This window comes from Microtus pennsylvanicus, chromosome 1 (assembly GCF_037038515.1).
Source record: "Microtus pennsylvanicus isolate mMicPen1 chromosome 1, mMicPen1.hap1, whole genome shotgun sequence".
NCBI classification, from domain to species: domain Eukaryota; kingdom Metazoa; phylum Chordata; class Mammalia; order Rodentia; family Cricetidae; genus Microtus; species Microtus pennsylvanicus.
Genome location: NC_134579.1, coordinates 35,316,166 through 36,420,156, shown reverse-complemented (window position 1 = coordinate 36,420,156; position 1,103,991 = coordinate 35,316,166). Strand labels below are relative to the sequence as shown.

Genomic DNA, 1,103,991 nt, shown 5'->3' with positions numbered 1-1,103,991 from the left:
TTTGGACTGAAGAAAAGTTTCTGAGGCACAGATACAAGTGTGCCCTGATTTAAACTAGAGGAGGCTGGGAGCAAAGGTAGTGAGTGTTGTAATCTGCTGGCCTGTCCTGTCACCTGGGTACCCTGTCCCTTTTAAGAGACAAGTCCCACCCATCCCAATCCCCCCAAATTCCCAATGAGGAGGCAAGCAGATCTCTGGCCTTTACTTTCTCTCTCTCTCCCCTTCCTTCTTCTGAAGATGCAGCCTCTACCTCTCTCTTCTTTTTCTTCCTCTTTTTTCTCTTTCTCCACCCCCTCCCTATCTCTCTGTTTCTCCCCTCCCCCTCTATAACCCACTAAATAAACTCTATACCCAAGTTCTTTAGGCATGGCATGGTGTTTCTGTCTGTTGCGTGCCCGCCTGCCTCAGTCTCTGGCCACCCTCTGCTACCCTCTTGGGACCAGCCTCGGCTGGCCATGAACGATAACAGTGGGCTCAGGAGACCTTGGGAACCAGAAAATGGTTTATAGCCAGAGCTCATTTCCAGCTTCCTGACTGAAAGGGAAGGTGTGATAACCACCGGTCCTGCCTTCTGGTCATCCTTTCCAGTTACCAAACACATTGATGGAGACAGCAGGCAGGCCGCTGATTGCTGGAGTGGTTTGGATGAGATGTCCCCACACTTTTGGACGTTTGAACACACTTGGTGCCCAGTTTGGGCAGTTAGGGAGATATGATCTTGCTGGTGGAAATATGTCCCTGGGTGCAGGTTTTGAGATTTTAATGACTCATGTCATTTCTAACTCACTCTCTCTGCTTTGTGCTGGTAGTTCAAGATGTGAGCTCTCAGTCTGCTCCCTGCTCTAGCTACCTTCTGCCTCCACACTTCCATGGTGAACTCTTATCCTTCTGGAACCATAGGTCCATATAAACCTTTCCTACTACAAGTTTCCTTGGTCGTAGTGTTTTTTATTTATTTATTTATTTTTGAGACAGTTTCTTTGTGTAGACCTGGTGGCAAGACTGGCTTCAAGCTCACAGAGGTACTCCTAACTTGGGCTCCTGAGTGCTGGGATTAACAGTGTGCACCACTACTGCCTGATCACGGTGTTTTATCATAGCAATAGAAAAGTAACTAAGACACCAGAAAGAGGTAAATCTGCTATAATTCTCAGATGCTTTGACCAGATGTCAGCATACCTTGCAAAGGGCAAGCATTGTGTTAGAGCTCTTTGTGGCTCACCGAGCTGGACGCTGACAACTCACCAGGGCAGCATTTCTAGTCGTTGCAATGGTGTCCTCCTTTCCCTTCTCCTGAAACAAGTGCCGTCTTCCCCTTGAATGAAAAATAAATAGATAAGCCGGGTGGTGGTGGTGCACACCTTTAATCCCAGCACTCAGGAGGCAGAGGCAGGCAGATCTCTGTGAGTTTGAGACCAGCCTGGTCTACAAGAGCTAGTTCCAGGACAGGCTCCAAAACCACAGAGACCCTGTCTCGAAAAAAAAAAAAAGAAAGAAAGAAAAATAAATAGATAAAAAAAGGAAGGATGTGTGATGTGGGAGTGTCATGTATCAATCTGTTGATTTCATTGGTTAAGCAATAAAGAAACTGCTTGGCCCTGATAGGTTAAAACATGCTGGGAGGAAGAGGAAGTGAGCTCAGAGAGACGCCATGTTCCCCTCTCCCGGGCAGATGCGAGATGCGATAGCTCTGCTCTCTGGGACACACGCGATGAAGCTCCAACCCAGGATTGACGTAGGCTAGAATCTTCCCGGTAAGCACACCTAGTGGTGCTACACAGATGATTAGAAATGGCTCCAAAACCACAGAGAAACCCTGTCTCGAAAAACCAAAAAAAAAAAAAAAAGAAATGGGCTAAATTAATATGTGAGAATTAGCCTAGAAGAGGCTAGATAGAAATGGGCCAAGCAGCGTTTAAAAGAATACAGTTTGTGTGTTGTTATTTTGGGGCATAAGCTAGCCAGGCAGCCGGGGTGCTGGGGATGCAGCCCCGTCGCTCCTATTACAACAGAATAGCACCTGACGTGGTTGCAACAATTTCTCAGGTCTACTCTGCTTGCCAGAGGCAAGCAAGCCCTCTCATCTAAGAGAGGCTTCCTGACTCAGCTTTAGCTATAAAACCCTGCAGCTCATTAAGACGTCCTGCCACGAAACACTTAAATGGTGTTGACGAAAAGCTGAATGCATGCTTTTCGATTTTCAGCCGTAGCAGGAAAAAAGCTGCGCTGTTTAAAAATGCCGGCTTTCTGGGCTGTCCTGCCAGGGCAAACTCTGACTCTTTTACGCAGGCAGTTCATGCAGTTTGCAAGCACAGGCTGCTGAAGCTCGCTTGCTGGCAGGGACCTTGAAATGCCATAGAGTTGTGGCAGTAAACATGGTTACAGCCAGTACCTCAGCCATGAGGCTGGAAAGCTAAGGAATGGGCTGGATCTAGCTGCCAAAGCCACGGCTTTAATCCCACCCATATTGCTCAGTAATTTAGTGTGGTCAGAAAAAGAGAGATATACAGTAAAGAGAGATTCAAAGACAAAGAAAATTTCTAAATGGTTTACTGTGTGTTAAAAATATATGCAGGCTAAAAGTTGAAGTTCTTAAAGTAACAAACAAAAAAAAAAGGAAGAAAGAGAGTAGTTGGGTGTGGTAGTACACACCTTTAATCCCAACACTTGGGAGGCAGAGGGAGATTGACCTCTGTGACTTCAAGGTGTGGTAGCACACGCCTTTAATCCCAGTGCCTAGAAGGCACAGATCTCTGTGAGTTCAAGGTGTAGTAGCTACACCTTTAATCCCAATGTCTGGGAGGCAGAGACAGGCAGATCTCTGAGAGTTCAAGGACAGCCTGGTAGCCTGGTCTACAGACTTAATCCAGGTCAATGATACAGAGAACCTGTCTCAAAAAGCAAAAAATAAAAGTAAACAAAATAGAGGTTAAAATAAAATGCACAAAGATGGAAAATACACAGAGAATCTTGATACTGTATGCTATTATGCTCTGTTTGAATTGTTTGAATGCTGAGGAAGGAGTAACAGCTGCTAAAAGATATTTGTTTATAAATGCTGCTGAACTAATCCAACATAGATATTATGAAAATGCCTTGACTTTGAAATTTGGATCTAAGGACACGATGCTTTGGAAAGGAGTTTCCTATTTTGTTTTCACAGAGGGTGAGAATCTGTGGATTTCTTCTAACTGAATATGGTATGATGGACCACGCCCTCCTGAAGGGTTGCTGTAAACATCTTCAGAAAATTGCTTCGCTCAACTGCCAACTGAGATGAAACTAGCACACAGGTTATACCATGAAAGACCTCATTAACGACGCCCCCATTCAGCAGGAAGCAGTTTGGAGAGAAAAAACTGCGCCCATGTTCCCAAATATGGTTTATAAATGTTCTTTTATATTTAAAGGGGGATATGATATAGGTATGAATAATTTGCATTGATATGGATTTTGCTTTAGTGATATAAATTTACGGTCAATTTTGTTATATGTATATGTATTTCTGCTCTTGATTAAGGTATTGTGATTGTGTAGTTTATGTAAAAATGTAATGTATATAGGTTGTTAATAGATAATCATAATAGTCAAGTTTGTAGTCATGTTAGTTAAGATTTTCTAGATGTACATAGATATATTTTAGATAGGCATTCTTTATATCTTTCAAAGATTATAGAAATGGGCCAAGCAGTATTTAAAAGAATACAGTTTGTGTGTTGTTATTTCGGGGCATAAGCTAGCCAGGCGGCCGGGGTGCTGGGGACGCAGCCCCGTAGCTCCTATTACAACAGCTGTGACTGTTCCTGTAGGGTCCAAGGAAATGCTGAAGGAAGACCTCAGACTCAGATAGTATGTAAGAACAAGGAGTGTTTATTATACCACATGCATGGGGTTGTTCATCTGTACAAAATGGCCGCAACCCCAGAGAGGAAAGTGTAGGCTCCTTTCAAGCATAGCTAAGGGGAACAATTGTGTCATCTCAAACTTAATTGGTTAAATTCTCTGGAGCTTACAAGAATTTCTTTCTAATTCACCAGGAAATACAGGTGGCTGATCACTGAGAGCAGTCACTGCAAAGTAAGTTCCTTTAAACAAAGTAATGGTAAGAAGTTATACTGAAATCTGTTTTGTGAGTTTATATCTTTTCTGAGTCTGGTTATGAGGAAAACTGTGTCTAGAATTAGTATTGGCTCTAGGAGAGTGAGGCCTGTAGCCTGAATTTTACAGAGAACTGAGAAGACAGCTGAAGCCCTGGTTGCTGCTGTTAGATTGACAAAGCTACCTCTAGCCTAGTCGTCAAACAGCTTCAGAGTTCTGAGAAGGATAAATTCTGTTACCTGAGTTAGCGACTAAAATGAAAGAGATTTACTTTGCTGGCTACCTAGACAGCCACCCAAAGATCCTCCATAGTTATTGGGGGCAGAGGCCTGAGGGCAACGTCAGTTTTCAGCTGGGAGTCCTAGGTTTGCCAGGCTCCAGAAGGTCCGACAGACTTCCTGTGGAGTGGGAAGTCTACCTTTGCTTAGGCAACTCTAGGCAGTTGGTTCCCCAGTGCCCAGTTTGTCCATTTGAAGAGGGTCTTTGCAGCAGTTGAGGTGAAAAACGTTGCCACATTCGAAGCAAGTTCCAGGTCGAGGTTCTTCTGTTCCCATCCATCTTTTTTGGAGAAAATAGGGGTGCTGTCAGGAGCTGGAATGTCTCTCTATTACAAAAAAAATTTTTTTTTATTTTTTTTAATTGTTTTTATTGAGTTATACATATTTTCTGCTCCCATCTCACAAAAAGCTTTTTAATTAAACATTTTAAATGCCATATTCTGTAGATCTATGAGCATTTGAGGGCTGTCTGTCTATTAGGTATGGACATACTTTGCTTTTAGGTACTTGCTTTAAGCTCAAGCCTGAAGATATATACAGGGGACCAAGTAAGGCTTATCCCTGTAATTAATTACATCAATACTTAGTATGACCACAATTAAAGAACTTGATTATTTATAAGGATGACTATTTACTTGTGTTCCTAAACAGTCTACAGTACGTTAGCAGCTCTCATAAGTCTAGGACTTGACATTACATTCCTGTCAGGTTTAGCCTTAAAAATAATGATTTTGAATTGAAGGTCTTCTATGTTGGGTCCAGTGGGGTTTGTGCAAAGATGGGGACAGACCACCAAAGTCTAATAAACCAGAAGCAAACTTTGTTCCAGAAACCAGACTCCAGGAAAAAATAAAATAAATCTTTATGGGGCACAAAAAGCTTATCAGCTAGCTAAGACCACAGCCAGAGATGGATTTTGTAAGGCTGTGGCAAAGGCCAGTTTCTGACCCCACCTTTTTTATAGTAGGGCCACCAAGCATTAGGTTCGAACAGAGGAAGCTTTACAATCTCATGGTAAAACTCAGGTACAGATTGCCTTACTTTACAATCTCCATTAACAGAGTTTTTCAGTTAAACTAATGTTTGTGCTTAATTGATTGTCTTTCTTGGTACTTCCAGGTGGTGTTTACTGAAGCCCTGTGCTCTCCCCTACAATGCTGCCAGTTTCACACAGCAGGGATTGTTAGGAATTTTCCTAAAGCGAGCTCTCTGCCGACCCAAAAATCCCAATCAAGCCAAAAAACAACAAGCCAAATTAAAAAATATAAAAAACATCCAGGTTTAATGGGATTCCTGAACTCTTGGGTGGCCCTGAGGGGGAACCAGAAAGCCAGATGGGGAATTGGGACTTACAGGGTTAATTCGTAATCCAGAGGTTACATATCTATTTCCTAAAAGTTGACTCAGCTCATGTCTGTAGGCTAGCTTTCAGTTTGCAGAGAGATGCTTTGACTGTGTAAATAGAGCTATAGGTTGTAAAGCAGAGTGACCCACTGTTAATAGTTAATCCTCAAGCTTCTGAGAAAGCTGCTGACAGCCTGCTCTCATTCTCCTAGGCTTACAACTTCATATTTCTTTATTTCTACATTCCCATTTCTGGAATCGACATTTTTATATTCTTATCCTTGGGCCCTTCATTCTAGTATCAAAATAAAACCTTTTAACAAACGATACCAGACTATCTGGATTATCCTTCTCCTGGCTCCTCTGGTTCCTATATAACCCAGTCATTTTGGCTATACCAGTTCTTTGGCCAGTCTCTTGGTCCAGTTCACCTTTCTTGGTCATCGGTTCCTCTCCTTTCTTCCATACTCCTGTCGTCACATGGCTCAGGAGCGTGTTCACTTTGGACTCTTCCAGATGTCCCTGTCTCTGAGCATGCTCTCCCTTTTATCTACAGTGAACTCTCTTCTCCATGCCTAGGAATTAAGGGGTTAAGCTCTCTCGTTTTTTTACAACTGAATTTAAGTTTCGGTTCTCTAGAAGGACACCAGGTGTCTTTCCAACAAAGGGCTATTTATCTACAAGACCCTTGCATTCTTTGTCTTTGCCAAGTGTTCAACACCAAGCTTCTAGAGAACTTAAATAAACAGGAGCATATAGGTGATAAATACGATATATGTTCTGTAATGGAATGCCTGGTCTCCCAGGAGAGTTCTTTTCCCCAGGGTTGGGCATTGGACAGAGGCCCCCATGACCTGTTAAGGGTGCTGGCCTTTGTACTCCCTCAGTCCCTGCTCATGGGCTACATCCCAACTCACGAGCCCCCTTTTTCCTTCTCCCATTTCACACAGGGATCCTTCCCTTGTCACTTTTCCTTGCCTTCCCAAAAGACAGCCTTAACAGAGTGCTACAGCCTTGTTCCATTTTACCTACAGTTAGTTTGGTTTCTTTATGGAACACATTATCATTTGTTAAAAGGTTTTATTTTGATACTAGAAAGACAATTAAAAATCATTATTTTTAAGGCTAAACCTGACAGGAATGTGATATCAAGTCCTAGATGTATGTGAGCCACTAACGTATTGTAGACTGTTCAGAAACAAAAGTAAATACTCATCTTTATAAATGATCAAGTTCTTTAATTGTAGTCAGGGGGTTTAGGGTAGGGGGCAGGGTAGGCCAACCAGGAAGGCCCTGTAATAGGTAAAGACTGAGGGTTGCTGAGAGAACCTAGGGGCCAGTGCCCACTTTGACATGTTAATGGGTACTTCAAATAGTCATTTGTTCTGGGTTTGATACCTAACATCACAGCCTTTTTAAAAAAATAATAAATAAATGATAAGCAGGTGATGTAATCTTTTCTATTATTACTATATGCTGATATTGGGGTATCATTGTTGGAGACCCAAGAAACCTGGAATGTTGGCCAAGGCCAGGAGGATAAGGCTGTTTTACTCACTGTCCAGGATCTGTGGAACCTTCTACAGCTAAAGAAGTACAGGCTGAGTTGGCATAGTCTGTGAGACTGAACCATTTAGGGCTAGCTACCTCAGAGCCTCTAGGATGCAGATTCTGAAGCAACACCCCAAACTGGCAAGGTGCTGGAAAATTCTGTAGTGATTTGATATCTTCTAGGACAGATAGCCTAGAGAGAGGAGGTACAATTAAGGAGTTTGGAAGGAAATTTTTATTGAGGGTATACATTTGAAATTTCCAGGCCCATAGTCCTGGTAGTTAGGGAAGAGAGTCCCAAGATCAGGGAAAGTGAGCAAGATCCCACCCTCAGATATAGAGGAGTCAGGGAACTTAGGAACACTTACCTGGAGTCTATCTGACCTGTGAGAGGTGGATTCAAGACAGTTCTCTGAAACTTATAAGAATTTATTTTTTAAATGTACAAAAATGTTTTAGTTAGGCAGTGGTGCTGTATACCTTTAATCCCAATGTTCCAGAGGCAGAGGCAGCTGGATCTCTGTGAGTTCAAGGCCAACCTGGTCTATAGAGCAAGCTGCAGGACAGCCAGAGTTGTTATACAGAGAACCTTTGTCATAAATAAATAAATAAACAAACAAACAAGCAAAGTTTTAGATATATTAACATTGCCACTGTTTATAATCTGTACTGAAATCCACAGTACAGAAAAGGCAATGGGCTCATACCTTTGAGTCATAGTAAAAGCTTGGGAACCCAAAAATTATTCTGGGTTAAAAACATCTGTAAGATTATCTCCTTTCAGAGTCTGGGAGCAAGGTCAACCGTTTGTCTTTCTTAGCTGGAGACCTAGTAGCTCTAGGACAGTGAGGCCTGAGGCCTGAGTTTTATAAATAAAGAGAAAAGCAGTTGTAGTCTTGGGGAGGAGTTGGTAAACTTGCTGCTGTTAAAGCTATAGTCAGTCAGTCAATATCATCAGGAATATGAGAAGAAATCTAAGTTAAGCTTCACATCCTCGCACCTTCCATAAACTTTACAACATTTTCTATATAGTCGTTCACCGCAAGATACAGCTGGCTGATTATTGAGAGCAGTCCATTCATGGTAAAGTGAGTTCCTTTAATAAATGAATAGGAAAAAAGTTACTTTGAAATCTGTTCTGTGAGTTTATCTCTTTTCTGAGTCTGGTGTCGAGGTAAACTGTCTAGACCTAGTAATAGCGCTAGGGAAATGAGGCCTGATTTCTACACATGAAGAGAACTGAAGGAACAGCTGAAGCCTTGGTTGCTGCTGTCAAAGTGACGAAACTATTAGCCTAGTCAGCACCACCACAGATCTGAGAAGCATAAATTCCACCAGAGTAAGTGGGAAGCAAAGGCCAAGCAGATTCCGGATCTATTAAAAATGGCAGACTTTCTTGCTCCCTGGACAATCACCCTGGGTTCCTCTGTGGTCATTGGGGGCAGAGGTCCCAGGGCAGGGTTGGGCACAGAAGATCTGACAGATGTTTCTGTGGAGTAGGGACCTGGGAGACCTGGCTGGTCTTGTCTAAACAAGGCAATCAATTCCCTACTCTCCTGTTTGTCCACAGTCTGGACAGAGGCTATAGGAGAAGTGAAGGGCAGTTTTGCATCCACTGGCCAACTTTGCCACATTAAAAAAAAAACTCCACTCTGCTTCCTTATCCTTAGTGTATAGGAAGGCAACTGATTTTTTGGAGTTGATCTTGTATCCTACCACATTACTAAAGGTGTTTATCAGCTGTAGGAGTTCTTTGGTAGAGTTTTTGGGGTCGCTTATGTATACTATCATATCATCTGCAAATAACGAAAGCTTAACTTCTTCCTTTCCAATACGAATCCCCTTGATCTCCTTATGTTGTCTTATTGCTGTTGCTAGAACTTCAAGCACTATGTTGAAGAGGTATGGAGAGAGTGGACATCCTTGTCGTGTTCCTGATTTTAGTGGGATGGCTTTGAGGAAAGGGAAATCAGAGAAGCATCACCTTTCACGATAACCACAAATAGCATAAAATATCTTGGGGTAACTCTGACCAAGGAAGTGAAAGATCTATTTGACAAGAACTATAAGTCTTTGAAGAAAGAAATTGAAGAAGACACCAGAAAATGGAAGGACCTCCCTTGCTCTTGGATTGGGAGGATCAACATAGTAAAAATGGCAATTCTACCAAAAGCAATCTATAGATTCAATGCAATCCTCATCAAAATCCCATCAAAATTCTTCTCAGATCTGGAGAAGACAATAATCAACTTTATATGGAAAAACAAAAAACCCAGGATAGCCAAAACAATCTTATACAATAAAGGATTGTCTGGAGGCATTACCATCCCTGACTTCAAACTCTATTACAGAGCTACAGTATTGAAAACAGCTTGGTATTGGCATAAAAACAGAGAAGTCGACCAATGGAATCGAATAGAAGACCCTGACTTTAACCCACAAACCTATGAACACCTGATTTTCGATAAAGGAGCTAAAAGTATACAATGGAAAAAAGAGAGCATCTTCAACAAATTGTGCTGGCAAAACTGGATGTCAATCTGTAGAAGAATGAAAATAGATCCATATCTATCACCATGCACAAAACTCAAGTCCAAATGGATTAAAGACCTCAATATCAGTCCGAACACACTGAACCTGATAGAAGAGAAAGTGGGAAGTACTCTACAGCACATGGGCACAGGAGACCACTTCCTACATATAACCCCAGCAGCACAGACACTAAGGGCATCATTGAATAAATGGGACCTTCTGAGGCTGAGAAGCTTCTGTAAAGCAAAGGACACCGTCGCTAAGACACAAAGGCAACCCACTAACTGGGAGAAGATCTTCACCAACCTCGCAACTGACAAAGGTCTGATCTCCAAAATATATAAAGAACTCAAGAAACTAGACCGCAAAAGGCTAATCAACCCAATTATAAAATGGGGCACTGAGCTGAACAGAGAATTCTCAACAGAAGAACTTCAAATGGCCAAAAGACACTTAAGGTCATGCTCAACTTCCTTAGCGATCAGGGAAATGCAAATCAAGACAACTTTAAGATACCATCTTACACCTGTCAGAATGGCTAAAATAAAAAACACCAATGATAGCCTTTGCTGGAGAGGTTGTGGAGAAAGGGGTACACTCACCCATTGCTGGTGGGAATGCAAACTTGTGCAACCACTCTGGAAAGCAGTGTTTCAGTTTCTCAGGAAATTCGGGATCAACCTACCCCTGGATCCAGCAATACCACTCTTGGGAATATACCCAAGAGAGGCCCTATCATACAACAAAAGTATATGCTCAACTATGTTCATGGCAGCATTGTTTGTAATAGCCAGAACCTGGAAACAACCTAGATGCCCTTCAACGGAAGAATGGATGAAGAAAGTATGGAATATATACATATTAGAGTATTACTCAGCAGTAAAAAACAAAGACTTCTTAAATTTTGCATACAAATGGATGGAAATAGAAAACACTATCCTGAGTGAGGTAAGCCAGACCCAAAAAGAGGAACATGGGATGTACTCACTCATATTTGGTTTCTAGCCATAAATAAAGGACCTTGAGCTTATAATTCATGTTCCTAGAGAAGCTAAATAAGAAGGTGAATCCAAAGACAAACACATAGGCATCCTCATGAATATTAACCTTCATCAGGCGATGAAAGGAGACAGAGACAGAGACCCACATTGGAGAACAAGACAGAAATCTCAAGGTCCAAATCAGGAGCAGAATGAGACGGAGCACGAGCAAGGAACTCAGGACTGCGAGGGGTGCACCCACACACTGAGACAATGGGGATGTTCTATCGGGAACTCACCAAGGCCAGCTGGCCTAGGTCTGAAAAAGCATGGGATAAACCCGGACTCACTGAACATAGCGGACAATGAGGAATACTGAGATCTCAAGAACAATCGCAGTGGTTTTTTTGATCCTACTGCACGTACTGGCTTTGTGGGAGCCTAGGCAGTTTGGATGCTCACCTTACGAGACCTGGATAGAGGTGGGCAGTCCTTGGGATTCCCACAGGTCAGGGAACCCTGATTGCTCTTCGAGAAGATGAGGGAGGGGGACTTGATCGGGGGAGGGGGAGGGAAATGGGAAGCGGTTGCGGGGAGGAGGCAGAATTCCTTAATAAATAAATAAATTAAAAAAAAAACTCCAGATGGAGTTCTGTGACCTTTCATCTTTATTGGAGGGGATTAGGGTCGCGGCTAGGAGCTAGCATTTCTCTCTATCATGAAAAGCTTTATTACTGAGCATTTTAAATGCAACAGTCACCAGATCTCTGAGACAGTTGAGGGATGTGGGATGTCCTTCTGTATAGGTGTTATTTTTATTGGTTAATGAATAAAGCTCTTTTGGCCAATGGCCTAGCAGAGTAAAGCCATGTGGGAAATACTAACAGAGATATATAGAGAGACTAGGCAGAGTCAAAGAGATGCAAATCATCCACCGAGGAAACAAGACATGTCAAAAATGAGAAAACACCACAGCCACGTGACAATAATTAGACTAATAGAAGCAAGTTAACTTAAGATGTAAGAGCTGGCTAGAAATATGCCTGAACCATGGGCCAAACAGTGTTTCAATTAATATAATATTAATATAATTTTGTGTGATTATTCAGGTCTGAGTGGCTGGGAAATAAAAGCACAGTGTCCAATCACATTTGAGGACAATTATCTATTAAGTATCTAAACTAGACAAACTGTTTAAGTCTAGTTACTTGTTTTAGGTTTGATTTTGAAAACATATACAGGAGGCTGTTCCTGTAATTAATTATTTGGAATGACTACAAGTATAATTCTGAACACATTAAAGAATTTCATCACTTATAAGGTGATTGATCACTAATTTTCATGTCTTCATTATCCATAACAGTTTGCAATAATTTAATAGGTTTAATCATAGGACTATATTCAGTTTTCACCCCTGTTAGATTTACTCTTAAAAAGTAACAGGTTTTGAACCCAAACTCTTCTAATATCAAAATACTAGAAATTTGAATCATAGATACAGTCCATAGAGAGATTGCCAACTTTACTGATCCTTATGGCGTACCATTATAAGCTAGGCAAATATTGTTGTAAACCCAAGCAGACCTTTAGAGTTTATAAATCTTGATTATCAAATATATATTATTTATCGAACATATGTTGTTATTTATCCAAATTTTTTTAGCAGCTTCATGTTCAATGGTTAACAAAGACATAGGTAGTTAGACATACATACTTTGCTGATCACAATTCTCCAGCACCTTTTTGCTTTAATTTTTAGTGATTCTCATTATGTGTTATGAGAGTTCCTTTGTGCCTTTCCCTTTGGGAAATTTTGTATTGACTTTGAAGGATGTAAATGCACAAAATGGCAGCTTCTTTAAACAAAGTAACTCTTAGGAGCCACATAGTGTGCTAACTCTGCTTACTCCCATACAAGTAAATATCAAGCTTCTAGAAAATTTAGCTAAGTAATATATGCTTGATAAATAAGGTATATTTGATAATCAAGATTTATAATTTCCTAAGGTCTACTCAGGTTCATAGTAATATTTGTCTAGTCTTATCTTTGCTCATTTTAAGGTATAGCTGTAATTATTCAGCCACAAGTAAGGCTGCACATGCATGGCTCTAGAACCCAGAAGTGCAGCCTTATTTGTGGCTGAATAATTTACATTCCACCCTTTTGTTTATTATAAAAATTTGGGGGCTTGGGGGTCTTAATGGGTGGGAATGGGGCATCATAAGGTCTCTCATGACTGCTTCACGCTGACTTTGTGGGCTTCGTTGCTGATTTTGTGGGTGGCGGGGAGTTGAGATGGTTGAGCACATCCTGGGGTGGCTGATTACTGTTGTGTTTTTCTGGGATCTGCAGAACTGGCTGGCTGGCAGCTTGGACATCACAAGATGCTAGAAAGGCAGAAAATTATGTCTGGGAAAAATCTTAGATCCTGGTGATTAAGAGAGGAGAATCCAAAGATGGAAGATAGAGGTGGGTTCTTGGGGGAAGGGGGGAGTGGAGGAGGAAATTTCCCAGAGGTTCCCGAGATCAGGACTGATAAGGGAAGAATTAAATGATACTTATTCTGGGCGAGTCTGGTCTGTTTAGGTAGGTCCAATTGACTCCCTGAAGCTTATGAAAAAATGTTTGAAAAGAAATAAATTTTAGACATATTAAAAGCTTATGATTATGATGATATAGTTTTGAAATGGAAGATGGTGGGGAGGGGACAGGAAAAAGGGGGAATTATTGGAAAGGGGATTTATTAGACTCTTTAATGTTTTACCTGAAGTAAATCTTAAGGTACTTGTTTTCCTTTAGCATCATGGTATTACCTGAACATCCAGGAGACACGGCTGCAGTTAGTGATAACCCTGTCATATTAAAGTCTGTTTTGTGAGTTTTTTGGAGATTGGGGCTGCAAACTCGTTATTGTTTCTTACCACCTGGGCTTTTGACAATCTTTGTACCTCCAACTCTATGTTTAATGATGGTCCCTGTAATAACAGCAGAGTGGTTAAGTGGAAAGTTAAGCATGACATTGGAGATATGGAGAAGTTGGTAAAGCAGATTCACAATAGGATAGATTCAGACCACTAAATGAGTCACACTGTACGTAGGCTTGGGAGAGAGAAGAAAAAGAATATAGAGAATAAAGTTAATGATTTAAAAAAAAAGGTAAAGTCTTTAAAGAGACAGAGTACAGATAGTTAAGAGATTAAAAGAAATAAAGAAAAATAAGCCACGTAAAAATGGAAAATTCACAGAGAGTCTGGATTATGTACATTGTGTTTTCTTTAAAATTTTTGACTGTGAAGGAGCTAAGTACAGAGAGACATTTCATTATATGGGCTGCCAAGTGGAACCAGAACGGATATCATGAGGGTATGACTTCAGAATTTGGGTCTAAGGATATGATGCTTTGGAGAGAGTCTTCTTTTGTTTTCACAGAGGATGAGACCCTGTTCATTTCTTCTATTCCGATTTGGTATGATAGACCACGCCCTCCTGAAAGGTTGATGTGAACACCCTCAAAAAATTGCCTCGCTCAACTCCCAACTGAGATGAAACTAGCACACAGGTTATACCATGAAAGACCTAATTAACGACGCAACCATTCAGCAGGAAGCAGTTTGGAGAGAAAAAACTGCGCCCATGGTCCCAAATATGGTTTATAAATGTTCTTTTACATTTAAAGGGGGATATGATATAGACATGAATAATTTGCATTAGTATAGATTTTGCTTTATTGATAGAGATTTACGGTCAATTTTGTTATATGTAAAAGTGATTCTGATTTTGATTAAGGTATTGTGATTGTGTAGTTCATTTAAATATGTACTGTATAATTAAGAAATATAGGTTGTTAATGGATAATCATTGATAACTGATGGAGGAAGGTCATTGGCTAATAAAGGAACTGCCTTGGCCCTTTTTATTGGTTAGGACGTAGGTAGGTGGAGTAAACAGAACAGAATGCCGGGATGAAGAGGAAGTGAGCTCAGACTCGACAGCTCTCCTCTCTGGAGCAGACACCTCAGAGAGACACCATGCTCCCAGCTCCCAGGCAGACGCAAGCAATGAAGCTCCGACCCAGGATGGACATAGGCTAGAATCTTCCCGGTAAGACCGGTGCTATACAGATGATAAGAAATGGGCTAGTCCAGGTGCGAGAGTTAGCCTAGAAGAGGCTAGGTAGAAATGGCCAAGCAGTGATTAAAAGAATACAGTGTCCGTGTAATTATTTCGGGGCGTAAGCTAGCCGAGCAGGCGGCTGGGGTGTTGGGGACGCAGCCCCTCTGCTCCCATTACTACAGATAACAGTAAAGCTTGTAGTCATGTTAGTTAGATTTTCTAGATATATAGAGATATATTTTAGATAGACATTCTTCATGTCTTTCAAAGATTATAGAATATGGCATTTTAAATGTTTTAATAACTTAGGACTTTTCATGACAATGAGACACTCTGCTCCTGGCAGCACCAATCTACTTCAGGAGGAAGATGGGCATCGAAGAGGCTCGTTATGGAGTTTGATAGCCATTTGGGCAAGAAACTGCTCTTGCCTGGACTATTGCATAAACTGGACACAGAGAACCCACAGAGAGAGGACTACTGAACTTGCCTAAGGTGAGATGATCTTTCGGGGTTCCTGATTCATGAAAGAGTCTGAGAGACATTCTACAGGACACAACAGATAGTGACTGAACTGACTTTGAATTTTCCTGATTTATGGAAATGTCTGCTGGATACCATGGGCCTGAAGGCTGAAGATGGATGCCCCAACGGTACAGAGGAACTTTGGGTGACTGTCCAGGCAGCCAGATGTCTCTGTCATTTCTAGAGTTTTAAAAGTTGCTTTTTTCTTGTTTGCTTAGGTAGTATTGTATCTTTCTGGAGTCTTTGATGGAGTTAAGAATAGTTAGTTATAGTTATAGTTTTCCTTAGTTATGATAAAGATTATTGTAACTTTTACTTGATAACTGTTTTGTTATATGTAATTTTGCTATGTTAAAGTTAAAGCCTTTTTTTTGTTGTTTAAACCGAAAAAGGGGAAATGATGGAGGAAGGTCATTGGTTAAATAAAAAGAAACTGCTTGGTCCTCATTGGTTAGAAGATAGGTGGGAGGAGTAAACAGAACAGAACGCTGGGAGGAAGAGGAAGTGAGGTCAGACTCCACAGCTCTCCTCTTGGGAGCAGAAGCCTCAGAGAGAGATGCCATGCTCCCAGCTACCAGGCAGACGCACACCATGAAGCTCCGACCCAGGATGGACAGAGGCTGGAATCTTCCCGGTAAGCGCACCTAGGGGCGCTACACAGATGATTAGAAATGGGCTAAATTAATATGTGAGAATTAGCCTAGATAGAAATGGGCCAAGCAGTGATTAAATGAATACAGTTTGTGTGTTGTTATTTCGGGGCAAAAGCTAGCCGAGCAGGCGGCTGGGGTGTTGGGGACGCAGCCCCGCCACTCATATTACTACACATATAGGAGAAAGAGGGAGAGTATATGGAGTTTTGGGCACAGGAGAGTTGAGTAAGGATGCGACTTTTATTTAATCCCAAGTAAATGACCTGAGAGGTAGACAGTTGGGCCTTAGAAGGTGAGATTCTATAGCCCCTTTTGGACAGGAAATTTAAAAGAGAGGAGGTATCAGTTTTGCTGATCTCTAATGATGGATTGCAAAGTAAAATATTATCCACATACTGTATGAGTTTAGACTTAGAGACAGCGAGAGAAGATCAGAACAGGTGTGGGCTGTCCCAGAAACCCTGGGGAAGGACAGTCCAGGTGAGATGTATCGAGAGGTGAGTGTCAGGATCAGTCCACGTGAAGGCAAAGATGTTTTGAGGTTGAGAGCTGTGGGACTGGTTGCCCCGTTGAGGTCTCTCATCCACCATGTGGCTCTTTGCCTGGGACTCGCTGCCTCTTGTGGCCCACTGCAGCCACTTGGGGAACTGCGCCATCCCTGCCCGGGACTGGCTGCTCTCAGGACCCACTGCCTGCTGCCTGCAGCCACTTTGAGAACCTGCAGCATGGTCTCATGCCCGCTGCCTACTGCAGCCACTCAGGGACCTGTAGCATTTTTACTCAAACCATAACAACAAGGACATGAAATTGCCTCTCTGGATTCCCAGCTTCCCTCTTCTTTGGAACTAGTTATTCTCTGACAGATGCATATATTCCTCTGCTTTAAGAACACTGGTTCCATTTGGTGAAAAGAGACCTTCTCTGAGTCTAGTATCAAAGATAAGCTGGCTATGACCTTTCAGCTGGTTTGCTGTGGTTGCCCTCTGGTGGCACCAGCACAGGTGGTACCCCCTCCTGTGGCATCTACAGGCAAACACTGAAGTTCAGTGAGACTAAGGCCACCGTAGCTAGTCCTAATTCTAGGCTATCAGGAACAACCTTAGTTAAGCCTACCTGTGATACCAGAGGCTAGTCCTATCTTAGTTAAGCCCATCTGTGATACCAGGAGCTAGCCCTATCTTCCCCTGTATCGCTCTGCATGCGTCAAATGAGGTCTCCAGTGACATTCAACCTTATCAAACACAAATCCTGTGAAAGCAGTAGTTGAACATTTATTTATATGGAGAGAGTCCATAGTCAGGCAACAATGACCTGTGAGTTTGGGCCCACGGTCCTTTGGATGGGAATGCATGAATCTGCACACAGATCCATGCTTGCTGAGTGCCATACAGAGCTCTGAGTCCTAGTGAGTAGGGTGATACTTGTGAGGGGGCACACTGGGTATATGGGGCATTGTGATATAACCTGTGCCTGAGATTGTCATGCCAATGGGGCTCATTCCCCTTCAGCTTCTCTACAATGTACTGGGTAAAGACTTTAGCTTTGTAGAAATTAGTTCTAGTTGTCACTCTATGCTATGGTCATGGAGAAAAGTAAAGGCCTGGTCAGTTGGGTCCAGTGCTCTGTTGGGCTTTCAAGGAGACTCTACTTAAACCCTTGCTCTCCATGGTGAAAGATAGGAAAGCTGTGTGCAGAACTCAGTCCTGGCACCTAGAGGGCCACCTCTAGGGCACAACAGGGCTACCAAGAAAGGGCAGGACCATCTAGCCTGGCCTAGTGAAGGAGAGGTTTCTGTTATCTAGAGGTCTAGGGAAATGAAATCGCATCCGTAGGGAGAGACAGGTGTGTCTGCTTCCTGGCAAGGAACTCCCTCCACACCTGGGAGCATCTTTGTCTCCCTCTAGTGGCCCTGTCTCATCTTTCTAATGTGGAGAGATTTATTAACAACGTGATCTCAAGCCATGAGGCTTAGGAAGACTTCCAACAGATCAGGTCTTTAGAGCTGAGGAGGCTCCTGTGTACAGCCTTCAAGGAACCCATGGTTTCTATAATGGAGCTGATTTCCTTGGGCAAGAACTTGCCCAGTACCCTTCAAGGATCTACAGACGGGTAGGGGAGGATGGAAGCTGGTGTGCTGGTGGGTCATAGTTCTGTTTTTTGCTGTTGGAGTCTTGAGGGTGGATTGTTGGCTACTTTGGGTTAGTAAGATGATGTTTGGTATGATTTGGTGCTCTGTATACAGAGGACTAATGAATATATTCATGATATCTCCTGGCAGAATGGTTTTTTGGGTGATAATCATACAGGGTGCCTCTGAGAATAACCCAGTGTCCCATTTAAGTCCTTTTTTTTTTTCAGTATAAAGTGTGTGTGGGGGGGTATTGCTGAATAAAGTGTGTGTGTGTGGGGGGGGTGTTGTCATCTTAGCATTTGTGAATACCTCTATAAAACACATGATGAACTATCTAACTGAGACATGTTTATAAACTCATCCCTATATGGGGAGTTTTGTTAGGGGCCAATGATGAGAATATTGAGAATGTCAGGGCTGAGTACAGGTCCTGCTGTAAACACTCTCCAGTGTTTACTTTTCCTTTAAGTAGTATAAACTCTTAGAAAGGTAACTCTCTGATGGGCCCCAGACAGATCTTTTTTTCTGTGAACGCTGCTTCTTAGAGGGAAGTTGCCCTTTTTAGGGACAGTCCAGAATGTCCTCATGTCAGCCTGGTAGCTTTGAACACCTCACAGATGCCTTAAGGAAAATGCACTCTGGCTACAAAAAACTCTGTATCCCCTACTGCTGGGGACCCAACTCCTGCCCCAGGAGACCTCCAGTCATGACCACTTCAGAAAAGACAACTTTGCTGAGCTCTCATTGACACTACTTCCCCTGCAGCTGTTATTACTTAAGTCAGGAGGAGTGCTTCCCCAGTTTGTAGTTGTTGCAATGCAAGATCTGTTTGTCCCTTATTGGGGGGGGTCCATGTTTGATCTTCACAAAAGGCCAGCAATTGACGAAACTTGGAGCAGTCCAATGATAGTAGACATTTCAGATGGAGAAGGGTATACCCCACCTCCTTTCTAGCTATGTAAGCAGCTTGCCTGGTACTCTTTTTTTATGTTAGCCAGGAAACCTGCTCTTGTGTACTCAACACCTGGAACATTAGGCCCAATAAAAGCCTTCTTCAGCATTGTAATGGGTTTGCTGCGAGTCCCTGAAAACAGTCAGTCCCAAGCAGGCTGTGAGTCCCCAGCAGCTTGCTGAGGGTCCCAGCAGCGGCAGACAGTGGGTCCCTAGACAGTGCAAGTCCCCTGCAGTGGGCAGCAGGAACAGCCAGTCCTAGGCAGGGACTGTGTAGGAGACCACAAGGCAGGAAGGTAGCTGGTCCCCAGGGAGCCATATGGGCAGCAGTGGGTGGGAGGCAGACAGATAGGCACACCATACAGAGCAAAGTTGGACATTTATTAGGTGGATTATGGAGGGAAAGAGAAAAGGGGAGAAGAGGAGAGAAAGAGAGAGAGAGAGAGAGAGAGAGAGAGAGAGAGAGAGAGAGAGAGAGAAGAGCCGGAAAAGGGGGGAAGGGGAGAAGCGGGGAGAGGCAGAAGCTGCCTCTTTGAGAGAGGGACTGGAAGAGAGGAAGAGACTAAGGCTGCAAGCAGGAAGGGAGTGGGCGTGGCTTGTCTCTTAAAAAGACAAAACATTACAAACATGCTCTCTCTTTGCCTATGCGTGGTCTTCATTAAGACACCTAAGGTGTTTGCATGAATAGCTAGAAAGACTCGAGGGCTTTTGGCCCAGCAAATGCCTTTACAGCAAGGAAATGAAGGCCAAAAAGTCCCAAAGTCACCAAGACCCAAGGGTCTGTTACCCTAAGTCCCAAGATGAAGAGGTAGCTAACTATTCTAGAGTCATCTTGAGCTAAGGACTCTAAACCTGGAGCTCTGAGTTGCAAATCTAAGGAGCAGTTGAAAACTTCAAAGTCCTGGATGGCAGACTCTGCAGGTTGAGCTACAGAGACTGTGGCAGCTGTGGCTATGGAGGACAAGAGGCTTCAAAGAGCCGATAGCACAATACTAGCCCAGACTAAAAGGTTGGTGAGTCACCAAGTATTAATTACTGGGGTCTAACCCCAACATAAAACATTTCTCATACCAGAGGGAGGCGTGGGGATATTAAAAACACAATTCAGATGACAGTATTGGGAGGGAGTTTCAGTAATCATTCAAATCCTGATATCACCTGTGTTTATTTCCCAAACAGTTTTTATATCTACATAAACTGAGAGGAAAGTTTAACAAAAACTTCATTAGCTTTCTGTTTCCTAGGAAGCAGCGGGAGGGAGGGAATGACTTAGGTCACATCTTGCCTATTTTGTCCTGTGACTGAAAATACTTCTTCCCCAGATGACCTCGTAATTTACAACTCTTAACAAATGCATTAAATCCAAACATTTACAGGACATGTCAAACTTCTCAACATCTTTAAGCAGTTACAAACATTACCAGGTGATTACCACAATTACAGAATGGGAATTAACAATAAATCCACAATTTGACATGTCACAATTTTCTTAAATCCATTCTAAACAAAAGACAAGAAAGTTTTTTTTCCTGATGGGCGAGAGACCAATGATATTGCTGCTATTAAGTACCAGTCAGCAGTCAAACTCTTAGGCTGCCCTCTTTATATGTGAAGAGGGGCTTCAGTCACTCCTTATTTTGAGTCTTTCTTTCCCTGAGGGGAAAGTTTAGGTCTTAGTTCTCAGGTCCAATATTTTAATCAAACGAATTCTGTGTTCCAAAGATTACAACAGTCAAATGTTTCAGTTTGCATTTCTAGTCCGGCTCCAAAGCAAACAGGATTCAGACTGCAAGCAAGTTGTAGTCGTCTTGGCAGGGCCTCAATGGCTGTGTGGGTCCCAAGTGTCTGGAAGCAGCTCAGCATCCCACAGCACAGAACGGCATCCTGCAGCACAGAGTGGCTGCAGCCGGTCCCGCGGATCAGGAACTCCTCTCTGTGGGGATAGGGAAGGCAGGACCACGGCTTTTCTCACCATCTCCTCTCACTCAGAGCCTCTATGGGGGATTAGCAGTTATGATGTCTTCGGGACTACCACTCCCTTTCTGTGCATGCACTCACCTCATCCAGCTGTATTTGCTTTCTGTGAAGAAAGCACAAACACATCCTCTATCCAAAATCAATACAGGGTCGGGTTATATATATGCAATTTGCCATTGTATGTCTAATTAAAGGTTTGCAAACTATCTTCCTTTTAAGTTGCAAGGATGCCTAGCTGATAGGAAAGTGGGGAAAAAAGCATATTTAACAAATGATGTTTGCATAACTGGACATCAACATGTAGAAGAACAAAAGTAGATCCATATTTTTCTCTAAGCACAAAACTCAAGTCCAAATGGATCAAAGACCTCAACATAAAACTAACCACACTGTTCCTCATAGAAGAGAAAGTAGGAAGTATACTTGAATACATTGTCACATCCCAAATACATCCACAGTGGTACAGACACTGATATAAACAATTAATAAATGAGATCTCCTGAAACTGAGAAGCTCTGTAAAGCAAAGGACATGGTCAACAGAACAAAACATCAGTCTATAGAATAGGAGAAGATCTTTACTAATCCATTCCAAGACATACAAAGAACTCAAAAAATTGGTCATCAAAAGAACAAATGATCCAATAAAAAAATGTAGGATACAGACTTAAACAGAAAAATTCTCAATAAATGAACCTAAAATGACTGAAGGACATTTGAGAAATTCTCAACATTTTTAGTCATGCATTTAAGAGAAATACAAGCCAAAACAACTCTGAGATTCCATTTTACACCTGTAAGAAGGGCTAAGATAGAAAAACACTGATGACAACTTATGTTGAAGAGAATGTGAGGTAAAGCAAAACTCCTCCACAGCTGGTAGGAGTGCAAACTGGCACAGCCACTTTGGATACCAGTATGGTGATTTCTCAGGAAATTAGGCAACAATCTCCCTTAAGACTCAACAATATCACGTTTAGGTATAGACACAAAGAATGCTGAATCATACCACAAGGACATGTGCTCAACTGTGTTCATAGCAGAATTATTTGTCATAGCCAGAATCTGGAAACAACCTGAATGCTCCTCTTTTATACAGATGATAAATGAGTTGAGATAGAAATCAGGGAAACATCACATTTTACAATAGCTACAAATACCATAAAATATCTTGGAGTCACTCTAACCAAACAAATGGAAAAACCTGTATGACAAGAACTTTAGATCTTTGAAGAAAGAAATTAAGACACCAGAAGATGGAAAAATCTCTACATTCTTGGGTAGGTAGGATTTACATAACAACAAATGGCAATCTTACCAAAAGCTATCTATAGATTCAATGCAAAATGACCGCAAAATTTTTTACAGACCTCGAGAGAACAATACTTAACTTCATATGGAGGAACAAAAACTTGGGATAGCCTAAACAACCCTGTATCATGAAGGAACTTCTAAATACATTACAATCTCTGACTTCAAACTCTACTACAGAGCCACAGTACTGAAAACAGCCTGATATTGGCATAAAAACGGATATGAAGACCAAAGAAACTGAATCAAAGTCCTTGGATATCCCTCCACAACACCAGAATTTTGACCAAGAAGTAAGAATTGTGAAATGGAAAAAGGAATCACGTTTAACTTGCTTTACATTTTTGCAGACCCTAGGCTGACCTGAAGCTGCCCTGCTCTGGGCTACCTATTTTGCATACTTGCCTTTCAGCTCATAGCTGGAGCCAGGCCACGCGCGGCAGGGGCAGGACATGCTCCCCTGATCCGCTGTTTGGCTTGGCTTTCCTGCTGTACTAGGGATCAGGCAGTGCCTGTCCCTCATTATTTGTTCTGCTTGGGCACAGTCCATGCTTTCTTAGTTTAAAAGTTCCATCAGAGACCAGTGTTTGGGGTGGCTGGCACATTTACAGGCTCTCTGGTGTCTGCCCATTTCCTTGTCCCACATTTATATTTATATACAGCTTTACTCATGATTTTACATTTTCCCACCTCTCTTTTGCTTTTTAAAATACTACTGTTTATTTCTGATCACTCCTTACTCACCTATCCACCTGTGGTGCAGTTTTTTCGTGGGTTCCTCGTATTCTCCTCTGTACGTCTGCTCACTCTTCTGTGTTTTTTTTTTTTGGGTTCACCAATCAGCCTCACATTTCAGCACGATTATGTAGGGGTCCAGCACCAACATAAAACGTTTCTCATACCAGAGGAGAGGCATGGGAATAAAGACACAATTCACCTGACGGTATTGGGTGGGAGTTTCAGTGATCATTCAAATCCTGAAATCACCCACACTTACTTCCAAACAGCTTTTCTATCTATGTAAACTGAGAGGGAAGTTTAACAAAAAACTTCATTAGCGCTCTGTTTCCTAGGTAGTGGGTGGAGGAGGAATGACTTAGGTCACGTCTTGCCTCTGCCTATTTTGTCTTGTAGACTGAAAACACCTCTCCCCCAGGTGACCTCCTAATTTATAACAGAAGGAATAGAGCAACATTAGCACATCCAGGCACCTGTTGAGGTGCTGTGTTTGCTTTGGTTCAAAAGAGCCAAGCAATCCCCTCCTGAGTGGGAGGTGAAAATTGTGCCTTGTAAGTAAGTGGCTAGATTCCCTGACCAGACAATGTGGACTATGGGCCTTCGTCCCCCACAATTAATGAGCTGAAAGTTCCCACATTGCCATTCAGGAGTGGCAGTACTGGTGCCTGTGTGCCTCAAATAAGCCATGTTTTTACAAATCCCCACCATGAGATCCCAGCATAGTGAACCCCTGCCATTAGTACCTGCAGAAACAGGCCTCCAAGTCTGAAAGTCCTAGACCACTGGTCTCGAGGCTAAGAGTCACAGGCCTTTGGCTTTAAGGGTTCAACTGGTAAACCTCTGGAATTCCAGGTGTCAGTATCTAACAAAATTGGCTTAAAATTTGTATCAGTAGAATAAGGTCCATACCAGTGCAAAGCATTCATATCTATAGCATATCCCCCTTTAAACATAAGCAAACATTTATAAAAACCATTTAGGGAATTTTATCAGGGTGACCAGAAGAGGAGAATTCTTGGAAGAGGAAAGGCTAAGTTTGCAGTTGTAACCCAGACACAGAGGAAGCAAGATGAGAATGTCTCACTGATAAAGGTACCAAGCCACATGGCTAACACAGACAAGAATTAAGAGTTAATAAATAAGAAGCCTGAGCTAATAGGCCAACCAGTTTATAATTAATGTAGGCCTCCATGTGTTTCCTTGGGACTGAATGACTGCAGAACCGGGCAGATAGAAACCTCTGTCAACACTGGGTGGCAGAGAATTATGGATCAGAGTGCTGGCAAGTCTTTTCTCTGCTCAGTGAAGGCTGCTTCCTCCCCCCAGACCCTAGTCCCATGGCTACTGAAATCATTGTTTCCTTCAGGGAGAAACACTGAGGAAGAAAGAGGGACACTGGTTGTATTTCGAATGGCCTGTGGGTGCTCAGTCCCTGGGTGAGTCTCACGATGTAGTGGAAGTACCATGTTGAAGGTGTCTGTAGAGCAGACAAAGTAAAACCCAAGAGAAATGAAATAATCTAAAGTCACTGAGGAAGAATTGTTTTGCTACTGGAAGCAATGGCACATACCTTTTGTTGTGCCCAGATCACAACCCCCAGAGAGAGACTACCAGAGAGGCCCAGACTGTAATAAGAAAAGTTTAATCAGCATAATACAAACATGTTTGGAACTCATCTCCATCCCCGTTACAATAAGGTAGAAAGGAGTTGTATCTCCTCGGTGGGGTAAGCTTTTAAAGGCATAACTACAAAGAGAATCTTTGAAGATGCTTTGGCATGGGTACAAGGACTTTTGCTCCCTCCCATTCTGTTAAGTTAGCTTTGTCCTTGTTTTTAGAGCAAGGTCACTGTTCTTGAGTTAGGCCATCTTTATCAGCCTGTACCAGGTGGCTGGCTGGGCTGAGCTAAGTGACCTTGTGCTCGGAATTGTGGGTGGGAGGGGGGAAGGCCACTATCTTCCTGGGAAAACATTCTGCTAGGAAATTTCTTCTTGCCCCTTTGAGAATAAGGGGTGAGGGTCCCACATTCCCCACCACTCTTGGTCCTAAGAATCAGCTCAATCATGAGTTGGTTTTGCTAACTTTGGCCAAATTGTCTTTTAAAATTAGAGTCTTTTTATGTTTCTTTTGACTTAGCCTTTTAACCAGAGATTATTGGACGATGTATTCTTTTAACTGCTTCCAGCTGACTTTGGGGCGTTGTTGTCAAGGGTTAACAAAAGTGAAATGCTAGTCAAAAAGAGAAAATTTTAGGAACATTTGGTTTGTGGACTTTGTTGAAGAGTCAGGGAGTATTTATATCGGCTAGACTGGTCCACATCACTTTTTTTGTAAGTCCACGGTCCACAGTCATTTGGAGCAGGTTGTAGTCAGCAATTAATGTTTGTTTGTGTCCGCCAACCAAGGGGAAAGCTGTTGAGACAAATTTTAACTAGGAACAGAAGTTAATACATTTGAAACTTTTAGGCCCATATTAAAATCCATATTATAGAAATAGCAAATAACAAATATTTATAAAACAGGAAAAATAGACTTATACCTTTGAGTTCCAGCAAAAACAGAAAATCCTGAACTTGTAATCCAAACAGTATGTAGTCATTGTTTTATTGTTTATTAGTATTACCTTAAATTATTTTTTAAACCCTTAATGTTTATGAACTTTTACATCTTTAGACCTTTATATATAATGAGCTAACAAGCTGGCTATAGCTTTGTGTAAGGATTTGGATATCCTTTTGCTCTTAAATTGATATTATAGCTGGCCTAGCCATTAATACAATCAGAGATCTTAGAAGGATAAATAAATTATACTTAAATACAGACAAAACAAAAAAATGACAGAGATCATCCCATATACAGTCATACCCAGGTCTCCATAGCATTGGAGGCAGAAGTATCAGAACAGCAGACTTTACCCGACCCATAAGGTGATTTGTTTCTGTGGAAGAGGAATGTGGAAGAGACTGACCTTATTTTGTCTAGGCAAAAGTGGTACAATCAAATCTCCAAGATCCTACTGTTTGTCCACAGTCTGGGCTGGGTCCTGGCAGCAGGTCGTAGCATTGGGGCATTTTGCCCAGTGGTCAGCGTTGTCGTTATCCAGGTGGAGACATTGTAGTGTCTCATAGCCTTCTTTGGAGACCTTTGGTCACTGTTAGGGTCTCAGAGTCTCTGTCTTATATAAGCTTTTTAAACATTATTTTAAATGCCCTTTTTGATAGATCTCTGAAATATTTAAGGCTGTCCAGGTATTTCTGATTAGACAGACTTTATTGTTAAAAATTACTTGTTTTAAGCTTTAAAAAATATATAGGGGACTAAATAAGGCTTATCCCTGTACTTATATCAGTACTTTGAGGATGACTGATTATTAATTTGTATTTTTAACAGTCAAAAACTGTATACCATATTTTTGTCAGATTGAATCTTTAATGATTTTAGCAAAGACAATGAGGCTAAAATCTAAATATTAACAATATGAAACATTTTATAAGCATATGTTTTATAACCTATTTTATTATAGTTGACACTTTTCGTGACTATTACCTGGCATTGGTGGTTTTCTTTATAGCTGGTTTTTTTTCCACTTTGGGAGTCTAATTTTAGCTATTTCTGGTGGTAACTGACATTCTTGTATATCAATAAAGAACAGCATAAAACAGTTTTAACATTATCTATATCAAAAAGACATCCAAATTTTTGTGAACCCAAATCTAATGACCAGAGCTCAGAAAAAAATTACAAGCACAAAACTTATAATTACCAAAGTCTAATTTTATTAACAAAATAAACATATATAATTTTTTAAAGAAATAACCATGACCCTTTAACAAGACAAACAGAGCTTTTTAAAACCAAAATTAACCGTTAAACATTTAGCTACAAGAAATTATAGCAAACATCTTTTGGCCTTTTATAATTTTAAGTCTGGCTCTCTTTTTTTATTTTTTATTTTTATTGGTTTAGCCAGACATTTTTTAGACAAACATTTTTATTATTATTATTATTTTAGTCTTTTGTCTTTTTTGTTTTTTGAACAATATAAAAATCTCTATTAAAAACCTTTTTAGACTATGTGTAAATTTTTATCAAAGTCTTTTTTTTTTTTTTTTACTTTGGAGGAGAAAAAAAAGGTTTATTTATAGAAGAAACAGAAGTTAGGGAAACACATATTTTACAACCCACATTAACTTGCAGTTGGTCCTAACCCTTTTGGGAACAGGTGTTAAAAATGCTGGTTCTACCAGATTGAAGGTGTTCACCACCCCAGCTAGAATGTACATGGATGCTTGAAGACGTGGTTGAGAAAAGGGGTTTATTTGGAGGGAGAAGAGGCAAGGTCCAAGTGCTGCCTAGCTGCCTAGTTGAGACACCCTCCAGAGTGAAGGGGGAGGGGGAAGGGGCTGCTGGAAAGAAGGCTCGCAGCAAACTTGTCTTACACTTCTCAGGGAAAACCATATCAAAGTCTTTTTTTGTGATTTTATTTTGCAGAACATTGCATAAAACAAAAGCAGAAATATACACCTTAATTAAAGGTCCATAAGTATTTGTAACCCATATATTTTTTCCTGTGGAAAAAAAAGCATTTTTAAACATAATGCATCTTTTGAACTTACTTTAAAATTAACATTTTTTGAAGTTACAGGTTGGTATAATTGAAAACTTCTTATAAGCAGTATCAGGACAGGAAAGGGTTAAGATGGGAAACTGCTGGCCAGCAGAAGAGTGTTATCATACTGAAGAACTTGGCTCAGAAAAGAAAAGAGGGGGCAGCAGCAGTGGGCACAGAGTGTCCTTGGCTGTCAATGCTTTTTTAAAAAAGTTTTTTGTTAACTTTTTTTTTGACCATGATCTCAGATTTTCTGTTTTATATTTGTACAGTTTTTTGATTGTAAGCGGTCAATTTCCTGCCACCTGCATGCACGTCCCTCTCTCCTGCCTAAGGCAAAGGCCCCCAAGATAGAGAGAGAGAACAAGGGAGGGGGCTTCCCTGTTCTGCTGCAGCCGGCCTCTCTCAGTCACTAGCTCTACCACCTGACTTTTGAAGAGGCATTCCTCTGCCCTCAGCCGGGTGTATGATGATTTTGCCACCCGCTCCATCTCAGGTGTCCTTGCTCCCTGGCCTCGGAGCCCCCCAGCCCCCACCCAGATCCTCTGCCACATTGCATTTCCCGCAGTCTCAAGGCTTAGCTCTCAGCACCCAGACAGTGTATTCTCTGCCATCAGACCTGGCTCAGGGCTAGGGATACAGACCCTAGATGGGCTGCTGTCAAGTCATCTGCATTTTTACATTTAAGTTTTGTCTTATTTTTTTTTTGTTCTCATCAGTCCATCTTAAACATAATAAACAACAGTTTTTTGGAACTCCTGGGGATCACCATGTACCCCATGTAGTGGCTCCAGACACATTCCAAGTCACAGGCATGTACTCCCTACCCTCTCTGCGACCACTTTCTTTTGGGCACTCTCCAAGATTTTGTCTCTCTCCTCTCCATCCCTAACGGGCTCCATCATAGGAGCCTCAAGGATAGAAGTTGAGAGAGAAAGAAAACAGAGCAACAATTACCATAACATAACATAAAAGGACAAATTCCTGGGACAAGACACATTTTCTCCCATGGTGGGAGAAACCCAAACAGCTGTCTCTGAGGTAGCTGCAAATGACCCAGTAGGTAGAATGCCAGCCCCTGTCTAATGACCCGGGAGCAAAAGTCCCTGTCTGGAAATGACCCGGAGCCAGAAAGGCCCCTGTCTGGAAATGGAAGACAAGGCGTCCCTTGCTTCTCCAGGGTCTCTGTAAAAGCGGGTCCACTTCAGAGAACACCTGTCAATACCAAAATCCCAAATCGGTCGACCAGTACAAAACCAAAGCAGCCATAGTCAGACAGATAAGACAAAATGACAGAGACAAAAAGACAAAAGACAATAGACAAAGAGCGTTCTCTCACCGGTAGATGCTAATAAACCTCCGGACTTCCATCATCCTGGTGGAATCTCTGGGGTTCCCAGCCAATGCACCATATGTTGTGCCCAGATCACGACCCCCAGAGAGAGACCACCAGAGAGGCCCAGACTGTAATAAGCAAGGTTTAATCAGTATAATACAAACATGTTTGGAACTCATCTCCATCCCTGTTACAACAAGGTAGAGAGGAGTTGTATCTCCTCGGTGGGGTAAGCTTTTTAAGGCATAACTACAAAGAGAATCTTTGAAGATGCTTTGGCATGGGTACAAGGACTTTTGCTCCCTCCCATTCTGTTAAGTTAGCTTTTTCCTTGTTCTTAGAGCAAGGTCACTGTTCTTGAGTTAGGCCATCTTTATTAGCCTGTACCAGGTGGCTGGCTGGGCTGAGCTAAGTGACCTTGTGCTTGGAATTGTGGGTGGGAGGGGGGAAGGCCACTATCTTCCTGGGAAAACATTCTTCTAGGAAATTTCTTCTTGCCCCTTTGAGAATAAGGGGTGAGGGTCCCACACTTTAATCTCAGCACTTGGGAGGCAGAGGCAGGTGGATCTCTGAGTTTGAGGTCAGCCTGGTCTACAGAGTGAGTTTAGAACAACCAGAACTACACAGAAAAAAACTGTCTGGAAAAGAAAAAAACCAGAAAAAAATGAATTTTCTTGCTCAGATGGGTCTATGCTTATGTCTTCCTCCCTCTTCTCCTTCTTCTTTTCCTTCTCCTCATGTTTCTTTTAGGTTTTTTAGATAGGATTTCTCTGTGTAGCTCTGGAACTTGCTCTGTAAACCAGGTCCTGGCTTCCAACTCTGAGATCCACTTGCCTCTGCCTCTTGACTGCTGTAATTAAAGCTATGTACCACCACTGCCCAGTGAGATATTTTTTGATTCATAATTGATGTAACGCCAGCCCACCTTAGGGAGTACCATCCCTAGGCAAGTGAGCCTGGACTGAATAAGAAAGCCAGCTAGACCAGGTGGTGGTCATGCATGCCATTAATCCTAGCACTTGGGAGGCAGAGGCAGAGGATCTCTGTGAGTGTGAGGTCAGCCTGGTCTACAGGGCAAGTTCCAGGACAGGCTTCAAGGCTACAGAAAAACAAAACCAAACCAAACAAAAACAAAAAGCCAACTAAAAAACAAAGCCAGCTAAAAAATGAGCCAGTATTCGGCAATCCTGCTTGGTTACTGCTTTGGTTTCCTGTTTGTGCTCTTGTCTTGACTTCCTTCAGTGCTAATAAACTCTGATAACATATAGACCAAACAAATCCTTTTCTCTCCAACTTTCTTTTGGTCATAGCACTCTAAAGAGACACTGGTGTCCCCTCTCTTGGAACATCAGACAGTGAGACAATGGACTCCAAGAGATTGGATTTTCTTCAGAAGGTCCATGCTGGAAGAAGAAAAAAAAGAAGCCTGGTGTCACCTGGGAGGGGGGCTGAATAAATTTGATAGCGTTCTGATGACTTGTCACACTACCTGGTGTGGACGTTTGGAGTTGACACAATGATGCATCAGTGATCAGTAGGACCACAAAGATCTTGGTCAGGATCATTGGGTAAGCTGAGCAAGCCATGGAGAGAAAGCCAGTAAGCAGCATTCCTCCACTGCCTCTGCTTCAGCTCCTGTTTACGGATTTTTCCTGCCTTGAGTTCCTGCCCTGCCTTCCCTCAGTGACTGTGATCAGGACCTGTAAGCCAAATAAACCCTTTCTTCTCAAGTTACTTTAGGTCATTACATCTACCACATCAACAGACACTAAACTAAAGAAGTATAATCCCTGCTTTGGGGATGCTGCCCTACAAATTCTCCAAAAAATATGGACTTGGAAGGTCCCCATGTTTTAATATCCAGATGTAACTACTTCTCCACTAATACAGCTCACTCTGTTCTCTGGAAAGATACATGAGGATATAAGTATGTTCTGATCTGTAGGCAGAGACTGCTGGTTTGTTTTCCTCCCAACTATGAACAATTACACAGAAACTATATTAATTGAAATACTGTTTGGCCAATAGCTTAAGAGTATGTCTAGCTAGCTCTTACGTCTTAAATTAACCCATTTCCATTATTTAATATTTTACCACGAGGCTTGTGGTTTACTGGTAAGGTTCTGGGGCATCTGTCTCCTTGACTCTGCCTTCTTTCTCCCCGCATTCAGTTTAGTTTTCCTGCCTACCTCTATTCTGCCCTGTCACAGGCCAAAGTAGCTTCTTTATTAATCAATGTTAATAAAACGTATTTACAGCATACAGTGGGGAATTCCTGTTGTCTGTGGTTTCTGTCCTGCCCAGTTTCCCCAGTCATTAAGTCCCAAGGAAATCACACAGAGGTCTACATTAATCATAAACTGATTGGCCCATTAGCTCAGGCTTCTTATTAACGCTTATAACTTATATTAACCCATTATTCTTATCTGTGTTAGCCAAGTGGCTCAGTACCTTATTCAGCAAGGCAGTCACATCTTGCTTCTGTGCCTGGGTCACCAGTATAGTCTAGGACTTCCTTCTTCCCAGAACTCTCCTGTTCTCCTTGACCTGCCTCTACTTCCTGTCTGGTTGTCTTACCTATACTTCCTGCCTGGCTACTGGCCAATCAGTGTTTATTTAAAATATAATTGACAGAATACAGACCATTGTCCCACACCAAATCTGATATCACCTCCCCTTTTCTGTCTAAAGAAAAAAAAGAAGGTTTTAACTTTAACATAGAAAGATTACATAAAACAAAACAGTTATCAACCAAAAATCATAGTTACAATATTTAGTCCATTTACATTCGGCAAATTAAGGAAAATACTCTATCATCTATCCTCTCTTTGTAAGTCTTAAGTTTTATATCTAATCTTTCTTCAACTCCATCAAAGACTCCAGAAGGATATAATATTATCTAATTAACAGGAAGTTCATTGTAAGCAACTTCCAAAACTGTAGAATTGATAGTTATCTCGCTGTCTGGACACTCACCCAAAGTTCTGTCACATTGGGACATCCCTCTTCAGGCTATAGGCCTGTAGTTTCTGGCAGACTTTTCCACAAAGCAAGAAATTTTAAAGACAGTTCCGCTTATATTGGCAGCTTGCCAGTTGCTTTGTTCTGTGCTGAGGGACATTTAGGTTGTTTCCAGGTTTTGGCTGTGACAAACAATGCTGCTATGAACATAGTTGAGCACATCCTTGTAGTATGATTGAGTGTCCTCTGGGTATATACCCAAAAGTGGTATTGCTGGGTCTTCTGAGAAATTGCCATACTGATATCCAAAGGGGCTGTACCAGTTTTCACTACCACCAGCAATTGAGGAGTGTTCTCTTTAACCCACATACTCTCCAGCATAAGTTGTCATCAGTGTTTTTAATCTTGTCCATTCTGACAGGTGTAAGATGGAATCTCAGAGTTGTTTTGATTTGTATTTCTCTGATGGCTAAGGGTGTTGAGCATTTTCTTAAGTGTCTGTCAGCCATTTTAGATTCCTCTATTGAGAGTTCTCTGTTTAGGTCCAAAGCAGCTTCTTTATTAACCTATGACAATAGAACATACTCACAGCATACATAGGGGACTCCCACATCACTAATCATCAAAAAACCTATTGTTATTTAACTTCTGGCCAACTTCTACAGATTCCCAGAAACACAAGCCTTCCCACTTCAGCCACCTGCTGAAGCCCAGTAAACCAAAGCCATCATGGGGGAACTCAGCTCCCCAAGTTTGATTATGTACAGCCTTAGAACTATTTTCTCTTAAACAGTGAGCTCACTGGGCCTGATGCACAATGAGAACTTGCCATTCTGAGGGCTGCAACTGGACTTGGCATAGCTGAAACTGTCAGTCTGGAGACATTGCTGCTACCAAGCTGGCCAAGTATATGCCAGTTTGTTGTCTGAGGTTTTTTGTCCTGCCCGGTTCCCACAATTGTTAAGTCCCAAAGAAATTACACAGAGGTCTACATTAGTTATAAACTGATTGGCCCATTACCCATTATTTCAGGCTTCTTATTAACTCTTATAACTTATATTAGCCCATTGTTCTTGTCTATGTTAGCCACATGGCTCGGCACCTTATTCAGCTTGGCAGTCTCATCTTGCTTCTTCTGTGACGGAGTCACAACTGCAGAGGAATGGTCTTTCCTCTTCTCAGAATTCTCCTGTTTTCCTTGACCCACCCTACTTCTTGTCTGGTTGTCCTGCCTATACTTCCTGCCTGGCTATTGGCCAATCAGCATTTATTTAAGATATAATTGACAGGATACAGGCCATGGTCCCACAGCACCAGTTGGTTTATAGAAAAGTCACTTCACCAGTTGACCAGATGTGAGGAGTGTGTACCTTTTGCCCACGGACCCCAGAAGAGGAGTGCTGGGTCCTCTGGAACTCAATTCAGTTATGAGCTGCCTGATGTGGGTGCTGGGAACAGAACCCAATGTCCTCAGGAAAAGCAGCAAGCACTTTCTCTCCTGCCCCTAGTTTTTATTCTTATTATAAATGGGAAGGAATTTCCCTCCTGTCTTGTGTTGTTGTGAACATTAATTTAATTGCATTTCATATATTCTGACATGTCATGCCTCACCATTTTTAAAACATTTTCTAATTTTCCTGTTTAATTCCTTTGACCCCAAGGAGTTTATACAGGTTTCTGATCCTTTCAAGAAGTAATTCCCTCTTATTCTGATTTTGATCATAGCTACTGTGTGCAGCAATTGGAACGGAGGTTATCTTCTTGCTGTAGCATAGGCTAGTTGACATGGCCTGTGGTCTGGGTACTTGGTGGATATTTCTTTCCTTCAGGCCAGCCCATCTATCATCTCTCCCTATCTCCCCTGGAGTCTACTTCATTGTCTACCTTGATGGACGGATGGCTTTCTGCCTTTACACAAAGGCTGGAACCAGAGTCTTTCCAACCTCTCCATGCCTTGCTCTGTATTGGTTATTTCTTCTGCTTCTACTTTTACACAGCTTGTTTTGATAACCTGTCTTTTGAATTCTTGAATTGGCTTTCTCCTTGCCTTCACTTTGATTCCATCCCTGGCTGTGTCACTCTGATATAAACACTTGCCTTAACAGCCTCGGTCCACAGAAGACCCAAATTCAAGCATCACAGGCTAACCTGACTCTACCTCTCACTATACATTTGCCACCTTCCTGTCTTCATGTTCCCTGAAGTCTAGCGCTGTGCATAGGGTTGGGAGTTACTGCCCTATCATCACCAGCAAGCCAGGGTCCGAGCAACTTGAATGAATAAGACTATCCTGGCCCAGCTGCTGTGGGCTGCTAAATTGCCCCACCGGTGTTGTAAGAGTGTCTGGCATGACGTGGATGTGGTGTAGAAGGAAGATATTAGGGTACCACTACAATTTAGCCAGAACCAGTTCTAAGTCATGCTGGGAAATGACTTGCACAAGGTGGTAGAGAACAGAACCCCCATACACCACCCAGCACCAGTGCAATGTTCAATCTCTGTTTAGATTATTAGTGTAGCATTGGGGACCTGCTCAGCATATAAGTTAGCTCGACCCTTGCTTTCACTGTCCTTTCCCATGAGGCTTCAGCCCACTCAGCATGCACATCCCTCGGAGGCGACATCAGCTCAGTGCCTTCTTGGATGCTTTTCTAGGCAGGGTATCCACAGTGGGCACTGGTTGTATTACAATGATCAGTTAAAACCCCTGGTGATTTGGGAGGTACCTGCTTATTCTCTTTACAAGATTTTGTGTTTGTTGGTGCTGTAGGCATCATTTTCAAGAGCGGAGGGTGGTGCCATGGGGGTCACTGACTAGAACAAGCCAGGCATATTTTGGCAGAAGATGAATTCCAGTAATAGAATGGAGCCCTAGCTACAGGGTCACTGAGGCAACTTATCAGGTAGATTTAGAGTCACTCTTTGAAAAGCAAGTAAGTTGGCACAAAATCAACTGTCAGAGGAAAAGGAAGAAAAAAGAGGTGGACCCTTCGGTTCCTGTTAAAAGAAACCCGGATTCTTAGCCTGTTTGCCAACTCATTTAGTCACACCACAAATATTTGTGGACCCACGCCTGGACTGGGGCCTGGCTATTCTAAACCAAAGACCCAAAGGGAACTTAAGACCAGCAAGAAGGGACCAGGGAACGTTTGACATGCTATGTGATGCTGAGGAGATGTGAAGGGCAGAAAACAGGAGAGTTCTGAGAGGCAAGGGATGGGCAGAGACAGATACTCCAGGCCCACCATCCCCACTTAACATTGCTATAGCCTATTTTCACAGTGTTCCCACTGTCTGCTCTCCCAGCTTCTGCTCAACGGCTACCACAGAGGAAACTCCATTGCTGTTATCTCCAGAAAACAAGGTGGCAGGCAGTCACCATGCCTGGCCTCTGTCCCTACATGCCCTGTGTCAGAAGACAACCCACCTGAAGTTCGAGAGCTGTGTAGTCTATGATTTTCTTCTTTCACTTACCCTACACAGCTGGCATGGAAGTCAGTTGCACGGTTCAGAGGGCATGATATCCTAAGCATGGGCCGTCTCTGTGACAGCAGCTAGCTCATTACCCTAGCTCCCTATGAGGACAAACACTAAGGTGTCCCTCAATCAGCCTCCCTGCCTACCTCAGTCTCTCCAACTATGCCTAACTTGGGTTTCCATAAACCTCTCCCTGGCTATCCTGCTTCCAGTGCTACCAGGCTCAGCTTCCATGAATCAAGTCCAAACAAAGCAAAAGGCCTTTCTAGGGTCCTTTCCCCTGACATATGACACACACTATTGGAATGCAGGTGGAGAACAGGCACTTAGCACATATATTCCCAGGGATCTAGTTAAAGTGGATCCTAGGGTAGGGTGCAAAAGGACAACCCACTGTTCTAGGAGTGCCGGGCAGAGCTGATCTCAGGCCTTTCCCTTGCCTGTTGTAGACTCAGGGAGGCTCTTTCCTTTCCACTCCCATTGTTAACCTTAGGAGTGCTCAACCTGGAGTATTTGCTGCCTGAACCATGTTTCACAGCAAGGCAGTGGCCCTGGTCATCAAGTGCACAGAGATGGGATTGCTGTTTGGCACAGAGAAGCTCCTCAGCAAAGAATGACCCATCAGTGTGCAAGGTGTCAACACTGCATGCTAACTGAGCAGGGCCTCATTCTGCCCATACTTTAGAGTCACCCTGAGTTGAATCCTCACACAATGAAGTCCTTGATACACAACCATGAGGACCTGAGTTAGGATCCCTAGGGCCTATTTAAAGCCACTTTTGTGAAATCAGTGCTGGGGGTAGATGAGCAAGCTGATCTCAGAGGTTTGCCGGCCAGCAATGGTGAGCTCTGGGTTCAGTGAGAGAGCGACCTTATTGCTGTGGGATAATGCTCTTGTACGCTGTAAAGATTTGTCAATTATATTGATTTAATAAAACACTGATTGGCCAGTAGTCAGGCAGGAAGTATAGGCGGGACAACCAGACTAGAATTCCAGGAAGAGGAAAGGCAGAGATGCAGTCACCAGTCAGACAGAAGAAGCAAGATGAGAATGCCTTACTGAGAAAAGGTACCGAGCCATGTTGTTAAACATAGATAAGAATTATGGGCTACTTTAAGTTGCAAGAGCTAGTTAGTTATAAGCCTGAGCAATAGGCCAAACAGTTTATAACCAATATAATAAGCCTCTGTGTGTTTATTTGGGATTGGGTGGCTATGGGACTGGACAAGATGGAAACTTCTGTCTACACCTTGTCTCAGAAAGCAATAGAGGAAGACATTGGATGTCAGCCTCTGGCCTCCACATGCATGCATGAACACACACACACACACACACACACACACACACACACACACACACACCACTATTTGAGTCTGAGAGGGAGTGTCAGAGGATTTTTTAATCTTACTTATAATCTTACAGTGTAAAGTTTTGCTAACACAAAACCCAGTGTGGAACAGCCTGAAGACCCAGTGTTCAGCTCAGGGGGAGGCAAAGCATCCTGGTTCTGTCTGGTCCCTAGTATGTGGGACACAGAGATGGAGGGGGATTCAGTCTGTATCTTTCAGAGCACAGAGATGGCCGAGGACTCAATCTGTATCTTTCTTACCATATCTGCATCACGGATGGCATCAAGTCCTCCAGGGATTTTTTTTTTAAGACACCCTTACAAGCAGCCCAGGCAGGCCCTGAACTCACTTTGTAGTAGAAGATGGCCTTGAATTCCTAATCCTCCAGCTTCAGATCCTGCTGGGATGTGGAATTTATTCTGCGTGGACTCGATCTCTGGGTGGCACATAGAGAAATTCAGCTTCCTGAAGGCCATACATCTGTAGACGCACCTGGCCAGGAAGTTGTCCTTAAGCCCTGCTTTTTAACAAGGACACGAAGTGCTGTCCTACGTGGGTGAGAGGGCAGGATGCTGGGTGCTTTCCCTGAAGCATAAACATGTGGAAATTAAAAGTGCTTCAGCCTAGATTCCTAAACATAAGGGGCCCCAGGACATCAGAAGAGGTGTGGAGCCTGACTGGAGCAAAGCGTTTAGAAGTGGGCGGCGGTTCCCAGAGTACTGGAAGGGACCTTTCAGGCCCCCAGAAGACAGAATGCCTGCCCCTAGATTCAGGGAAGGATAGGTCTTCTGGCTTTTCATACCCTAGGGCAGCTTCCCTGTTAGGGTGAAGTTTTGCCGACCTGAGTAACCTGTCCTAGAGCCTGGCCGCCACACGGATAGGTCCTTGCAGGTTGCAGGATCCCTTACCAAGGGATCCCCATAGTGTAGGCCCCACAGTCCTCAAGGCGGAAGAGGCAGCGCACGGTGCATAGAGTGGGGAAAGACAGGGGGCGCTGTGGGGCAACAGGAACACAGGGCGGAGCTTGGCAGAGCTCAGGGGAGCCGGCTGGCCTGGGCACATGGCAGGGGCGAGGCTGTCCCGGGTCAGTAGAGGCTGGAGCCATCAACATGGTGAGAGGACCGAGGGTTCCAGGGGAGGAGGAAGGTGGGAGTCAGGGGAAGGCTACATCAGAGGCCCGGGCACTGCTGGGGCTTTCTCACGCAGGGAATGCTTATGAGAGACAGAGACAGTCTCTCCTTCTGGGTCTCACTCTGTGGGTTCCCTAATCTTTCTTCACTCTTAGGAGCCCCAAACGCGGGTAAGGTAAGTGCGGGGGGGGGGGGGGGGAAGGGGGCTTAGTTCTTGTCTGTACTCTTGTTGGAAACCCAAGAGCAGACTAGGACCTTACCTGGGACACCAGGGAAGGCCACCTCCCAGGAGAGGATTCCAGAACCTTTCACAGAGCGGGAGTGAGCACCTCCAGGCAATGTCCAACTGCCTTCCCTCGAAAGCACAGCGTTTTGGCATGGCAGGTTGCCATTCGAGGCCACTGTGGTGGCTGTTTGGGAAGAATGACAGCAGACAGGCAGCCTACAATGTGAAGTGGAGTCGCAGCCACTGGGGACAGTTAAAGATGGGCAGTGACATCTGGGACTGGAGTGGCTGTGGGTGACATTGCTGAGAGGGTGGGGGGCGGGGTCTGTGGGGAGTCCTCAGTCGCTTTTCTCCTGCCATGATGGTTTGAATTCTTTCATAGCTCAGAAGGGAGTTGCCTTTGGTCGCAGCCTCTGCAACTGCTAACACGAGGCCTTCTGGGGTTTGACCTTAGGCAGAGCAACCCCTGTTGGCGAGCACCACTCTCTATAGGGAGAAAGGTTAGGACATGGACCCAAAGGTGCCTGGCCTGATGACGCGATTCTGGAGTCTGTCGTGACCCAGTCCTGAGGAGCTGAGTCAGGCTGTACTGGGTATGTCCCCTAGCCATAACGAGTTGCGTGGCTCCAGCCTGATGCTTCAGCTCCACTTGCAGAAACAATATGCCAGGGTATTAGAAACATCCCACCCTGGTTCCAGTTAAGCCACACAAACACACACACACACACACACACACACACACACACACACACACACACAAAACTATAATTTCCCAGTTGCTACATATATATATATATATATATATATATATATATATATATATATATACCCCCTAGTCCTCTAAATGAGCTCAACCTTCATCTCAATCAAGCGGTCTCAGCCTATTGAGATTGAGTCTGTCAGCCTCTCTCCTTTGCATTTCTTGCATTAAGAGGTTCCGGCAGCCTTATGCCAACTAGATTACCTGTGTGTCAGACTCAATCACTGTGTACTTTAGGAATCCTGTAGGCTCCCAGAAGCATTTTTCTGTTTCCTGAGACTCTTTTGTACCTTTGAGAAACATGTTTTCTGTTGGACGGGCCAAACGTGTGGGTCACTTCCCTGTTTCTGTGATAAAATACCATGACTCAAACCAACTTGAAGAAGAAAGCGTTTGTTTGAGTCCAGAATGGCAGGAAAGGGATCCATGCCTGTAGGAGCAGGAAGCTGGCTCATGACATTTTTATTCACACACATGAATCACAGAGCAAGAAGAAGTGGAGTGTGGCTATAAACCCTCATTCCTATCTTCCAGTGAGTTCTCCAAGCAAGGCCGCACCTCCCAAAGGTTCCATTCCTCCCCAAACAGTACCTGTGCTAGATGGTTTTATGTCTATTTGACACAAGCTAAAGACATCTGAGAGGAGGGATCCTCAGCTAAGAAAATGCCATTGTAAGATTCCTTTAGGCAAGCCTGTAGGATATTTTCTTAATTAGTGATTGATGTGGGAGGGCCCTGGCCACTATGGGCAGTGCCACCCCTGGGCTGGTGTTCCTGGACTGTATAAGGAAACACTCTGAAAGAGCCATGAGGAGAAAACCAGTAAGCAGCAACTCCCCCATAGCCTCTGCGTCTGCTCCTGCCTCCAGGTTCCTGCCCTGCGTCCCTGTCCTGTCTTCCCTCAGAGATGAGCTTATAAGCTGTGAGGTGAAATAAACCCTTTCCTCCTCAAGTTACTTTTGGTCATGGTGTCATGGAAACCCTAACTAATACAGTGCCCTCAGCTGGTGACCAAATATTCAAGCATACGAGACTATGGGGCGGGGGTGGGGAGGCATCTCATGTCGTGCACTTTGTCTCCTATGGCCCTTGGATGGTGAATGCCCATTTTTAGTTTTAATGGAGTGTGAAGTACTTAGGAGAGTAGTAAAGCCTACCTCTTCATTTTTCTCCAGAAGTTTCCAGAAACAACTAGGGCATGATGGCTCTAAACTAATCGTCACTAACCACTGATGGATTTAGAATCTGAATAGACTTTGGAAGGTGGTGGGACTGGGGAAGGTGGGAGCTAGTTGGAGCAATGGTCCATGGAGAGGTGCCTTAAAGATGGCACATCTTGTAATTGACTTCTTCCGGTTTCTTTCTCTGGTTTGTGGCTGCTAGGAGGTGACTAACTTTGCTCCCCTGTGATATCCCTGGTGGTGTAGTGCCTCTGTCTTATCACGGACTCCCAAACAAGCATCAGCAGCAGGAACAGAAATCCCTGACACTGTAGCCCAGGACAAATCTTTCATGTCTTGTCCCTCCCAAGTGCTTGTCATGGTGATGATATCTCTGACTTAATCCCTAGCATGCTTTTATGGCTCTACATTGAAATTCAGTGTTCTGAGAGTGTCAGACAAACTGACCAACTGAAGTTAAAGACTGTGGGGTGTCTCTTCTGCACCCAGCATTGTTTCAGGTTTCCCCTCTCAATCAACACTGCACCTTCTGAAGTGGTCTTTGTTGGGTCCAGGGGTCCCACAATAATGGAGGGTCAGACCGCCAAAGTCTACTAAATGAGAAGCAAGCTTTATTCCAGAAAAAGAAAATAAAATCACCATGGGGCACACACAGCTTATCAGCTATTGCTATGACTGCAGCCAGAGATCGGGCTTTTGCAGCTGTGGCCATGGTGGCTGGTTTTGGGCCTCCTCTTATCATAAAATCAAGCACCAGGTGTGGGTCAAAGAGCTTTTACAACCTTGTGGTCAGGCTTAAAGTCGCATTACATTTTAAGTTTTATAGCGTTTGGTTATAGGACATTACGATGTTAACTTAAGAGCATTTGTGAAAGCCTGCAGTGGACACAGCTGCTTTTCACTCTCTCTGAAAGAATGCAAGGCAGAAAGTGGAGTCGTATAGGGGGACAGTTTGAAAATTAAGGGAATACAAGCTGAGGATTCCATAGAGGCAATAGTTAGAAGCCAACCTTTGTCCCCAGTACCTGCCTAGTTGGGAAGCTGGGAGGGAGGAGACAATTATGAAAAGTTTATCTCTGTACACAGTGACTTCCAGGATGTCTGTTCTTAAGGCAGAAAGTGTTAAAGGTTAACACTGGCTGCCAGCTTGATTTTTATTCACCCAAAATGTGCTTGGGCTTCCAATTTTATATTTCTATATTCCTGGACTTGGACTCTTCGGTCCTCAGTAACCAGAATCCAGGATTACGTGGTCAGCAACTAACTTAAGGCTGCACATTGAAAATATCTAGGTCCAGTTCATCAGTTTTGCACTTATCCTTGGCTTCAGATCCCGAGGCCCACACGAGTTTCTTTATAAAGAATGACCTAGAGTTGGGAAGATGGCTGAGCAGGTAATAGTACTTGCCCCACAACCCTAATGACCTGAGACTGGATCCCAGGGAGAGACAGGAGAATCTCCAGAAGTCTGAGGCTTGTTAGCCTGGCTTACATTACTGCAGAGAAACCCTGTCTCAAGGAGGAAAGTGAGAACCAAAATATAAAGAGTGTCCTCTGACCTCTGTACATGTACCATGGCACACACGCACATGTATACACACACACACACACACACACACACACACACACATAAAAACAAACACACTTAAATTTTTTTTTTTAAAGTAAGAGCCAGCAGCAGAGAAACTGAGCCCAGGTGCTGACATTGGGTGTTTGTTCTCTGTGCCTCACACACCAAGCAATCCACATTCCAGGTTTGCATTCAGCAGTGCAGGCTCCCAGTTCACAGGAGGTCCTTAAGGAAGAGTGGAGAGAGAAATTATGGCCATCACTCAGCATCTCAAGCAGGGTCAATAGAAGCTTGTGAAACTTTCCTTTTCTACTGAGGACCTAATGATGAACCCTGACTTGGATTTGTCTTCAGAGAGAACACAGGGGATGTGTCACAGGGCCCTGGTACACTCTGTGAGGGACCAAGAGTTTGTAGACTCAACTTCCTGCTAACCAGTCCTGGACTACTAGGAGATTCAGTGTACTCCAGCTGCCTAAATACAAAAGGAAGGGGTAACCAAGTTCTAGTGCCCCAGGGTAGGCGATCCTGTGCTCCATAGCACTTGTGGACAAAACCTCCTGCAGACTCTAAGTTGCTGTGCTGTTCAGATTTCTCCTAGAGCGCAGCTTTTGCTTTTGTGTTCTCACAAAACACTGTTGGGGGCGCCTTCCTCCCTAGAGACTGTCACCACACACACAGGCACCTTCCATGCCCATTCTGAATGCTGATGCGGTTCAACTGAATTTGCCTTCCTCCTGGCTATGGAGGGGATGACACAGAGATCCATTAACTGTTTGGAACTGTAGGACATAAATGTCCCCAGTCACAGTGCAAGAACTGAAACAGTTCTATGTCACACATTTTATTAGTTACTTTTGTTACTATGATAAAACACTATGACCAAGGTGGCTCATGGAAGGAAGGGTGTATTTGGACTAGTTTAAGAGGGGTAGAGTCCATGATGGCAGAGCAGATGAAGCAGACAGTAGGCATGGTAGCTGGAGCAGACGCTGAGAGCTCCATTTACGACTTTTGGTTATAGGACAAAAGAATGTTATCTTAGAGAGCTTGCAAAAGCCTGTGATAGATGCCGCTGCTTTTCACTGTCCCTGAAAGAATGCAAGGCAGAGAGTAGAGCCGCATAGGGGGACAGTTAATTATTAAGGAAATGCAAGCAGAGAACCACATAGAGGCTATTGTTAGATGCTAACCTTTGTCTCCAGTACCGGCCTAGCTGGGAAGTGGGTCTTGAACTGCAAGAAAACTTGAACAAGAAAGCAAACTGGAAACCGCACTCTGAAAACCTGCCTCCAAGGACATACACCCTCTAGAAAGGCTATACTTTTTAAGGATCTGCAAACAGCACCATCAGCCAGGAACAAAGTATTCAAATGCCAAAGACTAAGAGGAGACATTTGTCTTAAACCACCACATGCCATGTCTCTGTCTCCAGGGTTGAAACAGTGCCTGGTGCTAAGAGACATTTAACCCACTGGTTAGAAACTAGACAATTACTTCTGGCTCTTACTGGGATTCTCTGTCTAGGCTGGGTTCCCCTTCTTGACCACAGAAATGAATGTACTCCCCTCTAGTTTGGAAGAGTTCTATAGACTCAGCCCTTTCACCACACTGCATGTTCCTGGAATACAAATTCAAGGACATGGAGAGCCTTTTGTTTTTTTCATAGCTGGTCAGCTGAGAACGATTGAAATCACCTCCAACTTAGCCAAGTCTCTGGCTGCTCCAGAGTCTCAGAGGACAAAGGATTCTTACACAGGTAATGATAGGCCCAAGTGCTGTGCTTGTCAGGTATTTATCACTGTAATGAAACACTGAGAGAATCAACTTAATGTAGCAAAGACTCAATTTTGGATCACATACCCTTTGGTGACAGAGAAAAAAGAGGAGGAGGAGGAGGAAGGCAAGAGAGAGGAAAGAGAAGAGAGAAGGAACACAATGGGACACAAGAGTGAGAGATGATTTTTTTCCTAGGCATAGCTTTAACTCTGAGAGATGACAATTTCTGGAGATCAGTAATACAAACTTAGCTGTTGTAAAGGATAAGGGTGTTGGAGAGATGGCTCAGTAGGTAAGGGCACTAGTTACTCTTGCAGATGACGCTGGTGAGTTCCCAGTACCCACATGGCAGCTCACAACCATCTATAACTCCAGTTCCAGGAGATTCAAGTCCTCTTCTGATCTCTGAGGGCTCCTACACACATAAACTCATGTAGGCAAGTATGCATAATAATAAAATCAAAGGCTAAGAAGGCTACCTTTATGTGTTTTTAGCCCTAATTATAATGCATGAAGACAAACCTATAGATAAAAGTCCCACCGCTGAAGTCAAGTGAGGCGAAGGTGGAGGTGAGATTCTTGGTAGATGGAACCGAGGTGATGATAGAGGCGCAGGTTTGTCATTTGAAGCTGATGTGCAGAGGTAGAGGCTGGTTTTGGTGCCACAGAGCGCTGTGTGTTCTGCAGTATATAGCTATTATGCTCAGCCTGGGACTGGGACAACACTTGAGTCTTCAGGAAGAAGCCTGACTGAAGGTCCCTGTCATTTGGTCCCTCTGATTTGGGAGGCCTACAGCAGGTGTGAACAGGCTGTGTCCTCTGTCTCCTTGGGTGCGACAACACAGAAAGTCTCAGGAACACCGTTGGCAATAAGAGCAAAGTAGGGAAGGGTTTGTTCTGGCTCACAGCCCATGGTGGGGAGTCCTGGTGGCAGGAGAGTGAGGACAGTTACATTTGCAGTTGGGAAGAAGAGGGAGATGAACGCTGGTGCCCAGCACACTTTCTCTGTTTTCTTCAGTTCAGGACTCTAGACCACGGAATGATGCCACCCACTCCCAGGGTAGTCCTCCTATTTTGATTAACCAATCTAGAAAACCCCTCAAACACATGTCCAGAGATTTGTCTCCTAGGTAAATCTACATCTTCCCAGTTTGGCATTCAATACTAACCATATTGTCATGGCCAACACAACTTCTTTCTCTTCTAGAATATTGTAGAGGGATGTCCCCATATGCTAGGGCACCCTGTGTTGTGTGGCTCCAGTCTTTGGGCTTCTTGGAAGAGGAAGAAGAGAGGTGGCGTAGAATTTCTACAGCAGCAGGACTGGGGTGACCATCTGCTGTTGGAGTCTTACCTTCCCTTAGTGACTTGAGACCACCCTTACTAGAATGAGTCAAAAGTTCTGTGAAAACCTGATGGGCATTTGGAATGAACATATACTCTGGGCAGTAAGAAAGTACTGTGCCTACTCAGGTGGATGGGTGGGAAAACCTTCTAGGAAGCCTTTATCCATTCTCCGACACTGTGAGTCCCATGTCCTTGTATATACATGTCCTAGGGGACCTTCTCTCTTACCTCGTTTCCCCAAAGTAAGCATTCCATCAGTAAAGGAGAAAGTAGGGGTTAGGCACCATGGTGGGCCATACCCACAGCAAGTGGGCAGCGTGACTGCTTTGGAAACAGTATAGAGCCTTGAAATTCAGAGCAGGGGGGCTTCACTCTGGAGCTCTGTGTTCACAAGGCTTGAGCCAAACTGTACTTCATTTCCCTTTGTAAAATAGTACCTTAAGGTCAGGGATGGTTAAGGAGCACCATGTCTCCCCTTAGCTGTAAACCCTTCTGTGATCTCTCTGATTACCCCATCTCCAGCCTCCATTTGTCTGCGGCCCCAGGCAAGCAGGACAAGGAGTGCCTCCTGCTTCTCAGGTGACCCTGGAGCTCCAGGGTGCTGACAGCTGTGTAGCACCTACACAGCCTGCCAGCTGCACCTTCAACCTGCCTGGTCCACGGGTCCTCCCATTTCCTGGAAACTGACCTGCCCTTGTCTGCCTACAGGGCGGTCCCATCTACAGACAGCCCAGTCAGGGTAGGTCAGCCTCCACAGGCTCCTGGGAACTGCAGCCAAGCGCTAGGTAGGAGGAGAGCAGTTCCTGGAAGATGCGTCCAGTTGCTACAGGTGAGTGCCAGTGCAGCTAGACTTGTTCCTGCCTAGGGGTAAGGGACGGCACCCCTTCCTCCTCCTACCTGCCAAGCTGAGGCAGAAGGATGAACCTCTCTGACTACGCCACTTCTTGTGGGATCCTAGTGGGAACAAGAATCCAGAGGGGTGCAGGATGGGAGCTGAAATTTCTCTGAGGGCTTACTTACCTCTTCCTCCATCTCTTCTTATTACCCAGCGGGGAGGGGTTCTGTGTACTCTCCTACCTATAGAGTAGATACCCAGTGAGGACAGGCAGGGGTCAGCAAAGTGGCTTAGTCCCTACCGGAGTGGGAGGCCCTAGAACCAGAGCATCTGGAAAGGGGTTGGCTGCTCACAGTGAAGCTGAGGGCTTACTAGGGGAGATGATCTTGACAGCACCCAGGCCTGCTCTCACAGGCCTGTTTCTGCTTTTCTAAGAATACTCAGCGTTGCTGAGAGACTTGGGAAGGTAGTAAAGTGAGGAGGAAGATCGCTGTTTTCCTCAGTCCCTGAGTCTTTCAGAGCCTGCCTTTTCTGTCATCCCCTTCTCATTCTCCTGTGAAGAAGCCAGCTCCCCTAGGGAGAGCACTAGGGAGCCACGGCAGGTGTGTGCATGCACGGCAAGCTGAGGAAGGGGAACTGTCCTTGACTTCTTGCCGGGCCTCTTTTCTGGTTCTGCCTCACTGTCAGCACTGACTTGAGGAGTCAGTGTCCTGGAGTGTCCGTGGGTGGAGGTGCATGTGCCTATGTGCACCCATGTGAACAAGGACAGCGTGACATTGTGCGGTCACAGCACAACCCCTTACTTTGTGTGACTGATTTCTGTGATCTTCTCACAATGACGTTTCTCAGAACTCGTCCCTGTCCTTGACAAGTGAATGCAAATGGAGCCCATCCCTCATGCAGGGCACTGTCTTTTATTCTAGTTCTTTCGGAAGAATGGTTTCACTATCTCTATACAGTATAATGGGAATACATTTTCCTGGCTACATAGAGAGGAAGCTGAAAGCTTGCAGTCACTCTGTCTGACTCACACAAGAGCTATATGGTCCTTCCATCCACGGCTTCCCCCAGGAAATGTGATGTTGGAGGAGGGGCTGTGTTACTCCCACCTTGGTGAGCTAAGGATTTGCAGTGTTCTTGGAGTAGCCCTTGTCACGGGCTCATCTGTCCAGAGGCAGATTTGTTCTCACTGGGCCTGGGAAGCTGCCATGATACTGTCTCTGTGGGGCCTGCTGGTGGGTGCCTTCTCCCTCAACTGGGATGTTAGCAAGGTGGGTTGTGGCGGCATTTCCTGCCTAAAAGCCTCAATGTATGGGATGGGGGAGGCAGTGGGCACCAAAGCCAGCTGACTACTGAGAGATGACTCCAGCCCCAGCCTTCTTAGCTTCCCAGGTCTAAGAGGCATGGGTGTGGCCAGGCACTTAGATGCACATGGGCAAGCACCAGGGACAAACAGCTTGTCCTTCCTCAAATTGGAGGAAACCTATTAGCAGGACCAAAGTGCTCCCTGCAAGTGTATCTGTTTCAAATCACTTCTTTTCGAAAAGACACAGTCATGTTGGGCCAGAGTTCTTCCAGATGACCTCATTTTAATTTACCTGTTTCTTTAAAGATTCTGTCATTGGGCTGGGTGGCAGTGGTGGCGCATGCCTTTAATCCTAGCACTCGGGAGGCAGAGGCAGGCTGATCTCTGGGTTCGAGGCCAGCCTGGTCTACACATGCTAGTTCCAGGACAGGCTCCAAAGCTACAGAGAAACCCTGTCTCAAAAAAAAAAAAAATCTGTCATCAGTCATCAATCACACCCTGCTTCATTTTGAGGTCCTGACAGACAGCACAGAAATTTCGCCTCCCTGCTTGGTACCCCCACAGCAGTTCAGTTCTTCAGGTAACAGTGATTGGCAGCCCCTGAGAATGAAAGAGAGGTGAACCCTAAGATCCTCCGTGTAGCATTGGCTGGTGACTCTTCAGTGACATGGCCAGATTTCAGAGGCCCTGAGCGTCTCATAGTAAGGATGAGGCTGGAACATACGTGTGCACACATAAGCACATGCACCCACATTTGCACAGAGCTCTTATCTCTGAGGACAAAGTACACTGATACCAACTTATAGCCTCCTGGTGCCAAGTGCTGGCCTTTACCCCCGGGCTTCTCTGTGTTGCAAATGAACTAAAGGTGCTTATTCAAGTTGATGACTTTATTACCTTACGAGAAAAGGCTGGGCCCTGATTTCAGAACCACAGTCAAGCTCCTGAACTCCGTCACGGACAGAGACACGGAGAGAGAGGAGAATTTCAAAGCCTGTCCCTTGTGACATACTTCCTTCAGCAAAGTTCCCCTCTGAAGTTTGTATAACCATCCCAAACAGCACCAGTAGCTGGGGACACAGTGTTACTACATATAACACATGTATGAGATCACGTGTTTCATCTTCATGGGCCCCAGAGCTGTCCTGACCACTGTCCTCAGCTGTTGAGCTCACAGTGAGAGAACCTCTCTTTGGGGCTTTGAGCAGGGAGGAAATACTCCAGCAAGTCTGGGATTCCTCTGTACTTGTAATTGACAACCTATAGATTGTGGTCTCCCCCAGCTTCCACAGCCCTTTCCTGCTTAGCTCTGTCTTTTCTTCATTGTTCCTTATTCTACACCCCCTTCCTCTTTTCATTTCCATGGCTGAACCAGGCTTGTGGCACCAAGGAGGAGGGTGATGTCTTCCATATCCATAGCTCCTTGTGGTCAGGTGATTTTGATAGCAAGCCAGCATACTAAGGTCTTTGGGGATCTCCTACCATCAGGATCCTTGGGTGTCTCTCAGGTCTCTCTGAGACTCTAAGACAGGTGAGGAACTTTATGAGAGTCACCTGTCATCTGTTGTATATGCTCAGGGTCCCCTGATGTAATTTTAAACAGAGAAATGCCATGATTGAGAAATAACAGCAAAACGAAGACCACCCTCTGGAGGTTCTATTCCCACCCCAGGAGCAAGTTCAAGGCTGAGCCTGTCTCTCAAAGGCCCTGAGTGGTGTCTGTTGCTCAGACCCACACAGGACTAATCGCCACACACTCTGCTGACCTATGAGGAGACTCAGATCCAGGGCAACATCGGTATAGCTGCCTGATCGCTCTAGAAAACACTCCTTGTCTGTGGTGCTTGCCTTTTACTGCAGAGCCCATGGGACCATCACGTGCTCACTTTCTCCCACCAGAACTGCCTCCCCAGAAGTCTGGGTACCAGGAATGGGTGGGGACGATGGGCTGTGGAGGGAAGAGAATGCCCAGCTGTCCATGGTGACAGGCTGTCACTCTCGGAACTCCTGTCATCTCTCTCCATGGTGATAGGTTGTCACTCTCGGAACTCCTGTCATCTCTCTCCATGGTGACAGGCTGTCACTCTCAGAACTCCTGTCATCTCTCTCCAGGTATTTTCAAGGCACTGGTGTTTATTTTCTCCTCCCTGTGCGCCTGGTATTCTGGGTACTTGCTTGCGGAGCTCATTCCTGAGGTGCCCCTGTCCAACACCCTCTACAGTATCCGGAGCATTGGAGAGAGACCTGTCCTCAAAGGTGAGTGCTGAAGAAATGGGGGGGGGGGCGTGGGCAGAGAGACGGCTCAGCATTTAAAGCACTTGACAAACAAGTGCAGGTCAGAGTTTGGATTCCTAGAAGCCATGTAAATGCTGGGTGGGTGTGGCACCTGCAGAGATGAGAATCTCAAGAGCAAATTGGCTTATGGAGACTAGCCACATTTCTAGCTTCAGAATTTGATTGAGTGACTCTGCCACAATAAAGAAGGAAGAAGAATGATTAAGGCAGATGATTATAGACATCATTAACTTCAGTTTTTCATACCATGTGTACACACACCATACACACACACACACATGTGGGCTCACCACACATACACACACACACACACATACACACGTGTGGGCTCACCACACATACACACACACATACACACGTGTGGGCTCACCACACATACACACACACACACACACACGTGGGCTCACCACACATGCACACACACACACACACACACATGGGCTCACCACACACACACACACACGTGGGCTCACCACACATACACACACACACACACGTGGGCTCACCACACACACACACACGTGGGCTCACCACACACACACACACACGTGGGCTCACCACACATACACACACACACACACACACGTGGGCTCACCACACACACACACAACACACACGTGGGCTCACCACACACACACGTGGGCTCACCACACACACACACACACACACACACACGTGGGCTCACCACACACACACACACACACAACACACACGTGGGCTCACCACACACACACGTGGGCTCACCACACACACACACACACACACACACACACACACACACACACACACACACACGTGGGCTCACCACACACACACACACACATGTGGGCTCACCACACACACACACACACACGTGGGCTTCTAAGACACTTTCTTCTGGAAGACAAGGCTGTTTACAAGTCACAGTTCAGGATGAAGAAGCTGGAACCAGGCTGAGCCAAGAAACAAATGACAGTTGGGAAAATTGGTCAGGGACAGCAGAGAAGCACCTCCCATCTAAAGACTGAGTCAGGTATATCGCCGAGTGCTGTGAGCAGGTATGCTCAGACTGAGTCAGGTATATCGCCGAGTGCTGTGAGCAGGTATGCTCAGACTGAGTCAGGTATATCGCCGAGTGCTGTGAGCAGGTATGCTCAGACTGAGTCAGGTATATCGCCGAGTGCTGTGAGCAGGTATGCTCAGACTGAGTCAGGTATATCGCCGAGTGCTGTGAGCAGGTATGCTCAGACTGAGTCAGGTATATCGCCGAGTGCTGTGAGCAGGTATGCTCAGACTGAGTCAGGTATATCGCCGAGTGCTGTGAGCAGGTATGCTCAGACTGAGTCAGGTATATCGCCGAGTGCTGTGAACAGGTATGCTCAGACTGAGTCAGGTATATCGCCGAGTGCTGTGAGCAGGTATGCTCAGGCTGAGTCAGGTATATAGCCGAGTGCTGTGAGCAGGTATGCTCAGACTGAGTCAGGTATATCGCCGAGTGCTGTGAGCAGGTATGCTCAGACTGAGTCAGGTATATCGCCGAGTGCTGTGAGCAGGTATGCTCAGACTGAGTCAGGTATATCGCCGAGTGCTGTGAGCAGGTATGCTCAGACTGAGTCAGGTATATTGCCAAGTGCTGTGAACAGGTATGCTCAGACCATACATAATTAGTCTATTAATGATCTGGGTCAGAATGCCAGAGCCTGGGAGCCTGGGACAGAAGTGCAGAGTCCATAGTGGGAGGCAAGGTGCGGTCCAGGTGCACCTGCTGGCAGCCTGCTTTCCAGTGTGCTGATGTCATCCCACTGAACCATGGCGCTATTTCCCAATGTCTGTTTTATTTACAACACTCACGCCAGAAAAAAGTGTGTTATCTTGGAAGGAAATTATCAAAATTGTGAAAAAAGGGTGTTGTCAAAATCCATTCATGAACTCGGCAGGCAGTTATTAAAGCTGTCCCTCTGAGCATACCGGCCTTCACGGCTCTCCTTTTCACTTCTGGCTGTGAGAGTCTGCGGAGGAAGGAAGTCAAACGGCAGCAATTGTCTTAGGGGGTTTCTCTTGATGTGAAGAGACACCATGACCACAGCAACACTTATAAAGAAAACATTTAATTGGGGTGGCTCACTTACAGTTTCCGAGGTTCAGTCCATTACCATCATGACTGGAAACATGACAGCATCCAGGCAGACGTGGTCCTGGAGCAGGCAACAAGAAGTTAACCTACTGTAACCTGAGTGAAGCTTGAGCAAAGACCTTAGATCCCGCCCCCACACTTCCTCCAGTGAGACCACATCCTCTATAGTGCCACTCCCTTTGGGGGCCTTTTTTCTTTTCAAACCACCACAGCATGTAAGAACAAAGAAGCTTTAAGAGGAATGAATGCCATCCAAAATGATTCTGGGTACCCAGTGGGACACAGGGCAGCAAAGTGTCCCTCCTTAAAAATTTCAGTGGATGTAGATGCTGTTTGGATTTTGTTTTGTTTTGAGACAAGCCCTCTCTAAGGTGCCCAGGCTTGAGAAGATACTGAATTGGAGATCTTGCTTCCCCCTCCTAGAGTGATAGTGTTACATGTGTGTGCTGCTATATCTGGAAGGCCGTGTATTTTTAACATGGAAATAAAGCCTAAAAATTAATTTGCACAAAACTAGATAATGATTAAAAAGAATCGTTGGTGCTGTTTCTGATCAATTGGTTCATTTTTGTCTAGGGCTGTACTGCTCTGAATATACCTGGTCTTGTCTGGTTGCAGAAGTGAAGCAGAGTTGGGCCTTGGATAATACTCAGAGGGGAAAAAATACATTTTTTAACCAAAAAAAAAAAAGCAAAAGGGCCTTCATTGGCCTTGGCTCTGACTAGTACAATTTTTGTATGGCCTTTGCCTGTGCCTCACCTAATTCCCAGGTACATGTTGTGGAGGGAGCCGCACAGGCAGAGGTCATGGAGTAACCTCAGAAGCTCATTGTCTCCTTCATTTCTTTCTGCTTTTATGTATACTTTCAAGCCTGTCTTGCAGATGTGGCCTGGCAAGCCAACCTTGACCAAAGGCTTCTTAGCAGAGTGATTTTAGCTTCTGCCATCCCATGGGAGTGTGCTGGAGACATTAGTAACCCAAATATTATGGTTGTAGTCACGATGGCTGTGTGCTGGCCTGTTCCTGCGTGGAGCCTCCCCTAGGGAGAGAAACCTGAATACATGGGGGTCTTCTGGGTACAGATTTTGGGAGATAAATCATGCTGGTATTAGCGCAGGTAAAGCTGGTATAGGGTAAGCATAGCCAATGCTGCCAGGCCTTGTAGCTAGGTCAGTGGTAGTGTTCCCAGCGTTCCTGGTGGGCAGATTTCAGGAAATGACATCACCGTTCCCGTGACCCTCCTAGGGCCTCTTAATTTTCCTCTTATACAGGCAGGAAAGGGATCAAAGATGGAGTTGAGGTCTTTGGACCTGCATGGATTCTGTAGGTTCTCACCCATCACTCAGGCAGGTGACTCAGCCTCCATGTACAGGGGTGACCAGCAGGAATGACCTCACCTAGTGGGACCAGAATTGAGAACTACAGAAACAAGGCATTGAAGAGATGGTCACAAAAACACTAGTTCTGTACTCTGGCTGGAAACAGCATCTCTGGAAGGACCTGGTGATGGTCCCTGTATTTGTTCTTGATGGCAGATGAACTTGGTGTTTATTGACCGGCCTCCTCTTATGCCCATCTTGAGACTATATGACCATGTGCTAGATATTCGGGAGAGCTGAGAAGGACTTCAGACCAGAACTGGATGGATGAAAGTGAGGGGAACCCATAGGTGGGCAGAGCAACCATGCGAGACACAGGGTCCAGAGAAAGCCTGCCGGGATCTACAGGACACAGAGAGTAATATTCACCACAAGTAAAACCTGAGGGCACTGGGGGTGTCTTTAAATGTTGGCTCTTCCTGCTTCTGATAGCTTTTCAGGTAGACTGGGACTAGCTTGTTTTATAAACCTGACCAGAGGCCCCAGAAGTGTGCCTTGCTGAGATTTCTTTGGAGCCTCAGCCTTAGCTTGCAGATACCATCAGGAGATGGTCTAAAAACTGGGGACTCCTGCTCAGTATAGGGGCTCTGCCTGTCTTTATTTAGCCCTTTTTGCAAATTTAAAAATATTCATGACAATTTGTTTTGCTTTTAATTTAGTTTGAAAGAATTTGTTTAAATGGTTGCTAATTGTATTACTGAGCTTTTGGGTGACCCTTGGAACTTTTCACCTGAGGCCAGCACCAGACCTCTGTGAGATACACTGCAAATACTTGTAGTGTAAAAGAATGGCCAGGAACATTTCTACACACACCTACGTTTGACGCAGGAGGGCTTCTGGCTGGTTGAGGACAGGGGTGCTCATAGGTAATACTTTTGCTCTGAGAAGCAGTAAGCAATTATCCTGGGCTGGTTGTCGATTGCCTTGGCGGGCTACTTAGTCTAGGGTTAGTAGCCCGCCTGGCAGTTGAGTTATTCCAGGGTCCCGGAGAGGCACTACCTGGAAGATATGGGCTAGGAGACAGGAAGAAGGCCATGCAAAGTTTGTCAAAGCCTCCGTTTATTAGGGACGAGATACAACCTTTTATAGGGTAAGGAGTTGGGGGATGGGCACAGGGTTCTGGGCTCTTGCCGCGTGGTTCACGTTGGTCACATGGTCCTCGTTGGTCACGTAGGCAGAAGGTTATCTTCGGTCAAGTCACAGTAGGCCTGGAAGTTGACACACCTAGTTCTCTAGATAGTTTAGAATGCGGGGTGGGTTCCGCTAACAGATAGCTCTCATTAACAGCCAATTTGGGTGTGGGGTAGGCTTTGTCAATAGAACCATTCTTAACACAATTAGGGGTGTGGGGTTCTCTGCAGACTCCCCAGGGTGATGGTTCCTGCAATGATTTTAGGAGGAAATTGGCTCCTGACAGATCCCCCTTTCTTTTATAAAGACAAGCAGCTATTAAGTGAAGGGCATCAGGTCAGAGTCCAACCATGGTGTCAGATCTAAAGGAGAAGGGACTGGGACAAGGAGAGACCCTCCTCTCGAATGGTGAAGCAATTTACCTCTCCTGGGAACAGAGGGGTGCCTTATGATTCTTAGGTCTAGTGGGGACCAGGTCTTTATCTCCTTTACCCGTCTTAGGATTCCCAGTATCCTGTCTTAGGTTGGGGGATTTCCTGCCACAAGTCACCCATCCTTGGAGCTCCTCAAATGAAAGGTATCTAGCGAGATTTAAAGTAAACAGATCACAGGTCACCCTGTCTTAGGCCATGTGGAGGGCACTCCTCGTGCCTGGCACCATGCCATTGTTGAGCCGGCCAGTACAGCCTCTGTATGGTGTGCTGTTCAGGCGAGGGTCCACACTAACTCCCGTCATTGGGCCCCTGTGTCTATCACTAATGAAAAGACTGTGAGTAGCTCCTTAAACAAAATATAATGATATAATTTTGGGCACCAATAACTCCATCTTCCAGACAAGAAGAAAGGGCATTTTCCAAACCCAGTATTCACCTTTTAATCTGGCCTTAGGTATCCTCCTTCCTAAATGCCTACTCCACAATAAGATTATGAGTGCTGCCTGCCAACAATTAGGGCAGTGTAAAAGGGATCTAAATCTAAAATTTTTTAACATATGCATTAAACCCAAACATTTTACAGCGTGTGTCAGACTTTTCCCAACATCTATAAGCAGTTTCAAATATCATTAGATCAATTGCAGTAAGAGCACAATGATATACATTGTTGTTATCAAATACCACCAGTTCCAGTCTCTGAACAACAGTGACAGGAACCCTAATCTTCCCCCTTCTTAAGTGAAGAGAGGTTAATATTTTAATTAAAATGAGTTTTGTGTCCCAAAGATTAAAACTGTCTGATGTTTAGTACGCATCAGAAGCAGCTCAGCATTTGTGCTTTAGGGCAGGTGGGATTCCTGAGTGAGGTGAGCTGGATTCAGCTATCTGAAGCACATCCTGGCACTTATCTCAGGCGGGTCTCCCTGGACTCTCTAGGGGCAGAATTGACACCCTGCAGAGTGGGGTAGCAGGTTCTGTTATCAGGCACTCCTCTCCTTGGGGGCAGGAAAGGCCGGACCAAGGACCTCTCCCCAGTCTCCTCTGGAACTCCTCTGTGGGATGTCCTCAGCCTCGACAGCATCAGATCCAGCTTTTATTTTCTTTCTGTGAAAAAAGCATAAACATATCCTCGACCCCAAATATAAATAGGTCGGGTTTTTTCATAATGCATTGCAAGGGCTTTTCCACCTTGCCTTAGCAAAGGTTAGCTTGGTGTTATCACGCCAGATCCATTTGCGTTAGGATCTGCTTGCAACCTTTCATGAGTTGCTTTCAAGGAGCCTTGTTACGCTCCACAATTTTTTTTTTTTATTTTAACCATACATGCAGTTTTTCCATTGGAAAAGCCGTTTGTAAAATTTAGCATAAAATCCTTTAAGGGATTTTTTAGCTATAACATTAGTAAAATACAGTTGTGTGAATTGTAGCAATGATCTTGGAAAAGATTATTGTTTTTGCCTTTGAATTGAGCAAACACAATTGTCTAGGAATCAATCTTAAAATTATCAATGAATCTATTATTTAGTATAAGAAGCATTGATTATAGTCAATATTTTGTCAAGCCATTTTTCAGCTTTTATCCTGCCTTTTTGTATCAGACAGGTTACTGTTCTAAATTAAGAGTTTAATATCTTAACTGGCAAAACTGAGAAGGTTTAGCCATAAACAGCATTTTTTATAAAACTGTTGTAGAATAAGTTTACATTTAATGTACACACTTGTCATAGCTGAATTATAATTAATATACTGTATCTGTTGATTATTGTATACTTTACCTGTTGATTTATATTTTACCTGCTTGAATACCTGTTAGGCAGCTTGTTTAAGCTTTTTATTGGAAATTGTTTTTTGTAAGAATTTTACCTAGCGGCTCAAGGTCTTTCATAAGAATATTATAACTAGGGCTTTAACCATTGTATATCTAATTAAAAGTTTTTAAGCTATCCTCCTCTTAAGTTTTAAGTCTGCTTTGCAGATAGAAAAATGAAGCATTTTTTAACTAATAATGCTGGCCTCATTAGACACCAACATGTAGAAGAATGAAAATAAATCTACATCCATCTCCATGTACAAAACTTAAGTTTAAATGAGCCAAAGGCCTCAGCATATAAAAATTATGTTGAATCTCACAGAGAAAAATTTTTGAAGCACACTTTGCCACATCTCAAACACAGCCTCAGTGGCATAAACATTTGAAGAAACCATAAATCTCCTGAACTGAGAAACTTTTGTATAACAAGACTATATAGTGGGAAAAGATCTTTACTTATCATAAATCCATTCCAAAAATATATGAAGAACTCAGGAAATTAGTTATTAAAAATTTTAATCCCAAAAAATATTTGTTATAGACCTAAACTGAAAACTCTCAGACGAACTTAAAAATGACTGAGACATTTAAAAAATGCTCAAACAGAACAACCTTTAGCCCTCAGAGAAATGCAAACCAAAACTCCGAGATTTTATCTTATCCTTGTAGAAATGACCAAGATTAAAAATTATTATTAACAATTTATGTTTAAGAAAATGTGGTTAAAGAAAAAACTTTTATTGCTGGAAGTGTAAACTGGTGCTGGAAGTGCATACTGGCACAGCCACTTTTGGATCATACCTAGTACTGAAAATCCTGGATAAACCAGACTCTCCCAGCAGGAAGAGAAGAACCAAAAATCCAGGGCCAGCCACTTCAGCCCTAGGAACTGCCCTAGGAACCAGCTGAAGACAAAGCCAGACCTTAACCTGGAAAAACAGGTTTTCCAGCTGTAATTATCATAGTACTGTTTTAGGAACTAGGGGATTACAACCTTGGGAGTGGTCCCGAGGCAGGAGAGCTGTCCTCCTGCAACCACCATTGGATTTTTGAAATTTTTTATGACCCTCCTGGACCACTGGGCTGTGGCCTCTTTCCTCAAAAATTCTTTTTCCTGGTACTCGGGGTTGAACTCCTCCCCCACCAACCAAGGCCACGTGTGCGACCTCAGCAAGGATGGCCTCCAGCGAGCTAAGGGGCAGCTGCGCCATCCCAAGACCTGAGTGAGAGTCTCCCCAGCACTGAGGGACCCTCATTTTGTCTATTTTTTTAAAATTAGGCAAATATCTACCTCAAAACTTAGCAATATTTCTTTTGGGCCTAAATACAAAGTTGTTTGACCAAACCACAAGGACACGTGCTCAGCCATGCCCATAGCAGAACCATTTTATCATAGCCTAGAATCTGAAAATAACCCAGATGTACCTCTTTTACATCTAGGATAAATGAGACATCATCCTTTTAAATATCCATGACTACCACAAAATATCTTGGAGTAACTCCAAGCAAGCAGGACAGAAGTTTTGGGTCCCATCATCTCTGCCTGTGAAGGCGGAATTTTTTTTTATTATTTTTTATTTTTAACCATTATCACTTGTCAGAGTATAACTCTGGCCCTTGATTAATTAAGAGGCCTGAGTCTCAGCATTCCACCTTGAAGCCACACCTGGCAGCAGGAAAGGACCTCAAGCTGAAACAATACAACTCCTACCCAAGAGCAAGCCGTACAAATGGAAAAACTTGTAGGATAAGAACTTTAAATCTTGAAAGATCCCCTACTTTCTTGGGAAAGCAGAAGAAACACAGCAAAAATGACAATTTCACTGAAAGCAGTTTACAGATTCAGTGTAAATGTCCATTAAAAATTATAGCAACATTCCTCACAGAACTCACAGATTTAATGTAAATGTTCATTAAAATTATAGCAAAACTTTTCACAGAATTCAAAAGAACAATATAGAACTCAAAAGAACAATCTCCAACATTATACAAAAGAAATAAAAACTCAGGATAGCCTAAACAATTCTAAAAATCCTCTGAATATATCACAATCTTTGATTTTAAAACTTTCCTACAGAAACACAGTGCTGAAATTAATCTACCTTAGATATAAACTTATACACCTACAAACTAAAGATTTTTGACCAAGAAGCAAGATTTTTAAAATGGAAAAGAAGCATATTTACTGTCCTAAATGAAGCTGCAGCTTTTTGAATCTAGATTCCTGTATAGCAAACCTGCCTGTCAGCTTTCGCTCCATATGGCAGGGGGTTAAAGACATAGGCTCTCTAGCCCTAGCAGCCAGCCTGCTTGGCAGGTGTAACTGTGTGAATTGTACCCTAACTTCTCGCATCTCGAGGGACTCCCTTTTGAGTCCACAAGCAAACACATTAAGCAAACATATGAATCTCTGTTTTTGACTCTTACTCCTCTCTCCCTGAGTGATTGATTAAATTCCTGTATGAATTTCTCTTCCCTTGAAAGTCCCATATCTTTTTGGACGACGGTGAGCCTGCGCCTACCTTGTCCTGCAGATCTGTCCGAGTTTTACAGCCGCAGAACCTTCTGTTTTCTTCTTGTTTTCCCGGGACTGCGCGTTGTCGTCCGATAGTTGACCGTGCTCCGAGTCGCTGGTTCGGGCGCCACTGTCGATTGCCTTGGCGGGCTACTTAGTCTAGGGTTAGTAGCCCGCCTGGCAGTTGAGTTATTCCAGGGTCCCGGAGAGGCACTACCTGGAAGATATGGGCTAGGAGACAGGAAGAAGGCCATGCAAAGTTTGTCAAAGCCTCCGTTTATTAGGGACGAGATACAACCTTTTATTGTAAGGAGTTGGGGGATGGGCACAGGGTTCTGGGCTCTTGCCGCGTGGTTCACGTTGGTCACATGGTCCTCGTTGGTCACGTAGGCAGGAGGTTATCTTCGGTCAAGTCACAGTAGGCCTGGAAGTTGACACACCTAGTTCTCTAGATAGTTTAGAATGCGGGGTGGGTTCCGCTAACAGATAGCTCTCATTAACAGCCAATTTGGGTGTGGGGTAGGCTTTGTCAATAGAACCATTCTTAACACAATTAGGGGTGTGGGGTTCTCTGCAGACTCCCCAGGGTGATGGTTCCTGTAATGATTTTAGGTCACTGAGTGGGAGGTTGAAAATGCTGCAGGGCAGAGGTGGGAGCCACATGCACATTGCACAGTCTGATGGTAACCAGTAGCTGCAAGCCTTAAGCAATATGAAGCCATTATGGTGAGAGCAAATTGTGTAAGATGTTCTTATGACTCTAGGCTATTACAATTAGAAACCTGGGTTCTGGCAGCCTCAAGAGCTAGACTTGACTGCCTCTCCCCAAGACACTAGTTAAGGAGACAATAAAAGTGATAATAAAAGAAACCGCCACACCGATTTCCAAAGTGGTTGCACAAGTTTGCATTCCCACCAGCAATGGATGAGTGTTCCCCTTACTCCACATCCTCTCCAGCAAAGGCTATCATTGGTGTTTTTTGATTTTAGCCATTCTGACAGTTGTAAGATAGTATCTTAAAGTTGTTTTGATTTGCATTTCCCTGATTGCTAAGGAGGCTGAGCATGACCTTAAGTGTCTTTTGGCCATTTGAACTTCTTCTGTTGAGAATTCTCTGTTCAGTTCACCCACTGAGACGGTGGAGCTCATCTAATGGGAACTCACCAAGGCCAGCTGGACTGGGAATGATGGAGCATGTGATCAAACCAGACTCTCTGAACGTGGCGGACAAGGAGGGCTAACTGAGAAGCCAAGGACAATGGCACTGGGTTTTGACCCTACTGCATGTACTGGCTTTGTGGGAACCTAGCCTGTTTGGATGCTCACCTTCCTAGACCTGGATGGAGGTGGGGAGGACCTTGGACTTCTCACAGGACAGGGAATCCTGACTGCTCTATGGACTGGAGAGGGAGGTGGAGGAGGAGTGGGGGGAGGGGAAGGGAAATGGAAGAAGGGGAGGAGGTGGAAATTTTTAATAAAAAAATGATAATAAAAGGCAAAGAGGAGATTTTATTCAGTATGGCAGTTTCACAGCAGGTCTGATGTTGGGGTCCTTGATTATTTGGAGATGAGTTTTGTGCAGGGTGAAAGGTGAGGGTCTAATTTCATTTTTCTGCATGTTAAATACAGATTTCCCAGCACCATTTGTTGAAAATGCTGCCTTTTCTCTAATGTGTATTTTGGCATCTTTGCAGAAACTTGGGTGGCTGTGTAAGTCTAAACCAATATCTGGGTCCTCCGTTCTATTCCACTGACCCTGTTCTAGGACTGTGCTGTTTCTAAGAGCATGGTTCTATGGTATAGCTTGATGTTGGGTGTGGTGATATTTTTGTTCAGGTTGCTTTCACTATCCTATTTTATTTTTTCCTTGAATTTTAGGAAGTCTTTAATTCCTTCCTTGACCCATTGATGATTCAGGTCAGCCTTATTTAATATCCATGTGTTTGTGGGCTTTCTGGAATTAATGTTGCTGTTGCATTCTGATTTTAAGCCATGGTGATTCGATAAGATACATGAGGCTTTTTGTTACCTAGTCAATTTTTGTTACCTGTGTCAATTTTTGAGAAGGCTCCATGAGGTGCTGAGAAGAAGGTATATTTTTTTTTGGTTGTGAGCCTAGCCTTTAACGGCTTAGCCATCTCTCCAGCCCAGAAGGTATATTTTTTATGTTTGGATGGAATATTCTATAGATATATTTTAAGTCCATTTGAGTCATTCCATCTGTTAGTTCTCTTATTTCTCTGTTATTTTTTTTTGTCTGACTTACCTGTCCAGTGGTGAGAGTGGAGTATTGAAGTCTCCCACTATTAGTGTGTGGGGTTTAATGTATGATTTAAGCTTTAGAAGTGTTTCTTTTACATGTAAGGGTGCCCTTATATTTGGGGCATAGATGTTCAGTATTGAGATTTCCTCTTGATGGATTTTTCCTATGACTAATACGCAATGTCCTTCTTTGTCTCTTTTGATTGGGTAGCTACACCAGATTGCTTCTTGGGTCCATTTAATTGGAAAATTTTTTCCCAGCCCTTTATTCTGAGGCAATATCTGTCTTTGAGATTGAGGTTAGTTTCTTGTATGCAGCAGAAGGATAGATTCTGTTTTCACATTCAATCTGTTAGTCTGTGTCTTTTTATAGGCAAGTTGAGTCCATTGATATTAAGGGATATTAATGACCAGTGATTGCTATCTCCTGTTAATTTAGTTTTTGCTGGTGGTGATGTTATTGTGTGTGTTTTCCCTTCTTTGGGATTTGCTGCAATGAGATCATCTATTGTCTGTGTTTTTGTGGATAAGGTCAACTTCCTTGGGTTGGAGTTTTTCTTCTAGTACTTTGTGTAGGGCTGGGTTTGTGGCTAGGAATTGGTTAAATCTGGTTCTGTCATAGAATATCTCCTTTTGTCCATCTATGGTGATTGAATAATAGTCTGGGCTGCCATCCGTGGTCTCTTAATGTCTGCATAATTCTTGACCAGGACCTTCTGATTTTCATTGTTTCCAGTGAGAAGTCTGGTGTAATTCTGATAGCTTTACCTTTATATGTTACTTGGCCTTTTTTTTTCTTTGCAGATCTTAATATTCTTTCTTTATTTTATATGTTTAGGTGTTTTGATTATCATGTGGTGAGGGAACTTTTTTTGATCTAGTCTATTTGGTGTTCTGTAAGCTTCTTATATCTTGCTATGCATATCTTTCTTTAGGTTGAGTATGATTTTGTTAAATAAATATTCTGTCTTTGAGTTGAACTTCTTCTTCTATACCTATTTTTCTAAGATTTGACCTTTTCATGGTGTCCCATATTTCCTGGATATTTTGTGTTAAGCTTTTGTTAGATTTAATGTTTTCTTTGACTGATGAGTCTATTTTCTCTATTATATCTTCAGTGCTTGAGAGTCTCTCTTCCATCTCTTGTATTCTGCTGTTTATGCTTGCATTTGTGGTTCCTGGGCATTTTCTCATAATTTCTGTTTCTATAAGTCCCTTGGTTTGTGTTTTCTTTATAGTCTCTGTTTTGGTATTCAAGTCTTGAATAGTTTCGTTCATCTGTTTGATTGCTTTATTCTTGGTATTCTTTAAGGGATTTGTTGATGTCTTCCATTGTTTTGTTTGTCTTTTCCTCCTTTTCTTTGAAGGACTTTTTCATTTCTTCTTTAAGGGTCTCAAACATTATTTTAGGTCATTTTCTTCTGCTTCATCTCTATTTGGTTGTTCATGTCTTGCTGTCATAGGGCCTCTAGTTTTTATTGGTGTCGTGTTGCTCTTTGTGGTGTTGAATACATTCTTACCTGTCTGCCCATCTTTCCCTCTGATTGGTGTAGCTGGTGCTGTGCCTATCTTCCAGGTGCCAGTGGATCCAAGTCTCTGACAGTCGGTCCTTGTGGTGCAGTCAGGGCCATGGTTCCAGTTACCCTAGAGGTCATTCCCGCAGGTTGCTCAGCACTCCCAGGGGTTGCTCTACAGTCCTAGGGTTGCATGGTCCTCATCCCACAAGAGGTTGTTCACTGCCTTGGACATGCATGGGCAGAGGTCGCTGGCTCAGGCCTGCTTTCTTGGAGGTTGCTGGTTCAGGCTTGGTCTCACAGAGGTGTCTGGCTTGGGCCCTGCTCCCTCAGTGGTGGCTCCCTTACACCTGCTCCTGTGAAGGTCATTGCCTCGGACCTGCTCTGGTGGAAGTCTCTGGCTCAGGCCTTCTCCTATGGAGGTCACTGTGTTGGGCCTGCTACTGCTCCCGTGGAGGTCGCTGCCTTGGACCTGCTCTGGCGGAAGTCTCTGGCTCAGGCCTGCTTCTGGAGCTGCTTTTGTCCAGACAGAATACTGTCTGGATATCTTCAACAAGAATTTCAACTAGCACTTCACAGAAAGCGACACCGTCATTTTACCAGCGTTTTTAGTTCGGGGCTTCATCTTGGTCCAATCCCTCTCTAGCCCTGCTCTGTGCCCCTGAGCGAGGCCCTGCAGCAGGCACACTCGGGGAAGTTTCCTCTGTGCCTTGGTTCTCAGCTTGCTGAGCCTGTGAAATAAAGGCTGCCCCTCCCTGGCTCTTTCTATGAACCAGGAAGTAGCTCTCAGCTACTGCTGCAGCACCTGCCTGGATGCTGCCGTGCCCCTTCCATGATGATAATGAACCAAACCTCTGAAACTGTAAGTGAGCCCCTTTAAATGCTTTCTTTTATAAGAGTTTCCTTGGTTATGGTTCCTCTTCACAGCCCTAGAAGAGTAAGACAGGTTTTAGTGCTAAGAAACTCGTGTGAAAACATTTCATGTTTTGTTAGATTAATAAAAAGATACTTTGAGTGCTGTGTGAATGTGAAAGCAAGGAAGCAAAACTTCTTACCCTGTTGGCACTTCCAGGTATGCATATAGTCAGAGTCTCGGTGGAAGTACCTGTATCTAGGCCTTACAGGTGGGGCAGCGGATGCCGAGGGAGGTGGCTCCAGAGCTAATGGTCTTCCTGCACGTTCTGTCTCCTTTGTCCGGGTACCACCTCAGATGCTGAGTCCTGGAGGACCTCAGAGACACGACAGAGCCCCACTTGTGCTGTCCTGTCTAGGACTCCTGGCTGTGGCTGCTGCTGAAGCTCCTCGCCCCATCTCTCCCTCCTCATGTTCTGACCCAGACAAAAGCTTAAAGGCTACAGTGGTGCTGCCTATGGATGGGCTCCCAACCCCTTGGTGTATAGACGTCTGGGCCCCAGAGAACATTGTCCTCTGACTTCCACTGTGTCCACATTTACCACTGGCTGACGTAACAGAACACGTTTGGTGGCCAGTTCTGACTGCATAGTCTCCTGGGAAGCAGTGCAGTGATGGCTATTGCAGGAAAGCTGCTGCCATGTAGCCCAAATGTTGGTGTCTCTGCCACACACTGAAAGAATCTCATCACCCTGTGACTTTCTAGTATGCCTCCTAAACCCTCAGGGTTATCACCCTTATTCCAGGGTGAGGGAAACCACAGCACCCAGATCCGGGATTTGAAAGACAGATTCTTGGAGTGCACACCAGGAAATCTAAAAGTCCATGGATCTAGGGTTGAGTCCAAGAACCTGTATTTATTGTGGTTAACTTGGACTCAGAGATGATTTGTGGAATGAAAAAGATTTTTCCATAGGCTTGTTTGGAGTTTTGGAAGTAGTATTTCCTTCTGGGAGGCAGGCTGGAGCCACTGGGTCTTAGAATAAGCAGCGGTCATGTGGGCCAGGGACCTCAGCCTCCGCTCGTCCCTTTGGACTTCAGCTCTCAGCTGTCTTGGGAAGGAGGAGGGTTCATTGGGAGCACTGATCTACGTGAGGTCCTTGGTGACCTTGTGGGACAGCAACAGGTAGGAGGGAGCTGTGGGTCCTGGACTGAGAAGCAGGTACCTTTCTCCATCCATGCAGTGCTCTTCTCTGCTCCTAGGAAATGGGTGGAAGACTACACTCATATGCTGAATATACTAATGAAAACAAAACAATAACAACAAAAAACCATCCTGGTTTCCCACTCACTCCCAGGCCTTGCGAGAAAACAAATACTCATCTCTGTGATATATTGGTAACTACTGCCGCATGTGCTATAGGACTCTGAAGAAAACCAAAGGTCTGCCTTATAGGATGTTTACCCGCATGCATCCATATGAAGCAGTACCAATATGAGATACAAGCCAGGCAAGAGTATAGCCCCTAGCCACGCAGGAGATCCTGCTCCAGTTTCTTACCCCAGGCATGGGACCTGTCTCCTACAGATGGTGACCTATCTACCATCAGGGAAATTTCAAATATTAAACTTTACTTGAAGATTGTAAAAAGAGAATAATCAGAATACATCTTATACATGTATGAAATTGTTAAAGCAAAAGCTTAACTCAGAAAGGGGTCTGTTTATAAACCGGTAAAAAATATACTTTTAGTGATTAATGGATCTGAAAGCAAGAGATCATTGAATCTCCACTCCAAGCTGGAGTTTTAAATCTCTGAGTAGAAGGCACGCATAGTCATGGGTGTCAGCCGCCAGCGAGCAGCTCCAGGGCTGTGGTCAATCTTCAGGCCACTTTCTGCCTGTTTGTCTCTCACCCCTTTGTCTCACAGAAGGCGGCTAGGGACACCCTGTGATTTATACACTGATGAACTCTGCTGAGTCTGTAACTGGTATTTTTGAGCAGGCAGGGTCTTGTTTCTTTGTTAGGCTGCTCATCCCACCCTGTCCCAGAGCCCCAACCCCTTTGACTGACAGGCAGAGGAGGAACAAGGAACAAGGAAAAGTCCAGCCAGAGCCCAGCCCATGGCTGTCTTGACAGGTATATACGCTTTTGGCAGTGAGCATCTGGGAAAGGAGCTGTTTCCTGCCAGCTCAGAACTGATCACCCTGCTTGGGAAACTGTCACACGATCGGATAGAGCCCGAATGTTTCTTGGGATCATCACTTGGGCTCTTGGTGCTATGGAGCCAGAGTCCCCAGAGGACTAAGGAAGGTGGGCTCACAAAATAGGGGCGGGGGGCGGGGCTCATCCAGCCGGCCTTCCAGTCTCACAACAGGTTTTAAAATTTTTAATAAATCTGAAGTAAATGGACTTGAGAGGGGTTTGCTGCTATGTTGACAATGCAAAATGTATTCTAAAGATAAATTTTAAAGGTGTGGAAGAAGGGTCCATGCCTTTAATCCTCAGAGAGACTTAGGGGCAGATAGATCTTCATGAATTCAAGATCAGCCTGGTCTACATATCAAGTTCCAGACCAACCAGAGCTACACAGAGAGACCTTGATTTGACTCCTATGACTCACATGTATCTTTATATGTGAAAACTGTTATTTAATGTGTTTGCTGACAGCCTTGCAGCCATAGTTAAATTGCAGAACGTACTGATTATCTTACACATTTTTGTTTGCCTTCTTGCTCTCTGCCTGTTACTCCGAGGTCTACTGTCTAATTTAACTTCTCGCAGCTTTCTGAATGTTTGGGGGCTTAGAGAGCCAAGCTCCTGCAACAATCAGGCTGCTGCTGCCTTCCTCACCTCTGGGAGGTCTCTACAGGGCCACCAGATTCAATTTGCTTGCTTATATTTGCTGGATTTATAACCACCCTAAACTATCTTTTGTGTTGTCCTTTGCTTCCTTCTCAACCAATTGGCCACACTATTATTGTCCTAAGTGCTTGTCGTTTGGGACCTGACAGTGTGTGATGTCCACAGGACTTCTCTTTAAACAACCATTAAGGTCGGAGGTTCCCCCTGCAGGGTAACAACACAGTATTTGTGGGTATATGTAGTGTTCATAGAGCTCATGCCCACTTGACAGCCAGTGGAAGAGACTCTGTAAACAGCACGCTGGCTGAAGGCTGTCAGGAGGGCCAGGAGAAGGAGAGGGGTTTGTCTCCTGAGCCACGGGCCAGGTATGCTAGGCACAGCATTGTCCCCAGAGAAGCTGTCACACCTACTGAAGTCAGTGTGCTAAAGGGAAAGAATGTTCTCATCGGAGGAGTCATTTCTCTAAACTGATTTTATAACTGTAAATGTTTGCAGACCTGGAAACTGGGAAGCGCCCACTTTTAAACAGTGGCATTTTTGCACCTAAAGATAGTAGTAGCTAGGCAGTGGTAGTGCATGCCTTTAATTCCAGCACTTAGGAGGTAGAGGCAGGCAGATCTCTGTGAAAGTCCAAGGCCAGTCTGGTCTATAAAGTGAGTTTCAGGACAGCCAGAGCTGTTACACAGAGAAACTCTGTGTTGAAAAAAACTAACTAAATAAATAAACAAATAAATAGAAAGGAAGGAAGGAAGGAAGGAAGGAAGGAAGGAAGGAAGGAAGGAAGGAAGGAAGAAATTTTGTTCAATACATTTTCAGGCGAATATCCAAGGAACAAGTATCATTATTAAACTTTAAAGATTGTTAAGTAGAAACTGGGAACATGACTCAGGGGTAAGGCACTTTGCTATGCAAACATGAGGAAATGAGTTCACCCACATTGAAAACTGAGCACAGCTGAGCTGTCTGTAGCCCCACCATTGCAGACAGGCGAATCCCGGAATCTCATTGGCCACCTAGTTCTGCCATAGCATCAAGCTTCTGGTCCTGTGTGAGACCCCGTCTTCAAGGAATAAGGGAAAGAGCAGGAGACACCTGGCACCCTCCACCGGCCTCTGCTTATGTACGTGTGGGTGTGTTTACTGCCACACCCACAGCTATGCAGCACACACAGTTTTTAAACTGTTAAACACGCTGTGGAGTGTTAAGATTATCTAGAAATGTGGAAAAGATATTGTATATGCGGAACCTTTTTGTATTAAGAGTTGAATAGTTGATTTGAAGTGGGCTGTCTAGAGCTTGGCAAGGACCACACTGAGTACATTGAGCATTATGTTTAATCCATATTCCAACTTTGCAGATGCCTTTTGCGTACATGTAAAAGTCCAGAAGGAAATAGTTGTCTAATTCATATTCCAACTTTGCAGATGCCTTTTGCGTACATAGGAAAGTCCAGAAGGAAATAGTTGTAGAGGCAGAATAGTAAAGATTCCTCCTCAAGAAAATTTATGGGACTTTTTGGGTCTAAATAATCAGAACCTGTCGGAAGGGAATTAGAAACTGACCAAAGGGCTGTCCATGCTCCCAAGATCTCCTGTCATTCCCCTTGTCCTTTTCCAGTGCTGGGCACCCCAGCTTATCCTGTGTGCTGACCTGCACCCCACCTCCACTCAGGGTTCCCAGGGTAGGCAGAGTCTCTTGTCTTTGAACTCATGTACACACAGATCAGCCTACCAGATGCTCATGCCTCCAACAGATGTTGGCAGAGCAGCCACCAGCACTGCCCACTGTGGGGGTGCTGAGATGACTGGATACCAGCTCAAAATCTCTTCTTCTCTGGAGAAGTTTTTAAAAAAGGAAACCGTACGCTAAAGTTAACAAAATACAGGAAAAAGATATCATAGGGGATGCTGGCATGGGGCTGAACTGGGCCGAGGAGACAGGCCAAGCAAAGAGCAGCCCAGACAAGTCTGAAGGAGAGGAAGCCATCTCTGCCATTTTTCCTTTTGGGGACAGAGGACTGTGGTTCCAAGAAGCCAAATTGGGGGTCTTGTCCATCAGGGACACAACAGCACGCTGGACATCATGCAGCTCCCTGAACCTGTTTAAGCAGGTTCTTCCATGGATAAAGCCATTCACTCCATCATGGTTCCTATATTTTAAAAGAATTATAACCCTCATGCACACATGTGTGTGTGCTTGCTGCAGCACAGGTGTGGGGGTCAGCGGACAATGAGAATTGGTTCTCTCTTGCCATCATGCAGGTTCTGGGGAGTTGGCACCGAGTGCCTTTTCCTGCTGTGCTCACTCGCTGGCCTGAATGGCTCCTTTCAATAGACTGATTAAGTTTAAAACTGAAGAGTCAAATCTGTGTGTACAGAGTGACATTCTAACCTGTGCAGACACAGCAGGGGGTCTAACTGACACTCAGCAGCAAGGCTTTTGGCTAGAAGTTGTTTTCATTTGAAGGTGGCTCCTTCAGTTTCAAAGTATATAATTCAATGTGGTATTAACTCTGTCTCAGTTAACAGATCTTCCTGTCACTCCCTGGTCTTCTCTATCTTACACACTTCTTCTCAGATGTGTCTTATTTCTCTCCTTCTCCTGCCTCAGGCTTAGTTTTTTCTCCTTTTTATGGTTCTCTGATGTGAGTGTAAGGGTGTTTACCGGAGAGTGTTCCTATTCTCTGATGTGGGTGTTTATTGCTGTAAACGTCTCTTTTTAAATTACTTTTGCTGGATTCCATACATTTTAGTATCTTTTCTTTTGATTGATTGATTGATTGATTGATTGATTGATTGAAGCAGTCACAATCCACAGCACAGGCTGTCTTGTTACTCACAGCAATTTTCTTGTCTCAGCCTCCCAAGTTCTGATGTTACAGGAGTCATAATGTCCAACTAAGATACTTTAGATGATGGTGAAATGACCTTGTTGTTTAACTTCTATGTGTTTCCACGGCTTCTGAAATTCCTTATTTCGCATTTCACCATCATGTTTTCAGAAAGCATTTTAAACAATTTTAACAAATTGAAAAATTGTTTTAGCCAGTGTGGTAGCACACACCTTTAATCCTAGCACTCGGTGTTAATTATGTTGTGAGTTAGCAGCTAAGGGATGCAATCCTAAAACCTCTGAAATGGGTACCCACGCTCACTATCCCAGACTGTTACCAGAAGACAAAACCAGGTTACATCAACCATGCATCTTGAAACACATTCTCAGGACCTAAACACAGCTGCCAACTTTGCTTCTAGAATTTCACCTACCACACTGGGAGTTGGTCCTGGAACAGAGCTGTTGGCACTGCTGGTCACACAGCAATCACCTCTGAGATGATCCTCTTCTTGTCTTTACAGCCCCAGCCCCCAAAAGGCAAAAATGTGACCACTGGGCCCCGTGTCCTCCTGACACCTATGCCTACCGACTGCTCAGTGGTGGTGGCCGAGACAAGTATGCCAAGATCTGCTTTGAGGATGAGCTGTAAGTACCGTACGTAAGAGGAAGAGTGTCTGCTTGGCTGTGTCCCCTCTCTTCCCTCTGAGGCTGCACTTGATGTTCCTAACCTCTGACAAGGCTGAAAATTAGGTGTGGGAATAAAAATACCCACCGTGTCCCTGGGGAAGGGTAGTGGGTGTCTCTGAGGGCTGTTTGTGTTCTTTGTAGGATTTTTATGATCTCTTTTGATGGTAGTTCCATGTAATTCACCAGGGAAGCCCCAGGCTTGGACTTTTCTTTGCGAAAAGACTCTAACTACAAATACAGTTACTTAGTGGATGCATAGGACTCTACAAGTCACCCTTCTGAACAGGGTCCTAGTCTGCTCAGTAGCCAGGTGATGCTCATCTTCACAGATGAAGCCTGCACATCTCTAGAGAGATATAGTTCCTTCCTTTCGTGGGGTGAAAGGTGGAACCTCAGACCTGATGTGCTCAGTGCTTTCCAGATCGCTTTTAAGACATTTTTACTTATCTCTGGCCTCAGCATTTGTACCCTGGTGTGTCCTGCTTTGTCTTATTTAGATGTTTTGGGGCTTCTTAAATAAGTGTATTTCAAAATCCTTCATTGTGTTTGATAAAGTTCCTGTTTCTTTCACCCATTGCTGTGATGAAATACTTGAACAAAAGCAACTCACATGGGAAAGAATTTATGATGGTGCACAGTTTGAGGGCATGGTGCAGTATGGCCGGAAGTGATAGGGCAGGGTCCCCGAGCAGTACGTCCCATTCTGTCAGTCAGAGAGCAGCAAATGCAGCTGCTCGGCTGGCTTCCTGCTTTTTGTTGAACCTTATTCCTCTATTCCTGATATCCCACTGTAGATGGAAGTTTCTGTCCCACCCAGTCCCAAAAACACACAGAGGCTTTTATATTAATTATAAACTGTTTGGCCTATTGTTCAGGCTTATTATTAACTAGCTCTTACAACTTAAATTAACCCATAATTTTTATCTATGTCTAGCCACATGTCTTGGTACCTTTTCTCAATGAGACATTCTCATCTTGCTTCCTCTGTGTCTGGCTGGTGACTGCATCTCTGCCTTTCCTCTTCCCAGAATTCTCCTACTCTGGTTGCCCCTCCGATACTTCCTGCCTGACTACTGGCCAGTCAGTGTTTTATTAAGCCAATACTAGTGACAGATCTTTACAGTGTATAAGAGCATTGTCCCACAGCAGCCCACAGACTCCTTTCTGTTTGTCACATCTCTCTCTCTCTATGCTTTACGATGCACAGAATGGTTTCATGTCACCACTGGTCTCTTTTACTGTGTCTAATCCCTCTGAAAACCCAGCTACTGACTACTGGTTTTACATTATCATGTCTTAGTTTTTAAGATCTTTCTTTTTCCCAAGTGAGCATGCCATTTTTTTTTACTTCTGATTGAAAATTTCTGTCTTTTTTACCCTTTTTGCGAGTATTAAGTGCTGTTATATTGAAGTTCAGTTGGCTAGCTGACTGGAGCCTGTGAGTGTGCCAATGTTGTCTGCTGTGTTCTGCTGGATCCTTTGGCTCTTACTTTTGTTGACTTCATTCTTCATGTGTCAAGCTTCTTCTGACAGTGTGCTAGGCAGTACATCTGAGAATTTCTTTAAAAATAGCAGCAAGAGACACACATTAATCAGTTTTCCATCACATAATGAATACCAGAAGGTGGATGACTTGTGTAGAAAAGAACGTTGTCTCATAACTCAGGAGGGCCAAGAACATGGCCCTGCCTCCTAGCCAGTGGCTTCACAATAGGTAGAATAGACACAGAGATTGCATTATCAGAAGCAAGCCAGAGGCAGACAGCAACCAGGTTTTCCCTTTTACAATAAATTGTTCTTTGAGGGAAATAATATACTTGAAGAATGCTTGTCCATCTGAGGATAGTTGGCCCTCCTCCAGCATGTCAGCTTCACCATGCTGGGACCAAACTCCTAACACAGGAACTGGCAGGGGCATTCCCCAGTCACAGCTGAAGCCCAGCAAGGTGGGAATTTCTGTCTTCTTTTCTCATTTGCTGTTCCCAGGACCTGGAGCTATTGGCAGATCAGGGTGACTCGAACACATTTTAAATGTCATCATTTTCTCGGTTACCTAGTTCAACAATATCTTGGTTAACGGCCACAAATTTTAGTTTTTGTCTTCTTTCTTCAACCCTTTGTGACTCGAATGAAGTAAAGCTCTGAGAGATTTGATGTGGCCTTCAAATTGCCTTCAGACTTTTGTCCCTAAGGCCCTCATGGTTGTCAAAAGTGCTCTTGTCTTCTCCAGGTTCTGTTGAGCTGTGAGTGTTCCTGCAATGGCAAAGCTCTCCTTCAATGTTAGACTTACCTCTGCAGTACAAAACAGGGTTTCTCTGGGTAAAGGCCCTGGTTGTCTCTGAACTCACTTTGTAGACCAAGCTGGCCTTGAATACACAGAGATCCACCTGCCTCTACTGGAAATCAAGGCATGTGCCACTACCACCTCCCAGCAAATCTTTATGAAATGTTTTCCTCCTCATCTCCTGTTTCCTGTGGGGGTTATGGCTACCCAGTATTTTACTATTGAGAATGGAAGTCCTTCCTTGCCTCTTTTTGGGCACTTGTGGACTGTTCTCTATCTAACACTGAGAAAGCACAAGGCCTCTTGGTTCCTTCAGGCCTTAAGTTAAACATGGCTGAGGCAGAATATTAAAGTGCCTGTTGCCCACCTTATAGCTCTGTCATGAAAGGCAAGCTCCAGATTCTTTTTATGATTATACTGAGTCATTGATGCTAACCTCAACAAAGGTCCAGAATATGCACATAACTGTAAACACACAACACATGTGGACACCTGCACATGTGCGAAGAGACACAATGCATGTATGCATACATGCAGAAATATGCACACATACAACTTGTACATATACCACACACATACAAGACTAATGAACATGTGCATATATACAGATACATGCAGACATACCATACTAGCGTCTGGCTGCTCATAACTACCTTTAACTCCAGCTCCAGGGTATCCTAGACCATCTTCTGACACCCTCAACCACTGCACTTGTGTGTACAAACTATACACCTATTAAAATAAAAATATCTTAAAAAGAAAAGCAAAACTGAAATGATACAATATAAAGTACTTCTTAAGGGGATACTCTGGATTCTACTTGGTGGGTGATGCAGGCAAAGCCTGTGGGTCTCAAGGGGGAAGGAAGCAGAGACTTGAATTCCAGCTTGGAATGAAGCTGCCATCCTCCCTCAAGTCTGTGAGACCAGGCATGACTTCTCGGGGGCTAAAGAGGGAAGAAGTGGTGACTAGCCTTCCTGTCTGGATTATAAGATGAAGTGCAGCTTAGAGGCACCCAGGAACTGGATCTGAGTCCTGCAGGTGTGTGGAGCAAAGGTGGAGTAGTTTGGGGGAGCACTCCAGAGAGGGTTATGGATGTCCTGAGCACAGAAGGCCTGTTGACCAGGGCTGCTGTTGAAGGAGGCTTCTCTCCCAGCTTGTGTAGGAGCTCTTTGACTGACTCTCACTCTCTTTTTAGGCTGTTAGGAGAGAAGACGGGGAACGTGGCAAGAGGGATAAACATTGCTGTCGTCAACTGTAAGTGGCACATGTTTCTCAGAAATTCCCTCAAAGCCTGAAATAGGATTTCCGTAGAGACCATGATGCTTCTTTTAAAAGTCTCTCTCTCTCTCTCTCTCTCTCTCTCTCTCTCTCTCTCTCTCTCTCTCTCTCTTTGTGTGTGTATGTGTGTAGGAGAGAGAGAGAGAGAGAGAGAGAGAGAGAGAGAGAATAGGATTTCCACAGAGACCTGATGTTTATCTTTTAAAAGTCTGTGTGTGTGTGTATGTATGTATATGTAATAGGGTTTCCATGGAGACCTGATGTTTCTTCTTTTAAAAGTTAGTGTGTGACATAAATGCATCCACACTCATATGAGTGTGGGCACACGAGTGCCACAGTGTATGTAGAGGTTAGAGAACAACCTCAGATGTTAAGCCCTTACCTCACCCTTTCTTTGAGATCTCTTCTTTGGGTCTCTGTTTTGTCACTGTGCACACCAGACTAGCTGGCCCATGATTCTCCACCTCATCTCCACACGATACACAGGTTTGAGACAGCTTTACATGAGCTTTTGGAATTTGGACTCAGTTCCTCATGTGTTGTAGGCGAGCCAATTGTTTGTTCCTGACTGCTCTGCCCCGAAATAATCACACAGAAACTATATTATTTAAAACACTGCTTGGCCAGTGACTCTAGAGTATTTCTGGCTAACTCATATCCTAAACTAACCCATCTCCATTAATCTTGTATCGTCACATGGCTGTGGCTTACTGGGTAATGTTCCGGCGTCTGTCTTCAGTGGGGACTACATGGCTTCTCCCTGACTTCACCCTTCTTTCTCCCAGCATTCAGTTTAGTTTTCCCCACTTAGCTCTACTCTACCCCAAGGCCTAGGACAGTTTCTTTATTAACCAATAGTATTTATAGCATACAGAGGGGAATCCCACATCACTCATGCTTGCAAGATAAGCGTTTATCCGCTGAGCCATCTCCCCAGGTCAATACCAGGGTTTTTCAACATGTTTGCTCATATCTATGTCTACACTGTGATGAGTTCTAAAATGATATAATTATTTAAAACTCTTACTTTACAAGCCATTTATGGTCCAACAACAACAAAAGAACCCAAAACCGAATTTAAAAGAGATTCTGCAATTGAGGAAGGGCAGGTGGAGAGGACACAGTGAAGCTTAGATCCACACAGACGCTGGCCCTGTTTCCCTTTGCTCTTGGCTCCTGGGGGCCGGATAAAGGGTAACAATACTGACCAGTACTATATGATTGCTGTGGGGCGTGGGAACCTGTGCAGGTGCATCAGCCTCCTCTGGTCAGATAGCCCCTCAGGACACAGAGTGGGAAGTGGAAAGGTCTGGGGTCTTCTGATGGGGAAGAAGAGGAGCATTGAGCTCCCGAGCCTGACACAGAACAGAGTCCTAGAGAAGTGGCCAGGCACCTCCTCCCTGATGGAGGCACTCCTTGGAGACCAGCCTGTTGCTGCAAGCTTCCCTGGGAGAAGTAAAAGGAAGGAGAAGATGGGCTGGATAAGGAGTTCTATAGGTCTAGTCTGGTAATATAAATGAATGTATGAGGGTTGTTCACTAGAGCCTGGATGTCTCACAGACAGCCTTGCCACAGCCACTTCCCAATGCTCTGCCTACCAAGCATCTATTTGACATAAAGGTTCCCAGGCTACAGAGTTAAGCAAACCTGGTTCAGAGTGCCACCTCGTGTTGAAGAGGCAGCGGTGATTTCAGGCCAAGCTCAAGGGCCCTATCTCTGTGTACTGTACTCTGACCTTGCTCTTACCACGGGAAAGTTGGCCTGCAGCCCCTGGAAAGGACAGCCTGTTTTGCTGCAGGTTGGCACATGGATGAGTCACTCTGGCCAGGATTCAGAAGAATCATGCCACCACACAGCCCCTTTCTAGGCTGAGGACCACTCTGGTCCTATTTCTCCCAGAGTCACTTGGTGCTATGACTGCCAGTGAACCCTGGTCCCATGAGCTTTCCCCTAAAACCATTTCTTCTGTTTTCAGATGAGACTGGGAAGGTGATAGCAACAAAGTTCTTTGACATGTATGAAGGTGGTAAGAAAACTTGTCTGATTAAAATTAAGACTAAACTTTGTAGACCCCATAGAGAAACAGAAACAGAAAGGGTTTTTTCTTTTCTTTTGGCCTGCTTTTATTGCCTGTAGATTCTGTTGCATTTGTGAGTGCCATGCTCCAGGACATCAGTTTTGGGGACTGACCTCTTGTCTCTAATAGCAGAGGTGGTTGCTGGGTGCTTGCAAAAGCTGGGGTTGGTGGGAGGTTTGGCTAACTACAGCTTCAGGGTTTAATTTGCTCAGGCCTTTCCACTCTGTATGGATTGCCTTGTTTCTATCTTTGGATTTATGTTTGATATACCCTGAGTATCTGTTGCAAGTTATTGATGTCCCCAGGACTTCTCCAAGTTAGCTTCCCATGGAACCCCTAACATCACTCCTGAGGAAGCAGCCAAACATGACTGTGCCTCTGAGACAAGTCTTGGAAGCAGGGGATTGAGAGTGGGTAGATAGCAGAGGGGGAAGGAATTCCACAGCCAGGATGGGAACCTCATCCTCTGAAAAGGTCCTGAACTACTGTCTGACTTTGACCCTACAGATAACTCTGAACCAATGGCCAAGTTCATTCAGAGCGCCCCTTCGAAGTCCCTGCTGTTCATGGTGACTCATGATGATGGGAGCTCCCGGTGAGTGGATGCAGTTATTCCCATGTGACAAGACAGCCAGTCAGGAGGAGGGCAAAGGCCCCTGGGTCCAAGGGATGCAATGGCCATGACAAATGCCAGAAACCACTCCCACATCCGCAGTAGGACACATTTTTATTCATGCGTGTGCACACACCCATGCATACGCATGCTGTGCAAACACTTTCATTCACATGCTCACACTCAGTGCCTATGTGCACACACACAATTGTTCACTGGGAATACTTATGTCAGCCATTCACTCTCCAAGTGCAGCCCACTAGTTCAGAGAACATGTATAGATGTAGAACTCCTTGCTTAGGAAGTGAACTTGTTTAGGAGCACCCGGGCCTCTTGTCCCTCTCCTTCTGCACCATTCCCCTGCTCTCTCAGCTAACCTATTGGAGCATGGAGAAGGAAACTTTTGCTATTTGCTTTCCTCTTCCAGCTACATGTTCTGGCCTTACTGTGTGGAAGCAGGAGAGCCATAGGGATGGGAATGATGCTGGCTGAGTGGGAGGATATGATGAAATAGTGAAACATCGTGATCTTTCACAACTGAAAGGCTCCAAGTGAAGTGCAAGGCTCCCGGATGTGGCCATGTGACCACTAGTAGGGTCACATGGTTCACTGGTGCATGTTGTCCTAGAGGTGAAACCTGGGCTGTAGGGAGTCAGGCCAGTTTCACTTCCAAGACAAGCAATGGGACACAACCAGGACATTCAGACAACAGCCAGAGAGCCCCCCCCCCCACAACTCTTCACTCACACACACTTATACACATATCCTCTCACTCACACATACACATTCACAGTCCCTCACACCTACACCTACATATACATACATATACTTACATATACACTCCTTCACACAACACTTACACACTTACACACACAAACGCCTCCACAGCAGGCCTTCTCATGCTTTCTCTTTCGCCCCAGATTGAAGGCCCAAGCAAAGGATGTTATAGAAGCTCTTGGAAGCAAAGAAATCAAGAACATGAAATTCAGGTCAAGCTGGGTGTTTGTTGCAGCAAAGGGTTTTGAGCTCCCTTCAGAAATCGAGAGAGAAAAAGTGAGTGTCTTTCCCCATTTCTTCTCAGACAGGGCTCTGGTGTGTGAAGGGTGTCCCTTCAGTGGTCACTCCCACACAGAGCCCTCCCTTTACTTCCATCTCATCTTCTGGTTTCCACAACAGACTGCACATTGCTTCCAGTTACTGGTGGTGACTATTCTGTTTGGGCAGGAGGCTAGCCTTCTTTAGTCTTTCCTCTGGAGATTGCAATCACACAATGGATGGGGGCTGAGGGGATTGCCTGAGGTGTTATATATGAACTACTTGCAATACAGTAGGTATTGGTCCTGGACAGGAAGTCTTTGGCTGGTTGCCTTTCTTAGAGGAGTCAGCTGTAGCTTGATGCATAGTTTATCAAAGAAAAGAGCCAAGTAGGGAAGTGAGTGATGTTCTGACTGAGCACCGTGTCTCCTTTGAATACCCCAGCTGATGGGTGGTGCTACATAGCCTTGTGAGGTCGATGCCCCTGGGAACCATCACACTGACCGTTTTTAATAGACATAAGCGAGTCTGAAGTCTATGGCCATACCACCCTGAACGCGCCTGATCTCATCCGCAGAGAAGGAGATGGACTGAACCATGAAGGTCCCCAGCTCTGATAAGAAGCTTTCTACTTTCTACTTAGCTAGGATTCTCAGAAGGCGGAGCTCCACCTATCTCCATGGTCACACCAGGTCACATCTGATTCAGCTTGCGGCTTTGCTCCCACTGCCTGGAATCATGGTTTAAAGAAGACAGTGACAACCAGGATCAGCTGAGCCTCCTTTTGGAGCGTGGCCTCTCCTGGGAGGAGGGGGTGACATCCAGGCCACTATTACTAGCTTCAGAGATCTTGGAACTTCTTGGATAGCCCCTGCTCTGAAACTGAGGAACTTGGAGGCCATGGCCGGTTAAAGCATGTTTTCACTGTGACTCCACTAGCCTGCACACAGAAAGACGGCCCTGCAGAGAAGACACTTCTTACCCTGCTGTATCTGAAGACCTGTAGGCAGTAGAGGCCTCACAATCACCGTAAAAGGGGGAAAACTTTGTCTGGCAGCTCCCTACACCCACAGGGGTTGAGGGGAGACAGGCATGAGACGAGCGACAAGGCGGGCCTCAGGGCTAGGTTTGTTGGGGACACATGGTTTTGAACAGGCTGTGGTTTTCCTGTCAGTCCATCCTTTGATAACAGCAGCTGTGGGGTGGGGAAGCACCTTGCTTGCCTTGGATTCTGGTGCCCACTTTGAGAATGTGAACTCAGGATTTCCTTCACCCCAAATGACCCATAGCACTGATAGATATCTTCTTGGGCTGTGTGGCCTTTGGCAAGCTACTTCACCTCTCTGTGCCTCTGATCCTCACCAGTGGAAAGGGGATAAAGACACACCAAAGCAGGCTCCTAATTTCAAAAACTACTCCAAATCTGCAGTCATGCATGACACTCTCTGAGGACAGATGTAGATTGAGTGAAGAGAGCTAGGGTTCCCTCATACCTGACCAGATGATTTTACCTAGTGAGTCAAGACCAGCTCCTCAGGGGTAAATAGTTTCATCGATAAAGTGTTCAGGAAAAACCAAATATCACATAGGGAGAAAATGGATTTGGATCCGTAGCAAAGCAATATACAACAATGCGGGACTGAGAAACCACCTAAATGTGGCAGAGATAAAACTGTCAAGGTCTCTCAGAAGGACAGCAAAATGAACAGAAATCTCTGTCTTGTCATCCTGAGCTTAGCAGGTACTTCTGGAGGAGCGCAGAGTTGCAGCAAAAGGAAAGGTAAATGTTCAGTTTCAAAATACAAAGTTTTCTCTTCCAAAGAACACATGAAGAAAGAAAGAAGCGAGGCAGGGTGGCACATGCCTGTCATGTCAGTGGAGGCAGAGGTAGGACAGTCAGGAGCTCAAGGCCATCCTTGGCTACCTGTGAGTTCAAAGCCAACCTGGTCCTCTCAAACAACAACAATAAATTGAGGAGAAGACCCACAGAACAATTTTAAGAGAACATGTTTGCAAACAACAGACTTGTGTCCAAAGTATATAAAGAACTCTTACAAGTTAATCATTAAAAAGATAACCCAATTGAAAAATGGCCAAAACCTCGGAAGAGATGCTTCTTCAAAGAGTATGTGCACACGGACTGGTAAAACACGTGAGGAAAGATGCTTAGTAGCCCGAGGCATCAGATCATGGTGAGGTGGAGCCTCAAGCTCACTGTGGCGGTTGTAATCATAACTTGCAGCAAGACAGGTGAGTGTTGAAGGGAGTGTAGAAAAACCAGAATTCTCACAAAGCTGGGAGAGATGCAAAATGATGGAAACTCCTTGAGTAACATTCTGGCAGTTTCTTCAAAATGAAAGAGACAGCCTAGCAAGCTTCTTGAAGGGTACTTCCAAGTGTGAAAGCCTTCACTCAGAAACTAGGGCACAGCTTTACACACAGTGCTCTTCCTCCCAGCAAGAGGTCAGTGTCAACATGAGTAGCCATAGAAGGAAGTGCTCTTCAGCCATGTGCAGAACTGAAACTCTGACATAAGCAATTTTCCTGAAAGTGTTATGGCGAGTAACACAAAAATAAAAAATTATGTATTGTATAATTCCATTGTGATACAGAATTTCTAGAATAAGCAGATCCAAAGGGTCAGGAAGTAGGTTAGTGGGTGCTTGGGGTGGGGAAAGACAGCAAGACGGCTGCAGAGAACGAGACTCCTCATTCTGGTGATGACAATGATTTATTGATCGTAGTGACAGTTGCACATTGGGAATGTGCTAAAAATGTTTGAGTTGCTGAAACTCAACTTCAGCAGGTGAGTTTCATGGTATGTGAATTACATCTCTGTAATGCTGTGGTGTGAGAAAAGGCGCTAGGCTGTGAGGAATTGAAAATATAGTCATAAAGCCCGCTCCAGTGCGAACGCATACTTGCTGAGCAACAAGCACTAATGCACTCTGAAAACTGCATGTGTGGGATCTGGAGTCCATAGTCCTGGTCCCACCGGTGACGGGTATACCAGTGTGCTGTCCCCTATAGCAACACTCTCCAAATGCACATTTAAGTGGATCAAAATGAAATAGAATCTGCAGCCCAGTTCATATTTCAATAGCTGCTTCTTACAGGCTCTTAGACACTCTGCTAAGCCCTGCGGTAGACTGCAGAAGGGCCTCATCCTTTGGGAAAGTTCTAGAGCTGCATTAAAAATATAATTGAGAGACACGCTGAGGCTGGGGTGTGGTAGTTCAGACCTATAATCTCAGTACTTGGAAGGCAGAGGCAGGAGGATCACTGTGAGTTCCAGGCTAACCTGGACTATAGAATAAAACTCCTTTATATCCAAAGAAACTGACAAAAGGAAAGGAAGGGATGGAAGGAGGGAAGCCAGGAAGTAAGTAAAGAAGAAATGACAAAGAATGCATGGAAGAAAGAAGGGACGGGGACACAGAATTCTAACCTCAACCTCGGTTTGAGCAAATGCCACTATGAGACGTCTGTTCACATGACTTTGCTCAGAATAGACACAGACACAGTAGTTTTTGATGAGCTTAGTGGATAAATGGCACTCTTTTCTTCCCCTCACATAGATCAACCACTCGGATCAATCCAAGAACAGATACTCGGGATGGCCAGCAGAGATCCAGATTGAAGGATGCATACCCAAAGGGCTGGGATAGCAGTGCTTGGACCTCAATAAATGTGTTTTGTACAGATACATACAGCTGGAATGTCCCAGGAGTCTGGTCCCTTGAAGTCCAGAATGGAGAGGAAGTGGTTGATGTGGATTTGAAGTTTGTTGTAAACCAACAAGACATTGTTACACTGATTCTTAGCTGCTGATGTTATCATATTTCTGTTTGCATAGCAGATGTATTCTCAAGCCGAGGAAGCAAGCAGAAGGGAGTCATTATGGGGGAAAACTGGATGTAGGGCTGAAAGAAGCAAAACTCCTTGTTGGTTACTGAGAGTGTTATACTTGTGTATAAATCAGGCCACTTGCTGCGGGAGCTCCTCTGGCCAGTAGCCTTTAAGAGACCACCCCAGCACTCTTCAGAGGCCCTTTATTCCGCTGTCACTCAGAACACCCTTGTTTCCAACATTTATCTTCTGGGGACTGAATGAGGCCTTAGCCAACATCCCGGGTCACCTCACATTTAGCTCTTAAATTTCCCCATAGGGTATGGATTTATTTGCTACCAACTCTGGTTCTGTGCAAGGAGGGAAGCTGGCACTGTGCCTTGGCCATGAACCTGCTCTCAGGAGGACAGTCATATAGCCGAGTCTCTGAGCGATTCCTTTCTAAGATATAGTCAGTCAGATGGCAAATGTGGACAGGTTAAGAATGAAGTCATTAGGGCAATTTGTCACTAGCCAGAATCTGCTCAGACCTCCTTTTTGTGCCTTGCCACCAGAGAAGCCACTAATGCCCTCTATATGTGCACATATAGATGAATATACCTACATACACAGTACAATACATACACAAAATCATAACCATGAATCAGTTGGGTTAAATGTTGGAAGAAGATACCTGACTTTGCTCTGTGGCCTCACCACAGTATGTAACATGCATGTGCACACACACGCACTCACGTACACACATGCACACCCACACACGCACAAATGCTGTAACAATAAATATAATTGAGAACGCCTGGCACCCCGAAACCTAGCATCCTTGATATACCAATCCACCCCAGTGTCTTGGCATGCAGGTGCATTGATTCTCACTGAGATGCATGGGACACCAACACCCAGCAGCCTGCATCCTTCCTATTCAATGCAGAAAGAAACTGGAGGACAACAGAAATTCAGCTTTCTACCCTGCTCCTGCCTGGGCATGTATTGCCCCCCACCTTATTCACTCTTCCCCCAGACATACCAGGCCAGCTCCACAGAGGATACATCAGCTCCTCTGTAGGACACAGTAAGCCACATGATCATGGCAGAGAGATGAGCCTCTGTTCCTACAGAGGTCAGTGAGTATTTAGGAACTATAAATGACCCAGTGACCATGGGGCATCAAGAAGTCCTCTGGCTTCAGAGGACAGGCTCCTCAGGAAGTACAATCTCTACAGTGGCCCTTGCAGATCACAGGAGGGATCCCGACCTAGGCTTGACTGTAGGCACAGTTGCTTTCCTACAACTTCCTAGGCTGAAGTCTTGAATCCCAGTGCCTCAGAATGTGATATTTCTGCAAGCAGGACTATCATAACGTAACTAGTTAGAACTTGGATTTGCTGGAATAGGGTCAGCCCTTTCCTCATGGCTGATGACCTCATAAACAGGGACAATTTGGGCACAGACCTGTATGTTGAGTACCATGTGAAGACAGGCAGAATTCCGGTGATACTTCTACGAGCAGGGGATGCCTATATGTGCCAGTGATTGTCAGTAGATGGGGGATCCCTGGGCCTGATTTTAGCCTCAGGATCTCAAAGAGCATAGCTATGCTGCCCTCAGTCTTGGGCGTGATGCATCTTACTGTTAGATCACCAATCTCTTGGACTCAGATAAGCCCCAAGCATAATTGGCCAGACCCCTTTGGGCTTGAAACTTCTTGGTACTTGTATTAGTGACCTGTCTCATTGTCATGACAAAATAACTAACAAAAGCAATATAAGAATTTACCCACCTAGTGGAGCTTCATTGACCTCTGCTTTGATCACCCAGTGTCCCTGACTCCCATGCTAGGCACCGGAGGATCCAGACATCTCAGGCTCTGCCAGTCTACTGTTCAGCACCCACTGTGCCCTGCCCCTACCCCCACAGCCACACCCAACAGCAGCCCAGCCCTGCCAAGAAGCCACGCTCCTCTCTGGTATCCCTCCTCCTGCAGAGAACCCCCAGCTGTGGTCCAGATATGTTCCCCAAGTAACGTGACCGTGGCCATCGTGGGGCAGAGGTTGTGATGCTGGCTACAGAATACCCGGGTCCACAGCCACGATAATGACACAAGCCAAACAAGTGATCCCTGGGCTTTAGGGACGTAGAAGGAGCAGGAAGGACCCCAAGCATCTCCTGCGGTTCCACCCACTCCCTCAGGAGGTAGTGCCTAGGGTGGGGAGGGTAAGTGAGAAGCTCAGGGGTACAGCTTTCCTGACTCAGCACCGATGAAAGCTGAGGCTTTTTGATAATGCAGTGCTTGGGGGTCACCCACATCCTGCAACCCCCAACTCATGCCATTGGTAACCCCAATAAACCCATTAGCTCACAAAAAAAAAAAAAGAATTTGGATTTCAGGTCCAGGAATACAGTCCATCATGACAAGGAAGTCAAGATAGTTGGGAGTTGAGGCAGCTGGCCATATTGCATTCACAGTCAGAAAGCAGAGAGATGACCACCAGTGTGCCTCTCACTGTCTCGTTTTCATTCAGTCTGGAATACTAGCCCAGGGAATGGTATCAGCCATATTCTAGGTATGCCTTCCTTCCCCAGTTTACTTAATCTAGACCCTCCCTCACAGGCTTGTTCAGAGGTTTGTCTTCTAGGTGATTGTGGTCTAACCAAGTTGACAATCATTGTTAATCATAACAATACCCATATTCCTTCTGGGCTAGAAAGGAGAGAATGCATTCCCATCGGTTCTCCTGATATGGCATGCTGATGCCCTCTGATTGAAGGGGGACAGGCCCGGGGCATTCTTAGTCAGGCAGGGTCCAGGTCTTTATCCCTCTCCATGGCAGCTCTCTCTACCTGGCCCTCTGTCACTCCCCACAGACCTCGCTGCAGGGAAGGAAACTCAACAAGCATTGACTGCAGCTGCACTCACGTTAGATCAAGTTGGTGCCCTGCTCTCAGATGCATCTGTGTTATGATGAATGCCACTGATGTGTTGGGATGAATGTCATCAGTGCCCCAGGACTGAGAAGCATCTTGTGACTTTTGGGGCTTGGAGCACCTGCTCTTTCAACGCTATTTCTGCTGCTCACCTGGTGAGCTTGGAACCCCTCCGGAGGATAAAGAACGGGGCTATACCTTTCGGTGTAGCCTTGGCTAGTAGATTCCTTTCCTTAAGTTTATATCTTGTACCTGTACTTTCCTTTTAGTACACTGACTAAAATTGAGAGCTGTAGGCAGCACAAAATCTCCTGTGCGTTCGTTTGCTTTTCCATTGGAGGGCTGGATTTACTGGCCTTGGTTGGATCTGTCTGGAGCACATTTCAGCAGCTTCTATCATTTGGATCTTAAGCATCTCCCAAAGGTTTGGGTAGTGGAGATTTTATCTCAGAGTGACACTACTGGAGTTTATAGAACTCTTAAGTGGTGGGCATAGCAAGAGGTGTGTACCCTTGAAAGGGACTGTGGGACCCCAGGACCCCAGCCTAGTCCCCTTTCCTCTTTCTTGTCACTTCTTGGCCTTGAGGTGAGTGGCTTTGTTCTGCCACATTCTACTATGATGCAAGGCCTTATCACAAGGCCAATGGATGATAGACTAGCATCTCCAGAACTGTGAGCCAACATGAGTTTTTGTTCTGCTACAGTACCTACTATGATTCAGGACCTTATCACAAGGCCAATGGATCATAGACTAGCATCTCCAGAACTGTGATCCAACATGAGTCTTCTTTCTGTTAACTGATGAGTTCTGGGTTTTGCCACAGTGACAGAAAGTGGGTCCTTGTATAACACATCTTTCTACAAAAGGAAAATTTGCCTTTCCTAGAGAATTCCCTTCCAACAGTTATTCGTGGCAGTGGGCCCAGACATCAGCCTCTGATTGTCCTCAGCTCTGGGTCAATGCTAGGAAGCAAGACTAGGCAGAGACAGTCAGAAAGCCCCACTGGTAGTTAACACAAAGCTGCGGAGTGAATTCTGTAATATTCCTGAAAAAGGCACAGTGAAGGGTATAGGAGAGAGCTCAGGGGTCACCAAGGGCAGGGGCAGAGAGACACAGCCAAAAAGTCCAAGGGTTGGGTCTGTGACGGTGTGCTGAGTAACATCATGGTGGATCTTGACCTAGGGCTTGGGGCAGTGGTGGTATGGTGTGGGAGGTCTGATGTCCTTTTGTCTATGTGTTGCTTTTATTGGTTAATGAATAAAGAAACTGCCTTGGCTTGTTGATAGGGCAGAACTTAGGTAGGCAGGGAAGATGGAACTGAATGCTGGGAGAAAGAAGGTGGAGTCAGGAGACGACATGGAGCCCCCAGAGTCAGACATGCCAAAACTTTAGCTGGTAAGCCACTGCCATGTGATGATACACATATTAATGGAGATGGGTTAAATTAATATGTAAGAGTTAGCCAATAAGAAGTTAGAGCTAATGGGCCAAGCAGTGTTTTAATTAATATCGTTTCCGTATGGTTATTTTGGTGCTGGGCGGCTGGGATAAATAAGTGGCTTCCTCCTACAATGGTCCACAGAGTAACACTAGAATTGTGGTCCTTGTCACTGGACTGTGTTGTAGAAATGTTGACTGTGACCACTGAGTGACAATGTGCCATTGTAGGTTTATCCACTGTGACAAAGAGTTCTCTGCTGAGGACAATGGCAAGGGGAGGCTATGCACTTGGACGAAGAGGTGACATATACAATTCTGCACCTTCTGCTAAATTTGGCTATGAGTCTGAAACAGCTTAAAAATAGTGTTACACACCTCTTATTCTAGTACTTGGAAAATGGAGGCAGGAGGATTACTGTAAATTCAAGACCAGCCTAGTGTACAGAGGAGACTTTGACTCAAAATGTAACAAAGAAGTGTTTACAAAAGTATAAAATGCTGTTATGGATGATAATGAAAAATAATAGGGAAGCTGGAAAGGGCCTGGCAGGTGGGCATCAGTCCTGGGCATCTTGGTCACTCAACACACTAGGACAGAACCACAGAGGCTGCTGTTGTCACAGTTCTCCCTGCGAGTCATCCCAGGACACGCTGATTGATGACTCAGATTTATTGTTGCAGCCAGAACCTTGGGGTTTATTCTTCTTACTGCGTGTTGGTGATGGGGTTCACAAATCAGACAGAGGTATGACGGAGTGGGGAAGAAAGCATTGTCTAGTTCCATCTTCCATGTGCTCAGGAGAAGCAGGCCCTGCAGAAGGACACCTGAAATACAGCAGATGAATCGGACAAGCTTCTCCAGTAGCCTGACGTCTGCCTGGTTACCTTGCCTGGTGCCAAGCCTCCAGTGCACCATGGCAAGGCTCTGGCTGCCAGCCGCCCCCTCACTCAATGACTAGCTTCTTAGATGAGTTGGGCACAGACTGGCCCTTGTTCTGTGTCTTGCTACCCAGTCTGTCTTTGTTTGCTGTCAAAGAGCTTGGGGCTGAACAGGGAGCTTCACACCCCTGTGAGTGCAATGCCCATAGTTCAGTGACATGGGCACAGTGACATCCTGGTCCACTCTACGGCAACCTGTGAGACCAGCTCCGAGAGCTGTGCCCAGGGTTTGCCAAAAGGAAACTTCCAAAGCAGTGAGGATTTAGGGAATTTTCCCTTATCTGAGGGTCTTTCCGAGTAAGTTTCTATCTGTCTGAAGGAAAACACTCACATACACAATCTGAGGGTCTTGTACTCTTTCTAGCTCTTGTTCCTTCGAGCCTCTTTGTTCATACAGTTTTTTGTTTTTGTTTTCTTTTTCTTGGTTTTCTGAGACAGGGTTTCTCTGTAGTTTTGAAGCCTGTCCTGGAACTAGCTCCTCAACCAAGCTGGCCTCAAATTCACAGATATCCACCTGCTTCTGCCTCCCTAGTGCTGGGATTAAAGGCATTTGTCACCACTGCCTGGCTTGTACAGTTTTTATACATCCAATGCAACAGATTTCAGGCAATAGAAAAGATTGCAAAAGCTGTTTCGGGATCTTAATGCATTTCTTGAGTAAACAAAGGGAGAATGTTTGTTAGCTGTCGGATTGGTGGGCAGGTATAGAAAGGAGTTCTGATGTACAAAGAACTCAAGAAATTGGTCATCAAAAGAACAAATAATCCAATAAAAAATGAAATACAGACCTAAACAGAGAACTCTCAACAGAGAAATCTAAAATAGCTGAAAGACACATAAGGAAATGTTCAACATCCTTAGTCATCAGAGAAATGCAAATCAAAACAACTTTGAGATTCCATCTTACACCTGTAAGAACGGCCAAGATCAAAAACACTGATGACAACTTATGCTGGAGAGGTTGTGAGGTAAAGGGAACATTTCTGCATTGCTGGTGGGAATGTAAGCTCTTTTGGATGTCAGTGTGGTAATTTCTCAGAAAATTAGGAAGCAATCTTCAAGACCCAGTAATACCACTTTTGGATATAAGGATGCGCAATCGTGCCACAAAGGCATGTGCTCAACTATGTTCATAGCAGCATTGTTTGTCATAGCCAGAACCTGGAAGCAACCTAAATGCCCTTGACTGAAGGTTGGATAAGGAAAATGTGATACATTTACACAATGGAGTACTACACAGCAGAAAAAATAATGACATCTTGAATTTTGCAGGAAAATGGATAGAGTTAGAAAATATCATTTTGAGTGAGGTAACCAAGACCCAGAAAGACAATTATCACATGTACTCACTCATAAGTGGCTTTTAAACATAAAGCAAAGAAAACCTGCCCACAAATCAGCCCCAGAGAACCTAGACAACAATGAGGATCCAAAGAGATATACATAGATCTAATTTATTTATATAGGAAGTAGAAAAAGACAAGATCTCCTAAGTAAACTGGGAGCATGGGGACCTTGGGAGAGGATTGAAGGGGAGGGAAGAGGCAGGGAAGGGAGCAGAGAAAAATGTAGAGCTCAATAAAAATCAATTAAAAAAAAGAAAGGAGTTCTGGTTGTAGTAGTATCTCCTACAGAGAAAGGATGCCAGAATTGCTAGGGAGAAAAGCTAAACTATAGGAGAATCAAAGGGTCTTGTACTAACCTACATATTTAAGGTATGATTAACACTATAAGCTAACCTTTTAGATTAATAAAATGTGAAAGTGTCTATCCCATCCCGTGTCATGTCCCCTCCCATCCCCACCCCTGTCCTGACAGGAGAATGTCTTGCAGCTGGGAGCAGTTTCCTAGCAACCTATAGGTGATGGGCGGGGCAAATGACCTGTGAGTAACCATGACAATCCGCCTAAAGTGTATCAGCACTTTGGGCAGAAAGGCTGACAATGAGAAAACGCCCCCAAATATATTTTCTTATCCTGCATGTAGCCCCAGAGCATATGGAGAAAATTATAGGAGAGAAGTTTGTAACTTTTTATTCAAGGCTGTGAGGCTAGGCTATTTCTGGCAGTCCCTGGCCGTCTGTGAAGCCTCTCTCTGTTTCTTTCTTGACCTGGTTAATTGGTTAATTAATTTCTCCTGTCACCAATATAAATTTCAGGCCTTAAACATAAACAGTTAGTTATATGGACCTAAGATGCAGTACCACGAATTGAGGTTAAAAGTTCCTGCAAAGTGTTACTTGCTTAAGGCGTTTTGCCAATTCCACCTGTGCATTATCCACTGGACCCGGCCATAGAAGCTGGCAAGTGCTTTGGGTCCCTACGTGTCCTAAAGACTTTGATTCAATACACCAGACATCTGCACCTCCGTACTTGAGTGTTATTTTTGAAGAGTCTAGCTTACAATCCTACAGAGACACCCAGTCTAGCTAATTGTACTTTATTGCCTTCTCAGCTAGCTAATGATGGAAAACAGGCTTCTAAGTTTCTCACCATTTTATGGAACAAAGACTAGACTATAAAGGCGTATTTTACTCACCAGAAGCACACAGAAGTCATCCCTCTGTCGATCGCTGGAACAAAGGTGCTCAATAAATGAGAAACGTGTTGCCAACAGTAGTAAGAAGAATCCTATGGCTATTTTATGGGTGAGATCATGTTGTCACACAAGGAAATTACAGGCAGAATCAATCTGTATCCATAGGCAATGGATTCCTAAACCTTGTTTATGAATTTATCCTCCATCAGACAATATCTTGTCTGATGGGTTGACCATATCCGTTGTCATCTACTATGTATTTTTGTAGACCACCACAAAAATATTCCCACTGTGGCCAGTTCTTGAACAGGAGGAGCCAGGTGGCACCTGAAAGTCCCTGTGCTCTAGGGGCTGGGTCCATTTTATAAAATATTGATCAGGAGACAATATAGCTTTAACCTGTGCTTGCTCATTGTGTTAGGGTTCTGGTACAGGGGTCCACACAAAAGGAACAGTTTAAATGCCCCCCAGTACTGAGGGCTTTTCAATTAAATTCTGCTGTGTTAGGATCCTCTGGGATGGAAACTCCTGGCAACCCTTGTCTTTTGAGTCATGTGTGTTCCAAGGACACAGTGCTCAACATATTTATGTATTTATTGTCTAAGAATTTCATATATGGACATGTATTCTGACTAAATCCACCTCATTCCCTCACCACCAATTTTTGAAGTACCATATACCAACTCCATTTTTAAAAATACTCTCTGAGTTCTATTAAGTACTACAGTATGTGCAGGGGTGAGGCCCATCTTGTGGAGCGTGTGGAGCCTTTTAGGGGCTGTACCCTGAAATAAAGCAACTCTCCCTCCATAGCAACCATCAGTTGCTAGGCACTCCTCAGCCAAGGATGAGACGTAATGAGTTCCTCCCTGATCTGTGTTGGATTTTGTCTGGCTAAATCTCATGCATGTAGCCACTGCTGTCACGAGTTCATGAGTGCAATGGCCTTATCATGTCCAGAAAGTGCAGTTTCTCTGCAACCCTGGCTCTTACTGTCTCTGTCACCTCTTCCGAAACAATCACTGAGACTTCTGGAAAGGTATGATAGAATGTCCCGTTTAGAGCTGAGTACCCAACAGTTTTGAATGATGAGGAACTGATAATTAGATCTTAATATACATACATCTCCATACAAAACTAAGGTACAAGCACAAGGTTTATATTTACCATCTGCTATCATGCAGATGTCAATGGGTGCTGTGCATATGACCAGGAGCTCAAGCAAAGGAAGATGACAGGCAGGTAAGAATGTGTCCAAAGAGTGCAGGGATTGTTTGCCAGCTGGTTGTGGATCTATCTGAGTAAGGGATAGATGGCTTTAAAGGTGGCTACTGCTATGGAAGGTTCAACTGAGACCTTCACACCATGTCCTCTTTCTGAAGAATTGGGTTATCTTTCACCCTGACAGTCCCTTGTTGCTAGGCTCAGCAGAGAATTATGTACGTTTATACTCTGCATGGCCCTGGGCAGTAAGAACACGGGCAGGTAGAGAGAGCTGGAGATTCAGCTTCCAGCCTGGGACATAGTCTTAGCCAGCATCTTGGTTACTTTTCTATTGCTTTGATAACACACCATGACCAAGGCAACTTATAAAAGAAAGTGTTTAATTCGGTTTACGGTTTCATGATGGCAGAGTAAAGGAACCCCCCGAGAGCACATGACTTTGTCCATAATCATCACACACACACACACACACACAGAGAGAGAGAGAGAGAGAGAGAGAGAGAGAGAGAGAGAGAGAACTGAACTTTTGAGGTGGGTGGGGACTGGGGATACTCTGAAGTTCTTTCAGGCCAGGAATTAACACAACTGCTTGCAGCTTCTGCAGAATGTCAGTCAGTGTGCCTGGGGACTGGCAGGCTAGGCAGGTGCTGATTCTGTCAACCACAAGGGCTCTCACGGATCCCAGTTCTTTCCCCCATGTACAGGGTTCCTTTTCCCCGTGTCCCCCTTCCAGCCTTCTGCTAGCGTTGCCCCTTACTCTAGGCATGGTCACCTTCCTAGAATCACCGATCTCAGATCCATTTTTCCCACTCCTTTCTTTGAGTCTGAGCCAGGCATGATGATCTGAGCCAGGCATGATGATCTGAGCCAGGCATGCTGTTCTGTTTCTCAACACAGACTGAATTGAGTCAAGAGGAGCCAAAGAGAAATGAAAGTGAAACCCAAGTCTGAAGTGACTGGGAAATGCAAGAGAAAGAGGACCGAGGGGTATGGACTATAGCACAGCGCTGAGAGGCATCTGGGCTCACTGAGTCTGCCTTCCCTGTTCACCACTCTGCCCTCAGCCTGGAGACAGAGGTCAAGACCCTGTGACAGGGCCCTGCTCCTTCAGTGTCTGTCCTGTCGGTTGCCAGCGCAGGCAGCTCAGGTAAGAGCTGCAGCAAGCAAGTCCCTGGGCTCTGAGGAGAGGCACTCACTTCCCTGAGCTGAGGTAAGTTCTTGGCAGAGCAGGGGTCTGTTGCAGCTGGGCATGCCCCACTTCTCCCATGAAGGCCAGCACCTGTCACCTTCAACAGCCTTGCAGGAGCAGGGTGCTAAGCCCTCAGGACCTGGGATGGTTTTTCTCTGGCCTCCCCTGCATGGGATTGCTCTGTATAGCAAAGGGACTTCAGTCCCCTTCTTCCCTTACACAATAGGGGTTTGTTTCCATTCAGGCTATGGGACCCCTGGACTGCAGCTGGGGCAGGGTCTGGTATTGGCTGGCACTCCTTCATCACAGCAGTCTTTGGGGGCTGATTGTCAGGGACTGAACCGACCTGAGGGAGTGAATATGGGGAGCAGAGTCGGGCAATATTATCTCGTAGGAGGTGCCAGTGTGAGCACCAATAAGAGTCCGGTAGGAGGCCACCATTTCTGTTAATCTTCAACCAGAACAAGTCAGAGGCTCGCTGCACACACAGGGAGGTCTGAAGGGAACAAAGCAATGGAAAGGGGGAGGTGCAGGGTCTGAGGCTGAAGTAAGAACTAGAGGGGACCTGCTACCATTGACACAGCTTATCCTGGTAGCCATGGAGTGGTGGCCCAGTGGAAAGGGAAGGCTAGTCAGGCTGTGTCCAGCTGAGAGGAGGTTAGGTTGCTGGAACAGAGCTGGGCTGGTCCTGAGGGAAAACAGGCAGCCATCTGCAATTTCTGTGCCTTAGGTCACAGCTAAGAGCCCCTAAGGGTGAGTTTTGTTTCTGAGATCAGTTTGTGGCAGATGTGGTTGTAGTGGGGAAGGCCATTTCACTAAGTTTCAGTTCTCCCCCCAGAAGGGGCGGAGCCAATGCTGTTGAAAGAGGTCCGAAGTCCTGGCAGCTGCACACTCTAGCTGAGCCAGGGATGCTGAGTATAGCACAGGATTCTGTGCAGAACTAGGGGATGCCTTCCTTGGATATTTGTAGACCCTGGTGAGCACTGCAGGGCATTTCTTGGTGCTATTACAATCATGGGGACAGTGACAGTTTGTGTGTGGCATGGAGGAAGTCTGGGATGTAAGCTCAGGCAATCTCCCTAAGTTTCAATTCTCCCTGGGAGCCAGCACTGTTTAAAGACAGGGAAGCCCAGAAAGCCAAGCACTCTATCACTATGAAAGATACTGGTTGGTGAGTGGCAACCAGGACTAGGGGACATGCCCTAGCTCAGGGCTAGGGGATACCTCTGGTTTTTTTTGTAGATCCTGGAGGGCACTGTGGGACATTGCTCAGTGCCATTAAAATTAGAGGGTCAGTGACAGCTCAGGCAGTTCCTGGACTAGACATGGTAGGGTCCACCCAGCTGCTGATTTCAGGGGGCAGTCTGAAACAGTGAGCAGCGTGGGGATAGGACTCCGCCCGTTTCACTGTTAGAGCCTCTAACCACTCTGGCAGCAGGAGAGGATGGGTGGGAGGAAGCCAGGTGACCCAGGGGCAGACTTTGAAGTGCAGGCCTTGGGGGACTCTGCTGGAAGGGTTGACAGAGGATCTGTGTAGAGAAATCTACATTCCCAGGGTCTTTCCAGTCCCCAGACAGGAGATGTCCTGGGTGGTCTGAAGTCCTACAGCTGCTCAGAGTGCAGGTTGTCCCACAGGCCTTCCATTTCAACTTCAGGGGGACATGGAGGGCAGGAACCTGGGAGAAGAGAGGACTCTTGAGTCTTCCTGTCGCCACCTTAACACCCAGACAGGCCTGGGAAGGCTCCCACTTTTATCTTCTCAGTTTTCCTGGACAGACAGGGTAGGGGGTGGTTAGGGGCTCTAACAGTGAAAGGGGCTGAGTCCTATTCCCATGCTGCTTCTGTTCCAATTGGCCTGAGGATGCTTTCCCAACAGGACAGAAATCCAGAGGAGCCCCACCATTGGGATCTTTGTTCATAATAAATGATATATGTCACCTGAGGGGCATTGGTAAATACCCACTGCCTTCTATATAGTGGAACTGTTACCAACCACCCCAAGGACAGCACAAATGGGTGCAGGCCTGCTTGGATAGAAATGTTTAGAGAACACCTACCTGGTTATTTGTGTATGTTTGACCATTACCTTTAGTTGAGGCAGGAACCTGCATGAAATGTGGTAGGGCTTCCTTGATGGACTCTCTGCAATAGGCCCTGCAATGCAGAAGAGTTAGGAGAAGATGTAGAAATATAGATGCCTTGTTCATCTACCACAAATGGGGTAGTGCTGGAGCTGGGGATTTCCTCCTTTTGATTGGAAAGAGATCTAGATGGGCCCATGTGCTCATCTTGGACTGAAAGTATAGCTGGCTACCCAGGTCACTGAATGAGCGGAAGTGGGTGTGACCCCTGAGGTTGCTCTGCCTCTGAGACCCATCAAGTCTCAAAGGTAACTCAAGAGACTTGTACACACTTGTAGCTTGCAGACACAACCCAGGGGATACATACCAGAGAAAGAAAAAGAAGAGAAAATAATTCTTCAAACCCTGTTGTAGAGTAGTCGTGTGGAATCTTTGTCGTGGGCACAAGCCCTGGAGACCAGTGATTGCACCTGGTAGTCCAGTAAGACTAACTGAGACAGCCATGGAACAACAGCCAAGGCTCAAATTGAGAATGAAGGGGCCTTCATTCTAAAACCTGAGATCTTCTGGAAATAAGAGGTCTTTTCAAAGGCAGGGGAGATAAGAATTGTGTCTGGACAAAAATTATAGGTTGACAGACTCCATGAGTACCTTTAGAATTACTCTTCTTTTGTGGTAACTCTCCTAACTCACACAAAGAATGTGTTTCACCCCCTCTCTAGAAGAGGAAATGATGAGGTGCTGCTGGATACACAGACTCCTGGGGTGGACAGAGAAGATATGGTAGTTCTTAATATTGGTGTCTCTTTTGTGTTTCTTAGTCAAGGATTCAACCAGTGGCAACACTTCCAGAATCTTCTGAATCAAACCCTTTAAGTCCATTGCAAATCCACCCGGAAAAAAATACAAGTATGAGTTCTTCCCAGAAAGCCCATCAGAAAGAGCTGACTTCTGCATCCAGTCATCTGGAGCCACAGAAATATTCTGATGCTTCTAATGACAGCCAGGCAATGGTGAGCTGCTACCAAAAGCCACTCTCCACGGGACATGTGTCCACCTGAGAAAAGGCTGGATCTGCACTTATGAGTAGGGTTGGGTGCTAGAAGAGAATGAGGCCTGCTGCTTCCCTGACAGAATGGCTTTCTTGTCTTTTTGGAGCAAGATGGGGATCTTGGTCAGCTGTTTACTTTGCTTGGGTCAATGTGAGAACAATGGGCTAGTTCCTTCACTCAATGTTGTCAGTTATAATCTTGGTCTGGGAAGCTAAGGGGTTATTGGGGACTGGCAGAGCCCTGAGTCCTGAATGTGATATACTGTTCTTTCTCTATATGGTTCAGTCTCCAGTTATAACCCCTGTGAGGTCTTATTGTGACATTATCTCCATGAAGAAGTCATGTGGTTCATTTTCTTGTTGAGTTTTGAGAGTACTTTATATATTAAGGGACAAATCTTTGCTCAGATGCATGCTTTGTAAATATTCTTTGACTATGGCTTGTATTCACATTTTTCAACCAGGTGTTTAGTTCTGATAAAATTCCACTTATTGATAAGTTCTTTTTATTAAATTTGTCTGAGATAATTTCTATAAAACCAGGGCTGTGCTGGCTAGTTTTAAGTCAACTTGATACAACCTAGAGTAATCTGAGAAAAGTGGACCTCAATAGAGGAAATGCCCTTTCTTGTCCATGCTCTATCACGTGGTGATACCATTTTTCAGCATGGTATATTCACCTCCTGCTTCCTCAGCATCTGGCTGGTGACTCTGCCTTCCTTCTTCCCTATGCTTTCTTTTGGTCTGAAAGTTCTGCCTAACCTCCTCCTGCCTAGCTATTGGCCATAATAGTTTAATCTTTATTAAGTCAGTGAAAGCAACAAATATTCACAGTGTACAAAAAGATTGTTCCACAGCACCACGGCTTCTTATAGGTTGCTTCTAGCAACAGTCAAGTTTTGACTTGGAGACACACTAGCAACAGTCAAATTTTGACTTGGAGACACACTAGTCCCAGGCATACTCCAAAGCCATTTGTACGTAATACTTTTTCCATTTCTAAAGATACTTTTACTGGATATATAATGGTGGCGTTTTGTCAGTATCCTAAAACACTGTGGAATGGATATATAGCTCACAGATTTATGTGATTGTACATAAATCCTTGTTCCCTTTCATTAGACACTTTTACTAGATATGAAATATGATAGTGTAGCCAGGTGGTGGTGGTGCACACCTTTAATCCCAGCACTCGGGAGGCAGAGGTAGACAGATTTCTGTGAGTTCGAGATCATCCTGGTCTACAGAGCAAGTTCCAGGACAGGCTCCAAAGCTACTGAGAAACCATTTCAAAAAACCAAAACCAGGGCTGGAGAGATGGCTCAGAGGTTAAGAACATTGCCTGCTCTTCCAAACGTCCTGAGTTCTATTCCCAGCAACCACATGGTGGCTCACAACCATCTGTAATGGGGTCTGGTGCCCTCTTCTGGCCTGAAGACATACACACAGACAGAATATTGTATACATAATAAATAAATATTTTAAAAAAAACCAAAACCAAACAAAAACAAAAACCCCATATGGGTGTCTTGTAAGTAATCCTAAATCACTGTAGAATGGATATGAGTTCAACATGTGATTAGTATGTATAAACACCTGGTTCAATTCCCAGCACTAAAAAATAAGTAAATAAAAGTCACCCCTTTGTCTCCACACTTGTGATCTTTCTATTAAAACAAACAAAGCAACAAACAAAAGCCATCTGTTAAGCTGGTCTTTGCTCCTCTCAACCTAAAAAAAAAAACTACACACACATAGTGTGTATTTTGTCTGCATGTGTATATGGGTCCCATGTGCATGCCTGGTACCTGGGAGGTCACAAGAAGGAGGTTTTGTCCCTTGTAATTGGAGGTACAGGTGGTTACCACATGTACCAACATGTGGGTGGTGGGAACCAAAGCCACATCCTCTACCAGAGCAACGAGTGTTCTAAATGCTGAGCCATCTCTCTAGCTCCTCTAACTACTTAAATAAATTTACTTTTGTTTTATGTTCATATGTGTGTACCTGCATGTATTTCTGTGTGCCACAAGTGCGTGGTGCTTGAAGATACCAGAAGAAGGAATTGGATGGCCAGAGTTTCAGACGGTTGTGAGCCACCTGATGTGGGTGCTTGGAGAAGAACCTGGATCTTCTGCAAAGACAGAAAGTGCTTTTAACCTCAGAGACATTCCTTCAGTCCCTTTCTGGCTAGTTAAAAAATACCTTTAGATATGATTAGTTTAGAACAGTTTGATTCTAATGGGCCATGCCTGAGTTTTGTTAATTTTCTTAGATCTTTATGGTTGTCATTAAGATTGAGGAACCCTAGGATCACGAATTATAGGCTCAATGTAGAAAAACATATAGTCATCCTCCTGAATATTAACCTTCATCAGGCGATGAAAAGAGACAGAGACAGAGTCCCACATTGGAGCACCAGACTGAAACCCCAAGGTCCAAATCAGGAGCAGAAGGAGAGAGAGCACGAGCAAGGAACTCAGGACCGCGAGGGGTGCACCCACACACTGAGACAATGGGGATGTTCTATCGGGAACTCACCAAGGCCAGCTGGACTGGGGCTGAAAAGCATGGGATAAAACTGGACTCTCTGAACATAGCGGACAATGAGGACTACTGAGAACTCAAGAACAACGGCACTGGGTTTTGATCCTACTGCACGTACTGGCTTTGTGGGAGCCTAGGCTGTTTGGATGTTCCTTACTAGACCTGGAGGAAGTGGGAGGTCCTTGGACTCCCCACAGGGCAGGGAACCCTGACTGCTCTTTGGGCTGACAAGAGAGGGGGACTTGATTGGGGGAGGGGGGGAAATGGGAGGCAGTGGCAGGGAGGAGACAGAAATCTTTAATAAATAGATAAAATAAAAAAAGATTGAGGAACCCATGTTTATTGTTTCTTCAAATATTTTCGTCCCATTTATCACTGTGTTGAGGATTCTGACACAGTGTATAACTGTCCTTGAACCCAGCAGCCTTGGCTGGAGCACTCCTGTGGAGCACAACCTCACTCTTGCTTTGCCCTCATCTAGGACTCTGTGAACAACCTCTGCACGCAGTATGAGGAGAAGGTGCGGCCCTGCATTGACCTCATCGACTCCCTGCGGGCCCTGGGCGTGGAGCAGGACCTGGCCCTGCCTGCCATAGCAGTCATTGGGGACCAGAGCTCAGGGAAAAGCTCTGTGCTGGAAGCACTGTCAGGAGTGGCCCTCCCCAGAGGCAGCGGTGAGAGCTCCGTGCTTATTGCCTTGCTAGACTGTGGGACCTGGGGCTCAAAAGATAGAAGCAGATCCCCTCCCAGTTTGGGCACACAGCAGAATGAAGGTCAAGGTGGTCTTCCTCCTTGGCTTGAGGGCAGACTTTCTTCTGTGCAGTCTAGCAGTTTCTTCCTCCTCTCACAAGGGTACCAGTTTTAGGGTTTGGGCTTCTCCCATGCAGCTTCCCAAGCATTTCATGAGCCTAAGTTACCTCCTTTGAAGCTCTTTATCCAACAGTCACTGTAGGTGTCCAGGCGCCCAAACAGGGGTGGGGGTGGGGGCAGCTTTCAGTCCATTGCACGGCTCCATTGTACATTTTGTGAGTCACTTGAAATCTGCAGTTTGCAGAAGCCATGACTAAGTGGGTCAGGTTCCTAGACCCTTCCTTTGAGGTGACACATTCTCTTTGGAGAGGAGACTGGTGTCCAGGTTAGTGTTGCTGCTTAAACTCCATGACCGTGGTGGTCATCAAGTGCTCAGAAAGAGGTCAGAGCAGACATGGTCCAGGGACCCAGTTTAAATGTCATGGAAAAGGCAGGAGTTGGAAGGAGACCATAACAGGGGGCAGGATAAAGTAGGCTGAGGGGCACAGTAAACAGGATGTAGGGGTGGGGGGGGGGCTGGAGAGAGATGTCTGGTACCCTAAAGGTTCCACCAAGGTCCCCACAGAGCTGAGGGTGCCATACTAGGAGGAGAGCACTGGGCTCACAGGGACCGCATCTCCTAGGTATCGTCACCAGGTGCCCACTGGTGCTGAAACTGAGGAAGTCGGAACCAGGAGAGGAGTGGAGAGGCAAGGTCATCTATGACGACATCGAAGTGGAGCTCTCCGATCCCTCCCAGGTGGAAGAGGCCATCAACAAAGGTCGGTGTCCCATTGTCCCGTATCCTCTGACTTCCTGTCAACCCTGCCTGGAGTCGGAGGAGAAGTGTAGAGTCATTCTGTCAGGACCCTGTTCCAGCACACACACAAAAAGGAGACCCCTTCCAACCTGCTGTCACCCAGGACCCCCGGACAGAAGAGACTCTGTATTCCTTCTCAGTGGCTGTGGCACAATACCTCCCAGGATGCCTTTCAGGAGGACATACTTTCTCTCCTGGATTCAGAGGGCTTTTGTCTATGGTGACCTTTTCCTATGATCCTGGGAGGAACATTATTATGGCAGGGACAGGTGTTGACAGAGAGAAGCAGAGTGCCACAAGAAAGAGCCAGAAATGAGACATATGGACCTGTCCCCCAGTGACCTACTTCCTCTAGCGGGGTTCCACCTTACAAAGTGTCTAGAAGCTTAAATTATGACCAGCTGGGGACCAATCCAACTTTTCAATACAGGAACCTGTGGTCATGCATAGCCAAGACATGCTTTCCCAGAATTCCCTGGAAGAAGATCCCCTCCATCTATCTAGTCTAGATTCCCTCAGTCTATTCTCCCTATCCCACCCCACAAAGCTTAACCAGGCTTCCTTTTCCCCCCTCTACAGGCCAGAACTTTATTGCTGGGGAAGGGCAGAAAATCAGTGATAAACTCATTAGCCTGGATGTCAGCTCCCCAAATGTCCCAGACCTGACCCTGATTGACCTGCCTGGGATCACCAGGGTGGCTGTAGGCAACCAGCCTGCAGACATCGGACGGCAGGTGAGACTCTAGACTCCACTCTGACCCACACTGGGCTGCAAGGGGCACTGGAGTATGTCCAGGGCTATGTCTAGGAGGGACCTTGTGGAGGCGAGAGTGAGACTGAATGGCCAGGATTCACTAAAGAGGGGTGCAGTCCATGGAAGCCAGAGCCTGAAGCAAGTGGATGGCCACAACCATCTCACTCTTGGTCCGTCTTCATAACTAGGAGTCACCATCTCATTTCTTACAGATCAAGACACTCATCAAGACGTACATCCAGAAACAGGAGACCATCAACCTGGTGGTGGTCCCCAGTAATGTGGACATCGCCACCACGGAGGCACTGAGCATGGCTCAGGAGGTGGACCCTGACGGGGACAGGACCATAGGTGAGGAGAGTGGAGATAACAGTGGTGTGTGGGTGCCAGTGGGGACACATCCCCTGAATCCAGATGGACCAAACTCAGCACAGCCAGGATCCCACTGAGGTGGGAGGAAGTGAGCCCTTCATCTTGTCTCCCTGGTAGGAAAGGCATGAGGAGTCAGAGGTGGGCAAGCGTGGGGAGGAAATCATATTTGCTGAGACTCACTGGCTGAGGATCCTTGGTAAGGTCCACACAGAGGGAAAGGATGAATAGCTGTTGTCTCTCTGTGTGGTGGCCATGGAGAGGTGCTAGAAAGGAGCCTGCAGCTGATCGAGGGACTGAACTGTGTCTCTGTGTACTTTGCATGGATTCTTTAGCTACCCTCTCTATCTCACAACGGATTATGTCTTAGGATTACTATTGCTGTGATAAAACACAATGACCAAAAGCGAGTTGGGAAAGAAAGGGTTTATTTCCACCTACTCTTCCAGGTAACAGTCTGTAATAGCTTGAAAGAAAATGACCCTGAAAGGGAGTGGCACTATTAGGAGGTGTGGTCTTGTTGGAGATAGTGTGTCCCTGTGGGGGTGGTCTTTGGGGTCTCTTTAGCTCAAGCCTCCCTCAGTGTGACTGTCAATCAACTTCCTGTGCCCTGCAAGATATAGCACTCTCGGCTCCAACACCACGTCTGCCTGTCAACTGCCATGCCCCCATCAAGATGATAATGAACTGAGCCTCTGAAACTGTAAGCCAGCCACCTCAATTACATGTTTTCTTGATTAGAGTTGCTGTGGTCATGGTGTCTATTCACAGCATTAAAAACCCAAACTTAGATGCAGTCTGTCACTGTAGAAAGTCAGGGCAGGAACTTAAACAGAATAGGAACTTGGAGGCAAAAGCTGATTCAGAGGCCATGGAGGAATGCTTCCTGCTCTGCCTGCTTTCTTGTAGACCCCAGGACCACCAGCCCAGGAATGGCACCACCCACAGTGGTGGACCCTTCCCCACCAATCACTGATTCAGGAAATGCTCTACAGGATTGCCTACAGTCCAATCGACGGAGGCATTTTCTTTCTTTTCTTTTTTTCTCTTTTCTTTCTGTCTTTTTTTTTTTGATGGGGTTGTTTTTTTTTTTTTTTAAGACAGGGTTTCTCTAACCCTGCCTGTCCTGGTCTTGGATCTCCAGTTATAGACCAGGCTGTCCTTGAACACACGGGGATTTGCCTGCCTCTGCCTCCCAAGTGCTGGAATTAAACTCATGAGCCATCATGCCTGGTTGGAAGCATTTTCTTAATTGAGGTTCCCTCGTCTAAGATGACATTAGCTTGTGTCAACTTGATATAAAACTACTCAGCACAGATAGGCAGTAGCCCTTGGCTGCTGGTGGCTGGTTCTCACCACTCTGTGTTCTCCAATCTCAATGCCTGTCCTGTAGGGATCTTGACCAAGCCTGATCTGGTGGACAAAGGGGCTGAAGACAAGGTCGTTGATGTGGTGAGGAATCTCGTGTTCTCCCTGAAGAAGGGCTACATGATAGTCAAGTGCAGGGGTCAGCAGGACATCCAGAAGCGGATGACCCTGGCTGAGGCCCTGAAGATGGAGCAAGACTTCTTCAAGGAGCACCCACACTTCAGGTGCCCCCACCATACTGTTCCATGTAGTGAAAATGGCTAGTCAAGAGCAGACCTGACATGAGGAGTGTGTGTGTGTGTGTGTGTGTGTGTGTGTGTGTGTGTGTGTGTGTGTGTAGTTTGTGCATGCACATGCACCACAATGCTCATGTTGAGAACAGAGGACAACTTGTGGGAATTGGTTCTCTTCTTCCATCATGGTGGACCAAGGGATTGAACTCAGCTGGTAAGAGTGGGAGGGAGGCACCTCTACCCAGTGTATGAAGACCTGAATCTATATGCTCTGTGTATATTCATGTGCATAAGCATTAATGTATGTACTCATACGTGTAGACTACATGGATGGGTGTGTATATGCTAAAATTTGTATTATACATGGAACCGTGTGTGTGTGTGTCTACTCACATGTCACACACAGAAAGATATGTGTGTATACTTGTGTGTCACACATAGAAGGTGTGTGCATGTGTGTTCACATGGTGCTATGATAACATAGCTGTGGTTGTGTACATATGCTTTATGGAGAACAGATTTTACTCTGATTATTAATGTGCTGAGGGGGATTACTGCAGCCCATTGTGGAACTATCCTAGCTGGTTCCCCTGTATTACTGTACAAAACCATCTCTGGGTTCTTCATGAGTACCAATCACAAGGTTCATCGATAGTTCCCAAACTGGCCCTGGCCTCCCCACAGCAGACTGCAGACTTGTGTTTTGGCCGAGTCTAATGGGACCCTCTCTCCTATTCCCTCAGTGTTCTTCTGGAGGATGGGAAGGCCACAGTGCCCTGTCTGGCAGAGAGACTGACCACGGAGCTCATCGCACACATCTGTGTAAGCCAGGGAGGCTGTGTCTTCATCAAGCTAAGCTGGGACTGGGATGGTTCTGGGCACCCAAGCTGGTCAAGATCTCTTTGCACAAACATGCTGTGTTTGGGAGTCAGTCATTCCAGCATCTGAAGGCTTTGCGCTGGCTCCTGCTGCTGTCACCCTTAGGTTCTGGGTGGCACAGCTGTGAGACCCTCATTCTGGAATTGATCTCGAGAGTTTGAGTTCAAATGGCCTCTTCAGATAGAAGCCACGTTCACTTTCTCTGACCTGGTGGAGTTTGCATCTCAAACCCCTTAGTTCTCAACTAGGGTGTTGAGAATACTCAGCACATGTGGATTTAGTGTCCATACCTGCTTGAGGACTGCTGTGGAACGAACCCAGCAGTGATCTTCTTCCCCTGGGCTCTTCCTGAGTTCAAGGTCTTCCTGCGGCCCCCAGTATGCAGGTGGAGATCAGGGCATCTGCAGGGCACCATGATCTTGAGTGACCTTCTCTGGTCCTCCTTGATGCAGACAGAGGCAAGCCTGCTCTTGCTGAGTTCTGTGCCTTGAGAAATCTGGGGACAGCAAGCTGTAGAGATCTGTTGAAAATAACACAAGAATTGAAGGATCTCATGTTAGTTCATCTGTTCTTGTCTCAGAAGCTACTAGAAGATGCTCTGTGTAGGGTCTCTGCAGAGTTCATGTTTAGATGTGTAAGGAACTGTCTCTGGGTGGTTCTTTTAAGCATGAACCATATGTAGTGGGCAGTTTTACAGAGTTGTATACCCAGCGCAGGTGTGTGGAAAGGGTGTCTCTAAGGCACCACTGTGCACCAGGGAAGCCTTCAAAGGCTGTCAGAATGTCACAAGCATGGGCAGGAAATCCTGTCTGCCAAGGTTCACTGGTCGAGGAGCCATGGGAGGTCCACACAGATGAGGGGATAGATAGTTTGTGTAACAGACAAGATTCTAAGTGATCGGGGCCTCCTCTGCATTCCCTATCTGTATGTCTATGTCCCATTCATTTCTTTTTACTTCAGAAATCGCTGCCACTACTGGAAAATCAAATAAAGGAGAGTTATCAGATTGCAGTAGAGGAGCTGCAGAAGTACGGCGCAGATATACCAGAAGACGACAATGAGAGAACCTTCTTTCTAATTGATGTACGCTATCACTTGCAACTTGCCATGGAGGATTCCTGCATCACTATCCTACAGGAATCTCTTCTGTCTCCAGTCTCCCAAGATGGACAGAAACATATTCTGTCCATCGCTAGTATTACAAGAGTGACCAGCACTAATGGATGAAAGCAGGGGAGAGCTGGTGGGGACTGGGGAGCACGGAGGGAAGGAGAAGGATTTCCTGGTGCCAAAGACAAGTCTCATTACTACTTCATGTGGCTCAACAACCCTCATGGTATGAGCTTCATCTATCCACCTGATCGTTGTATGTGAATTATCTCCTTCACAGAAAATTAATGCCTTCAATAAGGATATCACCGCTTTGGTACAAGCACAGGAAACCATATCAGAGGGAGAGAGTCGGCTGTTTACCAACCTGAGAAATGAATTTCTTAAATGGAATTATTATATTGAAAAACATTTTGAAAACAGTGAGTATCCATTTGGATTAGTGTAATTGATACTGTGGTAATTTGAATTTGATTGCTACAGTCAAAAGAACGTCTTGCCTACAGTTCAAAGTCAAGGCACCAGAAGATGAGGAGACTGGTGAGGGCTTCATCTCTGCTCCCAAGATGGTACTGTCTAGCTTGGTCCTCATGTGTAGAGGACCAAGTGTGGAGAATGAGAGCCAGCTTCCTCTGGCCTCCATTGTGAGGACACACATCCCATCTGTGAGGTGAGGCCAGCATGCCCTGGTCACTCTTTAAAGGCCTATCTTTCAATGTCAACACAGTAGGGATGAAGTTCTACTTACGAACTAGGGGGACATGTTCCTTCCACGGCAGTGACTCCAGGAAGCATCATGAACCTGGGATTTGGGGGAAACTTTAGTGTGTTATGCAGGGGATCAGAATGGCTGGAGTGTGGACACAGGAGCCATATTTGATCTTCTTTGAGTCACAGACCCCAAACTGTTTCTGTTTCTTAAGGATATCTAAAGAAAAATGCGGGTTAATCCCAGTTAATCATGGGTTGTAGAAGAATCTATTCTCCTTGAATAGAGAGAAGATGGACTTGGCGTATGGTTTGGGTAGATGTGGGCAGACAAAAAGCACAGGCACAATGTAGAGGGCTGGAGAGAGGAAAGCGTGTGAAGGACTGATTTCGATGACAGCGACCGTTCCTCAAGAGGACAGAAAGCGGTCAGAAACGGGCAGTTTGGGTCACAGCAGAGATCTGTGATTTGCTAGAAGTCGCTGGCATGCTCACTGTAAATAGGTGAAACTGCACATGAAATGCCAGCCTATACCTTTCCCACGGAACCACTTTCCCTCCCAAGATAGGAGAGAGGAGCCTTGGGCAGGCTCTGCTCCTGATGGGATGTCTCTCACAGAAGTTGTTCTGGAAGCAGGGAGAGGAACTAATCATTTTGCTTCATGTACACTTGGGCCTTCTAGGTGCCTGTCTGCTTCCGCTGCCTCCTTCTACAGTGCACTTTGACCCTTCTTCTCTGGTCAAATGCAAATGGACTCATAAACCTTCTCACACAAGGTTGTTTCCTGGTTTCCTCTTAATGTATTCTGCTGTGGTCTCTGGCTCTGCATTTCACTTTGTCTCAGCTGAGAGAAGTGACCTTTGACACAGTTTTTTTTTATTGTAGTTTTATAGGAACATAACATTTTTTTCGTTTCATTTTTTTTTCTTGGTACTCATCTTTTCAGAAAGACCAGAGTTGGTTTTATTTCTTTTAAAAAAAACATCCTGCAAGATGGTTTCTGTAAAAACAATACTTTTAACCCTAGGTTCTGCTGAGATATGCAGCCAGATCAAAGTTTTTGAAAGTCAGTATCGTGGCCGGGAGCTGCCAGGGTTTGTGAACTATATGACGTTTGAGAACATCGTCAAAAAGCAAATAAAAGTCCTAGAGGAGCCAGCTGTGGACATGCTGCACAAGGTCACTGGTGAGTGCACACAGCGTCCCTAAGGAACACTGTACAAGGCCACGGAGGTTCGCTGTCAGAGGCCTCCCATTCTCTTGGTTGGTCCTCTCTAAAGCTGGGTTCTTGCAACCCCCTCAGACAATCACAGAACCTGGGCCCAGGCTTCCCTGACCTTGTGTACTGGGTGGAAATCACAGAGGAGGCAGAGGGTTTGTCACTGGGACTGGGGTGTAGCTCCCTCCTAGCACAGAGCTGCAGTGAAGAACCTGGTACCACAGTTGACACTGGGTGTACGCGAGGAAACGAAGGCAAATGGAAGTTTTATTTTTAAAGGCAAAAATGGGTAGGATTACGTAAGATTTCAGATTACAGTGACTGGAGAGGTGGCTCATCGAGCAAAATGCTTGTCTTGAAAGCATGAAGGCCTGAGGCCCATCCCTAGAACCCACATAAAAGCTGAGCGTAGCAACATGCACTTATGATCCCAGCACTGTGGAGCCAGAGATGGGGACGTGGGAGGGGGGGCGCGATCTGAGGCTAACCAGTCAGCCAACTTGTTCTACTTGCAAGCTTCAGGCCAGTTAAAAATGTTGGATAACACCTAAAAAGAGGCATCAGAGGCTGTGCCCTCGCTTCCGTCAGGTGATCATGTCTCCGACCCGTCCTGCATGACACCTAGGCTTTAGTGGCTTAGATGACAAATTCCACAGACAGAAGTGGATTCTCCAGAGTAAAGGGGCTAATGTTAACTTTCCGACTCCCCTAAGTGTCTCTTGGGTTTATTTCATGTAGATGGCTGGTCACTTCGGGCTCACAGACAGGAATGAGATAGAGGTGACAAGTTTTAGACAAGGAATTTCTGTATTTATAATTTGCTAGAAACATCCTTTGAAGCTAGTTGCGGTACAGGGTATAATCCATGCCAAGAGATAGCGAGGATCAGATACTGACAGAGTTCCTCAGCCACAGAGCGCACCCTCCTCTTTACAGGGGGGAGAGGATAAGGCAGAGGGAACAGAAAGGAAACTTTTTAGCCACATTAACCTCACTCCCCCAGTCCCAGTCTATACAAAGTACCGACGGTCTTGTCAATATTAAACGTTTTTCCCCTCTTTCTTCAGACATGGTTCGAAAGGCCTTTATAAGTGTATCTTCAAACAATTTTGGTGACTTTTTTAACCTCTTCAGTGCTGCCAAGGTAAATCAAACTACATATTATTTTTAAAAGAATAATAGATAAGCACGATTTCTTTGTTTGAGACCATCCTAACCCCCTTGTGTCTGTTCAGAGAAATGAAGACTCAAGTTTATGTGTGTTTGTGTCTTCAAGACAAGGTTACAGTTCTTCTGGTTAAAGCAGTCATGAGACGGGGAAGAAGGGGTGGGGGAATGAATTCAGAGGTGAGATATTGAAACCCACGAGTCCAAAGAGCATTGTTAGGCAGGAGCATCGTTCTGTGCAGAGGAAATGAACCTATTCCTGATAGCCCACAGGCACATGAAATATAATAAAAACCCGTCTGCCACTCACGAAATCCCTTGACAGATGTTTATCTGTGACCAGTGTGTAGCAAGGGCAGCTTCATGAAGGGCTGGCTTTGGCTTACAGTTTAAGGGAATACAGGCCATCATAGCAGGGATGCTGCTCAGCTCTTCCTCCTTTGTATTCAGTCCAGAACCGCGAGCCATGGGATAGTGCTGCCCTCAATAGGGTGGGCCTTCCAATCTCACTTAGTCAGACCTCTCTGGAAACACCCTCCACAGTGATTCTAAATCCAGTCAAGCTGACAGTGAAGACTGACCATTACAGCAGGTGGCGACCCACGCCCGGCTCAGGCTTCCCCTGGTTTCCAGCCTCCGCTGGTAGGGTGGCATGAATGAGCTAGCAGGGGGTATAGGGGCTGTTCCCAGCTGATACCTGTGTTTGTTCTTGGGGGGTGGCCTGATACTTGTGGATGGACCAGGTGTCCTGTGATCTTATTCTGCATCATGTGTTTCTTGACGGCTGTTATAGTAAACTTCTAGTCAGACTATATCTGGATCACCAGCCCACAAATAATGACACAGAGACTATTAATTATGAAAGCTTGGCCATTAGCTTAGAATTTTCTCCAACTAGCTCCTTTAACTTAAATTAATCGATTTATATTAATCTACATTCTGCCACCTTCTCTCTGTACTGCCCTTTCTGCTTCCTCAGAGTCTGACTGACAATTCTGCCTTTCTTCTTCCCAGTGTTTTCTCTGTCCCCGGAAATCCCACCTAACCTCTTTCTGTCTAGCTATTGGTGATTCTGCTTGTTATTACACCGATCCTAGCAACGCATCTTCGCACAGCGTACAAATATCCCACGACAGGCTGGTGACTGTTTTTCTCTCCTTGCAGTCCAAAATTGAAGATATCAGATTAAAGCAAGAGAAACAAGCTGAAGCGCTGATCCGACTTCACTTCCAGATGGAGCAGATTGTCTACTGCCAGGACCAAGTTTACAAGGGAGCCTTGGAGGAGGTCCGAGAGAATGAAGCCAAGAAACAGAATAATAAAGTGTTAAGCCAAAGTATTTTTCAACATAATTCTCAACCTCCTCAAAAGGACTTGTCTGTCACTGAAATGACCCAGCACCTGAATGCCTACTACCAGGTAAGTGTGGGAATAGTCCAGAGCCACTAGGTTTCCAAGCCACTCCCTCTTCTCCAGTGTACTTTTCTGTGTAGTGTTTTGTGTGTAAATTAACACCAGCAGGGATTCCTTCTGCACAGCCAGTGTTAACTGACCTCCAGAAGCCTCAGCCACAGGGTCATCTGGTAGTCTCCAAAAAACCGCTTCTCCAGTACCAGCCCCAGAAAGACCCAGCTCAGTCGTGGGAGGGCTATATTCCCAGTCTTGTGTTTGTTGTGTTTTAAACAGACATTGTCTTTCTGGAGTTTTAGCAAAGTTCCTAGGATTTTCTTGTACATCTAAAGTCACTTCAGATCTTTATTTATTTATTTCTTTAAAGGTGACATCTCATTTTGTTAGCCTAGGCTGCTTTGGAACTTACAAGGTCCAGGATGGCCCCAAACTCCTGGGAGTCCTCCTGCCTCAGACTCCAAAGTGCTTCAGAATTTCACTACACTTCTGACCCTCTAGACTTCTTAACCTTCAGTGTCAAGCAGGTTCAGGTATTGGCATAGATCCTGGAGACTGTTCTGGCCCTCACTCTGAAAGGCCCTGTGGCCATGTGCACCGCTGAGCTGTACACTGGGTTTCCTAGGTTCTGTGCTGCTCCGTAGGTGGCCTTTCTGTATGTCAGGGACAGTGTGTCCCCTTAGGGTAGTCCCCGAGTGCACCATGTGGCTTGGCTTCCTGGCACACTATGACTTACTTATCTTCTTTGTACAACACAAGCCTTTACATGTCAGCTACTGTTTGGTGCAGCAATTGAGAGACATTAGATACCTTTGCATTGCCACCATGCCCTTCCAGGACTTTCCATCTGCCACAAACAGCATTTTCTCCATTAAATGCCCGCTCTAGTTCTCTCACACTCCCCAGCTGCCATCTTTATACTTTCTATCTGGGAGTCTGCTCACCCCAGGGACCTCTTCATAGTATAATCACATCTGTGCTTCCTATTGCCTTATTTCTCAGAGCATAATATCAAGGTCCCTGCATGTTGTAGAAGTGAGGGGTTTGTGTCTGCAGGCATCAGCTGTTCTTTCAAGCTGTGGTCCTCTTACCTAAGGTGTCTAGGACACCACCCTGTCTCAGGACAGGGAGAGTTGAGCAGAAAATCCTCTCATGTAGAAACTAACTTTCTTCAGGCAGCTAGCCCAGAACTCTGCCTGGCACAATCCTGCTCCCTGTCACTGAAAGCTCTGAGATTTGATGAAGACAGATGAGTGATTCTGTCAGCAGAGATCTGCCATTTGGAAATGGAGTTGGGCTTTCTGCGGACCATCTTCCAGCTCATTTTACCCCTTCCTATTGAAGGGAAGCTGGTAGGGCAGAATCCCAACAAACTGATATCTGTCCAGGTCATGTTCTACTTGCATGCTAACAGGTCTGAGACCAGGCCAGTTCTGCCCACCTGCTAGGGTCTTCCCCTTTGGAAACCTGGGTCTATCTGGCACTCACGGCTCTTTCCACTTTTAACCCTTCTGTGTCCCGTCCCTTCTTCTAGGAGTGCGGGAGGAGCATTGGGAGACAGATCCCCCTGATCATCCAGTTCTTCACCCTACAGACATTTGGGAAAGAGATGGAGAAAGCCATGCTTCCGCTCTTACAGGACAAGGCTAACTGCAACAGGCTCCTGGCTGAGCGGAAGGCTACCACAGAGAAGAGAAAGTTCCTGAAGAGGCGGCTCTCAAGGCTGGACCAGGCTCGGCACAAGCTTGTCAAATTCTCCTAATAGTGAGGCTTTCCCGTCTGCCCTGTATGTCTGTGGCATGGCATGGAGCGAGCAAGGGTTTCTTTGAGGGAGAAATACCTCAGCCCTGCATTCCATCAATGTTGTATAGTCTGAACCTTCTACTTGTTACCATTTGGAGTTAGCCAAAAAAGAAAAAGAAAAAAACCTAACAACGACAACAAAACTCCAACAAATAAACGAACAAAAGCTCCAAAACCCTTAGATTTTCCATTTCTGTCACATAAAGGAAGCTGCAAGGGGTTAAGACAAGAGACCTAGCAATGTGACAAACTTTAGAAATAAATCTGTATCTGCTCATGTACATGCGTGCATGTGTTTCTCTCTGTGTATATCTGTGTTGTGTAGGTTGAAGACACAATCTTGGGTGTCGATCCTTAGGTGCCTTCTACTTTTTGAGCAGGATCTCTCTCTGGCCTGGATCTCCGCACCACCCTGTTTGCTAACCCCAGCCTCCAGGAGAACTCTAGTTTCTGCCTCCCATCTCACTGTTACTGGGGATAACAGTTGGGGGCCACTGTGTCTGGATTTGTATGTGGGTTATGAGTATTTGAACGCAGGTCCTTATGTCTGTAACAATGATCCATCTCTCCAGTCCTACAAAAGGGTGTTTTAAAAAAATTATGGACCACACCACTGAAAGTGAGAACCTAGAGGCTTTAAGGCATCCTTCTGCGTCTCAATTTTCCTTCGAGCATGACAGCCAAGCACAAATGTGCATAGAGAATTTAAACATGAAGCCTGATCTGGAAACCTATATCAGCCTTGGCAAGACCTGTGAGCAGAGTGGAAGGATGGGCATTTGATAAAGCTGCCAGAGAAAGCTACATAAATTTACAGATGACTAAGAACAGCTCTGTCCACAAAGCTTCTCAACACCTCCACCTAGTGACAAAAATGTGAATCACACCTGCAAAGATACCCACAAATAGCGGTGAATTCCAAAACAAAATCAAAAGGCAAGTGTCTCCCTGGTTGTGATGTTAAGTTGGGAGCGTCACCCCAGTCCCTGGCATCCATCCCAGCCCTCCTTCCCCAGGACCTGGCAGTTGCATTGGTCTGGACTCCAAATCCCAGCATGCCAGGTTCCGATCCCTCCCCAGGGGATGGGGTCAGTACCACTCCCACAGGGTATTTAAATGGGTGCCGAGCGGCAGAACACGTGGTCCCGGGTTTTGCTTATGCTCCCTGGCTTTTCTGTCTCCCTGACATGCTCTCAGCCATCCAAGAGTGCTGTATTTATTAAAACATGGGCATTTTAATTTGGTTTGATTTGACCTGATTGGATTTCTTTGTGCCGGCGGAGCGGCTCGTCTTAGGATCTTTCCTAACACTGGCGATTAGAAAACAGCTTCCTGCGTGTTTCCAGGCTTGCTGCTGCCTCTCTTCCTAATGAAGGTTTTGCTTGTATCTTGAGACAGAGTCTCACAATGTAGCCTAGTGGGTCTTGAACTCACAATCCTCTTATCACACTCACTGCCCCTGCCCCTGTGAGTACTGAAGCATACTATTGTACTAGTTCAAATGGTGTTTGAATGCTTTGAAAAAATTTTCAATTCCTCCTCCTGTGGATACTGTTAATAAGAGTGTACAGTCATGGAAGAGCCTGTATTGTGTGCCTCTCAAGTCACATATAGGGTACGGTTGTGTGTGCCTGTGACCAGGGCTCAACTTTGAGTATCTTTCTCTATTACTCCTCACCTTCCTTTTTGAGACAGTCTCTTACCAAACTTGGCATTTCCCTTCCAGTTAAACAGGCTGGCCAGCAAGCCCAGGGAATCCACTTGTCTCTGTGCCCACCTTCCCCCAGCCCTGGGGTTTGAGATGTTTGCATTTTCACACCTGGCTTTTTACCAGGGTGTTAGAGATTTAAACCCAGTCCTCCTGCTTGCATAGCAAGTATTCCACCCACTGAGCCATCTCTCTAGCCCCTAAAGAGCCTATTTTATTTTATTTTTTTTTTTAAATATTTATTTATTTATTATGTATACAATATTCTGTCTGTACGTATGTCTGCAGGCCAGAAGAGGGCACCAGACCTCATTCCAGATGGTTGTGAACCACCATGTGGTTGCCGGGAATTGAACTCAGGACCTTTGGAAGAACAGGCAATGCTCTTAACCACTGAGCCATCTCTCCAGCACCTAAAGAGCCTATTTTAAAAACTAAAACACAGTTCTCAGAGGCTGTTGTTTGGCTTGCTGAGTATTTCAGCCGCTTCCCAGAGGGGCCTCCTCAGGCTGGACCACTAAGCCAGATCTTTACCACACAGGTAGTGCGTGTGTGAGTGCTTCAGAGTGGACATGCCAGGGCACTTACTGCGGCTCTGCATCCCTGAGCAGTTCCCTGTGGCTGGCTGTCAGGTCCTATGAGGCCATCCTCTCCTCCCATCCTGGCATGTTCTACCTTTCCAACATTGATCCTGCCCCCCCCCCCCCCACTTTCTTTGTTATTTTCCCATATGGAAGGGGTAGAAATAATGACTGTGACCTGCAGAAATGTCAGAGTTGAGACCCACAAAGCGTAGCATGAGGTTAAAGAAACAGTTCTGAACCCAACAAGTAGAAAGTGTTATTTATTCAGACTGAGCCAGATGTCTCACTCCTTTTCAGTGGTGGACACCTTAGTGGGATGGGCAAATTCAAAAATAAGATTATTCTAGAAAACTCCAGGTTTGGAGGGCCCAGCAGTCACGTGGGTGTTTGTCGGTAGCCAGGAAATCACTCGGTGGCACAAATGTCTCTCTGCTCCAGATATTATTCTAACCACAAGTTGATTTGTAATCAGTGCCCAGACTCAGAAAGATAAATGAAGAGTCCCAAAGAAAACAGCAGTCAATAAGAAACATCTTCAGAAATACAAGTTACTCCCTAGAACCGTGTATGAAAATGTGAAAATAATGAGGGCTACATAAAATACATTTTGCAGAGCAACTACTTCCTGCCTCTTCTAGAATTCAGTAGAAAACTTGGATTATTTATTTGTTTTTTTTTTATGTATAGACAAGGTCTTCACTATGTACACCAGGCTGGCATTGATCTCAGAGATCTACTTGCCTTTGTCTTCCAAGTGCTGGGATGAAAGTCATGGACCACCATGCCTGGTGCACAACTTAGAGCTCTTGAACCACAACTCAACCCTTGTATGCCAAAGAACCAGGTGACACGAGTGGCTTTTCAGTGTATCTTAAACCTTAGGCTACTCCACTGTGCAGATGAACCGAGTAGCAGGAAACAACCTTTTTTATCCTCCAAACTCCAGCTTTCATTAGCATATGAGAGCCTACTGTTGGGGAATATTAAGTTAAGGTGCATTACTTTTGTTTATGTTGCATTTGTTTAACTCTGTGAAGCTGTGGTGCTTTGTCGGTCTAGAATACCTGATGGTCTAATAAAGATCTGAATGGCCAATAGCAAGGCAGGAGACAGGATAGGCAGGGCTGGCAGGCAGAGACAATATATAGGAGAAATGAGGGAGGGAGAAGTAGCCAGAGGAGGAGGAAGACATCAGGGGTCAGTCATCCGGCTACACAGCAATCCTGAGAGTAAAAATAAGATTTACAAAAGTCAGAGAATGGGAAAGGCCCAGAGGCAAAAGGTAGACAGGAGAATATAAGCTAAGAAAAGCTGACAAGAAACAAGCCAAGCTAAGGCCAGACCTTCATACCTAAGAATAAACCTCTGTGTGATTTCATTTGGGAGCTAGGTGGTGGGCCCCCCAAAAAGGTAAGAAGAGTAAAAACCAGCATACCGCTACAACCTACTCTGTGTGTTTTTAACTGAGTCGTTGCTAGAGAGACCTTCAGCCCTTGCTGGTAAGAATGTGCAACACTGTAGCCACAAAGGGAAAATGAGGGGGAAGCGGCCTGATTTTATATTCCTAGGGACATTTCATAAAACTATGAAGACATTTCTCTCCCTCCCTCCTTCCTTCTCAGTACCAGGGCTTGAACTCAGGGCTTTCTGGGTGATAGGCAAGCACAATACTATTGAACTACACTCCCAACCCCAGGAAATTTTGTAACTTGTGATTTTTATTATTGAACAATAGAGCCTTAATTAGCGATGTCTTTTTTTTTTTTTATCTCAGAAGGGGGTCACTCAATGCTCTCACAATGCATTCTACACTCAGCAGAACCCACTCTGGCAATGTGGGGCCCCTGTGAGAGTTTTCTCGCCCAGGTAGGATGCTGCTGCATACTTATCTCAGATTGTAGCAATGTCCATAGCAAACAATGAGCAGAAAACAACAAGCCCAGCTGGCTCCTCTGATCTGGACACTTGTGAATACAAACGATCTAATTTCCACCCCACCAAAGAAGACCATACAGAGAGACTCCCTTGTTGAAGCAGGTGGTCTTCTACACCCTTTACAGACACCAATGTGACCACAACTGCTCAGCTAAAGTAAGGGCTGATCCTGCCTCTACTGGTTATAATTATGAAACCTATGGCTGTGTGCTCTACTCTGATTGATGTGTGGGGACACACCATGTGCTCCAGTTTAGACCATCCTTGGTTGATCTCACACAAATATCCATTTATAAATGGTGGTGTGTGTGCCTGACCCTTCCATTCCTAAATGGATAACTTAGCATTCTCTTTCTGGCTGTCGCTGGGATACAAATACAATTGAGGGCTTGGTCAAGACACACACAAGCCCTGACAGGGATTTGAACTTATGGTCTAGCCTTCACCTACCATATTCTCTGTAAGAGTAACTATTGTAAAAATTATAGGGCACAGCTAAATTTAGAAATAGAGAACATCTGGCTAAAACATCGGAAACAAAATCCAAAGGAAGCATGGGGGTTGTGAGGAAAAATCCCTGCCCTTCGCGGTTGACATTGTGAGTGCTCACCCACCCCACCCCTCTGATGAGCTTTGTAGATGCACAGGTGTCACGAGGACTATTAATTTGGTTTTCAAAATCTTTAGCAACATGGCTACTGCTTCAGTTCACTCTCTGACCCAATGTGCTTGATCAGACTATAAGGCAGATGCCTGGGTTCTCCATGCTAACTCTGAATTAAGACTGGTACTTCTGCACCCATGAGACCAACTCTTGTAGAAAGACCAGGAACACTGTAGACAGGGCTCAGATACAAAGCTTACCGCAACAGGAGGGAGGCTCTGCCAACTCAAGCTCGTCTCTCTGGATATATCCCTGATGGAAGCCATCCCTGGAAGAATATGGTCATGGTCTGACAGCTTTTACAGTGGCTGGGTGGCCCAATAAACTTGGCTATCATGGGACTGTCCAGCTTCAATTGTCAGGAGCCCTTCCTGGGTACACAGTCCCCCAAAGTAACTTGACCAAGTCGTGTAGCCTGAGTAACTTTCTCTTGCCCAGTGAATTCCCCAGCACATAGCCTTGAACCTGTAGCCTCAGGCCTGGGTCCCACTCCTGAACTCTAGCATTTCTGGTCTTTCTGGAAGAGACATCTTCTAAACAAATAAATTGTCCTCTGTTGAATGTCATTGGCTCAGTGCCCAATGATCAACTTGAGGAATTTCCTTTGGAAATTCCTAAAATGTAGGCCACGCTGAAAAACCAGAGTAAAATGGGTTGCCCACACTGTCTGGGGATATTCCGGCTCTCTAGATCACAGAGGAACTGCAGACTGAGGGGAGGCATGCCTCTCCATGACTCCTTCAGGCCTTGTCTCCGAAGAGTCTAGACTTTATCACCTCGCAGGAATCCTTGACTCTTTGCTGATGGAATTGACCAATCTGTATTTGGTTTAGACAGCATGCAGACTACCAGCCTCCCATGCACTTTCTTTGTGAAGGCTGACTTCAATGCCTCAGTGTTCTTGAAACTGGGGATGGGGGTTGTAGTTCCATAAAGTGAGACAGCTCAGACCGAGTAGGATAATTTGAGGGTGAAAGAAAGCATTTAATGCCTAGGACTGAAGCACATTTCCCCAAAGCATTAACCCTGCTTATTTTAATCACATCATGACTCTCTTACACCCCTTCTCTGAGAAACTGCTCCAAGTTCAGGTCTGTATTTCTTAAAACTTACTGGAGGTGTACATAATCATTTATCTGGACTTTTCCTGACAGTAAAAACTAGTTTTGTGGAGTATGGTGTTCAGCTGTTTTTCCTTAGAAAATAGTGGAGATTTTTTTCCCCCCAGTGGATTTGCCAATAATCAATTTTGGTAAGTTGATGCAAAAGAAAACACACTGGGATGCTGTCCAGCTATTTGGTTTCTACTAATAAAGATAAAATCTTTGAAATTCAATTATCCTTGGCTGTGGAACAGATTTCCAGGCAATGGTCTATTCCCAGGGAGGAAGTTGGAACTCAAAACCCAACCAGGCACAGCTATTTCACCAGGTAAGAAAGTGGTAAAATCAATTTAGCAAATCCCCGTTCTTAATTAAATCATTAAGTAGTCCCTCCCCTCCTCTAAAATGAGAGAATGGAATCTGCTTTAGAAAAAAAAAACTTTCTCACATCTCCGTGGGGTCCTTACTGCTGCTTTCCGGAAATTACTTGACTTCCATAATTTTCTCACCCAAGTGTATCTCCAACTCAAACCTCTGGGTTTCAGGATCAGTTGGATAAATTCTCTCCAAAATGCTCAAAAGTAGGATGTTCCCAGGAGGAACACAACCCATGGTCAAGTGTAGCACACCCACCTCTCTAAGTCCAGGAACTTCTTTCTGACTCAAAAAGACACAAGAAGATGCAATTCATACCAAGAGACTGGACACAGATTATAGATTCTTGCTTTGTTTTAAAAATAACTTCAACTGCCTATGTAGATCAAGCTGGCCTTGAACTCACAGAGATTGACAGGGATCAGACTTCATGAGTGCTAGGATCAAAGGGGTGCACCCCCTCCCCCAGATAATTCCAGACTTCTAGATAATTTATCAGGAAGAAAGCATCAGCTTATTTAAGGTAATTGAGGTAATTGTTTACATCCAAGCAAAGCCTGGTTTCTCATCAGAGCTGGCAGGTTCATGACAAACTGAAGCAAAGTTGCATCTTGCAGGTGGGAGGCATCCCCATCTACCAGTGTTTTCTTCATCCTATTCGAAATAAAACTGAGACCCTCAAAAGGGTGCTACTTCAATTTCTGTTCAAGGTAAACCTTCCTGAAAGTCTGTCAAGTGAAGTCTCAGTTTGCAGAACTTGAGATGGTGGGCGTCACCACAGTTTTGAATTCAAAAGCAGTACATGCCAGGAAAATGTCCCAAATTCAACCATCTATTTCATTCTGGTTGCTAAGTTATGCTTCTATAACTTAAGCATACCCAGCAAAATGTCACATCCAGTGGCATCTGAGATACAAAGGTAGACACATCTGATACGGAATACAGAAAATAGTAGTACTCTCCCACCTGCCAGGACACGCTGCTTGTCAGCATCCTGTACTGTGATGTGAATACCCACTGACCTGGTGTGGCAGAAACTTTCACACTTCAGATATCCTGAGTGTGAAAACTGAGCAGCCCCCTTCTGTTTTAGGGACTGAGAGTCCTCACAGCACAGGGAAGCTGGGCAGAGTCTGTGAGAACCTGGTTCATTTCCATGCAGACCTGCCTAGCAGACAGGAATCAACAGAAAAGTCAACATGAAACCAGAAACCCACTTCTAGAGATTTTTAACCCTGTAGTGCATTTTGGAATTACTCATCCTCAGCCAGGGCAGGCCCGATACATCTGTGAGCATGTGAGAACATGGTGCTGTCCCTGCTTCTGCTTGATCTTTCTTCTGCCACAGCTCAATTCCTCTTCCACAAGAGTCTCACAGAGGTTCCTCTGGCTACCGGGGAGTCTTCCAGTTCACTGCAACATACTGGATGGTTCCTGCATATCCTTGGCATAGCCATGTATTTTTCAATACGGAGGTGACCGGGTGAGCAGCACAGATGGCTGAGATGTCCACACAAGGTCTGTTGTCAACACCAAGACACTCCTGCTGAAGGGGACGCTTAGTACTCTGGGAGGAATGTCTTATATCCAACCTGTCCCAGAGGCAGCACCACGTGACACTGAACTTGGCACAGGAATGTGGCTGGAAGCAAGATTCGCTCTGCATGCCAGCTATGTCCCACCATAAACAAGTGGCTGCATGGAGTTAGAGGTCTCACTTCTCTTTGACAAAGGCCTCAAATGGCAGTAAATAAAGACACTGCTGATTCCCCCACTGCTAAGGCTTTAACTCCCCCAGAGGGAAGGACCACACCACGCAGGTCATCAGCCAGTCAGGTGCCTTCAAGCTGCTTTGGATGGCACACTAGGGCCCCAGGCGTTTTACGAAGGGAAGCGCATGGCTTCAAAGGACTCAGAAAAGTGGAAAGGCTCCAAGTCACGAGTCTTCCTTCCCCGACAGCTGGTCAGAAGCACGGGCATCTGGCCATGTCTCTATTTCCCAGATCAGTAATTACCAACTTAGTTCCAGAGAAGATTTGGAGAAAAGAAACAATTACGGTGGAAGAGAGAAGGGGGGGGGGAGTTTGTTTTCCTCATTAAAACATGATTAATTAACTTCAAATCTGAGTTAGTGTATGTGACTGTGATCAGCTTGGAGACAATGTCAAGAGTGGTATGCAACCCAGCACCTGTTCTGTCTCACCGTATGGGCCAGGGCAATGATGGGAATGAGGTTGCCTGTATCCCACCCAAGTCACATAAGAGACATCTTTACCTTCACACGAAAGATACCACAGGCACTTCATCAGAACCCCATCCTACTCTAGATGGTCAGAAGACCTTCCCCTGGCAAGGACTTGTGTGGGGTGTGACCTGTGTGTCAATTCTCATTCTGTGTGGAGCCCAAGACCCACCCAAGGGCCTGTAGGCAGTCAGGCTCGGAAGAAGACTGATTTTTCAGGCACAGGGCTAGAATATTGAAAGCCTTTTCATTTGTTCTAGACCAGGCAGTGGTCTGGCAAATACCCTCTAACATTATCAAAATTAAAACTAGTAACTAAATGTACTCATTTTTCCTGAGGTTGAAGAAGGGATGATGACTAACCATGAATGTCCTATTTCAACTTGTCTGGGTTGTTTTTTGTTTTTTGAGGTACACTGGGCAGTTTGGCATAACCAGTCCCATAAAGCCGGAAGCCCAATGCACCGTTTTTGTTCACAATGAACTGTTTTTATTATCATTCCCCTCCGAAGTAGAAAAGATTTGGAAGCTTGGAAATCAAGAGTAATCAAGATACAGTGAGTCTGGAAGGCATTGAGATGCACAGCCGAGATTCCAGACAAACGGACAGAAAAGTCGACTGGAGACATCCCTTTTGGAAGAGTGAGTTCAAGGCTGCTGGAGTTCAGGTGGGGTTCTTCATTTCCAGCGATGCCTGACCAGTGAGGACTCATCATTTACGACCTCGGGGTCACGGGGAGCATGTCGGCATCGCACCGGGAGCAGCAGGAGGAGAATCAGAACCAGGAGGATGGCTCCGCACACACTCATCAGGGCGTAGGACACAATCCACAAGATGGGCTCATTCAGAGCCTGTGCTGGGACACAGTTGCTGGCTATGTCTTCCGTGGAAAAGGGCCCGGAAATTTCAGACACTGTGGTCCCTGCGATCTCTGAGGAGACAGAAGAGGAAAGGTCACAGTTGTGAGTCAAGAAGCCCTCACTGGCAGTGGGCACTGAGTTCATGGCTGGTGACACTCAAGTCCCAGTGGCTTGGATATTGAGTATGCACTTCAGGACGTCTCAGAGTCAGTGTGCCCTCTGGGGTTCAGGTTCCTTAGTAAGATGGAGAACTGTGCAGAAGTAAGCACAGCTGGGGTTCCCTAGGAACGTTAATACTCTGTGGGTGACAGCACATTGGCCAGCGCCTTGAGGTACCACCCGGGACTGTGGTGTTTGTCAGGAGTGAAGGGGAAGGAGGAGCGGAAAGAGCCTCCTGGATGGTTGGGGGAGGGGTCTCTTGGCAACGATAATTTGACCCCATGTAACACTTAGTGAGACCATCCTATTCTTTTTGATATTTTGTTTATTTGGTTTTCTTCCAACAAGGGTGTCACTCTATAGCCCAGGCTAGGCTGAAACTTGCTATGTGGTTCGGGCTACCCTTGAAGTTATGGTAGTTCTCCTACGTCAGCTTCCAGAGTGCTGGTGTTACTGGTGAATTACCACACCCAGCCCAACTCATTCTTAGTGGCTCCAAGACTTTCCTAGCCACACTGGCTTAGGAGGACCCACTTCCTCCTTCCTATATCAGATCTGACAGCTAGCAAACATGTGACTTGTGGTACAAATGGTGACATAGAGGTACAGACCATCATGGTGGCTTCTGCTCAAGATCTCAGTGTCAGAACAGCACCTGCCCTTGTGTGATGTGGGACAATGCTCTTGTACCCTGTAAAGATTTGTCACTCATATTGGTTTAACAAAATGCTGATTGGCCAGTAGCCAGGCAGGAAGTAGAGGCAGGGTGACCAGGCTAGGAGAATTCTGGGAAGAGGAAAGGCTCAGTCTGCAGTTGCCACCCAGATGCAGGGGAAGCAAGATGAAAATGCTGCAGTGATAAAAGGTACCAAGCCAAGTGGCTAAACACAGAATTACAGAGTAATTTAAGTTGTAAGAGGTAGTTAATAATAAGCCCAAGCTAGCAGGCCAAACAGTTTATAATTAATATAAGCCTCTATGTGTTTCTTTAGGACTGAACGGCTATGGAACCAGGCAGGACAGAAATTTCCATCTACCCTTGTGTCTACACAATTTGAACTCAAGTGAACTCTGCTCATGTGACCTTGCTTAATCCTCAGAATACCCTCAGCATATAAACTGATGCCCTGAATAAAGTTAGTTATTGCATGAGACTTTAGTCTTCTTCATTTTTAGGCTCCACTCTCCCAGGTTCACTCTGCCAAATAGAGCAACAACACTCTGGGAGAAGCTGGAAGGAATTCTGGAAGCAGGCGTAAGGGTGAGGCAAGGTAACTGGGCTTGCCTCTCCTTCTGGGACTATAGCATCCTAACTTTTTACTTCCTAAGTTTTTACTTGGGGCCGAGGAAAGTGGGCTAGAAAAATCCTCCTGACCACTCTCTCAATTTTTGACCCAAGTACCAAGACTTCAGTTGTGCCAAATATGAACTTTTTCACTTGAGGAAGAGAAGAAAACAGGGTCAAAATGACACTAAGATAATGGTCTTTAAAAGAACACCTTTTAAGGAGGAAGACGCGGCTTGGCTCCTTTGCAAAGGCCATACCCTTTCTGGCCTGCGTGGACTACATAATAACAGCTTTTTATTAAGCACCTTAGAAGAGGAAAAGTCAGTGAACACAGCTCCCTGACGACTCCCAAGCATGGTGGGATGGAGGTTCAGTTGACCCACACCCTCAGAAGCCCACATGGGGAGGGATGGAAGGGAGTGTCAACACACAACACCCAGGGGCAAAGTCAACCCGCCACTTCCTTGTGAAAGTATCTCCTGGCACTCAGCCACACCACTGTCCTGGGTCACTCTTGGTTGGCCTACAGTGCTGGACTGGTGACTCAGCCCCTGGTCTGGTATGCAAAAGATGAAGCATTTCCTGTCCAGTCCTTTATGGAGGAGTGCCAAGCTCTGCTCTATAGCGTCCAAAGGCAAATGGCCCCACTCCATAGCAGGAAAGTCATGCATTTTACAATAGAAATCTTGCAAACAGAGGGAAGTAAGACAGTAGTAGATTCACCAGTCAGAACAATCAATACTATTATTGTTGAGTGTAAACTTTTTCTATGATAAAAAGCATTATCACTAAAACTCAAGTCCAGCTGTCTTGATGACTACACAAGAAGCTGCATTACAGACATGTCAATTGATGTTTAATTTTGATTTTCAACTATACTACTTCTGAGAGGGATAACTATTAGGGACTGGAGATACTAGGTCAGTGGTAGTAGGCTTGCTGAGCCTGCAGGAAGCCCTGGGTTCAATCCTCAGGATTGGGGAAGGGAAAAGAAAGGAAATAAAAACCTTTACTGGCCATTTTTTGGACCCGCACAGAATAAAGGCAATGCAGATATCAAAGAATATTTACCAGTTTATTGTTAAACTTACTGAACCAAAGTTCCAGCGTAGCACAGGTAGCGAGGAACAAAAGGGACAAGCCGCCTCTCTGCGCACCCTTTATTGACAGGCATTCGCCTGAGGCAAACCCCGCCCTCTAAAGGGAGCTGATTTAACCCCTACAACTTTTATTTTCACTCCTCTGCTTCACAGATTTATACAAATCTTTCAGAGTAAAACCTTTCTGATAGTAAAATCTTTCTTAGGTTGTGAATGCCTTTGCAAAGCAGGTCATTTGTCTTTCTTCAAATTTACTTTGTAAATGAGATGTGTCAGCTAGTACACAGAAGAAAGGGAACCCGCTCAGTGCACAGATGGCTATGCAGCAAGGCAGGAAGCAATCCAAAACCCCTTGAAACCACTTTGGCTTCCAGCCAAGATGGGGTCACAGGGATGAGCTTGACCTCCCACTTGAAACAAATGCAACACTGGATGAAAGGATATGGGTGAGGAAAGATGAAAGACAAAAGAAGATTGCCCCAGAGCACCGCTTCCATCAGAAGCAGTAGGCAGAAGTCCAGGGAACAATGGCTATAGGGTTTGCAGTGCAGGGTCATGATGAGGAGAGAGCCTCGCCCAGAGACCGAGTGCCTCCAGAGGGCTAAGGCCTCCTGGAGCCTTCAGCAGGGAGTTCATCCAGCTCTTCATATCCAGGGGTCTTGCATCCATATTCAACCAATGACAGACCGTTTCAGAAGAATAATGGCATACAGACTAAAAACGTGCAGACTTTTTCTCTTGTCATTACTTCGTGAACAACACAGTGTTCAGGAACACCAACTATTTACATGGTGCTGACACCGTGAGAAGTATGACATCATCCATAAATGACTGAGTGCAGGGTGGTGCATGGGTTCTACAGGGACACCATGCCATGTCATAGAGGAACCTGACACTGTGTAAGGTGTGATGTCATCTAGACACAATGCTAACATAAGACCTGATACTGTTCGGTGTGACATCATCTAGAGATGTGATGTGAGAGTCTCTTCTGTATGCTGTGAATACCACTGGTGAATTAAAAAACTATCTTGGCCTGTTGATAGGGCAGAACTTAGCTAGGTGGGAAAACTGTACTGAATGCTGGGAGAAAGGAGGCAGAGTCAGGGAGAAGCCATGGAGCCGCTGCCAGACACAGACAAGCTGAAACTTTGCTGGTAAGCCACTGCCACATGGTGATACACAGATTAATGGAGATGTAAGAGTTAGCCAATAAGAAGCCAGAGCTAATGGGCCAAGCTGTGATTTAGTTAATACAGTTTCTGTGTGGTTATTTTGGGAGTCTGGGTAGCCAGGAAACGAACAAGTGGCCTCCTACAGTAGAGATGATGCAGGCACTGGACAGTGCTTGGAGTCTGTGGAGACAGCAGGTTATCTTACAGAGGGGCTTGAGCATCCTTGGATCCTTGGCTCCATGCCCAGCTGAGCTGGTATGGTTGTACACATCTGCAACCCCAGCATTAGCGGAAGCAGGGAGTTGTAGGTCATCCTAGGCCGCATAGGGAGGTTGGAGTTAGCCTTCTCAAAAATAATAACAAAACCTATTTTCTGAATGTTATTTTCTGGAACGGCCGTTCACTAGGTGTTTGTGCCTTTATTAGATACACTAATAGTGCTGCAAAACTGACTTGACTTGGTTATTTTGGACTTATATTTGAGAGGACACTGTCCACTGCGGGGAAAGAAAAGGACCTGGGACCTGGGAGTGGACTCTGACTTCAGATCCCCGCTCCTTGTCAGGAACTGTGTCATTTGGCTTAACAGCCCTGTCTCTCTATGTTCTCAGTTAATTGCTTTGACTCTCACTTTTCTCATCTGTAAAATGGGGGCATAACTACCCCTGAAAGTGGCACTGTTGGAAGAATAGGTACGTTAGTAGATGTTGAATGTGTACACGGTGCCTGGGGCACATGTCAGTTCTAGCTTTACTAATTGTTTTTATGAATGTCTTGGGTTAAATTGTTAGTTGTGTAATTTCTCTCTTGTTCTCAGAAGGTCACGACCTGGTGGATAATGAAAGCCTGAGAAGACGTATCATTTTACTAAGGATAATGATTATGCTAGTCAGATCCCCTCCCCTGCAGCACGAGACACAGAATGAAAGTAAGTGCCCTACCAAATGGAAGATCTATGACCAAGACATTCTGTGCAAATGCCTGCTTCACAAGGAAGAATACTCCGCAGTTAGAAGGTTCTGGATCCAAGGCCAGTCTCTCTGTTTCTCTCTTGCTTCCTCTCTTCCTTCTTTCTCTCTTTTTCCCTGCCCTTTCATTCAGTGTGTGTGTGTGTGTGTGTGTGTGTGTGTGTGTGTGTGTGGTGTGAAGGTTGGAAGTCAATCTCAAGTGTCACTCATTCCTCAAGACCTTTCATTTCATGTGTGTGTGTGTGTGTGTGTGTGTGTGTGTGTGTGTGTGTGTGGTGTGAGACTTGGAAAGTCAATCTCAAGTGTCACTCACTCCTCAAGAACCCTCCACACCTTGTCTCTCACTGGGGTCATTGGCTCTCCGGTGTCACTAGGCTGACTGGCCACTACACCTAAGGAGTTCTTCTATCCTTCCCCCACTCCCCAGAGCTGGGATTATGGGTGCACGCTACCACCATATCTACTTTTTACGTAGGTGCTGAGGATTGAACTCGCGTCCTCGTGCTTGTGCGGGAAGCACTTTCCTGGATTAGCCGTCCCCTGAGCCCCAGGGCCAAGACTCTGAAGTAGGTGTGAAACGCACAGACTCTCCACAGGGCTCAGGGCTCTCATCCACACAATGTGGAGCCGGGGAGCCTGGGCTTCATGGTTCTCAGCTTTGGTGTCTTTGACAGTATTCTAACTAGATAAGCACAGGCACATCTCTGCAGCTCCTCTTCACACTACTCTCCCTATTTTTAAACATAAGCTGTACCAGATGATCCACTTTCAACCTGCAGCAAGAAAAATTTCATGGAATTACTGCCACAATCCACGATGTGTTTCAAGTTGTATGAGTTGCAATCTATATAGCTCTTGGGTGCTAAATGTCTCAGTCTATAAAAAGGGATGGATGGTATTTCAGAAGCCCCGGAGGCATTAAGACACCAGAGCCGTCAATTTAACCCTATCATTATTATCTGCTTAGCTGGCGATGTCTGGACAAGGCAACATGGAGGTAGTGAAGGGGCCCCCGTACCCAGAGTATCTGTCCAGGGATATGGCAAAGACTTGGGAGGGTGGGTTCCACATTGCCCCACAGACTCACAGACTATGTGTAATTTGCAAGGCTCTGCTTGAGATCCATACTGGGGTTCCCAGCAGGATGGGGGGTTGGAATTGGCACAGACAGAAGAAAGCTGTCTGGGGGAAAGGCTCAGATGGCCAAGTGTTGGCTGAGCAAGCATAAGAACCCGAATTTGATTCCTAGAACCAAAGAAACAAAAAGACCCTGTGTGGCGGCCGCCTGCCGTTGGAATCGCAGTGCTGGGGAGAAAGAGATGAGTGGATCCCTGGGGCTTGCTGCCAGTCCAGCCTACTTGGTGAGTTCCAGACCAGTGAAAGACCCTGTCTCAAAGAACAAGACGGAGAAGCTGACCTCTGGCGTCCACACATGCATGAACCCATGTACACACACACACACACACAAACTTACATACAACCTCCAGGCTCCACACACACAAACAGAAAAGGAGACTGTCTGGGCACTTTCCTCCAAATCACCTGCACCATGACCACACTGATGGACTCGAGGTAAACAAGCCAGGAAGTTCACAGAGTCAGGCTTAGAAAAGTTCTTGGAGCCCCAGGGATTCTAGCAAAGGGCTTCTGCTCACTGTTCCCCTGCTGCAACCCTCAGTGAACCCTATAAACTAAAAGCTGCCCGAAATTATAAAGCCAAATAAAGGTATGGGGAAATAGTAGAAGCGTCTATACATTTTAACGCCACCAATTTGGTTGGTTCTGTGGGGGAATTAACTCCTGTTCTGACAGACAGGAGGCTAAGGTGCAGTTAGTTCCCACTATTTATTCATCTAGTTGGTTCCTGAGGGTTGGACACTGGGCCTCGGGTTTGCTAAGCACACACTCTATCCCTGAGCTAAATTGTCAGTGTTGGTTTTTTGAAGAGGCAGTCTTACAATGTTAAGGAGGCTAGCTCCAAACTCCTGGCTTGAGGGATGCCCCTGCCTCAGCTTTTCAAATATCAGAGTCTATAGGTGGAGGTACTCAGGTACTTTAAGCAGGGAAACCGTTTATAGATGAGAGAACATGACTATGCAACAAACTGTTCACCCATTTTCTTCTTGGGTTTGCATACTTGGATGATGATAGAAATTTAATAAGATTATGTAATTGTTTACATAATCTGGTGTGATGCAGTAGTTAAAATGAATATTAACACAGAATATTTAAAATATATAATATTTAGCAAAGAGATCAAGCTGACAAAGATCACACATAGTTCCACAACAATAACTAAATTGAAAATAAAAAAATAAATCAACTAACAAAAGTCTTTTTTGTTACAAGCCTGTCTTACTTTTACTTCTGTTGTGTCAAAGTATTGTGTTCAAAAGCAGCTTAGTGGAGAAAGGCTTCTTCTGCCACTGTTTAGAGGGTTGAGGCAGAAACTTGAAGCATTTTGTTTACATCACGCCCACAGTCAAGAGCAGAAAGAGAATGAATCCGTGTGTGTCTATTTTATGTAATCCCCTTTCTACATTTACACAGTCCAGGAATGAAACCAAGGGAATGGTACCACCCACAATGGGTGGCCTTCCCACCTGAATTAACATAATCGAAACAATCTCCCATAGACTTCCGGCAGGACAATCTGGCCTAGACTCTCTTGTGTATGCTCTCCTCTGGTGACTGCAGGTTGTGTTCAAGTTGACAATGAACATGAAACATCAACAATTCTACGGTAGACAGAACTCAAGACAAGGTGCTTTTCCATTTGAGATCCACTTCCCTATATCTAACCCACGCATTCCCCTCCTCCACACTGCAGAACAATAGCACTGCTGCTGAAAATGGGGTACAGAAAATCTTCAACTCATGTCTAAAGGGTTTTGTGTTACCCTCTCTTGGGCACCTCATTCAGAGAGGACCGTGTGCTATTTTGAGGACATTCAGGCAAGTTGTGGTGATGCCCTCATGGCAATGAATGGGGGACTCTTGCCAACAAGAGCTTGGGAGCAGCATCTGCAGACGCCAGATGGCTGCAGGTGATGATCAGATTCAAAGCCAGACCCAGTCAGCTCCACCAGCCTTTATGCCTGACCCTAAAAACCTGCAGGAGGAACAACAGCAGAGAGAAGCAAAGTTCCGGCAAAGATGTTAGGCAGAAACAGATGTCTAATGTAACCTGCTTACACCCGTCTGACAAAATAATAGATGTGTGGCGATTGTAAGAAGAATCCATATCAACCGAGGATGGGTACTAGCTACATCTAGAACAAACTTTTCAAGAAAATATGATTAGAAAATCTATTAGCTTGGACTTTCTAAGTAAGTGTGCACGCCTTATGCGCAGTTAGCCCTCTGGGTCTATGGGTCCTACATCTGTGAATTCAAGCAACCTTAGATGGAAAATATTTGACAAGATGTCCCTGGATGCAGTCAGCTGTGCCCTCATTGTTCCCTGAACAAGCAAAACGGGAACCATTAATATGGTGTTTGCACTGTATCAAATTACTAGAGATACAGAAATGGTTTAAAGTATCTGGGTGGTGAGCACGGGCCACCTGTCCACACAGTACCATTTTACACACAGAGCTCAAGTATCCATGGATACTGATACTTGAGAGGGGTCCTGGGATGCTTTCTCACAGGTTAAAGTATTACATAACTAAGAAGGAAAATCATAAAGATAGAATGTCGAGTCCATTTGTCACAGGGCTTCAGAGCTTGGTTGCTATCACTGCAGTCTCCAGGGAAGGAATCACTCTGGTAGCTAAATAATTTGTGTTGAAGAGGAGACAGACACCAGGGTGCCTTCTCACAGCTGGCGAAATCAAGTGTGTAAGTGCTGAGGCCTTAAATAGAGTTTTAAACACCATTAAGAAAAAAAACGTGTATTACAGCATCAAACACAGTTCAGAGTAAAATCAGTACAGTTGTGCTGCCCCACTGTGAAACAATATGAATTCATATGCAGCGGTGGCCCATTCGGACAACATACGGTTATCATACTCCTGCCGGTGTTACGTGCACACAATGCCAGCTGCTGCAAAGGAAGCCCCTTGTTTAATAACATTTAATATGGGAACAAGATTTGTGGGAAAAAACAGTTTAGTTCATAAGGTTACCTTAAAAGGGGTAAAATATTCAGAGTTAAGAATACTGTGACACATCAGTGTTGAGGGACAATGCTTTTGTACCCTGTAAAGATTTGCCACTTGTATTGGTTCAATAAAATGCTGATTGGCCAGTACCCAGGCAGGAAGTAAAGGCAGGGCAACCAGACTAAGAATTCTGGGAAGAGAAAAGGCAGAGACCAGCCACCAGCCAGACACACAGGAAGCAAGATGAGAGTCCCTCACTAATAAAAAGATACCAAGCCACGTGGCTGAACATAGACAAGAATTATGGGTTTAAGAGCTAGTTAATAATAAACCCAAGCTAATAGGCCAAATGTCTGTTTCTTTGGGAGTGAATGACTGCAGGATAGACGGGCAGGACAGAAATTTCTGTCTACATTTCAGGCTACAGTCTCACATACGAGGCAGGGAAAGGTTTTGGTGGCAACAGAATAAGACAGGTTATACATGCCCCAAAACTTAAAACTCATGGTAAGATTAAAAACATGATGGAATGGGGGTGTGCAGCTTGAACTAGTAAAGTATTCACCATGCATGCATGATTTGATCTTTCAGAGCCCATGTAAAGAAGCTGGGTACAGTGGTAGCACATGCAATCCTAGCACCATGGGGTGGGAACAGGTCCGTCTAGGGATTTGCAGGTCAGGCAGGCCAGCTGAATTGGTCAGGGCCTGGTCAACAAGAGGCTTTGCCATAGGAAGAAAGATAGACAGAACCTGAAGAATGACAGCTTAGGTTGTTTTCTGGTCTCTACATGCATGCACACATGTATACACTACACATGTGCACCTGTATACACAGGAACACACACACACACAAACTTGCTCTCTCTTGCTCCACTACCACTACCAGGATAAGCCATGAATTCCAAATTTCATACAAAGTCAGATAAGAAGTCACATGGTACATCCACGCATGTCTGGGCTGCGTGGCTGTGTAGACTGAGTTATCCTTATAGACCAGACGTAGTGTTTCCTTTGAACGTGGTCCTTCCACTTTCCAGATGTCTACCACACCTCCGCAGATGCTGGTGCTGACAGCAGCTCACCTCAAACTTACCTTGATGGCTCTTCCCTCAGAAGAGTCTCAGCGAGGGATGGCCTAAATCAGCTTGGCCTGCGGGCATGTCTGTGGGAGACTGTCTTGGCCATCTCAGTCGAGATGGGAAAACCTGCCCACTGAGGGTCACACCATTCTCTAGAAAGGGGATTCTGAACTGTGCTTGTGTGCATTAATTCATCCACACTCACGACTGTGGATGTGATGCGACTAGCTGCTTCACGCTCCTGCCGCCTTGATTTCCCCTCCATGGTGAACTATAACCGGGAACAGGGACTCAAATAGCCCTTTTGCCTTAAGATGGTTTTGTCAGGCTGTTTCTGACAGCAACAGGAAAGAAAGCTAAGATAGCTTTAAACTCCTGATCTTCCTGTCTTTATCTTCCGAGACCTGAAACTATAAACATGTACTATTGCATCTATTTTAAGCTGGGCACTGTGGTCAGGCTTGAACCAGGGTTTCCTGCATCCTAGGCAGGCACTTTACCCCTGAGTTACATATCACATCCAACCCTCAAAACTTAATTTTCTGAGACAGGTTCTTACTCAGACTCACTCAAGGCAATCCTTCTGCCTCAGCCTTCTGAGTTCTGGGATTATAGGCATGACCCACCACACTCAGTGTGCAAACATTCACAGTCCCCTGAAAGGCTATTTTAAAACCCTGCAGCCATCCTGACCACCATCCCTGATACAGACTCTCCTTCCTCTCTCTCCACCAACCAAATCACATGCCTACATGTGGGTTACCTCCTTTTGGGCCCTTTGGGTTGCTTGTCACAAGCACCTAGTCTTGGATGGTATCAGGTGCTATGTGAGCCCCACTTGGAGCAGCTGCCAATCTAAGGTTGCTTCCCTATTCTAGCAGCTTCCTTGTGGAGTTCCACCCAGGCCTCAGCTGGACTCTGCAGGATAACTGCTGTGGCTTCTCACACAACTCCACCCAACATGTTCTGAGACAATTATTCCTTGGCCTTGTTATTTTAGGATTCTAAGAAACAGCTTCCACAGACCTCTACTTCTTACTTCCTAACTAAGACCCAGATTTTCATGAATTCTTTCCTTTATTAATTTTGCATCAACTGTCAAAACATTGTAATTCATGGCCTCGGAACACAGTTTCATGGCGGACATGTGCTTAGTCTGCTTTAGCCTCTGGGTTTCATTCCCAGAACCCCCAGAATAAAATCAAAATGTAATTCAGCTGCAAGGCTCATGGGCATTTTTATTTCTTGCGTGGGAAGCGATTTCAGTGCAACTACAATGACTAGCACTCTCCACGAACCTGCTGTGTGCGTGAGCTAGAAAGCTGTGTGTGTGCTGAGCCTGATGGTGCGGCTGTAATCTCAGCTCAGTGGGAGGCAGAAGGATCTCAAGTTCAAAGCCTGCCTGAACAACTTATGAGATGCAGTTCTGAAATTTAAAAAGTTAAGAAGTAAAGGACAGAAGTGGTAGGTACTACCCTCGCACGTGTACATGTCTGGGTTCAACCCCTGGTACAGCATGCATAAGCAACTGTGTGGACCACCTCATTTTATTATTCAGCAAACCCAAGAGCCATTTCAGTGGTAAGTTCTGGTCACTCGAAATGAGCATTTGCCAAATGGTTCAACAGCACCTGGAAGGCCACGCTGACTGTTCCAGGTGGGCACATTTACCAAGGCCCTCTTCTTAGGGTGCTCCTGTGTTATGCAAGCCACACTTACCTGCACAGGGACTTGCTGCAAAGCCCACCCTCTTCCGAGCTCTGTCAAAGACCACGTAGAACCCCTCCATCACGGTGGCACCAATTACCAGTGCGTTTGTGGAGGAGGAGATACCAAAGCGATAGCATTCATAATTGAGACCAGCTCCCATCATGGGCTGAATGTAGAGCTGTTAGTTGAAGAACCGAGGGAAAGACACAGGACAAAGCATGGATTAGACAAGAGAATAAAACTGGAGGTCACACCCTGCTCAGAATCTCCCCCACCCACAAGGGTCAAGGGAGATAAAGACAATGATATCACCCCACGCATCTGGGACATGAGATCAAAAGTATCTCAGAGCATGCCCTGTACCCCACCAGCTGCAACACTTAGGAGAGCAGGCCGCGTTCCTCACCAAGGCAACACAATAGAACCAATACTGTTAGCACAGGTGTAGGTGAGCCAGCCCCAAAACTGTGACCATGGGAGAGCTTTCTCTATTTCCTATCTGGTGGACCAGCCCTACAGATGCCTAGGCCAAGATATCCACCCCATCTATGATCTGCTGGAGCGACCTGACCTGCTGGCCCAAGCTGCAAGAGCTCCATAACACAGGAAGTGTTCTACTGGGGGCCCAGTATCAAATGTATACTGGGGACCAGGGGCTTCAAACCAGACCAACCAATGACTCTTTGTAATGAACACTAGCAAGCAGAGATGTATGGACAAAGGGGTTTACAGTAAGACTTGGGTCACACTGCAGCTTCCATGATGAGATTTTTAATTCCTTCCCATTTTTTATTTTCTCATTTTATTTTCTTCCTTTTTTTTCCTCTTAAATTTGTTTTATTTGGGGGGGCTGTGGTGGCAGAGGGTGGGTGTGAAGGGATGGGGAATGAATGGGATCGAGATATATGGTGTAAAAGACACATAGAATAAATAAAAGTGTCTCAATAAACTTTAGTTTTTAAAGATTCTTATTTTCAATTTCAGCCGAGCATATATGTGCACGTGTCTGAGTGTGGGTTTGCAGGCATGAACGCAGAGCTCCACTCCAGTGGGCTGATTCTGCAGTTACCGTCTTGCATTGTTATGCTACCCGTCAGCAAGCATTGTCTCCAAGCACGGAGTTAACCACCTCTTCCCTGGAGTCTGGGGACCTCAGCCTAGAGCCCGGCCCTGGAAAATGCATGTTAAATGAATGTGTGGGCTGAAGCGTGGCTGGTGAAATGGGGCACACAACTTCTGGAGAGGATCTACTTAAGTTAGGAAGAGCTGTGGGATCATATGTAGTTTCCACAGTAACACCTGGATCTAAGGTTTTAGAGGTTGCCTAAGTACGTGTAGAATGTACCGCTCACTGCCTCTGGAAGAACAAACTACAGAGAAGCAGAAGACTATGTATCAGATATGAAGACACGAGTAAGTGGTCAGATGCCATGCAGAGTGTTTGCATCTTTTAGTTGGTCCTTTTGGGTGTCTCTTCCAGCAAGAACTCCAGATAATGGACTTGGGAGACAAAAGCAGGCAAACTTGAGTATAAGGCTCATCTGGCATGCATAGTGAGACACGGCCTAAATAAATATGAAAGATCTAGACCATACACTTTGTAACTTATGAGAACACTTAATCTTGCTGAATCTCAGCAAACAAAAACAACTTGCCTACTTTAAATCAAAGTAGCACAAACGAACAACTGCCAGTATCTCAGGTGAGAGTAAGCACATTTTCATGGGTGTATGAAGAAACTCAGAATTTCCTGTTGGGCTAGAGGATGTTTTAAATAAAAAAAAAAAGTGTGTGTGTGTGTGTGTGTGTGTGTGTGTGTGTGTGTGTGTGTGTGAGTGAGAGAGAGAGAGAGAGAGAGAGAGAGAGCGCCCAAAGTCCCGTTCTAAGATCTAAGATTCTGGTGTCTGACTTCCCTAGACTTTAGGAAGGATTAGGCAGAGGCCTGTTGCAGGGAAATGGCTCCACAGTGCCACCTCTGGTGAGATCAGGAAGGACAGCTAACTGGGGTTTTTCTGTACTAGGTTTGTTTTCCTTGATAACAGGGCCGGGGGGGGGGGGGGGGGGGGGGGGGGGGGGGGGGGGGGATTGGGGGAGCAGACAGGGGAACATGGCCCAGGAAGACAGAACTTTATCTGCTGAGCCCCTTGGGAGAAAAAGTTCCTGCTGTTACAGTATGAGGCCTTCACTTCTGACAGTCCAGTGTGCTGATACAAAGACAAAGCAGAAATGGAGCCTTGGCAGACTTCATCAATGTCCTCAAGTTCTTCACCTTTCCCTGCGGCTATGCCTTGAGGCTAGGTGACTCCCTGCAGGGAGAGGGGGAGGTTGTGTCCCTAGCTCTAGAATCTAGGTCCACTGCAGGCTCCTCTTGGTGACAACAGGGAGGGAAAAGGGCCAGTGCTCCAGGACTGCATGGGGCTCTTTCCTCTCAGAACCCCACTGTCACCCGTGCTCTCTGGTGGCTGAAAGACACACGGGATTGTCATGTCACTAACATGTGAGCTGAGCCCATACCATCCCAGGCTCCAGCCAAAACCGGCCCTCTCCCTCCTGACCAGGACCACATGAAGCAAATTGTCAGAGACCAGAAGACCTATAGGCTCATGAACAAGCAACAGTGTGGTGGCGTCATTGTGGCCACAGGTGCCTAGTCATGCGTGAAACCTGGTTTTGTGAGTTGCACGTGAAAATAAGGAGAAGACCACGGATCCAAGTTCGTACCTGTGGCAGGATGGTGATTCGGAAGGAGCGACTGGAGTTCTCATCTCTCAGGTAGATAGAGATCTTGGGGAAATATGCCCATGGCGTTTCAGAATTTGTCCAACACGCCAGCTGGGCCCCTGTCCAGAAGCCATCAGAAAACTCTGGAATCTAGACAAAACAGATCCTGTGAGAAGCAGGGACTAGCCTGGTACAAAACAGGAAACGGTTCTCTACTTTCCTGGTCCGGTCCCAGCACTAGACGCCCACGGGAATAAACAACATCTCATCAGGACAGAATGACAGGGACATCAGTCTTCTGGAAGTGATGCTGATGACATAATAATTATTATTAAAACGCTAAGACACCAGATCACTTCCTGGGATTAGGCACTGTTAAAACACTTGGCAGATGAGGACCTCAGCCTTCCAACACTCCAACCCTTGTGGCAAGGTTCCCTTTCACAACACTAGGGAGGGAACCAAAGCAGAGATTAGTGTGACAACTTCCCCAAGGCCACACAGCAACACGCCTTTAGAAGACAGAAGTTCTGAAAGTATCTATTCTAGTTCCGTTTCTGTTGCTGTGATAAAACACCCTGACCAAAAAGCAGCTTAGGCCTTTTGTCTGAACTGTGGGCCTCTTACAGTTCAGGTCAGGATTGAGAAGCAGCTAGAGGCATTGCAGTCACAGCCGAGAGCAGACGGAAACTCACATGTGCTTTCTGCCTGCCTTCTCCCAGTTTTCTCTTCTCTTACACAGTCAGGCCCCGGCTGGAGAATAGTGCCACCCACAATGGGCTGGGTATTTCATGTCAACGAACAATCTAGATAATCCTCACAGACACGCCCACAAGCCAACCTGGTCTAGCTAATTCTTCAACTGTAATTCTCTTCCTGCGTCTACTTTGTGCCAATATGACAGTTAAAACTTCCCATCACGGCGGCCTCTTAGGCTCTCTGGGGCATTGCCTGCATTGGGACTCCAGGGATTGAGGACATTAGTTGCTTCCTAATGCAGTGTTCTTCTTAAACATCCCCCTGAAGACCTCAGCCCAGACCCCACCTCATCCAGAAAGCCTCCCTGACTCCTGTCTTAACACTAGCCCTCTCACTCGGCCTTTCCCTGGGGAGGTCATGGTAACAAATCTTGCTTCTTGGTGATGAATGATCCTGGACTTGAACCTAGAACATCTCAGGACAGTGTCCGCTGCAGTGCTTGTGTGTGTATCACTATGTGGGCCCAATGCCTACACAAAGACAACACTGAGGACATGTGGGAAAAATGAGTGACACTCAGGATCAAAAGGCCACCCGTGTCTCCCATCAAGAACAGGAAAGGCAAGGCCACCCACCCGCCCACTTCTACCTGCAGGGAAATGAGCAGCTTCCTTAGACTTGCGCTCTCTCAGTTACAGGTGCTGGGCTGTGCCTAAGCCACATGGTGGTGGAAGGAATGTGTCTGACAGAGCTATGGGGACATGTGGCCAAGGGTGGGGGTGGACTGTCACCAGTGGAGCTTCCCAGGGAGTGAGAGAAAGGCAGTAGGCAGAACCGCAGCAAAGGTGTTGACAGGAACCTGCCCACTGGGTGCCGTGGCAGGAAGAAAGGCCAGGGGAGTCTGGGAGAGACTCAGGGCTGATGTGAAACAGTCAAAGTCTACACTCCATTTACTCAGGTCTGCGTTCAGCAGCACCACAGTTGTGATTAAGAGGACATGCGTGCAGTTCATCTGTGTCCTGAGTTCCCTGATCTCTAGATATGTTCCCTAGAGTCACTAGCAGATGGTGATGGGACTCTTCATGAGATCGGGAGAAGCTAGGGCCAGGAAGCCAGTCCTGAGAAAGAGGTGACACCTACATCCTGAATGCCAGGTAAGTGCTGTGTGCAACAATGGCCCCTGCTAGGTACCACCACCCACTCTCTGGGGGTGTGAAGTCACCTGCACAGTCGTGGTAGACTTGTCAGGTTTCTAATGCAGGTGCCAATATATTTTTGTCTCTTACAGAAGTGATGGATCACCAGTATGTATCATAGGGCCCTTCCCCTGATGAGTTAATCAGGACAGAGGATTTATCATCTTGCTGGACTTGACCGAGGTAAGAGCCTGGGCCTCCTGGGAGTGCTCAGTATTCCAGTGAAGCACATGGCCAGCTCCACTGTGTAATAAAGAGTGAGTCCCAGACAGACCAGGCAAGTGACCAAAGTGGTGCAGGTCAGATCTGGAGGTGTATTTTCTGTTTCTGAAAATATCTCCAGGGGCTGCTGTATTCCAACCTCAGGTCAGTTTTTAGGTTGGGAGGCACTTTGTGGAGATCCCACTTTGATGGTGGGCTCTACAGCCAAGGAGGTGCTGGGCTGACCATGGCTGGGATGCAACAGCTGGGATGTGGATCTTAGGGCTCCAGAAGATCCCTTTCATGCACAGATCTAGAACCATTTCTTTCTACATCCTGCCTGAAAACACACACACTGAGGGACAGAGCTCAGGCCTTATAGTTCCTTCTAGTCTAGACTTAACCCAGGCCAAGAGCATGGGCTTCCATGAGGCCTGTAGGTAAAGGGAACTGACGTCCAGAGGCCCTACACTGTAAGGCAAAGGACACTCACACTACTAGAATAAGCCTGCCCAAGGTTGGCAATCTCCTGCCTTTCCTCCCTGGTGCAGGTGCCGAGTGAAATCAGAGGATAATTTTAGACACAGCAAACAAATGCCGTAATCTCCTTGCCTCTTCCTCGTGGTTTGCTTAAGTCATCAGATGCTGAGATGAACTCAAGGTACGAACCCCTCGCCCCTCCACTAACCCACACAGGCTCGTGTGAGGGCTGGTTGTGGCTTGCTGGCTGCACACCTGACACCCATGTGGTCCCCGTGACTCTTGAAAATATCCTTCGGAGCTCAGAAATATAAAGCCTGAAGGCGCTCACACTACTCCCTCAGAGGACAGACTTCTATTTAAGCACAGGGCATATGCTCCTTATTTTAAGTAGGGTCTGATTTTAAGCAAGCATTCTAACTTTACAGCACGGAAAGACTGACTTGGCATTTTTTTGGGTGTAGCAGCTGTTGGCAGAGATATGGATTTGCTCTGATTTTGGCAGGGCTGTTCAGGACCACTGCCTGACACTGGAAACCAAAACCTGTGACGCTTTCCTGCTGGGTGTTCTTCCTATATAGATCCAGGTTTCTGCAATTTGGGGAGAGAATAACTGATGCCTCTCTCATTCCCAGATTTCTGCTGGAATATAACACACAGACATGGTTATATGCTTTCCTGCCAGTAGCTGGGATTTGGCCATTTTTGGTCTCACTCCAGCCCCTTGCCAGTATCCCATGTAGACCCTGGGCACAATATGTTCATGTTTGGTTATCTAGTGAGGACCATGAGTAGGCATGAGAAAGACAAGGGACACTCAGCTCTCTCTGGGCACAGGATGGAGCCAGCATTGCACAAACCAGTTACAAAATCAATCAATGTTAAGCTTTTAATTTAACTACACCTCTGATGCTCATTTTTCCTGTAAATAAGCATAGATCTGGGCACAGAGTGATTTGATTCCTTAGTTAGCAGCTGGTGGACTACCCCTTGCTGCTCTGCCTGTCTTGAGCAAAGCAACTATCAGCCTAGCAGACAGCCTGACTGCTCTTCACTGGTATGGGCCACACAGAACATTCCAGAGATGCCTTCAGACTACGCAAAGATGGCAGGGGCTGCTCACTACTAAACACACTGCCTAAGCCGGGGCTGTTTGAAATATTTACTAAAAGACATTTTGTTGTGACAAGCCCGGATGAACTCCAGATGATCCTGTAACCATGTTCACCCTGGCCAAGCAGGGAGCAATTCTCCTGGTAGTCTAGAAAAGGTATTGTTTGGAGAGGTGCTAAGAGGCAAGGCTATAATTGGTCCCAAATGAATGGCTGTGATTGGTTCAGAGCAAATGTCTGTTAGTGGTCACACAAATGCTGCGATTGACTTAAACACCCCTTCTTGAGCTGTACAAACAGGCTGTTCCTGTTCAGGTTCACACAGTAGTCGGCTGGGAGACCTACTCTGGGGCTCCTCCCCTGGTGGGCAGCCTTGGTCCTAATAAAAGGCCTCTCTCTAGAGGATCTTTTCTTTCAGACTTTCAGAAGTGTGGAGCAAGCTGACATGGAGAAACGGCAGCAGAGGGCAGCACCAGAGACATGGCAGAGTAAAGGAGGCAGCAGACAGCCCAACAGTTGGCCAGCCACGCTGACATGGAAGAAATGCTGGGCACCCTGGCCACCCAAGTAGCCCTTGATGGGTCACCCAGCCTAACAGCCAAGCTATGAGAGAAGTCACGATGGAAGAAGGGATAGGGATGCACCCAGGTGGCAGATAAAGATGATAGAGGGAACTATATAGAAACAGTCTCAACAAACCCACAGATGGAAGCGGGGGTCCTCTCTGAGGGTTCCCTGCTACCAAACAGAGGAAACTGGAGGGGATTTAGTCCTACTTGGTATGTATTGAATATGGAGTGCCCCCCCATTTGCTGGGCTTCTGGGAAGTGATTCAGCACTAGGGATCTGACCTGACGTTACTTCCTTGAGGGATTCAGAATATCATGGCATTGTGGGGAGAGCATTAAGGTGGGAGGTGCAGTCCAGCTAGCAGAGAGTACTGGGGAAGGGTCTAGAGCTTTGTCTTGTCCTGGCCCTCTCCTGTATTCCCTTTATCTGCGTCCTGGATAGTACGACACGTGCTTATCTGCTCTGCCTCAACTTCCCCACCACAATGAGCTGACACCTCTGAAACCATGAAGAACACAAATCCTTCTGTGAGGTATCGTGTCCCAGCAATGAGCAAGCCACTAATAAATACACAACCTTTGACACCTGCCACTGCACAGACTGATGTTTTCATGTGTGTATGTGATAGGAATGAGTGGAAGCATGCATGCTTACACATGTGTGCTCATATATGCAGGTATGATTCCAAGTGTGCATATGTGCGGTTGCTGGCTAGTTTTATGTCAACTTTACGCAAACCTAAACATATCTGAGAAGGACCCTTAATTGATGAGCTTGTGGGCAAACCTGTGGTACATTTTCTCGGTTGATGATTGATATAGAAGGGCCAAGTTCACCATCAGTAGGACCACCCCAGGGCAGGTGGTCCTGGGTGCTATAAGAAAGTAGGCTAGGCTGAGCAAACCATGGGGAACAAGTCAGTAAGCAGCAACCCTCCATGGCCTCTGTATCAGCTCCTGCTTCTCGGTTCCTGACATGAGTTCCTGCCCTGACTTCCTTCAGCGATGGATCGTAACCTGAAAGATGTGAGCTGAAATAAACTCTTTCTTCCCCAGGTTTCTTTTGGTCTTGCTGTTTTATCACAGCAACAGAAACCCTAGCTACGATATATGTGGAGGCCTGAAGTTAACATGAGTGCCTTCCTCAGTGTCTCTTCACTCTACTGGGGTAGGGTCTCTTGCTGACCCAGAGCTCACCAATTCCAGCTTGTCTAGCGAGCCAGCCTGCCCTGAGAATCCTGCCTCTGCCTCCTGAGTGCAGAATTCCGGGAAGCCACCACACTTGCCTGCTCTGACATGGATTCTAGGGCTCGGAATCCCAGTCCTCATGCTCACAGAGCAAGTGCTCCATACAGGAGCCATCTCCCCGGCCCCGGACCGGCGTTTTTGGTCCATACTGTTGGTCTGCACTGACTGGAAAGTTGAGATGGTGCTGGCAGAAACAGTAGGCAAGCATCAAAAGCTATGCTGGTTTTGACGGCTAGTCTTGGCTTTCAGCTGTCAGTCATTGCTGGCTTATCATGAGTCAATCTAATGAATCAAATATATTCATTCTATCAGTTCTGTTTCTTTAGAGGACCCTGACTAATACACTGTTCTCAATCAGGATATATTTATATTTCAGGATATGGCCATGAAACAACGTTACTTTGGCCAACTGGCTTGTCTCCTATATAATGTGTAGACGCCATTCCAGTTTGGATGAAGGCCGAAGAGGGAGCAGATTTGGGGCTTATTTCTTTCGTTTTAAGGGACACGAATACAACCGTGCTTCCCTGTAACTTTAGCACACAGTCATGCTAGGTAAGTTTTCATACCCGTGAAAGCATGAGGAAACAGTGGTGGTCCCCAGATCATAATGGAGGGGACCATTCCTCTCTCTGGACACATCATAGCCATGTGTCGTCACAGCCCAGCGCTTCCCTCACAGGTCAGCAGTGGTGCTGGTGTGAGCATACCTACGCACGGACAGCTGTGGAGAGGCAGAGCGACAGCAAACAGCCGTGTAATTGTCTTATACACGGACACACCACACTTTTCAAGGTCATCTTGTGTACGAAGCTCACCGCCAGGCCATATGCTGTGTTACACAGAAGCAGCTGTAAACTGTTGTGTTTTTGAAGTTTCATTTATTTTTTAGATTTTATTATTTATTGTTCCTGTGGGAGGGAACACGCATGTGGCACAGCATCCATGTGGAGGACAACTTTGTGGAGCTGGTTCTTTCTTTCCACCTTCCCACGGGTTCTGGGGATCCCACTCAGGATGTCAGACTTGATCGGTAAGCACCTTTACCCAATGAGCTATCTTATCCAGGAGAGTCTGGTTATTAGTATACCCCATAATGTCTGCATAAGAAGCGTATCACTTGGCAATACTGTCCCCAGACCATATTTCTATCAGAAGACCATTATTTCTGTAAGAGAAGCATATGACGTAATCATGCTGCAGATAATTTTTTTTACCCCAGATTAAAAAAAAAAACTCTTGTGTAAACTCAACTATTAGATAAAACACTGGAAATACTGCACACTCAGAACCAAACCCTCTGAAGTTGACATGAAGATATTGTTTATGGATAGATTCACATCAAAAGGTAACTTTATAAGCAACAATTTACAAAACAACCGCTCTTTAAAATCTTCAGAACACGGAGCAACAGTCCAGAGACTGAAAACACACAGCTGTGTTCTGGAACACTCCCAAGCACCTGGGGACTCACCAGAGATGTGCGTGCCACGGCTTCCACCACCGCATCAAACACCTTCTGGGGCAGGCGCAGGAGTGTGGTGCCACTGTCCACGATGGCCTTGTCCGCATTATACTAAAACAAGAAGGGGAAAGCACTGAGCACGGCTGCAAATCTCATCCATTGCGATCCCATTTCCATCACTGTGTCTGTCATTGACAACTTCATGCAGCCACAGTAGCTCAGTGGTGACTATGAGTCATTTTATCTCCAGAGCTCAGGAGTCAGGGGGCACCCATGCCCCTGCTTTCTCTCCATAGATGAACTATCTGAGGCACAAGAAAGGAACGGGGCCACAGCCCTGAGTTCCTAGGCAGAGCTTTTTGCCTTCTTGGAGCTGCCCAAGTTGCCCTTCCCTCATGACGGGCAGAGGGATGGGCCACTGGACTTTAGAGATTAAAATGATTCTTTTAAAAGTCACTTACAAACTATTCAAAATTGACTTTTCTATTATTTGACCAGCAGAAAAAGAAATACAACTCTGGTTGGACACCTCTATTTGCTTTTATTTTAATAACAACACACACATAACACACACTTTGTACTCTATTTTATTTGCTATGAGCCTGGAGACTTCAGTGATAACTAAGGACCTTTGACAGTGCAGAAATGTGGACTTGGGGCCCAACTCAACAGCACCGGGGCAGACCAACATTTATTACAGGTGTTTGTAATCATGAGCATGCAGGGCAGTGTGGACACACGTGAGAGGCAACAGGAGGGGAAGTCTACAAGGAGCTGTATAGTCACTGAGTGGTAAGCTTCAGAAGCCATTTGAACACTGGCACACAGGACTAGGCTTCCTCAAATTGTCATAATTTTAATAACACAACACAAAAGAAGTCAAATGCAGTGAGAGACAGGTGTGTGGCCAATGTGAGATGCCTGCGTGTCTTCCTGGTGGCACTGTTAAGCAGCTGTACCTTTGGGGCCTTAAATTGTGTGTGTGTGTGTGTGTGTGTGTGTTGTTCAAGGAGGATAAAGCTAATGACAGTTCAATCTCCATTTTCTATCCTGATAAAGGTTCTTTTCAACATAGTTGAGGAACCATCTGGCCAAGATGACCAGAAGATGAAAATGAAGTTGGTCACTCTCTTCAATATTCAGCACCTATATTAAGGCTATATATAGTGTGTGTGTGTACACATGCATATAATTTACTGATTTGTACTCATCATGGATAAAGGCTGTGTCTTCTTGTAAGGATCTTCTGAGCTACTCTGTAATATGACGACACACCTTATGAGTTCATGCCCAGGCCCTGGTTAAATACTGAGTCTTCTCCAGCACCTACAGGCAGAATCCAACAGGATTGGAAGGTTCTCACCTCTCTGCAGTCCAGGTTGAGGCTCTGGCCTCCGATTTCCAATTTCAGGATCTCTATCTGATAGTACCATTCCTCTTTAATTGGGGTATACCAGATGTCTCCTTTATACAAACTTGGTTCAATCCCACCCAGGACCTGGGAAGAAAAGCAGGTACAAATGTAAGAGGTAAAAACTATGTGGTTACACCAATAGCTTCCACAGAGAAGCCTTTACTCAGGGTAAAACCCATTCAAAACAGTACCTGCACTTTATTCTGATGCTCTACAGCTAATAGTGATGCTTCAAAATTCCCCATTTATTGAAGATTTTGGGAGGGTATTAGTCATGTCCCACAATACTTTGCCCTAGTCTGACAAAGATGTTCCACTGGTATCCCAGGCATTCAGATCCACTTCCATGATGCTGAGAGTTCCCTCAAACAAATGCAGCAGAGTAGTTAAACCACCCTGACTGGCACTGATTTACCGCCTCAGAAGCCAGAGATTAGGGAAACAGACCATAAGATTCCCTAATCAAGACATTGTTTTTGCAAAAACAATGTTACCCCACAATCCTAGGCCTCCCTGCCCCTTCAGAAAGAGACGATGAAAGTGTTCGGGGCAGGTGGGCTGTTAGCAGAAGGCAATGACTGGTGCTGATCCTGCTGCCGTGAGAACAGGGACTAGAAACACCTCCCAAAGAGGGGTCCTTCTTATCTTCCTCTGTACTCTCCCTTCCTCTGCAGGGAAGGTTGGCCTGCACCATCCCAATGGGCTACACTGCCCTGATTTCATTTCCTTCTAAACATTTTTTTTCTGGGTGCTATGCGCTTGTGTGTGGGTCGAATGAAGAGGAGGAAGAGAAGTGGGAGGAAGATGGGAGAGTGGCTCTGCTTCCCATTAAGTGCATGGAAATGCTAGGTGTGTATGCCCTACTTAGAAGAGGACCACTTGCTGTACCTCCCCACTATCCCTTACTTGCTGGTACATCTTCTCATAGAAAACCAGCTGCTTTGTGTATTTTCAAAGGACAATAAGAAAACTTATTGTCTTGGTGGAGTTTCGAGAAGCAATGAGAATCATATTTTTAGATGGCTGGACCATTATCCATCTTCTAAAGGTTGTATGACAAAGTTATTAAATTACCATTAAATCCTGCTATGGTACCTAATATTTAGCAGTGGTTAACCATTTCCTATATGGTGTCTGACTAGTACCTATATGAGACTGTGTGTCTAATAGTTCTGATTTGTTTTTAATAAAACAGAAACCCCATCAATTTGTGATTTTTTTCATCCCTTTAAGACTGAAAGATACCCACAAGACTACCTCCGTTGGTACCAGATCCAGCTACTGGCAATCCAGCCCCGCACATCTGCATGGAGAAAATGTTCGGAATCTTTGCTTGGGCCACCAGGGAATCAAAGAAGGTCTCCAGAGAACTTGATGGCTGCAGAAAGGTGGAGAAGACAGTTACTGCTTTGTGACCACTGAGTGTAGTCAACATCGCTCTCCTTTGATATTCTTGGACTTTCTACTTCAGAGTCTTCATGGTTAGGAGGGGGTAGAAGGGGAGGGGAGAAGAAGGGAGGGGGTGGAGAAAAATATATAGCTCAATAAAAACAGTTTTTAAAAAAGGACATCTGAGAGGAGTTTGGACGAGGGACAAGTAATGATGGTGTGCCAGAGACCTTGAACCAAACCAACATCTCATTGCGGTGGACATTCTGTGTGTCTGGATGTTAGGACAAAAAGGGAATATTGTGTGACACACAGCAGCTTATGGTACTACTAGGATGAATGAAGAGGTGTTGGAAAGGTGGAGGAGTGAATTGGTTTTTTAAAAATTAATTTGGGGGGCATACTGCAGGGATGAGGAGCGGATAGGGAGGGACTGGGAGGTGAGTGGGACTGGTATACATGATATGAAATTTCCAAAGCATCAATAAAGAATTATGTTAAAAAAAGAATCTTCATGGTAATCAACACACATGCTTGAAACAGGGTGTGATCACTCATAAGTCTCCCACATTGCTTCCTTCTATCTGGCATTTGAGGTTATACCACTAAAGTATTATATGTCCAGAAGCTATTGGGATGCTACCAAGTTGTTTATCACCTTATCAAGACAGAAGGTATGTGAACCTGTGGTAGTGGGTTACTGATTTGGGCTTAGATACTTGGAGCAGGAGAACACAGTTACTCTAAGAGTCCCACCTATCCCCAAAGCCATCCAACATACAAATAACCATTGACCTACAAGGACCAGGGACCCACATCTCAGTCCCTGGTATTCCAGCCATCACGGGCTTCAACAGTCAGGTCACTCCTCAATGCAGGATTACAGACTTCCTTTGCCCTGTGCCTCTCCTGCAAGGAGCTACGTGTTTGAAGGACATTTCACAAGAGTGTCCATGGTGAAGGAGGCATTTTGTAAAGAGCTTTCAGCTAGGATAGACTAGCAGGGGCCATGAAGGAAGTTAGTTTAGACTTCGGCAATGGAGAGATACCAGGGCTGGCTACCATGAGTTGCCAGAATTTTACTGTTTGCTTTCACCTGAGACAGAATTTCACTATGTGGCCTAGGTTGCTCTTCAACTCAGCAATCCTCTTGATTTGATCTTGAGAACAGCTGGGGTCACCGGCATGTAGCACCATGCCTTGCTTGGGTTGCCAGTTTCTCCAGACAAATGCAATGCTCAGCTGTGGTAGAGAAACCCTGTTCCTGGTCACTCTGAAGGAATAGCTACTTACTAGTCATGAGAATTCTAAGCTCCAGCACGAATGAGGAGCCTCCCACCTCCTCAGTCCACTCTCTGGCTACCTCCTCCTTCTGTCTCTGTTCCTGTAATCCTACTCTGGATTTAGCACCATCTCCCATGTGATTTCTGCAGAAAGACTGTGTGTCTGGATGGACTGAGAACCAGAGTTCACCAAGGGGTGGCTGGGGTCTGGTTCCCTTTCCTAAGAGGCAGCAGAGGATGAGTGTTTGCTTCACGTCTGGCCAATTCTTGAACTGGTCCTGACTAGTTTGACTAGTTCTTTGTTCCCTTTATCTGGCAATTGTGGCCACAGTTGCCTGTCAGACTTGTTCTGGGGGTTAAGAGGCCCAAGGTCTCTGCATGGAAAGAGCCTGATATTACAAGTATTTGACTACATTGTATAAAGATATGTCATTGTGATTGGTTTAATAAAAAGTTAAATAGCCAATAGCTAGGCAGAAGGTATAGGTGGGACTTCTGGACAAAGAGAGCTCTGGAAAGAAGAAAGGGGAAGTCTTCGGCTGGATGTAGAGGAAGCAGGACATGGAAGAAGAAAGGTAAAAGTCACAAGTCCTGTAGCAGCATGTAGATTAATTGAAACGGGTTAATTAAAGTTATACGAGCTAGTCAGAAACAAGCCTAAGCTAAGGCCGGGCTTTCAAAATTAATAATAAGTCTCTGTGTCATGATTTGGGAGCTGGTTGGTGGGAAAGAGAAAGCCTCGTTACAACCCGACACATGCATAGTTCATGGTGTTATTTTATGAGTCATTTTGTCCTTAAGCCTTAGGCCTCAGAATCCCTCAAGGACTGAAAAATCTAGAGTTATTCAGAACCAACCCTGAAAAATCCAGATCTAAGGGGTGTACAATGGGGGCTGGAATCTGCAGCATAAGGTCCCCCTAGTGGTTGTGATGCCTGCCTTACCCACCAGGGCACCCACACGAGGACCACCACCCAGTCCTCAGCCAGCCCCACTCTTTCAGGGGTACGAACCTGATCTAGGCTACCCAGCTGGTCCTTCTAGATGCACCCCACACCCTACAGAGACTATGAAACTAACCATCAGAAATCTTGGGATTTCACGGATGAAAAGATAAAAAGGTCATGGGGAGAGTCTGGAGCCTCCCCAGAAACCCCAAGGTAGTCTCATGAAGGCTTTATACATTATTAATTCCACTTAATTGAGGCTTGTTCTTCAGAATAATTAGCATTAAAATAATCTTCTTCATTTCCACCCAAAGATATGATTTACCCTAGGTCAGGGTCACGCTGTCAGCAGAAGGGGACTTAGGAACCCAGGTTCCACGCCAGTCTTCACATCTACGAAGTCTGTCCACAATGCCAAGAACAAAGGGGCTCTTGAGCCAGTCCTAGCTCTACAACAGAGTGAGAGTGGCCTGGGGCTCATGCTTCAGTCAATGCTAAAGCTCTTCATTGAAGCGACCACATGTGTAGAAGGAATGCAAGAGCCTCACAGGGTCTGCCTCATGGAAACATGAGGTGCATGAATGGCTGTCTTGTGATGTCCTCTGCCTGGCATCTGACAAGCACTCGGTAACCCACTTCTCCAGGAGACTTCAAGGGCTTGTGATTTCCCATTTGCTGCCCCCACACACCATTGTTGAAAGGCTGGAACTGAGCACTTGTTCCACAGGGTGGATGAACAATCTTTTCTGCATTGTCCTGGGCCAAACAGGTCCACTGCCCATGTGGCTACGCTATTCTCTGCACTAAAATAGGGTTCAACGTTTAGGCCTAAGCCACTGAGCCAGGGAGTAGTGCCCAGCAGCAGGGCCAGGACAGGTGACCCCTTCTGCTTTTCTCATGGGCATAATACCTGCCTGTCTCCTGCCCTTTTGGGAATCCACCTGCCTCTGGCAACTGCCCCAGGTAGATCCTCCCCTGTCTATTCCCTTCTAGCAAAGCATCGTTTCTTTGGATTGATCCAAGCACAAACATTGGATACGACCCAATCCTGTCTTGGGAAGGCTCTGATTTTGTAAGCATAGCGTTCCGGTGTTTCTCCCTGGTCATTCCTACAGGGGCTGGCTTTCCACAGGGCACTTGATCACATTCCAGTTGCTGGTGTCTCCCCAGGGGTCCCCAGGGGTGATAGGACAGCACTGCCCTCAGCCCTGAGAGAGCACGTCTACCATTGTGATGGTTGAGTGTCACTCATAGGCCTTGTCTTCATACGCTCCTAAGAGATTCATTACATGTATGTTCCCCTTTAATGTCACCCTCAACATTTCTAAGCAAACTCCACAATCTATAAGACTCACATTCTGATAAATTAAAAAAAAAACCAACAGAAATTAAGTAAACAAAAACAGTAACCAAACAACGAAACGGAGCTGGAACTATGGCTCAACTGGTAAAGGGCTTGCTATATAAGCAGGATCATGAAGATCTAAGGTTGATTCCCCAGAACTCATGTAAAAAGTCAGATATAGCAGAACAAGCCTATAATGACAGCTCTGGGGAGAAGGAGAAAGGGGTTCCCTGGGGTCTGCTGACTGGTCAGCCTCACTGAATTGGCAAGTTTCAGGTTCACTGAAAGATAGTTTTTTTTGTTTGTTTGTTTGTTTTTTGTTTTTCGAGACAGGGTTTTTCTGTGGCTTTGGAGCCTGTCCTGGAACTTGCTCTGTAGACCAGGCTGGTCTTGAACTCACAGAGATCCGCCTGTCTCTGCCTCCCAAGTGCTGGGTGGGATTAAAGGCGTGCGCCACCATCGGCTGGCTCTGAGAGACAGTCTTAAAAAAATAAGGCGAAGAGTAACTGATGAAGACACCTGATACCAACTTCTGGCCTCTATTCATTTGTTTTTTGTTTACCCCACAACACATATACACGTGCACACGCGCGTGCGCACACACACACACACCAAAACAAAAGAAACAGAAAACTAGCATTATGTCTTAAAGAATGTTACCCCGAGCTGCAGACATGCCTGGAAACTTCATTGTGTGAACACGTGTCTTATTAGCTTTGCGATTTTTAGTAGCTACCACCCAGGACAGCCCAGGAGTCCTGCCCCAGTCCCTTTAATAACAAGTTTTCATAAACCCATCAGCTCATCTAATTAACTTGAATGGACAGACCTGCCTTACCTTGGCCAAGGCAGCATAAGCAAGTCCGAGAATTCCATTCCATTTAATCCCAGGCAAAAAGAAATTCTCAGACTCAAAAATCGTGGCAATGTTGACCAGGAAAGAGCTGTTGAAGCCTTTTGGGATGGTGACAAGGTCCTCACCCACGAAGCCTGTCCAGCTTCCCTGTGTGTACTTCACAGTGACATCAAAGCCCTTGGGGTGGTATGTGCTGGATCTGCAGAAGAAAAGAAAAGTTTGCGGCGTTCTGTCTCTAGGCCTATGCTCTTTGAGCCACAGCTGTGGCCCAGCTGGTCATCATTGGTTCACAGTGCTCCTTTACAGTCTATAGGAAGTGATGCGCAGGAGAAAGCGGTGTCCATGCTGACCAAGGCACCATTCTCCACAGACACAAGCATGGACAATTTGGAAGGGATGTCATGAGGTCGGCATGCACCCTTGGAGTTGAATTCTCCTCCATGCTTGAGTCAAAGCCCTGAGTCAAGGGATTAATCTAGTCATCTCATTTTCTGAAGGACCCCCAGATCTGGGCATACTCTAGGCTATCTGGCTTTGCAGGGTCACTGGGCTTGAACTCTGCAACACAGGAAGGGCAGGAGGTTCCACCAGCATGTCTCGGTGTGGGACTGAGATCCAACTATCCCATGTGAAGGGACAAAAACCAGGCCTCTCCCAAACCCAGGCTTTTGTGAGTCCCCTAATGTCACAGCCCTTCCCTGATGCCTCAAAGTTGATAATGCTATCATAATACAGTAGACAAAACTGATGGCGTGCTGTGGGGCAGAGCACACTGTGGTGCGACCTAGAGCCTTGGATGTGTGCAGCCCTGAGGTACTGAGTCACAGAAGCACAGTCAGGCAGTGGAGAGGTGGATGGGCGTGCTCCCTCTCCAGGTTCTCTGTGAGGAGAGACAGCATGTAAGGACATAAAATATCAGGTCACCATGAGTGAATCTGAATAGCTGGGGAATAAGCCGAGTGGCCGTGGAGCAACTTGAGGTGGCCACCTGCTGGAGACCGCAGTGGAGACCAAGGATTGAAAGGCTGACCGAGAGAGGACACCCTGTGCCAGGCTCTGCAGTCTCTGACCATGAAAGGTCACTCTTACACTGTATTAGTCTGCCGTTTCTGTGGGGTATGGGAAGAGACCCAAGGAAGACAATGAGCATTCAAACCAGGTTCCCTGAAGAAAATCACCAAATTCCTAGTGGTGTGCCAAATCACTGAGCATTTCCCAAGACTTCTGTTTGCTCACAATCTTATTCCACCGAGTTCTGACATTAAAACTGCCAACAGAACCTCAAGTTAATACGTCTCTGCTTTCTGCACAAATACCTTTTATAATCAAGAAAAGAGACATGAACACTGTGTGCACAAGTCTGACAGTTAATCCCCACCGTCGATAGGGCCAGGCGGGGAATCACCTAGGAGACACACCTCCACCTGTGAGGGTTTTCTCTAGAGGGTTAGCTGAGGCTGGACAACCTACTCCAATGTGGGTGGCACATCCCATGGGCTGGGGTCGCAAGGGTTAACAGAGAGCCATGAGCAGCAGCATTCACCTCTCTCTGCCTTCTGCCTACGTTCCCCACCACAATGGCCGGTGTGTCGGTGAGTGCCTACTTGACAGATCTAGAATCACACTTGGGAGACGGGCCTCTCTACATGCCTGTAGGTGGATTGATTACTCTGATTAAGTTAACTGAGGTGAGAAGATTCGCCTATTATGGGTGGAACCAGTCCTTGAACAGGGGGATCTCGGAGCATACAAATTGGGAAGGTGAGACAGACAGGTATTGTTCTCTTCTTTACTATGGAAAGGATGTGAGCAGCTATTTCACACTCCTGCCGCCTCGTCTTCCCCTCCATGACTGAGCTAAAACAAACCCTGCTTCCCTCCCTTAAGTTGCTTTTGTGCACAGATTTCATCATAACAAATCCAAGACAGGAAAGCAGACTGTATCCTCACACTGTGAAACAAAATAGATCTTCCTTCCTTTTTAAAAATCATAATTGACTATTTAATTTTAAAAATGTCAGGAAGCAATTTTCAGCATATTTTCTAGAACTATTGCAATAGCAAATATTTTATATCAGTTAATTCCAATGAAGCAACGCCCCCCCTTTTTTTCTTTTAAGGCACTATTTCCAACTGATGGGACACGTGTCCTTAAGATAGAAAGTTTCCATCATTTATTCAAATGTCAACATTAATATTTTTGAGAAGTTTATTGCTTTGCTGGTGAGCAAGATGCTACTAGCACGATTTGGGTAAATAAACTTCTTTATGAGGTCACTTATGTTTAAGAGTTTCAGGATAATTCACAGAAGATAGATATTTTTATTCAATGTACAGACCGAAGGACTGGCCACCTAGCTATGGACATTTAAAGGTGTAGCAGCTATGTAAAGAAATGGCACACAGTGGTTCTGCTTGGTGCACCATACATAACTGGAGTGAGTAAAACTGAAAGACTGGCATTGTTATGCCAGATCTGTAAGGATCTTTTTTTAAAAAATCACTTTCTTATCTTAGTAGTTCATTTGTGCTTAAAATATTCATTTGCACGAGAAACTTAAAGAAAAGGCATCTGTACATGCTCATCAAAAGAAGGTTATACATTTTTTTTGAAATTGCACTGTTATTTAAATCACTTGTCTAAAGTCAGGGCCTTTTAGCAGCTGGCATGGCTTTCCAGGTCTAATTAGCTACGTGGGGAGGCTGCTCTGGGATTAGTGAAGCAAAAGAGGCGGCAACAGAAGTCCAAGCTGACGTTGTTGACCCGGCCTTTGAGCTGCACAGCCGTCTTCACCTACACTGTCTCCACTCCCATCTTCAAGGCCGTCATCACGAGGTGCTTGTTTCTTCCAGTTCTAGTTTGTTTACTTTCTGTCCACCATTGTTAATGTCAACACTGTTGGGAGCCTCGTACTGACCACCTCCTTCCCTGAAGGGAAGCCGACCAGCCTGGCGTAAATCAGCCAGCAGCATGCATGGCTCCATCGCCATGATAAATGGACTAACGGAAGACTAGAAACACACGGTGCTGAGGAGAGCTGCGGCTTGTGAGAATGTGTACACCTAGGCTAGCCAGTTGTGGTTGAAGTCTCCCTACACTTTCCTTTTAATACTGTCAGGCAGTTTGCCAGGGCAACAAGAAAACGAATTCAAACCTCCTGAGAATGGGCAGATATGGACAGAAAGGTGGTTGTCGGCAGGGGCAGACATGCGATATTCATGGTAAGGCCTTCGGGACTTGAGTTTCTGAGCATGGGTCAAATGGGAAGATTGGTGTTGAGGCAAGCTCAGGTGTTGGTAGCACACAGGAGGAAACAAAAGTGTTTATAGTGAAAGGCAGCAAGAAAAACAAATGCTGAACAAGGAGGTCAAGTTCAGAAATGCTGGCAGAATGACTTAGCACGGGAGTCAGGGCACCTTTTCTATGAAGGGTGTACAAAAGGATATTCTTGGATTTGCTCATCTTGTAATCTAGGCAGCAGGTACTGAACTGTGGTGCTGTATCAAGGGAATGGTCATAGACGACTGTACAGAAGCAAATGTGTGTGGCTGTCCCCCAATAAAACTTTATTTATACAACCAGCAGCCGTCAGATTTGGTCCACTGTCTACAACTGTGGATTCTTTGAGCTAACTGGAAGATCAACTGTCTTCCCCCATCACTTCTCCAAGCTGGGCTTTGAGCGGTGTTTTATTTTCATCTCCTCTAGGCTCTAGCATGTTCCCTAGAATAAGAAGCTAAGCTGGCGTGATATCTACACAGCATGTCTTTGGGATTCCTGCTGCTGCCGTACATGGATAGTTCTGGATGATGTCGTCTCATTTGCAGAGAACAAAAAGGCAGTGGGAATCACAGTACCACAGTTCACATCCAAGCTCCCGCACTCACTGGCTGGGACAAGTTATTGAGTTGTGTGCTTCAGTTCCCTACTATTCCAGGATAAACAGAACTGTACCTCCTGAGACCACCCATGCAGACCAGAAAGGTTAGTGTGTGACAAAATTAGAATGAAATCCTGGCTCCCAACCAGTCTGCAACAAAACAGCTATGATTAGTGTAATTATCAAAGGGCTTCCTAGTGTTCTCCAATCTGTGAGCTACCATGAGAAAACTCAAGGTGGTTCTAGAAAATACACCTTTAAGATGATATCACCAAACACCCTAAACTTACTGTCTGACTGCCTCTGGAAAAGGGGAGACCATTCCTGATGCGGACGATAACGACTATGGAGGGAGAGGTAGAAGGTGTTGCCTGGGGCAACAGTCTTCTAAACCGTTCAGTGCTGTGATCTGGACCAGGGCAGAACCTGGTCTGATGATGGAGCTGATCCACATCTCTCTCCTCCATTATGAAAGCCACACGCAGCTACTGGAATGTGATGGTGCCAGAAGGCTGAACTTTTATTTCCTTTCATTTAGCAGTGATTAATTCAAACAGCTCCACATGATCAATCGGTGGCCGCCCCTGTAGAAAACATTTTCTGAGAGAACGTAGGAAACCTCTAATTGTAAGCGCACCCTCTTTGGGACTCCTTTGCTGAATCTGAGAGACTAAGGCGAAGCCTGGGTAGCACCATGAGCAGCCCTAGCATGTCCTCTCCACACTTTAAAGTGAGCTCCGCATCTCCGTTTGCTAAACCTTTACTTTTCTGACACTGGGTTTCTGCTCTGGCTTGCTTTCCACGTCAATTACGTTAGGAGAAAACCCTGGATGGGCTTCTCACTTGCAAGGCCTCCATGCCAGATGCTCAGGCATGGCAAACAGTCAGGGATGTGGGTGGCCAGGAATGAGTCTGCGTACAGCAATAAAAACACTTTGAATGAGATTTGGAAGGCATTCTGCCTCTGTTCAGAGAGTTCGGGGAAAGCAGGACTAAAGGAGGGATCAGCCGAAGCCAAGAACAGAACTTCAGGTCATCTTGTTTCAAGAGAAAGTCACCATTGTTTCTAGAGAACATGGAAGAGGCAGAGCTAATGACTTCAAAGGTGAGCCCTTGGGTCAGCTCTAGTTCTCCTCAGCCACCCCACCCAGGGAATGCTGAGGCTTCTTCACAAGACTTCCGTGCTCATGGCAAAGTTTGGCACCAGTGGGCTTGGTGATTTGTACCTTGTGACTTGTCTATGATTTCAGAAGTCACCAGAGCTGAATGAATGGGAGCCTTGGTTCAAGCTCTCAGGCTCCAAAGGAGCCAGCTCCTGATAGGCAGGACAACCACAGGCAGTCTTGAAAAATTATCTGAGCAACCAAGAGAAAGAATTGCCCCCTACTGCATGGAAAGACAACCGTGTGTCCCTTTGATATCCTCAAAGCCATCCCAGGTGGTCCCTTGGTTTTTTAATCCACTTATAGGCATCCTTGCATAAAATGTATCAGTTCATTGCTTCAATGTTTCTGTTGGTTTCGCCCCGGGGAGTATAGGAGTAAGGCAACATTAACAGACAAGCATGCTTGGGTTCCTAACTGACAGAAGGTTAAGGGAGGTACATATTGGAACTTTTACCGAGCCAGTTTGTTGGAGGCCATTTTATTGGCTGAGAATAAAATGCACTTGAAAAACTGTAGCCCTTTCTCTCTTGCTGCACAGTTATCCACTAGGGCATCCAGCGACTGCAAAGAGGACTCATGATGGGGACAAGTCACAAATGACTCACAGTGTCTATCACCTTCCACAAATCAAAGAGATCTTCTCAAAGAACCCAGAGCCAAATCTCCAATTACTGCACAACGTTTCAGGAAGTACAAAACCTGAACGTCTGAAGGTTGGGGGCTTGGATCAGAGGCTGCCATGCCCAACCAGGAGCCTTATTATAACGAAGAAATCAGAGGGCCAAGTTGATACTCAAACATAGAAGGGCAGGGGGCCACATCTCCATAAAGACACCTTTGTCAGAGATCCAGAAAGGAAAGAGGCTGTTCTCTGGCTTCCATCAGATACAGAGGTGGAAAAACCTCACCATGGCCAACATCAGCAAACGTACTAGACAAAAGATAATTTACACGGAGAGCAAATATTCTGTATAATAGTTATGTCTCCACTGACTCTAAGTCCACAAACAAGTTCCCTCCTATTTCAGTCCTCACCAAGGAGAAGACAGAAATGGCAAAGAGCACAGACAGAAGTCTTGCTTTTCTTAGACCTGGGTGTGTTCTGCTCTCCTTCTTTTATTTACTTAAAAGCAGAGGGAAATAGATCAGAGCTGAGGGGGTGTCTACATTCCTTTGCCAGCTTAGCAGGAAGGAAGGCTGAAGGGTCACAGCAACAGTGGAAAGCCCAGGAGTTCCCACTGCCTCAGATGAAGGGAGGCCTGAGAAGCCCAGCTTACAGGATGAAGAGGAATTTCTGCCCACCTCTCATCTGGCTAGAGGCACAAAGTTCACCTGAAGGAGGAACACAGAGCAAGGAAAATGGATTTGAGACCTGTGGGAGCCCGAGTGGGAATCATGGTTCAGACTAATGACAACACAGCAGGAGGTCCCTGAGAAAGCTACATGCTGTCTACAGTTGACTAACTAACACTGAGTGATGAAGCACACAGCATCAGCAACAGTGACTTACCCTGGCACATTTCAACAACTGCATCGTCTCTCTTGTCAAAGACGCCTCTGACCCTGAAGGAGCTGAGAATGAAGCAGCCAAGGGGCTGCCAGATGGCCGGACATTGTCCTTACAACGTATCATACACACCCATCTGTCCACATCACCCTGGCCAGCTCCAGCCTTACAGCTTCCGTCTCGTCAATGTTATGCCAACAGATGTGTGATAAGGACAGAATTACCACACTGCTGGGAGGGTGGGCTACACACCGGCTTCAGGTTTGTGAGTTGGGACTTCCTGGTATGCAAGGGAAGTGGGTGTTGGATCAAATATGGAACATCTACACTAGCTCAGACTCCTACGAATTATGCATGTGGTAGTTACAAGGTCTTTGATCTTATGTAGGAACATTTCAAGGCATGTTACAAGGTGCTGGTACTGGGCTAAGGTCTGGAAGCTGGAATTGAGGAAGACTCCTTGCTCGTGCATCTCCTAGGTTACAGGGTTAAACATGAGAGGTCTGTCCTTCTCCAGGGCAGCAGTCCAGCAGTGTGATGAGCGGGTTTGGGGGCTGTATAGAGACAGAGGCCTGGATGAACCACAGAAAAATAACCAGACCCCAACCTACTGGCACAAGCATAACCCAACCCCACAGGCACCCACACAGGCTCACAGTATAACAATAACTTTTGGGCATGTCTTAATCTCCTCGGGTCCAAAATAATCACTGGCCAGGTGCTGTGCCTGGACTATCGATGTGATATTTGATCGCTATGTGGAGTCATACAGAAGGTCTATGTTCCTGGAGGGAGGGACCGGCAGTATTGTCCTGAGGTGCTGTGAGGTGCCAACTGGCACAGGCCGTCACTGGCCTCTCTTCAGCTGTGCAAACAGGAGACCTTGACATTCCTGGCGCCTGAGTGGAGCCTGATAAGCAGGGGGTGGGACACACACGGGTGGGCTCACCCTGCAACCACGTTCCCCCACTGTGAAATGCAGTGTCCGTGTAACCAAGGAACACGCCACAGATGAAATTCCACAAGGCTCTCAGGGAAACCCGATATATATTCCCCAGAAGGAGAAGTGCACATACTGTGCGCATTCATTCACACACATGTGCATGTGCACACACACACACACATACAGATACACGTATGTGTAACTATGCACACAGCTCCCTTGAGATGAGATAGATGGTCTGGCTGTTTTGTTCTAATACATTCTCAAAGATATCGACCCAGGACCCCCCCACCCCAAGGCCAGCCACTGAAGCCGTGGACAAACCACTCACCTCTCCGAATCAAAGTAGGAGTCTATATAGGAATGTGGGGCGCCCGCCACAGCGAAGTTACTGCTTCCCGTGTCCACAAGAATCTGCAGCTTTTGTTTTTTAAGGAAAAAAAGAAATGGAAAGTTCCAAGTTATTTGAAGAAGAGTCAAGTACAACAATTTATTGATTGGCGAAAACCAATCTCCCCACTGATTTAGGGTGAAATGTTGTTTAAAAAATGATATATAAAATTATATGGAAATAACAGAGCCATGTGAGATTTGCCTCGGATACTCAGGAGCCTTCCAAACAGGTCTGTTAAACAAGGATGTGGAGGGATTTTGAGTCACTAATACTCACTAATATGGTCAGTTCCTCAGTCACTCATAGGATTTTGCTCAGGTCCATCCCTGGCTGGGAAATTCCTGCTTCCTAACTATTTCTTGGCGCATCAGAACCACCATGGTCTCTGTTCCCCAGGAACCTTCTTCACTGTTAGTTTTCCTTCATCTCCCTGTTGAGTCCCCGAAGACACTTTTCACACTATCCCCTTACTAAGAATTTCATATTCGTTTCATGGGTGTTTTGCCAGCATGTATGTAAATGCACCACATGTGTGCCTAGTGCTTATGGAGTTCAGAAGACGGAGTCAGAGCCCCTGGAACTGGAGTTACAGATGGTTGTGAACGGCAGTGTGGGTGCTGGGAATGGAATCTGGGTTCTCTGCAAGAGGAGCCTGTGCTGTTAACCACTGAGCGTTGGCTCCAGCAAACAGGTCATGGCGGATGTCTGCAATCCCAGGACTAGAGGCAGGAGGAGGAAGACGGTGGGGTGGAAGTTAGCTGTCAGAAGTCTGACGGTGAGCTTGGGCAGGATCTACACCAACTACGACATTCCTAAAACCTCAATTATCCCCAAATGTCCCACTTGCTCTCTTTGCCTTCTTCCCTGGGAGATGCTACTCTGTCTTCTATTAGAACGGGCTGGTTTCGTCAACATTCTCTAACCGTGTGGTTTTCTTCTATTTTGGCTCAGTTACTTCTGAGATTCATACACTTTGTGGAGTATCTGCTCTTTCTTTCCACCACGGGCCGTAGTCCATCACTTGTCTCTGCTTCTCCTGATGGGCAGTTGGGGTACCTCTAGCCTCAGGCTATTAGATAAAGCTGCCTGGACATTCCTGTTTGTGGATGTGTTTCTGTTTCTCTTGGGAATAAAACCTGCTGGGTCAGACGTTAACTAAAAAGTCACGGGAACAGTTCCCAAGCCTAGATGTCCGAGTTGCACCCACGCAGCAATGCACTGTGGTCCCCTGGGCTCATTTGCTCCATGCCCCCCCACAAAGTTAGTGGTCCTGCTATCTAGTGGATGTGGAATGCTATCTGGTATTTGCAGCTACCTGGTGGCTAATGACAACTGAGATGTTGCCCTGTGTGTTAACTGTTTGACTCATCTGTCCAGTAAACACGGGTCCCCAGGGGGTGGAGTATGTTATTTACCCTTTTATACCTAGCATCTATCCTTAGTCCAGACACGAACCAACTGTTTAATGAATAAACACAGGCTTTAGACACAAGCTCAGAAAAAGCAGTTAAAGTCTTAAAGGTTTTAACACTGGAATTAAACAAACTGCAGACAATGCTATTAGTTTAGGCAGGTGAGTTTTTAATCCAACATTTTTATTCCTGCCAGCAACCTCAGCTTGGTCAGGCGCAGGACTTTCCTTCACTTGACTCAGAATCCTTTCCTTCTCCTGGACCCCAGGATACCACCCTTCCTGGGTTTTCCTCCTACTGACCCTCTCTCTGCCTCACTCTCTGGCTTCCTTCCAGGTCTGCTGCCTCTCAGGCCCTCAGGGGCCCTGTGGAATTTTCACTTGTTTGCAGTGTGCTGATGACCCCCAGTCTTGCCTGCCCTGGCTTGGAGTTTACCTGTCCAATATATCTACCTGAATTCTCTCAACAAATTGTGTGAGTCTAAACCCTTGTCCCTGTGAGAGGTCAGAGGTGATCAAGTTAAAACAAAATCATTAGGTAGGGCCCTAATGCAGCCTGACTGCAGTTCTCTGTGCGAGGAAAACTCATACAGACAGGGGCACAGCAATGCCATGTGACGAGGCAGGCCAGGAGCTAGAAGAGGCAGGTCAGAGGCACCCTTAGCCTCAGAAGGAGTGGTCTTGTCAACAACTTGATTTCAGACTCTATTCTCTTGAACCCGGAACATAATACTGGTGTTTTAAGCCACATAGTTTGTCGTACTGTGTGGTAAGCACCCAGGAAATAAATATTTTCGGCCAAAAAGGAATCTGCCAGATTCACAGGACTTTGCCATCTCAGTTAACATCGTTCTGTAACATTGGCTCAGGGTGAACCTCCAGTGTCCTTCCTCTTCCTCCCTTCTCCCCACCCAGCACCAAGTCCTATTGGATCCACTTTCTAGTTCTACCTGGCACCTGCTCACTTTGTAACACCGCCATGGGGACCATGGTGGTCCAGTTCATCACCACCTCTTGTCCTTTCCTAACTGGTCTCTCCACCTTCTTCCTCTGCTCCCAGCCAGACGACCTCGGGCCTGTTAAGTTAGAGCCTGTCGGTTCTCTATTCTTCCATCATTTTTCAGCATATCAGAGTCTCAGTCAAAGCTCTATCATGGTCTTCAAGTTTACCTCCTGCCACACCAGCCCTGATGACAACCTGGTTGTCTGTGTACCCATACGGCATGACGCTGCTTCTCCCAAGGTGTTGATGACACCCTCTTAATGATGTGGCCCTGACCACCCCTTTGAGCTTCCATCCCTGTCCCTGCACCCCACCCTGTTCCTTTCCCTCATTCCTGCTCCTGGGACACCACTGGGCATGTCCAGCCTGATAGCTATAGAGAGATAGCTATAGTATCCACAGCGTGTCCCGTGTACTGCAATACCATGTCGTTCTCCCTGAGAACTGTGCCATCTTCACCCTCATGTCACAGATGGGGAGACTGAGGTAGAGAGGCTGACCTCAGATATATGAGGGTAGTGGCAGAACTGATGTTAGAACCTGGTGTAGGAGGCCCTTCTGTATTTGTGTTGCTTTCATTGGTTATTAAAGAAACTGCCTTGGCCTAGTTGATAGGGCGAAACTCAGGTAGGCGGGGAAGACAGAACTGAATTCTGGGAGGAAGAAGGGCAGTGTGGCAGATGCCATGAAGCTCCGGCCTGAGACTGATGCTGGTTAGAATCTTTCCTGGTAAGCCACGACCTCGTGGTGAACACAGATTAATAGAAATGGGTTAGATCAGATGTGAGAGTTAGCCAATAAGAAGCTAGAGATAATGGGCCAGGCAGTAATTTAATTAATACAATTTCTGTGTGGTTATTTTGGGTGTAAGCTAGTCAGGTGGGACAGAACAAGGGGCCCACGCCTGCTACAACAAAAGCCCATTCAGCGTGACCCCAAGTGTAACCTCAACCAGCCAACTTCTCTTAGGCACAGGAGATGTGTGACTCCTCCATCCTGACATTCTCATTGGCCTTTCATCTCAGGGCTTCCCCTCAACGATGAGGACTTTTGACATTTCCTCCCATTATGTCTCTAGTGCACGGGAAAGAGCGAGGCACACAGTAGGCACTTGAACAGTTATTGAATGCACAGTTAATTTATTCTCAAAGACACTGGCTTTGCCGCTGGTACAGAGGTGATATAAACTGAGAGAAATAAGCACATAGGCCATGGGAATAATCTAAGCATAGAAGGCTGTCGAGCTCAAACTCTGCAGGGATGGTTTGGGGCTGCTGGCTTCTCTCGCCTCTATGGGTGGTTTAGATTGATTCCAGATAGAAAAGAATACAAAATAGATGAAATTCAATTCTTCAAGCAAAAACTTGATGTTCATCAGCCCCAAGTTCTAAAATTACAATACGGATCGTATCTGAGTATCTCATAAGCATACAATTGTCATTAAATAAATATCCATTTATTGTCAGTCCTTGGCATCTGAGGCACGTGGTTCCAGGACCCTCTGTAGATATCAAAAATCCACAGAGGCTCAAATTCTGACATAAAATGCTGTAGAACTGGTATGGGACCTACACACACCCTCCCATACACCTTATTTATTCACATTTTATTTATTTATTTAGAAACAGGGTCTCACTATGTAGCCCTCACTAGCCTGGAACTCACTATGTAAGCCGGGTTAGTCTCAAACTCACAGAAATCCACCTGCTTCTGCCTCCTGAATGCTGAGATAAAAGGCATGCGTCACGATACCTGGCCTCAAACACTTCAAATGACCTCCTGATTAGTTACTGTATCTAGAACAATGAAATTTCTATAAAAATAGGTATATTGTTTATGGAATAATGGCAAAAAGTCTGTGTGTGGTCAATGCAAACAAAATCTGAGTATACATGTAAATATATGTGATCATGTGTACAAGTATATATGAACACGTGTGTGTGCATGTATATATGTATGAACATATGTGACGGTCAGAGGTTGGTGTTTGGTGTCTTCCTCAATTGAGACAGGGTCTCTCACTGAACCTGAAGTATCCTGATTCAGCTAGGCTGTCTGAGCAATCAGTTCCAGGGATTGCCTGTTTCCACTACCCATTTTCTAAGGGCTGCAGTTATGAATGTACACTACTGTGCCCAGATTTTTACGTGGGTGTGATGGATCCAAACTTAGGTCCTCATGCCTGCATGGGACTTTATCAATCCAGCCATCTCCTTAGTCCTACATTAAAAACAGCTGTGTGTGTGTATATGTGTGTGTACATGCACACATGTGGGTACCCACAGAAAACAGAAGATGGTGGTGGATCCCCTCGAGCTGTCGTGAGCTACCTGACATGGTGCTAGGAATTGAATTTAGGTCTCTGGATGAGCAGTGAGCACTCTTAACTGCTAAGCCAGCATATCATGCCATATATATCGTGTGTGTGTGTGTGTGTGCGTGTGCATATACTTGGTGGCCATTGGAATAGGAATGGCTCCTGTAGGTTCATAGATTTGAATGCTTGGTCATCAGGGAGTGATGCTAACTGACAGGGATTAGGAGGTGTGGCCCTGTTGGAGTAGGTGTAGCTTGGTTGAAGAAGTATGTCAATGGAAGTGGACTTTGGGGTTTCAAATGCTCAAGCCAAGCCTAGTATCTCTGCTGTCTGAGGTTTCTGTCTTGCCCAGTTCCCACAGTCGTTAAGTCCTAAGGAAATCACACAGAGGTCTTTATTAGTTATAAACTGATTGGCCTAGTAGCCCTGTGTTGGGGGGTGACTTACTTGTGGGGCCCTACCTCTGAACTGACCTGTGCTAAACTTGCTGGGAAAGCATGGTAGCACAGAAGTGGTTGGTGTCACACAAGTTTTGGGTTGAATTGGTTTCCTCTATACTTGTGTTCTCAGCTTCTGCAGAGGAGGACAGAGAGCAGAAAGGCAGAAGCAAGGATGGGTATGAAAGAGCTGTGTTCATGGGAGCCTGCGGAGGCTAGGAGGAATTCCAGACCCTGGAGAAGGGATGGAATGGCAACTGAGAATGCCCCCGTCACTGGGGCCATTGTGTGGAAGACAATGCTCTTACTGCTGCCCTGCCTGAGCCTACACTTGCAGGAGTAGTCAGGGTGAATACAGAATGCCAGGCTGCCTGGCAGCACACAGAAAGAGCAGGACTCGGGGACAGACTGGCATTTTACAGGCTTCCTGCCTGCTGTCAGGGGCATGGTTGCCAGTGAGACCCCAGAGATATTTGTGCTGTGGCCTAACAATGGCCATGAGAGACAGCCATTCTTGTTCAAGAATCTGTGACTTTTATTGTCTACAACTTTTAATGATCAACAGACAGTATTTCTCACTGCTTTGCAGCTGGTTACTGTTTTTAGGTATCTGGTCCTTTGCCTGACAGGCTCTCCTTTTTCAGAGCTCTGACATTTCCTGGTTGCCTCAAGAGACAATGCCAAGTACTCAGAGGCTCTGTTGCTTACTCTCAGTCCTCTCTCAGTCCTTCAGCTCTCTATCCCTTCTATCCAAGCAGCTTTGAGCAGGAGCCAGAAGCTCTTGGGTCTGTTGGTTACATATATCAGCTGGGTCAGAGGTGATGAGCGTCTGTTGGTCATTTGATGGTCAGAGAGATGCCCTGATTTGGGGGGGGGGTCAGAGAGAGAGAGAGAGAGAGAGAGAGAGAGAGAGAGAGAGAGAGAGAGAGACGCTACAAATAGGTAATAAAAACAATGAACTTTTGAATTCTTCCTCATACTTTTCACGGGAAACAAAGACCTAATGATCTGGAGGAGTTTTTCTCATACCAGTAGAGCTCCTCTGCCAATAAACCCCTCTGACAAGTTCAAGGCCAGACTGGCACATGTTTATCTCAAAGTTGTGAGCCTGTGTGCCTCCCTGTCTTTGTTCAAATTGACGAACTCTGGATTAGGGGAAGAAGACTTCTCAAAGACCCTTAGATTCCCCAACCCTCAAGTAAAAATATCCTAGGCTCCCAAGTCTCCCCTCTGTGGAGAGTCATTCTGTGTTTCCTCACCCCGAATAAAAGCCTTTCTTTACCAATTGATTCTGTCTATTGTGTCTGAGATTTCCCCTACTGTTACCTACTGTGCTTGAGATCTTCCCTTCCTTTTAATTTCTTAACTGACAGCAAAACCCAATCAAGACCCCTAGGTGGTAGCAAGTAGCCTTGGAGCTGGGCAGGCTTTATTTCAAAGCCCCTTCCACACGCACCATGTATTTGACTTTTGCTCCTCTACTGTCCTTAAGCTGGCAAAGAATGGATCCTAGCAGCCAGTTCTGCAGACAGTGAGCAGACGCAAACACCCACCTTGAAGATGGACTATGTGATGGAGTCGCAGGTGTCTAAAGCAAGTCAGGTGGCTGTCACAACAAAGTGAATGGGAGATCTGGAAAACATTGTCCTAACAGCCCGAGGTTTGGGAGTACTGAGCAGAGGCCCAAGAGTCAGGAAGGACCCTTTTCAGGGGAGCTTCTTTGGGGAGCTCTGCTTACACCTGACTTTGGTTGTCTGGCTTTCAGCACTGTAAGAATGAGCGTATGCTTTTTCATGCCACACAGTTTCTGGGAAGTTGTTATGGCTGACAGTGGAAATTTAAGCCCCATGAATTAGGAAAATTGAATCAAGCCTGTCTGTATTAAGATGCATCAATAGAGCTATGGAGCCTTGCAACTAAGGGAAGAATTTTTCAGGTATTCAAGGGAGAAAAGAAAATCACTGTGTAATAAGGAGAAGTAAGAGAGGCCTTGGATTTCTCATCAGGTGCTGGGTGTTGAAAAACACTGGAAAAATATCCATAAAGTGGGGATTCCCTATCTTGGGAAAATAAGTCCTTCACTGGGTGACCTAGGCCAATGGAGGTCTTGAGAATTTACAGCATATCCCAGTTTCTGACCTGAGTTTTTTGCTTCCACTGTCATGTGACTGACTAGTTGCCACATGTTCCCACCAACAGGGACCAAGCTACTCTAGGCTCCAGGCCTCTCTGCACAACACACACACACACCAGAAAAACTCACCAATATTTCAGAGCTCCAAATTCATGCATACTTTGAAGCCTTTGCTCATGCGGCTGGCAGATAGCACCAAAAATCATGATGCTTCAGAAATATTCCAACATCATCCTGTCTGTCTGCCACAGGTATTCCTTCTCCTATCATGTCATGGTGAGAATTCTGTTCCCTAGGGCCTGGCCCATTGTTACTACACTGAAGTGTGACCCAAGGCCCATGTGAGGGTCAAGAGAAGCAAGTAGGAGGTTGACTCAAACAGACTTTATCTTACATTCCATTAGAGTCTGAAGGTTTTGGACCCCTTCCCCATTTCATGTATTGAAACTTAGCCCTAATCACTGAAGGAGCAAGCAGTGGGTGGGTGAGTAAGTGGGTAAGTAGCCAGGCAGGTGAGTGCTGAGCCCACAGCAGGGAGCCTCACACTGGGATTAGTGTTGTTATAAAGTACTCAGAGGGTGTCTCCCCTTCTTCTGTTGCCTCAGGAAGGTAAGGCCTCTACAACCAGGAACCAGACACCGTGACCTTGGTTGAACTTCCAGAACATCAGAAATGAATGTGTGCTGCTAAGAAGTGCCTAGCCTGGGTATTTGTTGTTGCAGCCTCAGATGAGAACAAATGTTCCTTAATCAGAAGACCCAAATGGAAAAAATAAGGACAGTTATGAGAAGCATGTGATAAACCACAGGCCTGCCTCCTGCTGCAAGCCAGCATGTATCTTCCCGCCTGCACCCCTCCTAATCTTCAGTGATGCATTGGGCAATAACCCCACAGAGAGCCATTTGCTAATTGCTGCAATAAGGTAAAATGTGGCATTAAAGGGAAAAACTGGGTGATTCATCCAATTAGTGATGAGCCCAGGATCTCTCAGATACCACTGTCTCTTTCCCAGCAGGTTAATAGATATGGAAAGCAGCAGACAATTTAAATAATGGCTCATTTAACACATTGGTTCCTAATTGTATTACTAGCCCATCTGCTGGAGTCTGCCAGCCAGCCTAGCCCACAATACCCACCTTGGCTTCCTATTCTGCCACTGGGGGCTGTTTGCCCACATTCATTTATGGGGGGGGGGCGATTGTAGGCACCGATTTCCTTAATCGGGTTCTTCTAGGCTCTCATTTTAGAAATGAATCACACAGACCTAAACAACCTAGATAAAGAAAACAAAAATAATTGCCACGTGCCATTTTGCCACAACCCCAGATGATGATGATTTGGAAAAAAAGATCATTTTCAAAGAGTGCCATTTAACAAACAGACGTTGCTGAACTTGGCTGAGAGGAGACTGGCTAGGTTACACAGTTTATTCCGGCTGTGTTGCGCAAGCATGGATTTCACTTTTGTGGAACCGGGTCCCTACTAGAAAGACCCATGTTGAGGGACATGCAGGACCCTAGCTGTTACCAACTGTCATGTGGGCGGGGGCTCTGCTGCAGCATCTTTATCTGGGCCCCACTTTCCCGAGGAATATCTGAAATCAGCAGGGGAAGACCGGCTGAAAAGGTTGGAAAAAATAGCAGCACTCAGGGTGCATAAGGCACTTGCTCTCAGACCTAAGAAGTCACTCAAATGCTGAACCCCAAGCCCCATCCTGGTCCTGAGGCTGCTGCTAGTCTTGCAGAGGAGCCAAGACCTCCACAGCCCTTTGACAGTGGTCAGGGAGCTATGGGAGTCTGGAAACTTTGGGAACAACTGTTCCTGGTTATTTGGAGCACAAAAGACAAATTTCTAGGGTGGAGAAAGAGTCTATCCCAAACCCTCAGCCAATGTCCAGAAACATGTTATCAATGAGCTTGCTTCGAAGGAGCCACTGATTGACAGATTCAAGTTCACTTTACAGCTCTGAACTCACTGCATACCTTCCGAGTCTTCTCTGAAAGAAAGCATTGATGTGGAGGCTATAAGGCCTGGATTTGAACCCCAGCTTAAGCTGCCACTGGCTGTGTAATCTCTGAGGTCTACAGTCCCTCTTCAAGCCTGTGTGTAAGGATCACATGAGTGTCTGGAGGCTATAAGGCCTGGATTTGAACCCCAGCTTAACCTGCTACTGGCTGTGTAATCTCTGAGGTCCCTCTTCAAGCCTGTGTGTAAGGATCACATGAGTGTCTGGGCTCTAGAAGTGCTTGGCTGCACTTTGTTTTCCCAAAGACATTAAACGATAGTGTGAGGAATTTCTACAGAATTGATCTCACTGCCCAAACTGTATCAGGAAGTCCACTACACCTCCTCTTCCCTGCTGAGAGGCTGGGGCAGGAAAGAAGTCCTGGGCTAGCTGTGACTGTTATACTCAGCAGTTTTCCCACAGGACACAGGGTCTGGTCTTGTGGCAGACAGTAGTGGAATGGGGGGGGGGCAGTGCCTGGAACCTCTGGAAGTGACTTGTGTCGGGGGAAGCACTCGCCCATGGAGGACTACAGCTGAACCTCCTAGAATATCTACCAAAGAACAAAGAAGACTGTACTCAGAACACCTCCTCTTAACTTCACTACCCTGGCCAGGGCCCCCACCCCCCACCCCATCACCCAAATTCCCTACCATTCTAGTTCCTTTGATCTGTCCCCTCTCTCAGCCAACACTTGTGTTAAGTCTGTTGTATTGTAATTCCAGCACCTTCATGAAGGGGTCTCTTGTCCCCCTTCTGCTCCCCACTGAGTACCAAATGGCATCTTCCTGAGCTCTGGACACAGCAAACGCTCCATAGTGATTGGTGAGTGAATGGACTGAGGGAGGGAGGGGTGCATGAGAGAATGGAAGGGTGGGTAAATGGGTGGATGGATAGAAGATGGGTGGTAACCTCCTCTCTGAGGCCACCTGCCCAAGAGACTCGCGACGGCTAATGAGTCTGAACTCTAGATCTAAGCATGTCTCAGGCCAGGTACCGTCCCATGGTTTTGGTGAGCTCTGGGATCGTGCAGCCACAATGACTTTCTGATTTGGGATGCTTCTCCCATTGAGTTCCTTCTTGCTTCACACAGCTTCTGTGGCTTTCCCCTGCTGGGTTCTGCTTGGACACGGAACGCACTCCTCTGACGGTAGGTAGTTAGGGGGTATGTAGGATAGGGTCGCAGGACACACCATCCTTAACAGGCTCACTGCCACCTGCCCTCCTGTGATCATGTCTCCCTCCCAACCTACCCACTGTACCCTTTACGTGCCCCCGTCCTCAGCACACACACACACCAGGTTGGCTCTTCTTGGGAAAGAGAGGAGTTACTACTAATGGCTATGGAATTTATTTTCTGAGGGATAAAACTGCTCTAAAGCTGAGCTGGTGGCTATACAGTAGTGTGTATACACTAAATACCACTGGCGCGTAGACGTAAATGAATACGCTGGATAATGTGTAATTAAAACGTGTAATTAAAATCAGTTCTTAAAATATAAAAAATAAAGTAAAACACAAAATAAGTCACAACTCTTCTCTGCTGCGGGATACCCAGGTCCACTGGGTAACTGGAACCTATGAAACCTCTCCCCCGTGAGTGGGAGTAGAAGATTCATTTCCTATTGATGGCGAATTACACAAGCCCAACTCCTGCCTTAGAGAGCCTGTGATGGCTAATTTCAGCTGTCAACTTGACACATCTAGGAAGAGGAAACCCCAGCTGGAGAATTGCTTCCATCATAAAGGCCTGTGGGTATCTATGGGGCATTTTTTAATTGATGTAGCAGAGCTTAACCTCTGTGAGTGGTACCATCCTTAGGCGGGCAGGCCTGAGCTACGTATCAAAGGCAGCTGAGAAATTCGGGGGAACCAGCCAATAAGCACCTCCCCCCATCGTCCCTATGTCTGTCCTTACTTGTGGTTCTGCCTTGACTTCCTCTAAGGCAGTGGTTCTCAACCTTCCTAAAGCTACAACCCTTTAATACAGTTCCTCATGTTGTGGTGACCTCCAACCATAAAATTATTTCATTGCTATTTCATACCTATAATTTTGCTACTGTCCCGTGTAATGTAAAAATATCTGAAATGAAGGATATCTGATATGAAACCCCTGTGGGTCATGACCCACAGGTTGAGAACCACTGCTCTAGTGGCTTATAACCTATAAGATGAAATAAAACCTTCCCTCCGAAAGTTGCCTTCAGTGTTTTATCATAGCAAACTAGAAAACATCAACAGGACTTTGAACCCTTTCCATCCTCAGAGACGGGTCTTGTGTGGGCTCTTCAGAAATGCCTGGGTGGAGACTGTGACAGCCTTCACCAGTGGTGCATAGAAACAGATAACAGCCCTCTGAGCCTACTGTCCTTAAATGTACCCAAAGGCTCCATTCAGCAACTCAGGATGCTGAGAATAGAGACAATGACCACAGGCTCCCTCTGCAACAGGCAAGACATGGCAGCTTATGGCTGCCCACCCAACCAGGCAGGCTAAGTCCAAAAGCCCTTTCACCAATGGGCTAAATGTTGTCACTGTCTCGTAGACACAGAAAGGAAGCATGGCGTGGAAGGGGAGATGTTACGAGCAGCCTCGCGTCCACCCAGTTTCCCGGTGATCCCTTCTGTGATGTGTCCCTCTGCTTAGTCTGTCCCTTCTGCTCCTAGACAACCTTCTCTGGGGAGGGAGGCCTTGAGGGCAGGTGGCTCTGCAGAAGACAACAAAGGGCCCTCTCTCCAGAGGACCCCCTGGGGCTGCAAAGCTTCCCTGAGCCTCTGAGGTTACACCCAGCCGCCTTTGCAGGGTGTGAGTCTACTAATAAAAAAAGAATGCGGACAGACAGACGTTTCCAGTCATGAGTCTGTCACAAGGCTGGGCTCCATTCACCTCTGCCAACAACAGCAAGGATCCATTTCCCACAGAAAAGAAAGGTCTCACTAAACCACTGTAAAGAAAGTATTAAAAAGACAAAGGACACTCTGTCCTCAGATTGATAGCACTGGGGACAGACACAGTGGTTTCTTGAGCCTTTTTTTTCCAAGAAGACAAGCCAGCACCTCCCAAGCCTCCAAGAACCTACTAGACATTTCCAGAGGTTTAGAAGCTGGCATTTATGCCTAGAAATAACCTCTCCTGTCCAATTTTCAGGGCCTTTCCTCCACGCTCTGACTCTTTGTTTCCAGGTGTCCCTTTCACTTTAGAGCTGGTGAGTTAGACAGAAAAGCCACTTGGCTTTGGAGCCTGTCCTGGAACTAGCTCTATAGACCAGGCTGGTCTCGAACTCACAGAGATCTGCCTGCCTCTGCCTCCTGAGTGCTGGGATTAAAGGCATGCACCACCATCACCCGGCCAGAAAAGCCACTTGGGAGACAAACTTTCTCTAGGACACGATTAACTTTCTCCAGTTCCCAACATTCAAATATTGTCACAGTTTTCAGTAAATGTCACAAAAGAGAGACAGGGTATATATGCCCCACCTCTGCAGCAGAAAAATTCAAGTTCCTTTTAAAATATTATACCTTGAAATTATCTTAGGGATTAATTTTTATTACAACGAAATACACAGAACATAAAGTGTTCAGCTCAGTGCCAGGGAGCATTCCGCATTGTGGTGTATGTAAGCATCCCTTCAGCTCTCTCTATGGAAGGTTTAATCCTGCAAAACTGAAGCTCCCCCACCCCCATCAAGCCTCCTCCCACCCACCCCACTCCTGCCGGGAGCCTGCTTTATGAGTGGGACTCTTCTAGGGACCATACATATGAATGAAATGCCTTTGGAGACTGGTTGACTGCACTGAGCACAAAGCCCTTGAGCCTTGAGGCTCACGTATTCACCCACAGTGCAGCAAGCGTCTGCTCATGCTCAGTTTGGTGATCTTCATACGTTGTGGCTGTAATTCTATGTTGCAGTGTTGAAATGTTAGTCCTCACAATGAACGGTGTGAGGAGGGGGCACCTGTGGGCAGTTATTATAACCCATGACGAGACCATCTTCCTTGTAAGACGATGAGAGAGCTCTCTTGATGTCTTCCTGCTACTCAAGGGTATGGGAAATTAGCAGGCAATGACCTGAATTAAAACTCACATCAGAACCTGACCACACTGGCACCTTGATCTTGGATCTGAGCCTCCAGAACACTGAGACCTGAATTTACTTTTAGTAAGAAACCCGGTCTGTAGCATTTTGTTACAGCAGCCTGATCCAAGGCATGCTGAACAGACATTCTTCAATCCACTCATCTGTCTGTTAGTGGACTCTTGAATGGCTTCCAGCCCTTTGCTACCGTGAAAGATACCACTGTGGGCATGGATATTTAAATAAATAACCCTCGGAGACCCACTTTCAACTCTTTGGTGGAGGCTCAATGGTTCCTCAATGGTTCAATAGAAAGTGAGCAAGCTACCATGTCCTCATATCATAGTGATGGTGGGGGTCTGGGTCCCTCTTCTTAGGAGTCACAACCTTTTATGAAGATAAAGGACCAGTCTTCTCTTCAGTTAATTTTGAATTAGCTATGGGAAGGGGAAGAACCCAAACATACTACACTGCATATTATACACCAACACACAGGTAGAATCTCTAAGCTCTTTCCTCTGACAGTCAACTCTGACTCTCTCTCTCTCTCTCTCTCTCTCTCTCTCTCTCTCTCTCACACACACACACATGCACACACACACGCACACATACACACACACAGTGTGCTATGCTAATTTTTATTTTGTTTTGTTGAGACAGGGTCTCACTTATAGCCCAGCTATCCTGGAACTCAACATATAGACCAGGCAAGCCTCTAAATCACAGAGTCCTTCGGCTTCTGCCTTCTAAGTGTTAGGATTAAAAGTGTGTGTGCTGGTATACCCAGGTAATTACCTATATTTATGGCATTTTCAAGGCAATATAACCAAATTTAATATGTAGAACACAAGAGAAGTGAGGAGGTAAATTTTGTAATGGAGTAGACTGCCAACAACTCTCTCTCTCTCTCTCTCTCTCTCTCTCTCTCTCTCTCTCTCTCTCTCTCTCTCTCTCTCACACACACACACACACACACACACACACACACACAATCTCTGTCTCTGTGTGTGTCTGTGTGCATGTATGTGGTGTAAACTAGAGGACAACCTTGGCTATCATTCCTTAGACACTGTTCACACTGGTGTTTTTATTTGTTTGAGACAGGGTCTCTTACTGACCTGGATATTCCAAGTTGGCTAGACTGACTGCCATGGGTCCCAAGCGTCCTCCTGTTATGTCTCCTAAAGCTAGGACTATAGGTGTGCACCACCATGGTCTGTCTCTTCTGTTATTTCCTTCTATACTTAAGACAAACTTGCTGATTGGCCTGGAGGGTCAGCCTTTTGGAATTTGATTTTATCTGTGAAAGTACATTAAAAAATATGAACTATCCCTAAGTGCCTTGAAATCACGGAATGGCCGCAGGTTCTAAGTGTCACAAATGAACAGACACCTCTTGCTGCACTGCTGATTTATTCCAGAATGCTAATGGTGGCTGCTAATCCAAAGCCCGGGCTTCTCTGCGTGGGGATTGCTGACCCTGCTTACAGTGGAATCTGCCCCCTCTTGCATCCATCTTTCCTCATGACTCTGCTCTGCCAAACTTGGAATGAGTAACACCAATAGGCTGCTCTTTGCAATCTGCCTCCCTCTGCCAAGTCCGAGTCAGCTACTTAAGAAACAGACTATTTCTATGCGGTGCACAAAAGCCCTTTTTCCTTTCTTTCTTTTCCCTTTTTGGTTAAGCTCACAAGAAAAGAAAAAACAATTTTAATGGGCATATGGTGATCAAAGATGCCATTTTTCTGCTCAAAGAGATGCTTTTATTAAAAGGCCTTCCAAGTGAATTCTTTTCAGGATAGGTACGAGGGTCCCATAGGCATCTACATATCTTTGTGACATTCAGATACTTTGAAAGAACACAAACCCAGAAGAGAAACAACAGATGTGTCCCTCTTTTGCACCCATGCAGTCTAAATACAGAGGTCTTCCTAATTACGGTAAAGAAAAATTACATGGAGATCTTCTAGAACATTATAGAAATGGAAGAAGCAAAGATGATTTGGAGAAAACATTACAACATATAAACACACACCCTAGAGAACTCTTGCACCATTGGTACACACATCTGAAGAGCCACTCCCCAGCTGCACCCTAACTCCAGGCCTTCTCTTGGATGCTGGCCCCTCCTTCCTGCCTCCTATCCGTCTCCTCATCTTCATACCCCACTTCCTCAGGACAACTCTAACTGCTTATAAGAAAGATGCAATATTCCCCATCTTTACATGTTTTCTCCCATGACATGTCCTGGCCCCATTTCTCTGTTCTCCTTGACAGCAACTCCCTGGAGAGAGCTGATTGGGCTCCTAGGCGCCAGATCCTTTCCCTGTCCCTTCACTTGAGCACAACACCCCGTATGAAAACAGCTCTTTTTACCACAATGACCATCAGAGTGTTACACAAGGCACAGGACTCTCTCTCCCTCTGTCCACCATGGGACTGGCATCTCCAAGGGCTCTTTTCTTCCCTGTTCTCCAGGACACTATGACACTGGTTTTCTTCCTGCCTCTGACTGTTCTTTCTCGGGGTGTAAGGTGACCCCAACTCACCACCACTACATCTGTGTTTGGGATGTCCCAGGGATCATACTATGCCCCCATATCCTCTCTGTCTAGGCTTGTTCCACGGGGGAGTGTGTGTGTGTGTGTGTACACACATCTCTACACAGAGAATTCCTGAACTTGGAGTGTACCTGAGGCATTTGGCTTGAGTCCCAGAAACAGATCCAGCTGCCCATAGACTCCCAAGTGTCTCAAAAGGAAGGCATCTCCGTTTTGTATTTCTAAAACTACCCACAGTAATCACGCCCTCTTTCTCCAATCTTCTTCCCACAATTCACCCACCGTAAGGTCCAATGGCCTTCCTGGAATCCTCTGACATGTAAGCTCATGTCTGCTCCAGGGCCTTCTCACCAGCTGTTTCTTCTGCTTATCTTCCCTACCATCTTCTTCAGGCCTGACTCCAGGGGCCCTCAATGGACATCATCTTGCTTGGCCATCTGTACAAATTGTGACACATCTCTCTTCCTTTATTCCTCTGTTATATCTTAGTGTTCCATCACCCTCACGCAGTATGTCAGAACAGGCTGTTTTGTCTGCCCTACCCACTGACAGGTAAGCTCCAGGAAGTCAGGACTTCTGCTCACCTGCTCACTGATGTGTGCTCCCTGCCCTGCACAGGCCAGGCCAATGCAAGTGCATACTGGATATCCATTGACTATATTTGTAGACATGGGGTGTTATAGCAACTGTCTGGTCCAATTTAATTAGACTTTATTAAGAATCAAAGTAAAAGAACTGAAGGGAATATCAGGGGCCACTGTTTTGTCCTGGCTAACCCCTATGATCACCCCAGGAATTTACAAGAGAGGTATGGAATCTCTAACACGAGAACACAGGTGGCAATTCATCCCTCCAGCATCTGTGGCAGTGGTGGTATAAACAGATCTACCAAACGCATGCAATGTTGTACAGCACAGCACAGGTTGTGCTAATAAGCAACTATGTACTAGTTTCTATAGTCACATATTCTACTTTTTTTTTTAGAAAAGGATTCATTATTTAATTATTTAACATTATTTTGTAAAGGTTTATTTTTGTTTTAGGTATATGGGTTTTCTGCCTGTGTGTATGTGTGTGTATCAGATGCATGCCTAGTGCCCTTGGAGACCAGAGGAAGGCTTCAAGTCCCCTGGAACTACAGTTACAGGGTGATTGTGAGCCACCATGTTGAGTGCTGGGAATTGAATTTGGAAGAGTAGCCAGTGTTCTTACTTGCTGAGCTATTTCTCCACACCCTATTAGTTATTTTAATTAGATGTATATGTGTTTCTGTGTGGATATGCTCACATGGGGGCAGGTATTCATGAAAGCCTGAAGGTGTTGGAACCTGTGGAACTGGAGCTGCAGGTGATTTTGAGCCCCATGCTATGGGTGCTGGGAACTGAACTTGGACCCCCTGCAAGAGCAGCTAATGCTCTTAACTACTGAGGCATCTCCCTAGCTCCACATACACCACCTTTAAGTCGCTGTTTCAGAGTCTACTCCTTTGTAACAACAAGAGTTTGCTGTACCATGTCAACAGCAGTTTCATGCATCTAATGCTCACCTCAGGAAGCTGACATACACCGTGCAGGTCTGAGTGAGGATACTATTGCGTGTTCTTACGAGAATGAAATTGCCTAGCAACTGTTACTATCCACGGTCCGACTGTGCTTTGCTGACATCCTCAGTAACAGAGTATATTCAGTAAGGAGTAAGGAATAAATTTCTCAGAACATATCCCCACTTCAAGTGACACATGATGGTACTGATTTTCAAACATGTTAGCTAAACATGATCCATACCATGACACACGTCCATCAAAGTCATGGCTGAGCAACATGAAGATTTTGAAAGCACTCATTGTGAAGACAGTGTTTTACAATTTCCTAAAACTCTGACATTTTTATCAAAGCTCATGTCAGACAATGATGGAATTTCCTCTTAAACTTTTCTTAGCACAAAGGTCTTGGAAGAAGGCTCAGTCAGTAAAGCGCTCACCGTGCAAGCATGAAGATGTGAGTTCAACCCCCAGAACCCATTAAAAAAAGCTGGTGTAGTACTGTGTATTTAAAATCCCAGAACTGGAAAGGCAGAGGCCTCTGGGGCTTGCTGACTGGTCAGCTTGGCCTATTTGGTGAGTTCCAAGCGATTTCAAGACCCCATCTCAATGAAAGACAAAACAAAAAGATGGAAAGAGCCTTTACGGTGATATCCAAGGTTGTCCTCTGGCCTCTACATGCGCGCACGCACACACACACACACACACACACAAAAGCATGTATACCTGCATAGACACATGTACACTTACCACCCCCAGCACACACAATAATTTCTTAGCACTCCAATATTCTTACCCCATTTCATCCAGAGCTGCCAGCAGTCAGCATTCACCCAAAGACATAAAAACAACTGAATTTTAGTTTGAAGCATTGATAATTATCCTAAAAGTCTTTGTGGCTGCTAGTTTGAAAAATACTGGTTACCGTTTGACAGGACCAAAATTGACTCAAACTTTATCTCCTTTGCTGCCAAACAGATCTCTCTTAGGAAAGGCCATAGGTGCAGACTTAGAGGCTAAGATTTAGCCACCCAGTCTTCTGCACTCTGATTTATACACAGAAGAACCTTGCAGGCTGCAGGTGGGGAGAGCAGGATGCTCCTAGCCAGTTCCCTTCTTATGCCTTTTAGCTACTGGACAAAGTGAAGATCTGAGCCAGCTGCCTTGTCCCTGTAAATCTTCTCTTCCTGGAGGAGGCTGCTGGGCTTGGAGATCAATGAGCTGCTAAGACGCAGGCGACATTCGGAACGTCACATCTAAAAGCCTGATGCTTTTAAGTGCCGGGTTTTGTACCAAACACTCCAATCCTTTTTGTTTCAAGTGCTCAGAGCTCAGGCAGCCAGACAGCCCTGGCTCCTGGATGATTGGCTATAAAAGAAGCCGTAAATTTCAGATTCACCAGAATGTCACGATTTTGTCCCAAGTAGATGAATCTTGATTCGTAAAAAACAAATAACTTTAACTCTATTAAGTTTCTCTTAAAACTTTGCCTGGTGCGGTGGGAGCTAAATGACTTCTGGTGCCTGGTGGCTGATGGGTAAGCTTCTGTGATGTTTAACATGCAGAACAAAGACATCCTCGTAACACAGAAGGCTAGGGGGAGGCTAGAGCATAGGGAACACGGATCTTAAGGTCCTGGGAGACGCCCTTCCTACTCCTGTCAGGGTAAAATGATGTGGTGGGTAACACTGGGAACCAAGTAGCTCCTTCAGTGGAGGGCATAAGGCTACAAAGATGGGGACATAGCTGGAGGGGTCGCCATGAAACCAAGAGCTGGGTCAGAAGTGGGCATGAGTCTGCTGGTACCACTGTAACTAGATGCCACAGACCTGGGCTCATACCATAGCTGACATCCAAGGTTAAGGGGTGAGCAGGTGGCTCCCCTTGGCTTGCACATGGCAGTCTTGTATATGCGGGTGTCAGTGTGGTGTCCTGATTATTTCTGATAAGGACACCAGGCAGATGAGATCAGAGCCGTCCCACTGACTTCCTTTTACTTAATCACCTCTTTAAAGACCCTGTCTCTCAACAGTGATGTTCTGAGGCAGTGCTGGTTAGGACTCCTGAATTTAGGGGCCATAAATTGCCTACAGGTTAGGGGGTAGTTAACAGAGATGTGACCCTGAGATCTGGCTAACAGCATAGTTTCAATCAATCTAAGACCTCATATACACATGTACACAGACAGCCACAAATGCAGTAAGAGATGGTGGCCGTGAGGAGAGAGGACACAAAACCCTTGAGTTCTTTGCTTGTCTGAGACTGCGCAATTTCTGAGATTTGAATTTATGTGACCCCAAATCATAGATTTAACTTAGAAGCTGAATCAAGTTTATTCTCATTGTTACTAGGACAGAGAGAATTCTACCAGAGGCTTCCTAGGAAGCCATTTTAAGGGAGGGATGTTCAAGGAAGTATATGCAGTGTATGGATATCTGCACCAGAGGGACATCAGGGACCTACTGCTGTTGGTACCATCCCATTTACCTCAAGGGGCAGTGTGCACCAGGCAAGGAGAGAGTTCAGAGACAGAGGGTGGAGTAAACCTATCCTCATGGAATTAACTGTATGTTATGAAGCCAGGAAAGAAGGCAATTGGAATCTACTACACACAAGCTTCTCTCTCACACTGCTGAACCCAATCAGAGGCCATAAAGAAAGGGGGTACCCTAGCTGTTCCTCTGGGGCTTAGGGGAAGTTTTTAGAATGTAGCTTCCTTTGTCCAGATGGGAAGGAAACTGTCTCAAGGGATTCCTTTCTCCTTTGGACAGCCACAGGTAGAGGCCACATGAGGGTGACATTTCCATCCAAATATCAAAATAAGATGCTGCAAGCCAGGAGTGACGTGGAGACCTGAACTCTACTTGTAGGACTTGGCAATAGCTGCTAGCGGCCTTCACCTCCTCGCCATCCTCTCACCTGGCTTCCCCGAGACAGAGGTTAAGGAAGACAGGGAGGGCTGCCTAGGGAAGGAGATGAATTAGTAGGTGGGAGAGGCAAGCTCACCTCTCCCATTAGCAGGAATAGCTTAAGCAGTCCTTTCTAGAGACTTCCTGAGGCAGCAGGCACTGTTCAAAGTCAAGGATGCTTGATTCATCCGATCTAATAGGGCAAAATACATTGCTTTGATGCTGCACATGGGATCACTGTTAGCAGCCATTATTTCTACAGAGGAAAGGCTTTCGAAGATGGCTTGGTTTTCTCTGGGACTGATGGGTAGAGAATGTCACTCAAAAAGAAACAGGTGTGTCCTCTAAGGGCCATGCCTGAGGACCTCATCGGTCAAAGAGCTCATGAATAATTATTTATTGAGTATCCACAACAGCTTAGCACCGTGACTGGAACCAAGACACCATAACTGCAGTAGGCATCAGGCATTTTCACTGTAATCAGATGAGGCCTCCAGAACCTTCACAGGTGAGACACTTTGGAAATGTACCTTAGTAGAAACAATTTTGCATATCCATCTCCTCTGTGTGTACACCTGTGACTCACGTACGTCTTCATCTGACTTATGCTGGCCCAGGTGTGAAATTCACCAAACGTGTGATAGCACACTGGTCCAGAGCACACACTCTGGGTCCAGCTAACCTGTTTTAAGCTCTTGTCACTACCATCATGAACCCATACCTCAGCAAAGCATCTAGTTGGCGCCTCAGTTTCCTTATATGTACAGGGGAAATGTTGACTAGGAAGTTGTCACTCAGCAAGGTCGATCCATCATGAGGCACGCACAGCAGCAGGAATTGTTTCTTCTAGTATTTAATTGTTTTATTACATTTACTTAATGCGTGTGTTTGTGTGCCACATGCATGTGTGGAGGTCGGAGAACAACTTGCAGGAACTGGTTTCTCTTTCTACCTTGTGGGTCCCAGTGATCAAACTCAGGTCGTCAGGCTTGACATCAAGAGCCCTTGCCACTAAACTATCTCGCTGACTTTCTAGTGTTGTTTCTTTTTTTTTCTTAAACAACCAAAATCATTGGGAGTTTTTATGTATGTAGAAAATTCTGTTTCTAGGTGAAGGGTTTTGATATGTAGTAAAATGACATCATTTTGTAATAATGGAAACATTTACAGATAATGGCTCAAGACTGCCCACAGCAGAAGATTCTTAGAAAAGCAGTTTCTCGGGGTGTTAAAATACCAGCTTATAGGAACCTGACTTAATTGTGTTTATAAGTCCTCCTAGCAACTTCTAAATAGAACAGCATTGTTTTGAAAAGAGCAGGCAGCAAATCCACAATCCTGACTTTCTAGGAGGGAAAACACAGAACTCCTCTTTCTCCAGAGATCTTATTTTTCAAAGCACAAAACAACAGGTCCGCTATACAAGGAGGACTGCTCACTGTGGCCAGCAATGAGCTGCGGGACTTGGTGGACAGACACCAGTGGCCTGCACAGCTGGCGGGTGACTCCATTTGAGTTTATCACAAACTCAGCAATGCCCATTCCTCTTTCTCCCATGCAAAAGCCAACACAAGCCTTCTCTAATTTACTTCCTGACCCCCAAGGGGTCACCATAGGCTCCTTGGACTGTGTCCATTCCAGTTTTGGAGACTTTTTATCCTGAGTGAGTTCTTGAACAAGGCTCCTACACGTGCTAGATGCTGCTCTTGGAGGAGCAGCAGGATGTTCTTCTGGCTTTTCTTCTCGGCACTCACATACATTCTTGCCCAATACTGTGGGGTTCTGGTGTATTAGTAACGCAGATTGCTAACGGGTCCCCTCAGGGATTGCTAAAGGGATGCGAGACTCTTTCTTATCACTTGTCATTGCCACATGAGGTGCAACATGGGGGCCTCATGAATTGCTTTTCGTGTTTCCCCCTAGCATAACCTCTGCATAAAAGTGCCAGAAATAGATGTCTGAGGATCTATTCGAAGATAAATGCATATGCAAGTTTTGTAGACACTTCCAAGTTACTTTCCATGGAGTTTGCACAATGGGACATTGCAACAGAAGTTTCTTTTACCATGCATCTGTCTTCAAACACGTGCTATAAAATCTTCTACAGGGCTTATACGCCCCTCCTTAGCTTTGTAGAAATATACCAAGTTTAGGCATTACAGGTACAGTCCTGTCAACTGCCAAAGCTTCTGCTTGCTGTGGTCTTGCCCATTTTGTGTTCCTATAATAGAACCGAGGCTGAGTAATGTGGAAAGAAAAGAGGTTCGTTATGGTCATGGTTCTGGAGGCTGGAAATCTCTAACAAACGATGTCAACACCTGGCTTCTTGCTAACATGGTGGAAAAGGAAACCAGCTGTGTAGCCGCCTTTCTCTTCCTCCATGGGGATGCTCTTTTCTAAGGACCTTCCCAGGAATTAAATCCATTGCTGGGAAACCCACCTCACTTAGTGGGACAAGTATCAGTTTCTTCATAAGGCCAGTACCAATCCAATCATAGTCCAATAGAATTCATCTTTGAAGACACTGGGAACCAGCTTCCACCATATGCTCTTCTGGGGGCAAGTCACATCCAGAGAGCGACAGGCTTCTCATAAAATGGACCTGATCTACACTGCAGCCTATAGCTGGAGGTGGTGCAGTTAGCTCGGGATTCCTTTACAACTTCACCCCTTTGCTTAGGACTCTGTCCTGGTGTCTCCAGCCCTGAAACAGGGAGAATGGAGGTACAGGGTGAGGGCAGCCTTTATGTGACTTGCAAGGGCTGTATCCTGTGTCCTGGGTGTGGCTTCCTTCCTCTGCGGGGCACTCTGGGTTCTTCAGAGCTACAGTTTCCTTCTCCCCATCTGCTGGCTGCCTCCCATCTGAGGTTTCCTTTTAGAGACAAAGCCTTCTTGGCCAGGTATCTCCTTACTACTCCCTCCTTTGGTTACTAGCAACTATCAGTTTAATCTAGAGTCTGCAAATCCTTCCTGCACCATTCCAAATCAAGACTATTTCGAGTTTAATATTTCTGGTAATAAGACACCTGCTGCAACCTCTCCACTCTGTGGCCCACTGGGGTTGGTTGTGGCCCTGGAAATTCAGATGTTAGAAACATAATCTCAAACTTCTATGTGTATGTGTGAATGGTGTTTGGAGTTGGGAAGCAATTAGAATAAAATGAGGTCATCAGGTCTCAGTGAAACTTTATGATAAGCAAAGATTTTGGCTGGCATACCTGCCCTGTATTTACATGTGACCTCCTCTGCCATGTCACGCCACAGAGTGAGGTCTTCGAGAGATGCCAGTATGCTGACCTTGGAGTTCTCAGACTCCAGAACCAGGAGCTACATCAAACTCTACCCTCCACAAATTACCCATCCCATAAAATTCAGTTAAAGCTCATGAACTACCTGCAGCCTCAGGCAATGTGTAAGCCAAACAAACAAAAATGCCTGTGTTCCAATAAACCTTCCTTATTTATAAAATCAGGCCATATGCAAGAACTGCCTATGGATACTATTTTGCACATCATTTGAAAGTCTGGGCAATCTTCTCATGGTGTCCATAGTCTAGATTCTCAACAGGGCCCACAACATCTCTGCTAGAAATAAGTATCTTGCTATTAGCGTCACCACAACAGTACTGAAATGGCTTTGGGAGTCATATTTAGACTATAATATCAGCATTCAGGAGGCTGATGCAGGGGGATCACCACGAGCTGGAGGCCAACCATGGCTACATAGTAGGTTCTGCCATAGCCTGAACTACAGAGTGAGACTCCTACACACACACACACACACACACACACACACACACACGCACGCACGCACGCACGCACGCATCAAATCAAAGTTTGCCTATTTAGAGGAAATGGAAAAGAATGGAGATTTTCCTGCTTTCCAAAAAAGTGATGAGGGTGAACCATTTGGAATATTTTTGGTTGAAAGTAAACATAAAATTAGATTTGTAGTGATCTGAGCAAGCGGGGATTATTTTTCTTCAAGTGGAAAAGATTCCCGAGACAGCTGGAATTGGATCACTATCTCAGAGATGTGTCCACCTCAAAATCCTGATGTCTCCTGGCCTCTGTCTATAGGTTGAACCTTGGCTGTCTCTGATGAAGGTCTTGTACTTTCATTAAAGGCAGAAGGGCTGAGATGTGAGAGACAGGTCAGCAGAAAAAGGCATTGGCCACCAAGTCTGAAGATCTACATTCAATCCCAGGCCTCACACGGTAGAAGAAAAGGACTTCTGAAGGCTCAGCCCTCCACTCACTTGCTGACTATGGCACATACCACACACAATAAATTAGAAGTATAAAAGAGTTAAAAATGATATAAAGGGCCACACCCATATCTTGACCAAGAAAACAGACTTTTATTTCCCTAAGTCCTTCATGGAAGCTCTGGCCTGCATCACAAAGGAAGGTAGGATGAAATGTTTTGGGTCTGAAGAAGAGATGGGAAGGTATTTGAGTTCAGACTAATAATGCGCAGGGTTACATCACAGAGTCTCTGTCACTGCATATGTCTAACATTACGCACGTGTGTCAAAGATGGAAATGTGTTCTAGACCCTACATGTGCATTGCTGAGCCCCCAAGAAGCCCCCTCCTGCTTTCTCCTTCAAATGGGAATGAAAAGGCAATGGTGGGAATACATTAAGAGTCCCTAGACTGAGAAAAGGCTCTCAGAGGAGAAACAAAAGGCAGGAAGAACATGTCAAACAAAATCATTACTAATTTCCCCTGAGAAAAAAAGAAAACTGCAGCTGGAACACAAATAAGATCCCACAGAAAGCATTCGGGGAAACAGAACGTGCAACTGGAAGTTAAAACCATGGTGCCAAGTAAAAGCAGAGGGGGACACAATAGACAGAATTAGTGAGTCAGGGCCACCAGACGAGATGGTTCAACATCTAGACCATAGGAGGGTCAAGAGGCACAGAGAACATCATCTCTGGAGAGTTCCAAGACTGAAGACATCCAGCAACTTTTCTTACTGCTGTGACAAAACCCAACAAGAAGCAACTTAAGGGAGGTGGATTGGTTTGGGCTCACAGTTTAAGGGGGCACAGTCCATAGTGGTAGGGAAGCCATGTTTGGTCAAACTATATCTAGTCAGGAAGCAGAGAGATGAATGCCTGTGCCCAGTTTGTTCTCTCATTCATTTAGTCTCTGACCTCAGCCCACGAAATGACACTACCTATAGCTAAGGCTAGCTTCCCACCTCAACTAGCCAAATCTAGCCACTCCCTGGAAACATGCCCAGTGGTGTGTTTCCTCAGTGAGTCTAGATCCCGTCACGCTGACAATCAGTACTGAACATCACACTAAGTCTAGAATTTAAGAAAAAAAAAAGAAGACCTGACCTAGATCATGCTATATTAGTTACTTTTCTTATTTCTGGAATCAAGTATTTGACAAAAGCAACTTAAAGAAGAAAGCATCATAGGAAAGTTGAGGGGACAGAGGATCTGGTCACACTGCATCAATAATCAGGAACAATAGTTAGGAATCAGGGGGACAGGAAGTGATGCTCAGTTCACTTTCCCCTTTTTATTCATGTTCTCTAGTGATGTGGGAGTGTCATATATCAATCTGTTGATTTCATTGGCTAAGCAATAAAGGAACTGCCTCGGCCCATTTCATTGGTTAGAAGATAGGTGGGAGGAGTAGACAGAACAGAATGCCAGGAGGAAGAGGAAGTGAGGTCAGACTCCGCAGCTCTGCTCTCCGGAGCAGACGCAGGAGAGACGCCATGCTACCTGCTCCAGGGAAGACGCACGCTATGAAGCTCCGACCCAGGATGGACTTAGGCTAGAATCTTCCCGGTAAGCGCACCTAGGGGCGCTACACAGATGATTAGAAATGGGCCAGAGCAGTGTTTAAAAGAATACAGTGTCCGTGTAATTATTTGGGGCATAAGCTAGCCGGGCAGGGCAGGCGGCTGGGGTGTTTGGGGACGCAGCCCCGCCGCCGCTCCCTATTACTACACTCTAGCCCATGGAATCGAGGTGCTCACACTTAAGCTGAGTTTTCCCACCTCAGTTAAGCTAACCTACAGATTCCCTCACAGGCACGTGTAGGGGCTTCTTCCTAGATGATTCAAAATCCTTTCAGTTTAGCAATATTAACCATCACTCATACTATCATAAATACTAGGTCTAAGATTGTCTCAGAAGTTTCCAGAAGGTGAGGAGGCAGTTCATGTACAAAGACCCAGGAATCATGAATGCATCATACCCGTCCACAGCATCAGTCTGGACCATTTAAGAAGAGTTTCAAATCCAAATGTCATTTGGCCAGAGTAGTTGCTCTGGGCCCCTACAATCCATCCACTCTCCTACAGAGCGGAGACCTGAGGTACTTACAGACGAGGAGAAGTGGGAAAGGGCTAACCCTTGTATCCCTGGGCATGCGGAGGCTCAGTAGATCAACCCTCCCCCCAGTCCTGGGAATGCTGGGTTGGAGAGCGAGTAGGCTTACAGTCATAGGTCTGCAGGCCTGACTCACTACATCTGACGCAAAGACAGGATCTTCAGTCCAGGCAGCCAGCTTCCTGAGTCATAAACTCAGGACAGTGAAAAACATGTCTGCACAGACACAAGAAGGCCCCCGGTGATGCATCAGCTCATACATGGAGAAAAAAACGAAAGCCATTCTTAGGTGCAAGGTGAAGCTGCTTTCTATAAATACAGTCCAGTACATTGTCTGCAATCTGACTACCAATGGGGTAGAGAGAAACCAGAAAGAGAGACAACAGGAATTACCTCTGTAGAAGTAGTATAGTTAAGCCAAAACGTGGATATATTTACTAATCAAAAGTGATTTAAATAGTACATACCTCGATATTTGCATATCATCATGCAACCTAACATTAAGAATGCGTTCGGTGGTTGTGTGTTGTGGAAACATCACACAGTGTGTATCTACACAAACCCACACAATGCAACATACTGCACACCTGGGCTCTTTGGTGTAGCCATTGGTTCTGGGTACAGATCTATCAGACCCTATCACTGTTTTGAGCACTGTACCAAGAAATGGCAGTGTAAAAACACAGCATAGTGGCCGGGCGGTGGTGGCACATGCCTTTAATCCCAGCACTTGGGAGGCAGAGGCAGGCGGATCTCTATGAGTTCGAGACCAGCCTGGTCTACAAGAACACAGCATAGTGGATAAACAAGGGTACTTTCTATGAATCGAGTTTGGAGAACCAAAGTGTGTGTGGATGAGCCAGAGAGTGAGCAAGCAAGCAGGCATGAAGGCCTACCACGTACCACTTCAAGAAACCCCATTAATGTACTGCTTCGGTACACCTCTTCAGTGAACCACCACCTCTGAGAACAGCTTAAGAGTACTTAACGAACCACTAGAGAAACACCTGGGTGGACCACCTTGGTGGACTGCCTCGGGGAACTTAGTGTTTACACATTTTCACTTTAAAGATTTTCTTGTGTATGTGTATATTGCATGCATGTTTGTATGCATATGAGTGTGGTGCATGTGTGTGGTGTTTGTGTTCATGTGTGCATATGCAATATGGAGGCCCAAGGTTGGTGTAGGAAACCATTTCTTAATTGCTCTTCCACTGTATTCACTGAGGCAGGGTGTCTCAATCAAACCCAGAGCTGATCAATACACCTAGTCTTTCTAGCCAGTATGTTCTGAGGATCCTCTGCCTCTCCTTTCAAGGCAGGAATTATATCAGAATTGGCTACCTAGAATTTATGTGAATTTTGCATATCAAGCACTTTAACCACGGAGCAATCTCCCGGCCTGTTTTTAGACTAAAATATTAAACCCTTGTAAACCTTTCTGTTAAAAACTAAGACATAAATAGACTATGCTAGACTTCTATAGGGCCAAGTTCATTCATATCACAGCCTTGCTCCTACAAACTGGTTCCTCTAGAAGACCCTGAGGGTTACCACATCAGGATGGTATGCCTTCTTCTGGAATCCCAGATGAAGAGGCAGCCTGAGGCTGGGTATTATTATCTTTCTATTATATTTCTATTATTAGCAACCTCCACAGAACAATAAGGACACAGCACACAGATAAACCAGTATTAGTGTTTACCACGGCACTTCTCCAGTATGATGTACTTGCCATAACTACACTGCTACACCTTTATGATGGGAATATACTGTTTCAGATTTACCTTCAATATGAGAGCAACGCCTTGTGCTGGGATCCCACAATGCCTGCAGCGTCAAGGCAATCAGAGCTGCTCAACCCCATCATGGTCTAAGCAATCACCCCTGTATGTGTGCACATGTCTGTCTGTTGAGCAAAGTGTCCTATATGGCATGGGTATACTTAAGAATTTATGTTGATAAGAATACAATTGTGCAAAAGCTGATAGAAATGTCTTTTGCTAAATATGGTTATGGGTCACAGGAAGTCAGTGGATTAGACACCTTTGGTATCCCGAGCTTTTCCTGGGCTACTATTCTGCACTGTGAGGCACCCACTATTCCAAAGTCTCTGAATGTCTTTACTTGCAGAATCCTCTTCTTTCAAAGGTGGGCTTGTCATTGTCTTTAAACTCAAACAAAATCTCCCTTCAGCCCCAGCACCTTACACATTGTACTGTCATCTTCCAGAAAAAAGTTCAAAGCGAAGCCTGACCTCGAGCCCACTCCAGTCTGACTCACAGAGGCATTCGGAAATGGGTACCAGGTGATGTAGAACCGTGGGCTGATTTGTACTCTGTGCATTTGGTGGCAGGCAAAATAAGTCCCAGCATTTGAGTGACAGGATGGGTGATGACACCATTGGCGCCCTTGTCCTCAGTCCAGCCTGATGTGCTCACTTGACATCATCTCTCAGAGATTCCCCATGGTAGTCTGAGTGAGAAAGTCCCCCGTTAGTTCAGGGATCTAAACTCTCCGACCCCAGTTGGTAAACCATTTGGGGCGGTTTAGGAGATGGAGCCTTTTTAGAGGAGATGTGTCAACCAAGGTGGGCTTTGAGAGTTTAAAGATTTCAGCACTCAGTTTGCTCTTTCTGCTCTCTCCACTTGCTGCTCCAGCCAACACGCCTGCCTGCGGCCATGCCTTCCCCTACACTGATGGCGACAGACTCATGTTTTTATGGACCATGAACCCAAATAAACCCTTCCTTCTATAAGCTGCCTTGGTCAAGGTGTTCTATCACAGCAACAGAAATAACTAATATATCTCCTATCAGGGAATAGGTTCTAGCTATCCGCTCTTGGTACTGTCTCCTGCACACACAGCTTTCTCAGGATCTCCCGGGATCATGTCCTAAGTAAACCAGGCACACTCATTCCCTCGTTCCAAGCCTGTCCTGGGGGCCCCAAATGAAGAGATTGCCAAATAACACATATATGGGATAAATGGTCTCTACCATACTGCCTCCATGGTACCCAGAGTTTAACTTTCCTTTGTAAATGAGAAACTACCCAGGCAGTCCATATTTAACTATACCCTCCACAGCTTAGTCCCCACATATGCACAATGGCCATAAGTGATACAGGATAATGTATGCATTAGACCATATAATGTAAGGCATTTTTTTCTCTTTATAGACCAAACCCCAAAGCATGTTTATAAAGGAGATGAAAGAGGATCTCCTGCTGAAGCAGGGTCGGGGGACACATGCAAGCACACACATACATACATACATACATACACACTCACACACGTGAACATGTGGGCATGTACACACACACGTACATATATGCACAATACAAAGGCACACACTCAGGTATATGAGTACACATGTGCATGCACACACATATGAACATATACGCACATACACAAAGGCACACACTCAGGCATATGAATTCATGTGGGCATGCACACACATATGTGCATATACATACACAAAGGCACACACTCAGGCATATGAGTACACGCAACATGCACACACATATGTACACACATACACAAAGGCACACACACTCAGGCATATGGGTCCACGTGGGCATGCACATACATATGTACACACACACTCAGGCATATGAGTACACGTGGCATGCACACACATATGTACACACACACTCAGGCATATGAGTCCACGTGGCATGCACACACATATGTACACACACACTCAGGCATATGAGTCCACGTGGCATGCACACACATATGTACACACACACACACACACACTTGCAATCCCTTCTCCCCACATGCACAGCATGCGGAGGCCATGTGTACCTGCTGGCTCACCCTGGGACACTCACCCCATCTTCTCCCAGCATGCCCCTCTCAGCACACCAGTTCAGCTCCATCTGCACCTGCTCAGCAGTGTCTTCCCCAGAGCCTTTGCTGGCAGTCTTCTTTCCCCCACATGGGCTCCCCGGCTGCACCTTGGCACAGCATTCTCAAAAACACTGTTTGCTTTCTTTACAATCTGTCTTCCTAAGGCGAACGCTGCGTGTGTAAAAACAAGGGCCTTCTCTGTGTAGTTAACTGTCAATCCCAGGGCTTAGAATAGGCTTAGTGCATGGGAGGGGCTTAATAAATATAGCTGGAATAGAAGAACACTCATCTTGAGTCTAGCCCAATATCCCTTTCCCTCTTTGACCCCTATGGGTTTGGGTAGAAGTGACTTTTAACCTTCCTAGCGGCTTCCTGCATCTGTGATAAGCCCAATTCAAGGAACACTAAAGACAGCAACAATGGTGGTCACAGGCCGGGCACAGAGTCCTTCTGCCATGCCCCCGAGTCTACACGTCTCTCGACTGCTCTGGGCAGCTGCTCCAGGATAGCCCTTGAGCCACACCTTAACCAGCATGCCTTGCTCTCGGAGGTGGCCATCCGGTGTATCGTAGGGTGATGACCAACATCTGACCTCACCTAGTAGACGGCAGTGACACCAGCTCATCTCCAACATCCTCAACTCTCCCCGAGCAGAAGACAATCAACCAAGGTAATTGGTCCTAAGAACATCATAGAGGTAACAAGGCCTTTAGTTCCAGCACTTGGTAGGCAGAGGCAGGCAGATCTCTGTGAGTTCAAGGCCAGCCTGGTCTACAGAGTGAGTTCTAGGATAGGCTCCAAAGCTTCACGGGAAAACCCTGTCTTGAAAAACAATAACAAACAAACAAACAAAAAAGAACTAGTGGGTGGCTTCTCTGCTTCTCTGATCTTTTAGCTTTCACCCCTAAAAAACAAAAATCTCCTGTACGGACCTCTCTAACTCTCTAAGGTAGGAAGTCTTCCTATTTCCTACGGAGACAGAGAGGAAGGTGTTGCGCTGGTGACAGAAGCCCTGGCTTTGGATGGGAGAAAGGGTTCAGGTTCCTTTGGGATGCAGATCCACTCTGTCAGGCTTCTAGCTATCTTTGTTTTGTGCTCACTAGAACTCAGATTTCTGGAACTCTTACTCCCACGGCTGACGCTGCACTCGGATCTCAGAACATCTGGCCACAGCTGCTTTTCCCAATGTGCTTTATCTGCATGTCCCTGTCTTCCCGGACATGTATTAATAGTGGATTAGCTCCCATAAAAGAAAGAGAGAGAGAGAGAGAGAGAGAGAGAGAGAGAGAGAGAGAGAGAGAGAGAGAGAGAGAACGCGCACGTGCGCATGCATGTGTGTATGTCTTTTTTAACTTTTGTTTTAGTTATTCTATGTGTTTTTTATATCATGCATCTTGATCCATTCATTTCCCTATCCCTTCACCTCTGTCCTCTGCCCCTGCACCACCCCCAATGAAACAAAATTTAAGAGGAAAATGGAAAAAGGGGGGAGGGCTAAAAACATCTCATCATGGAAGCTGCAGTGTGACGCAATGAGTCACGCAGTAAACCTCTCTGTTTATGTATCTTCACTTGCAAGTGGTCACTGCAAAGAGTCATTGATCTGGTTTGAGGCCTCTGGTCTCTGCTACACTATTGATGCTGGGTCCTCACGAGGACCCCTGGATATCCTGCTGCTGCTCTGTGTTGTGGAGATCCTGCAGCTTTGGGCCAGCAGGTCAGGTCACTTCATGTGCTCCAGCAGATCACAGATGGGGTGGATGCTGGGGCAGGCAGGCCAAGTCATAACCATGGGTCTGGACCTGGGCAGCTGCAGGGTTGGTTTGTTCACGACTTCTCCCCTGTCCTCACCACCGGGGTGAGCTCTCTCCAGCATTGCCTCCACTAATTCACCTCCTGCAGCAATGAGCAAAAGGTGGGACCAGTTCTGCTTCCAAGCCCTCAGGGTTGGTTCTCCCACAACTACAACAGGAACAGCGCTATAGTATTGCCTAGGCAACGTATAGGGACCACTCTCCCAAGTGCTGCATTGCTGAGGGGCAGGGACAGCTCCTCCACCTGTCTGAGGCACTGATGGGCTGAGGGGACATCTCTCATGTCTGCCCATGGCTCACGTCACCACATGTCAGATGAGTAAGTGTGTCTGTGTGCGTTACACGCTAAGAGGCCAGAACAAAACCCTGGGTGTTATTCCTCAGGTGTTGTCACTTTTTTTGAGACGATCTCTGTATTAGTTTGCTATTACTGTGATAAATAATTAGTTGATGAGAAGCAACTTGTGGAAGAAAGGGTTTGTTTGACTTACAACACCCCATCACAATCCATCATTGGGAAAAGTTGGGCAGGAACCAGGAGGCAAGAGCTGAAGCAGAGACCACAAAGGAACACCACTCACTGGTTTGCTCCTCATGGCTTGCTCAGCCTGCTTTCTCACAGAACTGAGGACCACCTGCCTAGGGGTGGCCCTTCTCACATCAATCATTAATCGAGAAAATTCCACACAGACTTGCTCCACAGGTCAATCTTTTGGAGTCATTTTTCTCAGTTAAGGTTCTCTCTTTCCAAATGACGGTAGCTTGTGTCAACTGGATGAAGACAAACCAGCATAGATTCTCATTGAGCTGAAGTTTATTGGTAGACTGGGCTGGCCCATCAGTGAGGACGGCCATAGTTTAGAATACAGATGTTTGGGACAGCTGCTTTGTCAGGATAGATTCCCTATCCTTTCCCACAGTGTCTAACACAGGTGGGCACTAAAGCCAGGAGCGACAGGGTGTCCGTGATCCATCTAGCTATTCTCCAGCCCAGACAGCTCATTTAGAGGAAGCTGTGAGCTGGACAGCAGAGGCAGGTGGATCTCTGTGAGTTCATGGTCAGCCTGGTCAACAGAGAGTGCCAGGATAGCCAGGGCTACACAGAGAAACCCTGTCTCAAAAAAAAAAAAAAAAGCAAATAATAAAATAAAGGAAGCTGCGAGGCTGGGGAGATGGCTCAATGGTCAAGACACGTAATTCTGTTCACAGAACTCACATCAGGAGACCAAGGAACCAGATGCCCTTTCCTGGACTCTACCAGGACTCACACGATCATACGTGCATGTAGATACACACATATACATATGAAAAATTAAAAGTGAATCTTAAGGAAAATAAAAATAAAGGACTCTGCATATATGACAAAACTAGAAGGGGAGCTTGATTTTCCCAGAGGACAGCTCTGGAGAGTACAACAAAGCTCAACAGTTAGCTTGCGCCCTTTCTGCTTTAACACTGAGAGAATGGGGAGCTGAGACCACTACCCCACCATAGGCAGCATATGGACCAGAGTTCAGTCTCCAGAGGCCCATGTGAAAAGGTCAGGCATGGTGGGATGTGGTTATAAATCCAAAGTTGGAGAGGTAGAGACAGGCCAGATAACTAGGGCTCACTGATGGGCCAGCCCAGTCTACTGATAAGTTGTAGGGCGATAGAGTCTAGGCTGGCTAGTTTTCTGCCATCTACACGGCCTCTGTGCAGCTCCCTGAGTAGGTACGAGAATGGGTCACAATCACGTGGGGAGGAGCAAAGTGACCACAGGTGACAGCGCTCCTTTAAGTCGACATGGACATCATGGAGGCACAGGACATCTGCTGGGTTCTAAATAGCCTTTTCTCTCTCTCTTTGCCTTATTAATGGCACACTGAAATCTCAAGCTTCCTGGATTTACAGCAAAGGCTCTGTGCAGACCGGACATTTCAAAAGGCTGCCTTCAGCACAGCTCTGAGTAGTGCATTGAAAGGACTTGCATTTCAGGCTTCCCAATGGTCCAACACAAGGAAGCTTCTGGAACACAATCTGCCTAAGGCAGAGGGATTCCTAAAGTGAACAAAAAAAAGGGGGGGGGGACCCCCAAGGCCTTGTCTAGGAAAACGAGGAACAGTCACTCTGCATAAGATGGCAAAGGTGCTAGCCTTTGCAGTGACCTTCAGATGGAGTCTAAGGACAGAATCCAGCAAGGCTGAGGGGTACGAGGCATGGCAGAATCTCGGGACTGGTGCGGCATTTCACTTCGGAAGTGTGAACCCAGCTCTGGTGGAGCCAGCGGACTCCAGTCAGCAGTGATTCCTGATGTAGCCTGTGAACCAGCAGCAGCTCTTGCCCCTGCTGACTGGGACACTAGATCCTGCCTTTCTACAGCTCCCCAAATGACTCATCAAAGGTTCTGGCCAACCAAGGAGGGTCGAAACCTCAGATAACTGGGTAAAATTCCCCAATTTATAAGTTGGGAAACTAAGGCTCAGCCAAGTTAATTAACTTCCTCCCAACACCCACTATCCAGAAAACAACAGATCTGGACTCAGCACTCAAAGTGTTAGGCATACCATACCACAGAGACACACTTTCTGCCCAGAGGGACTTCCAATGGGAAAAACTCTTTGGCACCAAATAGGGTGGAAAGGTTCTAATATTCCTCAGAAACTTCTAGAAGCTATGTCCACCTTCAGCAAGGAGTGGCTTTATATCTAGCTACAAGTCTCTGTCAACCGGGTCCGACCCCAGGTGATTCAGGGTTGCCACAGACTGTCCCAACACATCCACACACAGAACTTCCTGTCTTGTGGCTTTGGCTTCTGGTAGGGGTGCGCATGGCTGACACACAGAACCTGTCTCCTTCCCATTGCCAAAGCCATGTCTAAAGTGGAACCAGGGGTGATCTGCAGTGGACCAGGAGACTATGCTTAGTTCCTTGGCATTCTCAAGCTAGCGTGGGATGGAAAGAGGTGCTTTCCCCCACTGCAGTCATGGCTCCCTGGAATGACGGAGCTGATGCAGGGGCATCACCTGATTTCCCACCCCAGACAGTCCTCTCCATCTCCTAACACAGCAGAACTGACATTGTGTGTTTCCCAGTGCATGTATAAAATGTACCAGGTAATAAAACCCCAGCATCCACTCAGGGTCCTGCGTTGGATGGCCAGTCATTAACTCAAAAGCACTGCTTTTATTCCAGCCTGGCATGTCAGCATGACCAGGCATTTTTTCTTCTTCAGGGAATTCTAAAACATGACTGTGTTGGGCAGCAATAGCGTCAAGCATTAACTAAGAGGAGCTGAGTGATGTCCAGTTCACCTGTGTCTCATATATATAGATTCACAGGGTCAGGAAAGTGACACAGAATGCGCAACACTCACCCTTCCCCACACTCCACCTCCACCCGGAGAGGCCTTTTCCCCTCATAGAAGCTTTCTGCCGATTCCACAACTTAACCACTGGCTGGCGAGGACTGGATGGCAGAACAGGCAGACTAGAAGGAAGCCATGCAAGAAAGCAAGACCTCCAAAGGGGCAGAAATCCCACCGTGGGTCAAAAAGATTGGGTTGGGAACATGGCTCAACAGGGGCTAACAGTGTTTGTCTTCAAGCCGTGGTGACTTGAGTTTGATCCCTGGGACCCACACTACAGAAGGAAACAAGTAACTCTGACAGGTGGTCCTGACCTCCACAAATGCCCCAGGGCACATGCGTGCCCCTCCTACAAGGGGTGACATCTTGCTCATGCACATATAGGGACTCCCTGATTCTGCTGGACTCTGTGTGGTGAGGCGGCAAGAATTAGCAGTTCCAAGCCTGGGTAAACCCTGCACCTAAAGCCAAAGACTTGGCCTCAGGGACCAAAAGCTAAAGAAAATAAGTCCCACAGAAGGTGACCAGACCCTACAGAGATGAGAAATCCATCAGATCAGAGCACTCAGGGCTAAGCCAGTACATAAAATAATGATGATGGTTTAACACGGTGGGTTACCTCCAACCTCCATGCTCACATGTATTCTCTATTATGATACAGAAGAGGTATGCCATTTAGGAGCTGATCTAGGCTCTGTTGTTGTGAGTGTATGAATCCATTCAGGTGGCAAGAGAATGGCTGGGGAAAAAGTACCTTGACAGTAGGTCAGCTCCAAAAGCCAATTTGGTCAGCCCTCTCCAAGTGAGGTCTCCCTGGGACTTTGCCAGCAAGAAGACAGTCCCAGACACAGGCCTTCAACTTTAGACCAGAAATACAAGCCAAACTAAACTCCACAACTTACCCAATCTGTGGCATTTTGTTATTAGCAACAGAAAGCAAACAAAGATAGCGACGGCTAATCTTACTCTTGTCTGGTGTTTAGTTAGTGAGGACTCCAAACATCCTGAAGGAAACAGGAAGACTGGGCAGCTAACCTCAAACAACAGGTTAGGCTGACCCACCTCTGACTCAAAGCAAATACTCAGGGTGTGTCAGGAAAGTCCTTGGACAGACTCCTCGCTAAACACGTCCTGATTCTTGAAGGGTGGCTGGTGCCTGATAAAGGCTTTAGAATGCAAACTTCAAGAAGAGTATTTAAATACTGCTGATCTGACCTTGCAGAAGCTGGGTGGCTTCAACCAAAACACACAAATGTCAGCGATTCTAGAATTAGGCACCTGACCAGAGATTTGCTAAACACTTACACGACCATTCTCTAAGGAGAACAACACAAGAAGGCAGAGGAGCATCAGAAACCTCCTCCCACGGTACCCTCTCCAGCTCACTGTCAAACCACAGGGCCTCTTACTAATAGAACCAAACCACCATCTGCTCATCAAATTTAAGAAATTTAAGAACTTCAACTTGGAATTGTTGACACCAACAAGAGGGATCTATAAAATTGTAAGTGTAGAAAGGATTTGTAAAGAATATTGCATGCCCCTGAGTAGACACAGGCACTATTTGTGGATGGGGATGTGTTCTGAGACGTGACATTAGATAATTTTGTCATTGTGTAGAGATCACAGAGTATGAGACACACGCAGATGGTGTGATTGTTAGTGTTAACTGTCAACTTGACAGGGTCTAGAATCACCTGGGAGACAGGCCTCTAAGCAAACCTGTGGATTGCCTTGATTGTACCAACTGAGGTAGAAAGACCTGCCCACTGCGACTGGCACCATTCCCTGGATGGGGCACTGGACTATATAAAATCGAGAGGGAGAGCTAAGTAGCAGCATGCATTCTTTGTTTGCTGCATTGTGGTTGTGGGAGCAATACGATCAGCTGCTTCGAGCACTCACTTCCTTGGTTTTCCTGCCACGATGGACCACCCTGTGCCCTGAGACAGAATAAACCCTTTCTTCTTCAGTTTGCTTTTATTGGTTTTTATGTCACAGCAACAGGAAAAGTGACCAAGATAAATAAATAGCTAATAGCATCAAAGACCGTGCAGTTTTACAGGACCACCACTGTCTGTGCAGTCCAGTGCTGAGGAAAATTGTTATGTGGAGCATGACTGTATGAGTTGGAAACCTAAGCCCAGAACCTTGTAAGTCACCTGAGTCTTTGCAGATATACAGTTCAGGTAAGGCATTCCAATGACTGGTGTCTTTATAATGACTGTACTCTGTGCAGACACACACAGAAGGAAGAAAGTCAGCAAAGATGGAGGCAGAAGCTGGACTAATACAGCTACACATGAAGGACATAAGAAGCATCCTCCCCGGGAGCCTCCAGAGGTCGGATGTTCCTGGCACTGACACCCTAGTTTTGGGCTTCAAGCCTCTAGAAACATGAAGGAATAGATTTCAATTGTTATAAGCTTCTGGGTCATGGAGGTTTGTTAGGGAAGTGAAGGAACTAATGCAGAGGTAACAACATCAACTATGGGGGATGGAGGGCTCAGAGAGGGGAACCACTTGTCCCTGGTCATCTATGACACAAAAGCACCTCGGTGTCCTCCACGCCAAACCACTCAGAAAGTGGAAGATGACTCTTTTCTAAAGTCACTACAACTGAGTCAGGGGACTTAGACGACAGTGCCTGATGGATGAACGGACCCGTCCCTTCACAGAGTGGCTGTGGAGATGTGACTGACTCAGCACAAGTCCAGTAATCTTAAAATTAAGCCAAACGATTGTACAGTGTCCACGAGAAGGCGTGAAAATCCAATGAGGTGAACTGAGCAAACTGTTGAGCCTGAGGATTGGGGGTGGGTGCAAGGGACAGCACTCGATGGTGAGATACTTTTCTAGTTTGGGTTTGATCCCACACCCCACAAAACAAATGTTTAGCATGACACCCTGCACTGGATATGCAAGAAATAAAATCAGTGCTGCTGCTGTGTCTCCTTGAGCTCTGTCTGCCTTTTACATCCTCTGATGAGTCGCTTTCCCTGAGCCCAGGGACTCCACATCTAACCTGAAGATCTGAGGGGCAACTAGCCGAGTTCCGGTCTTCTTTCTTCATCTTTAACAGTTAGAGTCTTAGTGTCTCCTACTTGGATCCCTCTCATCTGGCTGCCTTCCTTTTTTCAGCCTCACTGTGAGCTTAATGTGACTGGGACACCCCAGGTGACTTACTCAAAAAGAAAAAGAAAAAAGAAACCTCTTTTCTTTTTCTTTTTTGGTTTTTCGAGACAGGGTTTCTCTGTAGCTTTGGAGCCTGTCCTGGAACTCCCTTGGTAGACCAGGCTGGCCTCGAACTCACAGAGATCCGCCTGTCTCTGCCTCCCAAGTGCTGGGATTACAGGCTTGCGCCACTACCGCCCGGCTAAGAAACCTCTTAAATGATACAGAGAAGCTCATTCTGTAGTACCTGATCAACCCAGCACATGTGCCAAAGTGCTTTGTTAAATGTTTACATTTGAAAGCTTAAATGTGAAAACAGTTTGCTAGCTGTTTCGTTCATATCAATGCCCATGACAGAAAAACCTTCCAACAGAAAGCCCCCGAAGCCCTTTTCAAGTCATCATAAAACACATAGTTGTAGATCTTTGCGATCTTCGGTTGGATTGATTGTGTTAGCATGAAAGTATACTTTAATAATGGAGATTGCTATAATTATAATCGCTTTTGAACATCCTTATTATTATTAAGACCAAATTGCATGGATCCAGGGGATGCTGGTTCTCCTGTTAGATAGGAGTCACACAATGGTATCAGTGTGCAACCCTGACTGTCATCTCCATGCCAACGTGGGCCTGCCTGACAGTACAGGGCTCTGAGGTTCTCCCAGGCTGTTGGGCCTGTGACTCCACGCAGTGTCGGTGGGCAGGGCAATGGATCCCAGCTCTTGTATGAGAGCATGCAGGGCAGGGGTAAGCACACTCCCAATGGCTGGCCTTCCCACAGGACTGTGGGAGTTGGCTAGCTCTGGTTCATATCGTGGTCCTATGAGCCTCTTGTCCAACATTCTCTCACAGCTCATTCCATAAGACAGTTCCTTAAGCGTGGTCTTAAGAGGGAGAATGGTCACGTGTGGGAAAGACTCTCGAGTACAGTCAGGCATAGAGTACCTAATACCCCAGGGGCAGGGAATACTGCCTAGGAAAGGCACTTTGGTTTTTGTTTGTTTGTTTTCTTTTGTTTTTGTTTTGTTTTTTTCAAGACAGGATTTCTCTGCAGCTTTGGAGCCTGTCCTGGAACTGGCTCTAGTAGATCAGGTTGGCCTTGAACTCACAGAGATCCGGTGTGTCTCTGATTAAAGGAGTATGTCCGGTCTAGGAAGGATACTTTGTTTCACAAACCAAGGAAAAGCAGGCAGAAAATGTGCAGGAGTGAGCACAATCTGCCTGCAGCTCAAACCTTAGCTTTTTCAGTCTAATGACCTGAGCTCCATCCCTTCCCTCCCTCTTTCTTCCCCCGTTGCCCTAAAGCCATTTGAGGATTCCAAGCCTCACCTCTGGCACCCTCAAGGCATGCAGTAATGCTAGCACAATAGCACAACAATGGGTAAACGTTGAGGTGAATGTTTACAACACCAGCACAGGAGGCCAGTTTAATCCCACCAAGAAAACCTATCTCAAAAATCAAGGTGAACAGCCCCCTAAGGAATAACACCCAATCCCAGGGCGAGCACACACACACACACACACACACACACACACACACACACACACACACACATCAATATGCACCCTCCCACAAGACTGTTAGGATATAAGGAATGGGTATGAGAAAGAACACGTCTGTCAAAATGGTCACCATGCTTGGAGGCTGAAGCTATCTACAGCTATTAACACCTGAAGAACTTTTGGTAATTTACTGCTTCTCTACGAAATTTTATCTGAAATGTTAGAGAACAAAGAAAAGACACGCATGACCCTGTGCCCACTACTAGTGCAGGGTCTGTCTCTGGGGTTCAGGGGACACCTCCCTACTGCCTTCCCTAACCAGCTACAAACCCCCGCTGGTGCCAGAGACAGTACAGGTCAGACTGCAAAGCAGATCACCAACACCTAGCATTTACAGTGGGATTATCAGATGCAGATTCTGCCCTGAAGTAGCATGTCCATGATACAGAACAATTAAATGATACTTGTGTTTGTCACAAAACAGCCTTCTTTACAAGCTTGCTACAGTCTAACTGATAACAACTTTGGAGGAACTATGTACTTGGCAGTGCTGATACAAGCCTGGGTGCTTGTTACATCCCAGCTAACTTAATTAATTAAACTTCATCACCGAGTTTAAAGTAAAGGTCCCTGAATTACCAACAAAGGCAAGCAATGGTTGAGGAGAGCTTTGTGTGAGGTGTCTTCTCCTCCTCAAAGCCTTTTCTGCATCTCCTTTCCTCGGCCCTGGAACTGCCAGAGCCCGCTTCAATTCAAGAGAGAGCGTTTCTTTCTGCCCTAAAACCAACAAGAATTTTCATCTTTCAAGGCAGAAGTCTCCCAAATGGGGAGACAGTCTGGCCCTGTGTATGGAAGATTTTTGTATCGCTTACAAGAGGCCCACTTCCACCCGGGCACTGTGCCGTCCTGTTAAAGGCAGTTCACAGGATGCTCACGTGGTGGTCCGAATGTTCATGGGGCCCCTAAGCTTCCTCAGCTGACACAGGGGCCACCTCAGTCTGCCCTGCAGCCACTCCTGGGCTGGACACACAAGGATCCTGCACAGCAACCACAGCCAAAATTTTGAGCAGAATAATGCACTCTTAAATTTTTCTTTTTTAACCAAACAAATTAGCATGGAGTGTGTCTTCTTAAAGTCTTGAATAATTTAATTAGAATTATACAAAAGTCATGAGCATGTTCTATTTTGGGGCAATCACATCAGCATGAAAACCCCAACGACAATGTTAAAAATAAAAATAAAGTATCCTCATACGGTACATTCAACTCATGAAAGAACTCGAACTCAAGTGGGTAGATCAGAGAAGGTCGGATCACTTCTGGGAGGCTTTTTCTTTTCCTAGCCAGATTCGGTGCTTCGGAGCCCGTGTTCCTCCATACACTAAGTGTTAAATGAACATCGTCGGAACAAGCGGGAGAAAGAAAGCTGTTTGGACTGCGTTTTGTCTTCGCCTTGCTATGTGCCTGGTACGGTTCCCCCATAGCTAATGGCATTCACACTCTTCAACCCCGCTGGGTGCTCCTCTTGGCGGGTGCTCGGCGCCTAGAGGCTGGGCAACCGGACAACGAAGAGGAAGCCAGCAAACCAACTCCGAGGAAGGCAGGAGGCTCAGTGGGGCAAAGAAACAGTTCGGAACCGGGTATCTTTTAGCTGAGCTCATGGAGAAATCTCTTTTAAAGGATACTGCGCCTTGGATGCCGGCCAAGAGTCTCTTTAGCAATGAGACAGCAAGGAGGGAGGCTATCAACTCCAGAGATTTCCCTCCACCTAACAGCACCTTCTTCCAAGACTCCCTCCCCTCATCCACCCACCTAGGAGGTACCGCTCCTGCTGGAAGGAGGTGTCGCTTCTGGAGAGGAAGAGCGTACAGGTCTCTTCAGCTGCCAGGCCCACGGGGTGGGGGAGGGCCACCAAGTTCTGAAACATTCGCTCACACCCCCTGAGCTGTGCTGGAGCAGAGGCTGCGCTCCCAGGCGCGTCCCTAGAGCGCGACTCCGCTTCCTATCCAAGCCATGCTCCCCATAGCCCTTTCCTTTTTTGGGTGAAAGCTGCTACTTTAGGGACAACACTAAACCAAGCGAAAACAGTTCTCAAAAGACCCTGACCCCAAGTCCTACCTTCTGCGGCGGGGTCCCGATCAGCATCTCCAGGTAGTAGCCGCGGCCGGAGTCCCCCTGCAGGTTGTCCACCATAGCCAAGAAGTTGGCGGCAGCCCCGGCTGGCTCCAGAGCTAGCGCCAGGCCATCTGCACGGGGTATCTCAGGAGTCCCGAGCCCAGGAATAGCAGAGGCTCCGTGGCTCGTGGCTGCGGCCACCTGGAGGGGTAGCGTGAAGGGAGCCGGGGCCAGCGCGGGGGCTGCGCGGAAGAGCCACTGCGCCAACAGCGGGAGCAGGAGCGCTCGGAGCAGCGCGCCCATCCCCGCAGCGGGGGCTCGGCGAGTCAGCGAACACGCGGGGCTGCGGGGCCGGGCGGGACGGGGCGGGGCTGACGGGGAGGAGGCAGGAGAGGGCGGTGCCGAGTTAAGCAAGTTCTCTGCCGCCGCCCCGCCCTCCCCTCCCCCCCCCCCTCCCGTGGCCAAGGTCAAGGATGGGCGCGGGGCGCACGAGACTCGGGCCGCGCCTCTTCCCGGGGAAACTGGAGCGCAGAATTTCCTCGGAACGTGCCCGGGAGGCCACGGCTAACGGATGTGACGAGGCTCAGCCGAAAGCTACGGGAAAGTTTCGGGAACCCTTAAAGGCGCAGCCAAGGCGCTAACTGGCTTCCTGGCCATGCGCTCGAGGGGTCCGCGGGGGTCCCTTGGCTCCAGAGAGGTTGAAATGCCCAGATGAGACACGGGTCAGAGCGCGGAGCCGGTTATTGAGAAAAACCTCACGTCTCTGCGTGCTGAGCGCACGTCGTGGTGGTGGTAGGCTGGGGGGGTGCTGTCAGCCTCTCAGGGCTTTTCCCCTTTAGGATCTTCCCTTCCAACTCCTCGGGAGTTAGGGGATTCTCTGAGAAAGGATGAAGTTTGAATAGAGTCTGGGAACACTGGGGTTAGGGGAGGCAGGTTGTGTGTGGGGAGTGTCTTTGGATTTCTGAGAAAGGGTCTTGGTTGCTGCTACTGCTCCAGCCTGCTTGGCCTCCCCTGAACTCTAAGCCACAAGCAAGCTGGGCCTGGTGTTCCCCGCCCTCCTTTAGTCCTTAATGCAGATTCCACCTTGCTAGGGGCTGAGCTCAGTCTGCTAAGAATCCAGTCGGTCCACCTACGTAGTAAATCGCTTACTACCAGGATCCCAAATGAGGGCCTCGGAGTCAGCTGTCATCCAGCCCTCCCCTTCTCTCATTCACCCGCCAGCTTTCCGTGGATTATCTAATACATACCTGTTTAGTCACAGAAACAGAAGCCACAGAGCTGTGTTAGGAGAGCTATTTTATTTCAGATACTGAACACAGGGGGACAATCACACCAGCTAAACCCATCGATTTCTGCTGAAACAAGGAATAGAAGGAATCTTTGTGTCTCCTATAGCCGAATTATGCTGGCTGTTTTTATTTATATTTATTTATTTTTGTTTTGTTTTAACAAAAATAAACCCATCTTCAAACAGTGAGGAATAGAAATCAAGCTTCCTTATTTCCTGACTGGAACTTCCAGATACTTCTAGTGTCCGTGTTTATTCTCGCCTTTCCAGTCAGAATCCCATCTTGTTGTACCAGGGACCTTTCTGTCTAAGACCTTCAGCTAGACTGCTTTCTAAATGACTTTGGTTATAAGCTGCATTTCCCCTGAATTGCATCTGAGCTCCAAGGAATCTCCATGAAAGAAGGCCGGATTGAATCCCAGGAAAGTACCTAAATTGTTATTCCCCATAAATCTGCATAGTTATTGAGAGTTCTTACATTCATATATTCACATCTCAAATCCAAGATTGTAAGGGAAGGGCAATTTTAAAGAGATGATTATTATGTTCCCTGATGTCCAGTATTGAAGGGTTAAAAAACAAACAACAGAAATCCACCAGAGAGCTCTCAGAAGGATAGCAGCCTTGTGAAGTACAAAGAATGTGCTATGTGATGTATAAGGTCAATAATAAAGATATTTGCTCAAGAGTTAATAAACACACAAGGGAAATCTGTAAAACTCAAGTTTAATTAAAGTTTGTATTTGAAACTATTCCATGTACCACGAATATCCCAAGCTTTTCTTGGTAAAAGGGAGGCCCATATAAACCACACAAAGACACAGGACCAGGAGCACACGCAGTTTTAATGAGTGGTAGGGCCGTCTTGCCAGGCACAGAAGTGGCAACTCTGGACACCTTGTTTTTATTCTGAGAGCTCTTAGAGTCCTCCATCCTCACTGAGATGCCCACTGGATTAGAGAGACAATAGCTTTACCTCCAACTGTTGTCTGGAAAGTGGATTTGCTGTCCCCTCATGAGGTGCCCTTTGTTCCCATTAACTTTTCAACCTTGAAGCACTCCCAGGTAAAAGCCTTCTTCCCACAGGGCTCAGGAGCAATGCCAGGCAGGAAGGGGTGAGCCCTAAATGCATAGCATCCCTTGGGAGGAGTTGTCTCACGGACACCTCTTGGAGATCGCTGGCTCTGCCCATTCTGAGATCCTTACATGTCAGAAGTTCTCCAACATCTGGTCTAAGGATCTAGTGACCCTGCTACAAATGATTGGGGGGTCTCAATAGGTTGATCTCTATTTACCAAACTGCAAATTCAAAATAAGCACATTAGCAATTAAAGTGACAACCCACCTGCTCCAAATTGGTAAAATGCTTGAATTTAATCCCAAGCATCCACTTAAAAAGTGAGACATGGTGGCATTTCCCTGTAATCCTGGCACAGGGGAGGCAGAGATAGGCAAATCCCCAGGGCTCACTGGACAGCCAGTCTAGTCTAATTGGCAAGCTCCAGGTTCCAGTGAGAGCCCTGTCTCAAATAATAAGCAAAGTGGACAGTGCCTGTTGGTTTGAATAGGAATGGCCCCCGTAGGCTGCTGTGTTTGAATGCTTGGTTCCAAGCTGTTGAAGATGTTTGGTAAGGATTAGGTATGGTCTTGTTGGATGAGATTGTGTCACTGGGGGTGCGTAGTTGGTTGTTTTTTACTCTTATTATTCTTTTGTCTTTTGGGGGGCCACCAACCAGCTCCCAAATAAATCACACATGTAGTATTATTACTTTTAAATGTCCGGACTTAGCTTGGCTTGTTTCTTGCCAGCCTTTCTTAAATTATCCCATCTACCTTTGCCTCTGGGCTTTTTCCTTTTCCTCTGTAAATCTTTACTTTGCCTCTTACTCCATTGCTGGTTGTGTGGCTGGGTGGCTGTCCCCCTCTCCTTGCTCTCTCGTGCTCCTTCTTTTCCTCTTCCTCAGACTTCTTCTATTTATTCTCTCTACCCCCACCCTCACCAATCCTTTCTCCCGTCTCGCTTTTGGCCATTCAGTGCTTCAATAGACCATCGGAGGTTTTAGACAGGCAATGAATCACAGCTTCATAGACTTAAACAAATGCAGCATAAACAAAAGCAACACATCTTTACATCATTAAACAAATGTTCCAGAGCATAACTATACATATAACACACCTTAAAATAATATTCTACAAGGGGTGGGCTTTGTGGTTTCAAAAGCTTGCTCCAGCCCCTCCCCCACAGTGCCTGCTGCCTGTGGATCTGATGCAAGCTCTTAGCTATTGCTTCCAAGTAGTGCGTGCCTGCTGCCGTACTTCCTGCCTTAATAATCATGGATGAACTCTTTGAAATTGTAGGCAAGCCCCTAATTAAAATGCTTTCTCTTACAAGTTGTCATGGTCATGGTGCCTCTTTACAGCTGTAGAACAGTAACTAAAATCACTCCTGATGACTGTTTCCAAGGTTGACCTCTAGCCTCCACAAGAACATACGGGCATGCATATGTCCCATGAATTTACCTGTACAGACACAAAATAAATAAAATAACAAATAACCAACTTACTCTCTTTTTTGGTGTGTAATGCATATGCATGTTTGCATGTATGGGTACTTGTGATGAGTGTGCATGCTTCTGTGTGCACATACATGTGGAAGTCCCAGGTTAATGTTCATCACTATCTACCTTATTCATTGAGGTAGGATCTCTCAATCAAGCCCAGAGTCCAGCTAGCCAGCATGCTCTGGAGATGCCATCCCTTTACCTTGGAAGGCTAGAATGCCAGGCAGGCTGCCATGTACACCCTCTATTTACTTGGGTTCTAGAGATCCAAGATATGGTCTTCACATGTGTCATGTGTGTAGCAAGTGCTTTGACCACTGCCCTGTCTCCCTGGCCCCAATTCAACATTTTAATGAAGACTGTCTCATCTGTGGGGGGAAAAATACTGCAAGGAGTGGCATTACTTTACACGGTGAAATTTCTTTTAATATCTGGATAAATAGAACACAGTCAGGTCTCCCCCCAGTGTGTCTGTGTTTAGTCTGTCTGCAGCTTACATGTCCTGTAGCTCCTGGGAGACTCAGTCTGTAAAAGGGCAAAGTATATTTAGTGCTTTCGTGAAGCAGCTTTGACTAAAGAGCCCACGGTTTTGAGACCAACCATCATCTGCTGAGTCTTGTTTCATCGTCAACATAACACAACATAACAAAATTGGCCTTATAAATCACATTCTTTGTCCTCAGCTGGAGGAAAAGGTTAAACAGGACCTGGACATTTTGGATCTGCTACCTGGACCAAGGGGGCACCTTTCTCCTCTATCACCGGGCCTCCAGAAGGCTGCAAATGGGTCCAGTCACCTGCAGTCCAGGGCAAGCCTGCATCTCTGCTTTCTTCTGGAGCCCGCTCTGTTCCTGCCACCTGGATCCTCCCCACCCATGTGTAAACAAGCTAAAACTTCCTCTTGTTTAAGCATTTCTCGATCTTACTCTGTCTTCTTATGTTTAAGTCACGGTTCTTTGTGCATGTTTGCACAGGTGTGTAAGGAGGCAAAGGCCAATGCTTGTTGACGTATTTGGTCAGTACAATAAATAACCAGACCAGCTCAAGAACAACAGTTATATTTTTAATCATTGAAAAAGGGGGAACTCACACCACCAGAGTGGGAGGTTCTAAATCCGAAATGGTCCAGCGAGCATGCACCTACCTCTCCGGGTTTTTCTACCTGGGCTCCAGGCGGCCACACCCTAAGCAGATGTGATTGGTTGAGTTTCCCCATCAAATGCTTGCATCTTTTTAAATTTTTCTCCACCTGATATTTTTTGAGACAGAGTCTCTCACTTAGAACTTGTTGATCAGTCTAGACTGGATGGCCAGTAAGTCTCAAGAATCTTCTTGTCTCCATTTCTCTAGTGACAGGGTTACAAGTGTGGGCTGCTATCTCCTGCTTTTTAAGTGGGTGCTGGGGATAGAACTCAGGACTTGCTTACAAGGTAAGCCCTTTACCAAATGAGTGTCTCCCTGTCTCTATATGTTGCAGAATATTTGTTTAACTATGTAAAGATGTGTTGCATTTGTTTAATTATGTAAAGATATATTGCTGTTTTACCTTGCTTGTCTAAGGTACTGATTGGTCTAGTAAAAATGGCCAATAGGGAGGGAGGAAGTAGAAGCAGGACTTCTGGGCAGGGAGAATAAGTAGGAGAAGGAATTCAGGCTGGGGGAAGAAAGAAAAGGAAACCAGGGAGACACCAAGGGCCAGCCAGCCAGCCACAGAGGAAGCAGGAAAATGGGACATACAGAATGAAAGAAAGGTAAAGGCCCTGAGGCAAAACGTAGATGAATAGAAACATGATAAATTAAGATCTAGTGAGACAAGCCTAAACTAAGGCTGAGCGTTCATGATTAATAAGTATCCATGTCTTTATTTGGGAGTTGGCTGGTGACCCAAAGAAAATCCCAGCTGCACCTATATTTTTGTCTTAACTTTATCTTTCTTCCCTCTTCAACTTACAAGACCCTCTATATCCCAACCCCGCCAAAAAAAACATGTGGGTTGCCCTAGATAGTTCTCAGCCTGTATTTTCATGAGTCAGTCCTGGGCAGCACCCCACACCAATAACTGTCTATTCCTTGTAGCTTTGTGTTTATCAGAATCACCCAGGTGATCTTGCCTTCAACTCTTCACCCTACCATCCCATTCATGTGGTTTGGGGCAGCAGGGGAGAGGGTGGGTTACCCAGACTGTCAGAATTTAAACAACCTGGCTGAAAGTGAGATTTGAACCTAAAAGAAATGACATGAGATACAACTGTCAACTAAAGTACTGGACTGGTTCCTAATTCCAGTGTGTAGTCCCAGGGTCCTCTATTCTGAAAAAGCAGAAACCAAACAACAAACCCTCTTTTAGAGTGTCCATGGGGAGTTTCCAGAAGCTGAGAGCTCCTTCTGTTCAGATTAAGTTGTTTAAACACCACTTTCTCCAGAAGATACTAGAGAAAAAGACTAACTTCATAAAGTGAATGAGCCTACCTAGAACACTCTGTCACAGCGGAAGGCAGGGCTGCTATCAAAGAGTTCTCAAGCCCTATTGCGAGCAGGGTGAAGCCGGGACATTTAAATGTCATGAGAAACAGTGACTGCAGTTGCTCCAAACACTTCAATTATGCTAAAATCTGTTTGCTCGGAATGTTCTTTTTAAAGGTACATTGATTAGCTTTGGAGAATGCTAAGGAACCCAACTCATTACATTTAAAAGCTGGCAGAGAAAAGACAAGAATCAAACATTTGTTTTCTTGACTCCTGTATAAGCTATGCCTCCTCACGGACAAATAATTGATGATGGCAAGCTTCTCTTTATGGGCACATATTGCCCATCAAACATGAGGAAGAGAGGATATAATTAGAATATTGCAATTTGTATGCCCCGTGATGTCTAACTTTAATTGTCACCACGACGGAACCTAGAGTCACCTGGGAGGAGAATCTCAAAGCGAGATTGTCTACATTGTGTTGGCCTGTGGGAGTGTCTGTGAACTTATCTAAGTTAACTGATGTGAGAAGACACAGCCCACTGTAGGTGGCTTCGTTCCTTAGGCAGGGTGCTGTGAACAAGTGGGCATGCCTGTGTTTATTTCTTTCTGATTCTCATTACAGATGTGTTGTGCATAGTTGTTTTAAGTTCTTGCTCTGCCTCCCTATGATCATGGACTTTAACTTGGAAAGTTCCTTTTCAAACTTTTTATTATATATATTAAAAATACATATATGGGTAGGATGTGTGCATACATGTGAGTGATGTGCTTGAAGAGGTCAGAAGAAGGTTTTAGATCTGGAGCTGAAGTTGGGAGTCTGGGTGCTGGGAACTGAAGTAAGGTCCTTTGTGAGAGCAGAACACAGCCTTAAACACTGAACTGTCTCCCCAGCACCCCTGCATGTGGTTTCTTGTCAGGCTATTTTATTATAGCATTGAAAATGAAGTTAGAACACCTCCTATGAATTCCATATGTATATATGAATGATATATCCATAAATAATATATATTATACATACATTAATAATCCATATATTCACATATACACATATATATGGAGAGAGAGAGTGCACAAAACTGAACATATACAATATTACACATGGCTTATTCTTGCCCAAAGAAGAAAGTTTGAATGTGACCAAATCCATTTGCTATAAGTTGGCAGGTGACTTCCTGGGGCCAGAATCTGGCCTTTTATCCTTAAATAAAGTCAGGCACAGACACCCATACTTGTTTGCTTAAGTACTTGCATCAGAGACTAGACAGTCTAGAAAGCCTCAGGTATTTCCTGTTTGCTAATCCATTTTATTGAAGATTTGTTATCGCTTGCTATCAATTAAACCGTTCTCATGCTTTGTCAATCAATTGCAATGTGTGGACATTATTTAAACCATCATTGGAACAAAATGACAGTTAACTATGACACAGAAATGACAGAAATTTAAACACTGGTAGGAATATAGTATGATATTATTATTAATGATTTCAACTATAATAATGGTTTGGTGTGTGTGTGTGTGTGTGTGTGTGTGTATCTGAAGGAGTCTTATCAAGTATAGACACCTATGCATTGAGATGGTATGTAGCATGAATAATAAAAACCCAGAAACAGATATTGGGGTTCAACCTGAAGATCAGAAAAGCAAAGCAGCCAGTCACTGGCTCTTCCCTCTACCTCAAACTGAAAATGGGTGATCCTGCCTCCACAAATCCTCATATAGAGACTGAGACTGTGTTTGAGACTTGTCTCCTCCTGTCTTATATTGCTCTCTAGTGCTGGGATTTAAGGCCTGCACCACCACTGTCCAGCCTCTGTGGCTAACTAGTGTGACTGCTTGGAATAAAGGAGCATGCCATCACTGCCTGGCCTGTATGGCTGACTAGTATGGCTCCTTTACCCTGATCTTCAGGCAACTTTTACTTAATAAAACACAAATAATATACCACTATATTTCCCCTTATTTTGTCTAACATAAAAAGACTATAACCAATAATAGAAAACTATATACAATAAGTAAATAACCATATACAATATGAACATGAACTAATTACATCAACAATGTCTAGTCCATTTTCATTTAATAAATTCAGAGAAAATACTCCATATGTATCCTACACTGGTAAGTCCAAAGTCTTGTACCTAATTTACTTCAATCATAACTTGCTTTTTATGTTTGGTAAACAAAGAAAACTATAACTATAATGATCTAATCTTCAGCTACCTCAGAGACCCAAGAAGAAAATAATATTAGCTGAGTAAGCAGGAAGTGTGTGCAAGCGATTTCCAAAGAATGTGAGAAATGACAGAAATAGCTGGCTTCCTGGACAGTCATACAAAGTTCCTCTGCAGTGTTAGATCATCCATCTTTGGCCTACAGGCCTAGCTTATCCGACAGACTTTTCTGTGAAGCAGGATATTCTGAAGAGCTGCCCCACCTTGTCTTGACAATGTTTGGCAGTCACTTTCTTTTCTGTCCTGTTTGTCCAATTAAGACAGCATACCACCAGCAGTCAAAGCAAGGACATTCTCTTGCCCAGTGGCTTACTTTTGCCACAAAGAAAGTAAACTCCTTGTGGAGTTTCTTCAATGCCCATTATTTTCTCTGATGCAGATTGGTTCAGTCAGGAGCAGACATGTCTCATTGTCATAAAAAAAAACCTATATTATTAAAACATTTTAAATGCTATATTCTGTAAATCTCTGAAGTGTTTGAAGATGATCTGTCTATCTAAAATATATCTTTGTTTGATCTTGAAAGCACACCTAATGTGTCCTTAAATTTGATTATAATATGTGATTAACTACTAACCTTCATTTCCTTATTATCCTAAACAGTTGGTAATAATAATTTTCAAGGACTAGAAATTTTCATTACATTGTTAAATGAGTTGTATAGGTACAATACTTTGAACAAGCATAGAAAATATATGTATGTACAGCATGCTCTAAAAATGAATCTCAAGTTTGTACCAATAAACAAAATCTGTATACATATATAAAAATCCAATCCAATGTAAAATATTTAAAACTAGTAGTTGCTTTTATCTTATCATATCTAAATCCTCCCTTTTTTCTTTTCAGAGTAGACCAATAATCTACCCTTTTTACCTTATTATACCTATAGTCCCCTTTTTCCTTTTCAAAACAAGAACTCTGTATCTAATTTCTTTGTTCAAATTTCCTCCTGAAGATAACCAATAACAACTTGTAACTAAGCCCCCTAAATGATGACAAATATTCATAACCCATTGAATGACCAAAACCCACCAACCCCACCTCTTGGGAATGTGGGCCTCGTATTCTTAAAAGTACTTCCTATTCTCTGGGGACAATGGTATCTTTAGGGGGATCCTGAAAAGAAAAATTTGAGTTAATTGTTAAGTCCCGGGAGTGGTAGCTGTATCATTTGCTGTCTAGACTCTGTGTGATGGGAAAGTTTCTGTCTAGAGTAGTCTGTTAGGCTGGATCATCTCAGCTAGCCACCTCAAAATTGTTCTGAGCAGTTTGTAGTCCAAATCTGATCTTTAGATGGTGTTTTCCAGCTTAGTGGTGTTACCATAGTCCTGGAGGAATTGATGCTGTGGAGCCCCATCCTCCTTTTAGAGACTTCAAAGGTCTCTGTTAGGCGTGCTTGTGGTTCACTGCAGAAAATTTATAGAAACTTAAACCCGAAATCATGTACAGGAAGGTAGATAAAACCTTTTTCTAGAATTAGTTAGAACTCTGTATGATCATTAATATCATGGTGAAAAGTTCAATATATATTACATATGCATATATATATTAATCTTATAAATCTTATACCTTAGGAAAAGCTAGTAAAGAGTCAATATAAAGCCAAAGGATTATGAGATCAGTGACAATAAATAGTCCTTAAATATTTGTTTTCTTCTGTCCCATAGCAGGTGATTCTTCTGACATGGACAGAGATTTTGAATTTTACTTTAACAAGCATACTTGGATTTAGAGAAGGAGAGAGCCACACTCCAACCCCAAAGCCAGCTTTAATCTTTAATTGGACTGGGACTATAAAAAGACCATTTATATTATATGTCTGTAGAGAACAGCAGAAACAAACATTTGGGAAGATTTATGAACTTTTATCCTGTTGAAAATGTAATTTATTAATAGGCCAATTTATTCCTTTTCTTGAGACTTTTTTTCTGGATGGTTTGTCCTTTTTCTTTTTCTTTAGATGTCTCATTTGTCCAGGGGTCTTCAGATTTTTTAGCTGGATGTCTTCATTCTCCTGAAAAGACTGAGTCAAATCCTTCCCTTCTAACTTTGGGAAGGTTCTCTTTTTGGCAAGTCATATCTGATTAGTTAGTTTTATAGGTTAGGTTAGATTAAACGATCACCATCATCTCTTCTAATTAAGAGGTGTCTCTTGTTGAAATAAAATATCTATTTTCAATGTATCCATAGCTTTTCTTCTCTTATGGAAACAAAATAAAAATGCCTTTCCTAACGTAATACTTACCCTGGTTTCCGTTCCGAGGTTAGTATATCTTTAAAGTACATCAAGTGATTTAAGTCCATATCTTTTCTACCACCCAATGTCTCTCCACACCTGTTCTTCCTTTCTCATTAGCATTGAGAAAATACAAAGTTAATAAAGCATATTGCAATCTATTTCTGGGGGCATTTACCGTCCCTTTCTGTTTATGTAACAAAGCCTTTAGAGTTCGATTGATCTTTCTATAACTGCCTGCCCTGTAGGATTGTGTGGTATAGCTGTAATATACTTTATATTATAATAAGCAAAAACATGTTTCATTTTCTTGGAGACATATGCTGGAGCATTTTCTGCCTTTATTTGTACAGGTATACCCATGATGGTCATAGCTTCTAGCAACTGTGAGATTACTGAATCAGTCTTTTCTGAACTCAAAGTAGTTGCCCTGAATAGGTATCAATGGTGCGGTGTACACATTTTGTTTTCTAAATTCTACAAAATGGAACACATCCATCTGCCAGATTTCATTCCTTTGAGTATCCTTTGGGTTACTTCTTGCAGGTAGTGGTGTTTGATTGTATAAAGAACAAGCAGGACACTTCCTTATAATTTCCTTGGCTTGTTTCTACATGATGGAAGAGTCTTTTTTTAAGCCTTTATATTGATATGAGGCCTTCAGTACATTTCCAATCAATAATTGGTCCCACACAGGGTGCCAAATATATTACTAATCATAAAAACCCAGAGACAGATAATGGGGTTCAACCTGAAGATCAGAAAAGCAAAGCAGCCAGCTACTGGTTCTTCCCACTACCTCAGATCAAAAATAGGTGATCCTGCCTCCATGAATCCGCAGATAGAGACTGAGACCTGTTTCCTCTTGTCTTATATTTCTTTCTACTGCTGGGATTTAAGTCCTGCACCACCAACATCCAGTCTCTATGGCTAAGTAATGTGGCTGCTGGGATTAAAGGTGTGTGCCACCACTGCGTGGTCTGTATGGCCAACTAGTTACTGCTTTGGACTGATCTTCAGGCAAGCTTTATTTATTAAAACATGAATAATATGTACTATAATGGTAAAATGAGGTTTGTTTTCCAGTATTGAATTCGTTAGGAGCACTTTAAGCAAGTTCCAAAGTGTGTTGTATCACTCTTAGAATATCCCTGTCAATCTGTCCTTCATTATTTTCATTTTAAAGAAACTGAGGCGTGGAGCATGGAGAGAATGGTATTCAAAGCCTTGGGTCTGGTCTGTAGAGCCTGCTTTCTTCATCACAGGGCTAGTGCTTTTATACCCTTTCTGAAGGTCACAGAATCGTCATCACAGAAGGCCCCAGAATGCTCTCTGCATCGCGAGTACACAGCAGGAGAAAGGGATTGGTGGCTCTGCAGACAGCAGCCAGCCTCACTAGTTCAGTATGCCTGTCTGTCACTCACTAGAGTTGGGCAGGTAAAGGAGGGTAACACCCAGAAGTGCCTTCCAGCAGAGTGTGCTGGAGCAGCTGGTGGTATGTTTCCTCACTGGAGATCCTAGCCTGCTTGCAAGTGGAGGGGATCCGGAAGTGGTGAGTCTGGAGACAGGAAGACAAGTTAGAAAGTGACTGTAATGGTCCTGGCAGCTGGTGGCTACTGGTCTGGACCTAGAGGACAGGATGGCCATGGTTGTAGACCCAGGAGAGAGAGTACTTGGGTTCAGGAAACCAAGTCCTTTAACACACAAGCAGCCAACTGGGAAGGACTTCCTGCCTAGGAGTGCTTCTTGTTGTGTTTAGAATGTGGAAAGGCTCCCTAGAATTGCATGTTGGAGCATTTGGGCCCAGCTGGTAGCATGTTTGGGAAGGTGCCTTTATAGGATAGAGCCTCATGGAGCAGGTGAGAAGTGTATTATGTGCCTTGAGGCTTAAGCTTAGTCCCACTTCCTCTTCACTCTCTGACTGCAGTTGTAACATGCCCAACAGGCCTCCTGTGCCTGCTGCCAGGACTTCCCTACCTGCTGTGTGTATAATGACATTGGATCTCAACTATCTCCTTATGACGACTAATGAGGGATTGAGGAGATGGTTCAGATGCCAACACACCTGCTGTGCAAACATGAGTTCAGATACCTAGCGCCCGCGTGAAAAGCTGAGCATGGTAGCCCATACCTGTAACACCAGCGCTGGGAGGCAGAGATAAGCAACTCCCGGGAAGGAGTGTGGTGGCTTGCACGTCCACCAGTCTAGTTGCATTGGCAAGAGACTCTATTCTGTGTCCAAAAACTAAGGGTGAAGGGCTAGGAAGATGGCTCAGTAGAGAAGAGGCTTACTCTGCCATCGTGAAGACCTGATTTCAAACCCATGTTAAAAGAGAAGAGGGATGTGGTAGATTTTGCTGTCATCTTGATAGAATCTAAATTTACCTGGGAAGAGGGAACTTCTGCTGAGGAATTACCCAGATTAGGTGTACCTGTGGCTCTGTGTGAGTAATTGTCTTCATTGATGTCGGATGTAAGAGGACACAGCCACTGTGGGCTGTACTAGGCAGGAGGTTCTGGGTTATACAAGAAAGGTAGGTAAGCAAGCCACACGGAACAAGTCGGTAAGCCGTGTTCCTCCGTGGCCTCTGCACGAGTTCCTGCCCTGACTTCCCTCAGTGATGGGTTGTGATGTGGAAGTGTACGATAAAATAACTTTTCTTTTGATCATGGCGTTTGTCATAGCAGCAGAAAGCAAACTAAGGCAGCTGGGTATTATTGGGCATGACTGTAACCCCAGCACTGGGGACACTGAGGGAAGGGACTAGAGGCAAGCAGATCCTGAGATCTTGTCAATCAACTTTAGTCAAGAAAAGGTGGGCTTCATGTCCAGTGACAGACCTGAGCAATAAACAATAGAGAGAGATGGAACGAGATGTCTGATGTCTTGCTCTGGCCTTCACATGTGTGTACATGCGTGCACATACCTCAGACTCACGTGGATGCACTACACCACACACATGTACACGCCACACACACAGAGGAGGGGACACATTTGCAGATAGAGGAGAGTAAGGGTTTACCTTAGCCCCCCTTTATCAGCTGTCCTTTATACATATAAGATATATTCCTCTTTACAAAATACACATGCACTTTCAGGATGCACTGGTATGATGGTGGGCTGGGGCACCAGCTGAGCCTCCTCAGGAAAATTTACCTGGAGGTGTGTGCTGCTATCGCCGCTGAGATTCTAAATGTCTTCTGCTGCTGTTCTTGGTCTGCGTGGAGAGGGCAGCAGAAAGGTCTCGTAGCCTCATTTTCATTACTTACTTATTTATCATCCACTTCAAAGGACATGATCAGAGGGAGCCTTGACTGCAAGAGGAGGGCAAGCCAGGTGCAGCTTTGCTGGTTAATAAGGGGTGGGTGGGGACTGTGAGCCAAGGAATGTCCAAGACACTGATATAGTAGAGCTACCAGAAAGGAAGGCAGTGCGGATGTCTGCAGGTGCCCAGCGACTCCTGCCGAGGCTCTGAGTGCAAGAGAGAAGTGTGGTTATATTTTGTTTGTGCTTTAATAAATAAAGTTTGCCTGAAGATAAAAGTGCAGAGCTAGCCACACAACTTAGTCATAGAAGCCAGGCAATGGTGGCACACACCTTTAATCCCAACACTCAGAAGACAGAGGCAGACAGATCTCTGTGAGTTCAAGACCACCCTGGGCTTCATGAGATTGAATTAGTCTAAAAGAGAAACAGAACCAAGTGGTGGTGGCTCACACCTTTAATCCCAGGGAGGCAGAGACAGGAAGTATTATGCCTGGGCAGAGAGAGGACTAGAAGGTGGAATGAGGATTCAGTCTGAGGATTCCCAGAGCAAGATCGCCCCTTGGATCTGAGGATTTCATAAAGGCAAGAACTACTGGCTGCCTCCTCTGCTTCTTTAATTTTTCAACTTTCACCCCTTAATATCTGACTCTAGGTTTTTATTATTAAGACCAATTAGAATTCATGATAGAGTGGAATAATGACATTCACATTTTGTGAGCCACCGAGCTTGAGACAGGTTGTTGCAGCATCAGAAATAGTTCTGTGCCCTCTCCTCCGGAGCAGCAGGCAGCTCTGTCTTACTGCCCAGAGGACATGCTACATAGACAGTGAAGAGAGGACAAATGGGATCTAAACTCAGTGCCTAAGGATTCGCTTGAGTGAGACGGAGGTTAGGAGCAGGGCTGGTGAGATGGCTCACTAGGTAAAGGGGCTTGCTGCTAGGCCTGGTGACTTGAGTTCCTCCCTGGAGTCCACACAGTAGGAGAGAATTGACTCTCCCAAATTATCCTCTGACCTGCCCACATATATGTTGTGGCGCGTGCGCGCGCACACACACACACACACACACACACACACACACACACACACATCCACACACTCCTCTCTCACTCACTCACTCACTCACTCAATAAATAAATGTAATTTTAAAGTTAAAAATAATTTGTTGAATTCAGCTGCAGAAATGTGTAACTGAGTTAGAAACCACCTTTCTGTGGGTAGAAAAACAAAGCATCTGGGCTTCACAGTCACATCTTCCTGTCATCAAAAATGGTGAAATAAGGTCACGGGGAAGTCACTCAACAAATACTAGCCTGCGTTGAACAGGTTGTCGTGGGTTTGAAGCCACTGGACGGCATGTGTGTGTGGACGGTGGGCACCTCTCAGTTGCTTTTCTTCCTCCTGTCTCCTCTCTAGGATTGTTCTGAAAGCGTTCTTTCTCACCTTCCCCATCACACCAATGGCAGTCCCTCCCCTTCCTCAGGCAGAGAGTCACTTGACGATGATCTCACTGGTGAGAGAGCGGAATCCTCCACAGAGTCAGGCAAGCACTGTCATCATTGACTCTGATCACCAACCCAAGCCAGAAAGAAGAAGCCTCCGCAATGGAGTCCTTGTGGGTTACTTGCAGCAGGCTGGCTGAGCAGAAGAGCCTCTTCCTTCATGGGCTGAATTATTTATGTCATTATCTAAAGGTCTTCCTTTTAGCACTTCCTTTTCCTATTAAATCCCAGAGACAAATTCCCTCCGGCGCATACAAACGTCTGTTTAAGTGGGGACTGCTTGGTGCTTGGAGCTTTCCTGTGTGTGGATTAATGACATATTAGAGGGGAAAGTGAAGACAGAAGGAAGCTCGGGCAGCAATGTGTGCCCAAATATGCTTAGCCCTGCTCTGCCTATTCCCTTGACTGTACCAAGACGGCCCTTGGATTCCCACCAGCAACAAGAAGAGACTCAAGGCTGGTGGTTGAACCTGCAGCTATTCAATCATTCTAGCAAAGAAACATGGTCCAGCCTTCTTCTGTAGGCTCACATGCCCAGTGCCATGCATGAATCCTAGGAGCAGCCAGAAGCCTGTGGGTTGATTCACAGCATCCATTTCCACTACACCTCAGCGACACTGGGAGGGCCGTCCCCACTCTCCAATCCACTCCTATTCTTCCCCAAAGACCACTCAGTGGGCAACACAGATGGATACTCACAGCAACTATCGGTATCCACCAACATCAGCTTCCAACTTCCCACATGTGCAGACGGTGTAAAAACCCCCAGACACACCGGGAAAGATGACTGCATGAAGACCCATGGCTGAGAGGGTGGTGAAGAGCCTCACACACGATTCCCATATGTTTCCCCCAGGGAAATTTCGTAAGCTGTGGTGTCAAGGAAATAAGAATTTTTATTGTTAAAATAAAATGAGCAATTGAAGCTCAAAAGAATCATTGGCGATTTAAAAAAACGGTAGCATGACTTCTGATCATAAAAGGCAAACCCAGCAAGGCTGTAAAGGACAGGAGGGATGGAAGTAAAATCTGTTGTGATGGATTAGTGGTTCCGTGTAATTCAATTCAGGGAATTATTGTAGCTCAGGGCCAAAAAGGCAAAGAGATAGAAATGATGAAAGAGTGTATTTATGACAGGGGGTCTGAGAGACTGTTCTTTCCTGTTGCAGGAGGCCACAGAGAGAACAGAAATGACAGTGTTAAAACAAGGATCACCCAGGCAAGTTTATTTTGGGGGTGGGGGTCACCAAATGCCAGGCAATTTTCAGAAAGGCACAGAAGAATTCCAAAGACAAGGTCTGGAGGGTAGGTCAGAGGTAGACTTCTTGCCTAGTACACAGAAAGCCCTGGTTTCCACCCCTAGCACCTCCTAAAAAGAAAAAAAGGAGAAGTTGCCACACTCAGAGGTCCATGTGCATTTCAATTAGTCTGGACGTCTCTCCAGAAGACTAAATGGTAGGGGCAGCGCACCACGCCCGTCTGCGCTCTGTATGCCACCTTACAGTTTGTGAACTGGGCAAGGGGCTGGAGATTGAAACACACAGAGACACACAGACAGAGAGAGACACAGGTCATCCTTGAAGCCAGAATGCCCCAAGAATGCCCCTTTATTGTGTTCAGGGGCAGACAGCTTATATAGGGATAGCCACGCCCCAGCCAAATGCACCAGAAACCACTCCCTTGTCATCAGGAACTCCTGAGGGTCTCATGCTCAGAGAAGCTGTAGGCACTCAGATCAGGGGAAAACAAGTTGTTTACAAGAAATTCAGGATCTGGGGTTGACAGCTCCCAACAGGTAGGGACAGAACAGGAGGTCTGAAGTAAAAAGGACTCAACTTAGGAGTCTATCTAGTCAAGCTATCTCTCTTGTGAGCAAGAATAGAGGGAAGTACAGTACATTTGCTATTAAAAAAAACAAATATCACAAAGTAACAGAAAGCATATTCCAGATTGTTTCAAGTAGGTCTTTCAGTAGGGGATGGGGTTGAGCATGAGGAGACAAAAATGAAGGGACAGAACTACCTCCCGTAGTCCTGCCTGGGAAAGGGTGGTGATTGTGACCAGAGGTGCTTATTGGAAGGGTTTAGCTGGGACACAGTAAGGACGGAATCCTGTATGTTCTCCCATAGACTTGACACCTCCATACAGTTTAGCTTCCTCTGCTGTAGAATGGGAGAGAAACCCCACTTCCTACATCACCGATTACTTGTTATACTAAGTGATGACATGACAATCACCTCACACAAAATTTTCATGCTTTAATTATGAGCCAAAAGATATTACTTCAGTTAATAAATAATTATTGTTTTTCTTAGAGATATGGAAACATAAATTCAAACATAGTTTTAAACTCTTTTCATCAAACTCATCAGGAGCCCTTCTCCCAGTAGAGAGAAAATTCCTGGATGCTGGATATGGGGATCACCTCTGGTTAGCCGTGCAACTGAACTCTGGGGTCTACCCCTAGATGTCCATGTTGATTAGGCTGAGCTGCAAGGGAAAGTTTATGTGCTTTACTTCCTGGGACACTGAGGAGGTCTTTATCACACTCAAGCACCCCAAAAGGCACCAAACAAAACTGAAGTCCCAGTAAATGGTGAAGATCCTATAGAAGGGTTGACCTATTGCAGTAAACAGAGGGAGGGAGAGGGGGAAGGGAGAGAGAAAGAGAGGGAGAAGGGGAAGGGGGAGGGAGGGAGAAAGAATGAGCACTGCTGATCAAGGTCTAAACTATCATTGGCTACCTTTAGTCTCTTAATTTTGTGCCATTTATCACTCACTTCTGGGTCTGAACTAACAACCCTTTGACTAACAGGCAAAAGCTTTGGAGCATGTTACCTTAGCAGATGCCTAGCTGCCAGTAACCCCAAGGCTAAGAATACCATCATATATCATTCAGGGCATATGGCAGAGACTCCCTTGCTTTGCTGTAACTGCCTCCCTGAGGTCCTCACAAGCGTATTTGATAAATGCATCAATTTCTGACTTCCATTTGCTCTGTGACCATCAAAGTTCATACAACCCGACCACATAGGAGGGTGTTACCCTAAATCAGTGTTCCTGGGACATGGTTGTGTTTGACCCTTTAGAGTGAGAGCTGTGTTTGTGTTGGTAATAGTAACCTCGTTAATGTTCCTCCTGGGAGAGGAGAGCTGGATGTAGATCTGTGCACTGTGCAACAGCAGCTGTTTGCTTCTTAAATTGCACACATAGGATGGGGGTCACAAGCCATCACTACTGCTCTTGGTCACTTGAGATCCTGTAAATAGCTCAGTCTTAGCATGAGGAGGACAGAGAAAGGCCTGAAGGTGTTTCTTCCACAGTGGGGCCCATTGGTCTAGTCTCAGTGACACTTGTGAGAGCTGGGCAGGGCTGACCTAGTTCTCTGTGGTTCTGAATGCTGGAGCTGGTGTAGCCAGGATGTTACTAGAAGCATCTGGCAAAGACAGCGCTAGAAGTTATCTTCTTGGGAAGGGAAACCAGGTGTTTATAGCATTAATGAGCCACCCAGGCTAGCTCTGGTGTATCTCATTAGATTCTTAGGCTATTTGTAAGCAATGGGTGCTCTTTTCCCCACTTTAAAGTCAGGTCATGGAGACTAAGGGAGCTTAAAGATCTTTCTCCTCCTGGTAGAGACACTGGACCTGACTACAAGAGGAAAGAATCTTAGTGCAAAAAGAAGATGTTTGAACTTTACATGGGTCTTGAGGGTTTTTTTTTTTTTGCTTTATTGTTGTTTCTAGATATTTTTTTGCAGAAATTTCTTTCATTTGATCTTAAATAAAAATTGTGTCATGCATCCATTCTTACTAAGACTAAAGAACAAGGTGTCTAAGCTCATATAGCCACTTTTTCTAAGGCTGGAGAACAGGACATCCACATTCGTTTAGCCATTCTTCCTAAGGCTGGAGAACACAGCATTCACTCTGAGAAATGGGTGTAGTCTTGTCGTATCGCCTCCTAAAAGCTGGTGGCTACATGCTCATGAGTGTAGTGCTTGGGCCACGAATGTGCTATTCTTTTCCTTGGGAATGTAATGGCTGCAGGGTTTTTATTTTTAAAATTTCCTTTGTGGATCTTAAGATGGTGTTTTGTTCTTGAAGGTAAATATGTATGCTCATTTTCTTGGATCTGTGTGTCAACAGTAGACATTAAATTTGATAGAAATAGTGTAAACTCTGGGCATATGAACTTGAATCATCCAAGAAAGGACAATCAAGGGAATGGGAATCTTTGTTTTGAACCCTAGCACAAAGTTGGTAAAATTTAGCTGTCATCTGGGTTTTCATTTTCCTCAGTACGCTCTCTCTCTCTCTCTCTCTCTCTCTCTCTCTCTCTCTCTCTCTCTCTCTCTGACACACACACACACACACACACACACACACACACACACACACACTTTCCTACTGTTGGTTCCCCTTTTTAAACTTTTAGGGTTGGGTCCTGTTGCCAGCTTTCTGTCACTGAGACAATTGACTTTCGAGGAGAAATGCTTATTAGAGCTCATTTCTTTGGAGACTTCAGCCTACGATTGCTTGGTCCCATGTTTTAGGGCTGAAGTAACACATCATGGGGATAGTGTGTGACGGAGACAAACCACTCATCCCTGACTAGGATACACAAAGAAGAGCAGCAGGTTGAGGTTCTACTGTACCCTTCTAGAGCACATTCCCAATGACCTAAATCCCTGGAAGTCCCTATGGCCTTCCATTGATTCAGCCTGAGGACCAAGGCTTCACCACACAAAGACATTTAAGATTCAAGTGATAGTCTCTGCTCATGGTCATGTTCTAGGGATTCCAGCTATTATAGAATCATGTGGTGAACTGTTCCCTTGGATTTGAATACACTCTTCTACCCTTTGCCTCTCATGAAACCCCTAGGATTTCTATATCTCACATCAACATGACCAAAGCTTCTGCTCTATTAACCCTCTCTTCCCCTACAGATTTCCTCACCCCAGTCAATACTACACCCATCTTCCTCGGTATGATGGTCTGCTTTAGTTGTCAACCTGACACATCCTAGAAGCAACTGGGAAGATAGTTTCAATGAAGGATTGTCAATACTGCGGGTATGCCCATGGGGAGTGCATGACTGTACTGTTCCTTAGATGTGGAGTCCTGAACTATGTAAGAGTGGAGACTGAGCTGAGCACAAGCAAGCATGCATGCATATATGTATGCATTTCTCTCTGTTCGTGACAATGGCTGTGATGTAACCAGTTGATTATAGTTCTTGTCACCCTGACCTCCCTGCTATGATGGACTATTATCTAAAATAACTCCTCCAAGTTGTTTTCTGTTAGAATGCCTTATCACAGCAACAGAAACCAAACTAGAACACTAGGCGTCCAGGCCCTACATTTTAGACATAAAATATTACATTGATACTTCTCTTTTGCCCCACATTGTCAGGAATCACAATCTATATTGTCCCCAAGTGGATCTGTAACTTTTCCACTGCCAGCTGCAGCTGGTTTCACAGCCTCAGTCTAGTCCTTGTAGTGTCTCTCCTGTTCAGTTCTCACAGGGACCCGATAAACTTACTTCACAGTGTCAACCTCTGTTCAAAATCCTGTAACAGTTCCCATGAGACATGACTTATGGAGACTCTTGGGGCCTTTTTTGATTCATTCCCAAGATCTCAGATTTAAAAATTCCACAAATATAAAATATGCTTAAAAGTCCCACAATCTTTACAAATTCAAACACTATAAAAGTTCAGTCTATAAAAATCAAGTCTCTTAAAATTCAAAATCTCTTTTAAAAATTTAAAGTCTCTCAATTGTAGGCTCCTATAAAATAAAAAAAAATAAGTTAAGTACCTTTTTACTTCAAAAGGGAAGAACCAGAGTAAGTCACAATCTGGAGAAAGCAAAAACATAACAGTGTAAAGAACTCAGTGTTCAATAGCTGGGATTCACTCATGGTCTTTTGGCCTCTTCTAAGGGACCTGGGTCACTCTCCAGCTCTGTCCTTTATATAGCACAGAGCTTGTCTTCTAAGCTTGGACAGGTTCTACTCTACTGCTCTTGCTATTCTTGGTGGTCATCCCATGATACTTCATCTCCAAAATACTGGACATTCTGCATCAGCTGAGCTGTACTTTCACTAAGAGCCTCTTCCTTGTCCCAAGCCTCAACTTCTCTCCATGACTCCTTCAATGCTCGGCCTTCAACCACTACTGAGGCTGCACCTTCTACAGTGGATTCTCCTGGCCTCTCACAGTGCCAACCTTCAGCTGTGCCCTATGACCCCTTCATGCCTTCAAAACTAGCACCACTTGGGTGATTCTTACACCACCAAGTTCAACACCAACAGGAGGTACAACCATGGCTACTTTGGTAACCCAGTCTGTCTGTGCTGAGCCTGTGGAAACACTTCTCAGATATTTCATCTCAGTGATACTGGTCTCTTGTTAATCACAGCTGGCTCTTCAGCTCCAACTGACCAGAATCACAGAATCTTAATTCAAAATAGCAAATGGCCCCCAGCGAAATGTTTAATCTTCCCTATGAAACTCCACAGGCTGGGCCTTCTTTGTATTGCTCTAAATATTCTTATCTTTCCAAGTTCCTATGTAACAGCTTTGAGCTCTCAACACTCAGTGGCTTTTCTAGGAAAAGTTCCAAAGTCCTTCCACAACCCTCCTCCAAACAACATGGTCAGATATGTCATAGCGGTACTCCACTTCTGGTACCAACTTCTCTTACTTTGGGTTACTACTGCTGTGATGAAACACCATGACCAAACAACCTGTGGAGGAAAAGGTTTATTTGGCTTACACTTCCATATCATTTTTAGTCATCCAAGGACGTCAGGACAGGAACTCAAACTGGGCAGTAATGTGGAAGTAGGAACTGATACAGAGACCATGGAAGCGTGCTGCTTGCTGACTTTCTCATCATGGCTTTTGTAAACCCCAAAACCACCAGCCACAATGAACTGGGCTCTCTCACATCAACCATTATTTTAAAAAATGTTCTACAGGCTTGCCTACAGCCCAGTATTATGGAAGCATTTTCTTAGTTGGGGTTTCCTTCTCTTTGATGACTCTACCCCATGTCAAGTTGACATAAAATTATGCAGCACAGGGCCATTTTGCTATCTTCCTTTCTTTCTGCTGTCCTCACCTCCCTTTCTCTCTATTTTTCTCTCACTCATTCCCTCCTTCCTTTCCTTTTCATCCCATCACACTTTTTCAGGTTCACAGCAATCATGTCTTGAACCAGCCAGACTGACTGACTATAACTTCAGGACCACACATTGCACACAAAGCGCAGAACTTTCCAGGCAGTAATAGCTTGTTGCTACCATTTTTGGGGCACTTACTGTGTAAAGACACCATGTATAAACATTTTGACTTTATAAAGTCAGTTAATTCTCCTATGGGCCTCATTTTAACTGAAGAGGAAACCAAAATCGGAAGAGTCGACACTAGCCGACAAAGCATAGTTGGTAGTTTGGAGATAAAGTGACTGGGCAGGTCACCAGATGATTTTGTATTGAGGACACTTTGCAAAGTGTAAACCTCTACAAACTTAAATAAAGAACAAGGGCTTAGATATCTTTTCATCTCCAGGGAACAGGGAGAGTGGATTATGGCTGAGTCAGGTATTTTGCTACATTAATATTTTGCAGCATTAGACTATCAATATTTCAGGACACAGAAGACAGTCATTAAGGGCTGAGAGCCTGCGAAGCTTCTCTTCTTGGGTAGGTGTGCACACACCTTGACCCACAACGCACAGTCCTTATCATAGACTCACAGATGAGAATGTCGAGGGTCTGGGGCTCAGACAGGGGGTCCTCCACTCCTGCCAGGCAGGATTGATCATTCACACACTCTGACTGTGGCTGAGGGAACCTCGGACTGTGTGTTTTCCCTACAGTTATCAAATCTGGTCTGTCCTGCACAAAATGGGCTCCCAGGACCTCGAGAACTATATTGAGTAGATATGGAGAGAGTGGACAACCTTGTCTTGTTCCTGATTTCAGTGGAATCGCTGTGAGTTTTTCTCCATTTAGTTTGTTGTTGGCTGTTGGCTTGCTGTATATTGCCTTTATTATGTTTAGGTATGTTCCTTGTATCCCTGCTCTCTCCAAGACCTTTATCATGAAGGGATGTTGTATTTTGTTGGAAGCATACACACCATTCATACCACCTAGACACAACAGCACACATGCTATCCACTGTTGAAGGAGCTGCGGGCTGGCGTTCCTGCCACCCAGCTCCCAGGCCACTGGCTAGCTTTATACCTGAAATGACAACACACAAACTGTATTCATATAAACACTGCTTGGCCCATTTCTATTAATGTGTGTAGGTAGCACCATTAGGTGCGCTTACCAGGAAGATTCTAGCCTACGTCCATCCTGGGTCGGAGCTTCTTTGCATTTACTCCAGAGACCAGCGGCATGGCGTCTGTCTGAGGCGTCTTACCTCACTTCCTCTTCCTCCCAGCATTCTGTTCTGTTTACTCCACCCACCTATGTTCTAACCTATCAGAGCCAAGCAGTTTCTTTATTAATTAACCAATGACCTTCTTCCATCAATCGACCTAAACCACACATGAATACCACACACACACCATACAGGTACACCACACACACAAATAATACACACCACACATATACCACACACACCACACATACACTGCATGTGCTACACAAATAATACATATACCACTTATATAATAATGCACACCACACGTGCATGACATGCATGTAAACCACATGTCAAACACCACACATGTATACCATGTATATCACATGTATGCTACATAGCCATATACACCACACACATACACTAAACATACCACACATATATACTTCACACAGCACTCCTACACCCTTCATCAGTCAATAGATATTGGTGGGTTGTTGGCAGTGACCTGGGATCTTCTCTCACTTTGCCTTGCTGTGGTCACAAAGGCTTTCATTTGTCCCCTTCAAAGGACCTGCAGGACAGGGGCTGTGTCATATGGCTGTTTCCAAGACCTGTGGCTGGTCCTCAGCTGCCCCAGTGGATGTCACTCTCCTACACCAGATGATTAAGTAGCAGCTACACTGATGGATTTGGCTTTCTACATGGGATCCTTCTCTCTCTTAAGGTGAGAACTGTGGCTTAATTTTTCATCAACAATCCCGAGAACCCATGTAACAAATGAGGTGTGGCAACTTACACCTGTGACCCAGTGCTGGAGGGGTGGGACTGAAGGGCACTGGGCAGTCTCGGGCCAGTCAGTCTAGCCAAGTTGTCAGGCTCCAGGTTTAGCAGGAGACTCTATATCAAAGAATAAATTAGAGAGTGAGATTGGAAGAGACCTAACATCAGCCTTTGGGATCCAGACACACGTGTAACATGCATGAACACATTCACCCACACTTCCTTACCCACAGAAGCAGGTTTTTCAGAAAGGAAGAAAATACCATCCCTCTTACCCACTTTTCCCTTTTTAGTGTCCTCTTGGAGGAAGGGGCCGCTTGTTGGTTCCTGGCCACCTGGCTAGCTTAGACCCAAAATAATCACACAGAAACCATATTGTTTAAATCACTGCTTGGCCCATTAGCTCTAGCTTCTTATTGGCTAACTCTTACATATTAATTTAACCCATTTCTATTAAGCTGTATATCACCACGAGGTCATGGTCTACCAGCAAAGTTTCAGCACGTCTATCTCTGGCAGCGGCTCCATGTTGTCTCCTTAACTCCGTCTTCCTCCCCCCATGCTATAGGCCAAGCCAGTTCTTCATTCATTAACCAATAAAAGCAACACATAGGACAGAAGGACCTCCCACAGCATCCCCACCACACTCTGCCATTTTCTGTAACACCAGTGGTCATGGAATTGGTGTGGATGCCCAGTGGACAAGAAAATGACCTCATCAAGTCTGATCTGTCCTAGAAAAGAAGTTGCCACCTTTGGACCATGTTATATCTGCAAATATTGACTCTCATTTCTAACTTCTAAGCTGACAGTGTTGGAGTAGCTGCTCTCAGGGCATTTCTTCTCAGCTGCAACACTTTTTCAGGGCCTGCAATCTCCCTGCAGATGTGTGGAAATAGCTGGCTTGAAGTTGCAATGAACCCTGGGCCAGGGTGTAATTGGGTGTTATCTGAGGAACTCTCTATGTCCCTCTCCTGGCACATTCTTACTTTCTCAGGGTCCCCTACTTCCCTGGGCAAGGCTAGATTATATCCTGGAATCTTTTCAGAATACTGATGCAAAGATCATATCTGTTTGAATAAGGTAAGTCTCTGGATGATTCGTCCTTCCCTGAATTAAATTTTCTATTCTGGCTAGAATATTTAGAAAGAAATGGGGTAAAGAAAGAAGAAGGCAACTGTCTGTATTTCTTTCACAGTGTCAGTGAATTCCTCATTGTTCAAAGAGCCCAGGCTTCTCTCTCCCCTTTGTTATGTCCACAAGAAGCACTGTACCAGGTAATGGAAGGACCTTATGTTTCTGTTCTTTGTTTCCCAGGAACAATAGGGAGATGAATACACCCCCAGAAGTCAGTGGCTGAGGATTGAAGTTCCCGAGGACACAGCTAAGAAGATGCTGTTCCATGCCACCTGCCCATCTGCTTCTGCCCTTTCCTTCTCAGACCCTGTCTACCATGCTTGTCACCTACAGGAGATTGCCCATCATCTCCCATTCCACACTGATCTGTGCAGCATCCCACCTGGTGGTTCTTAAATCCATCCCTGAAGGGTACCATCCCAGGAACTGCAGAGAGAAAGGAGGATTCTCAGGGCTATGCAGTCCCTACCACAGGTCTAGTTTGCTTCTGGGAACTCATGGATCAGGACGGTATGTAACTACACATCTTAACTAGTCTAATTAGGTTAGTGAACAATTCATCTTTTGGAATAAAAGACTGCACTCCTTGCTTAGTAGGATCAGGTCAGGGAGCTTTCAAAAGATGACAGCCCCTTTAGAACACCCTTACAGCCTGTCATGCCCCTATCAAGATGAGTGTGCCCAATTGTCATCAACCCTGGGGTGCATGGGAGTTGAAGGCTGGCCTAAAGCCCTTTCAGGTGTCACCTGTGATATTATCTTTCCCTAGTGGGATATTCTGGCCTTTAAAGCCTCCAGGTGGAATCTAGGTCATAAATGTAACATGGTAATTGCATTTATCTACTGGAATTGGGTCCTTGGAGACAACAGTGGGGTGAATAACAAGCTGTTGGCTGCGTGGTCCTGCAGATCATGTGCAGCCTACAACAGTGTGCAGGAACAAAGAATAGGTGTTTGACATCTCCTTCCCTTCCTGACCCTTGACATACCAGGTGCCCCCCTATGTGCCACTGAAAGCAGAGTTCTTTGAGAGTAGGCCACGGAGGGTCCCTCTAAGCCCTCTGCCTCTCTGTGGTGGATACTTGCATGAACCACTGGTCCCCAAAGCCCAGTTCCTCAGTCTTCCCACAGGCCCTAGTTGGACTGTGTGCTCACCCTATGGACTGGCTAGGTGCATCACAACTTACACCAATAAGAACAGCAGCCTGCAGGCACGGTGACTTTCTCCTGCAATCTCAGCACTCGAGTGATATTCTGAGATAGGATTGCCATGAGTTCCAGGACAGTCCAGGTTACAAACCAAATCAAGCAATCAATCAAGCAAGCAACCAACCAACACCAACCAATGAAATAAACAGACAAACTAATAAATAAATAAAATAAGACAAGTCAAAATACTAGCCATAACTAATGTTGGCTTTTCAGAGTTCATAGAGCATGGTGGCTTCCTTCCCCCCATCCTTTGGTCTTCATGGTAGCCACCTAAAAAAGAAACTAGTATAAACTTGATTATTTTTGTATAGATGCTTTTATTCAGTTTTGATGAACATCATGCTTCCTCATAATTCACATATTTAAAAATATTTTTTGTTGATCGATATATAACAAAGCATTATTAATCTATACTGCATTGTTACTCTCATGAAGCTCAGGAGTAAAATGTAAGTGAAATGGCAATAGTGTCTCTAATCTCCTTTTTACCACAGGGTGAGAATATATGTTCTGCGTTTCTATAGCTATTTATACTTAACAACAAGTAGGACATTCTGTTCCCAGTGTAATTTGTTCCTTTTGACTGCCTTGTAAAGGAGGAAGAAGTAAGAGTAATGGACTTTAGTTGATGGACTCAGGAAGCTGAGGCTTACAATGGTTTGATAATTTGGAATCACAGATGACTAGTTGGTGGAAGAGCTAGGGCTTGAATATACATACATATGCACATAAATATGTATTCCAAATATAATGCATCTATCATATTTGTAACAGAATCTAATTTCTATTCTAAAACTCTTGTTTCTAGATGCAGACTGAAAGGGGTTCCACATGTTCCACCCAGGTTTCCCTTGTCCTGCAGACATGGTTTCCTCCCACACTCAGTGCACAAAGATTTGATTGATTTCTCGCATGCTTTTCTGCAGTTTCCTCCGTGAAAGTGGATATTCTACACATGGTCTTCTGGCTTCATGGCCCTGCTGTGGATCTAGGGACAGAGTGGAGGTGAGAAGCGGTTTTCTACAGAATTTCTCTGCAGAATAAAAGATTGCACACCTGGGAGATGGTAGAGTGGGAACAACGACAAAAACAGAGAAGAACCGTCCCATTCCACTGCCTTAAAATCTTGGCGAGGATTTGCCCGGCTGCTGTCAGCCACGGTACTAGATGGTGGGCATGACGTCTTGTCCACTCTGTGCAGTGAGATTCTAAAGGAGTGATAGTGGCCCTGGGTGTTCTTATTTTCTATAACTTAGCAGGTCTGCATTCAAGAGAACCCAGGAGCTCAGAGCCTAAGAATCAACACCTGAAGCTTCTGGGTTCTCACGTGTGCTGGGCCTCACGAAATTCTATTTTTCTTTGGGCTGCCAGTTCACAAATAATGACATGGAAACTTCTTATTAATTATTAAAGTTTGGTCTATAGTTTAGACTTGTTCCCAACTAGCTCGTATAACTTAAATCAACCCATTTATGTTAATCTATGTTCTTTCAGGTGGCATTACCTCTCTTCCACCTTGCACCGCCTGTTTCTGCTCCCTGTCCCCTGGCTTTTCCTGCCCCCTAGATACTTCCTCCTCTTTCTTTCTCTCCCTGGAATTTATGCCTACATCTTGTGCCTAGCTATTGACAATTCAGCTTTTTATTACACCAATTACAGCAATACATCTTTCCACAGTGTGCAAACATCCCATAACATTCCCCCTTTTGTCCAAACAAAAGGAAGGGGTTTTAACTCTAACATAGTAAAACTATACATAATAAGAACAATTATCAAAAGAATTACATCTGAATGTCCAGTTCTTTTATATTTGGGAAATTTGGAGAAAATACTCTTTTATCTATCCTAGCTTGGTGAGTACAAAGTTTTATGCCTAAACCACTTTCTATCATAACTTGTATTACCATTCTAAAAATATCTTTATAGACATTAAAACTTTTTAGATACATAACCTTTTATGTTTCTCAACCTTATAAACTTTTCATATTTTATGTAAAGTTTTGTTTCTAAATTTGGTAATAAAGACAACTGTAAAATTATAACTCTCTAGTCTTTAACCACATCAAAGACTGGAGAAGGATACACTATTACCTGAGCAAACAGTAAGTGTAGAACAAACAACTTCCAAAACTATAGAAATGACAGAAATAGATGGCTTCCTGGACAGTCACACAAGGTTCCCCTGCAATGCTGGGGCATCCATCTTTGGCCTACAGGCCTAGAATATCTGACAGACTTTTCTGTAAGGTGGGAATTTTGAAGGGCTGTCCTTGTCTTGGCAAAGTTTTGCCGTCACTTTCTTTTGTGTCCTGCTCATCCAGTTTTGGTCAGCAGTTAGCAGATGAGGCAAGAACAGTTTCTTTACCAAATGGCTAGCTTTGCTGCATTGAAAGCAAACTTCATCTAGAGGTTCTTTGATACCCAACATCTTTTTTGAAGTAAATTGGTCCCACCAGGAGCAGATGTGTCTCACTGTTATGAAAAACTTTAGGTTATTAAAATATCAATTCACACCCCTACAAACACCTGATTTTTGACAAAGAAGCTAAAAATAAAAAATGGAAAAAGAAAGTGTATTCAACAAATGGTCCTGGCATAACTGGATATCAACATGTAAAAGAATGAAAATAGACCCATACCTATTGCCATACACAAAACTCAAGTCCAAATGGATCAAAGACCTCAACATAAAACCAACTACAACTGAACCTCATAGAAGAGAAAATGGGAAGTACACTTGAGTGCATTGGCACAGAAGACCACTTCCTAAATATAACCCCAGCAGCACAGACACTGAGAGAAACAATCAATAAATGGGACCTCCTGAAACTGAGAAGCTTCTGTAAAGCAAAAAACAAGGTCCACAAAACAAAACGGCAACCTACAGATTGGGAAAAGATCTTCACCAACCCCACATTCGACAGAGGATTGATCTCCAAAATATACAAAGTGCTCACGTAGCTTGACAGCAAAAGAACAAACAATCCAGTTTTAAAAATGGGTTACAGACTTAAACAGAGAACTCTCAACAGACAAATCTCAAAGGGTGGAAAGACACCTAAGGAAATGCTCAACATCCTTAGTCAAGCTATGTGAAAGAAAAGCATGCAATAGTAAGTCATGAGGATTATGTAGCCACAAGATTTATCTTGTCTTCTCCAGTCTCAGAGCTGTTCCCATAGTAGAGGATCAGCATATACACCACTGTCCTGTAGTCTTCATTGTTTTCTTTCTTCATGTCTGTAGTCAGTTTTCAGGCGGTCTTCCCCAATCAAAGTTGATCTTCTTTAATTTTGAAGAGAAACTTAACTTTTTGTTCCCTGCGGGGGAAAAAAGGCACAACCTCTTCCCCAACCTAACACATTTCCCCACTTCCAATCTGAAGCAAAGACATTGCTAAGGTATATAGCCTAGTTTAATTCAGCCATCCCTTTCATAATTCAGTGTCTCCCCAGCAGCTACTGTTCATTCATCAGCATCCAAAAAGTGCAAAGTCAACAAAACACCATACAGGATCCAGATGCCTTATGTATCTTCCATCCTTACACAGATTATTATGTAAAGACTTTGCTTTATTATTTTTAAACTACTTTTCCTATGACGGTCTATACCCGTTTTAAAGGTATCTGTTTAAAGTTGGGGGGAGGGTCTGGACTGTTTTACTGTGAGCCTGCAGCCTTCTCTGACCATGTGAGTCAAACTTTAAACTGTTCACATGACTCCACACATGGCATTGACTAGCTCAAGCCTGCAGGCAGTGGTCAGGAGTCACGTTGATTCACTAGGAATCCATTTTGGTTTTGTGTTCATGTGTTTGGAACTTTTTCTTTAAGCTCTCTCAGGTCCTGTGTGGAAATGCATGCCTCACATTGGGTGCCACATGTACCCATCAGATTTTTTTGGCTTCCAGTTCACAAAAAATGACATGGAGACTTATTAATCATTAAAGTTCAGCCTATAGCGTAGGCTTGTTTCTAACTAGCTCCTAAAGCTTAAATTAACCCATTGTATTAATCCACGTTCTATCACATGGCATTACCTCTCTTCTACCTTGCACCTTCTATTTTCTCTCCATGTCTCCTTGCTTCTCTTGCCCCCTACATGCCTCCTCCTCTTCCTTTCTCTCCCCAGAAACCCTGCCTATACCTCCTGCCTAGCTTTTGGCTGTTCTGCTTCATATTCCACCAATCACAGCAGTACCTTTTTACAGTGTACAAATATCTAACAACAACCTCAGGACAGAATTAAAGGCAAAACAAGGAGTCATGGGTGCTGGGTCAGAGATGCACTTAGAGTGGGTGGTGAGTGAGCCACAGGGAGAAGACGAGGTGGCAGAGCAGGGCACCTTGCAGCTTGTCCTTGCTGAAAGGCCAGCTTTATGGCTGCTGCCTTTGAGCTCACAGAAGGAAAGTGCCTTGCTTGGATCCTCCTGCCCCTGGCTCTGTGTCCTCATTTCTGGTGTTATAAGTATGGGCTGTCAGGCTTGACTTTTTTCCTGCATGGGCGCTGGGGATCCAAACTCATGCTTACATGGGGCAGATGGTGGGCAGGCAGTCCCAGGGTTCTCTAGGCAGCAGGTCCTGCTTTGTGTTAAAAGAGCACCTTATAGCCCCAAAGGCACCCAACGAAGCTATCACTGCTTTTACAGGTGGTTAGACTCTCTGATGGACTGTCAGGAATGCATTTCTAGAAGCATCAACTTGTGCAATATTAGGGACACCAAGCCTGGGTTGCTACAAGGAGCAGATATTTGAAAAGGCCAGTATGTGAAGTCCTGCACCATCCCACTGTAGGGTGCTTCAGATATTATGCTTTATTCCACCAAGGACTGTCCTGTTTATATTTTTCTGAGGTGTGTGGACAGGTTCCCTCAAAGGTTTGAAGAAGCCTCCCATTTTATTTCCTATAAGGGAGGAGGCAGAGTTAACAGGCTGTGGTGGGGTCTGTTGTTTCCAGTTAGTGACAAGTGGAGCCCTAATTTCCAGTGAGAAGAGACTGAGTGAGAGGTAGGTATGGGTGGAGGTTTCTTTTTAATGCCTAACGGTTTTTAGATAAGAATAAAGGGCTTTCCACTGTATTAGAAAGAGAAAAATATGCTATGCCTCCTTACTATTCAAATGAAGCAAGAGAGCTGGGGGTCAAATGCCTATCCTACATATTGATGGAGAATTGCTACTTGTTGTGGTGGGAAGAGCTGGGAGATGGCTCAGCCACTCAGAGAACATGCTGTTCCTGCAGACAACCCAGGCTGGGTTCCTAGCACCCACATTAGGCAGCTCACAACTGCCCGCAACTTCAGCTCCAGGTGATCCGATGTCCTTTTCTGGTCTCTATAGGCAGCTACGTTCATGTGATACACATATATGCATTCTCACAGGCACACATGCAAATAAACACATATTTAAAAGAGTGTTAGTGGTCTAAGGGTGATGATGAAGCACAGACCAAGAATGTTAGCCCAGCACACACAAGGCACTGGGTTGGATCCTCCTAGCACGGCAAAAACGAGGAAACGTCTTCCCCAAAGAATTAACATGGATGAGTTGTGTTTTATATACTGCAGGTTTCAGAATGCAAATGTGTTTGGAAATGTCACGTATATAATTAGTGAAGATAAACTTCTCTGTAATATGGTGTGTGCCAGGTCCCTCTCTCCTCTCGTGAGGCAGCTCAGGTGTTTCTAAGGTCACCATGGCCTACATCTGAGAGCAAAAGAAATATCACATTAGACACAAAGTTAGCAGGGACCAACACTGGTGAACTTGAATACGTGACTCTGAGGCTTCACAAACACTTGGTGTGGAGTCCATTGATAACCTCCAGCTTCTAAGTGTGCTGAGAAAAAGTTTCATTTCCACATAGATATTTCTGCCCACCTCTTAAGTCACAGCCCTCGGACTGAACCAAGAGGAAGGAAGAGAATTGCTTGAGGCTCTTTAGACTATAGAGACCTCTCATCATGGCAGAGTGTGGCACACAATGGTCTTCAAAAAGCAGAAGAGCCTTGAGGTGGTCTGAAAGAAAATGGCCCACAAAAGGAGTGGCACTATTAGGACGTGTGACCTTGTTGAAAGAAGTGTATCACTGTGGGGGTAGACTTTGAGGTATATGCTCAAGCTGCACCCAGTGTCTCAGACCACTTCCTGTGACTCAAAGATGAAGAGTTCTCAGCTTCTTTTCCAGCACCATGTGTGCACACTGCCATGATGGTAATGGACTGAACCTCTGAACTGTAAGCCACCCAATTAAATGTTTTCTTTTATAAGAGTTGCCATGGTCATGATGTCTCTTCACAGCAACTGAAACCCTAAGACAAGCCTCCTTCTGAGTGTCCCCTCCAGGTGAAAGGCCAACTAGAAGAGAGTAGGTTCTGGAAAGCCCTGGGTGCAGAAACTTCTGACTATTTCTTAATGACAGACAGGTTGCTCATCTTTGCTCATGCCCTCTTAGACTCTGGAGGGATTAGAAACAAATCCCTGTACCCTGTGGCAGAGTCCCCATGTTGCTAAACTCGGACACAAAGGGAGTCCTGATTGACTGCCTGGCCTTGAGTGCATACCTTGGGTTGTGTTTCAGTCTGCTAGTCTGTGAAACGGCTAGACAACAGCCCAGATCTTTCAGGTTGTGTAGAGTTCATACACAAAGCATTTGCAAATGGGTTCCAGAAAATAGTAAGTCCTGAAAACATCAGTTGTAAAATGTGATGTTGCTAATTTTTTTCAACAAATATAAACAGTGTCCTCTCCTCCTAGGACACACCCAGCAATTCTGCAGAGGTTCCCTCTGGGAACTAATGAGTTTATTGGGTTTCCTTCCAGTAAGAGCATAGGAGAAAGATTACTTACCAGAATGTGGGTGCATTCCTTCCAAAAAGGCCTCACTGGAAAGTCTTTACCTCGTGAGGATGAGGGATTTCCCACAGTCACGTAGTTGGAGCCCCTTCCCCAGTCTTCCCAGGCCTGTATCTTCTACCCCCACCACTCACCTCCAGCATGTGCAGTTAGGGAGCAGGTACACACAGTGGTTGGTAGGGAACAGCTGGATACACAGGTGAGGGCCTGAAGCCCCTCCAAGTCCCTCCTCTTGTGAGGGAATATAAACAGCCAACAAGCCCAGCTGGGGTGATCTTCGGCAAGGAGCACAGTTGAACTACTAAAGATGGAGGACAGCCTCGTATAACAGGCTGTCTGAGGATGGTGTGGACCATGGGCAGCTGCCATGGGTCACTGTGGGAGTAATGGCAGGAAAGGCCACTAGAGGGCTATGCCTGCCTCCAGTCCTGTGTGTCTGTGTGACTCATCAAGAGAGGTCTGCCCTGCTGATGCTTTTGCTTGCCAGAATGCCTCTTCTGAGCAGTAGTTGAGCTTGCTATTCCTGTGGAGGCAGCCAGGAGCCATTTGGCAAGAGACCATTTTGGAAGTTGATCAGCTGAGTGGGCTGGATGAGTTCTGCTCTGCCTTCCCGTGATTTCTCAGCTTCACTCAACCCTCATGGTTCAGTGTTCAGCTGGCTGGCAAGGCTGGCCAGCAGATGCTCGGGGCTTTTCTCAAATTCCTCTCTGAGCCAACTTCAAACATACTTCAAGAGTGGGAAGTCCCCCTCCCCCATTTTCTGTGTCGAGACCTTTTGTATGCAGACACATTCCAAATCTTGTTTTCTCCCTAATGAGATATGTTGAAATAGGGTACTGGGCTGGGATGAAATTGGTATGAACCGGGAAGCTTCTCACCGAGACGTGGAGAGTTAGGCCGGGAAGACAGACCAGTAGGTGAAGTCCTTGCTTCAGGAGGAGTAGATCCCCAGAACCCACATAAAATGAAAAGGTGTGTACTCATTTCCATCACTGGGGAGGCAGAGGCAGTGGACCACTGGGGCTCATCGGCCAGTCTCCTAGATGAGCTTCAGGCCAGTGAGAGCCCATGTCTTAAAAAACCCAAGGTGGATGGCTCCTGAGGGAAGGTACTTGAGGCTTACCCTGTCTTTCACACTCACACACATGTGCACATGCTCATGCACACGCAGGGAAGTGTTGTAGGAGAGAGACACAGATGGAGACCTGTCTGTATATTGGGTTCAGGTGTCCAAACCGAGCACAGTAAAAAGCAATTTGGGGTTAATTCTGTAATAGCAGTCAAATTCAAGAGCCAACAGAGGCCAACCTTTAAATCAACTGTTGGTTAGTTCAAATACTTATGGGGGGACACTAGCCAGATGCTGGTTTCAGCTATGAGACTTCAGCAACAAGGAAAACAGGAGAAGCAAGTTCGCGTGGACCCATCTGTCTTAGGGAGCTCGTAGGGAGGGAGGAGGAGCCACACTCAGTAAGCCTGTGATCAGGACCTGAACAGGATGATACATGGTTCCTTGGACTCTCTACCCCCACTATGGACACTGCCTGCTGGGTTCTTTGCAGGGCACCTGTAGCACGAATTCTAATTGGTCTTAATAATAAAAACCTGGAGTCAGATATAGGGGTCAATGCTGAAGATCAGAGAAGCAGAGAAACCAGCCACTGGTTCTTACCTCTACTGAATCCTCAGACTAAAGGGATGATCCTGTCCTCACAAATCCTCAGACTGAATGCCATGAGCGCCTGTCTCTTCCCACCGTATAATCCTCTCTCCACCCAGCCATATCCCTTCCTGTCTCCACCTCCCAAGTACTGGGAGTAAAAGTGTAAGCCACTACTGCCCAGCTCTGTTTCTCTTTTAGACTGGATCAATTCTGTGTAGCCCAGAGTGGCTTTGAACTCACAGAGATCTGTTTGCCTCTATCTGCAGAGTGCTGGGATTAAAGGTGTGTGTGACACCACTGCCTGGCCTCTTTGGCTAACTAGCGGCTTAGCTCTACACTCTGATCTTCAGGCAAGTTTTGTTATCACACAAACAAAATATCACCACGTGCACCTACCTCTGAGTGCGCCATGCCACTGCCTCCAAGGGAATTAGATACACCTAAGGTCAAATCTAGATTAGGAGGCACTGAGAAGCCCAATAGCCTGTGATGATGTTTCAGAGTACCTGAGTCTTAGGAATTTATAGAGCAGATATAGTTCTAGAGGCTGGCAAGTCTGAGAAGCATGAGAGGACATGCCTGCCCATCACACAGAACATGTGAGCAACCCAAACCCATGACCCTGTTCCCAAAGCAACCAGCTCACTAAGGAGTGTTCATCATCTCACAAGGGCTCCAACTGTATCACCTCTCAAAGGTTCTACTTCCCAATTCTGTTTCACTGGTGACTATGTCCCTGACACATTCTAACATACCAGAGGACTTTGGCTTTCCAGGCAATCTTTGCTCTCTCTCTCAGTCTTTGGTATATGGGAATTGTCATGCTCTCTCTCGGTCTTTGGAACATGGGAATTGTCATGTCAGGGCCTCAGGAACAGTGTACATGGAGCTACAGCTACTGCCCTCTTTCTGGGAAGCGTGACAACAGTGGAGAGGCTGCAACTATCTCCTCAAGTGGCCCCACATCTTCACCCTGCCTTGGAGGGGTAAGAACAAAGCAAGGAAACCCTGCTGCTTTCTTAGGCGACTTCTATCAAGACCCTCTTTTGTGGGACTTTAAGTCTCTTGTCTGAGGTCTGTACCCACTTACCAGCTGCCTGAACCATGGGTATCCCTGTGGTCCAGCTGTCCCCACTTTAATGGAAAGGATCCAAGAACCCTGCTTGTCTAGGTACCAGTTTTCTACCCACCCTGGTAGAGCCAACAACCAGACAGTTGGATGGCCCCTGACAGTTCCTAGGGAGCTGGTGATGACTGAGGCAGGCTATGCCGGGGAGCTGAATACAGACAGAAGACCCTGCTTTATTACCTCATTTGGAAAGGTGACAACTGCATCTCCCACAGCTTCAGTGGGACATGTGTAGAACCTGGCCAGGCAATACACAGAGTAACTCGGGAATCCCCATTATGTCTGGTACAATGCTGGTCCCAGCCTAGAGACTGTCAGGTTCCACCTTCCCATGATGCAAAGTCTATGCTTCACCTCCTGGAATCAGGCAAAGCTGGACTGATGCGTCTCATCTGCTTAACAGGCTCCAGCCGTCTGTGTGGGAGAGGAACTTCGTGCCAGGCGCCTCTGACCCAGAAACCCCCAAGCAGCTGCTTTGGAGGTGCCTGAGACTCTGGCGTCTGTTTTGTTAATAGGCCACTTGTGTGTCTGCTGGTGCTGGGCATTGCTTTCAACTGAATGGCATTTGTTCTCCGGGGACATTGTACAGTCAACCCCAGCCGAACACCAAGGAGTTGAGACACAGCGGAGACACACCGGTTCTCACATGTTCTGGAAGGATCCGCAGCTGGAGAGTTGTAGCGTTTTAATGACTGGTTAATGAGTTAATTGACAGCAGAACAACACACAGTGACCACGGGACGGCAGCATTGATCATGGCCACAGTGACAGCTGCACAAAACCGCCAGATAACACGCAGCTCAGAAAGCCGAGCCCAGAGCGCTCCGGGTGGCCAGCCTCATGGCAAGAGGAATGCAGGGGTCACAGAGGTCGAGCTGAGGCCAGCGGCCCTCTGGATGGTGGGTTTGTTTGCAGTGAGAGTGGAACATACTTTTTATAAGGAAGCACATTAAGCGGGAAGGCAAACAACTCAAACTTGCTTCAGGAAGTCTCTGAAACCAACCAAATTCACCAGGCCTCTCCACGCCAGAGCAAATATTAAAAGCTGAGAGTCTCTCTCAGAAGAGCAGAGCCAAGCAACAAAGAAGACTCTGAGACCAGCCCAGATGCCTGGAAGAAGCAGAAACCAGCCGAGCTGCCTGGAAGAGCTGTAGGCCAACTGAGTCACTTGGAAAGGACACTGTCCAATCTGTTGGGCTTCCTGCTGGCTGTGCCGAGTGCTCCAGGTTCCCAGCTTTGGTGGTGCAGCTGTCTTTGAGTCGTTTCTGCTCCTGTAAGTGACCCCTCACCCATATTCCTGTAAAATGCATTGGCTCACCAAGGTGGACTTCGGTGCTATCCATACTCTGGTTTGTCATGGACTCTCTGTCTGGGGCAAGTAGATGTGTGTTGCATCTCCCCGGGAAAAGTTTTGTCCCACAACAGAGTTTACTCATCTTCTCAGGACTCCACTCCAGGCACCTCAGTCAGAAAGCTGAGAAACAATGCTGGCTCTTCCAGGAGCCTGCCCTGTGGCTTTCTTCCTGTGGCCGCTACACTGTAGCACTCATAGCCTCTTTGAAGACAAAGAGTTTGGTGTCTGAATGTGGCTGTAGGAGCTTTGTGTCCTCACTGAAACCATGGGCAGAGTACCATGTGCAGACTGCAGCAGGCTGCACATATCCACTGTGCCCTCACTGGCCCGATAATCATTCTACACAGCATTCAGACAGAAGCTCATGTAAGCACCTGCCTTCAGAAAACAGTGCAGGCCCAGCCCAGCCCCCTGAGCCCTTCACTATGACACTTAGGGATTCAGCAGCCTGTCTAGACCCCAGATGGGTCACAGGCCCCGGGCTTAGCAGGGTTTTTTTTTTTTTTTTTAATTTCAGATATTTTATTTAGAAGGTTCCCGGAGAGAGGGTGGTCCTTAGTCAATTATGGAAGCATGGAAGGCTGGTTCTGCTGCTAAGGAAAGGTAGTGGCCACGGAGGGGAAAGGGAGTGGTCGTGGAGGGAAAAGGGAGTGGCCATGGAGGGGAAAGGGAGTGGCCATGGAGGGGAAAGGGAGTGGTCGCGGAGGGGAAAGGGAGTGGCCATGGAGGGAAAAGGGAGTGGCCGCAGAGGGGAAGGAAGTCACCTAGTTGTGTCCTGCAAAGATCTTCATGTAAGGCTTCTACCAGAAGGTGCCGCCCACACTCAGGTGTAGTGGTTCCACATTAATTAAGGCAATCATGGCAGTTCTTCAGGTCAGGCTCCATACTCCAGTGATTCTAATATGTGGCAGGTTGGCATTAAGACCAGTCATCATGACCTGTACCTCTAGTTGGGATTAAGACCAGCCGTCATGACCTGTACCTCTAGTTGGGATTAAGACCAGCCGTCATGACCTGTACCTCTAGAGTTGAGTAAAAATTCCTTGGATGAAAAAGTTAAATCCCGGTGTCAGGGGAGGTATCCTAGTACCTTTGTGTGGAAACAGGAATCCGGGGACTTGGGACTGGAAAGAGGGTAGAGATCGGAGACAGTGCCACGGGATGAGGACCAAGCCTTCAACACAGGGACCTTAGAGATGTTGGGACCTGTGAACCCCCAGATCCTGCACAACTTGTTTTCCTCTGCTCTAAGTACACACAGCTGCTCTGAGCACGAGACCCTCAGGAGTTCCTGATGGCAGGGGAGTGGTTTCTGGTGGGTTTGGCTGTGGCGTGGCTATCCCTATGTAAGTTGCCCCTGGACACACTAAAGGGGGCAATCTTGGGGCATTCCTGTTTCAAGAATGATCTGTGTCCCCATGTCTTTGTCTGTGTGTCTTTGTGTGTTTCAATCTCCAGCCTCTTGCCGGGTTCGCAAACTGTATGGTAGCGCATAGAGCGCAGAGGGGCGTTGTGTGCTACATAGAGATAAAAAGTTACAGGGCCAGCAACTCAGAGGGTAGAGAAGGTTTCCTGCAAGTCTGGAGACCCGAGTGTGATTCCTGGAACTCATGTAAAGGTGGATGGAGGGAATGACTCTAGTTGTTCTTTGACCTCTATATAGGCTTACCATGGTGTTCTCTCCCCCACCTCCCTCTCTGTTTACACACACACACACACACACACACACACACACACACACACACACACACACACACACACTGCTTGACACGGTCTAAATGTGTCCTCACAGAAGCATGTGGTAGAACCTTGACTCCCAACATAGCAGTATCAGGATAGGGCACCCTATGGGATGGTGTTTATCCTTACACACAGCTAGTGCTACTGTAAGGAAGGTCAGATTGTAAGTTCATGCACTCATTCTCCTGACATTCCACCTTCTGCCCTTGGACGGTGCAGACACAGACCTTTGCTGTTGTAGCATCTGGACGTTGGACTTCCCTGCCCCTGAGCTGTAATAAATACATTTCTGTTCTATGTGACCCAGTCTCCAATGTTCTGAGGTATAACAGCACAAAATAGATCAAGACACTGTCTATTCTGGCTTCTTTATGTTCTTCAAAGACATTTTATTGATCTGTGGTCTTATTTTTTATTAGAACAGAGAGAAAATTCTTATTGTCATCCCCCACCTCAGAACATGTATTTGTTTTGGTTGCTCTTAAGGTTAATTTTTTTCTTAACAAAATATGAATGAGTTTTCAGCAATTTAATTATGATATTCCTTGGTGTAATTTTCTTTGCATTATTTGGCCCATGTCAGCTCTTTGAGTTGATGCTTGCAGAAGTTTGAATAATGACCCCAAATATCCAATATCCCAGTCCTCAGAGCCCAAAAGTGTGTCACCTTGCATGTTGAAAGGGACTTGCAGATGTGATTAAATGGAACTCGTTGGGATGGGGAGAAAACCCTGGATTATTTGGGCAGGCCCAAGGTTGTCATAGAACCAGATAAAGGGAGCAGCTATGTACTGGCCAGCAGGGGGTCCCCTAGGTACTAGGAAAGGTGAGGATAGTAATTCCATCTTCTTGAAGGATCTGGAAACTATCTAGTTTGAACATAAAACAGCCCCCAAAGGCTTATTTTGATGTCTTGGTACCAGTTGCTGCTGCTACTGAGAGGATCGGATTATGAGAACAATCCTTCATGGAAGGACTAATCCAGTAGTGGGTCTGTAGCTGAATGGACGATTAGGGGGTAGGGCCTGGCTGGAGGAGGTAGATCTGGGGGGTCGTGTCTTTAAAGGATGCATCTTGTGCCCTGCCCCTCCTGTCTGTCTCTGCTTCCTGTCTCCCAGGAAAGGAGCAGCATTCTCCTCCAAGCCCTCCTGCCACCATCCAAAAGCAACAGCGACAACCAACCATGCACTGTTTGGCAGATATCTTTGTCACTGTGATAAAAATTAATGCATTTGCTGAAGACTTGACTTTAGACTTCTGATTTTCACAGCTGTAAGTGAATGCATTTTTGTTGATATAACCTCTGTGTTTGTGGTAGTTTGTCAGGGCAGCCATATAGGCAATTAATGCTCTGTATGCTGTGAATATCATTGGTTAATAAAGGAACTGCTTTGGGCCTGCACAGAACAGGATAGAACAGAAGTAGGCGGTGAAATCTAAACTAAATGTGGAGAGAAAAAAGGGCAGAGTCAGGGAGAAGCCATGGAGCCACCAGAGACAGATGTACTGAAACTTTCCTGGTAGGCCATGACCTCGTGGTGATGCACAGATTAATGGAGATGGGTTAAATTAATATGTAAGAGTTAGCCAATAAGAAGTTAGAGCTAATGGGCCAATCAGTGATTTAAATAATACAGTTTCTGTGTGATTACTTCAGTTCTGGGCAGCAGGAACCAACACGTGGCTCTCCCCTCCTACAGCTGTGGTGGCTCTGAGCCCTGGAAAGCACCTGTAGCCTTGCCTAGTTGCCATCTGGTTACTGGATGAACAGGTGTGTCTCCCTGCGTCCACCCTCTTGAAGAATAAACTGTTATCATGGTTACATTTTTAATGTGAAGAGGTGTAGTGCTAGGTAGTTGTATGTCAACTTGACACAAGCTAAAGCCATTTTAAGGAGGGAACCTTGATTAAGAAAATAATCTCCATAAGATTGGTCTGTAGGCAAGCCTGTAGGGCATTTTCTGAATTAGCAATAGATGGGGGAGGGCTCAGCCCATTGTGGGTGGTGCCATTCCTGGTCTGGTGATTCTGGGGTCAGTAAGAAAGCAAGCCAAGGAAGCCATGAGCAGCAAGCAACACTCTTCCATGGTCTCTGTGTCAGCGCCTGCCTCCAAGGTCCTGCCCTGTTTGAATTCCTGTCCTGACTTCTTTCAGTGAAGGACTGTGATATGGAAGTGTAAGCCAAGTAGCCCCTGTCCCCCTGGGTTGCTTTGGTCATGCCTTCACATCACAGCAATAGTAGTGGTAACTAAGACAAGTTGGTAACAGCATAGTACGGTATTGGTGTAACAGACCTGACCATACTTTGAGGAAGGACTTTGGAACTCTGGACTAGAAAACCCATCTAGTGTTGAGAGCTCAGTGAGGTGTTCTGTAGGAGCTTAGAAGATAAGAATGTTGAAGGCAGAGCAGAGGGTTGAAGCCTGGCTTATGAAGCTCCAGGGGGAAGAGTTTGAGAGTCAGAACCCTTTGCTATTTTAAATTGAGAATCCGTGGTTCTGGTTAGCTGAGGAGGAAGAGTCAGCTGTGGTTAATAAGGTATCAGAACTATTGCAGTAAAACCCTTGCTCTACTGGGACAATTGATGCTGGTCAGCTGGAGCTAAGACGTCAGCAGTGATTAAGAAGAGACCAGGGCTTCACTGTAGACATCTGCCTCTATCAGATGCTGGTTGAAGGTTCCAATTCGTCATCAATCTGATTACAGGGGAAGGCCAGTCCAGGTATCCTCTCTACTCCTTGTGGACTCCTGGGAAGTTCCCCAGTGTCATGCCCCTCACCAGGCCTTTATCTCCCCCCCTCCTATCCCTCATTGTCCCTTCCTCTTTGAGCATCCTGTTCCCTCATGCTCTCCTCCTCTCTCCCCCTTTCTTCCCCCCCACCTCCTAATTTTCTCAGGAGGTCTTGTCGGTTTCCCCTTCCCTCTTTTAGGGCTCTCCTTGTTCCCTAGCATCTCTGGGATCGTGGACTGTAGGCTGGTTATCTTTTGCTTTATGTCTAATATCCATTGATGAGTGAGCACATGCCATGTTTGTCTGAGTCTGGGTTACCTCACTAAGGATATATTTTTCTAGTTCCATCTATTTGCATGCAAATCCATTGTTTTTACTGCTGAGTCGTACTCGTTGTGTAAATGTACCACTAAGTGTGGGCTTGGGCAGTTGTGGGGTGCTTGAATTGGCGTTTGGGGGCACATTCTCTTTGGAGGGATGCCTTGCTCAGCCTGGATGTAGTGGGAGAGCCTTAATCTTGCCTGGAAGTGGGGTGTCAGACTTTTTGGCTCCATGGGAAGCCTTGCCCCTTCTGAGAAGTGGAAGGGGAGGTAGGATGGGGGAGGAGTGGAACAGGAAGTGGGGAGGGAGTGGGGGTGGGGATAGCTATGTAAAGTGAGAAAAGATTGTATTTTTAAAAATTCTTAATATAAAAAAGAAAAATTAAGAAGAGAGAGAGAGACCATTGTAATATCAGCAGCGAAATCTTCTGGAAAGTGTTTCCTCAGAGTCAGCACAGAAACTGTGTTCCAGAGGTGGGTTAGGCTGCACCTCACACTTGCATCTGAACTTGGCAGTTTAAGAGTCACTCAGGGGATACTGGTTTTGAAGGCGGGTAGGGGTCATTGAGAGCAGCTGAGGCTTGGCACTGTGTGGCTGTGAAAGTCCCTGAAGAGAGTTGCAGAGAAGCTATTGGTGAAAGTGCAACCCAGTTGAAGCAGAAGACCCCGGCATTTTGGAGATGCCAGCATCACCAAGGACAGCAGCAGCCTGGAGTGGAGCTGGGCTGGTTTAGAAGACGGGCTGTGTGCCAGAGGAAGGAGCCAGGGCTGTGATTCAAGCCCTTTGGAGGAGCATAGAAGATGGTGAGTGGATCCCAGACATTGAATACTGAATTATTCACACAGTTGGAGTTTAGTTTTACTTTGCTTTGATTGTGATGGTGCCCTGGTTCTTCCCTCTTGAAGTAAGTATGTATTTAAGTTATTTTTGATTTTTTAGGAGCTTACTCACAATTGAGAAACTGAATGTTTAAAGAGATTTTAGGTTTTACAAGAGACATTGGACTTTGTTTTAAAAAGAGATTGAATTTTAAAATGTTTGAATTGGTAAAGATGGAGACTTTTTTCAGTTCATAAAGTTTTATATTGTGGTATTGATATTACTTGTCATCCTGGGGATGAACGAGAAAGGAAAAGTTTTGGCTTAACCATGATGTGTTTGTCAAGGGGTCAATTGTGCCAGATAGTTTTACATCAGCTTGACCTAAGCTAGTGTCATTTGAGAGGAGGGAACCTCAATTAAGAAATGCTTCCATATGACCAGGCTGTAGGCAAACCTGTAGGGCATTTTCTGAATTAACGATTGAAGGAAGGAGTGGGTGGTACCTCCTTTGCGTTAGTGATCCTGTGGTCTATAAGAAAGCAAGATGAGCAAGCCATAAGATACAAGCCAGTAAACAGCACCCCTCTGTGGATTCAGCAGCAGCTTTTGCCTCTCAGTTCCTGTCCTGTTTGAGTTCCTGTCCTAACTTCCTTCAGTGGAGAAAAGTGATAATGGAAGTATAAGCCAAGTAAATAAAGCCTTTCTTCCCCAGGTTGTTTTAGCCATGGTGTTTTATCATATAGCCATAACTAAGACAGATACTGCGACCAAGGCAACTTATAAAGGAAATCATTTACTACGAGGCCCTTGGTTACAGAAGGTAACCATGACCGTCATGGCAGGCAGTGAGGCAGCAGGCAGGCGGCACGGTGCTGGAGCAGTAGCCCCATGCTGAGACAACTGCGAGACAGAGAAGAGCCAATTGGAATGGCTTAGGTTTTGTAACTTCAAAGCCCATCCCTAGGGACACACCTCTAAAGTCATACTTCCTAATCCTTCACAGTTACACCACAGTTACACCAACGGAAGACAAAGCATTTGAACACATGAACCTATAGGGATTGTTTTCATCCAAACCACAGCACCTATTTTACTTGTTGGTGTTCTCTCCTTGAAAATAAGACCCATCTCTGTAATTAGGAACAAACATTATTTTATTCCCACCCTCCAGCCTCCATCCTTCAGCCCCCAGCCTTCTAAAGTTTATCCTTTGGTCTCTTTTTTGTAAACAGTGTAAACACCCAAGCAGATCATCCCAGACTCACCTCTCAGCACCAGGAAGAGTTGATGGCTTACTGCTGGTGGGCATATACACCACCACAATTTTCTGGAGATCCTTGCCCCTGACTCCAAGGCTCACTGTTGGCTGTTGGGTGTTGTTGACCATTGTTTGTGCGAAGCAGAGCTCGATTCCAAGGTCTCAATTCAGACTCAGTCCTTGAGCTAGAAGCCAGCATGCCTCATCTCCACTCAGTCTACTCCCGGTGTCACTGGGTATGCACGGTCAGTCCCATCTGTCCCAGAACAAGCAATTCAGGACTCTTACATCTTCAACCTCATCCATGGGCTCTGCAAGAGCTTCCAAGCGAAGTGATAAATATCAGCCATGGATTTCCAAGACTGGTACCTTGGAGAAAGCAGCTGGGTAACCCTTCATCCCGGAGAAATGACTGTGGAACCAGATACTCAACATTACAGAATTTTATTCATGAGATTCAAATGACCATGTATAAAAGCTAGGGAAGACTTTGCAGAGGGGTGGAAGCTGATCTTTTTAGCAGTAACTACAAAATGGACTAAGAAATGAATTTTTCCTGGTGCAATCACACTGTCAGAGCCTGCACCAGGCACGTACAAGCTTAGAAGCCCATCATGTTCTCGAATGGTAGTGATGGAGATTTTAATATTCCCATCTCCAGCTTTTAAATGCCTCCTCGGGTTTTATTAAGGGCACCATGTGGGAGCACATATTAATTTGGTACTTGCCCTAGCAACCTGATGCAGGTCAGGTTTGAAGAGATGTGTTTCGCTAGGGAGTAAAGCAAACAGCTATTTCTGAGATCATCATCTTAGCTTGATGGATGATAATTCCATGTTAGCATTTAAAATCATTTCCCTATTTTAATTTAGCATTAAATGTTGATTCCCCTCCCCATTCAGAGAGGGCCAAAAAAAATCAAATGGGAAAGAAAAGTATTTGTTCCCTTGATGGGTTTTAAGATAAAAATATCATTAGTAATACAAGTATTCCTTGAACAATTTATACCCGATATTTGAAAGATATGAAACAAGTGTTCAAAATGACTGTATGTAAGGTGCCTTTATCCCTGACAGAAGTGTCCTCTCCTCTTTGTCCCAGAGACTGCTTCTCACCTGTGACATCCGTCTTCCCAGATATCTAGCTTGCACCCTCCCAGGAACTCACTGCCTCCCACCCTTTCTTCCTTCCCTCGAACCCTTCTTTCTTTCATTCCCCTCTTCCTCCTTCCTACCACTCCATAAGCTTGGAGCAATTACTGTGTGCCAGCAATTACTATACATTGAACAGAATCTCTACCCTCAAGAAACTTCAGATAAATCCACACAGCCAGCACAGGGCCACTCTTCCAAGGGCTCTGCAATCCCTGTCCTGGGTCAGAATCCTCTTGCCCATGCTTCTCTGTGTTTCCTTACAGGGAACACCCTCCTGTCAATTGCAGTAGATGCCCTTTGGTGCTGGCTCAGCATCCTCATCTCTGCTCTCACCGCAGCCCTGCACACGTGTGTGTGCGCACACCTCATGCTCACTTTCGTATCTGCATTTGTTCTTTGTGTATTCATAACCTCCTTCCTCCCTTCTCTGAAGGCAGTTCAGTTGATGTATATAATGATATTGTTTAATTTGAAGCTAATTAGAGAAGTTACTTGTGTTTCTTTCTGTGTGTGCCCTGAACTTAAATTTTATGTAAATGATAAAGGACATCCATGTTTATGTTCACTTACTTATAACCTGTGTGGCCTTGACTCTGTTTAGCTTATGCAAAGCTGGGCTAATACAGATAACACACCCCATAGGTTTGTTGTGAGAGACAAGTTAGTTAATATGTGCAAAATGTTCACAGTAAGCTTCAGAGGGTGTTCCCCCACAGGACTGGCTACTATCATAACAGTCAGGCTGGTTGCTACATTTCATATCAAAATGTAGAGAAAAGAGATGGAATAATTCAGCTGATTAATATGTTTCCCACAACCCAGGCCTCTGGCTGTCTCTTGATGGAATGGTTGATTGACAGATTGTTTTTTGGGTCAGTTGCTCACACCCACTCCCCATCCCTATCCTTGGCCTCTCTGGGCAGAGAGTAGTGAGATGCTAGATCCCGAGTAGGTCTTGGGACAGGACACTGAAGACTGTGTGGTCAGTTACAGCAGTCAGAGCCCAGGGAGGTGGACTGGAGTGTATGGAGAGCTCCCAGCAAGGATGGGTGCTAATACTCCAGGTTGTGGGGTGTGGGCAGAGAGGCAACGGGAAGCCCCCAGGACAACACATGTTCTGAAGGGCTTCAGGCCAGACATCGTGGCAAAAGATGTGTCCAGCCAGTGGAGAAGTGGACCGGTCCAGGCCCTTGAGTCAGCTTTAGGTCACAACACGGTGTGGACAGGGCTGTGTCCTTTCAAACAAGGAACCGTATGGGAGGTTTGGCATCGGAGTCAGGAGAGACAGAAAAGTTCATCATCAGATACCAGGAGGCACTGTACCTGTCGCAGTAGCCATTTTCTTTAAGGAGGCTGAGCCCTCCTCGATGGCCCTCCAGTGGCCTCTACTGGGTGAACTTCATATTGCACCCTCTGAAATGGAAGGGATTTTCTCTGGCAGGGGGTCACTTCTTCCAGAAGCCACCATAAAGGTCATGCCCTTAGAGCTCTTAGCTAACACTGGCTCAGCTTAGCCCTGGGAGGCTGGCTAGTGCTGGGGAGACTGCCCTCAGTAGAGGGTGAGACGCTCCTTTGGGACACTCTGTGGCTGGGTTCCCTTCCTGCCTGTTCTTGGCAGTGCTGGCCTAGAAGTCTTGGTGCTCCGAAGCAGTGGGTGCTGATGTGGAAGTCCCGTGGAACTGCAGAACCTGCTCAAACTCCACAAAACTGTCACCACCAAGACCCAGAGTCGGCCAGTGCTCCCTCAGCTGTAGTCACAAGTGCCCAGCAGGGATGGTTTGGGGTGTCGCTCAGAAAGAGCAGCAGTGCAGCCGGAAACCTCATTGCTGTGTCTTAGAGGCTAAGGTGCTGGGCTGGTTTTCTTACTAAAGTACGGTGGTTGGTTTATTGACAGAAATGCCCATTTAATTTTTTCCAAAATCATTTGCAAATCTTACATCGGAAGTTCTCCTGTGCCTGCCACTGTTGGATTCTTGGTTTTGGGAAAAATCACTCAACATCTCTGCCTTGTTTTCTTCTGTGCTTTCCCATTCCTTCATTGATCCCATTTTCCTTATTCATTTGCCACAATAATGCAGAAACTTCAAATCTTATAAAAAATAAGCTATAGGTTTAAAAATTACACGTAGATACAGAAATAAGACACACCATTTTCAGATAAGTTAAAGCCTACTGGTTTATTAGGTTCAAATCCCGATTGAGTCAAAGATGAAAATTTCCCCAGGTGATGCTCTGCTCTGATTGTAGCTTTCCAATCTTGGGACTCTTTGCTTCTTCATATTGGTGCCCACACTTTATTCCCAAATGTCTTTGTTCCTTCTACTCATTCTCCCCACGTTCCGGTCATCTTCCTTCTATCCATCGACCTCCTCACTGATATTGGCCATTCTGCCTATGCCTAGGTGTTCGTAGGGTGTCTGTCTGCCTGTATGCTGCCATGCTTCCCACCATGATGACAATGGCCTAAACCTCTGAACAGTAGGCCAGCCCCAATTGAATGTTTATGTTATAATAGTTGTCTTGGCCATGGTGTCTCTTCACATAAATAAAATCCCTAAGGCAGAAGTGGGTAGCAGGGACTGGGAAATTGTTGTGATATGCCTGACCATGCTTTTGTTTGGAAGGATATGGACTTAGAAATAGAAAAGTGAGTGGACCTTTTAAGTGGGGTTTAATGGATCATACTAGTAGGAGCATGGAAGACAGTGGTGCTGAGGGTGATTTGAACTGTGGGGGCCTGGCTCAAGAGGTTTCAGAGAAGAAGAATTATAGTATATAGCCCAGAGACTGTTCTTGTGATATTTTGGTGGAAAATGTGACTGCTTTCTGTCGTTGTCCAACAAATCTGCCTGAGGCTACAGTGAAGAGTTCTGGATTGGTAGCTGAGGCAGAGGAGATTTTCAGGCAGCCCAGTCATAACTACGCTGCTTGTTATTAGTTCACTCTTAGGCAACTCCATAATGAAAAGGATCAAACCGAGAAGGAAAAATACAAAATGTACAATTTGAGAAGAAAAGGGACACCAGGAAGTATAAACAGATTAAAGAAATGCAGGATAGAGGGAGAGATGAGCTCAGAGAAAGAGCCCACACAGCTAAGCTTCCAACTTGTGAAAAGGAATTAAAGAAAATCTTAGGGCAGGGCATGGTGATGCATACCTTTAATACCAGCACTCAGAAGGCAGAGGCTGGCAGATCTTTGAGTTTGAGGCCAGCCTGATCTACAGAGTGAGTTCCAGGACAACACAGATTTAGACAGTGAAGGAAACCATTGAAAACAGAAAGGTGAAGATGTAATTGAAAAGGGGGGTATGTTCCAAGGTTCCAGCCTCAGCAAGCAGCAGAACTTGGTAGCTTTGACCACATGATTCTGGCTTTAGAGTCAAGGATAGAAAAAAGGGTCATGGAATCTCCTGCCATGGCTAAGGAAAGTCTCTGAGGCCAAGTACATGTCAGTGGTATCCCTGCATGGAGGCCTAAATAGGGAATTATATGAAGCTTTGAAGGTAAAGATGGATCGTCTTGGAGATCCCAAGATATTGGAGATGCCAGAGCCATGGGACATCTGTCAGGGAAAGCTGCTAAAAGAGAGAAACCTGCCCAAGAGAGAGAAGTGTATTGCAGTTAACAAAGCAGAAAGGAGTTGGAGATCCGAACAGCACTTTGACATCAGACATGGAAATTCAGAATTTTCACTTTGCCAGTTTGTTTTCAGTCTTGCTTTTCATCTAGCCTTTCTTCACCATGTTTCCTTTCCTAGCATTTGGAATGGTAATCTCATAATTAATGCATATCCTGTGCCATTATATATTAGAAATACATGATCTGTTTCTTCATTTTGATTTTTACAGGGGCTTATGGTTAAGTGATTGAATGAATCTCAGAAGAGACTTGAAGTCTGGACTTTGAAAGAGTGCTGATACTGTGACAGACTATGGGGACTTCTGAAGCTGGAATGAATGCATCTTTGTATTATGACATGGCTGCAAGCCTATTGGGAACCAAGGGCCTTGAGGTTTTAGATGCTCCTTGCGTCTTCTAATTCAGGTGTAGAACTCTTGGCTCTTAGCTCCTTCTCTAGTACCATGTGTGACCGCATGCTACCACCATGCATCCCACCATGATGACAATGAACTAAACCTCTGAAACTGTAAACAAACCCCAATTTAGTGTTTTTCTTTATAAGAGTTGCCATAGTCATGGTGTCCCTTCACAGCCATAGAAGCCCCAAGCCACTAGATTTTGGCTCACACAAGAGGACTCTCATGACATTTATCCCCTTTTTTAAAACTTCATTTAGCATCTTGCCCATGAGATGGATGCTTGCTGTCACACCGCAGAATTTCTTATTTTATAAAGTCGAACAGTTCTCTAAGTCACGCTTTCCTAATCAGCTGTAACTGTCAACGTGATAGCAGTCTAGAGTCACCTGAGAAGAGAATTTCTGTTAAGGAAATGCCCAGACCAGCTTGGATCAAGGGCACGTCTGTGGGCGATTGTCTCGAGTGGTACTGATGTAGGAGGTCTAGCCCACCATGAGCAAACATTCCCTGGGCGTCTTGAGATGTGTAAGATAGCTGAGCATGAATCTGTCTGTGAGTCGGGCAGCAAGCCCTGCTCCTCCGTGGTTTTTGCTCGAAGTTCTTGATTGAGCCCCTGCCCTAATTTTCCTCATTGATGAACTGTAAACTGGAATTGTCAGCCAAGTAAACCCTTCCTTCCCCTAAGATGCTTTAGGTTAGAGCATCTCATCACAGCCTCAGTAAACAAGCAGGGTCCTCATTTACTTCTCCATCAGTGGGATCTCTGTTGTTAACTGTGAGCGGAGTGTCTCTGAGAATCCCACACAGACCTGATTCCATTTCTTTCAGATGAGTAGCCAGAGCTGAGATTTCTGGGCCACATTAGCTCTCTCTTCTGCTAGAAAGCCTATTGGTATGTTTTCAGCAGCTCTTACCATCGGTCACCCACCAACAGCTTTCAACAGCTCCCTCTTTTCCTGTCATGGAACAGCCACCTTACCAGGTACCGCTCTGGGGTCTCATCTACATTTCCTTGGTGACTGCTAAGCATCCTCTCACATAGCTTCTGAGCACCCCATGGAGAGGAATGTCTCTTCAAGTCGTCAGCTCCTCTGTGAGGTCACATTCTTGTTATCTCACTGGTGACCTGCAGGGGTCCCTCATGCCTGTGCCAGTCCATCCCCCTTGTGGCTGCACACTCTCTCCCCTTCTGTGCTTGCCTCTGTGGTTGCCTGTGGTTGCCTGTGGTTGCAGAAACTTCCTGCCATCCTTCTTCTGTTTTGTTACTGGGACTTTTAGGGTTAAAGCCAAGACCAATCCCATAAAACCTTTCCTCCCTGTTTTCACCTAGGAGTCTTGCAGCTTGAATCTCAGCATAGGCTTGCTTTCCCCTGGCACAGCGTGGACTGGAGCCAGGGAAAGACATTGGTGGCCGCTGCTGTGTTTGAGAGTGCCTCCTGGTGGTCACACAGCAGCACTGCCATGTCCCCATTCTCGTGGGCAGAAGGTTCCTATTTAAATGCTTTACTGACATTCCATTTGGCTATAGGATAATAGACAAGGCAGAAACCCACATTTAGTTTTCATAATCAGCCAGTCTTTATATTGTCTTCATTAATAATTCCTCTTTCTCCACAAATTTGAAAAGTCCTTTTAATCGGGGACTGAATATCGATGAAATTTGTTTTTGCTTATAAATTCATATTTTGTTTCATTAATATTTTTCTTATCTGACACAATGAGCTGAAAGAGGTTCCCTAAAAAGTCTGCTCTCTCAGAACCTCAAAGTATTTTAAGACGGTCTTTGCGGGTATAATTAAGATAAAGATGGAAAGATGAGCTCTGTCTCCAGTGCTCACATGAGAAATCTGGGTATGGCCAGTGTGTACCTCTAATCCTTGTGCTGGGAGGCAGAGACAGGAGGATAGCTGGCTTGTGATGGCCAGCCAATATAACCAATTGATAGGCTCTGGGTTTAGTGAGAGACCCAGTCTCAAAAAAGTAAGGTAATAGAGAAAGATGCCTGTCTACATACATGTGTGCGCATACCTGCATACATACACAAGGTGTCCCTTTATCCCAGAGCCAGGATTAAGTTATCCTCTGGAATTAATTATGCAAACCCATACAACACATTTGCTTCTCTTTTGCCATTGGCTGTCTTTTTCACTGTTCTTTCAGCTAAGGGAGACAGTGGTTTCTCTTTTTCAGACTGAAGAATCGCTGTCAGTCAAAGTAGCAGCTGAGGCAGATTTCACATACCTGGAAGAACAATTTGTTTCTGCCAGGGAACAAGGCCCATAGAGGACTGGGTGACAGCTCTTTTATTGCTTAGCATTGAAGATGCTGTGGTCCCCTGTTTGAAGAACACAGCTTATGGTGGCATTTACCTTCATCCTCCTCCTCCTTCAGTCTCATCCAAGTCTGACCCTTCCATCAAAGCCTCAATCTCGAAAATGGAGACCATACCCTCAAGTCCAGGTTTAGGTCTTGGAATCGGACAGTCTTGGTATCGGAAGGTAAATGGGGAAAGGGAAGGCGCTTAATCTTCCATAGCATGCTCTAATTTAACCCCTGACCCCAGGAAGTGTCTTGGATGCTGGTGAAACCCATCTATGAGGAGGGTTTCCAGAGCATCTTGGGAGCTTCCTGACAAGCCATCTTCTGTCTTCTAGACTCCACTTTACAGTGTTGCTGTAGGTTTCTTGTTGCCCCTGCTGTTCACGTGGTTAGTTATTCACCTTACTGTCTCTAGGTTTCCACGCTTGGATTGTAAACCTGCTAATTGACTTGATGACCACATTTTAAAACAATCAGTTCCCATCTAAAGAAGGGAGGCGAGAGTATGTTCTGGAACCAAATATGAGTGACCATGGCCTGAAATGCAGATTCAGGTCATTCTGACATGTTCAACATGGTAACAGTTTTGTGAGGTTTTTATAGTAACAGAACAAGGAAAGTCATAAATCAAAACATTTTAAAATACCATCATGGGGCTGGAGAGATGGCTCAGTGAGTGGTTAAGAGCATTGCCTGCTCTTCCAAAGGTCCTGAGTTCAATTCCCGGCAACCACATGGTGGCTCACAACCATCTGTAAAGAGGTCTGGTGCCCTCTTCCAGCACCAGAATATTGTATATAATAAATAAATAAATAAATATTTAAAAAAAATAAAATACCATCAGTGGGGACATCAGGTGCAAGATCACAGCGAGGAAGAGGCACTTATAGTGATATTTTAATTACGTTTTAATAACTAAAGCTTGCCTGAAGATCAGAAGGAAAAACTAAGCCACTAGGGGCCAGGTAGTGGTGCCACACACCTTTAATCCCAGGATTTGGGAGACAGAGGCAGATAAATCTCTGAGTTCAAGGCCACCCCGGGCTACACAAGACCAATGCAGAAACAGATCCAGATGGTGGTGGCTCCTATCTTTAATCCCAGTCCTAGGGAGTCACATGCCTTTAATCCCAGCACGAATGGGGAATATAAAACAGGAGGCGATAGAGGCTAGGGATAGTCTCCCAGCCTTGGTAGAGGTAAGACTTCTCTAGTGGCTTCACTGTTTTGCTTTTCTGATCTTCAGCTAGAACCCCAATATCTGTCTTTTATTAATTATGTTACATTTGGGGTACAAATTCACAAAATAAAACAAATCATTTGTGTGAGGCTTTTTAGCCACTAGCACAAGCTAGAACTGCACGTGGGGCTCCAGCCCTACCTGGCCAGGCTTTATTTTCTTTTTTTTTCTCCTTAAGCCTCTGAGCGAGTTTGGGATTTTCATGTTGTAACTTCTCTGAAACAGTCTCTAGCTGCCACCCAAACTCCAGAAGCACCTGTGCTCCAAACTGGTTGATTCTGCCTTCAGGTAGCCTCCTGCCACATGTACCTAGGTGTCTTTAGTTGGGTTGGTTAACTTTGGTGGCTTGACTTCCAGAGTCTTGTTCTCGGATGGAGTTCCTCAAAAACTCTAAAGAGAACCAATCAATTAAAATAAATTAACAGTATCCCGGTCTATGACTTGTCATGAGTGCCACCTGTTTCTAGCTCAACACACCTCTCAGGGAGCTCTGGAGCCCTTGCTTCACTTACCAAAATAACACACAGATGGGATGCTGGCATCCATGTTCTCCTGGAGACTGCCTTGGCTGTTCCACAGGGTTTCTGTGACAGAGGATTGAGAACTCAGCTGCAGGGTCTCTGAGCTGAGACCAGCAGGCTGTTCTCCTCCTAAAGGTGTGTATATGCACCTGTGTGTGTTTCTTCACACATGTCCATGTATGTGTGTGCACTTGTATGTGAGTGCGTGTATGTGTGCATGTGTTTATAAGTGGATGTAGAAAGAGAGTATTCTTTTGTTTCCTGGCTGCCAGACCTGAATAACCACACAGAAACTATATTAATGACAACACTATTGGCCAATAACTCAAGCATATTCCTGGCTAACTTTTATATCTTAAATGATCCCATTTCTATTAATCTGTGTATTGCCACGAGGCTGTAGCTTACCAGGTAAAGTTCTGGGTGTCTGTCTCTTCAGCAGCTACATGGCATCTCCTTGACCTACTCTCTATATATCTCTGTTCAGATTTCCTGTTTGGCTTTTCTCTGCTAAGCCATTGGCCGGAACAGCTCCTTTAATAAATGTTTATGGTAATAAAACATATTCATAGCATTCAGAGGGGAATCCCACATCAAGTGGACATACATGCCTGTGTATGTGTTTGCGTGTGTGCCCATGTGTCCATGTGTGTACCTGTGTGTACATGTGTGCCTGTCTGTATGTGCCTTTATGTGCCATGTGCCCATGTGCATGCCTCTGTGTGTGTGTGCGTGCGCGTGTGCGTGGAGTCTTTACTGACTTTGTCACTTTTTTTCATGGGCTCAGGTGTCCCTCTTCTCTCAGGCCCCCTAAAAGTTTAAGTACTGATTCTCAGTATATATAACTGACTATATTTGGAAGCAAAATCTTTAAAGAAGTGATTAAGTTAACACAATCTTCATGGGTGGGGCTCTGATCCAATCTGACACAGTTCTCCGAAGAGACAGATACACGACGAGAGAGACAGCCCATGAGGGCACAAGGAGAGTCCTCTAGGAAAACCAACCCTACCACCTTCCTCTCAAGCACCCAGCCTCCAGCACTGAAGCCATCACTGGCTGTTGTGTCCTCTCTGGTCTGTGTCACTTCTTCACAATGGGCTCAGCACACTGCTAGGAGGACCCATAGCTTAGCTATCTCTGCGAGCTAGTGTTTTGCAACCATCCTTTGGCTTTTCCACAAAGTATGTTTTCTTGGTGGGAGATAAAGCACAGAACACAGGCTGGGGAAGAACAGAACTGTCCCCCGGTCAGCTCATCTATGCAGGTCATGTTCTCTCCCTGTGAACTTGTGACTACAGCATTGTAGCACGTGTGTTTGAGTGACGTGTGCCCTATTTACATTACAAACCTTCAGGACAGTCCATTACTATAGTATCTGCTTTATTAGTAATCATTGTTAATTTCTTGCATGTCCAACTCATGAACTAAACTTTATCACAGATTATTCATAAACAGGAAAATCATCATCTATATATAGGGAGTTCAGAGTTTCTTGGCATGAGAGCTTGGGTATAGATGATGGACCCTGCCAAGATCTTTTTGTGGCTTTTGAGGCTCACTTGGAGGTGCTGGACTACATTTTTCATGAGTGTATGTGTTTGCTTATTCTTGCATGTATGTGTGTGTTCGTATATGTCTGTGTGTGAAGGTCAAAGGACAACTTTGGGTGTCATGCTTTTTTCTTTGGTTTTTTTTTTTTTTTTTGAGACAGAGTTTCTCTATGTAACAGCCCTGACTGTCCTGGAACTCTCTGTGTAGATCAGGTTAGCCTCAAAATTACAGAGCTCCACCTGCCTCTGCCTCCAGAGTGCTGTGATTAAAGGTTTGTGCCATCACCTCCCATCTTGGGTAACAGTCTTAGTCACCTTCCACATTGCTTTTTTGAAACGGGGTCTCATTGGGAAGTGGGACTCACTAACCATGTGAGGCTGGCTGGCCAGTGAGACCCAGGGATCTCTGTCCTCCTTTACCTTCTGGCACTGGGATTACAAGCATGTTCCTGATTTCCTAAATGTAGGTTTCGGGTCTCAAATTCAGGTCATCATGCTTTTAAGATAAAACCTTTACTTTCTGAGCCCTTCCCTACCCACAAAATCTAATTCTGAGACCACTGGATTCACAGCAAGGCTTGGCCATAGGGACTCGAGATCACGAGACATTCTCAGCCCACTTGGTATTCACTGTCTGGCGTTGTGCAGGGGTTGCCTAGACTCACACTGAGGAAGGTACTAGAAGAGAAACACACTTACATTCTCATCACATCCTGATGCAATCAAAGCCACCTCACCTTCTTCACATTGGAAGCAGGCCAGTATGAAGGACTCTGGAATACTCTGGAGGACCGGAAGCAGGAGCGCAACTCGATCTGCAGGTTCGGAATAAGTGTTGGTACCGCGACTCAACCTGCAGGTTCGGAATAAGTGTTGGTACAGCAGGAAGCTGATTCCAGACAGGAAATGGGGCTCAGAGCTGGGGCACTGCCTTGCTTGGCACGGGGGCCTGAGGTGCCGTGTGGCCCCAAGGACTTGACATATGGAATCTGTCCACAGGAGAGGGGATGTGGGCGGTTAGTGATACCACAAAACCCCAACTGTAAGACTAGCAAACAGGCAATTATTTTAGCAGAAAATGAGAGACCGGCTTCAAGGCTTCTTGTTTAGGACTTGTTTCTAAACAGCTGAATAATTACCGTCCTCTATTTAAGACGCCCAGATGGCTGCTACATTTTTCTGCTTTCTCCAAAGTTTCTCAGCCTCTTCACACTTGTCTCAGAGATTGCCGGAACATTTCTAATTGGATCACTGCAGTTACAACAAACATTTCCTGATGGATTCTCTGCTGCACTCTCTGACAGAAGTGCACGAAACATTCCAGGCCAAATGGAGGAAGAGATGGGGTTCTGTGTAACCGGGTTCTCTGTGGAATCTTCCTTTATATCCAGTATTAACCAGTGTTCCCAAATCAAATACGGAACACGCAACTCGGTAAAATGGCTGCCTTGGTAATATTTCATTAAAAATATCACTTTAACATGACTTAAAGCATAAAGCCAAGTGTTTCAAGTATTCTACATTTGGGGACTGTAACGTTTTATTCTTTAATAGGGAAATTGGAGGATTCTCTAGTTTTTGATTCATTATTCAGAAAATTAAGCAAAATTACCTCTTGCTGTTGTGGTGGCTGCTATGGTAATGATGCCTTCTATTGTAAATGTTTGCCATTACTGCTGTGGGTCCAGTATAGGATACAAGCCTGTGGGCCGTGTCCTGGCCCATATGTGGTTCCTGCTACCGACTTTGGGTCTAGAGCCCCACCTACCCACTTCCATTTCTTGCAAGCTTGCTCTTATTTCTATCCTGCCCACACAATGTCAGAGGCTCTGCCTGTCTCTTCTCCCAAACAGACAGGCTAGATGGAAATTGCACGAAGGATTGTTGGATGAATGGCAGATCAGAACACAATATCAAAATAGATTTGCCATAGTGGAAAGGTTCCCCACAGGCTCAGGTGTGTGACCACTTGTTCCCCAATTGTTGGTACTGTTGGGGAGGTTGTGGCACCTTTAGGAGGTGGATCTTTAATGAGGGAAATCTGTCACTTGGGGTAGGTTTCGAGGGTTTATAGCCTTGTCCCACTTCCTTTCTCTCTCTCTCTCTCTCTCTCTCTCTCTCTCTCTCTCTCTCTCTCTCTCTCTCTGTCCTTGCTTTCTGTGAATAGAGGATGAATGTTCTCTCTGCTTCCTGACACTGTTGCCATGCCTTCTCTGCTCTGATGGATTCCATCTGCCACGCCCCCCAGAACTGTGAGCTTTTATCAGTTTTAAAAAATTAATTAATAATTAATTTTTAGTTTTAATCTTTTTAAATTTTTTATTGATTTTTATTGAGCTCTACATTTTTCTCTGCTCACCTCCCTGCTTCTCCCCCTACCTTCAAGTCTCCCCCAAGGTCCCCATGCTCCCAATTTACTCAGGAGATCTTGACTTTTTCTACTTCCCATGTAGATTAGATCTATGTAAGTTTCTCTTAGTGTCCTCATCGTTGTCTAAGTTTTCTGGTTTTTATCATAGCAACAGAAAATTAATAACACAGTGGAGGAGTCATTAGAAACTTTTAATCTTTTTTTAAAAAGGTATATATAAATTATTATGCATACAGATATTGAAGGGATTTAAAGTACCACTAAAAAAATGATCGTGACTTTACAGCCATGCTGCCCACCCTCTGTGAGGAGGCATGTGCCTGGCAAGATCTCTCAGGGCCCTGGATAAGTCTGTTGGCAAGACTATCCTGCAGACTGAAGTCAGGGCATGACCCAGATGGTCCGCCTGGAACAATAATAGTACATGGTCAGCGGAGCCTGCACCTGTGTCTTGTGGATCTTCTAAGATGTTTTTTTTTTTTTAAGGAATCTGGGAAATCAGTGGAAACACACAGAAGATACATCTCTGCAGGTGACCCTTCTGCCATGGCTTGGGTGTAGACTGTCCCCACAGGACAGTGTTGGGTGCTTAGTCCTCAGCAAGTGGCTCTAATTTAGAGCGTGCGGACCCTTCAGAAAGTGGGGCAGGGAATGGAGGTTTCATTTCAGGTGCCACTTCCTGTTGGTTCCCTGCTTCCTGACCCACCATGATGTGAGCAAGCTGCTCCTGATGCCACAGCCAGAGCTGTTCCCACCACCAAGCCTTCTCTGAATGGCAGACTCACCCACAGACGGTTAGCCTTCCCTTGGACTGCTTCTCTTCAGGAAATTCTGGCTGACCACTCACTCACCCTCAGAGCACAGATGTAACCACGGGTTCAACAGCATCAGGGGCAGTGACTTTCCTGGGGGTGGGAGATACAAGAGGAGCGTATGGGCCCATCACATGTTTGAGGCGTCCTCTGGCTTAGCAGAAGTACTGGGCAGGTTCCAGTGCTGCCATGGGTGGCTCTGCTGTCTCTGCAGGACTCTGGGGACCATGCGGTGGCACCTGCTTTGCATCAGGGAAGTTCTGACTGAGCCTTCTCCATGCTGTCTTGCAGCTCCCACCCTCCCATGCCTTTCTCTTGATGGTGATAGTTGACAGAGGACAGATTCAGGTTCTCACAGGAGATGTGACTTTGCCACGGCACCTTGATAAATTTCTCATGTCCCCTGTCTTTCTGCTTGGATTTTTTTTTTAAAAAAAAGACAAACCTTTCTGTTTTTTTTTCTTAAAAGAGCCAATTATGCCACATGTGGAGAAAATGAACTTAAATTTAGGCTTCGGTGACATAAAGAGATGGTTTGATAGTTTACCCCACATTTAGTAATACATACATATATATGAAAGATTTATATATGCACATATAAACTAAATATTAAAGGTTTACCTATACATACATACACACACACACACACACACACACACACACACACACACACACACACAAGAAAGGTTTATGCAGAGCAAGAACATGCAATGCCTCATAATGGACTTCCCAGGTGTCTGTGGGATGCACAGCCTCACTCCCTGCATGGGTTAAGATGCATCCTGGACTGGACTTCTCTTTGAGACCTAGGAGGCCAGTTGGAGGTGCAACAAATGCCTCTGGCCTTTTCCTCAACTTCCTGATTTCTTTTTTGAGCATTTAAAATAAAATAATAGAATAATAATAAATGTGATTGGCTTTAAAATACAGCTTTATTCTCGGGACAGTGGGGAGCGGGTGTGCAGGACCAGAGGGCTATAGTCTTGCCCTGTGACTGAGGTCTTGTCAGCTCTCTAAGGCCGTCCTTCCTGCATGAGCATCCTCCAACCCGGTATCGAGACTTCTCGGAAGTCCAGGTCTGTAGAGAAGAGTTCAAGGGGGCTCGAGGGAACTCAAGGTGTCTTTTGTTGCTTGCTGTCCTTAGCCAGACCTTTTCTCAGTTGTAATGGACCGTGATCATGAGTACCTAGCCACACAGTTCAGTGGTATTATCGACAATTGCAGTGTTGTGTCTTTATCGTGCGTGTGTGGGTGCATTTTGGAGTCACAGTTAACTCTCAATAAACCCCAAACTTAGGTGAAGTGTCTTTCAAGGTTTAAAATAAACAAGACCCAACTGGAAAATTTTCAGAGGTCATCACCTCTCAAGGCCAGCAGAGGGCAGCAGAGGACCAACCCTTGTAGAACTGCTCAGGGACTAGGAAAAACCTAGGGCTGGGGGCCAAGCGGCTTGGAAGACAAAAGCTGGTTTCACTTAGCCAGTCCCGGAGCTAGACAACCTTTCAGTAGCATAAAGTTATTTTCCTATGAATTCCAACCAAAAAGTGATAATTTTCCCTTTCCTCGCAGCCTGCTTAGCGCAGGGTTCTGAGCCAGTACTTGGGACATGGTCACTGGAAGGCAGTTGAGGCGCCCCTTAAAGACACAATAAGGTACTCAATACCAAAACACTAAGAGGCATGGTGCTCAGAAAACAAAACCCGGCAACCGTGGCCCCGGACAGACAAAAACGAGTTAGCTAAGAAAAACAAGAACAACCCGCCTCCCCCTAAAACCGTGACAGCTCTCAATCCAAGCCTCCCACCTCCACATCAGAAAACGAAGGTCCCCAGGGCCGTAGGAAGCCTCAATAGGAACACGTCATTATCTCACAGGAAGAAAAGGTTCCCCTTTCCTGATGACATACTACTCCTTGTCTATGAACAAGTCTAGGAATTAAAAAGAGCAGAATTCCACGGCAGCTTCTTCAACTGGCTGCTGCCCTTCGCTGCACGGCCAGGCCATCCAGACCTGATGTTAGCAATACAGGCTGAACTTCGGGGACCGCTCCCTCCCCCCAGACTCCACCCTTCCCTCCTACCTCTAACTGAAAAGAACCTTCTTTATGCAAATGAAAGGCTACGCCATTTGACTTCCTGGTCTAGGCAATGGGTTGCTGGCATTTCTTTGACCTCTTAGTAGAATAATTAGGTGATCTTGTTACTAAGCAACGGCAAGGCAGGCAATAAGGCAGCTGAGCTGTGGGAGCAGATGGAGGTGGACTCCTGAGAGCCTGGGCCAGGGGCTTTGGTATTGTGGGGATGGAGAGTCTCAGAGCGTCCTGCGAAGTGACTGACTCAGGAGGAGCTAAAGTGATTCCACTGCCCACCCACCCTCCCCCAGCACAGACAGAATACCAGAATACCTGTTTCCAAGCAGGTGACTAGTCCTCCTGGGAGGAGGAGTCAGGATTGTCTCAGCGAGGCAGGCCCCACGCACTGAATGGTTCTGGGTGGTAGTTTTGTATCTCAAACCCCAAAATCTCAAAAAGGAAAAAAACACGTGACATAAGACTATAAGAGGTTAATCTTTATTCCAAATGTATTTCGAAACGTATTCATTTCCTTATTTTTCATTTAGGGGCCAGAGAAGCAGCTCAGGTAGTAAAAGTGCTAGCTGTGTAAGCTTGGTCACCTGGGTTTGAGCCTCCTGGTACGGTAGCCTACTCTTGGAGTTCTAGCCTCATGCAGGCGATAGTCCCTGGGGCTCACTGACTAGGGAGCGACCGTGCTTCAAAAACCAAGACAGTTGCACATGAGCATCAGGTCTCTACAGGGAAGAACACCTGTGTGCAGCCCCCATCCCCACACTGGCAAATACAGGGATATGTGTGTGAAATTCCTACATCAAATCGTACACACCAGCTTTGTGGTGGTTCTTCTATATGTGCACAGACTGCCAACTGAGTGTATCCTCCCTTTCCCTCCCCTCCTCTCCCCGGCCTCTAGCCCAGCCAGACCTGGATGAGGGGAAAGAATGGATTTTTGTCTCCTTATGTTTGACTTATCTTGACTATGTTGAACTACTCTGGCTTCATCTATCCTTTTCCTGTGGATGACAAGATTTAATTCTTCTTGATCGCTGAATAATACCCCACTGCCTCTATCCCACATTTTCTCTGTCCACTGACCTGAACTGGGCTAATTCCTTAACAACAATAAATATGGCATGCAGGTGTATTTATGGCATGCATACATCTCCAGATGTATTCTGACTAGACCATATGGCAGTCTATTATTTTCAGTTTTCTGGGGAGCTTCCGTAATGAGTTTCACAGTAGGGGCATCAATGCACACCCCATAGCAGTGTGTAAAGGTTCTGTCCCCCCACATTCTCACTGGTGTTTGCAGTGGTTCTTCGATGGCCATTCTGGCTAGGGTGAGGTGGACTCCCCTGATGGTCATTCTGACTAGGGTGAGGTGGACTCCCCTGATGGCCATTCTGACTAGGGTGAGGTGGACTCCCCTGATGGTCATTCTGACTAGGGTGAGGTGGACTCCCCCAAGTGGTTCTGGCTTGTGATTTCTTTCTAACTGAGCCTGGGAAGTGTTTCTCCCTGTACTCGTTTGTGAGTCTTTGGTAACATTCTCTTCAGGTCACTGCCCGTTTTCATGGGATCTCAAGCTTTGCTACCTTTTCTGAGCTCTTCCTACATTCCAGATAGTCATCTTCATCAGGTGAATGGCAGAAGCTCCCTCCAAAACTGTAGACCCTTCGCTGGCTGATTCTTTCGTCGTAAGTTTTTTTCTAATTAACTTTATTTTATGTGTCTGGTTAGCTCGTGTATTTCTGTGCACCATGTGCATGAAGTGTCCTTGGGAGCCAGAACAGGGTGGTGAAGTTACAGGTAGTTGTGAACTGCCATGTGTATGCTGAGAACTGATCCCAGGTCCTGTGCAAGAGCAGCTAGGGCACTTAATCCCTGAGCTATCTCTCCAGCTCCTCCCATACCAGTTCTTGGCTTTGCTTCCTGAGCCACAGGACTTCTGTGCAGGGAATCAACACCTGTGACCCTGTCTTTGACAGTCCCTCCGGCAATTGCCAGGATCCAGGTCTTACAGTGAGATCTCTGACTATTTGGAGTTGGGTTTGTACAGGTTAAGTGATGGGAACCTAGTTTTAGGATACCACAGTACCTGATTTAAAGACACAGGGGCAAAGCCACCATGGTTCTGGCATAAACACAGAGTCACATGGAATAGAATAGAGGACCCAGAAGTAAACCCATGCCCTCTCGGGCAACAGACTCTTAGGCATCAAAAACACCTGTAGAATTAAAAATAGTCTCTTGTAGTGGCTAGGGAGCTGGATCAGTAATTGAGAGCGCTTGCTGCTTTTCCAGAATCAATTCCCAGCCCCATGTTAGGACCTTCGCAACAGCTGTAACTCCAGCTCCAGAGGATTTGATGTTTTCCTCTGGGCAACTGCACCCCCCCCCCCCCAACATAAAAATAAAAATAACCTTAACCAAAACAACCGCAGCCCTCTGGGACGTGTAGGAGGGGAGAGCAGATGTCCATGTCTCACAAAGAAAACTGAGCCTCGTGCTTTCTTTGAACCGCATCTCAGGAAAGGACACCGCCCACACAGATGCTGTCCCCAGTGCATGCGTGTTTAAGAAATCCTTGCAGACCTGAAGTCTGCACCCTGCAATGTCACCGGGGCTGCACCTTCTCAGTGTTTCTATGTTTTTAAAATTTTTATTAGAGTTGTCATTGAGAAAAAATGGGAGCGCTAGAGAGCAGGAGAAGTGTATCGTGTGTGTGTTGTGTGTGTGTGTGTGTGTGTGTGTGTGTGTGTGTGCATGCACAAATATTTCATGTATTTGGAAATACAACTCCTGCCTGAAAGGAAAAAAGACACTGTTCTGAGCCAGCTATAAATGATAATGGACCAGGCCACAGACTCAGGTTAACAAAGTTTATGTTCCAATGGGGTAGCAGTTATAGAAGATTTTATAGTAACAGAACATGGAAAATCATAAATCGAGGCACTCTTCAAATACACTGGTCAGGGCATCAGGCAGCGGGTTCCAGTGAAGCTGGGAACCTCTGCTGCAGGCCTTAGATTCAAGCTGATGACATTCACTTAGTAGAAGTGAAGGGCCTACTAAGTTAACACATCACAAAAGGCTTCACAAGTTAGTAACAGAGATGTTAGGTCAGACAGACATGGCCAAGGAAGGGCTAGTAAGGGGGCTGAGGAGAGCCCAAGAGAAACCGTAGTTTGGACCTGCGGTGTCCCAACCTCTCCAGTCACTGACATTCTAATCAATCAGTCTTGCAGAAGACTCAGTGGAAAATGTGATTCTCCCCAGCAACTTCTGTCACAGCTCTCATCTGCTGAACCATATTGCCCGAGAAGTTTATTTTTGAATGTTAACACACAAAGAACAAAGTTGCTATAAAGAGTTTGATAGCAAGGTGTGGTGGTACACACCTTTAATTCCAGCACTTGGGAGGTATAAGCAGGTGGATCTCTGTGAACCTGACACCATCCTGGCCTAAAGGATGAGTTTCTGGACAGTCTGGAGTTCATAGCAGACCTTGCCCAAACAAACAAACAAACAAACAAACAAACAAAACAAAACCAAAAAACAGCTTGAATTTAGACTTAAGGAACATTTTGGAGTTATTGTTACATTGCTACATGCCTAGGGGTTATAACAACATGAAGAGATCTCCTTCAGACTTGCTCAGTCTAATACTTGGCTTAGGGATCAACACATGCTCCAATGTATGTGTGCCAATGCTTCAAGTCTGTGAAGCTGGGGAAGCTTGGTGAAGAATCATTGCCTGGTCTGTGTTTGTTCAGGAGACATCTTTGATCACCCACATCCCATGGGCAGGTCTGTGCCAGGCTAAGATGGGGCACTGTTGAGACCAACATGGACCAGATCATCATGGTGCATGTGTGTTTGAACTATGGATCTTCATGTATTCTGCAACCCAGGCATCCCAGTGTGCACACTGGGCACCAGAGACCTCAGTGGCTCCATGACTCCTGCTTACCTCCAAAGATGGGGAAAATAACACAACTGGCGGTCTAAATGAGATGTGCCCCATAATTTCAGTCACTTAAATACTCAGTCTCCAGGTGGTGGTCCTTTTCTGGGAGGCTTAGGAGGAGCTGTGGTCTTACTGGAGGAAGTACGTTACTGGGGAATATAACCATGAAGTGGGATACAATGCCCTACTTCATGGCTCAGTGGCATGCCCATAGCTCTGCAAATAATGGACTCAGTTTCTCTCTGTGAGGGCAAGCCAGAACTTGGGTCAAGGTTGAGCAGAACTACTTTTGTGCTAGACCCATTTTCCCATGTGTGTGGAGCCAGATGGCCTGCACAAAGTCTAAATGAAATGCTATTAGACCCCACCCTGTCCACGTCCATTCCATCTGGTTTCACCCATCTCTAATCTCATTTCTTCCTCTGGTGCTCATCAGCTATAGCTTGGCATCAGCTCTGCGGAGCGATGCCTCTAAAATTAAATTCACAAAGGCCTTGGCAGCCAGTGCTAAATCCAGTCCTGACATCATCTCCATTCTGGGTTGTGGCCAACTCCCAGACCTGGGAATGAAGAAAAAATGCAGGGCTTCACTATGCTCCTGGATCATGTCTGGCATGTGGGAAGGAGGATGATTCATGCCCAGGGAAGTATTGAGGGCTGTTGCCAATCTGTACCCATTCCTTCTGGAAGGGTAACCTCTATGATAGGTAATCCTGCCCCATGGTCAGGAAATGGCCTCAAAATACCACCCTCTGCTCTGTTCTCAGGGCTCCAGGAGCCCCGACTCTTTCTCTTCTTCCAAATTTCTTGAGGTTGGGCCTCCCTCGTCATTCATATTTCATACCCCCATCTTTCGAAGCCAACTGAATAACAAGTTGGGAAAAGCAGGGAGAATAAGGTGTCTACTTTGTATCCTTTGGGAGATTGCTTGCATCACAGGCCCTTAATTCCCAGGAAAATTGATGCTAGGTATAAAATAGATTGTCGCTACTCATTGCTCTACAGAGCTGTTTCCCCCGACTCAGAGTCCTTTTAATCACCACAGACATTGTGCAAATTTTAAGCCAACAAACTCCACTCCCTCTCAAACCCTACTGCTAACATTTTTCTGAGAATTTTCACCTTCAGACAAGGCTTTGCTGTCAACTTCCTCCTTGCCTGGTACCCCAAACTGACTTCTCTCTGCCATTGACTGAAAAGACACCTTGTGCTAAGGGCCCTTCCTAGGTGTATGTCTTTATTTATAAATGCGTCATCTTTAAAAATTGGTACCAGAAGTTGTTGCCTGAGTGGCGTTCTCTTGGAGAGACCCAGGCTCAGGTTGAGCATCCCATTGTGTGTGAACTTGGTACCTTGAGTCTATTTTAGAGTGCTCAGCTCAGTATAATTACCACGGTTTCTAAAGAAGTTACTGTGTAATTGCCACGTAGTTTATTTCGTGGTAACTATGCAATTAAGTTGTCTCATGTCTCTAAACGGAAAATACTGTAATTCTAATACAAATGCATCGAGTGTTGGTGTTCTCCACCATGCTTTACAGTAACCTGCATTGTAAGTGTTTTCTTCACTTTCTTCTTCCTCTTCTTCAAATAGCATGGAGGTCAGTCCATTGTTTATTCTCCCCTTTTCCTGCTTCCTCTATCGCTCCCACACCTTCTCTTCCTCCTTCTTGCTCTTCTTCCTGCCTACCACCTTTGTCTTTAAGTTAAGATTGTTAAACATTTTTCTGGAAACTTCTAAATTGTCAAGAAATTGGGGACATAAATATGCAATGGTAGCTAAGTTATGCACGGGGATGAATGCTGGGTTGGGGCTCCGAGAACCTCTTCAGGTCTGAGGGAAATCAGGAAGGAGGCCAGGAGAAAGTGGGCAGGCTTGTGTTTACTTCCTGTTGTATGTCAGTTGGGTCTGGGAGGGGATTGACTTGACTTGGACCTTTTGTGTTTTCTGGCACAGGTTGGGGTGGGACTTGAGGGTGGCACTTGGTGAAAGTCTCCAGGACATTCTGACTATTGTTTAAGGCAAGAGAAGGAGGCAGCTAGAATTGCAGAGCAATAAAAGGCTTTACAGACTGGAAGGGATTTCAGAGCTAATTACAACCTAGGGAAAGTGGAATGTGCCGACTCAAGGACTTCTTTTTAAGTATCATTTTGTCTGTGGTCAGCATAGATAGTATCTGTAGAACCCACTAAAATGATGGTTAAATTAACTACCAAACACAAAACAATCTCCCATCAGACCCAGGGAATAGCCCTAGGCATAATTTAGGCCTTTCTAATGGATCCATCGTCCGTCTGTCCATCCATCCATCCATCCATCCATCCCCATATCTAAAGCAGCACATAGAATATCTACACTTGGGGGCAGGGCATGCTTCTCTCTGGTGAAAGAGGTGGTGAGAGAAACCCACAATTAAAGGATAAGGAGATAGTGTGTTGCTGGAGCTCACAGCTCTGAGGGCACCTCCTCTCCCAGGGCACAAACACTGCAAGGCCCCGTGGGTGCTCTCCAAGGTACTGAAAGTGCAGCTGCAATCCAAACCTTCCTAGAATAAAACAGAACAGACAAGGGGACGCATGAGCACATCAACTGTGCAGGATGCCACGTTCTGTGTTCTGCAGGGAGAAGGAGAAAATGTGGGGAAGGCAGGGCCACACTGGAGTTCTGGGGAGGAAGGATTCTGAAATAAGCGAGTGACCAGAGTAGGTGATTGCGTCAGAGCTTGGCCTTAGGGAGGTTTGAAGAAAACAGACCTTGAAGAAAAAAGTGTGAAAACTGGAGGTTTTGGTTGTGGAACAGGAGGTTGGAGACAGTGATCTGGGGCAGAAACCCTGGAACCTGAGCCGAGAGGCCAAAGCTGGCTTTGTGAAAAAGGTGCTGAGAGTGGGGACGTCTTTGCCATCTTGGCTTTTCTGTCTGCCAAGAAAAGTCATGGGGAGAATGAATGTCTCACACCAAAAATTCCCATGTCCATGACAATGTCTTAAGATTCTGGTTGTCAAAAGTGAGGGTGATGGATATGATTGTTGTCCTGGAGGTAGGGGTGGGGACCAAGACCCCAAATCACTGCTTTTCCCTGCTCCTCACATACACACACAAACATTTCCCCCACCCTGCTGAGGTTGGAGATTCCTGACTTCACCATGGGCATTGTTATGACCTCTCCTGGAGGCTGTGGAGGAAGCTCAGGATGGCTGTGGTGGAGCGCTTGCAGGCTTGCTCGGGCCCGGTGAGCATTTTTGCCTAGGGGATGGTGATGTAATGAGATGGGGCAACTGCATTCTGTTGGGAAGAATGGGGCAAATCATCCTATCAGTGCAACGGCATGTTGTGGCAGCATCTGTGTTTTGCTGTACACTTGTAGTTAACATGTAACTGATCTAGCACGTCTCCTGATGGAATTCCTGCTGGGAAGTATGACTAATGTGGAGGTCACAGCTGCTCACATATGAAGCAAAGGGTGACACCAGGACCAGCTATGTCCTTGGCTCTTATCCAGGCTTCAAGCTCTCATGCGGTCATGTTTTTGGATGAATTTAGGCACAGCTACAAAAAGGAGCTATCAAAGAATGTGTTGAAATGTGCATGTGTTGATGGTTTCTATCATGTGATAAGGTGACTGTTTTCTCAGGTGTGTGTAAACACAGGGTGGACATGCATGTGAGGGTCAGAGGTCAGCCTCAGGTGTTGTTCCTCAGGCACTGTTACGTTGTTGTTATGAGACAGGGTCTTGCACTGGTCTGAAACTCACCAGGTAGGTAAGCCTGCCTGGCCTACAACGCCAGGAATCCGCTTGTCTCTTCCTCCCCAGGCCTGGGACTATGGATGTATGCCACCATGACAACTTTTCTATGTGGCTTTTGGGGCTCACAGTGAGGTTATAATTGCAGGACAAACACTTGATTTAGCTTCTCCCCAAGGCCTGGTCCCTTGGAAACCTTGGGCTAACACTGATTGTTTTCAGGAACCAGCTTGTTCCCCAAACAGAATAGTCTGTGCTTAGGAGTGTGGGTACATCACTGCATGAGTCTCCACTCTTTTCTATAGTTCAGTCTGGTTACATTTTTGTTAATGTAAAAATCATTGTTGTCTAAGAATTCTCAAGTGTCAGTTTTCCTCAGATGTCCAGGGCTCTGACAGCATCTGAGCATCTCACACGGTGGCAACCATCCTTTGAATTTTTAGTCATGATCTGTTGATTGTTTCCAACAAATGTATTTTCTAGCAAATTCACCACCTTGAATGGAATTCTTCTTTTTTTTCGTTATGTCGAGTGTCCAGATAGGGCAAGTACAGACTCACTGTGTTTGGTGTTTCGTGGAGGCCATGGTGGTACCCTGGCCAGATGATAGCATCTCAGCGACGTATCCAAACTGGGGGAGTAGAGGGCACTGACCCCCTGCCTGGTTGTGGCTGTCTGGCTGCAGCACTACAGGAAACCCCGGATGTTGCTAAGACTGTCACCCCTGACTAGCACATGGATGAGAAATAGATGGTAGGGCTTGAATTCTGCTTCTGTCTCTTTGGACCTGGGACCTTGGTTTCAACAGAAGCTGCAGTGCAGGCATTTATAGACAGCAAAGGCTTCTTCTCACACCCGCCAGCCCCTTTCCCAATGAATATACAAGTCTTTGGGCCTCAACTCTGACTTTTATGAGTCCAAGTCCTCCAGCTCTTCTAGGAAAAAGCTTTTGGGGGTCCCAGTATCTAAATATAAGAGTTCAGGTCACCTTCTGGGTTTTTTGTATAGCTTTGGAGCCTGTCCTGGTACTTGCTCTGTAGACCAGGCTGGCCTTGAACTCACAGAGATCTGCCTGCCTCTGCCTCCCATGTGCTAGGATTAAAGGCATGTGCCACCACTGCCTGGCCATCTTCTCTTTTATCTTTTTTTAATTATTATTATTATTATTTTTGTTCTTTTGGTGATAGGATCTTACTTTATAGTCAAGGATGGCCCAGAATTCTTCTGGCTGCCTTCAAACTCTGCAGTCCTTATGCCTTGGCCTTTCAAGGGTTGGCTTGGGGGTCTATGCCCTGCTAATATTTTATCTTCTTACATACTCCAGCACCATTGCTCTGCTGAGGGTATCTTAAAAATACAAGTTTAGGCAGAGTGTTGGTAACCCAGACAGACCTTGAACTTCCTGTCTTCTTGTCTCAACAGGGATGACAGTGTGTATCCCTGAGATGGGCTGGAGTCCGTTTCTGGTTAAAAAAACAACCAAAATACAAAAACCCAAACATAAAATATGGGATAAAGGGCTTACTGAACAAATGCGAGAACTAGAGCTCAGATTCCAAGCACCCATGTAAGTACATGCAGGTGACACAGTCCCCTGAACCCCAGAACTCGGAAGGAGGAGACAAGGGATCCCTGAAGTAAGCTACCTACCTGGACTAACGGAGTCAAACAAGCTCTTGTTTCAAGTGAGTGACCCTGGCTTATACAAGATGGAGGGTGATCAAGGAAGACAGTCGTCAATCTCTGACCTACACACACGCATGCGTGCACATGTGCACACACACGCACACACACACACACACACACACACACGGAAATGTGGAGGAGCTCTTCACTTTTATTTTACTGCCATCATCACTGGCACTGTGATTCTTGTCATCAAACCATATCCATCTTTGCAATTAGCTGTGAGGGCCTGATTGTCACTAATAACTGATACCTTGTACTTTATATCTTTTGGAAACAATCTCTGCATTTTATCTCCCTTCGTGCACTTACGGCATTATTTAATTTGCCTAGAGGATTTATTGAAACACAGTTTTCCGGACACCTACTGAATGTGCCTACTGTAATTACAGAGAATGACATCTGGACATTGTATGTGGTTTTGAAAACACCCTCTTTGTTTTACACGTTCACAGTCCAAAACAAGGCCACAGGGAGGCCTGGGTCTGGATTTAGCCTTGACTTCCCCCAGGCTCCCATTAATTAGCCCCACTCCTCAATCTTCCTCCTCTGCAATCATTTCATAATGGTTACATCTAAGCCACTAGTTTAATAATCTAGATAATAACACACTTTGTACAGAGCTGTGGATAATAGCTGCGTATTTATAATCCACGCTGTGTGTGTTTTCAGTTTTGGAAACACTGTATTTCTCATGGAATTTGGAATCCCCACATGATCTTATTTTTCCCTCAATTGCTGCTTCCTCCTTGCTGATGCAGCTGTGGGCGTCCATTCACTACCTGGGAGACCTGCCTGGCTCATCTCTGCCTTCATGGCCCTTGCCCTTCCTCTCAATCCCACTGAAGACTAAGTTAATAATGCTCATTCATCTCCATCCACAGTGATTGTGTTTAGGAACAGATCTGATGTCTTCATTTTCATTCAGTGTTGGGCTAGTGTTGCCCTGGGCATGGAGTGGGCCCCTGAGCTACCAGGGGGCCTGGTGTGAGGTGCAGTCAGCTTTGCCAACCCTGCTGGAAACTGGAGAACCCATGGGCAACCAGACATCCTTTGCACTGGGCTCATAGCATGAGTTAGAAGTTTCTCTTCTCTCTAGGTTATTGTCTGCTTCTGTGACTGCCATATACAGGCTTCTTAGTCATTCTTGGTATTAAAGTATTAGCTGGGGCTGGGGTGATAGCTTAGGGGGTAAAGTATTTGCTGCATAAGCATGAAAACCCGAGTATGTTTCCCCAGAATCTCCATAAAGCCAGGCACGGTAACTCATGCCTCTAAGTCCAGTACGTTTGCAGGAAGGTGGAAGGTGAAGCAGGAGGATCTGTGGAAGCCAGGGGTCAGCACCAACAATAAGACACAATCTCCAACAAGGTGAGAGGTGACTACAGGCACTTGGATTGTCTTTTGATTGTCATGTATGTCCTGTGGTATGTGCTTGGCAGCACTCACAAGAACATGTATGTATACACACACATGGAGGACGGAGATGAAAAACTAAGACTAACCAAGAAGCATTACATATTTTACATACTCTGGGAGTGGCATAGTAAGGTCAGGAAGTAGATAAAACTTTGATATTCTCAAAGAACAGACAAGACCTTCATAAACAAGCTTCTCGGGGCTAATGGGAGGTAGGTTATCTTTTGGAAAAGTTCGTGAGGGAGTGTGAGAGAGCGGTGCTCTGTGAAATTGCCGCTTTGTGCTCAGGATGATCTGTGCTGTCCCCAGGGGATGGACTGTGGTCTCTCTCCTTAGCATTAGTTTCTGCAGACGTTCATTGCTCTAAGAAGAGGTGGAGTCTAGTCAGCTCACAAGACGTAGCCATCAGTGACACGGAGCAGAGAGCCATCTGGGTTTTTGGAGACAGGGACACTGAGGGTCAGCAGCCTCACTCCAGCCAAGTGTTTGTTCAAGTAAGACTGTTTCCCAGCTGGTGGGCAAACAGCTTGTCAGCAAAATCACACAGAAAAAGCTAGGCCTTGCATGTGGGGATCAGAACAGTCAGATCACAGACTCGCATGCCCAGGGCCAGGTGGGATTCCTATTTGCTATTAGTTATGGAGTCCCCATAGGAATGACTCCAGTGTCCTTGAGAAGTTAACCCACTAACAAAGGCTGAAGATGTGTTTAAGATAAGGTTGTGACCTGTCTCCTGTGCTAGGAAAGGAGGTCAAGACTCAGGGTTTTCATAACTAGTTGACCCCTTAGACCTGGGGTCCTTATCCGTATAATCATTGTAACAGATAAAAAGTAATTTTATATAATATTTTATAATTTTATTAAAATGTATTTAAAATTAATTTTAGATAATATATCAGAGCTGAAGGTACAGGTCTGGGGAGAAGGCTCAGTGACTATAGTACTTGTTATACAAGCATGAGGATTTGGGTTGGATCTCCACATGTACATAAAACCCAAAGGTGGGAAGCCTTGCTGTCCTGTTTTTGTTTGTTTGTTTGGTTGGTTTGGTTTTACTGTCCAGACAGCCTATCCAAGTCAGTGAGCCCCATGCTCAGTGAGACGACCCTATCTCAAAAACTAAGATGAAAACTAACAGAAAAAGATGTCTCTGGGCTACACACACACACACACACACACACACACACACACACACACACGGCGAGGTGGGGGCAGCGGCTGAGGAGACAATGTGGGTAAACTCGGAACTGAAAAACAGAATTCCCAAGTGACAGTCTTGGTGCCTGGAGTCCCAGCTTTGAAAATCTCTCTGCCCACAGCTATGTCATAGGCTTTGGGCACGGTGCCGGGAAATGCCACTCTTAACTGTGAATGGCATAGCACGGCATCTTTCCGAAATTGTGTTCCCCTTCAGTTATTTCCTGCATGGTCATTTTGGAGTGCCCTAAGTTCAGAGAGAGCAAACACTTCATGTGTGTGAGTCGCGTAAGTCATGTGTATAATCTCCTTTCAATGCGGAATGAGCGCAGAGTCTCTTGAGAATAAACAAAAAGCAGTGTGTGTAATTTCCCACTGGTCTGTTTTGTTAATTGGGCTCTTACCATCGAAGCCTTTAATGTAGAAAATAAACGAATAACTGGTTTCTATGCACGGCTTCCTTTCATCACGTACAAGGGCTCAAAATTTAAAATGAACTATTTTTAGATGTTATGCGGTGATATAAAGGGCTGTTTATTGCGAGGAATGCAGGAAGCAAACTGCATCTGTGCTTCTGCCTGGTTCCCCTGTGCTGGGCTCTGCCAGCTCCCAATCTTGCTGATTCATTGTTACGTCCGCAAAACGACTGCAGTCAAATCTGGTCGTTTTCAACGTGGAATATGAGCCTTGGATATTTCTAGTGCAATCCAGACTCAAGGTTTGCTCTAGGCAACCAGATTGGCGGTGTTTAAATGGAGCAAAGTGCAGGGAGGAAGCAAGGAAGCTGAGGACCATGTTGGGGGCGGGAACGCAGGCTTGCTGTTGTCTGCTTCAGGAGTTGGTTCTCTGTGCTTTCTTTCTTTTCTCTCCCCTGGTCTTATTCATCTCTTTAACTTTTTTCTCTGCTCCTCCTGCTTCAGGTTCTAGTGTTGGGACTTCATTTTTAGTATGTATATTTGGTGTGTGTGTATGTGTGTATGTGTGTGTATGTGTTTGTATTTGGTGTGTGTATGTGTGTGTGTGAATGTGTGTGTATTTGGTGTGTGTATATGTGTGTGTATGTGTATATTTGGTATGTGTGTATGTGTGTATATATGTGTATGTGTGTATGTGTGTGTATATGTGTATGTGTGTATGTGTATATTTGGTGTCTGTGTGTTGTAATAGGAGCGGCGGGGCTGCGTCCCCAGCACCCCGGCCTCCTGGTTAGCTTATGCCCCAAAATAACAATACACAAATTGTATTCATTTAAACACTGCTTGGCCCATTTCTATCTAGCCTCTTCTAGTCTAATTCTCACATATTAATTTAGCCCATTTCTAATCATCTGTGTAGCACCGGTCTTACCGGGAAGATTCTAGCCTACATCCATCCTGGGTCGGAGCTTCATCGCGTGTGTCTGCCTGGGAGCGGGGAGCATGCTGTCTCTGCTTCAGAGAGCAGAGCTATCGAGTCTGAGCTCACTTCCTCTTCCTCCCAGCATTCTGTTCTGTTTACTCCACCCACCTATGTTTTAACCTATGAGGGACAAGCAGTTTCTTTATTGCTTAACCAATGAAATCAACAGATTGATATATGACACTCCCACATCATGTGTGTGTATGTGTGTGTATGTGTGTGTGTGTGTGTGTGTGCTGGTGCAGGTGTACTGTATGTGGAGTTTGAAGGACAGTCCTGAGTGTCATTCTCTGGAACACCACCCATTATTTTTGAAGCAGAGTCTCTAACTGGCTGAGAACTGCTCACCAATTAGGTTAGATAGTCTGGCCTATGGTCCGGGTATTACAAGTGTAGTTATCATGCCCAGCATTATGTATGTGGTTGTAAGCCACCTAAGGCAGGTACTGGGAAATGAGCTCTGATCCTCTATAAGAGCAGCAAGTTCACTTAACCACCGAGCCATCTCTCCAGCCCCAGCTCTTGTAACCTGTGTCCAAGAGGCACTATAGGGTCTCAGTCCTACAAGCCTGGGTGCAGACGACTTGTTGGATAAATAACTGCTCCCTGCCCCTCTGTTAGCAGAGTGAGTCCCTGCCAGCCCTCTTGGAAACAACACAATGTGTAATAGGAAGGACAAGAAGCTGACTGGAGAACCTACACCAGCAGAACAGACGAGGGGATGCTCAGAACGTTGTGCAGAGGCAGGGCTGTCCAGGGATGGGGCAGGAAGAGACTCTGCTCGCTATCCCTTACCCCCTCGCCTGCCAACAGGGAACAAGAAGCAGAGGTCATCTACACAGTAAGTACTCTTGAGAGGCCCAGGAAAACTGCTCTCTCACCTTCCTGCAAAACTCATTCATTGCTGAGGGCAACTGGGGATGTTGGCCTTGAGTGACACCTGATGGTGCATAGAGCCAGCTCAGGGACCAGTGGAGGTGGCTACTGACTTGTAATCTCCCGTTCTGCCCAGTTTTCTTTGCCTCTTCCTGTCCCTGGTAGACAAGTTCAGTCAAAACTGCTCTCCACTGCCCCCGGCTGGGCCCTCCTCACGCTGATCCCACCCATTTCTTGGTTAGGACATAGGAAACGAGACGAGCTATGACTTACAGCTTCTTGTGTCCTGTTCAGGGACTCAGAAAATCTGAGAAATGGGGAGAGCTGTTCTTGGCTCCTTTTCATCCTCCCCCAGCCCTGGTGTTTCTAGAAAGCCCAGGTGCTAATCTGAGGGGTGGACATGTGACCAGAAGGACACCTTGACTCCTATCAGTGCTCTTCAAGTGAGAACACCCCCCCCTTCAGTGTAAAAATAGGGAGATTTGGAGGAATAAAAATTGTACATTTCTAAAGAGCAGGACTCTGTAGTCTTTTATGAGGAAGTGTGAGTAGTTCTGGACTTGGGAGGATTTATTTTCACAATTACCATAGACATAATGGCTGTTGAAGAAGAATAATGAACGCTGGCCAGGATATCAAGGAAAATGGACTCTCAAATGTTATCAATGGGAAGGTAAATTAATACAGTCATTCTGAGAACACTATGTAGCCTCCTCAGTAAACTAGAAATAGATTCTCCATACATATAATCCAGTGTTTCCACCCCTGGAAGTATATCCAAGAGAAATGTAGTCAGTCTGCACACCTGTGGATATTGCTGCACAGTTCACAACAGCCAGGTTGCTCATTAACATGAGGAAATAACTGAATTAATGAATAAAGAAATTGTGACCCCCCCTCACAAGCGGTAGCGGCACATGCCTTTAATCCCACGTTCAGGAGGCTGAGGCAGGAAGATGTCTGTGAGTTCGAGGCCAGCATGGTCTACAAAGTGAGTTCTGAGACAGTAAGTGTTGCCTGTCTTTAAAAAAACCAAAAAAAAAAGAAAGAAAGAAAGAAAGAAAGAAAGAAAGAAAGAAAGAAAGAAGGAAGGAAGAAATTGTGACCCATAATAGAATACTATTCAGACATAAAAAGAATTTATTTTATGAACTCATTTGTAGCAAAATGGATGGAACTGAAAGGCATTATGCTAAATGAAATAAACCAGATCCAGAAAGACAAGTGTTCATGTTCTCTCTACAAGCTGGGAAGTCAACTCTGGGGCTGGAGAGATGGCTCAGCCAGTAAATCTTGCATTACTAGTGAGAGGACTTGAGGTCAGACTCCCAAGCACCCTGGGAATTATGGCTGTTCTTTAAGCCTAGCAGATGAGATGTGGAGACAGGAGATCCTCAGAGTGACATGGCTAGCTAGGCAAACTCTGGGCATAATTGAGAAACTCCATCTCAGCATCTGAACATGGCGAACAAGGAGGGCTGATGAGAAGCCAAGGACAATGGCACGGGGTTTTGATCCTACTTAATGTGCTGGCTTTGTGGGAGCCTAGCCAGTTTGGATGTTCACCTTCCTAGATATGGACGGAGGGGGGAGGACCTTGAACTTTCGACAGGGCAGGGAACCCTGACTGCTCTTTGGACTGGAGAGGGAGGGGGAGAGGAGTAGGGGGAGGGGGAGAAGGGTGGGAGGAGGGGGAGGGAAATGGGAGGCTGGGAGGAGGCGGAAACTTGTTTTTTTCCTTTTCTCAATAAAAAAAAAATGTGGCTAAGAGCACAGTTTGTTCTTGCAGAGGAGCCAAGTTTGGTTCTTAACGCCCATGTCAGGTGGTTCACCACAGTCGGTAACTCCAGCTCCAGGGAATTTGGTGCCTAGGATCTCCAAGGGCATTGCATGCATGTGTCCAAACTCCATACACAATAATTAAAAATAAAATTAAAGTCTTAAAAAGTAGAGAATGATTAAGGAAGACATCTGGTCTTCAGATGGACTTGTACCCATACACTCATGTCAGATACACTTCAGGTGGACTTGTACCTCTACACACATCCCTACACACATGTGAATATGCATACAGCACACATACAAATATGCATTTAAGCACACATTATACATATACATATATAAACACATATATGTATAGATGTATACACATCTATAAAGTAAAATAAAATTAAAACAAAAGAGAAAAGATGGATTTCATAAAGGGAGGATTTCATAAAGATGGATTTCAATTAGCACACACTGTACCCCTGAGCAGGAACATCACACTGCAACATGCTATCAAAAACACTGAAACATTGAGAGAGGAATCCCAGCAATTGACATCACAAAATATTTCTCATCAACACATCCCACAACTCCCGGTTCTGTGTACAACGCAGAACCACAGAGATTCAGACACGGTGTGAAACGGAAGGACCAGATGTGAAATATACTGGCAGATGGGGCTGTTTCCTGGGCCACATTCTGCTTTCTTTCCAAAGGAGAGGAAGTAGGGTGGATTTTTGAGGGATCAGGAAGCTGCTTCTGGCCAGGTGTGCCCTGCATTTCAGAAAACTGCCAGCAGGTGGGGGAGAAGCAAGGCTCCCTCCTGTGTCTGCGGAGCAAGGAATCTTCACCAGAGAGGAGAGCTGCTGCAGAGTCTGCAGAGCTGTGGAGGGGAGTCTGGCTCCGGAGCCCAGGCAAGAAATGACCCGCCCAAGTCTTTTTTCTGTGTTCTTGAAGCCATTTTCCCTTCTGAACCCTGGCTTCCAGCCAAAGCGCATGCACATGCAGGTGCACTCCTGGACTTGGGGGGTCCCCAAGCCTCCCCCACCTTCCAGCTGACCTGTTTATTCTGGAATAGGTTCTTGCTACTCACCTCCCTCGTGTGCAGAGTCCGTCTTCCTTCTACCTTCATTAAAATTTAAATATCAAACATTATAAAATAATGCTGCAGCCTTCAGGGGGCGGGTGCCACAGTTCCCCCCTTCCACACAATGTGTGGTCAAATGAGATTGTTATAAAAAGACTCTGAGCCAGACCAACGATGTCAAATAGACGCCAGTCAGTACGGGTAATTAAAATGCCTGAGTTCCCAAGGCACCTAGAGATGCTGTCCTGGTTAGGGGTCTGCTAGGCACTCAATTAGAACATTGCTCTTCAGGAAGCTGACTCCTGACACAGGCCCCTGTCACTCACTCTGGACAGCAGGACAATTGGCTGTGTTGTTATGTCCTCGGATTTTCTCTAATTTTATGAGTGCAGGAATTGACCTCTCAGGAAGGATTCAGTCATTGCGTTTTGTTAGGTGTGTGAAATGACAACAATGTGATTTCTGAAAGGCATACCCCCTTCTGAATGTGAACCCTAGGCTCCCCTTTCCCTGCATCTCTGCCCCACCCTTCCTGCTCTTAATGATAAAAACCCAGAAGGTGATCCCAAGGAAAAACATATAGTTATCCTCTTGGATAAGGGAAGTAGACAAAATTGCCGGGGGGAAAAGTGGGATCTTGGGGGTGGGGTGGGATGGGGGTTAGGGGAGATGGGGAGAGAAAAGGTAGAAGGGAAGGAGGGTGGACTTGGGGAAACAGGAGGATCGGGATAAAGGAAGGTTGGATAGGGGAGCACGGAACCACAATTCTTAGTTAAGGGACCCACTTTAGGGTGGGCAGGAGACTTGACCCTAGAGGGGCTCCCAGGTGCCCAAGCTGAGGTCCCCAGTTAGTTCCCTGGGCAGCTGAGGATAGGGAACCTGAAATGACCCTACCCTAGAGCAATACTGACGAATATATTGCATACCATCCTAGAACTGGCATCTGGCGATGGATGGAGATAGAGACAGAGACCCACACTGGAGCACTGGACTGAGCTCCCAAGGTCCCAATGAGGAGCAGAAGGAGTGAGAACATGAGCAAAGATGTCGGGACCACGAGGAGTGCACCCACCCACTGAGACAGTGGAGATGATCTACTGCGAGCTCACCAAGGCCAGCTGGACTGTTACCAGAAAAAGCATGGGATAAAACTGGACTCTCGGAACATGGCGAACAATGAGGGCTGATGAGACGCCAAGGACAATGGCACGCGGTTTTGATCCTATGCAATGTGCTGGCTTGGTGGGAGCCTAGCCAGTCTGGATGTTCACCTTCCTAGATATGGATGGAGGGGGGAGGACCTAGGACGTACCACAGGGCAGGGAACCCTGACAGCTCTTTGGACTGGAAAGGGAGGGGGAGAGGAGTGGGGGGAAGGGGAGAGGGGTGGGAGGAGGGGGGGAGAAGAGTGGGAGGAGGGGGAGGGAAATGGGAGGCTGGTGGGAGGAGGTGGAAATTTGTTTTTTTTTTTTTTCTTTTCTTTATCCTCCTTTTATCAATAAAAAAATTTAAAAAAAAAAAAAAAAAAAAAAAAAAAAAAAAAAAAAAAAAAAAAAAAAAAAAAAAACCCAGAGTCAAATAGTAAGGGGTGAAAACTGGAGAATCAGAGTAGAGCAGGCAGCCACTAGTTCCTACCTCAGATCGAAAGGGGTATCCTTTCTCTCCAAGTCCTCAGAATGAATGCCTTCTCTATGAAACCTCAGATGGAATCCTGAGCTCCTTTCTCATCCAGTCCTATATTTCTCTCTCTGACCAGCTATATCATTTCCCATTCCCACCTCCCTAGTGCTGGGTTTGAAGGTGTGTGCCACCATTATCTGGCCTTTATGGCTAACTAGTGTGCATAGCTCCACACTCTGATCTTCAGGTAAACTTTATTGGTTAAAGCACAAACAAAATATCACCACAGGAAAGGGTCAGAGAGCACAAAGGAGGGTGGTAACAGCAGCCAGATCCAGGAGCTACAGTGCCGGGAAACACCTCACTGTTGCCCACAGCTACTCATTAGGAATGTTTAATGTATGCATCTTGCAAAGTAGGTGTGCAGACAGATGTGAATATCTGTGATCCTGTGGTGAAACTTTACCCATTATGTCCCAGCTTACCTGGGATATAAAAGGGTAATAAAAATGTGGTTACCGGGTCTTGAGAGATGGTTCAGTGGTTAATAATACTGATTACTCTTGCAGTTTGGTTCCTAACACCCACATGGTTGAAGATGGATGTTATAAAGTAATCCCACACTGGCTCAGATTGAGTATAATAAAGGGTTCTTTATTCAGGAAAGGGATGACAGACCACAGTCCTCTGCATGAATGGGGAACAGGAACCAAATCCAGCAGTGGAGAGAGAAAGCATGCTTGCAAGCTTTATGGCTATATTTATAATATGAGATGATGCCCAAGTGGGCTGGTATCTTAAAGGCTATTTGCTGAAGGAATTCCCAGCACCTCCCCCTTTTGTCTAAATAAGAGAGTTCTAAGCCTAATACAAAACTGTATACAATAAGAACAAATACCAAGCATAAAAATTAGAATTACAACCAGCATAAACAATACCAAGCAAGAAACATATGTTAAATGTTTCAATAATTATCCTATCCTAAGGAGTCTAAGTCTTGTATTAGAAATAGCTTGGCCTAGTCATAGAGGAAAGTAAGTATGACTATCAGTTTTCAGTCCCATCAAAGACCTGAGAAGGAAAATAGTATTACCTGAGTAAACAGGAAGTGCAATCAAGCAACTTCCAAAATATGCAATAAATGACAGAGACAATTGGTTACCTGGGCAATCACCCAAAGTATCATTTGCAATGTTGGTGCAACCAACTTTGGTTAAGGCCTAGAGCAACTGACAGACCATTTTCAGAGGCAGAAAAATTTTCAAAACTGTCTTACCCTGTGTTGGCAAGGTTTGGCAGTCTTTTTTCTTGTATCCTGCTTGTTCTGTCAGGACGTTGTACATTTTATCAGTGGTCGAGACATGGGCAGTTTTTTGCCCAAAGGTCAGTTTTGCCAAGAAGAAAACAAACTCCAAGTGGAGTGTCTTCAGTGCCCAACATTCTCTCGGGAATAGATCAGAGCTGTCAGGAGCAATCATGTCTCTTATCAACAGAACCCTAAGTTATTTAAATGCCATATTCTACAGTTCTTTGAAGTGGTTGAAGATTACCTATCTATGCGGAATACAATTGTTATGTATCTAAAGAACCTGATTAGTCTAACTATAATATGACAAACATGGATGACTATTGATCTATAATTCTTAATACCTATATAGCTTAAAGAATAAGGCCTCATATTAGAATATTAAACAATCTTTAAAAAACTGTGCAGCAAATGAGGACAATGGCCTCAAAATGTAAACAGTGTATATTTATCTTGATCAGAAGTAGAAATGCATAGTGTGATATGATAAATATATCCTAAAATTGTATCAATATATAAAATGTATTAAGCAGAGGTAGAAGCAAAATAACTTTGCCTAAGTGTACAAATTTTGTAAACAGAAATAAAAACATATTCAATATAATTTGAATTTGTATCAATATACAAGAATCTATACCAATGTAAATTACCTATAATTAATAGCTCACAAGTATTCACTCTATTACTCACTATTATTATTAGTGTGAGTAAGCTCACACTAATCTACCTATTATTCCATCCAATTTTCTCCTTTTTTAAAAAAATCGCTGAGCCTACATAATTTCCCCCAACCTCCAACTCTATACCAATTATAATCAACCCATAATTGAAGTTCCTAACCCCAAGGACAGACTTAGTTGGGAATGGTGACATCACCTTCTAGAATTACTACCAGCTGTCATGGGGGTGATGTTCATTCTATGGGATCCTATGAAAGTAAAATGATGGTTAAGTTTCAAGACTACTGTCTGGTATAATTGCAAATATTCTCTGAGTATTTTGTAGGGGTTTTCTGAAGTTCCTATTTGGAATTCTGGCCAGAATGTTGTAAGAAGGTGCACCTAACCAAGTGGGAATCATCTTGAGCAGTTGGTACCAAAAACCAGTCATATAGTAGTGCTATCAGCATCATGACATCATATCAGCCAGGTGGAGTTCTTGTTGTGGGGTCCCATCTTCTTCCTGGAAACTTCAAAGGTCACTGCAGGAAAATCTATTGTTCATTGTAGAAAATTTAAACATTATTTATATAGACATATATTCAATAAAAGGTGCCAGAGAGACAAAAATAGGTATGGTATTTCCTAAATTCTTTTTTTTTCTGTCCCATACCAGATGGCTCATGACATAAGACAGAAACTCTGAATTTTTCTTTTAACAATATTCTTGGATTTAGAAAATAGCTATTGTCCAACTCCAAAGCCAGCTTTGATCTTTAAGTAGAGATATATAATGTTCAGGTAATCAAATTTTATTGTGTAGATGATAGAGAATCATAAGTCAAATTTCTCTTTGCTTGGTGATTCTTTCTGGATAGCTATCTTTTCTTCTTTAGGTGTCTTGGACATCTTTGTGTCCAAGGTCCTTTGACTTTTTGAAGATGAGTATTTTTTCTGCAAAGACAAGAACAGAACCCTGCCCCAACCCTCAAGAGGTTTCCTTGCCACCTGTATGATTGTCACCTCTGTGGATGAGTTGTCATTTCTCTTTCTTAAGATGTTTCTATTTTTCAAGCCAAATCCTTACTAATTTTGATGGTACCTATAGCTTTTCTTCTCCAGTCAAAACAAGAGCAAAATCCCTTCCCCAATGTAGCACATCTCCTTGTTTCTATTGTGAGGTCAACACATCCTTGAAATACACTGGTTGATTTAAATCAGAAGTTTTTTTTCTACTATCCAATGTCTCTCTGCTGCTGTTGTTCCTATCTCATTAGTGTTAAGAAAATTCAAGGTTAATAAAGCATTATGCAATCATTTCTGGGAGTATTTTCCATCCCTTTCTGTTTGTTTAACATATCCTTTATAGTTTGATTTGATCTTTTTATAACTGCCTGACCTGTAGGATTGTTTGGCTTATCTGAAATATGCTTTATATTATAAGTAAAAAACTGTTTCATTTTCTTAGAGACATATCTGTACCATTATCTGTCTTTATTTGTGCAGGTATACCCATGATGGCCATAACTTCTAATAAATATGTGATTACTGAGTCAGCTTTTTCTGAGTTTAAAGAAGTTGCCCATTGAAAACCTGAATAAGTGTCAATGGTGTGGCGTATTTTAATTTTCCACAATCTGCAAAGTGGACCACATCCATCTGCCATATTTCATTCCTTTGAGAAAGAGCAAGTAGGACATCTCTTTATAATCTCTTTATAATTTGTTGCCATGTAACAGGAAACTCTTTCTTTAAACCTTTGCTATTGACATGATGCTTTTATGAAATTCTGAGGCCTTCAACACATTTCCAATCAACAATTAATCAATTTTTGCATTAGCTGTGCTAGAGGACCTGGCAAACCTGTATGGGATCAGATGTGTGTTATGTATACAGGACAAAGCCTATTTCTGAATATACCTTGAAACTAGATGAATCTGCTGTAAATTCAGCAGTTTCAATATGCAAGACAACTCTTTCTGCATATTGCAAATCAGTAACTATATTAAGAGGTTCTTTAAAATCCCTTAGTACCACAAGAATAGCATATAATTCTGCCTTTTGGACAGAGTTATAAGGGCTTTGTTCCACTTTACTTAAAATCTTCTGATTTGTAACCTGCCTTTCTTGATTTATTTGCATAAGTATAAAATATATGGGATCCAGTTATTGATGTATCCTGTACAATGCAGGGAAGGATACAAGTAGTTCTTTATAAGGTTAATTCTATCACTTTGGGCATAATTGCTATTAATCTCTCCTAAAAATTAGCACAAGCTCTTTCCTATAATTTTTTAATTTCATCAGTAGTAAAAGGCACTATAATCTCTGCTGGGTGTAGACAGAAGCTGGAACCTTGTCGGTAGGTCATGACCTCTTGGTGACACAGAGATGAATAATGGATTAATTTAAGATGTAAGAGCTAGCTATAAATACATTTAAGCTATTGGCCAAAGAGTATTGTAATTAATATGGTTTCTGTGTGATTGTTTCAGGTCTAGGCATCTGGGAACAAGCAGCCTCCAGCTATACATGGTGGCTCAGACTCTAAATTCAGCTCCAGGAGATCTGGTGCCCTTTTCTGGACTCTGTGGGCACCTGCCCATACCTGTACACAAATATGAACACATATGCATTCACTGGATAGTTTCTGTTGCTTGATAAAGCACCATGACCAAAGGCAACTTTAGGAAAAGTTTATTTTGGTTTGTGTTTCTGGAGGAATAAGAGACCATCATGGTGGGCAGAGACATGGAAACAGGAGTAGGAAGCTGAGAGATCACCTCTTACCGGAAACACAAAACAGGGTGAACTGGAAGTGGGTTGAGACTATATATATCCAGATCTAAATCCCAGTGATGTACTTCCTCCAACAAGGCCACACTTCCCCAACCTCCCCAAACAGTGCCATCAACGAGGAACTAAGTGTTCAGATGCCTGAGACCATGGGGGACATTTCTCATTCATCACATTCATAATTAAAAAGAAAATAATTTTAAAATGCATATACTAAAGTTTATACCATGATTATCAGGCCTTGGCATAGATTGAGAAGCAATTAACAGCCATGCTAATTAGCATATCTAATTCATTGGGGTTTTTTTTGTGCTGAGAGTGTTTCAGCTGTACTCTGCAAATTTCAGTACAAGATGGCAACTCTTTGTACTCTAGCCACCATATTGTCTTCCGCTTCCCAGAGCCCATTCATCTTGTGACTATGCTACAATCCACCAGTCTTTCTTCCGTGTTCCTGTCTTTTAGCCCCCAGAACCTCTGCTTTACTTGCTGTTTATATGACTCACCTGCATTAGATTCTATTTGTACATGGCATTGTGTAATAGTTGATGTTTTTGCAATGTGGAGAATAGTAGAACTCAGAGCTTTTAGCCACGCCCACTGATTAGTGTTAGTCTCTGTGGCTTATTACAGTTAGAAAAATGTCCTCCTCTTTCATCTGGTATTACAAATGACTCTATTTTTTTTCTTCTTACAGATGTAAATATTTCATATGTGTAATATACAAAGTACATACTATGTTTTCTTTTTATAGTGTGTGTGTGCATGCGTGTTTAAGTGTGTGTGCATGTGTGTGTAGGTGTGTGTTACATGTATCCCAAGGCACACATGTGGAAGTCAGATGACAGCTTGTAGGGTTGGTTCCCTCCTCACATCACGTAGATCCTAGGGATCAAACTTAGTACAACAGGATTGGCAGCAAGCCTCACTAGCCACTGAGCCATGTTATTGGCCCCCATTTATTTTCTTTATCAGCTCCTGTGCTGAGACACAGGCAGCATCTACACTCGGGCTGTTCTACAGCTGCTTTGATGCCGATAGAGATGGGCTGAGAAGTACAACTTCCTGTGTGAACAGGGAAGTGGAATTTGCTGAATCATGCCATAAGCTGCTTCGAGTGTTTGAAGAAACTAGTCTGTTTTCAAAAAAGAACACAGTACTTTAAACACCCTTAAAGGTTCCAAGTTTTCTACTTCACTGTCCACATCTTTCATCTTCTGGGTCACAACATCCTGAGGTGTAGGATGGTACCTGGGGGTCTGAATGAGAAATGCCCATAGGCTCAGGTGATTGAACATTTCATCCCCAGTTGATGATGCTGTTTGGGGAGGTTGGGACTCTTAGGAGGCTCAGGCTTGCTGGAGAGGTCTGTCAGGGGCAGACCTAAAGTAGGAGTTGCCTCACTTTTGTCCTCTTTCTCTCTGCTTCCTGTAAAGTATGAAAATATTACTGGCCATCCTCTTGCTTCTGCTTCTAAGCCTTTCCTGTCTGTTGCCAGGCCTTCTTCACCATGATGGATTGTGTCTCTCAGGAGCTGTAATCAAAATAAACCCTTTTTTTCTGAAGTTGCTTTTTGTTAGGGTATTTTACCCCAGTAGCAGAAATTAAATGAATACAGTGTTTCACTGTGGCTTTGGTTTAAACAGCCCAGCAATTTGAGTACTTTTTCATTTACTTGTTAGTCAACAGATTGTGTCTGCCCATTGCTAGTTTCTTACTGAGTTGTTAGGAAATTTTTAATCAGATATTAGTGCCTTATCAAACGCAAGGCTTGTAACATTTTTTTCCCATTCTGCCGGTCACCTTTCATTTTGTGGTTATCATCTTCCCCTGTGCAAACCTGCTAGGTGGGAGATATCTCAGTTTTAAAACTAGCTTCATGGCTAGGGAGATGGCTCAGGCAATAAAACGCTTGTATTGCAAGCGTGAGGACCTGAGTTCAGATCCCTAGTATCCATGTGAACCCTAGTGTGGCAGCACATCTCTGTAACACCCACAATGGTCAATAGCTCATATGAGGCCCCCAGGGCTCACTAGCAGGAAGACTACTCTAATTGTTGAGTTCCAAGTTCAGTGAGAGACCTCATCATAAAAAAAGAAAGTGACTCGCAAGGCACCTCTGGTTTTGATAAACTAATTTTAATTTATATCTTTCGTTTTATGGTAAAATTCCTCTTTCATTTCTGAAGGATAGTTTTGCTGACATAATATTCCTTTTTTTAAAAACAGGATGCATCATTTTCTTCCAGAACCTTGCAGGAACCACCCCAGCTGAGAGATTTGCTGATGGCCTCACAATTTGCTTCATGTGTGACTAGTGCTTTGTCTCTCGTTGCTTTCAAAATTCTCTTTGCTTTTGGTTTCCACCCCACTCAAGTTTGCTTATAATGTATCTTGGGTAACCTTTGAGTTTATCTTGCCTAGGAGGTTCTGCATTTCATGGATATGAGTGTCCAAATCCTTCTTGAGATTTGGGGGCAGTTTTTTTTTTATGATCCTTCTTAGCTTCTGAGGGTTCCATTGCTGTGTGCAGTTTTTAGCATCCTGAAGCTCCGATTTGTGTTTTCACGGAATCTATCTATATCTTTCTAGGTAGTTTATTTCCAATATTTCATCTTGGGATGGTTGTTTCTTCTTGATGACAACGTCTGCTGTTGACGCTGTTGATGGACTTTTGGGGGTCTTTCACTGTTTTTTTTTCTTCTCTAGGATTTCCGTTTTACTCTGGTTCATGTTTACTGTTCATTATCTTTTGGATTTTATTTTCCTGGTTTTTCATTTCAGTGTGGGATTTTCTCATCTCATTGAGTTTATTGAAGTCTTTTTTGGGCAGTTCACAGATTTTATTTCCTTGGGGTCAGTTCCTGGATCACTAGCCTTTATTGGTGATTAGGTGTTATGCTTGACTATTCTTAATTCATGCAACCTTGCTTGAGTGTTTCCCAAGAGGTAATAACCACACAGTTCAAACTCCATTGATTATAGTTGCATTTTTGTGTAATTAGAAATAAACGAAATCTTTCTGAGACGCGCAGTAAATAAATATTTCCTGTGCTTAGCTTACTGTATCATCCCAGAATAATCAGATACTGTGAAGTTATATAGTCAATCTACTAACCAACTCTGTGTAGGAAACTTGGGTATCATTTTTACTCTATAGGGGCCTCCTGTTTTGTTTTGTTTTTCTTTGAAACAGGGTCTCTCATTGCCTTGGAGCTCAGCTGGTTTGCAGCCAAGTCCCAAGGATCTGCCTGTCTCTGACTCCCCAGTACTAGGATTAAAAGTCTTTATAGCCACACTTGGCTTTTTAAATGTGAGGTTTGGGCATTGAACTCAGGTCATCGTGCTGACATTGAAGGCACTTAGTGACTAAACTCACTCTTCATCCCTCATTTTCAACTCTTTAAAAGTAGTTTAATTTGACAAACATAAAGTCCTTGATTTTAATAAAGTAACATACAGCAATTTTTTGTAGTCAGTATGCTTTGGGTCAGAAATAAGGAATGTTGTCTTATTTTAAAGCCAGTAAGACCTTTTAATATGTTCTTCCATAATATTTAGAGGTTTAAATTTCTCAACAATCCATCTCAAATTAAAGTTTGTATGTGATATAAATTCAAGGTCATTTCTCCCCCAAATTGATATCTAATTCCTTCTATACAATTTTTAAAGATTCAACCCTTTCCCATTTTTCTGGTGTGCTGATGCCTGTGTTATAATCAGGAGACTGCAAATGTCTGAGTCAGTGTCTGGACTCTCCTGTCTCTGCTATTGGCTTTGACCCAATTCAAAATTAATTAAACTTTTATAGGGATGTGCTGAGATGTGGCAATGTAGGCCTCTTGCTGTTTTAACCTACATTGGTTTTTTTTTTTTGCTGTACTAGATCCTTACATCTTAAGATAGAACTCATGGTCACCTTGTCAAGTTACACACACACACACACACACACACACACACACACACACAGAGAGAGAGAGAGAGAGAGAGAGAGAGAGAGAGAGAGAGAGGTATATATGTAGTCTCAGAGACAGATATTGAGGTTCAACCTGAAGATCAGAAAAGCAAAGCAGCCAAACCACCAGAGAGCTCTTACCTCTATGAAATCTTTAGACAGAAAGAGAGCGAGTTCCCATCTCATCCCACTTTATATGCCTCTCTAGTACTGGGATTAAAGGTATGCACCACCACTGCTCGGCCTCTATGGCTAACTAGTATGGCTGCAGAGATTAAAGGTGTGTGCCACCAGTTCCTGTCCTGTATGGCTGACTAGTGTGGCTATTTTGCATTTTGATCTCCAGGCAAGCTTTATTTATTAAAATACAAATGAAATATTACTACACATATATAATAATATACATATACATACAAACACACACATAACCATACACACAAATATCCATGTATACATATGCACACATATAATATACATACAAACATACACACATAAACACACACACACACTCACCCCTCATTGGAATTTTAATCAACATTGGCCAAGCGTATAGGTCATTTGGGGTGAAAAGTTATCAAACATTGAACTTTTCCATTTATGATAACAACCGATCCCTCCATTTCTCAGCCCCCATTTACATTCTAGTAATGCATCTTAGCCCTCACCATGCAGTCCTGCACAGATTCTGTTAGGTCTATTCCCATGCGTTTGATGTCATTTGACACTATTGCCTGTAAGAGTTTAAATATTCACCTTCCAATGATTTGTTCCTGCAGAACTGCAGGCTTGAGCCCTGGCTGTCTCGGGATCAGCTTTGCGCCTTTCGCATTTCCCTCCCTCAGTTGCATCACTCATCAAACAGAGACAACAGCAGCGGTATTCGTGTATCATGGAGATCGGTAAAAACTGCAGTGCCAGAGTGAGATGCTCAAATCGGCCAACTAGAGACCTTGGGCAGCTGACCTGACCTGAGGCTTGAGTCTAAATAAGCCTCAAAAGCCTTCCTTCTTTCTTGATGAGTGTTCCTGCCATGCCAATGTTCTCTGTGCAAGATGCTCAGATTTCAGATCTTTAATGTAGAGGGGATCTGCAACAAGCATGAATCAAAATGAATGGCTGAAGTATTCTAAGTTTTGGTAGACAGACGTTTACTGGGCTGTGCAAGTCTGCAGTTCCTAGCTAGGAAGCCATTGCAGGAACCCTGCAGCAGCATTTAAAGATGCATTCTGCCTTCTCTCCACCGTTTAGGCCACGCTTAGTGCCCAAATGGACTGGGTAAGTGTTCTGTATGAGTTATTTTTTCCACGTAGGTGGTTTTGCTTTGAGTATAGCAACTGAGACTCAAGCACCCTGAAGGTTTCTGGAAAGTGTGCATTTGATCGACAGTTGCCCACAGAGCGAAGATACATTGTCTGAAAGTCCAGGATTTCTGGTGAATTGTTGATCATGGAGATGAAAGACAGATAGACTCTTTAGCTCAGATGGCCACTGGTCCAACCCAACCCTCAGTAGCCATAGTTCTGTCCTGGTCAACAGGAACCTGATTCTCCTGTCTCCCTCTCTTTCTCCTGCCACACTTACTTCCCAGGGTACCATTTAGATTGTACCTACCATTGAGGAGCTGTCATACTGAGACCCACCTTTCCATTTTCCACTCCAGAAGTACCTTTCCCTATCACACTCAGATCTGCCTAGCAGCTGGGGAAACTCTCTCACTTTGCTCCTTGTGAGGTGGGCACAGCAGAACTTGATGACCCATGGGGACATCTGCTGTGAGCTTTCCTCTCTTTAGCCTTGGGTTTTCTTCTCTGTCTTTGGCCTATTTCTTGATACAACAGTCAGCCCTCCACATCCATGGATTCTACATCTGAGGTCCAACCAAATACAGACAGAAAATCCTCAACAATCACTGGATCTGTACTGAATATAGATGACTCTGTAAACAGTCCAGTGCATCAGTCTGATGTGGGCGTCCCCTCTGTGTGCTGTGATTACCATTAATGAATAAAGAAACTCCCTTGGCCTGCTGATAGAGCAGAACTTAGGTAGGCAGGGGACTGAATGCTGGGAGGATGAAGGCGGAGAGAGATGCCATGGATATGCTGCTGGAGATAGACATGCTGAATCTTTGCTGGTAGGCCACAATCTCATGGTGATATACAGATTAATAGAAATGGGTTAAATTAAGATGTAAGAATTAGCCAATAAGAAACTAGAGCGAATGGGCCAAGCAGTGATTTTAATTAATACAGTTTCTGTGTGGTTATTTCGGGTCTAAGCTAGTGGGGCGGTCGGGAACTGGACAGTGGGACAAACAAGTGACCTCTTCTCCTACAAATTGGCCCTCCCTCCAACATCAATCATTTCCACATAGCATCATAGGTACATGTGGAGTGTGCATAGGTTACATGTAAAGCCTATGTGATTTTATAAATGGGACCTGAGCTTCTGGAGGTGTGGGTACCTGAGGGTTTCCGAAAAGGTTCTCCCTGAGTCCTGCTATCATTTAAATATGAACTATTGGTATTTTGAATACTTGGTCCCCATCTAGTGGCACTATACTGGGAGGTTTTTGAAACCTTGGGAGGTGGGCCCTAGATAGAGGCAGGTCATTGTGGCTATACCTTTGACGGTTATACCCAGTTCTCAGCCCCCTCCACTCGCTTTCCTTCATGTTTACCAAGAAGTAGAGAACAGTTCTGCCAAGTACTTCCACAGCCATGATGGATGTCCCAGTGTGTGGGGCCATGTGACTGTGCAGTGAACCCTCCGGAACTGTGAGCTAAGATTAATTCTCTCTTCTCCCTAAATTGTTTCTGTTGTATACTTAGTCACAGTGACTATCAAATTAACTAAGCAGATCTTGAAGAGAGACTGTACTTAGGATGTGTAATAGTTAATATCAAATGTCATCTTAACAGAATCTAAAAGCATTTCAGAGATGGGGTTCTGGGTATGTTTATGTAGGATTGTCCAGACTATCTTATTGAGATGGGAAAGCCTGCCCACTGTGGGTAAGACCATTCCCTGGCTGGGATCCTGGGCTGTGTAAGTGGGGAGAGGGGCAGGGCAGTGATAACATTTATCATTCTATTTTCTGTGGATGTGATGTGACCAGCTGCTTCAGGCTCCTGCTGCGTCCACCTGAACTATATTTTCAGCTGTGGACTAAAACAAACTCTTCTCTCTTGCGCTACCATGCTTCACCTAAACTTTTTTATGTTCAGGATTTTAAGTTTTGTTTATCACTATTTTATTTGTATATTTTTAAATATCCAGAGGTAATGCTGGTTTTGCACATTTTTATTGTGTGTATAGTGTATAGCATGTACATGGGGAGGAGTAGTTCTCGTAGGAGTCAGCTCTCCCCTTCCACCATGTGCATTCTGGGAATGGGATTCAGATGGTTAATCTTGGTAGCAGATGCCTTTACCCACTGGGCCATCTCGCTGGCCCATTATATCATTATTTTAATTGTACATATTTATGAGGTACAGCATGCTATTCAAACAAACTGCGTAAAATACGGTAATTAGTGTTTCCGTCTCATCATTATGTTAAACTGGAGACTTTAAGTTCCTCTCATCTATTCATGAAATTTGTACTAGGTTGTGAACCACAGCAACCCCACTGTGCTGCAGGCCCTCCGGCTTGTTCTTTCTCTCCTACTCTATCTTGGGAGCTCTTCGATAACTAACTCCATGCCCACCTTCTCTCTCAACACCCTTCACCTGTTTTACATTCACACTGACATTACTTGAGCATAGGACCACGGGGGGCCTTTGATTTCTCTCTTTCGGTGTTTAGCTTATTTTCTCTTCACATTTCTATATAAAGAGCACGAGCTGCTTGTCAGCACAGTGATGCAATGGTCCCTAGGCCTTGTGATGTCAGGGTCTTCTCTCTTATTCAGTCAGCCCACATGGCCTCTTAGAGTCCTGGACTGAGGGAAGTCACTTCCCTGGTGCGTCAGGCTCCTGTGTGTGGCACAGCCCTGCTTAGCAAAATCCAGAGATGGTTGAGCAGAGCTTTGGTGAAGAATGCTCTCAGTTGTCTGCAGAGAAACTGGGTGGCTTGCACCAGCTTCATGGAAGCCTGGGACCCCTCTCAACAAGCACAGACTTTGCAGCTTCCTGGTGCTCTCAAAGGGAAGACACTCCTTAGCACCTCTGGGCGTCTGGAATGGGGGATGGTTGGGGGTCCTGTGAGGACATATGACACTCTGAGCAGTTGCTGACACCAAGAAAGGCTCTCATATCCACAAGCTGAATTCATAATTACTTACTTTACAACCATTGGACAACATCTTCCAGGAGCTGTAGTAAGTTTGCTTTCTTACAGGCACTCAGAGGCCCTAAGTAAGGGCTTGCCCAGGACCAAACAACCTCTCTTCGTGAGGCAGTAACATGGCTGGGGAGGTGACTCAGTGGGTAAGGTACTTACTGCATAAGCATGAGGCCCTCAGTTCGGTTCCCAGGACCATGTTTAAGCTTCACAAGGTTTGTAACCCATGCTTTTTCAACAGATTGGGAGACAGAGACAGGAGAACCCTAAGATTGGGGAAGTCAGCAATAAACAACAAGAGGCTTTGTCTCGTGCAAGGTGAGGACAGTGACCAAGGTTGTCCTCTGACCTCCACACCAAAACCATTGCATGCCCAACTCCACAAATTTAAAAAAAAAAAAGCAAAAAATAAAAAAGAAGCTCACATGGCCTACTTTTCCTGTTAGATTTTATTCAGCCACTCTGACCCAAAAAAATCCTCCTGAAATACAAAACAAAAGAAAGATGAGATGCTCTATTCTCTCATATTTAAGTTAAAAAAAAAAACTCGAAAAGCTTTCCACTCCCACCCTCTCTGTTGCCAAAGCTGAATTTTAAGCCAGGAGTCAGAGTCTCAATGCTCACTTGGAGGATCCAAGTGGAGTCATTAAACCTTATTACAACTCCAAGTGCAGAAAGTAATCGCACACTTTTGTAAGTAGCTTAGGATTGATTAAAAATGCATAAAGAAAAGCTGCAAAACTCTCCACAGGCGGGGGATGCTGCCCCCTTGGGGGAGCCTCAGCAGCTGTTCATTCTCCCAGAAACCTCTCCAGTCAGACAGGGCAGAAAGGCAGGGTTTCCACCCCTTGAGGAGAGCAAGGCAGCCTGGAGATTCTGACCTGGCTCCACAGACCCAGACAGAGGAGAGTGCATTTCATTACGTTGAACTCATTGGATCTCGCTGGGTCATGGCCCTATCTCAGAGGCTGCATTCCTGTGCGCAGCATAGTGGTACTTGCTACCAGTGTGGGTGGAGAGAGAGAAATGGAGATAAACTCTAGGGGTGCTCCGGAAGAAGATCCACCCGTGTGCATGTTGCAAGCAGAGGAGGTCTGTGGTCCAGAGAGTTTCACTTCCTGTGTCTCTCCCGCCTCCGACTCACAGGATGTTTTTCTACTGCATTGTGTTGGTTCAGGGCCACCACAAAATAATTACCATGACTGGCGCAAAAGATGAGGTTTGCTCGTTTAACCAAGAGTAACTGAATACCTTGAGAAGCCAGACACTGTTTCGGTTGGTAGAGAAAGAGCCAACTGAGGAGTCTATGGCAGGAGAGTGGGAGGCAGGAGAGTAATAGCAGCCGCAGTATAACAGGTAAATAGTGTTGGATTTCAGAGGCCGACACAAACATTCCTTCCTTCTTCCTCCTTTTTGTCTTTCCCCTCCTGAACATCTTTCTACTTAGTGCCAGCCATTTTTTTTTTTAGGTTTTGTAATCTAACAGGGAACAGCTCCTATTTCTAAGACATGTCTGACCTGAGCTTAGTTTTCTCCTTTGAAATAAGTTCTCAAATGATCTGTGTTTGACCTGTGTTATCCCTTTTCCACTTATTTTTTATTTTGAAAACAGACCGGTGAATGAAGTACACGTGAGAAGCTGAATAAAATTTCCGAACCTAAACACCTCCCCCCACCCCCTGAAAGCTCTGCATAGGGATAAATGAAACACTTCTCACACCCCAAATTCCTATTCGTATATTTTCAATCATTCTTCCTTCTAAGTAACATTATCAACTCTTCAAATTTGTTTAACTTTATAAATAAAATCACACCTTTCACAAGAAGGACTATAAGGAGATACAAGATTGGTGTTTCTTTGACACTATCTGTGAGATTCATTTGTATTTTGGTAGGAAAGGTTTGTTCCTTTTCTCTGCTGTATGATATTTCATTGTGCAGATACAACCCCAAGGGGTAGTTCTCATTCTTCTATTCATGCAGAAGTGAGCTGTTTCTTGTTTTTGACAATTCTGCTCTGACAATTTTATGCACAAGTTTTTGTCTACATACATGTGAGAATGTCCGGCGGAAATAAGAAGAAGACACGAGACACAAATGAACCCACGTGGGAGTTTATTAAGAGAGATTATGCTCATGGGGCCCCAGGAAATGGTGTGGAAAGAGAGAGAGTAAAGATGGCGTGTCTAGCTTTTAAAAGCTTCCTATCATATGCTCACGAGGGGAAAGACATGCCTACATCCGACGCTGATGATGGGCGATGCTACACCTTGCACCTGCGTGGAGGGGCTTTGTGTGAGCACGTCAGACGCCGATCACGCAGATGGCGGGCAAGCCACGCATGCGCACACAGGGGGGGTTAGTTGACTCACGGGCCCTGTTCTCAAGGATCCGCCTACATGCGCCTGCCCAGAAGTGCAGCCTTACGGGTGGTTAAAAGAATTACAACATGTACCAATCTTCCAAGCATAATTTTAGTTCTAGACTTACTAAGTTACAGTATGTATATATTTAGTGTAGTGCAAATAGTGAGTGTCCTATAGGAATTTTCTAGTTCATATTCCAATCAGGATGACGTGAGAATCCAGTTTTTCCTTGGTCTTCTCTAAATGTAGCACCTCCTCTCTCCTCTCCGTGATTATTTATCTGATGAAGAATAAAGTTGTTGACTTTCTCTTGTACTTATTCACCATCTGGCAAATCATTATTAAAGTGATTGTGTTGCGTAGTTTTTGTCAAGTTGACACATGCTAGAGTCTCCTGGGAAGAGGGGACCTCAATTGAGGAATCACCTCCATGCAACTAGTATGAGGGTGTGTCTATGGGGCCTCAGGGCACTTTCCAGACTTAATATTACCGTGGGAGGGCCTAACCACTGTCGGTGGTGCTACCCCAGGGCAGGTGGTCCCAGTATACATAAGAATGAAGCCTGAACAAGCCATGGGAGCAAACCAGGAAGCTTCATTCTTCTGGACTTTGCTTCAGTTTCTGCTACTAGTTCAAGTCCTGAGTTCCCTTAGTAATGGACTATGAAAATGAACTTTCCTTCCCAAGTTCATTTTGGTTACTTTTTTTCTCATAGTAACAGAGACGCAATCTAGAATAGAAATTGGTAGTTGGAGGGAGGCATTGCTGTGACAGAGCACAGTGTTTTGTAAGAGGAGGGTGGAAGTGTTTGAAACTTCTGACTGGAAAAGCCATTGAGTCCTTAGGGCTTAATGGGCTGTGGTGATGATCAGAGTATTGAGAGCAACACAGACAATAGAGGCCTGATTTGGGAAGTTTCGGAAAGAACTTTGAGGGTCCCCCAAAGACTCTATGTATGATATATTTGAAATAAGATTCTTTAAAAGTGAATCCTTCTGTGGTTTATTGGGACAATAGTTGTCGGCTCAGCTGGAGCTGAGAAATCAGATGTGATCAGTTAAAGACCAGCATCGTTCAGGTGAATCCTTCTGGGAGCATTTCCTCAGGCCAACACACAGGAGCTGTGGTCTTGGGATGGGGGAGGGGTAAGTCTGCTTCTTAACGTGGTAGTCAGATTTGTTAACTGTGTAAGAGTCCCACGTGGTATTGGCTTTCAAAGCCTGAGAAGGTAATGAGTAAAAACTGAGGATTGGCACCATGTTATTAGGAGGCCCTGAGGAAATGTCGGGAGGTCATGGGTCAAGTTGTAGCCTCAGTTGCAGTATAGGCCACAGCATCTTGGAAATATTGGGACTGTAGAGAATGTGGGTGACAATCGGTCTATGGTGGAGTTGACCTGAGACTATTGGATGTGTGTATTTCAGATGGCAGAGCTAGAGAAATATGATAGCTCAAGCCCTTTAAGTCCAGAAGATTATGGTTAAGTCTGATATCCTGGACAACACTGAGCTTCAAGGCTTGACTTACACAACTGGATGCTGTGTTTTGCTTTGATAAGATTGTAATTGTATTCATATTTTTCTCTCTTAGAATAAGAAATATGTAACTTATTTTGAATTTTAAAGAAATATGCAATTTATTTTGGGTTTTATAGGAACCCCCAGTTAAGAGCCTTTGGGTATTTTGAATGATGAACTTTTAGAGTATATTGTAGGACTTTTAAATACATTAACACAAGACCTTGGGGATGAACCAGGAAGGAAAGCTTATGGTCTAATAGTGTTGTATTTTGCATCAAGTTGGCAAGAGGCCACTATGCTGGTTAGTTTTCATCAACATGATACCAACTAGAGTAACCTGAGAGGAAAGCCATACTTGAGGAATTGTCTTATAGATTGTCCTGTTGGTATGACTATGAGACATTCCCTTGATTATGGGAGGGTTTAACCCACTGTAGGCAGTACCACTCCTTGGATGATGAGCCTGGGCTGTACAAGAAAGGCAACTGAACAAGTAATAGAAATCAAGTCAGTAAGCAATACTCCTCCATTGTATCTAATTCAGGAACTGCCTCTAGGTTCCTGCCTTGAGTTCCTTCCTTGACTTCTTTTGATGATGGACTGTAACCCTGCCCTCCTCCAAGTTGCTTTTGCTCATATTGTTTATCATATCAACAGAAAGCAAATTAGAACACCATGTCTTCTAGCTCAGGGGGTGAGGAATGAGAAACCTGAAGATCTTTTATGTTGTTTGTTTGGTTTCTTTTTGAGAGGGTTTGATGGACAGCCTGGAACTTACTATGTAGACCAAGCTGGCTTTGAGCTTACAAAGACCCACCTACTTTTGCCTCCTGAGTGCTGGGATTACAGGTATATGCCACCATACCCAGTCTCTGAGAATTATTCTATTGTTTTTATGTGTGTGGGTGTTCTCTCTGCATGTGTATCTGTGCATCATCTATGTGCCTGATGCCAGCAGGAGAGGGTATAGGATCTCCTGAAACTGGAGTTGCATATACTTGTGAGAAATCATGTGGGTGCTGGGAATTGAACCAGGGTCCTCCGGAGTAGCAGCTAGTGCTCTTTTAACTGTTGAGCCACTTTTCAGCCCCTTACCTGGAAAATGTAAACACCAGCATTCAATTGCTTTGACTTGATTTTATTTTATTTTATTTATTTATTTGGCTCAGAAGAGTCGGGTATTAGGCATTAGTCTCCTAGAGGCAGCTGGGGAGTGCCAAGGAATAGGTAGATTACCAATGAGTGCTAGTTTTCTTCATCTTGGGTCAATGTGTCCATCATCTATTTGAGGAAATCATAGAAAAAAATGACATATTATCAAAAAAAGGGCTGGTTCATCCAAGTCTGGAAAAATGGGGATGAGTTTACAGAACATTCAAAATAGCACCAGGATCAAAAAAAAAAAAAAAAGAAAAGGAAGGGTCCAGAATGGCAGTCTGCAGTTTGGGCAGCAGAGAAACCATGGCTCATTGGTAGTCAAGAGAGCTCAAGAGGTGTGTGCGTGAGGCTGGACCTGAAGCTATACCTGGAGATGCTGACCTGAGCCAATCAGATGTATTTTAACAGTTGTATTTGTTTCAGGGCTATTTAAAGGAACAGAACTTATAGAATGAGTCTATATATTGAAGGAAAAGGGGATCTATTAGAATGGCTTACAGGCTGTAGTTCAGCTAGCCCAACAATGGCTGTCTACCAATGAAAGGTCTAAGAATCCAGTAGTTGCTCAGTCCATGAGGCTGGATGTCTCAGTTGGTCTTCAGTATACACCAGAATCCCTCAAAAAGTAGGCTCTAATGCCAGTGAAAGTAAGGACTTGCCAGCAAGAGCAAGCAGGCAAAGATGTGAATGGAGGTTTCTCTGCCCCACCCTATCCCACAGCCACTTTTAAATAATCACTTAGAGGCCTAATATTAACCACAAAATTGATGGAGGAAGGTCATTGGCTAATAAAGGAACTGCCTTGGCCCATTTTATTGGTTAGAACATAGGTAGGTGGAGTAAACAGAACAGAATGTTGGGAGGAAGAGGAAGTGAGAAGAGACTCCATAGCTCTCCTCTCGGGAGCAGACGCCTCAGAGAGACGCCATGCTCCCAGCTCCCAGGCATGCGATGAAGCTCTGACCCAGGATGGGCATAGGCTAGAATCTTCCCGGTAAGCGCACCTAGGGGCGCTACACAGATGATTAGAAATGGGCTAAATTAATATGTGAGAATTAGCCTAGAAGAGGCTAGATAGAAATGGGCCAAGCAGTGATTAAATGAATACAGTTTGTGTGTTGTTATTTTGGGCATAAGCTAGCCAGGCAGCCAGGGTGCTGGGGACGTAGCCCCGCCGCCCATATTACTACACAAAATGTTTGGCCTATAGTTCAGGCTTATTGGTAACTAGCTCTTACATTTAAATTAACCCATTTCTATTAATCTATGTATTGTCACATGGTCATGGCTTTTACTGGTCTGCTGGCATCTTGTTTCTTGCTTGGTTACTCACGCCTCTCCACCCAACTCTGCCTTTCATTTATCTCTATCTCCATTTGGCTTTCCCACCTAGCTGTATTCTGCCTTGCTATAGGCCAAAGTATATTTATTGTCAACCAATGAGAGGAATATATATTCACAGTGTATGGATGGACCATCCCACAGCACAAAGAGAATAAACTTTCTTCTTCCATGTCCCTTATATAGCCTGCCAGCAGAAGGTGGCTTGGAGAAAAGGTCTATCTTTTCCTACCTCAAAAGATCTGAATTAAAAGTGGGTCTTCCTACAGGCCCACTTGGTGCCCCATGACCCAGATGTATAGGAGATAGCCACTGGCCCACCCAGCACCTCATGCCCTGGGCTGGTGGGCACTTCTATGATGACCAGGTATGCAGTGGAGAAACAGGAGAGGAGAAGTGGACTGGTTCGTGCACCGTGGAGGGAAGTGGAACTGAAGGCACAAAGGCAGCGAGGAACAGGCTGCTAAGTGTGGCCTACACTGCCACCTGGGACCTGAGCTGCAGCCAAAGGCCATGTCTGGGTTCATTGCCCTTCTGCATCCAGCATCTGTGTTGATGTCTGTGGCCTCTGTTAGCACCAAGGGCCATGGGAATGCTGGCTCCAGTGGCCTGGGCACAGGCCATGAGCCAGATTTCATTGTATACTCTTGGCACACTGTGTCTAGGTGTGCTTGAGCATCTCAGTGAGCACACAGCCCCATGAGCAGTTAGAACACCCTGACAAGTGTCTGCTAGCTCTAGAGAAATGCAGCCTCCGTAGGGATGAGAACCATATTCCCAAATATTCAAAATCAGAGGCTATCTATGCTCTGAACAAAGCAGGAACCCATGACAATGTCACTCAGTGAAATGCTCTTATTTTATTTGCTTTTAAGAAAATAAAATTATCCAGGAGTTAGGGAGATAGTTAAGAGAGCTTACTGTTCTTACTGTTGAGGATCTGACTTTGGTTTTCAGCACTCAGGTGGGTGAGGTGGCTCACAGTTGCCTGTAACTACTGGTCTAATAGTTTGATGCCCTCTTCTGGCCTCCCTGGGCACTCATACATACTTGTGGTATATGAACACAAACACACACGCACATGAATAAAAATAAAAAATTCTTTAACACACACACATACACACTATGTAGTGTGTATGAAAAATATATTTTTTTTTGGGTAGGCATTTTCTTCTTCCAAAAGTTTCTTCCTTACAGAAGAAATTAAACAAAATGTCCAAGAAAGCAGGATGGCCTGAGAGGTGGCTGTGGTTCAAGTGGCAAACTGAGCATGTGTCCACTCTTTCTTCCTTCTAACTCTCTCCTTCCTTCTAACTCTTCGCTTCCCCTCAAGATCCATTTATAAAACAAAAGTGAGTCCTCTCACAGCCTCAAAAAGAACCTAAGAGAAACTGATGGAGCAGGGCAGGTTTCTATGCTGACAATGGTGGGGCCACAGCCACTGATAAGCAGGGGAAGGTGTGGCAGGGGAAGTAAGTGGGAGGACCACCGACTCCTCCTCTGCACCTGTTCTGTAGACTCTTACAGAGGCTCTGGACTTTGATACCTTTGAAGAAGAGAGAGATACACAGGAGAGTCAACACTGGTAGACTCCTTAGCATCCCTGAGCAAGGAGCAGCCAGCAGGCAGCAGGCAGATGTTTATCCCTCAGGCACAGTAAAGGATTCCTGACAAGAGAAGCTAAACAAAGCCTCTGAGGAAGCAGGGTTCTCTGAGAGGGGCTGAGCCCACAGCATGAGCTCAATCCAAGATGCAGCATGGTTTTATCCGGCTCATACTGTGAGTGCAACCCCAGACCAGGAGCCTCATTTACACACAGAAGTTAGCCCAGCAGTGACTGTGTTTTAAGGTATGAACAGACAATGGGGTGGCAGAGATTTGAAGGAAGTCTGCAATGGGGAAAAAAAAACCCCAACAAATTAAATAAGAAGCAAGCAACCAGGACACAAATTACTCAGGGGATAAAAATGTATGTGAGAAACCCTCATTGGTGTGAACGGGAGACCTAGGAGTATATAATTTACAATACATAGTTCCCAGTACATGGACAGGATGCTAGGTTTAAAAAAAGATTATCAGAGAATTCAAAAGATATATTAGAAAGAAAAGTAAATTTTTTTCAACGTAAAAACTTTAACATACTGTTTAACAAGAGAAGTTGAGGAAATTTGGGCTGAAATTTGGAAAGTTGGGCTGAAAACTACTCAACGAAGGGCTGGTGTATGTCCAGGTATTGAAGAGGCAACACAGATCTATTTAAAAGGCTGAAATGCAATAAACAGAATTTTACAGGAAGAGAACAAAGCAAACATAAGGAAATGTGATTTTGAGGGAACATTAGAAGAAACTTTTCCAGGGCTGAACATACATAATATCTTCTAAAATCATCTTTTCATCTTGTCTTAAAGCATGGGAAAGGACACACTGAGATACGCTTTATGGGGATTCAATTATATCAATTAGAAGATTTGTGTGGATCCAGAGAATAAGGACTGTTGATCTATAAGGGATCCAGATTAGACTGGCTGTAGGATTCTTACCAGAAACAATCTTTTTGTTGTTGTTTTTCGAGACAGCATTTCTCTGTAGCTTTGGAGCCTGTCCTGGAACTAGCTCTTGTAGGCCAGGTTGTCCTCCAACTCACAGAAATCCACCTGCCTCTGCCTCCCAGTGCTGGGATTAAAGGCGTGTACTACCACCGCCGGGCCAGAAACAATCTTATAAGGGATTATTTCCCCAAATTCCAAGGTCATTTACAACTTAGAACTGAATAGGCAACAAAACGATCTTCTGGATGTTAAAACAGATGGTGCCTGAATACAGGTGTTTTATTTTCTGAGCAACATGAGAGAAGAACTTATTTCAGAATGTGAACTAGGAAAACAAAGAGTGACCCCAGAGAGAAACACTTAAGGTCCAGCTAGACATCAAGGTATGCTGCCCTAAAACATAGCTGGAGGGCATTTACTCTAGATCACAGGGCTCAGGGAAGACAGGAAAGGAGAGAAGAGAGACAGATTGGAAACCATGTTTGAAACATTGATGGTCGTGAATATCCAATTAAAGCAAATATTGCCAGATAGATATATAGATGGATGAATACAGTGGTAGGTAATATATAAGATGACTGATAGATGATAGCTAGATAGATTAATAGACAATAAGTATATATAGGTAGACAAGAGATCGCAAACAGATAATTAAATATTTCAGGAAAACAGAAAATCTATGATGCCACGGAAAAAGGAAATCAACTGTTGCCTTATTATCTATGTTTAATGTTTAAAAATGTTATAAATCTGCTTCTCCATGTGCATGTGGAGATCAGATGTCGATAGCAGTTGTCTTCCTCTGTTCTATGTTTCTGAGACAGGTCCTCTCACTAAACCTAGACTAGCTCATAGATTTGACTAGACTGGCTGGTCAACAAGTCCCAGAGATCCCCTGTCTCCACCTCCCACAGCAGGAGTTAGAGGTGCAATGGCCACACCTAGCTATTTAAATGGGTTCTGCAGGATGAAACACAAGTCTCTATTTTTTCACAGCAAGCCCTTACCAACTGAGCATTTGTCCACCCCCAATAACCTTGTCTTAGGCATTATTACTTTTTACATTTTAGGGTCAATCCCAAGGTGAAGCAAAAAGTATGGCTATAGAACAAGTTATACAGTGTTGACCTTGACAAACAAGATTTGAAGAGAAGGAAGAAGGAAAGAGTGAGGTAGGTGAGAGGGCCGTACACACCCCCATTTCAAGAAGAAAGCGATGGCTATTGCCATTAGCTGCAAATGTCAGAATGATCACTCTAGAGAAGCAGAATTCTAGGATATAACTACACTGGGTTAGGTTGGTGAACATTTGGTCCTCAGTTGGTGAAGCTCTTTGGGGAGGTTATACAACCTTTCAGAGGTACAGCCTTCCTGGAGAAAGTGTGTCACAGGGGGTGGACTTTGAAGGTTTAGAGCATGACTCAACTCCCAGGTTTCCCCCTGCTTTCTAGGTGCAGATGAGATTTGATCAGCCAGGTTTATGCTCCAGCTGCCTGCTGCCTGCTGCCTTGATGAACTCTTATCCCTCTGGAACCATAATCCCAATATAAATTCTAAAAGTCGCTCTGACCACGGTATTTTGTCACAGCAACAGAAAATGCCTAATACAGACATGAATGAGGACAAAAAAGAATTTAAATGTTTTGGTTAATCTAGTTCTTACCTCTGATTGTGGGCCAACCAGCAGTGGTTAAATTTTAAAAGTATTAAAAGCTCTTTATTTCTGAGCAATGCAATAACTTAATAACTAAAGACACTAAATGGAGGTATTATTATTATTATTATTGTTATTATTATTGTGAGACAAGGTCTTTCTAAATAGTTCTGGCTATCCCAGAATTCTCTATGTAGACCAGGCTGGCCTCAAACTCACATTGATCCTCTTTTCTCTGCCTTCTGAGTGCTGGGACTAAAGGTATACACCACCATGCCAAGCCTATGCGGAGGATTTTAGTGACAGATAACTCTTTTTAAAAAAAAGATTATTTATTATATATATAGTATTATGTCTGCATGTATGCCTGTAGGTCAGAAGAGGGTACCAGGTCTCATTATGGATGGTTGTGAGCTACGATACGGTTGTTGGGAACTGAACTCAGGATGTCTGGAAGAACAGCTAGTGCTCTTAACCTCTGAGCCATCTCTCCAGCCCAACAGATAACTCTTAAAAGTGTGTATTCTTTAAAAAGAGTTAACAGTTGGTTCTCTATGGCACTTTTCCGGGAGGAGACAAGCTGCCAAACACTCCCAAACTTCTCTATAGGAATATGGAGGTGGTCTGACAGTTTTGATTTTGATTGAAGTCACATTAGTCAGAGAAATAATGAAAATTGTCCCCTCAAACAGTGGTCTCTTGGTTTTGACTACGTGTTCAAGTCTTCTGTTTGGAAACCTAGAAAGAAGTTAATTCTCTATACTGCCCCCCCCAAAACCAACAGTAACAGTAACAGTAGCAGCAGCAGCAGCAGCAGCAGCAGCAGCAGCAGCAGCAGCAGCAGCAGCAGCAGCAACAGCAACAGCAATTTGCTAGTGTATCTCTCAAGAGGCAACCAGTCTTCAAATTCAACCAGCCCATATCCTCTCTGTTTGAATTAATATTTAAGAGAACTTTGTAAAAGATTGATAACATTTTTAAAGTACATGCATAATCTCTTAGACCTTTCTGGTCTGGAGTCATGAGTGCACAAGTGGCCAGTTCCCTTGGCTAAGGGGTCCAAAGAGCAGGGAGTTCTCCAGCTAGTGGGTTACACCAGTTGACAAGTTAGCAGGCCAACCTCCTCAGAGTTAAAATGATTCCCGACATCCTACCTGCAGTCAGCTGAAAAACAAATGGGTGAGCCCCTAACTCTCCTGCTGTGTGCACAGCTTTTGCTGGGAGCTTTTCACATCCTTCCTCATTTTCTGTGCAACCTTCTTGTTTACAACTGTGTTTGCACAGAGCCAGCTTTCCCTGTAAATTTACATGACAGTGGCCTACTGTTTGGCATTGTAGAGCAGATCCATGTGGGGTGGTTAGTTGTGGGCTAACAGAAGCAGGTCCCTGTCTTTGGATTCATCACCTGAGCATCACTGAGGCAACCTGCAAGGTGTGGTGACCATAGGGGCACCTGCATTACCTCAGTGAACGTATAGATTTTTCTGTTTCCTTTGTGAGTCTACATTGTCCTTCTCTGTGAGGCAAGCTTTTGCAAGACAAAACAAACTATGCTTTATTAACATAAAATGTGCTGTTCATCCTTTCTGAGGGCTACATGGATACAAGTAGACATCTCTGTTTTATCCATCCAGACTTTTTTTGTCCCTTTTAGCTTCCTGGCAGGAAATGAAAATGGCAGGACAAAGTCAGTACAAGAGTCCAAAGACTCTAAGAAGGATAGTGAGTGATGCTTGGTCCAACTTTCTGGAGAAAGGGGTGATTCTCTTCACGGCTATAATCATGACCCTCCTCTGACCTTCAGAGATGGAGAATGGTAAGTCTGGTGACTATGCCACAAATTATAAAAGCCCCTCATAGCAGGGAAGGGGCTGGGGGCCTAAGGGGCCACTCCCTCCAACTTCTCTGCTGGCATCAGTGATAAGTGTGTTAGTGTGTGGATGGGGAAGAGATGAGCAGGCATGGATGGGTTGTGGACTGCACCCCTACTGGGTCTGAGAGCTGCAGCTCATACACACACCTTCAAAGTGTCTGCAAATATGTGTATTTTTGTCAGTTTTCAAAATATGCATGTTCAGATTCTATGCATGGAAGGCTTCAGTGTGTATCCCAGGGTGTTCAACCTTTTTGGCTTCTCTGGGACACATTGGATAAAGAACTCTCTGGGACCACACATGAAGTCCAGGAGTGTCCAGTATGTAGTCTGCAGATTTCAAGAGCATACATATGTTTGTTGTGTGCGACACTGGGACACAGCATTGTCTACAAAGTTTCCCCTTGAAAACTGTAATTGAGTGTTGACTTAGTTTTCTGTCCTGCCTGGTTCCTGCTATCATTAAGCCCCCCCCAAAAAAAAATCACACAGAGGTCTACATTAGTTGGCCCTGTAGCTCAGGCTTCTTATTAACTCTTATAACTTATCTAGCCCATTATTAGCCATTATTCTTATCTGTGTTAGCCATGTGGCTCAGTACCTTATTCAGCGGGGCAGTCACATCTTACTGCTTCTGTGATAGGGTCAGGACTTCAGAAGAATGGGCTTCCTACTTCCCAGAATTCTTCTGTTCTCATTGACCCGCCTCTACTTCCTGTCTGGTTGTCCTGCCTATACTTCCTGCCTGGCTACTGGCCAATCAGCGTTTATTTAAAATATAATTGACAGAATACAGACCATTCTCCCACACCACTATTGAGCAGTTTTAATCCACCTTTAAAAGATCTCGTATTGTTTTAAGTACACTGAAGACATGTGTTAAGTAGTGTTCATTGTGATCCTGGGGCACATGTCCGAATTTGAAGTCAGCTCTCTGCAGCACCCTCCTTCACACCTGTGTTAAGACGGCCTCTTTGTTCCAGCTTGCTATGCTTTTCAGCACCACGGTTCCATGCTTGAGATCAACAAGCATGCAGTGCTCAACCCAAAGGGGGCATCTGTGTACCTCACTGTAGGTAACACTTTGTCCTGTTGCCCATGCCTACTCTGAAAAATGCCTGTCTGCTTCCTTAAAAAGCATCCATGTCCAACACCTCTGTGGAAGATCCAGAAGGATGGTTCTCTGCAGAGAGTTGTGAATGTTGAAGATTCAAAGTCAAGTTATTTTGGACCACCTGAAGCCCTCTTCATAATCATGTATTGACTATCTGTGTCTGATTTAGCAACATTTTGATTATCAGTTGAAGGACTACAGTCCACCTTGGTGGAAAAGGTGGCAGGATCAGGAGGTGTCTGATCACATTGTATCCGCTTAGGAAGCAGAATGCAGGCAGGCAGGAGGACCAGGTCATAAACCGTAACGTCCACTGTCACGACAAAATTCCTGCAATGAGTCTCCATTACCTAAGGTACCAAAGAAATGCCACCAGTTGTGGACCAAATGTTTTAATGCATGAGCCACGAGGACAGTTGAAGTTCAAAACAGAAAACTGCCCCTTCTCTTGTACCTGGGTGGAACACAGTGTCCTTACCATTTCTTGGCAACAGCCTGCTTTCTCTGAGTGACTGTATTTTCTGTGTGAGGCCTGAGCCCTGGGTACTCAGTCCAGAGTGGATGCTCTATTAATGCATACTGAGGGTCAGAGGTAATGATGATGTCTGGGAAGGAATGGAGTGGTATCATTTTCCTCATGATACCCCCATAAGTTTGTTTTTCTCTCATTTCTGGCATTCCGTGAAGTAAAGGGAAACCGAGGATGTTTTCAGTCAGAGTATTTGTTACAGTGCAAAAGCTTGTTTCTGTAACTGGGCTTTGGTTGTTGTTGTTAAAGCTACATTTCTTTAAACATGAAAGCATGCATTTCTCCCACCTTTTACACAAACACTGTATCTATTTAACTGAACAAAATCAGATGAGAAAGATGAATGAAGGAGAGTAACGACACTCACCAACCCTCCCGCTGGTGGCACCCTTGAGCCCCCACCACCCTCCCCACACACCAGGTCTTATCTTACAAGCTGCTTTTATCCTTTTCTGCTTGAATCTTCTCCAACACTGCCGACATCTACAGTCATTGATGGATAGCCTACAATTTTAATCCATTCAGTTTTCTATTATTTATTCAGTTTTTTCATCTGAGACATGAATTAGATAATATTGCTACCATTTGATGAGTGACCTAGGCCAAAATTCTACTTTGGTTTTAAATATCCTGATGACAAAAAGAGGGGGGCGGTTAGGAAGGTCTGATCACTTGTGTGTGTTCCAGAGGGGAAGAAAACACCTTCTTTAAAAGAAAATTTATTTGCTTTTCTTTTAACCAGCTCCAATTACCACCTCCCTGTTGTCTTTTATATCTTGGACCTGAGGGTGGGGCCAAGGTGAGCTGGAACCAGGAGCCCAGCAATCTGAATGAAGTGCCCTTGAATGACCTCTGCCCTGCAGCCTTCACCCTCGGGTTAAAATAAAAAACAACAAAAACAAAATACAGCTCTGTATTAAAAATAAAAATAAAAAAAAGGCTGAGGCATTCAGCACTGACTTGCTGTCCAGGCTTTATAGCCCATGGGCAACAGTTACTTGGTTTAGCTCACGAAAAACCATGATGTTTCTGCGGAAGAGGCCACAGGTTTCCATAGCAACTGAGATGATGCATAAGCCCTTAACCCATGGTTAGGTGGGTCCACGAGGGAAAGAGAGGTGTGGTTAGGAGACTCTGGGCTGTTAGCTGTTAAGTTGGGAAGCTGTCTTCCCCATCCTCCTGCTACACGGTTATCCCTCTCCCTTCTCAGTTCTGTCCTGCAGTGGCATTCACGAGGCTGTGCTCTGTGCCGGTACCTAGGTAGCTTCCTATGGATCAAGCCTTCCTCTTCTGCTTAGTCATCTCAGGCCCTGAATCTCTGCAGCCCCTTTAAGGATTCTGCAGCTGACCTGAGAGTGCTTATCTGTTAAGCCAGTAGATGTCAGATTTCCTCCCTAGCAGTGTTTGCATCAGCAGGAGGCCTCAGCAGGTAGAGGTGCCATCTCAGGGTGGGCAAACACATTCCTGGTTTCTTTGGCTGGCAGCTCAGATCTGGCCAATATTGATGGAAATTGGGATGATAATGACGATGACTATGTTCTCTTCTGGATCAGGGAACTAGGATTTGTGTAGCATACACTGTACTCCCGTAGCATCTACATCCCAACTCCCTGAGGAAACATAGGCTGCTCCGAGGCTAAGCAGGAAGGGTACCCTGGTTAACTGGTAATGACTGCCCTGTGTGTGTATGAGAGAGAGAAGCTGGTGATAGAGAGGGGCTGTTTGCTTGCTGTGAAAACTAAGACACTGGGGTAGCTGGGAGCAGATGCACAAGCAGTGCTGTGGAGAGACTGCGCGATCCGTTTGTGCAATGCACTCTGGTTTGCACACTTTCCCCTGTGCAGCGCTGCAGAGAGACTACACGATCTGTGCAATGCACTCTGTTTTGCACACCTTCCCCTGTGATGTGTTCTTACCTCAGCAGAGTCCTGGGGACACTCACAGATCACATGATGAGGGGGAAAGAACCAGTGATTTGTCCCAATAGAGTGTGTTTAAATGGCATCTTGAATCAGAAAGCACAAATCTTTCTTATTTCTAAGCTGTCTTTATTATACCAGAAAGTCTCACCTGGAGATAGTATGTTCTAGAACTCGACTCCTTGGAAAGAAAAAGTCTCCCCTTTCTTCAGCAGCCTGGCAGCAGAGTCTATGCTACCCTAGAAACACCCTCCGCTCTGCACCCCACAGACTCTAGGGAGGTGGGACCTGCTATCCCCTTGTGAAACCTTCTAGAATGTCACATTTGAAGCTTTTAAGCCTCATATTTAGTTTCTATTTGGTTATATCTTTGTCAAATATTGAGCCTGTATCTGAAAAGTCATCACGTGTCAAATATGTGCATTTTAGGATTAAAAATGAAGCTCTGATGGGTGCAGCTGACTTCCTTGGAAGATAGAAAGGGCTTTGTAAATTTATTGAATTGTGTGCATGCGTGTGTGTGCGTGCATACGTGTGTGTGGGAGTGTGCATCGTATCATGTGAGTGTAGAGGTCAGAGGCCCACCTACCTTAGGAACACATTCTCTCCTTTGACCGTGTGAGTTCTGGGATCAAACTCAAGGCATCAGGCTTGGTGACGGGTGCCTTTACTTGGTGAGCCATCTCAAACCCCAAGAAGGAAGGGCATTTCTTATCTAAATGCAGTGACAGCTAGGGCTGCTGAGCCTTGTGGGAGACTAACCTCCTGTCTTTAAGCATGCTCTGTTTTATTGTTGCTGTAATAAAATACTCCTATACCATGCACAGCTTTGGACTTGACCTAGAAATCTGACAAGGGTGGCAAGGGAATGAAGAAAGGACAGACAGGCAGACAGACAGACAGACCTATAGAAAAGCTGGAGCCAGGTGGGATGCACACATTCTACCTGGAATCTCGGTGTTGTTTGTATGCACTGTCAACATTCACACTCAAAGGGGAGGTTTGCCATCCCTCCGAGTCCCCCCCCCCCCCAGAGGAGGGCTTTGTTATTCGCCTGGGTCTGAGGCCTTGGGGTCCTTGACTTGGCTGTGCTAAGTCAAACAATACAGAGTTCCTCAGGACTGCATCCTCTATTCCTACATCGCCTCAGGACTTCCTTGGATCCCCACAAGATGCCACAAGTCTGGCAGCATCTAACAACCTCTCTTGGGTTTCACAAAGCTTTGGTGATGAGCAGTCCTCAAATCAAGTTGCCAGAAGACTCCAGGAGGATATGTATCTTCTCCACTTTCCAAGCTTCTAGAGGTCACTTGCATTTTCTGGCCTATAGCTTCTTCTTCTACCCTTAAAGCCAGGAAGGTAGCATCTTACAAGCTGATACTGACCTCTGACCTCCAGGTCTGTGAATGGGTGCACTTCTCTGTCTCTGATCTTTCGATAGAAGCAAAGTGGAGCGGGGGAGAAGGGGACCATCATGCTTCCTTTCCTGTGACCCTCTGTGAGCATCATGTTGGTTGTATGCTGCCAAGTTTGCAAGCCAGGCTAATTGCTCCATCTCAGGATCCTTCTCAGTGCTGCATACTGTAATGGTCCGTCCTGTCTCTTTAAGAGACAAGCCACCCCCACTTCCTCCCTGCTTGCTTCCTGACTCTTTTCCTTTTCCATCTCCCTCTCGAAGAGGCAGGTTCTGCCTCTCCCCACTTCTTCCCTTCCTCCTTCTGTCTCTCTCTCCCCACCCCTCTGCTCTTTTCCTTCTTCCCCTTCCCTTCTATAACCTGCTAAATAAATATCCAACCTCACTCCGCATGGCGTGCCTATCCGTCTGTCTCTGACCCACCACATGGTTTCCTGCCCAGGACCAGCTACCTTCAGAGACTGCAGCATGGTCTTGTGGCATGCCCAACTATCTGTCTCTCCTCGTGGCCTCTCTCGGGGCCCCCCCTGCCCACTGCCGCTGCTCGGGGACCTGCAGTGTTCCTGCCACTGCAACCACTGGTAATCCTGCAGCATTTTTAACTTTTCCATTACACGTGCTCCTTTCTGCTTAGAGTTCTAACACACTCACAGAGTGTGACTCAGACGGGACCTGAGAACATCTTTGGGAGCTGTCATTCTGCTTCCTTGCATAGAAGGCTGATCATGGCTGTGGCAACCTGACTGAGATGTTTCCAGTCCTGGGTCCTTTGTGCTTAGGAGATGGCTTATCATGTTGACCTTCATTCAAAACAGTGAGGGGGGGGGAACCTCGCTATTTTAGGGGCTGTGGCTGTGGATCAGTGGGCAGGGTGCTCTCCTGGCTTGCACAAAACCCTGGGTTCAGTTTCCAGCACATATAGATCAACTGTGGAAGGTACAGACCTGCAACCCCAGCCCTGGGAGGTAGAGGCAGAAGGATCAGAAATTCAAGGTCATTTTTATCTATTTAGTAAGTTTGAAGCCAACCTAGGATGCCCAAGATCCTGTTTTAAAACACACGAGACCCTAACCACCACCACATCCTGTTTTATAAAATAATGAAGAGCCCCAGCTTGTGTGAAATAGAGATTAACCAGACTCTTTTAGTCCTAATATCACCAATTTCTGCCCATGAGTTCAAGCAACTAAATCTTCAGAAAGTCATGGGGCAACCTCTGTGATCAGGCAGCTTGGTTCCCTGTCTCTCCTTCCTCCCTCTCTTCCTTCACCCTCTCTTCATCTCCCCACCCCTACCTGCTTCCCTCCTTCCTTCCTCCCTCTCATCTCTCCTCCCTTTCTCCCCCTCCTGTCTGAGTTTGAAGTCAGCTCTGGAGGCTCAGCAGGCACACCTGTTGGTTCTGGGCTACAGTCTGCCTAGGGAGTTGGGAGAGGGGTTTGATTACCTCAGAGGAGGCAGGCATGGGGTTGCAATCAACGCTTAATTGGGCACCGTGAGTGTGGATTTGGCGACCCCCTAGTTCAGCAGGTGCCCACCAGGGTAGGGATAAGTTCAGGCCTCTGTGTGGGGCCTCTTGAAGCCCTCCATGCTTAATAACAGCAGAGGGAGTTTCCTGAATGGGCCTAGGTAGGCAATCAGCACCCGTATTTCAACAGCGGCACAATTTCTCCAACTCCCAGAAACGCAATTAATCCTCTCGAAAAGACACTGGGGGAGAGATGCCATTTTATGGTGAAGGAGGTACAGTCTCCGTGGCTCAGCAGGCAAGTGAGCTAGGGCAGACAAACTCAGGCAGGGAGGCTGTTCTGTCGGGCATGGGTCACCACCAATTCCACGCGAGTCAAGCCTCTGCAGGTTGAGCCCAACCTGTACTCGAGACTGCTTTTCTGGCGTCCTGGGTGTGAGTGGCTCCAGGCCCCACAGAGACCTTCATGTTCCATCTCCAGCCTTCCTTTTGTCTCAGCTGGAGCTCGACGTGGGGGACCATCCAAGCCTCGCTGGTTAGGGACAATCTGCCCTTGTGCCTCTTCCTTGGGTATGACATTCTGTCGTGTATACCGTGGTGGGTTTATCAGTTCACTAATTTTAGGCATTTGGGTGATTTTTCAGGTCTGAGTAGTTTTGGATGAGCTTCTTTGCTGTAGGAATTCCTACAGCCAGTAGCCTTTAAGTTACCTGCCCACTTGGGCGTGGCCTCTTATACTATTTATGCCCATGTAAAGCGCACATCCAGCCTCTTCCGGCTGTGGGATTTGGTTGCTGTTCTCCATTCCAGCAGATGATATTGATTTGTGAGTCTACCCCTAAATAAATAATCCTCTAATATTCTCAATTCTGAGCCAGTGTGGGATTTCTTTTAAGCATCCTGCTTCACTTCTTTGATGTTCAGGGGCAGGTCTTCAAGGCGATTTTGTTCTCGTTGTTTGAATACTTACGGTCCTAGTTTGCTTTGATGTGGCATTTCAGGAAGGAATTTGGCTTATTTCTTGGGCCACAGCCAGGCTCTAAGGGAAGTCAAAGCAGGAGCAGAAGCAGGAACCACAGAGAAACTGCTCACTGGCTGGAATTCTGCCTCATACTGAGCTAGGTTTTTTTTTTTTATGTAACCCAGGGCCTCATGCCTAGGGATGGTGCTTCCCACAGTTGACTGAGCCCTCCCTCACCAATTATCGGTCAAGACAATCCCTCACAGATATGCCACAGGCCAACCTGACCTGGCAATACCTGAATGGTGACTCCCTAGAGTGTCCAGTTACCACTCCCTAGGACTTTGGGACTTGAGCAGATATAAGCACTTTTTTTTTTTTGGATTTTTGAGACAGGGTTTCTCTGTGGCTTTGGAGCCTGTCCTGGAACTAGCTCTGTAGACCAGGCTGGTCTCGAACTCACAGAAGTCCGCCTGCCTCTGCCTCCCAAGTGCTGGGAAGCACTGTTTAACTGTATAAAGAACTTGCTTTCAAAGGGCACCAGCCACAGCTATGCCAAAACTCTCAATTCTTCCCAGACACTGGTTTTGTTTGTCTCTTTCAGTTGTTGTCTTTCTACTGAGTTTCCAGATATTTTTAGTTGTATCTCTGAAATCTTTTGCCTTCATCATACTAAAGTTTAAAATATTTATCTTTAACATATCCCAGACATTTAAAAAGGCATATCTACCCTCCCACCCACCAGATCATCCAACACCCCATTCCTCCATTTGCTCATAAAGACCAAGCCCTTCTGTGCCCCAGGCAGCAGGTGGAGTGTAAAACGCTGAGCAAAGCCCACTTGTGAGACTTTCATGAGTGGTGTTGTCAATCACAGGCCTGATCTGTCATAATGATAACAAAGGTGTTTAGAATAGATATCAGAACATGGCGCTGGCGCCTTCATAGCTTTGCCTTCCCTATGAATGGAAAGCCTCTCTTGTTTCTCTACTCAGCATGCTTTTAGCGTGTTCTCAGTTTGTGCTCATGCAGAGTTGGCCTGGGTACCTCCTATCCAAGGATCTTGTTACTCCTACAGGAGACAGCACATCCCTTCATGGAGTTCTCCTAACTGCAGAGTTCCCTGGCCTAGGGATAAGTGGGAACTTGAACAGTGGAAAACAATAAAGGATGTTCTGCAGAGAAGAAAGAGCATAAAGGGGAGATGTGCCTTTGTGGGGGCCATGAAGATAGACATGATTTACCATTTTTCCCTGGAGCTGTTTAGGCCATCTTCTGGACCCCTGGTCCCTGTCACCGAGTTCACACATCACAGCTGGCCAACTGCTTGTCTGAGATGCTGTGCTATGAACTTCTGCAGTGATTGACAGTCTGGGGCTGGGCGGGGCTGTTTGACCTCTGAGGTTCTTCTGCTTCTGAGCGCCTTTTCTGGCTGTCCCTGCTGCTTCTGTTCTTCAGAAGCTCTGATCCCTGAACCCTTCCTCAACAAACACCCTCACCTGAGAATTTATAAGGTGCTTATTTGAGTTTCTCCAATATTTTTCTCTGAAACTGTGGGATCTAACTCCATTTATTTTGTCTCTATGCTTTTTCAATAGTTTCTTAATCTTCCCTCAAAGGCTACCATGTGCAATTGTTCTGAAACACAAGAAGAATGCTCTCAGCAGTGGAGGTTTCTAGGTCTCTATCTGGCCCTTGGACAGTCTGTCAGAAAGTGCAGGTTCATGCGAATGTGCTGTGTTTATGATGTGGGAAAACTCTTTAAAAACATTTACTTTTCTAGAGCATACTAATTTCCCTTGGAACAAACAAATTGCATTAGAAACTAGGAATCATTTTACATTGTGAATAGCACCCATCTATCACTGTAATTTGGACTTTGAACAACCTTGTTGATTAATTTTATACAACCCCTTGTTTGCCTACCTGAGTTGGCTCTTGGCCCAAGGAGGCAATGGTGTAGACTGTGTTGCTGGTGACTGAAGCATTATTGGGTCTGCTGCTCTGCCTCTCAGAGGGTACCTGGGTTATGTCAATCCTTCCTCTTTAGAAGATGGATCTGATCAATTCCCTAGGAATATATTCAACTGGGTATGGACCATTAGTTATAGACATCATCCTGAAATATTACTTTATAATCAAGTATTATAATGAACTGGAAAAGACAAAAACATTGGTTACCAAGATAGAGAGTATTGGAAATCAAGCAAGCCTTGCTAGGCCTGATAGACAAGGCTAGCACAGCCACCCAGTCCGACCTCTCGCTATGGGTCCTAGTTCACTGTGCTTAGGTCAGGAATCTGCAAAGCTGTCACTCATTCCATGCGCCATTCCAGGCTCAGTACTGTGAAGATGTCAAGTCTTCTCGTCTTTATGGACTCCAGTAATAGGATGTAAAAGACACACGTTAGGACGAATTGCAAAATTCTCGCCTGCCAGGATCTAAATTACACAAGCATTGCATGTATTAAAAGCAATATTGTGCATGTTTGTGTGTACATATGCTTTCTGTAATGGCCCACAGTTTTGGATCTTTCTTTTAGAATTTGTGAGCATGCATTCTCCCCATAAAATTGTCCCTAGGGAATGCACTACATAAATATTTAAGGGATGTTACCTGAATATATGGTCTCTAATAAGCAGAGAAAGATGCTTTTACTTAAAAAAAGCGGATTCTGAAGATGCTGATAGAGTCAGGCAAAATAAATCAAGTTCCTGCAAAGCAAGAGAGCCGTGTGCTCTGCTCCCTCCACCGCAGCAGGCCCATGACAGAGAACCCCTGGCTGCTCCATCCTGTGCTTTGGGTCATAAAGGGCAGTCTCTTTTATCAACATACACCTTTCTGATCAATTGGTGGTTTCACCTTAGGAAGTACCCTGGCATCCCGAGGGCCAAGCAAGGCTTAAAGAACCATTTGTTCTTCAAATTACTCTCTTGGTAAAAACATGAGAAGGCAGAAGACATTGAGGCTTGTTCCTCCTGTGTCAACTCCTTCACACAACCCTTAGCCTTATTCTTGCTCTGCACATCAGAACAGAAACCCATTTGTTCTGTCTTGTTCCTTCCTTGTTGGTCATACAATCAAAACACAAAGAGCACTTCAGAAAAATTTAAACTTCACGGGCTGCCTTCCTACCCTCTAGGTTATTTGGTTTCCAAAGTGTCACCTGAGATTTGGAGAGCTTTTGTGATTGGACAGTGGCGTGACCCACCTGAAGTGACCCCTTAATCGGTGGCCTCCACCCGCTGTTCTTCCCAGCTGCAGAGAAGTGTCTGTGCCCACGGGTTCTCAGGAGGGGGTCTCTCTCACCTCATCACCCTGCAGCCTTAGCAAACAGGAAAAGAAAGCCCTGTGGCGGTGCTGTTGGAGTGATGAAGGCTTTCTGGGGATTCTGGCTCGCACTCAGATTATGTTAAATTAAAAGAGAGGGAAGTTCTGTAAGGGTTTGTGTATAAATACACTCCACCATTGCTGTGTGCTCACCCAGCAACCACGTGTTTAGGAGAGAGCTGAGTTCCTCATACACGACATATTAACACCATGTCATACAGCTTGTGGATCTTTCTCCTTTTCTGTGCAGAAGCTTTGTGATTTGATGTGTTCCCAGTGCATATTTTTTGCTTTTGTTGTCTGTGCTTTTTAAAGTAATAATCAAGATGTCATTATCAAGACTAACTTAACAAAATGTTTTCCTCTAGAAGTTTTACAGTTTCATGTTAGTGTCTGGTATATCTTGAGCTGATCTTTGTATGTGCTAAAAAGCAGACACCCAGCTTTATTACTTGGCCTGTAGATATCCAGTGTTCTTTCCTGAAGACACCGTTTATAGAACGTAATACGAACATGGGCTTGTTGAAGAGTCACTATACGTATTTGGGTTTATTTGGGGGGTCTTTTCTGTTCAGTTGATCTATGTGTCTTTATGTGGGTAATAATGTTTTAATCACCATAGCTTTGTAGTATATTTAAATTTTATTTTTTTTGAGATTATATTATTACACCATTTCTTCCTTCCCTTTCCTCCCTCTAAGTCATTCCATATACCTCTCGTTGTTCTCTTTATGATTCATGATTCTCTCTTTATGATTCATTCTTTAGTTGTTACATGCTACATATTATTATATATAACCTGCTAAGTATGTATAATGTTACTTGCATGAAAGCTTTCAGAGCTGACTATTTGGCATTGAATAACTATTGATGTGCTCTTCTAGCGTACCGTAAGTTCATAGAGTATCACGCCTCCAGAATGACTCTGGCTGTTTGCATGACAGTTTTGATCCTTTGTGGTTATGAATAGATATTAGATTTATTTTAGTGTTTGTATAAAAACTATCACTGGAATTTTGATAACAATTACATCAAATCTATAGATTGCCTTGAATAGTAAGTATGGCCATTTTAATAATACTGTTTTCAAAACTATAAATAATGAACCTTTCCACTAAGAAAGAAATAAAACCTTCCCATAAGATGGCTGAGACAGCTCATCTAACAGGTGTGCAAATACCACCCTAAGAGAACAAGGACTGTGTAGAAACAAGATACATGAAAGCAACCCGGAACACAGTAACCTGCTATCAACACCTCCAGAGGATATGGATGAAATGCCAGACTAAGAATTCACCCTTTTAACTGTTCAAAAGTCTAATATTTCTCTCCACACCCTCCTCACCTGTATGATTCTGATTGTAACCATGTGACTGTTCTCCTTGTGGGTGTACTGCTTTATTTTGTCTAGTTTTTTAAGATTGTTTTCATTGTCATTAGGTTTCTGAAGCTTGGACTTAGTATCCCTAGTCATGTTTTGAGAATGGGAATATTAATTTGTCCTATGTGACATTTTCTTATCTTTTGTGATCTATGGCTTAACATCAGTCAAACTGGACAAAAAAATCATTTTTGTTTCAAATAATTTTCACTCAATGTTCCTTTCCTTCCTTCTTTCCTTCCTTCCTTCCTTCCTTCCTTCCTTCCTTCCTTCCTTCCTTCCTTCCTTCCTTCCTTCCTTCCTTCCTTTTTTTGATGTATGAGTTATATGTATTACAGCTTTGAAACAATTACAGTTTTTGGATAGCCTCCTTTCAGGCGTGCTTTACCCAATTCTTTTATTTTCTCTCTTGTAGTGGCATTTCATTTGTATTTTAATAAATGAAGCTTGCCTGAATATCAAAGAGTAAAACAGCCCCACTGGTCAGCCTTACAGACCAGGCAGTGGGAACACACACCTTTAATCCCAGTAGCCACACTAGTTTGCCATAGATAGCAGGCAGTGCATGCCTTTAATCCCAGTGGCACACACCTTTAATCCCAGCCCCAGAGAGGAATATAAGATGGGGAGAGAGTTCACAGATTCAGTCTCACTCTGAGACTCCTGGAGGCAGAATCGCCATTTTTGAACTGAGGTCAAGGTAAGAGCCAGTGGCTGGCTGCTTTGCTTTTCTGACCCCAATTTCTTTCTTTGAGTTTTTATTAACCGTTTTTCACTCTCTATTTCAGTTTGGCAGTTTTTATTGACTTATCTTAAATTTTGCCAATAATATTGTCTTATTACATCTATGATTAAAATCATTAAAATATCTTTAATTTGTTTTATAGTATTTTTCTTTCTAATATTTTTCTCTTTGTTCTTTCTTAGAGATTTTAATCTTCTGCTTATATTATTCTCATGTTTTGTCTATCAGTTACACATTTTAATATATTAATGGTAATTATCTCAAATTGCTGATCTGATATTCTAATATCTCTGCCATGCTTGAGTGTGGTTCTGAGGTTAGCTTTATGGGACTTGCAATGTTTTGTTGTGGTTTAGGCAAGAAGTACAAGGTATTCGGGTATGAAGGTCCGACTTTGTGTCCACCTGGCTGTGCTTGGTGCTTGTTGTAGCTGTATTTCTGTGGCTCTTCAGAAGTTGTCTTGCTGTTTCCTGACTTCCTTGCAGAAGGTTCTCTAGCTTCTCCTTTGGTGCAGTTTGCATCTCTGTGGCTCCTTTGTAGTTGTAACTCATTCTTTCTCACACTGGAGCCTTGATGTATTGGCTACATATGGGAGAGGGAGATTTTCTGTAACTCTGTGACTAAATCCCAGAGTTTTCACTGCTATGACTCTGAGCTGTGACTTCACAAATACTTTTTAAGGAACTTGCCCTCCCCTTCCTTGGCCACAGCATCCCAAATCTTTTTCCTTAAGTCTCTGCTTATTGGTCACTATGCATTTTCCCATGTTTGACAGGAGGGCAGAATGGGGCTTGCCTGGGAGCGATGCTTTTTACCAGGTTGGGTAATGTCCATACAGACCCCACTCCTTTTGTCTTTATTGTAGAGGAGAAGCCTACATTTCAAGGCGATTGCCTTTTCCTGAGCAGGGCTTCTGTCTCAAGCCTTCATGTGTGAGCTGCTTTTATGTCCTGCTGATCAAACACCTGAAAGGGAGATGGGTTTATTTCTGCTCACTGTTTGGAGGCTTCAGTATTCAGTCATTTTGCCTCCCGTTCTTTGGCATCCTGGTGGCTCGAGTGTGTGGTGTAGGAGAGCTGTTATGCACTTCTGGATGGATGAGACTCAGAGAAGGGGGGAGTCTGACAGGGTTATGGGGACATGCAACTTCAAGGATGTAACCCTGTGATGAACCTCCTTCAGCTAGGCCAACCACTCCCCAATAGTGATTATCTCCCTATGAATGCATCAAGGGGTTGATCCCTGCATTATCTCAGGGCTCTCATGAGTCAGTCTCTGTAAACAACATCAAAGATACACCCAATGGGGTTCTCCACTGATCTCTCAGGTGTGTGTGTGTGTGTATTTGTGTGTGTGCGTGTGTGTGCGCGCGCGTGTGTGTGTTTACAGATGTGAGTGTGCGTGTGAAAGCCAGGTTGACATCAGGTGTCTCCATCAGTCACCCTATATTTTGAACCAGGCTCTTTTGCTGAACCTGAAGCTCACTAAGTCAGCTGGAATAGCAGACTAACTAGCCCAGGCAGGGACTCTCCTTTCTCCACCTTGCCAGCACTGGGGTTTGAACATAGGTCTTCAGGCTTGTACATCATCTTCCCAGCTCTCCCAGCCATTTCTTAGTCCAACCATGACAACTTAGAACAACACTCACACATGATGAAAGCTCATAGATGTCTGGAGGCCCCTTATGCCCCTCACTGTCAAGAGAGCCCCCCTTCAACCTCTGGACATCCAACAAAATCCCTGTGCAGACATTTCTACCAGGTTATGGCTGTAGTGGCTTGGGCCGCCTCAAAATGGTTCTTAGCTGAGATTCCTGTATATGTGTCCTCTTGTATACTTTTGGTGGCCCTTCCCCCTGGTAAAATAAATACTCAGTTGAATTCTTGCAGAGTTACTCTTTTCCCATTGTCTCGACTATTCTTGGCTTAAATATGGTTGATAACTTAGACAAGTTCTTTACAAGGCATAGTGGAAGTCTAAAGCCTCTATTTTTATTTTTATGTTTTTAAAATCTTGGTTCAATCTTGCCTTTCTAGTGATATTTGTACTGTATCTCAGACATTGCATATATATATGTAAGTCATAAGTACTCTAAGTAATGCCCCCCATCAGTGAGGGAGACCTTTATTTTCCTAGCTAAAATTATCCTAGGTCAGGCCTGTAGTAAAATTTTATCAAAATATATTTAATTAACATCTGCTAATCTACTTTTTGGGGGGAGGGAATTTGATGTTGCAAAATTTTTACTCTGTCTCCACAGCCCTCAGTATCTCTGCCCTTCAGAGATTTTGAGTTTAGTTCTCCCTTAATCCAGGCACACACAGGGTTATGACCTGAAAGAGAGACCAGCTTTGTCCGTGTGCCAGAGCTTCTCATTGTAGTGAGTCTTGGTTTTTCAAATACTGAATGACTGCAGGGAATGTCAGTCCCTGTCTGCATCTTGGCTTTCTTTTTCCAGTGCCTCTAGAGAGCCCTGCAAATTCTCCGTGGGGAAATATGTGTGGGGGCTTTGCTAGTCTCCAAGCCAGCGTTCCTTCTGGGAGAGACTCCCCAAAGCTAGCAGATTCCTCGGTTTAGTGCCAGTCTGATTGTCAAGTCATGTTCAGTAATGGCTCGTAGGTGAAGGGCATGAGATAGTTAGCAGGTCTTACCAAGCTAGAAGGGGGGCCCCTGCCTCTATGGCTTGTGTTCTTTTATTCTTTATTATTGCTGTATGTCTTATTTCATTTTTTGATGCTAAAACAACACCTGAGATTAGGTAATTTAACAAGGACAGAAACTTATTTTCTCAGAGTTCAGGATGCTGAGAAGTCCAAGTTTGAAAGACACTGGCAAGGGCCCTCTATCTGTCTCATCATATGGTGGAGAGAGGAAGGTCAAGAAGACAGGTGAAGAAACCCACTCTCCAATGTCCTTTCAGAGAGACCCCAGCTCCTCATGACCAACACCTCTCACTGGCTCTACTTCTTGACTCTGCCACACTGGGAATTCATTTTCCAACATATGAATTCAGGGAACACATTCAAACCATAGCACCACTGCGCTTCCATCTCTTAAAACCTGGATCCAGATAAGCAGTTTGTCTGGTTCTTATAAAAATGTTGTAGCATTAGTGTTGGCCTATTTCACCCTATTATGACTACTCAGGACAGAGGACATTTTTAATAAAACGACTTAGGGTTTAAGTTGGCCTATGTCATGGGCTCCATCTCTGACATCTCTAGCATGTACGATAGGAGAACAGCACATGCCACTTCCATGGGCTCATCAATCATGCTCATGCTGGACGGTCAAGAAGAGTGGGGTCCACTGTTCATATGTGAACTCTGAAAATGTAAGTCACCCCAATTAAATGTTTTTCTTTTATGAGGGAGAAAGAGAGAAAGAGAAGTAAAAACCCACAGATGTCAATGACCCTCGTGGGCATCTTAGGATTTCAGAGAATGGAATAGAGGAGGGCCCAATATTCTGCTCCACCAAGAGGGGCAGAATGCACCATAAAAAATGCACAGCCTTTATACAAGGCAGAAGAAAAGTTGAGTATCTTGGGGGGACTTTAATTATAACCCAGAAAATTGCAATTTCTTTAGAAACAACACAACACACTGAAAGCATACAGTATGGATCCAGAGACGACTTCGAGATGTGCCAAAAAATTATGCAGGAACTGGTCACAGGGGAGAACTCAGAAAGAGAGAGGAGAGAGAAGTTGTCTTTACACCATTCTTGTGTGGGTTGGCACTCCATGGTGTCATCCAGGTCCTTGTGCAGTGGGGGGGGGGCGGGGGGACACAACAAAAACCATAAACTATGGCTTTAATTCCTTAGTATCCTTGAAAAGATGTGAGCTGTCATGAACACAGGAAATGACCGAACAAAGCCATGGGGATTCGGTTTGGCCACAGGGCAGGGTGGACAGGATGGGGACAATAGAGGCCTGTACTTGCAAATAGGGTTTCCTAGATTGGGATAGCTGCCTGTCCAACGTGTGGGGTTTGTTGGACACATGCACAAGCACCAGCTGAGTCTGAAGAGTAAGGAAGGGGCGGAAGGTCATGTGTTTCCATCTTTGTACACAGATATTGCACTCTCTTTCCCAAACATTAATTCCCTGATGTGTGTATGCCTATGTCAGGGTAAAAGTAACAGGTTATCTGAACTCATTAATGTTCTAGAATATTGAAGGACTATGGGCTGCTGTTCAGGGACTGTAAATGGAGCATGGGGTCTGAAGTCAGAAGTAACTCTTGACAGATGAAACTGTCTAAGATTCTGGGTCTTTGTGGAGAAAGTAGGTATGGTCTCCATGACACAAGGCTTTGGAGGAAGTTAAATTAGACCCTTGATAAATACCATGCACTGTGCCCAGGGAGCAGAATCATTAGGTTATGGTAAGCAGAGATGTATGTTGCCATGACAAAACACCCAGTGAAAACAGCTTAAGGGAGGAAGGGGTTTGAGTGTCCATCCTCACGTGACAGGGAAGCCTGGCAGCAGGAATGTGAGGCAGCTGGTCACTCTGTGTCTGTAGTCAGGGAGTAGAGAGAGGGGGGAAGGGAGGGAGGGAGGGAGGGAGGGAGGGAAGGAGGGAAGGAGAGAGAGAGGGAGGGAGGGAGGGAGAGAGAGGGGAGGGAGGGGGAGGGAGGAGAAAGAGAGAGAGAGAGAGAGAGAGAGAGAGAGAGAGAGAGAGAGAGAGGGAGAGAGAGAGAGGAGGGAGGGAGGGAGAGACTGCTGATGCTCAGCTTGCTTTCTTCTTTGTGTGCAGTCCAATCACCCAGTCCCTTGCACGGGGCCAACACATTTAGGGTGTGTCTTCCCAAATCATTTAACCCAATCTACAAACTCCCTCCCAGACATGCTCTCAGGTTTATCTTCAAGTGATTCTAGATCCTGTCAAGTTGCCAATCAATACTGACCATCACAGGGTATGACTGAGGAGGATATGGACAGAGGAGAAATATAGTCTAAGCAAGTCATTTAGGGGTCAGTGTGAGGTCAGAGTGAGCACAAAAGAGTCTGAAGCTAACAGGGCAAGAATGCAGTCTCTAGGAGAAGAGACAGATATAGGATACCAGGGGGAACACAGTAATCAGCACCCAAGGGGAGCCGTCTCTGAGTGTGGACTCTTTTAGCCTCTCTGATCTCAACTGTGACTCACACATGGGAGAGGTATAAAGACAGTGATGTCACATGTGCCTGTCACACAGGAGTTTTCCAGCACTCTGAATTTATTTCCTTTGTGTCCTCTGTAGTATGATGGCTGCATCATATGCTAGTTTTGTTTTTTTACAAGAGTAAATATTTTAAGGATTTATTTATTTTATTTCATGTGCATGATTATATTTGTGTGTAAGTATTGCATGTGTGCCTGATGCTCCCTTGGAGGCCAGAGAAAAGCATTGGATCTCTTGGAACTGGAGTCAGAGGTAGTTGTGAGCCATTTTGTGGGCTGCTAGGAGATGAACAGGGGTCCTCTGGAAGAGCAGATAGTACTCTTGACTGCAGAGACATCTCTCCAGCCTACCGCAAAGAATATTTTTATGACCCATGTTTTTGTAATACTATTCTTAACATCCAAGATAGGGAATCAATGTAAGGCTTTAGCAGCAGATTAATGAGGAGACAATGTACAGATATACAGCTGCATACTATTTAACCACAATGCTAACACAGATGCATCTGCATGGCTCTGTGCTAAGTGAAATGAGCCCTCATAGGACAGAGAAATGCTATGGGATCTCACAGGAGAAGTGGACTAGGGCTTAGAGGCTGCATAGGGTAGGAGAAAGGGGGTGGTAAGAGGCTGGTCCATGGATACTGTATTCCGGTTAGACAAGGGGATGAGGCATCCATTGCAAGGAAGGGTGATGAGGAACAATTTAGCACATGTGTGAAAAGGCTGTGGGAGCAATTTGAAGATTCTCATTATGAAGAACTGACAACCCTAATAATGACTTAAATTATAAGTCACCCTAATTTTATTATTATATACTGTTACATTTTAAAAACATTACATACTACCATATGTTCACACATATTATTATTATTCAATTTTACATGTGAATCAAAAATGAAGGGAAACAAAAAAACCCATACAAGCCAAATAGTTTCTGTCCACAGAGCTCATTTTTGTCCCTGTGCTGGTCATTTGGCTGTGTCTGGACCCATTCCTGGTGGGCATGGTCTGTTGGCATCAAGTGAGTTGAGTTACAGGTAGCTTCTCAGTGTCGCAGCGTGACAGGGAAGCCCCTTTCCCCCAAAAGAATTATCCCACCTAGAACTGAGTGTGGGAAACTCTGATTAAACAAACTGCAGCTCAATGATACTCATTTGGCAAAGAAAACAAGAATCGATGACCCAAAAATCCCCGTCCTGATTTCCCTTTAGCCCTGTGCTTGTTCCTGGCCACAAGCAACGTGAAAGAGGCTTGGTGCAGGCTACGTCCCTCTGTTCTGAGTTTCTATTGGCTTCCTGGTATTTGCCTTTGTAACAAGTCATGCATGGGCATATTGGACATTCTGGATTAGAGACAGATGATCAGTAGTGACTTAAAGAGACGGGAAGGGCCACATGATTCTCATACTCTGCTTCTTAACTCCAGTGCCAGGCCAGACACTTGGTGCACACAAATTTCCCATCCTGTTTCTCAGGTGAGGTGAACTTTCTTTCTGAGGGAGAGGCAGCTGCTTCCCACCGCTCTTATAAGGAAAGGGAAGCCCCTGTCTTTGAGGCTGTGAGAAAAGGGGTCCTGGGTTCTCACTGTCACCTTCTGGAATGTAGATCTGTGTTCAAGGACAAAGCAGTGCTATTGCCAGCTTCTGTGTCCTGACTATGTCTCCAGTTTCCAGGGCTCATTTCCCCTGCTGTAAACACAACCTCCAGAGTTAGGGTGCCTCTGGGATGTCTCCTTAAATATGCATTGACCTGTCAATTCCCAAGACTTTATGTGAGCTCAGAGCCCCAAATTCTTGGAAATATTTATTTAGAAAACCTTGACTTTAGAAACACAAAAGTATTTTCTCTCTGCATAATTGTTGAGGGGCTGTGAGAATGGCCCGAAGGATCTTGCTGACCTTGCTTCTCTGTCCCTCTGTGACCTTCCCATGTGAAGTGAATTCTGCTGAACAGGAGAACTGCGTTGCTGCATGTCCTGGAGCACTTCAGTCTTATATCACATTAGAACGCTGTCCACAGTGTAATTTTAGAAAACCTGGACAGTTAGATAGATCTTGGCTCAGGTTGCTTTACTCTAAGAAGACAACATCTCACTGCATTTGGAATATGGTCAGTCCCCTCCAACACTCATTTTGAGATATGATTGACATTGTAATATGGTGGGAGGTGGGAAGACAACTCAGTCAGTGATGTGCAGGAGAACCTGAGTCTGGATTCCCAGCACTTACACAAAAGCTGGACATGGTAGCATGTGCATCTGGACATGCGTATAAGAGGATCCCTGGGTGGGGTCTCCTGGCCAGTCAAGCTAGTCTGAGATCCAGGTTTAAATAGAAGCTCTGTCTCAAAAATATGGTTGGTAGAGGTTGAGAGAGACACCCCGTGCTGACCTCCCATCTTCACAAGTGTGCATCCACAAGTACTCATGCACTTGAGATGTGTAACATGAGAGGCTGGCTTTTTGGGGTTTCTATCCCGCCCGGTACCCCACAGCCAGCAAGCCCCAAAGAAAATCACACAGAGATCTCTATAAGTTATAAAGCTGATTGGCCTATTAGGTCAGGCTACTTATTAGCTCTTGTAGCTTATATTAACCCATTATTCTGATCTATTTCTGCCATATGGCTCAGTACCTTTTTCAGGTGGCAGGTCACATCCTGCTTCCTTGGTGGTGTGTGCAGGACTGGGCAGAATCAACTTCCTCCTTCTCAGAATTCTCCTGTTCTTATTGCATCACCTCTACTTCCTATCTGGTTTTCCTGCCTATACCTCCTGTCTGGCCAATCAGCATTTATTTAAAACATGATTGACAGAATACAGACAATTCTCCCACACCAGAGATGTGAACACACACACACACACACACACACACACACACACACACACACACACGAGAGGCGGTGAGATCTTTAAGGAGGATGACCAGATGTCAGAGGTTCTCAGCAGGGTACTGTTGTGCATCTCCCACTGGAATCCACTTACCCTCTTCCACTCCTTGTTATGGCACAGCACAGGTCTCCTGCAAAATTGTGAAATTTCTGCCCCCACAAACAAGAGCCAAATAACCTGTCTTCTTCATTAATCACTTAGTCCTGGGTATTTTATTCCATCAACAGAAAAAAAAGACTACAACAATCTTTAGTAAATGGTTACATCAGGGTGTTTGACCCTGAGGCTGAGTGGAGAGGTGTGTGTTTCTCAGTGCCCTAGTCCTGGTCTCAAGGGGGGAGGGGGATTCTCACTTGTGTCTGAGTGACTGAAAGCTCTGTGTCCTCAATGTTGCTGCTCTGTCTGAGGTTATAGGGGAAGGCAGACATATGTCTGAGTTGGATTGCTTTTGTTTTATTTATTGCTTTGTTTATTAATTTTGTATTTTAAGGAAAGATCTTCTTATATAGCCTATGATGACTTTGAACTCACCTCAATCCTTATGTCTCAGGTGCTGGAATGATGAGCATGTGTCAACATTCCCAGAGTCGGGCAAGACCACTGGGACATTCACTGTCATTTAGGAATTATTAATAACAGTACTGTAATTTACAGAAATCCACTAACCAACCCCTTCATTGTGTGCCATTGGGGGATGCATGTGCTCTGAGCTATAACAATCATGTAGTAACACACAGCAGATACCAGCAAGCAGGGATTTATAATTCATGGACTATAGCTTGAAGGTGAAAAATATGGAACTTGTGACTCACACTCTGCCTTGGACACGTCTGCCGCTGGGGAGAGGCAGATAAGGCATCAGAAGCTGAGTGCTCTCCTGATGTTTCTGTTGAATGTCCCAATGTGATGGCCATTGGCTCCAAGTCCCAACAAAAACAGGCCATCATCTCCATCCACAGAGCTAAGACCACTTCTTCAGGAAGGTGCAGGTGAGATGCCAGTTTAATTTTTGTTTTTGTTTTGTTTTTCGAGACAGGGTTTCTTTGTGGCTTTGGAGCCTGTCCTGGAACTAGCTCTGTAGACCAGGCTGGTCTCGAACTCACAGAGATCCGCCTGCCTCTGCCTCCCGAGTACTGGGATTAATGGTGTGCGCCACCATAGCCCGGCCCCACCAATTAATTTTTATTGATCAGCTATGAGGTACTCTATCATGTGACAAACTCATCCTGGAATTTTTCTTAAGTCATATCTTAAGATATCCGCAAAGTGTACTGAGTTCAATGGAAGCTCAGGGAAGGTGGACACCACTCATTGTCAAATGTTATTTGTCCATCCCAGCAATGTCCCATCACTTCCCAAAGGAAGACAGCCAAAAACCTTTCTCCTTGGAACTTCCCCCCAGCATCAGAAAAATCGCAGGTAGGGAAACCCATGTGTCTGTCTCTGGGATGAATTTTAAAACATTATCAACTCCAACAAGGATTTATTTGGTCAGTGACATGTCCAGGCTGGAGAAACTTTAAAGTTCCCATGGCAGTACATGTAGCTCTGCCTCAAGATAAGGTAGGAGCTGAGGGTTCAAAGCTCTCCAATTCAGCTGGGTGAAATTGTGTCTCTTGGAATCCTGGGGTGCTCAAGTCAACAAGGAAGCTGAAGACACCTCAGAGGATGGGTTACCAGTCTTCTGTCAAGGTACTGGCCTTTCCAACACAGTCACAGTTGATACAGCTGGGTCTAAGGTCACTCCAAAGAGGTTACCTTTGGACCCAGGGGAACATAGTTTGGTTACTCACATGTAAATGTGCTTACTATATGCAAATGACTTATTTACTCTATGGAAATGAGCTTAGAGGTACTTCCTGAGCTCCCCAAGCTCATTTATAGGTGTTGAGGGCTCATAAGGCTGACAGGTGATCCAGGGAATGCCACTGAGGGCAAGCCAAACTCCCTTGCCTCATAGAATGGAATCCACTGGAGACTTAAGAATGAGTGTCGAGGAGAAAGCTATACCAGAAGAAGCCATGTTAGAACTGAAATGCAGCCTTCGGTGTGCTGCATGCTGCATGGGTGCTTCAGACACCCATGCCTCACAGCATGGCCCATGATACCTCAGATATTCATGCCACAGTGAACTTTGATGCCAGCTGCCATGTTCAGAAGACCCAGAGCCTGGATACAGGCAGGTTTTTACAGATTACAGTCAGTAAGGATATGAGAGACCCATTGCCAGACTCCAGTTGACTCTGCGGAGGCCGTTTAATAGGGAGAAGGTGTTACTCAACTGTTCCCCTCATCTTCCTCTTTCCTGTCCCCTCCCCCACTTCCTCCTCTATAAGGAAGCTTTGGCACCACCCGTGTAGATTAGTCAGGAAGGAGGAAAACCCAGCTGTCCGGCCACAAACCACAGGATGCTTTGTGGAGGTCACCTTGTACACCAAGCCAGAGGCAGCCTCATTCTACAGAGACTTGACCATTAGCGGAGGAAAATCAGGTCACAGGGAGGTTTACAATACAGTAATATGTAGATATTCCAAAGTGTCTCCATCAGGACTTTGTGCTGCAGAACAATATCTTTCCATGCAAATAGGAAGTGACTGCAGCGGCACTGTAGAAGCCATTAGCAAGTGCAGTCTTTGAGCCCTGGGGTGTGGCTTAATGGTCCCCAGCACAGTAATTTTGTGTCTTTTTTTTCTTTCTTCTGAGTGTGTGTGAGAGAGAAAGGTAAAAGTGGGCTATTATTTCTATGGCCCCACATTAATGCTGACATGCCTTGCAAGGAATCTCATTATGTTTCTTATTTCCGAGTCAAAGTGCTTGTGTTAGAAAGCAGCTAAAATCTTACCTGTAGGAAAATTGGCACAATTTCTTATCTTACCATCCTCAGTGCCAAGCATAAAAAATGCACTTTCTGTTTGGGCAATTTTGCACAGCGGGAACTTTGAATTATTTACAGCTTTCCTTATCTGGAATCAGAGGGAAGGGACCACTTTCCACGCCACAGTTGGTCCTGGGAAATGTGCTAAAGAAAAAAAAAACGGGAATGAATTACCGACGTGAACAAGAGTCGGAGAAAGAACAAAGGGTGTCCAAACACAAGTGCGCTCATTCCTGTCACCAATGTGGACATTCAGCGGGAGCAGGGACAGCAACACTGGCAATAGCACAGCTCCCAGGGGTTTCTGAAAATTGGCTTTGAGACAGGCTGGCATGGATGACCACTTGCTAAAATAGGAAGGAAAGTCCTGGGTGTGGTGTGGGAAGCTGGGCTGGTCAATGAAGCTTAAACGCTCCAGCATTTCATATCTGAGATGGAGTGAGGGGTGACTACGGCAGGCAATTATCCCTTACAGTTCCAGGCTTGGGAAACCCGAGACCAAGGTGCTCCTCTTCACTTACAGAGGTCATCTTCTCATCATGTCAGGAAGAAAAAGACGGAGGGAGGAGGAGGAGGAGGAGGAAGAGGAAAGGGAGGAACAGCAGAAGAAAGGGGAGGAGGAAGAGTAGGAAGAAGAGGAGTAGAAAAAAGAGGAGGGAGAGGAGGAGGCAGAGGTGGAGGATAATGTTACGGAAAGAGTAGAGGCAAGAGAACTGTCTTAACTGTTATTATAAGGGTGCTAACCTTAAGGGCCCACCCTCTTAACCCCATCCATCCCCCATCACCCCTTAAAGGTTCCACTCCTTAACATCATCACACTGGGCCTAGAGCTATAACTTACACATTCAATACATAACAATTTTCTGTTAGTTTGATGGAAATGTTCTAGAGATGCTGGGGCTGCTGACTGCACACATTTTTGAATCTGGTTATCCACTTCCAGTGGGTGCATTAAACCCATCCTTTGGGCTTTGTCTTCATGCAGCCATTTCTATTTCTGTCTGGGTTCCCTGTGACGCTGAGGTGTGCCTGAGAACCCAAGGACGGAGTGAAAAGAACATGTAGGTTGACAGACACAGTTGGGTGGAGAAAGGGTTGTGGCAGAGGCTGCAGGCTGAGGGTCAGGTGAAGCAGTTTTAAATAAACCTTCATCTTGATGGCAGGCGTGAGGCTTTCCCAGAAGCCCTCAGCAGACAGTGTGTCACATTTTAAATAGTCATTCCGAGAAACATGGGATTTTATTTGCTTTTTCTCATGTGCTTCTCTCTCTGCACTGAGGTGCATTTTTGCAGCTGAGTGGCGCTTTCCTGAAGGTCACCCTGTCCTGGTAACAATGCCATCGCCACCTTACCCTAGATTGGGAGTTGGGTAGCCTGTTTATCCTGACTCTACCCCAGCCGCCTAAATCCCTTCCCCACTGTAGTCATCATGATTACCAAACCTCAATTCTGTTCCACTCTGTGTATGTGGATTATAGTGTGTGTGTGTGTGTGTGTGTGTGTGTGTGTGTGTGTGTGTGTGTGTGGTGTAGGCACAGGAGTGAGTGTGAGCATGCATGTGAATGCCAGGGGAAAACTGCAGTTGCTGTTCCTCAAGTGCTACCCATTTTGAGACAGAATCTTTCACGGGCCTACAGCCTGCTCTGTAGGCTAGGCTGGCTAGTCAGTGAGCATCATCTGCTGATCTCCACCACTCCGGTGCTGGGACTACAATGTGTCTGCATTCAGTGGGTTGTGGGGTCATCCACAAGTCTTCATGCTTGTGTAGTTAGCACTTTATGATAGCGCTATCTCCCGAGTCTCCTCTCTCTATGTTTTGAGTTAAATTGAACAGCAGAAATGTATGATCACTTTATCAAGGTGTTGGGTGCCTAATTTCAGACCTTCCATCTCGCCTACTTTGGACTTGATGACAGGATGTGCAGACAGTCTTGGGATCTTGCATACATAGACCTGAACCTCCTGTGTGGCCCTTGTCATGACATGGCATCTGTACAGACAACACGGAAGTTCAATGTGTGTTTTTGATTTACAGGACGCTCTGACATACATTTTGAAGTCACTGTTTTTGACATTAGCTGGGTCAAGATGACCTTGTCAACACAAAAAAAATCAATGTTCTCCAAAACACCAAATACAGCTGAACACAGGCCTGCCCGGTCTGATGGCTCTCTCCTTGGCTGAAAGGTCTCCATTTCTTGTTATAGAAATTTCTAGAATGCATCTTCCCTGTCCCTGAGAATATGTCCCCTTTGTTATCAGAAAAATAGGAAGAATTTTTTTTTGCAAAGGTCATTAGAATTGGATTAGTTTCTTAAGTCCAGGCAGCTTAAAGCGTACTTTCAAAAAGGCTTTTATGATTCTTAAGTATAGTGCACAGAATAAGGAAGGAACATTTAAATGCTGAGTGGGGGGCTTCTGTCACAGTCAGACTCAGAATAAAGAATGATGTGCTGTGGGGGCTTCTTTCCCCCTTTTAATTCCTCAGGGCCAGTGGCTAGTACTTTATCCCATGTTCCATCCACAGGGGTCATGGCTGCAGAGCTCATTCAACCATGAGGGGCTACAGCATTGACAGTTGGGGGAAATTATAATTGTGGTCATCTTTTGTTTTGTTTGAGTCAGGTTATGGTGTAGCTCCATCTGTCCTGGAATTCACTATGTAGACCAGGCTGACCTTGAACTGACAGAGATTCACCTGCCTCTGACGCCTGAGTGCTGGGATTAAAGGTAGGCACCACCACAACCATTTATAGTTTATAGTTGTGGTCACTTTTGAAAGATGATAGACCCACTAGGTGCACCATGTACAGACTATGAAGCTGAATGTGGCATTATCTCCTCCTGCTACCAGATCCTTTTCTGAGGGATTTAAGAATACCAGAGTCCTACAGTGATTACACACATGTGCAAGCAAGCAAACTGTTACATATGTGAGTGTAAATGAAGACTGTGCCATGGTTTCCTGGCCGTCCAGACCTGAATAATCACACAGAAACTATTAATTACAACACTGCTTAACCAATAGCTTGGACATATTCCTAGCTAGCTCTTACAACTTAAATTAACCCATTTCTACTAATCTGTGTATCACCATGAGACTGTGGCCTACTGATAAGTTTCTGACTTCATTCTTCTTCTGCAGCTACATGCATGGCGTCTCCTTGTCTTCACTTCCTTTCTCCCTGAATTTAGTTTAGTTTTCCCTGTCTAGCTCTATTCTGCCCTGCCATAGGCCAAAGCAACATCTTTATTAATCAATGGTAATGAAACATATTCACAACATACAGAGGGGAATCCCACATCATATGGAAGTATATGTATATGCACACATATGCATAGACATATTATATGCATCCATTAATGAATTTGTATGTCAGAGCCAGGTGTGAAGATGCATGTCTTCTATCTTAGCTACTTGGAAGACTGGGGCAGGAGGGCTGTGAGTTAGAGGTCAGCCTGGGCTATATGAATTCATAGGCTTAATGTAGATTTGTAATCTGAAGAGTGAGCATAAATTCCATGCTTTTGTCTGAATGACTGACCTGTGAGCTGATTTATAGTTTTTTTCTGAATCTTGTCATAAAGAAAAAATTCTCCAAATGGACATTGTGAAATCTTCAATTCCTTGATAAAGCACACATTATTTTATGCGCCACCAAGGGAGAGAGAGAGAGAGAGAGAGAGAGAGAGAGAGAGAGAGAGAGAGAGAGAGAGAGAGGAAGAAAGGGAGGAAGGAAGGAGGGAAGGAAGGAAGGAGGGAAGGAAGGAAGGAGGGAAGGAAGATACCCACCCATTAATATGAGGCCTGTAAAGTGGTCAGTTATAGCCATTTTCCCATACCTTGTTGAAGGCACTGTGCTAAAGCTGTGATCACATGACATCGTGACCCCAGTGGACTTTCATTCTGAATGCTTCCTAGTACAGTGGCATTAGCTGTCACCTAATCGACTTTGAATTGTCCATACACATGGACGTGGTGGTCAGAGAACAACATGTGAGGGCCAGTTCTCTACTCCCACCAAGTGGAAGGGATCAAACTCAGGTCTGGTAAAAACAATTGCCTTTGATGAGCAATCTTACCAGCATTGTTTTGTTTTTGAATACTTACATACTTTACCTATCTTGCCACTATCCTGTTAATTTTGTTTGTAGCTATATGGATTTATTTTTCTGGCTTCAGAAATTTAGACCACCTATTTTTGAAAAGTATTCTCCATTTATATATATTTTTTATTTTATAGTCAAGTATTTCCATCATCTCTTTTATGGTTTCTAAGTTTTTCATCATGGTTAGGATCTGTTTGCATTTGAAAATGGTTAGAAACAATTCATTCCTGCTCTCTGAGGCTACTTCTGGTTGTCCTTACAAATGTCTAGGAATTTCTTTGTCTATGATTTTAAATGTGGATTCATAATATTTCGTATCAGGCTTCTCCTATGATATAAAATGCCACCACAGATACTAATGTCCCTCGTTCATCTGGATTTTTTTATTGTCTTATTTGCGTGTTTGTGCTTCTGCCATGGGAGTTTCATTGCAATTTGTTTTAATCTTATTCATAGAGGCTCTCTCAATGAGTCATCTTGTGTTATCGTTTCAACACTTTGTGATCTACCTTGCTTCTTTGGAATATTTAGTCATCAAAACATTTCACTTATGTCTTTATTGTGAGTGCATCTATGGAGATCATAAACTTTTCAGTGTTCCAGTATCTTCTTCAAGAGACCCTGCCCTTCTCTTGTTAAGTTTATTCCCATTTAAAATGGATGTTTTATAATTGTAAGAATTCTGTTTAGACAAGACACTTGGAGGTTCTAAGTAGATGGGCGCTAGGATTATAATTTCACTCCTTCCTGTATTTGCTTTTCTGTTTTGCGATTAACACCATGACCAAAAGCAACTTATAGAAGAAGGTTTATTTTCAAGGCTTAAGTTTCAAGAGGGAGAGACTGTTAATTGTTAAAAGTGAAATTATATCAACTTATGTTCAAAAATCATACCTGAAGAGAGTTAATGAATTAAAACTTTCAGTTCCTAGCTATGTAAGGCTGCCTCTGTGATCTCGGGGTGTGCATATGACATGGTACCCAGATTCCAGATCGTCTCCATTGTAAGGTCATGGGCTGCATGAGGTGATGCCACAGAGGTAGCTTGAAATCAGCCATGGGCAGTGTGTTCTCATCTTGGATTCTGGCAAATGCCACCCAATCAGAGCTTGATGTATTGTTATATTTCTTGTCTGGAAGAAGGAAGTACTGAAGAAAATGTTGGCAGATGTGTATTAAATATAAATGAATGTAGTGTTCTTTGCCATTATGATATGAACAGAAAGAAATTTGAGGCTCCAGATACCTAGCATGCAAACTATTAAATCATTTAGCAAGGAAATAAAATATTCCAGTGATCAGCGAGTGAAGTTATGAAACACATTTGTTTGTGCTTTGTCTATCTTGTCAATATAAACAAAAATACCAAGACCCAGTTCCAGTCTGGAATTGTAGGTTAAAAAACAAAACAAAACAAAACCCTGTTGTCTGAGTTTCTGTCCTGCCTGGTTCCCACAGTCGTTAAGTCCCAAAGAAAGCACACAGAGGTCTATATTAACTATAACCTAATTGGCCCATTAGCTCAGGCTTCTTATTAACTCTTACAATTTATATTAGCCCATTATTCTTGTCTATGCTAGCCACATGGCTCGGCACCTTTTTCAGTGAGGCAGTCACATCTTGCTTCTTTTGTGGCAGGCTCACAACTGCAGAAGAATGGGCTTCCTTTTTCCCAGAATTCTCCTGTTCTCCTTGACCCGCCTCTACTTCCTGTCTGGTTGTCCCGCCTATACTTCCTGCCTGGCTACTGGCCAATCAGTGTTTATTTAAAATATAATTGATAGAATACAGACCATTCTCCCACACCAAATCCCTTTTCCCCATGTTCCTTTCTGGTCAAGAAATGTTATTACGGCACCAGACAGAAACTAGGACGGTCAGTAAACTGCTCGCTGCAGAAGCTTGAGAAGCTGGGCAAGTGTGTGTAACCTCTGTGCTAGGGAAGGAGATGGGTGGATCCTTGGGGCTTGATGGCCAGCCAACTTAGCCTACCAATGAGCTTCAGGTTCAGGGAGAGCCCTGTATCAAAAACTAAGATGATGATTGAGAAAGATACCCAATATTAATCTATGCACAGACACAAACACACACACACACATGCAATACCCTCATGGATGCACACCTCTGTCTCTGTTTTCCTATCTCTCTCTCCCTCATACACACACACGCACACACACACACACACACACACACACACACACACACACACACACGCTCATGTAGAGTCACACACTAAATTAAGCCCTGTTCATTGTCATATCTAAGCTCTTCATCAATTGGATCATGAGTTTTCTATGGACATAAAAGAACTCTGTCAGAATGAATAAAAGCACATTGTGAGAGACACTGTGCTGTGTGGAATTTATAATAAGAATGTTGCATAGGGTATAATTTGTAAATTGTGCCCTTTATATGAGCAAATTCATACTTAAAATTATATATGCATCATAAACACACACACCCTTCTGCACTGCACCTCCCAAATATTAAAAAACAAAATGCAGTGTGAAGCACTTACAGAACAACACACATATTGAGGTCAGACAAGAACTTTTAAGAGTTCGTCCTCACCTTGCACCTGAGGCAAAGTTTCTCAGGTGTTTCTCCTACTGCAATGGCTACTCCAGAATCACTGGCCTGCAACCTTCTAGGTGATTCCCTCCCTCCCATCTTACTGTAGGAGGGCTGGGATTTCAGATGCTCACCAAGTATTAAGTTTTTGTTTTTGATTTGTAGGGGCTGGAAAGATGTCTCAGTGATTAAGAACACCTGCAGCTCTTTCAGAACACCATGGTTGAATTCCTAACACCTACTTGAAGGCTCACAATAGTCTTTATTTCCCGTTCTATGGGATATCATGTGCTCTTCTGGACTCAAACACGAGGCATACATATGATGTATAATATACATACAAAAGGCAAAATACTCACACACATTAAAAAATGAGAACACAACAATAAACTCCAAATAAAACCTATGTGTTTTATGGATCCCAAGTTAGGTCCCCAAACTTGCACACCCAGCACCTTTCCCACCGAGGACACCCCAAATCCTGCTTCTTTCCTTTTCAAGAGCTGGCATCATTAAACAGTTCCCAGGCACCCTCAGCCCCTGCCATAGCCTTTGTGAGGGCCTCTAGCCTGCTGGTCTCAGGATGTCCCCAGCCTCCGCAGTCCAATCAACTGTCAACGTTAGATCTCTAAGTGTCCTCCCTGTATCCATCCTTGCCACCTCCTGTCATTTTTGCCGTGCTGAGGATTTCGTTAGGCCTCAAACACCCTCAGCAATGCTCCTTCCTGAGCAACATCTCAGTACTTCTTACATTTTTCATCTAGGGAATGGGGCTTTAATAAAGTTGCTCAGGATAGCTTTGCCTTTGTCAGATAACCCAGGCTGGCTTTGGCATGTAACCTCCAGCAGCTAAGATTACAGGTCTGTACCACCAGGACCCTGCTAATCGTTCTGAAATTCAAATGCATTCATTGATCTTTTCATTTCTGGTGACCATTTTACCTTCTGTAAGTATGAGCCAGAGGTCTAAGCAACCTGGTTGATATGGACATATAAATGCCTGTGTTTATAGAAGAGAATTTGTACTCTAGAGAGTCAGGCACTCGTGAGTTCTATAAAAAAAATCAGGACAGGGGAGGAAGCTACAGAGGGCAGCTAACAAGGGTGGCATTAAAATAATAAAAGTCGCACAGTAGGGCCTCATATTATTGCCCTTGGGACTGGCTTTTAGCTCTGCTTCCAAGTTTCAATGGAAGCTCAGTTGTGGTTCTGTCCTGTTTGACCTTGGCTGTAGGTCCTGGCCTCTTTCCTTCCTCCTCTACTGCAGTCCCCACTATTCACTGAGAGCCAGCTTTGGTGAAAGCCCCAGGCTTTTAGTTTGCTTAGGGAAAGGATTTGCATAAAAATCTGGAGCCTTATTCTAACTTCAAGTAAAATTTGTTACCCAACAGCGAGTGCTAGAGGGGACATGTTGAGACTGACTAAAATGTCACTGAGAGTGCACATGCTCTTAATGAAAGTGGTAGTCATATTTTGCTCCCTGACTGTGCCAGAGAGGCTGTGACTTATGCAAATGCGTATCATGTAAAACTGTTCTGCCTGTTCTCTGAACACCAGAAGCATCCAGACGACTAGGGCTTGTCTCGGCCATTGAGAGGGACAGGCATTTACTTCAAAGTCTTAGGTGTGTTTCAGTTTTGTTATTACCACAGCAAATTCCATAAATTAATGGCTCGCTGCTCAACTCTCTCACCTCTGGGTTTCTTAGATCCAGTCTTCATCCTGGAATTTTTGGGTTCTCTTCTCAGGAGATCACGAGGCAAACAGCAAGATATTTCATAGTGTGAAGCTACAGTTAGAATTGTGACCTGACTCATTCAGGATTGGAAGAATTGAACAAATCAGAGGCAGGGCTTTGAGACTGATGTTCTGTCCAAACTCTGTAACTACAAGAGTAAAAAGCATCTGCATAATACATGTACACACACACACACACACACACACACACACACACACACACACGGGGGGGGGATACTTACATCTACCACACACTTGTGTGGAGTTCATCTCCTGTCTCTCTGACGCTCAGGTAAAAAACATCTTTTAGTGCATGGGTTCACCGAGGAAACCAAGTGTCATATCTCAGGGTGTTCAGGTCCCTTGTGTTAAGATGGACGCTAAAAAGAAATCCCACACTAGCTCAGAATTGAGTATAAGAGAGGGCTATTTATTTAGGGGTAGACTCATAAATCACAGTCCTCTGCTTGAACTGTGAACAGCAATGGAATCCAGCATCCAGAAGAGAGAGTAAGTGTGTGCTTTACATCTGTGGTGTTTATAGTCTAAGAGGCCACACCCAAGTGGGCGGGTAACTTAAAGGCTACTGGCTGAAGGATCTCCTACAGCACTTGTGGGTATACTTATTACATCTCTGCGGCTCATTTCACTGTAGAATTTAATAGCTACTGGTATAACACGAGGTTGTCAAAGTGATGGGAGCCTGAATTTTCTTCACCTGGCTCGTTGCTCATAATGTCACAAAACCCCTTAGGCTTCCTGAAGTTACAGACATCTCCTCTGTTATGGCACTGACTCACATTCTAGTTTCCATCAGCTCACAAGCACCAAGTGTGAGCGTTCAAATTAGAGGCAGGTGACGGACCCTGTTGAGTAAAACTAGCGGGCATAATTACTTCACATGTATGGGCCCGTGATGCTAAAGAGACATGCTATTTGTCACCAACATACATGGTAGAATGGACACAATTTAGTAGGTGCATTCTTCCTCCTGGAAGATGGTCCTATATACTGTAAGAAAGGCTGAGCTAGTCCATAAGCAGCACTTCTTCATGGCCTCTACATCAGTTCCTGTCTCCACATTCCTACCCAGTTTGGCTTCCTGTCCTGACATCCTACTGTGAACTGTGTATTCAGAATGTGTACTTCAAATAAACCCTTTTCTTCCCAAGTTGGTTGTGGTCATGGCTGTTCACCATAGCAATAGGAACCCTAAGTAAGGCAGAGCCTAAGAATATCCATGATCCCCTTGTTGGTGTCTGGGGATGCCAGAAGCACATTCTGGTTCTTGGTTCCCTGTTACCTCTTTAATGTACACCTCCGTCTACAGGGTATGTGACTATGTGTCTGAAACTGAAGAGGAGGTGCCAGAGGTGCCATTGGTGGTTGTTGAGTTTCCATAGCCCCATCTTCCCCTCCCCAGATAACCACAATCAGAGCTGAGAAAGGTTCTGCCACTCTATGAGATGCATTGACACTAAAACTCTCATCCATACTAAACGCTACCCCTGTTTTCTGTTGAATTCTTTTCTCAACCTACTTCCTGTCCAAAGAATTTTAGGAGACCAGAAACCCTGCCATTTTACCCTCTTTCAGACTCTTTGCAATTTATAGTAAGTGTTCCTGATGTAACGGACTCAAGAACTCGGGGTTCACTGGGATCATTTGAGGACCCCTCATCCCAGGATGCTATTTTGGTTGTGAAGCTGTCACCAGATTTCCTGCTTAGAATGTTTCCCCTTTTGAAACATTTTAGTTTAGTCCTAAATAAATAAGCAAACCCCAAACCCAGGTGTTCATTTGTTCTGAGTAAACTTGATCTCCGGGAATCTGACTTAAGGAAAACAAAAGGACAGGAAGCAATTTGATGCTCTTTACTTTTGTGGCTACAGAGTTTGGACAGCACACCAGCTAAAGCTGCCGGTCCCGATCTGGTATTTGTTTTCCATAACCATGGGATCGGTTCACATAATCAACGAGAACATTACAGAACACATTAGAAATTCCACTTTGACAACCCCTGAATAATGATACATGATGAAGCAGCCCATATATAAGCTAGATAGATATTAAATGGATATATTCATGGCTGGTCCTTGAAATAGGATGAAATTTGAATCGAGTAACAACTGGGCTGATCACTAAACCCAGCATATCAACATGAGCAATAAGCAATTTAAGAGGCACCTACAGTCAAGGTCACATATTGTCATAGTAAACAATATAGCAATAAAATTTATCAGAAATTAATGGAAAAAGGAATAACATAATAAAATGTTAAAGAATTGATTGGGGAATCATAGAAAACATTTTTACAAGCAGTATGTTTAAAGAAACTCTCAATTTGAACCTTAGAATTTCCTTGAAAACGAGAAATATTGGAGAGGAAATAATTGCAAGACTGAATACAATATAAATAGATTAAGAAAAATATAAAGAAAAAACGTGTGGTGATTTCTACAAACAATTAACAAGCCCTGTGTGAACATGTATGTGTATTTATGAAGATATAAATTGACATCTGTCTTCATATTCACACACAGGCTCCAAGTATTTGGCTGTTATTTCCCTAGGGCACCTATGCTGAAATCTGCACTCGGCCACAAAATAACAAAAACAGTCCATCCTTTATTCTTGAAGACTGGATGTCACATCAGACACTTATTACTGCATTTCAAGGACCAGGAGGGCTTCCAAGTGACAAAACCAAGCTCACCTCAAAGGTGTGCATTCCCGAGGTGCTGATATGCAGACTGTTATAGCACCCAGCCTTGATAGCCAATGACCACGGAAAATTCCAGATGAGTTAGGCTGGAGTCGTGTCACTGGTCCCCTGGCTATTTACCCAGTGGACAGAGATACAGATGACTGGAAAAGATGGCTTCCTATCACCCTTCCCTCCCCTGCCTGTTAAAGAGATTTGTTCTCAAGGCTGCTGAGGAAGGGTGTCAATTATTACACGGTCAGATGCTGGGGATCCGGCTGCAGTGCATAGGGCAGAGTTAGCTGGGGAGAACTGTGTGAGTGTGGGTGATGGGAGTGTTTGCAGAGAATATTTGAGATATTTGTGTGCAAATGCTTGTGACATGTGCCAGATATGCTGGGTCAAACTGATGGTCCCTAAAGATGTGTCTAACTGGATGCTGTGGCCATGGCTTTGTTTGGAAAAAGGATTATTTATGAAATAGAAGTGACCATTCTATCTGAGGGCGGGTCCTACATGAATAATGCATCTTCTCTTTATAAGAAGCAAAGGGAGATAAGGGAGGGAGAGAGGATGATGGAAGCAGAGATCTGAGGGAGGCATCTCCAGGCCCAGGAGCACTCAGGGTTACCAATAGCAACAAGAAGCTACAAGAAAAGCGTGATTCCCAACTCCCCTCAGAGTCCGCAGAAATAGCCAACCCCACCGCCCTGGGATAGCAGATTTCTGACCTCCTGAATAATGAGATTAACTCTTCGTTACCTGAGAATTTCATATACCTGTATAGTGCATTTTAACTAAATCTACACCCTTTCCTTCTTCTCTAAACCCTCCCCTGTACCCTCAACCACCCTCACCTCCCAGTTTCATGTGATTAAAAAAAAAACACTTAGTGTTTGCTCGTATGTGCATAGCTATATGGCCATCTACTAGAGCATGGGTATCCTTCCAGGGGCCACATCTCTGAAGAAAATTGAATTTCCTGCTTCTAGAAGAAACCATTTGCCAATAGCTTATCACTTGAGCCCCTCCCAAGTTCATGCTAGGATTTTGTCTGACTCGGTTTTGTGCAAGCCTTATACAAGCAGTCACATGTACTGTGAATTCATGTTTGCAATGGCCTCGTCATGACTGATAAATACCGTTTTCTTGCAGATGTCCATCACCTCTGGCTCTTCCATAGGGATATAGCTGATATCAGTCTCTGGCTGATCACTCTCTATAGTCTCTGAGAATAATTCTCTCTTCTTCTGAGCTATTCAGTCTGCATGGTAACTTGTTACACAAGCTCTAAGAATGAATCTAAATGGGCAGGAGTGGGGTGGGGAGGGAAGGAAGAAAAGGGTAGTGGGGGAAGAAGAACCAAAAAAGATCCTGGTCTTGTAAAGAGTACCCAGAATTGATGTGGGAGTGTCATATATCAATCTGTTGATTTCATTGGCTAAGTAATAAACAAACTGCTTGGGCTCATAGCTTAGAACATAGGTGGGTGGAGTAAACAGAAAAGAATGCTGGGAGGAAGAGGAAGTGAGCTCAGAGACGCCATCCTCTCCTCTCCTGGGCAGACAGACGCGATTCAGCTCCGACCCAGGATGGACATAGGCTAGAATCTTCCCGGTAAGCGCACCTTGGGGTGCTACACAGATGATTAGAAATGGGCTAAATTAATATGTGAGAATTAGCCTAGAAGAGGCTAGATAGAAATGGGCCAAGCAGTGTTTAAATGAATACAGTTTGTGTGTAATTATTTCGGGTAAAGCTAGCCGTGCGGGCGGCCGGGTGCCGGGGACTCAGCCCCGCTGCTCCTTATTTCAACACAGAATTCCTTATCAGAATCCTCTTGGTCCATTTGTATGGGGACAACAGAGTACTACTGACAACGTATGTATAGATCCATGCCCTTTTATTTCTCATGGTCCAGGCAGCTGAGAAGTCCAGCCTCAGGTCCCTTACCTGAGATCACCACGCTTGCTAATACCTGCAAAGACCCCAGTTACAGATGAGATCACACTCTGCTGTATCATAACACGGATGAAGTCTGTATTAGTCACATCTCTCCTTGCCCTGACAAAATACTTAAGGAGGGAAGGGTTTATTCTGGCGCAGTTTAAGGGTTCATCCCTTTATGGTAGGGGAAGGTATTGTAGCAGCTGGGCACATAACACCCGCAGTGAGAAAGTGGTGTAAAATTAATGCTGGGCTCAGATCACGTGTTTCCCCTGTTGATTCAGGTAATAACTGACATTGAACAATAGTGGATGTTGTTAGAACAGACTTGGAAGGGAAGGTTTGCCGGACAGGGTGGCTATTCATTGTCTTGGGCTACAGAACCTCTGTCTTCATGAAAGATGGAAACCCTCCAGGAGAAAGAAAAGAAGTGGGGGGAAGCTATGCATATGAGGAAGTGAGCTTATTGTGGAGAAGAATGGTGCTTGGGTGTTATGGTTTGAACACAAAATGTCTCCCATAGGCTCATGTGTTTGAACACTTGGTACCCAACTGGTGGTGCTGTTTTGAAAGACTGTAGAATTTTTAGCGGATGAGGCCTAGGTGGTGAATATAGGTCTTGAAAGTGTTAACCCCTGTTGATTCAGGTCTAGCTCTCTGCTTCCTGATTGATGAAGATATCAGGAGTTGGTTCCATTGCTATGTAAGTGTCCACTCCAGTCTCTATACCTTCTCCTCTATAGTAGGCTGTATCTTCTGAAAATTTGAGTCAAAAGAAGTCCTTCCTTCCATGATGGCTAGCTTTGAGTCTCAGCATGTCACAATCTAGAATCACTTAGAAGCACATTAATTGGGGAATTGTTTAGATCATACTGGCCTGGGCACATGTCTGTGGGAATTGTCTTGATTGTTAACTGAGATGGGAAGGCCCATCCTGGATGTGGGCTGTGCCATGTTATGGACACCGAATTGTGTAAGAGTGAACAATGCTACCTGAGTATACACACGAACAAGAAAGTATGCACAGATCCATTTGCTTCTTTCTGCTCCTGACCACACACTGATGTGATGGGTTACTTGAGTTTTGCTTTGACTTCTCTCATTGACAGTGTGTAACCTGGGATTGTAAGTCAAATAAAGCATTTCCTCCCCTAAACTTATCATAGCAACAGAAATGAATATAGAACACTCCCTTAAGTTGCTACTGTAATACATTTTGTCACTCTCATATATAAAATAACTAATATACTGTATTTTCTGATGGAGAAGAAACCATATTAACAAGACCACAAAGGGAATTTGAAATTCTGGGTCAGATGAACTAGGAAGATCTATAGCCTGAACTTATCAAACCTAGAGACTACCCTTGAGTCTAAGAGGTTCACTGGATTGAGTCACTGGTGTCTTCAGGCAGAAATCAATACAAAGTGGGGTCCAAACCCAAAAGAAATCTATGTCTCACTGTTGAGGGTGATAGAGGTATGCACTGAGGTGTTGGCAGGATTTCTCAATCTCCTGTTGAGCCTAGTCATTCTCTGAAGTATCATGGATTCATGAAGTATCATGAAGTAGACCCCTCATTCAATTTGCCTTGGCTTGATGGCTTCTCTCCATGTCTCTATGCCTTCTTTTTCTCTCAGACGCTAGAATTTGGCCTGTTTACCCCAGGAGGACTTCACTTGAAATGATCATTTAATGATACCTATAAAGACTCCATTTATAGATGAGGCTATGTTTGTAGATACTGAGGGTCAGCACTAGATATAGCTTTCAGAAAAAAAAAATATTATTTAGCCCAGTACATTGCCTTGACACCTACATGGGCATGCTTTTCAAATAGGGGACAATATGGTTTCCAAGTATCTGAAAACTAATTGCTCAGAAACAAAAGCTGTACTTAGCACAGTGATTTGTATGCTGAAAACCTCAACACCTCCCTGGAAATCTTATCCCTTCATAAGGACCCTGAGTGACTTGAGACAATAAATCAAGAGATTCAGAGAATGGGGACATTTGAAGGAACTATATGTCATGAGAGCAATGCCCTTGGAAACCTTTAAAGATGTCCTTAAAGACTTGTGTGGAGTGAAGAGTGAGTCTTGTTCGTTCTCACCAGATTTTACATTAGGCAGAGCAAGATTGGCTGGCTGTGGCACACAGGCAATCTATTTTGGAGCTAAACGTCAAGCAAGGTAATAGTCAGTGTTGCCTTGTTCTGACCTCAGTATCTACAAACATGACCTTTTGTTGTTGGTGGATGTCTTCTCTACTGTCCAGGAAGAGCTTTTGGAAGCTGAATGATGTGCCAATATTTGGGGGTCTGGACTGTGAGGGTATGGCCCCTACAGTCTGCACCCTGGCCTCATTGTGTGGCTTCCTGCATCTTGTGCTTTCTTTCCACACTGTTCAGGTGAGGTTAGCCATAACCTGATTAATTGGCCATCTGTTTCAGGATCCTCTCTAGTCCTCCAAGGAACCCCGTGCTGGAGTCTCTGGTTCTCTTCAGGATCATTTTGCAGGTTCCCTTTAGGCTGAAGAGTACCCAGCTGCCCTCATGGGCTGACTCAGCTGGCAGAGAGGAAAGACCTGTCTTAGAGGCTTCCAGCTGTGATTTGACTGTATAACATTCAAGAAGAAACACAAACATCACACATGCTGCGTGAAGCTGGACACTGATGCAATTGGTGATGTCTATTTTTACTTTTCTTTTTTCCATGAGAACAAATACTGTTGGGGCTGGTGAGATGGCTCAGCTGGTAAACTTACTTGCTGTGCAACCCCGAGGACCTAAGTTTTGTCTCAGGATCTCATGGTAGAAGGAGAGAATCAACTCTTTTGAACTTTGACCGTCAGCACATACATGCTAAAATAAACAAACAAAAACCCCAAAACAAAAACAACAACAAAAAACCCCAGGTATTTCAAAGAAGAACACAAATTGCAACATCATCCCAGGTGGGTGATCCCTTCTGTAGCACAATTTTTGGTCTGTGCCTTTATTTCCCCTCTGGTGTGTCTGAGAGCACAGCAGGCACCCCAGTTGCTGGGCTGCAGTGTGCTTAGACCGTGGGCTTTGGGCCTCTTACTTCTTATTCCAGTCCCTTTAACTTCTCTTCTGTTTCGACACAGGCTCTTTGCATAGCCAGCCTTGTACCACAAAGCATTTTGTTAAAACCTGAATTCACTTCCACCCTTTTTGTGAATAATGGTAGTTGTAATCATCAGAGGTCATGCTGGTTTAACATAGTAAAAGTTTAACTTGCTAGCCACCTTCAGTGCCAACAGACTTCAATCCACACATATAAAATGACTAAATGCGAGAAGGCAAAAAAAAAAATTGAAGAAAGAATAGGAAACATAGGTACATCCATGACCTTGGGAACCAGTGAGAAAACCTTTTACAGTTTGAAAAGATTAAATGAGTGGTTGGAGGGAGACATTAAATATGATATACAGTTCTAACAATACATCCATCCAGCTAATTGGAGCCTGTTTGCGGTAATGAACAAGGCTGTCGCCCATTACCAGTGCACCAGTCAACACTAACAATGGCAACATTGTGTGTTCTAGGGACCAGGAAGGCTGTGATGTGAAAATTATCCCATTCTTGGCTCCTTCAGCCCTGATTTCAAATTGAACCCTTAGAGAAATATTTGGTTAGGCTCAAGCTTTCAAACTAATGTAAATGCACTTACAAAAATTAAAGTGAATTAGAGACATTAAAAAAAAAAACCAGAACCATGTGGGTTGGGTGGATTTAGCTGTAAATTTAGACAGAATAAGGTGTGTTGGGGGCAAGTTCCCATCAGGAGTTTTAAAAGTTAAACAAAACACAACAGTGTGATAAAATTCCAGGCCGGCTACCCGGTGCCAGAATGAATAAGAAGCTTCCAAAAATACTGGCTGGGAGCGGTGGCAAATACCTATTCAAACCAAAGAGAGTCAAAAGACAGGCTACACCTGGAGATTTTATGCACAGTGGATTTTTGACTGAAATGACACATTGTTTTATTTTTTAAGTTGAATTTGTATTTGAAAACCTAATAGAAGTCAACAGAAGTGTTGGGCCCTACAAGTCAGTGGAAATCAAAGAAGGAAACAACCCACCTGATGTCGAGGCTCTGTTCTAGTTTCCTCTGATGCTTGAGCAAACACTGGCTGACACAGCTTGGTGGAGGAAGGGTTTATTCAGCTTATATCTTCACGTCACAGTCAGCCCTTCACAGAGGGAAGTCAGGGCAGGAACTCAAGGCCAGGTCCTGAAGGCAGGCTGGCTTTCTCTTCCACACAGCATTGCCTCTGACCAAGGAACTCATTCATAATCCAGGAAGTAATAGCAGGAACCTTGGTGGATGCTATCACTGGGTGGCTCTCAGGCTCACTCTTTTATACAGCCCAGAATGACCTGTCCAGAAAATAGTGCCCCACCCACAGTGGACGGGATCTTTCTACATTAGTGAACAATTAAGACAATTCCTCACAGATGTCACCTGTGATCTGGGCAGTTCCCCACAGGGACACCCTAAAGGACTCTGAGCTGTATTAAGATGACAGTTGAAGCTCATTAGAAAAATAAGAAAAGGGTCACTTTTTTTTTTAAGAACCCAGCCTAATTCCACATTCCTATATTACCCATCGAGGTCTTCAGTCTTCATGGGTAGTTGGTGGGGAGGGTAGTAGCCAGACCTTGTAGAGTCTCCCCAGTCCCCCTCATCAGGTGTCCTATCTGCACCCCCTGTAGAGCCTCCCCAGCCCCCCTCATCAGGTGTCCTATCTGCACCCACTGTAGAGCCTCCCCAGCCCCCCCTCATCAGGTGTCCTATCTGCACCCCCTGTAGAGTCTCCCAAGTCCCCCTCGGCAGGTGTCCTATCTGCCCTGTCTGCTGGAGTCAGCAGAGTTCTCCGTGGTTGTGAAACAAGGATTTCAACTGTCCACTCACGAGCCTAACAAATGTCCAGACTCTTATGGAGTGTGATGGTCCCTGTATTCTCTCAGGCCCATTGTTATGGGTTCTTATCTAGTAGGACCCTGCCTTCTAGCCCTTGTGAGCCACTTTGAGAGTGGGTGGGTGTTGGGAGGCAGAGGGAAAGCCAGGGCCCCTTCCAGGTTTTGATTGGCCAGAGCTGAGCTCCTGGCACCAACTACATCTCTGTTATGGTTCCTCTTCTGCTGCTGGCCCCACTCCAGAGATGGTACCTTCTTCTGTCCCTCCGTCTTGGGACAGGAAAAAGCCTCCTCTTCAGCTTACAATCTCTGGGTTATCTCACTTTCCCTAAGTGTTTTGTTTTCCTAAGCCGTTTTGTTTTCTTCAAAGTATTTAATTTTCAAGATTGCATTTTATATTAAATTATCTGATAGGAATTTTGTTTCACTGGCTAGACTCTGGCAGATATACCACCTAATCAGGATGAGGGAAATATAGATAGATAAAAACAGTTTAGTCTTTGCTTCAGAGGCTAGCAATAGAGATGAAGAATTTCAGAACAATGTTGTGCAGGACATGATGTGGCCAGAGACAATTCTGTACCCACAGAATGTGATGGGGCTACGGAGAAGGTATGTTCTATAGGGAATTTATGGTTTTTTTACATGTTGTTTAATTTTTTTATATTTTTTTTATTGAGAAAATGAGAAAAACAAGTTTCCTCCTCCTCCCAGCCTCCCATTTCCCTCCCCCTCCTCCCACCCTTCTCCCCCTCTCCCCACTCCTCTCCCCCTCCCTCTCCAGTCCAAACAGCAGTCAGGGTTCCCTGCCCTGTGGTAAGTCCTAGGTCCTCCCCCTTCCGTCCATATCTAGGAAGGTGAACATCCAAACTGGCTAGGCTCCCACAAAGCCAGCACATTAAGTAGGATCAAAACCCCGTGCCATTGTCCTTGGCTTCTCATCAGCCCTCATTGTTCGCCATGTTCAGAGAGTCCGGATTTATCCCATGCTTTTTCAGTCACAGTCCAGCTGGCCTTGGTGAGCTCCCAATAGATCAGCTCCACTGTTTCAGTGGGTGGGTGCACCCCTCGTGGTTCCAACTTCTTTGCTCTTGTTCTCCCTCCTTCTGCTCTTCATTGGGACCTTGGGAGCTCAGTTCAGTGCTCCAGTGTGGGTCTCTGTCTCTATCTCCATCTATCACCTGATGAAGGTTCTATGGTAATATGCAAGATATTCGTCAGTATTGCTATAGGATAGGGTCATTTCAGGTTCCCTATCCTCAGCTGCCCACGGAACTAACTGGGGACATCGCCTTGGGCTCCTGGGAGCCACTCTAGGTTCAAGTCTCTTGCCAATCCTAAGGTGGCTCCCTTAACTAAGAATTGTGCTTCCGTGCTCCCCTATCCAACCTTCCTTTTCCCAATCATCCTTTTCCCCCAAGTTCCCCCCATCCTCCCCTTCTCCCTTTTCTCTCCCCATCTTCCCTTACCCCCATCCCACCCCACCCCCAAGATCCCAATTTTCTCCCCGGCAATTTTGTCTACTTCCCATAGGCAAGAGGATAACTATATGTTTTTCCTTGGGTTCACCTTCTTACTTAGCTTCTTTAGGTTCACCAATTGTAGATTCCATGACCCTTATTTATGGCTAGAAACCAATTATGAGTGAGTACATCCCATGATCATCTTTTTGGGTCTGGGTTACCTCACTCAGTATAGTGTTTGCTTAACAGGGACTTGACTTGGGAGCATGGAGGGGACTTCAAGACAAAGTGTTGGAGAAAAATTTCCATAAGAGAGTATCAGGGACCATACATAGAGAAGGGAACTACAGGATAGGATGAAGGAAGGTGTATCCCATCTCTAACACTGGGGAGGGACCAGGCAGGGCAGAGTTGGTGACACATGCTCTGTGGCTTAGATGATAGAAACCCCCTCCCACAGTTATAGGAGCTAAAACCACAGCGTCAAAGTGACAGATGAGCACATGCTATCTCCGAGAGGCCTTCCAGGTGCTGATGGCAGTCTTAGTCCTTGGTGTACTTAGATTATGAATGCACCACTCCAATCCCTCTGTTACTATGTGGCATTTTCCTTGTGTGAACCTTTGTAACCAAATTTCTCTCTTACAAGGAAGGATTGTAGTCACTGTATATGGGAACCACTGAGATCTACTGTCACCTCAACTTGATTTCATCTGCAGAGACCTTATTTCCAGATAAGGCCATGTACAAAAGTCCTAGGGTTTCAGGCTAAGACATATTTTGGGAGGGTCTTAATCCTACTCATGACAGGCTGGTTTATGCAAAGGTGGATATGTTTGGTGATGGAGTGTGGTTTCAGTTAGACTGGGGGTAAAGAGCTCTTTGCTTTATTGGCATGTTTTCAGGGGATTAGACAAACCCCAAAGTCTCCTTTACCAACCAAACCAAAAGCAAAGCAAGCCAGCACCTTCTCCAGGGCACGTGACCTGCTGTCTTTTTTCTTTTCTGTAGAAGCCAGTGCGTCTGCTCCTGATACCTGGCTCTACATGTTCCTTCCACCTTTGCACCTGCGGTTCCAGTCACTCATTCTATTCCTCCTGCTGTCAGCCACCTTCCACCCGCTGGTGGCCCTTCTTTCTGTCACATAGGACCGTTGACCTTCTGTGCCCCCTACAGCTCTGCTCCTGAAGAAGCACATTGCTCTCCTCCCAGGCTGCTCCTCTCTTTTCGTCTCTCTGGCTATGGGTGATCCCATCAGTGCCCCAAAGCTCTGAAGGCATCCCCAGGTCTTCTCTGAAGCAACTATCCTCATGATCCTGCTGTGTCTCAGGTTTTTTGCAATCACTTGAGTGGTCTTTGCAGCCTTAGCATGCTCACACTGCCTGGGTACAAGCTCATGAACGTGGATCTGACCACGTGACTTTTCTGCTTGAAGCCTTCCACGCCTCTCTTGCTTCGGCATGCAGATGGGTATCTCATGCCGATAATGAGCTCTGGGGGCATGGGCATGGCTGTCTTCTTTGAATCCCTTAGGACAGGTGTTTCCCTGCAGATATGACCCCCACTAAGACACGACCCTGGTTTGAGTGACCCTGACTGCTTGTCCTTTCCCGCAGAGTTTTGCCCAACAAGAGAACTGGCCTCTTTTGTCTTCACCTAGCCAGCACTTACTTGTCCAGTGCTAATGGAAAGGCTGCTGTGATTGGAATGAGAAATGTCCCAGAAGCTCTTATGTTTGAACAATTGATGTTGGTGGTGTTGTTTTGGGGAGGTTATGGAACTTTTAGGAGATGTACCTTGTTATGGGAAGTGCATCCCTAGGGGCTGTCTTGAGGGTTTGTAGCTGGGTCCATTTCCAGTTCTCTCTTTGCTTCCCGAGTGTGGACACATGTGATGAGCTAGCTTCCTGCTCCTGCTGTCATGACTTTCCCATCATGGTGGACAATGCTCCTCTGGAGCTTTAAACCAAAATCAGCCCTTCCTCCTTTAACTTGCTTCTCGTTGGATATTTTACCAGAGAAACAAACACAAAATAAACAGCAGACAGGGCAACCGTTTGAAACCCCAGTATTGCCCTTGATAACAAAGATAGAAGACAACTGTACTTTCTTTGAAGCATGGGGATGGACTCCGTAGTCACAGGCCACAGGGTTCTGTGAGTACCCATCTCCTCCTGCCATGCCAGTCTCTCTACTGGCAGCTGTAGTGGGAAGATCACCACGGGTATCTGACAGGGACTATAGTCTCTGCAATCCTTTTCTGTGAAGAACACATGAAACTTGCTAGTTACTCTACTAAGAAGGTGGACGAGTTCATCTGTGTTCCTGTGACAGGACACAGGAACTACAGTGAGACCAGGATGGGTCACCGATGAGCACAGAATTTGGGGAGCTGCCATCAGCAGATTAGAGGAGACATGGACATGAGCTAGTCTCCACCCCTTCCCATCGTAAGCTATGTCCTTAGTGTAAAGCATTCCTCTATGTATATGATGTGTCACACAGGCAATTTTTTTCAATATTTAACACCTCTTCCATTTACCTATGTCATAAACCACTTTATGACTCATAGTTGTGCCTCTCCTGTCCTACAGTTTCTCTAGTTTCATAAACTACTGCCTTATTAAGGTCCAACCTTAACGCTCATGCAGTTCACCTACTTTGTTTGTTTCTTCACCTTTATAGCAGAATCAAATATTTTTAGACAGGTAAACAATACACATTCTTATATTTCTCTCTATATATCTGATTAATGGGAAAGTAACATTTCTAAAATCATTTGTTGTAATATGAGTGGTGAGGCTGCGTCCCCGGCACCCGGCCGCCCACATGGCTAGCTCTAGCTTATGCCCCGAAATAATTACATGGAAACTGTATTCTTTTAAACACCGCTTGGCCCATTATATCTAGCCTTTTCTTGGCTAACTCTCGCACTTGGACTAGCTCATTTCTAAAAATCTGTGTAGCCCACGAGCTGGCTTACCAGGAATGATCTTAACCTGCGTCTGCCTGGAGTGGAAGAATCACGGCGACTCCTGACTCAGCTTCTTTCTCCCAGCATTCTGTTCTGTTTACTCCTCCCACCTATGTTTTAACCTATCAGGGTCAAGCAGTTTCTTTATTGCTTAACCAATGAAATCAACAGATTGATATATGACACTCCCACATCAATCATTAGAACAGGAAATCCTGTGTACTAACACTCAAGGGAAGAGCTAAAGCAGCAACTTGGTGCACATTTATAGCTATAAACAATTTAATCTTAATAATTGCATATGACTACATGATTTTGACTTATTTCAATAACACATAGGTTTAAAATAAGACTAACAAACACATGATTTACACATTCAGTCCTCAATCTAGATAATGAAGAGTAGCAGGGTAAAGAAGCAGAAAGGAGAGGGTTTGTGTCAAGAAAAAAAGTGAGAAGCCAGGGTAGCTCCAGCTAAAGCCAAGCTCAGCAGCTCTGGTCACTGCTGAATTAGACAAGCAAAGGAATATAGCTGAAGGCTTAAGTATAACCATGCGCTCAAAGGCACGGATGGGAATTGCTGCTGGATATTCTATACTGCTGTTTATCACCACAGGTCTGCAGTGCTTGGGGAGCAGGGGACAAATAAATGTTGGGTCACTTGACACAGAGGTGCAGTTACACAGGAGGGCTCAATTAGGAGGGGCTGATTGTGCAGCTAGACAATGGTAAGTTAATGTGCTGTACTGACATCTTGGAAGCTGTGGTGAGAGTGGATGCTCAGAGCTGTCCACACACACACATGCTGCCTCTGTGTGACGCAATCAAGACCATGGCAACTTGCTTAGCCATTGCTATGGAAACCAGGAGAGTGCAGCCTAGAAAACAACTGTCAAGGGAAGGCTCTGTGGGAGGGTAGTGAGCTAGACTCAACTTTTTTAGTGACTTAGTAACAAATGTCATATAATTTTCCTCCTAAAACATGATATTTAGATGCTGCAAAAAGCCCAACTTCAAGATGTTACCTCATGATGAAGAAGGCCCTAAATGGAGCCATGTGCCTGCTACTGTGGTTTGAATGAGGAAAATTCTCCACAGGCTCAGGTGTTTAAACATGTGGTTAGCTGAAGGTGGTACTGTTTGTATAGTTTACGACACTTTCTGTGTGTCTCAACCTGTAGATCATGACCTCTTTGGCAAACCTCTATCTCCAAAAATTATTTACATTATTGCTGTGGGACAATGGTTTGTACCCAGTCACTCGTATTTTAAATAAGTGCTGATTGGCCAGTAGCCATGCAGGAAGTATAGGAGGGTGACCAGGCAGGAAGTAGAGGCAGGGCAATGAGAATTCTGGGAAGAGGGAAGTTTCAGTCTGCAGTCATCACCCAGACACAGAGAGGAAGCCAGTCACAGAGCAAGCAAGATGTGACCACCTCACTGAAAAAGGAACCAATCCATGTGGCTAACAAAGACAAGAATTATGGGATAATATCAGTTATAAGAGTTAATAAAAAAGCCTGAGCTACTAGACCAACCAGTTTATAATTAATGTAGACCTCTGTGTAATTTCTTTGGGACTTTACGACTGAGGGAACCGGGCAGGACAGAAATCTCAGTCAACACATTATGATTCATAACAGTACAACAATATGAAAGTTACAATTATGGAGTAGCAAAAAAATAATTTTATGGTTGGAGGAATCATCACAACATGAGGAACTGTTATTAAAAGGTCACAGCATTAGGAAGGTTGGGAACCATTGCTTTAGTGTATCACTGTAGGCTGTAGGCAGCTTTGCAGGTTTATAGCCTTGCAGCCTTGCCCCACTTCCTGCTCTTCTCTCTCTCTCTCTCTCTCTCTCTCTCTCTCTCTCTCTCTCTCTCTCTCTCTCTTTTACAATTGTGATAGACGTGAGGTCTCAGCTTCTTGCTCTGGCCACCCGCTACTACATCTTCCTCATCATCATGGACCCACCCTCTGTAACTTTAAGCCCTAATTAACTCTCTTTTCTGCACATCACTCTCAGTCATGGTGTTCTATCACAGCCATCGAAAGTAATGGATACAGCTAACAAAGTTAGATCTTCTTTGTTCTGTCCTGAAAAAAACAAAACAAGTTTCAGAAAGTTTGGATCCTTTTAGAGTAACAGAGAGAAGGCATGGCATTTACTTATCTGTTTGTATGATTCTTGTATCCAGTCTAGAGTCCGAGTAACACTTGCTGTGTAGAACTCAGCTCTGCACCATGACAACACTACTATTTACACAGTCCGTATGATGTAACCCTGAGATCCTGTTCCCAATCACCCTGTGCTTGATTCTCACCCTCCAGCCCTGTCAGATGCCATCGCTGTATCTCTTCTATAGCGTCCTTGCTCACCACAAGAGCAGGCCACCTTGCCTAGGTCTCTGCAACTCAGACCGTGTAATGGACCAGCATAGGATAGCCACTTGATGGTCCTGTCCAAAGGATGTGTTGGTTCAGCACCCTAAATGGTCAGTGCACCCGCACCACTGCATCCTGAGCACTTGAGATTTTTGCCTAAGTAGGCTGTTCATGGGAGAAGGTGGATTCTCCCCTTTTATTAGACACTCAAGGAGGCTCCAGCCACAAGTAAGGCTGAGAACCAGGGGCTTAGTGAGGGAAGGGGACAAACAAATTCCCTTTTCTCCCCAAACACTGTGGAGCATTTGGACCAAGTACAGCCTCTACAGAGTGCCAAAAGCCAGGGCCGTCCACTAGCCAGACAGCTTGGCCTTAATCAAATCCTCTGATGAGACAAAGTCTCTGCTGTACTACATCTGCTAGGAGATGGTTTATTTCAAATTCTTTTCTTCTAGAGGGATATGTGAATTTCTCAATAGCAAGAAAAAGTTTAAAGAGTACAGAACCCAAATCATCTTTCTTTTATATTGATCACTGACTTTACCATCAATGCAGAATGGGCAGTGGAACAGAACTACTTCTCAGAGAAGCACACACAGCATGCACACACACACACACACACACGGCACATATACTGCATGCACAGAACATATACATAAAGCATGTATAGAAACACAGTACATGTAGAAACATACACACAAAGTGCATGTTTAAAAAGAACACACATGTATAAAAAGAACACACAAGTGCAGAGAGAAGACACAAATCAGAATATGCACAAAACATGTGACACACATGCACAGGACACACATGTAACACAAACATAGCACCCATACAATGTAGACAAGCATGCAACACACAGAGAACTCCTAAACACACATAATGCATCCATAAACACAGGGCACATAACTAGCATACTGTGTTCCCAGGGAAATGACTGAAACATCTGGTGACCTATACCATGTAACTGGATCATTTTTGTTCCTGCAGAAGTAATTTATAATCATCTGATTATGGGCAAGATGGCACACTCCATTCTATGGGAGTTAAGTATGCACTTAAAATCAGTCTCAGGGACAGCTATGAACAGATGATGAAAAAAAAATTGGCAAAATAGTATATTTCTTTCCTCTTGATCTGACTGTATCTCTCTCTCTCTCTCTCTCTCTCTCTCTCTCTCTCTCTCTCTCTCTCTCTCTCTCTGTGTGTGTGTGTGTGTGTGTACGTATGCATGCATGCCTGCCTGCCATATGTGTACAGATTCTCTTGAAGGCCAGAAGAGAGCATTGAATCCCCTGGTGCTGAAGTTATCAGTGGTTATGAGCTACCTGATGTGGGTGCTGGGCATTAAGCTAGGGTCTTCTGAAGGATCAGCATACCTTCTGAACCTCTGAGCCATCTCTTCAGTCTCTGTTCTGACTTCAGGTGAGTTCACCTCACCTCTGAAGTCCCTGCTTTTACTTTTTCTTTCTGCCTATCCATTTCTGCATATCCATCAAAGCACACCAGCTGGAGATGATATGACAGCCCCAAGACTCTGCTTCTTTACTTTACCTTGTCCTTCATGGAGGGCAATAGATAAATCAGGTGCCCCTGTCTAGCTATGTAATACACACAGACGTCCCACTGGATTCTGTAGGCCCTACAAGCAGAGAGAGTTGACACTATCTGTCAGCACAGGTGATCCTCCAAGGTGAGGCATCCCAGAAGAGTTTTGCAAAAAGTGATAGCATGCCCCTTAGAGAAGCTTACACAACATGCACACACACACACACACACACACACACACACACACACACACACACACACGAGTATGCATATATACAGCATGCACAGAACATACATAAAGCCTGTATAGAAACAGTACATGTAGAAGCACACACAGTACATGTATAAAGAGAACACACAGCTGCAGTGTAGTGATGAGGCGAGCAGGCCTGCTTTTCATCCCAACCGACTCCCACACGGTTAGCTTTACACACATAAAATGTATTCTACAACAACACATAAATTGTATTCTTTTAAACACTGCTTGGCTCATTAGCTCTAGCCTCTTACTGGATAATTCTCACATCTTGATTAACCCATTTCTAATAATCTGTGTAGCACCACAAGGTGGTGGCTTACCGGGAAAGATTCAGCATGTCTGCCTGGTGGCTGGCTCCATGGCAGTCTGCCCTCACTTCCCTTCTTCCCAGCATTCTGTTCTGTCTACTCCACCTACCTATGTTCTGACCTATCAGGCCAAGCAGTTTCTTTATTAATTAACCAATGAAAGCAACAGATAGACAGATGACCTTCCCACATCACTGCAGAGCACACAAACATAGAACACGCATTCACATAAAGTATGGGTAAACAGGTTGCACAGTGTTCTATTCTGTCCCACTTAGAGCTGGAAATGGAGTAAAATTTGTTTTATCCCAGGTCAGAAGAAATGCAGAGTCGACAGCCTAGCTTGTGCTTCTGGCTTCCAGAGATGCTTCAGGGGTTGTAAAAAAAATTACAGCTACTTAAGCCAAGTACAGAGGGGCTGAGGACATAACTCACTCAGTACAGTACTGCTTGAGATCCTGGGTTCAATCCCTAGAACCTCCTAAACTGGGCGAGGTGATGTATGTGTGCAGTCTCAGCACTCAGGAAGTAGAGGCAAGAGAATAAAAATTCAAGGTCCTCCTTGCCTATATAGTGACTTTGAGGCCAGTGTGACCTACATGAGATCCTGGCTCTCCTCACCCCACTAAAAAACAAACCAAACCAAAACCAAAACCTAACTCAGAGACTGTGAGGGGAACTGGAGACTGTGTTCATAGGATTATCTCCCAATACACATTAATCTCGTCACTATCTTTTGGATATTCAAATCTCTTCAACATTCAAAATAAAGTCCATAACCAGGCTTCTCCCCAAAGAGTGAGAGAAATTTTATGTCAGGTTCTACATTATCCTGGGCCTTCCGTGGAATTCCCATTATTTCACTCTAGATTGAGCCTTGCAGACTTGATAGGCTGTAAGGACTGGCAACTTGAACATAGTAGCGCAGAAGACAGTGTAAGTGAGAGTCTCAGTTCCTTGCACCCTGGAGGACTTGTTGCTGGTGGGTCTTTATTCAAGCAACCTGGAGCCAGAACACATGGTTGTCCACACTGTAGGAGCCAGCCATGATAAGATCACCCAAAGGAAGTTCTTTACTTCCAACCATTTTCACCTGCCAGAGTAGGACTCAGCCATTGATAAGTTTAATGGCAGCCTGAGTCTCAGTAATTTAACCTGAAGCAATACCAGGTTGCAGGAAGAACTGCAAACTGAGATTACCCAAGCACCACCTAAGAACAGAGCATCCAAAGGAAATGCCTAGCATTCTAACCATTGTAGATAGGATCACCTGCCAGCACACACTCACCAGGACACCCCTAGACAAATGTCAGCCAATCAGGGATCCTGAACCTCAGAAACCCCTCACCCCCACCTTTATTACTATAAAAACCCTATTCTAATTGAGCTTGGGGTTCTCTGTTTATTCCAATATATTGGACATGCAGAAAGACCGAGTTTGCAAACTTTCATTAAAAATAAAGGCTCTTTGCTTTTACATACGGGACTCTGTCTCCTTGTTGGCTTCTGGGGGACTTTGTGGATTTGGGCATAACACACACCATCATTTATTCTTTGTCTGACAGCCCCTCTACAGCTGCCCTCTCTTGACCCTATCTTTTTAAATTTTTTTAATGTGACCCACAGAGGGACAATCCACCATGGCTGCATCCTCTCTTCTCTCCACTCTGATCAACAGGCTATGTTTCTTGCTGCCTTCCTCATTTTTCTTTCCTCATGTGGGCTTTGCATTTTCCTAACACCTTTATGAATGAAATTTATGAAGCTAAATTTCCCTGATGTAAGAGTTTATCTCTGTTGTCGACTTGACTCAGTTCAGAGTTATCTAAGGGAGTCTTGGTTAGGGGGTCACCTCAATCATATTGGCCTGTGGGCATGACTGTAGAACATTTTCCTGATTGCTAGTTGATGTAGAAGGGTCCAGCCCACAGTGGGCAGTGCTGTCTCTGAGCAGATGGGCCTGGGTTGTATCAGTAAGGTAGCTAGTCAAGTCTTGGGGAGCAAGTTAGTAAGTGGCACTTCTCCAAAGTCTCGCTTCCAGGTTCCTGCCTTGAGCTCCTGCCTTGACTTCCCTTGAGAACGGATTATGACTTGTAAATTGAAATAGCCCCTCTTCTCCCCAAGCTGCCTTGGTCTTGGCATTTATCATAGCAACAGGAAGCAAACTAATGCTGTGGGATCTCCTTCTGCTCCTTCAGCAAATAGCCTTTAAGATACTACACAAATAAGACAATAAAAGTAGAAACTGCCACATTTGAAAGGGAGATTCTCTTTCCCACTTTGGGCTTTTGAACGAGAATGGCCCCATAGCCTCATACATACGGAATATCTGGTTTACAGTTGGTAAAACTGTTTGGGAAGGATTAGGAGGTGTGGCCTTGTTGGAGGAGGTGTGCCACTAGGGATGGGCTTTGGGGTTTCAAAAACCCATGCCGTCCCAGTGAGCTGTTTCTGCCTTGTGGTTATTGTCTCAAGATGTAAGCTCTCAGTTACTGCTCCAGTGCCAAGTCTGCTTGCCTGCTCCCATGCTCCCTGCCATAATGGTTATGAGTTCATTCTCTCAAACTCTAAGCCTCAATAAACATTTTGTTCTGTAGGTTTCCTTAGTCATGATGTTTTATCACATTTATAGAAAAGTAACATCTACCAGTTGCCATTTATAGATTATCTGTATTTAGACCTAGCCTTGATAGAGAGCCGCTGTCAATTCAGAGCATCTTCCTACCACCCACTAGCACCCACCACACAAGGATGCTAATATGTGTGAATGTTAGTTGGTTGGTGTTTCTGGAGCTTTCAGGAATAATTTCAACCTCAGAATGGAAAGACCTTGGATAACATTTAAGGTAGCCACATTCTTGACAGTCTTTGGGATTCTGGGTTGGGTGTTTTGTTCAGGGGTAATTTCGCTCTTGGAATGGGCAGATCCTGGATAACATTTAAGGTAGCCACATTCTTGACAGTCTTTGGGATTCTGGGTTGTACTGTGTTGTTCCCTGGCAGATCAGGGCCAATGTAAACACCAACTGTGTAGCCCTAGATGTTAATTGCCCTTCTTTTCCTCAGAGACCCACAGAGCCAGGCTCCTGGGGCTGGCCTCAGCCTCTCCAGCTTCAAGCTTTTGTTAGACTAAAATAGCTGAGTGTAAGAATAGTGACTGCCCCTCCCTCAGGTCCTTGCTGGTACTCAAAACAAGGAACACCATATCACCTTCCTTAAGCCTAAACAAGGCTACTAGTCAAGCTAACACCAGAGACATACGTGGGGAAGCCCAGAAGACAAGCCAGAGATGAGCCTCAAGCAGAAAATAAATAGATGTTTTGCATTTCCAGAGTCACTGAGAGCAATCCCTAAGCATTAAAAATCGTGCACCCACACGGAATAATTGGAAGTGAGATGTGAAGGAATCACATCGTGCTGATCTACTTACAATGGGATGAATGGCTCCTCACAGCCAACTGCCAGATGGGCCACTGCAGTCAGTAACTCTAATGCTGAACTTCCCCCAGGCGAACAGACAGTTTTACCACCAACTGTGCCCTGTTTTTTCCTTTTCTCCCTTTTCCTGAGGTGGTCTGGCACTGGTCCAGAGCTTTCTGAGATCTTGCAGAGGGGAGGGGCACCTGCCCAGTGTCTTGTAGTTTCTTGCTGAGTGTGTGGAGTCTTAGAGGCACACAGAGGGCCTTGATGTGCTCTGCTTTATTCCTCCACGGTGATGGCTCAATTTGTGGTAATTTACAGGAATAAAATATGCACGGTGGTGTCACCTGAAGATTGTGGATGGCACTTTAAGGACTTTGTTGTCAAATAGAATCATCAGAAAAGCTTCTCTCCAAGGGGACTTGGGGGAGCAGATGTCAGGGACACAGTTGGCTATAGAGGGAGGCTTAGGAAGCACAAAGGATAGAGTCTGGGTCTTCTCAAGGACTCTGAGCTCTTCTTACAGGTCATGTGTGATATGGAGCTAGTTACCTGTTTTGTTTTAAATCTAGAGACTGCAGAGATGACAGAAGAAACTGGTTCTGACAACATGCTCTAAGTGTGACCCGGGACCTCTGGAATTTCTCAGAGCATTTCTGTGCAGTGTGAGAGAACACCATTGCAGCATCATAGTCACAGAGAGATCTTAGAGCAAGAGCAAGATAGCATTTTCATTTTCACTGACAAGCATCCACCCTGTTGACATGGCAGAGTATTCTAGACAGAGTCAATAGAATGCAGAGAGAAAGGGCTTATGGGAGAAATGGAGGGAGGGTGTAAAATGGAAGGATTGAGGAAAGGAGAGATGGGGGGAGAAAGAAAAGGATAACTGGGTAACAGATGATGGTTAATAGATGATAGAAGATCATTAGCAGCTAGATATATAGATTATAAGAGAGACATGATAGATGGATGATTAAAATTTATAGCTGATAGATAGTAGCTGTCTATATAGATTATAGAGATATGGATGATAGATAGATAGATAGATAGTAGTTAGGTTGATCAATAATATTGATCAATTATTATCAATGATAGGTTGATCAATTACTTTATAATTCATATGATTTTAAGTGACAGAAAACTAACGAGATCCAGATTAGAACTCTCTGGGAAGGTCATTCCCTCCACAAAATCCCAGGAAAGGCAAGAGCACAGCAGGGTCTCCAGGTGGGCTAGGACTGGGGCTATTCTACAGCAGAAGCTCCTGGACATTTCCTCTCATTGCTGCTGGGCCATGTGGGCAGTATTATGTTTCCTCTCACAACACTGGCTTTTCCACATCTTGAACACATCATCCTGAGGGTCTAGGTGTTCTGAGAGGAGCCCTATGTTCCCTGCCTGAGTCTAATGTTTCTTCTTAGGTTAATCAATAAGGACGAGTAGCATATAGGGTGGAGGTGGGGTGCAGGAGAATGGGGTGTAGCATCATCACTGAACACACATCCCCACTTAAGCAGCCTCTCTAGAGGTCAATGAGGTGCCCACAGCAGGACTCTGGAATGGGAAGAGAATTCAGATGGAATTTGATTTGTGGTTCAAGCGAGATGGGCAAATGCTAGACAAGAAGCCACATGCCAGAGAGAGTACCAGGCTCAAGTAGGCCTTTTCTAGCCTTCCATGTGTCCCCCCTACAGTGAACACACACAACCTTCAGCTTATTTCTCTCTTTTTCTAGCCACAACTACCCAACAGCTCTGTGACTTCTGTATATTGACTCCTACAATGAGCCACTTTGCTCTGCTAATAAGTAACCGTTCTAACTTCCGTTTTCCCAAGACTTACTAGAATCAGTCTGTAGGGCTGGGTGCACCATCCCAACATGCTTCCCATTCTACACCTCTTTCCCGGTGCCCACTACCTCCCTGCCATGTTAAGGATGGAATCTGGCTTCTTATACATCCAAGACAAGTGCTCTCAAAGAGGCTATAGAGAGGACATATTTCTACCCCTGCCCATCCCAAGCTGATTGTCTTGCTATTTGAAGTACTACAAGAAGCCATACTCTGTGTATTTCTAAGAGAGATAGAGCTGAGATGAAGCTTTGAAGGCTGTGACTTTGGATTTCTACACGAACTAGAAGAGTGTGTGGCCCAGAACCAGGCTCTGAGCTAGGAGCTATGGAGGGGCTTAGATAGCTGGACTCTACAGAGCAGACCTTCCTTTAATCTTTTCTGGCCTCAATCTACACTCCTCATGACTGTTCTCAGGCCGAGTTAGTGAAGAGGACCCACCACATCTGTAGCAGGAGACCTAAAAGAGGCAGGGGCCAGGTGGGTGAGGTGCCTTGCTTGCTCTAGTGTTTGACTCTCAGGCTTTCTCTCTTGCCTGTTCATGCATTGTAGAAGGAGACTTCTTGTTCATTCCTGGCCACCCAGACCTGAATAATCACATAGAAACTATATTAATTACAATACTACTTGGCCAATAGCTTAGGTATATTCCCGGCTAGCTCTTATATCTTAAATTAACTCATATCTATTAATCTATGTATTGCTATGAGGCTGTGGCTTACCAGGTAAGATTCTCCAGCATTTGTCTCCTTCAGTGGCTACATGGCATCTCTTTCGCTCTGCCTACTCTCTCTATATATATCTGTTTGGATTTCCCACCTGGTTTTACTCTGCTAAGCCATTGGCTGAAGCAGCTTCTTTACTAACCAATGGTAATAAAACGTATTCACAGCAAATGGAGGGGAATCCCACAGCATCACATACATCCTGTGCCTTGTTAGCTATTCCTACTGCCTCTGTCCTATGTGGACTGACAGTTGTCCATTGAACACTGTGAACAGAGATGTTAGCCAAAGGCCTTTAATAAACACAGAAACACAGCACAAAAAAAAAAAAACAGCAACATAAAAGCTCACAGAACCCAGCTCATTAGAATTTCAAGTTCATTTCCTGTCCTGTGTTTGGGTCACTGATAACAAATCTGCGGTCAGTGAATTCTCCAAGAGGAGCCAGAAAGTGACACGAGGATCGATCAGAGACCAGGAGTGACACCATTGCAGCTGCTGCTGTTTAGACACACACAGACACTTGCTGGGACCCACAGTAGTAACTCAATGATGGTATTAATGGGTCTAGATAAAGAGATCATTTATTAAAGAGGAAGTGGGCAGCAGCCACGACAAAGAGTCTTGGAGGAGGCCAGCGCTGGCTGGGGACAGAATGGAGTCTGGAAGATGGGTCTGTAAGCTGGGAAAAGAAGACTCCTCTGTTTCGTGTGGAATGAGAATTCCACCTGATGGGCACTGCACCTGGCTTGGAGGCCGAAAGCTTCCTACCCCCTTAGTCTCCAGGATACTGTGCCCAGGAGGTTCAGTCATAGGGCTTTCCGTAAGGACAAACAGGAAAGGAAGCCAAGTGCATGAGAGCTCTGTTTTAGTCAGATTTACCCACCAGCTGAGGAGGGCATCCCAGTCAAGATGGATCTGTGGGCTTACACAGTTATGGCAGGCTAGAACCTAGTACTCACCCATACTTCCTGCCTATGTCATCCAGCCACGACTATGAGTTCCTCTAATTTTTCTCTCAACTTCTGAGTTTGCTTTTCTCTCTAAAACATTCCAACTTGCATTCCGGATGCTGTTTGCAAGTGGTTGTCATTGTAAATATTGTGGCATAGGAAAGGTACCCCCTTCCAGTTTAAGGCTTTGAAATGAGTATTAGAAACAGCGTATAGTCATTTATCTAATTTAAGATGCACCGAATTCTATTCTTAGTTGTGTAACCATCTTTGAAACAAGACTTTTCACAGCAGTAGTGCAGTGTCTGATAGATTTATCTCGATGATATTGTAAACAAGTAATGAGGTAACATTTCTATACTTCATAGAAACATTCAATGAAAACTACCTAAAGAGGTTAAATAAGCAGACTTAAAATAAAATGGAGAGATGACTCAACCATTAAGAGAGCTTACTGTTTTGTGAAGGAAAACTTAGTTCTCATCACGGGTGTGGGGAGACTCACAGCAGCCTGTAACTCCAGCTCCTGGGCATCCAGTACCCTCTTCTGGTCTCCATGGGTGCCTGCACTCACATGTAACATTCATCTACAGGTACAAACATATTCATATACATAAAATTGAGACAAATCTTTAAATATATAAACTATAAAATAAAACTCATTCATTGCCAGGCGGTGGTGGCGCACACCTTTAATCCCAGCACTCGGGAGGCAGAGGCAGGCAGATTGTGAGTTCGAGGCCAGCTGGTCTACAGAGCTAGTTCCAGGACAGGCTCCAAAGCTACAGACCCTGTCTCAAAAAAACAGAAAAAGAAAACCCATTTATAATATTCATATATATTCAGTCAAACTTATAAGCAAAATGTCTAAGAGTAGCTCACTCATAATTTTTATAAATAAATAGCTCAAGCATAATTTAATTTTTTAATAAATAAATAAATAAATAAATATCTCAAGCATGACTTTGATGGCATTTTGGTTTGAATTTGATATATCATTCACAATGAGAATTTAAAAATTCCCATTTTATAAGATTCCCCATTAAATTTAAGCAGCATGTACCCTGAACATGGCATATATACGACACAGGATTTCCCCAGCCCTGTATTAAGTTTTTCTCATTTTCAAACTCATAATGCATAAGCTAAAATCCCACACATTTGTCACAATAAGTTAGATAAGACATTGTACTTTGGCTTTCTGGGTTATCAAGAGGCTATAGAGATAAGTTAGATGACCAATTTCTCCTAAATATATATTTTTTGCATTGTGGGAAATATCTACAACAAAATTGTGTCATTTTTAGATGAAATTGTCACTAAACACATTTGCATTTTTACCTTCCCAGGCTGAGACTGCAGAACTCATAGGAAGGCTCTGAAGTTTGATCTTCACTTAGTGTGGTAGTCAGCTGTGAGAGCCAGGGCTATAAGACATTTCACACACACACACACACACACACACACACACACACACACACACACACACGGTCCTCCCCACTCCCACTGTGTGCACACACAAGAAAAAGGGTCCCAGTCTCTTCACATGGCAATAGGGATTGCTGATCTCCGTGGCAACCGTCCAGCATTGCAGCTGCAGCTGTCTGGTCAGATCCAATCCCTTGACTTACTCTAAAATTTTCCTTTTATCTTGACTGTGCCTGCATGATGGTGGGAAAGTCTTCACCAGAGGACTTGCTGGATTTAATACCTTTCTGCGGGTCTCTGAGATAGATGGGTCTCACGGATCTTGGGCCAGCAGCCCAGGGAGCTTGCCTTACAAAGAAGATGCTATCCACAGAATTTCCTTAGTGATCCCATGCCTACTCTTGTTCACTGAAAAGTTGAGCTATCTGTGTCTACCATGTTTACTTATTTGTCTCAGGAAATGAGCTAAGATGCCTGCGCCTGCTCTATAAATGAGAGGATCAGCATCCTCATCTCTGAAGAGGTTGTCTGAGTGTGTGCCTCATCCCCTTGGCTGCCTGTTGTCTGACCTGGCCTTGTCTTACCACTCAGTATCTTAGGCAGGGTGGCTGGTGTATCATGTATTATAGCTGCTTGTCAGATCTCAAAACTTCTCAGGTACCAACATTCACGGTTGGCCTTCCTCTTGAATTATCTAGAAAGGTTAAATCTATCTATTCTAAATCAGCCCAATCTCTCTGGATCATTCCATGTTTGCTTTCCTTGCACAGTGATAGACTTTAGAATCCCACACTTCATTTCTTTCAGTACTCGGGGGGAGGGGCTTCAATAATTCTTATTTAGCAAACATTCATACAGCATGTACCCCTTGGCAGGCATTGTTCTGACTCGCTCATGCCTACTGCCCTTGAGCTAAACAGTACTTATCTTCTGTGTATTACGACCGGGCATTTGTTCTAATTGGTGAAGTAATCACCTAGGAACTGAGAGCTTATAAGGCTGCCTTGGCCTGGTATTCTCTGGTGCGCTCTGTGGGTAAACTAGTCCAGGGTAAATGTCCACAGATAAGGGAATGATGTGGAGGGGGGTTCTCAGCCACACGGGGGGAATTTCCACCTTCTGCTCACACAGTGGAAACCCCCAGTGTTAGGGTGAAGACCCACAAGGAGGTGCTTTCCCAGGCTTCCCACCAGCAAGTCCCTTCTCTTCTTACTCCACGTTCGTTGCTGTATCATCTCGAATGAGAGGTGCTCATACATTTGTCCTGAAATTGTAGCCATTCTTGGTGGAATATCTGTATCACCTTCTCTCTTTCTGCCTGGTGTTCTCCATCTCAGAAGTGAGTTAACTTTGGCGGCTTTCTCATAAACTTGTTCTGCAAGTAATCAGGCAGTCTCAGCTAATTCACAGAGCCTCCTCAACAGTTGAAAGACAATCATTACTCCGTTTTTCTCCTTTGAGAACTTCTAACTAAATATGTCGGGTCTGTCTTCTTACGTATTTCTTTCCTCCTGCCATGAGATCACACAGCTGTTCATTTTCATAGGAGCTTTACCCAGACCCTCCCTTTAAGAAAAAAACAACCTTCGATAAGAAAGGACAAAATTCTATATTTACCAAGTAAAAAAAAATCCAGAGAAAGTTTAAGTAAAGAAAAGAACTTAGGGAGGGTGAAAAGGTGTCTTTAATTCTGCTGTCTCTGCCATGGGGAAGCAGGGCTGGAACTGTTGGCTTCAGGTGTCCACAAAGACACTTCCTCATCACTGAGTTACTTCTGTGTTCAAACACAGGTCACTGAGAAATTTTCATTTCCCATGTCTGTGTTGCCAGAAGTTGTTACGGGAGGTCCTCCCACTCCTCCAGCCTATCGCCGCTGAGATACCAGCCCCTTGGGGTGTGGTCTCTCTCCCTTTAAAAAAGCGGCCACTTCCCTCTCCTCGCTCTCTTCACTTCCTGCTCCGCCGGTGACTTGACTTCCTTCCTGGTTACGCAGAGGGCTGACAGTGATCTGTAAGTTTTTTCCCCTTTAAATAAATACCACCCTATTAATCATAATTCCAAACTGGTGTGGCATTGTTTGTGACTTACGCCTTCATTTGGCGCCCAACGTTTGGTTTTAGAACCTCTCCCGGCTCGCAGCCGCGAGTTCGGCTTGGCGGCCGCAAGTTCGGCTTGGCGGGCGCTTGTTCAGCTTGGCGGGAGCCCTTGCTTCCTCAGCCGCTGCCTGTGGATTTAAACTCCACAGGCCCGCGTAGTCTCTGCCCGCCTGGTTTGCTCTTTTCTGAGTCGTTTTTAAATCTCCCTTGCAAGCACAGCTCTTAAGTGGCGCGAACCAGAGCACGCGGTTGCTGAAAGCTGCAACCCCTCAGGGTGACTCTGTCACGTGGAGGCATAAGCGGCTTCCAGGTTGCTCTTCTCTACCCCTGGATTCTGGTTTCTGGTTCCATCTCTGGAATTGATTTAATTACATTTACTTTGTTGAGCAACTTACATTTTCCAGTTTTTAACAAATACTAGGCGGACTCTGAAACAGGACCGTGTTTTCGTCGAGACTTGGCAACAGCGCCACCTGCTGGATAATAGGTAATATGGCAGTTCCCGTTTCCAACGCGAATTTTACTGTTCTGGTTACCAATACAATGGGTTATATCATGCAAGGTTTATATGACTATGGGGATAACTTAATTTACTGGTTACTAGGTTTTAGTATTCTTTTGCATATTCTATCATTTAGGAAGATCATGGCACTCCTAAGAACCATACAATCTTTACTAGAAACTCATGCAGGTCAGGAGATTAAGGATTCAAAAGAGACAATAATAAAAAGACTTGAAATGATTGAAGAAATGATTGGAGCTGGTGAACAGAGTAATAAGGCACAAGGACAGGATACAATGCCAACACCAGCTATTAGAACTGGCTTACCAAAGGTTTTAGCAGCATACCCTATACTTAATTCTGACAAAGCGTCAACTTCTAAAGGCTCAAAGGGAGTCAGAGAAGCTAGATGGACGCCAATAGCAATGAATGATCTAAAAGAAATTAAGCAAGCTATTGTTAATTTTGGCTTGCACTCTGCATACGTAAAGGAAATGATAAGGACTTGGGCTTCTAATGCTAGAGCTACCCCCCATGATTTCCATCAGTTAGTGTCTGCAGTTTTAGATAATGGACCTTCCTTGATGTTTGCAATTTATTTCAGAGAAGAATCCAAACATATGGAACAGCAAGGAAGAGCAAAAGGTATTGAGGTTTCCCAAGATCAAATTCTTGGTGCAGGAGAATATGCTGATCCACAGGTCCAAGCTCTTTATGATGATGAAGTACTGTGTCTATGTCACCAAGCACCTTTAAATGCTTGGAATAGGATACAAGATCCAGCAAAAAGGGTTGAATCATATACCAGAATTAGGCAGGGACAGAGAGAACCCTTTATTGACTTTTTGCAAAGATTAATTAAGGCTCTGGACATAGGGGTAACAGACCCAAAAGCTAGACGAATACTTCTTGAATCTCTAGCTTTTGAGAATGCAAACATAGAATGCAAAAAGATAATTGGGCCTTTAAAGTCTAGATCAGCACCTATGGATGAATGGATTCAGCATACGATGAATGTTGAGACGTTTAGCTATAACGATGAATCTTGGGTAGGAGAAGCGATTTCCACAGCAATGAGGAGACATCAAACTGCCAGGTGTTTTAATTGTGGTAAATTAGGACATCTGAAAAGGGATTGCAGGCACAGAATTTCTAGGAATATTATCTCCTCTGGGAATGACAAAAATAGGAGACCTAGGCCTTCAGGTATATGTAGGAGATGCGGTAAAGGCCGACATTGGTCCAATGAATGCAGGTCAACAACAGACAAACAAGGCAACCCGATACCGTCGGGAAACTCCTTGAGGGGCCTCTCGCAGGCCCCCAAGCCAACAGTGGCCCAGTCATTCCCAGTCACAGTGGAGAACGTGCCTCACCAAGAAATTTAAAAGCTCCAATTTCTGCTGTAAAAAGTAATACTGGTCTAAATGATGAAATCCATGTGGAGGATGAGTCAAAAAACCCAGTTGGACAGAGTAAACGTATATTTTGGCAGACTTCTATTAATGATCAAAGACCAAAGCTAAGAGTCTGTATAAATGGCACTTTTATTGAAGGCTTATTAGACACAGGTGCGGATGTAAGTATCATTACCCCAGAATCTTGGCATCCGAATTGGCCTCTTCAAGAGGTAGATGTTCAGTTCCTGGGAATTGGAACCCTATCTCGTGTAAAACAAAGCACAAGATGGGTTGAATGCATAGGGCCCGAAGGGCAAATAGGAAGACTAAGGCCATATATAGCCAATATTGCCATAAATTTATGGGGCCGTGACCTGCTACAGCAATGGAATACCCAGATTAACATTCCTGTAGTTCCAGGAACTCATAATTCTGGGAAGTATATGATGAGGTATTATGGAAAAAGGTCACTAGCCATTCAGGCTGTACAAGAACATACAGCAAATACCAAACCTTTAGAGGTACCAACAGCCCTACCTTTAAAATGGCTAACTGAGAAGCCAATATGGATCAAACACTGGCCTCTAGCTGAAGATAAACTACAGGCATTGGAACAGCTGGTGCAGGAGCAACTAGATGCTCACCACATTGAAGAATCAACCAGCCCTTGGAATTCTCCTGTGTTTGTTGTAAAAAAGAAATCTGGTAAATGGAGAATGGTGACAGATCTAAGAGCTGTCAACAAAGTAATTCAACCTATGGGCTCACTACAATCTGCAATTCCTTTGCCTTCTCTGTTACCAAAAGGATGGCCTCTTATAGTTATTGATTTGAAAGATTGTTTTTTCACTATACCGTTACAAGAAAAGGATAGAGAAAAATTTGCCTTCACAGTGCCTACTTATAATAATTCTCAGCCCAATAGGAGATATCAATGGACTGTCCTCCCACAGGGTATGCTCAATAGTCCTACACTGTGCCAATATTTTGTAAGTAAGCCATTGGAAATAATTCGTAAACAATTCCCCAAGTCCATTATTTATCATTACATGGATGACATCTTGTTATCTGATTCAAATAAAGATACTTTAAAAAGGATGTTTGAAGAAGTAAAGAAAGTCTTGCCTAGGTGGGGATTACAAATTGCCCCTGAAAAGATTCAAAGAGGAAATTCTATTAATTACCTAGGTTACAGAATAGGGTTAGAGAAAATTAAAACGCAAAAGGCACAAATTAGGAGAGACCGGTTAAAGACTCTTAATGACTTCCAAAGATTGTTAGGAGACATTTCCAGTCTACGACCAGCTGTTGGGATAACACCTGATCTAATAGTTCATTTAAACAAAACCTTAGATGGTGATAAAGATTTGAATAGTCCAAGAGAACTGACAGCTGAAGCAGAAAAGGAACTGACAATGATTGAGGAAAAATTACAGGAGGCACATGTGGATAGGGTGAACCCAAATCTTAGCTGCATCCTAGTCATATTGCCTTCCAGAATTTCTCCTACAGGGATTCTAATGCAGAGGGAAGATATTATTTTAGACTGGATATTTATACCTAATAAACCAAGTAAAAAATTAAAAACTTATGTGGAAAAAGTCTCTGAATTAATTATAAAAGGTAAGCTGAGACTTCGTCAACTAGCAGGTATAGACCCAGCAGAAATTATAGTGCCTTTTACTACTGAAGAAATAAAAAAGTTATGGGAAGACAATGAACCGTGGCAAAGAGCTTGTGCTAATTTTTTGGGAGAAATTAATAGCAACTACCCCCAGAAATAGATTACATAATGCTTTATTAACCTTGAATTTTCTTAACGCTAATGAGAAAGGAACGACAGCAGCAGAGAGACATTGGATAATGGAAAAGTCTGCTGAACTAAATCAACCGATTTATTTCAAAGATGTGCTGACCTCTCAGTGGAAGCCAGGAGATGTGCTACGTTGGGGAAGGGGTTTTGCTCTTGTTTCCACAGGAGAAGAAAAATTGTGGATACCATCAAAATTAATAAAGTTTCGATTTGAAGAAGAGAAACCTCTTGGAAAGGAGAAATGACAACTCATCCACAATGATTATATTCATACAGGTGGTAAGAAAAACATATAGAATGGGGGCAGGGTTCTGTTCTTATCTCCACAGGAAAACACTCATCTTTGAGAAATTCAAGGGACCCTGGATGTTTGGATACTGACAGATGGAAAAATACCTGCCCGATAGGAAATATCAAGAAAACTGAATGGGTTGTGTAAGTAATATTAAACCATATTTCTAAATTTATAAAGCTGGTTTTGAAGTTGGACTCTGGCTCAGTCCCTCTCCAATTCCAAGCCTGTTAGTAAGAGAAAAACCCAGAGTTTCTGGAGTTTCTGTCTCATGTCAAGAGCCATGATGTGGGACAGAAAGAAATATGAATTTAGAAAACATCTTTGCTTTTCTTCATATCTATCATACTTTTCATTGAATATATCTATCATGTCTTTCATTGAATATATATATATATATGTCTATATGATTAATGCTTAAGTTTTTCATAATGAACAATGAGTTTTTCCTGAAGTGACATTTGAAGTTTCCAGGAAGAAGATGGGGCCCCATAACAACAACTCCACCTGGTTGATATGACGTCATGATACTGATAGCGCTACAACAAGACCTGCTTTGGGTACCAGCTGCACAAGACAGTTCCAACTTGGTTAGCTGAAATGGTGCACATCTTATACAACATTTTGGCCAGACCTGCACAAAATACTCAGAGACTATTGGCAATATTAAAAGACTTGATCTTGAAATTTAACCATCATTTTACTTTCACAGGATCCCCCAGAAAGAACGTCGCCCCCATGACAGCTGGAAGTAATTCTAGAGGACGACGTCCCCTCTCCCAGTAAAGTTTGCCCTTGGGTTTAGGGACATCATTTAGGGGTTGATTATAATTAGTATACGATTGAGGGTTGGGGGAGGAATTTTATAAGCTCAGGGATCATTTTGAAAAAAAAAAAAAAAAAAGAGGGATGATGGGATAATAGATTTGTAATTGTGAGTTACTGTTTTTAGACAAATATATTGGTATAGATTCTTGTATATTGATACAAAGTTAAATTATATTGACTATTGTATGCATGCATGTTTCTACCTTGTTTAAAACATTTTTATGTATTGACATATATTGTATTGTATATATTTACCATATTGCTGTGTACATTTCTACCTCTGATTAAGATACTTATATAATGTTTGTGTATTGATATATATTTACCTACTGCAATGTATATTTGTACATTGTTTATATTTGGAGGTCATTGTCCTCATTTGTTTCACAGTTGTTTATTGTCTTAATCTTTAAGTTAGATAGATATTGAGAATTATATAGACTAATAGTCATCTAAGTTTGTCATTTATAATTAGACTAATCAGGTTCTTTAGATATATAGAGATTATACTCAGTATAGATAGATAGTCTTCAACTTCTTCAAAGAGCTGTAGAAAATGGCCTTTAATCTAACTCAGAGTTTTGTGGTAGTGAGACACAATTGCTCCTGGCAACACCACTCTATTCCCGAGAGAATGTTGAGCACCAAAGACACTCCACCTGGAGCCTTTTCTTTTGGCAGAACTGGCCTTGGGGCAAAGAAATGCCCATACCTCAACCACTGACAAAGATACAGAGCATGCATCAATGGATAAAACAGGGCTGTCTTATCCTGCCAAGACAGGGTAAGATAGTTTTGAAAAGTTGCTTGCCTTTGAAAATGGTGTGTCAGTTATGTTAGGCCTTAGCCAAAGTTGGTTGCTTCAACGCTGCTAATGTGACTTTGGGTGATTGCCTAGGTAGCTAGTTGTCTCTGTGATTTGTTGCATGTTTTGGAAGTTGTTTTACTGAACTTCCTAATTAACCAGGTAACATTATTTCCCTTCTCAGATCTTTGATGGGGTTGAAGACTATATAGATGTAGTTACCTTTCTCTCATGACTTGGCCAAGTTATTTATTATACAAGACCCAAGCTAGTTAGAATAGGATATTTGTACTTATTGTATATAATTTCATAGTAGGTTTAGAACTCTCTTATTTAAACAAAAGGGGGAGGTGTTACGGGAGGTCCTCCCACTCCTCCAGCCTATCGCCGCTGAGATACCAGCCCCTTGGGGTGTGGTCTCTCTCCCTTTAAAAAAGCGGCCACTTCCCTCTCCTCGCTCTCTTCACTTCCTGCTCCGCCGGTGACTTGACTTCCTTCCTGGTTACGCAGAGGGCTGACAGTGATCTGTAAGTTTTTTCCCCTTTAAATAAATACCACCCTATTAATCATAATTCCAAACTGGTGTGGCATTGTTTGTGACTTACGCCTTCAAGAAGTCACTGCTGAATACATCTTTATGGGTTAGTGAAAATAATAACAGGTCTCCCTGAATGCACAGCAGCCATCACTACCTTCCAGGATCTAGTACAGGGCCCGTGCATGTTTGTTTGACAAAACAACTACTTAGTAAGAGCCATAAGCAACAAAAGAGAGAGCAGAATTCTGGAAAGGTTAGCAATCCCACTAGTAAATCAGCCACCATCTTGTCTCTTCTCTAGAGTATGGGTTCTGCTCAGGTCTCAGTCTGGATATTAGATCCTTAGTTCTTCTAAGGGCTTGGGCTTTTCCCCTGGAATATGATATGCAATTTCTTCTCTTTGGCCACTCAAACTTTGGATGTAGTTTGGGACATAAAAGTTCATGGAGAGAGGTTAATAGGTCTTTTAAAATCCCTCTCTCTTTCTCGCCTCATTTGCCTGATTATGTAATCAGCCTTTCATTGTAGACATCCACTTCAATTAAGAATGTATGAGGTCGAAAAAATATTTTTCCCATACAGCTCATATATACATATGTATATATATATATATATATATATATATATATATATATATATATCTTAGAACACATTTTTCTTTCAAATTTAGCTTTTTATGTTATTTATATTAAGTACTCAAATAAGATCATGTTTCTTTTTTATAGTGTCATAAAAACCTGGAGTGATGAGTGTGTGTTGGGGGGAATGTAACTGTTCTCAAATCTGTCCTGACTATGCCCTTAATGTCTGAATGTGGGGTGGTTGCAGGGTGACTGAAGTGTCTGTTTTCAGGAAAAGATTCTAGAAAAGAAACAACAGCGTTGGTAGCCCAGAGCCCGTTTCATGCTTGGGTGTGCTAGAATGTTTCAGTAGAGAAAGCCATTTGAGCGCCAAGACTGCTGGCAAGGGTTGCTCAGAGGTAGAGACTGAACACTGTCCTCACCATCACAACCAGGACCCGCTAGGAATATTCGACAGAAACAACTCTTACAGATGCTTTTAAAATTCAGCTGTGAGGACTGATGTGATGATGACTCAGTGGTTAAGGGCACTTGCTCTTCTTTTTTATTTTTTTGGTTTTTTTATTTTATTTTATTTTTTTAAATTTATTTATTTATTAAAGATTTCTGCCTCCTCCCCGCCACTGCCTCCCATTTCCCTCCCCCTCCCCCGATCAAGTCCCCTGGCAGTTTGGAGGCACTTGCTCTTCTTGACAAAGACCTGGGTTCAGTTCCCAGCCCTCACATGGAGGCTCACAACTTCTGGCAACTTCAGTTCCTGAGACCCAATGTCCTCTTCTTCCAGCCATGGGCACTGCACACACATGCATACACCACACACACATAAAATGAATACGTAAACAATTAAATACAACAAACCCTTTGAAGGTTGTTGTGGTGTCGGTGTGTTCCCCCAGACCCGTGTGTTAAACTCTCAGCCCACAAAACCTTTTATTCTTTTTCTACTTTCACCACTCAAGGACTCAACATTTACAGCACCATCTTGGAGGCAGATAGCAGTTCTACTTGAATGCCAGGACCTTGATCATGCACTTCCCAGCCTTCAGAAGAGGAAAAAACATGTTTCTATAATTTATACACGATCCACCCTCAGGTATTCTCCTCATGTTGAGACAGAGAAGCTTGGCCGAAAAGAACACTTTCTCTACAAGAAAAACACCCTGGTGGTGCAAATGGCTGGGGTTGATGTTAAAATGTGATTATTTTACTCATGTGTAGGTGTATTTATGTGCATGTGTGTGCAGGTACCCACAGAGGCTGTAAGAGGGTGTTGGATCCCCTGGGACTAAGTTACGGGTGGCTTTGAACTGATGAACTGCTGGGAATCAAACTCCAGCCCTCTGCATGAAGAGCAAGTGCTCTTAACCACTGAGCCATCACTCCAGTCCCAGCTTTGAGTCTTATTGTCTGTTCTTCCTAGCGCACGAGTGTGTTTATCCATCAATGCTGCAAGCAAGCCTATAATGGGCACAGTATCCACATGTGCATCCTTTAAGGACAGTCAGCTTGCAAGTGATGCAGATTCAATCACCGGAGTCACTGACAGACCACAGATCTGGATATAACTGGACCACTTAGAATGGAGTTGGTGATGACAGCTCTCATAGCTTCTGCTTCCCATGATCTAACTTCAAGTTTCCTGACTTGTTTTGCCTATATAAGGTGACTTCATTTAAATCTAAGAAAAAAAAATGTCTGATGCCACGCTGAATTTTCATGCTTCTTCTCCAAATGAGCCCCATTTGTGATGCTGAACAGCGGGGCGCCCCTGAGAGGGGTGCTTTGTGCTTATTTGGGAGTTGACCTTCTTTCTGGAGCAGCTGCAGTGAGAGATCAACAAGAAGACTCTGCTGGCTTTTGTGAATGTGATCAGCTCGAATCATTGAAATTCCCACCACATTTCTGAGATGCTCTGCCTGGTCCTGCGCTCACAGGGTCACTGTGTTGCTGAGCAGCGGTGAATACAATGGGCTCTTTCCAGGCCCGAGAGTGACATCAGTGATGTCTGCTAGCTCCGTTATCCTGATAGGCACAGATGAGCCAGTTGTACTGAGAAAGTCATGAATCTATCGTCGCAGGTGGCATGTACTGTCTGCTCACGGTGTGGCTGGAGTGGTTCTGAGAACTTTCTGTCTGCAGACCTGCCCCCTTCCTTTCAGCAGCTCTGGGTTGGGTTCCTTCAGGTTGGTTGGGTAAGTCGCATGTAATGCCAGGTACAAAGTGTGCATCCCCACAGGTGAGGCCTGGCAGTCACTGGCATTGGCAGACATGCCCATCTGCTCTATACTAGTGCCTGCACATCTGCCTTCCTTTTACCTGTGGACTTCCTCTCACCTTCAGACTGTTGGTGAGAGCCTCTTAGAGTTGGAAACTACCCAGAACTCAGAGGCGAAGAAATGTGGGAATGGCATCTGTAGGCTCCAGTCCTGTGACCCCCAAGGGGGGATTTTTGAAAGCTCCACTGCTTAACATCAAGAAAAAATACCCAGGACACACAGACATGGTGGAAACATAGAAGGAACAACCAATCTGTGACTTATTCAAAGTCTCACTACGGGTATGGATAAATTTGGAAGCCTTGCTCAGGAACTAAAGCTCTGTGATCTGCCCCTGGGAACCATGTTGACCATGTCACCTTTCTGATAGGTGCTACATGAGGTGTCCTGGGCTTGTGCTTCAGTGGGCCATGTCCTAAAGATGGATCAGGGGCCAGACACCAGAAGGTAGGGGCTGTTGCTTTCTCTTGTACAGGTGTGGTAACATCAGAGACTGGGGCAGCTCCTGAGTTGCAGAGAGGACCATGGTAGGTTACAGCCTAGGATGACCCCACAAGGCATTTTGGCCTGGGGGTGTGAGGGAAGGCCCATGCTAGGGAATGGCTTCCTGGAAAAAAAAAAAGAAAACATGAAGAATCCTTAAAGCTTTCTTTTCACTAGATTCTTGATGCCACTGTGTGGGGATTAGGGTGACAGATCAAAGAAGGAGAAGTAAACATAATAAAAATGGTGCAATTATGCAGACATGTTATGCCCACATCATGACAAAATTACAGGAACCCCCACAAAAATCTTGTTGATTAGGCTAGAGTAACCTTTGAACATCAGAATATAACACCTTACTAATATCTAAAATTGACCAACGAAGCTAGCTTTCCTAGAGCATTTCAAACAGTGTAGAAAAAGGAAGCAAATGTGAAGATCATGGCAGGTTAAAATTAAGACCATTTCCCAATTCTTCCTTCCCATGGAAGGCTAGACTCTTCCATAAACATTAGCACCCTCAATTCTCATAACACCGAGGTGACATCATTATCTCTCGGTTAACTCAGACTTAGAGCAAATCAGTTTGCTGACTTGAGGCCACAAATCCCAATATCAGATTAGACAAGAACACATACTCCATTGGGTTAACAGTTAAATTTGATAAAGATTGCCCAGTATAACTGGTGCTGGTTTGATTTCTCTTCAGGCCTTGTGCCTCTCTAGACTCTGGATACTGGGCTATGGCATTGGGTTAAACTCTTATGAAGATACAGTATGAAGAATCTGTGTGTAGTTAATGAATCGCTCATATTCTAATGGAGTAGTTCCACATTGTGGTGTTGGAAGAGAACCCAGGGCTGAGTCACTGTTAATGCTTCAGTCTGACAATGCTATGTTCCGGTGGGCACCCAAGGTGGCATGGGAACACACACACACACACACACACACACACACACACACACACACACCAATGACAGCACCGAGGAATCAGCTATTGCTTTCAGATCAGTGATCAGTTGGGGAAAAGTGATGTTGTAGACACCTGTCAGGATGGCTAAAATAAAAAACTCCAATGATAGCCTTTGCTGGAGAGGCTGTGGAGGAAGGGGTACCCTCATCCATTGCTGGTGGGAATGCAATCTTGTGCAACCACTTTGGAAATCAGTGTTTCGGTTTCTCAGGAAATTTGGGATCAACCTACCCCTGGACCCAGCAATACCACTCCTGGAAATATACCCAAGAGATGCCCTATCATATGACAAGAGCATTTGTTCAACTATGTTCATAGCAGTATTATTTGTAATAGCCAGAACCTGGAAACAACCTAGATGCCCTTCAATGGATGAAGAAAGTGTGGAATATCTACACATTAGAGTACTATGCTGCGGTAAAAAACAATGACTTCTCGAATTTTGCATGCAAATGGGTGGAAATAGAAAACACTATCCTGAGTGAGGTAACCCAGACCCAAAAAGATGAATATGGGATGTACTCAATCATAATTGGTTTCTAGCCATAAATAAGGGACACGGAGCCTACAATTGGTGATCCTAAAGAAGCTAAGTAAGAAGGTGAACCAAAGGAAAAACATATAGTTATCCTCTTGGCTATGGGAAGTAGACAAAGTTGCCGGGGAGAAAATTGAGATCTCGGGGGTGGGGTGGGATGGGGGTAAGAGGAGATGGGGAGAGAAAAGGGAGAAGGGGAGGAAGGGGGGAACTTGGGGAAAAAGGAGGATTGGGATAAAGGAAGGTTGGATAGGGGGGCACGGAAGCACAATTCTTAGTTAAGGGAGCCACCTTAGGGTTGGCAAGAGATTTGAACCTAGAGTGGCTCCCAGGTGCCCAAGCCGAGGTCCCCAGTTAATTCCTTGGGCAGCTGGGGATAGGGAACCTGAAATGACCCAATCCTATAGCAATACTGACGAATATCTTGCATATCATCATAGAACCTTCATCTGGTGATGGATGGAGATAGAGACAGAGACCCACACTGGAGCACTGGACTGAGCTTCCAAGGTCCCAATGAGGAGCAGAAGGAGGGAGAACAAGAGCAAAGAAGTCGGGACCACGAGGGGTGCACCCACCCACTGAGACAGTGGAGCTGATCTATTGGGAGCTCACCAAGGCCAGCTGGACTGTGACTGAAAAAGCATGGGATAAAACTGGACTCTCTGAACATGGCGAACAATGAGAGCTGATGAGACGCCAAGGACAATTGCAAGGGGTTTTGATCCTACGTAATGTGCTGGCTTTGTGGGAGCCTAGCCAGTTTGGATGTTCACCTTCCTAGATATAGACGGAGGGGGGAGGACCTAGGACTTACCACAGGGCAGGGAACCCTGACTGCTGTTTGGACTGGAGAGGGAGGGGGAAAGGAGTAGGGGGAGGGGGAGAAGGGTGGGAGGAGGGGGAGAAGGGTGGGAGGAGGGGGAGGGAAATGGGAGGCTGGGAGGAGGTGGAAACTTGTTTTCTTTTTTCTCATTTTCTCAATAAAAAAAAGATTTAAAAAAAAAGAAGTGAGAAAAGCAAATGGACAGGTGTTAGCTAATTCTCCCTAGGATGGAAGCACGAGTCCGTATCTACTACAGCTGGAATGCTAATCCATGGGACTGAACAAAGAAACTGTAAAGTGTTCTTGAAATCCATAATGCCAGGATCTCGGTGACACCTGGAGATTAGGCAACACTGCCGTCTTAAAGGAAGAGCTAGCTAGCCCCATTGTCACACCCCAAGGCAATCTTAGTGTTTATCTCCACTTAATTTATATCTAAACTATGCATTGTCTTGTCAACACGATCACTGCAGTCATGACTATCATCTTCACCACCACCATGCATCAAGTCCTTTCTCTCCCTGGATTGTTTATACTTTCTGGTCTCCCGTGCTTATGGATGGAAGGAATTAATGTTGTAAAAATGGCCACCCACAAAAAGCAGTCTACAGTTTCAACATTATCCTCATCAAAATTCCTTTTTACATAGCAAAGTCTCACTATGTAGCCCTGGCAGCCCTGTAACTAGCTATGTAGACCAGGGTGGCCTCAAAATCAGAAATCCTCCTGACTCTGCCTCTGGAGTGCTGAGATTAAAGGTGTGGCCAGCACTCCTGCTTCCGGCTTGGGGTTTAGAACCAAATTGACGCTGGCTTTTGTTCTTTGAAAGGCACTTGTTTTTCCTGAGACTCACAAAGGTCATGCAAGCCACTGACCAGGAAGGAATGAGATCATGAGGAAGTCGCACAACTGATTTTAGGATAAAAAGGAGGCAGTAAGATGCAGACAGGGGCCCCTCTCCAGATCTTAGGATTCTAGTCCTTCCGCAATAGGTAAGATGAGATGAATTTTGATCAACTTAGATTGAGAGAGGATATACATGTTTGGTGTTAATATTTTATGATTCATAACCCTAAAACTTCTTATTGTGGCCTTTAAAATAAACATGAATTTGTTTAAAATAAACCTCATTTGTAATTCCAAATATAAGTATTTTGAACTAAATACTTTTAGGTGTGAAATCCAGTAACTAGCCATGAATGTATCATCTCATATTATTAGTATCTTGGTGACTTTCCTGTTGCTGTGATGAAATGCTCCAACAGAAGCCATTTAAGGGAGAACGGTTTATTTTGGCTGCAGGTCAAGGATACGGTCCATCGTGGTAGAGAAGTCAAGGCAGCTGGAGCTTGAAGCAGCTGAACTCACTCATTGCAAAGGAAGGAGGAGGAGAGAAAAGAAGGAAGAGAGGAGAGAAGGGAAAGGAGAGAAGAGAGAGTAAAGGGAGAGAGAGGAGAGAGTGCTATTCTGGAAGAGCAATGTGCACAAACTCCTGAGCTATCTCTCCAGCTATGGTTTAAGGACATTTAAAACATTTATTCTTTTTACTAAGTAGTTTTTATTTTTCTCCCCCTGCCTCCTCTCTCTTTCTCATCTGGGGGGGGGCACAGCACACATGAGGGGGTGAGAAGACTCCACCATTGAGTTGGTGATCTCTTCCCACATTTACATGGGTTCTGGGGATCACCAGGCTTGTACAGCAAGCACCTTTACTGACTGAGCCATCTTGCTGGTCCAGAAAAGTGTCTCCTTAATTTAAAATGGACTCTCATCACTCCTAAATATTCACAGGGACTTGACTCTAGACTGTGTACATAGGAGAATCTGAGGTGGCTCAGGTTACTTATATAACATGGGGTATTATTTGCATATAATCTGTCAACCTCCTCTGGTATATTTTAAATTACTTACAATACATACTGGATATAAAGTGCTGTAAATTGTTGTTAGTTTATATTGTTTGGGGAGTAATAAAGGGGGAGAAAAATGTCTGTACTTGTGTAGTACAGACAATTTAAAAAGATTTATTTGTTTAAATTTTATGGATATTTTGCCTGTATATATGTAAGTGCACAGGTATGTGCCTGGTGCTCACGGGGACCAGAGAGGGTGCTGGAACCCTCTGAAACTGGAGTGGAGGATGATTATGAGCCACCATGTGGATTTGGGGAGTCAAAGTTCCTTTGGAAATATTCTTAACAGCAGAGCTATCTTTCCTACAGGATTGGGTGGGGAAGGGTGGGGAAGGGTATGGAAGGGAAGAGTAATAAAAGAGATGTCTCTTGACTGTGTCATTTGCTTTATAGAATCTTCTCAGTTTCAGGAGGTCCCATTTATTAATTGCTTCTCTCAGTGTCTGTGCTACTGGGGTTATATTTAGGAAGTGGTCTCCTGTGCCAATGCGTTCAAGTGTACTCCTCATTTTCTCTTGTATGAGGTTCAGTGTGGCTGGCTTTACTGATGTGGCGTAAACGACTGGCAAATAGGATTAATCAGGCTAGCTTTAATATCAGCTTTATTAATGGGAAGAAGGGGAGAGCTTACAAAACCAGGGTTCTAGCAACCATCAGGAAATCAAAAGGGAAGGCTGGGAGCACACCCGCCAGATTTATAGGTAAACATAGGCCTCAGGGCTACCCACCCCAAAAGGAAGGTGATTGATTGGGGCTTCCCCTACACTTTATGTTGAAGTCTTTGATCCATTTGAGTTTTGTGCATGGTGATAGCCATGGTTCTATTTTTATTCTTCTACATGCTGATATCCAGTTATGCCAGCACCATTTGTTAAATATCCTTTCTTTTTCCATTTGATATTTTTTGCTTCTTTGTCAAAAATCAGGTATTCGTAAAAGATCTTCACCAACCCCACATCAGACAGATATAAAGAACTCAAGAAATTGGTCATCAGAAGAACAAATAATCCAATAAAAAATGGAGTACAGACTTAAACAGAGAACTCTCAACAGAGGAATCTAAAATGGCTGAAAGACACTTAAGGAAGTCCTCAACCTCCTTAGCCACAGAGAAATGCAAATCAAAACAACTCTGAGATTCCATCTTACACCTGTAAGAATGGCCAAAATCAAAAACACTGATGACAACTTATGCTGGAGAGGTTGTGGGGAAAAGGGAACACTCCTGCATTGCTGATGGGAGTGCAAGCTGGTACAGCCTCTTTGGATATCAGTATGGCAATTTATCAGAAAATTAGGAAACAACCTTCCTCAAAACTCAGCAATACCACTTTTGGGTATATACCCAAAGGATGTTCAATCACACCACAAGGACATGTTCTCAACTATGTTCATAGCAGCATTGTCATAGCCAGAACCTGGAAACAACCTAAATGCCCCTCGACTGAAGAATGGATAAGAAAAATGTGGTACATTTACACAATGAAGTACTACACAGCAAAAAAAAAAAAATACTTTGAAATTTGCAGGCAAATGAATCTAGAAAACATCATATTGAGTGAGATAACACAGGTCCAGAAAGACAACTGTCACATATACTCACTCATAAGTGGTTTTAGACATAAAACAAAGAAAACCAGCCTACAATTCACAATCTCAGAGAACCTAGACAACAATGAGTACTCTAAGAGAGACATACATGGATCTCATCTACATGTGATATAGAGAAAACAAGATCTCCTGAGTTTTTGGAGCATGGAGACCATGGGAGAGAGTTGAAGAGGAGAAGAGAGGAAGGGAGGAAAGCAGAGGAAAATGTACAGTTCAATAAAATCAATTAAAAAAATCTAAAAAAAGAAAAGTGATGTCTTGATGAGGGGGACATTTTGGGGCCAGGCAGAAACCTGGTGCAAGGGAAACTCCCATGAATCTGTAAGGACAAACTCAGCTAAGACTCCTAGCAATAGCGGAGAGGGTGCCTGAATTGGCCCATCCCCTGTAATCTGCTTGGATTACAGAACTATCCCAGTTGTTATCAGAGAGCCTTCATCCCAAGGCTGATGAATACAGATGCAGAGATCCACAGCCAAGCACTGAGGATTGAGTGGGGCTGAGTTGGAGAATCCTATTGAGAGGGAGAAAGGATTATATTAGCTGGGGTTGGGGGCGGGGTGTCAGTCAAGATTATCAGAAGAGAACTCACAAAAACCACTAACCTGGGCTCATAGGAACTCATAGACTATGAACTGACATAGGGAGTCTGTATGGGACTGACCCAGGCTCTCTACATATGTGTGACAGTTGTGTAGCTAGATTTTCTTGTGGGACTCTTAGTGGTGGAAGCAGGGCCTGCCCCTAATGCTTTGGCTGGCTTTCAGGAGCCTGTTCTTCATACTGGGTTTGTATTAAACCCTGCTTTAACACAAGCGAAGTGCTTAGTCCTACCTTATATTGATATGCAATGCTTTGTTTATACCCAAGGGAGACCTGCCCCTTTTTGAATAGAAACAGAGGAGGAGTGGATTGTAGGGGGGTTGAGGGAAGGGAATGGGGAGAAGGGAGAGGAAACTGCAGTTGGGATGTAAAATCAATGAATAAATTTAATTAATAATATAAAATCAAATATTCACTCTGGGCTTGATTGAATTCATGGGTGAGGAACCCACTAGTCAAAGGGCTAAAGGTATTTATATCACTCATGGCATTTTCTCCAACTCATAATTTAATTGATAGTTTGTAATGATGCATGGTAACAGCATTTCTATGGAGTTTAATAGTTTCGAAACAGGGTTTCTCTGTAGCTTTGGAGCCTGCTCTGGAACTCGCTCTGTAAACCAGGCTGCTTGAACTCACAGAGATCTGCCTGCCTCTGCACCCCAAGTGCTGAAATTAAAGGCATGTGCCACCACCACCCGGCCTAATGTTGTCTTTCAATGCATCTACACACTGTCTGATGATGATCAGGCTGATTGGCGTGTCTGTTATATCATAGTACTGCTGTTGTTGCTGAGGAAAGAGCATCATGTTCTGTGCTTCTGATGCAGGTGCGCTCAGGATATGCCTGATGTTGGGGGACCTGTGAGATCAAAGAAGATTCATCATCTTTTTGTAGTTGGTTCCACAAAATGGGGTTTAGGGACTATGTGTTGGCTAATTTTATGTAAACTTGACATAAGCTAGAGTCATCAGCAAGGAAGCAGCCTTAGTTGAGAAAATGTCTCCATAAGATGGTCAAGCCTTAAAAGCATTTTCTTATTAATAAGTGATTGTTATGGGAGGGTCCTGCCCATTGTGGGGGGTGCCACACTTGGGTTGGTGATTCTGGTTTCTATAAGAAAGCTGGCTGAGCAAACTATGGGGAGCAAGCCAGTAAGCAGCACCCCTCCATGGCCTCTGTATCAGCTTCTGCCTCAAGCTTCCTGTTGAGTTTGAGTTCCTGCCTTGGCTTCCCTTAATATTACTCTGGATAGCTAAGCCGAAGAAACCCGTTTCTCCCGGAGTTGCTTTGGTCATGATATTTCATCACATCAATAGAAACCCTAACTAAGACAGGGTGAAGTGATCATAACACTGGTGATCATAGAAATTACTACAGTTGACAGGATTCACAGAGTTAATCTTTGACCAGATGCTCTGTCTTAATCTCATTTTTCTTTAAACATCTCTGTGAAGCAAGTACGATCACCATCACTATTTGCTGGAGGAGAAAACCAAGGCACAGATAAGCCCAGTGATGTTGTCAAAGCCTCATAGCTATTAAGTGGAAGAGTAGGACTCAGGTCTAGTTCTTCTGACTCCTACCTGGGTTACTAGGACTCAGTACTGGCTATATCAAACAATAATATAGTATGTGTGGTTTTTCTGGGACAGAGAGAGAGAGAGAGAGAGAGAGAGAGAGAGAGAGAGAGAGAGAGAGAGAGAGAAGGAGGGATAGAGGGAGGGAGGAAGAAAGGGAGAGAGAGGAGTGGACATGGATGGTTGTCAGGAGCTGTGGGCATCAGTCAGGTTATGACCTGACTGTGTCTGTGTCAGGATAGCTGCAACCCCAGACCTACAGTGTCCATGCTGAGCCCATCACCCCAATGCCGTCCTTATCCGTCTCTCGGCTATGTGACTTTAAGTTGTGATGTCCAAAGTACTGCACACACTGAGCATCAAAAGGTCATGGCAAAAGTGAGAGATACAGCATAAAAATATCCAAGAGGACCATGAGAAGTAAAAACAAAGAAAGTTTGAGTTCAGACTTTTATTGAACTTGAGTGTGTGATGTATCATCGCTGTGTTCACACCCACAAAATGATTTGGTTGGAAGCATAGCTCAATGTAAAAATGCTATCTAGTGTTCTTCAGACAGAAGCCCAGTCACACAGGTGCCCTGTCTTACAGTGCATACATACAGGACCATGCTGGAGGGCCAGGGCCCAGACCTTGGGGCATAGGCAAACTCACCCTTACATCACTGACTTCCTTAAATGTCCTTTTAAATAATGTATTGTTGGAGTTTAAACAGAATTCAGTAGACACACTGCTCTACCCTCCTCATTCCATTTTTGCAGTCTCCTGGGGGGCAGGCTGACCCTGTTTTAACCCTTTCCCTGGTATTAACATCCATAGTTGTCATCAGCCTTCAACCCCTGGTGCCCTTGTAGAAACCGTCAGCTCACTTCTTTTCTGTAAGGCAGTCGTCACACCTGCCCTGTGTCTGACAGGAGGGAGCCATTTCCCCGCCCACCCTGCACACAGTAACTTCAGATCTGGTTTCAGTATTTACATGGTGAGCCCAGCGGCCCTCAGACTGCATTCTCTTCCCAAACACACTGTGTTATGCCAGACAAGAGACCAGGTTTCTGTTCTTTTACTTCCCTTGTTCTGTGAGGAGCTGCACTGATTGGTCCCTCATCCTCAGACACAACTGCAACGCTCTCAAAGAATTTCCCATACTCCCTTTCTCCTTTTCCCCATGGTAACAACCAACCACACTCATAGGATGTCTGATATCTAAGCACTTGCCAGATTCTGGGAGGCTCCACCCTAGGCTGTTTGTGGGAAGACATACTTGAGTTACTTCATGAATTATTTTATTTCATTTTAAGATTTTATTTTACTGTATGTGTTTATTCATTTATTTAACCTTGAACTCTGTCTTCTGCCTTCGCCTTCTGAGTGATGGGATTTATAGGCTTGTCCTACCACCCCAGGGCTCTTCTTGGCTTTAAGGATAGCATCTTCAGAGCACCTGGAGCCCATGGTGGGACATTCATTCCTCATCCACCTAGTCTCCCATTACCTTTACTGATGCTCCTTCACAGAAGAAGCTCCAGTTTTTCCAGTTAGTAGCCGTTGTTCCTTCTCCCCCAGGGTTGTCATCATGGGTTGTACTCATCTGTCCTCCACTTTCCAGTCTTCTAGACTTAGATCTTTGCAGGTAGGTGAAGTACCAAGGGAACCACTGCTCCATAATGGAAATTTATAAACAACAGAAACCTGTTCCTTACAGCTGGAGGTCTGAGACCAGGGTCTAGCTGGCCATGTTCTGGTGAGAGCTGCTGGGTGCAGATGGCTATATTCTTGTGAGGGAGGGTCTCCTCTGGATGTAGGTGTCCTTAATCTGGTGAGGGAATGTCTTTGTTTGCAGGTGGCCTTGTTCTGGCGAGGGTGGGCCTCTTCTGGATATAGGTGGCCATGTTCTAGTGAGGGAGGACCTTCTCTATGTGTAGGCGGTAAATTCATAAAATTGTGTAACCATAATTAAGCTAAATGGTACATGTTATGATCTCCAGCCAATACCCTCATATCCATTAGAAGGCAGTTCCTTTTCTTCACTTAGCCTGTCTGAGTCCTGGGCATTCATCCACCTACTTCACAGTTCTGAAAGTTTACCTATACCTGTCTCCTTATTCTTCATTTTCACATAGAGAGACAGTGTAATTTCTGAACTAGATTCTAGGGAGAGGATTTCAACAACTAATAATAATACAGGACAATCATAGTAACACATTTTAATAAAAGTTAGGTGGATAAGTGAGTTTTCCCCCATCTTAAAATATTTTATTGTGGTAGATCTATCTTGCCTACAAAATACTTTTCTTCATAAAGTCAAAAACTTGCATATTTAAAAGAGATTTTTTATTTTACCTGTGTGTGAGAGAGAGCACATGTGTGTGTGCATACATGTTTGTCTGTTTCCACGGAGTGAGAGTCACAGTTCTGTGAGATGTCCATACAAATCCTGGGAACTGAACCCAGCAGTGTGTGTGATCTTTACCACTGAGCCATTGCTCAAACCACAGAATTTATACTTTTAACTAAAGAAAAACATTACTTTCTTTCATTTTTTTATATTTGTGGTATTAGAGACTAAACCCAAGCCCTGTCTACACCACCACAGAGCTACATCCACAGCCTGGTTTAATTTGACATGTCTAAAATTTTCAGTTTGTTACTCTCGTGTTTTGGGGTTCTCTTAAAGAAAGGGGGAGTTTAAAGCACAAGAAGTATGCCCTCGGCAGGTGATCCTGTGTCTGAGACAATGGTTAAGTAACTAACAGGCAAGTAGTGTATAAGGCATGGAAACGCTGGAAAAAGTGATGAAGATATTCTGTTATAGCAACACAGACAGACTCAAACAGTCTGAACCTCTGAGGATTTATGAGGAAGTATCTCATTATGGGTTCTGTTTGTATTCACTGATGAGTGATGAGAGCCCTTTTGTGTTTTATTGGCCATTTGCATATTTTCTTTTGGAGAAATGTCTAATCACATTCTTTGCCTCAGTTTTAATTGGGTTATTTTTTAATTATTGAGTTGTAAGAGTTATTTATAAAATCTGAATGCCAGCCATTCTTCAGATATAAGATTTGGAAGCATTTCCCCCAATTCGTGGGCTGCATTTTTACTTTCTTGATCAAATAATTTGCAGCGCAAGAGACATTAATCTTCTGGAAGTCTGCTTTAGCAAGTTTCCTTTTGGCCACATATGCCTTTCTTGATGCATTTAAGAAGACTCATCTAATGCAAGTAAAACGTAGATATTTACTCCTATATTTTCTTCTTGGAGTTTGACAGACACACTTACCTTTCAGTCTATAATCTACATTGAGCTGAGTTTTAGAGATGGGATAGAGAGACCCATTCTTTAGTGTGTCCACATGTAGCTGTCTGAAACTCTGAGTTACTCATCACCTTTGCTGAAAGCCACCTGCTTCTAATTATTGAGGTTTATTTGTGAGCTCAATTACTTTCTATTGATTTCTATGCCTGTCCTTAGGCCAGCACCACACGGTCTTGGTTACTATTGCTGTGGAGTCAGTCTGGGAACTAAAAATAGCTTACTATTTCTTTCTTGAAATGCTCTTATTCTAGTATTTCCACATGAATTTTAGGCTCAGTTGATCAATTTCTAAAAAAACAGCAGTTGATATTTTGACAGTGATTGCATTGAATATATAGATTAGCTCAAATAACAGGATGCTAGTCAAGGGGCTCAAGAAACAGAATCAATGGAATATACATATATTTATGTGTATGTGTGTGGTTGTATGTATGTGTTGATTGGAAGGAGTCAGGTGATCACAGAGGCTAACAAGCCCCATGAGAGACTATCTGCAAAATAGAGGAGAGCCAAAGAAGCCGGTTTTATGGGTCAAGGTAACTACAAGTACAACTTGGGCATGTTCAGAAGCCTCACATCCAGAAAGCCAATGTTATATCCATCAGACTGTGGTCAAAGGGTTAGGGAGAGCTGCTGGTGCAAGTTTCAGGGTCCAAAGTTCAACCAACCTGGGGTCTATGTCCAAAATCAGCCACTGTGGTGACTACAACAGTAGGGTACATCCCTCTGCAGGCAGGACAGCAGAGACATAAAATTTTCTTTCTTATGTCTGTGTAGACAGAGACTGCACTTTTGTTCCTGGCCACCAAGACCCAAGTAATCACACAGAAACTTGTGTTTCTTGGCCAACGGCTCAGGCATATTTCTAGCTAGCTCATACATCTTAAATTAACCCTTTTCTATTAGTCTATGTATTGCCACATGACCATGGCATTATCTCATTTTCTCCATGTCTTGTTTCCTCTTTAGCTGACTGGTGACCCTCAGCCTTTCCTCTTCCCAGAATTTTCCTAATCTGGTTGCTCCACTATACTTTTTGCCTGGCTACTTGCCAATCAGTGTTTTACTAAACCAATATGAGTGACAAATTTTTACAGTGTACAAAAGCATTATCCCACAAGTCTGGACTTCCTGTCAACAGGATGGTGACTGCCCATATCTGGGATGTGTCTTCTCTACTCATTGCTCCAAGTCACATAACAGTCTTGTCTGGGGCCATTCTCACATCCACATCCAGAAACAAGGCATCTGCAATGATCTAGCCAGCCTGACTGAATCATGTTAAGCATCAGGTGACATTTTAACAATTCTGGATCATGAACACCAGATATTTTACATTTTATTGGGTCTTACTTAACATTTTATGATATGTGTCTTGCATTTCTTTTGAAAAGTATTTTCCCAGTTTTTTTTCCTGTTCCTTTAGATACTGTTGTGAGGTAGTGACCTTTATCTTCACTTCGTTTTTAGGTTTGGTGAAACTGCAGGGAAAACGATTCAGTTCTATGTGTTGATGTAATACCTTTATTTATATCCCTGCTCAGGTTGTTTCCGAATAGACTCCTCAAGGATGCAAGTCCTCTTCAAAGAGGGTTTTACTACTTCCCCCTCTAATCACAATGCCCTTTGCTATGTCTCCTGCCCAGTTACCTAGGGGAAACTTAGAATTTAACACAAACTACATGTTCTCGGTCTTGGAGAAAAACAACCACTCTTCCACCAATAATTGTGATATCAGCTATGGGTTATTTAGAGACACCCTTGGGGAGATGGCCCAGTGGTTGACAGTGTTTCCTGTTCTTGCAGAGGACTTGCGTGTGATGCCTAGCACCCACTTGGCAGGTGTCTCATGGTCACCTGTATCCAGTTCCAAGGTCTTTGTGGGTTCCTTCACTCATGTGCACAACTCCTCACAGTGAACACATAATTAAAACTAAAATAACTCTTTAGACACCATTTTCTAGATTGAGAACATTCTTTTCTATTCCTGGTTTGCTGAATATATTTATCATAAAAGAAAACTGAGCTTCTGTGCAGATGACCTTGTGTTTATTGCTATTTGTTCTACTAACATACATTATATATATATTGATATTTGTGTATATGTGCATGTGTGTTTACATGTTCACATATGTGTAGGTGCAAATGTACATGTGTGTGCATTTGTTTGTAACACCCGATTTTGTGTTACACCCTCGGTACAGTTTGCGCGCCACTGTACCGAATACGAGTCTAGCAAGGGCCTGGAGATTGAAAGAACACACAGAGAGACCAGGGTCATTGGAAAGGAGATTAGCCGAATGCCAGTTTATTCAGATTTAGGGAAATCCTTATGTATCTAACTGCTGCACAAGGATCTCCGCCCAGGCAGGTGGGAAATTACCATATTAACAATGGAGTAGATGCCCTGCAGCTAACCACCAGGCGGGGCAGGGAGAGCACAGAAATACACAGGAAGCTTAGTTAGCTGATCATAAACTGTCCCCGCGAATGCACCCCAGGAATAAGGGAGACCAGGGCCCTACATTTGTTCATGTGTGTATGTGTGTGGAGGCCTCATGTTGAAGTCCAGAGTCTTCCTTGATCATGTTCTACTTCATGCATTGAGGTAGTGTTTCTGGCTCAAACCAGAACTGGCTGCTTCAGTTCTTCTGGATATGCCCCAGCTTCACCTCTTGTGCAGTGGGATCTGTTGCAGGGGGTGAGGGCTGTTTTTTTGTTCCTAGCCACTTAGCCATGAAATAATCACACAGAAACTGTACTAATTAAAACACTGCTTAGCCCATTAGCTCTAGGTTCTTATTGGCTAACTCTTACATATTAATTTAACCCATTTCCATTAATCTGTGCATCACCATGAGGTCATGACCTGCCTGCAAAGTTTCAGCACATCTGTCTTTGGTGGTGGTTCAATGGCTTCTCTCTAACTCCTCCTCCTTTCTCCCAGCATTCCATTTAGTTTTTCCCACCTAGCTCTGTTCCCCTATAGCTCTGCTATAGGCCCAAAGCAGTTCCTTTATTAACCAGTGATATTCACAGCATACAGAGGGGAATCCCACATCAGGGATCCCAGGTGGGTCACAGCTCACTTGGCTGTTAATGGGTTCTGGAATCCAATATCTATTTCTCCAGCATATGCAGCACACTTCAACCACCAAATCATCTTTCCAGCTCAGAAAAAAAGTGGTTTTTAAATGTTAAGTGAAGCTTAGAGTGCAGTGACAAATAGTGCTTAGTCATGGCATGCAATCACTTGCATGGTTTTAAACTTGATTTCTAGTGTTCATTATATATATAGTATTCATCATAAAAATGTATGAAATTGCCAGACAATAAAAATTGGGGAAAAGTACATTTTATATCTCTAGAAATGTGCTGTTTTAAAATCTATCACATTTGTTAGTTATACCCTGAACCCAGTTCTCTTGCTCATCATTCCCCCACCCTCTTATTTATGGTTTATTTATGCCTCTAAACTTGAACTGTGCCTTCTGATGATTGAGGTGGTCAGAGCTTGCTTTTATTTTGTTCAATATGGCAGTCCTTCCCTTGATTAAGCAGTTTTACAACCATTCATTGCAGAGTCCTTGCTCAGACCCAGGGACTTGCACCTGACTGAGGTGGTGAGGGAATGAAGGAAAGATGATAGACAGACAGACAGACACAAAGACAGCAAGCTTGGATCTGGTGGTCTGGGCTCTCAAAAGGAGAACCTGTAGCAATTTGGAAGCTCATTTTTTTTTTTTTTTGTTTATAGAGTTCAAGTGGAAGGCAGTTTTTTTTTTTAACTGAACAAGGTGAGAAATGTCAATGCCTTCTCTGCTTTGAGGAGACACTAGACATCTGAGGTCTGAGATGGGCTGAGGGAAAGGAGTGGGGGCCCACTCAGATGTCTGAACACCTGGTCACCAGTTGGTAGTTCTGCCTGGAGAGGTTTAGGAGGTGTGGGCTTGCTGAAGGAGGCATGTTGTCAGGGGCAAGCTTTGAGAATTTAAAGATTTGAGCTATTTCTACATCTCTCATTCTGCTTCCTGCTTGAGGTTAGAAGCGTGAGCCCTCAGCTTCTCTCTAGTAACTGTGCTGTCTCTTCTCGATGATCATGATGGACTTGTACCTTTGAAACTGTAAGCTCAAAGGAACATTTTCCTCCAAGTTTCCTTGGTTATGGTGTTTTATCCTAGCAACACAAAAGCAACTAATACAACAGCTGTGGGGTTTGCTACATACACAGTGTCCTCATCTCCAGTCTTTCTTGTCTCTCTAGAACATCAGTTCTCAACCTTTGTGAAAGGGGTCGTGATCCAGCATGGTTACTAGAACAGGAGCTGAGGGTTCTGAGAAGTTCTTGAGTTCTTACTTTCATGATCTGTTCCTTCTCTAAGAGATTCTCTCTTGTATGTGGAAGTTTCCTGTCTTGGAGCCACTTGGTCTTAAATACCCAGTAGCCACTTCCCAAATTACCATGCAGAAGCTTAATATTACTTATAAATGTTCCACCAATAGCTCAGGCTTATTATTAACTAGTTCTTACATTTTAAGTTAACCTATATTCCTTATTGGGTCGGATACATGATACATGGCATGCCCGCCTTGCTCTCTCTGCATCTGGCCTGTGTCCACTGATTCCGCCCTTCTCCTTCCCATCATCCGTAGTTTGGTTGCCCTTACTTCCTGCCTGGCTACTCAATATTTTGTTAAGCCAATTTGAGTGACGAATCTTTACAGTATACATGAGAATTATTCCACAGCGCTCTCTTTTTTTATTGTTTTTATTGAGCTACATTTTTTCCCACTCCACTTCCTTCCTCTCCCCTCCCCTCTACCTTCTCCCATGCTCCCCATTCCTCCAATTTACTCAGAAGATTTTGTCTTTTTCAACGTCCCATGTAGTTTAGATGCATGTATGCCTCTCTTAAGGTTCTCTTTGTTGTATAGGTTCTCTGGGATTGTGAATTGTAGGAGGAACAAAGGCTTTGGTAGTTGAGGAAAACTTCTCTAACTTTAGGTCTCTGCAAAGTATCCAGAGTGAATCTGGGCCAAACCCAAAGGGTACCATTCTGAAGACTAATTATTAAAGATGAAGATTCCTGAGGATTAAAGTCCTGAAAGGTGAGAATATAATTTTTGGAAAATAACATACAATTCTTAAAAGACATGAATTCATATATTTTATTGAGCTATACATTTTCCCACTCCCCTCCTTCCCTTCTTACTTTCTACCCTCTCCTGTGACCCCCATGCTTTCAATTTACTCAGGAGGTCTTGTCTTTTTCACCTTCCTATATAGATCCATGTATGTCTCTCTTAGGATCCTCTTTGTTGTCTAGGTTTTCTGGGGTTGTGGACTGTAGGTTGGTTTGCTTTATGTTTAAAAGCCACTTATGAGTGAATACATATTATATTTGTGTTTCTGGGTCTGGGGTACCTCACTCAATATGTTTTTTTCCAGATCCACCCATTTGCTTGCAAATTTCAAGATGTCTTTTTTTTTTTTTTTTTAAAAAACCACTGTGTAGTTTACATTTTTCAAAGGAATTTATGTGAGAAACATAGAAAAACCCAATAGAACACACATTTGGTCATTTTACAAAATAGGATAGGAAACAATAACATATGCATTTTTTAAGAATAAATAGTCTAATGTCATGGGCATCTAATACTTAAGATGAGTAGCTGTGTTTACAAAGAAATAGGTCCAAAAGCAAAATGTGTTCATGCATCTGCCTGTGGCTGGAGGCTGTGTACACATGTGTGCCTGCTGTGACTGGGGACTGTGTACACATGTGTTTCTGTGACTGGGGGCTGTCTACACGTGTGTGCCTATGACTGGAGGATGTACACACACGTGTGTCTGTGTCTGGAGACTGTGTACATGTGTGTGCCCGTAGCTTGGGGCTGTATACACATGCTTTCCAGTGGCTGAGGGCTGTGTACACATATGTGCCTATGGCTGGAGGCTGTACACACGTGTGTGCCTGTGGCTGGGGACTCTGTACATGTGTGTGCCTGTTGCTGGAAGCTGTGTGCATGCAGATGTGTAACAGAAATCATCTGAAATACTGTGACAGACAGCTTCAGTCTGTTGGCAAGAAGTAGCACAAGCCCATAAGGTGCTTTCCTGTGCAACAACTCCAAACCCAAGATCTTGAGAAGTTGTTTTCCACAAAGGCAGATGCACAGATGTCTTCACTTACTGATGCTGTTTTTATTTTGGGATGGATATGGACAGTCAGACGCACATCAGATGGACATCCACCCTCAGACAATTGCCATGGTAGTGCACTTTTAGCAAGTGAAATCAGCAAAGAAGTGCATAAAGCAAACAAGGACTCTCCAAATGTTGTTTTTGCAACTTAGGCATCCACCAAACAGAACCACATGTGACTCTGGCATGGGACAGTTGTCTATATTCTGTCAATTATGTTTTAAATAAACACTGATTGGCCTGTAGCCAGGCAGAAAGTATAGGTGGGCGAACCAGACAGGAAATAGAGGCGGGTCAATGAGAACAGGAGAAAATTGGGAAGAGGGAAGCTCCCTCTGTGGTCCTGTCCAGACACAGAAGAAGCAAGATGTGACTACACTGCTGAAAAAGGTACTGAGCCATGTGGCTAACACAGATAAGCATAATGGGTTAATATAAGTTATAAGAGTTAATGAGAAGCCTGAGCTAATGGGCCAATCAGTTTACAATTAACGTAGACCTCTGTGTGATTTCTTTGGGACTTAATGACTGTGGGAACAGGGCAGGACAGAAAACTCAGTCAACATGTCTCCTCATCACAGTGTGCTTATAAGTATCCTTGAACCAGTCAATAAATCCAAGGTGGACACACAACTATAAAACTATAGCTTGAAACTATAGTTCCCATCCTTGGTGGATGTGTGGCCAATATTTTACCTGGAATTCAGTCTCCTTCTCTTCTTGCATGGCCCCTAAGTTGGTTAGTTTAAATGTCAACTTGTCACAACCTGGAGTAAGAGAAGGAGTTGCTTAAATAAAATTGACCTGTGGTTATGTCTAGGGGATTGTCTTAGTTAAGCTGATTGATGTGGAAAGACCCAGCCCACTGTGGTCAGCACCATTCTCTGGGCAGAGGGCTCAGCTATGAGACAGGAGAAGGGGATTTGGAAGCTGGCAGCAGGTAGCATCTCTGCAATAATTTCTTGCTGTTGCTGACTGTGTATGTGATACAATGAGCTGCTCAAGTTCCTGCCTTGGCTTCCCTTCCACATGGAGCTACAACTCAGATGTGTAAGCCTTCTCTCCACAACTTGCTTTCTGTTGAGGCTTTTGCCGTTGCTGTTTGTTTTTGTCTCAGCAACAGAATGAAACCAGAACAGCCTCCCTTTGGTTTTGTTTTCCAAGGAATTCTTATTTGGGGTTTCAGACTTAAAAGATTTCAACATTTGGAGTTATAAGCTTTCAGAATTGTGAGTTTGGGGATCTGAGATTTCAGAGATTTAGATTCAACTTCCAGGACTGTGTCTTTTGGGACCTCTGAGCTGAGGTCACCCCAAGTCACTATTCATAGTCGTTGGAACGTCCTGTATCTGTACCACCTGATGTGCCAGTCACCAGCTGGGTGTGACTGGCACGGGAAATATGGATGGCACAACCAAGGGAGCAAATTTATTATTTTTTTCAGGATGTTATTCTGTGTAGTGAAGGCTGGCCTCCTTCGTGATCTTCCTGCCCCACTCTCCTGAGTGCCAGCATTTTAGGACCGTGCCATACATTCAGCTAAGATTTTAAATGCCATTTTGATTACTTCAAATTTAAATCTAAGAAGACTGATGTGGCCATTGGTTACTATGTTTGTATAGTATTGTATGCAGTAATCTATTTATTAGAGATTAATTAATTTATTTTCTTGTTTGCTTTGTGTGTGTGTGTGTGTATGTGTGTGTGTGTGCACCCATGGACCCCAAAGGAAAATCTGTGGGAGTTGGTCCTATCCTGTTTTAAGGGTCTCAGGGATCAAACTCAGGTTAAGGTCAGGCTTGGTGTCTATTGTCTTTACTTGCTGAGCTACCTCATTGGTCCTCTGTGCAGCAAGCTCTTAAAGCTCACTGATATTTTCTGATGCTAGTTACTCTTAATTGAAAATTAGCCAAACTGTAAGCCAAACTGAAATTCACGAGGGCATATTTGTTTCATAGGTATGATTGTGCTATGAAATCATGTGTTCACAGATGTTCATCCGAGGACTGCATGCATGTGTGAGCTTATAAACATGCGCACACCTCTGTATGTAAGTGGAGATGCGTGTGCACACACCTCTCTATGTAAGTGCAGATGCGTGTGCTTTCCGTCCACTCTTTTTTGATGCAAAACATCCTGAGGATCCAGCACATCCTGAGGTTTGAACTCTTATACTTCAGTGACTAATGACGACATGATAATCCATTAGCAGATACATTACAACTGGTTAAATCAGGCTCTCCTTGTGTTACCACACCCAGCTGTAAATCATGCTACAGTAATCATCCAATCCCATCTTTGTATGTGCAGTGTGACCAGTGTTCTCTCTGGTTGCAAACTGCCCGAGGAAAGAAATCACTGACATCAGAATACAAGTCACGTAGAGTTTAATAAGTTGCCTTTTTGAGTTTTTCTCATACTAGAGTAAGCATAAAATGGGTATGAGTTGATTACATTTTATCTATTTGTGTGTTTATTTTCATGTGTGTGTGTGTGTGTGTGTGTGTGTGTGTGCGTGTGCGATATGCAAGTGGAGGTCATAGGACAGCTTGTGAAGGTCAGTCGTCTCCCTGGTTTGATCTCAGGTCATCAGGCGTGGTGGCAAGCGCCCTTTCCCTGCTGAGTCATCTCACTGTCTCTCAACAAGGACAATTTTGACTGCACATATCACGAGAGAAGCAGTTTGTGCTTATTCGTCTCACCTATGCTCCTGGTTCCCAGTGCACTCTGTGTGCTCACGGTTCCCGCAGTAACAGGGGCTCAGCAGTCCTTGCTGATGGCTGAATAGATGTCCTGGCTACCTGTGATATGTGCAGATGGTCCACTTGCTTCAGAAGGATCTGCTGAAGATGAAATGGTTGCACTTGTCTTAAACAGCCAACTCCGCAGATAGTGCTGACAATTGCGTAAGATTCAATTTCAATACTTTAGTCCTGTCCCTGGAGAGGACTCATTATTGCTATGTCTTAAATCTAAAAATGTCCCCTGCAGGCTTATGTGTGAAGGTTTAGCCCCCAGATGATGGGATTTAAAACAATCTTTTTCTTAATTTTTGAGACTTTTAGACAAAGTATTTTGATGATAGTTCCCCACCTTTATTCCTATCTCCTCCCAGGCTTAATACCACCTCCTTACCCTCCAACGTTGTACCCTTTTATTAATTTTTAAGTAACTGCTGCATCCAATTTATGCTTTTTACTTACTCCTGAGAGGGGGCCATCCACTGGATGGTATTTGACCTATCAGGGGTGACACATTTAAAGAAAACTCACTTTCCGTCCTCCAGAAGCTTGAACGATCCATGGCTCCTCAGTTAGGAATCGGGGCTGTGAAACATTCACTGTCTTTCCAATCTAGAACGATGAGAGGCTTGATCTTGTGGAATGTGTTGTGCAGTGAACCACAGGTGCAGAGGGCTACCATTCTGTCATGACCAGAAGATACTGTTTCCCTCATGTTCTCCCAAACTTCTTGCTCTTACACTCGGTCCATCCCTCTTCTTGTGACTGTTCTGAGCCTTGTGGGGAGGAGTGATATAAATGCCTATTTGTGGTTGAGTGCGCCACAGACACTTACTCTTTGTACTTTTTGATCTGTTGTGATTTCTGCATTAGCCACCAACCACACAAGGACACTTCTGTGATGAGGCATGAGAGTTACAGCCATCTATGGTAGAGGACAGTTGATACTGTGTCCATTTAGCAGAATACTAGTGGTATCTTCACCTGTGGTGCCAGTGAGCTCCCCAACCATGTGTTATTGGTCAGGTTTGTAGCACCAGGCAGGTGTTTCTACTTGTGGAACAGACCTTGAATCCAATGGAAAAGAAGTTGGTTGCCCCCATAACATTCATGCCACTACTGCACCCATAGGCAGGTCTTGACAGGTCTGTCATTATTGTAATTCACAGGGTTGAGAGCTGAGCAAGACTGTTGATAACTTTTTCTTCTAGCAGCCTACATAGCACATTCTTGTTATGCAAAAGCTAACCAGTGGGGACTATCTTTATAACAGTAATAACAAAGATTTTTAAGATGTTTTACAAATATCTAGAGCTTCCCCTTAAAACTCAAGTTGTGATAAAGTTGCATACACATTGAAGTAATGATGTCTCTACTGTGTCCTGATCCTATCTCAGGTATCTTCTTTGCGGTGCTCTGGTTACGCTAAGATGACTCTTGTAAGATGGAAATCAGGTTCTGTAGGCAAGATAAGAACATGGACTTTAGGTCTGGCCTTCCTCTCTTTCTCTGCCTTTTTCTCTCCTGTCAGCCCTCTGTGTATTCTCTATCAACCCCTCCCACTCTCTGAACCAACTTTATCACTGAAGGTCATTTCCAGGTAGAGTTAAGTTCAGGAAACAGGATTCATTTCCTATACCTATGTGCTCTGCCTTTGAGTGCTATGTTTGTGACCCAATGCCTCTGACATCATGTGATTTGTCCTCACATGAACGTGGGGAGCCAGAATGATGGAAGATTGTGTTTGTTACTTTTTTAGATCAATTTTTCTGGATCCTGGGATGCTATGTAGAAGGACCAAGTCAGATTCAGGCAGGTGGTCTGCCCATATGGGATGATTTCAGGTGGAGGCTGATCAGGTCTCATTTAAGGGTTAGAAAAGAAAGAAATTCATGAGATATGATATCTTACGATGGTGGATTTAACTGTTTTCAAATTCTTGGGGTACATGACCCCTTTCTTGATTCAATTTTGCACGTGGAATCTTACTAGACCTGGAGGTCTCAATGATAACGCCATGTCCTCCAAATACTTATTGGCAAGGGAAACCGAAGTGTTGAATTTCCAGTGTTTGTGTGTGTGTTGGTGGAAGTCGCTTGTTGGTTCCTGGCCACTTAGCCCTGAAATAATCTCACAGAAACTGTATTCATTAAATCACTACATGGCCCATTAGCTTTAGCTTCTTATTGGCTAAACTCTTACATATTAATTTAATCCATTTTCATTAATCTATGTATCGCCACGTGGCAGTGACTTATAGGCAAAGTTTCGGTGTGTCTGACTCTGGTAGTGGTTCCATGGCATCTCCCTTGCTCCGCCCTTCTTTCTCCCAGCAGACAGCCTAGCTTTCCCGGCCTAGTTCTGTTCTTCCCCACCATAGGCTCAAAGCAGTTCTTTTTTCATTAACCAATAAAAGCAACACACAGACTAAAGGACCTCCCACACCATGTGTATATTCTGTAGAGTAGGCTCCCTGATCCATCTACACTAGAGATTCCTATACCACCGCATGAATACTCACTACATTCCTGAGTTTGTGAGCAAATTAGCTGATACTTGCAACTTAAGTAGTGGTGGTGGTGGTGGTGGTGGTGGTGCTATTTTGGTTCACAGTGCTGACTGTGTGAACCGTGAGCTCAGCTCAATGTTGCTTGGCACCACATGCTTGGGCAGAACATTGCAGTATCAGGAGTATGTGACAGAGGACATTGTTCAAACACGGGCACAAAATTGGAAGAAGGCGCATGAGAAAAACCTAGGGTAAAACATAGCCTCCGAGGCATGACTTCCCCCAGGCCACACCTACTTCGCTTCATTGTTTCTGAAGGCCATTAAAGGTTGATCCATTGATTAAGATCAGGACTCACATCGTCAAATGAGATCTGGAAAGGCTCGCAATCAGTCCCAGTGGTGCCTTACTTAAACTCTTATGCATTTCTTCAGCCCATCAACCTGACAAACAAATTAACCATCACAGGGCCTGTGTGAGCAAGGCCTTAGGGATTTATTGTTGACCAAGAATGAGTCGCTGATCTCACGAGGCTCACAGTTAAGTGGACCACATTCATTTCTGTATCAAAGCGTCTGCTGTGACTACATCTGAGAGTTTTATACACAAGTTTTTAATCCAAGCCAGTCAAGATGCATTTGGAAGCCAACTACTTAGGGTTGGACTCAATGCCCTGCGTAATATCTACATCACCCTCCACACTCTGAGAGTCTTGAGGGTCTTGCTCATAACACAGTGTTCTTCATTGGCCATCTTGAACTTTCCAATGATAGTGCCCTTGGACATGTGTTTTCTGAGTCAATGATGAAGCCTTGTTTTCCGAGTCATTCCTATAAGTATCCCTTTGGGAAGACTCTGAGCTGCCTATCTATGAAGGTTAATCTCAAGTGTTACTCAAGAAATGGACTTTTGGGTGTGCTGTAGGAGATAATTTTAATTGGGTTAATTGAGGTGAGAAGAATGAGTACGGTGGGCAGCACCATTTCCTAGGCTAGGGATCCCTGATTGTCTAAAGAAGAGGAACTGAGTGAGTACAGTGCTAGGCACTTTCTACTTGAATGTAAACACAGTGTCATCGGCTACCCCGAGCTCTTGCCACTGTGACTTCTCTACAATGGTGGGCTGTGTCCCTGGCCTGTGAGTGGATAAACCTTTCCTTCCTTAAGTTGCTTTATCAGATTTTTTTTTTATTATCATAGTAAGAACAAAAGCAATGAAGACAACATCCTTCTCTACATAGTCTCCAGGTCCTGACAAGGCTCTGCCACTGTGGGGCTGTTCCCATCTGCAAGTTATGTTCTTTTTGGTGGGAAGGTCTGTTTTTTGCCATTCCTCACTGTCCCTGATGGAGATATGGATGATTTAGGTTGGCTGCCTACCAGGAGGCCCCCAGACTGTCATTGTCACGCATGTTCCAGAAGCCATTTGAGTTTCTGGCTCACCTCTGAGCCAGGCACTGAGGACAGTTTCCCAGTGTGGACATACAATAGTTTGGGCATTCCAGCTCATGGGCCAGGTGGAAGGCGGGAAAACAAGGAGGCAGATGTGGGCCACTTGTACGGCCCGGGTTGCATCTGTGTGTAGCTGGGCCCTTCCCAACTATCCCTAACAGTGAAATAGTAAACAGCAAATGATAACCATCATGGCAGGGGCAGAAGCTGCAGAGGAAAGGACGAAATTCCCACTAGGGGCTGTAAGTGGTGCATTTCCTCCCGTTTGTGTTTTCACTTCATACTAGATCCCCAAATTTATGTAGCCAGTACTGCTCCAGCTCAGAATCTTAGCCACAACTGGTTATGGTGACCAGACACAAGGCCAGGCTTCCGAACACCACAACCTTTAGAGTTAGAATTGCTGATGGTTCTGTTCTGCGTGCCAGGGTAGGGAGGTTCATGAGGCATGCATGTATGCCTAGATCTGGTAAGTGGAGGCAGTGGTTTGAGCCTGACGTGTGTGCCCTGGCTTTGTCTTGAGGGCTTGGCTGCCTATCAAGGCCTTGCTGAGCCTTAAGATGGCTGGAACACGTGAATAAATCTGGGCTAAAGGACCTGGGATGCAGGGATGGGAATCAGGCCCACTACCTGCCTCCACACACAGCTTCAAGGAGCAGGGAGTGAACACCCTCTGCATGCAAAGCCAAAGGACACTGGGGTTTCATGTGTGGCTGGCAGGGCTGGAGGCGCAGTCTGAGTGGGCGGCAGCACGTGATCACCTACAGCTGCAGAGCAATGGCAGCCAGTGCAGCGGCAGGGCTCAGCTGACCCTTCCTAGCACACAGGGCCTGGCCATCTTGTGCCCAGCCCCGGTAAAGCACCATTTTATTTTTGCCTTGACATTTGCTTTTGCTGGGTTGTTCTGTGAGCAATCTTAGGGGTGCCTCATCTGGAAGAGCACATGTAGTCCAGGCAGAAGATGCCTGATGACTGGGAAACCATCTCCATTTCACGAAATGGTCCCTTTCTGCCTTCCCTCAACGCTTTCCCAGTCCATCCCCCTGCCTGTGTGTATTCAATCTTAGACTTTAAATTGGGGCTCATTCGGACCCTGTAGGTCATTATTTTGAAAAGTGCTGGATATGGACACGTGCCCTTTCAAGGGCCTTTATTGACTTCACAATATATATATATAACTTCAGAATCCCTCTGCAGACCCTTTTGGTCACGGTCTGTTGTCTGCATAGTGCCAAGAAAGGGGTTGCATGTTGGGGCTCACACAGTATCAGCTATTTTAATCAGTTTTATGCACCACTCAGAGATCAAAATTAGAATCGCTCCTGTTTGCATCCTAGTATGTATTCAAGATAATTAAAAATCAGCCAGTGAAGTCAGAGAGCTCTTCCCAGGAGCTGCGAGGACTCAGAGGCAGCATTTCCCTTTAGGCAGATGGACTAGACTTTTCAGAGAGTCAATACGGACTCCGAATCCTGCTGCACATAGCATCAAAACTGCTAAGGCCTCGCGGTCACCTCTGCCTAGCTGGCACCCTTCCGGAGTGGTCAGCCCCCGGCCGCATCTCATTAGCAACCTGCAAGAAGGAGCTACCCAAGATGGGCTGTGTGGGGACGAGTCTCTGAGCCTCTGAGCCCTGGGTCCCGCTGACTGCGTGATCCGCCGCACTCCTCTGCTGCTGCTTTAAGACTGCAGAGCGCCCCAACGGCCAGAGCAGGGGAGGGGTCCCCGCTCGCCTCCGCGCGCGGCCCGCCGGGCTCAGGCAGGGAAGGGCAGCACAGGGGACCCGGCGCCCGAGGCCGCCGCAGCAGGATGAGCCTGGCCGCGCGCCTGCTGCCTGGCTGCGGAGGGTGAGGCCGGCGCCCCGGAGGCCGCCGCCTGGCCGCGCTGCGCATCGGGGGGCGCCCGGCATGAGCTCGCGCCCGCGGCTGCGGCTGTGCGCCCGCGCCTGGCTGCCCGCGGCCCGCTGAGCCGAGCCGAGCGCACGGCGCACCTGGGCTGTGTCCGCGGCGCGGGGCGCGGCGCCCGGGAGCAGGTGTGCGGGGGCGCCGCGTACGGGGAGCGCGGCTGGGCGGCTGGGCGGCCCCTGGGCAGGTGGCGGGCGGCGAGCGGAGCCGGGCCGGGCGCGGCGGAGCGCAGCGCAGCGCGGGGGGCGAGGCCGGCGCGTGGCTCGCTCGCTGGCTCGCTGGCTCGCGGGAGGCCGGGCAGCAGCAGGGGCATGTGGATACTGGCTCTCTCCTTGTTCCAGAGCTTCGCGAATGGTGAGCCTTGCGATCTGCGCTGATTCCTGTCTGGGAAGGGGCCCGGGGGGTGGGTGCGGTGTGGGGGGCTGGATGCATGGGTGAAGTCTTCCCTCCTTTCCTTCCCTATCCGGGTTGGAATGTTCATGCATGCGTTTATTTATTTATTTTTAAAAATATATTTGCATTGCTTTGGAGAGGTTAGTCAGTACTGAGACGAGGCCGGGGAGGCATCGGTCTGCAATCGCTGGAAGCAGCCTACCTAGCTAGCTAGCCAAGTGCCAGCTCAGAGCCCAACTCCAGAGATAGACAGCTACCTCATCAGAGTCAGCCAGGTTTGGGGAGAAGAGAGGGGATGATCGCCACTTTGAATAACACAGCCAGAGAAGCGACATGGCGTTAGGAGCGCAGGCAGGTGCAGGGGTCAATTAAGACAGTAGCCTTCAGGTTCTGCGCTCTTGAGCCTTAAAGCCTTTAATTCTGCTACAGTTCATCCTTGAAGGCTGTGGGAAAGATGCGTCTCTTTGCATCCCCCTAGTCCCCTGGACACTACATGTTCCTCGCAGTAGTGTATGTAAAAATATGCACTGCTAAGCATTACATCATCTGTAATGTTGACAAATTTTTAGAAAATCACCTGTATATTGTAAAAGTGAAATTGGTGAACGTTGTATGTGGTTTCTCGCCCTCATGTTCAGCTGAGTATTACATATTGAGATGCTTTCTTCCTGGTATTTAGAAAGCTATCGTTCTTGATGGAGTCAGACCCAATTAGTGAGTGTATGTGTGTGCACCTTGGGCTGCCTTTCACACAGAGCGTAAATATGAACTTACATGTATGAATGGCTTTCTCTCATGTTGGAGAGAGAGAGAGAGAGAGAGAGAGAGAGAGAGAGAGAGAGAGAGAGAACTGTCACCATCATTTGGTATCCCCTGGAAGCATCCAGGGCTTTAATCCCCATTTCGAATTTTTGGAACAACATCTGCATAAAACCTATAACCTGCTGACAGTTAAAATTAAACCATTATACCCAGAAGAGGAGGGGAGAAAACATATGAACACGAGAGAATGAGAATGAATATATCTGGTCCTTACAAGAAAACAGGAGAAGGAGAACCCAAGGGGAGGCTGTAAGATTTTTCTGGGAGATACCTAGGGCAGCTGCAAGCACTGGCTGCATTTTCTGTCACAGTGGTACTTAGAGAATAGCCAACTCCTGGCCGAAGGAAGGACGTGATGCTTCCCAGGCTTGAAAAAAAAATAAAGATGACTGAGAAAAGATGGAGGTGAATGAAGAAGGTACCCCCAAATTCACATGAAAACGGCACTTTGCTCTTTAATATATTCAAAGTGGCAGGATCTTCATCTGGAGGTTTCCTCCCAGGCAGAAAAATCAGAGCAAGTTCTGACAAGATACCCCCCTTTCCCAGAGGGCCCTTTACCTGCCCTGCCTCCTCCCGGGAATCTACCTTGGGGGATAGATGTGCTTCTGAGCATTCAGTTAAATCTGAGGAGCAGCCCTTGCTGCTTTAGTGGGAAAGCACAGGAAAGGCTCAGATGCTCACAAATGTGTTCCAGAGCCACCATGCCTTGATGGCCTGCCTCCCTGTCAGTGTGACATATCCGGACTCCTTGCAAAGGCCTGGGCTATTGGATGAAGGGAGATTTCCACTCTAGGGAGAAATAGGTGATTCAGGATGGTGAGCCAGGCTGTCCCAGTCGTCAGCCATCCAGTATCTGTTTTTCAGTGTGAGTTATATATGGTGAGCATGGTAAAGAAGAAATCATGAGAGTCTCTGGTACATGGATGCTATAAATGTCTATGATTTTTAAAACCAACATTTCATAACTAAAAAGTACTATATAAAGGAGTCTATGCAGTGAGCAAATTGAGTGAAATCTACCATATGGAAAATATATGCAGAGATGGCTCCTGTGCACCTGGGTAGAGTCGTGCAAGAATTATTTGCAGGTTTTTTAGCATCTGTTGTGAGAATCAATTATTGTTGCAGTAATATGCACAGGCAGGATGCTCTGACCCCATCAGCTGAAGGCCAGGGAGCCGCCTCATGTAAAAATGGCCCTTCCTTTATATGAGGAAGCTTGAAGGAAAGGCCTGACTGACTCTGGAGGTTTGGGCTTTTACATTGCGAGGGGATTTCCAGGGATGGTGTTCAAGATATACTATGCAAAATATCATAAAATATATACTTATGTCAAAATAAAAGCCCGGTTTACAAGGCTGCCTCTGGTAAAACAACATTTCAAAAATATGAAACTAAATGCTATCTGAATGGAGTTTTTTTTTCAGCAATTGCAATATTTTGGCCTGTCTTCATTTTGAAAAATACTCAAAGGTGTGATAAGACCCAAACTGAATATTGCTATATTGCTAGGCCTCAAACACTAAAATGCCCATTGTAGTCATTTGTCTTTCTCATTTGTAAAAGATTATGCAAATGAACATTTGGAGGAGGGGGTAAGAAGCAGGAGCAGGTATGCTTAGTCCGTGTTCCACATATCCTGTCTTCATCCGAACAGTAGAAAGCTTGTATGGGGGGGGGCATGTTCATTTCTTAATTAAAGTGTCGCCGCTGGACGGGCTACTGAGAATATTTGGGGCAAAGACCAGCATCAAGAGACCAGTGCCTGCATGGGTTAAAATCTTGTGAGTGACCTCACCTGAGAATATGCAGGGAGCCTGTGATGTAGTCGGGGTGCTCTCTACCACCCTGGAAATACTCACAGGACAGCTTTAGGGGCACATGTGTGCACGCACAGACACACGCTGCTGCATGTGTGCTCAGCATGAACGTGTGGCTGTATCATTCCTCTGAACATGATCTCTTGATTTTAACGCCAGCGAGTCCCAACAAGAGCAGAGGTAGGGGCAGCACGCAGGTTTATATAGACCGTGTTATTGCTGCGTGCTGGCGTCTGGTTTTACACACACACACACACACACACACCCTTGACATTGACTTTCCCTGGCCGTGAGATTTTGAGCTTTACTGCATTGTGCTTGCAGGCGCCCTGAGCCTAGTTAGCTGTGGAAAGAGAGAGTGGAGTGATGGTGTGGAGAGGCTCAAGGGCAAGTCGGGTGTGCAGAGTCTCTGGGGCTCTGCAGATCACATGACAGGGCATTACAGACCTGACAGCGACCATAGAAGTAGGCCTTAGAAAGTACTGCTGTATCTTGAAGGCTTCCAAGATGATATTTTAGATTTTAGTTTCCACAGACATGTCCAAGCAAAAAAATTTTTTCTCCCTCATATTTATAGAGCAGAGTGAGATTATTTCTGATAATTCCAGAGTTCATCTAAAATTGCTAGGCCTTTGCACAAAAGCTGCATGCCCCTACAAGATGCCCTCTGTAGGCAAACAAAATGCCAGGCAGACCTTTAATAAATGCCAGCCAATTTGCCTTCTCTCCTTGACGACTATCCTCTTTGCCACTTGGGTGTCACCCAGGGTTCCCTGCTGCCTGGGAGAACCAGCAAATCACAGGGCATACCCTGAATCATATATCATGCTGCTGAGAGATGTAATTTTGACCAAAATAAAAAATCCCCACATTTAAATCCCTGAGGCCTGAATCATTTTATCATGGATGTGTTTGGAGTAGACAAGGAAGGTGACCAAGGCTGAACAGGAGTCAGCTCAATGCCAAAGAAACTTGATGTAAAGGGAGAGGGGCTATCTTAAGATCTATGAGCACTGTGGGAAATGGGAATGAATTATTTTATTTGTTTTTAAATAAAACAACAGCTTTCCCCCATTCCCCACATTTACCAAACCTTGATTATGAATGTGGTTAAGTGTAGATAAGATGGCAATAGCTAAGACATTGGGGATGTTTTTAGAATGAGTACCCCCATTCTCTTGGCTTTTTAGTGAGGTTCACCTAAGCTAGGCAGGTATCCTGGGGTTGCCATGCATACAGAGGGCATTTTCTTGACCATGAATTCAGATGCATTCTGGGCCTAGGGGGCAGGCACTGTCAGCTTGGGAGAGGCTGATCGGCTGCTACCTGCATGTCAATTGTGTCCCCGCCATAGGACACTAGTGGGCGGCAAACCACTCCAGACTCCTGCAGTAAGCTCTCGACAGCAGGCAAACCTCCGCCTCCGAGGATGCTCCACTCACTCGTCTAGGGCTTTCCTAAGAAGCCGCCTCCCCAATGTCCCTCAAGTTCATTGCGCCCAGAATCCATGGCTCAGGAGGTCGGGTTTACACCCAGCGATCATGTTCAGGGTTTGATGGGTCAGGAATGGTCTGCAGCCTTTGTTTTTATTTGTGCAAAGAAGGACACGGCTTGCAGCAATGTCTCCAGTCTCCGAAGATGCAGAGAAGGAAGGGAGGTGTCAGGAGTCGATGGTCCACAGAGGCCACAAGGTCTCCCCTTGCGTGCTGGAGAGGGAACCCAGGGGTGGCTTGCTCATCTTGGAGGGGGCAGCTCCTTGCCCGATTGGCTGACCTTCCAATGTCATTCCAGGAGCCGCGGGGCTTCTCCTTTGCTGCTGGTGACAGGGGTGATGCTGGCGTGCTGCTTGTCCACAGCGCGTCAATCTCCTGCAGCTGTTGCTGCAAAGCTCTGGGGACCCGGAGCCGCGCCCCCCTACCCGCACGCCAGCAAATTGGACAGCACCTGTTCCTCCGGACCCATCCTTAACTCTTGGCGTTCCGAGAATCTGGGAACAGAAATTCTCGGTTCACCTCTAGCTGTCCTCCCACCCCCGCCCCAGCTGTATTCACATTCCTTAATGTTTTGAAAACACTAGCTAATTCAAAGTTGCATTTCCTCTGCTAAACGTTTGGTGAGAATGGAAGACTCCCGCAGCCCTGTGGTGTATACATGCGGTTAGGAATTCTGAAGGGGAGCACCTGAGTGCCCTAGTGCGGTCTGCAGGCAGAAATCTCTCCACCTGAGCTGCAGGAAGAACGAGCCAATGGGAAGGGCAGATCCCGGATGTTGATTCAAAGATCAGTCAGCTTCTGCCCAGATGCTCAGAGGTCTGGGCTCAGTCTCCATTATCCTTCCTAAAACCTTGCCTTTCTCTCTGATGGCTTCAGGGAAATCTATTACCTGCCAATTTGGGGCTTATTTGAGAAGTGACCAACAGGCTGAGATGTCCACTGTGCCCAAGTGTGTTCTTTGCACACAGCAGAGCACATGGAAGCCCAGGTGGAAATGACTTAGATTAAAATGAGAGTAGCTTTCTTTCTTTTGCTAGCCTTTCCTCCTCTCTCCTGACCTCTCTCGTTTCTCTCTAGCTTCCTTCCCATCCTGTATGAAAAGGGCGGGTGAGCAGCTTGCAGCTTCCCTCAGCCTGCCTCTGTGTTCTGACAGGCAGCTGGCCTGTGGCCGAAGAAGCGTTTGTGTTCTACAAAAAGCTATGGGCCGTGCTGTTTTACAGATGTGACTCACGTGTGGAATGTGGTGGGGCTTCCTTTCAGTGACACAGCCTGCTCTGATATCCCTGAGTGCCCTTCTTGGGGTGAACGGGTGCTGGTGTCTCAGCTGGTGATTTTATCCAAGCCTGGAACCCTTGTCAAGTGATAAGATTTGGGTACTGCTAGGATCTATTATGGATCCCAGCTAAAACAGCAATCTGACATTTAAGCTTCCCACCAAGCTCCTGAGAATAAAAAAAAAATAAATAAAACTCAAGGTTTTAAGCCTTAATCATGTCTAAAAGTCACACTACTGCTATTTTCTTAACTCTCAAATGGCTATGAGTCTCCGGCCAATATCTTATTTTGCAGCAGAGTTGAATATAAAATTGGCATCTCATCACAGTAACATAAAAAGATTATATTTTAATCATTGTTAAAATCCCAGTGCTATATATAAGGATTTCATGTTACAAATCTTACAGTCAACTTCTTTTGGTGTTTAGAGATTAACATTTATTGTGTTGATTGGAATGGATGGTTAACTCTCTTAGATTATGTAAATATATAAATATTAAAACCACTTGAGAGAGAAAGGATGGTTGCAGCTGGACAGGTATATGACGAACTAAGGAGGAAAGAGGGAGATGGACCGACAGGGATAGATGAATCTTGCCTACATCCCTATTAAAGATGTATTTTTTTTTTCACTTCAGAAGACAGTGAGTAAGATTTGAGAGTGAGCAAGCAGTCCTATTTATAGAAAGCCAGTTTGAAACGCAGGGGCAAAGAACCCGAAAGAAAGGAATAGAAACTGTGACGGATTGGCTCCACTCTAAACGTGGGTTTTCCCGTCTTCCTGGTACCGTACAGAACTTCGTAGTGGGACAAAGCAAATCACCCAATAGTGAGAAATTGTGCTTGACTCTACAGAATATTCTGGAAGTTCAATCGGTGGTAAGTCCTCCCTCAGCTTGGGAAGGACTAGTGGGTCTGAAGAGGAGCCCGGAGGCTCAGGGAGGACATTGTCTCTAATATTTATTCTGCAATAAGCGTGGACTGCCCTAGAGACTCCACAGCAGAGCACCAGGGGATGGACTCAGCCTGCGCTTCCAGAGAACAGCAATTACAAAGAGAGAAAAAGGCTTACACCGAGGATCTCGTGATTGTCACAGGGTCCTCATTGCTAACCTGTTATTAAATTCTGCAGATTTAAATTGAGATACACATACTTCTAATTTGTCAGACCCGATGGAGCAGGAGATACAGCCACAGGCTGTGTGATTGACATTAATGTTATTGAACAGGGAAAAGGAATACACCTTTCCTTAGATACAACAGTCTTCCTTTTATTTTATATTCCGTGTTTTATAACAGCAAGGTCATTTTCCTTTCTGTGCCTGGCTTATTTCACTTAGCAGGCTGTCTTTCAAGTCTCTTAGATATGTACAAGTTAAAACATACAAAAAAACCCAAGAAAAACATGGGATTGGATATATGGCTGCCAATAAAACCCTCACCTTGCAAGCATGAGGACCTGGGCTCACCCCCAAACCCATGAAAATGCCAAGTGCAGGGTTGCATGCTGGTAATTCTATTGCTAGGGAGACAGAGACAGGAAGATTGTTGATGGTTGCTGACCTGAGAGTTTGAAGTGGATTCATTCCCATGAATGATGCCTCCACAGACACATACACACATTCACACAGCCATATGCATACACACACGCATACACATGTGCATATATACATACATACACATACACTAAAAAAGAGAACCAGAATGTTCTTTCTATCTAAGATGGAATATGGTTCTCATTCTGGTTTTGCTATCTCCTCCCATGATACTTTTTTTTCTGTTCAGAGCCTAGACGTTGGACATGTGTAGGAATTTTGTACCAGCGTCAAGTCTGTCTTTCCCACGCCAATGTATGGATCATTGACCTTTGATCTTAGGAAGATCCATAGTAACCTGGTAAGTTTATAGAGGCCATTCTTCTCAGACTGTGAAGGGCCCACATTAGAGGGGCAGAAGCAGAGTGATCATTGATTTGATTCTTGCCACCCTTGACTCCTTTAATACTAATAAAGAAACGGAGATCAACATTTAGCCTGGTTTCATACAGAATGTAAGCAGTTCATTTGTGTTCCGTACAGTTTAATTGGAGTCATTGGGTCTTCTAGGTCTCTGAACTCTGCTATGTTGGATGCTGCTGCAAACCCAAAATGTGGTGCAGTCACTCCCATTGGTCACCCATGACCAATGGGGTCACCATGATGGTCAGATTTAAGATGGGGTTGCTCCCAGTGTGAATGGGTCACAGCCAGTGAGGTGGACTTGTTTAGAGGTGGTGAATTGTGCTTTTGATTCCTGCTTGTGTTGAGTGAAGCACCCATTCTTCTCAGGGGCTCTGTGTGGACTGTGGGGCTATGGGAAAATGCCTATGAGTTTATTCTAATGCAAAGGCATGTTCAGGTGAAGGGAGGCAAGAGGGGCACTTTCTTTATCTGTACAGATCCTATTCCTTTTGCAGGGTTGTGGCGACTTCACATTAAGTAAACATATTTCTCCTGAGGAAACTCCACGTTCATTTCTTCTCTCCACAGCCACCCTGCTGTGGTGTGAGTTGATCTGGCATTCCCTTAGGATGCTGAAAACCCCAAATCCCAGACTTCTTAATTACAGTGTTTATTTCTTAATATCGGCTGCAGAACACTTTTTAATAAGTGATGTGTAGAAGCTGGGGTACAAATAACAATGCTATGTTTTATGACTTGTGAGAATTCAGGAAGGAACCAGAGACCCAACAACATGCAACACTGGCTAAGGAGGCAGCTGTGTGACATTCAGAAGGTTCTACGGCTACTGCCCTCCTCCTCTAGGTCTTATCTCTTACTGGGTCTAATCCCATAAATGGTGGCCATTTAATTTATCTATTTCTTTGGTTAATGAAAAGGAAATGCCTGAAATGTGGGTGCTGGTTAGTTTTAACTGTCAACTTGACACAATATAGAATAACGCAGAAGAGAGTCTTAATGAGGGTTGTCTGGATCAGGTTGGCCTGCGAGCATGTCTGTGGGTATTGTCTTGATTATGCTAATTAACGTTGGGATTCTGAGCCCTATGTGAACACTGCCTTTCCCATATTTGGGGCTTGGACTGAGAGCTGAGAAAGTATACATGCCCTCTTTGCTCTGGACTGTGAGCTGCCTCGTGTCCCTGCCATGATCTCTCTGCAATAATACATGGTAACCTGGAACTGAAAGCTGGATGAAATCCCTCTCTTTTTATGAGAAGATTATTTTATGTGTATGAGTATTTGCCTGAATGTATGCATGTACAACCTATGCATGTCTAATGTCCATGGGAAGCAGAAGTGGGTGGAGCCATCAACAGTTGTGAGCTGCCTTGTGGGTGCTAGGAACTACAGTCAGTCTTCTGCAAAAGCAGCATGCACTGTTAAACACTGAGTCATCTCTCCAGCCCCAATGTTTTCTCTCTTAAGGTTGCTGTCGTAAGGGTATTTAATCACTGCAATAGGAACTGAAGCCAGGGTACCATCCCCAGTTCCAGCAAGGAAAGTCATTCATCTATGCCTTTGTCTGTGAAAGAAAAGTACAGAGGACACAAAGTGCTTTTCAAAAGGCTGGGACTCTCTTTCTACAAGGTAGCACCTTCTCTGGTTCCTTGGCAGGACAGCAGAACTTGAGTGATAGGGGAAATTACATGAGTGTTTGCATGATAGAGATGTATGCTAGAGTTCACCAAACCCAATATTTTCCAACTCTGCTGGCTACTATTTAGAATTGCCTTGATTGGAAATTCATGGAATAACCTGGGTAGAAAAATATCAACCTAGAGGTGATCTTGGTATTAGTTTTGGGTCCTTAGCTCTGCTTGAGGGTTAGTCCATTTGTTCATTGCTCTGGGATCTCACAGCAGAGCTGCAACCTCATTGTTAGGCACAGTCCCAAGAAACCCCATATCTTTCCCTTCCACTCGAAACACTTCTGTCATTCCCTCCCCAAGGGAGGAAGGATTAGGCTAGAAGATTCTATAGGTTTCAGTAGTGTAAGATGCTTAGAGACAATGGAAGTAGAGGTTAGGAGCAATAACACAGCAATGGAAGAAGAGGCTAATACATTAGGCCCATAGCTGCAAACCCCTCTGTTCCCGCTGCCGGATAAGAGAACTATGGAAGTTGGGGAGACAACCATCTGCAGACACCTTGAGCTGAATTTAGTGACTGTTCCCTTCTCTAGAATTTCTCAGAATGGTGGCTGCCAATGCCTGGAGGTAGGCCAGTGAAAGGGGAGAAGACAGGAGATTTCCTATGGGATTTTCTGGGACTTGAGCCTTCCTTGGAAATCTTGGTCCTGGGAGCCTGAGGTGGGCTGATTAGAGAGACCCCCCCCAGTGTTTCTGGTTTTGCTTAGCACTTTGACATTTTTATTCATACCCCTGGGGCATATCAAGTAGATGATATAGTTTTATATTTTGTGGTCCAGTTCCTTCCCTAGAAAGGCTGATTCTGTCATCTAAGGCATGTATACCTTTGGATGTTCTGATCTTTGTGGCCCACTACATTCCTTTGTAAAAATATGCACTAAGGGAAGGACTTCCTGGCATCTATTATATATTTTTGATCGATCTATAATCTATTATATATATGTCTAGCTACCTATCATTCATCTTTGTATAATTGCCTATCATATCATCTAGTTTTTACCTAGCAATCAGCTATCATATATCTAGCTGTTGTCATTCTGTCTGCTATCTGTCTTCTATATACCTATCCATCATCTATCCATCTGACATTTATCTTTTTGTCATTTTCTGTCATTTATCTACCACCTATCTATTGTCTATCAATAATTTATCTAGTATCAACCATCTTTCTGTCTGCCTATCTGTCATCTATCTATTCATCTGTAATTCATATTTACGTCTGTTATCTCTCTGTATCTATCTCAGTATCTGTTTATCTATCTATCTATCTATCTATCTATCTATCTATCTATCTATCTATCTATCTACCTCTCTACCTAATCTGTCATCAATCTATCTGCCATCTCTCTACCTGTACCTTATTGTTCACTTATCAATCCCTCTGATCTATGCCGTTTTTCTCTGGTATATTTGATGCTTCATTTAATTGTATGCAGAAGCTTTGCTGATGGACTTGACCCTGCTGTATTTCTTCCCCTAACTCCCTATTTATTACCTTCTGGAAACCTAGCAGAGAGACCCCTTGGAGCCTAAAGGTAGTCACATTTCTCTAGGCAAGAGGTTGACAGTAGGCGATCCTTAAGGTTGCAGTATTGAACAAGCTAGACGATGAGCTGGATTGGAAAGAAACCAGTTAGGGGAATGGATCTACCTGTAGTTAGAGATACTGCCCCTAGGCTGCCTTGGAACATTGCACATACCTGTAGCCCAGTATCTGTGCACAAGCTCATATCGAATCCAGGTGGCAGGGACTTGGGATCATTTTTACTATTTTTTTTTTGGTGTCTACTATCGTCTTATAAACAAGTGACCAAGTCTACCATCCACTATGTCGTCAGAAAAGAGAAAATAGCAATTAGGGAACTCCTGCCACTCACTATATATCTTTCCACATATAGGTTAAAATTGAGGGCGTTGATTGAGGGCATTGATTAGTGGTGGAATTATCTTTCCCAAATACTGTGTCCTTGATTTTAAAACTAAAATAGACTCAAATGTGTGCTGAAGAAAGGCCTAAATTCAGAACCTTTTAAAATGCCCCCTTTTGGGTCCTAAAATCTTATTTTAGATAATATTAAAAATAACCTTTCCCTTCTTGGCGTCTTAAAGAGTTTTATGTTCTAGTCTATTGGCCATTTTACTGTGAGTCACTGCAGAAATGACCCTTCAGGGCAGCTGCCGTTAGCTGGAGCTTCAGAGAACTGGACAAAAGGTTTTGCAGGCTGAAGGCTTGCCATTTTTGCTTACTCATCACTGTGATAGTTGGGCCAATGCCTGCTTCTTTGCAACAATAGGCTCCTGAACCTCTGTGTCTTTAAATTTTTTTTAAAGAAAGAAGATTATGTTCAGGAGTCTTGAGCTCTGAGGGAATTCGTGGGAGATGATGCCGGTTTAAAATAGCACCAGGTCCTCTCCGATCGGGAGCTTTGAAGCTAGCACGTCACAGCACACATTGTTCTCTTTGGAAGTTTCTGGTGGAGTGGGTCAGCCTTTCTCATCTCTCCTTCACAGAAAGGGCATAAATATTTCCATCACTAGCCTTAATAACCTGTGAGAGACCCAGGAGTAATCGTAAATAGGGAGCCACTTTTTTTTTGATAGAATATAAAAATGAGACACTGCATGATTCAGAGTAAAACAAATCACCTTGACTCATGGAAAGTACTTCTTACATAGCTTACTGAGAGTGGAGTGTTTTTTTGCCCAGACTTCCAGTATGAATAAATGTTCCTGGGACTCAACCCACCTGTAGAAGGCAGGGTACTGGAGGGGTGTGACCCTGTGACACACCCGTTGAGTGGAGGACCACTTGAAGCTGCAGAGAGGCTGCCTCTGTTTGTATCCCACATTCTTTTTTGCTTTCTCTCTCTGTCCTTGTGCAATGAGAGGAAACCATGAGCGCATTCTTGTACAAGGGGGAAAGTGTAAGAAAATGGTGTTGTTTCCTCAGGAGCCTGGAGACCCTCGCAGATTCCATACTTGTCTAAATTCAGGGTGGTCTGTTCTCCTACAGGGAAGTGGAGACTTGGTTGCCTTCCTCGCTTGCTGGGGTCATATTGCAGTCTGAGAGCGCCCCTTGAAGACTGCTCTGCCCCCATCTGCAAGCAGGCAAGGGGAACTGGCGTTGAATGATTTGCTTTTTTTCTGAAGCTCAGGGCATGGACATCACCAGTTCTTATGGCCCTTCAGAAAGAGCCACAAAATACAAAGTGGACTTCATAAAGTCGGGTAACTCTTGTTCCAGGTTCCTAGGTTTGGGGCAGATGGCAATAAAGAAGCACCTCAAATTCTCAAAAATATTAGTTATTTTAAGGGAAATATGCTCCTAGTGTTCTCATTTTTAGTTTAATCTCAGGGTTCCTCTGCTGGCAGTTTTGCAGTCACGGGATATCGGGCAATGCCTGACTGTCGCAGGTCTGGATGGGTCCTGAAGGTTGGTTCCTGAATGGACGGGTGGGAGCCAGGGATCCCGTGGTATTCAGGATGGCTATCAGAAAAAAGGACGATCTCGTCCAGATTATTATTATCACGGAGACCCTGCACATTGTCTTAGAGCCTTGCTACGCACAATATAATTATTTATTTAATGTGAGGCGGTGTCTCACCTATCCCACTGTCATTCACATGGCCTGTCATTCACAGTGTAGTTGAGGATGACCTTGAACTCCTGGTCCTCCTGCCATCACCTCTTGAGTGCTAGGATCCCAGGTATATTCTCTATGCCTAGTTTGTCCCTAGCCCCCAGTTATATGTCATGACTGTGAGTTCTGGAATGATCTTGGAAGGAGAAAGGAAGATGTTCACAATCAAATCTCAGTTATAATTTCTCAGCTACTGATATCATAGATCACGAGGTTTGCATCCATTATCCATTGCTCACTATTTTTTTCATCATTAAAAAAATAAACCAAATCCATGTTCCCTTTTACATGATTAAGGACAGGGATCCTGGAGGTACGCCTGGGTTCTGCCAGACGTTTTTTCCTCAGTGATTATGCTAATTTGTGTTTGATCAGATGATTAAATTACAATGTGATTAACCCTGTGTGCTAACCATTCAGAATGCATTTTCCTTCATCTGGCTGCCTTGTGTCTAGGGTGCCCGATTCTGCCTGCTTGATGGAGGCCTGCTCTTGCTGTGGACTTGGATTTGTGTTTTCAAAGTGCTCTGAGTCTTTTACCCAGTAATTAGGCTGGGATATTAATGTCATCTGTTTCTCAGGCAGAGGCCAGAGTGGAGAAGCCTCTAGACACAAGTAAACCCTAGATGGAAATCGTTAATTACTTGGAGACATTCAATGTGGAATGTGCTAGAAATCTGAGCAACCCAACTCAGTGGGTCGCTACATGGGCCAGAAGGTGCATTCAGTCATCTTTCTGGATGAGTTATTTTCCCTTTGATTCTGCTGTTTCTTGGCGTTTGCCTGTGTCTGTAGTGGCCCTGAGAGGGGTGGGATTTCTCTGATAAACCCATCGTTTGGCTCTGCTTTTGTAATGATACAGTTTAAGGTACTGGTACCCTTACTAAGTTCATGTATTGGGTTTGCCTTCCATGGTGAGTATACCAGTTGGGTGAGAGGGTACTAAAGTTTGTGAAGGTAAAATATATAAGAAAATAAGAAATTTTTAGGAAATAGGATGAGGAAGCCGGTGGCCAGAAGTTTAAGCTCCTTGTGTAGTTTGAGGAGTTTTGTATTTTTCTTCATATCCCAGCACTCCCTACTGCCCCCCCCCCCCCCCCCGCTTGATGCAAGTATAGGGAAGCCATTTGGTTACCATGAATACATTGGAAATACCAAGAGGGTTTGTTGGTTTGTTTGTTTGTTTTTTAACTTTTGCTATCAAAGTGCAAAGTGACCATGCTTTGGTCTGGCAGGCACTCATGCTATCTTTTGTTTCCGAGTAGGCAGCACTGGACACTGCCTATTCCTGGGGTTGCTTACATGATTGTGAGAACCACTGGGCTACTAGAATCAATGAGCCGATGAAAGTGCAGGTAGGAAATACCAGTCAGTATAGTGCTGGGGATATGGCCCAGTCAGTAATCACTCGCCTTCCTATGTAAGCTTGAGAACCTGAGTTCAGATCCTTAGCAGACATATTATTTTTTTTTTAAAGGCAGGTATATCTGGTTGCATCTGTATTTCCAGCACTGGGGACTCAGAGACAGGTAGAGCTCACTGGCCAGACAGCTGACTGAACGGTGAGTTCTAGGTTCAGTGAGAGATCCTGCCTCAAAAAATAAGGTGAAAAATAATAGGGGAAGTATCTGACACTAACTTCCTTAACCTCTGGCCTCTATGCACAGCCATGCACACACACACACACACACACACACACACACACACACACACACACACACACAGGAAAATGTTTACATAAGCACCGCATATGTGTCTCATCCAGAGATATTAAAATCTCTTATCTTTATTTGAAGAAAGATGTCTTGTAATTCTTCTTTTCCTCCCACATGAAAGGATGAAAGCACAAGGAGCCTCAGGTGTAGGTGATCCAGGGATAACATGACATCAGCCGTGCCTGGTTCCTATAATAGTGATGGTGACAGTTGCCTGTCGCTGCGGTTTGCTGTCCATCACCAGAACTGAGGTGCTACTTTAAGGGTTTATCCAGGGTGCTCCCTGCATTTCCCAAAGCCATCAGGTAGGCGCTGCCATCAAACAGGAAAGCAGGTGGAATTAAACAGCGTAGTTATTAAACAGAAGATTGAGGGTCCTATCTCCTGGCATCTTCACTGCGCCTTCTACATCACAGTAGGGTGAAGCCAGATGTATGTCCTTGGATTTCAGTCCCAGGCCAGTCATCAATAGTTCCAGGGAGGTATTTAGAGCCCAGGTAATATGGTATAGTACTATGGTTTTTACTTCGCAACAAATTTGCTTAACTCTTGAATCAAGTCACTTTGATTCCTTTGCAGCTTTTACGCTGCAGATGGCTATGTGAAATTTGCTTTCAAGCTGAGCAATTAAGAGTCATGTTGAACAAGTGAGATATTGACTTTGAACTCATTATAAACATATGGAAATTAATTTATTTTTCCTTGCCACCACCTTGCTTAAGTTAGGCAACTAAAGGGTAGGCTAATGGACTTCTATCCAAGCTGCAGTGAAGTAGCTCATGGTCCTAGGTCCTGCTGAAGAGTGAGATTGAAGAGGACTGAGGTTCATATCACAGGCATGCTACCTGCCAGGCTCTTTCCAACTCTAAGCTCAAAGTCTTTGTCTCTCTTTAAGCACTTTGCATTTCAGATGTTCTGAACAAGACATCAATTTTCTCAATGCCAAAAATGTTAGAATCAAAACATTTAGTAGATTCTGAATTGGAGACCAAAATTAGATGGGAATGTATTTTTAGTGATGGATCATCAGAGGGAGACACAGATTGGTTTTGTTAAGACAGTCTGAGTCCTCCCGTAGTGCCATTGTCTAAGTGTCTTAGTGAAGGATCTGGGACACACGTCTTGAAAAGTTTAGAAAACATTGCCTAGGGATTCTCATATATTAAGCTCAAATAAAAACTCTCCTAATGAGAATAGTGTGTGCCTGCGTGGGTGTGTGAGCACAATCGTGTGTGTGTGTGTATTTGTGCGTGCATATATAATTATTCACAGGTGCTGCCTGTGCCAACTCCTCCTGGGTGCTACCGTGTCTTAGCTGGTGATTTCAAGGTGGTAGAGTGTGACATTTGATCTGGGTATCCTCTCTGATTTGTGGAGATGGATAGCGCAGTGTTCCTACGGCGTTGTGTTCTGTACCTCCATCCCTCACTCTGGTTCTCTTAGATATCTCACACACCTTGGGTGTTGGTCCCTAGCAAAGCCAGATGGCGGAGAGCTTAAAAGCTACTTGATTTCCTTTCTGTTGGGTGAGTGATCAGGAACTTATGGCTATGGTGACATTGATAGAGTCATGCAGCATGCATAATAAAAACCCAGAGACAGATATTGGGGCTCAAACTGAAGATCAGAAAAGAAAAGCAACCATCCACTAGAGAGCTCTTACCTCTGTGAAATCTTCAGACTGAAAAGAGCAAGTTCCTGTCTCATCCCACCTTATATTCCTCTCTAGGGTTCAAGCTGAAAGATCAGAGAAGCAAAGCAGCCGACTACTAGAGATGAGCTCTTTACCACTGCCTGGCCGGTATGACTGACTAGTGTGGCTAGCTTTGCACTCTAATCTTCAGGCAAGTTTTATTTATTAAAACACAAATAAAAGAAAATATCACTATAGAGTCCCTTTCTTGCACGGTGTTGGGTGAACCTGTTTATCATAATTTCCAACCTTTACTCTGTCCTGGGAAGTGGGCTAGGTGTATTTTATTTATAATTTGGTTGTAAAACAAGTCCTTGAGTGCTTGTTAGTGTTATCCCCATTTGGCTCTCAAAAGAAACCAAGGCACCGAGGTGTGGTGACTCTCCTAAAGCCACAGATGCTGCAGCTGCTGGAGGCAGATATTGAACCTGGGAGGTTTAATCTCAGAACCTAAGTTGAGTTTACACTTGACATTCATCAAGCAATGAGCTCCTGCCATTGACACTGGTAATGGAACACAAATACCATATCTCGTGACAGTGTTTATCCAGAGATATACTATGCCAGAAGCTGGAACAGTGGGTGCGAGTATTCAAACACTGTTTTTGTGTTTTCTTGAAGGGAAATGCTTAAAGAAAGTGTCATAATGTGGGCATAACTGGGGAGTCTTAGAGGTTTGCTTTTGTTTTGGTTGTATTTGTTCATTTTGACAGCATGCCATGGATCCTTGGCTAGCCTCAAACTTGTTATGTAGCCAAGTATGACCTTGAATTTCTGATCCTCTTCCCTCTACTTCTCAGATACCCACCCCTACACCCTGGTTTATGGCATTTTGAACTGCAACCAAGGCCTTCCTTGTGTGTGTGAGGCAAGCGCTCTCCCAACAGAGAGACTAGTTCCGATCACAGAACTTCTGACAGTCACCTCACCCCTAAAGCAGACTATTCGGTCGCTAGGGAACTGCCAATCTCATGCTATCTACTGTACTCCACGGAGCCCACATCAGTTCTACATCCCAACAACCTAGTATCCTCTAATGTTCTTATATTTATTTCTGTGGGAATATTGCATTAAAAATGAAACCTCCCAATTTTAGTAGAAAATACTCATCCATCTTCCAGGTATTTTGACTTGCATCCTTTCTAGCTTGACTTCCTCTGATGTATCACACCTTCTCCTGTGTCTCAGAAGTCTAACCATGCCAGCTTGTCTGCCACTTTTCAGAGCAGCCAGCCTCCACTGGATAAACACTGCATAAACACAGCCCACTGCCCAGCTCCCCCAGGACACTAAGGAGACACAGAGCTGAGTGGGCCTTCACGATGCCCTGAGTTCCACTCTGCTAGACCATCCTGTGAGAACATGACGGACTTTACAACTCTATTTACCTCTCCATACCTCCTCTGACTTCCTCAGATCTCCAGACCTCCTCCTACCCACTTTGACCCTCTTCTCCCCCATGAACCCTCCTCTCAGATCTCCTCCCATCTCCTCAGACCCGTTCTTGACACCTCCAGATATTCTCCTTCTTACCAAGACCTCAGAGTACCTTTCCCACTCCAGATTCTCAGCCAATGACCTCCTTCCATTGACTAAGAAGGCATCATAAAAACCAGAAGACCATGGCACGGTTCCAGTGTGCACAGACATCCCCTCTCAGTTTTTCACTCCTAGACACCCGTACTTTCTCTGCTCTCTGCCTTTCCACTCCCTGGAGAAGAAGGGATTGGTTGCAAGGGTGGTTGGATACTGAATACAACATAAACATGACTTCTCATCCTGGGTGGAGATGCCAGTCATACTACACAGGGTCAGATGAGACTTCATATGGAATCAGTGTAACAACCAGAGACCAAAGGAAAAGGTCTTCATGAGGCTGCCTGGTTGCCTTGGGAAGATGTGATTGGTTTGTTAATCTGGACAAACTCCTCAGATTAGAAGGCACCTGAAACCCCTGTTCAGGGTGAAAACCATATTCTTGGCCTGAGTGGACAGGAAACCTTAACTATGGAAGTAAAGGAACAAGAGGATGAGTCAGTAAGTCACCTGAGGCTCTTCTTGTTTTTTTTTTATTAATTCAAAATAACATTTCATACTGAACCGTAAGTACAGACCCCATGCTGAAGTACCCACAAACACACACACTACCTAGCCCTGGTGAGGGTATAGACCCAAGCTTTGCTCCTATCAAAGCTCAGACTGACAGCCACAGTCTCCATCCTTCATCTCTCATCTCCCAAGAACTTTAACCCTCAGTGTTTGGCCTTAGCCTTGACCTCCCTCTCTGGACCTTAACATTCTGGTATCTCTCTGTATGAAACAAGAAACAAAAGTCACAATCTCATCAACACAATGTGATCATTTACCTCTCTGATGCTTTTTACAACCAAAGTATGAAAATCTGGTGTGTAAGTGGCGCCCCTTAGTCTTACAGTGGTGAGAATGCCCAGAGAAGTCTCCGTCTGCGGCAGATGGATGTGTAGTCCTGCTCCACACTTTGTTGCTGTGTGTGATGAAAATTAAGTCTTTTGGACCAAGCCTGTGTCTTGCACCCTTGCACACCACTGCTACAGCTATGTCTCTGCTTCTCGTTGCAGACAGTGGCATGCACTATGAGACCAGCTTGGTTCATTTTCCATTCTTGCCTTTCAGTCCTGACCATGAGCTTAACCATATTTATCACTTCATTGGAGCTGCTCTTGTCAGCATCCCAGTGACCTTGCTGTTTCTAGTCTTCACTTTGATCCCACTGAGTGGGTCACTGGGAAGCCTCCCCTTGGCACCTGGGTGCCATGTTCTGTGAATTCTCTTTAGTCTCCCTGGAAGCTTATTCTCTGTGAGACTTTAAATGTGGTACCCCTGGGTTCAGTTCCCTTGCTCTCCTTCTTACAGCATTTTAGTTAAGCACAGACACCTAATGAATGAATGAATAAATAATGAATGAATGAATGAATATCTATTCCTGATATGACCGCCATGATAAAATCTATGCCTACATCTTTCCCACTGAGTTTTGATGTGGCTCAAATCCAGCTGCTGACTAAATGCCTTCCCTAGGAACCTTCTAGATGGCTCACAGTTCCTCTTCTCTAAAACAAGAGTCTGGATTTTTCTCTCCCCCTGCTCCTACCTCATGGTTTTGCCACCAAAATCTGCCGGCTCTTCATTTGTTGCACAACACAAAAGCTCTGGTGCCATTCTCCCATCCCCGCCATTCCTCCCCCCTTTTATTATATTTCATTAGCATATGTCAGTCATGATGACATCTCCATGTTTGTATGTAACATACTTAGGTCACACTCACTGCTCTCATCCTTTCTCACTCTCCCCTTTCTTTTTTTCTCTCCCTTCACACTCCTTATCAGTCCTTTTTCTTTCATGTCTCTGTCTCTAGATGCCATACATAAAAGGCAGCATCCTACACGTGATGTCATTGTTTGGATTAAAAATATCCCTTATAGACTCATGTAGGTGGACACCTGGTTCCTGGTTGCTGATGTTGTTTGGGAAGGCTATGGGACCTGTAGGAGGTAGAACCTTGCTGGAGGAAGTATGTCACCAGGCATGGGCTTTGTATCCTGCCCCCACTTCCTGTTTTCTCTCTTCTCTCTCCTACTCCTCTTCTTCCTCCTCCTCTCTTTGATTCCTGTATGTGGATGGAATGTGTTCTCTCTGCTTCCTGATTGCCAGGCCATGATCCTGAGAATCCTGCTGCTATGTCTTCCTCAGCACAATGGATGCACTGAATCTGCTCTGGAACTGTAAACCAAAACACGATCCCCTTTCTTCTCTAAGCTGCTTCTGCCATACTGTCCTGTCAACAGAACAGAGAAGTAATTGATTCACCTGCCTTTGCGACTCTGGCTATTATCACTCCCCGTGATGATCCCCAGTTCCGTCGGTACATGTCTGAGTGACTGTTCCCAGAGCCTGCCCATCTCCTGGCTTTCGCCTCCCTCTCTGCCAGTCTTCAGCCTGACTACTGGCATAGCCTGCCATATGGCTTTCGTGTTTATCCTCAGGCATGTTTTCACCATGGCCCAGAGAGAGCTCCCTGGAATGTGTAATAAGCTTCTTCCTCTGCTTGACGCCTCCCACCTTTAAGGAAGCAAGATCTCCCCACTCCAGCCTGCAAAGCCTCTGTCCGTGGTTTCAACAGAGGATGGGAACATTCAATATGGAGTGGCCATGCCTGGCTCCCGCCTTTCATCTGTCTTGGACTTCTTCCTAGCATATTGAGCTGGTTCCCACTACAGCATCATTAAAAAATAGAGCTGCATACATGAGTACACTATTTATATCATTATAACCTCTCTTTCCAACCACTCCTGTGTTTCCCCTTCTTCTAAAATTCAGTACCACTTCTTTAATTATCATGTGTTTTACACACATACACATAACACACATACACACACACCTTACTGAACCTACTTAATGTTGCTCATTTGTACATGTATTTACAGCTGACCACTTGGCACTGGATAAACTCTCGGGGAGCTTGTCCCTGGAGTAAATTCATCCTCTTTCTTTCAGTAGTCATTGATTGCCTGTAGGTCTTCATAGAGGGGTGGACCCTTGAGAGATTTTTCCATCCATGTCGGCTCCCATGACAAGTGGTGTTCTTATGCAGCTCAGGTATAGGAGAACCATATTATTGAGATTTCTTGGGTACAAGTTCCCTTGTTTTCTCTAGACACTATCTAACTATTCTGGTACTCTGTTACAGTCTTCCTACCCCTCTTCCCAGATATTCAGATATTCTCTAAGCGTTAGGAGTATGGGTTGCATTGCTGTGGTATCAGTAGGAACTGGGAACCTATGGAGTGTTGTTTTCTGCATTTTGACAACTTGTGATGCCCTGTAATGATCTCCGTCTGCTACAAAAAGAAACTTCTTGACGAAGGATAAGAGCTACACTTTCTGTAGCTTTAAATGATAAGGATCTAAAATATAGTTAGAATTATATTGGTTGAGGAAAATGGCAGTAATGGGTTCTTCCCTAGGGTTTATGGAAATTCTAGCCAGGGGTAAGACCAGCTATGAACTCTTTCCAGTAGAGCAGATCTTAAGTCAAGTTAGACAGTTGGTTACCCCCAGGATAAAAGTCCTACTATTGCACCTTTGGCGCTGTCTTGCCAGATCAGCCATTGTTGAGGTGGGTAGGTTTACAGCTGGGCAGGACAGCTGATTGCTTTTCTCCGTTGGCACTTCACACAGCACTTCCCAAGGCTGTGACGGCTGGGGGAAGTGGCAATGAGTTGTAGTCACTAAATAGTGGAAGGTTGTCTTCTGACCCCACATGCGCGCGTACACACACACAGGGAGAGAGAGAGAGAGAGAGAGAGAGAGAGAGAGAGAGAGAGAGAGAGAGAGAGAGAGAGGGAGGAGGAGGAGGAGGAGGAGGAGGAGGAGGAGGAGGAGGAGGAGGAGGAGGAGGAGGAGGAGAAGGAGGCCTGAGTATACTACGTGAAAGGTCAAAGAATTTAAAACAGTGAGGGTAACTTGGAAAATAGGGGTGAACATTTTTATCTCTTTGGAACAGGTTACTCCAAGATTACTGATGACGTTTTGAGGCAGCTGGCTAAGTCAAAGGCTTGATCACATGCTGCTGAATGTGCTCCAGAGAAGTAATGTCTTCCCCACCTCCTCATTGCCAAAGTTGTCTAAACTCACCTGACCTGGTGTCCTTAGTTCATGGCCACAAGGAGCTTGCATAAGCTTTGCCTCTTCTGCCTTTTCTCATGGTTGTGGGGTTTGGCCTTAGTCATGGTTGTGGGGTTCGGCCTTAGGTGACGCTTGTGTTTTTTCTTGCTCTATCTCTATGACTTGGCCCTTTAGGTTGCTGTTCCTGTGAACAATGTTTTTACTTAACTATCCTAACACATATCATCTTTGTCCACAGAATGTCACCTTCCCACCTCACCCACCACTCTCAGTGGTAGCAAGCCCTCTTTGAAGGTCAAGACCTATGGGGAATGAAGAATGGAAGTTACTTGTTAATTCTTGTGTGGGGACAAGAGGGAGATGGAGACGAAAGATAAAACCTGGCTGCTTTAAGAAGACAATATGGCAGGCATGGCAGCACTAGCATTCATTTTTATTCCCAGGCCCTGGGAAGCAGAAACAGGATGATCTCTGTGAGTTCAAAGTCAGCCTTGACTACATAGAGAGTTCCAGTACAGCCAGGGCTAGACAGTGAGACCCTTTCTCAAAGCAAAACAATGACAGCAACAGCAACAAGACCCAGTATGGTTTGGGCAGAGCTAGAACCCAAACCAGACTGACCCGTCACCCAGCTAAGAATGATCTCACCATTCCAAGCATGTGATCGGATGGCTGTTGTGATGCATTAGAAACCTCCCTGGTACAGCCTAACACAGCTGTGGTTGTGGCTGTGCTCAGTTACGTGATAGTTCAGTCAGTATACGTTAGCCTTCCAAGCATGAAGACCTGAGTTCCATCCCCAGGTCTCACGCTTATTCAAGGACTGAGCGTGGTGGTGTAGCCTTGTAATTCTTGTGCTAAGGTGGCCCAACAGGTGGACCCTGAACACTTGGCGACTGTTATCAGTGAGCTGGGGCCAGTGAGAGGCCCTTTCTTAGACAGAAAAGCAGACAGTGCCTCTGAAACAGCACCCAAAGGTTGCCCCCTGGCTTCCATATGCATGCATGCACATACACCCTCCACACACAGATGCAAGGCACAAGAACACACACACACACAAACACACACACTGCGTAAATCAATCTAGATCAATGTATGCCTGGTATATTGCATGGTGCAGCCCATAGTGTCCCTACCCAAGTGGGATAGGGTCTCTTTTAGAAGTTTTCAGGTTAGTGGTTTGATGACATTAGCTGTGTGTTCCTTAATCCCTGGTTGAGTGGGCACTCACTGCTGTTTCTGGAAACAGGCACAGCTGTTCCTGTGGCCCTGGCTCTTCTCACCCCCTCCCTGGACTGTGTCTTCTAAGACCAGGGGATGGTCTGTTGACAGAGCCTCCCCCCTCATCCGGAAAAGATTCACGTGGTTGCAAAGTGTTCCTCTCTGGGTGTAAACCACAGCTGTGGTTTGAGGCGATCTGTCTTCAATTGTGGCAAAATGTTAAATTAGCTGAAAGACAATTTTTCTGGTCACTTGAATTTGCCTTTTAGACTTCATTAATCATTCAATAATTAAATCACTCGTGTTAACCCGTTCTAACCAACCTTCAAATGCTAAGCTTTCTGTCATCTGTAAGGCTTTTTCTGCACAATTAGTTTGGGGCTGTGGTCTGGGAGGCAGCAACTTTAGGCTGTTTCCCCGTTCAAGCCCTGGGATTTTGGAAGTCTGCTCCAGGCCTGGCTTATCACATCCACTCTCTTTCTGCTTCCACGGATAATGATTTACTAAATCTTATCTTCAACCTATGAAAATCTCTTCCTTATAAAATAAAGACATGCTCAATTTAAAGTGAACCAAATCTCATTCCAAAGAACCTCCCATTTTATTTTGAGTTCTCTTGTATTTTATGTACCATTAGTATTTTTTAAAATTTTATATTTATATTGTTTTTAATTGAGTTATACATTTTCCCCACTTCCCTTCCTTCCTCCTCTCTCCTGTTCCACAGTTAGCACTATCTTAATTTTATTGCATATTCTAGATAATATTATTTTTGAATGATGGATATTTTTAATATTCTTCTGTCTTTACCCCAGCCTCTGATGAGAGTTGAAGGTGGAAGAAGACCAGATGACATTGGGAGTTCATTCATAAGCCTTGGGATAGCTACCTGTTCTAAGCAAGTGGTTGTTAGGAGGCTTAAACGTTTGTTAGAAAAAAATGCCTTAAACATTTATTTAAATGTTTATTTAGTATTTATTTTATTTAAACATTTATTTTGCTGTTCTTTTGAGAACGTAGAAAAGAGTATTGAGTGCTATATTTATATCATTTCTCCCCCACCCCAGCTTTTCCTGTGTGCCTCCCATTTTCTCTCAAATTCCTACGTGATGGCACCAGGTGATGTGACAATATGAACAGAGGAAATCTCACAAGCTCCCCACGAGATCAAGAGCTAGAGGTGTCAATGGCTGCTGAGAGAGGAAGAATCTACCTTTGTCTGGGGCAAGCCCTGGATAGGTTATTCAATCCCAAGTGGTCAGTCACAGACAGACAGACAGATAGACAGACACACACACACTCAACCTGCTGATTATGGCTTACGTTTGTGTGTGTGTGTGTGTGTGTGTGTGTGTGTGTGTGTGTATGTGTGTGTGATTAAAGACTTTGTCTTATTTAAAAAAAAAATACTTGCCAGTGGGCAGGGCAGGTCCACATGAAGTCCCTTAAGCAAGTGCTCTTCCACAGTGAAGCCAGGAGCTTTTGCCCCTGGGAGGTTTAGTAAATGAGAGTGTGATATTCCGTTTCCCTTCTTCTCGCTCCTATAAATGATGACAAATTGCCTGGCTGTAAATTTGAGAGTCCCTAAATGGCATTTTTTATCAAAGCCTTTCTCACAAAATGCTTACTGGAAGAGATTTAGAAGTCTTGGGAGGCTGGGTGGCGGGAGCAGGCTGGGCTGATTATTATGCGCCGTGCCACTGTGCGTTATGCGTTACGCACAGCGCATTATGCATGGTTCTTGCTCTTCTGCCTTTTAAACACTTGTTATGGATGATGAAACTAATTTAAATGGACAAACGGGTGCTCTCCCGCGCATTGCCCCTGTGATGTCATATTCTTCCTCCAAGGAGCTTCGAGGCTGCCTCTCTTGGAAGCCTCCCAAACACATACATTTTAGTAAGACACTTTAATAATTAGCTTGGAGATCATTGTCAGTCAGGAGGAAATAACCTTTTATCATAGGTGCTTTGAACGTGGCGCGTTCCAGGGAAGAAAGAGCAGTGCAGTCTGCACCCATGCTGGCTGCTGGCTTCCCTTTCCCTCCTGGCATTTGTGTGGAATAAAATACTACAAACGGGAAAGAGCATGAATAAGGAGAAGTGTGGGTGTAGAAGGGGAAGCCAGAGCTGTCAAATTGTTAAGACAAATGGGGCTTAGAGAATCCTAATTAAACCTGAAATTGCTTAGAAACAGGAAGTATGCATTCCTAATTGTTGGTACCAGTTTTTTTTTTTAAAGATCTAATTTACTCAATGTCTTTAAGTAAGGATAACCCATTATTTGGCTGTCCCAGATTTCAATCTTTAACCCATTGAGGAGGTGAAGAGAGTGGGTTTTTTTTTTTGAAAGGTTCCAAATATCACCTGCATCAGATAGAAAGTCACAGTAGAGCAGGCTCAAAGCTGCCTGAAGAGTTCTGGTTTTAATCTTCTTCTCCGTGGATTCTGGTTATATCCTGGGAAGAGCATGGTGTTCACATGCTCAGGAATATTAGTTGCACATTCAAAGCATGAATGCCAGAATTTGTGAACTGAGAAAGATAACAGTCTTGTTCTAAAGATGTCCCTGCAGTGTGACTTCAGCAGTAATGGTGGGTGAGGATTAGGTAGGTTTTCTGGGAAGAGATGGTCTCTGACGAGGATGGGACTAGCTCTTTCTGTTTCTCTGTCGTGGAGATCATCAGCCACCACCTCCCCCGTCGTGTTTGGGGACAAAGAGGACTTCCAGCTCCTTGAAGTCTCCCGTTCTCCATTGCAAGATTCAGAATAATGCAGGATGGATCACTGACTTCCCTTTGAACCTCTGTCCAAGCTTCATACCACACCGCATACCACATTCCAACACCACAGTGGTTTCCATTATTTTAAAAAGTCAAATTAAACACAGACCCTTCCCTCAAGTCCAACTTTCTTTTCTGTGAGTTCTGACACTGCCATGGCAGACTGGAGAGAGTGACTGGATAGTACCATTCTGGTCATGTTTCTGACTTTGGGGTCTCAGGAGACTTCAGCCTTGCTGTCTTATTGGGGTAATGAATCACAGGTGGTTCTGATCTACCAAGTTCTTTCTAACTGCTAGACTCCATGCTAAGATTTCTTATTCTTAGCTCTGATTGTCACAGAAAACCATTCTGTATCACAGAAAGTCAAAGGATTTCCCACAGTCACAAAAATGACCCAAATCAACATTGGGATAATCTTAACAGGCGTAGTCCTTGTGATCTCTGCCTAATGAAGTGATTATAAAGAAACACAATGGTCATAACACAAGTGAAAATACCCCAGGAAAAGGGAAATGGCAGGTGTCTGTCACTCTGTTATTGCTACTTTTTCCAATATCTTCTTCAGAAAGCAGACCCAAGCATAGCTGTTCCAGGAGATCTTAAGCATGTGTTAATGCATTTGTCTTCTGGTTTCCTGGTAGAATAGGTGCTAGATTTACCCTGAGTGATGAAGGGATCCACATTTGTTCCTGCACATGGAATGAGCTCTTATATCTCCAAGAAGCCTTATCTATGTCTGTCATGAAGAAGGGGTCTTCTGGTGAAATAGACGACCTTGATGTGGAAAAAGATAGCCTTGGTGGTCTGTCCATTGTCTTTCATTCTGAGATAATCACAGGAGTGCTGGATTGATGGAGGTGGGTCTTGTATCTTATCTGTTGCTTTCATTGGTTAACTAATAAAAAAAACTGCTTGACCTGATAGGACAGAAAATTAGGTAGGCAGAGTAGACAGAACAGAATGCTGGGAGAAAGAAGCTGAGTCAGTCGGTCGCCATGATTCTACCACTCCAGACAGATGCAAGTTAAGATCTTTCCTGGTAAGCCAGCTCGTGGTGCTACACAGAATATTAGAAATGGGCTAGACCAATATGTAAGAGCTAGCCAATAAGAGGCTGGAACTAATGGGCCAGGCAGTGTTTAAAAAAATACAGTTTCCGTGTAATTATTTCGGGGTATAAAGCTAGCCGTGTGGGCGGCCGGGTGGCAGGACACAGCCCTGCTGCCGCTCCTCACAACACTGGACCCTCTGGTCTATATTCACTGAGATTGGGGCACCTGCAGAGCCAAAAAGAAGTAAAATGGTGACATCCTAAAGGTGGGGTTTGGCAGAGAAGAGCCTCTGCACTCCCAGCTGCCCCGCCCTCCAGCACTGCAGCTTTCAAGCACATCAAAAAATGTTTAAAAAATTCTTCCTAAAAAAGAAAATTCTTCCTGTGGCCCTGTGACCTTATATATGTTTGAACTTTCAAACACTGCAATTGTCTCACTTGCCATCTTGTTAGTGGCATAGATATTCAACCAGCAGTTCTTTCCTGCGATTTTCTTCATTAAGTTGGAGGTCAATCAGTGTGGGGCTCCTGCCTTTGCGTTCTCTGATCTCCTTCCCATGACAGAAGGCATCTTGATGGTGATGGGTGGTTCAGGTGTTCTGATATTCTCCTCATGCAGGGTGTGACCCACATCTGTCACCTGTACACGTAATCAGCTCAGTTTACTGTTCTGTTATATTCCTTTTCCTTGTCTCGTCTTCGTCAGCATTCAGTAAACTCTTTTCATGTCAACCATTCATTATCGTCCGGTGTTGCTGTTCAGGCCTCACATTGACAGGAAAGGTAGACCTCTCTCACCCACACCCGTCCGCATCTTCATACGGATTTTGAAAACCGCTCTTACATCTAACAAAGAGAAAGCAATATTTCTTTTCTCATGTCATTTCTTTTCTGGGGAGATTTCAACACTACTTAATTTGGGCTTTTCTTTCCTACACTAAGAGTTTGGGCTCTCACATGAATTGTTCCTATCATTTCGATGACAGCACACTAAGTAAGTCTATGAGAATTTTAGCCTCAGGCTAAATGTTGGGAAAGTTCTTTGAAAGTCTTACAAAAGGAGCACTGGGAAGTATCTCCAGGTGGGGAAGCTGCGTGGTACGCTGGTGGGGATGGGGAATCAGGCTGATGAGTCCTCCCCTTGCTGGCTGACACACATGCACCTGCTCCTTTGCACACTCCAGTTGCATGTCTCATGACTATGTGATTTTTATGCTCATGCCTCTGCTTTTTTCTTCCTCTTAGACATTACTGGTCACTTGGCTACAGCAGTGAGTTTCTGTGGTACCTTTGAGTGCTAAACTTTTTCCAGAGACAAAAAGATTCCATGGTTATATCTGCCTTACTCTCTATGTGCCTCTAATGGCTGTAGATTGAGTTACACAGATCTCTAGTTCAACCACAATCTTTATACCTCAGAGGCTTGGGTTCAAATTCAACTCTCTGCTGTGAGTGACCATTCTCTGAGCCAAGGAACCTTCGTCTTTGGCTGGTCACCAGAACCCTTTTGCAAAAGGATCATCCTAGCTGGGCTTTAAAGCCCTTAAAGGCCATTCTCAGGCTCTCCCTAGTCTTCCCACCAATCTGTGGCTTACTGTTGCCATCGCTCTTTTTAGTTGCAGACCTGAGATATGTTTTGTCATGTGTCATTGTCTACAAAGAACTATCAATATCAGTTTCAAAAGAGGGGAGTACTGACCAAGCACCTTCTCCCTTTGTAACCCAGAAGAAGAGTATCATGAGGGATAGGGTGATACTTATTCGTTATATATGTCCAAATATAGCACCAGAAGTGAAGAGAGTTGGGCATCACATTACCCTGGTGCGACTGCTGTGGTAGAGGGCTTGTAGTCAGGGGTCAGAGGCCAGTGGAAGCTTCTGACATAGGGTGTTGAGCTGAAGACATGAAAGTCAAACAGTTTGTGGGTGTTGAGATGAGGTGGATTGTAAGGTTAGAGACTAGGCCAGATGGTGAGAGAGAGAGAGAGAGAGAGAGAGAGAGAGAGAGAGAGAGAGAGAGAGAGAGAGAGAGATATTTCTAGAACAGTAAGTTAGGGACAACTGATTACCAATGGGATCTAAATTCAGATATGCCTGAAGCCAAAGTTTCAGTAGTCTACCTAACCTTCTGACATTGTGGTTTACCAAACCATGCAATAGACTGAGGGCTACTCATGCTATTGGGGACATCCTATGAGTTCATTTTCTGGGCATGCCATACCATTTTCAGGGAACCTCTAGAAAAAAGCGATGCGGGTTCCCAGGTTCCTCTGAGGGACTTTTCTCCCTGAAGGTGAACACGCTGTGCAATCCATGTGCAGTTAGAGGGTGGAACATACTAGGTGCTCAGGAGCTTCTGGTTGACCAGGGACAAGCATGGAGGCTGTGTTGGCTAATGATGTCCAAAGAGTAGACAGGCTAACATGCAAAGACCCTTCTCTGTCTTCTCTGTTACAAGAGTGCCGGTGTGGGCTATCAGATATGCAGGAGAACCTGCAGCTTCGGACACTGCAGAGTGACAAGCCCACTGTTCTGCAGTGACAGTCCTTTGGCCCAAAGTCAGCCAGCAATGCTACATATCATACTGATGGGTTTTCCCCTCAAAGACTAATGTGCTATGACCTTAGCTAAATGATCTGCTCCTCTCCAACCTGCACCGTTGCTCTTTGCCAAGATACTGTGTTTATGAGTCCCTTGCAAGGATAATTTGATATCCTGAATATAATGTCCATTTTCCCTCACCATCAGAGTTCACTTCAATAAATGATTATTTAATAATCACCATAGGCAAAGACTTTTCGATGACCATAACAAAAAGAGTGTGACAGTTGGCAAAGTCTGGGAGGGGACACAGGTTACACACTGAAAGCCTACAGTTTGAAGCAGGAAAGGTCAGTGCTGGACAATTAAAACAATCAGTTATCAGAAATTTATTCATTACCTAGTTTTAGTTTTATAATTTCATCATCTCCATTGAGGTATGCTTTTTGCAGAATATGATTCTCTTATTTAAGCCAAGCAATTCACCATTTTCTAATTTTATTTTTGCTGTGTATATAAATATGTATGCACATGTGTATAATCCACTAATGCATAGCTGGTTTACAGTGTTGCAAGTCTGTCTGGGAGATCTGCACCTGGAGTCACACCCAAAACACCTTATCTACATTTTCAGTCTCTTCCTATTCCCGATTCCAGCACTCAGCCCTCCCAGCTCCTTTCTGATGTATTGATCAGGTCTTTCTGTAAATGTCGTAGAAATGGGTTCATGTATGTGGAGTCTGCTGTCCCTGGCTTCTCTCACTAGCACAATATCCTTAAACCTCACTGTACAGAAATCATCTAGGCTCACTTCCTTTTACTTGTCAAACAGAATTCCATCATATGAGGTATCATCAGGTGGTTGACTGACATTTGGATTGTTTATAATTTTGACTGCTATTTATAATTTTTGCTGTGAAAATTCATTTTAAGGTTTTATCTGCATATAATCCTTCTCTCTTTTAGGTAGAAATATAAGAGGTGAGATGCTGGGCTATGTGATCAACTACTGTATAGTTTCTAAATAAATGGCAAAAGTATTTTCCAAAATGAGTGCACCACTTCACATGTCGCCATCTGATCTGAAGTCCCATTTTCTCTACATCTTTGTCAGTATTGCATTGATGGCCTCATTTTTATAGGCACTTTAGTGAGAATGAAGTCACATGGTATTTAAAATCTGGAAATAACTTCGGCACCTGTATATTCTTCCTTTTGCTCATTGAAATGTGGCTGAGTTGTGTGGGACCCTCTAATATTCTAAGAAACCAGAGTTTGTGGGTGTGGCTTGACTCAGAGGGTGGGGCCTCTGAAGAGGCAACAGGGTCAAGGATTATTCAAGAATAGTCAAATTAACACTTTCAAAGTTGGTTGTAGGAGGAAATGCAGGCCTGAATTGGTGACTAGCATACTTGGCCTTCTGAATAAATAGCATGGCACTTTATCCTCCTGCAGTGACAACATGATATTCTGAAGTCATGTGAGTAGCCAGTAGCTGCCTGCAGATGAGTTTATCCTTATCGTGTTTCCTTCAATGTGCTTCTTCTGCATAGAGACCTTGGTGGTGTGAGTGCTTACTGTCCAATCCGAGGTGTGTCAACCAGTCAATCATAGTCAATATGCTTCTGATATATTAGTGGTTGCTCACATGCAAGAAAGCAGATGCTGTTACCTGTAACCATCTCTGAAGTGGTTTATTTTGGATTCTTTATCAATCCATGGGCACTGTTGCCATGGTAACAACAGCAGTTGGTATGATGGTGGTAGTGGTGTGACCCTGGAGAGGGTGCAGAATTATCTCTGGGAAGAGAAGACCAGACCCAGGATGACGATTCAGTATCCCAGGAGGGTCAGGTCATTCCACAAGGCATAGAGTGCCAGTGAGCGTATGCTATGGAGCAGAATCCAACCCACCAAGCAATCCTGAAGGGTTAAACCTTTGGGAAAGGCAAGTGTATTTATGGTTGCATGCAGTATAGGTGTACCAGGCAGGATTGATTATTACTTCATTATTGTATTTGTTTGATAAGCATGGCTGGAAAAGAGTGGAAAAGACTGGTGTGCTGTGTTATCAGGTTGGCGAGGGATGGACCTGCGATTTTCTACCTTGATTTTCAGCTTGATTAGATTGAGAGGTACTTAGGAGATCTGTGGAACATACCCACAACGATTTCCCAAAGTGATTAGACCACAAAGCCTTCACTCTAATGGATAGTTAAATCCACTGAGGGAGTCAAACCTCAGATGGACTAGTAAGAGTTAGTTGGAACTGTGGAAGTGTGCTTCTTTGGAGCGTATCATTGAAGGGTGAATATTGACCTGATCATTTCTTTCCTTTGATGGGCTTCTTGGCCTCCATGAGTTGATGATTCTGTGAGTCCACACACAGACTAAAATGGACCAAAACATTGAGCCAGACTAGGTCATGTTCTCCTTTAAACTGCTTAAAGCATTCTGTCACAGCAACAATAACCCGATTAACACAATAGGTTTCTGTGTATTCTGGTATCTGTACAATTCTATAGTAGAATTTTGTAGTAATTTTTACCTCACCATAACAGTCTGAGACTTAACCTAAGTATGCCTGTCTTTACAGATGGTGAACCCAGAGGAGAGGGGAGGGAAAAGGTGGCCAGAGAGTAGATGATAGAGTATTTTGGGAAAACACAACATGTCATGAGTGATCAGACCCCTATACACAATCCTTTCCTGTGTGATCAAATGTTGAATGTTCTATAATGGAACTGAGTCACTTTCATTGACTGCCTTCATTACCCTTCATTGCCCTTCCTGGGCGTTTTCTAAGGTGGACAACTTGGGGTCCTATTGTACTCACGTGGCTGAGTGGCATCCTAATCCTGTTTCTGCCCAATCGGAGATGAGAGCAGGTAAGACTCAGAGGCATCATTCTGATTTGTAAAGCAAAAGCCAGCGATCACATCTGCATCCACCACGTGGCAGATGTTCTGGAATCACTCTTGAAAAGGGTGAGCCATCAGCTGGGCAGCACCTCTGGAAGGCTGGTGAAGGAGGGAGAGAGGCTTAAGAATGAGAAATCCTTTCTCTAGAAATCAAATTGGCAGCCGGTCGGTGGTGGCGCATGCCTTTAATCCCAGCACTCGGGAGGCAGAGGCAGGCGGATCTCTGTGAGTTCAAGAGCAGCCTGGTCTACAAGAGCTAGTTCCAGGACAGGCTCCAAAACCACAGAGAAACCCTGTCTCGAAAAACCAAAAAAAAAAAAAAAAAAAAAAAAAAAAGAAATCAAATTGGCTTACTTTTAATGTAGCTCTCCCAAGGGAATAATGGTTCCATGTCTAAAATACCAGCAATAATAAACAAACAAACAAACAAAGAAAGACCTACCTACCACACTGCTGCTCCAACAAGAACCCTGTCTTCTGTGCCTCATTGTCTGGTGGTTGGGTGTGGTCAACAGGGTGATGCCACCATGTTCAAACCTCAAAGCTAGTGAGTAGAAAAACAGGAAGTTTGCAAGATGTGTTCAATTCAGGTTCTTGAGACAGGAAGATTATTCTTGGTTATTCATTAGGCTAGACACAAGATCAATCACAGGATCCCTAGGAGAGAAAGGCCAGACTCCAGGACAGTGGGGAATGTAACAGTGGAATAACAATCTGGATGGTGTAAGGAATGGGTCACGAGTCAAGTTATGCAGGAAACCCTTGGAAGCAGGAAAAGGTATGGTGACGAATGTTTGCCTAGAGACCCTGGTTGAAGTCCTGCCTGCTTCCCTCTGAACTCAGCCCCATGAAACTCTTGTAGATTTCTGACCTCCAGAACTGGGGGAACTTGAAAGAAAACTGATCTTTCAGCAGGTTTATTTTTAGTTTTTTTTTGTATTTCTCTGATCAATTATCTGAATGAATTTATGTTTTTATCACCATTCACAGAAAAGTGATAGACGTTATAAACTTGATTGTTCGTTAGCTCTCATTTCTGCTGATTGACAGTTACAGACTCAACACAATGACCATGCCCTAACTCTTGGGGTTTTTCAGCTGCAAGCCCACCAGAAACCACGGCCCTGTCCCGTGCTCAGAGCAGCTGCAAGCACAGGAAAACAAGCCATTTGCTCGGAGCAACTGCAGGAAAACAAGTTGTTTACAGGAAATGCAGGGTCTGGGGGTCCACAGTCCCCAACAGTTAACTGCACTCCATCTCTAGCTACACTTCTGTTCTTATTTCTTCTTTTTTTTTCCTGCTTCAAGAAACTTTTTTTCTGTCTTAGCATGTTTTCTCTATGATAGACTTCTAATAGCAAAATTCTTTTCTATTTCACTACAATTAACAAAATTTATTGATTAGCGAAATCTTTGTTGTAGATTCAGGCTGATGCAGGAATTGTATTACTTGTTCATGTTTTTTGCCCATTTCCTTTTTAGTAAGTGACTTGTGAAGTAGCTCGACTATCTCTTTCTCCTCCTCCTCTTCTCTTGCTTTTTCTCCCCTTCTCTTCCTCCTCTTCTTCTCTTGCTCCTCCTACCCTTCTCTTCCTCTTCTCTTGCTCCTCCTCCCCTTCTCTTCCTTTTCTCTTGCTCCTCCTTCTCTTCTCTTCTTTATTCTTCTTCTGTTCTTCCTCTCCTTTCTCTTCTTACTTTTCTACTCTTCTTTTCCTCCTCATTGTTGTCTCCCTTACTCTTCTTTCATTCTCTCCTTTTGCTACTCCCTTCCTCCTCCTCCTTTTTGTGTATTAGAGTTATTGATGGCATGCCACTAGATTCAAAATACCTTCTCATCGATATGAAATAGCCATATTTTTCTTGTGGTGAGTAGGGTTGCTTCTAATCCTCAATCTACCACTTAAATTACTCCATTTTAAAACCCAGTGCCATTGTCCTTGGCTTCTCAGCAGCCCTCATTGTTCGCCTTATTCAGAGAGTCCGGTTTTATCCCATGCTTTTTCAGTCACAGTCCAGCTGGCCTTGGTGAGCTCCAATAGATCAGCCCCACTGTCTCTGTGGGTGGGTGCACCCTTTGTGGTCCTGACTTCTTTGCTCATGTTCTCCCTCCTTCTGTTCCTCATTGGGACTTTGGGAGCTCAGTCCAGTGCTCCAGTGTGGGTCTCTGTCTCTATCTCCATCCATCACCAGATGAAGGTTCTATGGTGATATGCAAAATATTCATCAGTATGGCTATAGGATAGGATCATTTCAGGTTCCCTATCCTCAGCTGCCCCAGGAACTAACTGGGGACCTCACCTTGGGCACCTGGAAGCCCCTCTAGGTCCAAGTCTCTTGCCAACCCTAAGATGGCTCCCTTAATTCAGATATGTGCTTCCCTGCTCCCCTATCCAACCTTCCTTTATCCCAATCATCACGTTGCCCCAAGTTCTCCCCATCCTACCCTTCTCACTTTTCTCTCCTCATCTCCCCTTACCCCCCTCCCACACCACCCTTAAGATCCCTATTTTTGCCTGGCAATCTACTTCATGTCCTGGCTTTGTGGGAGCCTAGCCAGTTTGGATGTTCTCCTTCCTAGACCAGAATGGAGGGGGGAAGACTTTGAACTTTCCACAGGGCAGGGAACCCTGACTGCTCTTCAGACTGGAGAGGGAGGGGGAGAGGAGTGGGGGGAGGGGGAGAGGAGTGAGGGGAGGGGGGAGGAGTGGGAGGCTGGGAGGAGGCGGAATTTTTTTTTCTCAATAAAAAAAAGAAAAAAATTACTCCATTTTAAGAAGATTTTTATAATTAATATAGTTTTCCCTATTTATCTTTCTGCTTGATAGTTTATTGGGTAACCTCACCCTTACATAGATCTGCAGATCTTAAATGAATCTAAACAACTTTTTTGTAGATACTCTTGTGTGAATCTATATATGTACACACTTTTACATTATCAGCTAGATTCCTAAGGAAAGTAATCTAATGCATCTAATGATTGGTTTTTCCACAAATGATATTGATCAAATCCTTCATATATGGTTTCCACCCCCACACTTTAGTGGTGCACCAATAGTTAATAACTTTCCCGATCAATTAGACAAAATCAGATTGGTTATTGTATTAAAGCTTGAAGATTTTAGAGAAAAGAAATGTATGTACAAGATTTCTTTCTGACAAGACAGGAGAAAACTCAAACCTGAATAAGCCCTGGGATTCTGGAATTTCCACATTCAGCTCTTTCTCTGTTCATGTTCCAAGCAATTGCATAAAAACAATCCCATGCAAATGCTTCTAGTGGCTGTACTCAGAAACACTGATAATGAATTCTACATAACAAGCACGCTCCTTCCCCCGGCTGTTTGCATTTAAAGTCTACATTTTGCAATAATTTTGATGACTTCATTTTGAAGTGGTTCTTAACAGACATTTTGGAAAAAGTCTCATGTCATGATTTTATTCATAAACCAGCCTGTCAAAAACCTTCCTGTTCACTGGGGAAAGCATGGCTCAGAGACACAGGGATTTCTCTACCTGCTTCTTCTACCATCTTGACCCACCAGTATTCATCTCTTTATTGATTGGGTGTTCCAGATCATTGTGCTGAGGCAGGATTGGGCAAAGAGGTGTCTATGATGTTGGGCTCCTATCTCAGCACCTCTCAGGGTGTTTATTGTTATGGTTGCAGGTCCATTTCACTCCTACAAATGGTGAAAAGCTAACAACAGAATCCTGGTATAGGCAAGTGTTGAGAAGAACAAGTTATCCTTCTCCATATTGTAACAGTCCCCAGAGAATACTGACAGGCCTGTGGAGAGAGTTGCGAAGCCAGCATGGGGTATGAGCTCCCAGCAGAGGGACCTGCTTGTGGCTGAAGCAAGTGTTACCATGCTGTAAAGCAACACCATGACCCTTACATGAGCTGTTACGGCTATGTAATCCCTACATGGCGAGAGAATGAGTGTGCCGCCTTCCCCATCTTCATATTGGACTTGGACATGGATGAGCTTCCCATTTCCATTTTATGATTTGCCTTACTAACCACAGACGCTTGCTTTAAGGCAGTGTAGAAGGCAGGACTTAATAGAATTTGGAATGAAAATGCTTTTCTAAAGACTTAGCTAAAATGCAGAGTGTGGGTTGAGTCTTCAATTCCAAGCAGATGTCGAGTTGCTTGTACTGTTTTTGGGTCCTGGTCACATGGCAAGGGGAACAGTGGATGGAGGGAGTGGAGCCCAAACTGAGTAGACCTATATCCCATTCTAAAAATGGAGCATGCTATTAATAAGGCAGAGATATGGCATGAGCTCTGGTTTCCTGCTTCCACTGTGATTAGGTGTTGTGCTGAACTGACCAAGCTTGTTGTTTCTGCAAGGCAGCCCAGATTTAGTCTGTATTCCACAACTGAGTGCTGGACATGGAGGGCCCTGTGAATTCTGGGATACACCTTGCAGGCAATCTCATGTGAAGCATGCCATTTTCTCACACTTCTTGGGAAACTGCAATGGTGCCCACAACTTCACAGACTTGTGCATATCCCTTATCCATTCACATGCCATGGCCAGGGAACGTCATATGAGTAAACCCGGTGTCAGCAGGAAAGTCAGAGAGAGCTCTCCAGAGGTGGCAAGCCCATTCCCTACAAGTGAGAGAGGGAAGAGGAGAGGAAGAAACACTATTTGCCATAGTAGTTCCGTGTGTGTGTGTATGAGGGGGGGCTTTTTAAAAACATTTTTAGTTCGCATGCAAGATATTAAGTATCATTATGAAATTCATAACAAAGTGTGATTTAGTAAATCCTCTTTCCTTATCCCTGACACCCTACTCTCTCCTTGTACCCTCCCCTTCCCTGCGGTTTCTTTTCATTTTTTATGCTCATGTATTTCTACACACCCCATTCTCCCTTGTCACCTTCCACCTTCTCTTTTTTTATTACCCTCTCTTAGTCTCCTTTCTAGTTTCTAGTCCCCTCCCTCTCTTTCACACACACACACACACACACACACACACACACACACACACACACACACCCCTCTATACTTTACAGCTGGAATCCATATGTCATGGAGAACATGTTTTTTTTTTTTTTTCTGAGTTTGGGTCACCTCAGTTGATGTCATTCTGTTCAGATTCATCTGTTTTCCTGCAAATTTCTTTCCTTGGGGTTGTTTTGGAGATTGGACGAGCTAAGAATGGAAAGCCCCGAGTACCCAGCAGGTAGAGCAAACTCAGTAAATCACCACCATCATCATGTATACTGTTTTTGTTCTGTTACCTAACCCTGACCTTCCTGGCACGGTTTCTGCTCCTCGCTTTGTGGCTGTTGTAGTCTGTGTAACAGACTGAAGGCATTTGACCCTGGCAGTTGTTCCCCTCAGGTTTGGCTAGCAGGAATGTACACCAACGTCTGTTTCCAAATACCCTCAGGTTGTGTTTTCATCTTCTCAGATGTTGCAGTCTCTGAGTTTCTAGCTGAAGTTCCAGGTCACTTGCCATCTTAGCCTGTTCTCCATCTTTCCTTATGGGGTCTTCTCAGATCCCTTATTCTACTGACAGTTACTGAGTACCCAGCCTATACCAGCTATTGATTGAGAAACAAAGATATGTACTGCTCACTGGTGAGTGAAGGAGTAGGCAGTGTCTGTCCATGAGTACTCATTTGTTAGTAATTGATGCATGTTGGTGAAAAAGTGTGCTGGATAGTCTTATGTCAGCTTGGTATAAGTTAGAGCCACTGGAATGGAGGGACCGTCAGTTGAGAAAATGCCTCCATAAGATCTGGTTGTAGCGCATCTTCTTAATTAGTGACTTGTGGAGAGGGTCCAGCCCACAGTGGGTGGTGCCATCCCTGGACTAGTGGTCCTGGTTTCTATAAGAAAGCAGGCAGGGCAAGCTATGAGGAGCAAGCCAGTAGGCAACATCCCTCCATGGTCTCTGCAACAGCTCCTGCCTCCAGGTTCCTGCCCTGTTTGAGTTCCTGTCCTTACTGCTTTTGGTGATGAGCTGTTATATGAAACTGTGAGTAAAAGAAACCCTTTCCTCCCCAAGTTGCTTTTGTTTGTGTTGTTTCATCCCAACAATAATAATCCTAATTAAGATGAAAAGGGAGTGAAGATGTGTGAAGGGAAGCCTGAGAAACTGCAGGACATCCCAGGAGATAAGGAGACACAGTCTAGGCTCCTGTCAGGACAAGTGTATGAATTGGAGAAGACTGCGGGCTTAGAATGTGTATGTGTAGGAGGTCAGAATGGATGGCGTTTCGGGCCTTTGGCAGAGTGGAATTACAGGAGTGTGAACCAGAGCATGGTGGAGTGAACGGTCGGTGGCTATCTGAACATGCAAGAGAGTAAGGTAGCCAATGGATGGAAAGCTCTGACAATAATTAAGGTGTCATAACAAGAAAGAACACAGAAGGGTGGAATGTAAGGAGGGAGGTGGCCATGTTTGTGGTCAGAGGTAGGAAATTTGTTGATAATGGGACAAGAAATTGGAGATATTGGGAAATGGTTCGGACAACCTACAAGGCAGCATAAAGCGTAGAGGACAAACTGCATAAGTGATGCCCAGTAATCATGGTGGCCAAGTTCAATGAAGCAAATGACAACATGTGTGCCTGAGGATGAGGAAGTGGAAAGTGTACAACCACTGTGGAAATCAGTGTAGAAGTTCTCAGGAAGCTGGGAATTGATCGATCTCAGTATCCAGCTGTACCACTCTGAGGCATATACCTGAAGAACTCTACATCCTACTACAAAGACGCTTGCTCAATCATGTTCACTGCTGCTGTAGTCGTAATTGCCAGACACTGAAAACAGTCTAAATCTCCATCAGCTGATGAATGGCTAATGGTAGCTTTACACAATGGAATATTATTACGCTTTTAAGAAAAATAACTTTATGAAATTGCAATGAAATGGGTGGAGCTAGAAATAGTCATCCCAGTAAGGTACCACAGACCCAGGAAAACATTGCATGTTTCTTTTATGTGTGGATGTTAGTCTTTAAACTTTAGACATGTGTATTTCATCTAGAATATCCACAGGAGTTTGGTAGCTAATAGGGGACCAGAGTAGGTTGGAGGAGGGGATCTTCTAAGGAATTGGAAATAGATAATAATGCTATAAAAGGAAAAGGGGAAACAACACTAGGAATTATCATTTAGTGAGGAGTGGGAGGGCAAGGTAAAGGAGGGCAGCTAACACTAAAGACCATTTGGAAAGCCATGATAGCCTACTACTGTAGAAGCTTCCTAAAATGTATACATATAAGATAGGAATTTAAACAGAGTTACCACACAATGGGGGAGACTATGCCAATATTAATAATATAGTAATGTATATTAATAATAGAAGGAGGTGGATACAGTGGAGGATATATAGTCCTTGCAAGTCCCTGTGTGAGATTTTTTTTATGCATCTTATCAGGTGGCTGCTTTTTCCTCTTTCCAGCTTGCCTGTGAGTAGGGCATCATCTCACTGTGCTCTTGATTTGGGAGCTGAGTGTTGCACAACAGAACTGATGCATTAAATTTAACTGATTTAAACTGATGCTGCCTGGGTCCCCGGAGACCAATGAAGCACAAGTGGGGTGGAAAGAAATCAGCCACTTCTATTGTTGCCTAATGATAGCGAAGACTTGAAAATCAAATGCAATGGGTTAGCCTCACTGTGCAGCAAGGAAGAAAGTGAATTAATTATAAATAAGATGGATAAATAATTTAAATATATCACTTGCTGCCTTTTTATTGCTCAACACTTGAAAAATTATTTCAATTAGAAACTTAAACTCAGTTTGATAGACGACGAATGGCGTGCAACTTGAGATAAATTGAAAATCCCTTTGTGATATAAAAATTTGATTCTGCAGTATGAACTCTATTAAAAAGATATTAATAATCCCCAGGAAAAAAGAGGTAACACCAAGAAAGGTTAGCCTTTTCCCACAGAATATTGTTTACTTTAAAAGGAAAAAAAATCCACCTACTTACTCTAGAGTTAATAAAAATAACCAAAATCACAAAACTCTTAACTTTCACCACAAAATTAGTAGTGCTTGAATTTTATTGTAAAGTAATAAAATATGTGCTCCATGTATTTTACTTGATTTAATTTTTCCCTATGCTTAGGAATGCTTTTTGTTGTTGTTGTAGACCTAATAAGATAGTGATGTCTAATGTCAGGCCTGCAGAGCAAAGGACTGATCTTGCTGACACAGTACCGGGTGCTGTTGAAGGCAGAGTTGTTAGGTAGGATTGGTCAGGTTCCACACCTGGGACTGCAACACCTATTCCTGGATGTCACATATGGATACTTGGTGAGCGTGTGACCAACTTAAACTTCAGAGTTCTTATCTCAGAGCTCCAAGTACCCACTGCTAACTGGGCAGTGGCATGTGGCGTTAGACCTACTTATCTGGCTCAGAGCTAGGGGTTTAGTAACCATGCTAGTTTAACACTATAATGAAATATGTAAGATAAACAACTTAAAGACTTTGATCACTTCTAGCAGCTCCAGGCTGGTGACCAAACCTTCGGTTGACAGGCTTTTAGAGGCAGGAGCATCTTATTGGATAATTAAATAGTTCATTTTGCTAATTAATTTCATATAAACATTTATCATCTTATTTAGTCCAGACTCCAGAAATTAATTCTCTGTTTGAAACATGGGGATAAAAAAATCCCTTTTGAGATAAATATTCATCTGAGGGAATAAAATGCGTCATAAGAATCAGTCACCCTGCACCCTTCCCATAGCAAATGCAATGCTCCTTACCCCTGGAAAGCAAGCTCAGCATGGGTTTACCATGAACAAACACTAGCTGGTGACAGGCCTGCCCAGGCTGTCTCCACTCTGCATTAAAAAAAGACAGCTGTAACCATAGAAGTCAGTCTGCTGAACTAGACTCGAACTCAGACTTGCGGTGTTTAGGACCATGTGAAATACATTCTGTGCTTCAGGCTGTGGTCTTTGGTTATGGCAGCCTTAGCGTACCGTGACAGTAACTCCGCCTGGAAAATCACAGCACCCATCAGCCCTCTGTGTTGGTCCACACTCATCAAGCTGAGGAAATGTCTGCAGAGCCTAGGCTTGTGACCTGGTCTCCGAGGTTGGAGTGAAAACATTGTGAATAAGGACAGGTAAATTTATTTATAGCTTTGCCAATTGTGCAGCCTCTTCTAAACAGAATGAGACTGTATTCTGAATCAGAGAATTAAACTTGTGTGTTTTGACAGTTCATTTGTGTATTTCTGATAGCAATGACTAGTGTTATTTTGACTCCTGAGGGGCATGTTGTCAGACGTTAAACACTCTCTGTTTTCTTCTTAGATTTATAAAGGCTTCTCAGGAGATGGATATAAATATATTCTGTCCTCAACCCATCCCTGTGAACAATAGTAAAAGCTTTTGCTCCATCAGCCGATTGCTGTGGACCCTGTTTGCATGAAGCTTCTAATGTATCCTAGATACAATAATGCCTGGGTGTGGGATATTTGAATATTTTATGTCTCCTAGGAGATTTTATAAATTTTTGCTTATATGTGGTTCTTTATCTTTCATCATCCTTGTACTCTTAATGCTTTATTGCACCAGAGACAACATGCTTGCACATGTGTAAACACAAACACTCATACTCACACACGCTCACACACGCTCACACACGCTCACACACACACACACACACACACACACACACACACACACACACACGCTCACACTCAAATAACTGCCTACTCAACTGATTCTATGTAACAAGATGGAACATGAGACCCATCAAGAAGCATTTGTGTCAATGTGCTATCTTCATGGCTTCTATCTCTTGGTGTTTTTTAATTTGAAAGCATGGTGGAGAAGGATGAGCTTTGTAAGCTCCATGAACTCTTTTTTGGAGAGGTCAGACCAGTTGTCAGGATCAGTGTGGGTTCCAGTCAGCTTGAGATGATATAGGTTCTGGTCATAGTTTATGAGAAGTACTGACCTGAGAAACCTAATAAAGGTCAAAGTTCACATCTTGGGGCAGGGGGTTGGGTTTTCTCTTGTAGATTCTGGGCAGTGGACAGGGAGCCTCTAATACTGGGAAGTGGTGGGTTTCCACCATGCCTGTGTACATCCCAGAAGCACTGGCTTAACAGAGTGGTATGCATGACCTGCTGATGTGGAACTAACCATCAGAGGCAGAGCTCAGCCCAGGGTTCTCATCCAAGCCTGGAAATTGATATCTCAAAACACGAAACAGAACAGAACAATCAACCTGCACCTGCCACCACGGGCAAGGTTTTAACGACCTAGGTGGCCTGTCAGGAGACCATGAAGCCACCGCCATGTTTGCGAGGCTTTGTATCCATTATTCACCAGGCTGCACAGTTAGGTCAACTTCTCGGCATCATGTCCAATCAACATGTTCTAGAGCAGACAGTCAGCTTCTTCTTGGCCGGTTGAGGGCACTGGTTTTGCTTGCTACTCTTCCTTGTTTTTGAGCTCTTCTTCAAAGGCACGATTCCTTTTATCCCAGTTTTCTTCTGCATTTTTTTTTAAAAGCCACCTGTCCTCTTCCTTGCCTTGATGTTGTTCTGATTTAGCTATCCATCTTGAAGTGCTCACGGACCTTCCCACTCTATCCATTTCTGTCAGCATTTGGGTGTTGTCTCTCATTGTTCTAAAGCAGAGGAAGACATATTTACAGTGAGACGCTTTCCATGGTTCCTTGGCAATGTTTAGTTACTGTTTCAGGCTCAATGTGTGCCAGCTACCTGCTACATAATGACATAAAATATTGGGCTTTTTCATGGTAGAGACACCATTCTTTTATTTGGTTTGCCAAGTAGCAAACAATTCTAAAGGTTTCATCTACACCCACAGCCTGGTGCTCTTTGCCAGAATTCATGAAGCTGTCATGATGGTCAGTTGATAAATCTTAGAGGTTCGTTAGAGCATATCCTTTGACTAATCCGCCTTAAGTTAGAAGTCAGATTACAGCATAGACTGAAATTTTCAACGGGGCTGGAGAGGTGGCTTGGCAGTTAAGGGCACTTGCTGTGTAATCTTGAGAACCAGAGTTAAAAATCGTAGACACCATGTGGCATCTGACACACTCGCATCACCCCAGTTTCTGAGGGGAGAGTGGAGGCACTAAGATTGTTGGTTCCAGCCTAGCAGAAAATGTAAGCCCTAAGTTCGGAGAGTCTCTGCCTCCAAAGAAGGAACTGACAGAAAGTGACAGATTCTTGGTGCCCTCTTCTCCCTCCGTGTGTACGTGCATGTGCAAATACTCTCACACAGATGAAGTAAATCTTTCAAAGAGGGTTCTATTATTTCTAAAAGGCCACGTGTGCTGTTCTATAAGGGTGTAGACATACTGTGTGCAGAGAGCTATTTTGATACGATGCTGGAAATTGAAGCAAGTGGCTAACAGTAGGGATTTTCGAGGGTCACAACATTACAGGCTCAAGGTTTGGAGAGTTGGAGACAAGGACAGCTGGCTTAGACTCTGTCAGAGATGAGGTATGTGTCCATTGTGAGCAGCTGAGCCCTTGAGCTGGGACGTTCCCATTGGCACATCAGTGAAATGAGAGCCTATGGTCTCACCCAACAAACTTACATTCTAACTTAAAGGAAGTCTGATTTTCCTACCAATTAACAAGGGCAGGCATGAACATATGGTTATTTCCTGAAAGTGTGTCATCTTAATTTAAAAATAAATGTGTGCCAGTTAAATGTTTGTTTAGGATTGTCTTATATTTACTTATTTTATTATTTTATGTGTATGAGCTTTCTAAAGGCATGTATTTTTGTATACCAAATGTGTGCCTGGCAGCCGTAGAGGTCAGAAGAGAGAGTTGGATCCCCGGGGATTGAGGATATAGATGAGTCTGAGCCATGAAGACAGTGCTGGGAATTGAACCTGCGTCCTCTGTAAGAACAAAAGTGTTCTTTGACCCCTGAGTCAGTTCTCCCCCCCCACCTTTTTAATATAGAAAAGTCCAACTTGGATGGAAAGAAATCCAAATCTACTTGCTGCTTTCTTAGTAGAAATGACTCATTTTAACCAGGCACACCTACTTAAGTGTGGCTTATCTCAGGGATACTTAAAGGAGATGTGAGAGGAGCAGAGGGCATGGGCGTTTCAGGTGCTAATGTGCTTGGGTGTTACTGCAATAGTCACAGCTTTCTAGGGAGCCAACATCAGCCTCAACGTGGGAATGTGGCTAACACCCATGTGTGCTTTCTTCTAGTTGGTGCACTGTGATGGGTCTTTATCTGAGGCTTCTTTTCCTGCTGTTAAGAAACATTTAAAACATATTTTTCTCAAGATAAAATTGAAGGAATGGTGGAGAAGAGAACTGATATATTCTGTTATGGTTGAAGTATCAAATGTCCCCACAGGCTCCTGTGTTTGAGCACTTGGTCCCCATCTATTGCTGGGGTCTTGGGAGGTTGTAGAAAGCTTGAGACTGGCAGAGTTGGAATACTGGGGGTGGTACTTGGAAGTTGGAGCTTAGCCCCGGCCTGTTCTAGCCCTCCCTGCTTCCTGGTTTGTGGTCACAATGTGAACGATCTGTCGCATACTCTGCCCTCCACAGACCTGTCACTCCATGCCTCCCCTGTCATCTGCCCTCCATAGACTTGCCACACCACCCCTTCCATGGTGACCTGGACTTCTTTGTCACTGTTGAGAACATCAGCCAAAATAAAACCTTATTACTTTACATTGCTATGACTGGTGTTTTGTCACTGGGATGAGCAAAGTGGCTAACACATCCTGATTCCTTTCACCCACATCTTATCTGATCTGGAATTCCAATTCTTGCATGCCTTACTTCTTTCCAGAGCATACTTATAATGCCTAAATTGCTGGATGCGTTGCTGTGATCCCATAACTACTTGACTTTGGGACTGTTAACAAGAGGAATCTTACACTGCACTTGGTGCATAGTGGGAACCTAATAAATATAAGTAGAATAGATTAATTAAGCTAGGTGAACCTAAGTAGCCATGGCCAAGTGGGTGCTAAGAAGAACCAACGTTCAGTTATAAATACATTTGATCCAGGTGATTTGATGTCACGAGGACAGTGTGTTTGTAGTTGAGAAGTGGTTGGCTGGGCATTAGGAGCCTGCTTTGAGTGACAGCCTACTGACAGTGGGAGGAGACCACAGAAATCACGAGGACACATGTGATTTTTGAGTTATGAGTTAAATATGATAATGGCGTCAATAAAAGCAGAAATTCCTTGACAGGTATAATCAATATCCCAGGCCAGGAGGAACATCTGCAGTGGTTTCTGACCATCTGCATGGCTCTAATGAAGCTTAGATATTTAAAGTTACATTGGAAGAGGACATGATCCTGAGTATCATCCTGATGTCCTTTGGCAAGTTTTGTGTGTATTTTTTCTTTTGTATTTCTGCAGAATACTCTTCTAGGCTGGATTTACTCACTGGTCCTACATGATCTCTGCATAATAGATGAAAGCTGCACCGTCCTGGAGGAAGTTAGGTGAATGAAAGTATTTAGAATAAATTATTGGCATCGGCCTCACACCAAGACCTTGAGCTTGACTAGGCCTGTGTTCTAACCTTAGTTAACAAACTGCTAACAGTGCCTTCATGGGAAAGTATTTTAGTTCTCCAAGCTTCATATTCCTAACTTGAATAGTGAAAGTAGTAATAACTAGTTCCTGGATCAGCCAAGAATCAACATGATTCTCTATTTGTCCTTGCCTTAGAGTTGCCTGCATATCTTAGTCACACTGCAATTTGGGTTACTATTTGTTCTTCTTAGGAATTTAAAACAAAACTCCCATGTAGTGTTGGTGTTGAAGGTTATGAGCCTCCTTGCATGTCCTCTGAGCCATTAGTGAACATGTTAAACTGTCCATGTGAGCAATTCATTCAGATAAAGTATTGCCCTATATCAGCCTATCAGCCTTGAGAACTATTATCTTAGTGGTCAACCTCAAGCAGAACTACTTGAATTTCCAGCCAAAATGTATCATAAGTATTAAGTCAGGGTGCAGAGAGGGCTCAGTGCATAAAAGTGCCTGGTATACAATCATGAAAATCTGAGTTCAGATTCCACCCCCCCCCAAAACTGGGTGTGGCGTTGTGTGCCTACAATCCCAGCACAAGGGAGGGTGGAACAGGTGGGTCCCAGTTACTTACTGGCTAGCTAGTTGAGTTGAAACAATGAGGACCTTAGTAAACTTTTAATGACCTGTCTTGATTTCTGGATTCTAAATACATAACCTGAAATGTGGTCACAGACATATTCATATTAATGTTTGTTACCTTGATCTGCCTAAATACCCCAGGTATTTGCTTGCCTGGAATATTGTGATGGAATGTGGGAAGACATAATTCATCCCAGAGAAAAAAGTATAATCCAGCAAAACAAGGTATAATACAAAAGGCCTCATATCTCCAGGAATAGTGATATTAAAGATTCTGGTGAGCTTTTAAAGCCTCATTTCTATAGAAGTATGATTATAAACTATAAATATTTAGCATGGAATGATGTACATTAAGGGAATACAGGGAAAGAGAGTAACAATCCATAGAGGAAAATAATAATTTGGTAATGATGGCAAAGGCTAACATGGACAATCACTTATACTATCTATTGTTATGATTACTCAAAACTGTGTGTAGTAGGATTTCTTCACATCAATATTTTCTGTATAAGGCTGGTGAGGTGGAGAGAGGGTCAGTCACATAAGAGCCAGTATATGAATATTTTTTCTTTGTCTTTTGGAGAAGAGAGAAATACAAGGAAACAAGTGGGCACCATGCTGACTTTTACCATTATCGGCTGTCTCAAGTGCAGAGACAGTTAAACATCTTATAAGGAAGTCAAGAGCCATGTCTAAACTCCAGCCTAGGTAGGGAAGATGGCTTTAGTGAATAAAAGTGGGGCATTTAGTAATTATTTAGAAGAGTAAACTTGAATCTTCATATTAGTCCTTATCCTCAAATGCAGTATAGATGAAATAAATGTCCATATTTATTTATTTTTTGAAGGTGTTATCATTATACTTTATTTTTTTAATTTATTTATTTATTAAGGATTTCTGCCTCCTCCCCGCAACCGCTTCCCATTTCTCTCCCCCTCCCCCGATCAAGTCCCCCTCTGTCATCAGCTTGAAGAGCAATCAGGGTTCCCTGACCTGTGGGAAGTCCAAGGACCACCCACCTCCATCCAGGTCTAGTAAGGTGAGCATCCAAACTGCCTAGGCTCCCACAAAGCCAGTACGTGCAGTAGGATCAAAAACCCATTGCCATTGTTCTTGAGTTCTCAGTAGTCCTCATTGTCCGCTATGTTCCGCAAGTCCGGTTTTATCCCATGCTTTTTCAGACCCAGGCCAGCTGGCCTTGGTGAGTTCCCGATAGAACATCCCCATTGTCTCAGTGTGTGGGTGCACCCCTCGCGGTCCTGAGTTCCTTGCTCGTGCTCCCTCTCCTTCTGCTCCTGATTTGTCCATATTTAAAATGTGGATCCACAATACTAAAAAAATTTGTTTAGTTTTAGTTTAAACCATATTTTGGTAGGGAATGCCTCCTTAGATATGACAAAAGTCTCAAACATTTAATAAATATTATATGATCACTGTAAAATATTATAAAATACATGGAATTCTGTAGGATATATATGATAACATATGATGACTCAGATAGCAAAGAAGTAATCTTTTGTTATAGTCCTTAAAACCGATGAGGCAACAATGATACAAAATTCAGCAAACCACAAGAATTGGCAAATACTCCCAATGAATTTGGCTCAGTAAACGCTTTAAAATCTGCATGGTGTTCCTAACAGTACAAGGATTGCTGACAAAGCCAGCGATGCTTTTCCATATTTTATCTACAAACCTGCTTGTAATAGTGTAAATTTGTCTCATGTTTAGGTCAGTATTGGAGCAAGCCCCTCACACTTTATTTTGGATCAATTGTTGATTGGTGCAAACTTGGATAAGGACTCATTTCTCAGCATTCTGTCTGGAAACAGACTACTAGGACTTTCTACATTGTATGTTTACACAGTTTTCATTTTCCATTAATCAAGAAAATGCCTTTCAAGTCAAGCATTTTTTTGATCAATGATTGATGTTGGAGGATCCCAACCTATGGGTGGTATCACCTTGGGCAGGTGGTCCTGGGTAATATAAGAAAGCAATCTGAGAAAGAAAAGGGGAGCATAGTGAAACAGAACAATGCTATCAACATGACCAGGTGCGCAGATGTCTATCAACATGAAATCATAGGCTATATATGACAAAAATCAGGTGCTACTGTATCATAGTTTAATGTTGTTTATTTCTAAAGCATATAAACATTATATACACACTACACATATCATTTCACATGAAACTATTCTATACAAACTAAGATAGTGTGATACTGAGAAATGGATTCAAGGCCCTATACATGATCAACAAGCAGAAGAAACTTGTGATCTGGTGGACGTGAGTTCTGGGTCCTCAGCAAAAGCAGCAAACACTCTTAACATCTGAGTCATCTCTCCAGTGCCATCAGAGCTAAGTTAAGTTCCTTCTTACAGTGACAAGTCTCTGGGATATGTGGCCATCCTTATCTCTGTTCTCCAGCTTCTTGTGATAACTTTTTTTTAAAGGTAAAACAGTTTATAATCTGGAAGATAATGTGACAATAGGCAAGATAAAGGACTATATTCGATAAATAACATACTCAACCATATGCAGTAAATAAAATGCTGCCACCTGTGCACAACTCAAGTGGTCATTTTCCTATTTCTAAGACTTCACAATACCAGTCTTTGGGGAAGTAGTTACTTGGCTACTGGTAGGAAAAATATGAACTTAAGGACCATGTGAATTTAAAGCCAGGCTCTGCTACATACAAACCATGAGTCCTGGCTCTGACCCTAGTTTCTCAACGTGCAAATGGAGGTGGTGATGTCTACCTCTGTCATGATGGCATAAACAGACAGGGAAAGTAGGAAGCCCTATGCTCACAACACTGCTTATTAAGGACTGGACACAACCATTGTGTAGTAAAGATGCCATCTGGCTTGATCTGCATCTTCCATTCTTTCCTTCCATGAATATGCATAGCCTAATCTTAGCTGTTTATTTGAATAACCCAAATTCCCTGCCACCTGGTTCTTGCTTATCCCAACCCCACTGCCCAGAATGCAGGTTTTACATGGGTACTTGTCTTCTCTTTAACTCCACCCCACATCCTGGATTCCAGCTTTCTGCTCAGACAGCATCCTTCTACATTAGTCAGTTTCTAGACAAGGGACCATCACCGATGAAAGCTCTGAAGTCGCATCCCATCAGCTTCTCTCTTTATTTTCTTCATTGAATTATATTACCTAAAAGCATCTATTCATTAAATTTCCACACTGTTCCTTGTCTTACCAACCCTGGGACTCAGTTCTGGGAAGACAGACTTTATATCTCTCCCTTTGCTGTGAACCAAGACATTGCCTATGCCATTGCCATGTGCAATAAATACTTCAATGAGAATATTTTTTAATAAATATTATAACTTTATTAAAAGGCACTTCTGGAGGAGAACTTGACAATTCATATTAAAAATGGTAAACTGACATCTGTTTGACTGTAAAATTCCATTCCTTAGAATTTATCCAACTATTGAGGATGTTTTAGAGAAATTTACTAAGTGTGTTTGTGTTAGTTGGTTTATTGCTGTGAGAATCAGCTTAAGGGAAAGAAATTTTGTTTTGGTTCATGATCAAGAACAGCAAGACAGGCAGGTCAGATGTGTTGGCTACTAAATGGCAGGTAAAGTCAGGTAAGGAGGCTGCTGTGGGTTTCAGAAGAGGGGAGGGCCTTACATTTTGCATACTACACTGGACTTGGGGGCACAGAGTTGTGCTTGTATCCAGAACTTTATTCATGCAAGGCATGTGCTTTCCCTAAACTTGACCCTAACTGAATAATGGCTTACATGGAACAAGACAAATAGAGTCAATATTTGAAGATATTTTTTGAGTTACTGAGGTTATGGGAACCTTATCCTCAACATTCCCTAGATGGCAAAAATTACTGACTTCCCATTAACTTTACATAAGAAGACCTTCCAACTGCTCTAGACTGTGATTGCAAGTTGCAATAAATGAGTGCCAGGACTTCTATTTTAATGGAAACATTCACCAGTCTTTGTAGAGCAGATCTAAAATCCAGCTGGTAAACATGTCTTTTCAAACAGAAGGTAGGGAAAGGCAGGAGGAAGCTGTGGCTGTTTGAAAACCCTTAGGATCTCTTGTGCCATCCCCATGATGTGATCAGTCAAACTAGAGGCACCTTTCCGTGTGCAACAGAGAAAGAAAAGTAGCAAGAAAAAAATCTAGGTAAACTTTGTGGGGATGGAAAGGTCAACTCAAAAGCCAAGACTAGCAGAGGAGGAGACTCAGATCTTTAAAAAATCAATGCCTGCCCTCTGGGATTTTGTCTTAGGCAGAGTGAAGGAAAAAGGATGCCATTAGAAGGGCTTGTACTTCATAGTCTGCTGATATTTTGTGGTCACAGATGCTTCTTTCTCTGTGAAGGGTTTCTCTCTTTTCTCATAGAGAAGAGGTACATGCTGAGCATATTCTGCCAGTGTCAATGAAAAGTCTCACGATTTTTAAAGGAGAAAGTTATCTTACCCTTTCTGCTAGTTCTTTTCTTCCATGGTACCTGAGCATGAACCCAAGGCTTCATGCATGCTAGGGAGTTCCAACCCAATCTCAGCTCCATCACTAGCTGTCAGATAATCTTTCCTAAAACATGACTACCACCATCCTTTGTTCAACCGCGGATCTGCAGCTTCATCCACAGCAGGTCCAGTGGCCCTCTTCTCCAGGCTCACACCTCAAATACTTTCTTGCACAACAGAGATGAGTCTCACTTTTGTGTTTATGTAGACTAAATCCATCTTGCCAACAAATTTGAGATAGTGATAAGGAAGACATGCAGTTTTCCTAGTTTCTATTGAGGGAAGGGTATAGAAGAGCCAGAGACCTGAGTGGTGATCAGGGGCTATGGATGGTTGAACACCAGTTTTAGAGTATATTCAAGAGGTCTGATTTGTGTCTATCAAGTGATCCTGCCAAGGATTGGTATCTTCAGACTCTCCAGAGACAGAAGTGAGAATAATAATTAATATGTCATATAATAGGAAGAAGTCTTATTTGTATCTAATAGTGATTTAAATCTGCATGCTGGTTTTAAATATGCATACTGGTTTTGAAAGATGACACATACTGGCTTTTAATCCCAGCACTCGTGAGGCAGAGGCAGGATCTATGAGTTCCAGGCCAGCATAGCCCATATAGTAGTTCCAGACCAACCAGGGCTACATAGTAATATACTGTTTTAATGCATACATATGTACACACATATATACATAAGAATATCTCCCCTATTTATATTAGTTTATCTTCATAACATTACAGGAGAATGTGTTAGTTTACATGAATGAATTGGAGTAAGTCTGACTCCAGCCTCATAATTAGAACTTATCATTAAGACCACTCTGAAGCATAAGAACATGACTCCTCAGCTACATAACCAGGCAGAGGGGAGAAAAGAGTTTGACCAGATGGATCTTCTGGAAACTGGGACTGAGAAGTCACTAAAGCTATCATCTGAAGACCACCTTGTCTTCTGGACCCTACATGTGTGATTCATGGGACCGTGTGTTGCTGCCCCACTGACTCTACTCTGCTGTGTTTGGCACGACAGCTCTGTCCACATGTCTCTCTCTTCACTCTCCTGAATATGCATGCTCTTCCCTTCTTCACATTGGCTATTTTTGCTTTGTGCTGTGTGTGCATGCATGCACGTGTCTATAGATATGTGTATGTTTCTGTATACGTATGTATGTACATGTATGCATGCATGCTGTTGGAGGTTTCTGTCCCACCAGGTCCCACAACAAACACACAGAAACTGTATTATTTGCAATACTGTTTGTCCAATACCTTAAATGTATTTCTGGATAACTCTTATATCTTAAGTTGACCCATTTCTATTAATTTGTGTATCTCCATGTGGCTGTGACTTACTGGCAAGGTTCTGGGGGGCTCTGGCAGAGGCATCTGTCTCTTGTGCGTGGCTACATGGCTTCTCTATGCCTCTACCTACTCTTTCTATATATCTCTTTCAGCATGGCTTTACTCTGTTAAGCCACTGACCAAAAGTAGCTTCATTATTAACCAATAAAAACAACAAATAGATAGGACTTCCCACACCATATGTGTGTGTGCATGTATATATATATATATGTATGTGTGTGTTGTCTGTATATTGTGTATGCATGTGTGTACGTATGTATATATGTATATGTAAGTATGTGTGTGTTTGTATATGTGTGAATGTGTTTGTATGTATGTGTGTATATGTGTCTGTATATGTATGTATAGTATATGTATGTATTCATGTGTATTGTGTGTGCATGTGCAAGCGTGCATACATACTATGGCATGTGTGTAAGGTCAATTGACCCGCAGTAGGAGTTGGTTCTGTCCTTCCACAGTGTTAGTCTGAGGTGATTAAATTCAGACCCTCAGACTTGGCAGCAGGTGGGTTCAACCACTGAACCATATTGGCCCTCTCTATGCCTTAATATTACAATTTCAGACAGGGGGAACAAGATTGGCTTCATGGCAAAGCTGTTGCAGTGACCAAATGCCAGGCGGACAGTCACACCTGATGTGGTATCAGCATCCCTACTCTCAGAAGAAGCTCTCAGCTGTTCAGGGTTTCAGCTGGCATGCTGCCCTGTTCTCAGTAGGTTAGGTTCAACCCAGTTTCGGCTTCCCAAGGGACCATGGCTTCCTTCCCAGCAGGAGGGATGCATCTGGACCCAACTCCAACTGAATCCCCAACAGCCCTAGATGCTGGGCATCTGGCCTCCCTAAACAATGAATGCAAACAGCTGGCATCTAAACCCATACTTCCCTGTGCTCAGCATCTTGCCTGCTCTCTTGTCCACGAGGTCACTGACACTTTCTATTTTTTTTTTTTGATAAAAATGTAGAACAGCTTAATGAGAGGCACCCTGCACCTGCAGTTTCCAGGCACACAGCTGCCAGCTGCAGTGTCTTGCTCCCAAATGCCTCTTGGTATGGTCAAAGGGAAAGCAGAAGACTGAGCCTGCTCCTGACAAGCCTGGGTGGCGGGCAGTTGGTTTGGTGTCTTAGGGTGGTGCAGTGAGTGAGGCTGAGAGGCGCTCTCTCAGATCAAGGTCTTCTGATGCTGCGTGGCAGAAATAGAGCCTTTGCAGATAAAATTAGTAAGGGTCTGAAGCTTAGATTTAGGATGAACCCTAGATGAGCTGGTGCACTTGTAAAGGGAGGGGCGTGGGCTCAGGCATGTAGCCTCAAAGGAATGAAGCCAGGTGGGCCTGGAGGCAAGAACTGGAGTGGTATGTCAGCAAATCAAGGGGTTTCTAGAGGCTGGTTAGCAAGCCAGGAGCTGAGAGATGTGAGGATGACCATCCTTCATACCCTGCAGAAGCTCTCATGTCCCCCACTGTTGGAGCTGTGGATCCTCAGACCCTGAATTTCTTTTAAACAACTTGTTTTCTATGCTTGCAGCTGCTCAGAGCAAAGCAACTTGTTTTCCTGTGTTTACTGCTGCTCTGAGCACGAGACCCTCAGGAGTTTCTGATGGCAGGGGAGTGGTTTCTGGTGGGTTGGCTGGGGCGTGGCTATCAGTTAAGGATCCCTATATAAGCTGCCCTGGAACACAATAAAGGGGGCATTCTTGTTTCTAGGATGACCCGTGTCCCCATGTCTCTGTCTCGGTGTCTTTGTGTGTTTAAATATCCAGACCCTTGCCCGCACTACAGGTGTGGTACCGTAGAACATGTAGTAGTACGGACGCTACAACCCACACCTCAGACTTAAACTTTCTGTTAAGCCTCAGGTTTGTAGCAGTTGGTTATGACAGAGTGACTGGAAGCTGAGCCTGAGAGGGACATTGCTGGGAGGGAAACTGACTGCCGGCTGGGGAAGGGAAGGATGTGTATGTGGCGGGGTGGGGGGTGGTTGCTGCCTCATCAAGGGCACTTTTCAGATGAGGCACAGCCTTGGGGTGACCTGTAAAAGACCTCGGAACTCAGGGCTCCCCTGTGAATCATTTCCATCTCATAGCACCGAGAAAGCTTGCGGGTGCAGTCAGTCTGTGGTTGGCTGTGGCAGAGGAGGGTGAGGAGCATCTAACAGTGGGGTTTGGTCTTAATCTGGAAGAAGATGGTTCATGGCGAGATGCACAGCTGGAAAACTGTCACGGCTGAAACAGGTAGCAGCTATGGACCAACCGCATCTGCATGGCAGGAGACCTCGCTGCCGCACCACCGTGACTTCTACTAGTTCAAGAACTGTTTCTGTCTTTTTAAAAATACACTTATTTACTTACTTATTTGAGTATAACGACACCAAATTTGGGTGGGGGACAAAGGATAATTTTCAGTAGTTGTTTTTGTTTTTCTACAAGGACGTCCCAAGGATTGAACTCAAATCATAAGGCTTTGCAGCAAATGCTTCCGCCCTCTGAACCAGCTTGCTGGCTCTCATGTACTGTTTCTTAATCCTGTCATGCTGAGGAATTTGTTCCAGGCCCTGGTACAGGATAAAAGATAATCAGATAGGACAAAGGGTAGGGAGATGTCTCACTGGGTAAAGTGTTTGTTGTATGGTCCTGAGGACCTGCGTTTAGATCCCCACTGCCTACATTAAAAACAAAAAACTAGGCTTAGTGGTCTACACCTTCAGCCCCAGCACTGGGTAGGAAAGGGGACAGGTGGATCCCAGGAGCTCAATGGCCTGTCTTGCCATTTGGCAATCTCCAGGTCCAGTGACAAACTCTATCAAACTATAGAGAGAAACGGAGGAAGACAACTTATGTTGATGTCTTCCTTACATATGCACACCACACACACACACACAAACACACACACACTGGCACATACACACATCAGCACATACACAAATCAGCACACTCACACATTAGCACACATACCCATATACACATATCAGCACACAGATCAGCGCGCACACACACACACACACACACACACAGAGAGAGAGAGAGAGAGAGAGAGAGAGAGAGAGAGAGAGAGAGAGAGCGAGAGAGCACTAAGGAAAGCAGAGACTTCTGCCAATGAGTCTCAGGCGGTTTCCAAACTGCATCTATTATTTTTTTCTTCTTATTGTGTGACCAAAAATCTGGCAAAAGCAACTTGGAGGAAGGAGGATTTATTTGGTTTAGAGTTTGAAGGTACAGTTCGCCATTGCAGAGACGTGACGACAGCAAAGATTGAGGTGGCTGTCACATTGCACCTGTAGTCAGGAAGCAGAGATGAATGCTGGCACTCAGCTCACTTTCTACTTTTTTATGCATCCAGGGATCCCAACCTGTGTGGAATGGTCCTGCCCAAATGTAGGGTGGGTCTTCCATTGGCAATCAGTGTTAGCCATCACACAGGGTGGACATCACACAGAACTTGTGGGGAGCCAGATGTGAAATATCTCTAACCCGTAGGAAGGAGGAACAATCAGGAGTTTAATTTGCGTTGACACAGAGTGTGTAATCAATCTTCTCTGCATTAAGTTCTATACCAATTCTCATTCATCTTATTAAGAATTTATCAGCCTATGAAGCCAAAAAGAATATTTTTCATGGTCCCAGTCCCTGTCTTATGATATAGTGAGAAAATACACAGAGATTCCATGACCAACTCCAACCTCTGCCTCCTCTCACCGTGGTATTTCCCCTGGAAATAAAACACTTGTGTAAGATGAACTGACGCTCCTGCTTTAGTCTAATCCTACTATGCTTGCTTGGAATTTATTTCCAGGTTTGAAGTTTGTAACAACAACAGCAACACCTATCAGACAAATTGATTTCCGAGTTCTATGTGAAGTATCAGAGTAAAACATGTGTGGTTCTGTCTCTCCACACCTTCATGCTTTCTTAGCCTGTGCAATAAGAGCAGAGTGAACTGGGCACCAAGGGTGCAGAAAAAAAAAACACTCAGGTTCTGGAACCAGAAAACGAGTCAAAAGAGACAGCCCTGCTCCTGGACCCAAGGATGGAAAAGAGAATTTGGCCACGGTCCCAGGGAACACCTGCACTGGTCCTCACAAATTTCTCATTCAAAGCACCACTTTTCCAAAATTGTCAGAGGTGACTTGGGCTCCTGATCAATCCCAATACTCCTCTCCTCTATCTGGGTCTCTCCACCACAGCTTAGACATCAGCCTGAAGGTTAGGGGATCCCTTGAGACACCCATCCTCTGTAAACCATGGTAAAGAGGCCACCTGGGTCTCTGCTGACTGGGTACAGCCGTCCTCTTTCCCTCTGTTCCTCAAACAGAAGGCTTGTGTGGCAGCATCAGGTGGAGCTTACTGCTGTCTCCCTGTGCTTGCTGAGACTCTGCAGTTGCCTCAAAGTCTCATCTGGAGGGAGCTAGCCTCTGAGTACAGAGCTGTGAGAGGCAAACTTCATGCACGTTCATGCCCAACCCAAGCTATCACGGATTTGCAAGACTTCCCATCTGTCTCATTCTTTTCAAGACTTTCCAAAGCCTCTAGAAGTTTGTAGAAGAAAGTGGCTACACAGGTTCTCCCTTACTCCTTTACTTGGCCCCTTCCTGACTCCTGTTTGTAATTTTACATTATTCCTAGAATAATTATGCTTTTTAGTAGCTACCAAGATACATGTTTATGTTCAGTTTTGTAGTTCTGTTCCCTTCCATAGCAGTTGTGTGACCTGCACCCCAGTCCCCGCACCTGGAAAGTGGGTTCTTAATAACATCCTCTCATCTTAGTGTAAGAAAGAGGAAAGTCTACACATACAGAAGGTTGAGCCAGCCTCTGGTAGGTAGGTCGCAGGTGCTAAATGCTACCTGTTAATCCATGTACTCAGCTGTGCTGAATGCCAGGGACTGGCCAGGGACTTGGACAACGCTGACCTGACTTCATGAAGAAACACTGCTGCAAATACTGTGGATGAGTCTGCAGTAACCACCAACTGGTCCCTGCACCCATGGCCCCAGCCTCAGATAGAGCCTCAGTGACTGGGCTCTGAATCCCTGGGCACTGAAGTTGAAATGGGAAACTTTCAAATCCGATTCCTACATTTTTATCCTGTGATAAAATCCCCTCTGCGGATATAGGGGAAACAGTGTAAAGAAATTAGAGAACCAATTCCAAATTTGGCTTTCATATTTCAATAAAAGTGAGAAACTGGAAAAAAAGAAGGAAATTATTCTTTGAAGAAATGTCAAAGGCAACTTCCTGTTTTGGCTGAGGAAAAAATGGAAGCGGTGATGTAATAACTCCCTTGTATTTTTAGAAACTTCATGGGGTACATCCCTTTGCGTTCCCTGCAGAAGAGCACAGAGCTATTACTGGAAAAGTAAGTGAGGTCAGCAGACATCAGGACCAGACAGAGAGCTTGGCAGTGGCAGTGGAGAGAAACTAGCTCACCTCTCAATGTAGCAAGGGAGAACTACGATTTACGATCCAGCATCAGGGGTCTCTGGATGGAAGATTAGTAAGAGATGGCCTGCCTGAGGGGCATACGACTATCCTGACTTGTCAGGGTTCTTGCTGAAGGCAGACCAGGGTCACTAGACTTGCCAAGAGATGGTAGAGGCCAAGAGACCCCTTCAGACATCCCAGGTGGTCAGATGTTGAGTGTGGCTGTTGTCTTAGCAAGCTTGCAAGCTATGGTCTGAGTAGTCCAGCAATGGCTGTTTCCTTATGGGAAGACCAAGAATCTCATAGTTGTTCAGCTCATGACATGGATTTCTCAGCCGTTCCAATCTGGTACTAGAGCCTGGGAGGATTCCTAGAGAGCTGCTGATCAAACAAATGAAAACTAAAGCTTCCTTCCTTCTTCCATGCTTTCTTATGTGCACTGCCATCAGAAGGTGTGACCCCAGTCTGGGGCGAGTCTTCCCACCTCAGATAACGCCATCAAGAGAATCCCTGACAGGTGTACCCAGCTGCTTAGATTTTCGTTGATTTCAGATGTAGTCAAGTTGGCAACAAAGATTACTCATCACATCTGCTAACCTTGGAGACTGTGAAAAATGAACTCAAGAGTTGAAAATGTGTGGCTATTCAAGGAGAGTTCAGAGGAGCCCACCTAGGAGCTGTGCTCGGTGAGCAACTCTGTTGTCACTTTTCCCAGTGGAAATAAGACTTGGGGCCAGGATGGCAGATAGAAGCACTTCTCTGGGAGATGACCAGAAGGGACTTGGTTTGCATTTGGGCTTCTCTTGAGGGCTCTGAGCTGCCAGCCAGAAAGCACCACCAGCTTCACCTCTTCTGACTCCACGAATGCGTCTCTGAAGGCCAGGTGTTTAGCGGAGAGCATCTGTGAAACAGTCACCAGACTGCACATTTTGGTAGAGCTTTCTATATGCTCCATCCTCTCTTATACAACATCCAGCTCAGAACATTGAACCACTGTGAACAAGTCTTTCCTCACAGACTGAAAATGTCACTCTTTGTTCTGGGCTGTTCATATAGGGCGGGACAAGATTAATGACAGGAATCTGGAAACCCTCCAAGGTCAAGGCTTCTGTGTCCTAATTTGAACAGATACCCAGTACCCCTTATAGGAGGCTCTAATTTTTTGGTCCCCAAACAAAGTCGTCTTGACTTCAAAAGATGTCTTTAACTGCTCACTAACACCACAGCCTTGGGCTCCGGATACACTTCTCTATTGAGCGAGCTGCAGTCTCTTCTCCTGGGGCCCCCACCAGCCTTCCTTTACAGAGTATGGCGGTTTCTCCTTCTACCTCCCTGATTGCTCCTGCTCTGAGGCCCTCCACAGTCCAGGGGATTCAGCTTGAGTTCCCAGTGACTAACTGCTTTGGGTTCTACTTGGCTAATTCCAGTCAATGTGATTCTTGGAAGCTGCTCTGGCCTAGAAAACATTCTACATAACCTGATACGCATCTGGTAGATGTGGCCTCAGGTACATTACACACACGGCCACTGAGATGGCCCCCCACCTGGTCGCTCACCCTCAGGAACATTAAGCCGGGCATGTCTGTTGAGAATAAGCTCAGACCAGGCTGTTACATTTAGACACCGACCAGGACCACAGTTTCCCTCATCAGTTATGTCCTTCAGGACTCACTGAAAGCCAGACCGAGGGTTTGCCAGCAGAAGGGATGACAGCCATAGGAAACATTGCGTGCCAAGAGCACAGAAGACTCCTTGGAGCTCAGTAGAGGAAAGTGAGACAAGAATGTCGTGGTGCTGTTTCTATACTGATCACACTGCAGCCTCAGGGCTTGGGATGTGATGTGGGGTTAGATGATTGCGGGTCCTTTAGTTATGCCAATGTCTGTGCTGCGCTTTACGTTCAGACAGTTTCCTAATTCTGTTCATCATCACCGTCGTCTTTATTTGAACCTATTCATTTATTATTGTACATGATATGTGTGCATGAGTGCATGTATGTATGATTCATGCCACATGTGTGGACGCCAGAGAACAACTTCATGTAATGTTTCTCCCCTACATTTACGTGGATTTTTGGGATCAAACTGAGGTCACCAGGCTTGAGCAGCAAAGCACCTCTACCTGCACATTCATCTCACAATGTTTTATAAGTGCATGGTTTTCTGCTTCATCGCATTCTTTATTATGATTGAAATTTTTGTTCCTGTAACCAAACCTGTGCCTATGTAGGAAAAATGAAATAATATTCATCCCTTAGTGAACACACATGGGTGCAATGCACGCATATACACACATATACGCAGGTGAATGTACACGCATAGGTACATGTCCACACACATATACATACATATACACAGACATACATATGTTTAAGCACACATACACACTGGTGAGATGAATCATTAACAAAGATACTAATTTGCAAAGTGCAAAGTTGGTCATGTCAAATCATTTGAGTTATGTCCCAAATATCACAGAAGACATCGTGAACAGGGCTGTCAATTGATACCATCAATTAGCTGTGATACCCAGCACCAAATACTAGCAAGGCTGCAATTAATGTGGAGATATCACTTCAACCTGCCATCCAACCAGGAACATCTTGGAGATGCTCTTTCCAGCATACGCTGTCCTCACTGGGAGCCAAACTGATATTTAGAATGTTTACTTAAAAACCCGAGCAGAGCAGGCACCTTGACCCTCATCCCCAGATTCACTGCAGGCTGGGGATCCCCAGGAATCTGGGGGTGGCTGGCTGGAAAGGAAGGTTAGGGCCGCGGAGCATCCTCCTTATGCAGGGGTAGCCGGGCAGAGAATGGCTGCTTAGTGCTTGGCAACAGAGTGGCTGCTGGGAATCCTCAGTGCCATGGTTCAGTGCTAGTGTGATCATGTGACCAGTCCATCCCTGTTACCTCATTTCAGACCAGGGAGCTGCTTGTGAGACTCACATCCCAGTCTATAGTTACCGACACATATAAGTAGAGAAACGAAAGCTACCTTCCTCAGTGGAAAATTAAGATTTTATCTTTCTGTTGTCTACAGCCACCCCCTCCCCATAGAGCACTAGGTTGTTCTGTTTGTCCTTGCAGCATCTTTGCGTGACTCCCATGCTGTCTGAGTGCACACTGTCTGTCACTAACAGAACCTCATTCCTATTACATCATAGAACGTAGAGGACCATTCGCTGTTGCTGTCTGGTAATTTCCCTAAGTAACAGATGGTGATTAAATTATATATGCATATATATGTTATGTGTGTGTATAATGTGTATATAGTATATGTATAATAACTGAAGAGGTCTTGAAGTAAAAGGGGAGGTGGGAGAGACACAGTAGGAATTGGAGGGGGCAGATTATAGGGTAGAATTGATGTGAATAGAGTACTCATGTCTGAAATTCTCAAAAAGATTAAATAAACACAAAAAGGTCTTGGAATTTTTCACTGCCTGAGGATTTGAAGATTGCGTGGCTCCGGCTTTAATGCCCCACCCACCAGTGATCAATGGTTTGCAGTGAAAATATCGTAAGGGGAAAATGAATTTGAAAGGGCTCATTTTGTAACAACCCAGCCTTGTGTTTCCATTTAGCGTCCTAGCCACTCCCAACGTCCTAGTCATATGTCACCTTCTGGTGGGTTTACAAAGGCCATCCCTCAGCAACTCTGTTACCGTGGTATTGCATCCTCTGGCATCTCGAAGCTCCATGTCACGCGCACACAAAGTCAGAGGCTGCATTTTGTATTTATGTATGTAGGGGCCACAGGGAGGATTTCAACTGGCTTTGCAGGTTGGTTCTAGGAGTCCATTATTTTTAATAAGTATTCATCCTACTGGTTGAGCATTCCCCCTGTAGATTTAATTAGTCTCTATCCCCACCCCTTTGCTAGTTGATGGAGCTGGAAGAAGGGAAGTGGCGGCAATTTGAAACCTTGTTAGAAATTTATGAAGTGCTAAAATGTTTTATTCCCAGAGGCTGGCTTGCCAGCTGTCGCCATGCGCATCCACTGCCTGCCTCTGAGGGCCTGGGAAGGAGGGGAGGAGGAGGGCCCAGTCTGCCAGACTGAGTAAATGATGCGCTCCGTAATTAGTGCGGCATAGATGCAGGCGTCGTTCCCTGCAATTGACCAGCAGCAGGCATGAGGAGCACCGAGGCCTGTCTAAAGCAGAGCAGAGACTGACACCATGGGGATGAAGGCCATTGTGCCCTTAATAAAAGACACTGAGTATCTGGGGTCGGTGGCTTAAAAATTAAAGCACACATCTAGTTTATGGAAGTCTCCAGTAGATAATTGCCCTATTCCTTGCAAAATGTCCCTGAACTAATTTGTGCTGGGAAAATGCCATCCTACAAATCTTGGAAAGTATCTGTGGTGGTCTTGGGGCGAGGTTGGAGATTGTCCTGCCTACAAGGATTGTTTGCTCAGTGATATCGTAACTCCACGTTCTGATGCCTCCAATTTACCTTTCATGGAACAAAGTGATCTTTTCTGAAGTGTGTGTGTGTGTATGTGGTGTACAAGGTACATGCATGTGTGTGCATGCAAATGTGCATATATTTCTGTGCAGGCACTAGACCAATGTCAGAGTCATCCTTCATTACTCTTCACCTTTTATGAAGAGACAAGGTCTCTCAGTTGAACCCTGAGCCCACTGATATGGATAGGACAGCTGTCTATCCAGTTTGCTCAGGTGATCCCATGTTCACCTTCCTGGTATGGAGTACTGGAATTTCAGGTAGGCCCCCATGTCCATGTAGCATTTATGTGAGCTCTGAGGATCTGAACTTCAGGCCTCACACTGAGCCATCTCTCTAGCCTGATGTGGGATTCCCCTCTGTTTGCTGTGAATATGTTTTATTACCATTGGTTAATAAAGAAGCTACTTTGGGCCTATGGCAGGGGAGAATATAGCCAGGTGGGAAATCTGAAGAGAAATATATAGAGAGAGTAGGTGGAGTCAGAGAGACGCCGTGTAACTGCTGAAGGAGACAGACACCAGATAACCTTACTGATAAACCACTAGCCTCGTGCCAATGCATAAATAGCAATGGGTTAATTTAAGATATATGAGCTGGCCAATAAGAAGCCTGAGCTAATAGGCCAAGCAGTGTTGTAATTAATAAAGTTTTTGTGCGATTATTTTGGGTCTGTGCAGCCGGGAATAAATGAGCAGTCTCCGTCTGCACTAGCCCACAAAGTAATAGTTGTCATCGTTTATAGGTTGGGATTTTGTTTTTATTTGCTTAAAGAGGAGGAGGAAAAGAGGGGGAGGAAGAGTGGGCAGGAAGGGGACACACCAGAGGCTAGACTTGGCCAGACTGCTCTGCAGTTCTCTAGGCTAGCTCTGTGGGGAGGTAGGAGGCCAAGGCAACTTCTTCAGCTATGTCCATAGCTCTGTCGGGAGAGAAAGCACACCACCTCCATGACAGCCATGGTTAGAAAACTGAGCCATAAGCATGTGGCTTGCCCTGCCATCAAATCTTCCCTTCTCCAAAAAAATGATAGTTAAAGCTGATGTTTGCACAAACTTTCAGGCACACTTGGTTTCTCTTTACTTGTATGCATAAGAACACCTGTTAGCTAGAAATTTTCCTATTCGTATTGGATTGGGATTGTAACCAAGCCCAAAAAACTAGATGGCTTGCCCAAGAAAAACTCACTATGCCAGGGAAGTCCTGTCTAGTTGTGCATGGAATTGACTTATTTTGAGTCTTCAGTAAAGGATTTTACTGGTCCCTTCCTTGTTTTCCTCCCAGTGGGAATATGAAGATCAGGAGAGGAGAGAGAGGCAGGAGAGAGAGAGAGTTGGAGATAAGAATGGGAGAGAAAAGGAGAGAGGGGTGGGTATCCTGGAGAGGGAGCAGGAGGGGGAGGAATAACTGGGGAGGGTGAAGAGAAATAGAGCTTCACTTCACTGCTGGCTTTGAAGTTAGAGAAGGAAGCAGCAAGTCGAGGAACTCAGGTAGCTTCTCTAGGGGAAAATAAGACATATTCTCACCTGGAGCCTCCAGTAGGAATACTTTCCTGTTAAGACATTTGGACTTCTGACTTACAGAGTTATGTGATTATACATTTTGGCTGTTTTTAAGCCAGTAAGTTCATGGTGATTCTTTACAGCAGCCGTAGGAAACAGTGCTGGTAGCCAGCTGGGGTAGGTGAAGTGGCCTGGAGCTGTCTTCAGCTTAGCCTTGCTGCATGGCTTCCATAAGGCCATGGTGGATCCCTGCAGTGGTGTAGACAGAGTATAATGCAGCCTACGCTTGTCCTGGAGTGACTCACTTGGCCCCTTCTAGGCCCCTTGCCGAGGTTCCACTGACTCGAGGGCTAGGCTGCTGATCACATTGAGCTCCCAGATCAGGTTGGAGGCACTGAGGTTCTGAGGGTGGAAATTACACAGTGATGCCTGCATCCCCAGAGAGGAAGGAGGAAGAGTTGGGGTGTGAGAATCTGTGGTTTCCTGGAAGTTCTTTCAACCTCTGAGAAGCCCACATCACACACACACACACACACACACACACACACACACACACACACACACACACATACCACAACAGGTGGTGACTCTCGGGGGTCTTGGGGTTAATATTCTGTGTAAAATGGATATTCAGATAGGATGGAAAGAGATTGGGGGTTATTTGGGGCAGAGACAGGAGTAGGTACTGGGATAGGGGTATTAACCATGTATCTGATAGACATCTAACTCCCCAGGAGATGGGACATCTAAGCAGGGCAGTGGTCATAAATACTGGCAAGGGAAATACAATTGCTTAGCTCAGCAATGCTTTTCAGTTGGGGTCACTTCTCAGCCCTTGCCTGTTAAATATGGCCATGAGCGTTGGTAAATCACACTTTCCAGCTTCAGAAATGGTGTGATGTTTTATTCTTTTGGCTTTTGGGGGGCTCACCATCCAGCTCCCAAATGAATCACAGAGGCTTATTCTTAGTTATGAATGCCTGATCTTAGCTTGGCTTGTTTATAACCAACTTTTCTTTTTGTTTTTTTGTTTGTTTGTTTTTGTTTTTGAGACAGGGTTTCTCTGTAGCTTTGGTGCCTGTCCTGGAACTAGCTCTTGTAGACCAGGCTGGCCTAGAACTCACAACCTGACTACCTTACCCCTCTGGATTTTTATCTTTCTTATCTCTGTATATCTTACTTTCACGCTTTCTCCATGGCTGGCCCCTGATGTCCTCCTTTCCTTGTTCTGTTGTAGCTCTTCTTTCTTATTTCTCCTTCTGTTTATCCTCTCTACCTGCCAGCCCTGCCTATCCTTGCTCCTGCCTCGCTGTTAGCTGTTCATCTCTTTATTAGGACCATCAGGTGTTTTAGACAGGCACAGTAGCGCAGCCTCACAGAGTTCAACAAATGCAGCGTAAACAAAAGTCACACACCTGAAAATAATATTCCCCAACAGTAGGCTTCCTAAGTATGGCAGAAACAGCAGAGTCTCTGAGGCAGTTCTAGAATTGTGCCCAAGTCAGGGTACCCATCTAAGCTTCAGTTTAGTTATCTGAAAATGGGGGCAACCCTGCAACATTGGAAACAAGATGGCAGCAAGGGCTGGCTGACACAGGCGTGGGGAAGCATTTCCTGGGAGGAGAGGTGAAAGGACCACCCACCTCCTTTGTTCTTCGGTTGTCTTGATTGGAGACAGACAGCATGGTTAGGGTTTGCTGGAGCTCAGTGGCTCTGAGGGGAGAGGAATGTGGAGGGGAGAGGGTTGCAGTGAAGCAGGAAGTAACACCACGCTATGAGCCAGCTGTCTCAGCCAAGCTCTTGGAAGGGTGAAGAGGAAGGTTATGGAGGAAACACAGGAGACTTGGGCAGTTGCCATAGTTACCCAGTCTTCAAGCTCAACATCTGAATTCTGGGCTTCCAACTTCAACAACTAACCCAAGGATAAGACGAGGCCTGTATGAGAGGTCACATAGGCATAGGAGGATATCAGAAACCTCCTCTCCATGTGATTATTTCTATCCTGGGATAAATACTTTTTGTGGGTCAGATGAAGGGCTCAATATCCTTGATATCTTGCTATAATGGCTGTCATCTGTTGGCCAGAGCCTTCTCACTAGGCTCTTCTGTGGAAGCTGTTAGGGGCTGTGGATATGGCGGTAAAGTGCTTGATCTGTGTTCAAGCATCAGAGCCCATGGGGAAAAAAACCCTACAGGCTATGGAGGCTGAGACAGGTAGATGCCCGGGGCTCACTGCACAGCCGCCTTGGTGAGTTCTAGGCCATTAAGAGCCCCCCCCCCCTCTCTCTCACACACACACACACACACACACACACACACATCCTGAGGAACACCGTCCAATGTTATACTCTGGTTTTCACAAGCTTGGGTATGTTCCACACCCACACAAAAACACATATACATTGTGCTGGATAATTTTAAGTCTCTGTCACAAGCTAATGTCGTCTAGGAGGAGGAAGCATCAGTTGAGAAAATGCCTCCAAAAGGCAGGTCTGTAGGCAAACCTGTAGGTCATTTTCATAATTGGTGATTGATGGGAGAAGACCCAGCCAATTGTGGGTGGGGTAACTCCTGGGCTGGGTGGTCCTGGGTTCTGTAACAAAACAGGCTAAGCTAGTCAGTAAGCAGCACCGTCCATGGCCTCTGCATCAGCTCCTCCTCCAGATTCTTGCCCTGCCTGAGTTCCTATCCTGACTTCTTTCAGTGATGAACAGTGATACGGAAGAGTAAGTCAAACAAACCCTTTCTTCCCCAAGTTACCTTGGTCAGTTTTTTTAAATCATAGTAATAGTAATTAATCCTGACTAGGACAGAGATTGGTACTCAGATAATGCTGTGTTACTGTGACAGACCTGCATGTTGTTTTGGGGGAGTATTGTGGAAGGACTTTGGAACTTTGGGCAAGAAAAGCCAGCTTGTGTTCAAAGCTTGGTGAGCAGTTCTGCGGGAGCTTGGAAGATAAGAATGTTGAGAACAATGAAGACAAAAGTTGGCCTGGCTTGTGAATTTTAAGAGGGAAGTTTGAGAGTCCCTAAGCACCTATCAGGGCCATTTGCTGTTTTGAATTAAGAATCTTTGGTTTTGGTCAGCTGAGGCTGAAGACTCAGTTGTGCTTAGGAAGACACCAGAACGACCGAAGTAAAAACCCTTGCTCCACTGGGACAATTGATGCTGGTTAGCTGGAGCTGAGAAATTGGTTGTGATTAAGAAGAGAGCAGCAAGCACCCTTGAGGTGAAATCTTCTGGGAAGTGTTTCGTTCAAGTCAGCACATGCAAGCTGTATGTAGAGGGCCAAAGTTGTGCTAGCAGCTGAACTTAGTAGTGTAAGACTCTCCCAGCTGGTATGCTTTTGGAAGCATGTTGGCCATGGAGAGCAGCTGAGGCTTAGTTAGCACTGTGGGAGACCAGGAGAGGCCACTGGTGAAGGTGCGGCTGGAAGCAGTGAAAGCCCCAGGATTGAATGGGGAAAGTTGAGTCTTTGTACCATAAAGAGAACAGAAGAGAGGCTATTGGTGAAAGTGCAATCTTTCTGTAGCAGAAGACCTCAGAATTTTGGGGATGCTAGTACCATGCCAAGAACGCTGGCAGCCACAGAGTGATGCTAGCTTCAGCTTAGGAGACAAGCTGTGTGCTCTGCAGAGGGTGGATCTGTTGACGTGACCTAGGTCCTTTGGAGAAGCCCAGAAGATCGTGAACGAATCCAAGATTTTAGACACAGTGATTCACACTGTTGGTGTTTGGTTTTGCTGTGATTTGATAATGACTGTGCCCAGGTTCTTCCCTCTTGAAACAAGTACGTATTTAATAATTATTTTATAAATGTGTGATCCTGAGATGAACAAAGAAGGAAAGGTTGTGGCTTTACAGTGATGTTTGTGTGTCAAGTTGACAAGGGCTCAGTTGTGCTGGATAGTTTTATGTCAACTTGACACAAGGTAAATTCATCTGCATGGAGGGACCCACAGCTGAGAAAATCCCTCCATAAGCTGGGGCTGTAGACAAGCCTGGAGGTCATTTTCTTAATTAGTGATTGATGGTGAGGGCCCAGTCCATTGTTGGGCAATCCATGGGCTGGTGTTCCTTAATTTCATAACAAAGCAGCTTGAATAAGCCAGGAGGAGAAAGATAATAGGCCACACTCCTCCATGGCCTCAGCTTCAGTTTCTATCTCTTTGATCTTAACCTGCTTGAGTTTTTGTCCAGACTTCCTTCAGTGACTGACAGTGGAAGTGTAAGCCAAATAAACCTTTCCTCCCCAAGTTGGTCGTGGTGTTTCACCACAGCAGTAGTAAACCTAACTAGGACATCCATGAATGTGTACACATACGCACACGCAGAAGCATATAAATACTTACAGCCCATTTTTTTCTTGCACTGGGTATGTCATGACTGGGAGTGAGACCAGAGCATTTGGGAGCACAGTGGAGGGGCTGGATTAGTACCCTCAAGAGATGTAAGCTAGGTTCCTTATCCTCAACCAAGCAGAGGACTGCAGAACCAACAGTAGCTTCAAAAGTGACCCAAGTGAGTCACTCAACTTCACCAGACTTCCTGAACCTCCTGCTTATTGTATTGTGTTTGTTTTGTTTTGTGGTCTTTCCTCACCTGCTCCCGTCCTATGTCTAGTGGAATGCATGTGTTAATCTCTTAAGACAGCAACTGCAGAGTAACACAGCCAGACTGACTTGAATTCAGTGTCATAATTCTAGAGTCTAAAAGTGTTGGCAGGCTCAGGTACCTCTGAAACTTCTTGGGAGAAGTTTCCATGTCTTTGCCATGTGATGGCTCTGGCCAGCCATGGTGTTCCTCTGTGTGGTGTGTCACCAAATTGCCATACCACGGCACTGCCCTGGGTCCACCTTTGCCTCTTCAAATAAGGTAACCTATCAGAATTAGAGCCCTTCCAGGTATTTAATATATAACAACTTATTATCTCATAAGGTCACACGTCCCAGGACAAGATATTAGGTTGACGTTAGCTTCTTGAGGGATACAGTTGTGCCCATTGTGGCACAATCTGGAGGCACAAGATGTGTTGGGGGTGGTGACCAGGCTGTGTCCGAGGCACAATGTCTGGTGTGGAAGGGAGGGATCAAGTGATAGTAATGGGTCTGATTCAGAGGCAGCCTTGAATGCCAGACTAAGACAAGAGAGTGTGGTCTCTACAAACTCTCCAAGGGCTGTAGTAACACTTCTTACTGTGCCAAACCTGACTGACCTAAGTGAGAGACTCTTAGGATTTCTCAGAGTTCTGTGTAGATGGATGTTAAACAACCATTTTGAACCTTTTAGAACATTTTTATTTATCATTTTTGTGTGTATGGGTGTTTCATCTATATGTATTCCTATATAGCATATATGTGAAGCACCCATGGATGCCAGAAGAGGGTGTCAGATTCCCTTGGACTGGAGTTACAGAGGGCTGCCAATGCTCTGTGGGTTCTGGTTATAAAACCCAAGTCCTCTGGAAGAGCATCCCATGCTTAACCACTGAGCCATCTCTCTAGTCCCAATCAGTATTCTGTACTTTTAAAAAATGTGATTTAAGGTGAGGCCCAGGCACAATGCTTTTCTTGTATTGATATTTATAATGAAGACGTAGGTTATTAAATTTAAGAAATGGTTTACAACCGGTTAAAAACAAAAAAAAAATGTGATTTAATTCCTATAGCCCAACAGCCTGAAGTAGGAATGTTTAATCTTTACTGCCCCCCTTTTGCTCCCAAGGTCAAGCTAGAAAACCAGGAAGATGAACCACATAGCTTCCCAGAGTATTATTGGCCCTCATTCTCTGGTAACTCAAGGCCACTGTCATGTTCTGTATTCACCGTCTTCTCAATTTGCAGTCAGGCTGTTCCTCTGAAGTTAGGTGAATCTTCTGAAAGAGGTTTCTTGGAGTTCACAGATTCTGGGCTAGTAGAACAGCCATCATCCCCTGCATAGCACAAAATGGCTATTTAACCAGGGTATCCTGGATCAACCCGAGAGACTGCCGGATGACTGCCCTAGACTTGGGGGATGATTCTACTTCAAGATTTGCTAAGCTGAGCATCATCCTAACACTTTAATGGGGACCTTTAAAAATTACAGAGGCTATTTCAGAGCTGTACCACTTCTCTGAAAGCTTTCAAGCAAGATTAGAGGACCATCTTCTCTGCCTGTGAGGATTGCTTCTAGAACCCAGTCCCGCCCCAAATCTAGCCCCTTCCATTTCTCCCTGAAACCAAGACACATCTTCTCTTCTGTACACTGTAACCATCTTGATGTTAGTTATGACAGCTACTACAGTTCAGCTGCCGTGTAAAAAACTGTTGTTTTGAGACTCACACTAAGAAAAACTCTGCACATATTTAGATGCAATCTACCCCCAACATCTATCTATGATTGGCTGAATCTATGGACATAGAATGTTGATACGGAATGGTATAACATGGATGCTGAAGGCAATCACACAAACCACTGTATTTCTGAGTCCTCTTTTACCCAACCGTTCACCTGCCATTCTGCAGTCAAGCTGTCTTGCTTAGGTCTAAGACCTCAAGTCCATCCAAATGGGCCCTAACCTTCCTTTCCATCACTCTCTCAATCCAAATCAGTCTGTTCTTGCAGTACAGCTACATGGCACAGATGCATAAAATTGCATGATTGAAGTAATTTGCTCTTGAATGTACATGGGGCCTGATGCTGAATTTCAAAGAGCTGCTTGCTATTCCCAGTGAGTATGGAACAACGCAGGGAGGGAAAGGTCCGAGGGACAGCCTTGCTATGGGCATTCTTTTGCTTCCTTTTCTGGATGACCAGTAGAGGCTAGAGACACCAGCATTAGTGTCTTGCCAAGCCCTACATATCCCTTCCTGCCTTTATCTTCCTAGAAGGCTCACTTGGGGGCTCAGTGCTAACTGAATACAGGAGGCTTTACATCTTCTATCTGGATGAAGGCACGTACATGTGAGTTCCTCTTCCTCACAGGATATTTGAGTTTTATGTCAAAATTCACATAGCTTTGGTTTGGAAGATTCCTGTCAATGGGTTGTCAGCACGGGGTTTCTTCCCTATAGAGGTGAGACTTAAGAACCACTGGTAGCAAGGAGCTGGAAAGGATTTGAGGGACTCTTGACTTAACAGTTGTGGAGAAGCCATCTTGTTCACATACCTACAGACAGCCTTTCCTGAACAGGGATGCAAGAACTATTTTTGAGAACCAATGACTGGAGGGACCTTAGCAAATGAGACAGAAGTGTCAATCACAATGAAACTTCTATTGATAGAGAAAGTAAATGACTCAGAAAAGTAAAACCACTTCATATATCCTAAGAGCTATAAACAGACCTGGGCTCCTCAGATGTTCTGTGAGTAATCCCTCACCCTAGACCTTCTGATGTGACTAGACTCAGAGGCAAGATCTTTGTAGCAGTAACTGCAGTCAATAGTCATCAGTGTGGGCTCTAAGGATTCAGGTCTGTCCAACCTAAGGCCCACAACATCAGGCCAGGAATAGCTATGAATGCAAAATAGTAAACTTACTTGAAATATGGATTTTGTGCGTGGTGTTTGTATATGTGTTGTGGTTATTAAGAAAGAGCTATTCAGATGTGATTATACAGATATTCATTGTGTTATGATGATGAACACCTGAATTTATCTATTATTACAAAAAAAGAGGTACTTAGGATAAAGACATATACCAAAGGAGACCATTGAGGATACAGAAGTGTCCATCACCAAGCCCAAGAGAGCAGCTCTAGGGCAGCTAGCCCTGGGGACACCTTAAAACTTGGATTAGAAGTGTCTGTCACTGAAACCCTTAGATCTGTAGCACATTGTCACAGTAGCCTTAGTAGCTTGGTGCTCTCAGAGTAGACACAGATTTATAATATAGAGTTTTAGGCCAGTACAGATTCTACCCTCAATTTCATAAGCAGTTATCTGTCCCTGCTCTCCCAAGTAGGTGGGTCTTCTTTGTTGGGGTTCTCAGCAGTAAGACCCCTCCTTCAGTGTATCCCTAGACTCTGCTTCCACTTAGATCCCCTTGTCTCTTTCTGGCTGTCTAGGCTTGGGTGAAAGGTGACAAGAGGAGGGATTATATTCCCTCACCTTCACTGTCCATGTGCAAAGGATAAGCATTACTAGAACCCAGATAAGGGGGATATGATTGACAGAATTCACTGGACAGATGGCCTGCTCTCTGCAAGGACAGCTGCATGTAACAGAGATGATCCACTCCCCACCAGTACCCACACTACTTCCTCTTCTTCATGGAGCCCAGACACAGAGGTCTACACACACATGCTTTTCTGTTCCCACCCAGTGGTTATGTGACTAACTCTGGCTATGGACAAGCAACACAGCCATTGGGTCAATATACTGCAGTGTGTGCAGAAGATGAGAGTAGCTTGGGGTTCCTTGCAGGGTGCTGTGTGAAGTCAGGCTAGTGCATAGGAAGGGGAGAGGAGCATAGCTTCCTTATCAGCGTGCTCACAAATGCCTAGGGATTTTGAATATTGACTTGCAAGGAGTTGATCAGTTTAAACTCCAACTGGTAATTGTTTCTACTTTCTGTCATACATACAGTGAAAGATGAGGAATGTAGTCCTGGATTCTCTGATATCATCACCTTTATCTGCCCAAAACATTGATGTTTTCATCCATCCATGTTTGAGGGCCTTTGGAGCTCAAGATGGAGTCCACAAAGCAGAATGTCTGTGGAGACTGCATGGGATAAGCAAACAGAAAGTCCCCCTCCATTGTTTACAATTTGATCTGGTGTCCATAGGGAGCTAGAACACTAATGGAAAGAAAGATATGGGACTGAGAAGGCCAAGGTCCTGAGATGCTGGGGTGAGGAAGGGTGGTGGATGGTCCTGAGATTCTGGGTGATACTGGGAGTGGAGTATGGTTCTAAGCTGTTGGGGGTGAGGTGAGATGGGGGATAGTCCTGAGCTGCTGGATGATGTTGGGGATATTCAGGATGTCCTTGTGCTGCTTGGGTTGGATTGGGTAGGGTGGCAGCCTCAACTAATGTCTGTGGGAAGAAATTACAGGGTACATTACCTACGGTCCTGTGAACAGTTCTATTTATAATCCGTGCAGACTCCCTGCTTTCACTGAGATGAAAACCAATGGAGAGAAAGACATTTGAAAACCTCCTCATCCCAATCCCAGAACCTTTTGCTGTTTCTGTGTGCAAGGCTGAATTCTAGCCTCTAGTCTATCAGGATTCTTTTTCTTAGAATAAGTTTTAAATTTTATATGTACAGTTGCTTACGTATGTGTCTCTGTGTACTATATGTGTGTCTGGTGCTCTCAGAGGTCAGAAGAGGATATTGGATCACTTAGAAATGGAGTTAAAGGCTGTTGTGATCTATCATGTGGGTGTTGGGACCCAAACCCAAGTCTTCTGCAAGAGCAGCAGGTTATCTAAACCACTGAACCATCTCTCCCAGACCTTGATTTTAAAGAGAACTTTTCTAGTTGATCATTGATCATTTAAGATACACTTACAGGCTGAAGAAATTAGTCCACCAGTGAAGTGCTTGCTACAGAAGTATGAAGCCCTCAGGATGAATCTCTGCACCCACTCCATAGAAAGCCAGGCATATAAATGCTTGCCTGAAGTCTCACTTCTGGGGAGGCTGAGACAGACTCCTTGGACTTGCAGTACAGGAAACCTAGCTCAATTCCATGTTTACTGAGAGACCGTTGAGCAAAGAGTAATATGGAGAGTGGAGGAGGCAGTGTCAACCCTTAGTTTCCACATAATGTATATTCGCATGCATGCATTTCTATGTATAGGCAGACAGATACATAATGCATTTTAAAGCCATCTAGAGTTGCACCACGGTCTTTTCTTTCCAGAAGCTGATAAAGCTATGAGCCCACAAGTAGGGTCTTCTTGGAGTCATTTCTAGGCTACATTTGTAATCTGAAGAACATGGATGTTCAGGTGACCCCAAGACAGTGCCTATTGATGCCAGCCCACATTGAGCTGGGTATCACACTTCATGTAAAGATGTTCACCTGTGGCATCATTGACATTTTGAGCTGGATAATTCTCTGTTGTCAGGGGATGTACTGTACGCTGCAGGATTCTCAGAAACAATCCAGCCAGTACTCCATATCACAGAACCTTGTTAACTCCCAGTTGTTTCTTCAAACATATTTGGATGTTCCCTAGTGAACAAAACTGTCCTGAGTAGAGAACTACTTCTCCAGTATAAGGTCTAAAAACCAAATACAAACCAAAACAAAAACCAAAAATCCCTCACCGTGAGGTATTTAATGTGGAATATATATACCATAGACAGCACAGCCCTTACTGTTGTGGCTTGGAAGCAGTCCTCCTCTGCTGTCCCCAGCAACCTGCACAGCCCCATGCTTCTCACCCCCCCCCCATTGCAAATGCTGTGGGTTGTGTGTTGCAGATGGGACCACGGTAACTTGGCTGTGCATCCCTCCTCATGTGCATTCACTGCTGTTTTCTTCCCATGGCCAGCACAGTCCTTCGCACAGTACACGTACGCATGCCATAAAATGCTGATCATAGAGGAAGTTTATCAGATACTGGGAGGAAAATCAGATGTGGACACATTTCTGTGTTAATAATCAGTTGTCAGCATTACTCTTTTGAATCATTCTATACATTCATCTGACCTGCCAATCATAGGAAAAGACGGGTATTCTTAGGAAGTAGAAGCATAGATAGAAAATTATATTCCCATTTATGGGGCTGGCTGGCTTCCAGCCCAGGACAAGCACCTAGTGTCATTAAATAGTAATAATCATCTCACACAGCCTTCTCTCCATTCTGATTCTTCTCTACGAGTGTTTTGTAGCCATCATTCTTAAGCTTTTATCTCAGATCCAAGCTGGAATCATCCAGTTTTATGATCCATGTAGCTAATTAAAACTAGTTTAGGGGCAAAAGTAACTTATTTTGCAAATGCTTGTTCACTTGAAATTGTCTCAATAATTGCATAAGCTATTTTAGGAATGAGAGCTAACATGTAATTAATTATGGGACCCTTGTTCACATCAGCTAGGAAAGGAGTCTCCGAGGAGATGAAGTTATAGAAATGATATCTATTCTAAGGCAGAGGACGCTTTTCAGCTTCATTAGTCTCTGCTTCTCACTTGGAAAATGTAAGGACCTAGGTATTGCCAAATCAAGCTTTAAGAATCCTGACTTTTGCCTGTACATTGGAAACATCTTTGCAAAGCCTTCAGTGCTGGGGACCTAACTGGTAGAGCATCTTATTATACATGGAGGCAAAAATCTGCCTCACTTGGACTTCTTAAGATCCAAAGGGCCAAAGGGCCATGTGAAAACACCTGATCTTCCAGACCAGAGAAATCACCACACCATATTCAGGATTCCATCACCACCATGTCAGGATACTTCTTGACTATCCCCGTTTCTTTCTGTTAACAGATTAAAATGTCTTCAAATTTTATTAAGTTGAAACCATAAACCCAAGTTCCTTTGAGTGTGAATATACAGAGAAGGGGCCTGTAAAGAGGCGACCAAACCAAAAGAGTACCAGGGTGTGTCTTAACTTAATATTGCTATGCAATTATGAGAATTGGAGGCTGGGATGTAGACACATACAAACCCCCCCCACACACACACACTGCAACACTTTGAACTTAAACTGTATCAGAAGTGGAAGGAAATATGTTTCTGTGGTTGAAGCTACCAGAATCTGAGGTGTTTTGTCAGCATGATCTAGAAAGCTTGCTTTGGGATAATGCTCTTGTACCCTTTAAAGATTTGTCACTTGTATTGTTTTAATAAAATGCTGATTGACCAGTAGCCAGGCAGGAACCATAGGTGAGGTGACCAGACTAGGAAAATTCTGGGAAAAGGAAAGGCTCAGTCTGTAGTCATCACCTAGATGTAGAGGAAACAAGATGATAATGCCTCACTGATAAAAAGGACCAAGCCATGTGGCTAAACATAGAAAAGAATTGTAGATTAATTTAAGTTGTAAGAGTTAGTTAATATTAATCCTGAGCTAATGGGTCAAACAATTTATAATTAATAATAGTCCTCTGTGTGTTTCTTTGGAACTGAATGGCTGTGGGGTTGGGTGGGAAGGAAACTCTGTCTACACAAACACAAACTCATATACCCTCTATCTCCATGAGGTATACCATGTTCCTGTCTGGCCTCTGCTTTCCCTTCTGTGATAAGAAACATAACATACCTGATTCATAGGGCTGATAAGACCACAGAAAATACTGAACAGCATGTGCCACAGAATTTAGGCAATACCACCTCTGGCTAATATTGTTATGGTGGCTTAAATAGCCAAATGCTAAACAAGACAAAGAGACAGTCAAGTCCTGTGTCTCTTCAGAAGTACAGTGAGGTTGGCTCGCTGGTTTCTGAGGAGGGCTACTTCAAAACATCTAAGATGACAGCACTCATCATTTCTACTCGTTGAGGTATACTCATGTGGCTGTTAGCATTCCCCTAATTCCTAGCCATATATGCCAATCAAAGGAGTCAAAACTCATTGTTTTGATTTTTTAAAATTGTATTTTTGAGACAGAGTGTACCTACGCCTCTCCTGGAACTCACTTTGTAGACCAGACTGGCCTCTAACTCACAGAGATCCACCTGCTTCTGCTTATCTAGTGCTGGTATTAAAGACAAGCAACACCATCACCTAGCTTTTTTATGAATATAACATGTGTATGCAGACATGAAAATAGTCCTGTGTTTGTGACCTGGGGGTCATAGATTAACTTTCTAAAGACTAGATGATTTTTTTGACAATATGAATACCCCTTATCCTTTATTGTCATAGTATTAATGTTGAGTCTCAGCACTCCTGGTATTTTCAGTTTCTTTCCAGTTGCTGTGATGAAGTGCCTGGCGAAAAGCAAATGAAGTAAGAGTCTCTTCTAACTCACATGGCACAGTCCTTCTATCATAGTGGGGAAGGCATGGAGGCAGGCGTGTGAGGCAGTTGGTCCAGGAACCCAGCCTGTGGGAAAGAACAGCCCACATTCAGGATGGGTCTTCCCTGCTCATTAAATTTTTTCAGAACATAGTTCACACATAAAGGTGTGTTTCCATGGTTATGCTAAATATTGTCGATGAAGAGTAACCACACACACCTAAGCCAGGTGCATGCATGATCTTTATATTATGATACCTTAATCACGCCTTGTATACAAATGAGACATTGGTGATATAGGCTCTGGAGCAATATGAATAGATTCTGGCTCCTATTCCAAATCTCCTGCACTCTTGTTGCCTTAGCAACAGTCTCACAATATCTCACAGCAGATCTCACTCATGTGCAAATAGCCATGGAGAGAGAGCTGGACCACACACCTACTCTGACTCCGGGGCATCCTCTGCAGGACTGCAGGGGTTCCTTATTGTAACATTTCAGCTTTGTCTGTTAAAAGATGATTTTCATCAAGCTCTGCAAATTCTGTGTCTGGTGCTGTCTTCATTCTTTCTTGGAAATGGATGATCCTGAGTTGATTTAATTTGAAATATTCCAGTAGTAACTTCCAGGCAGTACAGCTCAATTTGGTTTTCAAAAGTTATCAGCAAGGAAATGTTTTAAAAGACTTGTTTTATTCAAACATGTTCTTCAGGATTCCAGGCCAACCAAACCTTCTAGAAAAGACATAACTCTGGCACATTTCTTCAAATGTGTCAAGTCCAAATCAACTAAAAATTTCCATGAGGTAATGGGCCTCCTTATGAGCTTTCCCTGTGTGGTTGGTGGGGGGTGTGGGACAGCTGGCTCTTCCGCTGCTGGCAGGGGGGGTTAAGGATGAGGGAATTTCTTGGGTGGCTGCAGGGTCTCTGCTCAATGAAGCCCATGCCCCACTTCAAAGGTTTTAGGGTTGTTGATGCAGTGTCTTGTTGCCTGGAGTATGTTCGATATCCATTCTGGTAAATACTTCATGGCAAGCGCATGGGATCTGCTGTGATTCAGTAGATCTATTCTATGTGAAAGGCAAACTGTCAAAAATCAGTGAATTCCAACTGTGATCCAAGGAAAACCAGTGTGTCTGTAGTTTAGCTTGGATGCCACTGTGAATGTATGACATTTTTGACTTGGATACAGACCTGGAGGAGGAAAGTACTTTGAAAAGAATTATTCCTGGTTTGGTTGTTTTCATCCTTGGTGATAGTTTGAATTCTGAGACCTACTCGGAATGTGAATTCTATAGGACAATAACAATGAAAAGAAACAGAAAATAAATGCTAGGGTCAAAGACATTCCCTGGTAGAATTTCTTTGTTTTATTTTAGTTTTTGTTCATTTATAAAGGAAGGACATGCTACAGAGCGTCAGCCAGTCTAAACGTTGGAGATTATAAAGGGAGGTAGCAGCCTCTGTGTGTGTGTGTGTGTGTGTGTGTGTGTGTGTGTGTGTGTGTGTGAGTGTGTGTGTGTGTGTGAGAGAGAGAGAGAGAGAGAGAGAGAGAGAGAGAGAGAGAGAGAGAGAGGGAGAGGGAGAGAGAGAGAGAGAGATGGAGGAAGGGAGAGGGAGAGCATACATATGCATGCATCTGAGGAGACCAGAGGTTAATGCTGAGTATTCCCACACTTTCTTTAAACCATTCTTCTAAACAAGGTCTCTCACTGAAATTGGAGCTGACTTCTTGGTCTAGACTGGTTGAGAACCAAGCCCCAGGAGGCTCCTGTCTATTCCCATACCCTGTTGACCTGGGTGCTGGGAATAGAACTCAGGCTCTGCTGCTTGAGTGGCAAACACTAGACAAGGTGAGCCATCTTCTCAGCCCCCCTTTTTTAAATTTTGTTTTTGAGATGAGATTTTATTCAGTATGGTAGCACAGGTTGACCTTGAACTTGTTGGACCCTTTAGCTGTTAAGTTCTTATTCTAGAATGATGTTGGGAATGAATTTAGATGACAGACACTGTGACAATAGTTAGTGTTAGACATCGTCTATAAAGCTCATGGTAGGCGCTCTAGTTACAAAAGAAAATTTCCAAGAAACCTCATAACATTGTAACTATGTTTATGATCTTGTGCTGGGCCACACTTGCAGCTGTCCTAAGCTATGTGGGGCCCACTGGCCTGTAGCTGGATGCTCCTGGTGGAATAACCAAATGGCGTGTCAGGAGGGTATTTTTGACAAGGATGTAGACGCCTGTGGCCTCTTCTCTCTTTCCTAATCAGGTTCTTGAGCTTTCTTGTGTTCCTCAAACAGTCTGAGGTCAAACTCAGTCCCTACTTAAAAGACCTTGAACCAAACCCCAGCTTGCTCTGTGCCTCTCACAATAAGGCCAAAGTGTGTTCCTGCAGATTTTCCATCTCAATTTAAAAAAAGAACAATCCCAGTTCTATATAATGGACACCAGAAGAGTAGTAGCATAGTCTTGCCATTCAAAGAATTATCCCCAGAGGGCAGGTATTCAGTTCAGTTCTGCCCAACTCAGCAGCTGTAACAACCCTGACATATGTTTGCAAATATTATTGTAGTTGATGCTCTGAGACTCTCACAAGGATGTATGCTTTCCTAGGCACACAGTGTGTTTCCTGGTGCCTACTCAAAAGCCTTATAAACTTTCATAGTATACTGATATCAATTTTTTGGAGAAAGGCTAACCACTTACAGAAGTAGAGGAGTAGAGGTTAGAACAATGTCATGCGTAGGCGTACAGGACCCTGTGAAGGATTTACCTCATCACTGCACTGTGCAGAGTGAACATATGGAAGCTAAGATAACCAGGTCCCTTCCCCCACGGGGAGTCTGTGTCATAGCCGAGTCTGTGACAGCAAGCGCTCAGGTGATTAGAGGAGACAGAGTGGGTGTGAAGTCTCTGGAAGGGATAAGAAGTTCTGCAAGTGTCTAAATGCTGCATAAATGGCACAGTGAATCATCTGCAGGAAAGACCAATTTGAAGTATCATCTGTCACTGAGATATAATTATATGCAATTGAATTTACCCCAACAGTCATGTGGCAAAGAAATATTTATTGAGATCCTGGGAACGGAGGATATATTAAGGAATAAAGACACCTAAAATATCTATGATTTAGAAAGCTGTTTTAGGTGGGTGTAGAGACAGATCATGCAAGCAGATGAATAGATGGGAAAGTACACAATGGGAAACCAGGCCCGAGCTCTAGGATAGAATCAGGTGACGTGACCTCGGTGACTGAGGGTTGGCCCGCCTTGGAAAGCCCTCAGAATTTCAGGAAATAAGCAAGTGAGTTTTGTAGTAGGAACATTCCAGGGAGAGGCAGAGCATGTAACAGAGGCTCAGAGATATGAACCTGTGGGCATGGTTGGAGGCAACAAGAAGGCCCTGTAGCTGGAGGGGAATGAGCAGGGAGGGGTTTAGGAGGTAGCCTCCCAAGAAGTAACAGTGAGGTGAGAGCTTGTAAGAGAATCAAGCTCTGATTTATCCAAAACAAGGGGAGAGTGAGGTCATGGGTCTGGTTGTAGCTGCATCGGAAAATTGAGAGTGAGAAAGTATGGCTAAACAGAGGGTAGAGAAAGCACAACCCAGTAGGCAGAACTGGGCTAAGCCAGGGCCAAAGCCATGGCAACTGGGAGCAGAGATAAAAAGAGGGGTGGTGGCAGATTCTGGGCAGATTTGGAAGGTATGGTTTTTAAAATTCAAGATGATGCAGGGAAGGTGGGGTGTGGAGGTGTGCCCTGAGTTTAGCTTGAGCAACCATCAAGAAAATGGCTGATCACTGATAGTTTTAATAAAAATCTGGTATTTTGGTACTGGAAAGATGGCTTACCAGAATCTGATATTGATTTCCAGAACCTATTTAAAAATCTGGGTATGGAGATACATGTCTATAATCCCTCTGCTGGGAAGGTGGAGACAGGATGGTCCCTAGAGCTTTATGGAAAGCCAGACTGGCCAAGTCAGTGAGCATTAGGTTTAATGGGAGACGCTGTCTCCAAAAGTCAGAGAGGTCTGAGGAAATGGCTCATTATGTGATTTACAAGCATGAAGACCTGAGTTCGAATCTCTGCCCCCGTATAAAATACTGGGCATTGTTGTGCACACACCTGTAACCCCTGCACTGCAGGGGATGAAAGCAAGAACGGCTGTGGTTTGTGGCCACCAGCACAGCTCCAGGTTCAGTAAAAGAACGTATTGTAAATTAATAAGGTCAAGAGTGATAGAAAAAGGCACTCAGTTTCCTTGCACATGCGTGTGCTTGTAGCACATGTACTAAGTTGGGGAGTGGTTGAGGATGGAATCTGGCATGAGCCTCTGGCCCTCATGTGCACACACACACACATACACACACACACACACACACACACACACACACACACACACACACATTCGTCTCCATCTCCCTAGGTGAGATAGCTGCATCTCAGTATGTATCCTCCAGAGCTCTGTGAGGTTTCATGGAGACTGACAGACAATGAAAATCATATAAAATGTGGTCCCTTCATATAGACAGTTCTGTGGCAGAAGATTCCCTGCCTCTCAACAAAGTGGCAGACAAAACAGATTGCAATACAGTCACAAACACGCGTAGTTAACAGTGACTCATTTATACCCCCTTATTTCCTTTAATAAATTTTATTTTTATTTATGTGTATGTGTGCATATATACCAATATTCAAGTGCCCATGGAGGTTTCAAGAGGGCATCAGATTCCCCAGAATTGAGTAACAGGGAGTTTTGGGGCTCCCAGTGTGCTTGCTGGGATCTGAACTTATGTCCTCTGGAAGAGCAGCCGGCATTCTTAACCATTGAGCCATCTCTCCGGTCCGTTATGGACCCCTGTCAAGGTGTCTTCAATATTCAGTCCAGATTATTAGATTAACTAGTTACATAGAAATGATATTCCAGGTTCAGGTAGGTATTCAATTAATATTACAGATCTTATATCTCCTCTCCTGCCCTTTGTATGTGATAGTAAGAGAGATAAATCAGAATTGGGAACTTAAGTCACATTAGTTTAATTTTGTAAACATTAACTACTATGGAACAATATACAATCAAGAGGGATTTGTCTATTTTAGCTTTGTGTTTTACAGAGGAAATAAACGCACTTCTTTGTTTACTTAATTTTTACAGCATGGGTTACTAATTCACCGTCTGGTTTCTCCCTCAGAAACCAGTCCGCTCCCAATACATTCAGACACATCATGGTCTTTGAACACTGATCTTTTTCTCAGAAGCTGCTTTCTGGGGAGTGTGGTGGGGGGTGGAGCACGCCTTCCGTGCCTGCCTAGACTGTTTTACACTTGGCTAAGGCGATCCTGGTATTTTCATTTCTTTTCTCATTGTTGTGACCACATAACTGACTAGAAGCCTCTTAGGGCAGGGACAAGGTCTATTCTGGGCCAGAGGTTAGGAAGGAATGCCAGCCTTCGTGGTGGCGAAGGACCCGGCAGTGTTCTCATTGCTCCACAGGCAGGAAGCAGAGGGACAGGAAGTGGGGCCAGGCTGTGGTCCTGTTCTAATGATGCTCCACAGCATCCCACATGATGTGAAAGAGATGGTGAATTAGAAGAACTTGTTTAGACTGCAAACATTCCCGCTAGAGCCTCCTCAAAACATGGCCACTTACTGTTTCTAAAGCATGAAGTAAAACGTGAGCATGACGCGCCTGAAGAAACTACTTCAAAGTTAGATTTCAGTAAGCCACCAGGCCAGGGTAAAATGGAAAACAGACCATAGGCTGCCCAACACGACCATGAGCTGCGAGATTGGGGAGGCTGCGTGTTTCTGCATCATTGCTTGCATGTGGAGCTTGCAGCTGCACACTGATGCTAGGGGTGTGATCCCTGAATGTAGGTTTTGCTCTCATGTGGGCACAGCGTCTCAGACCCGCTATGGTTCTATTGGTTCTTTAATGGGTGCTGGCGGCTTCTGTTAACATAGCCTCCGGAGCTCACCCCACGTATTGTTGTGTGGTTGCTTCATTGTTTTGCTGGATGACAGTTCTTTCTGTCAAAGACCACACCTTCATACAGGTAACTGCCACAGTGTCTCCATTAATATTTAAGAATTAAGAGGCAGCCCTTTCAACATGACTATAGTGTTGGCGTTAGTTCCTATACCCTTATTTTGGCCTGTTCCCTTTGTTTACAATTTCTCACATGATTCTGATCTCATCCCACTTCCTTAATTAACTTATTCCATTCCTCCCTCAATTGTCCACGCTTCCAAATTCCAAGGAATCTGAATTAGTTTTTTTTTTCATTACTATGACAAATGCTTGAGGTTAGGAAGAAGAGGCTCATTTGGAGGTATATAGAGAAGAAGCATAGCATTGGCTCTGTCAATGGCTATCCTGGCCATATCCCATGGATTCAGATGGTATCATGCAGAATATGTGTATGAGGGAACGGTCATATGGAGAGACAGCAAGCTAGAGACCTGTGGAGGCCCAGTCTCTGTTAACAACTAGCTAGAGTCCCATGAGAACGATAGCAATCCCAGTGCTCTAACTTCCTGCTAGGTACCAGCTCTAGAAGCACCCACTGTCTCCACACTGCCACACTGCGGTGGTTGGTGCCCATTACTGACTTGACCGGAATTGGAGTCTCCTAGGAGACAGGCCTCCAGGACACCTGTGAGGAGTCATTTAGCTTTTGATCAGGCCTGTAAGGAATTGTGCTCAATAATTAGAAAATAGTAGAATCCTTGAATTTTGAAGACCCACACCAAAAGTGACTGGCACCATTCCCTGGGCTTGGGTCTTGGTCTTTATAAAAAGGAGAAATCTAGGTTCTCCTGGGTGTCTGTTTCCTGATTGGATACCATGTGACCACCTGCCTCAAGCTGCTACTGTTTGGAATTCTCCATCACACTGTGAGCCAATAGCACCTTTTCTTCATTCAGTTTCTCCTCTCAGGGTATTTTGTTGCAGCAGCAGAAAGTAACTGACAACCTTGCACATGGTTATGGCTTCTAACACACAAACCTCAGGGGATGCCTCAGATCACATTCAAACCATGGCAGAACCAGTCACATGATCTAGGTTAGCCTATTTGCTCTGTGGAAACCCATGTGCTCCATCGGCTTCCAATTCTGAATTGCTGATCATTTTTGTGTCCTTTGACATCTGTGTACTTAATGTTTAAATGCTGGCATATCATATATTGTATGCGCATGGCTGACTTGAGGGTCTGTGTTCTTCTGAACAACAGCCATGTTGCCAGCAACTTTCAGATATCCCAGGAGACTTAGAGACTTTGTGTACGCAATGAACTCCTGTGCACATATGAGCTAATTTTCTAGAAGGGTATTACAGTCATTCCAGAGCTGTTTCCTGGGTAAAACACTTTTCCCTCCGGAGCTTTATAAAACCCACAGCCAAAGATGATCTTTGTTTTTCATGTTGTAAATTCTGTAAGAATGTTGGCTATAAAGAGCACTTTTACAAAGCAGCTCATATCTCAGAAATGAGATCTTAGGGCATCTCAGGAATCATATTCTTAGTCACTCAGAGTTCTTAGGAGCTATGTGATGGAATTTTTGTGACAGCTGATGTGTAAGAAATACACACCAGGAATTATACCTTTCAATGAATCTATTCAGTTATGCAGAGTATAAGAAATCATATTTCCCCTTTTAGGCTTTAATGATCTATTTGATAAACATGTGGAGACTTCTGCTAAGGAAAGGTTTGTGCTTTGCGTAGCAGGACCAAGAGGCACCATCACCTGTGTTCTGTCTGTAGGGGCCTCTATTTTATGATGTTACAAATGTGGCTATGACAGGTTGACTCAGGAAGCCTAGAGAGAGGTGTGGTATCTACTAGGGAGGCAAATCAGAACTGAATTTCTCAGCAACGTTCAAACTGAGAACCAAAGAAAAGGTAGTAGGTGGCTGGACAGACACTAGTGTCCAGACAACATGCCCTGTTCACATCAACATGCTTATCTCTGTTGTATTGGCTAGAGCATTGTGGGATATCTTCTCACAGTTCTTTCAGTGTCTCTGCCCGATCGGTTCCTGATCTCTCTTTCTGTGTCCATCTCCATGGTGTGAGCTCACTCTTTAGAAATTCATATTATTGATTGTCAGGTTTTGTTGTCTTCTGTTAACTGGTGTTGGAGTTTATTAGGCAGCTAAGGTATTTTGGTCAGGAAGACAGCCCTGTGTAGGCTCTCTTGTGAAATTTGCTGAGATCACATTGACCTCCATTGCGGTGGTGGTGAGTTCTGCGTGCCGTGTCTGAAACATGCTGCTGTATAGTCCAGAGAATGTTCTATGCTAGCCACTCTTCTGGTCTTGACTGAGTGAGTTCATTAAGTAAATAGCAAGCCAAAGTAAATAGAAGTTGATGGATAGAAAGAAAGAAGCAAAATATCCAATTAAGTACTTAAATTTTCTGTCAGAAATCAGCTGGGAAGCCCCTTTAGGCAGCCAGTTGGAGTTTCCCATTGTGAGTCCCTAAGCAGATTAGGGGTCCCCACATTCTCTTAGGTGAGGTTTCTACATAAAAGAACAAATGGCAGAGGATGAAGATGATGTAATTTAGTAAGGCTCTCAACATCTAGCAGACACTGACTGAGGACGTTGATATCAGCTGGAGTTCCTGATTGAGCTTTCTCTCCACCGCTGACCTCCTGGATTCTTTCTCTCCATGCAGGTATCTTTATGCTGTGGGATAAACAAAAAAGACTTCAATTGAAAATGGTTCACCTTCTAGCTGTTCCCAAGGACATGATGTTTTTACTCTTGAGCTGTTTTGCTCTTTTCTCTGTGTCTCAGAGTTAGGAGCAGCCTATCCCCAGACAAGGGGCCTTGAAGGATGCTTTGAGATTGAAATGCTTGGATCTGGAATGGGAGTGGGGATGTAGGCTCAATGCCAGTGTCTCAGTGAGTTCCAGCAGCATATGATGATTTACCAATAAAGTTATGTGTATATGTTCCTTGTACTCTGGCTAGGGGTGATGTGAATTACCTCACATTATCTACCTGCCCTATCCAGAGTCTCTTTCCCCTCTTGGTAGGTTCATTACCACAGGCAAAGACTCATTGGAAAACTACCTCCAACTCTCCGCAGCTCTCTCTACATGTCCCTGTCTGTGCATTAGGATTCTTTGAAAAATAAAATGATGTGTTTCATTTATAACATTGTATGTGTGTGCATGTGTGCGTGTGTGTGTCCACACGTGCGTGCACACATGTGTGAGCTTCGTGCCTGTGGAGGCCAGCAGAGAGCATTGGATCCTCAGGAGGAGGAGTTACAGAAGGTGTGAGCTGCTGTGTAAGTGCTGGGAACCAAACCGAGGTTCTCTCCAAGAGCAGTGAGTGCTCTTAACCACTGAACCATCTCTCTGGCCCCACACACTACTGTTCTCTTAACTTAGCCATTCTGTTTTCCCCTTTGGATTGTAGGTGAAGGCTGCTTGTTTATTCCTGAGCACCCAGACCTGAAATAATCACACAGAAACTATATTATTCGCAATACTGTTGGACCAATATCTTAAGCGTATTTCTATCTAGCTCTTACATCTTAAATTAACCCATTTCTATCAATCTGTGTATTGCCACATGGTTGTTGCCTACCGGTAAGGTTTTTTCTGGCATCCGGTGGCAGCTATATGGCGTCTCACTGACTCCGCCTACTCTCTCTAAATGTATCTCTGTTCACATTTCCTGACTGGCTTTGCTATGCTAAGCCATTGGCCCAAAGCAGCTTCTTTGTTAATCAATAGTAATAACTCATATTCATAGCATACAGAGGGGAATCCCACACCATTGGGTTAATGTTGGAAACTCTCTCAGGAATTAAACAGGTCCTGTCTGGTTTGCTGCATGCTTTCCTGGCTGTATTGCCTTGAATGCATGGTTGTACAAGGCAGGATGTCAAAACTGGCTTTGAGTTTTGTTCCTGTGGCTGTTTTATCATTAGACATGGGGCTCCCTACATTGTCTGTCAGGGTCAAGTCTTATCCAGCTCTTATTTCACAAGGAGGTACTTGAACCAGGGCTTCAGTGCTGGGGACCAGGAAGTACCATCAACATACATTAGAGTTCAGCATGCTGTTGCTGAAATATATAAGGCATGCCTCATAACCTCAGTTTGAATTACTTCTCAGACACTTGAATAATTCCAAGGCCATGATAAGACCACGGTTCATCTGATTTCAGTGGTCAGATCTGGGTGACAAGGAGTTTAAAGACATTAACTCAAACATAAAGCAGCTTAGAGTCTCCAAATCAGCAAAAGGTTATGCTTCCCTGACATATTTACCCAAGGCATGGTTATATTCCTTTCATTTTGTAAGACCTTTACAGAGAGCAGGATACATATCAGCTCATAAATTCTTGTAAAATCAATAAAAGTATTTTGAACCCAAATGACATGTCCACTCGAAGCAAGTGCCTGTGACCTGCCTTAGTTCTCAGACATTCTCCATCTCAGAAGCCATTAACATGCTGAAATCTCTCTGACATCCCATAACGCCCTTCTGTTCATTTCTTTCTTCTTTTAGGGAGTGCGAGAGCTCAGTCAGTGTCTCACTTTATAATTTAGGCTGCTCGTTTCTGAAGGGAAACAGAGGAACTGTGGAGCTGTGTAATCAGACTTCTCTTTGGGCCTCCAACCCCCAAGTAATGACACTTATACTAATTTTGGAAGCTCAGCCTATACCTTAGGCTTGTTCCTAACTAGCTCTTTATCTTCTATTCACCTATATTTTTAAATCTACATTCTACCTTGTGGCTTTTACCTTTCTTTCACTCTGCACCTCGTTGGCATCTCTCTGGCGTAACCCGAGAGCCTAGATTCCTCATGCTCTTCTTCTCTCTTCCTGGACATCCCACCTATCTCCTCTGCCTAGCTATTGGCCATTCAGCTCTTTATTAAACCAATCACTGTGCCTCTTTATTAAACTCTTTATCAAAACAATCTTCACAGTGTGAACATACATTCCACAACAGATCTAGGGAAGAGTGGAGGGGAAGGACTGGGAGGAGTGGAGGCTGTGGTCAGGTTGTATTGTATTGGAGAAGAATAAATAAAAAGACAAAAATTCAGACTGGTCAGGAACTTATTATGCAGCCCAGGCTGAACTCAAATTCATGGTTATCCTCCTGCCTCCAGCCTCCTAGGTGCTGAAATTGCAGGTGTGAGCCTCCGAATTGCTTCCATCCTTTTTTTTTTTTTCACCTTAATACATCGTTTTTCTGTGAGGTTTGGCCCTGGTCATATTGTTCTCCCCCAATCTCCTTTGTATTAATTTCTTTTTCTGTTTTCTTAACGTTCTAAGTAGAATATGATGGTCATACTATCACTATGTGCTGTCCCCAGTGTACAGCGAAGGGAACTATAATCAGATGTGTCCATGTGATTGGGCTGTTCTCCTCTTAACCGGCATGATAACTTCCTGGCTTCCTGCTTCTGGCCTTTTCTCCCTTTTATGCTGTGTTTCCCTTCTCAAACTCAGACCTGGGAAGGTGCTCTGTTTCAAAACTTACAATGACTCTCATCTTCTAAAAACATTTTTTTTGAGATGTAATTTGCTTGCCATAAAATGTACCAAGTTAGAGTATGTAATTCAGTGGTTTTAATCTATCCACACATGCTTAGCCTTTAACTGCCCATTTTGGAGCATTTTTAACACCTCCGAGAGAAACCCTGCACCATTGACTGTGAATCCCTGGTCCCTTGGACCCCATTCCAGCCTCAGGAAAACCACTGACCTACATTCTGCCTCTAGAATTTCTTTTCTTGGAAACTTCATGTGATAGCAATCACATGGTCTGTGCTCTTCTGTGGCTGACTTTCAGATCTCAGTATAGTATCATCTAGGGTCAGCCACATTGTAGCTTATGCTGGTACTTAACTGTTTTTTTTCCTCTAATTTCAAAATAACGTTCCAATGTATGTATAAACTACACTTTACATGTCAACTCTTCAGTTAATGAATACACAGATTGTGTGCACCTTGGTGATTATAAGCAATGCTGATTTGAACATTTGTCTACAGGCTTGTGTGTGACATGTATTTTCTTTTCTCCCCAGAATGTGCCTAGTTGTGTAACTACCTATTTTCTGTAGAATAAGAACAACTCACCTAGCTTTTTTTATCTGGATGTTCTGCTATAGCCCATGACATTGGTGATGCCATGAGCCTTGATTGTTAATGTCCTCAGATCTTGAACTAGCGCCAGACACTGGGCGTGTATTCAATAAGTATTTATAGAAAAGGGGAATATAAAGGCTTTAAGCTTCCAGTGGTTTTCCTGAGGGGGCCTAAAGAAACATCTCTTCACTCCAGGTAGAGAGGGTACCAAGAGACTAAAGGAAGAATTCTATGCGGTTCCAGCTTGGTGAACTCGTGGGTTTATCAGCAGGACTTACAGCAGCATTGTGACTCCAATATGGCTGTAGCATGAGAAAGTCCCATTTCATCTGTTACCTCATTTATAATCTCAGAGAGGGGAGGGAAGCCCTGAGGATCTCATGGGACACTTCCTATGGATCTTCTGAGCCTCATGACCTATCTTCTCCCTCTGTGTGGGGGTGTAAATAGACACAGTCTTGTGAGGGTCTCCTGGGGTCTTCAAAGCTACTCTGATTCAAGACAAAGGTGCTCAGTCCAGAGGAAACCCCTGGATGACTCCGCCATGTTGTGAAGTTGCTGTGGTCTGCGCTATTCTAGGTTTATTTCCCCTGCTGCGGCAAATGGGGTGGGAGAGTTCACTTTGCAATTCCAGGTTACAGTCCATCACGATGGGGAAGTCAAGGCAGGCACCGAAAGCATCATGTCTACAGTCAGGAGCCGAGAAAGGATCGTTTCATGGATCCTAGTTCCTGTGTTTGCTTTGTGCTTGGACTCAGCTGGTTTTTTCATTCTCACACAATCCAGGGCCCAGCCTATGAGATGGAGCCACCAACTTTCATGCTGGATCTTCTCACCTCATTAGTAATCTCGACAACCCCCAAGGACATGCCCACAGGGCAGCCTGATTTAGACAGTTCCTCATTGAGACTTCCCGTGGGATTCTCAGTTTAATAAAGTTGACAGGTGAAACTGCCAAACTCAGGGACTCCCAGTTCTCTCCTGACTATTACAGAGTTCCAGAGTGCTACATCTGTTGTCACCCAGAAAGCCATCTCCACCTCTCCTAACTTGGGTTGCCTAGTCGTGCATGGCTCTGGGGCACTCAGCAGACAGAATCCTAGCTGTTCTCTAAGGCTTCTAGGCTAAAGTGTTCTAAAGAATGGCACTAGACCTGTGTGTTGTCAGGGCCTTACCCAACACCTGGTACATAGCTAGCCTCAATGAATGTCCCTGATGAGATGATTGTTGTTATTTATTGCCTTTTCTATGAGTTTCCCCCATCCACCATGTCACCTGACATGACTACATTTTAAGACAGTTGAACATGGATTTGGATTTTGCTTGTGTGTGTGTGTGTGTGTGTGTGTGTGTGTGTGTGTGTGTGTAACATTCTCTGTCACTGAAGCCTGTGCCATATGTGATAACAGTAGCATAGTGCCAAGTCTGCAACTGAGGGAGGGTGTCTCTAGAGTCCAACCCTCTGGCTGCTTTCAGTGGGTTCCCCAGGATCTCACATAAGCTCATGCCAAACAGTCTGCTTAGCTTTCTGTTGTTTTTGACATATAGAATTCATTTGGAGGCTGACTGAGCCCTGAGTAGAAGTGGCCTAGATCACATGGAGACCAGGGGTCATTATATAGTGTGAAATTCCATTATTTTGTCTACACATGACCCCATTAAAAATATACTCAAAATATTTCTGGACAAGTCTGGGATTCTTTTTGCTTGAGGTGGGAGATTGCATACTTTTCCTTCCTTCCTCCCTTTCTTTCTCTCCCCCTCATCTGTCCTTCCTTCCTTCCTTCCTTCCTTCCTTCCTTCCTTCCTTCCTTCCTTCCTTCCTTCCTTCCTTCCTTCCTGTTTCTTTCTTTCCTTGTGTCTCACTACATAGCTCTGGCTGTCCTAGAACTCACTATGTAGGCCAGGTTGGCCTTAACTCAGAGAGATCTGCCACCCTCTGCCTCTGTCTCTGCTGAGCTGTGATGAGAAAGGTATTCACTACCATACTTGGCTGCATAGCTTAAAGAATAGATTTATATTATTAAGACCAGTGGTGTGAGATAAAAGTGAGATAAAAAGCCTTAAAAATATGAGGAGTGACCAGAATGCTCCACAGCTCTTGTTTCTTTACTGGGATTAAACATTTTTAACCTTTTCTGTACAGTTATTTAAAGGATTTCACAAGCTGGCTCTTGGAATGTGGCCTCCAACAGTAAACTGTACATTTAATTGAGCAATATTTCTTATATACATTTATAGTTTCAAAGATTTTGCTATTCTTGGCAAGACTGCTTTCAGGATAGGGAAGGATAAATTCAGATATGACCAAGTTTTATTTAGTTCACATTACACACAATTGAGTTGGCAGAAGATTAATGCGGGGGAAAAGATCCCCGGAAATCTGGGTGGAATTAATTAGCCCTGAAGAATGACAGTTACCTCATTCCTAACAATATGTTTGGGGTAATGTCAGTTTCTTAGAAAGCTGAAATGTAAAATTATAGTGCTAGCATCCACATTTTTATTTGAGTTGAAAACTGCAATGTTGAACTACAGTCTCTGTTCTGTTCTGAGCAGATCTCTTAGCTGGCGATGATTTCCATATTCTGACTTAGGAAGCTTTGCTGAAGACTTCAGTTCTGTTCAGGAGGGCAGAGGCAGGGAATCTGCTCTCTGATGAGCCCTCAGAGGATATCATTTTCACAAAAGGTGCTTTTCTCAATGTTTTTCTCAGAAATGGCTGCTATCTTTCTATGTTGGGGTTGGATTCTGACATCTTTCTGCCTGGCTCAGTTGTCCTTAGCCTTTCTGAGACTCAGGGTCACCAAGAGAAAGAGACATGTCCCAGGTCAGATGTCTGGAAAAGCCCAAGCCTCATGCACAAAGCCAACCTAAGACTGGGTGTTGTGGAAAGGAATCAACCGCATTATTAAAGTAACAGAGAGACATGGGAGGTGCTGAGGTTGTATGCAATGACATTTGCGTGGCTTGTTGAGCGTTATGGGAAGGCAGATGAACAAAATGTAAAGCATAGATGATTTCACCTCTCCCCCTCCTGCTCACCCATTATTAGGACATGGCACTGATACACAGTATGAAAATGACTGGCCATGTGATGATCTATTTGCCTAAGAAGTAGGGCTGACAGCTGAGAACATGTCCTATGGCCTCACTTGGTCACCACCATCGGCCACCGTGAAGTCATCTAATAGCACTGATTGTTGGAGCTCTCCATCAGGTCTGGTGGCAGTCATGCATCTCATGATGCTCTCCAACCAATACACTGAAAAAATGTTTGCTCATGTGTGCAGATGCATGTGGTAGGTGAGCTTGTGTGCATGTCACCCAGTATGTGTGGAGGTCAGAGGACAAATTTCTATCTCTTTCCCTTGTTGGAGAGTCTCTCTTCTGTCTGCCATGCTTTGTACTGCAGACTTGCTGGTCTTTCCTTGCCATCTTGGCTATGGGAGTACTTGGATCACAGATGTTTGGCACCACATCTGGCTTTTGTTTTTAATATAGGATCTGTGATAAAATCAGGTAATCAGGCTCATGTGTGCAAGTCCTTTTACCTACTGAGCAGCCTTGATGGTCCCTACATTAACATTTTTGAGTACTTACCAGGTAGGCTATGCTGATGCCAGCAGGCTTCAGGAATCCTGTCTCCACCTCCCTAGCTCTGGGATTGTGAGCCTGTGATACCATATCTGGCATTTTAAACATGGGTTTTGAGTATCAAACTCAGGTCCTAATGCTTATAAAATAAGCAAACACTTTACCAAGTGAACAAACCCAGCTCCAACCAGTTATAGTTGCTGAATCCAGGGTGGGTGAGGTCACAAAGCAAAACATGTAGTCAGGTATATTTTACAAGGAAGAAGGCCATCCTTCTGTCTCTCTTGGTGGTATTAGGTCTTTCCCAGACAGAAGGTTACAGCCCATATGGGCACCAGAAATAGGTTCTTCAATATCTCAGTGCCCCAGAGAAGTCTGTCCCTAACCAACAAGCACCTGTCTGTATGGTACCATTGGTGCCATAGGTGGCTTCATGGTCAACATGGCACTCATTCTCCTGGATTCTGGGTCTGTAAGCCTATATAGGTCATCTGCCATTTGCCTCTAGGAAGTGTTGGGGAGTGGGTGTGTGAAGCTGTCCACCACCGTGGATTCTGAGATGCACAGATTGATGACATCTTCTGATGTGTCTCATCTAGACTGTATAAGCCTCGTGGGAGCACACTCTTATCTCTTCTCCACAGTGAAGGGTTGAGTCTTGCCTTGAACCTCTGGGTACCTGTATGTCTGCTGGGAGTTAGTCTTTCTCAGCTTCTGCAAATAGTTTGTTCCCTAACTGTGAATGATGATTCTGCTATGTTTAAAATAGATGTAATTTTGTGAAATAGAAGTTCCATAAGAAAAATTCCAAAAGATTGACAAATTATAAATGGGCATTGCGATGCCCAAGTGATGTGAGATGCAGCAGTGGAGACAGGGTGAGCAAGTAGCATTTGTTAGATGTTTTTAGAATGCCACATGTTAGAGTTCAGTTAAATCACATCACCGCATTGCTTACTTTCTTCACTCGCTGTGACGAATGTCTGGCAAAGGCAACTCTAGGAAGGGAAGGGTTATTTTGCCTCACGGTTTGAGGCCACAGCCCATTATGTTGGACTCGTCCTAGCGGCAGGAATGTGAGGTGATGGTCATGCTGTGTCCACAATCAAGAAATGGAAAGAGATGGTGCTCGGTTTGCTTTTGCCTTTTGATTCAGTCCAGGACCCCATTCCATGATAGCACCAGTTATATTCAAGGTGGGTCTTCCCACCTCCATCAAAACTCTCTGGAAGCACCCTCACAGTCTTGCCCAGGGGTGTGTCTCTTGACGATTCCAAACACAACCAAGTGGACAATAATTAATCAATCACACTTACTTTGCATATAAACTTTTATAGAATAAAAGCATTCATACAGTCTTGTGTCAATCATTGATGATGGGGAGACTGTATTGTGTAATTGGTGATGATGGAGATAGAGTCCTGAGTCAGTCACTGATGGGTATACATTCTGCGAAACATCCCACAGTACAGTACATGAACACATGTTCAGATGGTGTTGGTCAATGGCTTGAGGTGACCTCTTAATGCAGTCAAGAAACACAAGAAACAAGATTGTCTTAGTTAGTGGTCTATTACTGTGAAGAGACACCAGAGCATTTAATTGAGGCTTGCTTACAGTTTCAGAGACTTAGTCCATTATTATCATGGTAGGGAGAATGGTGGCAGGCAGGCAAGCATGGTACTGGAGAAGTAGCTGAGAGTTTTATATGCTGAGAGCTCTATACCCTGATCTACTGTCAGCAGGAAGTGAGAGAGACAGAGATACACACACACACACACACACACACACACACACACACACACAGAGAGAGAGAGAGAGAGAGAGAGAGAGAGAGAGAGAGAGAGAGAGAGAGAGAGAGAGAGATCCGGGGTAGTGGGTGCAAAGCCCAAGCCCAGTGACACACCTTCTCTAACAAGGCCATGACTATTCCAGGAAGGTCATACCTCCTGATCCATCTCAGTCTGGGGGCTAAGTATGCAAATATGTGAACCTATGAGGTCAATCTCATTCAAGCAACCACATTCCACACCTTGTCCACATAATGTAAAATGCATCTAGTACAACTTAAATGTCCCCATAGTCTTTCACAGTCTTGATACTAAATGTCCAGAGTCTCTTCTGCAAGCCAAGGCAATCTCTTAACTGTAACCCCCTATAAAATAAAAATTGAAAAGATCATATATTTCCAACATACAATGGCACAGAACATGCATTACTATTCCAAAAGGAAGGAAAGGGGCATAGTGAGGAAATACTAGACCAAAGCAAGACAGAAACTCGAGGGGGAAAACTCCAAATTCTGCATCTCCATATTTGATGTCAAAGTACTCTCCAGCCCCCTTTTGGCTTTGTTGACTGCAACACCCTTCTCTCTCTCGAGCTGGTTCCAAGCTTGGCCTGCAGCTTTCCTAGCAAGACTTCCCATATTTCTGGCATATTTAACTCTCAACATAGTCCAGGATTCACCTTAACAGTTTCAGGCAATGGCCTTTCTGGACCTCCATGGAGGGGCACCCCTATCACAAACCTGGCCTCAGTGGCTTTCCTTAACTGTGCAGTGAGATTCAAAAACCCTTTTCTTATATCCTTTTTGACTTTAAATGCAGAACCACTTGGTTAAAAAGGCCAAGAGATGCTTGCTAGGGCCGGACCTGGCCCCTCCTCAGATTACATTTGCATCCGTTTTCTTTGTTGATGGTTTCTTTCACTGTTTAAGCTTTTCTTTGGTTCCTTTGCACAGTTTGAAAGCTTAGCAGGGTAATGTCTTGCCCAGAGGTTACTATTCCCTTTATTCCATATAACATCAGGCATTTCTTGAATGTTTTATTCCCATGAACACAGGACTTGGCTCCAGCATTACATATCCTGGTGTTCTTTTTCTCTTCAAATGGCACATTTGTCTTTTTCTTTGCTCTGCTTGCACCTTTTCACTGTAGATCTGCATAAGGGTTACCACTAATAGTCATGTGACATGGCCAATACGAGGACAAGGCTGCTGTCAGGTCCACACCTCATGCCTTGCTACTCCTGAAAGCCTTGTTTTTTTGTAACTTGGAAAAGTATGCACACAGGAAGTGGTTAAACCAATTGACCTGGTAGATCATGAGTCTGGCAAATGTCATGTATCATCAATAAATGGCCCAACACTGATGGCATTCTACCAAGGGTGTATAGGAAGACATTGGTTACAAAGCTGGAATCTGGAAGGAAGCCCACATAGCATCTTCAGTGGCAGGAAGACAGATATCCACACATGCAGTGCTCTTGTTTAGCTGTGATTGGAGCCACATGCATGCTTAGTTTCTCTCCGGAGTCCTGATGCTCTGATACTAACAGGGTGTGGCCCACTATATCCTTGCATTTAGTGAACAGACTGAGTCTCGCTCGTGCAAACCAGCTCCTTGTTTTTATTGTTTTTTATTTCATGTTCATTGGCATTTTGCCTGCATTTATGTCTGTGTGAGGGTGTCAGATCCCCTAGAACTGGCATTACAGACAATTGTGAGCTTCCACGAGGGTACTGGGAATTGAACCCAGGTCCTCTGAAAGAAAAGCTAGTGCTCCTTACCACGGAGCCACCTCTCCAGTCCCATTATCTTTACAAACAGTACTAAGTCACTCAACTCAAATCATGTCAGTTGAGTACTTGTAAGTAGCTGGGTACATTTATCGGACTTAGTGTTTGGGTGACACCCTAGCCTCTGGCATCCATCTATCCAAAAAGTCTGGAATATCCAGGTGGAAATTCCACTCCAAGCCTCTTCCTCTGGGAGCTGCCTCAGTCCAGACTCTACCCCGAGAAATGATGACCCCCTCCCCTGAGAGACTCAAGACCACTCCCAAAGGGTATTTTAACTGCTCCCCAGAGAACAAACACGTGGTTTTCCAGTCTTCCTCTGGGAAAGTGGAAAGCTATCCAGAAGCGTTGGTATCCATTAAACCTGGACTTTTTCTTATTCAGTTTAATTTGGTCTGATTCAGATTATTACGTCAGAGGAGAGGCTTATTAGGGTGTGGAAACTTTTTACTTAGTACCAACTGCATTTCCAAAGCACACATCCCCACAGTCCTGAGAAAAACCAGACGAGGAAGGGCAGGCAGGTGGTGATCCATCTGCGAGGACCAGCTTTGGAACCCTACACACAGGAGGGAAGCTGTGTTGACATCTTTGTATTAACCAAAGAGGATAAAACACAAATCCTAAGAGATAGAATCTTGGTTCTGTTACCCATAGCTTCTTCCTGAATCAGGACGCTCACCAGAACCTTCGTGTTGTATTCTGCCTGTTGCTGCTATTTAACTTCACAGAACTGCTGTTCGGAGAGCAAGAAAAATGACACTATGGGTCCTAATGCTGTTTGCCTAGAACAGGCGATCCCCACTCGTTTGCTTCTCTCTGACCTGCAGTGTTTTCTCTGAGATGCATGCCAGGGTGTGCTTCTCCTCTTAAAGCGGCAGCCATCTGAGCAGCCCTGTTCACTGTAATTATATATACGCTTGAATTTTGGGCTCTAGTGATTGAGTTTCATAGTTTCACATACAAACACTACACCCTTATTCATTTGACATCAAGAAAAACACAAATACTCACTAAATGAGCTAAAAAACCAGATGTGTATGGACAGGTTTGTAGGATTGGTTTCAATCATTCAAACAGAAATGATTTAAGTAAAAAAGATGAGTTACATAATTCTAAAAGTAATGTCGTGTCAAATACGCACCATGAAGACACACTTGTGGTCTCTGTAGAGAAACTTGAGATTCTGTGTATGGTCTGGCATGTTATAACTACATAGGCAAGGCACTTTGCTAGATTGTCTGCAAAGACAAGCATCCAGGTCAGAGCAGAGATGCGGGTGGAAGTATGAGGTGATGTCTTGTCATAGTTCTCTTTATCAGTGCAAATTTTCAACAAAATGTGCATTGCTGCTATGACATTTCATTTTAAAATGCTTTACACGACATCTTCAGTTTTTAACTTTTAAAATTATAGCTTACTTTATTCAAAGATGGGTTTCAGTGTAGCTGGTAAAGGAAGCTTTTAGTTCTAGGCCTGGCTGTGGGACTTTAGTTCCTGTTTCTTGTTATGGAGGGCCCATTGGTAGCTGGACCCTGTGCCTCAGAAGATAGTGAAAACTGCGAGGCCCTGGTTTCAGGAAACATAGGTTCTACTGAAGAAGAAGAGAAGGAGGAGGAGGAAGATAAGGAGGAAGGAGAGGAGAAGGGCATTCAATGCATCTAAAATTAGTACAAAATATAGCTGTGGTCACCAGAGACAGAGCATGTCATGGGGCATGCATTAAAAGGCTCTTAAGTTCACCTGAGATTGCCTGTCTGCTACATGCAGAGTATGGACATAGCATCAACTCCTTGCCTCCAACACCCACACTCTCTGTAGTGTTTTGATCAATGCTAGTTTATCTAGTCTTAGTGGAGGCCCCTACTGTTTCTGAGTGTAACCCTGAGAGGCCAGAATGACTGACAGGTCTGTGTTATCTCTTGCAGTTTTCAGTGAAGAGCCCCACTCCAGCCTCTACTTTGTCAATGCATCGCTGCAAGAGGTAGTCTTTGCAAGCACGTCGGGGACGCTGGTGCCCTGCCCGGCTGCAGGCATCCCTCCTGTGACTCTCAGATGGTACCTAGCAACGGGCGAGGAGATCTACGATGTCCCCGGGATCCGCCACGTCCATCCCAACGGCACTCTCCAAATTTTCCCCTTCCCTCCTTCAAGCTTCAGCACCTTAATCCATGATAATACTTACTATTGCACAGCTGAAAACCCTTCAGGGAAAATTAGAAGTCAGGATGTCCACATCAAGGCTGGTGAGTACCCCTCTTCTTTGGGTCTACTTGGAAGGGAGGACCTGGGGACCTCATCAGCTCATGTGGTTACTGCTGATGCAGGTGGTTGCAGTATTCTGTCACTAGATTTTAGTGTCCTGGAGCGCTGGGACTAAATCTAGAAAAAGTGTTTTGTGCACAGAGAAAGAAGGCTCTGTGTGTAGGAGTGCCTGCCGTGCAAACATTAGGACCTACGTGTGTATTCTACCACCAACACACAAATAAAAAGGCCAGATATGGGGTTATTACTGTAACCCCAGCACTGTGAAGGGTGGAGACAGAGGATTTCTGATTTTATGGCTGTCAGCCTAGCTCTGGGTCCATAGCACTGTGAAACATGGAGACAGGATGGTCTCTGTGGTTTCATGGATGCCAGCCTAGCTCAGGGTTCACAGAGAGGCCCTGTTGCATGAGGAATAAGGTAGAAAGTGATAAAGCAGGACCTGATGCCTACCGCTGACCCTTGCCATGACTGCATGTTTGCAAACACTTATGTCCAAATATACACTCGTGCACTCACATGTATCTAATGGGTATCAAGCCCCATGCCAATTTTATTGTATTTTTACATTATGGTATTTTGACTTGTGTTTTCAGTGCCTCCTCCCTGGGTGTACTTCTATCCATTTTCCTGACTTTGTGTATCTCCTATCTCACCTGGGGGAAGAGGAAAGGGAGAGACATGAGGCCATTATTTGAGCAGGAAAGAAAACAGACATAACCTAAATGCACGCTGCAATGGGAAGAGAGTTGATGTAATAGTCTCTCTTTCCCTTGATATAAAAAGGCTGTGTTTACATTCCTGATGGCATACACACTGCTGAAATGTGTCCTTTTAACAACGTATTGCATCTTTTAAAACTCATTCTTGTTACAAAGTCAGGTCTGAGATCCTGAGTGGGATTCACAGACCTCAGAGTTGTTCAGCACAGAACAGACCACGACCTTCTAAGGTGTCATCAAAGCCCCGCAATGCACACTCCCAGCTAGGAGAGTCCCGTTAGCAAACAGAATTTGGGTATCTGAAATGGTGGGGTGGTGGGGTGGGATGGTGCTGTAATACAAGGAATGACCAGGTGTGATCTCCACAGTTGTCTTGGTCAATGCCGGAAGCTTAATTGTCTACAGTGTCTACGGTGGGTGGGGAGGTGCTGCTGGAAGACTCCAGGGCATGAATAAAGTCTGTGATGTTTTCAGAAAGTCTGCATGTGATTACTTGGATATAAACAATCATAGGTTCAGCAGTGACTCACACTGCCAACTCCTCAGCTCCTAAACCTGCAAAGAACATACTTAGAAAAAGCAGAAATTGGCTTTAGCCAGGAGCTTGGAGCATGATATGTGTCAAATCGCTAAAACAAAGCAAATAGAATTTGGGTAAGGACCCCATATCCTGACGTCCTGGATGCCTTCGGCAGCTGAGCGTTATAGTGAGGTGCTAAGAGCATTTATTTATAGTCTACAAAACACAACTCTAGAAAGATGTGGAAGTTCAGATAGCTCTCCCTGTGTCTGGATCCATGATTTCTGACTTGGGTTTTCTGACAGTGCTCAATGTTCACTTGTTTTCAGTGTTGGGTGTGTGACTGGCGTATGTACATGTGCATTTGCCCTGACCTTTACATTGGGTGTCTTCCTCAGTCACTGTCCACCTTATTCTCTAAGATAGAGTCCCTCAGTGAGCCTGAGGCTCATCTGTTTGAGTAGGCTAGCTGGGAGTGAGCTCCAGGTATCTGCCTGTTTCTGCCCACCCTCTAACCCCAGTACTGGGATTGCAAGGCTGTGCTGCCATGCCCAGCTTTCGCCTGGGCTCTGGGGATCCCAACCCAGGACCTTATGCAGCAAGTACTTGTCACAGAACCAACTGATTGTGCAGCTTTGAAGAGATTGATGTGGCACTAGAGTGCCTGGTGTCCCTTCTACATTGTTGCATGGTTGCTGTTAGTGACCTTGAAACATGGACACCTGTGTCTCACGCCATCTTTTCTTATTTAGTTTTGCTTCCTGTTATGAATACATCATGCTTGCCTTAATCCTTTGTTTCTATTCATTTAATTATTCTTCAGTACTGGGGGTTGGACTCGGGCACTCTCCCATGCTGAGCCACCCCTCCAGCGCCACTTTAATCTTTAGATTGTTTATTGAATGCTTGCAAATGCTGCTCCCCTGTCTGTAAAGACAGAGCCACGTGGTCCTTCAAGGGCGGATGAGGGAGCATGGTGTCGGCTCTGACTGTGGGGCACAGACTGAAGCTGGAGGCATTCCCTCACCTGTGTCACCTGTCACACCTGTCAATCAGAACTGTCCCTCTAGGCTGATATTAGTGTTATTCTAGAATGACCCATTGCGCCCACATTTATCCTTTTACAGTGTGGAGTTCACATTCTCATTAATGTCCAGTCATTTGTTTTATTTCATTTTTAAATTCTTTTAACATTTCATACATGCATATAATGTATTTTGAGAATATTTGCCCCACCCCATTTTTCTCCTTCCAATTTCTCCTGGATGCACCCTGGCATCCGCCTTCATGCTTTTTTTTCATAACCTACTGAATCCTATTAGTGTTGTCCATATATGGACCTGTCAAGGGTCCTCTTCTTCAGCACAGTCAACCTATCACAGACCACACTCTGGAGGAATACCGACTCTTCCCTCCTCAAGTAGCTATCAGCTGCCAAAACCTCCTCAGCTTTAGTGGGGTGGTGGCTGTGATCCCCTCCCCTTCCATGCTGAAATGTTAGATGGCTTGATCTTGTGTATGTCAGACAAAGGCAAACGCAGCCACTTTGAGTTTATGAGTGCAACAGACCTGTCCTGTTTTTCCTGGTGCTCTCTGACCTCTGGTTCTTACAGCCTTTGCATGATTTTGATGTAGGCTTAGGTGCCTGAAAGTGGAGGCTTTTCTACTCACTGAATGCCTCATCACCTTGCGTTCATAGTTCTAACATAAAGCACTTCTTTGTCCACAGACTGCATGCACATGGGCCACTGTGTGTATAGGCACTTGGTGCACATCTGTGTGTGTCAGTTAGCAAATAGCGTGAGTTGTGGGAAGCTCAGGAAGGTCAAACATGTCCAACTCATGCTTCCTCCTGAGCAAACTGTGGCTAATGGCATTAACTTATGACTGAGGAAAAGTAGCAGGAGCCTTTTATCTGAACCAACAACAAGGCAAACACCTGGAAGGTACAAATATAGAAGCCCACAATTCTCCAGACTGGGACCTGCAGGAGCGAGAATCAACCAGCCTGGGATTGGCTTCTGTAATATCTCATATTTCCTGATGGAGGACACAGAAACACACAGATAGATACTCACAGGTGTGCAAACAAGAGCTGCGGTAAGAGCTCTCGTCCTTCAAAGGGGACAGACAGCAGTGAAGAGTCTCTTCTGTGTTAACAGTTAGCTGGGCTCTTCTGAGTCCTGCCTTCTAAACCAGACTCTACCATGACATGCCGTATCTATTGTCCTAGAGTCATGTTTCAGCAGGAACCCTGCTCAACCATCCCCGGATATTTGATCAAGTTCCTGATCACTGCTATTCTTGCTGCACTTAATACATAAATTTATGGTGTGCCTGTTAGCAAGAATAGTTCAGGAAGAATTTGCCTACCTTTGGTGCCTCTTTGTACTAATTTTATATCATTTAAAATATAATTGAACGTTTAAGCAAAGATGATACTCGTGTCTTATGTGGTATGTAGAAGGGAAATGTCTGACAGCCAGAGCATTAAAACCTAGCATAGAGTCTGGAAAATCTAATAATACAATAATTTTAATAAGTGTGTCATGGCATAATACCACCCAACTAGGGATGGTGATAAGTTAAAGATATATAGTATTAAATATAAAGAAATATTAAAATAACTAACCAGAGAGTTATAGATAATAAGGCAACTAAGAAGGGAAATGGTAGTTTGTTTAAAAAAATGCAGTCTAAAACTTGAGATTGAAGAGATGGCTCAGCAGTTAAAACACTGTTCTTACAGAAGACCTGAGTTCTGTTTTCAGCATCCACATGGTAGCTCACAACCAACTATAAAAACTCCTGTTTCAGAGGGTCAGATGCCCCCTTTTGGACTCTGGTCACTGCACACACTTGTTACATATCGTAAGTGCATGTAAAGCACCTATATATTTAAAAATAAACAAATTTAAACAATATTAAAAACAAGAAAGAAGATAGGAAAAACAAAGAATATATAAGTAATCATAAAGGAATCAGAGAGCCCAACAATGAAATAAACGTAAGGATATTCAATGCCAGGGTCACCTGTGTTTCAATCACAAGGCAGAGATTGCAAGACTGTATTCAGCACTGTGTAAGAGAAATTTCCTTGAAACAATGACACAGAGAGTTTGTCTCTTGCCTGCTTCTTAACTAAGTACCTGAAATCAACGACTGTTTCTCAAAGAGATTTATTTAGCTCACACTTTTGAAGGCTGCAAGTCCAAGATAGGATGGCTGTACCTGGTACGGGCCACTTACCCTGGTCACAACTGTGACAGAAAATTAAAGGGGCACTACTACATGGACTAGCAAGGAGTTTACGTGTCAGGGCCAGGTTTATTATCATAGTGACTTGGTCTCATGGGAACTGACTGGGATCCCACAGGAAGCGCTTGAATTCCTTCCAGAGGCTACACCACTGATAACCCAACCATCCCCCACCATGTGACATCTCATTAAGGCTCTAATGCTTGTCATCGCCGTCACAGTGGGGAGGAAGCTGCTTGAACATAAACCTTCAGTGGGAACACTTTTGTCATATCCAAGTCACACCAGATAGATTCAAAATAGAAAGGTAGGGGAAATACCATAGTCATCTAGGCAAGACCAGGTAAACCACTGCCAAAAAGACTAGATTTAGTGTTTGTCAAGCAAGAATGTTTTCTAACAATGACACACAGTTAAAGAGGTCAAGAAGATAGCTAAGATGGTATGACTATCATTAGTTTTTTTTTTTTGCATCTGATAACAGAACAATAGAAGCAAAAACAGACCAAATAGTGTAACATGAGGGCCTGCTCATTGGGTTTTATGTCCTGCCCAGTTCCCCACAACCAGCAAGCCCCAAAGAAAATCACACAGAGATCTTCATAAGATTATAAACTGATTGGCCCATTAGCTCAAGCTACTTATTAGCTCTTGTAGATTATATTAACCCATTATTCTTATCTATGTTAGCCACATGGCTTGATACCTTTCTCAGCCAGGCAGGTTATATCTTGCTTCTCGGTGGTCTGGACAGGAGTGCTGGAGGAAGCTTCCTGCTTCCCAGAATACTCCTGTTCTCATTGCCCTGCCTCTACTTCCTGTCTGGTTGACCCACCTACACTTCCTGCCTGGCCAATCAGCATTTATTTAAAACATGATTGACAGAATACAGACAATTCTCCTGCACCAAAATAGGAATAAAGAGCCCTTGAATGAGATTACTGATCAACTTGGTCAGCTCATATTTAAATAAAGAATGGTCTGTCTAATACATACATACATTCTCTTCTGGAATACACAGACATTTGTACATCCTTGGCAGTAAAATGAATTTCAAATGACCTTTAAGCCATTTAATGCATGCTATTTGATCAAAGTATAATTCAACTAGAAATTAATAACAAATCTCTAGGAAATGACCAAATATGTGGGTATAAAATATGCTTCTAAATGATGTATGTCTTAGGGTGAAGAGATAACTCAAGGGTCTATAGTGCTTCCTGCTCTTTCAGAGAACTGACATTTGGTTCCCAACACCCAGATCAGGTGTTTTATAATGACCTGTAACTCCAGCTTCAGGGATATAACACCTATTTCTGAATTCTGTGGCACCCACATTCAAATTATTAGACATATAGGCACACATAAATAATAATAAACAATGATCTATATTTCAAAAAACACAGAAGAAAACTTAAAGTTTTCAAAATAATAGAAAATTTGGATCAACCTCGGACACAAGAGAAAGTTTAAAAGCAGGGGTTAGCGGAGTTGGAGAAGGGGCCAAGTGCCCTGGAATGTCACTTTCTAGCTCTCCTGGACTGTTGTAGGGAGGCCATTTGTTTGTCCCCGACTGCCCAGAACTGAAATAATCAAACAAAAACTGTATTAATTAAATAACTGCGTAACTTAAGAGATTATGCTTATTTCTAGATCACTCTTATCCCTTAAATTGACCCATTTCTATTATTTTACATTTTACCATGAGGCTTGTGACCTTCCTTGCTGGCATCTTGCATCTTTTCCTCTGGAAGCTCCATGGTGGCTCCTTCCTCTGCCTACTCTCTCTCTCTATAAATCTCTTTCAACCTGGCTATATTCTATTAATCCATTGGCCAAAAATAAAATAAAAGCAACACATATACACTGGACTCAGTTGTGATTACCTGCATCTGACCTGTAAGATCATGCTTTGGAAAGGGGAGGGACTCACAAGGCCCCACTTGTCCTGAGAATCTCTTGGCAGTTAACAGTTGCTGGGGGAGGGAGATACATTTTCTTCAGTATTGTAGCCACCGGGAAGAGGCTCCTGTTTCTGTAATAACATCTCATATTTCTATAAGCAACCCTAGTGAAATGCATTGGGTCACCAGGGAAATAAAACACGCACATGTGTAAGGGAGATGGGAAAAGTAGGGACTAGGACAAGAGAGGAAAATAGGAGATCTTACCAAAGCAATACAGAATGCATAGCTCTGAACACCTATGATATTGCATGTGAAGAGAGGTCTTAAAAGGTGATCGTATTCTCCATCTTAAATATAAAGAGAAATTAAAAATATAATCAAAGAAAACAAAGACTTGAGTAGAAACAAAGAGAATATGGTTTGGAAGCATCAGAGGATCCCGTGGAATTAGAAGTGCCTTCTTTCAGAGGAGTTGATAAAATGTACACACTGCTGGTCAGATGGAAGAAGAAAGTGAGAGAGGGTTCGGTCTCAATATTGAGAATAGAGGAAGTGACTTCTCTACACTGGTAAGGACATCTACACATGTTTTAGAAGTGTTAAAATGATTATAGGTGAATATTAAGAACATTATATATATATATATATATATATATATATATATATATATATGGCATTTTTGAAATGAACAATCCCTCTAAAGACTCAAAATCTCAAAACTAACTTGAGAATTAAAGAATTGAATTTGTGGATAAAAATTCCCTAGGATAAGATTTAAAGATCATATGACTTCAATTTGACATCTAATAAACATTTAAGACAGGAATAATAAAAATTCTAAGGTGATTATTCCAGGAAATTGAACAAGAATTATTATTTCCTCAAGTCATTTTAGGCTAGTATTACCCTGATCCAAATAATGACACATGTATTATAAACAAGTGTCTGTCAAATGTGGATATAAAATTTCTTAAACCTTCAGCAAGTTGACTCAAATAATATATAAAAGATACTTCATGCAAGGAACATCTCCAGAAGTCAAGGATGGCTTCAGATTTGAATATTGATGAGTTAATCCACTCTATTGCCATATTAAAAATGAAAACAAGTAGGTCATTCCATGTGATGCAGAAAATTATTTTAAAGTTTCACATCTCATAATTAGCAAGCAGAAATCTCAGAAGACTTGGAGTAGGTGAGAGTTTTCCCATTCTAACAAAGGCATAAACCCAGGTCTGCAGAAATGATGTTCAAAGAGGGAATGCTTCCCCATAGGTCAGGAACAACACCAGGTTCTGTTTTGACAGTCTGTTCTTTGGAAGTTGTAGCCAGAACAGTGTGACAAGAAAAGCAATAAAATGTTGCAAAGACTGAAGTTTTGGATGGTGACCGGATTCAGTAAGCAAAGTTTGCGATGCAAGAATGAAGACAGATGTTGGGATTGCCACAGTATGCCCAGTGGTTCTGGCGGCCACTCGTAATTCAACTGGGGAGCTGAAGTGGAATCTCCACTTAGCTCTGGGCTCATATAGGGAGCCTTCCTTAATTAGTCAGACATGAGAGATTGAGAAACATTCCAGATGTCAACCTCAGGCCTCCACATGTCTATGCACACACTTGAACATGAACATATATCAAACAACCACACACATACATACAATACACCTTACTTTATCTCCCCAATTTAAAAAAAATACTTGTAGAAGGAGCTGTGGGCCATTTCCCCCTACCCGGCTCCTACACGGCTAGCTTTACCCAAAATAATTACACAGAAACTGTATTCTTTTAAACACTGCTTGGCCCATTAGTTCTAGCCTCTTACTGGCTAACTCTCACATCTTGATTAACCCATATCTAATAATCTGTGTAGCACCACGAGGTGGTGGCTTACCGGTAAGATCTTAACCTGCATCCATCTTGGGGAGGAGAGCTATGGCAACTGCCTGAATCTGCTTCTTTCTCCCAGCATTCTGTTCTGTCTACTCCGCCTACCTAATTTTCTGGCCTATGAGGGCCAAGGCAGTTTCTTTATTAACTAATGAAAGTAACACATAGACCCTCCTCCATCAATTACTCACACTTCTTTGTCAGTATAATCATGAATGTGGAAAAATCTAATATGATCCATTAAAATAAACTACTGGGACTAATAAGTAGGTCTGTCAAAACCATGGTATTGAGCTCAACACACAAACAATCATTAGACAATTTATAAGTACTATTTACAATAGAATCAAAACCAAGCAATACTTAGGAAAATATCTCACCCTAAACTAGAAAGAATATTACATATAATTCCAAAAGCTTGCAACAACTAAAGGAGACAGAAATAAAAGGAGAAATAAAAAATTATTTCCATGAGCAGCTGGGGATTTGTTTTTAAGATATCACCTCTTTCCAAAATGCCTTTGAGTTCAAGAGAAGTCTCAAGTGGCCCAGAAGGCTTTTGAGAAATAAAAATCAAGTTGATTCCAAAACACATATAGAAACATAAAGGATATAGAATGGTCTAAGCCATCTCAGCAGTGAATTATTACTCAGGGAAGCCAACACCATTTATTTTAATACTTGCTGTAAGGGTAATGATTATGAGTGAAAAGTAGGACAGAAATATGGACAAAGATGCCCAGGTACTCCAGAGATAATGGCACGTTGTCTTGATAAATGAGGCTGATACACTTGTGTATCCATACATTAAAAGTTAAAGGTTGACCCAGGCCTCCAACACATGTTCAAACCAGCTAAGTGATTCCGGGATCTAAACACCAAGCATCAGTTATGAAAATCACTGGGTAGAGATGGCAGGAGCTACATGAATTCTTGTTTGAAAGACTTTTTTAGATGTGACTTTACCCGTTACATAATCTTAATAGATCAGCTTTCCCGCCAGCAGCTCGTGGCTGTCAGGATGGGTGACCTCACCACTGGTGTGCCAAGTGATCACTGTGGGATGAAGGCTCTGAGCTCTTTTGAGAGTCCAGCTTTACCTTGCCATTTTCCCTGTATCCTCAGGAGGATGACATTAAGTAACAAAGACAAGGTGACAGAAAGACCATAAAAGAAAGAAAATTGTACATTTTAATATCTTTATTTTTAAAAATATTTATTTTACTTTTATTCATATGTTTATATGAGTCTGTATGTATATGCATTGTGCACATGTGCCAACGGAGTCCAGAAGAGGGCATCAGATTCTCTAGAACTGGGGCTACTAGTGTGAGCTGCCTTGTGAGTGCTGGGCACTGAACCCAAGTCCTCTAGAAGAGTAGTCCGTGCTCTCAACTGCAAAGCCATCTCTCTAACCTTAATATCTTAATACCTTTTAACTGAAACCCCAAATTTCCTTTTTCTCTTGGCCCCAGAAATTGTATCGTTAACCTTGATCACTTTGAATTAAATCAATTCTTGGAGTAAAATGGGTTATTTTAAAATCATGTTTCAAAGGGGTGCTGCCTATTAGAGACATATGTCCACAAGGGAGGGAGAGATGAATCCCTTCCAATCCTCTTGTTCTGCAAGTCGTCTTGGTTTGTCCTTAGGTAATCACTACAGTCTCTTTCTTCTGACACCTACCTCCACACCTTATTTGTCTGGTGGAAGACATAGTGGCTGCAGTGGAGGCGTGGAGGTGTGGCAGCCCTTGGTCAAGATCTGTAGCATCTGCATTAGTTACTCTGAGCTTGGACCTGCAGCCTCTGGAGTGCTTGGTGATTGGCACCATGGCCCACAAACAAGACTGTGCTGTCCTGAGATCATATTGTGGGCCCAGCACTGAGCCAGCAATGGATTGCTGGAACTTGGTCTGCACAGATATGGGAGGGATTCTGGGCTGCAAAGGGGGTGGGTGGAGGAACTCCATTGCAAGCCCACATTGTGCACTAGCTTTCTCTGAAGCCCCTGTGTCCCATTCCCTCACAGCTTGTCTGGGTCATATCCTTAGCCCTATATCTCTCTGAGCTCCTTCTAGGGAGAACCCAACTTAGTACACTTGGTCATCCACAGACTTGACTTCTCAGGAGGTCACTGGAGCAGATGCAGGGTTGTAGGTAAGGAGGGACAACAGTATTTACTGAGCGTTTGCTATATGCCTGTGTTAGAAATCTCTACAGTGTGTGTGTGTGTGTGTGTTCATCAGGGTATATGCATATGTATGCTTTGCAGGTGAAGATCAGAGATGGATGTTAGGTGTCTCAGTTGTTTTCTAACTTATTTTTTGAGACAGTCTCTCACTGAACCTACTCTGTTAGGCTGGCTGCTAGTGTGCTCTGGGCATCTTCCTGTTTCCTTGTCCCTATGTCTGTATGGGTGCTGGAGATCTGACCTCAGGTCCTCTGGTTTACCAGTCAACACTCTACTGATAGAGCCACCTCCCCAGCCGCTACGATGGCTTTTAGTTGGATTGTTGGTCTTGAGAATGAACGATATGGGAAGGTATTTGGATACAAGGTATTTAGTAAACCAAGTGACATCACTGGTTTAGGACCTAGAGGTGAACTTAATAGGGGAGAGAAACAAGAGTCACAGAGACTTAAAATCATGACTTTCAAGGTAGCTTTTGCGCTAGAGAGGCCAGTAGGTGGCTAAAAAAGAAAAGTCACTTCACAGTCTATGTGCAGGTCTCCCAGGAGCTGAGCCTTGACTGAGTCACATGAACTAGGCTTCAGTTGTTTAACTTGTAGCCTATGGCCCTGAAGCCAGGCCTAAGGAACAGTCTTGGACAGTGTGATGGTAGATTTATGTCAACGTGACACAAGATATAGTTATTTGAGAGGAGGGAACCTTCAGAAAATGTCTGCATGAGGTCAGCTTTAGGCATCCCTGTAGAACATTTTCTTAATTAGCGATTGATGAGGGAAGGCCCAGCCTGTTGTGGGTGGTACCATCCCTGGGCTGGTGGTCCTGCGTTCTATAACAAAGCAGGATGGGCAAGCCATGATGAGCAAGCACTAAGCAGAGACCCACTCCCCACCCAATGTCTTCTGCATCTGCTCCTGCCTCCAGTTTCCAGCTCTGCTGGGGTTCCTATCTTGGCTTCCTTCAGTGATGTACTACAATATCTAAGTAATAGCCAAATGAACCATTTTCCCCAAAGTTGCTTTGGTCATGTTGTTTCTTTGCAGCAATAGTAACCCTAACTAAGACTTGGGATTTGGGGGTATTTCTAGGACAGAACTAACCATGTATTTTGAGGAGTCTTGTAGAAGGATTTGGAACTTGAGGCTAGAAAAGCCACTGAGAATTCAAACCTTGATGAGATAATTCTATGGGAGTATGGAAGATAAGAATGTTGAGAGAAATTCAGAGAATGGAGGTCTTGCTTGTGAAGTTCCAGAAGTAAGTTTGAGTCTTTTAAAGATGATCAGGGCCATTACATAGTTCAAATTAGGAATCTGTGGTCCTGGTTAACCTGGGCCTGAAGAGTCAGCTGTGCTTAACAAGATACCAGAACCATTGAAGAGAAACCACTTCATTACTGGGACAGTAGATGCTGGTTGGCTGAAGCTGAGAAATTAGCGGTGATTAAGAAGAAACCAGCATCATTGAGATGAAATCTTCCTCAGAGTTAGCACATGCAAGCTGTGTTTAGAGGTAGCCAAGGTTGTCCCTCATGCTAGCCGCCAAACTTGGTAATGTAACAGTCACCCAGATGGTGCTGGTTTTGAAGGCACGAAGGGGTCACGGAGCACAACAGAGGCTTGGCACTGTCAAAAGCCAGGAGAGGCTGTTGGTGAAGGTTCAGCCTCAGTAACATTTGAAAGCTCAGAATCAAAGGGGTCACACAGAGAAGCTGAGTTGGGGCACCATGAAGAGAGACCCAGGAGAGGCCATTGGTGTAAAAGTGCATCCTAGTTGCTAGAGAAGACCCCAGCAGTTCAGAGATATTGGTACTGTGGAACCACTGCCAAGAACAGTAGTTAGCAGTGGAGTGGAGGCTGCCAGAGCTTCAGAAGACAAGCTGTGTGTGCTGCAGCAGGTAGAGCTAGAACCTTGACCCAAACCATGTGGAGGAGCATGGAAGTTCATGAATGAATCCCAGACATTGGGCATCGAGTCATTTATGCAGTTGAGGTGGCATTGCTTTGGTTTTATTGTGACTATGCCCTGGTTATTCCTTCTTGAAGTAAGAAAACATATAATTTGTTTTTGATTTTATAGGTGAGAAACTTTAAACTTTTAAAAATGAGATTTTTGTCTTTTACAGAGACTTTAGATTTTTAAGTGAGAAAATTTTTTGAAGTATTTGAATTTGTAAGGCTGTGGGACAATTTCAGACTAAAATGTTTTATATTATGTTTTATTAATTTTAATATTAATCAACAAGAAAGGAAAGGTTGTGGCTTAACGGTTATGTGTTAGTGTGTCAGTTTGACAAGGGGTCAGTTTTGCTGGCTAGATTTATGGAACTTGACACAAACTATGGTCATCTGAGAGGAGAAAACCCCAACTGAGAAGATGCCCTCCTTAAGATTGGGGTGTAGGCAATCCTGTGGAGTTTTTCTTAATTAGTTATTGGTTTGGGAGGACCAACACCATTTTGGCTGGTGCCATCTCTGGATGGTGGTCCTGGGTTCTATAAGAAATTAGGCTAAGCATGCCATGATGAACAGTCCAGTAAACAGCACCCTCCATGGCCTCTGCATCAGTTCCTGCCTCCAGAACTCTGCCCTTCTTGAACTTCGGTCCTGACTTTCTTCAGTGAGGGACAGTGATGTGGAAGTGTAAGCCTAACTAACCCTTTTCCCCAAAGTTTCTGTTGTCATGGTGCTCCATCAGAGCACAGGCTGTGAAGATGCTCTTTGTGTCTCCATTGGTAGCATTTTCTCTTTCTGACTGACATGCAATTAGGTCCCTTGACTTGATTTCTAGTAAACATTTCCATTTGTGATGTGTGATCTATTATATGTGAAGCTGAATGTCCTGGAGGTCTGAGGAAATTGCCCAGTTCCAAAGGACTGCAAAATATGAGACTCGGATACTTATCAGGCTCCCAGGAGCTCCCGTTTCTCTCTCCTTCTTGTCCACCCACTTTCTCTCCCATCCTCATCCCATCATCTCCTCTGTCTGCTGCTCTCCTGATGCCTGAGTGTTCAATCATTACAGAGTTATATCTGTTCACTCTTAACCCCTTTCCAAGTTGAAAAGGAGACCTCAACTCTTCCTAGGCTCTAGGCATTTGCTTACACAAAGTCTTCCCCTCACGGGGCCACAATGATGTTTCTGAAAACAAGCATTTGGCTCACCCACTTGTGCCCCAATGGACCTCTTGTAGTAGGCATGGTTTTACATGTTATCCAGAGCTTCAGGTCACACCATACTCAGAGGAGGTGCAGGATCTCAAAAGAATCTTCAAGTTGGAAGGATACTTCTGGTTGGGATGAAGACAAAGAAATTTTCCAAGCTGAGAAAAAAGTGACCAAATATGAGTGTTAAAAAAGAGAACAGTGGGTAACAAGATAAAATATTGATGTGGGGAGGGGACCAGTGATGAGTTCCAGGGTTGATGGGGGTAAGAGGGGGATAAAGGAGAGTATGCCAGAGAGCAAGACAATGCACTAATATGTTTGTATTGTCGAAGAACAAAGAGTAAGCTGGTTGAGAGTCAACAGTTTCATCAATGCTGTGTCCTCTATGAAGGCACTCAGCGTGTCACTGCTGGCTTCCCTCAGCAGTCAGTCCTCTTTCAGAGACATCCCCTCAGCACCCTGGACACTCCACTGGGGGCATTTCATCTCTTCCCTGGGGTATCAGCCTCTCTAAAAATTTTCATGGCCAGTTTTCTTGACCCATACTTGTCCACTGAGTGACATCCATAGAGGAAGATGATTGAACGATGAGGTATTTTATTGCCTATCTAGAAAATTTCAGACTTGGAATGAACACCTTGAAGATGCCCTTTCCGCTGTGCCTGATTTAGAATTGAGTGAATAAAGTTGGAACAGAGAAGTAATCCGAGCAAGGTTCATCATTATCTCATTAAGCCTGGCACAAAGACCGGGTCCATCTCCAGCTGTTGGGCAGGTGGTTCACCCAGCCTGCTGAGCAGACACAAAGCTACCTCAGTGGCTACATCCATAACCCCAGACAGGAGGTATCCCATCATCACCTGTGGTGCAGGTGGAGCTAGGAGCTTTCTTCTGCCTTGCAGGTAATGTCGGGCAGGACAAGGATTTTAACCCAGGCAGTTGGGCACCGAGCCCCCCATGAGCCCCAATGTGGCAAATATGCAGAGAAGACCCTTTGGACTCTTTTTGGAATATTCCTATTATTGGGAGTATTTGAACAGTTCCCAGAACAATGATGGTCTCCCACACAGGTTTTAAACATCTTTGAAGAGTTTATGTCTAAGGAATTATTTTCCTTGTTTTAGTCTTTTCAAGGATCTCTCTTTTTCTCTCTTTCTCGCTCCTTTGAATGAATGTGTGAGTGCAGGCATATATGTGTATGGTCAGAGAGCACCCTTAGTGTTAGTCCTTACTGTCCACCTTGCTTGAGATGAGTCTCTTTGTTCTTTTGTTACTGTTCAGATCAGTGGGTCTGGCCTGTGTGCTTCTGGGGGATCCTTTTATCTCCACCACCAGTCTGAGCTTAGGAGCACTGGGATTATAGCCATGCACTATTTTCGCTAGCTGTACATGGGTTTGGTGTATTTGAACTCAGATCTTTACACTTGCACAGCAAGCATTTTACCCACTGAGTCATTTGCCCAGCCTGAGTTTTTTGAGTCTTGCATTCATTTCCTAATTACCATTACACCTGGGTCTTCAGAAGACTAAGAGACACTAATCCCTAGAATCTGCCCCTCCTCCTCCAGGAAGCCCAGGTCCCCTCATGCCTTCTAATGCTCTCCGTAGGGGCCCAGTTCAACGATTCAGGTTAGACTCCTTTAGGTGGTGCAGGGTGCAGCGTATGGCTAATGAAGTGGGTGTTTACCTAGGTGATGGAAGACAGATGAATACATTTGCTGATTTCTCTCCACTGCCTGTGCTATGCAGTTGTCACAAAAGGGTGTGCCATGCCCTCTGCATTAGAACAGCATCTTCTTGTCTGGAATAGACTCGTTGTCTATGCATCTTAACAAGGATCCTCTCTCTGCCTTCCAGTTTTACGGGAGCCCTATACAGTCCGTGTGGAGGACCAGAAAACCATGAGAGGCAATGTCGCGGTGTTCAAGTGCATTATCCCCTCCTCGGTGGAGGCGTACGTCACTGTCGTCTCATGGGAGAAAGACACGGTTTCACTTGTCTCAGGTAGGCTGAGCAGTATCGCTTGTCATGAGGCTGCTTCAGAGGTAGGAATTGGGCTTCCATTTGTGTGTGATAGAAGGAAGAATTCCTTGGTGGATTACTTCAAAGGGTGAGCCTGCCTTGGTTGGCTCCCTATTATAAATAAGCCTGGTGGCATTCATGTGGTGGGGTTAACATACCTGCTAGTATATGGTGGTCCACTCCCCATACTTATTGAAGAACTGGCTAATTAAGGGATATCAATTATTTGTACTGTGCAAACTTTTATGGGAAAATTGTGATTTTATTTCTGCTTTTAAAAATCAGGTAAGTTGAGTATCGTGTCCCTGAGACACTTCGTTGATACAAGTGTGCTAATATTCTGGAACTGGCGTGCAAGCAGAAGCCGTGGTTTCTATTCTGTTGGTCCTTTTAAATGTGGCAAGAGTAATGTTGTATCACTGACTTTGGACTCGCCGTTTCTATTGAGAATCTGTGTTCTATGCAGAAATGGATGGTCCTATGGAAATAACTTTTGGGTCTGTACTGGGTGTCTAGAAGTGCCAGGCCAGCTCAATCAGCGGGAGATCACAGTTTGTCCACTGCCAGTACTGTTGAAGTTGGCTTCTTGCCCTATGTTCTTGACCTGGAAAGGCCAGCTGGACATAGTGACCAGGCTTCCCATCTTGTGTCTCCTTTCATGGTGACTTCTGGTGTCTTAAAAATGTGTTGCTGCTGTGGGGAATAATTCTGATGTATGGTATGTTGTTACATGCAGAAAGCAACTTCTTTGCTCTCTGTGGTCTCCATGAAATAGGACAAGGAGTGTGCACATATGCACACACATGCATGTACACACATATACACTTATATATACATACACACAGAATATACACAGATATCACATACATACACCTATACATGCATCTACTCCCCCCCACATATGCATACTCATCACACACATGTACACATGCATGCACACACATGTGTGCATGTGCACACACACACTCCCTGAGTAGCTTATAGCATCCTGTCAGTTCATAGAGACAAGCTACAGCTCAGCCTGTCATGGAGATGCCTTGTTTTTGTTTCTGCTTCATGATTACCTTGGTGAGATCTGTCAACTGTCACTTCATGTAAAATAGCCACTTGAAAGACCCAAGTGAAAATGAAGGTATGTCATCCTAAAAACACACTGGAGAAGAAACATAGAATTGCAGGACAGGCAAGAGGCTGTAGTTTCATTTTTTGTTTGTTTGTTTGTTTTTGTTTTCATTTATGTTGCTTTTTGTTTGTTGGTTTTCTGTCCTGGGGTTGAGCACAGACATCGCACATGTTTAGTAAGAATCCAGCCACACAACTTAATACTCTTGTGCTTTTCATTTTGAGAAGGGTCTCTATATGTCATCCTTGTTTCAGCCTAATAAATAGCTAGGATTGTAGGCCTGTGGCACAGCAAGCCTGGCTTCCGTAGTGGCTTAGAGAGAACTTGACACCCTCACACTTCAGTGGATGATAACTGTTTTCTACAATGCTGATTAATCGTGTAATCTGTTATGGTCTGACAAACGCTGAGTTTCAGAGACGAACATGATTGTGGCAATGAGAATAAAGAGTCGCCTGCACACCTCCACACTCCAACATTTATGGTTTGATGATCTTCATGTTTTCTCCTTGAGAGTCTGTATGGCTAACCGGGATATTCTGAGGCAATCATTTACTGGTTCAGTGTTGAAGAGAAGGGGCTTTCATATTGGCATGGTTAAGCTGAGAGTCTCCTGGGAGAGAAAGAAAAAAACCCATGCTGACATTGCTAGATATTTGTGTCTCAGGAGAGGAAACCTCTTCTTGCTGCAATGGGTAGGCAGAATGTATCCCAATAGGAGACTATCTGGAACTTTGCCACTGTCCTCCTCACTTTGGCCTGAAGATTATTCCCCTATCACATAGCAACACATCCGGTTCAGGCCTCAGCATCTTCCCTGGGAGAAGTCATACTTGAACATAACACCTGCCATCTCTGTTCTTATGTAATTCGTCAAGGTAGTCACAAGCCCAATGAGATCAGAGGATGTGGGCCTGAAAGGAGAGCTGAAAGATGGCAATGGGATGTTATCTTATGAAAGAATCCATCAATGAATATCTGTTTGTATGCCAGCCAGGGAGAGACAGACAGACTCTAGACATTCATCCTGAATATAGCAGGCCTACAATTAGGCTGACTATCTTATGACTTCATAGCCGTGTTAAGCTTTGTCAGTAGAGGTGAGTGGGAGCGTAGCTCTGTGATAATGTCCACTGGTGCTTATGGGTGCAGTGCACCCACTGAGTGGACAAGGTTATGTGGTCACCGGGGTTGACAGAAGCCATTAACAATAGCCAGTATCTTGATAAATGAGCTAGTTTAGGATGGCTTGGGTGGAGAAGGCCTCTGCTTCTCTCTGGAGGTAACTCAGGGCACAGGGTATGTGAAGGCAGGGCAGCTCTGTGGAAGAACCATGTTGGGGATGAGGGGTGGTGGGGTATGAAGGCTGAGCTGCTGGGATGACTCCCAGATTCTTTGCAAGGGAGACCTTGCACAGCCTGCGGTCCCAGGCACAGCAAACTTCTTCTGAATCCAAGTTTAGCTCCAGAAAAAAAGTCTCAATGCCACATGCCCTGTTGGTGATCACCAGAAGGTGAACTCATGTTTCCTGCATTCCATCTGCAAGTCTTGCCAGGTTCGTTAAGCTCTATCCCATGCTGCGCTCAGACCAGCTTCCCTTTTCCTGTATCTCCATGGCATCCTAGGCTTCCAGGGCATTTGGTTGGAGCATCTGTCCAAGGGAGCATTCCTTCTTGGAGCATATCACCCAATTTAGCAGTGACTTCTCCCGTGGAAAACCTGGTATGAGTTCCATAGCAGTGAGTTGGTTCAGGAAACTGGGTTAGCTTCAGGAAGATGTTAGCCCCTGACATCCAGGAGGGTCCCAAGAGCAGCAGCACAGCACAGTGCCTCCCTCCTGAGACTTCTGGCAAGCCATTCTGGTCTCCAGGGTGCTGTGGGGCTCAGCCTTTAACGCCTGGGGGCCACTTGAGTTCAAAGCAGCCAAAGTGCTTTGAGAATGTGAGCAGCAGGTTTGTGCACATCTTTGGACCAAAGGGTCTTTGGAAATGGATATTTGTCTTTCTGCAAGGGTGCACACATACACGCACACGCACGTGTACGTGTGCACATAGGAAGGTGGCTCAGTATACTAGTGGAGGAACTCCCCTTATCTTATTTGAGACAAGGTCTATGGTTGTCCACTGTTGCTGTGTCTCTTACTCTAGTCTAGCTGGCCTGGGAGCCTCCATGCGTTCTCCTGACTCTACTTCATCTCTCCATAGGAGTATTGGGATTACAGGTTTCTATATCCAGCTTTTTGTGGGGATAGAAACTCAGGTCCCCACGCTTGTTTTGATAGTGCTTTGCTCACTGGATGTCTCTGGACCCCCAGCCCTTGAGAAGTCATTGCTTTTCGATGAAACAAAACTTGAATCACTGATTCCTGACTACAAGAGGCTTCAGAATGATGTCTGTACCACAGTACATTACTTTCCTTCACCTTGGCTGCGAAAAATAAGCAAGAAGAAACAGGACTGGTCCAAGGGACTCTGATAGGAGCATCTGATGTGATTGGCCCAATGGCCTCACTGCATATTGATTGGGCTGTATGCACCAACTTCTTTTTGGGGCTGGAATGGGAGTGGGGATGGTGGAGCCTTCAGGTGGCCGGAGGCCCACTCTGAAACAAATTTTGCTTCTTCCGTATTCTTGAAGTTCCCAATATCCAGCACATGAATGAGTTCATTTCGTTTGGATTATATTTGCAAAGAATACTTCGGTAGCCTAGGAGTGGAGTCCTATAATTACCTCAAAGATCATAATGTCTGATGGCTCCATTGCTGCCGCCTGGGCATCTCTCATCCCACATGGCTTCACCTTTGCTCTCAGCCTCTGGTACAGCGGATAGCAGGTTAGAGCTCTGTGTGTCCAGGACAGGTACATACCACCAACCTGACATCCTTATAAATATGGTGGACTCTGACCCACTGTCTTCTTAACACTACTGAAACAAGAACAGTGAGTCATGGGGGCTGCCTGCCTGATTTAATGTCCTTTGTTGCATCCTTTGTCCTGCAGAGCAGCAAAAGCCCTTTGAATATTAATGCAGCCCCATAAAAATATAGTGGTTTGGCTATCAAAGTGCATGGAGTCCTTGCCGCTGCCAGGAGCCCAAAGACACAATCCTAGAGAACAATGGCCCTGTCTTTCTTTGTGGGTTTCGTCCCTGATGCCCATTGAGAATTTCCTCCCATGCAGGGAGGCAGTAGTGTGGGGGCCTGGCACTCCATCTCTGCTTCTGCTGATAAAGTTGTGAGAGTCTCCCCAGGGGCTCCGCCATACTAACATCAAAGACACAACCAAAGGGGACCAGATTTTGGGAAATGGAGAAAGCAGACACGACTGTTTCTGCAGCAGCTGCCTCCCTCTGTAGACTTTGCTAGCTGAAGACCCCTGTTTCTAGATGACCCAAGAGCTTTATCTGATAGGATTGGTAAGCACAGGTCTAAGGATGACTGTTTCTCTCTTCCACATTTGGGATAAAAGGGAACGGTTTTCTGTCCCTGTGAAATATAAAATGACACAGACCAGCAGTTTGCATGAAGCCTTTGTGTGTGAAATGGATAAAACCATGTCTGTATATCATAGATAACCCAGGAGGTGACTCTGAGGAGCAGCCCCTGTCGGGATGATTTCTCTCCTAAAGAGCTTAGAGAGTGCGGTATACTGAGGGACCAGGAGAATGGGCAAAAGGCTTCAGATCACAGATGATGTTGTCAGGGGAAGCAGGGAAAGTTCCAGAAAATGGATATTATTTAAGAAAGCCTTTGCATTTTAGGAAGGAAGGGAAAATAATTAAAAGGCAGCTAGAGTTAAGCAAATTGGGGGAAGCTTCCCTTCGGCATATTTTATCCAGCTGTGCCGAGAGTTGCTTGGATATTCATTCTCATTGGGGGTGAGATGCTGGGGTCAAGAGCTGTTCCACAGTGCATGCTCCATGCCTGTGTCTGCCATCTGAACACAACAGCTCCTTTCTCAGTGTTGAGAATTTAATCTTACAACCAGTGCTGAGTGTTTCCAGGGCAGTCTGCTACTTTGCTGTGTGAATTGCCGTCTCATTGACAACCATGACATCCAGGAGTCAGAGGGGTAAGGAGGTCATCATTCATGCGAGGGAAAGGACAAAACTGTCATCGGCAAACCTCATGTTTGATTTCAGAGGTGCCAGGGTGAGCGGAAGAAGCCTTAGTGGAAGATTTGTAGGAACCAATGAAGATTGAGTGGAATGTTCCTGCTTTTATCCATGTATGTGATATAATTTTACTTACATTGGCTTTCAAATAGGAACCTCATTAACAGCACAGAAAGTGGCCTCAGCGTAGGGGCTGGAGTCTGAAGGTTTGGGGATGTGGTGTGTCTGGCCTGCTGGAGCTGCTCCCTGAGAAAGCTCGTGAGGAGGGAGGGAAGTGCTTCCATTAGAACGCTATTAGTTATGTTTAGCTGAGTAGGTTGTTCACGGATTTGGTTGTCTACATTCTCTCACTGCAAGTGTGATTGGAACCAGGCCACTTGTCATTCTGCTGGGTTTTCTGAGGACCCTGATGTTGGAGGAGAGAGCCACTTGGTTGTTCCTGGCCGCTTAGCCCCAAAATAATCACACAGAAACTGCATTAATTAAATCACTGCTTGGCCCATTAGATCTAGCTTCTGTTTGGCTAACTCTTACATATGAATTTAACCCATTTCTATTAATCTGTGTATCACCACGTGGCAGTGGCCTACCAGCAAAGTTTCAGCACGTATATCTCTGGTGGCGGAGGCTCCATGGCATTTCCCTTAATCCACCCCTCTTTCTCCCAACATTCACTTTAGTTTCCCCCGCCTATCTCTGTTCTCTTGTCCTATCACAGGCCAAGACAGTTTCTTTATTCATTAACTAATAAAAGCAACACATAAACAGAAGGACCTCCCACACCACCCTGAGATGGGGTCATGTGTTGTTGTCAGCAATTGGGTTCAATGTCTTGAACAATCCAGGAGACCCAAAGACCCTGAACACCAAAGCCTCCTTCCAAGAGGAATAACTGCCCTCAGTACTAGAAGTTGTGCACTGCATATCAGCATTCCAAACCAAGGTGCCAGAGACAGGAGACACAAGCACACTAGTGTTTTTGCAAAAGAGAAAGGAACAGTGAGTTAGCACACTTAGCATAAGCTGAAGGTTGTCCCAGGAGTGGCATTGGAGGTGTCCATGTGTACTGGTGTATTTGACATGTGTATGGTATATGTGGGGAGTGATCTAAGTGTTGTGTGTATATATATATGCTGTGTATGTATGATGTGCCTAACCGTGATGTGTAAAACTCAGTGCAGGCTCTTTGCAGCAGACTCCCACCCCTCCTCAATTATTGTTCAGTGTTTCCAAGAGAAGATGACTTTTAGTTGCTGTGCAGAGTACTGGCTGGGTCAAAGGGACAGATATCTCTCTCCGGTTTCAGCTTCAGCATCCTAAAGTGGGTACTCATGGCTTCCTAGGTCCCTAAAGGACAGGAGGCTGAAACTTCATGTTGCTTCTCTCCCATCTTAATCTCTGCTGTCAGAATCAGTCCCCTTCTTAGATATAGTCTCCAGGAAATTCTGTGTGTGTGTCAAGGATTCCTAAAATCATGCCAGCTTTGGCCACTTGTTAGAACCCAGAGAGCTTTGAATATAGTTAGCCACACCTATGCTGAGGCTGTTAAAGGAAGGGACAGAGCTGCGAGGACGCCAGGTTAGAGCTCAGTGCTCTCTCCACGTAGTGACCCGGGACAATCTGAATTCTACCATCACAAGCCATGGTGGTGCAAGGTTTTCATGGGCAGGCTGTACAGGCACTTTATCCCAGATGCTCTGGGGAAGCACGTATTCAGCGCTAACTTCATTTATTTACGTAGTTCAGGCAAGGGATCACTCACACCAGGAAGGACCCTTTGAAGTCCTTGTTCCTAGAGAATAGCAAGAAGTCCATCATGCAAGCTGCCCGCTAAAATAGCAACCATCTTAGAGCCACTGGGCTGCCTCTCCCTATACTGCACAACTTCTTTGTGTTGGTGGCTCAATTGTTTCATATACCCTCACACAATTAGATTTTTTTATGTAACCATGAAAATCACTAAGAAAGTGAATGGATATTATGGCTCTGATGCCAATAATCCAAATATTCCCAGCCTCAGAAGCGATCTTACTCCGAATGGCTTACATGTCCCCTAAACTACCTGACCGGTACCTATCTTGCTTCTTCTCAGTGAACATGTGTCTGGATTTAGTCTGTCAATTCTGCTGTCTCCCTCCATGGGATGTATTGATCTTCATGTAAGAAACAGGTGTCCATCGTGGTCCAACAGACCTCCTTTGAACCCAAACACTTTCTCTAGTCCCCTGTTCAGCTATGAGTCTTCATTCCAGGAAAGCTGTAGAAAGTGAAGGGATCATTCAAACACAGTCTTGGGCAGGAATGACTGCTAAAACCAGAAGTCACGAGGAAGACTAGGCTAGGCTGTCTACTGTAGTCAAAAGCAGACAAACAAACAAACAAAAAACAAACAAAACATCCCCAGAAATGGGATTCAAGATTTACAAATCTAATTTTTGACTGTTACCGTTTGTATTGTACTCTCCCCACTGTGCTTCTGAAACACACAATAGTTGTCAATGTGGTACTCATAAAAGTTGAAGAGCAAAGATAACTCAAGAAGAGTTGTAGAAACACAGGGTATGGAGGATGTGGGTGAATAACCTGGCACCCTGTTCTGATGACCCTGAAGCAATGCTACGCACCAGTAGTCTACAGGGTTTTATTATAACAAACAGTTTTTTACTGACTTGATAAAAGGGTTTCCTCAAATATAAATTAGACAATGGCCTAAAATTAGCAACAAACTGACATGAAAGGAAACAGATTTTTTTTTTTTTGCTTTAACTGTCATAGGGGATTTAGGGCACAGGTGTACAAGAACACCTAGGGGCACAGGTTGTTAAGTAGCTCTCTGTGGCTTCACTAACAGCTGCATTGCAATCCCACCAGGCAGTCACTCTCATCATCCCACTTCACAGAGGAGGAAGCTGAGGCCCAGAGAGACACAGGTAGCATCACCCACTGAGTGCCACTTATAACAGCAACAAGTCTTAAGGAAAGGATTTATTAAAGCAAGGAAGATATTTACAAGTACACAAACCAAGCTGGAATTAGCTCTGGATATTTGATGTATTTAGTGTATTTTACTGTGTTTTCAGAGTAATGTGATTAATGTCCTGGAGAGTATGTTATCTAAAGAAAAAGCAAATACACAAAATTACCTAAGACAAAGATAAAATCTTTCATTATTTAAAATTATATTGATATATAATTGTACAGATGCATGAATAGTATATTTAGATTATATACTGAATGATGATCAAACCAGAAAATTTGCATATCCATCATCATATCTTGTGTTGTTTTATTTTAACATTTTTATTTTGTATTTGATGACTTTAAAATGTATTAAAGGTATTTTGATTAATTTGACCAACTGTCCCTTTAGTCTCCTCTCCTCATGCTGAAACCCTTCTTGTCAGTAAGTTCCCTTCCTCTGTGTGTGTATATATGTGTGTACATAATTAAATTAAACTTAATTTAATTATGCTCGCTTCCATGATCATGGTAGAAAGGTTATTTGTTGGAACATGAATGAAGAAAGTTATTCCCCTTTCCCTACAATTGTTAACTGACGTTAGACCCTCAGAGAGGGGCCAACTTTCATAAACCTACATCCATGATAGAATAAAGGGCTCCCCCTTGTACAGTGCTGGAAACCCTAAGTGCAAAGGCTGAATCACTTCACAGCACTCTTCTCTATCCTCCAGCTTTTGCATTCTTTTTACTCCCTCTTCTGTGGTGGGAGGTGCTTCTCCTGGGCCATGGAGTGGGTGATGCAATCTCTCGTTTAGGCCTGAGAACTCAATGATCATGTATTTTCATCACTTCGACCAATTATGACTCTGCATTAACTGTCTGCCATATACTACAAAAGAAATGTCTTGACCAAGGTAGAGAGTAGCCCTAGTAGATGGATATAAGGATGAATATATAGAAATCAGTTGGATAACATATCCATTTAATAAAACAATCATAGTGGCTTCTTACGTGGGGTCTATAATGTTCTGAGCCATGGGCTTTTAGCCATGTTACAGTGTCAGACATGAATTCCTTCCCGTGGAGCAGGTACCAAGTCCAATCAGAAAGTGGTTGCCTCTATTGCTTGACAGGGTGATATAGTATGGCACATAGGGTAGGAAAGGTGATAACTCTTCTTCTCCAAGAGCTTGAAATATAAATTTTAACTTCAAGACAATCTCTAATCTTTCCTTCCCATCCACCAAGCATAGTACATTGGTGCTGGACACAGACGCAAGGCTTCATGAATATTTATTGAGCAGATTTTGAGTGTGAGACTTCTCTGTGAAAAACGTAACAGTGTTTTCCTTTTAAATTATCCTCAATACTTTGAGAAAGAACTTTTGGTTTTCTCTATTTCTTTTTCCAAAATATGACTTAACATCACCTCTGTAGAGTATCTTGGTTGCCAAACCAGAGGCATCTTGGGACTTTGCAGCTGACACCTGCCTCATAGTGTTACTCCAAGGGAAAATGGGTCACCCAATTGCCAGTATTCATTGTTCCCCAAGTGAACACTGTTTCCTGTTATTTTCCTGAAATGCCTGCTCCGCCCCTTTCAGTTTTATACTGCAGCCTGTATTAAGTTATAGCACTGAAGGCTAGCCATGCAGCATGATTTATAGAGAACTTGCCTGACAAGCATGAAGCCCTAGGTTTGATTTCCAAAACCACATGAATTGGGTGTGGTGGCACATACCAATACTTGGGAGTAAAACATTCTGTTCTATAAAGGGAGCTGGGGCTAGCCTGGAATTCTTGAGATTTTTGTCTCAAAAAAATCTATGTCATAACATCTAATTAAACCACAGCCCAAGTCACAGGAACATCAACACATGCCAAGATCTTTAGAGATGCTTTATGGCCTTACCCCATGCACCGGACCCACAGTCATGTTTGCAATCTTTAGCTGAACCTGTCCCTCCATTTAAGTGATAGATGCCTCTGCATGCATGACGCTTGCCCATGGATCCATGTAACATCACACAGTGATGGGTGTTTATGCCCATTAATGATCATGGGTATTAAAATCATAGGATGTCAGTGAAAAGAACATCAGATCAAATTTACCACCTGGACAGAGGAGACAGGAGAGGGTTGCATGGCTGGAGAAATACAGGGGACAGTTGTTTGGCCAGGGGGATGCCTATGAACCAATGTAAGGATGAAGATGGCTCAAGAGCATCCACTGATCTCCCTGCAGGACCATGTTTGTGCTGGAACGTTGTGTGAAGATGAGGAAAAGATCAGAGAGTCCAAGCTGCCTGAGCTGTGAGTGCAGAACAGGGGAACAGCCAAGGCCATCTTGTAGCCATTTCTCTTTTTGTCTTAAATTGTATCATGGCTATAATTTAAGCACGTTGGATGGATAAGACACCAGTGTAACCATGGCCACTTAAAAGAAATTACACAATCTATTTACAAAGGGTGTTAGATGGGATGGAGATGTGCCAGTCACGATTCATTAATGCTGGTGAGCCGGCTGTACTGAGGGCACCAAGAGACCGATGGTGTGAAAGCTGTTCCTCTAACAGTTCAGTGACAGCCACTTGTATCTTATTGAGTCACTTTGGAAATGGATTGTAACTCAGAGCTTGCTTCAATATCAAGTATTTAAATTATGCTTTGATGGGAATAAAATGTTGTGCGTATGTATATTTTCTAATGTTTCTGTGAATAAAGTGTGTGTGTGTGTACATGTACATGAGAGCATGCATATACATGTGTGTTCATGCATGCATGCCTAGTGTACTCATGGTCTTTGTCTATTTTAGGTGTTGTAATACATTACTCTAGACTGGTTGATATAAAGAATAGGAATTCATTTCTTACAATTATAGAGGATCTAGGATCAAGGTGCTGGGTAGGTGTGCCTAGTAAGGCACCTTGTTGTTCACAGTCGTCTTCGTGTTTCCTTTCATGATATGAAGGGTTAAGTGTCCCTCTGGGGTCCCTTGATGAGGAATCTAATCAAGTACTCATGATATCATCCTCTCTCCAGGTTCCAGCTCTGTTTATGTTTCAACTTAGGAGTCTGGAAGCCCACAAGGACTTGACATATGAATATTCTGTGATAAATGGAAGCCTTTTCAGATTAATGTTTTCTGGGTTTTCTTTGTACGACAGACACATGGGCAAATTATGAGTTCAATGGAGTGATGACTTGCCACAAAGCCAATTAGCACCCAGGTGTCATGACTTTTCAGCCTTCTATGCTTCCACCAGGCCACCCCCTTGGCAATACCCCTCTCTCTGCTCCCAGACTGAGTGGAGATTCATGCCCAGGGAAGCCTGTGTGTAGAGTGCAAATACATCCTTCACTTCTGGCAAAACAGTCTGTGAACCTTTCCAACTCTCTCTCCTCATAGCTGCTTTACTCTTGCTTTTTGCTCATTTTCTGCAGGAGTCCTTTGTTCTCCTGTACCCACAGTGTCTCTTTCTACCATTGTTCTTACACTGGGAAAAGAAAGGGCTTTATAAAGAGCCTTCATGGAGTCATTTTCAGACCAAAGATTATATTAGGAGAGAAAGGCGTACTGTGCACCCCCTTCCTTAATTAGATGGTGACATTTTTAGTTCTCAGCACTGTTATCCCTTTGAGTTGAAACCCTATCATTGAAAAAGCCAAATGAACTTGAAATTGAGGAGGGCTATTTTCCAGAAGGGAACAGAGCCAGGCCAGATACCTTGGTGGAGCGCCAAAGGGCACATGGGCCTGGTTTGCATGATACGTGTCTGCAGTGGTGGTTTCCAAGTGATCAGGGTCTGTAAACAGTATTATCCAAGGGTTTGAGGTTTGCAAGATGTCCATTTTCATGTTCTTTCTAGGAGTAACAGAGTGCTGAAGGAAGTGTGGCTTAGCCTTGCAGGTTATTTTTATATCATCTACGAGGATTTCCTGAATGTGTCCATAACATTCCAGTTGCCAGTAAGTCAACAGAAACAAGCCAGTCAGTGCAGCCCCAACTCACTCTGTCCATGGCTCTCTGCAGCAGGCTTCTATGAACTCTGGGATCAGTTTTAGACTGAAGCCATTCACGTCCTATGGCCTCTTTAAGGTGGATGAGTAGCTTTCCCTGGGCTCTTTGCATGTGCTATTTGCAGATCTTGATATGAGAATCGGGTTTGTTTCCACACCCTTGCTCTGTTTCCTGGTTATGATCTGTGGGCATAAAACATGAACACGTGTGCCTCTATTATGCCTTTATCAAAATTGCCAAAATATTTTTGCAAGTGCCTTAAAAATGACAAAACGTTGATTTCTATCTATCTATCTATCTATCTATCTATCTATCTATCTATCTATCTATCTATCTATCTATGGCTGTTTTGCCTGCATCGATGTCTATGTACCACTGGTGTGCCTAGTGCAGGTGGCAGGCAGAAGACGGTGTCAGGTCCACTAAAACTAGAGTTAATATAGACAGTTGTGAGCCTCACTGTGGGTACTGGAATCAAATCCAGGTCTTCTACAAGAGCAGCCGCCAAGACCTCTTAACCACCAAGCCACCTTTCTACTCATACAAAACCTTTATAAACAATCAGAGCACAAAAAATCTTTACAAGGAAAATGGTGGAGCTGGAAAGTTGATTTCATGCTTTTAAAAGCTATATTTATGATATCTCCCATACGCTCACAGATCTTGCACCTGTTTGCTGCTAGTGGAAAAAATTCCTTCTTTGTTGCTCATCTCTGCAATCTTAGCTCTAAGCGGAAGCTGCCTTCATTCAGGTCTGCTCATGTGGGTCCTCTAGGTGCTCTTGTGGGCAGTCATGCAAAGCAGGATGGGAGAGGATACTGGTGGATGATAAAGGGTATGCTTATCTTGAAAGCTACTTATGTTGAGGAGGCAGAGTCTAGACCTCATGTTCTACCCACCTGGATAAAAGGAAGGACCGACGTTTTGGAGATGGGCTTGGAATCTATGGTGGTGGTTTAGCAGACTTCTCTGTGTAATCCTGGAGAGATGGCTCACTGGTAAAGCGCTTGGCACAGAAGCATAAGGACCGACCCAGGTTCCTATCTCCAATACCCACAGAAAACCTGGGCATGTGACATTAGGTGACAGGTACATCTCCAGCTGACTGGCCAGCCAATAGAGCCAGGTTCTATGAGAGACTCTCAAAATTTAAGGAAGGGAAGTTATTGAGGAAGACACCTGAAATGCTGACCTCTGACCTCCATATATACTCTTACAGCCCTTGTAAGGGAGTATATCCATTCCATGAATGTAATGCACGCACACACACACAAACACACACTCACACACACACACATGCATACAGCATACACACACACGTCTATACCCCACAAACATCCTCAAATGCATGTATGCAACATACACACATATATACTCACATGTATACACAACACACAAACACAAATATTCATACACCACACACATATGCATACAGCACACACATGCATATAATACACACACACATGGCCATACCACACACATATACACAAACACATATATAAACACACATAAGCATATACACATAAATGGAATGCACAAACATGCACACATGTACATATACACATTTAAACACAGCTATATGCACACACACACTCCCTCACATGTATGCATCACATACATACACACAATACACATGCAAACATGTGAACTCATATAAGCACAAAACACACACAAGCATATACACATGATGGAATGCACAAACATGCACACATAAACATATAGACACTAAAACACAGAGACATGCACACTTCCTCACATGCATGCATCACACACATACGCAAAACACACATGCAAACACATGAATACATATATAAACAAAGAGACAGCCATAAGCATACACATAATGCAGGACACAAACTTGCATACATGTAAACATGCCTGACAACAGAATTCCATCCTTGAGACCCACATGCTACTTGTCCTCTCATCTCCATATACATGCCATGGCATGTGAATTCCATATTTTCACACACACATACATGTTGTAATATGAGTGGCGGGGCTGCGTCCCCAGCACCCTGGCCGCCTGCTTGCCTATGCCTGAAATAACAACACACAAACTGTATTCATTTAAACACTGCTTGGCCCATTTCTATCTAGCCTCTTCTAGGCTAATTCTCAGATATTAATTTAGCCCATTTCTAATCATCTGTGTAGCACCGCTAGGTGTGCTTATCGGGAAGATTCTAACCTATGTCCATCCTGGGTCGGAGCTTCATCGCGTGTGCCTCAGAGAGCAGAGCTATGGCGTCTGCCCGGGAGAGGGGAGCATGGCGTCTCTGAGCTCACTTCCTCTTCCTCCCAGCATTCTCTTCTGTTTACTCCTCCCACCTATGTTTTAACCTATCAGGGCCAAGCAGTTTCTTTATTGCTTAACCAATGAAATGAACAGATTGATATATGACACTCCCACATCACACACACACATGCACACATACACACACAAATAGATTAATAAAAGGAATCCTAGTTTGCTTTCTATTGCTGTGATAAAGGCCATGACCAAATATTGTGAGGAGGCAAGCGTTCATTTGGCTTCTGTGTCCTGGTCACAGTCTATCACTGAGGAAGTCAGGGCAGGAACTCAATGCAGGAAACCTGGAAGGCCGGCCCTGACGCAGAGGTCATGAAGAAATGCTGCTTACTGGCTTGCTTCCATGGCTTGTTAAGATTGCTTTCTTATAGCATCCATGACCATCTGTCCAGGGGGTATCACCATCTATAGTAGGACTGGGTCCTCCAACATCAATCATTTATTAAGAAAATGCCTCATAGGCTTACCACAGTCTGATGGAGGCAGTCTCACAATTGAGGTTCCCCCTTTCTAGATGACCCTAGCTGTGTCAAATTGACTTAAAAAAATACTAACCATCATTAAGGGTAATTATGCCTTTTTAGGTTAAATAAGTAAACAGGGAAGCTGATAGTCACATAAAGATATAGCTGAGGAATAGTATGAAGTGGTGACATAATAGCTCATAAACAACCTTATAATCATAAAATATTATCCTAGTGCAGGCAAAAGAATGTGACTGGGCTAGACATGGTGCTCATATCCTTTATCTCAGTACATAGGAAGCTGAGGCAGAAGGATTGCCACAGTTTGAGAGTAGACCTTGTCTCAATACAACACAAAGAAAACAAGAATGTGATTGATGAGCCAGTTTGGGTTAGTTTTATCACAGCCATATACTAAAAACAGTGAGCCATGAAGACATGAAAAATCAATGGTAGATGTAGAAGAAATGGAAACCGTAAGAACATTTCAGGAAGACTGTGGTGTATTTCCTGGACAGTGTAGCCGTTAGCTCTGTAGGGTATGGATGAAATGTGCCTAGGCAGGAGCTTCAGTACCAGGGCTGGGTTGGTGAGCTGATGCTGAGGGCAGTGGTTGGAGTGTGGTGTGAACTGTGTTGGAGCAGGAGCTCCAGCAGAAGGGCTGGGGTGGTGTGCTGATGCTGGGAGCAGTGGCTGGAGTGTGGTGTGAACTGTGTTAGGGCAGGGACTTCAGCACGCTGGGATGGTGTGCTGATGCTGAGAGCAGTGGCCGGAGCGTGGTGTGAACTCAGAGAATATTTTCTTATTGAATACATGGCAGGGTCTGTGTGTGCTAATTACTGTCTGAGCATCTGGTGTAGGAGATTAGACTAATCACACAATACTCGTAGACACACACTGTTCCTGTGTCTATTTATCACAGGGTTGCTGATCACTGAGCTCTGGGTTTCTAAGTGTTTTCTATTCCAGAATAAATAATTTAAGCAGATTATGGAGATGAGACACAAAAAACAGAGGGGTGTCCCAGGAAATGGCTCAGTCAGTAAAGCCTGCGCATTGTGAGCCCAAGGGGACCCAGGTTCGATCCCCCAAACCCTTGTAAAAAGCTAGGTGTGACAGCACGCACCTGTTTTCCTGGTGCTGGGGAAGTGGAGACAGTCTTGTTGACCAGAGCTTAGCCTGCATGGTGACCTCTGTGTATGTACTCTTGCAAACAAGTGTGTACCTACATGTAAACAAACATGGACACACAAGAAGATCAGATGAAGTCATGAAAGGGGTCTTGAAAGCTCATAAAAGAAGAGATTGATGTAAGTTACCCAGCTTGCTATCAGGCCATGTGGTGCTCAGGCCACAGCAGGGTCCATATTGCAATGTGAATCTTTCTGACTACCCCTTCCACTCTAAGATTTCTCAGCCCTTGAGACTGTGGATGAATGAACCCCCTTTCTTTGCAAATTACTCTATCTGTAGCATGAAGTCATAGCAACAGAAAGCAGATGAAGATAACACTCATATAAGTACGCATTCCCTTCAGGTTCACCTATGGCTCTGCAGAGATGTGGTGGCGTTTATTGGCTCATTACAACAGTGTGCTGCTTTAATCATGCGTGTACAGATATGGGCACTGGGATAACCCAGATAGGACTTGACACACAGGAACAAAAGCTTGGCTTAGGATATAAATGTGCAATGTATGCAGAGACTACATCCTGATTATATTTAGATCAAACAATACACATAAACCTAAAAACACAAAAGTACTCTGGTTGTTATTTGGGTTTTTGTTTTGTTTTCAACATGATTTGGACAGTAACATACTACAAAAGACTCTTGTTTCTACATGTATTTTAGTTAGGGTTTCTATTGCTGTGAAGAGACACCATGACCATGACAACTCTTATAAAGGAAAGCATTTAATTGGGTGGCTTACAGTTTCAGAGATTTAGTCCTTTATCATCATGGTAGGACATGGTGGTATGCAGGCAGATGTGGTGCTGTAAAAGGAGATGAGAGTCCTATGTCTTGATCCACAGGTAACAGGAAGTGAACTGAGATGCTGGGTGTAATTTGAGCATAGAAGACCTCAAAGTCCCCCCCCCCATGACACAGTGACACATTTCCTCTAATAAAGTCACAACTCCTAATAATACACTCTATATGAGTTTTATGGGGGTCAGTTACATTCAAGCTATCACTACATGATAAGATAAAACAGAATTATTAGCTCATGGATATTCTTGCCATGGCCACCTGAAGGTCTAACAACATCAAGGGTTAGCGGAGAGCCTCATGGGAAGAGAGTTCACAGGAATATCCCTCTGACTTGCTACTTCATCTCAGTGCTCTTGAATTTCCTTTGAGTAAATGGAACCTCAGCGGGCCATATGTGGCTCTGGGCTCAGCAACAGCTCTGTGCATCAGGGGCTTAAGTTCTCTTCCAAAGACCCTGCGCTGGTCCAGGTCACACCCTCATGTGTGAATGAGGGACAGAGTCCTGGTTCTCTCAGGCTCCTTTAGCAAAGACTGGAGAATCAAGTGACAGACGCCTCTCAGCTGCAAGCCGGTCAGATGCCGCAGGTTCATGTCCCTCATGTTCTAGTTAGAGGTGTCAGTTGCAAATGTCCTCACATGATGGGTTCACCCGAGCGCCTCCCCTTGTAAGCTTCTCTTTACATTCACCCCCACCCCAGTGCACTACACTGGACAAAGACTGTCAATCTATAGCACAACACCACACTGCGTTTTCATTGGTTGCCCTAACAGAGTACTAAGTGAACCTTAGCTGTCTGTCCAGTATGATTCTACCTAATATCTAACCTTCAAATGTGCATGCACTGGGAGAAAATAGATGAGACCTGGAGATCCTTGGTGACAATAATCTTTTATAAGGATTTATTTTCTTTTATTTATTTTATGTGTATGAATGTTTTGACTTGACGTATGTGCCTGGTATCTTTAGAGTCCAGAGGAGGGCATCACATTCCCTGGAACTGGAATTACAGGATGCTGAGCTCCCTGTGAGGGCCAGGTCCTCTGGAAGAGCAGCTCTTCTTAACTGCTGAGCCATCTCTCCAAACACAGGTGACAATAATCCTGATAATAGACAGATAAGGACACACACACACACACACATGCACAAAATATAAATAAGTAAAATATAATAAAACATTTCTTTTAAAGGTTCCAAAATTAAGCCTTTCAAGGAGCCAATGAGAACCTTGATGGCTTGAGTCAGTTATTGCTTGTATACCCAGCAGGCTGTATGTGGTACCTATATAAAGCAAGAACTTGAAGCTAGCTAGCCTGGGCTCTACAGTGAGTTCCAGGCTAGTATAGACTACGAAGTGAGACCCTTTCTCAAGTCAAAACAAATAAAAAATAGAAAAGTCAGTTTTCTTCCTAACTTGAAAATCATACTTTAAATGACTGGATTTCCCTTTTTAATTAGGAACTCTTTCCAGCAGAAATGCTGTCTTTAAGCTTTGCTCCTCTAGCCCAGCACTAAGCAGGTCTTCAGTGTCTTTGTTCTCTTTTAATGCATCTCAAAGGGAAAGAAAGGGACCTGGGGAAACAGTCCAGCCAGTAAAGTTCTTGATGCAGCAGTATGAGCCATTTGAACTCATGAAGCTGGACATGTGACACAAGTCACCTAATGTTCCTATGAAAACATGGAAGACTGAGCAAGAGAATTCCTGGACATTTGCAGCCCAGCTAGCCTGTCTGGGCAGACTGGAAAAGACAACAGAGGTTCTGTCTTGAGCAAGGTAGGATGCAGATACTGACACCTGGTATGCCTCTGACTGCCACATTCACTCTGTGGAATGTGTGCACACTTACACACACACATAACACACACACACACACACACACACACACACACACACACACACACATACATGCCTGCACGCACACATGCATGCAAGCACGAATAGAAAGGGACAGATAATATAACAAAACGGGAGCTAACCCCAGTGCAGAGGCCAATGTTTATATTGTATTCTGTCGCATTCAATCAATTTGCTTTTCATAAAAAATATTGACCAGAAGTAAAACCCCACTGATACTTTCTGTGCATGTTTTGGGCATGTTTAGGATGTATTTGTGAACCTGTGAGCTATAGGGAATAATCTGTTGGTATGTTTTCTTAAATGTGTGTAGATGATATTTCACATGCTTAAGAGTAGCCGTAGGAGGCTTAAACATCCCTTCAAGTCAAATCTCCTCTGCTTTGCAATGGAAAACACACAGCAAAGTGTCCTGCTTTGTTGAAACCTCAAGACCAAGGGTCGTAGACCCTGGTGGGAAGAGGGCTCATACTAACCCTAGCTGAGAAATGGGTCTTCAGGGAGACTGGGTGGCATCATAGCTCAACAGTTGATGCTTCCTTGGGTTCTCCTTGGAATAGAGGTGAACTTTGACTTCCTTTCTTTCTTCTATCACTGGGTTACTAAGGCCACATCCTTGTCACCCTCTCCCCCCCACAACCTTCTCCTCTGCTCTCTAGAGTGTTTTTCTTCTGCTTTTATGACATCTGTAACATCTGCATTTACAAATTTATGTAAAAGCCATGACCCACAGATGAGAGACAGCGCACGTTCTCTCTCTCTGGGACTGATTTAATCTGCTATTGTGATTAGCTACCAGTGCACACTTTTTCCTGCCAGTGGTCTGACATCAGCTTGGAGAGTTTCACTGCATTTCAGGGTTTCTAGATTGTTTTCTAGTTCTTCTGACTGCCAAGAAATAGGACTCCTGGTCAGTAGACACGACTACTTGCTCTCAGTCCTGTGCCAACTTTAGAAGCCATGAGTCTCTGATTTCTTGGGCTTTAGCCAGGTCTGCATTTGACTTCACATGGTAGCGTACATGTTTTCCATGCTCCCCATGGTCACCAACCAGCAAGGACTCATCATTCCTGAAAAAGAATTTAGACTCTTGGCTTTAATTGGAACCAGCTGGGATCCCATGAAGTCTCTTGTCTCTTTGGACCTAGTCTTGTGTGAAGGGAAACAATGGAAGCTGAACGCTGCCATTTCTCCTGAAATAGCGAGAATCCGAACCTTCTGGGGCCTGCTGCTGCCATCCTCAGCTGTATTCATCGCTGAGCCACTTTGGTGTCTCCCTCCCATCCTCTCTGCCCACTCCCTTTGGTTATTTCTTCAGGGCTGGAAGAAGTCAGCCAGGTATTGTGTTTAAGGACTCTTACTTTGAAGTGGGTTTGTGGCTGAATTCTGCCTCTCTGTGAGGATGTAACCTTAGACCTTTAATTTAGGCAACTTTCAGGAAGGGAAGGTAGATCCTCACACCAGCTTAAGGTGCTGCAAAGTCACAACCCAAAGATGGAAGCACTGAACCCAGTACCCAGTCAATTATTATTCAGAGAGAGGCAGCTGTTTCCATTGCTAGTGGTCTTGTATTATACTGCATGGGCTTGACTGATCTCTTTAAAGTGATGGGTTCATTCTTATCTATTTTCCTTTAGATTCTCTGTGCATTTTGCATCTGTTAACTGTAAATTGTGTAAAAACCTCCCGTCTGAAAATCTCATCCATATGTTTCATCTTTCTTGCTTTAAGTGTGGGGTGAAGGCCCTTTGCACACTCACTGCATGGCCATCCTGTGGTTAAACTTTCAAGTTTCAGGCTAAATAGGAACCCTAGGTATAGATAGAAAGGCAAAAGAGGGGGAGGGGTTGTCACTGGTCTCAAGTTCATGAATAGCACGTCAGCCTTGAATCAGAGCTTATCTCTCTGAAAGTGGGGAAGAACCGCGTGCCAGGCTGTGGTTATGACTACTTCTTTGGTGGGAAATCAGAGCTGCACCACAACATAACTGCCTCAGTTTTTATCAAAGGATCGGAAGCGTATGTGTAGTTCCGTTTCGCACACTGGCCAACCCTATGCATCATCTGTGCATATTCTGGTGAAGCACAGATACTAGGGTATTTCAGAGGGCTTTTCTTTTATCCAAGGCACATTTGCACCTTTGGTGATTACCGCAGGGGCTTAAATACCTCCGCCTCAACTTCCTGTTATCAGAGCAGACAGCGCCAAGACTAAGCAGCAGCCTCTAAAGCCCAGGAGCTAAAATCTGTGTGTCTGTAGGGCTAATGTCTTAAACTGGTGACTTTATCTAGCTCTTTATTCAGCAGTTGAATATTATGGTTGATTACACGGTCCTAATAAGATCCCTCCTCCCTTGGGACTTGTGGTTTTCTGGGTAAACAAAGCTCCTCTGGACATGTTTGTATTTTCCTTCCTCCCCACCTTCCCCCCACCTTGGTCTCTCTGGTGCTTCTCTATGCAAACTGTGGGACTCTCCAGGGGGCTGTTGTCTCTTTGCTCTGTTTCAGACTTGAAAGTAGTGCTCCAAAGCAGCCGTGTTTTACAGATTGGCGATTTTGCTATAATTAAATTTCATGAATATGAAAATTCCTAGGAATTCCCATGATGCTCCGTGAAGTGAGACTGAGGGCTTAGGGCAGAATTTTTCGGCTCACTGTGACCCTGAGCATGGGAATTTGGCTCAGGTAAAACATGATGCAAACCACACTCAGGTCTAATGCACCCTAGACAAAGGAAGCGGGGGAGGGGGGCAGTGGTGTTTCAGATCTGAGGCTCAGAACAGAAAGCAAATTCCACACACCAGCAAATGACATATGCACAGCCTCTGTCCCTAGATTTCTTGGATTTATCCTAACAATCCTAGAATGAGCCAGTTTATTTCTCTTGTTCCCTATAGAACCTCTGCATCTACCAAGAGTTGTGTTAACAGCCTGGCATTGCTTCAAAGGTTCCCAAACCTCACTGGTCCCATTTTCTCCACAAAGGAGCATCTTCTGAACTGTGGATTGCTGGTCACTTGTTTTTTTATTCTGTTTGATTTCACTTTGCAAATAGGCAATCATTCAAAATTCAAAAGAATACTCAACTCTAGACACACCAGCCTCTCATTTCCCAGTTTTTAGGCGCCCTCAGGTGCCTAGCCATTGTTAGCCTTTTGCTATCTGTCCTTCTAGCAACACGGTATGTAAACACACACACACACACACACACACACACACACACACACACACACACACGACTGCACAAGACTTTGTGTCGGGGGTGCTCACAAAATCAGCATCACAGATCTTCCAGAGATGCACCCCCAGCTAACTGCCACATTGCAGAAGCTGTCTTTTCATCTTCTCAAATCTATTTCAGGAAAACGGTGCATGTGCTGCTTTAGGGCTAAGACCCCAGAGATGGGGTGATGCCCTGAGTTATTGATTATGAAGATGACTTGGGTAATTAGTCCAACAGAGAATTGCATGCTAATGCTGATTGCTGATGTGGTCCTTAGGCAAGCTCCAATGGAACGTGTAGAGGTGGAAGACCCTTAGGTGCCAATGGAACTTGTAGAACTTCTTTCTCTCTCTCTCTCTCTCTCTCTCTCTCTCTCTCTCTCTCTCTCTCTCTCTCTGTCTGTCTCTCTCTCTCTCTTTCTGTCTGTCTCTCTCTCTTTCTCTCTCTCTCTCTCTCACACACACACACACAAGGGGAAGGGAGGGAGGGAGAGAGAGAGAGAGTAGGCCAGATGTTATATGTTAAATGTCTTTCTTCAACGTTCAATGTTTTTGTCAATCTCTACCCCAACCCCCTTTGAGACAGTCTCTGACTGTATATAAAGCCCTTGAATTAGACTTCAGCCAGTAGCCAATGAGCTTCAGGGATCCTCCTGTCTCCGCCCCTGCACCCTGGTGCTGGGGTACAAACCTGCCTCTTCTTTCCTTTATCTTTTTAATTTTTAAAGATACACAGGGCCTCATGCTTCTGAGGCAGGCACTTTTCAGACCAAGCTGTTTCCCAGCTTCCAGCTTGAGTTCTACTTCTTACTCTCCTCACTGGCCTAAAGGGATTAGCGTTTTTACCCAGGTGTCACATGTATTTAACTTAACCCTCAACAACACCAGAGGCAGCTGGGAAGAGAGACCAGACTGTTGAAACATTGGGGACACTCACGTAAAAATGTAGAATTCTGCTGTGTGAAGGCAGAAGAAAGAGGCCAAGGGAGAAGGCTCAGCAGTTAAAATGCTCACTATGTAAATAAGAGGGCCAGAGTTCAGCTCTCCAGAACCCACATAAATGCCAGGTGAGTGTGGGGGCTCACCTGTAATTCTAGCCCGATGAGGCAGAGGTAGGCAATCTATAGCAAGCTGGCTTTCCAAAGTAGGCCAGGCTGTCTGGCTGGTTACTGCCAGGGATATGCTCTCTTCTCCCCCCCCCCCACCCCCAGTGCTGGGATTACAAGCCTGCAGCAGTATGCCCCCACCTTTTTATTATGAATTTTGGGAATGGAACTCGGGTTTCCTCCTTGCATGGCAAACACTTCTGACTGAGTAAACCCCACTCATGTTGTTTTAAGCTCCAAGTTTGTGATATCTTGTTACAGCAACAACAGAAAATTAATACCATGAGCAACTGCCAGGGAAGGACCTCTTGCTTTGCATAACCTGTCAGGTGAGCTGAGGTCAGAGATGCTCCTGAAAACCAGGACATTTGCACTGACTGCAGAAATTGTGCTTCCCTGAGCACAGCCTCAGGATGTGCCTATCTCTACCTCTCCACTGTGAATCTAACGGGACTCTGCTTTGCAGTTTTGCTGTGTATTCCCCTAATAATCAATATGTTCTGTAAAGAAAAATAAAAAGACATTACAGTCCTAGGGATATTGTGGCTGATTGGGTTAAAAGGGTACACATCTATACATGGGTATGATTCTTAAAGTACAAACATATGCGTTTTAGAAATCCTATCTTTGTGTAGCTCAGTCAGTTTGTAATATATACCTCAGTACACCAGGTGGCAGAGTGTTAACTTCATTGGGTTTGTGGTTATCTCAGTCAATTCAGGGATGAATCCCTGAACTCAGGGTCTCCCACACCATGCAGGGGGCTTCAGTTACATGTAGAAGTCTCAAATGACACAGGTCTATCTGCCTGAGCTCATTGAAGTGGCCACCCCCTCTCTCTCTGCTCCTAGGCTGCACCACCAGTGGGAACTGTGCTGGTCAGCTTTCTGAGGCAAGCTACTTGGAGAGGAAGTTTATTTTGGCTCAAGGTCTTAAAGACCTCAGCACCTGGTTGACTGGTAGGTTGCTGTCCAGCCTGTGGCCAGGGAGCACACAGGAGTGGGAGGGTTGGGTAGAGTAGGAACTCCTCATCTGGAGATTGGGAAGGGAAGAGAGCAGGACTGGGCAGGGCCCCTCTACCTACAATGAGAACATGTTCCTACTGAAGTCTGCACATACAATGGCTTCATAGACTCTTAGCAGCTTCACTTTAGGGACCAAGGATTCACGCCTAGGCCTTTGAGAGACAGTTATGAGCCACACTATAGTAGGAACCCACGTAGAAAGGTCAGAATTTGTTAGGATTCACAAGCTCACCCAAAGCTTGAACTCACAGAACCAGGAGAATCCTTTCCAAAAGCTGAAACAGGCAGATCTCAGGTTCACTGGGAAGCCAATCTATCCAACTTGCAAGCTCTTAACCAATGGGAGACCCTGTCTCAAAAACAGGGTGGACAGCACCTGAGAAACACACACACATACACACACACTCAACATACAACACACAAGCCTGACTTCTGACCAAAAGGCAATCTCATTCTTTTAAAATCTCTAGCTGGACAGTGGTGGCGCACGCCTTTAATCCCAGCACTCAGGAGGCAGAGGCAGGCGGATCTCTGTGAGTTTGAGGGCAATTAGGTCTACAGAGCTAGTTCCAGGACAGGCTCCAAAACTGCTGAGAAACCCTGTCTTGAAAAACAAAATAGAACAAACAAACAAACAAAAAAACCAACCCAAAATGAAACAAAACAAAAACAAACGAAAAGAAAACCTAATTTTTTTTTCCCCAAGGAGAGAATGACCAACAGTCCCCGGAGTCTTATGGCTGTAGGAGACAGTGGTTATATCAGCGGACAGTGGCCAGTAGCAGAATGAGGCTTCTCCCTTTGACCACTGCTAAGCAGCGAAACAGTTTTGCCTCTTTACAACTTCTTCAGGTCGTCCATTCCTGAAACAGTATTTCAAATGGAAAAATGGCCGTGATGCTGTTCACCCGAGACTCATCACCAGCAGAGGGAGTTTGGTTTGGGGAGTTTGCAGTTGACTTAAGCCAACACAATGACTTCCAAAAGTGGATCATGTTTCTACCAAAACAGAACTGACATCTTTATTGGGGCATCAGCCAACCATGTGCGTTGCAAAATACAGGTGGTGTGTATCCCACCTCATTTAGCTGCTGTGGAGTCAGTTTTCAGTGCACCACGGCTTCTTGGGTTAAATGACCAGGTGTCACAGTGCTGCGCTTTGGGGAAACAGGTGACTTGCATTAGCAAATAATGGGGCCAGGAGTAGAAATCATTGCTGGGATATTCAGATGGATGTAAACAGATATTTAGAACATATATGCTTCTCAGTTAAGTTCATCCAGCAACTATTAAGTCAACTCAAAAAGGCATTTTGAGACTAGGCAGATGATTCGGTAGGTCAAAATACTTTCCCCAGGACCCATGTAAAAGGCCAGCTATGGTAGAGCACACACACAACCATAGCACTGGATTGGGAGGCAAGGAGTGGAGACAGGCAGATCTTTTGGGCTTGCTGACTGCAAGCACAGCTGAAAAATTTGTGAGCTCAAGGTTCAGTTAGAGACCCTGTCTCAAAGGAATAAGGTGGAGAGTGGTAGAAGAAGACACTGATGTTGTCCTCGGGCCTGTGTAGTCATGCACACAGTACAGACACCCTCCACACATGGACATATATGCCCCTACCACACACAGGGTACATTGAGTCTTGCAGTATCCTGAAAGAGAACATGCTTACTAGGACCACATACAAAATTTCTGCTACTCTTCTCAAAGGTTTTATCAGCCCCTGTCTTTACAACTGTGTTCCACAATCAGTATGAATACCTGCAGTTGCTCGCAGCCTTGAACAATGATTGACAGCCCTAGCATTAGCCACAGCTATCTGGAGGCAGTTAGTGTGCCAGGAACCAATGTCTCAAGCTTCAAGACCCTGTAGTCCCCTACCAAGTATATCAGGTCTGATGTCACAGACCAGATCCAATCTGCTCCTCAGATATGAGCAAGGCACTTGCATCTGAACTGGACAGCTGGTCAACCTGAAACATCCATTCTCTAGAACCTGGACAGTTCCTACACAGAGTCCTGCCTAACCCATTCTTCAGCCATCCCTTCCCATACTTTCTCTTTAATGAGGGGTGATTGAACAAGAGGACAAATGATCGTTTGACCAAGACATTGGTATCCCCAGACCTCTGAAAAAAAGGAATGGTCCCACTGGCAAAATTTCTAAAGAGAAAGGATTTGGTGGGCATATGGGGTACCAGGATCAGTAACCAGCTGAGAACGTTGGTTTTGCATGTCAGTACAAAGTTAGGATGACTTAAAGGCTGATGCGGGCATTTGCACATTGTGCTATACCATTTCCACACTACCCCTGAGATATGGGTAGGGCAACACCTACTGAATCTTTCACTTGACTTAAAAATAATTTTTGATGTCTAAATATAAACTAGCCTACAGCATTATCTGCTCTGCTTCTCTTCCTTTTCTTCGTTACTCTGAGGCACACACTGTCTTGCATGCATGGAATTAACACGTTTCCTATCTCTGAACCAATGCTAGTCTCTTCATCCTGTATGGAACACCTTTCATCTGCTCTGCATGTGTCTTGCATGCATAGAATTAACACGTTTCCTATCTCTGAACCAATGCTAGTATCTCTCCGTCCTGTATGTACCACCTTCCTTCTGCTCTGCATGTGTGGCAGTTTCAGTGTGGAAGACACATGGGCAGATCATTCAAGAGCATCTGGGTGCTTAGAAGCAGCTGGCAAAGTCTTCTTTTTCATGTGGATATGTGGTGTCCTGTAAACCAGCCACATTTTTAATCAAAGTGGAAAAGTCCAAGAGTCTGCATTGTGAAAGGGAAAATGACTTTATGGTGAGTTTTGAAGGTAAAGAGTTTCATAAAGAATTTCTGAATGGGTGAGATTCAGGTTCTTTGCAAGTTCAATGTTTCCCCCTCTAGTGTATCTGTGTTTCAACTGTGCTACAGTTATTAGATCTCTGATGTCACTAGCAATTTTACCACCATGGGTGAGGAACTGGACTCTGACCTATATAGCTCATATATAGAATTTCAGAGAGGTCTTCAAAGGTATTGATTTTAATAACAAAAGCTTGCATGAACTTGACTGGCACATATCACAGTTTGTTTTGTCTCTAACTTGAAGCTAAAATTTTTCTGAAATGCCAGAAGATTGCAAAATACTGCAACAAACAGAACACAGATTAGGGGGCAGAGGGGAGAGAAGGCTCAGTGATTGCGAGCTCAGGAAGCATTGTAAGGTGACCCTGTTCCCTGGAGAGCTGGAAGGCGATTACAGAGCAGGTAGAGTGCTGGTCTCGGCATCAGAACTCATACCGCCATTAGACTGTCAGTCCCACTAAAATCCAGCTCAGCTTCTCTTCTTATATCTTACATTCCACTTTCCCCCACAATCCTTTCTGCCCTCCACCCTTTCCTTCGCGGCTCAGACCTAGCCACACCCCTTTTCTCTTTGCTGTTAGGATAGAGCCTGGTGGGACTGGACAGACAGCCTAGTCTAATTGGGGAGCTCCCTGAGAGATCTTGTCTCAAAAACCAAAGTCCTGAAGACAGACATCCAAGAATGTCCACCCGTACAAGTAGATACGTGTGCAAACACAAGCTCGCGAGAAGGTGAAAAGAATGTCATTGTAAGCTGTAGCCTCTGACTGCCACAAGAGAAAACTGATCAGACAATGCTCCTTTGCTAAGACGGTGGAAGTTCTAAGGAGTCCTGGTGTGTGTGTGTGTGTGTGTGTGTGTGTGTGTGTGTGTGTGTGTGTGGTGGGGGAGGAGTATGCTTGTGTCTCATGGAGTGTATGGTGTATGTGTGTGTGCCCTGCCATATATGGTGTGAATTTTCATGTCGTGTGGGTGGTGAATGGTATAATATGTACATAATGCATATGAAACGGGTATGTGGTATCTGTGGTTTCTATGAGGTATGTATGTATATGTGAAGTGTGCTAACATCAGGGAAGGGGTTGGGCTGAGGAAGGGGGACCCTGCATATCCTACTGGCTTTCTCAGCTAGTGTAGAGCAAATGCTCAGATAAGGGTAGATGGGCCCTGGTAAGGTTGAAAGGGCCTGAGACAATTTCTCCTCTGCACCCGGTACACCCCTGGACCTTCTTAGCAGCTGGCTTCCTAGAGCACCCCTCCCCCACCTCCCGCTCCCTCATCCATCAATCACTGGGAAGCCATTAGTTGAGCTGACTTGCCTAATTGCTTTATACTGTTTGCCTTTCAGTTAAGCGTTCATGGTGCAGCTGCACAGAAATGAAGACGAGGAGGCACAGGCCTCTCCCCCTGAACTGTGTAAGTAGCGCAGGTCCAGGGAGTTTTAAGGCAGCTTAGGTGACAAGAAGCAGAGAGAATCAGATCTGAGGTCCCCTTTCCAGGCTGTGCCTAGTCACTGCTCTGATCCTTTCCTTCCGGTCTTGAGAGAAACCCAGCTATGTGGCAGCTGCAGAATCTTCCAGGGGAAAAAAAAAACAAAACCAAAAACAAGCCTGTCCGCAGTTCTCCCTGCCCACCCCAACCCTTCAGTTCCTGCTGCTTCTCTTGGCTCCTGCACAGTGGCTGCTGGGAGGCGGGCTTTGCATCCACACAGGCATCCTGCCTTGTGCACCCATCCCCAGAGAAGCACAATACAGGGCTCCTCGCTGGACCCAATCAATTCTGCGCCTCTTACTGGCTCAGCAGATCACCACACAGGCAGGGCCATTAGCAAGTGGGGGTGTGAACACACAGCCGGTCTATGAATCAATATGCAGCCTGTGTAAAACAAGCCCCCATTTTTCTCCCATTAAGAAAACGCACCACAAACAGCTTCTTAGATGTTCCCAGGTTCGCCTTTTAGGAAGGGAAAAGTAATTTTGTCTGCAAGTCCTGCTTGGTGTGGGCTGTGATGAACTGAGTGGGTGTGATCCTGGGAGCACACCTTCACAGGCAGCAGACGTGGAATCATGGTGTCTGGCTCAAAGGTACTCACACATACACACACTCATGCACTTATACACAGAGACTCCTCTCTTCTCTCTCCCTCTCTCTCTCTTTCCTCTCTCTCCCCTCTCTTTCTCCTCTCTCCCGTTTCTCCCTTTTCTCTCCTCTCTCTCTTTGTTTCCTCTCTTTCTCTCTCTCCCTCCCTCTCTCTCTCTCTTACACACACAAACACACACACCCATAGAACCATGGAAACAGTACATTCATTCACACTTCAGACTAAACTAAAAGTAGACATTTTTCATATTAGCTAAAATTCATACTTATTAGCTAATAATAAGCCCAATATGTGCTCCTATGCCACTGCAATCTCCTTTAAAATCACTTCTAACCCACATGAGCATCAATATTACCAGCTAGAGTTACAGTTGTTGATGTATATTCCCATAGCTTCTCTCCATGTTGTCACAAGTCAGGAACCAAAGGGTCAACATCACATGACCTTAGCTGGCATTGCTCACACTCAAAGGCTTGGAAGGAGATGTGTGGGCCACACCCAGCATCACTGTGTTTGGACATGTTTACTAAAGCCATGGTGAGGGTAGAGCATCTGTGCCCCAGAGCCAAGGACACCACAGCCAGGAAAGCTCTCCCGCTGTTAGCTCATGCCAGAGGGAGGTAGAGTTCTGTGTTTGGTCACTGGTTATGAAATGAGGAACCATGAGGGGATATAGAAACACAAATACAAAACAAAAAGCAGCAGCAAACCCCAAATGCATGTTGTTGAGGGGCTCTGCGGAAATCATATAGTTAGCCGTCATGGGAATCTCTCTGAAGCAGTTTGAGGCACAGGCAGCACTTCAGCCATTTCCAGGATACAGGGTGCTGATGTCAGATGCCGTGTAATGGATCTCGCGGCAAACCCATCCACGCAGAACGAGGAGAAGGGCCTTCTATTTTTAAAGAATGCCCAACATTCATGTTTTTCATATTTTTCTAGCCTATAATTACTCTTAATCAAAATACAAAAATAGTAAACAGCGAAAGGGAGCTGGATGTGGTGACAGTTTGCCAATAACGAGAGAGCGTTCCATCTGTCTAGCCGCGAGTGAAATGGTGTAATTACTGCTCATTTTTCTCGTAATTGCTGAGTTATTAGCTTAAAGCTTACACACAACTGGTGAACAGCACTACCCATTTCTTAATTAGAGCCCCAGCCTTGCCACGCTGAAATCAGGGAGTCCCAGAGTCACATGAAGGAGCCATTAATCCTATCTGCCTTACCACTGGGCATAGCCACCCCCAGTGCGCGCCCCACCCAAGTGTTGGACCTTAATGCTGGTGATTCTGTTTCAATGCCAGTTCATTTTTAGGCTCTCCATCTGAAATCCATCCCTGATGGTATGTTTAAAATGCCATCTTTGCTAGGTGACATCCCAAGGAGACCACACTCTGTTGATCTCTACCCAGTGGTCTGTTTGGGGTTCTGTTGGCATATTATAATCAGACTGTCTCCATCAGGAAGTCTGGGGCATCACCATGGCCCTCTGCACACCGCAGTATAGATTCCACAACAGGGAAAATACAACAAATAGTAAATTTTCTTCATCAGTCCTGTTTATCCACATCAGAGCAGAAAGGCAGACGGCGGAGACTGATGTGTCCATCCAGGGCGTTAACTTATCTCTTAGGTTCACTGATGATGGACTGATTTCTGTTCTGTTTTACCAGGAAAGTAGAGTATGTGGATTCGTGCCCCAGCTTGGGACTGTTCCTCAAGGGTATGCATTGCTGATCTGATCTATTTTTAGCATTTCCCTTGTGTGAGCTACAAGGAAAGTTCTAGCTCCTGGAACATGAGGAATAGTATTGTAAGGACAAAGCATGCTTGATGCTGCCTGCCTCAGCCCCTGGGCTCCTGGGCCTTCCTGGGGAAGCCTGAGTGTGCAGTGAGCCACCAATGGCAAATGTATTTACCAATTGAGTGTGGAAAAGCCATCCCTAGGCTTCTGGACTGGTGTAGTCACACTGGAGAGGAACTGCTTGTAGCAATCAAGTCTTCTGAGCTTTCAACCTAGAGATGGTAAAGATGCAGTGAGCTAGGCCCATCCTTCTTTTAGCCCAAATGATGCTGGACTGGTGAGGGGCTAGTGAGACACCGCCTTGACGAAAAGAACCATTATGGTAGACTTGTAAGGATGATTCACAGCGTAAAACCTCACACGCTCAGAAGGAGGAAGGTCCCTCCATCATGGGATAACCTACAGATGACAGTTTCTGTCATTCCTGCTGCAGACACAGCACATTCTCCATGCCCCTCATTTCTTCCCACTCTGAGGGAGAATATTGTACCTCTAACTTGAGATAAGCTGGTGAGGATTGGGGAAATGCATTTTAAAATCCACATCCTAAGCCCCAGGGGACTGTTCGGCTGAGATGCCTCTGAGCTCCCTCAGGCATCACGTGCTTATCACGCCTAATCCTTTGGTTCTGCTTACCAGCTGCACAGCAGAGATAGGGGGTGCTGGGGTTTACAGCCTGCAAAAAACGCGGTCCAGATACTTCACCCGAAGCACAAGAATGAAATGTGCATTTGCATAATCCATCCAGACTTACCCAGGTTCCTTCCAGTCTTCTTATCATATTGAAAAAAAAATCTATTAAACCAATATTAGGACAAAATGTATTTTTTCTCTTCAGAGAATCTATTTTGCCTGTGTCTTGGGGGCCCATAGGAATATATATTTATTTCGTGTGCAGGATAATGTTTGAAGGGCTGACCTTGCCCCTGTGTCCTCTCTGTGTTTAGATCAGTTCTTTTGACTTGGGAAGCCTTCGTTCTGAGTGATTATGAAATTTTTATCTAAAAAGGCCCTAAATAAAGTGCAGTTGAGAAAATTGTGCCATCTTATCTCCTGGAATAGAAATAGAGAGGGAAGGCAGATCCACAGCACAGGCATTTTAGCTGCATGTTGATTTCATACACTGACTTATCAGGAAGCCACAAGGAAGCTCATTCTCAGCACACAGTAGATTGTCAACCCCCGCCCCCCTCACTCCCCTGCACCCACCCCCCACACTCCCCCCCACCCACACACCATGCTTTCCCCAGTTACAGGCTGATAAGGTTGGTCAGCCCTTGCCTCCCTCCCTCCTTTTATCACTAATTAGATTGTTTTCATTAAGTTTATCATTTTTCCCCTTAACTCTTTAGCAACTTTTCATCTGCACTATTTTACCAAGGCTTTAAAAATCTTTATTTACCTATGCAGGTTCCCCTGCTGTCAGTCCAGTGTCAGTGAGCTCTCACTAGCTCAGGTCAGCTGTTTCCGTGGGTATCCCCATCAGGGTCTTGACCCCTTTGCTCATAGCTCAGTCCAGTGCTTTGCTGTGGATTTCTGTATCTGCTTCCATCGGTTGCTGGATGAAGGTTCTATGATGACAGTTAAGGTAGCCATCAATCTGATTACAGGGGACAACCAGCTTAAGGTCATTTCCATTGTTGCTTAGACTCTTTGCTGGGGTCATCCTTGTGGATTCCTGGGAATTTTCCTAGTACCCTGTTTCTAACCAGCCCTTTCATGGCTCCCTCAACCAAGGCAACACTTTCTTTTCTCTCCTTCTCTGTTCTCTTCCCTTCTTGAGCATCCAGTTTCCTCATGTTCTCCTCTTTCTTCCCCTTCTCCCCTTCCCTTCTACTCTCTCTTTTCTCTCCTACCTCAATTTTCTCAGGCAATCTTGTCTGTTTCCTCTTCCAAGGGGGATCCATATATGTCTCTCTTTAGGGTTCTTTTTGTTACCTAGTTTCTCTGGGATCATGGACTATAGACTGGTTATTCTTTGTTTTACGTCTAATATCCACGTGTGAGTGAGAACATACCATGTTTGTCTATCTGGGTCTGGGTTACCTCATTCAGGATTTTCTTTTAGTTCCATCCATTTGCATGCAAATTTCAAGATGTCATTGTCTTTTACCACTGAGTAGTATACCGTTATGTAAATGTACCACATTTTTTTTATATATACATTCTTTGGTTGTGGTCCTGGCTATTATAAATAATGTTGCTATGAACAGAGGTGAGCAAATGTCCTTGTGGTATGGGTGTGCATCCTTTGGGTGTATTCCCAAGAGTAGTATTGCTGGGTCTTGAGGTAGATTGATCCCCAATTTTCTGAGTAACCACCACATTGAATTCTAAAGTAACTGTACAAATTTGCACTCCCACCAACAAAGGAGGAGTGTTCCCCAAACTAGGACCACTGAATGTGGGGGACAGCTGTGAGACTTGGATAGTGTTTGGGGCCACTGGCAATGGTACCAGGACCTATCCCTAGTGCTTAAGCTGCTATCTTGGAGCACATTCTCTTTGTAGGGATACCTTGCTCAGCTAGATATAGTGGGGAAGGTCTTGGTCTTGCCTCAAAATGAAGTGTCAGACTTTGTTGACTCCCCATAGGAAGCCTTTCCCTCTCTGAAGAGTGGATGGAGGATTGGGTAGGGTGAAGGGTAGGACAGGAGGCGGGGAGGTGGTAGAAATGGGGATAGCTATATAAAATGAGAAAAGATTGTATTAAAAAATTCTTAATAAAATGTTTGTTTACTTATTCTTTGAGAATTTCATAGATGCATACAGTGTATTCTAATCATATCTACTTTCCACTCCCTCCCAACTCTCCCTTCACGTCTCCAATAAGTCCAACGGGTGCTACCAACATGTGCATGGGTGTGGGACAATCCCTGGAGCCTTGGCAATCTACCAAGAACCACAGTTGGTGATCGTCCTCCCCACGTAGCTGTCAATTATCAGTAGCTTCCTAGATAGGTTTGGGGACCCTTGTGTCCTCCCTGACCCATGGTGGCTTGGTCTTCCTCAAGTCTTGGGCAGACAATCAAAGCTACAAAACATTCACTTAAAGTCAAACCTCAACTGTTTAATTTTATACCCTAGTTGTCTCCATATCTCGGATCTTATACTCACTTTCAGCATTTTGGTCTTACATTCTTTCTGTCTGAATTTGAAACTCCCTCTAGGGGACTACAGTTCTTTTCATTCTTGTATTTCTTCTTTCTTTCCTGTTGTTGTGGTTTGTCTGCCTCTACCCATGTTTTCTCTTCCCACCTTTGTTTCCCTCTAACTTGTTCCTCTACACCAGTTTCCCCCAAACTCTTCCATCCTTTATTCAACAAGCTATTACAGTTCAACAACCCTAGTGCATGCCCAACACAGTTCCTGGAATGTGGGGAAATTCTATAAAAGAAACCAGACACAATCCTCATTCTTATGGTACTTGTGCCTTAGTGGGGAAGGCAAATAATGATTATAACAAACAGGTAAATGTCTCATGTAGGAGACAAGAGTCCAAAACTGCCAAACATGTGGGAAGGAATGGTTCATGGGGGAATCTCTGAAGGGTGGATATCTGAGCACAGACGTGAAGGCAAGAAAGAAGAGAGGGGGGAAACATGGGTGTGTGAGGAGAGCTTCACATCAGGCAGGGATATAGGAAAGAAAAGATCATTGCATTCTGGGGCAGCTTCTTATCATCAGAAAGAGACATATTTCAAGGTTCCCAGTGAGGTGCTCAAAACCATGAAACTATTTGGCTCTGATGTGCTGTATTCTTGTCTATATGCATGCCCAGTGATACACCTTGCTAACAACATCTCCTAAACCTTTCATGTGTGTCTCCTTTCTGCCTGTGCTTTACATTTTCTTAGATATATTTTTGCTTTATTTCTCCATCAACCATTAAACCAGCAACATTTAAAGAGGAAAGCTTGTGTCTTTTTAAATCATTGAGATATTTTAAAGGAACTTATTCCAATATTCTTGAGCATAAGAGACCATTAATTTCCCCTTTCTTTTTATTTTCAATGTTCGATTGGTGTATGTCCTTGAGAGATAGATAGATGATAGATAGATAGGTAGATAGATGGATGGATAGATAGATAGATAGATGATAGGTAGGTAGATATCTAGATGATAGAGAAACAGAGACAGAGAGCAAGCAAATTTATTGTGTTAGCTCTTTGGAATAAGTGATCCTCTGCATCACCTTTCTAGGTCACAAAGCCTCAAGCTTCTGAGGCATGGACACAGCCCAACTTTTCCTCCCTATCACATGCTCCTGGCCAACAGTTCTGTCTGATTCCCCCAAGGATATCAATCTTACCTTCAAGCAACACCCTCCTTTCCCTTTGATTAATTTCCCAGGTGGAGAACTTGCATGTATGCATGTAAATGTCATTGCTTTGGGCTTATGGGCTTCCCACAAGTTTGTTTGAATCAGTAATGTTAAGAATTCTACCAATACATACAGTCTTAGATCTGTATATACTTTATTTTTCCACTTGCCTATTTGATTAACTCACATGAGTTTTTCCAAGAGCAGAGACTTTTAGGATATCTGTGGCATTGTAGTGGTCTTGTTCTCTCTGACCTGACCCCCAAAGTCACAAAAGAACATGAAAGCCTGTCTTGCTTGATATTCCAGAGCTACTGCCTGCCTCTTGCAGCAGACACCTTTACTATGCAGGGTGTTTTAGGGTTTCTATTACTGTGAAGAGACACTATAACCACAGCAACCCTTATAAAGGAAAACATTTAATTGGGGCTGGTGGTGCAGGAGAATTGTCTATATTCTGTCAATCATGTTTTAAATAAATGCTGATTGGCCAGGCAGGAAATATAGGCAGGAAAACCAAACAGGAAGTAGAAATGATACAAGGAGAACAGGAGAATTCTGGGAAGGAGGAAGCTGATTCCTCCCACTCCTGCCCAGACCACCCAAACAGCGGGATGTGATCTGCCCCACTGAAAAAAGGTACTGAGCCACATGGCTAACATAGATCAGAAAAATGGGTTAATCAAGAGGTGAGAGTTAGCCAGTGTGAGGCTAGAGCTAATGGGCCAATCAGCTTATAATTTATGGAGACCTATGTGTGATTTTCTTTGGGGCTAAACAGTTGTGGGGTACCAGGCAGGACAAAAACCCCAACAACAAACAGGACCCTCCATGTTACAGGCTGGCTTACAGCTTCAGATGTTTAGTCAATTATTGTCATGGCAGCAAGCATTGTAGCATACAGGTAGACTCTGTACTGAAGAGGTAGCTTCTATACTGGCAGGCCACAGGAAGAGAGAGAGTAAGCCACTGGGTATGACTTGGGCTTCTGAGAACTCAAAGCCCACTCTCAGTGATACACCTCCATCAACAAGGTCACACCAATCCAATAAGACCACTTGTCCTAATTCTTTCAAACAGTGCCACTCCCTATGAGCCCACAGTGACAGTTTCATTCAACCTATCACACAGGGCTATGACTCTTGTGTAAGAAGAACGAGCACCTGTTGATCCACAGAAAACATCAGACCAGGAGCCCAAGCGTCACACTCAGAGTTGAATTCCATTCAAGTAAAAAAACCACTTGAACATTTATTTTAGTCCCGCTTGATATAGTAAGTAAAGAAAGGCTACAGTATATAAAGATGCCATTAAACATCCTAAAAAACCAGGGGAGAGGTGGCAAATCAAGATAAACAGTTAATGTAGGCAATGGCCCACAAAATGGATAATGAGCTCCCTGCAACATGATTTCCGAAAACCTGTGAGAATCAGTTCCCTGGAGGTGGATGAAATGAAAAGCCATATGCATAAGAACCGGAAGCAGGCAAATACTAGGAGCGTTGTACTGAACGTGACAACGTTTGTGGTGTCAGTGTGCAAAAAGGATTCACACGTGCCCTTCACAGCCTGTCTTCAGTCCCAGATTCCTCAGCTTCAACTCCACCTAGTGCAGTGAGGTGACTCCTTTCTCTTACAATACTGCACAAAATTTAGTCAGGGTAGAAAGCCACAGCTATGGAAGTAAAGGTTACATATTCCAGCTGAGTGGCTTCAGGTCTTGAGTATGATCAGATTGCCTACGGGCACACATGTTATTTCCATTTCCAGTATTTAATAAACCATAGCAATTATCATAATCATCTGTGGTACACAGATATGTATAGGTCTTACTAATGTATAACTATGTTCTTTAATGTGAATATGCACACATTTTTGTATGAAATGCTTTTGTGTATAGAGAATTGCCCTTTAGTACGTGTGTGCCAAGGGCTAGAGACAACGCTCAGCTCCAAAGCTAGTCTCACAACCCAAAACACAGAAGTGCAAGAGTGTGTGTGTGCCTATTTTAGTATTAACATTTCTAAAAGTCGTATGTTCACATGCCTTTTGTCTGCACGTGTGTCTATGCACTACATGCATGCAGTGCCTGAAGATGTCAGAAGAGTGCATAGGATCCTCTAGAACAAGATTTACATATGGCTGTGAGTCGCATGTGGGATCCCGGAACTAAGCCCCTGTCATCTGCAAGAGCAGCAAATGCTCTCAAACACTGAGACATCTCTCCAGCCATATGTGTGCCTTTTAATGAATAAATATTTGCATGTATATGGTGTGTGTGTGTCTTACTTCCTCCACTTGTTACATTTATGGCATGAACTAATTCCTGTGCATCCTCATTGATGTATAAATACTGTTCTATTTTTAATTTTACTATAAACTCTAATCTTTTCATACCTGTTATAATTTTATGAAATGACAAGCACTAACCAAGTCCAACAATAGGTTGTCTGGTTAGCGGCTACAGCACATGGTTCTGAGTTGGGTGTCTTAGTCATCCGGCTCTTCCTCACCGTGAATCAATTCTGAGCATCTATCAGTCGGTTCCATTTTGCTGTCATGTGCTCAAGTGAACAATCATTGAGCTTCCGTGATAGATTCTTAGGTTGTGACTTCTTCCTGTTCTCCCAGTCATTATAGTCACAGGAGACACGATGGAGCAGAGAGGATCTTGGGAAGTGGTGCTGGGCAGAAATGCTTTGGGCTAGCTAGGTGAAAGTGACTCATGTCTTTGAGTCAGATGGAGTCAAAGGGAGCTCAATACTACCCAAGGGCTTGCTTAGAAAGTCAGAGTGCATTTTGAAAGCTAATCAAAGTAGTTTTATAAGGGGAGAGGTAGGATGGAAGTACTGGAATTGAGGGGAGATTAGTGAGTGGGCAGGAACCTGTGGGCAACAGGATACAGCTGGCCAAGAGGAATCACCTATCTCTAGGACATATGTCAGAGATGACACTTCTCTATGCCTCAGTCCTATGAACAGAGCCACAGAAGAGGGTCTCAGCAGTATTGGAACAGGGGCAGGCTGGGGGAGGTATCTGTGAGTGTTGCCCAGTGACTAAGTAGAAGTCCTCACTGCTCATACTTTCTGGGTCCCCACTGTCCCTTTTTGTCCCCTCCAGCTATGCTCTAGCAGGGCGGGTGGTTTTCTCCTTTGGGTAGATGCTTGGGTCAGGCAGGTGGAAAAGCAGAAAAAATCTGTCTCTGAATTGCCTGCATCTATCTCTTCCGTTTATTGCGTTGATGGGAGGAACGAGATTCAGTTGCACGTTTGCTTCCTCTGAACCCAACTAGGCAAGGTCTGGCTGTCAGGGCCGTGAAATGGAAACTGAGGTCCAGTGAGACCTCTCAGAGAGCTGTTGGGGATGGTGTCTCCTGAGGTAGACAGCTCTGGGTAAGGACCTGAGTGTCTGCTCACCAGTGTGAACCTTCAAAATGCTCCCGCCAAATGATTAGTTGTTAGAAGCAAACTAACATTGGGGGTGAAGTCCTTTTAAAAACCCTATGTCTGCCGCAGCTTCTATATTAATCAGCATAGTCCTTGGGTGGTGAGAGAGGCAGTGAGGTGCCCATGGCACCAGGCTCGGGTGAGCTGTTATTCGCAGCCTGTCTTCTTGTTTTGATGATGTTTTAAAGAACTAAAACCCGAAGAAGACAAAAATCTCCCAGGAAAGGATCTTCTCCTGACCACACACTTATGTCTGAAGTGTGTTCTTCCAGCAAAGAGGATTGTAAGGAGGCTGCAGGAGGGGTTTCAGTCTTGTATCTCCCAGAAGCCTCTGGAAGGTGACTTCTCTACGAGAGGTGCACATTGCATTGTGTGTGCATTTATTCTCTGTCTGAGAGACGTCATTGCTTCTGCCCCAGAGACGCTCATTATAGACATTACAGACAGGCCTTGCCTTCTTCTTGCCAAGCTGTCTCCTTGAAACGGAAAACTAATGGGTGTCAGATCTGCAGCACGTAGCTGCCCGGCATTTTCTTTGATCTATCGCAGAGTGCATTTGTTAAAAAGCTGCTTTATTGATTTTTTTTTATTTTAGCTGCTTTTTGCTACGTTTGGACCATTTGTACATATGCACATCACGCTTTTTGTGACATCAAAGTGTCTAATAAGTTTACGGGGCTCAGGAAACATCTCAGGAAGCAAAGGGGTCTCTTCTCTGTAAAGATATGGACCACTTAACCCCACTATGAAGACTGTTTACATGAGTTCCTCTAGAATTGCTTAAATATATATTTAAGGGCTCCCTCATGGGTCCCCTCTTTGTTCAAAATTGTGCATCCTGCAAATTTTGGTGACTCTAAATTTACTTGGTTAATTTTGTGGGTGGGGCTAACTCCCAGGGCAATGTTGATGAAGGGCTGTGCCTGTGCAGAGAGCTGAGGAGAACTGGGTGACAAGCTGATTGTCTGTTAGCTTCAGTGTCTGTCACTTTCTGTGACACCTATTCATCTACATGAGGCCTTGCCGCTTCTGCTGTTTTCACCCCACATCTGGGCATGTAGGAGATGGCCCACATGGCCTGGCTTCTCTCCCTCGATGCATCTGTCTGTATCTGCTGAGGGGCCACTGTATGGATAGACCACTGTATTTTCTCACTGGGAGAGGAGGAGGCTGAGCTGTTTGTTATGGGAGATTGTGGATGTAGCCATTATAGACAATCATTTGCAGGCTTGACGTGAGTACAGTTTCGAATTTCTGAGTTGTATGTTTGTAAATGTTAAAACCACCTTCGTTTTATTTAATTTTTCTTTAGTCTGTATACTTCGATTAGCTTGATGGAACCCCATTTGCCTATTTTTTTCTTTTGGTTGCTATTCTTTGCAGGGTTTGTTCCCCTAAATTGTCCATTCCAATGTGCCGAAAGCTCACCTCATAAGTTTCCATACAATGGTGTCAGTTTGAAGCCTTACCAACTAGCTCTCCATGCATTTTGCGTTATCTGTGAGACTTCCTTCTTCTACATGTGGATAGTTTCTTCTGTACGTTTATTTAAAGGATTGTTCTTTCTCTAATGTGTGTTCTTGGCCCTTTTGTCAAACTAAATTGGTTGTAGATTCGCTTATTATCCCTATTCTCCCTATTGGTCTACATGTACATTTCAGCATTGTGTCTTATTCTCTCCTTTATCAAGGTTGTTTGGTTATCCGGGAATTTTAAAGTTTCCTTTGCGACTCCAACCATAAGCCTTGTTCTTTATAGTGTGGAATAGATTGCCATTACCATGCTGATAAGAATTGCCTCAAGTTTATACCTTGTTTTAGACTGAGCAATTTTGCAGTAGTAATCCTTGTAATCTTTGAACATCAGGTTTCTTTCTGTTTTTCTTTTTGTGTATGTGTCTGTCTTTTTTGGCTTCTTTCATCCAGGTTTTGCAGATACCATTGTAACACCATTTGCTTCTTTAAGTTTCTTTCTAGTGTTGTTTTCAGCTATTGAAATGAGGCTGCTTTCAATTTCAGATATTTGGCAATCGTCGCACGGCAACGCCACTCCTCTCTATACCAACTTGGCACCCTGTACTTTTGCCAGCTTCGTTACTGGATCCAGAAGTTTGTGTTGAAGTCCTCGAGGTTTCCTGTATAGATCACATGATCTGTAAACAGTGACAATTCTGTACCCTCTTTGCTGATCCAGATGCCTTTGTTTTTCCCTCTTGACTGATTGCTTTGGGAAGGACATCTAGTATAATGTCTAATAGTAGCGGTGAAGGCACATATAGTAATTTGGTCCTAGACATGAAACAGCCTTCAGATTTTCTCAGTTCAGCATGAGATCAACTGTTTTCTCTCTCTCTCTCTCTCTCTCTCTCTCTCTCTCTCTCTCTCTCTCTCTCTCTCACACACACACACACACACACACACACACACACACACACACACACTGCTCTTAAGTTCAATTGTATCTCTTCTCTACCTCATTTATTCAGGTTTGATCATGGATGTTCATTGCATAGATGTGCTATATTGTTTTTGATGTATAGATATTGAGCCATCCTTGTATTCTTGGGGTAATTCTTGTTTGGCCATGACAAATACATTTTTAAATCTTCCAGTGGATTTGGTTTGCTAATTTCTTGAGGATTTTTGCACCAGTGTTCATTGAGGATATTAGCCTAAAACTTTCTCTTTTTTGGCTTTAGGGTCAAGGTAGCACTGGCCTTCTGGAATATATCTGGGAGAACCCCTAATAGTGTTTCTAGAATAATTTAATAAGAATTGGTATTGTTTTGCTTTTAATGATTAGTAGAATTAATTAATCAGTGAAATTATCTAGTTTCGGGTATGATTTGTGGGGGATGTTAAATTACTGGTCAATCATTACTTGTTATCAGTTCTGTATTCATTCATGATTTAGTCTTAAATGGAGTATGTGTTCTAGGATCTGTGAGTTTCTTTTTGCTTATTAAATTTCTTGGCATATAGTTGTTCATATAGGCTTTTTAAAAATAGTTTTCAATTCAAATTTAATCTTATAATAAAGGTTTGTTAACTATAGAAGTCTTCATGGACATATTCACACAGGCATAATGGAAAATGAATTTCTAGAGCAGATTATTTGTAGCCTTATTATAAGTAGATATTTAATAAAATGCTATCAGAAAAGACACAATGAGTTCAATGAAAATAAGTTATGCAAACAAACCTAATTTCCTTTCTTTTAAATAATTAATTTCATTATACATTTGGGTAATTTAATGGATATAATATTTTATTTCATACTTGTGAAAAATAGAGAAATACAGATTATACAAAAATAGAGTGAATTACATTTTATTTAAAAATCGTTGTCCCAGGCTCAACATGGTGGTAAATGCCTATGGCCCATGTACCTGGCTAATCACTGGTCAGGGCAAGTGCAAACTCCAGGCCAGACTGGCTACTTTGTGAAATATAAAGACTTTATTGAAACAGAAATGAAGTCAAATAAAACAACCAAAACCAAAATAACCACAGAAGCCCAGAAAGTCTTGTTATGCCCAGATAGTGATTGGCTTTGAGCCTGTCTACTTGGAGGGTTCATCTTAACTAGATAACATTTAGCCACTCATATTATTAAAATTAAGTCAACAAGAATTTACTAAGGTCAAGCAGAAAATTAGATCAGATAGTACAATTGTGCAGAAAATCCCTGGGAAGAACAAACTCCGAGTCAGGGTGTAGATTTGTGCCTCTCTTGTGGAAGGATATGGAGTTGAATGTGAAGATGGCAGGGAAGCAGAGTGTCATGATGCAGTGGGAGCATGGAGTCCCTCCCCACCCAAGCACTGCAGCAGTGGACCATGGAGTCCCTCCCCACCCAAGCACTGCAGCAGTGGAGCATGGAGTCCCTCCCCACCCAAGCACTGCAGCAGTGGAGCATGGAGTCCCTCCCCACCCAAGCACTGCAGCAGTGGAGCATGGAGTCCCTCCCCACCCAAGCACTGCAGCAGTGGAGCATGGAGTCCCTCCCCACCCAAGCACTGCAGCAGTGGAGCATGGAGTCCCTCCCCACCCAAGCACTGCAGCAGTGGAGCACAACCTGACCCCCAGTACTGCAGCAGGGAAGCACACCCCTCACCCCCAGTACTGCAGCAGTGGAGCACACCCCTCACTCCCAGTCCTGCAGCCATGGAGCACACCCTCACCCCCAGTACTGCAGCAGGGAAGCACACCCCTCACGGCCAGTGCTGCAGCAGGGAAGCACACCCCTCACCCCCAGTACTGCAGCTGTGGAGCACACCCCTCACGCCCAGTACTGCAGCAGTGGAGCACACCCCTCACACCCAGTGCTGCAGCTGTGGAACACACCCCTCACCGCCAGTGCTGCAGCACTGGAGCACACCCTCACCCCCAGTGCTGCAGCAGTGGAGCACACCCCTCACCCCCAGTGCTGCAGCAGGGAAGCACACCCATCACGCCCAGTGCTGCAGCTGTGGAGCACACCCCTCACCCCCAGTGCTGCAGCACTGGAGCACACCCCTCACCCCCAGTACTGCAGCACTGGAGCACACCCTCACCCCCAGTACTGCAGCAGTGGAGCACACCCTCACTCCCCCCAGTGCTGCAGCAGTGGAGCACACCCCTCACCCCCAGTACTGCAGCACTGGAGCACACCCCTCACCCCCAGTGCTGCAGCAGTGGAGCACACCCTCACCCCCAGTGCTGCAGCAGTGGAGCACACCCCTCACCCCCAGTGCTGCAGCTGTGGAGCACACCCCTCACTCCCAGTACTGCAGCACTGGAGCACACCCTCACCCCCAGTACTGCAGCAGTGGAGCACACCCCTCACCCCCAGTGCTGCAGCTGTGGAACACACCCTCACCCCCAGTGCTGCAGCAGTGGAGCACACCCTCACCCCCAGTACTGCAGCAGTGGAGCACACCCTCACCCCCAGTACTGCAGCAGTGGAGCACACCCTCACCCCCAGTACTGCAGCAGTGGAGCACACCCTCACCCCCAGTACTGCAGCAGGGAAGCACACCCCTCACCCCCAGTGCTGCAGCACTGGAGCACACCCCACACCCCCAGTACTGCAGCAGTGGAGCACACCCCTCACCCCCAGTACTGCAGCACTGGAGCACACCCCTCACCCCCAGTGCTGCAGCAGTGGAGCATACCCCTCACCCCCAGTGCTGCAGCACTGGAGCACACCCCTCACCCCCAGTACTGCAGCAGTGGAGCACACCCCTCACCCCCAGTACTGCAGCAGGGAAGCACACCCCTCACCCCCAGTGCTGCAGCACTGGAGCACACCCCTCATCCCCAGTACTGCAGCAGTGGAGCACACCCCTCACCCCCAGTACTGCAGCACTGGAGCACACCCCTCACCCCCAGTGCTGCAGCAGTGGAGCACACCCCTCACCCCCAGTGCTGCAGCAGTGGAGCACACCCCTCACCCCCAGTGCTGCAGCAGTGGAGCACACCCCTCACCCCCAGTGCTGCAGCAGTGGAGCACACCCTCACCCCCAGTACTGCAGCAGTGGAGCACACCCCTCACCCCCAGTACTGCAGCACTGGAGCACACCCTCACCCCCAGTGCTGCAGCAGTGGAGCACACCCCTCACCCCCAGTGCTGCAGCAGTGGAGCACACCCCTCACCCCCAGTACTGCAGCAGTGGAGCACACCCCTCACCCCCAGTACTGCAGCACTGGAGCACACCCTCACCCCCAGTACTGCAGCAGTGGAGCACACCCCTCACCCCCAGTGCTGCAGCACTGGAGCACACCCTCACCCCCAGTGCTGCAGCAGTGGAGCACACCCCTCACCCCCAGTACTGCAGCAGTGGAGCACACCCCTCACCCCCAGTACTGCAGCACTGGAGCACACCCTCACCCCCAGTGCTGCAGCAGTGGAGCACACCCCTCACCCCCAGTACTGCAGCAGTGGAGCACACCCCTCACCCCCAGTACTGCAGCACTGGAGCACACCCTCACCCCCAGTACTGCAGCAGTGGAGCACACCCCTCACCCCCAGTACTGCAGCAGGGAAGCACACCCCTCACCCCCAGTGCTGCAGCAGTGGAGCACACCCTCACCCCCAGTGCTGCAGCAGTGGAGCACACCCCTCACCCCCAGTGCTGCAGCAGTGGAGCACACCCCTCACCCCCAGTCCTGCAGCAGTGGAGCACACCCCTCACTCCCAGTACTGCAGCAGTGGAGCACACCCCTCACCCCCAGTACTGCAGCTGTGGAACACACCCCTCACCCCCAGTGCTGCAGCAGTGGAGCACACCCCTCACCCCCAGTCCTGCAGCAGTGGAGCACACCCCTCACCCCCAGTACTGCAGCAGTGGAGCACACCCTCACCCCCAGTACTGCAGCAGTGGAGCACACCCCTCACCCCCAGTACTGCAGCAGTGGAGCACACCCCTCACCCCCAGTGCTGCAGCACTGGAACACACCCTCACCCCCAGTGCTGCAGCAGTGGAGCACACCCTCACCCCCAGTGCTGCAGCAGTGGAGCACACCCCTCACCCCCAGTGCTGCAGCAGTGGAGCACACCCCTCACCCCCAGCACTGCAGCAGTGGAGCACACCTCTCACCCCCAGTGCTGCAGCTGTGGAGCACACCCCTCACCCCCAGTACTGCAGCCATGGGGCACACCCCTCACTCCCCCCAGTGCTGCAGCAGTGGAGCACACCCCTCACCCCCAGTGCTGCAGCAGTGGAGCACACCCTCACCCCCAGTACTGCAGCAGTGGAGCACACCCTCACCCCCAGTACTGCAGCAGTGGAGCACACCCCTCACTCCCAGCACTGCAGCTGTGGAGCACACCCCTCACTCCCAGCACTGCAGCTGTGGAGCACACCCCTCACTCCCAGCACTGCAGCTGTGGAGCACACCCTCACCTCCAGTACTGCAGCTGTGGAGCACACCCCTCACCCCCAGTACTGCAGCAGTGGAGCACACCCCTCACTCCCAGCACTGCAGCTGTGGAGCACACCCTCACCTCCAGTACTGCAGCTGTGGAGCACACCCCTCACTCCCAGCACTGCAGCTGTGGAGCACACCCTCACCTCCAGTACTGCAGCAGTGGAGCACACCCCTCACTCCCAGCACTGCAGCTGTGGAGCACACCCCTCACTCCCAGCACTGCAGCTGTGGAGCACACCCCTCACTCCCAGCACTGCAGCTGTGGAGCACACCCTCACCTCCAGTACTGCAGCAGTGGAGCACACCCCTCACCCCCAGTACTGCAGCAGTGGAGCACACCCCTCACTCCCAGCACTGCAGCTGTGGAGCACACCCTCACCTCCAGTACTGCAGCTGTGGAGCACACCCCTCACTCCCAGCACTGCAGCTGTGGAGCACACCCTCACCTCCAGTACTGCAGCTGTGGAGCACACCCCTCACTCCCAGCACTGCAGCTGTGGAGCACACCCTCACCTCCAGTACTGCAGCTGTGGAGCACACCCCTCACTCCCAGCACTGCAGCTGTGGAGCACACCCCTCACTCCCAGCACTGCAGCAGTGGAGCACACCCCCGCCCCTAGTGCTGCAGCAGTGGAGCACACCCTCACCCCCAGTGCTGCAGCTGTGGGGCACACCCCTCACTCCCCCCAGTGCTGCAGCAGGGAAGCACACCCCTCATTCCCAGCACTACAGCAGGGAAGCACACCCCTCACTCCCAGCACTGCAGCAGGGAAGCACACCCCTCACTCCCAGTGCTGCAGCAGTGGAGCACACCCCCGCCCCTAGTGCTGCAGCAGTGGAGAAATCACTCCCACTCAGAATGTTGCAGTAGTGAAGTCTTCCATGCACTGTGCAGTGGAACACCATCCTCACATCACCTCCAGTGCTGTAGTAGTAGAGCCTCCTCATTACAGCAGCAGTGGAACACCTATCCCACCCCTAAGCCCCAGTGCTACAGTAATGCAGCATTGACCCTTACCCTACCCTAAGTGCTGCAACAGTGGGAGCTCCCACCCCTTCCCACTCCCAACCCTTTCCGCTCCCACCCATTCCCATTCCCACTCCCACCCCATCCCACTCCCATCTTTTCCCACTCTCATCCCACTTTACTCCATTCCATTCCTTCCCACTCCCACCCCATCCCACGCCTTCCCACTCCCACTCCATCCCACCCCACCCCACCCCATCCTACCCCTTCTCATTCCCACCCCACCCCATCCCATCCCACCCCTTCTCATTCCCACCCCATCACACTCCCACCCTTCCCACTCCCACCCATCCCACCCCATCCCACTCATACCCCATCCTACTCACACCCCATCCTATTCCCACCCATCCTAATTAACCCCATCCCACTCCTGCCCCATCCCACTCCCACTCCTTCCCACTCCCACCCTCAGTGCTGCAGCAGTAAAGACAGGCAGATTCCTGAAACTCACTAGCCAGCCAGGCTAGTCTACTTGCTGATCTCCAGACCATTGGGCAGCATCTGAGGAATGGCAACTAGGGTTGTCCTCTGGCCTCCATATGCACAAACACATGTTTATACCTGCACACAAACATGCATACCATATACACACAAAAAGATTAAAAATATGTACACATAGTATTTTCTGTATTATTTTGGTAGATCTGGGGCAAGGATGCATGCAAAGACTGTCTATTTTATATTTGGAGCCTGTGATGATACGAAGATCTAGGCAAAGAGCTGACTTGCTTCATGTGTCTGCATCTCTCACACATCCCAGGCCACTGACAAGACCTAGTACTGTTGTAGCCACAGACATCCTACATGTCACATTTACAAAATAACCACATCTCCAGAACTGGAGTGTTAAAGACACCCTGATCTCTCAGAAAGTGATAACCCTCTTTCAACATACCAAATGATCCTGTGTTTTAAAAATGCCTGACGTGGTACTGAAATTGATTTCAGATCCCCTGGAAAAGCAGCAAGCTACTTTAAGTGTTGAACCATCTCAGCTTTCTGTCCACTTTGACAGCACACACACAGAACACATAGTCATAACCATAAGCCTCATGATGCCCTTGTTGGTGATCAATGGCATATAATATGGTAATACATGATGATCCCAAGATATAATATCCCACTGACATCACAATCATCTTCCTTTCAGCTCCTTGATTACAAAAGTTTTAATGATCAGCTTGACACAACCTAGAATCATTTAATAAGAGTATATCAGGTTGGGCTGTAGGCATGCTAGTGGGGGATTGTTTTGATTACATTAGTTGACACCGGAAGACCCAGCCCACTGTGGACTGTATGAGAGTAGGAGGCTTAGTGCCAGCAAGTATGTACACTCTTGTTCTCTCCCCACTCCCCATTCTTGACTGTGGATGTACTCTGACCAGCTCCTTGAACTCCTGCCGTGACTCCCCTGAAATCAGAGACTGTACCTGGAATTGTGAGCCCAATAAACCCTTGCTTCCCTAAGTTACTTTCTGTGGAATGTTTTATCACAGCAGTAGCAATGAAGGTGGGACTGTGATGAAACCACAGATGATGTATTTCTCAACTCATCCTTTGTGTTTAGTTATCAACAGCTCTATTTGTGTGTGAGCTTACAAGGGAGGATGAGGTGTGTCTAGGTAAGGCTAGGTGCATATATAGTCTGTAGATTCTGCAGTTTGAATGCAATATGTCCCTTTGGGTGCTGCTGATATTCTGTTAACAGGTGGCTTATTGATGCTGCATTGCACGAAATATTCTCCTTCATTCTGAGGGATAGAGAAGGGCTGGTGTGTGTTTTCTGCTGAACCACAGTGAGAATGTCTGTTGTTGGAGCTCCAGCACCCTCTATTCTATGCCATCTGCAACAGACGTCCTCATCAAATCCGTGCGTACCCACTATGCTGGGTAGTTTTAATGTCATCATAACGCAATGTAGAATCACCCCAAGAAGGAAGTTTTCATGAGGAATTATCTACACCAGGGTTGCCTGTAGACATGTCTTGAGTGGCAATCTATGTAGGAAGACACTGACCATTATGGGTAGCGTCATTCCCTAGGCAGGTGGTCATGGACAGTATAAGAGAAAAGAAAGCTAGCTGAGAGTGAACACACAAGAAAGCAAGGAGCCTTGTGTTATTCCCTGTTGCTGCCTGTAGATGTGACGGCCTCAATCACTGCCTTAACTTCCATGAAATAATGGACTGTGACCTGGAATTGGGACTCACATGGACCCTTCCTTTCCTATATTGCCTTTTCGTTAGGGTATTTTATCACAGCAGCAAAAAGGAAATGAGGGCACCTAGGATTTCATTATTTATTATTATTGTTATTATTATTTAGTATAGTGTGTGTGTGTGTGTGTGTCCCCATCCACTCGTCCTTCTCCTATAGGCTCTAGGAACCAAACTCGGGTGCTCATGTTTGCCTGGCAAGTTTTATACCTCTGAGTCATCTTGCTACTCTCTTTGTTATCTCAGTGATGGGATTATAGAATCAGAGGAAAGGTCGCCGTTGGGGCCATGAAGTAAAACTTGTCCCAGTGTTTCACAAGGGCCCATTCTTCACAATCTACAGATGAGAACACTTAAGCTTTCTAAAAAAGCCACAGTAGTTTGATGCTCATGATTGTTTTCTCATTATAATTTAAGTTGCCTCTACTTGTTCTGAAAACCTTTAAGGAAAGTCCCACAGGCTCTAAGTCTTCTATTACTTTTCATCAGGATGTTAGCCCTTTCTCATTTCAGAGCATAGAAAAACACCACACAGAATGGCATTGGCCTGAAACCAAGCCTTAGGCAGTTCCCTGGCTGGTTTCCCAGATCCTGGGGAGTAGAGCCCAGAATGGGCCTGCCCCTTTGGACCCTGAAGGAGGCTGAGGCCTGCTCTCCTGTGAGAAGGCTCTTGAGGACCCCAGGATTGGGTCTGCCATGTGCCTGCTGGGGTACTTAACCAGGGTTAAGTTGCAGGGATGGGGGCTATTCTCTCATATCCTGTGGCTTTCAGATGGGTTATAAACCTCTCTGCATTTTTCTTCTGGGCTGAAATGAACTTAAGACTTTGAAGAAAATTTTGCCTTATGTGCAAAATGTGTGTATGTGTGTGCGTGCGCGTGTGTGGGTGGGTGTAATTTGGCCTCTATATTTTGATTGTTTTGTGCTTCTTCCTGTTTTAATTACCCTGTGTCTGTAAAATGCAAGATAAATTCTGGAAAACAGCCAGGTGATGGGTGCCCAGTGATGCATTCCCTTTTAATTGCCTTGCCTGTTTTTATCGTTTGTTTTTGTTGTTTTACATTTTTTTCTTCTCTGCTAGATTACAGCTGTGAGCAGGAATCTCCCTGTGGCAAGCGGATAGTAGTGTGTCCAGGTGCAGCCAGTTTTTGCTTCCTAGAGAACAACTAAGGGTTCCAGGTCCCCAAACTGTAAAGAGGGAAAATGGGAGATGATGCCTCTCAACAAGGCTGCAGCTAGGAGCAAGGTTTGAGTCCATGCCCTGCTCCGATAGAAGCAACAGTCCTCCAGAAATGTGACTGTAATCATCGTCCTCATATTGAAGCACTAAAAGCTACACCCTTAGTTCTGAGAGCTGGGTCAATGTTGAGAACACTTGCTGCCCTTTCAGTGGACTTGAGTTCTTATTCTAGCACCCATACTGAGCAGCTCATCCCTGCCTCCAGCCCAAGAGTTCCAGCAGCCTCTTCCCCATTCTGTTGATTGCCTTGGCAGGCTACTTAGTCTAGGGTTAGTAGCCCGCCTGGCAGTTCAGTTATTCCAGGGTCACGGAGAGGCACTACCTGGAAGATAATGGGCTAAGAAAGAGGAAGAAGGCTATGCAAAGTTTGTCAAAGCCTCCGTTTATTAGGGACGAGATACAACCTTTTATAGGGTAAGGAGTTGGGGGGATGGGCACAGGGTTCTGGGCTCTTGCCGCGTGATTCACGTTGGTCACATGGTCCTCGTTGGTCACGTAGGCAGGAGGTTATCTTTGGTCAAGTCACAGTAGGCCTGGAAGTTGACACACCTAGTTCTCTAGATAGTTTAGAATGCAGGGTGGGTTCCTCTAACAGCTCTCATTAACAGCCAATTTGGGTGTGGGGTAGGCTCTGTCAATAGAACCATTCTTAACACAATTAGGGGTGTGGGGTTCTCTGCAGACTCCCCAGGGTGATGGTTCCTGTAATGATTTTAGGAGGAAATTGGCTCCTGACACCATTCCATGGGCATCTGCCTCTGTAGATATATTCATGGGTGTGCACAATGCCCTACTCTAGAGTGCACGTGGGCGTGGTGTGTGTAGCGTGAACATGCAATACACACACACAAAATTAAGCTTATAAAATATGCATATAAAACCACCATAGGCAGACATAAATGGAACTAAAAGACTCAATTAAGCAAAGCTCTTTGCATGATTTCTAGAGTGGTCCCGGGGGCAGCTTTGCTTCATGGGCAGTGGCAGCAATTTCTTTCTTGCCATTTTGCCATTCATAAAATGCATTCCTGCTTCGAGACATGTTGGTGGCTTTTCATTCGCAACAGTGAGGTAGAGTGCTTAATTTTATATTTGTTTTCCAAAATGATTTTTGCTATTCTTAACCTACTTGGACATGCTGTGTGATTTTCAAATATGCTCAAATGCTCTCCAGGAAAAGCTGTCTCCCTGGGTTCCAGTTTAGTCATAGCATCCGTGCATTATTTTCAAAGCCAAGTGGCCCCAAACCTTTGTGAGACCTGTAAAACACAGGCAAAGGGAGCAACGGACAGAATATTAATTCCCAACCTGTGTCCGAGTAAGCTTCTATACAGCTCGATAGTCAGCTTCATACTGGCCACCCGGGCAATCTTAATGGCTTCACACCAGCCTTTTCTGGATTACTTTCCCTCACCAAAGCTGACCCACTTCCGGGGAAAGCCAACACAACCTCATTTCTGCACACATAAAGATGGATCCATACATGCCCCCTGCCCCTCCACTGACTGCTTCCCAGAGTCACCCCGCCTTCCCTAGCAGGAGCATCTAAAAACACCACCAGGCCCTTGCCCCTTCTGAAGCATCTCCCTCTCCCTATGTGTGAGTCAAATCTGCACAGAGCCGAGGGAAAGCCCTTACTATTCACAGAAATCTTAACTACCATCCCTACGACAAGCCATAAACATCCCTCACCCAAGTATCGTGGCCCACATAGAGAAAGCGAGCTGGGCTGGACATTATGAGGGGGAATTAATTGATAGCTATCCAGGTGTTCTTGCTCTCTTCGCTGTAAATTTTATGACAACAATTTTGCTTAATTGCTGCTTCTGGCACTGAAAATTCAGTATGATGTGCATATTTCAGCTCCTTTTGGATCCTGTTGGGGGAGAAACCCAGACCTACTAATTTGAAAGTCTGAAGCAATCCATCCAGTGTGAGTCATTTTACACAGAAGGATCATGGGAATCGTACTGAGTGTGAACCAGGATAGATTCTAGAAACAATAGTTTTAAATTAGGACAAGAGGTGACAGTTGGAGACCCAAGCTTGCTGATGTTATTTCAATGCCCCTAACTAAAATGTTGCATTTCCTATTCCCCACCACTAAACACTTCTCTGAAAAGAATTTAGAAGCAGGTACTGGAGAGATGGCTCAGTGATGCTCCATCGGTGCCCGCTGGTGCTGGTTCCCAGTCTACACAGTGTCTCACAACCATCTGTAACTCTAGTTCCAGGAGGTCGGGTGTCCTCTCTTCGCCACCTTGGGCAGCTGTACAAACAGCATAAACACAGATACTTGTACATGCGTATGTACTGACATAAAATGAAAATAAAAGATTAAAAAGCCGTTCAGAAGTAGCACATTTCTGTGTGTGCTTGGATGATCAATGGATGTGAAGGGTGAGTGGAGGCTGGTGAATTGAGAGTATACAACATGAAGGTGATTTTGTTAGGTGCTTCCTTTCATCTCTGGTCAGTGCTTTTGGTGTCTCCAGCCTTCTCAGCCAGAGTACCCACCGATGCCAGCCACAGATGCCACCCACTGTCTCCGTGGTCCATGCTATGGCGTGGAGCCTGTCTCACTGAGGATGAACTTCATTATCAGAACTGATTTGGGTAGAAAGCAGTTTATTTCCAGCTGTGTTTCTTAGGTTTCCTTGGAGGCTGGCTTAAGGGATGCCGAAATGGGTGGCAGGATGAAATAGCTCCTCTGAGGATACTTGGCTCAGCGCCTCTCCATTTCTCCCTGGTATCAATTATTACATTAAGTCACAAAGTGTTTGTTCTGTATTAAAGACACCTCTGCGATGAATCACTTCTGTGGCCTGCCAAGACCACAGCTGTGTAAAAGGTAGTCTTCCCTTCAATGACCATGGCTCAGCAACACATGAACTTTGACACCAGAATGTGGAGTGATACAGACTCAGTATAGGTTTGAATGTCAGTCTTTTCCTGGCCTAGCAGTGTGGGTGTGACATTATTGTATGTCACGGGTGGTGTCAGTGATCTGCAGTTTCCAGCTGTCCGCGGTGCGCACTCCGCTGTGTTCTGTGCCTGCTGAACTGTGCTTCTCTGGTATACTAAGTTCATTTTGTGCTTGATATTTTAAACTAATGGTAGGGTTAGGAAGACGTGAGGTCACACTAAGCAAAGGCATGTCTGCCATGAGATGCCCTGTTACTAGGTTTCTTAGGCAATTCCTTACTTGCAACTAATGCAAAGAATATTTTACCAGAGTTTATTATGACTGTGTGTCTTTGTATACCCTGGGTAACTTTAATATGTGCTGACCTCACATTACAATATCAGACTTGAGGGGCTAAGATAGCTGGGTGGTTAAGAGCACTTGTTGCGAGTCTGGTTTTATCCCATGCTTTTTCAGACCCAGGCCAGCTGGCCTTGGTGAGTTCCCGATAGAACATTCCCATTGTCTCAGTGTGTGGGTGCACCCCTCGCGGTCCTGAGTTCCTTGCTCGTGTTCGCTCTCCTTTTGCTCCTGCTCCTGATTTGGACCTTGAGATTTCTGTCCGCTGCTCTAATGTGGGTCTCTGTCTCTGTCTCCTTTCATCGCCTGATGAAGGTTAATATTCAGGAGGATGCCTATATGTTTTTCTTTGGGTTCTCCTTATTTAGCTTCTCTAGGATCACTAATTATAGGCTCAATGCCCTTTATTTATGGCTAGAAACCAAATATGAGTGAGTACATCCCATGTTCCTCTTTTTGGGTCTGGCTTACCTCACTCAGGATAGTGTTTTCTATTTCCATCCATTTGCATGCAAAATTCAACTCGCTGAACATAGCGGACAATGAGGACTGCTGAGAACTCGAGAACAATGGCAATGGGTTTTTGATCATACTGCACGTACTGGCTTTGTGGGAGCTTAGGAAGTTTGGATGCTCACCTTACTAGACCTGGATGGAGGTGGGTGGTCCTTGCTCTTCCCACAGGGCAGGGAACCCTGATTGTTCTTCGTGCTGATGAGGGAGGGGGACTTGATTGGGGGAGGGGGAGGGAAATGGGAGGTGGTGGCGGGGAAGAGACAGAAATCTTTAATAAATAAATAAATTAAATTAATTAAAAAAAAGAGCACTTGTTGCTCTTCCAGAGGACTTTAGTTAGGTTCCCAGTACCCAAATCAACTGACTCATAGCCACCTGGAACTCCAGTTCCAAGGGACCAGACCCCCTCTTCTGACCTTAGCAGACATCTGCACACACATGGTGTAATGCAAACATAGGCACACACAGTACACACAGAATAAAATACTTTTTTTAGGGGCTGGAGAGATGGCTCAGAGGTTAAGAGCACTGATTGTTCTTCCAGAGGTCCTGAGTTCAATTCCCAGCAACCACATGGTGGCTTACAACCATCTGTAATGAAATCTGGTGCCCTCTTCTGGCCCGCAGGCACACATGCAGACAGAACACTGTAAACAAAATAAAATATTTTTTTTTTTAAAAAAAATCAAACTTGAACAGCTCCAATATCAGCTCTGTCTCTAGCCCCAGTGGCCCTGGTTTCCTGGGACTTGTTAGTTTATGCATCTGTCTTTGTAGGACTCAGTCACAGGACCAAGGGCGTGGCTAACACTGCATGGCAGGTACCTTCTCCAGAACCTCCCTAACTGCAATGCCCACTTTCCCCCACCCTGCTTCATTCTGATACAGCTCAGTAATTCAGACTCCTCTCTGCTGCTTCCTCTGTTCATCAAGGACAGCACATAGGGGGCAAGACCTGACCAAGCTGAGAGCCTCTACCCATTGATTTATTTTTCATTTTGCCCACCGAGATTTAACTTTGCTCTGTAGAAAGCAGCCATGCCTGGCAAGCTGAAATGTTCTAGGGTGAATCAGAATTAAAGGGGGCAGCGAGACAGTGGGAAGTTGGATCCAAGTAGCTTGAAGCACATTTTGTTTTTTTAAATGCCATGATCTTTCGAGGATGGCCTGTAACTGATTGGAACCATTTATCTTGCTGTGATTTCACAGCACAGGCAAAACAGTGACTGTTTGATTAGGGTTCTTTTTCCTTGCTGATTAAGTAAAACATAATTATGCTCCTTGGGGGGAAAATGATGAAGTTAGTTGTTTTTAAAAGCTATTTTGAAATGTAAACACGGAGACCGTTAATATTGTCCATGAAAAAATGTTGATATGTGGTGGTTATGCAGTAGCCACTAGCTCCCCGGAGGAGGAAAGGTCCTCGTGCGTGGACCTGTGCCTTGCTCCAGGAAAGCAGTGTGAGGTGGCTTCATCGCCCAGCACCTTGACTGTCCCTTGACTGTGTGACCTCAGAGAAGTTCTTTGATTATTGTGCTTCCTCAAGTCAGGGTTGGGCTTGAACTGCACCGGAGTCCATGCCAGGCAAAACCCACTTTGGGCCTTTGTGTTTGGTCTGCACATTGTTGACCCATTCCATGTTTAAAGAGGTATTTTAATTTGTCAACATTTAAGTTATTAATGTTCATGTTCAAATCTAGATTTGGAGCCAGCAGGATAGTTCAGTGGGTAAAAGCACTTCCCATTATGTCTGACACCCTGGGTTTTATCCCCAGAACCCACAAGCTGTAGCACTAACTCCTGCAGATGTTCACTGCAAATGACCACCTCTCTGTGTGTACCGTGTCCCCTTCTCCTTATGTAAAGACAGTGAATAAATGTAAAAGAAAAAAAATCTAGAGTTTTAGTTATTGTTGAGAGTCCCCACTTCTCCATCCCAGCAGCTGTTGGTGGGGACTCTGGTCGCCAACACCCCTGCTCTCCCTATTCTCCAGTGTCGCCACCTTCTTCTCATATAGCAACTGAGGGGTATTGATTGATTTATAATTTTTATCCAAAGTAAAATACTTCTGATGGGGAAACTTTGTCAATCAATTACCTTTAAGAGGTGAGACCAAGTTAGGGTGTGGCTTTCTGGGACCCGTAGAAAAACGTGTGTGGCCCAGGTGCGTGCTCTGTGTGGTTCGCTCGCAGCACAGCCGAGCTTGGACTTCTCGTTCCTATTTGTGAGCTTGCCCCTTATAATAAATAAAAATTTTAATTGCTTTATCTTTTAGCTATCCTGGTTATTTCACTAATCAAGCTAACACCAACATACTTCTTTTAAGAAAAGTGGATACAGCTTATTTTATGCCAATAATGTCTTTAGTATGTTTTTACTAAATAGTATATGTTTACTAAATAATATTTTATTTTTTTTCTGCTTAAAACTGATCCCACTTTCCTCAAGTTTTCTCTGGTAGTATTCTGATTCATGGCCCATGGCCCAGAGAGGGCTCTTAAAAACTGTGGTTTGCCAAGCAAGCCTGGTCTCCACCTGCTTTTGTAAGTGCAGGTTTATTGATTCATGGACACCTCTGTACAGTGTGCACTGGCTTATAGCTTTTCTCAGGTGACAATATCACACCTGAGTGCCAGAGGTAATGTATGTTTCTCAGAGCCAAGCACACTCGCTATCTGTCCTTTTCCCAGAGTCCACAGACTTGCATTTTTAGCTGTCACACACGGAGCTTGGAAATTATCACCGATCGGGTTTCTTGTTTCTCACAACAAACAGAAATGGAACAAACTGAAAACCAGTGACTTTTGTGGGGCCGTCAGAAGGTTGAAATCTTGAAGTGCAGATCAATTCAGAGAGAGACAGCCAAGATCAACCTACATGAGCAGGAACGAGAATTCATAGCTGGAGAGTTAAGTGTCCTGGGAGTCCCCACTCTACCTTTATCTCACCTTCAAGAACCTTGTCGAATTATTACACAGATATGAGAGAAATCCCAAACTGTTGGGGTCATGACAAGTGAAAGAGGAACCTTTAAAATAAGCACAGTGTTCTCTGCCTACCCTATAAACTATACTCTAAAAGAAAAAAAATCTTTTTAAAGTCCTTTTCTGCATTGAAGGAAGGACAGTCAGTCAGATGTGATAGCCTCCTCTAGCTTCCTTGCCTCACGTGAAGAGGAAGTTGAGAAGTTGGGGTCAAGGGGAACTTCCCAAAGTTGAGCACTTCTGGGGGTCACTATGCTGAGGCTCAGAGATGCTAAAAGTTGAGATATGGGCACACGAGCACAAAACTTCCCCTCCCAATACCTCACCACCACATCAATGGGACCCCAAATTATGGCAATTTATCACAACTAAGATACTGGCAGACACAGATCAGAAGTCTCCAAGAAACAAACATTAAGACAGTAAGAGAGAGGGAGAAAACGATGGAACTAAAGTCTCTTGGACCCATAGCCACAGTGTAACAAACATGGTTCCTGGCTAACTCCACAGAACCCCACATTCAGAGTCTAAGTGTAGTGTCTTCTGATACCCTGGATTAAGTCTGGCGTTCAGTAGCAACACATTCAGGAAATGAGAAGCCAGAATTCATATGGGAAAGAAGAAGGGAGATCACGACCAGGGTCTGATAGTGAAGAAACTCTGGGGAATTGTGTAGAGATTTAAATTAATCATGGCCTGAGGTGCCAGTGGAACAAAGTGGGCACCATGAAAGGAACAGGGGTGGCAGGTATGCTGAAAACACAAACAGAAATGCAGGATGCCCTCAGTAGGCTCATGGGTATAAGAGGAGAATCAGCCAGCATGGGGGTACCCACATAGGAATCCCTCAACCTGACTACAAAGAGGAAGAAATCTGAAAAAAGAGGAGCAGTTATAAAAAACTCATAGAAAAGCAGTAAATGTTTAATTAACGCAAGAGAAGGAAAAGATATGCCTGCATGCCAGTGTCTGAAACGAGCTCGATTTATACTCACCCAAAACAGCAGTCAGGATGCTGTTCTGTCATTAAGGCAATGAGAAAACTGTATACATTCATAGAATGGGCAGCTATTCATCAGTAAAAAGGAATGAACTGTCAGGTTACTAATGGACATGGAAGAATCTTAAATGTGTGTTATCCAACAAAGGAGGCTGATCTGAAAATGCTGCTTGACTTCAACCATATAATTCCAAGTATAGAACATTCCAGAAGAGACAAAATTATAAAGAAAGTAAGGAAATCAGTGATTGCTAGGTATTTGAAAGCCTGGGAAAGGGAGCAATGGATAAGAGAAGTGGGTTTAGAATATAGTGGAAGAAAGTTCTTTGATTCTGTCCTATCTAATATTATCAATCAATGCTTGGTGTTGCTTGTTTGGCAAAACCATAGAGTGTACAGTGCAGAGAAACTCTGTGAAAAGCCAGACTTGGGGCTGCAGAGAGGGCTTGGGAATGAAGTTTTTAATGTACAAGAATGAGGCCTGGATTTCAGATTCCCAGAAACCACTGAAAAATCAGGCCCAGTGATACCTGTCTGTAATCTTGGCACTGAGAGATGGAGACAGGAGTGTCCTGAGCTCACTGCCAGCCAGTCTAGACAAGTCAGTAAGCTTCAGCTTCAGAGACAGGAGAGTCCCTGAGCTCACTGACAGCCAGACTAGCCAAGTCAGTGAACTTCAGTTTCAGTGAGAGGAACTGTCTCAAAAAATAAGATGGCAAATTGTAGAGGAAGATAGATCTGGCCTCTGCATATGTACACAAGCACACACAAAATAATATTTTAAAATATAAATGCTAATTGATATTAATCAATATAGGATTGTTAGCTATAATGAATTTATTTATTTTGTTTTTATATATTGGGTATCATGCATTCTAGGCAAGTACGATGCTCCTTTAAAACAAATTTTTAGATAGTGTTCTTGGTAAGTTGCCTAGTTGTCTCTGAATTCACCCTATAGCCCAGCTGGAATTGAACCTATGACCTTCTAGCTTCAGCCTCCAGAGAGTTAGATTGCCATTTTGTGCATTTGCACCTGGGCATGGTAAATTTTATGATACCTGTGCAGTGTCTCCATAACCAAGGGCATTGTGTAGGGGTGGCAAGGAACAATGATCCATTGTTCTTTACTGTCAACTTAAATTGTCTCTACATCTATTATTCGATTGATGCAAAATAATAGGCAAAAGAACCGTTGCTAACCACCCTCCAATGTTAGAAAGTTTCTCGGAAGCTTGTTGGGCTTCTGTAACTGAAGGAGTGAGAAAGCCATGTGTCTGTGTAGAAGAGATGTCACCACTAACTCGTTTCTGCATTAGATAAACCCACAAAGGTCACATCATCCCCTAAAATCAAACTCAATTATAGGACCTTCTCTCCTCACCAAGGTCATCATAGAGAAACAGATTATTTTGATTCACCTCGTCTAATGTTTGCATTGAAGACCCAGCAGGGACGTCTAGTCTACCAAGTGGCCTAAGCCAGTGGCAGCCCAGGGGATTAGCAATACCCCCATCTTACTAGGTAAACATCGTGTTAGGAGATGGTGGTTTCTGACTCTGTTGTAAGTTAAAAATTAGATGATGAAATAAAGCAATCAGTAGAAATGATTTTTTAAGAGTCAGTGTCTTGAGGATGAATGATTGACAAGGAGTTTCATCTCAGGGACAAATACAAGTGTAGAAACAGGCTGTTGATTTTGCTTCTTATGTGGCCTCCTGTTGACTCCCTGTTACTCTGTGATGGGCCATGCTCACCTATACATATTTATGACATTTTGGAGAGATGGGGCACAAATGAGCAATTTTATTTTCTCTGAAGAGTAATTTCAACTATAAAATTGTAATGTGAACCCACCCCTAAATCACTTGTATTTCCCTTTAAAACCATCTGAATTCAACAGTTTTTCTTACTGTGCGTATTTAATAACACCCAGGGTGTTGGATGGGGATGTTCAAGATGTTTTCTTGCTGGGAAGGAATTTCCATGGGGCTGTATGGGCTGCCTGGTGAGCTCACAGCCTGTGCACACTTTCCCGCTCTCCCCCCACCCATGCTGTAAAACTCTGAGCAGACAGCACTTTCTTCTTTCTTGAAGAAACTCATAACTGCCAACCTCAATAACTCCTTGACAAAAAAAGGTGAGCTTCGAAAACCTCCATGTGGTCTTGGATCCAGCATCTGCCAGAAAATATCAGAATTCTGGCTTTATTATGTTTTTAAGTTTTTAATAGCAAACATTGACTACATTTAATAAGTTTCATCATAGCATTTTTACATGCATAAAGCATTTAAAAATTCACATTCACCCCATTACTCCCTCTTATCTCCTCACCATTCCCTTTCATCCTTTCCTTTTCCTGACTAGTCCCTCTTCCATTTTTATGCCTTTTTTTTTTTTGATGACGCAAAGAGTTTCTTAGAATCCCTTGCAGGATCATAGACATAGGTGGGTGTTGTTTAATCATCAATATGTCCCCAGAAGTTGCTCTTCAGGAGAAGCAGTCTTGCAGTCGTGACTGTGGAAGTGACCAGTGGAAAACATGATGGTGTCATCAGCCTCATGGAGATAAGATGCTCATGGCCATTCTTCTCAAAGTAGAATGTAGTCTTAGCTATGTGTTGTGAGCCATCCATTTGGAAATGACAGTATTGGGACTTCTCGAGTCACCCATGTGACCTGATGTCAGGTTCAGCTCTAGGAGATGCATAAGGCAGACTTCTGCAGGCAAATATGTGGTTCACTGTCATCTGCCTTTTGTTGGTCATTGTTGAAAGGAAAGTCGGGTCTGTGGGGCAATGAGAATGAGGATGGGCACTGGGCACACACAGAGCAAAGAGGCCATGGTTTGTGACGTGAACCAAGGCTGACTTGATAAGTCTTCCCCAAGAAAGCATTTCAATTGAAAAGTACCAATGAGCCTGTAGTTCTTCACCTGTGGGTGGAGCCTTTTGAATTCCCTTATCTTGACATACTGGTTGGTGTGGTCTTTGCAGGTCTTGTGTAGGCAGACATACCGTTGATAATTTATGGTAGTAATACCCTTTTCTGTCTGGAAAAAGCTGTCATGTGACAGGCAACCTAGGCTTTCAGGCTCTTGAAAAGCTTCCCCCTCTGCCCCACCCTTTCTATGATGTTCCCTGAGCCTCAGGTGTCAGATTGGGTTATAGATGTCCCATTTGGGGCTGGGCACCCCATGGTGACTTAATCTCTGCCATTTGACTACTTATGGATCTCTCTCATATGAATACACAGTACGGTACTCATTATAAACCCCCCCCCCCAAACAAAAACCAAATACTGATAAGCCATGTGTCCTGGCTCATGGGGAAACACAGGCAGGTGGATGACCATGTACTCTAGCCTAGTCTGGGCTACAGAATGAATTCAGAACTGTCTGGGCTATAGAGAGAGGGAGAGAGAGAAAGAGAGAGAGAGAGAGAGAGAGGGAGGGAGGAGAGAGGGAGAGAGAGCGAGGGAGAGAAAGGGAGCGAGAGCCTTTATTAACAAACAAAATCAAAGAAATAAATTTAAACAAATTTACCTATATAAAGTCAACCCACCTAATAGTACTTTTTCCTGGTTCTAAACAATCTTTTAAGTAAATCTGTTATAATTCTAATAAAATTGAACACACACATACATGAGTCTGTATAGTTTTGCTCTTTTCAACAATTTCATCTCTAATGAATGGCTTTGTTTTAGATATATTAAAATAGTACTGCCTTGTTGGCTTGTGATGAACGTTAGCTAGTCAGGGCTCCTGTGGACAGGAGAAAATAATGGGCCATGTTCACCAAATACATGCCACACAAAAGACTGGTGACAAATTCTGCATGTAGAAAATTAACCTGCAGTTAAGGAAATGACAAGTTACCAGCAAGAATATGCCAGATGTGGCTGTCTGAGAAGATTGCAGACGGTCATCTAAAGGGCACACCCTGATCTAAGCTGCGACCTGGCAGCACTCAGATCCTCACCATGCATTCAGCAGCAGGGCCTCTGGAAGGCCCCAGACCCAGAAATAAGTGTGGATTGTGAGACCATCTTCAGCATATGGGGTGCTCTATAAGGATTGTGCATACTTCTGCTCTTTCTCGTCCGAGTTAACACCAGCATTTTGACAATGTGTTATAGGGAGAGCCAGGCTGTTTGTTTTAGCCACCTGGCTAGCTTAGCTCCAAAGCAACCACACAAAAACTGTATTAATTAAATCACTGCTTAGCCGATTAGTTCTTGCTTTTTATTGGCTAACTCTTATATTAATTTAGCCCATTTCTATTAATCTATATATTGCCTCGTGGTAGTGGCTTACCGGATAAAATTCCCAGCATCATCTCCAGAGAATCCATGGCATCTCTCTGATTCTTTCCTTCTCCCAGCATTCAGTTCTGTCTTCCCCGCCTACCTAAGTTCTCCCCTATCAACAGGCCAAGGCAGTTTCTTTATTCATTAACCAAGAAGAGCAACACACAGAGGGGACTCCCACATCAACAACGTGTTCACTCCACTTGTGACATCACAGACAGCCTGCCTTTTATAACATGTACGTCTCTACCCAAGGGCAGCCACTCAATATGCCCACCTTAAGCCACAGCTCAACACAGCGATGAGTATTTATCGCTTCCTACTCTGTGCCAAATACGAATGGCTTTCTGGGTTACTTGTTTCAATTTCAAGTCGTAAGAATCATGAAGGCTGATTTTGATTGTTAGCTTGACTGGATCTTGAGAGGCCTAGGAGCCATTGTTGTTGGTCTGTTTGTTAGCTTTAACCGAAGTGGGATGACTCACCTGAAACTAGGTAGCACTGCTCTGTGGGCTGGGGTTCCAGAGTAAATAAAAATGAAAAGGCAAGCTGAGCATCAGCATTTAGCTCCCTCTGCTTCTTGGCTACAGCTGCGCTGTGACTAGCTGCTTTATACCGCAGCCACCATGTCTTCCTCACCCATGACAACTCTACTCTCAAACTGTGAGCAAAAACAAACTTCCTTCCTGAAGGTGCTTTTGTCAATGGTTTTTAGTAATGAGAAAAGCAACTGATACAACTGTCTCCTAAGAAAATTATTAATGTTTGTTTCACAAGTGATAAGTCCCAACAAGTTTAAGTACCTTGCCCAGGGTTAGGTTTACATTTATTAGGGTCACTTATTATCTAGGTGAGGTGACCCCCCTCCCAAACTGCTGACCACCACAATGCAGATCTGTGTTATGCTGTAAAGTAGATGAACAAGTCGCCTTGTGGTTCTTGGTTCTTCTTGGTTCTGCAGACATCCCAACTCCATTACATGGTGTGTCATTGTTCTAGGTCTGGTACTTTTTAATATTATGCTTTAAGGGAAAGAGACCCCCTTTGGCTTTTGGAGATAGGGTCTTTTCTATTCATCACACCTAATGTAATTATGTTAACAGATTTCTGAGGAAGTATCAAGCTTAAGCTTGGAACCAAAAGTGCTTTTAGTCTTCATTTTGAAGGACAGTTCAGGACCAGTTTGGTCAATGAAGCATTTAACTGGTCAGATACTTTGTTTGGCACACCTCCTGGCCTCTCTGAATCTCCAACGCATTAATTAATCCCATGTTTATAAATTGCCTGTGATGAACTTTTGTCAGCTCCTTTGCCATTTAGGAATGTCAAAAAAATAAGGCTGAGGTATGTGTTTTTCTTTTTTAATACCATGTTGCGAGGGTGCACAAGTATGTACATGCGTGTGTACTGAGGCCAGAGGACAATCTCAGAAGTCATCTTCAGGAACTTTTCCCACCTCCCTTAATGTTTTTTATTGGATTGGACTTTACTGAGAGGCATTCTCCCATCTCTGCTTCCCCGGAGCTGGGGTTACAGCATGCATCTCTGTGCATTTTTATCTGGGTTCTGGGGTTAAAATGCATATCCTTATACTTGCAAGGCAAGCACTCTATCAACTGAGCCATTTCTCGAGTATCTAATTTCTGTGTTTTCATGGAAAAAACATTCTATGAGGGACATAGAAAATCAACTTATGCTCAAAGGTGATTTCTACAACTGTGAGGAAGGAAGTTGCCCAGGGAAAGAGATGTTCTAAGAGAATATGGCAGAGAGGATGGTCATGAAAGGACTCTACAGGCTTCCTGGGATTGTGATGTTTTAGCTAAGGCATGAGAGAGCAGAGACTCACAGAAGAAATAGCAGGGCAAGTGTGCATAGGAAGGAGTTTTGCACATGGGAAGAAAGGTTGTTTAGAGGAACAGTCTAGATGGAGGAAGAGGACATTTTATAGTGAAATGGGGCAGACAGGCAGGGTGACATCAAGCTGAGCCTTGTAACTATGCAAGTCTTGTGTGCCTTTGAATTTTATTTAAATCACAGCAGGAATCCATCTTACAAAGCCAATGACTTGACCTTCCCTGCCAGCATGTGGCCACTTCTTCTGATTAAAAATGTTAAAGTACACAAGCCCATGAGGCTATGTTATGATTGACAGACAGCTACCTAAGGGGGCTTCCCCATCACCTCACATAGATGACATCTAGTCTTGAATTCCTTGGGGGAACTATTGCATTTGTTCAGGGTAATCTTCCTCCTGGAAACAATATAATAAAAAAGTGCACTTAGTTCAGAAACGCCAACCCTCCCTTCACATGTAGCCTATGCCACCTTCTGAACACTACCAGGCAGCTAGGGCTGAGGTAGTTGCTGTCTCACAGGGTCTGTGTGAGGTTTTGTCTCTTTGCTGTGTGTTTCTAGAACAGACCACATGATCCCACCCTCCAGGCTTATACATTGAGGACTGCCTAGTTAACCTTTACAAAGTTGAGACATTGTCTCCAAATATCCTGGGTCTTTAAGAATGCAGTTCCTTCCTCAGAGACAGGTCCAGGGAACCTGCATCAATTAGCTTCCTTCTCTGTAACCAGTATGGACCTGCGTTCCTCAGCATTCTCACTGAGGGAGATAGGTGGCTTCAGGAGGTGGCAAGCCCTCCATGCTCCGTGGACAGAAATAGAGAGAGACAGACATAATTTTCAAGTTGAGAAAAACAACCCTTAGCCCAGGCAGATCTGCAGTCAGTCTTCAACCTCTCTAGGTCCCATTATCTAAGGATGGCCATTGGTCCAAGAGACAAAAGGCATCTACTTCTGCTTTCTAGATGCATGGACCTCTTGTCAACACCCTAGGTACCACCCATTCTTACCTCGCTTCTGAATAGAGAGGGTAGTGTAGAGGTCTGGGTAGCCAGTTTCTTGAGGTATGGAAGGAAGTAGATTAACCCAAGCTCTTCTCTCAAACTGTGATAAGTTGTCCTCATACATACCTGTGGTCTCTTCCGGTAGTTATTTATCCATGGTGCCCCTTCTCTCTCCCTCTGCTCCCTGGCTGCTAGTCACCACCACAACTATCTCCTTCTGTCTCTCTGAAGAGCAGATCCTGCCTGATTTTCAGAATCTCTGTGTCCATTGGCCTGTTACAAGGGAGGTAACTTGTGGATGGAATTTGCTCATGGTACTGTCCCCAATACTTAGAACAGTGCTTGAGTACAAGTGTCCAAATGGTTAAAGATTGGATTGTTCCCATTGCTTCTTCCTTCTGACGGGCCTTTACCGTGATCTGAATACATGTGTGTTCCATGGTTCATACTTCCAATGTGCTGATGAGTGTGCATGTGTGCATGCATGGATGTGTGTAGATTGGTTCCCAGATAACTACCCTGCCTGGCCCACCCTGTGGATGTGGGGAGAGGGTGCTACCTTTCAGGAACAAACCCTCACAAGATACTAATTCCTTATTCTTAGACTCCAAGTACCAGTCTTTGAGGAATGCATTGCCTGCCCATCCAGTTTGTACTATTCTGTCACATGACTTTTTTAAGGGGTGGCATATAAACAGAAGTCTGGGGTTCCAAAGGGAGGAGATAATAGAGACAAAGGTCCAGTCTGCCTAGGGTACCACCTGATCTGAATGATGGAGATGGTGTTGCCTAAACAAGATGGGTAGAAATAAGATACCATTCAACCAGTTATAAAAGGCAAATTTCACCATTTCATGATACATTTGGTTTTTGATTCTGTGTATTTTTTCTGATACTCCTCCTCCTCCAGCATCTATCAGTAGACCCTCAGGGAGGGGTGGAATCTCAGGAACCCCTCCCCACTTTCCAGGATGAAATACCGACAGCCCACTCTATACAGGTCTTGTGCTGGGAACCACAGCTGCAGTGGGTTCATAAATGCAACCTCCATGCCTTGTTCAGAAGAGGCCTTTGCAGTGCACATCGCTGTTCTCATTTTTACATTTTGTTTTTCTGCCTTTCTTCTATGACCTAGAACCAGTTTCATCATAAAGAGGTCTAAACTACATCATCCGGATCCAACTTATCAGAGGGTGAAAGACTACAGTATATATATTTTAAATGTAGTTCAATAGTGAGATGGTTGCGTAGTGATTGTAGGCTTGGGATTCTAAGTTCTGCACCACACCAGAGACACAATGCAGCATCACATGTGGGCAAAAATGACTTCTAAAATCTCCAGGCTGCATGTCCTTGCCTTGTGATGTCTTGAATCTTAGAAGCTGGGTGAATTTTTTTCATTTTCTTTAGGAAAAAAGCATGAATTAAACATTAATTGGCTACCCAAGTCTCAAGATTGTATTTTGGAGGTAAGAGCTGCAGGGTAGATTGCTGACTTTTCATTGATTACCACCATGGAAAACTGACTTGTTGATAGATTGCAATTCCATCGTGAATAATAGTTATTTTCATGGCCTTTGAAGATTGAGGAGACATATACAGCTGCAGGGCTGTGATGTGTCACATGGACCAGCAGACCTGCCTTCTGTTTCCTAACAAGTACAAGTCTCCAGTTCTGAGTTATTAGGTTAGAATATGCATGTCCTGAAAATTAGACCACCCGGCGGCAGTGGCTGATTGTCATTTCCTCTTCTTGAAGTATATGGTTTCATTTTCTTTTCTCCATGAGCAAAGTTTTCTGTCCCTGTCCTTGGTCAACATAATTTCCTTTGTCCTTATTCAGTTATCTTGTGAAATACTTCCCTGAATGTAGAATAGCACTGACTGAGTAATATCATAGAAAAGTAAGTCCTTTTGATTTTTTTCTTCTGCCCATGGCATGGAGAAAGGTAATCTGGCTTCTTCAGGAGCTGTCTGTACTGCAAATATTTAGACAAGATCATATTTATCATATTGTAATCATTTTTATCTGTCACTTTTTAGGAGCATGCAATAAAACAAAAATAGCAATCAGAATCTTGTTCTAAAAAATTTCCATTCAATCTAATACGTTTTTACCTCCAGGTGAAATTTATTGACTATTGATTCAATGTTGATGTCTATAAACACTTTTACCATCCTGGGTCATGTACAAGATTAATTACAAAGGCGCTATCCTACTTAAGCATTCCCATTTGCTATGTTGAGAATAATCACATAGTTGTTTTTGTTGAGCATAAGATGGTTTATTTTTATGTTATCTGATGTGTGTATGTAGGAGGTACACTCTAGGGCCAGCAGGACCCTGCCTTTTTCTGAGTGTTGAGGTCACTGCCAAGGACCTGATGAGGAGAATTCCTGGAAGGATGCTGTCTGCAGAGACTATTACTGACTGACTAACATGGAGAGGCTGTTATGTTGCAGGTCTAGAGGCTAATTACTTTATTATAGGCTGGCTTTAGCCCCCTGGATATCATTCCTTAACCACCTCAGTGTTAGAACTAATATCCTGTCAGTAATAGATAAAATCATTGTATAATCTATTAACTTACTCAGCAAATAGTTTCCACCAACTTCACAGCTAAGAGTGATCAAATAGTGTTTGAGGACTGTAGCAAAGTGTCCCTCATTTTGTATACCTGTCTCTCTGATGTACCCACCAGGTGTATTTTAAACTTTCCTTGGTTTGATTTAAAACTTACTTTCTTCTGTAAAACTATACAACATCATGAATGTACTTCCACATTGGAACATGGAATTCAGGGCAATCTAAATATGTGTTCCCAGGCCATGGCTACCCAGATTTAACTCGAGAAGAGTAAGCTGTCTCTTATTCATTTTGTTGTGAGAGCTGTGCTCTGTGGGCACTGGAAGCCCCCATGGGCTGTGCAGTACCAAGGGTTTTGCACGCGCACTGTCTCTGGCTTCATGTAGCTGCATTTCAGATTCTGCTTACTCTCAGTTTTGCAGATTTCTGCAGTGCCAGCACCCATGCATCCAGTCAAATGGGAGCAGGTGAACACACGTCGAAGGAAGTACTAGATAGATAGGCAGTGGTACACGTGGTATGCAGGAACAGCATTTTGCAATTGGCTGTTGGGAGCATGAAAATCCAGGATCGTTTAACGTTGGGGCTTTGATCTTAGCCAAATCCACAGAGACAGCTAAAGTCTCCTAGAACCATGACAGGGATTTCCTAACCCAAATGCAAATAGATGTTTAACTTTCATCTCCAGCTCAGGCCCCAAGGCTCTCTGAGTGCATTGAAAGAGCAATCTGTCTCGTAAATTGGAAAATCATAATTTAAAAAGAATATCCCACTGAATGCGTGAAAACTCGAATGTAGATACATGTTAAATAGAGAAATATTACCTGGAGGTCTTATTAGAATTTAGGCATGATTTCTCAAATGATAAATTACTTATTTTAAATAAAAGCTATATCCTGGCTTGTCTGTAACACTGTCACTTAAAGACCAAATGCTATCATTATTTATTTATCTGTTTAGAGTACTAGTCATCGTGCCTGGCTGCCTCCGCACATTCATTCCTATCAAGCACGCTACATGGAGCTGTATCCCTGACCTCTCTTATCTGTTTTCTTTAAGTGACTGATGCTCATAAAATTTGATGTGGCACTCAATGAAAATAGAATTTTCCAACATGAATGTGTGTGAATCACTCATCTGCTCATATTTCGGTGACGAAACTGGGGCCTCGTTTTCATTTTCATCAAGTGTTTCTTGATGTGGAAGCCCACATCATTTCTCTACTATTTACGTTATCAAACTCTGGGGGCTCAACCTGCACCCCAAGTTAGGTCTGGCTACTCATCCTCAAAAAAAAAAAAACAATTTAAAGAGTCAAAAGTTACAAAAAGGAAAGCATAAAAAAGAGATTTATTCAATGTTGCCCACATTGAGAAGAGGGACAAAGGGTCCAGCAAATCCCTCAAGTCTGTCACTGGGGTCCTGAAATGGGACCGAAGTTTAAATTACGGGCCAGAAATATGTGTACACATAAGCTGTCCTGGTAACGGTGTGGTCCTGCCTGCCATTGACTGTCATTGTCTGGGCTTCATCTTCATCCTGTAAGGTATTCTGACAAACCCTTAGAAGCCTGTGAATTGTCCTCTTTCAGATAGACAAACTGCCCCTCTGGCTGGCACCATTTCCTCTCCTAGCATGAGATTCCTGAGGAAGTTTCCATTTCTTTGAGGTTCATTATTTCAATGAGAGAGAGAGGAAGAGAGAGGAGAGTCACTGCAGAATATCTTTATTTCTGCCATCTGCACTGAGGACCTAACATTCCTCTGTGTCTACTTTTGAGGTACCAGGCTATATGCAGTTGTTAGGTACAGGGATTTACTTCCGAAACTGACTGAGTCCTGCATCCCTATGGACACGGCAAGGTGATGTTCTGGGATTTCTTTGCAAAGTTGGGTTTCAAGCATGGACCTTCATCTAAGCCCCTGCTTGTCTCCCTGGGGAGGCCCACAGCTGCACTGACAGGGACGCCGGGTCAGTCTAAGGGTCTGCAGCTATCAGCACCATCAGGTGTTAACCCAAAGATGGGAGGAAAACCACAAGCCTAAACCATCATGACCAAATGAATTAGAGCAAGCAGTTAAAGCAAGCTTTTTTATTTGTGTATACTGCTGCCTCATCCCAAGGTGAGGTTTGAGAGGTCAGCCTTGGGTGTGAAGAAGAAAGGCTTTTATAGCTCAGGGTAGAGGCTTTCCAAATGGGGCATTCGAAAGACAAAATAGGCAGAGTTACAGGGCAGGACAAGCATGTTAGTCCTAATGTCCTTCTGAAACAAAGACATGGTACAAGGTGGGCATAACAAGGTAGTCATAGTCATAGCAAGGCAGACATAAGTGGTCATATAACCTTTTGGAACAAAGGTAGGGTTGCAAGATGGTTATAAACAACTTTTTGAGACAAAAACATGATTGCCAATCTTTGAACAGGCAATACAGAACCATTTGTAGTTAAGGTTATGGGTGGGGCATAGCCCAGTCCTTGAGAAACAGGAATGAACTTGGTTTGTCTTTACTACAAGATGGGTTTTAAGCCTAAGGTGGAGGCTGACTGGTTCTTCACAGGAAGCTCTGCCCCAGGCCCTGCACGAGATCTCCAGAGTCAGAACTGCTTCCCAGCAAACCTTCCTGAGTCCAGAGAAAAGACTGAGTCCAGTCAGAATCGAACACATTTTAGTCAGGGAAAGGAAAGGTTCTAGAAACAGGGAGCATCCCAGTGGGAAGATGGTTTGGTTTGCAGCAAGGAAGCCCTTTCTGCACCTGCAGCACTGGAAATGACATGCAGAGATTGGCCGGTGGGTGAAACACCAGGCTTGCCTTATTTGGACATGATTTTGGAGTCTTTAGGTTTGGAATGGTTGAGTGATGGGCTGCTCTCATTGGCTGATGTTTAGTTGCTTGGTTACAAGTGACAGCTGCCTGTACAAGCTAGGTTGCAGTTTAGAACACCCAAAAACCTCTTGGAGAGAAACATTCAACTGTCAAGTACAGAGGCTTGTTTAGGACAAGTACATTTGCATTTAAGAAGTGATTTTTCTGCAGTCAGAGAAGCAGGAGCTCTGAGCTAATGTGTCTCTGACCTTCAGCATAATCACAGGGGATGAGGTACCCCAGTTCACCTATGCAGTACCACTACTCTTATTTGGCTGTACTTCCGGGTCACTGACCATCAGTCTGGCCATTTCATTTCATCAGCTGGTTCTGCTAGCAGGCGCTGGAAGTGTTTTCCCTTGTGAAACAGCCCACATCTCTCACTATAATACAGATTGCTGAAAACAGGGGCACAGCACAGCTCGACAGACCTGATATGTTGTGGAAGGTTTCCCTCTGACTCCTCTTAGCCTGTCCTGGTTCTCACGGGCTCCAGTGCCTCTTATCACCTCCCGAACCATTCTGTGTTCTCGCCACTGTGGTTCATCAGACCCTACAGCATGGATATCCAACAATTCTGTCTGTTATGAATTTGCTGCAGGTCCCGAGAGCAGAGGGGGCCGGGCAGGGCCCAGGTGCACCATATAGCAGGTCTCCAAAGGTGGCTGGTCCCCTGGGCGTCCCTGGCGGCTAGCCATGTGGGTGGTGGGTGGGCAAGGGGCAGACAGATAGGCACACCATGCAGATGGGTTTGCTACAAGCTGCTGGGATCCCAAGCAGGGACGGCACACGAGACCACTCGGAAGGCTCTATGTGACTGCGGCGGGCGGGGGAGAGAGACAGATAAAGATACCATACAGAGTAAAGGTAGATTAGATATATATTAAGTGGATTATGGAGGGGGGAGAAAGGGAGAGGGTGAGAGGGTGAGAGAGAGAGAGAGAGAGAGATAGAGATAGAGAGAGAGAGAGAGAGAGATAAAGAGAGAGAGAGATAAAGAGAGACTGCCTTTCTAGAGAGAGGGGACAGGAAGAGAGGAGAGTGGGGAAGAGGCTGCAAGGAGGAAGGAAGTGGGCGTGGCTTGTCTCTTAAAGACCCAGAATATTGCACTGTCTCCACAGGTCCTGACCCTAGTGCTTCCTTTGGTCTTTGGTCCCAAGAACTTGGGCAAAGGGCAGAGCTCCTTGGGAGTATCCAGTGATCGGCTGTATGGAGAGCCTTTTAGTACCACTCAGTGATGGGCATGGGAGTGTCCTCTCCCACCCCCTCCCAATTCTTCTCTTATACTTTACTTCTTTCTGTTTGCATAGGTAGGTGTGTGTCTGCTGCTGCTCACACTTCTGAGCCTTTGTGGGTTCTCATGGCCGCAACTCAAACTTTCAGTTTCTGCATCTTATCAATTTATTTGTATTTTTAAATATCACAAACTCCTATCAGATTATTGTAAAAAGTTATTTTACACCTCTGTCTCTGTCTCTCTCTTTGTGTGTGTATATAAGTAAACATCAGAGAACAATTTGAGGAGTCAGTCCTTCCACTACCTGGTCCCCTAGATGAAACTTGTGTCCTTAGGATCTGCTACAGTTGCCTTCACCCTCTGAGCCATCTTACTGTGTTGGGATTAATGAGTCCTGGCCTTCAGCTGCTTTTCCCTCCTAGACCCTTCTAATATAAATTACTAGAAGCTGTGCCTAGTTAGAGGCTCAGAGGATGGGATTATCACCTGTTGACCATTGACTACAGTGTATTTAAGTCTACATGGTGTTAATAAAGAGGGGCTTTGGTATCAGTGTTTAAAGGTCTGTGTGTTGGTCTGTGTTCTCAACCTCCAGCCCCTGGCCCGAAGCTCGGGAACTGGGGTCTAGCGCATAGAGTGCAGACTGGGGCCGAGGCAATTGGAGGTCCCTCCGAGATATCGGGAAAGGGAACGCTGAGAGACCGCCCTTGGAAGCTCCTCTGAGAGAAGTAGGCAGACAGCGTCGTTCCTGGCCGACGGAGACATATTGAGGAGTAAAGATGGGAGGTATCTTTTCTTGGTTCAGAAAAGAGTTGGACGATACGGAAGAGTTTCATGATTTAGAATTAGTGGAGGATAGTGAGGAGGATTCCTCAGAAAAAGAAAAGGAGATTATACCTAAGGAATTAAAAAATCTCTTGAGAAAGCTGAGAAAACGTAGAGTAAAAAAAGACTCACATCCAACTCCCTCGGCCCCCACCAGCTTATAATAATGAAGGTTGGTGGTCTTAGTTGAGTTAGGGGCTCTGGAACTGAACAAAACAGGGAGTTTGTTTTTGTCCTGTATACATGGTTGCACCTGTGATGGAGGTGCCAGTCACCAACAACCCAGGGCAAATAATTCGCCAACATTTTGCAATAAAATTTAAAGAAATGAAACAATTAAAGGAAGCTGTAGCTGTATATGGGCCTCAAGCACCCTTCACGTTGGCCGTAGTAGAATCTTTCTCTGCTATGAATTTAACACCAAGTGATTGGCAACAATTATGTCGTGCTGTTTTATCTGGGGGAGATTATCTCCTATGGCGAGGGGAATATCAGGAAAATTGTAAGCAAACGGCCCAGTTAAATGCTCTAGTGGGTCAAGCTCAACGTAATTTAGATATGTTAACTCGGGCTGGGATTTATGCTGATTTGCAGCAACAAATTCTTTATGATCCAGGCATAATCCTAAATTTTTTCTGGGTCCAATAGTAACTGGGGACCCTATTGCTGGCAATTGTAATGCCTTTTGCCATGGGCATTCATCTCTGAATCCTGTGTAAGATCAGACAACCCATGAGAATGCAGCATATGGTCACTTAGCAAGTCCTTCTGAACCTGTTGGCTAGTAACTTGAAAGTACTCCAGGTTTGGCTGCAAATATTGCACCAACAATGAAGACTCCTCCGTAGACAGGCAACTTCTACAGAAGAGGGCCTGCCTAAGACAGGAAAGGGCCTCCCAAAGATGGGTAAGGGTTTACTCTTCTGAGATGACCTAAGACAGGAGGGTCTTCTCTTTTATAAAAAATTTAGGGGGGGGGAGATATTGGGATTAATGAGTCCTGGCCTTCAGCTGCTTTTCCCTCCTAGAACCTTCTAATATAAGTTACTAGAAGCTGTGCCTAGTTAGAGGATCAGAGGATGGGATTATCACCTGTTGACCATTATATTGACTACAGTATATTTAAGTCTACATGCTGTTAATAAAGAGGGGCTTTTGGTACCAGTGATTGAAGGTGTGTGTGTCATTCTGTCTCTGCGTGAGTATTCTCAACCTCCAGCCCCCTTCCCGAAGCTAGCGAACTGGGGTCTAGCACATAGAGTGCAGACTGGGGCCACAGTGTGTGGCATTACTGCCCCCTTCATCTCTTGTTATTGAGACTCATGTTGTTTATTCTTTTTATTTTATAAATATTTGTTTATTATGTATACAATATTCTGTCTGTGTGTATGCCTGCAGGCCAGAAGAGGGTACCAGACCTCATAACAGATGGTTGTGAGCCACCATGTGGTTGCCGGGAATTGAACTCAGGACCTTTGGAAGAGCAGGCAATGCTCTTAACCGCTAAGCCATCTCTCCAGCCCCATGTTGTTTATTCGTAGACCGGATCCAGGGACTCTAGGACCAGGCAATGAGGGCTCTAAACCTGAAACTTGTTCTTGAGCTGAGTTACCTAAGTTTTGTAAGAATGCGGGGAGACCCAACTCCAGCCCCATAGTTCATGGGGCTCCATTTATTACAGATGTTTCCACAGTGGGACTGGAAGGTGGTTCACTCCTAGAAGGTTAGGATCAATTTGGAGAGCTGGTGGAAGATTGATTCTTCCTATATTTCGCATTGTGCTAAGTGATTTTTCTACTGAATGAACAGCATAATGGCTCAGGGTCAAGTCGTTGTCCTGAAAGCATGAGAGTGCTGATTGTGTAACACACACACACACACACATTAAAAAATTGGGTGCTGTGGCTCAGATTTGTAATCCTGCCTGCAATTCCTGTGCTAGGAAGCGGAACCAGGTGATCCTTAAGGCCTGTTGGCAGCCAGTCTAGCCCAGTCTGTCATCTTTGGGTTCTGTGAGACTCTGTCTCAAGAAAACAAGGTAGAGAGTGATAGAGGCAGAGACCTCTGATTTTCATACATGGGCATGCACAAAAAGTAAATGAGCTCTTCCCCCATACATAAAACAAAAGATCCTGGCATCATATTTTACAACCTCAGCATCTTGGTTATTTGGTCTTCAGGTGCGTTAGTTTTAGGTTGCAGCAAGGTGGTTGGTGATCTCACACACCCTTATCCCTGCACACTCAATGCACAGCTTCTCTAGCCTTCAATACCCCAATCTAGCACTGCATTTGTCAGGGACTGTGAACCCACACCAACACATTGTTATTTCAATGGCTGTCATTTACACTGGACTTCCTCTTGGTGCTATACATTCTGTGGGGTTCGATATACTTATACTGACATGTGTCCTTCGCAGTCCTGTCAGACAGAGTCTCTGTGGTGTCTTCTAGGGTTTAATATAGCTTCAGTGTGTCCCCTAAGGGGTGGTTTGTTGGAATCTGGTCTTAGTATGCCAATGTTGGAAAATGTTGGGCCCTTTAAGAGGTGTGGCCTAGTTAGTGTTGCTAACTCATAGTATATGCTGCCCTCAAAAGGTCAAAGTAGCTCTTGTGAGGTCTTACAGTAGATAGTTCCCATAAGGAGTTATTCTTTAAAAGATATGCCAGAATTTAGGACTGAAAAGATATCTCAGTGGTTAAGAACACTTACTACTCTTCCAGAGTACTAGGGTTCAATTCCCAGCACCCACATGGTCGCTTGTAACTGCTCATGATTCCAGTTCCGGGGAGATCCAAAGTCCTTTTCTGTTTCTAAGGATACTATGCTCATATGCATACACTCTCCTAGCATACATGTAATTAAGTAACAGCAATAAAATAAGACTGTAAGAGAGGAAAGTAAAAGACTGAAAGTCACAGTGAAAGTTTGATACTGGTGAGTTTTGATACTGTTATGTGTTTGAACAATAATCATTCTCAATGTTTATAAAAATGTCGTCAGTAGTGTGTGTGTAAATATCATCATCGTCATCTTTAGTAGTATGTGTGTGTGTGTAAATATCTTCTTCATCAGTAGTTGTGTGCATGTTTGTGTGTGTGTGTGTGTGTGTGTGTGTGTGTGTCACACAGAGTTGTTCTCAGTCAATCCAGGAGTGAGTATGGGGATCAGGGCTACAGCAGAGACAAAGAGGACAGTGTGTACTTCGCTTCAGTCTTTTACGCAATCTCTACTCTTGACAGCCTGGCATCTGACTTTGCTTTTGGGAGTCGTGTCTCCTTTTTATTCCGTGAACTTCAGGGATGAAACTCAGGTCCTCAGGCTTAGTGGAAAGCTCCTCTCATCTGCTGCTCCATCTCCTTGGCCCCATCCTCACTGTTTTAACACAACTGTGAGAAATGGCCCATCTTGTATTTACTGCTGTCATATGACATCGCTGTGTATGAGGTTTGTGAATGTGTTACTTTGTGTGGCTTTGTTAGAACCCCACCCCCCAATATAGTCTAGGAGATGTGAGGCTGCTTCACTTGGGCTTGTGTAAATCCTGGGCCTTAGTTCCCTAATCCTAAGCCATAGCATGACTTCTCTGAAGTAATCACCTTGTGGTTCCACCATATTTCTCCCTTTTCTAATCTCACCAACATATGGGGTGAGGGAATTAAGAAATAAGCAGATCAAATAAATTGCATTTTACAGTATCCTTAGGCCATAATCTTTTCTTCTAGAAGTGCGAGTGGATTTGAATGAGTTACTTGTTTGTTTAATGAGAAAACAAAATGTTTCTTCATGATAGGAAGGTGTTGGAAGGAGAATCAGGATGGATTAATGCTGGCTGTGAATGACCCAATTTGAGATGTTTTTGGTGAGCTTTGGTGAACCCTGGGAACACTGGGTGCCTCAGGCACACTCCCTAATGTCAGGAAAGTCAGATGCCAGGCTGTTGAAGAGACATCATTGTGTGAGAGCCTGGGTGTGTGCTGCTGCTTTTCTGGGCCTTTTAGAAAGAAAATGATGGAATGTTTACCTCGTGAGCTACAGGGGAGATTCCAGAAGACCCAGGGAAGACTTTGGACCCACAGCCTGGCATCTACCTTATGGTAGCTTTTGGTGGTACTGACAGAAGTGGCTTCTGATGGTCTGGACTAAACATGAGGCTTCCTACATCATCCTGTAGGACCCAGAGGGGCCCTAGGGACCAGAGAACATAGAGTGTGTCCTGTGGGTACTAAGTCCAGAGGCACAAGGGCCCAGAGGACCGAGAGGAGTAGAGGACCAGAGAGAGGGCCCAGAGGACCAAAAGACCCAGAGAACCAAAAGGACCAGGAGAACCTGATGCTTCCTTCTTCCCCCACTGCTCTTCTCTTTCCTTAGTTCCTGTGTTCACTCATGTTCTGTTAAACTGTCTGGCATTCGCATCACCTTCCAGCTTCCTGCCCTCCCTTCCTCTTTTCTCCTCTCTCCTTTCCATTCTTTGATAAGTGAAAATGACTAATGGATTTTTTTTGTTGCTTTGATTCTTTATAATTACTGGTCAGTTTGGGAGATTTTATTTATATTCATTAGTAGCTTTTGAGTTTTCTGTTTTTAAAAATTGCCTGGCCTTTGTCTGAGTTATAGCTGGAAACTCTTCCTTTTCAATTTTTAGGAGGCTGGTATATATTCTAAATATTATGTTTTGATGATTTCAGGTACAGCAAATACTTTCTCCTATTGCATAAATATGTGAATTTTGCCCAGGGTCTTATTGACTAAATAAGCCGACATTGATATCACTACATAGGTCAAGCTGGACTCAGACCTAGGGAGATCCTCTTACCTGAAATGTCCAAGTGTTCTGACTGTAAGTGTGTACCACCATCTCATAGTTTTTCTGAAGTGAATTTTGACCGGCAATTATATAAGTACAAAGGATTAATTTTCAGCTAAATGTGTTTTTTTTCATTTGTCTGTACTTATGGCAATGCCACTAAAAAAGCACCATGAAGGGTGTTTCCATTCCTATCACCCAAGCCTGTTTCTTTGCTCCTTCTTCCAGTGAGATTTTCCTTCACCACCAGCACATAGCAGTCCATATGTCTACATGGATTGCCTTGGTCCATCTGCCATATAAACAGAATCAAGTTGCGTGTGTATTCTTTGGCTTCTTATCCTCAAGATAATACCATTGGAAATTACACATGTTGTTGTTGTTGGTTTTGGAAAGAATTTTCCCTTTATTCTGTATACCCCCCATCCTTTAGTTCTCAGACTTTTGAGCTCTTTCCAGTGTTTGATTAATATGAGAAAGGTTAGCAGGAATATTATTATGAAGTCTTTTTGTGAACATATGTTAGCATTTCTCTTGGGTAAATGCTAGACTGAAATTGCATGTTTAACTTCATAAGAAAAATCAAAATGTACAATTTAAACTCTTGCCAGAAATGCATGATTGTTTGTAATGTTCCATTTCCTCTCCAAATTTTAGCATTGACAGTAATTGTGATTTTAACCACCATAGTGTATATGATGTTTTATTTTTAATTATTAGTACACACACACCACACCACACACACACACACATATACAACCTGAAGAGTTCCTTTAGTGTTGCTTGTATATATATGCTTGTATATATATGAATTTAGGCTACATAAACACACACACACATGTGCCTGTGTGTGTGTGTGTGTGTGTGTGTGTGTGTGTGCTTATATTTTCCCCCAAGAGCTGAGGCAGGAAAGCTGAATTGAATCCTACCAGGTACACCACACTGGCCCTACATGGAAAGGCAGAGGTAGAGAACTGAGGTCACCCCCTCCCTATCTCTATTCAGGTACAGAGAGCTAGGGACAAACCTAGAGAGAAACTCAAAGGGCTGCAGGCAGGCTACACAGTGGAACGGGATCTCCATGGTAACAAAGCTGGCGGCTGACATGGGAAGCACAAAGAGACACCCACAGTCTGACCAGGCTTCACCTCCTGGGCCTCTGCAGGCAGAGCTCTCACCCCATCCTCACGAAGTCTGGTGCCTGTGGGCCACTGGGCCTAGTTGAGTCTCAGCTCTCCAGGAGCTTCTGGCCAGGCCTGTGCCACTGGGAAATGGGTGTGCCCACCTCAAGAGGTAAACATTCTTCCTGGAGTCCTAAACAATGTTCAATGTTTAAAACAAAGACATAGGATCCTCAAAGAGCTGAAATGCTCATACGGGCATTTAAAGGAGACAATAACCAGTATTCACTGCCAAGGCTTTGCTGTCTGGTCCCCCTTCCCCTCCCCACTCTCCCCCTTTACAGTTTTAAGTTTCTTTAATATAAACTATGCTGATTTAAGAAAGAGGAAACAAGTGGACAATCTGGACTGTTTAAGGATGCTTAAAAATTCAAGAAAATGGACTGATGTATGATTCTTTCACAAAGACATGCTGGGTTAGGTAGGTGTTCCGGGCAGTGGTCCTGGAGTGGGAGAATCATGGCGATTCTCTTACTTAGCTTCTTTCTCCCAGAATTCTGTTCTGTCTACTCCGCCTACCTAATTTTCTGTCCTATTAGGGCCAAGCAGTTTTCTTTATTAATTAACCAATGAAAGCAACAGATAAATAAAGACCCACCTCCATCATGGACCAGTCTATGTCCACTTGAAGGAGCTTTCTACGGCTTAGAACTCATCCATCTCCAAAGTCTCAAACAATCACGGAGCTAGCAGCTCTCTAGAGCTAGACAGCCGCTGTGGCTGGTGTTGTCTGGGTTACTCAGCCATCACTCAGTCCCTGGAGATACTGTGACCTGTAGAAGTTGTCCCCCTGCTGCGGACAGAAGCAGCCTCTTTTAGGGGCGGCCTTGCTGGTGTTGGAGGAGCTGCTGCTGCCAGCAGGGCTCTTTGTTCAGGCTCTTGGAGCAGACTCTCAGAATATATGCTCAGGACACTGTCAATTGCTTAGGAGAAGTCTTTTGTACAGATTGGGACATCAGATGACAAAAAGTACTGTTTCTCTTGGCGGATTAAGATTCATTTTTTGTTTTACTAATCTTCCATAGTTTTGAAGTTTTTATTATATAAATGTAAGCTGATGATCCACCGCTTGAAACCTGAAATAAGAAATAATAAAATCTTTATAAATATAAACTGGAGAGGTGACTCAGGGGGTAAAGAACTTGGCTTGCAAGCGTGACGCCCAGAATTCAAATCCCTAGCACCTATGGGAATGTGTGGTGGGCAAGGTGGCCTTCCTGTAACCTCTGTGCTGAGGAGGAGGAGACAGGGGAGTCTTAGGAAAGCTGGATAGTTAGAGTAGCTGAGTTAGTGAGTTCTGGGCTCACAAAACGGAGCAGATACCTGAAAAGATGAATTCTAATGTTCTGAATGAGTCTTTGTGGTGATTTCCAAATCTGTTTAATTTTATGAGCAGTGGTCTCTGGGTGCTTATGGTGTGACAAGAATGGACCCAAGTTTGGGATTGGTGCACAGTAACAGGGCCCACAGATGCTGGCCCTGTGCAGCTTGTATTCCGTATGGGAGGTAGAAGCGGGGGTAATGAACAAGAACGTGGTAAAGAGGATAGAGAGCTGTCTGGGGAGATGGCTCAGCAATCAGAGTGCCTGCCACGCAGCGTGAGGACCTGAGTTCAGATCCTCAACACCACATAAGCATGCCAACTGTAGTTGTAAGCCTGTTTACCATCATGTGGGTTTTGCAGGGAGGGAGAAGAGTGTGTGGAGGCAGACAGATTCCCAGATCTTCCTGGCCAGTCAGTCTAGTAAGTTGGTGAGTAGAGGGTTCAGTGAAACAAGACTGTCTTTTAAAAAAATCAAAAGGTGGAGGGTAATGGAGGAAGGTAACTGACCTGACCCTGTAGTAAGGAGGTCACTTGTTGGTTCCTGGCTGCTCAGCTCTGAAATAATCACAGAGAAAGTTATTTAAATCACTCCTTGGCCCATTAGCTCTATCTTTTTTATTGACTAACTCTTATATATTAATTTAACCCATCTCCATTAATCTGTGTATCACCATGAGGCTGTGGCTTACAATGGGGCTACATGACTTCTCTCTGACTCTGCCTCCTGTCTCCCAGCATTCAATTTAGTTCCCCCTCCCACCTAGCTCTGTTCCTCTATAGCTCTGCTATAGGCCCAAAGCAGTTCCTTTATTAATTAATGATATTCATAGCATACAGAGGGGAATCCCACATCACCACCTATCCCATACACCTTTAAAGTGTATAGTGAATACTACAATAGTGTACAGTATATAGCATGTAGTATATCGTGTGTAACATGTAGTACAATGGTAGATAGTATATAGTGGATAAGTAGCATATAGTATTATATATAGTGTATTTTTATAAGACATATAACTTAGTGTATCATGACAGTTAGGATGAGACAAAGAGCCTCTTTACTACATTTCTGTGGGCCTTTTTGGGGTGGTGGGACTAACAGCTGATGACTTTTTTGTCTCCTCTGAGCCATGACATCTCTTGTCTGCTTGCCTCCAATGGTTGCTTGACTGTCTGGAAGTATGTCTCAGCAGCCATGGAGTCACCCAGTCCTCCATCCCTAGCACCACGGAACACCAGAGCATGTGTAGAAGGCTATGCTCTTGACCCCTCCCTGTGTCCTTACATTGCCATCTCACCTAGAGAAGCCATTCCAAAGGTATGGGTTGGACCATGAGGAGAGGAAACAGAACTCTGCCTTCCTTCCACCCACTACTGCTGCTTTTACCTCCGGTTTCCAGGACCCCCTTTGAATACAAGTGAGCTAACTAAATCCATGTGGAACACCCCGGTGGCACATCACTTTGTCTTAGTGCCAAGTTGTCTCTTACCCTAATCATGTATTGGAACAAATCATGATTTATTTGCATATATCACACATTGTGGATTGAATGTGATTTCATTCATTTTTTAAGGCAACACATAAAACAGGCAGAAATAAAACTACCAGCACCTGTGATAGGACTTCAGAGTCTTTGTCTTTGCCAAGTTCCATCACCACCTCAGAATAACAGGAGGCCCTCAGGGTACCACAGCCTCTCTGTGCTACTCTCTCCCTGCCAACATAATCTCTCTTCCTGTCTCTCTGAGTCAAGCTCTGTTCTGCTCATATGTAGGTAGACAATATGTCACCCATTCGCAATGCCCATGCACGGGGTATATAGCCCAGCATCCAGGACAAGACGACCCCCCTCCCCTGCTGGCCTATCTCTGGTCCAAATAGCTATATTCAAGTTTAGTGCATGGTCCTTCAGAAGAAAATTCTGGAGAAGGCAACTTTTCTGAACATCTTGATGGCAGTTGGGGAGCTATGGCTGCTTGGGAGTAGCTTGGTCATTCTAACTTGTGATTCTACTTAGCAAGCCTTTCTCTTTCCAAGGCCATTCTTTTTTATTCTGTGCAAATTTTCTCCCATCATCTTCCTCTTGATTTCCAATACAAGCTATGTATTTGCCCAACATCACATACAAACCAAGGGAGGGAGGGAAGAAAGGACCAGACTGCCTGTGGTGATCTAATGAAATAATAGCAATTATTCTCAACATTTTCAAACCAAACTCATTCTGTTAGCAAATGCTTTGAAGTTACCCTTTGCATCCTGTAATGTATAAATAGGATTAGTTCTCCTGCCCTCCCCTGCCCACTCCTTGTCTATAGTACCTGGGTAATCACCTCGGAGGCCTGAGAAGCAAGTGAATTCTTCTCTAACTCAGCATTACAAGGAACAGCTTACACAGGACCTGGACTCATGGCAAACTGGGCTTCCTTAATAAAGTGGCATAAACTCCTGTGTTTGCAAGTAAAACAATGTCTTGGGGTCTTGATAAAGACTAGCAATGTTTTCACCCACCTGAACATCTGGAGGATGTTAGATGTTAAGAAACTATCATGGTGATTTATCTTGAACTCTTGACTCCCCACACTGCAGCTCCCCCATGGTTCCATCGGAATGGAAATAACAAAGCTCTGTGTTTCTAGGCATCTGCCTCAGGATTGTGCCATCTCAGGGATAGGACTCACACAAGTAGACAATGATTGACAGCTTATCCTTTTTCAGTCATCATACCCATAGTTTGGTTTTCTGTTCATTTAGTCTTCTTACTTGAAACGGGGTCACATATAGACCAGGTTGTCCTAGAACTCACAATGTAGCCAAGGATGACCTTGGATTTCTGATTCTCAGGCTTTTACCGCTTAAGTGCAAGGACAATATACATGTGTGCACCTCCAGGCCTGGTTGATGCTGAGGATCAAATCCAGGGCTTCCTACATGCTTGGCTCACCCTCTTTTAAATGAACCATGTCTCTAGCCTCTTTCATGAGTCTTGGATGTATTCCCAGAAGCAAAGGGAGGCTCAGAAAGCAGAATAGCTCAGAGCAACCTCATGCAGGAGGTGGGACTGGTACCACACAGGTGAGGTATTCATCTCCATCTACGTCCTAGGTGCAAGAAAGATGGGGAGAGTGTTGATTAGGGCTGAGCTGAAGATGGGAGAGAGTGAAGGTGGTTAGGCTGAGCGTGGGAACAACCCTGCCTCTTATGCTCTGCTCTGTTGTCCCTGGGCAAAGTCAAGACAGTTTGTTTGTGTTTTCTGTGACAGCTAGTTATCTGCATCCATGAAGAGGAGGTGAGCGTGCCAAGGATGTTGTGCTGATCCTGGACAGAACACGCATCTCTGAAATGATTCCTTATCTGTCGATAGTCTATTCTGTACAGCCTCTACCGCACTCGAGTTCCACTGGGAAATACACACACTACCCCTTGCCTTCTGCTTTAGTGACCTGGTGTTGAACTCGAGGCTTCAGTTTCCCCCTCTACAGCTCTGTCTTCACTGAAATGTATTCTGATAGAAAAGTCTTACACTTTACACTTTCAGTTTTCCTGGCTTCTTTTCTACCCGTGCAAAGAAACACCACCCGGCTGCAATTCCATCACTCCGATTCTAGGTAGCAGTGAAACAGCTCAGAGGTTTGCAGCCAAGACTGAAAATCTGAGTTCAGACCCCATGACCCACATGGTGGCAGGAGAGCCCAATCTCTGCAGCTGTCCTCTGATCTCCACATTTATCTTGTATCATGTGTACAAGTATCCAGGGCACATGTGTACATATGTGCACACTTATGCAGGTGCACACACACACATGTACATGCGCACACAAATAAGTAAATGCAACAGAATGTAAAATAATACAATTTAGATCATGTAGTTCATTAGTAGAGTGCTTGCCTAGAATGTGCTAAATCCTAAACTTGATATCAAGCACCACAGTTACAAATTATATATGTATCATTCTATTTTTCTTTGGGGCTACTGAGGTGACCCCACAAGACTGGGTAGTAAACATAATTAATATAATAAATATAATGTAATATAATATAGCATAATGTGTATATGTATATATATATATACAATGTATGAATATATGGGTGTGTATATACATATATATTTCCAAATGCCAGATGACACAGGTTGAGCAACCCCAATTCATAAATTTAAAGCTGAAGTCCTCCGAAGTCCAAACATTCCTGAGTACCATCATGATCTTCAAGTGAGAAATCCTAAACTGTGAGGTTTTGTTTCATGCACAAAATTATTTAAAAATATTATGTAAAGTTGCCTTTGTGGTATAAGGTATCTCTGAAATACAATATAATTTTATATTTAAATGTGACTTCCAGGGGCTGGAGAGATGGCTCAGAGATTAAGAGCATTGCCTACTCTTCCAAAGGTCCTGAGTTCAATTCTCAGCAACCACATGGTGGCTCACAGCCATCTGTAATGGGGTTGGTGCCCTCTTCTGGCCTGCAGGCATACACACAGACAGAATATTGTATACATAATAAATAAATAATTATTAAAAAAAACAAAAAAGTGACTTCCAGCCTTAAGATATGTATATGCACATATTCTCAAGTCTGAAAATGCCATCCTGTGGAACACCTTCTATATTCAGCATTATGAGTAAGGGTGCTTTATTGCAAAATCCGCAGTCGGGTAGAATTTCATAGACTTAAGAATGGCTTTTCTAGAATCCATTTTGCACACCATGTATAAGTAATTTGCAAGAACTCAGGTGGCTTTGAACAAGTGATCGGGCCTCCTGGCTCAGTGAGGACCCAGCAGCTAGCCAGGCCGCATGGCTCTCAATGGTGAGACAAATGCTGACAGCCCTGGGCAAACTGGGAGAGTGAACCACCCAGTGGGGATCTAGTATTCAAGAGCATCCTTGCTGTGTTCACTTTGAGTTGTGAGGATCCTGTGGAATGGCCGCTCTGCCCATCTATGAAAGCTTTCATGAGCAGAAGTCTCCCACGGCCTCCCATGATGCATCTCTGCAAGCTTTCTTTGAATGCTGCTGTGTCTGCAGGCATCCTTCTCTCTCCCTGTCTCTGTCGCTTTCCCTAGAGTAGTAAACTCTCAGGTTCCAGTACACTGTACTCAGAAGTCCTCCCCTCTTCCCTTTGGGGACTACCGCGGTGACCCCACGAGCCTGGCCAGTAAATATAGGCCTTCAGTTTTCTCAAGCTGAGACGCAGTAGAGTGCCAGGGTTAAGAACTGTGTAATTTTGTGCAATTACGTTCAATTGCTCACTTGGTCTCTGATCACTTTCTAATGCGCTGTTGTTTTCAGAGGTGCGAGGAAAAGCAGTTCAGGGAGAGGTGGTGATGCAAGGAGACAAACAGCTGAGTGGCTGGCAGAGGGAAGGCAGGGAAGCAGCCAGGAACCCGGTCCATCTTTCTGCGTGAGAGCTGTGTGGAGCAAGGGCTGTGGGTGTGAGACTGAGTAGACAGAAACGGGAGCATGGGATGAGTGCAATCACCCGGAAGAGCCACCATGGGGAAGTCAGGGAAAGGGGCAGAGAGCCAACGCTGATGAGCCAAGCTTCTTCAGTCCTTGAAGATGTCATTGATGTCATATACCTTTCCTCCCCTTTTCATCTTCATGCATATGTGTGGTGTGCACATATGGAAATGTGTGTGAGTGTGGATGTGAAGGGAATGATTGTTGTTGGAGTCACATTTGAGTGCCCTTCCACTGTATTCATTAAGGCAGGCTGTCTCAATCAAACCCAGAGCTCACAGATGTGTCTAACCTAGCTTACCCAGCTTGCTCTGCAGAGCTCCTGTCTCTGCGTTAGTCACTGAATCTACAAATCACATTCAATAATTAAAAATAAGTGCTTTGAAGAGTTTCAAGGGTGCAGCATGTCCAGATGTTACAGGAGATTTGGATAGGCACAGATGGCCCCACTTTAAGCTTCTTGTGTGAGTTTGATCTTATATTCCTTAAGTAATTCCATTGACTTCTTGGACTGCCTTTGCATCTCCTAAACAGCAAGCAGCATCATCCTCCACCTCTGCCAGCATAAAGATTCATGAAAGCAAGTCCCTGAGAAACCTGAACGGAAGGGAAAAGTAGAAACTATCCCATGGTCCTAAAGCATCCTAAACCCACATGCCATTAAGACACAGACCATTTATAGAGTAGCCCATAAAATATGGGTATCATTTCATTGAACCCAAGTTGATGGGCAGTCAGAAAAAAATGTCTCCAGTGGCAGGTGTGAGCAGTTGGCTATTGTGGACCCAGAGTTCTCAGAATCAGACACGAGCACAAACAGTGCACGTATGCTCTTTGTGATTACTTTCTGCCTGTAAGAAAAATGGTGAAAACCAACACATGGAAATTTCTCTTATAGTTTGTATTTTAAGAAGTCTCTTCTCTGAAGAGAACCATTGTTGGTAGCAGACAGAAGCTCAAATATTAATCTTTACTGGTCTTTCTTTGTATGCTGGGTTTTGTTGGCTTGGGTCATTAGGTTGATGTGGCAATGGAATCCAGCCCCTTATTGAGTGAAACACCAAGTGTTTGGTGTGATGTTGGCAAGACCTGACATTTTCCATATTTCAGGATTTTTTTTTAAATTTTAAAGCAGCATTTATAAACATTGATTAATGCAGGACATTTCTTCCTGTCAGCTCCATAATCACAGTAGGCTTTGCCACCCTTTGCTTTCTTAATGTGTAGCTATTTGTGGGCTGAAAATCACATCCTCCCATTCTCCCACCTTCCACCAAGCTTAGCATTCCCAGGTGCTGTGAGATAGTTGTACACTCTATAAAAATGTATTGCTGTGATTGGTATAATAAAAAGCCGAATGGCAAATAGCTAGGCAGCAGGTATAGGCGGGGTTTCTGGAGAGAGAAGAGGCTAAGGAATCTAATCATGCAGAAGATACCAGAAGACATGGAAAAAGAGGAAACAAGAGGTGCAAGATGAAAGAGATAACACCATACAGCAGAACATAGAATAATATAAAGGGATTAATCTGAGTTATCAGAGCTAGTGGAGACAAGCCTAAGCTAAGGCCAAGCTTTCATAATTAATAAGAAGTCTCTGTACCATGATTTGTCAAGTGGGCTCCAAGAGAAGTAAAGAGAATAATAATGAAAAATAGTTTCTCGATGTGAACTCTGGGTACTACTAGCTGGAAGAATTGATTTTGGTTTTCTCAGTGTGGGTTTCACGGATTTGTTCTTTTCTTTACCAGGTGTGTATATCCAAGGGATCACTAGAGTGGGGGAAATGAGATCAATTCTGGTGCTTGAGTTGTGTGTCAACTTGACACAAGCTAGAGTTATCTGAATGGAGGAAACCACAGTTGAGAAAACGTTTCCATAATATCTGAGTATAAGGCATTCTCTTATTTAGTAACTGATGGGAAGGGACCAGCCCATTGTGGTTGGTACCATTCATGGGCTGGTGATCCTGTGTTCTATAAGAAAGCAGGCTGAACAAGCCAGTAGACAGCACCCCTCTATGGCCTCTGCATCAGCTCCTGACTTCAGGTTCCAGCCCTGTTTGAGTGCCTGTCCCAACTTCTTACAATGATGGACTATGATGTGGCAATGGAAGCCAAATAAACCCTTTCCTCCCAACTTACTTTTGGCCATGATGTTTCATTGCAATAATAGGAATCTGGATAAGGGAGCAAAGATGGAGGTGCCTACAATGCTAGGTCAAAAATCCTCAGAGCAGAGTGTTTCAGTCACAAAGGTGAGGCATAGAAAGATTGTGGCAGTAGGAGTTTGCGACAGTGACCAGGGCCAAGCTGGAGAACACCTCATTTCACAGTGAGCAATGTGGGAAATCAGAGAGGAATGTGGGGAGCCCTGGGCTGGGTGCTGAGCACAGAGTGCAGTGGCCCCACTCCACCTGTGTGGAAATGTTCTGGGATTGAAGTCCCTTGGTTTCGTGCTGGTCTTCCAATGTGGGGAGCCCTCCCCTCCCCAGTATCACTTGCGCAGAAACACCACAAGACAGTATGTTGCTCGTCACTAGGATATGAGAGGATGTGTGTGGGTGATGGCCTATCTGGTAGTTCTGGTAGCATCCATATTAGTAAGTAGGAACTAGGCCTGGGTCTTATCAAACTTTACTGGGCTTTTGATCGAAACATTGAACCTTCACAATACATCTGTGAGGGTTATTCTTCTTGGTCAAGTGGACTGTATATAGACTTGCCTAGGAGGCACGTGTATCTGTGTGGGTGATTCCAAAGAAGTTTATTTAAGGGAGGAAAGACCTTGAATGTAAGTGGGATCATCCCTCCTATTGGGTTCCTCAACTGAATAAAATTGGGAACATGTAGAAGTGAGCTTTTGTTTCTGTTTCCTGGCTGTGGATACAATGTGACCACCCAACTTCTGCTTCTGTTACAATGACTTTCCTAGGATAGTAGACTGTATCCCCTCAAACCATGAGCCAAAATAGTATCTTTTCCATTAAATTGCCAAGTATTAAGTCAGAGCAATGAGGAAAATAACTAAAACAACATAATGATGCCAAGAACTCTAAAAATTAGGATGACTAGAGCTTCCCAGTTCCCTATCCACACCCATCCTACAAACAGACACACATAATACACTATAGACACCATTGCACTCATATGAATACTTTCAGAATCAATAAGCCTTTAAGAGGATAAGAATTCTTTGTCTTTAACTTTGGTACCCTTTGCTATTGGTCATGTGTGCTTTTGAAAGACTTGATATCTTCTTTAACGACAAGTCAGTTATGATTTGTAAATGCACAGGCAAACAAATATATAACAATTGTACATACTACATATACACACACAGATACACTTGTACACCCTCCACATATACACATACATAAATACATGTATGTCTATGTATGGACTTTGTAAAAAACATACAGACCATTAAACATTTGTATTGGCTATCATAAAATATTCTCAAATAATCTGCAATGCACCTGTCATTTGGTACCCTCACCATCTGAGCCCATCCTTTCTCCAACTTATTTTACTTTGCAGTATCATTAGCCAAAGACTTTAGTTTTGTTTCCCCTTAATTGTGGATTTTAAATTAGCCATATATGATAAGAGTACAAAATGAAGGATAATATGTTATTTCATTCCTTATTCTCTTTTCTTCTCCTATCACACAATTTAGCAAGAGATAACCCTGCCTGTTTAAGTCCAGTGAAACGTGACTTTACTCACAGGATTGTTTTATAATTATGGCACATGCATTTGTCTCCAGTGGTGATGGATCTTGACTCTCCATGTGACTTGTACTCTGGATCTTAATTATTCCACCTGGGAAGGTGCCAGTTCATGAACATGAAGAATATGGACCCTGTAGGGACTAAATCTTAATAAATTCTGCTTATAATTCTTTGTCTTAATTTTTACAATACTTAACTACATAATATTCCAAATGAATGTTCTGTAGCCTTTCTTAAGGTGATGCAAGGTAAATCTTGTGTTTCACCTAGGTGAACCTTGAGAATGGAAGGCTGCTTCTGAAGGTTGTGATGTTTCAGACTATCTGTTAGGGGAAGTGTCTGCCTTACCTCGTATTCTGGAGCATTGATGAATGCAACAAAAAGGTTTCTTACAACATCTCAGATGTGTGGCAAACTCATGAGTTCTCTTTGCTGGGATGCTCATGAAGGTCAAGCTTCCACATGCTGTCAATAAACACTGTTTCGAAATTACCTCCACAGGTGACCAGGGGGACTTGTATAAAGGGATAACTTGATATAGATCTGTAAGACTTATTTTAGCAAGATAAGGGGTAGGCATTTCCTGCAAACCTGGTGGTAAGAAGCGGTGTTGTGATATGTCCTGCAAGGCTATGGCAAGGGTTATCACTGTCTCTGTCTTGTTATGATTGAAACCTGTCCTGGGGAGTGGACCCCAGGTAGAGTGGCTTCTGTTTGCTCACAGGAAGAGTCACTACAAAATGACCTACAGGACAGGAGTCTGTACTTACAGGTAAAGTCAACACAGGTCATTTGAGTGATACTGTCTTACAGTGATATCAATACCGTGATATCAAGTCTCTGAGAGGGAAAGAAGAGGCACTCAGTGGTTTACTTATGTTCTCTAGCTTCCATTTCCTCAGGGTCTGGGGAAATGACACACTAGTTAAGAACACCTTGTTCTCACAGAGGACCCTAGTTCCTTGTATCCATGTCAGAAGACTCACAACCACCTGTAATTCCACCTTCAAAGAAATCTGGCATCCTTTTCTGGCCTCTAAGCAAAACTGAATTCATATGCACAGATCTAAACATACACACATTTAAAAATTAAAACTACTTATAAATTATTTAGATGCTGTTTACTCAGTTATACTAAAGTCAATGGTATAAACACAAATGATCTTCAAGAAACACTGACCCATGATACTGCCCAAAAGTGTGGAAGTTAAATAAAGCCATAAAACAGATTCTTAACGCTGGCAATAAAAGTCTGATCGAGCTTATTATATCTTTCTGGTATGTTTAGTGAGATATCAGATTAAGTATACATTGATGTACATGAATATATATCTATATTTATTTATTTACTAGATATTATGTCAACATTGGCATCAAATTGATGCCTTTACCTAAAGACAATAATTCTAGAATAGTCTGGATCTGGAGGTGGGAGGAAGCAATCTTAAACATGGGTTATGAATTACTTTTCCTTCTACAATCCTATTTTTCTCATAAAAGTGCTTCTTAAATACAAATGCTAGGATATTTTTTAGTTGGTATCTCTCTTATCCAGCTGATAAATCTGCTACTACTGGAACAGAAGTTGGTTTAAAATTAATCAGTAAGTGCCCTGAGCTCACTTAAAAAGCAATCATTTTATATATGAGAGTTAAATTAATATGTCATCTTCCATAATGAAATAGGGTAATCTGTGGCTCTGTGATCACAACTTCATTTTGATTTATATTTCTTTTGGCATCATTGAGAGGCGCTACCTCTGGTGAACCTTGATTCTGAGCAGGTTCCAGAAGCCAATTAAATGGGTCCTCCGTAATTCTGTAGTCAAGGTGATACATCATCGATTCTGGCAGCGAGAAGTGACAATTATTCTTTGGATTTTTTATCTATAAAGGAGTTTATGCACATCTATAAAATACGTTCCCTGAGGAAAAGTCCTGCATTTTAAGCACTCAGGGACATGTGCACTTTTCTTTTGGGTACCCAGCACATGGTATGGTGCCTGCCTGGATTCTGGATTTGGGCTTTTTGGAATGCTTACCAACATGAGCTGGTTACTTCCTCTCATCAAGCTCAGGATAAGAGAGAATAACAATGATTTGATACTGTGTTTGAAAGTATCTTGGGTCAGGAACTCACCCCACTGATGGCACTCCTGGTGCCGAGATCAGATCTCAGTGCTGGTTGGGTAGCTTGTAAACAAAGCACCTACCTTGCTTGCTGCAGACAGGCTATTGAAACAAAGAACCTCCTGCCCGCCCGCTCGGTTGCCCAAAGGATTCGGTCCCAGCGCCCAGACAGGCTGAGCTGGGAGAAGTTATGTGCCCAAAGAGGGAAGAGAGGCAGAAGGGGGGAGGGTTCTGGATGCAAGCTGGGTGGGATAGGAAGAGAGAGGCAGTATGCAGGGGGGGTATAGGCCCTGCAGGAAGGCCAGGAAGTATGGGGGGGATGAGGAACGTCTGAGTTCCAGGGCCCCTGGCTGCTGCCGGGGGTCAGAAGCTCACCCTACTGATGGCTTTCCTGGTGCTGAGTGAAAGTATCTTGTATAGGTAGAGACTGACTCATTCATTCCTGGCCACCCAGACTTGATTAATCACACAAAACTATATTAATTACAACACTGCTTGACCTATTAGCTCAGTCTTCTTATTAACTAACTATTAAACTTAAATTAACCCATTTCTATTAATCTGTGTACCAGCACAAGGCTGTGGCTTAATGGTAAGGATCCAGTGTCTGTCTCCTTTGGCAGCTACATGGCGTCTCTCTGACTCCACCTACTCTCTCTATATTTCTTCCAGCCTGGCTATATTCTGCCCTTCCATAGGCCAAAGCAGCTTTATTCATTAACCAATAAAAGCAACACATATACAGAAGGACACCCCAACTCAATCATGTGACTGAGAATGAACCTTCCAGATCTCTGGAATGTAGGGTATCTTATCTTTTCATTCACTCACTCCTCTGGCATTTGGTCCTGTGTTCATTTATCAGTCATCTGCAGATGCTTCTGTTTGAGTTTGTGGATAGTTTACTGAAAAATTAGGGAGACGTTGTTTTTAAGGAGCTCACAGTATGATGGAGAAAGTAGACAAGGAGATACATAGTTCTCAAAGGAAGTGTGAAGTGCTAAATTATGTTAGTGGTTGCCCCCTCCAAATTATGAGAGCTCATGGGAACAGAGAATGTCTACTCCTTAAGGCCTCCAAATGTATTTACATAGTTGGGTTTGCCACCTGCTAAGAACACCTGCAAAGACAAAAGGGCTCAATGGCAGATAGCCAGGAGGAAGGCACATGGGCTTCTGTGTGTAGACAAAAGTGTGAAGAGAAAGGGGCTCAATGGCAGATAGCCAGGAGGAAGGCACATGGGCTTCTGCATGTAGCAGTCCTCTCTATAATGTGTCATTTTCTGAGTATGGAATATCTACCATGCTCTGGATGTAGGATGCCATTTGGCTAGCAGTGTATCAAATTGCACTATGTATCTTAAAAGAATTATCAAATATAAAACAATGACAACCACCCCCCTGCAAGAACAGCACTGGGAAGCACCTCCCTTGGGGCTGTGAGGCCCTAGGGTCTTATCTCCCTCATGTGGCTCTGTTGCTAGCTGTGGTAGTAAGAGCCAGATAGCCTGTTCTATCCAGATTGGGTAATGTGCTGGCCTTTAAGGTGAATGAAGAAATTCTGCTGAGTAGTTTCTCAAGAATCCTGTATTTTAAAGTATTTATTTTTATTGATTGATAATCTCACATATGCATGTAATGATATTGATCAAGTCCTCCTTCTATTCCCTCCCCTCCAGTCCTTCCTCTGTCCTATACACACCACTCTTCCCTCTCAATTCCATATTCTCTCTCTCTCTCTCTCTCTCTCTCTCTCTCTCTCTCTCTCTCTCTCTCTCTCTCTTTCTCAAACCGAGACATCCTTTTCACTGCCAGGATGCTCATGTGTGTGGGAACATCTACTGGCTCATGGGTCCTCATCCTGATGCCCTCTCTCTTAGCAGCTGTCAATTGTCAACAGCTCCCCAGCTACGGGTGGGGCTTCCTGATGACCCCTACCTCACCCAACCCCTAGCACCATGTTGGTATTTTGCCTAGCTTGATCTTGTGCATAATCAGTTTCTATGAATTCATATGTGCCACTTCCCTGCTGTATCCTGCTATTTTTAAGTCTCCTTTGAGCGATGCCATGATTCTGTCTTAGAATGTCAGAAGAAATAATTCAGAACAAATAATTACAGGTAGAAATGGTGGTGGAAATTGAATAAAGTGCTAGTGGCAGAAGTGTATATAATATGTGGGGGTTCAAATTAGTGTGCTATCTTGGCAGTTAATAAGGAGAACCATTTAGATGCCTTACCTCCATTCCTGGATGAAGGAATGTCAAAGAAAGATAAACATGGCTTTGGGTAGTGACATCGACATCTACAAGTCTTATTTGTTTGCCAATAGTTAAGAAGTATTGGTCTTGGGATATGCCCTTGGCACAGTATACCTGGAAGACTCCCACAGTGGTGAGGTATGGTGGCTTTCTGCTTTTCACAAGTAACCCAATACTTACGTGAAAGATATACCTGCTGTGATACTCTCTCACCACAAATTCTCAGAAGGGAAGAGTGTGTCTCCCCTCAGTGTACATGCCCTTTGTAGACCAGAAAGCCTAGGAACTCACCCTTCCTCCACTCAAACATACAAACAAAACAGTTGGTGGCTTTCTAAACTTTAGGTAAGAGTGACATATATCCTTTCTTTTAGTTTTACATGGCGCCCACAGAAAACTATAAGAGGCTCAGTCCTTTAATCCTGGCTGATTGTAGAATAATTTGTTGTCTTACAATTAAGTGCAGATGGTTTTGAGTGGTAATCAGATAAACAAAGATGCTTAGTGAGGGTTCAATTTCCGGGTTGGATTTACATCCTAATCTTGGTCTAAAAGCATTAGGAAACCCTCTCCAGATGTTCCCTCCTGTTCTTTAACTACAGTCACAGCGACAATGCTTCAGTCCTTGAGTGGAGGAATTGATGCCTGTGATTACGTGGTGGGAGGAGAGAGCTTTTAGGTTCTACACATAACAGTCATCTCAAAACAGTTGGTGCAGCATAAATCATGGTGAAGTTAGTTCACAAAGGTGGGCCAAGAGGTAAAGAGACAACAGTTTGCATAAGTGCCGATTTCACCAGAGCAAAAATTAAAGGAAGATGATCCAATGGATTGGTCCACCATCTTAAATTTAAATGTGGTTTAATATCTGCTTCAAGTGAATAGAGATGAGTCGCTTAACCCTTGACAGCAGTCTGAAGCTAGAAATGCTGAGGTAGACTATTAGGTTTCCGAAGAAGATGGAAATATTGATAATGTGCAGATATGGAAACATAAGCAGAAAGGCAGAAAGTGTCCGGTTCTCATGGGACCAACACTAGAGCAGTCGATGGTTCTGCAGAGGTTCCTCAGAGACAGGTGCCTCTCCAGAGAGGTGCTCCAGCCTAGGAGGCAGAGTCAGAACTATGGAATGTGGTATGCTGATGTCTGAGATCTGTTTCATCCTCTGGACAGTCTGGTAAATGGTCGGTAACTGCCATGACTTCTGCTTTACCACTTTAAAATGGTCACTTGCTGTTGAACTGCTGCTTCTCCCACCTCTGGGGCCTGATGTTATGTTAATTTAGCCCATTTGTGGTTCTATGACAAAATCCATGGAGGCTGGGAGGTGACTCAGTACTTGTTGCCCAAACTTGAGGACTTGAGTTCAGATCCCCAGTACCCATGAAAGAGTCAGGCATGGCAACACATACCTGCTTTTCCAGCTCTGGAAGGCAGCGATGGAAGAATCTGCAGGCCTACTGGCCAGCCAGTCTAACAAAACTTTTCAGCACCAAGTTCAGTGAGAGATACTGTCACAGCATAGAATATTTCTGATTCACAATGATTCTATCAAGAGGTAATCTCCTCATAAATTGAGTGGCATCTATATTCAAAAATGCTCACAGATGCTATTAAGATCCCAATGGACCTGGCCACATAATAGCAATAGCATATAAACCCTTCAGAACTGGGAGGAGAAGTCAAAGCATGAGAAGTAATAGAGAGAGGAAGCTGCCAGTCAAGGGAGGCAGATGGTTCTACAGAGAAGATAGCAGCCTCCAACAGCCATCTAAGAATTAGAAGTCCACTCACTAATATCGTATACAGTAAGGAATCAGGATCAGAGTGACCCTTTCCTGAGAGCCTTCAACAAGAGGACTCAGCCTTGTAAGACCCAGGGCAGACTTGAGCCACTCTGCTAGGCATCTGATAACACAGTCGTATGGTATATGGTTGATGATATTTGTAGCAAAATGCTTAGCTTTTGTGGATTTGTTTCTTAGGCAAGGAAAAGGACTGAACAGGCCCTTCTGCTGTCAGGTAAACCATATCCAACTCTTAGTGTGTCAGCTCAGACCCACTCTTCCCTCTCTACACCGTAATAACTGTCATAGGTTCTAAAGATGCTCATATGCTCCCTCAGCTCCATCAGCCTCTGTGGGAAGGAACCGAGAGTGGCTGGGAGATTAACGGAAGGAAAAGTGGCCGCTCCCACCTGCTGCTACTTAGAAAGACAGCATCCCCACCTCACTGTGTGTCTGGAGCCCCATCTGCCTTCAGTTTGCAAAGTCATAATTTCCAAGACTCCTCCTAGCGGATGTCACCAGTGCTGGTCAGCTGCTCCCCTGCTTAGATGTCACACAAGGGTCCCCTCCTGGCTCCCGAGGTTAAAGCATCTGCCATCTACTATGAAGTCACCTTGCGTATTCAAAGGTCAGACCCCCAACACTATGAACACTTTTTCCATGTCTCTGGTTCTGATATCGTAACCTTTTTCTCTGGGAAGATATCAATCTCCCAGTTATGAGACTCCAGTGTTTTCTTTCCATACTTTCTACCAACAGTTTTCCAGAACCCCTTCTCTTTAAACACTCTCTGCTAAGACAACAAGAAAGTAGGGTTTTCCTTGCCCTAACTTGACCTTGGATAGTAGTCCTCATGCCATATTGGGTAGCCCCTTTTAGGGTAGCCATGCCCTGCACTCCTTAGAAAGAGTTGCTTTGACATCTCTGGCCCCCCTTTTCAGCTGCCACCTTCTGTGCAGAAGGAGGGACCAGGCATTTGCGTAAGTATAAGAATGCCATTGAATGCCACAAGCTCAATCAATACCCAGAGATATTCTATCAGCCTTCTTTGAATTAACATTGTTTAACATATGTTTTTGTCATTTCAAAACAAATGGATAAAAATTCTCTTTTGCGTTTACTCCATTTGACTCTCTGGTGGTTTTGGGGAAATGCAGTAGATTTTAAACTCTGGAGCCATCTCAGATAACATGGCCCTTGACATCTTAATCGTTTCTGAAGACAATTATATGTCTCAAAGCCATGCCTCTTTAATGATAATTTAGAAGAATGGTCTGATTTAATGGGTATCTAGGAAATGAGAAAACTGTGACCTTGGCTTTTCCAACATTCTCTTCAGCCAGACACACTGGAAAAGGAAGAGTGGGCCCTCTTGGTGTCAGGGTGAAATGGCTGCTTTAATAATGTTGGGTATGGACTCAGGAGCTTGCTTCTGCAGTCCAAAAAACCCTTTTCTGGTGACTCAGAAGAAGAAATATAAATTGAATATATTAACACATCAAATTACATATTGTATGTGTATTCCATGCAGATATCCCGCTGGCTCAGTTCCAGCTGTATATTCCTCTACAGTTTGTGACTCACCGAGCTTCACCCCCAGTCCTGCAGCAGAGGAGGCACTAGACAAGGGCGCTCGAAGAGGAGCCATTTGAATTTCCTGACTTAGTTAAAGATTATCACTAGCAGAAGCCCCTTGGGAGGAGTGTATGGCTCATTGGGCCCCGTGGGGAGGGTGGTAATTAAACTCCGAAGGCAGCACTGCAGCTCAGCTAAAAGCCTGACTTTAAATAGTAATACACTCGTGTTATAAAGTGGTAGGCCCTCGGGTGGCTGTTGACACAGTGAGAGGAACTGTGATTTTTTTTCTTTTTTCTTTTTTTTTTTCTATAAAAGCCAAATTGAAGAAACTGTTAGGAACTCATCTGAGTAAAGCGATATGATTCTGCCTGAGGGTGCAGGCAGCAGGGAGTGATCAGCCAACTGGCTCTCTCCCTGCTTCTCCTCGGCGAGGCTAACATACCGCTTGTCACTGAAAAATTGGAGACACCATATGCCAGGCTGCCTCTGCTGAGCAAGCAGGCTGAGAGCTAGTGCCCCTTGCTGATGCCAAGCCAAGGATTTCCTCCCAGAGTCAGGGCTGCCAGGAAACGCCCCCTTCTGTCTCCCAGCTCCCCATTTCTTCCAGTCAGGACACCCATTGTTCAGGGAATCTGTCAGAGCTGTCCTGAGTTTGGTCTGCCACTGTGAAGCTCTTCTGAAGGATGCTGGAGGTGTTGCTATGGAAACAGAGCAGCAGAGGTCCAGAGAGTAAGACTGGGCAGGTTGTGGAATGGGGGCCCCTGTGCTGAACTCTACAGCACCCTCTGAGGACATGTAGGGAAGCTGTGAGGGAAAGGGCGTGGCTTCCTCTTTCAAGTCTCTTTCTTGTTTCTGCCTCTAAACAGCATATCGCGTTATCTGTGGGTTTCTGTGCTCTGTTAATTATGCAAACCCCTCTAGTTTCCCTGTGTATGTGGTACATTAAAACTTTAGCCACGAGGAGAATGACTTTCATGTGGTCTGACAGTTGGTTCTCTGAGCTTTGAAGCAGAGTGGACTGCCGTTGATTTTTGAGGTATTAACTTTCAGGAGCTTGCAGGAGATAGCAGGGAGGCATCTGGACACTTATGATTAGGAAGACCATTTTGTGTTTCTTCCTAGCTACCTGGGCTGGGACCTTCCCAAGGGTAGTGTGTGGTGTGCATGTGCAAAGCAAAAGGCCCAGAAATATGGAAGCAGCATAGGGATGGTTATGAGGTGTCCCCTGTCTCTGTTTCTGGTCTGTCCCCTCTGAGGTAGGTGGAGTTGTGGGTAGAGAGTAGGCTGCAGGTAAAGCTAGCTCAGACAAAGAAAATGCTGTCCAATGGCTTCTTCTCCAGCTTCCCCTCCCCTAGTGGTTCCTGCCCATTGGCTCCTTCCCCCAGTGGCCCCTCCCCTGGCAGAGCAGCCTCTCCCCACAGTGGCCCCTTCCCCCAGTTGCCCCTCCCCATGATAGGTGTCAAACTCTGTAAAGGACCCTCCAGCCCCCTCTGCATCCTACCTATCATAGAGCAAAACCACCTTCTCACAGCCCTACCCCCAAAAGGTACAGGAGCACTCTTGACTTCCTGTAGAATGACCTGAAAATCTCTTCCCTGAGTGTGGTTGGAACAAGGCCAGCCATATAAGTCCAACTTTGGGAAAGGCACCTACAGACTTTTCCATTGTAATTTTTAAATGAACGGTCATATAAACACCAATCAAACATCAGTCATTCAAGACACGTGCATGGATTGGGCGGGAACCCCTCCCACCATGTGTTCATTTGTTGCTCTGCGTTAGGGGGTGTGCCCAAGGAGATGACATCTGCACGCACTGCCAGCTGTACTTTGCCCCAATCGTCTCCATGTAGAAACTGAAAACTGGGTCATCAGACTTGCCTGGGTGACACACAAGCGGACTTGGGCATGATGGGCTGATGTGGACAAACAGCCAGCAAAGCTACCAAGGGGGAGAGAGCTTCACCTCACCTCACTGAAGTTACTGAAAGTGGTTCTCTGGATGGGTCCGCCCACTCTGCTGTGGTTCCCAGACAGCCTCTAGTGGATCTCAGTTCTGGGCCTGGAGGGCAGCGTGCCTGCCACTGGCTGACTACAGGCCACGGGAACACTGGGGGGGGGGGTTCCAAGGGGCCGTCCTTGCCTTCCTTGTCCCTGCCTTCATGATTTATTGATTTAGGTGGGACTTTTCAGGATAAAGACACATATGCAATTGAGGTATTGGTGGTGAGTATGTGATATTTTACTGTTTGTACGTTAAAATACTCTCAGATGCGGAAAGACTTGTTCTTGTCTAAGGGTCTTGGCCTATGAAATATTATAAATTCTGCCGTCTATTTTGTAGGCAAGAGATATGCCTTCTGCATTCTTTTCTACCTTTTATTTGTGTCTGCTACCTTTTGTTGGGCTTACTGATCATCTGTCTGGTTGTAAAATCACAACTCTCACCTCAAAAGGAACAACAGAGTGTTTATTCTAGAGCTGAATATAAGTGGCCATGACCTAGGAACAGGGATCCATATTGCCCCAAATACCATATTACTTTGTGGATAGACACATGATATTTTATTTTTTTTTAGTTAGAAAAGAAAGTCACAAACCAAGATATTTATAAAAATGTCTGTGGGGATCACAGGTAGGTTGTTACAGTAAAGTACAGAAAGCTATTCTATAGATCCAACACTATCTGATGACATTGTTAGTGTAGGATTGGTGGAATCTAACAGTCTTTTAAGAGTATACATTAAAGTTTTGATAGTCATCATGATGTTAAATTAGATACAGGGTGGTCAATGGACCAATGGATGGCTTTCAATGGGACTGAGAACAGCCCAAGGTAATTTGGCTCTGATCGGCCATGTTTTAACTTAATCATGAAGTTCAAGACATTTGGTCTTACAGAATCTTCAACACAGGTTTGTTTTTTATTGTTGTTTTGTAAATTCAGTTTGCATTCTTTAGGATTAGATCAGACAGATGTCTCAGAGAGCTTAGTGTGTGAAAAAAAAATCATGCTATGTAATCAGAGCAGATAGGTTACCCATATACAGATAGTGATGCCTTCTCTTCCATGATCTTTCCTAGATTAGCCACACAACAGACCATGGCCCCAGCCTCCAGAGGTTCAAAGTCTAGCTGTCATGTGACTATCTGATGGCCAGGGTTTTAAATAACTTGTTCCCTGTGAGTCTTACTTCCTCATTGGGAAATGTGTGTCTTGGTGAACTTGGTCTGCTGACAGACTGTGTGGTCTTTAACAATCATTTCTCATAGGGCTGACAGTTAGAAACCCAGACTGCTAGTAACTCCCACATATGGTCAGGGCCCACTTCAGTTCCCTCACATGACATAGGGCGCAGAGGGGGGAGCTAGCTTGCATGTCTTTTTGAATATACAAACACCAATCCTCTTGTGGGTTCTGCCATCACATCCCAAAGGCTTCTCTCCCAGCATACAGGGCCAGGGAATTGAAGCACCAAGCTTCCTTACCTGTTGATCTCTCTTGGGCTCCACACTATTGCTTTTCCTTTGTGTGACAGAAGACACCAAGCCCCCAAATAAGCTCCTGAAAATATTATTTCCAAGTCACAATGAGTGGGTCATTTAAAACTGTGACTGTGGATAGCTTTTGCCTTCCAAATTTTTAAGATTAAATGTTTATTTCTAGAAATAACCTACATCCTTGGAATGACCAAGTACATCTTTGGAAATGTGTTAGCCAGTTGTAGAACATGACCATGGTGAAAAACAAGTGTGGCACCCTTGTGAAGACATTGAGCAGCAACATCTTTTTCCTGACTTCGTTTGTGCCTTGGCCTGACTTTCTCTTTGTGTCCAGTGGCTCATCTATGCAGGTGGCATTGTAGAAGGCATCCATAGTTTTCTGTTATTAAATGGAGATGTGTTTTAAGACTATTAACCAAATACCATACTGTCCATTGTGATACTGACAGTATCAGAAATATATATCTAAATATTCCCCAGATAGCCAGTTTTGATAGCTGCAGAACAGTCCATTTTCGAAGACCTATGTAGAGAGCGTGGAGGGCCACAGATATTATGTAATTGATATTAACAGTGGGAAGGTTATGCAGGGTGTTAAAATAGCCCCCAGAGTCCCGTGGGAGTGAGAAAGGGACAGAAACAAGTTCTACCTGAGACATCAGCATGACTTCTTAGAGGGACTGCCGTCTGACCCACAGTTTAGCTCCTACGGAGCCTTAGTTAATGGTTAGTGAACTCATTCATGAGATTGCTTTGCTTTGCATACCTCAGTGATGCATGGGAAAGGAAGGCAAGCAGACATCAAAAGTGCAAGGAGCAGCCCAGAAGTCTGACAGCCGATCATCAGTCCGTACTAGGTAGGGACTCATGGATTATAATAAGACATAATGATATATGGTACTGAACATGAAGCATCCCTGTATAGGGTAGGACTCACTCACAGCTCTGGCCAAGGTTATTTGTACCAATATAATAGAAGCTGTAATACAGGAACATTATCTCTTTTATTGTATTTCCCATAGCATATGAGGAAAATAAGAACATATAATATGTATGAATAAGTGAGAAATGGCCTATTCATTAATGAATCCATTGAGAGAAAGTAAGGCAAACTGAGTCCTCTGTGTTGTCTGGGCAATGCACAGTGAGACTCTGTCTCAAAACAAATGATACAAGAGGACCAAAGAAACACCCCAGTGATACAGCAGTTGCCTAGCTTGTGTGAGGCTCTGGATTCTACCTACAAGACTGCAGACATTTTGTTGTTATTGTTATTTGTTTGTTTTTTATTTTTTTAAAGTTAAGATGAATAAAATGAAATAAACCACTACTCTAGAATTCATAAGCAAACGGAAAGTTGGCCAAGCAGCTAGCAAATTGTGATTTTCTAATTGGGGTTTGCTCTCTTTTAAGTTTGGACCAAATTGTATTTAGAATCAAAAGAAGAAAATTAGTATGCTTTTTCAAATATTCACTATAAACATGGCTTTATAGATCCGTGGAGATTATAATAAGGGACGTATCTGAGAGAGATCTATGTTCCCTTGGTAGGCAGCTCACACCCCTGGGGGAGAGCTCTGTTGTTCCCTACTCAGGCACTGACACTTCTTGAGGTGTGCCTCGGACTCTGCAAGTATCCTCTTCCCTCTCTTGCCTAGAAATGAAAGATATCCAAACCCTTGTGTCTGTGGAACATGGGCCCCTTGGTCGAGAGGCAGAAGGGCTCTCCATGAGTGATGGGGATGAAGGGTTAGCTTTGTGTTGTACAGCTGTTTCACAGACTCTTGTAGGGTGCTCCACTCTGCTTCTCTATCATCATTTTTCTCCTCCTTCAAAAACCCCTTCCTCACCACTGCTGAATATTTATTAAATACTCTGAGATTCAGACACACAGCACCTGGGCCTCTGTCAAGGGCCAGAAAAGCCATATGGGAGGTTGAGGACCACTTCATGCTAGGTGCAAGGGCCTTGGGTCATGCAACAGACAGCAATGAGAAGTAACAACAAGGCTGACTCTCTTATCCTCTGGAGGGCGCTGACTTATCTTTAGTCACAATTATTTCATAGAGGTACCACATAGATCTCTGCCTTCATCCTAACACAGTGTTCCCCTTGTCTGTCTGTTTCTTCATGCAAGCTTCTATTTGTAAGGCTATGAGTTACGTTGGGTCAGAAGCTCATCCCACTTCCACTAAGTACATCTTCTGAAATCCTATTTCTTAGTAAGAATAAAGGTCCTGGGAATAGAGACATCAGCATAAGAATGTTTGGATGGGAGCTGGAGCTGGAGCAGCTCCATTCACTCATTAAATGCTTCATTCTCTTCAATTAATTTCTCCTTGTAGATCTCACCAATCAGATGAAAATTTTAGTTCCCTTGGAATTTGTGTTCTCAGAAGCACTGTTCATTTCTGGATAGTTTCACAAGAGGTAATCACATGTACCATAAGTCACCATATCTGTCTCCCTGTGTCTCAACCTCCCTACCCCCTCAACACTTCCAGACTAAATAGCATTGAGTAGCTAAAATATTTCAGGGACTCTCTCAAGGATCTGTGTTCAGGAGTGAGAGTGGTTTGAGGTGTTTTAAGAGTGCATTGTTCAAAGGGTTAAGCCAGAGCCTTGAGGTAGTACTGTACCAGGGAGTGCCCTCCTGGAGAGTCAGGTCAAGCAGCAGTCTCCACCATACACGAAACTGATGCTCAGAACAGGAAATGAAATACTATGAAAATTCATGCAAAATGCTTGCAGTCGACCGAGAGCTTTGAATCCAGGAGCAGATTCTATAGAACCAGTGCAGTTCTAAGAACAGGAGGTAAGCAGAAGTGTTTAGCATCCTGCCTACATAGCCACTGGGGCTGACTTATCTTTGAAATCTTTGCATTTTTAGGTCAAAAGATCAGTGCTGAAATTCTGTGCCATCTTTACCCATCCTAAAACCATAAGTTTGTGTCAGGTGGTGTACAAAAAGTCCTCCCTCTCTTACTGTTGCAAGACCCTCTTCAGACTGTTACACCCACATAGAAAACAGAAGCATGGATAGATGCATTTTCCTAACAATACATGCGTATTGTGACTCTGTACTTGTAAACTAACCACACCAGGAGGATCACAGCAGTTAACCCTAATGCAATATAGCAAGGGTAGCAAAAGCTGTAACAAAGGTTACATGAATATGAATTGTTTCTGGAACTTTCTATGTTGACTTCTTGTACCATTTTTGATCATGAGACACCAAAACTGCAAAAACCAAAATCTTGGATAAGGGGGGGGGGCTAAGTGGTGTGCTACTAAAAAATTAATATGTTCAAGTGTTTGTCCTGACCTTCAACTAAATTAGAATCTAGTGGTTAATTTTTATTTTAATCTGCATGTTTTGAGGAAGGCTTTTGAATCTTAGGTGATTTACAGTAACCTCTGCAGAGACCCTATCATAGGGAAGTCTCTTTTTGAGGCACCAGGACTCAAGACTCCAGCATATGATTTGCTGGTGAGCCCCTTTTTTCCTTTCTCTCTCATTTTTTTAAAAAAAGAAAACAATGTTTTTTTTAATTTTACATACCAATCCCAGTTCCCACTCCCTCCCTTCCTCCCATTCCCTTCGCCTATACAGCAGCCCCCATCCACTCCTCAGAGAGGGTAAGGCACATTGCTTTGAGGAAGGTCCAAGGCCCTCTCTACTATATCTAGGCTGAACAAGGTATCCATCTGATGGGGGAGAGTCTTCTGTTTTGTGTTAATTTCATTGGTTAAATAAAGAGACTGCCTTGGCCATTTAATAGGACAGAAAATTAGGTAGGTCGAGTAAACAGAACAGAATGCTGGGAGGAAGAAGGCAGTGAGTCAGACTCCTTGCCTCTCCTCTCCAGGCAGTCGCCATGATTCTCCCACCTGACACAGACACAAGTTAGGATCCTCCCTGGCAAGCCACCTTGTGGTGCTACACACATTATTAGAAATGGGTTAAAGCAAGTTGTGAGAGTTAGCCAGCAAGAGGCTGAAACTAATGGGCCAAGCCGTGTTTGAAAGAATACAATTTGTGTGTTGTTATTTCCGGGGCTAAGCTAGCTGTGTGGGATCCGGGCGGGAACATAGCCTGCCTCTCCATACTACACCATCCAAAGAGAATAGGTTCTAAAAAAAACAGTACAAGCAGTTGGGATAATTCCTGGTACCAATATGGGTGGCCCCACAGTCTGCCCCAGCAATACAACTGTCACCCACATTCAGAGGGACAAGTTTGAACCTATGCTGTTTCCTTCCCTGTCTAGCTGGAGTTGGTAAGCTCCCATTGGCTCAGGTAAACTGTTTCAGTGGGTGTCCCCATCACGGTCTTGGCCTCTTTGCTCATATTCATTTCAAACCAAAGCACTAACCCAACCTCATGCGGCCCCATATCTACCACTTTTCCATGTGTAAAGCGGAACATGCACACCCTGGGCTAGGAGAAGACTGGACGTGTAAGTGATGATGGAGTGCTTTCTCTCAGGGCAGGATCACAGGGCAGAGTGAAGGCTGGCATAGTCCTGGAGGGTGAACCACATCAGCAGCTCTTTGTCTCCTGTAAGCACTTCTCAACCATGTAGATGCTATGCTTCCAAATCATTGACTCCTGTGCACTTTGCGTTTAGGGAATCTTGCTTTACTTTCCTGCTAGACTGAAAGTCCCCCTTCCCCCATTTTAACCTCAGTCAATAACCTTGATGAAAGTTCTTCCTGCATCCCTCTGCCATCACATCTGCCAATCATTCTCACTAGACTTGGTCTTTTCAAGGTCAGGGGGCTGGCAGTTATGTGTCCCTGTATCCTCTGCTCTTTGCAGGTTGCTGGGATGTAAGACGCTTCCCTTCTTACGTTAATAAAGGATATGAATGTGGTATTGCATATAGAAAGTTAAAGGCAATCCTCCTTGGAATTCATGACGCTAATGATTTCTCTCTAATCCCCTTGGGCATCATAAATCTCTTGTGCTGATTAGTAAATGTGGAATACAACTTAGAAGGAGACTAAAATACAGTAGAGCAAAGATTTGCCAAGAATTTGTCGTGTTATCTTATTTAAACTTCTCCCTAACTTTGTATTTTTGTCTGGATTTATGGCTGAGGGTATAAATCTGAGGGAGTTATTTGCCCGAGTTCATGTAGCCTGTAAAAAATGAGAGGCCAGGTGTTATGACTTACACCTTTAATCCCAGCACTTGGAAAGCTGAGTCAGGAAAGTCAAGAGTTCAGAGCAGTCCTGGGAGACACAGTAAGCTTTGCGGCCACCTAGATGAACAAACAAAACTAGAAACAAAAGAGAAAGCAAGTGCTTTGTTTTTTACACCTACCTTTCTGTTAAGCTCAGTTCTGAGCTTTTAATATGTGTCACCTCGTTTAACTCTCCTCCAGTGTCTTCACGATGAGATGCAGCCATCTTGGTCTTTAAGATGTGCTACATTCTGGTATGCATTTGATTAATGAGAATAGTTCCATAAAGAAGTGTTTGAATATTCAGATCCAGTAAGAAGTGGATCTCACCAGCCGGAATCCTGTGACTTGGCCTCACAGGTCTTTATTCTTTAGTAAAGATGAGTATCTCTTGAAGAAATGACTCCTGTCAGATGTGTCCACAATAAGCACAAAAGTCCCTTGGGTGGTCCCATGCCAGAGATCTCTGTTTTTTCTTTCTCCTTTAAGATTATTCAGCATATGTTCTGAAACAGAATTTAAATGCCAAGGCTTCCAGGGGAATATTGGGAGAGGTCTTTTTATCCACATCATTGGAAGAAGTCATGTTATCCATACTGGGAGAGGTCATGTTATCCATATCATTGGGAGAGGTCATGTTATCCACACCGGGAAAGGTCATGTTATCCACACTGGGGAGGTCATGTTATCCACATCATTGTGAGAGGTCATGTTATCTACTTACCGTTTGACAACAGAGGGTTAACAGATGGCAGATACAACTGACCTACATTCTATAGAAAACAAATCTGGTTAACTGCCTATGTCAAGGTATGAAATAACATGGTCGATATGTTTAGAGAGATCCGTAACTCCCATGGATCACTGTCCTGGGTAGTAAGCGAGATAAATTGTCTCTAAATAAAAGGAATATTAAATCATGTTGAACATGGCTGCACTCACCTGAAATCCCAGCATGCAGCAGACCAAGGAAGGAGACTGTCTTCAGTTGGAGGCCAAGTTGGGGCTATGTGGTGAGCTCCAGGCCAACAAGACACTGTCAATAAAAGCAAAGCAAAGGAGTAAGAAAGAAAGGAGAAAAGCAACAATGGAAGGGGAAGGGAAGGGAGTGGGGCAGAAGGAAGGAGGATATTGCTTTAGACAGCTGCATGGAGCTTATTCATAACCATGAACCTTAACAATGAGTGCCACTGCCTGCGGAGGGGATGTCAGCGCTGGGGAGGTGCCTGCAGGGCCTCAGCTTCTCTCCTGAGGCAGGTCTGCACTTGTCATCTCCCCGGTCTGCTACTGATGGTGAGGCTCCCTTCAGCTATGCTGAAGACACGTGCGCTTCCTAGTCAATCTTCCATTTCCCCCCTTTCATAGATGAGAAGAGGAAAAAGCGTGACTTTCTTCTGCACTGTCACAAATGACATTGACTTTCTTCCCCCAATGGAAACTACTAGAAATAATTAATACCCAAGAATATCATCTTTATACAGCTACTTGCTCCTGGAGAAATTCCAAGGTTAGAAAGTGTCAAAAGGAATTTGAATTGATTTTGCCACCTGGGGTCAAATTTTCTATTCTAGTCATAAGTCAATTTTCATAAATTTTTTTTACACTCTAACTTGGGAATAACATAATTTCAAGGGATAAAAAAGCATATAGTTGCCTGTTTCAATGTTGATTTTTTTTAAATGCAAAGCTTTGATATTTTTTCTTTTATTTTCTAAAGTTCTGATAGTTCGTAGCAGTGAACTTGATACCAGTGCTCTCAAGTCAATTTTAAAATATTACAAAGTGCTTTAAAGTAAGGTCATACTTTCTGATTTGGCAGGTATCAGTAACTGAATATTTATCAAAATAATTAAAGGCTAGAAAGATTGCTCAGTAGTTAAATCACTTGCTCCTCTCACAGAGGACCCAAGTTCAGTTCTAAGCACCTACATGGCCCCTCATAACTTTTTATAACTCCAGTTTCAGGCAAACTGCCACTCTCTTCTGGGCTCCTCGAACACCACATGCCTGCATTGTACATACACGCACACATGCAGGCAAAACAATCATTCACATAAATTAAAAATAAAACTTTAACAATAAAAGCTGATTGAAGGGATTCATTTTGGAAAACATAATTCAGGATGTTATCCTCTAAGAAGCTAGGATACTAGAAGTGATAACATGCTATAATCACTTATATAAGATGACTTTATTTTCATATTTCATTAAATGGAAGAAAAATGAGTGATCAATGGAAGAATTGCACAGATGGATTCAATGAATTAATGTGTAGACGGGTGAACAAAATAATGGATGGATTTATGGATGAACATATGAATGGATGGGCAAATTGATGAACAAGTGGATAAATTCATAGATGGTTGGATGGATGGACAGATAGATAGGTAAATAAAAGGATGGTGGTTAGGTGGACGGATGAATGAATAGATGGTCAGATGGAAAGGTGGGTGGATAAATGGACAGATGGATGGGTGGGTGGATGGATGAACAGATGGTGGATGGATGGGTGGGTAGATGGATGGGTGGGTGGGTGGATGGATGGATGGATGGATGCGTGGGTGGATGGATGGATTGATGGGTGGGTGGGTATGTGGATGTGTGGATGATGGAGAAATGCACATTTAACTAGGTTAATTTCCTTTTTCAATACCAGTACATTTGGATATGCTTTATGTTTTGGATAGTTAATAAACTTAAAACAGAACAGTTTTAATGGATTTAGAAAATGTAAAATATCTAAAATATAGATTACTATATCTATAGTAAATATTGTATATTTAAGCATTTGCATAGCATGATATAAAAAATTTATTTTTGATTACTTTCACACACACAAACATTTGAAGACACATTTAATCATTATTGCATCAAGACAGCAAGTGCCATTTATTGTTTCTATCCTATGCTGAAACGGTGACTTCCTTTTTCACTCAGTTTCTCTGCTCTTTTTTAGCACCAACAAATATTTGTGCATTCATCTTATAAAGCAAGCAAAGAGATGATTTCTTTCTTTTAGCACACACATAGCCAGACTTCACCTAACTTAGCCACTTGTGTTTTCATGACATTACTGAATTTGTACTCTGATGGCAGGAACATTTTAGAGACAAGGAGTCAATAATTTTGTGCACACCCCCACCCCCAGAGGCTATTTCTGGGCTTTAATCTCCCAGAAAATCCACTTTTGATGGTCTCTTCCCCAAGCAAGTTCACTGAGACATTGTCAGTGTAGCTGGCAAGGGAAGCAATGACAAGGGCTGTGCACCCCAGGTTGTAGCACACAGGGATTGTGACAAGTGTCCTGAGGACAGGAGAACCAATTAGGGTGTCACTAGAGGAAGAGCAGCTGAAATGAGGCCTGGAGGACCATCGGAATAGTGCAAAAAGGGGTGTTCCAACAGATGGGTTATGCGCAAATCAATCCCACACCAGTTATGATTTAATGGGATATTTATTTAGGGGGGTAACTCACGAAACACTAACCGTCGGAATCAAGAGAGCAGGCCAAGGCTTGCCACTCCTTTTTTAAAGATAAATAGACCACGCCCCAGTGGGCTGGGATTTCAACAGCTATTGGCTGAAGGAGTGGAAGGCACTCCTGCAGCATAATGGGCTCGTACTTCAGCGACTATTGGCTGAAGGAGCATAACGTCCTTCTGCAGCAGACGGGAGCATGGGGCCCTTGAGTTGGGAGACATCTTAGGAGACAGGGAGGCAGAGTGCAGTCAAGCCGAATGACTACAGGCGCAGGCGAAAGCTGAACTATGACCCTCAGCGTGTAACAAACCACAGTTTCTTTACACGTGGGGAAGAGGGTACAAAGATATTGCAGCGGGAAAGAAGTGATCACATCTGTAGTGTAACCTTGTATTCTGAGGGGGTTTGTCAGAGCTAGTGAGCAGCAGAAATGGAAATGGAAGGCTTGGGTCAAGGTCCAAGGGAGAGTCAGGAAGCTCAAAGTGGAGGGAAATGGCAGAAATAGGATGTGTGTGGTAGAAACACAGATTGGGAGACACTGTGGATGCTGAGAAGAAGGCGGGGCACAAACGCAGGAAAGAAGTGCTGGCTTCTGTAATGGAGCCCTTGGTGTCTGTTTTCCAATTGATTTTGAATGGCCCTGGGATTTCCAGGTAGAGAAAAGACTGTCTCTGGATAGGGAATTTCAAAGACAAAGAGATGTGATTTTGAGTTCTTTGTTCTTTTCATTAGCTCCCAGTGGATCACTTACTATAGATGACTTATCAGCTAAGAGGCCAGAAACTCTGCTCCTGACTTTTTGCAAACAGCTTTAACCGACCCCTTTGCTCCCTGCTGTCAGAGGGAGGAGAGTGTCTGAGAAGATGCTTCACATTCATCCCAAGGCTGATGTTTCTTAAAAGATGACCTTATGTGGAGAGGTTTAGGTTTTTTCTTTTTACAGGATTTGTATCTCAGCATATCCACATTCTAGAACATTCTAGAGTATTCTGTGTGGCCAAGCCTCTCTTGAGGCTGAGCAAGGAAAGTTTGAAGTTAAATTTGGTTCTTATTTCATCCTTGGGAGGAAGGCAGATCTCAGAACTGACAGCACTCTCAGGATTAAAGCATTTGTCAGTGACATAGAAACTGTTTCTTCAAAGGGCTGCTAGCAGGAGTGGGGAGAGAAAATGGCAAGGCCAAAGTCCATAAACCTTATTGAGTCTTCTTACTGTGATTTCCAGGTAAACAATCTTCATTGCCTTCTTCCTGCAGATAGAGAAGAAAGAAGGTCCCAGGGAGATAGGTGGCCAAGATTTACCCAGTTCTCTGATGTTTTATAATGAAAGAAAGCTTTGCTGTAGGAAGGGTAGGTTCTGCAGCTGATTATGAAGTCTTTCAAACTCAAAGCCCTGTCTGCAATGTTCTCACAGCTTTTATATTTATATTGCAAAGCTTCCGTGAAGCTTGGGGATTTAACTTGAGCTTTCTTACCCAGCAGATCAGGGACCAAGTGGGAGTGAGGGTGAGAACAATGAATTGTATTTGTTGCTAGAAAGAAAGGACTGGTCCTTGGAGACCAGGACAGAGACTAGTACTCTTTTACTTTCCTGGGTACTGAGTCTGGGATATTTGCTGGGATAAGGCAGATCTTAATGAATACAAGCGAACACTACCAAAAGCATTATCTTAAGAACCCCAGCATGTTCTGTTTTGGAAGCCTGCAGACGTGAGGTTGGATGTTGATGTTTAGGAATATCAGTGGACAGGGTAGACTTTCCAAAGATGAGTCATCGAACACTTTGAGCAAGAGGAGGGGGTAAAACCAGAACACTTCCACATCACCAAGGATAAAGCATGACTTTACTTCATCTCTTGAGGATTCTGGCTTCTGTGAACATGGCTGATGGTAGTCACTTTCTCCTTTATCTGCCATTCTGAAAGCAGTGACAACTAACTCTATAGGTGGGAGCAAAGACCAAGAGCATGTTAGTATCCCACAGAAAAGCTTTGCGGAGAGTTGCAAAATCAGCCCCCCTGGACCTTGGGATTTGAAACAACAATCCCTTTCCTTGGAGAGTGAAATGAACATGAAAATTTATCAGCCACGTGACACAGAAAGGAAGGACTGGTCACTGATATGTTGAGGCTAGCAAAAGTAATGCCTTCTCTCAAGGAAAGATGCCATCCCATATACAGTGGGCAGAAGTGGCTCAGGTTAGCACTCTGTTAGAAAATATAGAGCACTACCTATATATTGTCTGTCTATAAATCTGATTTATACAATCTAACCATGCATACATAATACAATACAAAGGATTAATATTAAAAATTGATTCCATTTTGGTAGCCATGTTCTTAAGTTAATAGGGTGAGTCTTTCTTTATGTCTTATTTGAGCCACATAGGCAGAGGAAAATTCTAGCACATAATAAATTCTTTACTGATGTGATTTTATTATTATTATTTACTATTATTTTTATTGACTGTACTAGGGATTGATTTTAGGATCTTGCATACACTAGGCAAGTGTTCTTCCACTGAGTGCCAGCTCCAGCCTCTCTCTCTCTTCAATTTTTTTGGGACAAATTTGTCATAACTGACCTTGAACTATATAGATGATTCAGGTTAGGCTTAAATTTGTGATCCTTCTGTCTCAGCCTTTTGAGTAACTGGATGACAAATCTGAGACCCAAGCACATGGATCCTTGAATTTCCCCATTAAATATTAGCTAGGACATGGCTGTAGCTGTGCCAATATTGTGAAGATCTTTATAAAGTCACATCAATTATAATTTGTAAAATCACCCCAGGAGTCTGCAGAAATGCTGTGGTCCTGGCCATGGTGGCACCATCTCAATGCCTGAATGACTTTCACTTTTGATTTTGAGTTTCAAAATGGAACCATGACGATTTGAGAACATGGCTGTCAGCCCCTGTTCCCTGGCACAGGGGCCTGTCTGGAGGTGGTTGATTAAAAGCTCAGCTCCAGTCTCCACAGCTCAGGGGAGTGTAGTCTTTAGGAGAAGGAAAAGAGAGGCACACATAGGTGTGTGCCTCAGTCCTGCATACAAGTCCTTCCTCCAGGGGCAAGGTGGGCTTTCTATTTGCTTTGTGCTTTTAGCAGTAGCATACAAATTACCCTGTGAAAGGTCTGCATTGGGTTTCTTCAGAGTTTCTCTATTATCCGTTGTGTAACCAAGTACCTTCAACAACAGGTTTTGGCATAGCTCACCATTCTGTTGGTTGGCAGTTTAGGCTGTACTCAGTTGGGTGGTTCTCCTGCTCTCAGCAGGGTTCTGCCATGCATTTGTGAACAGCCTTGAATTCACCAGGTGTCTCTGCTGTGGGGATTGCCTAGCTATGCATCAAGGACATGAGACACTGGGAAGGGTATTTCCTGTTGTCCAGAAGGTGAGTCTGGGCTTGTCACAGGCAGCTCAGCAGGTTTCTATGAGTCAATGAGCTGTAAAGTTGACCCCGTGCTGAAGCAGAGGAAGCTGTAATCCTTGGTAGGAAGAGCTGTGTATAAAGATCTGCACTGGAAGCCATGGAGGATTCCACATTTGTGCATGAGAATGGTATGTGTCTGAAGGGAGGTGGAGCTAGGAGAATCTAGGAAGTGAGGCCCACACTGTGCGTGCATAAAATATCACCACCAGGAACAAGAAATGTTGAGGAAATGAGGTTCTTGCTGTGTGAGCATGGAGGATCATCACCAGGAGCAGGAAGTGTTTAGGAAGTGAGGTCTCCATGTGTGAGCATGGAGAATCATCACCATGAGCAGGAAGTGTTTAGGAAGTGAGGTCCCCATGTGTGAGCATGGAGGATCGCCACCAGAAACAGGAAAATTGGGAAAACTAATCAAAGGTAACCAAGGCCAGAAGTTAGAGTCACCTACAAGGGAGGAACAGAGGGGTATCTCAGAATGTCAATAAGAGATTATTTTACTTTAAATAGTGTGAGTTTGTATCTTTTGTTATAATCAAATTCATGTTGTAAAGTAATCCTGATTGTCCACACTCTAAGCTCCTGAGGGATGACTGCTCCCATGGTCAAATAGAGACTGTGCATTTCTAGTTTATCGCATTTTATTTTGTCTTGTCTCAACAACAAGTGTGTGGCATTTATGAACTTATCCTCTGGCCTTCACATGCATGTGCATACATGTACACACACATACATACACACTCACACACACACATACACGCACACACACACACAGATAATAATAAAAGCTTTCCTGAGAGCCTTGGTGTCTTACTCTTTTTCCCACACTATGTGAACTTTGACCTTAAAACCAACAATGTTCCTGCCCATCAGTGTCTGTTGCTCATTGAACATTGCTGTGTTGCTTCTAGTTAACTTTATATCATAAAACAATTAGAAGGAATATGCCCAAGTCCACACTGCATCATGAATTCCACAGTTTCTGGCAGATGCACCCTTGCTAAAAAAGACAGGAAGTAAGAAAGGGCAGATGAATAAATGTAAGAAGCCAGCATGTGTGGTCTCTCTTGACCAAAACAAAATTCTTATTGGGATGTTATCAAACCTCTGGACCTAAAGATGGTTTGACCACATGTTTGTAGGCTCTGATGTCAGAAGTTGGAAGAGAAAAGGTTACCTTCTCTTGCCACTGAGTGTCTACAAGGATGTGGAGACTCTGCTATGAGCATTCACAGCTGGGGCGTGCAAGGTCCGCTCTGAACCTTTCCACCTTTACGGCCGAGGAACGGAAGCCCAAAGCCATGGCATGACTCGGATTTAGTTGTCAACAGTTTCTGTTTTAAAGGAGGAAATCAAATTACTGAAGGCATTAATGGACACCACATTCTTGTTAAACACAGTTTGTAGGATTTGTACTTGATCATCACGAACATGGGCTCCGAGTGAAATGAGCTATAATCAAGTAGAACAAATTGCATTGCAGGGTCTTTTCTTGCTGATTGGAATTGGCACGTGACAGTGAGGGGTGGCCTTTCTTCGCCAGCTCTCATCCTAAGGGCACACTGACATTTGACTCTCTTGGCCAGCTTCCTATTTCCTCACTGCTTCCTGTGGCCCTTGCTTCACCCACGAGTTCTCCCTCTCTCTTCACTTTAATTTGCTCCCTCACTCACAGAAGCACACACTTCCTATGGACTTCAATTCTAGAGCAGGATTCACAGGTCAACACCTTGACATTTTGGGCAAGATAATTCTCTGTTGTAGGAGAAGGGGATGTGGGATTATCCTGTGAATTTTTAAATTTGTAGCAGCACCCCTTGCTTCCATCATGAGATGTCAAGACACCCCCCCCAACTTCTGCTTGCAAATGTGAGTCCTTAAGTATTGTCAAGTGTTCCCGGAAGGTCACAATAGCCTCTGGTTGAAAGCATGTGGGAAAGCTTGTATGGTTGGTGTGAAAACAAAGGAAGAGAGATTTTAAGTCACCTGCTTCATTAGCCTGTCTGAGAGTCAGCCCAGCTGCCCACATTAGTCCTCATGTGCAAACACACACAGCTCTCTTCTGTACTCCAATACACTCTTCTGATCTTTCCATCTATTCTAATTTTAGCATTGGCGTCCTGGTTTTCTTCTGCCTTGAAAACCATTAGAAGCCTGAGAGTCTGTATTATATTTGATTGTTGGTGGCAGTGACTCTCATTCTGTCTCTTTCATGAAGGCTACTATGGGCCACTGATCTGTGGTGTAGGTTTCAACATGTGCGTTGGGGGACATAAACATTCAGAACATCACTCTTGCTGTTGCTCTTGAGGCACTGAACTGACTGACTGGATGAGGCCAACCTCTCTTGCCCAGGCTGACTGCATTTACATAAACTTGTTTGATTACATTTTTTTTCTGTGTCTTATAATACCTAGATTAGATTCTGTGGCAATACCTAGATTAGAATTTGATTAAGTAGCTAGACTCTACAGCCTGGCCAACCAGCACAAAACTCACCATCTTTGTATAAACACATCTGGAAAGAGGAATATGGAAGGTTATTTGGACATGTTTTTGAATCATCTGATTCATAAATACTGCCATGAATGGACTTTCTTTTTAAAATATAGTGAAGTTGAGCCTTTGTATGTTTTTCTGGGCAGTGACTGCACACAGATAAGGGCAGATCCTTATTGAACACATGCATGGTGCTGTATGCAGTCTTCTGATAAACTGACTACTACATGTGAGCTGAAGCCTGAGCGTGGGTCTCACTGAAATGCGAGGCAGGATGTGTCAGTCTTTGGGGGCCTTTGGAAAGGGTGAGCATGCGAGCATGATGCCTCTCTCCATATTATATTGCTTGCACAGAGTCCTACTAAATCAGAGTGTTGGTAATCCACATGCACTCGCTAACACCCATCATTGTGGTCCCACATCTGCGTACTGTTTCCTGCACCCTAGCAGTCTGAGTGTACTCCCTCACTGTTCCTGCAGGCTAGGAGCCTAGAGGAGACACCAGAGCTGTGGCTGTAAGATGATGCTCACGCTCAGAGTCTTGTTCTGCGCTAAATAGGTGATTAAGAAAGAGGCTACTGGGCTGAACCCAAAACCAGCCTGTGGTAAAATGTCCCGAATAGGCAGCAGAGAGAAACTGCCCATGGGTAGAGCTTAGAAGCCAGGCCCCTGGAGAGCCTGGACACCACACTTCTGACCAAGCTTCTGCATCTTAGGAGCTGTGTTTTCGGTACATGTATGCTAATCCACAGCACCATGAAAGAACCGACTTCCATGGGTGAGAATCATTATGGCTTTCCTTATTATATATAGAGCCCTACATCAACACTTTTGCTAAAGCTATAGGCAGACTAGCTTAGTGCATGTGAGCATTGAAGATGCATAGAGAGATAAATATTAATATCATGAATCCAGCTTTTAGCAATGCTAGTTACAGAATTTTATTTAATTAAACAAACTTATTTATAATTGGAAGTTAAAGGGTAAGGGACTGGGGAGTTATGTGGGTAGGTAAAATGCTTTTTTGAAAGCAATCGGGACCTGAATTTTGTTCCCAGAACCCACATAAAATAGTTGGATGTGGTTGCACATACTTATAATTCAGGCACTGAGGAGGTGAGGACAGTTAGGTGCTTGGGCTTACTGATACCAAGGCTGTCCTCTGCCTCTATCATTGTACACACACACACACACACACATACACACATACACACACATATACACACACATACACACACATATACACACACACATACACACACACATACACACACATACACATACACACACACATACACACACACATACACACACATACACACACACACACATACACACACACACATACACACACACACACATGGGCTGAGAGATTCCCTCAGGTCCATCTGTGACAGCTAAGGACATAGAGACCCTAATATGTTACATCAGCCTGCAAGGACTTGTTTGGATTCTCAGAGACAAAAGGCAGAGGGCTCTGTATGGACCATTTTATCAGATAAAGCCCACAGAGTCTCTCCCACTCCACAGGACCCTGTACAGCCCTCCCTCTTCCCCCCCATCTTCTCCCAGGCACCTACTGGGGTTTCTTTCCTGACCCCTGCCTACTCACAGAGAAAAATGGATTTTGACAGAACCAGGAAGAGTTGTTCTGTCTCCATGGCAACGTCAATTCACATTCTGCAGGTACAGGGACTGGCACTTAAGGCCACTGACTGAATGAAGGCCGCTGAAGGCTCCATGCTGCAGTGCCTAGCCAAAAATAACCTGGCAGGCCACCATCCCTCACCACCCCATGGAAAGAGGCATTAAGTCTGCTGGATGCTGACTGTCAACCTGGGTCTGTCTTCCTGCTAAATGGAAAGGAAGGGAAATGAGAGGCTTGAGGGTGGTGAGTCAATGGCTTCGTGGCTTCTTGTTTCCATGGTCGAGGAAACAGCACGTTTTCTCTATTGAATGGAACATGAAATGTATTCTAACTCCTTCACCCCGGGGCACCAGATAATTTGTATTTCAGCAGAAGTATTATAATTACATAGTTTAGAGTTAGAATTAATTAGCATTTGGGGAAGTAGTGATACAAACCAAGCAGTTATTAAAAATTAATTTCAATAGAAGTCAGTTTGGAGGGTCTTGGTTTTCTTTTGATTAGTTCATAGATGATATCATCAGTCATCCTACTAATCTACCTGAAATGTTAACCATCTCATCATTGGAAGGAAATGCAACTTTCAACATAACCCTTTCAAAATATGACCTGTTGACAAAGACACAGACTGTAGCATATTGGTATAAATTTAGCCAAAAATCATATCAAATACCGTTAGGCACAGCAGACTCTGGACAGCTACTAAATACAATTTGCAGAATCAGTTTTAAAGTCAGTGAATGCTATGCTTCCTTGTTTGAAGTACAAGACTCTACTGGTCATGCTGAGTGCCTGTCAATACAATGAATCTTTGACTTCCCAAAATTTTACTGTTTTATTCCTTGGAATGAGGAGTAAAAAAGACCACAAATAAGAAAATGTGTGCTGCCTTCAACTGGAATTTCACAACACTGTATTCTTGTTGTTCTTGGAAACAAACAAAAAAAAAGCACAGTTAAATTTGGTGTTTCTAAAGTGGATGATTTTCCATATTTAAAATAAGTTTTCTTACTGGAATACATGTCAAGCGTATTTCTAGCACAGTTCCCCCACCCATCCCCTTTCTCAAACTTTCCCTCCCATTAAGCCTGTTTGTTCTTATACACAATTTCATTTTCACTTTAATTTTACCAAAGAAGATATGCTTTATGTAGCTGCATGAGATCTAGAACCCAGAAAGTGGGGGGAGATGCATTATCAGAGATTGTCTTAATTTGCTTTATCTGGTTATCCCCATTTGTATTCCTAGTCCTACAAACGACAGAACATCATTCTTTATAGCTGAAAATAATTCCGTATTCTATGCCCTGTGTTCCTCATCTGTTCTGCTGTTGGACATGGGCTGGCTCCATGGCTTTGGTTCTTACACACGCTGACCACTGGGGATTGGGTAACCTGGTAGAGGTTTTGTCTGTCTACCTGTGGCGTTGTCATCTAGAGTGGGGATTTATGAGATTTCCCTCATGCACATCAGACCAAAATGTCTGCTGCTAAATAATGTCACTAGACATGACAGAGGAGCTACACACATGAAATCTCAACGGTATCTCTGCCTACACAGGAACTGTATGTGACCATACCAGTTGACATGACAGTGTATAGAAGGTGGGATATTGCAAGGCCCCTTCTCCTCATTTTCTTTTCTCTTATAAGTTCTTGTTTTCCTGCTCTGGGGTCCAGTGGTCTGGGTCATAACCTTCACTTAGTATGGTTTGGACAGACTGGACGTTCTTACCCACTCTGAATGTGTAGAACCCTGCAAGACTGTCCTTCCCCTGTGCATTCCACGTTCACACTTTCACTGATTCAAACAATCACGTATGCTCTGAAGGACGGATCACCTTTGAGTCATGCTTATTCACACACCCACGTGTGACATAAAATGGCATTATGAGGTGATTTTTCAAAATATTCTTCCCGCAAGTACGGACAAGTTAAGGAATGGTGACAGGTTACGAAAGCAGAATCCAAGGATCCCACATCATCCATCAGAAAGGTGGTCTTTCCTCAGATAACAGCTATAATCCTGGGAAGGCTATGGGATGGCAGCTTGGCCTGCTCCCGTGTTGATTTCCATGGAAATTTATGGAATATTCCCCAGAGGAGGGGTCATCTGTAAAAATCTCTGGGTCCTATCTGTGCCCAGAGATGGCTGAGAAAGCATTAGGCTTACAGAATGCTGGGCTTCATGCTTTTTATAAAGATGTGTGTTTATGAGAAGGAAGGCAATTTGCAGATGACCTCAATGGGTTACGAAGCCTGTGGAGATGAACTTTACAGACCAGGATGAAACAAAAACAGGAGCCAATAGTTACAGTGGAAAGAGCAGCACAAAAATAGGAAACGCACAGGCGACTCTGAGTAGAATATGTTGGCCTGGCAGAAGCTCAGTGCGCTATTATCTCTGTGACAGAATTTCAGAGAGGAAGCTGGTCAGATAAAACACAGGGTGACGTGGGATTCCCCTCTGTATACTGTGAATACCACTGTTCAATAAAGGACTGCTTTGGACCTATAGCAGGGCAGAACTTAGCTAGGCAGGGAAAACTAAACTGAATGCTGGGAGAAGGAAGGCAGAGTAAGAGAGAAGCCATGGAGCCACCAAAGGCAGACATGCTGAAACTTTGCTGGTAGGCCACGTGGTAAAATATAAAATAATGGAGATGGGTTAATTCTAGATGTAAGAGCTAGCTAGCAATATGCTTAATTAATTGGTCAAGCAGTGATTTAATTAATACTGCTTCTGTGTGATTATTTCGGGGCTGAGCAGCTGGGAACGAAACAAGTGGCCTCCTCCAACAACAGAGCACCCAATGAAATGTGAATTCCTCATAAATAGCAAGGAATACTTTGCACTTCCCCAAATTTTGTGTGGGACGATACTTGCTCTAGAATATATCTGTTTTCTCAATTTACAGCTTCAAATTTCTGTGTTTTTGTTAGCTAATCCAATAATCCTGTAACAGAGAGACACAGCCCCTTCTCTCTAGACTGGAAAGTGGGTGTTGTTTGCCGTAGATGTTTCCTCTTTGAACCTGCTCAGTGGACAGAGCAGCCTGTGTCATGTGCCTCCCAAGCACATCTTTTGGGTGTCTCCTGCAGCCAGACATAGCCTGGGGACTTCTTATTAGGGTCAGCCAATGAGAGCATCAGCAAGAGAACCAGGGATAGAGAGCAGGGCTGGCTGGCATTGATTTTATTTCATCTACTCTTTCTTTGCCAAATTGTTTGAAAACCTCAGCCTCCTCCTCTCACGCCTCTAGGCCTGGGGAAGGCAATAGTTTTGAGTCACTTATTGACCCCAGTGCACTGCAACACCTTTTTAAAACTGCGCCTTTTATCAGATTCTCCCTCATTGTCAGGGGCTCGAAGTAGGTCTCTTTCCTATAGATCAGTGTTTCTCCACCTATTGGTCATGATCCCATTGGGGTTGCATATCAAATATCCTGCATATCAGATATTTGTATTACCATCCATAACAGTACCAAATTACAGTTATGGAATAGCAATGAAATAATTTTATGGTTGGGGGGTCACTGCAATATGAGGAATTGTATTGAAGGGTCACAGCATTAGGTAGGTTTAGTCTATACTGAAGGAGATAGAGGCCCAAGGTCAGGGGGTACATGTATATCCGTGAAGGCGTGGAAAGAAGTTAGGCTCAGAAAGTAAACAGTTGGCATTCAAACAGGGAGGTCCCGATGGCCACTTTGTCCAGCAGATAAGATGCCATCTGCTCCTGACAGGTCACCGGAAGAATGAAGAGAAGGAGGAGCCTTGAGTTGCTCAAGAGAGATCGAGAAACAGCCTGGGGAATATGTTGCTCTTTCTGTAATTTTCCCATCTTCCATAAAACGATAAATCCCATCTTTACAGAAAATGTATGTGCAGGGGTCATTTTTCTTTTTTAATCAGTCAATTTAGGTGTCATATTTAGCAGGTAGATAGTAAATATTAAGGGGAAAAAAGAGCAAAAATAAAATCCCCATTGTGTTTTGTCCTGTAATTGCCTTTCCTACTGCCTGTGTTCCATTTTCCCCCCTCTGGGGGCCACCAAGTTCTCTTCGGAATGAACTGTGCTCAAACCTTTACTTACAGCTCAGAGACTTGGCTAGTTTTTCTTTCTATGCAATTTTATTAGGCTTTCCAGAAGTATTTGCTAAATTTAATTGTATTTCTGCTCTTTGACCTAGTTGTCTAAAGGATGAGTTGGGGGTGAACAACTAGGAATAAATCCCTTCATTATCTCTCTAAACCTTTCCCAGAGAATTAGTAGGCTTATTGAAGCATGGTGTCACCTACATATTAAACAGGGTGAGCAGTTTGCCAGTAGGAAGATTCTTAATTAAGAACCCAGCCATTCGTCTGCACGACACTACAGTCTGGAGCCCAGCTGCTCTGTCCTAGGTGGAGTACAGTCCTAGGTTTTTGGTTTTTTGAATCGGTCCAAGGAAAGTGTTAGAAGGGCAGGGCAGAAGCAGGCTAAAGAGATGGATGGCTTTTGTCAGAACTGTTCAAGCCCGAGGAATTCTGTGGCTGGGATGACTGGCCCTGCTGAGTAGGGATTCCGCTCCAGCTGTCTGCATGTCTGGCATGCTGGGCTTCACTCCTGCATGTGACCCAGTTAGAATAGCTGCCCTCTCCACACCCCTATGTCTAGGTGTGCATGTGCCCATCTCTGTGGAATCTCTCTGGCGTAGAAAGCTTAGGGCATCTCCTTTAATATCATATCAGCAATCTGCTTTCTTCCTGGTTAACTTTGCCAGGAATGATGAGTCATCCTAGATGGTGGGAACACACTCACTTGGTGAAGAGGAGATTTTGTCACATAGCCATGAAAGGGACTCATCCTGTGTTCTAATCCAAATTCTATGGATCCTCAAAGTCCATTTTAGATTTAAATGAGGGTTTTCTTTTCCTTTTAAAGTTAGCATATTTCTCTATGTTAGTTATATTAATACCCATATAAGTGATATGCATATCATGTATATATGGATATATATGTGCACACACACACGCATACATACATTATTATACAAATAAGCTGGTGGTAGTTGGAGTCTATCAGAATATATGTGGGCTCTGTGCAGATACTAGGTCATTTCATACATGGTTTGAGCATTCCCGGATTCTGTTATCTGTAAGAGACCCAAAGAGCAGAAAATCCACTCCCTTTCTTTTTCTGTCTTCCCTCATGCTCTCTCCCACCCTCTGCTGTAAGATGATGCAATGACAACAGCAGCTGCCCTAACCCTCATTCTTGTTAGCACTGAGCCAGAATTCTCTTGTCTCTACACTTTTCACCAAATTCTATTACCTTTGTTTTTTGACAAGAGCCATCCTAACTAGTATAAGTGATATCTCTTGATACCTTTAATTTGCATGTCTCTAGCAATTAGACAGGTTGAACATTCTTTCTTACACCTGTTGACCATTGATGGATCTGCTTTTTAGATATATCTAATCAGGTCCTTTGCCTATTTTTGATGTGTTTTCTTTCTATTGAATTGTTTCAATCTTTATATATTTAAGATATTAACTGATAATCATAGTTTGGCTAAAATATGCACTATCTTGCTATATACAAGAAGCAATCAGTTGATATTGTAGATTTTACATTGATATAATTTCACCTGTTAATTTTTATATCATTTTATGTGTTTTTAGAATTATAATAAAAAGTTAGTTTCTCTTCTATGGTGTGTGAGTGTGATCGATCTATGTGTTTACTTATACGTACATGTGTGTGAAGGTTGGTATATGTTCCACATGTACTTTACTTGCAGGCTAACTGGTGGGTTCAAATTGTTTTCCTTTTGTGGCTGCTTTGAACGTAATGCTGTACCAAACACGGGGTTGCAGTTGTCTCTCCCATCAACAGATTGTATTTCCTTTGAGCATATATCCCCAGTAGCAGGATTGCTGGATCATGTGGAAATTCCATTTTACATTTCCTGTGCTATTTTCCACAATGATTGTGGTAATTTGCATTCCTGACCCTGTGCAAGGGTTCTCTTCTCTTCACATCCTTTCCAGCCCCTGTTAACTTCTTTTTGAAGACAACATTCTTACTACAGTTGGATGATGTCTCATTGTGCTTTTAATTTGCATTTCCTTGGTGGTTAGATGAATACGTTTTGACTTTTCTCCTTTGCGTGGATGACATTCTCTTCTTGGTGGCCATGCATATGCTGCTCCATGTCCACAGAGTTAGGAAAGGGTAAAGGGCTTACTACTACCCATTAATAGCCACACAATCAGACTCCAGAGCAGAGAGCTCTGATGTTGAGCATTGCTGAGCCTTCACACATAGCTACCAATGATGGAAACCGTACCATCTTCTGTCCCCTGCAAAGGGAGGAGCCACAGTCTCCATGGAGACATTGCAGGCCTTTGAGAGGCTCCACAGCAGAGCATCCTTCCCTATCAGGTCTTTGCTCAGGGTGCTCAGGCATGTATTCTGCCAAAGTGCAGCTGACTGCTGCTTGTGCTTTTGTGGAACTGACAATGTGTAAGAAATAAAGCCCCCAATCAACATAGAGCCTTCATGCTAACCCTAGACTACAACAGCACCAGCAGCTATCAGCTCAGCAGAGGCATTGTCCTGCTGCAACCCTTGGGTGGCAGGATGCTTTCACAGGATACCTTAGGGCAATCAAATGCACCTTGACCTGGGGAGCCTTTCTGTAGACCTTAAGACTCAGAACATACATGGATGGGGCTCTCTTTGAGCAGTAATTGGCCCACTCCCCACAGTTCTATTTCCTGTGTTTCTTATCCTGTGAACACCAGGCTTACCTGTTAACACTGGGGCTAGGGTCCTGAGAATTTATTTCTTTAAAAGCAAGGACAACTTCTTCCCCATTGAGCAGCACCAAAGGCTTCTCGCCCTTCCCACTTATCTGCTCCTGTTAGCTTGCTCAAATTACAAGCTTTGGGATGAGCCCCTATGCCTCTGCTCTGTGGACTCTCTTCCAGGGGTCTCCCTTCCTTGTCATCATGCTAGTTTTACTGACATTTAAATCTGCTCCCCTTATTCCTCTTCCGAATGCACCCAAGTTGCTCCCATTACTCCAGGATTTCCAACCACCTTTAGGGCCTTGGTGATGTCACTCATGTGAAGTTCTTTGTATTACTTCTTGCAATACCAGATCTGCTTAGGTAAATCAGTAGTTTCCTCCACTAGCCATAGTCTGAGATACTTCCCTTCTACCTGTATGTAAGCACACACACACACACACACACACACAGACAGACAGAGAGAGAGAGAGTGGGGGGGAGGGAGAGCAGGGCCGCTAACGTCCAGCGCAGTGCTCACGAGCCTGAGGCAGATCAGCAGCGACAGAATGGCATCCTCCAGGAGCCGTGTATCAGTCCTAGCTCACAGGAGTCTTCTTGGGTGCAGATGCCCTACAAACGTCCACTCCAATGAGGCTCATTTCAACTCTGATGAGGAATGCTGCTCTGATGACTGAAGACATGCCATTCAGGTCCCCTCCGAAACTGGAGGGATGCCAGCATGCCTTCCTAGAACGTTAGTTTATGCCATGCCATGAAAAGCCTTAGCTATAATGCGAAGCACTGTGCTGTGGGTCGGGATGCTGATCCTGATGTTCTTCCAGGATAATACATGAAGCTGAGAGTGTAAGCTCATGCCATCAAGAGGAGAGACCTCTGAGTAGTATCCCATTGTGCAAATGTACCACATTTTCCTTATCCATTCTTCAAGGGGCACCTAGGTTGTTTCCAGGTTCTGGCTATTACAAGTAATGCTGCTATGAACATAGTTGAGCAAACCGCAAGCACATGGACAGAACTAGAAAAAAAAACATACTAGGTGAGGTAACCTAGAAAGACAAATATAGTATGTACTCAATCACAAGTGGATATTAGACATAAAACAAAGGACAGCCAGCCTACAGTCCACAACCCCAGAGAACCTAGACAACAAAGAAGACTCTAAGGGAGATGTTCATGGATCCACTTAGGGAGGAGAAAGGGACAAGATTTTCTGAGTAAATTGGGAACATGGGGGAAGAGTAGAAGGAGAGAGGGGGTGAAGAAAGGAAAGTAGAAAAAATGTATAGCTCAATTAAAAACAATGAAGAAAAGAGGAAAGTCCTCTTGTACTACCGTCCCAGATACGGAAAGTCATGTGTTCCAGCAGGCTCTCCATCCCTGTCTTTCTCCTTCTCTCTCCTTCCTCCCTCTTTTTGTTTACTGAAATAATGCACACGAGATTGTTATTGACAGCCATGCTAATTAAGCCAATTAAAAGTATATGAATCCTTTTATTAACCAGCAACCAAGATCAGGCTGATGCCTCAGAGGCTCATGGTGCCCAAGCTCAAGGGTACAAAAATTTTTAAAGACAAAAACCACAATTAGACCCAGTGCTCAAGGGGAGAGATTGCATCCATGAGGGGTTTAGGTATCCTAGTAATATCTGTCTTCTTGCAAAGTTTAACAGTATTTTCTTGACATTCCATGACAACCACTTTTGATTTACACCTTCTCTTAGCTATTTTAGTTTTAATTTGCACAGACAGCAGTTATTTTGGTTAATACGCCTGGACCATGGTCAGGGTCATGAACAGTTCCCCAAGTGTTGCCAAGGTGGATGTGGCTGTTGGGGGGTGAAAGTCTGAATCGCGTCTAAGCAGACACAAAATACAGTTAAGACACGATGGCATCACTATAGCCAATTCATTTCATAGGCATTGCCCATTTACCATGAACTACCTATGTCAGACTCGGAGTTTGCCAAACCAAGCAGGAGCAGGGCTCAGGGTCTGGTGAGTGGTGAGAGAACAGTCTGTTAGGCCATGGAGTCAGGTGACCGCCCAGCCATCTAGGCCTGACCTCTAGGGACTGAGTGGTATCTCAAGGTCTGTGCTCCTGATACCCACCATATAGCAGGGCTTATTTTATTTTCACTACAGTGAGTTTATAGGGCACATCATTGTACGTTGTCTTAAATAATTAAGTATACTGGCATGGTAGAAGACAATTCAGTAGATTTTAGTGAGGTTTCTATTTTAAAATATTTGATAATCATAGCAATTGATTTAGTGTTAATGCTCAAAAGATATATTTCAGGCTCCATGCATATGAGAGTGAAAGTTGAGTAAATGTATATGTGTGTGTATTGTATATATGTATGAATTTATATATAATAGCATATAATGTAAAATAAATGTTAAAATTTCACACAATTATATTTAAATAAACATGTTCAAAACATTTTAAAATTAAATGTGTAAATATGAATAATAAGTGCTATGTCTGATTTACTAATTGCTCAGTATAGTTAATCCTTAAAATTTACATACATATCATTTTTAAAATTTATTCTCTGTGTGTGTGGTATCTGGGTGTATGTAGGTGAGCTTCCCAATGTTTATGCATGAGGAGGCCAAAGGTTGACATTGGATGTCTTCCTCTGTTGCTCTCCTTTGATTTTGAGGCAGGCTCTCTCTCCAAACTTGAAGCTCATTAGCCCTGACAAACTGTCAGTCTATGCCCCCCTTCCCTAGAGTGCCTGGGTTACAAATCCCATACTATTGTGCCCACCTTAAGGGTTCTGAGGATCCCGACCCAGACAGCTCCCCATGCTACTACAGCAAACACTTTACCCGCTGAGCCATCTCTCCAGTCTCATTCCATTTACTTATTGCGAGTCTATATAAAAGCTAAGAAAGGCTAGCTTTCTTCGTTTTTCCTTCCTTACCAAAGAAATTAAATAAATATGGCTGATGGTGTTTTTGGTGTGCGAATGGGAAGGAAATATTAGGGTTTTTATCTTCAGTTAGGCATCTGTCTCTACAGGGGTTATGGATGAGCTCAGGATAGGTATGAGGCCAGGACCAACATTTGGTTGTGAAATTCTAGGACTTGAGAAAGGTCTTTAAAGATACAGCAGAGAGTTTCAAGGTCAAAGAACATATCCAAGTGGAGAGACAGAAAAGAAGGCAGCTTCAACACTAAGGAAAGAGACATTGCCTCCAAGGCTGGTGACCCTTGGAGAGGAGTTATCTGGGGACATTTACCCTTTGATGGTAGGTAGGGTTTTGCATTTTTGTCTGTAACAAGTTTCCTATTGTCTCCCCCACATGAAGTCTGGTAGCCATCATGCCCTGATGTTAGTAGCGTTGTTAGGAGTAGAGAGAGGCGTGTGTTTCCTGTTGGGTGGCCTCTGCATTGTGGATCAGGGAAGAAGCCAGCTGCAAGAGATGACCGCCTGCAGGAAGCCACAGAGAATGCCCACTTGAACTCTCTATGAAGTAGCTCATGACTTTCACGCAATTAGTGAAGGGACATTATTAGTCAAAGATGTCATTTAACTGGTTAACTAATGAGGGGGTCAGTCACTGAGATTATGCAGCTGTTCCCACTAAGGATGTGACCCACAGAGGCTTGTAGTGTCCAGATGGCAATGTCTCTCTGCAGCCCCAGGATCTAGGAACACAGTCAGGATGAGTGAACAATGGAAGACACACCCAGCCAAGCTCTGCCCATTGCAGATCCTTCTATCTCTCCCTAGATGATGGTGAAGCAGGAGGGAAACTTCAGCTTTGTTCTGTTCTGTTTCATGTGCCTGGGTGTTTTGCCCACATCTGTACCCGTATACCACGTGTGTCTGGTGCCTTTGGAGGGAGGGGCTAGAGTTTGGAAGGATTAGGGCTTAGAAGGTATCTGATCTCTGGGAGTGGAATGGTAGACAGTTGTGTGCTACCATGTGGGGGCTGAGAATCAAACCCTTGTTCCCTGGAAAGATAGCCAGTTCTTTTAACCACGGAATCATCCACCAGTCCTGAAAACATCAACACACAGATTGGGATTTGGACTTTGTGGACAGGCAGTAAGAATGTTGACAGTTAGAAGGCGGGGGTGGAACACTCTGGAAGGGAGACCGCTATCTAAGTCCTTTCACTAGGACTGCATAGAGTTCACTAAAAACCAGACTCTTTGTGGGAAATACTGAAGGGGATGGGTTCAAGACCCTCTCGTGCCAGATACCCACTAGATCAGTAGAACCAAGGAACTACAGAAGCCCTGTGTGTACAACATAGCTTCGTCCAGGTCACCTATGATGTTTTTAACTGACGAGGTGGGTGCGATAGGAGATTTAATCGTGACTGAAGCCAATAGAAGTATCTTCTGAAACAATAAACTGAGCGACAGGCCTCTGAGTAATGTTTCTTCTTCTCCATCTAAGCACCTTGCTGTACTGTAGACTTCAACAAGCTCGCCACACGTTCTGGTTCTTTACATTGAAAACTGTCAGCCTGTTCTCTTGAAATAAGCCCTTCAGGTACCTTCCTCTTAGACTATCCAAATGGCCACCGTCACTATTCATGTGTTGCGGCCCTTATAAATTAAATAATGGAGCAAAGTTAACCTCTTAAATAAACATACTGAGTATCTGGCTTGATTTTTCCCTCTCCAAATAGAAAGCCTCATAATTAAATGCCTAAATTGATTTTTATGCAATTAATAATAAAATGCCTCCAATGGCGTTTATCCATCACAGGTGGGCTAATAAAGGGGCTGGCTTTTCTACTTACTATGTGGATAGATTTGACATTAAAGCTCCCAAAGATGAAAACCTTTCAGAAAGTTTCAGGTAAAATATTTGCTAATTTACAGGTAAGGTAAAATGATTAGGAATCAGTGCTTATTTGGGCTTGCATTGATGTCTCTCCCACATCTTGTCTTTAAGTACATGCTTTTACCTTCTAAAAATTAAAAATAATGTGTGGCTTTTGAAAAAAAATTGTCATCATTTGTTGTCAAATATTCTGAGCTGTATCTCTCAGTGGTACAGAAAACTCAAATCAAATATACCTTTAAAAATTGCTAAGTGCAGATGGTCTGCTTGCGTGACAGTCACAGTTAGGCAGGCTGCCTGCCATTAGCCTCCCCGATGACACTCCCATGTCCTCACCTCATTTGCAAGAACACATTGCGGGAAGGGAACCTCTACACCTTCTCACCCCAGCCTCCCCAGTTTGCACCTCCACTAGTGTTGGGGCCAAATGCTAACAGTTGTTGAGACTCTCTGGGGAAGCAGGAGGGGACTGTCATCAACATAAACAGGGAGGATGAAACATTCTAGATCAGTGCTAACTGCCCATCCTGGCAGTGAATCATCAATAGTATGTGTTTGGGAGAACCAGCCTTCATCAGCAGCCTATGGGTGTGTATGGGAGAACCAGCCTTCATCAGTAGCTTTACTTACATCATCAGCCTATGGGTGTGTATGGGAGAAGCAGCCTTACTTACATCAGCAGCCTATGGGTGTGTATGGGAGAAGCAGCCTTACTTACATCAGCAGCCTATGGGTGTGTATGGGAGAACCGACCTTACATCAGCAGCCTATGGGTGTGTATGGGAGAACCGGCCTTACATCAGCAGCCTATGGGTGTGTATGGGAGAAGCAGCCTTCATCAGCAGCCTATGAGTGTGTGTGGGAGAACCAGCCTACATCAGGAGCCTATGGGTGTGGGTGAGAGGACCTGAGTGTATATGTGCTGTTCTGATTCGGTAGTCATCTGTTGGTGGCTTCCTGAAGCCCCTCCACTTTTTACTCTGCTGCCTCCTCCTCCAGAACTGGTTGGTATAGCATGATTAATGAAAACCCAGAGGCAGATATGGGGGTTGAACCTGAATATCAGCAAAGCAAAACAGCCACCCATTGGCTCTTACCTCTACCTCAGTCTGAAATGGTGATCCTGCCTCCAGGAATCTCAGAATGAGACCATATCTGAGAGCTGTCTCCTCCCCTCTTATATTCCTCTCTAGGGCTGGGATTAAAGGTGTGCACCACTGCCATCCGGTTTCTATGATAAACTAGCGTGGCTACTTGGATAAAAGGTGTGTGTCACCACTTCCTGGTCTGTAAGGCTGACCAGTATGGCTGTTTTACTCTCTGATCTTCAGGCAAGCTTTATTTATTAAAATACAAATGAAATATCACTACAGGTTGGTACTGGTCCCATTGGCCATAGGTGCCTTGTATGGTACGGAGTGCCCAAACTAATTCCCAATTCCAAGGGAGTAACGTGGTGGTGTACTTCAGCTATGTCCTGAGCTTACTGTGCTAATCTGCTATTGGCTCTGTTCGAGTGGCTCTGAGGTTGAAGAGCCAGGTCAGTTGTTAAAGCTCTTGCTACAAAAGCCCGTGAGTTTAGCTACCAGCACTTACATGGAAGCCTTATTTGGTGTGTTCATAATTATTTGGTGTGTCCATAACTGGTGCTGGGCCTCAGAGACAGGACAATCCCTAGAGCCTGTTGGTCAGTCAGTCTAGCCAAACCAATGGGCTCTAGTTTCATCTGTCTCAAAAAATAAGGCAGAAGTGATAAGTTGACCTCTGACCTCCACCACACATGCTCACTTGTGCACATGCATATATATGCATACATATGAACTCACAGGAAACTAGTCCCATCCTTATTGCACATGTCAATAAACACACTAAGAAAATTCTGCTCTCATGATCTTGCTGAGATGGTTTTGGCCATTTTTGCTAAAGAATTTGGGGTACTTCAGGGTAAAGTTCCCCTCAACTCCAGCTTTCCACAGAAGGGGCTTCTGTTGAGGCCTAAAAAAATGAGCTTAACAATTTAAAGTCCTTTGTTTGTCTATATAAATATGCATATTGCTGCTTTCCCCTATCAGGAATATGGGTAAAGGGACTGAAATAGTTTCTGATTACTTCAGAGAAAAATGCGTGTAAATGCTAATATCCGATGTTTCTCACCATAAGCCACCATCATCTTGAAGATCCATCCAGTTCCGAGGAATCCAAAGCCTAGGTGAGAGCCAGTAGCATCTTTCTGCCTATGCTCAGCCTCTTGTCACTCATCCCTTCTCACACAGAGCTGTAGTTCTGATGAGCTGTGCCATTAGACCCACAGTCTCCAGTGACAGAAACCACAGCCCCTGCATTTCAGTGATCACAGGTGAACATGTAGCTTGTAAGATATGTTAAGACGTGTTCATATGGAGTGTATCAAAGTGAAGGATAGTAACCATAAACACTCACGTTTCCCCTCGGCTAGATCTTAGGTGTTTAGGATGGAAAATCTATTAATTCTGAAAAGATAGCTTTACATTTTTATGTGTGAAATCTGCCAGTATGTATAACCCTACAGTCAGGAGTGCATCAGCCTCCAACACATGACTTATTCATGCCACTTTGAGGTTTGTGTGCTTGTGTGTGTGGTGCGTTCACAATGTGTGTGGATATATGATGTATGTGCATGTGTGGTTGTGTGCATCCATGTGTGTGGGAACTGAGGCTAAAGGTGGACTATTGGTGCTATCATCACCAGGCACTCAAGAAGGCTACACTATCATTTTCAGCCTTATTCCCTTGGGACAGGATCTCCCCCTTGTCCTTGAGCCAGGCAGAAGTGAGCAAGACTGGGCAATCTTCCTGTCCTTCCCTCACTCCCGACCCAGTGCTGGGATTAGAGATGTGAGTGGTCACGACTGACTTTTATGTGGGGACTCCAACTTGGGTTCTCCTGCTTGTATAGCTTTAGTGGGTGCTCTCACCCACTAAACCATCTCCACACAGTTCTACAGACTCGGGGAGAAATGGCTTCAGACCTGTGGTGCTTCTGCCTCTGCTTCATAACCTGCTGCAGCGGTTTCTGTCCTAGCTCACTGGGTTTGGGGGTGAAATATTACTCTGCAGTCTTTTATTCTGCACAGGCAAATGAGCAGCATGGGACAGAAAGCCCTGTTCCACTGATTCGTTCTTGTTATGCTCACGTGTTGTTATTAACTAGGTGTGTGTGTGTGTGTGTGTGTGTGTGTGTGTGTGTGTGTGTGTGTGTGTATGCCATCTAGCAGGGGGAAGTTTTGAAATGCCTCCCAGCACCTGTATCTAGCTTCATTACACTTTAGGGAAGATCTTGAAATCAAGGTTTTGCAGAGAGGTTGATGGGTCTTGTAGCACAGAGCTTAGCATCACCAGGCACACAAGAAGGCCCAATCTGTAGGCTGTAGTTACAATTACTGTGGGATTTCTCTCATTGATATGGAAAGGATAATTGTTCTTAGAGTTGTGATTGTTTATCCTAAAGCTTAGCTTAGAGCCTGACCCTGCAATTCCAAAGACTATAGCCAGACCTTATGTGGGTCTGATAACATTCTTTGCTCAGTGAAGGCTACACATGTTTAGCTGACACAGTGTGAGCCACCTCTTGTCTAAACCTGCATCAAATTTGTAATTATTATCATCATCCTCATCAATATTGTTCTTATGAGTGGATTATAGTGTGCCAGGCACATAACTGTGCATTTTACGTGTTACATGAACATTAACATGCAAACATTGATCCACACAACTCATACTCAGTGAACAGTACTGGCCTCAACTTTGAGCTTCGAGAAAATTAAGAATGTTTTTGAAAGTTCGCAACTTATAATGAATGACTGAGATCCAGAGTTAAACTGCTTTTTTTCTCCGTCTTTCCCATCTAAAATAAAATATTTGTATGTTGAAGAGAGGCTGCAGATAGTGGGGAAAGAAGGAGTTTGGGGGTATTCCCTCTCTTCCTGGAAGTTCCCAGTCCATCCTGTGAGGGGACCAGTCATACAGATGAGGCCTGTGTAGAATCAAGTCATTGTTCTCTAGTAGAAACAGAAGCGTGCTGTGCAGTTTAAATACCCTGGTCTAGAGCACAGGCTGAGAGCCCTAAGAAAGCCTCACACTTCTCGATGGTAAAGTTGACTGTGCACAGCAGCCACCCTCATATGATAGCCAGGAGAAGATGGAAAAGGCAGAAAGGCCAGCTGGCATCTCCAGAAGGAGGCCCACCCAATGCTATGGAAGCCTGGGGACCACACCTCACCACAGCCCAGATAGGTTAGTTGCATCTAGCCTTGGGAGATGTGTCAGCAAGAGCCTAGTGTCCTCTGAAGGACACTGGCCTGACTGCTAAATCCCAACAATCACAAGGCCAACCCAGGAGTGAGGGGCCCTGAGGAGCTGCATGAAGTACTGAGCACACAGGCATTGAAAGCTTGTTGCTGGCTAACTGGGCAGAGGGGAGGAGGATGCAGAGATTGCTCACTGGAGGACTTGGAGAAGCCTCGCTTCAGAGCTCTGTAAAACCCAGAGCAGGTGAGGTGACAGCATGACTCATTGTTTGGTGAGATGGGCATTTCTTCTTCACAGACCTGGAAATGCTCAAATGTCCTTGAGCCCCTCTGGGACCCTGAAAAGACGTCTGGGCAGGATGCTGTGAGTAACTGTCCTCCTTGCGGGAAGCCCCAGAGGAGGCATTAAGAACAAAGTTTCTCTCCGTCTTTCGTGGTTGCCCACCCCCTCTGCAGGCACACATCTGCACACAGAGCCTCTGGGTCATTGTTATTTATCATGTCTGGGGGAACTGTGTCATCCCACGAGGCCCGTGATTAACGATAATGTGGGAACTGGAGGTAATTTGCTGACATGTTAGATCTCCGCAAGACACCAGGATGGAGGAAGCATTTTTCAAACCCTGCTTCATGGGAGCCCCAGGGGCTGTGGGGGCTCCAGGCGGAAGGAGGGCAGAATTCCTGTGGCAGAGGCTCCATTCTGAGCTTGCTTGGCTCTGTTTGTTTGTCTACTACCCCTGTGAAGGTTCTGGATAAAGAAAGTGCGTGTGATCTGTAAAGAAAAAAGAAATTCCTTGTTCTATCTCAAACATATTGTCCCTGATGCAAAGGAATGTGCCAAAGGATTCCTGGATCATTTTCTAGGCATGCATGTGTGTTCAGGATTTTGTTTTTATTTGCTTATTTTTGTTTAGTGCTAGGATGGAATGCAGAGCCTTGTGCCTGCAAGGTGAATGACTTACCACTTAGCTGCACCCCCACACATTATGAATCCATTCTGGAAGCCATCTATATTCCTTTTATGGTTACCATAACAACAGCAATGTATGGCTGAACAAGAATTTGTTTTCACAGGGAACTGGAGGTTGGAGCAGGGTTAGGGTTCATTCCTTCCCAGGCCTCCCTTTTCAGCTTGTGGATAACTGTAGGAGCCTCAGCTTTGCCATACCATAGTAGAAACCCAGGGCCAGGCTACTGATGAAGGAAAGAGTCCTACCTCTTATGTTGGATGCACATCAGGCTGACTCCTGCCTTGTTCAGTTCCCACTTGGGTCTTATGGGATGTGTCAGGTGTTGGTGTTGCCCATGGTCGAAGCTTACAGAAGTAAGAAGGGGGAATCCTGGGTGGGGCCAGTCCCAGCCCTCAGTGTAGCCCTCCCCAAAGCCATCTGAATCTCTACCAAGGACACACCCCAGGGACCAAGAACCTCACACTGGGTCTCTCTTAAAATTCCTAGCATCTGAGGGGCATCAATCAGGCTGACAAAGATCTTGGGATTAATCATATCCAAGTCATAGCAATGACTATATCTTCCCTGTGTCCAAACATGGGTTGTCTCCTGTGAGGAGGAGATCGGGCACATTGTTTTAGGATCCTCTTTTATGACTTTGTTCAACCGTGACCACATTTTTAGGGGATCTAGTCCAAGTACAGCTGCATTATAGGCATTGAGGGTTCTGTATGTGAGTTTGGAGGGCATGGCTGAATATATATCATAATTGAAAAGCAGAAAAGCACACACATTCTTGCTCACACAGACCTATAAGTCACTCCACAGATGACCTTCTGATCTCAGGGCCAACACTTGTACATTTTCCATGAAGCTGTCATGGATGCCTTGGCTAAGGTAGCAGAGTGCCCCCTCCAGAAGCCTGGCCGTCCCTGGCCTGGCTGTTCCAGTGACAGGTAGGTTTTCACACCTCCTCCTGCTCCTGGTGGCTGCCTGTCCTCTGAAAGCTTCTTCAGGGATTCCAGTATCTGGTTCAAGGAGAATGGTTGCTCTCTCATGCTATGCAGATCGCTTGCTTTTCTATTTGAGTCTGGCTGTCAAGTTCATACCTAAGATGTACCTGGAGATTCTTGGTGGCAGGTAAACCATGCTGTTATAGCTGGTTTGGTGAACTATGCCTTTCTCCTCCTAGAATTCCCAGTGTTACGTCTACCTAAATAAAACATTGTCCACATGATTGTTTTATTGGCTGTGGAATAGGCTCAGCACCTACCAGGAAGACTGGCCCATGTGACCTCAGTAGCAAACACATCAAGTACTGGGCCACGCCCATGCCAGTCAGTGGGGAATTGATAGACTCTTCTCATATCCACCTCTGTGGTTGCAGGCATTAGCTGCTACCCAGGTTCTGTACCATAAACCACACTGCGAGTCAGTTATCTTCTAAGGGGACAGAACGGAACGTTTCAGGTAACTGGAGAGAGACAAGAGTGCTTTAACACCCAAACATTTTAAATAAACCACCCCAATACACATCCACACAGACACACACACACACATAAACACATATAGAGAGAATACACAGAAACACACACATGGAAAATACACATAGACACACAGACACAGATACAAACACACACATAGAAAGACACAGACACAAACACACACATAGACACAAATACACATAGAGAGACACATACAGGTACAGACACACACACACACAAACACACATAGACATAGATACACACACAAATACACGTAGAGAGACAGACACAGATACACCACATATACAAACACACACACAGATCAATGGCCCACATAACTAATTATGAACTACATGCTGGATCACTTCAAACCTCTGAGTCTATAGAGTGATCTTGTTACTAAAAGTCAAAGGTGAAATTGTTTCAAAGTAATTCCACCTTGTTTCTGTTTAGGGAGCAATGCATCTAATACAGCGGTGCGTGTGTGTGTGTGTGTCTGTGTCTGTGTGTATGTCCATGTAAAGAAAACAAGCTTACAAAGATTTAGGCTCTGGTTGGGGCTTGGCCCACATGCATGTGCATGAGGTGCTGGGTTTCATCTCCAGTACCACAAAAATTAAAAAAAAATAGAATTGGTACAATTATAAAATAAAACATGATGACGTCCCCAAAGTTTCTTTTAGTCTATTATTTTCTTTAGAATTGCTTTAAATAGTTCCTAGTGAATTTAAAATATCGTTGACTGTGGAGCATATGTTCTGAAGTGTGATGTAATCCTGCCTTCTAAATGCGAACAGGGAAGGACACAGTGTGCACAAACAGGAGCTCGTTTCTGCAACACGTGCAAATGACATGATGGAACCAAAAACAGCCACAAAGAGACAGATGATCGGTACCCCACAATTTAAGGTCTGCTCTCCTCTCAGCAGAGCCCCATGGGGAACACACAGCAAGTCCCCCTTCATCCAAGCAGTGGGTCTGATGGCCGCTCTGTAGGGAATAGCCTTCTGTGGATCCCGTGTCTGCTCAGAACTTTATAGTCACTTGGTCTGGGTGGGGATGTGGCTTATATTATCACAGCTCATTTTCCCCATCTTTAATCAGCTCAACAGGCCACTGCTTGTTAAAGACTCATTGTATAGTACAACAGTACAGCGAAGTTTACACGTCACTGTTCCAAACAAGGCCATCAGATTTAATTTCTAGTATGTACAAAAGTGTTGATTCTTTTGTAAGTTGTTTTTATTGAGCTATGTATTTTTCTCTGCTCCCCTCCCTTCCTCTTCCCTCCCTTTCTACCCTCTCCCATGCTCCGCATGCTCCCAATTTACTCAGGAGATCTTGTCTTTTTCTACTTCCCATGTACATTAGATCCATGTGTGTCTCTCTTAGGGTCCTCTTTGTTGTCTAGGTTCTCTGGGATTATGAATTGTAGGCTGCTTTTTTTTTTTTTTGCTTTATGTCTAAAAGCCAAAAAGTGTTGATTCTTTGCTTTGTTCCCCTACATTAAGCATGATCTCTTTAAAAACTCATTTTCAATTTGATAAGAAAATTAATTCCATGCTTATCATTCAGACTTCTAAATATCTACTTTCATCAAAGTACACACTCCTGAAAATAAAAGCATCTGCTCTATGGTAAAGTAGATATCTAGACTGAGTGGAAAAACTTTAGTCAATGTATACATGAAAATAATTAAATATAGTAATTATTTTAGCATTAAATGGTTGTGCATATGATGTGCTGGGCATATTTAAAGTACTTTGCATTCGACAAAGAAAGATACATCAAATTGTTTTTATAAAATTTATGTGTCTTAGTATGGGTAGCATCTCACATTGTGATAAGCTTGCTGAACCCAAGTGTCATTTTCTTGCTTGTTTCAATACAGATTCATGCAGTTAAGGATAAACGCAAGAGCCCCCTAGTGGCCAAAATAAATGGCTTTAGGTGTTGACTAGCTATTTCTTCATTGGCTTAAATTCTCTGTTCTCAAGATCAGCTATTTTAAAGTTATTGAAAATATAAACTAAAAAAAATTGTTTGAGGCATAATGTGTGGTAGGGAGCTTGCCCACCAGGCAGGAGTTTGAGGGTGGGTGTGGGGGCATCTTGCCCCAGCACTACAAGAACAAAAGACAACAAAACAGATGATCACAGTCAACTAAGTTCCAGAAATTATTTTTATAATGCAGCTGCATCTGTGAAGTGTCAGTGATCTTGGCCAGCACAGCCAGGTCTTTGCCAGTGTATCAGGTCACTTGCAGCAGGTGACAGTGGCATGTTGAGTCCCAGAGCAGCACAGCAGCCTTGGAGGAATGGTCTCATGACATCTCTGAGAGTCCCTGAGGGGAGTGGGGGACATGTAGACTAGTGTGCTGGCCAACTGTGTGGTCAGAAAGCCATCTTTATAAGGATTATACTGCTTGGATGGTCAGGGAAGAAGACAGGAAGAAAAGTTAAGGAAGGGTTTTATGTCCATGGAAAGAAGAAATTAGCATTAAAAACATTTTAAAAAAATAGAAATAGAATGCTTATGGTAGTGATTTCCCCATCACTGAATGTTGAAGCGGAGGACAGATCCTGTTGCTCAGAAACCTGAGCGGGGCTGGAGGTACGCCTGCTCCAGGTTTGCCTAGTTGGCCGGGACCCTTCCATCCCTCCCCCCTGGGTCTGAGGAGGCTGTGACCAACAGTCACATGGAAGCTGATGATGCTGAAATCTCATTAAATCCAGGTATTTCAAGGAGAAAAGGTGATGTTAGTATGAGAAGACTCAGGTCTAGAATTGGATCGAGGTAATCGATCCAGCTTCAGGGAGGCAGGTGGATCCAGCATGCACTGTGTGTCATTGCTGAGAGTATGAAAGCCTGGCTAACTTCTGCCCAGCATCCAGTTGTTTGGAGTCCTGCATAGGCTTGTGGGAGGCTAGTGTGGCTTGTGAAGTAAAAGTCGCCTTTGAATTGCAGACCCTGTGACCATGTCTGCTTATTTCAGTTTTTTGGTTTTTTTTTTTTTTTTTTTTGAGATCTTCGTGGACATGATTCTATCACACAGAACAGCGAGGGTCTGCTATTCTGCTCCTATGTGTTAAAAAGCAAAGAGACCTTAGAGATGACAATCCTACTGAAAATATCTTTAACCAGAAGTGTTTATAACTGATCACATTGTCCAGGTCAATGCTCCCCACTCAAGTACCACCAGTTGACTGCAATGACATTGGAAGAAGGGACGTGGTTTTACTCTTGAGAAAGTAAACAGAGGAAGTTAATCTGATTACTGTTAATGGTATAAAGATTCTAGAATTGATCTATATCAATGTAACCAGGGTTTTTAATCACTTGATACCTCAGTTTATCCCCCATTGGAAGCAGATATTCCTCTTCAGTATCAACGTTTCAACAACACGTATGCTAAAGACATTAAACTGGGGCCTCAATGAGCAGCTCATAGTTCATAGAGTGGGAGGACCTGCCCACTATGGGTAGCAGCATTCCCTAAGCAAGGGTTCCTGAAAGTACCAGCATCCATTGCTTACTCTGTGCTTCCTGAATGTGGGTACAATGGGAGCAGCTGCTTCAAGCTCCCGCTGCTGTGCATGCCCCACCATGACGGACTGCACCCTTGAAATGTGAGCCAAACAAACTCTCCCTATGGCATGTTGTTCGTGTCAGGACATGTTATCACAGCAACAGGAGAAGTAACTAAGTATGTTTCATATCACTGAAAGCCAATTATGGCATGTGTGAGCTGACATACGAAGGTGCTAAGAGTCTTGCTCATGCTTGCAAGGACTTTGAGTTTTATTTTAGGGCCCCTGAGAGGAGCCATCTCTGTTTTAAGTGGGAGTTAATAAAACATAATCTTATTTATGTGTCTAAGTGTTAACTCTGGCTATTGACTAGAGGATGCGATGATGAAGACACAGGAATGGAGGGGAAGAGGGAGTCTGGTTGCACTTGGGCATGAGTCATGTGTGAGGATGGAGCATGTGAGAGCCTGGAGTAGAAGTGCGAGAGAAGAGATATAGTGATTAGGGAGTGCAGAAGAATTGCAAGGCTTCATCCTTTCCACTCGAGTAGCTCTTTCTTGGGTCAGTATGGCAGATGAGGGATTCACAGACCAAGATGAGACTCACATAGAACACCAGAATCCATTTACCTTATTCAGACCCCAATCTCCATCTTTTCCAACAGACAGGGGACTTATTTATCTTATTCATCCCCTCTTGCCCTTGTGGACAGAGATTTCCTGGAATCTCAGAGGCATCTCGCACAGCCCTTGCAGTGATGGTCAGGCAGCAGCTGGGATCAGAGCTTTGGAGTAATCTACACACACATGGGTTTGATGAGCACTCTTCTGAGTGATGCCATGCATGGCTCAGTCAGAGAGGAAGGGAATAATAGCAAAGGAATCAGAAACAGGCATTGTGTCAGGAGGATGGCAAGCCCAAAGCCATTCTTCTGCAAAGGGAGATGCCAGTTGTAAAGTGTGTAGTCAGTAGCTCTGGGGCAGGAGATTCAGGGGACCACTAAGGCTTAACATTGACAATGGAGATGAAAGGAGGTGGTGACCAGCAGCCAGATATTAGTGTTTAGCCATGTCTTATACACACACACACACACACACACACACACACACACACACACACACACATAATCCACCTATGCATTTTTAAAAAGAACATTTCTAATGTGTATGTGTATGCATGTTTATGCACGTGTAGGTGTGGTGGGTGTGTACACACATACACATGGAGGCCAAAGGAGGGAGTTGGGTATCCCCTCTGTCCCTCTGTCACTCTCTGTTAATCCTTTAAGGCAGGGTCTCTTCCTGAACCTGGAGCTTGTTTCTCAGATAGGGCAGTAGGAGCCTAAGACAGATTGCTTACACATTGGTGCACCAGTGAACTGAGAACTATGGATGGTGTGGGGCCAGTTTATGGCCCTTCAGGCCTAATTCCCAGTGACCTGCTGTTTCAATAAGGCCTCACCTCCTGAAGGCTCCATAGCCTCCCTCAGACGGTGATGCCAGCTGGGTCAAACGTAAAAACACATGAGCCTGTTTGGGACTTTTTGGGCTAAAGCGGTAACGTTGGTGTTCTAGACACTCATCTTCAATGGATCCTTCTACTCATCCAGTGTCTTGTTAACAAAGGTGTATGTCAGGTGCTCATGTGGGTTTCATACATTCCTCATGGCCATTCTTTTGTTTCCTACTGGGAATGAAGTCTGAAACTCAGATTCCAGAGTGGCGTTTGTCTACTGCAGTTGACTGCTTCAGTCACCTCACAGAATTATCTCTTCATGAAGGCTTTCCAATCGGTGCTCATGCATATTTTATTTATGTAATTTCATTGTATGCAAATAATGATAATTGCCCTCTTCCTTTTAAATATGCATGCTTCTAATTTGCGCTTATCAAGCTGAATGGTAGAACATTCCATCCCCCCTCACTATCTATCTCTTCTACTTTTCCTTTCTCATTCTGTGTGTTGTCCTCCTGAACACGGTTAACCAAGAATGTATCTATTTCATTAATTATTTTTAAACTTCAGATTTATTTGTCAGTTCTCACATCCATTCTGCCTGTTCAGCATGGATTCTGAGACTTGTATTTTTGCTCCTTTCCTTTGGCTTCCAGTGTCTTTGGTGACTCTAAAGGTTGCCTATAAGTACATTGATTCTTGTGTGCATTTTTTTGCTCCTTGCTCCTCTTGCTTTGTAGTGTAGGTTTTTGATGTGGGAGTGTCATATCAATCTGTTGATTTCATTGGTTAAGCAATAAAGAAACTGCTTGGCCCTGATAGATTAAAACATAGGTGGGAGGAGTAAACAGAACAGAATGCTGAGAGGAAGAGGAAGTGAGCTCAGAGAGACGTCATGCTCTCCTCTCCCGGGCAGACGCATAGCTCTGCTCTCTGATGCAGACGCATGAAGTTCAGACCCAGGATGGATGTAGGCTAGAATCTTCCCGGTATGCGCACCTTGGGGTGCTACAACACATGTTTGGAAATGGGCTAGTCCAGGTGCGAGAGTTAGCCGAGAAGAGGCTAGATATAATGGGCCAAGCAGTGTTTAAAAGAATACAGTGTCCGTGTAATTGTTTCGGGGCATAAGCTAGCAGGTGGCCGGGGGGCTGGGGACGCAGCCCAGCCACTCGTATTACTACAGTTTTTCTCCATTTTTCTTCTATAGCTTTCAGTCAGCTGCCTTCATCATTTCTTTTCATTCATGTTATTTGTTATGTACGATATACAAGATGATGAGATTCCCTTCCAAGTGTTGTGTTTGCCGCATCACACGGGTTCTGATGTGAGCCGATGTGGTGAACAAATTGTCTAGATGTTGTTACATCTCTACTTTGGCTTCCTTTGAGACTCCGGGTGGGAAATCCCATGAAGTTAGCTTCATCACCCAAAGCTGAGCGTCTACTTTTCTCTCTACCACCTTCACTCCCCAAAGTTTAATGAACTTCCTTCTGACATAATGTCTTCAAGATTGATATTTTTTCTCAGGTACTGGAAAGGGAAGTGAGAGAACTGTCTTCATCTTATAAAACTAGGTACATTATAAGCAGGTCTGCTCAGCACGTTAAGCCTTAGCTGTCTCTGCTGCTGTATGCTGACTACTCTTCCCTGACACCAGACTTCTGCTTTATCCTTTATCTCTTACATTTTGCTTTGTTTACTTTGGATTTCCTGGGAGGCAGGAGGGACAGACACTCACATCTCTTCAGTTTCTCTTGCAGATTCCACCCCGTGTTCTCATAAACTCTGCTCTCTATCACTCAGATGCTCTTGACCCTGATTGAGCTTGTCTGATATATAGCCAGGAGTTGCATAGCTGTGTTTAAAGACCTACTTCTTGCACCTTTAGACATTCCAAATGCTGGCGCACTGAGGCTGTTTAACACCCAGCAAAACAATGGAAAATTGTATGTCCAATACAGGAGTGGACTTTTTAGACTTACAGTGTGTTGCACCCAATTTTACCTTAGACTTTCTACCTATGGTTTCTTCTTTGTTCTGTGTTGCTGAGTGTGTACCTTCCTAGAGTATGAACCATGCAAGATGGTTTTAGTGGTTGTAGTGGCTATGTCTAACTACAAAGTGATAGGCTTTACTTGCTCCTCTTCTCTAGGACATCAGCCATGGGCAGTGATATTGGATATGAGCCCTGCCCAGCTTATCTTGTTTTATCTCTATCATGATTTAGTTTATTAAAGATCTAAAGATATGTAATACCTTGTTATAAACATCACTCTATGACTCATCTCTTATTTCCCCTTCTATTATTTTTTTATTTAAATTTTAAATTTTTTGAGAATTTCATTCATGAGTACTATATTTATTTCAGCACCTTCCTCTCTCACCTCTAACTCTTACCATGTCCCTCACGAATCCTTATCAAACCCATGCATTTTTTAATTATTATGGTTATATATTTCTGTTTATATCCAATCTCAAGTGGTCAGCCCTAAACACACACACACATACCCCATACAAACACACACACACACACACACACACACACACACACACACACACACACACACACACATATATATATATATATATATATATATATATATATATATATAATACATATATAATGCATATTTGTGAGGCAGACAGTACCTGCTAAGTCTACTTAGTATTTAGCATTGCTCATATGCCCATGTGTTTAGGGATGCCCATTTAGGGTTGGTAACCTATCAGGAGGTTCATCCCTGTAGAAGACCAATTCTTCTTACAGCAGAGAAAAATTTTAGCTGTGGCTCTTCTTCTTAGAATATAGTATTTTAACTGTTGTAACACACAACAGTTATGTTCAAAGTTTCCCAGTTATTTTAGTCCAAACACCAGAGCTAAGCAGAGTAAATTGAGATAGCCAGTTCTTTTAGTGGGTTCCAGTTCCTGCCTGAGTTCCTGTTCTGATTCCTCTCAGTGATAAACTGTGACCTAGAAACATGGACTGAAACACCTCCCACAGGTAGGTTTGGTCAGAGTGTTCTATCATAGCCACAGAATGCACGTAGAACGCCAAGCACAGCCACAAATAGCAGAAGGTGGGACAAGAAGGAAATGTCGGCAGCGGAGGCCGCTGCCCTGTGAACCAAAGGACACATGCGTGACCTCAAGGGTAGTGGTGCAGGTGAGCTTATGTTGTGTGCACACACCTGTGATCTCAGCATCCAGGAGCCCGAGCAGGAGGACTGCTGTAAGTCAAGTCCATCTTAGGGTACACAGTGAGCTCAAGGCTAGTCGGAGATATGTCGTAAAACTTTGACAAATACATAGCGAAGTGAAATGGGAGGCACTTTTGATAAGGATTTTTGTTTGTTTGTTTTTGTTTTTCGAGACAGGGTTTCTCTGTCGTTTTGGAGCCTGTCCTGGAAATAGCTCTTGTAGACCAGGCTTGTCTCGTTGATAGGGTTTTGAAAATGCAAAGAAAAATATTTTGTTGTTGTTGGAACTTTGTACACAGGAGAAATGAAGTCATTTGCCAGTCAAAATACAAATTTCACCAACACTGAACACATCAGCTTGGCAGGGTAGCCTATTCCAGAGTAACATGCCAGGATTTTTGTTTGTTTGTTTTGTTTGTTTGTTTGTTTGTTTTTGTTGCACTGGAACTAAGTGCAAGGGCTTCTTTTTGATGGATTTCCTTTTCTCTTCTCAGGAACGCATGCCTCCTGAAGGTGAGGGAGGCTGTTTATAATCTGTGAATCCCTGAGCTTAGAAACCAGATGAGCAGAGAAAAATTTAGAGCTCAATAAAAATCAATAAAAAAAGAAACCAGATGTGCAATTGACACACTAAATTTCATCTTATACAATAATAACATGTATGATAGTGCATGGGTGGTGTGGAAAGCCCTTCTGCATATGTGTTGCTTTTAGTGGTTAATGAATAAAGAAGCTGCTTTGGCCTGTGATAGAACAGAATAGAACTAGGCAGGAAAACTAAACTAAATGCTGGAAGAAAGTAGGTAGAGTGAGTGAGAAGCCATGGAGCTGCCACAGGAGACTGACACAGAATGGAATCTTACCAGTAGACCACAACCATATGCCGATACATAGATTAATAAAAATGGGTTATTTTAGGATATAAGGGATAGCTAGCTTAATACACTTAAGCTATTGGCCATACAATATTACAAATAATATAGTTTCTGTGTGGTTATTTCAGGTCAGGGCAGCCAGGAACAAAGGAGCAGGCTCCGTCAACACATGTGTTTACAGTACTATGAAGATATGTGTATGAACACACACATGCACAGGCACATGTGAGCACACACATAGCGCACACACACATGCATGTAGTGTTCAGAAGTTGTTTCTTATGCAAAAACTACTGGAAATATCAGAACTTATTTCCAAACTCATTTTGAATTTAATATGGAATTATCTGATTTTATCTAATTCAACTGAAACACAAGCTGCTAATTTCAGCGCTGGCCAGGATTTTGCAGAGTCCCTCTGTTTTTCCCGTATCTAGTATAGCAGTTGGCACAGATCCTGGCTCAGACGTTCTTCGCAGCTGCGTTGCTTGGTGCCAGCGCTGATGGAGAACTGTTTGCCTCATGCATCAGAAAGGAAAAAGAAAATAACTGAGACAATCCTGGTGTTTATTCTCTTCCCTCACACTAGTGGGGAGGCTCCCACAGATTGATGAGTCAATCAGAGTGCCCCCATTGCCTGCTGGAGCACAGATACCATATAGTGTGTGCGAATAAAACCTAGATCTTTATATTGGGAGCCAATTAGTGTATGTCATGTTCTGCATTAAGTTGGGTTTGTGAGGGTAAACATAATTATTCATCGTGTGTTATGTGTACATGATCACATGTGCATGCATGTTCATGGTTCCAGAGGAAACCCATGTGAATCCATCCTGGCACTGTTGACTTCTAGAAGCCTGATGATTCGCCATGAATATGCGGGGCCAACAAGGACCTTAGGGAATCTTGGTGTCACTTCTCTCTGACTCTTGAGTAGTCAGGCCTCAGATGGAATTTGAAACTGACTGATATTCCTGTTAAACTTTATTTCCGCAGTTGAGGGGAAATAGTTAAGTTTATTAGTTAAGCAAACTTAGGTTCCGCCAAGACAGTGAGCATATCACCACTTCTGGTGTTTGTGGTAAGGACACTAGCATTTTGTTTGTTCCACTAGTAGAATGACCCTATGACCTTGACCTAGCATGCCATAGACTGTTAGTGTGACATTATATGGTTTTTAGGAGTTATTTTTTTCTTTGAGTCTTTTGCCTTCGTGTACATATGTGCACCACATATATGCAGAGCTTTAGAGGCCAGAAGTCAGAGTCTGTTTCCCTGGAACTGAAGTTGCAGACTTCTATAAGCTGCCGTGTAGATGCTGGAAACTGAACCAGGGTTCCATGGAGGACAAACCAGTGCTTTTAACTGCTGAGCCATCTCTCCAACCCTAGTGCTGTGAGCTTTACTCCCCCAAACCAGTGATGACAGCTCAGTCAGTAGAGCTCTTCTGCACAAGTGTGAGGTCCTGAGGTCTGTCTCCCAAACCTAGATGCACAAAGCCAACAGTATGGCAGATGCAGAATCCCAGCCCTGGGGATGTGAGCAGCATCTCGGGGATGATTCTGGGATTACTGGCAAGCCAGCCTCAACTACTTGGTGATCTCCAAACCAGGGGGAGACTGTCTCAAATGCTGAGGTGAGGACCATTTGGAATGTACACTGAGCTTACAGAAGATGAGAGTCCATTTATCATCATTTGTGATGACTAGCTCACAACTGCCTTTAACTCAAGCCCCTGACTTTTACATGCATGGCCCCATGCCCTCACTCCCTTATACAATGACACAAATGCATACACATAGTTTTAAAATAAATCCTTAAAAATATCAAAGTACAAGGCTCCTGGCGGTTGATCTCTGACCTATCTGTGAACATTTGTGCGTATATCCTTCAGACATGTGCACCCTCACCAACACACAGGCACACACATACACATACACACACACACACACTATTGATGAATTCCTTTTTTATATAACAGCTGATCACATAAACCTGACTTTTATCTCAATGACAAAGGACCCTAGTCGTGAGACATGGTGCCACGGGAATCTGGCTTCCCCGGGAGGGACACAGATGGGAGCACAGACCACCCGACAGGCATCCCAGAATGCAGCTGGAGTTCCAAGCCTCCTAACGTTCAGCGAAGCCATATGCAACAGTCTTCTTAATTAGGAGATGTCACGGTTTGCCAGACACTGAGTATTGCTGAGAGAAAGAAAGTCTTCTCAATGACTTCATGCACACGCTAATGTAGCACAAATCCAAACCAGGAACATTATGTGTGTTTACACTCACAGTGATATAAAGTTAATTAAAACTTTGTTTAAAACTCTTATTTTGAAAGGGGCTAGCATTGTATGCTAGTAAAAGAAGTAGTTAAGTAGATACATAAACGCATAACCGGAACTCAATCTTCGAAACACATCTCATCCCCATGACACAACCACACAGGTATGATGAGAAGTCTGACATTCTGCTTCCAACATCCAGTGCTTCGTCAGCAGCTGTAGGGTATCTGACAAGAGGGAATATTGCATCTGCTGGCCTTGTGCTTTTGTTCATGTACATACAAACATCCAGGCACTCACACACATGCAGTCATATTCATGAGCACATGCACACATATATACACACAGGCATGAACATACACATGTAACACACATTCATGCTTGCACAAACATGCCTGAGCACACAATGCATATATTCACGCTTATATATTATGTATGTGAGAACAAGCCCACACATACACACGCACACACATGCACATGCAGATTGATTAACTTAACAAAAGAATTCTGACACCGCTACTTGAGACTGATTCCGAAGCTGTTGCTATCTCTTCATGCTGGTTCTGTGTATATAGAAGATCCTATATTGGTATTATATGCAAATTTTCATGCAATATTTTTTAACATGAATGCATATGACCTAACATTTCCTGACACATTGCTTCCTCATTTGCCTAGTATAAATTGCTCTCCATGTTAACAAATTCTGTAAAAATGTGCCCTTTGCTCCTCCACTGGAGGTGAAATTATTCAGTTTTGTTCATGACCTCTATGCTCTGGATAGAATTAAGGGGAAAGATATGCGTTAGGCAAACAAACTACATGGTTACATCCTGTGAGAATTGCTGTGAAATCCAAACAGATGAAGTGAAAAGATGAGGGGGGATGGTGTTCCATAGAAGAAGAGAGAAACAGGCATCCAAGAGCTGGAGAATAATTTAGTCAGAGTGACTCACATGAGCAAAACCCAAAGCAGGAGAGCACCAGTAGTGAGGGGTGGACAAGCATTCTGACCAAAGAGGAACATGGAGCTGGACGGGGATATAAAGGCACAGAAGTTTTTAGGAGGCTTCATGGAAAGACAGCAAATTTAGGTTTATGCTGAAGCCCATTTAGTATCCTTGGGGCAAGAGGCAGGGAGTGACTTCACAGAGCAAGAGACTCATGGATGACCTTGGCAGAAGGAAGCTCAGGGGATTGAGGTGTAAGGCGAATATCCCTTCATTGCTCAATGATGAATCTACCCTTACATATTTAGCACCCCCCCCACACACACACATTTTGGGACATTGAGCATCTGTTGTCTTTGGTACTAAAACAATATGGGGACAAGATGCTGACCGCCACCTACATTTTAGATAATGAACTCTCCAATCCTGCTTGTTCAGAGCATGTAGCTTGTCCATGGTCTTGGTCTACCTTCAGCCCAGTCCCTAGGGACTGGGAGAATCAAGGTCCATTGATTTTGATAGCATTCTGAGAGCACACATGTCACTCAACTTGACCAGTACCCCTTCCTTACATTGCTAACAGCAAACAATAGCAAATGAAGTGTTCGTCCATGCAGGAACCTTGTAGAATGGTGTTATGGGAAATCATCAGTCTAATAGTAGGGAGAGCTTTGTCACTGAGGTTGTCCAAGACCATAATGAATTACAAGAGTCAGTATGATGCCACAGCTGGGGGGCTTATGTGAGTGACAGTACTTAGCGCTCTGTGGTCTGTTGCTGCGTTTTGTTCATGTGGCTTACTTTTTCACTCATGGTTCACTTACCAACTTTGTAAGCTTAAGACCCGCTGTGGTTCAGGCTGCTCCACTGCCTCCAAGATACATGTGAGATGCTGGGCATGGTCTTCTTTGGCTTGTATTCTGGGATAACTTTGCTTGGATGGAATTTCAAGATATACTTTACATTGCATTTGGTAACTAACTGAGATTACAGAAATTTAGGGTTGAAAATGAGCTCAAATACTCTCTCATACTCGCGTCTCAACCCCAATAACAACAGTGTCCTTCAGTCATAGTTCATCTTTCAGACAATAGTACACACCCTGTATCCCCAGCTTCCTAATCCAAGATACTCACTCCTGCCAGGACTTCATGTAAATCAGAACTTGGTCTCCATCTGGAGAGGACAGAGCAGGGGAGATTCCAGGTCAGTGTTGAGCAGGGTGTGGTGTCAGCTAAGATCTGAGTGGTGCTGAGGATTTGAGACTCAGGCCAGATGCCACTCCAGTCTGACTCTTCAAGTATGTAAACTTGGGGGTTTTCAAACTCTTGGTGCCTTTGCTCTTCATTTGGTAATGGGGCTGCTCAAAGACCTCACTTCAGGGGGTTGCTAAGATTTGGGGACCTTCATGAATCTTTTATAGACTTGTTCCAGTACTGTGATTTCATTTTAAAAGAGCTATTTCCATATTCCTGATGTTGAGCCTTTTCAGGAATTTGAAAAATAAATATCCATCTTTTTACTTAAGTAAAATCCATTTTCTGTGTCTATTGCATCTTATGGTTTGGAAATATTTGCATTGAGTATAACAGACCATTTCCTATACAGTTAACACACACATGCATGTGAATTATATGTACATACATGCACAAGCAATTTCATTTGAAAACTAGTTCTTTTTTGAAACTGCAAATGTGCAATAACTTAGGTCTACCGTAATGAAAGATGAGTTCTATAGCCTGTTTGGTAAGAAGAAACAGAAACATTCAGCCTAGCCTCACAGATGTAAAATCCAGATAATAACACAGGGATTCACTCTCCCGCAAAGCTAATGCTAGGCATGACATTCTATGACTAATTGCTTTCTCCCAAGGGGCTGCAATCTTGCTCTGTGCTGACTCCTCTAGGCTCATAAACTGGCCCTGACATCGCTTCTCATCTACAGACAAACTGATGTGCCAAATCTGGCTTCTGGCATTAGGAGGTAAATAATTAGGAGTGGGGTCTTCTGTGTATACACACGCCACTGCACACCAGCCTCACCAGGAAAGTCAGCTAGTGGAGGGCATGACAGTCAGTCTTCCTGTTCAGAGGACCAGAGTTCCAGCATTTACTCCTAAGAATTCTGTGAGATACTGTAGCCAGAAAATACAAGTTAACAGTTAATCCTAGGTGTCAGTAGATTCCATAAACTTCAGGTAAAAAACAAAAAAGTGGGTTTATTTTTGGAAAAAAATATGTGTCAACATTGAAAGTATACCGTTTATTTTTGCCTTTTTAAGTGTTACAGTATAATGCTAGCTTGTTCAGCATTTTATTGCATTTTTTAATAGTCATCTAGAGATAACTAAGAATATGAGAATATGTAGGTTACATATAAAAAATGATGCATTTTTAGGAAAGGGTGCTGGGCATCCATAATCGTCTCTCTGAAGAGAGTCCTGAAAACAGCATTCATAGACATCAAAGAGATGACTGTCTCTTGTGGAGGCCGAGCATTTCAGGGCACGTGTCCAAGTCTTTCTGTAGATTTCTGGATGGTAAGTCTACCTCTATATGAAGAAATGTATCATTAATGCTGATTTAGAAATATTTTGGATGGACACAAACACATCAGAAAGATCCCAATGGCAGAGGGATATACACAGAGCAGATCTCCCCAGAGAAAGACCCGTACGAGGGTTCCCACACCCCTGCTGACAAAGGTGGGAAATCGATTCCGCGAAGCAAAGATAGTTGCTTCCAAAAATGATACAGATGTGAGCCGACATTTATAAGGCGATAAAGCAAAAACTTTCATCCAAGCCTTGTGTCTTCTTATATTAATATAGAAACTAAAGCAAATAATCAAAGTCTTAGGAATAGCAAGTGAAAGTATAAAGCATGTTGTTTGGTTACTATGTAATCCCAAATAAGTCAAATGGAAATTACAAAATTTGAAAGCCATAAAGGGCACTGCAGGTTACCCAGAAGTCCCAGTGAATGGGATTGGACCAGGGCTAATATGAACAGGAACTTGCTGTCTTCTGGAAGGTTCCTTTAAGCTATGCTGATTCTGCTTGAAGGTTGTAACCTAAGAACCTAAGTCCCAGAACATAATGATTTGTCTGACCCATTCGTGGTCTTTATGAAAAGGCCTCTCCTGTGCCCTAGACATTTGGCCATTGCTGGTCCATCATTTGGGAACTTTCTAGCATACCATGAGGTAGATGGAGGTCAGGAAGGGCGTGGCGTCCTAGGATGAATGCTCACCATTGGTCTCCTGCTGATTTCCCTCTGCAATGGCACAATCACAGCTGCTCTCAGGTTGCTGGAAGTCACTCGGCTCTTGAGAGCTGGGAGAGGTCTTGTAGATGTGGAGGTGGGACACCCTCCATGTCTCCATATATGTTTACTGTGGAATCAGGTGTTTCTTGCAACAGAATAGTGCTGATAATCAATATGAATTTCTTATAGTCAGTAATTGTCCAAATAAAAGCAACCCCTACTTCCTTAAACATGGCACAGCAGAATCAGTTTTTATAATTAGTATGCATTATTTTGCTTAATTATTTTCACTCGATGGTCTGCTCAGGTTGTACATTCTGGTACAATGTTCCATTATGAGGAATGATTACTGCAGAATCTGTGTCTCCACCAAGTAGGTGAGCTAATACCTTGGAGTATTTGTTTGTTTGTTTGTTTTTGTTTGTAACTCTGAGCCCCCTTGCTAGCTGGTAGACTCATCATATTTGCTCATGGTTACAACTTCAGCTTGCCAGCATTCCATTGGTGATCCTGGGTCCTCTGTCTGGAAACCTTTGCCACCCCAGGTTCTGAAGAAGTCAGATGAAAGAGTAGGCTACTCTTCACTTATTCTCATCAAGATGATTGCTTTAGCGTCATCTCCTAGTGGCCCGTGTGGCACTTAATGTTTAAACACATGTGCCTGACATTGCATCCTGCTGAAGAGAGAGTGATGATGTTGGTAATAAGGAGGCCATTGCCAGGGGTGGTTGTTTCAGTTGGAATTGCCGGGGCAGTAGCTTATAGGTTCAGGACAGGCAATCTAAGGGGCTAGGATGAAAGGCTGTTTGGAACCAACAGAGTCCTCAGCATTCCCTTAAAGTTATAACTCCTCTAGAGTGAACACTTTTAGCTCTGTCTTATGTTGGGTCAGGTGATGTAGTCCATCTCTGGTAATAATTCCCTCTCCCGTGTTGCTCTTCATCTTCAACAGCAATGTCTACCTTAGATGGGGTCACTTTCCTCGGGACAACCTCATTCTGGATGTAATGTGTGCCTCCGATGACAAGGTCCATCTAAGGTGGCACCATCTATCTCGAGTGGCATTGTCTATTCCAGTGGTCAATACCCTGAGGTGTTATTATCCTCCACAGATGACATCATCTACTTAAGGTGACATTATTTACCTTCCTTAAATGGGGCCAACTTCTTAAGTTGATAATTTTCACATTGGGTGACGGAGTCCACATCAGGTGACATCATCTTTCTTGGGTGACATTACCCAGACCTTTATTCTCCTTTTTCCTAGCCAGGGAAAAGGGGGATAAATGAAGGGCTGAGCCCATGCCTTCTATCAGCAGACAGATGGGTACACCAGCCTCCCACCAAGCTCCTGCCTCCCTGTGCTTGACTGGACTGTAGAGAAATGGTTTCTAAAGAAAAAATTTGTATGTATAGGGGGGCTCCAGAAGTGACATCACCCTGCAGGACAAGACCACGTGGGCAGATACCAGATTCTCTGTGGTCCCCACAGCTTCATTGTAGTCAGGGCCCATTTCATTTTATTTCTAATGATCCCATTTTATTTCTGAGGCACACATTCATAGAAGAGAAATGTGGTTGTGTTTTGCTGTACTGGTAAAATGCAGATAGCTGAAGGCAAGTATTTTTTATAGACGGGAGAGAATAAACAAGAGTGAAGACATGCCATCCCGGTTAAGGCTTTAGGCCCAGTCCTAGGAAACAAACTCCGTCCAAGCAGCCCAGGAACACTCTGGGCCTCAGTTTCCCCAACTGTGTAATGGATGATGATGCCTAGGTCACAGGATTATGCTGGCAAAGAAAAGGGAACTCAATGCTTCTCTGTTAGGCCTGTTTACAGCTCACTGCTTGGCTTCTACCTTAGGGTGAAATGAATCACTTCCCCTCACATGAATGATGGAAAGTTACCCCAGCCACCAAAGCTGACCACATATTAAATTCTGGAAACAGATTTCCATCATGATGATGAAGGAAGCAGTGAGCTGGCACAGAAGCTGTGCTCGGTGCTCCCTGGCTGTGCTCGGTGCTCCCTGGCTGTGCTCGGTGCTCCCTGGCTGTGCTCGGTGCTCCCTGGCTGTGCTCGGTGCTCCCTGGCTGTGCTCGGTGCTCCCTGGCTGTGTTCAGTGCTCGCTGGCTGTGCTTAGTGCTCATTGGCCATGTTTGGTCCTTGCAGGCTGTACTTAGTGATTGCTGGCCATTACATTCATTTCCATAGGAGTCATGGCTTGCTTCAGCTTCCAAAGAAGTAATTGCCAAAATCTCTCTACTGTTCTGAATGCTGTTAACTTTCTGATGCTACACTCACGTAATTCATAGTTCTCAGTTGCATCATGTATAAGGTGGCAGGGTAGCTTCATTATATTCTGACGAAGAAGCAAATTGTATGAGTTTCCTATGATAACCATTGGTTCCAGTTCTCCTGTGGTTATCTGTAAGGCTAGTTTTGGACCCTGTTGAGATATCGAAATTCACAGATGTTCCCGTCCATTGTGTAAATGGTACAGTATTTGCCAAGAATCTCCACAGCATGGACCCACAGCAATGGGTTGTTTCCAGTGATGTCATGTGATGAAACTTTACACTGCATTTTAGGGGTTAAATAACAATAAAAATGAAAGTCTGCATGCTCAGTACATATGTACCTCTCTAAAATACATTCTAACTCCAAACTTCGTTATTGATTAAATCTGTTCTCTGACCATTACTCTTTGACATGGGTGCAGTGTGCTCTGTTTACTTCCACCTCCCGCCCACTCTTATCTCCCTTCTACACCCACCACTGTCTCTTTTCACGTTCATGTCTATTCACTTTGCTCTGTGACCCGCTGACCTTAACCAGGACTGTCCACGCGGCTGTAGGTTTAGAAATATCCACGGGAGCCTGGTGTGCTCACCAGTGGTATATAATTTAACACGACTACCCCTCCATCAGAATCCATTACTAATTAATAGTTCTAGAACTCTGTGAGTGTGGCTACAAGTATTCTCTGTCCCGTCTGGTCCCTGGTTTCTCTCCTGCCTGCCAGGGTCTGCAGGACACAGAAGAAAGCAATTGATGAACTTTTCCAATACAAGGCAAAACGGATCTTCAATTTCCTGCTTCACTGAAAGTCTCCACTTACGCTGGAGCCCCTCCCTTATGCATGACTGACTCTACAGATCCAGGCTTTTGAGGCCCAGTGCAAGCCACCACACCAGGATCGTGCTTATGATGGGCATATTGATTCCATGAGGAAAGTTTTGTAGTCCTTCCCCCTCTCTTTGAGCTCCTACATCTTTTTGTCTATGGTGTTCCCTAAGCTGTGGATGGAGTGGCACGAATGCCCTGTTTATGGCTGAGTGCACAGCTTTCACTTATTCCTGGCAACTTTGGGCAACCATGAGTCTCTGCCCTTACCACAGTCCACTGCAGATAGAAACATTTTTGCTTAATGCTGAGAAGAATTTTATTTCTGGTGAAAATAAAAAGGTGGAAGGCATTTTGACACCATGGAGTGCTTAGGTCCCTCTACGACCTATGAACTCCCCAGCCAAGCTGAGAGCAGTTGGTTACCCCCATAACAGTGGCTGGCATTGTAGTTTCTCAGGTGAGTAAGCCCAATGATACCACTACTCCCCACAGCAGCCTGTGTAGAACTTTCTGGCACTGTGAAAGCTAGCCAACAGGAGCAAGCATCCAGCTCAGACTTAATTTGCTTTTTCTGCCTCTTTGAGCCAAGATGCATCAGCAGTAAGGACTTACCAGCTATTTCTAGTGGACAGCCAAGAAGAGTGCCAAGGGTCTTTATTATTTAGGGGAACTTCTGGGTCCTCCTTGACTGACAAGTCTATGGGGAGGTACCCTACATCTGGGACTTGGATTTTTGTTTGGTAAACTAGCTTCTGAGATCAGGATCACCCAGCTCTGCTATATGTACTTTTCCTAGCTATTTTTAATTTATATTTTAATTAACTTAGAAAAGAGTTCCCATGTGGTTTTTGCATACAGCTTTTGAATTGATAACCCCCCTTCCATCTTTCCCTCCAGATCTTAATCCTGTTTTAACTTTCCTTTCCCAGTGTCCCCCATTTTCATATACATATCGCCTATGCTTTCCTAGAACCCCTCCCTTAGGAAACTCCACACACAATCTCTCCTGAATAAGGAGGGGAATACTAAAAATGGTTTTTGATACATGATTAGATCAATCTACAGACACAGAACCTGGGGATATGAAAGACTCGGTAGACCCCAGCGTGGCTAGATTAAGATGACAAGCACTCATTCAAATGCTTCATGGCTATGACTTCAGATTAAAAATGTCATCGGTCATACTTATCCCTGTGGTTCTGGAGGAAGCTCTTTCCCTGCCCTTTGTAGCCCTTGCTGGTTTCTGTAACCCTGGCAGCCCCACCAGGCTTGTGGGTGTCTCTTTCCTGCCTCCTCCCCGGCTTCTTTCTGTGTTTCCAGTCATTTTCCCCCTCTATATGCATTTGCTTTTCTACCAGACCTAGAAAGGACACCAGCCCCACTGAATTAGAATGCACCTAATGACCGTGCTTAATGTGACTCCTTATCAGGGCGGCTTCAAGCACAATAGAGATCCTCCTGCCTCTGCCTCCTGAGCGCTGGATTAAAGGCCTGTGCCTCCATGCCTTCCTGGTTCTGATACCTCGTTGTTAGTCCTGCCAATTCATGCATGTGGAGGTTTCCTCCCTCTTCTAGTATGTTATTCAGTTTTGCTCCTCAGCATTTTAAAGTCTTTCGCTTCCTTTGTTCCAAAGAGAGTCACAGACTAAGATGAAAGTGAGGATGCCACGTGATATTTAGGAGGTGCTTGGCTCCTCAAGGTCTTCATTTGAGGTGTGACTGTATGTTTTACTTCCGTTTAGTGGGCCAGGTCTTGGGTGTTTGTTGTTATAAATACACAAAATGCAAGAATTTATATAATCAGTTTTAACTGAGGCATGATAAAATGCTTTAAGTTTAGAGAACATACTGTGTTTTGTGAATTAGACTGCTCCGAAAGAGACGCAGGTCAAATCTTGACGAAGGGAACACAGCATGGGCCTTTTTAGGGTAGAAGTAAAGAGCTGGGAGACAGCTGAGGCATCCAATAGCAGCCTTGCCTGCTCCCATGCCAATCCAGGGTCCTGGGGGTAGGAGATGATTGCTGAAATCCAATCAGATGAGTATAGGTCGGGTTTGTTTTATTGACCCTAATGCTCGTGCGTTCCCTCCCTCCCTCCTTTCTCTCTCTCTCTTCTCTCTCTCTCTCTCTCTCTCTCTCTCTCTCTCTCTCTCTCTCTCTCTCTCTGTGTGTGTCCTTCCTTTCTTCGTGTTGCTATTTGTTTTTGTTTAACCTTGGGAGTACATCAACAACAAATGCTCAAGGTATGTTTGGCTTATGCTGAAGTCCCACATGCAGCTGCCTTTACTTGTTCACTTTTACTTAGGGATATGTTTTAGACCTAGCCTCCTTTTAATTTACTTTAAGACTATTTATAATTTAAATCTCTCTCTCTCCCCCTTTCTCTCTCTGTGATAATGAGTTTAAAATTAGAAGTGATTTTTGTTAATGAAGATTATATATATACATATATCTATATGTGTGTATATATATGTATGTTTAATATGTTCATGTACAGAGTCAGAATTGGGGAGCAGGTGCCTCTCTGCTTCAAATGCTTCCAGCTAAGCCTGTGTGCCGCTGCGTGGTAGTCAGAAAAGGGGAAACAGATTAGAAATACCTTTTATGCCCTCTGGACTCGCACGCCTCGTTAGTGTCCAAGGTTACTGGAAAAGAAAAGGGACCGTGGTGTTGCCAGGGAGACGGCATGCCTGTCAACAGCCTCTGCACTAATGCTGACGAAGGGCAGTCACCGCATCAAGACTCATTTCATCACATTCCACTCTGACAAAGATGCTCACCTTCTACTGCTAAAGTCCTGGCGTGGTAATTACTTCGCAAAGGACCTGATTAGGCCACCGTGTTCTATGTCTATAGACATGTGTGTGCAGTTTATTACATGTTATGTTGATGGAATATTTGAAAGTGAGTTTTCTATAAGACTTAAATCCTGTAACATGGAGATTTCAGCTTGAGGCTGTCACATTTGGGGAAAATAACCAACAATGTGATTTTAGAAATTCGTTACCTAAAAATCTATAAAATAACAATGTATAAGTTGTTCTAAGGTTAGATTCACACACTACCTTTTAAATGAGGCTTTTAATTCACATGCATGAGGTTAAAATATGTAAGTATGTCAACACAGATTTATGACCTTTGGAGTCTGTGCCATTAAAGACTAGAAATAAATTGTGTTTCGAATGCCAGACCCACTCCAGAGTAGTGTCTGCTTGGAGTACAAAGCTGAGAAGTGCTCTGGGTCTTGGGTTAGTCTGTTTTCTTTTGCTAGAACAATCCACTTGAGGATAAGCACAGTAGAAAATGAGATTCACTTACCTTGCAGCTGTAGTCTGAAAGTCCAAGACTTCCATTAAACACTTCCAAGGTTGACATGCCTCCAGGGACCTAGTTACCTCCCAGTGGGTGCCATCTCCCAAAAATTTATCCCACCACCTCTCATATGGTTACTCTGGGGACCAAACTGCCAGCAAGTGAACCCCCTGGGAAATACATGGTGGTATATCCACAGAGGGTTTTATATGAGCTCACCAGAAAAAAAAAGTGTAGAAACTGGTCATGAAATCTGTCCTGGGTGTTAGCAGGTCACATGACAGTGGGTGTCCATAGCTACCACCCTGGATCCAAGTCCATGGGGAAAAGAGGATGGAAGTTTGCAGGTAAGGTATTCTGTTGAGAACCATCCCCTCATCTCCCCATGCATACGCAAAGACATCTGGAACACAGCTGTTCATTGGCACAGAAACTGCAGCCCAGTGTCTGAAGGAGGCAGCAATGTAGACCTGTGACCAGCTTCCTGTTTGCAAAGAACCCAGGAAAACAAAAGTGTTCCTTCTTGTAGATCTGTTATTTCACTCTGGTCGCCAGAGGCATTGTATGACATTCATCTTTAGATCCACATCTCTGAATATCCTTCCCCATTTTGGTGTCTTTTTCTCAATTAACAAGTCTATCAAAGTAGTGCTTGGTCACAGTACAAGCTGACGGTTCTCACGTCTATCCACATGATACTCAACATGAAAATTCCAAGACTGTGGATGGGAGTGGGAAGAGCTTCCAGGTCACTGTTAGCTTTCACAGGACCTTCGTTGTCTCTGGAAGTCTTTTGAGAAGACTGGAAATTCATACTTTTCTAGACTGGGGAGCCACTGTCAGGGGCTGACACAGCAGGTCTGGGCGTGCACACTTGCAGCAAAGGAGCAAGCTCGGGCCTGCCTGAAGCTTGTAGAAGGAAGCCACCCTCCATCTTCTGAGTAACTCGCTCTGCAAAGTGCTAAGTTTCCTGGAGATAGCTGGCATTATCTTTGACAAGAAAGGATGGGTGCCTGGCTTCTCTGTTCTATTGCCCCAGTTTCCAAGGTAGCTCAGCTTCGGATGTCAGGCCTAGGGGAAACCAGGCAGAGAGCAGGGGAGCCAGTGTGTCTGTGCTGCAGGCAGTAGTGGGGCCAGCCTTTGTCCCCAAATCTCAGCATTTAAGCGTGTACAATTCTGTGCATGTCTACACTGCTGAAGCATTGTCAGGTTAGCATAGTATGTGGGAAATCACTGAGAATATCACTTTCAAGGTGGTGCCCAAGGGTGCAGCTGTCCCCAGGCTTATTCTTTTTGTTATTATTAATTAAATTTTTTCATTTATTTTACATCCTGACTGAAGTTTCCCTTCACCCCCAACCCCAATTTCCTAACCTCTGATCCCCCATCCACTCCTCTTCTGTTTCTGTTTAGAAAGGGGCAGGCCTCCATGGATGTCAACAAAGCATGGCATATCAACTTGAGGTTGGACTAGGCTTCTCCCTTTGTATTAAGGCTGGATAAGGCAACCCAGTTTGGGGAATAGTTTCCTAAAAGCCAGCTCAAGTGTTAGGGACAAGCCCTGGTCCCACAAACAGACCAAGCTACACAACTGTTACACATATGTAGAGGGACTATGTCAGTCCCATATAGGCTCCCTGGTTGTTGATCCAGAGTCTGTGAGCTCCTATGAACCCAGGTCAGTTGTGGGTTCCCTTGTGATAACTCTGACCCCCCTGGCTCATACACTCCTTCCTTCCTTTCTTCAGCAGGATTCCCAGAGCTCTGCCCAGTGCTTAGCTGTGGATCTCTGCATTTGTTTTCATCAGTTACTGGATGAAGGCTCTCTATGACAATTAGGGTAGTCACCAATCAGATTACAGGAGACGGCTCGTTCTTTATTACACAGCTCCATTAGTTTGCTTAGCCCACTACAGCAGCTACAAGTCAAGTAGCTTAAATGGCGGAAGTACATTGTCTCACGGATGTTAGAGGTTGAAATAAAAGTGTTCACTTCATTGACTGTTTCTGATGTTCTGAGAGAGAAAGAGGGTGGTTGTTTGAAGGAGAAATGGCCCCATAGGCACAGGTATTTGATCTCTTAATCCCCAGTGAGTGATGGTGTTTGGGGAGGTTATGGAGGAACCTTTAGGGTATGTGGTCTTGCTGGGAGATGCATGTTACTTGAGGTACATTGACACTTTATAGCCTCGCCCCACTTTCAATTCTCCTTTTGCTTTGTGTTTGTTGTTAAAGGGGTGATCTCTCAGCTTCCTGCTCTGGCTGCCTGTTTCCATGGCTCCCCAGAACTATGGACTTTTATCCCTCCGGAACCTAAGTCAGAATAAGCTCTTTGTTCCTTAGGTTGCCTTTCATCCTAATATTTTGTCATAGAAACAGAAAAATAATACAGGAAATCTAGCCAGGGCCTCTCTTGCAGCTTTTGGGGTTTCTGGAAATCATGAAATTGTCCTATCTCTGTCTTCATCTCCACAGGTCATTCTTGGTGTACATACTCCATCTTGTGTAGGGATTCTTCCTAATCAGTGTAACTAATTGCATCTACAAGGGCACTCTTCCCAAATAAGATTGCACTCTGAAATAATGGTTAGTACATGGGCCTATAAAGTTTGCGAGAACATACTCAATCCTTAGCAATGCTCATGTTTGTATAAACCACATCTTTCTCTTTGTTCTTATTACTTTAAAAATCATCTCGCTGCTATTCTGTCTCTCAGATATCAGGCCACACCCCTGCGGTCTCTGTCCATTGTCCTGCATTCTCCTCGGAGCTGTGTGACAGTCTTCAGCTATAGTTAGACTTGTCTCCCGGCATGCAGGTTAGCCCAGGTTAGGTCACCGAGTATGGGGCTTGCCCACTCCACTAAGCTTGCTTTGCTGTTAGAATCTAAAGGGAGCTGAGGGATCTGAAGCCACCAAGTCAGACCACCCCATGGGTAAAAAGAAACAGTTCATTTGGGTGAACTCAAAGCTACCATGGTTATATCTCAGGAGCCAGAGAAAAACAAAATGACAGGGAGGGTCTTGCTAGTTATAAGGGTTATTTTGCAGTGAGAGGAAGGCAAGTTAACTAGAATAGCCTGAAAACTAGCATAGGGCGTTGATATGCTTCCAGCTTGTTTGAGTTAATAGGGAACTAGATGCTCTTTCTAGAGGTAGTTCACTGTAGGGGTAAATAAGGGTAATTATGGCTTTTCCTTGACAAACAGAAACACACTTTACAAGGTGTCTTGGGAATGTTAATTTTAAGTAGCAATTCTACTATTTACCTGGTTAGAATCCAGCCTGAGCTGAGAGTCCAGACTACAACCCATGGTGTTATCAGTGACACTGTCATTTTGTGGGTTCAACCCAATATCAGGTACATGTGTATACTTTCCTCACTCTCAAAGCCAGAAATAAAGAAGCATTCCCATTTGTATTGAGATCTGTAGAGAACCTAATAGGATTCTGCTTCATATATTCTTCCAGGAAGCTCATTGTTTCAATAGCAGTAATGCAGAGCTTTGCACAATGATGGTGGTGGTGGTGCTGCTGCTGGTTATGCTATGCCCGCTGCTGGTGATGGTGTTGATGATTCTGATGTTGATGATGACGTCAGTGGTAGTGATGGTAGCAGTTGTGGTGGTGCTGCTGCTGCTGGTTATGCTATGCCCGCTGCTGGTGATGGTGTTGATGATTCTGATGTTGATGATGATGTCAGTGGTAGTGATGGTAGCAGTTGTGGTGGTGCTGCTGCTGCTGCTGGTGATCCAGCTGTAGCTGATGATGGTGATAGTGTTGATGATTTTGATGATGATGATGTTGATGTCAATGTTAGTTATGGGTGTAGTTGTGGTGGCGCTACTGCTGCTGATGGTGATGCTGCTGTAGCTGATGGTGATGGTGTTGATGATGTTGATTGAGAGTGTGTTATGATGATGGGAGTGGTACCGCTGGTCGTGCCACTGCAGCTGATGGTGATGGCGTTGATGTTGATGATTTTTGTAGTGATGATGATATCAATGGTAGTGATGGCAGCAGTTACGATGTTTGTGTCAGTGATGTCACTGCAGTTGATAGTGATGGTGTTGATATCAATGGTTGTGTTGATGGTAGTGATGGGAGTAGTTGTGGTGGTGGTGCTGTTGCTGGTGATGCTGCTGTAGCTGATGGTGTTGGTGATGATGATGTGGATGGTGGTAGTTATAATGATGGTGTTTTTGGTGATGATGATAATAGTGATTATAATAACTTTAATTGTGAGATGATCTGATTTTGGTAATTGCCGTGGTAATGATGATGTTGATAATTATGATGATGGTGATTTTGGAGCTGCAGTTGTTGATCATACTGCTGATAGTGATGACGGTGATGGTGATGGTAGAACTGATTTTATTATGCTTTATTAGCATACTACAGCACATATTTTGACAATTACACTGAGATGTCTTAGTTTTAAATCATGTTATATATTCTTAGTTACTGTATTTCATCTTTTCATAGAGTGCTATATATGAGAATAACATTTTTTCTGCATATATGGATGATACAACTGGTCTGACTTTGAAATTGATAAATTTCTTCTTTGTCTCACACACATTAAAGAGAGTTGGGCATAGAAGTTACTCAAAGGATGGTGTGTTTTCCTTAGATGTAGAAGCCAGTATTGTTCATTTCTATAAACCTGTTTTATCAGCCTAAAAACTAGATTAGATTTTTGACTTCTCTTTTAAAATATCTTCAAAGTCTATTTTAATAGTCTATTTCCAGATAAACTTCATGACACTACCTGAGCACTTTTCTAACTTGAAATATAGTTTTATCTGTTTGTTTTTGTTTGTTTTACTGTTTCCTTTTGCTTCTTTGGTATTAGAACTTTTGACAAAAGTATCTTGGATATTTGTGTCATAATCCTCTATACTCCTTGTCCTTTCTTCTACTTAGGATTTTTAAATCATTTACCATGTTTCTAGTCATTGATCAATCAGAAATTGACATTCTTCCTTTGTTTCAAGGGAGTGATGGTAGATTCCTTTCTGAGTAATCACCGTAGGAGCCCAGAGGGGAATGAGAGAGATCCTCATGTCCATGAAGCAGCAAGATGTCCCAGAGAAGGCTGCCCCTGTGTTTTCCCTGATGTTTAGATGCCATGTAAAATTTCAGAGATGTATTTATTTTTATTCTGTGTGTATGAGTTTATTGTCTGCATACATGGTTGTGTGCCATGTCCATTCATGACTGGTACCCACAGAACCCAGAAGAGAACACTAGAACCCATAGAAGTAGAATTATAGATAATTGTGAATTACCATGTGGGTACTGAAAACCAAACCCAGATATTCTTCAAAATCATTGAGCCATCTCTCTAGCCCTTTTGCTAACTTTCGTATATGGTTCAAGATCACCTGCCTAGCTGCCTATCACGTGCTAGGCCTCCTACATCAATTAACAATCAAGACTATCCCTCCACAGACAAGCCTACAGGACAATATGATCTGGACAGTCCCTTAGTTGAAACTCCCTTCTCAAGTTGATATGTCAAGTTGATGATTAAAGATAGGTAGGACACTTCCTAACCAGATAATATACTAATATACCAAGGTGGGTAACATTGAAATCTCCTGCCCAATCCACTTGATTCTTTACTGTCACCTGGTTACTTCATACAAGTGGAGGTTCTCTCCTCCCATTTGGACGATTATATTTTTTAGTTCTCACACCCATGAAAATACAACAGTCTGGTCCTCCGTGTAGGAGAAAGAAAAGATATGCTCATTCAAGAGTTTCACATCTCTGTGAACCATTACCTCACTCAAGAGTTGGAGGGAGCAGACTGGATCAAATGAAGCATCACTTTATGTATTCATACATGGCCGTCATGAGAACACAGTGCTGTCGCCCTTAGGAGCGAATGAGATCATGTCTGTGACCAAAGATTTATATAATGGCAATAAGCTGTGTCCTTTGTCTCCACTGACTGATTTATCTAGCAGAGCGTTTACTTCCAGAAATCCGTATTTCTTTTAATTATTGATAATTAAAGCATACTACTATTTGTTGAATTAAAGTGATTTGAAAATGGTTTATGCCCTGAAAATATGATAGAATTACCCAGATAATTACCACAAATTAACTTAATACTAAAAACAGTATCATAAACGTTGGGTGACCTCCTTGGGAAGTGGAAGTGGACCGGCTCTGTGTGCCTTTTATTTTCCTTATCTTAATCAAATGCCAGTGTTTTATGATGTTAGAGACAGTGCTTAGTTCATGGTCAGGTTTCTGAAGTGAAATCTAGTGTGTTTTCTATTATTCTCAGAAATTAATGATTTCCTTGCAAAATCCCTATTATATAATTATAGCTTATTAAGCCCAGCATCTTGCTGTCATGAAAATGATTTAAACTTAAAAGGAATGAGGCCTTTAAAACTATATAAAATATCATACATCAGCAAAGTAAAACAGAAGCAAAAAATGATATTAAAGCTATTTTCTCAACATTTACAATGTTAAGATTGTATTCAGGGCATAGTTTTGGGGAAATTTCCCAGTTAGATTGGAACTGTCAGAGGAAATAAAAGCATGAATATCACGATTGTAGATATTGTCACATATTGCAGGTAAGTCAGATCGGTGTCATCATTTCGTTGACACAATCTGCATGAAAATTACATCTTCCATCATCTTTTCACTGGCTCCTCTAAGAATAACTAGTTAATACAAATCCTTGACTTTTAAATTCTTTAGCATAGTTTGCATAAAATGTTCAATAAAGAACTCAATGACACAAAGTCAATGCTATTTGCCCTTCCTTTTTCCCATATGGAATTTATTATGAAATCACCTAACCCTGTAACCAGCCACTAGAGAGTAGTCTGGTACCACATTTATTACCACATCTAGTACCACCATATTTTAAGTTTTCCATGTATCGTCTTTATTATTTTATTTAACAAATTGTGCTAAGCTAGTCGGCCTCAATATCAACTCCACAATTTTCTTTGTAAATAGTTGCCTTTTTTTTACTTCATTGGAGAGTTATGCACTTTTGTCCAGTGTGATCTTACTTTGTGCTGAAATAGAATACAGACCCATTAGCCCTGTGCCCATCCTCTATAAATTACTTTACTTTGGTAACATAATAACATTGTCCTAAGAGATGACCAGGGAGATGCTCACTCGATCACCCTGGTAAATTCAGCGAGTGTCCTTTAGGCACACAGTACAAACCAGGCGCAGGTCACCACTGAGGTTATCTTTCCACATAATCACACAACCAATTTTTCCTCTTTGTTGCTAAAACTTTTTGGCTGTAAAAAAGGAAGTAACTCAGGCTGAAAAGTATGGTTGAGTGATCAATATAGACAAAGTAGGACCAGGTTCCAAAAGGGAAAAAGCCAGCACAGCTTGGGTCATAAGGAAGACACCATGGTGCTATGGGATAATGTTCTTACATACTGTAAAGATCTGCTACTCATATTGGTTTAATAAAACACTGATTGGCCCATAGCCAGGCAGAAAGTATAGGTGGTGCAGCAAGACTAGGAGATTTCTGGGAAGAGGAAAGACAGAGAGAGATACAGTCACCAGCCAGATGCAGAGGAAGCAAGATGAGAATGCCTCACTGAGAAAAAGTACAAATCTAAATATAGATAAGAATTATGGGTGAATTTAAGTTGTAAGAGCTAGTTAATAATAAGCCTGAGCAGGCCGGGCAGTGGTGGCACACGCCTTTAATCCCCGCACTCGGGAGGCAGAGGCAGGCGGATCTCTGGGAGTTCGAGGCCAGCCTGGTCTACAAGAGCTAGTTCAGGGACGGGCACCAAAGATACAGAGAAACCCTGTCTCGAAAAACCAAAAAAAGAAAAAAGAAAAAAAATAAGCCTGAGCTAATAGGTCAAACAGTTTATAATCAATATAAGCCTTTGTGTGTTTCCTTGGTACTGAATGGCTGTGGGACCAGGGAGGACAGAAACTTCTGTCTATACCATGGGGAGGGGAGGGAAATGGTCAGGAAGAAGCCCTGAAGGGTAACTGTGACTGAGAGCTATACCACTTGCACATCCTCCAACATCACAATCTAAGGATGTACCATGCTCTTCAGGTAACCTCAGTACATTCTCATGTGTTTTGAGTCATCTCTAGACGACACATTGTAAATTCTAGCCAAGTAGCCACCAGGTGTTTTACAGTAGTAATTCTCAACCTGTGGGTCATAATCCTTTCAGTATTTGACCCTTTGGCAAGGGTCCTTGTCAGAATTCTGTGTATCAGGTATTTGCATTATGATTTATAACAGTTGAGAACGACTTATTTAGGGGATAATGACAAGCAAAATTTCTGTTCATGTTAAGCATAAATGTATATTTTTCCGAGTTAATTTTAATCGATAATGGTTCAGTCTGTAGATGTGGGATGCAGAGATAGACTGAAGAAATTGTGCCAAGAGAGGAAATGTCTAGAGCAGTGGTTCTCAGCCTTCCTAATGTTGCAACCCCTTAATCAGTTTCTCATGTTGTGGCGCTCCCCAACCATAAAAATATTTTCATTACTATTTCATAACTGTAATTTTACTACTGTTATGAATTATAATGTAAATATCCGATATGCATATTGTCTTAGGTGACTTCTGTGGAAGCATCGTTCAACCCACAGGTTGAGTGGTTTAGATTGAAGAAGGGACCTCTACAGACTGAGGAGAACCACTCAGGTGTATCTCACCTGTTTACCATGGAGATGGCTCAAATTGCATCTCACAGCAGTCTCTTCCCTTGCCAGTGTATAGGACCTGTGTTCCAAGGATAGGGGCAGCTGTGTGGGGTCAGAGAACACTGTGATAAATAGGCCTAATCTGGCTCTTTTGTCCTTGAAGGATCCTTGACTTCAATTCCATTATCCACCACCTTGTCTATTAATCAAAGTCACCAGCTATCACATAGTCCTTGTAAATTTGGATCTGTTTCCCCACGACCAGACACTGTGACTGTTCTGATCAGAGAGGTTCCTCATCTGAATTGAAGGCAAGTTTTTCTTCCTACCTCAAAGATGCAGGTTAAAATGGATCTTCCCACTTCAAATTATACAGAAATCTCTCACAGGTGTGACCTCTACTTTTGAGTTTTAGTTAATTCCAGATGTAGTGAAATTGCCAATCAGTAATGGCCGTCACAAGCCAACATTGGCATGTACCCCCATGTACCCGTTGGAAAGTTCTACCAAGCAGACCACATGTGGCATTGCCTTTCCCAGTCAGTATGCCGTGCTACTATTTTGCTTGAATGTATAAGCCAGTTAAAAACTATCTTTTCCACTTTTTAAAAATTATGGTAAGATTATGACTCCCTCATTCAATTATAATTACAACCTCAGACTGGAAAAATCAGTCTCTCTTTGATATAATATGTAGCTTTGATGTAAATAAATAAGCTGTATTGAGTGCCAACTACGTATAATGACCATGTGTGTCTGTCTCTTGGTCTGTTCCTCCTTTTACTTCCACTATATCGCATGTGTTTTCTGTAGCCTTGACCTTGGGGAAACTCCAGGTAGACACTGAACCCCTGCAGTTGTTACTGTGGATTGATGTGATTGAGAACAAGAGCATGGGCTGAGCAACTACTGGCCTACTCATGAATGAAGTCAAGCAGGCCAATGTCTCCTTCCCTTGTGCCACATCTGGGAAAATCTTTTAAGCTTTGAGCCTGGTGATTTACCCAAGCACTTTGTCAGGGAACCTTGTAGTAGTCTGGTTCATGCTGGCAGGTGAATGACCTCTTCCCAGATCTCCACACTTTGATAATAAGAACTTGTGGTTTTCAAGATGTGCCCCCCCCCCCACGTAGCACCCTGAATCCATGTCCTTTAAACTGCAAGTTGCCACCTAGTGCTGAGCAATGAGATGAATGTGAGGATTTCAAGTCTGGCATCCTAGAAGAAGACAGAAGAGAAGCAGTGTGAGCAGCCATCAGACTGAATGTCTGTGTGTGGAACATTTGTATGATTATAACAGATGAAGGATGTAATTGTTTCACTCTCTCACCAACACATTAGAGCTGTAACTCATCTTGGAAATATGCAGTTGTATCCACAAGGATTAGGTTTACAAGAGGAAGCGAGGAAGGAAATTTTACACTGGCCTCAACAGCAGGAGCTGACTTTAAAGGCCTGAGAGGTTGTGGCTCAAAGGTGCCCAGATACCCAGAACACTCAGTATGTGATATGAGTGGAGTCTGTAGCTAGAAAGGAAAAGGTGGTTTTAATAAGGGCAGAATGGGGGAAAGTGAGTGGGTGTTTGTTTGTTTGTGAATGTGTAGGTGAGGATGGAACCCTTATCTGTTTTTGTAACCATTGGTATCAGGTTGAGGTCAGCTGCTTTTCGTGTTTTGTTTTTGTTTTTCCTCCTCTGGGAACTGTACAAAGAGCTGAGTTTCTGAAACCCTGAGCCCAGTTTGGGGTCTTGGTTTTTAGAAAGAGGAATTTTTTCTTTAGTATCGAACTATGGTTTTATTATGCATTTCTTGATAGAGACACTAACATTTAAAATATGCTCGTGGCCATTCTCAGATTTCCCTTTGAAGTGCTCCTTCAAATATTATGAATGCTTTGAATTGGAACATTTGTCTTACAGCTGACACCTTGAATTATTTCAATGCTTGGAGAGCATCTTCTTTGAACTTGCACTTGGCTCTCTCCATGTCTTAATGATATTTTTGAAAACGCAAAGGTTTCCATTGTTGTTGTCAACGTTGTCATTGAATTTACTTCATAAAGATTTTCCTTTTGCAGTTTGCTTTCTCCTCTGTCCCCAGTAAAACATCTTTGCCTGCTCCAAGGGCGGCTCAATTTCTTTAAATGCTTTCTTTGAGAAATGGAAAATTTAGCTTCTAAGATGAGGTCAGCATCAGCTTTAATTTCTCACAGGCACAGTGGTGACAATGACAGAGCCTTTTGGTCCCCCACCCCCACTTACCAACACCTGCAGGAAATGGGAGAACTGACCCTGTGGTTGTAAGAAAGGGAGAGCCATCCCTGCACCTCACTAGGGCAGCACAATAGAGCCAAAACTGTTAGGGCAGGTGTGAGTGAGCCAGCCCCAAGATTGTGAGCATGGAAGAACTGTCCCCATTACCCATCTGTCTTGTGGTGGCATGGGCAGGAGAGAACTGCCCTCCTCCTCAACCCCTGCCCATCAAAGCCTGGGCCAGATGTGAGAGCAGGTCCTGCACCTTGCCAGGGTAGCAAAACAGAGCCAACACTGTTAGCACAGGCATAGGTGAGCCAGCCCTGAAACTGTGACCATGGGAGAGCTGTCTCAATTGGTTCTCTGGTAAAGCAGCCCTACAGCTGCCAAGGCTCAGACCCAGGGTTATGACGTGATCTGCCCCAGCATCTACCCCATCAATGATCTACTGGAGCACGTGAAGGGACCTGACTCACAGACCCAACCATAGGGAAGCAGTGGGTTGTCCAGGAAGAGTCCTAGTGGGGACCCAGCATCAATTGTAGTGGAGACCAGGGACCTTGAACCAGACCAGTGACTCTGCAATGAACACTGGCAAGTAGAGATGTATGGACAAAGGAGTCTATGCTGTGACTTGTTGGGTCACACTGCAACTTCCATGACGAGATTTTTTAATTTCTCTCCCCCTTTTATTTTTATCATTTTATTTTCTTCCTTTTTTCTTTTGAATTTTGTTTTATGGGGGGGGGTGTACTGGGGCAGAGGATGGATGAGAATGGCTGGAGAATGAATGGGATCAAGATGTGAAAAACACACTGAATAAATGAAAAAAATGTAATTAAAAAAGAAAGAGCCTTTTGGAACCTGGATATGAGTGTCTTTCAGCTAGATATCCAAATCTTGCAATATTGATTCGTACATATTTTTCTTTTACTTTATTGAGTTGCTAGGCTTTGCCAGTCCTCTGAGCCAGGTAGTGGGACCTGGAGGCTAACAAAGGAGAAGCTTTGGTATTTCCATGGGTTTGAGGAATTGGAGTTCTTGACATGGCTATGCTCATGTCAACAATATACTCAAGACTTCATGTTCTTTCCACAGAAATGCCAGACATAAAAAATGATTATACAGGTTAAAGATCAATGTACCAAGTAAATTAAAGTAGGTCTCTAGGCTAGAGAGATGGCTCTGTGGGTAAGGGTGTTTATCCCACAAATATGAAAACCTGAGTTCAAATCTTTAACAACTGTGTTTTTTTTTAACAAAATGCCCAATCAAGTTATTTATACATCTCTAACTCCAATGCAATGTGAACCAAGGTAGGAAGATAGCTGTGACTTTCTGGACTTGAGCCTAACTCCAGGTTCAGTGAGAAATTCTGTCTCAAGGAAATAAATCAGTGGAAAGCGATGGAGTAACCACCCAACACCCAATGTTCTCCTTTGACTTTCACTTGAATGCAAGCACATATGTTTGCCTGTGCATGCATGCACACACATGCATATTGCTTAAAGCTGTGTTCTTTGATCCACGATGCTCCAGTTCACAGGCTCCTAGGCCCAGGGAAGATGTACCACTCTCTTCTCTTTTCTCACTTTTCAAATCTGACATGAGAACAGGGTTTTCTTTCTGTAACTGTTGACAAATGCATCATATGTCACCAGTTGTAGGACTTCTCTCCTTGTCAAGACTGAGCAGTAGTCCTCTGTGTGCATGTGTATTTTATTTATCTGCTCTCCTGTGCTATGGTCACTGTTATGTCCATTCCTTGATGTTGTGGGCAGTTCTGCCGTGAACACAGAGGGAATGCAAATACAGTCTCCTAGTCTCAGTGCTATAATTTCTTTGTTTGGATGTGTGCCAAACAAACTACCTCTATCTATTTTTTTTTTTTGGTACTGAAGATACAACCCAAGCCTCACACATGCTAGGGGCCAGCTGTTTTCCCTGGGAGACCCTGGGAAATAAACTTTAATAATATGTACTATGTGTAGAACTACATTAAATTTTCATTAAGACCATACATGAAAGCTCTATTATAGTATGTATCCTGAAAGGTATATTATCAAACATAGGTAAGCATATATGTTTTCCCCACATACACGTTCTAGAGTCTGTGTAGGAGGAATATTATTCATGTAGTATTACCCATGGCTCACATAGTTCATTGAGACATGAGATTCAAATATTAGGTGAAGATGGACCTGCATTCCATCAAGGAGTTTACTTTACCACCAAATATATGTGAGAGGATGAATGTGATGTGGCTGATGAATTGATGGGTCACTCCAAGGAAGAGAAGCCATTTGTTGGATCAGAATGGAAATGAATGCATGACAAGCAATGCCCAGAGTACAAAGGAGGTGGCTTCTCTAGACAGAGACAAAAGGTGAGACCCAGTCAAGGAGGGGCAGTGGCCATCCCTGCCCACTGAGGGCTACCATGGAGCGAGTGTGTGGCAGGCTGCATTTATTGAATAGATGTTAAGCAATGGTAGAATGTTCTGAGGCCAATATCTCAAAGGGAAACATTCCCTTTTGTTTTGTTTTGTTTATTTAAGCTGGAGGCATGCAGCATGCAAATCCTGTTGGGAGAATGCATTCTTCATGAATGTAAAATTCAGAAATACGGTTTCTAGAGCAAAGAAACCCACCGCACAATCTCATCCCCTCATCTGTCTCACCTGCTGTATCAGACCTTCTAACCATAATTACATTGAAAATGAGTGACACAGTGTTCTACCCTCTGTTGAGGGAGTATGAGGTCTGAGAATGATGGGGACAGATCCAGGGACATGACTGACAGGTAACCAAGTTGATAGGATCCTGTTCTCAGAGATTCAGGGAGGAGACCTCAGCCACCATTCCCAACCCTTGAGGACCTCAGGGTGAAGAATAAAGCAAAACCATTAAGCTTACGACCAGCCCCTAGGTTCTGCCCATGAGTCTCTATTCACAGAACCGATTCTTTGTAACATTGCTACAGTACACACTGTTTTTTTTTAAGGAGTTCATTAATATGGAGAGAAATGTTTCAGGATTTTATTTTTTATTTTATTTATTTTTAAAGTATTGTGATTGAAGATAATAAAAAAAGAAGTTTCTTGGAGAATTATAGAATCTGGGTACAAACCTCTAAACCATAGTCCCACCACAATGGACCTAAGAAAATATGTTCATTTACAAACTTCTTTCAGCTATTTCAGCTTAAAATAGAGAAAACGTTATACTCTGCAGGTGGACAGAATTGCTTTCGTAACAAGGCCGGGCACCGATGAGAATAGAAGGTCCTGATTAAAAACATATCCAGAAGGGAAGTAAAAATAGAGCTGACCTTTGAGGAGGGAAAATTCTGGTTTTCAAGCTTGACTTTCATCAAAACAAAAATAACAAAAGAATGTCCCAGAATATTCTCTCAGGTTCAAAATCTGGTCCCACACGAAATTATTTGTTTGGAACCATCCAGGGAAGGGAAGGAAGAGGAGGCTGAAACTTGATGCTATAGCCTTGGTTATTAACATCAAGAGTTTTCCTTACAAGTCTGGGAAATCTCACGGAAATCTAGGCTAGCCAGGCTCAATATACTTTCATGAACTATGACAGTAAAGGAATTTTCGTCACACACTTTGCTATGTAAAAGCCACCGACTTCTATCCTAAAGCTTCAATTTAGGTCTTCCTAGAAAATTATTAACATCAAGTTGTAAGCCCTCACCTCCTCCTGACTGTCATTTTATCTTAAGCCCCCACTGCTCCACAGTTACATGGTGTGCACAAGGCCCAATTCATCTCCAGCTTTGGGTATTCCCAGACCTAGGGGCGGTCTATGCACAGGGAGGGCCTGACTCATAGAGAGCTCAGTGCCTCAGTTTATCACCTTGACCATGTGGCTCGTCCATTCTCGTGCAGTGGAAAACCTAGATTGTGTGACTGCATCGCCCAGTGATTAAACCTAGAGCCTCAGGTGTCCTGCCCAACTCACAGAATTGAAAGATTAAAAGATTGATGAGTCCCTAGGGGTGGCACTCAACAAAGATCACAGCACATCTCTTTTCCTTCTTTGTGCTCATAAATGGTCTGGGTGAGGCAGATAATGTGGGTTTAGACCCTAGGCAGGTCACCATTGCAGGTCATCAAACCACTCAATGACCTTATTATCTAATTCATGTCAACAACTCATCCATTTAGAGTTGTCTTTCTTTAAAAGGAATTAGGTTGAATCCCAGAAACATCATGGAACCACATTGAGGAAATCATCAGAACTGTGGACAAAGATCTGTGTATTAAGCTTCAGTTATCTCACAATAGGGAAATATTAGAAACTCCCAGTGTTATTTTTGCTAGTTCAATGACTGTCCCTCTGCTCTGTGCGTCACTCCACTGTGTCAGGATGGTGCAGTGTGTCCGTCCTTTTTCTTGATGAGGGTGGGACCGGCCTTGAACTCAGGTGCTGCTGGTTGTCATAGGCTCACTCTTTGCTTCATCAATGTCCTGTGTTTGAACATCTCTGGAGTTCTGGTAGCTGCCCATGGTTTCTGGGGTTGCTCTTTCCCTACTGCTGCTGTCTGGTCCTGCAGAGAACATTCTTCCAGGCATTTTGCAGAGATCAGCTGGCCCAAGGAGAGAGACTCAGCATGTGGACCAGACCCAGACGGGAGCCTGTGTGTCTGGGGCTCCCTCCCTTGAATCATCAGCACAGGAAACCTCTATCCGGGAGTCGAGCTCTTAAAACAGTTTTTCCTTTACATTTATTTACTATTTAGTGGAATGTGTATGTATGTGAATGTGGCCCCACGTTGGGCGCCATTTGTAGTAATAGGGGCAACGGCGGGGCTATGTCCCCAAAACCCCAGCCGCCGGCTCGGCTCGGCTTGCTTATGCCCCAAATAATTACACGGACACTGTATTCTTTTAAACACTGCCTGGCCCTTTGCTCTAGCCCTTACTGGCTAATTCTCACATATTAATTTTAGCCCATTTCTAATCATCTGTGTAGCGCCCCTAGGTGCGCTTACCGGGAAGATTCTAGCCTAAGTCCATCCTGGGTCGGAGCTGGGGCATGGTGTGCGTCTTCCCTGGAGCAGGTAGCATGGCGTCTCTCTGAAGCGTCTGCTCCGGAGAGCAGAGCTGTGGAGTCTGACCTCACTTCCTCTTCCTCTGGGCATTCTGTTCTGTCTACTCCTCCCACCTATCTTCTAACCAATGAAATGGGCCGAGGTAGTTCCTTTATTGCTTAGCCAATGAAATCAACAGATTGATATATGACACTCCCACATCACGCGTGTACATGTGTGAGCACATATGCACGTGAATTATGTATGTGTGTGTATACGCACACATGTACAAGTGTGAACACATATGCATGTGAATGTGTGTATACGCACACATGTACAAGTGTGAGCGCATATGCATGTCAGTGTGTGTGTACATACATGTACATGTGTGAGTACATATGCACGTGAATGTGTGTGTGTGTGTGTTTGTCAGTATCATGACAAGTGACAGTCAGAAGACTCAGTTCTCTCCTTCTACCCCGTGGGTCCCCAGGACTGAGCTTACGTTGTCAGTCTTTCTGCCAAGGGCCTTCACTCATCTCACTAATCTTAAATTCAGGTCTTCACAGAATCCGTGTTTACCCTTCCCATGTGCTGATGGGTATCCATAACATAACCTGGTGATATGACTTCCTACATGTTATTAAGGTTTGTTCTTAGAAAGCAGTACAAGCTGTTGCTTTGGAAGAGCCATGTTTTCTGGCCCACCGTTATCTGTAACTATTTAAAAATATCTTTCAGTTTAGGAAGGCTACTGCCTCTAACCAGAATATCTGAGTTTTTTTTGTTAGTGTTGAAAGTCTATAAATATTTGTTAAAATAATTTTCATTGAGCTTGGTATGATGGATGGCTCACACCTATAACCCCAGCGCTTGAAACGTTGAGACAGGAGAATTGCTGAGTTTGAGACATTTAAAAGAAGCTTAATAGATTTCTCTTGTTTGGGACACAGCAGAGATTTAAAATGCAGAATTTCTTTTCTTATTTCATAATGAAGTAACAGATTTAGAAATTTATTAACTGAGCAAAGCCTTGAGGGGGGGTGGCACAGTAAATAAATGCATCAGGTGTTTACCAAACCTATCTAAGATGATCATGGAGAATCTACGGGAAGGGGAGGCTTTGTTTAAAAGTATGATGTAAGCCACCGCCTTTGAAGAGCATTTGGCTCCCTTCTTTTCTGCGTGTATGCTACAATGTTCTCTGTATCCCTGTATGTCTTTGTGTCATCTGCCTGTTTCTCTGTGTCTCTCTCTTGGTCTACCCACAAAGAACAAAGAAACCCCCAACTGCCTCATCTCAGATACCCAGCAGCACAGTTCAGTTTCTCCTACAAGCAGGTTTCAGCAACGTATCCTGCTCAAAATTACATTCTGAAATGAAGAGCTCCTTAGACATTCGCAATAAGGAATTTCCGCAGACCTAATGGGCTGGCACCCGTTCTCTAGGTTCCATTCTTAAGCAAGCCTTGATTGAATGAGTTTGTGTCACATGACGTGAGGCACAAGGGTGGGGCCCCTGACTTGTGCTGGTGCAGTCATGGTGAGCCCCACGTTGAGCTGTAGACCCTCTTGCCCTTGCCTAGAGGAAAAGCCCATTGGAGGCAGGGAGATGCCACAGCATGAGGCTTGATGGGTTTGTTTGCCCTAGAGAAAGAAACAAAGAAACACCAGACTCCCTGAGAGCTGTAGCTGTTAAATACACTCAAGCTGTTGTTTCGTTTTATTCAACTCAGATTTTCTTCTGCTTCCTCACTGATCTGAACTCTTGTCATGTTTGTTTATTTATTAGTGTGTGTGAGAGAGTCTGATGTGTGTGTGTGCGCGCACACGAGCATGTGTGTGAGGGAGCTCAGGTCGGGCTTACACAGTCAGTGCCTTTACTGTCTGAGCCACTGCACTGATCACCACTTTTATTAAGAATTATATGATTGCTAATCTTGAATATCAACTTTATTGACCGAGAAGCTCATAGACCAGTGAAACACACCCCCAGATTGCCTGTGAGTTTGTTTCTAGAGAGGAGGCAAAGACCTGCCTTGGATGTGGGTGGCGCCCTCTCACAGGGTAGGGTTCTGGATAGAGCTAGGTTTCTGTTCTCTACCATTTCTGTGGGGCTTTGCACAAGCCGTGCCCCTCTCCTGAGCTGCCTCTCTGGGGCTCAGGGGGAATGAGAGCGAATAAGAGCAGAAGTTCAGACAGCACAGCGTTCTCTCAGTTTCATGTCCACCATGTTGTAAGTTGTCCACCACATCCCCCTTCCCACTATGACCTGGAGTTCTGAAAACCAGGGTCCAAATTCAACTTCGTCTTTTCAAGTTGTCTTGCTCAGATGTTTGTCACGGTGACAAACACACCTTGACATTCTTAATGCGAGCAGGAGGCATGTGGAGTGAGTTGTGGTCTGCCTCCAGATGTCTGTTAGGTTTTCAAGTGCAGAACGGGCTTCTTCAGAGCTTATCTGGAGTAATACCTGCTCCTCTGTCGGTACCCATAACCATGACAAGGGAGCAGGAAATACTTGTGCTTATCAAACCACAGCCATGGCAGCAGCTGTGGGGAGGCTGGGGCTCCACACAGTTCAGGACCCGTGATTTCTGCAGTTGATTTCATCCCACAGCAGTGTTATATCCCTTGGTGCTTTTCTATGATGAATTTATTTCCTTGGAGAAATCCCTCTGTTCACTTTTGGGGGGGGGGAGTATAGTTATGGTTTCTCATGTGCTTTATTTTAGCTAGGGTTTCATGCAGCCTAGGCTAGCCTCTTCAGACTCACTGTGTTGCCCACACTGGACTTGAGCTCCTCCTGCCTCTACCTCATCTCCATTCCTATTTTAAACCTTTTCTCTGTGGCACATACAAGGGATGAGTCATGCTTCTAATGATCACTGAAGCACTAAAGTCCCCGAACCTTAGAATGGGACATGACACAGTCGGGAGGAATGCGTCTGAAAAGCAGGCAACAGAGTCAAAAACATCCCTACTCTCACTGTTGAGTCCCACATGAAGACTAAGTTACACTACTGTAATGTATATGCAGAGAGCCTAAATCAGCCCCCTGCATCCTCCCTGGTTGTTGGTTCAGTCTCTGTGAGCCCCTGTGAACCCAGACTAGTTGGTTCTGTGGGTTTTCTTGTGGTACCCTTGTCTGATATCCATTGGATGCCTGTATCTGAAGAGAATCAGTGGAGGAGTGGATGGGGTGGGGGTGGGAAGAGAAGATGGAGGGGAAACTTTGATTAGGATGTAAAAACAAGAAGAGAAAAGAAGAGAAAAGAAAGTGACCTGACTTAAGCTGGGTCACTGTAGACATTATTTATCTCGTATGGATAAGAGGAATGGTGCGGGCCATTGGTCCAGTGTGAATTCCGTCCTTATGAAAGGAGAAGCTGGACACAGAGGCAAAGGAAGGAACAGAAACCAGTGAAAGCAGAGGTGGAGATGAGCATTGCATTGCCATAAAACAGGCATCGAAAGCTAAAGGATTGGGGAAAGGATGGACCCCTGTAGATGGCCTGATCTCACAACTCTCGTCCTCCAGGAGTATGTACATCTGCACACCTGTTTTCAATCCCCTCTGCAGATCTCTGCTACCACAGTGTGGGGAAAGTTACACAGGCACCAAAGAGAATGGTGACGCCAATGGCAGACACGCAAGGGGTTGTCATAGCAATCAGCTCACCAAGGCTCATCCAGCCTCTCTCCGTGAGTCATGCTAATCTTCACACTGTCAGGAGTGTCTTACCTGAGTGTTACAGATCCTTCTAAAGTTGCCGCTGTCTAAAACTAATTGAGAGTAGAATTTTCTCGTGTGCAGAAAAACAGACAAAAACTTCAACTTTGAGCTGGATATTGAGATTTACTCATCCACCAGCACGGGCGTCAGAGGAGACTGAGGCTCCATCGGTTTCTTCCTTCTGAGTCTACACATGAACATCCTTCCAAGGACACTGAGAGGAAAAGGGGCAGAGTCAGTGGTGGGCAGGGGACAAAGGATTCCTTCCCAGTGACCAGGGGGAATGGACACAGCTGTCCTCTTAGGATGTAAGATTCTCGTTTACTCTCCTCACCTGCACTCCTGTCTTCTCGCTCCTGCATCCTCCCAAACCTGAGCTCTCCAGGTTTCCCGTCTCTGATGGGTGTGCTGTGGCAATCGGTAGAGAGGCCCCTGAATGGCAGTGTGGGCAACTGTGATTGTCTGCGGCTACATGAGAAGGTTCCAGGGAGTTCCCACACGTCCCTTGACTGTAGCACGTCAGAATATGGTGTGTGGTCTAACTCTGTTAATTAGTCTGAGTCAGGGGAGCCCGGAATTATACACTATGTGGTGAGATCTTTACCAGGTTCATGAGGTTAAAATGATTTGAGTTCTCGCCTGGGCTATGGTTGTCAGGCTCCTGCCTCCTGTGTGTGAGAGTTGAGCTCTGGGAGATTTATTTAATAAATGTATCAGAGTAGTATTAATACTAAAGCACCAACGATAGAAGCTTGTTGTGGATGTACACGCAAATACATATGCATATATAGTTTAAAAATAATAAGTGGTGTCCACTTAATAATAATGCTGCCTTTTTCTGTGGTCCTCATTGCACAGTGTCTCAGGGTAAAATATTGGCTATCCTCTAATTAAAATTTAATATCAAGAAATTTTTAAAAATGGCCTCGGTGCACATCATTTAAAATAGCTTCATTTTATTCTTGTTTAAGTGACAAGTTGAAGTTTTCCCAACAGGACCAAAGAGTAATTTTCATAAATATTAAAGTGAGTGAGATATACATTCGAGGAAACTCTTTTGTACTCCGTCTCAAGAAGGGAGTGATATGTCTTGGAATGCTGGGGACTTCCACTCATCTTTGCTGTAGGGAAATTCTGCCTTTATTAAAAACACGTCGGGTGGCATCGAAGGAATAGACAGCTCTGAGGGTGTGTGAAGGACACGGGGTGGCGTTTACCGTGAGACTTGCTAAAGAAGACTCGCACAGAATGAGTGTGTCCTGCAGATGTAAAAACTAATATAAACAGTGTCTAAGTGCAGATATATGGGAAAGAAACTAGAGCGAATGAAACGTAAAGGCAGGGTGGGCTTTCTCCAGAGCATGGAGGTCATACCCCGTTTTTAACTCGTGGGCTTTTCCCTTTATGGACACAGTTTAGCTGGGAATGGAAGTATTGTGCTTAGACTCATGAAATATGTTTTTTAAGAATCATGGTCTGACCATTCCCATAGAGGAAGTCACCCTTACAATGGAATGAGCTCATGGGTTGGCTCTAAAAACAAAGTACTAAACATGAGAGCCTCGTGTTAGATGTCTGCCAGGCTGAGACATGGGAGAAAGGCCTTAGGGGAAGGTACCAGGGCTCCCCCTAAAGGACCAACTGTGAACTAACCTGTCTCAGGAAAACGTAACCACATCCTCAAAGCGGTCTTCCCCTTGGACTTTCTCCATCCGTGGAGGGCTGCATCCCACCCCTTGTGCGCTCTGCTTCTGCACAACCTGTCTTCCACCCAGTTTCGCCCGTTTCATTGGGTTTTGCCTCTTGTCTCGCCATCAGGAAGTAGTAGTCACCTACCTCCGCCCTGGTGCCAAACCCTGGACCTTTGGGTTTCCCCTCCCATTTATTAAGGCAGAGGTGCCCTCAGCCTCAGGCTTCACCTGTGCTTACCTCACTCTCTGTCCTGAACAGCATGCACACAACAGAGTATTTTCTAATGCCCCATCCTTTCAGATCATTGTATCTTTCCTTCCTGACCCATTGGTCACCCCCTTTCATGTGTTAATAATAAGAGATGTGGATGCTAAGCTCCCAATTCCAGGCCATTCTTAGACTGCGTTTGGGATAACCTGCAATCACTTAGCCCCATCTCCACTCCTACTTCTTTTTTGTCTTCCAAAGAGCTCTGTGTGTCTAAAGCAAAGTATGCACCAAGAGTGTTGGCATTGCTCCCTTTAAAGGTAAACCCAATAGAACCAGCCATAAATGTGTATATGCAGATATACTGACTTCTGGTTAGTGCAGTTACCTCCCAAAGACTCTAAGCCGTGGATCCATCTTCCTTTATCTACAGAAAGAAGGATACTAAGTGTTAAACATGGAGAAGAGAGATCACATGGGCATCCTCCTGAAGGCAGCTGGATGAATGTTGGTGGATACCAGGTCCTTGGGGCTTTTTTATTTCCCTGAATGAATCAGTGGGGATGAAGAGGCTGAGGAACCACGTGGATAAGAAGCTGTCCCCGCACATCATAGGCTCCATAGTGGTTTGGGTATGAGCTGCCCTCCACCCCATAGACCTATGTATTTGAACCCTGTCCCCACTCCCGTGGTGGTGCTGTTTGGGAAGACTGTAGAAGCTATAGGAAGCGGAGCTTGCTGGAGGAAGTGCATCTCTGGGGTGGGCTTTGGAGGTGTGCAGTTTGGCCCTTCCTGCTGTCTCTCTGCTGACTGCCAGTTGAAAGGCTCCCACAGCTATGAGGGACTGCATCCACACTGGAGCTGTAAGCAGAATAACCTCTTTCTCCCCTAATCTTTTGTCTGGGTATTTTATCACAGCTGCAGAAAGAGGCCGACACAGCTGCATATGGATGGTGGCTGTTTCTGCTGAGGACTGGAGAAGCCCTCCCTGAGGACCTGCGCTCCCCTTAAGCTCCTTCCAATAGTTGTTATAACTATTTAGATTTAACATTTTAGAAGTATTTATTTTAAAAATTATGGTGCCTGCATGATTATACAAATAGGTGGGTTCCCCCTCTTGTCTACATCTTGCTTTGACCATATCTGTCCTCCCCTACGCCCTTTGGTTCTCTACGCTGCCAAATTCCCTTCCAGTCTCTCCCCCCCCTCTCCTTGTTCGTTCTCTCCTGTTTCTCTCTCCCCTGCTTGTTATGTCTGTATTTCTGTGTCTCTCTCTCCTTCTGGTCCCCTGTTCCTGCTAAGGAAGCACTCACTCTGTTCAAGCTCATTTCTTAGCTCTCTTATCCACCTATTCCCCCACCACTGTTCACTTTTCTCTCTAATTGCTTTTCTTGTCTCCAACTGAAAGATTTTTTTCCCTAGACACGAGTGGCCCCACAACGGGTGGCAAGTGTCCCATCATGTGAATGAGTGAGTTGTTTGAGCATCTTTGATTGTTGTTTTCATTGTTAAACCTTTAAATAATCTCCTTAAAATCTAATTTTATTTTTTTTCTGAAGGATATATTCTGGAAAATCATGAGAAATCTAACTAGAGTAAAGATTAATGGTTTACTCCAAGATCTGCACAGGCAAAGCTCTGATCATTAACAAACTAAACAGGGTAATTAGGTGCACAGTTGAATGCAGTGTGCGGGCTTAAATTAGCAGTGTGTAATTGAGCCTCATTTAACTGTGGGAGAAGTACACTGAGCAAATCTTAGTTACAGGAGGAAAATGTCTTTGTGAGATTGCCTTCAGAGTGTTTTAACATGTGAATGCCAGAGGATTCTGGATTAGAAGCTAGGCTGGGCGTCTACATGCCCCTATTTCCAGTGATTTCTTCCAGGCAGTTCAGTCTGTACTATGCATTGGTTTCCTCCACATCACAGATTACAACAAAGAACAGTGACAGGGTTAGGTCACTGCCTGAACTAGAATGCCTTGTTTGCTTTTCCTATTTGGGGGAGGGAGACCTCAAAATCTGTATATCTTGAATATCCGGTCATGTAATGCAGAGCAGAAGGGTAAGGGCAGAAACAAGGGGGAGCAAGAGGGTGGCTTTGTCCCCCAAGGTCTCTGTCACAGTTGACATTCTAGCTGAAGAACCCATGATGCTGAATGCAGTTAAGTGCAGTGCCACGAGTGAGTGAAGCAGCCGTGGATGGTGAGAAGCAGGGAACGTGGTCAGTTAGGTGTTGGGAGGGCAGGGATAACAAAGGTCAGAGAAATGTTGGAGGCATCTATCTCTGCTGCATCTATGCCCACCAGTAGACTAGCTTGGAAAGCAAGAGAAATCAGGCCGCCCTTGACAAACCTTGCCTGTCCTAGCTTCCTGTGTTACCATACTACCAAGGCTTCGGTCTGCATGTGCCATGTACCACATCCACAGACACCTCTTAGAGCAGGCTACTAGAGTCTGTAAGAGAACATGGGTGTGGGCATAAGAAAGAGAATGTACTCTGATCCTCTCCCAGCTTATGTCCATGAATATTTGCTACTTCATTACCTCTGTTCATTTGCATATGCAAATTTTTGCTTATACTTGTGCATATATAGTACATTGATTTATGTATCATTTTGGTATTGCTCTAGATTGCCTTGGGGATCTTTGCAGAACTATGATATCTTCCTGTCCTTTTAATCACTATGAGTTTGAGCATATTTATTTTTTAATACAATTACCCTCAGTTAAAATTCTACTGTTTCTAAAGCATCAGAGGACACTATAGTTGAGTGTGTTTTGAGGGACATCAATTAGTATGTGGCTGTGTCTAAAGGTTTATTTAGGAGAGAGTCTTTGGAGAAGACCCACTGGGTTGAAGTCTACACAATACTTGCCACTAAAACTAGTCACACAAGGTGGTCCCCAGAAATGCTTCACCAATTTATACTCTGTAAAACATGTTCATTTCCCTTCACCCCCACTAAGATTACATATCCTCAAGTGTTGTGGGAGCTGTGGGCTGCTTTCCTGCCACCCAGCTCCTGGCCACCTGACTAGCTTATGTCCCAAAATAATTACATGGAAACTGTATTCTTTTAAACACTGCTTGGCCCATTTCTATTAATGTGTGTAGCACCATGAGGTGTGCTTACCAGGAAGATTCTAGCCTACGTCCATCCTGTGTCGGAGCTTCATCGGGTCTGCCCTGGTGATGAGCTGCATGGCATCTGTCTGAGGCGTCTTACCTCACCTCCTCTTCCTCCCAGCATTCAGTTCTGTTTATTCCACCCACCTATGTTCTAACCTATGAGGGCCAAGCAATTTCTTTATTAATTAACCAATGACCTTCCGCCATCACTCAAGGGTCTTACTGGTTTTTAAATATCTTTGGAAGAAATAGCATGTCTTAATTGGCATCAATGCGGTTGACTTCTAACTGGACTCTCTTTAGAAATGGAGGAAGATGAGTTTCTTTCTTTCATTTTCAGAAAATTGATATTTTCATATATTATGAAATATATCAAATCATCTGTTCTTAGAATATGTAGCATCTTGTCATTTAACCCAGCCTTTAATTTTGTTCTGGGGAATATTTTAGAGCATTCTTTAAGTGTCCTTTGAACATTGATAGCAGTTGCAGCTGGATATTTAATGTTATTAGTCTGGAAGTCTGATCTTTCATAGTTAGGTTGTGACAGAGCATGGCTTCCTTCCAAGTCCTCGCTTCATTCAACAATGCTTCCAAGAAGATAACATCACTCTGGTGTGGCCCTGGTGCAGATGAGGCAAGCCAGCCCTAAGCCACGCGTGCATCCCAGGCCATGCAGTAGAAATCACAGGGTTGAGACTATAGTAGCCGCTGTGGTCTTCCGAAGTCTCTCCTCTGGGGCTTCTGATCATTCCCTGGACACTCTGTCTCCTGCCCTCTCCTTTGCTGGATTGTCCCTTGACCCTCTCCTCTTATCCCCGACACAGGGGTGTTCAGAGCATCAGTCTCTGAGACAGGCTGCTCCTTTACCTGCAGATCAGCTCCCATGCAGCCTGCTTCAGTCAGCTGTGTACTCTAGGGGACCTGCCTTCTGCAACAGGGCTCCCACCCTGAGGTCCTTTCTGGCCCTCACTGAGAATATACCATCTTCTGTCTTGATCAGGATTCCATTGTACTCGGATGTCTCTGTGGCTGAATTTTTACTTCCTGTGAGGATCCCAGTCATAGGGCATCTGGGTCCTCTTGCCACAGGGTGAAATCATCCTGAAGTAGCCTATCTACAATGACCTTGTTTGGAGAACATTAGCGTATAATGTTAGATGGAAAATGTTTCAGCCATGCCTCCACACCAGCCGTGTTAACCACCACTCCTTCAGCTGCCAGTGCAGTTCTTAAGGAGCCATCTTCCTCAGGCTGTTCTCTGGGGTCCCATCTGCAGCTCCTGCTGGTGTCTCTCACACAGAGAGCAGAGGGCACAGAAGAGCCCTGCCAAGAGTCTAATTCCTCTCTGACCTACATCCGAACTAAGAGAAATTGAGAGCTTGGAAGTCATTCTGTTTCCTCTTCTAATTCAGTTGATGCTATTTGAGCATTCTCGTTTCTAAAAAGCTGTCTATCCGTTTCCAGCATCCTCTCCTAACTGTATAGACTTAGAACTTAGATTCTAACTCCAGTCGTCTGACTTCCTGATGTTGCTGTGCAAACTGTCTTGAGGAACCCAGTTCTGTCGTGCAGAGATGCAGCTGTCGGGGCGAGGTGGCAGGAAAAGCCTAGACAGGTTCTTTATGTGGCATTACCAAGCAACATCTGATTAGCAGAGCCATCTGCTCTTTTAATTATTATTGGCTTAGTTCAGACGGAAGCAGCAACAAATAAAGAAATCAAACTGAAGAAATGGTTTGGAGTGAAAAATCAAGCCTGCTTTAAAAATCTTTTTGTAATTGTACCAGGGTCTATTGAAGACTTAACCCAGCTGCACAGCAAAAAGCCAGAGAGCTAATGAAAGAATAATTAACATCCAACTCCTAAAATGGGCTTGCTCTCAGGTAATAAAGCGAGGTCGTTCCAGGAGATCATTTTTGTAGAATGTATATGAGAAAATAATTATGTCAGATTATAAAATGGTATATCTCAGCTTTCTGTCTTTTTACCCAAAACTGGACAGAAAATGTTTTCATATGTGTATGTGTTATATATGTGTGCCTGTTTGTGTGTAGTGGGCACACATGTAAGCTGGAGAATAGTATGTGTGTGCACATGTGTAGAGACTGAAGTTTGACAGTGTCTTTCTTGATCACTCCTCCACTTTATTTTCTGAGACAGGGCCTCTTGCTGAGCCTGGTATTTGGAGATTATGTCTACTCAAGCTAGCCGACCAGCCTGCCTGCCCTGGCTTGCCCTGTCTCTGCCCCCTGAGTGATAGGATTAAGGCTGCCACCACACCTGCCTGATGTGGATTCTGGAGATCCCAACTGTAGTCTGGCAAGCTCTTCACTAGTGAGCTGTTCCCTAACCTAGGATAGAATTTTAAACACAGCAATGATGACAGATTGCTTCACATGGGTGTCTAACGAATACTCTTGGATGGTATAAGCACATGCTGTTCTGGGTAATGAAGATGAGAAGTTGGACATTGCTCAATGATGTCTTGCTATTCTCAGTGGAGCAGAGGGACACTGGACCAGAGTGTTATGCATGAACAGCATGAATTCCCATCACGATATGATAAAGCTCAGTATGGGTGAGGTGAGGCCATAGTCATAGAGAATGTAGACAGCACTGCTAACAACTTAATGGAGGAGCTGAGACTAGGAGTGCACAAAAGGAGGCATCTGGGGAGAGAGTGGGGCTCAGAGATGCTGAGGACAGCAAGTGAGAGAAGGGGAGGGTGTTTAGTACTGATAGGAGACGAGAGAACAGAGGAACGTCCGTGGGGATGTGGTCACAGTACAATCCTTAATAGACAGCACTTGTGACCTGGGGTGGTGGGACTCCATCCTGACCCCTAGGGATGGCCTGGTGGGATGGGACTCCATCCTAACACCTAGGGATGACGTAGTATGGTGGGACTCCATCCTGACCCCTACGGATGGCCTGGTGTGGTGGGGGTCCATTCTGACTCCTAGGGATGACCTGGTATGGTGGGACTCCATCCTGACACCTAAGGATGACCTGGTATGGTGGGACTCCATCCTAACACCTAGGGATGACGTAGTGTGGTGGGACTCCATTCTGACCCCTAGGGATGGCCTGGTGTGATGGGACTCCATCCTGACCCCTAGGGATGGCCTGCTGTGGTGGGACTCCATCCTGACCCCTAGGGATGACGTAGTGTGGTGGGACTCCATCCTCACACCTAGGGATGACCTGTTGTGGTGGGACTCCATCCTCACACCTAGGGATGACGTAGTGTGGTGGGACTCCATCCTGACACCTAGGGGTGACCTGGTATGGTGGGACTTTATCTTGACCCCTAAGGAGGACCTGGTTTGGTAGAGCTCCATCGCATCATCTAGAGATGTCAACGTTATGTCTTTATAATTGTAAACTCCCCTGAACATTGAGTGGAAAATGGGCTGCAGATGCAGACCTGGCACTGAGTATCCCTAGGCATGTATTGTGCAGTGTAGAACAGGCATGCGGATGGATCAATAACTAGTCTGCAGGTGGGAACAGAGAGCCTTGCTATTGGCTTCACTATAAGGGATGCAGAATAACTAATTTTTAGGACTCTTTGATGTGTACCTCATATTCAGATACTAAATATCATGCCCGCCAATTCAAGCAACATGACGACACCGAAGAAATGTCCTGAGTTCCCACCATGATCCCGCTGTACAATTGCGAAGATTTCTGAAGACAGCTGTTGTCATAAAATCCCGCTGGATAAACAGCTTAAATTACAGCTATGTAATACTTACTTCATAGTTTTGGAGGGTGTCTGATGAATCATTGCTTATTGACCACCCCTTTCTAGCTTGTAGGTAGCTGCTTCCTTACTGTGTCTTCTCACCTCAGAGGGGATGAGCTTGTTTACTTCCTCTTCTTACGAGCATACAAACCCCATCGCAGGGCCCCACCCACAATTACTTTCCCAAATTTCCCAAATTACTTTCCCAAATTAACTCTGAATACCATCACACAATAGGATTAGAACTTATCTACAATTTGGACAGGTATGCATTCAGTGTCTAACAGATGTCTGTGTGACTCTCCTGCCCCACAGCTTGTCACTGGGATGTATAAGCATGTTCTTGGACATATTCTATCATCCCATACCCCAGTTAATATAGCCAGGTCATGTGACATTGGCTCACAGGTTTCGCACATATTTTACCATGTTGATATCAAGTGACAGAAATACATACACATGTATATACATAAATAATGTGTATACATACGCATACATATACACCACATACATATACATGCATATTTATGGTGCTGGGTACACAAACCAGTACATCATGTGTACTAGGCCAGTGCTTTGCTTAGTTATACCCATGGTCAAGTGGCAGAACTGTCTTATAATATAAATCTCTTCCATGTCATCCATGGTTAGACTTTTTCTATGAGTGAGGTTGCCTCTTGTGATTATAATGTAAAAATGGACTCCTGTGAGCTCCTATATTCAGCTGCCCTGCTAAGTGAGATACCTTCTTATAGTTATCCACCATCTCTGGCTCTTGCACTCTGTCAGCTCCCTTTAATACAATGATCTCTGAATCTTTGAGGGTGGTGTGGCAGTACACATATTCCCTTTAGGGATGAGAGTCTGCAATCTCTTTAGTCTCTCATCCTCTGTGCCTTGGCAAGTTGTGATCTCTGTGTTAGTCACCATCTACTGAAAATAGAATCTTCTCGGATGATGGATAAGAGGTTTATTGTTCTAAAGGAAGTAGGAATGAGTCATTAGGAGTCAGTTTAATATTATGTCCATTTAGCAGTGCAATAGTGGTAGGTCCTTTCTAGGGCCTATGATCTATCTAGTCATATGTCCTTAACCCTGGTAAGATAACAGGTTTGGGTTTTATCTTGTGGAATTGGGCTTCAACCCAATCAGAAAGTGGGTGGTTACTCCTAAGTTGTTTTGTGTCAGTATTACATCAGTGAGCATGTTTTGCAAGGCCTGTCATAGTGTGTGAAACTCAAAGCTCTCAAAGAGCTACTAAGAATGAAGGCAAGAGAAATACATTAAATAAAAAAAAATTTTAAAAAGTGAGCCGTAACATGTTGTATCCATGTTCCAATGCTCATGGGGACAACATGGATACACATGTTGGTCAATGCCTACTGGATCAGAATGGCCATGCTATTCAGCATCACATTTATGTTTGTTTATTCTTATCAATAGTATTTCAGGTAGCAAATCATAACTGCACAGATTTATGGGGTGTAATCTTCTGTATGCATATGTTTATAAATGTGAAATGATTAACTCATTTACATATCTTCCATATTGCACGGTCTTCTCGTGATGAGCTGTTTGAAGCTTACTCTCTCATAGTTCCCTCAGGATACCTTATTGATACCTGCTCTCACCTGGAAACTGAGGTGTCTACCGACATCTGTGCCATTGTCTAACCCTCAATAGTAGAACTGATCGTCTATCAGTCTTAGAAGATTAGACCAATGTTTAGAGAGCTGGATGTCTTGAATGGCATCACACAGTAGGAAGGCGACAAGGCGGTTCAGTGTTCATTTACCCTGGATTCTGGACTCTGGATTTTTTCTGTGATCCTGAGAAATTTTTCAAAATAAGGAAGCTTAGTTCAACTCATACCATTGAAAAGATCCTTCAGTTTGATCGTTTATAAGAGACCGATCAAATTAGCCAGGAAGAGCGAGCAAAGCAATTAATAGTAGGTATCTTACTGAATACAGTTAACATTTAGACTGATGCAAAGAATATATACAGGTTTGGGGATAAATTCCAACTTCTTTCCTCCCTTTCTTTATGTTTTAAATCCTAAGACTTAAAGCTGTTTAGGATAGAAGCTCCTTGATGATATGGCTTTATCTTATGCCAGTTTGCATTCCTGGAGCTCAGAGGGTTGCTAGCCTGAGGGATGAGCATGTTCCTGGGCCCTGTTACCTGCTCACACATACACAGCACAGGAGCATTGATAATCAGCTCAACACACACCAGCTTTGCAGCTCCACTGTTAAACCTGAGGTTTTCTACCACCTGTACTACATCAAAACAGAGCCATTGAGCATCTGCTGTTTTAATCTGTGCCTTTTGTGCAACTGAACCATGGCTTAGCTTCAGAAAGGATTGTCTTGTGGTCTTTCCACCCCTCTACACCACAATAATGAGACACATGGCTGTAGAACCCTCAACCTAAGGGGTCCTGCAGTGTCACCACTATGCAAATGTCCATTTTCTGATGTATGTATCTCTAGATAGAAATGCCCCACTTACCCATTTGGTGCCTCCAGGAAGGCCGACTGGACTAGGGCTTGGCCTCATACTTATTTTAGTGGCCCTAGAATAATGCTGACATTAAGTGGCTGCAGGTTGGCCCAAGAACCGCCTGCAGCCTATTTAGAGTCTCAACTATGCACCTGTTCCTTCATTCTGGCCACTAAAACACATCACACAAGTGTGAGGACAGGGATAGCGGTAACCCAGGCAACAGTAACAGGCAGCAGTCAGAGAAGCAAGAAGCAGAAAAGCAATGGCCCAGGGGATTATGCACTTAAGAACGCAGGGACCACTTAGTATGTGTTGAGAAGCCAAGGATGTTTCTCAGGCATCCTGTGATACCAGAATAGTACAGCCCAGCCATCACCCATGTTCAGAGTGACAACCTCAAAGTCATAAACCACTTATCACCATTATCCTGGTGACTCTGGTTTGCTGAGTGCCTGACATGCCAAAAATTTCAAACTGTAGCTAAGAATTATTTCCATTTAAAACTCTATAGCCTCTCCCTGTATCATATACCAAAAAATAATGTTAACTGTAAAATTTGCCTTTGGGCAATGTGTTATCAGGCATTTCTCAAGAGTCAAGGTGTGTGTATGTGGGGGGGGGGGGTCATAGTTTATTGACTCTAATAATCCCTTCTTGCATTTTTGTTTATCTCAAAGAAGTTATAACCTATGTAAAAGTATGATAAAAGCCATCTTTTACACATGACTCAAGAGCCTGTGGTGTAAAGCAGCTGGTAGGATGCAGCAGAAAACAAGGGGACAATGGAGGGGTCCTTAACACCATAGAGGCAGTGCATCATAGGGCTTTGCTCAATTTCTATTGTCCCCAGCGGGTTCCGCACACCTTAAAGATGAGATGACCCAGGAGCCATGGACTTTCATGCTCTCTGATGATGAAAAGCCTAAATTCTTCTACCTTGTTTTCAGTTTTAAAACATCGATCAGTTTCAAGATGGAATTCAGTGCCCAATGACAAAAGAGAGGCCATTGGAGATGGGCTAGGTCAGCTCTTTCTCCATTCTCTGAACTTCTCAGAAAGTTTTCACAAAAGTAGAAGATTCCAATTCTTCTGAAATAATGTCTTATGATTCTTCTTCATGTGCCAAGTTAGCAGCATAGAGCAAGTGTACCCAGGACCAGAACAGCGTTGGCACTGCCTCCATGGGTTCCCTCCTGCCCTGCTAAAGAGCCATCACAGATGGCCATCCACTTAGGCCTTCCCAGATGATGGCCTGCCAGTTGTCAGGGAAATGCTCCATGCTCAGAAAAGAACAAACTCTGCACATGTTTCCTTTTGGTCCTTCTTGTCTGTCACTGTACTTCAAAAGAAGGGGTTACTGAAGTATTATATAACCACCTAAAATATGTTGAAAAAGAAAACATGTTTCTGTCCCACGCTGTGTATATTAATAAGACATGCTCATAGTATGAGACACATACTAGAAGGTTGTAGTAGGGAGTAGGGCCCTTTGTTTGTCTGGGCTGGCCGACTAGCTTACACCTGAAATAATCACACAGAAATTGTATTAATTAAATTGCTGCCTGGCCAATTAGCTCTAATTTCCCATTGGCCAACTCTTACATCTTAATTCAACCCATTTCTACCAATCTGTGTAACACCGTGAGGTCGTGGATTACTGGGAAAGATTCTAACCAGCGTCAGTCTCAGGCAGGAGATCCATGGCGTCTGTCACTCTGCCCTTCTTCCCAGCATTCAGTTCTGTCTACACTGCCTACCTAAGTTCCACCCTATCAACTAGGCCAAGGCAGTTTCTTTTTTTTTTAATATTTTTATTTTTTTTATTGAGAAAAGGAAGAAAAAAAAACAAGTTTCCACCTCCTCTCAGCCTCCCATTTCCCTCTCCCTCCTCCCACCCTTCTCCCCCTCCTCCCACCCTTCTCCCCTTCCCTCTCCAGTCCAAAGAGCAGTCAGGGTTCCCTGCCCTGTGGTAAGTCCTAGGTCCTCCCCACTCTGTCCATATCTAGGAAGGTGAACATCCAAACTGGCTAGGCTCCCACAAAGCCAGCACATTGCGTAGGATCAAAACCCCGTGCCATTGTCCTTGGCTTCTCATCAGCCCTCATTGTTCGCCATGTTCAGAGAGTCCAGTTTTAACCCATGCTTTTTCAGTCACAGTCCAGCTGGCCTTGGTGAGCTCCCAGTAGATCAGCTCCACTGTCTCAGTGGGTGGGTGCACCCCTCGTGGTCCCGACTTCTTTGCTCATGTTCTCCCTCCTTCTGCTCCTCATTGGGACCTTGGAAGCTCAGTCCAGTGCTCCAGTGTGGGTCCCTGTCCCCGTCTCCATCCATCACCAGATGAAGGTTCTATGATGATATGCAAGATATTCGTCAGTATTGCTATAGGCTAGGGTCATTTCAGGTTTCTTTAATAATCAATGAAAGCAACATGAATATAGAAGGTCCTCCTACACCGGGAGGTAAAAGATTTCTCATTGCTTTCTTTTGAGGAAAAGATAAAACAAAATTATCTAGACAGTACAGAACCTGAAGGAAATTTTTTAAGGTTTCTATCAGTAATCATATTTTCCTATTTTAAAATGAATGACTTGATAGGATAATCTCCAAATTAATTTAAATATTACTTAATTATTTAAATTCCTTTCAGTAATTTTAAGTTATGCTAAAGCAGGATTTGTCTTTATTTATCTTTTTCATGTCTGTGATTTTGAATTGCTTTTATCTAAGAATTTATGCTATTTCCATTTTATCAGTGCAACTCACTTATGAATAATTTGGGGTCTTTATAAGACAGGAATTATGAGAGAATGGTGCCTGCAGCAGAAAAAACAAAAACGAGACCTCAAATCAGTGAAACTGGAACTGAAGATCATTCAGTCTGTAAAATACCTTGTGAGAATAACTCACTGAATTTGATTCCTGCAAACCCAGATCAAAGAAACCAGGAGTGGTGACATATGCTCATAATCCCAACAATGTAGAGATGGAGACAGGTAGATTCTTACTGGCCAGACAGTCTAGCTAAATTGGTAAGCTCCAAGTTAATGAGAGACAATATCACAAAAATGTGTATATTTAATAAACAGCCCTTGTTTTAGCTTGTTTTCTGTGGCAGTAAATACCATGACCAAAAGCAACTTGGTGAAGAAAGCATTTATTCTAGCTTATAGCTTTCAGTCTATGGAGGGAACTCAAGGAGGGAACTCAAGGCAGGAGCCTGGGACAGAAAATCAAAGGAATGCTGCCTACTAGCTTGCTCCCACGCTCACCCTCTACCTTTCTTAAACAGCCTAGGCTCTCCTGTCAAGGGATGGCATCACTCACAGTGGCCTGAACCCAAAGAAGCTGCTTCTAGTATTAGCAAGCAGATACAGCAACAATAGGATAGATGAGCTTGCTAAAAAGAGTGAGAACAACGGGAACTTTTCTTATTCTGTGTCCTTTCATCTGGGTAGAAGATACTGTGTATCTTCCCATTTCAAATAATCTGATAAGGAAAATCCCAAGTGCCTTGCTTTTGATTGATTCCAGATCAATTTGATTTGATATTCAAGATTAGTCATCACATCTCTTAAGAATGACAATACTATCCAGCCTCCAGATACATGTGAACTCACTTATGCAGGCACACACATGAACATGCACAGACAGGAAGATTTTAGTACACCTACCACACACATACGTTGCACAGATATGAAGATGTGTATACACCTGCACACACATGAACATGCACAGACAGGAAGATTTTAGTACACCTGCCACACACATGAATTGCACAGACAGGAAGATTTTAGTACACCTGCACAGACATATGAACATGCACAGACAGGAAGATGCTTGTACACCTACCACACACCTGAATTGCACAGACATGAAGATGTGTGTACACCTGCACAGACATGAACATGCACAGACATGGAGATACATGTACACCTGTCACACATGTGAATGTGCACAGATATGAAGATGCATGTATACCTGCACAGACATGAACATGAACAGACATGGAGATGTATGTACACATGCCACACACATGAATGTGCACAGACATGAAGATGTGTGTACAATTGCCACACATCCGAGTGGACACAGATACGGAGATGAACGTGCACCTGCACAGATATAAGTGTGCACAGATACTGGAGTGCACATATACCTGCACAGATATGAACACACACGCACACAGACAAGACCTGATAATCTTACAACAGTAAACCACAGAAGCTTTCAGCTGAACTCAATCAGACAGAAATAAAAGAAGAAATTTTTGCATTCTAGTCTTTTTCCAGAGACAAATCACGTTACCGTTCAGGTGGAATCAGATCCCATGTAGAAATCTTCCACAGACAACCCCAGCAGTGACAAAAGTGGCCTGGGCCACCCTCCAGCAGATGACAGGAACTTTATGCCAAGGGCAATGTCTATACTTTACTTGTTTAATGACAGGAAAGCAAGTATCTTTAGTTTTATTCTCTTTATTTATTTTGCTGTATTTAATGAACAGTGTGATGTTTTTAGAACCTTTCAGAACTTTATATTTTTATACTATGAATTTAGGAGTCTGTACTTTCTTTGTTTGTTTTTGTTTTTCAAGACAGGGGTTCTCTGTGTAGCTTTGGAGCCTGTCCTGGAACTAGCTCCAGACTGGCCTCAAACTCACAATGATCCACCCGGTCTCTATCACTGGAATGCTGGGATTAAACACGTGCAACACCACCACCTGGCTATGGAATCTGTGTTTTCAAAAGGAAATAAATCTCACCTTTCTGAAAGCTCTGGTATTTGATATCAGAGTCAGTCTGACTGTTTTTGCAATCTGATCACACAAATGGGAAAGAGACCACATCCAGGATGTGGAGCAGGGGAGACGAGCACAAATCCTCCTTCCTGAGATGAAAACAGGAACTGTCAGTTTTTAGATTTGTTATTTCAACTAGCTGAAAAAGAACCAGACACCCTCAAACACTAAATACACAGAGTTGAACTTTGACCTGGTGGTCTTGCTTGTAGTCGTCCACTGCCTTTGGCTCTTAGAGGATGTCTCTCTGCCCCCTCTTCTGCAAGATCCCTGAGCAGCCGGGGTGGGGTAAGGAATATGTGTTTCATTTAGGGATGAACATTCTGAAGTCTCGTTCTCTGCACCGCTATGTTACTCATGTCTACTGTGTAATGAAGCTTTTCTGTTGAGGGCGGAAAGACACACTAATCTACAGGTTTAATGCTGAGTTGTTATGGGTCTGTTCCTACCTTGTTTTCACAAAGTCATTTCTTCTGTCTGTTTCAGGATCTAGATTTCTCATCACATCCACGGGAGCCTTGTATATTAAAGATGTACAGAACGAAGACGGGCTGTACAACTACCGCTGTATCACGCGGCACAGATACACAGGGGAGACGAGACAAAGTAACAGCGCGAGACTGTTCGTATCAGGTGAGAGTGCGGTCTCGGGGAAGCATATGTCTTTGTACTGCCCCTCACTCAGTTTTTGATGTCTTATCCAAAACGGAAGAATTTGTGACTCAGTGGGAACCTTCAGCTTTTGCCTCAATGTGTTTTATAGATCATGTCTTTTAAGCCAGCGTCCATATAGCAATACAAACACAAATATTTCAACTCATTTTGCAGTTGGGAAGATTATATATTCTTTAGACCGAAATGATTTTCAGTTTTGGAAGCATGCTCCATGCCCTTGTCTTACTATATTTGTATGTTTTGCTTCTCTTTGAGAGATAAAGCCAATCCCAGTCTGCTTCCAGCTGTACTAGACACAAAAGCCCTGCTGGGACAAAGCTAGGGAAGTGTTCTTTTCAGGTCAGTCACCTCAGCACTCAGAGGATGCTGTGGACAGTGTCCATGGCTGCTCCTTAGGTGGGCAGCAGGACGCGGTGTCGGCCCTACTTTTTTCAGGTAAAGGAGTCATGAGAGCTTAGAAATTTATACCAACGTTTTAAAGAAAAGCTTGGAAAGCTCTCTTAACTGTGAGCCTCTAAGTATTTTACCTCAAAAGGGAAAGACAGGGACTAGCAATGAAAGACTGGACCAAAAACCTCCAAATTCCAGTATGGCAAACACCAAACCCTGTGGTTCCATGGCCTGTATCCAGGGCACAGACAATATCAAGGTGAGAGCTCAGTCTTGCACAACTCTGGTGTTGTGCCTCCTGCATTAAGCACGACCTCCTCCCAGGGCCAGTTCAATCCAGCACCTGCAGCTTCACTAGAAAGAACTCCCACCTTCCTGGCATCCCTGAGATCCTGGAGACTCATTGCAACTCGAGCGTCATTGTCCCACATCCATGTGTAGTCTGCCTAGGTGCTTTCTACTGGAACTTTGACCACACAGCACATTGTTTGTTCTTAAGCTATGGAGAGAGAGGAAATCCCATTATTTTTAGCCCCATGGACAAAAATGGGGCTGTGAAGCTAAGGAAAACAGGGCAGGCAGAGAAAGACAAGTTCCTTGTGTCCCTTAGACACAAAATCAAGCTGAACATAGACTAGTGCTATCTAGAAGATGGAAAGGGCCTTGGATTTGGTCAGTACCAACTGCATGCATGTATTGAAATATGTTATCAAACCCCTATAGTATGTACAGTTGATACTGCTAACCCAAAGTAAACAAGTCTAAAGCATCTAAAATGAATAAAGAAATGTTATAATAAACCCGTTTAGCCTATGAAACGAATTTTGCTAATTTGTCAGCTCTCTTTGCTATTATTGAGAGGAGCTGAGTGATTGTTCCATTACCATAAGATAATCCCCTTCTTGGCTGAGCTGGCAACTCCTGCCAGAACACGCTAACTCCAGGTAGTTCTACAAAGCAAGAATCAGCAGCCAGAGCTCTGGCTAGGGTTCAGACTTTCCTGAGTTATGAACAGAACAGATCTGTCTGTCTGTTTTAGGGATCTGTGGCCACGGTTGGCAGGAGGTGCAGGAACGCTGTGTGAACGCCCACATGTGGTCCTCAGGAGCCACGCATACTCCCTGCCCTTGGCCTTTGACAGTTACGTTTTTCTTCTGCAGACCCAGCGAACTCAGCCCCATCCATCCTGGATGGGTTTGACCACCGCAAAGCCATGGCGGGGCAGCGTGTGGAGCTGCCCTGCAAAGCGCTTGGGCACCCCGAGCCAGACTACCGCTGGCTGAAGGACAACATGCCCCTGGAACTTTCTGGGAGGTTCCAGAAGACAGTGACGGGGCTGCTCATCGAGAACAGCCGCCCCTCGGACTCAGGCAGCTACGTGTGTGAAGTATCTAACAGATACGGCACTGCCAAGGTGATAGGCCGCCTGTACGTGAAACGTAAGTTGGACGGTAACTGGAAGAGGTGGCGTTAGCCGCACGGTTGGTGTCAGGGGGAAACTAATCTTTATCCTTCCCCACAGCCTCCTTCTGACCTCACAGCATCTGACCTACATCCATGGTACCCTGTGCCTGGCAGATGGGAGGTTGCCCACATGGTTACCCAGCCTGGTTGTGAACTCAGAATTGTCCGATGGCCACGCCTTGAAGATTTTATGGGGCCACAGGATTGGGTGCCTTCCCAAGAAAATACCATCTAGCCGTCGTTCACAATGGCCAATTCTGAAAACAGTCAAGGGAGGGTATGGGGTTGTTAGCTCAGAGATTGAAGGCAGGCAAATGGTTTGTCCTAGCCTCTTTCTAAAAGTTGAATTTCTCGAGAGGGCTACTATCTGCAGAAATGCAGTTTCTAAATTAGACGGACAATAGACAGTTTCTTTCTTTCTGCATTTATTTATTTTGTGTGTGCTGGGGTGGTACCCATGTGCTGTCACTCCTATGTAGATGTCAGAAGATAGCCTGTAAGAATTGGTCCTCTACTTCCATCCTTTGGGTCCCAGAGCTCAAACTCTGATGGTGAACCTTGGCAGCAAGCAGCCTTACCTCATTGGCCATGTGCTATCTTGTAGAGAACGTTTTTCCATCTTCTCCAGGATCCCTCTTCACTCTGCCCTGGCCATGGCCTTGAGGGATGCAAAGGGGATGCTGATGGCTTCTTGGGAAGCAAGGAAGTGTAGCTGTGGCGTGTACTCTGATCTAGTTTGGAAACATCCTCAAATTTACTAATCTGGAAACCAAAACAAAGTGGACTGACCAAACTTCACATGCCCAGAAGGGTGCAACAAAACCACATTAACTTTAAAATGTATTTTTGAACTGGATAAATTGAGCTAAGCAGAGAGAGCCTCAAGGTTCTCACCCTTAAAATAGAGGTACCGTGTTAGTGTATGTTAGCATGTTTTTTGTTCAACCCAGCACCAAAGTGTGGAATCGACGTATGCAGCCCACATGCCATCATAGTAACTGTGTATATGTTTAAATCAGAGACTTGAATGATGTGATACCTAGAACCGGCTATGCTTCCAGAGTCCTCAAGCTCAGTCTAAGGCTGGCTGGCCATGGAAGAGTGTCCCCCACAGCTGTCTTTTCCTGGTTAAAGAGCTAAGTCTCACCTACATGAACCAATTCAATATCAGACAGCCACCAGAGGTAGGACCATAGACTCCAAATGCTCCCATGGTAATGTGGTCCTCTGTTGTTCCTGAAGTAACCTTATATCTTAGGGTAGAGTACAGGGTGTCTCAATGAGACTCTGGACATGCATTCTATTTTTTGCTTTAATATATCCTGATGAATCTAAAATCCTTCAGATAGTTAGATCCCTTTGTGTCAGCATGCAAGTGACCTTGCTTGTGCTGCTCTCTCTAGTGGACTCATTCTCCTATCTCTGGTGTGTACAACCTCCTGCCTTCCTTCCTGCAGCCTAAAGCATCATCCCCAGACATGCTCCCCTCCTGCCATCACGCTGACTCCCAGCATTATCTCGCTTTCTCTCTCTTAAGACGTTTACCACTGGCTACTTTTTCAAAGGTGTCAGTGGAAAATTATAGGTTCCTAATAGGTTGGCTTTTATAATTGCAATCCTGTGCCACATCCAGAGAAGTCCTTTGGACCTTCTCACCATGCTCTTCTTCCTCTGGAAGTCTCATTCAACTTGCAGAATATCACATCTTCCCTCCTGACCCTTTGCTCTTGATGAAAGAACAGGCATTCTATTAGGTTCCAGGTCCACAAGTAGAGCTGACTTCTTCTTAGGTGACAGATAGCAATATAAGCTTTATGCAATGTGCTTGGCATTTCAACAGAAAGTTGAACAAGGCCAGAATGGAGTCACCACAAACTCTGCTTCCCAAACAGACCTCCTTCTTAGGAACATCTTCCCCTCTCGTTCCCGTGGATAAACTTCTAGGCTTTTGTCTTCTCAAGGCTTCATTTCATTGTCTAAGCCAGGTCAAGTCATGGATACTGATTCTTCTCAGCTGCCATCTATACCTCTATGAGGCTTTTTAATGCCTCCTTGGTGACTGCCTTCCTCCACCCAATGTCCACCATCATGCGAATCATCAAATCTTCTCTGAAGATATTTGATGGTGCCATCTACTTAGTTAACCGTCTTCAAGAGTTCTTTATTTGTTCATAGTACTGGAGTTTGAACACAGGCTTTTTCCAGTGAACTGTGCTCCCAAACTTGCTATTAAATATTATTTTTTTGAGGCAGGATTTCATTAAATTGATCAGGCTAGCCTTAAATTTGTGATCATATTTCCATGGCCTCCTGAATATCTGGGATTACATTATTCCATGGGGTTAGGGCAATAGCTCAACAGTTATGGGCACTAGCAAGTCTTTCCAAAGCCCTGGGCTCAATTCCAAGTACACATGATAGCTCACAACCGTCAGTAATTCCGGTTCCAGGGGATCTAGCACCCTTGTCTGACCTCACAGACACTATGTATGCATGTGATACACTGACATACATGCAAGTAAAATATCCATACACATTAAAATTGTTTTAGAATCTTGAGGCCCCTTTATAAACCTGTTTGCAGTTTGCCTCCCACCTTTATACTTCCAAGAATTTCTGCTGTATCCAGACTGAAACAGACACTGCCTTACCTGTGCTCCGTGCACTCTGAAACCCCCTTTCTGCTCTCTGGACCCAGATCTAGCCATCCTTGCCATCTGAGGATTTCCTGGTCCTTTCTGAACATCAGTTTTGTCACTCTGGCTGTAACACTTATTCTGCTGGCTTGGTCAATCCACACACTCTGATAGCTGAAGATTTGTACTCTAAAAGAGTGAATGTTGGAAATACTAGGGACAGGTAGATGAAGCTTATTGGCTCTAATCGTATTTCCAGTGAATTTGGTTAAAAGATGTCAACTCTATAAGTAACTATTTCTTCTTCTGGCCCAAATGTGGGAGTGGATTAAGGCAACGCCATCAGTGTTCCCTTGGAACAAAGCCAGCAGGGTTTATATTTTCATACTCATGAACCTGTGGGTAAGTAGCATATTGCATTTCTTAGTATGCGTGAATCAAAACTATCTCATGTGCTCTGAGGAAGAAGTGTAACCAATGCTGTGCTACTTGGTATATATGAAAAAAGAGGACCATTAAAAATATAAAGGACTATCCAAACAGAATGGTGCCCCCACATAATGCTCATGTGGTCCCCAAAGTAACACTACATGGGCACCCCCAAATAACTGATGAAGTACCTGGCAGTTACACCTTGGTCTCAGCCAAAGCCCAGAGTGTTATTGAGTAGTGTCAATACCCAGTGATGTTTTATTCTTTCTTTCTCCCTCTCCTACTCCCCAGAGCCTCTGAAAGCCACCATCAGTCCCAGGAAGGTTAAAAGCAGCGTGGGCAGCCAGGTCTCTTTGTCCTGCAGCGTGACGGGAAATGAGGACCAGGAACTCTCCTGGTACCGAAATGGTGAAATCCTCAATCCTGGGAAAAATGTGAGGATCACAGGGCTGAACCACGCCAACCTTATAATGGATCACATGGTCAAGAGTGACGGGGGTGCCTACCAGTGCTTTGTGCGCAACGACAAGCTGTCTGCTCAAGACTATGTCCAGGTGGTCCTTGAAGGTCAGTGGCCACCATTGGAGGGTGCACCCCAAACAGAAGCCAGTGGATCGTGGGGTGGGGAGAGGGTTGTGCAACACCACTCGTAGGGGAAGACCAGCCACACTACCTTTCTTTCCTTCTATTAACTCTGAGCTCACTAGATCAAGCAAGGGAGAAACAGTGTTCTGATAAGGGAGATGGCACAGTGTTGAATGAGAAGCGTGACCTGGAAGATGAATGCTTCCCACTCAATGTTTGAAGTTATTTGCCGAAAGATCAACATTTGAAACTAGAGCCTTGGGTCAACTGTTGCTCAATTTGTTATCCTTCAGATGCATGGTTTTAGTAACACCTTGTTTGGGGCCTGAGGGATGCATAAATAGCGTGTTTGTTTAGGGTCTACCTGATCAGTACATTGTGTAGTGTTTAGGGGCATTTCTGGCCTCAACACTTTTCATTCCAACAGTTCCTCTTCCAAGTTGTGACCACACACACACACACACACACACACACACACACACACACACACACACACTTGTTTCCAGATACAGACAAATCTTCCCTGAGCTGTGAAGCATGGACAGGACTATCCCACACTTGAGAAAAAGTTAATGTCAGTAATAACCTCAATTTCAGTAGGATGATTGTTTGAAAATATGACCTCTGGTTGGTGGCATTGTCTGTAGCCTGGTCAATAAGTCCCCAGATTTAGTTGTGAGGGTAGAATAACATGGGTAGAATAACCTTGGGGTAGAATAACATGGGCTCTGTTTGCTTTTCTTAATTGGTTACTGAGTTCTTCAAGCTCATCCATCATCCAGGGAATGGAGCTGTGACAGGTGACATTTAAGCATGGTATATATTTATCACCTCATAATTGAAATGGCTCCTGTCTATGTACTTGTGTGTCTTGATGGGAATTATATCATTAACTATCATTTAAAATCCATTCATTATCAATTGGTGAAAGTGATGAAATTATTTTTCTATAGCCCAAGGATAGAATAAGTAAAACCCATTATCACATGTGAGTAAGTTTAAATCTGTCTGATGCTGAGAAGGGTTCCATTATTGTGCCTTTAACCTTAGCTACTTTGTAGGAATCAGCAAGCTTAGCAATGATGATCCGAGCATCACTGCCGACAGTGAGGTTTATGATGCAGAGGTGAAATGACTTGAAGGCACAGCCCTTGTGTTAAATGCCTGACACACTTCACACATAATAATTAAGAGCAAACGTAATCAATTTGCTTGGAGTTGGAACTGCCAGTCAGGTTGCACCCCGGTCCTCCCAAAGTCACTATTTTTAGCTTCTCTGATAAGGAAAAAAGAAGAGATTATCTGTCCAGGACCTGTTTCCTTGGTAACTGTCTCAAGTAACTAAGAAAACCTAAAGAGCATATTGATCATCCACAATGATATCAAAAGGGTTCCCGTTATCAGAGTGACAGCTAAGCAGATTACAAAGACTCTCGGGTTCCACTGGGAAAATAATGTCTGCCTTCATCTTCACAAAGGCAGTCACTCTGATAGAAGGTGGGTGTGGGGCTCAGAGAACTCTCCCCAACTTATTTATCTTGTGTCAGTTTCCTTTGAGGACGAGAGGATTCATTTCACTTTCCTCTCTTTGAAAAGATGATAGTGCTAATGTCACAAAAGAAAGATTGCATATCTAGAACCTGAGAGCGCTTGACAGCATTCTCTTGGGACCTCCCATGGTTCCCACTGTAAGAAGTAGATTAAGATAAAGTTATAATAATCTCAGCATACAGTGGACTCCCCATGACTGTGAATGGAGCCTTCGCCAGGAGGCTGAAATCCCTGAACCTGTAATGGTGGGTTTGTTGTTGAACCAGAATAACCAGGAAACACAACAAAAATAAGAGATAAGCGGTTCATGTTCTAGGAGTGAAGAAGTAGCAACTATAAAGCCAGCTTTTGTGTCCATGAAAATGGCACTTAGGATGGGCAAACAACATGTAGAAAAGTGAGAAGACTCCAGAACAAACATCGCTGGGAGGAAGGGACAGGGACAGTATCATGGCTGAATCAATTCAATATTTTTTTAAGGACACCTCTCAGTCCAGTGGTGCTGAAACTAGAAGGAAAGCAAAGTGCCGAAGCCTACAGAGCTAAAAGGGACTAGGCACCCACACATGGAGGAGTGGGGCAGAGTGCACAAGAAGGAAAAATATCAGAGTAAAACCCCCAAATCATTACGTAAGCCACCTTAGAAAACTTGGTCAACACATGTACTGCAATGTGGATGGGAATCAAATTCTAAAGCTTAAAACCACTAGAGACGTTAAAAAGAAAGCAACACCAGTTGACAAACAAAAGCAAACAATAGAAAAAGACGTGTAGAAAAGTGAGAAAACTCCAGAACAAACGTCGCTGGGAGGAAGGGACAGGGACAGTATCATGGCTGAATCAACTCAATATTTTTTTAAGGACACCTCTCAGTCCAGTGGTGCTGAATCTAGAAGGAAAGCAAAGTGCTTTCATCGTCCAGGACTAATACCCAGTGTGTTAGGATTAGTGGACAAGGAATGTCAGTCCATTAATTGAAATATATTTGGTGATTTAAAGCAAAACATAAAGTCTATAAAGAATGAACACCTAAGATAAACCAGCACTTGGGAGGCTGAGGCAGGAAGATCATGGGTTTTGGACTGCCTTGGCTACATAGTGAGACCTTATCCCCCCCCCCCCCCCCCGCATCATCTATCTATCTATCTATCTATCTATCTATCTATCTATCTATCTATCTATCTATCTATCTTCTATCTATCTAATGAATTTAAAATTGATATGGAAAAGTGGGAATCTTATAATAAGTTGATTTATAATGTAAACATAAGAGGTTTAAGGACTAAAAGCTGCACAAGCTTGGAAAGAGAGCCAAGCTGGAGGATTCCTCCCTTCTGGTTTTGAAGCCCCACTGTGGAGCATGTGATCTCGAGATGTGTCTACCCATGGTTTGTCAATTGAACTTCACAAGGATACAGGATATTCAACAGGTAAAGGAAATATTGTCAACAACTAGCAACAGCCATGTGAATAAGTGTATCTTCAAGTGAGTAAGGAACTCAACAATGTTTGATATACATTTAAACTTGAATGTATAATTTTAAATCATAAAGGAATATAGAATTATGTCCTGATTTTGAGACAGAACACAGAAATGCTAAAGACAAAAGTATAAAGGGAACCACGTGGAAGAAAGTGTTTTAGAGATACACACATGCAGGTATTCGGTACACTGTATGTACACTAGTACATGTACACAGGTCCCGTGGAAGCTGATGTTTCCCTAGAGCAGGGCCCATTGGGAAGGTACTGACCAACCACTCAGCTTTCTCCCAAGCAATAAACAATTTACTTGGTAGCAGTTTGCCATATGTATGCGCCACTTCCTTTCTTGTTTTGTCTCCCTGCAGACGGAACTCCCAAAATCATTTCTGCCTTTAGCGAGAAAGTGGTGAGCCCTGCAGAGCCAGTGTCCCTCGTGTGCAATGTGAAGGGAACCCCCTTGCCCACGGTCACCTGGACCCTGGACGATGACCCCATCCTCAAGGGCAGCGGCCACCGCATCAGCCAAATGATCACATCTGAGGGGAACGTGGTCAGCTACCTGAACATCTCCAGCTCCCAGGTCCGGGACGGGGGAGTCTACCGCTGCACCGCCAACAACTCGGCCGGAGTCGTCCTGTACCAGGCTCGAATAAACGTAAGAGGTGCTTGTCAAATCAGCTCCTCGAACAAACACACACGACTCATTGTAGCGGGGATGGGTGCTGCATGCTCCGGGCTGAGCCTTGCAATGCGGATGGAGGAGCCGTCCCTCCTTCTCCCTGCCCCCTCCTCAGGAATGGCGCTGGTGGGCCGGTGTTGAAAATGGCATTTTGGTCTCTGTAGTCAGCTTGTCTACTTTCTGTCCTCTTCCACCTATCCACTTGATCTTTCCTTTTCTGGTTTATGCTCTGCATGCCCTTTCCTCTTTCCTTTTCTCCTGTCTCATGACATCCATGGTAAGCCTTCCATTCACAGTACCTAACTCACATCCATAGCGCAGCGGCATAACCTCCATCTTCATGATCCACCTGACAGAGTCGATTGATAGCTGTTAGCATTCTCACCAGAAGAGCTGGCCGTGAAGTGTAGACTAGTTACTTTTTATTAGTTAAACTGTCTTTTATCTTGTAATTCAAAATATTTTCATAGAAGTAGCTGATGAAAAGATTTTAGCATTCATTGACTCATTTTGAGAATTGTAAAAGGAAAAAAATCTTTTTAGTAGAAAATGCCAAATGCCAAGAAACTGAGACAAAAAAAAAAAAGGTGTGCTTACATAAAAATAATTGGTTTTCACCAAAGGAAAGGTGTACCCATTTCCTTCCATGACATGTGCCCTTAAATTATTTTCAAGAGTTTCCTTGTGTCTCTCCAGGGCCTGCAAGCATCAGACCGATGAAAAACATCACTGCAATAGCAGGGCGGGACACATACATCCACTGCCGCGTGATTGGCTACCCTTATTACTCCATCAAGTGGTACAAGAACGCTAATCTGCTTCCTTTCAACCACCGCCAGGTGGCATTTGAGAACAACGGGACTCTGAAACTCTCAGATGTCCAGAAAGAAGTGGACGAGGGGGAGTACACCTGTAATGTGCTGGTACAGCCACAGCTCTCCACGAGCCAGAGTGTCCACGTGACCGTGAAAGGTAACCCCGCCCCCAACCTGTCCCACACAGCTCCTTTCTGAGTCTGGCTTTGCAATGAGACCAGCTCTTGGGATGGGACCATCTCAGAATCTGGGTAGAGTTGGGAGCTCAGTCCAGTGCTCCAATGTGAGTCTCTGTCTCTATCTCCATCCATCGCCAAATGAAGCTTCTATGGTGATATGTAAGATATTCATCAGTGTGGCTATAGGATAGGGCCAGTTCAGGCTCCTTCTCCTCAGTTGCTCAAGGAACAAGCTGGGGACATCTCCCTGAACACCTGGGAACCCCTCTAGAGTCCAGTCTCTTGTCAATCCTCAAATGGCTCCCTTAATTAAGATATATACTTCCCTGCTCCCATTTTATTTTTTTCTAAAATAATTACAAATCCTCAATAAAACAGAGTGGCACTAAATGAGAGCGAGGCCCTCTTCTGGGATCACACAACCCTTCCTCACTTAGGAAGCATCTGAGCCGTGCTGGGCCCCCTTCCCTGAGCAGCGACGTGATTTTGACTGAAACATGAGCTTTCCTTTGAGGGGCTTTTCCCTGCAGGAGAGGCCGTCATCAGACAAGCACAAAAGACAGAACACATAAGCCGTAAAGCACCTGAGCGTGTGCATGACTGTGCAGAAAATTAAACCTCTGCAGTGGTATGTGTATGTTGCCATGGAGATATGGGTGCCACATCACTGAGTGTTTTCAGTTCGCTCTCTTAAGATACATCACACCCTTGGATGAGTGTTTCACCCACACGCCATCTCCTGATTGGATCAGCATTTGCAGATGACTGGCTCGCTGAGATTAGAGGCTCTTTTGAATATTAACACAATTCGTTGCACAACATCAAAATATCAAATTACTACTATCACACAAACTCAAAAGGCACTGGGACTTGGGTTTTGTTATTTGTGACATCATCAGCTGTGATTCTAGGAGTTGACAGCCTCCCACCTCTCTCCTCCAACAGAGTCTACCAAATACACAAGTCTGCCTGACTAGCATTTTAGGGAGCCATTCTAGCAGAAAACGGTTGGAATTTTATGAGCAAAGCAGCTAGTGGCTTGAACTCCCACAGGCCACAGTGCTTTCCTTGTAGATAACTGTCCTCTCATGCTGCTTAGGTCTCTGGCCATTTTTTTCCCATCAAGCAATCAAATAAAACCAAATGAGACCCAGTCTGAAATGGAGATCCTGGGGAATCTCAGAATGAGACTGTGTCTGAAGCTTGTCTCCTCCCATCTTATATTTCTTTCTACTACTGGGATTAAAGGCGTGCACCACTACCACCTGGTTTCTATGGCAAACTAGTGTGGCTACTGGGATTAAATGTGTGTGTCACCACTGCCTGGTCTGTAAGGCTGATCAGTGTGGCTGTTTTATTCTCTGATCTTCAGGCAAGTTTTATTTATTAAAATACAAATGAAATATCACTATAAGGTACAACTGAATAATTAACTTTTGTCTTAAAGCTTGCTGGAACAGCATAAATTGATGTGCTATTGTTGATCCTGTTAATTGCCGTAAATCAACTCCAAATATCTTAGGCCCCAAAGAATAATATTCTGAAATCATGCCAATAAGCAAGTTCAAGCCTGACCAAATGCCCATCCCACCACTAGCTACTGGCAATTGATAGCTGCCGAGAGAGCTTGCTTTAAGATTGTAGCCCCTGGTGAGTTCACCGTGGTCCGGTGGAAGACCACACATTCAAGAACACAGTGAGGACACTAAGAGAGACTTACATAGATCTAATCTACATGGGAAGTAGAAAGTAGAAAAAGACAAGATCTCCTGAGAAAATTGGGAGCATGGGGACCTTGGGGGAGGGTTGAAGGGGGGAGAGGAGAGGCAGAGAGGGGAGCAGAGAAAAATGTAGAGCTCAATGAAAAGCAATAAGAAAAGAATATATGGGCAGCACAAATTGGAGCTGATGGGTAATTTTGAAAAGGGGAGGACAGAGTGGGTGTTTAGGGACTAGTGGTAAATCAGCAGGAGTTGGGGAAGGGACAAGTATAATCTAAACACATGGTAGAAATTCTCAGAGAAATAAACATTTAGGTGGTGACACTTGCTAGTTATTCTCAAACAGGGGAGGTGGAGATAAGGAGATACCTCATATTTACTGGCCGTTCACCATTTCCTGCTTGTCTAGATCCAGGATGGTAAGAGAACCTTTCTCAAAAGAAAACAATGTGGATATCACCTGAGGGAAGATAACCAAGGTTATCCTCTGCGCTCTCTCTCTCTCTCTCTCTCTCTCTCTCTCTATATATATATATATATATATATATATATATATATATATATATACACACACACACACACGTGTACCTGCGCACACACATGAACAAACATGTACATATATAAACACAAACATAGACACATGCATACAAACACATAGGCATACACATAATTATACACACAAACACATGCAGACACACAGATATACAAAGGCACACAGACATACAGACAGAAATACATACACACAGAGACAGACAGACAGACAGATCCACAAACATTAAGACATACACAGATTCACTCATACAAACTCTCTCTCTCTCTCTCTCTCTCTCTCTCTCTCACATACACACACACACACACACACTTACACACACTTTTGATTTTCTTGGGAAATAGGGTTTGACCCATTCAATTCCTATAATACTACTGCAAAATGTTCCAGGATATTTTTTCGAAACCCTGAATATCTAATTATATATGAAGATGTACACATGCATGCTGTGTGTGTTCATATATGTAGCCACGTGTCCACACGTGTGCCAATGCATGTGGATTTAAGTGATAGTCGGAGAAATACTTTCTAGTATATTTCTTTTCAAAAATAATAATCATGTCCTTTCATCTTATTTTGTTGCATATGTCTGGATATTTTTTGGGGGAAAATACTGCTCAACAACTGATTCAGCTGATCAATCTGTTCATTATTGATCGTGGCTGAGGCTAAGCAGTTCTGAAATATGTTCAACACACTTAGCGGTATGGTTGTGCCGACTCCCAATACACAGGCAGAAGGGAAAGTCGGGACCCCCATCATTTCATCTTATGCAGTGTTTTATGTAACCATATCTCAAGGCATTTTCCCTCCATGCGTCAGAGCCTCCCTGAACTTGAACGCTGCCTGACTGAGTGTTCTAATTGCCGTAGACCAACAGTGCCAAGAAAGCTAATTGGCTGCTAGATTAAAAAAATGTCACCTTCTATTTATATTGATACAAAACTTCATAGTTTACAAAACACTTTCCTATGTGTCATCTTAATTAATGCTCACAGTGCCTCTGTCATGGAGTTGAAGCATAATCAGAGAATCAGAAGAAAGGAGGGGAGGCATCTGGTAGCGTAGTCAAGGCTGTCAACTCCAGATACCCCTGCTACATCTTTCAGCTTGTGCTGCATGAGGAGTCAAGGTCGGAGCAAGGAACCATGAAGCCAAAGGGTCTGTGAAGAAGCTACCATGAAAGCCAAGAATATTATTTTCTAAAAACGTAGAGCCTGGCTGCGGCAGGAGAATGAGGCTGTGAGTCAAAGCCCAGCCTGGTTTATAGAACAAGATCCTGTTTCAAATCAACAACAACAGAATTTAGGGTAAATCAACACGAAGAGCCAATCTGAGATGACAGGAGAGAGAGTTCAAGTGGAGACATGAGTAGTGGGTACATAGATCAGTAAAAGCATTTGCTGTGCATGCATGAGAACCTGAGTTTGATTCCATAGCACCCACATAAATATCTTGGCATGGGTGCATATACCAGTAATATAGTCCTCATGTTGTAGGGTAGGACAGGAGGATCACTGGGACTTGCTGCCTGCCCACATAGCTCCAGTTCGCTGAAAGACATTCCCTCCAGGGAAAAAGGTAGAGAATGATATAGTTAATGGGACATAACATCTTCTGGTGTTCTCGTGCATGCACATGAGAACATACACCCCCCCCCCACACACACACACATTCATCATCACCAACAGTCCTGAGCCTGGCATGGTAGTGAATTCTTATAATCACAACTCTCAGGAGAGAGGAGAAGCAGGATTTAGAGGTCAAGGCCAGCCTGGGCTGTTTAACAAGATAGTGCTGAGGGTGAATCTTCAACTTCCATCTCTGTGAGCAGCTGGGATGCCGCCTTCCAATGATATGATTTTTCAAGACCTTCTCACAGCTGTGGTCATGAGGCCCAGGCCTACAGAAACACCCTTGGCAAATGGCCCTCAAGATCTCTCACAGTTGCTCATTGGCTGTCCTACCCTGAATGTCATAGATTGCTACAAGTGTCCAGACTCTGGGCTGAAACTCCCCTCCGGTTGATGGCTGCTGCATGCTTCTGTTCTTTAGATAGATTCTGCTATCTCTCTAGTTGCGAGAGAGACGTGTGGTATCTTATATAGAAAGCATAGCATTTCAGAGTATTTTCTCTTTCAGTCTCCTGTTTACAGAGGTCATTTGTATGTGGTGGAAAAATCTTATCTGTTAACTGTTTACATTGATTTTCCAGCAGGTACTTAGGGAACCCATAGTTTCTGTTACAGTAAATACAGAAGAAACAATGAGAAATGGCAACATAAAGGTTACATATTAAATGAATGACCTGTGGTACCTTATTGTTAGAAACAGGGATTTAGATTCACCTTTAAATCAGTGCTTTGATGGGATCTCAGAGGACTGATGGGATGGGATTGTCAAATTCCCTCTTTCTAACCCCTCAGCAAAGCATCCCATGTGTTTGAATAAATGGCTACAGTCTTTGGCGCCTGTGAGGTCTGCTCAGAGCATCCCTCATAGATGTGTTTTGGTCAATATAGGATGTTGAAGCTGAGCACCCTGGGGCTTCTAGGCTCCGCCTGCTGCACTCCAGGTCCTCTATGTCTCTCTACATAACTATGCATATCAATGATGGCTGCCCGGCTGGTATAGCCTCCCCTTCTTCTGGGACCAGTTTTCCTATGCAGGGCAGCCTTCAGCAGCTCTGCGCTCTGCCCATGGAAGTCAGCCAAGTCCCTGTATGAAGCAGGGAGCCTATACGTTCCTGAGAGGCCATCTCTAATGCTGCAGGGATCAGCTGTGTTGTGTGCTGCAGAGCTCAGCAGCTCTTTTCCTTTGTGAGGACAGCCCTCTGGGCATTTACTGATGTCTCAGAGGAACAGGAGAGGGCCACCTCCAATATGAAGGATGGGTCTCTTTGTTGGAAGGCATAGCCAGCTGTGGAACTTGTGAACAAAGTCCCTGACAGTGCTGCTCACTGGTATTTTTGTTTGGTTTTGTCAACTTTGTGTGTGGGTCACCCTGTTGCCATCTGCCCTATCTTGTTTTCTTTAAACTTGTCTTGAAAAATGACAGTAACATTGGTATAACTCTTCACACACATGCACGTACACCACACACACACCCATCCACGTACCACACGTATACACGCGTGCACGCGCACACATATGTGTGCACACAGGCACGCGCGCATACACACATTTAATTGTAGGAAATGTTTAAGGAAAACTCTGTGCCTTATTCACATACGCAGGCAAATACATATATTAAAAATGCAGAAACTAATCAGGTCCTCATGGTCCCAACTCTCTGGAATTTATGCTATTGTGGATATCCTGTAGATATGTCTTATGTAGTATCCCCAGAAATATAGGAACAGAAGTAGAATTCATAGGTCACAGAGTTTACCTTGTTTTGATCAGTCTCTATATCCCTGTGTGGGTTTCTGCTGCCGCCCACTGTTGAGTGAGTGCCTTTCCCCATATCCCAGCCAGGGCCACTGTCACTGCCTTTTGGTTGTTAAAGACAGAGTTGGTGTAAATACGATACTTCAATTTGGTTCTCTCCTCCATTACCAAGGTTGACTATGGATATCTTCTATTTTCACAGTTTCACTAAGTGCTTATTTTGTATGTGTGCATTAGAAGTCCACCGAAGGGCTAGGAGAAAGCTCAATTCATAAATTGCTTGCCTTTTAAGCATGAGGATTTTTTTCTCCATTCCAAAAACCCATGAAAACAACAATAAACAAACAACAAGCAAAAAATTAAAACAAAAACAGTAAGAGATGGGTACGGTGGCATGGGCTTGTCATCCTAACTGGGGATCACAGATCCCTGAGGCTCAGTGGTCATCCAGACTAGCCTAACTTGCAAGCCTCAGACCAGTGAGAGACTCCAGATCAACTAATAAGGAATGACATCTGAGCTGTCCTTCACAGATGATTGCACAAACACACACTCAGACCAACACACCACAGGAAGTATATCTAAACAAACACAAAAATCTTCCCAACCCATTAGACAGGGCTTTTCCAGGTAAATTAGCAAACCATGATGGAGTTTTCTTCCCCTGTACCGTGGGATCTCATGGCTTCTCTCACCATTGTGAAGAAGCAGGACAACAGAGACGAATCAGAACAGCGATGTAGCCTCAGAAGGGGGCTAGACTTCCCACCCATAGAGACTCTGCTCACTTCATTATACACACTCTTGTGGTGTAAGCAATATCATATTTAATAAATATGCTGTGCATTTCAATGTAATCGGATCACTGCTCTAAGAATACCTTCCATAACAAGCATGAGAGTGCTTTGAGGGCCGTCCATGCTCTCCAATCTCCCATGGGGCATCTGGGTGACAGTATTCTGGCCATCCCACTTTTCTTGCCGTGAACCTTGGGATTTCTTTGTAGGGTAGAGCTGCCCTTTCTCTGAGAACATTTGACTGTCTTGAATCTCCAGGGACCACACAGCATATTGCCACCTTCCTTCTTTACATCTCACTTGCAAAACAACAACAACAACAACAACAAAAAAAAACCCAACAGTTCCTATTTCTCCTTACTTCAAACATTTTAAGTATCTTTCTCCCGTTAATTCTTGGAGATTTTTTTGAAAGCAAATTGGGGGAGATGCGCTACTTTCCTGACCTTCTGTGCATGTCCTGCTGACGGCTTTTTAGTTCTTCCCCTATTTGTTAGCTGGGAACAGGCGCCAGCTTGAGCATTAGCTGACATCAGTCTTCAGAAAGGTGTTAGTCATTTAAATACTGGTTCATTACATATATTATAGATAAAGGTGGTGTTTCAGTTCTTACTGAACTCAGAGAAGCTAAGTAAAAGCAGACAAATAAACAAAAGACGCAGGTCATTTATTTTTTCAGGGTAATGATAAACAGTCTGGAGCATGTTAAAATTATGTCTCCCTCCACAGCATCCCTCCCTCCTTTTCTGTTCCTAAGAAAGCTAGCAAGCTGTTGCTTGATCGGGTATAGAAGGGTCAAACTGAAAGAGACATTGCCCACTTGGCAATTCTTTTCTAATCACAGTACAAAATAAGTAAGACAACAAAGGCGGAAGGGTACAGCATTCGCTGCAGCGTTACAGGCAGACCTGGAAGGTTACTAATGACCTATATATATATTCTCTTTTATATACAGCATCCTTCTGTAGGCAGATTATCCAGGAAAACAGCTTTTAGAGCAGTGTTTCCCTCAAAGAACTTAACTACATCCCAAAATTTCTCTAAATACACCTCCAAATCCCACTTAGTTAGCTCATGACTACCTTTTGAGGAAAGCAGGCATTTTTAACACCTTCGACTTTACATGGTTCGGACTATTGAAGTGTGCCAAGATGCGACGTTAGGAAATCCTGCTACTGAACCCGGAGGGGCGTCAGCTCCACGCTTCAGGAAGCCTTGTCCCTCCCCCAGCCTTCCCCCACAGCAGGCAGAACTTCAGGAGGCCCTGCTGGCTCTCACTGTCCTTGTTTAGTTTTCTAGGTCAACATTGGAGTGTCGTTTAATATCAGTTCATCCTGGAGCCCAAGGGCAGCTCGGAGTGAGAGGCCAAACACACAGCCAAGATTTGTCAATGCACTTCAGTCTGACCTCTGAGTTCTTTTAGGTACAACATTCTTTTTGTTTTCATTTCACATCCAAAATCTGGGCCTGGTATCTTTCTCCTGGAGCAGGGGCAGACCCCATTCACAGCCTAATGTACTGTAAGCCCACTCTGGTCAGAGGACAGGGGAGTGAATTTCATGAGAGCAAGGCCATGTGTGGACACGATTTCCTCCACAGATGGGAAGAATCAGGAGTGAGATGCTATACATGTCTGCTCCTATTTACATCTTGATTATGACATCTCAGACATACGTGCCTCATTCTCTATCTGAAGTCATTCTTAAGTACTTCAGGATGGTCCACTCCTCAGACTATAAAATCTTATTTGAAATCATCACTAAGGATTTTCTTTCAAAAATTATTATGCAATTAAAGTGTATAAGATATTTATTTCATAAGATGTGGGAGATAAAAAGAAAACAGATCTATCTTCTGTCATTCTGGGTGATTCTACATAAATCACTAAACCGCATAAGCCAAAACCACAATGCACTTCACAGTAGCTTCTGAACCACAGGTCCTGCAGAGAGCAGAGGGCTCAGCTGTGTCCCGTGTTCCACATCCTACTGAGTCCGTATTCCATAAGAGGAGAGATTTAAAGCATGTGGAGTCTCTGTGAACAGTCTGGGGCTGGTACTCTTGGCTGTGAGCCCAGCAGGTCAGCAGCCTCATGCTGTTCGCTGTGTTGGAGCTGTCGTCAGCACATGCATGGCCAGTGGCCAGTGAGATATCTGGGCAAGGCCTGAGCAAGTTTCATGAGGGCACAGCTATTCAGGTGGTGTGTTGTTGGGACTGAACTCTGATCGAGTGTTCGCAGAAATCGTCTTCCTATAATGTACAGAATTTGAAGATGGGGTGATTTTGGAAGATGGAAATGGGATGTTAAAGGGAAGGGTGCTCAGGAAATTGTCCATTTGATAAAGTGATCACCACACAATAATAAGTATCTGAGTTCAGACTTTTAAACTTGGCACAGGAACAGACACTCCTAATCCCACAACTGGAGCGGGAGAGATGCAGAGACCCTTGGGTCTTGCTAACCAGCCTGTCTAGATGATTTAGTAAGCTCCAGGTTTGATGAGAGACCCTATCTCAAGAGAATTAAAGTGGAGAATGATTGAAGAAGATACTTCTTCACATACACATGTACTTTAACTACTCATATATGTGCACACATGTGACACACACACAACATACACACAAAAAAGAAAATATTCTGAAGAACGACAAGAAATAACAGTATGTAAAACAGGGAAAAAGTAGGAAGAAAGGGACTGAACAAAGAGGTGTCCATATATATGTGTGTGTGTGTGTGTGTGTGTGTGTGTGTGTACATATACATATATCTCCTAGGAGATTTGAGAGGCAAAGGTCTTTGTGCATTCAGTTCAGCGGCACAGAACGATGGTGTTAGGACAATGGGGTGAGGGTGACAGGTGGATCTCAGGACTCAGTGGCCAGTCGCTCTAGCCAAATGGTAAATCCTTGGTTTACTGAGAGACACTGTCTCAAAATTAATGTAGAGATGTCATCAAACAATGTCATCCCAATATCAGTATCTCTCTCCATATATGTTCACAATCATGAGCACACCCACCCTCCACACCACCCCCCAAACCCTGAATTGAGATAACATTGCTAATTATCAAAGGTTGACCGGCACTCAACCCATGATCTTTCATTAATGTTCTAGACTCCTTTTTTTAAACAGAATACAGTTTTAATTTCTGGGAGTAAAAACAGAAGTGAATCAACTTTATTTAACATCCCTAGTATGAGTTTAGAAAGAATAAGAGCAGAAGCTGGCATTTGCAATAGTGGAAGGCTCTCAGCCCCCGCCTTCCTAAATACACAAACCTGGTAATAGGTGACATTTAGCCATTATTTACATACTTCTTGCAGAAAGGTTATGTCAAAACCCAGTGCATATCACACTCAGAAGCCCCACTCCTGTAATATTGCCAGCTTTTGCTGTCAACAGGATTTGGGCGCTTTGCTTCATTTAAGAGGGTGTTCTGAACTGGGTGAGGAGTTGACATATCCTGATCATGTGGTTGAGCGCTCTCAAAGGTTGCAGAAAGAGGATGTGGGGTGATGATGGTGAGTTTTATTATTATAACTGATTATTAATGTTATTGTTACGTGGTCCAATCTGGCAGTTAGGTTTTAGACCTCACCGAGGCAAGGCCTCTGTGCTGGGCCCTTGTCGGAATGTTTAACATTTTGTCGTCGATAACTCTAACTGAAGTGAGAGGCGGCAGCAATGAGGTGATGTGGGTAGTTAATTGGTCCAGGCATTAAATCTGCTTTCAAGAGGAGGCCCATTTTAAAATAGTGATGACCAGCACAGGATCAGATAGCAAACCTGACTTTCCCCTGACTCTCATTGCTTATTGCACCATAAACGTTTGTATGTTAACTATTTTGGACTTTTCTATGAACACACTACATTTTAAATATGACTTCTTATCTTTTTAAATATACAAACCATGATTCCCAATTTAGTCTCAATTGTCATCTATGATTTTTACAGAAAAACCAGCCATTAGGGACAGTGTGTTCCTGTACAGTGCTTCCCAACTCCAGACAAGCTACATGCTCTTATCCATGCCTGACTTCTCACCTCTCTTTAGTTCCCCACTGTGGTTCTTCACTAAGCCGGCCAGGATCCCTCATATCTCAGCATCTAGTTAGAACAAGTTATGAATAATGACTAACCAAGATGGTCATGGCAGTTTAAAATCATATGTTCAGAGCAGTGGCTTATGTCCTGAGTGGCATGCATGAATGAGGTTGTTGGCATTGGTTTTCTGGGATATACACACATACACGCATACATACCTACCTACATATATATACATACATATTATTTATTTATTTTATGTATATGAGTGTTTATTCATGTATATATATGTACCACATCTGTTCCTAGTGACCATGGAGGTGAGAAGAAAATACCAGAACCCCTGGAACTGGTATTGATGGTTTTGAGCCCCCATGTTGGTGCCAGAACTGAACCTCTGCGAGAGCAACCACCACTCTTAACCACTGAGCTATTTCTACAGCTGTACTATTGCTTTTCAGTATATTGAATGCACACCTCTTGACTTATGTTTTAGATATGTTTCTTCAAGCCATGTCTGAAGTCATTTATAAAGCTGTAATTGTGTCCCTTCTAATTCCATGTGTTGATGAATTTTAAACTTTTGGAAAGCATTAAGTTTTGGGGTGTGCGTTTTCATATGCATGTGTATGCATGTGGCATATGCTCACCTATGGACAGGTTCATCACCTATGTGGAGGGTAGAGGGGGATGCTGGGTATCTTACTCCACCATTTTCCATCTTGAGTCTCCATCACTGAACCTGGAGCTAGATGAGCAGCCAGGAAGCTCACGTGCACACACACACACACACACACACACACACGCACACACACACACGCACACACCACTACACCGCTGAGGTTACAAGTGCACATAAAGCCATGTCTGGCTGTTTATGAGGATAAAGGGGATTAGAACTGGACTCTTCATATCTGAACAGAAAGTAGTCTTACCTTCTGAGTAATCTCCCAGCCCCTGTTTTGGATTTCATGTGGATTTAAATGCCGCTCCGTCTGTACCCAATTCTTTCTGTCTACTGTTGGGAAATAGTATGCATGTGAGGTTCTTCTGTCTTACAACTCTCCCATGCATAAGGGGTTGTTGGTATAGCTCACAACTGTTGAACACAATTATCTATATCTACACTTTAAACTTGTTTTATCATTAATGGTTATGTAAAGATGCCTTCCATAGGCTGGGGAGATGTCTCAGTTAAGTGCCTGTCTTACAAGCATAGGAGCGTGAGTTTCATCCCTGGTACCTACACGAAACAGGCCAGGTGTGGTGATGCACACTTCTAATCCCATCACGAGGGAGGTAGAGACAGGAGGGTCCATGAGGCCCTCTTGCCAACCAGCCCAACATATTTGGTAAGCTCCACACCAAATGAGGACCCTATTGCAAACAGACAAGCTCCTTCTGAGGAACAGCGGTCTGGGTTGCTCTCCTGCCAGTGTGCATACACGCTCTCATAAGAACACACACACACACACACACACGTACCTTATAAGAACACACACACGCACACACACATGCACATACCATATAAGAACACACACACAAGTGCCTTACTTTCCATGTTTGTCTCAATGGGTAGAAAATAAGCATATATATGTTTTTTATCTGTGTTAAAATTCCTAGGGAAATTTAATTCTTTAGATGTGGTTTTGTTGCTTCTCCTCTTAAAGACACAGGAACTGAATCAAGTACTTACAGTTCACTGAGACACTGCCCTTGGTTGTTGAATCACTATCATGACTGATTAATAACTTGGGGCTTTGGTTGTCATTTATAGATAGGGAAACCAAGGCTCAGGGATGGGCTAAATGCAGATCTTAAGTAGCACAGCTGGATGGGCAGCTATGAAGCCTAGTTCCAAAGCTCTTACCTTAGAAAACCGATCTTCTATTCTGACGGCAAGCACCAAGCTAGCAAGAGGGACCAGTGTTTGTATAAATATGATGACCACCGGGGTTCTGTGTGTAAGAAACCAGGGATGAATAGTGCAGTCCTCTATATTACAAAGTATTAAAATCCATTCACTATCAATACTGTCTGTGTGTGCACAGAGTGAACAAGAGGTAAAGAAGGACAAGTATCCTTGTCCGACTGGTGTTTCCCCCAGCCCATTGCTGCTGTGAACTAACACATCTCATCTGCCGTTCCTGTCTATAGCACCACAGAGTATCCTCCTGGGACCCTGCCCCTTAGCTCAAATCAGCTCTTTGTAGACCCAAAACTGTGCCTCCACCTTGAGAAACTGTAATGCTCTGGACATCGGCTGTGCTAATTGGTTCCTTCAGCTGTTTTTGTTTCTAAATCTCTCTGGTTAAGATGAAACTCAAGCCTCCTAAAGACTAGGCCGTCTAGCTCTGGGCTGTGTTGGCAATTCTGAGTTCCGGCTGCCAGCTGTTTGTGAGAGAATGTAGTAGCAACAGTAATAATGTCAAGTCCCCAAGTAGCCATGACACTGCTGTGTTGCTGTTTGCTGCCTACGTCTTCGTGAATACTGCACTTGGCAGCGAACCATGCGCTATGTTTATTGCGGGGCTCATGGCATACAGTGGTGGCCACGCACATGCCAGGTGCCCGCTGAACAACATTTCATGAAATGAATGAATGATTGCGTACCTGTTCTCTACTTAGTCTTCTCAGCTGGGTTCCTGACGTCTCCCTTGAGTTGATAGTAGAGCTGAATCCATAGTGGATTAATGAACAGACACTATGGATATCAGCTTGCTGTTTGCTTCCCCTTCTGTCAGTTCATCTGGCATGGTGTCTTTTTACCACCAGTCATTTTGAGCTTTAGAATCTTAGCTTATAGCATATGTTATTTTCAAGCCCTCAGAATGGAATGTTTCTTTTTTCTTTAAAAAAAAAATAGAATATTTTTTCCTTTAAAAAAAAAGGTACATGCAAAACTACAACAATGACCAGCAGCAGTACAGGCTCCAACCTGAGCCAGATAGAAATGGCTTGCGCCCTCCTGAAAAGACCAACTTGTTCCCAGTCAAAGGGCAAAGCACCTTGTCGGGGGTTCCGTTTCCCCGGCTGCAGGGGGCTTATGGATGGTATATTAATAACCTGCCCATCCCGAGGGTTCCGACCTGGTTCCTTTGGCTCTACTTTGACTAGACTATGATTTAAAGAGTCTCCTAGGCCATCAAAGATGGTGACAAGGAAACATGGTCTGGAGGCAGGAAGACAAGGAACAGTTTATGAAGGGATCAAATTAAGAAAGAAACATCTAGAATGTTTAGCTGACTCTCTGACTGGCCAGACTGGCAGCATAACCTATTCCAACAGCACAGATACCTGGCTTGGGTCCATTCATGAGTAGAAATGCCCTCTAGAGAACATGCAAACTGTAATGGGTGTAGAACACCCCCCACTACCTACGATAAGTAGCTGCAGTGTGTGGCTGTTACTAGTCAGGTAAATGAGCTTGAGAGCTAACACTGGAACCCATGGTCCTGTTTGCCACTCAGTGCCAGTGGTAGCAAAACAGGAAAGCAAGAGCCTCCATCACATGCCGTGTGTAAAAAAAGCACACCAGACCTAAAGCCCTGTGAAAGGCTTCCTTCTGAAGAGCAGTTCAAATGTTGCGAGCCAAAAGTAGATTCTGCTGTATTGAATGGAATAATGAATCATATTTGTTGAACGACAAAGGAGCCTTGCTTTGCATTAAGCATGCTGAGGAATTTGAGTGACGGAGGTACACTTACCAGCCTTCTATAGTCTTCTATACCTTATAGACTCCTGGATTGTACTTGTGGGTCACTGCACATTCATTGGCAAATGGCGTAAGATAAAGTAAAATATCAGGCACTCATTATTGTCTTCCCTCTGCTACTTTTTTTCTTTCTAGTTCCACCTTTCATCCAACCTTTTGAGTTCCCGAGATTCTCCATCGGGCAGAGGGTCTTCATCCCGTGTGTGGTGGTCTCTGGGGACTTACCCATCACCATCACCTGGCAGAAGGATGGCCGGCCAATCCCGGCAAGCCTCGGGGTGACCATTGACAACATCGACTTCACCAGCTCCCTGAGGATCTCCAATCTCTCCCTGATGCACAATGGGAATTACACCTGCATTGCCCGGAACGAGGCGGCAGCCGTGGAACACCAGAGTCAGCTGATTGTGAGAGGTGGGTGAAATGAGGTAGTCCACGCAGTGGGATCTGATGGCGGCGGGGCTCGAAATACTGTGAAAATGATCAGGAACAGGAGTTCTCTATTCTCCCACTTAAATAAAGAGAAATCAATATGAGTTCCTCTAAATTCTGAAACAAAATTATATTTGTCTAATCTCTAATATGTCCAATAAAACGGCTTAGGAACATGTACAAGGGAATGTTATGGAATCTGATGAAACAGGGCTTCCACTGAGCACATAAGGTTTTAAGGAGAAAAATTTGTTAGCCCTGACTTTATTATGTTTATTTTGTATAAGGCTCTTAATCATATACCTTGTCATGTGGATTCATAGCTGTTGAAATAAACATTTACAGGACTGGAGAGATGAGTTAACAGTTAAGAGTATGCACTGTGCTTGCAGAAGACCTAGTTCTGGGACCAGCACTGGTCCAGTAGCTCACAACCACGATGGTAACTCCAGCTCTAGGAGACTGAGGACTGTTGCCTCTCATGGCACCTGCGCTCACAGATTTCTCCAACCACAACCCCCACCCCTGCCCCACACACTTACTTAAAAGTAAAATAAACCTTTAAAAAATAACGTTGACTAGTACCATATATCACAGCTTTTCTAAAGAGCTACAGCATGGTAAAGATTTTATAGAAGGGACCCTCTTTGCTCCTTACTTCTCTTTAGTGTTAAATACATCATTGTTGGGGGAAGCTTTTGAGATGGTTTAAATTAAGATTACTGTCATTGTATCTATGGTCAGCAAATAAAACAGGAGAGTCTAGTGTATAGAGAACACTGGGAGGGATCTAATCCTGCAAAGATGTGCTGATTCTGCTTCAAATCTTTAATGTATACACCAGAGCCTCACCGTGGCTCATGCTCTAAGGGTGGCATAGTACTAGTTATCCACCAACCTGTCAAGCACAGATGTGATGTGACTTCCTGATTCTCTAAGGGTGTAATCATCATGCATATTGAGAAGGTAGCTATGAAGGAGTGACGCTGATCTTTTGGTCTTTTAAATCCCCAAATATTGGCGTCTCTGTAGTAAAAGGAAGTGGTGGGCTGCATTCCTGGCGCCTGGCCTCCCAGCTAGTTTACACCCGAAATAATTACATGGAAACTGTATTCATTTAAACACTGCCTGGCCTATTATATCTAGCCTCTTTTTGGCTAACTCTCACATATCAGTTTAACCCATCTTCATTAATGTGTATTGCCACTTGACTGTGGCTTACCGGCATGAGTCTAACCAGTGTCCGTCTCAGAGAGGAAAGCCATGGCATCTGCCTGACTCTGCTTTCTTTCTCCCAGCATTATGTTTGGTCTACTCCACCTATCTAAATTTTGCCCTATCAAAAAGCCAATGCAGTTTCTTTATTTGACCAATGAAAGCAACTCATAGAAAGAAGACCCTCCTGCACCACGTCTCCATGCAGTTATTATCTCTAGGACCATCAATAGTGGTCTTCCTTGAGAAGAGGGTCCCTGTCCTTCCTCAGTCTGGAGCTGTGTCTTCTCACACATCTCCTTTTCTGACAGAAACAAATGTTTTTCTTAATCCTCACCAACAGAACCCAGAGAGTGCTGTGCACCTGGAAGTTGTGGGAAGAAGACAACTTCACATATTTGGAAAACAAATAAAGCAAAACCAAACCAAAACACTCTTGTAATGAATAATCAGGACACTAGGTCTTCATTTAGAAATAAAAGATACACAATGACTATGGGAATTAGGAAACTTCTTCCCTTTCCCTTACTTTTAAAAAGATAAATAAAAATAGGAACCTTTTGTCTCAGCTTCCCAATTTTTTCTCCAAGCAGAATTACCATTGTTTGTGAAGGGCATAACAGTGCCTTGACTATCTTCAATATAATCTATTCTGAAGGATTGAGGTCAGGAGAGACAAACAGTAGATTTTTAAAAAAAGAACATGCTAGGATGATGATGATGATGATGATTTATTATCATTATTACTTGAGAAACAGTAACCGGCATCATTTTGGCCAAGACTAATGTCAGCTGAACTAAAATTGGCCTCACTCTTCAAGTGACAGAGTAGATTTTAATCTCATTAGTCATGGACTTGTTCAAAAATTAGCTTCTCTTACGTGTACAGTGTCAGCAGGTGGGTGACAGAGCTATGGGGATAGAATGTGCTTCATGTACTGGTCACTGTGACTTGAGAAGTTAGAGAGAACAAGGTGTCATAGGACAGAATCTCACATGAACTGCACCATGGAACCCCCAGAACACTGAAGATCACATGTGTGTGATTTCTGGTCCTAAGCCAAATACATTAAATGATCATTTTTGAAAATAGATCTATCTCCCCTGTGGGAAATTATTAACTTTTTCTCCAAAATCACTGATAAGTGATTCTCAGATTTTGCCAAAGTTTACAATGTCACAGGGAGCTGTAAAGTTCTAGCTTCCAGACTGTAGACCAGGCTAAGGAATCAGACAACCTAGAGGTGGTGCAGGTCTTGACCACTCATGACCATTCATTGATCTTATAGTGGGCTCTGACATGTCCTCTATTGGTACCCTGGGTTTTGACCATGTGGTTATTCAACAAGTCTACTCTTTTCCCTTCATGCACAGAGTCTCTGACCAGGGTGGCAACATCAACTGACTTATCTTTTTATTTTTCTAATAGTTCTTTCGGAATTTTGAGCCATGTGGTTTGGCCTTAACCACCTCTTCCCAACTCCCAGGTCCAATTGTGTCTTTTTTCTTTAACACCCATCAATTTCAATTTGTGCTGTCCATATACTGTCGGAAGTGTGGCCTTCTCTAGAGTGTGGTCAACATTCGAGTTACATTCTTAAGGAAAATCGACCGTTCCTTTCCTAATAGTTATCAATTGCTAACAACTTCTCAGCTATGAGTTGAACTCCATGCCCATCTTCCTACTCAATGCTATTTTTTTTTATTGTGGTTTGAGCTACATGGGTCTTGTTCAGGCTGTCACAATCACTGAGTTAATATGTGCAGTTTCCCTGTGGTATTCAGAGGATATTGTTTCCTTATCTTCATCTACTTCCTCTAGCTCTTAGTGTCTTTCTGTCCACCCTCCTTCCATGATTATCCTTAACCTTGGGAGAAAGGTATATAGATAGGGCTGAGAAGTCTTCAGTTTCTTATTCTCTGAACCTTGATCAGTTGTGAGTCTCTGTGTTAATCACCATACACTGCAAATAGATTAACACAGAGACCCACAACTGGTCACACTTCTCTGGTGAGTGCTGAAAGATGCACATATCTATGGGTATGACAAGTCATTAGACATTAGTTGAATATCATATTCATTTCTGACCCAATAATGATGCAGGTATGGGTTTCATCTTGTGGAGTAAACATTAAATCCAATCATGAAATAGTTGGTTACTTCCACAATGTTTTGAACCACAGTTTTACCAATCATAAGGTATGTCTTGCCAGGCTGGTCACTAATTGTAATTCTCTAGATTCATAGCTTGGTAAGGTGGATGATTATGTTCCTCCTCTGTTAGCTTTCCTAGCACTGTTGTCATCATGAAAGCTAGCCAATAGGGATGATGCCTCCAGGTGTGTACCAGAATGACATCTCCATGTTCTATGATCCAATATTTGATGTCTTCAGCAATGGGATCTTACTGCCAAGTTCTAGAGGGCAACCAAAAACATTGGCAATAACCTATAACATTTGTGGGCTATATAACCTTACTGGCCAACAACTCCAAAAGACATCACCCATTCCTGGTACTGTGATTTTAATTATTAGCCTATAGCAGGAGCACTGTTGCCATGTTATGTATGTATATATAATAGGAAGCATATATTGTAGTAGGTTTCAGTTATCACATTGCTGCTGTGTGAGAGATTGGCTGAGCTATAAAACACAGAGAGTGATACTCACGACCCATTCCTAGTGACAGCCCTCTACCAGCCTTGTCCCCCCGCCAAAGGCCCCACAACATTTTAAAGCAACACCTCCAGCCGAGGTTCCATGGTCCAAGCACATGAGTGACATTTTGCATTCAATCCACAGCACACATTTATCTGATAACAAGACCATGAGAATGTCACAGGCCCCATGATGAGGGAAGAGGTGAGGGTACAAACCTAAGACGTTTCAACTTCCATTGTTTTCTTAGTAATGTTGTAAGATATTCCCATAAAGCCTCACTGACAAGACGACCTTAACATGAGATGAACAAGGCAACAACAGACACCCCACAGTGCATGGGGAACAACCCATGAAGCCTCAACTGTCCACAAGATCTACAGAAATGCTGAGGGTGGGATAAACAGTCTTCCCAAGAGCAGAGCACACCGATTGGTAGTCTAATACTGAATGGTCAAACCTGGAAACTTACATACAATAACAAATGACATATAGATGAGGCAGGTTATGTTGAGTAATATGTGTCCTATGATAATTAGTGAGAAAAAGAGGCCATAATTTTGAAAGAGAACACATAAGCACTTATTAGAAGGTTTGGAGGGAGGAAAGAAAATGGAGGAATGGTACATCTCAAAAACAAAGTTTTTAAAAAGTGAGAAAAGGTATTTACAGAAAATATATTCTGATTAAAATTGAACTCGTACAACATAACCAGCTTGGGAATTTGTATAATGCAGATCTCATGGTAGGTCCTTGTCCTGTCATAAAATCAAGTCACCTTGAAGAGTTTATAACTGGCTTCTGGGTGTGGAGAGCTGGCTCAGCAGTTAAGAACACTGCTTGCTTTTGCAGTTGGCTCATGTGCAATTCCCAGCTCCCATGTGGAGCCTCACAGCCATTGGTGACTCCCCTCTGGCTTCCAGCACTGTATACATAGAGCACATAAATACACAGGCAGTCAGATTACACATGCACATAAATAAAAACATAAAATCTGACAAAGCACACACACAACCCTACAAGTAACCAATGTCAAGGTCCCTTCTAGCTATTTTTCATCTCATTATTTCATCAAGATAGTGGCTAAAAGAAAAGAATCTGTCAAACACTATGGGATATGAAGCCCGGTGAGCACTTTTTCCTCTCTTAAAGTCTTTCCCCAAGGCAGTCCTTGTTTTGTTTCCTTAAACATCTTCCTAGTGATGTTTTTGGTGTTTTTGCATTTTACTTTCTAAAGAGAAAGGAAACTATTCATAGCTATGAATCCTTAAAACAACCATGGTTAATTTGTAAATCTAACACTTTGTACTTGCTTTCAATGGCTATACCTTCTTTAATTTTATTTTAGTTATTTCTTCTTCCATCATTATCAACTCTGTACTTAGCATACATACTTACCAGACCCTGCTATAGTTGCTGGGATGACAGAAGGTCTTCTGGGCTGTAGAGAGCTTCTGGGCCAATAGGAGAGAAACAGGTAACAGATCAAGCAGTATGTCAAGTAGCAGAGCAGTCACTGAAGAAGGAAGGAGAGCTAGGAGACTTGGCTTAGGGGCCTCATGCAGCGATTCCTAAGGGGAATAGGAGGATGGAATCCTGAAATTTTAGCAAACAGCCACTAAGTAGGATGGCAGCAAAAAAGACTATGTATTCTGGAAAGCCTGTTAACTTTGATGGTGGGAGGTGGCACAGGGCAGAAAGTGCTAGTTGAAATCTGTGTGGAGGGTTAGCTGCAGGGCTGACTTGACTCAAGGTCCTGGGTCCTAGGAAAGTCTCAAGGCCATGGGAATCAATTAGAAGCATAGATCACCTTCTGAGAAGAAGTGAGCTGGAGAGTACAGAGGCCTACAGCAGAAATTTCCTGCTCCCCATGAGAAGCAGAGACATGGAAGCCAGGTGGTAGCTGCAGGAAGTATCAGGGTCATTGCAGAAGTTTCTCTGTTGCCCTTGGTGACCAGTTATATTCAGGTCTGTGTGTGAAGGGTTGATGACACACCTTCCCAAGAGAGCAGCCAGTGCACTGCTGTCCTGGATGTTTGTTTGAGCTGGCTTTCTGATGGTCCCATTCTCTCTAACCTTCATACAAAGTAGCTGAGGAAGGGCAGGCTCTCCAGGCTCACACCCGCTGTGAGTGCCAGCCCTTTTCTGTGGTCTGGAAACTGTGCAGCTGTGCTCAAAATTCCAGCTTTTGATGTAAATGGCCAATGTAAGTCAGGGACTTTTTAATCAGTGCTTTAGCCACAGTTTGCACTGAATAAATGAAAACAGAACTTTCAGGTGACATTAAGGCTCTTTCTGCCCACTGACACCATCCAGAGAACATTCCACATTGCACACCGGGGCCTTGACTAACCTCAGAACACAAGCTGGTGCTTGGTTCATGAAGGATGCAAATACTAAATTGATGAAATACATCACATGAAAGTACATTTAAAATAGTATATCAAATTTCTCTGTGCCTTTTACTTTAATCTTTCACTGGAATTGAGAAATGTCTCTGTCTTATATGCTTTAAAATCTTGGTCTGAGATGTGGAGTGGGAAACATAGAAACAGAATGAGGAGTTTAGAGGTCTTGAGATCGCCTGTCACTGAGAGGGTGATTTGGGGAGTCTTGGAGTGACAGGCTATTAATTACAGGAGCAAAACATACCTTGATAGCAGAGAGATTGATGTTCTTGACATGATCACAGATTTCATGGAGGAATGTACTCCATGGACCTTGATATGAAATCAGGTTCACGAAGAAAGAGAGGGTGTAGACACAATTGAACTTTCTGTAGGCTGACAAGACCCACACGGCTGTATGTGCATTGTCTATGTGAGCTTAGAAACATGGGTGACTTCTTTGAACCTTGACCTTCTCATTCATACATAGTGAGAATTCCCCTGTGACTTCTAGGCATTGTGAGTTGCTAACAACCTTTGGGTTGGAGCATGTGGTTACCAGAAGTGCCTCCATCTCCCCTAAGCCTAGTGAATATCCTGTGATCAAAATAGTATCCAAATCCTGTACTTAGAGTCTGTTCTCACAGGGTGCAGAACCTGTGAGGGACAGTCAGTTAGAGAAACAATACCAGGCAACTGTACTAAAAGTAGGGATGAGGGTTCAGAGAAGGGATGAACTTTCAGTGGAGATAAAGCCAGGGCAGGTAGGAACACATCAAACAGAGGCATGGAGAAGAGTGAAGACCCAAAGCAAGACCATCCTAGGGACTAGTGAACAGGAAGAACTCTGGAATGGCTTCAGAAAAGCCTGCAGGGGAAGTTCTCCAAGAGCCTGCAAAGCAGCATAGGAGAATGAGCATGATCAATACCTCATGGTGTTGTGATGGTTTTCCAAGTATCGTTTACGTCATTGGATGGAGAAGGGGTTCAAGTGGGGCACTGGTGACAGGAATGACAAATGGAGGCTGTTTAAGTTAAGAGACAGTATTGCCCTCACCTACTATTCACATTTCTCCTGAGAGCAGACTGTCATCAGAACTGGCTGCAGATCACTTAGTTGGGTTGTAAATCCTGCATCCCCAGTAAGAGAGAGTAGGGAAGGTTAAGATCAAAGAAAGCAGAAGGCAGTAGAAGTTGCTTTAGTGAGCTGCTATCATGGTCAGCTCACACTCATTCTTACCTGCTTCTTTCTAAGGAGCCATCTGAAATGGATACCAGCAGCTTCGGTATCACCAAGGAGATATAAGAGAAACAAACTCTGAGACTCCACCTCAAACCCAGGAGTTTCCCACTCTCCCTGTGATGGGAAGGGTTAGGATATGGTTTGGCTATGAGCTCAGTGGTATATATTTTCTTCCATGTTGTCTCAAGTTGCATTCATTGGTTATTCTCTTTATCATAAAAATCCAGAACCCTGCTTATTTGTTTTCATGAAAGCATGTATCACTGTGAGACTCAGAAGAGGGAGTTCTATGAGGAGAGAGAAAAGCCTACCGAGGGAACCCATGGGCTATCCTTACCAGTATGTGGGAAATTCTTGAGTAATGACATCGGAGAATTATTCTACTAATCAGGGACCATTTCCATCTGTAATTACACTGTACTCACCATGTGTTAATATCCCATATAGACATCTTTGATGAGTTTTTAAGCAGAATTTTTTAGCTTAGAGCCAAATTGAGTGAAGGGTCATGGATGAGCGGTAGCTGAGCGTGTGCCAGCTGGGTGTCTCATCTGGTAAAAAAGCAGCTCTTCCTCTTGGCAGAATTAGCTGCCAGTTTGCCTCGCACACCACGGAAAATGAGTCTAGTATGCTGTTTTAATTTTCATCGACCCTGAAGGTTGTTGATCATTTTTATTAGAAAATTGGGTATGGTGTGATGGTACATGAGAGGGTACCCCTATCATCCTGGAACTTGAGAGGAAGAAGCAGGAGGGTCGAGAGTTTCAAACCAACTTGAACTATACAGGAAAACTTTGTCTCAAATAAAACAATAAATAAATAAACAAACCTAGCAGCATGAGCTGAAGATGTGGCTGAGCAGTTAAGAATACTGGTTGTTCTTCCAAAACACTCAGGTTCAATTCTTAGCATCCACATGGTAGCCCATAGCCACCTGTAACTCCAATTCTAGGGGTCCAATGCCCTTTTCTTAGTTCCTTGGTCCCTGAACACATGACATGCAGGCAAAATGCCCATACATACAAATTTTAAAAAGAAATCTTTTTTTTAAAAAGGAAGGTAGGAAGAGAGATAGTGATGGAGGAAAGATGGGGTAGGAAGGAGAAAGGAGAGGTGGGAGAGAAGAAACAAGACAGAGAGAAAAAAATAGTCTGTGTATTCTCTCATATTTTCCTAGGAATAATCTCCTGGCCTTAAGGCATTGGCTTTTATGAATTTATTCCAAGTACATATACATATGATCAAATGCATTTTTCTCAAAATGTTACTTACATGACATAAAATTGCTGAGCAGTTTACAAATATTCCAGATCCCATTGCTATGTGAGTGCTTGTTTCAAAACTGGGCATCTGAGTTTACTAAAGGAAGCAGCTCCCAGAGTCATTTCTTTCTTCCCACAAAGTCCTGAACTTTCTGATCCTCAACTCATCTTCTACTCATAACAGTCCTATGTTGTGGGTACCACAATTATCCCTAATGTATGTACTAGGAAGTTGAGCCACCTTGTAATCTACACAAGGTCCAATGCAAGAATCAACAGAACTGGAAACTGATGTGTTCATCCTGAGCTGTGTTCTTCCTCCCCACTGTCACCTTTCCATGTTTAATGTTTTCTACAAAAACAAAACTAAAAATGAAACAAATCAAAAAAAACTGGACTAAAAAATGGATAAAGGAGTTGTTCTCTCCTGAGATTCATCTCCAACTGCTTCTCTTTCTTGATATGGTTCCCTCATCCTTGGTCACTTCATGACCCAACTGGTCTCCACTGTGGCTTGAATCCTTCCAGCGTGTTTCTAAACTGTTTATTTTAGTGAGATCCTAGGCACCTCCGCAGTCTATAGCATGTGCTACCTGGAATTCTTACCTCTCTGAAGTACCGAGGTCCACACGTGTACCTCAATATTGGGAATTCTAGAATCTAAAGCAAGGAAGATTAATCTTATCAGGTGTGGGAAGAAAGAGAACACCCTTTGTATGCCACATGTTTAATCTCCAGTGGATGCAATCCATCTCTCTCACAGTGCATAGCTATCACACGAGGAGTCCACCCCACAGGGGATCCCCAGTGTACTGTACATATACTCAGTAGACCACTGTCAGATGCCACCATTTTTAGAAGAATGTTGACCTGTTCATTAAGACTCACACACTACTAACCTCCTAGTAGTTTAGCACAAAGCATTGGGCTGTAAGTAGAGAGTTGAGTATGCTATATGTTGGGATTGATCTACCCAGCACCTCACAGAATTCCTACATAATCAGGTTCTGAATCTCATGGGTGCACCAGAGTCATCTTGGCACCTCCCATTAACCAACTCTGTGGTTCTACTTTGGGCCTGCCCAGTTCTGACTTATAGGGAAGAGTGGCTCATGTGTCCTGGTGGGGTGTCTGGGGCAAAGTTCATCAGCATGCCATGCTCTCTGCTACCTTTGGGGAGTGCTTGTCAGTTTTTTCATCTTCTGGTAGCAGAAAGTCTGTAAGACTTTGAATAGCTCCTAACAACGGAAACACTCATCCTTGATAAGTACAATTTGGAGAACATATAATTTACTTTCTCATTATATATTGGCCATTATTCTATTCTGTGTAGAGTGAATTCCTGACAGTCTTGAGTATCACATGCCATTGGGTTGGCCAATGCTCCTTGCATCTATGAAAAACCAATTTCCCTACTACAAAACAAAATCTCCACTAAAAACAATCTGTAGATGACCCTCCAGGACCCACACTGTTTCCCCCACATGTCTGAGCTGCAAACATGGCTATTGCTTTTGTATTTGTGTGACAATTCTTCTACTTGAAGGTTTACAGAGATAATTGTTTCATAAGATCACAGCTTTGACCAGTGGCCCTGTCTGAATGATGTCATTTCTCTTTGCAGTTCCTCCCAAGTTTGTGGTGCAACCCCGGGACCAGGATGGGATCTATGGCAAAGCAGTGATTCTCAATTGCTCTGCAGAAGGTTATCCTGTGCCTACAATTGTGTGGAAGTTCTCAAAAGGTATGAAGCGACTTGAACTGTTTATTGCATGCTAATCACACAGTATGCTGTCGACAATACTTGTCCTTTCAGAGATGTTTTTTGCAGGCAGATATGTCATTCTGTCTCCCCCTAATCCATCTCGTATACACCACAGTGGATCCCTAAGACCTCATCATTTAAATCACGGAAGTGCCCCTAACGTGTCCTTGGAACGGCTTTCACCGCCAGTAAAATATACCTTCCCATCTTTATAATGACTACGGGTTACTCAGAGACTCCTGCCGACACAAATACAAGGAGTGGGACCCCAGTGTTGGAATTATTCATTGCTGGAAATTATTCCTTAGATACCTGGCACTCTGTGCTTTTAGAGAACTAAAGTTAAAATAATTGGCTTTTTAGATTTATCGGGATAAGGTAGAATCCTACATATAGTCACCCCAGGGTGCTTCTGGTAAGTGACTAGTGTTCCGGCTTCCATACCTAACACACCTAACACCTCCTCACGAGGATGGTGGCTCATTTCGCTGGTAGATCACACAGTGAGCATTTGTTAGATTGCAATGTGTGCTGTGGAAGCTGAAGGTGATACCATTTTAGATATGAGGAAAATCATTTCCATTCACAATATAGTTTTCTCCAGGCAAGGTCCCCAACCATCCCAAATGAGGAAACTCTGTCTTCACAGTCTGTAATTTATTCCTCCAAACACCAAGAACCAGGCATCTGTTGAGAAATGAACAGCCGGTCAGTCATGATCTCCCTAGCCAGTGAAGATGTGTTTGTTGTTCATGTTTAATCATCAAGAGTCCGCTTTTCTCCCTGGTCCCTTAACTACAATCTGCATTCTAGGCATTTCTTTTTATAATAAATTATCTTCTCCTTGTGAAAACAACCACAGTGGAGGAAAAAGCAAATGGTAAAGTTTCCATCACCTTCCTGGTGTAGATTGGCTGAGAGAGCAGAGGGGCTTCGGGTGGTAATTAGGAGAACAAGAGAACTCATTTAAAAAGAAAAAGAAACACCCTTCCCTGTTGTCCTTCTTCTTCCACCTGTGGGAGTTACCTTGTTGAAAGATAAAAACTGCTGCTGAGTTTCATCCCCTGAGACTTATTTTTAGTCATATCTGGAGCCCCATGTTGCATTATTAGATTGGAATGGACAAACAGAACAAATTTGATTTAGCTCCTATCTGCAGCATATTGGATAGTGTGAACACTTTCTTTGACATTTACTGTCAAAATTATTTTTAAGTTGCCACTCACACATATCCTCTGCTTCTTCCTGATGCTATTTCCAGACTTTTTGTACCCCTGAAATAAACCTCTTTTCATCCACTTCGGTGTCTATGAGACTAATTGTTTTGTGCAGGTGACTTCCTAGAAGTGGCCTAGCAAGACTCCATGGAAGGTCCTTGTCTGTCTTATCCAACGGACTTTGCCCCCAACAGTGACAGAATGTGTGCCCCTTTCTCTCTTCAAAGATAAGATCTTTTTTCCTTGTGTTATCTTTACACTTGTGAGTGAAAATGGCTTTCCCTTTTTGTTTGCATATTTAGACAACTAATTGTGTTAAGATTGTTGCATTACTTGTTAACTGATATTTCTGTTCCCCCTTTGGGGACTTTCTGAGCCCTGTTACTGCCATATCTGTCTTTTTTTTTTTTTTGGTTTTTTCGAGACAAGGTTTCTCTGTGGTTTTGGAGCCTGTCCTGGAACTAGCTCTTGTAGACCAGGCTGGTCTCGAACTCACAGAGATCCGCCTGCCTCTGCCTCCCTAGTGCTGGGATTAAAGGCGTGCGCCACCACTGCCCGGCCCCCATATCTGTCTTTATGTCTTGTTTGTGAACACACTCTGTACAGACTCCACAACCCACATTTTCATTTTACCTTTTCCCATCACTGATAAGCACATTAAGTCATAGTAGCTTTTTCATTTATAAACTCCCCATGGAAATTCAGATTATTGGAGAGAAAAAAAGGAAACCATAGAACGATTGCTGTTGTTTTTAATCAGGTCTGCCAGTATGGTCCTCAGTAGCAGATATGTACAGATATGGTTTCTTGCATCTGATCACGTGATCCTCTTTGGTTTGTAATCCTAATTTTCCAGTTAACAATATGCTATTGATCTTTTTTTTTCCTGTAGTACCAGATATTGACATTCAATATGTGTTTTGAAACATCTGCGGGTTTATATTAACAAGTCAGCACTGCCAGAGTTAAGATAAAATTTATAGGCTGGGTGTGGTAGGTAGCTCACACCTTTAATCCCAGCACTCAGGGAGGCAGAGGCAGGTGGATCTCTAAATTCAAGGCCAACCTAGTCAACAGAGAGAATTCCAGGACAGCCAGAGCTACACAGAGAAACTGCCTTGAAAAATGAAAGTGGGTGGGAGCTTTACAAATATTTACAAGAATTACTCTTCCCCCTATGTAGACAGTAGAGTTTAATTTATGCTTGTAAGTTTGGCTTTTGATTGACAGGTAACTGCGCACATGTGATATGTGTTCTTCATACCTGCGTGCATTGTCACAGACACATCAGAAGAACTGGCATACTGCCCATGCTTTCTTTGTAATAAGACCACTCCAAAGTCCTTTCCCCTGGTTCCTCTGAAATGCATAATAGATTGTGGCTATGAAGTCATCTTGCAATGAAACAGCAAGACAAAGTGCATCTGTCCTTACCCATCGGATCTGCAGTCCACTGCCCAGTCTTGTGCTCGCCTCCCTCCTAAGCCTCTGATGTCTGCCACTCTGTTCTCCTTTCCTGTAAGACCAGTCACTTTATATTCTAGAACTGGATTGAGTCCCACAACACTGTCTTAGTCTCTCCATATTTACTCAGCACGAGGTCCTTTGGTCATGTGTATGTCCTCACAGATGACACACTCTCTCACTGGCTCGCCTGAGTTATCAGAGACCCTAACCCCTCATACCTTTACGAGAATTATGCTATTTCCTCCAACCGCTATAAACTTGGGAGCAACTTCAACATTCCCATGGAGGATGGGTCAGCAGGAATGGTCTGCTCCATTTTATAATCTTTCCAGAACTGCATCAGCCGCGCTAGCCTCCCCCTGGCTCCCTGGCCACCTCGCCCACTCCATAAAGGAATCAGCAGGCTGTGCTGTATGTACTTAGGCAGGCTATCATGCCATAGCGTGGTATCTCACTATATTTCAGGTGTCTCTAGGACTTCCCCGTGTTTGGCTTTTCTTCAGCTCTTTATTCTTAGAAAATGCCATGCTGTGTTCCATTACATTGATCTTTGTAGATGTGTTTATTTTTCCCCTGGGATTATTTTCTGTAAGTAGAATTGCTGCCTCAAAGTGTAAACAATTTTTTTTTTTTTTAAATTTATTTATTTATTAAAGATTTCTGTCTCTTCCCCGCCACCGCCTCCCATTTCCCTCCCCCTCCCCCAATTAAGTCTCCCCCCCCCAGCCCGAAAAGCAATCAGGGTTCCCTGTCCTGTGGGAAGTCCAAGGAACCCCCACCTCCATCCAGGTCTAGTAAGTTGAGCATCCAAACTGCCTAGGCTCCCACAAAGCCAGTGCGTGCAGTAGGATCAGAAACCCATTGCCATTGTTCTTGAGTTCTCAGTATTCCTCATTGTCCGCTATGTTCAGAGAGTCCGGTTTTATCCCAGGCTTTTATATATATCCTTTTATAGCTTTTAGACACATTGACGGTTTGCACAGACTTCCTCAGTGTGAAGTAGTGCCTGCTTCTTAGAACAAGAATAATGCTGCATTTTATGCCCGATTCTTAATGGTTTCCAATCTAATAGAAGAATGGTTTGTGCTATTTTACTGAAGCAATAAAGATGACACATTAAAACTTATGTTGATAATGGAATATGTTTCAAATAGCATAGTCAGTGAGGACAAAAGGCCAGTTCCCTTAAATATGACAGCGCACAGGACTGGAGATATGATTCAGAGGTTAAGGGCACCATCTTCTCTCCCAGAAAACCTGGGTTTAGTACCCAGCACCTACGTGGTGTCTCACAAGCATATGTAACTCCAGTTCCAGGGCATCCACTGCCTCCTCTGACTTTCTGGGCACCAAGCACATATATTATACACAGACATATAAATATTCACATATATAAAATAAAACTATGTCTTTTTAAATTATTAATTTTACATCCCAAGCGCAGCCTCTCCTTTCCCTCCTCCCCTCTGTTCCCCCAACCCACACCTCCTCTGTAATCACTCAGAAAGGAGCAGGCCTCTCGTGGGCTTCCACAAAGCATATCAAGCTGCTATAAGAGCAAGCACCTCCCCCCTGTATTCAGGCTGGACAAAGCAATCCAGCATGAGGAATAGGGTTCAAACTCAGGCCATTAGCTGGGAGACAGGGGCCTTTATCTGCTTTATTAGTTTAGATTCTCTAAGGGAACAGAACTGAGAGAATAAAGACAGACAGAGAGACAGAGAGAAAGAGAGAGACACAGAGAGATGATATAAAGATATAGATGGGGATTTGGAGTGGCTTACAGGCTGTAATCTGGTTAGTCCAACAGTGATTGTCTTACTACCAAAAGGCTGAAAATTCTATAGTTGTTCAGTCTACAAGACTGGATGCCTCATCTGGCCTTCAGTCTATGTTGGTATCCTAAGGAAGTAGGTTCTAATACCAGCAAAGGACTCCCTCAGCAACAAGATAGATGGACTTACCAGTGAGAGTGAGATCAAGCAGCCACAAAACAAAAACTTCCTTCTTCCATCTCCATTTATATGGGCTGCCCCAGATTTAGTATAGATGTTCCCACTTAATAATCTGATCAAAAAAATCTCTTACAATCATGCCCAGAAGCTTGGGTTTTTAGTTGATTCTACATATAGTCAAATTGACATTTAAGATTAACCATCACAAGTATGTTGCAGAAACATCAAGGGGGACACAGTGTCTGGAGAAAAGTACATGACAGGATGTTGTAGGGGTTAGACTTCTCTGTCAGTCACTGTGAGCATATGGCTTAGCCAAGGGGCATGGGACCCTGTGCTGGTGGTGATGATGAATTCTCTATTCTGTAAAGTTAGAGGCAGCCAAAGCAGTCCATGCCATAACAGAACCACAGTAATGCTGGTGTGTTCCAAAACCAGATGGGAAAGAGGCAGGAAACATACTAGACCTGCCTAGAAACATATGTCATAATGAGTTTGAAGCAAGGTAGAAGGATGAGGAGTTGGAAGCTGTCTTTCTGTAACTGGCAAACTGGATGTGTGTATGAAGGAAATGAAGAGTAGGGCAAAGAGAGGTCTTTGCCCTAAGCTGTGAGAGGAGGAGATCTTGGGCTGGGAAAGAAGGAAGGAGTTTTTCTTTGCAGAAGCAGCCATGAGTTCCCATAGCAACAGTTCTGTGTGTACTAAGTGCCCTCCGTTTCTGAATTCCTTCCCTCGCCCCTCCTCTCCTCTCTCCTTCCTTTCTTTCTCTTCCTTTGTCAGTTTTCACTCTTCTTCTTTCCCTCTCTCCCAGTCTTTTCTCCTTTTCATTTCTCTAATGCTTTTTCTCTCCTCTGCGCGCTCTCTCTCTCTCTCTCTCTCTCTCTCTCTCTCTCTCTCTCTCTCTCTCTCTCTCTCTCTCTCTCTGTGTGTGTGTGTGTGTTTCTTCCTTTACTCCTCTATGCCTCTCTCTTAATTTTTTCTCTCTTTCCCCTCTTCTTTGCTTTATTCTCATCATCATCACCATCTGCTTCTTCTTTTCTTCTATTACTTTCTTCTCTGTGTCTTCTCTGTGTCTGTCTCTCTCTTTCCCCTCTACTTCTTCTCTCTCCTTTCTGTCTCTCTGAGGAGCACTTTCCCCTTCTCTAGGGCTCCTCTAATCTTCCTCTTACTCTGATACCACAGGCCCCACTTCAGTTCCCCACAGTCCTGGGTTAGTTTTATGCCCTTCCAGTCCCTCAGCCACAGCATTTTCTGGGGAAGTGTGAATGGAAGATGGCTCATTCGTTTCCGGGCTGCCCAGGCATGAACAATCACACAGAAACTATATTAATTGCAACACTGTTTGGTCAATGGCTCAAGCATATTCCTGGCTAACTCTTATATCTTAAATTAACTCATTTCTATTAATCTGTGTATCACCACAAGGCTGTAGCCCACCGATAAGTTTCTGGCAGGGGTCTTTCTCCTTCGGCAGCTACATGGTGTCTCCTTCACTCTGCCTAATCAATCAATCTCTCTCTCTCTCTCTCTCTCTCCCCCTCCCTCCCTCCCTCCCTCCCTCCCCCTCCCTCCCTCCCTCCCTCCCCCCCTCCCTCCCCCTCCCTCCCTCCCTCCCTCCCTCTCTCTCTCTCTCTCTCTCTGTGTGTGTGTGTGTGTGTGTGTGTGTGTGTGTATCTGTTCAGATTTCCGGCCTGGCTTTACTCTGCTAAGCCATTGGGTGAAACAGTTTTATTCATTATCCAATAAAAGCAGCACATATAGAGAATGACATCAGGAGGGCCATTCAAGCTCTTCTGTCTGGCTTTTCACCACAAAACACCATTCACCTTGTAGGAGTTGATGACTCATACCCTGTCATGGAAGAAAATGCTGTTGCCTTGTTTTCCTTTGGAAAACCAAACAGTCAATGTGAAAGAAGTGAAGATGTTCACAGTGTGCCCCTGGTGCTATTCGTGTGGGATCACCTTTCCTATAGACGTTGTATGCCCATTTAAGGTGGACTCAAGTCACTTTTTATTTCTAGACCTTTTGTAAATTTTTTTGTTATAAGTATTTATTCTTTTCATGCTCTTTAACCCTCTTCTCCAGACTCTCCAATTCCATCATCAGACATCATCCCTTGTCACTTTTCTCAGTAATGTGTTGTTCTCGTTTTAATTTGATATTTTCCAGTTTGTTATTTTCTCTAACACAACTCTGCTCCTTGCCTTTCACAATACTATTTTGCTCTCTGCTTTCTTCATACAGTTTAAATGGCTGACAGTTTGCTATAGACACGTGACTACCTAGTATGTATGTAACTCACATATATTTTTCTGGTGAAATTTCCTCAGCTGGATAATTTTTTTCTTTCTCCCATTTTTTTCCTATAGTACCATTCTTAGACCTTGGAATCTGTAAGAAGACTCAAAGAAAGTTTATGTGACTAGAGAGAACGCGCTTTATATCAGCACATGGTCCCTCAATTAAAGCTGCCAGTTTAGTCAAAAAAACCCCTTTTTATCCATCAAGTTGTTTTTGTCTGGGACCCTCCTTTCCCTACCTATTCTCTTCTTTCCCCTTCCGTGTGACTTCCAGCTCTTACAGCCATTCACCCAAGGTCCTAGTCTCTCCAATCCCAGATTTCCCTAGAAAAATACAGAGAATCTATCCCTATTTGGTGGTAGAAGTTTTGATTTCACTGTGTTTTCCTTCTACCTTGGACAAACTGTTAAAGATTGAGCACTTATAAACTCATGAAGTGTGGCCTTCCTAAGTCCTGACCGTACCATACACCCCATCAGCAGAAACTTGTCCTCATGAGCAGGAGCTCCCCCTAGGCCACAGACTCCTTATAGGATTACCGCAGACTTGTCTTCTGTTAAGATATTCATAAGAATAAAACCAGACTTGCAGCACAGTCAGCGAGTTGTCACCACACAAAATTCTAGACTAGAAACAAATATAGGCTCCACACACTTTGTCAAAATGCCCAAGTCACCCACTCTCTCAGGAGTCTCCTTGGATAAGGGGCTAGTCCCAGGCTCTCTCCTTTGGTCTTGCCAAACCCTGTTGTTCAATGCCAAGTTTATATTCCTTGGGACCTTCCAGAAATGTGAAGACTGTACCTTCGAGTATGATGAACACAGAGAAGAGGACAGGCCTGATTACCCTGAGCAGGTTTGCTGTAGGACATGGTCTCTTCTATCCCCAAATTCAGATCTTGGTGAATTACTGGGATCACTCCTTCCTTGCTGGACAAGAGACAGATTGTTTAATGTTACAGACAAATTCATCTCCCTCCAAGGGAGAAATGATCAAATACAAGCATAGCCTTCAATGAAGAGTCCCTGTGGGGGGTGAGGAGAGAGGAGAAAGCTTAATTTTAAGATAACTCTGAGGGAAATTGTTCCATATGACTCAGATAGGAATGGCCATTAGCTTCCTGATCCTCCATGGTCCCTTTCCATGTCTGTACCTGTGCCTGTCACCTTGCAGGTAGGTCCTCCTGTTTCCACCATCAGCCAAGAGCGTCTGTCCTATTAACTGTCCTATTCTCTTCAGGGCTGTTCACACCCTGAACTTGACCTCCAGCCCCATAAACTTTGCTTTGATATGGCTTTTTCAAATCCCCACTCTAGAACCCGTGTCTTTGAACTTGCATTATTTCCAAGTCTTGTCTTAGCCAGCTCTTTGGGACCAATCAACCTAGTTCTGTTCTTGTTGTCTTCCTAGTGAAGATAGCCAGAATCAAGATTCTCGCAGAAGCCTGGCTAGGAAGGCCACCACCAACCAGAATTCCACCTGCCCATCTTCCTGCCCTTGTATTGTTACCCAGGGATCCCCCTGTACCGGCTCCTGCTCTGTGTTGTCCTGAATTGTCTCATGGGTAGACCTCTTCTGTGCTGCTGTTTTTCTAGAACACAACAGCTTAGTGCAGACATTAAAAACCAGTGTCCCTGTTCCCTGCTTAAGCATGATTATGCCACATGAATCCTAAGATATCCCAGCAAGGTATCTCAAGGCTCTGACCAGGAGATGGTGACATCTCCCTATCCCCCAAGTTAGAAAACTAACCTGAAAACTCAGTAATAATTCTAAGCATACAACAAAGGCAGCCATGTTTGTTTCCCAAGTAAGGGAGTCCTGAGCCTGGGAAAGCAATGAGTTCTTCGAAAGGAGCTAAAAACATAACAAGTAAGGGGTGCTTGATGCATTTATCTCGTTCCATTGATACTAGAAAAAACCTTGGCAGACACAAAAGCCTTCTCCTTCCTTTGAGCTGTCATGAGTCAGAAAACAGAGGAATTGTCAACAGTTGCCCAACCTAGTGAGGTTCCCAGCTCAACAGGGTTCCAGACATTCTTCGCCTCCTTTCTCCTCCTATTTCTACAGATTTTCTTTTATTTCTTTCTCCAGGAACTCTCTAGCAGTCTTCTTGTGGGTAGAGGCAGCCGTATCAAATACAATATTTGGAGAGCCTTTCTATAGGGGTGTTGTCTGAGTTACGGTTTCTATTGCCTATTGCTATAATAAAACATTGTGACCAGAACAACTTGGGGAGAAAAGGGGGTTTTATTGTTTATTTTTTTATTTTTTTGGGGGGGTGTTGGTTTATGTGCTTTGTCTTACACTTCTATATTGCTGTTCATCATCAAAAGAAATCAGGGTAGGAACTCAAACAGGGCAGGACCATGGAGGCAGAAAGTGATGAAGGGATGCTGCTTACTGGCCTGTTTCACCTGCTTTCTTGTAGAACCCAGGACCACCTGTCTGGAGATCACACCACCCATCGTGGGCTGCACCCTCCTCCATTAATCACTAATTAAGAAAATGACTTATAGACTTGCCTACAGCCCAGTCTTATGGAGGAATCTTTTAAATTGAGGTTCCCTCCTTTCAGGTGACTTTAGCTCGTATCAGGTTGACATAAAACTTTCCAGCACAGGTGTGGTACAAATCATGGCCAACAGACCTGGATGCAGGACTTCTTAGCATCCCGCTGCAGAGGTGGCATCTGCTATATCTAGCCACCTCTGTAGTAGGAGCTGTGGGCTGTGTTCCAGGCACCGGCCACCTGCATGGCTGGCTTTACACTCGAAATAACAACACACAAATTGTATTCTTTTAAACACTGCCTGGCCCATTAGTTTCAGACTCTTATTGGCTAATTCTCACATCTTGCTTTAACACATATATAATAATCTGTGTAGCACCATAAGGTGGTGGCTTACCGGGAAGGATCTTAACCTGCATCCATCTTGGAGAGGAGAGCTATAGCGTCTGTGTCGCTGCCTTCTTCCTCCTAGCATTCTGTTCGGTCTACTCCACCTATCTAAATTCTGCCCTATCAGGCCAAGCAGTTTTCTTTATTAATTAACCAATGAAAGCAACAGATAGATAGAAGACACTCCCATATCACACCTCCACGTCCTGCAGTGCCACAGGCCACATCAGCAAATGCAATGTAATTGCCCCACAGTTTAATTTTGTGCTAATTGAATGCAGAGCCAATGTTGAGCCTCTGGGATAAGAATCCTTCCCATTAGATGCCCAATTCCAAACAGGGCATTAGAGTGCCAAACTCACACCCTACCTTCCTACTAAGCCAGAGAAAACTCAGAGAAGGCTCCAGGGAAGCTTCATTATCTTAAGTGGATAGGTTTCTTCGCAGGGAAAAAAATGGAATTAAGGGGAAGTGGCTGAACTATCCTCTGAGCATAATTTCAAATTTGAATAGAAAACTGCTTAGATACTGTTGCAGTTGGTAGGTGGTGCAGTGCTAAGGAAGAGTTAAATATAGGAGTTTGAGAGCACAGCATCTCAGGAAAGAGGCATGGGAGAAAGAAAGCAGCTGTCCTATGGTTACTTGAGAAATGGGTACCTTGAGAAGCTGCTCACATCCGTATCTGCAGCTGCGCTTTACAGACAATCCTCAAAGGCACGAATAATCTCACCTTCGGCATTTGCCTGCATCCCTGTGCACCCTATGAAGGAGAATGGCCTGTGGAGAATGGTGGTTTCTCCTCCCTTGCTCCTTCTCTCTCATTCTGAATGCCCCTCACTCCTAAGGTAGAAACCAGGCCCATGGCAGCGAAGGTCTCAGATTGTTTTCTGTTGCTGTAATAAACACCATGACCAAAAGCAGGTTGGGGAGAAAGGATGCTTTTTCATCTTATTTTTCCATACCATAGTCTATCACTGAGGGCTACTCCCAAAGCCTACCAACTATTTTCAAGGAAAGGAAACTTCTCTTTGAAGTAAAAGCCGCTCACTCTTCAAGAAAACATCCCGTCTCCACAAGGATGAAAGGAACGAACGCTGATCCTTGGAGGGGAGAAAAATAGCATGCAGCCTTCCCCTGGGATATGGTCAAGAGAACAAAGAGACTTTCCCCCCATTGTACTGTGCTTCAATCCATCTCATTCGTCCCACCACCCTGATAGGCAGCTATGAGCATGTTCTTTGAACAATTTATTCTGAATTGAATATAATTGTAGGTATTTACATCCATATTTTTGTAAGCTCATTTTCTTTGGTCATAAATAATCTTCTATGTAAATATTTCTCATCTTCTGTATAAAGATGCAAAAAGAATCAGCTGTTTGTCTACAGGCCCCATTGGCTAGGTCAGAGGGAAGTGGGACCTGGGTCTTTCTGACACCCAGACAAGTGATCTTTCTATGATCAGCAAAACTTAAAAGGGAAAGAGGAAACAGGTACCTGGTTTGCCACCTGCTTCCTGTGCTGTTCTCCTAAGTGTTACTTATTCCTGCAACCTCAGCACACAGTGAGGCATAGCTTCCCAGTACACACAAAGAGACATGGCTTTCCAGTACACACAGGGAGACATGACTTCCCAGTACACACAGAGAGACATGGCTTCCCAGTACACACAGGGAGACATGACTTCCCAGTACACACAGAGAGGCATGGCTTCCCAGTACAGACAGTGAGACATGGCTTCCCAGTACACACACTGAGACCTGGCTTCACAGTATATTGGTAAGGTTACCTGGGTGTTAACATCACTGGGAATCCAGTCTGGGGCTTACAAAATGCTCTAACATTTCATTTCTTGTGATGACGTTTAGAACTGTCCCTACTTGACACCAGCTAGTCACAGAAAATTGACAGCTCTTTATTACCAACTGGCTACTTATAGTCTATCGCCTGGCTGCTGCCCAAGGTGCTTACCTTGTGCTGAGACAATTACCAATTTGCAGATTTCATGCACTGATTTACGTTTTACTCTGTGGAGTGATGATGACCCTAAAGGAGAGGACTGAGAATTCGATGAGCCACACTGAAGTCTGCTTCCTCATGTCTGATGAGTGCTAGCCCTTGTGTCTGTGGTCCTCTCGATGGGCAGACTGGCTAGTAGCAAGCTCTTGCTTCATGTATGCAACAGACGTGCCCAGAGCTGCACACGCTGTAACCCTTCAACTTGACTCATCGTTTTCCCGATGAAGCAAAGATTCAATGTTATTCAAATGCACTTAGACTTTATTTCCATCTTCATTAGATCCTTTAAATAATGCACAGACTCATATACATCCAGATAGGAATTAATAGGTCACCCTCTCCCTCTGTCTATCTTGTAATTCCCCAGTATAAATTCCATAATTCAAAGTATTTTTCTAGAGAGAAAATTCTTTGAGGAAATCATGAAGTATGTGTTATTGATCTGGGTGATCTTCTCTCTTGAAGACCAGAATTTCACTAGATTTTCAGAATCTTTAAAACAAAGTTTTATGTAGTTTGTAAATTCCATAGCTCCTTGAGTTCTCAATGTTCAGCCTGGTGTGTGTGTGTGTACTCATGCGTGTGTGCCTGCACATGCGTGCGCGCGCGCGCACACACACACACACACACACACACACACACACATACACATGTGCGAGCTTGAGAAATTCTCTCCTCAGCTGAGTTTCTACCTTGTGTGCATTATATGGGATCTAGCTCTCAGTTTCACGAGAATTGAAGGGAAACCCAGTAGGGGCCCTTTAACAGATGGTCAGACCATGAAGCGAAGACCAGTAAGATGGTTCAGTGGGAGAGAGTTATGGTGCCAATCCTGATGGCCCAAGTCTGATCTCTGGGATCCACACAATGAAGAAAGAGAACTCCATTAATTTCCCTTCGACTGCTACACCCAGGCACATGTAGATCCATATGCATACACAAACAAAAACTGGACCACGTTGAAGAACTTGAATAAAAATAAAGGATTTTCCCTTCATTAAAAAAAATTATACTTTTATTAGTCTTTAAATTTTTCATATATGGATACTATGTATTTTATCTTATCTACTCCCACTAACTCTCTCCAATTCTCCTCATTCCAGCAACCCCTCCACCTTCCAATGTGGCACCTGCTTTTTATTTATTTATTAAAGATTTCTGTCTCTTCCCCGCCACCGCCTCCCATTTCCCTTCCCCTCCCCCAATTAAGTCCCCCCAGCCCGAAAAGCAATCAGGGTTCCCTGTCCTGTGGGAAGTCCAAGGAACCCCCACCTCCATCCAGGTCTAGTAAGTTGAGCATCCAAACTGCCTAGGCTCCCACAAAGCCAGTGGCACCTGCTTTTTAAAGAACTATTATTAATAGGTCCCGAGTCTGGTGCTGACCTTGTGTAAGTGGGCGTGAAGCCTTTCAATGAAGATGTCCAACCTACTAGCAAACACAACCACAATGAAAAATGACTCCCCCCCCTCCCCCAGCAACCATTAACTGATAGTCGGTTGAGGGTGAACCTTGAGAGCTGCTTCCTGCTCTGTGCTGGACTTTTCAGCAGGATTGATTCTGTGCAGGCCTGTATAGGTGTCCACAGATGTAGTGTGTGCATCAGGCTTGCCCTACCCAGAAGACCTTGGTTCATAACTCCCTTCCCCTGCTTCCAGCTCCATGTCCTTTCCATTGTCTCATTGTTTGTTTGTTTGGACAGCATTACTCTATGTAGTCCTAGCTGTCCTGAAGCTAGATGTGTAGACCAGGCTGGCCACTGGCCTCAAACTCATAGAGATATGCCTGCATCTATCTCCCAAATACTGGGATTAAAGGCATGCATGGCTCATTCTTTTATTTTTAAGTTTCAGTAAAATTTTACAAAGGAGCATATTCTCCATAAGTTATCTTATAGCTTATAAAACCAAATCCTTTAAAATACAACCTACTTTTAAGGGAGAAAAGTTCCATTTCCATGAATGAAAGAGAAGCTGACAATATTCACCATCAAAGTCTCATTAAAATAACAAGAATCAAAAACAAATTTTGGTAAATAAGAATATGACATTTTCCTTAAATCTGAAGTACTTTGGAATATTAAGAAGGCAAAAATATAACAGGAAATGAACAAAAATATGAAGGAATTGTTAGCAAATACTAGGTAAAATTTCTGAATAATATATAAAAAACATAATCAAAATTATTTATGAGCAAAGATTAAAAATATGCCTGTTAAAATAAGATAGTGTCACATTAAGAAAGATTAAAAATTTTAATACTGCACATGTATAAAATAAAGCTGCAGTCAACACTGGTAGAAATAAAAGTAGAACATTCTTTAGTGAGCAATTTAATAATGTATATTCACACTTAAGTGAATACTCCTTTTGATCATAATGTCACTCCGAAGGTTAGCTATGCAGATGGCTTTATCGCTCCACTTCTGTGTTGATGGGTAAAGTAGATAGATTCGTTCATTGCATTGACCTTAAGTCAAGGCCAAATAGTCACAGAATGAGTAAATAATAATAGCAAAATTAAAATGTTGATAGCACAATGTTATACACTTACGATGTGTGGTCCCATACTTCAGGAGCACCAGTCATCACTCCATCCCATGAAGGAAGACTTATCACTAGCGCCCTTGAAGTGGGTAACTAAAATCTCTATATGAGTTTCATCTCCCCATGGGTGTGGGTCAGGAATACAGACATAGCTAACTTCCCTGGGTTAGGCTAACAGCACCATTGAGTGCCAGCTGAGGATGCAGTCACATCAAGGGTTTTCATGCTCCCTCATGTCTTGATTGGCAGGATTTAGCTTGTCACAGACTCTCAATGCCTCCTACAGGAGCCCTGTCATAAGGCAGCTAATGGCATGGCAGGCTTGCAGCATGATAATTTCCATCCTAGAAGACGGAAATGGGAGGGAGGACAAAAGAGGATAGGAGTGAGCTAGAAGTCAACATCTGTGTGTAATAGCTACTTGCCAGGTGTTAGTCACTGTAAACAGACTGTACTTATGTTTCTCAACTACCCAGACCCGAATAATCGCACAGAAACTATATTAATTACAACACTGTTTGGCCAATAGCTTAGGCATATTCCTTGCTAACTCTTACATCTTACATCTATTCATCTGTGTATTACCACGAGGCTATGGCCTACCAGCAAGGTTCTGCTGTTCTTCTCCTTTGGTAGCTACATGGTGTCTCCTTGACTCCACCTAATCAATCTCTCTCTCTCTCTCTCTCTCTCTCTCTCTCTCTCTCTCTCTCTCTCTCCATCTATCTCTCTGTTCAGATTTCCTGCCTTGCTTTACTCTGCTAAGCCATTGGCAAAACAGCCTTATACATCAACCAATAAAAGCAACACATATACAGAGGGACACGCCACATCAAGCCATACCACAGCTCCCCTCTAATTGAATCATAAATTCTTTTTGCGTAAAATCAGGGATAAATTCATTTTATGTGTCTAAAAAATAAAGGATGTCATCTCTCCAGATGGTGGGATTATAATCATTTACAGAAAATGGGAATATTTCATTTATTTTTTACTAAATTACTATGAAGCACCAATCAACGAGTGCTTGTGTTTAAAACCACAGTAGGTAAATTATAAGATAGCTTTCATTAATTAGTGAAATGTGATCATTTCTTAAGGAATTTTATCTGTTTAACTGAAGTTGCTAAATGTAATATCACTAAGTTGTTCACTACTTTACTTTTGGCTTTTTAAAAATGTAGTCACAGATTATTTTATTATAATTGGCTATGGTTTCTATCTATTCTATTGTCTTCTTGATCAACTCTCTATTGTCCCTTCCAAAGACTAGCTTTTGGCTGTGTTGATTTTTCTCTGGTGTTTTTCTGTTTTATCTCATTAGTTCCAGCTTTCTTCCTTGTGATTTTCTTCCTTCTCATTTGTGTGTGTGTATTTGATCGTTTTGTAGTATCTTCCTAAGCGAAATGCTTGATTTCTGTCCTTTTTCCTCATCTAGTGTTAATACAAGCATTCAATGCTTTGTACGACCACAAAGGTACTGCTTTAACTCACATACCACACATTTTAAAGGTACCGCTTTAACTCACATACCACACATTTTAATATATTTTCTTTTTATTTTACCCAGTTCAAAATACTTACTAATGTTTCTAGTGCATTCATCTTTGACTCATGAGCTGTTAAGATGTGCATTGTTGCTGGGTGGTGGTGGTGGTCCATACCTTAATTCCTACATTTATGAGGTAGAGGCAGGTAGATCTCTGACTTCAAGCTACCCTAGCCTACAGAGTGAGTTATATGACAGTCAGGCCTACATAAAGTGACCTGTTTGTAAAAAAATAAAATAAAAAAATAAAGAGAGGAGAGAGAGAGAGAGAGAGAGAGAGAGAGAGAGAGAGAGAGGGAGGGAGGGAGGGAGGGAGGGAGGGAGGGAGAGAGAGAGAGAGAGAGAGAGAGAGAGAGAGAGAGAGAGAGAACAGACAGAAGGAAAGAAAAAAGATATGCATTGCTAGTTTTCAAATACTTGTCCAGATATATTTCTTACACTGACATCAATTTTAATTTTGCTGCAGAGATAAAGAATTTACTATTATTTTCATCTTATACCCTTTATTGAAATTTATTTCACAGCTCGCAGTACTGTTTCTTCTCATGACTGAGTTCCCTCAAGTTGCTCTGCCACAAGATCAAAGCCTCACTTAACAGATTTTTTTTCTCCCACTCAGGAGGCTCAGCATCTGAGGTTAGGTGCCAACAAGCAAGCCAGATTCTGCTGAGGGCTTTTTCCTGTGCCTCACACTACTAACTTTCTTACTCTGTCCCCATAGTAAACTAGAACATTCTTCAGGGGCACTCTTAAAAGGGCACTGATCCCATTGATAAGGGCTACATCCTCTTGAACTACACATTTCCCAAAATGCCCCCTGAAAATACCTCTTATTAGGCTTTCAACGTGTATTTAACAGTGTTTGAGTACTCTGTCTCTTGGTGCTCAGGAACACTGTCTCTCGGTGCTTGGGAACACTGTCTTGGTGCTCGGGAACCCTGTCTCTTGGTGCTCAGGAATGCTGTCTCTTGGTGCTCAGGCACTGTAGTAATAGGAGTGGCGGGGCTGCATTCCCAGCACCCGGCCGCCTGGCTGGCTTATGCCCCGAAATAATTGCGCGGACACTGTATTCTTTTAATCACTGCTTGGCCCATTTCTATCTAGCCTCTTCTAGGCTAACTCTCACACCTGGACTAGCCCATTTCTAATATTCTATGTAGCACAGCTAGGTGCGCTTACCGGGAAGATTCTAGCCTATGTCCATCCTGGGTCGGAGCTTCATCGCGTGTGTCTGCCCAGGAGCCGGGAGCATGGCGTCTCTGCTCCAGAGAGCAGAGCTGTCCGTCTGAGCTCATTTCCTCTTCCTCCCAGCATTCTGTTCTGTTTACTCCACCCACCTATGTTCTAAGCTATGAGCCCAAGCAATTTGTTTATTACTTAACCAATGAAATCAACAGATTGATATATGACACTCCCACATCAAGGCACTGTCTCTTCCAGCAATTGCTCCAGACAAAGTTGCCACTTACCTGTCCTGATATTGCTGAGTGTGGAGCTCTATAAATGCTCATCAAATCAAATCAGTTTTCTGATTTGAAAATTATTTTTATATCCATTTCTTTCTCTCTTCTAAGACAATAATTACTCAGAATGTGCAAGTTTTTGAGAGTCTTGAATGAGTTCTTGTATTTCCCCTCCTTTGTTCCTTTTGTTGTACAATGAATAAATTCTGCTGACCTAGTCATTTCCTCTTGTGTCCACTCTGCTAATAAGCTTCATGAATATAATTTGCACACATAATAGTTGCAGTTACTTTTCTATTGCTTTGTCTCTTTTTAATAGTTTTAATATTTCATCTGAATCTCTCCCATCTGTTTATGTAAATTAGCAAGCTATTATTAAGCCTCTGCCCAGTGGTTTCCTCTGCTTCTGATAAGAGTTCTGTTTTTCCTATGCCTCTTTTGCTTTGCTTTATTGAAGGGTGAGTCACATAGCTTTCTACTAGCTTCTGGTCTACAAGGGAGACTGAAGTAGGTCACAGCTTTTCCCAGTCCTTCCCTTCCACCCTGTTTTATACCTATGACCCCTTCACTCAGTAAGCTTCCTCTAGGAAAATCAACTCTTATGCCAAATCTCCACCCAGTCCCCAAACTCACAGGGTAGAGAAGAGAGGCAAGGAGGAGGTCTGAATGACCTGGGCCACATCTTCCCCACACACCCCAGTCAGTGTGATAAGTCACCCCAAGCCACTGTTTTCTTAGACATCCGTCAGAATCTTCTCCCTCTCCTGTATTATTCCTAAGATCCTTTTTTCCCTAAATAGTTTCATCCAGACCTTTCCCTTGAGTTTAGCATCTGCACCTACAGACACTCCTGGGCAACAGGGTTTTAACACTTTCTTCATTCAGTAACCTGACTCACATACCCCAACAACGTCAGAGTCCTAGGTGTTGATGATGCATTGTGGCTCTCCATTGTAACAGGCCAACCAAGGAGTGCCGGTGTGCTCTTTGTGGCCTCCAGCCCGTGCAGCAAGGTAGGGCTGTGAATGCCATGTCCCCAGAGGGCCATTCTCCTGTCTACATTCACATTCAATCCTGAGAACACAGGACTTTTGTTCACAAGATGAGCAATGTCTACTCTGGGGTTGCTCTAACTATGATTTCTTTGAATAATTATCAGCTGCTTAACGCTCATCAAATTTGGCATTTTATGGGGAAAATGTGTGTAAGCACTTCTACTTTTTAATCTCATTCTCTTAAAAAACTCATTTTAAGTAAATGTGGTTTTCTCTAAAGAAGGGTTTTAATATTGCAGGGAAGAAGGTGTGACTGGGCATATCCCAGGACTGCCGTGTGAGGTGTGTTAGGTGTTTGTGTATCAAAAAGAACTTTTTCTTGCTGCTAATGTGTTTGTTCTCATTGTGCACCCCTTTCTTGTGTCACTGCTGTGACCAAATACAAGCAGCCAGGTAAAGAAGTGAGGGTGATTTTTGCTCGCTATCTGATAGGATATGATCTACCGTAGGGTGGACGCCGAGGAGTTCATGGCAGTGGGGCGTGTGTCTGACACTCCTTATATCTCAGCAGACTGGGAAACTGACAAGAAGCAATGCTGCCACTCAGCTGGCCTCCCTCTTTGCATTCAGTATAGGGTCCTAGTTCCTAGGACTACCCTCCCCACACAGTGTCCTTCCCTTCTCCGCTTCACAGACACACCCAGAGGGAAGTCTTCCGTGACATCTTAGGTTGCCAGTGAAGATTAATTATTACTCCTTGGCATCATGGTTCTTTTTTATGATTCTCTCCCAGGTGCTGGGGTCCCCCAGTTCCAGCCAATTGCTCTGAATGGCAGAATCCAGGTCCTGAGTAATGGCTCACTCTTGATCAAGCACGTTGTGGAAGAAGACAGTGGCTACTACCTCTGCAAGGTCAGCAACGATGTGGGCGCGGACGTCAGCAAGTCCATGTACCTCACAGTGAAAAGTAAGGAGGAAGAATGCTTTGTTTTCCCTACGTAGGTCTTTGGGGGCTGCGCTTTTCAGTTGTTTCATGCGTACTTGTCTCGGAGCAAAACCAAGCAGGTTTCTCTGTAGCTGATACTTCTAGTTTTCAGCACTGGAAATACTTTCGAAAAGAATGGAACATGACAGCAAATTATCAGCAGTCATCTGGGGCTCCCCACATCCTGGGTGTAGGCGAGCATTCTTCTGAGGAGCTGGTTCCCAGGTCACTGACCTCAGGCTCTGGTACCCACGATTTTATGCACTGATCCCACTGTCAAGGAGTTCAGTGCATGGCCTTGCAGATATTCTTATGAGAGCCTGTTTCGTGTGTTTCACTGAAAACTAGCTCAGCTATAGGTTTCCTTTATAAAGTAGTTATTGGTAAAGGTGCTTGCTGCCAAGCTTGACCATCTGAGTTCAATCCCTAGAACCCATATAACAGAAGGAGAGGATCAAAGAACAACTCCTGCACGTTGCCCTCTGACTTCCACATGCAAGCTGTGGTACATGTACTCCCCTGACCTCTCATGCCCCTCCCCCGCCCTGCTCTCCCTCCACCCCATCCCCAAGTAAAATAAACAAGTGTAAAAAGGGAAAAAAATAGATAGCCACTGGATCCCTCATGCCCAACAACAGAGCTCCAGCATGAATGGAGCATGGGTGCTACCTTATGGTTTGTGCTGTGGGTGGGAGAGGGCTCTTCACTGTGAAGTCTTCTCTACACTTGGGTCACTGAACACTCAAAGAACACAGAGTGGACTATTTCTCGCTGAGTAATGCTCATTAACAAAAGCTTGTGTAGCTATGTATAGTTTTCTGATTAGTTTCCTATTAGATAAGCTTTTTAGTTTCTTTTTTTTTGTGTTTGTTTTGTTTTTTGTTTGTATGTTTTTTTAAATTTTGTTTTTACAAGACAGGGTATCTCTGTAGCTTTGGAACCTGTCCTGGAACTAGCTCTTGTAGACCACGATGGCCTCAAACTCATAGAGATTCGACTGCCTCTACCTCTCAGAGTGCTGGAGATAAAAGCATGTGCCCACCACCTCCTGCCTTGATAAGCTTTTTGTGGCTAGTTGGCTTTGGTTTCCTCCTGACAACAAGGATTTGTCCAGACTTTTCCTGCTTTAAAGTGGTGTTGCTATTGATACATAAGAAACCACATCTGTTTAGGAGGACTTGATTTTTAGGGTGTGTGGATGTAATTTAAAGACTTTGTTATATGGGTCAGTACCTATCCTATTCACTAAGGATTTACTTTAGTCCATTATTCTACCAGAAAAAAATGGGAATTCCAAGCTATTTGTTGAACGTTAGAGTAGAGAAGCATACCACAATTCTGAAACGAGGTTGTTTCGCAAAATAGTTTATCCCTATCTACTGCATAATCTTTGAAATTCCTCATTCTGTGTTCTGTGGGAATTGTGTGGGGAAAAAAAACTAAAAACAAACTGTAAAATCAGCATATTTTAAAATAGTAAAATCTTCTAAAATCTGAGTCCTTGAAATACTCAGGTAAAGTAAGCCATGTTGACGCCGGTTAGTCTTTGTACAGTGAAAATAATATATTTGATACTTACTTTGTTCATTTGTAAAATCATTTTTCAATTCTACCAAAAATCTGTTAAGACCTAACAACACAAGGTCTTATGGGGTACCTGAAATCACTTGGTCATGGATTTTACCCTTGTGGATGAAAATGCCTGTGCTTTTGAAGGAAGAGAGACACGGAAGATGATAGAGTGACTGACATGTATGAGATATTGAGTAGCATGTGCCATGTTCATGGCAGATAGCAGAAGACAGAACGTCAGCTTCATAAAAGATCTTCAAGAATGGGGAAAATGTAAAACATAGAAATTACAGATTCCCACCCCATCGCCATCTCCTCCTTCCACACCTGTGTGGTAGGTGATACTAGCACAGGTCACAGGCCAATCAATCAGAAAGAGTCCTTAGAGTACACAGACAGAGGGTATCTGTGTACAACTCTGGAGGATCAAAGATTTCAGTGGTCAAAGGAGAGCAGAATTCAGGGTCACAGGCCAGGGCACACCTCCCACTTTTGCTATGGGATCAGTGATTTATTTTGCATCATCTGGTACCCAAAGTTCATGCGTTAAAATCTAACACCATCCCCACTATGATGGCATTAGAAGACAAGGCTTTGTAAAGTGAGAAAGCATGAGTTCAGCTCCTCAAAGTGGGTTGGCTGCCCATAAGCCAGAAGACAGCCCTCTCTGGAATCCATCCCAATCAGCTCTTCACCTTAAACTGCAGCCAGTGAGAAATAATTGTCTCTTGTTAATTCTCCTAGTTTATTACACATGGAAGCTGGGGCTGGCTAAGGTGTTGTAGAGTTCTAGAATTTAATCCTGCCACATTGGATTTTGTGAGCATCTAAAGGACAAGATTTTGAGGCTGGGGGTAGGAGGGTCATTGCTGAAAGGAAGGGAAGGGGAAAGCTGCACAGTGTTCACAGACTGGAGCAAGAGGTATATCCACGCAATTTACATGGGGGAGGGAGGAGGCAAAAGTTGGTGGTGGGCATTCTGGGACATGTTTCTTAGAACCAGCCAAGTCTTGTGGTCTCTGAAACCATATAATTAGTGTGTTATAAAACAAACATAATCATGGGCTATGGAGATAAAGAAAACATAAGGACCCTCTAGAAACAGGAGCTTTCAGGAAAATCATTCTGGAGAAGAAAGCATAAGTGGCCTAGCACAGGAAAAAGGAGTGGGAGCAAGAACCTCCAGCTCCAGAGACCGTTTACATGGTGTCCATGACATGACCAACCATCAGCCCTGGGTAACACCTCCAGCTTCAGAGACCGTTTATATGGTGTCCATGACATGACCAACTCTCAGCCCTGGGTAACACCTCCAGACTCTGGCCAGCCTCTTCTACCCTTGAGGAAGAATCCAAGTTTCCAGAGACTTCCAAATGGAAGAAGAATAACTATAAAGGAAATTGCATGGCTGCAAATTAAGCTTCTAGTGTATTCCCCTTTCTATTGCTCAGTTTTATTTCCATTATTTTAATTAATGTATGCTCATCATACAAAGTGATGGGCTTCATTATGACAGTTCATTCAAGTAGAGCATGTGCCGTAACCGTATTCCATATCTGTTACCCTCTCCTACCCTCCTGTCCACTAATTTCCTTCCTCTTCTCAAATAGTCCAAGTAGTCCCCTTTAGCTTGCAAATGTGTGTGTGTGTGTGTGTGTGTGTGTGTGTGTGTGTGTGTGTATCCCATATATGAGAGAAAATATGTGATTTTGGGTTATTTTTTGTTCTGTTTTAATTCATTTAACGTGATCTGCAGTTCTATCTATCTCCCTGTGCTTTCTTGCTTACACATAAAACTCGACTTTTTTATGTGCGTAGATTAGATGTATGTTACATGTCTCTATCCATCCAGATCTTGATGGACCTTTAGGTTGGTTCTATAACTGGTGTATAGTGAATACTGCTGCAACAAAGGTGAGTAGGTGTCCCCATGGTATGCTAATTTAGATTCCTTTGGGCACATCCCCAAGAGAAGGGTAGCTGGATCATTCAAGCATACTGTTCCTAGCTTTGGAAGAACCTCCCCACTGATTTCCATAGTGGTCGCACTAATTTACATCCCCAGCAGCCTTGCATGAAGACTCCTTCCCCACAACTCCTCACCAGCTCTCATTGTCATTGGTTTTCTTGGGGCAAACTCTTCTGTCTAGGGTAACGCAAGATCAGTCTCAGCATAGTTTTCACCGGTATTTTCCTTGATGGTTAGAGGAATAATCTTCATGCATTTGTTGGCGGTTTTTAACTTGTTTTAACTTGAGTTCTTTATATATTCTAGTTAATCGGTCTTAATGTATAGGGGCTGCATTTTTTTTCTACATGGGAGAGCTTGCTGCTTCCTCAGGCTGTGTGAAGGGCTAGAAGTGGCTGTTCAGATGGAAGCTCAGGGTTCCCAGAATGCAACAGCACTGGAGCTAAGCTTCAAACATATTTGCAAAACATAGGCCTGTTATCGAGGACTATTAGGGTTACAGCAAGAAACTGGGGGTAAGCACTGACTAGCCTTCTGTTCACTTTGCTTACTGGACACAGAGACTGGAGTCAGGAAAGAGGGCATTATTAGTGACTAACATCCACCACAGCCCTCTTTTGTTTGGGAGCACAAGATGCCTGGCAGATAGCAGGCAGACCATAGGGAACTGTCAGGGAAAGCCATCAATAGGATGAAAGATGGATCTGTGCGAAGCCGTCCAACTCAGCTGGCGTTCCTGCTTCTGAGTCTACACTGTCATCTCAGTACTAATTTATCTTGTAGCGAAAATCCTCTCAGGAAAAGAAATCAAACACTAGAGGAGCGGCAAAGACAGGAACGGCAGGGCTCTGCCTCTGATCAAGCCTGGGCTTGGGGCCACAACTACCTCTAACCCCCATGGGTAGCTGATGCAAAAATCAAGCCAGACACCCAGACTACGCCTCTTCAGCAATACCAGGGCCTGTTTGGAGTCTCAGGAACAGGGTGATTTTTTTAGAAAAATAATTCTCCAAACAGAAGTCACTCCTAATGTTTCCTGCAGGTGCCAAAATTGCACCTGCCCCCTCCAGAGTTCTGCCACTGGCTGTATCTCTCGAGGAACATGATTGCAGTGGCTCACACTGAGCAATCAGCTCTTCCTTTGTCTGCCTCTCTGCTTCAATCCTTTCTGATCCCCTCATGCAGCATAAAAGAACATCGCTTATCAAACAGGGGTAGGAACATCCCTGGAGAGGCAGTTACTCTTGGGATCTGATGAAGTCTGTAGCCCCAGAGCAACCCACAGGGCACAGTACAGCCTGACCCGCCACCCGCCTCCCTCATGCTCAGCCTGGGCACAACTCCGTGATGCCAGGGTGTATGCCAATCTCCTGTGTTTTCTGTCACTGTAACAGGAAACTGCCCACAAGCAACTTTTGGGAGAGGAAAGGGTTTGTTTGGCTTATACATCCCAATCATCGGGAGAACTCAGAGCAGGAATTGAGCAGGAACAGAGACAGGAGCCATGGAGGAATGCTGCTTGCTCTCCATGACTTGCTCAGTTTGCTTTCTTTATGCAAGTCAGAGCCATCTTTCTAGAAAAGGCACTGCCCACAGTGGGCTAGGCCTTCTCACATTAGTCAACAATGAAGAAAATGTCCCACAGACTTCCTACAAGTCAGCCTGTAGAAATGGAGGCATTTTTTTTTCAGTTTGTTTTTATTGAGCTCTACATTTTCGCTGCTCCCCTCTCTGCCTCTCCCTTCCCCCTTCAAACCTACCCTAAGGTCCCCATGCTCCTAATTTCCTCAGGAGATCTTGTCTTTTTCTACTTCCCATTTACATTGCATCCATGTATGTCTCTATTAGGGTCTTCTTTGTTGTCTGGGTTCTCTGGGATTATGAATTGTAGGCTACTTTTTTGTTTGTTTTATGTCTAAAAGTCACTTATGAGTGAGTACATATATTTGTCTTTCTGGGTCTGGATTACCTCGCTCAATATGATGTTGTCTAGATCCATCCATTTGCCTGCAAATTTAAAGATGTCATTATTTTTTCTGCTGTGTAGTACTCCATTGTGTAAATAAACCACATTTTACTTAATCCATTCTTTGGTCAAGAGACATTTAGGTTGTTTCCAGGTTCTGGCTATGAAAAACAAAGCTGCTATGAACATAGTTGAGCATATGCCCTTGGGGTACGATTGAACACCCTTTGGGTTTATACTCAAAAGTGGTATTACTGGGTCTTGAGGAAGGTTGTTTCCTAATTTTCTGAGAAATTCCCACACTGACATCCAAAGCATCTGGATGAGTTTGCACTCCCACCAGCAATACAGCAGTGTTCCCTTCACCCCACAACCTCTCCAGCATAAGTTGTCATCAGTGTTTTTATCTTGGCCATTCTGACAGGTGTAAAATAGAATCTCAGAGTTGTTTTGATTTGCATTTCTCAGATGACTAACGATGATGAGCATTTCCTTAAGTGTCTTTCAGCCATTTTAGATCCTCTGTTGAGAGTTCTCTGTTTAGGTCTGTACCCCATTTTTAGTGGATTATTTGTTTTTGTGAATACCAGTTTCTTGGGTTCTTTGTATATTTTCGAGGTACATGTTGTTGATATCCAATTATTCCAGCACCATTTGTTGAATATGCTTTCTTTTTGCCATTGTATTTTTTTGCTTCTTTGTCAAAATTCATGTGTTTGTAGGTGTGTGGATTGATATCTGGGTCTTTGATTCAGTTCCATTGGCCCTCCTGTCTGTTTTTATGCCAATACCAGGCTGTTTTCCACTTTAGTACTGTAGCTCTGTAGTAGAGTTTGAAGTCAGGGATTGTGACGCCTCCAGAAGTTTCTTTATTGTACAAGATTGTTTTGGCTGTCCTGGGTTTTCTGGTTTTCCATATGAAGTTGATTGAGTATTGTTCTTTCTAAAGTTTTGAAGAATTTTACTGAGATTTTGATGGGCATTGCATTGAATCTATAGATTTCTTTGGTATGATTGCCGTTTTCACTATGTTAATTCTACCTACACAAGAGCATGGAAGATCTTTCTTTTTTCTGGTGTCTTTTTCAATTTCTTTCTTTGAAGATCTGAAGTTCTTGAGATACAGGTCTTCTACTTGTTTAGTTAGAGTTACTCCAAGATATTTTATGTTATTTGTGGCAATTGTGAAGGGTGAAAGGATGATGTTTCTCTGATTTTTTTTCTTAGCCCATTTATCATCTGTGTAAAGAAGGGCTACTGATTTTTTCGAGTTAACTTTGTATCCTGCTACATTACTGAAGGTGTTGTGAGTTATAGAAGTTCCTTGGTAGAATTTTTGGGGTCCCTTATGTACACTATCATATCATCAGCAAATAGTGAGAGTTTGACTTCTTCTTTTCCAATTTGTATCCCCTTGATCTCCTTTTGTTGTTTTATTGCTCTAGCTAGGACCTCAAGAACTATATTGAATAGATATGGAGAGACTGGACAACCTTGTCTTGTTCCTGATTTCAGTGGGATTGTTTTGAGATTCTCTCCATTTAGTTTGATGTTGGCTGTTGGCTTGCTGTACATTGCTTTTATTATGTTTAGGTATGTTCCTTATATCCCTGCTCTCTCCAAGACCTTTATCATCATGAAGGGATGTTGTATTTTGTTGAAGAATTTTTCAGCATCTAATGAGATGACCATATGGTTTAATCTTCCAGTTTATTGATATGGTGGATTACATTGATAGATTTTCATATGAAGAACTATCCCTGCATCTCTGGGATGAAGCTGACTTGATCATTGCGAATGATTTTTTTGGATGTGTTCTTGGATTCAGTTTGCCAGTATTTGATTATTTTTGCATCAGTGTTCATGAATGAGATTGATCTGTAACTGTCTTTCTTAGTAATGCCGTTGTGTGGTTTGGGTATCAGGGTGATTCTAGCCCCATAAAAAGTTTGGCAATGTTCCTTCTGTTTATATTGTGTGAAACTATTTGAGGAGTATTGGTAATAGTTCTTCTTTGAAATTCTTGTAGAATTCTGCACTGAAACCATCTGGTCCTGGGTGTTTATTGGTTGGAAGACTTTTAATGACTGTTTCTATTTCTTTAGCAGTTATAGGTCTATTTAATTTACTTTTATGGTCTTTATTTTATTTTGGTGAGTGATATTTATCCAGAAAATTGTCCATTTCCTTTAGGTTTTCCAATTTTATAGAGTACAGGTATTTGAAATATGACCTAATGATTCTCTATATTTCCTCCGTGTCTGTTGTTATGTCCTCTTTTTCATTTCTGATTTTGTTAATTTGGATATTCTCTCTCTGCCTTTTGGTTAGCTTGGATAAAGGTTTGCCTATTTTGTTGATTTTCTTTAAGAACCAACTCTTTGTCTGATTCATTGCATTGTTTCCTTTGTTTCTATTTTGTTGACTTCAGCTCTAAAATTGATTATTTTCTGGCCTCTAGTGCTCCTGGATGAGTTTGCTTCTTTTTGTTCTAGAGTTTTCAGGTGTTCTATTAACTCACTAGTGTGGGATTTTTTCCAGCTTCTTTATATAGGCATTTAATGCTATGAGTTTTCCTCTTAACACTGCTTTCATTGTGTCCCATAAATTTGGGTATGTTGTGTATTCATTGTCATTGAATTTTAGGAAATCTTTTATTTCATCCTTGACCCATTGATGATTCAAGTGAGCGTTGTTTAATTTCCATGAGTTTGTGGGCTTTCTGAAATTAGTGTTGCTGTTGAACTATAACTTTAAGCCATGGTGATCTAATAAGATACATGGGGTTATTTCATATTTTTGTATCTGTTGATTTTTGCTTTGTTACCTAGTATGTGGTCAATTTTTGAAAAGGTTCCTTGAGTTGCTTAGAAGAAGGTATATCCTTTTATGTTTGGATGGAATGTTCTATAGCTGTCTGTTAAGTGCATTTAATTCATAATGTGTTAATTCTCTTATTTCTTTATTAATTTTCTGTCTGACAGACCTGTCCAATAGATGAGAGTATGGGTTGGAGTTTTCCTTCTAATACTTTGTGTAGGGCTGGGTTTGTGGCTAGGTATTGGTTAAATCTGGTTCTGTCATGGAATATCTTATTTTGCCTGTCTATGGTAATTGAAAGTTTTGCTGGGAATAGTACTCTGTGCTGGCATCTGTGGTCTCTTAATGGCTGCATAATGCTTAACCAGGACTTTCTGGCTTTCATTGTTTCAATTGAGAAGTCGAGTGTAATTCTGATAGGTCTGCCTTTATATGTTACTTGGGCTTTTTCCTTTGCAGCTCTTAATTTTCTTTCTTTATTCTGTATGTTTAGTGTTTTGATTATTATGTGGTGAGGGGATTTTTTTTATCCAATCTGTTTGCTATTCTGTAAGCTTCTTGTATGTTCATATGCACATCTTTCTTTAGGTTGGGAATTTTTTTTCTATAATTTTGTTGAATATAGTTTCTGTGATTTTGAGTTGGACTTCTTCTATCCTTATTATTCTTAGGTTTGGTCTTTTCATGGTATCCCAGATTTACTGAATATTTTGTGTTAAGCTTTTGTTAGATTATATGTTTTCTTTAACTAATGAGTCTATTTCCTCTCTTGTCTCTTTAGCACTTGAGATTCTCTCTTCCATCTCTTGTATTTTACTGTTTATGCATGCATTTGTGGTTTTTGATCGCTTTTTTAATAATTTCTGTTTCTATAGTTCCCTCAGATTGTGTTCTTTATTGTCTCTATTTCAGTATTCAAGTCTTGAATCATTTCTTTCACCTGTTTGATTGCTTTTTCTTGTTTTTTGCTAAGGAATTTGTCGTCTTCCAATTCATTCCTAGTCCCACAGAGGTCTCTGGCTTGGGCCTGCTCCCTCAGAGGTGGATCCCTTGTACCTGTTCCTGTGGAGGTCATTTTCTCAGGCCTGCTCTGGCTGAGGTTGCTGGCCCAGGACTGTTCCCACATATGTCCCTGCCTTAGACCTACTCCCACAAAGGTCCTTGGTTTGGGCCCAGTCCCACCAAGGTCTCTAGCTCAGGTCTGCTCTCTTGGAGGTTCCCGACTCATGACTGGTCCTGAAGAGGACTCTGGTTTGGGCCTGTTCCCTTGGTGGTCACTCCTTTGTACCTGATCCTTTGGAGGTCGCTGCCTCTGACCTGCTCAGGCAAAGTTGCTGGCTCAAATCTGCTTCTGTAGAGGTCACTTCCTTGAGCCTGCTCCAACAGAAGTTGCTGCCTCAGAACTGTTTCCACAGATGTCCCTTGGCTTGGGCCCCATACTCCAGAGGTCTCTGACTCAGGCCTGTTCCCTTGACTGTCTCTCCCTTGTACAGGTGCTCCTGTGGAGGTGTTGCCTTGGGCCAGAGGAATTTTCCTAATTGAGGTCACCTCTTCTTCCTGTTAGTAGCCCTGGGAGCCCTGTGTGCATGCCCTGGGAGCCCTGTGTGCATTCCCAGGGAGCACATGAGCTGTGTGAGTCCTGTGAGGAGCCCTGGGAGCCCTGCTGTGAGCCCTGTTGTGAGCCCTGGGAGCACATGAGCCCTGTGAACCCTGTGGGCACGCCAGAGCATGCCTGAAAAGGTGAAATTGGAGAACTCCCTCCTGTGATTCATTCAGAGTTGAACACAGACTCAGACCACAACTCTCTCCTCTCCCTTGAGGACACCCAGGTCTGACCTCTGCAGAGACAATCTGGAATGCTTGTGTTAGGACACATCCAAAGTCAGCATCCCCAGAGCACATTGGCTGATGAGATTTTATAATGCAGGGCAAGTCATGGTGGGGTGTCCGAGGCCATCAGGGCAGGAACCGGCCATCTGTTCTTTGTAATTCAGACAAGGCTAAGCAGAGTGGCCGAGACAGGTGGGGTCAGTAGAACTCTGTGCGCACACATTCTTCCTATTCATCCAAAATCCCCTCACTGTTGAACCAGTGGATTTGAGAGTGCGAAGTTCATGTCCAAGTTTTATGTCTTGCCACTCTGCTATGGATATTAAATCCAACAGTAGTGGAGAGTAACCCATATACTCACCAGCCAACAAGAACGTTGTCACCACGATACTGGTGAGCTGGACTGTAGCTCATCTCATGCCAAAGAACAGTGGGTTTGCATGGTCAATATATTAAAAAGAGATATGCAGGATTTTACAAATACAGTAGAGTATTCATCTACACCACAGAGAGAGTGAGAAGGTAAAAGGTGCTCCAGTGATTCTAATTTCCATGTTTGTGTTATTAGTCTATTTTAGTTACACAATGAAATGCCTAATGCCTAACTGTCTATAAGCCTATTTTGGAAATTGAAAGACTAAGGTCCTGATTCTGGTGATGAACCCTAAGCCGCACCACACTATCACAGATGTCATCATGGTGGGAAGCACATCAGAAAGGAAGAGCCATTACCAGACAGGAAATGGATGCTTTTTCAAAGTTATCTTTCTAGGTAAATGCACACAACTCTGTCTCAGTCTTCCTGATGCATGGGCAACATTTTAGTGCATGGCTGGGTAGCATTTGCACCTTATCTCATACTCAGTGATCCTGGAGACCATGTCCTGTGTTTGCACCTGTTGAAATAAGCTACTGTGGAGATGGAAAAGTAGCGGGTTCCAGCCAATGTGCACCGTAGGAGAGAATCAGACCACAGACAGCAGACACTGAGAGGAGGCTTTGGAAGGTGATATTTTCACTTCTCTGCTTTCTGTGGATGTCTAAGCACAGCTAGAGACTGAGACTTCCCAGACTTCCCGTCTCAGGTGTGTAGGCTGAGAGCCTCATCTTCGGTGCCTTGCATGTAGGCTTGATGCAGAATGGGTCAACATTAGGAGTGAAACATGGTCAGGGAGTGTTTGCCATTCTGAGTTCACAGTCATGTCTTAGGATGTCAAGAAGGAAGGGAGGGTTTTTGCTTAAAAGTTATTGACAATTCCACAGGTATTGGGGATGTCCTCACCCTGATGATACTGGCCATGGTGTGATGCTATTTAGGGCTCATCACCAGAGCCAAAATTTTAGTCTTTGGATTTTCAGTTTCCAGAACTATAGCTGACTAGGCCTCCCATCTTTGGGAATGGGTCTTAACTGAAGGAAGACCATTGTTATGTGTGGATCTTGAAGGCTGTACCAATTCTGGTTCTTTTATGTGTCAAATCTCTAGGCATGGTTCCTCAATACCATCATAGATGACACTATGAAGGTTTACCACAATATTAGCATTTAAATTGGTGGCTAGGGCTGGAGAGATGGCTCAGCCGTTAAAGGCTAGGCTCACAACCAAAAATATAAATTGGTGGCTAATGAATAAACTATTTTTTTGCCCTCTATAATACCAGTGGGCCTCATCAGCTAAAGACCTTTAAATAAAACAATCACTCAACCCTCTTCATATCAGTAAGTGTACAGATGTGTTTACACATCAAACTTAATGAAACATCTGGTCCTGGTTAGGAATGGATTCATTCTGTTTTCTCCTGTTGCTGACTTCAAATGCACTCTGGGTTATCTCATAGCCCATCGCAATGGTCAGTCCAATTTAGACTGTGATGTTCTGCCCTCCCTTGGCCTGGAGCATCCAGTCTTTTTATTCAGGACTGCTTGCTCCTATTGTGTTGGGGTGATACAAGAAGGCAGTGGGGGACAAAGGATCTTTTATTCACCTTGGCTCTTGCTATTTCTCTAATGCTTGCTGACCATCAAAGCCCTCTGTTTGACAAATGGTCTACATCCTAACACCATTCTTTACTCCAGGCAGTGTCCTGTGATTCGGTTCAACTCTCACACTAATGACCTGGAGTTAGCATCAGGTCCCAGCAAGACTTCCCTCACTTCAGACACCAGCGGTAATTGGAGTTCTCAGATGGCCTCCTCTTCTGCCTGGCAAGTTCTGAGTTAAAGGTCACACAACCTCTTTGTGTTTGATAATTTGTTAGAACAACTTATGGAACTCAAAACTGTACTCAGTGACATGATGACAGAGGATCCAAATGAACAGCCAGATACACGGGGACATGTGACAACATATGGAAGGGTCCTTGGCTCACGGTTCAGGAGTTTCTGTGCTTGTGTATTTGGGCATTGTCTCTATCTCAGAACACTAATAGGTGTCACTATTCTTGGGCATCTGCGAATAAATGTTTACTCACCACAGGTAGGCAGCCAACAGCAGAACAGAACACAAACAAATAAACAAATCATCCAAGTATATCTTGGTGAACCAATGAGCTCTGTTAGGGTTACTTGCAGAAATATGGGTGAAGGGTTAGTTACAGGAACAGAAATCATTCAAAGACATCTCCATCACCAAATCCCACCCAGCATGAGTGACACTCATGAAAGCTGGAAACCTGGAGGACACTGAAAAGCTTGCCAGTACCTCAGCAGCTTAGGGAGTATTAGTCTAGGCAGCTCAGTTGGTCTGAGCCCCTTCTAGTCAACTGGGCTTATCAGACCTTGTCCCGGTCAGCTTCAGAGACTTCCTGGAGGTACTGAATTGTTTATGTCATGAGTTTAGCAAGCTTACCTGCAGTATGGAATGTTTCACCAGCACTTACACCATCCTGAATGTTAAGCAGCTTCCCTCAAACATGGAAAAAAGTTTGACGTGAGAGGATATTGTTACACCACCAACAAGAAATCTCTTTGAGTCTCACTGTCCAGAGCTTGTATTTACGTTCCCGAAGTATGATTGGATTAAATTATCGGCCATGTGATAAACTTGAAATCCAGCTGCTCCGACTCCCAGATGTCATGGCTGGGGCTGAATATTCAGCCCTCTGATTGTAGGCTTGCTTCTTCTGAGATGGATAACTCATCCTTGGAAACTCGTCTGTCCCATAGTGAGTCACTTCAACAGCACAAGCTCAGGAATGACCAAAAGGGCCTACTAGTGATAACAAAATACATTCATAACTCAGGGAATTCCATAGGGTTTTGAAGTTGTGTCAAGGAAACCAGAATAAATGATGGATACACTGTTTATTGGAGCACATAACCAAATATATATGCTTTATCTGATAAGAAATTTCCAGACATCTTTTCACACAATCCCCAATTTATGGGACATGGAGGTAGATGACTGTGCCTTCTCTGTGGTACCCCTCATCACACACAGTCTCCAACCTTGTGACCTCAATAACCTTCATAACATCAGCCTTTTAAAGGCTTTAAATTACAGTGATGTGAAATTAACCCAATACAAGAGACAGAAACAAGGAGCACTCCACCATCAGGACTGACTCACAAGGCAGAAAACATGGGAATGATTACAAACATATGGCAAATACTGTTCTCTTCAATACTGTATGCGTGTCTGTTTGCCCATAGCTGGAAACACCTAAATGCTTTTTCACGGTCTATTCCAGGCAGGCCTCTATGTATTTGCTGAGTATCTGCGTGTCATGCAGTATCATGTCGCATGTGATTTTTAATGGTCGGTGTGCCCCACCGCATGCCTAGTGGAGGGAACACATAGTCCAGCTCTCAGTGGTCTGGTGGGCATCTGGTCCTTCACAAGCTCAACTGCCTCCACAGAAGAGCAACCTCCGCCCTGCACCCCTGATAATGGGAAAGAGGATGCACTGCATGCAGTAGGGGCCTCTCGATCTGAATATGGCCCCCTGCCTCCCCACAATACAGTGCGGAGGAGAGTGAGGGCATCCACGGTGATTTTACAAATCCTAGAGTTTGCCTGGAAAGCAGGGAAGGAGCCCTAAGGGTGGGACTTGGAAACCCAGGTAGCACCAGCTCACAACCCAGCCACTTGCTCTTTCCCATTCAAGTCCTATGTGTTCCAGAGCAGCCCTCCCTGAAAGCGGTGCTTAATTACTTCCGGCAGCCTCTGTGGGCAGAGATGTCAGTAATCTCTCAAATGTTCTCATTAGTACTGAGGTTGGGATGTCAGCTCGGGCCCAGTGCAGCTCAGCAGCCATCACTGGGGTGTCGCCCGGCACTTCAGGGGTGTCTTAATGTGTGTGCTGCCCTTTCTCTGATCAGCAGCAGAGATAAAGGAGACCACAGAAAAGCCGTCAGGGGATGGGGAAATGCTGGGTCGATTCTTCAGTGGGGATGTAAAATGGCTGTGTATTACATCGCGTTAACAGCCATCAATCAAAAATGTCCACGTCCATTGTAAGTGTGCAATCTTGAAGCAATTACGGTGGACCACTGATGATACAGCAGCCGACTTGAGACGCTTATTTCCAGCTTTCCACACGGACCACGCAGGTCTTTCTGTTTGACTTCTTAAAGGCAAAGCCCCTTCCTTTCTCCATATCTGAATCCATGCCCTTGATTTTTCTTTAAAACAGCTAAGCTCTTACCCTCTGCAGGATATTATTTTTTTCAGACATGCTGTAAGCCTGTAGAAAGCAGGGGATACTAAGATGCTGCAGGGACCAAGCTTCTAAAGAATCCATCAGCCTTCAAATCTCCAGGTCAGGCTGCAGGCCTCAGCACTGCAGAGGAAGACTCAACCTAGTGCACAGGCCATCTTCATAGTTTTAAAAGGTCAAGGTCACTGTGAGTGGAATTTATGAGGTAGACTATGATGGAGCTTAAAACCTCAGAGAAACCTCAGCTTCTTTTAAAACATCACTACCATGGTCTCAAGAATGTGACAGGATGAGGCTTTCTGCTGGTAGGATTGTTCTCAGTCCTTGTAAAATTATCCCACTACCCTGTCCAGGTGTGAGGCTACCTGGATGGAGCTACACACCAGACCTGCAGTTCCCCACTCTCCTCTGGCTTCATGGAACCACTGCCTCTGCTTCTACCCCACCTCAAGTCAGTGCCCAACCCCCAAATCTGTATCCTAGGCCACACAGAATGCTCACAACGGATTTCCAGACCCATATGATGCTATACACAGAAGCCAAAAATAATGAGTTTGTGTGTGTGTGTGTGTGTGCGTGTGCGTGTGTGTGTGTGTGCGCGCGTGTGCGCGCGTGTGTGCGCGCATGCATGCATGTGCTATCTCAGGGCTGTAGTCTAGATGCTCCTAAGACAGAATGGGAGACAGAGATGGGAGAATCCCCAGAAGCTGGGAAACTGAAGAGCTCAGTGCATTCACACACACACACACACACACACACATACACACATATTTGAAGGTAAGAGTTAAAATCTAAGGTTGATCCCTGACCCTTACAAGCACACTGTGCACGCACACTCACACACATACACTCTCATTTTTTTTTAATTAAGGGTTTTTAACATAGGGTAACCAACAGTTCCAGTTTCCAGGAGACTCTCAGTTTTAATGGGTGATATGGGAGTCCCCTCTGTATGCTGTGACTACCATTGGTTACTAAAGAGCTGCTTTAAGCCTATGGCAGGCCAGAAGAGAACTAGGTGGGCAAAGCTACGCTGTCTGCTGGGAGAAAGAAGGGCAAAGTCATGGAGATGCGACACAGTGAAACTTTGCTTGTCGGCCACAACCTTGTGATGATGCACAGATTAATGGAGATGGGTTAAATTAATATGTAAGTGTTAGCCAATAGGAAGCTAGAGCTAATGGGCCAAGCAATGATTTAAACAATATGGTTTCTATCAAGTGGCCACCCTTCAACAAATGCTGACCTCCTAGTCCCTGGGACAGTAAGAAATCAAGGAACTGACATGTAAATTTTGGCTTTTTAGTCTATGTGCTGTGGACTGCTACCTGTTTTTCTAGCTTTATTTTTTAGAGGTGTGTGGTGCTGTCTTAATCATTGTGATGTTGGAATTTTTAAGAGTGACAAGACATTTCTTGACCCAGTTGGGCTTGGTCTAGGACCCTGAGAGGCTGGACACTAACGGACTTCAAAGATTGGCCTGAGGCATGGCTTCAAGTTTATTGTCTGTTATCAGCTCACACAGAAGCTGATTTGTGACAGTTCTCAGGGGAGTATGGAAATTGGAAGCAAGCTTATTAGAATTGGGGGGAAAGTCAGAAATTAAGTGCAGGCAGGAGAAAGTCCTGAGGACAGGAGTTATTTACAAGGCGTGGTGGGAGTTGCATTGAATTTTCCTTTTTTTTTCACTTTTTAGAGGGCCATGCCAGGAGCCAGACAAAGGCGAGGCACTCCTGAGCAGGCTGGCTAATCCTCCGGGCTGTGATGAGCTGGTCCAGAGGTGGGTCCACCCACTCTGCACATGTGCCTGTGGTTTTTCATTGCTGTGCACCCAGTTAGGGGTAGGTGACGTCTTTCACACCCCAAACTCTAACTGCTGTAATCTATTCCTCTTTGTCTGAGAAGTGCCTGGGGGTGGTCTCCTAGGTGGAAGCTGCCTTCCTGTTTGAAGCCATTCCTTCCAGTTCAGTCTGCTACAACTAGCTGCATTAGGAGAAAGGACGGCAAAAAACACCCCCAAAAACAGACACTAGCACCTCATGTCTGCTCTTTGCCATCACAGCCTCAACCCCACCTCTCCTCTAATCCATCTCCTTATACCCAGCTACCAGGCCTCTTACTCAGCTTCCTCGATGCTCCCAATTCTACCATTTTAATCTTAATCTTATTTTTAATTCCGGTCTCTGCTATCACTTCAACATATAGGCCAGCTTGCACTTAATACCACGGGCTCTCTTTCCTTTCTGCCCGTGGAGAAGTGGGTCCTGGTTCAACAGTGAGGTGCTTCTCCTTGTATTGTTATTGAGCAGGGGGCTTGCCAGTATCCTGCTCCCCAGGAACCATTTTTCCTGTGGTATCTGTTGCCCTAAGGAGGATGTGAGGTTCTCACTACACTCCTTCAGTCCTCTGGGCACTTTTCTGATGACCCTAAGCAACAGGCACCTGGAACTCACCAGAATATTAGGGCTGCTCCTTTCCAACCACCCCTTTCTTCCTTCTATCCATGGAAACTTCGGAGAGCCCCTGCAGAGTAACGAGATGCACCAGCCTGCCTTCCACCAGTCAGAGAAATATAGTGCTAAGGCTTCCTCATTTGGCAGTGCCCAGAATCAAGGCAAAAGAGAGGTCACACCCCACCCTCTCCAGCCGTCACTGCCAGCAGCAACTCTAAAAACAAGAGAGAAAAGATGCCGGTAACTCAAGCATCCACACGTGTCTTTGACCCAACCCCTGTAAGTCTATTCCCATGGAGGGACGTGAGGGTGGGGAGAATCAGGAGATAGGTGCCCATGGGAAAAGGTGCAGGCGGAAGGACAATGGTGGGAGGAGATGCAGGACAGGGGGAGGGGCAGATGAAGAATAGTGCAGGTGAGGCATGCCCAGTGGACAGGAGCGTAGGCACAGAGAACTGTGGAGCTCGGTTCTGGAAATCTTGGCTAGGTGCCCAGGATGCCCAGGTGCTCCCTGTCTGGAGAAGGAGTGACGTCATAGCCTGAGAGCATGGCAGTGTTCCTGAGTATCAGGCTTGGAGTCCTTCCACTGCAGGGCTCCAGCGCATTCACGCAGCCTTGGTTTGAGGATTTGCACTCTGTGTCCATAATCCCGGGAGGCAGTGGTAGACCAGATGACATGCATGTCAGTAAATGTCACTGATGGGCACCGGAGAAATCCTCTGCTGAGTTTCCCTCACAGCCGTGTGCTGACAGCTGAACCATGGCTGGGGCGACATGATGCCTTTGGACACATGGGCAGGAGTGCTGGTGAGGGGACAGGCAGAATTCTCTCTGCCGCTCACATCTCTCTTCCCATAGACTGTAATGCCTGCCCAGGTTTTCCTGATGCCAGACAGCAATGAGGAGCACTGTCTTGTGGGAAAATTGCCAGGGCAGATCTAGCCCTTCTGCAAGCAATCACAGCAAGGCTGTACCTGCTCACTTTGGAATAAATTCTCTTTGGACTTTAGCAGTTTTACTCACGTAGGTGTGTAGTGCATCCTGATGAGTCTCACCTCTGCCTCTCTTGTCTCGCTTTTTATAAACCCTGCTTTTATGCACCCTGCCCCTGGCTTTAGGACAGAACCTGAGGTCTAGAACATGTCTGCAGCCCCACCTTGCTCGCCTCCAGCTGTGCACGGCTCTTGCCTTCAGCAACTTGCATTCTCGTCCTCACCCCCACCCCCATTCTTCCGGAATTCATCTCTGAGGCCTCTTAGATCTGTGTCATAGCAAATAAACTGCAAAGGAGGCACAGAGTTTTAACGAGGAGATGGAGAATAATCCACAGTGGTGCATTTGTGGGATTTAATAAGACCTGGACTGGAGTATGTATGATGAAGAAGATCATAGCCACAGCGAGCAAGAGAGAGAGGGGTGGGGGCCAGGAGCACTGCAGTGTAGTAGATTACAAAGGGTCTCCTTGTGTCATCGGGAATATGCATCATCTGGTTCCCTTTAGCTGAGCACTCTGGGGTTGGAGAAATGGAATGGCTATCACGGATAGAAACGCAGCATAGATTTCCAGAGCTCCCTGCCCACCCCATCACTGTGCGGCCAGTGAGAGTCACTGTATCCAGGACCCTGTCTATATCTAGGGAAATTAATGTGGTAGGAAGTAGCAGTGGATATCCCAAGCGAGCCCTCTCTTTCTTCGTCCTTTTCCCCTATATAAATACTGATCCAGTCCAGAGCCCTGGCCCTTTAGAGGCCATGGAATAGAATGCTGAAATAACGTGTAAAAACAGAATATCCTAAAATCCTGAACGGCTGCTATGCTGTAGTCAAGGCCGGCTAGACAGCTGGCTTGGTGGCCTGTGATTACTCAAGGGGCCCCGTGCTCAGAAACTATCCATGCTGAATTAAAGCACCGTTGTCATCCTCTTTCCATGTCTTCGTAATTTGGACAGAGTTCCACGATTGCATTTTACGTCTGTGTCTGTCGCTTTGGGGCATGGAGTGAAACAAGCCTCAGAAGAAACACTAGTTTCATCCTATTTTGAAAGCCAGAACTTACTGTTCAGTGTTTTTTTTTTTTTAAATTAGTTCCTCGAGATTTTGTGTAACGTGTTTTGATCATGCCCGCCCCTCTCTTCCAGTTTTAATACACATAAGGAAGATGTTAAATATGTTAGTTCCATTCCTTTTTGCTGCCTCTTCACTAGGAAAAAAGAATATGTATGCACACATAGATGCATAACAGAACATATCATGCACGTGTGTTTCTGTGGGTAAAACAGATTCTGTGTTTATGGATCCCAGAAGTACCCAGTAAAGCCAAGGAATCTAATCAACCACTACTAGTTCAGCCTAGTTTCCTCTCCAGGAGATTTGATTTGCCACACTCGTGTGTGTGTGTGTGTGTGTGTGTGTGTGTGTACATGTGTGTGTGCGTGTGCATGTGCATGTGTACATATGTACATGAATGCACACATGAACATGTGTGAGCATTCATGTGCAGGTGCATTCATAAAAGTGCAAATAAATACATGCCACAGTGCACATATAGAGGTCAGAAAACACCCTCATGTGTTGTTCCTCATGTCTTACCTTGTTTGAGGCAGGGTCTCTTGCTGTTTACCACTGTGCTGGCCCGCGAGCCTCTGAGGAGTCCTCTGTCTCTGTCCCCATCTTGCCGTAGGAGTGCTAGGATCACAGGTGCATGCTACTGCATCTGGCTTTTGTCTTAGTATTGGGGATACAAACAAAGTCTTCATGCTTTCCTGGGAAGGACTTTGCCTGCTGAACTAATTCTCTGGACCAATTATTGTGCTGCAAATGTCGTCACCTCTTGAAGATTTTTTTCTTTGTGTGTCGTTCGCTTGTTTTAATTCCTTACCATAAAATGCAACCAGATTTCTGCAGGAAGATCTCTTGACATCCTAAAGTTGGCATGAGCAAATAGCTGTGTTCACCTAGCTCTCTAGACACAGGATTGCGTCTAAAGCTCAGGTTATAGCGTGCAGCGGTGAGCTGGGTGGCCCAGAGCTTTGAAAATCCCAGACCCAGGGAAGTCAATTCAGGCACTATATAAAGATAAGTAATAAGGACCCACCATCAGGGGCACAAGTCAGGGAGATAGGAACACAGGTTGGGAGATAAGAAGCAAAAAGAAGGGACCCATGGGATCTATGTCATGTAGATGGGATGTGCTTTAGCACCAAGCAGCCCCGACTCTCAGCAGCATCAGACAAAGAGCGCTCTGTTTTCTGAACATTGTGCCTTCTGTGAAGGACTTAGTGAGCTTTCTTCTACATCAATGGCATTTTGGTGTTTCCTCTAGAATTCTAGACAAAATCAACTATTAATCACATATAACACCTGCCTGCCTGAATGACTGAACTCCCCTCCCCCCGCATGGAATTATTTCCTTTGTCCCTTAAAAACTTAGAATGTGTCTCTTGGTTTAGTGTTGCTGAGATTAAAAACTAAAATTTATATTTAAGGAACTTCACCTTCAGAGTGCAGGAAAACCCACTTCCCATCTAAGGCTGGACCATGGCCTGTCTTTATTGTTGTCTCTTTGTGGGAAACTTATGTGGTCCAGTGTTCTATTCCAGTGTGTTCTGCCTTTGTGTCTTCTGACTAGGAAGAAAAGAAAAAAGAGAAAGAAAGCCTACTAATTCCTTCTTGTAGAGAGCACCAAATAACCTTTCAGCACCAGGGGATTCAGAGTCTGACATCTGAAATGGTGCATAGTCTTCTCTGCTGAAAGCCTTTGAGACAGGCAGGGCTGGTGAGGAGCCACAGAAATTCATCATAATTGCCTGATTCTGCACTGACACATAACTGTTCTCTGTCTCTGAAGTCATTCATGGGGAGAGTTTAAAAGATTGACAATTAGATGGTGAATGAGACATGTCACGTGCGTCGTGGAATCCACCGCTCTTCAGAGAGCAGTCGCTGCTTTCCTCTCAATAGAAGTCAGTTGAACTGTCACCTCGGGTGGGGGCTGACATCACTGTCAGAGACTCAGGTGAGAAGGGCACGGGCATGCTATCACTTGAAAAGGCTAAGCTTCCAGAAACTCGTGGAAAGGCTTTTAATCTTCCCAGGGACTGTGCTTCACCTCGGGTGGATGTCACTGAAGAATAGCCTCCTTTCATTTAAGACCCTGCAAAGCCAGTAAACGTTGAGTATCCCTTACCCTAAATGTTCATGACCAGAAGGTTTGGGAGTTCATTTGTCTGGATTAGGGATGCTTAGCCTTCTGGTTAGATTTGTGCTTGGCATGGAAAAGAGCATCTGTGGGCTGGGTGGCTTTGCTATTGGGCACTACATGTAAATTATATCCTTCCTGGAGAGAAGAGGCCAGAGATAAATCTTCCTTACTTGGTGCATCTGATGGCTTTGTCTTCCTTGCCGAGGCCACTGAGGCCAGCCCACCTGCCAGCTAGACTTCGTGACTCAAACACTTCCTTCATCCCCACTGATTACTGGCAGGCTTGCATGTCCCTGAAGCATCCAGCTCTCCTGCAGCCCTGGCCCTGAAACTCTCAACTGAAGTCTGTGTATGACGGCTTACAAAGAGGCTCGCATGAGTGTGAGCTGGCCCAGATCTCACTTCCCCGACCTGGACTGACACATCTGAGCTAGTTCTTCTGAGTGTGTACAGATACTGTCCCTAATAGGAACGAGAGAGCTGAGTGAGCAGGTAGAATCCTCTACTGTTCAAGCCCAAAAGTGAGATGCACTGGGCAGCAGCCTTATATGCTGACTCTTTTGTAAAAAAAAAAAAATATTTAATATTCAAATAAGGACCTGATGTGTTTTGATGAAATTCATCCTATTTCTCTCTCCTCTAATTCTATCATTCTTTCTCTACCCCTTTATCACGTTCCCCCTCAACTTCATGTGTTCTGTCTTTGTAAGACATTCATTTAATACCCACTGTATCCTTTGAATGCTGCCTATATGTGCATGGGCACAAGGCCATCTGCTGGAGCATGGGCACCCTCTCAGGCCTGCATCCCTGAAGAAATGGACTCTCCCTGCTCCAGCCACCATGGTTGCCATAGATAGGGGAGGGACCTAATGAGTCTCTCCCTGGTCCATGTTGGGATTTCTGCTGACTGATTTTTGCTACCATAAGTTCATGTGTACTGTTGCACTGTCGTGATCAGAAAGTTCATTTTCACAGCAGACACTCACTCCTGCTGGCTCTCAAACTCTTTCTGCCCCTCTTCTGTAATGATCCCTGAGCCTTGGAGGCATGGGTGACACAGCTGTCTCATTTAGAGACAGACATCCCTTCTAGGCTCTTCTTCTCTGCATCCTGACCAGTTGTGGATCACTCTGTCAACCATCATCTTCAGATGAGAGATGCAGGATGCAGCATCCTTGGGTATAAAGGGTAGGCACTGAGGGGGTAGTATATGACAAAGGTTCTCCTCTAGGTCTCCGACCTAGCCAGTCACTGAAGTTTTTACCCCAGTTAATAGTACAAGAGAGGGTTTAGATGCCTCATCATGAAGTCATGACAGATTCCTCCAACACAGAACACACATAGTTTCTGACATATGAACAAGCAGTTGTGGAAATTTGAATTTGATATTGTTGTTGTTGTTCTACAGATCAAACCCAAAGTCTTACGGATTCTATGCAAGTACTAGATCATTGAGCTAAAGTCTAGTCCTTTTTTTATTATATATTTATTTGTATTTTGATGCAGGGTCTTGCTAAGTTACACATGCTATCTTCAAACTTGAGGTCTTCCTACCTCAGCCTCCTGGGTAGATGAGATTGTAGGCATGTACACACACATGCGTGCATACACACATATACACATACACTTGAAATCAAGTTTTGTTAAAGACATCGACTCACACATAGGTCAGGGTATCTTTAAACTCTTTATGTAACTGAGGATTGTCCTAAGGTTCTCATTCCCACTGCCATCTCTGTCCACCACCAGGCCTCGTTTATGTGGTGTTGGAGACCAAACCCAGAACTCCATGCAGGCTAGGAAAACACGCTATCAACTGAGCCACGTATTTAGCCTTCAAATTTGGAACTTTTAAGATTCCCCCAAAAGCTTCCAGAGTAGCACATTTCGAAATGAATAATATATATACGTGTGTGTGTGTGAATTTTATTTGTTTTTTTTTTTTTTTGATTTTTCGAGACAGGGTTTCTCTGTGGTTTTGGAGCCTGTCCTGGAACTAGCTCTTGTAGACCAGGCTGGTCTCGAACTCACTGTGTCTGGCTCAGGTCTCCTACATTCTGCTTCTCTGGGACCCAAGATCCATTGCTGTAAAAATGTCACAGTGAGTTTCAGTAGGTCAGTTTTAGGCTTAAGGCATCCAAAGGTCTCAAGAGGTAAAATTTATTTTCCTTTGAATAAACTTCCCATGGTGGCAGGGAATGGGCTCACACTTCTATCTATTGATGTCAGGAAATTTTGACTTTGCATCCATCCTCAGAAATGGGTATCATTATTAACTCCATCTAAAGATGAGAAAACAGAGATATGGAGTGCTGACCTAAAACCTAAGATTGCGGTTCTACCCATGCAGCCAGCCCCAGGAGCCTGCTGGGGACTTCACTGTGCTGTCGGCCCTGGACTAGGTTCTTCCTTGCTTTGGTCTGTGTTTGTCAGACTGAAGTGACACCTCATAAAATCAGAAGTTTGATCAAAGTGTTGAATCACCAATCTATCCCTCAATCACAGAGACCAATCAGAACAGGAAGGTGCCTCTGTCACAGGCTGAAGGGGTCAGTAACACGGTGGGAAGATACAGAAGGTTCAGATGTTCTTGGCACAGCACAGGAGTTGGACCCTGAGGAAAGCAGATTTTGGCACATTCGGACATCAGGTGTTGATTAAGTCTCCCCTTTGGGTTAAAGCCTGGGGTTGGTGTTTGAAATACTATATGGAAAGAAGCTGCCAGCCACTTGCCCTCCAAAAGAAGTTTCTAGAACGCAGGCAGGAAACATGGGTAGCCAAGTCCAAGAGTGCTTCTGTAGACTAGGGTATTATGGGAAGAAACAGGTTAGTATTCTAGAGCACCCTTTAAAAGACATTTAACAGCAGAAATGTATCACAGACCACAAGGTTCAAACTTTTGATAGACCTGCTCATCACTAGGGACTATGGGAATTTTGATTTTTGTAGCCAAACAACCTTACTTGGGAATAATTGAAAAATCACCCATGCAACAATGAATTTTCTTCCTTAGCCTCATGAATGATACAAACATATGTTTGTCACAGTTGGTGGAGGCAAGCTCTCCCTATGAGAAAGAAGGCCTCTAGTCTGGTATAAATGGATTTTTTTTTTCCTGAAAAGAAATACAATCTTGATGCATCCTTATTAAAAGCAGTTGCATTGTCATCTGGAGCAAGGCCGAACCTGCCTGCAGATAATACATTTGGAAGGAGGTAGGAAGGACAGAGCATCTCTCTGAATAGAAGACGGCCTTTGACTCTGATGTAGGCAGCACTCTTTTCTTCCCTCTAAATGGCCCTTGAGGGCTGAATTCTGTTTCCCAACTTTAGCTAGGCTTTCTGTGATTGAAGCACTCAGAAAGAACTTCAGGTAGACTTAAGCAATGGTGCTTGTAGCCTTGAGTATAGGTCTTGACATAACATTCTTCAAGCTAAATGCGAGAGGAAATAAAATGACTTTAAGTGTTTGCAAACCCTACACTTTCCTCTCTTGTGTTTGCCTACCTCATAAGGGAATTGGTGTTTTTGTAGGGGCCAGCACAAATGCTTAGCAAACACTGGGGACCAAGTGAGGCCGCCAATTTGGGTCTCATCTGTCTTTGTTCTCTTTCCAGGGTCTAGCCCTCATCCATATCCGGAATTCCTGTAGGGATGAAGGTGGAGGTCCCATGGTAATGCACCACCTTTGTCACAAAGTGATTCAGAGTTTAGATTCCACAGGCTCTGCTCTCATGAGCATCTGTGTGGGCTCTTTGTAGCAGACCATAAAATCCCCCTTGCACTGCTGTGGTTACATCCTCACACCAACACAGTGATTTTATGGATGAGATACATGGTCACAATTGATACAGAACAGCCAAGTTAGAAGATGCTGAGCTCACATAGGTCAGAGTTAGAAGGGGACTGAGACTTTACTTGATTCTACACTCTAGCTGAAGAGAATAACCAAAGCTCAGGCTAGACCAGAACTTGAGGTTAGAAGCCATGATTCCCATTCACATTGTACTTCAGAGAAAATAACCCAGAATCAAAAGTCATGGAATTCAAAACTCTACTATTTTCAGCCCTAAGAAGTGCCAACTAGAAGGATTTAAATTCAACACAAAGAGGACATGGACCATGTGATCCCAGGAAAGCAAAAGGAAAGAGAGGACAAACCACATCTACAGCATCAGAGAAGGGTAGAGGTGGGAGTTCTGGTCACAGCTTCCATCTGACATTCCTTTCCAGAGCTCTGAGGTCAGACATGTGTGTGAGCTATGAGAGCCAAACTGCCTATGAGCAGGCTGATGATCACATTCATTGTTAACTGGTTATAAGCCGAAGCCAACATCAGGACCACGCAGGTCCAAAGCCCGCCTTCTTTCTAACATCTGTGGCCTGAGTAGGATGATTTGCCTTTAACTGCCAAACTCTCAAAAAGCATACCTCTGAAAAATAATCATTATTACACTACTATAGTATTATAAGATTGTGAATGTACTTGGTTCTTTCTGCCCTGCATGTGAATTTGGGGCAATGTTGTTTTGTGTCTTTCTTCACTGGTGCTACCTTCTGAGGAAGAAGTGATAGAGGAGGTGTAAGAGACAGAATTGGGGTGCTGTGGATCACAAGGTAGTCAAAGAGAGGTACAAAGGAGCACATGGTCCTCACCACTGCTGTTGGATGTCAACACACCTCCAAGTGTCTTACCAAGTGAGGGCTCTGGAGTGCCAGTAGGTGAACTGGTGCTACACCATGTGAAGCAGAGTTTTAATGTCTGCTTGACATAATGTAGAACCTGGGAAGAGAGTCTCAGTGAGTGCCCTCGTTGGCTCCCACTGCTGTGATAAGTACCGTGACTAGAAGCAACTTGGGGAAGAGTGCATTTGGCTTATATTTCCACGTCACGCTTGATCACTGAGGGAAGTCAGGGCAGGAACTGATGCAGAGGCCATGGAGGAATACTGTTTACTGGTTTGATCTCTCAGTGTGCTTTTGTATACCACCCAGAACCACCTCTACAAGAAAGGTGCCACCCACTGAAGTCTAGGTCCACCCACATCAATAATCAACCAATAAAATGTCCCATGGACTTGTCATGTCCACAGGCCAATCTGATGGAGACAGTTCCTCAACTGAGGTTCCCTCTTCCAGGATGATGCTAACTTGTGTCAAGGAGACAAAAAATTAACCAGTACAATGAGGGGTTAGATGAGGTTGACCTGTGGGCATGTCTGTAGGGTGTGGTCTTGATTGCCTGAACTGATATGGAAATACCTAGCCAGGAAGTAGGTTGACAGTGTTCCCTGGCTTTGAGTCCTAGTCTGTATAAGTATAAAGAAAGTTATCTAAGTGTTAATGCTGAATGTGCATGCATTCATCTCTTTGCATTTGACTGTGGATGTTACTATCAGTTTGAATTCCTGGTCTGAATTCCTCACACAGTGATGGTGTGTGTCTTAGTTAGGGTTCCAATTGATGTGAAGAGACACCATGACCATAACAACTCTTATAAAGGAAAAACATTTAATTGGGGTTGCTTACGTTTTCAGAGGTTTAATCCATTCTCATCCTGGGGCAACATAGCATGCAGGCAGATATGGTGCTAGAGAAGGAGCTGAGTGTTGTACATCTTGACTCTTGCAGCCAACAGGAAGTGGTCTGTCTTACTGGATGTAGCTTGAGCAAAGGAGGCCTCAAAACTCACTCCAACACACTTCCTCCAATAAGTCCACACTTCTCCAATGAGGCCACACCTACTCCAATGAGGCCACACCTTCTCCAATGAGACCACACCTACTCCAATGAGACCATACCTCCTCCAATGAGGCCACACCTCCTAAAAGTGCCACTCTTTTGGTGGGGGGGGGGGGGCATTTTCTTTCAAACCACCACAGTATACAACCTGAAAATTTAAGAAGAAAAATTAAAAAAAAAAACTTTTCGCCTTTAACTGCTTTAAGTTTACTGAGAACTAGTCCCCATTATTCGTGTAAGGGTGTGTGTGCGTATGGGGTCATGGGAACATGCCAAGGAATCATACAGCTACCCAGAGAGCTAGGAAGGGCATACACTAGGGTATCTACAGAGTCCATCTAAAAGGCAGGAATGAAATTGTTTGCAGGAATAAAGGGACAGAGATGCCCACCGTTACATAAATATCAACATGCAGTATCTTCCACACTTGTGTATTATATGTGTGTTTCTCTGAAGTCCCAGAAACACTGGCAGAATCCATCATAATGTCTCAGAGTGGTTGAACTGTGTTTCCTCCTCAAATTGAAGTATATCTGTTTAAGAATTTCAGAGACCTCCCATTCTTCTCTCAGTAGAGAAAAAATATTTAAAGTATTACTTGGGAATTAAAAATTAATGTGGCCATTTATTATAGTCTCCCTTTCCCCTAACTTTTAGTCCAGCACACAAACCTTATTATTCCATCTAGGAATCTAGCAACTCCGAATAAGTACTTTAATGGGATTTTGATTAATGTTTATTCCCATTTATAAACAGCTCATTTTTCATCTTAACTTTGTTCATTTTATATTAAGCCACACTTATAAATTACATATATTTGATTTTCTCCTCAAGTTCTCCAGTCATCTGACTAGCAGAAGCGATCTCAGCATCCCAATAAGATTTATAAAGAAAACAAATGTATAAATGGGTCTGGGGCTCTCGCCATCTCTTCAGAATCATAGGAAACTGAGTTCCATTTCTAGCTCTAGAACATAAAGGTCACCTTCATCCTTCTAAGAAGACCCAAGAACACTTGAGTTCTAATAGCTGCTCTCAGAACCACCAAAGACGTGAGCAAGAGAGCAAGTCACACAGAAAAAAACAAACAGAAAACCCACCACTGGAAATGCCAAGAGACCTCACACTGGGAGAGAGCAGCTGAGGGCTGGCTAGCTGCTTGTTGGAGAAACTTCAGGAGTCCAAAGGAGAAGGAACAAGGCTACTGTCAGACTAATAAACTGATGAATAAAACAAAGGAGATAATGAAAAACTTCTGGAGTCTCAATCTTAGAGGGCCTTCACGCTTCTTTGGACTTGCCCTTCATGAACCCCACGAGCTTCCCATGGTTACAATCAAGTCAGATACTTGGTGGCTGTGAAAGGGAATCCAGCAGGTAGCCAGTGTAAACGGTTTTTCTCAGTAGCAGCATCTACTCCTTATGGAGAAAGGCTTTTCTAGACCTAAACCATGAGTTTCCTCCTCATGCAAGCCTCCTATATACAGCCTCACTGGCGCTTGCACACACACATGTACATGTGTGTGCCTGTATACACACATACACACACACATGCAAGCACACATACAGTCACACATGCACACACTCACAGATACACACACGCACGTACATGCAACGGATTATCAGGATTTCAAAGCCACAGGCTAGAGATGCCAAGGGAAGGAACTATAAATCTAGGTGCTTAGAGGAAGGGCAGTCCTGATACACTAACCCACTACAGCACAGTGGGTTAATTATAAGTTATAATTATAAATTATAATTATAGACCGATGTTCTCAGTTATCCTAGTGCTGAGATCCTTTAATACAGTTCCTCATGTGGTGACTTTCCCAACCATAACATTATTATTGTTGCTACTTCAAAGCTGTAATTTCACTACTGTTAGAATTGTAATGTAAATATTTTTGGACATTGAGGTTTGTCAAAGAGGTCATGACCCACAGGTCACCAACTACTGCTATAGACCAATCCCCAACCCCACACCTATCCCTACTAACAGTATAGAGCTCGGAGAAATCCTGATACTTGGAAGTTAAAAATATAAGAGTTCTAAACAACCCCATGGGTCAAAACAGGAGTCTCACAGAAATTAAACATGTTTTGTCCTCAATAAAAATGAAAATTCAACTAATTAAAATTTGAGGACAGCAATTAACAGTTCTCAAAGTGAAATTTAAAGAAAATAAATATATATATATGTATGCAAATAAAAAAGAACCTCAAAATTTAAAAAAGAACTAAATCCCTACTTTAGGAAATTAAAGACAGAAATGAAAAATGAAAGAACTTTAGGTACTGCTGACCCCAAAGGGAAGAGTCTGAAGAACACGATGTCAAAGTCTTTATTATTCAGATGAAATAATGCATCCTCCAAGGTCAAGTAAGGAGAAGTACATAAACATAACTACACTAAAGAAACTGAAAACTCATTTAAAAATAAGAAGACATAATACCTAGATCGCTTCACTATTAAATTATACAAAGCATTTAAGAAAAAAACCATTTCTCTACACTCATGAAATATTTATCTGTTGATTAATTGATTGATGAATTGACTCAATCAAACTCAGCATGATTGCAAACTCTTCTATAGATAATCAAGAGAATGGTTATAAAGAAGAAAAGTTAAAAAAAAAAACCCTCACATTGCCTAACTTCAGTGTCTATTGGAAAGCCGCAGGAATTAAGAGCGTGTTGTTATAAAACGATCAATGGACTGATTGACGCAATGGAATTAAATCAGGAACTGAACCTGTACAGAGTAAACGGCACAAGCAGACTTTCACAGAGAAAGCATAGTCTTTCCAACAATGGGTACTATTGAAAATCAAATATAAACATCCAAAGGAGTGAACCTAAACCCAGACTCTCAAAAATAAAAGGGGGGGGGGTCAGTGGCATGAGTGATGTGCAAAGAAGCTGAAAGAGCCTTCAGGGGTTTACCACAAGGGAATGTACAAAATAAAATCCTTTGAGATAAAACAGAAGGAAACAGGAAGCACTGGGTTATAACTCAAAACTATCGATAAGGATCTGTGACTGAATAAACAAGGAGAGTGAACTAGCGTCCATCAGAAGGATTCCAGATAATGCTGCAGCTACACTGCCAGAGAAACGGAACGTAGCTCTCACTGCTTCTGGACAGGACAAGCATCCTCTGCAGAAGGTCGGGAGCAAGATTGATGCTTCCTCAGCCAGGGATCCGAGTCAGCATACACAGTGACCCTGTCACACCAGGGGTTTGTATCTGCCACAGCTTGGCATGGGATTTCCCGCTCTACCCCCAAGAAGCCCATAATCTGAGTCTAGTTCTGAGAAAGGCCAAACAAATCCACACTGAAGGGTGCTCTACACAATACCTGACCACCCACCCAGACTGATAGTCACACACACACACACACAAAAATCAGAGATACTGTCACAGCTTAGAGGAACATAAGGAAACAAGAGAGTGAAGCAGAATATCATATTTTTGCGCATTCTTGGGATCCTGGAACAAAACAACAACAACAACAAATCACTATTGAATTACTAGGGACATCTAAACAAAGTGTAGGCTTGTGTTAATAATGTTTCAGTGTTCATTCATTAATTAGACAGAACCAAGTGCATTGCATAAGGGCTTCCTTCATTACCTGTATCTGTTTTATTGTCTGTGAATTTAAAATGTAAAGTCCTTCCCGTTCAAACACAAAAGGAAGCATCCTCCCTCGGTGTCCAGTTAGGGTCTTGGTGAGGAAGGGCATGGGCTTTGCAGAGACAGAATTCCGAGACCTCCATGATACCAAGTTGAATTTCCACCCTGAGAAATGTAACCAGCTGAGACAGAGACAGCTGCTGAGCTTTCAGACAACATCTGCCCTCAGATCTGTCTAACCTGGTGAAAGAGTGTCCAGTTTCAGTGTGGGGACAGGACAGGAACATTCCTCTCCAGATGTAGACGTGCCAGCTGCCTTCCTCTGTGCTGAACGAATCCGGAGTCTGTGGTTATCTGTGGTGCACCAGCCCTCCTGGACGCTTCTGTTCTCGCAGTGTTTAGGTCATCTGTCTTCGGGAATGGAATTTCAGGATGGTGGGATTTTATCACAACCCGTAGTACCTGAGCATTGACTCCTGACCTTGAAATGAGTTTTACCCCACCCCCAAATCCTAAGAGATTTCTCAAATATGAATAACATTTGTGCAAAATTAACTTCTAGGGAGGTTAAAGCCGCCAGTGTTCTGCTTCAAGGAGGCATTTGCATGCTGATGGATTGAGTCATTTGTTCCACGTTGGGGTGATCAGGAGTGAATGAAGTTGGGCCATTTATTGCCTAGGTGTTTCCATTCATCTCTAGCCCAACTCTTCTTTTTCATTTCATAAACTAAATGTAATAATCTGTATCATTTCAATATGAGTATCTCCTGATACTTAATGTTTCTCTTTGAAGCGATATAGATCCTCTGAGAGGCTGTGTCTGAGGTTGCTGTGAGGAGGTGTTTGCATGGTGATGAGCCTCAGCCACGAGATAAATGTCTTATGTGGTCCATCAGATGGGTCACCGCTAGCAAATGCCAGGGGTGGACAACAGTCAAAACAAGATGAAGGCAGTACCAGGAAAATAATTACATATGCATTATGCAAACATATACATATGTTTATTATGCCTAGTCACCATCAGGAGGCAGGGCTGGGTCAGAAGGCATCATACTCTCCAGGTAATTGGCCTAAGTTCTTTTGAACTAATATTCCCAGTGTTTATCAACAAATAACCTGAGCAAGTAGTGAGCATGTAAAATGGGTTTGTTACACACATGTGCGTTGTAATCAGCGCAGGCTTCCTTAAAAGAGTGTGAAGGGTTCGAAGTCAATGCGTTTGAGATTCAATATTTCAGCAAGTAATTCAAGACAAAAAGTACCACTCTTTTTTAATTTTGAAAATTTCTAGCACATAAATCACACATGGTCCATATATGTCCTTTTTTGTATGCATTTGTGTATGTGTCCATATAATCTTCTGTATTTGAGACATAGTTTTCTGAGCTACTTATCCTAACACTGTCATTTGGGAGATGTAGTTGTCTCTGATGCTCATTTGAGAAAATGTAGCAGTTACTTCTCTTTTTGTTGTGATCAAATACTTGGCAAGAAATGACTTAAGGAGTGAAGATATACTTGGCTCTCAGTTTGAGGGTGCAGTCCATCGTAGCAGAGAAGGCATGGCAGCAGGAACCTGAGGTGTCTGATCGCAGTGTATCTTTAGGCAGGAAGCAGAGGGCATGCATGAGTGAGGTCAGGCTTTCAGACCTCCAGGCCTGGGGCTGGGGATGTATTTCAGTTGGTAGGCTACTTTCCTGGCATGCACAAAGACCTAGGTGAAATCGCCAACACCGCACAAAATGGATGTGGTACCACAGGTCTGTCATCCCAGCAGAAATAGGAGGATCAGAAGTTCAAGACCATCCTCAGTTACATACCGAGTTCAAGGCTGGCTTAGGCTCCTTGAAATCTTGTCTTAGAAAACAAACTCTCAAGGCCTGCCCACAACAGTTTCCTTCCTCCAGCAAGTCCCCACCTCCTAAGAGTTTCACAACCTTTCCAGGCAATGCCACCAACTGCAGACCAGGAGCCTGTGGAGAGCCTTTCACATTTACACCACACCAGAAAATAGAAAAGCAAATTTTATGTTTTATTTATGACAATTGTCACCACTTCGCATTCAAATTTAAGGTGTTATTTATTGCCAGGTATTGGTCTCTGCCCATTTAAGCATAGATTCTTATTTATTGATGGGATTAATAAAGTGTTATAGATCATCCTGATGCATGCTGTCTTTCCCAAGTGGTCTCTCCCTGTCACAGGTTTCTCCCATGCATACATGTCTCTGTCCTGGCACCATGCATGTCTGATAAGATGAAGCTGTGACATCTCAATACTCTCCTGCACGCAGCTGTAATTATCTTCATAAAGGATCGAGTCTCTTTTCCCCTGTCTTCTTAATATTTTCGTAAAATAGTTGACTGAGTTTCCACTACCAGAGGCAGTTAAATATATATCTGCCGACAATATCAGATTTATTCTTATTTAACCAATCTTGTTTGAAATTGTTTGTGCTAATTTATACATTGGCTAATGGCCAAATAGTTAATGAAAAGTTATAGCAGCTTCAGTTTCTTGGGAAAGGAAAATTGATTGGATCATAGAATATTTAAAGAGTTCAGATTGTCTTTTTCAGCTAAAGTTATCACCATCACCCTTGGTACCTATCCAGATGCTCCCTCTACTCCTTAGGATAGCTGCCTTGTGTGGTTGATGAGTGGAAATGATTATAAAAGATAACTCTGTTCTGTTGCGGTTTATCAATGACGACTAAAAGATAGGCAAGAGGAAGTAAAACAGGTGTCTGAAAGCAGAAACTATATAATCTGATTGGAACAACTAGGATCCATCCCTGCTTAATGAGTTCTGTATAAATAAAGAAGCACTCTGTCTGCTTGTTAATATGGCTGCAATGATCTCACAACCACCAATGGCCTGGCTCAACTCTTCCTCACCCACTTCCTGCCTCCCCTCTGGAAACCTGTCAACCGACAAAAATGTGGGTCTGACAAAAATGTGGCAAAGATATAGTTTAGGCTGGGGAGAAGGCTCATGAATAAAGCACTCAATTTGTTCTCGGGGCCTGGATCCCCAAAGCTGGGCATGCTGGGCATACTTGTAATCCTAACACTTCTTCAGAGAGATCAGAGGTAGAGACAGGCGAGTCCCTTCAAGATTGAGGTAGGGCAGGCCAGCTTCTTATACACAGCGAAACAAAATAAAAGACCTTGTTTCAAAGAGGTTAGAGGATGAGAACCAATACCAGGGTTGTCCTCCACACTTATACGTAGGAATGTGCAGGCAGGCACCATACAAACACAAATGCAGCTTGCAGCTTATACCTGGGTGTGGCTGGCTAAGGTCAGAATAATTACATTTCCCAAACAATGCCTTACACCTCTGAAACTGTACCAGAATTGGACAATGGGTAGTTTATAAAGATGAGCTGATGCATGAGACAGAAACAGTGCTAACAGCCACTCCCTCCCTGACTGCATTAAACTTAATACTGATTGCATTTAAGACAGAATGATACATTGTGTCCTTCATTGTGAATGGATTTTTCATACATATGGTTTTGAAACATGCATTCAATTTTGGAAAACTGTGACTATTCTGAACACTGACATAATCTCCTTACACACTATTTAAATCACATTTTAGCACCGCCATTAAAGACATCCAGAAGTTTTTAAATATCATGTTAACATGTTAAGCCTATGGTAAAGAAATTTGTTTTCCCAGATCTGACAGTAGCTTCAAATCTTTAACTTTATCACTGACAACAAGCACAATCCGTTGTTTTCTCTGAAGTGACAACATCCGTTCTTCATTTTTGTGCAATACCCCCCAAGATATAGTTTGTCACGTTTTCTTGATTTGAAAATGTGTCCCATGAAGAGCAGGGGTGATGGGCTCCAGCGTTATCTCCCATGGGGCAATCTTTGTGTTTCCCTGTGTTGACTCTGTGGAGGCTGAACGGCTGTGTCCTTGAGGGTGAAGACAGAATAAAACATGGTCATACCTGTTATCTCGGGTATGCTTAAGTGAAGCTGGCACATCCCCTGGCTTGTTCTATTTTAAAGATATGTTTTTATTATTTTTCATTGTGTGTGTATGGGGCGGGGGGGGGGGTATATGCTTGTGTGTGCTGGTGTCCGTTGAGGCCAGAGACTGTGAAGCTCCTGAAGCTGAAGTTGCAGGTGACCTCACACTACCTGGTATGGGCGGTAGGAATCAAGCTCGGGTCCTCTGCAAGAGCAGCAAGTGCTATTACTAGCTGGGTCATCTCTCCAGTCTCCTCATTTGTTATAAGGCCATGTAAACATGGCCATGAAGATCACTGCAGCTGGTACCTCTGAGAGCAACTGTGGCTCCTGCTAGGACCCGGGCATGTCTTACTTCTGCCCTATTCAGCATATAAAGGAAAATTATGTCTTAGTGATAGTCTGAAAATAGCTTACGTCCCACAGATCTTTTCAAAAATTCCCTACAGAACACACCTGACAAGATCTGGCATAGGAGAATGCTAATTATTTTACATGTATGTGCGGTGATTTGCATGAGAATTACCTCCCCTCCGCATAGACTCAGATGCTTGAACACTAGGTTACAAGTTGATGGCACTATTTGGGGAGGCTTCAGGGGTGCAATCATGCAGGAGGAAGTATGTCCCTGAGGGTGGACTTTGAAATTACTAATCCTCACCTACACCTAGTTCACTCTCTGCTCTGGGCCAGTGTTTGAAGATGTGAGCTCTCAGCTTTCTGGTCCTGCTGCCGTGCCTGCTGCTTGTTGCTGTCCTTCCAAGGCCGTGATGAACTTTAAACCCTCTGAAGCAAAAATAAAGTCTTCCCTAAGCGGCTTTTGGCCATGGTGTTTTGTCAAAAGCAACACAAAAGTGACTAATGGAGTGTGTATTAGTTATGTGTGATGTAACACACAGCTACCCCTCAGTGTCCACGTAGGGCTTTGTTTCTGGGTCTAGCCTCAGGAGCTTTTTCTGGACCCTTGGTGCAAGCTCTATGACCTTGTAAGTCTTGCAGTTTGCATACCAGGAACACTGTCGTCATGTGGAGGAGTCCCAGCTCTGCTGCCAATAGTGATGTGGCTGCACCACTTGGCACAGAGCTGCAGTGGCTCCAAGTCCCTGCATAGCTGAACTGAGAAAAAAAAAGCACACTTCTCGATGGCTGTGTTTGCTTATTGCTACAAAGCAATGGATCATGGAACTACCTTTTGAAAACAATGCCTAAATGAGTTTCCAGTTTTACAACTTGAATCTTTTCAGGTGTTTTCATTAACATGTTAAAAGGGTGTTTCTGTATGCACATGCATGCTCATGCACATGTGTGCTTGCTCACATGCTCTGGTGCCTGTGCGTAAGTGAGAGGACCGCTTGGGGGAGTCACATCCCTCCTTCCACCCTGTGGGTGTTGGGATCCAACTCGTGTAGTCAGGCTTGGGGGAAGGCACCTTCACCCACTAAGCCAACTCAATAGTCTCACTTTGAAGCTCCAGGCAGGTGGAGTCCTGCCACTGAAACTCCTTCCTGTTGTCTCAGTGAAGTGTCTCTATGGCAACTGTTGCCTCTCTGCCCACAGCACTTGCTTTGTCCACTACCGCCCCCTACAGGCCCCATCCTTTCCCACTTGGCCTCTATCACATTTTTCTGCTCCGAGTTTTCCTCTAAATCCTCCCTGACTTGAGGAAGCAGCAACAGCCATACTATAACCTGGACACTATGAAATTTCTTCTTCCAAGTAAACTTGTACAATACTTTTAAATCCAGGCTCACTCAAGTTTTCAGGACGTGGCTGAACATAACCTGATTCTTTACCAGAATATCACCTAGGTGGTTTCTAGTCGAGTTCCCTCTAGTGTCTTTGTTCCCATCTGAAACCTCGTAGTTTTGAACATTCCCATCACACATCTGGGCTTCCAAGTTTTCAACAGAATCTGCTGTTAGGTACAGCATATGACACATGAAGGTTTCTGTCATCCACATCTATAAACTCCTCCAAATTCCTCCAATAAACCAATCCAAAGGTCTCAGACCTACGTGGTCTGATGCTGTCTCAGCTATACCCCACTCCTTAGTACCAGCTTTCTGTCGAGTTGCATTTTTCCATCACAATGACAGAATTTCTGACAGAAGAACTTAAGGGAAGATTTACTTATCTCATGGTTTCAGAATTTTCTGTCCATCGTAGAAGGGAAAGTATGGCAGCTGAAGTCCTAGGTGTAGCTTGTCATAGGACCACAGCAAACTATCTCACTACTGGAGGCAAGTGTATCCATGAAGGCCCATCACAAGCGATCCTCTCGTAGGTACAACCTACAGCCCAAAGGTGTCAGAGCTTCTCTAAACAGGGCTGACAGGGATCAGGTGGTCGAATATGTGAGCGTGTGAGGGGCACTTCGCATTCACATGGTCACTGGGAGTCTTAAGTTGTGCACTCAATTCAGTATCTCTGTTGTTCATTGTGTCTCTTGGCTCCGACTTATCTGTTTTCTTTCATAAACCTTCTGTTTCTTTTTTTGTTTGTTTTGTTGTTTGTTGTCAAGGCTGTGTGAGAACACTTGTATAAGGTTTGTTCAAGGAAACAATGACAGCTGGTCACGTGAAGACATCAGCTGTGTCCCAGTGTATCTGTGCGTTGTCCACATCTTCCCAATATCTACTCCCTGGAGACAGGAGGAAGGTTATTTTTTATAGCTAATGACATAGCATAGACACAGAGACTGGGAAAGTTGGGGGAGAGAGCAGGGGAGAGAGAGAGAGAGAGAGAGAGAGAGAGAGATCTAAGTCAACAAGTCATTTTTTATAAACCATTTACAGCTGTTGCAGAAAGTTTGCTATCAATTCCTTGAATTTCAGAATTCTAATTTTTTACATTGAGTTTTTTTCCCATAGATTTTTTTAAGCCCAATTTGCCTACAGCTATTTAGTATCTCTTATGAAAGGAAAGAATATTTACATATGAACAGTGTTGAGCATATTCTATAAGTAGTATTTGGAATGTATGACAGAATTCTGCATATGATAGAATGTAATCATTGACACTAGTATTAATTTTAGAATGACACATGGCCTGTCGAATAGAATGCTGTATGAGAGGAATACCACATTTTATGGGGTACTGACATTACTAAGGAATATGTGTGTGTGTGTGTGTGTGTGTGTGTGTGTGTGTGTGTGTGTGTGTGTCAAAAAATAAAAGAAGGATAATAAGAAATGTTGACAGACAGGAATAAAGACTTTCATTCTGATATGGTATTTGATGGGAAATTTTCTCTAAGGCAATTTGAAAAGATATAGAAATAGTAACAAAATGTTCACCACTGTTGAGCCAATACCTTCATCTTGATATCTGTAGCAAAGAAGAAAAGGATGTGGCATAGAGATTTATGCAACTAGCACCCACATAGCACTTCATAATGGTGTTTGAGCAGCTGAGGGAGTGCTTGCATGAATGAGCATTTATTGTTCTGATTCAACAGTTCATAATACTATTAAGTGTAGCTAAAATGGCATCTTTTAATATACACAGAAGACACACAATATTTAAAACTCCATTTCTTTTTATTATTTATTTGTGTTACTTCTTTGAGAGTTTTATACATGTTTTGATCATATTCACACCCAGCTTTATTCCTGCCCTCCTTTCTTTGCTCACCCAATTTTGTGTTATTTTTTAATCCTTGAGGATCTGTTTGTGCTGCACAAATGTGTATTCTTGGGTATGTGGTCTTTCAGTGGAGTATTATTGGCTTACTCTCAGAGAAAACTGTCATCCTCTCTCCCAGCATCCACCAGTTGCCAATAGCTGTTCAGTTGGAGGGGGACTGTGTACCTCTCTACACGGTTCTTGTGCATCTGTCTCAACCTCTGGAACTTCTTATGTACATCTTCCCTGCTCTGTCCAACAGAGTGCTTCTTTGTGGTCATCCACAACCTCTGTCTCTTACACTCTTTCTTCCTGATCTTCTACAGTGATCCCTGGACCTTGGGAGAGGGGTTGCTGTATATGTGTTCCCATTAAGAATGAGCATTCTTCAGTCTCTTAGTCTGTGCACTTTGGCTAGTTATGAGTCTTTGTGCTACTCACCATTTACTGGAAGTAGAAACTTCTTGGATGAGGGATGAGAGATGCATGGCTATAAATTTAAGTCATTTAAATGGGATTTCTAAGAGAAATAGTATAGTTTTGACAAGGAGAAGAAATCAAATGTTCACAATGAGAGGGTACTAACCATTGCAAGTAGCTGTTTCTCTCTTGAGTGCTTCTTTGCATGCTGTGTACTAATTCAACCACCCATTTACCCACCCATCATCCATCCATCCATCCATCCATCCCTCCATCTGCCCATATACCCACCCATCCACCCATCCATCATCTATCCACCCATTCACCCACCCATCCATCATCCATCTCTTCACCCACCTACCTATCAATCATCTATTTACCCACCTACCCATTCATCCACCATTTATCATCCATCCATCATCCATCTATCCATCCATCCATCCATCCATGCATCCACCCATACACCACCTATCCATCATCCATTCATATCCATCCACATCCATCCATCCATTCATTTTGTTACTAGGCCTAGAGCCTAGAGCCTCATAAATACCAACCCCTCTATCTATAAGCTGCATCACCAAATATATTTTCTAAGATTTTAAAATCAAGCTTTACTTTGTTCATAATCAGCAAAAATAGTCTCAAGAAATGTGACAAAAATGTTAAGAAATAAATATCTTCTGAGAGGTTGAATACAAGACAGTCTTGAAAGCCCTTTGCCCCATCACATTGGGGAAGCAGATTTAGTTCTCTTTAGGAAGTCATGCTGTGTTTCAGAGTCAAGCATGAACAATCTACCCACTAAGTTTGCCTTGGGAACAGGACTCTTTGCTCCATTGGACTGTTCACACCTAATTGTTTTTCAACCGGAAATATAAGGGAGGGACACAGAATTATCAGCCTCAAAAGTACACTTGGCATTTTGTCCTGTAAAGTGTCTTATCTGTGCCATCACAGGCTCAGGCAGTGACCATTCAGGAGAGGAATCAAGGGACCATTTCAAAGTCCCAACCACGATGGCCGTAGCCACCTGGTCTGTGCTATGTGACAACTACCCTGTCTTCTAGGTGCAGAATCACTTTTCCCGACTTCACTGTTCAGGTGATGGCTCAGAACTCTCGCAGTGTGTCCACACTTTTCCGTGTTTGTGACTCTCACTGGCTTCGCCGTTGGCTGAGGATGCAGAGTGGGCTTGTGGACATCAGTTACTCTGGTTTCAAACAGGACCCTGAAACAGGCATACCTTTCTTGCAGGCATTTTGCTAATTATATCTAGATACAACTGTTTTCATGTAAATTTCATCAAAAATGAATCGTGTTTTGGGCTAGAGCCCAAAAGAAATGACTATGTGCTTTGAGCTGCTTATCGAATATTCTGCAGCAGGAACATTGTCATGAATGCACTTTTGTAGCTGTGTCTATCTTGAGAATCTTATGTACAAACATCACAGTTTTAAACCAAGCAGGAAGAGGCCATTTCTCACTTTCTGTAAGCCATTTAAACAAATGTTTATTATGCATTGGGTCCTCTTCTTTAGCCAAGCACAGGCTTCCTGAATTAAATGCTTACAGCACAGAAATCCTTCTTACAGACCTGGAAGCATATCAGACAAGCTCTTTATGTTGCACATTATCTGTGTTCACCACACTGTGGCCTGCCTGTGAGCGTCTGGAGCACTGGTATCTTAGAATAAAGGCCCCCATCCTATGAGTGATTTAAATATTCTCTTCCTGTGGTGGCCAGGAAGGTTGGCACAGGTGCCAGACTAGACAGAAGACAGTATTTTCCATCAGGTTAGGCTGGGTACAAGCCACTTGAGCTCCTCGGGGAAAGAACAAGAGAGGCCTCCCTTTTTCCTGGTTGCCATGGCCTAACTGGCTATTGTCTGCCTAAGAACTGAAGTCCATGGGGACAATGAGTGACAGCCCCACAGCAGGCCCTCGGTACCTGGGAGAAGGCTCTTGGGATTTCAAGAGGGAGTAAAAGATGCTGAAGGGGTGTGGCCACCAGCATGCTGCCCTTCTCAAAGCTGGTCCCCTTGTTCAGAAAAGGCATTTGAAAGCCCCCAAAGGCAGAAGCCATGACAGGGAGTGTTACGAGGGCTCAGTCCGTCCGGCCACTGCTTGATAAAGCGTGTCAAACATCAAATGACGGAAGCTGAGAGAACACCAAGGATTAGCTCTCCAGTTAGTTAGCCTCCTCACTCTGGGTGCTGAGGAATCGCAACCCTGCCTGGGAAAGTGAAGGAGGGAGAATGGTAGAAGGTGGGAACATCTGTGTTTTTCTGGGAATGGAGATCTTCCAGGAAGAAAGGTACCACTCATATGTGTTCCCTTCATGGCCTGGTGTTTCAGGTCACAGCAGATGGTAGTCTCCCTTAGTTGCCAGGTTCAGGTTACAGAGAAGACAGACATAATATGAAGACTGAATGCCTCTTCGTCTTGTGTCAGCCAGCCTACAGCATATCTGCAGGTGCAAGGGGAGACTGTGCTCTTAGTGGAAGCAGCTTGAACGACCCTGGGACATCACCTAGGCAACCGTTATCTTCATAACCCACATGGAAGCGGCCATGTCTGTTGTAGAGCTACAGCGAAACTGGCAATACATTGACTAGCTATATGGTCTACAAAATTAATGGCTGAGGATAAATAGAGCAAGCTAACCTGGGCTTATTTATGGTTTTCCTCAGTGGCAGTGAGGCCTGTGAGGATCTGCCTCTGGGTACAGACTGCGGCTTCTCATCCCCCATCTCTGAGCCAACATCTGAGTGGATTTTTCCTAGCTTCTAACATATTCTACAGTGGCTTCCTGAGTTTCCATCTGCACAGAATCCTGCTGAAACCACAGCAGATGCCATATAGATTTCCTGTGATCACTGATTCTGTTTCTCCAGATGGTCACATGTGTGCAAATAGGAAAGGAGTCACAGTGTGTTGTGAAGATTACCTCCAATATGCCTTGGTAACCTAAAAGCCACCAGCAAAGCCATTTCTCTTCAGTGAGCCTTGTGCCTGACACCAGCTCTGTGAATACACAGGGAACTGTGGAGGGGTATCTCTGGAGAAGGACAGACCCCTTCCCCTTACTGCCAGCACACTCATCTGTCACATGTCTTATGCTCACGCTTCTGGGGTGAAGACATTGCTACCTAAAAATGATGGGACATCATCCAAAGCAGCATGGTGACTATAAGGACCTGATTGTTACAGGACAGGTGTTAGGTTTGGTACTCAAAGTCAGCATGAGTCCAGTTAGATATGCTTACCTTAATTGCTCATCACTTGTGAAGGTTTATGTGTGTTTTTTATGTATATGGATGTTTTGTCTGCATGTATGTCTATATAACAAAAGTGTGCCTGGTGCGCACAGAGTCCAGAAGAAGGTGTCAGATCCTCTGGAATGGGAGTTTCAGACAGTTGTGAACTGCTATGTGAGTGCTGAGAACTGAACCCTCATTCTTTGGAAGAACAGCCAGTGCTCTTAACCTCTTCTTTTGTTGTTGTTTGTTTTTCAAGACAGGGTTTCTCTGTAGCTTTGGCACCTGTCCTGGAACTAGCTCTTGTAGACCAGGCTGGCCTTAAAGCTCACAGAGATCCTCATGCCTCTGCCTTCCAAGTGCTGAGATTAAAGGTGTGCACCACCAACTTCCAGCTGCTGTTAACCTTTTAAATATCTCTCCAGCTCTATGAGTTTTGTTGCAAAATGCAGTCTCACCACAAGGAGAATACGTGGTAGTTTATTTTAGAGTCAAATATAAGTGGGCACCGTGAACACAGAATCCATTTGCCCCCAATACCATATTCCATGGAGAAATGATTTAACAGATGTTCGTTAGCAGAACAAAAGAACCACGATCAAAGCGCTTTTAAAGGTTTATTTCATTTTTCAGTTATGTGTGTGTGTGTGCGGTGGGCATGTAGTTTTGTGTGTGTGTCAATGCAGGTACCTCAGAGACCAGAATAGGGCATTCGATTGTCTCAGTAGGAGTCACCTCACACGGATGCTGGAAACTGATGTTGGGTTTTCTGCAAGATCAGTACACGCTCTTAACTGTCAAGTCCTCTCTTCCAGCCTTCGAAACACTTTTTGAAATATGTTGGTGGAAACATGAGGCAGGAGCCTATGGGAAGTGAAGCAGTCTCTGCTCTGGTTGTTCAAGGCTATGTGATGATGGCCTTAGCTTTTGTGTGGTGGGAGGTAATGGTCTATTTATGCCTTTCAAAAGGCGTCTCCTTATTGTCACGGGACATTAGGTCACACTCAGAGATGGGCAATGGATTGCTCTAACGGAGGTTAAAGATATCCCAAGATAATTGGTTCTGGATATGTAACATTCTAACTCCCCACAAACACAAAATTCTGCTCCGTCGATCACCTTGTAGAATATTTAAGGTGGATGTTGCCTTTTTGTCTGGGAACTTCAGATCACAGATTCTAGGGGCTAGCACTTAGGTATATTTTTGAAGCTCACGATTCAGCTCCATTACAGGGTTAGGATGAGTCCCTGTATCAACCAAGGTGGAAAGTGAGAAGGGACACTTGGTGTTCCCTCTTATCACACATATGTGCTGCGACGTATACACACCTGTACTCAGATATGCAAACATGCGGACACATGGACACATGCACACACGAGTGTATATGTGCACATACATTCACATGCACTCACTCGTGCGTACACACACACACACACACACGCACACACCACGAATGAATTTGGAGGCATATTCTGAAGGAAGAAAGTCTGAACTCAGCACCACTCTGCCCTGTCATCAGAACATATGCCCAGCCACAGCCAGGCTATCATGAGCACACACCATGACCTGGATGGAATGAATGACCTTTGTTTGTTGTGGGGGCTTCTTACCGCATTGTCCAGACCACATGGCTTATATATTGCAATAAAATCCTAGAGTTAGGATGGCAGAGGTGAACAATGGCCTGGGGTCATATGATGCTAGATATGTTTATCAGGGCACACAGTGTTCACACAGCGTCCATTCTCTCTTCTGATACGCCTGAAAGATTTCCTAGTTAATTTTGAATATATAAAATGGTAGTCAATATGAAAACACAAAAATGTGGCTGGGTATTCATGCTGTAACTAGGAGTACATAGTGATCCAAGCCGTTACCATAATGAGCCAAGCTGTTGATTGGCTTGTGGGCTCCGAGGTCTCTGCATTCTATGGATAGTATTACTACTGGGAAGCAGGAGACTTAGCAGTGACCCAAGGCATCAACATAGGGTTCCAATGCTCTCAGAGCTGATGAGGTCCTCAGGGTGAGTGGAATCTTCTGTGAGGGGAAGATGGCAGCAGGTTGGTTTGAGAGAACTGAAGGCCTTGTCATCTGGGTGGAGCCAGTCTGCACACCTGGAACTCTGTGGCTCTATCCAAGCCAAAGGATGCTGGGATTTTAGTGTAAGAGGAAAGTATGTGGAGAGAGGGAGGGGGTGAGAGAGGGAGGGAGGAAGGGAGGGAGGAAGGGAGAGAACCATTGCATCAGTCTCAGCAAGATGCCCACTGCTCCAAGCCCCCACCCCAGGCAAAGGATGATGCTGCTCCTCCCCCTCTACTTCCCACCTTTGGTACAGAACCTAGGAGACTCTGGCGTTTGAAGATCTTCAAAGGACAGGGTCTTCCCTTTGAACTTTGAGCACCTGCTGCATTTGACGGGTCCCGTCCTGGGACAGAAAGCCTCGTTCTTTGACGTGTTAAGAAAAAGTTCATGTACAAGGTAGAGACACAAAGGCAGGCAGCGCCATCTTTACTGCAAGTACAGCAGGGTTTCAGGGAGAAAGCATTTGTACCCAGCTCAGGACAGTGGTCCCACTTTAGCCAAATGGGCAGACAGTGACCCACAGCAAGAGGCCGGAAGCAAGTTATAAGTGTTACCTCTGTGTCCTTGCTCATATGTGTAAAGAAATGCTAGGAAAAAAAATACAACCAAGGGTGTCAGTGGGCGTCTGTGTGAGTCACACACCCCAGTATAATAGGGAGAAGCAACAGGGTGAGAATTTTTACCTGCGTGAAATGTCACCACTTAAAACAAAAATGTAAATATTTTGAAGTTTATGAAAAAAACAAACAAGCAGGAAATTTGCTGCAATAAAGGATGCTGGAGGATTTGCCTCAACTTTTAGCAGATTAGCCAACAGAAAGATAAACAGGCCACCATCGAAGGCTTAGATAATGTAATCTACAAGGATGAAATAATATGAAGTATCAAAAGCTAAAGACAAAAAGTCCTGGTGAAAGGGAAGGCTCATGTACATTCACACTGCAAGTTGTAATCATTGTGCATACAAAGCAGGGTATCCGACTCTGATGTAGCTCTCAGGTCAGCTATCACTGTGTTCTGTTCAAACCCAGGACCACAGTTTTGCCTTGGTCCAATTAGAGGAAGCCACCATTAGCAGCCAGAAGGGTCCACATGGGGTGGACTGATGGTTTGTTTTCTGTCTTGAATGTTCTTCCTCTTTTGCAAAAGAATTTATAGAATTTATGTGTCTCAGAAAAAAGAGAGAGATCAACACACATCACACATACAAAGGAAGCATTGCTGCCTTTGGGATTATGACTCACACATTAGCTTATGAATAGACGAATTTACACATTAAATATTAAATATATCACCACACACATATGAAAATCATGAAAATAAAAAGCAACTCTAATGGCACATTCTAAACAGATGTGGACACCATGGGTGGATCTCAAATACTGCTGGCCGCTATGCAAGTGGGCCAACCTCTCTAGAAACCACTGGACAGTTCCCTATAAAACGAGATGCGCATATACGGTGATGTACTGTGTGACATAGGAGTTAAACTCTTAGGCATTTATCCTAGAGATCTGAAAACTTGTGTCCTCAAAAATATCCCTGTGTAGGAATGTTCATAGCACATTTACCCATAAGCCCCAACTTGAAAAACACCCAAAGTTCTTAGCAAGCTACAAGTCTAAATATCCCCAGTCTTCCTATAATGACCTCCCACTGCTAGGCTGGAACAAAAAGAATTTATTATTGGGAAAGTAAACTGGATAGATTTTAGAACATTGCATAAACCTTTAAGATGTCAACCTCAGGACGAGGGAACTGCCTAAGTGGTTAAGAACACTAGCTAGTCTCCCAGAAGACCCAGGTTTGATTCCCAGCATCCATATAACAGCTCACAACCTTCACCAGTTCCAAGTGATCCAGTACTGTCTTCTGACCTCTGTGGGTATCAGGCATACACGTGGTACACAAATGTACACGTAGGCAAAACACCCAAACACATAGAATAAATAAAAAGTATTTGTTAAGAAGAGATTGTATTTATAAAGTATTCCAGTAATTAAAGAGACAGTTGCCAGAGGACAGGAACAAGGTGTGGGTGGATCTGAGCACAAATACAGATGGTCCCAGTGGGGAGTTCTAGGGACGTGGAACATCTGTGTACCTCGACAGCAGTGAGATGAATTTATATAGAGTTTTATATGCACACACACATGCAGATCACACACATACAAATATACAAACCCACAATACATACATTTGCACTCACACGCAGACACAAACACACACCATATGTACGTGTACAAAAAGCATACACATACACACACACACACACATGTACAAGTGAGTGTAGCTTGGAAGCATAATGTCCTAGTGATAATTTCCTGGCTTTAATATGATGTCACAACTTCATACAAGTTACAGTATGCGGAGAACTGGGTGAGATGCATGCAGGACTGCATAGGAGCTTTGCAGATTTCTGTGAGAATTGTTTCAAAATGAATAATTAAAAGAAAATGAATGCCAAGTAGATCAGTATATTTATTAAATGTCCAGGACCCCAGAGAAGACAGATCAGATGGGAGAGAGACAATATGAGTTGGTCACCAAGAGCTGAGAAGCAGCATTCAGACTCCAGAAATAGAATTTTTCCTTAGGCCAGACAGGCCTGGGTGGGAGAGAATTCTCTTCTAGATTGCAACATGCTAAGTGGGGTAGAGAAAAAGATATTGGAGGTAACCAAGGGTGGAGACCAGTGGCTGAGTGGAGGAAAGGGAAGTTGGCCACTATGATAGGCTTGCAGCAGGATGCAAAGGTGTCTGTAATTACAGGCTGTCTGGTGGGGTCCGCTGTGCATGGCAATGGAAGATGACAAACGTGGAGATGGCAATTCAAGAATCTGAGCCTGACTGAGGAGGGACACAGCCCAGCCCAGGTGTACTAACTGAGGCTTGAACTAGAGTGATGAGCATGGAACCCGAACAGACAAATCTAATGGGAAGATTCTGAATGAGAACATTGAAGGTTCAAGTCCCTGGCTGGCTGTGAGTCCAGGAATCTATTCAAGCCTTTGTCTGGGATACAGGACCAATAAGAGTGAGGGATTTCATGTGGGCCATGTGACCACAAGCTGGCCACATTGAAAATGCCCTCCAGGTTCCTGAAGTGTAAAAGAAAAGCTTAGAAAAGGATAAACTGGGTTTCAGAGTGATCGTTAGAATAGTTCACAGGCTGGGAAGGTGGGTCATTCCCAGAACCTCAACATATGGGAGACCAGGGCTACAGTTAGATCCTGTCTCCAAACAAATAGACAAACACCCAACCCAGACAGAAGAACTCCACAATGCTAACACTAGACAGGATGGGTGGTATGGGAGGACAGGATCCCTGCAAGTGCAGCTTTCCTACAAAGTCTAGAAAACATGGATCCATTCCTCATACCGGTTGCTTTGTTATGACCATACTGTCTAAAACCTGTCACGCTAGGTGGCTCCAGGGGTCTGGGCTGAGCCACACTTCCCACATACCAGCCCCTCCATTCTCTGCTTTCTTGGCAACCTCCTCCCATGGCTGTCGTCATCAAGGTAAAATCAGGTGTACTTCATCCACGATAGCAAGCCACTCTGAGGTCCCCAGCAACCGAAGAAGACGTGGGGCAAAATCACTCATTGTCCAAGGGGCTAAGGCAGCCTCTCTGAGTCCACAGAACATCACCCTACAATTAATCCTGATTGCAGGTCTCAGAATAGCACCCCCTCATCTAGCTGTCGGTTCCTTTGTTCTCCAACTTTCCTAATCGACGTCACAGTAGCTAAGACCTTGTCTTTGGGTCTATTTATGTTGAGGGATTTTTATTTAACTCCACTAAGAAGGAAGCTTCCTATGCCAGCCGTGGTTTTCTTAGAACCCTCTAGAGTTTCAGGCTGACTGAGGTGGATGTCTAAGGGGGTGAGAAGAGATGGAGGCGCCGGCAGTTGCTGCCTTGCTCTGTGCACCCAAATTGTATTGAAACCCCTCTTTACCTGTAACTAGATCTTTTCCCACCTTTTCCCTGTTGGTTGAGTCTTCAGGGAAAGCAGTGTGCGGTTCTGAGTGTCTGCAGGAGGTTTGCTGACATCTCCTTTGGTGGAAGGGTTGTCCTTGATTCGGCTTGGGCGCAGGGGCTACTGAGGAGCAGCCAGCCCCATCCAGGAGCTATTTCAGTCTCCTCCCAGGTCATCGTGTGCATGAGCCATGAAACTTGAGGGTTGTTGTGCTTGCTTCTTTGTTTGTTTAGGGTCTTTTTTTTTCTTTGAGAAATGATATGTGCTTATTATAAAGGATTAAGATAAGACAGAAAAATATAATGTAGACATTATGATGTGATGCGCACTCTTTTTTAAAAGATAGTTCAATGTTATTTCTTTTCCTTGTGTGATATACATCATACATAAAGAGATGGGTTGAGAAAAAAGAATTCATAAATGTGCTTTGCATGTATGTTGTCATGTTGTTGTGTGTGTGCTGATATTTGGGGGGTTATGTACACACATGTGAAGGCCAGAGTTCAATGTTAAGTGTCTTCCTCAGTTCTATTACACCTATTCTGTGAGACCGACTCCCGTATTAAATCTTGGGCTTACTAGTTCAGTTAGACTAGCTGGCTAGTGAGCCCCAGCACTGGGGTTGTAAGTACACGGTCCACTTAACTTTATTACATAGGTGCTGGCGACCAAGCTTAGGCCCTCATATACATAGCAAGCTCTTTACCAACTGGGTCACCCCCCCAAGCCACGATAAGTAGACATATTTCTTATAATAAAATTTGATTTTTTCCATGTATGAGTGCCTTTCTATTCCATGAATGTGATATATCATAAATTTTATTTTACTGTTATTATTATGAAAGAAAGAATGTATGTGTTGCGTGAGCATGTTTGGTGTTTGTTGTTCAGTGGTGTTCCAATACAAATGTGTGCACATATGCAGATTGTGGTCGGCAATCTATCTACATTTATTTATTGAAGCAGGATCTCTTTCTGAACCCAAGTCAAGTGAGAAGAGGCACCCATGATTTCCTGTGGCTTCTATACACGTGCATGTAAACAGACACACACATACACACATAAACACACATACACACACATAGAGAGAGAAAATAAAAAGGGTAGTGTTGTGGACTTTCTTCATGAGAAGACAGCATTATATAATATTCTCAAGTATTCTGAAGCCTGCTCCTGCCTTATATGTTAATGTAGTAATCATATGTGTGGGCTTTTCTAAATGGGATCACACATACGGGATCATATGTGTGGGATCCTGCATGTAGATTGTGTGTATTGGATCATATGTGTGGGATTTTATGTGTGGTTTCTGTATATGTTTTCTGTGTTTCAGATCATATGTGTGGGTTGTGTGTTTGTGATCATGTGTGTAGAATCATCTGTATGGGATCATTCCATGTCGGCCTTCCTCTGGAAGGACAAGAACAGTGAGGAGAGAGGGGTCCCATTTCTCGGGCTTCCCTCAGGATTTCCGGACTGTGTAGCTTGAGACAGTGTGCCTGGGGGAGACCCGAGTCTTTGGGTTCAGGAGCACACACTATGCATGAATGAGCACTGTTGAAAGCCTGGATCCCAGGATACACGGCTCCATGGTGCTCATTTTTTCCTCATTTTCTCTGGGACTCAATCTTCCTAGCTGGTTTCTGCTTCATTTAGAACCGTCAATACCTCAATTAGTGCCTGCTTTCTTCCCTTGGGAGGGACAGTTACACATGTCACTTCACAGGCCTCTGGAACCTAAAACCCCCCTGAGAGTGCCAGGTCATAAAACACCTCCTCATTAGCAGCAGTGTTTGCTGACAAGCCCTTCCTCCTCTGTCTTCCTTTCAGGAGGAAACAACTGACAGACAGGAGACATTGGAAAGATGCTGCCTGACTGGTTTCTCTGAGAGTACACCAGATGTGCGCAGCTGGGCACATGGATTTATATGTAGGATGAGGAAAAGCCTTGGTGTGTGTGTGTGTGTGTGTGTGTGTGTGTGTGTGTGTGTGTGTGTGTGTGTGTGTGTGTAGGATGAGGAAAAGCCTTGGTTTCAGGGGTGTGGGGGGGCAATGATCCTCCTGGCATTTATTCGGAAGCTAGACACACCCTCCATCCTGAAGCATCAGTGATAACTGCACTCCAGCACTTGAGCAGAATTCCCCTCTCCCACCTTGAATAAGGACGGGAAGGCAGTGACTTCCTGTCGAGCAGGCTGAACTCCCAGCACCTCCTGAAGCTGTGCTTTATCTGCAAACTCATCCAGGTTGTCTTACGTCTCCACAGACACTCAGCCAAGGATCCTCTCACAAAACCTGTGAAATCTGGCAAGCTTGTCGAGCTGTAGAACTCCTAAATAAGAAATCTGCAGTCATGCATTTATTCACAAATACGCGCAGCAAAGACTTGCACATTGTCTTGGCTTCTGTATAAAAGTTGGTAGGAAGACTTGATGATAATTCAAGTGAAAAGAATGTGGTGATATCCTATTGGCTTTCCAAGAGGACTCTGACAGCTATGTCCAGAGAGACTACTGCTGTGGGTTGATAGAGGGCACACACATGTGCACACGTGTGTGAGAGCATGCCCTGCTAGCAACTGTACCTGCTCATGTACTCTTTTATGAGTGCACCATGTATTCATACGTGCACTCAAGCATGTGTGCATCTGTGCATGTGATATGTGGTCTGTGCCTGAGCTCCATGTGGCTGTGCTGGAAGCCAAGAGCACAATTATCATAAAATGGAGAGTAACTGAGAAAGATACCTGAGGTCAACCTCTGACCTCTTCAGGCAGGCTCACCCACACAATGTTCATACCTAAATACACACACACACACACACACACACACACACACACACACATTACACTATAGTTTCAGACCTGTACAATCTCTCTAACGCTACCCCCTTCATATGGCTTTTGTTTTTCCTTAGAGTCTTCAGTTTTATACATATTCATTTAAAACTTGTTCCTTGTAGAACGGTATATAACAGGCTAGGGCAAAACAACTGGGGACTTAAATCTTAGCTGGAAGAGTTAGGCAAGGCTACACTGAGTTGCTTATGAATTCATACACAGGTGGGAAAAGCATCAGCCGTGTGGATTACAATTCTCCCCCTGGTACTTCAGGGCCTCTAGGATCCGGGAGAGTGTGCCTTGCTGCTCTTCAGTTTATGAATCATAAAATTGAGGGAGCATCAGTGCCTACTTCCTAGAGTCACTATAAAGACTAAACGCTTATAAAACCGTGAGCATAGACATGACCCATCATCCTTGTGATGCTAGTGTAGCCGGTTGGTAAAGGCACTCAGTAAACAAAGATGAGCACCACGTACAAACACACAAGCACCCCGTGCAACTGAATCTCCCATGGGAGCATTGGTTAATGGCTAAAATAAAGAGGGTCTTATGGATATTGACACAGAGTCCAGATGTGGACAGAATAGCTTTAAAAGGTGAAGGCATTTCTGAAATTTAAAAATTCTACAAAGTACATCAACTCAAAGGCAGGAAGGACAGAAGACGTGGACATTGCCCCTTCCTAGACAAGAGTCTGTAGGTGGAGGAAGCCCCTAGGATTCCTGAGAGAGGGAGAGAGGTTGCCTACATTCTGCTGCCAGGGACTCAGGTCAGGAGCCCAGGCAGCAACGCAGTAAAGAATTGTGGTATAGATCACCAGCCAGTGTTTGGAAGGAGGATGATGATTCATCTTCTGTGTTTCTCCATGACACACGGCATCTACATGTGAAGTACCTGCTCAGAAGCCAGATCGCAGCCTGGGGCCCATTGACTCACTGTGTCCATCCCCAAGCCACCTGGAAACTGCTGGCTCCGTTTCCATGGAAACTGCTTGCTCTCTGAAAACTGTATTGGAATACTTGATGAGGATAGAAGCAGCTGAAAGAAAATCCATTTCCAGGCTCGTAGAGGGTCGGTAGCAGACTGACATCCGTCTCTCTCTGGGTCCTGCAGTTGGTGGCCTCGGCATCCTGCTGGCATTGTAGCAGGCGTCTCTGCAGCCAGTGATGGAAGGCCATGCCCAAGGTAGAGGTCACAGACAGCCTATAATCTGATCTTAGAGTGATGAGCCACTATTTCGGCCATATCCTGTTGGTCACGTGATCTGGTGGCTCTGGAGAATGTGGGAAGGAGTGCCGCAGAGTATGAATTCAGGAGAGCCATTGTCGAGATTGATCAAAGCACCACCCTTGAGCTTTTTCTAATCTCCTTTTGCATAAAGTCATGTTTGCATGGCAAGTTTTCCACGTGTTTTTTTTTACTATCGCTTCAGCAGGAAATTCAAGTCTATTTACTAGTTTCTCATTTTCCTCTAATTACTAATGAGTGTTTCTATTAGGCAAAAGCAGAATATCTATGTATATAACCAGACAGGAAAGGAAAAAAATGATCACGAAGAAGTGGCTTCCCACATCTCCTTGTGAATGAGGGAAAAATACTGTTTTAATATCTCTTGCTTCATATGCATGCTTGTCATGCAAAATAAATCAAATTTCTTCTAATGGTGGACAAGAAGCAACTTCACAATGAATCTGATATGAAGCCTAAGCATTCTGTGTCGTTGACCTGACAGGTTTAATCATGTCAGCCAGCCTGGCACCAGAGCCAGGAAGTGGGAATATTGTCCTTGCTAAAGCCCGGTGTCAAGTATAACCCACTCTAGCTTAGAAACGTGGACCTGATTAATGGTTATAATCAAAGTAACTTCATTATATAAGTACAATAACCCAGCCGAGAAGATATTTCAGTGCAGTTAAGAACTTATTAATTCCTGGCAGGAGGAATCATTTTCTTTATAGGGATTAGAGATGCCCAGTAGGCAGCCCCACTCGCTAAAACTTTTATGAACAATAAGTATTTGGGCAGGAGGCATTTGTGACCCTGCAGCAGTGGTAATCAGGACCTGGGAGTCCACGAGGCCTTTCTTCAGACACCCTGTAGCTGGTGCCTCCGACATAATCTAATTAATTGTCATCAGAGTCTAGGGGGTTGTGGGTCTCTTTGTTCTTACAGATGAGGAAACAAGAGTGGAGCAGAGAGTGTGAGGCCTCAAACTGGGAAGGGGCAGGTTGGCCACTGTAGAGAAAACAGGCAGGGAATCTTAGTCCATTTTCCTCACACAGTTCTTCCTGCAGGCTTTTAAAACAGCAATGTTTTGTTCATGGAGAACCATAGGAAACTGTTCACCAGCCCCAAAGAATCCTTTGATAGTGTGGTCTAGGCTTTGGTTGAAATATCATTTCTGTTTTTAAAAGAAGAGAATTCTGGCATATACAGTAATATAGATAAAATCTGAGGATGCTATGCCCAGCAGGATGCTATACCCAGGAGGATGCTATGCCCAGGAGGATTCTATGCCCAGGAGGATGCTATCTATGCCCAAGCTGGACACTAAGGACAAACACTGCAGGAATCCATTAGTGTGAGGTCCCTACAGTGGTGGCATTCACACAGACGGAAGTTATAAGCATACAGCATGTGTCGGTGTTAGCTCTCGTTGTGGTGAAGCTGTGACAGTGCATACAGAAATGGGCTAGAAAAGATGCTTGAGAAGTCATTACGTGGAGTGAGAAGTACTCTCTCAGATACGGCATTCACCCATTTCAGTGATACAAACACCCCCACCATTGTCAGCGCCAAATTAAGGAGGTCACATCCCTGCCACCATGCCGTGAGTCAGGCGGAAAGATGCCTGATGACCCTCTCTGGCCAGGGGCTGCTGCAACCCTGCATGGCTGAATCTTTAAACTGCAAGAAAGTAGGTCAGAAGATGCTCCTAACACAACCCAAGAATGCAGACTTGCTGCGCGTTAAGGAGCTGTGGGGTAGCTCCGTGGCTAATGAGCGATGCTTATGAACTCGTTTCTCCTGATGTAAAACAACACCTGCCTTAATGAGTAATTTTGCAGGAAAACACGTAGCGCATAGCTTTGGCCGGAGCCATCCTGGGTCTGGATTTGCTCTGAGGCTAGCAGTTTTCTCACAGCCTCTCCTCGGTACCAATTCCTGTTAAATGACTCCGTCCATTCGTGCTGCTTCAGGAATCATGGCAGAGAGCGTAGCTGCCCTGACATGCTGTCATCTCTCGGCGCCCAGGACTGTGACAAGTGAAAAGGTCGCCATGCCTTCAAACATCAGCACTGAAGAGAAGCCGTGGTGATGGCTCATTAAAACAAATGGGTTCTTCTGACCATTCTAAGCAGGATGGGGAAACATAGGCTAGCTGAGTGTTTCTGACTGAATGCTGGCTTCATTACCAGAATTTAAAGCCCCATCTTGATGGGACTCTCACCCGAAAGAGAAATATGACTAAAAATGAGGATAGTCACTGGTAGAATAGTATCAGTGAGTAAAATCCCAAGCTGCATGGTTTGTTGAAACATTTCTCCCACGTAGTGTGCAATAAAACCTGTTACAGCCTGAGAAAGGAAGTGCAGAGGTTCTCAAGATGGCTCTGCAGGTCAAGGCATTTTCTGTTAAGTCCAATGACCTCTGTTTGATCCCTGGGGTCCACATGGAGGAAGAAGAGAGCTAATTCATGCCAGCTGTGCTCGGGGCCACAGATGTGCGTGTGTGTGTGTGAAAGAGAGAGAGACAGAGAGAGAGAGACAGAGAGAGGTGAGTGTGTGTGTGTGTGTGTGTGTGTGTGTGTGTGTGTGTGAGAGAGAGAGAGAGAGAGAGAGAGAGAGAGAGAGAGAGAGAGAGAGAGAGGTGAGTCTGTGTGTCTGTGTGTGAGAGAGAGAGGTGTGAGTCTGTGTGTGTGTGTGTGAGAGAGAGAGAGAGAGAGAGAGAGAGAGAGAGAGAGAGAGAGAGAGAGAGAGGTGAGTTTGTGTGCGCGCGCATGTGCGTGTATGTGTGCGTGCGTACGTGCGTGTGTGTGTGTGTGTGTGTGTGTGTGTGTGTGTGATATTTTTAAGGAAGCGGCAAACAGCGTTCAAGTTGTCAAAGCAATGCTTCAGTCTGTCCAGAGCAGCTATTCTCTCCTCATCAGCAGATCTTAAATTGTTGCACTCTGGGGCTCTCCAGCCTTCCCACAGGGACACCCTGCCCTGTGCCCTTGGCCCAACAAACCCCAAGGGAAACAGGAGCCCTGAACTCATACTGATCTCTAAATACTAACACTGGAAGAAGGAAACCATGAGCAATTCCCCACAGAAAACTTCCATTTTTCATGTTCCCCTTTCCCTTTTTACAGATACTGTGAAATACTACCCATGACTTTGAGACACTTAAGACCATAAAGCGTGGAAGACCCATGCAAGGGAGTCATGAAAAAAATAAAATTTCAAAACATAACACAATGTGAATGACCCTTGAGCCCATTATATGTAAAGAACTCAAAAGGCTAACATGAGAACAGATATTACATGGCCCCATTTACAAGACACAGAAAAGACACAGAAGAGTAGAATGTGGAGCCAGCAAGGTGCCTCACTGGCTTAGTGGATAAGGGCACTTGGAGCTAGGCATGATGACCTCAGTTCAATTCCAAGGACTCACATGGTAGGAAGTGAGAATACACTCTCACGTGTCACCTATGAACTGCACACACACTATGACACACACATGCACACACACATGCAGATATACAGAAAGAGTGAGAAAAAGAATAAATATATAAAAGCTAATAAAAATTTTAAAGTAAAATCTGTGGCTCCCTCAGCCTTGGGGTTGGCACAGTGAAGTTACCAAGTTAGACAGGACTCTTTCAAAATAATGTAAATGCTAGTTAGAAGTTGATGCGGTGTGAAAACATGTAACTCCATAAAATCCTTTTCAGGATGTACATTATATATGTATTTATACATCATGCAACACGTGTATACCTGTATGTGTAATTAGTATTGTATACATAAATGTAGTTGTACATTTGGTAACACAAACATACCTGTTGAGTAGAGCCAACCTCCCCCACCCTGCAAAATCACGTCTCGTAGAAGATTCAGGCTGTGGACTTGGGTGGGAACATTCACTGCAGAAGTAACACTATCTACCCAACAGCCTGCACTGCAGCAGACCCTGGCTGTCAATAAGCATCTCTGCGAAACTCTGTTTCCACAGAAAGCTGCATTCTGGGGGTTCACGAATCTTGGAGGAACACAAATTCCAATTTGACCCTAGAAACAAGGGAGGGGTCTTTCTCCCTGGGATTGGAGCATGGGGACATGTGAGGGACATGAGGATTTGTTTTTAATAGTTTTCAAAGATTCCCAGTCTCTTTGGAGACATTGCATTTTTTACCCTGTTATTAAATATGTCTCCATGTATTTATTTCTTTAGCCTTGATATTTCAAACTGCAGATGATCTATTATATTGAGTCATTAGAGGCCGATTGTCAATCAAACAGGTTGCTTTGTGCTTGTTAGGTGAGAGCTCATGGCTACCTTCATCTGACTGAAAGCCAACAGAGCAGGTGAAAGGTCAAGTCCTTCCAGGGTGTATTCTTGAAGGTCATCCCATGTTAATTCTCTAGCATGCGTTTACTGCAAATCTAGGTCAGGCTGTGCAAGCAACAGATTCTCAGAGGAGATGGCTTCTCTCTGCCTGTGGCACAAGCGGGGCTGCTTGTAGCCTTTGTCTTTTGGGGTTTTTATTTGATTTTTTGTTTCTCATTTTCTCTAAAGGTGAAGGCTTTGAGGCACCTGAGTGAGGAAGTCTGCCTCTTAGCTCTCTGCCTCTCAGATAACCAAAGCACTAATACCATGACAACGCTCAGATAACTAAAACACCAACACATGACAACTTAGATAATTGAAGCACCATTGCTTGTAGCTTTCAGGGATCCATTTTGGCTATGACCTGCATTCTCCCTCTCATTTGCTTGTAACTTTAGAATAAATTTTGTAAGATGTGTTTTAAAATAGGCTTCCAGAATTCCAGGTGGTTTGCAGAGTTAAGAATGGAGTCTTATGCTACCCATTGCTAAGGACAAAACCCTACAGATTAAATGCAAATACAAGAAAGAAAATGCAGATTTCGTGCATAAAGGTTATCTCCTCCTCCTCTTCCTCCTCCTCCTCCTTTTTCTGTAAGTATAGGATGAGCTTTTGTTATAAGTTCAGGAAGGAAGGTTGGTTTGAGGTTTCTAGGGGAAGATTTAATAGCGATCTGCAAAGTTCGTCAGAGAGGTGAGCCGAGAAGAGTGTGAGAAGTAGCTACCAGGATTGACGTAATTTCATAAATAGGGGTTCCTCCCCAGGGCTGAATCATTATTTGCCTGTGTGCTGTGGTGACACAGGCCATGCCCCTGGCTCACATCTGGCTCCAATGGACTTGGAATAAAACTGCAACTCCTTGAATATGAACCTACAGGGCAATTTCTGCCGTCTTTAACATTGTTCCTCTTGGCTCTTGCTCAGCAGTTTCTTGGACTCATTTTATTTCAAAGAATTGTCTCTTGAAGCAACACTGGGTGTGATGGTGGGGGAATCAAGAGTGCAGCTTTGCTGAGCTGGGCTTGTCTTCTTTGCTTTGTTTTTTTTTTAGTTCCTGCTATGATAACCTCTTATCCCAACACTACCCTGGCCACTCAGGGTCAAAAGAAGGAGATGAGCTGCACAGCACATGGCGAGAAACCCATCATTGTCCGCTGGGAGAAAGAGGACAGGATCATTAACCCCGAAATGGCCCGTTACCTGGTGTCTACCAAGGAGGTGGGAGAGGAGGTGATCTCTACTCTGCAGGTAAAAATGCCAGATGGGACAGAGTTCTGGGACAGTTTGTCAACCTTCTGACGCAGACATGTGCATGGCTGGAATGACGTGTGAATATCCTGCTGGAATTTTCTCCTGACACCCCATTTCTCTGCTGATCTACATGGACAAGGTCACTGAGTGACCTTCAGAAGTAGACTTCACAACCACCATCCACAGAGAAATAACTAAGCCCTGAAGGAGGTCTTTCCATGCGCGTTGTCCTCAGAGGAGTGGGGTGGGTGTACGGTGCATATTCACCAGCATGAGCTTTGAGAAAAGAAAACCTACAATAAAGATATTTTTAAGAGCTAGAGAGCTGGCTCAGGAGTTAATAGTGAGCCTGAGTTTAGTGCCCAGAACCCACATCATGGATCACCACATCTGTGACTCCCACTCTTGGGGATCCAGTGCCTTCTTTTGGTCTCCATGGGTTCTTGGACACGTGTCCGCATGACCCAACACATATACATGTAACTGAAAACAAAATATTTTTTTTAAAAAAAAGGGAAAAATATTTGGTTCTTTGTAGAAAATCCAATGGAGAGAATATTCCGTCATTAATGTAGACTGGCAAGAGCTAGGAGGAAGTGTGTCTGTTCTGTCTGTAGCACTGAGGGTGACTGACTGAACAATGCTTCAGTAATGAGGAAGGCCGGTACAGAAGCACACACATGAGGGAAATTTAAAGCTATGTGCTTAGAACAGACAGTGGCTCTGCCTCCGGGGTGCAGTCCTCAAGGCTCTACAGTGCAGAACGCTGATGAGGTCCTGAGGACATTGACGATACAGCCGTGCTTCACAGACCTCTGATGTGAGGATGCTGCAATCGTGTATCTGGATACCGTAGACGTGCATATATTGCATATAATACACACCTTACACATACTGGAACCCACTTTTTGTTGTTCAAAATAGCAAATACACTGGAAATGTGTCGAGATGCTGTACTGAGCATTTAGGAAATCCTAGAAAGAAACAGCGTGTTCAGAAAAGGCATCGCTGTGTCCGTGGGAACAGAGTGGTGGGTGCAGAGAGATGGCTCATTCATAGATGGTTTTTCTGCATGGCTCTTTAAAATCACACCACGTGGGAAGAGAGAGAAGTGTGTGGAGTATAGATAGGCCTGACCACAGCAGCACATGCAAATCAGACATCTAGTCCAACAAGACAGACGGACCTGTTTGCATGCTTATCATTGCATGGAAGTAATTTCCCCTCAGAATGTATCAACATGGGTGCATTTGTGTAAATGCATGCAAGTGTGTACCAGTGTATATCAGTATATGTTGGTCTGTGGGCAAGTATGTCTTTGTCAGTGTGTCTGCCTGTGAGTGTGCACATGTGCAGGTGAGTCTATGATTGTGGACATGGGTGTTTGAGGTTGTGTGTGCAACTGTGAAACTGGATATGTGTGTGTGTACATCTTTATTTGCATCTAAGTATACATCTCTGAGTGTGCCTGTGTGAATGTGATTGTGTGTATATCTGTATGTATGTATCCATGTGTGTGAATGGGAAAGTATGCTTATGAGTGTCTCTTTGTGTGCTGTTTGAGAATGTGTGTGTGAGTGTGTATCCATGAATGTGTGTTAGTGTGAGTGACTGTGAATATGCCTGTGTCTGTGTGTATCTGTGTCCATGTGGGAGTGGGAATGTTTATGTGTATCTCTGCATCTATGTCTGTGTTGTGTGTATGTGTCCATGTTTGTAGTAGTGATGAGTGCTGGGAATGGCAGGAAATCATGTCTGCTGATCTCGAGCTCAAACTACTATTGGAAGTGATGTCTTTTCTGCTTTGGTCACAGATTCTGCCAACAGTGAGAGAAGATTCTGGTTTCTTCTCCTGCCATGCTATCAATTCTTATGGGGAGGACCGTGGAATAATTCAGCTCACAGTGCAAGGTAGGCTGGACACAGCAAAGGGAATTTGGGACAAGGTGTGCTGACCTGAGGGGGCAGTACGGCCCCAATCAGCTGGGAACACTTTGCGTTCTCAGGAAGTCCTAGCTATATAGGAAATTGGCATATGTCTGGATTTCATCAGAAGGTGTGACTGTGTCAGAGTGAAGCAAAACCCTTGTGGGGATCAGAGCGGATGAGAGAGCAGAGACTTAGGCCAAGTGCAAACAAGCTTAGCCACTCCATCTTGGGAGCCTATGCATGAGATGAAGAGGATGGAATGGAAGTCCACCATCTGGGAATGAATGTGCTGTGAGTCAAAGCAGTGACGCATGCATCTCGAAGGTCTGGACTGGTGCCACACAGGCTGCAGACAGAATCTGTTGGGGAAGTGGGGCAGTGCCTTCTAGTTAATCAGAAAAGGAAAATCGGCTAGTAAATGCTTTTTACCAGGCAGTGCCTGCTAGCTGTAAGTAACTCTTCCACTGGAACTTGTGTCCAGTCTTGATCTGAACTAACCTCCATCTTTCTGTTGATGATACAGAACCCCCAGATCCTCCCGAGATTGAGATCAAAGATGTCAAAGCACGCACAATCACACTCAGGTGGACCATGGGGTTTGACGGCAACAGCCCCATCACAGGCTACGACATCGAATGCAAGAATAAATCAGGTAAGCTTTTCACTCTCCCCTTGACTTGTCTGTGTCTTGCATGCCCGCCTGCCTTCCTCCTTGTCTCTTCATTGTACGTCCACAGTTCCTCCGCACACAAATCTTAGAATGCTGTTTCCATTTGGTCCATGCCTTGCATGAGTATGTCCAGGTTTCCTTCTGTGCCCACGTTCAGCCCCAGTCTGAGTGACCTGGCTGGACCTCGGCCTTGACCCCACTGGTCTTGGTCCTGCCGCCACAGGTTTGCCCATGGGTACCAACAGAAATAGGCTTCTATCCTGGTCTTCTACCAGCCGTCTTACCTTCCACTGCTCCAGATAGGTGCTGCCCTCAATTTTAGACCTGGATCTCCCATCCCAAGCTTCAGGCTCCACCATGCAGGTGTCTGCAGGACGTGGCATATGACAAGTCTATGCAGAATGAGGAAGGATAATCTTCCTTCAAGTGATAATGGCTCTACAAATACCCCCTGGAAATGCCCTAGGGACAGGCCAGGTAGCACTCAGCCAGTGCACAGCCAACACATAAAACTGACCTAGCTAGCGGCACCACGGCAGGCTTTCTCACTAGTGTTTTTCCAAAGGCTACTGCAGTCCCACGTGGAATCTTATAGTTTCTCTGGATAAAGATAGAATGGTACCACTGTGGCCTCTTGCCAGAATTTTTCTGTGTCTTATAAAAGACATAGGGTAGGAGAGCAATCTGCATGGGAAGGGTTAATTCACTTCTCAGAGACACAAGAGCATTTTTTTCTTTCTAGGCCAATGTGTTGCTTCACATTGCCCTGTCAGGAGTGATTTGGTCTCTTTCGAGATGAGACATAGCAACAAATCAAACTCAAGACAGCTGGGAAGAGTAGGTCCAGAGGGCAAGATGGCTCAATAGCAGCGTGCCAGGGATAGAACCAGGAATTAGTAAACAGAAGTGAGGAATTAGGAGAGGCAGAATTTGGAGACTCAGAGCGAGTATCAACTGTGGATCGATGGTTAAGGATCTTGTTCCGAATAGCTGGTTTGGGATGCACATAAGAACAGGGGATGGCTCAGCTCTCTGGTCTCAGAGTTTCACATGGGAGTATTGCATGCATGCAACCCCAGGAAGACCCTTGAGGCAAGTAGTGCAGCTCCAAATCACTATGTCCCTAGGGAAAGTAGTAGAGCAGTATCCAGGGCTGTGACAAACAGGCTTCTCCCAGGGCCAACAGGAGAGAGGATGGCTTTAAAGAAAAGAGATTGTTCAGTGAAGTGAGGTGCAGACTTGCCTGGAAATGGGGTAGTGATGAGGGACGGCAGAGATGCAGACAGGCACAGAGTCATTCAACATGGCCCAGGTAGCAAGAAAAGCCCCACTTTCCCACAGGCTGAGCACTGGCTGCCCACATTCCTGGGACTGGAACACATAGCAGCCTCCCACTACAGAGCAGGCCTGATCCATGCTGCCTTCAGGGAGGGTCCCCCTGCCAACATCTGGTGCGCACCCAAACCAGCAGTAATGAACATTAGAATCCAGCTCATGCTGGCCCTCTGCTGGCCTTAGCTTCACCTTGCTATTCCTCTATCTCAGTTCTGCTAACCTCATCTGTGAAAGAGGAGACCATTGCAGAGGCCAAGGCTGCCTCTGGCAGAAAGACCTAATTCCCCTCGATCATAGGGCCCCCACTCTTCCTTGGTGTTCCTTTTTCCCAGCGAGTTCTGAGACATATATCAAGGGGGCCCCTCTGTGTGTATTAACTGCCATATCCGTGCATGCATGTCCCTCCACCAGTCTGGAAGTTGGTTGGGCTCCCTCTGCCTGCTATGTTTATTTCCACACTGCCCATTGTTCTGAATACCTGATAGGCAGTGGATGTTAAATCCATATTTAATGAGTCTTTAAGATAGAAGTGCACTTAAAATCCTTCACTCATTTTCTGACATACGGTCACCCCGACAAGTGCAGTCTTTTGTGTTACTCAAACATGCATGAAAATAGTTACAAGATGAAGGCCTATAAAAGCTCATCTTGATGGGGTTAATTCATCATCTAAGAAATCTCAATGCACACCCCTCTCGGTTCCTGTCAAGTTTCTCCGAGTTGTGCTTTGCTTTCCTCCTTCCTTCAGGTCCCTAGCTCATGGTACATTATCTAATGTGAATAGAATGTGGAGGAAATATTCCTTGTATTTAATTTACATACTTGAGCCTCAGTGTAGGAAGCCCTGGAGAGAGGGAAAAACTGCTCTCCTAATATGTAGTAGCTGCATTCAGTTCTGTAAAGCTCATGTCTGTCAGCATCTTCATGAGTCATGTCTTTCCTTGGTAACTGCTGGGTTTGTAAACTCATTACCATGTCTATAAGTGAATAAAATTTCTAAGATAAGTTCATAGAAAACCCATCCTTCAGGTTACATGTCTTCCAAGAAGCCCTCCCCACCAGCCATTCATCTTCTCTACCCATAATCCTATGCTTCTGGGTGGGATCCCAACTAGTTAACCCAATCTATTCTCCACTGAGAATAGACACAAGCTGTCTCCTTGGAGTACCCTTGTGACCTGTGTCTGGCCAGCCCTTTACAGTGTCTCCGCACTCCAGAGTTCCTGGTACACATTCTGAGCTGATAATCAATGTCCGTTGAACCCTGGATCTCCACTCATTTGCAGCAGTGCCACCATCTTGCAAAGGAACTTTCATCTACTTTTTGTAATTATTTTTCAAAAGCTACATTCAGCCGGTGTAGTAAAAACGCTTCACATTCTTAGCAAAGAGGGTTCTTATCAGTGCATCAGTCAAGGCTGGATCAATCCAGTCCAGGAAGCATAAACTTACCAGCTCTGCAAGGCCCACTCTGCCCTGTCCAGCTGGAACTCTTACAGGCTGTAGCCTGGGTTAATGCACACAGTTTCTTCAGGCCAAACAAAGTTTCTTCAGCCCGTGACTTGATGACAGATGTCCTTGGTTTTTAGTATTAATAATACTAAAGAGCCCCTATCCATGCCTTCCTCTGTGACCATCCACTCTGGAAACATGCAGGACAACTCCACAGGTATTGTCTTGTAGAAAGCAAGCATTAGAAGGCAGGTACCTCCCTGCTTCATATATCTTCTCTATTGCCAGCAGCTATGGGGTGCTCTGATTGCCCCTTTCTTTTGATTCTTGGGGAAACCACATCTCTTCTACATGGATGCTCTGGGCTCTGTGACAGTCCCCCAATATCTACTCATAAGACCCTTCATTATAATTGGACTATAGTTGTTATATCTGCCCCATTCTCTCATGTTGGGGGACCGTAGTCTTTTCTCCTTCCCTGCCTGTTCTGCTGGCCCCTTTCCTCTCTTCCCACCTCCAAGAGCGTGGAGAGCTTCAGCACCACGGTCAGCACCTGGCAACCATAACCGTGGCTTTACTCTTGTCCCTGATGACCTGTCATGATCTGGGGTCAGGCATCTGACCTTCAAGCTGAACTGGTTCACAGAATTTATAAGCTTTCCATTTCTTCCTTGGATTGTTTGGAATCAGCAGTGAATATTATACTTCTCTGTTCCCTTCCACCAGCCACTCGGGGATCTGCCACACTGCTCTCTGAGCTTTACTTCATGCAAACACAATGCTCCCACCATTTTATTGGCCACAGCTGCTGCCTTTTATATCTAACACAAATGTTTGTTCATCATTCCTTCCCACCAGTAAGCTGAGACCTTGCAGGGACGTTATTGTGGTGGAGCAATCCTGAAGCAGTGTCTGGTACTATCATCTCGAAAGAGGTTTAGGAGAACATGTGAAGGCTGTAGAATAAGGATCTTGAGCTTGAGGTAACACAGTTGAAGTCAAATGCCAGCCTCTAGTTAGCAACATCTGTGTGTAGACTGACTCCCTAGACCTTCACACTGAAAACTAAATCCCCAGTTTGTCTGGAATGATTTTGTTTTCCACAGGTGAAAAGCAAATTATGAGTGGGAGAGTGGCTTCTGAGTCAAACTAGAAGGTTGTTTTGCAAGTGGACCACCTACAGGGACTTAGGTTGGGTCAGAGGAACCTATAGCTGGTGACTGTTGAGTGCTCGGCAGGTTACATAGTCATCCTCTCCCTGATTTGGTGTTTTACAGAACTTGGGAGGTTGGGGGAAGAAGCAGGCAGCCTCTCTATGCTCTCAGTCTCTTCCATGTCCCATAAATGTGGTTGTAGTGAAAAAGTTCTGTCTTCATTGGTCCTTGCATTTCCAGAAACTTGCATATTATCTTGATAGAACCATCAACCATCTGAATGCCTGCTTATCCCTGTATTTCTTTGTATCTAGCAATTCTAGTGATTCCTCCCTGTATCAAAACATGTTCTGCAGGAGACATGATTTTTTTCTCTATGTGATAGGCTCATTGTTGGACATCATTTTGTTGACATAGATTTCTTCCCCTCATTCATCTTCTATCAAACTCATCATTTAGTTTCACCATATTTTCTCTATGTTGGTATCCTACCCCCAGTCTTTCCAACTCAAAAGATGCCTATACTTTACTCTTTGATAGTGATGATCCATTTCCATGATTTTTGATTCCCTAAGAAGAAAAAGCCTTACAAGCATTCTGAATCCATGCATTTCTGTTTCTTCAACTCTTGCTTTACATTGAGACAAGGCAGCCCTCCTTAAACTCATCACTAGTGAGACAAAGGAGTTGACATTCCCAAGACTCCATGAAAATCCTTAAGGATTGCAGGAGAAGACCAGGTAGTGGTGGGTGGGTATATATTCTTTCCATCTATGGTCTCAGGGTTTCTTTTCTCCTATAATCAACAGCTGCTAATGAGTACCCATCCTCAGTCAACTGCCCATCTATTCTAATAGAAGAAACTTGGCTGACCTCATCTTCTTCTACCAAAATTCTTCTGCTCAAACTGTCACATATTCCACAATATCCCTTCACAGTAGGGAGGTGCTAATATTCAAAATAGCTGAGACTGAAAACAGATTCCTGCCACCACAGATTTGGGATGAAATGAGTTTTTAAAAACTGAAATTGATCAAGGTGCTTCTTTGTGGGGTTTATACTAAGGTTGAACCGGCTTGTGTGGAATGATTTTAGCTTTATCACACTTGGTTTAGGAAGAAAGGGTCAGATATAGTGAGGGGTTTTGCTGAGCTTTTGTGCCTTTTAGAACCAAGGACCTGGAATGGGAGCAATGTCTGAAATATAGTTTGTCATGGTGCACTGAAGAATAAGCTTTTGTGTGTGGCCAAGGCTTTCACAGAACCAGCTTCCATCACCTGTGTTTCCATCCCGTTCTTTCCCAGGCATATGTGTTGTGTGTTTGCTCAAAGCCCCTTCCTGTACCAAGCTCACCTCAGTCCTTTACCTACTGCCATGGGTAATAAGTGTGTGACCCCATGTACCCTCTGGTGACCAGCTCTGGCAAGAAGCTGGGAACATTGTGTTGAGATTTCACTTTGGGGGTATTTTTTTCTTTCTTCTTTTCTTTTTTCTTTTTTTTTTTAAATTCCTATTGTGAACTTTCAAAGACAGAGTAAAAAAACTCACATCTCTATCTCTTCTTTTTTGAAAAACAAAACCCAAAAGACTCCTGGGATTCTGCTCAAAGAACCAAAGATGTTTCCCCTCAGCTGAACTCGGCCACCATCATTGATATCCACCCTTCCTCCACCTACAGCATCCGCATGTACGCCAAGAACCGGATTGGCAAGAGTGAGCCCAGCAACGAGATCACCATCACGGCGGATGAGGCAGGTAGGTGGCACTGGTTAGAACCTGCCACCCAGTAATCCACTCATGTGATTCAGACGCTTAAATGTAGAATTGAATCATGCCTTTCCCTGCTCCTGGTCACATTCTTTTATGTGGACTTCCCATGGCCCTACACCTTATAAAATGCCCACAGTACTTTGCCCCAGCTTTGAAATCATTCTTGCTATTCAGATGATCAAGGTTCTTAATATAGAAGTGTGAATGGAAGAAATGAGGCAAACAGTGCTGAGGAACTCAAGGAGTCATGTCATATCATCTCTTGGTTTTGCTGCACTAGACCCAGGTTGATGGGAAAAGGCTAAGTATGTTCCCAAGACCCATAAGGTCAAGTGTGGGAGAAAGATACAAGCTTAAGTCAGAAACTCCAAGAGTATGTCTGTGGGCAAGTGCAGAGGCACAGGTTACTTAAAGATTGACATAATCACTTTATTGTCCTACCGTGATAAATTATTTCTTATTAAATGTTGAAAACTTTGAAGATACCTTTAAGCATTTTGAAATGGACAAAGCAACTTCTACCATTCTGTCTCCTAGAGCTGGCATAGGGCCATCTTGACAGAACCTTCTAGATCATTTTTGGGACCAGTTTCATCATTCATACATACATCTAGGCATGTTCCCCAGTATGCTCACCCACATGTGAGCACAGACAGACACACATGTCTACTCCAGACTGCCTTCATGAAGTTAACTGTTATCAGAAGATTGAAAACTTGGCCCTGGCCAGTATATGCTGATTGTGAGCCTACCCCATGGAGGAGGGAAGGAAGCCAATGTCTTTGGGTTTCTGTTAGAAGGAAGCAAGGAGCCAATGGCTGGCATGTTTGTTGGGAAGTGAAGAATGACTGGCACTCAAACCTACCTTTGCTTCTCCACTGTCAATCAAAGAGTTGTATAAGTTTAATCTAAGATCAGTCCATCATCCATCATCTTCCAGTGACCGTGACTCACCGGAAGTTGATATCAACCTCTATGCAGATTGTTATTGACTTCCCACTGCCCACTTTGTATTCTGCATAGACATTATGTTCGTCTGAAATTCTTTCTGACGATTCATAGTGGCATAGCCCACCACATATGTAACAGACTCTACGTGATTGGGCGTGTCGGTCATTGTCAACTTTTCTTTAAGTGTAAGCCCTGCAATAGTGAACACCATATCATCTTTCATTTGCTCCTCTTTCAAGATTATTTTCCCCATGCTAAATTTGAAGAAGTGTGATTTCTGAACCAGCCGCAGCATTGTAATTCTCTGTTATGTTGTCAATATTACTCTTAAGGAAATAAGTTTAAGTAATGGACACTCTTTCTCCCATCCAAGTACTAACCAGGCCTGACCCTGCTTAGCTTCCAAGGTCAAACAAGACTGGGTGTGTTCAAGGCCATAAACCAGGGCCTACTTCTCAGTTCAGGAAGACATCAATCTTGAAAATGGTTCTTAAGGGTGGGTACCAGGCTGCCTTCATGTTTGATCCTTGGCCTCTGTCTTCATGTCTTCTCATCTGTAAAACAGATATATGTCTGGTTCCTTTTCCTCCTTATGCAGACACTGGAAAACCAAATTCTGAGCTCTGGAAGTACTTTGATTTCAGAAATAGCTGAAAACTGAGTATTGATATATATTTCAGCAAAAACAAAATCATATAAAAACGTTTACCTACCCTGTCCCTAACTACCTGGAGTTACAGAATACTGGCTGTTCAAAGAGTAAGTTTCCCACATTCTTTAGCTCACACTGCATTGTTCAGCCACATGCCCAGTGTCCTCCTGTTCCCTTACATTCTCCCACTCCCTCTTTCCAGCAGTATCTCCTGCAACTGTTCCCCTGACGGCCATTACTAGCACTGCTGTTGTTGCGGGCTGTGTCCTTTCCTCTTCACCTCTGCAGCAGCCTCTGGTTGCCATGGCAGCATCTTTCCCTGCATCCAGGAGGCCAGGTGAACAGCTCTGGCTGTTGCTGTCCCTGCAGATAGAAACAGAGTCTGTTCCCTTCGGCTCCCTGGCTAGGCTCTTGAATGTTGCCTAGGTGCTGACTTGGGCAGCCAGCCTTGGGATCTGATTTGACATTCAAATGAGCAAGAAAGAGGGTGGACTAGCAGGGTTTGCATGATGAGAATCGGAAAGTCAGTTTCCACTTGTGACTCACAGGTAGGGGTGCCAACACGCTGACCAAGGGTCCCTCCTTAGAACTGACTGCTGTGGCCACAGATGCCGCAGCCACCTCCTGACAATGATGCTCAAAAAAACATGTCTTTGGGGGAACTGCAGTCATCTGGGGAGACCTATGTGATACTTTTCTGAAAATAAAGAGATTATTTGTCAAGCAATGAGCATTGCCTAGAAACTGTAGTGTTGTAGTGGCCAAGTGTTGGGCATCTGAGGCCACTTATCACTTCACACCTGCAGAGGAGACATCTGTGAGTTGCTTAGCTCTGGGTTCCTACCCTAGCCCCTCACCATTATGGAGCTACAGGAAGTGATGCCCAGTAGCCCTACTCAGACCTCCTGTTTGACACTCTGCTGGGTATTTGTTCTCCCTCCCCACTCTCCTAAATCTTCCAAACCTTGACTCTCCTTTTCTCTGCCTTTCCTAGAAGAGCCAGGTCAGAGACTCTTCCACCCCGTGAGGTAACTTATCTGGTTTCTGAGTAGACCCAGTGTCCAAGTCTTAGCATCTGAGATCACGGATCTTGATGACAATAGCACATGGGGTTTATGGTTACTTCTGCATGGACCCCAGTGTCCTGAACTATGCTGTGACTCCCCAAACAGTAGGAAGTATTTGCTATTGATATCTCAACCCAGTGTGTTCCGTGTGAAAGGAGATTTCTCAGTGTGTGTGTGTGTGTGTGTGTGTGTGTGTGTGTGTGTATGTGTGTACACTGAATATTACTATTTATGCTCTTCAGCATGATACAGAAGTATAGTTTGTGTATGTGGTGAGAAAATATAGTAGTGTTAACCCATACTGAAGACTCTGAAGGGTGTTAAGGTATGAATGCTGATATGCCCCCAAATTCATCCAATCCCCATGTCCTGTAAGAGGTAGGGCCTTAAGGGGCTGACTGCACCATGAGGTTGGTGTCATTATGAGTAGAACTGACTCCTAATAACAGGCCCAAGAGAACTAACTCCCTGCCCCTTCCACCATTCTAGGGTACAATGAAAAGGCAAGCTATACACTTTCTCTTTTTCTGGCTCCTTGCTATTGACACCTCAGATTCCAGAAACCAATTTCTGTACAAATTAAAGTTCTTAGGAGACCCTTGGATGACTGTATTCTTCTTAAAGGAGCTTGAGCTGGCTAAAATGGGAGATCTAGACAGAAAAGATAAAAGAGGCCCAGTGCAGAGCAAGAAGGCTCAGAGAACAAGAAGGAAGCTGGAATAAGACCCTCCCACCGCAGGTCCAACTGCCAGCTCAGGGCCTTCATCCTCCTCTCCTCCTACGTCCCCAGTCATAACCTGCAGAGGGGTCTTGCCTTAGGAAGGCTCCATTTAGGATCTTCCTAATGCTCCCACTCCCAGTGATGTATCACTATTTTAATCCAGGCACTTATTGTTACTATGTATCTTCCTAGCCACTCTTGGTCCTTGGTGCCTGGCAGCTTTCCACTGGAATCCAGTGCCGTATTCCCTCCGATGAACCTGTTATTGACAACGGCCCTTCCCTTCCCTTAACTGAAGCATCAATAACTTAGCCAAGGAAGCCAAATTCTACCCAGTCACACAGTAACAAGAATAATGTGATCTAAATATATTGCATCTGTGTATGAAATTGACAAAGAATTTTTTTTATTAAGGAGAAAACATAACAGAGATTACATAGGAACAAATTATCACCCTTTAAGGAAGAGTTTGAAGGCCTTGGATTTACATGTTTGCCCCATGGGAAATTGATTTTAAGACCCCTGCAGTATCCATCACAAAGCTGCCTCAAGAAGGAATTGCTGTCATTTGCACAGCGCTCCTTCCTAGTGCTGGAAATACCATTGCTTCTGAGCTTCAATTCTGGATATTTTTATATGAAAGTGCCCATGTGAATAATCATACCACTTAAATGCACTTGACCTCAGAAAGCAAGTATGTAGCAAAGATCACACCATTTAGCGATCTCTAAACTCTAGACTCCCTTGTAGTGCCCCCAAAAGAAGTTAGAGTGAGTAGACAACACTATCAGAGTTGACAAGATCACCTCTTAATGGACCAGAAGTGCCTCTGACTTCCCGGGGCTCTATGATACCTACCAGACATGTCACACCATGGCCGACTTTTGCCAGAGAGCCACTTCCCGGTAGCAGCTGAACCCTAAAGGTTGTATGGCACTGAGTGCCTGTGACCGAGTGTGGGGTGGCTGGCCCCCTCATCATCTTCATTATCAATCTGTGTGGCAATCTAGAAGTCCAATTATGCTGAAGGATCTTGAATGTCACTGCATTTTCCCAGACCAGCAGAAGAGGGATGGTTTGGTTTCAGAGAGGCCACAACACAGCATTGGCTTTGCAGTAGATTGTGGGTCAGCCATGCCCTGTACACAACAGAACCTTTAACCATTTCCTCTCTTGGTTACCATTCTTTTCACCTTCAGTTCAGGGAGAGCCTTAGCAATTAATCCTATAGAAATAATTAGTATTCCTGCTGTTTATTACACATAAGGAGCCTCAACCTGATGCTAATTTAGGATGCTCTGAAAATGTTCTAGCATGTTCTAGAGTGTTCTTCCCCTTTCTCCCTCTTCACTTTCTATCCTTTGCCTAACAGCTCTATAAATACTGTCCCCACCCATATTAGGATTTTACTTAAGGCTCACTGTAGGATGCCTCAGTCCACCCCCTTGTAACACTCCCATTAAAGTAGCTGGTCACCATCCGACACACTGGACTGTTCTGGTTCAAGCCTGTGGTTTATTTTCAGTCCTCTCTCATGTGCACAGTGACAGCTACTGGCATTTTTTATTGTTTCATCTTAGGCCCCAGAATAATGTTTGGCACATGCTATAACTGAATAAATAAATAATGTAGATGAACTGTTGGTTAATCCATCAGTAACTTCATAGGAATTCAGTCTTTGCATCAGAAGTATGATGTTCATGTTTCTACTGACCAGCATCTTGGCTACTTTCCCCCACAAAAACATAACTTGTTCTCACATACCCAGCTCCTACACAAAGTAAGATCTGTGTGTGAGGCTATGCCGTGGCTCCTGGGTCTTCTACTTCATCCTAACCCACTGAACAGCACCATTCATACATAGATATAGTCCACTTCAGCCTGCTAGTCGGTTTCCCTTCTGTCACATATGCAACTGTGACTTTATATATCTATTTAAAATCAAGGAACAATGAAAGAGAAGAGCAAAAAGCAAAGACTTAAGCTACTCACCTTTCTGACGCTGGCTCAATACACCTAGTAAGGTTGTTTCTGTTTGTATCTGTTTGCCTACAAAGGAAACAACTTTGTTTCTCTTTTATGGCTGGCAAACAAAACCGCGTTGTCTCTATGAAGCCCCTTGTCTTTCTTCACTTTCCTGAAAGACTGGACCTGCCACATCCACTGAGAACGGTGCAGAATGGATATGCCAGTCCTCGTCTCCACCATGACCTGACTCATAGTAGATGCTCGTCAACTCCCCAGTCAGAGAGGTGGAGACAGACATCTGGGGGGGGGGCTCATCAGGAAGCTTCTCCCCAGTTCAGTAAACAAACTCAGGACTCTGACTGTAGCTAGGAAATGGATACCAGGGAGAGAGAATGTTCTGAGAGCCTCACACCTCACAGTTCTTTGAGAAGCAGTTGGCTGTCAGAAGCAGGAGGCTCACTGGACAGGGAGCAGCCAGTTCATGAGGAACCTATGCAGACAAGCCAGTGAATGGTGAAATTCTGTGCATTTGGCAGTCACATAGACCTCTCCTTGACGTGCCCAACCAAACATAATGAGTGAAAGTTGCCTTGCTGTGGACCTGGCAAAAATACTAGACACTGTGAACAGTTTCTGATCCCTCCCGCTTTACAGATTGGCCAGTTTTTACTTCTGTAGATGTGCAAAGATGATCGATTCTGGGAAATGATGCTATTTATCAATCTTCACCTCCAGTCTCTGCCTACCCTAGGGATACTGTTGTGTATTCTAGTATAAAAAGCACAAACAAAACAACCTCCTCAAGGATGGAGAGATGGCTCAGCAGTTAAGTGCCTGCTACTTATGCAGAAGACCCAAGTATAGTCCCCACACCTATGGTATGTGGCTCACAACTGCTGTAGCTCCAGCTCCAAAGGATCTAACATCCTCTTCTGGAAACCAGCACTCATGTGTGTACATACATAGGTGTATGTATACACCCATACACTCATACACATGAGCATGCAAACACACACACTTAAAAATAAAACTAAATATTTAAAACAAAACAACCCCTAAAAAATCTCCTTTATATATTACAGCTTCAATTTTGGAGCAAGTAAGCCAATTCTTAAGCATTAAATGCCAGCATGACTTTTAAATTTAGTGTAATAGGCAGGGTAACCTGTGAATTGCTCTCTCCATTTCAGCGTTAAGAATTCTCTCTGCCTTGATATCGCCTCACAGAAGTTGCCTGTGATTGAGTAAAAGGGCCTTTGAAGCTCAGTAAGGTTTACTTTTTCAAAAAAAAAGTCCTTTTTTATGAGTAAAGTATCCTTCAAGTGATGTTGTAGAAACAACAGTCACCTTTAGTCCACCCTCAAAAAAGGAGAATTTGAGAGAATAAGTGGAGACACTGTTAGAGTTGACAAGGTCAATCCAAAATATATTTGCAAGAGTGATTTTGATGAAGTCTAGAGAGATGATGGCTCAACAGTTAAGAGCACAAATTCCTCTTGCAGAGGTCCCAAATGTAGCTCACAGCACTAATGTCAGGTGGCTCAAAACCACCTTTGACTCCACCTCCAGGGGATCTGATGCCTCCGTGGGTACTGCATTTATGTGTACACACCCACAAACATACACATAGTCCAAAAAAGTCAAAACAAATACATTTTTATAAAAAAGAACGATTCTGATGGAGAAAACTATATGCTTTTCTGTAACTAAGAAGTCTATTCCACAGGGTTTTATCAAATCTGACATTGTTTCCTGTGAGAAGTATCCAGAGGCAGAGCTCTGGCGGTGAAGGTCCCAGTGGCTGGATACTAGGAAGCAACTTTGATGGTAGGAAAACCTTTTGACAGATAGATTAGAAAACTCAAGGTTATGCAGTGGCCCAGGTACACAGCTGTGCCTGGACCTGTTAAGGGGAAAGAGGAGATTCTGTTTCTACATCTTCAAAGTCCCAGAAAGGGACTCCCTCTGGACTCAGCTCCTGAGAGACCCTGGGAGACTGAAGACATGCCAGAGGTATGCTAGGGTCATGTTAGAGACATGTTAGGGTCTGGTGTGCACCCAGGTAGGAATGATGCCTGTAGAAGCTCCCAGACAAGGCTAGAATTTGGTGGAGGGAAATTAAAGTTCAAGGGCAAAGGCTCAGAGCTCTCTCTGTGCTTTGATGCTGCTAAGGCGCTGGACAAGGGAAATGTGTAAATGACCAGGAGGCCATAAAGTAAAAGGGTGAGGGGCTCTGTGCAGGCAGTGTGACTAGGGAACTGGGATAACTAGAGTAACCAGGTAACTAGGATGGATGAGAGCTTCAGAGGGCTTTGGAACGTGGCTCCTTTTAATTAACAAAACAGAAAGTTGTGTGGCTTTTGAAGCCAAACTACATACAGCAGGGTGCCAGGGTAAGGGGGCCCTGATGGTGTCAGAGAAAGCAGAGGGCAAGCTTGGAGGCAGATTCCAGGGAAGGAATGGCCAAGACTGGGAATGGGGTGTGGGTCAGAAAAGCAGGCTATGGGCTGAAGTCAGTCTCTTCTCTCTGCAGTCCTCAGACATGGAGGAACCCCGCTGGCCTTCAGATGCATAACACTGAAATACAGTGAGCCCTGTTTCCTAGACTTCATCACTTGGCACTGATGCCTTCATCCTCTCCCTCCCACAAGCCCTGCCCTGTGGAACTCGGCTGTCCTTTCTAGCCTGCATTGTATGGCAGCTGTCTGCCGCCTTTCTTCTCATTGACTAGCAGCTTGAGCATCCGTCCCTTTTTTACCTCTTTTTTTTTTCTGTTGCTTTATTAAACTGGGCTATACAAGGCCATTTTCATGCTGTTTTAGCCCTCCTGCCCCACCCTCCTTTTCCCCTGCCCCTCCCATCCATCTCAGAGACAGTTTTGTTTCTGCTTACATGTCATCTGTATGTACATGATTTTTATGCATCTATTTAAACTCCAAGACCCACAAATGAGAAAAATATTTAATTATTGTCTTTCCGAGATAGACTTCATTTGCTTAATGTGATCAACCCCAGTTGCTTCCATTTCCTTGCTTCGTTATCTGTGTGGCTGAGTAGACTACCACTGTGTACCTAAACCACATTATCATGATCCACCCCTCTGTTGATTGACACCTAGGTTGGTCCCATAACTGAGCTATCATGAATAACGTTGCAGTAAAATGTCTCTGTGGCATGGTAACTTTGTGTCTGTTGTGTAAACACCCAGGGATGGGGTAGATGGATCCTTTGGTAGGGTTGCTTTTAGTTTTATGAGGAACCATGAAACTAACTTACATAGCCTCTGGACTAGTTGACCTTCTTAGCAGTGGGTATGGTGCTCCCTCTGTCCCCATTTCTACTTCTGCAGAGTCTCTGGCCCACCCACCTCCAACCAGGACAACATTACCTCTCTTCACTGTCTCTAAGTCTCCTAAAGCTGTAACCAAGCAACCCACCTCTTCTTGGAGTTACCTTCCTCAGCTCATCCCTACCCCGGGGGTCCCTGGGTCTGAGCTGCAGAGAACACTCCTTTCCATGGGCCATAGCAACTTCTTCTGCTCTTCTCATGGGCCTGAAGCCTCACAGCACTTTCTTTACTTCTTGGATCCTAATATGCAGTCTTCCATGAGATTTAGAGTCATCTCTTTGAATCCCTGCATTCTATTCTGCAGGTCCATACTTCAGTTTAGAAAGATTTGCAAAGATTGAATCTGAATTGTACACACATAGACTTTTCTTTTAGCATCATTCTATAAACAATACAGAATCACAACTCTTGGTATGACATTTATGTTTGGTGTTCTGAATCTCCTAATGTTTTAAAGTATAATAGGTTTTAAAATGTTTTAAAGTATACATATATATTGGTATAGGTTAAAGATCAATTTTGTAACATTTTCTGGGTATCTTGGCCATTGTTGATTTTTTTTCTGCCCATTTCCTTACAAAAGAAAAAAATCTGCCTCTGGTGTATATAACCTGCCTCTGTGTTTTTGGTTCCTGCAGCTCCTGATGGTCCACCTCAGGAAGTTCACCTGGAGCCCACGTCATCTCAGAGCATCAGGGTTACCTGGAAGGTAAACTGAACCAATGCCTGTGTCTTTGACACTGTCCCTAGTGTATGAAACCCAGTATTCTTGTCCTGATGCCAGGATACTAACATTCAATACAAACACAGTGCCTGATGACAAGGATTCATCCTGAGAAATCTGTCTTTGGGTGATTGCGTCATCGTGAAACTATCATAGAATGTATTTACACAAGCTGGCTGTGACACCACGAAATACCCAAATCCTTGTGATAGTCATTTTACATGCCATTGTCCCATTAACTGAAACACTGTTCGGTGGCAGAAGCATGTTTGATACCCATAGTTTGAATTCCCCTATAGTAAATTATCCATTTCTAAAAAATGAGGTTGCTCTGTCTTACTTATTTTGTCCTGAGAATTTGATTAGGGTCCCTAGGATCAGTCTCAGGCAGATAGTGAGATGGATACCCCTTGACTTTGTAATTCCATCACAGCTGAAAACCTCTAAATGCTTCTTGGGAATGAAGAAAGCACTGTGTAGTCCACGATGCATGACAGAAGGAAGGAGAGAAACCCCACTGTACGTTAGCTAGCTGTGTCCTTGGGTTCCCTGACCACGGCATGAACTCTGGAAGCAGCTGTCTCCTGGGCAGTGTGGTTGTAGATAAAGTCTAGTTGCTGCTCAGCTTGCTGTCGGCTGCCCTGACAGGGTGGAGCAAGCCTGAGCCAGGGCAGGGCCTGCCTTAAAGGTAAACTGTGTAAAGGAGGTGGTGGTATCTGTCCTCTGTGCACACCTGTCACAGATCACTGCTTTGAGTGGCCACTGACACGCGGATACTCTCAAGTCATGGCATTTACCTGTGGGTGAGATGCATTGGAAATGAGCCATCTTCTTGGAGATGCATTTGGCAATGACCATATGGGTCAAATGCTGTTTTATCTAGGGAACTATTATTGGATCGTGCTTCCATGAAATTCCACTGCTTCTGGCTTTCTCTTCTCCCACCTTTTCCCTTCCCCTCCCCTCCCCTTTCCTTCTCTTCCCTTTCTCTTCCTCCTCCTATTGGTCATCTCATAAAATGATGAGCATGTGTGACAGAAGCAGGCTTCCACTGTGGGGGTGCGCACCACCTCAGGTACTAACACGGTTAATGTAGGGAGTCCCTGTGTGTCCGCTCTTTTAGCCCTAGCCAATGAGCTGTGTTTGCAGCAGGCAGCATGACAGACCATGTGGCTTGGGAGTGTGACGAGCTGTCCTTAGTCTTTGTGACCAGTCCACTCCTGTGAGCGCCACACACTGTACAATAAAAGGATCTCAGCATGCCCTAACCCTGTGCACATCCCAGCCATGCTACAAACAGAAAACTGGCTCAGTCTGCCCTGAATAGAGGCTATGAAGTCTCAGCCAATTGCTCCATACATCTCTTTGCATCTAGCTACTGGAAAGGGCCAGATATTATTGTGGCCTTAAAAGAGTTTTCCTTTTTTTTGGGGGGGGGGGATCCTATGTGAAGGGTGTGTCTGTATACTGAGCCTCTACCTCTTGTAGTTAAAATTGGAAACTTCTGGGGCTTTGAACGGGTCCTAAAATAATGCCAGAGTGAAAGTTAATGCATTGCATTGCATTTCTTCCTAGAGCCGAAGGGACGAAGGTGTTATGGGATGCATAGCACATCTGGCTTCCCTAAGACCACTTGTTAGGTGCCGTGCAGGTGTATAGCCCTGCCCTCAGGCATTGTTGTCTGGCTCTTGGGCAAGCAGGCAGGCATACTGGTGACTAACCCCACTGAGTGAGGTATGGTGGCTAAAGACTCAGGCAGACTAGCTTATTGCTCCACCTGATGGTATAAAAGACTTTAAAGGGCATTCCTGTTTCAGGCAAGCTGTGGACTGATCTATAGGACATGCAGAGATGGTATGTGCTATCAAACATGCCTCTCTGTGGTAGGAGAGTTCAGAACATTCAGTTTGTTTAAGGAGTCTACAGAGGAAGAAGAAAGGGAGAGGAGCGGAAAGACAGGGGGACAGCATCAGCCAAACAGGGAGCCCCTGTGTCTGGGAGTAGGCATGGGTATCTGTGGAATGGTAGGAACCTAAGATGAGGACTCACTCACTCACCCCCATGGACAGCTGGATTGAAAGATGTGTCCAGTGTAGGGAAGAGAGCGGGGCTATTGGTTTTGAGTGGGAAAACAGCCATTTTAGTCTTGACATCCCTAAAATATAAAAAAAATACTAATTTTCAATTGCACTAGAGTTATTAAAATTTTAAATCATTGTCTAATGAGTAGACCTTCTTCTGAATCTCTGTTATCAAAATAAATTATTTACCTATTTTCATTTTAACTGTTTGTTTCACTAAAGGAAAGGGTGAATTTGAAACTTCTCAGGTCTAGTTGAGGCTGCCCATGCCCTGAGGATATGACCAATCCCAAGGACACTTGAGGCCTCCACCATCAATCCCTTGCTCCCCAGTCATCCACATCCCCCTGATCCCAGGTGCCCTCCTTACCTGTCATCATTCACAAGGTACCATGGCACCTTTCCTGCCCATTTACGGATTCTCAAGGCTCCAGTCGCATGTAACACTCAGGGAAGACAGGTGTGCCTTGTTCATATATGTGCATGGGTGAATACGTGAGTGAAGAAATGAATCAGGAAAAGAGTAGCTGGTGGGAGAATGAATGTGTTTATGAGTAGGCGGGTCTGAGAAATGAGCAAGCCAATGAGCTAGGGAGTGAGTAGGCAGGTGGGCAGGCAGTGGTGAGTGCAGAGACGAGAGCCCCTGGGAGGTGGAGTGAAGGAACCCCTAGGCCATGCATTCATAACACAGGAGCCTCTGCAAAGCATCATGGGGTTCTTAGGCAGCACTGGGGAAGAGGCCAAACTATTCAGATGCAAGCTTCAGGAAGAAATAGGTGAAGGTCCAAGGTAGGCTTTGGTGGAATGCTGCGTGCAGGGCACTGGACACCAGAGCTGTGCCCCTCACACCCTTTCCACTGTCACTCACTGAAGGTGAAGGGCCACAAATCTGCAGTACATTTGTAGGACACAGCTGGCTTCAGGTGGCAGCTGCGAGCCCCAGGAGGGCATCCAGGAGCCAGTCCTGTGTGAGGCAGGATGGCTGCACAGAAAGGCTTAGCTTCTGCACTTTCTGAGTTAGATGGAGGCACAGAGCAGCGGCTTGGCAGAGATTGCAACAATGTGTCCTGTTAAAGTAGAAATAAATCACCCTGAGTTCCCTGGCTGTGCTCTGGCTGCCAGAGGGCAGAGGTTTGCCTGGGGATTGCAGGTTTGTTTCCACTAAATAATGCATTTATTTGATAGAACACTTTTAAATAATATTTAGGTTTCCTCCCCAACCCAGAAAGTTCTGTCTTAATCTATATTCTGAAGCATCTTTCTTTCTCTGTCTTTGGGACCAAGAGTCTCACTTTGTAGCCTAGGCCAACCTTGAGCTTACTATAAAGTCCAGGCTGATCTAGATCTTGTTATCCTCCTGCCTCAGTCCCCTGAATGCTGGGATTAGGGGTGTGTGTATGTGTGTGTGTTTGCCATAGTGACTCATAGAGGAGGTATTCAGTATTTGAAATAATTACTCTAGATATCTCAAAATGTTGAATTGTCTGCAGAAAAATATTTCCGTTGTAAAATTTTGCTTCAAGTGAGAAATCTTTTATAGAGTATCTCCAAAATACACACTTTCACTTGCTGAAGTATTGGCATGCAGAGAGCAATTGTAAGCTGATGGTTCAGAATGAAACCTCCAGGAGGATTCTACCCTTGTCTCCTCCTCAGTATTGCATATTGCGACTGAGAATGCTTTTTAATAAGCGAAATTTTCACTTAGAATTCTACATGCTTTCCATGAGGGTCTCAGTGAATTTCTAGAATCAGAAGAATGGTCTTCTCACCAAGCTCATCTCCCCACCCCTAGTGACCGCTGGTGGACTGGGGTCAGGCTGGGAACCGCCATGTGGGTAGCTCGTGCCTACAAGACTTAATAAATATGAAATCCCTTACTTTGCCTTCCAGCCTCATAGGGTGAATGTCACCTGACATGGTGAAGCTAGAGCAGATCTGTATTCTACCTATCCCTACTAGCATTTTATACCTAAATTATAAACCTAGCTCAACACTCTTCTTTCCTACAAGAGTTAAAATTAAAAAGTTGTCTTGAAATACATTTTAATTTTTTTTCAGCCATTCTCTTAATCCTAAGGCTATGAACGATTACAAAGTTCCTTTTGCTTTCATGAATTAATCCACCGGTTCTGGTTGGGGGTTATGGGTACTTTATTAAACAATGTGTACATGTCTCACAGATATGTAAGGAATTGTCAGTCCTTCATGTATTAGCAGGTCTAACCCCTCTTCCCCTTCCACAAGACAGAGAGAGAGAGAGAGAGAGAGAGAGAGAGAGAGAGAGAGAGAGAGAAGAAACTGGCTTCAAAGCCTTTCTCATCCCCATGGAGTAGGATTGATTTTTCTGGACCCTCGAGGTGGACCAGGAAGTACAGGCTCTGTGAGGGTTCACTCCTCAGCAGGAGGGGAATGCGTGCCGTCATTCAGATTTATGTTTTTAAAAAGTCCATATACCTGTCTTTTTGTGTGAAAACCTTTGTCCTCCACAGAAACACCCGGGCCACAGATTCACACTGCAGATACTGTGCATTTAAACAGGCACATTCCTTCGGGAACCACCTGGCTTATGCTCCATTTGGAGCATGCTCTATGTTTCCCTCCCTCCCTCCCTCCCTCCCTCCCTCCACCATGATTAGGCGAGCCAGTTTAGGGAAGCCGCTGGATAAGCCAGCTTCAAAGACCCCAGTTTTTGTGAGAGCAGCACCCCAGCTTTTGGTAAACCTTCCAGCATAGGCTGGTGCCCAGCCTCAAACGAAATAACAAGAAATGTTTTTTTTACTTAGATCTTAGATGAGAGATTCACCATCATAAAACCTAGTGTCTTATTTGCTCTACCAGGAAAATCCAATTTCAGGTAAAAACAAGAGAAATCAGGTAGCCGGTTTTCATTCACTTTGAGAAAGAAGGGCAAGGGGGAAGGAGGGAGCATCCTGCTACTTCACCAGATCCACACAGAAGCCCCGCCACTGCTCTGTGCCTGGCTGTGCTTCTGCTGCATTCCTGAGAGGGGAAACAGAGAGGCTTATTCGACATATTTGAGGTTCTCTTCCCCTGTCACCTACCTTGTGCTGATTCTTGAAATCCTCTGGTTTAGTCAAGGGCTTCCCATTGCCCAAGTAGCCCTGTGAGGCATTCTTCAGGTGTAGATGGCAGGTCTTGAGCCCAGCCTGACTCCAGAGAACCCTGCTGCAGGAAAAAGGCCTTTAGACACTTAGAATTTCCACCTTTGAGTGAGGATAAGGATACTACCCTGGGCTGGCGGACTCAGCATTTAACAGTCTGCTGCTCTCTCAGGGGACCTGAGCTCTGCCCTCTTGTCATCTGGAAACCCAGAATTCCCACAGATAACTCACTGCAGCCTCATGCTGAGCTCTGGTATCCTGGGTCACTGGTGTTTTCTCCCCAGGATGCCACCATCTACCACCACTGGACACAGCTGTTGGGTCACCCCTGGGCTCTGTTGACTCACTCCTTATCTGACAGGTTATTTTGCTTTTCTGGGCAACTTTTCTCTTTTTTTCCCCTTTCCCTGGGTTAGCCCTGTATTTTAAGTCCCTCTCATGGTGCCAGAGGCTAGCCCCTCAGCAGTTTAAGCCTCCTGCAAGGTGGTAGTGGCTACATCTCTGTTAGGTTCCCTTACACCCAAAGCCTGTGTCATGCTTGCCCATGACACTTTACTACAGAGATGTTGTACATGTAGACCATGAAAGAGGTCATTCCTTGGGGGCGGGGCTACTCAGATGAGTGACACAACTATCATCCAGTAATTAAAGGGCAAGAGGATAATGTGCATTTTAAGAGAACTTTCAGGAATCTGAAGGAAATTTTCAGTTATCTTTCCAAGTAGCTCCAGAAGAGGACTTTTTTTTTTTTTTTTTTTTTTTTGAGACAGTGTTTCTCTGTAGCTTTGGAGCCTGTCCTGGAACAAGCTCTTGTAAACCAGACTGGCCTTGAACTCACAGAGATCCTCCTGTGATCTCTGGGGTTAAAGGTGTGCACCACCACCGCCTGGCTGAGGACCCTGTTCTTTAAAGGCTTCTTACAGAGTAGAGGGAGATGGAATCTGTATGAGGAAATCTTGCCCATGCGTGTCCCCAGCATCCACGGTGATGGTGTGAGCTGTGAGTCTTTCCACATCCCTGTGTCTCTGCTGTTGTTTCTTTAAAGGCTAAAGAAGATTTGAGAAAGACTTATAAAATACAGCCATTTGCAAGCCATACAAATGGGTTGACAGGATACGGTTGTTGTCATGGAAATCAAAGAGAGGGCCTTATGGATGTGGGGGTTGGGGGATTAAAAGGCCAGAGGGAAGGGCACCTGGAGGGGCAGGGCTGGAGAAGGACTCAGGTCTACAGAGAGCAACGAAAGAGAGGAATAAGTGCAAGGAAATCAGGGCTGTTCCTAGTTCCAGAGGGAGAGGGAAAGAATAAAAACCAGCCTGGGTAAATAATTAGCCAACTGTGACCTCTGCTCCAGAGTATACAGTACCTTCAGAGGGATTCCAGAAAAGATGCCACTCACCTATGAAACCATAGTATTAAACACCAGGTTCCCAGTGCAAAGGAACTCAGCTGCAAGGCTCTTGGGCTTGGATGCGGAGTAGGAGCAGGCCCTCAGAGTTACTTTGCTTGCTCCATTTCTAGGCGCCCATTTTGCAAAATGCTCTTTCAATGTGCTTTAAGGAAGCGGTTGCCAGGTGGGATTTCCCATAAACCTAAAAGTTTCTCTTCATTCTTTGGTGGTTTGAATATGAATAGCCTCCTTAGGCTGGTATATTTGAATGCTTAGTCACATGACTGGCACTGTTAGAGAAGGGTAAGGACATGTGGGGTAGATGTGGCCTTGTTGGAGGAGGTGTGTCACTGTGGGTGAGCTTTGGAGGTTTCAAAAGCCCATGCAAGACCCAGTCCTGGGCAGGAGAGGAGAATATGTGAGCTGCCCTGTCCTCAGGAGGCCTGGCACTGGCATAGAAGGCTCCCTGCGAAGTCCAAGGAAAGGCCTCCGGGCACTGGTCTCTAGAATGAGCAGGGTTCGGGTAGTGGACTGGAGGAGAATATTCTCAGTGTAGCAGCTGTTTCTCGGATGGACTGTGCAGGAGAACTGAGATGTGTGGGTAGAGAGGACAGCAGTGATGGTGGTGGCACTGGAAGAGGCAGGAGCCATGGAGGTTTGGGTGGTTAGTGTTCCTAGCAGCGACCACAGTGCCCCAGAGGCAGGGTGGCAGTAGTGAGTCCTCACTCGATAGGATAGCTTTGTCTACAGGGCTAACTAACAATTCCATCAGGCACTGAAAAAGAAATACAGGCAATAGCATGGAACTTGTCCAAAGCTGAGGAGGAGGAAGACCGTGTTTCCGTCTCCTTGTGACAAATACATCCCCTTATGCTAACCTACTTCTAACAGAGTAATAGCAAATTCCTGCTCATTAATACCCGACTCAAATGTAGGCTTTAAAAGCAAGGCAGTCCTCTACTGCTGGGGCTTGAGTCCCACAGATGAGATTGAAAATGGAAGAACTAGATTGCAAAGGTACTCAGCCACATTTGTGGTTGAAAATTAGCTGCAGAGTAATAATATGAATGCGAGAGAACAATGAACTATAATCAGACATCGGCATATGGAGCACTGTTTTCAGAACCTGGTGCAGAGAGGAGACTGTGACCCTAATAACATTAAATGAGCAAACTTAGATGCAGATGTAGACAGAGGATACAGGAAGGGATGCCTCACCTTAGCCAAGAGAAACAAACCAGGTCAAATGTGCACAGGCTCACATGGGATGCTTGCCTTGGACTCCTATAATAAGACAAAGTAAAGTAATGATTCCTGGCCATGTTTTGCAGAAGTGTAAAGTGAGGAAAATACCCTTTATTCCAGAATAAGGACAGAAATGTAGATCTTCTAAGAAAATGTAATTTTAAATAAATTTTCATTTTTCTTTTAATATTCCATATTAAAATTCCATATTTAATATTCCATATATGCATACAGCCTATCTCGATCATATCCACCCTTCATGCCCCCTCTCTAGCTCCCTTAAGGGCCCCCATCACATCTCTCAACTTCATGTCTTTCTGGTATAACTTTTAAGCTGCCGAGCCCAGGTAGTGCTGCCCAGATGGGTGTGGGCTACTCAGTGGGATGGAGAACCTCCCAGTGGCCACAGCCCTAAGGAAAAGTGTTTCTCTCATCCCCGGGAACCATCAACAGCTCCTCAGCTAAGAGTGGGGCCTCTGAAGCCCTTACCCTGTCTGTGCTGGAATTTTTAACTGGCTTGAAGTTGTGCAACTTTGTTGCTTTTTGTTTTAAACAAAGTCTTGTAAACCAGCAGAGCAGAGCACTTGTTCATCTCCCGGGGAAACTAGATGCAGAGCTTTCTAACCACAGAGAGGAATCATGCCCCTTTCAAGGCTTGAGGAGTGATAACTCAGCAAGATCGCCTATGACTGCTTCCAGGACGATTCTAAGTCAGTTGATCTAGATAAGTTTCCTGTAGGTGTTGGCACCACTGGATACCTACCTGCATAGGCATCCCACTGTGATTCGGACTGGCTTTCCCTTGAAGTCTTGCAGGGAGCCAGCTGAACAATTAGAGAGCATGCTTAATGGATATGAATATAATTTGCAAAAATTATCATTTATACTTGAGTCACTTATCTGATAATTACAAAAAAATCTACATGAAATAGAATAAATCTCTCTGTTGGTAAAATTGGCTTGCATATAATGATTTTTACAGGAAAATTAATTTTATTAACTAGCTAGAGGTTGTACATGCAAGTTGGCAGGTGTGGTGTAGCGATTTTCTTGTGCTCTGATTCTAAAACGCTAAAAAAAATCTTTAGGTGTTCTTGAAGACAAAATGAACGGCAAAGCCCATGAATGTTTCAGGTGAAAGGCACGTGTGATCTCCTACATCAGGGTCTCGCCCTGGTGCTCACTTAAATAGTAAATGCTAACTAACACGACTGATATCCAGCTGTGATTGCACACATGTTGTGGGAGCTGCGGGTTGCATTCTGCCATCCAGCTCCTGCCACCGGCTAGCTTTACCCAAAATAACAACACACAAATTGTATTCTTTTAAGCACTGCCTGGCCCATTAGTTCCAGCCTCTTATTGGCTAGCTCTCACATATTGACCTAACCCATTTCTAATAATCTGTGTAGCCCACCATGGTGACTGACCTGACTCAGCTTCTTTCTCCCAGCATTCTGTTCTGTCTACTCCGCCTACCTAATTTTTTGTCCTATCAGAGCCCAAGCAGTTTCTTTATTACTTAACCAATGAAACAACAGATAGAAAGATGACCCTCCTCCATCATTTCCCCTTTTTCTGTTTAAACAAAAAAGAAAGGCTTTAACTTTAACATAGTAAAATTACATATAGCAAAACAGTTATTAAGCAAGAGTTACAGTTACAATATTTATATCTACCTTATCTTTTATCATAACAATGGAAAACTATAACTATAACTAACCATTCTTCAAGTTTATCAAAGACTCCAGAAGGATATAATATTACCTAAGTAAACAAGAAATCCAAAACTCTAGAAATGACAGAGATATCTCGCTGCCTGTATAGTCACCCAAAGTTCCTCTGTACGGTTGGGGCATCCATCTTCGGCCTTCAGGCCCATAGTTTCCAGCATACATTTCCATGAAGCAGGAAATTTCAAAGGCAGTAGGTCACTATCTGCTGTGTACTGCAGAATGTCTCGCATACTCTTTCATGAATCAGGAACCCCGAAAGATCATCTCACCTTTAGGCAAGTTCAGTAGTCCTCTCTCTGAGGGTTCTCTGTGTCCAGTTTATGCAATAGTCCAGACTCGAGCAGTTTCTTGCCCAAATGGCTATCAAACTCCATAAGGATCCTCTTTGATGACCATCTTCTTGAAGTAGATTGGTGTTTCCAGGAGCAGACATGTCTCATTGTCATGAAAAACCCTAAGTTATTAAAACATTAAATAGCATATTCCGTAGTCTTTGAAAGATACGAAGAATGCCAATCTAACTGAAATATATCTCTATATATCTAGAAAATCTAACTAACACGACTAAAAACTTGACTATTATTTATGATTATCCATTAACAACCTATATACATAACATTTTTAAATGAACTACACAATCACAATACCTTAATCAAGATCAGAAACACATATACATATAACAAAATTGACCTTAAATTTAAATCACTAAAGCAAAATCCATACCAATGCAAATTATTCATATCTATATCACATCCCCCTTTCAATGTAAAAGAACATTTGTAAGCAATATTTGGGAATATGGGCACAGTTATTTCTCCCCAAACTGCTTCCTGCTGAATGGGGGCGCTGTTATTTAGGTCTTTCATGGTATAACCTGTGTGCTACATTCATCTCAGTCAGCAGTCTAGTGAAGTAATTTTTTGAAGGTGTTCACAGCAACCCTTCAGGAGGACCTGGTCCATCATACCATACTGGGATAGAAGCAATCCACAGAGTCTCATCCTCTGTGAAAACAAAAGAAGAAACTCTTTTCCAAAGTATCATATCCTTAGACCCAAATTCTGAAGTCAAGGTATTTTCAAAATATCTATCTTGGATTAGTTCAGCAGCATTTATAAACAAATATCTTTTGGCATAACTTGCTCCTTCCTCAGCATTCAAACAATTCAAAGAGAGCATAATAGTATACAGTATCAAAATTCTCTGTTTATTTTCCATCTTTGTACGGCTTTATTTTAACTCTATTTTGTTTATTTTTACTTTTATTTTTTGCTTTTTGAGACAGGTTCTCTGTATATCTTTGACCTGGAATAACTCTGTCGACCAGGCTGTCCTTGAACTCTCAGAGATGCGTCCGTCTCTGCCTCCCAAAGTGTTGGGATTAAAGGTGTGTCCTACCACACCCAACTACTCTCTTTCTTCCTTTTTTTACTTTTAAGAACTTTAACTTTTAGCCTGCATATATTTTTAAACACACTGTAAATCATTTAAAAGTTTTCTTTGTCTTTGAATCTCTCTTTACTGTATATCTCTCTTTTTCTGACCACATGAGTCTTTAATTTACCAAGAAATATCAGTAGGACTTTGACGGCTGGATCCAGCCCATTCCTTAGCTTTCTGGCCTCATGGCAGAGGTACCCCTGTAGCCACATTTATTGCCACAAGTCTATGGCGTTTCAAGGTCCCTGCCAGCAAGTAAGCTGCAGCATTATGTCCACAGACAACACACAAGTCCTCTCTCTGTAGTCGGCCCTCCTGCCTCAGTCAGAGTTTGCCCTGGCAGGACAGCCCAGAAAGCCGGCATTTTAAAACAACACAGGTTTTTTCCTGCTATTGCTGAAAACAAACAACCATTCAGTTGACTTTTATCCACACCATTTAAGTGTTTTCGTGGCAGGACCTCTTAAGAGCTGCAGGGTTTTGCAGCTAAAGCTGAGTCAGGAAGCCTCTCTTAGATGAGAGTGCTTACTTGCCTCTAGCAGGCAGAGCAGACCGGAGAAATTGCTGCTACCAAGAAACCAGGCGCAATGCTTTCATTTTGTTCTAGAATTACTTTCCAAGCTGTCTCATGCTTTATGCGGGAAGCAGCCCACCACTCCGTATTTCAACACACACACCCCTGTGCACACAGCCTGGCAGATGAGGACAGCAACCCCACAGGAAGAAATTTGCTGTAAGAAGGCCCAAAAACACATGTAGCTTTTGTGCGTTAATTAAAAGTTTAAAATGTTACAATCTCTGTGACTCAGATTGTGTCCTGACACCAGCCAGGGGTGCCTGTTCCCCTGGAGGAGAGCATGTCAGGCTACACAGTATCTGCTGAGTTCATTCAGTCTCCCTACTCAGCACCTTGTGGTTCTCTTGTTATCTGAACCCTTCTCCATGTCGCTGCTGACTTCCAGAGACTTGTTCTGCCCTAGAATTGCACTCATTCACTCCCATCATGCCTGTGGGCACCCTCTCCTTGCCTCTTCCTGACAGCTTCTCCCACAAGGCCCCAACTCTACTTGCTGAACCTAGGCCACCCTTACAAACCCACCTGGCTTCAGTAGCTATGAACTATTTCTCACAGACCTCATTTGCCACTTTCTGCTAGCCTTGATCTGGCAGCCACGCACGTAGCCTATCAGCATTTTTCAGAGTTCTTGCGTTTACTTTCCCTCTCCTTCAGCACAGTTAGTGTTTCTGGGCTTTAGAAAGGTTTACATAACCTGAGAGATCTGGATCCATGGTTAGTAATTAACTTATGGAAGATAGATTGATAGATTGATGATAGATGATGGATAACAGATAAAAAGATCGATGATAGGTGGATAGGTGATGATAATAGGTAGATGATAGATTGATAGATGATAGATAAATAAATAGATAGATGGTGATGATAGACAGAAGATAAATAAAGATAGATAAAAGATAGATAGATGATAGGTGAAAGATAGATGATAGATAGATAGATAGATAGATAGATAGATAGATAGATAGATAGATAGATGGTAGATAGGTAGATGCTAGATAGATAGATAAAAAAATGGTAGGAGGATGTTAGATAGACCACTAGCTGATGGTGAGCAGGAAGAACTACCTCACAGAGAGATGACAGGTATGTGTTCCAAAACGACAAGTACAAAATGTCTCCCCACCAGTGAGTCAAGTTAACCACAGCAGCCTGACCTGGAGTCTTGGGGCACAGACTCTGAAGTTTCAGGTTTATTCTCCTGCCACTTAAATGTGTCTGACATTCTGTAAAAACTAAGAATCACAGTGTAAGCATTCCAGAGGATGAAGAGGTTGGGCCAGATACCATGCATGCAGGTGAAGGAGGAGTAGCAAGGGAAAGTCGCCCTTCCTGTGGCTTTCTTTTGCATGCTTTCTGAAGGCGTAAGTCACAAACAATGCCACACCAATTTGGGTGATATTTATTTAAAGGGGAAAAACTTACAGATCACTGTCCCAGGCAACAGTCCTCTACCCGACCAGGAGTCTAGTCGCCGGCGGAGCAGGAAGTGAAGAGAGAGAGGAGAGGGAAGTGGCCGCTTTTTTAAAGGGAGAGAGACCACGCCCCAAGGGGCTGGTATCTCAGCGGCGATAGGCTGGAGGAGTGGGAGGACCTCCCGCAACACCTCCCCCTTCTGTTTAAATAAGAGAGTTCTAAACCTACTATGAAATTATATACAATAAGTACAAATATCCTATTCTAACTAGCTTAGGTCTTGTATAATAAATAACTTGGCCAAGTCATGAGAGAAAGTAACTACATTTATATAGTCTTCAACCCCATCAAAGATCTGAGAAGGGAAATAATGTTACCTGGGTAATTAGGAAGTTCAGTAAAACAACTTCCAAAACATGCAACAAATCACAGAGACAACTAGCTACCTAGGCAATCACCCAAAGTCACATTAGCAGCGTTGAAGCAACCAACTTTGGCTAAGGCCTAACATAACTGACACACCATTTTCAAAGGCAAGCAACTTTCAAAACTATCTTACCCTGTCTTGGCAGGATAAGACAGCCCTGTTTTATCCATTGATGCATGCTCTGTATCTTTGTCAGTGGTTGAGGTATGGGCATTTCTTTGCCCCAAGGCCAGTTCTGCCAAAAAGAAATGCTCCAGGTGGAGTGTCTTTGGTGCTCAACATTCTCTCGGGAATAGAGTGGTGTTGCCAGGAGCAATTGTGTCTCACTACCACAAAACTCTGAGTTAGATTAAAGGCCATTTTCTACAGCTCTTTGAAGAAGTTGAAGATTATCTATCTATACTGAGTATAATCTCTATATATCTAAAGAACCTGATTAGTCTAATTATAAATGACAAACTTAGATGACTATTAGTCTATATAATTCTCAATATCTATCTAACTTAAAGACTAAGACAATAAACGACTGTGAAACAAATGAGGACAATGACCTCCAAATATAAACAATGTACAAATATACATTGCAGTAGGTAAATATATATCAATACACAAACATTATATAAGTATCTTAATCAGAGGTAGAAATGTACACTGCAATATGGTAAATATATACAATATATATATATCAATACAATATATGTCAATACATAAAAAATGTTTTAAACAGAGGTAGAAACATGAATGCATACAATAGTCAATACAATTTAACTTTGTATCAATATACAAGAATCTATATCAATATATTTGTCTAACAACAGTAACTCACAATTACAAATCTATTATCCCATCATCCCTCTTTTTTTTTTTTTTTCAAAATGATCCCTGAGCGTATAAAATTTCTCCCCCAACCCTCAATCGTATACTAATTATAATCAACCCCTAAATGATGTCCCTAAACCCAAGGGCAAACTTTACTGGGAGAGGGGACGTCGTCCTCTAAAATTACTTCCAGCTGTCATAGGGGCGACGTTCTTTCTGGGGGATCCTGTGAAAGTAAAATGATGGTTAAATTTCAAGATCAATGTCTTTTAAAATTGCCAATAGTCTCTGAGTATTTTGTGCAGGTCTGGCCAAAATGTTGTATAAGATGTGCACCATTTCAGCTAACCAAGTTGGAACTGTCTTGTGCAGCTGGTACCCAAAGCAGGTCTTGTTGTAGCGCTATCAGTATCATGACGTCATATCAACCAGGTGGAGTTGTTGTTGTGGGGCCCCATCTTCTTCCTGGAAACTTCAAATGTCACTTCGGGAAAAACTCATTGTTCATTGTGAAAAACTTAAACATTAATCATATAGACATATATATACATACATATATATATTCAATAAAAGGCATGATATATATATTCAATGAAAAGTATGATAGATATGAAGAAAAGCAAGGATGTTTTCTAAACTCATATTTCTTTCTGTCCCATATCATGGCTCTTGACATGAGACAGAAACTCCAGAAACTCTGGGTTTTTCTCTTACTAACAGGCTTGGAATTGGAGAAGGACTGAGCCAGAGTCCAACTTCAAAACCAGCTTTATAAATTTAGAAATATGGTTTAATATTACTTACACAACCCTTTCAGTTTTCTTGATATTTCCTATTGGGCAGGTATTTTTCCATCTGTCAGTATCCAAATATCCAGGGTCCCTTGAATTTTTCAAAGATGAGTGTTTTCCTGTGGAGATAAGAACAGAACCCTGCCCCCATTCTATATGTTTTTCTTACCACCTGTATGAATATCATCATTGTGGATGAGTTGTCATTTCTCCTTTCCAAGAGGTTTCTCCTCTTCAAATCGAAACTTTATTAATTTTGATGGTATCCACAATTTTTCTTCTCCTGTGGAAACAAGAGCAAAACCCCTTCCCCAACGTAGCACATCTCCTGGCTTCCATTGAGAGGTCAGCACATCTTTGAAATAAATCGGTTGATTTAGTTCAGCAGACTTTTCCATTATCCAATGTCTCTCTGCTGCTGTCGTTCCTTTCTCATTAGCGTTAAGAAAATTCAAGGTTAATAAAGCATTATGTAATCTATTTCTGGGGGTATTTTCAGTCCCTTTCTGTTTGTTCAGCATATCCTTTATAGTACGATTTGATCTTTCTATAACTGCCTGACCTGTAGGATTGTTTGGTATACCTGTAATGTGTTTTATATTATAATAATCAAAAAAGCATTTCATTTTCTTAGATACATATGCTGGACCATTATCTGTCTTTATTTGTGCAGGTATACCCATGATGGCCATAACTTCCAATAAATGTGTGATTACTGAATCAGCCTTTTCTGAGCTCAGGGCAGTAGCCCATTGAAAACCTGAATACGTGTCTATGGTATGGTGTACATATTTTAATTTACCAAATTCCATAAAGTGGAACACATCCATCTGCCAGATTTCATTTCTCTTAGTACCCTTTGGGTTACTCCCTGCAGGCAACGGTGTTTGATTATAGAAAGAACAAGTAGGACATCTCTTTATAATGTCCTTAGCTTGTTGCCAAGTAATGGAAAATTCTTTCTTTAGGCCTTTACTATTGACATGATGCTTCTTATGAAATTCTGAGGCCTGCAACACACTTCCAATCAATAATTGATCAATCTCAGCATTGCCTTGGGCTAGAGGACCAGGCAGACCTGTATGGGACCGGATGTGTGTTATGTACATCGGAGAAAGCCTATTCCTGATTATGTCTTGTACCTGGATAAACAATGAAGTCAACTCTGTGTCATCTGGTATAAATTCAGCTGTCTCAATATGCAAGATAACTCTTTCTGCATATTGTGAATCTGTAACTATATTAAGAGGTTCTTTAAAATCCCTTAGCACCATAAGAATGGCATATAATTCTGCCTTCTGGACAGAATTATAAGGGCTTTGTTCCACCTTACTCAATTCATCTGACTTGTAACCTGCTTTCCCTGATTTATTTGCATCAGTATAGAAAGTACGGGCTCCAGTTATTGGAGCATCACGTACAATTCTAGGAAGAATCCAAGAAGTTCTTTTTATGAGGTTAAGTCTACCACTTTTGGGATAGTTGCTATTAATTTCTCCCAAAAAATTAGCACAAGCTCTTTGCCACGGTTCATTGTCTTCCCATAACTTTTTTATTTCTTCAGTAGTAAAAGGCACTATAATTTCTGCTGGGTCTATACCTGCTAGTTGACGAAGTCTCAGCTTACCTTTTATAATTAATTCAGAGACTTTTTCCACATAAGTTTTTAATTTTTTACTTGGTTTATTAGGTATAAATATCCACTCTAAAATAATATCTTCCCTCTGCATTAGAATCCCTGTAGGAGAAATTCTGGAAGGCAATATGACTAGGATGCAGCTAAGATTTGGGTTCACCCTATCCACATGTGCCTCCTGTAATTTTTCCTCAATCATTGTCAGTTCCTTTTCTGCTTCAGCTGTCAGTTCTCTTGGACTATTCAAATCTTTATCACCATCTAATGTTTTGTTTAAATGAACTACTAGATCAGGTGTTATCCCAACAGCTGGTCGTAGACTGGAAATGTCTCCTAACAATCTTTGGAAGTCATTAAGAGTCTTTAAGCGGTCTCTCCTAATTTGTGCCTTTTGCGTTTTAATTTTCTCTAACCCTATTCTGTAACCTAGGTAATTAATAGAGTTTCCTCTTTGAATCTTTTCAGGGGCAATTTGTAATCCCCACCTAGGCAAGACTTTCTTTACTTCTTCAAACATCCTTTCTAAAGTATCTTTATTTGAATCAGATAACAAGATGTCATCCATGTAATGATAAATGATGGACTTGGGGAATTGTTTACGAATTATTTCCAATGGCTTACTTACAAAATATTGGCACAGTGTAGGACTATTGAGCATACCCTGTGGGAGGACAGTCCACTGATATCTCTTATTAGGCTGAGAATTATTATAAGTAGGCACTGTGAAGGCAAATTTTTCTCTATCCTTTTCTTGTAACGGTATAGTGAAAAAACAATCTTTCAAATCAATAACTATAAGAGGCCATCCTTTTGGTAACAGAGAAGGCAAAGGAATTCCAGACTGTAGTGGGCCCATAGGTTGAATTACTTTGTTGACAGCTCTTAGATCTGTCACCATTCTCCATTTACCAGATTTCTTTTTTACAACAAACACAGGAGAATTCCAAGGGCTGGTTGATTCTTCAATATGGTGAGCATCTAGTTGCTCTTGCACCAGCTGTTCCAATGCCTGTAGTTTATCTTCAGCTAGAGGCCACTGTTTGATCCATATTGGCTTTTCAGTTAGCCATTTTAAAGGTAGGGCTGTTGGTACCTCTAAAGGTTTGGTATTTGCTGTATGTTCTTGTACAGCCTGAATGGCTGGTGACCTTTTTCCATAATACCTCATCATATCCTTCCCCGAATTATGAATTCCTGGAAATACAGGAATGTTAATCTGGGTATTCCATTGCTGTAGCAGGTCACGGCCCCATAAATTTATGGCAATATTGGCTATATATGGCCTTAGTCTTCCTATTTGCCCTTCGGGCCCTATGCATTCAACCCATCTTGTGCTTTGTTTTACACGAGATAGGGTTCCAATTCCTAGGAACTGAACATCTACCTCTTGAAGAGGCCAATTCGGATGCCAAGATTCTGGGGTAATGATACTTACATCCGCACCTGTGTCTAATAAGCCTTCAATAAAAGTGCCATTTATACAGACTCTTAGCTTTGGTCTTTGATCATTAATAGAAGTCTGCCAAAATATACGTTTACTCTGTCCTACTGGGTTTTTTGACTCATCCTCCACACGTAATTCATCATTTAGACCAGTATTACTTTTTACAGCAGAAATTGGAGCTTTTAATTTTCTTGGTGAGGCACGTTCTCCACTGTGACTGGGAATGACTGGGCCACTGTTGGCTTGGGGGCCTGCGAGAGGCCCCCCATGGAGTTTCCCGATGATATCGGATTGCCCCGTCTATCTGTTGTTGACCTACATTCGTTGGACCAATGCCTGCCTTTACCACATCTCCTACATATACCTGAAGGCCGAGGTCTCCTATTTTTGTCATTCCCAGAAGAGATATTATTCCTAGAAATTCTTTGCCTGCAATCCCTTTGTAAATGTCCTAATTTACCACAATTAAAACACCTGGCAGTTTGATGTCTCCTCATTGCTTTGGAAATCACTTCTCCTACCCAAGATTCATCATTATAGCTAAACGTCTCAACATTCATCGTATGCTGAATCCATTCATCCATAGGTGCTGATCTAGACTTTAAAGGCCCAATTATCTTTTTGCATTCTATGTTTGCATTCTCAAAAGCTAGAGATTCAAGAAGTATTCGTCTAGATTCTGGGTCTGTTACCCCTATGTCCAGAGCCTTAATCAATCTTTGCAAAAAGTCAATAAAGGGTTCTCTCTGTCCCTGCCTAATTCTGGTATATGATTCAACCCTTTTTGCTGGATCTTGTATCCTATTCAAAGCATTTAAAGCTGCTTGGTGACATAGACACAGTACTTCATCATCATAAAGAGCTTGGACCTGTGGATCAGCATATTCTCCTGCACCAAGAATTTGATCTTGGGAAACCTCAATACCTTTTGCTCTTCCTTGCTGTTCCATATGTTTGGATTCTTCTCTGAAATAAATTCCAAACATCAAGGAAGGTCCCTTATCTAAAACTGCAGACACTAACTGATGGAAATCATGGGGGATAGCTCTAGCATTAGAAGCCCAAGTCTTTATCATTTCCTTTACATATGCATTGTGCAAGCCAAAATTAACAACAGCTTGCTTAATTTCTTTCAGATCATTCATTGCTATTGGGGTCCATCTAGTTTCTCTGACTCCCTTTGAGCCTTTAGAAGTTGACGCTTTGTCAGAATTAAGTACAGGGTATGTCGCTAGAACCCTGGGTAAGCCAGTTCTAATAGCTGGTGGAGGCATTGTATCCTGTCCTTGTGCCTCCTTACTCTGTTCACCAGCTGCAATAATTTCTCCAATCTTTTCAAACCTTTTTATCATTGTCTCTCTTAAATCCTGAATCTCCTGACCTGTATATATTTCCAGTGATTTCACTGAGGTATCAATTTTTTGGTCCCCATTCTGCACCTGTGATTCCAAAGCTTTAATTTTTTCCTTCAAAGATAACATGTCCTCCTTAAACTTTTCTTGTATATCATGTAGATTCCCATCTTGGAGGTACATTCTGTCTGTTACCTTATCAAAACTTTGTGATAAACTCTGAAGGTCAAATTCAACAGCCTGAACCCTTTCAGGTAACTTTCTAATACCCTTGGATATGGAATCAATTTTGTCTGTCATAGTATCCACTTGTTCAGATAACTTCTGATTTTCAATAATTTTAATCCTGTCAATTAGTTGTTCATTATTAGTTCGTAAAGATTCTATCATTCTTAGGAGTGCCATATTCTTCTGTTCATTATTAGTTTGTAAAGATTCTATCATTCTTAGGAGTGCCATATTCTTCCTTAATGATAGAATATGGAAAAGAAAACTGAAGCCTAGTAACAAGCAAATTAAGGTATTCCCATAATCATATAAACCTTGTATGATGTAATTCATTGTATTAGTAAACATAAAATTACTAATCCATTGTATTAGTGAAAACAAAGCAGTAAAATTTGCGTTAGAAACGAAAATTGCCATATTACCTATTGTCCAGCAGGTGGCGCTGTTGCAGAATCGCGATGAAAACATGGTCCTGTTTCAGTGCCTTAGTAGATGTTAAAAACTGGAAAACGCAAGTTTCTCAACAAAGTAAATGTAATTAAATCAATTCCAGAGACGGAACCAGAAACCCAGAATCCAGGGGTAGAGAAGAGCAATCTGGAAGCTGCTTATGCCTCCACGTGACAGAGTTACCCTGAGGGGTTGCAGCTTTCAGCAACCGTGTGCTCTGGTTCGCGCCACTTTAAGAGCTGTGCTTGCAAGAGAGATTTAAAAACAATTCAGAAAAGAGCAAACCACAGGAGGCCAAGGCCGCCGCTGCAAGGCACAGGCAGCAGCTGAGGAAGCAAGGGCTCCCGCCAAGCCGAACTTGCGGCCGCCAAGCCAAACTTGCGGCCGCCAAGCCGAACTTGCGGCCGCCAAGCCGAACTTCCGGCTGCCAAGCCGAACTCGCGGCTGCGAGCCGGGAGAGGTTCTAAAACCAAACGTTGGGTGCCAAATGAAGGCGTAAGTCACAAACAATGCCACACCAATTTGGGTGATATTTATTTAAAGGGGAAAAACTTACAGATCACTGTCCCAGGCAACAGTCCTCTACCCGACCAGGAGTCTAGTCGCCGGCGGAGCAGGAAGTGAAGAGAGAGAGGAGAGGGAAGTGGCCGCTTTTTTAAAGGGAGAGAGACCACGCCCCAAGGGGCTGGTATCTCAGCGGCGATAGGCTGGAGGAGTGGGAGGACCTCCCGCAACAGCTTTCCATTACACAACCCTCACCCCCACCAACTATGACCTGACCATAGTAAATAGAAAATCACAGAAATAAGCAATTTGTAAGTTTAAATGACCTTTATGACATTATATTGGCCTAATTCTATTATGTCTCTAATGTTAGTTGCAATTGTTAATTTCCTACAGTGCCTGGCTTAGGAATTACACTTTTCGCAGGCTTATAGGGATCAATGTAAAGATAAAGCAGCCATGAAGTTAGGGCTAAGTGCTGGCCTAGGCTTTCAGTTACGGCAGAGTTATGCGGGAGTTTGTGGCTGCTGCACTTACCCTTACTGTTATCTGGCTTTATTTTTCCCCAAGTTGTTTTGCATGTGATGATTCTCCTGCCTCCGTGTTCCTGAGTGTATTCTTCTCTTTCCTGCTTAGGCTCCCAAGAAACATTTACAAAATGGGATTATACGCGGCTACCAAATAGGCTACCGGGAGTACAGCACAGGAGGCAACTTCCAGTTCAATATTATCAGTATTGACACCACCGGGGACAGCGAGGTGTATACCCTGGACAACCTGAACAAGTTCACCCAGTACGGCCTGGTGGTGCAGGCCTGCAACCGGGCTGGCACAGGACCTTCTTCTCAGGAGATAATCGCTACCACCCTGGAGGATGGTAGGTCTGGGCATCCACAGTCTGTGGCATGACTTCCTTTCTCTGCCCTGCAGCCCGGCTCCCCGTTGCTTGGCCTAAGTAACCCACCACATCAATTCACTCCTGCCCTGGATGGGTCTGCATCAAAAGCCCAAATATATTCCTGAATTTTCCTCTTTGATTTTGGAACACAAGAGTGGGTTTCGTCATAATAAAACCAAAGCAGTCCCCATCTAGAGAGCAGAGATATAATTTTCCAAATCTTTCCCCAAACCAGTATCAAGAAGCTTTTGGAATTTTGTTCTATATATTATATAATTGTGTTATTACCGCTTTCTCTCTCTGATGGCTTCTTTCCATTTTCAAGCATTCTGTGGCCAGAGAAGACACACGAAAAAGGTCCCAGGCTCTCTGGAGCAGATCTTATAGTGATCATGCGCCCTCTAGTGACGAAAATGAATTCATGCACACTTCCTCTAAGGCAGGAAAGCAGCCCAACAGTGCTTGATGACAGAAAACTCTCCTGTCCCAACATGGTGGCATCTACACATTGCCATTTAAAAAACTCTTTGCACAATGAGCCATTTGATTGTAGACCAGATAAGGCTTAGAGAACTAGAGCCTAGAAGACCAGAACGTTCTAGCTACACACTCTGCAGGAGGGTTTAGCTCTGCTTTTCCATTTGTTCCTTCATGACTTCCAGCTAATGTTTGGCACCCTCTCCTTGCCCCAACATTTAAAGATTACGTAGAGTCAATATCTAAAATAGTGTATAAACTGGTGGGCACCATTAATCCCAGCAGCTGAGAGGCAGAATAATGCAGATCTCTGCGAGTTTGAGGCAAGCCTTATCTACAGAGCAAGTTCCAGGTCAACCGAAGCTGTATAGAGACCCTATCAATCAATGAGCAAATAGCCTATACTACTAATTCCATTTTCCCTCTTGCCTCTGATAAAACCTTACGCTCCTGATAAAGAGGCTGGGGAGATGAGATAGGGAAGCTGCGTGGTTGTATTTCTTCTTTCCTGCATTTCCCCTTAGTCTTCTAAGCCAGTGATGTGTGCGCTAAATGTAAGTGAAGGCAATAGTTTGCCAGGGCGGTGGGAGTGTGAAGCAGACAAGCAGTGAGTTCATCCTGCAGACTTGAAGTCCACTCAGGTCAAGTCTGGGGTCAGTTCCTGGAAGTGGAGTTACTAAGTGGGAGGGAGGAACTGCAACACCCTTCACAGAAACTGTGTAGCCTCAAGACCCTCACCCGAGTGGCAGTATTCCTGTGGGGAATTGCACTCCTTTTCTTTCTTTGTGAGGTTGAGCACATTCTCCTTTGTCCTGCATGTTAGAATAGTAAATTAGCTGCCTATCTAATATTGCTCTGCCAATAGACCCTCCTGCTGATATCATAGGTTCTAATTATTTCATTTCAGTGCCCAGTTACCCTCCCGAAAATGTCCAAGCCATAGCAACATCACCAGAGAGCATATCAATCTCCTGGTCCACGTTGTCCAAGGAGGCCTTGAATGGGATTCTCCAGGGGTTCAGGGTCATCTACTGGGCCAACCTCATGGATGGAGGTAAGAGGACTCAGGGGGGATGTTGAGTATGTTCCCATGGGATGCCCCACACAACCTGAACACCCCTCCCTAGGGTGAAATTGGGTTCTGGAAGGACCTCTTTGCCATTGAAAACTCCTCTCTTTGTTCAGCCACCTGACACTGACACTTGAACCTGTGTATACACATGCCAAAAAAAAATAAGCTTGAGGCAGTGGCAGGTGGGGACATTAGGCATTGGGGTAAGTGTCTATGTCAAAACTGCAGGCTTCTTCAACCATAAATCTCTATTTAGAATGTTATACATAACATGCCCTTAAATGTTGCTCCTTTCTTCTTTGAATAGATCCCAGCAAAGAAACATTAAGTCCCTATAGAAGAAGTATGTGAGAGCTCCAGAAAAATGCTAGAATACCTCAAGAAACTTGTAATTGTCTCCATAAGGAGCCCCTAAATTAAAAACCCCAGGTTTAGACAGTGCACACATCTGTCCAAGGTCTCCATTGCTAGCATGCTCCCAAGCCTTGGCCCCAGGACCCACCATGTCTCCCTCTTCCTGTCTCCCTTCTTACCCCTTGACTTTCTTCTTGTTGTTCCTCCCTTCTTGTGCCCTCTTTCCCCACCCACCCCTCACTTCCCACCTCCTCTCTTCCTGCCCCTCACATCCTGTTCCCTTATATCCTGCCTCCTTTCTTCCTACCTCCCCTCTGATATGGAGCATCCTTCAGCTCTTCTGCCTAGACATAAACTGCATTTCTTGTTGGGCAAAGAGCTCAAGTACCAGAGTCTCTAGTTAATCACTTAGGACCTCTGGGTCTGTGCTGCTAAGCAGGTCCCATCTCCAAACAGTAAGGAACACACTGGGCCTCACAGATGGCTCCGCTGTTGTCACCAAATGAAGGAGTGCAGGTACAATAGCAAATGCTTTCTTCCGCTGAGTCACTGCCAGTGTATGACCCTCTACTGTGCGTATTCTAGGGGTTGTGTTTCCAGAACTATCTGCCAGGCCTAGTTCCTTTTGAAGTGGAGTCTCAGGCTTCCCACGCTACTCTGCACTGGGAGACAGCCTAGGAAGACTCACAATCCACAGTAGACCCAAATTAACTGAGCATCTCTTAGCTTGTAAGATGGGAGAGAGTAGGGCTTGCTCAGAGGGCTTTAGACTAATGAGCAGGAACAGGACACTAATGCCAGGTGGTGGCAAGTAGTGGCCAAATAGTGGATCAAATCAGCAGATGCTACCCACAAAACAGGGGCCAAAACAAAAGAGTTAGCAACTGATGTCTTCACACAAATAAAAGCTTTAAAGAACATAGTGTAGAATAACAAAATGTCTGTGATCATCCATTTTTGACAGCATAGCCTAGGAGACTGTTCTACACATTGTGTCTTTATACACACCAAACTTTAAAGTTGGAATGGCCACACATCTTTTAAAGGCAGTTCTGAGGAATGGCTCTTTCCACTCAGAGGATCAGGGCCAAGCCAGTGGAGATTAGTGTCCATTTCAGATATTCTACTCACGACTTCCAAAAGCTAAGGAAGGAAACATCAGAAATTGAAGCACTGCCTGAGGGCCTCTGATGCAGGATTCCCCTCTGTGTGCTGTGAATATGTTTTATTGCCATTGCTTAATAAAGAAGCTGCTTTTGCTCAATGACTTAACAGAGTAAAGCCAGGCAGAAAATCTGAACAGAGATGGAGAGAGAGAGAGAGAGAGAGAGAGAGAGAGAGAGAGAGAGAGAGAGAGAGAGCGAGCAGAGTTGAGGAGATGCCATGTAGTTGCCAAAGGAGACAGATGCCCTGGAACCTTACCAGTAAATTTTATGGTAAAATACAAAATAATAAGAATGGGTTAATTTAAGATGTAAGAGTTAGTTAATAAGAAGCCTGAGCTAATAGGCCAAGCAGTGTCTTAATTAATATAGTTTCTGTGTGATTCTTTTGGGTCTGGCCAGGCCAGAAAAGAATGAGCAGTCTCTGCCTGAGGCTGCCTCTAAGAGGTGCACTTTGGTTCAGCAAGGTACTCCATGTGATTATCATGGCATCAACTCTGCTGTCCTGGATCCCACAGAGCCTGAGCATGGAGTGGCATGAGAAAGCTTGACCTAACCAGACCTAGAGAACATTTCACACATGCACATCATATTTGAACACACCATATGAAACATACATATAACACACACCATATACACAATACACATATATAGCCCACAGCACATGTACCATATATCATATATGCATGTATGTATATACTTATATATAGTAAATATGCCACACAAATTACACACACCATACAAACTATATACACCACACATACTCCCAACATATCATGTATACACCACAGACACATATAGATCACATATACCACATACAACACACATACACTCCACATACCAGACATATCACAATATACATGCTAGGCATACCACAATACACACACAACACACAGAATGAATACCACACACATATACCATAAATACCACATACACCATATATGCCGTGCACACTACTTTGCTAAACTCCCCCACAGAAGCACACATCACACATGCCACACACACACTGCATACTACATATGCCACATATGCCTACACGCAGTGTAAATACTACGGTTACTATACAACACGCACATCATGACCCAGCACACAGGACAAATCCTTCTTACAGGCATTGCGTGTGCATTAAACACACCATCCACATATACCACATGTCATAATCTGACCCTCTGCATGGGATGCTGATGGGCAACATGCTACAGTGACCCAGTCAAAGCACATGCTTCTAGTCCCATCTCCCTGTGTTTACCAAGTATCCAGGACCGGTATCCAAGACTGTGTGGTAAATGTAAGGCCATCCAGCCCAACTCCACAGTCCAGGCTCTTGGGGATCTTAGCCTTGTCCTGGCAAGGCTTTTCTGTCCCTTAGCTCCCTGCCTGTCAAATTATGGCTGTGGAGTCATGAACAGCTGAGCTGGCTTGATCTGTGCATCTTGGTCCCATGGGCAGTGCTTGTGCCCGAGGAAGCATACCTGGCGTGTCCCCACCTCTGTTGATCACGGATACAGCTCTCAATACTTTTGGAACATATCAAAGGCATCCTTTACTGTAGCCAGCAACCCAGCCAGTGTCTGCTGGGCCCCTGCCACTCGCCTTAGTCCTGCTTTAATAAGATGGCAGTCACATGGTGCTAACTACTTCTCACAGACACCTAACCCTGGGAGAGAGATCCCAGGCCTCCTCCTGCTCCACCACTGACTCTGGAAGTGACTGGCTTCTGTTCAAAACTCAGGGCCTTACAGCTGTGTAGACACTTGCCACATCCTTCCACTTGCTTTCCGTTGCCATGTGCCTTCTGCCTGAGGTGGAGGCACGGTGTTCCGGCTCTGAATAGCACTCTTGGAGCCCACTCAGGAAAGTAAGGCAGATTTAGCACATGCTGAGGTTCTCACACATCACCTGCCACTTCAGCGGTAACGCAGAGAAGAGTTCAGCCCAGGTAAAATGTATGTGCTGAGCCGCTCAGATCAACTCCAACGCAAGCCTCCTTTCAATGTCTGCTCAGTCATAGTGAGGCAGCACACACGGTCAGGAGTGCCTCGATATTGCTGAGCAAATACATCCTGAAATCCTGATACACAGACCCTTTGAGAAAGTCCTCCACCACTGGCCAAACTACTTACCTATCACCCCTCAAAGTCAGAGTTTCTTTTGTTTACCAAGATGCAGGTTTAGTTGTGGAAGCCAGCTGAGTTGTGGATACCTAGGTGACTATAGTTAATGATGTTGGGCAGAGATGGAAGTTGTACGTGTTCATTAGCTCGGATATTTGAGATTAACTTGAGTACCTAAAAATCTGCATCTACTATAGTAGAATTTAAAACGTATATAAATGATGAACCTGTGAGCTGGCTCAGTTGTTGAAGTTCTCACCATACAAGCATGAGTACCAGAATTCAGATCCCTGTAACCAATGTAATGCCAGACGGCATAGTGACCTACCTGTAATTTCACTCTTAGAAGGCAGAAACAGGGGACTCCAAGGCAATCCGGCAAGCAAGGTCAGGCATATCAGTGAGCTGTGGGTTTGATTGAGCAACCCTGCCTCAACAATAGATCAGGGACAGAGCTCTCAACAACACACAGATGGAGGCATGATGGTTCCAAACATCAAAACACACATGTTCATGTGCACCCCACACAAGTGTATACCTACACACATGTAAAAGTGATATCTTAGTTTGATTTTTATTATTGCGATAAAACACACCAATGGAAAGCAACTTGGAGAAGAAAGGGTTTATTTCAGGTTACAGCTTGTAGTCCACCATGAAGGGAAGTCAGGTCAGAACCTCAAGGCAGAAACACTGCTTACTGGCCTGTCCTTCATGGCTTGTTCAGCCTGCTTCCTCAGCTAACCAGGACCATCTGCCTGGGATGGCCCCACCCACAATAGGTTTGTCCCTCCCACATTGATCATTAATCAAGTAATGTCCCACAGACATGCCCATAAGCTAATCTGAAAAAGGCATTTTCTCAACTGACGTTCTTTCCTCCCAGATGATACTAGCTATGTCAAGCTGGCAAAAGTTTAACACACACACACACACACACACAGAGGGGGGAATGAAATATATGCATTTATTTTATATTTATGTATATTTCATATGTATATGGAATCCTCACGTTGCAAAAGTTTCACAGTGAACAGCTGTTAGCTATATAGAGATAGCTCACCAATGAGAGGTGTATAGAGCTATCTGCTGGTGTGAGTCCTTCCCAGGGTGACATCGTGACACTGGAATTTGATTTATCAAGAGTAAATTACTATTTCCCGGTGTGTTTGTTTTGGTTTGTATTTTGCAGACATTTTGATACAGGTGATTATTTTTCTTGTAAACCGTAGGTGGTAACTTGTGTGACAGGGAGGAGGTCAGCCAGGTGGTGTGACGGGCTCAATAATGAGGTCCTACTTTTTGGCTTTGTCCTCCAGAGCTGGGCGAGATTAAGAATGTCACCACCACTCAGCCTTCCTTGGAGTTGGATGGACTGGAGAAGTACACCAACTACAGTATCCAGGTGCTGGCCTTCACCCGTGCAGGGGATGGCGTCCGCAGTGAGCAGATCTTCACCCGCACCAAAGAGGATGGTGAGACATAGACGTGTGGGCACTGGATGGGAAACGCAGATCCAGGTCAGAAGGCTTGCCGGGGGCCTTCGTCCACCAGTCTGCTCTTGGCCTCATTCACTCTGGTCTTCACTGCCCTTCTGCACAGCCCAGCAGGAGTCAGTCCTCCCCCTCCTACCCCACTTGATGTAGGCATTGATTGATCCTGATCCTGCCCCTTAAATACTTTCCCGCTCTTTCCTCTCCTTCTACCCCCTCCCACTTCTCCATCCCACCTTCTTTTCTACCTCTCTTCCTATCCCCCCCTCTTCTCTCTTCTTCCTCTTTTTCTATCTCTTTGTTTTTTTAATCATTTTTGTTTGTTTGTTTGTTTCAACTAAAGTCACCTTTGATCCCAGAGCTCACATGCCTGCTGAGTGTTCTGTGTTCTATTCAGATAACTTCAATTACTACCAGGGTCAGCTTTTTTCCTTAAAAATTATGGACTGTCCTAAGTCTTACTTCACATGAATTGGATCATTTTAGAAAGGCTTGAATTCAAAGCTTTGTGGCTTTTTTTAACAAATGAATTCCTACAAAGATTCATGCTGACTAGGTAGGTTTTATCTCCTTTCTGACTCCAGACTAGCTCCACACAAACTGGCCTGCAGTTTTCTTTATTTTGAGGGAAATTCCCTGTGTCCTTGTCGGAGCTGTTTGAGGAGCAGTTTCGGCTTCCGTGCACAGCAGAGCAATAAAGACAGTTAGTTTCTTCCTCAGTGAAGGAAGAAATAAGTAGTATCTAATGGATGTCCAAGAGGCCTTCCAGAAGCTTCCCAGCACCGGGTCATGCCAGACACAGGCTGACCCAGGACATGCAGCACCCAGGTGCTGTGTAGACACGATCCCCAGAAAGTGGGGCAAGTTAGGGAGGAGAGCCCTCACTGTGGCCCATTCTGTCACCCACTGGTACTGGCAGGTTTGATGTCTCTGCCCCCTCCACTGCATGGATCCCAAGCATGCTATTCTTTGATTCCAGCCCACATTTGCCCTAGAAGCAAAGCTTAGAACTCAGATTTGGATACAAGGATGGGACCTCCTCCTTCTCCTTCCCACCCCCTGTCCATCATCCTCACCATCACCAGACATCCAGAGGGTGCATTCTGCTGCCTGCACCCTGATCACCCCTCAGGGGAGCCATGCCCTGCTCTCTCTCCCACAGTCCCATCCGCCTACCCCTGTTGACTCTCCCGGCCTCCTTACACAGAGGCGTCTGCACGCATGTCAGTCCTCACTAGGTTTGGTTTTTCTAGAACTCACAGACTATTCTTCCCAAGAGTATGCAGCTGTTCGTGACTTCTATTCAATGACGTTGGTCATTTCAGGAAATCTGAAGTCAAAATGCAGTGCCCTTGGGAAGTCACTGTGCCTTGAGCTATAGACAAAGCTAAGTCCTAAACGAGAGGAACTATGGTTTAAAATGTGTCAGCGAGCTGTGTGAATGCTGGTGTCTGTGCCCTGCTGTCCACAAGACCTAGAGCAACTCACTTGCTCAGAGCAAGAGGGAACCAAGCTGCTACACCCCTCAGAGCATGCTGACGTATGTAGGAGAGCAGAAATGAAGTGACCACACCTCAGGCTGACATACAGAAGGCTGCACCCCTCCCTATGTACCTCGTTATTTGCTCTCCCCTCCCTCAGAGCATCACTATTGTTCAAGAGAAACCGATCTATAGCATAAAATTTGACATTAGCATTTTTCGGGAGAATCTACGGAAATCCAATGAAATGGGAAGATCTCCACAGCTCCTATCAACAAGAAATTTGGGATCAATTTTTAATTAATCATCCAGTTTTAGAAATGGTAGTTTTCTGTCTCAGTGTTTGTCCCTGAGGCCTAAGGTCTAACTTGCCCATCCACTGATCTCTGCTTTTATACCTGGTTCAGGTAGAGTATGGAGATGTGATTGACTGTAGATGTCTCTACAAGACCCCATGGAGGAGGTGAATTCCCCTCATCCTGGTGCTGTGGGTCAAAGAGAACTACAGGTTGAATGTCAGTATTGATTTAGGGTAAGTTGGCATTTTTGAAGTGAAATGGAATAGAGACTGGAGAGAAAGAGGGAAACACAAAAGATTTCATAACTTAGAAATGGCAGGTGCCCTAGTTTGCTTTCTGTTGCTGTGACCAAAACACCATGACCAAAAACACCTGTGGGAGGAAAGGACTTATCCCATCTCCACATCACACTCCATCTTTGAGGAAAGTCTGGATAGGAACCGAAAGCAAGAACCTGGAGGCTGGAGCTGATACAGGGGCCGGGGGAGTGCTGCTCACTGGCTTGCTCCTCATGGCTTGCTCTGCGAGGCCCATCTTCCCAGGGGTGGCACTGTTTACAGTGTAATGGACTGACCCACATCAATCATTGACCGGAAAGAGGGCTCTACAGACTCTCATGGAGGGATTTTCTCAGTTGGTGTTCTCTGTTCCCAAATGACTCTTGTTTGTGGCTGACGAAACACTAACCCATCACAGCAGGGACCTTGCCAACCACCATTAGAGACTCCATATCTAATGTAAGCAGGTGTTGGTGCAGTGAGAACAACTCACTTGTTCAGTTTCTCAGTCCCAAAAGATTCTTAGACTCCTAGACATGTTCTCAGGCCTCTGGTCATTTCCAAAGGTCCAAGCATAGAGGTCTCAGATCCATATGTTGTAGTGCCGTCTCCATGGCCATCCTCTTGGGGTGAAAACTGTTGAATTTTCAGATCTACTTCTCAGGACCCTCAGTTCAATAAAAATGTACACAGTTGTCATTGTTGAAAGAGCATAAGAAGTGACTTACTACGCAGCTTTATTCTTTTGAGTGGATGAATTCTAAATTCCGAAACATTTGTGGAATCTTAATATCATTTTATTTGCCCAAACTATAACCTAAGCATAGCTGCACAAGGGAAGAATACAAACAAAACATGATCTATTAATTTTCAGTAGCTATTTTCACTCTGAGGCATGCGCTAAACTCAACCTCCATCCCTTTATGAAAAAGTACACATAGTATATGTATACCTAGAGCCAACTCTGTTTAAATTTAAATATTTACTAAGCCTATCATTAATGCCTGTGAGCCTCTGAGGCCAGTGGTAGATGGATTGTGTGATCTCTGCATCCACCCCACGTGGCACCAGGGCAGCTCCTCGCTGGTGAGATATCGAAAGGTAAAGCTGAGTGAGGGTAAAAGACACCCACGACAGAATCTGAGACTCCTTTGGCTACCAGTATCCCGAGCTTTGTGTAGACTGAAAAGCATTGAGCTTGTATTAGTTGCTTTTCTATTGCTGTGAGAAAACCTACAGACAAAAGTGACGTCAGGAAGAAGGTTTGTTTTGTATGGGCTCCCAAAAGCAGAGCCCGACACAGTGAGGAAGGCATGGGAGCAGTCGGGGAATCCACAGTGCAGAAGGAATCTGGCTGATCACACTGCTTCCTCATACAAGAAGCCAAGAACGAAAACAGAAAGGAAGAGGTTGCAAACTCTCAACATGCCCCCCACTTCAGTGATGCACTGCTTACTCAGGGAACCTGCTCCTCCTAAACTTCCCACAGCTTCCTAAGCAGAGCTACCAACCGAGAACCAACATTTCTTATTCAAACCACAACAGAGTATGTCCAAGTGTGAGTGTATCTTAGTGAACCCCAAAATGGTGTGTGCGTGCATATGTGTGTGTGTCTGTCTGTGTGTTCACACAATCACCAGTCACGTAGCCCTTCAATAGGTACTGGAGGTTTTGTATCTTGTGAAGACATCAGACCTTCCTAGAATTCTAGAACCTCAGAATGTGGGAATGTGCCCTGTGCAGTAGATAGAAGCCAACAACACAACAGGCCATGTGTCCTCTGCATCCTGTTATAGACATCACCCCTCACCCCTGGCCTCACACCTCATCCTTCACCCCTCACCTCTCACCCCTGCCATCACCCCTGGCCTCATCCCTACCCCTTACCCCTCCCGTCACCCCTCACCCCGGGCCTCACCCCTGCCTCTCATCTCCACCCATCATCCCTCACCTCTCACCCCTGCTATCACCCCTCACCCTCATCTTCACCCCTCACCCCTACCATCACCCCTTACCCTCATCCCTACCCTTCACCCTGCCCTCACTCCTGTCCCCTCACCCTCATCCCCACCCCTCATCCTCACCCCTCACTGCTCACCCCTACCCTTATTCCCCACCCCTCACTCCTGACATCACCCCTCACCCTCATCCCCACCCTCACCTCTGCCCTCACTCCTCACCCCTGCCCTTACCCCTCACCCTCATCCCTACCCTTTACCCTGCCCTCACTCCTCACCCCTCACTCTCATTCCCACCCCTTACCTCTACCTTCACCCCTCACCCTGACCTCATCCTTACCCCTCACCTCACCCTCATCCCCACCCCTCACCCCTGCCCTCACTGCTCACCCCTGCCATTACTCCCACTCCCATCCTGGCCTAGCAGTTCACTTGAGGATAGGAAGACTCTGACATCCACTGTCTCTGGCCCCCAGACCCTCTTTTAAAGGATCCCAGCCCATCTCCCAGGTCTAATGTTCTTTCTACCCTTTCCTTCCCAATTTCCCTCTCACCTTAGAGAAAATGGCATAGGTGCCCAGTTGTTGCTGAGCGTTCAGCAGGGCCTCGCCTATTTAAAGATCCTATTTCCAAATACAGTGACACCTGGAGTCATGGGGTTAGGACTCGGTGTATAAATAAGGAACACTGGGACCCTTGACACTGGTCCTCAAAGAGCTGAGCAGAGAGAGAGGGGCTAGGCCACCAGACAGTCACTGGGGGAGGGGTTGTCACCTGGGCGACCATTCAAGGCTCCTTCCACCCTGGGACTAACCCCGGATTTTCTAGTTCCAGGTCCTCCGGCTGGCGTCAAGGCGGCAGCAGCCTCAGCCTCCATGGTCTTTGTGTCCTGGCTGCCCCCGCTCAAGCTGAACGGCATCATCCGGAAGTACACCGTATTCTGCTCCCACCCCTACCCCACAGTAAGTTGCTGGACAGCCAGGTGCTTTTCCAGCCCCTTTCCAGGACCTCACTGAGGATGCTCTTTCCTCGGCTCCCTCCCACTTGTCCTCCTTGGTGTTTTTTTCTTGTGGGGTTGTCTCCACACACAAAGCAAAGTCCTCATTTACACCTCCCTCCAGAGCAGCCCTGCGTCATCAGAGGGGATGCAGTTGCCGGGAGCCACTGTCTATCTGGCAGCTTCCCAGGCACTGCCACCCGCTTATCAGAATCCCAGTGCAGAGGCCGTAATTGTGCCTTAATTGTTGCTCACTGGACAGCACCTATTGCTTGCGCTGTTTGGCTCCACATTAAATGCACTCGCTCCCTCCTTCCCTCTCCCCACATGCTCCTGCCTGCCCTCCTTCCCTGGCCTATTCCTGCTGGGCAAGGCCTGTCAGCGGGGACCTGTGCCCTCTGCAACAGCAGCGGTGAAGGCGCTGGGAGTTGGAATGCACACACCATTTCAAACCCTACTACTTATTATCACTGCTGTTAGCAATGCTGGGTAATAATTATCAATTTGAACTTTTCTGTGGCAAGATACCAAGTCATATCAGGAAAGAGGGGGATTTGGAGAAAAGAAAAAATAAAAATAGTGCATCCAGATTTACAATGCTCTCGTGGAGATTTTAAGACAATTTCAAAATGTAGGGATGATGTCTAACCCATCTTTGTATCCACTGTTCCTGGCATCAAACTTAGAAACATGTAGCCAGGCTGTGGAGAAGGTTCAGCTGTGCTTTCCAGACAAGCATGAGGGCCTGAGTGGGTCCCCAGCACCCACAAAAAGAGTCAGGTTGGTAGTGCAAGTGATCCCAGCTCTGGAGAGGCAGAGACGGACAAATCTTTGGAACTTACTGGCCAGCAGTGTAGCTGAGCCTGTTTGCTACGGCGTCCCAGTGAGGTTTCTGTTGCCCTGATAGGCAGGAAATTATTCATTTGACTTATACTTCTGTGCCACTGCCCCACACAGAGGCAGTCAGAGCAGAAACTGAAGGCAGGAGCTACTTTCCCTCCCTGTGAATGTGACAACCCTAGGGACCCCCATCAGCAGAATCATCTACCCTTTTCCGCATTGTGACTGGCTTGCTTCATGAATCCAAACATCTCAATTTCCGTCAATGTGGGAGGGGGTGTTAGGACTGCCTTCCTCCATGAGACTGGACAATATCACCAAATTTATTTACAAATTCTTTCATTTAACTGATGCATTTCCTGAATCCAGACTTTCTTGGAGTGTGGAGCCTGAGGCCTGGTGTGCAGACACAGCATGAGTGGGTAGGAGCCAGGGACCCTGTGCGTGTCTGGGCAGCTGCAGCTCCTGCCAAGACAGTCAATGTGTGTTCTATGTGCACCATCACCCGCCTCTGCCGTGAAGTGCAGTTGAAATTCCGAACGGTCAGGGCTGGGTTCCAGACTGTCTGTGTCAAGTATGCTATTGCCAGCCACTGGGCCCTTTCCTTGAAACTCAGAGAGAAAGGCCAGCCTTCTACCAGGAGGGAGCACCTGCTGTTATATTTCTCTGCAAGGGTGTGGGCCCGACCCCTCACCACCGCTCCTGAGTTTAGCATTGGTCCTAGCATGTCTCTGAGTCTTCAAAAGAGAAGGCAAATCATCTCTGATGGGCAGAACTCTCGCTGTCTGCTTCAACCACTTCCTTATTTCCATTCCTTCACTCGCCTCTAATCCGTCTGTCCGTTTGCTGAAACTCTCAGCTTTGCTGTTTTGGCTGTAAGAAGCTGAAGGACACTGGCAGAGCTCAGAGAACACCCCAGCTGCCCCTGGCTGCCCCAGACTGTTCCTCTCCTCTGAATGTGAATGCAGCCTGGCTGGCGATAGTTCCTCACAGGACAGATATGCCAGAGAGTGCTAAGTCCACAGGGGCTGGAGAGATGGCTCTTGTAAAGCACAGGACACTAATTCAATCTCTGGAGGCCGTGTAAGAAGCTGGGCATGGTGGAACATGCCTGTCATCCCTGTCCTAGAGAGGTGGGGACAGACAGATCCTTGGGGCTCATTGGCTGGCCAGCTAGCCTTACCAGCAAGTTTCAGGTCCCAGTGAAAGACTCTGTCTTGAGAAATCTAAGTGGACAGTACCACTAAAGGTTGACCTTTGGCATACACCACACACACACACACACCACACATACACACACCACACATACACGCACACACACATGCACGCATGCATGAACACACCACATGCACATACACATGCACAGAGCACACACTTGCACACAGCACACACACTTGGCATACATCCCTACTATAATAAAAAGGAAGAGTCATATGCACCAGCAGTCATAGAATGGACATAAAGGATTCTTACTGTCCTGCACTTAGACTCACCAGAGCCGTCTCAAAGGTGACAGGAGACAGAACCTGGTTGTTGCCTTGAAACCACTCTAAAGTTATTTCTATACTGACTTTTGGTGATATTAAGAAATGCAAAAGTCGGGCTGGTTCAGCCGCTCAGCAGTTTAGAGCACTTGTTGCTTTTCCAAGAGACCCGTGTTCAGTTCCCAGAACCCCCATGGTGGCTCACAATCCCCTTTAATTCCACTTCCAAAGGATCTCACTCCCTCTTCCGACCTCCGTGAGCTCCTGTGTGCACGTGGTGCGATACACACCCAGCCAAACACACATATGAAATAAGATTAAAATAGTGGAAGGCTGGTATTGTGGCGCATGCCTGCAGTTCCAGCACCAGGGAACCTGAGAGAGAGAAGAGAGAGAGCCCGTTTGTGTTGGCCTGCCCTGGAGTGTGGTTGGTACACCCAGTGACACTACATTGAAGAAAGCTAACGTTCCCCTTCCCATCAGTTATCAAGTGCAGATGGCTTCTTGCTTTGGAGCAGGACTTTATGTCACCTCCCCTTCTCTGTGCTGGGACTTTTGTCTGGTTTGGACTGGTGCGGGTCTTCTGAGTGCTGCTTCCATCTCTTTAACTTCCTATGTGCATCAGCCTTGCTGTGTCTAGAGGACACTGTTTCCTTGGTGTTTCCCCAAAGTCTTCCCTCCCGTCCCACATAGATCTCTGAACTTTGAAGGGAGGTAAAGACAGTCTGTTTAGGGCTGAGGGCTCCAAAGTCTCTCACTCTCTGCACATCGTCCAGTTGTGAGTATCTGTGTTAATTACCATTTCCCAAAGATCCTGATGAAGTTGAACAATCTAGTAATCTGTGTGTGGAACAGTAGTTAGGAGTTGCTTCATTGCTATGTTAATTTAACAGAATAGTAGTTGGGTTTTCCCTAGGGCCCATGATGTATCAAGTCTTGGGTTTTAGGCCTCTATTAATAGTGTCAGAAGTGGGTTCCATCTCCTAAAGTGGACCCTAAATCCATTTTTTAGTGGTTTGTTATTCCCATGACATTGCAACAGAAGGCATCTCTATCTTACAGGCAGATTTCTGTTGTAGCTCACAGAGTTCCTAGCTGGGTGAGACTTATGTGGCACATGTGGCAACTTCCAGCACTGTGAACACTAATCAGAAAACATAATAATCATTTTCTTTTTGAGACCTGAACATTCCTGCTATGTGTAGCAATGACCAGCAGAGGGCAGCACAAGCTCTGTCATTTTTCTTGTCTGAATCAATCTGAAGTGTTTGAAATAATTTCAGAGTTGAATGTAGAACACGGGAAGATAAATCAAGACATGGTGTCCCCTCTAATTTGATCTTTTTTTATGATCCCCTTGGCATAGTTCCTCGACGATGCCCCCACCACAAGATCCCTAGCAGAGCTCCCTTTCTCTCTAAGACCTCCTTAAAAGGGGCAGATTGTTCTCCCATATGTAGCCCCCATCTAACAATAGGCGGTTATATCACACTATTTGCTCGGTTCATATCAGAAAAGACTACACTATTAGAGACCTCGAAGGTGTCCAGACATGTCACACTAATGTAAGTTAGCCAGGTTTGTTTCCTGCTGGTCTAAATGCACAGCAAATAAAACATTCTTCTCACTTCAAGCACTCAGAAAATGCACTAGCCTCCCAAAATTGAGGACAGCACCCCAGCCTCCAGATTCATGTAATTAGAACCTCAAGATTCAGGCTATCAAATAACAATAGTATAGTAATAAAATAATATAAACTATTACAAACAATACAACCCAAAGAAGTGAGGTAACTCTTTAAAGTCTCTCTTTAGGGGTTTGAGTGATGGAGCAGTGGTTTAGGACACGGACTTCTCTAACAGAGGACTCAGCACCCACATATCAGTTCACAGACACCTGTAACTCAAGTTCCAGGGGATGTGACGTCCTCTTCTGGCCTCCAAGGACAAAAGTATTCAGGTGGTACACAGACATGCATGTAGGCAAAAAGCGTAAAGTAGAATAAAAATCTTTTATAGTCTCAGACTAGGAAGTAGCTGAGCTGCATTTTCCTTAAATTCCATCTGTGAAAAATTATATAAAATTCACCTATGAAAAAATATAGATGAGCACCAAGCTATAGTAGCTATCTACTTCATAATACTAAATTCAGAAATGTGAAATTACACAGCAGAAATTTCCCATCAATGAAGAACAAACGACTAAAAATCATTAAAATTCTATCATCCATGAGCTGTGAGTTCTATCAATTATTCCCATCTCAGATATGATATCTTGTTTTGTTTTTTATTTTGAGACAAAGATTCGTGTAACCCAGGCCGGCTTAAACTTACTATGTACCTGACTTCCTCCCACATCTACCCTGCAATACTGGCATGTGCTGGACTCAACCTTGGGGCTTCCTGCAGTCTAGAAAACATTCCACCCACTGAAGTACAGCAGGTCCTTTGTGGTAGCCTTTAAAAGTAGGTTTCAGCTATCATACGGGTTCACAGAGACTGAAGCGGCAGTAATGGAACCCACGTGGGTCTGCACTAGGCCTCTACATACATGTTACGGTTTCAGCTCGGAGGTTTTTAAGGGACTCCTAACAATGGGAGCGGGGTCTCTGACTATTTTGTCCTCTCTTGGGACTCTTTTCCTCCTCCTGGGTTGCCTGGCCCAGTCTTGCCATGAGGGTTTGTACATAGCCTTATTGCATCTTGTTATGCTGTGCTCGGTGGATATCTCTGGTGGCCTATTCTTTCCTGAGACGAGATGGAAGAAGAGTGGATCAGTGGGAGAGGGGGTGTGGGGGTAGTAGGAGGAGTGGAGGAGAGGAAACTGCAGTTGGGATGTATTAAAGACAAAAAAAAAATTTTAAAAATTCTCAAAAAAAGTTCCAGACATAAAATGCTACCCAGTTCCTGCAGGTAAAGGTGTGTTATACACATTACTGAGGGAGCCGGCTCCAGCCCACTTCTCCAGCTGACTCCAGACTGTGAGACTTTCCCTCCATGAGACATGAGCAGGGTTCTAGGCAGCTAAGAAAGTGACTCCTACAATGTCCCCGCCTTCCCAGGACAGTACCGCACAGAGCAACTGCGCTAAGAACTTAGTATCAGGTGATGTCTAAGTGGCCCCTGGGCTGAGGGTGATGCCACTGCCCCCGCCCCTGGGCTGCAGCAGAACCCTGCCAATGTTCCCAGCATTGGTTTAATGCTCCGATGTGTAGGTGTGTCCTAGCATTCTCCCCTGTCCCCTTCCTGAGTTCTTTCCCATCTGCAGCGTCACTGGCTCACAAATTAACGATCACCTGAAGCTGAGTTCACATTTTTTTCTCCATCCCTGGCAGCCATTTAAAAATAGTATTTTATGAATTCCCTGAGAATTATGTATAGTGTATTTTGATCAGATCCATGTTCTTGCATCCTGCCATTCCAAATTCCTGTCCTTTTTAAAAAACCCATTGAGTCCAATTTGTGCTACAGATACACGCAGGTGTAAGGCCATTCCCTAGAGCAGTGGCTCTCAACCTTCCTAATGCTGTCTGTCTTAACTACAGTCCCTCATGTTATGATGACCCACAACCACAAGATTATTTTCATCGTTAGCTCATAGATGTAGTTTTGCTATTGCTATGAATCATAATACAAATGGTTTTTGTGGATACAGGTTTGCCGAAGGTGTCTGGACCCATAGGTTGAGAACTGCCGCCCTACCAGGGAGCCACACCTTTAACAAAAACTAACTCCCCTTCTCTCAGTAGCTACCAATGTGTCCCACCCCCTCCAATGCTAGGATTTTGTCTATCTTGGATTGTGTGCTGTCCTGAATGCTATGAATTCAAATGGGCAAGAACTGTCATGTCCAGAAAAAAATGTTTCATCGCAATTATCCACTTCCTCTGGACTTTCAAGTCTTTCTGCTCTCCTTTTCCATGGTGATGGCTGAATCCTGGGGGGAAGGTATATGATATAGACATCCCAGCTAGGGCTGGGCATTCTGTAGGCTCTCACATTCCACATGTTGTGTGGTTGTGTGTCTTTGTGTTAATCAACATCTACTGCCAGAGGACACTTCCCTGATGAAAGCTGAGGGATGCTTTGTCTATGAGTATAGCGATGAGTCATTAGGAATCCATTTAATACTATGCTGATTTATCCCCAAGGGCTTGTGATGTATCTAGCCACAGGGGCAGCTATGGGTTCCATCCTGCGGAACACTTGGTTTTATTTGTCTGATTTCCTAACACCTACATTTTGAGAGAGAGCCGACCTGTATGCCACATCCAATATGCCCAGACTCATCCTTGCCCTTTCATTCCTGTTTCCTAGGGCTGCTAATGTTCCAACCATGTTCTTATCTTCTGACTAGAGTCCAGACTTAGGTTTGATTCCTTGTCTATCACTACTTATCAGATTGGCTGATTAACACACCTCTTATTCATCTGTTCAACAAATCCAGAAATGAATGGAACACCACTCTGCACAAAGCGCTGAGCCAGGCTCTGGGTTCACGCCTGGGCAGAAATTGAATCTTCTGCATGCAGCCAGACTGTGCATTAGTGGTCTCTCAGCAAGTGGTTTCTCTTTATTTCCTGCTCATGCCTATTGTAAGTTAATATTGACTTAGCTCTATGTTACCATCATTCCAGCAAACACCCAGGCAGGACTTATGACAGAGGGAAAGAAATCTTAGAAAGGTTGATAGGGGAATTTAATGCTTCCCCAGAAATCACTAGTCAGCCATCACCATAGTCTTCCCTACCCCGAAGGTCCCCAGAAGGCATCGACAGAGCATGTGTTCAGAAACCCCAGAGAAGGCAGAAGGTGCCAGGGCAGGACTCCTGTGCAGGGAGCAGAGGACGGCAGAGTGGCGATTGCAGCCACTATAGTGCAGGAGCACACGGAGGGCTGGCTATATGCCTCAGACAATGGCCAGAGCCAGTGTCTTAGGACATGAGTGTAGCCTTAACTTCAAGGAAGCCCCTGTTACCCGGTGAATCAGGAACAGGACTAGGGATGTGGAGCCGAGGAGACAGCTCAGTTGGTAAAGCAATTGAGGAGCTGAATTTTGATCCCCAGCACTCAAGTAAAAAAACTGGTCAGTGGTTTGTGTTTATCATTCCAGAATTGGGGGTTCCAGGGAAGTAGAAACAGGAAGATCCCAGGGCTGGCCAGTCTGGTATAATGGATGTGTCCCAGGTCCTAGTGATAGGCTGTTTCACAAAGATAAAATAGACTGCTCTCAAGGAATGCCACCAAAAGTTGACCTCTGGCCTGCACAAGCACATGTACTACACACACACACACACACACACACACACCTGTATATATCCAGACTTTACACACACACGCACATACGTATATATCCAGACTTTACACACACACACACACATATGTATATATCCAGACTTTACACACATATACACACACACGCACACATGCACATGTATATATCCAGACTTTATACACACACACACACAAACGTGTATATCCAGACTTTACACACACACACACACGGGGTGCTAACCAGAGGAAATAAATCTACTAAGCACCATGGCACCCTAAGAATTATCTCTCTGCTATATCTCTGTAGATAGTGTCTGGGCTCCTACCTTCAATAATGCACATTTTCAAAAATATTGTTTATACCAGTTATTTCTAAAGAGTGCCTTGTGCAGGAGCTGCCCTAATGCCTCACTCAGTTACCGAATCTGAAAACCAGACAGTGAAGCTGGCCAGCATCATGAAGCTTCATCCTAAAGGCCCATGGTCTTTCCCCACCCTGCCTGGGTTTTCTCTTAATGGTGGGTTTCAATCTCACTGTTGGTATGGCTTTGACTTTGTGCCTTAGTGTGTGTGGTCATTTGACCAAGAGGTCCCCATAGACCATATATTTTACTGCTTGATCTTGATTTGGAAAGAAATAGGAGGTGTTGGGGAAGGTGTGTCACTGGGGGGGGGGGGTTGAGGTTTCAAAGCCCAAGCCATTTCTATTATCTCTCTCTTTCCCTACTCCCTTTCTCCCCCTCCTCTCTCTGTTTCTCTCTCCCTACTCCTTGATGATAAGGAAGTAAGCTCTGAACTGTGTCTCTAGCAACATGTCTGCCTGCTTGCTGCCATGTTTTCCACACTGATGATCCAGACTCTAACCTTCTGGAACTGTAAACTCCTTTAACTCTTTCCTTTTTAAGTTGCCTCGGTCATGGAGCTTTGTCACAGCAATAGAAAACTAAAACAGTCAAGCATGGCCACATAAGCATGGCCCAGCCTCTGTTCTGATGTACAAGAGGGAGTTCTAGTCCCCAAGGTGCCCAAGAGATTTCTAGATGGATGTTTAAATTTTATAGATTGTGGCTTTGAGTCACCCAAGGGAGATGGAACCGTATATTGACTTTTCCTTACCGAGACAGGAAAGCATCCTGCAGATACTGGCTATTTTCTACACCAGAAGAATGAGGGTTGCATGCCTGAACCTTTTCATGGCTGGCATGAAAACATTCCTCTTTTGTTCTCCCACAGTGACCTACCTGTAGGTCCCTTTGTTCTTGAATAGCAAAACTAGACATTATGGCAGCATCCCAAGTCCGGCTAACAATAGACCTTTGTGCTTCATTTATACATCTGCAATTTGGCAAGTCCATAAGACCTTTGTTGAGTTTTTTTCTTGGTTCAGACATTTTCTGGGTCTTCTGTACTTATGGGACCACACATAGCTCTAACCTCTAGTATCCTGACACCAAACACAGGGCTGTAGAAGACTTGGAAATATTTCACAGAAGCAAGAAATCAATTCTGGTTTATAAAAACTCTAGGGATCTGTATTCTGGAAGCCTCCCTGCAAATTCCTCTATACTTCATAGCTAATTCTAAAGGATATAATTCTAAATCTTCTGTACACTTTCCATGCTTGTGTGTGTGTCTCTGTTGTGTGTGCGTGTCTGTTGTGTGTGCACATGCATGTGTTTGCATGCACATGTGTGTATGTACTTGTAGAAGCCAGAGGTCAATGTATGGTGTCTATTTCTCTCCACCTTATTTTTTCTTTCCTTTGGAGACAGGGTCTCCCACTGATCCTGTACATTCCCTGATTAGGCTAGAGTGGGTGACTATTTAGCTCCAGGAATCTACCTTCCAAGGCCTCCCAGTCTTGGGATTATAGACACTACATGAACAGGTCTTATGTGGGTGCTAAAAACTGATGCTCAGGTTCTTATGCTTGTTCATCCATCCTTTTACACACTGGGCCATATCCCCAGCCATGTGTGGTTACCCAAAAGCTCATCCTTCAGAAATGATCTTTCTTCCAAGCATAGTGGGAACACTTGGGAGGCAAAGAGAGGGAGAAGCAGGCAGATCTCTGTGAGTTCAAGGTCAGCCTGGTCAACATGGCCAGTTCCATGCCAGCCTGGACTGCATAGTGAGACCTTGTCTCGAAACCAACAAATAACAAGCAAACAAATAAAAAGCTCTTTCCCTTCATGGAACCAGCCAATATCACTGTGTGATCCTCCTGCTGAGTAGAGTTGTAGTTTTCAGATTGTCATCAGTCGCCCTTAGTGCTACCAGATTTGTTGGAATGTTAGTGCGCTGTGCCAGAAGGGTGGAGATTTCCTTGACTCGGGAATCCTGAAACCAGTCTTATGTTTTAGAGTCAGAGAGATCTGAGCACACATGTCAATGACACTTGTGGAAAAGCAAGCCCAGGGAAACTCTTCCAGAGCCCGTCAGAGAGCTTGCCCATTCTATGAGATGAGCTTCCAACAATAGTTCTTGATGTGGCTTGCACTCAGCCTTGAAGGCAGTAGAGGCTACCCTGAATGTTCATTTCCAGTGCTTCCCACAGCTCCCTTAGTGCCTGTAGGCTAGAATGCCCTTTACAATTGATTTTAACTTTTAGACAAATCTTAAAGAGGCTTAGACTGCGCCTTGTCTGTTCCACTGTCATCATCATGAACCAGCCTGACCTGGGGCCCATTTGCACCCACAGCAGTCAAGTGACTCCTGAGCCCATGACTTGAGTCAGGGCTCTCTTACTGGTTGTCTCCCTGTGGCCCAAAGGCAACCATGTAATGAATGACAGGTGGGTCTGAAATTATCATAGCATCCCTAAAGCTTCATGTCCTAGGCATCCTCTATGTCCTGCCCATCATCACGCTATGACCATCAGCTTGGTTCGGCTGAAATGCCCCCCTGACCAGCCTTGGAGTCTTTCAGAGATCCTGCTTTGTAAACACGTGACCTGTTTGACTTGGCCTGATACAAGCATATTGTGCTATTTAAGGAATTAAATGGACTTCAGGTATTTTTCAGTTAAGAGTAATGGACATCTATATTAACCCTTCTTAGTGCTGTATATTCACCTAGATTATTGTAATTACTAAGAATAATCGTCACTGGATTTCTCCTCTTCTGGGAGAGAGGAGCGGCAGGATGCTAACTTTGTTCTTTTCTGCAGAAGTCACTGAACGGGTGACAGCCATAGATGAGACTAACAATACACCTTTGACAGATAGGTAATTAGGGTGGCAGGTGGTGTGACAGTGGGGACAGGATAGTGAAAGGGGGGCACACGGTTAGAAAAAGCCTAGAAAAAAAGAGGCTGTCGTGTAGATTCTAATGAGACAGTGACCTCAATTCTAGGCAGTCTTCTTGCATGGTCTTTCTGGATATTATGTTTAATTCTCTGCAATGTATAATAGAAATTCTTTTGTCTTATATTTGAAAATTCAACAAGTCAAATATGCTGTGTTTGAAATGCTCTGTAGAAAGCAGCCAGTGGTTAGATGTATGGATATATATATATATATATATATATATATATATATATATATATATCCAGTGATCTCAGGAAGACACAGAAATGGGCCAGGCTAATACACTTCTCTTACAATGTTAGTGCTGCCTCTACTGCCAGTGCGACCTCCTCGGCCTCTATGGCCGCTGTACCCTCTGCCTTCCAAAGTTCTTTCTTCTGGTCATTATCTGCTGGAGAAGGAAGCTGTGAAACAAGATGCTGGTTCTGTCAGAATGAATTATACATGGGGATTTTTAAAATATCATTTTGATCCAGCTAACTTCCTGTCCTGATTGGCCTATGGGCCATTTCTCTGCCTCTGAACAGGCAGACTTACTTGTTCTGGGGATGCCATTCTCTGCTCCTCCACTAAAGCAACTAAACTGCTTTCTGTGTTTTGCTTTTCTTTCTTTCCTTTTTTAAAAGTCACTTCTATAGACCCATGGAATCTGAGCTTTCTAGACTTCAGAAACCGTGAGTTAGTTATTAGATGTTAGGTTTTTTAAAGTGCCCCATTTCTTTAATAGAATTAGATTTTCATTAAAAAGTTAATTGAATTTTTTTTAAGTGTAATAAGTTTTACATCCAACAGACAGGGCGAATATTTCAATCTGAGCAGACTGCTACACTGTAGCTACTGCACACATGCATTCCCTTCCAAATTCTGATCCACTCTGGGCCATCTTTAAACTCTCCTAATAAAACAAGCATTTCCTCGATACGTTCTAGTGACTGGCTGGTGGTTACTGACCCCATGAGAAGCTGAGGGTGGGGAAGAGTCCCTAGAGAAAGAGGTGAGGCAAATTCCACCCCTCGGTGACCTTGGCTCCAAATCCTGGCAAGATCAGAGTCCACAGAGAATGGAGGGAAAGGCCATAGGGAAAACATAAAGTAAGGCCACAGAAGGGCCCTGATGGGGGATTGGAGGGGATTTTACTAACATCCAGTAAGCCAAATAATGGAGAAGATTGGAGAATGAATTTAGCAAATATCTCACAAAATCTGTGCCTACAGGAACTATCAAAAGAAGTCTAACATCCTTAATTATGGAGAATTCTATGTTATTTGCCTATAAAATGCTGGTACATGTGAAAGGGAAATGACGCCAGCATTCAAAAGGCAGAAATATGTGTGAATGAAGACAGGCCACGGAGGCCATTCATAAGACTGGCACCGACTCACTAAGACAACGAGCTTTCTGGCAGTTCTGCCCTCTTTCAAGGAACAGACAGCATAGGTCTGCGGGCTCCGGGACTCCACCCTGCAGACCCTGGTGCAAGAAGAGCCGAGTTCTTAAAATGTCGGCAGTCGTTGAGACATCACACGATTTATCCCGACAGCTGCATTTTCCATGCTGGATACGATCTGGGGAGACAAACATGTCAAAAGTCCTATAAAAGTTTTCTATAAATATACATTTTAAACAAGCACACAGAACTGCCATCCCTCCGCCCCCAGACGTCTTGCTGAATATTAAGCCATGTCCTCAGCAATGACAGGGAGAGCTCTAAAACGGGGAACCCTGAATGGTCTTATTTCTGGGTTCCAATAAGAATTCCTCACAGCCCTGTCCTGCCTCATTCTTATTTAACCCTCAGTGTGCCAAGTCATGATCTTCACTTAGAATCTGTGAACTAGAACAAACTCAGTAAATGACCATGAGCCCAAACTGAGTAACCACATGCTGGCCACCCTAGCCAACACAGGGAGCTTTGGCACTGACTTCCTAGGCAGCTTGGTAAATCAGTTTTGTCCAGCGGAATCTCTTGGTATCTTCAGACAGGGTTTCTAAAGTCCTGACCTCCTCTCCCCCAGGCTGAGACTTGACCCTTCCCTATTTCCCATCTCTTTGACTTAGAACACTTAATCTTATCTAATGAATAATTTGTGGGTAGAGATGGCCCTCGTTTCTGGTGATGGCCTCAGTTGTATAACAAGTGACTGCGTTGACTTCACAGCTCTCAGTTCTGAGAAAAGCATTTGCAGCCAACGGCTACGGAATAGGGGTACAGTGCCTCCTGTTCGTCTGTAACCTGGTGAGCTCTAAGTACACCTCACACTGGAAATGGAAAGTCTCAATCTGTTTCTTACATCACATCACCCACTGGGACTTCCAGACTCGTAGGACTGCATAGGGGCACATGGAGAGCAAAAGGAGATGTGGTTCCCTCTAGATAAATAAATAGATGAATTAAATGAAAGGAAAAACTGCATTTCCAAAGAGAGGGAAGGGTCCAGAGCTGGCAGAAGGTTTGGGAGATCTTGACCTCATGCCTTATCTTTTACAGGCTACTTTTATAGTGTGCTTTCACACACATTTGCACAGCCATGGGTTCCCACACACTCTTGTTACCAGTCTGTCTTGGTGAAACTTCCCAGTCTTCCTAAGAACTGTCATCTTCATATGCTAACCCCACAACGTTCTGTGGCCCAGATGCTTATATAACTCTCCCCTGAGGTCCTATAATTCTTGATATCTCTTTTTACCCACGGATCCCCACACTCAGCTCAGAGGTGTCTGCATGCACCATCACGGCTTCCCACATTGCTAGATATGATCACACCATTTGAACAAAGAGAACTTAAGAGCGAATCCTCAGAGAGAACACCAGCCTCATTTGGGAGAACACCATGAGCTGCCTCTGTCACAGGACATCAGCTAGAGTGGACTCTGCCATCTTCTTCCATTTTCTCTGATGGCCAAGACACAAATACCTACTTCCTATCATCTGAGTACTGATTTAGGGACAAGTGTTGATTAATTCTGGACTCTGGTAAAGCCAAGATACTCAGGTTTTGTACACGAAAAAGGGCAGCCTTGTCCTGAGATGGTTAACAAAACAACAGATGCAGAGCTACCAGCAGCCCAGCTCCCAAGGTCTTGCTAGATACAGCAGGACCCCCTTTCTCACTGAGAACTGAGGAGCTCTCAGAGGCCACGTGCCTGCACCCAGTGTTCCGAGAAGCTGGGTAGCTTGGACTGAACTATAGCCGTGGTACCCCAATCACGGCAGCAGCCTGTTCAAAATCAGGTCACTCTTCAGGCCTCTAATAAAATCTAGAATCTCCTACTTCTGTCCTAACTCTGAAGAAAAGACTGAATAGATAAAAATCTGAGGGAAGAAAATTGTTTAGATGCATGAGTGTCTTTTAAATATTTTATTCGTTAAAAGGTTCATGATGTATATAACACATCTTCATCGTATCTACTCCTCCTTTCCAATCCCCTCAGCAATTTCCCTCCCAACATCATGTCTTCTTTTTTTTCCTATTTCTTATTACTTTAAACCCACTGAGTCCAATTAGTGCTGCCCGTCTATGCATGAGTGTGGGATCACCCACTGGGGCACAGGAGCCTACCAGTAGCCATTCTTCCTCCCCCAGTGGCTTCTCACCTAGGGATGAGGGCTCACGCACCCATCCTATCTGTGCTGGAATTTCTAATCGGCTTGGTCTTGTACTGGTCTTATGCAGTAACCACAGCTGCTCTGAGTTCATGTGTGTAACAGAATCTTTAAATGTTTATTAGGTTTTTATGTGTATGAGTGTCTTACCTGCATGTTTATCTATGCTCCATGTGCATGCCTAGTGCCTACAGAGGCCAGAGAGGGCATCTGATCCCCTGGGACCAGAGTTACAGTGCCTTCACTACCTTTCCGCACACTTCTTTTGCTACCTATGGTCTGTTAATCCCTAATATGTCGTATATTAAGCCCCATACTCTGCTTTATCGTCATATCCATTCATAGGGAAACCCTGTTTTCCTTTCTATTCTTCCAGCCTCTTCTACATTTCAGAGTCTTTGAAGTCATTACCACTGATGTGTTGGGAAAACTCTAGAAGTAAAATTCATCCTTTCCCACTGAGCAGCCCAGTAATTCAGAAGGGACAGTCATGTAACCAAAACGTATGTAAGAGTTGCCTTGGGTGATACTGGACTATTGCAAACATGATAGAAAGAACATGGTTGAAATGTATATGTAGTCACTGCTATTACAACACATATCTAAATATTTTGGTACATGTTTCCTAGGGAATCAAGAGGCAACATCCCTCTTTGGATTGACTTTCTCAGGGTACCGTTAGGAAATGATAATAGCTAAACTCTTATTTCCCAATTGATTTCTAGAGAGATGCCATGCCAATTGGAAGGGCTTTCTGCACATAGAAACTTTTTTTCTTTGATTTTTGGCTAATCTTCTGTGTAAGTGGTGAAGCAAGCAGAGCTGCATAAGAAATGAATCTTTTTGTTTCTGATTTAGCCATGCTCCATGCTGTGGCCAAAACATAAATAAAATGTGTATTTTGGAATTGAAGACTAATTACCCCTCATAGACAGAATACAGATTGGGTTTTGACTAAAAAGCTATGTTCGCCACAGAAAATCTTTATTTTGTGTATCTATAATTCCTTGTTGATGCTGCATGTTCAATAAAGATGATTGCTATGATCTCCACGTCCCTAGGCCTTGAGACGGTAAGTTGGCAACAACAAAACTGTAGCCTATCACTCAGTGCATCCACATAGTCTCAGGATTTCCGCCTCAGAATGCAGTTTGCAAGGGAACAAGCCAAATCCCCTCCAAACTTCTGGAAGTCTGGGTATGGATGTTTTATGGGGGATGGGTATAGTTAATGCTCGTGTCTATCCAAGTGTGCACTAATGAGTGCGTGCAACCACTGAGTAACCCCTGTAGAGGCCCAATCTTTTCCCTCTATCTGTCCAGAGAAATTTACCTGTAAGCTGAATGTTTGACTGTGAACGAGTCTCTGACATTTTTTGCTTAGGGGATTATGGGATTCGGTAGATACAGTTAAACTGGTTTAATAGCAGCGCTAATGCGTCCCGCTTCATGGCTGACCCAGGCACTTGAAGTTGCTACAGCATCGAGCAGGATTGAGAGAGCGCATCTAGAGTTGGTCATAACTGACTGCAGGGAGCATGAGTTTGGACGTGAGAAGCACAGTTCTTCCGCTCGCCTGCTCTGGTGCTCTGACCTCTGTGTGCCCTCCAGGTTTCTTACCTGTAAGGTGTGTGTAGTCCTAGTATCACCTGGTTCTCGTGGCTGCTCATGGAACAGTGGAGAGCTGCCTTGGTCTATGAGCTCTGTGGTTCCTTTGATTTGTCTGTGTGTGCGAGCCTTGCTATTAAGTATACAAAGATACAGGATGGCTCTAGCCTCTTGGTGAGCTGACTTCCTTATTAGTGTCAAAGTGGCTTCTAAACACTATCAGTCAAGAATGCTTTATTCTTGAATCTATTGTGTTTAATATTAAGAAAAAATGTTTCAGGTTAACTTTGGTGGTTTCTATCGGATATTGTTTGTGTTTGTTTGCTTATTTTGATTTTGGTTTGTTTTTACCATTTTGGTGGCCCTTTATCAGGTAGAAAAAACTTTGTCTTTAAATTCAGGGGCTCAACCTCATTTGCTTAATGTACTTATGGATGTGATTGTTGGGCTCCTTGGTTTGAAAGGTCTGGTCAGGCTCCCTTTCCTTCTTGCTCTGTTCTTGCCTTTAAATGGCTTAAATGTTCCTAAAATTCCAATTTTTTGACAGGTCCATTGGCTTTGTTTCATTCCTCAGGATGAAACTTGAGCAGTTTCTTTGAGATTGGCCTTGAGTAGATTTATCATAGTCTGCTTCTGACACCGTATACCTCACTCACAGCAGAGGAGCTTCCAGTGCGCCTCTGACACAGCTTTCTGTTTCCACTCCCTACCACCGAGCCATTATCTTGTGTTTTACTTTTATACATAAAGTAAATTCAGGCCAAGCTATTATTTTTAACTATCAATAGTATAATTTAAATAATGAAAAATGTATTTTTCAAATAGGGACCTCATTTGGTTCCTTTCCCTCCCTTGAACATCACTAAGCTTGAAAACTTGGCTCCAGCTTCATCGTGGAACATCACACAAGGCAAGTACGTGCTCACAGCCTCTGAGTTCTGACATAAACTTGTCAAGAATCAAGCTGAAATCCCCCTGACCTGAAAACTGGGCCATGGGGTTTTCCAGGATCAGCCAGTGTAGACGCAGACATTCACACGTCACGTGGTGCACGCTAATGTGTGCCCAGGCATCTGAGGGTTTGCGACAATGGGGACAATTTTTCCTTCTGTGTGCAGGACCCTTTAACATCTCCCAGGCTGTGTCTCTCCTGGAGAGTCATCTAGTCTTTTAAATATCTGAAAAGGATTTACTTTATTTATTTATTTATTTATTTATTTATTAAAGATTTCTGTCTCTTCCCCGCCACCGCCTCCCATTTCCCTCCCCCTCCCCCAATCAAGTCCCCCTCCCTTGTCAGCCCAAAGAGCAATCAGGGTTCCCTGCCCTGTGGGAAGTCCAAGGACCACCCACCTCCATCCAGGTCTAGTAAGGTGAGCATCCAAACTGCCTAGGCTCCCACAAAGCCAGTACGTGCAGTAGGATAGAAGAATGGATGAAGAAAGTATGGAATATATACATATTAGAGTACTACTCAGCAGTGAAAAACAAGGACTTCTTGAATTTTGCATGCAAATGGATGGAAATAGAAAACACTATCCTGAGTGAGGTAAGCCAGACCCAAAAAGAGGAACATGGGATGTACTCACTCCTATTTGGTTTCTACCCATAAATAAAGGACATTGAGCCTATAATTAGTGATCCTAGAGAAGCTAAATAAGGAGAACCCAAAGAAAAACATATAGGCATCCTCCTGAATATTAAATTTCATCAGGCGATGTAAGGAGACAGAGAAAGGTTTTACTTTTAATTTTACAGAATGTTGAATGCATACTTTGATTCTTTTCCCTTTGGTTAAAAGTTTGTCCTGCAGGCATCTTACTTGGATTGGCTTTGGAATGACATCATCAGCCAGCCTCTTTGTTACTACACACAGCTCTGGGTGTCTCTGAACTGCTTCTTGGCGGCTGCCTTGAGTGGTTGGATTAAGATCTATCTGCCCTGCTGTTGTTTATGTGACTTTATTTTTTCTGGCTGAAGCTCATTACGATTCTTGTGTCTCTGGGTCCCAAGTTTGGAAGATTTTCAGCGTTTCTCCACAGTTTTTCTCCCCACAGCTCCTCCATAGTTGATTGTTCCTTTTGTTCTCTGCTCTTTGGGGGTCCACCACCCAGCTCCCAAATCAATACACAGAGACTTATTCTTCCTTTTTAATACTTGCCTTTAGCTTGGCTTGTTTCTGCTCAACTTTTTTATCTTAAATTATCTCATTTCTCTTTAACTATGCTTTGCCTCTGGGGTTTTTAACCTTTTTTATTCTGTATATCTTTCTTTCCCTCTTACTCTGTGACCGGCTGCGTGGATGGGTGACTGGCCCCTGGTGTCCTCTCTCCTTCTCCTCTCTTGCCCCTCCCTCTTTCATTTCTTTTTCAATTTATTCTCTCTGCCTGGCTTCCCTGCCTAACTGTTGGCCATTCAGCTTTTTATAGACCAATCAGGTGGTTTAGGCAGGCAAAATAACATAGTTTTACAGTGGTTAAAAAAATGCAATATAAAAGATTGCAACACAACTTTGCATAATTAATCAAATATTTCACAGCATCAAAGAATGTAACACATCATTAACTACTATTTCGCACCTCACCCTTCCTTAAGTACCCTGCTTGAAACCCTCCTGTAGCTGGTTCATGCTGTAGCTTTATACATCTGTCTTGGTTGCCAACATTTAACTTATTAGGACAGCATGATGCTCACTAGGGGTTTCCCCAAAACATCCTATCTGCTAACAGTCTAGTCTTCTGTGGTTTTTATATTTTCCTTATATTTGCTAATTTCACACAGTGAAATAAATGTATTTGCCCTCCATTTTCCCTTCAGTTTTCTCCAGATTTTCTTCACACCCCCTCCCAACTTCATGCCATCTTTTTCTTTTATGACCTAGCAAGTCCAGGCAGCGCTGCACATTGTGTGTGAACTGGTGCAATGTCTTTTGAGTTTAGCAAGCACCTTTATGCCTTCCACCTTTCAGTTTAAGCTTTTTACCTATTGAGTTTTGCTATAATTTTGCTATAAGACAATTATAAAACTGCTTTGTTGACTTTGCAAAAATCATTCTGTGTTGATTGTGGGTCAGTTTTAGTATATATAATTACTTCTCCACGACTCATGATTTCCATATTCTGGAATCCCTCCTGGAAGTTGTTTGTTTGTTTTGGCTTTGTTGAGAGGTCATTTACACAGCCCAGATCTGATGCTTTCAAAGTGGGCAGTTCAGTGTGCTCTCTGCATCCCTTGACCCCTCCTTTCTCTGACTTGAGAAGGATCCTCTCTTCCAAAAACAAAAAGCTGTCACCCCCTGTTCTCTTTGCACATACTGCCCCTGAAAATTCCTCAACTTTCTGGCTGTATATTGTCTATCCTGGACATTTAAATTTGTGTGATAATTTATGATTTATTTTTCTCACTTAGCAATGTGTTTTCAAGATCCACTCACATTGTAATATTTAGCATCCCTTCGTTCTTTTCTATGGCTGAGTAATTGTGCATGGATTGACCATAATGCATTTTATTTATCCACTCATCTATGTAATAATGTTGATGGTGTTCACATATAGCAAGTTTTTTTTTATTGGATGTTATTAGGGAAATTACTTGAGTGGTAGATGTTCTAAATATTATTCACCGTCACTCTGAGGTGTGATTGTTAATGAGTGATCATTTCATCTTTCTGGTTCTTGATTTTGTATCTGGTAGACCAGGCTAGACTACTGTTGCATCCTAAGATAAATATTCCTCACTTTCAAGGTAAAACCCTTATGTCCTAAGCCAGTGCTTCCAGTCTTGATGTGTAGTGTTGGGAGCTGGCAGCATTTCCAGACATTGTGACTGCTGAGCTCTGACTCAGAGCCTTTCAGGTGGCTCTTCCCCTGTCCTGAGGGGTTTCCCCCGCCCATGTGTGTGCAGATCTGCTCACTGAACCCCCACATAAAACCTCCCTGGGTCCCAGGAATCCTCTCTGTGTCTAGTCCTGGGTCCTGTGAACTGTTGTTCAGGTATGTCCCTTCAGCTTTGTGGGGCTTCCAGGCTCCTCCTCTTGGGTCCCCCATGTACCCTGAAGCCCGTCTCAAAATTAAACACCCCCGCAGCTGAAGTTAGCTGGTCGGTTGACATCTCTGCGCTCTTTGGTGACAAACAGTAAAGGGTGAGTGGTCATCAAAGGTGTGCAGATGACATAGACTGTGGGCCACCTAAATATATTAATTACAGTTCACATTGAAAATCCAGCCCTTCGGAGGGTGCCCCGTGGTCTAGGCTTCCCCTGGTAGGATGGGCAATATATTGGTGAGCAATCTTTTAGGAAGCCATTGTACTGCTTGCTTCCGTGAGTAAGGGTACATGTCTGTGTCTTCCCACAGGTCATCAGTGAGTTCGAAGCCTCTCCTGACTCGTTCTCCTACAGAATTCCTAACCTGAGTCGAAATCGACAATACAGTGTCTGGGTGGTGGCGGTGACGTCAGCCGGAAGAGGCAACAGCAGTGAGATCATCACTGTCGAGCCCCTGGCTAAAGGTACGTGAACCACAGCGGAAGAACCTTAAAGCCCAGCACAGCTCAATGGTTGCTAGGTCCCTGCTTTTTCCCTGAAAGAAAGCTTGTGGGCATCACATTCCAGCTAGTCAGTTTCAGGCTCTGTGTACCAGTCGGGAAAGCAGCTTCCCTCATGGTGAACACAGCGCCAAAGGCTGATTCAGGCTTCATGTACTATAAGTGTATGTTTGGGAGAATTAGTGATAATCACTACCTGCCATTTTCTCCAAGTTCTTCTTTAAATTAGGTTCACACTTATTAAAAAGACGTGCCTGTTTCACAGTGTGTGAGATTTGAAATGTTACAAACATAAGAATCACCAGCTATTGATTAACTATTCTTAATTGCTATACAATGACAAAGCAACCAAGCAACGTATGGAAGAAAGAGTTTATTTTGGTTTATAGTTCTAGAGAGAGCCACTATCCTGGCAGGGAGGGATAGCCTTTCTCGGCCAGAGCAGAACGCTGAGAGATCACATCTCCAGCCACAGCATGAAGTAGATGAGGCTATAAACCCTCTAAGCCCACCCCAGAGGTATATCCTCCAGCAAGACCTCACCTGTCAAGGATTCCATAAACTCCCCAAACAGAACCGTCAACTGGGGACCAAACATTCAAATCCATGAGCCCACAAGAGATGTTTCTCATGCAAACCACCACACAGTTCATTTGTGAAATGCCACAAAAGTAACAAAGAGACTTGGAGTCAGTAAGGACCAGAGCATCCCTATACATCAGTCTGGGGCCTTGTCTCACCGCAACAGCAGACAGATCATCGAAAGCAGACACAGCCATGTTGTTCGCTGTGCTGGTTGTCAGTAAGTGCTCCCACAGTGTGATCACGTCAGCCTTTGCAGAGTCTGCTTCCACGAATCCTAATTCCAGTCTCGTCAGGCGATGCCTCTTGACTCTGCATTGGCAATATAGTTCCAATAAAATGTCTAATGAGACTGAAAGGAAAACCCCAGACATTCCAAACTCCTGATTTTTACCTCCCAAAGTCCTTAGTAACATGCTTGTAGTTACGGTAGCTGGGGAATGTATGGGCAACTGAAGACGGTGAGGGAAGAAGAAAGTTCTACAATTTCAATACGAACACAGACAGGTAAAACATCAATTTAAAAAATAAATACATTGGAATTCTTGTCTGTTGTACTCTTTAGCCGTGATGATATTCACATCCACCTTCTAACACTCAGAAAGCAGTGGAGTCCAGGGAAGGCATGGTCTATAAATTCTGCCCTGTATGATAAATAGGTAGGAATTCCTGCAGGCCCTTCCCATCTGCAGAGCGCCTGATGGAAGTAGGGGTGATCCTACACTGTCAGATGGGGCTCAGATAAAAACAGGCTCCTTTGGAGTGGGACTGACCAGGAGAGGCTGTATTGAAGTTATTTTATAAATCAATCCCTGGAGTGGCAATATTCTACTCAGTTGTAAAGTATGCATGAAACCCTACATTGGTCCCTGGCACCACCAAACAAACAAATTATTATTTAAATGCCCATTATACATTAGACACTAACTGAAATACAAGGAACTTAGCTCACAAGGTTTGACTGTGGAATCAAATCTTCCTAAATCTTGGCAGTTTGTCCCAGTAACAGCGGAGCCCAACACAGAGACTTCTGACAAGACAGTTCACCTGGAGGGCTCACTTCATGTGAAGTGAAGGCTGGGAAATAGTGTCAAGTTGAGTGTTCAGAAGAAGGAGGGTTTGCTTACTGCAGACACCCCTACCCTCAGGGAGCTCACAGTTTTGTGGGAGATGGTCTGTAAGCAGCATCAAAAAACCCACGCACAGTGGCCAACTGCCCCAAGTGTTATCCAGAAAAACCACAAGAGGTACAGGGGCAGTGGAAGTCCACAGACATGAGACCCCAAGGACAGTGCAGAGGCAGTGGATGGCCACAGGCAAGGGTCCCCAAGGAAAGTGGAGAGACGGTAGAGGGAGGTCCACGGGCATGAGACCCCAAGGAAAGTGGGGAGACAGCGAAGGGCTACAGGCATGAGACTTCCAGAAAAGTGGGGAGACAGTGGAGGACCACAGGCATGAGACCCCCAGGAAAGTGGGGAGACAGTGGAGGGCCACAGGCATGCATAAAAGCTGGAAAAGATAAAGGTGACGTGTAAAGATGAAACCAGTGAGGTCAGGAGGCTGCAATTAAAAGTCAGCTCTCAGGAGCAGCAGTGTCGGAACTGAGCTGCCAGAGGGAACAGCACACACTGAAGACCAAAGGAAAATAGGCCTGGGCCTGCAAGGGCATCGGGATTGTGTTCGGGATTTCAGACCTCACTCAGAGTGAAATGCAAAGCTACTGTAGGAGATTTAAGGAGGGAAGCTCATGCATGATTGTGTGTGTGTGTGTCTATCTCTGTGTGTGTGTATCTGTGTGTTCACTTCTCTGTCTCTGTCTGGCTGTGATAAACTTTATTTCAGAACTGCTTCATATTGCAGAAGTGAAGGGTACAGACAGAGCTGCCGTTTATACCCCTCCAGTTTCTCTTATTACTGACTTCTTTAAGACTACACAGTTCTTTATACCATGAGTTTGAATATGTGTTTACACACATATACAACATGTATGTGTGTATAAATGTGTGTGCATGTGTATTCCTGAAAGTGAATGGCCATTTAAAAGCTTTAACGGTCCACACTCTGCCCCTGAGGGCATCCTCCTAAATATAAAAAACAGTCTTGGGAGACTGAGAAAGAAAAATGCCAAAACCCCACCAAGACTGATGGTAAAAGCTGCCCCAGCCTTAGACCATCCCCACCTCCATGAGGAGTTGTTTCACACACATGACCAGACAGCCTAGAAAAGTTCCTCACACCAAAGCCCAGCTTCTGAGGCGGCTGGCCTTGGCCCACCATGTTCCGGACAATGGAAACAGGAATGGTTTTTGTCATTTGTAATACTCAGCGATCTGTGCCAGACTCGGTTCCAGGGATCCCAGGGTTCCTGCCCTCCCCTCCTTTGGCCAGAATTAAGCCCAGAACCATGCAGGTCTCCCAGCAGCTCTGGTCCCATTTGTATGGCTCCAGAGGAAGTTTGGGGCTTCCTACTTGTGATCTCCATGTCTGAGTATCTAGCCAGGTTGAGCTCCTCCAAGGAGAACCCGCCTCTCCTTTCTGCGTAATCAGCCTCCAGTGCTTGTCCAAGCATGCTGGCTCAAATAAAAGACAGCCTCTGCCTTGGTGTTTGTGCACCAGGACATAGTGCCTGGAGGGTGGTACATGTGGGAATTGTTCTCTAGTCCTGAGAATCACCGAAAGTAGTGGCTGGGATGAACCACTGTCCCAAGCCAAATAACCACCCTTAACTGTCCCCTTTCCTTAATGTGTGCATGAGTTTAAGACCAAACTGTGTGGAGAAGCAGACAAAGTATCATACAGCCAGTAAATAGCTTTGGTCCAGATTTACTTCCCCTGGCTGTTGGACTTTATGTTTTATGGTGTCTATTCTCTCAGATATTAAAAGTATATTTTAATGTGTGATTTTGGGGGCTGAGATGAATCACTTCATAAAGTGCTTTGAAAAAATAATAGAGCTCATAGAAACTCACAGCTTGCAGTTGCCTGGCTTATGAAACACCAAATGTTTAATATACTGTTAATATTTGGTTAGAAGAAGAAAAAGATGCCGCAATGGGGAACTCTCATCCGTGAAAATGTCCTTACAAGGAAACCCCCTTATAAGGCAGCCGCCAGAGAATAGCACCAAAGCTGCAGTGTTGATTGGCTCTGGGGGGCCACTCTGTTGGGAAGATCACCTTGGCTCTGTGTAGATAGTCTGCTCTTTGGTGTTATAGCTCCTGCACGGATCCTCACCTTCAGTGGGACGGTGACTACTCCATGGATGAAGGACATCGTCTTGCCCTGTAAAGCTGTTGGAGACCCCTCACCTGCAGTAAAGTGGATGAAAGACAGGTAACCAGTAACCCAATGTATGCCTTTTAGCAAACCCTTAGCTAGTATGTCAGGCAGGCTTGGACTAAGTCAGTGGGATTTTACTCTGTGTGTGTGTGTGTGTTTGTGCTCACATGCACACACATGTTCACATGCATAGATACTATTTTTTGTAGTCTAAGCTAGCCAGCCCCAAACTTTATGATTAAGGATGACCTTGAATTTCTGATCTCCTGCCTCCATTTCCCCATAATCCCATAGGATTAAAGGCATATGCCACCATGCCCAGTATATTTAGTGCAAAGCATCAAACATGCTAGCCTCATACATGCTAGGGAAGCACTCTACCTTCTGGGTTACATGCCAACCCCTTACTTTATGCATATTAATAGAAACTGAAGAAACCTAGCACTCTCCTGAAATGAGGTAGAAAGAGCAGCCAGCACCAACCTTCAAGCATTGCAACTCCATTGGGAGAAATTGCTTAGAAGCATGCGGCTTTGATCAACTCTATGTATTAGTCCTCTATCAATCCAGAACCAGAAATCTATGAAAACCCTTGTGAGGAAAGAAACCAGAGCACCAATTATTGCAGTGGCGTTTGCTCTGTGTTGCCAAGGCACAGAGACAAGGTGCTCAAGTCATCAGGAGCTTTTCCAGCTCTCTCTTCTTCAGAGAGTACGGACAATACAACCTGAGGCACATGCCCCCAGAAGGACCTTTAAGAAATGGAATTCTGGGGTTGGAGAGATAGCTCAATACTGACCTGGCAGGGGACCTGAGGGGACTCAGCACCCATATCCAGTGCCTCGTAACCGCCTGTCACTCCAGCTCCAGGGGGATCCAAAAGCCTCTTGCCTCCATGGGTAATACATTTACACACCCCTCTTCCCACATACACACATAATTAAAGCAAAATAAGAGATGGAACACAGTCCCATGTAGTTCCAGCTCTTGACAGGTGAATGTAGGAACATTGCCAGTTTAAGGACAGCCTGCTGGGCCACATAGCAAGACCCTGTCTTGAGATAAAGAAATCAAACCCATTTGGACTCAGCCAACAGGAAAACTGGTTCTCCATGCTCTGTAGTGATTACTATAATAATAAAACCAAGACAGAGGGAGAGTAATGAGTTCTGTCCACGTGTCTCTTAAACATGCTTTATCACTATGCAGGGGAAGAATTTCAGATATAAATAGAGGCTGAACATTCATTAATAGGCATGGAGATTTAAAATAACGGATTCAGAAGGGTGCCTATTTTCAAACAAAAGCACTTACAAGCGTAAATGATTGAAATAATGGGTTGGGTCCCGTGAGCAATTTTCTCGTTGCATTTTAAGTTGGTTAATCCAAAGCAAATTCATAAGCTCCCTGGGTCAAGCTGGCACTCTGCCTTACCTGGGAGTGACCCTACTCAACTGGACAAGCTGCCACCCCGACTGTGGTTGTGATGACAAAGAACTCTTCACAGGAGGGTCAGCTCCATGTTCCCTGGAGAGGCCTTGTTGTTCTGCATATGTTAAGTTCATTAAGAACTGTGATTTGAAAGTGATTTTAGGTCTATAGGAGATTGCAAAGTTTAGTTTGCCATGCATGATTTGATCAAGTTGGCCAACAAGAGTTTCTCACTCTTGCCACAGTGAGAAAGTCCCCAAAGGCTGAGTAGTAGAAGAAGGCATGTACACATGACAATAGTCGTGAGCACCTGACCACTCGATGAGCTAAATGCTTGGCAATTGACACAGCTCTAACCTTCTGAATGAAAGAATTAAAAAAAAAAAATCTCCACTACTCAGCAGTTTGGTCACATAATCACAAGAAAGTTATTTTATAATGCAAAAATAATTGAGGTTGCAATTTGCTGTTTGCTCCGGAGAAAGGCTTAATGCTTTTTGCCAACCTCAGCTAATGTGGGTTGTAATTTCTTTAATCTGTGCATTTTTCTTCCTGTGAGGTAGTAACGGGACACCCAGCCTGGTGACGATTGACGGCCGTAGGAGCATCTTTAGCAACGGAAGCTTCATCATTCGCACAGTGAAGGCAGAGGACTCGGGCTATTACAGCTGTGTCGCCAATAACAACTGGGGATCAGATGAGATCATTCTAAATTTGCAAGTTCAAGGTACAAAGCTGGGGGCCTCTTGAGTGGCCTTTTACTACATGCAGATAGCAAAACTGAGCCAACTCAGAAATAGCTCATTGCTGTTTTTATTTGGTAAATACCATGTTCATTTAGCAAGATAGAGACTGAACCAGTCAAAGTGATGTGTGAAGTCCTTCTGTTTTTTTGTTATGTATAAAATGTCCAATCTTTCTATATGTGAATATCTCTAAAAAAAGCCATTCTTGGTCATTCCAACTCATGCATGGTTTACACATGCGTGTATAACCAGTACAGCATTCGTGGCAAGTTAGTCTCTGAGTGTGATCATTTATATCTGCTAACTAAGTCAATAAACAATGACATATCTTGCCTCAACTACAAAGCAAAGTATAATAACAAGAAATGTAGAGTTCCAGCCATTCATGGAGTTGCCCACTGAAGCTCTAAGCTAATTGTTAATATTTTGTTTTTGATGCAGGACATTTAATAATTTATTGCCATACAAAAATATACACAACAACTTTCAAATAATGTGATATTAAATCACTGTGCAAAACCCACATGGCAATTGAATGGTTTCAGATTTAGTTGTAGGAGGGATATTTTTATCAGAGGAAAATTAAAGTGTGTGATTCTTTGGATTCAGATATTGTCACGTTAATAGATCACAGCAAATGAAAATGCCATCATTACTCTCCTGTACAGGACAAGATGGCAAGGGACCATATGTTCTAACAGTACTGTATAATCTGTCTTGAAATTTGAGTTAATTGAAGTCAGGATAGTTCTAGGGAATTGTTGAAGGTACCATTAAATTATTTTTCTAAGCAAATGGGTCAGTGTTTCAGGCCTTTGGGTCAACATTTCCAGCTTGCCTCCCAGGAAGTAGGGATGTTTTCTGTGAGTGCTCTCTAAGTCTGGGATGATTTGATTGTGAATCAACTTAGCGTTTTGTCGAGAATTGAATTAAGGCCATTGTTTAGCAGTCTGTGTCCCTCCATCCTTACATGAGGTTGGGTACACATGGCCACAACCACTGTCACATCACAGCTTTGGTTTTCAGAGTTCTCTGTGCATGTATATGTGCGTGCCAGTGTGTGTATGTGTCTGCCTATATGTGTGTATGTGCATGTGTCTGTGTATTTGTGTGGTTGTGTATCTGCTTGTTTGTATCTGTTTATGTGCATATGTGTGCACATATATGTGCTTGTTTGTGTATATGTGTGTGTATGCTGTTCCTTGAAACGTGGAAGTTTTTATAATTATTCTTCCTGCTAAATGAATCTTCCCTTTCCTTTTTCTTGGGAAAAGCAGAATAACTAAGCAAGTGTGTCTATCATTTACACTTAACTTCCTGACTGAAGTTCAGAATAAATTAGTGCCTGTGTCCTCAATAAATTTAAAGATTTCAATCTGTCATGAGCAACTCAGGAGTCTAAGGGATGGTGAGAAAATGAATTGTGTGTAAGTTCAGGTAGAAATGTGGTTGACTTTTCTTTAATAACAGATTCACTATATTCTGTCTCTTTAGCCTAGGATATCAATGAAATAGACACTTTGACAGAAATGAATTGCCTAGTTTGCAACCTAGAATGCATATTTAATCAATGGCTGTTACAAATGATTTGGTAAATGACTGTTACAGAGGATTGAAGATGTGAAGAACTAATTCTTGTTTTCTACAAACTGTTTCCTCTCTAGTTCCACCAGATCAGCCTCGGCTCACTGTATCCAAAACGACGTCTTCCTCCATCACCCTCTCCTGGCTCCCTGGAGACAATGGAGGTAGCTCCATCAGAGGTAATGAGATGAGCCATCCAGATCACTGTTTTGTGGAATATCCACTGACCAAAAAGTGACACATCTTCATCAAATAACTGTTGTGTGATAGTTTATTCTCCCCAAGTACTTCAGAAAATTAATTTTCCCATTATCTCTGCATGCTTCTGAAGCATGCATCTGTTTTTATGGTGTTTGTTGAAACTTGGATCATTTATCCAAGGAGTCCCAGTTACGAAACTATCTGGTATATATAAGTCTATAGTTAATACAATTAATAGTGGACTAGTAACAAATAAAAGAAAAGGAAATGATAAAGACTAGAGCAGGAAACCACAAGAATCTGTTATAGGTTCTCAATTTATTTAAGTATAAAATAAAAATGCTCACTGATACAGAACAGTTTAGATGCCACCACTGATCTAGCTGTCTTCGTCCAGTCCTTCTGTCCAGGGGTGAAGAGCAAGCTGCCTGCTTCATTCCAACAGCCCAAGCGAGCGCGGGAACAAGAGAGGGCAAGAGCTAAGCTGTAAAGTGTCATTTCCATAGACAAAACTACACCCTAGCATTCATAATCCCCAAAAGCCATTGGCTAAAGGGATTGAAATCCCACAGCAGAAGGCCACCTAGTTCTCTCCACTAGAAGCTACACTGGTCTCGCTAGTTTCCAATTTTAGCAACCCGTGGTCCTTTCTCCTTTCCAGAATCATGAAAGAAAGTCATTAAAGCTGTAATAAATATACCGCATACTCATCAAATAACTGTTAGGTTCCCGCCACATTTTGTCAGCTCTGTGTCATCGCTTCCACTCACCAGTTACTGTCCTCATACATAAATAAAGGCACAGACTGTTCAGGTTGAAAACAACCTGTTTGCGGGAAGACTTTGGATTCAGAGCACTGTAACAAGGCCTGAGGGAGGCTGAAGCAAAGAGTCCCTTGTCCGGAGGAAGAGGCAGGAGGTGGGAGAGAATGAGTGCCGATTCATAACAGAGGTCATAAAAGAGGATGGGACTTAGGGTCAAGGATGGGGAGACAGATGGGAAGACTCATGCATTGCAGGGTGGAGCCATGAGGCACCCAGCCAGCTTCTGGCTCCTGGGTCTTCAGCTTGATTCTCAGCACTGCAGCCTTGCTGAGAATCCTCGCACTCCCCAGAAATCACAAGTGCCCACAGTCAGGACTTGGCTGTCTTCTAGAGCCAGTTGTTGGGTGCTGGCTGAAGGGAATCTCTTTCTTTTATTTTTGTCAGGAAGAAAAAAGGTGAGGTTACTCTATAAAAATAGCTGATGATTAGGGGTGAGGCTGTGCCTGTGGGTTTGAGGAGCGTGGGACAGCTTTGAAGCGGCTGCCATGTGCAAGGCACAGGGACTCATTAGCAGAGAAAAAAAGATCACTGCTGCCAAGAAGCCACCAGGACCCAGCTGCAGATACCATGCAGCACCGATTGTGGTGATCAAATTGCTACAGCAATCCAAAGTGATGCTGGACAGCTGGAGAGGGAAGAGGGTCATGGGGCACCAATGTCTGTGAGAGTGCAGTGCGGACGCCGGTCAGGGCAACTGGGCTCAAATGCTTCAGATGGCCTCACAGAAGGGAGAGGGAAAACTCATGGAGAAAATAAAAGGGATCAAGGAATCCAGGATCTAGATTCCAAATCATCTGAATTTTGTTAGCATCCTAATTTGAGAGAGATCTGGGTAGCTGCCAGCATAAAAGGTCTTGGAAATGAAGCTAATTTGGTTGATGAAGAATTTCCAAGTCAAGCGTCCCAGGAAATTCAGAACATACCTGGAAAATTGTGGTCCCTAAAGCCACTGGCATCGGAGGTCATGATACATTGGGCACCTATACTGACGGATGTCGATGTTACAGAATCCAGCTGCATCAGGGAACAGAAATCAGGGAGCCAGATTGCTTAGGTATAGAAGTGGCCTCTGTGGTAGGAGTGAGCGCTAAACACAGTCCCCAGGATATGGGTGATCTGGAGTGGAGGCTGGGATCTGAGAAAAGATCTTCTGCCGAGATTGGGTGACATTGAGGGAACTCAGGGCAGGAACACAAAAGTGGGCAAAGGGTCCAGGAAGTGGGGGCTCTGTGGCTTTAGGGAGCCAGAGAGAACAGGCAGGTGAAAGATTATGGAAGATACTGATAACAACAGCATGCAGAAGCACTGCTGCATGATACCCCAGGGAGGGACTTGGGGAATCCGAGTTTGGGCATGGAGCTTCTGCAGTGTGGTGGATGGGAAGTGTTCTGTTTGTGTTAAAGGAGGAACCCACCCTCCAAAGAGAGATAGAAGATATTAGTCCCCTAGGGCCCTGGCATTGCACAAGTCAGATTATGACGGTCTAGGCACCAAGGGACAGAGCAAAGAAGACCCATCTGACTCCAGAAACATGACTGAAGATGTCAGTGACGAGGAATACGAGAAAGAGTTTCCAGGACGCCCGGGCAAGGAGTCCTTACACCTCTGTTGTTACCGGCACTGTGGAGTCAGAGCACAGTTTGTGGCGTTGTGCAAGGTGACATAAGCAAGGTGCTTAGGGCAATGTCTGATATGGACACTGGTCAGTGAGAGTAGACACCATGAAGACGGTGGTTCTAGGGAGAGATGAGAAATGAATTGTCAAATGGACTGTTCACTCTGAGAAGAAGCCAGGTTGCTATAGAAATGTTTGGGTAGCTACAGAGCTTGGAGCCAATTTCCCCTGTGGTTGCAACTGTTCCCCCCAATAATAAGTTGGAAGGAGGTAATAGTGAAGGCTCCCACTGTCACTTCTGCCTCCATTGTCAATGTAGCCCCTTCAGCTTATACCCAAAGACTTACACATATGCTCTGATGTGTATCTGAATATCTGGGGCAGATATTCGATAGCTTAGTACTCACTCTGTACTGTCCAACATGGTATTAAATGGGCATGGGAAGAAAGAGTGCACTAATGTTACCATAGCAATAATGACTTGTGTGGCCAAAGTGGCTCACTAATTAGTTCACCCCCAGCACTTCTCCCAACATAGGGGAAATTTCCTGGGATCGGGAAGTGTTAGAATTATTCTTCTCTGAAAACACACAGAATTAGAGAACTTGTCCTATTTCCTCTTAAGAGAACACTAACTAGGAAATTATTTCCTGATTCCGATAGGCTACATCCTTCAGTATTCCGAGGACAACAGCGAGCAGTGGGGTAGCTTTCCCATCAGCCCCAGTGAGCGTTCCTACCGCCTGGAAAACCTCAAGTGTGGCACGTGGTATAAGTTCACTCTTACTGCCCAAAATGGAGTGGGACCAGGCCGCATCAGCGAAATCATTGAAGCGAAAACTCTGGGAAAAGGTGAGATGCCTTCCTGCTTGTCTGCCTGCCATTTTTTCTATCTCTTCTCACCCGACATGAAGGGGGGCGGGGAAGGATCATGAAAGACTCAGCAAATATTTATGAGTTGTCTTAGGTATTTAATTTCCTTATTCCTGAAATGAGACTGGCAGAGTGATGAGAGAGACCACAGAACCTTCTGGTCACCCATCTTATTCTTTCCCGTGCTGCTCAAGGACAAAAATACCCCATGAAAGGTCTCAGCAAGAGTGCTCAGGGTGGGTAGTCATGAAATGAGGCCCCTGTTTTCACAGCTTTTCAGTCTGGAAATGACTAGGCTAATAGGTTAACCCTTCGAAAGGAATTGGGATTTTATCTGACATAAAGTAGAAAGTCAGAGATAAAGCCCAAGGTAGTAGCACCCAGAGGTCAAGGGTGCAGCCAGAAACGGTAGAAAAGAAGGGGGGACATGGATCCCTCTCTGTGTAGCAAGGAGAAGAAAGATCTGATGAGTTTCCTCTCCTACCAGGGGAGCAAACCCAGATGGCAGGAGAGGCGCAATATTTGGATTTAGCTCCTGAGACTTGAATTATAGGACAAGGATTCAGGGGATAAGGGGTTGGTCTGTGCAGAATTAGACCTGCTGTGTCAGAGGCCTCTGAACAAAGCCTTTGGGTTATAGAGGAGAGCTGTTGATCCCTCCCAAATCCCACTCAGTGTCTGATGAGAAGGGAAATTATTCAGCTCCACACACTGTAGCGGGTGAACCACTGGAGGATTACACACAAGAAAAGTAGAGCTGTTCTTCAGAGAACTCTCCACTGTGTAAAAATAGCTCATATCCATTCAGGCGCAGGTCCTCGTGGTTGGGAAAACTTGTTGGTTCCCAAGGTTTTGCTCTTGCTGTGAATGACTGGTGATCTGGCCTTTGCCAGAGCTAGGCTTCTCAGAGACAGTAGCCAAGGGCGAGCACCTGAACGCGATGCCGTCACCCATTTACCCAAAGGTGACACTGCCTGTGTCCCACCCACAGAACCCCAGTTCTCCAAGGAGCAAGAACTCTTTGCCAGCATCAACACCACCCGGGTGAGGCTGAATCTGATTGGCTGGAACGACGGGGGCTGCCCCATCACCTCCTTCACTCTGGAGTACAGACCCTTCGGGACCACAGTCTGGACTACGGCTCAGAGGACCTCCCTCTCCAAGTCCTACATCCTGTATGACCTGCAAGAGGCCACGTGGTACCAGCTGCAGATGCGGGTGTGCAACAGCGCCGGCTGCGCCGAGAAGCAAGCCAACTTCGCCACGCTGAACTACGATGGCAGTAAGCGCCAGGCTTTATGACCTTCCTGTCTGTGGCTCAGGGATGTGCACACGTGTGCTGCTCACTCTCCTGTGAGATACTGTCGTTGTCATGGAGTGAGCAGTGCCCCTAGAGCCCGTTAGGGTTCAGGCCTCTGAGCCCCTCTCTGCGGGCTTCCTAGTCCATTGCACACAGATGACCATCACTGTGTGTCCATTAACAAAAGACTGAGGACCCACGGGGACTCCCTTGGGGGTCTTAGTGAAGGAGTGGCTTCTCTCAGGGCTGAAGGACTCTGCCTCATGGTTCTGTTGCTTTGCAAATGACTGTGAGCTAACACTGCTTTTGTTGTCTCCCACCCCTCCTCCACCCATCCCAATCCACACAACAACTTTTCTGTTTGCTCTCATTACACCCTTAAAATGCATGTGCACAACAGTTTTCCATGGCAAAGGAAGTTAGGTTAGTCTGAGCAGAAGCAGGGGCACTGAGATGACTAGGGTGGCGAGTGGGGTCACAGTGGGCCTGTGTACATACATACACATGTGTGTACATATATACATGTGTACACACATCCTGAAAACTAGTGAGTCTCTTGACCTTCTGTTGCCCAAAACCAAATGATTTAAATTCTGGCCCTTTTTCTAGTATTGGGTGTCTCCTACTGATCATTGGATAACACCCAGCTCAGTGAAGCCGAGACAGCCACTCTAAGGGTTAGTTAGTAGGTCTTCTGGGAGGCCTTGCTTGCAGCATGTCCATGATGATTCTGTAGTCTCCTAGTGACCCTCACTGTGGAATAGCAGTGATAGGCTCACCAGTGGTGATTTAGTAGGCTTTTTGGAGCTGTGGGCCAGCTCCCCTCTGAGTCTTCTGTTCTTTCCATTCCTCAGAATGGCCTGTGGTCCCAGTAGGCCCTGAATTACTCTTTCCTCTCTGGCACATGGTGCTAATCTGGCTTGTGTCTACCTCCTGTCTGCAGTCATTGCTTCTACCGTGCTTCTCAGATAGAAGCAAACTCCTCTTGCTGATGCAGGAAGGACTCCAGAGAGAAGCTCTTCTGGTGTTGGAGCTCTACCCGGTGGTCTGCTGTGGCCCCGACTCTGGCACTGGGTCAGCCACTGTGGCTTTGCATAGCTGTCCTCCCCTTCAAAGACCCAGGTCCCTTTTACCTTGTCACTATGTTCTCTTTGTATATTTATTTAGAGAAGTCTCATCTCAAGGGTCATGCATAGGCAGAGCAGCATTCATGCCTAAGGTTCTTCTCCCAGTGGGGCTTCATTCTCCATTCTCACAAAACAAGGGGCCAAGATCAATGGCTTTTATCAAGTACTTCACATTGAAGGCTTCACCCAAGCGCCCTGTAAGCACATACCCTGTTGAGTAGTTAGTATTCTTGTCACTTTTGACATCTACACTCTAGCCCATTGCTATGCTCCCATATGGGCAGAGGCTGGAGAGCTTGCTGAAATCCACACGTGAAGGGTTTGCTCACATCTGATGCCATCACTAGAAGTTCTGTCACAGATAGTCCTCATACTTTAAATGTACAGCTTTCTAAAACAGGTGTGATGTTCTTTTTTTTTTTTTTTTTTGAGACAGGGTTTCTCCGTAGCTTTTTGGTTCCTGTCCTGGAACTAGCTCTTGTAGACCAGGCTGGCCTCGAACTCACAGAGATCCGCCTGCCTCTTCCTCCCAAGTGCTGGGATTAAAGGCGTGTACCACCACCGCCCAGCTAGGTGTGATGTTCTTACTTAACTCAAGATCATATTAGAAAAGGGCATGTGAGCTGCATTATATTTTCTGAAATAAATCTCACAGAAATGAGAGTCCATATTCTTACATTGCCTTGAAGAAGACAGTAGAGACCGCTGGAATGACACCATGGCTCTGTACCTTTAGTATCTTTTGTTACTGTGCCTGAAGGTACTGTTTTCATTTTAGGAAAAACAAAGGTCAGATCCCCAACTCCTCCACCTCTTTATCTGAGTCTCCTCTATTTCCTTCACCAAAACTTTCTTCATGTCCTTGTGGTGCCCTGTGCCCAGACCAGCCCACAGGTGCCTCTTCTGTATCTCTCTCTCTCTCTCTCTCTCTCTCTCTCAGTATCTGGTTATTTGTAGGCTTAGGTCTGCTGCCAGACCTAATTGGAAGAACTCTGTTTGGCTCCAGCAGAGATCAGAGAGGGCCAATGGTTGTATTTTCACTGCTCCAATTACTAAATGTAAGATAAGATCATCTTTGCTCTCGGGGAAATGGCATTATTTCTGCATTATTTTTCCTAAAGCCCTGACTTCCTAGCTTACATGGAAAAGGCAGTGAGAGTAGAATGCCTTATATAATAGAGAATGGCAAGAAGTGTGTCCCATAAAAAAACAGATGTCTGTTTAGATCTCTACACCCATGTTCATCCTTGGGGCAGAAAGCATCTTAAGACAGCCCAGAGTTCACTTCATGTCTATTTCTTCTTTCAGTTCTAAATAATGTGAATTTTTGTCGAGCAGTGTAGCAATTCCCTGCTAGCAATGCCCTTTTCAGAGACCCAGAAGGACCCACTTTGAAGAACTGCCCTTTGCTCTTCTACCCTAAACTGGGAATCTTAAAAGCAGCTATGAAACTGGGATTGAAATCGAGAATAATTAAAAGATTAAAGGTATATCCTTCTTTAGGCTTGTGTTCCTTACATTCTCCTCTCAGGACATCTTCCATGCAGTTGATAAATCTATTGTTCAAACAGCCTATAGCAAAAGCACTATGGGTGCAGCCAAGTGGGCACTGGATTTCAGGTGAATTGGCTTTGGTGAGCAGGAGCCCAGGTGCCATACTGTCAGGCCGTGGCATCCTAGAACGCTGTGCGAATCACAGTCCTTTCCAGAGGAGCTAGCACAGAGAGCGAGTTAGGAGTCTGGACCAAGGGAAGATGAGTGAGCTAGTCCAATCCACAGAGACTTACGGGAAAGTTCCCCTCATTTCTCATCACACGGACACCCCCGGATCACACCGCGCGGTTTTCTCTGTAACCCGTCATCCCTAAAAACTCCACCATGCCGTCGCCATTAATAGCCATCTAACATCGTGGCCCTGCTTTCAGGTACAATCCCTCCACTCATTAAGTCAGTTGTCCAGAGCGAAGAAGGGCTGACCACCAATGAAGGGCTCAAGATCCTAGTGACCATCTCCTGCATCCTGATCGGCATGCTGCTGCTCTTCGTGCTGCTGCTGGTGGTGCGGCGGAGAAGGCGGGAACAGAGGCTGAAGCGGCTGAGAGGTAGGTCCAGGCTCCCTAGAGAGAGGCCGGCCAGAGGCCATGCCCCAGGGCAAAGACGTGTCCTGTAGGCGCCTGCTCTGCCAGCTAGTTCAGCTCGGTGCCTGATGTGGCTTCTGTGAGATTTTGGAGCCCTGGGGTAGGGAACAAAGCATTCAATCACAGGCAATCAGAAATGGAGTGCAAGCAGCCCCTTTACAAGTCCCCTAAATCCTAGATATTGGCAGACATAGAAAATTAATTTCTCATGGGATTTTCAAGCCTGCTCTGTTTGATTTTCAGTGGTTCTGGTAAAGCCACCAATTACAGCTGTAGCAAGAAAAGAAAAAAGGAGCTTTGAGATTTGCTCTGGAAATGAAAATGATGTTGCCTGGAAGCAGAGATAGGGACTCGTGGTGCAGGGAGCGTGTAGTGAGGCAGAAAACGCACCCTTTCCTGGATCAGAGTTCACCTGCAAGGGAAACACAGCAGGGCACAGGCTAGGGAGCCATGGTGAACAGATTCCGTTTCTGTGTGGTTCTGGGTGATGAGGCACTTCACACTTCCTGGCCAACAGCCCTTGCTCTTCAGTGTAAACTCTAGGAAGGGATCATTCTGTATCCCCTGCTTATCAGGTCTTGGACCAAGCCGTTGATCAAGGGCACCCATGGGGTACTTGTGTTTCTGTTATCAAGACAGTGTGGATGGGTGTCCCATCTCTGTAGCCTTCAGAGTTACATTCAAGGGGTAAGCCTTCAATGTAATGCCCTTCAAGCATATCCATGGTGCCCTCCCAGACCTTGATTCCATACTCTTCTTGTCTGTAAGTGCTTCATTTGACCGTGATCCCATAAGCTCAGCTGGGCATGATGCTGTGTGGTCCATTTTCCTCTTCAGAGATCTCCTGACATGTGTCCCTCACACCTGTTACTATCAATTTCTCCTCACTCTGACAACTTAAAATCCCTTTTTGTCCTTCTGCACATTATAACTCTTTCCATTAAATATCTCAGGGCCCAGAAATTCAGATGAGTCAACTTTCGCATCAAGATTTTCTTCCTGAATCAATTTCACTTCGATTTTATAGATAACCTAAGTGCTTTGATAGATGCTTCACATAGATCAAGATAACATGCTCCCTCGACTATTAGTACTACTGAGATATGCACTCCTCAGCATCTCGCAGGTCGCACGTGCCCCAACAGGGTTTCAGGCAAATCCTAAAGCATGAAAGAGGTAGGATGAGAAGATAGTGGAAAGTTAAGAGTCTATCACAAAGATAGAATAATACCCAATGTGTTGAGAAACTTAGTAGAAAGAGGATCATGTTGCATTGCACTTAGAGTGTTTGTCACTAAAGTATCAAATGGACATTTTAAGAAACCCTTTCACCATAAATCATGGCCTGGGCTTTGGGGACGTTGTCTTTGGGGTATCTGTCCAGTGCCAGCCCTCCTTTCATGTAGACAGCAGTGTCAGACTAGTTCCATTTAGAAGGCGTGAATTGCCTGAGACTCTTCACACCAGCCACGAACGTGTCTTATTGATGACCTGGGCTGACTCATATGGATGTGGTAGCAGATGGATGAACCAGTTGCACAGGGCTTCTCAGGACTTATAATGTCAGCACCTAATGCTGCCTTTTCCTTCCCAAGAGCATTTCCAATAAAAGCTGTTGCCAGCGGGTCAGACTGATGGAGACCCACCGTGTTACAACTTTTCCTCCTTACCAGTCCCCTGACCTTTACTTGTTGATTTGCAGAGAATATTCTGGGAGTAACGTTTTGTTTGCTAGCATCTCTATATCTAACTCTCATGTTTTGCAATAAGTCCACCACCTCTGAGGACACAGGCTCTCAGTCCCTGAAGTTGTTTTGTTTTCTTTGTGTAGGAGATAAGGAAGAGCCAGTGGGGAGGTTTCTACAGGGAGGCAGCAAGAGAGACAGGCTGTATTCCCATGAGATGCTAAGGAGCAAAGAATTCAAGGGAAGTAGCTTGTTTCAGCAACAGAGTACCAACACTCTTGCATTTTTAAGTGCCCCATAAAAACTTCTAGAACAAAGAATCTAGCAGGATAGGGGTAATAATGCAAAGAATGTGGTACCCAGTTCAGACCCCACCACTTTCTAACGCCAGACTTAAAGGGCAAGTTGAGATGGATTTAATTTAGCAATCCAGGGTTGGTTATCTACAATGGGTCACATGTAAAGAAAAAAAACAGCATTTTCCTATTCCCCAATTCCTTTTGATCACAAGAATTTGACAAGGTCCTGGCAATCAAAAGATCCCCAAGACCCTCGAACAGTAGACAGTGATCCTCTAGGAGTGTAGAAGTAGATAGAGGACACACTCATTTCTTTGTAATCTTCAGATGTGCTGCCTTAAAAGAACAGAGTAAGTGATGGGCCCACAGAGAACCATGGAGAAGAGGAGAATCATGGAAAGCCAGGCCAGTCCCCAGAGAGATCTACAAGCTCCCTACCCTCTTGAAATGTCCATTAACAGCATAAATCGCTTCCAACTCAGACGCAGTCACGGAGTTTAAAGTCATGAGTGTCTATTAACCCCCTCAGAATTCATTAGCAATGGTACTCAATTAAAGGCTGGCCCACGTACAACAGATCCTGAGCTTATATTCCAACCAGTCCCCATAGGTTTATAAGTTCCACGGAGAATACTGTTTCCTGCCACGCTTTTCTTGTCCAAAATAAGGCCAGCCTTTCTAGGAACACATTGGTGTTGCGTGAACATTCACTTAGCAGGATCAAAACTGGGGCTAGCCCATTTGAATTAGGAGAAATAAGAGTACCTCGTGGATGCACTTGAGGTTGTTTGAGGCCACGTTCAGATTGTTCCCCTTCTTTAGTGGCGTTGTCCAAAGTTAGACATAACTGAGATGCTTGTGTGGATGGCGCATCGTGCTGTGCAGAGGATCAACCTAGTTAGGGGAGGACAAGGTAATCTTCTTCTATGCAAAAATAAAATGAAAGGAAGTGGGACTCAGGCAGCGCAGCCAACCTATATTCTCCCTTCCTGAGGACTTACTAAATTTAGAGCACAGCGACCTTCTAAATTGTCTCCAAGTACTAGATTTTTTTTAAAATCTACATCCTTATCCAGGACTTCAGAAGCTGTGTCTTGCTTTTAATGATGCCCTGGTTTCCCCCAACTCCTAGATCCTTTGAACTGCAAGGTTAGAAAGTGAGCCACCAGCTGGACCCAGAATCCCAGCAGCTCCAACCTAATAAAAATTTGGTTCTGGGTCTAGTACTCCCCTCTGATATTAGTAAAATCTCTGCTGTTTGGGGGGGGGGGGGTTGAGGGCCTGAAATCCTGCGTTGGTGCCACTTAGCAGGGGTCAGCTGGCATTGCCAATCCAGAATTCTACCTCAAGTAAGATAAACATAGCGATCAGTTGGCATGGCTGCCTGGCAGCAATTTGACTACTTCTCTAGAAAAACACCATCTCCCCTTAGGACAGGAAGTAGTCACTATGTCAAACATGCTCCAAAATGAATGAAGATTTCCAAACTGACCAATGCCAGGCAGCCATTCCAATGAGAATCTGGGCTCATGGTTTTCGAGGTGCAGACCTGGGGGGTCTGTGAGGAGTTGTTTCCATTTGCTTAATCCTCCTGACTAGTTTTTCCTGTAAGCAATCGAAAGCTTTCCCCATTTCTAAAACCAAAAAGCAACTTGAACTCTCCTAAACTCAGGCAGGCTTAGAGCACACTGGCACTTAAGCTTGAAAAGAAAGGAAAAAAGCAAACTCCCTACCCCAGAGAAAGGGGAAAATGTAAAAAAGGGTGACCCTTGGGGGTTCATTGCCAAGCCAACAAACGGTGGTTAAGGAAACATGGTATGGGGACTGAGGGTTGTTCAGTTAAGTGTCCACCTCATGAGCATGGGCGTCTGAGTTTGGTCCTCAGATGCTACTAAGGTATTTGGTGGTATGCACTTGGCAATTCCAGCATTAGAAGGCAGAAACAGGCCCAGCGAACAGACAGACAGACAGCCTTCTTGTCAAACTCCAGGTCACCTGACCAAGGTGGACAGACTGATAGTCTCCACACACACATGCGCACCTATATAACATGAGCTACCACCACGCGTGTGCACACACACACATATGCACACACGTGCGCACAGGCACACACAAACTCATGAGCATACCCACACAAATGCACACACACACAAACTCACGTGCACGTACACACAAATGCATGCACACACTAACTCACATGCATGTACACACACATGCACATATGCGCACACACACAAAATCAGGATCCTTTATATGAAAGCTTTCGTTCTTTCGTTTTCCTCCAATGCTTTCTTCCTCCTCTTTCATCTTTCATCCTCTCTTCCTCCCTTGAGCAATCCTATCCTTTCCTTCTCCTTCCTCCACAGTTTTCAGAGCAGAACCAAGAAGATGAGAGTTTCTGTGTGAGGGTAGAGAACAAGCAGGCATTGAGATGAGATGGAGGTGAACCAGGAGCAGCTGGTGAGCTGGACACCACAACAGGCGGTCAAGAGCAGGCACCGTGGATGTCAGGCTGTCCCTGGAACCTTGCCTGGCTTGCCAGGGTGCTCTGGCCTGCCCTTGTTTGCTCTTGCGATTTTTCTCAGGTCGCGAGCACATGAAGACTGTCTTTGGGGACATTTATCTCTCCTCAACTTTAAAATCTTCCACACAAGCATGCCAGTCACTAGAAGAGAAGTTCTGGCTGGGATCTTGTAAAAATCCAAATGCAGGTTTACAGCCCTTGCAAAAAATAGCTACTTTATGATATCCTTTTGTCAGTCGCACCAAGAAGTGGGGCTGATGGTAGGGAACTTTCAAATAGGAACTTCTGATGAGTGGAGCAGCAAACAGATCCTCTGTCCATAGATGGTTTCCTCTCTGCTTTGAGGTGAGGTTAGTCCAAGCACACTCCGTTTTCCTCAAGAGCTTCAGACAAGCAAACAGGCCAGAGGCTATGAGTGAGAATGTTCTGTCTATATTCTCTCCTCTCTCTCTCTCTCTCTCTCTCTCTCTCTCTCTCTCTCTCTCTCCCTCCTTCCCTCTCTTCCTCTCTTCTCTCAAAGAAACGTAACAAACATACAGGTGTTTAAAATATGAAGCTGTTCAGACTTTTAAGAAAGCCTTGCTGGGCTGCAGGAAGGGGTGAGTGGACCACTCCATGACATTATGCAAATCTAGTAGTGTGCTCCTTCACACATAGCAGAGCCAAGGTGAGAACAGTATCCTCAGAGGGTGCACAGACACTGAACAAGGCCAAACTGTGATGCTCCTGAGACCCCTGGGGTGTGTCTCCCAGACCTGACAGACCCGTGCACTTCTAGAGTCCTCTCCCATCAACACCTGGGAGACTTGATGGGATATTGGCATTGCCAATGTCCATGTTGTGGACTTGAAAACTAGAGGCCAGGATGGATCTTTCAAGAGTGAAAAGGTCCAAGGAAACATTGGAACATAAAAAAAAAGAAGAGAGTTCAGATCACTGTTCCAACCCCTGTCCTCCCAAGAAACTTGGCATGTGGAACTAAGAGATAGGCTTCTCAATAAAATTTTAATGACTAGCAATGACTCATGGAGTTAGAAGTAAGCAGGCTATCAAAAGCATGTAAATGAAATTCCTACCTCCAAAACCCCCTGGTTAATCCATTTTAACTTGATTACCTCGCCCTGTCATATGGTCCCTAATTTTATCAACACATTGATATGTAACTTGTGCCTTGCATATCTGCCATCCTTCCACACTTCTCCCTGAGTGTTTTCACCATTGACCACTTGGAAGCCAGGCAGTATCATGTGCTCAGCCGCATGGCCTCTTGCCCACTGGCAGACCCTCATAGTCCTCTGCCTCCTGCACACATGAAACTCTTCTCCACAAGCAGATGAGCGGCGACAGCCCAGTCTTCATTATCTCTGTCATTATTTTCCTGTCTCCCTTGTATCATTCAGAAGCTGGAAAACAGCTTCAGAAACCCCTGCCTTCCACACAGTCTCTATCACTGGACTAGCTTGGTAGACTTTCTCCATCATTCCCTACACAACAGATTAGTAGAGGAGTAGAGAAAGGTGTGTAGAAGTAGCTAAGGACTTCGGGAGCCATTTCATCCAGTCTTTATCTCAGATTGATCTGAAATATGAACATGTGAAAACGTAGAAATCTATACACAGGGCTGCCTTGACTGTGTTTGGGCAGGAAGAGCTGGGCTCTGGGTGATGTTCCCACAGAACAGATGGCAGGTGGAAGGAAAACCTCCCAACATCTGTTCTGCTGTGCAGCAGGAGGAGGCTGTTTGAGCCAGAACGTCAGGACCAGTAATTATAAAAAGAAGGAAATGAGGGAGGGAGGGAGGGAAGAAGGGAGGGTGAGGGGGAAGGGGGAAGGGAGGGGGGAGGGAGGGGGGAGGAAGAAGAAGGAAGGGTGGATAGGCTGACTAAAGGAGATGAGAAGAGAAAGACAGACAGAGACAGCTCTAAATGCTTAACCATTATCAGAGCCCTGATTAGCTGGCTGTTTTTCCCCAAACCTACAAAGTCGCCAAGGTTGCTGGGAGCTAGTTGGTTTTTCAGTGTTGAAATAAAACAATCACACGTCTCAAAAGACAATGAGAAAAGCGTAGACACCAATTAATGCTTTGGCATCTCACTGAAGACTCCCCACAACTACCACAGGAAAGATCAGGAATCAGATCACAGGGTTCAAGTTCTAAGAGACCCCAAGGGAGACCATTTTAAGTTTCTAAGCAAAATCTTCCCACCATGACCCACAAATTTTTGTGGAGAGTCTTTGGATCACCAAAGGTGAATGAGAGATGCCAGGTGATGGGGAGTATCTGCCCATCTAAGAACTAACCAGTTCATAACCTTTTATTTTGAAGTGAGCTACCTTAAGCTGTGGAAAGGCTGGTTTGTGAGCCATCAAGAAATGGAATAGGAGCCACCAGAGATGTGGGAGAGACCCACTCTCTGTTTTGGCAAGGTTGGCTGATAAGGAAGGAAGTCAGTTGTGGTGAGCCCCATGGAGGACTGGGCAGACTGTGGTATGTAGCTCATACAGATGGGCAGGAAGACAAAGATAGGAGAGCGAAGAGTCCAGAGAGCATGGAGTTTGGAAGGCTACAGTCAAGAGAGTGACATTTAATCAGCAGAACTGCAAAGTCTTCTATACGAGTTGTAGAAAATCATTTGCAGCTCCTGTAAGGGATATGGCAATCTCAAGAGTGTGTGGGAAGAGAATATATATATATATATATATATATATATATATATATATATATATATATATATAATTTATATACATATAAAACTATCTGCACTCAGGCTGGTTGAATAAAGTACATTATGAAATCACAAGCCTTTCATAAAAGAGGGCCCAAAGTAAGGAATTACCTAGAAATTATGCCCTGTGAGAAGTACTTGAGAATTTTAGAGAATTTAAACTCAAGAAGAGAGCACTTTGCCCAAGCATGAGAACAGCAATACTATTTAGATGGCCTCAGAAGGTCTTATTACTATAGACAGAAAGTGTGTCAAGAATTTCAGTACCAGCGAGGGCAACTGTATCCTTGGAATGTCAAGTGAGATGGTACCCACCTGTGACCCCAGCTCTGAAGAGGCTGATACCAGATCAGGAATGTGACCCAAGACTGGACTATATAGCAAGACCCTGTCTGAAAACAGCAATAAAAGAGGATCCCAAAGAAGTCTTGGGCCACTTCCCATCTACTGAGGACTAGGCTATACCCAGGAGGCAAAGAGGAAGAGGGAGAGAAAGTGGTATTTGAACAGGTGACCACAGGCAAGATTGGAGAGTGTTCAGCTACAAGCTCAGAGAAGAGCCACGGTGCCAACTGCCACTGGTGCCCCGAGGGGACAGAGAGCCAACGTAGAGCTGAGGGCCTTGGAAGTCCAGTCATATCCCAACAAGAGAGAGAGAGAGAGAGAGACGGGGGGGGGGAGGGAGGGAGGGAGGGAGGGAGGGAGGGAGGGAGGGAGAGTCAAAGGCATAGCAGGAATCAAGAGTGGCAGGACACCTTAGAGTACCACAGGAGCTCCCACTGAGCAACTCAGTGCTGCAGATCCCTACTGCATGGAGTTGCTTTTGAGTGTCAATCATAGGTGTGGCCCTGGGAGGCACGTGTAAATCAGCTGCTCTTCTGGTTCTCCCTCATGATAAAAATAGATTAGACACTGATTCTGGGGTCGCTCCAGTTAGTAACTGAGCTGAGAAGAAGAAACAAAATACAAGGTCCTATGGGGAGATGTTGGGGGAGCGCTGAATTCTGGGTATCCTGGAATGCCAGGGGGCACTTGATGTACAACAACAGGAAACAGTCACCTTGGTGACCCACAACCCCAGCTCTGGACCCCCTAAAGGTAGCGCACATTGTAATAGCCGCCTGTGACCCAAGGGAAGGGATTTTAAATTTCATTAGGAAGCTAATTTGTAGGCCTCTGTCACCGTTAAGATCCTATATTCCACAATTATTATGATATACTAACTTGCTCCAGATTCTCTCCTTTCCCTAAATGAAAGCACGATTGAGATGTGCCACTGGGCTTTACCCTCTCCTATAGGAGCATGAGCAACGCTCAAGCCTTGTCTTTGCCAGATCTCTCCCTAACTTGACTCCTAGCCTGCCTGTAAATAGCCCTACCCAGCACCTCTAGCACCACCTCTAGGTGAGGTCTCCTCAGCTCTCCACTTAAAGCTAGGTTCCATGTCCTGCTAGACCCCTGGTCCTATCCCCTGCTGAGGATCCCCATTCTAGCCTTTTCCCTGGGCTCTGTGCAGTCTGTCTGTCCTGTCCATACTACCACTGTCAGGGCTCTAATATCACATTGTAATGTCACTCCCACTCCTGGGCCACTTGCTTCCTTAATCCAAGCCTCCCAGGTTCTCACTTGGTCCCCTGTAAGAAGCTGGTGGGAGAACACAGCATCCAACTTCCTATCCAACCCTCCTGAGTAAAAGACATGATGAGTACCAGTGGACAGCCCTCTCATCCCCAGCTACCCCCTCTGCCATCTTCAGCCTTATCTTAGCCAGGCAGCAGCTTTCAGACCATGCTAGTCACCTCCATAACGCCGGGGCCACCCCCATCCATCACCAAGCCGGTGACCTCTCTATCCAGTCAAAGAGACACATTCTTTCCTGAACAAGTTCATTATGCCCATGCTGTGAGTCCTCTGTGTTGGAGCAGATTGACCACTCAAGTCTACCCCCTCAGTTGAGGTTCCTGGCCCCTTCCAGGCAGAGGTCAGTCTCTTTCTCCCCAGACTGGCTCAGTCTGATGCACTAGTATCCTTGGATCCCTTAACCCGATGGGGCCAGGCGTCTGCTCCTTGGTGTCCCTGGGGGTCTACCTCTCTCACTCTTCTCCAGGTACAAAGCACCATTAGGATGGCAGAGAAACTGTGTGAGCCACCAACAGTGGGCATGCTACTCAGAACCCGTGTCCTCATCTCTAACCGCCATGCAGTGATACTAGAGAAATTCATCTTGTACTCCTAAGATAACAAGTGTGATATAATACAAGTCCTTAGAACATGCTCCAGGGTCACGTCACCCAAACCCAAACTGTGCTGAAGAGTTGGGCTTCTTAGCTTAGTTCCAGAGAACTTGTAGAAGACAGGAATTTCAACTAGTACAACTTTCCCAAAGTTTCCAACTGAGATAGAAGCAAATCACGGTAGCTAAGATTGAAGGAAGACATGTGTTCTCAAGGATGGGCTTCAGGGTTGACTGGCATGGCTTTGCGGCCCAATCCTAAAGTAATCGTAGGCCAGGAAGGAGACCAACCAGCTACAGCCAAGGTCTGTTCAATCAGAGGGGTACTTGAAAATTCTGTTCTCCTTTGTGAAGCCTTGGCACCTTACACATTAGTGTGGAAAGCCCCCAAGGAGTGCTGGTGGCTAACCTGGAACAAAGATGTAGTGTAATGGCAAGTGTGCGGGGCTGGGTATCTCAGATGAACATGCCCAGTGTGAGCTGGAGACAAGTATTTACTCTGTAAAGTTCTGTCCTCTTCCTTAGCATATTGTACTAGCCACTGTTGGGTGTTACATGGAGCTAATTACTCCCCAGCTTCTGGCATCCCATAGATATATTTACTTTGTACGTGTTAAATCATTCAGGAAGAGTAGAGATTCATGCTATTTACTTCATCTTTGCAGACAAATATATAGACATGAGCTGGGAGATTCGGTACTATTTTGCTTCCTGTGTTTTTCCATGTGGGCGGAATAGAGGGGGCAAGTTTTGTCTTCCATACTGAACCCATCTGTGCACAAAGCTGGGGCCCCCACGTTGAGGCTTCCAAAGGGAACTGGCATGGCCCGGTGGCGTAGAGCGATCTCCTGGGGTCATCGCCAGATAATTGATCTGAGATTGTCCCCACATCTTTGCACATGGGACAAAACAGGCAAATCACAGCCCCCAGAGGAGGAGGTGCAAATGTCCCTGTGTATGCCTTTCTTCATCAAACAAATCCATTTCCAGAAAGTTCTATTCCTTGAACAGGGTGCCTAACATAAAATCAGAGAGCAGTGAAATAAATGAGAGAGAGAGACAGAGGAGACAGAGAGAGGAGACAGAGACCACGAGGATTTTGTGTTCCAGGAAAGGAAACTTCACTTTTGCCAGGAGGGAACGTGTAAAAAGCATAAATCATACTTTAGAGCCATCTCTAAATAGTGTTACCAAATAAGTCGATCTGTCCTACAATATTCTGAGATATGATTTCTTGTGTCAGAGGTGATAACCAGGTCTCTATAAATAGTTTTTGGGGTATGGGGGAGGGGTATTCCACAATAAAGTTTTATTTCTGAGTTTGAAATAAAACATCCAAGTTTGTAAAAAAATATCAGTGACCAACCTGAGGGCACAGAGCTCTAGACTGAACCCCTTTAAAGCGAGGCACAGTGACTTAAATTTTCCATTCTTGTCTTTCATGGGTAATGAAGAGTCAGTTTGTTCTACATAAATGATTTTTCCCAAACGTTAATTTTCTGAGTATTGAATATAAAACTGGGTTTTCTAGAAGTGATAAATAAATAGATTGGAATAAAAAGTTTAATAGATGTCTGCAGTTTTATGGGCACAGGATCCTCATGCATCTTTCTGCTATAAATAAAAGCCATAAAAGAGTCGTATGTAGAAGAAATAAAGGAACCATAAAGCCTCTGGTCATTAGTGTAGCATTGGTAAACAAATGCACTTGAAATGGCTTGCCATCTGACTGGAGGGTTTGTTATGACCACATAAATGAGTTGATTTCTTCTAAGTGTATATTAATTATGAGTTGTTGATCTTGTACTAACACCAGCTTTCTCTCCCCAGATGCAAAGAGCTTGGCTGAAATGCTCATGAGGTAAGAACACAATGTTCTAATCGTTCCCCGGGCATCATGTGTCAAAGAACAGTTCCACTTTGCCTTGCTTGTTTCTTAATGATAAGAATGATCTAAAGTTGGTGGCATATTTTCATTTCAACATATAATTTCCATTTATATTCCAAAACACCCATGTAAATGGGTGGCTGGCTACACAGACACCGAATGACTGCTCCACATGGCTGTCCTGTGGGCTGGGTTCAAGCAGTAGGTTGTTGCTGCCAAAGCAGGGATCAAGGGTGTGTTACAGAGAGCTTGAGTTTTGCTTCTATTAGGTAAGCAGTCTCTGAGATCGAGATTTCTTTCTACAGAGTTAGCCCAGTTCAAGAAAAGCTACAAAGGAAAATGTGTTGTGCACAGTGCTCCAAAGGCCACAGTGGACTGAGAGACCCTCACCTTCAGTTCCTAAGTGCCTTCTGCACCCTTCTAGTTGTGTGTTCTCCAGTTCCTATTGCTATTGTACCTGCACTCCAGGCCTTGATGGAGCCTGAGTAATATATCCTCGGCACTGTGGCGTCCTCGTTCATCACTGATGTGCAGATGCAGTGAATAGGAGCCATGGAAGAACTGTCAAACATAAGTGCCTCTTTTCAAGCTTTACCTGTAAATGTCCACAAGACCAGTGGTAGACAATGGCATGAAGAAGAAGGGCATTTCACTTCCATGCCCCCCAGACGGAATTCTTCCTGTCCCCCAGCCCCCAGCCCCTTGCCTTCAAACATTCCCGTCCCTGTGCTATCTAACCTCTGCACTCTGTAAAAGTGGGAGCATTGTGGGACTGAGCAGTTACATATGTGGGTTAATCAGATGGCATGTTACCTCTTCCCTAATACTCTTACTAAAGGCATTTTAGTAATGTAATGAGCAGCCGGACAGTGGTGGTGCACACCTTCAATCCCAGCACTTGGGAGGCAGAGATAGGCAGATCTCTGGGAGTTCAAGGCCAGCCTGGTCTACAAGAGCAAGTTCCAGGACAGGCACCAAAGCTATAGAGAAACCCTGTCTCAAAAACAAAACCAAACAAAATAATGCAATGATCAAATAAAAGGTGAAACAGGAAAATACGCATGTGGAAAACAAGAAAATTATCAGAGTCCCTAGTAGGCAACATGGGGTTGCCATTTTAGGTTGCCTTGATTGGGAGAAAAAGAGGATGCGTTGGAGCTCTTTCCACTGTGTCCTCTGCGGTTGACTCCCACTTTCTGTCCATCTACACATATAAGTTGTCAATTTGTTATTCACCAGGAGTCCATGTCCTGTGCCACTAGTACCTTTGGCAGCATAGGAAGACTGGATGCCGTTGGTGTACCGAGATTGTTTCTCAGAGACATCTTTGGAGATAGTGTGTTTTTAAACCTGTGTGTATAAAGCAATAGTATGGCAGGAATCCAGGCTAACTCTGAAATGTTGGGTGACAGTAATTAGATGAATGTTGACGTCATTCGTTAAGAATGGGAACGGAAAGGCAGGGCACAGGCATTTTGAATTTTAGTGATTGAGTTTGGGAGCTGGTATTTATCAGAGCACAGGGCCTATGTGAGTCATGTAGAATTTAAAAGTTCTTTTCATAGATCAATGAATTTGTCCAATGGACAGATGGCTACGAGAGTCTGGACTTGAATGAAAGGCAAACAAATCCAAGTTTCCTCAAAATATCTCCTTCAGGATATAGTTCTAATCAGAAAACGTCAGACTTCTGTGAGAGATTCTGCATGAAACCCTTCACGGCCATGCTCATCTGGTAACCCACATTGTTCGCTAAGGAAGTAAGATGCCTTGTAGTCTCATATGCTGGATCCGGGCCCCTCCGGACTTATCAGATGAAGCATCTAGAAAGTAAAGATGCAGAAGCTACTTGACTTATAACGACTGACTCAGCAGAACAAATTTTATAATATAGGCTGGAAAATTATGAATTAATTGACATTTAAAATGAGGTAATCTCCCATACAGTTCTTTTTTTTTTTCTTTCTGGCTGCTCTTGAAAAAGCTCTGTCGTATAAATAATCAACAGTGTAAGTGATGAGAGCCGCCTGGAGCTCTGTATGGTATGACCACTGCTTACCTCAGCTGCCCATCCGCAGGGGCCATTTTGCTAATCTGGCCTCCAATAGGGCTTCTGCATTCTCCTGAAAAGTTGGAGGCAATTGCAGGATGCTTTTCCCCTGTTGTGTGGATTTTTCAGCCCCTCCCTCCCATTAGCATCTCTCCTAATATGCTTGAGGTGTCCGTATGCATAACTCACACCTGTACTTGAAAGATGTGAAACCATAGTCTGTGTTTTCTGTTTAGTAAGAATGATCTGAGTTTTGCTTTTTGTGAGAACCAGAATGCATGTCAGCATAGCCTTCCCTGCTAGCTCCAGAGCAAGATCTTAGAAAGTAATAGACATTGAGAAGGTCCCCAGAGCAAGAGCTTAGAAAGGAATAGGCTTTGGTAAAGCAGATAGATAGATAGCAGAGTTGAAAGGTCACCTGCTCAGTAGGAGTGAATCGTGGTCTTCCCACTGGTTATCAATTAATGTTAGGAACATTAAACTAGCAACCACTACCACTTCACATTGAAGATCTTTTAAAGAACGAAAGTAACCGGGAAAATTGTTTTCAAACTCTTCTAAGAGGTGGGATCCGCTAGGAAGGAGAGGCAGTGATGTTGTTATGCTGGGCCAGCTCAGTCTTAGACTGACAGCTTCCCTGGTCAGGCCACCACAGACTGGGCAATTCAGTTTCACTGTGTTTGGGAGGTGGTTAAGAGGTCTAAGCTAGTCATATCCATCAATAAAAAGTAGATCTGAGTTGTGGTCCCTAATCTGGATAACTTCTTTTTCCTGGGCAGCTGAGGAGTTAGTAAGCTATGGTTAAGAGGAAAATATGAAGTCACAAGCTCATGTCCTGGTCTTCATGGCCAACAGCTGACTTTCTTACCTTGGGCACATCATTCTCTTTGCCTTCTGCTTCTTACCTGAACATGTTCAGAATTTTCCCTGTCTTAATCTTGTGTTACTGAAACATTTTCCCCCAGGTCTTTGATTACTAAGCAAGGTTAGCTGTAGTAGTCTGGGAATGAAGATTTACCCAACTACAATCACAGATACCTGGCCCTCCTGAGGTCCCTGGCTTAGCACTGCCACGCATCACAAGGCTCCGTGCATCCATGCGCACATTTCATCCTCACAAATGCCACAGAGAGGAGAAATGCTACCCATTAGAGCAACCACTACCAATTCTTGTTGTTTATTTTGATTTTCCTCCAAAAAACAACAATGATTGGCAAAACTATTTCCAAGTACTGCTAATAGGTGGAACTCACTGAGAAGGAGAGGCAGTGATGTCCCCATGCTGGGTAACAATCCTGGAAGTGAGATTTTCTTTTCATTTGTTTCAGTAAAAATAGCTTTAAAAATAAGAAGAAAAGAAAAGAAAACCTGAACCGAGAAGATAGCTAAGTAGATAATGTGCTTACTGTACAAACATGAGGGCCTAAGTTGGATTCCCAGCATTCACAGAAAAGCCAAGTGTTTCCATGGGTATCTGTAATCCCAGTTACAGGGGTGAGACAATCAGACACCAGGGCCCTGCTGGCAGCTACCCTAGTTGCTTTGATAGCTTCAGGCTCAGTGAAAAGACATTGTCTCAAAAAAATAAGATGGGGAATGAAACACACCCTGATATCAACCTCTGGCCTCTATATGTGTATAGACACATACACATATGTGTCAGAGAGAGAGAGAGAGAGAGAGAAACAGAGAGAAGACAGACAGACAGAGAGACAGAGACACACAAAGAGAAACAGAGAGAGAAGACAGACAGAGAGACAGAGACAGACACACAGAGAGAAGACAGAGAGAAACAGAGAGAGAGGGGAGAGAGAGAAGCACAAAGAGAGAGACAGACACAGAGAGAAAGAGATAAAGAGCAAAGAAAAAGAAAACCATGTGTGTACACCAGCCTCCAAGCTGCAGAGACTGCCATGCTCTGAATAGTTAGGAGCTTATGTCAGTGTCCAAGGACCAGCATCAGTATGAGAGCTGGTGCTAGAGAGAAGAAAACTCAAACTTAGAATTTAAACTAGTTTAGACTTTTCATGTTCGCATCTCTGTACATATAATCTCAAAATGTCCTTTCAGATGTCACAACCGGATATGATTCTGTCTGTAGTTATTTTATACTTTAGTCATTTGATCATATTTGGAGCAAGTCCATCTTCACTGGTACCCCCGAACACTTTCTCTCTCTCTCTCTCTCTCTCTCTCTCTCTCTCTCTCTCTCTCTCTCTCTCTCTCTCTCTCACACACACACACACACACACACACACACACACACACACACACTACTCAGATACACACATTTACTCATATTCATAGACATACAGACATGTATAAACATACTCACACACAGACTTACAAAATACATACACACACATATACGCTCATACACCAGGGCACACACACTCGTACACAGATACACACACATTCTGACACATGAGGCTCTAAGGAAATATGAAGACTTTAGAGAATTATAGTGACAATAAAGTCACTGAATGACCTGGGGAAGACCATGTCATAAGGCTTCCTCCACTTTCCCCGCTGTTATCATTTTAAACAGAGAAATATCAAATGGCTCACCAGAGGTCACATTGTGATAGCTAACACATTCAGCTGGGTCCTGTGCTATATCAATTTTTTTTAACCATCATTTTTTTCCTTAGTAAAGACATATAGAATGCTCTAGGTGTTGCCAATGGGTATATGCTAATTACATTGTTTAAAGGTTTGCTGTGGCTCTAATGACCAATGGTGATAATTTTTGAGGATTTTCCTTTATATTTTAAACAATAGAAAGCCAAACATGCCAGTGAATATTAATATTATGAAACACCTTAGTTGGAGCCCAGCATTTTAAACCAGGAATGGTATCAACTACAGCACAGCCTTTGGGACTAGGTTGCAAGTCTTATGGTTCATTGCCCATGATAACCTGACACGTTTAGAATATTCTTATAAAGCTCCTCCTTTGACCACCTGCTGTTGTGGGTTCTAGAGACATGTAAGGACCAGACCAGATGAGTATATCCCTGTGGAGCTGAGATTCCACTGGGAGAGACAGATAATGAACAAGATAAACCAATTACATATGTTTAATTGACTTGATTAAACATACACGGGAGAGTAATGGTGCCAAGAAAAGTAAATTAAGTAGAGAATGGGGCTAGGGCGGGAGGGATTCCCCGGAAGGGTCAGCCTGGCCTACTGATGGCTGCTAGGCAAGTATCACAAGGACGTTGTGGAAGGGCTGGAGATGTGCCTCCTGCAAAAGGTGCACTGGAGAGGCCCTGGGTCCCAGGGAGCACTGGGGAGGCCCTGGGTCCCAAGGTTCTTACGTTAAGAGACAGGACTCCCTCTCCAGCCCTCACTACCTCACCGTCTTTGTCCACAACGTGTCACTGGCTCGGTGCCAGCAGCGACCTTCAAAGCAGTTACTTAGCTTGCTCCCTGTGTTCCTGTGACAGGGGACCATTTATTGTTACTTGAGTGGAACCTGTGACGGGTGCTCATAGTTTGTCAGAGCAGCTGCTGGCTGCCTTGGAGCTGTGTTTGAGGAGAAGGAACCCGCTCGTGTTTCTATTTTTGTGCAAGGACATGCTCGAGTCCTCTGTGATGCTTCTAAACAGGTCTTCTGGATATTCACAGTGGAGAGGCTGCCCGTATGTTTCTGTGGAAACTCAGATGGTGGAAATATGGCAGGCACACAGGCCCCCAAGGATCTCAAATGCTCCTCATTTTCTGCAGCTCTGTGAATCTCTGCACTTTCCTCCCTTCTTTTTTTAACCACAAGCGCAATGGGAAGTGAAATAATTTGAAAGCATATAGAGACCATGTGAAAAACCAGGCCAAAAGGCTTGAATTTGGGCTGCGAGTGATTGGCACAATCACAGAAAATAACCCACTTACACCCAGTTACGAGTCTGCAGAGCATGGAATTTGGTTCAAGACTGAGCACTCAGAGAAGCAGTTAACCTTCCAGGAATGGCCTTGCTTGTGGGGTGCTTTGTGAAGAAAGGGGCATCATAATATATCCAGTTGTAACCTGGGCTTCAACAGGTTTCTCAAAATGGACCTGATGTTGGTGGTTCAGGTCCCATCTGTCACTTGGTTTAGGAGTGGGTAAGGAAGAACAGGGGAAGCAGAGGCCTAAGAATTCTTTCATTAGAGAGAAAAGCATTTGAGATGCACTGGGCAGAGCTTTCTGGTGCCCCCTTGAGAGTAACTAGCAAATGAGGCTGGGGAGATAGTGCAGTGGGCAAAGAGCCTGCCATGCAAATGTTAGGACCTGAGTTTAAATCCCCAGCACTCTTAAAAAGTCAGGTGTGTCTGTGTCTGAGTTATTGAGTACTTGCTGGCTGAGTAGCCTAGAAGAAACAACTAGCGCTGGTTTCAAAGAGAGACTCTATCTCAAAAACACAAGATAGAAAGCTATTGAGGAAGACAGTCAGCGTCAACTCTGGCTTCCGCGTGCACAGGCATAAAAGGCATGCATGCATACAGACACAAAAAAACAAGGAAGGAAGGAGGTAAGCACCCATCAGGTTGACCTCAACCTGCCTCCAGAAATTATCCTCTGTAGACTTTGAAGACTCTGCCCTGGATATAGGGCTGCCATAAACAGTCTCACTGATGAAGTGTACCAATGCCTTTTACTTGCAAAGGGGGTGCTTTATAAAACATTTTAACATCTAGCAATCCTCAAAAAAAAGCCTGAACCACCTCTAAAGTGGATTGCTAATTAAGGCCCCTGTCGGCCAGCATAAAAGTTTAACTTGGAGCTGCAGGCTGTAACGGGCTGTGATTACACCAGACAGTCTCACCACCTCCTTCCATTTACTTTCAGAGAATTCGCTCTCAGAGTAATTTTCTGGTACACAAATTTCGAGATAAAATTATTTTAGTAATTGAAGTTTTTTTTTCTCTATTTCAAAATACATGCTCAGCTAGGAAAGCCAAAGTGATGCTGGAGATGCTAAAGAGACAAGTGATTTGTCACTCGAACAAAAACCAAAGGACACGAGACATCAATACAAATCTGTTAGTGCAAGCACCGTCCATTGCCCAGCTGGTCCACAGACTTCCTCCCCTGCTGTCTTCACTGTGTTGCATGCCTGAGAAATGAGAATGTCACTGTTGGAATGTCCCTTTTCTGCGTGTTTCGTTTTCACTTTTACCCAAGAAATGGGGCTTTTTCTCAAGGTTGATTTGTTATTGATCTCATCTACTAGAAATTTATATGTTCTGAATCTCCTTTGTCTACTGACATCTAATTGTGATAAATTTACCTTGAAAGAAGGAAAAGCTATTTTCTGTCATGAATATTCCCCTCTCTTCTCTTCAAGTTGTGTTCATAATTAAACAATAAATATCGAGAGACATGCTGGCGTAATGTCTCAGTGAGTTGGATTGGCTAACACATCCTCTCTTTTATTCTCAGTAAGAACACGCGGACTTCGGACACCCTAAGCAAGCAGCAGCAGACCCTGCGAATGCACATCGATATACCCAGGGCCCAGCTTTTGATTGAAGAGAGAGATACAATGGAGACCATAGGTGAGGTGCCTGTTGGTTCTGTTACCCAGAGTTCTGTTACTGAGAAGTACTTGATAGGATATCTTAGCTGCCCTATGAGTAGACAAACTGAAGGGAAAAAGAAATACTAGTAAATGTACTTTGAGAGTTCCCCAGCTCTGCTAGCTTTGGGGCTTTCCTGAAGAGACCATTGTCCCTCCAAAGATGAAAATTTTACAACCCAGTGAGCCTCTGGGGCCCACCTCCTAAAGCTCCGTCTTAGAAGTCGGCTGTACTCTCCTCGCCAACTCCAACAAGGTCAGCTCCCTTTAAATTCGCCTTCAAAATCTGATTAACACTCATGTAAATAAATGCCTTCAAGTAAGCATTCCCCTGTTTCCAGCATTCCATAGCATCCTGACTGAGAGGAACACCCAGGCCCCAGTTTCTCAGAAAAGACATAAAAAAAAAAAAAAGACAGGCACTCTAGCCATTCACTCACAAACCCAACATCTTGAGCAGTCAACTTCTCTTTGTAACAGTCACAGTGGCCCCTGACATTTGTTGAGAGCTCTCTAAATCCCATGAGTTCTTATAGCGCTTTTTGTGGGTTACTTGCTCAATCTTCCAGCAGCACATAGGAAGGTTAACTGCTTTTATGTGAGACATGAAAAGGTTTCCATAGCTGAGCAAAGTTACCAGGCAGAAGCAGACCCAGGGGCTCTGGCACACCTCCAGTGTTACCACCACGCCACCCTCCTCCAGCGATAGGCCCTTGCCACCTGCTGTCCTACCGACAGGATTCTTCAGCACCCTTGAAGTCCCGTGAGGCTTTGAGAACCATGAAATAGACTAGTGTCTTAGTAGACAGCTACTGGGACCGCCCCTATATAAATGACATTTGTTTTGGATGGTGTCTTTTGCCGCTCACTGCCAGGGCAATCCCATGGCCTGGATACGCAGCCTGCCTCCCAGTCTGGTCCCTGAATTCCTCCTGCCAGGAAGGCTGCAAGGGCAGGGCAGGGGAGGGAAAGTCTCCTGTGAGAGCTTCACCCTTTCCCTGTCCCACCATCTTGACAAGTCTCTTGAGATGATGGCTTTGAAATGCCAAGGCCCAGGCTGCCCTCTCTGCATCAGAACTCAGTCCAGGCATAGCCTCATTTAGAAAAACTATGACCAAGTCTAGTCTGGGCCTCCGTCAGCTGACTCCCATTAATTCTTAGGTCCTCGTCAAATCGTAAGCCCGTCTTTATCTGAAATGCAGCAGGGTGTGTTAGGTTTTCTCAGTGCAGACAGACGAGCCAGCTTTGCTTCTGAAGTTGTCTATCGTTTTGCTGCTTGGGTTTGTGCAATGCCTCTCATTGACCTCTGGAGGTGGGGCATTAAAACTAAAACCACCTTTGGCCTCGCACTTCTCTAAGCCACACCCTGTGTGTTCACTTCAGAATACAGGGAGACTAGGGAGCTTGGCCAGATCACAGCCTTAGATAATATGGTGAGGACTTAGGAAGGATGTTTGTGAAATGCTCCTCCTTAGACCTTCCTAATCCTTCAAATGCCTGTTACAACGGGATGGAGCCTGTCAGTGGCACACAGCTTCCAGGGTCTCTTTGTTGCTGGCTGAACACCAGACGGTCTACCAGTCATCTCTGCATGTCTCCATGACCTGCGGCCAGAGATTCATCACAATCTGCCCGACATCATCTGTCACCGACCATCCTTTGCCTCCTGTAATTCCCCAATAGTGGGTCAATGGCATTTCCTAATTACTAGGAAACAATCCGGGTTTGGGTTATAAAAAATATTAGACCGCCATTCATCTCTGTCCGGAATGGATGGCTAACTTCCTAAACAGACAGACACTTGGCATTTCCTGGGACAGGTTTATAATCCAACCATGAATCTCAGTTTAGACAAAAAAAAAAAACCTGCCCACCAGAATCCACAATGCAGCTGTGTTATGAATGACCAACCAATGCAGAGAGAGGGCCTCTGGTGCCAGCTCTAATTGTGACACTTCATCTCTGTGCAGATCCTACTTTCTGTGAGGGGTCAAATGATAGCTCGAGAGCCAAGCCTCCCAGCCCAGCTCTGGCACTCAACTCGGCACCAACCTGTGCTGTGCCCCCGCTGGGACACTCACAGACAGCTTGGCAGCCTCCTCCCCAGCTCTCTGCCAAGAAATTTGATTCTAACTTCAAGAGGCCTTTCCTCTCCTGCCAGAGCCTGAACAGCAACTGGGTTTTGTAAGGCTCGCTCTGTTCAGAGCCATTTTTGGGCACAGAAGCCTTGCCGTGTTGTTTATGAACACAGCATCAGTGGCCCCCCACCCCCACCCCTTCTGACATGTTGTAGCGGGTCCTGGCTAACTGGTAATCAGAACCTTACCTTGAATCACAGTCTTTGAAAATGTACAGAAACTATATATATATCCCAACCAAAGTCTCCTTTTATGTCAAAGAACTCTAAAGTAAGTGTGGAAAGTAATGACAGTCCTCAGACAGAGAGTGGCACACGCCTCACACAGCTGGTCCCCTGAGAACTCGGAGGCAGACAGAATCCACCTAGGCCCTGACTCCTGCCTCCCCAGCCCTGAGTCTGAGCTCTGAGAGTTCTCTTACAAGAGAGACATCCTGGAAGTCAGTCAAAGCATGTACTACAGATTAAAACTCAAAAGGAGCAGGCCTCATCCCTTTAAAGGAGAGGAAAAAGCCCACCAATTTCTTCAGGATAGCCCTTCTCTCCTTTGTCCTCCAAACTCTGGCTGAGGACAGTGTGGCAGCCAGCCCCACTGTGGAAGACTGCAAGGTTTCATTCCCTAGTTCCTCAGGGTGTTCCAGCAGCCAAAGGGGCCTGTGCCACAAGGCCACCCTATCATTGGGAGCACTGACATTGTACGCTATCTCGGGCAAGCTATGGACAAACACATAAACCTGAGGTGTGTTAAGTGGTCAGCTACCCCACTGGTGTTGGTTTCAGAAAAAACTGAGCCCAAAGAGAGAAAAAACACACCTCAGCGTAGCTACCGTTCTGTGTACCAAAGTGTGTGTGACTCTTTAGAGGGACACAAAACAGTGCTGGCGTGTGTTCCTATCCTTGTTAAACACACTTTGTTTTTCTGTGCGTCCCCTCTTATAGATGACCGCTCCACGGTCCTGCTGACGGATGCTGACTTCGGAGAGGCAGCTAAACAGAAGTCACTGACAGTAACTCACACCGTGCATTATCAATCAGTATCTCAGGCCACCGGGCCCCTAGTGGACGTTTCAGATGCTCGGCCAGGAACGAGTGAGTGGTCAGCAGTGCTCGGAATGTGTGGGTGTTATCAGTGCTGACAGTATCCGTGTCCCTAGCAAACAAAACCGTGGGGCTTCTCAACTGCACACCTAAGTAATAGATGTGGTGAACTCTGAATTGGGATATTGAGATTTTGTTTATTATTTGACACTGGTTGATGTGCGTCAACTCGAACCAACAAGTCTTAGTTTTGGTTTACTGTAGATATTGCTAGAAATGTCAAGTGAATTGAATCCTTTGAATTTTCTACTACATGGGAAAGAGAAGGGTGATTGACTTTAGCGTGTCTTGCCAGTGTACCATTTGGGGAGAGAAACAACCTCATGAGTGTTATCTTCAGCAACTTTTCAAGACCCCGGCTCATAAAGCAGGTGTCAGAATCCTTGTTTCATTATTGGAAGGTGGAGTTTCAAACAGACAGCCCCCAAGTTGCACATATCAAGTGGGAAAACCAGGAGGCTGCTGCTAACATGTCTGACCTCTTAGCTTACATTTTTTTTCTCCTATACACAGAAAAATGATGGTTCTGGTTAATCTAAAGATTTTGTTGTGTTTAATTATTCATATTTGCATCAATAATAGATGGAAATTATTAACTGCAAAGAAGTTAAGTCTCCTAAATGCGCATCTAGCTTGTTAATTAGATAGCCTTGTTTCTTCATAATTGAAACTATTCTTAAATCCCCTTAAAGGGTGAGAAATTAATGTCCTGATTGCTGGCATTTTGGAAGCTTTGCTGCCTAGCTTTTAAGTCCCTAATCGCTCTCTTTGCACAAAGTCACACTGTAGACCAGCATTATATCATGAGGAAAATCCATGATGCATTGCTGAAAGCTGCGGTTTGCAAGTTCTAGTTCATGCCCTGAAGTGAGCTTCGTGAAGCGACTGATCAATTCCCAAACCAGGTTGTCATACTCAGGAAGGCACTGAATGGGGGCTGAGAATCATTTGAAACCGTGCTTTGGCTGTGCTGAAGCAATGTTCGGTTTGTCCCGTGTGCGAAGCGTGCTTCCTTCCTTCTGAGAATGTCAGGATGTTCTGAAGACACACGTAGCGTATGAGTGGAACTACTCGGTCCCTGGACTTGTGTCTACAAACTAAGAGCCCTGTTACTAAAATGCTTCAGGGCCTTTGACCTCTCTCCAACCACAGTCTAGCTCAGCCCCTTCACGGCAGTGCCTGCTTGGGTTTCTAGACTATCTTTTGCTCTTAAATCAGGGGAAAATTGACATATCTTGGAGATACATCTTGCCTGCCTCAATTGCAGCACATGGGGTCCATCTGCCAGGTAAAAAGCAACCCAGAATTATGCTTTCCTTTGAATAGCCAAAGAGCAATGACGTGCACAAAGGGAATCACAAATAGTTAACACAGGAGAAGAGACAGGGACAGGAATGTACCAGAAACTTCCAACTGCATGAAGAATAAGCCCTGGGATAATGGGAAGTGGTTTTGATGCCATTTAAAATATCAACAGAGATGAATTTGCATCATGTACAGACACAGGTACTCCAGCAAGCAGTCGGGCATCCTGAGAGGGGTGTGCTACATGCCTCAGGACTATCAAGTTGTTAAACATCACAGGGGAAATGGAGGAATTCATTCATTCAGCATCTAGAAATGTTTGTTTGGGTTTTACTTTGCATATATGGCTCATACTCGGTGGCAGAAATGCAAATAAAATGAAGAAAGATGTGTGCTTTCATCCTAGTGAGGAAAGCAGACATTAAACAAGGAATATGTTTTCTTCCTTAGTAAATGCTAGATAAAGACAAGACAGAATGAAGAGATGCAGGGTCAAGGAAACAGGCTCAGGGACAGTGGGACTGGGGTCCTTTGGGAAGACCTCTATGGAAGTGCTGACCCAGGACAGAGGGTACCACGGTTATTAGACAGAGAACTGGGGCTGCCCGTCAGCAGAGAACAGGAAGGGAAAGACCCCAGGACTCTCCAGAGTGCCGGAGTAGATACAGCCCTGTGGTGCTGCCATAGAGAGAGAGAAACAGCTGCCCAAGCCAGGCCATGCACTTGGGTTTCATTCTGATATTCTCCCAGGATCAAGCCTGGCTATCATCTGGAAACACTATAACTTGAGAATACGTTTGTTTCTTTACAGTGAGTTTCCTTAAACCATGCTGACAGTGAGGAAAGCTATTCAAATGCATGTATCACCCTCCTCCCATCCTAAGATGGATTTGTTCAGCGTCATCCTGAAAACCCTCTGTTGAAGATGTTTGGAATCTTTTAATTCTCTCATTAACTATTTTTCTCAAAACTACAACTGTGAGAGAACAACAGTATTTGGGTTTTGTTTTGTTTTGTTTTGAATTATGACAGTGTGTGACTGGCCCCGCAGCAGCTTAAAAGCTTGAAACTCAGAAATGTTCTGGAACCCAGGTCCTGCTCCCTGGAGCTTGCCATCACCTCTGAGCAGGTGTCCTATCTGTGTCACAGTCATGTGGTCCAGTGGTATAAGCTCAGTTTGTTACAGCATGTTGTATCCGCAGAGATTCATTCCTGCAGCCAGTTATGTACCTAGGGTTTCTGCCTTTGCGAATGCAGCTGCACACAAATCAAACTCTTCATAGATGAGGCTCCCTGATCACGATTCTCCCTCAGACACACAGTGAAACAGAGTTCTACAGCGTTTGCATTAAATTAGGTGCTATTAGGAATCTGTGCTTTGAAGTGTGTGGGAGGACACACATAAGTTCTGTGCAAACACTGTGTCATTTTGTCAGAGTCTTGAGTAGCTTCAGGCTTTGGTATCCAAGGGGGTTCTAGAATCCAGTCCTGATGAATGCTAGGGTTTCCATGATCCAACTATCTTCCCCATGGCCTCAACTACAAAAGACAACATTCTTCTATCCTGTGCGTTAGGATCATGTTGTACTTCAGGAGCCTTTGTTTGTGACTGGAGTGTCTGAAAGCTGTTGTTTGTATACAAACGTGATTGCATTGCAAAATATGTGTTCCTAAGTATTTTATTAGCCTGCCAGAGAGTTGTGCCAAATTCTTATCATGGCTGCAGAATGTGAACAAGGTGCCATTCATTGCTTTCCGTGTATGAATTCTTATCATGGCTGCAGAATGTGAACTAGGTGCCATTCATTGCTTTCTGTGTATGAATACTCATCCTTTGGTCATGTCTTCTGCTCAGTTCACATCTTTTCTCCTGCATGGATGACAATGATGCTGCACCCTTGAGCCCAGGGCTCATTCACATCCTGCTCCCAGCACATGCCATAGTACCTGACATACCTTAGGTACCTGCTAAAGATATTCAAGTGCTTATCAGCTATGGAGTGCTGACATCAAAATAAGAATAGGAAGCAAAAGATATTTAACTTACTCAAGTAGGGTTGGAGAATTAAATTGATGTCCATTCTTTCTCACCCATCCCCAGAGATGGCGTGATGACCTATCAGGTTTTAGGGTCTGGATATCATATTTATCTGAAAGTTGTTCATTCATTCAATGTGCTCACTTGTATACAGAGCCTTTGCCAAGTGTTCTTTAAATATCATTCTTCCTTGGGGTTCCAGGGCCTCCAAGTTGCTAAAAAGCCATGGCTGCTCGAGTGTCGTGTGTAAATGGCTCTTAATTAGTTTTCTATTGCTGTGATAAACATCATGACTAGTATCCGCTTTCACATCACAGATTATAGTCCACCACTGAGCAAAGTCAGGGCAGGAACTCAGACATACCAGGAACCTGGAGGAAGGAGCGGATGCAGAGGTCATAGAGGGGAGCTGCTCACTGGCTTGCTCTCCATGGTTTGCTCAGCCTGCTTCCTTATACTACGCAAGGTCACCTGCTCAAGGATGGAACCAACCAGTGCGTTGGACCCTCGCCCCCATCAATCACTAAGAAAATGCCTCACAAGCCTATCTACAAGTCAATCTGATGAGGTCATTTTCTCAGTTGAGGTTCCTTCTTCCTAGGTGACTCCAGTTTGTGTTAACAAAATAATAACCAACACAATGATCTATAGATCATTTCTATAGAACATGTACTCATCCTCATGTGTACTTTAAATAATCTTCAGATTCCTTAAAATGCCTGGTATACTGTATATCCTATGTGAATAGTTGTTATCTATCGTAGTTAGAGAATAGTGACATCTCTACATGTTCAAGATGGACACATTTTGTTTTCTAGATATGTGTTATCTTTGATTGGCTGAATCTTTGTGTGTAGAACCAGTGGATGTAGAATATATATATATATATATATATATATATATACATATATATATCATATAAATAATATATTGAAATGTATTATATATAACATGTTGAATTCAGCATATTATATATATTTGAATATATTATATATGTTGAACTTTTATGCATCAAATATATATTTAAGTATATTATATATGATATATATTCAAATATACATGTATATGTATATATACTCTATCACCCAGAATGTTACTAGAGAATTAGTACAGGGAAAAATAGCTCCTGTGGGCAAGGTGACCCAGCGATAGAGTGCACCATAAGTCCTGGATAAATATTTGCTATTTAAATAGGGAACTGGTCAGCTCCACTCACATGCATGAGAAGACTGCTGAGCTCCCCATGCATTGCTGAATCCTCATCTACAGGGCCTGCAGAGGATTAAAAGAAGACTAATCCAGTGAGCACAGCACACGTGACATGCTTTGTAACCACCTATTACCCACACAATCCTCTCTGATCCCAAATTCAGAATAATTAAAATAATTTGATTCAATGGGCAAAAACGTAATGCAGATTTAGACCCAGAGTTGAGAGGCCAGGAGGTATTTATAGCCCTTGCCCTCTGACTCGTTGGCTGCTTAGCAAGCATGCTGCTTAATCACCAAGTTGTATTTATATTAGAGGCTTGCGAGCCAGACAAAGATCTGCCATGCAGGGGCAGAAAAGTCCCTAGATGAGCTAGTAACTATGCAAAGAAAACACTGAGCAGAATGCAAGTATTTGCATCTCTGTCTTGGAAGCTGTCACACCTCATTCAGTTAAGATACAAAATAATAGTCACCCAAACCTGGTTATTTAAAAAAAAAAAATGTGTCAAGTATCCTTGTCTTCCCACATCCTGACACAATTCCAACCCTGGGACACCTACATAGCACAGAACAGAATTGTGGCCTACGGCTCAGAAAACTAATACCATGACCTATATTTTCAATATTATCAGGCCACTGCCAGCACTGTCCTCATCCAGGGGGAAAGAAAAAAAAAAAGAAAAAGAAAGGATAATGAATAGAATTAACTTGAAAAGAGTTCTAGCTTTGAATAGAAATTTTCCAAATAGGGAGGTCTCAGTGGGGGAGGGGGCTGTGGGAAGGAAGGCCTGTGCCCTCCCACTGAGGAGCCATCTTTCAAACTCAGGAAACAGGGCAAGAATGTGGGAGACTTGAAAAGGCAGGTAGGGGCTTTGAATCTGCCCCAGTCCCAGCATTCAGGTGAAGAGAAAACTCAAGAATGCTCTACGAGAGTGGCTGCAAGAAACCCAAAGAATAAGCACGAGATTCCTCAAAACTTACATAAGGGGCTGGGTAATTTTCTAGAAAAGACTCATTAGCATTTAAATAACAAGCTGTACTTATTTAAGCTCCACTTATCAAAGACATTTCGACTCCTACCCGTGACACTGTTTTTCTGTCTTGTGAAGGACCTCTCTGGAATGTTCCTCTTCCTTGGGAAAAGCACAGTCATCATTCCCACCTTGTTGTGCAATGGGCTCTGACACTCGGACATCGCTCATTTGCATTCGCATCAAGGCCAAAAACTGTCTTCTAATAAAGCCTTCTTCTACCAAATTTTGCAAGAGATGAACTGTGTCTAAAAAAATAAATAAATAAAATAAAATCAATGCAGCTGAGAGCATACATCAGGACTGGGTCTATTGATGACCCAGAGAATCTTAAAATGTATTGATTTGGCTGTCTTCTTAATGTTCCTCTCCTGAATCTTAGAATGATGGATTGGTTCAAATACCAATAACTAGAAACCTGCAAAGGGGAAAATTTCTCTCTCTCTCTCTCTCTCTCTCTCTCTCTCTCTCTCTCTCTCTCTCTCTCTCTCTCTCTCTGACACACACACACACACACACACAAAGGCTCTCCCCTGATGTCCAGTGTCAGCATTTCTTGTTCCAACAAGGATTACAGACAAGTCATGGTTGTGGCCACCTAACTACAGACCCGGACAGCCAGGATCAGGCTACAACTGGCTGAGAGAGAGAGACAGTGCCTAAGAGCTACGTCATGCCTAATCTGCCATTGTTCATCCATGAAGCAATTTCAGGCTGTACTGTGGGCCATAGAGATAGCTCCAAAGGCAGACCCTTGCCTCTACTCTGGAGAGACATTCAGGTTCATGGGAGCATGTAATTGAGAATAGGCAGCAGTGTCAAAAATTAGATCTCAGTTTGCTCCTTTGAGATAGCTGTATCAGCAATGAGAACAGGGTGGCCAGACCATGCCATTCTAAGACACAGAGAATTCAGAAGTGGGAGGACTCCTCCAGGACCCGAGGCTACTTTCAGTTGGAATCCAAGAAAAAAAAATCACTCCAGGGAACAGGACACTTCCCCTGGTCCACAGAATTTCGGGAAAGGTAATACGCTGACCCATTCTAGGGTCCAACACAGGTAGCCACTAGTATGTCCCTTTTTTTAGTTCACAGGGGTTGAGTTAAGAGCACTCTGCCCTACTCGCCTGTTGCCTTCAGTTCCAGATTTAAAGAAGACACACATCCCTGACAGCAGGCTGCTGACATGTGAATACATGTTATCCAGATAATATGATCAATAGATAGTTAAATAGTAAGCAACCCACGTCTTGGTCATCAAAGTTCCCATGATGCTCATCGAGAGACTTGCTATCATGTGCTGAGAGAATGCTGGACCAGAAAGAAGATGCGGTCTTTTGTCTCCAGGGACTTCAGCTTAAATAACTGGATGGAAAATTGAACTGATGAGTCAATATGAAACCACAAGTCTTCCAGAGACTCTGATGTCAGTGTCATAAGGCTTCAGCTTCTGTTTATTGGACATTCTGAACTCAGATGTAGTGTTTGTGTTCTCTGCCGGGGGCAATCATCTCCTGGGTCTATTTCATAAGCCACCGTCATGAGGACCTACCCTCTTCCTGTTTGACCTCATCTTGACTGATCCTGCATGAAAGGACTGTTTTTCCTCTACATCTGTGGAGTCAAGATGAGAACATAAACTTGAGGGGAAGTAAGGAACAGGGTGTAATTCAGTCTACACCAGCCCTGGAGGCTGAATGAACCTTAGAAAGAAAATCTTGTTCACATACATTTGGTCAAGTTTTCTCGTCTTATGGGAGGTGTTGATACTTAGAAAGTTTAAATGAATGTTTCTGGTCATACAATTGTTCATGGCCACAAACAAGGTTCTGATCTATCTACAGTTTCCAAACCCAAATGGGTTGTTCCTCTGCGTATGGAATTTAAATTAAAAAAAAAAGTATTTGGTCAACTTGGTAAGCCATGAAAGAAAGCAAGAGGACTTTCAATGGGAAAAGCCAAGAAAGGCTTCCCTGGGGCTTGGCTGAGTGAGGGAGCAGGAGGTAGGGGACAGCAGCTGTGTGCTATACTTAACCCTTGAAGACAGATACACATTACCTCTCACTCCTTACAGATCCCACCACCAGGAGGAACGCGAAAGCTGGGCCGACAGCGAGAAACCGGTATGCCAGCCAGTGGACACTCAACAGACCCCACCCTACCATCTCAGCACACACCCTCACCACGGACTGGAGACTGCCCACACCCAGGGCTACAGGATCCGTGGACAAGGAGAGTGACAGCTACAGTGTCAGCCCTTCACAAGACACAGGTGGGCCCTGCATTCTTCTTCCCTGATCACGGCAGGGTTTCCCAGACTCCCTGAGAAGGGGAACCTGTGGAGCCTTTCTTCCCTCCTGCCTAGCTTGTCTCCTGAAGGTCACTTTCAAATGGTGCCCGTTTCTCTATCAGTTCTCAGGCCAACTGTACAGCCTTCCCCATATGCAAGACCTCCCTGGGTTCTGCAGGATTTCACTGAAACATCTCTTGCAGGTGTCTTGGGTCTCCCACCCATGCTGCTTCTCCGCTTTTAGTTTCTATCCTACAGAGAGAAAGAGACACTTTTAAATTCTCACCCACGCAATGGCAGTAACTGCTGATTGCACTCTGTAGGCGTCTGACCCACTCCCACCTCCAGGACTAAGTGCCTGAACTTGACATTCCTTCCATAACAAGGTCACAGCACCCCCTATGAGGGAACATCGGCTGTTCCTTTTGGCAATGAACCAGGTTGATTGGAAGGTAAACAAGCCATGGTGTTGATGGTGTCAACCACCAAGATTTCACTTCCAACGTGAACTTCCCTAATCTTTGAAAAGAAGTTATATCCTAATCTAATAGCTATAGGAAAGGTCATTTTTCTTCCTTCACAATGCACTTCAAAAACAGGGCTCCAAAGGCGGTGTGTCACCGTGGGATTTTATTTTTATGTCTGTTACTTCTCTTAGAAGATTCTCAGAGTTCCATGGAGGTGAATTCAAAACTTTGCTGTGGATGTAAAATGCAGGGGTGCTTTTTAACAGAAATGAAATGGCCTTGTTATTATCATAAGGCCTGTTTGTACTGGTTTCTGTCCTATTTTCTAGTTCCCGTCAAGAGAGGTAACAATAAAAGATACATCCTGGACACCAGACATTGTTCTGCCTTGTGAAAACATCAGTCTTCGGAATGTGTGCATAATGTGTGTGTGTGTACGCCCATGTACACAAGGAGAGCAGAAGTTGACACTAATTCAGCTAACCTGGTTCACCAGCAAGCCCCGGGGATCCTCCTGCCTCTACTAAATAAAGTTTTTACATGGGCATTGGAGTTCAAACTCATATACTTGAGTGACAGGCACTTGACTGACTCAGCCACCTCCGGCCTCTTGCCTTCTGTTCTAAGACCCATCCCAGCTTCCTTCCCATGTTGAGACCCATGGAGCTGAACCACTGAATTTGGATATCCATGCCAATTACAGAGTCTCTGCAGGGCAGACGTGTTTGCGGATCAGAGTAGGAAGGGCAGCTGTGGCTTTAACACTGCCTCCCAAAGCAAATATCTTTGGTTATGTATGAAAATGCCCAGCGCTGGGATATCTGACCACAGCAGCTGAGTTGATGTAAAGTCCCTGAGCTCTGTTGGTGAAACTGGCTTCAGAGTAGTGGAAGACGAATCCTCAGATAGATCCAAGCCTCCCCTAGGTCCTATGCCTCTGCACATTACAGCCAGAGACCAGCAAAGGTCCTCCAGTTGGTTCACATGCAGACCACCAACTAAGTCATCCCCCCTCTTTTCTCTCCCCCATGGTACAGACCGAGCCAGGAGCAGCATGGTCTCCACAGAAAGTGCCTCCTCTACCTACGAAGAACTGGCCAGGGCCTATGAACATGCCAAGATGGAAGAACAGCTGAGGCATGCCAAGTTCACCATCACAGAGTGTTTCATATCCGACACGTCCTCCGAGCAGTTGACGGCAGGGACAAACGAGTACACGGACAGTCTGACCTCCAGTACCCCTTCCGAATCGGGGATCTGCAGATTCACTGCGTCTCCCCCGAAACCTCAGGATGGAGGCCGAGTGATGAACATGGCGGTTCCAAAGGCCCATCGGCCAGGTGAGGAGGTAGGGTGGGGACCTGCTTAGGTCATCCGTCTACTGTGCACTCTCTCTCAGTCCTCAGATGGGGTGGGTGTTCTGCTTGCTGAGTGACTGCTGCAGATCAAATCACTCCACAGTTATCTGCTGCAAACAATAATATTCACTTGTTTTATTCATGACTCTGAGATTTGATCAGAGTCTAGTGAGGAAAGCAAGCAATAACTGTGGGATCCACTTCTAAAAAATGACTAGCTCAGTTTCCAAGTCTTTACCAGCCCTGTTTCCCACTTAAGTCTTTCCAGAGGGTGGCCTAAGCATTCTCCTAACATGGTGATTGAGATCTAAGTGTGTGCATTCTAAATTGAGAGGAAGTGGAAATAGCCATTTTTTTAAGTTTAGTGGGGGAACTATATTAGTTAATTTGCTATTACCATAACAAATTTGCCTAGGCTGGGTACTTGGTAAGGAAAGAAGGTGTATTTAGTTCTGAAGTCTGATGGTATGGTGCGCCATCAATTACTATAAAGTGAGGGCCTCATAGTAAATATTTTGGGAGATGGGTATATCTGTACAAAAAGACCATACAGCAAGATGGGAAAAAACTGTATGGGAAAGAACTCTTATAACAGCTAGCTCTTAAGAGAATTAGTGCAGAACCACCTCAAACCTTGTCAACCATGACCTACTGAACTCCCACTGGATTCCTACTCCCTACAGCCCCACCACCTCCCAGCATCAGCACTCTGAAAACTAAGCTTTCCCACACTGGGGTCCTTAGACACACACTCAGCCACACCCAGCCCTAGGACTGACGGCATGCCTTCCAGGTAGGCTGTTGTCCAAGTAGAGCCCAGGATACGGGGGTCAAAGGAAACACATCCCGTCTGCTTGACGAGAGAGTCAGCGGTCAAGAGCTGTTCTAGGACTGTTTCATTGGGGGCTTTTGAAAGGAGAGAGGTCTTAGCAGGGGAACTCCGTTACCAAGTTGCTCACTGAAGATAACAGAAACTGGGGAATGGAACTCTGATGCTAATGTGACTTCAGCTTGACTTTGTGCCAATACACTGGGTTTGGGAGTGAGATCTAAACTTTACACTTGATGAAGGCTGACAGACAGAGGTCCAGTCTTTCACAGTGCTGATGAGTCTGAGGACTTTTAGCTAGTCTGAGGTCTAGCTAAAATAAAAGACCCACCACCACCATCCACCTGACCACAGTACAGAGGGCCCTGATTGGGCATTGTGTCAGAAATCTTAGTTTTCTGTAGAAACTCAGTTTTTACGTGTTGGCTGTAGTATTGAGAAACCATGCCCAGCACAACTGAAGGAGAGCTTTAGTTTGAATCCTTAAGGCCAGTAGGCTGCTAACCCAAGGAAACACCTTTCCCATTGTTTCCCACCTATAAGAGACGCCCCACAGCCTTTCCCTCACAGACTAGCCAAGGAGCCACATCCAACATTGTGCTTCTTTTCCTGAGCCACAGCAATGGCACTTTTTAAAAATATTATGCCTTCCCTTTTAAGTTATGGCCACTGCTGAAGTAAGGCCCTAATAAATACATATAATAAAGTATGTAAAATAAGAATTATCTATCCAGCAAGTAATCTCCCAAGAGTCATGGCAGATACTAAAGAGTCTAAAGAGTCAGAACTTCATTTGTTTTTACGTTGTCTACCTCTGTCGGGGAGAGGACAAGATGTTATTTGTGGCTGTTTTTATTTCATGTATTTTGCTGTTCTTAGTGTTTATTTAAAAGGCAAATGCAGATAAGATGTGATAAACTTAATGGCTTTTAGACTTTGCTCATCCTAGAGGTGTCGAGAGCAGCAGCAGGAAAGATGAGCTGGTAGGCATTTTGTTTAGCTTCACTGGCAGCTGTAGGTGGGCATGGTGCTGGTGCCGTAGTGGGGGTTTATACATGAGAGTGCTGCAAAGTGCAGAGAAGCAAAGAGGAGAGAAAGTGCTCTGGGTACCAACCTACTTCCAGATAGTTGTTAGGACCCCTGCAGCGTAGAAGGCTCGAAACATGCCACCACTTCCCCTTCAAGTGCAATGTAGGGCATAGAAAGCGCTTCCAGGTAGGATGGCCGCCCTACTTTTGCAAGCCTTTAAATTATTGAAGGTTTGACCTTTCTCTCTGATGACATGTTGTCTGTATAGATGGATTAAGATATTTTATTTAAAGTTTATACTTTTGTTTATTGTTTTCTGGATCCCTTAGAGCGTCCCAAAGATCACCACAAAGTGACTATTGCCTTACTGAATTATTTAAAGTGAAGTGATTTTATAACTTTAGATATGAATAATTTCTTAAATCAATATGAGGTACTAATATCCATAGACTTTGTTTTGTCTACTCCACAGGGCTGGATTATTATTGGATTTTTAATATGCTCTAGAGAGAGATTCCTTCTTCTGGGGTCCCTTCTGTTGTTTTCTCTTAATGCAACTAAAGTTGGTGTGGATGGAGAATTGCCTCTGGAGAACCCCAGGCCCAGTGTGACAATGGGTTGGATGTGTAGTGACGCCCAAAGCAGGCAGAGCAGCACAGGGGACTTCCTGGAAGAATCATGGTCCTTGGTGGCAGGGAGATCAAGTTGATCTTTATGATTTGGGTCAAATAAATTAGGGCTATAAGGTCAGGCCAAAAGTGGCATCACTCAGTCCTAAATGCATGAAGTGCATGCATAATTTCTGAGCAAATGGCCAAGAGTCTGACACGATTCTGGTACCAGAATCTCCATGCCCCACTGTGGTAGTCTTCTCTATTTATCTTGATATTATGCTGGGAAGACCATGCAGGTTCCCTCAGGGGTAGTAGTGGTGGAGTGGGAATGAGTTGAGATGGCTGCATTCATGTCAAGTGGAAGACATGCAGAGCAGAAGACTGCCATCTCTTATGATGCTGACTGCAGGGTGCATTTAAGCTGCAGCTCTTTCACCTACCCTTCCTCTGTGTCTCCCTGGGTTCCAGATAAGGCATTCCCTTTTCTGGTTCTGGGTGCAGCCTTGCCATTCTCTGGCTAGCTTGTTCCTCTCCTCACCAGCTCTTCTTTTAAGTCCTTGTCTTTTTACTTTGCCTGTCTTCAGTACCAACAGTTATGATCCCAAACTTTCAGATTCCCTACAAATAGGAATCAGGTCAAAAACACAACTCTAAGAAAAGAGAAAAAGGGGTCATGGATATCTTTATCTTTTTCTCTCAGGGTCTATGGAAACCCAGCGAACACCTAGACAGTGTTCAAGAAATAATCTGATGCGAATTAACAGTATCGTCAGAATCTATGTATATTGCTATGCCTGTGCATAGTATAGACATTATCGAATAGGTGTGGTTGCATTCACGACAAGATTGGACAAGTGGCTCATATTTTAATTACTAGAAATGATTGGTCAGATCTATTCAAATACAAAAGGAAATCCAAGTTTACTTCAACATACTTCTAGGCAAATTGATGTATTTTCTCCTCTTGCCCTTGATACATCCAAACAAACCACTTGCAGACAGAGGAGAGGATGATCCACCAGTGGGTCAGAGCCTAGCTTTACATTTAATACTACCTAATTTTAAGTAAATTATTAGAATGTACCTGCTTACTTCAGTCAGCTAGCTAGTTCTATCTTTTAAAAGACAAAAAAGTTCAAACTCTATATTCTCTGAGTAATTGGTGATAAGTTTAAGGGATTCCCTTCTCCACAATTGTGGAACCCTTCTTGGTTTTAGGAGTATTTAAGCCACTTTCTGTCACTCTTAGGCTACCCTGGATCTCTACTCCTGATACTTAGCCTATGCAACTGAGAGATGTCACTGCAAGATGACAAATCAGCTCACAGCTCTTCATGCTCCCTTTATTCCCGGGCCAGCAGCCTTGGGGAAAGCAAAGACCCTAAGGTGTCTCTATACCTGCACCATCTTTAACCTGGATTTAGATATATTCACCCAGCTCTCCACCAAAGATGCCTTTGAGATCCCAGCTGGTCAATGGCTTGCTCATCCAGCTAGCTTCTATCTAGGGGGTCCATTGAATAACCATATATCCAAAGTAGCTGTTGGATTATAATTTTAGGATCCATTCTTCTCATTTCATCTCCCTCTCCTAAAGGTAGGAATTGTCGGGGGGGGGGGGGGAGGCGGGAGCAAGGCAGGACTCATGCCTGAAGGAATGAGTACCTAGAGGATGACTCAGCCTCTGAGCACTTAAGTACTGCTCTGACCTAAGACTGTCTATCATTCTGAACATGTGCTTTTTATCTCTGAAGCCTCAAGGACTCTTTTGTTGGCCTCTTAATAAAAATTAAACTCCAGAACTCTTAGCAAGTAGTTGGCACTACGACCTCCCTTGACTCTCCCTCACACTAGGGTCTGGTGCTCCTTTTCTTATGAGAAAATGTGTTGGCTGCTGCTTCTCACAGCCAATGCTTCATACATCCCCTCCTGTATTAGTCATCTTTCTAGTGCTGTAACAAGACACCATGACCAAGGCAATGTGGAAAGAGTTCATTTGGGCTTGTGGTCCCACACCTCATCATGAAAGCATGGAAGAAGAAGCAGGAAGCAGAGACAGGAGAAACAGTGAGGGCTCACTAGAACATCCCCCGTGACACACTTCCATCTGCAAGGCCATAACTCCTAATCTTCCCAAACATGGCCATCATTTATTTAGGTACCAAGCGTTTAAACATTTATCATTCACACCACCACAGTTCCCTTCAAGCAACTGGGCCTCCTTGCCCTGACTTCTGTTTTGGATGTTCATCTAAAGCTTACACACTGGGGTTCAGCACCTTCCTCACTCAGATTTGAAATTTCTACCACGAATGACACTCCAAGAGCCAGGAAAAGGATTCCCTTCGAAATACAAGTATCTCTGATACTTTCATGTTGGCACATGTGTGCATGTTCCTACAAATGAGTTGAAAATGCACACACGCAGGCATAGATACATATACATGGGTTCAAAATCCCATGTACATGGCTCGTACACACATACACACTCCCAGTGTCTCTGAGCACCACCTTCCTGGTAGATCACAGCTTTTTGCAGCTTGGCTTTAGATTTTAATATCTGATATTTGACTACAATGTGCTGTTTTCAGCTTGTGCTCTTAAAATACACATCTTCCTTTTATTCCTGTAAATGGTTTGTTGGGTATCTGCTAAATACTTTGGGAGCCGAGGATAAGGTAGTAGAGAGACTCAGAAAGATCCCCATCTTAAAAGAAGCTGTAAGGATGTCGTTGCATGACCCAGTACCATAGCTTTGCCAGGCTAAGTGCTTAGAGAGAAGTAGCTTATGGGTGGGGTACAATCTGTCAGCGGATATTTTGGCAAAGATGGTCAGAGAAATCTCTCAGAGGCAATGAGATGTAAACCATATGAGAGAAGGAGCATAGAGAAGACCCTGTGGGGCCATGGCCCAAGCAGACAAAAGAGTGAAGATAAAGGTTCGATGTGGGAATGTGTTTGGTGTTTACAGTGTGAGTCAAGAGATCCATCTGACCTACCAAACACAGGCAAACATCCAAATGCCCACCAGGGATGTCAGTTTTGGAGCTGGCCAGCAGATCTAGCCAGTGGCTCTTCTGCCCACTCTGCAGTTCTGAGTGGAGCAGTGTGCTCATTCTTGCTCCTTCCTAGAAACCAGATCTCCCTGATGGGCAGTTGCAGCCCAGCTTCTTATAGGTTTGCTAGTATTCTAGTCTGTTCTCAGTGATGGTCCCTAGTGCATTCATTACGGAAAGACTTCTTCTCAATGGCCCTATTCTTAGAATTCTAAGTACATGGCCTAGTTTGCTTTCTATTGTGATAAAAATGCATGACCAAAAGATACTTTGGGAAAAAGAAAGGTTCGTTTGGCTTACACATCTCAATCTATTGAGGGAAGTCGGGCCAGGAATTCAAGCAAAACAGGAACCCTGGGCAAACACTGCTTACTTGCTTGTTCTCCATCATTGTTTATCTGCCCAGGGTGACACTGCCCTCAATGGGCTGATCCCGCCTACACCAGTCACTGATCTGAACAGTACCCTACAGACATGATTTCACAATCTGGTGAAGCGCTTTCTCCAGCCCCTCTTCTCAGGTGACTCCAGTTTGTGTGGAGTAGACAGAAACTAACTAACCACTGTTTCCTTGAAACCAAAGCTGAGTGAACCTTCTGCAGCCACCTCCCCTTCTGTCCCTTCTTTCAGGAGGAGCCTCCTGGGCCTGAGGCTCTCACGCTGCCAAGTGTTCTGCAAAGTATACGTAACCACGGTTGCTCCTTGGGCGACTGCCCATTCCTTTCACACTATTTGTGTTCTTGGCTACAACTGCATTTTCTTTAACTTCTGAGGCCCAGCAGACAGCTTTCTGCTTTCTTGGTTGATTTGTGGGGCTATGTTCTAGTTGCTGGGAAGGTAAAGGCTATTTCAGGCTCCCAAGAGGTGTTAAGTCTCAAAAAAGCTTTACCCTTAATGGACCAGTGGTGTACAAACAAGGCTACCTGTGTCCCCATGAGTAACCAGAGGCATCTTCCAGAGTTCTTTGCCACAGATGACAAGCAAAAGAGCTCAACATGGTGATTTAGGCTCACCGTGTGTCCAGATATACCCCATCAGAATGCGTATATGGACCACTACTACTGACTGAACATCTTTAGTGTAGAAGGATATTATTATTACCCAAAGCCATAAAAGCATTAATAAATTTACCTAATACTTTCCACTATTTTATTGGTTTATCTAAATAGATTGTCATAAAAGAGGCTGCAGAAGAAAAGATCCTGAAAATACGATTCAGATAATGAGAAATAGGACAAAACCTAGGTTTGGAAGACAGGAACTCCTGTACACATATCCATGTGCATATATGCACACACATGCATGTACACACACACACACACACACACACACACACACACACACACACACACACACACACACACACCAGTATCATGGAGGTCTGCAGAGTATTCTGTAAAAGACAATGTTAGAGAAGACCATTTTTTAACATGGTTCCATACGGCTTCTGCCAATATCACATTCTAATGCATCCCAGATCCCCAACTGGAAAAAGAAAAACATGATTTCAAGACATTTAACAGTTAAGCCTTTCAATGGCTTCCTACTGTTCTCAAGGTAGAAGCTGGCAAGACACTGAAGAATCAACCCATCTTCCTTGCCAGCCTCCCCTGCTCTCCAGTCTCCAACTTCTGGCCTCCTGCAACCCTGAGTTAGAGTAAAACTGTTTTCTACCGGGATAACTCAGCTCATCTTGTGGGTGGATCTAGGAACACCAACCATCTTGTTTGCTGTGGTTAGGAGGCCCAGATTTCTCAACCTACTTCATAAACTGAGAAGTACAAGCTCCTAGCCTAGGCTCCTACCTGAGTTCATTGTCAGTTTGTGCTTCCCAAGAGGACCTGTTGGAAGGGATACATCTATCTTAGAACCTCATGCCCAGTGGGTAATCCAGTACCCCAGATCATGAGCTCTCCTGCTGCCTAAGGCCAGGAAAGAGTTTCTGATCACACTTTGGCATAAATCAACGACTTTACTGCTGAGGATACATGAGCTGTGACTAAAACGTCCTACCTCATACCTCAGTGTAGTTTTTAAAGTCCATAGCAAGTAGGAAGACCACAGTATCAATGTACCCTTAAAAATGCATGAAGACTCCAAAGCACAAGCCAAGAACAGTAACTGAGCCCAAACAGTGGGCCCTCCGATATTAATGTCACATCATTTATTTAGAGTTTTTCCTGGTTGCTGTTTTGGGAGTGAAGATTCGTTTACAGAGAGATTGGTTTACAAGTTTTTCATTACCATGGTGTGACATTAATATTAAACTGAAAATGTGTTAGATCCCGTCTGCCTGAGGTGAAGGCAGACTCCACGGTCGCCTTCACCCACTAGCTCCTTGACTGCCATACTGCAGGTCTCATCTCCATGGTCGTGATTGAAATTGTTAGAACTCGAGGTCTGAGTGCCCTTTGCGTCTTGCTTCTGCGTCAATACCCAGCTGCATCCAAGCACAGACATCAAAACCTTGTTAGAGATTGATGAAAGATCCTTTTTATGTCTCCCAGGAGGCAATCCGAGCCCCTGAGAACTGCGCTACACTAGTTTTCCATGAATTTGGGACAGCATTTACGCAGCTTCCCAGTTCCTGGATAACAAGGTATTGCAGAGGAGGAAGAAAAGGCAGAGCCATCGTGCAATATATCTAGGGATGCTCAGCTCTTAAAAGTGCATGGATTCCTTTCTTCCACAGGACACACTGACCCAACAACTTCCAGTGCAGATAGGCTTTACCTATGTTTATAGGTGAGACAGCATCTAAGAAAGACCTTGTCAGGCTGAAAACTTCAAGACATTTCCATGCCCCACACTTGACTGCGATGCTTCAGGGGTTCCCAGAACTGTTTGGAAGCAAAGGGGGGATTCTAACATGAACTTGCAAACCTTGGCCCTTCCAATTCACTCAGCAACCACCTCACCAGCCAGGCTCAATGGGAGAAACGCCTGGGTTTTGCCTCTGACCACTGTACGACTCACCCATCTTCCCATGGTCTTCCACGAAAGCCAAGCTCCTTGGGCTGATACATTGAAAGGGATACTGCCCTACGCAGGTTGAGACCTGTAAGTCCCATGTATAATTTGGAAGGAGAGAAGGGTCTGCTTAGGGTTTTTTGAACTTTCAACATCTATAGTGAGGGCTCTCAACAGCAGTGATGTCAAGGTGATTATGAGGCAGGTGCAGGGGGGAAGGGTCCTGCCCACCCCCTGCTCACTGACCCCTAGTTGCTAGTAGCCTACTTCGCTGCCCCTCACGTTGACATTGCCACATTTCCCCAGGGTGAGGTCAACCTCAGCGAAGGTTCACTGACCTGGACCAGGTGCCTCTGCTTGTGTGGTATATGACAGATGGTCACGGGGTGGGGAGACAGAGCTGAGATGCGTGGACCGGCTCTCACCACGGGATTTCTGCAGCCGTGCTGACGGATTTTGCCCTCCTCTTTCCAGGACTGAAATACACTCAGACTTCGTGCATGAGTCTGAATACATTGAGACAGCTCGGGAAGTTTTTAGCTTCAAGGAGGCAGCATATGCATAGAGCGGTTTTCACACCATCAGTACAGACAGCCTGACTGCCCCCTTCCTCCGTGGAGGATGACAGGCTCTAAGCCTCAGGTGCTGATGGATGAGAGGGAGGAATCCTGCCTCGTAGGGGCCAGGGGGCAGTAATTACATCTGTGTGCTTGCCAGTTAGGAGAAGTGGGGAGATCGATGCCAGCTTCCTTAATCTGGACTTTCAGAGACATTACTGTCACTGAAGGTCCCCAGGGGGCCGTGGCAGAGGATGAGAAATGAAGCATTGTATCGGAAAATAACACATAACACTGAGTTAATATCTAAATTGTCCTCCTCCTCCTCGAGATGCGAGTTAAATCCGAGGGCTGGACTCCTCCCAGTGGGGCAGTGGTGGCTACGATTTGCCATCTGTAGCGAGACCCAGGGGGGAAATGTGAGAAAGGGGGCCTAGAGTGAGTGTGTATTGTTCTGGTGGGGCACATACATCTCAGAAGCTGAGAAGGGGCTGGTCCATGACTGTAATACACGGATACTCCCAACACGCCCACCTCTCTGATGGCCTGTGAGTCGGAGCAGGCTTCCCTTCTACCTGTGATCCCACCTTGAATTTTCATCTCTTTGTGGCTGTTTCCTGTTCTTGCCTCTGCTCCCATCATCCTGTGTGTATCCATCCATCTCTTTGAGCTCTGCTTCTTTGCCCCTGTGGCTATCTCTCACCCATCCCCCCCTCACCGCACCCTGTCCCCACCCAGCTCAGCCTCACACTCTATCCTGTGCTCAGCATCTTGAACACAGCTCTGCTTTCCCCAGTGCCATTTCCCCAAAGTGCCTCGGCTGCCTAGTGTCCTGCTGCATTGCTTCTGAGACAGGGGTGTGGACCCCAAGAGCAGAGGGGCTTGACGGGTGCACAAATGTGTGCTTTAAGTTTGCCTAAGTCAAGAGTAGAGTGTTTCAAAGGCCCAGCTGAGACTCCAATAAGCCCCTGCCAACAAGTCTGTGTTGCTGCTTGGCTTGGGAAAGAGGCACTAACTGGGTTGAGGTAACTTGGGGGGAAGTAGACATGCAGACAGTGGGGTAAACAAGGACACACACCCTTTGTTGGCTGTCTGGGATGATTGCTACCTTGCCCTCTCTCCTTAGCCCTCTCCTACCCACAACCCCTGAGTTTTACCCTTCTGTATGGCTTTGACTTCATGAATGAAAGCATTATCCAAGAGAAACAAAACAGAGAGAGGGAGAAAGAGGAGGAGGAAGAGAATAAAGGGAGGAAATAGAGGATGGGGAAAGAGAAAGAGTGAGAAAAAGGAGGAAGAGAGGAAAGAAGGGAAAGCTAGGCCAGTGGGAGGCCAAGAGGAAGAAGAACCAAGGATATGGAACCTACAAATGGCTCTGGCACCTCCCACTGGCAAAGCCACGCTGCAGCGAGTATGAGGACTGACTGCTCTGATTGCCTGTGCCGCACCAGATCCCGCACACAGGATTCCCAGGGTGTGTCTACCTGTCAGAGGCAGCACCATGGTGTAGAAACAATATACTCACTCAAAGGGCTCTTGAATTGCTGACTACCGGTGCTTTCAAATGTGTGAGGAACTCAGAGGATCCTGGCTGACCAGAGTGGGGGGTATTTTTCCCCTGTGGAGTTAAAAACCCTCAGAGAGGATGGTGTTTCCCATGGGGGTCCGGGAGCTGCAGGAAGCCAAGTCCAAAGACCCCTCTCTGCCAAACTCTGGGTTGTCTCTCTCGCCAGATACACAGGGTCTGTTTCTGCAGGGGTGGGAGAGCAGGCGCAGGTCTGTGGCTCAGGCTTGGTGGAGGAAAAAGGAGGGATTGCAGGTGGCACCAGCACCTCTCCAGCAGTGCTCCAGCCTTTGCAGGAACCTTTTCTCTTCCCGCGGCTGGTGGAGGCAGAAATGACCAATGAGAAAGGAGGGGTGTGGCTGTTGCTATGGAGACCCTAAACCCATCACAGACGAGAAGAAAAGGTATCCGATTCCCAAGGCTTGCTGGGACAAGTCACCATAAACTTGAGAGCTTAAAACAGATTTATTCTCTCACAGTTCTAGAGACCAGAAGTTCAAAGTCAAGACACCAGCTGACAAATGTTCCTCTGAGGGCTCTAGGTAAGAGCACACTCCTGGCCAACCCCAGCTCTGCTGGCACCAGGTTTCCCTGGGCTTCTGGCCCCACCACTCTGGCTTGACTTCCATCCTCCCATGGCTCAATCCCCATGTGCCTCCCATGTCCCTCTGCCTGGCTCTTATAGAGGCATATGTCACTGGATTTAAAGCCGGTATTAAATCCAAATGACCATTTCTCAGGTCACCTAGCTTCATCCCATCTGCAAAGGCCACTTCTCTGGGTGGAGCTACACTCAGAATTCTGGACCTGCGTCCATGGGTGCCACTAACCAGCCCCCTCTCATTCTTCTGAAAGGCCTGCACCTCTAAACCCCTGTCCTATGGTGAAACCTGCATGTGAGCTGCACACCAGAGTCATTGCCACAGCCCTCTGTACTGGAGACAAGGCCACTTAGCCCTGGTCCACACCAGTCATGCTTGGAATGTCCTCCCAACCTCCAGGAGGCACTGCTGGCACTGGAGTCGGGAATGAGTGTCTCCCCTATGAAACAGCCATGTGGGGGCAAACACGTGAGCCAGTGTCCCCGCCCCAGACTCTGTCTTCCTAGAGCTGTCATCCCAGTGGTGGCCTTAATTTGTGCAAGCACCTGAGGAACCTAGGCTCTAGACAGATTTCCAAACAATCCCATCTCCCAACTTGTGTTCAAACTTTAGTGTGGATGTAGAATTCAACAGAAATAAAGTACTGACCACCCTGGTGCTTCCTTCTCCATAAGCACGTGCGTTTGATGCATTCACACAGCCAGAAGAGTTGCTCTGTATGCTGAATAGTAAACACTCTGTCGTTAATATTTGATACACACACACACACACACACACACACACACACACACACACACACACCAAGGAAAGCAGCTCTTCTTCAACTCTTTAAGCAACCATCTAACTTCATAAAGCTTTACTTGTTTTTTGACTCTGGTTCTTTACAAGATATTAGACATGCAGAGCTACTTGGCAGACCGGCAAGGAGACCTAGCTGTGAAGATTTCTAGTTCCATTATGAAAGGTCAGCACTTCTAACCAAGCTTTTGTTTAGGCTATCAAACACTCTTGGTCACTGCACCAAAAGGGAGAGCTGTGATGAGCATAAATCTTGGGTGCCCTGTTTTTAAAATATTTATTTGCCATATTCATTGCGTGTGCATAGGTGTGCATGTGTGTGGAAGTCTTTTCTTACCTTCCACCATGTGGGTCCTGGGAACCAAACTTAGGCCTCTAGGGAAGGTGGCCAGTGCCTTTGCCCACTGAACCATCTAGCCAGCACAGGGCATTGTGGTCTCATTTTAAACAAGTATGTCTTGAGCTGTACAATCCCACATTAGAGAAATCTATAATCTGGATGGGACTGAAAGGCCACAGGCTTGTTGGGGATCATTGCCGTTTGGGAAATGTGATAGAGAGCTAATGGGGTAAAAACTGAGGCCTGAGTGGATCCTGGCTCATTACAGACACACCAGGCATTCAAGATGGAGTCAGTGATCAGCAGCAGTCACCCGTCTTCTTAACCTGTCCCTTGAAAAACACTGAAATATATGTGATCCACCTGTTCTACGTATTGGGACAACAGGATAAAAATAATCACACAATCGAATAAAAGAGTCCATCAGTCTAGTTTGCTTATTGAACTCTTAGGAATACTCACTTTAGGGGGTTAGATATATAAAATTTTATATGTTTCAAAATTAGTCAGGTAGCATGTACTGATACACAGAGCAAGTGTCCCTCACATTGAAAAGTAATTCTGCATCTTACTTATCCTGCATTATTTGCATGTGTGGTCTGTGCATGTAGGCATGATATGTATCCACTCTCCACAATATTCGTTAAGGCAGGACCTCTCACTTGACTCCACAGCTCACCAGTATGGCTAGTCCTGTCCACCCTCTTGCTATAAAGAGCCTCTGTCTCCATCATCAAAGCTCTGGAATTACAAACAGGCAAACACAGCCACCCAGCATTGATCTGAGTTCTGAGTATCAAAACTCCAGGCTTCGTGGTTGCATGCAAAACACTTTTTCCACTGGGCCATTGCCTTAACCCTCTATCTCATTTATAAATGGCATCTCTATTAATGGCTTTGTGATTGTTTCTGCATACATTAGTCATTTGATAAAGAAAACTGAAGAATATGTCCATTACTATAATGAAGATACGGAAATTTTAAGACCATAAGGTTTCATTTAAAAAAAAAAAGATTAAATCCTTGGGTTTGTTTTCAGGAGCAAATCTAATCTTCATGTACATTCCACACTAGTCTCTGCAGAGAGGGCATCTGGTTTCAATAAGTGCCCCAAACCCTGTTCAGAAGGATAACGGAGTGTGTCATTTGCTCTACCAAGGGTCATGACCAATTTATTGAGTATTTATGACTGGACCTCCATAGGACTCAATCTTATGTATAAAACCAGCATTGAACTCGGGTTGAATTTCATGAGCGTGGCCAGGCCATCTAGATGATGACAAACCATGGTTCATAATGAAACCATGTAATCCTCACCAGTCCTTACAGGGCGGAGAGAGCCCAGGAGGCCCACAAGAGAATATAGGTAAATCTTCACACCACCAATACCAAGAGGCAAGTTGTTGCGGCACACAAGAAAATCACTTAGCAAATTTCCAAAGAATAGGGTCATCCTTCCTCGTATTCTGGGAGAAATCTTACGAAAGCAGTGCCATTTTGAAAAAAGAGAATGCTCTTTTAAGATGCTCTGAGGTGCTTGCCTTGAGTTGGGTTTATTTCTTCCTAGAATCCTTAAACCGTAGACTATGGTCCTCGATGTCCTGCTGACTCTTCAGTGAGGAAGACAGAGAACTTTCTGGGATGCTGGGTTTACTCCTGCCACAAACAATCAGGATTTGTGGTGTTGAACTTATATGAAAAATAAGGAGCCCCAGGAATATTTTGAAGCAAAATAAATAGGGTCTTTCAGCCATTTTAGCCAGAACTGGGGTGGGAGTGGAAGTTGTGCTGGAGATGTTATGGGAGAGGCCCAGTCCCTCCAGACTCAATGTGTCTGAGATCAACCCATCCTCTCTAGCTTACCACCTTTTCCCAATGCATCATTTCATAATTGGTGACTTGTGTTTATTTGATTCTGTTAATACAACAAATACCAAAGGCAGGTTAGATTTATGAGGAAACTACATTGCTTTAAGTCAGTGTTGAAGATCAAAGCTGCAAAAAGCATAATGAGAACTCTGGAGAGGGCCATGACAGATGGTGAAAATGTGGTGGAGAGGTCACCTCTTAGACTGGGAAGCCAGTTAGAGACCGAGACCCCCATGTGTCTTCCAAGGCCCATCCCCAGTTGTCCTGAGGCCCTCTACTAAACCACACCTCTTAAAGGCTCCACCACCACAGTAAGGCCCAAGCCTCCAATGTATGAACACATTTAAACCATTTTATAGTCAACTGTCTCCCCTATCTCCTGAGCTTAAAACCTAGAGGGAGTCACAATGGGCCCACCCTTCCCTTTGGCCACTGCCGCTTCACATCGGAAGCCATTTCTGACAGGTGTCCTTCCTATCTCAGTTTCCTTCTTCTCTCACATCCCATAGCTGCCCCAACCCCAAATCAGGCCATGTCATGTCCCTCTCATCAACACATTCCCCTACCCATCCTTCCTGCTGGAGAACTGCACATGGCCGCCATACTCTCTGGCCTGCTCACCTGGTATGTGTGCCAAGACAGTGAGTTCCTGCAGCCTTGAGATAAACAGAAACAGATGACCCCTGGGGTCATCTCAGTCTGCTGCACAGTCCTTGCCTATGTGGGTCTTGAAGTGAGAAAACTAAGATGTTTAGATAAGCTAGAGGGTGGTCCGTGTGTCTTCCAGGAAAACAGAGGCTAAGTGCCAGACCAAGTCCAACTCAAGCTGCAGAGTGTGGCTGCCTCTACAGGCTCACCCCAGTGTGCCAACTCTTTGGGAGGGGTGGAGGGATGGATTAATGTCTCTAGACAGGCTCATGGAGGTGGGGACGAAAACAAGTCACAAGGTAATATTCGAACAAAGTAATCAGAAGAGGAAGGTGCTCTCCCCCCCATAAAAAGAGAGTCATTAATGTCTGGAAGGATGCTGGCAACAGTAGCCAGTACTGGGCACAATGGAGAGCAGGATGTTTAGGGTTTGAGTGGGCATGAGGCCTGGCCTTTCTGACCTGAATTTGTGGACTGTGGCATTTCAAATTCAGGGTGGATATTTATAGGCAAATGTTAGCAGAGATTCTGACGTTCATGCCTGGGACTCAGGAGACAACAGAATGGAAAGGATAATTATTAATGAAAACAAACAAAAAAGATGACGCCAGCAACTGGCCCTCCCAAGGAGGCTGGGGACAGACCCTTGGGAAGGTTCTAAAGTTCTGCATTGTGAGGTGAAGATTGAGGAATGGTGGTCAGAGGTGCAGAGGCAGCTGGGAGGCCGCAGAGGTGGGGCAGGAAAATACCAATAGCATCAGATGTTGCCAGGGTTGGAGCAGGTGAGGAAGAGGAAGATACCAGAGAATACGGCAACTGGGCTGAAGTGAACTCCAGGATGATGCTTCCGTACTCCAGAGCACAGATGCCGTGTTGGACAGTTCAGAGTTGACAAGAAATGCATGGCAAGGCAGATGAAACAGACAAAGGATTTGCTAGGGAATTCTCATGGGGAATTAAGAAGAATGGGGGAAGGCAGGGAGGGTGTGTGTGCAGGGACCGTGGTGCAGACCTGAGACCTAGAAGGACTGAAGGTAGGAAGAAGCATAGACTCCAGTGCTTTGCTCAGGAAGCCACAGCCAGGTAACAGGACATCATGGAAAAGGGGGTAGCTGGAAAGAAAAAGCCACCAGAGAGGCCTTACCTTGCCTGTGATGATAGGGGATCCCAGAGGAAAGGAAGCTTCCACAGGTGGGGGTATAAGTGGAGGCTAGCATCAGGCACCCTTTTTCCCCAAAGCTAGTAAAGAAAGTGTGTTGCCATGGCACCATGGAAGCCAATGGAAATAGAGTCAACTCAGATGTTCTGATCTTCACCCCAGCATGGCCAAGACAGAGACTAAGGAGATGGCCAGGGTGGTGAGAAGGTTGGGCCCATGCTCTCTTTACTTCAGTTCATCACACACAGCTTTCCAAGGTCACATGGCTTCATGGATCATCAAACGGAGAGCGTTGTCCATTTCCTCGGTATCCCTGGCTCTTTCCTCCAGCCCCATGAACCCCACACTTCTAATCCCATGGGGCTCGCTCTCACTGTTCATCGCAGCAGAAGCGTTGTCTCCAGTATACACAGATACTGGTAAGGGTGTCGGGACTTGTTAGCTCCATGCCTCAGGCTCTCAAACTGCAGTACAGTTAGTGTTCTGTGGCCCATGGGAGAGAAGTGTGAAAAACATCTGCTTGCCTCTCTGGAGCTCACTCCAATGAGGTGTCTTAAGAAGTGTCCCCTGACACGGTGATAACTCTTTCTCTTGAGCAAAGTTCCCACTTCTTTCCTGAGGTGTTCTGCCCACAGAAGCAAATGAGGGCACCGACTAACTCTCTGTGTTTGTTCCCAGGTGACCTCATCCACCTGCCTCCATACCTTCGAATGGACTTCTTGTTAAACCGGGGGGCACCAGGCACCAGCAGGGACCTGAGTTTAGGACAAGCGTGCTTGGAACCCCAGAAAAGTCGGACCCTGAAGCGCCCCACGGTCCTTGAGCCCACCCCTATGGAGGCTTCCTCCTCCACCTCTTCCACAAGAGAAGGACAGCAGTCGTGGCAACAAGGGGCCGTGGCCACCTTACCTCAGCGAGAGGGCGCAGAGCTGGGACAGGCAGCTAAAATGAGCAGCTCCCAGGAATCACTGCTGGACTCTCGAGGCCATTTAAAAGGAAACAATCCCTACGCAAAATCTTACACCCTGGTATAACACACGGCGTGGCTGGACAGCGGTTGTAAATACAATTTAAACGATCCAATCAAAGCTACCTTTTTTTTACGGAATTCCAATATTTATAATTAAAGAAAATTGCCAAAATATATTAAAAAAAAAGAAAGAAAATACTGAAACCACAGACAGTGCAAAGACTACTCTGCTTTTCTTCCGTCTGAGTGTGGGCTCCATCTGCCTGGGCATCTGATTTTTGGGGAAAGAAGTCCAGTTTTATGATTTTCACAGGCTATAGCATTTTTACTGATTTTCTACAAAGTGCATGGGGACTCGTTAAACCTTCTGAACAGAAGTTCTAGCACACAGGAGTCAAGAAAGGAAACGGGGGGAAATTAGCCTATTTGTGAATCGAAGAGGAACGTTGCTCTGGGGGCAGGGGAAGCTTCCGTCACCTGTGCACACCTTTCCTTCCCACTAGGAACCAGGTCCTCGGTTTGATTTTCTGTTGTGAATTAGGATGAGTGCTGTCAGTGAGGGGGTGGGGGGAAACCCATTCGGTCTTCTTTTCTGTTTATTTTTTAATTTGATGAGACACTCTTTGCATTTTGTCTAAACGAAATAAAAGAGAAAAGGTGGTCTGCCTTTATTTGCATGTCTACTGATACCTCCTATCCATGGCTCGGGCCTCCTTCCTGCTCATACTGTTTGTGAACAAAATGACTGGACCCAGTGCCCAATCTAGGAAAACGGATGCGAAAGTTCTGAGCAGAAGACACGGCGTCAGCTCTGCGGCTGGAAAACAAATGAAAGGCAGCCTGGTCTCCATCCAGTATTCTAAGCCCCTCGCAGGACTCAGGTCCTTGTCCCGTGCAGGACCTGCTGCCAAACTCATCAGGGCCAGCAGACCATCTTCAAATCCAGCGCACTGCTCTTTGTCAATAAAGTTTTATTGGAAGAAGTCCAGAGGCCCTTCACTCCATTTGCATTATCTGTGGTTGCTTTTGTGCTGTGGTGTCAAGTTGAGTAACAATATGGCACACTAAGCCCAGAGTATTCTCTGGCTCTTCACAAGAGATGCTTGCTCACCCCTTAAGTTCCTCATTTTAGCCCTGACTTGTGAGAGGAAAAAAAAAGTGATGTTGTGTCTCACCTCCCTTTCCCTGCCCTGTCTCCACTGTGACTGACAGGTTCACGGTAGACCGTCTTCAGATGTGACTCCTCCAACCCTCGCCTTGGCACCCACAGGAATATCAGTCCCTATATGGTGTTCCTCCAAATTCCGTATTTCTTTTCCTTTCTCTCTGTCCAAATGCCTTGTCATAGGGCTTACGCAAACAGAGAGCCTACTCACAAATGGGAGGTACCATACCCCACATCCCTTGACTCTTACACAGTGTGCCTTAGAAGAGCCTGCCATTCTCTGAGGCAGCCAAACCCCATTTCAGATGCCGCCCTAACAGGCAAGGAGAACCAGGTCTTCACATTAGAATTTTGGCATTGACTGGAAAAAAACTGATCCCACGTCCACAGCTTCCAACTTCCCAGTAATGCCTCACACAAGTTCCTTCTCAGACCTTTTTAATGCGCCCCCATGGAATCCATCAGCCAAAGCTGGTGTGGTGATTGCTATCTGGAACTAGACTACAACACTCCCTTTCCCCTCCCTCTCTCTCTTCTTCATCCCTTTCCAGCCTTCCCTTCTTCCATCTCTTCCAGGCAGACCTTGTGCCTCCTGGGCTTCAGACACACAGAGCACAGGCAGAGCAGGTACCAGACTCCATCACAGCCATACAACAGCTCCGACACTAGGGCCTCTGTGGATGGGAGCGACGTGCTGCTCGCCATGGTTTCAGAGCACAATTTATCCTTGACATCCTCACCGATGTGGAAGGATCGAGATGCTACTTTCTAGAGAAAGAAAGACGGACCCTAGCATCAATAAGTTTAAAGAGTTGTAGAGTTCCCACCCTTGGAAGTGTATTAAGTTTTTTTTTTCCTCCCAAGATGTAAAATAAAAGATTCGACAATGTCTGCCTCTGCGATGGGTTGCTTGCAAGATTCCTGCCTTGGAAACGCTTGTTAAAATGAATTCCACATGCAAGCACTGTATCAAAAATGTGTCCCCCTGCCTCAAATAGGGGCCTGATACTGTCTACAAAGGGGTGTAGAGCTGTGAATTAAAAGACCATTATGACAGCAATCACAGTGAGTTTTCCTCTGTATCCTCCTGTCTCTATCTTGTTTGTGTGGGGAGGTCATTGAACTATCCATGTCCTCACCAGGTCTATGGGAATTTAACTAAAGTTTCACACTGGAGAGTTTTGTTTTCTGTTGCTAAGGAATATGACCTAGGGATTAACACACCCCCCAGCTCTCATATTCTTATCTTATATCTTATCCATATTTTAGAATGGTCAACTCAGATCAATTCTTTAGCCTCTGGCTAACAGCTGTTGGGTGAATGGGGAAGAGCTGTTGGTTCGATGGACTGGGTTTCCTTTAATCCATCGAAATTCCTGGACAATAGCCCCTTCGTAAAGTAAGTAGAGGTATTTGTAAGCCACACAGCATTCCCACTTCTGCCATCTCCAGAGATGCTGCGGCTTCCATTGAGTTCACGAGTCTGCCTGATGCTTCACTGATCCCCACATCCACAAGGCTAAAAGAAGAGGGTGGAAAGTCTAAACAGTGAGATAGCACAAAGCTGCTTATGAGCCGGTACGTTCTGAGCCCATCCTGTGGCAGGACTCCTAGACTGTCCCTAAGACACAGGAAACAGGTCATTGCTTAGACGGCTCTTAAAATAAGCAACTTCTCAATGAAGATCTTTCTGACCTGGGCCTATAATATATGAACAACCTGATTCCTTTTATAAAAATCAACCGGGACATTCCAGAATGATGTAATAAACCCATTTTCAGCAATGGTGCACAGCAATCTGGGATCAGGAAGCCAAGGACTAGTCTGTCATAGTCCAGCTTCAGATGTAAATAAAGTCTAAAGAAGTGTATCCAAGTTGGAAAGCCTTATTTTAACCTTCTATATTTTAACCTTCTGAAGAATATGGCCGGGTGATGGTAGCGCATGCCTTTAATCCCAGCACTTGGGAGGCAGAGGCAGGCAGATCTCTGTGAGTTCGAGGCCAGCCTGGTCTACAAGAGCTAGTTCCAGGACAGGAACCAAACAGCTATGGAGAAACCCTGTCTTGAAAATCAAAAAAAAAAAAGAATATGGCCCATTGATGACCTCAACTCTTAGATAAACACATTAATACTCAGGGCTTTGAAGACCCACAAAGCTTCTCAATTGTTGGTCAAAAATGACCATCAAAACGGGTGAGATGACATGAAAAGAAAGAAAGGCTGTATTTTTCTCATGCATCAAGGAATTGTAACCTTCAACAAGGGCTTTAAATCAAGAAGAAATACAAAAGACCAAATTCATCCACATTCTGAAGGAGAGGCAATGAGGTGACTGAGCCCTAGTAAGACAGGACCAGGTAAGGGTCAGATAGTAGCTATAGAAAGGATCCCACTGACTGAAGACAGGATGAGTCCAGGTAATGAGATCATCTCAGAGTCCTCAAGCAAGATCTAGGAAGTGTGTGCTGGGTTACAGTTCTCAGTGTCCCACCCAACAGGTACTCTACAATTAAGAACATCTCTGTAGGGGCTTTGGTGAAACTTTGTTCAAGGAAGTTTTTTTTTCTCATTTGGTTATTTAAATATTCTGTTACCATTTGACCAGATAAAAATTTTTCACGTGGTGTAAATTGCCAAGAACTGTAGGTTAACTTTTTTTTTTCATTTTTTCCCATTTATTTATTTATTAAAGATTTCTGTCTCTTCCCTGTTCAAGGAAGTTTGCATTGAAAATAAATGACAAAGTCAGGGTGTTCCTGATAAATAATGAAAATATTGTGTTAAATTAAATGTGTTCTTGTAAATAACGAAAACAACATCTCTTGAGGCAAAGGCCTGGCAGGGTGGCCAGATGCTCTGCTCAGACTTTGGAACTACCCAGACAATGAAGAGAGAAAGTCCGAGTTCACACCATCACTGGTCCCCAAGATCCAGGAGGTCAGAGAGCATCCCTTCTTCAAAATTCAGTTTCAGCTTACCTCCTCCATGAAATCCCTATAGGTTCCTGTGCTGCACCACAGTGACCTGTTCCAGAATTGCCATCTACACCAGCTCTTTTTTCACATGTTTATTATTTTCTAAATCACTGTGTAATTTACTCCTTATAATGTTATTATCAGTTCTCCTACCTAAGAATGCTCACTCCATCAGGAGAGAAGTCTGTCTTATGCATGTATCTTCAGTTTCTAGAATAGAGCACAGTAAGCACCCTACATTCAGAGAGTGTCAGCTATGGCATAAGCTCTCTGCAGACGAACCATCATGTGGACTGCTTGGCTTATAAACTGGCAGTGAGCAGCCCCAGCTCCCTCCCTGAACTCTGTAGAGGCAAGATGTAGCTTAGACCTGCAAGGGATCCACCCTTAAGTGTTTTGACTTTGCTAGGAATGTTGGTCAGGTTTTCTTTTTTTGTTTTTTCTCTTTACTTTTACTTTTATTATTCCTTTTCTCTTCTTAACCTCTCACTTTCAGACAAAGCAAATTATAAAACTTGGGAAAGTGACTTTGAGCACCTGTAAAATGCTTGCTTCATCTCCCCAAACAAAGCCTGTGAGCCTTTGTGCTCTGGAGACTTCAAACAAACTGTAAGAAGAAAGACATGTTTATCAGTCCTAGCTCTGTCTTCCCAGAAAGGACAGAATTCTGTTTTAAGGAGACAGCCCTTCCATAGTGAAAAAAAAATGTATTAAGGGATGCAATCATGTGTATCAGAGGCTGGGCACAATAGGGCCCGAATTGTATCAAGACAAGCAGAGTTTCTAAGCACACTATGTGAAGATATAGGGTTTTACTTCCAGAGTTTATTTATGCTGAGGGTCCCCTACAGCTTAACTCTTAATGCAAAATTGAACATGAAGTTCCTCTTCTCGGGTATAATAGTGATGGTGCTACACCTTGACCTGTGATTTAATGCCAGACACGTGGAGCACAGTTCACAGAGCCACCAACAAACCCAACCCAACAAAGCGTCAGGCCTTCCACCACCGCTGCGTTCCTTCATCCTCCAGAGCAAAGTATCAGTATGTTTAAAGCCAGCACTCTGGCCGTTCTGACTGGGGGTGTGATTAAACAGCATCCTTTTTCCTCTGGAATGAACTTCTCCAGTTGGCTCTCCGTGAAACCCTTCCATGTGTCTCAGATTAGAGGGTGGCACTTCACCCACCCTCTCACCCTGCACTTCACGTGCAGGATCTGACACTCAACAAGGTGCTGATATTCCCAGAGGGAAGAGCCAGAGCTTTGCACTGAGCAGAGAATCACGACAATGCTCCTACAGAGGCATCTCAGAGCATATTAGAGAGCATCCCCACGGCTATGTCACTAGCTGTCCATCCATCAAAGACCTTCTTTGAGGTTTTTATCTGCCTTCCTGATGATTCATGTGTTGACTCTTCAGAACACATATTTGCATGGAGACTTTGAGATTTAGCAAGGCACATGGTATCAGAGCAGAAGATACTCAGTGTGCTTCTATGTACCCAGGCTTGACACCAGCACCAACTGCCACAATAACCCATCTTTGGATTTTAAGCGAAGTTAACTTCTGTAGTGAGACAGCTGGCCAGACCAGAAGATCTTTGTATCCTGATGACACCCCCAGGGAAATGGATCTTCTTGGCATCTATTTCCCTGGGCAAATGTGGGAAAGTCACCATGGTGCCAAGGCTACTTCTCATTTGTTTTTTGTTTTCGTAATCCTAGCACTCCACACAAGCAAGTAAATGACTTCGAGGTTCATTGTGAAGTGAGCGTAAGGGTGTGGGGGTATTGTGGTATGTAAAATGGTAGTCTAAATGTACGAGCCTGGTATAAAAAAGCCGATTTTAATCTTTTTAATAAATCTGTAAACTCAGCTTGCTGTGTTTGTTCATTTGTTTGTTTGAGACAGTGTAGACCAGGCTGGCCTCAACCTTGCAACTATCCTTCTGTCTCAGCCTCTGGAGTACTTGAATTATAGATGTGAGCCACCAAACTGACTTCTGTGTTTGCTCTTGGTTGGGGAGGGCACAGGAAGAAAAGGAAACAACAGCTTGATTGGTAGCAAGGTAAAGGCACTGTTGTATAATAGCTCACAGGCTACTGTGGAAAAGACCAAACATCCCCAGGGTCTTACAAACAAAGCTGCTCGTTAGGCAGGGTTCTACTCAAGAATCACCCTTAGCAGTTCTTGCTGGATCCTCTATATCATCCGTAGAAGTGATTTAAATTGTTGTTGGCCTTGTTAAAAAGGCACGTGGCCTGTCCAGAATTATGGGGTTCTGGTCACTCCTCAGATCACTGCCCCTGTTGGTAGAACATCTCACTTTTCCCTATTGGAAATGGGAGCTAGAAGACCAGAGCTGAGCCAGCTCCTGTGAGATCAGCACATCCAAATCCAAACGGGTTCTAAACAGATGAGGTGCAGCTTTCAAGGCAATTCCGAAATTCTCATTTCGTTTCCTTTCCACATCTGTTCCCTCTGACCCTACACCCTTGATGACCCCAGTTCACTCAGGACAAGAGGAGAGTGTCTCCTGCCCACAGTTAGTATCTGCCAGGGTCTGAATGGTAACAACTCCAATTCCCTGGATCCTCACAGCCCTCTTACAGACTCTCACCTCTGATGTGTAAAATGTCTAAGTCTCACACAACAAGAAAAAGTGTACAGGGGAAGGAGCTAGGGCTTAACTCAGTTTGATATACCATGTTAAGTTCAAGCCCATGGGAGTCCTGCCCCTTTCTAATGGAGACAGAGGAGGAATGGATGGAGGGGGGAGAGGAGGGAAAAATGTGGTTGGTATATAAAATAAATGGAAACAATGTTAATTAAAGAAAATAAAACTAAAAAAAATAAAAAAATAGAAAATTTCCCTCTCCCTCACCTTGTAGACACTGCCATTTCCTCCCTTGGTTAGTTCATAGTTCCCCTTCACAACCAGAATCATGGTTCCCCTTCACAACCAGCATCATGGTTCCCCTCCTGCAGCGGTAGAGCCATGGTCTTCCTCCTGGGTTCTAATTCTTTTCTTCTTTGGACTGATTCCTAGTTTTATTGTCAGGATCCTCATTCTCTAAAGCTCCTTCAAATCTGTGAGCTCTCAGAGTCTGTGCCCCCAGGCCTGGCTATTTCTACTTGGTCATCTGCTCAAAGCTCCATCTCCACCTTGTGGCACACTCACCCGCTGCTGCTGTGAGTCACTAGAACCCTGCTTTGCCACCACGTTCTCTCCCCATGTCCCATGTTCTATCTCCCTTTTTATTCTTCTTCTTTATCCACCTAGAATTGTTCTGTCTCATGTCCTTCCTCACACAGATTCTTGCAGAACCTCCTGTCTAGGTCAAGGCAACTTCACGACTTTGAATTCTGCTCAATTCCAAGGCTGCACCGAGTGCTCGAGGACTGTTGAGGTACTGATAACAGATTCCAATGATTGTTCTCTAGTTTGTTTAGTCTACTGCAACCTCTACACCCCTGCCACCCACTCAAACTCAGTATTTCCCACAGAGGCCAACACTGGTAATTGCTTTATTCTGACGACTTTGCATATATACTTACATACATTAAAAGATGATTTATTAGAATGGCTTACAGGATGTGGTCGGGATAGTCCCACAACAGCTGTCTCCTGACATAAAGACCACAAATCTAGCAGTTGTTCAGGTCATGAGGCTGGATGTCTAGGCAGCCCCAGTCCAAGGCTGGGGGAGATTCCTAGAGAGCTGCTGGTGGCATTCAGTCTATGATGGAGTAATCTTAAAGAACCCCATTCTAATACAAGGAAAGGAAGGTCTTGGCAACAGGATAGATGAACTTGCCAGCAAAGTGAAGGCAAACAGGCAAAAATCTTTTTTGTTTCAGTCCTTTTGTGTGAATGACCACCTTGTAACCCAGTTTTTTAATTTAATTAACATTTCTTATTTATTTTATATACTAGCCCCTGTTTCTTCTCCCTCCTCTCCTCCTGTTCTTCTCCTGTTCTCTCCCTGCCCTTCCCATTTACTGCCTCCCCAACCTCTCCTCCTCCATCTCCATTCAGAAAGGGGCAGGCCTCCCATATGACCCAAATTTAAGGTGGGCTTTCCAACCTCAAATGACCCAATCAGGAAAAATCCTTGGGTTTTAGTTGATTTCACATGTAGGTAAGTTGGCACACAAAATTAGCCATCACTCTCCCTCACGTTTCACTACCCAAATCCCCAGGTCTGTCTTACTCTTCCCAGCTTCTGTGTACTTTTCCTGTGATGGCACCTGCAACTTCCTCCAGGAAATTGCATGTGAGTTATGGGGATTGCATGTCCTTTTATACACATTTCAAAACTGCCTAGGAGCTGACAAATCCCCAGAAAGCTCTTAGCCAATGACTGACAGGTACAGGAACATAGAAGCCCACCCTCCTTGCCCCATATATCTTTCAGGACCACTTTAACTCATACATTTGTCAGGCATTATGTCTTTACTGAGAGCCTTTCCAACCTTTCTAATCCTCCAGCTCTCTAGTTTTTCCCTGGAAGCTCTTTAGTAAAGCACATCTCAAGTTGTATATATGAAGAAGTCTATATAAAGTGAATTCTTCAACTTGTCCCACTCTTGCAACCAACCTAGTACCTAGAATGTAGCAGATGTTCAATAAATATTGACAAGAAGGAAATACATAGTGGAAGAGATAAGAGTAAGTAGCTTTGCAGAGGTCAATATCACTTTTCTTCTTCTCCCCAGGTGTAGTTTATTCAGAGAGATGTTTGTCTGAGCTTCTCAATGTATGGTTCAAATAGATCTTAGTTAAGTGTGAAGAAGGGGTAGGGTCATTTCCTCCTGAAAAAAATTCTCATTTGTGTTTCTAAAATAACTTGTACGACTGCTGCACAATTGCCCACAGTCCAGGGGAAACAGACATGAAAGAGGCCCTTGGACTCTGCAATCCAAAAGTTAGATGAAGCATTGTCCTGTGTTCAGATCTCCCACACACAGAGAAACAGAACTGTCCTATGATGTAGGCACTCAGAAAAAGGTCTCTCATCTACACTGATGTATTTTAGGGAAAGTGAGTCCAAAACAGCTTTGAAATCAATGAAGGGTGATCATTTGATTTCTTCAGCAGGACCGGAATCATCCAGGAAGCATCTATTTTTAGCACTGTCTTTGATGACAAAAATCCATTCAGGGCTCACAACCTAATGAGCATTCCACACTTGGACTAGGAGAAAGGGCTTTGAAAGACAGCTCATGGTATTTATAGCCTGGATCACACCTGCAGAACCTTTACCACATTTCCAGAAACTCAAGTCTGACTTCCCTTTAAGGTTCCTTTATGGTGTCTCTATTAATGCTCTGTGCTCCCAGCTCCCCGCTAAGCAGAGTCCACTGCTTCTAACACCCTGGGCAAGTGCTTGTTGGTGAGAGCCAAGCAACTGCACACAACATTTCCAAAAAGAGAGAAATAGGTGGGAAAAAAAAAGACATCTCACATAAAGTTAAAGTGAGCTAGATTTTAGCCCAAAATAATAACCCTAAGAACATGGACTTCTTTTTGTTCTTTCATTTTTGTTGCTTTGTTGTTCCTTTCTTTGTTGTTATTCTTAGATTATTTTTGCTTCATTGGCATATGTTAATCATACATATTATCCATAGTAATGAGTTTAATTGTAACATTCTTGCGTGTGTATAATGTATTGTGACCTTATTCACCGCATCGCCCTCTCTTGACCCCCCCCACTAATCCTCTTCTTCCCAACCCTCTCCTCTTTTACTTTCCTGTCTTTTGTTTAACTAATGAGCTTGGAATTAGGGCTGCTACAGGTACATAAATGAAGGGTTGTTGATATAGAAATGAATACTTTACATTGGTATGGATTGTGGTTTATTTATACAAATTTAAGGTCAATTTCATGACAGCACCAATTACTTCAAGAGGATGATAGGCATTGAAGAAACTTGTTACAGAGTTTGCTTTCAATGTGACAAGGCTTGGCTGGACTGCTTGACAATATGCTTTAAGAACTGGACATGTAAGACCCACAGGAAAATGGCCACTGAATTTTGTCAAAACAAAGCAGGATGGTCCTACAGGTTCCTGTTTCACAGAAGAAATTGCCAGACATTCTGCAGGACACAGAGGGAAATTACTGACAAACTGACACTATAGGTGGGACAGTTTCAAATTTCCTGCTTCACTGAAAAGTTTGCCAGATGTTCTAGGCCTATAGACTGAATATGGATGCCCCAATATTACAGAAGACTTTTGAGTGACTGTCCAGACAACTAGATATCTCTGTCAATTTTTAGAATTTTGGAAGTTGTTTACAATGCACTTCCTATTTACACAGGTAATATTATATCCTTCTGGGGTCTTTGATGGAATTTAAGACTGGATATCTAGTTTTCCTTAGTTATACTGAAAAGATTAATTACATATAAAACCTTAGACTCACAAAGAGAGAATAGATGATTGAGTATTTTCTTTAATTTTGCCAAATACAAATGTACTAAATATTATAACTGTAATTTTTGCTTGATACCTGTTTTGTTATAGGTAATTTTACGATGTTAAAGTTAAAACCTCCCTTTTAAATTAGACAGAAAGGGGGAAATGATGTGGGATGTCCTTCAGTATGCTATAAATATGTGTTGCTTTTATTGGTTGATGAATAAAAAGCTGCTTTGGCCTGAGGCAGGGCAGAATATAGCTAGGTGGGAAATCCAAGCAGAAATGCAGGGAGAAAGAAGATGGAGGTGAATGGGATACCAGCAGTTACTGAAAAAGGAAGATGTCAAAGCATCTACAGTAAGCTATGGTTCATGTGGCAATACACAGATTAATAAAAAAAATGGATTCATTTAAATGTAAGAGCTAGCCAGTATAAGCCTGAGTCATTATCCAAACAATTATAGTAAATATTAAGCCTCTGAGTGATTATTTTATAAGCAACTGTGGGACTGGCCAGGACACAGGAACACCTCTGACTATACATTATTTGCAGAAGCATGGGCAACTCACTCATAGGAGGCTATACCCTGGAAGAAAAATGTCTCTCCCTACACCAGTAACTTAGTTCTTCAGAAAGGGATGGATCTTAGGGAACTGCTCCCTGCTCCATCTGTAAAGTGAGAATGGTTTTCCTTGGTACTTCGCAGTCTATGAGTAAAGCGCACCCTAAAGTACTCTTGTATACCACAGCAGCATCTTTCTACCTATAACAGGGGTTCTTTACTTCTCTCTGATCATCCCAGACTCTCTTATATTGACTTCCTGGTGCACAGCAGCCCTTTGAGAAATTTAACACATTGTGTTGAGACCATAGTATCTTCAGGCTGGGTTCAGATCTATAGACTGGATCCAGACATAGTCTGTAGTGTGGGTAAGTTGTGTGAGTTGTTCCTCACATTTCCATTTCCTCATCTGTAAAGCACAGGAATGATTGTGTCCTGGTTCCTTTTCCTATTGCTTACTAAACTCTCCTGATGGAAGCAACTTAAAGGAGAAAGGGTTTATTTGACTCACAGTTTGAGGTTCCAGTCCATTGTAGAGGGGAATGCATGACTACATGGGTTTGAGGTCATGTTGCATCCGCAGTCAAGAAACAGATAAATGAACATGTGTTACCCAGTCTCCTTTTCCCTTTCTACAGAGTCCAGGATTCCAGCCTGGAGAACAGTGCTATCCCCAGTGGAAGGGCTTCGCATTTCAGTGAGACTGATAATGATAATTCCTTAAGGCATGCCCAGAGACCCATCTCCAGTGCGATTTTAGATCTATGTTGATAATTGAGATTAACAATCACAGGTTCTTATTCCTTTGAGGCCCTTTGTAAGTACAGAATGAGATAATACACCTAAAGGGCTTAAAATAATGCCTGGCACTAAATAAATTCTTTAAAAATGTGAACAGTTGCTGTTTTAACCCACACATATTTGGTAGCACCTGCTGATGGAGAATGTCCCAACAAATATCCCACTCAGAGACTCCAGCACTGCTTCAACATTTGGTCTGAATAGGGCTATTTTGTTATATTTGGACATAGGAGCATAAGGCAAATACTCCCACAGGACTTTGAATTGGGCAAATGCCCATGGAACCAAATTTAATGTCTAATGCAATGAATGACTCATGTGTATGTTGAACCACGTGCTTCTGCGGTTTATCATACACTTCCATTCCCATCTGTGACATCATGGGCTAGTCCAAATCATAAAGTGAATGATATTGCCACACTCTATGGAGGAGGAAGAAGAGGAAGAGGAGGAGGAGGAGGAAGATGGTAGAGACAGAGAAGGAACCAAATTACAAGAATCTGTTCCCCAAATGTATAAATGACAGCATTTGTATCTTAAACTTTCCATAAAACTACTGCTTCTACCCAAAAAACAACATGTTTAATATGTAAAGTAATCACTAATATTGTGAGACTACATGTCTCATTTATTTCCTATCTATTAGACTTAATAAAAGTATTAAGACAGGTTATTTTTTGAAAATGTTATATCTTTTTAGAAATAAGCAAATTGCATTGAGAAATACTTTATTAAATAAAGATAGCACCAGCCCATCTTGCTCCGGAGGGTCCCACATGCCCACTGTGCTCTAAGTTTCAGGATACCTGGTCGACCTTGATTGAAGACCCTGAGACTACATTTGGATATCTCCAGCTTAACGCTCCCCTTGTCATGGGTGCTCCTCACTCATCCATTAGAGGCAGCTTGCTGTTTCTACCCTATTTCATGGAGTACCCAAATCTCTCTACTTAATCCTTGCCTCTGTAGGATGTGCACTCTTGGTAGAGAACAGAACAAGGGTGGTTTATACTCTTCAGTGCCTACGGCCTGCCTTCTTAGTTCCCTTATAAGCACCTTGCTCCTTGAATTCTTATTTTCTTTTGTGAGCTCTTGGAAATCCACCCTTGAGTCACAGCCTTGGTCTTCTCCATTTTTGTGTTCTTATTTTATATGCTGTGCTCTGCTGTCTGCAGGAGCTCACAAATCCTTTGGTCTCTCAACAAACTCGAGTTCTTAGGAGCCAAAAGTCCTCTGGCTCTTAGCCTATCTTCACAGTGGATTTCGAGAGACTGTTTTGAAACTCAGAAGTCAAGGATCTGGCCTCTGTTTTAGACATTACATCTCTGCCTCTGAGAGCTCGGACATATATAGCAGCTAGAAGCTGGTAGAAAGGCAGGGGACAGAGAAGATGAAACAGCAAAATGATTTTTTGCCATGCATAGCCATGTAGAACAGCTGCAAGGTCCCACAAAAGGTACATTGAAACCTTAAGTGCTGTGCCTGGGGATGTGGCATTGTATGGAAATAGGTTCTCTGAAGACTGTACTTATGATGAGGTCATACTTCATCAGCAAGGTGCCTAACTCAACAAACTGAGTGTCTTTAGAAAAGAGGGGGAACATTGCCATGGACACACAGGGAGGCTGACCATGTGGTGAAGGAGATGCAGGCAGGAGTGGTCGATCTACAAGCTAAAGAAATCCAAGGACTGATGGTCACGTGTAATCTGGGAAAAGGTGAAAGCCAGTCACCCCCTCCCCATGTCCCTGCCCAGGCCTCTATTTCAGACTTCTGGCCTTTAGAACCAGTTGCTTTAAGCCACATAGTTGGTGTAACTTGCCGCTGCTACCCTAGAGAATTAACATACAGATCCACAGAGCATTTGGTGTTACTGTGTGGTAACAGTTACTCTGCCTTTCCTCTCCTAAATAATTAATTAATGATTTGTCTTTCAGAAGCAAGTCTGTGAACAACCAACTGCTTGGAATTGAGCAAGAGAAAAAGAAAATCTGTTGTCTTAACCAAAAGTGTGGGAATAGATCTTCCTAGCCTCAGCAATGCCTATAAGCCTGGACTCACACTCACTGTCACCCCAGGTCTTCTTTTCCCCTTCTCTTGCTCTTCGTTTTTGGCAGGTGAATACTTATACTTATGACTACTGAGAATGTATTACTTAGGTTTCTGTTGCTATGATAAAAACCATGATCTAAATAAAGTAACTTGAAGAGAAAAAGATTTATTTCAGCTTATAGGTTATAGGCATCGTCAAGAGAAATCAAGGCAGGCACTCAGTGCAGAAAACTGAACTCCAGGAGTTGAAAGAGAGGCCATGGAGGAATTCTTTTATGCTTGCCCCTCCTGGCTTGCTCAACTTGCTTTTTTGGGGGGGGGTATATGTGCCATCAAAGACCACCTGACAGGCATGCCCACAGTAGACTGGACACTCCCACATCAATCATTAAACAAGAAAATGACCCTCACAGAGTTGTCTACAGGCCAATTTGGTGGAGCCATTTCAATTAATGTTCCTTCTTCCCAGGTGACTCCAGCTTGTATCAAGTTGCCAATAGGTAAATAAATAATTAGTACAGATGTTCATACCTTCTTTGTGACAGCTTCCCATATATTTTCCTTCTCTTTTCTTATTCAATCTTTACATCAACTGTTCAGTGTTTCTCCTTAAAGTCCATTTAGCATGAAGTGGTATTGCATGCACAGTGGTCGATACTATCAAGCTGATCTCCCTGCCAATTACTAACTCTGTGTCCTTGAAGAGTTATTTAATCTCTCTATGACTTGGTTGCCTCATCTATGAAGTGGGGATAATAAATAATGACACCATAGTCTCTTGAGAATTGCATGACTAGATATTGAGTATATACAATTCAATGAGTTAATAGGCATTGCATTCAGGTAATGACACCGGACACATTGTGAGCATCATATCCTCTTTCCCCATGTATAGGTTTGATCAAACAGAGCGTAGCATTCCAAATGAGCCTTTTACAGAAACTCTGTGTTCCCCGAAAGGTACACAAATGAACAAAGCAAAGTTCAGAGGATTTAGTATCTTTCCCAAGGCCACCATTCTAGCTAGAAGGGGAGCCATAATTCCAAGAGCAGTTCCCCTTCTCCAAACGTTGAGCATACATTTGATTTCTCTATGACCCTCGCTCTTCCTCTTCTGACAACCAAAATGCCAGGTCTTAAAAACATCCTTAGACTTGAGTGACCCCTCCATATCCTAAAGTTTCCATCAGGTCTCCCCGTTTATTACTGGGACCCTCTATGTGTCCATTGCTGACAGCTTTCTCCTGTGCATCACCTATCAAAGCCTTGTGTGCTTTTTGGCACTCTTTCCCAAATACCATAATTATCACTTACAAACAACAGTCACTACTCAACTTTCAAGTATCACATCAAATGGTTTTCTCCAAGACCGTAGACCATAGACCATAATCTCTATGTCACCATCCCTGTTGCACTGATGCATCCTATGAACCTTCTCACCTTGGCTATCAGAACCCTGCTCGTCTCTACTCCAGATAGAAATGTGAGAAAGGAATACATTTACCAAAACAAGGACCCTGCTGTGTCCATGATGAGTGGAAGAAGAAAGGGGAAATGAATGAAGGATAGACATCTCATTTGGAAAGGCTAATAATGACAGAGAAAGATCTAGGAGAGAAGAGAAGAGAAATCAAAGAAGAGAAGGGAAGAGATGCAGGATAAACCCTGAGAGATTCTGGTAGGAGAGGGAGAAGAATTTGATGGGATTTTAATTCCTATGTACTATGCATGTGCATCTCTTGCTGTTTCTCCAAGAAGATGTTGATCTTCAGTGCTGACATGAGAGTGCAGAATGCATGTGTGAAAGAGATGCGTGAACTGAAATGTGTGAGTGTGTATGTGAAAGCGTTGTATTAGTGTGTAAATGTTTGAGTGTGTGCATGAGTGTGTGTGCATGAGTGTACGTGAGAGTGTTGTGTTAGTATGTAAATGTGTGTGAGTGTGTGAGATTGTGTGCACAAGTGTGTGTGTGTAACATTTACGACAGCTGCCTGCCAAGAGCACAGTTACACAGGTGTTTCCTGCCACCTCCACTGCACCTGTGTACAGCTTCCTGAACACCTGGCTTTCGTTAGCTACAAGAGTTTTAAAAGCCAGATTTTTGTTTGAGATGCTGGCAAGGTGGAGAGTTTTAACAATATTCCAGAGGCAAATTAGAAAGAATTGGGTGCTTGATGATGTGAGAGGCAAGGAAAGAGGAAACATTGAATACGACTCTCTCATGTTTACTGAAGGGACAACAGTGCCATGACACACACACATAGGAAGAGAAGAGAATCTATGTTTGGAATCGTAGGCATGGGTTGCTTAGGTGCCTCAAGAGGCCAATGAAGCAGTTTCTGTGTGTGGCCCCACCACTCAGAACCTTGCCCCCACTGACTTGGGTAGACAAGTTGCCTCTCTCAGGATCTTGTGGTTTTCTGATTTACAGGGTACATAATTTGAACCAAGACATTGTTTCACCAATTCTATGAGTTTCTTACACTGGGTTTGAGCAAAAGAGTTGCAAGAGAGACGTTGTAGGGGACTTTGGGGAGTGAGCCCCTTATTCTCTAAAGCAAACCACTGGTAATGTTGGTGGCTGGTGGTATCAAAGGAACCCAGGTTATGAGAGTACCTTCATCTACCACTCCTCCAGGGATGTGAAGACCCAACCTTGCCTGACAAGCCCCTAGCAAGCTATCTCCACTTCAGGGCTCCATACAATTATAGGGTTCACCTTCTCTTTTAGTCCCAGCCACTCATGTCAGCTTCGGAACTCAACTCCCTGGTACCCAAATCAAGACATCTCTTCAAAAGGGAAGGACATTCCCAGAGGGCACAGACCTTCCTATGAAAGTGAGGAGAGGGGCAGACATCTTTACATTGCTCCCTCTGTTGCAATATGAACCTGGAATGTCCTCCAAAGACTCAGTTATTGGTTCCCCCATTAGGAAAGCTGTCCTGGGAGGCTTGTGACATGGCATCTAGATGGCACATACAGGCATGAGAAGAAATCTTTGGCACCATATCCGCCCTGATTCCAGACCAGCTTTCTGCTCGTTGGTCCAGCCATGATGTGAGGAGCTCTGTCACATGCTCCCACCACCATGGAACCACTGCCCTGGCTTTGCCCACTACAAACCTTCACCAAATGAAGCCCTCCCTCCCTCCCTCCCTCCCTCCCCCTCAAGTGGCTCCTGAAAGGTATTTTGTCATGGTGACAAGCAAAGTAACTAATGCGGCCTCAGCCACCTAGGAGGAAGAGCAGCAGGCAAAGGTGACACTTTCTGATGTGCTTGGGAGCCTTGAAGACTCTCCTGCCTCAGTGTGATGAGAGAAAATCAAATCACTATCACCCCCCATCCTGGGCTGGAGTTCAAAGACTGGTCTGCATTGGTCACTGCCTGGACTTGGGAGGAATTGGAGGCTCCATGGGACAGCATCAAGCACCTGGAGTGGGGCCTTGCCCAGAAGTTTCTCCTTTCCATCACTCCTTTTCATCTCAGGATGGAATTTGGGATCTCCTGACACCGTCCTTGCTATGGAGACGATGGGGCTGGAGGGCCACAACTTAAAGAAGTCTCAGCTCCTCCAACTGCACAGACCTCACTTAGTACCCTTTCCCACACATCATAACCCAAAAGATCCAGACCACTGAAAACTGTTGTGCTCTCTGCACAGCTGGTTGCCAGAAGATGGGATATAGACTCAGAAACTTCAGGGACCAGGTTCCTGCCCCCAGTGGAGCACTGATGGAGAGGCTGGGTCCAGGCTGTGAACTTCCATATCAACCTGCATGGGAAAACTTTGCATAAATGTGGTCACTGTGCCCAGTGTGTCAGAGGATGATGTGGGATCCCCCTCTGTATGCTATGAATATGTTTTATTGCCATTGGTTATAAATAGAGGCAGTTTGGGCCAATGGCTTAGTAGAGCAAAGCCGGGTGGGGAATCTGAACAGAGATATAGAGAGAAAGTAGGAAGAGCCAGATAGACACCATGTAGCTGCCGAGGGAGAAAGATGCCAGAACAGAACCTTACCTGGTAAGTCACAGCCTCATGGCAATACACAGATTAATAGAAATGGGTTAATTCAAGAAATAAGAGCTAGCTAGAAATAGTTTAGCTGCCTAAACTATTGGTCAATCCGTGTTGTAATTAATACAGTTCTGTGTGATTATTCAGGTCTGAGCAGTCGGAAAATGAACAAACAACCTCCACCTACAAGGGGGCTACCATCTCACTGAATCAATAATATCCCAAGCTTCTGGGGAGTCGAACTTAGGAGAGTGTGTCAGCACGGTTTGTAAGTGTGTGCTATTTTCATGTGGAGTATGTGTGTATGTGGTGCACAGGTTTCTGTGCATGCCTTGGTGTGTATGTGTGTGTGCAAGCACACATGTATTATGTAGAGTATATGTGGATGTTATGTGAGCTTTTGTGTGTATGATGGCTCTTGGTTTATGTGTGTGATCTATGTGAGTGTATGTGGTATACATAGTATATGTATGCTGTTTGTATAGTATATGGGCATGAGGTATGTGTGTCATTGCATATGGTGTGGTGTGTGTGTGTGTTGTCTGGTTGCCTATGCAAGTGTGGTGTGTGCTGTTGGAAATAATATTGTCTGGTGGCATGCTCATATATAGCGTTGCATGAATTATATCTGTTGTATGGCCTGTGGGGAGAAGCAGTTCAGTCTAGGAAGGTCAGAGTGGCCTTGATCATGTACACTGTGCCATCTTGCTAAAAGAATGGATCATGTGTTGTAGGATGACAAGTGACTGATTAAGACCGAGATCCAGAAGCAGCTTCACAGAGAACAGGCAGGCAGGGGAACAAGAGGGGAAGGCACAGGGGACCAGCATTGTTAGCAACTAGCTGCATGTGTGTTCACACATGGACACATGTGCATGTCGGTAGGAATGTTAAAACCAGCCATATATATGTTAATACATATGCACATGCTCATGTATGTGTGGGGTGCATGTTTAGTGGGCCTTTTCTGGAAAGAGTTTGTGAATATTCATATTTCCCAGTGACTCTTGATGCCCGCTTTCCCACAACAGCAAACACTGAGTGTCAGGCATCGTGCTGGAGGCTGGATTATTCATGTTTTGAGCTATCATTTGCCTGTTTTGCAAACATGAGGGACTAACTTGTAAGTTCAAAAGTTACAGCGAGTAGATGTTGACAGTTAAGGTGCAACTCTAGCTAAGCTTTAGTTCCCAACCCCGAGCCTTCAGTCCAGGACACTGCCTGCCCCTCAGGTGAGAAGCTTGTCCCAGTCCCTGCTTTCCAGTGGCTACCATATCACTGTAGTCACCTTACCTTGGGGTTTGTGGGTCAGGTGGGAGAGTGGCTACAAGAGCCAACTACATCAGGCTGAGAGGCCAGTGGGCAGGGGCTATCGAAGTAATGGAGATCCAAACCAAAGAAACGGAGAACCTCAAGAACCAAACCGTTTCAGTCCTGAGCCTCTCCTGATGAAACTTGACCCAGGTAATATCTTCACAGGCGCACACTGACTGAGCAAGAGCCCCTGTGTAGTCATCTGGATGCCCCTGAATTGCACTCCATCTTCAGAATCTCCCTCTTATTTAGGGGGCTGAGTTCTTTTTTCCTAGCTTGCCTCACCAGCTGTTCATTTAAATCTGTCTCTGTGTCTCATCTAAAATCTGTGTTTCCCAAATGCAAGCCCTGCTGCATATTTAGAAATGTGATTATTTTTATAGCTTATGAATGTATTTATGAGAAGTTTTACAAGCATACAAAAATAAATTATATATGTTTAACAAATTGACTTCCTTGGAGGAAAAAACAATGAAGCTGCAGGGATTCTGGAAAATCCCTAGTGGGGTCTTCAGGTTTAGAGAGATTCCTGTGGGTGCTTCTAGTGGGCAGAGAGAATTGGCCCAAGATTTGTTGGTTCTTACTGCATTGGGGCCTCAGTTTCAAAGAGCAAAGGACTGGGACAGGAAAGAAGGAGAGAAGGGGAGGGTGTGGGAAAGGAAGGTAGGAAGGGAGAGAGGTGGGGAGGAAAGAGGGAAGGAGGGTGGGAGGGATGGAAGAAAGGAGAGAGCGGGGGGGGGGGAGAGAGAGAGAGAGAGAGAGAGAGAGAGAGAGAGAGAGAGAGAGAGGAGAGAAGAGGGAGAAAGAAGAAGGGAGGGAAGGAAAAGAGAAAGGAAGACAGGAAGATTGTACAGAATTGCAATGGTGTTTCTCGGCGAGCAGTGGTCCCGACTTCTGTTCCACCTAGACGCCGGTATTTCTCATTCCCCAGCACGTTTCACAGTGGTTGCAGTACATGGCCTTTAGGGTTATGCTAGTTGTTCAGGGTGCATGGTGGGTAATCCTAAACCTTGCTGCCACCTCCTCTGTTCTCTTGGATATCTGACTCAGCGAGCTTACTAAGAGTCATTTAGCGGACAGAAACCATCAGTGGGAAATTGTCCCTTGCTGTCCTGAGAAGCATCCTGTTGAAACTTGTACAAAATCACAGACAACTGCTGATCCCTCATTATAGAAGCCGGTGTCACCGTGGCCCAGCTGAAAACCACAGACAGGTGCGGTGTGATGTTTGTCTTAAATCTGAAGCTGAAATTTAGAACGAACCCGTTGGACAGTCTGTGGGCTGTTAGACAATGGTGGGGCACAATGACCTCACACCTCAATCATGCCTCCTCATTAAACAGTTTGTGACCCAGATGCATTCTCTATTTTGTCTATGTGTGTAGTGTGCATGTGTGTGACACACAGATGCATTCTCCATTTTTATCCATGTATGTAGTATGTATTGTGGGACATGCAAATGTACTCTCTTTTTTATTTATGTATTTAGTGTGTATATGACACATACATATGTTCTCTATTTTTATCGATGTATGTAGTTTTCATGGACATTTCATCAGGAACATGTGGAAGCCAGAGGGCAACCTGGGGAAGTTCTCTCTCTCCGTGTACTATGTGAGTATCAGAATAAAGCGTTTTGTCAGGCTTGGTGGCAGGCTCCCTCCCTCACTGGGCCATCTCCCCAGCTCAATGAATGCATTTTTAAATGTCTGCTAGGGCAAGAAATGATGCTTTCATCATGTGTTCCATTAGCTGACTCCTGTGGCAGCTTCTCCCTCGCCCTTGTGTGTACATGTGTGCATCTCTCTGTGTGTGTGCGTGTACATGTGTGCATCTCTGTGTGTGTGCGTGTACATGTGTGCATCTCTCTGTGTGTGTGCGTGTACATGTGTGCATCTCTCTGTGTGTGTGCGTGTACATGTGTGCATCTCTCTGTGTGTCTGTGTGTGCCTCTCTGTGTGTGTCTGTTGTGTACATGTTTATGTGTGTCTGTGTGTGTACATGTGTGCATCTCTGTGTCTGTGTGTGTACATGTGTGCATCTGTGTCTGTGTGTGTACATGTGTGCATCTGTGTCTGTGTGTGTACATGTGTGCATCTCTCTGTGTCTGTGTGTGTACATGTGTGCATCTCTGTGTGTGTCTGTGTGTGTGCATCTCTCTGGTTGTCTGTGTTTCTCTGTCTCATCTTTCTCTGTATGTGTCTTTCTCTGTATGTATGTGTCTCTCTCTGTATGTATGTGTCTCTGTATGTATGTATGTGTCTCTCCATGTCCATGTGTCTCTGTCCCCGAGTGAGTCTCTCTCTATGCCCGAGTGAGTCTCTCTCTGTGCCCGAGTCTCTCTCTCTGTGTATGCCTCTCTCTCTGTGTATCTCTCTCTCCGTGTATGTCTCTGTGTGTGTGTCTCTCTGTGCCTCTCTCTATGTATCTATGTGTGTCTCTGGTTCTCTTTGTATTTTTGTCTCTGGGTCTCTGAGTCTCTGTCTCTATGTCTTTGTCTGAATCTCTATGTCTCTCTTTCTGAGTCTCTGTGTCTGTGTGTGTCTCTGTTTCTATATCTCTGTCTTTGTCTCTCTGTCTCTCTCTGTATGTCTTTCTGTGTCTCTGTGTCTGTCTCTGCATCTCTGTCTTTTTCTGTGTCACTTTCTCTTTCTCTCTCTTTCTCTCTCTCTCTCTCTCTCTCTCTCTCTCTCACACACACACACACACACACACACACACACACACACACACACACACAAACACACACAAGTGGCCTGCATGGTTAGGAATTGGAAAAGCACGTAACAAAGTTGTCTAATATTAGGAACAAAGATAGATAGAGAAACTCTGTAAAATCATCTCTGATAATAGGCAGGTCCTCAAACTCTCTGACTATACATATGAACCTATGATATGAAGCAAAAGAATGTACATCTCTATGTCACTCCCACCAAGAACAACTTGGGAATTCATATTCAATATTATATAACCAATGGCATGTGGCCTGCATACAAATCATACTCACCAGCTAACTATGCATTTATTGCCTGCTGGAGACAGGCATACAGATGCAGCAGTGAGCAATGGCTGCAACCACAGCCAGATGTCTCAGAGAGAGTAAGAAGCAGGGGCCGGGGCTGGAGGGATGACCCGGCAGTTAAGAGCACTGCCTGTTCTCCCAGAACACTCAGGGTCAGTACCTAGAACCACATGGAGGCTCATGAGCCTCTGTCACTCTAGTCCCAGAGGATCTGGTATCTTTCTCTGGCCTCTAGGGATATCACAGACTGTTGGTTTTTTGTTTTTTGTTTTTCTGCATAGACTGGTTCCAGTGATGTCTGAAGATGCTGATCTATACATAGCTGAATTCCATGCTGGAAGCATCTCCATGATGGAGAATGAAGATGTATGTCAGGCTAGGATACTCAGCTTTCCTTACACTCCTAGAGTCAGCGTTTTTCTCATTAGGGTATTTAAAAATGCTTTCCAAGCTCGGGAGTTATGTTAATTTTTACTAAGAGAGAACATCGTCATTTAACTTAGAAATCAATAGAAATAGATTTGAAAATGACACAGCCTAAAATCTAATCGTTCCCAGAAGGACATTAAGACCATGGTGTGCAGTTAGAAAGGAAATTATTTTAGGACTTGCAAATGTGTTTATGAATTGCTTTTATAAACAAACAAAATGAGTTATGTATGCGCAACAAATTGACTTCTTTGTGAAAAAAAAACAAACAAAACAAAATCAGATGAAACCACAGAGATTCGAAAATATTCCATGCAAGGATTCGAGCCAAAGCTTGGCTCTTGACTCTCTGTCTACCTGGTCTTATTTAAGAGCATGGCACTTAGTTGGAAAGAAAATTAAAGAATTCCTACAGGACAGCTCTCAGAAGATGGCCATCTTCAGAAGGAATCCAGGTGATGCCATGAGAACTTGCTTATTAGCTCTAGAGGAACGCTGGTGGTCAGGCCATCCAGTGATTCTGATGACCCTATGTGAAGCCTGGAAAACCACCCGGATTCCCCTTGCATCTTCAAGGATCTTCCTCCTTGTTAAGGAAGAGCAGCTATATGCCTCGCCTAGCCTTCCCTTGTTTTTGTTTTTGTTGTGTTGTTGTGGTGGTGGTTTTGTTGTTGTTGTTGTTGCTGTTAAGTCTATATCCTTAATTGAGTTCAAGGCCAGTTGTTCTGATCAGCCCCCAGTGCCCTCAACTTCTCCTGGGTCATCTACTTGGCCTACATTGGGAGAAACCTAACCAAATATGTGTTAGGTGTCCCACTCCTAACACCCTATGGAAGTCCTCCATATTGGATTTTTTATTATTAACCGAAAAACACTACATAGCAAACAGGATGCTCAACAGTTGGAAAAAAATGGGAAATTCACTTGGGAGACATTTGGGCGCTGAGCAGATGCAGGAGAGGTTGCCACCGGCTGCTACAAGCAGAGGGAAAAGATAGTTTTCTTTAATTTCCTCATTGCTCTTAGCAATTTGTTCCTTGTAGTCAATAATCAATGCAAATTAGTTGCCCATAACAACATCCAGCATTAGAATTAATTCTTGGTTACCATGAACTTATTTCCTGAATGGGAAATACCTATTGGCACACATATTCAAATAGCACCACAGGCCATTAAAACTCCATTTGTTCTACACACTGTGATGCTCTTAGAACCAGTTTCTTTTAAGTGGCAATGACAACAGAAACTTCTAGATCTTTAGAGTCAGTTTTGAGCTCAAAATAAAAAAAGGAAATTGTATTCACTTTCTAGAGGGGTCACACTGGCCATGGAACAGGAGTTTAGTCTCTATTTCTCCAAAACTCCCAAGGAACATTCAGCTCCCAAACCATGTAATAAATTCTCATTTCATCATAGCAGTTGTTAGAGCTAGGAAACCATTTCCTGGGATGTAATGAGTGTTCACTGGAAGGTGGGCTGGGGCCACTCAGGTGGTTCTTAAGCTCTGCCTAGATTTTTATAGCTCTGAAAGAAAAATTACCTCCGTTAGCAGAAGCTCTGTGGGGCAATAATCTTAAAGGAAATTTATTGCCTGATGACAGACTTGAAGGTGGGGAAGGATAGATTGGAGAAGCTAAAAGGGAGGCCCATAGAAAAAGGACCCAGGTTCCTCAAGTGAGCTATTTGGCTAAATTTACTAATTTCTTTTTATTAATCTTTGACTAATGTGACCAGGTCACCTTATTCTAGGAAGAGTCTCCCAAGGAAAAGTGGGGAAAAGAGAAAAAGAGGTGCATGATACATAGAGATGAGTGTGACCAATCATGGGTCATTATTCCCTAAGAACCCTGTGAGGAGGAGGTGCTGGCCTTGAGGGGTGGTACGGGAATTAATGACATAGATGGGACAGTAGACCTTCATGCAATTATGAAGGTGCTCATGATCATGAAGGATTTTCAGAGGAAGACCTCCCTAAAGTACAGTTCTGAATATTGTCATGTTGTCCACTTCCCAAACCTGGTGACCTTTTCTTGTTCTGCTTTACGTCTTGTTGGTATGATAAAATAGCAGAAGCAACTTATGAGAGGAGGGGCTTATTTCGGCTTAAAATTCCAGGCTACAGTTCATTGTCTGAGAAGTGATTCAAGCAGTTAGCCACCATCACATCAGTCAAGAGCAGAGAGAAAAGTGTGCACACAAGCTGCCTGCCTGCTTAGATTAAACCAGCCCTCCCTATCCTTATACAGTCCAGGACCCCAGACCAGGGAGGTCTGTCTACGTCAATTAACAATCAAGGCAGTCCACTACAGCCCAACCTGATCTAGATAATTCCTCTGTCGAACTGTCATCTCAGGCGGTTCTAGCTAGTGTCAAGTAGACAGTTAAAACTACCCACCATCCCTTTCACTTTCCTTGGTAGCACAGTTACCATGAGATCATCTCAAAAAGAACCAAATGAGTCTATTTACTAAGATGTTTCCAAGGAAGTGGTCTGCCGTCTCAGGGATGATGCTTGGGTAATGACTAGCCTATTCAGATTCTGCCAGAGCATTGAATGTTAGGGCACATGGTCAACTATATCCACTTAAAACCTGAGAGAGACTGGAAAGGAATTCTAGACACAAAACAGAGCTTAACACAGTTTCTCTTAAGAGAGGTCATCTCTTAAAAACAAACAAACAAAAAACTGCTTCAAAATGGCGGCTTTCTGGACCATGCTACCAGCACGAACTCTGTCTCTTTCAGGAGACCGAGCTTCTAAATGGAGATTGTGAGCAGAGTGCTACAACTTGCATAAAAGTGATATAGACCTATCGTGTACCTAAACATGGAGTAATGTACATGGCTCTCAGAGGCAGCAAACATGCCTCTGCCATGTTGGGCTGGCCAGAGCCAGCAGGCAGGGCCATGTTGGCCCTAGACGTGCCTACTTAGTATTTTTTTAAAAGGTACTTCTGGTCAGAAAATAATTACAGATACACAATAAAGACAGGTTCAGTTTGCTTTTTTATTAAAGACCTCTAAATTGGTCACAGTGTTAGATAAATGTATGCAGGCTTGGAAGAGAAAAGAAACAGAGTATAGAGAGTTGTAAAAAGAAGTAAATGTTTTTTTTTAAAAAAATAAAACAAAGTTTTTAAAGAGAGAGTACAATTAGTCATAGGTTAAAGGAGTAAAGAAAAATAAGCCATGTAAAGGAATATACACAGAGAGTCTGGATTTTGTATATTATTGTATTATTATTGTATATTATTTGAATTTTTTGACTGTGAATGAGCTAAGTACAGAGAGAAATTTTATTGTATGGGCTGCTAAACCAAGCCAAAATATATTTCTTAAAGGTATCTTGACTTCAAAATTTGAGTCTAGGGATGGGTTGCTTTGGAAAAGGGGTTCTACTTGTGTTTCCACAGAAGATGAAGACCTGTGGAATCCTTCCAGGCTAATGTGGTTTGATGGACCAAGACCTACAGAAAGGTTGCCATGAACACCCCCAAAACTTACTTCACCAAACTAAAAGCAAGAAGCAGTTTGGAGAGAACTGCATCCAAATTCCCCAATTATTTATAAATATTTATTTGCATTTAAAGAGGGATATGCTATAGATATTTGCATTGGTATGGATCTTGGTTTATTGATACAAATTCAAAGTCAATTTTGTTACATGTATATTTCTGTTCTTGTTTAAGGTATTGTGTTTGTGCAGTTCATTAAAAAGTATAATGCATAATTACACAAGAAATATAGGTTAATAGAGTCATCTATAATAGTCAAGATTGTAGTCATGTTAGTTAGGTTTTCTAGATATATAGAGATATATTTCGATTAGATAGTTATTCTTTATTTCAAAGACTACAAAATATGGCATTTAAAATGTTTCAAGAACTTAGGACTTTTCATGACAATGAGACACATCTGTTCTTGGCAACACCAATCTACTTCAAGAGGATAATGGGCATCGAAGAGACTCCTTATGGAGTCTGTTAGCCATTTGGACAAGAAACTACTCTTGCCTGGACTGCTTCCCTGGACATGCAGGACCCACAAAAAATGACTGCTGAAGCTGCCTAAAGATGAGATGATCCTTCAGAGTTCCTGCTTCATGAAAGAGTCTGCCAGACATTTGGCAGGACACAGAAAAAGTGACTGACAAACTGCCAACATAGGTGGTACTGTCTTTGAAATTTCCTGCTTCATGAAAAAGTCTGCGGATACTATGGGCCAGTAGACCATAGATGGATGCCCCAACAGTGCGGAAGAACTTTGGGTGACTGTCTGGGCAGCAATTTTAGAATTTTGGAAGTTGCTTACAATGCACTTCCTGTTTACTTAAGCGATATTATATCCTTCTAGAATCGTTGAGTTCAAGAATTTATAGTTATAGATATAGCTTTCCTTATTTATGATAAAAAATAGATATAAATATTGTAACTTTAATTCTTGCTTGATACCTTTTTTGTTATATGTAATTTTACTATATTAAAGTTAAAGCCTTCCTTTTCATTTAGACAGAAAAGGGGAAATGGTGTGGAAGTCCTTCTGTATATGTGCTGCATTTACTGGTTAATGAATAAAAAAACTGCCTTGGCCTGTGATAGGGAAGAGTAGAGATAGTTGGGAAAACTAAACTGAATGCTGGGAGAAAGAAGGCAGAGTCATTGAGAAGCCATGTAGCCCTACCAGAGACAGAAGCTGGACAGAACTTTACCTGGTAAGCCACAGCCATGTGGCAATACACAGATTAATGGAGATGGGTTAGTTTAGGATATAAGAGTTAGCCAGAAATATGCTTAAGCTATTGGCCAAACAGTATTGCAAATAATATAGTTCCTGAGTGATTATTTCGTGGTCTGGGCAGCAGGAACAAACGAGCAGCCTCCCTCAACAATTGAATATGCTGTTTCCTTCTTTTTACTGTGTCACAGATGGAGGTTTCCACACTTAGTGCAGAAGGAACTGGAGCCGACAGAAAGAGAATGACTTTACCAAGAAAACATGCCTTGTAAAGAGAAGGAAGCTCAAAAGTCCATGTAAATATATTTACATCTACAAACAAAAGCACCAAAATGCACAGTATCAACAATATTATTTTAAAATCAGCAAGCACTGGTTCTCAGTAAATTTATTTTTACTCATTTTTCACTGTTGTGAAGTTTTCTGGTCCCCCTCCCCATCCTCACTAGGTTCCACAGGCTGCCTGTAGGCTCATTCTGCTTCCCTGAAGTGTCCTTCCTATGGATCCCTACCCTACAGCTATTCTGCCAAAGGGCTCAAGGAACTTCTGTCTGCAGAGCTGTGTTACCTACCACCTTCTGTGAGACACTCCGCCTCAATGACCATGACTGACATGGATATTCAGACCCTCCGGAGGCCCCCAGCTCTTTTCAACCCAACACATTCCCCATATGAGGGAGGCAGTTGACCTTAAGGGCAAATGAATATATCTACTCTGCCTTCTTTTCGATCAATTATGCCTATAAAAATTATGTAAGCAACTCATGTGTCCCAATCTCGAGAATACAGTTCTTGAGACTGTAGAGCGGCAAGGGTATCTGTGCTTGTTTTCTGGTGAGGGGAGCCCAGAGCATCCTTGTTCCCCACAGCCTTTGGCTCTTCTTTATGCTCATGGTATCTCACCTCATTATGCTCCCATCATCCTGTTCTTCCCCTATGAGTTTACCAATTTATCCAATTTACCCTTTGAACAGCATCCCTCAAATGTGCTGTCCAAACACTGTCCCGTGGTTCCTCGCTTAGTACCTCACATGGTTCCATAACTTTCTATCATATACCTTTATACCTGGTCTTCCTCATAGCACACTCACAGGACACACCAACAGCAGTGACCCTCACCAGTACCACACTGAGTGCACTGGAGCAGACAGGAAGACATACACCAACTTTCCTGTATGAGAAGTAGTCAAGTCTCTTTGATTTCTGTGAATTCTGAAATGCCCATAGCCCAGCAACCTTGGCATTCTCCTCACATCTCAGAACTTCAGATACCAGGCTATAGTCGCTGGACCATAAATGTTAAAATTTGCCACTGTGGCCTAAACTCATTAAGAACATTTTACAACTTTGAACCCCTGTATAAATGTGAGTCAGCAGCCAGCAAAAAGTAATAATTCAGTCAGAGGAAATTATTCTGATGGAGAGCAGAAAAACTGTGCACAGTAAGAAGATAGTTGTTCTCTCAGACATTGGTTTCATTGGCAGGCCCTTACACATGCCTTCTGCCCTGGGTAGCTTTAAGTGTCAACTTGATGCAGCCTGGAGTCACCTGAGAGGCAACCCTCCATTGAGGAATTCTGTAGATCAGACTGGCCTGTGGACGTGTCTGGGGGGGGCTGTCTTATTATTGATACAGGAGGGTCTAGCCTACTGTGGGCAGCAGTGCCATTCCCTAGGCAGTGTAGGAAAGCTAGCTAAGCTGGGGAGCAAGCTGGCAGGCATCATTCCTCCATGACTTCTCTTTCAAGATCTTTTTGAGCTTCTGCCCTAACTTCCCACAATGATGGACTCAGACCCGGTACTGTAAGCCAAATACACCCTCCCCTCCCTGCCCCTAAGTTACTTTTCCCCCAGTGATTCATCACAGCAATGGAAGGGAACTAAAACATCTACCTAAGGGGCTTGTATATATCTTATTCTGCTTTACACAAGGGAAAGTGAGACCTTAAAAAGTAAATCTCTTAGTGGCAGAGTCAGGTCCCCTTGGACTTATCTGCCCCACACCTGCACAGGGCCCATCCATCAAGACAACAGTGGATAGAGCTTTTGAGTCCCAGGCAAGACTCAAGTGTCTTTATGCATCCTCTCATTCCAGACAACATCCTGGGAAGTGGATGCTATTATTATCTTTCCTTAACCTGCAGGGAAAAGGTAGATCTAGGTACAGAGTCAACATACATCGCTGAGTGAGTGGTTTGACCTTAACGAGGCTGCCTGGAGCTGCTCTCAGGAACAGCTATGGATTAAGCTTTTAATGAAGTCTAAAAAAATTGTTGCTCTTGACTTCCGACAAAAATGGGGATGGAAGGACAGAAAGTCCCCAACACAAGCTCCCTCCCTATTCTGCTCCTGAAGATAAAGGCTCAGTCCAGTCCAGCAATCCTCTCTCTCCTGGGCCCAGGAATCACTTGTGGGTTGTTGAGGACAGCAGGCTTTAGGTCCTGTTAGCCTGTGACATTACTGGGTAAGCCATCAGCTACATCATCCTTCAAGGACTGTGAGACTACACTCAGTGGTCACCACAAGACCCACCCCATAGCCTCTTGTACTCTGTCATGAACAACCTTGCAGAGCAAGGTATCTTCCTTTCTTTATGTGCTCTGCTCTGCTGTGAGTGAGTGAGTGAGTGAGTGAGTGAGAGAAAGAGAGAGAGATACAAAGAGAGGGAGAGAGGGAGAGAGAAAGAGAGAGAGAGAGAGAGAGAGAGAGAGAGAGAGAGAGAGAGAGAGAGAGAGAGGAGATACAGAGAGGTATCTTCAGTGCCCAGCACAGTGTTTCGCCATCCTCACAGTCCAATGGGATGCCTGTGAATAGAAGGGATTTAAGACACCAAGAGATGCCGGCCCATGGTGATGCATGCTTTTAATCCCAGTAATGATGAGGCAGAGGCAAAGGGATCTCTGAGTTTGAGGTTAGCCTGGTCTACCAAGTGAGTTCCAGGACGGGCTCAGAAGTTACAGAAAAATGCTGTCTCTAACAAACAAACAAACAAACAAGAAGACTCCAAGGAGAACCAGATGATCCTAGTAAATGAAGAAGCAAGGGCACTGACCAGACAAAATTTACAAACACGGAGCCTTGAGGTTTCCAAGCATTCCTTAGTAGCCACATTTCCATTCAGAGATGGCAGATCTAACTCAGGCGATGGGAGCTGGGATCCCAGTTACCTGAAAAGAACCCTGCCCTCACAGGCCTTCATTTAGCAAGCTGTAAACAAGAGAACAAATGCATGCCTTTCATTCAGGTCATGCTTCATTTTTATGGCTTTCTCTTGATCAAATTCAAGCTCTAATTAAAGATGAAATACCGGAAAACTTGCCAGCTGGGTTGCCAACTCCTTTGGAATTCAGAGTGTCATTATTTGACAATTAAGGAATTTCGATTTTTATTTCTATAGTCTCCAATTTAACTGGGAAGATACCTCAGTAGTTGTTGGGATGTGAAAGTGCCCTGACCCAAGAGTGTTTTGGAAACTTAATTCCCCTGAAACAGCTTAAGAGGCAAGACCGGGAGAGAGATACATAGGTCTTGAGGAAATACATAACAATTTCTAGCCATAAATAAAGGACATTGGGCTTATAATGCATGTTCCTAGAGAAGCTAAGTAAGAAGGTGAACCCAAAGACAAACACATAGGCATCCTCATGAATATTAACCTTCATCAGGCGATGAAAGGAGACAGAGACAGAGGAGCACGGGACAGAAATCTCAAGGTCCAAATCAGGAGCAGAAGGAGACGGAGCACGAGCAAGGAACTCAGGACCGCGAGGGGTGCACCCACTCACTGAGACAATGGGGATGTTCTATCGGGAACTCACCAAGGCCAGCTGGCCTGGGTCTGAAAAAACATGGGACAAATCCGGACTAGCTGAACATAGAGGACAATGAGGAATACTGAGAACTCAAGAACAATCGCAGTGGGTTTTTGATCCTACTGCACGTACTGGCTTTGGGGGAGCCTAGGCAGTCTGGATGCTCACCTTAGGAGACCTGGATAGAGGTGGGCGGTCCTTGGGCTTCCCACAGGTCAGGGAACCCTTATTGCTCTTAGAGCAGATGAGGGAGGGTGACTTGATTGGGGGAGGGGGAGGGAAATGGGAGGCGGTTGCGGGGAGGAGGCAGAAATCCTTAATAAATAAATAAATAAAAATCAAAAAAAAAAAGAAGGATAAACACCTTTGTCTCTTGCAATGAATTCTCTCTGGTTATGGAATGGCTCCTACTGTGTTACAGTGCACAAGGGCATTGCCAGTTAGATGCCTTTCCATCTTGAACTTCTCGAGCTCCGAAAACAATAAGCTTCTACTGTTCACATAGACAGGGCTGTGATATTTCAAGTGTATCTACTGTTCACATAGACAAGGCTGTGTAGTACCAAGTGGACTAACAGGGAAGCACATACACAACCCACTCCAACTATATAGGGTCTATAGTTCAAGAATGTATCCTCAGGTCCTATACTGAAACTCCAGAGCTACACCACAGGCCACATCAAGCCGAGAATTTAAAAACACTATCTTGATGTCAGATTTCCATTGCTGTGACAAAACACTTGATAAAAATCAATCAAAGGGTGAGAAGGTTGACTTGTTGACTTATGATCTTTGAGGTTTTAGTCCATTGGGTTCATAGTAGAAGAAACCTAATCTCGTAGCAGCAAAGAAACAAAGGGAGATGGGAAGATATCAGAGACCTTCAAGTGCATACCCCTAACACTCTAACTCCTCCCATCAAACCCTGCTTCTTGAAGGATACATCACCTCTCAAGAGCACCACGGGTTGGCCTTTGGGGAACATTTGCAATCTAAGCCATAATACATGAGGAAGGACAGTAAGCTATAGGGAGCAAAGATTGTTCCTGCAGTTATAGACTTTGACGCTGACAGGTTGCCTCCTGGAAGTCAAATGAATACAATGTAAGGGCTTTTCTCTCTGGAGTCCACTCTACCCTGAGAAAGGGTCGGTTGAACTTGGAGTGATGTGGGATTCCCCTCTGTATGCTATGAATGTGTTTTATTGCCATTGGTTAATAAAGAAGCTGCTTTTGGCCAATGGCTTAACAGACTATAACCAGGCTGGAAAAGATAGATGAGAGAGAGAAAGAGAGAGAGAGAGAGAGAGAGAGAGAGAGAGAGAGAGAGAGAGAGAGAGAGAGAAAGAAGGTGGCATCAGGGAGAAACCATGTAGCCATGACAGGGAACAGACACTGTACAGAATCTTACCATTAAGCCACAACCATGTGATGATACACAGATTAATAGAAATTGGTTAATTTAAGATATAAGAGCTAGCTAGCAATATGCGTAAGTGATTGGCCAAGAAATGTTTCAATTAATACAGTTTGTGTGTGATTAATTCGGGTCTGAGTGGCCACGAAAAAAACAAGCAGCCTCCACCTACACTGGAGGGCACCCATATTGGAGGAAAAATGGTCTTTTCAAACACACAGAAAAAAAAAACTTCAAGATAAAGTCATCCTAGACCATTCAGGTGGGATCCAAATTCAGCATCATCTGTCCTTGTAAGAGTAATACAGAATGATATGTGTGACACAGAAAACACATTGAAACTAAGGTGAAGGGCTGGGGTCCCTAAAATCCAAGGCACACTAAAGTTATCAGTCATAGTAGATAAGAGAAAGATATGGTTGCCATGATCATGAACTTTGACCTCCAGAACTTTGAGAGACAAAGGAATACGTTCGGTGTGATGTGTGGTGATGGTGGCCACAGGACACTCACAATGGAGGAAGGAGAGGAAAGGTTGACCCTACCCCCACCCTGCATCCTCTGTATGAAGCCTGGACGCCAGCTGAGGGCCAGAATCCTTCTGAATCTCAAGCTGTTTTGGTCTTAAGTCATGGCATGTCAGCCATCGAAAGCACAGTGGGTACGCATTGTCCGAATGAGACAGCTTCCAAATATAAACCAATGGGCCCGGGATCCTGTTTGGGGACAGGTGGAGAGGTGCAGCCTGCAGGCTGAGGTCAGGGATCCTGGAAAGGAAGTAGGAGGCAGCCCCACAAGGGCTCCCGCTGTGTAATTTCATGTCTCTCACACATGCTTAATAAAGCAAATTATTTTAAACACCGTGCCTTCCATTTTCCCCAGGAGCTGAATGTGCCTTTATGACTGTTCCAGGATTCTGAATGGCTCGCACAAGCTATGAATCTTTAATATGCAGCTGGAGTACTGAGCAGGGCTGTGGGCTCCCCGGGAGACATTCATGGAGACTCTGTTAGGTTTGTCTAATTAGCTGCTCCAAATGCTGCTCCCTCACTTAATGACAAGCCTCCTTTATGCGAAACTACCCCACAAATTCAACAGGCACTTTTGTTTATCCACAGCCCATCAACAGAGGTTGACTGAGGTAATTTAAGCTTCTGGCAAAAAGCACAAAATAATAAATAAATAAAACTGCATTTCATGGCTCTAAGATGAGCCAGAACTTTGCTGGGTTACTGAAATTTCCTTCAGTCTGATGTTGGCCATGCACGCTTTGAAGCAATGGCACAACCCAGAGCAGGCCTCCTGGGCAGGACAGGATCCAGAGAATGTTACTGTCCTTGGTAAGCCACTCCATTTAAGGAGAGAGACAAGTCTGAAGAAAAGCTGACCCTCTCTTGGCGAGGAATCTTCATGTGTCTGGAGTTTATTAAAATTGGTAACTCCACGAAAGGGGCAGTTATGAGCATGAACTATTACAAGAGCTGAGAGGCTTTAGCCAGACCTGTGTTTACTGAGTTTACATGGAGAGTCCAGACAAGCCAGGACTTTCAAGACAGAGAGACCCAAAAGTAAGTGGAACATTCTAGAATCCCCATGTAGTTATATATTCTACAGGATAAACACAACAAACAAAATAAATGTATAAACTGGGAGTAAATTTAGTCATTAGGTGTTTGGTTCCACATAAAAGCTGTGCATGGTGTGGTCTACAGTCACAATCCCAGTGCTGAGGAGACAAATGGATCCTGGGTTCAGTGAGCCTCAGGCCAGTGAGAGACCCTGTCTCAAAATCTGAAAAGTAACAGGCATGAACACACATGCTCATGTACACACAAAAGTTAAATGAATACAAATCAAACATCTGCATCAATGAGAAAATAAATAGCAAAACAAACACTTAAATTCTTGCTCAAGAGAAAGTGTATACCCAGAGCTATTGACCATGGATCATTTGCAATATGGAAAGTTATGGGAGGCTCTAGGAAGCATGCCAAAGCTAGTTCATGGTCAGAGATGCACCAGACCTAGGCTACCCAAGGGTCTTACTGTAACTACAGGGCAAGGACTTTCTCCCACATGCCCTGGCATTCCACGAAGACTCAATCCCAGAATTTCTCATGGTAGCCTGTGACCCCATCACCCAGCTGCACAGGACCACATCTATCCTTCTGCTTCTTTTAAGGCTTTGCACATCTCATAAGGGAGACATGTCCCCAGGGCAGAGGCCGTGGCCCGCAGGAAATTCATTTATGTAGCGAAACCACAAATGCTGAGCTAAAGAAACCAGACTCTTTGCTAACGAAGGTAAAGTCACTGTCTTCGCTGAAAATAATGACATTGTGACATACTCTTCCTTAAATGAGGATTCTGTGACAAATAACTTTGAACTTGACTTCTCAGAGGAGCTCAGCCTCCCATCAGTTAGAACGTTCTGTCACAGTGTGGAGAGTGTCCCCACTCCAAAGGCCTCCTGGGCATCTCAAATATTGTTGTTTGTGCCACATTAAAAAAAAAAATCTGCTTTGGACACAAGGCTGAAGTCCTGTGATTTGTCTTTGAAAGGGGGGCATGCTGGGACAGATGAGGAATGGGGAGTCTTTCAATGATCAATGAAAGGCATTGGTTTGGGGAGGCCCCTCTTACTATCTCATTCTGGAACACAATCAGCAGAAAGCTGCCATGGTGAGTAACAGCCAGGAAAGCTGACTTGGTTTCTCTCCCATCTGAAGTACAATATCACCCACCAATTACAGTGGTCCTTCTATATTCTGTTTTTCTTAACAAGTCTCTGAAAAGTGCATTATTTACAGTTTTCATTCCCAAGAAGCCTATGTGACCCAGAGAAGCTTATCTGCCTGCTCAGGCACTCACACGCCCGGAGATGTTCATCTGCCCACGCACAAGCCTTGGCATCAGCCCTTAGGAACTCCTACATACATGTTGTACACAGGTTCCTCCAGGAAACTCCTGGGATGGGTCATGTGCTGAAGCAGGCTTGACACAGGTTCAGGGAGCCCGATCAGCCAGGCACTGGATATGAGCAAATAACAAAATAAAGCCTTAAAATGAATAGGAGTGGTTATTTGGCCTCAAAGGACTCAACGCAAATGAGAAAGTTGTGCTGTATCACAAGCTAGCATTGGGAATTGGTTAGGGTATGGAAGAAGTGACTTTAAGAGCTGGGACTGACACAGAGGAAGCTAGGTCATTGGTGGTATGCTAGTTGAAGGGACTTTTGAGAGCTCAGCCCCCTTTTCTCTATTTCATCCCAGATGCTGTGATGTGAGTGACTTGCCCCAGCCCATTCTCGCCACAGCACCCCAAACAGGCCAACTAACTACAGACAAACCTCCAAAGTCAGTCAAAATTATTCAAAATAAACTTTCTTATAAGTTGACTTATCCCATACATTTTGTTAGAATGATCTGTGTTGCGGGAGCTCTTTCTGCTCCTTCAGCCAATAGCCGCTGAGATACCAGCCCATTGGGGTGTGGTCTCTCTCCCTTTAAAAAAGCGGCCACTTCCCTCTCTTCTGTCTCTGGCTTCCAGCTCTGCTTCCGGCCACCAGGCTCCTTTCCTGATTGTGCAGAGGGCTGTTGTCTGGGACAGTGATCTGTAAGTTTTCCCCTTTAAATAAATAACCATTCTATTAATCATAATTCCAAACTGGTGTGGGATTGTTTGTGACTTACGCCTTCAGATCTGAAACTGTGGGACTCTTGGTGAAAGACTTAGTGGCAGGGTCACTATCATAGCTACCATATGTATGTCTAGGGCTTCCATTCAGCCAGAGAGACCTCATGTCCCAGATGTTAAAGTCAGGGCCACAGGGAACCTATGCCCCAGGCTGTGTGAATATTGGCATTAGGAATCCAGACTGGCCAGTATGTGGCTCCATCCCTTATGCTTTGGTCATTACCCTTTCTCTGAGCCAGATTCTTTAGCCTTCCTTTTAGATCTAGAAACTTCAGTTGTACTCATCTCTGCTTTAGTGGCTTCTGTATTCACCATGAAGTTTCTGACAATGTCCTCACCTACAAAAAGGTTTCCAAGATCTTGGATCAAGTGGATTGGGTAACATCTAATATTGTCTAATATTGGCCTAATTATTGTCAAAGAGTTTAAGCCACATGGGTGAGAATCCCCCAGAGGTTTGTTGGAAAGTTTATATTACGTATAAGTATTTTGTATCATTCACATATGTTCATCTATCCAAAAAAATAAAAAAGTGGGACTCCTTTCTGTTAGTTACTTAAGGTGTATCCTATTTAACAAAGAAAGACAACCTGGATTTATATAGTCTTCATCAGCAATTTGAAGTTGCAGTGTAAGTGAATGAGGATGTTGCTTTTTCCGCCATGTCTGGTTTGTTTCATTCAACTTATTGCTAGTTCCACACAGGTTGCTGCAAATGACAGGATTTCATTCTTTTAACAGCTGAGTCTTTCTCTACTATGCCACATTTCCTTTATCCACTCACTTGCAGAAGGACAACTGGACTGGTTCCATATTTGGTTACTGTGAACTGTTCTGTAATGAAAATGGGGGTAAAAGTATCTTTTGGAATATAAGCTTTTCATCTCTGTTATATGCATACTCAGCATCGACATAGTAGAATCATGTCAAGATGCTCTCATCGGGTTCTGGCATTTTCCATTCGTTTTCAGTGCTCCCATACTAATTTCCACAGTGTCTTTGGTTTGTCATGGAGACCCTGTGACAAGGGGTGTCATTGCCTATTTTCCATGTTTCTCAAGGACAAAATTCCCAAGTTGGGAAAATTCCAAGTTGGCTTGTTAGACCCCAAGGAATGGAACATACTGACTTAGATTCCCATCAGAAGAGTCTGAAAACTTCCATATTTCAGCATCTAGAAAGACAGATACCACAGGTTTTTGCCCACATTTGGAGACCAGTAAGTCAACCTTGCAGAGGTGTAGAGTGGAAGAGAGGACATGAGAGATGGCAAGGGAATTAAGATAGACTTTTAGGGACTAGATGGGTACTGACAGGGAAAGTGAAGGGAACTGGGGTACCCAGGACCAAGACACAGTATGCTCATAAAGATATGCCGCACTGTAAACTTTAATTTACAAAGCTGATATGTATTAAAGTCAAGTTGTAAAACCAAGTTGAATGCATTTCACAGAGTCTGCTTCTTGTGGGTTGAATTGGGAGGTTTATTCAAGGCCACAAGGTATCCTGTAATAGTCAGAAACTGGGCCAGCATCCCATCCTGAACTTCAAATGTCTTACTTTTAAAACATCATTTTAATAATTGATCTGGACAACAGAATAGATGGTCTTGGGGTTTATACTTAAAATGCAGGACAGGGTTTATGAGCAGAGATGTGCAAATTGATTGAACCTGTGGCCTTAGGGGTCATGAAAACATTCAGCCACCTTCCAGAACAATGCCGGCCCAAGACCACCAAGTAACTTCTGTTCTTATTTGAATAAATTAAAATGCTTACTAGTGTCTAACCTGCCTCAGTCATTGTATCTGAGTGAAATCTGGTCAGTTGCTTCAAGAAATTACATTCTAATTTGTTTGCTTTAATGAAAGCAGACCTTGTAGCAGACATAGCCCACAGATAATTTTGTTGAGTGTTTGCCCTACCCGTTAAATTCATACCTTGAATTATAACAAGTCACTGTTGTGGGAATTTTTCTCCCTGAAAGAAGAGGGGATTAAAAATGCCTCCACCCTCCTCATAAGATCCCAATGACTACCAAAGTTCAATTCCACCAGAGACTTCCCCAGAGAATCAATGACCTTATTGATTTTACCAGGGGAAAATGCTCCATTCCCACCTTTTCCTACACCAGACACTTAGAGTTCCAAGCATAGAGGTTAGATGCACCTTGTTGCCCACCTGGGGCCCAAATCTGAATTTTTCTGTCTGTCCCAGCAGCTACAAAGTCAGAGAGTAGATGTGGCAACTGGGCCATCCCCATGGGGCCCCCTAGATAGAGCCCTGTCCTCATTGGGAATGGCACAGTGAATGAGGAAAGACAGACAGATACAAGCAATTCTAGAAATACGTAGACCAATAATGCTTCATTGAGCAAGGTCATGAGGTATGGGAAGTCCTTCTGTATATGTGTTACTCTTATTGGTTAATAAAAAAAGCTGCTTTTGGCCAATGGCTTAACAGAATATAGCCAGGTTGAAATATGTGTGTGTGTGTGTGTATATACATATATGTATATATATGTGTATATATATATGTATATATATGTGTGTGTGTGTGTATATATATATATATATATATATATATATATATATAGAGAGAGAGAGAGAGAGAGAGAGAGAGGAGAGAGAGAGAGAGAGAGAGAGAGAGAGCGCAGCCAGAGTCAGAGAGAAGCTATGTAGCCGCCCGCAGGAGATAGATGTCTCCACTGGAGCCCACTGAAATTTTTCTGATAGTCCATGACCTCATGGTGATGTACAGATTAATGGAGATTGGTTAGTTTAGGATATAAGAGCTAGCTAGAAATACACTTAAGCTATTATCCAAAGAGTATTGCAAATAATATAGTTTCTGTGTGGTTATTTTGAGTCAGGGAGGCCAGGAAACAAACTATGGGCCTCTGTCAACAGTCATGAATGTCTAAGAAGCTTCCCAAAATGGGTCATTAACATTTGAATGTGTCCTCCAGAATTTAATCCCCAATATCATGTACTGACGGTATTTGGAGTGCAGTTTCTGAGAAATATTTAGGGTTAGATGAGGTCATTAGGTCAAGACACTGCTGCTAACATTAGTGACTTCAAAAAAGAGCTGGATTATATGTGTTTATGTTTTCTTGTCAGGTGGCATCTTCCTCTGTGCAATAACACAATGATGTCATGATAGTGATGTCACTTTATTATGACATCATTACATATGACATCATTAGAGTAAGGAATTCCTTACTAGATGCCAGTCCTTTTAATACTGGACTTCTCATCCCACTAGATGATGAAGAATAAACTTCTTTCTACAGTTAAGTTGCCCAGTCTATGATATTTTTTTGTCATGGCAGCAGAAAAAAAGATTAATACAAAGGATAGGATACATTTTCATTTCCAGGATGCTGTCATCTTGAATTTTCACTTCACCACAAAGAAAAGAAAAGGAAAACAGCTATCAGTGGAAGCTCAGAGTCATTGTCTCTCCTGAACTCTCTAGAGCTGGCTCCCCACTGGGTAGAGACTTAAGACATACACATATGTGTGAGACCTGGATTTGAAGATGGAGACTCATTGCCAGTGTAGATATTTGAGTATCAAGAGGGTAAATTTCTCATCTTTGTTAGGGTAGTTACAAAATCCTGTCATAAATCATCATCTATTTACCCTGGAATCCATAAATTCACAACAACGCCAAATCTGGGTATTGCATGTATACATCATATTACAGGAATTTGCAGATATTAACCTGTAAAACATGAATAAATTCTGAATGCCTGATGTTTGTATTTGCTTTTGAATTCATATATTGAGATCAACTTGTCATTGCTATCATCTGGGTATGGTTCAAGTGTCCCCACAGCCTATTGTATAAATCTGATTGTATTTATCCCATCAGAGCATATTATGATGGTGGAGACTCAATTCTACTTTGCTATTTAGAGATGGGACCTTTAGAAGATGGTTAAAGTTAGATGGAGTAATCAAGATGGAACCAAAATGATTGAATCCTGGTGATGGAGACCAGAACATGCACGCACTCAAACATGCACATTCTCTCTCTCTTTCTCTGTCTCCACACAGAGAGAGAGGGGGGGGGGGGAGGAGCTCCCTGCCTCTGTCCATATAACACTTTATAAAGGCCACCATCAAGTAAAACTCCTAGATCTTGCATGCATGTCTAAAATGTCACCAAGGCAAAGCTTTTTATACCTGACCTAGTCCATGGAGTTGTGTGATCACCAGCAGTACATAGGACAGTAGGCAACATATGACTTCAGCATGCATTTCAGTGGTCTGTGAGAAGTCTGGGTCCCTTTCAACTGGACAGCGTCCTGGCTGGTCAGTTACCTCACTCTGCAGCATGCATGCTGCAAAATTACCAGACTTCCCAGAAGTGCAGTTCATGCTACAAGCAACCCAAACACTGTGAATGAAGATGTTCTTAGCTGTCTTAATTACACTCTGCATGATGTGTGTGTATACCTTTTGAAGAGTAACACAAATCTAAAAGTGTTCCATGTGTCTCCTGGCCATGGGAGTCTACACTTTCCCTATATCAAAGCACAGAGCCAGGGCCTAGTCTGTCCCCTGAGGGCCCATCAGTTTGGATAAACTGAAATTGATGCTTCAGCAGAGATAATCCATTAGATTTGAGGCTACAAAAGAAAATGAGTTCCGCCCAGCTGGTGGGGGCAGAGCAGGTGGAGCAGGGAATCTATTATCTCTCTTCCTCTGCAAAGGGCTTGATGGCTTTCTTACATGGGATGTTGACTCTGGCTCACAGCCTAGGGCAGTGAGCATGTCATCACCACCAAGGGACAAAATGATAACTCTATTACACTGAGTGCAAAGTCAATCAACAACATATCCTCAAAACCAAGACACCACTTCTAAATGTCATTTAGCGCCCTGGTTGACAGGCTTGTATGGAACACAGAAAGGCTATTTAAAATGCTGGACAGGTTGCTGGCTCCTAGGCATGGGTGGGATAAACAGTCATTTAAAACAGTGGAAAGCCTTAAGAGTCCCATCATTGAAGACCCTTCAAGGGAAGGAGGCTGATTGCTCTTTTCCATAAACTCCAGAGTTTTCTGCCTTCAGAGCAGAAGCAAGGTCATCTTCATCTGATGTCTAAACATACTTTCTAACAAAGTGTAAGGAATGGGTGTATATCTCTGTGGGCAGAATGCTTCCCTAGCATGCAGAAGGCCCTGGGCCCTATCCCTGGCACCACACAGACTAGGTAGAGTTGTTCAAATTTGTAATCATAGCATTTGTGAGATACAAGCATGAGGATCAGATGTTCAAGATCACCCAAGTTCAATGCCAGCATGAGCTACATGAGACCTTGTCTTTTAAAAACAAAAGTATGGGAGCCAGAAACCTATGCAGCACCTGGAATGAATCAGCTACCTCTAAGGTAGCAGGCCTGAGACAGTAACCTCCATAGGAGCAGGTACAAGGGAGCAACTGCTGAGGTACTAGGCTCAAGCCAGGGACAGACCTGAGCCAGTGACTTCTACAGGAACAGGCCACAGGAGCAGGTACAAGGGGCAGGCCTAAGCCAGAGACCTCTCCGGACCAGGTATAAAACAGCAACCTTTAAGGTAGCAGGCGTGAGCCAGTGACCTCTGCCAGAGCAGGCCTGAGCCGGTGACCTCGGTGGAAACAGCCCCAAGTAAGCAACTTCCATAGGAACAAGCCTGAACAAACAACGCTGGGTAACAGCAAAGTGACACCTGGGAGTGCTGAGTGACCTCCAGGAACACCGAGGGACCTCTGGGGTGACTGAAACCATGGCCCTGACTGGACCATGAGAATCAACCATCTGGCACCTGGAAGATTGATCACCAGAGACACAGAACGCCCCAGCTACACCAAACAGAGGGAAAGGTGGGTAGACAAGGTAAGAACACACTTAATACCACACAGGACAACATGACACCAACAAAAACTATTGGCTCTACAACAGCAAGACTTGAACAACCAAATATAGATAAAACAAAAGAAAATTACCTAAAAAATAACTTTAGGAGAATGTTTGAGGCCCTAAAAAAGGAAATGAAAAATTCCCTCAAGAAATAGAGGAAAAAACAAAAAATTAGAAGAAATCAACAAATACCTTAAAGAAAACGAAAAAACAGATAAAAGAAACTATTCAAGACTTGAAAAACGAAATAGAGACAATAAAGAAAACACAATTCAGATAAGAAAACAATCAGGATCCACAAATGCAAGAATAAACAGCAGAATACAAGAGATGGAAGAGAGAATTTCAAGTGTTGAAGATACAATAGAGGAAAATAGACTCATCATTCAAAGAAAGCATTAAACCTAACAAAAGCTTTACATAAAATATTCAGGAAATCTGGGACACCATGAAAAGACCAAACCTATGAATAATAGGGAGAGAAGAAGGAGAAGTCCTACTCAAAAATGCAGAAAATATATTCAACAAAATCATAGAAGAAATCTTTCCCAACCTAAAGAAAGATATGCATATAAAGATACAAGAAGCTTACAGAACACCAAATAGACTGGATCCAAAAAAAGTCCCCTTGCCACATAATAATCAAAACACTAAACATAAAGAAAAAAATATTAAGAGCTGGAAAGGAAAAGGCCAAATAACATATAAAGGCAGACATATTAGAATTACACCTGACTTCTCAATGGAAACAATGAAAGCCAGAAGGTCCTGGTCAAGCATTATGCAGACATTAAGAGACCACGGATGCCAGACTATTATACCCAGTAAAACTTTCAATCACCATAGATGGACAAAACAAGGTATTCCATGACAGAAACAAATTGATACCTAGCCACAAACCCAGCCCTACACAAAGTACTAGAAAAAAAACTCCAACCCAAGGAAGTTAGCTGCATCCAGAAAAACACAGACAATAGATAATCTCACAGCAGCGCATCCCAAAGAAGGAAAAACAGACACAATAACATCACCAACAATGGAAACTAAAATAACAGAAGATGGCAATCACTGGTCATTAATATCCCTTAATATAAATGAACTCAACACACCTATAAAAAGGCACAGGCTAACAGATTGGATATGAAAACAAGAGTCCATCCTTCTGCTGCATAAAAGAAACACACTTCAACCTCAAAAGACTGACATCACCTTATGGTAAAGGGTTGGGAAAAATTTTCCAATCAAATGGACCTAAGAAACAAGCTGTGTAGCTATCCTAATATCTAACAAAATAAGCTTCAAACTAAAATCAATTAAAAGAGACAAGAAAGGACACTTCATATCTGTCACAGGAAAAATCCATCAAGAGGAAGTCTCAATACTGAACATCTGTGCCCCAAATACAAGGACACCCTCATATGTAAAAGAAACACCTCTCAAGCTTAAATTACATATTAAACCCCACACACTAATAGTGGGAGACTTCAACACCCCACTCTCACCACTAGACAGATCTGCCAGACAGAAAATTAACTGGGAAATAAGGGAACAGATATGACTCAAATGGACTTAACAGACATCTAAAGAACATTCCATCCAAACATAAAAAAATATACCTTCTTCTCAGCACCTCATGGGACCTTCTCAAAAACTGACCACATACTAAGTAACAAAGCAAACCTCAACAGATACAAAAAATTGGAATAACTCCATGTATCTTAGCAGATCACCATGGCTGAAAATTAGAATTCAACAGCAACACTAATTCCAGAAAGCCCACAAACACAGGGAAATTAAACAATGCTCAACTGAATCATCAATGGGCCAAGGAAGAAATAAAGGAAGAAATTAAAGACTTCCTAAAATTCAACGAAAATGACCACACAACATACCCAAATTTATAAGACACAACAGTGTTAAGAGGAAAGTTCATAGTACTAAATACCTACATAAAGAAGCTGGAAAAATCCTACACTATTAAGTTAACAGAACATTTGAAAACTCTAAAAAAGAAGCAAACTCACCCAGGAGGACTAGACAACAGGAAATAATGAAATTGAGAGCTGAAATCAACAAAATAAAAACAAAGAAAAAATACAAAGAATAAATGAGACAAAGAGTTGGTTCTTTGAGAAAATCAAACAAAATAGACAAACTTTTATCCAAACTAACCAAAAGGAAGAGACAGAAAATCTAAATTAACAAAATCAGAAATGAAAAGAGGGATATAACAATAGACACGAAGGAAATCTTGAGAATCAGCAGGTCATATTTTGAAAACCCATGCTCTACAAAACTAGAAAACTTAAAGGAAATGGACAACTTTCTGGAGAAATATCACTTACTCAAATTAAATCAAGACCAGATAAGCAAATTAAATAGACCTATAACTGCTAAAGAAATAGAAACAGTCATCAAAAGTCTCCCTACCAAAAGAAAAGCATAGGATTAGATGGTTTCAGCACAGAATTCTACAAGATTTTCAAAGAAGAACTAATACAAATACTCCTCAAATTATTCTATATAATGTAAACAGAAGGAACATCGATGAACTCTTTTTATGAGGCTACAATTTCCCTGAAACCCAAACCACAAAGGCATTACTAAGAAAGAATTACAGACCAATCTCACTCAAGAACATTATGAAAAAATATTCAATAAAGTACTGGCAAACTGAATCCAAGAACACATCAGAAAAATCATCCACCATGATCAAGTCAGATTCATCCCAGAGGTGCAGGGATGGTTCAACATACAAAAATTTATCAATGTAATCCACCATATTAACAAACTGAAAAATAAAAACCAAATGATCATCTCATTAGATGTTTAAAAAATTTGACAAAATACTTTATCCCTTCTTGATAAAGGTCTTTGAGAGAGAGCAGGGATACAAGGAACATACCTAAACATAATAAAGGCAATATATAGCAAGTCAACAGCCAACATCAAACTAAATGGAAAGAAACTCAAAGCAATCCACTGAAATCAGTAATAAGACAAGGTTTCCATTCTCTCCATTATTTATTCAATATGGTTCTTGAGGTCCTAGCTAGAGCAGTAACACACCAAAAGGAGATCAAGCAGATACAAATTGAAAAGGAAGAATTCAAACTCTCACTCTTTACTGATAGTTTATATAAGTAACCACAAAAATTCTACCAAGGGACTTCTACAACTCATAAACACTTTCAGTAATGTAGCAGGATAGAGTTCACATCCTAAAGAATTCCTCCTCGATTATTCTCCAGTCTTTATACCAAAACTTAACTGATGGGGAAATATTCTGTTTCCTAGACAACCAGCTGAATTTAGTCCACATCTATCTGTGCCTCCTCTGACACATCTTCCTGGTCACATAGCTGAATTAGCACCTCTTTTCTGGCATCCTCCAAATTACAAAGAAAGGAGCAGAGCAACATCTGACCTTTTGTTAGGTAGTGATAGCCTGTATGGAAGGTTACTTGACCACTTCAGGTGTGGCCTATGGGTTTAGAGCCTGGCTACCATACCATATAGAAAGATGGGCTTATAGACATGTACTCAACTATGTTCATAGCAACATTGTTTGATATAGTCAGAATCTGGAAACAACTTAAATGTCCCTCAACCAAAGAATGAATAAGGAAAATGTGGTACATTTACACAATGGAGTACTACACAGCAGAAAAAAATAATGACATCTTGAAATGCATGGATCTAGAAAACACCATACAGAGTGAGGTAACCCAGACCCAGAAAGACAAATATCATATGTATTCACTCATAAGTGGCTTTTAGACATAAAGCAAAGAAAAACCAGCCTACAACTCACAATCCAAGAGAACCTAGACAACAATGAGGACCCCAAGGGAGACAAACATGGGTCTAATCTATATGGGAAGTAGAAAGAGACAAGATCTCCTAAGTAAATTGGGATCATGGGGACCATGGGTGTGGGTAGAAGGTGAGAGGAGATGAAGCGAGGGGAGTAGAAAAAAATATATAGCTCAATAAAATCCATTAGAAAAACAAAAGTATGAAGAAGAGATGATGAAATTGATAGAATTCACTGGTGACAATGTGCCTGCCCCTCTCACTGTCACCTTGAGACTCCAGGTCCTAAAGCACATACTATGCTGAACCTTTACAAACTAACCAAGGTATAAAATACAGGCAGAATATCTGTTTAATAGCTGCTTTTACTTAGCTCCGACAGCCTAGGCCAGCCACTTTGCACTCCTTTCGTTAATTGATTTTAGATCATTTCAAAGATTCAAACATAATGCCAATGACCAGTAACTTAGCCAACAAGTGCATACCTGTCTTTAGAGGAATTTTTATTTACTACTATAAGCCTGTACCTAGATATTTGTAGTTATAAAGTTAATGGCCATCCTCTTAAATGTCTTCATAATTGTTTGTCCTTTAAGTATGACTGGTTACTAATATCCTTGGCTCTTTTTGGTTTTCTTCTTATAAACTATTATAACCCATTCCTACTATTAGAATGCCAAAATCTGGTTAATTTACAAAGAACAGGAATATTATTTCTCACAGTTCTGGAAACTGAGAAGTCCGAAATCAAGGTGCCACTTTTGGTGAAGTTGCCTTGCTATGTTGTCACAAGACAGAAGACATCACACTACAGGGGGGCAAAGGCAAGAAATGGGAAAGCCAGTCATAAGGGGAGAGAAGGAAAAGATGAGGAAGAGGGGTAGATGGAGGAAGGGAAGGGAGGAGAGGGAAATATATAGAGAGAGATGGAGGAATGGGGAGAAGGAGGGAGAGAGAAGAGAGACAAAGCACGAACGCAGCCTTTTATACCAATCTTAAAACCATAGTAAAAAAAAAAAACAAAAAAAAAACACCAGCAATACCACACCAGAGCAACTATTCACTTCACTGTGAAAAGATATGAATTCATTCCAAAAATGATGTTGTTGTTCAAAACGTCTTTGTAAGGGGGGGGGCAGGTTTCTTTGGGGGTTTATTTAACAAATGCTATCAGGAATTGCCAGACCATGAGAAGTTATCCACCAGGCAAAGAAATACAGGCTATGATAAAAATTTTAAGTCAAAATAATGTGGTCAGAGTACCAATGAGTCAATCAGGTGGAGATGTCTGATGGGTCCTTTGAGTTTTTCTGTCATTCAAGAGAAAGGTAACAGAACAGAAATTGGGTAGGAGAGAGGTGACAAGATTGATAACATCAACGCCATCAGAGCTGCAACCTCCTCGAGAGTCACTGTATACGTAACATCACATCTCCATCCTTTTAATGGAGGGACCCAAGTTCAAGGCTCGAGTTTTAGCAAAAGGAAGGGAGAATACCTAACAGCAAACAACTGACAGTGGTAAAGGGTGTGTCAAAAATGTGCTACCTCATAGAAACGCCCAAGACTAGGTCAAAGAAGAGTATATTCCACAGTAAGAGAAGCCAGTGTTTGGGTGTAAGAACCTTCTGGATTTTTATCATGAGATCTCCTGAGGACCTTCTGAAGGTTTTCAGAAGCACATGAAGGGGAAAGAGTGAAAGATGAGGGGGCAGAGTCAATCCACATGGAAACAGGAGGTCATTTGAAGGAACTGGGCTTGGGAGAGCAGAAACTCAGTCAGGTCTGCAAGCTGGAAAAGAGTAACAGGAAGGACCACATGAAGGAAGCATGAGCTACATCTCTGAGGACCCAGAAAGGCACAGAGTAGAAACTTTCTCCACAAGCCAGAAGGCAAAGAGAAGTAAGAGGCGGCAATGACACGAAGCCAGAGTTGCTGTGACCATCACAGGAAGATGGATACAAGACACCACATGTTTAAAGAAGCAGCATTATTTGTAATAGCCAGAACCTGGAAACAACCTAGATGCCCTTCAATGGAAGAATGGATGAAGAAAGTATGGAATATATACATATTAGAGTACTACTCAGCAGTAAAAAACAAGGACTTCTTGAATTTTGCACGCAAATGGATGGAAATAGAAAACACTATCCTGAGTGAGGTAAGCCAGACCCAAAAAGAGGAACATGGGATGTACTCACTCATATTTGGTTTCTAGCCATAAATAAAGGACATTGAGCCTATAATTGGTGATCCTAGAGAAGCTAAATAAGAAGGTGAATCCAAAGACTAACATAGGCATCCTTCTGAATATTAACCTTCATCAGGTGATGAAAGGAGACAGAGACAGAGGCCCACATTGGAGCACCGGACTGAAATCTCAAGGTCCAAATCAGGAGCAGAAGGAGAGAGAGCACGAACAAGGAACTCAGGACCGCGAGGGGTGCACCCACACACTGAGACAATGGGGATGTTCTATCGGGAACCCACTAAGGCCAACTGGCCTGGGTCTGAAAAAGCATGGGATAAAACCGGACTTGCTGAACATAGTGGACAATGAGGACTACTGAGAAGTCAAGAACAATGGCAATGGGTTTTTTATCCTACTGCACGTACTGGCTTTGTGGGAGCCTAGGCAGTTTGGATGCTCACCTTACTAGACCTGGATGGAGGTGGGTGGTCCTTGGACTTCCCACAGGTCAGGGAACCCTGATTGCTCTTCGAGCTGATGAGGGAGGGGGACTTGATCGAGGGAGGAGGACTTGATCGGGGGAGGGGGAGGGAAATGTGTGGCCGTGGCGGGGAGGAGGCAGAAATCTTTAATAAATAAATAAATTTAAAAAATAAAAAAAAATAAAGAAGCAGGAGCTGTGGAGGCAAGTAAGGGCTTTTCTAGATAGGGGAAAATCACTCTGACTTGGAAAGATGGTATATTCCATTCCATAGCAATTATTGCCATTTTCCCCTTGTCCTGCTTAGCTTTATCTATCAATGTGACACAGTCCACAGTCACCTGAGAAGGGAATCTCAATTGAGGGATCATCTAGATGATACTGGCCTGTGGGCACATCTATGGGGAGTTATCTTACTAATTGATGCGGAAGAACCCAGACCTTTATGGGTGGTCCCATTTTTTGAGCAGTGGTCCTAGTCTGTACAAGGAAGCCCATTAAGGATGAGCCTGTGAGCAAACCAGCAAGTCACCTTCCTCCACAGTTTCTGCTTGAAATTACTGAAGCTGATGGATCTAAGTTCAAGGCTAGCCTTGTCCACAGATACAGTTTTAGGATTAAGCAGTGAAGGAATGATTCAAAAACAGAAAATTAGGGAAGATGCACTTGAACGAAGGAGTCTTGTTCCAACCTCAGTAAACAGCAGAACTTGGCAGCTTAGACCACATGGTTCTGTGAATTCGAGGCCAGCCCAGTCTACAGAGATACTTCCAGGACAGCTATGGCTGTTACACAAAGAAACCCTGTCTCTAAGAACAAGCAAACAAAAAACAAAACAATAAAAGTTTACTCAGATAAGACAAACATTACACAAAGACATTAACTAAATTGATGTTTCTCTGGGAGAAGGGAAGGTATCATAAAGTAGATAAACAAGGCCACACTTTTGCCACAATCATCAAGTTGCTAAGCAGTGAAATGGATGACTTAATTACAAGGGCTGAGGCTGAGACAATGGTGAGTAGGTTTAAGAGAAATCCAAACACGACAGAAGCAGTGTTAGAGAACATGAAGAAAGCTAATAAATCCATGCAGATTTTAGGAAGGGAAAATTGTTCTGAACATAAGTGACACACGGGTTGCCCACAGATATACAACATGCATATACTGGGGGTCACAAAACAGAAAACAAAGAAGGGAAATTGGTCAGAGGTAATATCCAAAGAGATAACGGTGAAGAAGTGTGATTAAAATGGAGGTAAACCCCTTCATCTTCTGGATTATTAGAAAAAGAGACGAGAGTAAGGGATGAGGAGAATTCTAATATGATGGTGTCAGGGCAGCAAAGAAGAAACATAATCATGTCTTAGTGAGACATGAGTAACTGTGTTAGCTATCTTCACATTACTTCAATCAAATACTCAAGAGAAGCAACATGAAGGAGAATTTCTTCTGACTTGCAGTTGCAGGGTACAGTTCATGGTGAAGGAGAGAAAGGCTCTCAACTATGGCCGCGTGCTCACAATTAGGACAATGGGAAGCAGAGAGGTTAATTCTCACATCCACTTGCTGCCTTTTTTTTTGTTCTGTCTGGTACCCCACAACATGCAGTGATGTCACCCATACTCAAGATGGATCTTACCACCTTGATTCCCCAGCCCAGAAAATACTGCACAGACATGCCCACAAATATGTCTCCCACATGTTTCTAAATCAAGTTGAAGATGAAGACTAACCATTACAGGGAGTTACAGAGAATGGGATGGATAAAGGAAGTGAGTTGGAAACCTGAAGAAAATGAGGAAGAGGTACATTCACCATTGCCAGCAACTCACTAAGAAATCGGCCAAGATAGATGAAAAAAAAATGCTGAGAAAGGATGCCTCAGCTGAGATTATATATAATATGTTCATAATGAGAACATGGATACTAGGAAGTACATTTCTCTAGTAGCAACTACAGGCTGAACAAGACTAGAATAAAAACATATTCATGTAGGCGGAGACTGCTTGTTCATTTCCCAGCCCCAAATAATAACACAGAAACTATATTAATTACAACACTGGTCAATAGCATATGCATATTTCTAGTTAACCCTTAAATTAACTCATTTCTATTAATCTATTAATCACCACCAGGCTGTGGTCTACTGGTAAGGTTCTGCATGGCTGCTGGCGTCTTTCTCCTTCAACAGCTACATGGTGTCTCTCTATCTCCACCTACTTTCTCTCTATATCTCTGTTCGGATTTCCCACCTGGCTTTACTCTACTAAGCCATTGACCATAACAGCTTCTTTAATAACCAATGGTAGTAAAACATGTTCATAGCATGCAGAGGGGAATCCCACATCATGCATGTGCAGAGACACACAAGAGAGAAACTCACAGAAGGATGCAGCCTGTGTTAGGCAACATCAAGTAGGATGATAAAATTGCTACAGCCACTGGATCTTACAAGTCCGACAGAAGAAAAGGCAGGGAGTGGCTGGTTACCAGGGCTGAATGGGAACAACCAGAGGATACAAAAACTAGGAAATGCAGTGGCACCACTAGCTGTTTTGATGAGAAAAGTCTGCAGTAGCAAGGGCGTGGGCGAAACCAGAGACTGTTGCTGTGGTGAGGAATTTCCCCCCAGTAGACTGAGTAACTCTGTCTGGCTGGGAGATCTGGAAAGGGCCAAAGATCACAATGGAACTGAAGGCTATGGTGACTCCAGAAACATTAAAAATGACTACACCAACAGCTGACATGACAACCTGGGTCTGAGTGGCCCCAGGCAGACTGTCCTCTTCCTTTGTTTAGTTCCTTACCTTTGCAAGCCATCCTAAGCAAAAGGACAACATGTACATGCTAAGGGAGTTTTCTAGTTAGGCCCTAACTCTTAAGAAAGGTTTTTCTTGCTCGCGGGCAACAGCAGTCTTTTAAAACTACGATTCAAGCTGTTAAAAATGAAAATATAGATATAACATTTTCTGAAAAGTCACTTTAGAAATGCCTGCCCATTTCCTTTTTGAGTCCCAGCTGAAGAGAACATACAAACTTTAAAAATATATATATATTTTATATATATATTCCACCTGGCTCTTGAAATTTGAAGTGGAAAACATCAGGTCAGCATGTTTTTAAGGGAGCAGCGAGGAAGAATATCCAATTCAATGTGCTGCTCAGCTCATCTATAAAGCATTAATATTTATGGAAGTGCATTTCGGGGAAAGCGCAGAGAAAGTATGACCAAGAAAACGCAGCAAGGACAACTGAGTGGTGCCAGTGACTCCATGTGCACCATGTGTGTATAGAGCCCAGAAATTGGATCTAGGTGTCTTTCTCTACCATTCTCCACATTATTTTTTAAGACAGAGTCTCTCTCTAACCCTGGAGCTCTCAATTTTGCTAGACTGCCTGGCCGGCAAGGCTCAAGGATGCTCCTATACCTGCCTCCGAAGCACTGGGGTTACACTGAACACCACTAAGCCCATCTCTTTACACCTGTGCTTAGGATCTACACTTGGTTCCTTACTTTTGCCTGTGAAGCATTTTATCAACTGAGTTATCTGCCCATCCCATTTTTTTAAATTGTTTTAGTTAGGGTTGCTACGGCTGTGATGAAACACCATGACCAGAAGAACTTGGGGAGGGAATGTCTTTTGGCTTACACTTGCACATCACTGTTCATCAAAGGAAGTCAGGACAGGAACTCAAACAGGGCAGAGGCCAGAAAGGGATGCTACTTACTAGCTTGTTCATCATGGCTTACTCAGCTGGCTTATAGAACCAAGACTACCAGTCCACCCACAACGGACTGGGCCCTCCCCCATCAATCATCAATTAAGAAAATGCTCTACAGGTTTGCCCACAGCTCAGTCTTATGGAGGAATTTTCTCAGTTGGAGTTGTGTCCTCTCAGATGGCTCTAGCTTGCATCAAGATGACATAAAATTAACCAACACAATTGACACTTGTCAGCTTGACACACAACACTTTTTAAGCCATAACTTTTCCCTTTTTTTGGAGGGGGGATTTCATCCCCAAGATCTCAGATTAATAAATGTGACAAATATAAAACATAATAAACCTAAAAATTCCATGGTCTTTACCAATTCAAATACTTTAAAAGTTCAGTTGCTGTAAAACTCCAAAGTCTCTTTTAAAATATGAAATCTCTTTTAAAAATTTAGTCTCCCCACTGTGGGAGACTATGAAATAAAATATAAGCTAAACATTTCTTACTTAAAGAGGGAAGAACCAGGGCACAGTCACAGTCTGAACAAAGCAAAACCACATCCCAACAATGTAAATAATTCGGTGTCTAATATCTGTGATTCACTCACAGTTTTCTGGGCTCCTCCAAGGTGCATGGATCACGTCTCCAGCTCTGCCCTCTGCAGCACACACAGCTTATCTTCCAAGATTCTGGCAGCCTCGACCCCATGACTGCTGCTCCTCTGGGTGATCCTCACACAACACTAGCATCTCCACAGTGCTGTGGGCTTCTTCTGAAGTTGGGCTGCACTTTCACCGATGGCCTCCCCTGGGCTCTCTTCATGGTACCACACTTCAGCTTCTCTGCATGACCCCTTCAATCCTGGGGCTTCAACTGCTACTGAGGCTGCCCCTTTGCCAATGGCCTCTCACAGAGTCAAGCCTCAGCTGCTTTCCATGACCCCTTTATGCTTTCAAAGCTAGTGCCACCTGGATGAATCTTATGCTCCCAAGTCCAAAGTTCAGCTGACGATAAGGGGTACCAACCTTGGCTGTTTCTGGAACACAGCTTCTGTGTGCTGAGTCTCAGGAAACACTTCCCAGAACACCTCACCTCTGATGCCGGTCTCTTCATAATCACCTCTAATGTCTCAACTCCAGCCAACCAACATCAAGTATCCCATCAAAACAAAGCTTCACTTTAGTAGGCTTCTGGAATCTTATTAATCACAGTTGATTCTTCAGCCCATGCTAACCAGAAACACAGACCCTTTGCTATTCAAAATAGAAAATGGCCCCAATAGAGTCTTTAAATTCCCTCTGACACTTACAAGCCAGGCCTCCATTGTCTGCTCTGTTCTCAACTGTTTTACTCTCAGGGCTCCCCTGGGATCTCTTCACAGAGGCACACTTCATCTTCTCTGCATGACCTCTCCAATCCCGGGACTTCAACTCTACTGAGACTATGGATGGTCTCCTGGCTTCCCACAGTGTCAAGCCTCAGCTGTTTTCCATTGCCGCGGATGAATCTTACACTACCTGAATCTTACACTACCAAGTTCAGCTCACTCAGTAGTGAACAACTAACTCAGCTCTCAATACACAATAGCTTTTCTAGCTCAGAGTCCAAAAGTCCTTCCACAGTCTTCCCCAAACCAATGGTCAGGTCTGTCACAGCCACACCCCACTTTCTGGTACTGAGTTGTCTGTGGCTATTGCTGTTATGAAGCACCACAACCAAACAACTTAGAGAGAAAATGTTGGTTTTTTTTTTGTTGTTGTTTTGTTTTTTTGTTTTTTGTTTTTTGTTTTTTTGGCTTATACTTCTACTTACTATTCCTCACCAAAGAAGTCAGGACAGGAACTCCCAGGCTAGAGCTGGTGCAGAAACCACGGAGTGGATCTCCTTACTGGCTTGTTCCCCAGTGAAACTCAGCCTGCTCTCTTATAAAACCTAAGACCACCAGCCCAGGGGTGAAACAACCCACAATGCACAAAGCCCTCCCACATAATCACTGATTAAGAAAATGATCTACAGGCTTGCCTATATCCCAATTACATGGAGACAGGTTCTCCTGTCTCCAAGTGTTAGCAGGCTGTTCTACCAGGAGTTACAATTTCCCAAGGTAAGAAGCAGGGGAAAATAAGAGAAAAGGAAGAAAGGAAGGGAGGGAAGAAGGGAAGGAGAAAAAAGGAAGAAAGGAAGCAGGGAGGAATAGAAGGAGGGACAGAGGAAGGAGGGAGGACAAAAGGAAAGTGCTTCCCCTAGAGGTGTTTCTAGAAAATGCTAAAACTAGAAACTAATCTTTCCTAAACTTAATCTCATTAGCGTGACAGTAGCTAGAGCCTCTGCACTGCAGAGACACTGGTATGCATCTAGAAATCGCTCCTTAGAATAGTAACTAAGAGGTCAGGGCTCCTTGGCAGGAAATCTGAGCATCCTTGAACTTGCTGTTTAGTTTGGCAGGTTGGGAGATATATATATATATATATATATATATATATATATATATATATATATATATATATATATATATATATTTCAGTTGAGGCGTGAAATAAAAATAAGTTTACTTTATAAACATCAATCTTGTTTTAGGACCTCGTCACGAAGGTGGTAACAGATCCAACTGGACATTTGGGGAGCCAAAACCAAGCTTTTCCAAGTTTTGCACCAAAGTTCTTGAAAATAAAGATGTTTAGTATTTGCAGTCATTATCCGCATGTGACAGATTTTTTTTTAGATTCTTCTTTTTTTTCATGACTCGGGGCCTTTGATAACTTCACTTTGGGAGGACTTCCTAGAGTCATTCTCAGGTGCTGGAGACGTAGCTCAGTTAATAGAACACTTGTCTGGCACGAACACAGCCCTGGGTGCCATCACATCACTCAAACTGGACATGAAGCCACCTTCCTGTAACCTCAGCACCCAGAGGAGGATGCAGAAGGATCAGAAATGGAAAATCATCCTCAGCCACAGAGCAAGATTGCCTGGGTTTTATGAAACCCTCTCTCTTGAGGGAAATGTCACAAAATGTCACTATCTTGTCTACACTGCAAAGTCTAAAAACAAGTCAATAAATAAACCCTAGAATCCATCTTGTGGTTATGGTTACTAAAGCTTCATTTATGTTAACCTCCCTGAATCGAAGGATCACCATGCCTGCGTGTTAAAACCCCACAGCATCTTAGCTTGCTACCCACTCTGTTTGGAGTAGGGAGAAGGCTGAGCCCACTGCATCTTGACAGGTTGCTTCTATTTATAGCAAGAAGATCATTAGGATTTCTCTAAGATGGTCCCCCACTGTCAACTGTTGAGACAGCAGCAAGAGCTAAATATGGCACATCTTTTTACGTTTGGAAAGGACTACATGAGGACTCTTTAAAAACCAGTGTCTTAACACAGTTCTTTACAACTGTTCTGAGTGTGAGAACCTGTTCCCCAAGGAGCCTAGTGATAAAGAATGAGCAATAAAGTCACAGAAAACACGGCATACATTCCCAAAGGTCTGGGGTGAAATCCACAGTGTAATTCCTGAAGAATAGAACACACTGGCTTTGGACACACACAAACATGCATGCACACACACACACATGCGCACATGCAGACACACTGTCTCTGGACACACACACTCATGCACATGCACACATGCAGATACACTGGCTCTGGACAGACATACATGCACACACACACACTCACACACATGCACACATGCAGACACACTGGCTCTGGACACACACACATGCACACATACACACATATAGGCACACACACTCATGCAAATGCACACATGCAGACACACTGGCTCTGGACAGACACACACGCACACACACACTCACACACATGCACACATGCAGACACACTGGCTCTGGACACACACAAACATGCACACATGCGGACACACTGGCTCTGGACAGACACACATGCACACACACACTCACACACATGCACACATGCAGACACACTGGCTCTGGACAGACACACATGCACACACACATTCATGCACATGCACACATGCGGACACACTGGCTCTGGACACACACACATGCACGCACATGCACACATGTGGACACACTGGCTCTGGACACATACATGCACACACATACTCAGGCACACATATGCACACATGCAGACACACTGTCTCTGGACACACACACACATGCAGGCACACACACTCATGCACATGCACACATGCAGACATACTGGCTCTGGACACATGCACGGGCATGCACGCAGACACATTGGCTCTGAACACGCATGCGTGCACACATACACACTGAAAAAGGGAGAAAGAGAAATAAAGAATAAAGTGACCTTGTGAGATGAGAGACCAGTTAACCTGATTGTGACCTGTATATGTGTATTAAAATATAATGTTGTATACATAAAATATATGCTAAGTTGAGTCCCTGGTTAATGGGGATTGTCGCTGCTGATGTCATAGGCCAATCAAACTGAATTAATAAATCCATGTTTAATCAAAGCAAAGCATTCCTGAGTGGCTCCAGGGGAAGCTGAGAAGATCACAAGGGGAACCCACAAGGTGGGGGCTTTTAATGCCCCCCAGGGGTGGAGCCACCAATGGTGGGCTTTCTCAAGGGTGGAGTAATTCCCTCCAGGGGTGGAGCCACTGATGGCGGGCTTTTTCAGGGGCAGAGTCTGAACTGAGGCAACTCCAAGAGAGGGGTCTGCAGCTTGGCACCCTGAGGACAGGTTCTGGAATGGGCCTGAGCTGGATTCCAAATGTTTCAATTTTTTTGGATAGATATAGATGCCGGTAGGCCTTCCACCTAAACAATACACATAGTAAACTTTTTAAACGGGAAAATGTTTACAATCTCTGAATAGTAAAGGTTTATATCAGGCACAGAGTGCATTTTTTTAAAAAGAAGAAAATATGTAACAGATTATACAGTAACTTTTTTGAGACAGTCTTACTATGTAGACCTAGTTTACCTGGAACTCCCTCTGTAGATCAGGCTATCCTTAAACTCACAGGCAGTCACCTGCTTCTGCCTCCTGAGCACTGGGATTGACCACCACTCCTTGTTTACACGTGATATTTTCCAGACGGGCGGTGAGTCTAAGGGCCTGGATAAAGTCAGTCACACACTAAACTGTACGGTACATTCAGAAAACCATCCAGACATTGATGATCAATAGAAACCCTGACTCAAGACTCAACAAAGGAGTCAGACTCAGATGTCTCCAACCACAGACAGAACATCAGGAAGCCACCCAGAAACAATGTATCAGGCAGGCCCCAAACCAGTCTAAGCTTGGCAGGGCTGTTACTGTTTCTGGAGCTTTCTCTATCCATCTCCCCTGCCCTTTCAAGTGTTTTGGATGTGGCCTGTCTTTTCAGCTTGGTACTGCTTCTATGTGTTGAGGACCTCTGTGAAGTGGCCTGCTGTCATCTGACTCTGGGACAACAGAGGGACTGTCCCAGCCCTGACTGTAGCCAGGCCTCCCCACGTTTTCCCCAGTGCTCTCATTTTGGACCCAGAGCACAAATGCTCCAGAACATTTTAATGTGTTATCCACAATAGTCAGGCAGCCATAGCTAGCAAAACAAAGCAACACAGTCATTATTAATAGGTTTTTCTCTTTATGTCATTTGCTGCTTAATGATCTACTGTAGATTATCCTCCACACTTTAATAAACCAGATTAGCTGTGCACTGGTGGCTCCTAGCTATTCTCTCTGGAAGGCGTTTTTATAGACTCCATCAGTCAAAGCCCTCGTCTTTGCGGAGACAATGTATTTTCAGTGTCTCACGACTAGAACAGTCATGGTTAGTATAACCATATGCCTTTCCTTAGACAGCTATAACAGATTAACAGGGTAGCTCCAAATAACAGTATGTGGGAACCTGAGGAAACAGAAAACCGAGGTGTCACCATGACTTTGCACTTTCTGAAGGTTTCAGAGGAGATTCTATGCCTTGCTTCTTCTAGTTGATGGGGGTTCCAAGCACTTCTTAGCTTGGGAACGCATTCTTCCATTCCACATCTCTCTGGCTGCCTAGCTGCTTCCTGTTCTTCTAGTCTTAAAGTATAAATATGAAATGCCCCCATGGTTTTACACTTTGAAAGCCTGGTTCCCCAGTTGACAGCACTATTTAGAAGGTGTGGAAACTTTAAGGTATGCAGCCTTGCTGGAGAAATTAGGTCAGTAGGTAGGTCCTGGGGGGGGGGTATATTATTCCTGAATCCTGGCTTGTCATGCTCTATACCTCCTATCTGGTAAGAAGGAAAGACTATACCCCCCCTGCACCCGAGCACACACTCTTGCAACTATGATGTTCTGTCCAAGCACATGGGGTCAACAATTATGGACAGAGCCCTCTGAAGCTGTGAGCTTCCTCCCTCAAGTTGTGACAATTAGATTATTTGGTCACAGCAAAAAGAAGAGTCACCAGAACTTGCCCTCTATCTCCTTCCTGTAAAAGATAACCTGCCATTGGTCATGGGACCTGCCCAAATACAGGTAGTACCAACTCAAGATTCTTATGCTAATGCTCTCTACAAAGACCTTTGTTCTAAATATGATCTGTTGGGACCATTTGGAGTCCTGGCCTCCAGCTGCTCTTCCCTGCTAGAGATCTTTACTTTCCTTCTGATTTGAGTTACTAAAAGCTGTGTCAAAGTTGTTTACCAGCTTTGCTTCATGAGCACGTGTGGCCTTGAGGATCAGAGGATAAGGTTTTCACCTGTTGGCCCACCTGACTGTTGGGTATATGAGCCTCCATGGTGCTATTGAATAAAGGGCATCTTACCAGTGACTAGAGGTCCATGTCTCTGCCTCTCTGTTAGTCTGTCTCTGTGTGTGTTTGTGTGTTTGAACCTTGCCCGAAGCTCGCGAACTGTATGGTAGTGCTTAGAGCGCAGACAGGCATTGTGCGCTGCAATGATCACACTTCCAACTACAGGGGATTAGAGGTGAACAAACTGAGTGACAAACTATCCCAGGTTTTCACAGGGTGGAGGAGTTTGGCGGGACACAGGGCTTTTATAACCACATGGAGGCTGAATGGTTACCCCTAGATCTTAGAAGCAAACTGCGACCTACAGGCTGCCAACAGGCGAAGTCAGGCTGTGATTCCCCAGCTCCAGATGGTGCAGCAGCACCAGGCGGAAGTGTATCAGAAAAGTAAATCCTTAGGTCCTGCCCAGATCTTTATGAGGGACACCAAGGGCAAGCCTCAGAAACCTGTTTTCATGCCATTTTTAATATACACGGAAATGACAGAGCCACCAAGAGTGGGATTTGAAATTGGTCCAAATAAGGACAAAAGAACCATGAGAAATTTCACCCGGAAAGGTGGCCTTCAGGTCTGTCAACACATCAGGGCTACATGAAAAGCTTTGTTAAAGTTCCGATGCCCAAGACCCATAATCAGGCTGGGAAAGAGAGAAAGCGAGGCTGCTTTCACAGTGCTCCCCAGGAGATTACAGTGTGAGCCAACCCCAAGGAGGACCTGAGCCAGGAGACTTCAGCCAGGGGCGGCATAATGAGTAGGTGAGCCCTGTAGTTCTGAAGAGGTGGGCCTGCCCCCAGGCTCTGAAAGGCCGAACAAACAAACAGCTTTTGTTTTGAATTTACAATAAATACAAGACTATAAAACAGACCGCAGAATGTAATTCCAGGGTACTTTGGGAAACAGAAGTGTGTGAATAGCTCAGAGGAATAAAAAGGTGCCAAATTGGTAGAAAGTGAGGTATGGGTTTAATATGGAAGAAAGGAGAGGGGTCGAATCCTTCTGCTGAACTGACAGGCAATTTCCTGGTGTGAGCTCAGAAGCTGCCACAGGTTGACAGGATGCTGGCTGGCCACAGCAGCACCGTTTTAGCTTCCATTTCTGACCTCTGCTGTGTCAGCTGTACCCGGGATTTGATTTGTAGAGGTGACTGAGAGGGAGCACAAAGACAAGGTGTTATTACTAACCACTCCTGAGAGAGAGGAGCACACCATGCCAGGCAGCCCCCAGGAGGAGGATGGCACAGCTGACACCTTTTCGGACTTCCATGGAAACAGATGAAGAGGCAGAGAAGACCAGGTTGAGTGAGCTCAGGATCGAATGATTTACATTGCTTTGTGCAAGATCACAGGGTGGCTTTGGGTCCTGGGCCTTGGGGTGACTTCGGGTAGAGAAACTGTGGGACTGAACTGTGAGATGAAGAAGCAATTTGGGATAGGGACTCAGGCTGGTTGGCTTGGAGAAGCTGTTGGCTGTCTTCAGAAATCAGCTAGTCTCGGGAAGGGTGTTCTCCCCAGGCACCTGGACATAAAAGCATTGTGAAATTGAGAAAATAAAGATGTGCTTACTACACATGCATGGCCTAACTCAAAAGGTCGTTTCTGTGCTGAGCTGACAATTTTGCAGTAAAGCATTTGCCATGTAAGCATGAGGATCTAGGTTGAATTCCAAGAATCCACACGAAAAAGGCAGGTGTGGTGTTACACACTTATTGTTATTCTTTTTTTAAAAAAATGCTGCAAGATCCCCGGTGGCAGTAGGCAGCAGAAATGCTGTAGGTCCCAAATGGTGGCGGCGGACCATGTGGTGGCAGACAGCGGGCCCTGGGAGCAGCCAGTCCCAGGCAGAGACGGCTGCTGGTCCCCGAGCAATGGCTGGTTCTAGGCAGGGAGACACATGGTGGGCGGGCAGAAGACAGAAACATGGATAGACACGACATGCAGGGTGAGGTTGAATGTTTATTCAGGGGGTTATGGAGGAGGAAGGGTGAACGGGGGGACAGAGAGAGAGAGAGTGAGAGAGAGAGAGAGAGAGAGAGAGAGAGAGAAGAGGAGAAGGAGACAGAGAAGGGGGAAAGCAAAGAAGTGGGGAGAGAGGCAGAAGCGAAGCTGCCTCTCCGAGAGGAAGATGGAAAAGAGGACTAGCTCAGGCGGGAAGCTGAAGATCAGCCTGCCTCAGCGGATGGGGAGGGGAATGGTGTGGCTTGTCTCTTAAAGGGACCAAAATTATAACACTTATAATCCCACTGATAAGGAAAACAGAAAGAGGAAAATTCCTGTGGTTTGATGGCCAAGTAACCCTTTGGGGCCAGTGAGAGATGTCGTCACAAAAACAAAACAACAGCAACAACAAACCATGGTGGACAGTGTCTTGATTAGGGTTTCTATTGCTGTGAAGAGACACCATGACCACAGAAATTCTTATAAAGGAAAACATTTAATTGGCGGTGACTTACAGTTTCAGAGGTTTAGTTCATTATCATCATGGCAGGGAGGCAGACATGGTGTTAGAGAAGGAGTCTATCCCACTGGGCAGGGCTTGAGCATATTTGAGACTTGAAAGCCCATCTCCACAGTGACACTTCCTCCAAGACCTCACCTCCTAAGATTGCTGCTCCCTATGGTCAACCATTCAAACACATGAGACTATGGGGCCATACCTATTCGAACCACCACAGAGATTATCTAAGAGACAACAGCTGAGATTGGGTTCAGCTTCCACATGTATGTGCACACAGATATTTATATACTACACACACTCACATGCACACACGCATGCACATGGTTGGGGGCAGATTTTCTGTGTCTTATATTAAAACCAAGAAACTGGAGATGAAGATTGAAAAGTCAACTGAACACAGTTGGTGTGTAAACCTCCTTGGTGGGTCACTCAGTCTAGGGGTTGTAACCCGCCTGGCAGGTCAGTAATTCCAGGGTCCCGGAGAGGAAGAAGGCCATGCTAGGTTTGTCAGAGCCTCCGTTTGTTAGAGTCATGGTTGCAGCTTATATAGGATGAGGAATTTGGGGGGTCAGGGGCATGACCAGAGCAGGAAGGAATCTTGTAGCGTGGTCCAAGCCTGTCACGAGGTCGTCAGCCAAGAGGTTACGATAGGTCAGGTCACAATTCCTAGGTCAGGAAGTCACAAGTTGACACACCTAGTTCTCTGGATAGTTTGGAACGTGGGGCGGGTTCTGCTAACAGATAGCTCTCTATTAACAGATAATGGGGTGTGGGGTAGGCTCTGCCAAGAAAACAATTGTTAGGGTGTGGAGCCCTCTGCAAACTCCTCAGGGTGATGGTTCCTGTAATGATTTTTAGGGGGAGATGGCTCCTGACATTGGTGGATACATTAAAGACTATCCTGGCCAGAGAAAATGACATGAAGCAATGACCCTACTTTTAGTGAGTAAGAATATAAGGAAGAGCCCATGAGGTAGAGAGAAGAAATCAACAGGGAAAAAACAGGGTGAAGAAACATAGTTATCTCTGAGAGGAAGGGCCTGCCACATCATCAGTTTTTGTTGTTGTTGTTGGTCAGGGCCATGTGAAAGGGAGTGACTTCTGGGGACACCAGTCAAGAAAGCTAGCCAGTTGCTACTCTAACTCTCTAAGCTCACTGGTTTTCACTCTAGCCTTTCAATCTCAAGTTTTATTAGAATGACAGATATTTGGCTAGAACAGCAGCGACAGCCATTATCTGGAGAATTCTCCCCACAGGCTTCAGCCTTGGAGGTTGGGCAGCTAGTAGCTTCAAGGGCAGCCACTGAGCCACTGTCATGAAGGTAAAATGGCATTTTACTCCCAATATGGGGCACCAAATGTAACAGGCTTTTGCTTTTGGACCACCAACCAGCTCCCAAATCATGACTCTGAGACCGCTTACTAGTTATGAATGCTTGACCTTTTCCTATGCTTGGCCCACTGGCTCTTCTATAACCTGGTTCTCTTCATCTACGTTTTGCCATGTTTTTTTTTTTTTAACCTTTCTTTCCTTCTGTATATCTCACTTTCCTGCCTGGTTTCTAGTCTCGGGCGTGTCCCTTTCTTCCTCATTCTCCTTTTTCCTCTGCTCTAAGCCTAGATCCCTCCTACTTATTCTCTCTGCCTGCCAGCTCCACCTACATCTCTCCTGCTTAGCAACTGGCTATTCAGTTGGATATTAGTTCAATCAGGTGCCTTAGTCAGACAAGGTAAAACAAATGTTATACATCTTTACATCATTAGCAAAGACAGCAGAAACAAGTATAGCACACTTTCACATAGTTACAGTAATAGTCCACAGCATAAACAAATGTAACACATTTTACAAAGTTAAAATAATATTCTACAAGTGTGCTTTGTATATGGAGTTCCAGGCCATCCAAGGCTGCAAATGGTGGTGACCCAAATAGACAGATATGTAGATGAAGTTTCTGTCCCACTTGGCCACTGGCCTATTGCTCAGGCTTATAACTAACTAGCTCTTACAACTTAAATTAGCCCATAATTCTTATCTATGATTAACTATATGACTTAGTACCTTTTGTCAATAAGGCATTCTTGTCTTGCTTCCTTTTAGTCTGGATGGTGACTGCATCTCTGTCTTTTCTCTTCCCAGAATTCTCCTAGTCTGGTTGCCCCACCTACATGTCCTGCCTGGCTATTGGCCAATCAGCATTTGATTAAATCATTGCAAGCCACAGATCTTTATAGTGTATAAGAGCATTTTCCCACAGCACAGATGTCTAAGAGAACAATGAGATTGTGAGCAGCTTTGGTTTGGAAGACAGAGTGAATTTAGCTCTTTTGGTACAGAGAAGGGAAAGGCTACAGTGAGAAAAAAAACTGAATATTCAAGAAAAATGAGGAAATTATAGGGTATCTTCCTTGAGGAGACCAGAAGGGGTGTCACCCAATCCGCATGACAATGGTGCATGCTGGCAAGGGGACAAATATGTTTTTGCACACAGAGCAACACGGGGCAAAAAAAAGGGATTGGGGGGACAGAGGGATCAATGCTGTAACCTAATAAAGATAACTTGGAGGAAAATTTATTAATAATAATAGAAATTATTCTCACTTACAGTTTGCTTTCTGGCCTATTGTGGTGTGGAAGGCTTGAGAGAGATTTCAAACATGCCTGCAGAAAGCTGAGGCTGTTTGCTTCCTTCTGAGTGGATCAGAAAGCAAAGCAAAGAAAATGTTGGTGCTCAGCTATCTTTTCCTCATTCCTCTTTTATTTAGCTTGGGAGACCTGACCACAGGATGGTGCCACCCACATCCAGGGAGAGTTTGCCCACCAAATAGTCTTCTATATAAAATCCCTCACAGAAACACCAAGATGTGTGCCTCACTGAGGGTGTAGGGGTCTATGGATCCCTCAGAATTGACCATCACAAATAGCTTCTGTTTTCCCAGTAAAATGGGAGGTGAACTCAAACATGGGCTAAGCCATCAGGGTACATATGGAAATAGGGAAGACATATAGGAAGGATTTGATAAGCGCATTGTTGGGCCAAAATTATCTCAGGGCCTGTACCTCAAGGCCTTTAGGACAGAAAAATGCCTGGCTCAAGTTTGGGTGAGGATGAGATGGCAGAAATTAGGTAGATACCCCTCCAGTCAGAGGGAGAGTTTGGCTGCCTCTCATTGGATGGAGGTACCCCCACATCACACAATGTCACTTAGCTATATAAGCTGACGCTCACAGTAATAAACTGAGTTCTTGCTTTGACTCGACTCCCTATTGCGTCTGATTGTCCTGCATCGTGGGGCTGTGGAATAGGCATCCTGCATCAAGGGGCTGTAGAATGGGCGGATAGTGCATTCACATTTCCCTGGGGAATAAGGAGGCTTAGCAATAACTAGGGGAATACGGAGGCTCAAGAAGCCTGGCAACTGGAGGCTCAAAGAAGCCAGCAGCATGTGGCAGTTGCTAGGGAAACAGGTGAAGTCAACTCCAAAGGAAAGTATAAGTTATGAAGAATGGGCTGGGGAAGAAACTGTGAGACAGCACGTGTCACCATACACAGGGACACGACTGAATGACTATGTGAGCATAGATACACCCAAAGTTATCCGGTTCCACCTCACCATACACTAATGATCATGACTTCTCCTGAGACCAAGAGAGTTCCATACGAGTTTGCACACTACCTGGCGAGCCCCTTTCCTCTCTTAGAGAATGCAGGGTCCCAGAGTTGTATTCCTCCCACCATACATTCTCATGTAAGGGAGTCTGAGGGTCTCATCTGAGCTGGGCAATGTCTACACAATGTTTTCTAAGTAAGAACTGGCAGACAGGAACCAACAGCCACTCGACAGAAGCAGGGTCAGCACTGGGATGCCCAGAGCCTATGCTGTTGACACATGGGATTGATGACTCCATGATGTAAGGGACTGTTCTCTGTTGTAAAACACTTACTAACATCTCTGACCTTGCACACTAGACATTAGCATCCTACCCCAACTGTGAACCAAGACTCTTTCTGCAGGGAGCTGGACAGAATCGCCATTACATGATGGCGCCGAAATCCTGTCTTGTTGGAAATAAACAACTCCATATTTGGCTATGCCTTTGGGAGCTGCGTGTCCCCTGCTTCCCGCATGCGCGGTGGATAAGGGCCCTTGGGCCTATCCCGATGCAGTCTGGTGTCAGCTGATGGTGGCAGCCAATCACAGGGCGACCCGTGTGCCTACTCCCTATATAAGCAGCTGCTTTAGTGCTCTTGGGGCCCCTCGCTTCCTGCTCTCCCTCAACCAAGGGCACTCCATTAAAGTGTGATCTCAGAAGAAGCCTCGTGTGGTGGTTGTTCTTTCTCGCTGGTCGAGAAGTTTGCCGCATCTTTCTAGATATCACCAGCCATCACTTGACAGTTAAGTATCTGAGTACACCCCTGCTCCACTAAGAATTACTTATCTAGAATAAAAAGAAAGATGATTTCTAAAGCAAGAAATAGAAAAAATGGTAGAGTGCAAGAATAAGAACAGATCTTTAGAGAAAACCTGTAATTAATATCTTGATAGATATGAGTAGATAGTGTCTTAATAAAAAAAGAAAAATTTGAAAAAAAAAATCTAGCCAGTGAGACAAATTGGTAGAGAAATGAAAAATGGGAAGGACAAATTACAAAGTGAAAGATTGTTCCAGGAAGCTGACATCCAAATAATAGATGTTCTAGAAAGAGAACTCTGAGAAAAAGAGAAGAGAAGAAATTACCAGACAAGTAATTTAGGGAAATTTCCATGGGCAGAAGCCATGAGATGACAGGGTAAAGCCCCTTTTATATACGCAGCACAGGTGGATGGAAGAGACTTACTTAGGCACAGTCATTGTAAACTTTTTGAAAATTAGAATAAATGAGTCTTAAATTTTTCACAGCAAAACCAAGTCACAAAGGATTGGGCATCAAAATGGTCTTGAGTTTCTCTTCAGAAATTAAGGGAGGTTGTGGCGTAATGGACGATACTTTCAAAGGTTGTGAGAGACAAGAACAAGTATCTCCAGGGATGTGGACCTACTGCTACCTCATGCACTGCAGGCAAGATGCAAAACACAATGGCTGCTTTGGAAAACAGTTTGGTTCTTTATCATGTCCCATCAGTTGAGGAAACACATTGAGATCGCCTCACAACAGGAAGGCTACTCTTCTGTAGGAAGGAATAAAATGCCGGTAACTAAATCCACGTGAATTTCAAAGACGTCGTACCAGCATGTAACAATGGCCACATGCTGCATGACCTCATTGGTGCAAAGTTCTGAAAAAAACAAGAGTTGTGAGACAAAGCAAAGCATTCATTGGCTGAGATTTTATTTTGGTTGGACAAGAGGACATTCTTTAAGGGAGTATAATATAATCATCCATACTTTGGCTGTTGGGGTCATGACACAAATGAATATAGTTACCAAAATCATAAAATGATGTCTGTTTATTTATCAGACAGGGCCTCACGATATAGCTCTGATTGACTTGGAACTCAGAGATACCCACCTGCTTGTGCCTCTGGGATTAAGTGTATGCATCACCACACCTTGCCAAGATATGTATGTTTTAAGTGAGTGAACATTATCATCAGTATAGTATAGTAGAGTATATATACAGTAGAGTATGTATCAGTATATTATAGTAGAGTCAGAGGTGGAGGGGACAGGGTATAGTTTTTCAGTGTTTATGGGATAGAATTTTGTGCCTAGCCAAACCATCATTTGTTCATAACTAGTAACCCAAATGATCGTCAAACAATGCAAATGTTCAATACTCTCTAGATAGCTTTTCTTAGCAAGATCCCAAAGATGTATGCCATCGATGTGAGAAAAGGGAACATGTGACAAGAGGAGAACAAAAACTCTAACCACAAGGACCATCGAGCAGCAGTCTGAGGCTGATGAAGAACATGCACTTCAGGACCAAAAAGATAACTGCGTTGTGTTGGAACAGAAAGAAGAGGGAAGAGCCCAGACACTTAAAAGTCATAGAGAGTCCTTGGAGGAAACTCTAGAACTAAAATAATTGTAAGTTCATGGAAAATATATATTCAGTAAAAGAAAAGTTAGAAAGTTGTTACCTCTAGAGAAGAAAACACAATGTCTGCATTTACTTGTCTGTGCATTATATTAAAGTTGGCATTATTATTATTTTTTTTAAAGCAAAGAGCCTTTATTTTAATCAAGTTTACAAACTCTTTCTCCCCACATGTCCAACGTATTGGAATAACCGGAGAGCCCCGGGCTCAATTAGAATAGGGTTTTATAGTAGTAAAGGTGGGGGTGAGAGGTTTCTGAGGTTTTAAGACCCCTGATTGACTGACATTCCTCTAGAGTTTCCTGGTGACTGTGAGCTGCAGGTGATTCTAGAGCTACAGTGCTTGGAATGCCAGGAATTCCCTTTGAATGTTCTGGTCTTGGGTTGGGTGATCTCAGTTTGTGGCTTCTCCCGCAGCCCTGCTTCCTCTGCTTCGTCTCAGGGTAAACCAGTCTGCTGATAAGAACCCTCCCTGTTCATTCAACGAAGTCTGATGAGTGCCCCATTGCCTATATGCCACTGCCCACCTTTGGCTAGCCTTTCAACCTACTTGGGCTTGGATAACAACGCCTCGATGTCAGCTTGAAGCAGTTGCAGAAAGAAATGCATTGCCCCATTTTCCCCCCTTGCCCAAAGTAGGTTGAAAGACTGAGACAAAGGAAAACTCCCTGGCATGTGGGACAAGATAGCTGTCTGTTAATATACTAGGTCCAGAGTTGTCAATTAATAGATTTCTTAATTTAAGCAGTTTCATGCCTCCTTAAAACCAGGAGCAAGCAGGATCCAAGATTGGGTCCTGTCATGGTTGCTTGTGAAGGGGGAAATGTAAAGGCCAGCCATGATAATCTAAGTCTTTACTTCCTCCAACCATTATCACTGGGACTCTGGCCATCAGTGAATTTCAATAGAGGCTGGAGTCTCAATTGTTTACTCTGAAAAGAAGCCAGGCTGCAGGAGAAACCACAAGCTGAGATCACCCGACCCCCCCCCCCCAATAAAGTTGGCATTATAATGAAAGAAACAAAACTTATGTTTTACTGAGAGAACTGGGCGAAGGGAAGATGGGCAGTGGAAGTCACCTTGAAAGCCATCACACATACCCAGAGCTGAAAATTTTTAGGACAAGTCACATAAGCCTATCTGAGAAATAAGGGGAGACATGGAAAAGCTCAAAGAAACAGTTGAAAGATGTTGCTTTGGGGAAACAGTACATGAAAGGGGAAGGTTGGGGCAGAGTGTGAATGTTTTTGTTATGAATTCTATTGAATAATGTGACCTTTAAAATTAGCAACAAAACCAAGCAATGCATCATGAGGGAAAGGGAACCTGTTTTCTTTGGTAAAATTAGGCTGAGTTAGGAGTGGGAGCTCAAGAAAGGAGGAGTAAATGGGGCATTTGGGAAGGGTGAATACAAATGAATACAGGTCACACAGGGGAGGTCATGGGTAATGAACTAGGCCAGGAAATGGCAGCACTGCAGAATCAGGGAGGGGATAATGGAGTCCAAGGGGTGTAGGGCTGGAATCCAGCACTCAGATCATCACACTGTGAACACCATCCTCATCAATTTCCATTACTCTGTAGGTCGGGTCTTCAAGCACCAATTTAGTTTCTCAAACAGAATGTTCCCTTTGTTCTATTCAAAATTGTGTTCTTGATGGAATGAGAATTGTAATAACACGCAGTTATGGAAGCCATCGTAAAGCTGTACATGAGGTCACCCTTTGCTACTCTTGCTATGTACTGGTTTTGCTCACTCTGGACAGTTACTCAAATAGCCTTCCCACCCACCGTTCCACCTGAGTCCGTCTTGGACACTGACTAATACCTAAGAAAACAATTCCCTGACAAGTGGTAAAATAGAAACTTCTAGTCTTTGTACATGGACCCGTGACTTCAACTGGTGATAACCGCTACGATAGATAAGCCCCAGTGGGTCTCAGGGATGCTCCCCATCCTGTGGAGCAAGATTCTGCACCAGGAGTGCTTGAGCACAGCTGCTCTCTGTGTGATCATTTCCCTGTCTTGGTCCCTTTGCAACACTACAGAGCTTTCTCCCAGAGAGCTCAAAGGTGGCTCATATGGTACCTGCCATGTGGTTTCATTGGCCAGAGCTCAGTCTCCTAGCTTCATCTCACTGGCAGGAAGATGTCTCCAAGATGGAGAGAGCACAAGCTGTTGAACTGTTGACCAGTTCTGCCCCACGTTACTTCTGCAACTGGACCTGACCTAACCTTCAAGCTCAGACTGACCCACCTCCCCTCCAGGTCCCTCCCAAGGCACCTCTCAGCCTAGAAGAGCTCCTGGTCCCTAGAAGGACTTTTCCTTTTCCTAGAACCAGCCCTGCCTGCAATGCCCTGCTCCCCCCATCTTGCAAGACCTCAACCTCTCCATCAAATATTACCTCCATCAAAATTGATCTATCCTCTTCCCATTCTTCATCTGTCTGTCTGTCTGTTTCTCTGCCTGCCTACATACCTACCATCTATCTCTCAATGAACTTCCAATTTTCCTTCACCTAGGGACATGTCCATGGCACCCATTGGGGAGCAAGTTCTGCAGATGGTCACATCTTAACACAGTGGGTGCTGGAGCTCTCTCACAAGAACAGCTGTATAAGAACTTGGCACCGTGACTCATATGTTGGAGGTGCAAACAGAACTGGTGTCATGTCCACATTCTCCCATACTCCTGACTCACCATGGATGACCACAGCCATACAGCGCCTAGAGCGAAGGAAGACTGTTCCTCTAAAAGGAATGGTGGTGGGTTGATGGGGACCCTGGCAGCCATGGTTCCGCCTCACTGGGCACTCGTTCGCAGCATGGCGAGGAGTAGTTCATCTTACCTCAGCATCAAGCCAGAGGGCTGGGCTTTTTCCTACTTTTTACTACTTTGTTCCTGCTTTCCTCTCCATCCCTTCTCCCTGTCCTTGACGTTTCTCTTGTTTCATCTGTTCCTCATCTTCCTCTTAGTCTTTGTTTCTTTTTAAAAGATTACTGTTTTGTTGACTATGTGTATAATAAAGATATGAATCAACAATCAGTAGCTACCTCTTTGGTCTTCTGCAAGGCAGCAGAAAAATTTCCAGAACAGAAGGAGCAGCTCAGGGAGGGAAATTAACCCTGGTCCCTGCCTCCCCGCACACTGTGAAGCCAAGGAGTCTTGTTACAAATGCACTGTGTGGTTCTGTTTGGACAAGGTAGTTTGGATCCACTTCAAACAAGCTGCCAATTGATGTCTTACTGCTGGACGGAGATTGTGCTATAGGGCTGCTGAGCTGCAGTTCTGAGAGCAGCCAAGACGGAAATGAGTTTGCAGTTTCCTCGCCTCCAAAGTCAATAGCGGGGTTTAAGCTGACCACGCCAGCCTCCACCCTGCCAGCTCCTCTGCTCTGGCAGATGAACTTATCAGCATTTCTTTCCATCAACTTAAGGTATCTGCGCTGTCACTCCTGATGATCTGTGTCACCATGTTTTTAATTAGAACTTGGCTGTGTCCTTGGTCTCAAGGTCATGGTGTAAAAGGGAAAAGGTGACATTTTCCATAGCGAGACAAAGAATGTTCTAGAGGAAAAGCAGCATTCAGCAAGCGCTTGACTGCAGCCAGCTCAGCTTCAAGATCAAAAAAGGAAGGTCTGGGGACTTGTGGGGACGAGGACAGCTGTGTCTCACAAGGACAAAGGGTCAGGAATTGGCACAGGGAGAGGAAGCAGAGAGAGATGGAGACAGAGGGTGGAGTTTTGTGTCTCCAAGTTGAAAGTGGTAAGGACTGCCAGGAGTCAGCAGAAGCTTCCTGGAAAGCAAGAAGCAAATTCTTCCTCGAGTTTCCAGAAGATACAAGTCCTGCCAGCATCTTAGTGAGGAGAGGCCGCCAGTAATGTCACATAACCTCTCAGTGAGGAGAGGCCTCCCCTCTGTAGAGAGCCGGGGAGATGGTCCAGAGAGGGCTGCAGAAGCACGAGGATTCATGTAGATCCCCAGAACCTATGTAAAAAGGCAGATGCAATGGCAGGAACTTATAAGCCCAACACTGGATGTGGTGGATGGCAGACCCCTGAGTCTCCCTGGCTAACCTGACCAGTCCCAGTTTCAGTGAAGGACTAGAGAGACTGAGTAAGACACCTGACCTCTACATCTCCACACATGTGTACATGTGCATGACTGCACCCACATGTTCCCATACGTATTCACACCTGTACACACACACACACACACCTCTGTTGTTGTAGCCACTAGTGGACGGCCACGTGCACACAGCATACTAACTCTGTCAACAGTCTGCTCCCATAAAAACAGAGTAGGTTGCCTACCTGCAGATGCTTTGGGGAACTTGTCTCATTCTTTGTGCCCCTGATCCTCTATCTATCCAAAAGTCAATTACTAAGCATGCCTACCTACTTTCCATAAGGACGATAATGAGACAGTTTTGAAAGACCCGCAGCAGGGAATCAGATCAATAGGAAGAGCTCCCGAGCTCCAGCTTCTGGACCAGAACTGGCCAGTCACTGCTCACTCCGTGCCTTCTCTGGGGCACACAGGGAGACTGGTTTCTTCTGCTTCTGCACAGCTGGGGTTTGGCTGTGTGCTTGCACTAACCTGACAAACTGAATGAGAATGGACACACATGCCCCTTTTGGGCCTAACGATAAAACTCACCTGTGTGATGTTTTGAACAGAGACTCCCCAAAGGCGTATCATAACCCCTGGAACCTCGGATGGTGGCATGGAACTTTTATAAACGGGCTTTTATAGATATAAGTATGTCAGAAATCAGATGATGTCACCCAGGGTGTAGAGTGAGCCTTAAATATAGATGGCAGGTGTCACTGAGAGACAAAACGTGCAAACAAGGAGACCCTCACAAGAGTGATACAGCATATGAAGGGATCTGTGTACCCACAAGCTGGGGATTACCAAGAACTGCTGGCCAGCAGGAGTCAGGAGAGAAGCAAGGAATGCATCCTCCCTTGTAGTTTGCAGAAGGTATCAACGCTGCCAACCCCTGAGAGAAGACATGTAGACTCCAGAACTATCTGTTTTTCCAGTCACTCGGTACATGGCACTGTGTGGGAATAGCCCCAGGAAATGAATACACCATAGGATTGTCTGAGCCCCTACTTCCCAAAGCCAGTGGCCCAAAAGGTGTAGAATCACCAGGGGATGGAGCCTGACTTCCCAAGACAGTTCTGGGTAGAGTGTAAGATGCTCCTTCCTCGATTTCATAGGAATGAGACACACACACTTCCTGTGCTAAGAGTAAGACACACAGTTCCTGTGCATTAGCCCTTTAAGAGTAAGACACTCTCTTCTTATGCATTAACTCAATTGGACCAAGATCTACTTCCTGTACTAGGAGTAGGACACACACTTCTGTAGACTGCCTCGGCGGGTCACTCAGTCTAGGGGTGTAACCCGCCTGGCAGGGTCAGTTATTGCAGGATCCCGGAGAGGCGCTATCTGGAAGATATGGGCGGGAGAGAAGAAGAAGGCCAGGCAGATTTGTGGAAGCCTCCGTTTATTAGAGTCATGGTTACAGCTTATATAGAATGAGGAATTTGGGGGGCAGGGGCATAGGCTCTTGCCGCATGGTCCTCGCTGGTCACATAGGCCAGGCGGTTATGGTAGGTCAGGTCACGATTCCTTGGCCAGGAGTTCACAAGTTGACACCTAGTTCTCTAGATAGTTTGGAATGTGAGGTGGGTTCAGCTAACAGATAGCTCTCTATTAACAGATAATTGGGTGTGGGGTAGGCTCTGCCAATAAAACAATTGTTAGGGTGTGGAGCTCTTTGCAAACTCCTCAGGGTGATGGTTTCTGTAAAGATTTTTAGGGGGAGATGGCTCCTGACATAAATGATTTTTAGGGGGAGATGGCTCCTGACACACTTCTTTCTGTCCTTGGAATAGGATGCACTCCTCCTATGAATTCAACCACTGAGACATGGTGTCACCTAGTACAGCACCTCACCCCAATGCCCTAAGCAACACAACTGTGTCCCCAGGAGATCTACAGAGGGAATCTGAAGGTGGTAGAAGGATGGAAAGCAGAAAGGCAGGAAAGGTGAGACATACATAGCTTAGATCCTCACCTTGGGGGTTGTATCAAGTTTTGGTATTTTAAGTAAATGTGGGTTCAGAATAGCATGACTCATACATATCTAATAGTCCACACTACCCCTACCTACTACTGGGATCACTGGTAGCTCAGAAACTCAAAGGGATTTTCATTGTAAGGCATGGTAGTAGAGACTGTGAAACCCTATAGTGGACATTGAGAGGAAATAAAGTCCTGGCCAGAAGAAGTCATAGGGCACACCCCAGGCACTAGTCTAGACTACGCCCTCACTTTATAGCAACATAAGAGGTCTGTCAAACATAGAAGGAGTGGATTGAGAGGAGTCGGGAATGGGAGGAAAGGAGGGAGAGAAAACTGGGGCTGGGATGTTCCCAACCCCTCTCAATATAAACACCATGATCAAAATTATCAAAAGCAACTTCCACATCTAGGCCATAGTCCATCTTAGAATGAAGTCAGGCAGGAATGCAAGGCAGGAGCTTGGAGAGAGAACCATAGAGGAACACTATTGGTTCACTTGCTTGCTTACTTACACAGCGCTGGACCATGTGGCTATGGATGGTGCTGCCCATAAGAGAATTGGGCTGTTCCACATCAGTTAGAATCAGGAAAATGCCCTACAGGCATGGTTTTGTACCATTTTGATCTAGAAGGTTCTTTAACTGAGTTTCCCTACACAGAACTGATTTCCAAGGTCTCTCAGGATACTGCAGAGGCTGGACAGCAGCTCAGAGGCATCAGGCTTCTCTCAGCCAAGAGCGTGGAGGCTTCTAAGTAAACTTGCAATCAGGAGGGCACAATCCCCACACATCCTCTGGTCCCATATTAACCTCACAATCCACTGGAATCATTGCAGAATTAGGAAATGATCTGAATTACCATTGCAAGACATGGTGGTAGGGTGAACCAGGGTGGTGTAGGTAAGAGGCATAAGGAGAAATTTCCTCGAGGGATGAGCCTTGAAGAGAGTGAGAGAAAAACCACACACACACACACACAAATAAACAGAAAAACCGATGGATGGACAGACAATCAGAAGGGTGGGTCAAGGAAGGAGGGTTCTAATAATGATTTGAGGCGGAAGGTAGCAGGATCTTCAATGAAAGAAAAACAAGTAAAATCCTAGAAGAAGCAGAGAGAACTCGGGGCAAGATGGAGTGTCCTCAAGATGGAGGGCCTCCAAGACGGGGAGCATCCCTAAGATGAGCACCCTCAAGATGAAGCACCCCCAAGATAGAACATCCCCAAGACAGAGTGCCCCCAAGATGAAGCACCCCCAAGACACAGCACCCTCAAGACATAGTGTCCTGTGTAGAGAGAAATTCCCATTCCAAAGAGCAGAGCTCTACCAGGGAAAAGGCAATGTCCCTGGAAACGCACCCCTGCCCACCAGGAAGAACAGAGCTGATGTTCCTGGAAGATTCTAGATCCAGACGGAAGGGGGTGATAATTTAAGTCCCTATAGCCAAGTAGTGAGGGATGCATCCCCACATTTGCATTACAGATGTTGCCCTCCTCCCGAGTGTCCTCTCTCCTCCTCCCTCTCCAGTCACCCCTCAAAACCTCCAGATGCCCAGCCCGCCCTGGAGATCTCTCCACTTCTCAAGAGTATAATCACATTTTCGTAAGTCTGAGCCACACTGTGGCACGTCATGGGATTCTCTCCTGTTCTCTTAGACGTCTTCCTCATAGATTCACATCTTTAACTTCTCATCAGAAAGTGCCCTCTGGGAAAGTAGAGACCCTGCAACTCCATTTCCCCAGCACTCGATCTGGCAAGGTTGATCCACCACACCATCCAAACCCACCCTCCTTTGTCCTTGTGGGGCCGCCTGCTCTTCAAAGTAACTTTCAGTTGACTGAAAACTAAGTGTCCATGCCAATCTTACAAGACTGCTTTCTCCTTCCAAGTTGTGGAAAACATGATGTAAACACAGCATATGCTCTGATGGCTCTAGAATTCTTGGAACCTCCGAGTGTTGGCTCAAAATGCCCACACATCTCCCTCACCATATGTCTTGGGTTAGTGCCTCCCAGAAGCGAACCTTGAGGCAAGGGTTTGAATACAAGGAGTTTGCTTAGGAGTCTGAGGGAGTACCTGGGGTGGACAATGTGTGGAGCTGAATCAGGAACAGAAAGAAGGTTGAATCAGACTGCGTCTCTGAGCAGATGACGTGTATAATGAGGGGCTGCCCCCTTCAAGGACCTCTGGAGTCTCAGAGAGGCTAAAGATCAAGAGAGCTGGGTATTCATCTTCTGAATCTCATCAGGTTAGGAACCGTGAAAGGCAGCAGTCACCTGCAGCAGCCCTGTGTGCAGGCAAGCGGAGAGTATTGATATAACTGGATAATCATGTTCTGGAGAAATGCAGGCAACTATGAGAAAACCTGCAGGAAATATCACAATACCAGTGAGAAAAACAGGAGTCCACTCTCTGGGGACTTCACATCACAAATGTCCGTCTATAAAGGTGGCCCGTGTGGTAGAGATGGAATCTTGTTGCTCCCACTTTATCCTTACAGTCATCCTCACCTTGTCCTATCCTGAATCTGGATCTAAATGCCGGAAGCAAAGGCCTGGATTTTGAGATCTGCATTTTGGTTACAGCCATCTTAAGCTCACAAGTTAAGAAAAATATTTACCTCTATCCCCTCTGCGGGGTCTAGGAAATCAACCTGGCATCTTATCTCCTAGCAGAGACCTGCAGGCACCAGGCTCGGGAACTCATTGGCATTCTCCATGGTTAGTCAACAATCACAGACCCTCAGTATTTACTTACCAGCTGGGGATGTCTCCGGACCTGAATTCCAGCAGACTGGAGTTTCCTGACACCCTTCCCTTCCCCCTGACACCTTTCCCTTCTCCCCTTTGCCCGTTTGCTATATAACAGCTTCTGAGGAAATAATGAACTGAACGGCTTGATCAGAAATCCTGTCTTGCCATCATTTTTTGTGTCTCTTGTTGTTGCGCTGCGCCCCCGTGTCTGAGCTCTGTGCACTGGCACCCAGTTCGCGAGCATCGGGCAAGGGGGCTGGAGGTTAAAATACACAGACACACACAGAGAGACAGTTACACGGGTCATCCTTGAATTCCCCAGAATGCCCCCTTTATTGTGTTCAGGGGCAGATTATATAGAGATAGCCACGCCCCAGCCAAACCCACCAGAAACCACTCTCCTGTCGTTAGACACTCCTGAAGGTCTCATGCTCAGAGCAGCAGTAGGCACTCAGATCAGGGGATTACAAGACATTCAGGATCTGGGGTCTCACTGCTCCCAACATCTTGTCTCCTTTCATTCCTCTCCACTAAGTTTATCAGGGACTACCATTTGTATCCCTCTGGGTTGGGATATCTGAACACAGTGGCAATCCATCTGGACACAAGAGGAAAAGTGGGGCCCTAAAGACAGCTGAAGAAGGCTGAAGTTCTGCCTCTGACCCACAAAGTGGCTGTAACAGGCAACCTTTGAGGGTGTTAAAGCAAAGGATCCTTCTTGGTGATGCCCCTGTTACTCTGGGCATTGGTTAATGTGCTGAGTTTACATCTTAGCCACCTATCCTTACACCCACACATCTGTGATGTACATTAGAATAGTTATGGGGTAAGCCACCTTCTGATCTTTCCCCTAATTTTGTCCCCAGGGAAGTTAAGCAAGTGTTCTCAGGAGGCCCTAGGAGCATGCCTAGAGTTTCTGATGGGAGGTGGTAGATGGGTAGCATCGTCCTGGCAGGTGGGTGAGACCTCAACAGAAGATGGGCTGACCCTACCGGACACCATGCTAAGGTTTAGCCTCAGTCATGGGTGAGCGACTGCATTTGATTGGCATCTTTATAAAGTGCAGGGGTTAGTGAGGCCCTGGAGGTCATTTTAGCTCTGAAAGCCCTTGGTCTACCAACATGAGCCATAGAAGGTCAGTGAGGAGGGTGAGGTGGAAGAGGGAAGGAGAGCTGGGCTGAGTGCTAATCCTCCAGAAGGGAGCTTCCCCCTGCCTCTGCTCATCTTGACAGTCACTGAAGCTCAGCCAGGGAACTCGGGAACAGCTCTACAGGAGTGGCCTCACCATCCTTTGTTTGCCTGGGGTTATGAATTAATAGCCCCCCACCTCGAGTCTTTTGCACCACTGTACTACTATCTCCAGGAACACGGAGAGGCTGCACCTCCTTCTCTAGGAGCTGGACCGCTCTGCAGAGACAGGAGTTGTAAGAGCAGTCTGTGTTGTAACACACCCTGTGTTCATTCTTCCCCTCAGCTCTCAGCTCGGCAGTGGCAAAGCCAACCGCACCACAGCCTTGCTTATCAGCTTGACTCAGCATCCCGGTCGTGAAGGGGCTGCTGACTTGATGGCAGGCAAGTCAGACAAAATAGGTTGAGCCCCATCAGGCAGGAGTAAATTAGTGATGACAGCGAGGCTGGCTGCAGGCTGTCTCTGAAGCTGTCCTGCCACTATATGGTCAAGCAGGGAAGGATGCCTATGGCTTACTGCAGCCATCAACACCTCCTCAGGGGCTCCCAGCAGATGTGGAGAGGTAATGTGGTCAAGACTCCCCCCCTCCCCAAGATAACATAGGATCTGAGGTCACACTACTGTGCCCATTTTTAATGCCCAGCAGATAATGGTGCCACCTCTGCTACCCCATCTGCACCATTTCGCTGATCTGAGTAACTCGTATGCTCCCTCTCAGGGAACTCCCTCTAGCTGAGCTGAAACGGGATTCACACTCATGTTAAGAGTAATCATTGCATGAAGACATCAAGTGTTCAGAGGCAAAGGACAGGACAAAGTGCCACTGTGTTAGCTTTCTATTGCGGTTGTAGTTAGTGCCATACACCCAGTGGCTTCAAACCATACAAATTACTGATGCTATCCTAGGGTTTGACTCTTAGACTATAACACAAACCACAAGTTCAAGCAGGGCTGGTTCTTCCTGGAGGAACTGAGAGGATCTGTCTTCCTGTCTTTCCTGGATTCTGGATACCACCTGCAGTTCTTGGCTCATGGATCTTGATCCAAGCTCAAAGCACATTCCATCAACTTCACTGCCATCATTACAGCTCCTTTCCCAGACCACATCCTCCTGGCTCCCTCATATACAGACCCTATGACTGGAGAGTCTTCCCACCTCATATCCTGGTTTTGGTCATGTCTGCAAAGCTCTCAAACAGAGACAGGAGCACATTCACCCACTGTAAGGAAGTCTTCAGAGGCTCTGATTCTACTAACCACTGCCATTGTCAGAGGCTGCAAGTCTCCACAGGCTGTGAACCACAGAAGGATGCAGTATGGTGTCACTAGAGACAGCAGAATCCAGTCAGTCTTCTATGTGGACAGGAACCACAGGGTGTTACCATCCACACCCATGCTCAATGCCTCATACAGCACCAAGTGGGGGTTCAAAGACTTCAGGCTGATCAATCAATCAAACCCACGAAGTGTAAACCACTTTGGGTGGGTTACTCAGTCTAGGGGTTGTAACCCACCCTGCAGTCAGTTATTCCAGGGTCACAGAGAGGCACTATCTGGAAGATAATGGGCAAAGAGAGAAGAAGGAGGCTAAGCGGGGGTTCTTGTCGAAGCCTCAGTTTATTAGAGATAGGTTACAGTTTATATAGGATAAGGAGTTTGGCTCGGGATGGGGGCGGGGGCATGGAATCTTGCCGCATGGTCCACGGTCATGTAGGCCAGCCAGGAGGTTATGTTCGGTCAGGTCACGGAGGCCAGGAGTTCACAGATTGACACACCTAGTTCTCTAGATAGTTTGGAATGTGGGGCGGGTTCCGCTAACATATAGCTCTCTATTAACAGCTAATTGAGTGTGGGGTAGGCTCTGTCAATAGAATGGTTTCTTAACACAATTGGGGGTGTGGGGTTCTCTGCAGACTCCCCGGGGTGATGGTTCCTGTAATGATTTTAGGAGGAAACGGCTCCTGACAACAAAGGACTCATTCTCATCCAAGTTTGGTGATCCTATTCACTCCTCATCCTCTCTAAGCCTCTGTTTCTTCATCTATAAAATGGGGGCATACCATATATTATATAAGACAATCAATACATGCCAAGTGTGTATTGGCTTATAATGCCCTGACATACAGATGGCCTTTTTAATCTTTGCCTCTGAGGGCCATATCATGTCCATTTTACACAAGGAGAGAGAGATTGAGGACAGATAAATTTGCTAACAGTCGTAACTAAAGCCTGGTTCAACTGTTCTCATGTTCCAGGCTGTCCACAATGAAACTGATGGATGGGAGAACCTCATTCTCATGAAAAGAATACATGCAGAAGGCAGTGTGCAGGACCTCAGGGTCAGAGCACAGGGATCTCTCCTGAGGTGGCCACAGCTCAGAATGTGCTTGGTCTCAAGGGGAAAACATGGGGAAGCCTAGACAGGTCCCTGAGCTCTGATGTCTGCTTGTTCTGAATGCCTATATCTACCAATTGCAACTGAATGTCAAGAAAATGCAAACCACTGGGACTTTGCACAACCTTCTTTAGACAGAAGACAGAAGGATATAGGCTGCTATAACCTCTGATGGGCCGGGGTTTTCCTTGGCTGATTCCTGAAGGAAAGCCTAGAACATTTCCCTATCGTATACCTCTGCCCTCAGCAATGGTGGGGAATATGGGGTCAGCACAGAGCGTGCCACACTTATTCATTCATTCTTGTTTGCAGTGCTGGAAACAGAACCCAAAGCTCACGCAGAGCAAGCAAGCTTGCTACACTTAGCTACATCCCCAGCCTTCTTCATCCATTCCTGCTACAAATTAAAAAAAAAAAAAAACAGCTAACCAATAAAATGGATGTCCCTAACCTCATGGGGCTTAGTAGAAAAGTCAAGGATGAATCAAAGTATCACATCAGTGCTTGTGAACTTGCACTATAATAAATGCTATCAAGAGGAGCACCCCATGGACTAAGTCTGTTCAAGAGGAGTGGGGGACAGAGGTAAATGAGACCTATTTCCTCTGCCCAGGTACATGTAGCTAGATTACATTTCTCAGCTGCCCTTTCAATCAGGAGGGGCCATTCATTGGCTTTTAGAACCAATGTGTGTTGTTGCAGATCTGAGCCTGCACAAACCTTGCCCTTGGAGAACAGAGTTGACTTGTAGCATCTATCTCTGCTCAAACAAACCACAAACTTCTCCCATGAACAGGCACCAAGAGCTGCAATCTTATCTTTTCCAGGAGTCAGTTTTACCTCATCCACCTCAGGAAGTGGTATATCAGGTCTGAACCAGAGAATGCTGGGAATTCCCCTGATGCAAAGACAGGCCAGGCAAAGGCTGGACCAGTGAGTATAACATCTAGATAAGCAATAGGGGAGATTACATGGAAAGAGCAAAGGGACCATCCAAACAGTGAAGATAGTGCTGATAGTGCCCCCTGACAGGCCTTCAAAAGTCATAAGAAAGTTACTGGCTCCATCCTAACCTCATAGTATAGCCAATGAGAAAAGAGACTGAGTCTGGAGGATAGGACAATATGGCAAGGGTGGTACAGCCAGACTCATGTGCTGGGTACCAAAGGAGAATTACTAGAAGGAGAAAAGTGGGCACGTCATGGTAAAATCAGAAGGATGACTTCTAGAACGATGATGCCTCTCACACAGTACCTTCACGAAGTGATGTGGGAGTCCTCTCTGTGTGCTGTGATTACCATTAATGAATAAAGAAACTGCTTTGGACCTATAGCAGGGCAAAACTTAGCTAGGTAGGGAAAGCTAGGCTGAATGCTTGGAGTAAGAAGGGTAGATTCAGAAAGAAGCCATGGAGCTGCTACCAGAGTCAGAAATGCCAAAACTTTGCTGGTAAGCCACTGTCACATGGTGATACATAGATTAATAGAGATGGGTTAAATTAAGATGCAAGAGTTAACCAATAAGAAGTAAGAGCTAATGGGCCAAGCAGTGATTTAATTAATACAGTTTTTGTATGGTTATTTTGGTTCTAAGCTATCCGGGCAGCAGGAAACAAACAAGCAGTCCTCTCCTTCCAACAACAAAGACCTCTGGAGGAGTTAGCAATTTAAGTCAGACATATGCTCCACTTCAGACCAGTCCTCTGTTGTTTCCAAACACAGTGATGGGTAGCACTCCTGTAGACAGTGGCCCGGGGTACACCAGGGAGCAAGGCACCAGGATGACACTTGTGGTGTGGCTAAGGCTCACATGAGGACACAGTTGGGAATGTAGGCTCCTCCTTTGTCTACAGAATCAGTGTGTTCCCAGGTGTCTAGGTGCTTCGTGACAGGAGTTCATCAGGCTGAGGCAAAAGTGGGGCCTGGCCTTGAACAATAACTTATCTACAGTAACTGCTGTGGGTCGTCAGATCGCAGGCAGCCTGTGGAAGTGATCATGGAGCTAAGGCAGCAAGCAGGTCCCAAATGAAAGCTTGGGAAGCACTCAGGGAGGACTGCCTCCTCGTCCTTTAAACTCCAGGGGCAGAGGACCTGCAGCGTTGAAATAATGAGCATGGCAGCTTTGAGGCTGCGAGAGCCTCATATTCAAATGGGCTTTACAGTTAAGAGAGAAAAGAGGGAATAGTTTTGCTTTTAACAGTCTTCCGTGTTACCCAAAGAACAGCACAGGGCCCTGCCTCTGATGGTGGTGGTGATGGTGGTGGTGGTGGTGGGGTGTGTGTGTGTGTGTGTGTGTGTATGTGTCCTGCCCAACCCATCACTATCCAGCTCTGCAGACCTCTGACTCCTGGAAAGGTTACACATACCAGAGCAGGCTGCTTTCTCCCGATTCTTATTCAATTATGCTCCTTTTAATAAAAGAACAAAGAACCTCGAAAGGGCAATGCCACAGGAAGCAGAGGAGCTTGTCACAGCTGTTAGGAAACCAGAGCGGGAGCAACAACCGAAAGTGGACCAAGGCAGCCGGTGAGCATAAAGCTAAAGCCTGTGGAGACTCAACTGAGCGGTAAACAGAGAACAATCGTTCTCTGGCCTGATCCCATTATGTAACAAGAAGCCCTAAAGTGAGCCAGATGGCACAGACCAACCGAGTGTTCCCAGTACTAAACTAATATGGTGAAGTCGTAACCCCAAATATTAGGACATTGGGAGGCGGGGAATTTGACCCATGACTAAGCTTAGAATGTTATGAAGCTAGGACTCCTGTGATGAGATTAGTATCCTACAAGAATAGCAAAGGGGTCAGGCACAGTGGCACACCCACTCAGTCCTCCAGAAGTTGAGACGAAACGATGGGGAGTTCAAGCTTTGGTTACAAAAATGAGGAATGAACACTTTCTTCACCGTTTGTCTGTCTGTCTGTCTGCCTGCCTGCCTGCCTCTCTCTCTTTCTCTGTGTGTTTCTTCCTGTCTCTGTCTCTCTCCCCTTTTCCTCCCTTTGTCTTTCTTCTTTCTCTTCAGTGAAATAAAGCAGCCAGCTGATAGCTAGGAACCAAGTCTGTCAACATCTTGACCTGGGACTTCAGCCTCCAGAAAATGCGAAGGCACATGCCAAGAGTTTAAGTCAGAAAAATCCATGACATTTTGTTACAGCATCTCTAAGACACTGAGTATCATAGAACAGAGTCCAGACATAGCACCCTTGTCATTTGGGATATAGGTTGTAATCTCCTAGACCCAACACTAGAATGAATCCTCCCCTCAAACAGAAACCCTCGGAAAATCTAACACTAAGCTTCCATCCCTGTCCAGTCTCTTGTGATGATTATGCTAATTCATCTAGGTTACTCTTCAAGAAAACATATACATTCAATAATACTTAAGAGGTTTATAAGACTTTAACAAGATGATTATTTGAAGTCAAAATCACTCAGCCCTGAAGGTATGACCCCTGCTTAGGGCTTTCTTGGGAGACAACTTGACACCATCACTATCACCCTGAAATAAGGTCAAACCTTCTGCAAGGCATGAGGGTGGATTGCAATGAAGAGAAGAGAGGCAAAGCAAAGGAATTAAAAAGTCATAGAAAAGAAGAGACAATGATATTGTTTGCAGCTGATACGACTGTCTCCCTGAGAAGCCACAGGAAGTTCCTAAAAGTCACCATATTGCACAGCTCACTCGGATGAATATTTGCAGAACAAAATATTCAGAAATCAATCATTTTCATAGACAGCAGCAAAGGCAGCTGCAGAATACTTTGCATAAAGGTACCAAATAGAAGGACAATAAAGACTGGGCCATGTCTACAAACAAAACAAAGAGAAATGTTCAAGACATGTTTAAAGAAAACTTAAAACTTTACTGAAATTTGTAAAATGTTGCAAAGATGATATCGGAGACGTCACTTCGTTCTCACTGCACCCCAGGGTACTTATAAACCTCAAAAAATTCTGCCTGCCTATGGTTTCTTTTTTTTCTTGGATGTCTTGAATGTTCTATTTTTGGGGTTTCTCTCTTTTTTAGCTACTGTGAGTGGGTTCCTGTTCATAGCAATCAAATGAGTAACTCAGCCCTGGCTGTCTCTCTATCTCATGGGCTTGTATATCCTGCGTCTTCACTCTGCCCCTCTATGCTCCTGTATCTCCTTCCAAATGGACTTTTACAGATTCTCGCAAATAATAATAATTTCATTAGCAATAATAATTTTTTAAAAAACTTGAATGCTTTTTTTCAGCTTTAACTTATTATACTCTTCTTTGAGCTGCAAATCAACACCATGTATTAAGTGGCTAAAGTCGCATGATCATCAATTCAAGTTCTCAGAAGAAAGAACCTGATTGAATGATTTTACCTTGGGTCAGGATCTATTGATCTAAATGGATGTGACCATAAACAGCTGAAACCCATGGTTTGAGCTGAACCAGGACCAAGTGCCGATAAGGATCTCATGATTTTACTAGTAGAAATATGTATATTTTACCTATTCCATTTTAAATTATTATTTTTTTTCCAGCCACACCACTGTGGTGTTTTGAATAAAAATGCCCCGCCCCAAGGCTCATAGGGAGTATCACTATTAGGAGAGGTGTAGCCTTGTTGGAAGGAGTGCATCGGCTTTGAGGTTTTAAAGGTCTCTCTTATTCTGCTTGCTTGCCAACCTAGATACAGAACTCTCAGCTCCTTCTCCAACACCATGTCTGTCTGCATGCTGCCATGTTTCCCTGCTACGATAATAATGGACTAAATCTCCGAATTTGCAAGTCAGCCCAAATTAAATATTTTCATTTGTAAGAGTTGCCACGGTCATGGTGTCTCTTCACAGCAATGGGAACCTTAAAACAACCACAAAGCAAGATTTTTATCAGCATATTGATGTCAAGAAACTACCTTCTTATGGCAGGTTAAGTTCTCCATGGAAGCCTGGCCAGCTTACAAATCAAACATGGGCGTATTTTCAACACTTCTGTGCTATGAGTCCTGCCTGGGGTTCTGGTGATCTACCCACTGCAGTCCAAAAGCAGAATATCTTCTTGCCTAGCTTCACTGTGTGCCTTGCTAGCATTGCAGTGGGGTTGCATTTCTGGGGAGGGTCCACGTGCGTCTCCCAGTTGCTGCTTTGCTGCCAGTGTTCCCTGATCTAACTGTCTCTATCCCACACATTTATGATTCTCTACCCTCCTTCACCAGCCTGCCTGCAAGCACCCTGTCCTGCCTTACAGTCATGGCACCATGGGCTTGATCATAACAGTTCAGTGGATGGAACATAACTGAATCAGCACTCATTACTCCAAGCTGCAGACACCTTGTAGCACACCCTGAGGGGGTTCCTTCTTCTTTTAGGATGAATACTACATCCCACAAGAAGGAGGCTTCTTGGCCTGGAGCCACAAGCTGCTTCCTTTGCTATGTGAGACCTAGACCTAGACACCACACATCCAAACCATGCTTTTGGTGGGAAGCAAATGTTTCACCGCCACCCCAACAGCTGGAGCTGTAGATCCACGTGCATCCTCCTAGTAAAAAGTTAAACTCATCCCTAGGGCACAAAGAAAGCAGTTGTGTGCTTGCTCTATAACTGCAATGGAAGACACATGTAAGAATCTCTGAGAGACCTCTCCAAACTTTATAGATCCTTTACTTCCCTATCAGGCTGAGGGAGAACTCCCACACTCTTGGGGACATCAGAAGAGCCACTCCATTAACATATGCTGCTTTACAGAGTCGTGCAGGAGGCAATATCTTCCTTAGAACCAAGGTAGCCTCCAGCTGTCAGAGCCAGGCCATACCCCATAAGAATAGGGCATTTCCTTTACATCAAAAAAAAAAAAAAATCAGAGGATCGGGGCAGTGGCCGTGCTGGGAGCATAGCTACAGACAACGACAGCATTTACATGTGCATGTATTGGGGTTCCAGCTTACTTTGTGGTAGCAGCCTTAGAGAGCCCTGGGGATAACATCTAAAGCCATCTAATTCCTGTGACACTCATACCCCCATCTCAGCTGCTCTTTATAGTGTGTATTCTCAACTGTTGTTTTCTCAATGGAGACTGGCCCATCTGGAATCTCACTTAGTCGCCATTGGTTGGCACTGCAGAAATGGTCCTGTTTACTGTTCACTAGCTGAAGTCATCCCACATCACTCATCCACAGGCCAGCATGCAAGTGTGCACACTCAGACACATTGTCCCCTCCTCTCACAAGTGCTTATGACCCACCCGGAGTCACATGGCTAAGGCCATAGAACCCATGGTGCCTTCCTAGAGCATAGAGCATTCTCAGGTGCTGGGTGAAATGTCCCTTCTGTTTCAGATTCTCTCATAGCAATGTTCAAATGAGCAACCATAAGCAACATAGATGTTTGGTGCTCCTGGTGCTTGCTGTGCAAGGCCAGCTCACAGTCACATTCTACCAACCTGTATTTGACTTCTGATGCCATGGAGCCATGCTTCCCATGAAACAGACTTTTTTGCTATCCATGGGAGCTCTCTGAGGCATATGAAACCATGTGCCTACAAGGTTTGACCTGGAGAGAAATTGGGCATCCTCTCCAAACTACAGATTTTGATGAACGAAGTCAACCAGTAACAAAACAGCATGAGCACTGAGGAGCCTTGGAGCATGTGTTTGCTGCTTGGAGCTACATAAGTACAAAAATGGCCCTGGTGGCTTGAGGCAACTCTTTGTAGATCTGAAATGCAGTTGCTGAGCGCATGTGGGCGACATTCCAGCCACAGATGCACGGCCCTCCCATAACCTTGTGGGTTATAAACTCTGAATCTCGGACAGTCGAGGGGACAGACTATTCTTCCATGCTAAGAAAATCCAGCCACAACCTGTTGGCAGTTAGCAGCCTATTAACAAGACAGGCACTGCCAGGTTGAGGATGAATAGCTCCACTGTCACAAGTCACTTGGTTACACCTCTAAGCTTGAAGAATACAAGAGACGCCAGGCTGGCAGTTGCCTTTAACCTTAGGAACACTTTCCCGGCCTCGTCTAATGGGAAAAATAAAGGCGGACGCGTGAGTCACTCATCTCATCTCCTTTTTATTACAACATCAAGGAAAAGAGTTGCAGAGGAATTGTAATGGAGAGAACCTGATTAAGCTACTCACAATTTCATTGTGTACACCTTCCTATAGGGGCATAAATACTATGGGTTTCTGTACATGCATGTCAGGTTTGCAGCGGGGTGTATGCTGTGCGGATGACGTCTCTCTAGGGTCTTGTTCTTTTCGTCTCTTGATGGATGGTGGTTGAACTTGGTGTCTTCGGATTGCCTAGGAAGCAGCTTCCCCACTAAGACTGTGATCCGGCCTTTTTCTTCTGGAATTTTCTGAACTGAGACTGAATGGCCACAGCCGCACGCTCTGTCTCTGGTGCATCCATGTCGATGTCAAATTCTTCTTGGACTTTCTTCTGCCCATCTGCATCACAAAACAAAACAAAACAGAGATATCAGGTGACCACCTAGCTGAAAACAGAAGCGCAGGCAGCAGTCTAGATGTGTGAGGCTGGTGGCCCACCACAGTGTACCCTCGGGTACTCGTTTACCCACCCCAAGACAGGGTCCTGTTTGAAAAGCAAAATCCTGGGAAGCATGGTGGAAAGTTCCAGACACTCAGAATCTGCAGAGCTCTGACTATCTGAACTCCACCCTTGGGCAGGAGGGTGAAAGTCACTGACACGGTCTTGACAGTTTCTGTAATGCTAGCTGAGGGTCACCGTGTTCAGAGCTGGCAGGCTGATGTTTTAGATCCTCGTGTTGCTAGTGAATTTGCTCATTGTTTTCCATGCTCCAGCAGTGGTTATATTCATAACCAAATGACGCTATTTGACCATCGCCATAAGATATCACACTTCCATAAATCATACAGTGTGATCCTGCAAGGCAAGTTGGGTGGCGTGTCTATTAAGGCAGAGATGCCAACTGGCTCACACTGACAAGCCGGTACTAAGTGACAACTTAAGGTGATGGTGCCTTTGTGCTGGGAACTTCCTGAGAGGGGATCAGAAGTAAAAATAAGTAAGCAAAATCCTCTTGCCAGAGAAAGGAGAGGGGACATCTTTTTACATCCTCCAACCCAATGAAGGCTGGACATTGGACTCATCAAAAGAATAATTTCTTGTTGTTTTTGAGTATAGACACTGGGGCCCCAGCCCAGACTCAGGGAGACTGTAGGCAGAGACAGCTTGTTCATTTCCCAGCTACCCAGACCCAAAATAATCACACAGAAACTGTATTAATTACAGCATTTCTTGACCTATTAGCTTAGGCTTTTTTATCAACTAACTCTTACATCTTAAATTAACCCATTACTATTATTCTGTGTATTTTACCATGAGGTTCTTGGTTTACTGGTAAGGTTGTTGGGTATCTGTCTCCTTTGGCAGCTACATGGCATCTCCCTGATTCCACCTTCTTTTCTCTATCTCTGCTTGGAATTCCCACCTTATTCTATTCTGTGCTGCCATAGTGCCAAAGCTGCTTCTTTATTAACCAATAAAACATATTCACAGCATACACAGGAGAATCCCACATCAGGTGACTTCTTAGGTAGTTGAATGGAAGTTGCCCATAAGGGCCAGCTTGCTCATTTGTTAATCCTAGGAAAAGGCCAGGTTGTTATTCCTTTTTAAAAGAAAGTTAAGTTGAGACAAAAATTCTTATCTACAGAGAAGGTAGTCAAAAGGAACTAAGGTTAATGCAAGCTAGAGACAGCAGCAGCTCCCACCTTCCCTGAACCTATGCAAAAGCCTCCCTACCACTCCGGACTTGCATATGGAGCAGAGAGACTAACTAGATAAAACAGAGTGTGAAGGGGAGGAGATAATAGAAATGACAGATGATAAATATAGATAATAGATAAATAATAGATATATAGAAAATAGGTAAGATAGATTATTGATAGAAAGATGACAGCTAGATAGGTAGATGGAAGATAGATGGGTGATAGATGACAGATAGATGGTAGATAGATAGATATAGATATAGATATAGATAGATAGATAGATAGAGATAGATAGATAGAGATAGATAGATAGATAGATAGATAGATAGATAGATAGATAGATAGATGATAGAAGATAGATAGATGACAGGTAATGACAGATAGACAGGCAGTAGGTGGTAGATAGATGATTGATGAGAGATATGCAGGAGAACCCACACTTGTTTCAGATGCCACTGGCATGACATTTCCATTGCAGATCCTTAAGCAGGCTCCTCTCAATTTTCTTAGAGACTAAGCAGGTTCTGCCTAAAGCAGTCCGGGCACTCTTCCATCTGGGAGCGAGTGATCTGCCTCTGGCCTTGTAAGCCTTGTTAGTGTGATGGGTTTGTGACCTAAATCAATTCACTTTTCTTTTTAACTCACTGCCATGACTGCAGGAGCTGAGACTTAAGAGTGCATTGTACAGGAAATATTGAGGGGCATCCTCCGCGATCCATGGGGCCCAACTGACAGAGAGGATGGTGGAAGGCTTTGGCTACATTCCTCAGGGTCAAGGAGTCATTGGCATATTGATCCACACTGCAGTGAATACGGAGGGCAGGGCCATGGGAAATGCAGGAATTTCCTGCAACCCAAGCAGATGATGAGAAATATGAAATTGAACTAAAAGATAAGAATGACAGATATGCAGGGACCCTAACTCTGGACTAACATTGACACTGTCTGCCTCTGTTCTGTGAGTTGCTATTTCTCACAAGAGTATTGTATGTCAGATCCTTCCCTCCAAGAGGAGACCCGACACCCATTGCAAAGTCATGGCAATAGGGGAAATTAGTTGCAGCTCAAAGGAGGTTGGGAGAGTTTTTTTTTTTTTCAGATTAAAAATGTTTCTGCAGCCCACGGATTTTGAAAGCCTGATCCATCTTCTCTCTTTTGTAATAATGGGGAAAAACAATAATTTTATGTTTTGACAAATGATAAATGAAGATACAGAGAAATATGTATACTTAGGGAATCCAAGATGCAGCAGTAGGACAGGTCATAAAAATCAATTTTACAATTACATCTTAAACTAATATCTCCCACCAAAAGTGATTTATTGATCCCACCCAATTCTGAGAAATATTACAATGCTTTCCAAAGCAACTTCTGATATTTAAGGACTTGTCACTTTCTGTTTACTTCAGAGCCTTGCCTTCCCTCAGGGCAAGTCTACATTGTCACAGAAGAAGTCATGAGTTTCATGTACCAGGGACCAGAGTGATGGAAAGAAAAGGAGGAAGACAGACAGTTCATCCGATCTGAGAGCAAAGAGTTGGTATCAGTGAAGGGTTTGCAATGGTTGGATGGGATTCTGACAGCCAGGACAGGCCAGCTCTGAGAACCAATCAGCAACAGCAGAGAGGGCCACAGAAGTTGGGGAGTATCACACCTGGGTCCCATCTCCAGAGCCTCTTCCATCTTTGGAACCTCCCAAGGTCCCCTTTGAGTGTCCTGAGTGATGATGACAGCTCAGAAGCAGGGTGACTCTGAGGAAAACCTCCCTTCTCCTTCATGCCAGAGCAGAACTTAGGGCTCACTCTGTTTTTGCTTTTGATGTCATAGACTCTCTCAATATTGTAGACGGGAAGGCCAAAGACCCTAGGGTTTGTTTCTACATATATGATATTCATTGAAAACACACTATATGTGTGTTTACACATACACACACGCACACACATACACACTCACATGCCTGCATTGTAACCCACTGTAGCCTTTATTATCCATCATTAATTCCATTACTCTAATTCTTTCTTTCCATCCCTGGTTTGTCTTTATTGCCACCCCCTTTTCCAGGGTGTGGGCCTGGGAAGGAAGGGGCTCTTTTTATCATGTTCCAGCAGCTCTCCTAAGGCCTGACACCAAATGGGTGTTCAATTAGCAGCTGCTGGTTGTGAACAACTCTATCAAGTGAGCACACACTTCTAGCCTGAGGTCTAAGACACTAGCATGCCCTCCAATAGGTAATTTCTATTGGCCAGTGGATCCTCGTTCTCACCTTCCACCTCTATCATGGATTCACAACGGGTCTCTAAGGAAGTGTGGCTAAGAAGTGTGTGGTTAAAGCCACGGTGGGGCCACCAGAAGTGCACGATTCACAGATGATGGAAGATGTGAAGACAGGGATGTGGCCACAGGAGGATGGCATAGGAAGGACCTCAGAGAAGAGGTAGAGAAAACCGGGTACAGCCATGCAGACACAGATACCCAAAGAAGAATCAAGAAGGCATGGGTGTTACCTCCCATCACTGACCTGAGGGCCTGGGACCTGGAAGAGGGTACAGCAGAGAAGGCCTGGGTGAGGATAAAGCAGTCTAATCATCCCCACTGATAAGGGGAACTGTGTGCTGATTTCTCAACTCTACCCCATGTTAGACACTGGCTGCCACTGTCATCTGGCTAGAGAATAAACAAAACACATGCATTTGTTCCCGCAGTGCCCTTAGCTCTCCACACCAGTCAGACCCTCTTGGGGGGCACTAGAGGTGTGGAGCTCAGCTAGAGTAAGATTAGGGGATGCTTCATTTGCTGTGACCCAGGGGAAGGTTTTTTAACTGCCTTGGTTCTTGGTTTTCCTTTTTGTTAAAATATAGACATGAAATGATTTCTTTTTCTACCCTCCAGTGTCACGGAGTGATGAGCAGCTAATCCCTCCAAACCGAGAAATTTCCCCAGGAAGGAGGCAGGGAGACTCAGAAACCAGTGCAGATCACAAAGCTCACCAGGCCCCTCCCAGACTTATAAAGGCAGAAAACAGTTTCTAGGGCAGGAAGGCTCTTCCATGGAGCTGTCTGGCAGGAATATGGTTTTCATGGGTTGTCACTCACGCTGAGTGGGCTTTTTGATGATGCAGCTGCCTCTGAGTCACCCATGGTGCTGTATGCAAGCCCTCATGCATGCCTCTGCAGCAAATGCAGGAGACGCTGGTTGACAAAGCTACACTTGGGTGGACATGTTTTCTTTGGTCTGTCTTTGTGGTCCTGGGGTGAACAGATGCTCATTTGCATCTTCCCGTGTAAGACCACACAACATAAGTTTAGATCAGAGTGACATTAAGGATTGTCTCTATCCACCGTGACCCCAAGGTAGGTCTGTAGCTAACATAGCTCTAGATTTCCTTTTTTGAACTGGAAGTCAAATCACTTCCTTCCCTGGCTACCAGCTGTGCAGATCAAACCTTATTCCAAGTTAAACTATAATGTAAAAAGCCTTTGGCTATATGTGCCCAGGGATGCAGGGGCAGAGAGAGAGGGTACAGGCAAGCAGGAGGCATTTAAGCCCTGGGGTCTCTGCATCTACTTACTGGCGTGATTCACAGGTTACTTGTGCACTAATTCAGAGAAAAACAGACATGTGCCATCATGGATGCTTCATGGTCAGCCTAGGCAGCTAAGTATGTCTGGCTTGCTACAGAAATGCCCCAGCTGTGTGATTCGAACTACGGAAAACATATTCAAAACACAGTCGGTAAAGGACCAACCATTCATGCCACCCAGCGCTGGTCACAACTCACAGGCCAGGGGATATAGAGAGACTGGACACTGCAGAAGGGCCCACCCCAGCCACCATAGCTAGGAGGACCTTGAATGGCAGGGGTCTCTCTGGACAGCTGTTCTCTCCATGAGAGGGTGGTATGTCTGTATTAGCATCAAGTACAAAGTGCCGTTGTGCTTCCCACCTGGCAGCGCAACCCTCTCCTCTTATCTCTATTGACTGTCTCATAAAGATATCTGAAGGACTGTATCCGGTCTGGGTGGACCCTACCTGACACTTTTATTTAGGATTCTGATGCCTGAATTGGAAATACCCTACACGAGTCACCTCTAAAGGTGGCTTTTTATCACTCCGAACAAGCAGTATTTTTCCACAACACTCCAGCCTAGGATTGCACAGACATTATTTGGAGTTCTGGAAAAATGTCATTTCCTTCTGCATGGGTAATAAAATGCTGAATCTGATCACAGAGTGGTCATGAGTAAGGGCATGTCCACACCACTCAGCAGACTCTGTGTTAAAGTTCGCAGCTCTATCAGGAGAATGAAGGCAGTCCTGACTTCCTGGCCATTTGCTCTAGAAAACAAAGGCTCCCATAGCCACAATGTCTCCTGTGAGCAATGGACCATGATCTCCACCAACCCCACAGACTTCTACTCTTGAGTTTATCACTTAGAAGACCTTGTCTTACAGGAAGTAGAAATCAAAATTTACCAGGCTGGACAACTGACATTAACTATTACAACATCTACCTGGGCATTATCTATCTACCTATGGTCTGTCTGTCTGTCTGTCTGTCTGTCTGTCTGTCTATCTATCTATCTATCTATCTCCAATTTCTGTCATTTATTTATTTTGTCTATTTGTCTGTCCATGTGCCCATTAATTCAGCCATCTGTCCATCATTCCATCCATCCATCACTTCACCTATCCGTCCATCCATCCACCCACCCACCCACCCACCATTCCATTCATTTATCTTTCTATCCATTCGTCCATCTGTCTTTCCATCTATCTATTCATCATTTATCCATCATATATCTGTCTACCTATCACAATGCATGTCCTCTCTTCCTCTCTCTTACATATGGGGACAATAGGGACACACACATACAGACTGACAGACACACAGACCAAAGAACACAAAGCTTGGAAAATGACCCCAGCCAATTAAGCCTTTCCCTCTAAATAGAGACTTTATCAAACTAGCACAACATGTCACAGAAACCTGCAAATGTCACAAGCGTCATGAAGAAACTACTCTCCCTGAGTGCCAGGATGTCTTGTGCTTCTGTTCTACCCTCTAAGGTCCACTTAGAAAGTCCCAGTCCCAGTCAGCTTTATACTTCACTCCACCACAGATATTGCTGATGCTGCTTTCCTGAAATGCAGCTTCATCTTGCAGAAATCCGGGCAAGTAGTAGCTCTGGAAATGTGTCTGGCCTTGTCAAGACAGCATTCCAGTAACCCTGTCAAAAGACCACATTCTAGCCAGAGTCTTTGTTTATTGGTCCTAAACTAGGTTCTCCCTCATGTGTTTCCATGGGTTTTCTTATATAAACCTTTTGATGGCGAAGGAAAGAAAGGCAATCTCATTTACAAAGTTATGGAACTGCTACCAACCGCAGAAAATCCCAAGCGTATCTCAAGCCTCTGGTAGTGTTATGAAGACTCACAGCTCACTTGGATTCTAACAGATATCAAGCCTAGTGTGGCAGTGGTGGTCCTTAGGTCTGCCCATCTACCGTCAACAGGACTGGAAGAGTACCCTTGGTTAGTCAGGTCACTGTGGCAGAATACCACAGGTAAGACGTGTTTCCTGTCATCTGGAGAAACCTGAAACAGGTATCGGCAAGGCTCGTTTCTCCTGGGTCCTCTCTTTTAGTCTTCAGAGAGCTGCCTTCCCACCGTGTCCCTGGATGGTAAAGAGTATCCCTGTGACTGTACACTTACAGTCTTCCTTCCTAACAGGACCCAGTCCTGCCGATTACCATTCACCCTAATGGCCTCGGTGAGTGCTAGTCACCTCCTTACAGATTCTGTCCCCACATGTAGTCGCATTTTAAGGTACAAGAGGTCAGTGCTTCACACTGAGCTGTGGGAGAGAATCACAACCCAGCCTATGACGATCCCTCACCTGACTCTGGGATTTGTGGGTTTTCAAGCCCCTCTGATATGTGGTTTCTACATCTGCACATGCTACCATGGGGAATGTTTGCTGTTCCCATTGTACAAAGATTGGAGATAACCATGTGTCTAGCCCAACATCACCTGGTGAGTACATTCCAAACCTAGGTTTACTCTACATTGTGTGGGTATGTGGCAATGCCGCGCTATTTCTGCTCCATGGATGTAGGCCAGGATGATGGACTCCTGCATATGGTAATTAGCATAGCTCTGGGAGAAATCACAACCTCAGAGCTCCCAGTCTGAACACACGATTCAACCAATCAGACTGCAAACGTCTACCAGGCTGACCAGGTGCGGTTTGCCAGGATTTATTATCTCCTAGCAGTGGGTACACAATGAGCTGTCGCTGTTCTGAGGACGGGAGTGTAGCAGAGAACACACTCGGTTTCCTGATTCCCAGAGGAGAGCAGAAAATAGATAAATATGCTCATTAAAAAGTAGAATTTTAGAGCGTTCCAGAATCAGAGCATGGTGCCAACCCAGACAGGAAACTGTGGTGTATGTGTGTGTGTGTGTGTGTCTATGTCTGTGTGTGTGTGCCTGTGTGTGCATCTATGCGTTTGTGTATTATGTCTCTGTGTGTGTATGTTTGTGATGTGTGTGTATGGTTTTCATGTGTGGGATGTGGGAGGTGGGCAGTATGTGTGTATGGTGTGTGTGTTCATGGTAAGTGTGCATGGTTTGTGTGGTGGGGTATAGGGGGTAGGGGTGTATTTGTGGGATATGTATATGGTGTATGATGTGTGTGTATATGTGGTGTGTGTGGTGTGTGGTATGTGTGTGTTTGTGGTATGTGATATGTGTGTGTATGTTTGTGGTGTGTGTATATGATGTGGTGTATGTGTATTACATGTGTATGTGTGAGAGAGAGATGGCTTATCAGGTAAGCCACCAGAAAGAGATGAGGGGACAGTCCAATCCCCTCCCAAGGAAGAGAAGCACCAGCAAAATTCTCCATGGCTTAGAAATGACAATTTGGTGAGCTGTAACCCATCCCTGCAGTCACAATCTAAGTAGCAGACTTCAAATAAGAACATTAATTCCTTAGAAATTAACAGCTGTGAAAAGTCACCCAGAGCATGGCAGAGCTCTTTAGAGATCCCACCCCAGCTCAAGGAAGAATGAAGAGTTTGAAATAGAGCAGAATTCAAAAGTATATTATGAGATGGGGTATATGGGGCACAGTGGTGGAGCAAGGCTTAGTATGTTCAAGACCCCAAGTTTGATGCCTACACACACACACACACGCACGCACGCACGCACACACACACCCCATATTCACCCCTGACCTTCAGAAAGGAACTCTTGAATACTTTGTTTCTAGGTTTATGATAACATGACTTCACCATCTCCTGGTGCTAGCAGAAAGTCATAAATGCACAGTTTTCAGTTTTAACGCACCCCACACTGCACACACACCCATGTATATGCACACACACGCATGTTAACACACCCCACACTGCATACACATCCATGTATATGCACACACACGCATGGAAAGGCTTCCATTTACATAATCACAGCTCTCTGCAGTTTGAGCTTTATTTGACAGAAACTAATTACCTCCTAAGGCCTAATCCTGTAGATCAGAAGTCGGTACATAAGCAGTAAATTGGGATATAATTGTCCTGAGTAGGAGTTTCCCTTCGCTGGGAGTCGCAGCACATAGCGTACTATAAAAGGACCGAAATCTTAGCACTGCATAAGGAAATAACAGGAATTTAACTTAAGCATACCCTGCAAGCAGGGTATGTGAATACCAGGGTTCACGGGATGCCCACCATCTTTCAAACTATAGCATTAACTCAAAAGAATTAGTCTATGACTTGTGTTGCCCTTGATACAATTAAGCAAGTCCACACAGAGCAGTTGGGGCATCTGAGCTGAATCCACACCTCTCTCTTACCAAAGCCTTAGGGAACCATTGTGGGTTCCTTTCTGAGGACCCAAACCTTACCCTTGGGATAGTCAAAGTCAAAATGACAAAGAAAACACACAGGAATTGGGAGCTTTAATTCCTTAAGCCTTGAAATGGATGAATACATACTCAGACAGTAAGACAGCCAGTTTGGAGAAGATAAAGCCACCTTCTTCCTCAAAACCGAAACTAATAATAATAAGAAATTTATGCACATAAGGGGATCACAGAGCTCACACTGAACTCTGAGCACTGTATTTTATGAAGTCCCCATTTTAAAAAAAACGACAAAATGTTCTTAAAAGCTGAAAATAGGGCACGCAGAGATCCAAAGTCCCTTTGGTGAGGCAATGAGAAAGGGCCATTCCCCAGCTGAGCAGGAGGTGTGATCACAAGCCACAGAGCCCCTGCTGGCCCCTGCAGCCACCTCTGTGTTTACTGCACGGGGGCAGCTGGTGTGAACAATTGCGATTTCCTGGTCTCTGCAGCGAGCCGAGACTAGTGTGCAAGGTCGAGCATCAGCCACAACAGGCAGGTGACTTCCTGCTCTGATTTTCCGTAAACACACAAAAGCAGGGTCCCCATTCCTCAAGCTCCCCACTTCCCAGGAGAGCCCCTTTTTGTACTCGCAGCTTTTCCCGAGGGAGAGTAATTCTTTGTCCTAAAATAGAGGTACCCTGAGACCTGCTGTCCAGTGCCGAGTGGCTTGGCTTTTGGAGGATGAGGAGCCTAATTTGGTCATGTGAAAAGGACAGTTTACTCTGGGCTTCCCGTGACCACCATCCCATGGAGCTGTATCTGGCTTACGTAACCTCGCCTACCCCATCCACAATGGTGTGTGTGCTCTTATCTAACCAAGTGTGTGCAAATATAGAGGCACTGATTGAAAAGAAAGATCACAGGATCGCATGTCCCTCAAGTCCAGTCCCCCAAAATCCAATCTACATATCACTCAAAAATAATTTTGCACTTGAAAGGCAAAACTCATTTCTAATCATGCTCATTTTTCAGATCTGACAGGACAAAATAACACCCAATGGTGTGCGGGCTTTAGACACAAACATTGATTGTCCACATGCACCCCACCCTTAGAACTTGAAGCCCAGGTCGGGTTTCAGACAAAGTGGGTTTTCCTTGATGCTGCTGCCTTCTTGGCTTGTAGATGCCCTTCCTGGGTCCCCAGAGAGCCAGGCCACTGGATGCTCCATGTCCTGATCTCTTCTTGAAAGCATACATCCCACCAGAGTTTATCCCAACCACACTTTTCAAGAGCTTGTCACCAGGCCGTCATACTCTGAAGAGACAGAGATTAAAGCTCCTGCCTCTATATTTAGGACACAGTATTCGTCAAAACTATTCCTTTGTTTAGAAGAAAGCAACAGCTACAGTCATGCACACAGAAGTAGCATGGCCAGGAAAGAAAGGGTGGTCTGTACATGCTCTGAGGTCCCTCCCTATATGGGAAAATGATATGAACAGGAATCTGGTTTGGGTTCATACAGGGACAAGGACTGAGTATACATTGCTTAAACCAGGCAGACTGGATCACTACTATTAGGGACGACAGCTGGCTGGCTCATCTAGTGTGTTCTCCTTTGCTTTCCTCCCTGCACTGAGGAAGCTGAACTAGGAGAATCAATTCCTGGGAACTCTGCTGAGCAGGTCAGTTTCAGCTAGTGTGTGCACTGCCGGAACACAAGATAGAAGGAGAATACAAGCCCCGGGTAGAGGCCAAAAATGTGAGAACTTCACTACAGTCAGAGCTAAGATCCTGATGTAGGGGGTTTCCCTGGAGCAGCACAGGGGTGCCTTGTTTATTGCCCTTTGTCTAGTGCTCTGGGTTAGGATGCCTTAGGAGCCATAAAGGCTCCTGCTAGATGACCCATCACTTGGATGACCCTCGCTCCGCCCCACCCAGGAAGCTTCTCTGTTTCCTAGAAGTCCTGTGATGTGTGTGTGCCCTGCCATGAAGCACTTCCTAAGGTAACTTGCAATGCTGGCCCCTCTGATCTTACCCTCGCCTCCGGCATCAGGGACGGGAGGACAGAAACATCATTACATAAAGAAATGGTCTGTGCTTTGACTGGAGAGACTGCAAGGAGAAAGAAGATGCCAGAACCTTTAGGGGTGGAGGGGAGAGCATCCTGAGAGTCTCCCTCCCCTTGGAGCATATGGAATGAACTGAAGTCCCTTCTCTACAGATGTAAACCAAGGAGATGGAAGACCACAGAACAGAGGTACCTCCCTTCCCTCCTTCACCCTCCATCAGCACCCCACCCTGCACAGCCTTCCCCATAAGACAGCAGCCAGGACAAAAGTGCTCAAGAACCTCAGGGGCAGGTGCATGTTGTGACATCTGCTAAAGCCTCTGTTTATTCTCTTTTCTTAGATACAAAAGCTTGAATTGGAGACTGAGTGTGTGCTTATCCAGAAGAGAGCTTCTAGCATCCCGACCACGGGGTATGGATGTACAACTATGTTCTCGCTGATACCATATGAACAGGAAAATTTCTTCTTGTATCCTTTTCCCCGCCGCCCCTGCCTTATGCTGACTGGACTATGAATGCAATGGCCAATGTTGGGCAGCCATGTTAGACCACAGAGGGGAGAGTTCTTAACCTGAGGAAGAAAGAACAGTTGTAGAGACTCTCAGTGCCCCCTGGAAGATACTGACCTCCAGACTCCCTTTGATGAGAGAAGAATAATCTTGCTTATTATTTAAGCTGTTAATTGGGCTTTCAGCTTCCATTGGTGACCCTCATTTCTCACACATATGTCACAGCCAGAGTGCACCACACCTGGACACCCTGGATTTAAGGTAATAATGGATACCCAAAGGCACACGACAGTGGGTTATTTTTCCCCCTTGCCTTTTCTTCTTCTGTGTTATCTGCTCACTTTCTGATGTGGGCGGCCACTTCTCCACAGTGTTGCAATTCTAAGTACTTCAGTTTGAGACCAGTCTGAAGGTGCAGCACTATGATCCCAGCTACCCCGGAGGATCAGTTCAAGGACAGTCCGAGCACCTTGACTTTAAGACCTTGTCTAAATGAAAAGCTGTTTCGGAAGGGGCCATAAATACATCTTAGGAGTAGCATCCTTGCCTGGGATTCCGCCCCGAGTGTCAGGCTCTGGATTCTATCCCAAGTACTGGAACATCTTCCATGATGCTTCATAGAGATATTTCCTTTGCATCCATACCCTTTTCCAGCCACCAGCTGCAGGCAAGGCCCCCTTGGTGTGATCTTCTCCTCTGCAGAGTATAGCAATCCGCTTTTCATGTAACAACACATTTTAATCTCTTGAAAGAGCATGGCTCCCCCAGGACTTGACTACGGAAACAGTGGGCAGGGCAGATGCAGCAACTAGGAGGAGGGTTTTCCTACGCTGTCACTGATTCCTTTCTCTCTACTTTGGGTCCCTTTTTAAATCGTTTCCACAGCTTTTGAACCATCAGTCTTTCTCCCGTCCCTGACCCTGCCTAGATCTCCCAGGTATCAAGTGTTCCTTGTCATACAAACCGTACCTATGTCTTGAGCTCCTGAACTGCGAGCTCGCCTGAGCAGACACCTCCTTTGTTTTCGGTAGGAAGAACAGTCAAATACAATCAAAGCTGCCACACACGTTAAGCCTGAAAAGAGCCTCACTGGCGTACACCCCAGAGTCCACCGAGCCTCCCTGATGTACACCCCGGAGTCCACCGAGTGTCTGTAACTCTCCCCCATCCTAGTCCACAGACTGCCTGACATGAAAGAGGAAAGGAAGAAATCAGGCAAATAGGATACACGCCCCAGGGCTCAGAAGAAAAAGAGGCTCTGCTCATCAAGATGTTGGAATCAAACCTCAGTATGACAGATAGCATTGCCCCCCCCCAGCCGGAAGTAGCAGGCAAAACTCAGCCTTTCCTCTCCCTCCCTACCCCCTTCTTTTTGATTAAAATGCTTTCCTAGCAGAGCGAGCTGTCCCCATCATCCTCAGCTGATAATGCCTTTTCCCCTATGGCTCCCACTGCTGCCAAGCCAGGCTCTATCTCATAAGACACCTTTGTCCTGGCTTTCCAGTTCTGTGCCTCTAATCCAGGCAGACAGCTGTTTTCTTTGCATATTGTCAAAGATTGCTGTACTGTCTTTTTTGGATGCAAACAGATGAGCCTGCTGTGTGTGGAATTTGACTTTAGGTGCAAATCTCTAAATGGAATTCTGAAAGAGGACCTGCAAAGCGGCCAGAGGCAAGCTCATCAGGGCTGAGTGGACTGAGCAGAGGTACCCTTTACCTGGGCCGTCACCAGCCTCAAATCTCATGTGCTTTTGAATGCGTTGATGAAGCAGAAGGCGGAAACTGGCACCACTGTGAAGATGTCTGCCCTCTCCGTATATTTTTAAAACAAAAATCATGGATGAATATTTGTGTAATGATCAATCCTACATGTTTCTATCCATGCGAAGATGTGCCTTGAGTACCAGAGATTGTCCTTGGCATCTGAGCATCACACTCTGACCTCCATGCCCACATCTGTGGCCTCCCACTACCCTGCGTCTGAAATGAAGACATCTGACTTCTGTCTGCTTGCATGGAAGGCTGACTCCAGCGCCCAGACAAACACTGGTTCAGGGGTTGGAAATCACGCCTTAGAGATGGTTCACCTGAAGCTTAAGCTTCGTTCTAGTTACCGGGAGTGCAGTAGGCCCAGATGGTATAAAAATGAAGTAGAAATGAAACCTGGGCTTGGGAAATGGTTCAGGAAGTGAAGAGCTTACCTTACAGGCATGAAGACCTGTTCTGGATCCCCTGAACACACCCTGAAACAAAAGTCAGGCAGAGTGGTATGTGCTTGTGATCTTGGCGCCAGAGAGGTGGAAACGGGCAGATCCCTGAGGCCCACTGGCCAATCAGCCTAGCTTACATGCAAGGGGAGGTCTCGGTCAGGAATAGAGGCCCTGTCTCCAAAAATATTAAAAACAAAACGTAAGGTAGACAGTGCCACAAAACCTGAGGAATAACACTTAAGGTCATCACTTGGCCTCCACACACACATACACACACACATTCATACTCACACACAGGTACACACACTATAGGCACACATATACATATATTATTTATACTCACACACAAAAATAAATACAGTAAACTAAAACCCAAGAAGAAATGAAATGCCACTCCACACAAGGTGGTCCCTGGGCCCGGGAAAACTGACTGTGGTTTCAGAGTTGGCCTTAAGCAGCACCTAACAATGTTCTGATAACCAATTCCAGGAAGCTTCCCCAGGTTGGTGAACTCCGGGCTTCTTTCGCATCAGGGCAGGTGGATGAACAAGGAGAACCAGCTGCTTCAGCCACCATGCAATGTAACCAGCAGGCAAGTGCCGCGGAAGCACTCTTACAGACCAAAACAAAAACACGCTCATTTCGGTCCCTTCGTGAGTTCCAGAAAGAGAGAGAAATTTCCGTCATCAGCTGCTAGTTAGTTTTTATTCTCAACTTGACCAAGCCTGGAGTCACATAGGAAGAGGGAAACTCTTGGGGACTGCCCATATCAGTCTGCTCTACGTCCATGGGACATCTTGATTGATGTTGGTGAGGGTGGTCCAAGCCTACTGTTTGTGGCACCACACCTAGCACACCTAGGAACATGGGCATGAGCTGTGTAATAAAACCAGAGGAGCATCAGCCAGAGAGTTACCTAGAACCAGCATGTCTCCATGTTTCTTTCTGTTTGCTTGTTTTTTGAGTCAGGTTTAAACGGGCAACTTCCCTCAAGGATGGATTGTGCCTGGAGGTGGTAATCTCTTTCCATGTAGCTTTGGTCGTGGTATCCATCATGATGACAGAAAATAAACTAACATATCAGGCATGTGATCCAACCTATATTCAGAGGTTGGAGAGATGGCACAGAGGTTACTGACTGTTCTTCCAGAGGACTGTGGTTCAATCTCCAGCACCCATGTGGTGGCTCACAACCATCTATGACTCCAGTTCCAAGGGATTTAATGCCTTCTTCTCACCTACATAAATGATGCATGCATGTGGTACACAGACACGCATGTAGGCAAAGCATTCACACAAATAAAATTTAAAAACTTAAACACATATTTTCCAGCTGATTGTTAAAACGCCATCTTTTGAGGCACTGTAATTATCAACAGAGGTAATAGGAGCCTTCCTGCCTAGATCAAAAGTGTGAGAAGTGGGAGAGGACATATTTGGACTGCAGGTGCCCACGGGATAGCAACTGGAACCAGCAAGGGTTGCAATTGAGACAGAATTCTTTAAAAATCACCTGACATTAGTGCATTATAGAATGGAAACATCTCCCAAGAGCGGTTACAGCCCACCTTTCGCAAGAGACATCCTAAGCTGAGCCTAGAAACATACAGTGGGGAATTACATTTCACTCCCTGTGAATGACGAGGGTGACCTATGGGGCTGTGTCAAACCCAGACACATAATTGGCAGGATTTTGTGGATTTGTTCAACTCTGAGATGTGTGAACAGAAAGAGTGAAATTTGTGTCTCTGTGTGTCTCACGTCTTCTAAGACCGTAGCTTCCTTGCCCACAAGCACATCTAGCTACTAACTTCAAAATTACACTCTGCTCTTTCAGACAGAGCCATAATTTAAGTGTCAATAAAAGGGGCAGATGATAATCTTTCGACAAGTAATTCTCACTGGACACCAGAGACCAGAACTGAGGCAGGCAGAGTGTGGACGCTTCAGGCACATGTTCAAAAGGCTTAGAGCCGAGTGGCATAGCCTTGACTGACAGGGAAAACAGCTTCAAAATTACAAAAGATAATAGGAATATTCTGGCTGAAAAACAGCAGTAATTTAATCATAGGTGTCCATATCACCGCCATGTGATGAGTGGGACTTTGTTGTCTATACCTGAACTCATCTGAATGATGGTCATGGATCCACCCTGAAAAAGTGGATGCAGACCAGAGTATTGTCCAAGAAAAGGCACCCTTTTACACATTCAGCTGCCTGGAAATGCTGTTTTTGCAATAAAAGATCGGATTCTTGTGCGTGCTGCCATGGTTTCTGTGAGTTCGTATGGATTCTTATGTGTGCTGTCATGGTCTCTGTGTTCGTATGGATTCTTATGTGTGCTGTCATGGTCTCTGTGAGTTCGTATGGATTCTCATGCATGCTGTCATGGTCTCTGTGTTCGTATGGATTCTTATGTGTGTTGTCATGGTCTCTGTGTTCGTATGGATTCTTATGTGTGTTGTCATGGTCTCTGTGTTCGTATGGATTCTTATGTGTGCTGTCATGGTCTCTGTGAGTTCGTATGGATTCTCATGCATGCTGTCATGGTCTCTGTGTTCGTATGGATTCTTATGTGTGTTGTCATGGTCTCTGTGTTCGTATGGATTCTTATGTGTGTTGTCATGGTCTCTGTGTTCGTATGGATTCTTATGCATGCTGTCATGGTCTCTGTGTTCGTATGGATTCTTATGTGTGCTGTCACAGTCTGTGAGTTCGTATGGATTCTTATGAGTGCTGTCACAGTCTCTGTGAGTTCGTATGGATTCTTATGTGTGCTGTCATGGTCTCTGTGAGTTCATATGGATTCTCATGCATGCTGTCATGGTCTCTGTGTTCGTATGGATTCTTATGTGTGCTGTCATGGTCTCTGTGAGTTCGTATGTGTACCAGTACTGTCGTGTATAAAAGGCACCGTCTCCTTAAAGTCTTCCACTGCCTCTCGCTCTTACAATCTTCCTGCCTCTGCTTCCACATGGAACCCTGAACCCTGGTGGAAGAGGTTTACTAAAGACGCCTGTTTATGGCTGAGTGCTGCAGGCCTTCTCACCACCTGCAAGCTGTCTGCTTGTGGGTCTCTGTGTTAACCGCCTACTGCAAACAGCTTGTCTGGTGAGGGCTGCATGACGCATTGACCTATAGGTGGAGCAGGAGGTCATTGGGGAGTTGTTTTAGTGCAGGTTTGAGTCAGACAAAATCCCAGCATGGAGAAGAGAAAAGAGCACAAGGTCCCACTCAAGAAGCCCTGGAGGGCAAAGCAGTTTTCTTCAGTGGAGTGTCACTGGGTTTATCAACACACTCCCGGGCAGGCCCCGTGCTCAGGGAGAGCTGGCCAACACAAAGCAGATGCCATGATAGCGGGTGTGTGTGTGTGTGTGTGTGTGTGTGAGAGAGAGAGAGAGAGAGAGAGAGAGAGAGAGAGAGAGAGAGAGAGAGAGAGAGGTGGGAAAAGAATGCACACATGCTTGAGTGTATGTGTCTGTGTGTGTACATGTGTATGTGAGTGGTGGGAGTAAGATGCTTGTGTTTGCATGCATGTGTGAGCGTGCATGAGTGTGTGTGCATGTGTGTACCTGTGTGTGGTGTGAGTGACGGTAGAAGAATAAAATTTAGACCAAATTCTCCAATTTTCCCATTTTTGATAAATTGCTTACAAACTATTTGTCATTGTGTCTTCACTGACAACCCCAGCTCGGCATTCCCTATCCCTATCTAACATTCCTTTGATGCATAAAAAAAAAAATAAAGAAAATTCAGGAGCTGGGAAATGGCTCAGCAGCTAGAGTACTTGCCACACTTGCAAGACAACCAGAATTAAGATGACCAGAACCTAGATAAAATGCTTTGTGGGTGTAGAGGCTCCTCTATAGTGAGCCTTGGAAGTTAGAATCAGGATCCCCTTAGTAAGCTGGCTAGTTAGACCAACCTTGGCACTGAGATCTAAGCTTGAGACCTGAGCTTGATTGGTGGAGGGGAACTGAGGAAGGTTTCTGCCATCAACCTGGAGCCTCCACATGCACATACACATGCATGCACACACGCATGTCACCATACATAAAACATAGATACACATATGAATGCATGCATATATCACACACATGGATACATGAAAAGAAGGAAAGGAGAATTAAAATATTCTAGAGTGTTCTGGGAAAGAGGAGAGCCAGTCACAAATTCATAAAGTATCACAATGAGAAAGGAGACAACATTGTTCCCCTCTGAAGACAATGAAGACCAAAGGGATGCAATGGTCTATCATGGGGGGATCCAGAACAAGTTCAGTGGCATGGCATGGCAGGGACAAAGGAAGCTTTGGATTCTGACGCATGATCTCTTTGGGTGCCAATCAAGAGTCAGATACAGTGGTCTGGCCAGGTCTCAGAGCAAGCAGGCTCAGTCTGCTATAGTCAGGGTAATAACCAAAGGAGGAAAGAGGGAGTTGAGTGCCATCTGCTAAAATGTACCTGCACTGGAGAGGAGGGGACAGTATGGTGACAGCAAACCCATAGACGGACTAGAAGAGGTCTGAACATTTGTCCCTGAGAAAGTCTTAGGAAATGGTTACAGAGCTCAGAGAAGCCAGGGCTCTGGCAGAGACCAGCAGGTGCCTGATAATCAGCAAAGATAACATCAAAGCCATCTCTGGTGTCCCAACCCATCGTCATAGCTCGCTACAAAAATCCCTTCTGTTTTCTGGACTGGTGAGAAATTGCACCTTGCTGAGCACTTATCAATTCAGACTGCCAACGGGTTTATGTCCACGCTGATACATGGCAACCCGAAGTCCAAGAAATCGCCAGCTAACTGTGGTCCGAACACGTTGTGATGCTGTGTGGTGGGGGTGGGCTCTGTTGATGCACATAGAGCCTTCCTGGAGACAAGTGGCTCTGTAAGATGGCTGGGATGGAAGGGCTGGAACAAAAATCACTCTGCTCCCATCAGCATTAGCTGCAAAGAAATATCTCTGACATCTGAGGAGCCTGTTTCCTAAATGAATGCCAGAGCATGGTTCAATTTTCAGTTATCTGTGGCGTCTGCAACGGTAGAATGGTAGGGAGGGGAGAATGTGCTTAGAAACAGAGAAGAGGCAGTCGTCACACACAAAGCCACCACAGGGCACACATGCAACATAGCCTCAGACTGTTAGGACTGTTTCCTAAACACCAGCACAGGGCACACATGCAACATAACCTCAGACTGCTAGGACTGTTTTCAGCTAATCTATGGTCCATGCAGATCTCAACAAAAAAGGGGAAAGCTTGCCTAATAGGAAAATCAGGTCCAGACTCCAAAGGAACCTCAAGAGTTGCTAAGAAGCAGCTCATATTTAGTTACTGGGAGGAAGGTAACTTCCAAGGGAAATATAACCTTGTGTGCTCGTGTGTGCGGTATATGTGTGGATGCAAGCACGCACATGTGGAATGTGTGTGGATGCATGCACACACATGTGGAAGACAGTAGATTATTTGAGGTGGGGTCTCTTTGGCTCCAGACTTATGAAATAGGACAGACCAGCTTACAAGTGAATCCCCCAAACGCTCCGCTCTCCACTGCCCAGGGCTAAGAAAAAAGTGAGTGCCACCAAGCCTGGCTTTTTTCCTTTTTTACATGGGTTCAGGGAATGGAAGTCAGGCCTTCATGATTGCAAGGCAAGTATTTTAGTGACTGGGCTCTCACCTGGGAAATACAATGTCTTAAACCTCACTAAATGAAATCTAGCAATGTGCAAATAATGAGTCTTTTTATTAATTATCATAGTGATAATGCCCAAAAAGATGTGATAGAAAAGAAAGTCACCCCAAACAGTGTACCATGAGCAGAGGACTGTGCAAGGTTGGAGAGATTTGAAAACCTACCTGCAGAGGAACAAACAGCGAAAGACAGAACCGCAATAACAATAGTAATAGACCTTCAAATTATTGCCGGGAAAAATCAAGTTAATAAATTGCTCATTTTCAGTTCACTGACCACCTCTGTCACTGTTTGAAACTTCCAGACATCATTTATAATAAAAGAGGTGCTATTCCTTCTTTTCTCACCATGGTATAGGAAAACACAATTCTTAGCATCATGGTGAGGAGGAGGGACCAGGTTAAAAGCAGATACGGTTGATTAACAGAGAGCTGTGGCCATTTATTGTGCCTTTAAGCTGCAGATCTTTCAGTTTAATGAGAAGTTTAAATCAAGGTTTCAAAGCTGAGGCAGCCAAGGAGGACCCGAAGGAGAGCAGATGGCTCCTCTATCCTCCCCAGCAAGGTCAAGGCCAATGTTAACATCCCTTCCCTTAGCAGCAGACTGGGAGAGATGAATGTTGAATACACCCTTGCTCAGCCTTGTGCATAGGAGGCTATGCACAGGAGGCATGGTAGTATTCACTGCAGCAGCCAATGGTGCCCCTCCCACTTCCTTGTGGGCCAGCACAGCTTACCCACAGATCCCTGCAGCAGGAGCAGGCTATGCTCTCTCTCAGCCCATGGAAGGCAGCTCTGCTAGAAGCCTGTGGTATGCTGATTGTGGGCCCCTGCTACAGATACCGAGCTCTCTAAGCATACATGGGGTTTGGTCGCTGTGGTCCTCAGTCACAGATGTCTAGAAGCTGCTCTTCTTTTCCTCCAGGCTCTGAGGAACCTGACCTGCTGGGGCAATGTTTCTCAGATGCCTGGGATCCACTAGGGTCTGTTGTTTGGGCTACCTTGCTCCTCTGTTCCCGCATAATCCCTGCATAAGTGGGGATGGGGGCTCAACAGGAATGCTAGGAATGCTCCATCATCTGCACAGCCACAGATGAATGCTCTTGGGACAGCAAGATGTGGCCTTGCGAAACAAACCTTTCTTTAAGTGTATCAGGCCAGCCAGGAATATCATAGAGTTCAAACGGAAGGATGTCAGTCAGGCCTGGACTGGCTGTACCTGCTTTTGTGCTTTATTTGTGCAGGAAGGTAATCAATAATCATCCCTGTTTTTATAGATATTATTGTAATGAATTCACCAATTGCAAACATCATGCAGCACACACGGTGCACACGCATACACTCAGGCACTTACACACACTCATTAAATAATGTTAAAGAAACATCACACAAGTAGACTAATGTAGTCTATAAACACGCCCATTCCCAACCCCAAACATCTCAATAAGCTTTTCATGGTTTGAAAAGCCACTCAGAAACCATAGAACCTTATCAAGATTTCATATTTTCATGATCAAGCATATATTTATATGCACTTATCCACAAAAAAAAAAGAGAGAGAAAACATGGCAGAGCTAAAAGTAGAAAAGCAATTAGCTCTATGTCCTCCTCAGACTTTTGTGTTCTTTGCCTGCATTCAGCCTTGCTCATCACCTGATATCCCTCTTTGTCACCTTTCTAAATTTTATACTAGACCCATGTCTGCTGCGGGAGCTCCTTCCGCTCCCTCGGCCAATAGCCTTTAAGATACCATCCCATTTGGGTGTGGTCTCTTTAGCTTAAAAAAGCAGTGTTTAAAAAAAAAAAGAGAGAGGGAGCGCAGGGCAGAAGTGCATTGTGGGAAACTAAGCATGGACCCTGGGCCCACACAGCCATTCCTGTGTCCTCTCTTCCCTGGCTCTCCAACCCTGTCTCTCTTCCTCCTGACAGTGGCTCTAAGGTGTTGGTTGGGTTTTCTAGTTGGTGGCCCTAGCTGTTGTCAGGAAACCTCATTATTCTCTTCCTTCCCTCTAACCTGGAGCTGCCACACACACTAGAATGCCTGGTAAAATTTCGATTTCAGATGTAAAATGTTTTTGGTAGAACTATATCCCCAACACTGCATGATATGCATCCTAAAAACGTTTTTTTAAGTTTATCTGAAATTGAACTTTGGGTGAACATGCTGTACCTTGATTTGCTAAATCCTGTAGCCCCACACATCTCCGCTGTGTTACAGTGGTGCCACTGTTCCCAGAGTCCTGGTAAACACCCCTAACACACCACAAAATCTCATGGCAAGTCTTAGATGGCACACTCTGTCCTCTGTGTTTCTCTCGGCTCTGCCACACACCTTTGCAGATAGTCCCTTCATAGCAGAGGTACTTCAGAGTATCCATTCAGAGTTCCCAGTGTTCTCCTGGGACCACAACAAGTATATTTGCCATTACAGATTGTTCATACACACACACACACACACAAACACACACATACCTACACAACAAACACACACACATACACACACAAACACATACACATACAAACACACACACACACGGCTACCTTACAATAATTCATCACCAGCTCTGATTAGAGTGTAGTACACAGTAGACAAGAGAATATTGAATGGACGGATAGATGAATGAATGAATGAAGAAGGTAAATGAAGAGAAGGAAAGATACACAAGGAGAGGGGAAGGGAGAGAAGGATGCATAAGAAGAGACAGGGAGAAGAAAAGAGAAAGGCTGAAGGGCAGTGAGGAATGGAAGGGAGGGGAAAGGGGAGGAGATGAGAGAAGCAAAGTGGCCCTTCTGAAGCTGTCTTCATCATGGCTCTTCATCAATGACTGAGATAGCCATGAACAAGTGATTTTTATACATGTGGCCATTCTATATGGCTAGCCTAGGCCTCCTCAAAGCCTGGAGGTCCAAGGAAGCTGCCTTTCTTATATAGCAGCTGGCTTTTTCCGTGGATGACCCCAAGCAGGAAAACAGACGCTGCCAATAGTGAAGCTGAACATCACTTTGTGATGTGGCATCCACTTTGCTAGCTTCTCAGGGTCTGATGAATTGTGTAGCTCACCCAGATGCAAAGTTTGCTGGGTGGTAATTGGTAGCCATCTTTAATCCATTACAAGGTGTGATCCAAGCAAGAAATCAAATAAAGCCACAACCAGCACCTTCAGGGATCCAGCAGTCTTGGCCAAGCTCATTAAAATAAAAATAGCAGTCAGGCTTCTGCGCCTCATTTGGGAAATTAATGAGAACCCAATTAATATTTCCTTCCATTTTCCTTGATTTGGCGTTTTCCTATGCTGAATGCGTTTCTGTTCTGTGAGCTTTTCAGTTTCTTCTGGGAAAGCTCTTGTCTGAGTAGCATTCGATTCTGGCTTAGGAGCCACTTGTACCTCTTCAGGGAGAGTTCTCTCAGGGCGGCAGGAATGATCATGTAGGGATCAACTTGACCCTGAGCTCTGCAAGCACCAGACTGTATTGCGAGTGTCTTGTCTATCTAGGTGGGATCAATAGCCAAAGAATCAGCATCCAAACTTGAATTTCAGTGATCCTCTCTGCTTTCTCAAGTTTATTGGCAGCCCTCTGTACTCTTTCCAGTCACCCAGTCAAGCCTGGGTGTGCCTACCAACTCCACCATTGCAATAAGTGTGTGTGTGGTATACATATAATCATGTTTGTATGTCTATGTGTATGGCATGTGTATCTCAAAAGTGTGTGCCAGCTGCACATGCGTGTGTGCACACATGTATATGGAGGTCAGAGGTCAATGTCTGCTGTCTTTCTCCATTACTCTCCACCTTATATTTTGGAGACAGGGTGTCTCAACAAACTTGGAACCAACCAATTCGGCCATGCCAGCAAACCCTAAGGATTTCCCTGTCTCTGCCTCAGTGCTGGGGTTAAAGGCACACGCTGTAACACCTAGCTTTGACATGGATACTCCGCCTCCAAACTCAGGTCTTCATACATGTGTGGTAAGCATCTTACTGGCTGGAACATCTCCTCAGTCTCTTGCTTGATTCTCTTTATTTATTTATTTAGTTTGTTTGTTGAGCTCACTTGGTGATGTTTTGCACGGTCCAGGAAGATTCACAAGGGTCCAAAGTGAATTTCAGAGTTTGGGTTTATCGAGCTGCACACTTTGGTGCAGTTTTCTGCGTGAATAATAAATCATTTTTACCACCCATTTAACTTCGTTGAGTTAGTTGTTAACGCCTAGAAATTTGTCATTATCTCTATGTTGACTTAAGGTAGCAACTTAGCAGTGACACAATGAAAATAAATTCTGACATGATCATTGTGTGATTGCTTTTTCAAAAATAATGTTTAGATATGATGTCCATCTTGAGCTGGCCTCATGAGCAGACAGCCAGGCTCTGAAGGCCCTCCACCCAGAGGATGTGGTTTGATGTTCTGCTTAATCATTTTAAACAAGGACAAGTTTCCATGCCTCACTGAGACCTACGGCGAATGCCACTGGCCTGGTCCTTCATGAACAACAGAAAGGGAAAGAGGGGTAGTAAGCAGAGCAAGCAGGAATAAGCTTGCTGAGGTTTTTCCTACCAGAATTGGAGCCTGGGTGGACTTGCTGGACACTCAAGACAAAGCCTGCTCTATGTCTCCCATGGGCTCTGCAATAACCATAAGAACTATGTGGACACCTGCACACCCCTGCCACCTACAAGACAAAGTCATGGTGCTGGGGCCAGCCCACTGGAATCGATGTTAGCAGAGTGCCAAAGACTCCACCATCTCATTTTGAAGTGATTCTTAAAAACGTGATTGACACATAACCTGGTTCTCAGCCTGCCTAAATCTAATGAAAACTGGTCACTTTCTGAGCTGAGTCAGGAAAACCCCCTTTTAGGGGAGAATAAGATTGTAGAAATTGAAATATCATTTCTTGATCGGATAGAGCAAATATTGAGCCTAGTCTTCATGATTAATTAATATTGATCAGAAACTGACTTGTTACTCATTGTGAAAGCTATAGAAGCTAATCACTTAGTTGAGAGGAATTTACATAAGCTCCCAACAGCCCCCAAGAGCTTTCCCCAAAGGTCTATTTAGAGAGCTTTCTCTTACAGTTTCTGAGCCTTCCTTCCTAGAGCCTGAAACTGGAGTAGACCAGCTTCCATCTGCCCCTGGAAACACTGCGGTGGCCAGGCTTGCACCTAATCCCGCACATTAGCTGGGAACACAGATCTGGCCCATGAGCGAGACCCACTCTCAAAGAACAGCAGACACTGTAACTACTGAGAGCTGATACTGCAGGGGTACCCCAGCATTTCCACATGCCTGCTGAGAGCTGATATTGCAGGGGTACCCCAGCATTTCCACATGCCTGTTACTCCCTGCCAAACCTCCCTAGTGTGACTCCTACGCATCTGGACCACCTTATCTTTACATAGCCTAGGCTGGAATATAAACCGCTTCTCACCTCCAGGAAACTGCTGCCTGCAAAAATCAATTCTCTAAATAAGATTAGGACTGCTTCACCTACCAGGGGTGGGGGTGGGGAATGAGAGATTTGCAAGCACACAGGTAATACTATTTCCGTACAACTTTTGGGATCAGATACAGAGGAGGAGCTGGTCTGCATAGGGTGCCTGCTCTGGCCCAGCCACATCACAACCAACAATAAGGCATCATCTGACCCCAGATGAGAAGAGAAATCGTAGTCAAATCCCAGAGCAGACCAGTTTGGGGTGCAAAGTTCGGGAGGGACTTCGTTCTGTTCTAAACCCTATGGAAAAAATGAAATTTAAAGCAACCAAGCCACCATCTGCTCTGCTTCCAATAGCCCTTCTGTCTACAAAACTAGTCATCTCATTTAAAAACGAGTGCTGTTTCATTGACATAGGTGGAGCCGAACCCTAGAGCCACAAATGAAAGTCCATTGAGATGTCTAAATTATTGCATTTTTCTTTATTTGACCAAATAATTCATAAATGTAGCTTGAAGCTACTGTCTCTTGTTTTGGAAAGAGCTCCAAACGGCAGAGGTCAATATCTTCCCAGGTCATATGATACCGTTGTGGGCCTAGAAAGATCTCTAACAGCAATCTTGAGCATCATTTATCACTTCGGGTTGTCATTAATGCACATGATGTGAAATGTAGTTTGATATTCAGCTAGTCTAGTCTTATACCACGTTCAATGTCAAAAGGGAAAAGATGGAAAGAAAGACGAGAGGAAGGTAAGGAACAAGGAAGGAAGTTGGTGAGGGAAGGAAAGAAAGGAGGGGAGGGAGAGGGAGAAAGGAAGGAAAGGAGGGAGGGAGAACAGGGATGAAGATGGAAAGGGAGGAAGAATAGAGGATGAGGACCGCACCTTCCTCTATATGGTTAATAACATATCAGATGTACTCATTCCAAAGAAAACCAACATCGAGTTTCTCTGAGATGATTCTTGTGTTTCAAAGTCACTACACTGCTCAACCCAAAGGGCAAAACATCTCTTTAAAATTCCTTCTGCTAACTCAGATCGATGGCAATAAATCCGGTCAGCACTAACCCCTGAGACAACCTTCACAGGGAATCAGCCACTCGTTCAACAATGTACCCGTGAAGCAGGCTTCCTTGCAGACCCTGATGGCTCAAAGGCCTGGCTTAATAAGCAATTCCAATTTCATTCTTTACCCATCTGGATCAATATTAGAAGCAACCTTGGACATCCATCCTTTCCTCCCGGAATACAGATTCTGTAGAGGGCTCCGAGCCAAGAGCACAAAGGACTCATCCCTGAGTCTCAGAAATTCTCAGTGTGTGTGTAAATTAACTGTTTCAAATAAGAAAAGAGAAGGAAATGGAACAAGAAAAAAGCTTAGATAGAGACCAGAGTGTTTTGATTTTCACCCTGCTCTTTTGTTCTTTGTTTCTCTGTTTTTTTTTTATGGTATGCACAGCTGCACTCCCGGTCCTCCTGTGGGGCTCCCGGCTTCTTGCAGGACAGGTTTTACTACAGCAGCAGCAGAGAGAGAAAAGGCTCAATGACCTGGAAGATATCATACACTGTGGAACCTGATGGCTCCGTGGAAGGGAGTTTTCCATAGCCAGGTGCAGTTTGGGTTATAAGCAACGTAAGTTTCTGAGGTATACTTAAGTTTGTCACGGTCCCTTTTCAAAGAAGCTCGAATCTCAGCTGAACTGAGATGTGTGTGGAGTGAGCCCCTCGGTGGGAGCTAGAGGTCCAATCTCTACCCACCTTTCAAATGCATTGGTAGCTTCCCCCCGCCCCCCGATTCCTCAAAGCTGCATCCCAGGCGGCTTGGGCCTCCCTGTCTCCACGCCTTGTGGAGAGTCAGGCATAGTCACATTATGCAGAGAGGCACCCGGGGTCGGAGACATTCAGTTGCCTTTCTAGAGATCACTTCTCTTCCTCTTGCCTCCTAGGCCAGCCATCCTAGACACAAATGCAATGTCACCTCAGCAGCATCCTCCAACAATGGTCTTCTCTCCTGAGCATGGATGTGAGTCCTCTCTCACCGCTTGCCTGCCCCTGCACATGTGAACTCACACAGCATGCTTGTACAAATCAAATAGTGATGGATTCAGCAGATCCTAGGCACAATCAGCTCACATGGGTATGTGGGTCTTGATAACCTGTCATGCACCGAGAACAAAGAAAAGACTGCTGCTGGCTAGTGGGCGGCATTAAAATACGGGTGGGGATAGGGCAAAGAGCACTAGGCATGCATATGAGAATCCCATGTCTTCTTTGCGCCCTCATGCTCAGTGTATATATGTCTATGTGTGTTAAGGTGGCTCCTCAGTCACTCTCCCCACAGGCTTGATGGCAGAAAAATAAGAACAATATTCTCTTATGTACCAGTGGGTGGATTCTCTTGAAGGTAAAGGTAAAATAAACTTGAATTCCTTTTATTTGGATTGTACTCAAAATAGGCAGAGGACAGAACCTAATACAAAGGAGCGCTTCCCTCATCGTCAGTGGCAGGCCATCATGGAAAGTCCCGCCTTCTTCCTGCACATCGTCACAGCTCCCAGAAACTTCTCAGTGACAGCCCCGACCCCAAGGAAGAGGCGCACCTCTGGATTCCAAACCTGAGGTTGTGTTGCACCATTTGCCCTCACTAAAGAAACCCCAACTCCAGGGTGACCCCCAAGTAGTGACAGACGCTGCCCTTCAGAGCAGGGAGCTACTCTCTTCTCCAACCAGGTGGGTTTATCTGCCTTTCACTCTCCACGCGGAATCTTTAGAAACAAATTCATCATAGCTCAGTAAAGTCAGGAGAATTCTGTCCCAGTTTTAGAAACTCAATTTAGCTTTGGGCAAGCAGCAGAGCCATCCAGAAGGGTTATTACTCATAGATCTCTCCTTCGACGGGCAGTCCCCCCCTCCTCCCCGCAGCTGCTTGTCTCTCTGCTTGTCTCTCGGTGTCTCTCTACTTCCATTGTCAACACGGAGATTTAAGCCAGGTCTCTCTGAGTGACCAATATCAGGTCACACATCAAACATGCAGGAAAGAGATATGATTTTTGCAAGAATAAATAGGCGATTAGTACTGAGCTATGGGCATTCAGATGGCATCTGTATTTATAAACATGTTTGGATTTAATTTTGCTGTCTAGACTGCAAAGATCTGTCACTGGGGCCATGAACTACTGTTTCACCGAGGTGGAAAATTACATCAAGGGCAGTGATTCCCAGGGCCTGATTCAGCAGACGGCCCCAGGAGCTCTGTCCATAGAGACATGGAAATCTCTAGATTATCCACATTCCAATGCCAGGCTGAAGAGATGGCTCCACTGATTAAAGTGCCTGTTGAACAAGGGACACAGTTCAATCCCCATAACCTGTGTGACTGATCCAGGCTTGGTGATACAGTCAGGTATAAAAAGTTATGAGGAAACAGCTGAGTCCCCTAGACTCACTGGCTAGCCACGTAGAAAAATCAGTGAGCTCCAGGGGAGTGGGAGATTCTGTCTCAAAAAAGAAGGTGGGGGAATAGACCCTCTACACACATGTGCTTGCGCAAGTGAGAGCAGATGTATACACCAAAGAAATCAAAATCCTAATATTAAAAAAAAAACCTGCCAACCATAGACTCACAGTGAGGTGAGGTGGGTATGAGCATCTATTCTTCTTCCAGATGATGTAAGCTAAATTCCTAGGGCCTTTACCAGGCAACTCAGAATCCCCTGTAACTCCAGCTCCCGGGAATCTCTTACCTCTGCAGACACCTGAATTCATGTGCACAATGCCCAACACACACACATACATACACACATGCACATGAAAATTAAAAATGAACAGTTTTAATTAAAGGTCTTGAAATGCGGGGACACTGGGCTTCTATGAGCTGATGTCTCAGGAGAGAGAGGGGGCGACCGGGACATTAAGAAATGGATAGGCGTCACTTTTTGTGTCGATAGATGCTATGATGATAGTGACAACAAGCATGTCTGGAGATCTTATCCCTAGCTATTAGCCCTCTAGGTACGGCCTTAAGTACCCAGCATCAGCCAAGCCCAGAAGGCAATCCCCTACACCCGTGTTTCCTGATGCAAACCGTCAAACCGTAGGACCCACAGATCGCTCCCAAGGTTGTCATGGCCTTCTATTTCAAACAGAGACCTCAACAAAAATCCATATTTAGAAAAAGAGCGTGTTGGCTTGTAAACACTAATAGAGCTGGGAAGTCTTGCTTTGGAAATTGAGGACTGTGACGTGGTTCTCACAGCCTTGCGGCGTCTCATGCTGCACATGTCTGTTCTCACGGGTCCTTGCTCCTTTAACACGTGTAGGCAGCTTCATTGGATATTAACTGGAAACATACATTAACATAATAGATCCCCCTTGATAATTACTCTGACAGAATGAAATAAGTTGAATTTTAATGTGATTTAATATTAAGCTAAAACAGAAATTCCAAGATCCAGAAATTTGAGAATAAGAAATTAAGTAACTTAGGTTCTTCAGGGAATTTTGTTCTGCTCCTGGGACATTTTATACGCAGTCTTTTTTGGGTACTTCTAGCCTTTGTCCTTGCTCATTCGCAGAGATAAAAGCCTTCAAAAGGCTTACTAATATAATAATAGTGTATCATACACAAATATATGTAAGCAGCTTTTTCTCGAAGTAAGGTATATTTTGTTTATAATAATATAAATTTAAACAGTGCCATCATCCTATAATTATCAAATAATCTCTAATTTCTTTTTGCTACTTAGAAGCAAATCTCTTTTAAGATCTACGCTTATATAATAAAAAGCCTTATTCATAGTATCTTGACTTTTTCCATTTGATTAATTTTTATACTTCCACAAAAGAGGCTCACTCCATGTCTACTGATGAGAACCAACTCTTAATTCAAAAAGTTAAATAATTATTAAACAATTAAAAAATAACGAATAATTTTTTTTAAAGCTGGCAGAAATTGCAGTTTTTGAATGATAGAAAGGTGCATCTTCCATAAGGGTCAATCATGCCTGTGGTACAAAGCCCCAAAGCAGACATGCCCCCAAGGAACCAGTGACATGTCAAGAGAAGCCAGTGTGTGTACAGGGGCATGGGTCATGGGAGAGCTGGTGCCAACCCAGCCACCACCATGCCTCATCATCAGGCTCCAGGCTACTCAGGTATCCAGGGCTCACACAGGGACAGGAAGCTCAAAGTGTGAGGTAGGGACAATCTCATAAAAGAGATTATAAAGGATGCAGTTGGATAATAAAAGGTTTTATTCCCTTCTTAAAATCGTGTTCCCTCCCAGGTACACCGTGGAATTTTCCAGAGGCTGCACATCATGGGGCATTGCGAAAGGCATGCATCAGCAGACAGGAAAGCTCTGCAGGTCTCTGTCGGGCAAACATCAGCAAGAGATATAAAACACCCCTGTTCTCTGCACTGGGTAGGTCTGATGCTTTAGAAATAGGAAGTTTTCATAAACAAGTGTCCCTTGAATTGATATATAGAATGTTCATTCCTATTTATTAATAAGCAAGCTTTGAAAACTTGCTCCACTTTCACTTCCAGATGAGGGACCATCTCTAGTGAAGCCGATATGCTCTAAAGGTCTGGGGGTCTTCTGGCATACTTAAGGTCACAAGTCAAGTTATAACAACAGGTTGGTGACCCTGAGGATAGGTGGACTCTAAAAACCATAGTCCTGATGCTGTGAGAAGTTGTGGATACAAACTTCAGTTGATGGATGGATGGATATACCTGTGTGACCAGGAGTGTCAGCGGAGGCCTCAGTGAGGCATAGTTCTGACGCCCTTCCTCATTTAGAACCAATAGGGTCAACCCTCCTTCTCCCTTTTAGGTTCCTTCTTGCCCTGCCTTCAACTTTCTGATCTCCTTCCAGTGCCCTGCATGCTCCCTCAGACCTGCACAGGAGGCAGAATTTTTCTGGACATAAAATGAGGCATCCTCATGTTCAGGAAAACCCAGCATCCCTCCTTCTCATCCTCCACTCTGATAAGGTCATTGTCACTTCAACAACTCTGGCCGTGACCAGTACAGTACAGCGGGATGTTCTCCCCTTGAGTCTCATTTGTTATACAAACTTTGATTGGTGGACACCAGCATCCCTTACACCCAGTTGGAGGCAATAGAACTTTTCCAAAAAGAAGACTACTATGTTTTGTAATTCATAAAATTTAAGAACATCTAGAATCTAGCATCCCCAGAACAACACTGTAGTCCCCAGGTATTGTGGGGAAAGGGGCTCACTATTACACAGTGTCTTCTGTCCCAAATCCAGCTCTTCCAAACCAGTCTTTAGTTTCTATAAAAATATGAAGTTTATTCCTACAACTGAAGATTGTTCCCAGTGAATCCTGGAGAGAAGGGAGGTGTGTGCTCTCAGCACCCTATGGTTTTATTTCTGGGTGACTCTGCAGTAAAAGCAAGAGCCCTGCCCCAGCACCACCACAGAGACTAGAGACCGGCACTGGGTTCTGAGTGCTCCAGAGGGCAGAGCCCAGTTCCCCACCCTCCTTCCAGGAGTCGAGCATTTCACAGTTTTCAAAGCACTTATCTCATTTGATCTCATTTTAGCCTCACAACAACTCGGGTGGATTCTCACCAACCCTAATGAAGAAAGCAGAGAACTATATTTGCATTGTAATTAACATGTTGCCCAAAATGGGAGTCCTCTCTTCTGGGAGGGAACCGGCTCTTAGCATCACATTTAGCTTGCTTGGCTTTTCTTTGCAAAGATGGACCACAAGGCTCGCTGTGAGCTGCTAAAAGCCACTCGAAACCAAAGCACTGGTACAAATAGCAAGCCGGTTTGGGTGGAGGGCACGGTTCAAAGTTACGCATACCCAGGGAGACGCAGACGGGGGTGGGGAGGCAGCAGGACCTTTGCAGCCGTCTTACCATTATCTCCCGAAGTCTTGTCTTTTCCGTTGGTCGCTCCAGCGCTTTGTCTCTGAAAAACATTTTAAGAAAGGAAAAAGAAATGATCAAACATATTTAGGACTATCTTCGTCTTTTCTGTTCATTCAAATATCTCTCATATCACATTGAGTTCAGAGTTACCATAACTTAGAAAGTTAAAGCACGGTGCTGGCGAGACCAGGAAACAGTGACTCCCGGCAAGCACCTGCTGAAGCTGCCCACCACCTGGCTTGCCAGTGCCCACTGCTGGCTGAAGACCACTCAGAAGCCGCATGAAAAGCCAGATGGTGAGGGTTGTTCATTGAGCATAACCTCATCCAAACAGAAGAAAAGTAGGCAAGGCTGCGTACCAACCCCAGGGCTGCCGAGGCTGGTCACGCACCACTGTGTTCTCACACCAGGCACAAAAGACTCTTACATTCACGGTAGGGACTCTTATGTTGCTCGTTCCTCCCCAATACTGATGCACTTTTTCTATCATTGTCTATGCCTGTCCCGGGGATTTACATTTGTCCAGTTTGGCCAGAAGTATGAAAAACATTATTTTTATACCTTTTTAATAGCTATTTTTAATACCATTTTTATTCTTTGACATTTTTGTTCAGGCATATATTAAATTTTAGTCATCCCTAATTAAACTCAGTGTGAAGAAATAACTTTTAAGGTTAGATTTGCTTCAGGCTGGGAGATTCCTTGAGCATTCTCAAGTTATATATAAAACATACATAAATATATACAAACAGGAAGCCTGTCTCTTCAAAGCTTATTGTGGCCTATGTGGTTATTTTGATGCATGGAGGAATATGCAGTTTGTCAATCCAAGTGTTTGACAATTGTCAGGAAGCGTCAGTTTGAGAAGACAGGAAGAGGCTGCAATGACTCTAATTTCTAGGAGAAGGAAACGGGGCCGGTAGGAAGCATGGAGCCAATGGTGTCCTGTGGAAATTACCACTGTAATATAACTACAGTAAAAGGGTCTTGGAAAGACAGACAGCTACCAGAAAAGACAAGTCACCAGAAGTGACCACTAAGAAGTCATGATGACATTGGAGTTCATGCATGAGGCCCAGATCAGTCTACAATCTCCTAGGAGGGGTACCAGTGCCCTTCAGTGCTCAGTGTTGTCATAAGGAATTTGGGGGTCATTGGTCAATGATGACTGAGGAACATGGATTATCCGGATTCTAAGCAGTGTAAACCAACAGAATCAATGATAAATATGGATGCCAATCTAATTGAGCGTCCTGCAAATGCTTACTGTCCTGAGGAAATTATTACCCAAGAGAGCACACTGAAGGGTGCACCCTACTCCCCAGTATGTTACCCACACTTTCAGCCCACATCCTTGCTAAGCTTAAAGGTCAGCGGTGCTGTGCTCCACCCTGTGAGACAAGCACCTCTCTGAAAGGAACCGGGAGGAAAGGCGAGATGACAGGAAAGTTCACAGAAAGCTGGCCCCTTTTTCATATTTAATTTGAAACCTTTGGGTTTCCATAGTGATAGGCTTGCCATTGTTCGACCCCCAGCCTGATATCAATTGTTCCTGCCATGGCATTCACCCCTACCTGGCGGAGGCTATAACACAGCCAGACTAATTTAAGCCAGAGAGCAGTCCTTGCCTAGAGCAAATGTACAGGTACCAACAGCCATTTCTTTTTGTCTTTCCTTAATTTGATACCGCTGCTTGTCCTCTGTCGTACAAAGCTGGTAAGTGTGTGACTCCTGATGGAAACTGAACCACCCGGATCAGGGACGCAGCCGCCACCCCAGGTATGAGCCAGCCCACTATCTCAGCCCTTCCTTGAATAAGTCATAGATGGATGAAGATAAAAGGGAAATTGTGCAGCATTAAAGGTGAGATTTTTTGGGGAAGAATGAAGACAAATTAAATGGGATTCAATCACAAAGAGGGTGCAGGCCCTGGGGCATCAGTTTTAAATGCCTAAACACCAGTACCTTTTCAGGTGCCACAAATGCCACCTAGCTCCATAAAAGATCACATTTTAGAACCAGGGGGAGACTGAATGAGATGTGCACAGGGAAGAAAAAGAGGCATTCTTTCAGGATTTCTAAGATGAGGGTTTTTATGTCGGCTCTTGCACAATGGAAACAAAATGGAGGTGATAGATGTCGTGAAAGATGCCATCTCAGATAAGAAAATGATCCTGACAGAAAAAAAAAAAACACATCCCTGAAAGCATCTTGTTTCAAAATCCTGGTGACATTTTCAAAGGAAGACTGAGTGCAGTGGAGGGTGCCCAGAAGCTTCCTGGTCCCCACAGTCTGGTCCTCACAGGTTTACTGTCCCATTTTATGGGGTGACCTGGTACCATCAGACACCACCAGCTCTGTGGATTCTGACACTATCTTTAATGAGGTGCGTGTTCCCATCAGCCTTGTCAGCCCCACCTTACCCACTATGTCCTAAGATACGAAGCAGAGCTTTGCACAAGGCAAAGCTGAGAAGTGCCGAGCCCGGATTATACCCAGAGGCCAGGTACTCAGGTCCTGCTCTTAGCCACTCTGCAAGAATGTCTCTTCGCACTATGTGCCACATGTGAGCCACCACCACAGCTAGGGAAACCAAAGAACGGAATTCATGTCTTAAGGCTAATGTGACTTCATTGGCACCCATGGGGATCAAGTATCGAGAACACTTAGATCTTAGGAAGAAGTAGTTAGACCAATAATAAAGGTCTGAAGTGTAGGATGGTTGTGAGGTTTTTGAGCTTATATATAGCACAAATACCAGAGTTAAATTATTCTGAAATAAATGACTGTGTGGCTGGAAGAATGAACAGGTGGATCAATGAATAATTGGATGAATTAATAAATGGATAGATTAATGGAGGTCCTGGTGGATGGATAGGTGGATGGATTGATGGATGGATGGATCATTTAATAGGTAGATCAATAGATGGGTGGGTAGATGGCTAGATAAGTTAACTGGTGGATGGTTGAATAGATGGATGGATCAATGGGTGTGTTGGTCACTGGATAGATGGATGGATCAATGGATCAATGGGTGGGTTAATCAATGTATCAATGGGTGGGTTGGTCAATGGATACATGAATGGGTCAATGGCTCAATGAGTGGGTTGATCAATGGATCAATGGGTGGGTTGGTCAATGAATGGAACAATGGGTGGGTGGATCAATGGATGGATGAACGGGTGGATGGATGGATGAGTGATGACTGATAGATGAACACATGGTGGTTGAATGATAGATATGTGAATGGGCATGTCTGTGAGTGAATGGATGAACAGATAAAGTTTTTCTGGAAAGAAGAATGAGGAAAAATGTTATATTTAATGAATAATAGAAACATCTACCCTTGGAAAAGAGGCTGCCTTTTCATTCCAGCCCCACTCTCATACCAAGGCAAGAGAAGAGCTGACTCTTCTCTCCATCCTCCACCAACTCCGACTATGACATCATCATCCTGATACTATATTGCCCACTGAACAAAATATTAAGAATACAATCTATCATGATTACATCAAGTGCTAAAGGAAACAAACACAATGAACAGGCAAACCCTGTTTCAGGAATTCTGTGTCCTTCTCTAAGAAGTCAGAAATGGCTCAATGTATTGTGATGCCATTACTGTCATTGAGTTCAAATGTCCATATAACAATATAATATTGAGCATATGCAGAAAGCAGAGACACTCTAGGTAAATATATCTAGCTACAATTTAACATCCCAATTGACAAATTACCGCATTGTAAGTCAGGTATTGAAAGTATAGTTTCAGAACAGTCCAGAAAACCAAACACTAGTCTATCTGAGAGTTTTGAGGGCATGTCCTGCCACCTAAATCTGACTGGGTGTCTTTAGGGGACTCTAGAGAATTAGTCAAAGGCTGTGGGCACCGAGAACAGGGGAGGGCTGGTGATGAGAAGCAAATTATTGTCTCTTCTGGAGACAGGGGTGGTGCCTTGGAAGCAAAAACTCAGCCTTCATCTCACCCATATCAAAACCTGTGCCCTTGGACCTCTCATCATTTAGTCCCAGGAGAAGCCTATGGAGTCTGACTGTCTACTTTGTCAAAGGTGCTGGACCAGGTGTTCTGCTCATCTCCTGCTCCATCCCAACCGAACAAGACCAGGTTCATAAAATACTCCTGTTTAGGATCCCCTGGACTCTCTGTTCCCCACAAACATGGCATCCTGTTCCATAGGATGAGTGTCTGGGAGAATGACAGTCTCTTTCACCTTTGCCATCTGAAGTAAGCATCCCAGCTACAGAAGGCAGCTCCGTGTCTGCCCTCATTTGGTGCACAGCTCTCTCTTCCGACATGTTAAAGTCATATCCCTGTCGTCATCTTCAGAGCCTCATATAGAGAATCAGAGGACCCGCTATGGCCCAACCTTCTACTCAGTTTTGTTGTTACCATAATAAATGGCCAGACTACCAGGCTCATAGGCCATGTAGTATTCATCAAAGACTCCAGTTTTAATACTGACCTTAAGTTACAATTAGGTGTGTTAAGGACCCATGTGACTTCAAAAGAACAACATGAAATCCCCTTTTGCTCAGCCCACAGTAGAATGTATCTAAACAGTCTGATGAGGGGATAGGACAGAGAGCCCTAGACAGAACCGCTGCTCTAGGTTAGCCATCTGTAGATGCTCTTCATGAAGTTTTTCTTCTCCACCAATGATCAGTAATAAAAATAAAACACATAAGAATTTAATGAGCCTTAATTAAAAGAAGCCTAAACAACAGTTGATACTATCAATGAGGCCTGCGCCTTTAAATGTTCCTTTTGATAGTTTAATTTATTCCAAGTATCAATTAAAAGGCAAGAGAAGTAGTCTAAAGATACAACTTGTGAAATAATTTTCCTGGACAGTCTCACTGCATAAAGATCTTCAGGATCTTTATATGTGTATACGTGTGTGCATATGTGTTGAGTGTGTGTATGTATAAGTATGTGTGTATGTGGTTATGATGTGTGTGAATATGGTGAATATGTTTGTTTGTGCACTCATCTGTAAGTATGTGGTATGTATGTATATAGTGTGTGTGCATGCATGTGTGTGCCTATATGTTTTCATACATGTGCATGTGTGTGATGTGTGTGCACATGCATGTGTGTGATATGTGTGTTTGTGGTGTGTTATATGTGATGCATGTATATGGTGTATGTGTGTGTGTGTGTGCTGTATACGTGGTGTGTGTGTGTGTGTGTGTGTGTGTGTGTGTGTGTGTATGTGTGTCTTAGTCTAGATTTCCCAGAATGCAGAGCCTGAGGCAAACATTGTTCATGCTATAATTTTAGCCAGGGTGATACCTGAGTAAAGGAAAGAGGCAGTAGAAGAGGCATCCACTATGAGGATGCTTCCTCAAGCTGGCCATGGTTAGGTGCAGGTCACCCTCAAGAGCTGTTCAGGTTGTGAGTGAGGATGAGGGGCAGAGGAGGCACAGGAGTTCCAGTTCAGCACTTCTGCCTCTCTGATCAAAGACACCCCATGGAGCACTGATTCACATTGCTCCTGACTGTGCATGTGCCCGGCTGAAGGGGGGGGGGGGGTCCCAAGGAAGGGGGTAGGGAGATGGATATGGAGGTATTTGGAGTGGACAGGCGATGATGCGCTGCAATTGTGCACACGCCCAAGCCCACGCAGGACTGTTGGCCACGCAGTTCCTCACAGGCAAGGGCTGCTGTGTCACACAGGAGGCAAAGGACTCAGCCCCCGAGCCTCACTGGGTGAACTGTTTCCAGGCTAGTTGCAAGGCCGTGAATGACTGCTTCACAGCAGATGTCCACTGACTGAAAAGATCTCATCAATTTCTAGGAAATAGTCGGCACGTGGTTTATTTATTCACGTACTTTGAGCTAATAATGGATATTGATATAGATCAGGTCTCTTCTAAGCCACAGTCAGAAGCATGCATATTGACAACACAACATCACAGTGAGCAGAAAAGTGCCTGAAACATCATTAACACACTCAGCGACATCCTGATGACATCTCTTGAAAACCCTGGTTACATTTCCTTTGAGCATAATGGACTCAACATCTCTGTCCCCCATCCTTCCCTGAGAACTCACCCACAAAACCACCACACTTAAAGAATAACCACGCTGGTACAAGATGAAGAGCCTGGACTTTACCTTGGGGACCAGATGCACAGGCACACTAAGAAATTCAGTCATCGAGATAGATTCTTGAACACCAGCAAATTTCAGGGCCGGGACTGAGATTATGTCTGTCTGCCCTTCTGCCTCAGGCTCCCATGCGGCCAAGACAGCACAAATCCCTGCGCTTTCCCAATGCAAGTATAAGGTTCAAGAATGCTAATTACAACAATAACTTGGAAAGTTATTCCGACTCAGAACAATTGTTAAAGCCGTCATCACATCGTGAACCCTAGCTACAGGCTAAGAGCGAATGCCGCTGCCTCCTGAGTTTTGTTACAGGATTTCTAAACTCTTGAGGCTACACGGCCACCTGCTACTTCACCATCAATGCCTGCGATATCAGTATGCTATTTGTGTTACACACGAGAGGGTAAATTAGCAAAAGCACTGTCATTATTCATGCTAATTTCCGACTTGAGACACAAGGCTCACTCTGTCTGAGCGTGCACAGCTCCACCTCTAGAATGAGACGCATGCATATCCTCAGGAAATGACATTTTAATACTGGAAGTTTGAAGTGTATGAAATGCAATATGAATTCTTACTGGTCAGACTTTGGGTACAGCCCCCAGGTGGGTACACACTCCTAGCAAGCACTTGATAGACTGAGGCAGGAGGATTACAAATCCAAGGCTAGCTGGGTTTACATAGTAAATTATAGTCCATCTTGAATTGTATGAGACCTTGTCTCAAAAGCAAAGACAAAAAATGGGAGGTGGAAAGATGTCTTTGCAGGTAAAGGGGACCTGCCGGGCCTGACGATCTGACTTTGATTCCCCAGAATCCACACAGTGAAAGGAGAGAATCAACTCATAAAAGTTTTCCTCCGACCTATACAAGTGTGCCATCACACACACACATACACACACACACACACACACACACACACACACACCACAAAAGAGGGGGAAGAAGAAGAGGAAGAGGATGGAAAAGAAAAAGAGGAGGAAGGCGATGAGGAGAAAGAGGAGGAAGAGGAAGAAGAAGGAGGAGAAGAAAGAAGAAGAATAAAGAAACTTTTAAGAAAAAAAATGGGAATCTAAATTGTAGCCCAGGATACTCTCTGAAGGTGGGTCTACAGCATTTGTGGTAAATCTGAATTCATTAGCTATCTAGTTTTGTAAGATACCATTTTCCTGGACAGTCATCCATTTCACAAACCACTTTATTAAGAAACAAGGAGCCCTCTGGATACCTAAGTAAACGAGCCATGCCTAACCTCATCCAGGATGCACACACCCAGGTCTCCTGCCTTCTTCTCAAACACAAAGAGAGGATTTATCTGAATTTGACTTTGGCAGCTTTGGAAAAAGGCAAATGGCCCTTGGAGGGGTTGGGGGCTGGGTTTATAGGGGACAAGGAATGTGTAACAAAGAGCCCTTGACTCACAAAGAAATTTCTTCTCAGCCCTGTTGCCAAGCTCTTTGTGTGGGGAAGGAAATGGGTCCTCACGGACCAGGTGTTGCTTCCCTCAGCAGATTAATTAGGGAATTCCCAGTTAGAGGACTTCAGTGTCATCCCGGCTCAGAAATGAAAGGATCATTTTAAAGGTAAGCTATCAGGAGGTTGGAGAGTCAGCTCAACCGTTCAGAGTGAGTACAGCTCTTGCAGAAGACGGGGCTTTCATTCCCAGCACCCACATCAAGTGGTTCATGACTGCCTGTAACTCCCGTGTCTAACACCCTATTCTGTCCTTGCAGGCACCTGCATACACACGCACATGGCAGACACTCACAAAAGCATGCATGCACTTTTAAAAAGGAAACAGATTATGACAATCAAGTCCATTTGTTGGCATGCAGAGCCAACGTCAGCTGGCAAATGAGAAGCCACCCTGGACAGTGACTCTTCCAACATCCCTTGTTTTTGCCTTTACTGAGCCAGGCCTGGGCTAGGTCGGAGAGATTCCCCCACTTTGGCTGACTCACAATCTGGAGGGGTCAAAGAGAGAAAAGTGGCCAACCTAACATGTGAGAACAATTCTGAGCCCAGAATACCTAAGGTCAAAGGTCTGGACATAAGCTCCTCATTCACAGGGGCTCCTGCCTATCGCCCACTATAACCAGAGGGTTACCCACCAGCTAGGCTCTTCAGTCTCAGTTCCCACACACCAAGGATTACAGATATTCATAGCTGGCCCCTGCTGGACACATGTCAGAGACCTAGGCCATGAGGCCTGCTCTTCTTCAGTCATCTGTGATGGTATCTTTTCAAGAGCCACCACCCAGGCCCATCCGGTAGATAGCTTCCCTGTGTAAAGAGAGCGAGAGTCCTGGTGGCAAGGCATTCTCTAGCATTTCGCCTTCCCTTCCTGGGTTCCGGCCTCTGCTGGTCCCTGGCTACCAAGCAGTTTCAGGAGGTCTGAGGAGAAAAGGGAAGAACCACTCCTGTCCATTGCTGTCATTGTCCTCGTGGCTTGGAAGCTCCTGCTAGCTAGCAATACCACTTTCTATCTCCACCCCACCCCCACCCCCAGCAGCCATTCACTTTCTCTTGTTATTTTCCTCTGTGGAACTGTCTTCCTCCCTGTTACAGAATCTTAACAGTCGCATTGTGACAGCGTTAGGGTCTCCAGCTCCCCTTCACCAGCAGCATCTTCACAAGCCATCCCTCCGATGAGTCATAAATAAAGCGAGAAGCTCAAATCTGCATGCCATTAGAGCACGTTGCACTCCGAGGCACTGAAGGTTCGGATATTGCAGCCTTTCTGCAGAATCAAAATCCCACACAGGAGAAAAATCAAATGAGAAGCCTCCCCAATTATCGCAGCAAGCCTTTCTAAGAGTTCTTCCCTGCTTGCTTTTGATCCCCGTGTTTATGAGGAAACAAAAAGGCGTGTTTCTGCGGTATTACACTTAATGTTTTATTGATGAAGGACCAGGGGCCTCTTAGATGTTCGGAGTCTAAACGAGCAGGGTAGCAAAGCCTGCAGCGACTGAGCTGAGAAGCCGGCAACAGCTGGGTCGGCCAGCAGGTTGCTGATGAGCGCTTGGGGCCACAGTGATCATCAAAAGCATGTCATTAAAGACACCTTTCCAATCAAAGTCCCCGAGTTTGCCCGAAGAGCAGGAGAGACTTTTATGCCTACATTTTATGACGAGAGGAGAATAGCTTTAATTTCTTGCCACTGATATTTTTAAGTCATAATTCTTCTAGCAACATTCCAAAATTCGAGCATTAAAAGCTCTGCTAATTTAATCCCTAAAGGAGTAGAAATTAATGTCAAAAGAAAATTTCAGCTGGAAAGATATAAAAAAAAATGGTTAAAAAAAGAGATGAGGATTTGAAGTCGGGCTCCTTTCCCTTTGCCATTCTTTCCCTGTGCCCTGGTTCTCAACCCAGAGACACGACACCCAGAGGCTAAAATTTGCCTGGAACACTGCTGCTATCCCAAGCACCTGCAACTGACCTTTGTGTAAGGGAATTAAATGGTACACCGGTAATTCTGGCAAAAACCTTCAAAGAGACCTTATTTACGAGCACTCAAGGGCTGCCACAACAAATTCACTGTGTACTCTTAGCTCATAGCTGTGTGCTTTCTAATTAGTACTTTCAGAGATATACACACTTTAAAAAACTGGTACTTCCACCAAAATGTCATTCCTCATATTTCCAATACTTCCACTATTCCTTTTGATAGGGAAGGGGCTCAGGCAGGGTCTTACACAGCCCAGGTGGGCCCCAAACTCTCTTTGTAGGTAGGGCTGGCCTTGAACTTTTCATCCTTGTCTCTGCAACTGGGGTTGCAGGTCTGTGACTTGACCACCACTGGTTCTTGTAAAGCAGCATTTGGAAACCACTGTGGCTCGGTCCCCTCCCTGCATTGATGTGAGGATTCAGTCACCCTTAGTCAACGGAGATCTGAAAATATCAGTGTAGTCTAATAATAAAAACAGAGAAAGACTGAGAGAGAGAGGGAGGAGGAGGGAGTGAGAGAGGGGGGAGCAGAAAGAGACATGGAGGCAGAGAGAGAAGTAAAGACAGAGAGACAGGGAGGGAAAGACAGATGGATATGGAGAGAGAGATACACAGAGAAAGGTAGAGAAAGACAAAGACACAGAGAGATAGAGAGAAACAGAGACAGAAGGGGATATAGAGACATAGAGAGACGCACAGAGAAAGGAGCCAAGAGAGACACAGAAACAGAGAGAGACAGAGAGCACACATCTACTCAACTTTGATTACAATATTGGTTACAATATATAAATATAATTGCTCTTTTCCATTATTCAGCATTAATCTCTTAACTCTGCCAAATTTACAAATTCATACAAAGTACAAATACACATAAAACATGTCATATCTAAGGTTCAAGACACCAGTAGTTGTAGGAATCTCAGAATACAGTGAGAAAACAGCTCTGTAAGGTTTTATCATCCCAAGCCCCTGAGGTTATCGTTCTGTGACATTATAGGCACTGTGGGTACCACACTAGAACCTTCTTTACCTAGAGACCACTAGTGAAGGAGGCAAGTAAGGGACACAGGATGGAAGAGGAAGTGACCATAAGAACACAAAAGGGCTTTTCAGGAGGATGTAACAGTCAGCACCTCAATGATAAGACTGCAGACATGCCAAAGCACATACAAGAGAAAGAGGTGAATGCCAATTATATAAATTATACATTTGAAGGCCTGGCTTAAAAATACCAACAACAACACAAACAGACACACAAAACTTAAAACAACAAAATGCGGTCATAGATACCCCAGGGCATCCTAGTCCAGCAGTTTTTAGAGCTGTGACCCTGCAAAGGACAGCGAACTTCCCTGGGTCATGGTCTGCTGGTCTACAAAATGGGAACAAGAAGGCATCTCCTGCAGGGAGCTGTGAGAACTGACCCCTCACACTGCAGCAGTTACTCCCTAAAAGGAGTAGCACAGCATTGAAATGGTAAACACGGGCTTTTAAATAAGTGGGACTGTTTCTCTTCCATCATGCACAGAGTGGTATATGTTTATAGTAGCAGAAAAGACTACACTTGACTCAACCATGGAAAGATTAAGAGTGACCATCCATCACGCATCCATCTCACGCATGGCTGAAGGATACTACGTGTGTGCCTCAGCATTGTGGCTGCTTTATCTAGTCAACCTCTCCAAGGAGAACTAAAAAGCATGAAATCAGCATGTCCATATGGGTACTATGAGAATCCAGAGAAAGAGCACTATTTCTAACCTGCAGCCTCTCCCTGGGTCAGCCATTCAGTTGTTGGTCCCAGTGAAGGTTTCCTGGACCCCTGATTCTGCCACAGATATGCTTTTTGATTTTGGTACAATTTGCAGATAGTATATTTTTTTTCTAGAAAGGGACCACGTAGGAGGGAGATGTGCTGATGACCAGAACACAGTTGAGGGTGGAAAACTGGGAGAATTTAATGTCACATCATCTGTGTATATTGGACTCAATCGCTTCAAGTCTGAGGTTGGATGAAGGCTACATGAATTACGGCTTAATCCACTCTTGACTCTCCTTGGAAACCCAAGTTTGTGTACTATCACACTTTTTTATCCAAATACACCCTATTCCTCCCACCCACATTCCCCACTGACAGCCTACATTTGAGCCATTTCTTTAGATTACCCTCATGATGAAGGCCACTGGGGTAAAGACCGTCTACGCACTTGCCACAGATGCTATGCTTGACAAAGCATAGACACAGATATCCGAAAGCTTACGAATGTCTTGTCACAGAACATGCAGAAGGCACCTGACACCCACAGAGCAGAGACAGACAGAAGAGATTCGCTTCTCTCCCTGCTCTGAGAAGTAATGGTTGACCAGATATAGGGCAGCAGTAAGAAAGAGGGTGAGCAGCTGTCAAGGCAAAGACACAGGCAGCCACAGCAACAAGGCTCACCCACAGTTGCTCATTGGAGGACCCTTACCTTGTGAAGATGAAAAGAGGAGAAAACTCAACAGGAAGAGTCAGTTTTCAAGGACTGAATGAAAGCCATGCTGTAAGGCAATTAAGACAAGCACAAAGACTGCCTGCCTCTCCTGTAAAGGGTGATTTCCTTCAGGTCGTCTGTATTCCTAAGGCCAGAGGTGCAGAAAATTGCACACGGAGTCAACTGAGATTTCAGAAACTGGCCACAGAGAGAGAGAGAGACATCTCTTTTTTAAAAAAGATTTATTTATTAAGTATACAGTGGTCTGCCTGTCTGCATGCCTGCAGGCCAGAAAAGGGCACCAGATCTCATTACAGGTGGTTGTGAACTACCATGTGGTTACTGGGAATTGAACTCAAGACCTTTGGAAGAGCAGGCAGTGCTCTTAACCTCTGAGCCATCTCTCCAGTCCAAGAGAGACATCTTTTTACTGCTGTCAACAATAACAAGACCATTCCCTTCTTTCATCATATGTCGCATCATAGATATGCCCTGTACCCTGCTGGGATGGGTGTACTCAAGAGCAAAGAGTAACTGGAGACCACTGTCTTAGTTCTCTCTCCTGTTGCTAACCTGACAAAAGCAATAGTCAAAAGGAAGGGTTTCTTTTGGCTTACAATTTGAGGGCTCAAGGCTCACGGTGTGAGGGACATTCCATCACCATGGCAGAGGCATGGTTGCAGGGGTGTGAGGCAGTTGGTCACACTGCAGCCACAGTCAAGAAGCAGAAAATGACCAGGCAGTAGTGGCACATGCCTTTAATCCCAGCACTAGGGACGCAGAGGCACATGGGTCTCTGTGAATTCGAGGCCAGCCTGGTCTACAAAGTGAGTTCCAGGATAGTCAGGGATATTCCAGAAACCTTATTTTGAAAAACAAATAAAAACGTACAAATAAAAAGAAGCAGATGAGTTCACTTTCTCCATTTTATGCAGGGACCCCAGGCCATGGGAGGGTGTCACCAACATTGACAGACTTTCTACCTTAGTGAACCCAGAAGTTCCTTCCCAGATGTGTCCAGAGTTCTGTTTCCAAAGTGATTCTAAATGTCATCAAGTTGAGAACCAAAATCAGCCATCCTAATTTCAGAATGAAATCGTACAACTGGGAGAATCTTTCTCCACAAGTCCCTGAGTCTCCACCTACCCAGGTTGCTACAGATCCACATCTGGCTATATCAACCCTCTTGTGGCTGGGCCAGTAAGAACCACCTGCTATGCTCAGCTTCTTCAAGCGAACAAGAAGAAAAATGAAGAAAGAAAAGACACAAGCCGAATCCATTGCTACCCAGGAGAGTACCACAGTAAGGCAGAGTGAATGGGTGATACCTCAAGTCTGGCAAACACGTTTCCATTTCTTCTATCAGCTTAAGCCTCTTTCTTCAAATGCAAATGACTAAGTTTCCCTTTGCAAGAGCATCAATGTAGCGACATTTCATGCTAAATGAAGCACAATTAATAAAAACTCAGAGACAGACATTGGGGTTCAACCTGAAGAACACAAAGGCAAAACAGCTAGCCACTGGTTCTTACCTCTACCTCAGTCCAAAAATGGCGATCCGGGCCTCCAGGAATCTCAGAATGAGACTGAGAGGTGTCTCCTCGCATCTTGCAATCCTCTCTAAGACTGGGATTAAAGGCATGCCCCCCCCCCCCAGTTTCTATGGCAAACTGGTGTGGTGACTGAGATTAAAGGTGTGTGTTACCACTGTCTTGTATTGTATGACCTGTGGGGCTGTTTTACTCTCTTATCTTCAGGCAAGCAATATTTATTAAAATACAAATTAAATAACACTACACATCAGCTTGGCACTACTAGGAAAACAGCCCCATGGCAGGCACAACACCGAGGTCCAGGTTGACAGATAAAAAGTCTGAGGTGGAAAGAGGTTTCGAAGTACCCCCAAGGTTGTTACTACCAAGTAGGATGGTGGAATTTGAACAGACCAGCACAGAAATCCAGCGCTTGACCCTTAACGTTGCCTTTTTACTTAGAAGATGAAGGACCTCACTGGGAGGTGCCTTCTACCACTTGTGGCACAGATAACTCAGTCCATCTCCTTGTTTGAAGAACAAAGCAACTGCACAGAAACTGATGACGTCACACACAGTTCTACCTGGGGTGGTATCTGGGACATCTTGGGAAACAAGATGAGCTAAGCATATTTCATGAGCTTAATCTTCAAACTTAATGGTGAAAGCCTCTGTGGGCAGAGTCAGTGTAGTGCCAGATTCACAGGCCTGTGTCGTGAGCCTGTGAGAATAGGGTTCTAAGGATGGGAAAAGCCCTTGGTGACTTCTGACCTATGGGGCACATGGTTGGGAACTTCTTAACTCCTCCGGAGCCAAAGCCTCCTGCTCTCTTGCTGAAAACAGATGTTTGTTTAGCACTGTGTGGTGCTAAATTTGCTTCTTTCAGAAGGTTATACCAAGCTTCTGAAGCAGGAGACTTTCTCTTTTGGTATTCAAGAAATTGCTAGATTTTTTTCCCTCCACTTACATGAAAATAATTTCACAAAATGGTAGAAGGCTAAGGTTGTATCCTTTTGGAAAAAAGGAGAATATTTTGTCCTATATTAGCTATCATCATTCAATACTTAAACATTAAGACAGATTAGAGGACAGGCAAAGGCTAGGCAGATGGCTTAGTTGGGAAAATGCTTGCATGCCAGCATAAGCGCATGGGCTCAGATTCCTGGAACCCATGTGAAGAAACCAGCTATGATGGTGTGTTTATAATCCCTGTGGTAGGAAGGTGGACCAAGGAGGACACTAGAGCTCGCTAGTCACCCAGCCTAGCCTAACTGGCGGGCTTCAGTTCAGTGAGAGACCCTGCCTCAAAGGAAGTGAACAGCATTCCTAAGGATGGCGCCCAAGGTTGTCTTCTAGCCTCCACATGTGTGTGCTTTTGTTTTCTGTTTCTTGTTTGTTTTCATCGAAAAGCTACCAAGGATCCTATGTTTACCAAGGGCTGTCCATGGGGTAAAGTGATTTAGGCAGCTGTGTCAGACTACACCCTAAGAGGGACCTCAGATTGGGTCTAATTTCTGTTGTCACATGTTGACACTCTTAAGAATGTTTAACAGGGGAGGTTGTATTCTTTTTTTCCCCCACAAACTCTCCCAATCTTGAGCTAAAACACTTGAAAAGAGCCATGGGGGAAAAATAAGGGGGAGGAATGGAAGTAACAATTGATGTTTTTAAACTCCCTCCTTTCTGGTAGGTCCGCTGGCCACTTCCGTCCACAGTCTGTGTCTCACTTTTGCATTGCGATTCTAAAGGGACTCAGAAAGCCAGAACAGGGTCCCCTGAGGCCACTTCTCGCAGCTCTGGAGTCATCTTAGGCTGCATCTTGTGTGTGCGTGTGTGTGTACATGCATGCGTGTGTGAAAATTCAAAGTCTTTATCCAGAATTCAACTGTAGGGAAATGCTCACGTGAGTCTTTCCCAGAACTGACTTTCAGCAAGAACTCAGCATGGAAATTTATAAAAAGGTGGCCCTTAGAATGAAACAGGTCAGTTTGGGAAACGGGAGAGATTAAATCCCAACGGGGGTGGGGGAAACAGCGATGAACTTGAAGGAGGTATTTCGTGGAGGTGTTTGACAAATTGCTACAACTATTTTAAGAAACATTCTTCAAGAAGAGGCAAAATAGCCTACATTTCTAATGTGGAGAAAATTGACAGAAAAAAATCTTTTTGAGAGATAGTCCTGTATTAGTAGAGATTTTCAGAGGGCTCATGCAGATGTGGGAACTGAGTTATAAATAGAAGCCGAGTCCATCCGAGGGCAAAGTCTAAAAAGAAGAGAATAATAATGACGGTCAGAAGCCACCTGGGGCCCTAAGGCTTAAAGAACGCAGCCATATGCCATCATGAATCAGCAATAGCGCTCCTGGAAGATGAATTGCAGATGGGTCTAAATTCACAAGATTTCTCACAATTAGAATGTGTAAGCTTTACAAAATAGAGCAATGTTAAAATTCCAAGAAAAATATATTGTTGACTGCATCCTTGTGACCTATTTCTAATTTATCATAGGGAAAATTTCCCTCTTCATGTTTTTTAAAGCAATAAATCAACGGAGCCCCACTAGGATTAGTAAAAAATAGGAGTGTGTTCTGTCTATTTTAGCACATTCTTGACACTCGGACATGTGATAGCTCGTGTCAACCTGACAGAAATCTAGAATCTCTTGGAGAGAGTCTGCGTTGCTAATGGAAAGTCATTTGACTATGTTAGTTTATGTGGGAAAGCCCATCTTGGACCAACATGGACAGGGACCATTCCCCAGGCTGGGAGGACCAGATTACATAAAAGGAGACAATCTTCTTAGCTTCCTTCCCTTTCTGTTTCTTGATGGTGGATGTGGTATCCCAGTTCCCTTGAGCTTCTGCTGCTGTAACTTCCCCATCATGGTAGACTGAACCTGGAGATAAACCCTTTCTCCCTTAAGTTGCTTCTAACAGAGTTCTGTATCATGGCAACAGAAAAAAAAACACTAAGGCAGAGATCCCAAAATTAAGTATAGCATGACAATAGGTGTGTACCCATTCATTCATCCTGACCATTGATAACTTCTCAGTTGACTCTAAAATACTAATCCTTTAAGATCCTCTCACTGTTACTGTGATCCTCATTGGTAACCTAGTCCTCCCTCCTTCGGTAGGCTTCACTGAACCTTGTCTCTCTTCTTCATCACAGCCCTGCACAGTGAAAAATCTTCTACTATTTCCCTGACACTTGTACTCCATGCGGAAACCATAGTGGAACCAATCTTCCGTGGCTCTGTCTTTCCACTAACACTCTAAGAGGCCGGAACTGTGTATTTCCACACCCTCAGCAGCATGTGACAGGTAAACCAGCTGTCCACCAGTGGGAGTTCAAGGCTGTGCTTGGGATTAAAAGGTGTGGAAGACACAGTCACTTATAACATCACCCTTGTTGAGGACAGGAAGCAGTGTGACTTATCAGGTGTGTGGTTGTCGATGACATAAGCAACAGCTTTGATCAGGACAAGGGCCATGATTCTCTGGGGCATAGAACGTTCTTTCTGATTCAGAGCGCCGGGAGGCGAGAGAGGCACGGACGTGGGTGGTAAACTTTGCCTATAGTATCTCCACAAGCTCTTCCATAGGCATAGAAACGTTACTGGGACCTGGGGAAAAGAAATCAGGACAGAAAGTAACTGCTGGAAAGCCACCTGGGAAGCCAGGAACAGACCTGAGAGGGTCTTTGTTCAGACTTCTATGGGGCTATTTTTGCTAGAGACTACAAAAAAATACCCAGGACTATGTTGTTTCCAATTATTTCTTGCAGATACTTAAGTGGAAGTGAGACTGGTATAAAAGGTAGTGGGTAGCTTCCAGAATATGACAGAAAATGAGAAATTTAATAGGATGAGAAATGTGGAAGAAAAAACAAGACCAGCTTTTTTCTCAAGAGCTCTGGGGTTTTCAACGAGATTAATTTCAGGTCACTCAGTCCCCTAACGAAAAATGAATGCTTTCAAGACAGTAAAAAGTGCCCATAAGTCCCAGGTACTTGAAAGGCTGCAGCAGGAGGGTCATTTGTCCCCAGGAGGCTAGCCTGAGTGATACTGAAAGGAGCTGCCTTGAAGATTGATGGATGGATGGATAGAAGATAGGAAGACAAACAGACAGACAGATATGTAAATACAAATGATATAGATGATTGATAGATAAGAGATAGATGATTGATAGATGATAGACAGATAGATATATAGATAGATAGATGATTGATAGATGCTAGATAAAAGATGTAGATAGATGTATAGATATACAGACAGATATGTAAATACATAGATGATTTAGATGATTGATAGATGCTAGATAAAAGATGATAGATAGATAGATAGATAGATAGATAGATAGATAGATAGATAGATGCATAGATATGCAGACAGATATGTAAGTACATAGATGATTTAGATGATTGATAGATAATAGATGATAGATAGATATAGATAGATAGATAGATAGATAGATAGATAGATAGATAGATAAATAGATGATAGATACATAGATGCATAGATAGATATGTAGCTACATAGATAGATGAATAGTAGATATGGTAGATGAATAGTAGATATGGTAGGTAGGTAGATGACAGGTCACAAATGAAAACTGAAAATGGCCACTTTGAATGATGTGACTATCTCCTTCAAATCTGACTTCTATGTATAGCTGTAGTCTTTCCCCGTGTCAATAGTTCTTAAACAGACACCAAGCCAGCAGGAGCAGGGCCACCATGTTCAGCTGTACATGTACACAGCACAACTCTGGGGGTTTCATTGACACAGGACACTGTTTGAATACCTCTGAGGTTGTAAGCCAAGTCACTGTCAGGATTGTGCTGAGTGAAGAGAATTGAGGGTTTATGTTTGCATCTGCTTATAGTAAGAGCCATTAAAGATTGGGTTTCACAAACAGCTCATACCTGGACTGATAGAGGTGTGATGAGACTCTCATAGCTGGAAACTGTCCTTGATATCCTCCCTAATGGCATGCCTTGAAAGCACTACTATGCCACATCAGGTGTCTCATGCTCCTTGAAGAGGACTCAGCACCATCTGTCTTTAACTAACGCACCTCCCTACGGCAGGTAAAACCATGCCATGGGCACAGCTAAACCCTATTAGCACACAAGCATAATTTTAAAAGAAACAAAAGTGAGTGTACATACATGTACACAAATTGTCAATCATGGGGTTTAACCAAACCAAGGTCCTTGGGAGATATTACTCCATTGTCCCATCGGTATCTGCAAAAGGTCTGAGCAATCCTAACAGTAATGTGGTGATGAGAGCATTGTTGTTAGGGCAATGCCAGCTAAGTGAAGAGCCAGAGGTGGGAGGGGAAAGACCGGTGATGGCAACGGAGGGGTCCTCAGATAGGGGGGTCCTCAGACAGGGGGTCCTCAGACAGAGGGACAGAGTGGTACACACCAATGGCTGTAACAGCTCAAGTGTGCTGTTCCGCCTAGAACTCTGAAATGTGGAAAGATCTCAGAGTCTTTGAAGGAAGCTCTTGCCCCAGGTGGGTGTTCTCAGGTTTCTCTGCCTGCTACAATATTTCAGGCACTCACCCCTCACCAGTGCACATGCCAGCCCTGAACACAGCCACTCTGAGGCTTGGAGTTTGACCAGTTCCTGGACTCAGGAATGTCTTTGTGTGTACAATTAGAATAAGAAAACCGTAGGTGTTGTAGGAGGCTGCTTGTTTGTTCCCAGTTGCCCAGACTCGAAATAACCGCTCATAAACTATATTATTTAAATCAGTTTGGCCAATCACTTATGCGTATTGCTTGCTAGCTCTTATATCTTTGGTTAACCCATTTCTATTAATCTGTGTATCGCCATGTGGCTGTGGCTTACCAGGTAAAGTTCTATCCAGCATCTGTCTCTGTTGGGGCTACAAGGCTTCTCTGACTCTGCCTTCTTCCACCAATACCTAGGTACAATTTGCATGTCTCCAATGCACAAGAAAACAGCTCTCAAATGAAACTATTACCTAATAAGAATATTATATTTGTAGGAAACTTCCATGTCAGCATAGGTAAAATTCTTTAACGTTTTGTTTGCTGGCCTCAAACTGGCTTTGTAAGCAAAGATGTCCTTGAACATGAGATCCTCCTGCCTTCCTCTGTCCTCCCAGGGTTGTTCAGCATAGGTACGCATGACCATGTCGCTTTTATGTGTTTGCATCATTTTTGGTGCACACTAGACAAGCACTTACTAACTGAGCTACGTGCCAGTTCCAATTTATTTTTCCGTATTGAAATCTGGTCATATGACAGACTTGTGTATCAGCTTTTGAAAAAGATCTTAGGAAAGGGCAAGATACATTTCCTTGTTGTGTTTTTATTCTTATTTGATTTAGATAAATCTTCACATGCATTCTCATTTCCAGCAATTATGTAAAAAAAAAATGTGACTAGTCACTTTGCTAAGCATTTAGCCGAAACACAGGTGTGGTGCTCTGAGGTCACATGACTCTTTGGTTACACCTCACTAAAACAGGTTTGGATTTTAGAATCAGGATTTTAGAATCAAGTCAGCCCATATTACAGCCCAGTTCATGCACGGTTGGAAACAGACCAGTGGCTGCATGATAAAGGTGTGTCTAACATCTGAGTCTTCTTGTAGCCAAGACTGTCCGCAAAAGAGGGCAGAAACTATGTAGGAGGAGGTACTTCCCTGCACCTGGTCTCACTGCTTTGCCCTGTGCAAATGACTTCCTTTTGTGGGAAGAACAATCCACCCTGATCCCCAAACAGATGCTCCGTGCAGGGGTCCTGTGGTGCATGGAGGCTTGCTTTCATGCCCCATGACTCTAATTCGTCTCTGTTTTATTTAGCAGGTGGCAGGTTAAGGGCAAAATAAGAAATACAGGAGTTTAGCGGGTGATTGATGGCTCTGCTGGCAAAGTCATAAATCTGGGCAAGTACGTTCCCTCTCAGAAACCGAATGACAAGCCACGCCATGAGATCCTGAGGCAGAAAATGCAGTACTATCTGTGAGGCACAAACAGTAACAGGCAGATGGATGCCCACTGTGTGTGACTCGGCTGAGTTGGTCATGTAAAGCAGCCCTGGAAGTGTGGGTTAGATCGATGGGTTTGGCCCACCGCCGGGTGAGGCAGGCTGGTTTGGCCCACCGCAGGGTGAGGCAGGCTGGTTTGGCCCACCGCGGGGTGAGGCAGGCTGGTTTAGCCCACCGCGGGGTGAGGCAGGCTGGTTTGGCCCACCGCGGGGTGAGGCAGGCTGGTTTGGTTTGTCTTACCCACACACTTTCTCATGTTTCTACTCCACTGAAGGGAAATGTGGCTACATCCCTCACTTCAGCTTGGAGACTGGAAACTGCATAACCAAATTCAAGGCGGAGGCCAACAGGGTAGGGGTCTTTAACAGGGCTGTGGGTGCAGGAAGGGCTCTACCTTGGAGCACCCCAAGAAAATACATTTGGGTTGGCCACCTTCCATGCACTAATACAGTCCTTTTAAGATATTTAAACATCCAAACATTTTTGGGACCTAAAGTAGTATATTGTGGGGCTGGGGAGACGACTCAGTCAAAAAATACTTTGAAAGCAAGCGTGAGAACCCAATCAAATGCAAATCTCAAGTACTCATATACAAAGCCAGGCATGGCAGTGGGTACCTGCAGGGCCCAGCACTAGGAGGGGGAATCCCTGGAGCTTACTGGCCAGCCAGCACAGCCAACCTTTAAGCTCCAAGCCATTCTCAAAAGAAAGGTGGACAGATGAAGAACACCATCAGAGACTGTCTTCTGGCCTCCACCGTGTGCACACACAAGTACACGCATCCCACACATGAACACATGCAAAAGTATTAATAAGAAAATAATAAACCGATCAAATGTTTTAATCAAAATATCTCTTTTCACTGCTGTAACAATTTGATAATTATTGATAGTTAATTTTAACTGTTGATTAAAATATTTACATCCACAACCTGTCTTCCGTCTGTTTAGACGTATTTTTCCTCCAACAATATGCTGTGATTTACATGTCTGTCTCCATGCCAGAAGCCCTCCTATGAAAGATCTGCCTAGACTTTCTCAGAATTCTCACACAGACAAACTATTTGTCTTGATACAATGGAGTCAATTTCTGCCGACCCTGACTCTGTCTGTCTATGTCCCTTTCATTTAGATTCCATACAACTCTTCCGAAGTGAGTCGGTCTCGAAGGAGACTAACAGGGATTCATTTTGTCTGAGCCGACCCTTCCTTTAGCTCTCGTACTCTTCCTCTTGAGATTTCCCCATCTTCTCTCCTTTTATTTTTGCTTCTATGGAAGCATGAGTTCTGTGTGTATGGCCACACCCCCACTTCCCACTTACAGAGATCTGAGTAGCACACCGGGGGTTTCAGACTGGGAGCAAAAAACAAAATGCAGGCCTTGTCCCCTGATAACACATCCTACAACAACATGAACGCCTGGAGAAAGAGCCCTGATAATCCGCACTGGAATTCCACTGATTCATTTAGTTGGCAGACAGAAACCTGGCTCTGCCCCTAGAGCCCAGCCTTTTCCCCGTCAGTAGGTAGCAGGTTGACAGGCCAGGAAGGATGCTCTAGTCCCTACAGTGCACCTGCAGGGCCTTAAGAGCATGCTGGCTCAAGCTGGGTTTAGGAAGCCAAAAGACAAGTGCAGTATCAAACTATACACCTGCAGCCTCTACATTTTGCAGAAATTAGTGAGAAACCTTGAGCCTGAAGCCGGTGGTTCTGTTTGAGTCTAACTGGCTCCTACACCCTGCAGGCTGAGGACTGAGGAAGCACGAACAGAGTTCACTGGAATGAGGCCTCTCGGAGCACGGAGGGAAGAAATGGCCATCTAAATGCTGGTGCAGGGGCTGTGTCCTTCATAGACTCGAGAGGCTTGCCTGGCACAAGCTGGTTCTCCTTTTCATGCTGATCACACCAACTCCACCACACGGTTAATAAAATCAATGGTGAGTCATTTACTCAGTTTTGCTCTCTGGAAAAAAATAATCTTGCATCCTGCTTTCATTCATTCTTAGCATTCAAAGGAGAAAACACTGGATGCTTTAATCTTGAGCTTGGTTAATGAGATGCAGTTTGGGAAAACGAGTTTTATGACAATCCACCGTGATCACCAGCCCTGAAAACATGTCTTTGGGCTTAACTTTGGAACCTACGTTGTAATCACCAACTGACAGGACTTAATATCCCCATTTGAAGGAGAGAATAATGTCCACCATTGTGTGGTTTAACATGAGCAAAGTCCACATTTGAAAATAAGATCATGAAATCCATTACTTTGTACAAATAATATGATAATAAAGATTCACTAAGTGGAGCTGGGTAGTGGTGGTGCACACCTTTAATCCCAGCACTTGGGAGGCAGAGGCAGGAGGATCTCTGTGAGTTCGAGGCCAGCCTTTTATACAAGAGTTTGTTCCAGGACTGGTTCTAAAGCTACAGAGAAACCCTGTCTCGAAAAAACAAAAAACAAAACAAAACAAAAACAAACAACCAAAAAGACAGAAAAACCAGAAAAACAAAAAAAAATTCACTAAGTGGATATCACTAGGTCTTTCCATATCCATACTTCATGTGCGCCCCTAAATGAGGCTAGAATTACATAAGAATTCAAACTGCCATTTGGCCTTCTATTAAAAACACCATGTTTGTCTGTAACTCTCAGAATCCATGTGTAAGCACCGGTCTAAGCCACACAGTCCTTTCCCAAACCCACCACCCATGCAGAGCACTGGCTCCAGTTCACTGTGGCAGCGGAGTCCTAAGAACCTAGGTTACACCTTGGGTCCTGCTGTCCTCCTAACCTCTCTCTCCAGTGAGTTCCCGGGAGCGCATACTGTGTCAAGCCCCAGCCAATGTTGCACATGTTTAACCTGTATCTACTTCTGATCGTAAAGCCCATTAATCTTCTGTGCTTCCTACCCAGTGCAGGGAGCCTCAGAGAGTCCCGGTGGGGTGAGGGGGAGGGGGACAGTCAGTCCTGCTTTCTTTGTCCTTCCGGATCAGTGTTTTCAGGAAGAGGCAATGGGTCTGTTTCAGTGCTCGGGATACTTGTGTGTGTATACACATATGCCCTTGGATGTCTTAGATCTTGTCTCAAACACGTCTTCACCAGACACGGCCTTTTCACTATGGCCAGCGTCTACATGGACCAAAGATCCTCAGCTCTGGCCCTGGGCTAACCTATCCTACTTAAGCCAAAACGACCAGAGGGCCTAGGACAGAGTGCTGGGGAGGCTTGGGGCTCATGTCTAATTATCAGCTGTTGTCTGATATGTTATATAATGGAATTATCTCCCCCAAAACAGTTTCCAAACAGGGTAAGAGGGCATGTCATATTTTAAATTGATTCTCCATTAAAATCTCACTCGGGGATCTCCAAAATGATTTTTTTTGGTTTGTTTTGAAAAGCCACTTAAAAGCAAACCCCCAGATGAGGACCTAGGACACTATACTTGCTCCCAGGAATCCTTTTTAGCAACGGGAGGCTCTTTCTTCTTGTACATGGTACTTTTCAACCTTAGGCCTTGCTGGGAAGATTTCAAATGTGGTTACCAGACTTAAGCCTACATTTAGAACCCAATTTATCCCCTGGGTTGCCCCAAGCACAGCTGACACCCTTTAGCAGGGATGGAAATCAGAAGCCCCCAAATACCTCCACTCCCGCTCTCACAAGGTCAGAAATCTGGACTTTAGTTCTTTGCTATACTTTCTTGTTGTTGTTGTTGTTCTACTTTTTAAAAATGAATTTATTTATTTTTTATTTTACATCCAGGCTGCAATGTCCCCTCCCTCCTCTTCAGTCTCTCCCCCATCCCAACCGTCTCCCCCGTTCCCACTTCCGCCCAATCCACTCCTCTTCAGTTTCTGTTTAGGAAAGGGCAGATCTCCCATGAGATCAACAAAACACAGCAGAGCGAGTTCCTTGCTACACTTAAACTGTTCTTCTGACCACATGATGTTCCCCCTGCAATAAATGAATAAATAACGGTTCTGAGGCATGGAAACCACACTGTGCTAGGTTGTCCCCTTTAAAGCCAGCACCAGGACCAGTTTACGGTTGCCCCTTCCCCTTTAAGGCCAAAAGTCCCAGTACTACAGAGCTGACCCCAGGCAGGCTTTGGGCTTTCAGGGTCTTTTCTGTCCAATATAGGTTTGTGTTGACTCAAGGGATTAGCCAGAGATCTCTGGAGTTTCTCCACTTGCTATGAACCCTGAGGGCTGCAGAAAGAGACTTCACACACACACACACACACACACACACACACACACACACACACACACACACGTGCACCAGCCCCAAAACGCCTTAGGGCAGAGGGAAAGCAAGGCTTCTGCTTTGGCCAACAACTAGTCATGTATGATCATGTGTCTCCAGTACTGCCTGGGAATTATTGATACTATAAGCCTTGTGTGAAGTTCATCCAACTAAGGGAAACTTTTGGAACTTGGTGCCCTTTCCTGATCCTTCCCTGACCCCTTTATTAAATCTTAAAGTAGATTTGTTTTAGTCAAAGGACAAATCCCTCTTTTCCAAAGAACACCACCAGCCAGGGACTAGGGGACTGGGCAGCAGTGGAGAGATCAGGAGCAGTGGTGTGGATGAGAAGCAGAGATGGGTGCCAGGGAAAGCTGGGGACACAGAAGCAGAGTTTGGAACGAGCACTGGGCTGTGACACTATTTCGTGGACAGCCGGGACAGGGTGGGGTCTGTGAGACTGCCCTAATTACAGGTTCGGCAGAAAGGAGGTTGTGAACCTAATTGTGGGTTGACCTCTGGGACCAAGCTCCTCCCTGGGGACCTACACAGTCAGGAGATCTGCTGGGTGCCCAAGGAGGCACTGGCGGGCCCCCTAGGCATGAACCTTGGCAGGAAGAGTGCAAGAGAACTATCCAGGGTTGCTAACTGGGCACAGAAAAGGCACCCCTGCTGCAAGACTAGTCTGCTCTCTAGGCCCCTCCTTGGTGAGAATCTGTTGAGCTATGCGTGGGGAATGCTGACTGCACAGCCATCCCTTCCTATTGCAAACAAGGTGAGGTCCCCCTAAGCCTCGTGCTTCTGAAGTCTTAGTGAAGCCCAGAAGAAAGCCCCTCCTCCACACAGAAGGGAAAAGAAACCTTGTCCCCAACGCCTTGCTCCTCACAGCCCAGGATGCTCACCTCCTTCTGCTCCTCCCTGCCCCAGCTGTTCAGAGACCCCATGTGCATTTGGACTCCACCAGGAACCTGGTACCAACTACTTCAGTGTGACAAGGCTAGTCCTGGATCTCTTGATTGTTAGCTGGTGGCCCCAAATCAGTGAATGCATTTCTCTGTGCCTCAGTTTCCTCATCTGTCACAGACTGCCCAGGATATTGAGAGATTCACAGAAGGGGGATCTGTGTGGGAGTTCTTGGCACTGCACTCAGCATCTTCACCGTGAGGCAACCAATGGTTGTCCTTGTGGTTCCTGTTCCCAGGGTTGCCAGGAGACTCCCATCTCCCAGCCCAGATCCACCCCCTCCCCCAAGCTCTTGGCTCTGTCCCACGTCCTGTACCTCAGTGCAGCACCACCTCGCCCGCCCTTCTTCCTGTTGTTTATATCCAAAGCCGCCTGCCCGTCAAAGAGAGGAGAGCCTTGAGGAGGCATTTCATTTCTGAAGTTGTTAATTCTACTCTAGACTTCCAAAAAAAGATCACCCATCTGTCAAACAATTTTTTTAAAAAAATAAAATACAGAGAAGATAACAGATCTCTCAAAGTAATTAAGTATCATCCCAGGGGAAATGAAAACGGACTTGCCTGGGCTTCTAGTTGAAAGAGGATAGCATTGTATAACCCCAAATCTTCATGTGGGAGAGATTATAATCTCTTCTTGAAATAAAAATATGCAAGCCACCAATTTGTCCCAGCATAACACACTCTGTATACACAGAATAGGAGAAGCATCTTCAGTTTGAGATGAACTCTCCTGCCAACACCCCCTGGTGCCTCAGAGGTAGCCGCCTGTCTGTCTGTCTCTCTGTCTCTGTCTCTCTCCCTCATTCCCTCTCTCTCATTCTCTCTCTCTCTCTCTCTCTCTCTCTCTCTCTCTCTCTCACACACACACACACACACACGGACACACACGGACACACACACACACTTAGACTAGGACTTTGTATGCTTCCTTGGGTTCTGTTTAACTGATTAATGGCAAGCTCTGTCTGTCACAGGCAATGATTCTGCAGGAGCTGCCACCCCAACACAAATCCTCACTCCCCACCTTTCTTCTGAAGCTGTGTTTCCCAGGTGGCTAGCTCTGTGTGCTAACCCTCAGATTGTGCCCCAAGGAAACGTGTGAGGACACACTCCTTGGAAGAAGCACAAACCCTCAAGAGAGAGTCAAACAACTGGCTATCTCTTCAAAGGTACAAAACCCAAAGTCACAGATCAGAAACGATATACCTACCCTTGTTCCCTTTCTAAGGTTGATTTCAAAAGTTGTAAACTTAACCAGTTTCTACACTGTCATTCAAACCAAGATATCAGGAGACTCCATCCTCAAAGCAAATAATGACAGGATCCATTTACGCCTCAACCCCACTGGGCACCCTTCGTGTTTCTGAGATTCCCAGAGGTGCAGACCCTTCTCACTCCCCGGTTTCTCTGTGTTAGAATAAGCATTGCTCACCTCACTCATGTTGGCCTGACTCCGCAGCTACGTCCCACAGAACAGCACAGAAGGCAATGCTCAGGGCTGGCTGTTTCTCTGGTCCTGGCTTTTCTCTTAAAAAGAGCTGCTGGATGGCATCATGCCTCCCGCCAGCCAATGAAAAGCATTCACCTGTCTGAACGCCTGCAGACATACGAGAGTGCAAAGAGCCACCTAGTGGAGAAGCGTGGAACTGCGCAGCAGGTCTCAGCTCCGCTTCCAAGCAGGAACCGAGGAATTTGTTGCACGCCAGCGCATCCACCCTAAAAGGATTCTGCACCTTACCGCAGAGATACTTGCTTATCCATGTTCATGGACGCTCTAGTCACGACAGCAAGAAAAAAGAACCAGCATAATTTCCCATCAGCAGATAAACAGATAATTAAACTGTGGTACAA

General features: G+C 44.4%; 5 protein-coding genes across 7 annotated transcripts; 3 read left to right on the top strand and 2 right to left on the bottom strand.

Moving 5' to 3' along the window:
• The first annotated feature begins 45,616 nt into the window (after positions 1–45,616).
• Positions 45,617–82,662, top strand: Fam3b (FAM3 metabolism regulating signaling molecule B). 2 transcript variants are annotated; one of them, XM_075961377.1, is made up of 8 exons: positions 45,617–45,737; positions 49,162–49,305; positions 69,578–69,701; positions 73,226–73,284; positions 75,284–75,331; positions 75,893–75,980; positions 76,919–77,051; positions 80,612–82,662. In XM_075961377.1, the coding sequence occupies exons 1-8, from the start codon at positions 45,719–45,721 to the stop codon at positions 80,699–80,701; spliced, it is 705 nt and encodes a 234-aa protein (XP_075817492.1). In that variant the 5' UTR covers positions 45,617–45,718; the 3' UTR covers positions 80,702–82,662. The 2 variants fall into 2 exon arrangements, with proteins under 2 accessions (XP_075817492.1, XP_075817483.1); XM_075961368.1 differs by having other exon boundaries at positions 75,284–75,334.
• Positions 82,663–90,496: 7,834 nt separating this feature from the next.
• LOC142843641 (interferon-induced GTP-binding protein Mx1-like) lies at positions 90,497–109,721 on the top strand. 2 transcript variants are annotated; one of them, XM_075961343.1, is made up of 14 exons: positions 90,497–91,156; positions 94,038–94,229; positions 97,296–97,488; positions 98,248–98,385; positions 99,003–99,157; positions 99,390–99,528; positions 100,940–101,138; positions 101,891–101,969; positions 102,987–103,109; positions 103,417–103,558; positions 104,873–105,031; positions 106,132–106,208; positions 107,396–107,650; positions 109,173–109,721. In XM_075961343.1, exons 2-14 carry the CDS (start codon positions 94,128–94,130, stop codon positions 109,398–109,400), a joined length of 1,989 nt encoding a protein of 662 aa, XP_075817458.1. In that variant the 5' UTR covers positions 90,497–91,156; positions 94,038–94,127; the 3' UTR covers positions 109,401–109,721. The 2 variants fall into 2 exon arrangements, with proteins under 2 accessions (XP_075817458.1, XP_075817468.1); XM_075961353.1 differs by having other exon boundaries at positions 90,820–91,093; positions 109,173–109,720.
• An 8,798-nt stretch (positions 109,722–118,519) lies between these two features.
• Bace2 (beta-secretase 2) lies at positions 118,520–198,251 on the bottom strand. The gene is made up of 9 exons (XM_075961326.1): positions 197,882–198,251; positions 155,254–155,342; positions 147,408–147,624; positions 142,855–142,983; positions 141,555–141,689; positions 140,201–140,302; positions 133,222–133,371; positions 130,510–130,678; positions 118,520–118,984 (listed from the first exon to the last, which is right to left on the bottom strand). The coding sequence occupies exons 1-9, from the start codon at positions 198,179–198,181 to the stop codon at positions 118,731–118,733; spliced, it is 1,545 nt and encodes a 514-aa protein (XP_075817441.1). The 5' UTR covers positions 198,182–198,251; the 3' UTR covers positions 118,520–118,730.
• A 201,979-nt stretch (positions 198,252–400,230) lies between these two features.
• Positions 400,231–956,890, top strand: Dscam (DS cell adhesion molecule). The gene is made up of 33 exons (XM_075961310.1): positions 400,231–400,410; positions 498,303–498,620; positions 514,148–514,294; positions 707,551–707,697; positions 709,290–709,568; positions 712,953–713,228; positions 716,648–716,944; positions 717,658–717,933; positions 732,308–732,586; positions 742,995–743,114; positions 762,343–762,516; positions 820,234–820,430; positions 822,248–822,344; positions 822,886–823,014; positions 828,561–828,728; positions 838,090–838,160; positions 859,470–859,710; positions 861,116–861,262; positions 866,231–866,386; positions 871,249–871,382; positions 891,889–892,042; positions 895,876–895,993; positions 897,934–898,097; positions 899,781–899,879; positions 903,004–903,192; positions 904,205–904,495; positions 907,566–907,742; positions 919,076–919,106; positions 926,609–926,724; positions 929,821–929,970; positions 937,639–937,836; positions 939,359–939,661; positions 956,393–956,890. Exons 1-33 carry the CDS (start codon positions 400,368–400,370, stop codon positions 956,746–956,748), a joined length of 6,042 nt encoding a protein of 2,013 aa, XP_075817425.1. The 5' UTR covers positions 400,231–400,367; the 3' UTR covers positions 956,749–956,890.
• Positions 956,891–1,043,939: 87,049 nt separating this feature from the next.
• Pcp4 (Purkinje cell protein 4) lies at positions 1,043,940–1,103,709 on the bottom strand. The gene is made up of 3 exons (XM_075954577.1): positions 1,103,573–1,103,709; positions 1,076,306–1,076,357; positions 1,043,940–1,044,339 (listed from the first exon to the last, which is right to left on the bottom strand). The coding sequence occupies exons 1-3, from the start codon at positions 1,103,579–1,103,581 to the stop codon at positions 1,044,212–1,044,214; spliced, it is 189 nt and encodes a 62-aa protein (XP_075810692.1). The 5' UTR covers positions 1,103,582–1,103,709; the 3' UTR covers positions 1,043,940–1,044,211.
• Between the last annotated feature and the right edge of the window lie 282 nt (positions 1,103,710–1,103,991).

Coding starts and splice junctions, on each gene's coding strand:
- Fam3b (XM_075961368.1), top strand. Junction 75,981..76,918: donor CATGATGATGGGAGCTCCCG/GTGAGTGGATGC, acceptor CTTTCGCCCCAG/ATTGAAGGCCCAAGCAAAGG. Junction 77,052..80,611: donor CAGAAATCGAGAGAGAAAAA/GTGAGTGTCTTT, acceptor CCCCTCACATAG/ATCAACCACTCGGATCAATC.
- LOC142843641 (XM_075961343.1), top strand. CDS start 94,128: ATGAGTTCTTCCCAGAAAGCCCATCAGAAAGAGCTGACTTCTGCATCC. Junction 103,559..104,872: donor TGAAAAACATTTTGAAAACA/GTGAGTATCCAT, acceptor TTTTAACCCTAG/GTTCTGCTGAGATATGCAGC. Junction 106,209..107,395: donor ACCTCTTCAGTGCTGCCAAG/GTAAATCAAACT, acceptor CTCTCCTTGCAG/TCCAAAATTGAAGATATCAG.
- Pcp4 (XM_075954577.1), bottom strand. Junction 1,044,340..1,076,305: donor CAAGACTTCGGGAGATAATG/GTAAGACGGCTG, acceptor TTTGTGATGCAG/ATGGGCAGAAGAAAGTCCAA.
- Dscam (XM_075961310.1), top strand. CDS start 400,368: ATGTGGATACTGGCTCTCTCCTTGTTCCAGAGCTTCGCGAATG. Junction 400,411..498,302: donor GTTCCAGAGCTTCGCGAATG/GTGAGCCTTGCG, acceptor TATCTCTTGCAG/TTTTCAGTGAAGAGCCCCAC. Junction 937,837..939,358: donor CAGCCCTTCACAAGACACAG/GTGGGCCCTGCA, acceptor CCCATGGTACAG/ACCGAGCCAGGAGCAGCATG.
- Bace2 (XM_075961326.1), bottom strand. CDS start 198,181: ATGGGCGCGCTGCTCCGAGCGCTCCTGCTCCCGCTGTTGGCGCAGTGG. Junction 142,984..147,407: donor CTTATGCTGCCTTGGCCAAG/GTAAGGCAGGTC, acceptor ACCTTTCTGCAG/CCATCAAGTTCTCTGGAGAC. Junction 141,690..142,854: donor GTACCAACGGAGGTAGTCTT/GTGGGTATCTTT, acceptor TTTTCTTCCCAG/GTCCTGGGTGGGATTGAACC.